The 1,025,204-nt window shown below is 44.4% G+C and overlaps 3 protein-coding genes and 1 long non-coding RNA gene across 4 annotated transcripts; 2 read left to right on the top strand and 2 right to left on the bottom strand.

The window, feature by feature from the left end:
- Positions 1-197,011: 197,011 nt before the first annotated feature.
- On the bottom strand, positions 197,012-242,238 carry GPD1L (glycerol-3-phosphate dehydrogenase 1 like). The gene is made up of 8 exons (XM_040433373.1): positions 242,095-242,238; positions 236,390-236,567; positions 223,849-223,989; positions 222,299-222,437; positions 216,519-216,631; positions 207,281-207,514; positions 203,173-203,279; positions 197,012-197,474 (listed from the first exon to the last, which is right to left on the bottom strand). The coding sequence occupies exons 1-8, from the start codon at positions 242,136-242,138 to the stop codon at positions 197,378-197,380; spliced, it is 1,053 nt and encodes a 350-aa protein (XP_040289307.1). The 5' UTR covers positions 242,139-242,238; the 3' UTR covers positions 197,012-197,377.
- A 151,872-nt stretch (positions 242,239-394,110) lies between these two features.
- Positions 394,111-863,834, top strand: OSBPL10 (oxysterol binding protein like 10). Its single transcript, XM_040433369.1, has 12 exons — positions 394,111-394,602; positions 523,735-523,910; positions 569,568-569,641; positions 632,769-632,960; positions 693,247-693,454; positions 712,717-712,871; positions 779,075-779,212; positions 805,343-805,823; positions 831,242-831,428; positions 836,132-836,314; positions 842,637-842,790; positions 863,209-863,834. The coding sequence occupies exons 1-12, from the start codon at positions 394,334-394,336 to the stop codon at positions 863,251-863,253; spliced, it is 2,262 nt and encodes a 753-aa protein (XP_040289303.1). The 5' UTR covers positions 394,111-394,333; the 3' UTR covers positions 863,254-863,834.
- LOC121002067 lies at positions 535,014-549,261 on the top strand. Its single transcript, XR_005779207.1, has 3 exons — positions 535,014-535,118; positions 540,634-540,639; positions 549,251-549,261. It is a non-coding gene; the product is annotated as an uncharacterized LOC121002067 (long non-coding RNA).
- A 35,136-nt stretch (positions 863,835-898,970) lies between the features above and the next one.
- STT3B (STT3 oligosaccharyltransferase complex catalytic subunit B) lies at positions 898,971-996,237 on the bottom strand. Its single transcript, XM_040433368.1, has 16 exons — positions 995,071-996,237; positions 957,382-957,490; positions 951,045-951,332; positions 938,481-938,546; positions 934,584-934,683; positions 924,784-924,882; positions 923,155-923,301; positions 922,135-922,183; positions 920,544-920,698; positions 919,341-919,552; positions 913,607-913,794; positions 912,857-913,028; positions 906,524-906,697; positions 906,084-906,197; positions 904,148-904,360; positions 898,971-900,512 (listed from the first exon to the last, which is right to left on the bottom strand). The coding sequence occupies exons 1-16, from the start codon at positions 995,334-995,336 to the stop codon at positions 900,432-900,434; spliced, it is 2,433 nt and encodes an 810-aa protein (XP_040289302.1). The 5' UTR covers positions 995,337-996,237; the 3' UTR covers positions 898,971-900,431.
- Positions 996,238-1,025,204: the final 28,967 nt, after the last annotated feature.

The following is a 1,025,204-nucleotide window of genomic DNA, read 5'->3' as shown; positions in this document are numbered from 1 at the left end:
GTGTCTGTATGTATATGTGTGTGTATGTATGTGTGTCTTTATGTATGTATATGTATGTATGTATGTAATGTGTGTGTATGTTCCGTAATCACTCAAAAACGCAACCATCGATTTCAACGAAACTTGGTATACACATCCCTTGCTACCTGGAAAGAAATCTTGTGGGGGTCACAGCTCTCTAGGACGTACCGTTCCTGAGATATTCCTAAAAAATTACCTGCATTAGCCAATACATCTTGGATGGATTTTTTGCAACTGTCGTGTCGCAGTCGCAGCATGTCACATGTCGCAGTGCGACACCATAGCCCAGTGATGGTGAACCTTTTACAGACCGAGTGCCCACACTGCAATCCAAAACCACCTTATTTATCGCAAAGTGCCAACATGGCAATTTAACCTGACTACTAATACAGTATATCTTCCAAGTACTTTTTCCTTTAGCTATAATAGCTTGCCTACATTCAATGCGCTGTTCATAGTGCGCCCTGTGCTGCTGAATGGCAGGAAAAGGCATATTGGTACACCATAGACTTTTTCCAGGGCGCGGGTGCCCACAGAAAGGGCTCTGAGTGCCGCCTCTGGCACCCGTGCCATAGGTTCGCCACCACTGCCATAGCCTATCATTGTAAAAATTGTTGAGACAAAATGTTGCGCGACACAAGTCGTCGTGTAGCCCTAGCATTAAAGGGGCAGGGTGCTGTGGAGGTCACTGTTAAAGGGGCGGGCACTATGGAGGTCACTGTTAAAGAGGTGGGCACTGTGGAGGTCACTGTTAAAAGGGCAGGGCGCTGTTTAGGTCAATGTTAAAGGGGTGGGCACTGCAGAGGTCACTTAAAGGGGCGCGCACTGTGGAGGTCACTGTTAAAGAGGCAGGGCGCTGTGGAGGTCACAGTTAACTCCTTAAGGAGTGGGCTCATTTTCACCTTAAGGACCAGGCCATTTTTTGCAAATCTGACCAGTGTCACTTTATGTGTGAATAACTTTAAAACGCTTTGACTTAGGCTACTTTCACACTGCCGTTTCTGGTTCCGCCTGTGAGATCCGTTTCAAGGCTCTCACAAGCGGCCCAAAACGGATCAGTTCAGCCCCAATGCATTTTGAATGGATAAGGATCCGTTCAGAATGCATCAGTTTGGCTCCATTCCGCTCTGGAGGCGGACGCGTTTTGGTGTCCGCCTGGCGATGCAGAGCCAAACGGATCTTTCCTGACTTACAATGTAAGTCAATGGGGACGGATCCGTTTACATTGACACAATATGGTGCAATTGTAAACGGATCCGTCCCCCATTGACTTTCAATGTAAGTCAGGACGGATCCGTTTGACTTACACTTAGGGCTCATGCACACGACAGTATTTTGCGTTCAGTATACTGGCCGTTTTTGTAGTTCAGTATGCAGTACATATACTGAACCATTCATTTCAATGGTTCAGCAAAAAATACTGAAGTGTCTCCGTGTGCATTCCGTTTCAGTATTTCCGTACCGTGAAAAGATAGAACATGTCCTATTCTTGTCCGCAAATCACGGTGCTTGGCTCCATTCAAGTCAATGGGTCCACAAAAAAAACGGAAAACATACGGAAATGCATCCGTATGTCTTCCGTTTCCGTTCCGTTTTTTGCTGAACCATCTATTGAAAATGTTATGCCCAGCCCAATTTCATCTATGTAATTACTGTATACTGTATATGCCATACGGAAAAACGGAACGGAAAAACGGAAACAAAAAACGGAACAACGGATCCGTGAAAAACGGACCGCAAAACACTGAAAAAGCCATACGGTCGTGTGCATGAGGCCTTAGGCTAAGTTCACACGAACGTGTGTGATCTGTGGCCGTATTGCGGCCCGCAAATCGCGGGCCGCAATACACGGCCACAGTTCCGTGTGAATTCCGCATCACGGATGCGGACCCATTCACTTCAATGGGTCCGCAAATCCGGAATCGCGGAACGGCCGCACGGGACGGGACCCCTTGGAAGCACTACGGAGTGCCTCCGTGGGGTTACGTCCCGTACTTCCGTTCCGCTAAAAGATAGAACAAGTCCTATCTTTTAGCGGAACGGCCGGATCGCAGACCCATTAAAGTGAATGGGTCCGCGATCCAATGCGGCTGACCTACGACCGGCGATTGTGCATTGCGGCCCGCTATTTGCGGGCCGCAGCACAGGCACGGGTCGCACACGTTCGTGTGAACTCGGCCTTAGACTGATTTTTATTTTACAGAGTAATGCAAACGGATCCGTTCTGAACAGATACCAGCGTTTGCATTATAGGTGCGGATCCGTCTGTGCAGATACCAGACGGATCCGCACCTAAACGCAGGTGTGAAAGTAGCCTTATCCAGGCCATTCTGAGATAGTTTTTTCGTCACATATTGTACTTCATGACACTGGTAAAATGAAGTAAAAAAAATTCATTTTTATTTATAAAAAAATACAAAATTTTACAAAATTTTTGAGAAAGTTGCAAATTTCCAAGTTTCAATTTCTCTACTTCTATAATACATAGTAATACCTACAAAAATTGTTATTACTTTACATTCCCCATATATCTACTTTATGTTTGGATCATTTTGGGAATGACATTTTAGTTTTCGGGGACATTACAAGGCTTAGAAGTTTAGAAGAAAATCTTGAAATGTTTCAGAAATTTTCAAAAACTCACTTTTTAAGGACCAGTTCAGGTCTGAAGTCACTTTGTGAGGCTTACATAATAGAAACCACCCAAAAATGACCCCATTCTAGAAACTACACCCCTCAAGGTATTCAAAACTGATTTCACAACCTTTCTTAACCCTTTAGGTGTTCCACAAAAATTAATGGAAAATAGAGATAAAATTTCACTTTTTTGGCAGATTTTCCATTTTAATAATTTTTTCCCAGTTACAAAGCAAGGGTTAACAGCCAAACAAAACTCAATATTTATGGCCCTGATTCTGTAATTTACAGAAACACCCCATATGTGGTCGTAAACTGCTGTACGGGCACACGGCAGGGCGCAGAAGGAAAGGAATGCCATACAGTTTTTGGAAGGCAGATTTTGCTGGACTGGTTTTTTGACACCATGTCCCATTTGAAGCCCCCCTGATGCACCCCTAGAGTAGAAACTTCAAAAAAGTGACCCCATTTTAGAAACTACGGGATAGGGTGGCAGTTTTGTTGGTACTATTTTAGGGTACATATGATTTTTAGTTGCTCTATATTACACTTTTTATGAGGCAAGGTAACAAGAAATAGCTGTTTTGGCACCGTTTTTATTTTTTGTTATTTACAACATTCATCTGACAGGTTAGATCATGTGGTATTTTTATAGAGCAGGTTGTTACGGACGCGACAATACCAAATATGAAAATTTTTTTGGGTTGTTTGTTTCCGTTTTACCTAACAAAGCATTTTTATTTTTTTTAAATGACTCTTTAGTGTCTCCACATTCTAAAAGCCATAGTTTTATTTATTTTTTGGGCGACTGTCTTGTGTAGGGGCTCATTCTTTTCGGGATGAGATAATGGTTTGATTGGCACTATTCTGGGGTGCGTATGACTTTTTGATCGCTTGCTATTACACTTTTTGTGATGTAAGGTGACAAAAAATGGCTTTTTTTTACACGTTTTTTATTTATATTTTTTTACAGTATTCACCTGAGGGGTTAGGTCATGTGATATTTTTATAGAGCAGGTTATTACGGACGCAGCAATATCTAATATGTATACATTTTTCTTATTTATGTAAGTTTTACACAATATTATAATTTTTGAAACAAATAAAAATCATGTTTTAGTGTCTCCATATTCTGAGAGCCATAGTTTTTTCAGTTTTTGGGCGATTATCTTAGGTAGGGTCTCATTTTTTGCGGGATCAGATGACGGTTTGATTGGCACTATTTTGGGGTGCATATGACTTTTTGATCGCTTGGCGTTACACTTTTTGTGATGTAAGGTGACAAAAAATAGCTTTTTTTACAGCGTTTTTTTATGGTGTTCATCTGAGGGGTTAGGTCATGTGATATTTTTATAGAGCAGGTTATTAAGGACGCGGCGATACCTAATATGTATACTTTTTTTTATTTATGTAAGTTTTACACAATAATATCATTTTTGAAACAACAAAAAAATCATGTTTTAGTGTCTCCATATTCTGAGCCATAAATTTTTCAGTTTTTGGGAGATTATCTTAGGTAGGGTCTCATTTTTTGCGGAATGAGATGACGGTTTGATTTGCACTATTTTGGGGTGCATATGAAATTTTGATCGCTTGCTGTTGTACTTTTTGTGATGTAAGGTGACAAAAAATAGGTTTATTTAGCACAGTTTTTATTTTTGATTTTTTACGGTGTTCATCTGAGGGGTTAGGTCATGTGATATGTTTATAGAGCCGGTTGATACGGACGTGGCGATACCTAATATGTCTATTTTTTACCTATTTTTTTTAAACTTTATTTGGGATAAATTACGTTTTTTTTTTTTTTTTTTTTTTACTTGAAACTTAATTTTTTGGGGGGAAAACTTTGGGACTTCAACTTTTGGGGGTCTGATCCCCTTTACAATGCATTCCAATACTTCTGTATTGGAATGCATTGGCTGTATGAGTAATACAGTGTGTATTACTCATACAGCTTCCTGCCTGTGAGATCCAGGGGGCTGGATCTCACAGGCTCTTCACCGGAAGGCAGCCCCGATGCCTAAGGAAGGCATCGCGCTGCCTTCCCTGCTATTGGGTTCCCGTCACAGCAACACGGGGACCCGATAGCTACTGCACTCGCCCCCCGAACCACCCGGAAACGTCGCAAACCGCAGGTCTGAATTGACCTGCGGTTTGCGGCGATCGCCGATACGGGGGGGTCACAGGACCCCCCTCGGCATTGTCCTCGGGTGCCTGCTGATTGATTTCAGCAGGCACCCAGTTCCGATCTCCGCCCGCCGCGCGGCAGTGATCGGAAATACACATGACGTACCGGTACGTCATGTGTCCTTAAGTGACAGGACATCATGACGTACCGGTACCTCATATGTCCCTAAGAGGTTAAAGAGGCGGGCACTGTGGAGGTCACTGTTAAAGAGGGGGGCACTATGGAGGTCACTGTTAAAGGGGCGGGCACTGGAGCTCACTGTTAAAGGGGCGTTCACTGTGGATGTTACTGTTAAGGGGGCAGGCCACTGTGGAGGTCACTGTCAAAGGGGCACTATTAAAGGGGCAACTGCTGTGGAGGTCACTGTTAAGGCAGCAGGGTACTGTGGAGGTCACTGAAAAGGGGGCGGGCCCCTGAGGAGGTCACTGTCAAGGGAGTGGGCTGCTGTGAAGGTCAAAGTAAAAGGGATGGGCTGCTGTGGAGGTCCCATTTTAAAGTGGCTGGGCACTGTGGGGGGGGGGCAGTGTTAAGGGGTGGGGGACTGTGGAGGTCACTGTTAAAGGGGCAGGGTGCTGTAGAGGTCACTGTTATGGGGGATACTGTTGATATCTTTTAACAACACACACAAACATTAAATGAAATATACCCTTGCAAAGCCGGGTCCTTCTGCTAGTTAAAAATAAAATGCTTATGTGCCCTGCATATGATATTTCCCATAGACCTACAGATAAATGCAAAAAAAGGTTCAAAAACGCCAACCTATGTGTGAAAGCTGTCCTAGGATTTAATTATACTTGCAGGGCTTGTGGCATTTTAGGCTAGGTCTACATGACGACATTTGTCGCGCGACAGATAGGGCACAACTACACTGCAACATTTGTCGTGCAACATTTTGTTGCACCAATGTCGCGCGACAATTTTTATAATGGCGGTCTATGGTGTCGCACTGCAATATGCGACATACTGCGATGGTCGCAGAAAAATCCATCTCGAATGGATTTTTGCGACTGTCGCATTAGCAGCATGTCGCATGTTGCAGTGCGACACCATAGACCGCCATTATAAAAATTGTCGCGCGACATTGGTGCAACAAAATGTTGCACGACAAATGTCGTCGTGTAGACCTAGCCTTATTTCTTGCTACAATTATCGAAGAATTGTGGCAAAAGAAGAACAGCTGTTCAAAATTGCAGCAGTTCAAAAAGAAATGCTACATTTTTGTCACAATTATTTATTTATTTTTGCAAAGAAAATTGCGCATTTAAATACACACTAAGGGCTCATGCACATAAACTTATTTTTTGTATGCATTTTTTGTGGGTCAGATGCAAAAAATATTACGGACAAGGATAAGACAGTTCTATAGAGGGCCAGATGTTCCATTCAGTACGGCCGGTATCTTTTGCGGATTCGCATCCTTTTGCACTTTCAGATAGGACACATGGTGTTTAGCCACACTGAATATTAAAAGGCTATTATTGATATGGCTAGTTAGATGATCTGAAAGGGGGTCTCTGGGAATGGAAAAATGTTAGCATAAATACCTAGATATCTTTAATTTGCGACAATTGCAGGCAGCAGGACCTGATGCTTTCAGCGCGATCATGTGAGATCACCACACTGGAAGCATCAGATCCTGCTGAATCCAGTGAGGAGTGAGTGTCCCCGCACATACAAGTGGATGAGGTGAGTATCATTTTTTGTATTTTAATCACTAAAAGGCCCTTTTTTACACTCTTGTCTAAACGGCTGTCAAAACTGGTCCCATTGATTTCAATGGGGTCTTAAGGCCATGAAAATGGGCAAAAATTGGACATATCCTATTTTTCGACGGCCGCTATTCACTGGCCTTAAAAAATGGCCATGCGAACAGATGTTTTTCATGTTTGTGCGAATGAGACCTTAGGTATTGATCACCCGGGTAAAATCTGCCATTGATTCAGCAGTGGGAAACCATCAACACACCTTGAGGGGTTTTTTCAGTAGCTGATTTGAAGAATTTTCGAGGAGTGGAATGTTACGTCTTAGGCCTCATGCACATGACCGTTGTTTTGGTCCGCATCCGAGCCGCAGTTTTTGCGGCTTGGATGCAGACCCATTCACTTCAATGAGGCCACAAAAGAAACGGACAGCACTCCGTGTGCTGTCAGCATCCATTGCTAAGTTCTGTGGTCTGCAAATAAAATATAACCTGTCCTATTCCTGTCCGTTTTGCGGACAAGAATAGGCAGTTATATCAATGGCTGTCCATTCCGTTCCGCAAATGGTGGAACACACACGGACACCATCCGTGTTTTGTGGATCCGCAATTTGCGGACCGCAAAAGGCACACCGGTCGTGTGCATGAGGCCTTAGTCTAGGTTCACATCTCTGGTAAATCCAGCAGTCTGTTCCGGCAGAGGAGCAGACTACCAGAGTTACTGTATCTGGCATAGTTTGATGGCACTGGGCACCACCGGATTCCCATTCACTATAGTGGGATCTGGCGTGTTTCCAGCATAAATAGGGTCTTTATGCTATTATAGTGAGTTGGCGGTGTCCCGCTATGCTGGATACAGTAACTCGGGCAGTCTGTTCCTCCTCAATCAAAAATTCTTCTAAAACACCTCTCTAAAAATGCCGCTAAATTACAAATCTGCTACTAAAAATGACCTGTTTTCAGCTACCGATCTGTTACTAATTTTTCTGCGTGGATTATAGCCATGTGAACACACCCTTAGGCCTCTTTCAGACGGGTGTTGCGGGAAAAGATGCGGGTGCGTTGCGGGAACATGCACGATTTTTCCGCGCGAGTGCAAAACATTGTAATGCGTTTTGCACGCGCGTGAGAAAAATCGTGCATGTTTGGTACCCAAACCCGAACTTCTTCACAGAAGTTCGGGCTTGGGATTGGTGTTCTGTAGATTGTATTATTTTCTCTTATAAGGCTGCTTTCACACTGGCGTTCAGAGCGGGTCCGTCTGGTGTCTGCACAGACGGATCTGCTCCTATAATGCAAACGATGGTATCCGTTCAGAACGGATCCGTCTGCATTATCTTTCAGAAAAAAATCGAAGTGTGAAAGTTAGTCAGACGGATCCGTCCAGACTTTGCATTGAAAGTCAACGGGGGACGGATCCGTTTGAAATTGCACCATATTGTGTCAACGTCAAACGGATCCGTCCCCATTGACTTACATTGTAAGTCTGGACGGATCCGTTTGGCTCCGCACGGCCAGGCGGACACCCGAACGCTGTAAGCTGCGTTCGGGTAGCTGCCTGCTGAGCGGAACGGAGGCCGAACGGAGCCAGACTGAGGCATTCTGAGCGGATCCGCGTCCACTCAGAATGCATTAGGGCTGGACGGTTGCGTTCGGGGCCGCTTGTGAGAGCCTTCAAACGGAGCTCACAAGCGGAACCCCGAACGCAAGTGTGAAAGTAGCCTAACATGGTTATAAGGGAAAATAATAGCATTCTGAATACAGAATGCATAGTAAAATAGCGCTGGAGGGGTTAAAAAAAAATATATATATAAATTTAACTCACCTTAATCCACTTGATCGCGCAGCCGGCATCTCTTCTGACTTCTTTCTTTGCTGTGTGCAGCTACAGGTCCTGTGGTGACGTCACTCCGGTCATCACATGGTCCATCACATGATCCATCACCATGGTAAAAGATCATGTGATGGATCATGTGATGACCGGAGTGACGTCACCACAGAGGTCCTGTTCCTGCACACAGCAAAGAAAGAAGACAGAAGAGAAGCCGGGCTGCGCGATCAAGTGGATTAAGGTGAGTTAAATTATTATTTTAAAAAATTAACCCCTCCAGCGCTGTTTTACTTAGCATTCTGTATTCAGAATGCTATTATTTTCCCTTATAACCATGTTATAAGGGAAAATAATAATGATCGGGTCTCCATCCCGATCGTCTCCTAGCAACCGTGCGTGAAAATCACACCGCATCCGCTTGCGGATGCTTGCGATTTTCACGCAACCCCATTCATTTCTATGGGGCTTGCGTTACGTGAAAAACGCACAAAATAGAGCATGCTGCGATTTTCACGCAACGCACAAGTGATGTGTGAAAATCACCGCTCGTGTGCACAGCCCCATAGAAATGAATGGGTCGGGATTCAGTGCAGGTGCAATGCGTTCAACTCACGCATCGCATCCGCACGGAATACTCGCCCGTGTGAAAGAGGCCTTAGGCTTCATGCACAAGAACGCGTGCCAGCCATGCCCATATTGTGGCCCGCATACAGTATACAGGCACCGGCTGTGTGCACACCGTATCCCTTGATTATGCTTATTCTGAGCCAAAACCAGGGGTGGGTCTAAACACAGAACAGGTGCAGATCTTTCTCTTATGGCCTCATGCACATGACCGTTGTGTGTTTTGCGGTCCGCAAATTGCGGATCTGCAAAACACGTATTTTTTTATATTTAATATAAGGCCTCATGCACACAACCGTTGTTTTGGTCCGCATCCGAGCCCCAGTATTTGCAGCTTGGATACGGACCCATTCACTTCAATGGGGCTGCAAAAGATGCGGACAGCACTATGTGTGCTGTCCGCATCCGTTGCTCCATTCCATGGTCCGCCAAAAAAATATAACCTGTCCTATTTTTGCGGTCTTTGTAAATGACCCCCAGAATGTTTGTGCACTAGTGTTTTCCTCGTGATATTTTTTACAATTCAGGAGATGCGTAAGGCTACTTTCACACTAGCGGCAGGACGGATCCAACAGGCTGTTCACCCAGTCGGATCCGTCCTGCCGCTATTTCGTCTGTCCTGCCGCTATGTCGCCGTGCCGCCGCTCCGTCCCCATTGACTATAATGGGGACGGGGCGGAGCTCCGGCGCAGCACGGCAGTGTACGGCGAAAGGCCGCCGGACTAAAAGTACTGCATGTGCAACTTTTTAGTCCGGCGGCCTCTCACCGCGAACTGTGCCGGAGCTCCGCCCCCATCCCCATTATATTCAATGGGTATGGAGCGGCGGCACGGCGAAATAGCGGCAAGACGGATCCGACAGGGTGAACAGCATGTCGGATCCATCCTGCCACTAGTGTGAAAGTAGCCTTAATGCTTAAAAAAATATGAGGCGCTGCAACACATTGCATGTTTCGAAATATGCCACCTACATAATTAACAAAAATACCAAGAGAACAAAAAAAACGCTTGTGAGTCCTGGGTGTCATATTTCCATCTGGATCTGGAGTTTTTACCGCAAAAAAGGCCCCAAAAGGCACGTGCAAACAATGCCACAGAACATGCAAAAGTGCAAAATAACTACTGCAAATCCCTACGTGTGAACCCAGCCTAGTGGAGTCCCTTGTCTCTGTCTTTCATAACAGTCTAATATTTGCACAACTACAACAGGTCTGTGGTACAGTATGCGCTTAGAGCTCCCTGTGCTACGGAAGAGACGTTTACCAGGTAAAGAATACACGGTACATATTACAATCCAGCAGGATATTACTGACTATAGCAAGTACTAAATGAATGCCTGTGCCAAAAGAAGTCGGTCTGTCTCGAGTCATGCTAGTATGTTTCCCAGGCTTGGCTGATTATAGTAAAATGGACAGACAGCTTCCTATTCGCAGGTTCCTATATGGTTTTCTTTTCTAGAAGATCCTTCACCTAATCAAGAAGCGCATTTTTAGGCCTCATGCACACGACCGTATGTATTTTGCGGTTCGCAAAAAAAAATGATCCGCAAAAAATACGGATGACATCTGTATGCATTCCGTATTTTGCGGAACGGAACAGCTGGCCCCTAATAGAACAGTCCTATCCTTGTCCGTAACGTGGACAATAATTGGACATGTTCTATTTTTTTTCGGAACGAAAATACGGAGATACAGAAACGGAATGCACACAAAGTAACTTCCGTTTTTTTTTTTTTGCGGACTCATTGAAATGAATGGTTCCGTATACGATACAGTCCTAAAAAAAAAACGGAACGGACACGGAAAGAATATTCGTTCGTGTGCATGAGGCCTTAATGAGTTACTGACGTCGAAACTGCAGTACCTCAGGACTCTCATCAGGGTAACAGACTCTATAAGGGTACTTTCACACTAGCGTTATTCTCTTCCGGTATTGAAATCCAGTAAAGGGGCTCAATACCGCGAAAAAAAGAGACAGTTTTGTCCTAATGCATTCTGAATGGAAAGCAATCCGTTCAGTATGCATCAGGATGTCTTCCGTTCCGTCCCTTGTACAGTATTTTTTCCGGCCAAAATCCCGGAACAATACCGCACTTGCAGGATCCGCCATTAATTTCCATAGAGATGTATTAATGCCGGATCCGGTACCAAGTGTTCTGGAAATTGCCGGATCCGGTTTTCCGGTCTGCACCTGCGTCGGGATACAGACAGGGCCGGTGCAAGGATTTTTGCCAACACAAGCGAAGCTACATTTCTCCCACCTCCATCCATGTTGTCACATTTCTCCCCCCTCCATCCATGTTGTCACATTTCTCCCACCTCCATCCACGTTGTCACATTTCTCCCCCCTCCATCCTTGTTGTCACATTTCTCCCCCCTCCATCCATGTTGTCACATTTCTCCCACCTCCATCCATGTTGTCACATTTCTCCCCCCTCCATCCATGTTGTCACATTTCTCCCCCCTCCATCCATGTTGTCACATTTCTCCCCCCTCCATCCATGTTGTCACATTTCTCCCCCCTCCATCCATGTTGTCACATTTCTCCCCCCTCCATCCATGTTGTCACATTTCTCCCACCTCCATCCACGTTGTCACATTTCTCCCCCCTCCATCCTTGTTGTCACATTTCTCCCCCCTCCATCCATGTTGTCACATTTCTCCCACCTCCATCCATGTTGTCACATTTCTCCCCCCTCCATCCATGTTGTCACATTTCTCCCCCCTCCATCCATGTTGTCACATTTCTCCCCCTCCATCCATGTTGTCACATTTCTCCCACCTCCATCCATGTTGTCACATTTCTCCCCCTCCATCCATGTTGTCACATTTCTCCCCCCTCCATCATGTCCATTTCACTCCCCCCCCCCATGCCACTTACATTTCTCCCTGCGGGCCGCACAGACAGACTACTCAGAGACATTTGTCCAAATGTCTTATTGTCCCCCCTCCATTCATGTCACATTGTAATGTCACCCGCCTCACCCTGACCCCACCCCCATTAATGTTCTTGTGTTTCTGCGCAGCCTGCGCTCAATGAGATCACCTTGACCTACCTACCTGTCTGTACCACCTACGGCAGTCTGGATGGTCTGGGCCTGGCTGTGTGAGTCACTGTCTGATGTCTCACAGACTCACACACAGTTACTCACCACCAACAGCTCTGCCTCCAGTCTCCAGACCTCCGCTCCCCAGTCTACACTAGTTGCTGCTGCCTGCCGCCCGCTGCCGCAGTGCCACTCGGCAGTCACACCCCCCTGACCCCGTGACTGTCTGTGTTGCTGATGCCATGCCTGCGTGCCGCTCTGTGAGGAGGTGAGGGCCAGGGCCGCACGGCACACCTGCAGGCTGGGGCGGGTGGCCGGGCCCGGCAGGGCAAGTCCGCAAGTTATGTATTTAAAAAAAAAAATAATAATTCTGCCCTGGCGCCGCCCCCCCTTCTCTGCACCCTAAAGCAGCCGCTTGGTCTGCCTTATTATAGAGACGGCCCTGGATATAGAAGGAGCTAGTTTCGATTTTGATCTTTTAAAAATATGTAATTACCGTTATTCCGTTTGACACCGGATGATAACGAATGAGACGGATCCGGTATATCACTGAATCCGTCTAACGGCAACGGTCTAAGGGCAATGGAACTGCCTGCTGGATTCTAACAACGCTAGTGTGAAAGTAGCCTAAGAATTAATTGCTTGTTTCACAATAGAGAAATTTGAGATCTTGGCCCAGGATCCTGCCAGTTAACAAACACACTTTTACAATTGTCATAAATCAGCGGTGCGTGAAGCTGGCATGTACCCAGTGATTAGTGTTCTAAACCATAAAGAACCTTTCCTCTAAAATAAAATTGGAACATATGAGATCAGTATCAGATCTTCATGCATGGGATGAATCTTTAGGAAAATCTGATTCAGGCTTCCTTCACACACACTTTTGCATGTCGTTTATTTATTTTTTTAATGGGTCCGCGATCCATCCGTTCTATCTTTTTGCGGTGCGGAGGCACGGAACGGAACCCCAGAAAGCACTCCGTAGTGCTTTCATAGTGTTCCGTTCCGTATCTCCGGATTTGCGGACCCATTGAAGTGAATTGCCCGTGTATTGCGGATTCGCAAATGTGGTCCGCAATACGGTAACGGGCCGCACATGTTCTTGTGAATGAGCCCTTAGGAACTGCATTAATTACAAGTGCCCAGCATAAGGCCTTGTTCACATTTCCGTGTCAGTGGCACATCGGTGAAAAAAAGCGTACGTGTTTTATCCATGAAGCTGTCCATGAAGGATCCGTGGTTGGTCCGTGTGTCCATTTTTACCCTCCGTGTGTCATCCGTAATTCACAGAAAATTCATTTCCAAAGAATCTCCTATTAGTCTTCAGTGAAAAACGGACGCAACACCGACACAATACGGATGTATGTCAGTTATTTTCACGGACCCATAGACTTCAATGGGCATGCTTGGTCCGCATCACAGATCAAAGTAGTGCATGTCCCCGTGATTTTTTTTTACTGACCCACACTCAGTAAAAAGATACTTAAATGTGAACAGATACATTTAAATCAATAGGTACGTGTGCTGTCCGTGGAAAATGCGGACTGCACATGTCAGTGTAAAGTGGAAATGTGAACGAGGCCTTAGACAGGAACACTAAAGGACACATAGGAGGCCCCAATTTATGAGGGGTCAAAAGCCATGAGTTTCAGCAGCACAGGAACCCTGTTGAGGTCGAACCCTGTGGATCAGTTACTGCTTGGGTCTGCTGCTATGGTGCGTTATGCTGAACCACGATGATATGTGAAGTGTGTAGCAGGGTTAACTATGTATATTCAGTTATCTTGTGTCACCAGTAAGTGTGTTCTCTGAATAATTTTCTGTAGGTTCCATGGTCCCCCCGTTTTTGTGAGTCTCTTTCTCTTAGAGGACTCTTATGTGGCAGTATATGTTCAATTCTTCTGCTATGCCACCACCCTTGATATTCAAGGCCGTCTGTGCAATGGGAGACTTGCTAAGTCATCCAAAGTAGTCGCTCTCTGTTCTGGCAAATAGATGAGGGTTTTGAAAAAACAAAAATAGGGGTGGGGAGGAGGTATAGGAAAGGCGCCAAACCGAGCAAAAATGCACTAAATTTTTTTTATCATGGTGCTAGAGTGCTAGCATAATATACATATAGGTCAAAAGCTTCTATATATAAAACCTTTCATATAGAAAACAACAAAATAGAAAAATAATAAAATAAAATAATAATAATAATTATTATTAATAATTAATTTAAAAAAATGAAAAATTATTATTGAAATAAAATAGTTAAAATAAATGCGGTCTCTGCTGTGGTGAACACAGAGGGTTAAAGGTTGAGGTTAAAAACCAAGGTTAAAAGAATGAATAAAATGGATGAATGAACATCCAGTGAGGCACTTACTTCACTGGGGGGTCGTCAGCAGGATAAGCATAAAACACCTGTGACGATTCCCCCCTGGCCAGGATCGTGTGTAGAGTCTTAGTGAATGATGGCAGCAAGGCAGTGTGCTTCTGATCAAATCACCTTTATTAGCAGATAAGTGGCTCAACGCGTTTCGGGGATCAATGTTTCCCCTTCATCAGGAGCAAGTGGCTATAGTCATACATGTAGCAGATTAGATCTATATATACACAGTTCAATTAGTGATTTAATTGGTAAAATGGCGCCAAAAATGCCGAAAACGGAAGTGGTATGATGTCACTTCCGGTCAGTGGAACGCAAATTGCGTTCCAAAGGGCGGAAGTGGCCGGTAGGAAGTGAAAGTAATAAAGAAATGAAGAAAAATATTGATCATCATAATAAACATTCAGGAAGACTAAGGGGAGGTGGTGCTAAAGCCTAATGTATTGTGTATTATGTATTAGGCGGCCGGGGGCTAGTAGGAGAGTGGAGCGTTATGAGGCGATCAGGACAAGCGTTCCCAGCGGTGGAACGCTTGGTGGAACGCATGGGTAAGGGGGCGGAGTGAATGAGGAGGGGGAGGAGTTGTAGGAACGTCACAGGGTGACGTATTAGCTCAGTGCAGGCGGCTACCAGTTACTACTGGCAAGGACGCATTGGCGTCATGTGGACCGCATGGTGGAGCGCACGTCCGGGGGACGGGTTTAACACTTGAATATCGCTATGTGCTAGGAGTAGCTGGATCGGCAGTGCAGAGGGGTGTTTTGTTTTTTGTTTTTTCAAAATCTACATTGAGTGCCCTGCTTGGACATTTTTTTGGCTGCCACCCTTGCGCTACTTAGACTTCAGTCACCACCACTGTCGGCGCCTACTGTCAGACACAAGGGGATTTTTCTCTCTAGATCCTTTAGTGTCTGAATAAACTTCCTCCTTTTTTCCTTCTTCTTTTCAAATAGATGAGGGAGTAGACTTTTCTGGTATTTCCCAGACAACCCGTGAAGTGGAGGACTGTCAATTCAAGGCTGGTGAGAGGCAACACAAACACATATAATAACATTGCATCCTGGAAGTGGCCATAATCTTGTGCCACAAATTCTGTTCTGTCTGATGTATGTTTGTGCCTGGGTATGTGTTCATGTGAAGTGGTACTAGGAGAGCACAAGGAATAAACATACGCACCTGCAGACAAGAGACACTGGGGAACATTTATCAAAACTGATGCTAGGGAAACTGGCTTAGTTGCCAATAACAACCAGTCCGATTGATCCTTTTATTTTCCAAAGGAAAAATTAAACATGGTGCTAGTTTTCCTTAGCACCAGTTATGATAAATGCCCTCTTTTATTTTTTTTTATTTATTTTTTTAATTCCCATTTTATTTTATTTTCATCATAATAGAAAACAACACTTGTAATAGAAAAAACAGCCAGTACAAGAAAGCCACTATACAAAAAGTCAGCTATCCTATTAACGAATAGCAGAATCCCACAGAGATTATAAATAAGGCTGTAAATTCATACTTACTACATATAATAAAACTATAAGCACCCATCCCTTTCCCCCCTATTGGCTGTCGTCACTTCAGCACCAGTAAAAACCGACTCAGTTTCACTAGTAGCTATGTCTAAACAGTCCTACGTGCCGCTCTCCGTTTCCTTTCCATATCCTCATAAACTTTGATTTGTTGAAGGTACAGAATCCATTAATTTAACGAGGGTGGAGAAACCGAACCTCAATGTCTGACTAAGATTACTTTTGCCACCATCAAACCCCTCATCCAGATCTGTCTAACCCGGACCGGGACTTCCATATCTAACGCATAATCTCCCAGCAGCACTGTTACCATCCCAGGACTATACCTCGAGGAGGACTCCTTTTGTAGGGCTTCAAAAACTTGTTCCCAATACCTTTTTATTTTACTACATTCCCAGAGTAAATGCCTGAAATCCACGTTCACATACCCACATTTCGGGCAGCAGCAGTCTCGGCCTTTATTTTGGGAAAATTTCGCTTGGGTTTTTGGCGTATAGTACAACCGGTGGAGGATCTTAAATTGGATTAATCTATGGGCATTAGAAAATGTAGCCTTTCTTACATTCCTGTAAATACTAGGCCATTGTAATGGTGAGCAATGCAACTCTTGCTCCCATTTACTTGAGCTTTTATATAAAGTTACAGTTGCTAGTGCTGTTCGGAATTTACCATATAGGCTAGCTATCTTAACCCTCTCATCTATCTGAGCATAACAATAATCAAAAAATACATTCTCCCATGGACAAATATAACCTTTGTTCCTAGAGGCCTCATATTCGTGTTTTAAACGTGAATACATAAACACATCTAATAATGTATTATCAGTAAAATTATATTCAGAGAAGGATTTAAAGTGTCCACATACGAAAAGATGACACACATTAACCAGCCCCCTGCGTGACCAGTAAGCAAAATCTGTGATTTTAAAGAATTCCGTCAAGTTCCTGTTCTCCCACACAGGGGTGAAAGCAAAAGAGTAGGAGACTTTGAAAATCCTCTTAGGTTCAAACGCGCTGTAAAACGCTCAACACATGAAAACCAATGCTTCCCTATGGCCCTGGTTCTCACTTGAGCGTTTTACAGCGCTGAAAAACGCGCTGTAAAACGCCCAACGCTCAAACAAGTACTTGAGCTTCTTTGGGGCGTTTTGACGCGCGTTTGTGGCCATAGGACATTGCAGTCAATCACACAAACGCGCGTCAAACGCGCGTTTACTATTGCAAAAAACGCGCGTCAAAAACGCGCGTTAAACGCGCATATCAAAGACGCTCAGGTCTGAACCCAGCCTTAAGCTTATTCCAAACCATTTGTAGGGACCAAGGGATCAATAGCGACTTCCTCACCCCCAAATAACCAGACTCCAAACATGTAAAAATATTCTCTATTGGTTTTCCCAGAACCTGCAACAGATATTGTGCTAATAAACTATCATTAAATCTACAGCACCGCTGAACCTGTGCACATAAAATACCCCTGAAAGAAAGGGAATGATAGCCCACCATCTAATTCCGACAACCATAGATATTTTTGTTTTATTCTCACCCTCTTTCTTCCCCATATTAGATCGTTAATAAGTCTCCAATCTATAAAAAAAGATATCATCGATCCAAACTGGGGAAGCACACATCGGGTACATCACAATAGGAAGGATAATCATCTTAACCAGCGCTAATCGATCTGTCTGTGCCAGAGTCAGTTTCTGCCAAGCGCATATTTTAGACTTTACTTTGTTCAAGACCGGAGCTAAATTAAGCTCATAAAACCTCTTTATAGGAAGACCAATCTTAATCCCCAAATAATCCAGGGTGTCATTCGGAACAAGGACCCTTACTCCACTCCTCTCATCTACGGCCTTGCGGTTAAGCGGGAGGAGTGATGACTTGGACCAATTAATCAAATAGCCCGAGAATCTACCAAAGTCCTCTATTACTGCCATCACGTAAGGGAGGATTTTCCATCCCCGGTCCAAAAACAGAATAACATCATCGGCATAGAGGCTTATTTTATCGCTCACTCCCGCCACCCCAAAGCTGTCTATAATATTATCTAAACGGATCTTACAAGCCAATGGTTCAATAAATAAGGCAAAAAGAATGGGAGAGAGAGGGCATCCCTGTCTCATCCCACGCCGCATCATAATGGGGGAGGAACAGATACCATTGATATTTAACCGGGCTAACGGCTGTCCATATAGCATTTGAGTCATCTCTATAAATACAGTCCCCAATCCAAAATGAGACATAGTAGACCACAGAAAAGACCACTCCATCCTGTCAAACGCCTTTGCGGCATCTAAAGACAGGATGGAGTGGTCTATACTACCCCCAACCGAGAGGTTCAGATACACCCTATAGAGACTCATCTGTATTTGTCGGCCCGGAATGAATCCCGTCTGATTAATATGTACCAGAGAGGCTATGACCCTTTTCAGGCGATTAGCCAATATTTTGCAAAGATCTTATAATCTGAATTTAAGAGCGATATGGGTCTATATGATCCCATATCGCATCTATCTTTATCCTTTTTCAGCACCAAGGTAATCACTGCCTCTCTAAATGATGGGGGCAAAGCGCCAGATACACAGGATTCATTCAGGACCCGCAAAAGAATTGGAAAGAACGATTTAGCATGGTACCTATAGAGTTCAAACGGCAAACCGTCAGGGCCAGGGGATGAATTATATTTCAGTAGTGGAAGAATCGATCGCAACTCCTCCAAGTCAATAGGGCGATCCAACATTTCCCTGTCCTGTAGTTCTAGCTGGGGAAGTCCTAATTGTTGTAGATATTGCTCCATATCATCCCGTCTAAGCGTAATATCAGACTGATAGAGCAAAGAGTAGTATTTCACAAATTCCTCCCTAATCAGCTCTGAGGATCTCACCCTATTACCTTTTGAATTCCTGATCTCACTTATACTAGTAGCCTCTCTCTGATTAGCAACCAACCATGCCAAGAACTTACCTGTTTTACCCGATTCGCAGAAGCGGTTTTGACCCTGGAAAAGAGGCTTATGTTGAGCTTTGCTATATAAAAGTATCTTGAACTGTGCATTGGCCTCTTTTAACTGGGTTAAATGTTTTGCTCATTATGGTGGGCAATCAATACACCCTGTAATCTCCTAATTGTCTCTGTCAACTGTTGTTCCCTTTAACGGAGTTCAGATATATACCGGTTAATTTTAGAAAAATATATGCCCCTTATATGGGCCTTTAATGCATCCCACACATAATGGATATATGTCGAGCCTGCATTAAAGCCCCAGAATTCCTGTATTTCATGGTCTATCTAACCCTGCTCTCCTATCACATGCAGCCAGTGCGAATTCAATTTAAAGGTTCTGCCTGAGGCTGGAGAATCCACCTCTCTGAGCAAAATCAGGACTGGAGAATGATCTGATATTCCATGAGGTTCGTACTTCGTTTTCACAATTTGGTGACACAAATCACGACTTGCAAAAGGCAGATCAATACGGGACATTGACCCATAGGACTGGCTAAAGCAAGAATAGATTATCTTATTGCCATAGAGGTGGCGCCAGATATCAACCAGCGCCAGCTCCTGGCAAACCGAGCTCAAAGTAGATCCAGTCCGACCTTGCCCAGAAGAGCTAGAAAAACGATCCAACCCAGGATCAAGTACAGAATTAAAATCTCCGGCTACTAGTAACGGACAGGGATTTTTTGTGGCCAGATATTTAGATAGTAGAGAGAAAACAGTTGATTTATATGGTGGAGGAATATAGATAAACACCATTATAATCTCCTGCCCTTTCCAATACCCATGCAAAAAGACAAATCTCCCTTCTTTATCAATCATGTTATCCACCGGTAGAAATTCCATACCACCGTGGATATAGACACTAACCCCTCTTGCATAAGAGGAGAAGTAAGCATGATATTCAAAAGAAGCCCATTTTCTTTTAAATGTATAGAGCCTGCCTACTGTTGCATGGGTCTCTAACAGTACCATAATAGCCGGCAGATGACGGGCCACCTGATCAAACACCACCGTCCTCTTCACCCTGTCTCCCAGCCCTCTCACATTCCAGAATAGAATATTACCTGACATAGAGAGTTAATAACTGATAATCCTGATCTCCCATCTAGGAGAGAGACACATAAGGTTATAAAGCGAGTGACGACAGCCAATCCCTCCCCTATGCCCACCCCCAAAATACCCCCTCCATGGTTGATAAGGAAAAACACATTACCCATCAACCTCTTCCAATCCACCAAACCTCCCCCCAAACCACTTTTCCGCCTAACCTCCCTCCTCCCCACAACCTTATTTTCTTTATAGCCCCGCCGTGACCAGCCATTGAACAGCCTCCGCCTGTGTGGAGAAGAAACGGACCAAATCATTATGTACCACCCTCAATTTGGCTGGGTACATCATTGAGTACTTAATATTAGCTGCAGCTAATCTTTTTTTAACCTCCAGAAAGGATCTTCTTTTAATTTGGGTCTCTCGTGAGAAGTCTGGATATATTGACATCAAATTGCCATCAAAGTATGTCTCTAATACTTCTCTTTTACGTCTAAGTACCCAATCCCGGTCTTTTGAGCAAACTAGTTTCGCCAGGATTGCCCTAGGGGGAGCCCCTGGAGGAGGCTTTTTGGAGGGGATTCTGTGGGCCCTTTCCACACAAAAAGTAGATGCATCATGATCTGGCCCTAGATTATCAACCAACCATTTTTGGATAAAATTTGCAGGGTTATCCTGTTCTGTCCCTTCTGGAAAACCTACTAATCGCAAGTTATATCTACGGGACCTATCCTCCAAATCTATCAGTTTCCCTCTAAGCCAGGATCGGTCTACATCTACCTCTTCCAGTCTCTTTTTTAATAGACTGGTCTCTGAAGTGGCAGAATCCACTGCAGATTCCAGTTCCTTCACCTTCACTCTTAGTTTAGCCATCTCATCTCTAATTATCGTGATATCACCTTGTACTGCTGAGAGGGACAAGGCCATCTCTGCGACAGAGGTATTAGTGACATTTACTACTCCCAAAATATCAGAAAGTCTTTTATTAATACTCTCAAAACCTTCGCTCTGGGACATGCTAACCTTTATAGTGTCTAGATCTGGTCGGTCCGCATTAACCACTCCCTGCTCAACCTGTAGAGCAGATCTTTGTGTACCTCCCCTAGTTTTAGGCGGAGGGGACTTCAAAAATTTGTCTAAGCGATCCTGGGGGCTTCCCCCCTGACCACCTTTCGGCGAGGCCATCCCTCCTGATTTACGGTACTTAGGCGGCATTTTAGAGGACCCCGTACGGACAATTCACACGGGGAGAGACCAATATTAGAGCCTGGAAATATGACACACAGAGGGATTTCCAATACCAGATCCACTAGTAGTCCGGATCGGGAAAGGGAGATACCCGTCATCAGCTATAAGATCCAGACAGCCTACTTCAAAGTCATAAAAACACGAATGACCCACACTTAGATTGAATACAGGTGAATATGACGCCTGGCTTCAAATAAAAGCTGAATACATATAGAAAGAAGGCATAGAGACAGGATGCATGTTGACTAGGACAAAGATATGCAGATATTCCGCAGTATACGAACACCCTCTCACCGCTATACCAACTTAGAGGCGCACTATACAGGCGAAGGGCTCCTTTAACTCTAGATGGCAATCTGATTCAAATAGCCCAGAAGGCAACAAACAAAAGTCACTGTAGGTCTGAAGATCTTACTGCGTAAGAGTCTTATAAGAGTGAAATAATTAACACATAGATCATCTGCAGTGGGTCAGGTAGATGCCTCCTCAGACCTCACGATCCTGCCTGCCAGCTGGAGCCCCCAGATAGGCCTGTTTCACCCAGCAGACAAACAGACAAAGTTGTCAAGTCACCCAGCCAGAATCCTTCCAGCGCCTGGTATTTATTCAGAGGGCAAATCCAACCAGGTATACACACAAATACACCTGAAGGTCACAGGTGGCACAGCAGGTCGCAGCAGGTCTTCACCCGTGGTCTCAACCCTTCGCAAGCACACCGCACAGCGTATCCAGGGGGACCCCGCCTCCACAGACCAACAGAATCCAGCCTCCACTCAAGGCTCCACCGACGTCCACGTCCAGGCACCACCGCTCACCAGCGTCCACCGCAGGGTCAAGAAGGAAAAAAGCGCAGCGGCGCCTGCACGCTGTTCACCAGCATCCACTGCAGGGCCAGGATAGAAAGAAGCGCAGCAGCGCCCACACGCCAGATCCACAGGGGCCCCACCAACTCCCGACACCCACCCAAGGTGAGCGACTGTACCTCAGCCGGTCCAAACCGCGGGATCTATCGCTTTGCAGCTGGATAGGGAGATATGGCCATGGTAGTTAGGAAAGTTAGGGCATCGTCTTCAGGGCCCACGCCGGCTCCAGCTTTGAGATCAGCGCTACCACGATCCACATAAAGCAGCTCCCGGCTTAACACAGGCGCACGCTCCCGGCAGGTCACAGGCTGGGCTCCGCATACCACATCAGAGCGGGGGGCAGGGAGAGGGGGGGAGGTGGCGAAGGGAGGAGCGCGGCACGCACCCCTACGTCATGCCGCCTCTACGCCTGTACGACTGAAAATGCCCTCTTTTATAGAACATTAGATGCCTATAGTCCATGCCTTGTCAAGGGCCTTACAACTCTGTACTCCCATGCCAGTCTGGAGCAGGTGAGGATGAGTTATTTAAAGGGGTTATCCAACAAAAAATCTTCAGCATTTTACACTCCAGCAGCTGGATCTGGATACTTTTGTATTTGCATTTAATGAAAAATTTTGTACAGCCACTGAATTATTCAATAAAATGTACAGTATCTGTATAGCACCACCTGCTGTTTGTTCTTTTCCTTATTTCTCTGTCCACCACAGTAACATCGCTGAGGTGAACATATAGGCTTAGTCCCATCCTTCAAATGGCATTAGCTATTTCTGTTAGAAGTTGTGACGGTTAGGCCCCTTTCACACGGGCGAGTTTTCCACCGGGTGCAATGCGTGAGGTGAACGCATTGCACCCGCACTGAATCCAGACCCATTCACTCCAATGGGGCAGTGCACATGAGGGGGGATTTTCACGCATCACTTGTGCTTTGCGTGAAAATCGCAGCATGTTCTATATTGTGCGTTATTCACGCAACGCAGGCCCCATAGAAGTGAATGGGGCTGCGTGAAAATCGCAAGCAATTGCGGTGCGATTTTCACGCATGGTTGCTAGGAGTCGATCGGGATGGGGACCCGATCATTATTATTTTCCCTTATAACATGGTTAGTAAATTAGGGATGAAGGGGTTAAAAAAAATAAAAATTTAATTAAACTCACCTCATCCACTTGTTCGCGCAGCCCGGCTCGTCTTCTTTCTTCTTCTTTGATGACCTGCTAGGAAAAGGACCTTTGGTGACGTCACTGTACTCATCACATGGTCCATCACCATGGTGTTGGACCATGTGATGGACCATGTGACGGACCATGTGATGAGCGCAGTGATGTCACCAAAGGTCCTTTTCCTGCCAGGTCATCAAAGAAGAAAAAAGAAGACGAGCCGGGCTGCGCGAACAAGTGGATGAGGTGAGTTTAATTAAATTTTTATTTTTTTAACCCCTCCATGTTATGCCTAGCCCAATTTTATCTATGTAATTACTGTATACTGTATATGCCATACGGAAAAACGGAACGGAAAAACGGAACAGAAACGGAAACACAACGGAAACAAAAAACGGAACAACGGATCCGTGAAAAACGGACCGCAAAACACTGAAAAAGCCATACGGTCGTGTGCAGGAGGCCTTAAGAATGCTATTATTTTCCCTTATAACCATGTTATAAGGGAAAATACTAAAATCTACACAACACCTAAACCCGAACTTCTGTGAAGAAGTCCGGGTTCGGGTCTGGGTACAAAACATGCCGATTTTTCTAACGTGCGTGCAAAACGTATTAAAACGCTTTGCACTCGCGGGGAAAAATCATGCATTTTCTCGCAACGCACCCGCATCTTTTCCTGCACGTCACCCGCAACGCCCGTGTGAAAGAGGCCTTTAAGGGTCATTCACTTAACTGGGGTCGCAAAAAATGCAGACAGCACTCCATGTACTGTCCGCATATGCACATTCGTTCTGTGCCATCCGCAAAATTATAAAACATGTCCTATTCTTGTCTGCATTATGGACAAGGATAGGACTGTTCTATGATGGACTGGACGTTCCGTACCGCAAGATGAGGGATGCAACAGCCAACAGTCGTGTGCATGAGCCCTTACTCGGAGAGAGCTGCAACAGAAGGGACATGTTCCTGAGAAACATAGAAACATAGAAACATAGAATGTGTCGGCAGATAAGAACCATTTGGCCCATCTAGTCTGCCCAATATACTGAATACTATGGATAGCCCCCGGCCCTATCTTATATGAAGGATGGCCTTATGCCTATCCCATGCATGCTTAAACCCCTTCACTGTATTTGCAGCTACCACTTCTGCAGGAAGGCTATTCCATGCATCCACTACTCTCTCAGTAAAGTAATACTTCCTTATATTACTTTTAAACCTTTGCCCCTCTAATTTAAAACTGTGTCCTCTTGTGGTAGTTTTTCTTCTTTTAACCACCTCAGCCCCCAGTGCTTAAACACCCTGAAAGACCAGGCCACTTTTTACACTTCTGACCTACACTACTTTCACCGTTTATTGCTCGGTCATGCAACTTACCACCCTAATGAATTTTACCTCCTTTTCTTCTCACTAATAGAGCTTTCATTTGGTGGTATTTCATTGCTGCTGACATTTTTACTTTTTTTGTTATTAATCGAAATTTAACGATTTTTTTGCAAAAAAATGACATTTTTCACTTTCAGTTGTAAAATTTTGCAAAAAAAACGACATCCATATAGAAATTTTGCTCTAAATTTATTGTTCTACATGTCTTTGATAAAAAAAAAATGTTTGGGTAAAAAAAAAATGGTTTGGGTAAAAGTTATAGCGTTTACAAACTATGGTACAAAAATGTGAATTTCCGCTTTTTGAAGCAGCTCTGACTTTCTGAGCACCTGTCATGTTTCCTGAGGTTCTACAATGGCCAGACAGTAGAAAAACCCCACAAATGACCCCATTTCGGAAAGTACACACCCTAAGGTATTCGCTGATGGGCATAGTGAGTTCATAAAACTTTTTATTTTTTGTCACAAGTTAGCGGAAAATGATGATTTTTTTTTTTTTTTTTTTTCTTCTTACAAAGTCTCATATTCCACTAACTTGTGACAAAAAATAAAAACTTCTATGAACTCACTATGCCCATCACGAAATACCTTGGGGTCTCTTCTTTCCAAAATGGGGTCACTTGTGGGGTAGTTATACTGCCCTGGCATTCTAGGGGCCCAAATGTGTGGTAAGGAGTTTGAAATCAAATTCTGTAAAAAATGACCTGTGAAATCCGAAAGGTGCTCTTTGGAATATGGGCCCCTTTGCCCACCTAGGCTGCAAAAAAGTGTCACACATCTGGTATCTCTGTATTCAGGAGAAGTTGAGGAATGTGTTTTGGGGTGTCTTTTTACATATACCCATGCTGGGTGAGATAAATATCTTGGTCAAATGCCAACTTTGTATAAAAAAATGGGAAAAGTTGTCTTTTGCCAAGATATTTCTCTCACCCAGCATGGGTATATGTAAAATGACACCCCAAAACACATTCCCCAACTTCTCCTGAGTACGGAGATACCAGATGTGTGACAATTTTTTGCAGCCTAGGTGGGCAAAGGGGCCCATATTCCAAAGAGCACCTTTCGGATTTCACAGGTCATTTTTTACAGAATTTGATTTCAAACTCCTTACCACACATTTGGGCCCCTAGAATGCCAGGGCAGTATAACTACCCCACAAGTGACCCCATTTTGGAAAGAAGACACCCCAAGGTATTCCGTGAGGGGCATGGCAAGTTCCTAGAATTTTTTATTTTTTGTCACAAGTTAGTGGAAAATGATGATTTTTTTTTTTTTTTTTTTTCATACAAAGTCTCATATTCCACTAACTTGTGACAAAAAATAAAAACTTCCATGAACTCACTATGCCCATCAGCGAATACCTTGGGGTCTCTTCTTTCCAAAATGGGGTCACTTGTGGGGTAGTTATACTGCGCTGGCATTCTAGGGGCCCAAATGTGTGGTAAGGAGTTTGAAATCAAATTCTGTAAAAAATGACCTGTGAAATCCGAAAGGTGCTCTTTGGAATATGGGCCCCTTTGCCCACCTAGGCTGCAAAAAAGTGTCACACATCTGGTATCTCTGTATTCAGGAGAAGTTGAGGAATGTGTTTTGGGGTGTCTTTTTACATATACCCATGCTGGGTGAGATAAATATCTTGGTCAAATGCCAACTTTGTATAAAAAAATGGGAAAAGTTGTCTTTTGCCAAGATATTTCTCTCACCCAGCATGGGTATATGTAAAATGACACCCCAAAACACATTCCCCAACTTCTCCTGAGTACGGAGATACCAGATGTGTGACAATTTTTTGCAGCCTAGGTGGGCAAAGGGGCCCATATTCCAAAGAGCACCTTTCGGATTTCACAGGTCATTTTTTACAGAATTTGATTTCAAACTCCTTACCACACATTTGGGCCCCTAGAATGCCAGGGCAGTATAACTACCCCACAAGTGACCCCATTTTGGAAAGAAGACACCCCAAGGTATTCCGTGAGGGGCATGGCAAGTTCCTATAATTTTTTATTTTTTGTCACAAGTTAGTGGAAAATGATGATTTTTTTTTTTTTTTTTTTCATACAAAGTCTCATATTCCACTAACTTGTGACAAAAAATAAAAACTTCCATGAACTCACTATGCCCATCAGCGAATACCTTGGGGTCTCTTCTTTCCAAAATGGGGTCACTTGTGGGGTAGTTATACTGCGCTGGCATTCTAGGGGCCCAAATGTGTGGTAAGGAGTTTGAAATCAAATTCTGTAAAAAATGACCTGTGAAATCCGAAAGGTGCTCTTTGGAATATGGGCCCCTTTGCCCACCTAGGCTGCAAAAAAGTGTCACACATCTGGTATCTCTGTATTCAGGAGAAGTTGAGGAATGTGTTTTGGGGTGTCTTTTTACATATACCCATGCTGGGTGAGATAAATATCTTGGTCAAATGCCAACTTTGTATAAAAAAATGGGAAAAGTTGTCTTTTGCCAAGATATTTCTCTCACCCAGCATGGGTATATGTAAAATGACACCCCAAAACACATTCCCCAACTTCTCCTGAGTACGGAGATACCAGATGTGTGACACTTTTTTGCAGCCTAGGTGGGCAAAGGGGCCCATATTCCAAAGAGCACCTTTCGGATTTCACAGGTCATTTTTTACAGAATTTGATTTCAAACTCCTTACCACACATTTGGGCCCCTAGAATGCCAGGGCAGTATAACTACCCCACAAGTGACCCCATTTTGGAAAGAAGAGACCCCAAGGTATTCGCTGATGGGCATAGTGAGTTCATGGAAGTTTTTATTTTTTGTCACAAGTTAGTGGAATATGAGACTTTGTATGAAAAAAAATAAAAATAATAATAAATCAGCATTTTCCACTAACTTGTGACAAAAAATAAAAAATTCTAGGAACTCGCCATGCCCCTCACGGAATACCTTGGGGTGTCTTCTTTCCAAAATGGGGTCACTTGTGGGGTAGTTATACTGCCCTGGCATTTTCCAGGGGCCCTAATGTGTGGTAAGTAGGTAAATGACCTGTGAAATCCTAAAGGTGCTCTTTGGAATATGGGCCCCTTTGCCCACCTAGGCTGCAAAAAAGTGTCACACATGTGGTATCGCCGTATTCAGGAGAAGTTGGGGAATGTGTTTTGGGGTGTCATTTTACATATACCCTTGCTGGGTGAGAGAAATATCTTGGCAAAAGACAACTTTTCCCATTTTTTTATACAAAGTTGGCATTTGACCAAGATATTTCTCTCACCCAGCATGGGTATATGTAAAATGACACCCCAAAACACATTCCCCAACTTCTCCTGAGTACGGCGATACCAGATGTGTGACACTTTTTTGCAGCCTAGATGCGCAAAGGTGCCCAAATTCCTTTTAGGAGGGCATTTTTAGACATTTGGATACCAGACTTCTTCTCACGCTTTGGGGCCCCTAGAATGCCAGGGCAGTATAAATACCCCACATGTGACCCCATTTTGGAAAGAAGACACCCCAAGGTATTCAATGAGGGGCATGGCGAGTTCATAGAATTTATTTTTTTTTGGCACAAGTTAGCGGAAATTGATATTTTTAATTTTTTTCTCACAAAGTCTCCCGTTCCGCTAACTTGGGACAAAAATTTCAATCTTTCATGGACTCAATATGCCCCTCACGGAATACCTGGGGGTGTCTTCTTTCCGAAATGGGGTCACATGTGGGGTATTTATACTGCCCTGGCATTCTAGGGGCCCTAAAGCGTGAGAAGAAGTCTGGAATATAAATGTCTAAAAAATTTTACGCATTTGGATTCCGTGAGGGGTATGGTGAGTTCATGTGAGATTTTATTTTTTGACACAAGTTAGTGGAATATGAGACTTTGTAAGAAAAAAAATATATAATTCCACTAACTTGGGCCAATAAAATGTCTGAATGGAGCCTTACAGGGGGGTGATCAATGACAGGGGGGTGATCAATGACAGGGGTGTGATCAATGACAGGGGGGTGATCAATGACAGGGGGGTGATCAATGACAGGGGGGTGATCACCACAGTCATTGATCACGCCCCTGTAAGGCTTCATTCAGACGTCCGGATGCGTTTTGCGGATCCGATCCATCTATCAGTGCATCCGTAAAAATCATGCGGACATCTGAATGGAGCTTTACAGGGGGTTGATCAATGACAGGGGTGTAATCAATGACAGGGGGGTGATCAGGGAGTCTATATGGGGTGATCACCACAGTCATTGATCACGCCCCTGTAAGGCTTCATTCAGACGTCCGGATGCGTTTTGCGGATCCGATCCATCTATCAGTGCATCCGTAAAAATCATGCGGACATCTGAATGGAGCTTTACAGGGGGGTGATCAGGGAGTCTATATGGGGTGATCACCACAGTCATTGATCATGCCCCTATAAGGCTTCATTCAGACGTCCGGATGCGTTTTGCGGATCCGATCCATCTATCAGTGCATCCGTAAAAATCATGCGGACATCTGAATGGAGCTTTACAGGGGGGTGATCAGGGAGTCTATATGGGGTGATCACCACAGTCATTGATCATGCCCCTGTAAGGCTTCATTCAGACGTCCGGATGCGTTTTGCGGATCCGATCCATCTATCAGTGGATCCGTAAAAATCATGCGGACGTCTGAATGGAGCTTTACAGGGGGGTAATCAATGACAGGGGGGTAATCAATGACAGGGGGGTGATCAGGGAGTCTATATGGGGTGATCACCACAGTCATTGATCACGCCCCTGTAAGGCTTCATTCAGACGTCCGGATGCGTTTTGCGGATCCGATCCATCTATCAGTGCATCCGTAAAAATCATGCGGACATCTGCATGGAGCTTTACAGGGAGTTGATCAATGACAGGGGTGTAATCAATGACAGGGGGGTGATCAGGGAGTCTATATGGGGTGATCACCACAGTCATTGATCATGCCCCTGTAAGGCTTCATTCAGACGTCCGGATGCGTTTTGCGGATCCGATCCATCTATCAGTGCATCCGTAAAAATCATGCGGACATCTGAATGGAGCTTTACAGGGGGGTGATCAGGGAGTCTATATGGGGTGATCACCACAGTCATTGATCATGCCCCTGTAAGGCTTCATTCAGACGTCCGGATGCGTTTTGCGGATCCGATCCATCTATCAGTGCATCCGTAAAAATCATGCGGACATCTGAATGGAGCTTTACAGGGGGGTGATCAGGGAGTCTATATGTGGTGATCACCACAGTCATTGATCATGCCCCTGTAAGGCTTCATTCAGACGTCCGGATGCGTTTTGCGGATCCGATCCATCTATCAGTGCATCCGTAAAAATCATGCGGACATCTGAATGGAGCTTTACAGGGGGGTGATCAGGGAGTCTATATGTGGTGATCACCACAGTCATTGATCATGCCCCTGTAAGGCTTCATTCAGACATCCGGATGCGTTTTGCGGATCCGATCCATCTATCAGTGCATCCGTAAAAATCATGCGGACATCTGAATGGAGCTTTACAGGGGGGTGATCAATGACAGGGGTGTGATCAATGACAGGGGGGTGATCAGGGAGTCTATATGGGGTGATCACCACAGTCATTGATCACCCCCCCCTGTAAGGCTTCATTCAGACGTCCGGATGCGTTTTGCGGATCCGATCCATCTATCAGTGGATCCGTAAAAATCATGCGGACGTCTGAATGGAGCTTTACAGGGGGTTGATCAATGACAGGGGGGTAATCAATGACAGGAGGGTGATCAGGGAGTCTATATGGGGTGATCAGGGGCTAATAAGGGGTTAATAAGTGACGGGGGGGGGGTGTAGTGTAGTGTAGTGGTGCTTGGTGCTACTTTACTGAGCTACCTGTGTCCTCTGGTGGTCGATCCAAACAAAGGGGACCACCAGAGGACCAGGTAGCAGGTATATTAGACGCTGTTATCAAAACAGCGTCTAATATACCTGTTAGGGGTTAAAAAAATCACATCTCCAGCCTGCCAGCGAACGATCGCCGCTGGCAGGCTGGAGATCAACTCTCTTACCTTCCGTTCCTGTGAGCGCGCGCGCCTGTGTGCGCGCGTTCACAGGAAATCTCGCGTCTCGCGAGATGACGCACGGATGCGTCCAGGAGGAATGAATCAACCACCTTCCGGACGCATCCGTGCGTTAGGCGGTCGGGAGGTGGTTAAATATGCTCTCTTCCTTTACCGAGTTGATTCCCTTTATGTATTTAAAAGTTTCTATCATATCCCCTCTAAGGGCCTCTAAGCACACCTTCTAAGGGCCTGTTCACACAGCAGAATTTTCCATCAATTAATGGGGGGGGGGTAAAGGGGTTCTCCGGATTCATTTGAGGCTCAGGGCTGGTTGTAACTTTGTTAGATAGAGATTGTCATGCACTGCATGATGTTTTCATTTTTTACTCAATCATGGAATAACCCCTTTAAACTGCAATTATAACAAGGCATCATTTGCGTCTTCAAATTGAAGAATGTTTCTAATTGCAGAATTTCTATGTAATCTTCATCAGAAGAACTGCTTCATATAATTAGTATTTACTTTTTACGTCATCTTTCAAAAATAAAAACTCCACTTCTATTCCTGATATATTTGATCTAATAATGAAGAGCAATTTGCTTACAGTAAAGAGTTTCCTATTTTAAACTTGAGATTCCATATGCAAATTCCCTATAGCTCTCTGATCTGAGTAAACTGTTAATCTTCATCAGATTTAATCTGCTTTCTGATTTTATCTGGTGTTTTTCTGCACTTTTGCGTTTTTAGCCACTTTTTTTGAACCTGTGTTTTTTTTTTTTTTTTGCAGCAAACAATGACAGGTCGAAATATAGAAGGTCTGAAGGTCTACAGAAAATATGAAAAGGTTCTGATGCGGACCCATTCATTTCTATGGAGCTGTTGAAAATGCGGATAGTCAGCCGTTTGTTTTCCGCGTCCGTGGTTCCAATCCGCAAAAACAGTAAAGCATGTCCTATTCTTGTCCGCAATAAACGGTCCGCAGCCCCATTCAAGTCAATGGGTCCGCCAAAAATGTGGATGCCAAACGGAAAGGCATCCGCATGACATCCGTCTGTCCGTTTTTTTTGCGGATCGGTTGCCAGGAAACCGTTTTCAAGGCCTGTGAACTTCTACAGGAAGTTGAAACTCAGTTTTTCCAGAGTTTGGACATTTAGAGGAGAGTGCTTGTGAGACCTGAGAAAAAAAATGCCCCGTTGGGATGTAGACAAGCTGATAACGCTTGTCCAGGAACGGCCATTGCTCTGGAACACCAGGACCAATGTTTACCATGAACGAATGGAAAAAAAGATGGGTCCTGGGAGGAGGCGGCTCGCCGTATGAAGCCTTCGGAATGGGCCAAAGCAGACAGCAGAGGTCGTGCTGATTTAGGTTAGTGCAAGCAATGTCGTTTTGTGTGCTGTCTCTTGTGTCGTGGCCCTGTGTTTGCCCTAATTATTTTGCAAGTAGTCCCATGAGGTCATATTTGTATTATATTTGTGGACAGGGTATAAATCTGGTCTGGCCTGCGCATGTTTCTCATTCATGTAGTCATTTAAAAATGTGTGAAGACCAACATGTTTAATGCATGTCCAGACCTTTGCACCAGCACACAGTAGTAATGTGTACACAGCGCGCGCACTTTACAGTTTTGGACACATGTGGCCCTGTTCTAATTGACATGGTGACATTTTTCCCCTTCCCATAAATATTATTGTTTAAAGGCCTAGGCCAAATATTCACCTCCTTCATCTAAATTCTCTCACATTAGTATCCAGTCCTTAACATGACAGGGGTATTGGTTATCTGCCGCTCGACCCCCCAACACTCCTTTTTTACTCCCAAAAATCCTGAAACTAACTCCACCCATCTCTCAACTCCACCTGACCCCAAAATGACACACAGACACCGATCTTGGAATAAATCGGCCACAGCAGCCGTCTTTTATTAACAAATAAACATAACCATTTATAAATAACAATTCCCCCCCCCGAGGGGAGGTCCTTGAAGCCCCCAAATAACTGCAAGAAAGCCCACTGAATGAGCCATCTTGCTTCCAGCCGTTGCCCTCCAGCTCAGAAGCACCACTGAATGGCCCCTTTAAAATCCGTCACCACTGGGAGTCCAGCCCTCACCATGGAGCCCTCCCAGCATCCTCCTCTGTGAATATGACCAACTTCAAGGACCTCCCCCCGCCACAGCCACCGTGACACTTACGCAACCCTGCCTGCCTTCAGTACACTAAGACTCCTACCCCTAAACCTACCACCAAATAAAAAAGGGGAGGGTGGGCGGGAGTTTTCTTGAGATCTCTCCACAAAATGGCCCCTGTCTTCCTTCCTGCTCCCCTATTTAACCCCTTGACCACACCCCTGCCCTGAGACCACCCAATCCCCCTTTACCCAGCTCCATCCACCCATCTCCACTAACCCCACCTATCCCACTACCAGGGGGTCTCCCTAAACCAAACCCCCTGTCATGATGCCCTCCCCTAAGGCTACGCCCTTCAGTCCGGCCATAACTTGACAGGGGTATTGGTTATCTGCCGCTCGACCCCCCAACACTCCTTTTTTACTCCCAAAAATCCTGAAACTAACTCCACCCATCTCTCAACTCCACCTGACCCCAAAATGACACACAGACACCGATCTTGGAATAAATCGGCCACAGCAGCCGTCTTTTATTAACAAATAAACATAACCATTTATAAATAACAATTCCCCCCCCCCGAGGGGAGGTCCTTGAAGCCCCCAAATAACTGCAAGAAACCCCACTGAATGAGCCATCTTGCTTCCAGCCGTTGCCCTCCAGCTCAGAAGCACCACTGAATGGCCCCTTTAAAATCCGTCACCACTGGGAGTCCAGCCCTCACCATGGAGCCCTCCCAGCATCCTCCTCTGTGAATATGACCAACTTCAAGGACCTCCCCCCGCCACTGACGCGAAGACTTGACCGCCTTAAGGCTGAGCGTCCCTCCACAAACGCAAGGCCACCTCAATGCCCTCCTGAATTGCCAAGCACCACATGTCTAAACCAACCGCATTTAAGTGCACTCCGTCAGCCCGCCAAAACCCCCCCACACCCTTCTCAAGCTCCATATGCCTCACTGCCACCGCCCCATTCCTGGCCATGAACCGACCCATCGCCCGGTTCACCTTAACACGTGCCCTGTTTATGCCCTCCACGGATCTTGCATCCCTCCACACCATCCTAGGCACTATATCGGACCATACCGTCACCATCCGCGGGAACAACGCCCATATCCTCAGCAAGTCAAACTTAATGCCCTGCAACAACTCCCTAAATGGCCGCGCTACCAGGTCGTTACCCCCCACATGCAAGACCAACACCTCGGGTGCCCTATCCTGCCTCACAAACCTGTGAATCTCCGGCAACACCCCGGCCCAAACCATACCTCTCCGCCCTAGCCATCTCACCACCGCCACGGACCTCGAGAACCCCAGCTGCTGACCATCCGGCCGAACCGCTGCCCGGACAGCCCCCCAGAAGACATAAGAATGTCCGAGGATCCACACTAGGGCCGGCACTGCATCTGTAATGAAAAACAAAACCAAGACCAACCAATAATAACATTGCATACAGAAAACCCGATCCCCTACCAGCCCCCCTGGCCGTTCCCTTACAAGCTATGCAAACGAATATATGATCTGAAACGAACCGATTCCCACCGCCCAATCCTTTTTATAATCTCATCCCCCAACCCCCACCTCGCTGCTTCCGTTGCCGCCCCGATTCTAAATGAATGACTCGAATACCCGTCAGGCCCCAAACCCAACCGAACTAGACACTTCGAAAAAACCGCCGCAAACTGAAAGCGCGACAGAAAGGAATCATCCCCATGCACTAACAACGGCAACGTATCACTCCTCCTACCTCCCCAATATTCACGCAAGCTCAATACCGGACACATAGCGCACTCCGGGACCCCAAACAACACCACCCTGCGCCCCCGTCCTTCCGCATCTGTCTTAGACCGGCGAATAACAAACTCTAGCCTGTCCTGAAATAATTCCACATCCGCCTTCTGCAACCCCCCTGCCTTACGCACCGTTGGACTAACCAATTCCCCCACCCGTAATGCCCCAAAAAACGCCAATGAAAAAGCTAAACGGAACAAACGAACCTCCGAAGCAGAAGTACATACCACCCCCAGTTGCTCGCCCAGTCTTAACAATAACCCGAAGGACACCGGTCTCCTGCCATCACACCCTGTACCCGTCCTGCGCCACCCCTTCAACGCCCGCGTCACCAAAAATGACTTAGTCGCATCCGGCAGCTGCCTACATTTAAAGCCGAACGCCAAACCGGCCATGCAACTATTCATTTTCGCTACAGACCAGCCTTCCTCCCTACAGTGCCCCACAAACAACAACATAGGAACCTCCAGGTCCCCCTCCCCAACCCCCAACTGACTGCACCAATCCTCCCAGTACTGCCACGATTTTAAATACAGCTCCCACGTCCTAGGCGCCAGCGATGCCTGAATGAGATTGGCTACCGTTCTTCCAGTACCTCCCATAGACAACTCGGGCATTCCCTCCCAAACTCTTCCGCGTCTGGAGCCAACTGCCAGAACCGGTCCCACTGTGAACGAGAAAGAGCGTCAGCTATGCCATTTTCTACACCCGCCACATGCACCGCCACCACCCACGCATTGATCAACAGGCACTCCAACACCAACTGTTGTAACAACCTCACCACCAACCCTGACGAGGCTGACAACCCATTTATCGCCTGTACCACTCCCAAATTATCACAGTGGAACCGAACTTTTTTGTCACGGAACACTTCCCCCCACAACACCACCGCCGCCACAATAGGAAAAAGTTCCAACAAAGCCACATTCTTTACCCAACCTCTTTCCACCCAACTGTCAGGCCACCGACCCGCACACCACTGCCCCCGGCAATAGACCCCAAAGCCCTCACTCCCTGCTGCATCCGAAAACAACTCAAAATCAAACGAATTCACCACATCACCCATAAACAGAGAGCGACCGTTATAACAATCCAAAAAGGAACCCCACACCTTCAAGTCCGCTCTCAACACCTTACCCAAACGAATATAATGATGTGGTGCGACCACCCCCGCCGTCGCCATAGACAACCTCCTACAAAACACCCTCCCCATAGGCATAATCCGGCACGCGAAATTAAGTTTTCCAAGCAGTGACTGAAGCTCCCTCAACTGCAGCTTTTTTAAACGACACGCCCTCGCTACCTCCCCTTTCAGATCCTCCAACTTATCTAAGGGCAACCTACACTCCATCCTAACCGTGTCAATCACAATACCTAAAAAACTCAACTCCGTGACTGGCCCAACCGTCTTCTTCGAGGCCAGTGGGACCCCAAAACTTCCAAACAACGACTCCAATGTATGCAACAACAATGCGCACACCCTGGACCCCGACGGACCAATACATAAGAAATCGTCTAGGTAATGAATAATTGACTCACAACCCGCCGAATCCGCCACCGCCCATTCCAAAAATGAGCTAAACGCCTCAAAGTACGCACAGGACAGGGAACAGCCCATAGGCAAACATCTATCCACAAAAAACTCCCCCCCCCAAAAACACCCCAACAAATGCAAACAATCCGGGTGAACCGGCAGCAAACGAAACGCAGCCTCGATGTCAGTCTTTGCTAATAGCGCCCCCCTTCCAAATTTCCTAACCCACTGCACTGCCGCATCAAACGAGGTATAAACCACCGAACACAAGGCGGGGTCTATACCGTCATTGACCGACGAGCCCTTCGGAAAAGACAGGTGGTGAATAAGCCTAAACTTATTCCTCTCCTTCTTTGGCACTACCCCTAAAGGCGACACTCGCAAATTCGGCAAAGGCGGGTCCACGAATGGGCCCGCCATCCTGCCTAGACTGACCTCCTTGCTAAGCTTTTCCGCTACCACCTCCGGATGTTCCAACGCCGACCTCAAATTTCTCCTAATTAACAACCCATCACCCTGAACAAACGGTATCCGAAAACCAACCGAAAAACCTTCCTGCAATAAAGCCGCCGCATCCCTATCCGGATATCTATCTAGAAACGGGCCCATCCTTCCCAGGCGTACTGGCGTCTCCCCCTTTGCTATTAAAATCCCCCCCCCTCTGTCTGTTACCCCTGAAACACCGCGCTGCCCCATGCGACCCCCCACACACTGAGCACTCGTGTTTAAATTTACACTTTGCTCCGAATTTACATGTCCCATCATTGAATCCGAAACAAAGCCCTTTCGCTGATGCTGACGCGACATTGGACTGCCCTCCGCCTCCAGCATCCCCCCGAAAGGACTGGCCCTGTCTCACCGGCGCCGTGACCTTTAACCACAGCGCGATGTCCTTATGGTCCCACTTTATTTCGGGCCGCACCGCCTTCCGCTGCCGGAACTGTTCGTCGTACCGCAGCCACGCCACCCCCCCATACACCCTGTACGCCTCCCCAACAGCATCTAAATAACAAAATAACGCCGAACAGCACTCCGGCGCTTTTTCCCCAATTACGCTTGCTAATATCGCGAACGCCTGCAGCCAGTTTGTAAACGTCCGCGGTATCAGCCGGTACCTCCGCTTCTCTTCCTCCTCCTTCTTACCCTCCTCCCGTCTCACCCTATCCAGGTTAAACTTGTCTAAGGGAAGCAGAGAAAAAATCTCCACATACTCCCCCTTCCAAATCTTTTCCCTGACCTCCTGTTTCAAATGCGCCCCCAATGGGCCCTCAAAGCAGACATACACCTCCCCTCTCGCCCTGTCATCCATCCGCACCGTCTCATCCTCCGCTGCACCCCCCGCCTGCGTTTGCACTGACGCTACCGCAGACCCTACTCCTGAACTGGCTCCCACACTCCCACTAGCGCCACCGGAAAACCCAGACACACCCCACGCTGGTAACGGAGACGCACCCCCCATCCCCCAGCCCGCAAGCAAACCTGCTAGCCCGCCTAATAATTGTCCCAAACCCCTGCTAACATCTACTGGGGCCCCCCCAACACCCCCAGCCCCCCCAACAATCTGCGCTAAAGTTCCCCAAGAGGCCTCACCTGGCTGCCTGGGTGCTGTGTCCCCACCAGCCGAAGATCCGGAATCCAGTAGATCACTCCTCCGCGATGCCGCCTCTTCATCCAATCTCCTAGCCAGCCCCAGGCTAGAGACGTCAGGACCGCCATCTTCAACGGCTGCACCAGAGTGGGCGGAGCTTCTTCTCCCCTGCATCCCGACCACCGAAGACAGGGGCCTGCCGCCGGACACCATGGCAACTGCGGCAGCCCCGCTCCCCACGCCGTCCTGTTCACGCCGAGAGGTCCCAGCCCCCGATCCTGGGCTGGAGACCCCCGCACCTGGTCCTTCTCCACCGACGACCACATCTGAAGGCCGAGGTGACCGGGCCCGGCCACCTCGCAGGCTCCGCCTCCCGATCGGATTCCTCCCACGCCGGGGAGTACTCGAGGAAGCGGTCCCCGCTGACCCCCGGCGTGGAGGGTCCCCAAGGGGGCTCCGTTTTCGGCGCTGAGCCTTGGTGGGGGGCTGAGACGTATTGGACGTCTCCGGGCTGTAGCGCGCCGGCGGCCTGGCCCGCCGCGGCCGGACTGATACTGGCTGAGGCCCAGCTGGAGCCTCTGCCGCCCCCTGGAGCATCTGCTGCACCTGCGCCTCCAACCATTCGGCGCCGCAGACCTCCGCCGCTGCCCGCAGTTTTGCGATCGTCTCCTCAAGCTGGTCCATGCTTCAGCGTACAGGTACCAGTTTTCTTGAGATCTCTCCACAAAATGGCCCCTGTCTTCCTTCCTGCTCCCCTTTTTAACCCCTTGACCACACCCCTGCCCTGAGACCACCCAATCCCCCTTTACCCAGCTCCATCCACCCATCTCCACTAACCCCACCTATCCCACTACCAGGGGGTCTCCCTAAACCAAACCCCCTGTCATGATGCCCTCCCCTAAGGCTACGCCCTTCAGTCCGGCCATAACTTCAGTTCCACAATGTACTGTCCAACATTGTCCTGGTGTGTATTTTCTGGAGCATTTGAAGCTCATGTACTTTTAGAAACGCTGCTGATAACCAGACGTGCCCCGCCATGTTGGACAGGACATTGTTTTGATGCTGTGGATTTCGGCCTGGTGATGTGACAATGTAAGCGGCGACCATAGTAATCCCTGCCACAAGATGTGGAAAAACATTAGCTGTGTATACAGAGCTAACTCAGACTGGGACATTATTCTGCCGTGTGGTTATTGTGGGCGGACCATGGATATCTGTGACTGGTATGTAGGCTGTGGGCTTGTATTTGCGTTGGGGTCATAATTAGGGTGGGTTCGCACTAGCGTTAGGGATTCCGTTATGGCTTTCCGTTATAACATGGTTATAACGGAAAATAACGGAATCCATAAGACGGAAGCACGGATCCGTTCTTCTGCCTATAGACTTGTATTATGACGGAATGCAAAACAGAAGCCTTTAAAAGGCATTCCGTTTGCTTTCCGTCCTAATAGAAGTCTATGGGAAACAAAACGGATCCGTCTGGGTCCTGTTATGCAAGACGGAAAACAAAGTCCTGTCGACAGGACTTTGTTTTCCATCTTGCATAACGGGACCCAGACGGATCCGTTATGCTTTCCCATAGGCTTCTATTTGGACGAAAAGCAAACGGAATGCCTGTTCAAGGCTTCCGTTTTGCATTCTGTCTGGGTATTCCATTATTTTCCGTTATAACCATGTTATAACGGAAAGCCATAACGGAATCCCTAACGCCAGTGTGAACCCACCCTTAGATGTTACTTGTAATGGTTTGATGTTGATTTCTATACATGTTATATAATTTTGTACAAAATGTTTGATGTTTCCACAGAAATAAAAAAACAAAACCCGCTGGAATAGTTTTCAGGATCAGTTCCGTCGGGAATTAAATGACATGGGGCGCAGTCGTGAAGGAGTAGCACGAAAAAGGACGTACCTGTGCACCCAGCAGTTACGGTTCCTTCGACCAGTGATGGATTTGAGGGCGTAAGTTTTTGTATCAAATAAAGAAAGTATTTAACTGTATGCCAGCGGCCACTAGGAGGATATTTGCAGACCTTTCTTCTGGGTTTTGTCGGCAATATCTGATGGCAGTGGCCTATCCATTAGATTCTCTAGTTTTTTTTAAAGAGGAATCACTTTTTTGCTCTGTGCTGACTTCTACTTGATGCTTGCTTGTTATTTCTTAACGGTTGGCTTCAAAGCCGCCTGTGTCAAAATTCCACAAATCGCAGTTTGAAAACTATGGCAAACAATGCCATTCTCCCTCCCCCTTTTACAGACTGACAGAATTTCAGCAGTTGGTTAGCTCCTGAATCTATCTACATTATACAACTGCTCAAAAAAATAAAGGGAACACAAAAATAACACATCCTAGATCTGAATTAATTAAATATTATTCTGAAATACTTTGTTCTTTACATAGTTGAATGTGTTGACAACAAAATCACACAAAAATTTAAAAATGGAAATCAAATTTTTCAACCCATGGAGGTCTGGATTTGGAGTCACACTCAAAATTAAAGTGGAAAAACACACTACAGGCTGATCCAACTTTGATGTAATGTCCTTAAAACAAGTCAAAATGAGGCTCAGTAGTGTGTGTGGCCTCCACGTGCCTGTATGACCTCCCTACAATGCCTGTGCATGCTCCTGATGAGGTGGCGGACGGTCTCCTTAGGGATCTCCTCCCAGACCTGGACTAAAGCATCTGCCAACTCCTGGACAGTCTGTGGTGCAACGTGACGTTGGTGGATAGAGCGAGACATGATGTCCCAGATGTGCTCAATTGGATTCAGGTCTGGGGAACGGGCGGGCCAGTCCATAGCATCAATGCCTTCGTCTTGCAGGAACTGCTGACACACTCCAGCCACATGAGGTATAGCATTGTCTTGCATTAGGAGGAACCCAGGGCCAACCGCACCAGCATATGGTCTCACAAGGGGTCTGAGGATCTCATCTCGGTACCTAATGGCAGTCAGGCTACCTCTGGCGAGCACATGGAGGGCTGTGCGGCCCTCCAAAGAAATGCCACCCCACACCATTACTGACCCAATGACAAACCGGTCATGCTGGAGGATGTTGCAGGCAGCTGAACATTCTCCACGGCGTTTTAAGACTGTGTCACGTCTGTCACATGTGCTCAGTGTGAACCTGCTTTCATCTGTGAAGAGCACAGGGCGCCAGTGGCGAATTTGCCAATCTTGGTGTTCTCTGGCAAATGCCAAACGTCCTGCACGGTGTTGGGCTGTAAGCACAACCCCCACCTGTGGACGTCGGGCCCTCATATCACCCTCATGGAGTCTGTTTCTGACCGTTTGAGCAAGCACATGCACATTTGTGGCCTGCTGGAGGTCATTTTGCAGGGCTCTGGCAGTGCTCCTCCTGTTCCTCCTTGCACAAAGGCGGAGGTAGCGGTCCTGCTGCTGGGTTGTTGCCCTCCTATGGCCTCCTCCACGTCTCCTGATGTACTGGCCTGTCTCCTGGTAGCGCCTCCATGCTCTGGACACTACGCTAACAGACACAGCAAACCTTCTTGCCACAGCTCGCATTGATGTGCCATCCTGGATAAGCTGCACTACCTGAGCCACTTGTGTGGGTTGTAGACTCCGTCTCATGCTACCACTAGAGTGAAAGCACCGCCAGCATTCAAAAGTGACCAAAACATCAGCCAGGAAGCATAGGAACTGAGAAGTGGTCTGTGGTCACCACCTGCAGAACCACTCCTTTATTGGGGGTGTCTTGCTAATTGCCTATAATTTCCACCTGTTGTCTATCCCATTTGCACAACAGCATGTGAAATTGATTGTCACTCAGTGTTGCTTCCTAAGTGGACAGTTTGATTTCACAGAAGTGTGATTGACTTGGAGTTACATTGTGTTGTTTAAGTGTTCCCTTTATTTTTTTGAGCAGTGTATAACATGTTTCCAGAGACGGACACCTCTAAACAACCAGCAACCCACAAAATCTTGTGTTTCTATGTGAACAATGTTCAAATCAACAGTCACGCTTTTCTTAGATTATATAATGTGGTAACAAAGGTTTAGGGCGAACATTTGTAAACCTTGTTTGATGTGTGCAGGCTCAACTTATATTGTGAACATGCACTACTATGTTTGCAATAATTGCATTGTAGTTAGAATGTCATTTTTGAATAATGTAGTATAAATTTATTTTATCTGATTTGCCTTACAGTATTGTGGACAGTCTGGATGATCCAGAGTCGGAGGAATCCCAGCTTTCTGATGTGGGAGGTGCTGAAACTCCAGCTGTTTTCTCCCCAGCGTCCACTCCCACACAGACCCCAGCTGAAGATCCCAAACCACAGCCAAGGGAAACTTCTAGACCACAGGAACCGAGCCCTGAGCCAGCACGCCGTCCACAGATACGGCGAAGGAGGGGTGACACTCTGCCTTCTTCTGGGCTAGAATTCATTGAGTACCTTGCCCGGAAGAGGGATGACGTGCAAGAGGAAATCATGTATGCTTCCCCGTACCAAGGGGGACATACAGTCTCTAATAGATACAGTCCAGGTGATATTGGGCCAAACTCCAATTCCCACCAGCTATCCACCTCGGCAGCCCCTAGTCCAAGGGCCATCTGTCTAGCCCCAATGGTTTCCCATGTGCCCAAACCCCCCCTTTGGTCATGAAAATTATCCGGCCTCTTATACATCAGGGGCCCCGGATCAGGGACCCTCTTATGGGCCAACCTCCTTTACAAGGGATCTGTTACATTTGTAATGATTGATGGTTTTTTAATTTATTTTATTCGCTTGGTTTGTGTTTTGTTTGTAACCAAACTGATGTCATCATTTCTACATCAAAGATAGACACACACACAATCATTCAAGTACTATTATTTTAATAATTGACATATTTAGAAAATTATTAATCTTTCAATGAAGTATTAGAAGGTTTTTTGGCCCAGAGTGCAAATATATTTAATGATGTATTCCAAAGTACACTTTGACCTGCATCTTTAGGATTTTTCTGCTGATTTTATTAATTGTTTTATTGCCAAAAAACCTCAGCCCACAAGCCCACGTCAAGGGTCCTCATTATCTTGCGAGTCCCTACTCTCAACTACAACATAAATTCAAGAAGCTATCTGTTAAAAAATAACAAAAACTACCAAGCCCAGAAGATATCAAACCCCGCCACGAATAGCGTCCAACTGCTATGGCACGGCCCCCTCTGGGCTGCTGAAGAAGTCTGCATAGAGTTCCCGAACTGCAATGCCTGCAGTACCAGGTCGTCTATGCAGGGTCAGATCCAAAAGCACACCAGATGATATTGGATATTGGTTCTGGTCAACAGAAGAGGAAGTATTGTGTATCGTGGTGAAGTTGTGTAGAACAACACAAGCTTGAATCACCAGGGTAGCATTCTCTGGATCTATCTGTATGGATGACATAAACACCCTCCACTTGCTACAGAGTATTCTGAAAGTGCACTCAACATACCGACAGGCACGAGTCAATCGGTAGTTGACTCGTGCCAGCTGCAGCAAATTCTTTCCGCACTACGGCACGCCTCTAACTCCGTCCAAAACATAACTAAATACCTAATTCCACCCAGTCCCCTAAATGCCCCCACAGAGTAATTATTCCCCCTTTATGCCCACATTGTGCCCCCCTTCGCAGATTATGCCCAGATATGTGCCTCCTTCACAGTAGTTATGACAGATATGTGCTGCCTCACAGTAGCAATGCCCAAATATTTGCCCCCTCACAGTAGTTATGGTCAGATATGTGCCCCTCTCACAGTAGTTATGCCCAGATATGTGCCCTTTTCACAGTATTATGCCCAGATATGTACCCCCTGACAGTAGTTATGCCCAGATATGTGCCCCCTTCACAGCAGTTATGTCCATATACCTGTATGTGCCCCTTTCACAGTAGTTATGCCCAGATATGTGCCCCCTCACAGTAGTTATGCCCAGATATGTGCCCCCTCACAGTAGTTATGCCCAGATATGTGCCCCCTCACAGTAGCCATGCACAGATGTGCTCCCTCACAGTAATATGCTCTGATATGTGCACCTAACAGTAATATGCCCAGTTATGTACCCTGATATATGCCCCTCACAGTAATATGCCCAGGATTGTGCCTCCTCACAATAATATGCCCAGGATTGTGCCCTTTAAGAAGGTACCTGGAATCATCGTGGATGGAAACTATGTGTCACTGAGGTTCCAGGCCTCGGTAAAGTAAGAGCCGGTATTTTATGTGTCAGCAGCAGCTATTGCTAATTGACACCTTGAGATTTAGCATGGCTGTCATAGCTTATCCGGAACGGCTCCTACTGGGAGTAGTCAAACTGCTGGGTGGGTGACTACTCCCCATGTTCCAGGCTGGATTTTGCCAAGCATAAAAACCAGCCAGCACTGCCAGGTGGGAGGATTTACCTCCCTCTGACAGTGGAACTCAGGGGTCTGTGTGCTGTGAACTGAGGGCTGTGCTGGGATTTGAGGTTTGAGCCTGGCTGGAGGACTCATACCCCTCTAAAGGCGAACAGGCCGCCTATGGACTTGATGAGGCTGAACTGCTAACAGGGTGTGAATTAACACACCAAGCCACCTGCGTTTTGTGATACACCTTATCTGCATTTTGTTATACACCAATGTGTGAATAAACACCGCTGTTTTGATTCAAGAACTGTGTACTTTGCCTCTATACTGCATCCGCTAGTCCTAACTGCCAGAGTGAATCCCCACAGCCCTTTTACAGTAATATGCCCAGGATTGTGCCCCCTCACAGTAATATGCCCAGGATTGTGCCCCCTCACAGTAATATGCCCAGGATTGTGCCCCCTCACAGTAATATGCCTAGTTATGTGACCTGATATATAGCCCTTCACAGTAATATGCCCAGTTGTGCCCCTTTACAGTAATATGCCCAGGATTGTGCCCCCCCCAGAGTAATATGCTCAGGATTATGCCCTTCACAGTAATATGCCCACGATTGTGTCCCCTCACAGTAATATGCCCAGGATTGTGCCCCCTCAGAGTAATATGCCCAGGATTGTGCCCGTTCACAGTAATATGCCCAGGATTGTGTCCCCTCGTAGTAATATGCCCAGGATTGTGCCCCCCCCCCCAGAGTAATATGCCCAGGATTGTGCCCCTTCACAGTAATATGCCCAGGATTGTGTCCCCTCGTAGTAATATGCCCAGGATTGTGCCCCCTCACAATAATATGCCCATGCCCAGGATTGTGCCCCCTCATGGTAATATGCCCAGGATTTTGCCCCTAACAGTAATATGCCCAGGATTGTGCCCCCTCAGAGTAACAAGTCACCCTGACATGATGACTGCATAGAGAAGTCATAATCTATTCTGTGTTGTGTGATGTCTATCACATTGCAGTTGTCCAGCATTATTATGCCTGCCTTAACCCTTGATTTGTTTACAGGATACTGTATCTTTATAATGACTGTTGTTATACCTGCAGCACTCTTTGAATTGATACATTGTATAGGATACTGAAATTTTAGACCAGGAGTACTCAACTGGTGGACTGCGGTCCAAATACCGCGGGCGCCAGCTGTCTGGACCCCTAACATGCCTTCCATAGGAAGCAGCACTTTAGGCTGCTTCCTAATCTGACAGTGCGTCGGGACTTGTTTCTCTCAGCGCTTTCATCTGGCGCCTGCACCAGTCCCTCCTCTCCTGCAGCAGCAGGTAAGGGAGCTTCAAGCTCCAAAGGACACTTACATGCTGCTGGAGAAGGGAGACGGACATCACCATTGCCACCACTGAATAGGGTGGCCACTCAGGCCAGCCTCGAAAGAGGAACTTTAAAACGCCGCCCCGGGTCCGCCAAGCCACGCCCTGATCGTAACTGAACAAAACAGAATGCTTCAAAATGCATTCCGTTCCGTTTGGTTGCGTTCCCTCACTGAAGAGAAAACCGCTGCATGCTGCGGTTTTCTTTTCATCATGGGATGCGGATGAAAATGGCATGACCCACAATGCAAGTCAATGGGGATGGATCCGTTTTCTCTGACACAATAGAAAACGGATCCGTCCCCCATTCATTTTCAATGGAGTTCAGTTCATGATGGATCCATCTTGGGTATGTTAAAGATAATACAACCGGATCCATTCATAACGGATGCAGATGGTTGTATTATCAGTAAATAAAGTGTTTTTTGCTGAACTCTGCCGGATCCAGCTAGTGTGAAAGTAGCCTAATGGTGAAATAAAGATAAGGCTCCATTCACACCATGGTATTTTTGTTCCACATCCAATCCCCATTATTGGCGGATTGGATGCGGACCCCTTCATTTCAATGGGACCACAAAAGATGCAGAGAGAACACTGTGTACTGTCTGCATCTTTTGTGGCCCCATTGAAATGAAGGGGTCCGCATCCAATCCACCAATAATGGGGATTTGATGTGGAACTAAAATACATACTGCATTTTTCGCCCTATAAGAGGCACCGTCCCATAAGACACACCTAGGTTTTTGAGGAGGAAAATAAGAAAAAAAATATTTTTAACCAAAAGGTGTGCTTTTGGTGGGTTTGAACTAATGGCGGTCTGTGCATGACACTATTATTGGGGATCTGTGGATGACGCACTGTTATGGAGGGGATCTGTGGATGGCACTGTTATGGGGGGATCTGTGGATGGCACTGTTATGGGGGGATCTGTGGATGGCACTGTTATGGGGGGATCTGTGGATGGCACTGTTATGGGGGGATCTGTGGATGGCACTGTTATGGGGGGATCTGTGGATGGCACTGTTATGGGGGGATCTGTGGATGGCACTGTTATGGGGGGATCTGTGGATGGCACTGTTATGGGGGATCTGTGGATGGCACTGTTATGGGGGGGGTGATCTGTGGATGGCACTGTTATGGAGGGGGATCTGTGGATAGCACTGCTATATATGTGTCACCCACAGATCCCCCACCCCATAACAGTGCCATCCACATATCCCCCACCCCATAATAGTGGCATCCACAGATGCCCTAATATACCATAGCTAAACCTGTCGGAGGGGGAGGGAGGAGGGGCCAGTGTCATGCAAATGCGGCGGGGGCCGGTGCGGTCACTGTACTCCGGCCCCGCCGCTCACTCATTGCTTTATTGCTTAAACCTTTTATAATAATAATTTTAATTGACGTTCCAATCCCCAGCCCCATCTGTACTACTTACTAAATGTCCTGTAGCAGGCAGAGCAGGGCGGGCGGACGGCCGTAACTTACTGACGTCATGTGCCTGCGGGGCCTACTTTATGAATAAAGTAGGCGGCGCAGGCACGTGACGTCAGTGAGTTACGGCCGGCCGCCCTGCTCTGCCTGAACAGGACATTTAGTAAGTAGTACAGATGGGGCTGGGGATCGGAACGTCAATTAAAGTTATTATTATAAAAGGTTTAAGCAATAAAGCAGTGAGTGAGCGGCGGGGCTGGAGTACAGTGACCGCACCGGCCCCGCCGCATTTGCATGACACCGGCTCCTCCCTCCCCCCTCCAGCTGATAGATCGCAGTCTGCGATGCTGCAGTATCGCAGACTGCGATGTAAAATGGCAGCATTCGCCCCATAAGACGCAGGGGCATTTCCCCCCCACTTTTGGGGGGGAATAAAGTGTGTCTTATGGGGCGAAAAATACGTTATGTCTGTTCTGCGGCTAGTGTTGCCACCCAGCCAGTAGCTCACTGGCAAGGCTGGTATTTTAGTGGCAGTGTCAGTGCTGAAAAAAAAATTCTACCGGCAATGTTAATTGCTGGTATTTTCCTGTACAGACTGTTACTAATGAGCGCTTCCAATGCAGAGCGCTCCGTAGTACAGCCTTCACCTTCACCTAGACTTGTGTCAATAAAAAATAAAAGCACTCGCCTCCTCCATTTGCTAGCTCTGTAGGAAACGTTCACTGCTGACTGGAGGACAGGACAGGACCTTTGAGACGTCATCACACTGGAGTGCAGGTCCTGTCCTGAGCTTCCAGTCAGCAGAGAATGTTCACTGTGGCGCGAGCAAGTGGAGGAGGTGAGTGCTTTTTGCAAAAGCAGAGATGGAGTTATTCTTACTGGGGGCACTAATGAGGGCATTATTCTTACTGGTGACACTAATTCATCTTTCCTGTTGGCATTCATTTCGGACCTTCACCTGACTGCAGACCCAGGTATGTGGACCTTTAACCACCTCCGGACCGCCTAACGCAGGATCGCGTTCCGGAGGTGGCAGCGCTGCGCACAGTCACGCATATACGCGTCATCTCGCGAGACGCGAGATTTCCTGTGAACGCGCGCACACAGGCGCGCGCGCTCACAGGAACGGAAGGTAAGAGAGTTGATCTCCAGCCTGCCAGCGGCGATCGTTCGCTGGCAGGCTGGAGATGTGTTTTTTTTAACCCCTAACAGGTATATTAGACGCTGTTTTGATAACAGCGTCTAATATACCTGCTACCTGGTCCTCTGGTGGTCCCATTTGTTTGGATCGACCACCAGAGGACACAGGTAGCTCAGTAAAGTAGCACCAAGCACCACTACACTACACTACACCCCCCCCCCATCACTTATTAACCCCTTATTAGCCCCTGATCACCCCTAATCACCCCTGATCACCCCATATAGACTCCCTGATCCCCCCCCTGTCATTGATTACCACCCTGTCATTGATCAACCCCCTGTAAAGCTCCATTCAGACGTCCGCATGATTTTTACGGATCCACTGATAGATGGATCGGATCCGCAAAACGCATCCGGACGTCTGAATGAAGCCTTACAGGGGCATGATCAATGACTGTGGTGATCACCCCATATAGACTCCCTGATCACCCCCCTGTCATTGATTACCCCCCTGTCATTGATTACCCCCCTGTAAAGCTCCATTCAGATGTCCGCATGATTTTTACGGATGCACTGATACATGGATCGGATCCGCAAAACGCATCCGGTCGTCTGAATGAAGCCTTACAGGGGCATGATCAATGACTGTGGTGATCACCCCCCTGTCATTGATCACCCCCCTGTAAAGCTCCATTCAGATGTCCGCATGATTTTTACGGATGCACTGATAGATGGATCGGATCCGCAAAACGCATCCGGACGTCTGAATGAAGCCTTACAGGGGCATGATCAATGACTGTGGTGATCACCCCATATAGACTCCCTGATCACCCCCCTGTCATTGATTACCCCCCTGTTATTGATTACCCCCCTGTAAAGCTCCATTCAGATGTCCGCATGATTTTTACGGATGCACTGATAGATGGATCGGATCCGCAAAACGCATCCGGACGTCTGAATGAAGCCTTACAGGGGCATGATCAATGACTGTGGTTATCACCCCATATAGACTCCCTGATCACCCCCCTGTAAAGCTCCATTCAGATGTCCGCATGATTTTTACGGATGCACTGATACATGGATCGGATCCGCAAAACGCATCCGGTCGTCTGAATGAAGCCTTACAGGGGCATGATCAATGACTGTGGTGATCACCCCCCTGTCATTGATTACCCCCCTGTAAAGCTCCATTCAGATGTCCGCATGATTTTTACGGATGCACTGATAGATGGATCCGATCCGCAAAACGCATCCGGACGTCTGAATGAAGCCTTACAGGGGCATGATCAATGACTGTGGTGATCACCCCATATAGACTCCCTGATCACCCCCCTGTCATTGATCACCCCCCTGTCATTGATTACCCCCCTGTAAAGCTCCATTCAGATGTCCGCATGATTTTTACGGATGCACTGATAGATGGATCGGATCCGCAAAACGCATCCGGACGTCTGAATGAAGCCTTACAGGGGCATGATCAATGACTGTGGTGATCACCCCATATAGACTCCCTGATCACCCCCCTGTCATTGATCACCCCCCTGTCATTGATTACCCCCCTGTAAAGCTCCATTCAGATGTCCGCATGATTTTTACGGATGCACTGATAGATGGATCGGATCCGCAAAACGCATCCGGACGTCTGAATGAAGCCTTACACGGGCGTGATCAATGACTGTGGTTATCACCCCATATAGACTCCCTGATCACCCCCCTGTCATTGATCACCCCCCTGTCATTGATCACCCCCCCTGTCATTGATCACCCCCCCTGTCATTGATCACCCCTCTGTAAGGCTCCATTCAGATATTTTTTTGGCCCAAGTTAGCAGAATTTTTTTTTTTTTTTTCTTACAAAGTCTCATATTCCACTAACTTGTGTCAAAAAATAAAATCTCACATGAACTCACCATACCCCTCACGGAATCCAAATGCGTAAAATTTTTTAGACATTTATATTCCAGACTTCTTCTCACGCTTTAGGGCCCCTAGAATGCCAGGGCAGTATAAATACCCCACATGTGACCCCATTTCGGAAAGAAGACACCCCCAGGTATTCCGTGAGGGGCATATTGAGTCCATGAAAGATTGAAATTTTTGTCCCAAGTTAGCGGAACGGGAGACTTTGTGAGAAAAAAATTAAAAATATCAATTTCCGCTAACTTGTGCCAAAAAAAAAAAATTTCTATGAACTCGCCATGCCCCTCATTGAATACCTTGGGGTGTCTTCTTTCCAAAATGGGGTCACATGTGGGGTATTTATACTGCCCTGGCATTCTAGGGGCCCCAAAGCGTGAGAAGAAGTCTGGTATCCAAATGTCTAAAAATGCCCTCCTAAAAGGAATTTGGGCACCTTTGCGCATCTAGGCTGCAAAAAAGTGTCACACATCTGGTATCGCCGTACTCAGGAGAAGTTGGGGAATGTGTTTTGGGGTGTCATTTTACATATACCCATGCTGGGTGAGAGAAATATCTTGGTCAAATGCCAACTTTGTATAAAAAAATGGGAAAAGTTGTCTTTTGCCAAGATATTTCTCTCACCCAGCATGGGTATATGTAAAATGACACCCCAAAACACATTCCCCAACTTCTCCTGAATACGGCGATACCACATGTGTGACACTTTTTTGCAGCCTAGGTGGGCAAAGGGGCCCATATTCCAAAGAGCACCTTTAGGATTTCACAGGTCATTTACCTACTTACCACACATTAGGGCCCCTGGAAAATGCCAGGGCAGTATAACTACCCCACAAGTGACCCCATTTTGGAAAGAAGACACCCCAAGGTATTCCGTGAGGGGCATGGCGAGTTCCTAGAATTTTTTATTTTTTGTCACAAGTTAGTGGAAAATGCTTATTTTTTTTTTTTTTTTTTTTTTCATACAAAGTCTCATATTCCACTAACTTGTGACAAAAAATAAAAACTTCCATGAACTCACTTTGCCCATCAGCGAATACCTTGGGGTCTCTTCTTTCCAAAATGGGGTCACTTGTGGGGTAGTTATACTGCCCTGGCATTCTAGGGGCCCAAATGTGTGGTAAGGAGTTTGAAATCAAATTCTGTAAAAAATGACCTGTGAAATCCGAAAGGTGCTCTTTTGAATATGGGCCCCTTTGCCCACCTCGGCTGCAAAAAAGTGTCACACATCTGGTATCTCCGTAATCGGGAGAAGTTGGGGAATGTGTTTTGGGGTGTCATTTTACATATACCCATGCTGGGTAAGAGAAATATCTTGGCAAAAGACAACTTTTCCCATTTTTTTATACAAAGTTGGCATTTGACCAAGATATTTATCTCACCCAGCATGGGTATATGTAAAAAGACACCCCAAAACACATTCCTCAACTTCTCCTGAATACAGAGATACCAGATGTGTGACACTTTTTTGCAGCCTAGGTGGGCAAAGGGGCCCACATTCCAAAGAGCACCTTTCGGATTTCACAGGTCATTTACCTACTTACCACACATTTGGGCCCCTAGAATGCCAGGGCAGTATAACTACCCCACAAGTGACCCCATTTTGGAAAGAAGAGACCCCAAGGTATTCGCTGATGGGCATAGTGAGTTCATGGAAGTTTTTATTTTTTGTCACAAGTTTGTGGAATATGAGACTTTGTATGAAAAAAAAAAAAAAAAAAAAAAATCATCATTTTCCACTAACTTGTGACAAAAAATAAAAAATTCTAGGAACTCGCCATGCCCCTCACGGAATACCTTGGGGTGTCTTCTTTCCAAAATGGGGTCACTTGTGGGGTAGTTATACTGCCCTGGTATTCTAGGGGCCCAAATGTGTGGTAAGGAGTTTGAAATCAAATTCAGGAAAAAATGAGGAGTGAAATCCGAAAGGTGCTCTTTGGAATATGGGCCCCTTTGCCCACCTAGGCTGCAAAAAAGTGTCACACATCTGGTATCCCCGTACTCAGGAGAAGTTGAGGAATGTGTTTTGGGGTGTCTTTTTACATATACCCATGCTGGGTGAGATAAATATCTTGGTCAAATGACAACTTTGTATAAAAAAATGGGAAAAGTTGTCTTTTGCCAAGATATTTCTCTCACCCAGCATGGGTATATATAAAATGACACCCCAAAACACATTCCCCACCTTCTCCTGAGTACGGAGATACCAGATGTGTGACACTTTTTTGCAGCCTAGGTGGGCAAAGGGGCCCATATTCCAAAGAGCACCTTTCGGATTTCACAGGTCATTTTTTACAGAATTTGATTTCAAACTCCTTACCACACATTTGGGCCCCTAGAATGCCAGGGCAGTAGAACTACCCCACAAGTGACCCCATTTTGGAAAGAAGAGACCCCAAGGTATTCGCTGATGGGCATAGTGAGTTCATAGAAGTTTTTATTTTTTGTCACAAGTTAGTGGAATATGAGACTTTGTAAGGAAAAAAAAAAAAAAAAAAAAAATCATCATTTTCCGCTAACTTGTGACAAAAAATAAAAAGTTCTATGAACTCACTATGCCCATCAGCGAATACCTTAGGGTGTGTACTTTCAGAAATGGGGTCATTTGTGGGGTGTTTGTACTGTCTGGGCATTGTAGAACCTCAGGAAACATGACAGGTGCTCAGAAAGTCAGAGCTGCTTCAAAAAGCGGAAATTCACATTTTTGTACCATAGTTTGTAAACGCTATAACTTTTACCCAAACCATTTTTTTTTTACCCAAACATTTTTTTTTTATCAAAGACATGTAGAACTATAAATTTAGAGCAAAATTTCTATATGGATGTCGTTTTTTTTGCAAAATTTTACAACTGAAAGTGAAAAATGTCATTTTTTTGCAAAAAAAACGTTAAATTTCGATTAATAACAAAAAAAGTAAAAATGTCAGCAGCAATGAAATACCACCAAATGAAAGCTCTATTAGTGAGAAGAAAAGGAGGTAAAATTCATTTGGGTGGTAAGTTGCATGACCGAGCAATAAACGGTGAAAGTAGTGTAGGTCAGAAGTGTAAAAAGTGGCCTGGTCTTTCAGGGTGTTTAAGCACTGGGGGCTGAGGTGGTTAATAAAACTAGTTGAGTACCTCTGTTTTAGATTATGGCCACTACATGTCTCTTTAGTGAAGTGATATAGGTAGTTGAAGGGAAGAAGTGGCGGCACTTACTGGTGTCAAGCCACATGCTGTGCCATGGGGTGCTGTGCGCAGCCATTGAGTTGTAGGCCTTGGAGAGCAGGCTCAAGCTTCAGAAGACAGGGACTGCAGAAAGTGCTGCCAGTTTTGACACTGTTGGGATTGTGACAAGTTGATCAACTATGAAGAGCTGGAATCCTGTTCACAGGAGTTGGATCAGAGATGGGTTGGAGTGCTGAGTAGGGCAAAGTTTGCTGCATTGCCATACACGGGGAGAACAACTAAACAGAGTAAGCTGGGCAGTCATCCAGCTGGCAGTTACAGAGAGGAGTGAGTACCACCACAGATGGGGAGGTTAGTTGCTCTGCTGTATATTGTGGTTACAGCCATAATTCCTTCGAGTTAGATGAACCATTCCCTGTGCCCCAAGCCAGAAACAGCTGTTACACTGTCCTGTGTGTGTATCTTGTAACTGTGAAATGTGTGTTCTTCTCAGGAATCTGTACTGTATATATTTAAGTTGCAACCACCAAGAACTGTGCCTTATTGTAAACCACGCAGTTGGGGGTGCTGCGTCTAAAGGCCCTCATGCCTGCCATGTTTCAGCAGCTATTGAATTGTGCCTCTGGCAGGATGTAAAAGACTGCCCGTCAGAATTACTAATTGCAAAATAACACATCAATTTGGCATCTCCGTAATCGCACTGACCCACAGAATACCGTAGTTACCATGTCACTTTTACCGTTGACAGTGAACACCATAAAATCGAAGCCCTAAAAACAATGGCTGAACTGCACAGTTTTTTTCACAGTGTTAGGGCACATGCACACAAACGTATTTTCTTTCCATGTCCACTGCGGGGTTTTTTGCGGACTGTATGCGGAACCATTCATTTCAATGGGTCCGCAAAAAAAACCAGAAGTTACTCTGTGTACATTCCGTATGTCCGTATTTCTGTTCTGCAAAAAAATAGAACATGTCGTATTATTGTCCCCATTACGGACAAGGATAGGACTGTTCTATTAGGGGCCAGCTGATCTGTTCACAAAATACAGAATGCACAGGGACGTCGTCCGTATTTTTTGCAGATCCGTTTTTTGCGGACCACAAAATACATACGGTCGTGTGCATGAGTCCTTATGCCAAATACATTTTTAAATGTTATACAATACAGTAAAGCTACCCCAAAAATGTGTCATTAAAAATTACAACTCGTCGCACAAAAAACTAAATCCCATTCTGCTATACCAACATAAAAATAAAAAGGGATGGCTTTTGAAATGCAGAGGTGAAGAAACAAAAAAATGCTTGACTTGGGTCTCTAAAAACTGTACTTACTGGTCATTCTTTATTATGTAAATGTGTCAATTCTGCTACTCACTTTATGTTAATACATACACACAGGGGTGGATTGGCCATAGACCCTACAGGGAAATTTCCCGGTGGGCCGATGCCTAGGAGGGCCACCCAATCCCTTCTCATGGCCGCAAGTTAGGTACATAATAATCTGATTCTCTCCTACTCACCTGTCAGTCCTCCCGAATTTAACTGTATTGACGTCCTCAGGACAGCTATACGGGTAAATACTGTGGCACAGGTGGCAGTATTTTGTGCTGCACTGTGGTATTTGGTCCAGCTGGGGAGGTATATTGCCCTGCCCTGTGGTATTGCTGGCCCTGTCTACTTCTGTTCACCCTGCCTAATTATGTTGCTTTCTTTCAATATGGACAAGTCTACAACATGAGGCCCCTTTAAGTTTTTTTTCGCAGGGCCACTTTTAATTCCCAGTCCGCCCCTGCATACACAATTATCATGCGTTATTAGTCAGTGTATGGTAACTCCCTACATATAATCACTTATCAAGCTTATGTAGGTGGAGACAGTTTAATTACATTTGTTGTTTTAAGGTGGGTTTACATATGCCGATGTTACAACCGATTGTTGGCTGCTCGTTAGGTGAAAGAGACCGCGCATTCACAGTATAAGGACGAACGATCTCTACTGCTAGCGTGATGTTGTGCTGAAGATCTGATTATTATTAGGAAACATTTTGTTATACCGTACTGTATGCAGGTTGTAACCTATGGTTGACGGCCCTGTTTTACATAATTAGTTTCCACTGTAAATTCCAGCTTTCTCGGTTCGGTTTATATTATGGTACATCAACAAATTAAAGTGCAACTGTCTTTTCGATTTAAAGAGTCTTCTTAGTAAGGTCGAATGCACACGGCCATGTTCCGCGGCCGAGAGCGGTCCGTGGTATGCCGGGCTGGATTCCTGTTCAGAGCAGGAGCGCACGGCGTCATTGGTTGCTATGACGCCGTGCGCTTCATGCCGCCGCTGCACTACAGTAATACACTTGTATAGTGTATTACTGTAGTGCAGCGGCGACATGAAGCGCACGGCGTCATAGCAACCAATGACGCCGTGCGCTCCTGCTCTGAACAGGAATCCAGCCCGGCATACCACGGACCGCTCTCGGCCGTGGAACATGGCCGTGTGCATTCAGCCTAAAGCTGTAACTTAGAACTGCTATGGAGAGTCTGTCTTTAGTCTTCAGTCCTGTTGAGCGCTGAAGACACCTGTGTGTAACACCTGTGTGGGCAGGGTACATAGTCAGGACTGGGGTGGTGACAAGAAGCGGGGTGAAAGCCTCTGTGTTACACACAGGTGTCTTCAGCGCTCAGGTAGCAAAACTAAGGCTACTTTCACACTAGCGTTTTTTGCGGATCTGTCATAGATCTGCAAAAACGCTTCCATTACCATAATACAACTGCATGCATCCGTCATGAACGGATCTGGTTGTATTTTGTCTTCTATAGCCATGACGGATCCGTCTTGAACATCATTCAAAGTCAATGGGGGACGGATCCGTTTTCTATTGTGTCAGATTGTGTCAGAAAAAACGGATCCATCCCCATTGACTTACATTGTGTGCCACGACGGATCCGTTTGGCTCCGCTTCGTCAGGCGGACAGCAAAACGCTGCAGGCAATGTTTTGCCGTCCGCCTCCAGAGCGGAATGGAGACTGAACGGAGGCAAACTGATCCATTCTGAGCGGATCCTTTTCTATTCAGAATGCATTAGGGCAAAACTGATCCGTTTTGGACGCTTGTGAGAGCCCTGAACGGATCTCACAAATGGAAAGCCAAAACGCCAGTGTGACAGTAGCCTAATCTATAACACAATATCTCATTGATACCCTATAAAGAAAACTCAATACAATGCATAATATAATAGATTGATTTTAAGTGACTCCCTTAAAGAAAGTTGCCAGCACGTCCTGCGTTTATGTAGACAACGCTGGTATTTTATACAGTCACAAGGACTTTTTCTATGCCAGGCCAGTTCTTCCGGCCACCATTCTGTTTGAAACCAAAACAGTATTCTATAAATGCAATTTTAGTGAGTCTTGATTTAGCTTGTTGTACTTTCAAACAGTTCCTGTTTGTTTAATGATAGTAGCTCCCATTGTGTAGTCATCATTCTCATGAGCCAGTAAAACCGGCTTTGTTTGACTTTCAGACGTCTTGGATGTGGTCCTATATGTAGATGACTTACAGAAAAGGCCAAAATCACTGGTCTTTGTGCCCAGTTATCTAAATTAGTATAGATGCAAGGCCGGATTTGCTTACAAAATTAAAACATTACGTTTGGTTAACTGATAGAGCAGTAATTCCCTCTGTTCCTATACACAACTAATTAGCAATCTTTGCATTGTGCATAGCTGTATGCAGAGACAATGGGAGAGATTTATCAAAACTGGTGCCAAGGGAAGCTGGCTTAGTTGCCCATAGCAACCAATCAGATTGATCCTTTTAGTCATCACAGGAGCTCTGAAAAATGAAAGGTGGAATCTCATTGGTTGCTATGGGCAACTAAGCCAGTTTTGCTTTACACTAGTTTTGATGAATCTCCCCCAATAACTGTGCATACAAACCTTGACCATACATGATTAGATCACCACCAGGCCAGTGTGGTGGTGGGACTGCTAATCTTGTCCAAACTAATATTTTTACTCTTTACCAACATGTAGGATCATATGATCTTTACTACTGTATATAATGTAGTAGAGGTGAGCAAATTAAATCTATTGTTTCGGAATTTGACCTGAATTTTTGGTGATTTGGATAAACACTACCCTCCCCCCAGATAGCAAGGCTCTGTAAAGGCCTTCACTAAAGCCTCATGCACACGTCCGTGGAACACGGACCGTGTGATACCGGCCTGGATTTCTTCTCAGTGCAGGAGCGCACGGCGTCATTGGTTGCTATGACGCTGTGCGCTTCCTGCTGCCGCCGCAGTACAGTAATGCACTGGTATGATCTATAGTCAGTGTCACAATGTTACTCACTCACACTGACCAAGTTAAGTCCCCCTGGCCTGAGGCTCAGCCTGAGCAACTGAGCTGAGCTAAGGCACAATATTAATAAACTAAACAGTGCCTGACCTGCTGCACCACACTACTCAGACCAGTTAGGGAGTGAGGGCAGCAGTAGTAGGTGACTGTATTTCTTCAGTTGCCCACAGGGGTCATTTTTGTGGGGATAATGTGTCTCAGGCTGAGCCTCAGGGCTCGTTCATACGACCGTGTGAAGCCCGTGCCCGTGCTGTGGACCGCAAATTGCGGTCCGCAATGCACGGGCACCAACCGTGGCCCAGCCACATGGGGATCGTGGGTCCATTCACTTGAATGGGTCAGCGATCCCTCCGTTCCACAAAAAGATAGAGCATGTTCTATCTTTTTGCGGTGTGGAGGCATGGAACGGAACCCCAGGAAACACTCCGTAGTTCTTCCGTAGTGTTCCGTTCCGTGCTTCCGTTCCGCGTTTTTTTTAACTTTTCTTTACAGCATTGACCTGAGGGGGCATATAATAAGATATTTTTATAGAGCAAGTTGTTACGGACGTGGCCATACCTAATATATCTATAATTTTTATTTTTGTTACGTTTTACACAGTGAAAGCCTTTTTGAACAGAATAAAATCTTGTTTCCTTGTCATCCTACAGCAGCAGCACCCACGCGGATTTCTAATCCTCCTGAAAGCATAGGACAGGAGATGTCAATTAATCAATTAAAATGCAGATCCTATAAGGGTCCATTCACACGTCCGTAGTGTATTGCGGATCTGCAATACACCCGGCCGGCACCCCCATAGAACTGCCTATTCTTGTCCGCAATTGCTGACAAGAATAGTACATGTTCTATTTTTTTTCCGGAGCCACAGACCAGAAGATTGGGGGTGCGCTCCGGAAATGCGGATGCGGACAGCACACTGTGTCCATTCCTGCCCCATAAAGAATGAATGGGTCCACACCCATTCCGCAATTTGCGGAACGGATGCTGACCCATTCTACAGACATGTGAATGGACCCTAAAACTGCTTAACTTAGACCCTTCTATTGTGTTTTTTTCTGTCCTTCCTGGGACAGGACTTCCTTCTGGTTAAGGTGGTGATGTTGGGAAGTATTCATTTATTATTTGTCTATTATATTGTTCCCTACGTTCGCACTGAGGCTGAGAGTTAGCAGCCTTAAGCATGCTTGTTATTATATTATTATATGGCGCTTGCTTCAGCAAGCCACAATAATATGCAGGATTAGCTCCAGTATCTTGACCCCTGTTTCTTTAAGAGACCAGGGGTTACCTCGGCTATGGAGACGCATCCCTCTGGAGGTTCCGCCTCTCCCCGGCCAGCTTTGCGTGTGTCTGTGCGTACGCCGCCTCGCTGGGGGGAGGGAGGGATAAAAACAGCCGGCGTCCATCATCCACGCTGCTCTGCCGGGATCCTGCAACGCTCCTAACAGGTAAAAGGGTTTTACCTTATAAACACTACAAAAAATTTAGTGCAAAAACACCTTGACGAATAAAAAAATATTTTATTAAATCCGATGTTAAAACATAATAATCATGACATAATATAATGGTAGGGAACAACAGCCGCACACCACCTCTATAACTCCCTCAAACTGTCAATGAAAAGAAAGAGAGAGATAGGCAGTTACAAATATTAATCATAACCCTGAGGAAGCGATTACCCCCGTCAAGGTGTTTTTTAGTAAGTTGAGGAGTGTACCGTTATACTTCTTATGGTGAAATGTCTTGGACCATTTAGAGATTAACAGGGTTTTAACTGCGACAGCTGAGATGAGGGGATCTCCCTCTTGTAGAGTTTTTTGCAAGTTGTGTCAGGCTTTCTTGTTGGAGCTTTGGTTCTGTGCAACCAATGATTTATGAGTCTATGACTAAGTTTCTTGTTCAGCATTCACAGAAGAACAGACGGAGCAGAGACATCCGATTTAAGAAGGGGTATCTCCAGAGGGTCTTCTACAGAGCGAGGCAGAGGCCATGGAAGAGGAGGGCCGCCCTCCAAATCCAAGCTGGAGTTTTGACACCAGAGGTATGCCTGTAGGGGGGAATGGGAGAAGGTGGTGAAAGATCTATGGGTCATAGATACCATAAAAAATCGTATCGAGTTGCAACCCAGACCCCCAGACAAGTATGTCAGAACACAAAAATTACAAGGTCAGAAACAAGGCCTAGTAGAGCAGGCTATAAAAGAGTTCATTCAGATGAATGTTCTAGAGCCTGTTCCGGAAAGAGAAGTCTTTCACTGAGTATATTCGAAGGTGTTTCTGGTCCCAAAACCCCAAAGGGGGTGGAGGACTATTGTAGATCTAAGATATCTGAACAAATTCATACGCAAGAAGAGTTTCCGTATGGAAACCGTATGGAGACCGTTCAAGTCTTCTAGAGCTAGGAGACTACCTTGCTACGATAGATCTAAAAGACGCGTATTTGCACATTCCTATTCACAGCGTTCACCGGAGATGCCTACGCATTGCAATTTCTTTACAGGGGGAACTAAATCACCTGCAGTTAACGGCACTCCCATTCAGAATTTCATCAGCCCCATTCACGTTTTACGAAAGTGATAGTGGCGGTAGTAGCCGGCCTCAGAGAACTGGGGATAACGATAATCACATATTTGGACGACTGGCTGGTGAAAGCGTAGAGCGTGGAGATTCTCAACTCACATCTCCGATTGATTTTCGACAGAATTGAGTCTTTAGGCTGGATGGTCAAAACAGAGAAATCCAGACAATGTTTGTCCATGAAGGTCTGTTTTCTATTAGCAATCACTTCAGCCTAGTGGGTGAGTGAGATCCAGGCCTTGGCATGTGCTGCACCCTACACAATTTTTCTTCGGGATAGAGTATTACTAAGGACTCTACCTTCTTTTCAACCGAAAGTTCCTTCTTTTACTAATCTAAATCAGCAGATTGAATTTCAGAGGAAGAGTGTAAGCTTCACTCGCTGGATGTAGGAAGAGCATTAAAAATATATGTCCAAAGGACAAAAGAGTTTAGGATGACAGACCACCTGTTTGTGTCCCATTCGGGGGAGAAAAGACAGGAAAAATTAACAAAAGATTCAATATACAGATGGATAAGAGTAGCTATCACTATCTGCTATGAGCAGAATGGCTTGGAAGTGCCTAAGCCCATTAGGGCTCATTCCACTCACGCTGTAGCCACCTCATAGAAGTTTCTTCTGTATAATACAAGAGAGACTTCTATGCTGTTTTTAACAGAAGAGAAACTTCTATGATGTTTTTCAGCACTGACATAGCATTGAGCACTATAGCCCAGTGGTTAAGGTTTTTGCCCTTAAAGGGAACCTGTCATCAACTTTGTGCTACCCATACTAACGGCAGAATAAAGTAGAGACAGGTGAGTTGATTTTAGCGGTCTGTCATTTAAAAGTTAAAAGTAAGTGATTGGGGGGGGCGTGGCCTGCAGCCGAATGGTGTAGACGTGATTCACCACAGCTACTGCGGAAGGGATCTAATCCTATCTCATCCACCGCATTAACACCGCCACAGTGCCCCAATTACTGCATTCTTGTGCTCCACTCATCACCCGACATCGTTTGAGCCAAGTGGGAAGCTTCTACGACCCGGGCGGCCTGAGATACATTTGCGGCCTAACTGAACAGACGGATCCCCGGCCTCGATTTTCAGCCACGGCGCAGCCCGAGTGCTGGCGCTCCATGCTAGAGGCCCTCTGATCCATCTTCGGACCCCAGCGGAGCTCGGAGGGGATTGAGCGGAGATCAAGCTCCATCAGGTCAGTGCTCTCCCCCTGCCTCCCCTCACTCACCGGCTTAGACGAGGAACATCGGCATAGCAGTGGCGCCATCTTGGAGGCGGCGTTCTCTTTCTCCAGCATTCTCCCACAGGGGAGCAGAGGTTCTCTGTGCCTGCCGTCTTCTGGACCCACAGGGGGTGAGTGATCCTTGGTGAGAGCCTCCAGCCAGCTAATAATTCACACGGATTCGGCCCTCAAAAGCTTCTGCCGATCACAGCAGACTTTGCAAAAACCAGCACAATAGCAGCACTGCTACATCTCCTTAAAGGCACAGCCTTCATATTTTATAGTGCCCTTTCCTGAGAAGGAGAGGGCCACACAGGATCACCGTATACCTGATAAAAGGCACAGCCTTGATGGGGAGCATGTCCGGTTGCCGACGGTGATAGCTGCTTGAAGGAGCTGCTCTCGCCTGCACCGCAACTTTCTGGCTAGCTACACATCCTTCTGCGATCTTATGGGGAAGAAAATGGCATCGAAAAAGACCCCTAACCCTCCCCGATCCCCCTCGCTTGCTAGGACCCTGGACCAGTGCTGGGATCGCACATCGAGTCCGGCGCTTCCACCTCGCAGCAACAAGGCACAGAGGGCCTCCCGCCATTCCTCCCTCCGCCCGTTGGATTCCCGCGCCTTGACCAGGGAAAGGGACTCCGCGCTACTCACCCCTGCTGGACCTCTTCCAGGAACCGGGCCGCTGTCCACAGTGTCTGCACGCGGATCCTCTGACCTGGGGCTCTCACCGGCCGCCCCGGACTTTCGGCCTGCCGCTGCTGGAAGGAGGGATTCCGCCATGATGGCTCCTGGATCCATCTCTCAGGGGATGACTGCAATTAAAGGTACTGTGACCACTAGGGGACGGGATATTATCCCAGAGGACCCTACATCCAGACTCCCTGGGACCCCCCCACATGAGCCCCGGCAAAACATGCAGTCTCCAGCCCCTCCATTGCCAAGGGGACAGCAGCTCACCTCTCCCTTCTGACATCTGGGCCAGATCCCCAAGCCCTCCATCACTTGTCATTGTGGACCCCCCGCCCCTGCCTGAACCTCCACAGCCCTGGGCAAGCTATTTTAGTCGCTTTCCTACAAAAGATGACTTTCGGGTTCTTATTTCTGAAGTTATGGAAGCCTGCAGAGCTGAAATTGCGTCAGTTCGCACCGATATTAAACAGGTGGTGGACCGGGTTGACTCCCTAGAAAATGCCCATGACGATACCAGGCAGTATATTTCCACGCTTTATGAATCCATTTCTGCCAAAACGGCTGTGCTCAGGGGTATGGGGTGGCATTTAGAGGACTTAGATAACAGAGGGCGCCGGAATAATATCCGAGTTCGGGGTCTTCCAGAGGCTACCGGCGACGAAGATCTCTTTGCTACACTGGTAGCCATCTTTAACATGATCCTGGGGCAACCATCTTCGCACAAGATCAAGCTGGACAGAGCTCATAGAGCACTCAAGCCTAAGGGATCTGCGGCGCGTCCTAGGGACGTAATTTGTTGTGTCCACGATTTTGCCCTCAAAGAATCAATCATGGCTAAGGCGAGAACTCTACGCAACTTTGACACCGCCCCAGTTCAATTGTTCCCGGACCTATCCTGGTTCACACTCCAGAAAAGGAGACATCTCCAGCCTCTCCTCATATTACTCCGGGACCGCCAGATCGCATATCGCTGGGGATTCCCTTTCGCTCTGACGGTCCGTCATCAAGGAAGAACAGAGACTCTCCGTTCCTTTTCGGATCTTCAACCTTTCTGCGAATCACTTGGAATCCCTATTCCTGACATTTCGGACTGGGAGTTTGTGTCTCCAGCGCTTCCACCGCCCCGCATTTGGTCTCCCGTAACCAGGAAAAGAAGACCTGGTCCAAGTGTGTCCTCTTCCCCGCGGTCTCCTCCATCATCAGGACATCGCCCATCTGCTTGATCACCAATGGCTCAGGATTGATGGTCCCGGAGGGGTCCCCATTTTGATCACTTATTCCCTCTGTTTAGCCAATCATTGTTTTCTTGTTGCTACATTACGGTGCGGGCTCTTTGAAGGCTCCACCTAGTTGTATCCTGTTTTCGTTTCTCTCAAATAACTTGTAGTTGGCATCCTGGTTAGCCTTAACCTGTTGGTCTCCGACACTTACACCCCCGAAAGGGCCTTTTTTATTGCCCTAGCAGGGATTACATCCCTGGGAAAAGCGGTTTATTGCTATCTGTTTGTCTGTCTTTGTGTTGTCCCGTCCTGTCTTTTCCCCCTCCCCCTTGTGTTCTCTCTCCTGCTGTAGGTACCTGAACTTCCTTGCCTGTGGAGATCGTGTACTTCAACTCTGCCTTTGACCCGTTGTCCGACTAGTGCAAACCTCCTGACATATACGGACCTCCTGGGTGAGCTGTACCCTACATACATTGTGTACCATTTCATTCCCACACGATGAGGTGCATAACCTTTAATGTCAAGGGGCTTAACTCCAACGCCAAGAGGAAACTCTTGCTTTTGGAATTGAAATCCCTTAAGGCGGACATTGTGTTCTTACAAGAAACACACTTTGATGGCAGCTCCTCCTTCCATTTTGCTTCTCACCTTTATCCTACCGTTTACTCGGCTACTCACAGCCGTCGGAGGGTAGGTGTTGCCATCTTGGTGTCTGCACAGTGTCCCCTCAGGATTGAATCTTCAATATTAGATCCACAGTGCCGTTACATTATACTCCGGGGCCGTTTGGCAGATAGACCTATTACCTTGTGTAACATTTATGCACCAAACACGTCCCAGATTCACTTTCTCGGCGGAATCTTCCGCAAGGTGTTTGGTGGAAGTGCGGACTCTTCGGAGCCCCTAGTCCTCCTAGGTGGAGATTTTAATGCAGTGTTCTCTGAATCGATGGATCATCTGGGTCTCCCAGGTAGACCAATACACTTGACACAGCAGCGCTTAGCCAGAGATTTTCGTAAACTGGTGTAGAAATTCTCTCTGTATGACCTCTGGCGCCTCACCTATCCCACTGATAGGTCCTTCTCCTTTTACTCGGCCCCACATGGTTCACACACCCGTATTGATTATCTCTTTGGGACCATTTCAACCCTCAGATTATTGGAAGGAGCGGACATGGGCCAAATCACCTGGTCAGACCATGCTCCTGTACTAGTTGACATTAGTAATGGGTCGGGCCATGTACGCCATTGCCACTGGAGACTTAATGACTCCCTCCTAAAACAACCTACCATTAGGGAGGAGCTACGTGAACATCTAAAGACGTATTTTGAACTCAACGAGGGATCGGTAGGGGATGTCCACCCTTTGTGGGAAGTGCATAAAGCGGTCATGAGGGGTCATTGTATCGCAATAAGCTCAAAATTAAAGAAGGACTTGACTGCCTTAGTCAAGACCCTTAAGTTCCGCCTTCAAACACTAGAAGGCAAGATGGCTGCTCACCCCTCACGCTGCACACTGAGACAAATTGTAGATACTAGGACCCAATTGAAGACCCTAGCCTTAGGTCGCGTCAGTAAGTTGTTACTTTACACACGACAGCGCTATTATGCCTGGGGAAACAAACCCCACACTTTGCTGGCCAGACAATTTAGGAACCACAGCTCCCAAACGGGGCCGAGTGTTATTAGGGGATCTGACGGAACAATCCACTATGATCCCAGGGTGATAGTGGAGCGGTTCTCAGCCTACTATTCCTCCCTGTATAACTTACCCTTTGACCTTCCCACGGATGAAGGACTGAGAGATAGTACACTCCGGTCTTATTTGGCATCCTGTCACCTTCCTACCCTATCGGCTTCCGACCTTGCCGCCCTTAATAGTCCGATCGTGTCGGAAGAGATCGAGGAGGTGGTCGAACATCTACCTGAGGGTAAATCCCCAGGGCCTGATGGCTTTTAATACAAATATTATAAGACCTTTAAGGCTGAACTAATCCCTCACTTAGTTACCCTATTTAATCATTTCCTAGGGGGCAATGCTGTGCCTGCCCCAATGTCTCACTCGTATCTCACAATGATTCCGAAGCCTGGGAAGGATCCGCACGAATGTCCTAACTATAGGCCCATTGCCCTACTTAACTCAGACCTTGAGATTTTCACCAAAACCCTAGCTACCCGACTAAACATCTTTCTCCCCTCCCTGATTCATAAAGATCAGGTGGGATTTGTCCCGGGCCGTCAGGGGGCCGACAACACACAAAGAAACATTGACCTGATAGATGTCATATCTCGCTCGGGGGAGGAGGCATTACTTCTTAGTTTGGATGCAGAAAAGGCATTCGACCGTTTAGGTTGGCCATTCCTCTTTGCTACCCTCCAGGCTTACGGCCTTCCTGGCCCATTTGTTAGAGCCATCCATAGTCTATACTCCTCCCCCACAGCGACGATCAGACTTCCTCATGCTCAATCTCGACCCATAAACATTGCTAATGGAACGAGGCAGGGTTGCCCCCTATCTCCCCTACTTTTTGCCATGTGTATCGAACCCCTGGCAGCCAATATCAGGGCTTGCCCGGATATTAGAGGTGTTATGGTCAAGGATAGGGAGTTTAAGCTATCGCTATATGCTGACGACATTCTCCTTACCCTTACCAAGCTTCACATTTCCTTACCAAATCTCCACTCCATCTTACAGGAGTTTGGTCGTCTCTCGGGGTATAAGGTCAAAACTGAGGCCCTCCCTCCTAATCTTTCTCAGGCCCTGAGCTCTCTCAAAGTGAACTTTCCTTTCCATTGGAAGACGGATTCACTGCGATATTTGGGGGTTGACCTCACTCCCGGATATGGCGGGCTTTACAAAGCTAATTTCCCACGCATATACACAGAGATCAGGGGTCTTCTAGATAGGTGGCACCCTCTCCCACTCTCTCTCATGGGGCGTATTGCTGCGACTAAAATGACGATCCTACCCAAGCTTTTTGAGACCTTACTGATTAAAGTCCCCCTTAAAGACCTGAGATCCACTCAATCCCACCTCCTCAGATTCATATGGGCAGGAGGGCGGCACAGAATCCCGAGGTCGGTTCTTCTATCTAGTAGGCATCAGGGCGGTCTGGGGGTTCCGGACCTAACTAAATATTACTGGGCGGCCCAGCTACGCTCTGTCACGGCCTGGGCTTCCTTGCACCCTTATTCTGTCTGGATGCAGGTAGAAAGACTCTGGCTAGCTCCTGTACACACTAACTCCATGCTATGGGCTGGGCCTGACAGGACTCAGCCAGCCAAGGATTTCCTAGGGCCCATGGTGTGTACCAGACGCATCTGGCAGCAGTGCAGTAATAAATTCCCTCTGGAGTCCACTCATTCCGCCATGACCTCCTTCCTATATCACCCCACGCTTCCTGCTAGTCTTATCACGTCTACAACGAGACCATGGTTTCAACGGGGGGTGTTTCGGTACGCTGATATTGTGGACCCCTTCATTAGGGTCCTCCTACCGTTTACTACCCTAATTTCTGAGATTTACTTCATATTGCTGACTCCATTCCCGGATCGGGCCCAAAGGCATTCCTACATGGTGCGGTGGGAGGAGTACCTGGGGAGGGCCTTACCGGACTCACTCTGGCACCTTATATGGAGGAGGGCAGCGAAATCATCTATGTCGGTACTTCACTAGGAGAACCAATATAAGATCTTAATGTACTGGTATCACACTCCTGACCTCCTCCTCAGAATGAATCCAGTAGTTCCGGGTGATTGTTGGAGATGTGGCTTACATAGGGGTACATTGCCTCACATTTTCTGGGATTGTCCCAAGATAGGCCCTTACTGGACTGAAGTAGGCGCCCTCCTGACCGATGTTTTTGGAATTGAAATCCGACCGGAACCTGTGTCCTTCCTGCTTAATGTGGTCCCCATACAAGTCAAAAAACATGCACTCAAGCTGCTGCTACTGATACTAACAGCAGCTTGTTGTCTAGTCTCCCGAGCCTGGAAAAGCCCCGATCCACCACGGGTCTCTGATTTGTATGCCAGGGTGATGGAGGTCCGAACAATGGAGTATTCCACTGCTATGTATCAGGACAAAATGGCACTCTTCAAAGCCATATGGGACATATGGGATACTTATTGGGTCACTAGGCAACCTTGAAGAACCCTGGTGAAAGGATTGTTCCCTTTGACCCCCCCCCCCCCCCCTCTGTCTTTGTCCATGTCATTTGTCATGTCTGTTGGCTATTTGTTGGGTTGGGTTGGGTATTACTGGTTGAGAATTTTTGGGCCTTAGGGTCCTTATGGCTATCTCGCTTCTACCTGATGTTTCCTTGTTTAACCGCCTCCGGACCGCCTAACGCAGGATCGCGTTCCGGAGGCGGCAGCCCTGCGCAGAGTCACGCATATATGCGTCATCTCGCGAGACACGAGATTTCCTGTGAACGCGCGCACACAGGCGCGCCCGTTCACAGGATCGGAAGGTAAGCGAGTGGATCTCCAGCCTGTCAGCGGCGATCGTTCGCTGGCACGCTGGAGATGTGATTTTTTTAACCCCTAACAGGTATATTAGACGCTGTTTTGATAACAGCGTCTAATATACCTGCTACCTGGTCCTCTGGTGGTCCCTTTTGCTTGGATCGACCACCAGAGGACACAGGTAGCTCAGTAATAAGTAGCACCAAGCACCACACTACACTACACCCCCCCCGTCACTTATTAACCCCTTATTCACCCCTGATCACCCCTGATCACCCAATATAGACTCCCTGATCACCCCCCTGTCATTGATCACCCCCCTGTAAGGCTCCATTCAGACGTCCGTATGATTTTTTTGGATCCACTGATACATGGATCGGATCCGCAAAACACATACGACGTCTGAATGGAGCCTTACAGGGGGGTGATCACCCCATATAGACTCCCTGATCACCCCACTGTCATTGATCACCCCCCCTGTCATTGATCACCCCCCTGTAAGGCTGCATTCAGATGTCCGTATGTTTTTTACGGATCCACGGATACATGGATCGGATCCGCAAAACACATACAGACGTCTGAATGGAGCCTTACAGGGGGGTGATCACCCCATATAGACTCCCTGATCACCCCCCTGTCATTGATCACCCCCTTTACGGATCCACGGATACATGGATCGGATCCGCAAAACACATACGGACATCTGAATGGAGCCTTATAGGGGGGTGATCAATGACAGGGGGGTGATCACGCCATATAGACTCCCTGATCACCCCCCTGTCATTGATCACCCCCCTGTCATTGATAACCCCCTTGTAAGGCTCCATTCAGACGTCCGTATGATTTTTACGGATCCACTGATACATGGATTGGATCCGCAAAACACATACGGACGTCTGAATGGAGCCTTACAGGGGGGTGATCAATGACAGGGGGTGATCACCCCATATAGACTCCCTGATCACCCCCTTGTCATTGATCACCCCCCTGTCATTGATCACCCCCCTGTAAGGCTGCATTCAGATGTCCGTATGTTTTTTACGGATCCACGGATACATGGATCGGATCCGCAAAACACATACGGACATCTGAATGGAGCCTGACAGGGGGGTGATCAATAACAGGGGGGTGATCACCCCATATAGACTCCCTGATCACCCCCCTGTCATTGATCACCCCCCTCTCATTGATCACCCCCCTGTCATTGATCACCCCCCTGTAAGGCTGCATTCAGATGTCCGTATGTTTTTTACGGATCCACGGATACATGGATCGGATCCGCAAAACACATACGGACATCTGAATGGAGCCTTATAGGGGGGTGATCAATGACAGGGGGGTGATCACCCCATATAGACTCCCTGATCACCCCCCTGTCATTGATCACCCCCCTGTAAGGCTCCATTCAGACATTTTTGGCCCAAGTTAGCGGAATTTTTTTATTTTTTCTTACAAAGTCTCATATTCCACTAACTTGTGTCAAAAAATAAAATCTCACATGAACTCACCATACCCCTCACGGAATCCAAATGCGTAAAAATTTTTAGACATTTGTGCTCGGATCGGCTCATGCTGAGAGGGTCCCCTACCTAAGCCTATACTCCCCCCTTCCCCCAACCTAGAAGCAGCAGAGTTATGCCGGAACTGCTTATCGAAGGGTAGCCTAAAGGGGGCTACCCCAATGATGAGACCTGAAAGAAGGGAGGGCTCCTGGGTGGGTTGAAATCGTTCGAACCGACAAGTGGGGGGAGGAGGGCCAGGTCTAAATAGTGAACGCCCCGCCTCCCCTCACACAAATGCGGCACTCTTAATTGCCTACCACTTGTGCTCGGATCGGCTCATGCTGAGAGGGTCCCCTACCTAAGCCTATACTCCCCCCTTCCCCCAACCTAGAAGCAGCAGAGTTATGCCGGAACTGCTTATCGAAGGGTAGCCTAAAGGGGCCAAAAGAACCATGCATAGGAGTTAGAAAACTTGATAACAGAAACTACAGACCAAAACTCGAAAGCCAATGACATTTCGTATAAGGATCCGGGATATTACGCATGGAACACGCGGAACTGCGACGACCCAACCGTTTGATGACATGTACTGGCACCTAATGCATGGACGCCGCCGATGCCGCGCCCATGCGGAAGGAATGTCCTGTGATCCAGCGAGGACCGACCCCTGAACCTGTCAACTCTGCGTGAGGGACTCTAATGGCGGAGTCATATGTGTAACCTAAAACGGAGAAGCCATGCGTGAGAGACTCTAATGGCGGAGTCATATGTGTAACCTAAAACGGAGAAGCCATGCATGAGAGACTCTAATGGCGGAGTCATTTGTGTAACCTAAAACGGGGAAGCCATGCGTGAGAGACTCTAATGGCGGAGTCATATGTGTAACCTAAAACGGGGAAGCCATGCGTGAGACTCAGATGGTGGAGTCATATGTGTAACCTAAAACGGGGAAGCCATGCGTGAGACTCTAATGGCGGAGTCATATGTGTAACCTAAAACGGAGAAGCCATGCGTGAGACTCTAATGGCGGAGTCATATGTGTAACCTAAAACGGGGAAGCCATGCGTGAGAGATTCTAATGACGGAGTCATATGTGCCAACCTAAAACGGGGAAGCCATGCGTGAGGGACTCTAATGGCGGAGTCATATGTGTAACCTAAAACGGAGAAGCCATGCGTGAGAGACTCTAATGGCGGAGTCATATGTGTAACCTAAAACGGAGAAGCCATGCATGAGAGACTCTAATGGCGGAGTCATTTGTGTAACCTAAAACGGGGAAGCCATGCGTGAGAGACTCTAATGGCGGAGTCATATGTGTAACCTAAAACGGAGAAGCCATGCGTGAGACTCAGATGGCGGAGTCATATGTGTAACCTAAAACGGGGAAGCCATGCGTGAGACTCTAATGGCGGAGACATATGTGTAAACCTAAAACGGAGCAGCCATGCGTGAGAGATTCTAATGGCGGAGTCATATGTGTAAACCTAAAACGGAGCAGCCATGCGTGAGAGATTCTAATGACGGAGTCACATGTGTAACCTAAAACGGAGAAGCCATGCGTGAGAGACTCTAATGGCAGATCCGTATGTGTAAAACTAACACGGAGAAGCCATGCGTGAGAGACTCAGATGGCGGAGTCATATGTGTAAACCTAAAACGGAGAAGCTCTGCGTGAGAGACTCAAAAATGTATTTTTTTTTTATTTTTTTTTTCACTATCAACCACTTAAGCAGCTCCCGTATGGGCACAGCTCTGAGTACGAGCATGAATAGTATGGTATAACGCAGATCACCTGCACGGACTAACTAACATCCTGTGCCTAAATAACCCCCTTGGAACCTAATGTACGGCCGGCAGCAGGAAGCCACCGCCTATGATCTGCTCCCTCTGACCGAGCCAAGTACTCCTTCCCCTGATCCCTGCCTACCTAACGGCACGGCGGCCCGTGCCAGACTTTATTGAAGATGAGGAGCCTTTACCCCCAGCCGCGTGGGGAGCTCACGCTGCTCTCTGGCAGAATGCACCAGTGCGGGGGAGCCCCCCTCCTCAGCTAGGGCCGACCCACCGCCGGCTGGACACTCGTACCGCGTGGGGAGCAGCGCCACTCCCTGGCAATGTGCACCGGATCAGAGGGAGCCCTTCCTTTACCGTGGGCCCCGGCCCCCGCTGGTTTGAACCGTGTGCCGCGTGAGGAGCCGCACAGCTCCCTGGCATTGTGCGCCGGTGCGGGAGTGCCCCCCCTCACCTAGGGGCTGGTTATTGTGACTGGAACCCACTGGGAGACTGAAGCCTAACTGGACCCACCTGTGACCGTGAAGGCTGACCTCCCAGGCCGTGGCTGACCCACGTGCGTAGTCGTGACGCAACTACCCGTAGATGCCCACCCAGTGCCTGTAGTTAACGGGAGTGCGACCGAGTCTGTGGATGTGACCGACTAGCCCCTGTAGTCGTGAGGGGACCCTACATCGAGAGTAGCGGTAACGGACCATCGCCTGTAGACGTGGTAGTATTACCTCATGAGTCTGTTGACATGAGACTAATGCCTGCAGTCGTGGCCGGTCTTAATAATGAGTCTGTAGTCGTAACGGATTTGTGCCTGCAGTCGTGGCAGGGCTTTAGAGCGGGTCTGTAGTCGTGACAGACTGATGCCTGCAGTCGTGGCAGGACTTTATAACGAGTCTGTAGTCGTGACAGACTGATGCCTGCAGTCGTGGCAGGGCTTTATAACGGGTCTGTAGTCGTGACAGACTGATGCCTGCAGTCGTGGCAGGACTTTATAACGAGTCTGTAGTCGTGACAGACTGATGCCTGCAGTCGTGGCAGGGCTTTATAACGGGTCTGTAGTCGTGACAGACTGTTGCCTGCAGTCGTGGCAGGGCTTTTGAGCGGGTCTGTAGTCATGACAGACTGATGCCTGCAGTCGTGGCAGGGCTTTATAAGGAGTCTGTAGTCGTGACAGACCTGGCAAAGCAACATTCCTATCTATACCATTATTATTATTATTATTATTTTTTCTTTTTTTTCTTTTCCCCCCCACCAAAGGCCACGACTGTAGGCGCCACCCTGTAAGAGATGCGCCAGAGGCCTGGACATAATAGTCCACCATCCCCCGTCCCCCAAGCCTATGCAGGAGAAAAGAGGGGGTTGGCCCCCGCATGCACCACCCCTGACTCACCTGGCGGCCATGACAGCCACGAACCCCACAGTATCGTAAGTTAGCCCACCACCTGTGGACCTGAACAACCAAGAACAGACGTGTGAGTGAGCGCACGCCAGCTGGGCGACACTTCACTCATGCCACCGCTCCCTAGCTAACCACCGGATTATTGTGACTGCGCCCGAACCAACCCCCTGACTGACCGTATGGGCTTACGGGCGGCCCGGCTGCGTGCGCAAAGTGACGTGGCCAGCCCCCCTCCTTATATTTGATCCTTGAACATATTCCAAATTTTATTTAAATATTTTTTTTTATTTTTTATACTCCTGCCTTAGTACCTAGCCACTGTGCCTGAGCAGAGGAGCCCTGCACCTGGACTGCAGTACCAGTATGGGCCTGTAGGTGTCGACCATCCCCCGCCCTCTCTCAAGCCAGGGCCTGCTGGAGCGCAGCAAGCCAGTGATTCCCTTCTAGGTTAGAATTAACCATTGAAATCCTAACTTGTTATACAGTGCACATGTCTGAGTATCTGCTTATCTTGTCTTGCCTGAGTTTGGCGCAGTAAAGAAGATGAGTTTATTCTGCAGCGGATTCCTAGACATGACTGAAAGTCACATAAGCATGTCCACCTTAACAGCCTCGCTAATTGTAATTACCAGGAGAACGTGCATCAGGATCGGCTGTGAGGGATTTGCGCTCCGCCATGTGGAACATTGCATCCCGTGCCCACCGCTATCGACTATTTGTACAGGGAAAGCCGCGGCGTATTAATCGCCTATAGGTTTCGGCTTCCGTCCCCTGATCCTGCAGCTGGACCTCCGCTTACTGATTGCAGCTAATGAATAGATCCCTGTGTGAGTGGACGGCGTTTTCCTCTACGGCGGAACGTTCTGATACGGGAGTGAGTGATATATAACGCTGCGTCGTGGAGCCGACGGCCGGCGTGACCGATGCTCAGGGTATGCGAGCGGACGTCGTGACCCGTCGCTGCTGAGCCACAGGTGAGGGGTGCCTGCCTGGGGGACGCTGCATGTGGGAGCGGGGGTGCTTAGCGCAGGGCCTGGAGCGGATCGGGGTGCCTGTCTCGGGGTGCCGGAAGCGATCGGGAGTGCGGGCAGTCTCCAGCGCAGCTGGGGACCGGCGGCACGCTCGGCAGCCCCACATGTTATACATAGCGAGACGGGTGTGCAAGCCACCCTGCCTACCTAATCACCGTAGCGACGAGCTCGACGCAGCCGATCCCCCGATCCTCCAGTGACGCATGCCCTTCTCTGGCACCAACCCACAAGCCGATTCGAAATCGTTCGAACCGACAAGTGGGGGGAGGAGGGCCAGGTCTAAATAGTGAACGCCCCGCCTCCCCTCACACAAATGCGGCACTCTTAATTGCCTACCACTTATATTCCAGAATTCTTCTCACGCTTTAGGGCCCCTAGAATGCCAGGGCAGTATAAATACCCCACATGTGACCCCATTTCGGAAAGAAGACACCCCAAGGTATTCGCTGAGGGGCATATTGAGTCCATGAAAGATTGAAATTTTTGTCCCAAGTTAGCGGAAAGGGAGACTTTGTGAGAAAAAAAAATAAAAATCAATTTCCGCTAACTTGTGCCAAAAAAAAAAAAAATTCGATGAACTCGCCATGCCCCTTATTGAATACCTTGGGGTGTCTTCTTTCCAAAATGGGGTCACATGTGGGGTATTTATACTGCCCTGGCATTTTAGGGGCCCTAAAGCGAAAGAAGAAGTCTGGGATCCAAATGTCTAAAAATGCCCTCATAAAAGGAATGTGGGCCCCTTTGCGCATCTAGGCTGCAAAAAAGTGTCCCACATCTGGTATCACCGTACTCAGGAGAAGTTGGGCAATGTGTTTTGGGGTGTCATTTTACATATACCCATGCTGGGTGAGATAAATATCTTGGTCAAATGCCAACTTTGTATAAAAAATGGGAAAAGTTGTCTTTTGCCGAGATATTTATCTCACCCAGCATGGGTATATGTAAAAAGACACCCCAAAACACATTGCCCAACTTCTCCTGAATACGGCGATACCACATGTGTGACACTTTTTTGCAGCCTAGGTGGGCAAAGGGGCCCACATTCCAAAGAGCACCTTTCGGATTTCACAGGTCATTTACCTACTTACCACACATTAGGGCCCTTAGAATGCCAGGGCAGTATAACTACCCCACAAGTGACCCCATTTTGGAAAGAAGACACCCCAAGGTATTCCGTGAGGGGCATGGCGAGTTCCTAGAATTTTTTATTTTTTGTCACAAGTTAGCGGAAAATGATGATTTTTTTTATTTTTTTCTTACAAAGTCTCATATTCCACTAACCTGTGACAAAAAATAAAAACTTCCATGAACTCACTATGCCCATCACGAAATACCTGGGGGTGTCTTCTTTCCAAAATGGGGTCACTTGTGGGGTAGTTATACTGCCCTGGCATTTTAGGGGCCGAATGCGTGAGAAGTGGTTTGAAATCAAAATCTGTAAAAAATGGCCGGTGAAATCTGAAAGGTGCTCTTTGGAATGTGGGCCCCTTTGCCCACCTAGGCTGCAAAAAAGTGTCACACATCTGGTATCCCCGTACTCAGAAGAAGTTGGGCAATGTGTTTTGGGGTGTCTTTTTACATATACCCATTCTGGGTGAGAGAAATATCTTGGCAAAAGACAACTTTTCCCATTTTTTTATACAAAGTTGGCATTTGACCAAGATATTTATCTCACCCAGCATGGGTATATGTAAAATGAAGTGGTTAAAGGGCTTCTTTCACTCCACTAAACTCATATATTTTTTTTTGTCTCCTTAAAATCCTTATGCTGCGATTTCTCAATATAAAGGGCTATTACTCAGTTTGGTTCAGTAGTTATATAAAAAAACTGACTTTTATAATATGCAAATTACCTCTCTAGCAGCAGGTAGGGCGGCTACCTGCTGCTAGCAGCCGCATCCTCCATTCATAATGACGCCCCCTCCTCATGTTGATTCACAGGGCCAGCGGACGCGCTCGTTCTCTGCTGGCCCTGTCTGCATTCAAAATCTGGCGCCGGTGCCGTACCTGTCTTGAGTTGGCGCAGGCGCACTGAGGGGAGGACGCTTGCTCGGCCGCTCCATCCTCAGTGCGCCTGCGCCGATGACGTCACATGTACACCCGTTGCAGGCGCACTGAGGATGCAGCGGCCGAGCGAGCGTCCTCCACTCAGTGCGCCTGCGCCAACTGAAGACCGGCGCGAGATTTAAAACGCAGACAGGGCCAGTCAGAGGACGAGCGCATTGGCTGGTCCTGTCAATCAACATGAGGAGGGGGCGTCATTATGAACGGAGGATGCGGCTGCTAGCAGCAAGTAGCCGCCCTACCTGCTGCTAGAGAGGTAATTTGCATATTATAAAAGTCAGTTTTTTTTATATAACTACTAAACCAAACTGAATAATAGCCCTATATATTGAGAAATCGCAGCATAAGGATTTTAAGGAGACAAAAAAAAAAATTAGTTTAGTGGAGTGACAGAAGCCCTTTAAGATATATTGCACAGCAGTTTTTTCATTTTTTTTTCTTCTTTTCAGGCTGGTTACAGATAGATGCAGTCTCAGTTAGTTCAATTCAATGCTTTATATTTGTTCGGTCTTCAATGCTTCATCACTGAATATTATCAAGTGTTACATATGCCCATACAATATGTATGTGATGTATTTTGTGTATTACCCTTTCCTTGAACTCCTGTGCACTATGCTATTGTAAAAGTGTATTCACGTTTCTGTTTTATACCATAATAAACATACAATTATAAAAAAAAAGTAAGTGGTTGCTGAGAACCAACATCACAATCATTGCAGACTGGGCCTGGAAAAGAGTCACGGACACCTGAGAAGAGTCATGGTTATTCATGAATTACTGCTCTCCCTGCCCACCTGCTGATGATTGACAGCCTTCTACCTAGTTTTCTCCCTAGTATAGAACTGCCAATCATCAGCAGATAGGTGAGAGTGCAGGAGATTATGAATAACCATGACTCTCCTCAAGTAGATTTTCTTTTCAAGGCCTGAGCTGCAATGATTATGATGCTGGTTCTCAGCAACCACTTACTTTTAGCTGATGTGTGACACACCGCTGAAATCAGCATTTCTGTCACTATTTCATGCTGCCTTCAGTGAGATTAGCATAAAGTTGATGACAGGTTCCCTTTAATGTAGAATATTGTGACTTCAAATCCCTACAGAAACTTTTTTTAAAATAGAGGCTAAATAAAACTTAAATACACAGTTCCTAACAGTGAAAATTTTTATTTTATTGAGAAAACAGTGGAGCAAAATGTAAAATATGATCAAATAACACCCGTATTAGCCTACACCAACCTTTTCAACTTGTGTAACCAGTATTTTTAAAATGTTTCTGTGGGGATTCAAACTCACAACCTTCTACATTACAGGTGAAAATCTTTACCACTGGGCTATAGAGTTCAATGCTTGGTTACTGCTGAAAAACGTCATAGAAGTTTCTCTTGTATAATATGAGAAACGTCTATGAGGTTTTTCAGCAAAATCATAGCATTGAGCTCTACAGCCCAGTAATTAAGGTTTTCACCCTTAATGTAGAATGTTGTGAGTTTGAATCTCCAGAGAAACATTTTAAAAATAGAGGCTAAATGAAACTTAAATACACAAGGTCACCCCAAAAGTGAAAAGCTTGATATTATTGAGGAAAAGAAATGGAGCAAAACATAAAATATGATCAAATAACACCCATATTAACCCACACCAAACTTTTTAACTTGTGTAACCAGTATATTTTGTTGGGAAAGGTGGCAACCCTAACAGCCCCCCCACTCAGGATCTCTATAGGCCCGCTTACTACAGCAAGCTAAGTCTCATCAGGACTGACTTTGCAAAAAATTATTTTTTTCTTTTCATCGCGATATTCTGACTGTCATAACTTTCTTATAGTTATGTCCACGGAGATGTGTGGGGGCTCATATCTTGCCGGACAATCTGTCGTTTTTGACAATACCATTTGGGTTGTGTATAACTTGATCACTTTTTATTAAATTTTCTTGCGAGATAAAGTGATGAAAAAAACTCGAAACAGCCTTATTTAAAAAAAAATCTGTTACGCCATTTACCATATGGGCTAACTTTTTAAAAAATATTTTAATAGTATGGGTGCTTTTGCATACGGCGATGCCCATAATTCTATTTTTTTCTTGTTTCCTTTTATTTTGGGGAGTGGGGTGATTTAAATTTTTATGTTTTTTTATATTTTCAAAACTTTTTTTTATATATTTTTTTCTTTTTGTTAAGTCCCCCAAGTGGACCACAACTTACAATCATCAGATGTAAATTGCTCCATGATTCTGTATAGAAATCACTTTATCACAGTTCAGTGCTGCCATCTAGTGGCCTGAACTGGGATATACTAACAATGAGCCTGGAAGCTTAGTACAGGCTGCAACTCATTTTTAGAACAGGGTGCTTTCCCTGATCTCCTCTGGGGGAAAGTGCGCCTGAAGAGGAATCCCGCGCTTCCGGTTTTTAACACTCTCAGATGCCGTGAGTAAGGGGAACTCATTTATGTGAGGGGAGGGGGCATGTGGCATATTCTGGGGCCATGAGGGTGAAGAACTGTGTGAGGAGCTTTATGGAGTCTAAATCTGTGAGGGAGCTCCGGAATCGACAGAATGTAACTGTGTTGTTAGTACATTACAAGATTTGGTGCCTCACTTTTGATTTTCCCCAGGGCCACATTTTGTCTAAAACCATCCCTGACTGTATGTTGATGGTGGCTGTAGGAGGGAGTGATGTTATTTACATGGGACTGTATTGATGGAGGCTGTGGGAGGTAGTGATGTTATTTACATGAGACTGTATGTTGGTGGTGGCTGTAGGAGGTAGTGATATGGGACTGTTATATGGGACTGTATGTTGAAGGCGGCTGTGGGAGGGAATTAGGTCATTTACTTGGGACTGAATGTTGGAGGCAGCTGTGGGAGGGAGTGATGTTATTTACATGGGACTGTATGTTGAAGGTGGCTGGTGGGGGGGGGATGATGTTACTTACATGGGACTGAATGTTGATGGGGTGATGTTTACATGGTATTGCATGTTGGAGGCGGCTGGTGAGGGGGTGATATTATTTACTTGGGACTGTATGTTGAAGGCAGCTGGGGAGGAGGTGATGTTATTTACATGGAACTGTATTTTGGAGGGGGCAGGAGAGATGGTGTAATGTTATTTACATGGGACTGTATGGTGGAGGGAGGAATATAACTACAACTGCAAATCCAGGGGAGATTAGGCGTTCCTATTACTACTGGGGGCTCTATAGGAGGGACTTATAGATCCGCCTTATTTCTATATTTCTACTAAGAGCACTATGGGGGGCCTTATTACTACTGAGGGGTATGTAGAGAGCTTTATTACCACTGGGGGAACAATAGGGGGCCTTATTTCTACTGGGGGCTCTGTGAGGGTATTATTAATACTGGAGGGCTCTTCTACTAATGGGGGCACCCTTGGGGAGCGTCATCACAGTTGGGGGCACTATAGGGGGCAGTATTACTATGGGGGCACAAATTTTTCTTCAGGATAGTATTTGGGGGTATTGGGGGGCACAGGGAGCAGCAGGATAACACTGTGGGGACCCCAGGTTGGGAGATGATTTTAGAAATGTGAGGAAACTAAGATGTCTGTGTGTCACACTCTGCAGAGACGAGGCGGCTGAAAGAAGTTGTCCAAACCGAATAGAGAAGATGATGACAGAGAAGATCTACATCAGACGTCACCTGGGAGGCCCTGGATGTGAGAGGTGTGTGCTGATGTATAGCAAGTACAGCAAAATGCGGTGTGTGGGGGGAGAGGGGGCGACTTAGAGAACTGGGCCATATTAATTGGGGCTTGGGCCCCGGATCTTTTGAGACCCTAGCAACGCCCCTGGTTAGAAGAATATGTCATACAGTACTTTGTGCTCTAATGATTTTAATTTAAAAAATTTATTGTATTTTTCGCCCTATAAGACGCACCTTTCCCCCCCCCCCCCCAAAAGGGGGGGGAAAATATATAGGGCGAATGCTGAAATTTACACTGATACACCGCCCTCGCGCTGCTGCACATTGCGGCTGGCGAGTGTATCAGCAGGGAGGAGGGGCTGGGGGCCGGCATCTTGTTTTGTAATGGCAGTGGAGCCCGGTGCAGTCACTGTATTCTATTACACCGGGCCCCGCTCACTGTAGTAATCATATAGGCAATGTTAAAGTGTAGAATTCCTCTCCAATCCAGCCTGTAGTACTTACTACAATCTTCCATAGCAGGCAGGAGGCCGGGCGGGCGGGCGGCGGCAGCGTAACTCACTATGTCACGTGTCTGCTCCTCACACTTTATGAATGAAGCAGGCGGCGCAGGCGTGTGACGTGAATTACGCTGCCGCCGCCCGGCCTCCTGCCTGCTATGGAAGTTAGTAGTAAGTACTACAGCCTGGATTGGAGAGGAATTCTACAGTTTAACATTGCCTATATGATTACTACAGTGAGCGGGGCCCAGTGTAATAGAATACAGTGACTGCACCGGGCCCCGCTGCCACTACAAAACAAGATGCCGACCCACACCCCCTGTATTGGGGGTCATTCACTACACAGGGACACTGTTATGGGGGGGATCTGTGGATGACACATAGCATAAGATGCTATGTGTCATCCACAGATCCCCCCATAGCAGTGTCATGCCATCCCCAGATGCCCCCGTAACAGTGCCATCCCCAGATGCCCCCATAACAGTGCCACCCCCAGATGCCCCTATAACAGTGCCATCCCCGGATGCCCCCATAACAGTGCCATTCACAGATGTCCCTATAACAGTGTCATCCACAGATTCCCATAATAGTGTCATCCACAGACCACCATTAGTTCAAAACCCACCAAAAGCCCACCTTTTGGTTCAAAATTTTTTTCTTCTTATTACCCTCTTTAAAAACCTAGGTGCGTATTATGGGCCGGTGCATCTTATAGGGCGAAAAATACGGTATACACCATAGTTATGTTGTTTTAGTGTTAGGCTAGTTTCACGTCTGCAGCATGTATTTCAGCAGGGTGTTCCGGCAGAGAATAGCCGGCTGTAATTCTCCGGATCCAGCACTGTCAAGTATAATGGGGTCTGGCCAGGGCCGGCGCAACCATATAGGCGAACTAGGCGTTCGCCTAGGGCGCCGGCCTGACTGGGGCTGCAGCCCTGGGCGACAGGGCGAGCGTCTCTTGAGCCGCCCCCAGCGCCGTTACAGGGGGGCCAGGAGGTGGAGGTCCTTCTTAAATATGGCAGAGCAGGCATCTGCTTACCCTGATGGCAGGTGCCTGCTCTGCCAGTAAATTACCGGAGGAGAGGAGGCGGGCGGCAAGGGAGGCTGTTCTAGCAGCTCCCCACTCCTCCCTCGTGCGCCCTCTGTGATGCCGGATTATGACGTCATTCCGGCCCCGGCATACTAAGCGGCGTGCTGGAGGACTGAGGAGCTACACTTAACTGGACCCCAGGGAGGTGAGTGTTTAAGTGTTTGACTGAGTGAGTGTCTGCCTGTGTATTTATGTCATTGAGTGAGTGAGTGAGTGTATGTATGTCTGTATTTCTGTCAGTAAATGTATGTGTGTCTATCATTGAGTGTCTGTGTGTGTATGTCAGTGAGTGAGTGTATGTATGTCTGTCTTTCTGTCAGTAAATGTATGTGTGTCTGTCATTGAGTGTCTGTGTGTGTATGTCAGTGAGTGAGTGTATGTCAGTGAGTGTGTATGTCTGTCGGTCAGTAAGTGTCTGTTTGTTTGTTAGTGAGTATCTGTGTGTGTTTGTCTGCCAGTGAGTGAATGTCAGTGAGTTTCCGTGTGTGTGTGTTTCAGTGGTTAGGTGTATGTCTGTCACTGAGTGTCTGTCAGTGAGTGAGTGAGTATCTGTCTGTCAGTGAGTGTATGTGTCTGTCAGTTAGTATGTCTGTCAGTGAGTTTCTGTGTACGTCATTCAGTGAGTGTCTGAGTGCGTGTCTGTCTGTCAGTGTGTGTGTGTGTCTGTCAGTGAGTGAGTGACATGAGGGGGCGGCAAAACGGATCTTTGCCTAGGGCGGCAAAAATCCTTGCACTGGCCCTGGGTCTGACCGAGATCCATCTGCATTCCAGCCAAAATGTGGAGAATCAGCCCAACACAAACTAGCCTTACCTATACCTGCACAAAAAACAGGCCAAAATGCTACAAAAAAATACCACAGGAAAAAAAAAAATTCCGTAAGGATAGAAATAAAGTAGTGGGCCTTATACATTTAATACAACATGCAAGCAACCAAAAGATAGTGCAGTCTGCCCCCTAGTGAGTTTAGAGTGGTCAGCACTGCCTGTTTATTTGCAGTGCTTCATTCTGTCTGTAGACCATACAATTGTCTACACAAGTCATCCATATTTTTAATGACTGTGGGTTAGGCCTCTTGCACACGACCGTATGTATTTTGAGGCCCGCAAAAAAACAGATCCGCAAAAAATACTGATGACGTTCGTGTGCGTTCCATATTTTGCGGGACGGAACAGTTGGCCCCTAATAGAACAGTACTATCCTTGTCTGTTATGCGGACAATAATAGGACAAGTTCTATCTTTTAGCGGAACGGATATACGGAAATACGGAAACGGAATGCACACGGAGTTCCTTCCTTTTTTTTGTAGACCCATTAAAATGAATGGTTCCGCATACAGTCCGCAAAAAAAATGGAACGGACACAGAAAGAAAATACGTTTGTGTGCATGAGGCCTTACACTGTGATTTTATATCAAGACACGGAGGCTCATATTTGCTTAACTCTTTCTTTACTGAGAATATAGCAGCAAAGACAACTGAAGAAAAAATCATCAGAGTAACCATGGTAACAACTCCACCCCCCATAGCCCCTATATAAGGCGCATCACTGGACGGACACTTCCTCTTTCTTTGCTGCTCAGCTCAGATAAGTACCTTGATTATTTCTCTATACTAAATATAGCGATATTATCTGTATTATTCTTATTCTTTTATTGCTGTGTGGAATTTTGTCCCCTTTTATGTTTTAGGGCTCTTGTATTCGCCCTATATTGTCTCCACAGCTCCCGACTGTGTTTTCCCCCCGGTTTTGGTTTTTTATATGGTCCGTTTACTTGCATTTTCCTGTAGTTCCTTTTCCCCTCTTATCGGCTTGCCGCTTATTGTTTTTTCTCATCCTGACTCTGCTCATTCCCTCCGTACTCTGGGAGGTCTTGCGGCCATTTTCTCCCCCCCCCTCCCCTTTCTCCTTACCTTCTTCTCCCTGGTCCCGGCCTTCGCGCGCTTTCTAATCTCGAGAGATTTCGGCCGCAGTCTTAGCTTGGTCTCTCCGGCGCCGAGATCTCGCGATTCCGGGCGAGATTTGCGGACGTCATCTTCCCTGACGCTTCGCTCATTGGCCATTACACTGGGGAGGTGTAGGCTTGTGTTAGCCACTCCCCCTCTAGTCCGTGGTTCCCTCAGTGCCTCCGGCGTTTCTCCTGTGCCACACTACTGTTTCTCTTGCTCTCTCTCACATCGGCGTTTACTGTTGGGGTGACTAACTCCCTCAGTATTACAGTTCATTATGTCTACTGTTCCTGCCTCCCCGGCTGTTTCTATTCAGGATAGACACTCAGTTCAGGTACCTCCTTCCACTCCTCTCAGAGTTAATGAGTCCTCTGCCCCTATGGTTCAGGCTTCTGGCCTGCAGCAATCCATATCTGATGCTATAGTCGCTGCAATGGTGACCATGTCAGCTTCCCTGACCCAATCAATTTCACAGGCCCTAATGTCCCACCCCGTTTCTGATATGCCCCCTCCTGCCTCCAGAACACTCATGAATGATGGCTCTGTTCCATCAATTGACTGCGCGAATAAGTCGCGTAAAAGAGCTAACCCGCGCCCGGCAGAAAGGGCACGATTATGGAAAACCGCCCGGGCTCTTCCGGAATCGGTTTCTGATTCAGACGCAGAGTCTGTTGAGGAGGCTTTTGAAAATTGGTCCAATCATTCAGGGGATGATTTAAATGATATTGCAGTTGACCCTGCATTTGAAGGCCCGTCTCAGGCAACGGGTGTTATAGCTGAACCTACGTTAGACGTCAAAGACGCAGTTATTGATCCTATGGGGGACCCCCTTTTTAACCCGGACCAGTTGCATCACCCACGGTCCTCCGAGTGGCTTCCCGCCACCCACGTGACCCAGTATTTAGAAGCTAGAATCCGCACGCCTCTATCCAAAGAGGCCCGCAGCAAGCTTCGGGCTGAATGCCCTCGTCCCCTTATCACTAACAGGATATGTGAAACGCCTAGCGTTGACCCGAAGGTGGTCCAATTCCTAGCCAAGTCTGGGTTTAACCCACGTAAGGGGCTTGACTCTGCCTTAAAGGCGTGTCAAGATAAACTTCTGGATGTCACTGGCCCTCTCGCCAAAATTCTTGATTTAGCCGAGTCTGCTAGAATGGCCGGCACGCAGGTAGATCCTGACGACCTTAGTGGCTGGGCACAGAGGGCCATATGTTTGATAGGCAACGTGAATACTTCCATTGCCATTGAGAGAAGGAAAGCTATTTTGATGAAAATTGAACCCAAGCTGGCCAATTTGTCTTTATCTGAATCGGGTAAAGAAGCTCAGGGTCTTCTTTTTGGGGATCCTTTCATTAAGGAGCTAGGCAAGTATGTAGGGGCCTTTACGGCTCTTGATAAAGCTCAGAGCTCAATGCGCCGTGTTTTCCAGCCTCGTTTTTCCTCCAGGGCCGGCAGTCTCAGGGGCCGACTGTCCGGCCGCTCCAATTTCCAGTCCAGAGGCAGAGGCTCCTTTAATTATCGTCAGTCCCTTCAGGACTCCAAATACCAGCCAACCTTCTTCCCATCACGAGGAGGTTTTTCCCGTTCCAGAGGTTTCCGAGGCGCTTCAGGATCCAGACGCCCGTATGGTAAGTCATCGCTATATGTCATATCCCATTTCTCATCAGGTTGGGGGAAGACTCCGTCTCTTTTCCCATGCGTGGTCAAGGATAACCTCAGATCAGTGGGTCCTCTCCACGGTTCAGGGGTTCATCATCGAGTTGGTGTCCACCCCAAGGAACCTCCCTCACATTCAGAATTTCCCTTGCTCAAACCTAACCCAGTCCCTCTTGGATGCGGAGCTTGCATCGCTTTTCCAGAAACAGGCAATAGAATTATCTCCCGATCCTCATTCAGGAATACTAAGCAATATCTTCCTGGTCCAGAAAAAGGGTGGCCAATTTCGTCCAGTCATAAACCTCAAGCACTTGAATGTCTTCGTTCGGTACAGACATTTCAAGATGGAGGGCATCCATCTGTTGAGGGATATGCTTCAACCAGGAGACTGGTTCGTAAAATTAGACCTGAAGGATGCATATCTCACAGTCCCGGTGGCCCCAGCATCCCGCTGCCTTCTTCAGTTTCTTTGGAAAGACCAGATCTGGCGCTTTACTTGCCTCCCGTTTGGCCTATCCTCCGCACCATGGTGCTTTACAAAGCTCATGAAACCAGTGGTGGCCTGGCTCAGAGGCAGGGGATTCGTCTGATCATTTATTTGGACGACATCCTGATTATGGCCCAGAGTCCACTCCTTCTGCTTGGTCACCTGAAGTTGACCAAGAACCTTCTTCAAGACTTAGGATTTATTCTCAATCTGGAGAAGTCTTGCCTCATTCCGGCCACGTCCATAGAGTTCCTAGGGTTTACCATAGATTCTGGGAGTCAAACGCTCAGCTTGCCTGCAGTCAAAGTCAAAGCGATCCGCAAAGAGATTCGTCATTCTCTCGCCCTCTCACAGGTCTCCCTTCGTCAGCTAGCTCGTCTGATAGGTCTTCTTTCTTCATCCATCCAGGCGATCTTCCCAGCTCCTCTCCACTATCGAGCTCTTCAGAGGCTCAAGATCACTCACCTCAGGGCGGGGGCCTCATACTCAGACACTCTGGTTTTAGATTCGGAAACCAGAGACGAATTAGTGTGGTGGATCCACAATTTGGCAGTGTGGAACGGCCGTGCTATTTTTGGCCCACGTCCAGACCTGGTCATCGAGTCAGACGCCAGTCTCTTGGGCTGGGGAGCCCATTGTCAGGGGATATCCACGGGAGGAGCATGGTCCCCGGACGAACTACATTTGCATATCAATGCTCTCGAGCTCCTAGCGGGATCCTTTGCGATCCGCAGCTTTGCTCAGGGCTCGGTTCGAGCGTGTATTCGTTTACGGATGGACAATATCTCAGCTGTCCGTTATGTGAACTGCCTGGGTGGGACACGTTCCAGAGTTCTGTGTTCTCTAGACAAAGACTTTTGGGAGTTTTGCCTTTCCAGGGGAATATCGGTTGTGGCCGAGTATCTTCCAGGACTCCACAACACTTTGGCCGACTGGAGTTCTCGCTGTCTTTCAGATTCCAGCGACTGGAAGTTGGATTCAACGGTTTTCCAAGATATTCTATATCTTTGGGGCCCGTTATCCATCGATTTATTCGCGTCCCGTTTGAACGCTCAACTCCCCAGATTCTTCAGTTGGCGTCCGGACCCGGAGGCAGAAGCGGTGGATGCCTTCCTCCAGCCCTGGGGGGACTCTCTTCTATACACCTTCCCTCCGTTCGCACTCATCCCACGGGTGCTTGCTCACGTTTGTCACCAACAGGCTCAGTTGGTCTTGATAGTCCCATATTGGAGGACCCAGTCTTGGTTTCCCCAGTTACTGAACCTTTTGTCAGAGGAGCCTCGGCTCTTACCGTCTTTTCCTCGACTTCTCCTCGACCCGTACGGTCGTCCTCACCCTCTACTTCTAGACGGATCGCTTCTTCTTCTCGCTTGTCGAATCTCAGGGGTTCCTGGGATTCCTCGAGTTTTTCGGCAGCGACTAGGCAGCTGTTGGAATCTGCATGGGCTCCGGGCACTAGACGAGCCTATCATGCCTCATGGCACGTCTGGTGTCGTTGGTGCGATCCACGGGACTTGGATCCCGTACAGGCTCCTGTAACGGAGATTCTTCAATTCCTCACTTCACTTTTTGAGGCGGGGAAGGCTTTCCGAACTCTCAACGTGTACCGTTCTGCCATCTCTTCCAGGCATGCCAGTTTTGACGGGTTTCCCGCCGGCCAACATCCCTTAGTATGCAGACTGTTACGCGGTTGCCGGTTAGCTCGGCCTCCAAGACCTCGTTTTACTTCCACCTGGGATGTTGCTACAGTTCTCAGATTTCTGGAGTCTTGGTGTCACAGCCAGACAGCTGAGAAGCGCTCACAGGAGCTTCTCAGATCCTCCTCCTTGAATTTCTTTGTTTTGGTTTAGTTTCTCATCTCGTTAGTCTATCTCAGCTGTCATGCAGTTGGACTGATCGCTACCCTTTAAGTTCCTCCCCATAATGCAGTAGTGTGCGGCTGATACAACTTCCTGGAGTGTGTGTGCATGCTGTTCCCAGTTCCCAGTCCTCAGTCGTCTGCAAGATAAGTGCTGTTTATGTATTTATGATTTTGTCTTTTCTGGATCCAGGTGACCCTGACTCCCTCCGTGTCAGTGTAGGGAGCCGGTGGTCGTGTCCCTTCACTATTGTAGGGTCTTCAGGTAATAGATAGCCGAGGAACGTGGATATGCGGCCATCCACCTTTGGGGTGTTCGCATAGGCTGAGCAGTGAGGGAGAGCGGCAGGTCTATTGCAGGGGTCTCCCTTTGTTCCTTAGTTGTGGATCCAGAGAGACATTGTTTATATGGTATTGTCTTGTTTCCTGTACACCATCCGTGACATTATCAGCCGCCAAAACCGTCTCAAGCATGGATCCGGTTTCACTTTTGGCTGAACGCCTCCAGGGTCTTTCATTGGAGGTAGCTGATCTCCGTAGGATTTTTTCTCAGTTTCAAGTGACCGGTTCAGCTTGCGTTCATGGAGTTTGTGCTGAGCCCAAGATCTCGCTCCCGGATACGTTCTCTGGGGGTAGTGAGAATTTTGTGCGTTTTAAAAAGGCTTGCAAACTCCATTTTCGCCTTCTTCCCCATTCTTCTGGTGATGAAGAACGGAGGGTGGGGATCATTGTATCGCTGCTCAGGGGTAACGCTCAGTCTTGGGCCTTTTTCGCTACCGGAGGGGGCACGGCCCCTCCGCTCAGTGGATGAATTCTTTTTAGCCCTGGGTCAGATATATGATGATCCGGATCGTATTGCTCTGGCTGAGTCTAGACTACGTCTGTTATGCCAGGGTAAACAATCCGCAGAGATATACTGCTCAGAATTTCGGAGATGGGCAGCTGATACTGGTTGGAATGATGCTGCACTCCGAAGTCAATTTTGCCATGGTCTTTCAGAGGGATTGAAAGATGCATTTTCCTTTCATGAGAGGCCTATCTCCTTGGACTCTGCTATGTCTCAGGCCGTTCGTATTGACAGGCATCTTAGAGAGAGACGAGAGATCTCTCCTTCCTGTCCTACTCAGTCTCGGAACAGTGCAGCGGTCTCATTCTGTGCGCAGGAGTCTCAGTCGCTGTCAGCCCCTTCTGAGCAGGAGCCCATGCAGCTGGGGTTGATTGCCTCTGACAATAGAAGATTCAGCCCGCATGGGAGGGTTTGTTTTTGTTGTGGAGGTATAAATCATTTGGCAAATGTTTGTCCCTCTAGGGGATTCAGGCAGTTTTCTGGGAGTAATAAAGAGACAAAAAGGAAAAAATCTTTTAAAAATGTTCCGTCTGTTACTATTGGCAGGGTTGAGGCGGAAATTGAAGGTTTTCCGTTTGCTTGTAGTTCCCGTTTTGTCCTGCCTGCTAGGGTGGCGCTAGAGAGCAAGAGCATTTTTTGTGAGATTTTTGTGGATAGTGGAGCAGCTGTCAACCTCATTGATAATCAATTTGCAATAACTCATGGTTTCCAGGTATGCACTTTGAGAAAGGATATTCCTGTTTTTGCTATTGATTCAGCTCCACTTTCTCAGAAATCATTAAAGGGCATAGTTCACAATATCCGTTTAATTGTGAGTGATGCTCATGTTGAGGATGTGTCATGTTTCGTCCTTAGCGGTTTGCCTACTCCTCTAGTGTTGGGGCTACCCTGGCTCACTAAACATAACCCCACCATTGATTGGCAAGCGAGGCAAATAAATGGTTGGAGTAACTTTTGCAGAAAGAATTGCCTCATAACATCTGTTTCTGAGGTTTCTACTAAGACTGTACCACCTTTCCTCTCTGAATTTTTGGATGTCTTCTCTGAGAGTGGAGTTCAGGGTTTACCTCCGCACAGGGAGTATGATTTCCCTATTAATCTCATCCCAGGCGCCAAGCTGCCTAAATCTCGTTTATACAATCTCTCCCAACCTGAGAGGGTCGCTATGCGGGCTTATATCTCTGAGAGTTTGAGAAAAGGACACATACGACCCTCAAAGTCACCTGTTGCCGCTGGTTTTTTCTTTGTTAAGAAAAAAAGATGGTTCTTTAAGACCTTGTCTGGATTTCAGGGAGCTGAACAGTATCACTATTCGTGATCCTTATCCGCTTCCTCTGATCCCGGACCTGTTTAACCAGGTTGTTGGGGCTAAAGTCTTTTCCAAATTAGACCTAAGAGGGGCATACAACCTGGTTAGGGTCAGAGAAGGAGACGAATGGAAGACGGCTTTCAATACCCCTGAGGGCCATTTTGAGAATTTGGTTATGCCTTTTGGTTTGATGAATGCCCCAGCCGTTTTTCAGCATTTCGTCAACAGCATTTTTTATCATTTAATGGGAAAATTTGTATTAGTGTATTTGGATGACATTTTGATTTTTTCTCCTGATTTCAAGACTCATAAGGAACACTTACGTCAGGTCTTGCTCATTCTGCGGGAGAATAAATTATATGCGAAACTGGAAAAATGTGTGTTTGCGGTTCCAGAAATCCAATTTCTGGGGTTTCTTGTCTCCGCTTCTGGTTTTCGTATGGACCCCGAGAAGGTCCGCGCTGTGCTTGAGTGGGAGCTTCCTGAGAACCAGAAGGCGCTGATGCGTTTTTTGGGCTTTGCCAATTATTACAGGAAATTTATTTTGAATTATTCCTCTGTTGTTAAACCACTCACTGATATGACCAGAAAGGGGGTAGATTTTTCTTCCTGGTCGGTAGAGGCGCGTAAGGCCTTTTCTAATATCAAGGAGAGTTTTGCTTCCGCTCCCATCCTAGTACAACCTGATATTTCGTTACCCTTCATAGTTGAGGTTGATGCTTCTGAGGTAGGGGTGGGTGCGGTCTTGTCTCAGGGTTCCTCTCCTGTCAAATGGCAACCGTGTGCCTTTTTCTCAAAGAAACTCTCCTCCGCAGAGAGAAATTATGATGTGGGAGATAGGGAATTGTTGGCCATCAAGTTGGCTTTTGAGGAATGGCGCCATTGGCTAGAGGGAGCCAGACACCCTATTACCGTGTTTACTGACCATAAAAATCTGGCCTATTTGGAGTCAGCCAAGCGTCTGAACCCGAGACAGGCCAGATGGTCTTTGTTCTTTTCAAGGTTTAATTTTGTTGTTACGTTCCGCCCTGGGATTAAGAATGTGAAGGCAGATGCCCTGTCACGTTGTTTTCCGGGAGGTGGGAATTTTGAAGACCCGGGTCCCATTTTGGCTGAAGGTGTGGTGGTCTCTGCTCTTTTTCCTGAATTGGAGGCAGAGGTGCAGGCAGCCCAGTCAGAAGCTCCTGATCTTTGTCCTCCTGGGAGGTTGTTTGTGCCTCTCGCTTTGAGACACAAGATTTTTAAAGAACACCACGACACGGTCCTTGCTGGGCACTCGGGGGCAAGAGCCACACTGGATCTAATCGCTCAGAGATTCTGGTGGCCTGCGCTTCGTAAGTCGGTTGAGGGTTTTGTGGCAGCTTGCGAGACTTGCGCTCGTGCCAAGGTCCCTCATTCACGGCCATCAGGTCCTCTCCTTCCTTTGCCCATTCCTTCCCGTCCTTGGACACATCTGTCCATGGACTTCATAACGGACTTGCCTCGTTCCTCGGGGAAGTCTGTGATTCTGGTGGTGGTGGACCGTTTTAGCAAAATGGTGCATTTTATCCCTTTCCCTGGTTTGCCCAATGCTAAGACGCTGGCGCAGGCATTTATTGACCACATTGTCAAATTGCATGGGATTCCTTCAGACATAGTCTCTGATAGGGGCACGCAGTTTGTTTCCAGATTCTGGAAGGCTTTCTGTTCTCGCTTGGGGGTTCGGTTGTCATTCTCTTCTGCTTTCCATCCGCAGTCGAATGGCCAGACAGAGCGCGTCAATCAGAATCTGGAGACATATCTGCGCTGTTTTGTGGCGGAGAATCAGGAGGATTGGTGTTCTTTTTTGTCCCTTGCGGAGTTTGCTTTAAATAACCGTCGTCAGGAGTCCTCTGATAAGTCACCATTTTTTGGTGCATATGGGTTCCATCGGCAGTTTGGGACTTTCTCGGGAGAGGGCTCTTCTGGTTTGCCTGATGAGGACAGATTCTCCTCGTCTTTGTCATCTATTTGGCAAAAGATTCAGGATAATCTAAAGAGCATGAGTGAGAGATATAAGCGTGTGGCAGATAAGAGACGTGTGCCTGGTCCGGACCTGAATGTTGGTGATCTGGTGTGGTTGTCTACCAAGAATATCAAATTGAAGGTTCCCTCCTGGAAGTTGGGTCCTAGGTTTATTGGGCCTTACAAGATCCTGTCTGTCATCAATCCTGTTGCCTACCGTCTTGATCTTCCTCAGACTTGGAAGATCCATAATGTTTTTCATAAGTCCTTATTGAAACCTTATGTTCAACCTATTGTACCCTCGCCTTTGCCTCCTCCTCCGATTATGGTTGATGGAAATCTTGAATTTCAGGTCTCTAGGATTGTGGATTCTCGTCTTGTCCGCGGTTCCCTCCAGTACCTCGTTCATTGGGAGGGTTATGGTCCTGAGGAGAGGATGTGGGTCCCAGTGACGGACATTAAGGCCTCTCGTCTCATCAGGGCTTTCCATAGGTCCCATCCTGAGAAGGTGGGCTCTGAGTGTCCGGAGTCCACTCCTAGAGGGAGGGGTACTGTCACAGCCAGACAGCTGAGAAGCGCTCACAGGAGCTTCTCAGATCCTCCTCCTTGAATTTCTTTGTTTTGGTTTAGTTTCTCATCTCGTTAGTCTATCTCAGCTGTCATGCAGTTGGACTGATCGCTACCCTTTAAGTTCCTCCCCATAATGCAGTAGTGTGCGGCTGATACAACTTCCTGGAGTGTGTGTGCATGCTGTTCCCAGTCCTCAGTCGTCAGTCGTCTGCAAGCTAAGTGCTGTTTATGTATTTATGATTTTGTCTTTTCTGGATCCAGGTGACCCTGACTCCCTCCGTGTCAGTGTAGGGAGCCGGTGGTCGTGTCCCTTCACTATTGTAGGGTCTTCAGGTAATAGATAGCCGAGGAACGTGGATATGCGGCCATCCACCTTTGGGGTGTTCGCATAGGCTGAGCAGTGAGGGAGAGCGGCAGGTCTATTGCAGGGGTCTCCCTTTGTTCCTTAGTTGTGGATCCAGAGAGACATTGTTTATATGGTATTGTCTTGTTTCCTGTACACCATCCGTGACATTTGGCCTTCCAACTCCTTGTTGTCTCTTCGTCAACTTTCGGCCAAATTAGTAACCCTTTTTTGCTTGATTTCGTGCAAACGGGTCTCGGACGTCCGAGCTCTAGATCTGGACGCACGCTATTTTACTCCGGACGGGGTTCTGTTCAATATTTCTAGACGTACTAAAACGGGTATTAAGTCCGTTTCTTATCCATCTTCTCCTTCATCTCTGCAGTTATGTCCGGTGGCTTGCTTGCGGGAGTATGAGGCTCGCACTCTGCCTTTCCGTGATGGGAATGCTCCTCAGCTGTTCATTTCCTTCCGTCGCCCTTTTTCTCCGGTTACCAGTGTCACTCTGTCCCGTTGGGTTAAATGGATCTTGTCCCTTTCGGGTATTGACACATCCATATTTACCGCGCATTCGGTGCGCGGGGCAGCGGCTACCTCTATGTCCATAGCTGGTGCTCGTTTGGAGGATGTTTTAAGGCTGGCGGATTGGTCCCGAGTCTCTACCTTTAGAGAGTTCTATTTTAGACCTGTTCCTCATGCTTTTTCTTCGGTGATTGCTCAGCTTTAAACTAGCAAATATGAGCCTCCGTGTCTTGATATAAAATTCAGGATTTTTCTAATTTATGACGTAAAGTCATGATTTTATGAAAGACACGGAGGCGAGTATTTCCCACCCGTTAATTCTTTTACCCATCGGATTTATGGTATTTTAACTATCGCTTGTTTTAACTTGACGTTATTTCTGTATTGTTCATTTATTTTTTCATTTATTTATTGATCCGTGTTTAAGTTCTCGGATCCGGATACTGATTACTATATTACCATGATTTCTCATTTTTTTCCTCCAGGTTGATTGCCTTCTGTCAGATCTCTCCAGGTTGTTCGCCTTTGACCAACGGTTCCAGGTGCTCACCTCCCTGCAGTTTGGTTTGGTTTCTTTCCTCAGTCAACGTTCCGGCTGTTGTTGATGGCTCCAGGTTCCAAGTTCTCGACAGTTGAAGTCCACAAAGAAAGAGGAAGTGTCCGTCCAGTGATGCGCCTTATATAGGGGCTATGGGGGGTGGAGTTGTTACCATGGTTACTCTGATGATTTTTTCTTCAGTTGTCTTTGCTGCTATATTCTCAGTAAAGAAAGAGTTAAGCAAATACTCGCCTCCGTGTCTTTCATAAAATCATGACTTTACGTCATAAATTAGGAAAATCCTGAATTTTATGTAGCGCTAATTACTGACTTTAACTGCAGTCCACAAGATTGTGTACCACTTAAGGTGCCCCCACAGGTTTTTTCATGCAATTTTAGAAGCCGAAATCAGGAGTAGATAATAAAAATAGCGTAAATATTAAGGATAGATGCCAGATCTGCTCTTTTTTCTGAATCCACTCCTGATTTTATCTTTAAAAACTGCATCGAAAAATCTAAGGCAGCACCTTAAGGCTACATTCATACGACATTCATCACAATGGGGCCGCAAAAGATGCGAACAGCACACCATGTGCTGTCCGCATCTCATAGTTCTGTTCCGTTGCCCCACAAAAAAGATAAAGCATATCCTATTCTTATCCGCGGACAAGAACAGGCATTTTCTATGATAGCGGCAGCCACTTGCGGTCTGTGGAATACACATGGGCCGGTATCCGTGTTTTGCAGATCCGCAAAACACTACGGTCGTGTGAATGTAGCCTAAAGGGAAGTTATCACCAAAAATTGTCTGAAAAATGCCTGATCAGTCAGAAATAATGACATGCGTTTGCATACAGTTTGCCTGATCAACGGAACTGCCTGCCGGAATCAGACAACGCAAGTGTGAAAGTACCCTTAGTTGCCAGTGCAAAAACTGCAGGATTTAATGTTTTTTGTTTAAACAGATATTGACATGGAAAATTATAAATAACATCATCAACATTTAAAAAAAAATATGTTAAACATAAAAAGATTATTTAAACAATAGGTCATTTTCAGATGACACATTTCCTTTAAGACACTCTGGGAGTCACTAAGTCTGGACAAAACAGCATGCAGTTTTTTTCACAGGCCCCGCTGGGTGGGGGTGGAAGAGGGAAATTTCTTAAAAAATATAGTGAAAAATAGCAAAAAAATAAAATTATCAGTGTAACCACATTTCCGAATGTTCAAACTATTATAAAATCTATTTACTTATCCCCATTGTAAACAAAAAGCAATTTACAATGACATAATTGCTGTTTTCTGGTCATCTCGCCTACCCTAAAAATGAACTACAAAGTATTCAAAAAGTTGTACCTACCCACATCTCTGTCAACGCAAAATTGAATAGAAAATTATGGGTCTCGAAATATGGCAACACAAATCAATTTTTTTTTTTTTAAGTTTGTTTTATTTTGTAAAAGTAATTAAACATAACAAAAACTTTAAAAATGTGGTATTACCATAATTATAACAACCTGTAGCATAAAGCTAACTTTACCACACAGTGAAGGCGGTAATAACAAAACACAAAAAACAATAGGTTAGTTGTTTTTTTTTTTATTTCCACTCACTCCACAAATATAGTTTTAAATCTCTCAAGGCATATGGAACATTAGATAGTGCTATTAAGCGTCTTTACTCACCCCTCTGCAGCTCTTTTCTGTTCGCTCTCTGTAGGTTAGCAGCAGCTCATCAAATGAGATAATTAATATCTGCATCTGCCCAGGAGTGTATTACACTTAGCTCCTCTCCAGTCTTCTTCCCCTGCCTGCAAAATAGCCCCTCACATACAGCCCCAGCCATTTCACTAATAGCACCATAGTATACCATGAACCCCCCACCACCACAAACACAATTTCGTTATCCACTGTCTAGAGAGATATATACAGTTGTGTTAAAAATTATTCAACCCCCAATGCTGTAAAGGGTTTTAGGGAATTTAGTGTACATTTGTAATTGTGTTCAGAATGAAATCTTACAAGGACTTTTTAAAGAACCAAATGCAACTAAAATGACATCAATTGTTTTTGTAATACAGTATTAAATGTTTTTTTTTGTGATTTCTTCATTGACACAATTATTCAACCCCTTAAAGACTACCACTCTTAAGAACAGAGGTTCATTCAAGTGTTTTCGATCAGGTATTGAAAACACCTGTGGATGTCAAGGAGCAGCAATCAAGCATAATAAGCACCAATTAGGCAGATGTAAACGGACTGTGATACTCAGCTCCTTCTAGACATTTACTGGTGTGTTTACAAATATGGTGAAGTCAAGAGAATGGTCCAGGAAGACAAGAGAAGAGGTGATTTCTCTTCACAGGAAGGGCAATGGCTATAAGAAGATTGCAAAGATGTTAAACATACCAAGAGACACCATAGGAAGCATCATTCGCAAATTCAAGGCAAAGGGCACTGTTGAAACGCTACCTGGTCGTGGCAGAAAGAAGATGCTGACTTCGACTGCTGTGCGCTACCTGAACCGCAAAGTGGAGAAAAGATTCAGCTCAGACAATAAGCCGCACACTGCGTAATGAAGGCCTCAATACCAGAACTCCCAGGCGCACCCCCTTGCTGTCTCCAAAGAATAAGAAGAGTCGACTGCAGTATGCCAAAAGTCATGTGGACAAACCACAAAAGTTTTGGGATAGTGTTCTGTGGACTGATGAAACAAAATTAGAACTGTTTGGGCCCATGGATCAACGCTATGTTTGGAGGAGGAAGAACAAGGCCTATGAAGAAAAGAACACCTTGCCTACTGTGAAGCATGGCGGGGGGGTCAATCATGCTTTGGGGCTGTTTTGCTTCTACAGGTACAGGGAAGCTTCAGCGTGTGCAAGGTACCATGAATTCTCTTCAATACCAGGAGATATTGGATGAAAATGTGATGCAGTCCGTCACAAACCTGAGGCTTGGGAGACGTTGGACCTTTCAACAGGACAATGATCCCAAGCATACCTCCAAGTCCACTAGAGCATGGTTGCAGATTAAAGGCTGGAACATTTTGAAGTGGCCATCGCAGTCACCAGACTTAAATCCGTTTGAGAACCCCTGGTGGGACTTAAAGAAAGCAGTTGCAGCGCGCAGGCCTAAGGCTACTTTCACACCTGCGTTAGGTGCGGATCCGTCTGGTATCTGCACAGACGGATCCGCACCTATAATGCAAACGCTTAGATCCGTTCAGAACGGATCCGTTTGCATTACCATGAACAAAAAAAACAAAAAAATTATTATTTTTTTTTTTTTGTTCATGATAATGCAAACGGATCCGTTTTGACTTTACATTGAAAGTCAATGGGGGACGGATCCGTTTGAAAATTGAGCCATATTGTGTCAACTTCAAACGGATCCGTCCCCATTGACTTACATTGTAAGTCTGGACGGATCCGTTTGCCTCCGCACGGCCAGGCGGACACCCGAACGCTGCAAGTTGCGTTCAGGTGTCCGCCTGCTGAGCGGAGCGGAGGACAAACGGTGCCAGACTGATGCATTCTGAGCGGATCCGCATCCACTCAGAATGCATTAGGGCTGGACGGATCCGTTCGGGGCCGCTTGTGAGAGCCTTCAAACGGAACTCACATGCGGAGCCCCGAACGCTAGTGTGAAAGTAGCCTAAGAATGTGACTGAACTGGAGGCTTTTGCCCATGAAGAATGGACGAAGATACCCGTAGATCGCTGCAAGACACTTGTGTCAAGCTATGCTTCACGTTTAAAAGCTGTTATAACTGGAAAAGGATGTTGGACTAAGTACTAAGATTGAATGTCACTTGGGGGTTGAATAAAACTGATAATGATGTGAGCACAGAAAAGACATTTGTGGTTATTTCATTATAAATGTTATGTTATATTTGTGGTCGTGGCAACCAAGTACGTACCTATCCTACCTGGGATACCCTATCCCTAAGCGGTCAGAGTTGTGCCGTAACCGCGTCGTGGAGGGACGCCTGAAAGAGGGCATCCCCTTTGAGAGTAACAGGAGAAAAGGGTGGGTGGGAGGGAGAACTCTGCACGTCGTACGCATGTGGGAGGGCGCCGGCCGTTGAAGTAGGTGGCCAAGCCCCTCCCACAAATACAGGCCAATGAATCGGCCTTTACACTTGTGGTCGTGGCAACCAAGTACGTACCTATCCTACCTGGGATACCCTATCCCTAAGCGGTCAGAGTTGTGCCGTAACCGCGTCGTGGAGGGACGCCTGAAAGAGGGCAAAAGACATACTGATAGGCAGAAGTAATTTATTACAAAGTCGTTACAAAGCTAAAGTTTGAAAGGCTTCTGACATTTCAGCTTCGGGGTGAGGTATGTAACGGTTGAAACACGACGAGTGCCAACGCCCCAGTTTCTGAATGACATGCGCAGGCACTCGATTTTTGGAGGCCGCGGATGCAGCACCTATGCGGAATGAATGTCCCGAAATTGTGGCAGGGTCACCGCCCGTGCTGGCCACTAGTGACCTTACATGGGATATGAACTGGTGGGTGGTGAGCGGAACCACCCCGAAGGGTAGCAATGGACTATTCGGTCCGGCCTCGGACAAGGCAGACCGTAGCTGACGAAGCACCGTGACGGGACACCATTGGTGTGTTGTGGGAAAGAAGGATACCGGGACAGGGGGGCCCATCTGGGAGGTCTTAGACGTCTTGAGCAGTAGTATGAACCCGTCGGAGTTCTGGACCAGCTGGCTGACCGTGAGGAACTTGCTACTGCCTGGCGAACAAGTGAACTCCCCAGGTCTCAGGAAGCCGTAAAAGGCTAGATAGATGGCGGATTTGAGTACCAAGCTGGGCAGAACCCCGAAAGGATTACCGTCCAAGGCGTCGGACAGTCTGCGAAAAAGAGGGCCGGTGACCGCTTGCCTGCGTACTTGGCTTTGAGGTCCGCACTTGCTCAAACCCTTGAGAGCGGCTTTGACAGCATGCATGGTGAACACTGACACTAGTTCGGGATGGCTAACAGAGAGGAAATGTTGCACTCCCGCCAGGTACGACCTCACTGTACCGTGGGAGAGCCTGCGCACTGAATGGCAGTAACCAATGAACGCCAGGATGTACTCTGGAAAACTGGAGTCCCCTTGAGGACATTCCCCTTGAAACCTGCAGAACGTCTTCCACCCGGTGTTGTATGCTCTGGTTGTGTTAGGCGAGAGGGAATTGCGTATCAGAGCGTGAGCCGTCTCAAGGTGGTTGGTTAAATTAGCATTAAGGACTCGTGAGGAGGGACGGTGGCGCCTGTCGCATCTGCCTCTGGCATGATCTGAAAGAAACGGGAGAAGTTAGCCCTGGACAAGGCGTCCGCAGCCCCGTTTTGCGCACCTGGCACATGCGCACTGAAAACATGGAAGTGGTGACGTAGTGAGAGCTGAACTAACCGTCTGAGGAAACACATGACTTGGCTAGACTTTGACAGCCCACTGTTAAGAATGTCTACCACGGCTGTGTTGTCAGTAACAAACAGGACAGACTGGTTCGTCCAAAGATTGCCCCATATGTGGGCGGCTACCACAATGGGGTACAGCTCGAACAGCGCCGAGGTTTGGAGGACCTCGGCAGGCCATTCGTCTGCAACCCAGTGGGTGCCGAAAATGGCGGCAAACCCTGAGCCCGCAGCTGCATCTGAAAAGACTGTAGGCGACTGACACGACAGCTCGGGTACGAATAAGGACACCCCGTTCCACTGGCTCAGAAAATGGTCCCACATGTGGAGATCCGCTAGGGCTTGACTGTCCAGGCACACTGGGCTGTCCTGTTCCGGGGCGGAACTTAAGAGCGTCAGTAGGCGGGATATGAACGCTCTGCCCTGCGGAATGATACGCATGGCGAAGTTTAACATGCCCAGTAGAGACTGAAGGTCAGCCCTAGTGACCACGGTTGTGACTGTAAACCTGTGGATGACTTCTCTAATCCTTGTTAACTTATCCGCGGGCAACCTAGCTAACATGTGCTGGGAGTCTAACTCGATGCCCAAAAAGGTGATGACTGTGGCCGGGCCTTCTACTTTCTTGGGGGAAACCGGGACACCTAACTGGGAAAAACACCTCAGCAACTTCCCCAGCCCTAGGGGGACTGCCCTTGGCCTCTCAATCAGCAGGAAGTCATCCAAGTAGTGGATGACAAACTCACAGAGGACCCTGTGTACCAAGACCCAGTGGAGGGCCTGAGCCAACTGATCGAAGAGCCAGGGGCTGCTCTTGGAACCGAAGGTGAGCTTGGTGGAGAAATAATACAAGCCTTTCCACTTGATGCCGTGCCACTGCCAGAGAGCTGGCATGATGGGAAGCAACTTGAAGGCATCCGATATGTCTTTTGGACAACATGGACCCTGGGCCCGTTTTCATGATGATGGCGATAGCCTGGTCGATTGAAGCATATCTCATGCCAACTTCCTCCGAAGGAATGAGGGAGTTAAGGCTGGGGACCTGGGAGCCGTGTGGGGCCGACAAGTCAATAATGAGTCTCTCCTTTTTGCTGAACTTGCCTGTGACTACCCCCACGGGACTGACTCTCCATCGTTGAAAAGGGGGCACACCAAAGGGACCGATTAAGAACCCTTTGTTTAACTCGGCCTCTATTAGTGCGTCTACCGAAGCGGGATTTCTTTCGGCTGACTGAAGGTTCCTGCACTCATGTGTGAACTCTGGAGTCGTGATCAACCCCGTATGGAAGCCCTCGTGAAATCCTGACACCAGGAACTGTACAAACCCTGGATTGTGGTGACCTTGCAAGTACTCTTGTAGACGGCTAATATTGACCACACTCATGTAATTTCTCACCGATTTTAATGAGCATGCTACTCGGGGGTGGGCCCTAAAACAGTTGGTACAGATATGTAACAGACGGCATTGCCCAAAATTACAAGACGCGTAATTAAAATTGTTACATATCTGTGCCCTCCCTAGCTGAACGATGGGTCGGCCCAGCTTGTCTACTGAGTTGGGGGGTCTGAAGACGTCGAGTGGACCAGCTGCAGAGCTGGAGGGGTAGGACGCCGTGCTGACGGCGGACTTATCACACCACTCGACAGAGTGGAAGATAGACTGACAGGCGGAACAGGAGGGAGCTTTCAGGCCTGCAAAGTGTCTGCAGAAAAGCTCAGTGTCCAGGTTGGACCAGTCAGTAATGTGTTGGAATTGGGAGAGAGCCGCTGCCGCCTTAGCTGAAAAAGAACAGTGGTAGTCATAGAATGCGTTCCCTCCATACCTATGACCCAACTCTGTGACCCTAAAGAGATACAGGTCTAGTTCCTCCCTCCTGTCCGGCCTGGCAGTGCAAATAACATCCCTAAAAAGGCTATGGTCGCGGCTCCTCAGTACCACTGACACTTCCCCGCAAGCTATGACCTTATTGTCAGATAGGTCCCTGGAGGCTATCAGTAGAGACGCAAGATTGACTGATAGGCAGAAGTAATTTATTACAAAGTCGTTACAAAGCTAAAGTTTGAAAGGCTTCTGACATTTCAGCTTCGGGGTGAGGTATGTAACGGTTGAAACACGACGAGTGCCAACGCCCCAGTTTCTGAATGACATGCGCAGGCACTCGATTTTTGGAGGCCGCGGATGCAGCACCTATGCGGAATGAATGTCCCGAAATTGTGGCAGGGTCACCGCCCGTGCTGGCCACTAGTGACCTTACATGGGATATGAACTGGTGGGTGGTGAGCGGAACCACCCCGAAGGGTAGCAATGGACTATTCGGTCCGGCCTCGGACAAGGCAGACCGTAGCTGACGAAGCACCGTGACGGGACACCATTGGTGTGTTGTGGGAAAGAAGGATACCGGGACAGGGGGGCCCATCTGGGAGGTCTTAGACGTCTTGAGCAGTAGTATGAACCCGTCGGAGTTCTGGACCAGCTGGCTGACCGTGAGGAACTTGCTACTGCCTGGCGAACAAGTGAACTCCCCAGGTCTCAGGAAGCCGTAAAAGGCTAGATAGATGGCGGATTTGAGTACCAAGCTGGGCAGAACCCCGAAAGGATTACCGTCCAAGGCGTCGGACAGTCTGCGAAAAAGAGGGCCGGTGACCGCTTGCCTGCGTACTTGGCTTTGAGGTCCGCACTTGCTCAAACCCTTGAGAGCGGCTTTGACAGCATGCATGGTGAACACTGACACTAGTTCGGGATGGCTAACAGAGAGGAAATGTTGCACTCCCGCCAGGTACGACCTCACTGTACCGTGGGAGAGCCTGCGCACTGAATGGCAGTAACCAATGAACGCCAGGATGTACTCTGGAAAACTGGAGTCCCCTTGAGGACATTCCCCTTGAAACCTGCAGAACGTCTTCCACCCGGTGTTGTATGCTCTGGTTGTGTTAGGCGAGAGGGAATTGCGTATCAGAGCGTGAGCCGTCTCAAGGTGGTTGGTTAAATTAGCATTAAGGACTCGTGAGGAGGGACGGTGGCGCCTGTCGCATCTGCCTCTGGCATGATCTGAAAGAAACGGGAGAAGTTAGCCCTGGACAAGGCGTCCGCAGCCCCGTTTTGCGCACCTGGCACATGCGCACTGAAAACATGGAAGTGGTGACGTAGTGAGAGCTGAACTAACCGTCTGAGGAAACACATGACTTGGCTAGACTTTGACAGCCCACTGTTAAGAATGTCTACCACGGCTGTGTTGTCAGTAACAAACAGGACAGACTGGTTCGTCCAAAGATTGCCCCATATGTGGGCGGCTACCACAATGGGGTACAGCTCGAACAGCGCCGAGGTTTGGAGGACCTCGGCAGGCCATTCGTCTGCAACCCAGTGGGTGCCGAAAATGGCGGCAAACCCTGAGCCCGCAGCTGCATCTGAAAAGACTGTAGGCGACTGACACGACAGCTCGGGTACGAATAAGGACACCCCGTTCCACTGGCTCAGAAAATGGTCCCACATGTGGAGATCCGCTAGGGCTTGACTGTCCAGGCACACTGGGCTGTCCTGTTCCGGGGCGGAACTTAAGAGCGTCAGTAGGCGGGATATGAACGCTCTGCCCTGCGGAATGATACGCATGGCGAAGTTTAACATGCCCAGTAGAGACTGAAGGTCAGCCCTAGTGACCACGGTTGTGACTGTAAACCTGTGGATGACTTCTCTAATCCTTGTTAACTTATCCGCGGGCAACCTAGCTAACATGTGCTGGGAGTCTAACTCGATGCCCAAAAAGGTGATGACTGTGGCCGGGCCTTCTACTTTCTTGGGGGAAACCGGGACACCTAACTGGGAAAAACACCTCAGCAACTTCCCCAGCCCTAGGGGGACTGCCCTTGGCCTCTCAATCAGCAGGAAGTCATCCAAGTAGTGGATGACAAACTCACAGAGGACCCTGTGTACCAAGACCCAGTGGAGGGCCTGAGCCAACTGATCGAAGAGCCAGGGGCTGCTCTTGGAACCGAAGGTGAGCTTGGTGGAGAAATAATACAAGCCTTTCCACTTGATGCCGTGCCACTGCCAGAGAGCTGGCATGATGGGAAGCAACTTGAAGGCATCCGATATGTCTTTTGGACAACATGGACCCTGGGCCCGTTTTCATGATGATGGCGATAGCCTGGTCGATTGAAGCATATCTCATGCCAACTTCCTCCGAAGGAATGAGGGAGTTAAGGCTGGGGACCTGGGAGCCGTGTGGGGCCGACAAGTCAATAATGAGTCTCTCCTTTTTGCTGAACTTGCCTGTGACTACCCCCACGGGACTGACTCTCCATCGTTGAAAAGGGGGCACACCAAAGGGACCGATTAAGAACCCTTTGTTTAACTCGGCCTCTATTAGTGCGTCTACCGAAGCGGGATTTCTTTCGGCTGACTGAAGGTTCCTGCACTCATGTGTGAACTCTGGAGTCGTGATCAACCCCGTATGGAAGCCCTCGTGAAATCCTGACACCAGGAACTGTACAAACCCTGGATTGTGGTGACCTTGCAAGTACTCTTGTAGACGGCTAATATTGACCACACTCATGTAATTTCTCACCGATTTTAATGAGCATGCTACTCGGGGGTGGGCCCTAAAACAGTTGGTACAGATATGTAACAGACGGCATTGCCCAAAATTACAAGACGCGTAATTAAAATTGTTACATATCTGTGCCCTCCCTAGCTGAACGATGGGTCGGCCCAGCTTGTCTACTGAGTTGGGGGGTCTGAAGACGTCGAGTGGACCAGCTGCAGAGCTGGAGGGGTAGGACGCCGTGCTGACGGCGGACTTATCACACCACTCGACAGAGTGGAAGATAGACTGACAGGCGGAACAGGAGGGAGCTTTCAGGCCTGCAAAGTGTCTGCAGAAAAGCTCAGTGTCCAGGTTGGACCAGTCAGTAATGTGTTGGAATTGGGAGAGAGCCGCTGCCGCCTTAGCTGAAAAAGAACAGTGGTAGTCATAGAATGCGTTCCTTCCATACCTATGACCCAACTCTGTGACCCTAAAGAGATACAGGTCTAGTTCCTCCCTCCTGTCCGGCCTGGCAGTGCAAATAACATCCCTAAAAAGGCTATGGTCGCGGCTCCTCAGTACCACTGACACTTCCCCGCAAGCTATGACCTTATTGTCAGATAGGTCCCTGGAGGCTATCAGTAGAGACGCAAGATTGACATCCCTACCCTCTAGGATGTCTTTCCTGATGTTGATCGGGACAAAGTGGGAGGGAGTCACGTTGGGGACGGACTGGACAGAACGAATGTCTGCTACGGCAGAGGTGGAGGCGACCGGAACCTCGGGGGAGGAAACCGGTAAGACTGCGCTGCGAGCCTCGATAGACTCCAATCTCGCCTGCATGGACGTGACGGCAGACGTCAGACTGTTTAGCATGACGTGTATCTGAGTCAGCGATGTATGCATCGTGGTCGCAGGGGGATCATTGGTACTGGGTACCAGGGAGTCTTTCCACAGCCGATATAGCTCCGCTTTTCTGGCCGATGCCGGGAAAGGGACGCCCCGCTTTGTCAGTTCCGCCATAAGCCTGGGGATGGTCCAAGCACGTAGGGACGGTACACTGCCCCCTTCGGATGTCCCTGCTACGATCTCGTCCACTGACGCTTCAACAATGTCTGATGCGCGTGACATCGCAGCTGTGAAAACAGTAACGTAATATGACCGACTAGCCTAGATGACCACCGGTATCCGTGCAGCTGTCTAAACCACGTAATGAAAGGGTGAACTACCCCCGTGAGGTATGCACACTAACACCAGAAGAGCCGTGAAGGAGTGGCCAGGAACCGCCACCCGGAAGACCATGCGAGAAGACCTGATGTACTTACCAACTGAGAAGCACTATACCCTGACTTCCACGGAAGTATTAATGAAAACAGAACAACCTTGGTTGACAAGGAAATCAATTGAGATCCAAACCAACTTCTCTCTGACTAACAACTGTTTTGAACCTGGAAAACAACAACAGAACAACACAAAGGAACCAGTCAATGCGTAAGGCTTAATTAACAGAACGTGAGTTGTGAGTAGAGGGTATGGTCGACTGATGAGGGTAGGTGTTTTGATTGACGTTGACCACTACCTGACGTTGGTGACGAACCCCCTACCTATCTAGGTGGCACGGCGGCCCGTGCCAGACTTTAATGTTGGCGAGGAGCTGGCCGTTGCGTGCCCCACCATGCTCCACGGTAACCACGTGGGGAGCGCGGAGTTCCCTGGCACCGTGAACCAAGTGGGGGTGGACCTTTGGGCAACGGCGGACGCCCCGCGCAACATGATTCGGGTGCCACGGGGAGAGCAAACGCGTGTCCCTGACAGGGTGCTCAGTGCGGGGGGCCCCCTCCGTCCCAGGGCAGCGCCGCCCGCCGGCTGAGCACTTCTGCCGCGTGGGGAGCAGCGCAGCCCTCTGGCATGAAGTCGACGCAGGGGGGCCCCCGGCGACGAGGGCCCTACCTTGCCGAAACTAGAAATGCCGCGTGGGGGGCCTCACCGGTCCCTGATGGAGTGCTCAGTGCGGGGGTGCCCCCCTTCCCTTGAGGGGCCGACCCACCGCCGGCTGGGCATCTCCACCACGTGGGGAAACGGCGCTGCCCCCTGGCATAGGGGGAGGCTTTATCAGACATAGCCTCCCCCCCTTCTTATGTGAGGACGTGCCACGTGGGGGGCCCACCGCTCCCTGATGGGGTGCCCAGTGCGGGGGTGCCCCCCTACTCCAAGAGGGGCCGACCCACCGCCGGCTGGGCCCCCCCACCACGTGGGGAAGACGGTGCTGCCCCCTGGCAAACCTAGGATAACGGGGGAGCCTGTGTGGCTTATCCCCAGCTCCACGGCGTGATGGGCGGAGCCACGTGGTGCCGCCCCGCTCCCCGGCAGGGCGCTCGTCACAGGGGTGCCTCCCCTAGCTAGGGGGCCGGCCCACAGCTGACTGCGCATGCCCACCACGTGAGGGAGCGGGGCAGCACTGGCTGTGTGTTTGGGTGAACAGGGGGGCGGAAGCGGGCGGGGAGGCGGGCGGGGGGAGGTCCTCTCGTGACCACAAGCCCCGCCCCCCGCCGGAGAGAGATGCCGGCTCGGACCTGGGCGGCGGAGGAGAGGAGTGCCGTCTCCGTGGGCTCCATCCCCCGCCGGCGACTAAAGAGGTACCGCCGTTCTGAACGGGCAGGAGGGTCCCCCGTACTGTAGAGGCCTCGCCCCCTGCTGTCTGCTGGCAACGCAGTGGCCCGGCGCATGGCGGCCCCTACTCACCAAAGGGCCGACCACCGCACGCACATCCACTCACCTTATCTGCCGACAATGGACTGCCAGGTACGAGCGCACACTTCCTGAGAACTCTGCACGTCGTACGCATGTGGGAGGGCGCCGGCCGTTGAAGTAGGTGGCCAAGCCCCTCCCACAAATACAGGCCAATGAATCGGTCTTTACACTTGTCTGACTTACAAGTGCCTCTTTGATTTAATTGTAAACAAGATGACTGAAATGATCAAAATCAATGTCAAACTGGCCAAAACACTCAATTTCAGTGGGGGTTGAATAATTTTGAACACAACTGTACCTGTATACGTCTATGGATTTAGAAGCAGTGATGTAAAAAGGAAGGAAGTTGCCTGATCCGCTTCACCTGCTTCTCCATGAGACACATGCCTAGAGAAGAAAGAGAACAGGGAAGCTACTGTACACTTCTTGTCTAGCAGTGAATGTAGGAAAAGGTGGACCAGAAATCCGGCCACAGGAGAAGCCGTAGGGGATTTTACTAGAGAAGAAAATGTAATGTCCATAAAAAGCCTAAGAATATTTATATTGCAGGTATAGACTGGTCCCTCAAGTGACAATATTAATTGGTTCTGGGATGACCATTGTATGTTGAAACCATAAAATTATGGAAAAACAATAATTGGTTCCAAAGCCTAAAATGCCTAGAATAAGAAAAATAAGAAGATACCAAGACATAAAGCAAAGTAAAACAGACAGGAATTGATGCTGGAAGTCATAAATACCTTTCTATGGTGAGAGCAGGAGTGTCTTCATGGTCTTGCATAGTAAATACATGTACCAAAAAAAATCAAATGGAGTCGCCGTTCAACTGGTGCCATTCACCTCTATGGGACAAGAACAGGACTCCCTCTAAAATTCACATAATGGCCACATGGATCCACAAAAAAATGCATAAGTGTGCATGGCTCCAAAGAGATGAAAGGATCAGTGAGCTATCTGTGAAAAAATGGATAACACACTAAAGGAAAATATGGTTGTGTGCATGAGCCCTTAAAAGGGTTGTCTTGGATTTCTTTTTTAAGAATTAATGGCCTATTCTAAGGATAGGTCATTAATATCTGATGGGTGGTGGCCCTACACCTGGCACCCCCGCCGAATAGCTGTTTGAAGAGACTGCAGGGCTCAAGTGAGAGCTGTGGCCTCCTTGCAGCTTATAAAGCACATAACTATACATTGTATAGCTGTTGTGCTTGGTATTACGGCTCAGGCCCATTCACTCGGCTATGTGAACGATGCACGGTGATGTCAATGGTCTAGGAAGAGGCTGTGATGCTCTGATTGCGCCATGATCTCTTCAGACAGAAGACCCTCACCGATTAGATATTGATGACCTATCCTGAGGACAGGCTATCAATTAAAAAAAAATTGGACAACCCCTTTAATTGGATCTTTTAAAGAGGTATTCAGGTTTTAATGGTTACATTTATTTGTTTAGAGAATAGGCAGTTATACAAATTTTTAATATACATTTATTTAAAATTTTGCTCACAATAACCTCTCTTTACAGGAAAAAATTATGTTTAGTGCTGTGAAATGCATCCACAGGAGAACTGAATAGGACTAAAGAAGGCATCAGTCATGTGACCTCTGGCATTCAGCTAACTGTCCAGAAATCAAACAGGTGAATAGTAGTTTATGGATATACAGCACATATGTGTTCAGTATATACAGTATTACTGACTGCAGTAGTACTCATCATGTCTGTCAGTGTCAGTGTAGAAGCACATCTAACATTCTCCTCTTTGTATACCCTGTATGTAATATATTTGAAATTTTTTTACAGTTCACTTTATTTAACAACATGACAAAATCACCTAGAGACAGGTGACAATTTTACAACATCATCTACAGACAGGCAGCCATATAAATCCATGCAGTAATGTAGTTACTGTAATAACCATAACAAAAATCATGATTCCAACATTAGTCCTATTTTCTTTTCACATGAATGTGTGCTATGACCTGACCCGGCACATGCATGTCATGAAACACTGCTGCTTACTGAATGTCAGGGATTTTATGATGTGAAGAATGTCACATTACTGATGCCATGTTTCACTTAGGCCATCAATACATTACATAGGACTAATACATGGGCTATACCATTCTACAGCATTTAAGGGTCAACCGCTTGATATAAGAAAGGTATTGTTATCGCAATTCATGCGATTCTCATCTTCTTTGTGTGGTGCCAAATCAATTAGAAGTATAAGTATGAGTGCTCCATACTGCTTTCATAATGAGACCAGACACACAAGTTGGTTTCATGAAAGCATCTTCTCATCCCCCTGAGCCAGAACAAGAAGCAACGTTTATTTAAGTTACATTCACTTAAATAGCAGACATGATATCACAAAAGGGGTGTTCCTTAACCTCTTCAGGACACATGACGTACCGGTACGTTATGATGTCCTGGTACTTAAGGACACATGACGTACCTGCACGTCATGTGTTGCTCCGATCACTGCCGCCCGGCCGGCTGTGATCGGAACAAGGTGCCTGCTCAAATCATTGAGCAGGCACCTCGGCTAAATGCGCGGGGGGATCCCGTGACCCCCATGTCGGCGATCGCAACAAACTGCAGGTCAATTCAGACCTGCGGTTTGCTGCGCTTTCAGCAGTTTCTGATCGCGGGACAGCGGGGATCAGAAACTTTATATGCCTAAAATATAGTTTTTTCAACCCCCCCCCTGCACCCCTGAATGATTTTATGGCGGCGGGAGGTGCAGGGGGGGGGTTGCGGAGGGCGGGCGGTGCGGCAGGCGGGATCGCGATCCCCCGCCCGCCTCCTCTTGAATAATCATTGGTGGCCAGTGGTTATACCAAAGTGTCAGCACATTGCTGACACTCTGGTATAAACGACTGACATATGCGATGTCAGTCGTTTAACCCTTTCCATACCGCGGTCCGTATGGGCCGAGGTATGGAATAGCAGAGGTTAACAGTCGGGAGCTCCCTCCCTCTCCCATCGGGGGGCTGCTGTGCCTTTGCAGCCCCCCGACAGGATGGGGTGACAGAGGGAGGGAGCCCCCCTCCTTACCCTTCCCCGTCTGCGCAGTTGTGGCCACAACTGAGCAGACGGGGAAGGTTCCCATGGCAACAGGACGCCTTCTCAGGCATCCTGCTGTCCATGGTGCTGAACAGATCTGTGCTAAAGGCATAGATCTGTTCAGACAAAGTGTAAGTAAAATACAGTACAGTACACTATATATTGTACTGTACTGTATTATACAGACATCAGACCCACTGGATCTTCAAGAACCAAGTGGGTCTGGGTAAAAAAAAAGTAAAAAAAAGTGAAAAAAATGTAAAGATCAAAAAACACATTTATCACTGATTAAAAATGAAGAAAATAAAATGCCCTACACATGTTTGATATCACCGCATCCGTAACGACCTGATCTATAAAACGGTGATGTTACTTTACCCGAACGGTGAACGCCATAAAAATAAAAAATAAAAAACTATGATGAAATTGAAATTTTGCCCACCTTACTTCCCAAAAAAGGTAATAAAAGTGATCAAAAAAGTCGCATGTACGCCAAAATAGTACTAATCAAACCGTCATCTCATCCCGCAAAAATCATACCCTACCCAAGATAATCGCCCATAAACTGAAAAAACTATGGCTCTTAGACTATGGAAACACTAAAACATGATTTTTTTTTGTTTCAAAAATGAAATCATTGTGTAAAACTTACATAAAAAAAAAAAAGTATACATATTAGGTATCGCCGCGTCCGTATCGACCGGCTCTATAAAAAATATCACATGACCTAACCCCTCAGGTGACCACCATAAAAAAATAAAAATAAAAACGGTGTAAAAAAAAGCAATTTTTTTGACATCTTACGTCACATAAAGTGTAATAGCAAGCGATCAAAATGTCATATGCACCCCAAAAATAGTACCAATCAAACCGTCATCTCATCCCACAAAAAAACGAGACCCTACTTAAGATAATCGCCCAAAAACTGAAAAAAATATGGCTCTTAGACTATGGAGACACTAAAACATTTTTTTTGTTTCAAAAATGAAATCATTGTGTAAAACTTACATAAATAAAAAAAATTGTATACATATTAGGTATCGCCGCGTCAGTGACAACCTGCTCTATAAAAATACCACATGATCTAACCTGTCAGATGAATGTTGTAAATAACAAAAAAAACGGTGCCAAAAAAGCGATTTCTCATTACCTTGCCGCACAAAAAGTGTAAGATAGAGCAACCAAAAATCATATGTACCCTAAACTAGTACCAACAAAACTGCCACCCTATCCCGTAGTTTCTAAAATGGGGTCACTTTTTTGGAGTTTCTACTCTAGGGGTGCATCAGGGGGGCTTCAAATGGGACAAGGTGTCAAAAAAACAGTCCAGCAAAATCTGCCTTCCAAAAACCGTATGGCATTCCTTTCCTTATGCGCCCTGCCGTGTGCTCGTACAGCAGTTTACGACCACATATGGGGTGTTTCTGTAAACTACAGAATCAGGGCCATAAATAATGAGTTTTGTTTGGCTGTTAACCCTTGCTTTGTAACTGGAAAAAAAATATTAAAATGGAAAATCTGCCCAAAAAGTGAAATTTTGAAATTGTATCTCTATTTTCCAATAAATCTTGTGCAACACCTAAAGGGTTAACAAAGTTTATAAAAACAGTTTTGAATACCTTGAGGGGGTGTAGTTTCTTAGATGGGGTCACTTTTATGGAGTTTCTACTCTAGGGGAGCATCAGGGGGGCTTCAAATGGGACATGGTGTCAAAAAACCAGTCCAGCAAAATCTGGCTTCCAAAAACCATACGGCGCACCTTTCACTCTACGCCCCGCTGTGTGGCCGTACAGTAGTTTATGGCCACATATGGGGTGTTTCTGCAAACTACAGAATCGGGGCAATAAATATAGCATTTTGTTTGGCTGTTAACCCTTGCTTTGTTACTGGAAAAAATGGATTAAAATGGAAAATTTGCCAAAAAATTAAAATTCTGAAATTTTATCACCATTTGCCATTAACTCTTGTGGAACACCTAAAGGGTTAACGACGTTTGAAAAATCAGCTTTGAATACCTTGAGGGGTGTAGTTTCTAGAATGGGTCATTTTTGGGTGGTTTCTATTATGTGAGCCTCACAAAGTGACTTCAGACCTGAACAGACCTTTTTGAAAATTTCTGAAAAATTTCAAGATTTGCTTCTATACTTCTAAGCCTTGTAACAGCCCCCAAAAATAAAATATCATTCCCAAATTGATCCAAATGTGAAGTAGACATATGGGGAATGTAAAGTAATAACTATTTTTGTAGGTATTACTATGTATTATAGAAGTAGAGAAATAGAAACTTGGAAATTTGCCATTTTTTAACAAATTTTTGGTAAATTTGGTATTTTTTTATAAATAAAAAAGATTTTTTTTACTTCATTTTACCAGTGTCATGAAGTACAATATCTGACGAAAAAACAATCTCAGAGCTTGCAGCACCATACCTTAACTACTTGCTAGTGAGCCACCACAACCTACCACTATTTTTTGTACAATCTCAGAATAGCCTGGATAAGTCAAAGTGTTTTAAAGTTATTACCACTTAAAGTGACACTGGTCAGATTAGCAAAAAATGGCCTGGTCCTTAAGGTGAAATAAGGCTGTGTCCCTAAGGGGTTAAGAAGAGACTATTGGCTCCTTAACTTGATAGGAATGGTTTCAGCAACTTCAAATCTGAGTTCATAGGTAGATTTGAAAACTGCAACTTAATTCCCCCTCCCCCAGTGTCCTTAATACAAAGAAATGCACACGAGGCTCACATTTGGTTTTGCGGCCATCTAGTGGACAAAAATGTATACTACAGTACATATATATATATATATATATATATATATATATATATATATATATATAGGAAAATCCCTCCTTTTGCGGGAAACAGACCAAAGGGGAACAGGCAAAGTGAGGTACTCTCCCAACGCCCTAAACAACGATGAGCTGGACTTTCCTTATTGCTTCATCAGGTCCCCTCAACTCTCTTTCAGGTTTGCCTTCACCTTGTCCTATTTACCCCGCAACCATCAACAAGGTTTTATTTACTTCAGGATGGAATAATCTTTGTCTTTGACAGGGGAAAACTATAAGGTGCAATGTCCACACCTGTGGCATCCCGTCACAGGTCTATCCAGCCACGTCCGTGGCTTCGCTGGAGGGGCAAAGTGACTGTGTACCAGCCTATCCCTTAAGTTATTACCTCTCCTGAAGGTGAGGGAAATGGAGGGATTCAGAACCTCAGCCAGGTCTGGGTTCATCAACAAAGTATCCCAGTGACGTGCCAGGATCCTCCTCACTTGAGAAGCAGCAGCATCGAATGTGCCTATTACCCAGACAGTACCTTGAGTTTCACATGCCCCGGAGCGTTCGTGTACGTACTTTAGTTTTCTCATAGGCCAGTCTGAGGGACCTGTCCGGATACCCCCTCTCCTGAAACCTAGACCTCAGGTCTCTCGCCTGGTGCTGAAAGTCACTTTGTTCTGAGCAGTTACGTTTCAATCTTAGGTACTGTCCGGTGGGAATCCCTCTCTTAAGAGGGACAGGATGGCAGCTGTCCCACCTAAGAAGGGAGTTGGTGGAAGTGGGTTTACGGTAAATAGACATGCTCAAACCGCCCTTATCATCCCTGAAGATAACCACATCCAGGAAAGGGAGGCGATCCTTAACAATTACAGAAGTAAACCTCAGGTTGAAGTTATTAACATTCAACTCAGAGATGAGTCTGTCAAAGTCGCTCTCTGGCCCTCTCCACAACAGGAAAATATTGTCGATGTAGCGTGACCAGAGAACGATGTGATCGACAAACCATGGTGATGGTTCCCCAAAAACCACAGACTCCTCCCACCAGCCCAGGAGCAAGTTGGCATAAGATGGCGCACAAGAACTGCCAATAGCAGTGCCCCTGAGCTGGTGGTATATGTGACCGTCAAATAAGAAGAAATTACTCGACAGTATGAAGTCCAGAAGCTCAAGGGTAAAAGCGTTAGAAAGAAAATTCTGCCCTCTGGTTTTCAGGAAGTGGCTGGTGGCCTCCAGCCCTCGTTCATGCGGGATAGAGGGATATAGGGCCTCCACATCAATGGAGGCCAGGAACCAATGTGGCTCGATACAGATATCCTCCAGCTTCCCCAGCAGGTCACCTGTATCCCTTACATAGGACGGCAAGGCCGCCACAAAGGGACGCAACACCTTATCCACATAGATCCCGCAGTTTTGTGACAGGCTCCCAACTCCCGAGACGATTGTTCGTCCTTTGGTTGGAGTGGTCCCTTTGTGGACTTTTGGCAGACAGTAAAAAGTGTCTGTTACCGGATGAAGTGGATAAAGGAAGTCATATTCCTCACTGCTAATCAGATGGGCATTTTTGGCCTTTTCTAGAATGTGTCTCAATGTCCCCTGCAGACCGCTGGTAGGGTTAGTGGGAAGTATCTCATAACCAGTACCATCTGCCAGGATAGAGAGACACATTCCTCTATACACAGACATATCCATTACGACAACATTGCCCCCCTTATCCGACGGTTTGATTATGATGTTTTTATCACTTTCAAGAGTCTTAATGGCCACCCTCTCCTCTTTACTACAGTTGAATCTAGGTGGGACTGAGTGTATGGCGGTCAGATCAGAGGTAGTGTGTTGTAGAAACACATCTACACAGGACACATGACCCATTGGGGGCATTCTGACACTTTTGTTCTTCAGGGACGTAAAGGCACCCACCCCTTCAGCGTTGGGTGGCGATTGATCAAGGTTAAAAAGTAAGTGGATGTCCTTCAAGATTTCGACAGGAACGCCCAGTTCGCGACTTTCCCTTTTGTCCCTGAGTTTGTGAAACTTGTGCCACTTAAGTCTTCGAGCAAAGAGATGAAGATCTCTTTGTCCACCGGAAGATGTCGAATTTGTTTGTTGGAACAAAGGAAAGTCCACGTCCCAACAGCCTAAGTTCAATTGGCGAAAGGACACGAGAGGATAGATTTATGACCCGTTTATCCGGGGAAGGGGGGCATATGGTGCCTATTGTTTGGTGTTCCGGCTCCTGAGGGGATAGTGTGTCCCTTGATCTAAAAAAGGAGAGCCCAGCGTAGATACAGGTAGGGTTTGAGGGGGATTTTGTGGATTCTGTCTGGGGCGATTACCACGTCCCCTGGGCCTGTATGATCCCCGTCCACGCCCCCTATTCTTGCGGTACCTCTCTTTCTCTACGTCGGAGGCTTCCGTATCCGTGGATGAGAGGTCGGTGTTCTGGGTAACGGGCGGATTTGTTAAAAATTGGTACACCTTATTATCACGAAAATCCTGAAAGTCTCTGTTAAATTGTTTGTGCTTACGGTCTTTCAGTTGATACTGATACCGCTCCACCGTGTTTTGTAGCTGCACCTCTTTAACAGAGAATTCAGGTTCTGACTGGAATTTCTTCGCAATTTCAATCTGTTCACTAAGACTGCACTCCGCCCGTTCCAGAATCACCTTCTCCTCATCCAGGAGTAGCTGCATTAATTTCAAGGAGCTAGAGGTTGCCTCCCTCTCCCATTTTTTTAGGAATTCCGGGTTCCTAATACGATGTGCAGGGGTCAAAGTGATCCGAAGACTTCTAGGCACAATCCCCTGTCTTATATAATGTTCCAGGCCCTGTACCTCCCACCAGGAACTGATATGCTCTTTGTAGAGTCTGGTGAGTTCTGAGAAGGCACCGTTCAGTGTAGGGGTGTATTTTTTCTGTACAAATAGTTGTTCAGAAAACACCAGACTAGCCTTGGATACCCATATGTTCCTATCCAGACCCGTGGTCAAAAACCCTGACATACCCCTAAATTTCGAAATCAAATAAAGATGGTCGGTCAGGAAAGGCAGTGAAACCCCCCTGAATACTGCTCAAAAATTGCAACAGGGAAAACTATAAGGGGGCAGTATACTCAATAAACCTTTACTTTTAATAATATATAGGAGATAAAAAGGCCCCTACAGACAGACAACAAGTAAGACGTGCGTACCCTCAGTGTGGTATAGCGAGAGAGCATTGACGGTTACAAAACAAACATAAATATTGATAGTGGGCTGGACAAATATAGACGTGGAAGGTCAGGCGAGAGGGTGTTGGTGTGTACTACCCACTGGCCCTAGTGCCTCCCTACTTGTCCTAGTCCACCCTAAAACGTGTGTCCAAGGGACGGGGTCCAAAAAGCCCTGCAAGGGGTGGCCCAGACTGGAACTCTGATCCTGTGTTGGAAGCCCTAATGAGGCCCTAACAAAAAAAGAATTCCATACATGCAGATGATAAGAGATTTTACCCCACCAAAAACCAAAAAAAGGGATTAGACAGGGGAATACTCAAGTGTCCCGACGCGTTTCTTCGATAGATGCCCCAGGATTCTTCAGGGGACACGGGGCATAAACGAGGGTTATCCCTGCCGGCTCGTGGCCCAATAGTTAGGGAATAACCTGTACACTCGCTGCAGTCAATATGTGGCTGAGCCTGAGGGTAACAGCAAAAAACAAACACAAAGCATGAATAAAGTAACCAAAAATGAATCACCATCAGTCATCCAGTATAGGACCATGGACCCAGGGTGGTGGTGTCTGCAGGGGTGGAGTAACTGGCAGCAAGGGGGGTGATCACCCCATATAGACACCCTGATCACCCCCCTGTCATTGATCACCCCCCTGTAAGGCTCCATTCAGACGTCCGTATGTTTTTTACAGATCTACGGATACATGGATCGGATCCGCAAAACACGTACGGACATCTGAATGGAGCCTTACAGGGGGGTGATCAATGACAGGGGGGTGATCACCCCATATAGACTCCCTGATCACCCCCCTGTCATTGATCACCCCCCTGTAAGGCTCCATTCAGACGTCCGTATGTTTTTTACGGATCCACGGATACATGGATCGGATCCGCAAAACACATACGGACGTCTGAATGGAGCCTTACAGGGGGGTGATCAATGACAGGGGGGTGATCACCCCATATAGACTCCCTGATCACCCCCCTGTCATTGATCCCCCCCCTGTAAGGCTCCATTCAGACGTCCGTATGTGTTTTACGGATCCACGGATGCATGGATCGGATCCGCAAAACACATACGGACGTCTGAATAGAGCCTTACAGGGGGGTGATCAATGACAGGGGGGTGATCAGGGATTCTATATGGGGTGATCACCCCCCTGTCATTGATCACCCCCCTGTAAGGCTCCATTCAGACGTCCGTATGTGTTTTGCGGATCCGATCCGTGGATCCGTAAAAAACATACGGACGTCTGAATGGAGCTTTACAGGGGGGTGATCAATGACAGGGGGGTGATCACCCCATATAGACTCCCTGATCACCCCCCTGTCATTGATCACCCCCCTGAAAGGCTCCATTCAGACATTTTTTTGGCCCAAGTTAGTGGAAATTTTTTTTTTTTCTTACAAAGTCTCATATTCCACTAACTCACATGAACTCACCATACCCCTCACGGAATCCAAATGCGTAAAAAAAAATTGACATTTATATTCCAGACTTCTTCTCACTCTTTAGGGCCCCTAAAATGCCAGGGCAGTATAAATACCCCACATGTGACCCCATTTCGGAAAGTAGACACCCCAAGGTATTCGCTGAGGGGCATATTGAGTCCATGAAAGATTGAAATTTTTGTCCCAAGTTAGCGGAAAGGGAGACTTTGTGAGAAAAAAAAAACTATTTCCGCTAACTTGTGGCAAAAAAAAAAAATTCTATGAACTCGCCATGCCCCTCATTGAATACCTTGGGGTGTCTTCTTTCCAAAATGGGGTCACTTGTGGGTTAGTTATACTGCCCTGGCATTCTAGGGGCCCTAATGTGTGGTAAGTAGTTTGTAATCAAAATCTGTAAAAAATGGCCGGTGAAATCCTAAAGGTGCTCTTTGGAATGTGGGCCCCTTTGCCCACCTAGGCTGCAAAAAAGTGTCACACATGTGGTATTGCCGTACTCAGGAGAAGTTGGGCAATGTGTTTTGGGGTGTCATTTTACATATACCCATGCTGGGTGCAGGGCCGGTACAAGGCAGGGGCCGAAGGAGCGGGTGCCCTGGGCGCTACCATTTGCGGACAGGAGGGGGGCGCAGCAGGGCCGGACTGGCCTGCCGGGATACCGGGAAATTTCCCGGTGGGCCGGCAAGCCTGAGTGCCGCAAGGCCGCGGCCCTGGTGACAAGTGGGGGCGGCCGCGGCCGGCGGCAGGGCAGAGCAGGAGATGAGCGCTTCCATTGCGGAAGCGCTCATCTCCATAGTCATCTGTATTGCCGTCCTCAGGACGGCAATACAGATGCCTGCGCTGCGGCAGAGGAGGGAGAGGTGTGTCCCCTCCTGTTCCAATGATAGGCTGCCGGCCTAGTGCTGGCAGCCTATCAGAGGCCGGTGCAGGCGGCGCGATGACGTCATCGCGTCGCCTGACTGCCGTATAGCGAGGGACACAGACGGAAGAGGCGGCCTGCATCGCATCACATTGCTGGAGGTAAGTATAAGTTTTTTTTATTATTTTTTTTATTTATATAGGTACAATACTGGGCTGGGCTGGCACATAAGGGGGGACTACTGGGCTGGCACATGATAAGGGGGGACTACTGGGCTGGGCTGGCACATGATAAGGGGGGCTACTGGGCTGGCACATGATAAGGGGGGACTACTGGGCTGGGCTGGCACATAAGGGGGGCTACTGGGCTGGCACATGATAAGGGGGGACTACTGGGCTGGCACATGATAAGGGGGGCTACTGGCACATGATAAGGGGGGCTACTGGCACATGATAAGGGGGGCTACTGGCACATGATATGGGGGGGGGCTCTGGCTACTGGCACATGATATGGGGGCATCTATGGGGGCACATCTTACTGCAGATTATTTAGGGGCATCTACTGAGGCTAAAAAGAAGATATTTTATATGGGGGGCTCTGTATAGGGGCATTTTATACTGGGACACATTATGGTGGGTACTATGGGGAAGGGGGGAGCACTATGGGGGTCATCTACGGGGGCACTGAGAAGGGGTATTTTATGTTGGCACATTATGGGAACATTAGCTCAACTGGGGGCATTACAAAGGGGTATGTTTTGCATATTATAAGGAGAATTATTACTACTGGGGGGGGGCATTATGGTGGGCTTTATTACTCCCCCATGGTATGACCCCCTAGTAGCAGCACCAGCCTCTCCCTGCTCTGCTATTCCTCTGCCCCTTCTCCAAATCCTTATTATGAAATCTTTCTCATTAGGATAAAGCACAACATCAGCTCCGCCGAGCCCCCGGCCAAGTGTTGAAGTGGCGTCCGAGATCCCCAAGGGCCAAGTCAAGTAACTGTAAGTTTTTATGGGGGTTCTACAAAAGAGCTATCGTGGGGCAAAGTTCATATTCGTGTTTACACACGTGTTTTAAAATGAATACTTTCAAAGTCCCACAGTCCTTTGTTCTATTGCTTTAAGTATATTCTTGTTTTGAAACAACATTGATTCTTTCTTAAAAACGGGGGGGGGGGGGGGGCGCAGTTTGCCATCTTCGCCCTGGGCACCAAATGGCCTTGTCCCAGCCCTGGCTGGGTGAGATAAATATCTTGGTCAAATGCCAACTTTGTATAAAAAAAAATGGGAAAAATTGTCTTTTGCCAAGATATTTCTCTCACCCAGCATGGGTATATGTAAAATGACACCCCAAAACACATTGCCCAACTTCTCCTGAGTACGGCAATACCACATGTGTGACACTTTTTTGCAGCCTAGGTGGGCAAAGGGGCCCACATTCCAAAGAGCACCTTTAGGATTTCACCGGCCATTTTTTACAGATTTTGATTTCAAACTACTTTGCACGCATTTGGGCCCCTAAAATGCCAGGGCAGTATAACTACCCCACAAGTGACCCCATTTTGGAAAGAAGACACCCCAAGGTATTTCGTGATGGGCATAGTGAGTTCATGGAAGTTTCTATTTTTTGTCACAAGTTAGTGGAATATGAGACTTTGTAAGAAAAAAAATCAAAAAAAAAAATCATCATTTTCCGCTAACTTGTGACAAAAAATAAAATGTTCTATGAACTCACTATGCCCATCAGAGAATACCTTAGGGTGTCTACTTTCCGAAATGGGGTCATTTGTGGGGTGTTTGTACTGTCTGGCCATTGTAGAACCTCAGGAAACATGACAGGTGCTCAGAAAGTCAGAGCTGCTTCAAAAAGCGGAAATTCACATTTTTGTACCATAGTTGGTAAACGCTATATTTTTTTTTTTATCAAAGACATGTAGAACAATAAATTTAGAGAAAAATGTATATATGGATGTCGTTTTTTTTTGCAAAATTTTACAACTGAAAGTGAAAATTTTCATTTTTTTGCAAAAAAAACGTTAAATTTCGATTAATAACAAAAAAAGTAAAAATGTCAGCAGCAATGAAATACCACCAAATGAAAGCTCTATTAGTGAGAAGAAAAGGAGGTAAAATTCATTTGGGTGGTAAGTTGCATGACCGAGCAATAAACGGTGAAAGTAGTGTAGTGCAGAAGTGTAAAAAGTGGTCTGGTCATTAAGGGTGTTTAAGCTAGGGGGGCTGAAGTGGTTAAATAGGCAGCTGGGCTCAGTAGAGATGTCTCTGTTTTCAGGATCTGAGGCTTTGTGCCGTGCTGGAGGGCTGAGAGTCGCACGCTGGGGAAACAGGCCCCCTAAATCCTGCTGTGGACTACTGGAGGCAGAACTGCCAGAAAGGTGACTTGTGTTATATGAACTTTCCATTGTGTGCAAATTAACACCAAGACTGTGAATAAACACTGACGTTTTGAGTTAAGAACTTGTATTTTGCCTCTGTACTGCGCCCGCTTACCCTATCTACCAGAGCGAAACCCCACAATTGGTGGAGGATGCGGGTAAAAGCAGTGAGGCTGGTGTGAACACCGATATTTTTGGTTTCTGCATTTTTCAGGCACTGTTGTATGTCATACATTAAACCAGCTGTATTACAACCAGTGCCCCACGACAAAATGGACGCAGTTATATATGAACCCGGATAGCAGAGATTTTACCTTCTATTCGTCACTGCATGAATCATGGTCCAGGATAGACTACCTTCTAGTGTCAGAGACTCTGAAGTCTAGGGTAGCGGAAACCAATCATCCATGACATGGTAATTTCGGATCACGCCCCGATATCTGTGACCCTCTTAGAATATCAACAGAAAGGCCAGGACATCATATGGAGATTCCCCTCCTACCTGTATAATGATGACAACTTCAGGGATATCCTCCGGGGCTGGTACCTGGAGTTCATGGGGGATAATATAACTAGTGTAAACAACCCTTCACTATTCTGGGACACTGCCAAAGCTGTGCTTAGAGGTAGGATTATAGCGTATGTGAGGGGACTTTAAAAAAAAGATAACACAACAGCTGCATGACCTCAGTCTTTCTCTACGCACCACCTATACCACTTATCAGACCTCTCCTACTGAACAAACTAAGAAGGTCTGGCAATTGGCTAAAAGGGACTACGATTTATGGTACGAGAGGAAGATGAGATGTGATATGTCTGGCTCAGAAAACAAGTTTTTTAGGGGCGGTAATAAGTCGGGTAAACTGCTAGCCAATCTTATTAAAAACTCGAGGTGTCAATCTCACATCCTAAAACTCACAGACACTAGAGGGGTAGTCCATGTTAAACCTGATAAAATAGTCTCTATTCTGGGGGATTATTATAGGGATCTATATAAGGATCCAGGGGCCAAAACTCCCCTATCGACCTTCCTATCCAAATGTGTGGCATTACCATCCCTCTCTGATAGCCAGTTGGAATCCTTAAACTCCCCAATATCAGAAACCAAGGTTCTTGCGGTCATTAAAGGCCTGCACTTGCACAAAGCCCCAGGCCCGGACGGCTACACAAGGGAATTTTTTAAGATGTTGGGAGATGACTTTAAAGGCCCGCTAGTGGGGGTGTTCAATGGGGTACTAGCGGGAGCTCCACTGTCAGCAACAGATAATCTAGCATATATTAAACTGATCCCAAAGCCAGGGAAAGATGTCTTACTCCCCGCCTCGTATCGCCCAATATCTTTGATCAACGTGGACCTCAAGATAGGGGAAAAGATTATAGCTGACAGACTCTCCCATCTTATGCCGACATTAATTTCACTTCCCCAATCAGGATTTATTAAAGGCAGGTCAGCAGTTTCTAACATTAGGAAGGTCCTGGCGGTGTTAGATGCTGTACAGGGTAACGTGTGCTCTTCTCCGTGTCCGTCCCTGATGGCAATTGACGCGGAGAAGGCGTTTGATAACGTCCGATGGGATTGGCTGGAGGAAGTTCTAAATAGGATGCGATTTAGTGGTCCAATCCGAACCTTTGTCTCAGCCTTATACACTGCGCCCAAAGCCCGAATAGCAATCCCGGGTTTCCTATCCTCTCCCTTTCCGTTATGCAGGGGTACACGTCAGGGATGCCCCCTTTCCCCGTTATTGTTCAATCTAGCACTAGAACCGTTGGCCCGCATGCTAGATGGAGGGGACATCTTTAGGGGAATAAGAGTGGGCCAGAAAGAAATATATACATCCCTCTTCGCAGATGATATATTATTATTCATGGCGGACCTGGTTGATGACCTAGAGAAGGTTTTGCAGCTCCTGGACTCCTTTGAATCAGTCTCGGGATTTAAGATAAACCTGGTGTAACGGTCGCGTACACACACAGGGGGGAGGGAAGTGACCACTGCGCTCCACCCTTACCCCTGGCCCTGCCTACTTGCCTCGCGAGTCCTAATGACAGGGGACAACTGGACGGCAATCCCTAACTTGGAGTAAGTGCAGGGATGACAGACAGACAAACAACAGGACGTGAACGGACCGAGTCAATACCAGGAAAGCTGCAAAGTACAAATGGAGCAAGCAGAGAATTGTCAGGAGAAGCCGGGGTCATAAATACCAGGAGAGCAGAGAAGTACAAGAGGAGTCCTAAGAGAGTAGTCAGGTGGGAGCCGAGGTCACAATACCAGGACGGATGCGCAGTACAGGAGGATCAGGCAAAAGGATGGTCAAGGAACAGGATCAGGTAAGTATTCAGCAGTCCAACAAATACCAGGAACCTAGAAATTAACAGGCAACCTGTAGCCAGCAGGCTGCCTGTATTTATAGTGGGGAGTGAGGGTCATGTGACGTGGCCAGCGTCACATGACCGACAGACCAACCAGTCGAGCACCGAGTGATCAGCTCGGCGCTCAAGGCAGACTTAGGAGCAAGGAGCCACCCAGCTAGTAAAGCCGCCCTGGGAATGAGGTCAAACACAGAACCTCATTCCAAAAGCTAAGCAACAGTTCTGCGGGCAATGGGGGACCGAGTGCACCTTCGGAACCCCGTGACACCTGGACAAATCTGTGATTTTACCATTAACATCTCTAAAATTGAAGGAAATGCTTCCGGAATCGTGTAGGAACATATCGGTGAGTAATTCCCACATCACTTACCTGGGCATCAAAATTGGGAGGTCCCCATCATCCCTCTATAATCGGAACTATCCACCCCTGTTTAAAACTATTGCTGACGACCTTACTAGATGGTAGGGTCTCCCACTGTCTTTAACAGGTAGAAGTCATGTACTGAAAATGATGTGCTTTCCTAAACTGCTGTATCCCCTACAGACGATCCCTGTACTTTTACGACACTCCGATGTCCAAGGTCTTCACTCAGTGTTCACCAGGTTTCTGTGGTCAGGGAAGAAACCACGTATTGCACTGACGAAGCTAATGCTACCAAGAGATAAAGGTGGTTTGAATGTGCCGAATATTAGAGTGTATAATCTGGCGTGTCTCTTTAGACATTGTCTGGACTGGATACATGGGACTAGTCACTTCTCCAATTTTGATTTGGAGACCCATTTGTCCAGTCCATGGCCGTTTGCCTGATAAGGAGCCTTAAACACTCCACTATCATCCGTGACACGATGGCAGTATGGAAGGAGGTGCGTAAACTAGCGAAAAAAACATTTCTAGCGTCCAAGGTCATGCATCTGTGGAGACACCCGGAATTCGCACAAGGGGACACAAACAAGATGTTCAGGGTGTGGAGAGGTATCAAGACCCTACTTGATCTTATTCACATCCCTGAGAAAAGATATCTTACTTTTACAGAATTATGTCAGAAATATGACCTGGAATGCTCTCACGCTCTCCCCTTCCAACAGGTTTACCTTTTTTGTAGAGACAGACTGAGAGATGTGTCAGGTGAATGTACAGGTAATTCTCTGGTTTTTACATTAGGGGGTGGAAATTCCAAACTTTCCATTTCTCGTATATACCAAGAGTTGCGAGAATCAAGTAACAAAGCGTCTGCGCAAGCTCTTTTAAAAAAAATGGGAAAAGAAACTCAATATTGCGGTAACTGCTGAACAAGTCTTACAGGGATGGGCCACAGTGTGCAAGGCGGTACCGTGCAAAGTATGGAGAGAAACGCATCTTAGATTGATGCACTCGGCCATATATGCCTTTACATTTCCCAGAAGGTCTGATAATACAGCTTTCCTTGTAGCTTGTCCGAAATGTGGGTTAGATAAAGCAGATCTGGTACATTGTGTTTGGCTGTGTCCACATGTACAACGATTTTGGGACCAGGTCAGGTGTTGGATTAGGGATAAGCTGGGTTGTACTTTGAGACTAGCCCCTGAGGTCCTTCTGTTTCATGACCACGGAGATGCAGGTGTAGTGTACGGTGGGAGCTGTAATGCCCGTCACTACAGAAGGGTCACTTGTGTGCTGTCGTTTCTCCTTATTTATGGGGAGGTTGGTATAAGTCATCTTCATAAAATATAATGTAATGTAATGCTATGTACTTCCCTGTTACTGTGAAATGTGCACGTGCAGGCCAGCTAGGGGTGTCATTCCAGCTCTGAGTCACTAGAGGGAGCTAGGGAGCCCTAGGTGATATAAGGCCCAGTCAGGGAGAGGAATAGGGAAATTTTAGACTGTGTAGGAGATCAGACCATGTCTGAGTTAAGTCCAGGCCATGAGCCTGTGAAAGCAGAGCAGGCCTGGAGCTTGCAGACTAGGAGAGGGTATTGCAGTCCCTGTAACCGGGTTCCAGATCCAAGGAGAAGGTTCCCCTCCTGAGTCCATATTTGCAGAAGCAGGAATACCACGGTTAACCAGCCTGAGGAAACTGAGAGAGGCAGAGGCAAGTCTGGGAAAGCAAGAGGTACTAAAGACAGCAGAGGAGGTACTTGATTATTACAGACCCAAGGATATACGCCAGAGCTAGGGCATTGGGCCTTGGGGAATAGTTTCCATGTTCCAGGATCAGTCAGGAATAGAGTGCAAGCCGCCTGTACTGCAAGTCCTGTGTTTAACCCTCTGAGATCACCTTGCTACATATTGCCTGCATTTTTGTACCGAAACCAACTGTCTTCAAAGGAACTGCGCTTCCATCTATGTCCATGTATGATGACTACTTAAGATCAAGTAAAATTCAAGTTCTGTTTTATCATCACGTGGTTCCTCAGTTATTCCTGCTATCAGCAAACGGTGTGCCACCGTTATTTGGCACTGGCGTCACGAACACTACCTTTCACTACGTGCCCTTGCAGAGAGTCAGCTGTCTCAGGTTAGTGGTCACAATTGCACTACAACACCCAGGAACACTATTAACTCTAACTTGAGTACGCTGCACAGGTTCTCCCCCTCATATAATAGTAGATGCAGCCTTGGTGGTGTCCCTGCTATGCCTATTGCAGGGGTGGCTGAAAACAGAGGTACCTCAATTGCAAGAGGTGAAGACGCAGATGACACATTTCATGTACCTAGATAAATCAGAAGCGGAACTAAACAAGGATAAAAAAACTAAATGTTTTTTTAAGAGGTGGAGGACCTTTATCACAAATAGCTTTACCCCAGAGGAGATAGGGAGGCTCATGCAAACATTCAAATACACAGAATGGTACAGCTTAGGCTACTTTCACACTGCCGTTCAGAGCGGGTCCGTCTGATGTCTGCTCAGACGGATCCGCTCCTATAATGCAGACGTTTGTATCCGTTCAGAACGGATCCGTCTGCATTATAACTTAGAAAAAATTCTAAGTGTGAAAGTAGCCTGAACGGATCCGTCCAGACTTTACATTGAAAGTCAATGGGGGACGGATCCGTTTGAAGATTGAGCCATATTGTGTCATCTTCAAACGGATCCGTCCCCATTGACTTACATTGTAAGTCTGGACGGATCCGCTTGCCTCCGCACGGCCAGGCGGACACCCGAACGCTGCAAGCAGCGTTCAGGGGTCCGCTTGCTGAGCGGAGCGGAGGCTGAACGCCGCCAGACTGATGCATTCTGAGCGGATCCGCGTCCACTCAGAATGCATTAGGGCTGGACGGATGCGTTCGGGGCCACTTGTGAGCCCCTTCAAACGGAGCTCACGAGCGGACACCCGAACGCAGGTGTGAAAGTAGCCTTAGAAGCACTTAAGGGGACGTTGGGGAGATTGTCTCTTGACAATTTAGATGGATAGGGTGATAGAGATATAACGCAAGTCATGCTGTCGCTTAATCTGACAATATGTTTATTTTATGTAATTAAAGCTATTGAATGAATGTCTGATACTGGTGACTATTGAAGTGGTGACTCAGTTGGGAGGGAGAGTGGGATGGGTCTTGGGGGGATGTTTTCACAGTTTATATGAAAAATGAAAATTGTAACACCTATTTACTGGACTAAAGCTTGTATTTCTCTTATTGGTGGAACTAATAAAATACATTTTCAACAAAATAATAAAAATGGACGCAGTTGTGAAGGCCCTCATGGAGGCTAATCTGCAGCAGCGAGAGACAAACCTGCAGCCACGGGAGGCTAATAAGCAGCAGCAGGAAACTAACCACTACTACAACACGTGATGTCTTTGCAGACAGCAGGAGCAACCTCGAGCGTCCACGAGGTGCGGAAAGCAGTCCATGCCGAGATTCCTAAGATTACCCACGCAGATGACATCGAAACCTACCTGGAGATGTATGAGAAAGTGGCCATCAGGGAAAAGCTACCCCAAGACCAGTGGGCTGAGGTAGTTGCTACATTCCTGGCATTCAATTCCCAGCGAGTGTATTTAGACTTGCCGGACGATCAAGCGGCCAACTACCAAAAAGTAAAGGGTGAGATTTTAGCAAGACTGGGGTGAATGTGTTGGTCCGGGCCCAGCGGGTACATCAGTGGGGGTTTAAGCCAGCTAAGCCTGCGAGGACCCAGTATTATGACTTACTCCAACTCTTGCAAAAGTGGCTACAAATACAATGTGGTGGCTCTCCCTTCTTTACAGAATTGGTGAAGGTGCTCTGTGTTGTGTGACTCACCTCGTCACAAAATATGTAAAAGATAAAGGCAAAAAGGCAATACAGGCACTCACCATCTGGGTCCAATGGTATAAAAGGTTGCTATTTTTAATAAATATCTAAAAACAAGGTATTGGAGATCAGTATTTCTACAGTATAGGTATGGATAGTACAAATAGACAAAATATATGTGTGTATAAAAGATGGATGAATAAATATGAAAAAGTAGTAACGTAAAAATGTAAAGATATCACTTGTGAAAATATATATATAATAAAAGTCTCTTATTTCATTGGTACAAAAATTAATTTCTCTTATTCCATTGATATTGTGCAAAAATGCAGATAAAGTGCGCCAAAAAATAGTGCAAAATTGAATATAATTCCAGTGCGAGTTGAGTGACTTCCTTAAAACACTGAAGTTTTGTGAGTAGGATACTTGAATAGTAAGTTAGAAGCACTTAAATATTAAGTTAGAAGTGTTTGGTAACAATATTTCCGATAGAAAAAATATCAAGTGTCTATATTTGTAGAAATTGCAATGTGACACTTGAAAGGTCAAATATTTGAGACCATCTGAGTTCCTGGTAAAGTGCTGTGAATATCACACAGAGTAAAATATTGTGCCAGCTACATTGAACGACATGCTTGGGGGGTGAGAAATAAGTATTGTCTCTACTCACAAGAGACTAGTTAGATAAGTGTGATGTTGTGATAGATCACTGTGACCTTTAGCCTCTTTCTCCTGATGCATGATGGGGGAGGAGGAGCTGTACCAGGAAGTCAGACGGTGTGTAGAGGGGAACTGGAAGCAGACACATGAGGCTGAGAAGGGATTACATCTGATAAGGACAGAAGCTGTTTGGAATAAGACTCCTCCATGTAAGAATGCCATAATGTTCTGAGTAATAAACCTTGCTCTGGTTAAGTAGTACATCGGCCTGTGTGTGTAACTTGCTGAGCAGATACTGGCAGCATTGCCAGCAGTACCTGAGAGACACAGAGTGTCCAGGGGACATAACAGTGGCGACGAGGATTGTGGATTTTAGCACACATGGCCTTCATAGGGTTTATTCAACCATTTGATCCTGCAGCTGAGTCATGGATCTCCTGGGTGGAGAGGCTGGAACAGTATATGGAAGCAAATAATGTGACTGTTGAAAAGAAAGTTGCAGTTTTTCTCACTGCATTGGGTCAAGCTGCATATGGAACCCTCAGAGACCTTGTTTCTCCAGACAAGCCAGCCTCTAAGTCCCTGCCTGAGTTAATTCAGACGCTACATACACACTACAACCCGAAGCCGTTAGAAATCGCAGAGCGGTTTAAATTCTACAGTAGAAGGCAGCAGGCCGGGGAGGATATAAAGACATATATCATTGCTTTACGTAAACTAGCTGCCACTTGTCAGTTTGGAGACTACCTACAGACGGCTCTCCGTGACATGTTCGTCATGGGACTCTGCGACCCAGCCATACAGAAACGTTTACTCACAGAACCCGACTTGACTCTGACGAAAGCCACTGACCTTGCTACGGTCATGGAGTTGGCAACACGGGACGCCACCCTACTGAAGGCACCACCAACAACTCCTGCAAGCCAGGGTGAGGAAATATTCCACACTGCTATCACTCAACGCTCGAGACGCCCGTCCCCTGCCACTCAGCTTAAACCTCGCCACCCTAATTCTTCTGTCTCTGGGACCCCGACTTGCTACCGTTGTGGTAACACTACTCACAGTGCGCCGGCTTGCAAGTTCAAGGATGTCGTTTGTTTTCGCTGTGGAAAGACTGGTCATATTGGGCGCGTTTGCCGCAGCTCTCGCTCCCCGAACGCTACCACAAAAGATAGACGTAAACAGACATTCCGTGTGGATATGGACAATAACGGTTTTAGCTCTGATGAGGAGACATGTGTCCAGCATGTTGGACTGTTTCGAGTAACTGGGAGTACTCCTGCGATTAAAGTGGATGTCACACTCAATGGCTGTCCTGTCTCCATGGATGTTGATACAGGGGCAGCTGTGTCTGTCATTTCATGGACTGATTTAAAGGCATCGGGTCTGTCCCTGCCGCTAAAACCTACAAAGCTCACACTACAAACCTACAGCAAGGAACTACTACAGCCCTTGGGTTATGTAAAACCCCTTGTTACATTAGGCAACCGCAGTCAAAGTCTACGCCTTTATGTTGTAAGGAATGGAGGTCCTCCGCTGTATGGAAGGGACTGGATCAAAGCCCTGGGCATGCCTCCTTTTACCATTGCCCAATGTACATTGCTTTCTAAAGTAGACCATTGGGTGGAATCCCTGAAGTCACGTTTTAAAGAGGTTTTTGAGGACTCTTTGGGCACCGTAAAAGGAAAGATGGCCCACCTCCTCTTGAAGCCTGGTGCTACACCTCGTTTTTGTAAGGCAAGATCAGTACCTTTTGCCTTGCGAAAAAAAGTGGAAGCAGAGCTGGACCACCTATTGGCTGAAAAGATCATAACGAAAGTGGATAGAAGTGAATGGGCATCACCAATTGTGCCTGTCAAGAAAAAGAATGGAGACATTAGGATTTGTGGTGATTTCAGGGTAGCTCTGAACAACCAACTTCTTGTGGATCAATACCCATTGCCTCGACTTGAAGATTTATTTGGCTCACTGGCTGGGGGGCAAAAGTTTACAAAAATAGACTTAAAGCAAGCTTACCTGCAACTGCAAGTACACCCAGATTCACGCCATCTGTTGACCATTAACACTCATAAAGGATTATTCCAGTATAACCGCATGGTTTTTGGCATAGCCCCAGCTCCAGCCATCTGGCAGCGGATCATGGATGAGGTACTGGCAGGAATACCTTTCACCCAATGTCTACTGGATGACATGCTCATCACTGGTCCCACTGATGAAGAACACAGAAAGAATGTTGAAGCTGTGCTAGAGAGACTCCAAAAGTATGGTTTACGTGTCAATCTTTCAAAATGCGAATTTCTCAAGTCTCAGCTGGAGTTTTGTGCCCACACGGTGGACCGACATGGGTTACACACTACTGAAGAAAAGGTTAAAGCCCTTACCCATGCCCCTACCCCCCGGAATGTCACCCAGCTCAGGTCTTACCTTGGCCTCCTAAATTACTACCACCGTTTCTTGCCGAACCTAGCACACCAGCTCTACCCATTACATCGCTTACTGGATGCAAGAGCTAAATGGATATGGACAGACAAATGTGAAGAAGCTTTTCGGCTTTCTAAAGAACTCATTCTGTCTTCTCGAGTTCTGGTCCACTATGATTTAAAGAAACCCGTCATCCTGGCTTGTGATGCCTCGCCTTATGGACTGGGTGCCGTGCTTTCCCATGTCATGCCGGATGGCACGGAGCGCCCCATTTCTTTTGCCTCCAGGTCTTTAACCTCAGCGGAACAAAACTACTCCCAGATTGACAAGGAAGCTTTGGCCATTGTATGGGCCACAAAAAAATTTCACGCGTACATCTATGGTCGGGAGTTCACACTTATCACTGACCACAAACCTCTGTTGTCAATACTGAACCCTCAGAAAGGAATTTCTACAACAACTGCATCTCGCTTACAAAGGTACGCTTTATTTTTAGGAGCTTATGCTTATTCTATCAGATACCGCTCCCATGATACCCATGGCAATGCAGATGCTTTTTCCAGATTGCCACTAAGAGATGACCACCCACTAAGAGAGGTACGTGTAGTGGAAGTACACAGGCCACAATCTTGCATGTCCACCTCCCTGATTGCCAGACATACAGCCACAGATCCTTTCCTGTCTCAGATATTCTCTTATGTTCAGACTGGATGGCCAGAGAGAGTTTCAGGTGAATTTCGTCCGTACTTTGCCAGAAAATGTGAGCTTGTGACTAATACTGGTTGCCTACAATGGGGCAATAGAGTGATTGTACCCCAGTACTTGCAATCAACCATGCTAACGATACTGCATGAAGGCCATCCTGGTGTGGTGCGCATGAAGCAGCGAGCCCGGAGCTATGTTTGGTGGCCACAAATGGATACAGCAATTGAAGATTATGTTGCTCAATGTCCTGGGTGCTGTCAAGCCCAGCGACCCCAAAAGAGAGGAACCCTGCAACCTTGGCCATGGCCAACAGAACCGTGGTCCAGACTCCATCTTGATTTTGCTGGCCCCATCCAGGGTAAAATGTATTTGATCGTGGTAGATGCGCATTCAAAATGGCCGGAGGTTTTTCTAATGCCTTCTATTACCTCAGCTGCTACCATTCTAGTCTTAAGGAAGCTCTTTGCTCAATATGGCTTGCCAACAGCCATAGTCTCCGACAATGGAACTCAATTTACATCGCATGAGTTTCAATCCTTCCTTAGTGGCTTGGGCGTCCAACACTACAAAACAGCTCCTTATCATCCAGCTTCAAATGGGCTGGCAGAACGATTTGTGCAGACATTTAAGAAGCACTTACTGTCCACTCTGGACCAGGTTGGACTGTCAGAAGAGAAGCTGCTGGAATTCTTGATCATGTACCGTAACACGAAACACGCTACTACTGGGCTGTCACCGGCTTTTCTTATGTTTGGCAGGCATCTCCGCACCAAACTTGATTTAGTTCGTCCGCAGGAACAGTCACCAACACCTCCTCCGCCGGGCCGTCTGGGATTCCGTGCCGGTGATCTTGTATGGTCTCAGAATTACAGAGCTTTGCCTCCTTGGCTTCCGGGCCTTATTGATGGAACTCTTGGCAGAAGAATGTACCTTGTCCGCCTGGAGGAAGGCATTTGTGTTCGGCGACACCTTTCACAATTGAGGAAACGCATTTGCCGGCCACTAGTGACAAAACCGACCCCTCTTTCTAACCACCCACCAGAGTCTACTCTGAACTCTGCTGGTGACATATGGATGGTGTCTGGCATGATCCCACAAGTTTACAACCAAACCCTGAACTGGTTGGTGACCATATTCCTGAGGAGCCCGGACATGTGCCTGGAGTTACAGAGCCTGATTTGTCTGTGGGACGCCCACTGACATCTCCAGAACCCTTGACTGACTCTATCCCTCCCGGTGCTGTGCCTCTGCGTAAGTCTACCCGTCAAAGACGTCAAACGCCTCGCTGGCAAAGTGCTGAAATCTTACGGGACACATTGGAGTTCAGGGAACAGAGACAAAGGGCTCATGAAGTGCTGCGGAAATCACAGAACTGAGTTGGAGATACTACTTGCTGAACTGATCTCGCTTGCCTTGTTATGTTATGTGTTCAACATTTTGTTCTCTTGTTATGTTTTTTTTTTTGTTTTGTTTTTTTGGGAAGGAAAGGAGGTGTGATGTTGTGATAGATCACTGTGACCTTTAGCCTCTTTCTCCTGATGCATGATGGGGGAGGAGGAGCTGTACCAGGAAGTCAGACGGTGTGTGAGGGGAACTGGAAGCAGACACATGAGGCTGAGAAGGGATTACATCTGATAAGGACAGAAGCTGTTTGGAATAAGACTCCTCCATGTAAGAATGCCATAATGTTCTGAGTAATAAACCTTGCTCTGGTTAAGTAGTACATCGGCCTGTGTGTGTAACTTGCTGAGCAGATACTGGCAGCATTGCCAGCAGTACCTGAGAGACACAGAGTGTCCAGGGGACATAACAGTGGCGACGAGGATTGTGGATTTTAGCACACATGGCCTTCATAGGGTTTATTCAACCATTTGATCCTGCAGCTGAGTCATGGATCTCCTGGGTGGAGAGGCTGGAACAGTATATGGAAGCAAATAATGTGACTGTTGAAAAGAAAGTTGCAGTTTTTCTCACTGCATTGGGTCAAGCTGCATATGGAACCCTCAGAGACCTTGTTTCTCCAGACAAGCCAGCCTCTAAGTCCCTGCCTGAGTTAATTCAGACGCTACATACACACTACAACCCGAAGCCGTTAGAAATCGCAGAGCGGTTTAAATTCTACAGTAGAAGGCAGCAGGCCGGGGAGGATATAAAGACATATATCATTGCTTTACGTAAACTAGCTGCCACTTGTCAGTTTGGAGACTACCTACAGACGGCTCTCCGTGACATGTTCGTCATGGGACTCTGCGACCCAGCCATACAGAAACGTTTACTCACAGAACCCGACTTGACTCTGACGAAAGCCACTGACCTTGCTACGGTCATGGAGTTGGCAACACGGGACGCCACCCTACTGAAGGCACCACCAACAACTCCTGCAAGCCAGGGTGAGGAAATATTCCACACTGCTATCACTCAACGCTCGAGACGCCCGTCCCCTGCCACTCAGCTTAAACCTCGCCACCCTAATTCTTCTGTCTCTGGGACCCTGACTTGCTACCGTTGTGGTAACACTACTCACAGTGCGCCGGCTTGCAAGTTCAAGGATGTCGTTTGTTTTCGCTGTGGAAAGACTGGTCATATTGGGCGCGTTTGCCGCAGCTCTCGCTCCCCGAACGCTACCACAAAAGATAGACGTAAACAGACATTCCGTGTGGATATGGACAATAACGGTTTTAGCTCTGATGAGGAGACATGTGTCCAGCATGTTGGACTGTTTCGAGTAACTGGGAGTACTCCTGCGATTAAAGTGGATGTCACACTCAATGGCTGTCCTGTCTCCATGGATGTTGATACAGGGGCAGCTGTGTCTGTCATTTCATGGACTGATTTAAAGGCATCGGGTCTGTCCCTGCCGCTAAAACCTACAAAGCTCACACTACAAACCTACAGCAAGGAACTACTACAGCCCTTGGGTTATGTAAAACCCCTTGTTACATTAGGCAACCGCAGTCAAAGTCTACGCCTTTATGTTGTAAGGAATGGAGGTCCTCCGCTGTATGGAAGGGACTGGATCAAAGCCCTGGGCATGCCTCCTTTTACCATTGCCCAATGTACATTGCTTTCTAAAGTAGACCATTGGGTGGAATCCCTGAAGTCACGTTTTAAAGAGGTTTTTGAGGACTCTTTGGGCACCGTAAAAGGAAAGATGGCCCACCTCCTCTTGAAGCCTGGTGCTACACCTCGTTTTTGTAAGGCAAGATCAGTACCTTTTGCCTTGCGAAAAAAAGTGGAAGCAGAGCTGGACCACCTATTGGCTGAAAAGATCATAACGAAAGTGGATAGAAGTGAATGGGCATCACCAATTGTGCCTGTCAAGAAAAAGAATGGAGACATTAGGATTTGTGGTGATTTCAGGGTAGCTCTGAACAACCAACTTCTTGTGGATCAATACCCATTGCCTCGACTTGAAGATTTATTTGGCTCACTGGCTGGGGGGCAAAAGTTTACAAAAATAGACTTAAAGCAAGCTTACCTGCAACTGCAAGTACACCCAGATTCACGCCATCTGTTGACCATTAACACTCATAAAGGATTATTCCAGTATAACCGCATGGTTTTTGGCATAGCCCCAGCTCCAGCCATCTGGCAGCGGATCATGGATGAGGTACTGGCAGGAATACCTTTCACCCAATGTCTACTGGATGACATGCTCATCACTGGTCCCACTGATGAAGAACACAGAAAGAATGTTGAAGCTGTGCTAGAGAGACTCCAAAAGTATGGTTTACGTGTCAATCTTTCAAAATGCGAATTTCTCAAGTCTCAGCTGGAGTTTTGTGCCCACACGGTGGACCGACATGGGTTACACACTACTGAAGAAAAGGTTAAAGCCCTTACCCATGCCCCTACCCCCCGGAATGTCACCCAGCTCAGGTCTTACCTTGGCCTCCTAAATTACTACCACCGTTTCTTGCCGAACCTAGCACACCAGCTCTACCCATTACATCGCTTACTGGATGCAAGAGCTAAATGGATATGGACAGACAAATGTGAAGAAGCTTTTCGGCTTTCTAAAGAACTCATTCTGTCTTCTCGAGTTCTGGTCCACTATGATTTAAAGAAACCCGTCATCCTGGCTTGTGATGCCTCGCCTTATGGACTGGGTGCCGTGCTTTCCCATGTCATGCCGGATGGCACGGAGCGCCCCATTTCTTTTGCCTCCAGGTCTTTAACCTCAGCGGAACAAAACTACTCCCAGATTGACAAGGAAGCTTTGGCCATTGTATGGGCCACAAAAAAATTTCACGCGTACATCTATGGTCGGGAGTTCACACTTATCACTGACCACAAACCTCTGTTGTCAATACTGAACCCTCAGAAAGGAATTTCTACAACAACTGCATCTCGCTTACAAAGGTACGCTTTATTTTTAGGAGCTTATGCTTATTCTATCAGATACCGCTCCCATGATACCCATGGCAATGCAGATGCTTTTTCCAGATTGCCACTAAGAGATGACCACCCACTAAGAGAGGTACGTGTAGTGGAAGTACACAGGCCACAATCTTGCATGTCCACCTCCCTGATTGCCAGACATACAGCCACAGATCCTTTCCTGTCTCAGATATTCTCTTATGTTCAGACTGGATGGCCAGAGAGAGTTTCAGGTGAATTTCGTCCGTACTTTGCCAGAAAATGTGAGCTTGTGACTAATACTGGTTGCCTACAATGGGGCAATAGAGTGATTGTACCCCAGTACTTGCAATCAACCATGCTAACGATACTGCATGAAGGCCATCCTGGTGTGGTGCGCATGAAGCAGCGAGCCCGGAGCTATGTTTGGTGGCCACAAATGGATACAGCAATTGAAGATTATGTTGCTCAATGTCCTGGGTGCTGTCAAGCCCAGCGACCCCAAAAGAGAGGAACCCTGCAACCTTGGCCATGGCCAACAGAACCGTGGTCCAGACTCCATCTTGATTTTGCTGGCCCCATCCAGGGTAAAATGTATTTGATCGTGGTAGATGCGCATTCAAAATGGCCGGAGGTTTTTCTAATGCCTTCTATTACCTCAGCTGCTACCATTCTAGTCTTAAGGAAGCTCTTTGCTCAATATGGCTTGCCAACAGCCATAGTCTCCGACAATGGAACTCAATTTACATCGCATGAGTTTCAATCCTTCCTTAGTGGCTTGGGCGTCCAACACTACAAAACAGCTCCTTATCATCCAGCTTCAAATGGGCTGGCAGAACGATTTGTGCAGACATTTAAGAAGCACTTACTGTCCACTCTGGACCAGGTTGGACTGTCAGAAGAGAAGCTGCTGGAATTCTTGATCATGTACCGTAACACGAAACACGCTACTACTGGGCTGTCACCGGCTTTTCTTATGTTTGGCAGGCATCTCCGCACCAAACTTGATTTAGTTCGTCCGCAGGAACAGTCACCAACACCTCCTCCGCCGGGCCGTCTGGGATTCCGTGCCGGTGATCTTGTATGGTCTCAGAATTACAGAGCTTTGCCTCCTTGGCTTCCGGGCCTTATTGATGGAACTCTTGGCAGAAGAATGTACCTTGTCCGCCTGGAGGAAGGCATTTGTGTTCGGCGACACCTTTCACAATTGAGGAAACGCATTTGCCGGCCACTAGTGACAAAACCGACCCCTCTTTCTAACCACCCACCAGAGTCTACTCTGAACTCTGCTGGTGACATATGGATGGTGTCTGGCATGATCCCACAAGTTTACAACCAAACCCTGAACTGGTTGGTGACCATATTCCTGAGGAGCCCGGACATGTGCCTGGAGTTACAGAGCCTGATTTGTCTGTGGGACGCCCACTGACATCTCCAGAACCCTTGACTGACTCTATCCCTCCCGGTGCTGTGCCTCTGCGTAAGTCTACCCGTCAAAGACGTCAAACGCCTCGCTGGCAAAGTGCTGAAATCTTACGGGACACATTGGAGTTCAGGGAACAGAGACAAAGGGCTCATGAAGTGCTGCGGAAATCACAGAACTGAGTTGGAGATACTACTTGCTGAACTGATCTCGCTTGCCTTGTTATGTTATGTGTTCAACATTTTGTTCTCTTGTTATGTTTTTTTTTTTTTTTTGTTTTTTTGGGAAGGAAAGGAGGTGTGATGTTGTGATAGATCACTGTGACCTTTAGCCTCTTTCTCCTGATGCATGATGGGGGAGGAGGAGCTGTACCAGGAAGTCAGACGGTGTGTGAGGGGAACTGGAAGCAGACACATGAGGCTGAGAAGGGATTACATCTGATAAGGACAGAAGCTGTTTGGAATAAGACTCCTCCATGTAAGAATGCCATAATGTTCTGAGTAATAAACCTTGCTCTGGTTAAGTAGTACATCGGCCTGTGTGTGTAACTTGCTGAGCAGATACTGGCAGCATTGCCAGCAGTACCTGAGAGACACAGAGTGTCCAGGGGACATAACAGTGGCGACGAGGATTGTGGATTTTAGCACACATGGCCTTCATAGGGTTTATTCAACCATTTGATCCTGCAGCTGAGTCATGGATCTCCTGGGTGGAGAGGCTGGAACAGTATATGGAAGCAAATAATGTGACTGTTGAAAAGAAAGTTGCAGTTTTTCTCACTGCATTGGGTCAAGCTGCATATGGAACCCTCAGAGACCTTGTTTCTCCAGACAAGCCAGCCTCTAAGTCCCTGCCTGAGTTAATTCAGACGCTACATACACACTACAACCCGAAGCCGTTAGAAATCGCAGAGCGGTTTAAATTCTACAGTAGAAGGCAGCAGGCCGGGGAGGATATAAAGACATATATCATTGCTTTACGTAAACTAGCTGCCACTTGTCAGTTTGGAGACTACCTACAGACGGCTCTCCGTGACATGTTCGTCATGGGACTCTGCGACCCAGCCATACAGAAACGTTTACTCACAGAACCCGACTTGACTCTGACGAAAGCCACTGACCTTGCTACGGTCATGGAGTTGGCAACACGGGACGCCACCCTACTGAAGGCACCACCAACAACTCCTGCAAGCCAGGGTGAGGAAATATTCCACACTGCTATCACTCAACGCTCGAGACGCCCGTCCCCTGCCACTCAGCTTAAACCTCGCCACCCTAATTCTTCTGTCTCTGGGACCCTGACTTGCTACCGTTGTGGTAACACTACTCACAGTGCGCCGGCTTGCAAGTTCAAGGATGTCGTTTGTTTTCGCTGTGGAAAGACTGGTCATATTGGGCGCGTTTGCCGCAGCTCTCGCTCCCCGAACGCTACCACAAAAGATAGACGTAAACAGACATTCCGTGTGGATATGGACAATAACGGTTTTAGCTCTGATGAGGAGACATGTGTCCAGCATGTTGGACTGTTTCGAGTAACTGGGAGTACTCCTGCGATTAAAGTGGATGTCACACTCAATGGCTGTCCTGTCTCCATGGATGTTGATACAGGGGCAGCTGTGTCTGTCATTTCATGGACTGATTTAAAGGCATCGGGTCTGTCCCTGCCGCTAAAACCTACAAAGCTCACACTACAAACCTACAGCAAGGAACTACTACAGCCCTTGGGTTATGTAAAACCCCTTGTTACATTAGGCAACCGCAGTCAAAGTCTACGCCTTTATGTTGTAAGGAATGGAGGTCCTCCGCTGTATGGAAGGGACTGGATCAAAGCCCTGGGCATGCCTCCTTTTACCATTGCCCAATGTACATTGCTTTCTAAAGTAGACCATTGGGTGGAATCCCTGAAGTCACGTTTTAAAGAGGTTTTTGAGGACTCTTTGGGCACCGTAAAAGGAAAGATGGCCCACCTCCTCTTGAAGCCTGGTGCTACACCTCGTTTTTGTAAGGCAAGATCAGTACCTTTTGCCTTGCGAAAAAAAGTGGAAGCAGAGCTGGACCACCTATTGGCTGAAAAGATCATAACGAAAGTGGATAGAAGTGAATGGGCATCACCAATTGTGCCTGTCAAGAAAAAGAATGGAGACATTAGGATTTGTGGTGATTTCAGGGTAGCTCTGAACAACCAACTTCTTGTGGATCAATACCCATTGCCTCGACTTGAAGATTTATTTGGCTCACTGGCTGGGGGGCAAAAGTTTACAAAAATAGACTTAAAGCAAGCTTACCTGCAACTGCAAGTACACCCAGATTCACGCCATCTGTTGACCATTAACACTCATAAAGGATTATTCCAGTATAACCGCATGGTTTTTGGCATAGCCCCAGCTCCAGCCATCTGGCAGCGGATCATGGATGAGGTACTGGCAGGAATACCTTTCACCCAATGTCTACTGGATGACATGCTCATCACTGGTCCCACTGATGAAGAACACAGAAAGAATGTTGAAGCTGTGCTAGAGAGACTCCAAAAGTATGGTTTACGTGTCAATCTTTCAAAATGCGAATTTCTCAAGTCTCAGCTGGAGTTTTGTGCCCACACGGTGGACCGACATGGGTTACACACTACTGAAGAAAAGGTTAAAGCCCTTACCCATGCCCCTACCCCCCGGAATGTCACCCAGCTCAGGTCTTACCTTGGCCTCCTAAATTACTACCACCGTTTCTTGCCGAACCTAGCACACCAGCTCTACCCATTACATCGCTTACTGGATGCAAGAGCTAAATGGATATGGACAGACAAATGTGAAGAAGCTTTTCGGCTTTCTAAAGAACTCATTCTGTCTTCTCGAGTTCTGGTCCACTATGATTTAAAGAAACCCGTCATCCTGGCTTGTGATGCCTCGCCTTATGGACTGGGTGCCGTGCTTTCCCATGTCATGCCGGATGGCACGGAGCGCCCCATTTCTTTTGCCTCCAGGTCTTTAACCTCAGCGGAACAAAACTACTCCCAGATTGACAAGGAAGCTTTGGCCATTGTATGGGCCACAAAAAAATTTCACGCGTACATCTATGGTCGGGAGTTCACACTTATCACTGACCACAAACCTCTGTTGTCAATACTGAACCCTCAGAAAGGAATTTCTACAACAACTGCATCTCGCTTACAAAGGTACGCTTTATTTTTAGGAGCTTATGCTTATTCTATCAGATACCGCTCCCATGATACCCATGGCAATGCAGATGCTTTTTCCAGATTGCCACTAAGAGATGACCACCCACTAAGAGAGGTACGTGTAGTGGAAGTACACAGGCCACAATCTTGCATGTCCACCTCCCTGATTGCCAGACATACAGCCACAGATCCTTTCCTGTCTCAGATATTCTCTTATGTTCAGACTGGATGGCCAGAGAGAGTTTCAGGTGAATTTCGTCCGTACTTTGCCAGAAAATGTGAGCTTGTGACTAATACTGGTTGCCTACAATGGGGCAATAGAGTGATTGTACCCCAGTACTTGCAATCAACCATGCTAACGATACTGCATGAAGGCCATCCTGGTGTGGTGCGCATGAAGCAGCGAGCCCGGAGCTATGTTTGGTGGCCACAAATGGATACAGCAATTGAAGATTATGTTGCTCAATGTCCTGGGTGCTGTCAAGCCCAGCGACCCCAAAAGAGAGGAACCCTGCAACCTTGGCCATGGCCAACAGAACCGTGGTCCAGACTCCATCTTGATTTTGCTGGCCCCATCCAGGGTAAAATGTATTTGATCGTGGTAGATGCGCATTCAAAATGGCCGGAGGTTTTTCTAATGCCTTCTATTACCTCAGCTGCTACCATTCTAGTCTTAAGGAAGCTCTTTGCTCAATATGGCTTGCCAACAGCCATAGTCTCCGACAATGGAACTCAATTTACATCGCATGAGTTTCAATCCTTCCTTAGTGGCTTGGGCGTCCAACACTACAAAACAGCTCCTTATCATCCAGCTTCAAATGGGCTGGCAGAACGATTTGTGCAGACATTTAAGAAGCACTTACTGTCCACTCTGGACCAGGTTGGACTGTCAGAAGAGAAGCTGCTGGAATTCTTGATCATGTACCGTAACACGAAACACGCTACTACTGGGCTGTCACCGGCTTTTCTTATGTTTGGCAGGCATCTCCGCACCAAACTTGATTTAGTTCGTCCGCAGGAACAGTCACCAACACCTCCTCCGCCGGGCCGTCTGGGATTCCGTGCCGGTGATCTTGTATGGTCTCAGAATTACAGAGCTTTGCCTCCTTGGCTTCCGGGCCTTATTGATGGAACTCTTGGCAGAAGAATGTACCTTGTCCGCCTGGAGGAAGGCATTTGTGTTCGGCGACACCTTTCACAATTGAGGAAACGCATTTGCCGGCCACTAGTGACAAAACCGACCCCTCTTTCTAACCACCCACCAGAGTCTACTCTGAACTCTGCTGGTGACATATGGATGGTGTCTGGCATGATCCCACAAGTTTACAACCAAACCCTGAACTGGTTGGTGACCATATTCCTGAGGAGCCCGGACATGTGCCTGGAGTTACAGAGCCTGATTTGTCTGTGGGACGCCCACTGACATCTCCAGAACCCTTGACTGACTCTATCCCTCCCGGTGCTGTGCCTCTGCGTAAGTCTACCCGTCAAAGACGTCAAACGCCTCGCTGGCAAAGTGCTGAAATCTTACGGGACACATTGGAGTTCAGGGAACAGAGACAAAGGGCTCATGAAGTGCTGCGGAAATCACAGAACTGAGTTGGAGATACTACTTGCTGAACTGATCTCGCTTGCCTTGTTATGTTATGTGTTCAACATTTTGTTCTCTTGTTATGTTTTTTTTTTTTTTTTGTTTTTTTTGGAAGGAAAGGAGGTGTGATGTTGTGATAGATCACTGTGACCTTTAGCCTCTTTCTCCTGATGCATGATGGGGGAGGAGGAGCTGTACCAGGAAGTCAGACGGTGTGTGAGGGGAACTGGAAGCAGACACATGAGGCTGAGAAGGGATTACATCTGATAAGGACAGAAGCTGTTTGGAATAAGACTCCTCCATGTAAGAATGCCATAATGTTCTGAGTAATAAACCTTGCTCTGGTTAAGTAGTACATCGGCCTGTGTGTGTAACTTGCTGAGCAGATACTGGCAGCATTGCCAGCAGTACCTGAGAGACACAGAGTGTCCAGGGGACATAACAATAAGGCTGTGATCGGGGGGCGTCCCACCCGTTCCTCAGCCACTCACCCATCCTGCTGTGTCTGCGTTGGTTCTGTGCTTGTGTAGATGGAAGCCCTAAAACTGGTGTTAAAATTGAGAGATTAGCCAACATGTCCAACATTAGCCAAGGTTTCTCAAGTAGCTCGGGACCTAATGCTAAACCTACGTTAAATCCCGAGCTACTTGAGAAACCTTGGTGCGGTGCTCGGGCTCAGACATGTCCTCACGTAGGACATGTTGGCTAATCTCTCAATTTTAAAACCAGTTTGAGGGCTTAGTAAGACCGCAGAGTGCACCTGTCTTTGTTTTTGTTATATTATATATACTGTTTATCACATCCACACATTTGCTATACTGTGTAGGATGTCCATTGTGGTACTTGTGGTCCGCTGCAGGCATCCTCCATTGTATGCATTTTTGCTGGGGATTGCCATTAGCAGCGGACCACAAGTGCAGGATCTGCCCCCCCTGGTATAAATGCGCCACTGCATATGGGGTTGAGCACTTCCTGCTTTTTAATACCACGCCAATTTGTAGTGAGATGAAGACTATGACATGGAATGTACAAAACAATTATCAGATAATACTACATACAAAAAACTAACAGAAAATCCAATTAAACAAAATAGTTTAGAACTTGAAAAATATGCTAGGGAAGGCCTCGATCTGAATGTCCTACAGGAACAAGAAAAAAATTTCATAACAGGCACCCAACAGCGGCTACAAGCATTTTACTGCATTCCGAAAGTACATAAGGACTCAAAAAAACAAAAACTGGCAGACCAATCATTTCAGGGATAGACTCCATCACGTCAAACCTCTCTCAATATATAGATAAACTATTGCAACCATCAGTAAAAGAAACATTTTCTTACATTAAAGACACAACTCAGATCATGAAAATAATAGAAAATCTCCAATATGAACCACACTGGATTTTAGGAACACTTGACGTCAATTCATTGTACACAGTAATCAATCATGAACAAGGCATTAATGCTCTAACTTCACAATTGAAAAAAAGGAGTGAACTTCAACAAGAACAGATAAATTTTATAAAAAAGGAGTACAATACATACTCACTCATAATTATTTTGTCTATGACCATACTTTTTATTTACACACAAGAGGAACTGCCATGGGTACCAGGCTCGCCCCCAGTTATGCCAATCTGTTTATGGCGGAATGAGAAGATCACTTTACCACATTTCTCTAAAGCTGGGGGAGGACCTGGTACTCTGGCATTGTTACATAGACAATATATTTTTTATTTGGAACAAAACAGAAGATGATCTCACTAAATTTCTCACACAGATTAATACTAACTCAATGAACCTACAATTCTCAACCAAATTTAGTAACACACAAGTCTAATTTTTGGATTTAACAATTAGAATAAAAACCAATCAAATAATTTGCAGTACTGTTATCAAAAGCCAATATCCAGAAACAGCCATATCCTCTTCTCAAGCTGTCACTTACCACAATGGCTTCTTAATGTACCAGCTGGACAGTTCAGACATCTGAAAAAGAATTGTACAGATGTAGATGATTTTGAAAAAGAAGCTTTAAGTATGAAAAATCAATTTCTTTGAACCAAAAGATACCAATCAAAATCAAACACAAGAAAAAGAAAAAATTAGAATCATATTACCATACAACACAGAACACAAAAAAATAGAGATTATCAAAACACACTGGCATCACATACTGCAGGACAAAGTAATTGGTCTAATACTAACAAAAGTTCCCTGTATAACATATACAATGCACCAAATTTATCCAACAAAATAGCACCTACAATAAAACCTATAAAAAAATTAAAAGACTCAATCTCACATGGATGGTTCAACCTAAAAGGATTCTACAGATGTGGCAGGTGCCACAACTGTAGAATCACAACTTTTCCTAGAAAGACTGTACAGGTATGTTCCACTAACACTTCCTATACGTGGGAGATAAGATAATTTTTATTCTGTAATTCAACGAATGTAATCTATATTATACAGATGAATTTATGATTTTGAAACCTTAATACCTGGAGGACTCAACTCAGATTTTGAGATCTTCGGTTTTCTATGACTACAGGCTGTGGGCCTTGCACTGATGGGACGTCGTGAGTCTGGCCGATTTCTCGGCACCACGACTTCCCCTCGGAGTAAGACCCACGGCCCTATACACTACATATGAATATTATACAAGAACAATTCAAATAATGCATATGAATTTTTATAACAGATAAAATCAGAAACGTTCATGAAAAACAACACAGAAAGTAAGAAATCGAGATTAAACAATGAAGGATTTGTACTATCAATTTTAACTCTATCCAGAACATTTATTATAATATAGAGCACACATTTGTGAAAAAAACGCATTACCCCAAAAAATCGCATCAAAAACGCTACAAAAACGCATGCGATATTTTAAAGAATTTACTATGGATTTTGATGATTTTTCTTTTATAATCCAGTTTTACATATTCTCCAATGTTTTTCTCTAAATATATATATATACAGTTTTTACAAATTCCTATTTTCACTATTCCATGCCATATTCCATTCCATAGCTTATAACAAACCCTTGTCATGGGTATATAAAAGCAGGATGGACTGCAGTCCCATTCATGGCCACTGAGGAAGAGGTAGTACACCTCGAAACGCGTCTGGCTTCATTGGATGGGACCCCCCTTTTTTTTGGATTACTACGAATTCATCACAGTATTTATCGACAACCAATAGAGAATTCGGGACTATCCACAAATTCGAATTTTTACCGCGGTACAACGAAAGTGGACACTCCAATGTTATAGGAGAACTCAGCTTTATTCATCCTCAAAGTTTGAAGACCTCAGTGAAGGATTACCGAAACTTGCAGTTTTAAACAATCGGAACCTTATGAACATTTTCAACATAATCGCAAGTACCTAAAACAACACGTGATAAGCTGGGCGATCACGTGAACGACCCACAGTCACGTGAGATGCCGACAGTGTAGAGAGATCAGCTACACGAAACTTCCATCTACACAAGCACAGGACCAACGCAGACACAGCAGGATGGGTGAGTGGCTAAGGAACGGATGGGACGCCCCCGATCACAACCTTATCTAACTAGTCTCTTGTGAGTAGAGACAATACTTATTTCTCACCCCCCAAGCGTGTTGTTCAATGTAGCTGGCACAATATTTTCCTCTAAGTGTGATATTCACAGCACTTTACCAGAAACTCAGATGGTCTCAAATATTTGACCTTTCAAGTGTCACATTGCGATTTCTACAAATATAGACACTTGATATTTTCTATCGGAAATATTGTTACCAAACACTTCTAACTTAATATTCAAGTGCTTCTAACTTACTATTCAAGTATCCTACTCACAAAACTTCAGTGTTTTAAGGAAGTCACTCAACTCGCACTGGATTTATATTAACTTTTGCACTATTTTTTGGCGCAAAAGTGGTTACAGCCTGATGTGCTGAGTCCCATGGTTATGCTGGATAGACTATTGGCTGATATGTTCTGGAGGGCTCTGCCACCCCCTCTCCAGAACTGGATGGGCCAGGTGTCTCCTGGCAACGCCCAAGAAATGGTGGACCTGGTGGAGCGCAATGAGGCTACTAAGACTGTTACAGGGGGTTCTTTTGGGAGGGGGGCAGTCAAACCCCGTAAATCTCCATCCCAGACCCGGCGACTTGTACCAACTAAACCCACCCGGGGTGTACCCTCTACGGACCTGGCTCCGATAGTCTGCTGGCGGTGTCAGGAGCCGGCCATGTATGAGCTGACTGTCCCCATCATGTGGAACCCATGGATACTAACTATGGCTACCGTCAGTCGCTATATTCCAGGAAGCTGTGTGCAGCAGGTACCCCAAAAACTCTAAACCACCTGTGCCAGGTGGAGGTAGGAGACACTACAGCGGAGGCTCTGCTGGACTCAGGGAGTCTGGTGTTCCTAGTAAGGGTTCCCCTGGTATGGTCCGCGGAGTATACTGGCCAGAAAGGCAGGGTCATGTACATCCATGGAGATTTAAAAGACTATCCCACCGCCCTGGTGTCTCTTACCACAGGGGCTGGCAGATGGACTCACAAAGTGGCAGTTGCCCCAAATTTACACTACGAACTTATAATAGGGAGAGACTTCCCGGCACTGTGGCCTGCTACGAGAGTGACTGATACCCATGAGACAGGGGTAACCCTAGCAGAGTGGCCCAGCCCAGGGGGGAGACCAGAACCCTGGGGACCTGAGACCGAAGGGCCAGTGGTAGGGGTGACCGCCATTTCAGTGGAAGAGGGGGAGACAACCCCGCTAAGTGTGATGGTGGGAGACGTGGAGGACTTGCCGCCGGGTCCTGACTTGGCAGACCTCAATATCTCCGGGAATAATTTTGGTACCGCCCAACGTCGGGACCCAACCCTATCCCGCGCCTGGGAAAATGTGTTAATAGTAGATGGTGAACCACAACAACCTGGGGCAGAGTCAGTGTTTCCCTGTTTTGTGGTTCATCAGGATATGTTGTATCGGGTAAACCAACTACGGGGAGAGCCTATTGAACAGTTGGTGGTCCTCAAGGCTTATCGCAAGCTTGGGTTAGATCTAGCCCACCAACACGTTATCGGGAGTCCCCGGGGGCTGCAGAAAACTCAGCATCATATTCTACAGCGGTTTTACTGGCCCAGCATATTCAAAGAAGTGGAAGAGTTTTGTAAGTCTTGCCCGACCTGCCAGATAACTAGCCCCAGCCACATTTCCGTAGTCCCCTAGTACCTCTCCCGACTATCGAAGTACCGTTTGACCGAATAGCTATGGACCTCATAGGCCCAGTAACGAAGTTCGCCAGAGGGCATCAACACATCTTAGTCATTCTAGACTACGCCACTTGGTACCCGGCCAAACTTATAGCTAAAGAGTTTTTTGTATTTCAATCTCTTTATTTTCATTTCATATAAAAAAGACATATTCATTCCAAACATAGCAAATCAGCAATCACGTACTTCAATATCCGCAGGAAATAGTTACATTTCCATTTGGTCAACAGTAACAAATTTTTCTATGCGTAAAAATAAATTATTTTTTCCTTTTTACCCTCCCACCACCCATCTGGGGGGGGGGGAGAGCGGGGCGTAAAAAAACCAAAAACTTTCCTTCGTCAATCTAGCCCTAAAGTAACCATTTTTTCCAAAGTTCATCAATATTTTTTGCTTTTTTACTATGGCCCTCCATCACCCGTTCTTCCTTGATCAGGTTGTCAACTGCTTTTCTCCACAGTCCCACTGTCGGAGGATCTACCCCTACCCATTTCTTAAGTATAAGAAGTCTAGCTTGAAATAACACTTTACACAGAACCTTTGCCAAGATTTTAACGTCCGTATTTAGAAGAGATATTGGCCTATATGATCCTGGGTCTAGTTGTTCTTTACCTTTTTTTGGGATTAGGGTAATAATTGCCTCTTTCATTGATTCTGGTAGAGCGCCGATTTTTTTTGCCTCATTCAATGTTATTTTTAGTTCTGGTATTAATACCTGGGAGAACGCTTTATATATTTCAAAAGGAAGCCCGTCGCATCCTGGTGCTTTATCAGATTTTACCTTGCTCAAAACTTCATTTATTTCCGCCGTCGATATTTATTTTTCTAAATATTTTTTTTGGGGCTGAGATAATTCTCTGAGAGATATCCTGTCTAGGTATAGGTCCAGATCTTGTTTTGAGTATTGTACCCTAGACTTATAAAGTTCCTGGAAATATTCCAGAAACACTTCTTTAATTCCTTCCGGTGTACTAATTATTTCACCCGTTTTATCTTTAATCGCCCCTATCTAAGATTTCCCTCTTTGATTTCTTACTATACTATACTTACTATACTTGCCAGAATATTGCCAACCTTTTCTCCCTCTGAGGCTAAACAGATCCCTTGAAAAAGTAATTCTTTCCTACTTCTGTCCATTTGATGTGCCTTTAACTTTTCATGTTTTCCTATTATAATCCGTAGGGTATGTTATACAAGTTATTCTTGCTTCTTCTACTTTTTTTTCCAGTGCGTTACCTATTTCTCTAGTGCTCTTTTTCCAATGATTCACCTTTTTGAAGAGCAATCCTCTCAGATATGCCTTGGCAGTATCCCAAACAATTAACCTGCTAGCAGTATCATTTTTAATTCTTCCATTATAGTCTCTTTGTCTGGGATCATCGTTAACCAGTGGGAGTTAACTTAAATGGTAGCAAAATATTTTTTTTTGTCAAATCTAATTCCATTACCACTGCACTGTGGTCTGATAAAGCCATTGGCAAATACTTTATCTTTATCCTATCTTGGGACATTAGATTTTTGTTTCCCAGGACCATATCTATCCTTGACCAGGTTTGATGTGTTTTAGAATAACAGGAATACATGGTTTCATCCGGGTTCAGAAGACGCCAGACGTCAACCCAATTAAATTCTTGGGCTAGTTTAAAAAAATCTACTTTTGATGCTCCTCCACCTCTGGCCGACGTTCTATCCCTGAGTGGATCCATCACCACATTGTAATCTCCTATCGCAATCATTTTAGAATCCTGTCTATTCAACATAAATCTATGCAATTGATATAAGACGTCTGGCTTATATGGTGGGGGAATATATATATTCGCAATAACTATTTTAACACCTTCTATATTACAATATAAAAAGAGGTATCTACCATAATCATCCGCCTCATATGCCAGACACTCAAATTTAATCTTGTTGTGTATCAAAATTGAGACCCCTCTAGAATAGGTAGTATATACTGAGTGGTACCCTTCCACTATCCATCTCTTCTCCAACCACCTTAAAGATTCCTTGTCCAAATGTGTCTCTTGGAGGCAGATGATGGCTGGCAAGAACCTCTTCATCCACTCAAGGATAGCATATCTCTTTACTCTCTCCCGTAAACCCCTCACATTCAACGAGAGAATCCTAACCATCTAGCAGAGGTGGAGGAGAAAATAATAATAAAAAATAAATAAATAAATAAATAAATAAAAAACACACGCCCCCCTCTCCCTCCTCCCATAGCTACCTCCCCACCCTAAATAGCCCCCCCTTCTGCTGGACAGCAGTCGGGGCGACTCCATATCTTAGCATAGTGACTCGTTTCCCCTCCGTCTCCCCCAACCTCAAAGGCCCTCCCCGTCCGCCCACTCGCTAGCCTCCTCCGAAGTCTGAAAAAAAACAGTCCTACCTTTATGGTCTACCCTTAATTTTGCCGGGAAAAGTAAGCTATACTTTAAGAACAAGTCCAAAAACCAAAAAGAGCAAAGAAATATAAGAGGAATCTTTAATTTGAGTAGTCACACTTTAACGGAAGGAGAGAAGAGTGTCCTTAGTAAGGGTTTAAAATATGCGCCTAGCCAGAAGATGAATAAATTTGAGACGTTCCTGGATATTCATAAATACATTCTGAAAATGAATATGGCAAAATACTGGATAAATAACCCGGCACCACAAAGCAAAATGGGAGATGAAGGGGAGGGCATTGTGCATACACATTTTAAGGAGAAATCAAAAATTTTTCCCAAAAATCGCAATAATGAGTGTGTGGAAGCATTTAAAATAGGCTTATTGAAAGAATTAGAAGAAATGGATACGAGTAAGGTGACACAAAATCTTAATTATAATGAAAGAAAGGCCCTAAAGGATCTGGAACAGAATCCAGATATAATAATTAAGCCCGCCGATAAAGGGGGAGGGGTGGTCGTGATGAGTAAGGAGAAATATGAATCAGAAATGGCGAGATTGGTATCTGATGAAGCAACCTATAGGAAGCTGAAAAGTAACCCTACCCTTGAATATAAAAAGATTCTTGATGGCATACTAGTAGAAGGCTTTAAAAAGGGGATATTAAACAAAAAAGAGTTTGAGTACCTGACCGTTCCATTTCCTATTGTGCCGGTGATATATCACCTGCCAAAGGTGCACAAAAGCCTGATTGACCCCCCGGGGAGGCCTATAATTTCGGATCTTAACTCCCTGACTTGTAAAATCACAGAATATATAGATTTTTACTTACAGGGATATGTGACGCAAAACCCCTCGCATTTGAAGGATACAGGGGCAGTGATACAACTTATTAAAGATCTGAGCCCGCCCACACTGAATACATGGATGGCCACAATTGATGTGGCATCCCTGTACACAGTAATCCCCAAAAAATTGGGCATAGAAGCGGTAGGGTGTAGGATTAAAAAGGACCCTAAAATAGGAGATCTGCAGGGGAATTTTACCTGGAATGTCTGAATTATTGTCTTGATTACAATTACTTCTGGTTTAGGGATTCCCACTATGTACAGTGCATTGGCACGGCGATGGGGGCGAAATTCGCCCCCAGTTTTGCCAACATCTTTATGGGGGCATGGGAGGAGAGTATCATCCTTCCCACACTAGGAGCGGACTCCCCAGGGGGTAGGTTGACCCTCTGGAGGAGATATATTGATGACTGTCTCCTAGTGTGGGAAGGAGAGAGAGAGGGACTTGAGACCTTCATCCACCAGCTGAATAATAATGAGTGGAACTTGCGGTTTGTGGGGGAGATCAGCAATGTTTTCATTAATTTTTGGGATTTATGCATACAGATAGAGGATGGTCGATTTAAAACCAGTTCTTATTTTAAAGAGACGGATGTTAATTCATATATCGACATGAAAAGTTGCCATTACGGGCCATGGCTCAAACATATACCGAAAGGGCAATTTAAAAGAATGGCCCGGAATTGCACAGTAGTGGAAGACTATAGGACACAATGTAAGGTGCTAAAAGATAGATTCCTTGAAAGGGGGTATGAAGAGAACAGCCTGGATGCGTGCATCCAGACTGTAGAAGAGGAAAAAAAGAAAGAAAAGGAATGTACAAAAGAAAAAGAGAAAAAGAATGAGAGGGACTATAGGTTCTCCTTTGTAACAAAATACTGCTCGATGTCGGACAATATTAAAAAAGTGGTGAAAAAGAATTGGGGTATTTTAAAGAATGACCCAATATTAGGAAAAGTCATACCCGATAATCCTTCCTTTATTTTTAGGAAGGCAACCAATATCAGAACAAAGCTTGTTCACAGCGCCATCCCCCCAGTGGGTGTAAAGCCGAGTAAGGAGGGAGGGAAATTCACATGGTGTGGGTTCTGCACTAGGTGCAAAAACCGTAATACAAAAGGAAGATTGAGAACTGTTAACTGTATGGTATCCAAAAAGAATGGATGAGAGTTCCATATAAAAGGAAACTGCTCTTGCGAGAATGAGGGTATTATATACGTGTTGGAGTGCCCTTGTGGACTCCAGTACGTTGGTAGGACGGTGAGGAAGCTGAAAATAGGGATCCAGGAACACATACGGAACATCAAGAAAGGCCTGATGAGCCATAGTGTATCAGCTCACTTCAAGCTCGTGCATGGTAAGAACCCGTGGGGCTTGAAGTTCGCTGGAGTAGAAGTGGTTAAACCACACTGGCGAGTAGGCGACTCGCTGGTACAAATCAACAGAAAAGAAGTACAGTGGATCTACCAGCTAGGGATCCTGCAGCCAGGTGGTTTGAACATAGAATTTGATCTAAAACCATGCTTAGTGTAGATATGGGATAAAAATTATTCCTGCGGGTGACGCTATTTGGTGAGCTCTTTACCATCTCTCTTGAGGACCTTCGGGCTACGTCATGGGGAGTGGCCGCTCATTGGGCGGTTGTATCATGTGATGTGGACGTCATGAGAAGGAGGGGAGGTTGAGAGCTCCTGAATGACGTGACCAAGAGTAGACGGTGACTAGGTGACTGCATTATGAACGGCATAGGTAAATGTGGAAAGTTTGAGGTATTTGGAATATAGGCTGTATGAATAGAAGGGGAAGTGATAATAATAGAAGATGTGTCACGAGATGGAAGTGTTTATTGGTATGGATAATGAAGTCTATTTGCGCCATAGAGCTGTGGTAACCCGAGAGGGGAAGTATGGGAAATAAGTGGTTTTGATTGGAAGAGATTTCCAAACATATGTGAAGATTATTGTTTGCATTTTATATGATTTGAAAACTATGTGAAAATGTTGTTTGTATAGTAAGATTTTAATATGATTTGAATGAACATCGGCCCCTGTAATTTGGGAAGCTGGGCTATTTAAAGGGCCCCACTGTGGACATGCGCAGTTGTCGCCCCTGAGGAAGCCAGAGAGCGAAACCCGGGTCGGGCAGGAACGTCACGGTTTTTACCTTTGTGATATGCCTTTTGTCTACTATCGCTTGTGAGTAGAATAAAACCTTTTAAACCAACTTTTAAGAGGGTGCTTCACTATTTGCCAATTATCTTAACCCTGCAGAGGAGGCGGTCTGGGGAGGATCGAATCCTCTGCGTGAGGAGGATAGAGGCTGGTGCCCTGTTTCATTCACCTGTGAACCGGATGACATAATCTCAAGCAGCGCAGTTTCAAAATTTCCAATACTTTAGACCTGCCACCCTCAATCTCTTTTTGACAGCAATATATTCTTTCCTCTGGGCATTAGTATAAGCAGAATAGTCTGGAAACAATCTTATCTTTTCACCCTCTATCTGATATTTTTTGGAGTTCCTGGCATCAGATAATATTGTATCACGGTCCTTAGCAAGTAGACATTTAACCAATATCTGTCTAGGATGTTCCCCAGGAACCCTCTTTTTTGTAGGGACCCTGTGTGCTCTTTCAACGACAAAAAAAGGGGAGAGGGTATCCATCTTACAGTCCTCCCTTATCCATCTCTCCATGTATTAAGTACAATTGTCTCCCTCTACCCGCTCTGGGATCCCTACACATCTTATGTTGGATCTTCTTGACTTATTAATTTTTGTTCCATCTTGGTATTCATTTCCTTTAGAAACAGTACCTTCTTCTCTAAGTTCTGTACCGAGTGTTCTAAGCCAGGGACCCTTTTCTCCATCTCATGTAAGCGTTGCCTAATTTTCTCCATCTCATCCCGTATTATACTGACATCCATCTGCACTGCCCCAATCTGGGTTGCTATGTTCCCCATTGCATTCTCCATCCTCGAGACAGTGCAGAGTATGTCCTTCATCATCCTTGCATCTACCTCTGTAAATATCCCTAAAACTCTATAGCTAAAGAGTTAATGGAGTTAATGGAGATGTTTTCTCGAGTAGGACTACCTAAAGAGGTTCTGACCGGCCAAGGGACGCCTTTTGTGTCCAAGGTGATGAGGGAACTGTCTAAGTTGCTGTACATAAAACAACTACGGACCTCCATTTACCATCCGCAAACGGACGGTCTGGAAGAACGGTTTAACCAAACATTAAAAAATATGTTGAAAAAGGTAGTGTCTAAAGATGGGAAAGACTGGGACCTCCTTCTGCCCTATCTCATTTTCTCAGTGCGAGAAGTATCCCAGGCCTCTACTGGATTCTCGCCCTTCGAACTGCTATATGGTAGACACCCTTGCGGTCTCTTGGATGTGGCCAAAGAGGCGTGGGAACAACAACCCACTCCACATAAAAGTGTCATTGAGTATGTTACCCAGATGCAAGATCGGATAGAGACAGTGTTGCCTCTTGTTAGGGAGCATATGGAGGGAGGTCAGCGAGCCCAGAGTCGGGTCTATAATCGGCAGGCTCGGGTCCGGATCTTTAACCCGGGTGATCGGGTTTTGGTTCTGGTGCCGACCATGGACAGTAAGTTCCTGGCTAGGAGTCAGGGCCCTACGAGGTACTCGAGAAAATTGGAGATGTAAACTACAAGGTACACCAGCCAAAGGGGGGCGTATGTGACACAGTGAGGGGTTGTGTCTGACAAGGCAGATATTTTCCTCCCAGCATGTGCGGCTGGGCTGGTTTCAGCCAGGTGAGGTCAAATACCAGACCGAAGTTTAAGTGTCGGTCCGGGTTTTGGCAGCACCTGGCTTTCCTTAAATAGGCAGCTGGGCTCAGCAGAGATGTCTCTGTTTTTGGGATCTGAGGCTTTGTGCCGTGCTGGAGGGCTGAGAGCCGCATGCTGGGGAAACAGGCCCCTAAAGCCTGCTGTGGACTACTGGAGGCACAACTGCCAGCAAGGTGACTTGTGTTATATGAAATTTCCATTGTGTGTGAATTAACACAAATACTGCAAAGTTACGTGCTGTTTTTGTGCAATTGCCTCAAGTGTGAATAAACACTAACGTTTTGAGTTAAGAACTTGTATTTTACCTCTGTATTGCGCCTGCTTACCCTATCTACCAGAGCGAAACCCCACAGGGGGTATTAATATTTATAAGAAATCATTTTCATTAAGAAACACTGGTGAAATTCAAGGCAGAACTCTTCACATAGTACAATGTATAATTATCATGATTGGTAGCAAATACATCCAAAAAGAGCATTTCTACATTTGTAGGTGCTATATCAATAACAGGAGAACACACCCCGCAGCAAGTACAGTGGTTCTGTCCAGTGAGCAATGACATCACAAACTGTCTCTATGATGTAACATTCCAAACGTTCTATCGCTAAGGGAACGGAACCTTCTGCCAGTAACCAGTGGACTTAGTGACAACCCACTACCACATTGCTTCATCTTCACACCACAGCAGGCGGTAAGTTAATTGCATGGGTACTAAAACAAGGGCTGTATTACATTTGTGACAATAGGACCTATTCTTGGTCACTTATGTGGGCATGGGGTGACTGTACCATATGAAGAGTTGTGCCAGCTGTCAGACAGCGCCTAAACATCTCAGGTGCTGATGTTTCTGAGAGGCACCCTGGGGAGACTAGATACAAAAAAGTTATTCCGAAAGACGGATAAAGCCTGAATGGGGTCCCTCTCCTGGACAGGTTGGGGGAACTGAATTAATAAATAGGTTTCACATGCCAGTCTTAGTAAAAAGCCCGCTGGTGAAAGAAGCAACCAATTTATTAGGAGGGGAAAGGTTTATAATAAATTTCTCACATCTGTGAGGCCTGTGCACCATAACCTGAAAAATTATCTACCTACTTGCTGGCGTAGGTTTCAGCTGTAATTTATGTCACTTTTCTGGCATCAATTGCATTAAATGTGCCAGTAGTTGTGGCCCCATCCCCTTTCTCTAAGTTTCGCCCACTTTTTTTCATTAGCAAGAGTGGCGTAAAACATTAAAAGTTGAAAAATACCACTTGCACAAATTTTGTGGCTTTTTACACCCAAAACCTTTGTAAAGCCTTTGTAACTGTTTTTTGGTTATTTGCTCGCCATAGACGGTGAAGTTTGTGCTGTTATTGATGAGGAATTTTTCACCAAGATTGAAGATTTTATTGAATCCCTTTTCCTGGATGGGGTCTATTGGTCTTTGGTTTAACAATATGTTTCCAGTTTCCTAAAACCTAGTGGTTGTGATAGGACTGATTTTACTGCTCTTATTACTTGTAAATTATTAACATGTTATGTGTCTCATTGCAGTAAAGCCGTGGATAGGAAGGATGACATCACAGCTACAGAGACCGACCGTCTGATAGCCCAGCTCGACTGCCCACCTCTCCTGAAGACCCCTCAGCTTTTTGAGAGTTGGGTGGAGGACATCGTCTCTGGAAAGAGGGTCCCATAGATGCACCCCAGCAGTTTGAGCGTCACTCCTATAACAACCATTGCTCATGGCGTGGTTTCAGTGGGGAGGTCCTTGTGTTGGGATGCACCTCTGGATGGCTGTCATCATCCTATTAGTTAGATAGTGTGTGTGTGTTTGTGTGTATGTGCTTGTGTGTTTGTGTGTGTGTTTGTGTGTGCGAGTGTACGTGTGTTTGTGTGTGTTTGCTTGTGCGTGCATGTGTGCGCACGTGTGTGTGCTTGTATGTGTGTGCATTTGTGTGTGCACGTGTTTGTGTATGTGTTTCTGCGTGTATATGTGTGTGTAGGCATACATGTGTGTATGTATTGGCAAATAAGCCAATAATAATGCGTGAATGATTAGATGAAATAGCTACTATGAGGCAGCCAGGAATGGATGTCTAACATCCCATGATCTCTGCAGCTTATCTGTAGACTTCATGAAGTAGGGGCTGTCTAAGTGGCCATTTCTGGGTAGGTAGGTCAGATAGTTACGGTAGTTAACAAAAACATGGGAAATACACAAATGTATGAAAATGAAATGAAAAATAAAATAAATCAATTAATTCCACCACTTTGCCTATCCTTAATATTCTTTTGATTCATTCTTAAACATATATTATAAAATAGATTGTACTGTACTTAAAGGAGTTGTGTCATCTTATACATTGGGGGCAAATCGTTAGCACTTGGCTATTTTCGTCAGTCCCATAGAAATGAATAGAGGGCAGCAGCGCATCCTTGGTGCGGCCTCCTTCACTTTGTGTGCTCAGTTCAAAAGATAGGTGCGGGTCCCACCTCTGAGATCCAGTCCAATCTGAAGAACAGGGCCCCAACATAAATGAAGAGCGTGCCATGCATGTGCATCGTCCTTTCTGTTCCCTGATATGGGGCTACTGAAAATAGCCGAGGGCACAGACCCAACCCTGTCAAGCGGCGATGGGAACCTCTTGAGCAGCGGGGACAGCCTCTGTTTCATCAACCAATCAATTTGCTCATCTCTAATTAGAACCTAATAATTAATACACACAACCATTTTCATGCAACTTTGCATCAAACAGTGGTTACATGAAAAATTCAAAATTCTAATTTGCTAATAAGATATACTCCGCAGAAAAATGTAAAATCTGAGTTCATTCATACATAACACACATGTCTAGACTGAAGATCTTGTATGGACAGGAGAGTAAAATGTTAACCTTATTCATGTTCATATGTTTTTAGTGTGTTTGGTGCGATATACAATGCACGCTTTCACTTTTTTCACATTTTGTTATGCTGCGGTCTTGTGTTAAAATAAGAATAAAAAAAAGTTTTCCCCCATTGTTCTACACTCAGTAGCTAATAATGTAATATTCCTGAAAAAAACGACCCATTTTTAAATGCTCATGTTTCAATAGCCATAGGCTATATTAATTCTGCTTATGGCCTATTGTCTCAAATTGAACCTTTATTTTTCACTTTAAAAATACTAATAAACAAAAATATTTGTGTTAATGTTTCAAAAACGCCTAAATGTGATATCAAAATATTCAAAGCTCATATGTGTTTTTGTTTTTATTTTTTCCTTTTTTTATATTTTGCGGAATGTTTGAGATAGTGGTATATATATTCTGATAATAGATAAACTATTGCAACCATCAGTAAAAGAAACATTTTCTTACATTAAAGACACAACTCAGATCATGAAAATAATAGAAAATCTCCAATATGAACCACACTGGATTTTAGGAACACTTGACGTCAATTCATTGTACACAGTAATCAATCATGAACAAGGCATTAATGCTCTAACTTCACAATTGAAAAAAAGGAGTGAACTTCAACAAGAACAGATACATTTTATAAAAAAAGGAGTACAATACATACTCACTCATAATTATTTTGTCTATGACCATACTTTTTATTTAAACACAAGAGGAACTGCCATGGGTACCAGGTTCGCCCCCAGTTATGCCAATCTGTTCATGGCGGAATGGGAAGATCACTTTACCACATTTCTCCCAAGCTGGGGGAGGACCTGGTACTCTGGCATCGTTACATAGACAATATATTTTTTATTTGGAACAAAACAGAAGATGATCTCACTAAATTTCTCACACAGATTAATACTAACTCAATGAACCTACAATTCTTAACCAAATTTAGTAACACACAAGTCTAATTTTGGGATTTAACAATTAGAATAGAAACCAATAAAATAATTTGCAGTACTGTTATCAAAAGCCAATATCCAGAAACAGCCATATCCTCTTCTCAAGCTGTCACTTACCACAATGGCTTCTTAATGTACCAGCTGGACAGTTCAGACATCTGAAAAAGAATTGTACAGATGTAGATGATTTTGAAAAAGAAGCTTTAAGAATGAAAAATCAATTTCTTTGAACCAAAAGATACCAATCAAAATCAAACACAAGAAAAAGAAAAAATTAGAATCATATTACCATACAACACAGAACACAAAAAAAATAGAGATTATCAAAACACACTGGCATCACATACTGCAGGACAAAGTAATTGGTCTAATACTAACAAAAGTTCCCTGTATAACATATACAATGCACCAAATTTATCCAACAAAATAGCACCTACAATAAAACCTATAAAAAAATTAAAAGACTCAATCTCACATGGATGGTTCAACCTAAAAGGATTCTACAGATGTGGCAGGTGCCAAAACTGTACAATCACAACTTTTCCTAGAAAGACTGTACAGGTATGTTCCACTAACAATTCCTATACGTGGGAGATAAGATAATTTTTATTCTGTAATTCAACGAATGTAATCTATATTATAGAGTGCCCATGCAAAAAACAATACGTGGGAAGAACAAAAAGAACTTTGAAAAAGAGAATATCAGAACATGTAGCCAACATCAGGAAAGGTTTTGAGAAACACGCACTATCCTTGCACTTTAAACAACACCACAATAAAGATCCAAGTGGAATTATCTATACAGACTTTGAAAAAGTTGAAGTACAGTGGGGGGGGGGGGGGTTTGAAATCATATTTCTGAAATGTCTAAACAAGAATCAAGACGAATTTATGATTTTGAAACCTTAATACCTGCAGGACTCAACTCAGATTTTGAGATCTTTGGTTTTCTATGCCTACGGGCTGTGGGCCTTGCACTGATGGGACGTCGTGAGTCTGGCCGATTTCTCGGCACCACGACTTCCCCTCGGAGTAAGACCCACGGCTCTATACACTACATATGAATATTATACAAGAACAATTCAAATAATGCATATGAATTTTTATAACAGATAAAATCAGAAACGTTCATGAAAAACAACACAGGTAGTAAGAAATCGAGATTAAACAATGAAGGATTTGTACTATCAATTTTTCCTCTATCCAGAACATTTATTATAATATAGAGCACACATTTGTGAAAAAAACTAAATATATATATACAGTTTTTACAAATTCCTATTTTCACTATTCCATGCCATATTCCATTCCATAGCTTATAATAAACCCTTGTCATGGGTATATAAAAGCAGGATGGACTGCAGTCCCAATCATGGCCACTGAGGAAGCGGTAGTACACCTCGAAACGCGTCTGGCTTCATTGGATGGGACCCCCCTTTTTTTTGGATTACTACGAATTCATCACAGTATTTATCGACAACCAATAGAGAATTCGGGACTATCCACAAATTCGAATTTTTACCGCGGTACAACGAAAGTGGACACTCCAATGTTATAGGAGAACTCAGCTTTATTCATCCTCAAAGTTTGAAGACCTCAGTGAAGGATTACCGAAACTTGCAGTTTTAAACAATCGGAACCTTATGAACATTTTCAACATAATCGCAAGTACCTAAAACAACACGTGATAAGCTGGGCGATCACGTGAACGATCCACAGTCACGTGAGACGGCGACAGTGTAGAGAGATCAGCTACACGAAACTTCCATCTACACAAGCACAGGACCAACGCAGACACAGCAGGATGGGTGAGTGGCTGAGGAACGGATGGGACGCCCCCGATCACAACCTTATCTAACTAGTCTCTTGCGAGACAATACTTATTTCTCACCCCCCAAGCGTGTTGTTCAATGTAGCTGGCACAATATTTTCCTCTAAGTGTGATATTCACAGCACTTTACCAGAAACTCAGAAGGTCTCAAATATTTGACCTTTCAAGTGTCACATTGCGATTTCTACAAATATAGACACTTGATATTTTCTATCGGAAATATTGTTACCAAACACTTCTAACTTAATATTCAAGTGCTTCTAACTTACTATTCAAGTATCCTACTCACAAAACTTCAGTGTTTTAAGGAAGTCACTCAACTCGCACTGGATTTATATTAACTTTTGCACTATTTTGTGGCGCAAAAGTGGCTACAGCCTGATGTGCTGAGTCTCATGGTTATGCTGGATAGACTATTGGCTGATATGTTCTGGAGGGCTCTGCCACCCCCTCTCCAGAACTGGATGGGCCAGGTGTCTCCTGGCAACGCCCAAAAATTGGTGGACCTGGTGGAGCGCAATGAGGCTACTAAGACTGTTACAGGGGGTTCTTTTGGGAGGGGGGCAGTCAAACCCTGTAAATCTCCATCCCAGACCCGGCGACTTGTACCAACTAAACCCACCCGGGGTGTACCCTCTATGGACCTGGCTCCTATAGTCTGCTGGCGGTGTCAGGAGCCGGCCATGTAAGAGCTGACTGTCCCCATCATGTAGAACCCATGGATACTAACTATGGCTACCGTCAGTCGCTATATGCCAGGAAGCTGTGTGCAACAGGTACCCCAAAAACTCTAAACCACCTGTGCCAGGTGGAGGTAGGAGACACTACAGCGGAGGCTCTGCTGGACTCAGGGAGTCTGGTGTTCCTAGTAAGGGTTCCCCTGGTATGGTCAGCGGAGTATACTGGCCAGAAAGGCAGGGTCATGTGCATCCATGGAGATTTAAAAGACTATCCCACCGCCCTGGTGTCTCTTACCACAGGGGCTGGCAGATGGACTCACGAAGTGGCAGTTGCCCCAAATTTACACTACGAACTTATAATAGGGAGAGACTTCCCGGCACTGTGGCCTGCTACGAGAGTGACTGATACCCATGAGACAGGGGTAACCCTAGCAGAGTGGCCCAGCTCAGGGGGGAGACCAGAACCCTGGGGACCTGAGACCGAAGGGCCAGTGGTAGGGGTGAACGCCATTTCAGTGGAAGAGGGGGAGACAACCCCGCTAAGTGTGATGGTGGGAGACGTGGAGGACTTGCCGCCGGGTCCTGACTTGGCAGACCTCAATATCTCCGGGAATAATTTTGGTAACGCCCAACGTCGGGACCCAACCCTATCCCGCGCCTGGGAAAATGTGTTAATAGTAGATGGTGAACCACAACAACCTGGGGCAGAGTCAGTGTTTCCCCGTTTTGTGGTTCATGAGGATATGTTGTATCGGGTAAACCAACTACGGGGAGAGCCTATTGAACAGTTGGTGGTCCTCAAGGCTTATCGCAAGCTTGGGTTAGATCTAGCCCACCAACACGTTATCGGGGGTCCCCTGGGGCTGCAGAAAACTCTATCATATTCTACAGCGGTTTTACTGGCCCAGCATATTCAAAGAAGTGGAAGAGTTTTGTAAGTCTTGCCCGACCTGCCAGATAAGTAACCCCAGCCACATTTCCGTAGTCCCCTAGTACCTCTCCCGACTATCGAAGTACCGTTTGACCGAATAGCTATGGACCTCATAGGCCCAGTAACAAAGTCCGCCAGAGGGCATCAACACATCTTAGTCATTCTAGACTACGCCACTCGGTACCCGGACAAACTTATAGCTAAAGAGTTAATGGAGTTAATGGAGATGTTTTCTCGAGTAGGACTACCTAAAGAGGTTCTGACCGGCCAACGGACGCCTTTTGTGTCCAAGATGATGAGGGAACTCTCTAAGTTGCTGTACATAAAACAACTACGGACCTCCATTTACCATCCGCAAACGGACGGTCTGGAAGAACGGTTTAACCAAACATTAAAAAATATGTTGAAAAAGGTAGTGTCTAAAGATGGGAAAGACTGGGACCGCCTTCTGCCCTATCTCATTTTCTCAGTGCGAGAAGTATCCCAGGCCTCTACTGGATTCTCGCCCTTCGAACTGCTATATGGCAGACACCCTTGCGGTCTCTTGGATGTGGCCAAAGAGGCGTGGGAACAACAACCCACTCCACATAAAAGTGTCATTGAGTATGTTACCCAGATGCAAGATCGGATAGAGACAGTGTTGCCTCTTGTTAGGGAGCATATGGAGGGAGCTCAGCGAGCCCAGAGTCGGGTCTATAATCGGCAGGCTCGGGTCTGGATCTTTAACCCGGGTGATCGGGTTTTGGTTCTGGTGCCGACCATGGACAGTAAGTTCCTGGCTAGGAGACAGGGGCCCTACGAGGTACTCGAGAAAATTGGAGATGTAAACTACAAGGTACACCAGCCAAAGGGGGGCGTATGTGACACAGTGAGGGGTTGTGTCTGACAAGGCAGATATTTTCCTCCCAGCATGTGCGGCTGGGCTGGTTTTCAGCCAGGTGAGGTCAAATACAGGACCGAAGTTTAAGTGCCGGTCCGGGTTTTGGCAGCACCTGGCTGTCCTTAAATAGGCAGCTGGGCTCAGCAGAGATGTATACAGAGAGGCTGAGCACTCTCCCAATGGACCACACAAAGACTATTCAAAAATTATTAGATTTATTACACCAATATATAGATCTAAAAACAAAATAACAATAGAACAAAATACACAATAAAAATACACATAAAAAAATATAATATTAAAAATGTTCAGATAATAAGCATAAATACTTAAATTGCGGTGGTGTACAAAAGAATAATATATGCAACTTGGATAAAAGGGATATGTCCTGATTGGAAGAAACAAAAGAATCGATATTGGATTATTCGACACTATGAAGATTAATTTTCGACTGTGTGAAAATAAATATTCGAATAAATATGAAAATAAATTTTCGACTGTGTGAAAATAAATATTCGAATAAATATGAAAATAAATTTTCGAATGAATGTCCAGACTGAAATCCGATGTAAGCTTGTAGTTATTCTATCGATTATATAATATTCAGTCGATATTCTCTGTTTGGCAAAACGAAATACACACTAACTCTTGCAAAATACCGTCTGACTATAGCGCACGGTGGCGTCCCACGTGGCTGATGGAGTCAGATTCGGCGGTACCTGTTTGTAGCAATTCAGCAGGAGCAGTGTGAGCGATGTAGCCCTCCGTGTAGAGATTCTTTGGTAAAGAAATTTTGATTACAGCTCTGTCACTTCAAGGGTTTAGATGGTTTAAATGTTCGCTATGTGCCATAAGAGTCCATCAGGGTGAAAAAGGGGTCGATTCAAATCGTTAGAATCAGGACGTCCATCAGCTGATGTGCGGGTCTTTTGAAACCAGACGCGCTTCGGGGTCTTTTCCTAGCCCCTTCCTCAGTGGAGGAAAAGACCCCGAAACGCGGAAGGGGCTACTGAGGAAGACCCCACTGAGGAAGGGGCTAGGAAAAGACCCCGAAACGCGTCTGGTTTCAAAAGACCCGCACATCAGCTGATGGACGTCCTGATTCTAACGATTTGAATCGACCCCTTTTTCACCCTGATGGACTCTTATGGCACATAGCGAACATTTAAACCATCTAAACCCTTGAAGTGACAGAGCTGTAATCAGCTGATGTGCGGGTCTTTTGAAACCAGACGCGCTTCGGGGTCTTTTCCTAGCCCCTTCCTCAGTGGAGGAAAAGACCCCGAAACGCGGAAGGGGCTACTGAGGAAGACCCCACTAAGGAAGGGGCTAGGAAAAGACCCCGAAACGCGTCTGGTTTCAAAAGACCCGCACATCAGCTGATGGACGTCCTGATTCTAACGATTTGAATCGACCCCTTTTTCACCCTGATGGACTCTTATGGCACATAGCGAACATTTAAACCATCTAAACCCTTGAAGTGACAGAGCTGTAATCAAAATTTCTTTACCAAAGAATCTCTACACGGAGGGCTACATCGCTCACACTGCTCCTGCTGAACTGCTACAAACAGGTACCGCCAAATCTGACTCCATCAGCCACGTGGGACGCCACCGTGCGCTATAGTCAGACGGTATTTTGCAAGAGTTAGTGTGTATTTCGTTTTGCCAAACAGAGAATATCGACTGAATATTATATAATCGATAGAATAACTACAAGCTTACATCGGATTTCAGTCTGGACATTCATTCGAAAATTTATTTTCATATTTATTTTCACACAGTCGAAAATTTATTTTCATATTTATTCGAATATTTATTTTCACACAGTCGAAAGTTTATCTTCATAGTGTCGAATAATCCAATATCGATTCTTTTGTTTCTTCCAATCAGGACATATCCCTTTTATCCAAGTTGCATATATTATTCTTTTGTACACCACCGCAATTTAAGTATTTATGCTTATTATCTGAACATTTTTAATATTATATTTTTTAATGTGTATTTTTATTGTGTATTTTGTTCTATTGTTATTCTGTTTTTAGATCTATATATTGGTGTAATAAATCTAATAATTTTTGAATAGTCTTTGTGTGGTCCATTGGGAGAGTGCTCAGCCTCTCTGTATACATTATCAATCTTTTTGACTGGGTGAGTCATTAGGCTTGGCAGCACCCACTCATAGTTATAGGCGATAGAGAGCCACCATACTCTTTATATGGGCTCAGCAGAGATGTCTCTGTTTTTGGGATCTGAGGCTTTGTGCCGTGCTGGGGGGCTGAGAGCCGCATGCTGGGGAAACAGGCCCCTAAAGCCTGCTGTGGACTACTGGAGGCACAACTGCCAGCTAGGTGACTTGTGTTATATGAAATTTCCATTGTGTGTGAATTAACACAAATACTGCAAAGTTACGTGCTGTTTTTGTGCAATTGCCTCAAGTGTGAATAAACACTAACGTTTTGAGTTAAGAACTTGTATTTTACCTCTGTATTGCGCCCGCTTACCCTATCTACCAGAGCGAAAACCCCACAGGGGGTATTAATATTTATAAGAAATCATTTTTATTAAGAAACACTGGTGAAATTCAAGGCAGAACTCTTCACATAGTACAATGTATAATTATCATGATTGGTAGCAAATACATCCAAAAAGAGCATTTCTACATTTGTAGGTGCTATATCAATAACAGGAAAACACACCCTGCAGCAAGTACAGTGGTTCTGTCCAGTGAGCAATGACATCACAAACTGTCTCTATGATGTAACATTCCAAACGTTCTATCGCTAAGGGAACGGAACCTTCTGCCAGTAACCAGAGGACTCAGTGACAACCCACTACCACATTGCTTCATCTTCACACCACAGCAGGCGGTAAGTTAATTGCTCGGGTACTAAAACAAGGGCTGTATTACATTTGTGACAATAGGACCTATTCCTGGTCACTTATGGGGACATGGGGTTAGTGTACCATAGGAAGAGTTGTGCCAGCTATCAGACAGGGCCTAAACATCTCAGGTGCTGATGTTTCTGAGAGGCACCCTGGGGAGACTAGATACAAAAAAGTTATTCCGAAAGACGGATAAAGCCTGTATGGGGTCCCTCTCCTGTACAGGTTGGGGGAACTGAATTAATAAATAGGTTTCACATGCCAGTCTTAGTAAAAAGCCCCCTGGTGAAAGAAGCAACCAATTTATTAGGAGGGGAAGGGTTTATAATAAATTTCTCACATCTGTGAGGCCTGTGCACCATAACCTGAAAAATTATCTACCTACTTGCTGGCGTAGGTTTCAGCTGTAATTTATGTCACTTTTCTGGCATCAATTGCATTAAATGTGCCAGTAGTTGTGGCCCCATCCCCTTTCTCTAAGTTTCGCCCACTTTTTTTCATTAGCAAGAGTGGCGTAAAACATTAAAAGTTGAAAAATACCACTTGCACAAATTTTGTGGCTTTTTACACCCAAAACCTTTGTAAAGCCTTTGTAACTGTTTTTTGGTTATTTGCTCGCCATAGACGGTGAAGTTTGTGCTGTTATTGATGAGGAATTTTTCACCAAGATTGAAGATTCTTATTGAATCCCTTTTCCTGGATGGGGTCTATTGGTCTTTGGTTTAACAATATGTTTCCAGTTTCCTAAAACCTAGTGGTTGTGATAGGACTGATTTTACTGCTCTTATTACTTGTAAATTATTAACATGTTATGTGTCTCATTGCAGTAAAGCCGTGGATAGGAAGGATGACATCACAGCTACAGAGACCGACCGTCTGATAGCCCAGCTCGACTGCCCACCTCTCCTGAAGACCCCTCAGCTTTTTGAGAGTTGGGTGGAGGACATCGTCTCTGGAAAGAGGGTCCCATAGATGCACCCCAGCAGTTTGAGCGTCACTCCTATAACAACCATTGCTCATGGCGTGGTTTCAGTGGGGAGGTCCTTGTGTTGGGATGCACCTCTGGACGGCTGTCATCATCCTATTAGTTAGATAGTGTGTGTGTGTTTCTGTGTATCTATGTGCTTGTGTGTTTGTGTGTGCGAGTGTACGTGTGTTTGTGTGTGTTTGCTTGTGCTTGCATGTGTGCGCACGTGTGTGCGCTTGTATGTGTGTGCATTTGTGTGTGCATGTGTGTGCACGTGTTTGTGTATGTGTTTCTGCGTGTATATGTGTGTGTAGGCATACATGTGTGTATGTATTGGCAAATAAGCCAATAATAATGCGTGAATGATTAGATGAAATGGCTACTATGAGGCAGCCAGGAATGGATGTCTAACATCCCATGATCTCTGCAGCTTATCTGTAGACTTCATGAAGTAGGGGCTGTCTAAGTGGCCATTTCTGGGTAGGTAGGTCAGATAGTTACGGTAGTTAACAAAAACATGGGAAATACACAAATGTATGAAAATGAAATGAAAAATAAAATAAATCAATTAATTCCACCACTTTGCCTATCCTTAATATTCTTTTGATTCATTCTTAAACATATATTATAAAATAGATTGTACTGTACTTAAAGGAGTTGTGTCATCTTATACATTGGGGGCAAATCGTTAGCACTTGGCTATTTTCGTCAGTCCCATAGAAATGAATAGAGGGCAGCAGCGCATCCTTGGTGCGGCCTCCTTCACTTTGTGTGCTCAGTTCAAAAGATAGGTGCGGGTCCCACCTCTGAGATCCAGTCCAATCTGAAGAACAGGGCCCCAACATAAATGAAGAGCGTGCCATGCATGTGCATCGTCCTTTCTGTTCCCGATATGGGGCTACTGAAAATAGCCGAGGGCACAGACCCAACCCTGTCAAGCGGCGATGGGAACCTCTTGAGCAGCGGGGACAGCCTCTGTTTCATCAACCAATCAATTTGCTCATCTCTAATTAGAACCTAATAATTAATACACACAACCACTTTCATGCAACTTTGCATCAAACAGTGGTTACATGAAAAATTTGATTAAAATTCAAATTTGCTAATAAGATATACTCCGCAGAAAAACGTAAAATCTGAGGAGTTCTTTCATACATAACACACATGTCTAGGCTGAAGATTTTGTATGGACAGGAGAGTAAAATGTAAACCTTATTCATGTTCATATGTTTTTAGTGTGTTTGGTGCGATATACAATGCACGCTTTCACTTTTTTCACATTTTGTTATGCTGCGTTCTTGTGTTAAAATAAGAATAAAAAAAAGTTTTCCCCCCATTGTTCTACACTCAGTAGCTAATAATGTAATATTCCTGAAAAAAAACGACCCATTTTTGGCCCTGAATATTTTAAATGCTCATGTTTCAATAGCCATAGGCTATATTAATTCTGCTTATGGCCTATTGTCTCAAATTGAACCTTTATTTTTCACTTTAAAAATACTAATAAACAAAAATATTTGTGTTAATGTTTCAAAAACGCCTAAATGTGATATCAAAATATTCAAAGCTCATATGTGTTTTTGTTTTAATTTTTTCCTTTTTTTATATTTTGCGGAATGTTTGAGATAGTGGTATATATATTCTGTGTATGTACACTGTAGGTATATCCTCTTTTCACATCACATCTATTATTTTTCTACAGATTTTTTTACAGGGATATCCTAATTTTACTATTAAATCTCCTGGAAGCTCTATTAACTTTGTTTCTTTTTCAGAACACTTTGTTTATCAATTAGTTGTTCTCCTTTTGCAACATTATTGTCTGTTATAAATAGGTCAATCGTCCCCTCTTAGGCTACTTTCACACTTGCGTTCGGGGTTCCGCTTGTGAGTTCCGTTTGAAGGCTTTCACAAGTGGCCCCGAACGGATCCGTACAGCCCCAATGCATTCTGAGTGGATGCGGATCCGCTCAGAATGCCTCAGTCTGGCACCGTTTGGCCTCCGTTCCGTTCAGCAGGCGGACACCTGAACGCAGCTTGCAGCGTTCGGGTGTCCGCCTGGCCGTGCGGAGCCAAACGGATCCGTCCAGACTTACAATGTAAGTCAATGGGGACGGATCCGTTTGAAGTTGACACAATATGGTGCAATTTCAAACGGATCCGTCCAGACTTTGCATTAAAAGTCAATGGGCGACGGATCCGTTTGAAATTGCACCATATTGTGTCAACTTCAAAGAGGATCCGTCCCCATTGACTAACTTTTACACTTAGAATTTTTTCTGAAATATAATGCAGACGGATCCGTTCTGAACGGATCCCATCGTTTGCATTATAGGAGCGGATCGGTCTGTGCAGACACCAGACGGATCCACTCCAAAAGCAAGTGTGAAAGTAGCCTTAGTAGTATTTATTTTGCTAGAGATATCAATTCACTGGAAATTTCTCTATATATCCGATCTCAAAACATCCACTATTCTACATTTAATCATCTACTCAAATTTCTCAAGGGAGTGCCTACAGAACGCTCTCTTTTATAATACATACGTTCTGTGTGATTTAAAAAAATCTAACTAGAGGCTCCCCCAATATGTTTCGCCACTTGTGTGGTGTCTTGAGGGGTTAGGAGCATCTAAGCCGATTAATATAGCCTATGGCTATTGAAACATAATAATGTAATGTTACAAATCTTCATTAGTTTATTGAAAAGGAAAAACTAAAATCTTGCATTGACATAATCATTTCAGACCCTTTACTCAGTACTTAGTTGAAGCGATTATATCCTCCAGTCTTCTTGGATTTGATGCCACAAGGTTTGCACACCTGGATTTGGAGATTTCCTGCCATTTTTCTCTGAAGAGCTTCTCAAGCTCTGTCAGGATGGATGGGGATTGTCAGTGGAAAGCCATTTTCAGTTCTCTCCAAAAATATTCAACTGGGTTCAAATTAGGGCTCGGGCTTGGCCACTCAAGGACATTCCCAGAGTTCTCCCTAAGCCACACCCGTGTTGTCTTGGCTGTGTGCCTACGGTAATTGTCTTCTTGGAAGGTGAACCTTCAGTCCAGACTGAGGTCCAGAGCACTCTGGTTCAGGTTTTCATTAGGAATAGCTCTGTAATTTACTCCATTCAGCTTTGCCTCATCCTTGACCAGTTTCCCTGTCCCAGCCGCTGAAAAACACACCCACAGCATTATGCTTCACTGTGGGGTGAAAATGAGTAGTGTCTGGTCTCCCCCAGACATCACGCCTAGAATTGAGGCCAAAAATCTCAATCTTGGTTTCATCGGACCAGAGAATTTTGTTTCTCACAGTCTGAGAGTCCTTTAGGTGCTTTCATATTCCTTTTATTCAGGCTTCCTTTTGACCACTCTGCCATAAAGCCTTGATTGCTGGAGTGCTGCAGTGATGGCTGACTCTCTGGAAGATCTTTGGAGCTCAGTTAGAGAGACCATTGGGTTCCTGGTCGCCTCTCTTACCAAGCCCTTCTCCCTTAATTACTTGTTTGGTGGGACAGCCAGCACTAGGAAAAGTCCTGGTTACTGGTTATATTTGCACACATTTCTAAAATTCTCAGTTTTCAGTTTTTTAAGGGATATTGATTAAGATTGATAAGGGAAAACTTGATTTATTTATTTTTAAGCACAAGGCCGCAACATAACAAAATGTGAAAAAGTGAAATGGTCTGAAGACTTTCCAAATGCACTGTATTTGAAACTGTGATATGCACGTTGGTAAACACCAGGGTCATGGCTTTAATAAAGGGCACAGAGGGGTGATAAGATGAGCATGCTCTCTGTCAGAAATCCCCAGCACAAGCCCACCCCTCTCCTCCTCCGGGCTGACTGAGATCACAGCCATCTGAAGGAGGGGAGGGCTGCTCTATCCGGGCATATCTCAGGCTCTGTAGCAGATTTGACAATCTAAGTTTTAAATCAAGACCAAGATCACAATACTTGCTACTCTGCATCAGAAGATACTATCTTTAGAAATCAGGTCAGGAGTCAGAGCTGCATGTATAAATGCAGCTCTCACTGGTCTTGTTTTAAAGCTTCTATTGTCTGCTTTACAAGGAGCCCTGGCTGATATCTCTATCCGCTACCCAGCCATGAGTAGCAAAAAGGTATAAGACATGGCCTCTGCTACTGAAATACCACCCTGCAAGGATATATGAGATACGGCCTTTGCATAGAAAGGGTTAATGCTCACTCACCAGCAATATTATAGCAGAGTCATTTCTTTCGTCCCCTCTGGGTTGCATCCATACATTTTGAGGTTTTTCATTATGGGCACCATGAGTGATATGATCCCCAGTCTGACCACCAGTGCGGAGCTCACACTCTTGTTTACACAGGATGTCAGGCTCTTCTTTGTAGCTAACTTTCTGTGAATTAGACGATTACACCAGCATCTATCCCTCCTGGCATCTCTCAGACCTATTTTTAAATTTTTTCAAGGGGTTTTCTGGGATTTTGTTTTTATTTCTCTCTACCCAGTGGACCCTGTGAAGAGAGCTATACTTACCTGATCCTCCACACTTTGTTCAGGCTCTATGGTTCCCAGGCTCTTTTCCCCAGACTTCTGGTCCCTGCCAATAATAGCCAATGACTGGCCTCAGCGGTGGCATCTCCCCACTCGTGCAATGCCGTAGCCGATAGCTAGATTTGGCAGTGACATGTTCCCAAGCGGCTCATGACAAAGCAATGATGTGCCGCTTGGGACAGGTTATCGCTGATGCCAATCATTGGCTGTGGCGGCACATGCTACTCCATCCCTTAAGACAGCTTGGGAGTCACTGAGCCTGAAAAAAGCAGCTCCGCTAAGTGGTGGTTGGGGGGTAGTATAAGTAAAAAAAATCTATATAATAATAATTTCAACAAAAAATTAACACTATTGGTGTAACCACATCTCTGAATGTTTAAGCTATAAGGCTACTTTCACACCTGCGTTCGGGTGTCTGCTCGTGAGCTCCGTTTGAAGGGGCTCACAAGCGGCCCCGAACGCAGCCGTCCGGCCCTAATGCATTCTCAGTGGACGCGGATCCGCTGAGAATGCATCAGTCTGCCAGCGTTCAGCCTCCGCTCCGCTCAGCGAGCGGACACCTGAACGCTGCTTGCAGCGTTCGGGTGTCCGCCTGGCTGTGCGGAGGCAAGCGGATCCGTCCAGACTTACAATGTAAGTCAATGGGGACGGATCCGCTTGAAGATGACACAATATGGCTCAATCTTCAAACGGATCCGTCCCCCATTGACTTTCAATGTAAAGTCTGGACGGATCCGCTCAGGCTACTTTCACACTTAGAAATTTTTCTAAGTTATAATGCAGACGGATCCGATCTGAACGGATACAAACGTCTGCATTATAGGAGCGGATCCGTCTGATGAAACATCAGACGGACCCGCTCCGAACGCTAGTGTGAAAGTAGCCTTAAAGTATCAGGTTACTTACCCCCTTTGCAAACAAAAAGCAATTCACAACATACTGTAAAGTGCTGTTTTCTGGTGATCTTGCCTAACCTAAAAATGTACTAAAAAGCAATCAAAAAGTTGTACCTACCCACAGCTCTGTCAATTAAAAATTAAATATGAAATTGTGGGTCTCTAAATATGGCAACACAAATCAATTCTTTTTTTAAGTTTGTTTTATTTTGAAAAAGTAGTTAAACATAACTAAAAATAAATAAATGGGGTATTACCATAATCATAACAACCTGCAGCATAAAGCTAACTTTACCACACAGTGAAGGTAGTAATAACAAAACACAAAAAACAATGGGTTAGTTGTCTTTTTTTCCAGTCACTCCACAAATAAAGTTTTCAAAGCCTCTCAAGGCGTAGCCATAGGGGAAGCGGCTGCTTTGGGGCCCTGACCCAGAAGGGGGCCCATCCAGGAGGAGGAGGACTAAAAGATTTTGTCGGGGCCCCCTAAACAGTATTACACAATGAAATTATATACAGTGACAGTATAAACAGTGTAGAAAACGGACGGAACAGCTGCCGGGCCTAGTCTGAGAGAGCGATCTTTTCTAGCCACAGGAATGGGGGCGGCATGAAAGGAAGGGGTTGCGAAAAAATTACTGGGGCAGAGGGGCCCCATTCAAAAATTTGCTGTTGAGCCCAGTCATTTCTAGCTACGCCACTGCTCAAGGCGTATGGAACATTAAATAGTGTTATTAAGCGTCTTTACTCAACCTTCTGCAGCTATTTTCTGTTCGCTCTCTGTAGGTGGGCGGCATCTCGTCAAATGAGATAATCAATATTTGCATCTGCCCAGGAATGCATTTCTCTCCAGTCTTCCTCCCCTACCTACAAAATAGCCCCTCACATACAGCCCCAGCCATTTCACTAATAGCACTATAGTGTACCATGAACCCCCACCACAAACACAATTTCGTTATCCACTGTCTAGAGAGATATATACGGTACCTATTTATGTCTATGGATTTAGAAGGTGTAATGGAAGAAGGAAGGAAGTTGCCTGGGCCGCTTCACCTGTTTCTCCATTAGACACATGCCTAGAGAAGAAAGAGAACAGGAAAGATACTGTACATTTCTGGTCTAGCAGTGAATGTAGCAAAAGGTGGACCAGAAATTTAAGAAGCAGTAGGGGATTTTACTAGAGAAGATAAGGTAATGTCCATAAAAATCCTAACAATATTTATATTGCAGGTATACAGTGGTCTCGCAAGTGACAATATAAATTTCTTCTGGGACAACCGTTGTACAGTTGCAAGAAAAAGTATGTGAACCCTTTGGAATGATATGTTTTTTTGCACAAATTGGTCATAAAATGTTATCTGATCTTCATCTAAGTCACAACAATAGACAATTACAGTCTGCTTAAACTAATAACACACAAAGAATTAAATGTTACCATGTTTTTATTGAACACACCATGTAAACATTCACAGTGCAGGTGGAAAAAGTATGTGAACCCTTGGATTTAATAACTGGTTGAACCTCCTTTGGCAGCAATAACTTAAACCAAACGTTACCTGTAGTTGCAGATCAGACGTGCACAAAAGGCCAGGAGTAATTCTTGACCATTCCTCTTTACAGAACTGTTTCAGTTCAGCAATATTCTTGGGATGTCTGGTGTGAATTGCTTTCTTGAGGTCACGCCACAACATCTCAATCGGGTTGAGGTCAGGACTCTGACTGGGCCACTCCAGAAGGCGTATTTTCTTCTGTTTAAGCTATTCTGTTGTTGATTTACTTCTATGCTTTGGGTCGTTGTCCTGTTGCAACACCCATCTTCTGTCGAGCTTCAGCTGGTGGACAGATGACCTTAAGTTCTCCTGTAAAATGTCTTGATAATCTTGGGAATTCATTTTTCCTTCGATGATAGCAATCCGTACAGGCTCTGACGCAGCAAAGCAGCCCCAAACCATGATGCCCCCACCACCATACTTCACAGTTGGGATGAGGTTTTGATGTTGGTGTGCTGTGCCTCTTTTTCTCCACACATAGTGTTGTGTTTTTCTTCTAAACAACTCAACTTTGGTTTCATCTGTCCACAGAATATTTTGCCAGTACTGCTGTGGAACATGGGGTGCTCTTGTGCAAACTGTAAACGTGCAGCAATGGTTGTTTTGGACAGCAGTGGCTTCCTCTGTGGTATCCTCCCATGAAATTCATTCTTGTTTGGTGTTTTATGTATTGTAGATTCGCTAACAGGGATGTCAACATATGCCAGAGACTTTTGTAAGTCTTTAGCTGACACTCTAGGATTCATCTTCACCTCATTGAGCAGTCTGCGCTGTGCTCTTGCAGTCATCTTTACAGGACGGCCACTCCTAGGGAGAGTAGCAGCAGTGCTGAACTATCTCCATTTATAGACAATTTGTCTTACCATGGACTAATGAACAGCAAGGCTTTTGGAGATACTTTTATAACCCTTTCCAGCTTTATGCAAGTCAACAATTCTTAATCGTAGGTCTTCTGAGAGCTCTTTTGTGTGAGGCCTCATTCATATCAGGCAATGCTTTTTGTGAAAAGCAAACCCAGAACTGGTGTGTGTTTTTATAGGCAGGTCAGCTGTAACCAACACCTCCAATCTCATCTCATTGATTGGACTCCAGTTGGCTGTCACCTCACTCCAATTAGCTCTTGGAGATGTCATTAGTCTAGGGGTTCAAATACTTTTTCCGCCTGCACTGTGAATGTTTACATGGTGTGTTCAATAAAAGCATGGTAACATTTAATTATTTATGTGTTATTAGTTTAAGCAGACTGTGATTGTCTATTGTTGTGACTTAGATGAAGATCAGATCACATTTTATGACCAATTTGGGCAGAAATCCATATAATTCCAAAGGGTTCACATACTTTTTCTTGCAACTGTATGTTGAAACCATTGTAACTTAAGTCCATAAATCTATGGAAAACCAGTAATTGGTTCCAAAGCCTAAAAATGCCATCCCAGAATAAGAAAAAGTAAGCCGATAACCAAGACATAAAGCAAGTCCTTAAAGGGGTTATCCGAGACTAAGAAATGTACCGCATATGCCCGGGCTCCTCACACTGAATATACAGTACTTACCTGGATCCCCGCACTGCTTCTGGCCCCAACACCACCGCTGCTGCTTCTCCCCGTGTGCGGATGAAAACTTCCGGTGTCAGGGGGGAAGAGGGGATGGCCAATGGCAGGCAGGGATGAGCATCCCTAGCATTGCGGGTGACGCTATGGAGGCTCGTTCCTGTCACCACGTGCCATTGGCTGCTTTCCCCCGACACCAGATGTTTTCATCCGTGCACGGGGAGAAGCCGCAGTGGCAGTGCAGGCACAAGGAGTGGCGCGGGGATCCAGGTAAGTATATTCAGTGTGAGGGGCTCGTGCATATGCAGTACATTTTTTAGTCTTGGATAACCCCTTTAAGTAAAACAGACAGGAATAGATACTGGAAGCCGTAAATAACTTTCATGGTCTTGCATAGTAAATACATGTACCAGAAAAATAAAATTGAGCCGCCGCTCAACTGGTGTCCAAAGGAGCAGCTTATCCTGGCACAGACAGGAGGCCGTACAGACCATTTAGTGCCACAGAGGAGCTACTAGGCAACAAATAAAGGTGTTTCACCAGTGCAATGGCCTTGTTGATTGGTTAGATCTGACTCTAAAACATTGTATGTTGAGTCTACTTTCAACTTATGATGGTCCAGAAAAGACCATTGTATGCTGAAAATATTTTATTCTGAGGCCATTGTATCTTGAGGAATCAATGCATTGCAATAACACGATATGTGAAATGCCCTATCCATTGCACAGCAATACTTTTTTTTGGAATAACCCTTTTAAAGGAGTTATTCCACAAAACTATTTATCACCAGCCCACAGGATAAGTGACACATGTTCGATTGCTAGGACCCCACTGATCCCGAGAATGAAGGGGGTCCCTCAGTTACCTCTCTGAATAAAGTGGTAGTATGCATGCCAGTCCACTGCTCCATTCACTTCTATAGGACCAAAAAACAGGACTTCCTCTAAAATTAGCATAACGGCCACATGGATCCACACAAAAAAAATAAATTGTGTGCATGGCCCCAAAGAGATTAAAGGATTAGTGAGCTGTCTGTGGAATAGATTATGAGTATATGTGATCTGCACTCCATTATTCTGGTCTGGGTGCTCGTGAGAGCAAATTGTCTGAAATAAGAGATATACACGGCACTCCAGTTCAGATTATGCAATTTATTTTTAATTGTCAAAAAAGTAATTCATTTTACATAGATTTCCATATAATGTTGTTACATCCAGAAATAGAAAAAATATAATAGCCACATTGTATTCCCCGGACGTTTCAGCCAGGGCCGGATTAAGAGCATCATGGGCCTGGTGCTGAGGATTTTGCTGGGCCTTTTTATGGAACTGCACTCAGTGTCTTAATTACATATATATTTTATCGATACCATTAAAGTATTTTGTTCCTGCAACTACCCCTTCATTTGGCGTCTATCTTGGCAACATGGAGGGGGACCACGGGAGGGGGAACCTGAGGGTGGGGGCACCCTCAGGGCACTATAGTGTCAGGAAAACCGCTTTGTTTTCCTGACACTATAGTGATCATTTAACATGACTATGAAGATTACTGTTTTCTAGCTGCTGTGGACTGTGGACAACAGCAGCTAGAAACAGTAATTTTCATAGAGCTGTGTTATGATTTATGGACACAGCACTCAGCATGCTTAGCCAGTCAGATAGAAGGCTGGCTAAGCATGCTGAGAGCTGTGTCTAAATAACATAACACATTAAAGGGATTCTGTCACCAGGTTTCACCCCTGTCAGCTAAAAATATGCTGATGTTCAGGGCGTCTTCACGATTCCTAATGTGGGCTTATAAATGTCATCTGTGGGCTTATTTAGCTAAAAAACTGCTTTTACTAACCTGTCAGTCAAACAAATAAGGTGCCCAAGGGGATGTTAATGAAAGCAAGGTGTCGGCCGCACCCGCCGCCGTTCGTGCCCAGCGCCGCCTTTCCGGACTTCTGCGCCGCCTCCTAATCCTCTGTGCCGCCTCTCGCTCTCCCTCCCTCCCCCCTCCTCCTGCTGTAAGATCTCGCGCATACAGGGGTTGAGCGAAGTGCCGGCGCATGCGCACTTCGCTGTAAGAAGCCAAATGGAGAAGTCTGCACGGGCGCATCAGGCAGAGCAGAAGGAGGGGGGAGGGAGGGAGAGCGAGAGGCGGCACAGAGGATTAGGAGGCGGTGCAGAAGTCCGGAAAGGCGGCGCTGGGCACGAACGGCGGTGGGTTCGGCGGGCATCTTGCACCCATTAACATCCCCTTGGGCACCTTATTTGTTTGACTGACAGGTTAGTAATAGCTGTTTTTTAGCTAAATAAGCCCACAGATGACATTTATAAGCCCACATTAGGAATCGTGAAGACGCCCTGAACATCAGCATATTTTTAGCTGACAGGGGTGAAACATGGTGACAGAATCCCTTTAAAGAAATTACTGTTTCTAGCTGCTGTGGACTAGCAGCTAGAAACAGTAATTTCTTTAATGTGTTATGTTATTTAGACTGAGCTCTCAGCATGCTTAGCCAGTCAGTAATTTTCATAGTGCTGTTATGATTTATAGACACAGCTCTCAGCATGCTTAGCCAGCCTTCTATCTGGCTGTGCTTCTTGAGAGTCACAGTCCACAGGCTCAGAAACAGCCTGTGGACTGTGACTCTCAAGATGCAAAGCCAGATAGAAGGCTGGCTAAGCATGCTGAGAGCTGTGTCCATAAATCATAACAGCACTATGATTGTCCTCCCTTCCAACTGGATGAGTTTATCTGATACCTGCCCTGCTCCAGAAGCTCCTGCTGTCTCACGGGCTGGTGTGGCTGAGCGCTGTGGGCCGTGTGCTGGTCGAAACTGCTGAGTAGGTTGTACACAGCGCAGCGTGCAGGAGGGATAACCGCGGGCGCACTGAGGTCATATCCGGCGGGCCGGCATTACAGGAACCACACCAGCTGCTCTGACGTCCTGCCGCCGGATATCCTGTGACGTATATCCGGCGGCAGGACGTCAGAGCAGCTGGTGCTGTTCCTGTAATGCTGCGGCCCGCCGGATATGACCTCAGTAGTGATAGGAAGTTCGGATCTTTCAGATGAATCGGTTCATTTGAATCAGCTCATTCAAATGAACCGATTCATGAATCGGATCTTCGGTTCACTTGCTGAGTCACTGACTGCTGAGCTGACTCGCAAGTGAACCGAAGACTCTAGGTGCCGGTGCGCATGCGCAGATGCTATCCATTCGATTCACTTGCTGCTGCTGACTCAGTCGGCTCTTCAGCTCTCTAATGAGCGAGTCAGGATCAGGAAGAGTGATTGATTATAGTGATAGTGAAGGGAAGCTGAGGCTGACGCCGGACAGGAGTCAGGAGCTGTCACTGTGGTGTGCATTGTTGTCTGTTGTGCATTGTTACCCACAGTGACAACAGTCTGACACTGACACTAGTACAACGAACCAAGTGAAGTGAAATGTGAATGCAGCAGGGAAAACTATGTGCTGAATTGATAACAGTATTACAGTAACACAGTCACTGGCTGATAATAAAATAGTCCCCACAGTCCCCACTTAACGGAATCCATAAAGGAGATGTGAACCCACCCTTAGTTATATAGCTACTGAACGAGATGCCTTTAACATATATATCTCCTGAGAAGCCAATTTGATCCTAAAGGGTTAATTCAACCTGTAATCTAAACTCTGTGTCATCTGTCACTTCTCTTATCTCTCTGCTCCTGTCAAAGGCGTACATAGAAAGCACTGGGCCCCATAGCAAGAATCTAAATTGGGCCCCCATTCCCCTTTTATAGCCCCTCCCACTACCCATTCCAGGCCTCTCTCTTTGTTCCATGAACTATGTTCGCTGCTGTTTTATAATTTATGCCATCAGGGCCGGATTGGGATTACAAAACAGGCCTGGCCCACAAAAGAGGCATAATAGATACAGTGTGTACAGATGTATAGTGTATACAGCAGTGTACTGATATATGAGGAATGTGGTATAATATATGCAGTGTGTACAGATGTATAGTGTATACAGCAGTGTACTGATATGTGAGGAACGTGGTATAATATATGCAGTGTGTTCAGGTATATAGTATATACAGCAGTGTACTGATATATGAGGTATAAATTACAGCTCGTACCTCACATATCAATCCAATACTGTATATACAATATACCTGTACACACCATCTATTATACCTCGTACCTAACATATCAGTACACTGCTGTATATACAATATATCTATACACTGCATATATTATACCTTGTACCTCACATATCAGTACACTGCAATATATATTATATATCTGTACATATTGCATCTATAATACTGTTTAATATATGCAGTGTGTGTGTGTGTGTGTGTTTATATATATATATATATATATATATATATATATAGATGTGATGCATACAAGGTATAATACTGTAGATGCAGTGTTTATAGAAATATGTGGTCAGTTATGCATTATAGTCACTGTGTGTGTGAAGTACATGAGGTTGTGGTCACTGTACCTGTCTGAAGTATTATACATGAGTGAGCAATGAGTAAAAACAGGGCATGGAGGGGGGGTAAATGATGAAAAGTGGAGGACCTCCTCTTACCTCTCCATTCCAGTCTGTATGGATCAATGCAGAGCTGATTGTGAACTTCTAATACTTGCTGTTAGGGGTTGAAGGACCTGTGATGATGTCATCACAGGTCCTGGCAGATATACCTTTGAAACCTAGGAACTACACCATTTTTGGTGCAGTTCCTTTGCTAGATTCTGCAGGACCTGTGATGCTGAAGATGATGTCATCACAGGTCCTGGCAGATGCACTGTTCTAACCTGGGAACTACACTTTACACTGTGCAGTTCCCTTACAGGAACTGTGAAGACTCCCTGTACTACTCAGACGACTCAGAGCTGCTAGTGCTTGCCTTGCCTCAGCTCTGATTGGTTGGTGGGCGGGGAGGGGAGGGGCTGGCAGAAGCAGCTTCCACTCTAGGATCATATTACGCTCCTCCCGAGTCCCTCCCTCAGGCTCCCTGCTGCCAGCGTAAGGTGAGCGTCTCTGCATTGTCTGTGCGCTATGTGACGCTGCGCTGTGTACCACAGAGGACTTTTAACCCTCCCGACGGCCTTTTGGCTGGCAGATGGGCCTATTTTATGGTAGGGGCCTGGAGCTGCAGCTCCATCAGCCCCTACGTTAATCCGGCCCTGGTTTCAGCCTGTTATTAAGACCTTTTGCAGCGGGATCTGTAATCAACACATTATATCTCCAGATTAATACTAGTGTACAACAAATGGATATCAAGGGGAAAGGAATAGGAAAGAAAAATAAGTAGGAGTCCAGAGATAAAGGGTTAAGTTCAGAGGATAAGACATTAGGAGGTATGTTGAATTAGGGGCATGAGATAAAGGTACATAATGTCTTTGCATTGTAATTAATACAGTATTAGCAATTGTCTAATAGGAGGGTGTAATGTATAAAAAAAATTATATATAGGTCACATCTGTACAGGAGTGGAACACATCGGTATGAATCAGGAGGAATAATAAATATCATTCTAATATTATTTATAGTATTTACCTCATTGGTGGGAGGAGGGTGAAGGCAATCCTGGATGTGATGCTCGTTGTTCTAAGGTGTTCTATTAATGGCCGATCGCATGTGGCGTCGGCGGGTGACGTCAGTGCTAGTGATGTCATTGCGCCGGAAAGAGCGTGTGCCCGCATGCGCAATGCATGAGGGACGACTAGTATGGTAGCGATGTTATAGGAAGGAGCGCGCATGACAAGTAGACAAAGTGTGTCTGGTAGGGATCTGGCAGTAGGGGCAAGTTATGTATGCGTAGAGGAGGAGCGATCAGAGTGAATGAGAGGGCAAAAAAAGGGGGGAGAGGGAAATTACAATTTAAAAGTGAGTCATATGGAGGAGAAAGGTATATTCTCCGTATAAAATAAGATAATTAGATAGTATGTGGAGTTGTATAAACTCCAATCTAAATGCGTCTTGATTACCATCCATAGGCAGCATTTAGGTGAACCTGTGAGGCCTGCAACATATCAGCCAGCCATGGGTGGGACTGTAAGCCTCCTCCGTCCTCCCATTGTATGTGTGGTTAGTCACACTGGAGGGAACTGGGAGGTGTTTGCTGTGAGTCGGATCTTATGATGCTGTAATTTGCCCACTAGCTCCTGGTACTACCCATACGGTATAGGTAGGTTTAGTGTTAGGTCCCGTCCCACTTGAGAAACCTTGGTGTGGTGCACGGGCTCAGGTATGTCCTTAATATAAGGATATACTGGCTAAAGTCTCATTTTTAACGTCAGTGTGAGGGTTTAGTCAGATGTTACTGTTTGCATTCACCACAGTAGTGCATCAATTCTTGTAATTATTTATTCTATATATCATTCCACATCCACACATTTTACCATCTGGTGTAGGATGTCTCTGTGGCACTTGTGGTCTGTTGCGGGCATCCTCCACTGTATGCATTTTTTGCTGGGGATCGCCCTTAGCAACAGACCACAAGCGCAGTATCTTCTCCCCTGAGTATAAATGCACAACTGCATTTGGGGTTGAGCATTTCCTGCCTTTTGAGACCACGTATTTTTGTCATTTAAATTGTATGAAGAAACATAACTTACACACCATATGACTAGATGATTAGGAAAAAATAAGTATAGAATATATGCAAGTATTGGTAAAATGCAAGAATATGTGTTAATGAATGAAGACCGATTATTTGTTAATAGAAAATTATTGATGAGAAGGATGAAAAAAGGGGAAAAATAAATAAAGAAAAATTGACATTCATGACAATTAGAAATCACATGAAAAAGATTTAAAAAAATTGAAAAATGAAAAAAATTTGAAAAAGAAAAAGGAAAAAAATGAAAAAAAAATAATAATGATAATAATGCAAGGTAGAGTAGAACATTAATGAGGAAAACTGCTGCAATCATGGAGGTGAGGGGAAGAGGGGGGTTTGTGGGGAGGGGTAGAGAAATTCTCACCCATGGTCGCCTATTCCCAATCAACGTGTCTGAAATAAAGATCGAGAAACATCATTATAAGACCGAATGCACACGGCCGTGAGCGGTCCTTGGTATCCCGGCCTGGCATCCTGCTGAGAGCAGGAGCGCACTGCGTCATAGCAACCAATGACGCCGTGCGCTCCTGCTCTCAGCAGGATGCCAGGCCGGGATACCACGGACCGCTCACGGCCGTGTTCATTCGGTCTAATCATGATAAAACGAGAAAGTCACACTCCCTGTTAAGTCCTTTAGGTGCTAGAGTGTCCAATTTAGGAATCCAATAGGATTCTCTCCGTTGTAGGATCCGGTTTCCTCCTCGCCTTGAGGGTAACACCTGTTCAATGACTTAAAATCGTAGCTGTGAAATCAGGTGTTTGTATTGCTGGAAATGTGCTGGGATTGGTAAAAGAAGTTGTTTCGTTCTGATCGTGGATTTGTGTTTACATATCCGGTCCCGGATGTGTTGAGTGGTCTCCCCTACATATGCTAGGCCACATGGGCATTTAATCAAGTATACGACATAGGAGTCGCAGGTGTGATAGTCATTTATGGAAAATTTTTGTTCTGTTTGGGGATGTGTAATGTAGTTGCCTCTAATGAATTTGGAGCACTGGGCACAATGTAAGCATGGAAAAGTTCCGTACATGAGGATATGCTTGTTGTAGGATTGACCAATTGTTGCGTATCATTTGATGAATTTTGGGCATAAGTGGGTGATAGGTAGTAATACAGGGGATCCGTGGAGTATCAGTTTTATTTATATTAGTAGAACGGGTCTCTGCAGTGTTATATTTAGTGAGTTGCGGTGGATATCCCCTTTGGATGAATTTCTCGCCCATTTCAGTCAATCTTGTTGTTAATGCAGTGGGGTCAGTAACAATGTGTTGGACTCTCATGAGTTGTGAGCGCGGAAGTGACCTCTTGGTAGCATTAGGATGGCAACTAGTTTAGTGTAATAAACTGTTTCTATCAGTAGATTTGTTATATAGATCAAATTTCAAATGACCAGCAGAATTCTTTTGTATCAACGTGTCGAGAAAACTAATTCCATTAGTGTCTACATGTATAGTGAACCCTAGTTCAGGGTATACATTATTCAGGTCTTTATAAAATGTGTTTAAACTAGATTCAGGGCCCTCCCATAGACAAAATATATCATCTATAAATCTCAGCCATATTTTGAGGTGATGATTGTACAATGGATAGGTTCTTTGAAATGAATCATAAGAATGAGCGTAAGGTGGCACCACATTAGCCCCCATCGCGGTCCCGCGATGGGGGCTAATAGTATTTGTCCCCAAATAAAAAGTAGTTCTCGTACAGGACGAGTGAAAGTAATCGTATGTAAAATTCCTGTTGTAGTGTGGATAAGGTGGATTGGGATGAAAGTAACATGGTAGCAGCCTCTAAGCCTTTGTTATGTGAAATAGAAGTATATAGACTGTTAACGTCCATTGTTACCAACAAGGTTTATGAATTGACAGGGATGTTTTGTAATTTTGATATGAAGTCATTGGTATCTTGAAGAAATGAGCGTGAGGTTTTAATCAAGGGTGTTAATACTCGGTCAAGAAATATGGAGAGTGGCGATAGTATAGAGTCCGTGGAGGCCACGATGGGGCGTTCTGGTGGATTCTGTAGATTCTTGTGAATTTTCGGAAGTATGTAAAATACGGGGATGATTGGATGTGGTTTTGTGAGGAATGTTTTTGTTTCATCATCAACCACGTTTAGTGATCTATAGTGTTCAAGTACTCAAAATTTTATTGGCAATTGTGGGTATAGGATCTGTTTGGAGTGGTTCATATGTGTGATGATTTGACAGTTGTGACATGACCTCATTCAGGTACATGGATGTGTCCATGACTACGATGGCTCCTTCCTTGTCAGCGGGTTTGTAAATATGATCTTTATGTGTCTGTAATGATTTAATGGCTGAAAATTCTTCTGGAGAGAGGTTGTTTGAATGTCGGAAATTGCCCTCTTTATGTTGCTCAAGAATATGTTGGATTGAGTTCCTAGTGAAGGAGATATAGGTCTCCACAGGATGATGTGTTTTAGGTGGCATATAAGTGCTTTTTGCCCTGAGTCCTAAAGACTGTAGTGTCAAGGGACCTGGGGTAATTTGGTTTATAACATTAGTATGTTCTGTGGAGGTGGCAAAATGTGCTTTCAATCTGATGGTTCGATAGAATCGTTGCATCTCTTGTTCTAGGAGAAATGTGTCTAGAGGACTAGAAGGGCAAAAGGAGAGTCATTTCTGAAGTACAAAAAGTTGGGCTGGGGACAGTGTAACATAAGAGATATTGATCACTAGGTTCTCAACTTTACCTGAGAACGAGTCTGTATACGTGTGTCTTCGTCTTTTCCCCTTGCCGCGATGTGTCTTCCTCTGTCATATCTGTGGCGGTTCCGTCCTCTGCCTAACAAATGGGGTGGTCGGAATGATCTCTTGCTTTCAGATCCAGAAGAACTAGGTCCCGTTGATTGATAGTAGTGCCGAGTGTCCCACAGAGGTGTCGAAATTGAGATCGCGCCACCTCTAGACGCGGTTTGTGAAAAAATGGATAACACACTAGAAAAATACAATTGCGTGCATGAGTCCTTAAAAGGGTTGCCCGAGATTTCTCTACTGATGTCCTATTCTCAGGATAGGTCATTAATATCTGATGGGTGGGGGCCCTACACCCAGCCGATCAGCTGTTTTTAGAGACTACAGGGCTCCAGTGAAAGCTTTGGCCTCCTCCCAGCTTACCAAGCACAGCACTGTACATTGTATAGCTACTGTGCTTGGTATTATGGCTCAGTTTTAATGACTGTTTGGGGGGTTAAAACAGGAGTGTTCATAAATGGCAGTAAACGCAGCGCATACAATTTATATAGCATGTGTTTTGCATTATCCCTATAAAATTAGAATTTTTTTTTTTTTTATACCTGTGCTGTGGATTGGATAAATTAGAGAGAAATTGGGATCATTTGGGATATTTTGCACATTCTGTAGTATGATTGTAAGTTAAAAAAAAAAAAAAAAAAAAAAAAGGAATGGCACATGGTATGATATGTTATAACATTAGGACTTGCTATCTCTGCAGATCAAAAGAACAAATACGCTGGGGCATCTTATTTCTTGCACAGTGGAGCTTCTGGCCCCTCACTGTGCAGGGAGCTCACTCAAGGGAATGGGGCCGTGTTGTAGTCTGCTACACAGCAGGTGGGAAGGAGAATCACTGTACAGAGAATAACTGACGGAGCAGCGCTGGTTGAGCCTGGAAAAAAATGACTACATATTAAAGTCCTTTATTTTATTTTTTTCTTGTCAAAAAAGGTATAACAGAAGTTGTTGAGGAGCACACAGTTGTTATTTATGAAGACCCTTATGAAGAAGTACCTTTGTAAATTATTTTACTTATCTTGCATGGACCCCACTGTGTGATTCAGGATACAACGATGCATCGGTCTACAAGACTGCCAACCAAAATTACCCATTCTTCTAGAGTTGATCCAAACTGCCAATTTCAACCAATGCAACCATTTGCTGGGTAAAATTTAAAGTCAACCTGTCACCATAAAAATGCAAATTAATCTACAGAGCAGGAGGAGCTGAGCAGAATGACATAATTTTGTGGGAAAAGATTCAGTAAAACTTGTATTTCATTAATTTAAATTCCCGCTCATTCTGGGCTTTGAAGTCCAGGAGGCGGTCCCATCAGTGATTGACAGCTATCTCTGTATACACAGTCATAGAGGGAAGGTTGTCAATCACTGATAGGACCACTTCCTGGACTTCAAATAAATATTGGCTAAAATGTGGTATGAAGTGAACCTTCAATAGATAATCAGTTGTTGAACCATAGACATTCTTATATCTAATGTGTATAACCACCTTTACAGCACGGCAAAGTTTTTAAAATGCAGTGGAACAATTTGTTTTTCCTACATCATGTTATTTTGCAAAGTCAGCAATGAATACTGTTCGATTTCAGCTCTAAAGACTGTAGAAATAAGAACGCTAAGAAAAATAAAGACTAATTCTGGATCAGGACAGAATGAGTAATGCAATGTATTTGCAAGTGTAATAAAGCTAATGAATAAAATAATCAGATTATAGTTTTCAAGAGGTGAAAATTAGCTTTAATCTCTTTAGGACCATACTTTTTTTTTATGATTTAGGCTGGGTCTACATAGTGATCTTGGACAGCTGTCAGTCGATTGAAGATTGCAGTAACTAAAGTAATGAATGGGTCACTGCGTGACTTGCAAGTTGCCATGACCCCAGAATCACAAAAAGATCCAGGAGGGATAGAGTTTTTGTGATTCAGGCATTGCCAGTCACGCTGCAACCTAATTTGTATAGCTGCACTGCTACACTGCGATCCTTGATCACCTAACACTTGTCACACCCTAAGCCGGAGCCTTAGCGGTTTAGCAACCCTAAGGCCTCTTTCACATGGGCGAATTTTCAGCTCGGGTGCAATGCGTGAAGTGAACGCATTGCACCCGCACTGAATCTGGACCCATTCATTTCTATGGGGCTGTGCAGATGAGCGGTGATTTTCACGCATCACTTGTGCATTGCGTGAAAATCACAGCATGCTCTATTTTGTGCGTTTTTCACGCAATGCAGGCCCCATGGAAGTGAATGGGGCTGCGTGAAAATCGCAAGCATCCGCAAGCAAGTGCGGATGCGGTGTGATTTTCATGCATGGTTGCTAGGAGATGATCGGGATGGGGACCCGATCATTATTATTATTTTCCCTTCCAACATGGTTATAAGGGAAAATAATAGCATTCTTAATACATAATGCTTAGTAAAATAGGCCTGAAGGGGTTAAAAAAAAAAAAAAATTTACTTACCTAAATCCACTTGTTCGCGCAGCCCAGCTTCTCTTCTTTCTTCAGGACCTGGGTAAAGGACCTTTGATGACATCACTGCACTCATCACATGGTCCGTCACATGATGCATCACCATGGCGATGGATCATGTGATGAGTGCAGTGATGTCAAAAGGTCCTTTACCCAGGTCCTGAAGAAAGAAGAGAAGCCGGTGTAACGTTACATTACCCTACTATTTTGTGAGATTTCCCTACCTCCTAACTTCCTGTCGCACCAGAAATGACGTGTGGAGGCGTTCCTTAGTTTTGACGATCTGCGCATGCGCAAAAGGACAGTTTAGGGGAAATCTCATTGCGGAGTTCAGCAGCTCACCGGGACACTGCACATGCGCCGGAGAGCCGAAGTAGGGAAATATTACGGCCCATTGGGCAAGCGCGGTTAACTCCTGAAAATCCATCCGATCGCCGCACCTGCGCAGTGTGGGGGTAGGGAAAAATTACGTCCCAGTGCGCAAGCGCCGAGGATAGTATAAATATCCATTTTCGCAAGCGCTGCTAACCCTTTGCTGGAGCTATATGAGAATAGCTCAAGCAAAGGTTTAGCAGCACTTGCAAAATGGATATTTATACTACCCTCGGCGCTTGCGCACTGGGGCGTAATTTTTCCCTACCCCCACACTGCGTAGGCGCGGAGATTGGATGGATTTTCAGGAGTTAACCGCTCTTGCGCAATGGGCCGTAATATTTCTCCACTTCGGCTCTCTGGCGCATGCGCAGTGTCCCGGTGTGCTGCTGAACTCCGCATTGAGATTTTCCCTAAACTGTCCTTTTGCGCATGCGCAGATCATCAAAACTAAGGAACACCTCCACACGTCATTTCTGGTGCGACAGGAAGTTAGGAGGTAGGGAAATCTCACGAAGTAGGGTAATGTAACATTACACCGGGCTGCGCGAATTAAGGTGAGTTAAATTATTATTTTTTTTTTTAACCCCTCCAGCCCTATTTTACTAAGCATTCTGTATTAAGAATGCTATTATTTTCCCTTATAACCATGTTATAAGGGAAAATAATTACATCTACACAACCTTGAACCCAAACCTGAACTTCAGTGAAGAAGTTTGGGTCTGGGTACCACATTCAGTTTTTTTATCACGCGCGTGCCAAACGCATTGCACTCGCGCGATAAAAACTGAACGGAACGCAATCGCAGTCAAAACCGACTGAAATTGCGTACCTACTCACGCGGGTTTGCCGCAATGCATCCGGGACGCATCCTGAGCCATAACGTGATGCACGTGTGAAAGAGGCCTAACATGTTTTTTGGGCTACCTAAATCATTTTTGTTGTGTTTATTTATTACACGTAGGGCTGTTTATTAAGAATTTTTTTTCTTTTTTAGCTTTCTTTCAGATAAAAAGTGCAAATCATAGTTAGTTATTCTTTAAGTTTGAAAAGTGACACCAAATAAATTAATAAAATGGATTCCCTTAAATCAGCCCTGTCAGTTTTGGTGGTCAAACCTATTATTGTGACACTATGCCAGATTTACTTCGGTGTCAAAAATTCCACGCTACTGTCACAGTCGTTACCTTTGACTGTGACCTTCCGTTCTTGCTCATTCGGCGCTCCTCGCTGAAGTTCTGTTCCTGTGTGTCATTTGTGGTTCTTTATGGGTTAACTCCCCTGTGTGCCTATTAGGAGTCAATCCTCTGTCTGCTCCATGGGTGTGGTCTCTCTGCTGCACCCATGGAACCTGTATATAAGGCTGAGGTTTCCTCAGTTCTGGGTCAGCTCTCCTGGTGTGTGTTGTCTTGTCCTGGTCCTGGTTTGTACTCTCTCCCATGCTGCTGACCCATGGGATCCGTGTCTGTCTGCCTGTGCTCTGTGGGTTTTCCTACTTGTTCATTCTGTCACGAGTTGGAGGTCCCAGGAGAGACCACCGCGTCGTCAAGCAATAAACGGAAATCAGGTACAGACACATAAGAGTTTATTGCACAAACAGAAACATGGAAAGCAGCACAGATAAAACATGAGCTCTATGTACCGTCAGCACAGTGGGAGAAAACCCCCACTGCGCCACTGTCTAGTAATACTCCAGAGGGGCGTAACTAAGCAACTCCTGGTTTTCACTAGAGCCCTAGATGGTAGGGTTAGACTTAGCCGCAGGAAGTTGCCAGGGTCCACTCTGGAGCGTGACCTAGACAGTGACAGCAGGAGCGAATGGACAACAGGTACCAGAAGGTACCGACGGCACATAGGCATACATAACATACAGGCAAATACAAAACAGAGCAACTAATGATACAAGCAGGAGTTCACGCAAGGGAGCAGGAGTGGCAATAAGCAGAGAAAGACTTGCTCCACCAGTAGTAAACTGCATGGCCTTGTCATGCCACTCTGCTGCAAAGGCTTGCTGAACACAGACATATGAATACAAAACAGGGCAACTAATAATACAAGCAGGAGTTCACGCAAGGGAGCAGGAGTGGCAATGAGCAGAGAAGGACTTGCTCCACCAGTAGTAAACTGCATGGCCTTGTCATGCCACTCTGCTGCAAAGGCTTGCTGAACACAGACATCAGAATAAACACAAAGTAACTAAAACATAACTGGCAGAACAGAAAGACAGGAAAGAGGACGCAAATGAACAAGTAGGAAAACCCACAGAGCACAGGCAGACAGACACGGATCCCATGGGTCAGCAGCATGGGAGAGAAAGTACAAACCAGGAGCAGGACAGGACAAGACAACACACACCAGGAGAGCTGACACAGAACTGAGGAAACCTCAGCCTTATATACAGGTTTCATGGGTGCAGCAGAGAGACCACACCCATGGAGCAGACAGAGGATTGACTCCTAATAGGCACACAGGAGAGTTAACCCATAAAGAACCACAAATGACACACAGGAACAGAACTTCAGCGAGGAGCGCCGAATGAGCAAGAACGGAAGGTCACAGTCAAAGGTAACGACTGTGACAGCTACCTTCATTACAATGTCTATCTGCTCCTCACTTTTTGACCACTATGGTAATTGTTAAGGTGGGAGACTTTTACTAGGATGGGAGCCTTCACCCAAGTCTTACATATTAAATTATACAGATTGTAAGTGATCGCTCTCTCTGCCTGGGGCGGCGATGACAGACTTCTCATCAAATAGGGGCTTTTCAAGCTCAAACAGTGCTATATTTGTCACATAGCACATCAAACTTCCTAGTTTGGCATCACTTGGCATGATGGAAGTTGCAGTTTCACATCACAACGCGTTACATCAACAGAAAACAATAAATCCTTGCCCGGCTAGGCGCTCACTATAGAGGTTTTCCCTAACTCACCTCTAGCTCAGTTTTCACACTGTGATATTCGGCTTCACTTAGCTATGCGGTCAGACAGCTTCCTAGCTGTGACCAATGCAACCCATTGGGGTCTAGGACCACCAGTCCTCCCGACTGTGACCACACAATATCTTCGGGGATATGGTCCAGCAGACCTCCCGACTCTGACCGTGCGACACCTCTTTTCCTCAGTTGCTGGGTCCCCCCCAAAACTCAGGCTTTACCCTCCTGGCTGTGACCAAGCAAAGCCTCTGCAGGCTTCCTTCACTGTTCCTCAATCACCCCCCCACTGAGGATTATTTTATCCCTCATCGATTATTCACAGCTGGCCTCACCTCAGGCCAGGTAAATACCTGTAGCGGACTAGGGTGTGGACTGAGAGACCCCCACTACCAACCTCCCAGTCCTAAGAAATCCAGCTCATATAACCTAAACAAACCATCTCCAGCAAGCTATGCCTTGCTGAAGCAAAACATCTTTGGATTTCGGTTACCTCACCCAACTAAACTGGAAACCTGGATGAGATATACACCCCCTCCACACCTCTACCATGCACTTCACCACAAGATATTTCCAGATGTGGCATGCCCTCAACACAAAATTTCTGCCTAATGAGACGGTAACAATTACATACACATTAATTGGCATTGTTAACTCACAGGATCCTGAAGGTTTAATACTCGCATCATACATAGTCAGCCAAGGTTAATTCTGCTCCTTTGGCTGTCATACTAAGTGGTTGTCCTGTATTCCACATTTAACACCAAAACAATGGCTTAGAATATCATTTGACATTCAGACCTGCCATTAGTAATAAATTAATACTGATGTAAATAATGCATCAAGCCTATTCAAATCAATACGCCTATACAAAATGGGATCTTACTAACGAGGGCACTCTGGGGGAGAATTATTATTATTGGTGGGACTTTTGAGAGCACTACTGCTATGGTGGGAGGACTATTCTGTATAGCACGATTTCTGCAGCATAGTATTTGGGGGCATGGGGGAGCGTGCAGAATATTGGGGTTTTGCAGCAGGATATGGGCACCAGGAGGGGGAGGATGATAGAAATGTAAAGAACATAAGATGTCTGTGTAGCAAACTCTGCAGAGAGAAGACATGGCTGAGAGAAATCATCATGGTGGTCTGGTCCAAACAGAGAAGATGAGGAAATAACATGTATAAACAGAAGAGAAATCACTGGGTGTGATAGGTATATGGTGTATTCTCATGTATGTTTGGCAACACTGAACATAATATCCATCTACACTTGCCTTTAGGGCTAGAGCTTGGGGGTGGGGTTGTTGGATCGAAAATTTGGCAACACTTCTACCTGTATAACGGAAACGGGACGGATCAGTTTTGCAGCCCATAGACTTCTATTATGACGGAATGAATAACAGAATGCCTCTAAAGGCATAACGTTATGCATTCCGTCATAGAATTGCGTTATGGTCCGTGGTAACAGAATCCATAATGCAATTCACCTTTTACCAGTAAACAAAGCGTGAATGAATTTCAAAATACGAAATTTGCTCATCCCTAGATATCAGCATTGAGCCAATCAACATCTGACCTCTAATGTGCCAGGCTCTCCTCTGCAGCTCCCTTTCCCTATGTTCACTGTCACCAACGTTCCTGTGGTGGTAAATATCCCACCAGCTACAAGGTACAGAATTCTTATACAGGGAGTGCAGAATTATTAGGCAAGTTGTATTTTTGAGGATTAATTTTACTATTGAACAACAACCATGTTCTCAATGAACCCAAAAAACTCATTAATATCAAAGCTGAATATTTTTGGAAGTAGTTTTTAGTTTTAGCTATTTTAGGGGGATATCTGTGTGTGCAGGTGACTATTACTGTGCATAATTATTAGGCAACTTAACAAAAAACTAATATATACCCATTTCAATTATTTATTTTTACCAGTGAAACCAATATAACATCTCAACATTCACAAATATACATTTCTGACATTCAAAAACAAAACAAAAACAAATCAGTGACCAATATAGCCACCTTTCTTTGCAAGGACACTCAAAAGCCTGCCATCCATGGATTCTGTCAGTGTTTTGATCTGTTCACCATCAACATTGCGTGCAGCAGCAACCACAGCCTCCCAGACACTGTTCAGAGAGGTGTACTGTTTTCCCTCCTTGTAAATCTCACATTTGATGATGGACCACAGGTTCTCAATGGGGTTCAGATCAGGTGAACAAGGAGGCCATGTCATTAGATTTTCTTCTTTTATACCCTTTCTTGCCAGCCACGCTGTGGAGTACTTGGACGCGTGTGATGGAGCATTGTCCTGCATGAAAATCATGTTTTTCTTGAAGGATGCAGACTTCTTCCTGTACCACTGCTTGAAGAAGGTGTCTTCCAGAAACTGGCAGTAGGACTGGGAGTTGAGCTTGACTTAATCCTCAACCCGAAAAGGCCCCACAAGCTCATCTTTGATGATACCAGCCCAAACCAGTACTCCACCTCCACCTTGCTGGCGTCTGAGTCGGACTGGAGCTATCTGCCCTTTACCAATCCAGCCACGGGCCCATCCATCTGGCCCATCAAGACTCACTCTCATTTCATCAGTCCATAAAACCTTAGAAAAATCAGTCTTGAGATATTTCTTGGCCCAGTCTTGACGTTTCAGCTTGTGTGTCTTGTTCAGTGGTGGTCGTCTTTCAGCCTTTCTTACCTTGGCCATGTCTCTGAGTATTGCACACCTTGTGCTTTTGGGCACTCCAGTGATGTTGCAGCTCTGAAATATGGCCAAACTGGTGGCAAGTGGCATCTTGGCAGCTGCACGCTTGACTTTTCTCAGTTCATGGGCAGTTATTTTGCACCTTGGTTTTTCCACACGCTTCTTGCGACCCTGTTGACTATTTTGAATGAAACGCTTGATTGTTCGATGATCACGCTTCAGAAGCTTTGCAATTTTAAGAGTGCTGCATCCCTCTGCAAGATATCTCACTATTTTTGACTTTTCTGAGCCTGTCAAGTCCTTCTTTTGACCCATTTTGCCAAAGGAAAGGAAGTTGCCTAATAATTATGCACACCTAATATAGGGTGTTGATGTCATTAGACCACACCCCTTCTCATTACAGAGATGTACATCACCTAATATGCTTAATTGGTAGTAGGCTTTCGAGCCTATACAGCTTGGAGTAAGACAACATGCATAAAGAGGATGATGTGGTCAAAATACTAATTTGCCTAATAATTCTGCACTCCCTGTATAATGTATATCGTGTTGGCATATCTACTGTGTGTAAAATATATATGGTTTGTAATTTATCTACTGTATTATGTATAGTACTTACAGTGGAGAATGTATTGCTTCGAAATGATGTATTTATGTATGTGTGTGCAGCATATATACGGTGTATTGTGTGTGGTGCATTTATTTTTTTATGTATAGAAGGAGTGCAAATGAGCTCTCAGCAAGTTTTGCCTCTGAAGCCACCAGATGTAAGGCTACTTTCACACTCGGGTTTTGGCTTTCCGTTTGCGAGATCCATTAAGGGCTCTCACAAGCGGTCCAAAACGGATCAGTTTGCATTCTAATGCATTCTGAATGGAAAAGGATCCGCTCACAATGCATCAGTTCAGTCTCCATTCCGCTTTAGAGACGGACACCAAAACGCTGCTCGCTTTTGGTGTCCCTCTGATGAAACTGAGCCAAACAGATCCGTCCTGGCACACAATGTAAGTCAATTGGGACGGATCAGTTTTCGACAGCACAATAGAAAACGGATCCGACCTCCGTTGACTTTCAATGGTGTTCAAGACGGATCAGTCTTGGCTATGTTAAAAATAATACAAAGAGATCCGTTCTGAACGGTTGCATGCGGTTGTATTATCTGAATGGATCCATCCATGACGGATCCACACAAAACGCAAGTGTTAAAGTAGCCTAAGTTAGATATCGTATTACCCAAATCCTGACCTAGGCCTCTCACCTAGTTAAGTCAGTACTTTCGGCTCTGCACTGATGAGGGGCAATCACCCCGAAACAGCCGTCTACAGATGAGATGCTGTCTTATTTATTATCCAAGTCGTGTCATGAGCTGTTTTAAAAGGTCGAACACTGACTTATAGGATAGCTACCTTACATCTGGTAGAATTAGAGGCAAAGCTTGTTAAGGGCCAGCATTCCAGGAGCATTGCCTGGCCTATAAGACTACTCAAGCAGGTGCTCTCCATAAGCAGATATTGTATTCCCCAAAAAATTTATGTATAGTATATGTGCATGTGTATTTTTGGGTGAGTTTCAAACAGAAACAGCAGCATTACAGAAGTGCCAGTAATGATGCAGAAATTCACACAGCCGGTAAATAATGGTGTTTCATGCCATCAGTGACAGCAATCATTCAATATAAAGGAAATCCACTTCACTCACCATTAAGAATAGCTGAAAAATTAATTTTAGTTTCATTGCAGGTAATACATGAGAAGCAGACACATGGAGATCAGCCAATAGCGGTTTTATGTCCTTTGACGCTGTCTGAAGGTCGATCCACATGTTTGTCTCCCTTGTATTACCTGCAATGAAGCGCTAAAAATGATTTATGTTACTGTTAATTATGAGTGCCATGGACTTCTCTACTTTTAATGGTTATTTGAGATATATATATATATATATAATATACACTACTCACAAAACATTAGGGATATTTGGCTTGTGGGTGAAATTTCAGGATGACACTAAAATGCACTCTAAGCTTTATAGGTGAACTTACTGTGACCTGTTCAATGTTTCAGTACTTTTTTCACAAGTTGCTGTTCTCTAACAAAGAGCTTAATGGCAAAATTCACAACAGGTGCTTGATCCATGAAATCGCCCAATATATTTCCTGGTTCAATGAGAATTGGTATTTAAACAGTCCTCCTCATCATGCTGTTCAAATTTTGATATCATGAGACCAAGACGACACCTAACAATTGATCAACAATACCTCACCATTGCGAGGCTTCAAGCAGGATGTTCTCAGACGGAAGTGGCCACTGAGCTTAGAGTGTCACCAGCAGGTTGCAACAGTGATACTGGAAGAGTCACAGAAAGGCATAGAAGTGGACATCCTTTGGCCACATCCCACACTGATGACCGCTTCATTGTGAACAATGCCCTGCGTAACCGGATGATGAATGCCACACAACTTAAGGCACATTTTAGGGATGTCAGAGGCACCCAAGCATCACACCAGACCATCCGTAACTATTTACATCAGCGTGGTCTGCATGCTTGACGAACTGCAAGGGTACCTGACTACAACACCAGGAACTGGCATCATCGTCTTGCATGGGCCCATGGAGCATCTACGCTGGATGAAGGACCGGTGGGCCTCAGTGCTGTTCACTAATGAAAGTCGATTAACGCTGAGCAGAAATGATGGCTGCCAACGATGTTGGAAACATCACAGAGAGCGCTATGCATCAGACACCATTGTCAACAGACGAGCCTTTGTTGGTGCTGTTAGTGTAGGCAGGAGTGTCTAATCAATACAGAACTGCCCTACACTTTGTGAATGGTCCAATGGCAAGCCCATACTACTTGAATAACCTCATTAATCCAGTCATTGTGCCTCTGCATGAAAAACACAGGCCTAATTTCGTCTTGATGGACAACAATGCGCCAGCTCATCAAGGTCGCATCATTAGGGAACGGCTGCTGGAGACTGGGGTACCTCAAATGGAGTGGCCTGCATCTTCTCCAGACGTGAATCCCATTGAAAACCTATAGGATCAAGTGAATCGCTATGTAGAGGCTCGTAACTCTGTACCCCAGAACCTTAATGACCTGAGGGCTGCCCTTCAAGCAGAGTGGGATGCCATGCCTCAGACAATAAGTTGACTTGTGAACAGCATAAGATGTCTTTCTCAAGCTGTAATTGATGCTCAAGGCCACATGATTGGGTTTTGTTTCAATAAATTGTTTGAGATTAGGAAATCACCATTGCATGCTTTTACTTAAATGCCCTACTTTCATGATATATCAGTGTAGCGTGAACCTTTTACATTTTCCATAAATTTCACCTGAAATCCCTAAGTTTTTGGGAGTAGTGAATAATAACGTGTGGTGTCTTTGTATATATCGCGACTAGGCTTTAGCGAATCGAGCTTTGGATCAGAGATCCGAAGTAGATTCGTTTTAAGCACTTCGATTTTAATGCTAACACCTGCCTCCGTACAGCATTAAAATGTATTGCCTCTGTGTATGCAAACTTCATTTCACCCAAAGTCATACGAGACTTCAGTGAATTAATTTGGGATTTATTTCTGCATCTTTAAAAACAATTACAATTAGGAATCTAAAGTTGGGTTTGGCACGAGGTACCAGCCAGTACCAGACCAGACTTTGGATTCCTAATTTTAGATGTTTTTAAAGATGCAGAAATGAATCCCAAATTAATTCACTGAAGTCTCGTGTGACTTTGGGTGAAATGACATTTTGCCTACATGGAGGCAATACATTTTAATGCTGTACAGAGCCAGCATTAAAACCGAAGTGCTTGACCGTATCGATGATCCGAAGCTCAATTCGCTCAACACTAGTTGTGACACTTCTGGTCTGCATTTTCTCATTTATTAAGGAACCTGTTAAAAATTTACAATCCCAACCCTGCATTGGAGCCTTAGTGAAAACCAATCCCTGTGGTGGTACTTTTCATTGCAGCAGAACTGCTATGCCCAAGGCATTGCCACTTCCTCTATTCATTACATATAGTGTTCATTGAGTGTTATATAGCCTGGAAAAGACATGATCTCATCCTGCTAGATGGAGGAACAGAAGTGTTACTACAGTAAAAGCAAAAGACATTGCTGCGCACTAGGGACACGCACCAACTGCAATCAAAAAATGGTGGGTGATCATTACAGAGCTAAAGCTTACATTTTTGCAGTTGGGAAATAATTTTAATCAATACTGTAAAAATGAAAGATTACATTAACTAAAGTACTTTTTTCCCAATAGATAATGAAAATGTAAGCATACTGCTAAATTAGTAACTGGCTTGAACAATAAAGTGACTAAATAATAAATTAGGTTTTACTAAAACACTTAAAATAACAGGATAATTAGGAATAAAAATGTAAGGAAAAAAAAAAAGGGAAGTAAACTACGGTAGTTAGAGCCACAGAACTAAGCAAGAAATGATGTAACATTAGTCAAGTTGGAAATCGGTTTCATACATCTGAAATAAATCACACAGAAAATACACACAATTGCTTTCATATGCTTTAATAGTAGTGCAATAGCATCACCATGGTGCACAGTATGTGTAAAGGAATGGCCCCAAAGTACAGGGTAGTCAATGTTGTAACACACTGAAAGCCCTTATATACAAATAAAATATGCATCAATACTAAACGTTTTAACATCCGGAATACAGTACATGTTAAAAAGATGCACAAACCTAAAATATGATCCCTTAAATAGTTCAGCAATAGGGGCAAACTATTTTCTATATGCAGCTATAGTACAATAAAATCTACCCTAAAATATTACAGTTGTGTTGCATAAGGCTACTTTCACACTAGCGTTTTTTTTGCGTATCCGCCATGGATCTGCAAAAACGCATTCGTTACAATAGTACAACCGCATGCATCCGTCATGAACGGATCCGGTTGTATTATGTCTTCTATAGCCATGACGGATCAGTCATGAACACCATTGAAAGTCAATGGGGGACGGATCCGTTTTCTGTTGTGTCAGAGAGAACTGATCCGTCCTGACCCACAATGTAAGTCAATGGGGACGGATCAGTTTTTTCTGACACAATAGAAAACGCTGCTTGCAGCGTTATTCTGTCCGCGACGGGAGGGCAACCAAACGGAACGGAATGCATTCTGGTGCATTCCGTTTCGTTCAGTTTTGTCCCCATTGACAATGAATGGGGACAAAATGGAAGCCTATTTATCCGCTATTGAGATCCTATGACGGATCTCTATAGCGGAATTGAAAACGCTAGCGTGAAAGTAGCCTTAAAGGAATTAACACAGTAGCACAATGTAACCACCATCATTGCAAGACAAGCAATAGCATTAGTTCTCTCAGGGGAGCAGGCATGTATGTATGTATGTATGTATGTATATATATATATATATATATATACACACACACACACACACACACACACACTCACTTTTTATAGAGACAACAAGCAGTTTCAGTAAGTGATATATATTTTTGGGTAAAAGAATGAATTTTCATCTACAACTATGACAAGGTCGTATATCGTACATGTGCTCCAAAATGATTAGCTTCCCTTTCATCTATTCCCATTCACCTAATAAATGATTTTGTTAAAAAGGTTGTCGAACTTTGGGGACTTTTTATTATTATTTTTTGTTCTGTTGAAATACTCACACTCTAAACACTCTGTTCTGATTGCCATCTGCGGTCGGCTGGTCATTGTCCAATGTGCGCTGCTGCAGCCAGTGACTGGTCTCAACAGTGCCACGTGCGGACACATTACTGCTAAGGCCAATCAATCGCTGCAGCAGCGCACGTCATCCCAACCGTCTGAAAGTTTACAGGATGGGGACCAGTAGACCACTGAAAGGAGTTGGAAATCGAGTGGCAGGGAGCAGGTATCAGTTTGTTTGAAAGGTACAACATGGTGCAGGAGCTGCACAATCCCTTCAAGGATATGTTTACATGTGGCAAACTCATTGTAGGAAGGCAGTAGAAAGCCTAAGGGTCCATTCACACGTCCGCAAAATGGGTCCGCATCCGTTCTGCACTTTTGCCGAACAGGTGCGGACCCATTCATTTTCAATGGGGCCGGAATGTGCTGTCCGCATCCGCATTTGCGGATCCGCAAAAAAATAGAACAGGTCCTATTGTTATCTGCAATTGCGGACAAGAAAAGGCATTTTCTATGAGAGTGCCGCCGATGTGCGGTCCGCAAAATGCGGAACGCACATTGCCGGTGTCCGTGTTTTGCGGCTCCGCAATACACATACGGAAGTGTGAATGGACCCTTAGAGTTAGGCCACACTTTGCAGTTTTGTTGCAGCAGAACTGCTAGGTGTATACTTACCTATACCGTGCATCTTGGTGCTGGGGCTGTTTCTACAGCACTGATGTGTAAGCTGAAATTCTCTACAATGGAAATTCACCACCTGTGAACATACCTTACGGACAATTCTTTTTCATGATCTGTGCAAACAGCAGCTCTTCGGTGCCAAGATGTCGCAGTGATTTTACAATTGATAGATTTTACATACTTTAACGTTTGTGCGTTAGTGGAGACTGGGCTCCAGAGTTTTGCAGCATAAAAAATATGTATTAGAAAGAAAAATACTACAAATGCTCAGGATGGATCTGCAGGCAGGAAATGACTTCTTCCACAGGTTTCCCATCATAGCAGATTTGGTACACAGTAGCAAAAAGTGGAAATCTGTAATGCAACAAAATAAAGTACGTTTACAATTCAAGCTATTAATTGACGATTGCACAGCAAAATATGGTCATGTGCTAGCCGCAGCAGTACTATGACGAGTGCAATATCTATACTCCCCTATTGGGGGGGAAAAAGTTGTCATGAACAAAACTTATCCGATTTCTTTTTCTGATGGTCACAAGGCTGCTTGTAGTTTTTTCGGGAAAACATTAAAGGGGTTGACTGCTTTTTTATATTGACCTATCAGATCAGCGGAGGGCCGAATGCCATCACGCCCACGATTAGCGGTTTGAAGAGAACGCAGTGCTCACATGAGTGCCGTCTTCTCGTCTCCGTTTACCTGTTCACCATCGACATTGCAGCAAGCAGCAGTGCAATTAAACTCCGCTGTCCTATTCACTTCAATGGGACAGCGCCTTCCTATTCAAGTGAATAGGATAGAGCCCTCCTGTTGAAGGGAATCGGGACTGCAGAGTTGCAATTACACCTGTCCGCCTCTGCAATGTCAATGCAGCGCTCGCGTGAGCTCGGTGGTCTCTTCAAACAGCTGATTGGTAGGTGTGATGGCAGTCGGGTCCCGATGATGTGATATTGAGGACCTATCCAGAAGATAGGTCATCAATATAACAAAAGCGGACAACCCCTTTAAAGGGACTGCATTAACAAAAGTACCAAATATATTTTCTAACGGTAAAATGTTCAATTTCATTTTCTGTGTGGGATTATGGGGGTGGTCATCTTGCATAAGATGTTATTAAAGGGGTTATCCCATGTGTAATATAAAAAATGAAAAACATATCATATAGTACAGTACATGAAAGTCTCTTTCTAATAAACCGGACCTGTATCTCACATGGATCCATAGAACCCCATTCATTACTGCAATCGCTCTGCTAGATTTATTTAAAGCTGGCTGCTCAGGGGGCTTGTGCTTTCTGATGCAGCTGGTGGCAGTTGAAGGATTGAACTGAGCATGTATGTCAACCTCAGGGAACTGGACAGAGAATTTTGAGGGGGCAAATAGCAGTTGGCGCTATACAGATAGATTTCAGTATATAAATCAGTGGCTATACAAAATTTTTAATTACATGCAATGACAAAAAGTATTCAGCTCCAGGTGCTGGTTTGAAAAAAAAGTAGATTATTTTTCATGGTCCAACCCCTTTAAACAGTATTCAAAGATATACTGTACTTTACAGCAGTCACACGGACTGTAGGAACCTGGCGAAGACACATTGACATGCTGTCTAACCTATAACACTTTGTGGTAATAATTTTGGAACATTTTTACTTATCCAAGCCATTCTGAGATTATTTTAGTTATTACTTTACATTTCCCAATACAGTGAGGAACAGAAGTATTTGAACACCCTGCGATTTTGCAAGTTCTCCCACAAATCATGGAGGGGTCTGAAATTCACATTGTAGGTGCATTCCCACTCTGAGAGACCGAATAAAAAATACAATTTCAAGAAATCACATTGTATGATTTTTAAAGAATGTATTTGTCTTGCACTGCTGAGCATAAGTATTTGAACAAGAAAATCAGTGGTAATATTTGGTACAGAAGCCTTTGTTTGCAATTAAAGAGGTCAAATGTTTCCTGTAGTTCTTGACCAGGTTTGCACACACTGCAACAGGGATTTTGGCCTACTCCCCCACATAGATCTCCTCTAGATCTGTCAGGTTTCGGGGCTGTCGCTGAGCAACACTCCAGAGATGTTCTATTAGATTTAGGTCTTGGAGACTGGCTAGGCCACTCCAGAACCTTGATATGCTTCTTACAGAGCCACTCCTTGGTTATCCTGGCTGTGTGCTTCGGGTCGTTGTCATGTTGGAAGACCCAGCCACGACCCATCTTCAATGCTCTGACTGAGGGAGGGAGGTTGTTGCTCAAAATCTCACAATAAATGGCCCCATTCATCCTCTCCTTAATACAGTGCAGTCGTCCTGTCCCCTTGGCAGAAAAGCACCCCCCAAAGCATGATGATACCACCCCCATGCTTCACAGTAGGGATGGTGTTCTTGGGATGCAACTCATCCTTCTTTTTCCTCCAAACACGATGAAGTTTAGACCAAAAAGTCTAGGGTCTCATCTGGCCCTATGACTTTCTCCCATGCTTCCTCTGGAGCATTCAGATGGTCATTGGCAAACTTCAGACAGGCCTGGACAGGTGAGGACTTGAGCAGGGGAACCTTCCGTGCAATGCATGACAAACCATGATGGCTTAGTGTTCTACCGACAGTGACCTTTGAAACTGTGGTCCCAGCTCTCTTCATGTCATTGACCAGCTCCTCCCTTGTAGTTCTGGGCTGATTCCTCACCTTTCTTATCATCAGTAATACCCCAACGAGGTAAGATCTTGCATGGAGCCCCAGTCCAAGGGAGACTGACAGTCGTCTTTAGCCGCTTCCATTTTCTAACAATTGCTCTAACAGTTGATCCATTTTCACTAACCTGCTTGACAATTGCCCCGTAGCCCTTTACAGCCTGTGGAGGTCCACAATTTTGTCTCTGGTGTCTTTTGACAGCTCTTTGGTCTTGCCTATGGTAGTAGTTGGTGTCTGACTGATTGTGGGGTGGACAGGTGTCTTTAAAGAGCTCAGACAGGTGCTACTAAATTAGATTAGTAAGTGGAGTAGAGGTGGACTTTTTAAAGGCACAGTAACAGGTCTTTGAGAGCCAGAATTCTTGCTGTTTCTCAGGTGTTCAAAGACTTATGTTCAGCAGTGCAAGACAAATAAATTCTTTAAAAAAATCATACAATGTGATTTCCTGAATTTTTTTTTTTATTCTGTCTCAGAGTGGGAATGCACCTACAATGTGAATTTCAGACCCCTCCATGATTTCTAAGTGGGAGAACTTGCAAAATTGCAGGGTGTTCAAATACTTCTGTTCCTCACTGTATGTCTACTTCATGTTGGCATCATTTTGTAAATGTCAATTTTATTTATTTTTTTGGACGTTAGAAGGCTTAGAATTTTAGAAGCAATTCTTAAAATTTTTATGAAAATTTCCAAAATTCAGATATGAAGTCACTTTGTGGGGCTTACATAATACAAACCACCTATAAATTACTCCATTTTAGAAACTACATTCCTCAAGTTATTCAAAACTCACTTTACAAACTTAGTTAACCCTTTAGGTGTTCCACAAGAATTAAAGAAAAATGGAGATAACATTTCAACATTTTACTTTTTTTGGCAGATTTTCCATTTTAATTCATTTTTTCCTGTAACACATCAGGAGTTAACAGCCAAACAAAACTCAGTATCTATTACCCCGTTTCTGTTCCACGCCACATGTGGTTGTAAACTGATGTAGGGGCACACGACACGGCTCAAAAAGAAAGCAGTACCATGTGGTTTTTGGAGGGCAGATTTTGCTGGACTGGTTTTTAGGCACCATGTCACATTTGGAGACCCCCTGATGCAGCCCTACAGTAGAAACTCTCAAAAAGTGACCCATTTTGAAAAAACTACGGGATAAGGTGACAGTTTTGGTGGTATTATTTTGGGATACATATGATATTTGACCGCTCTATATTACGCTTTTTGAGAGGCTAGGTAACCAAAAAATGGCTGTTTTGGCACAGTTTTTATTTTTTACGTTTACCCGACAGGTAAACGTAAGTAGTTGTATTAGAGCAAGTAGTTGTTGTTACGGACGTGACGATATCAAATATGACTACTTTTATTTTTTTTTGTTTCAGTTTTACATAATAAAACATTTTTTTAAATAAAAATGTTTTTCTGTCTCTATTTTCTGAAAGCCGTATTGTTTTTAAAATTTTTCTGCTGATCGTCTTATTTAAAAGGGGTTGTCCGGGTTCAGAGCTGAACACAGACATTCATCTATTTTCACCCCGGCAGCCCCCCTGACTTGAGCATCGGAGTAGTTCATGCTTCCATGCTCTCCTTTGCCCTGCGCTAAATCGCGCAGATCAAAGGCATTTTTTGGAGATCCGGTGACGTACCGGGCTCTCCATGGGGCTGCCAGGAAGCCCGGTGACATTACCAGCACTGATGCGTGTGCTTTAGCGCTGCCCTAGCCAGTAAAACGGCTAGGGCAGTGCTAAAGCCCACCCATCAGAGTCGGTGACGTCACCGAACACACTGCAGGTCTGCCTGGGTGAAAATAAGGGTATGTCTGGGTTCAGCTCTGAACCCGGACAACCCCTTTAAGGGCTCCTTTTTGCTGGAAGAGTTGACGTTTTTATTGGTACTATTTTTGGGTATATATGATTTTTTTGATCAATTACTGTTACACTTTATGTGGCAAGGTGACCAAAAATTGGTTGTTTTGGCACAATTATATTTATTTTATGGTGTTCACCTGAGGAAGAAGGTCATGTGACAATTTTTATATCGCAGGTCGTTATGGATGTGGTGATACCTAAAATGTTAATTTTTTTTTTATTTATTTCATTTTTACACAAAAGCATTTTGAAAGAAAAAAATAAATAGATCATGTTTTAGAGTCTCCATTTTCTGAAAGCCATATTTTTTTGTAATTTTCGGGTGATGGTCTCATATAGGTGCTCATTTTTTTGCGGAATGAGGTGACTGTTTGATTGGTACTATTTTGGGGTACATACGCCTTTTGATCTCTTGGTAATACCATTTTTTGTGATGTAAGGTGACAAATTATGGCTTTTTTTTATTTTATGAAAAACACTGTTTAACTTTTTATTTTTGTCCCACTGTGGGACTTCAACTTTTGGGAGTCTGATCCCCTCTGCAATGCATTACAATACATGTGTAATGTAATGCATTGCCTGTCAGTGTATAACTAGTGTAATACACTGACAGTTGCCTAGGAGACTCAGCCTAAGGGGCTGGATCCCCTAGGCTTCTGTAGAAGTCAAGCCCCGATGCTTGTGTAATGCATCGGGCTGCGGTCTCAGTCATCGAGCCCCGGTAACCACAGTGCAGGGACCCAATGGGCATGTCAATGGAACTGCTGACCCCCGCAAACGCCCTGTATGCCACGGTCAGCCTTGACCAGGGCATACAAGGGGTTAATCCACCGCCATCCCCGTTTACAGCCTGCCTGATCGGCATGACGTACTAGTAGATCAAAGGTCGCCAAGGCACTGGCGGCCATGATGTATTCGTACGTCATGGGTCTTCAAGGGTTTATATATGCATGGCCTTCCTTTTAGCCAACCAAACATTAGACATCAGTCAAAACAGAAGATTTCATCTGAATTGCAGGCTTATCTCATGAGTATTGGAACAGGTTGGCAGCCATCTAAAATGAGCATCCTAAAATAAAGTTATTTTATCACTGGAAATATTGCAGAATTTAAAACATAACTTTTACCATTAAAACCTTAATGAATGAATACTAAAAATGCAAACTCCAGTGCATCAAATATGTTGTCCATCCTAAGAAAGCACTCGTCTGCAGAAATCTTTACAGGTATGGTCGACTTTTACGTCTTTTAATGTTGGGTTATTCCAGCCTGGAAAGTACAGAAGAGCAGCAGGGAATTCAAATCCGGGCCTGTTCCTCGTCAGCCCTTCAGTAAGCAATTGTTTGGCTGGCTGTGAAGCAAAAATTCTAATTTCTCACATCCTTGTAAATGGGGCTATTCATACAATAGAAGTACACTGGGGAAATGCAATTTGTCTTTCCAAAGTATAGTATTGTAGGTTCACTAATTAGTGCTTAGCAAAGCTTGTCACTTACTTGTCTACCATGCCTTTCTGCTGCAGGATACGGTACACTTCTGCAGAGGTCTGAGGTCCTTGTAGCTTCTGTCCATTCAGCATCTCCTTTTCAAGTTCCTCTATACTCTACAGCACAAGAAAACAATTATAGTCAGTTCCGTAAAAATACTAAATTCTGGTTCATTAAATCCATACCTGTAATAAAAAAATTTTTAAAAGCTGCAGGTTAGGGAGGCAAAGACGGGCAAACTAACTGATCCTCACTTTGAAGAAGAAGGAATATTTGTTTTGTGATACACAAGGTGTGGTGCTACATCCTAGGGCTTTACCTTATTTTAACCAGTTTCACAGCTGGAAAGCTTTGATAAGACTCAACCTAACAGAAATGCATGATCACAGGAGAAAATTCAGCTTCAGCGCACACACAGAGATGAAATGAGTCTCTTCTGTACTTGAAAGTCTAGTAACACATGCAGAGATGCAAAGTGATTCCACAAGGTAAGCTGTGAATTTACCAACATGGAGCATAAGGTGGGCTACATTCACAAGTCTTTGCTAAAAAAAAAAAAAAATAATAATAATAATAATAATAATAATAATAATATGGTAAGAGTTAATATGGCTATCGTATATGAAGAAGCCCTTTGCGGTGAAATAGTGACATATTAACTGCACTAAACACGAGCCACCTGAACATATCAATCTGAGACCTTTCCGGCCACGTTCACATCACCATAAGAAGAACTGAAAAACTAAATAAATATGGATCCTTTATTTTGTGCATCCGTTTTGTCAAAGATCCGTTAATATAGATGGGAGAAAAAAATCCTGCATGGAGAACTTTTTCTCCTGTCTAAAATAACGGATCTCTGACGGAACTTACAAAAACTGATGCAAAATCAGCACAAATAAAATAACTGTTTTTATTTAATTTTTCAGTTCTGACGGATCAGAAGAAAGCAGGGTGGATAAAAATCAATGATTTTAAAAAAAAAAAATTGGATTTTTTTAATTTTTTTTTTTAAAAATTGGATTTTTTTATTTTAATTGGATTTTTTTTTATATAAAATGCTTTTTGGAGGAAAATATATTACCATCCAAAGGTTATTCCATCATAAAATAAAGATTTGTTTTTTAATTATGTAGAATAAGGCCTCATGCACACGACCGTAGTTTGGGTCCGCATCCGAGCCGCAGTTTTTGCGGCTCGGGTGCGGACCCATTCACTTCAATGGGGCCGCAAAAGATGCTCCGTTCCGTGGCCCCGCAAAAAATTAAATAAAATAGCATGTCCTATTCTTGTCCGTTTTGCAGACAAGAATAGGCATTTCTACAATGGACCGTCCGTTCCGTAAATTGCGGAAGGCACACGGGCGGTTTCCGTTTTTTGCGGATCTGCGGTTTGCGGACCACAAAAAACAGAACGGTCGTGTGCATGAGGCCTAAGGCTGTATATGTTTAATTTTTTGGGTAAATAAATTCCATTTATCCTTTCACAATGTCATGCTCTTCCAGAGGTTTTTGTAAGATTATTGGGCAGTTTCTCTGCCTACAAGATATTATCACAGATGCTTGGTTTACTTTTGCAGTTCTCAAAACTGAATTTGACTCAGCAGAGATCACATGCCTCTTCTTCACAGCAAAAATGTTATAACATAAACAGAGTTGAGAAAAAGACCTTAATCCTAACTTCTACAAACCTATGAATACAGAATCACCTAATCAAACTAATATGAAAAGTTGTTATTCTAAAAATCTTCATCTACTTGCATATTATAAGTTATACCAGCAAGAATTAGTCTTTATGTAGAAAACTAACATTTAAATCAAGCCATACGGACTAGTGATTTAAATTGTGATTTAAATCAAATCCACCCTGGAAGAAAGGAAAACTAAATGGTGATGTGAACGGGCCCTGGCATGTCGAATTCTTCTGCACCATGTATTAAATGGGTCAAAGTCAAACCTATGGCCTTGATCTGAATGAAGCCTTGGGACACAAAAGGAACAGCAGCTTCAAAGAAAGGAAACAAAGCAGAATTCGGTTTTGAAGAATTGCAACCAAACTAAAACGTCTTTGATTAGATAGGTGTGTGGGAGTGCAGTCTAGAGGTCTCGTGTGTGACTCGGTGGAACCTCAAAGGCTAAACATTGCTCCTCTTCTCAAGCATAAAAAGGATCTTTCTCGTGAAAACCCCAAGAGGACTCAATTAAACTACATCAAAATCCATACAGTCCACTTCAAAGGGAACACTACCGTAATTTATCTGTGAGCGGTTATTCTTTTACATCTATACAGTAATGTCATCCCACGGGATGGCATTACTGTATAGATATAAAAGAATATTCTTTCATAGATAAATTAGTGTTAAAAAAAAGAACTATATTATACTGCAAGTGAACAGTTGGTTCTTCAAACTGAAGCAGGAAAAACGGGCAAGCATCAGTGTGCCACTTTGGCTAGACTACTGGGTAAAGGCATCTCTAAAGCAGCAGGTCTTTTGGGTGTCCCTTTCTGCAATGGTTACCATCTAAGCAAAAGAGGTCCAAGGAGAAACAAGCCTGTGAGCCAGCAAAAGGGTGATCGGTACTGAAGGCTCGCTGATGCATGTGGGGATTGAACGCTACTGCAGCACAAATTTCTGAAAAAGTCAATGCTGGCTTTGAGAGAAAGGTGACAGAGTTCCCTTTCTCGCCCTTCTACTTCCCAAACTACTTACTATGTGCTTATTGAATCAGATCTAGACCATGAAACAATAGAAGGTGATGTAATAAATACTTTTATGGTATGTAGATGACTGGGTGCATCTGCATCACTTACCTGGGGAAGAGAGGACACCAGGATGCGCTAAAGAAGAGGGGAAGTATAATGTTCTGCTGGGAAATTTTGAGTCCCAGAATTCATGTGAATGTTACTTTGACATATACTATTTACTTAACCGTTTCGCTATCCGCACAGTATATGTACAGCGCTGAAGCGATGGGTAAACATGGCGCCAGCTCGCACGTGCAGCAGGCGCCATGGCCATCAGGTCTCCGCTGTTTCAGGCAGCAGAGATTATCTTTAACATAGCCAAAACGGACCAGTCTTGAACACCATTGAAAGTCAATGGAGGACGGATCCGTTTTCTATTGTGCCAGATTGTGTCCTAGAAAACGGATCCGTCCCCATTGACTTACATGGTGTATCAGAATGGATCCGTTTGGCTCAGTTTCGTCAGACGGACACCAAAACGCTGCAGGCAGCGTTTTGGTGTCCGCCTCCAAAGAGGAATGGAGACGGAACGGAAGCAAACTGATGCATTCTGAGTGGATCCTTTTCTATTCAGAATGCATTAGGGCAAAACTGATCCGCTTTGGAGCGCTTGTGAGAGCCCTGAACGGATCTCACAAACAGAAAGCCAAAACGCCAGCGTGAAAGTAGCCTTACACGACTAATGTTAAAAGGAACCTGTCACCTCCTAAATGCATGTAAACCTGCCAGCAGTACCTCAGGGTAGCCCGCAGTGTGATACTAATCATACTTTTCATCAAGTCAAGGTAACCACGCCCCTGACATGGGATCGCGCAGTAAAACAAAGGGGACCGCACATGCGTGAGACTTGGCAAAGCGAATCCGAATTGCGGGCTGTCACTCAAAGGCAAGAGGGGGCGTGGTTACCTTGACTTGAAGCAAGTAGGCCGCTGCCCCCTTGACTTCAAGCTGACATGCAAATTAGCGCGGACGGAGGATAAAAGATCGTTTTCTGACCTTATGCAGCATCGGACTGCAGGATGAAAAGTATGATTAGTATCACACTGCGGGCTACCCTGAGGTACTGCTGGCGGGTTTACATGCATTTAGGAGGTGACAGGTTCCCTTTAATGTCTTAGTGCTAGATAACACAGAACACCTTCAGAGATCTGATGGAGTCCACTGCGGCTTTGGTAGCACAAGGACCAATGCAATAATAGTCATAGAACACAAGTTCCTACAGATCACAGATCATTTACTTGTTCTGTTCAATCACTATATATTTTACTACATATTTGTTCTTGTGCCTTTTCAACTCTAACACTTTGCAGACCAGCATGAGTACAGAACGCTCAAGGCTACAAGACTTGTAGACACACAAATAATTCAATACCTTGCCAGTGTTAACAAATGCCTCGGCCACTTTTCTATTACGCCCTCCATAGCAAGTGGTAATGAGATCGGCAACTCCACAGCTCTCCAAAAATGTAGAGGTGGAAACTTGACCTTTACAGAAGATCTTTGCAAATGCAATCATTTCCATGAGGCCAAGACGGATAACGGCAGCTTTAGTGTTATCGCCACACTTGAGACCATCACAAAAGCCGGCGGCCACAGCCACAATGTTCTGCGTAAAAGAAGGAAATAAAGCAGATTTTTAGAGTCAATGAAAAAAAATATTTTTGTCAAAATCCCACTGCATAGAAATTGTAAATAAAAACACACAAACAATTCAGTAAAATTAACAAAACAATCCAAATCTTGTTACTCTGAGGATTTTTTTTTCCTATGCTGTGGTCAATCTGCAAGACATGTAGGCGATGATGTAAAAAAAAAAATAAAAAAAAATTCCATAATTCAAAACACAGAAAGGAATAGCACGTGGAAATAAGCACCTCCTGTAACTTTCTGCACAACACGGGGTAGGCCAGTGCCTGTATCTGGCTTTCATAGACTCATTATAAAATTACTGTAAAGAGAGCGAAGTTGAATATTGCATAGTCTATAAGACTCAATACGCCCACTAAGTGCTCTCAATAAGGTGAAATACCACCCCCCAGGTCCCCGACAAAGGCCTCTCACCCAGCCAAACCTGTACTCTGCTCTGCACTGATGAAGGGCACCAAACCTAAGGCCCCTTTCAGACGAATGGGTATCGCTCCGCGGATACGCAGCACCCGACCTGACCTTCCAGCACTGCCGGGGTCGCATAGCATTATATTTATTTATAATGCTATGTAACCCTTAGGTCTGGAATGTATTGGATACACTGACATAATGTTGGCAGTGTTATCCAATACCTTCCAGAACTGTAAGGGTTATATAGCATCATAAATCAATATAATGCTATGTGACCCTGGCAGTGCTGGAAGGTCAGGCCGGGTGCTGCGTTGCGCGTCCGCAGCGCCATACCCGCTCGTCTGAAAGAGGCCTAAGGTCTCGTCCACGTTTCCATTTTTCACCGACATGTGCTGTCCGCATTTTCCACAGACAGCACACATACCCATTGATTTAAATGTGACTGTTCACATTTCAGTATTCGTTTTACTGAACGTGGGTCAGTAAAAAAAAATAATAATAATGAATCACGGAGACATGCACTACTTTGATCCGTGATGTGGACCAAGCACGCCCATAGAAGTCTATGGGTCCGTAAAAATCACGGACACACCACGGATGGCATCCGTGCTTTATCCGTTTTGCATGCACGCTCACGTTATTCAGTGGAGGGGGTCCTATATTTTCCCACAAGCCATAATTAGAAGAAAAATGGTGAGTATAATAATGTACATCAGCAGATGCTAGTCTGCTTGTTAATCATTTCCAAGGAGTAAAAAGGGAAGCAAACAAAATAAGATCTATTCCAGCAGATGTGAAACCCAGCATGGCCCTGGCGAACGTTAGCCAAAGGGGAAGAATAGCTTTAATTAGAAAAAAATAAGCCTGGTACCATACCGCAGAAAGCAACACCTATTAAGCCATTACATGGAGAAATAATTTGGCTGTAGCACTGTAGACCTTTCTTATTCATCTCTAGTCCTCACGACCCTCCAGCAAGTCATGTTTTCAGGATTCGCTCAGTACTGAGTAGGTGATATAATTATTGGCAATGCATCGGGACTTAACACTGTGGAATATTCTCAAATTATGATCGGCAGGTGGGCCCCGAGGACTGGAGTTGAGAAACACTGCTGTAGACGATGCCCACATCTATTAAATTTTTATGGCGATGTGTATGCAATATGTGTATAAACAGCCACATTTAATGAGAGCATGCTGGGCGAAAAGCTGCTAAGCATATGCATAGACCCGCTGCAATACTTATTTAGCAGTGTTGGTCTTAGATATTTGCAGTTTTTACCCAATATAAACATTAAATAAAGTCTCTTTGACTTCCGTAAGTCATGCAATTACGTTAGGCTACTTTCACACTCGCGTTTGGTGCGGATCCGTCATGGATCTGCACAAACTTCAGATAATACAAGCGCATGCATCCGTTCAGAACAGATCCATTTGTATTATCTTTAACATAGCCGAAACGGATCCGTCTTGAACACCATTGAAAGTCAATGGGGGACGGATCCGTTTTCTATTGCGCCATATTGTGTCAGTGAAAACGGATCCGTCCCCATCGACTTCCGTCTCACAAGCGGAAACCAAAACGCCAGTGTGAAAGTAGCCTAAGTATGTCATAGCATTCACGCACCTACTGTACATGGACAGCAATCACAAGCAGCCTACATACACTGGATGGCGCAGGGATGTCATACCAGAAAGTGTTTGAAGAACATTTAAAGGGGTCTCCCACCAATTAGATACTGATAGCTGATCCTCAGGGGGTCTGGAACCGACTATGCCTGTTTGCACGTGCAGAAAAATTAAAAGGGTTGTGTAGTGCCAGGACACTGATGACCTATCCTCAGGATAGGTCATCAATAACAGATCATCAGTGGTCCAAAGCCCGGATCCCCTACCAATCGGCTGGTTGAAGAGGCTGCAGCGGTCATGCTGCATCCTCTTCAGTGTTTACCTGCATGCTTTATAGTTTGTAGCGGTGTTTGTTTCTAGACTCCAGGACAATACTCCAGAGATTCCCAATCCCAACAAGGACGTGTCACCGCCACAATCTTATAGAACCATATCCCTTTTGAATAGCGATTACAAATTCTTGGCGAAAAGTCTATCTAACAAAACATTCTCCCCAGAATTATACACCTCTCCCAGAGAGGATTCCTTAAATCTAGACAATCTGTCAAAAACCATCAGGGGAACCATAGCTGCCACCCTTGAGACACAAGAGAATTACGGCCCCCCCCCACCCTTACTACTAAGTCTAGATGCCGAAAAGGCGTTTGACAAAGTGTCATGGCCCTTTTTGAACGGCGCTTTATCTCAGACAGCTTTCGGGTTACACCCTTAACCTGGATAAATCCGAAGCTCTGCTCCTTAAAGGGCCCACAAGACTGGACTGCTCCTTTCCCCTTTCAATGGCGCTCTCACTCTATAATCATACCTGGGGGTACAGATCACCAAATCACCTGGTAAGCTATATAACGCAAATATTACACCCTTCGTGTGTACACTGGAGGACAAGCTAGCAGGCTGGCGACATCTTCCTTTGTCGTACATGGGGCGGGCATACCTTCTTAAGAAGGTGGAATTTCCCCGGCAACCAACTTTTTCCATGAAGGGTCACCCCCATAGGGATTTCTATGATTGGCAGAAGGGAGGACTAACTCTGATTAGTCACTTGGTGGACCACACCACACACAAGATTCTACCATTTGAAGATCTTAAATCTAAATACCCCAACATTCGTTTTAACTTCTTTCCCTATTTACAAGCCAACAGCTATCTCCAGAAATTACTGCCCAACTTAACCCCCCCCCCCCCCCCCCCCCCCAAGAATGGAGCCCAGCTATACAGGCCTCTGTCAAACATACCCCTACCCTAAGGGGACATACCACTAGCTACTATAAATTTCTACACACCCCTCTGGACTATGGTAAGGGTGAATGGGCAATAGCTAAATGACTCAAGGACATCCCGCAGTTAACAATGTCCACCCTATATCAGGCTCTGGAACGCAATCTTTGTTATTTGCAATCCAGCCGCTACAGGGAGATGACCCTACAGATTTATCACCGGGCTTATATCTATCCAGTTCGGGGCCACCGTATAGGAGTCTTTGAATCTGACAACTGCTTTCGGTGTAAAGAGACAGGAGCAGACATTTTCCATTGTTTGTGGCTGGGCCCGGTGATACAATCTTTCTGGCATAAAATCCACACGTTTACCACCACTCATTTGACATCAACAGCACCTCTGGACCCTATATGGGCCATCTTTGGGTACATTGACTCGACTAGTACACGGTGTACTCCTGGTAGTGGGAAATTGTTATGTCTGATAGCAGCAGCAGGAGGAATCAAGACTATGCTCCACATAGACTATGATCGACCCCACACTCCCACCGTTTAAGCTATTTCTTGAGAAAGTCTCCTTCTTAATGAAGATGGACTGGGTAGAGGAGTCTTCCAGGAAGGAGATCCATGTGAAGCAATTCTTTGCATGCTGTGAGAGCTTCATAGATATACTGCCCCTCCAGGTTAGAAGATGCATCCAGTAATGTTTTCAACTCACTTCCTGGTATCAGACGCGTGTCTTACTAAGCGATCCGCTTATCTCAGGGATATGATCCTACTTAAGGGCTCAGCGGGGGTCCCTGCGCGCCGCGTGCTTGCTTCGATTCTAACTCCACTAACTGTGGGGGAGAGGTGAACATGTTGGGCTACTGTTATGTTCTATTCACCTTGTGGTTTGCAAGGAGTCAAGTTATGGTTTCTGTACTACTAATCCCCATAACTCATCCTTCCCCCTTCCCCTCTCCTTTCCCCCTCACCCCCCTTCTAAAAACCGTCTGGTGTCGGAAGGTTGACGTAATAGCTCCTATGTACTACACTGATTGTCTATGTTGGGACTTTTACTAAAGACTTGCTGTAAATGATGCTGTAAAGTACTACTTATATCACACGGTATGTACTCCTTTATTATGTCAACCTGAAATAAAAACATTTGAAAATAGATTGTAGCGGTGTGCAGTGTAATTACACCGTCCTCTTCCATATTGTGAATGGGAGATGAAACTATAATTACACCACCGCTATAAGATGGACGACGTGCAGCAAAACACTGAAAAGGACGCATACAGACCCCCATCGATCTGACACTAATACCCTATCCTGTGGATAGGTCATCATTATCCTGACACAGCACAACCCCCTTTAACAGCGGACAGAGGAGGAAGACGTAGGCCCTGTCCCATTGTGTAGTGGCTATTTGGGAGCTGAACTACTCTATGGCGGCACAGCCACTACACAGTGGATGGAGCGTTCCGCTTCTGGCTCCAGCAGTATGCTGCAAACAGCTGATCAGTGGGGATGACTAGTGCTGGACCCCCACCGATCAGATATTTATGACCTACCCGGAAGAAAACCTCTAAGTGCAAAATGCAAATAAATATGTTTCAGGTAACTGATATTAGGCCTGTTATGATTAAAATCTAAATTGCGATTAATTCAACATTTTAACTTGATTACAATTAATGAACCATTATTTCATTTGGCCCCCCCATAGTTCACCGCCAACCGATGTAATGGCACATGAACGTATTTTTCTTCCGTTTCGTTCCATATTTTTACAGGTCCATATACAGAACCATTCATTTCAATGGGGCTTGAACAAAAAAAAAAAAAAAAAAAAGATGATTCCGTGTGCATTTCATGTCCATATCGCAAAAGAAAAAAATGCAAATAGAACATGTCCTATTCTTGTCAGTTTTGCGGACAAGGACAGGCACTGTTATAATGGATCAGCAAAAAAAAAAAAAAAACAGATGCAACACAGATGTCATCTGTTTTTTGCGGATCCGTGTTTTGCGGTCATGTTCATAAGCCCCAACGATGGAGGTGGCGGAGGGAGTTGGAGCAGTAGGAAAAGCCAGCCAGAGCTTAAGTGAGTGGAGGAGCCTGACACAAACACCTAGACTAGGTGGACAAGATTACGTTAATTATTCAGGCTGCATTTTGGTTCACCCCCCCCCCATGTATCACCCAGCCCTAACTCACAGTGTATTAAAAACGCTCTACAATAACAATAAAAACTGTTTAAAAAAAGGCAACCAAAAGCATGGATATCCTCTCTCCTACTTCCCATGTTCCTAGACACGTGCTGCATTTAAATGAGGGAAAAGCAATTCTGGTGTTCAGCATAAAGCTACAAGTCAGCGTATAAAGGCCCATAACGAGTGTCCGTAGCAAGGAGGGACACCGCAATGGCAAAACACACAGATAAACAGAACATCAGGGCACATTAGGGAATGGGCAATTTAATATTTTTATAGGTAATAAGAATGGTGGATGGGTAAGGATTTAAATGGAAATGCAAGGCTTAAAAATAACATATGTTTGTTATGTACTGTACATTAGAGGTCTGAAAAATGCGAGCTGAATACCTCAGGCGAGGGAATCGGTGGTTTAATAGAGCCCCATTATTGTGGAGGAGCGGAGTAAGGAATGTGCAACGCTAGCACCAGATAGCTGCAGCAGTGTAATAGGAACTAGAGGCCGGGTTATTACCGGCGTATTATTTTCTACGCTTTCTGCGGTTTGGTTAGGGCTTCATTTGTTCATAAATATTCTTTTGTTGTAAAGGAAAACACGGACGCCATTCGCGTTTCACGGATCATTAGGAAGAAATGCTTTGAAAATTATTTTTCAGCTGTGCAGCGTCAGCGAAACACGGATGACACACGGTCAGCAAAAAATGAACACACAGATCTTTCACAGTCAGCTTCACAGAGGCTTCGCTGACCACCTTTTCACGGATTTAGGCAAGGACGTGTGAACGAGGCTTTATTCTGTGCGCCAAAATGATTACAGCGATACCAAAGTGATATTTGTTTGTGTTGCTATATTCTGTAAGCCACAACCTTTTCAGTGGAAGTTGTAGTTTTTATTGTAAATACTACTTTTTTTTTTAATCACTTCTATTTCACTTTTTGGGTGGCAGCATGACAAAAGTGGCAGTTTTATATTTTTACATATCTGGACCGAGTGGACTCTGAACTAAAATACGCCAACCTTTCACTGCTAAAACCAGAATCTGTGGAGCCACTACTCGTGCAACTAGAATTACTGTTGCTGTCACTGAAAAACATTTTGTTATGGCCAGGAACAATTGCTGAGGAACACACAAGCCATCATCATCGCTAGATCAAAAAACTTTGAAGAGATTGGCCAAAGTGATTGATCAAGGGTTCCAAACACATATTAAATTTAATAACAAGGATCAGCCATTTGGACTCATGGCAATAACCAACTACATATGTATCAAGAGATCTATCCACCTAAAGCTGGGTCAAAAAATTAAAAAATCATGCAACATAAGTCCATAACACTCCTGGGAGGTGGGTAGGGGGCTCTTCAGTGCCAGACCACAGGGTTCTACAGCCAGGATTTTCCCACCATTCACCTTCCCCCTGTCCAACTAGTCAGAAGCCTCCTCATCTACAGGCCTCTCCACCTCCTCTGAGGCCAGCCTAACTTGAATCTTCTCCAGCTTCAGCATTTAGGAGGCCATAGTTCCTCCTCCACTGCTTGGCATGGCCATCCCAGCAAATTCTGAAAGCTTGTGTCAGCACATTAACAGCCAGCCTGGTTGCTTCCCAGATACCTTGGCCTAAAGGACCCTTTACACGGGGTCAAGAATTGAACAGATCATTACTAACGAGCGTTCATAGTAAGGCCCCCTGGAAACGAACGTGTGCACCCAGTGGTCGTGCTGTGGCCCGCAATGCAAAAAAACACAGTCCGTGCGGAAACCGCGGCGGATCGCGGACCCATTTACTTGAATGGGTCCGCAATCCGGCCATTCCGCAAAAAGATAGGACATGTTCTATCTTTTTGCGGAACGGAAGTACAGGGCTTCCGTAGTGCTTCCGTTCCTCACCATTCCGCATCTCCGGATTTGCAGACCCATTCAAGTGAATGGGTCCGCATCCATGATGCGGAATGCCCACGGAACGGCACCCGTGTATTGTGGATCCACAAATGCGGTCCGCAATACGGCAACGGGAAGCACATTAGCAATGATCTGGCAGTGTAAATGCACCGCTGATTACCTGATGAGCGAGCAAAACGCTTGTTCACCGGGTAATTGGATTGTTTGTGCAGTACACAAGTCTGTATGGGGAAGGGTGATGGCATTAGCAATCGCTTCTCCCCATACTCTGGCGGAGATCGGTACATGTAAATGCACCAGCCTCCTCCGCTAGCGATCCGCATATTGTCGGAAAGGAAAGCATGTGCACATTTGTTTTTGCAGGGTCCTCACAAGATACATTCGTGCCTGCGTGACACATTTTCATGTTAAGAAGTAGACAGACTTCACAAATGGTAGTCAGCAAAGAAAAAAATATAAAGCAAAACTGGTAAAACACTGAGGGCGTATGTGCATAATGAAGTGCGTGAGTCATGTCTGCCTGCAGAAACAGGAGTGGTGTCTGACTAAGGCTACTTTCACATCTGCGGCATGGAGATCTGACAAAAATGGCGAGATTCTCTGTCCGGACCCCGGTGGGTATTCTGTTTGCACCCGGCAGTGGCGATTTGGAGAACTCATGCACATGACCGTATTTTTGCTCCACATTCTTCTGCGCATCAGATGCGGCCACACAGGTGCTGTCCGTATCCGTGTATCTGTATGTCCATGCCTCCATCCCATTAGAAAAACGAAATAGGTCCCATACTAGTCCATTTTGCGGATAAGGATAGGACATTTCTATAGAAGGGGAAAAAGAAATAGGAGGCATGCACACACTTGTATCATGGTTTGCCGACAGCAAAACAAACCTGGTCGTGTGCATGAGGCCTTATCCAAACCATTCTGTTATCCTTGTATTTATCAGGAGTTGCATACTTGCCAGTGGACACAAATGCCCAGTCTCACCAACCAGATCCTTTTATACACCGGCAGTCAAGGGATTACAGCTGTTCTGCCAGCCAATCTGTTCAGTAGGAACATATCCAGTATATGCTAGCAATACATCATCACTATAGTTGGTAACCCTCTTTACAGGCGGCTTTCACATACAGTTTTTACTGGCATTTTTCCAGCACTTTTGCATTTTTGGTGGCATTTTTTGTAGTTGGCATCTTTTCGTCTTTCTGACTTCTTTTAAAAACACGCAGCATGCTGTAGCACTTCCAGGCATTTTCACATCATCTTCTCTATAGGGGGAAAACTCCATGAAGAAAATGCTACTGTTAAGATCAGGCATCCTCAAACTGCAGCCCTCCAGCTGTTGCAAAACTACAACTCCCAGCATGCCCGAACAGCCTACAGGTATCAGCCTACAGCAGGGCATTGTGGGAGTTGTAGTTATACAACAGCTGGAGGGCCGCAGGTTGAGGATGCCTGGTTAATATACATTTCTAAAAAACAAAAACAAAAAAGACCCCCACAAAAACACAGCAAAAGCCACAGGTGGCAAAAAAAGAAAGAGAAAAATAATGGCAGTTATTCTGGAGTTCCCCCCCCCCCCCACACACTTAGTTTCTAGTAGACATTACCTTTAAGGCACCACACAGTTCCACAGTATCAGCATCCTCCACTACATTAATACGGAAATTTGGGGTCTGTAAAAGTTCCTTGAACAGAAGCCCGTTTTCAATTACTTTACTTCCTGAACAAAGAAAAAGAAAACACCAATAAAACAGTTTTTAGCATCTCCTTTTCTATCGTGTTATACATTGCTGGAATAACATTTTATATTGCATGTTGGGATGCATATGTGTTCATGACGAGGCATTTTATAAAGTTTATCTGACTGGATACATCCCTAGCACTGTGCTAGCTGAGCTGCTCTTGCACCCAACATCGTTATTGGGGTGTACTTGTCATACATATATAGCAGATGTCAGGAAGGGGTTAATGGCACCATTTTAGTAGTTTAGACAATTTCGGAGGTGGTAATACCAATTATGTTTATTTTTTATTTTATGTTTTTAATATGATAAATTGGGAAAGGAAAGTTGTTTTTTATTTTTAGTATTTGGTTATATTTAAAGGTTATAGTAAGACAAAAATATAAACCCAGAGGAAGGGTGTATGTTAGGCTAGGTCTACACGACGACATTTGTGGTGCGACAATAAGTCGCGCGACAAATAGGGCGCAACATTTGTCGCGCAACATTTTGTTGCACCAATGTCGCGCGACAATTTTTATAATGGCAGTCTATGGTGTCGCACTGCAACATGCGACATGCTGCGACTGCGACGCAACAGTCGCAGAAAAATACATCTCGATGGATTTTCTGCGACTGTTGCGTCGCAGTCGCAGCATGTTGCATGTTGCAGTGCGACACCATAGACTGCCATTATAAAAATTGTCGCGCGACATTGGTGCAACAAAATGTCGCGCGACAAATGTCGTCGTGTAGACCTAGCCTAAGGCTACTTTCCGTCCTAGGGGCTCTATACCAGAAAATAACTGATCAGTTTTATCCCCATGCATTCTGAATGGAGAGCAATCCAGTTCAGTTCAGTCTTTTTGACTTTTTCAGGACGGAGATAATACCGCAGCATGCTGCGGTTTTATCTCCGACCAAAAAAACGGAACTTTTTCCATATAAATGTATTCGTGCTGGATCTGGCATTCAAATTGACGCATTGACGGATCGGTATTCTGGTCTGCACATGCGCAGACCTTTAAAAAATGTGAAAAAAATAAATACCGGATCCGTTTCGCCTGATGACAGCAAAAAAACGGATCCGGTATTGCAATGCATTTTTCTGACTGATCAGGCATTTTTCAGACTGATCAGGATCCTGATTGCATACAGTTTGCCTGATCAGGCAGGCAGTTCAGGCAACGGAACTTCCTGCCGGAATGAAACAACGCAAGTGTGAAAGTACACAACAGAGGTCTTCAAGAGCATCTGTCATCATGATACTGCATACTGCCTGGTAGGGTTGATCATGGTGAATTGAATCAACGAGTCTTGCGTTGCTGTAATCTGATGTTACAGTTGCAGCAAAATCTTTCCTTTCATTGGTATGCAAATGATATGCTCGGAGCACCTAGGGGCTAACTTAGCCCCTAGGAGCACTGCTTCACTTCCTCTCATGGCCTGATTGACCGGGCCAGGAATCCCACTGTGTGAATGCCTGGCCCTGAAACCCCTTCTTAGGAGGCTCCCCCGCTTAGGTTCTGGACTGTGCAAGCGCTAATAACGTCATTCTCCTCCCACAAGAAAAGACGGTCAACTTGACTGATTTAGAAGTGAAGCCGAAAGTCATCTCTTCTGGGAAAAGACTGCTGTCATTGATGCTTGCGCAGTGCAGATCTCAGAGGGCAGAGCCTCCTCTTGATTTCAGGAGGTGCTCCCTGCTCTGAGATCTGTACTGCGCAAATGCCAATGATGTCCTGAGACTGATATCATCACTGCTTGCATAGCACAGATCTCAGTGAGTTGAGCCTCCTAAGATCAAATATGCATAAGCTGATTAAATCGCACCAGTGCAAGTGTGAGGTTTCAGTCAATCAAGCTATTAGGTGAAGTGGTGCTCCGAGGAGCTAAGTCAGCCCCTCAGTGCTCCAAGCACCTCATTTGATTAAGAATACATGAAAACATTCGGATGCAGCCCTCCATCCGAATGTAGCAATAGAGGGCTCATTTAACTCACCAAGATCAACCCTACCAACAAGTATGCCTGGTTTAATAGGGTTGATCATGACGACAGATGCTCTTTAACATGGCATACTGCACACAGGTGATGTACAGTTACACTTTCACATAAAAGGTGTTAATATAGAAGAAAGAGGTCTACAACAGTAAACATAATATAATGTCCTTCTTAACTATACCCTTTGGCTAGAAGATTCACTGGTAATGTAGCCAAAGGATGCAAGCCTAATTAAAGGAGAAAAAAAAAAACTGAATTCTGAAGACCGGTAACATTAATAACTAAATCTCCTCTTCGATATATAGGCCAAAGATCGGACAAAAGAACATTTGTTACTAAGCATTGCCCTGTGTAAAGACTCCCTGCTATCAGCAGACAAACAAGCAAATGCTGGTATGTCATTGATCACATCTTTTAAGTGGGCATAAAAGTCATCTGTTGGCAGTACATCGCCCCATGAAACCTGGGATGTGCTGCTGGCAGTATGCAAACTGTATGTGCCTGAGGGACTGTTCGGTCACATACTGCACTGATGATTGGTATTCATTTAGCTCCAGTTATATAGCAATCAACCTCCTATAACAACGATCAACACTAGTTTAGCTCCATTTACATAAAGCAACCATCGGCCCTGTATGCAGCCAAATAATTCTTAGTATATTCTCTGAGGCACATACCGTTTCATTACCGTCTGCAGCACATCAATGATTTTTATGCTTGCGTAAATGAGGAGACCTGCTAACAAAAAAGCTGATCACTGAGCATGGTCAAACAGAGCAATGCCCAGTACTAGATATGAGAGCCAATCAACTTGGAATTCCCCCCCAATTTCTTTTCTAACAAACCCAAATTTCTTGTAGAGAGAGAGTGAAGCATAATAACCAACTGAAAATAAGACATGTAAGTCAGTTCTCTTTCCAAAGGTCAAGCGTACTAGATTTCCCAGTATTAATTCTTCTCAGAATAAAACATGCAAGCCAGTTCTCCTTCCAATAGGACAAGAGTACAGAGACAAAATTGCCTTGGTTAGCTGGGTGGCCTTGTGGTGCTCTCTCTCATTAGGGAGACCAACAAGTACACACTAGGAGTATTGTAGTCCAGCCACCGATGTTCTGCCTTTCTGGAAACTGTATATGCAAATTTAAGTATCTTACATCTGCTGGCATAGATACAACACCTATAAAAAATATTCACAAGGTATCTTAGTATAATAAAATATCAAACTTTATTTCATAATCTGCAAAACAATAGACAGGCTTAGTGTTCTTTTCATTTTGGAAGGAATGCTAATTTGCATACGTTTGGTTTTCTCTGAAAGATATTCAAATTAGCTTTCCTTCCAAAAAGAAAAGAACACTAAGCCAACAGATGTAAGATACCGTAATTAAAATTGCATATATTTCACGTTCACTCAAGTTAACTCCTCTGCACTACATTTATTCTCCCAATTAGCAGCCTGTGCAAAATGGCCTTTAATGGTAATAAAAAAATTAAAAAATTCTGACATGTTAAAAAGGTTTGATTGATGGCCTGTCTCATCTAACCAGGACAGTCAATCACAGCCAAAAGGAGTACAAGCACTTGGCTGAATGTTCCTGCATCTTAATTTCAGTGATCATGTGGAGGGGGGGGGTTGCGGGGAGTCATAGCACCCAGACCCAACCAACCCAAACTTCTGTCATGTATGATATGTCCAAACTTTTTTGAAATTGACAATTTTTGGCAAATCTTTATAGCAAATGTGTCAACAGCTGACTTTATATTTAATTCGCTTCCTACAAAATTACAAATTTGAAGGGTCTTCAGAAAAGATGCCCTGCTCTCACATGTGTACCAAAGCTGGATGGCCGCATCTCACGATTTTGTCTCTGTCTGTGCAAATACCATTCATGGATATTAATTAGCTTCTTACGGTTACTTTTCTCTGACCCATAAGCCATACTTATCTTACAATCCGCAGAACATTCACTTAACACATATCAGAGAGGAAGGGCACAATTATAATGCTCACTGAACATGCAGCAGAAAGAGATAAGAGCCCATGCTTTCAGATACATCAACTACCTAGAAAAGGTCTTAATGACCACCATAATATACATATTAATATACCCAAGTAGATTTTATGGGTGTCACATTATTACCTGATCTCCAAAGCATGAAATTGGATAGCTAGAACATTATGTCTCAGATTTGTCGCCTTTCGAGACATTAGGATGAGATATAATAAAATTATGCATGGCCAAACGAAGACCCTGTGTCTGATGGTGTAGAGTATAATCTCTTGATTAGATATAAATAGCTTCTTATTCTGTCTGCTGGGTGATATAGTTTAAGGTTTTACATAATTTGGAAATGTCTTTTTTATTAGCCGTTAAAAAAATACAGAAATTGTGCTTTATTCAGAGAAGTTCTGCGGTTACTGAGGAGACCTGGTTGAAGGAAAAATGGCAAGTATCATATCTATATGGTTGTGGGGCCATCGATAAGGTTAATAACCAGCACAAAGTATTCTGATGTAAAGCACCACATATAAAAAGAAAACCCTATTCTTCTTTCTAGATAAAACAGGTCTCTAAACAGTTTCTAATATCTAATTGTCCTTACAACATGGGTCGCTAATAGGCCGAGCAAGGATTCAGAACTCATGATCACTGCCCTCTATAAACATGGCAGCAATCTGCCAACAAACAAGGAAACTCATTTGTCGGGTGAACACTGCTTTTTTGCAGATCTAAAAAACATCATTGTCAGCAGCACATCACCTCTTGTGTTCACAGGATGTGCTGGAGACAATATGCAAAATGAATGTAAAGTTTCACCCTAGCGTTTACAGATCCCGACCGGAAAAGCCTGCCAGAATGCCGTCCGGCCCCATTAACTATAATGGGGTCCAACGGTGAAGCAGCCAAAACCCTGCGTGCAGCGGTTTGTGTCCGGCCAATTCCCGACATTCTATGCCGTAAGGCAGTGTGAATCCGGCTTAGTGTTTGTCCCCCATAGACATGCATCGGGCCATGTAAAAACAAAGTCCTTTACTGGTGCGCAGATCAACTTGTTAGATCGTCAATTAGCACTCAGTGTGACCAACCATTGTACCCCCTTTGTCAGGACATTTAGCATGACAAAGGGGGTATCATAACTATTATAGTGGGCAACAGGTTACGTTTCCCCAAATGACAGAATCAAATGATCCCGGCTAACCCCCTTGACTATAATGAGGTCCCCCTGGTTTCTGTCAGATAGCTTAACATTTTGAATGGAATCTACGAGAGCTGCAGCTTGTTCAAGCTACATCAAGCATACCGCCATATATTCCAAGGGGCTGTTCTTGGTACTCCAGCTCAATTCCGTTGACCAGAATGGGACAGAGCTGCTGACCAATGGAAGAGGCTGCAAAGATCACCTGAACATCACGGCCTCATCAAACAGCTGAACAGGTGAGGGTGCTGGGAGTCATATCCCCACTACCCTCAGGACAGGTCATCCATATTTCAGTTGTAGACAACCCCTTGAAATACTTATTAAATAAGTCATACAAGAAACCGTGTTCACAAATCTAATGCATCATCGACTGTATCACACAACCTGAGCTATTTTATCTTGCCTCATATATAGAAATATAACAGCGAGCTTTACATCATATAAGTTTCCATAGATACGTTACCTATGGTTGTCTCACAGAACTTTTCTGCTGCCACTTCATTTGCAATGTTGGCTCCCATCAGCACACTGATATCAATGCCCATTTTCTCCCGAATAATGTCAGAAATCAACTTCAGCCCCTCGGGCCCTTCATCTATGCCCTGAGGACAAGCAGAGCAAGTGTCAAATCATGTGGATCCACAACTACTGGCAGGTTCTGTATTTTAGCCTGTATTTTCTACTACAAGTAAAAAAAATTGGTATTGAGGATGGGATTTAAGAGGAAACACTATACATTGTCTTCTACATAATACTTCAAAACTGCTGAAAGGATTATGGTCCATAGCCCAAAGTCCCCCCCCCCCCCCCCAAATTTGACATGTATTTAACAGAGGATTAAAAGAATGGCTAATAATTGGAACTCTGCGGCTTTTTCAGAGGCATGGCCAAAAATCTGGGCAGTTTAGTCCAAAGCAAGTGAATGGGGTTGCAAATATCTCACTCATTTGAACTAGATGAGGAAGGTTAGCGGATATGGTTTCCTGAACTTGCCATTATAGGTCTGTCTGCAGTTTTGACCACGTTAATCTGTTAACAGCACTAGGTAGGAGCTGGGCAAACATTCCTTTTGTGGAATTTTTATCATCAGGAGTGGTGAGAATATGAAGTTTTATACTCCTATTGCAAGAGCTTCGTATGGGGCCTTACTGTGACAAGCTCTATGCACTGAATAGCAGCTGTAGGGGACTCCAGGTTGAATGCTACAGCTCTCACTTGGATTTGGGTAGGGGGTTGTAAAGCAGTTCAATGCAGAGAGCACTTCTCAGTGAAACTGTCTCCTGAGCATTTGAGGAGCAGAATAAAAGTTTATATTCTAACTGCTTACAATGAGAAAAGCTTCAGAAATCTGTGGATTTCCTGCTCTCACCAGCACCTACCTAGTGCGGTAAACAGTTTAGCATGATCAAAACTGCTGACAGACTCTAGCCTTCAAAAATAGTTAAAATAGCAATCTGTTGTCCAGTGCAACTTGAACATGGGAGCTAATCACTGGCAACTGTGTGACACTTTAATTGCTACTACCAGGATGAAACATAACATAGTGCCAGAAGAGATGCCATCCATCACTTTGCAATGTCAACTAAAGGTAATTTTTCACAACTTTGTTTTATTCATTAGAAGCCATTTTAACTTTATTTTTGGGAGTCAAAACCTGATAGATGATGCACATCACCTTTTTCATTAAAGGGTCACTGAGTGTTGATAAAACTTTTGATCTGTTATAGACACGTCAAAAGTTTTGACCGGTGAGGGGGGGGGGGGGGGGGGTCTTAGTGTTGAGACCCCCCTAGTCACCAAAACGAGGACAGAGAAGAGCGGATATGTTGAACGCTCTCTCCTCGATGCAGGGGATGGAATCTAGACAAACGGACCCATAGAGGTTTATTGAGTCAGTCTCGCTTCCTCTCCTCACTATAGCAATCGGTGTGGGTCTCGGCACTCAGATGACAACTGATCAATACAAAAAAATTAAGAAATTCTTTAACCTTAAATAATCTAATAAAGCGTCACCTTGATGAGTGTTATCCCAAGGGCCTTCGAGTGGACTTTCCCGGAGATTTCATGGCAGATTTTGTGTATGAACTGGTGAGGAATGACAAACACCAGGAGGTCTGCATCTTTCACTGCATCACTCAGGTTTGGAACAGCAACCTACACAACGTAAAATAATCATGCAACAGTTACACAAGGCTGGAAAACATCCCTCATTCTGCTACAAGCTAGATGGTCATACAGGACAATAAGAGCTCATTACGTTTTATTACCACAAGGATTCTCACCACTCAACTGGGATTTCAAGGGGTTTGTCCTACAATTTTCTTGATATATTGATTTTTGTCCCATCCCCCCACAAAAAAAAAAGATCTTTACTCTGATATCCACATCTGATATCCAAATTAGCTTAAAGAGGACCTTTCACCGATCATGACAATGTGAACTAAGTATACAGACATGGAGAGCGGCGCCCGGGGATCTCACTGCACTGCACTGCGCCGCTCCGTTCTCCCGCTATGTCCTGCGGTATCTTCGGTCACAAAGTTATGGTAGGCGGAGTCTGCCCTTGTTCTGCTGTAGCACTGGCCAATCGCATTGCAGAGCTCACAGCCTGGGAGAAAAGAACCTCCCAGGCTGTGAGCTCTGCGCTGTGATTGGCCAGCGCTACAGCAGAACAAGGGCTGACTCCGCCTACCATAACTTAGTGACTGAAATCTCCGCCTACTATAACTTACTGAGCGAAGATACCGGAGGGCATAGCGGGAGAACGGAGCCACGCCCAGGGATAATAGTAAGTGCAGTGAGATCCCCGGGCGCTGCTCTACATGTCTGTATAGTTAGTTCACATTGTCATAAATCGGTGAAAGGTCCTCTTTAAAGGGAACCTGTCACCGGGATTTTGTGTATAGAGCTGAGGACATGGGTTGCTAGATGGCCGCTAGCCCATCCGCAATACCCAGTCCCCATAGCTCTGTGTGCTTTTATTGTGTTAAAAAAACGCTTTGATCCATATGCAAATTAACCTGAGATGAGTCCTGTCCCTGAGAGGAGTCCAGCGTGAAGGAGCCCAGCACCACCCAGCATCCTCAGAATCTCCTCCTTGCTCCCCGACATCAAAGCTAGAGCGCCGTAATCTCGCGATGCGTGAGCTAGCGCATGCACAGTGTCGTCATAGTGTTCTTTCCCTGTGCGGGCATCAGCCTCAAAGAATGAACTGCGCATGCGCTAGCTCGCACATCATGAGATTACGGCACTCTAGCTTTCTGACGTCGGGGAGCAAGGAGGAGATTCTGAGGATGTGGGGCGGTGCTGGGCTCCTTCACGCTGCACTCATCTCAGGTTAATTTGCATATGTATCAAATCATTTTTTTTTACACAATAAAAGCACACAGAGCTATGGGGACTGGGTATTGCGGATGGGCTAGCGGCCATCTAGCAACCCATGTCCTCAGCTCTATACACAAAATCCCGCTGACAGGTTCCCTTTAAAAGAACCCAAGGGGCATCATAGCCCAGCTACTCCCATCAGGGGGCTGCTCCTCCCATCTTCAGTACACCTCCCTAGACTCAGTTTGTGTCTGCACCATTTGCTCCTTTCTGTGGGCATTGGTGTCATCAAATGGGGTGCATATGTGCTGGAAGGGATGATGTCGCCAATGCCCACAGAAGGAGCAGGCGCAAACAGATGGGCGATATGTGCCTGCGCAAGATTTCAAGCTCTGGGTTTCTCACGTCAGGAGCAGAGGGAGGTGGAGAGAAGATGAAGACTGGAGGAGCAGGCCTCGATCCTAATAGCAGTGGGACTGCCCCTTGGGCTCTCTTCAGTTGATTTGCTTATCAGACTAAAGCTCTTTTTCAGGGGTTAACAAAGATCGATATAACCAACAAAAAGGTATGTCTGTAATGCAATAAATATGATCTACAGGGCTCTGGGAGCGAGTTAAAACAGTGACAGATTCCCTTTCCCTTTAATGTTTTTTCAGCACTTGAGAAAATTGATGACCTAACCTTAAAGGGGTTATTCATTCCCCCCCCTCCCCCCCCAGGCCCATTGCACGGTCACCGCTGCATCTCCCTGTCGCTCGAATCTAAACATCCGGCGACGGGGAGCAGCCAATAGCAGGCCGCGACGGGGACGAGCCTACCTAGCGTCTCCCACGTGAACAGGTAAGTATAATCTATACGAGGGGGCCGGGCATCGGATAACCCATTTAAGGGGGTGTATAAAAAAAAATAAAAAAATAATAAAAATAAAACAAACACTCACCTTGTTGGATTGTTGGGTCATCCTAGTTCCTGTGGCGCAGGCGCCCCACTGTGCTGGAAGCGTGACTTGCTGTCTACATGAACATCACCGCTGTCATCTGTGGAAATGTGTGCATGGCCGCTGAGCCTGCACATGTCACTGAGGCCACGGATTAGGCTACTTTCACACTAGCGTTTTTGCAGCAAAAACGCTTCCGTTACTGAAAATACAACCATCTGCATCCGTTATGAACGGATCCGGTTGTATTATCTTTAAGATTGCCAATACAGATCCGTCATGAACTTCACTGAAAGTCAATGGAGGACAGATCCGGTTTCTATTGTGTCAGAGAAAACAGATCCGTCCCCATTGACTTGCATTGGGGGTCATGCCAGATCCGTCTTGCTCCGCATCCCAGGACAGAAAGCAAACTACAACATGTTGCGGTTTGCTCTCCGGTATTGGAACGCAACTAAACGGAACGGAATGCATTTTGGAGCATTCCATTCTGTTCAGTTTTGTCCCCATTGACAATAATTGGGGACAAAACTGAAACGTTTTTTTCCGGTAGAGACCCTATGATGGATCTCCATACCGGAAAATATTAACGCTAGTGTGAAAGTAGCCTTAGCCAGCAGTGTTGATCTGCATGTGGACAGATATAAACCACAGGAACCAGGACAACCCAACCAGTGTTTTTTTTTTTTTTTTTACCATAATATTTTTTTCTAGACAACGCCTTTACATTTTGGATATTTTAAAGTCAAAACAGCAAAAACTGTCACAAAATTAAAAAACAACTCGGATAACAAACTCATGCAAAAAAAATCAGGTAAAACAACTCAACTTTGTAAGACGCCGTGGTAGGCAGCAGGGGTGGATGAGGTATCCGGGCAGAGCATGTGCAGCTCCATACGCCGACTTCTGTCATGTAAAGGAGCCCTATTATACTTTAGGGTTTTTTTTTCTTTCTGATTTGGTTTACAAATATTGATGCAAAATATTGCGAGTGACCTTAGGCCTCCCCCACACTCACTTCTCTGAGCAGTTTTCTGGCATGTAAAAAACACACCATGAATTTCATGCATTTAAAAAAAAATCTAAAAACATTTAGACTTTTTATTCAGATATTTTAAATGCATTTTCTCATGCATTTCTTAATTTCTATAAAAAATTGCCTATGGAGCATACTGCGATTTGATTAACCAAAAAAATAAATGAATGGCGCTGACACAAATAATGCACCAAAAGTGTGTAAAAACTCCGCTAACACCATCCGGCCACAGCAATAATAATAAATAAATAAATAAAACTCCCAGGAAAAAAATACACAAAACACTATGGGGGGAGACTTATTAAGATTGGCGCTTTCTACGCTGGTCTTGATATCCCCTGAACAGCCGGAGGATGTGCCTAAGTTATGAAGAGTTGCACACCTCACTATAAATTAGGTGCATCCTCTGGCAGCCAGTGCACCTAAACAAAAATCTATGACAGCTGACGTAGATTTCTGGCTTCATTTGCACCAGAAAACGGGTGTAAGTGAAAACAAGTTTGTGTTGGTTGTTGGCCATGTCCCATTCCCGCCCTTGCCATGCCCCATTTTGGAAAAGTGGCGAGCGCAGCATAAAAAGAGAGTCGCAGTTAAAAAGTCGCAAACACAGGGGGAGATTTATCAAACTGGTTGTAAAGGAAAACTGGCTTAGTTGCCCATAGCAACCAAAAAGATTCCACCTTTCATTTTCCAAAGGAACTCCGCAAAATGAAAGGTGGAATCTGATTGGTTGCTATGGGCAACTAAGCCTTTTTCCTTTCCACCAGTTCTGATAAATCGACAGCATAGTTTGAGAATTTAGAACACCACTTTTCAGGCACAAGAGAGATCATATATCAGAGTGAATGACGGACGTTTATCAAGACTGGCGCATCCATATGCCAGTCCTTATCTCCCTGCACTGGTGTGAGATGCACCTAATCTATTAAAGAAGAACTCCTGCAAAAAAAAATATTCTCTGACCTACTAGAAAGACACATGTTGTAATCTGTAGTGAAGGTATTCTTCTTACCAGTGTCTGCATTTTTTAGTTATCCCCTCTATTCTGCTTCTCAGCTGTGTCATGTGACCAGCAATCAGACCTTCCAAATAACACAGCATCTTCTGTGTTGTGGACAGGAAGTCAGTTTCTCTATGTATTCCTATAGGAGCCTCACTCTCAGTCTCATAGGAATGAGAAGAGAAGTAACTGACTTCCTGTCCTGTGTCAGTTGGAGATCAGAGAGTTCGTCATATAACACAGCTGAGAGTCAGAAGGAAGGTTATAACTCACAAATACAGTCACTGATGAGAAGATTACATTGAAAACAGTTTACATCATGTACCTTTCTAACAGGTCAGAGAATAGATATTTTTGCGGGAGTTCTTCTTTAAGAGGCAAATGCCTCTTAACAGATCAGGTGCATCTCTACCCTGCCGTGCGCCAGAAACGGAAGTCTACATCAGCTACAGGCTGGGGGTAGATTTCAGTTATAACTTCTGCCACTTTCTGGTGAAAGTGGTGGGACCCTGGACATTAGGGAAGGATCCACATGGGATTAAGGTCATCCCTAGGTGGTTTATGCTATTAGTTTTGGTGGGAATTTTTCCCGCATTTTTTACTATTGCCGTGTCCGGGCAGATTGCCTGGGATGGCAACATGGTTTTCATTGGGTCGCCACCGTCTGGGTAATTCTGCCCTGCGGAGGCAACCCTTATTTTATTGGCTGATATTTTAAGCCAATGGATACCTTTGTTTGTGTTGTCAAGACTGATTGGCTGGTCGGGTTGAGCTGGTGCGGATAAATATGTGGGTGCAGGTGAAGCTGGGGTCCGTTCCCTGATCTGTGAAGGAAGAAGCATCACTGCTGAAGACCGCCCCCCTGTCTGATGGATGTGCTGATTGCTGAGATGAGGAGAAGAGCGGGCGTCTCGGAGGATGAATGGCTGGAGTCTTGCCTGAGGGAGCTGTCTGCGCCTGGCCCTGCACTTCCTGAAACAGACAATGTTGAAGTGAGGACTGTGGCATCTCCTTTAGGTGAGCGGTGCTCTGTGCGCCAGAAGAGACGTCGCCGAGTTTTTTCTCCCTCCCCTCCTAGGCGTCTGCAGTCACTGGAGCGGCGTGTGACACCTTCCTCCAGACGCAGGGATGTTAGAGATCGCCGGGATACAGCTGGCCCACAGCCAGTACGCAGGGAGGCAGAGCAGGCTGGCTTACCTGTGCGATGTCCCTCAGCTCCTGGAGTTGTCCCTCGGTCCTCTTCTGTTCTGTCTCATCTGCCTCCGGAACCGGAAGCTGTTTGTGTTCCTGTGTTTGCATCATCTTCGCAGGCTGTGTCCTCTGGTGGTCAAGGGGAGCAACTGCATCTAGAAGAAAAATTTTCTATTAATGAATCAGTGTCCAGCAGCAGGTTCTTCCTTTAAACCTTTAGCTTCCGGTGTTTTTTCACAAGTGGAGCCTCTGAATGCCGTACAATCGTCTGGTCCGGTGAGCAATCTACTGCGGGGGGCAATGTTGAATAATGATGCCATGCATGTTGTTCCTATGCCCCTAGCCCTCAACCAATGGGATCACCGGCTGGTTCGTCCTCGGTGGTGGCATCAAACTCGGCAGGAGGGACGGCGTCATTGCAACAGGGTGAGTTGCCAGCTGTTTCTTCGCTTGTACCTCTGTTATCGCAGGTTTTAAATGCCTTACAAGGTTTGCCTATGGCTCCTCAGTCGGTGTCTGCCCCCTTCCCTGTTACCGGTTCTGCTCTGTTTCCGCGGCCGATTGATGTACCTGCGGCATGGCGTCCAGCGGGTCCGGGTGGACAGGGATTGGATGTTGCAGGGACGGACGAGGCTATTCCTACGCCGCCTGTTAGGGCGAAGGGAGTCCCAGAGACGTGTTACAAGGAAGCGGTTGGGTTTCCATTTAGCTGCATCGGTTAAGGAGAAGATTTATAATAATGAATATGTCGATATCTTGTCCCTTTTGCCGGCTTCAAAGGATTTTGTTGTGAAGCCGGAGAAGGGAGAAGATAAGCTGGGTTTGGATGACCGCAAGCGGCCTGTGGTGCGGTCATTCAATAGCTGGCTGCAAGCATTTTGTATATTCGCTAGAGTTTTAGGTGAGCGTAGGCCCGAATTTTGTTCAGGGCTGTTTCAGCATCATAAAATTGTTTTGGAGGCATATAAAAAAAATTCCGGTTTAGGTTGGTATTTTTATGATGAGGGTTTCCGTCAGAAATTAGCTGTTTATCCGTCAGTGCGCTGGGGAGTTAAAGATGTGGGCCTTTGGCTGAATTGTTAATTAATGGTTTTCAGGATGGGTTTGTAATACCAGGTTTTTCAGGTTCAGGTTGTTCGGTGGTTAGAAAACTTTTGTCTGTTTGTCAGTTCCCTAATGTAGCTGTAGATAAAGTGGTTAATGAGTTGTCCTTAGGTAGAGCAGCTGGCCCTTTTGTTTACCCCCCTTTTGGAAATTTTCCTAAGAAGGAGCCTAACTCTTTTAGGCTCATTCACCATTTGTCGTTTCCGCTTGGTTCGTCTTTGAATGACGAGATTGATAAGAGTTTGGCATCAGTGTCCTATGCTTCTTTTGATTACGCCATTAGCTTGATTAAAGATTTTGGGTCTGGCTCTTTATTGGCTAAGGCGGACATAAAATCTGCTTTTCGTTTGTTGCCGGTTCATCCGGTCGGTTTTAATTCACTAGATTTTTGTCTTTTTGGTTTTTTCCCTTTTGACCGTTGTCTACCTATGGGCTGCTCGTTGTCTTGCTTTTATTTTGAAGCTTTTTCATGTTTTCTGGAATGGGTTGTGGCTGTTCGGATGCCTATGGGTTCATTGACGCACTATCTGGATGATTTTTTGTTTATTGGTCCTGGTTCCTCTCCAGCTTGTGCACGGCTCCTTGATTGTTTTATGAACGTTTGTGCTGAGTTTGGGATTCCTTTGGCTTTGGATAAAACAGTTTTTCCATGTACATGTTTAGAGTATTTAGGGATTGTAATTGACACAGTTGCTGGTGAATACCTTCTGAGAAAATAGCTAAAGCTATCTCTGCGTTCTCACTGTTATTTCGTAGGTCAAGGGCCACAGTAGGGAAATTCAATCTCTTTTGGGTTTATTTGGTATTTTTTTCCCCCAAGGTTATGCCATTAGCACGTATTTTCTCTCGTCGTTTATCTTTGCTTATTGCTGGGTTGAGGAATCCTGCCCTTCATGTCCAGATCTCTAGGGAGGTTCAGGATGATTTATTAGTCTGGTTGGGTTTTTTTCAGGGTTTTAATAGTCGTCTGATTTGGCAGTCTGATTTTATTTATGCTGCTGATCTACAGCTGTTTACAGATGCTTCTGTTTCAGTAGGTTTTGGTGCTTTTTTTCAGGGGAAATGGTGTGCTGAGCGTTGGCCCCAGTTGTGGTTTGATAAAGGACTAGTGAAGAATTTGGTATTGTTGGAATTATTCCCGGTTATTGTTGCTGTTACACTATGGGGTTCTCCGTTCAAGAATAGGAAGTTGATCCTAAACACAGATAATAAGGGTGTTGTCTTTGCCATAAATTGTTTATCATCCAAGTGTAGTATGGTGATTAATTTGTTAAGACATTTAGTTTTGCTATGCTTGAGTTGGAATATCTTACATAGGGCAGTGCATATTCCTGGTAGATCGAAGGAGGTTGCTGATGTGTTATCCCGTTTTCAGTTTTGCAGATTCTGTCAGTTGGTTCCTTATGCAGAGCGGGAGGGAGAACGGTGCCCGCTTCACCTGTGGACTGCGATATGGTCATGATTATGCGACTTTTGCGGCAATCGTTTGCCCCATCTACATGGTCAAGTTATGTAAGTGCTTGGTCCAAATGGTCTAGTTTTATGTCTGACTTATCATTGTCTCCCCTGATACTGTCGGAGCAGTCGGCTGTTGCCTTTTGCTTATCTTTGTTTCGTAAGCGTTTGGCCTATTCGACGGTATGTCGGATTCTTGCAGGGGTTTCATTTTTTTATGAGATTGTTAGGAAATAGGTCATTTTGTGAAATTTTAATTATTAAGCATTTGTTGAAGGGGTATAAGAAAGGTAATTGTGTTTTGGACGGGCGTTGTCCTATTACTCCTGATATACTGTTATCTTTGGTGTCAGTTAATAGTTCAGTTTGTTTTTCGGATTATGAAGCTTGTTTGTTTTCCACAGCCTATGTTCTGATGTTCTTCGGTGCATTGCGCATTAGTGAGCTCCTTCCAAAATCTAGGTTTTAGTTGACGGCTTTTGTGTTTTTCGGACTGTGTTAAGATATTCATTAGTCATTCCAAGACGGATCAAGGTGTTAGAGATTGTTGGATTCGTATTGGGGGCATCCCCATCAGTCCAGTATGTTCGCCTATGTTTAAAATATTTGTCTGTACGCCCCTATGGTTCGGTAAATTTTTTGGTTCATATGGATGGTTCCCCATTGACTCAGTTTCAGTTTCGTGCGGTGTTTTCACGTGGACTTTCAGTTTTGGGTTTGAGTGATCGTAATTTTTCTTCCCATTCCTTTCGTATCGGGGCTGCGACTGAGGCTTTTCGTCTTGGTCTTCATGAGTCCACAATTCAGGGGATTGGTCGTTGGTCATCCAGCTGTTATACTTCTTATGTCCGCCCGGATTTAATTGATTGATGTATCATTTATTTCAGGTAAGGTTGTATGGATCATTGGTCACTCCTTTATCCACTGGGCGAAGATGAGAGCCAGTGTACGACCTTATGGACTTAATTTATCTATGTCATCAGAAGCGGTACAGATTTATTGGAATGGTGTAAGAAATCTGAGATGGTCTGATTTATGGAATCAGATATTGATAATGGCTGCGGAGTATCCGGACCCAGATTTAATTGTTATACATCTTGGGGGTAATGATATTGGGAAGCTGGGTACTATGGATCTAGTTTTCCAGATAAAGAGTCTAGTTTAATGACAGTGCGTCGATGTTTTCCACATGCCAGAATTGTATTTTCTGAAATTGTTCTTCGTCTAATTTGGCTCCACTCGCCTGACATGAAGCACCTGCACAGAATCCGTCGCAGGATTAACAGATTAAAGGGTTTCTATCACTTCATATGACATAATTAGCTGGCAGACACTAGCGATCTGCTAGTGTCTGCTCTGGCCAACCATCCTACTATAATCACTTGTGGGGCAGCGGTTTTGCTAAAAAACTAACTTTTATAAATATGCTAATGAGCCTCTAGGTGCTATGTGGGCGTCATTAGCACCTAGAGGCTCCATCTACCTTCATACACAGCGGCCGCCCAGCACGTCCCTCCAGCCCGCCCATGTCCTCCTCCGTGTGACGCAGCGGCCGAATTCTCGCGCATGCGCCGTGCGCGGCTGTATTCGGCGCATTAGAGATGTCTGAGCTCGGAGCGGTCAGACATTCAATGCGCATGCGCCGAATACAGCCGCGCACGGCGCATGCGCGAGAATTCGGCCGCTGCGTCACACGGAGGAGGACATGGGCGGGCTGGAGGGACGTGCTGGGCGGCCGCTGTGTATGAAGGTAGACGGAGCCTCTAGGTGCTAATGACGCCCACATAGCACCTAGAGGCTCATTAGCATATTTATAAAAGTTAGTTTTTTAGCAAAACCGCTGCCCCACAAGTGATTATAGTAGGATGGTTGGCCAGAGCAGACACTAGCAGATCGCTAGTGTCTGCCAGCTAATTATGTCATATGAAGTGATAGAAACCCTTTAATGTCAAAATTCCTCCCTATGCTATGGGGTTTTATTTTTCGCCATATTGATTTAGAAGGTGGTGTGCCCGGCGTTTATTTTTCGGATGGGGTACATTTATCTGACATTGGCTTGGATATTTTTAATTTGGATTTACAAGCCATTGTTGAGCTTAGTTTTGGTGGGGTGGGGCCTGCTGCGCCTTTATAGGCTGCAGGCTGGTGGGGTACGAGTTGTTTGATAAGCTGCAATCTTTGAGCTTGAGCTTATGGCTGAGCTCGTGCTTTTTTGTATATGAGGTCAAATTAAAGGGATTCTGTCACCAGTTTCTTACCCCCCCATTTAAAAATATGGTTATGTTCATGGAGCTCTAGCGATTCCTAATGTGGTCTTATAACCGAAATCCGTAGGCTCATTTTGTCTAAAAAACGTTATAACTAACCTGTCATTCATCTCACAAATGTGCCCAAAGAAAGGGATGATCATGTCTTCCAGATGCCGCCCGTACCCGCCGCCGTTTGTGCCCAGCTCCTCCTTTGCTGTCATCAGCGCCGCCTCAGAATCCTTTGCTACGCCTCCGGTTCTCCCTCACTACCCCCTCCTTCTTCTCTAACATCCCGCGCGTGCGCACAGGCCTGTGCCTGATGCGCCCGTGCGGACTTCTCCGTTCGGCTTCATGGAGCGAAGTGCGCATGCGCCGTCACTTCGCTCAACCACTTGCCGGCGCATGCGCACTTCGCTCCATGAAGCTGAACGGAGAAGTCCGCACGGGCACATCAGGCACAGGCCTGTGCGCACGCGCGGGATGTTAGAGAAGAAGGAGGGGGGAGTGAGGGAGAGCCGGAGGCGTAGCAAAGGATTCTGAGGCGGCGCTGATGACAGCAAAGGAGGAGCTGGGCACAAACGGCGGCGGGTACGGGCGGCATCTGGAAGACATGATCATCCCCTTGGGCACATTTGAGAGATGAATGACAGGTTAGTTATAAAGTTTTTTAGACAAAATGAGCCTACGGATTTCGGTTATAAGACCACATTAGGAATCGCTAGAGCTCCATGAACATAACTATATTTTTAAATGGGGGGGTAAGAAACTGGTGACAGAATCCCTTTAATGTTTAAATTGAGTTGGTAATGTTAAATTATTAATTTATAATGAGCTTGAGCTTATGGCTGAGCTCGTGTTTTTGAGTTCAATGGAATTTTTAATTGAGTTGTTAATGTTAAATTATTAATTTAGTAAAAAATATTTTCCAATCAAATGGACTGGTTTCAGTGTTTTTATTGATATGATTAGGAATATGTTAAGTGGGGTATGACCTTTCATCCCATGATAGTAACAGTCGTGGGCTGCATAAAGCCCTGCCCCTTCCCCTCACCAATCAGATTCCACCTCTCATCTTCCAAAGGAGTGCTGAAAAATGAAAGGTGGACTCAGATTGGCTGCTAGGGGAATCAAGCCAGTTTTCCTTTACACCAGTTTTGATAAATCTCCCCCATTCTTTTTAGCGCATCCGAGTAACAAATGTGTAGAAAATGAGGTGTGCCAGAAGGTTGGTACAAACAATGCTAAGAAAACAGTACACTCATCATAGTAAATGTGGGCTAATGCGAGCACCTTTTTGGAAGAAATGGCGGGCACTCCCTTCAGCATTAAACAAGGGGGTGAGGTCGGTGTTCAACCTGAGTACAAGGCAAACATGCCAGTCAAGACCACACCTGCATAGTGCTATGTTCAGACAACTGCTTTTTTCTAAAATAAAAAGAACACAAATTGCAAGCATCTAGACGGACATCATACAGTCATTGACTTTTGCGACTGCAAGCTCCTTCCCCAAAAAGTAGATATTTCCAATAGCTAAAGCACTCGCTTAAAGGGGTTCTATACCTTTTTCTTACTAATAAACTATCCTTTGGATAGGTCATCAACATCTGATCAGTGGGGGTTTGACACCCAGGACCAACGCCAATGATTTGCTGACCACCTATCGAAAGGTTAGATTATCAGTAAGAAGTATCTTCAGGATTGTTTACCCACTGCATTCATACTACAGGTACTGCTACTAAACTTACATACCCTCTGGGCCGATGAAGAAGTTCAGATTTAAAGGGGTTGTCTCATCTCAGACAATGGGGGTATGTCACTAGGATATGCCCCCATTGTCTGATAGGTGCAGGTCCCAACGGAGAGAATGGAGCCCTGAAATTGTCGGAGGGCGCACTGTGCATGCGCCCTCCATTCGTTTCTATGGGGCCGCCGTAAATAGCCGAACGCTGGCTTGGCTATTTCCGTCGGGCCCATAGAAAGTGAATGGGAGCAGTGGCCGGTCATACACGGTTCGCTCCTATTAACTTCTATGGGGAGAGCGCTTGGTGGTGACTGGACAGGAGTCCTCCAGCCACCACCTTGCGGGGCTCCGTTTAGGAGATAGGTGCGGGTCCCAGCGGTGGGACCCGCACCTATAAGGCAATGGGGGCATATCCTAGCGATATGCGATTGTCCGAGATAGCACAACGCCTTTAAGAACTGTAATAAGCAAGCTGATATCACATGAAGCATGGAGAACGAATAAAATACATTCTCACCACGTTCTCTGGTAGTTTATGACCGGGGAGATATTTCACATTCTCATGATCAGTGTTGATGATGTCTGTGAGCTTCCTTCCATTAATAATCTCTTCAAACACCCACATGTTGACCGTGGGTGCAAATTTTTCCAGTTTTTCAACATTGCTTCCAATAATTTTTGCAACAGCAGAGCCCCTGAATAGGTGCAAGAAAGAAAAATGTTCACGTCAATGTAACAAAAACGTTGTAAACGTATAATAAGATCATATGGACCGTTTCGGCCCAGTTGTAGTAAATCTAAACTGAACAGACCGGAGCCGGTATGAAAATCATTGTAGGACACTGGATGCGGTTGTTTAGCTAACAAAAAAAAAAAAAAAAAAAACGGATCCGGCACCATGGACTTACATTGATTTCTGGTCTGTTCAGTTTAGCAGACCGGACACAAAAACACAGCTTGCAGCAGTTTTCTGTCCAGTCAAAAAAACACAACAAAATGGAACGGAATACATCCTGATCTGCAGGATTTCAAAACCGGAAAGTCACAACGCAAGCGTGACACAGGCCTAAGATAGATGTATCGCTATATGGACAATATGGATTGTTGTCAGTGTAACTATATTAAAAGATTTCTAGGCTGACCATTTCCACACAAGAAAAAATTCTAAACACCTGACACACAATAGGGAATGCATTTTAATCATTTATTTTGGTGTTAGTTTGTATATTTACAGAATAAAAAGTTATAGTTGAAAAAAATATTACTTTTTAAAAAAATTGTTTGCAGTTTTCCCCAAATTAAACCAAAAAAGTTAAAACTATTCTCTAAAAACATTAATATACGGTACATTAGGGGTCACATACAAAAACATAAAACAAAAGAGAGAAAAAAAAAAAACAGGGTTGTTAAACCACCATGTGTACTAAATCACTAAAAAAAGTATCTGTCTTTTCAGGCCTGGTCATAACCTGATCAACCCTAGTAAACCAGGCTTACAGTACTACCTGTCTCGTAGCAATCCGATCTGTCGCCCTAGATAAAATACTACTTTTATACGCTAACGAGGTGCTCTGAGCACCAGAGGTCAGGCCTAGCCCTTCACAGCACCATGCCAGAACCGCCTGAGGAGTTCACCGCATCCAGCCTAGCCAGATTCTACTATTCTCCGCTGGACCTCATTGACTATAATGGGATCTGTCTTCGGCCTTAGGCCTCATGCACACAACCGTATGTATTTTGCAGTCCGCAAAAAACGGATCTGCAAAAAATACAGATGACGTCCATGTGCATTCCGTATTTTGCGGAACAGAACAGCTGGCCCCTGATAGAACAGTCCTATCCTTGTACGTAATGAGGACAATAATAGGACATGTTCTATTTTTTGGCGGAACGGAAATACAGATACAGAAACAGAATGCACACTGAGTAACTTCCGTTTTTTTTTTGCGGACCGTATACGGAACCATTCATTTCCATGGGTGAGCAAAAAAAAAAAAAAAAAAAGGAATGGACACGGAAAGAAAATACGTTCGTGTGCATGAGGCACTCCCTCTTTCCCTCTGACTGACAGGGAAAGGCATCATCACTGTTCCGATGCCTGGTCGTGACATCTCGCACAAGCAATAGCGAGAGTTGAATAGACACATGAGCGGTGGATCTCATTCTGCTGTCCCCGCTCCTGAGATGTGAACTGAACCCTCATGGGCACATGTGCCAGATTTCAGGCCCTGTCAATCAGTGGGAAAGAGGGAGTGACTAAGGCCTCATGCACACGACCGTTGTTCTGGTCCGCATCCGAGTCGCAGTTTTTGCACCTTGGATACGGACCCATTCACGTCAATGGGGCCGCAAAAGATGCACACTGTGTGCTGCCCGCATCCGTTGCTCCGTTCCGTGGTCCCGCAAAAAAAAAATATAACATGTCCTATCCTTGTCCGTTTTGCGAACAAGAATAGGCATTTCTACAATGGGCTGCCTATTCCGTTCCACAAATTGCGGAAGGCACACAGGCGACTTCCGTGTTTTGCGGACCGCAAAAAATGGAACGGTCGTGTGCATGAGACCTAAGGTTGAAATACGGATGAGAAGCAGTGCTCTGCAAAGCTTGTCCTACCCCTTGGTGCTCCGAGCACCTAATTCGCATAAAAATAAAAGCCAAAGTGGCAGATCAGGTTGCTGCAAGACCGGGGTCGTTTCACTCAGCATAATCAACCCCACAGGGCAGGATGCCTGGTTTCCTAGGGCTGATCATGCTGACAGATGCAGCACTGAAGGACACCATGTCATTTCTAAGAAACCGTGTTCCACGCCAGCTCGTCCTCGACACAAGCCCTTCATCTCTGACATTCAATAACAGAGTCCTGGCAGTTTTAGGAACGAGGTGACGGTCGTGGGTGCTTAGTACTATCCACCATGTCTAAGGCTTGGTCTACACCATGACATTTGTCGCATGACATTTTGTGGCACCAATGTCACGCAACAATTTTAATAATGGCAGTCTATGGTGTCGCACTGCAACATGCAACATGCTGCGACTGCGACGCAACAGTCGCAGAAAATCCATTCGAGATGGATTTTTCTGCAACTGTCGCGTCGCAGTATGTCGCATGTTGCAGTGCGACACCATAGACTGCCATTTTAAAAATTGTCGCGCGACATTGGTGCAACAAAATGTTGCGCGACAAATGTTGCAGTGTAGTTGTGCCCTATCTGTCGCGCAACAAATGTCGTCGTGTAGACCTAGCCTAATACTTGACAGCCACAAGTAGCAATTACAAGCTACTGCCCTAATTACCTACAGACCGTAAGTGTGCTTATAACAATAGAAGAAAGTGTCGCCCAAAGGCAACGTCGCCATATGTTACTGAACACAACAGCCACATTTCTAATCGTGTCAGGGAAAACCGGGCACAAAGGCATTTCTCCTGCAGCTGCACGAAAAATGTGACATTATATGGCGGCAATGTAATATAGGGACAGCACAAAATTGCCAGAATGGGAGCGGCGCTCTGTTCTGGCTCATAAAGTGTTAACATTAGTAGGGACCTCCCCCCTCCTCTATGATGAAATGTTCTTGGAAGGTATGTGAACAGGGCGTGTCCTCAAGAGACACCCAGTTTTTTTGTATTTTCACGTGCAGAGGATAAACTGTGAATCTTCAGCAAAGAAGCAGCAGAGTAGATGGAACGTGGCCAAATCTCCTGCACAACGGATATTGACCCGCGGTTTGGATTTTAAATTCACAGAATCTGGGCCATGTTTCCCGGGCTGCACCCAACCGTAAGAATTTTTTCCATCCACAAAATAAGGAATGGGTCTGTATCCCGCCAGAATTTTTTGGAGGACGCATTGTCTTCAATGGGACAAGTATAGGACATGTTCTATCTTTTGGAGAACGGACATATGGATGGGGAGAGCACATGGAAGTCATACATGTGCTTTCTGCATCCGTATGTCCGTTACGCAAAAGCTAGAACATGTCCTATACTTCTCCGCAAAATGCAGACCCATCGAAAATGCCGAAGGCACACAGACCACTTCCGTATGTTTTGGGTCCGTGGTTTGCAGACTGTCCACAAGCCTTTATACTGTTCTCTTTAGGATCCAATCTAAAGACAGGCACACGCCTTCTATAGCGTGGAAGTCACAGACCACGGAAATACACTGAATTGCGTCTAGACAAGGAAGTCGTACACAAGTCGCAGGACCGCGACAGTCCTCACATACACAACATGAAAAGCAGAGGACCCAGAATTACCACCTAAGGCTACTTTTACACTAGCGTTTTTGCTGGATTCGTCATGGATCACCGAAAACGCTTTCGTCATGATAATACAACCGCCTGCATCAGTCATGGAACAGTTTGTATTATCTCTAACATAGCAAACGTCTCTAAAACCATTGTAAGTCAATGGGTGACGGATCCGTTTTTTTTTTATTGTGTCATAGAAAACGGATCTGTCACCATTGACTTACATTGTGAGTCATGACAGATCCGTCTTGCTCCGCATCACAGGACGCACTCAAAAACGCTGCTTGCTGCGCTTTTGTGTGCGTCATGGGAACACAATGAAACAGAACGGAATGTATTCCGTTCCCTCCGGTCTCAATAGCGGAAAGGGAAAACGCAGATGTGAAAGTAATGTGCATAGGGCTGACCAACACCAGATGTGGGGGTGAAGGACAAGGCATGGATTTCACTATCTGATCCTTTGATCCCATGGGAGATATGCTGCTCTCAGGTGTCTGGCCGCAGCTACTTTCACATCTGCGTTTTCCTTTCCGGAATTGAGATACGTCAGAGGATCCCAATATCGGAGGAAACCGCTTCCGTTTTATCACCATTCATTGTCAACGGGGACAATACTGAACACAACAGAACGGAGTGCACCAGAATGCCTTCCGTTCTGTTTGGTTGCGTTCCCATCGCGGACACAAAACCACTACAAGCAGCGTTTTTGTGTGCTTCATGGGATGTGGAACAAGATGGGTCCGCAAGTCTCATGAGAATAGCTACAAGTTATGCCCTAAAAGTTATTTTTTTTGTGCAGCCAAACACAGCCTAAGGGTACTTTCACACTAGCGTTATTCTTTTCCGGAATAGTGTTCCTTCCTAGGGGCTCTATACCGGAAAAGAACTAATCAGTTATATCCTAATGTATTCTGAATAGAGAGAAATCCGTTCAGGATGTCTTCAGTTTAGTCTTTTTGACTTTTCAGGACGGAGATAATACCGCAGCATGCTGCAGTTTTATCTCTGTCCAAAATTCCGGATCCGCCATTTTTTCCCATTGAAATGCATTCGCCAAGTGTTCCAGCAAAACGGATCCGGCATTGCGGTCTGCGCATGCTCAGACCGCAAAAAACGTGAAAAAAAATAAATGCCAGGTCCGTTTTTCCGGATGACACCGGAGACGGATCCGGCATTTCAATGCATTTGTCATGCGGATCCGGCATCTTGATCCGTCTGACAAATGCCATCCGTTTGCATACGTTTTGACGGATCCGGCAGGCGATTCCGGCGACGGAACTGCCTGCCGGAATCCTCTGCCGCAAGTGTGAAAGTAGCCTTACCCACATGTGAAATCCATGTGCTCCCCCAACCCTACAGGCAAAGGCTTGCCCATCCTAAGTGGAGGCTGCAGGGCGTCCTAGTCTGCGTGCACACAGGCTGGAAAAAAAATACGGATCTGGCACCACTAAGGGCTCATGCACACAAATGAATTTTCTTTCCGTGTCCGTTCCGTTTGTTTTGTGGACCGCAAAATCCCTATGGTCGTGTGCATGATCCCTAACATTGTGTTTCATGCCGGACCCGTTTTTCGACTACAACAGTTTTAGTGCTGGATCCGTCTTGTTCATTTTAGAGATAATACAACCGGATCTGTTCGGAACGGATGCAGGCGGTTGTATTATCAGTAACGGAAGCGTTTTTGTTGACTCCTGCCGTGTCCAGGGATGTGAAAGTAGCCTTATTCCATCTCCCCTCTGTACACACATGCACACTCGGCTGTGTATGACAAGTGCACCCAGCAGTCTCCACATAGAAGGGTTGGGGGAGGGGAAGCACATGCATGTCACATGTGGTAAGTGTTTGGCTGCACACAAGAACTTGTAGGTATTCTCATGTGCCTGGCGGCCACCAGACCGCAGCGTGTGCACAGGGCTCATGGCGCCAATGTGACGGGTAGCAGCTGCACATAACCCCGGAGGAGCACTCACCAGTTCCCGGAGCCCACGATGCACACTCTGAGGGGACCGGCCATGGCTTCTCCCGTGTTGTTATCTCCGTGTCCTGTTGCTGTTTTGCTGAGTAGCTGCAGGCCAGTCCTGTGTCACCGCTCCGCGACCGCAGCCGCCGCACAGCATTCTGGGGGTTGTAGTCTTAGCGCCTCCCCGTCCTCACCTGTGTATTACAGTGTGCAGTGCTGGGAATCACTACTCCTATCTGGTCCTATAGAGAGATTGATGATAGAAATATAGATAGATCATAGACAGATTGGTATTAGATAGAGAGATGGATCTTTCTATCTATCTGTTTATATATAACTATTAGGGCAGCCAACCCCCCAAAAAAATTCGGGACAACTTATCCCAAAATCACAGACAGCCAACATTTTTTACGGACATGTTGGAAAACTATAATGAATTATAAGTAATCCATGTCTATAACTCAATACACTCAGAAGAACTCAATAGCAGCATTTACCGTGAGCTGTGAAATGCTGATAATAACCTAGTCAAGGACCGCCAGCCTTACAAAATCTATCATCTAATATCTATCATATCTCATCTCATGTCTATTTATCTATCTATCATCTAATATCTATCTAATTATCTATCAATCTCATATCTATCTATCTCATGTCTATCATCTAATATCTATTTATCTAATTATCTATCAATCATCTAATATCTATCTCTCATATCTATCTATCTATCAATCATCTAATATCTATCTATCTATCTCTCATATCTATCTATCTATCAATCATCTAATATCTATCTATCTAATTATCTATCTCATATCTATCTATCATCTAATATCTATCTATTACAGGGGTGCACAATTTTTTTTGGTCTGAGGGCCGCATTGTCACATCGCTCTATTTCAAGGAGCCGCAAATAAGAGGACGGCGCTCCCTGGTTATTACCACCTCCTGCCAGTTACAGGCGCCATGCAATAACCAGTAAGCATTTTCCCTTAGTAGTGGGGAAAGCGCTTGTAACAGCAGCTGCTGTGCGCTGCTGTTCCCCTGCTTACCGCCGCGGTTCCAGGCGCCGCGTTCAGCGGTGATCTGCGGCCGATGCTTCCCATTTCACCGCTGCAGTCCTGGGTCCTGTCCGTGTGGGTGCTGTTGTTCTGGATCCGCTCCACAGTTTGCTCTCAGCCCTGGCCCTAGCATGCTTGCTGTTTTCTTCCTGCTGCACTTCCTTAAGGGCCGGCACGCGTCACTTCCTGGGCTTCGTGGCATAGGTCATGTGACCTCGCTGACCTATCCTAGCCCTCCTGTGCATATATAAGTGGCTCAGACCCCTTTCCAGATGCCTCAGTGTCAAGGTCCTTGTGTCCTGCTAACCACTTGTGTGCCTGGATTCTGCTAACTGTCTGATCCCTGCCTGTTTGCCTTGCCTCTTCTGTTGCCGACCCGGATTGCCTGACCTGTGCCGCCTGCCCTGACCTTTTGCCTGTCTGACTTCACTTCTGCCTCATCCTTTGGTCCTGCACTGTTTTTCCTGGTAATGACCCCGCCTGCTGACATCACCTGTACTTCTGGTACCTTTCTCCGATACCTCCTGATCTGCCTGGACCAGCTGCCTCGTGTGCCTATCCTCCTCAACAGGTAGTGACCTGGTGTTCCCCTCAGGAAAGTCTATCCCCACCATCAGGGGTACTGTGAAGAATTGAGGGGTTCACTTAGACAACACTCTTAGAGGAGGTGGGACTCGTGGCACAGTGGGTTCACACCTGCTGATTTGTGACAGTGCTTATTGGTTAACACTTTAACCACCTCAGCCCCCCTAGCTTAAACACCCTTAATGACCAGACCACTTTTTACACTTCTGCACTACACTACTTTCACCGTTTATTGCTCGGTCATGCAACTTACCACCCAAATTAATTTTACCTCCTTTTCTTCTCACTAATAGAGCTTTCATTTGGTGGTATTTCATTGCTGCTGACATTTTTACTTTTTTGTTATTAATCGAAATTTAACAATTTTTTTGCAAAAAAATGACATTTTTCACTTTTAGTTGTAAAATTTTGCAAAAAAAACGACATCCATATATAATTTTTTCTTTAAATTTATTGTTCTACATGCCTTTGATAAAAAAAAATGTTTGGGTAAAAAAAAATGGTTTGGGTAAAAGTTATAGCATTTACAAACTATGGTACAAAAATGTGAATTTCCGCTTTTTGAAGCAGCTCTGACTTTCTGAGCACCTGTCATGTTTCCTGAGGTTCTACAATGGCCAGACAGTACAAACACCCCACAAATGACCCCATTTCGGAAAGTAGACACCCTAAGGTATTCGCTGATGGGCATAGTGAGTTCATAGAAGTTTTTATTTTTTGTCACAAGTTAGCGGAAAATGATGCTTTTTATTTTTATTTTTATTTTTTTCTTACAAAGTCTCATATTCCACTAACTTGTGACAAAAAATAAAAACTTCCATGAACTCACTATGCCCATCACGAAATACCTGGGGGTGTCTTCTTTCCAAAATGGGGTCACTTGTGGGGTAGTTATACTGCCCTGGCATTTTAGGGGCCCGAATGCGTGAGAAGTAGTTTGAAATCAAAATCTGTAAAAAATGGCCGGTGAAATCCGAAAGGTGCTCTTCGGAATGTGGGCCCCTTTGCCCACCTAGGCTGCAAAAAAGTGTCACACATCTGGTATCGCCGTACTCAGGAGAAGTTGGGCAATGTGTTTTGGGCAGTCATTTTACATATACCCATGCTGGGTGAGATAAATATCTCGGTCAAATGCCAACTTTGTATAAAAAAATGGGAAAAGTTGTCTTTTGCCAAGATATTTCTCTCACCCAGCATGGGTATATGTAAAATGACACCCGAAAACACATTGCCCTGAGTACGGCGATACCAGATGTGTGACACTTTTTTGCAGCCTAGATGCGCAAAGGGGCCCACATTCCTTTTATGAGGGCATTTTTAGACATTTGGATCCCAGACTTCTTCTCACGCTTTAGGGCCCCTAAAATGCCAGGGCAGTATAAATACCCCACATGTGACCCCATTTTGGAAAGAAGACACCCCAAGGTATTCAATGAGGGGCATGGCGAGTTCATAGAAATTTTATTTTTTTGGCACAAGTTAGCGGAAATTGATTTTTTTTTTTTTGTTTGTTTTTTCTCACAAAGTCTCCCTTTCCGCTAACTTGGGACAAAAATTTCAATTTCAATTTCATGCCCCTCACGGAATACCTTGGGGTGTCTTCTTTCCGAAATGGGGTCACATGTGGGGTATTTATACTGCCCTGGCATTCTAGGGGCCCTAAAGCGTGAGAAGAAGTCTGGAATATAAATGTCTAAAAAAAATTTACGCATTTGGATTCCGTGAGGGGTTTGGTGAGTTCATGTGAGATTTTATTTTTTGACACAAGTTAGTGGAATATGAAACTTTGTAAGAAAAATAAATAAAATTTCCGCTAACTTGGGCCCAAAAAATGTCTGAATGGAGCCTTACAGGGGGGTGATCAATGACAGGGGGGTGATCAGGGAGTCTATATAGGGTGATCACCCCCCTGTAAGGCTCCATTCAGACGTCCGTATGTGTTTTGCGGATCCGATCCATGTATCAGTGGATCCGTAAAAATCATACGGACGTCTGAATGGAGCCTTACAGGGGGGTGATCAATGACAAGGGGGTGATCAATGACAGGGGGGTGATCACCCCCGTCATTGATCACCCCCCTGTGAGGCTCCATTCAGACGTCCGTATGTGTTTTGCGGATCCGATCCATGTATCCGTGGATCCGTAAAAATCATACGGACGTCTGAATGGAGCCTTACAAGGGGGTGATCAATGACAGGGGGGTGATCAGGGAGTCTATATGGGGTGAGCAGGGGTGAGCAGTGGTTAATAAGGGGTTAATAAGTGACAGGGGGGGGTGTAGTGTAGTGGTGTTTGGTGCTACTTATTACTGAGCTGCCTGTGTCCTCTGGTGGTCGATCCAAGCAAAAGGGACCACCAGATGACCAGGTAGTAGGTATATTAGACGCTGTTATCAAAACAGCGTCTAATATACCTGTTAGGGGTTAAAAAAAAATCGCATCTCCAGCCTGCCAGCGAACGATCGCCGCTGGCAGGCTGGAGATCCACTCGCTGACCTTCCGATCCTGTGAACGCGCGCGCCTGTGTGCGCGCGTTCACAGGAAATCTCGCGTCTCGCGAGATGACGCACGGATGCGTCCAGGAGGAATGAATCGACCGCCTCCAGGATGCATCCGTGCGTTAGGCGGTCAGGAGGTGGTTAATAACCAGGCCTGAACAGACACTTTTTTTTTTATTATTATTATTCAGCGCACGTGGTGGTTCGAACGGTTGTAACTTTTTTGTGTGTTGGGACTACCAAAATAATTTTTGCAACAATGTTTCACTTGACACATAGGGCCCTATAGTTTACTTTTTAGTTTTATTTGAAGGAAACTGTACAAAACTTTATTTTAAAAGTACTTTTTTTCAAACTATAGCTACTTATTCTTTAAATATGCAAACTGCCACCAAAATAAATTATAATTAGTTCCCTATTTTGGTATATAATACATATACTGTAGTTTCACGTGAATGGGGCGATAATGGTGGCGGTTTTGGTTGGTGTGGGTGTTTTTTCTTTTATTTATCTTTGTATTTATTTTTTTTACTTAATTTTTAATATATTTCTGCTACAAATATTATCCCCCAAGAGGTCATAAAAAGACCTTTGGGGGACACTGACACTTTTTGTTAATTTTTCACTTTTTCCTTATCTTTTACTTTTATTTTTACTTTTTTATAATTGGTTTATTACTTATTATTTAAATGTATTCTTGCCACATATGTCCCCCAAGAGGTCATAGACTGTTGGGAGACAATCTACACAATTTTGCACTTTTTCTTTTTTTCTTTTATTGGTATTTTGTTTTCTATTTTTTTTTTTTTTATATATATATATATATATATATATATATATATATATATATATTTTTGTCACATAATGTGTCCCCCAAGGGATCATAAAAAGACTGTTAGGGGACAGTGAACACTTTTATTTTTGCAATTTTTTCTTTTATTTTATTCTTGGTTTTTTTCTGTTTTTTTTATTTATAATTTTTGAACTTATTTTTAATGTTTTTTTCCACATAATTAGTCCCCAAGAGATCTTTGAAAGACCTTTGGGAACACAGACTCTTTTATATTTTTTTGCACTTTTTCCACTGTAACTGGGGCATCCAAAGGAGCCCCAGTTACAGGGGAAATCAGCCTGCTGTGAGGGCTGAGCAGGGTCCCCCGACCCTGCTCCTCTGCCCCCAAGCCGGGTCCACCCTGCACAGCGCGCCGCTCACCTATCTGAGGAGAAGGCAGAAGCGCTGATACACTGCTTCTGCCTTCTCCTTGGCTCCCCCGCTGTCACTTACAGCCGTGAACAGACCTGCTCCTGCTACAGTGCGGGAGCAGGAGCTGTAATGCTCCATCATGCGGCGCTGTGGGCAGAAACACAGCTGTTTGCACTATCAGCTGTGTTTCTGTCCAGGAGGACGGGGGCCGCAAGCCTTGGCTCTGGGGGCCGCCTGCGGGTTGTGCACCCCTGATCTATTTTCCAATATCTATTTATCTATCTATTTATGTCTATCTATTATCTGATCTATTCAGGGAGAGTCCAGAGTATTTTTTTTTACACATGCCACTTCCTTCCCATCATGTACACAATATACATATTTTCATACAGGGAATGTGTTCATAGGTCCCCACATTTAAAAAAAATCATAAAAATCACATGTGTTTATTTTTTTAAATAATGGGTTTCAATGAACAACATGTGACACTGTGCCGTACAGTGGCATCCGTCGGCGGTATTTATTGTGAAATACTCCTAATGTATACCTCCGGAGTTCTCTGCACATTGTGAATATAGCCTAAACCCCACTATTAAATACTAGCGATGCCCATCAATCACAGCCATAGAGTCAGTCAGGGAATGCCGCCCACCCCATAAACTTTTTCAAGCAAAAGTTCCCATTACATAGTGACAGCAAAAGAGGCCCCTATAGTTGTTTCCAGCTGGACAATTGCCGCCATACACATCTGTGTTAGGCTTCTTTCACACTGGCGTTAGTCCTGTCCGGCAGGCTGTACCAGCAGGGGAACAGCCTGCCAGATCCGTACTAACGCTTGCACACGTGTGCTGCCGGAAGTCCGGCCCCTTTCACTATAATGGGGACGGGCGGGAGATGCGTCCGCAGCACGGCAATCATTCCCAGAGGCAGCCGGACAAATACCGCAGCGTACGAGGAGAACTTACAAGGAGGATTCTGCTGATTACAAGCAAGTAAGGATTATTTAATATGCAATAAATACATATTTGGGGATTAAGAATGTAACATCTTGTTAGAAGATTAGCTTAATCCCCAAAACTATTGAAAATGCAATTTACCCATTAAAATGAAGTATTATGTACTTGAGAGATTACCTTTTTATATTTAGAGGTAATTTCCAGTAAAGCATGTCAGATTTTGGCAATATTAAGAAATACCTGAATTACAGGGACACTTCCATCAAAAAGGGGATTTTTTTTTAAACTCAATATTCATAGAAAATATATTGATATATGACCTGTTGTATGTGCACTTGGCATCTGTGTTGGTCCCATGTTCACCTGTAGTGATGAGCGGCAGGTGCCATATTCGATTTCGACAAAATTCATATTCGTCGAAATCGAATATTCGTCATTATTCTAGTTATCGCAATTAATATGCGATTTAAATAATCGCGTATTGCGATTTTAACTTAAGGCTACTTTCCTATTGGTTTGATATCTAGAATTAGCGAAGATGACCAATATGACAAATGTATTCGTCATATTCCTCAAAACGATTCTCCATCTTCGTTTTTAGCTACCTATTCGTCAGCTTCGCTAATTCTAGCAATCAAATAGGAAAGTTGACTATAGAGACAGCTAAGTTTAATTCACTATGCGATTATATTACTTTGCTTTTTTTAAAAAAAATTGAATAGTTAAATACTTGATTATTATAATGATTCTATTTATAAAAAAAAGAAAAGTAATATAATCGCATAGCGAATTAAACACAGCTGTCTCTATAGTCAACATTCCTATTTGATTGCTAGAATTAGCGAAGTTGACGAATATGGAGCTAAAACGAAGATGGAGAATACTTTGTCATACATTCGTCATATTCGCTAATTCTACCAAGCCAACCATAGTAAACCAGGTCCAAGTTGAAATAGCAATGCGATTAATTCAAGTTATAATAATCGAATTGCGATTTCAACTTAGCACTGCTATATTCCATATTCGTTAATTCTAGCCTAATATGGAATATAGCAGTGCTAAGTTGAAATCGCAATTCGATTATTATAACTTGACTTAATCAAATTACGATTTCAACGTAATTCTCAAATCCGACAGTACATTCTAGTATGGAGACGTTCCCATGGTGATGGGGATGCTCCATGAGCACGGAAGTCGTCAGAAGCGGCAACGGGCACAGCCAGTGTAATGACCGGCGTCACACAAAGGGAGGGAAATGGGAAGGCCCTGTCCAAGGGAGAGGGAAAGGTGGTGACCCCTGACTCACCTTGCGGCTGGCACCTGACTGCCCTGACGTCCCTAGACGGGTTCCTCACCCGTACGCCGATCACGTGCCTAAACCCTGGCTTTCCCTTAGATGAGCCCTGTGTAGTGAACGGGGCAGTGGGATCACTAGTCCGCACCACTGACACTAAAGGAAAACACCAAGGAGAGGACAGACAATACAGACAAACATATAATCCCAGGTGGGCGACAATAACAGACCACCAAGGTCCACATGGATCCGGAGGGTAACACTCTGGAACAACAACCAGGGAACACAGTTACACAGCTCCAGTGGGTCAGTATAGAAGTCCAGGCAGGAAGCTCTATATCTGGCAACCAGAGAAGTGTGAGAGGGGAATATAAGGAGGTTGGGAGTGCTGGACAAGAAACAGCTGAGGAGAAGGAGCTACGGATCCCTGAGTGAGCCAAAAAGGGTTGCAAGGCAAACCCTGAAAGCTACCATAAAGAAACAGCACTATGTTTCTACATAGAGCGCGCAGCCACCCGCTGCGACTTCCTGACCCCGGGTATAACGGAGTCAGGCGTGGCTCTTGACACCCTCGTGACAGTACCCCCCTCTCTACGAGGGGCCTCCGGACACTCAGGACTAGGTCTCTCAGGATGAGAGGCATGAAAAGCCCGAACTAACCTGTCAGCGTTTACCTCAGACGCTGGAACACACTTTCTTTCCTCGGGACCGTAACCCCTCCAATGCACCAGATATTGAAGAGAGCGGCGGACCCGACGAGAATCAACAATTTTGGATATTTGAAACTCTAGATTACCATCCACAACAACAGGAGGGGGTGGCAGCGGTGACGGTTCTAGAGGTGAAACATATTTCTTGAGTAATGACTTATGGAAGACGTTATGGATTTTAAAAGTCTGAAGTAGCTCCAGGCGAAAAGCCACGGGGTTAATGATGGCTACTATTTTGTAAGGGCCAATGAACCTAGGACCCAGTTTCCAAGAGGGAACCTTTAATTTAATATTCCTAGTAGACAACCACACATAGTCATTCACTCCTAGGTCCGGACCTGGCGACCGTTTCTTATCAGCCATGCATTTATATTTACCTCCCATATTTTTCAAGTTAGCTTGCACCTTCTGCCATACCGATGAAAGAGATGATGAAAACCGTTCCTCTTCGGGAACCCCAGAAGACCCCCCCTCTTTGAAAGTACAGAATTGGGGATGAAAACCATATGCACCAAGAAATGGTGACTTGCCAGTAGATTCCTGACGGCGATTATTTATGGCAAACTCGGCTAACGGTAAATATGATGACCACACCTCTTGGTTTTCAGACACAAAGCATCTTAGTAAGGTTAAAATGAATATGTGGAATACCAGCTCACTATGTCTGCGGTTTGGATGTATCCGCGTGCTCGGTGTCCTGGTTTTTCAACCTCCTTGTTCAGGTACAGAAAAAATGGGTAAATTCAGACTCCAGCACTCACTTTTTTTCGAAGTATCAAGTTCTCCATTTTTATTCAATAGTTGCATACAGACAATACAGGGCTCAGGATCTCTCTGGTACAGGCTGTTGACGCGTTTCGAAAAAGTCTTATTCGTAACAGTGGAGTGCATTTGGCGCTCTCAGGTTTAAATAAGAACTCAAGTGTGTTTGATTGGCGCTGTAGTTACTCCCACCTGTGACTGTGCACTGGGTGGAGAAAGGAAATAGCATGGGGCAGTCATAGTTACTCCCCTTTGCACAACACTTGTTTCAAATGGTTGTCACCTGGAGCGTCAAAATCATTCCGATCAAATGTCTGACATACAGAGAGTTACATAACATTTCATTAAAAACAGATTTGTTTCAGTATGTACAGATATCTCTTCCAGCATATTAAAATTGCATAGCATAGAAAAATAAAACAGGAAAAAGAGACAAGTATAGAAAGAAAAGAAAACTCTGCTAGAAAAATCACTGCATTAAGTAGGGATCCATTCACATTATATGTGCGTTATTTCTTAGTTTCTTTTTCAAGAATAATTATTGAGAAACTTTGTAGATAATACATGCTCATGGTTATATACATTGGTATAGTTCATGCACAGTATAAACGCAAACAGAAAAAAAAAAAAAAGAACAGAAGAAGGGCATAAATATATTGATCCATTTGTCACTGTAAGTAATTAATAAAAGTGCATGATCTCCCTTCTTAAGTTAAGGCCCTTTGGATATCTGGTCTCCAATTTAAATATCCAATAGGCCTCTCTCAGATTGACTTGATGTTTTATGTCTCCTCCTCTGGTGGATGTTTTTACTAGTTCTATAGCATATGTTTTAAAGTATTTGGGGCTACGGTTATGTCTATCAATGAAGTGTCTGGCTGCGTTTGATATGTTAGTATAGGAGGGATTATCTATGTAATTGAGGTGTTCTAGAATACGGTTTTTAAATTTCCTTATGGTGCACCCTATGTACATTTTGTTGCAGTGTTCGCAGAGGATCACATAAACTACTGCTTTTGTATTGCAATTAATGTAGGACTTTATATTATAGATCTGTGTCTGGTCTGCATTGCAAAATGTTTTTGTATTTTGTACATAGTTGCAAGTTCGGCAGCGCTGACTGCCGCAACGTGTAAAGCCCTTATATGTCAGCCATGTGTCTATTTGTGGACAAGATTCACGTATAAACATGGACGGGGACAAGGAGTTTCCTATTGTTTGTGGTCTTTTGGATACAATCCTGCAACCCTCTTTGAGTACCGTATTAAGTATGTTGTCCTCATGTAGAACTGGGAGATATTTTTTAACAATATTGCGGATTAAATTATATTGGCGACTATATGTCAGTACTAGAGTAGGCTGTATTTTTTTATTTTCATTTTTGTTATTTTCATTTAGCTCCTCTTTTGTACCTTTTAACTCCATAATATTGTTATTTTTTCTTGGAATATATTCTGCTTGTTTTTGTATCCTTTCATTTCTACATTTATTTTTACCAAACTTCCCTTTAGTTGTATTTTTATTTTTGTTATTATTTTCCTTATTTTTGTTTTTGAAAAGCAATGATTCCCTACAATTGTTTTTGGCTATTTGTAAGCCTCTTGAGATCATCCACTCGGGATATTTTCTTTCCAAGAGGCGCCTCCATATTATTTGGCATTCACGTTTGAAGGCCTCCAGTGTATTGCAATTTCTCCTGGCCCGTATAAATTCTCCCACTGGGATAGATTTAATAGTGTGGTGGCAGTGATGACTGTCCGCCCTTAGAATTGTATTCCCCGCAATTTCTTTGCGGTACGTTTCTGTCTGGATGACCTTATTGGGAATGCCCGTAAGTTTCAGATCCAAGAAGTTCATCATACTTGAATCCTCACTGTATGTGAATTTAAGGTTATAGTTGTTATTTTGTATATACAGTATGAACTTGTGTATGGCAGGTACATCGCCACTCCATATTATGAGCAGATCGTCGATGTACCTGCCATACCAGTTCAAACAGTGGGCAAAGGGATTATTGACATTATATATGTATTTTTGCTCCCAGTAAATCATGGTTAAATTAGCAAGGGCTGGAGAATATTTGGCCCCCATTGAAACACCTTTTGTTTGGAGGTAAAACACATTATCAAATAAAAAATAATTGTGGCACATGAGGAAACGGGTTACATCCAGGACATAATCTATAAATTCATTTCCATAACCACTGTACTTGTGGAGATGATACTCCAATGCTTCAAGTGCAATGGAATGTGGGATAGAGGGGTATAATGCAACCACATCTACCGTCAACCATTTGTATTCAGAATTCAATTTTTTGTTGTAGAATGATCGAAGGACTTCTGATGTGTCCTTGATGTAACCCGGTGTCCTCTTGACCATAGGTTGGATTATGCAATCCAACCAATTGCCTAATCTTTCAGTTAGAGACCCTATACCACTAACTATAGGGCGAAGCGGTGGTGGATTTAATTTTTTATGCATTTTAGGGACTGCATGCATGATTGGGGTAATGGGATAATTTACGTTCATATAATCATGCTGTTTTTGTGTGATAAATGCATGATTCAGACCTATTTTCAGGATATTTGTATATTCTATTTGGTATTTTGCAACGGGATTGGATAAGAGTTTAACATATGTATCATCCTCTCTCAGAATTTTTATCATTTGTTCATAATATACGTCCTTATCTAAGACGACAACGGATCCCCCTTTGTCTGCCATTTTTATAATTATTTTTCGGTTATCCGATAGCTCTTTGATTTTGACGCTCCAGGTGACAACCATTTGAAACAAGTGTTGTGCAAAGGGGAGTAACTATGACTGCCCCATGCTATTTCCTTTCTCCACCCAGTGCACAGTCACAGGTGGGAGTAACTACAGCGCCAATCAAACACACTTGAGTTCTTATTTAAACCTGAGAGAGCCAAATGCACTCCACTGTTACGAATAAGACTTTTTCGAAACGCGTCAACAGCCTGTACCAGAGAGATCCTGAGCCCTGTATTGTCTGTATGCAACTATTGAATAAAAATGGAGAACTTGATACTTCGAAAAAAAGTGAGTGCTGGAGTCTGAATTTACCCATTTTTTCTGTACCTGAACAAGGAGGTTGAAAAACCAGGACACCGAGCACGCGGATACATCCAAACCGCAGACATAGTGAGCTGGTATTCCACATATTCATTTTAACCTTACAAAGGACTTTTTCTTACCGTGACTCACCGATCCGCAAAGAAGTAAGCTGTCTCCAGATTAAAACAACACAAATTTAACGGACAAAGGGGTTCTTCTCTCCGCATATCACCTGGTAAGGCTGATCAGTGTGAACTCTGCTATGGCCTTTTGTGCATCACCGGAACGGAGATCCAAAGCAAACCAAGTTTTCTCAGATACTGATAAATATGTACCGCAGGATGTGTCCAATGCTACGGATATGAATCAACTTGAAAGAATTCTTAACCAGGAAACCAGGCTCTGGTGGGACCATACTACATTGGTCAAGTATTTGGAAAAAAAACATGATCCCGAGAGGATTACGCATAAAGAAAATCCCAACCACTGTCTTTTCACAACAATTTGTACTTGAATGGAATCAAATACTGACGGACTGCTCTACAAAACTCATGACACTCATTGTCAGGTATGAGGGGGGAAAAAATTGCAGGATTTACAAATGGATATAAATGCATTAAAATTGAAACTAAACAGACCAGAAAATGTAATGGAGTATGAAATGCTACAAAAAAATATAAGTGTTAATATAAAGAGACTTTAACACAAGAACAAATCAATGTACTAAGATTGGGTTTAAATTTTGTGCCTAGTGTAAATTTTGACCTATTCATGACACTGTTGGATATTAACAGATTTATTAGACAACTAACAGTAGCCAGACACTTTTTTGATGTTCCTCCCCCTGAATATCCTCTAGACATGTCGGATACTCCAACTATGTACAACCAATATGTTGGAATGGAATTCCAGGAGCAGTTAACTCTGACGTGCCTGGAGGATCTCCAGGGGGAACATGAACAGGGAACCAATCCTCTTAATATGTACAGCTTCAAAACTTCAAATCCTTCCTTCTATCCACTTACGTCTCGTACTCCTAATATGGATTTATTCCAGGAATTAGTTGAGAAGGATTTGAAACAGGTGCATGATACTCTCAAAGACGCCAACATATCCCACAATGTCTCCAAAGAACAGAAACAAGCTCTCGAAGAGCTATCGGATAACCGAAAAATAATTATAAAAATGGCAGACAAAGGGGGATCCGTTGTCGTCTTAGATAAGGACGTATATTATGAACAAATGATAAAAATTCTGAGAGAGGATGATACATATGTTAAACTCTTATCCAATCCCGTTGCAAAATACCAAATAGAATATACAAATATCCTGAAAATAGGTCTGAATCATGCATTTATCACACAAAAACAGCATGATTATATGAACGTAAATTATCCCATTACCCCAATCATGCATGCAGTCCCTAAAATGCATAAAAAATTAAATCCACCACCGCTTCGCCCAATAGTTAGTGCTATAGGGTCTCTAACTGAAAGATTAGGCAATTGGTTGGATTGCATAATCCAACCTATGGTCAAGAGGACACCGGGTTACATCAAGGACACATCAGAAGTCCTTCGATCATTCTACAACAAAAAATTGAATTCTGAATACAAATGGTTGACGGTAGATGTGGTTGCATTATACCCCTCTATCCCACATTCCATTGCACTTGAAGCATTGGAGTATCATCTCCACAAGTACAGTGGTTATGGAAATGAATTTATAGATTATGTCCTGGATGTAACCCGTTTCCTCATGTGCCACAATTATTTTTTATTTGATAATGTGTTTTACCTCCAAACAAAAGGTGTTTCAATGGGGGCCAAATATTCTCCAGCCCTTGCTAATTTAACCATGATTTACTGGGAGCAAAAATACATATATAATGTCAATAATCCCTTTGCCCACTGTTTGAACTGGTATGGCAGGTACATCGACGATCTGCTCATAATATGGAGTGGCGATGTACCTGCCATACACAAGTTCATACAGTATATACAAAATAACAACTATAACCTTAAATTCACATACAGTGAGGATTCAAGTATGATGAACTTCTTGGATCTGAAACTTACGGGCATTCCCAATAAGGTCATCCAGACAGAAACGTACCGCAAAGAAATTGCGGGGAATACAATTCTAAGGGCGGACAGTCATCACTGCCACCACACTATTAAATCTATCCCAGTGGGAGAATTTATACGGGCCAGGAGAAATTGCAATACACTGGAGGCCTTCAAACGTGAATGCCAAATAATATGGAGGCGCCTCTTGGAAAGAAAATATCCCGAGTGGATGATCTCAAGAGGCTTACAAATAGCCAAAAACAATTGTAGGGAATCATTGCTTTTCAAAAACAAAAATAAGGAAAATAATAACAAAAATAAAAATACAACTAAAGGGAAGTTTGGTAAAAATAAATGTAGAAATGAAAGGATACAAAAACAAGCAGAATATATTCCAAGAAAAAATAACAATATTATGGAGTTAAAAGGTACAAAAGAGGAGCTAAATGAAAATAACAAAAATGAAAATAAAAAAATACAGCCTACTCTAGTACTGACATATAGTCGCCAATATAATTTAATCCGCAATATTGTTAAAAAATATCTCCCAGTTCTACATGAGGACAACATACTTAATACGGTACTCAAAGAGGGTTGCAGGATTGTATCCAAAAGACCACAAACAATAGGAAACTCCTTGTCCCCGTCCATGTTTATACGTGAATCTTGTCCACAAATAGACACATGGCTGACATATAAGGGCTTTACACGTTGCGGCAGTCAGCGCTGCCGAACTTGCAACTATGTACAAAATACAAAAACATTTTGCAATGCAGACCAGACACAGATCTATAATATAAAGTCCTACATTAATTGCAATACAAAAGCAGTAGTTTATGTGATCCTCTGCGAACACTGCAACAAAATGTACATAGGGTGCACCATAAGGAAATTTAAAAACCGTATTCTAGAACACCTCAATTACATAGATAATCCCTCCTATACTAACATATCAAACGCAGCCAGACACTTCATTGATAGACATAACCGTAGCCCCAAATACTTTAAAACATATGCTATAGAACTAGTAAAAACATCCACCAGAGGAGGAGACATAAAACATCAAGTCAATCTGAGAGAGGCCTATTGGATATTTAAATTGGAGACCAGATATCCAAAGGGCCTTAACTTAAGAAGGGAGATCATGCACTTTTATTAATTACTTACAGTGACAAATGGATCAATATATTTATGCCCTTCTTCTGTTCTTTTTTTTTTTTTTCTGTTTGCGTTTATACTGTGCATGAACTATACCAATGTATATAACCATGAGCATGTATTATCTACAAAGTTTCTCAATAATTATTCTTGAAAAAGAAACTAAGAAATAACGCACATATAATGTGAATGGATCCCTACTTAATGCAGTGATTTTTCTAGCAGAGTTTTCTTTTCTTTCTATACTTGTCTCTTTTTCCTGTTTTATTTTTCTATGCTATGCAATTTTAATATGCTGGAAGAGATATCTGTACATACTGAAACAAATCTGTTTTTAATGAAATGTTATGTAACTCTCTGTATGTCAGACATTTGATCGGAATGATTTTGACGCTCCAGGTGACAACCATTTGAAACAAGTGTTGTGCAAAGGGGAGTAACTATGACTGCCCCATGCTATTTCCTTTCTCCACCCAGTGCACAGTCACAGGTGGGAGTAACTACAGCGCCAATCAAACACACTTGAGTTCTTATTTAAACCTGAGAGCGCCAAATGCACTCCACTGTTACGAATAAGACTTTTTCGAAACACGTCAACAGCCTGTACCAGAGAGATCCTGAGCCCTGTATTGTCTGTATGCAACTATTGAATAAAAATGGAGAACTTGATACTTCGAAAAAAAGTGAGTGCTGGAGTCTTAATTTACCCATTTTTTCTGTACCTGAACAAAGCATCTTAGATATGTCTCAAGGTTTTGGTTGGTACGCTCAGTCTGTCCATTCGACTGAGGATGGAAAGCTGAGGGAAAGTACTCCCAAACGGGAACAAAAAGCTTTCCAAAACTTAGAAATAAACTGGGTTCCCCGATCCGAAACAACATCGGAAGGGACCCCGTGAAGCTTCACGATTTCACTGATGAATACCTGAGCAAGAGTCTTAGCATTAGGTAGTGCGGGTAACGCAATGAAGTGTACCATTTTGCTAAACCTGTCCACTACTACCAAGATAACTGTTTTACCCGCAGACAAAGGTAAGTCAGTGATAAAATCCATTGACAGATGTGTCCATGGTCTATTGGGAATGACAAGTGGCAATAAAGACCCTGCAGGACGTGTATGAGAGACTTTCGCGCACGCACAAGTAGAACAGGAAGACACAAAATCCATTACATCCTGACGCAACCTTGGCCACCAAAAACGACGAGACAATAGCTCCAAGGTTGATTTACTACCCGGGTGCCCAGCAAGTGCCGAATTATGATGTTCCTTTAATAATTCGAGACGCAGGTTCAACGGTACAAACAATTTCTCTGAGGGGCAAGAGACCGGGGCGTCCCCCTGGGCCTCTAACACCTTCCCCTCCAGAACAGAGTGTACGGCAGAGACAACCACTCCTCTTTGTAGAATGGGTACCGGATCACTCACATTACCCCCTCCAGGCAAACAACGAGATAGTGCATCTGCCTTGGTATTTCTTGCCCCAGGACGATAGGTAATAACAAAGTTAAACCTGGTAAAAAATAGCGACCACCTAGCTTGTCTAGGGGTGAGACGCTTAGCTGATTCGAGGTACAGAAGGTTTTTGTGGTCCGTAATCACAGTGACGGGGTGGATTGCCCCCTCTAAAAAGTGACGCCATTCTTCAAACGCTAGTTTAATAGCTAATAGTTCCCTATTGCCAATATCATCGTTTTTTTCTGCTGCATAGTTTTTTAGAAAAGAAAGCACAAGGACGCCATTTGCCAGGAGACGGACCCTGAGACAGCACAGCCCCCACTCCCACCTCTGACGCATCGACTTCAACAATAAAAGGCTGGGAGACATCAGGTTGGATTAGTACAGGTGCCGAGGTAAACCTCTCTTTTAGAGAGGAAAAAGCTATTTTAGCAGCGTCAGACCATTTAGAAAAATCAGTCCCCTTCCTAGTCATGTCAGTAAGGGGTTTTAAGATCACCAAATAATTTTTAATGAATTTTCTATAGAAATTAGCGAAGCCCAAGAACCGTTGCAGTGTTTTGAGGTTCTCAGGAAGATCCCAATCTAAAATTGCCTGGACCTTCCTAGGATCCATACGGAAACCTGAAGCAGATAATAAATAACCTAGGAACTGTATTTCCTGAACGGCGAAGACACACTTTTCAATTTTAGCATATAATTTATTCGTCCGTAGGACCTGCAGTACCTCTCTGACATGCACCTCATGTGTTTTCAGATCAGACGAATAAATTAAAATATCATCTAGGTATATCACCACAAACCTGCCGATAAGATGACAAAAAATGTCATTAACGAAATGTTGGAAGACAGCAGGGGCATTGGTCAGACCGAAAGGCATGACTAGATTTTCATAATGCCCCTCAGGGGTGTTAAAAGCTGTCTTCCACTCATCCCCTTCCTTAATACGAATCAGATTGTATGCCCCCCTAAGATCAAGTTTGGAGAACCACCTAGCACCCGCAATCTGATTAAACAGGTCAGGAATGAGAGGAAGAGGGTATAGGTCTCGGGTGGTTGTCCGGTTTAGTTCGCGGAAATCTAGGCAAGGACGCAGGCCCCCATCTTTCTTTTTAACGAAGAAAAACCCTGCAGCCACGGGTGAAGAAGAGGGTCTGATGTGTCCCTTAGCCAAGCTCTCGGAGATATAATCTTTCATGGCTTGTCTCTCCGGACCCGAAAGATTATATAACCTGGTCTTGGGTAATTTTGCATCGGGAATTAGGTTAACCGGGCAATCATAAGGACGGTGAGGTGGTAACTTCTGACAACCCTTTTCAGAAAAAACGTCCTCAAAGTACGAAATAAATGTAGGTAGGGTAGCTATGGAGGCGACTAAGCAATTGCTATTTAAGCAATTTTCTCTGCAATGCTCACTCCACTCCAATATCTCCCTGGCCTGCCAATCCACCACTGGATTGTGCGCTACCAACCAGGGAAGACCCAACACCACCGGAGTGGGAAGCCCCTCCAGAACATAACATGAAAGCAACTCGTTATGGTGGTCCCCTACCCGAAGGTGTAAGTTATGGACAATGTGAGTGAGGTTTCTCTGAGACAGAGGAGCAGAATCAATAGCGAATATGGGAATAGGTCTCTGTAGCGTACAGAGAGACAAACCCATAGTGTGGGCAAAATGGGCATCTATCAAATTTACTCCTGCTCCACTGTCTAGAAAAAAAGAAACAGTCTCCATCTTAACGCCAAAAACAACAACCGCTGGCAACACAAATTGCGATGTTCGTATGGAGAAAACGTATACCCACCGGCTGACATCCTCCACACAGCCTGGGGTTAGTAGTTTTCCGACTTTTTTTTGTTTTTGAGGAAGGAAGGACAGACATTAATAAAATGACCCCTCTCCCCACAGAAAAACAAACCCCACGCCTACGGCGAGCCTCAGGAGGACGGACCTGACGAGTAGTTCCTCCTAGCTGCATAGGCTCGTCTAAGTCCTTACAGACTAACTGCTGCATGGGAGGGGTTACCAATTGCTCCGGTTTTTTCAATCTTTCCCTAAGACGTCTATCTATTCTGATAGCAAGGGACATAACCGCATCAAGGGAAAAGGGAGTCTCATAGAGCGCAAGCGCATCCTTAATCCTTTCGGATAACCCAGAGCAGAACTGACTCCTGAGAGCCGGGTCGTTCCACTGGGTATCCGTAGCCCACCTACGGAACTCTGAGCAATACTCCTCTACTGGCCGCTCTCCCTGTAGGAGTCTCCGTAATTTTGATTCAGCCAGTGCGACTCGGTCAGGGTCGTCATATATGAGACCCAAGGCCCCAAAAAATTCATCCACTGACCGGAGAGCCTGGGAATCAGCGGGTAAAGAGAACGCCCAGGATTGCGGGTCCCCCTGCAGCAGGGAAATAACAACCCCCACCCGCTGTTCTTCATTACCAGAGGAGTAAGGGCGCAGCTTAAAATATAATTTACAGGCCTCACGGAACGTCACAAATTTGTCCCTTCCCCCAAAAAATCTGTCAGGAAGAACAACCTTGGGTTCCGCAACAACCTGGTTACCTGTAGCAACCGCTGGGCTTGCGGTCTGTTGTAATTGCTGCTGTTGCTGGAGGACCGACGCCTTTAATCCTGCCACCTCCAAAGACAGGCCTTGAAGTTGCTCTGACAAAGCAGCAACTGGATCCATACTGGATTCTAAGTAGGTAGAAAGCAATTTTTTTTAATTTTTTTTTACCTACACAAAATAAGGGCCAGATATAATGTAATGACCGGCGTCACACAAAGGGAGGGAAATGGGAAGGCCCTGTCCAAGGGAGAGGGAAAGGTGGTGACCCCTGACTCACCTTGCGGCTGGCACCTGACTGCCCTGACGTCCCTAGACGGGTTCCTCACCCGTACGCCGATCACGTGCCTAAACCCTGGCTTTCCCTTAGATGAGCCCTGTGTAGGGGCGGTGGGATCACTAGTCCGCACCACTGACACTAAAGGAAAACACCAAGGAGAGGACAGACAATACAGACAAACATATAATCCCAGGTGGGCGACAACAGCAGACCACCAAGGTCCACATGGATCCGGAGGGTAACCCTCTGGAACAACAACCAGGGAACACAGTTACACAGCTCCAGTGGGTCAGTATAGAAGTCCAGACAGGAAGCTCTATATCTGGCAACCAGAGAAGTGTGAGAGGGGAATATAAGGAGGTTGGGAGTGCTGGACAAGAAACAGCTGAGGAGAAGGAGCTACGGATCCCTGAGTGAGCCAAAAAGGGTTGCAAGGCAAACCCAGAAACAGCACTATGTCACTATGTTTCTACATAGAGCGCGCAGCCACCCGCTGCGACTTCCTGACCCCGGGTATAACGGAGTCAGGCGTGGCTCTTGACACCCTCGTGACAGCCAGGAAGCCAGGAATCCTAAGGACAGGTAAGAACTACTTTTGGGAAGTGGGAAAGAAAAAAATATAACAATAAAAAAAAAAAAAAGACTATTTGAAATATCGAATTTATAGCACTATATTCGAAATATTCGTGAATTATCGAAGTGCCGATATTCGCGCTCAACACTATTCACCTGTGCCTGCATTGCTGAAAGCAATGATGATTTAATATATGCAAATGAGTCTTTAGGATCAATGGGGGCGTTGCCATTACACCTAGAGGCTCTGCTCTCTCTGCAACTGCTGCAGCCTCTGCACTTTGATTGGCAGGACCGGGCAGTGAAAACATCATCACACCTGGCCCTGTCAAAGTGGAAATGGTACAGCGGTTGCAGAGAGAGCAGAGCCTCTAGGTGTAAAGGCAATGTCCCCGTTGCTCCTAGACATACCGCCCAACCTTTTGGATGTTCAGAAAGGGACACTTACGGCTCATTATGTGAAATATTCAGTCACTGGCTGATACAGGTAATGGCTGAAACCAGTGATTTAGTGATCTTACTGAGTAGCATTCACAGCCATTGCCTGCCATGTTGGGACAGTAGCCGGTAGTGGGGTGCAGCAACCCAGCACCATCAGAACTGCAGCGGGTTTTTAGTGCATGTGCAGCAACTGGGACAGCTTTTTTTCTTGCCCTGGAATAGGTGTATCTTTAATCTTAGCACAAAACAAAATCATCAGATTTTAGACATTTTAGGTCAAGTCAAAATTGCACCAAATAATGAAAAAAATATATATTAGGTAGGTCTAATATACAGGTAGGAACCAGACAGTTTCTGGAGCAGTTTAAGTGAGCTTATTAATGCAACTTTATTTCCCAGGTCAAAAAGTGGGACATTTAAGGAGCATAGAGATACAGAGGGACTTGGGTCCAAATCAGGGACTGTCCCTCCAAAAGAATCAGAAGAGGTAAGTATAAAACATGGGAAACTCCGGATACTGAACTGGTGTCTTGTAAAATGGTATTGGTGAAAACCATTTTAAAAAAAAATCATGTTTTTTTACCAATAAATACCATTTTACAAGACACCAGTGCAGCGCCCAGAGTTTCCCATTTTTTATACTTGTGCTAAGCAGCTTCATGTACTGGGGACCGATAGTTTATTGTTAAAGGAGTTACACTAGAGGAGCGCCCCCAATTTTCATTTTCTTTACAGATATTTTGGTTTGTCCCTCCAAAAGAGAGACACTTGGCATGTATGCTCTCCGCATATATTAAAACGTAATTGTTCTCAGCAATGTGGGCACATATGAACATGGAACCAACACAGATGTCTTCATCTGCCAAGCGCACATGTAACAGGTCAGCCAGTGTCATGGGTACAAATCTGCTGACATTTAAAATTTCAAGATCAAAATTGAATTGTTCTTTCAATAATGAGGTTAGCGCCTGTACACACTTGCATGCATTGTACTGTAGAGGTTTTCCTTCTGCTTTGTCCTGTTCTCCATGCAGGAGCCCACAACAGTTGGAACATAAATGTCGTTATTGCGGAGGTTACTGATTTGTATAGCGAGCAGATGTCTGATGCACCACAAGCACATGGTTTTGGACAACTACAGAGGAACCCGATGTGCTGTTTCTCCACTATAAAACAATATGGTCTTCTCTATCCAACAGATTGTTAGTATTGTATCGTAGTCATACTTAAAGAAATCAGAAGGAGCTGCCAGCACCAGAGGGGAAGTTCATGTATCTTCCGTCACTGCTTATTAAAATATAGTGGATAATGCAGGAACATGAACCTCCTATTATTTACTCAGCTGCGTAGAATGTTAGCTCTGTATTAAAAAGAACCCGTCACCACTCTTATGGTGAAGCTTTATACAGCAAGAGGCTCCCTCATTTAAAAAAAAACTATGGGGAGAATTTTGGCAGCTTTTTAGCATCAAAAAGTCACAATATTTTGCATGTGCAAAAATGTAGCAACTTTTGGCGGACTTAGGCCACTCACACCACTTTTTAAAAAGTGTGCAATGCTTGGTGTGAGGGAATGTTGCCTATCCTACCCAACAGATTTAATATAATTTACCCAGTAACTGGTGTAAATTATAGCACAGATTTGCATTCTTGTGCATCTTTCTGGCAGAAGTTGTGCGCCTTCTAACAAATTTGGCACATCTTTCTCCTGTTATGCCAGTACCTGTGAAACCACTGTGTCAACCAACAGATATTCACTTTGGGCTACTTCTAAGGGGGTTATCCTAGGAGTCCCCTGGTTTTCACCATTTAACCCCTGTACAGGGATCTAGACTTCGCTGAAGTGGAACCACCAGGCCACTACCTCATGGAATAGTGTCTGTATAATTGACAGCTAACCCAGAGATACTGGTGCAAAGCACTGAGGCATCAGGCAACACCATAGTCAGGGACAGGCTTAGGTCTGGGCAGGCAGAATGCAAGCAATCTGATAATCAGTCCAGGGCTGGCAGAAAAGGGTTAATATGGGGGTTAGGTTTTTAGTTACAGAAGTTCTTATCATAGATAGCAGTGTGCTCTGTGGCACAACTGGTACGGCTTTGTTCTCTAAAGCAGGAGCCCCTCTGGTGACAGTTTAAAAGAAGAGACAGAAAACATCTAGAATATACAGGGGTATCCCCACACACTGTCAGAATGCTAACAGTGTTTGGGGATACCTCTGTCACGGATGTAGTAGGGGAGAACACCAAAAGACAAAAAGAAGGAAGGGAAAAGACACTAGGCCTCACCGCTAGGGAAGGAAAAGGGTCACCACCTTTAAAACCCTGCTCCTGGCCCTAACTCCTATCCGTATGGGCACCTCTCAATGGTAGAGATGCCCATACACAGGAACCTAGAAAACCCTGGTGGCCCTCGGATGCCCTAATGGTAATGACAGGGCAGAGACAACCCGCTCCTTCCCTGGTGAAGGAACCAGCGTCTTGCTGAGGCCTAGTAAACAACAAAGGTGGGGGGAATACAAAATACAACAAGCGGAACACTTAACTTCTGAGGCTGATGGATGATGGATGAACAGGATTTCCACTAGAACCACACTCCAGCTCTTCCAAAAACCAAATGAAGCTATCCAGAGCAAGCAGTGATGGGTAAAGTCAGACTAAACAGGGGGAGGTAAAGGTCACATGATCCACACCTGAACAGGAGGTGTGGACATACAAGCAACACACAGACAAAGTGAAACCAAAACCAAAAGAGGCTGTCAGATCACTAATGTGCAGATAATCTTTCAGACCTTCTAAAACCTGTCACCGGTGTGACAACCCCCAAGGATGACTCTATATATGGAAATAGCCATATATAGGGCCAAACAGGGGACTCCTAAGCAGAGTAAGAGGCCCACTGCAGCGGCCCACAGGGATTTCCTGGTAAGATACATGCCAATACGCCTCTGGATAAAGCCGCATTCACACGACGGATGCAAATTGCGGATCTACAAAACACGGATGATGCCTGTGTGCATTCCGCAATTTGCATAACGGAACGGGCGGCCCATTATAAAAATGCCTATTCTTGTCCACGGACAAGAATAGGACTTGTTCTATATTTTCTGTGGGGATGCGGAACGGAACTACAGATGTGTGCTGTTCACATCTTTTGCTGCCCTATTGAAATGAATGGGTCTGCACCCGTTCCGCAAAATTATGGAATGGATGTGGACTCATTCATACGATTGTGTGAATGAGCCCTAGGAGACTTGCAGGTCTCTGCAGCTCAGTTGAGCTGATGTGTCAGTTTCTGTGAACGGCCAACAGGGGAAATTTAGATTTCAGATTGTGAGCATAGAATGGAATTCTTCACAGTGGCATTTAGAGAAGGTCCAGTGTCAGACCACACACAGCATTGTTTGTATTCTTTCATTGTCGCAGCTTTATTCCATTGTATTAACTCTTCTCATTTTCAGAATGTGGTCCTGCTCTGCCATTTGGCAGACAGACACAGGCATATTTCACAACACATATCATACTTCTAAGCCAGTAATAAGCTGAGCCCACTGCCAAATTGTCATTCAGAGGCATACTTTTCCTTACGTCTTAGAGAACAGATGCTTTAGTGGTGTCGAGGACTGCACACAAATGTCAATTTTAGTTAAAAAAAATCCAAATGTCTACTATGGCAACGAAGTTAATTACTTAAAGTGGATTTAAATTTCTCTTTTTGGGTCCTAACATTCTCACTTTCTTCACTATCTTGCAGTCTATTTGCTTTTCTACATTTTGAAAAGATATTTAGCCTTAGCAGTAGCCCACATTTCTCTATTGAAGAGGTTGTTGGATGGATGACTTGAGTCCACCAGAAAAGAACCCACTTATAGAAAGTAGTTCTTCATTCTGGGTCACAGGGGGTGTTCAGAGTGGCCTGACTTCCACGTGAGCCAATTAGGGATATGGACAGGGGATGTCTTTATGAGATGATGTTTGAGCTTTCATTGAAAACAGAGAAATCTAATCATCCATGAGTATTCTGAGTGGTTGGGTATATACTTTGTGAAGAATAAGTGAAAATCTATACTTAATATTAATATTGTTTGGTTATATATTGAGGGATTTTGCATGAACGGTTGACTCTTGAATAAAGCCTGACTGCTTTGCAATCGGGAGTCCATTGAAAGTCTGCAAGTTGACATAAATGGCACCATGTCGGGTGGTGACAGGTTTGCAGGACACAGGCAAGAAATGTAAAAAAAAAAAAATCCCCGGGGAGGTTAGGGAGCATTGTCAGATTTGCAAGTGAAGTAATTTCCAATACAGGGGTCCCTCAAGATACAATGGCCTCAAGATACAATATTTTCAACATACCATTGTTTGTTCCCGGATGATCGGAAGTTGAAATCAGAACCAACATACGATGCATCAGACACCGCGCATCTGCACCGTGTATGGTTTAATGGAAGATCCAAACAGTCAGTAGGGGTACTTCACTGGTGAAACACCTATAGTTCTTTTCTGTAGTACTGCACGGTATTGAATATTCTGTACTGCCATCTATCTGCGCCAGGATGAGCTGTTCCTATGGGCACTATGTAAGGGTGGCTCTATTTTATTTTTCTGGTACCCTGTGTGCCATACAAGACCCTAAGGAAGCCCCTGCCCTTTTATATGTAAGGACTTGCTTTACCTGTGTTGGTTATCTACTATTTCCCTGTAATCTTCATTTTCTCTTATTTGAAATGTTGGAGTCGGATCCATTAAAAACGCTAGTGTGAAAGTAGCCTCAACCTTTATAATAGATTCTGAGCACCTTTCTTTTTCAAAAGAGGTTGTGAATTTTGTAATATTATTATGTTAAAATATACATTGTTATAGCTGTGTTAAATTAAAGGCTCTGAGATTTGCAAGCCTTTAGGTGTAGTTTATATAAAATATATGCTTGCAGCTTGCAAATTACCTGAAGAACAGGTATACAAATTCCTAGTGCCAAAGTCATTGACTCATTTCAAAGGAAAATAACAGGTACGATCATGTTTTCTCATTTTTCTCTGGTACGCAATGCTCCATATTCATGGGGCTTAGTCAGACAATGCATGCTATCAGTGTGTGCAATGGACTGCACATTGACAGCGTACAGTAAGTGGTTCTATTCACACCAGTGTTTTTTGGCACAGACTTAGGGTCCATGCAGAGAAACTCAGGGCATATAATATTGTGGTCCATGTCTCACAGAACAGGGACTGAGATACCATTGGAGACTATTGTCTCCGATGGTCACCAGGATGTGCCCTACACGGACAAAAATATAAAAAATCATCCACTAGTTGCAACTGCAATACTATGGATTTTGTTTTTGTAAATTCTTTATTTAGATTTTCAATAGTACGGTACTTTACAGAAGACCAAAATATCGCGAATGGGGCGCAGCCCAACGACAGTGTTAAGTATTTTGCATAGATGAACATCTAGACTCAATAGATGAACAAAAGGCACAGATAATCAGATAATGTCTAGTGTTCAAAATATAAAATAATGTTCTTAAACAAAAACCTGGACCGTAGGTGGGGAAATATGGAATCTGAGGAGAGAGGAGGGAAATGTGGAAGGGAAAGGAAGAGAAAGAAAAAAAAGGGGGGTGGGGGCGTTGTTCCTATATGCTGTCAACAACAGTTTATATTCCTGGGAGCTTTAAAACATGATCCAATATCGCAACGTTTTATCGAACTTGGTATATGTACCTCTCAAAGATGCTATCAAGTCCTCCATTCTCATGACCACCTGAATTTTGTGGGAGCAGATGTTTGTTTCCACATGCAAGGGATACATGCTCTTGCAGCGTTAACCATATGTCGCACCACCGACCTCCTGTATGTAGACAAGGGACTCTCGCTATCATGGAGCAGAAAGAATGCAGATATCTTAGGAAGAGCGTGAGAAGTAAATTTAAACGTGATGCGCCATAACTCATGCCAAAAACCGCCTAGCACGGGACACTCTCAAAAGACATCGATCCTCTAGTTCTCCCGCAATGCCAACAAAGCAGGGTGACTGTAGGGAAAAGAGAATGGACCTTGGACAATACCCTGTACCATCTGAAGAGGACCTTAAAACCGGTTTCCTGGATGTTTCTGCCAATGGAGGTCTCATGTGTTAATGTACAGTATATATGTGTTCTTTCTGTTCCAGTCCCTATCCCAATTGAGTACACAGGTAGGAGAAGGTTGGCTAGACGGAAATATGAGTAGGCCATAGAGGCAGGACAGAGCATGTCCGATTACCCCCCTCGTATCGCAGATTTGTTCGAAGTCGGTTCTACCTCTTGTGTATGTGGAGGCTGGACGTAGCAATGCGAGAAAATGTTATAGTTGGTGTTATATTGGTGTAATTGCCACCTCGACAGGCCCAGTGGGTCCGAGATGTCATTGAGTGATTGAGAGTGTATAATATTCTGGGGAGGATATTTATTTTGAAAATAGAGATCCGTCCGAACCAGGTGAAGATACCTTTGTTACAGCGATCTAAGTCAACTTTTATTGCCCGTTGTGGTGGTGGTGGTGGTGGTGGGGAGGGGGGGTAATTCAGTAATTTACTGAGTAGAGGTCTGATAGGTTTGGGGTTAATTGTATGCCTAAGTATTTTAGTAAGGACCTGGACTATTTAAATGGGAAGCTATCTGCCAACTCCGCAGCTAGGCTAGACGGGAGAGTGATGTTCATGGCTTCTGATTTTTGGAAGTTTATCTTAAAATTAGATAATAATGAGTATTTTTTTAGTTCTTTCAGAAAATTTGTTAGAGATATGCGGGGACATGTTAGAAAGAAAAGAAGGTCGTCCACATAGGCAGCTACCTTATGAGGGACGCCCTGGACCTGTATCCCAGTTATGTTGTGATTGGCTCTTATGTGACCTATTAGTGGTTCTAGACAAAGAATGAAAATCAAGGGGGCAACCCTGTCTCGTTCCGTTTTGTATCGAAAATGGCGCTGAAAATTGACCATTCACTTTGACTGATGCTGAAGGGTTCGAGTATAAGTTGTGAATATGGGCCATCATTGCCTCCCCCAGTCCCACACATGACCCAGTGTTTCAAACATGAAGGCCCAGTCAACTCTGTCAAATGCCTTATTGGCGTCGGTGGAGAAAAGGAACATGTGGAGTTTGTATATAATTACATGGTATACTGTATCATACTTATAGCCCTGGTGGTATTGTCCCATGCCTCCCTCAAGGGCATAAAGCCAGTCTGGTCTAGGTGAATTAGTTGTTGCATGTGTGGGATGAGGCGGATAGCTAGAATCTTGGAGAATAATTTTAAATGACATTTATAAAAGAAATGGGTCGGTAGCGGATCGAGGTGAAAGGAGTTGAAGGTGGACAAAAACTGCGTAATACGTTAAGGGCAGGCCATCCGGTCCAGGGGCTTTGCCCATCTGCGAGTCCTTGATGGCTAGGGCTAGTTCAGCAGGAGACAGGGGGGATTCTAGTGCGGCGATTGCCTCTGCCGACAGGTGGCCCAGGCCCGAGGATGACAGATATGAGCAAATAGATTGGAGATGAGCTCCTGAATTCTGAGTCAGGGAGGATTGTAAGTTATACAATGATTGATAATATGATCTAAAGGCTTCAGTTATCTTTTGGGGCAAGGTTACACAAAGGCCCGAACTGTCGGAAAGAAAGGGGACCTAGGAATGTACCCTGGTCTTACGCAGTGCCCTTGCTAGGGTCCTGCCAGGTTTATTCCCGTATTCCCGTATTCATAATAGTGTCTACAGCATTTAACTAAGGTCGCTTTCACTCTAGACATGCACAAGGAGTGGACCTGTTCTCTTAATTGTGTCAGTTCTGCTCCCAGGTGTCTGTCCAGGGTAGACTTGTGGAGTTGTTACAGGTTGTGTATTCTGGAGATGAGTCAAGTTAACACTGCCACTCGCTCTTTTTCAATTCGAGTTCCTAGCTTAATGAATGTGCCCCTAATATAGCCAGGGCCGGATTAACGTAGGGGCTGATGGAGCTGCAGCTCCAGGCCCCTACCATAAAATAGGCCCATCTGCCAGCCAAAAGGCCGTCGGGAGCGGCCCGCGCTAAAAGTCCTCTGTTGTCAGCTGTCACATAGCACAGACAATGCAGAGACGCTGACCTCACGCTGGCAGCAGGAGCCTGAGGGCGGGACTTGGGAGGAGCGTAATATGATCCTAGAGTGGAAGCTGCTTCTGCCAGCCCCTCCCCTCCCCGCCCACCAACCAATCAGAGCTGAGGCGAGGCAAGGCAAGCAGCTCTGAGCCGTCTGAGTAGTATAGGGAGTCTTCACAGGTCCTGTAAGGGAACTGCACAGTGTAAAGTGTAGTTCCCAGGTTAGAACAGTGCATCTGCCAGGACCTGTGATGACATCATCTTCAGCATCACAGGTCCTGCAGAATCTAGCAAAGGAACTACACCAAAAGGTATATCTGCCAGGACCTGTGATGACATCATCACAGGTCCTTCAACCCCTAACAGCAAGTATTAGAAGTTCACAAGCAGCTCTGCATTGATCCATACAGACTGGAATGGAGTGGTAAGAGGAGGTCCTCCACTTTTCATCATTTACCCCCCTCCATGCCCTGTTTTTACTCATTGCTCACTCATGTATAATACTTCAGACAGGTACAGTGACCACAACCTCATGTACTTCACACACACAGTGACCATAATGTATAACTGACCACATATTTCTGTAAACACTGCATCTACAGTATTATACCTTGTATGCCTCACATCTATATATATATATATATATATATATATACACACACACACTGCATATATTAAACAGTATTATAGATGCAATATGTACAGATATATAATATATATTGCAGTGTACTGATATGTGAGGTACGAGGTATAATAGATGGTGTGTACAGGTATATTGTATATACAGTATTGGATTGGTATGTGAGGTACGAGCTATAATTTATACCTCATATATCAGTACACTGCTGTATATACTATATACCTGAACACACTGCATATATTATACCACGTTTCTCACATATCAGTACACTGCTGTATATACTATATACCTGAACACACTGCATATATTATACCACGTTCCTCACATATCAGTACACCTCTGTATACACTATACATCTGTACACACTGTATCTATTATGCCTCTTTTGTGTGCCAGGCCTGTTTTGTAATCCCAATCCGGCCCTGATGGCATAAATTATAAAACAGCAGCGAACATAGTTCATGGAACAAAGAGAGAGGCCTGGAATGGGTAGTGGGAGGGGCTATAAAAGGGGAATGGGGGCCCAATTTAGATTCTTGCTATGGGGCCCAGTGATTTCTATGTACGCCTTTGACAGGAGCAGAGAGATAAGAGAAGTGACAGATGACACAGAGTTTAGATTACAGGTTGAATTAACCCTTTAGGATCAAATTGGCTTCTCAGGAGATATATATGTTAAAGGCATCTCATTCAGTAGCTATATAACTAAGGGTGGGTTCACATCTCCTTTATGGATTCCGTTAAGTGGGGACTGTGGGGACTGTTTTATTATCAGCCAGTGACTGTGTTACTGTAATACTGTTATCAATTCAGCACATAGTTTTCCCTGTGCGTGCATTCACATTTCACTTCACTTGGTTCGTTGTACTACTGTCAGTGTCAGACTGTTGTCACTGTGGGTAACAATGCACAACAGACAACAATGCACACCACAGTGACAGCTCCTGAGTCCTGTCCGGCGTCAGCCTCAGCTTCCCTTCACTATCACTATAATCAATCACTCTTCCTGATCCTGACTCACTCATTAGAGAGCTGAAGAGCCGACTGAGTCAGCAGCAGCAAGTGAATCGAATGGATAGCATCTGCGCATGCGCACTGGCACCTAGAGTCTTCGGTTCACTTGCGAGTCAGCTCAGCAGTCAGTGACTCAGCAAGTGAACCGAAGATCCGATTCATCTGAAAGATCCGAACTTCCCATCACTACTGAGGTCATATCCGGCGGGCCGCGGCATTACAGGAACCGCACCAGCTGCTCTGACGTCCTGCCGCCGGATATACGTCACAGGATATCCGGCGGCAGGACGTCAGAGCAGCTGGTGCGGTTCCTGTAATGCCGGCCCGCCGGATATGACCTCAGTGCGCCCGCGGTTATCCCTCCTGCACGCTGCGCTGTGTACAACCTACTCAGCAGTTTCGACCAGCACACGGCCCACAGCGCTCAGCCACACCAGCCCGTGAGACAGCAGGAGCTTCTGGAGCAGGGCAGGTATCAGATAAACTCATCCAGTTGGAAGGGAGGGCAATCATAGTGCTGTTATGATTTATGGACACAGCTCTCAGCATGCTTAGCCAGCCTTCTATCTGGCTTTGCATCTTGAGAGTCACAGTCCACAGGCTGTTTCTGAGCCTGTGGACTGTGACTCTCAAGAAGCACAGCCAGATAGAAGGCTGGCTAAGCATGCTGAGAGCTGTGTCCATAAATAATAACAGCACTATGAAAATTACTGACTGGCTAAGCATGCTGAGAGCTCAGTCTAAATAACATAACACATTAAAGAAATTACTGTTTCTAGCTGCTAGTCCACAGCAGCTAGAAACAGTAATTTCTTTAAAGGGATTCTCTCACCAAGTTTGAACCCTGTCAGCTAAAAATATGCTGATGTTCAGGGCGTCTTCACGATTCCTAATGTGGGCTTATAAATGTCATCTGTGGGCTTATTTAGCTAAAAAACAGCTATTACTAACCTGTCAGTCAAACAAATAAGGTGCCCAAGGGGATGTTAATGGATGCAAGGTGCCAGCCGCACCCACCGCCGTTCGTGCCCAGCGCCGCCTTTCCAGACTTCTGCACCGCCTCCTAATCCTCTGTGCCGCCTCTCGCTCTCCCTCCCTCCCCCCTCCTTCTGCTGTAAGATCTCGCGCTTGCGCACAGGGCTCTGACTGATGCGCCCGTGCAGACTTCTCCATTTGGCTTCTTCCAGCGAAGTGCGCATGTGCCGGCACTTCGCTCAACCCCTGTATGCGCGAGATCTTACAGCAGGAGGAGGGGGGAGGGAGGGAGAGCGAGAGGTGGCACAGAGGATTAGGAGGCGGCGCAGAAGTCCGGAAAGGCGGCGCTGGGCACGAACGGCGGCGGGTGCGGCCGACACCTTGCATCCATTAACATCCCCTTGGGCACCTTATTTGTTTGACTGACAGGTTAGTAAAAGCTGTTTTTTAGCTAAATAAGCCCACAGATGACATTTATAAGCCCACATTAGGAATCGTGAAGACGCCCTGAACATCAGCATATTTTTAGCTGACAGGGGTGAAACCTGGTGACAGAATCCCTTTAATGTGTTATGTTATTTAGACACAGCTCTCAGCATGCTTAGCCAGCCTTCTATCTGACTGGCTAAGCATGCTGAGTGCTGTGTCCATAAATCATAACACAGCTCTATGAAAATTACTGTTTCTGGCTGCTGTTGTCCACAGTCCACAGCAGCTAGAAAACAGTAATCTTCATAGTCATGTTAAATGATCACTATAGTGTCAGGAAAACAAAGCGGTTTTCCTGACACTATAGTGCCCTGAGGGTGCCCCCACCCTCAGGGTCCCCCTCCCGTGGTCCCCCTCCATGTTGCCAAGATAGACGCCAAATGAAAGGGTAGTTGCAGAAACAAAATACTTTAATGGTATCGATAAAATATATATGTAATTAAGACACTGAGTGCAGTTCCATAAAAAGGCCCAGCAAAATCCTCAGCACCAGGCCCATGATGCTCTTAATCCGGCCCTGAATATAGCACTTGTGTGCCCCCATACAGTAAAGGGATCACAGTATGGAGTGGTGTTGAATGAGAAGTAGTCAGTCTAGTCTTTCCGAATCTCCATTGTGAACTGCGAGTTTTGCAATAGGAAGTCATTCAAATGCTAGTGCCATGCTCTGGCGTGAAAGGTTGGTATTGTGAGTGTCACTGATATTAAGGCATGATCGGAAAAGGTAATGGGATCAATCTGTGCCCCAGTTAGCTGTTCCAACCTGGTGTGGTGTACGAGGAAGTAATCCAATCTGGAATATGAGTTGTGGGGATTGGAGTAAATGTGTAGTCTCGATTTGTTGGATCTAAAATACACCATTAATCCACTAGTTGGTGGGCATGAAGGAGTTCCCTTAGTCTGGCCTGTGTGGAATAAGGTAGGTTTGATTGACCTTTAGAGGAGTCAATAGTGGGATATAAAGTAAGGTTAAGGTCCCCTCCAAGTACCAGGACTCCGTCCGTGAATTCTTCCAGAGCCACCAGTGTTCTGTCTAGAAACCAGACCTGTCCTATGTTTGGAACATACATTGTTGCTAGAGTGTCACCGTGCCAGCCAGCTTATCTTTCACGAAGATAAATCTACCCACCCCATCAATGCGGGTGTCGATCGGTTCCCAAGAAACGAAGTTGGAAATGAGGATGGACACTCCCTTAGTCTTGGAGTCTGGGGAGGTGCAGTGGTATGCATGGGGAAACCAGGCGTTGGTGAGAGACTGGATTCCGTCCAAACGAAAATGCATCTCCTGTATAAATGTGATATGTGCTCTTTTCTTCCACAAAAGTCTGAGAAGAGAGGACCTTTCTGTTCAACCCTGGTCATTGAGATAAACTATTAGTATAATTGACATATTTTAGGAACAGAAAAAAAGGGGGGGGGTGGGAAGGAAGAGGAGAGAGGAAGGTAATGAGGGAGGGAAGAGACAGAAAAGGACGAAGGGGGAAGAAAGCTCAAATGAGACGAGGTGTCTGCAGTAAACCTAGAAGTGAGATGAAACTATTTAACTGTGTTTCGTCCAACCAGGCTGTAGAAACTGCCAGGGCAGCGAGAAACACAGTGCCCTAGTGGGGGAAAGTGGAACGGCTAGTCGATTAAAGAGGAGCATCAGAAGGACACCCTTGGTCCAACCTTAAACTAGAACAACTGGGGGAACCCTAGGCAGTTGGATAAATGTAGAGGGGGGGGGGCACAGCAAGATCAAGGGCGAGAGAGGTCTAGTTTCCCAGTTACTACTACAAGTAACCCTCCCCCTGCCCCAATAAAAGAGGGGATTAGAACTCAGGGAGAGTCCCTGGCTGGATAAAATGCACCGTATGGTCCTCTGGGGGGACCGTCCTTGTCTAAACAAAGTGTCCCCTTTTGTATATCACTTTGGCTCAGCTTTAGCGAGAGAAGACTTGTTGATGTGCCACAGACAAACGCTGCGGTTGGGTCAAGTTGGATCCATGGCGACCATTCGATGGGCGCTGGGGTATAGGTAGACGGCTTCTCCAGGTATGTTCAGGGCCTGATGTAGCGGCGGTAGAGTCCAGTCTGGAAGATCCTCCGGAGTGTGAATAGTCATGGAGAGTCCCACTTGTCTGAGTAGGATAATGTGGAAGAGGTGGCCCCAACGATATGAGGCCCCCGCTTCTTTTGTGGCCTCGAACAGCAGGCAGACTAGTCTGCGCATACAGAGTGTCAAGCGTGAAACATCCGGCAGTATGGTAATAAGCATGCCGTCATGGGAAATCTCTCTTTTATCCCAGGCCCCACAGAGGATGTCTTCTTTCACCTTGTAAAAGTGCACCCGACAGATTACATCACAAGGTTTATCTGGGTCACGGTTCCTCGGGCCCGCCACTCTGTGTACTCTGTACTCTGTCTAATTCGATCTCAGTTGCCAGAGGCCTGTCTAGTATTTTGTTAAAGATGGTTACCACGGTGTTGTACAGTAGGTCTTTGGAGACCGATTCTGAAATGTTTCGGATTTTAAGATTATTGTGGCGTCCTCTATTTCCACATCATCAAGAGGGAGAGAAAAGTCCTTCATTTGAGTAGTATGAGTGTATATGGTGGCATGAAGAGAGGACATTGTAGAAGCTGAGGTGGAGTATTGTTGTTCAAGTGTGGTAACTCTGTCATTCAGGGATTGTACAGTCTCATGTACTGCCTGCAGGGCCTGGGTCCGTTTTTGCCTCTATACGGGCCACTTGTGCTTCCAGGTCTGATCTGGTGGGCAAGGCCCTCACCATCTCCCAAAGTTATGCTACTGTGCGGTCCAGGGATGTTGGGAGCGGGGGATCCGCCATATATATTGTCGGGTGGTGGCAAAGATGGCTGGTGTGCCCTGGTACAGGGATGGTGTTTCAGCCACCGGCAGAAAGTAGGTAAGTACCTGTGGTGTGGTCTGATCTGCCGCCCTGGAGTCCATCTGCGGATCGCCATGTGGTTGAGGTGTCATGGAAGCTGGATCTAGCCTGCTGTCCCGACGCATCCCCGGGTGTTCTCCCACAGACAGGGAGGCAGGAGCCGATTGTGAGGAAGGGCAAGTCTCCACATTGTGCGTGGAAGCGCTGTGGCATGCGGGCATCGGTGTGAAGGGCACGGCCGAAGTGCGTAGTGGTGCTGCTGGGGCCGCCATTGCTGAGGCCTCTGGATGAGCTGGCTCTGGCGCTCCGGAGCGTAGATACCGGCCTATGGAGTGTTAGGTGGGGCCATCCATTGACTCCTGACCTTCTCCCCTTTGTCATGGCCCGTAGGGTAATGTGAGGCCAGGTTTTCCCACGTTTATCTGAAGGTGTACCCGGAGCCCTGTGTGCATGCGTCTTCACTCTGCCAGCCCGAAGCCATGCCCCCAATATACTATGGATTTTAAAGGGGTTGTCCCATGAAAAATTATGCAGTTAGGTCTGAATACTTTTGTAATTGGATGTAAGTAAACATTTAGTCTTTGATACAATGTTTCTGTATAGTGCCAGCTGCTGTTTATTCTTTTCCTTATTTCTCAGTCCACCTAAATGAGGTGGTCGCATATGCTCAGTTCCAACCTTCCACTGCCACCAGCCATATCTACTGTTAGAAGCTGTGACATTTACAGGGAGAAAGCTGCAGCAGAAAAGACACAACCCTGAAAAAAATCACACGCTCCCTCTGAATTGTGATAGGGAGAGAGCTGCAGCAGAAAGGACATGCCCCACAGAAAAGACACCCACCCCTGAGCTGCCAGCTTGAAATAAATCTAGCAGAGCAATTGGACTAATGAATGTGGAGATCTCTGGATTCATGTGAGGTACAGGGCTGGTTCTAGCAATGTTAGAAAGGGATTGTTATATATTATATGATATCAGCCAATAGTCTCATTATTTGTCAAAAATAGCAATCATATTTTGAAATTTTAAAATTGATTTCCATACAAATACCATTTTGAACAATAATCACAAGTATTATCAATTATGTTATTTTATTATATTATGAACCCCTTGGAATATAAAGATAAATAAGTATAACAGCATTTACCAGTTAGTGAGTATGGAAAAGTAAGGTAGTAATTAAAGTAGCAGTAGTAGTAGCACTGTGGTAAAATTAGTAATAATAATAACTATTATTCTTATTTTAGATTTACTTGATTTGCTGTCCATCTGTGGTCCATAGCGGTGGTCACACATGCCCACATGCTGTCCGCTCAGCCCTGCATTTGGTTATTGGGAGTATACACAGCTCAAGTAATTAAACTTTCTAACTATTCATCTCAATTCTCTTTCAGTTAAATAGTTAATACGGTTGGAAAAAGACATAAGTCCATCAAGTTCAACCAAGGGATAAGTGAGGACGCGAATCCCAGAAGGAAATGAATAGTATGGTTGTAGACATGCACAGTCGCTGCAGGTTTTCATATTTGTTTCTATTCAGCTTCGTTGTACTGATCTCCTATTTAATATGCCGGCAATGCTCTATAGAAGCCATCATTTCACAGAGACTGAAAGCCCTCCAACTGACTAGGAAAATTGAGTGAACACACAGACACAGAGTGGGAACCTGGGGTTTATGGAAATGTGTGGATTTTATATGGACATTTAGCACTGGCGTAACTGTAGGGGTCGCAACTGTAGGGGTCGCCCAGACGCTCCCCCTTGCCAGTGGTACTGTACTTTTCCCATTATAAGATGCAGTGCACTAGTCTGCAGAAGGAGGGGGAGAGAACAGCTGTGAGCGCTGTACAGTACTTACCCCTCCTCCTGCTCGCTCTTCTCAGGGCCAACGCTGCTGTGTCCTTGCTGCCTGCAGCGTCAGGACGTACAGAGCGCACTCTGACCTGATTCTGCAGGAGGTCAGGTGACTGCAGTGCAGCGCGGGACCTGAGAAGAGAAATGTAATGACCGGCGTCACACACAGGGAGGGAAAAGGGAAAGCCCTGCCCAAGGGAGAGGGTAAGGTGGTGACCCCTGACTCACCTTGCAGCTGGCACCTGACTGCCCTGACGTCCCTAGACAAAGCAAACCCAGAAAGCTACCATAAGGAAACAGCCCTATATTACATAGATCGTGCAGCCAACCGCTGCGACCTCCTGACCCCGGGTACAACGGAGTCAGGCGTGGCTCTTGACACCCTCGTGACAAGAAAACAGCCAGGACAGGGAGAGTGGCGGCAGTAGAGGTAAGTTACTTTATTATTTTACAGTCTGATCTGAGGTCTGATATGGAGAGGTCTCATTGGGGGTCTGGAGAGGTCTAATGGGGGTCTGGAGTGGTCTAAAGGGGGTCGGGAGGTCTGACTGGGGGTCTGGAGTGGTCTAATGGGAGGTATGGAGGTCTGACTGGGGGGTCTGTAGTGGTCTGACTGGGGGTCTGGAGGTCTAATGGGGTCTGATTGGGGGTCTAGAGGTCTAATGGGGGTCTGATTGGGGGTCTGGAGGTCTAATGGTGGTCTGGAGGTCTAATGGGGTCAGATATGGGGGTCTGGAGGTCTAGTGGGAGTCTGGAGGTCTAATGTGGGTCTAGAGGTCTGATATGGGGGTCTGGAGGTCTGATATGGGGGTCTGGAGGTCTGATATGGGGGTCTGGAGGTCTGATATGGGGGTCTGGAGGTCTGATATTGGGTCGGGGTCTTACATGGAGGTCTAATGGGGGTTTGGTCTGAGATGGGGGATCTCATTTAGGGTTTTTATATGGGGGTCTGATCTGAAAGGAAGGGGGGATTTTTTGTACTAGCGCACAATATAAAGGGGCGTTTTTGTACTGACGCACTATCTGTGTGGTACCAGTATTTTCAGGGGGACTGTTTCTGCAGGAAAGTTTTGGGGAGCACAGTGGGCACAGTATTGGGTATTGAGAAGGTGGGAGGACGATGGAAAAGTAGGAAAGTAAGGTGTCTGTTAAACTCTGCAGAGACGAGGCACGGCTGAAAGAAGTCACCATGGCGGTCTGGTCTGACAGGAGAAGAAGAAGAAAGAGAATCTCTACATCAGAGAAGAGAAGGCACTGGATGTAAGAGATACATATGTGGAGCTGTATTACCCTGTATGTTCTGTAGCGCTGTATGTAATGTTTTCCAAGTATGTCTTTAAAGGGGTTGTCCGCTTTTTTTTTTGCATGAGCGCTGCCTTCTCTGCTTTGTTTACCTGCTCATCACTGGCAAATGCTACGGCAAGCAGGTGATCAGAACAGAGAAAGCAGCTCTCATATGAGCGCTGCCCTCTCTTCAAACAGCTGATTGTCGGGGTGCTGATCTGATATTGATGACCTGATAGGTCATCAGTAGTAAAAAGAGGACAACCCCTTTAACAGTAGGACTGAAGGGAAGGGGTTAGGTTGAGAATTTGGCATGGGGGCCATTTCAATATTTGCCTTGGGCAACAGAAAAGCTAGGTGCACCAGCGCTAGGTGCACCAAGCTTAACTCTTGCACCAGGGCCCATGAGCCTTTAGCTATGCCCCTGACAGTTAGGTTTGTTGTTTTTTTTGTTTTTTTTAAACCAACATTACAGTAAGATAGGCACTTTTCATACAAGAATTAAAACTACATCACAAGAAACAGAACAGAAAACTAGTGCACCAGTAAACTACCACTAGATGGTTGCCTATTGTACCACCTGGGAGTAGATGCCACCAGGTAGGTCACTGACATTGTGCAAGTATACCAGGGAGTGGATGCTATCCTATTAAGTCAGTGGGCTCCATCCTACTAGTCACTGGACAATAGATGGTACCTGTCAAGATCAGCGTGGATTTTTTTCCCTTTCTATGATGTCATCAGGAAGTGGAAGCTTTTCTAGAAACAAATTAATGAAATTAGGAGCATCTGATAATTGTAATGCGAAATCAGGGCATTGTGGCACAGCACTACAGTATATATTAGATTGAGGGGGTAGGGTGGAAGGGTGTACATATTTTGATTTGCAAAATATTTGAGGGTATTAGCAAGCAATTTGAACCCATGGCAGATAATGATACCATTTGTAACCTCCATGTGCCTTTAAGCATTCAGAGTAGATGTCTATGTACACTACCAGTCTACACCTCATTGGGTTCAATAGATCCTGTGTGCAAATCCAGTTAAACGACATTCCTTTTTGTAGGCTAGAGATGCAAAATATAACCCTTTTGAAAATGCAGTCATGCATCGAGCTTCTGGTGTTTGCTTTCATCTCATGTTTCTTTGTCTACGCTACAGATAAAAGGGGAATATTTGATTGAAATGTATTATGAGGCATGTGGATGATTAAATATTATTTTCCATGTAAAGGTGAACACAGTTTCATTTTCCATGGTCTGAATTGTAATAACTACACAATTGTAAGTCCTTGATTGTCTGCCATTTCGTACTTGATTGCACTTCTTTTGTGAAATAGCAAGGTTAGCTGCCATTTTACAAAGACGAGAAATGCATAAAAGACAGTACTTAGTTTTTACTGTCACTATCCAGGGGCGTAGCTAGAAATGACTGGGCCCCATAGCAAAAAAAATATTTGGGCTCCCTTCCCCCGGATCTCCCACCCCCACATACCTCTCGGACCTCGCCAACGCATTTGTGCCAGTGTAGGAAATGTATGAATCTAAATGTCTGTGTGTTAAAGAAGATTGTTAAATTGTACAGGGGTCTGTAACACAAGAAGGTGAAAGAACATATTGTTGGGTGTGTATGTGTATTAGACAGAAGGTAGGGATATGTATCTTGTGTAGTTTGGGTATTAGGGAGAGTAAGGGGTATATATCTAGTGCTGATACATGTGTAGGTGAAGAGACGCTCTGACATAATTCGTCTCTTTCATATTATAAGCTCCCCTTATGTATAATTTACATACAGTTCTGAAGACTCAGGGGTGCTGGCAGGATTAGCCTCAGGGGTGCTGGCAGGCTTGGCCTCAGGGGTGCTGGCAGGCTTGGCCTCAGGGGTGCTGGCAGGCTTGGCCTCAGGGGTGCTGGCAGGCTTGGCCTCAGGGGTGCTGGCAGGCTTGGCCTCAGGGGTGCTGGCTCGCTTGGCCTCAGGGGTGCTGGCTCGCTTGGCCAGGCAGAAGGAGTTTGGGAGACTGTGAAGCCTTTTTTCTCCAAGCTGCTCCAGGCCCCCAGTGCCTCTTACTCTGCAGAATACTTACATGCGCTGTGGCCGCTGGGCGCTCCTTCTTCTTGTAACTCACAGGTCTGTGCGGCGCATTGCTTATGCTTATAGCAATGTGCCGCACAGACCTGTGACGAGTTACAAGAAGAAGGAGCGCCCGGCGGCCACAGCGCATGTAAGTATTCTGCAGATTAACTGGCCATGGCAGCCAGGACTTAAGTAGCGTCCTGGCTGCCATGGTAACCGATCGGAGCCCCAGCATTACACTGCTGGGACTCCGATCGGAACTGCCCTTGCTGCTGCCACCAGTGAAGGGGGGGCCCAAGGCCTGGGCCCCTATCGCACCGCCACTCAAATATATATAAATTTTTAATCCTCAGCTGGCAGCCCGGGCCCCCCAGTGGCGTAGGGCCCCATAGCCATTGCTATGGCTGCTATGGCAAACCCTACGCCACTGTCACTATCATACAAACTTTATTCATGTATCATGTCAAAAGTGACTAAGTTAACTCCTTAAGGACCGGGCTCATTTTCACCTTAACCCCTTAAGGACTCAGCCCTATTTCACCTTAAGGACTTGGCCATTTTTTGCAAATCTGACCAGTGTCACTTTAAGTGCTGATAACTTTAAAACGCTTTTACTTATCCAGGCCATTCTGAGATTGTTTTTTCATCACATATTGTACTTCATGACACTGGTAAAATGAAGTAAAAAAAAATAATTTTTATTTATAAAAAAAATACAAAATTTACCAAAAATTTGTAAAAAATTGCAAATTTCCAAGTTTCAATTTCTCTACTTCTAGAATACATAGTAATACCTCCAAAAATAGTTATTACTTTACATTCCCCATATGTCTACTTCATGTTGGGATCATTTTGGGAATGATATTTAATTTTTTGGGGATGTTACAAGGCTTAGAAGTTTAGAAGCAAATCTTGAAATTTTTCTGAAATTTTCAAAAACCCAATTTTTAGGGACCAGTTCAGGTCTGAAGTCACTTTGCGAGGCTTACATAATAGAAACCACCCAAATATGACCCCATTCTATAAACTACACCCCTCAAAGTATTCAAAACTGATTTTACAAACTTTGTTAACCCTTTAGGTGTTCCACAAGACTTAAGTGTGTATTACTGTATTACAGTGTGTATTACTCATACAGCTTCCGGCCTGTGAGATCCAGGGGCTGGATCTCACAGGCTCATCACAGGAAGGCAGCGCCGATGCCTTAGGAAGGCATCGTGCTGCCTTCCATGTCATCGGGTCCCCCCTAAAGCTCCATGGGGACCCTATGGCACCACCGCCGCCGCACCATGTAAAAGCCGCAAACCGCAGGTCTGAATTGACCTGCGGTTTGCGGCGATCGCCGACATGGGGGGGTCACTGGACTCTTCCCCCCCCCCCCGAGCATTGACCCAAGGTGCCTGCTCAATGATTTGAGCAGGCACCTTGTTCCTATCACGGTCCTTAAGTACCGGGACAACATGCCGTACCGGTACGTCATGTGTCCGCAAGAGGTTAAAGAGCACCTATCCTTATAATTGTTTTGCGTCAGACAACAAAGCATTTTTGTAGTGAAAGGGTTAACTTGCACTGTTTAATACCATGTAACTGCATTTGATATGTTGTGATATATATCCTGTTCATTTCCATTGCATTTGTGAAGCTCTATGGAAAGGGTTAATAATTACTGAGAGACTTTTGGGACTTTGAATAAGGAGCTGGTAACTTGCCACAGCTGCCATAGGGTTTAAAGAAGAGCATGTTTTGGAGGGAAAAAGCCAGACTTGTTTAACTCTGAAACCAGACAGACTGACCTGTTTAATGTCTGGTTTAGGGATGTGATGTCTGCAAACTTGTTTTTGTCTGGAAAAAACTGCTGTGTCATTGCCATTCAGCTCTAATGTAAGTCTATGACAGACGGGAGTGGTGACTTTGCAATTGTTTGTACTGAGTTTCTCCACTCCACCCCTCCCACTAGAAGGTTCCAGACTAGCTAGAAACAGTATATAAGTAGAGTAGTCTGAACCCCTTGTGTGCTGCAGTTAGGGACTAGTGCTTGGAGGGGGAGACTCATGCCAGTCTGCATGAGTGACCAGAAAAAGACGCTAGAAGGGGACGCAGAGCCACAGACCATGGATCACAGAGCCACAGACCATGGGTCACAAGCCCTGTGACCAAGGAACCACCCAGACTATTGAGCTACAGACCGTGGGCCTCCAGCCTTTGACCAGGGTACCAGCCTTCTGAGAATTAGAGGGACAGCTAGCTCAGGCCTTTCCTCAGCATCAAACCCTTCTTCTGCCATGGAGAAGACTAGAGATGCCAGCTCTATGCCTTGCCTGTATTGTTTTGCACCTGAATTCCTCCAGTAAAGAAGCACACTGGTTTATTGCAGACCCTGACTTATTTCCCATTGGGGTGCACCACGCCTTACCATCCCTTCGGATGGTAAGGCAACATGTGGTGACCCCTCGAAGGTGTCCGGGGGACCCAGCATAGCGTTGGGGCCACTCCAAACCCGGTCACTGCATTTTGATCCATGAAACTTTGAAATACACTGTAACATATTAAAGGGGTTTTCTAGGCAAAAAATATATGCAAAATTGTACAGAATGTTATTAGAAAATTAAAGGGGTTACCCATGAAAAGATATTTATGACTTATCCTCAGGATAGGTGATCAGTATCAGCTCTGCGAGGGTGCGACACCCGGTAGCCCTGACAATCAGTTGTTAGAAGAGGCCTAGAGCGCTGCAGCCTCTTCCTAGGCCAATGACATCATTGTACATTGGTCACATGGCCTAGTTGCTGCTCAGCCCCATTCAAGTCAATGGAGCTGATCTGCAATACCAAGCACTGCCACTATACGAAGTAAGGCGCTGTGCTTGAAAAGCTGCCAGAGCCTGCATGGCTCATCAGGGCTCCGGTGAGCGGAGTGGCTTCTTGAAACAGCTGATCAGTGGAGGTGCTGGGATTTGGATCCCCACTAATGTGATAATAATGACCTATCCTGAGAATAGGTAATCATTATCACTTCCTGGATAACCCCTTTAATAAGACCTAATGGATCCTTCACTGCTCCCATGGTGAAACTGGCCAATCCGTAGCCACTTACTTTCCAACCCTGCAATAATTGGCTGCAGAGGTCACATGCCAAAGCGATAATGCTGGACCAGGGAGTAGAGAGCAGCAGGGGACTGGTCCGTCTCGGTACTGGACTGGCCAGGGAACTGCGAGATGAATGTTTTTTGTAACATCATTCATAGCGGTTTTATATCTTTCTTACCTTCTAGCAGCGTGTAGTTCCCCTTTTCTTACCTACAGGATCTGTAAATATTCAGAATTGTATTTAGTCACCAAAATAACACTTGCCACTTTCCATAACCCCTTTACACAAGTCAACTATTGGAAACAACCATTTGTACAAATGCTCGGTCCCAATCATTGGCCCATATAAATGTGCCACCAATCCCTCAATGAATGAGCAAATGCGCGCTCATTGGGTGAAAGCATCGTTGATGCAGACACCAAGTCAATGAGTCGCTGTAGCGATCGCTTATCTACATATAGAGCAGATGTTTGCTGCACGTAAATGCAGCTTTCACCTCCTAACGAGAAGGCAATTATTAGGAACAAAGCATTAATTCATACTAGCTGCCTGCAGAATTAGCACATGCAAAACGCCCTTCAGATTGGCGCCTCTGGCAGCATTCAGCTGATCCCGTCAGCCCAGTAAACAGTTAATTTGGCAGACAGATGAATGGCTGTCCATGTAATGCATGGATGGCTTGAGTCTCCACGAGCAGGTGTCTCTCAGCTGTACCATATAAAAGGGGCTTCCTCAGCAGAGGATCCCCTTCTAAGGCTGGAGCTACGCCAGCAACTATGGCTGGGACACATATGACACAGTGTAGCGCTGCCTGCATCACAACTAATGAAAGTGAATGGGGTCACGTTGCAACCTGGAAGTCGCAGCGATGCCTTAGGCGCAAGAAATTCAATAGGTTTGAATTACTTGCAACTGACTTGTTGCAGGCATGGGAACTTGCGGTTCACAATATGACCCAGGCAATGCTACACTGTGACCTTTCCTCTTACGGCTTGGTCAACGTTGTCATGTAGCCCTAGCCTAAGGGGTTAAATGCCCTAACAGAGCATCGAGGACAGGTGTTATCTATATAGACAAACCCTTTAACTGCAGCTAAACCAGAATTTCCAGATCTTTAGTGGAGTTAGCCCTCAACGAATTCACATACTACTTGCTCTTGTCCTGCAGCAAAAACATATTTTGCAAAAGGACTCATCTTGGAATGAATAGACCCCGTATGACAACTTTTCAGTCAACCACACAATTCTAAGTGCCGTGAAAAAGAGTTGATGCTATCAATCCAAGCATCTGCCTGTTATGTGAAGTGCTGTACTGGCAGCCACATAATTATTACAATTTATGGGTGCATCAAGCTTAACACATCTAACCTATTTATCCACCACAGGCAGCATCCAAATCATAGCACAATTAATGCAAAGACAGATGGTCCGAAGACCAGGCAAACACTAACACTTCTATTTTTGGAGTCCATTCTGTTCTAACAGCAGCCACAAGCAAGACGGGCTCTAAATGTAAGTCAAATTTAGGGAAAAGCTGCTGCGCCTGAAGCTTCTTATCTATAAAGAAGGTTCATTTAAAGTGTGTCTATGTATGTTTACATATTATTTTCCATCTGTTTTTCAAATCAAATAGAGAAGACAAATGCACCAAGCGGAAGGTTGTTATTTGTTCATTAGTTCAGCCCAGAGGAGACAAATTCAGGCTGTAATCAAACTTATGTAGATAGAGTTTCCATAGCAGGCTGGTGGTTACAGTGCAAGCTCTACTAAAAAATATCCCCATCCAATTGTTCTTCAGTATAAATTAGAGGGAACCTTTGTGCTTTGTTTTCTCTGCCAGATTACTCATTTTAAAAAAAAATTGATTTCAGGTCCATAAAAAAAAACCTGACAAATAATTACTGGTTGATTGGTAGTATTCCTTGAACATAGCTTTATGCTGCCCATACTATCGGCATCATAAAGTAGAGACAGGTGAGTTGATTTCAGCGGTCTGTCATTTATAAGTTAAAAGTAATAAGTGGCCGAGAACCAACATCCCAATCATTGCAGACTGGGCCTGGAAAAGAGTCACGGCCACCTGAGAAGAGTCCTGGTTATTCATGAATTCCTGCCCACCTGCTGATGACTGACAGTCTTCTATCGAGTTTTCTCTCTTTCTGTCTAGGAGAGAACTGCCAATCATCAGAGAAGAGGAGATTATGAATAACCAAGACTCTTCTCAAGTAGATTTGACTCTTTTCAAGGCCTGGGCTGCAATGATTATGATGCTGGTTCTCGGCAACCACTTACTTTTAGCTGATGTGCGACACACCGCTGAAATCAGCATTTCTGTCACTATTTTATGCTGCCCTCAGTGAGGTTAGCATAAAGTTGATGACAGGTTCCCTTTAACTTCTACTGAATGCTGTGGTTGCTTAGATGTAAGAATTCAAAATTCTTGTGACTTCCATCCACAGAGATTTTGCAAGAGACTGTAGTTGGGGACCCAGTAGGTGACTCTCTGTTGGGGATATGCATCAATATAATTTACTCTAGAAACTGGTGTAAATTATAACTGAAATCACTTCCAGTCCATGGGCAACCAGAAGATGTTCACTTATAGAGGTTTCCTTAGATTTTTTTAACTGATGGATGACCTATCCTATGGATCGCTCATCAGTATCTGATCGGTGGGGGGTCCGTCATCTCGGACTCCCGCCAATCAACTGTTTGAGACGGCACCAGCACTCGCTGTAAAGCAGTGGCCTTCTGTCAGCTCACACAGAGGGCCGAGCGTCGGTGCCTTCTCAAACAGCTGAGGATAGGGCATCAGAAGTGTTGAGCGAACTTGCGATTTGCAAGTTCGGCGTTCAGGTTATCTAAGAATTCCGTAATGGATTCCGTTACCACAGACCATGCACTACGGAAGCCTATAAGAGGCATTCCGTATTGCATTTGTAGTGTCCCACTAGGTGAAGGTGGGCACTGCACAAAAGGGGTTAATGTGTTTTGATTGCATTTAATGTCATGTGTATGCATTTCCCTGTGTTATCTGGGTGTCAGGCCTGTCAGGGTGCAGTTTAGCCTCCCAGACGTTAGAGGGAGCCAGAGAGCCCTGGTTATATATAGGTAGGCCCAGACAGGGGAAGGTAGTTCATTCCAGGGGACTAGAGGAGTTACTTCGTCCACCTGAAGCTCCTGAGGCTAGGATTAGCTCAGTAGAGACACCCCAGTTGCAGGACAGAACCTCCTGGGAGAAACCCACAGTCCTTCCTCATCCAAGCAAAGATAAGTAACACTGATGGGCAGATGCTACAGGGAGTGCAGAATTATTAGGCAAGTTGTATTTTTGAGGATTAATTTTATTATTGAACAACAACCATGTTCTCAATGAACCCAAAAAACTCATTAATATCAAAGCTGAATATTTTGGAAGTAGTTTTTAGTTTGTTTTTAGTTTTAGCTATTTTAGGGGGATATCTGTGTGTGCAGATGACTATTACTGTGCATAATTATTAGGCAACTTAACAAAAAACAAATATATACCCATTTCAATTATTTATTTTTACCAGTGAAACCAATATAACATCTCAACATTCACAAATATACATTTCTGACATTCAAAAACAAAACAAAAACAAATCAGTGACCAATATAGCCACCTTTCTTTGCAAGGACACTCAAAAGCCTGCCATCCATGGATTCTGTCAGTGTTTTGATCTGTTCACCATCAACATTGCGTGCAGCAGCAACCACAGCCTCCCAGACACTGTTCAGAGAGGTGTACTGTTTTCCCTCCTTGTAAATCTCACATTTGATGATGGACCACAGGTTCTCAATGGGGTTCAGATCAGGTGAACAAGGAGGCCATGTCATTAGATTTTCTTCTTTTATACCCTTTCTTGCCAGCCACGCTGTGGATTACTTGGACGCGTGTGATGGAGCATTGTCCTGCATGAAAATCATGTTTTTCTTGAAGGATGCAGACTTCTTCCTGTACCATTGCTTGAATAAGGTGTCTTCCAGAAACTGGCAGTAGGACTGGGAGTTGAGCTTGACTCCATCCTCAACCCGAAAAGGCCCCACAAGCTCATCTTTGATGATACCAGCCCAAACCAGTACTCCACCTCCACCTTGCTGGCGTCTGAGTCGGACTGGAGCTCTCTGCCCTTTACCAATCCAGCCACGGGCCCATCCATCTGGCCCATCAAGACTCACTCTCATTTCATCAGTCCATAAAACCTTAGAAAAATCAGTCTTGAGATATTTCTTGGCCCAGTCTTGACGTTTCAGCTTGTGTGTCTTGTTCAGTGGTGGTCGTCTTTCAGCCTTTCTTACCTTGGCCATGTCTCTGAGTATTGCACACCTTGTGCTTTTGGGCACTCCAGTGATGTTGCAGCTCTGAAATATGGCCAAACTGGTGGCAAGTGGCATCTTGGCAGCTGCACGCTTGACTTTTCTCAGTTCATGGGCAGTTATTTTGCACCTTGGTTTTTCCACACGCTTCTTGCGACCCTGTTGACTATTTTGAATGAAACGCTTGATTGTTCGATGATCACGCTTCAGAAGCTTTGCAATTTTAAGAGTGCTGCATCCCTCTGCAAGATATCTCACTATTTTTGACTTTTCTGAGCCTGTCAAGTCCTTCTTTTGACCCATTTTGCCAAAGGAAAGGAAGTTGCCTAATAATTATGCACACCTGATATAGGGTGTTGATGTCATTAGACCACACCCCTTCTCATTACAGAGATGCACATCACCTAATATGCTTAATTGGTAGTAGGCTTTCGAGCCTATACAGCTTGGAGTAAGACAACATGCATAAAGAGGATGATGTGGTCAAAATACTCATTTGCCTAATAATTCTGTACAGGGTGTATATAGGAAGCAAAGCAAGGATTTAATACGAGAGGAAGATATAGATATATATATACCAAGGATTTAAGCCACCATTTAGGCATCCGGGCCTTGGGATTGGAACCAGACAGGAGTTCTAGAAAGGACAGTGTACACTATTTCTGAGGAAAGGTACAACCTGATTCTGAGTGTGTTGTGGATTTACCCTCTGAGTATCTTGCATAATCGATACCTGCCATCTTGTGGAATAAAGCCTGCTTGTGAAACACTGTGATCTAAAGGACTGTGTTACCATCTGCATGTACAAAGTTGGACTGTTAAGTAAAGCAACGTTTGGTTCACTATACCACCTGTGTACCTCACTTATTCGCACTATAAATCGGTGTGCCACCGTTACAGGCACTGGCGTCACGAATCCAAACGGGACCTTGCCCCAGGCACTCAAAATACCTGTAACATCCAGGGCACCTCATCCACCATCAGGCCTGGTCCCTACATACCGAGTGTGCCCCAGAGGAACTGTGTCTACCTCTCCTTCACTGCCGCATGCCTGCCCAGGGTTCTCCCATACAGTGAGCAACCCTCGATTGCCCACAACCGTGACCTCGCTTCGCTATACCCTGCAGGTCTGGCGTGCTGCACATTCCATCATAATAGAAGTCTATTCTGGCCAGACCCTTATTTCTGATATTTAAAGGGAACCTGTCACTTGGATTTTGGGTATAGAGCTGAGGACATGGATTGTTAGATGGCCGCTAGCACATCCTCAATACCCAGTCCCCATAGCTCTGTGTGCTTTTATTGTGTAAAAAAACTGATTTGATACATATGAAAATTAACATAAAAGAGTCATATCTTACTTGTGTGATCAGAGAAGAGTCATATTTTCAAGCTCTGACTCATCTCAGGTTAATTCGCATATGTATACAATCGTTTTTTTTACACAATAAAAGCACACAGAGCTATGGGGACTGGGTATTGCGGATGGGCTAGCGGCCATCTAGCAACCCATGTCTTCAGCTCTATACACACAATCTCTTTCTAATAAAGCTAGTACCGGCCCTGCACCTCACATGGATCCAGAGATCTCCACATTCATTGCTCTGCTACATTTATATTAAGCTGACAGCTCAGGGGGAGTGTCTTTTCTGCTGCAGCTCAAGGGGCGTGTCCATGCTCTCCCTATCACAGCTCAGGAGGAAGTTGAAGGATGAAACTGAGCATGTGCGGCCATCTCTGTAAACAGTTCAAAGAAATAAGAAAAAACAAACAGCAGGTGGCGCTATACAGATACAGTTTATTGAATATCTCAGTGACTATGCTAATTACAAAAGTATTCAGATCCAGGTGCAGGTTTGAAAACTCTAGAATCATTTTTGTGGGACAACCCCTTTAAGGACTCTATACTGACAGGGAGTGTTCCACAGGAATGGTGCATAGCAAATGTGGTGCCAATATTCAAAAAAGGTCCAAAAACAGAGCCCGGAAACTATAGGCCCGTAAGTTTAACATCTGTCGTAGGTAAACTGTTTGAAAGTTTTCTAAGAGATGCTATCTTGGAGTACTTCCATAAAAATAAGCAAATAACGCCATATCAGCATGGCTTCATGAGGGATCGGTCATGTCAAACTAATTTAAAGGGTTTCTATCACTTGGTATGACATATTTAGGTGTCAGACACTAGCGATCCGCTAGTGTCTGCTCTGCCCAACCATCCTAATATGATAGGTTTTGGGGCAGCCGTTTTGCTAAAATAACAACTTATATCTATATGCTAATGAGCCTCTAGGTGCTATGGGGGCGTCATTAGCACCTAGAGGCTCCGTCTACCTTCATAAACTGTCGCCCTCAGCCGCCAGCGCTCCACAGCAACACTATGTAGTGTCACGCATTGCTTTGCTGGTCTGTGTAGGAGGAGGAGCACAGCAGATTATCGGCCGCACCTCTCCTCCTCCTAGACAGACCAGCAGTGTGATGTGTGACACTATATCCTGCTGCTGTTGTGGAGCCAGGTCCATATTTAGATTTTATGCTGCCCTAGGCACTTTAGAAACATAGAAACATAGAATGTGTCGGCAGATAAGAACCATTTGGCCCATCTAGTCTGCCCAATAATAGTGCCAGCTCCCCCCCCCCCCCCCCCACTGAAGTACATATTTTTTAGATAGCTGACGGTAATATCCTCCCTAGGCCTTCAGCTATCCCTCAGAACTCACTCATACACTTGGACAATTAACCCCTTAAGGACTCTGCCCTATTTCACCTTAACCACCTCCGGACCGCTGTACGCACAGACGCGTCCTGTAGGTGGTTGATTTATTCCTCCTGGACGCGCCGGCGCGTCCTCTCGCGAGACGCGAGATTTCCTGTGAACGCGCGCACACAGGCGCGCGCGCTCACAGGAACGGAAGGTAAGAGAGTTGATCTCCAGCCTGCCAGCGGCGATCGTTCGCTGGCAGGCTGGAGATGTGTTTTTTTTAACCCCTAACAGGTATATTAGACGCTGTTTTGATAACAGCGTCTAATATACCTGCTACCTGGTCCTCTGGTGGTCCCCTTTGTTTGGATCGACCACCAGAGGACACAGGTAGCTCAGTAAAGTAGCACCAAGCACCACTACACTACACTACACCCCACCCCCGTCACTTATTAACCCCTTATTAGCCCCTGATCACCCCTGATCACCCCATATAGACTCCCTGATCACCCCCCTGTCATTGATTACCCCCCTGTCATTGATCAACCCCCTGTAAAGCTCCATTCAGACGTCCGCATGATTTTTACGGATCCACTGATAGATGGATCGGATCCGCAAAACGCATCCGGACGTCTGAATGAAGCCTTACAGGGGCGTGATCAATGACTGTGGTGATCACCCCATATAGACTCCCTGATCACCCCCCGTCATTGATTACCCCCCTGTAAAGCTCCATTCAGATGTCCGCATGATTTTTACGGATGCACTGATAGATGGATCGGATCCGCAAAACGCATCCGGACGTCTGAATGAAGCCTTACAGGGGCATGATCAATGACTGTGGTGATCACCCCATATAGACTCCCTGATCACCCCCCTGTAAAGCTCCATTCAGATGTCCGCATGATTTTTACGGATGCACTGATAGATGGATCCGATCCGCAAAACGCATCCGGACGTCTGAATGAAGCCTTACAGGGGCATGATCAATGACTGTGGTGATCACCCCATATAGACTCCCTGATCACCCCCCTGTCATTGATTACACCCCTGTCATTGATCACACCCCTGTAAAGCTCCATTCAGATGTCCGCATGATTTTTACGGATGCACTGATAGATGGATCGGATCCGCAAAACGCATACGGACGTCTGAATGAAGCCTTACAGGGGCGTGATCAATGACTGTGGTTATCACCCCATATAGACTCCCTGATCACCCCCCTGTCATTGATCACACCCCTGTAAAGCTCCATTCAGATGTCCGCATGATTTTTACGGATGCACTGATAGATGGATCGGATCCGCAAAACGCATCCGGACGTCTGAATGAAGCCTTACAGGGGCATGATCAATGACTGTGGTTATCACCCCATATAGACTCCCTGATTACCCCCCTGTCATTGATTACACCCCTGTCATTGATCACACCCCTGTAAAGCTCCATTCAGATGTCCGCATGATTTTTACGGATGCACTGATAGATGGATCGGATCCGCAAAACGCATCCGGACGTCTGAATGAAGCCTTACAGGGGCATGATCAATGACTGTGGTTATCACCCCATATAGACTCCCTGATCACCCCCCTGTCATTGATTACACCCCTGTCATTGATCACACCCCTGTAAAGCTCCATTCAGATGTCCGCATGATTTTTACGGATGCACTGATAGATGGATCGGATCCGCAAAACGCATACGGACGTCTGAATGAAGCCTTACAGGGGCGTGATCAATGACTGTGGTTATCACCCCATATAGACTCCCTGATCACCCCCCTGTCATTGATCACCCCCCTGTCATTGATCACCCCTCTGTAAGGCTCCATTCAGACATTTTTTTGGCCCAAGTTAGCGGAATTATTATTTTTTTTTCTTACAAAGTCTCATATTCCACTAACTTGTGTCAAAAAATTAAATCTCACATGAACTCCCCATACCCCTCACGGAATCCAAATGCGTAAATTTTTTTAGACATTTATATTCCAGACTTCTTCTCACGCTTTAGGGCCCCTAGAATGCCAGGGCAGTATAAATACCCCACATGTGACCCCATTTCGGAAAGAAGACACCCCCAGGTATTCCGTGAGGGGCATATTGAGTCCATGAAAGATTTAAATTTTTGTCCCAAGTTAGCGGAACGGGAGACTTTGTGAGAAAAAAATTAAAAATATAAATTTCCGCTAACTTGTGCCAAAAAAAAAAAATTTCTATGAACTCGCCATGCCCCTCATTGAATACCTTGGGGTGTCTTCTTTCCAAAATGGGGTCACATGTGGGGTATTTATACTGCCCTGGCATTCTAGGGGCCCCAAAGCGTAAGAAGAAGTCTGGTATCCAAATGTCTAAAAATGCCCTCCTAAATGGAATTTGGGCACCTTTGCGCATCTAGGCTGCAAAAAAGTGTCACACATCTGGTATCGCCGTACTCAGGAGAAGTTGGGGAATGTGTTTTGGGGTGTCATTTTACATATACCCATGCTGGGCGAGAGAAATATCTTGGTCAAATGCCAACTTTGTATAAAAAAATTGGAAAAGTTGTCTTTTGCCAAGATATTTCTCTCACCCAGCAAGGGTATATGTAAAATGACACCCCAAAACACATTCCCCAACTTCTCTTGAATACGGCGATACCACATGTGTGACACTTTTTTGCAGCCTAGGTGGGCAAAGGGGCCCATATTCCAAAGAGCACCTTTAGGATTTCACAGGTCATTTACCTACTTACCACACATTAGGGCCCCTGGAAAATGCCAGGGCAGTATAACTACCCCACAAGTGAGCCCATTTTGGAAAGAAGACACCCCAAGGTATTCCGTGAGGGGCATGGCGAGTTCCTAGAATTTTTTATTTTTTGTCACAAGTTAGTGGAAAATGATGATTTTTTTTTTTTTTTTTTCATACAAAGTCTCATATTCCACTAACTTGTGACAAAAAATAAAAACTTCCATGAACTCACTATGCCCATCAGCGAATACCTTGGGGTCTCTTCTTTCCAAAATGGGGTCACTTGTGGGGTAGTTATACTGCCCTGGCATTCTAGGGGCCCAAATGTGTGGTAAGGAGTTTGAAATCAAATTCTGTAAAATATGACCTGTGAAATCCGAAAGGTGCTCTTTGGAATATGGGCCCCTTTGCCCACCTAGGCTGCAAAAAAGTGTCACACATCTGGTATCTCCGTACTCAGGAGAAGTTGGGGAATGTGTTTTGGGGTGTCATTTTACATATACCCATGCTGGGTGAGAGAAATATCTTGGCAAAAGACAACTTTTCCCATTTTTTTATACAAAGTTGGCATTTGACCAAGATATTTATCTCACCCAGCATGGGTATATGTAAAAAGACACCCCAAAACACATTCCTCAACTTCTCCTGAATACAGAGATACCAGATGTGTGACACTTTTTTGCAGCCTAGGTGGGCAAAGGGGCCCATATTCCAAAGAGCACCTTTCGGATTTCACATGTCATTTTTTACAGAATTTGATTTCAAACTCCTTACCACACATTTGGGCCCCTAGAATGCCAGGGCAGTATAACTACCCCACAAGTGACCCCATTTTGGAAAGAAGAGACCCCAAGGTATTCGCTGATGGGCATAGTGAGTTCATGGAAGTTTTTATTTTTTGTCACAAGTTAGTGGAATATGAGACTTTGTATGAAAAAAAAAAATAAAAATCATCATTTTCCACTAATTTGTGACAAAAAATAAAAAATTCTAGGAACTTGCCATGCCCCTCACGGAATACCTTGGGGTGTCTTCTTTCCAAAATGGGGTCACTTGTGGGGTAGTTATACTGCCCTGGCATTCTAGGGGCCCAAATGTGTGGTAAGGAGTTTGAAATCAAATTCTGTAAAAAATGACCTGTGAAATCCGAAAGGTGCTCTTTGGAATATGGGCCCCTTTGCCCACCTAGGCTGCAAAAAAGTGTCACACATCTGGTATCTCCGTACTCAGGAGAAGTTGGGGAATGTGTTTTGGGGTGTCATTTTACATATACCCATGCTGGGTGAGAGAAATATCTTGGCAAAAGACAACTTTTCCCATTTTTTTATACAAAGTTGGCATTTGACCAAGATATTTATCTCACCCAGCATGGGTATATGTAAAAAGACACCCCAAAACACATTCCTCAACTTCTCCTGAGTACGGCGATACCAGATGTGTGACACTTTTTTGCAGCCTAGGTGGGCAAAGGGGCCCATATTCCAAAGAGCACCTTTCGGATTTCACATGTCATTTTTTACAGAATTTGATTTCAAACTCCTTACCACACATTTGGGCCCCTAGAATGCCAGGGCAGTATAACTACCCCACAAGTGACCCCATTTTGGAAAGAAGAGACCCCAAGGTATTCGCTGATGGGCATAGTGAGTTCATGGAAGTTTTTATTTTTTGTCACAAGTTAGTGGAATATGAGACTTTATAAAAAAAAAAAAAAAAAAAAAAATCATCATTTTCCGCTAACTTGTGACAAAAAATAAAAAGTTCTATGAACTCACTATGCCCATCAGCGAATACCTTAGGGTGTGTACTTTCCGAAATGGGGTCATTTGTGGGGTGTTTGTACTGTCTGGCCATTGTAGAACCTCAGGAAACATGACAGGTGCTCAGAAAGTCAGAGCTGCTTCAAAAAGCAGAAATTCACATTTTTGTACCATAGTTTGTAAACGCTATAACTTTTACCCAAACCATTTTTTTTTACCCAAACATTTTTTTTTTATCAAAGATATGTAGAACAATAAATTTAGAGCAAAATTTATATATGGATCTCGTTTTTTTTGCAAAATTTTACAACTGAAAGTGAAAAATGTCATTTTTTTGCAAAAAAATCGTTAAATTTCGATTAATAACAAAAAAAGTTAAAATGTCAGCAGCAATGAAATACCACCAAATGAAAGCTCTATTAGTGAGAAGAAAAGGAGGTAAAATTCATTTGGGTGGTAAGTTGCATGACCGAGCAATAAACGGTGAAAGTAGTGTAGGTCAGAAGTGTAAAAAGTGGCCTGGTCTTTCAGGGTGTTTAAGCACTGGGGGCTGAGGTGGTTAAGGACTTGGCCATTTTTTGCAAATCTGACCAGTGTCACTTTAAGTGCTGATAACTTTAAAACGCTTTGACTTATCCAGGCCATTCTGAGATTGTTTTTTCGGCACATATTGTACTTCATTACACTGGTAAAATGAAGTAACAAAAATTCATTTTTATTTATTAAAAAAAATACCAAATTTACCAAAAATTTGTAAAAAATTGCAAATTTCCAAGTTTCAATTTCTCTACTTCTATAATACATAGTAATACCTTCAAAAATAGTTATTACTTTACATTCTCCATATGTCTACTTCATGTTTGGATCATTTTGGGAATGATATTTAATTTTTTGGGGATGTTACAAGGCTTAGAAATTTAGAAGCAAATCTTGAGATTTTCAAAAACCCAATTTTTAGGGACCGGTTCAGGTCTGAAGTCACTTTGCGAGTCTTACATAATAGAAACCACCCAAAAATGACCCCATTCTATAAACTAAACCCCTTAAGGTATTCAAAACTGATTTTACAAACATCGTTAACCCTTTAGGTGTTCCACAAGAATTAATGGAAAATAGAGATAGAATTTCAAAATTTCACTTTTTTGGCAGATTTTACATTTTAATAATTTTTTTCCAGTTACAAAGCAAGGGTTAACAGCCAAACCAAACTCAATATTTATGGCCCTGATTCAGTAGTTTACAGAAACACCCCATATGTGGTCGTAAACCAATGTACGGGCACACGGCAGGGCGCAGAAGGAAAGGAATGCCAAACGGTTTTTGGAAGGCAGATTTTGCTGGACTGGTTTTTTTGACACCATGTCCCATTTGAAGCACCCCTGATGCACCCCTAGAGTAGAAACTCCATAAAAGTGACCCCATCTAAGAAACTACACCCCTCAAGGTATTCAAAACTGATTTTACAAACGTCGTTAACCCTTTAGGTGTTCCACAAGAATTAATGGAAAATAGAGATAGAATTTCAAAATTTCACTTTTTTGGCAGATTTTCCATTTTAATAATTTTTTTCCAGTTACAAAGCAAGGGTTAACAGACAAACAAAACTCAATATTTATGGCCCTGATTCAGTAGTTTACAGAAACACCCCATATGTGGTCGAAAACTACTGTACGGGCACACGGAAGGGCGCAGAAGGAAAGGAATGCCATACGGTTTTTGGAAGGCAGATTTTGCTGGACTGTTTTTTTTTTACACCATGTCCCATTTGAAGCCCCCCTGATGCACCCCTAGAGTAGAAACTCCAAAAAAGTGGCCCCATTTTAGAAACTACGGGATAGAATGGCAGTATTTTTGGTACTAGTTTAGGATACATATGATTTTTTGTTGCTCTATATTACACTTTTTGTGAGGCAAGATAACAAGAAATAGCTGTTTTGGCACAGTTTTTATTTTTTGTTATTTACAACATTCATCTGACAGGTTAGATCATGTGATATTTTTATAGACCAGGTTGTCACGGATGCGGCGATACCTAATATGTATACTTTTTTTTATTTATGTAAGTTTTACACAATGATTTCATTTTTGAAGCAAAAAAAAATCATGTTTTAGTGTCGTTATACTCTGAGAGCCATAGTTTTTTCAGTTTTTGGGCGATTATCTTAGTTAGGGTCTAATTTTTTGCGGGATGAGATGACGGTTTGATTGGCACTATTTTGGGGTGCATATGACTTTTTGATCGCTTGCTATTAAATTTTTTGTGATGTAAGGTGACAAAAAATAGTTTATTTAGCACAGTTTTTATTTTTTATTTTTTACGGTGTTCATCTGAGGGGTTAGGTCATGTGATATTTTTATAGAGCCGGTCTATACAAATGTGGCGATTCCAAATATGTATACTTTTTTTTATTTATGTAAGTTTTACACAATATCAGCTTTTTTAAAACAAAAAAAATGATGTTTTAGTGTCTCCATATTCTGAGCCATAGTTTTTTAATTTTTGGGGTGATTGTCTCAAGTAGGGGGCTCATTTTATGCGGGATGAGGTGACTGTTTGATTGGTACTATTTTGGTGGGCAAACGCCTTTTTGATCGCTTGCTGTTGTACTTTTTGTGATGTAAGGTGACAATTTTTTTTATTTAGCACAGTTTTTATTTTTTACATCTGAGGGGTTAGGTCATGTGATATGTTTATAGAGCCGGTCGATACGGACGCGGCGATACCTAATATGTATACTTTTTTTTCCCCCCTACTTTTTACCAATTTTTTTTTACTTTATTTGGGGAAAATGAAGTTTTTGTTAATTTTTACTTGCAACTTTTTGGGGGGGAAAACTTTATTTTTTCAACTTTTTTTTTTCACTTTATTTTTTGTCCCACTTTGGGACTTGAACTTTTGGGGGTCTAATCCATTACAATGCATTCTTATACTTCTGTATTGGAACGCATTGGCTGTATGAGTAATACTGTGTGTATTACTCATACAGCTTCCGGCCTGTGAGATCCAGGGGGCTGGATCTCACAGGCTCGTCACCGGAAGGCAGCGCTGATGCCTAAGGAAGGCATCGCACTGCCTTCCATGCCATCGGGTCCCCCCTACAGCCCCATGGGGACCCGTTGGCACCACCGCCGCCGCACCAGGTAAAAGCCGCAAACCGCAGGTCTGAATTGACCTGCGGTTTGCGGCGATCGCCGACACGGGGGGGTCCCGGGACCCCCCCCCCCCCCCCCGCGCGCATTTGCCAAGGTGCCTGCTCAATTATTTGAGCAGGCACCGGGTTCCGATCACCGCCCGCCGGAACTATACATGACGTACCGGTACATCATGGGTCCTTAAGGACTCGGGAACCATGCCGTAACGGTACGTCATAGGTCCCTAAGGGGTTAAAGGGCTGATCTGTTACATGTGCACTTGGCAGCTGAAGACATCTGTGTTCGCCCCAGGTTCATATGTGCCTGCATTGCTGAGAAATTATGTTTTATTATATATAAATGGGTGCGTTACCATTACACCTATAGGCTCCGCTCTCTCTGTAACTACCATGCCCTCTGCACTTTGACATGGCCAGTTGTGATTACATTTTTATTGCCAGGCCCTGTCAAAAGTAGACAGGGAGCGGCAGTTGCAGAGAAACCGGAGCCTCTAGGTGTAACGGCAACGCCCCCGTTGCTCCTAGAGTCTCATTTCCATATATTAAAATATTTTTCTCAGCAATGCGGGCACATATGAACATGGGACGAGCACAGATGCCTTCAGCTCTGCTAAGCGCACATGTAACAGGTCAGCCAGTGTCATAGGGACAAATCTGCTGACAGATGCCCTTTAAAGCGGTTGTCTGGGTTCAGAGCTGAACCTGGACATATCCCCTTCTCCCCCCACTCAGCCCCTCTGACATTTCATGCTCCGATGCAATTTTGTTTACATTTTCATAATGCTAGGCAGACACTTCCGCCTAGCAATATTCCCGGTGACGTCAAAGGCACTGATGGGCGGCTTTACATGCTAGGGCAGCACTAAAGCCTGTCTATTAGTGCCAGTGATGTCACCAGGCTCACTGCTAGGCGGAAGCCTCTCTCATACTACCCCCAGTGGTAATAAGGCTCCCTACAGTGTCCTCAGTACTGATAAGGCACCCCTAATAGGCCAATCTAAAAGGCACTCCTATGGAGACCTCAGTAGTAGTAATGCCCGCCACCACTGCCCATAGTATTTATAATGTTCCCTGCAGTGCCCCCTGTAATTATAATGGCCCCTGCTGTACCCCCTGGAGTCATAATCTTCTCTGTAGTTCCCCTATAAATTATAATGCCTGTCCTCTCCCTCCAGTCTTCTATACAATACAGTCCCATGTAAATAAGACCAGTCCTCTCCCACCAATCTTCTAAATGACACAGTCCCATGTAAATAACCTCTCTTCCTTACAGTCTTCTATAACATACAGTCCTATGTAAATAGCTTCACTCCTCTACCTCCAGTCTTTTTTATACCATGCAGTCCCATGTAAATAACCTCTCTTCCTTACAGTCTTCTATAACATACATGTCACGGAACCATGAACCAGACGTACAACCAGAGATAAGTGAAAATAAGAAGGCTTTATTGAAAATAAAGCTGTAAAGCAAAAGTCCAAACGGATGGAAAAACCGAAGCAGAGTCTTTGAGAGGCCAGAGGTCAGGAACCAGAAGGGTAGTCAGACGGAGCCAGGATCAGGAACCAGCAGGGTAGTCAGACGAGGCCAGGATCAGGAACCAGCAGGGTAGTCAGACGAAGCCAGGATCAGGAACCAGCAGGGTAGTCAGACGAAGCCAGGATCAGGAACCAGCAGGGTAGTCAGACGAAGCCAGGATCAGGAACCAGAAGCAGCAGCAGTCTTAGAAGCATGTGAACACAGGAGGACCAAGCAAGGAACTGAAGCCACAGACCTCCTATATATATATATGAGCTAGGCATCCAGCTCCTCCCAGTGGGAAGGAGGAGCCGCCGGGTGGAAGGCTACAATAAACCCAGAAACCAAGATGGCCGCCAGCACATGTCAAACGAAGAACAGCAAGAAGGTAAGACCATGACAGTACCTCCCCCTCAAGGGCCCCTCCTCCGCGGAGCAAAAAACGGTTTCTGAGGGAAGCGTGCGTGGAAGGCTCGGAGCAAGGCAGGAGCATGAACATCTGCGGAGGGAACCCAGGAACGCTCCTCTGGACCATAACCACGCCAATGGACCAAAAACTGCACCCGACCGCGGACCAGGCGTGAGTCCAGGATATTGCTCACCTCATACTCCTCACGATTGCCCACTCGGACCGGACGAGGCCGAGGAACCGAGGAAGTGAAACGATTACACACCAGTGGCTTCAACAGGGAGACATGAAACACGTTAGAGATCCGCATGCCAGGAGGAAGCGCAAGGGCATAGGCTACCGGGTTTACCCTGCGAAGCACTCGGAAAGGACCAACAAAGCGAGGCGCCAGCTTGGGAGTGGGCACTCGAAGGTTGAGGTTGCGGGTGGACAACCATACATGGTCTCCGACCTGGTAGGAAGGAGCAGGCGCTCGTCTGCGATCAGCCTGGAGTCTCTGGCGCTGCGCAGAGACCTCAAGGGACTTCTGGATCTGTACCCAAGAAGCACGTAGGACGGAAAGGTGATCCTCCACAGCCGGAATATCCTGGGGAGAGAATACCTCCGGTAACACGGCAGGTTGGAACCCATAATTGGCCATGAAGGGAGACGTCCCAGAGGAAGAGTTCACCGCCGTGTTCCTGGCAAACTCAGCCCAGGGCAGGAGGTCAACCCAATTGTCTTGGTGATCGGAGACATAGCAACGAAGGAATTGCTCCAAGGCCTGATTGGATCGTTCTGCGGCCCCATTGGACTGAGGGTGGTAGGCCGAGGAGAAGGAGAGATGAATCCCCAACTGGGAGCAAAAGGCGCGCCAGAACCTGGACACAAACTGACTCCCCCGATCCGACACAATCTCCTTGGGCAAACCGTGCAACCGGAAGACCTCCCTGGCAAAAATCGTGGCCAACTCTTGTGCAGAGGGTAACTTCTTGAGAGGAACACAGTGGCACATTTTGGAAAACCGATCCACAATCATGAGAATGACCGTATGGCCTCGGGATGCAGGAAGATCCACAATGAAATCCATCCCCAGGTGTGACCATGGGCGCTCCCCCGTGGCTATGGGTTGCAGAAGACCCAACGGAAGGTGCCGAGGGGACTTACTCTGGGCACAAACGGAGCATGCCGCTACATATGCGGCGATGTCGGAACGTAGGGAAGGCCACCTTAACAGACGTGAAACAGCCCAGGACAGCTGATTCTTTCCAGGATGCCCCGCGGTCTTGGAGTTATGGTAGGTTCGCAACAACCGAATGCGCAACTCCTCAGGCACAAAACATCTGCCGTTGGGTCTCCCAGAGGGAGCACCAGATTGAGCCGCCAAAATCTGCTCACCCAGGGGAGAGGTCAGGCTGGTGCGAATGGCGGCCAGGATCTGATTCGGAGGTATGACCGAAGTCGGAATCGACTCCTTCCTGGACAGCTCGGAGTACTGCCGTGATAAGGCATCCGCCCTGATGTTCTTGGAACCGGGTAGGTAGGAGACCACGTAATTAAAACGTGACAAGAACAGAGCCCATCTGGCCTGACGTGGTGTCAATCTCTTGGCCTCCGAAAGGTAGGTCAGATTCTTATGGTCCGTCAGGATGAGAACCGGAACCACCGAACCCTCGAGCAAGTGCCTCCATTCTTTAAGGGCCTGCACGATGGCCAATAACTCCCTGTCACCAATCTGATAGTTGCACTCCGCGGAAGACAGTTTCCGGGAGTAAAACCCACAAGGAAGCAGAGGACCCTCTGGTGTTCTACGCTGAGACAGAAGGGCGCCTACTCCCGTCTCAGACGCGTCCACCTCGAGGACAAAGGGCAACCCAGGGTTGGGATGCGACAGAATCGGAGCCGACACAAAAGCGGACTTTAGGGCCTCAAAAGCTCGGAAGGCCTCGAGCGGCCAGACCTGGGAATTACTGCCCTTCCTGGTCAGATCCGTGAGAGGCTTGGCCAGCCTGGAAAAGTCCCTGATGAACTTCCGATAATAATTGGCGAAGCCCAAAAAGCGCTGCAGGGAACGAAGACCACTGGGCTGGGGCCACTGTAAGACAGCCGAAACCTTCTCAGGATCCATGGAGAACCCCTCAGCGGAAATGATGTAACCTAAGAAGGTTACCTGGGATCGGTGAAATTCGCATTTCTCAAGCTTACCGAACAGCTTGTTCTCTCGTAACCGTTGCAACACTCGTCTGACATCCAGAATGTGGGCCTCCATGGATTCAGAATATACCAAGATGTCATCCAAATAGACCACCACACACTGCTGCAACAGGTCACGGAAAACATCGTTGATGAATTCCTGAAAGACTGCGGGCGCATTGCACAACCCAAAGGGCATAACCAAGGATTCATAATGACCGGTCCTGGTGTTAAACGCGGTCTTCCACTCATCGCCCGCCTTGATCCTTACCAGGTTATATGCCGCCCTCAGGTCGAGTTTGGTAAAGACCGTGGCCCCTTTAAGGCGATCGAACAGCTCGGAAAAACCGCAATTAGACTTACCGGTAATTCCGTTTCCTTGAATCCACCATGACGGCCCACCTTGAGATTGACCCTTGACCTCTGTAGGGGCAGGAACACATAGAGAGTTTAAGAACCCCCCACCCCTCCACCTCCTCAGTGCTTTACAATTACCCGAAAAGGTGGAACAAAAGTAAAAGGATATTAATCCATACCCTTAAACTCCTATCTATCCTAAAGTACGTAAGTATGAAAAGATATATTCGTAAGCATATATCTCCCCCTTTTTTTTTTTTTTTTTTTTGGGAAGGGGAATAGCATGGGCCGTCATGGTGGATTCAAGGAAACGGAATTACCGGTAAGTCTAATTGCGGTTTTTCCATTTCATCCACCATGACGGCCCACCTTGAGACATAACAGATAACTAAAAGGGTGGGGATAACGCCTGTAAAACCCTCCGGCCGAAAAGAGTTTCATTCGAATCCGGAAGATTAAGACGGTAATGTTTTACAAAGGTATTGGTGCTTGACCAGGTTGCAGCCTTGCAAATCTGGTCAAGCGAGACTCCTCCCTTCTCAGCCCAAGAGGAGGCAGTGGCCCTAGTAGAGTGGGCCTTAACATTATCAGGACTGGGCATATTCTGGAACCTGTAACAATATTCAATGGTGGATCTGATCCATCTGGCTACGGAAGACCTAGCTAGTTTCTTTCCCTTATTTTTCCCCGAAAACTGAATAAGGAGATTGCCATCAACCCTAAAATCCCTGGTATAATCCAGGTACTGGATCACTGTATCCCTGACATCTAAGAGATGTAAATTAACACTAGACCCTGAAGATTCAGATCTGGGGATGGAAGGTAGAAAGATCTCCTGTTCCCGATGGAAGGGAGAGACTACTTTTGGGAGAAAACCTGGATCGAGAGTTAAACGGATGTGATCTTGGGTGATCTGGAGGTAGGGTTCCCTACAAGAAAGGGCCTGGATCTCTCCAATACGTCTTGCTGAGGTGATAGCAATTAAAAAGGCAGTTTTTAGGGAAAGGTGTTTTAAAGAGATTTCTGATAACGGTACGAAGGGAGGTTTTGTTAGGCCTTCTAGGACTATGTTAAGGTCCCAAGTAGGAGCCCTTGATTTCAGAGAGGGTCTCAATCTTGAAACCGCTCTAAAGAACCTTCTGATCCATCTGTGGCTAGCTAGGCTGCAGTCATAAAAGGAGCTGAGAGCAGAGACCTGGACTTTCAGGGTACTAGGTCTTAGGCCCAATTCCAAGCCGCACTGTAGAAAATCCAAGATCCTATTGATGGGAGGGGAGGAGGTGTCTGGGCGCTCCACTCCTAACCAGGAACAGTATCTCTTCCAGATCTTTAGGTAGATGGCAGACGTCACATTTTTCCTACTGGCCCTTAGGGTAGATATCACTTTTTCTGAAAGACCCCTGTTTCTTAATGTCTCGCTCTCAGGATCCAGACTGACAGTTTGAATATCCCGGGGTCTGGATGAAGTAGAGGGCCCTGGACTAGAACATCTTTCTGGAAAGGGATTTCCCATGGATCCTCCAGCGATAGCTGTTTTAGAGTGGAGAACCAACTCCTCTTCGGCCACAAAGGGGCTATTAAGATCAGAGTAGTTGGTTCCCCTAGGAGTTTCTGGATGACCCTGGGAAGAAGAGGTATTGGGGGGAAGGCGTAGGCCAGGTTCCAATTCCAGCGTATCGATAGGGCATCGATTGCCCAGGGTCTGTCTTCCCGGTTTAGGGAGCAGAAGCATTCCACCTGCGCATTCTTTCTGGAGGCGAACAAGTCTACCTCCGGACGGCCCCATCTTTCCGAGATCTTCCGGAAGATGTCCCTGTTCAGAGACCATTCTCCTGGATCTATCGTCCTCCTGCTCAGGAAATCTGCTATCGTATTTTCGCAGCCCTTTAGGTGGATGGCGGAGAGAGATAAGACGTTCTCTTCTGCCCAGGAGAAGATTCTTCTTGCTAACGCACCCAAAGGCCGTGACCTTGTCCCTCCTTGATGTCGCAGATAGGCCACCGTTGTGGTGTTGTCGGACATTACTCTTAGGTGTTGCCCTTTTAAAAAACTCTCTCCCCTTACTAACGCCTCCAGGACTGCATACAGCTCTCTGTAGTTTGAGGATTTGACTCGTATCTCGGCTGGCCAGGAGCCCTGTAGAAGATGATCTCCAATCTTTGCACCCCAGCCTCCGAGGCTTGCGTCCGTGATAACCTGAACTGCCGGATGGTTCTGCCACTGTAGGCCTCCAAGCAGTCTTCCTCTTTCTTTCCACCAGTCTAGGTCTGTTTTTACGGCCTGCGGGATCCGGAAAGTCTTGTCCAGACTTACCTGCTTCCCGTCCCAGATGCCTAGGATCCAACTCTGGATCACCCTTGTGTGGCCTTGGCACCAGGCAACCGAAGGGATGCAGGCTGTTAGGCTTCCCAGGAGACTCATGGCCTTCCGGATGGAGCAACTGCGAGACCTCTGAAATGCTCGGATCTTTTCCACTAGAGTCGTGGCCTTGTCCTGAGGGAGGAAGGTTCTTAACAGGGATGAGTCCAGCTCCACACCCAGGAACCTTATTCTCCTGGATGGGATTAGGGTGGATTTCTTTAGATTTATGATCCAGCCGAGATTGTTTAGGAATTCCGAGAATCTTTGCGTAGCTCGGAGGTTCTCGGACTCTGTTTTGCCCAGAATCAGGAAGTCGTCGAGATATGGGATGATTGTAATTCCCTCTTGACGAAGATAGGCCACCATCTCTACTACTACTTTTGTGAAGACCCTGGGGGCCGAGGAGATACCGAAGGGAAGGGCCACATATTGAAAGTGATGGATTGATCCGTCTTGACCCTTTATAGCAAATCTTAGATACCTCTGAGAGAGATGATGAATGGGGACGTGGTAGTAGGCGTCCTTTAAATCGATCGATGTCATGAACGCCCCCTTCAGGATCAGGGGAATTATGGATGGGATTGTTTCCATCCTGAACCTCCTGTATAGAATGGACTTGTTTAGGGGTTTCAAGTTTATAATGGTGCGAAAGGATTGGTCTGGCTTTTTTATTAAAAAAAGGCTTGAATAAAACCCTCTCCTTTCCTCTGGGATAGGGACCCTTTGAATCACCCCTAGGTCCAAGAGGTCTTGGACGCCCTGCCAAATTTTTGGAAGTTCTGATCTGCGCTGGTGTGAGATGCAGAATCTTCCTGGGGGGACTGATGCGAATTCTATCTTGTAGCCCTGAGAGATTACATTTAGAACCCAGGGATTTGAAGTTACCTGTTTCCAGGAAGATAGAAAACCCATCAGTCGCCCCCCTACTCTGGCGTCACTGCTGTTTGTTTGGTCTATTTTGGGGGTTGAGTATGAAGCCTCTTCCTCTCCCTCCTTTGGGATAGCTCCATCGGCCAGTTTTCCCTTTCCCCCTGTAGGATCTCTGCTGAGGCTGGAATTGACGAAAGGGCTTCTTTCTAGAATCTTTCTCCTCTGGGAACCCCTTTTTCTTGTCTGCTGCCCCCTCTAGGATTTTATCCAAAGTGGGACCGAAGACAAATTCCCCTGAGAAGGGGATGGAGCAGAGTTTAGCCTTGGAAGCCTTGTCCCCGGACCAGGCCTTCATCCATAACGCCCGCCGGGCTGCATTAGAAAGAGCCGCATCTTTGGCTGAGAAGCGGATCGACTCTGCAGAAGCATCGGCCAGAAATGCAGTGGCGGAGCGTAGAAGAGGGAGCGAGTCTCTGATCTCTTCTCTTGGGGTTTTATTTTTCAGGTGTACGTCCAACTCCCCTAGCCATATATACATTGCTCTAGCAACAGAAGTAGCAGCGATATTAGTCTTGACCCCAAACATGGCTGATTCCCAGGATTTTTTTAGGAGCCCGTCCGCCTTTCTATCCATAGGATCGTTCAACTGTGAGGAGTCTTCAAAGGGTAGAGCGGTCTTCTTTACTACCTTAGCCACTTGTAGATCCACTTTAGGGGTCTGATTGTAAAGTTTGCATTCAGTCGGATCAAAGCAGAGCCTGTTTCTGAACTCCTTAGGAACGCCTAACCTCTTCTCCGGGTCTGACCATTCTTCCATTATCATCTCCTTTATATTTTCATTAATGGGAAAAACTATAGGGGATTTAGATCTAAGGCCCCCAAACATTTCGTCTTGTACCGTACGAGGTTTAGGGGTATCCTCGATACCCATTGTGGATCTAACTGCTCTCAGCAGCTCCTCCATTTCATCAGCGGAGAAGAAATATTTTTTATCCTCGTCCGGAATTTCCCCGTCAGACAAGGGTTCCTCATTAGGAAATTGTCTGGACGAGATGGAAGCCACTTCTACCTCCTCGCCCTCAGAGGAGGAGATAGCGGACAACTTGCGTTTCTTGGAGGGGATAGGAGTACTAGCGGGGGTTGTCAGGGTGGCTAAAGAGGACTTAATTTCGTCTGCAATAAAAGATTTCATTTCAGACAGAATATCTGGTTGTTCTTCTTTCCAAATTTCCGATGTGCAAGATTTGCACAACCTTTTTTTGTAGTTCTCAGGGAGACGCTTAGAACAAGCGCAGCATTTTAGGAGTTTGGACTTTGGCTTTGACTCCTTGCTGCCCTGGAGAGGAAACAACCAGATATGCCAATTAGAATTTCAATGTCAAAAGACTGAAATATATACCCCCCAGAAGGGGACTCACGGTACTGGCAGTAGTGGGATCAGGGCCTTCCTGGCGGGGAGCAGGTGTCTCAGACATCGCGGTGCTGCAGGCAAGAGCTGGAGGGAACCGCGGTCTACTTTCCTTTTCAAATTTTCCCGGCGTCTGACGTCATCAAGCTGCGCCTCTAGTGACGGCAAGAGCCGGTGCCACACGAGCCTATGAGAGGATGCGTGCGGCGTCCGGCCTGCCTCCTCGCCGTACCTGCTCCCCCAGCCGGTCACAAGCGCACAGCATGCAGAGGAAGAACGTCGCATACTGCACACCGCGCGCCCGCGAATCCGGCACCCCCGACTGCTTCCCTAAGGAGGGAAGGAAGTACGAGAGGTATGGGGGAGGACCACAGGCCTCAGCATAGGCCGAGACGAGGGTCCTCGATGTTCCAAGCTGGCCAGCCTTAGCCCATGCCGCGGGAGGCCAGCTGGAGAACCTGCAAAGTAAAAACTAACGATGTAATCCTCCCTGAGGAGGATCCTCTCCACGTGTTGGCCCCTGTAGGGGCAGGAAAGCACTGAGGAGGTGGAGGGGTGGGGGGTTCTTAAACTATCTATGTGTTCCTGCCCCTACAGAGGTCAAGGGTCAATCTCAAGGTGGGCCGTCATGGTGGATGAAATGGAAATCAAGGGTATCGGGTAAGCGTTCTTGATCGTGATGCGATTGAGACTCCTGTAATCGATGCAAGGCCTCAACTCACCGCCCTTCTTTTTCACAAAGAAAAATCCAGCCCCTGCCGGGGACGAGGATTTGCGAATGTGTCCGCGTGAAAGCGCCTCCCTCACGTACTCCTCCATGGCCTCATTCTCCGCTACCGACAGTGGATAGACTTTGCCACGAGGAGGAACGGCACCAGGTTGTAACTCTATGGCACAATCGTATGGGCGGTGCGGAGGTAGGGCAACCGCGCGCACCTTATCGAATACATCCCGGTACTCCTCGTATTCAGGAGGCAACAGAGAGTCCGAGGAAGTACACAGCAACTTGACAGACCCATGGATGCAACTAGCCCCACACTGCGGTGACCACGAGAGGATCTCGACCGATCTCCAATCGAAAGTCGGATTATGCTTCTGGAGCCAGGGGTACCCCAAGACCACGGAGTAGTGTGGAGACAAAATAACCTGGAAGCAGACCGACTCTCTGTGAACGGCACCAATGGCTATCCCCACTGGAAGGGTCTCATGAGTCACGTGTGGCGGCAGAAGGGGTCTGCCGTCTATCGCCTCAAGAGCCAGTGGGGAACCTCGAGCCTGCAGAGGAATGGAATTGGCGGCAGCGAACACACTATCAATGAACAAACCACCAGCACCAGAGTCCACCAACGCCTGGGTCGTCACCGAGCCCCCGACCCAGGAGAGGACAACAGTGATCAGTGGTTTGTCAACACGGGAAACCGGGGACGAGGAGACTCCACCCAAGATCTGCCCCCGACAGGATCTCAGGTGCGAGCGTTTCCCGGACGGTTCGGACATGCCAACCGAAAATGCCCACCGAGACCACAGTACATGCATCTGCCCTCGCGTCTCCGGAGTACCCTCTCCCCCTCGGACAGGCGAGCAAACCCCAGCTGCATGGGTTCACCCCCAGACAAGTCATCCCCAGGAGGCGTGGGAGGAGAGGGAGGCACGGGTGGGACAGAAAACGTAGACGCCAATCTGTTAGAAGACCTCCGCAGGCTCTCCTTAAAGGAAGGTCTCTCCATGAGTCTGGTGTCAATCAAAATCAGGAAAGAAATAAGAGACTCGAGCTCCACTGGTAGGTCCTTAGCTGCAACCTCATCCTTCAAGGCATCCGAGAGACCATGAGAGAAAGCAGCGACCAGAGCCTCATTATTCCAGCCCACCTCTGCTGCCAGGGTACGAAACTCAATGGCGTATTCAGCTACGGATCGTGAACCCTGTCTGATGGACATAAGGAGCTTCGCAGCAGAGGCAGCACGAGCCGGCACATCGAATACCTTCCGAAGAGAAGCAACAAAACCGGAAAACTCGGCAACCACCGGATTGTTGTTCTCCCATAAAGGGCTGGCCCAGGCCAAGGCCTTGTCCGAGAGCAGCGAGATCAAGAAGCCCACCTTTGATCTCTCAGTAGGAAAGGCATGTGGCAGCAACTCGAAATAAATGCCCACCTGGTTAAGGAAACCTCGGCACTGAGTTGGCTCTCCCCCAAAGCGCTGTGGAAGAGGGGCAGAACCGGTCATACCCCGAAACACCGCAGGCGCAACAACAGGTGTCGGGGTAGACTCTGGCGCAACAACCGGAGCGGCAGTAGGAGCGACAACCGATCCATCGGCAACGGGAGCGAAATGAGCCGTGCGTTCAAGCAGGGTTTGCAACGCCACAGCGAACCGACCCAACAGGTGATCCTGCTGATCAAGTCTGGCAACCAGCATGGGTAGCGAGGATGGCCCTGTACCGTCAGAATTCATGGCTTGGTCCTAATGTCACGGAACCATGAACCAGACGTACAACCAGAGATAAGTGAAAATAAGAAGGCTTTATTGAAAATAAAGCTGTAAAGCAAAAGTCCAAACGGATGGAAAAACCGAAGCAGAGTCTTTGAGAGGCCAGAGGTCAGGAACCAGAAGGGTAGTCAGACGGAGCCAGGATCAGGAACCAGCAGGGTAGTCAGACGAGGCCAGGATCAGGAACCAGCAGGGTAGTCAGACGAAGCCAGGATCAGGAACCAGCAGGGTAGTCAGACGAAGCCAGGATCAGGAACCAGAAGCAGCAGCAGTCTTAGAAGCATGTGAACACAGGAGGACCAAGCAAGGAACTGAAGCCACAGACCTCCTATATATATGAGCTAGGCATCCAGCTCCTCCCAGTGGAAAGGAGGAGCCGCCGGGTGGAAGGCTACAATAAACCCAGAAACCAAGATGGCCGCCAGCACATGTCAAACGAAGGAGAACAGCAAGAAGGTAAGACCATGACAATACAGTCCCATGTAAATAACTTAAATCCCATCCTTCAGCCCCTCCAACACATAGTCCCATGTAAATAACATCAATCCTTACCCTCCAATCTTCTATAATATCCAGTCCCATGTAAATAACACCAGTCATCTTCCCCCAATCTTCTATAACATACAGTCCCATATAAATAACACCTCTCCCCTCCCTTCAGCCCCTCTAACATACAGTCCCAGTTAAATAACATATTTTCCTCCCACTAAACAGGGAGGAGGTTTAATGGGGAGAACCATATCTCCCAGCATTTCTATGACACTCACATTTATTCCATAGCATCACAGGTCTTTTCCTACTTCTCTCCACTGCTGAGCCCTGCCTTTTTCTGTACTGATTACATCATGATGACTTCATCATAGGTCACTTCCTCTGTTGAAAAGATCACATGACTATGATGTCATCGCAGGTCCTTCAGCTATGGAGTTTAGGCACAATGGGCAGCAGGTTCACAGTAAGTCCTAATCAGGGCCTCCCCAAACCCCCCCCTCCCGGACCTGCACCCCAAGTTAGGGTACTTTCACACTTGCGTTGTTGGATTCCGGCAGGCAGCTCCATCGCTGGAACTGCCTGCCGATTCCGGAAATCCGTATGCAAATGGAAACATTTGTAGACGGATCCGGATCTGTCTCACAAATGCATTTCAATACCGGATCCGTCTCTCTGGTGTTTTTTCACATTTTTAAAGGTCTGCGCATGCGCAGACCGGAAAACCGAATCCATTTTTTCGGAACACTTGGCATTAATGCATTTCAATGGAAAATAATGCCAGATCCGGCATGTGTTCCGGAATTTTGCGGTGATGGATCATAAACGTAGTGACGTCATCAAAGGTCCTATTCCTCACAGAACAAGACAGAAGAGATGCCGGATGCGCGAACAAGTGGATTAAGGTGAGTTAAATTATTATTTATTTTTTATAACCCCTCAAGCCCTATTGTACTATGCATTCTGTATTCAGAATGCTATTATTTTCCCTTATAACCATGTCATAAGGGAAAATAATAAAGATCGGGTCCCAATCCTGATCGTCTCCTAGCAACGGTGCGTGAAAATCACACCGCATCCGCACTTGCTTGCGGATGCTTGCGATTTTCACGCAGCCCCATTCACTTCTATGGGGCCTGCATTGCGTGAACAACGCACAAAATAGAGCTTGCTGTGATTTTCACGCAATGCTCAAGTGATGCGTGAAAATCACCGCTCATGTGCACAGCCCCATAGAAATAAATGGGTCCGGATTCAGTGCGGGTGCAATGCGTTCAACTCACGCATTGCACCCGCGCGGAAAACTCGCCCTTGTGAAAGGGGCCTAAGAGTGACTGAACTGAAGACATCGTATAGGCGCAGCAGACGCCGCATTTGTGTGAGGGGAGGCGCCAGCACCACTACAAAAGGTGGGAGCAGCGAGCTCCCGGGTGACGCGGTCTTCAGCTTCAGCTCAGACGTCACTTCCGGGATTCTCCTGCCAGTGCTCACGCTCTTGCTCCGGCGTCGGCGTGGAACGCGATCCCCCTGATACTTCCTCCGGTGGGTAAGTATGAGGCGTGCAGCTGAAGCGAGGGGCCGTACATCGGTACACACGGAGGGTAAGTGGGGGGGGGGGGGGTGAGACGGCGCAGACACCAGCCAGACACGTTCATACTCACCAGCGGCAGCCGGATCACTGGCACGCACGCCCGGTCCTTGCGGCGCATCAACCCGCCTCCTCACATGTTTTCTTCCACAGGTTGTCGCTAGTGGCAGTTCGGTATCTCTTACTAAAGCAGCGCTTACTGTGGGTGTGTTGAAGCTATTGTCTGGGGATGATAGGGCCGTGGCACGGCAAATCTGGGATTCGATCATCAAGTACATTTTCCTTTACAGGGCGCCAGTCTCAGTGAATAATTGAAGGTAATGGGAGAAAGGAAAAAAAAAAAAGGGGAGTATCTGCCTGTGGGAGAGGGGGGGGGGGGGGGGAGAGGAAGAGGAAATGTTGGCGATGGTGACATTATCCTGCTGCATGATAGGTCGTGTAGGGGAAATTTTCATAAGGGGCAGTACGGCCCGGGTATTCGGCAACAATCAGCTGTGCCCCCTCATCGCTGGGGCGCTAGTCTCGCATCACCATGTATTGTCAGGCTCACGTGTCTGTCTGTCCTCTCTGAGTACCCAAATACACTTCGCGCACACGGGGCGCGTGGTTGCAGTTGGCTCAAGCTACGCGTGCTGGGTTTAAGTGATGGTAAATGTGGATCAATGGTCGATGATTTAAAAGCGGTCCGTGATGTGTAGCGCTCTGGGGCGAAGGGGGTTGGGCTCCAATGGTCAAATGATCGTGGTTAGGATTGTTACCTTCAAAGCTACATCCGTGTGTCTGCATTTACATTTTGTCCTATACGCCATTCACTACTAGAGCAGCGTTCGCTGTTGCATTACATTAATACTCTGCTCACTTTCAGATTGCATTCATACGGCTGCTTTATACCATGCTCCTCATACTCATACTCAGAGCTGTGCCCATACCATGTTTTTAGGCACCACTCACATCCAGAGCTGCATTCACCCACTTGTTCTTACATCATGTGTTATACTCTGCTTCCACTTAAAGCTGCATTTCTTTTCATTGCTACATAATGGTTACTCTGTATTCTTACTAGGGCTATCAGCACACCGCTCTGATACTGCTCTTCCGATAAACATAGCTGCTTTCTTTTCAGGCTTACGTTTCTTTCCTCGGTGGTTGTTACATTCCTTAGGCCTACCTTTTTCTGTTTACTTGGGGGGAAGAGAGAGGGGAAGGGAAAAAATAAATAAAAATGGGTGGTGTTCTTTAAATCCTGGTTTGCATTCACTCAGACTGGTCTCGTTTACTTCTGGTTCACATTCACTCAGATTGATCTCCCGCCCCAGTTAACCAAATAGCTCCCTAGTGGACAGTGGGCCAATAGGAGTAAGTTCCTACTATGTTTTCACAGTTGTTCATTTGTTTGTCACGACAAGGGTCTTTTCTTAGCGAAATGCAATGCCTCTGGCTCTTGTTTTTCTCCCATCTGTTTCAATTTCGCGGTTGGTTAATGTTTCGTTTATGCAAGTGGTTCGGATCACTAATGTCTATGCATTTTCCATTAGGTCTGGCTCACGTTTTAATTACTTATCGTCACTGTAAGGTCATCCAGGTCAGTCTCTTGGCTTCAGGGGGCCTCATGGCTTAGGGGGCCCGATGACCGTTCTTCATGTTGTTCGTTAGGGGTACAATATGGTGTAGGCTGGTTAGCGTCCTAGGTTGTCGGAGAGGGTCATGGTTATGCGAGTCCCCAAGTCATACTGGAGCTGCATAAGTGGTTTATAAAAAAAATAAAAATAATCCGCCATTAGAATCTCTCTCGCATGGCTCCGCCATTAGTCTCTCACGCATGACTTCTCCGTTTTAGTGTTCCACATATGGCTCCACCATTAGAGTCTCTCACGCATGGCTTTTCCGTTTTCAGGTTTACACATATGACTCCGCCATGAGTCTCTCACGCTTGGCTCCGCCATTAGAGTCTCTCACGCATGGCTCTCCGTTTAGTTTCACACACATGACTCCGCCATTAGAGCCTCCCACGCATGGCTTCGCCATTAGTCTCTCTCGCATGGCTTCTCCGTTTTAGGTTTACACATATGACTCCGGCATTAGTCTCTCACACATGGCTTAGCCATTAGTCTCTCACGTATGGCTTCTCCGTTTTAGTTTTACACACATGACTCCGCCATTAGAGCCTCTCACGCATGGCTTCTCCGTTTTTAGGTTTACACATATGACTCCGCCATTAGTCTCTCACGCATGGCTTCTCCGTTTTAGTGTTACACATATGACTCCGCCATTAGAGTCTCTCACGCATGGCTTCTCCCTTTTAGTGTCACATATGACTCCGCCATTAGAGTCTCTCACGCATGGCTTAGCCATTAGAGTCTCTCACGTATGGCTTCCCCCTTTTAGTGTTATATATGACTCCGCCATTAGAGTCTCTCACGCATGGCTTAGCCATTAGAGTCTCTCACGCATGGCTTCTCCCTTTTAGTGTTACATATGGCTTAGCCATTAGAGTCTCTCACGCATGGCTTAGCCATTAGAGTCTCTCACTGTAATGGCCGACGACACGCACAGGGAGGAAAACAGGGAAAGCCCTGCCCAAGGGAGAGGGAAAGGTGGTGACCCCTAACTCACCTTGCGGCTGGCACCTGACTGCCCTGACGTCCCTAGACGGGTTCCTCACCCGTGCGGCGATCGCGTGCCTAAACCCTGGCTTTCCCTAATATGAGCCCTAGATAGTGAACAGGCCGGTGGGATCGCTAGTCCGCACCACTATCACTAAGAGGGAAACACCAGGGAGAGGACAGACAAAACAGACAAACACATACACCCAGGTGGGTGACCACAATAGACCAAAAAGGTCCAACAGGGATCCGGAGGGTAGCGTTCTGGACCAACTACCAGCGAACGCAGCAACACAGCTCCAGAAGGTCAGAATAGATGTCCAGGCAGGAAGCTCTATCTCTGGCAACCAGAGAAGTGTGAGAGAGGAATATAAGGAGGTCTGGGTGTGCTGGACAAGGAACAGCTGAGGAGAAGGAGCTACGGATCCCTGAGTGAGCCAAAAGGGTTTGCAAAGCAAACCCAGAAAGCTACCATAAGGAAAACAGCCCTATCTTAAATAGAGCGTGCAGCCAACCGCTGCGACTTCCTGACCCCGGGTATAACGGAGTCAGGTGTGGTTCTCGATACCCTCGTGACAGTACCCCCCTCTCTACGAGGGGCCTCCGGACACTCAGGACCAGGTCTCTCAGGATGAGAGGCATGAAAAACCCGAACTAACCTGTCAGCGTTTACCTCAGACGCAGGAACCCACATTCTTTCCTCGGGACCGTAACCTCTCCAATGCACCAGATATTGAAGAGAGCTGCGGACCCGACGAGAATTAACAATTTTGGATATCTGAAATTCTAGATTACCATCCACGACAACAGGAGGGGGTGGCAGCGGTGATGGTTCTAGAGGTGGAACATATTTTTTGAGTAACGACTTATGAAAAACATTATGAATTTTAAAAGTCTGAGGTAACTCCAGGCGAAAAGCCACGGGGTTGATGATGGCTACAATTTTGTAAGGGCCAATAAACCTAGGACCCAGTTTCCAAGAGGGAACCTTCAATTTAATATTCCTAGTAGACAACCACACATAGTCATTCACTCCTAGGTCCGGACCTGGCGACCGTCTCTTATCAGCCATGCATTTGTATTTACCTCCCATATTTTTCAAGTTAGCTTGCACCTTCTGCCATACCGATGAAAGAGATAACGAAAACCGTTCCTCTTCGGGAACCCCAGAAGACCCACCCTCTTTGAAAGTACAGAACTGGGGATGAAAACCATATGCACCAAGAAATGGTGACTTGCCAGTGGATTCCTGACGACGATTATTTATGGCAAACTCAGCTAACGGTAAATATGATGACCACAACTCTTGGTTTTCAGACACAAAACATCTTAGATATGTCTCAAGGTTTTGGTTGGTACGCTCAGTCTGTCCATTCGACTGAGGATGGAAAGCTGAGGAAAAGGACAAGTGTACCCCCAAACGGGAACAAAAAGCTTTCCAAAATTTAGAAATAAACTGGGTACCCCGATCCGAAACAACATCGGAGGGGACCCCGTGAAGCTTCACGATTTCACTGACGAATACCTGAGCAAGAGTCTTAGCATTAGGTAGTGCGGGTAACGCAATGAAGTGTACCATTTTGCTAAACCTGTCCACTACTACCAAAATAACTGTTTTACCCGCAGACAAAGGTAAGTCAGTGATAAAATCCATTGACAGATGTGTCCACGGTCTATTGGGAATGACGAGTGGTAATAGAGACCCTGCAGGACGTGTATGAGAGACTTTCGCACGCGCACAGGTAGAACAAGAAGACACAAAATCCAATACATCCTGACGCAACCTTGGCCACCAAAAACGACGAGACAATAGCTCCAAGGTTGCTTTACTACCCGGGTGCCCAGCAAGTGCCGAATTATGATGTTCCTTTAATAATTCGAAACGTAAGTTCAACGGTACAAACAATTTCTCTGAGGGGCAAGAGACCGGGGCGTCCCCCTGGGCCTCTAACACCTTCCCCTCCAGAACAGAGTGTACCGCAGAAACAACCACTCCTCTTTGAAGAATGGGCACCGGATCACTCACATTACCCCCTCCAGGGAAACAACGAGATAGTGCATCTGCCTTGGTGTTCTTTGCCCCAGGACGATAGGTAATCACAAAGTTAAACCTGGTAAAAAATAGCGACCACCTAGCCTGTCTAGGGGTGAGACGCTGAGCTGATTCGAGATACAGAAGATTTTTGTGGTCCGTAATCACAGTGACGGGGTGGACTGCCCCCTCTAAAAAGTGACGCCACTCCTCAAACGCAAGTTTAATAGCTAATAATTCCCTATTGCCAATATCGTAGTTCTTTTCTGCTGCAGATAGTTTTTTAGAAAAGAAAGCACAAGGACGCCATTTGCCAGGAGACGGACCCTGAGACAGCACCGCCCCCACTCCCACCTCTGACGCATCGACTTCAACAATAAAAGCCTGAGAGACATCAGGTTGGACTAGTACAGGTGCTGAGGTAAAGCTCTCTTTTAGAGAGGAAAAAGCAACTTTAGCGGCGTCAGACCATTTCGAAAAATCAGTCCCCTTCCTAGTTATGTCAGTAAGCGGTTTTACAATAAGTGAATAATTTTTTATGAATTTCCTATAGAAATTCACGAAGCCCAAGAACCGTTGTAGTGCTTTGAGGTTCTCAGGAAGATCCCAATCTAAAATTGCCTGGACCTTCCTAGGATCCATACGGAAACCTGAAGCAGATAAAAAATAACCCAGGAATTGTATCTCCTGAACGGCAAAGACACATTTTTCAATTTTAGCATATAATTCATTCGTCCGTAGGACCTGCAGTACTTGTCTGACATGCACCTCATGTGTTTTCAGATCAGACGAATAAATTAAAATATCATCTAGGTATATTACCACAAACCTGCCGGTTAGATGACTAAAAATTTCATTAACGAAATGTTGAAAGACGGCAGGAGCATTGGTCAGACCGAAAGGCATAACTAGATTTTCATAATGCCCCTCAGGGGTGTTAAACGCTGACTTCCACTCATCCCCCTCCTTAATACGAATCAGATTGTAGGCCCCCCTAAGATCAAGTTTGGAGAACCACCTAGCACCCGCAATCTGATTAAACAGGTCAGGAATGAGAGGAAGAGGGTATGGGTCTCGGATGGTTATCTGATTTAATTCGCGAAAATCTAAGCAAGGACGCAGGCCCCCATCTTTCTTTTTAACGAAGAAAAACCCTGCAGCCACGGGTGAAGAAGAGGGTCTGATGTGTCCCTTAGCCAAGCTCTCGGAGATATAATCTTTCATGGCTTGTCTCTCTGGACCCGAAAGATTATATAACCTGGCCTTGGGTAATTTTGCGCCGGGAATAAGGTTAACCGGGCAATCATAAGGACGATGAGGTGGTAACTTCTGACAACCCTTTTCAGAAAAAACATCCTCAAAATCCGAAATAAATGTAGGTAGGGTAGTTATGGAGGCGACTAAGCAATTGCTATTTAAGCAATTTTCTCTGCACTGCTCACTCCACTCCAATATCTCCCTGGCCTGCCAATCCACCACTGGATTGTGCGCTACCAACCAGGGAAGACCCAGCACTACCGGAGTGGGAAGCCCCTCCAGAACATAACCTGAAAGCATCTCATTATGGTGGTCCCCTACCCGAAGGTGTAAATTATGAACAATGTGGGTGAGGTTTCTCTGAGACAGGGGAGCAGAATCAATAGCGAATATGGGAATGGGTCTCTGTAACGTACAGAGAGACAAACCCAAAGTGCGGGCAAAATGGGCATCTATCAAATTTACCCCTGCTCCACTGTCTAGAAAGAAAGAAATAGTCTCCGTCTTATCACCAAAAATAATAACCGCTGGCAACACAAATTGCGATGTACGTATGGAGGAAACGTATACCCCCCGGCTGACATCCTCCACACCGCCTGGGGTTAGTAGTTTTTCCGACGGTTTTTTGTTTCTGAGGAAAGAAGGACAGACATTAATGAAATGACCCCTCTCCCCACAAAAAAAACAAACCCCACGCCTACGGCGAGCCTCAGGAGGACGGACCTGACGAGTAGTTCCTCCTAGCTGCATAGGCTCATCTAAGTCCGTACAGACTAACTGCTGCTTGGGAGGGGTTACCAATTGCTCCGGTTTTTTCAACCTGTCCCTAAGGCGTCTATCTATTCGGATAGAAAGGGACATAACCGCATCAAGGGAAAAGGGGGTCTCATATAATGCAAGCGCATCCTTAACCCTTTCGGATAACCCAGAGCAGAACTGACTCCTGAGAGCCGGGTCGTTCCACTGGGTATCCGTAGCCCACCTACGGAATTCAGAGCAATACTCCTCTACCGGCCGCTCTCCTTGTAAGAGTCTCCGTAATCTTGATTCAGCCAGTGCGACTCGGTCAGGGTCATCATATATGAGACCCAAGGCCCCGAAAAACTCATCCACTGACCGAAGAGCCTGGGAATCAGTAGGTAAAGAGAACGCCCAGGACTGCGGATCCCCCTGCAGCAGGGAAATAACAACCCCCACCCGCTGATCTTCATTACCAGAGGAGTAAGGGCGCAGTTTAAAGTATAATTTACAGGCCTCACGGAATGTCAAAAACTTGTCCCTTCCCCCAGAAAATCTGTCAGGGAGAGGGACCTTGGGTTCCACAACAACCTGGTTACCAGTAGCAACTGCTGGGCTTGCAGTCAGTTGCAATTGCTGCTGTTGCTGGAGGACCGACGCCTTCAATCCTACCACCTCCAAAGACAGGCCATGAAATTGTTTGGACAGAGCAGCAATTTGATCCATACTGGATTCTAAGTAGGTAAAAAAAATTTTTTTTTTTTTTTTTTTTTTTTTTTTACCTACACAAAATAAGGGCCAGAGATAATGTAATGGCCGACGACACGCACAGGGAGGAAAACAGGGAAAGCCCTGCCCAAGGGAGAGGGAAAGGTGGTGACCCCTAACTCACCTTGCGGCTGGCACCTGACTGCCCTGACGTCCCTAGACGGGTTCCTCACCCGTGCGGCGATCGCGTGCCTAAACCCTGGCTTTCCCTAATATGAGCCCTAGATAGTGAACAGACCGGTGGGATCGCTAGTCCGCACCACTATCACTAAGAGGGAAACACCAGGGAGAGGACAGACAAAACAGACAAACACATACACCCAGGTGGGTGACCACAATAGACCAAAAAGGTCCAACAGGGATCCGGAGGGTAGCGTTCTGGACCAACTACCAGCGAACGCAGCAACACAGCTCCAGAAGGTCAGAATAGATGTCCAGGCAGGAAGCTCTATCTCTGGCAACCAGAGAAGTGTGAGAGAGGAATATAAGGAGGTCTGGGAGTGCTGGACAAGGAACAGCTGAGGAGAAGGAGCTACGGATCCCTGAGTGAGCCAAAAGGGTTTGCAAAGCAAACCCAGAAAGCTACCATAAGGAAAACAGCCCTATCTTAAATAGAGCGTGCAGCCAACCGCTGCGACTTCCTGACCCCGGGTATAACGGAGTCAGGTGTGGTTCTCGATACCCTCGTGACACTCACGCATGGCTTCTCCATTTTAGTGTTACACGTATGACTCCGCCATTAGTCTCTCACGCATGGCTTCTCCGTTTTAGTGTTACACATATGACTCCGCCATTAGTCTCTCACGAACGACTTCTCAGTTTTAGTGTTACACATATGACTCCGCCATTAGTCTCTCACGCATGGTTTCTCCCTTTCAGTGTTACACATGTCTCCGCCATTAGAGTCTCTCACGCATGGCTCCGCCATTAGAGTCTCTCACGTATGGCTTCTCCATTTAAATTTTACACACAACAACGCCATTCGAGGCCGGCTGCGTAGTCCCACAACAAGTAATTTCCGTGTCTTTTTCTGCCTTCAGACCCGCTCGCATGGCTCGGTTATCTGTGGCTCGCAATACAATTTTCTTGTGGTGGCTCGCACGTGTGACTTGTGCCATTAGAGTCTCACTCACGTTATTGTTTTCCCTGACTTTTATTTTCTAGGTTGGGTTTCATTGTTTTCTTTATAAGCAGTCATCCCAAGCCTGCCTTTGCGGACATCATCTTCTCCCAGGCATGCTTACTTCATCTACAAACTCGGGATAAGGGTGTTGGTGTCCGGCCTAAGTCCTGGGTATCGGTCCATCTTCCAGTAGGAGGTACAGTAATAAGGCGCAGCTTACGAAGTCTGTCATGTCTTCTGACACGACTAGTCCTATCACGACTACAGGCGCAGCATACACAGTTTATCACGACCTTAAGCATTTTCTGTCACAACTGCAGGTATTGTGTACGTTCTGTCCTCATTACAGGCAACATTAGCTCGTTAATCGAAATAGCTGTAATGGTCGCGTACACACACACACACAGGGGGAAGGGAAGTGACCACTGCGCTCCACCCTTACCCCTGGCCCTGCCTACTTGCCTCGCGAGTCCTAATGACAGGGGACAACTGGACGGCAATCCCTAATTTGGAGTAAGTGCAGGGATGACAGACAGACAAACAACAGGACGTGAACGGACCGAGTCAATACCAGGAAAGCTGCAAAGTACAAATGGAGCAAGCAGAGAATTGTCAGGAGAAGCCGGGGTCATAAATACCAGGAGAGCAGAGAAGTACAAGAGGAGTCCTAAGAGAGTAGTCAGGTGGGAGCCGAGGTCACAATACCAGGACGGATGCGCAGTACAGGAGGATCAGGCAAAAGGATGGTCAAGGAACAGGATCAGGTAAGTATTCAGCAGTCCAACAAATACCAGGAACCTAGAAATTAACAGGCAACCTGTAGCCAGCAGGCTGCCTGTATTTATAGTGGGGAGTGAGGGTCATGTGACGTGGCCAGCGTCACATGACCGACAGACCAACCAGTCGAGCACCGAGTGATCAGCTCGGCGCTCAAGGCAGACTTAGGAGTAAGGAGCCACCCAGCTAGTAAAGCCGCCCTGGGAATGAGGTCAAACACAGAACCTCATTCCAAAAGCTAAGCAACAGTTCTGCGGGCAATGGGGGACCGAGTGCACCTTCGGAACCCCGTGACAATAGCCATGTATTCCTGTGGATGGTTCCCCAGGCCCGGTGGGTTTACACATTTCACTTAATTTACTACTACAGTAAGATGGCAGACACCATGTTCTGACTTGTGGGCCCTTAATAGGAAGTGTGGCCTGGGGAATAAGTAGAGGTAAAGTATTTTGCCACCAGGAACAGTTGGTGCCCGATCAGGGCCCTGGGCGGATGGTTGGAATTCATCTAGGCCCTTCCAACAGATTCACCATTGTTTCAGTCTGCAGCTCTCAGGATTCAGACCTTCTTGTAATATGGTCATATGTTAGTCAACATAGGAGTAAATCGTTTCTGGTTACTGGCCACTCTTTCAATTGCATCAGCATTAACCATCGGTATGTATATATTTACTCTAAACAAGGTCTGCTCTTTTTGGCCCCTTTAGGCTGCCCTACCACGGCAGTCATGACATAATTCTACTGCTTGTTGTAGATAGGGGTAGATAGGTTAGGTTCACCTTTCTGATAGCCTATCCGACCACAGGTATTAAGCAAATATATTGCTGCATTTGTGGGAGGGGAGGCTGATTACAGGGCTAATTACACGCACCTGTGGGCCCAGGCTGGCTGATTGCTAGGCTGATTACACGCACCTGTGGGCCCAGGCTGGCTGATTACTAGGCTATTTATAGGTACCTGTGGGCCCAGGCTGACGATGATTCAGCTGATCTCCCCTACTAGCTCTAGGCTCCGTTCCCCTCACCATTCAAGTCTTCCTAAAGCACGTCCGGATCCTCCTCTCCAAGCTAAAGGTAAACCCGCGATCAATCACGGGGCATTCCTTTAGGATAGGCGCAGCTTCCGCAGCTTCAAAAAATAGCACCCCGGCGCACATTATAAAGAAACTAGGTCGGTGGCAGTCTTCATGCTATACCAGGTACATTCCCAATCCACGCTCCGAAATGTCTTGTGCTTTTCAGAAGGTATTACTCTAAGTCCGTAACATGAGTCCTTTGTACCATCCGTGTCTCACGCGTCATTTTTGGCCCCTTTAGGCTTTCCTTACACAAGCAGTTCCGCCACACCCCCACTGCTAAGGTTAGGGCTCATCATCTGCTAGCCGATCCGATCACAAGTATAGGCGCGGCAGACGCCGCATTTGTGTGAGGGGAGGCGCCAGCACCACTACAAAAGGTGGGAGCAGTGAGCTCCCGGGTGACGCGGTCTTCAGCTTCAGCTCACCCTCCCACCCACAGCCCTCAACTCACACATCCTCCTTCCAAGATGGCCCCCTTTAGGCTTTCCTTGCACAAGCAGTTCCGCCACACCCCCACTGCTAAGGTTAGGGCTCATCATCTGCTAGCCGATCCGATCACAACTAAAGCATAGTGAACATATTGCTCTCCATTCAGAATGCATTAGGATAAAACTGATCAGTTTTTTTTCCCGGTATTGAGCCCCTAGGATGGAACTCAATACTGGAAAACTTTAACGCTGTTGCCAGAGGAAGGGAGTGAAGAAAATAATAATAAAAAAAAAAAAACACACACACACCTCTACTGGCACTGGGAAGGACCCCCTCCCTTGCTGGTCCCGGTATGTGGTATGTCAGCCCCTGTCACCAGTACATACTAAATGGTAAAACACTGGGTAACACTGACATAGAAAAGGACTTAGGAATTTTAGTAGACAGCAAACTAAGGCTGAGTTCACATCAGCATTCAGCCTTTCCGTTTCCTACTCCGTTATAGGAGCAGGAAAACGGAAAGGACAGATTCGGCACATAACTGAGCCGAACGGAGCCCACGCGCCCCATAGACTGTAATGGGGTCTGTTAGGTTTCCGCCCAGAGGAAGATTTCTGAAGCAGAGATAAAAATCCTGCATAAATATTTTGGTCTCCGCTCCAAAATCATCTTCTGAGCGTAAACCTAACGGACCCCATTATAGTCTATGGGGTCCGTAGGCTCCGTTCGGCTCAGTTATGTGCCGAATCCGTCCTTTCCATTTTCCTGCTCCTATAACGGAGTAGGAGAACGGAAAGGCTGAATGCTGATGTGAACATAGCCTAAGGTGTAGAAACCAGTGTCAGGCAGCTGCTGCCAAGGCCAATAAGATAATGGGGGGCATCAAAAGTGGCATAGATGCCCGTGATGAGAACATAGTCCTGCTACTTTACAAATCACTAGTCAGACCACACATGGAGTACTGAGTACAGTTCTGGGATCCTGTGAACAAGGCAGACATAGCAGAGCTGGAGAGGGTACAGAGGAGGGCAACTAAAGTAAATGAAATGGGGGGACTACAGTAGCCTGAAAGATTATCAAAATTAGGGTTATTCACTGATGGGAGATCTAATAACTATGTATAAATATATCAGGGATCAGTACAGAGATCTCTCCCATAATCTATTTATCCCCAGGACTGTGAGGAAAGAAGGTTTGTGCACAAACATAGAAAAGGATTCTTTACGGTAAGAGCAGTGAGACTATGGAACTCTCTGCCTGAGGAGGTGGTGATGGTGAGTTCACTAAAATAGTTCAAGAGGAGCCTGGATGTATTTCTGTAGTGTAATAATATTACAGGTTATAGTTACTAGAGATGGGTCGTTGATTCAGGGAGTTACTCTGATCACCTGATTGGAGTTGGGAAGGAATTTTTTTCCCCTGAAGTGAGGAAAATTGGCTTCTACCTCACAGGGTTTTTTTGTTTTGTTTTTTGCCCTTTTGCCTTCCTCTGGATCAACTTGCAGGATAACAGGCTGAACTGGATTGACAGATGTCTTTTTTCAGCCTTATAAACTATGTTACTATGTATAATACATATCTACTGGAAAAAAAAAATCTCCCTCCATCAGTAGCCCCAGGCTATTCCAGGTGTCTTCAGATTCAAGCAACACCCCCTATATGGCTATGATAAAATTGCTAGTAAACCACTTTGCTGATATATGGTGGGAAATAATGCTCAAGTGTACCTACTCAAAGAAATTACACTAGAGAATTGTCACAAAACAACTTATAGTACCTTTTTATGAAACACCCATGCACTATACCATAAGTCTTACACCTGAAAAAACTGGTAGAAGAAACTGGAAAGATGGGCACCAAAAGTTCCAAAGATTTTATCAGCACATTGCCAATCAGTAAGAGCTAGATTCCTGTGCTACATGTTCTAAGAAGGGCTCATGCACACGACCGTATGCCCTCCGAGACATACGGTCCCTGAGCGGGCCATATGTCCCGGAGCAGCATACATCGTGCACACGGGGCCGCCCGCGGGACTATTGTCCTGCACTCATCATATGATCATGATAAACCATATTTTTCTCTTATTAAGACACACCTAGGTTTTAGAGGAGGAGCATAAGAAACATTTTTCATTAGACCTTAGATCACACCAGTGTTAATCAGATCTCAGCTCAGAACCCCAATCATACCCCCAATGTCAACAAGACCCTCAAATCAGAACTCAGCTCAGACTCCAATGTTAATGACCTCCAAACCTCAGATCAGACCCTCAATATGAATAAGACCTCCCTCATTCAAACCTCAGATCAGACTCCCAATTTGAATGATCCCCATACCTCAGCTCAGACCCCCAGTGTTAATCATACCTCACCACAGATCCCAATGTAAATGACCCCCAACAAGACCTCAGTTCAGACCCCCATTATGAATAATACCCCCTCATTCAAACCTCAGATCCGAATCCCAATTTGAATGACCCCCAGACCTCAGTTCAGACCCCCATTATGAATAAGACCCCTCCTCATTCAAACCTCAGATCAGATCCCCAATCTGAATGAGCCCCAGACCTCAGATCAGACCCACATGCTCAGAGCAAATAAAAAATAAATGAAAATCAACTTACCTCTCCTGCTCCGGACACTGGCGCTCCTAGCACTCAGCTCTCTTCTTCTTCTTCCTGTCGCACTCTGTGCTGTGACCCGTCGTGCACAGCGTGAGATCACAGAGCGCCAACGTCCTCCCACTGTGAGCAGTCACATCACAGCGAGGGGCTGAGTACCAGGAAGCGGTGAGTACAGAGCCCAGGGAGCACTGCATTCACCACTTCTGGTGTTCCTGTACTAATGAGCGCTTCCATAATGAAAGTGCTCGTTAGTATTCGCCCCATAAGACACACTGGCGTTTCCCTCCACTTTGGGGGGGGGGAATCGGTCTTATATGGTGAAAAATATGGTATTCTGTTTTACATGTTTTGGGAAGTTTTTCTGCTTCATGGCTTGCTCAATTTCATGATCTGTAACAATATTATATATTGTTTTATTTAGAACGATTACAGTTCTCAATAAAACATTTCTTTGCCTATTGCTGCTTTTATTTTTCCTTTCAGTATTTTTACCTCCTTTTTACCAATCGCTATAAATGTTCTTTATCACATAAATAAGCATTTGCTGCTTTTCATTTTCCAGTTTATTAACAAGAAGTGCTTGGGCTCCCAAGTGGAATCAACAATGAATTATGCAGCCTCTGCGCTATTGTTCTATATTAACTTTAGGAGAGTTTCATATTCTCAGAAGCGAGATGTATATAAAATTGTATACATGTGTGAACAACTACTTCATTAGCTATTCTTGTAGTAAAAGCATATATTTATCATGACGGTGTCCAATTATTATAGTCCAAACAAAGCCGTATTGAATTGTGCAGTTGAACTTTTGAGTATTTTTCTGCAGGTTTGTAGTGGTTGGATTTATTATTAATTCTATTCAGATAAATCCACGGCACAATAGCATATGAAAGTCTGTGCAGCTTACACTACAGCTCATTTAGATTTGCATTTCAAGTATTCTAGATAAAAATTAAGGGTGTTGCTATGGTCCCAAAAGATTCAGACCGAAGCCTCAAGGCATGTGTGCCAAAATCTGGATACAACCCCCACCCTAGAGCTCTATCACACATACAGGAGAATACTGCACTGCATACCTTTTACATCCAGGGACTTTTCCTCTGATTATACTTGTTCTCTTTCCTGATCTTCTCCATTTGTCCTATATAGCCATGACAAATTCTTTCACCAACATCTCGTCTCTCCAGAGCTTGCCACACAGACATCTGAGGGGCTTACTTTTCTATCATTCTCCTCTTGGTGCCCCAACGGTGTTATCCTGCTGCTACTCCCAATATTGTGCCCAGTATACTCCGCAAGTGCCCTCAATAGTGATTAAAGGATAACTGTTTTTTTTTTTGAGTATTGGATTGTGGTGATTAATATCACCTTGGTGGCCCTATTTTTGTTCCCTGTACTGCCTACTTTTACCTGGGACTGTAAGTAAATGATTAAAGCCAGGTCCTCCCCAGCAGCTGATAACAGTGCCTGGGCTGTGTGCACTTCTCCCTGTCCCTGCGCTTAGCAGACGCTCCCTCACTCAGCAGAGCTGGAGAATGCAGAGTTGGAGCAGCGCAGACCAGGGAAGGGAGATCTGCCATCTGCTCAGTGTATAAATGAAAGCAACATGTGGTAAGAGGACCCCTTTGTGCTGCAGGAGATTAACCCTTTAGGGGGGAGGGCTCTGGTTACTGACACTTTTGGGGGGCTATTGTTACTGGCTAGTGAGGGCAGGCTAAGACTGGTTGCTAAGGGCTGAATCTTATTAAATATTCTGGAATATCATGTTATTAGTAACTACATATATGAAAATTGAAATTAGGGTCTAAATGTGACAGTTATCCTTTAAACTCACCAAAGTGCCTCAGTAGTAATAAGGCCCCTCTATATGGCCTTCTGTAGTTATAATGCCTCCAATAGTGCCCCTAAAAGTTATAATGTCCCCAGTTATTATACTGTCCACCTGTCGTGCCTCCAGTAGTTATAGTGCCCCAGGTACGTATATTGCACTCCTAGTTATGATTCCACCCCCCCACCTAGTGCTTCAGGACTATCTAGCCCTAAAGTAACAAAGTTAAAAAAAAACAAAAATACCTCCCTCCCGCTCCACCACCTGAGTTGCCTGAGCCCCAGTTCATGCGGTTGTGATGAAGTCATCTCATTGTGACTCCCTGCACTTTTGATTCACCTCATAGGCTTCAGGTCTAGTAGTCTGAGGCCTAGGAGGGTGAACCACAAGACAGGGAGACAAGGGAACCTGTGTCCCACCGCGGTATTCAACTGTATTTCCATCCTGACTATGCAGAAAATCTCTAACATAGTCATGCTGTGGACTTTAAATAACTTCACCAAAAATATGCAGTAAACCCTGTAAGGGATTGCTCTCTCTCAGGCGGTCGCAATCACAGACTTCTCTGAGAACTGTGTTTCTAGTCCAAATGGTGCTTTATTTTGGCACTTCAGCACCCGTACAAACATAAACAAAGCCAAAATAAACACCTGCCCGTCTAGGCACTTCCTAATACATATACCGTCTCTACCTTACCTACAGAGCGCAGTTTACAAACAGAGTATCAGGTTCCGACACTCAGCCGGTTAGCTTACCAAACACAAGTCCGGGGGAGAGATCCGGCTTCACTAAGCCGCACGGTCTAGTAGCCCACCTGGCTGTGACCACACAAGCTTCTCTCTCTGTAGGGTCACTTCCTCTCCCATCAGACTCATGCACAGAGGGTTGATTTATCCCATCTTGATCAACCCAGCTGGGGCCAGGGAACCTGTAATGGACTAGGGGTGTGGACTGGAAGACTCCCACTACCAACCTGTCTCCCAGTCCAAAGAAATCCAGCCCATACAACTTTAAATAAAAACCAGCTCCAGCAACTGTGCCTTGCTGAAGCCATACCATTTCTGGATTTCAGGTCTCACCCAGCTAAACTGAAAAACCGGGTGATATACACACCCCAACCATACCACTACCGTGCACTGTACTCTACACATTACCACAACCCACATGCCTGATCCTTTTTTTAAATCTGGCAAATTACACATATACACATACATTTTAACATCTTTTCAAGATCTAAGTGGAAACATTTGCTATTTTTTATATATTTTTTTTTCTTCCAATCATGATATTTCACGGTAACCAGTCAGGTTGAACATGGTGATTGAGGTGCAGACATCATGTTATGGAGCAGGAAGAGCTGAGCAGATTTATATATAGCTTTGTGGGAAAAGATTCTGAGCAGGAATTTATATGAATTATAAACAGAATATACTGAATCTTTTCCCCCAAAACTATATACCGTATAAATCTGCTCAGTGTCTGATGCTCTATAACAGTGATGGCGAACCTTTTAGAGACCGAGTGCCCAAACCGCAACCCCAAAACCCCCTTATTTATAGCAAAGTGCCAACGCGGCAAGTTAACCAGAATCCTACAGTCCAATATAGTATATATTTCATGTACTTTATCATGTAGTAGCTATAATAGCCTGTCTACATTTAGTGCGCTGCCTGTGCTGTTCATGGTGCGTCCTGCGCTGATGAATGGCAGGAAAGGTCTAAGGCATATTGGTACACCATAGACTTTTTCCAGGGTGTGGGTGCCCACAGAGAGGGCTCCGAGTGCCGCCTCTGGCACCCGTGCCATAGGTTCACCACCACTGCTCTATAACATGCTGCTGGCAGGTTACACTGCATTTTCTTGGTGGCAGATTCCCTTTAAAGTGGTTCTCCTACCTGAACAACCTCTACTCCAGTGGTTGCAATAAAGCTTGTACTGACATCATAGTCACCTGTAGAAGTAATTTTATGCTTTTCAGCGAGTCTCATGCATGTTTCTGTGTATTTGTGGAATTAATCCTTGCGCAGGTGGCAGGGACTGAACAGACCGCACACAGACTGCACTGATACACCGCTCTGGATCACTAAGGCTGGTTTCACACGGGCGTTGCGGGAAAAGGTGCGGGTGCGTTGCGGGAACATGTGCAATTTTTCCGCGCGAGTGCAAAACATTGTAATGCGTTTTGCACGCGCATGAGAAAAATCGGCATGTTTGGTACCCAAACCCGAACTTCTTCACAGATGGTTATAAGTAGGGATGAGCGAACCCGAACTGTATAGTTCGGGTTCGTACCGAATTTTGGGGTGTCCGTGACACGGACCCGAACCCGAACATTTTCGTAAAAGTCCGGGTTCGGGTTCGGTGTTCGGCGCTTCCTTGGCGCTTTTTGAAAGGCTGCAAAGCAGCCAATCAACAAGCGTCATACTACTTGCCCCAAGAGGCCATCACAGCCTTGCCTACTATTGGCATGGCTGTGATTGGCCAGTGCAGCATGTGACCCAGCCTCTATATAAGCTTGGGTCACGTAGCGCTGCACGTCACTGTGCTGATTCAAGCATAGGGAGAGGTTGCTGCTGCGACGTTAGGGCGAGATTAGGCAGTGATTAACTCCTCCAAAAGACTTGATTCAGTGATCGATCTCCAGCTGTGGATCATTGAAGTGCTGATATTGACTTGCTCACTTTTTTTAGGCTGCCCAGAGCGTTTTTATATCACTTTTTTCTAGGGTGATCGGCGGCCATTTTGTGGCTTGTGGTGCGCCAGCACAAGCTACCACCAAGTGCATTTAACCATCAATAGTGTGGTTATTTTTTGCTATATCCTACATCAGGTGCAAGCTGAGCCTGTGTCACCCAAGTGCATTTAACCATCAATAGTGTGGGTATTTTTTGGCCATATACTACATCAGGGGCAAGTTGAGCCTGTCACCCAGCACCTAAAAAATAGCCCTGACATTTATATTCCTCCAAATCAGTACTGTTTTAGCTGGTCAAGTTATTTGTAGTGACCGTAAAAGCACAGTTTTTGTTCTGGGTTGAAAAAGTATTCCCAAATTTGCCATTCTCAAAATTAGTAGTTTCTGCTATATCAGGCCTACTTTAAATCTATCCCAAAAAGGGTATATTAGATTCAAGGTGCTGATAGTGTCATTCTGAAAAACTTAACACACACGCTACAGTGCAGCTACAAGTCTAATTCTGTGATTAAAGGTATACCTGTCACACAGCGCCTAAAAAATAGCCCTGACATTTATATTCCTCCAAATCAGTACTGTTTTAGCTGGTCAAATTATTTGTAGTGACCGTAAAAGCACAGTTTTTGTTCTGGGTTGAAAAAGTATTCCCAAATTTGCCATTTTCAAAATTAGTAGTTTCTGCTATATCAGGCCTACTTTAAATCTATCCCAAAAAGGGTATATCAGATTCAAGGTGCTGATAGTGTCATTCTGAAAAACGTAACACACACGCTACAGTGCAGATACAAGTCTAATTCTGTGATTAAAGGTAGACCTGTCACACAGCGCCTAAAAAATAGCCCTGACATTTATATTCCTCCAAATCAGTACTGTTTTAGCTTGTCAAATTATTTGTAGTGACCGTAAAAGCACAGTTTTTGTTCTGGGTTGAAAAACTATTCCCAAATTTGCCATTCTCAAAATTAGTAGTTTCTGCTATATCAGGCCTACTTTAAATCTATCCCAAAAAGGGTATATTAGATTCAAGGTGCTGATAGTGTCATTCTGAAAAACTTAACACACACGCTACAGTGCAGATACAAGTCTAATTCTGTGATTAAAGGTATACCTGTCACACAGCGCCTAAAAAATAGGCCTGACATTTATATTCCTCCAAATCAGTACTGTTTTAGCTGGTCAAATTATTTGTAGTGACCGTAAAAGCACAGTTTTTGTTCTGGGTTAAAAAAAACTATTCCCAAATTTGCCATTTTCAAAATTGTGGTGAACGGGAACAATGAGGAAAACATCTAGTAAGGGACGCGGACGTGGACATGGTCGTGGTGGTGTTAGTGGACCCTCTGGTGCTGGGAGAGGACGTGGCCGTTCTGCCACAGCCACACGTCCTAGTGTACCAACTACCTCAGGTCCCAGTAGCCGCCAGAATTTACAGCCATATTTGGTGGGGCCCAATGCCGTTCTAAGGATGGTAAGGCCTGAGCAGGTACAGGCATTAGTCAATTGGGTGGCCGACAGTGCATCCAGCACGTTCACATTATCTCCCACCCAGTCTTCTGCAGAAAGCGCACAGATGGCGCATGAAAACCAAGCCCATCAGTCTGTCACATCACCCCCATGCATATCAGGGAAACTGTCTGAGCCTCAAGTTATGCAGCAGTCTCTTATGCTGTTTGAAGACTCTGCTGCCAGGGTTTCCCAAGGGCATCCACCTAGCCCTTCCCCAGGGGTGGAAGAGATAGAATGCACTAACGCAAAACCACTTATGTTTCCTGATGATGAGGACATGGGAATACCACCTCAGCACATCTCTGATGATGACGAAACACAGGTGCCAACTGCTGCGTCTTTCTGCAGTGTGCAGACTGAACAGGAGGTCAGGGATCAAGACTGGGTGGAAGACGATGCAGGGGACGATGAGGTCCTAGACCCCACATGGAATGAAGGTCGTGCCACTGACTTTCACAGTTCGGAGGAAGAGGCAGTGGTGAGACCGAGCCAACAGCGTAGCAAAAGAGGGAGCAGTGGGCAAAATCAGAACACCCGCCGCCAAGAGACTCCGCCTGCTACTGACCGCCGCCATCTGGGACCGAGCACCCCAAAGGCAGCTTCAAGGAGTTCCCTGGCATGGCACTTCTTCAAACAATGTGCTGACGACAAGACCCGAGTGGTTTGCACGCTGTGCCATCAGAGCCTGAAGCAAGGCATTAACGTTCTGAACCTTAGCACAACCTGCATGACCAGGCACCTGCATGCAAAGCATGAACTGCAGTGGAGTAAACACCTTAAAAATAAGGAAGTCACTCAGGCTCCCCCTGCTACCTCTTCTGCTGCTGCCGCCTCGGCCTCTTCTGCTGCTGCAGCCTCGGCCTCTTCCTCCGCCTCTGGAGGAACGTTGGCACCTGCCGCCCAGCAAACATGGGATGTACCACCAACACCACCACCTGCGTCACCAAGCATCTCAACCATGTCACACGGCAGCGTTCAGCTCTCCATCTCACAAACATTTGAGAGAAAGCGTAAATTCCCACCTAGCCACCCTCGATCCCTGGCCCTGAATGCCAGCATTTCTAAACTACTGGCCTATGAAATGCTGTCATTTAGGCTGGTGGACACAGACAGCTTCAAACAGCTCATGTCGCTTGCTGTCCCACAGTATGTTGTTCCCAGCCGCCACTACTTCTCCAAGAGAGCCGTGCCTTCCCTGCACAACCAAGTGTCCGATAAAATCAAGTGTGCACTGCGCAACGCCATCTGTGGCAAGGTCCACCTAACCACAGATACGTGGACCAGTAAGCACGGCCAGGGACGCTATATCTCCCTAACTGCACACTGGGTAAATGTAGTGGCGGCTGGGCACCAGGCGGAGAGCTGTTTGGCGCACGTCCTTCCGCCGCCAAGGATCGCAGGGCAACATTCTTTGCCTCCTGTCTCCTCCTCCTCCTACTCAGCTTCCTCCTCCTCTTCTTCCACCTGCTCATCCAGTCAGCCACACACCTTCACCACCAACTTCAGCACAGCCCGGGGTAAACGTCAGCAGGCCGTTCTGAAACTCATATGTTTGGGGGACAGGCCCCACACCGCACAGGAGTTGTGGCGGGGTATAGAACAACAGACCGACGAGTGGTTGCTGCCGGTGAGCCTCAAGCCCGGCCTGGTGGTGTGCGATAATGGGCGAAATCTCGTTGCAGCTCTGGGACTAGCCAGTTTGACGCACATCCCTTGCCTGGCGCATGTGCTGAATTTGGTGGTGCAGAAGTTCATTCGCAACTACCCCGACATGTCAGAGCTGCTGCATAAAGTGCGGGCCGTCTGTTCGCGCTTCCGGCGTTCACACCCTGCCGCTGCTCGCCTGTCTGCGCTACAGCGTAACTTCGGCCTTCCCGGTCACCGCCTCATATGCGACGTGCCCACCAGGTGGAACTCCACCTTGCACATGCTGGACAGACTGTGCGAGCAGCAGCAGGCCATAGTGGAGTTTCCACTGCAGCACGCACGGGTCAGTCGCACTGCGGAACAGCACCACTTCACCACCAATGACTGGGCCTCCATGCGAGACCTGTGTGCCCTGTTGCGCTGTTTCGAGTACTCCACCAACATGGCCAGTGGCGATGACGCCGTTATCAGCGTTACAATACCACTTCTATGTCTCCTTGAGAAAACACTTAGGGCGATGATGGAAGAGGAGGTGGCCCAGGAAGAAGAGGAGGAAGAGGGGTCATTTTTAGCACTTTCAGGCCAGTCTCTTCGAAGTGACTCAGAGGGAGGTTTTTTGCAACAGCAGAGGCCAGGTACAAATGTGGCCAGACAGGGCCCACTACTGGAGGACGAGGAGGTGAGGATGAGGAGGAGGTGGAGGAGGATGAGGATGAAGCATGTTCACAGCGGGGTGGCACCCAAAGCAGCTCGGGCCCATCACTGGTGCGTGGCTGGGGGGAAACACAGGACGATGACGATACACCTCCCACAGAGGACAGCTTGTCCTTACCTCTGGGCAGCCTGGCACACATGAGCGACTACATGCTGCAGTGCCTGCGCAACGACAGCAGAGTTGCCCACATTTTAACGTGTGCGGACTACTGGGTTGCCACCCTGCTGGATCCCCGGTACAAAGACAATGTGCCCACCTTACTTCCTACACTGGAGCGTGATAGGAAGATGCGCGAGTACAAGCGCATGTTGGTAGACGCGCTACTGAGAGCATTCCCAAATGTCACAGGGGAACCAGTGGAAGCCCAAGGCGAAGGCAGAGGAGGAGCAAGAGGTCGCCAACGCAGCTGTGTCACGGCCAGCTCCTCTGAGGGCAGGGTTAGCATGGCAGAGATGTGGAAAAGTTTTGTCACCACGCCACAGCTAACTGCACCACCACCTGATACGGAACGTGTTAGCAGGAGGCAACATTTCACTAACATGGTGGAACAGTACCTGTGCACACCCCTCCACGTACTGACTGATGGTTCGGCCCCATTCAACTTCTGGGTCTTCAAATTGTCCACGTGGCCAGAGCTAGCCTTTTATGCCTTGGAGGTGCTGGCCTGCCCGGCGGCCAGCGTTTTGTCTGAACGTGTATTCAGCACGGCAGGGGGCGTCATTACAGACAAACGCAGCCGCCTGTCTACAGCCAATGTGGACAAGCTGACGTTCATAAAAATGAACCAGGCATGGATCCCACAGGACCTGTCCATCCCTTGTGCAGATTAGACATTAACTACCTCCCCTTAACAATATATTATTGTACTCCAGGGAACTTCCTCATTCAATCCTATTTTTGTTTTCATTTTACCATTATATTGCGGGGCAACCCAAAGTTGAATGAACCTCTCCTCTGTCTGGGTGCCGGGGCCTAAATATGTGACAGTGGCCTGTTCCAGTGGTGGGTGACATGAAGCCTGATTCTCTGCTATAACATGAAGACTGATTCTGTGCTGACATGAAGCCAGATTCTCTGTTACGGGACCTCTCTCCTCTGCCTGGGTGCCTGGGCCTAAATATGTGACAGTGGCCTGTTCCAGTGGTGGGTGACGTGAAGCCTGATTCTCTGCTATGACATGAAGACTGATTCTGTGCTGACATGAAGCCAGATTCTCTGTTACGGGACCTCTCTCCTCTGCCTGGGTGCCGGGGCCTAAATATGTGACAGTGGCCTGTTCCAGTGGTGGGTGACGTGAAGCCTGATTCTCTGCTATGACATGAAGACTGATTCTGTGCTGACATGAAGCCAGATTCTCTGTTACGGGACCTCTCTCCTCTGTCTGGGTGCCAGGGCCTAAATGTGTGACAGTGGCCTCTTCCAGTGGTGGGTGACGTGAAGCCTGATTCTCTGCTATGACATGAAGACTGATTCTGTGCTGACATGAAGCCAGATTCTCTGTTACGGGACCTCTCTCCTCTGTCTGGGTGCCGGGGCCTAAATATGTGACAGTGGCCTGTTCCAGTGGTGAGTGACTTGAAGCCTGATTCTCTGCTATGACATGAAGACTGATTCTCTGCTGACATGAAGCCAGATTCTCTGTTACGGGACCTCTCTCCTCTGTCTGGGTGCCTGGGCCTAAATGTGTGACAGTGGCCTCTTCCAGTGGTGGGTGACGTGAAGCCTGATTCTCTGCTATGACATGAAGACTGATTCTCTGCTGACATGAAGCCAGATTCTGTTACGGGACCTCTCTCCTCTGTCTGGGTGCCGGGGCCTAAATATGTGACAGTGGCCTGTTCCAGTGGTGGGTGACGTGAAGCCTGATTCTCTGCTATGACATGAAGACTGATTCTCTGCTGACATGAAGCCAGATTCTCTGCTATGGCATGAAGAGACTGATTCTCTGCTGACGTGAAGCCAGATTCTCTGCTATGGGACCTCTGTCCAATTGATATTGGTTAATTTTTTTATTTTTTTATTTTATTTTAATTCATTTCCCTATCCACATTTGTTTGCAGGGGATTTACCTACATGTTGCTGCCTTTTGCAGCCCTCTAGCTCTTTCCTGGGCTGTTTTACAGCCTTTTTAGTGCCGAAAAGTTCTGGTCCCCATTGACTTCAATGGGGTTCGGGTTCGGGACGAAGTTCGGGTCGGGTTCGGATCCCGAACCCGAACATTTCCGGGAAGTTCGGCCGAACATCTCGAACCCGAACATCCAGGTGTTCGCTCAACTCTAGTTATAAGGGAAAATAATAGCATTCTTTAATACAGAATGCTAAGTAAAATGTCCATTAAGGGTTAAAAAATAATAAAAAAATTACTCACCTCATCCACTTGATCGCCCAGCCATTATCATCTTCTTTCTTCTTCTTGCAGGACCTGCAAAAGGACCTGCGCTGACATCAGCGCAGGTCCTGATGAATGAAGATAGAAGGACCTTCTATCTTTATTCAGCAGGACATGCACTTACGTCACCATGCTCACCACGTGGTGAGCGCGATGATGTCAGTGCAGGTCCTGCAGGAAGAAGAAAGAAGACGATAATGGCTGGGCGATCAAGTGGATGAGGTAAGTAATTTTTTTATCTTTTTTTAACTCTTAATGGACATTTTACTTAGCATTCTGTATTAAAGAATACTATTATTTTCCCTTATAACCATGTTATAATGGAAAATAATAAAATCTACAGAACACCAAACCCAAACCCGAACTTCAGTCTGGGTTCGGGTATGAGTACCACATTCAGTTTTTTATCACGCGCGTGCAAAACGTATTAAAACGCTTTGCACTCGCGCAGAAAAAACTGAACAACGCAATCGCAGACAAAACGGACTGAAATTGTGTGCGCACTCGCACGGGTTTCCAGCAATGCATCCGGACAAAATCCGTGACGCCCATGTTAAAGGAGCCTTACTGCTTAACGAACTGGTACTAACCACAAAAATACTATAATGGAGACAGGAGCTGCATATCTTTCAGCTTCTATAAAGCTGCTGGCTTAATAATATACAGCATAATGTACACATAAATAAAGAGATAAAAGGGTAGCTTTAAAATAGTAACAACTGAAGTACAGTATTAGGCTACATGCACACAACCGTATGTGTTTTGCGGTTCGCAAAATAAAATGGATGTCGTACGTATGGCATCCATTTTTTTTGCGGATCCATTGTATATGCATATCTTTGTCCGCAAAACAGACAAGAATAGGACATGCTCTATTTTTTTGCAGAATGGAACCATGGACATTGGACGCGGAAAACAAACGGTTGACTATCCGCATTTTTTAACAGCTCCATAGAAATTAATGGGTCTGCATCCTATCCGCAAAAAAAAATGGTACGACGCAGAAACAAAATACGTTTGTGTGCATGTAGCCTTAAAAAGTAAAGAACGTTGACCTACATTATCTGAGGGCAGTATAACCTAGTGGCCTGGATTACAATGCAGGGTCATTTACTATTTTTGGGCCAGCCATTTGCGTAAAATCACTGGTGAGCAGTGATAGTAAGCCCTTACCTGTACCTGTGACGGGGGCCTTCATCAGTGCCTGCTCCCGGTGACTGCATTTGATTTCAGTAAGGGCTTACTTGTGCATCACCGGACAGGTGAGTCTACCTTACAAAAGATGGCAGCCCGCATGTGTTCGCTGGCGAACACTGCGAACTGACCATCACTGCTGGTCAGTGCCTCTAGCTGCTCCCCAGTGCTGAAGTTTGTTCCATGCACTGCACGTGCGCAGACATCCTCATATTCAGAAGCTCCCACCTGCCCTGCCTGCTGCTAATTATACACTGTGTATAGGAATAGAAAGATGTCAATTATCCACAGGAGGGTGGGGGGAGTTGGAGTACATGAATATCAGGACTCCGATTCTCGTGTTTTACTGCAACTACTCACCACTTATGTGAAGTGGATGCCATAGCCTCAAATGTGACCACAGCATCTGAGCACTGAGAACTCGGAAGTGCGTGCCTCCGGGCCTGGAATGGCTTCCCCAATCAGGGCATGCCATTTCTTCACTCTGATGTGCTGAGTCTCTGAAGAAACCCAGGGTATCAGAGCTGTAGTTCCTATGGAGGCCTTCAGGTGGCAGGGCTTCATACAATACCAGCAAATGGAGTTTACAATGCATTTCTAATGCACTGCGATGTAGGCCAAAAGCAGTCTGAAGATTGCATATTCTAGCCCCCCTAGGGAGCTAAAATAAAGTTTTAAAAAAATACATAAAAATTCGAATCACCCTCCTTTCCCCAGAATAAAAATAAAAATAAACAATTAAAAAATAATCATAGGTATTGCCGTATCCTGAAAACACCTGTACTATTAAATATAAAAATAATTATCCCATACAGTGACTGGCGTAGTGGAAAAAAAGAAAAATGGCCAATTAAAGGGGTTGGCCACTCTGTTAGCACTTATTAAAACTATAAAGAAAGTAGAGAGATATTACACTTAGGGTGCTTTCACACTAGCGTTTTTCTTTTCCGGTATTGAGTTCCGTCACAGGGGCTCATTACTAGGGATCGACCGATATTGATTTTTTAGAGCCGATACCGATATTCTGTGAACTTTCAGGCCGATAGCCGATAACAAATCTGCTGTTAAATGAACATGTTTATTGTTAACATTTAGCTTTTTTTGTAAATCTTTCTTTTTCATTGGTGATATGGGTCAAATACAACAAATTCATATATACAGTGTGTTAAACCTCATACTTCATCATACACTCCTTATACATACCTCATAATATTACACATATACAGTACAGTAAAACTCTTTGAATGAGAAGGTGTGTCCAAACTTTTAGTCTGTACTGTACAGTGTGTTATATATCATATACCTTGCTCATACTACATCATACACTCCTTATAGTCCTTATATACCTAATAATAGTATACATAACATATACTGTGTGTTATATATACAGTACAGACCAAAAGTTTGGACACACCTTCTCATTCAAAGAGTTTTCTTTATTTTCATGACTATGAAGGCATCAAAACTATGAATTAACACATGTGGAATTATATACATAACAAACAAGTGTGAAACAACTGAAAATATGTCATATTCTAGGTTCTTCAAAGTAGCCACCTTTTGCTTTGATTACTGCTTTGCACACTCTTGGCATTCTCTTGATGAGCTTCAAGAGGTAGTCCCCTGAAATGGTCTTCCAACAGTCTTGAAGGAGTTCCCAGAGATGCTTAGCACTTGTTGGCCCTTTTGCCTTCACTCTGCGGTCCAGCTCACCCCAAACCATCTCGATTGGGTTCAGGTCCGGTGACTGTGGAGGCCAGGTCATCTGGCGCAGCACCCCATCACTCTCCTTCATGGTCAAATAGCCCTTACTTTCAAAGTTTTCCCAAATTTCGGCTGACTGACTGACCTTCATTTCTTAAAGTAATGATGGCCACTCGTTTTTCTTTACTTAGCTGCTTTTTTCTTGCCATAATACAAATTCTAACAGTCTATTCAGTAGGACTATCAGCTGTGTATCCACCTGACTTCTCCTCAACGCAACTGATGGTCCCAACCCCATTTATAAGGCAAGAAATCACACTTATTAAACCTGACAGGGCACACCTGTGAAGTCAAAACCATTTCAGGGGACTACCTCTTGAAGCTCATCAAGAGAATGCCAAGAGTGTGCAAAGCAGTAATCAAAGCAAAAGGTGGCTACTTTGAAGAACCTAGAATATGACATATTTTCAGTTGTTTCACACTTGTTTGTTATGTATATAATTCCACATGTGTTAATTCATAGTTTTGATGCCTTCACTGTGAATCTACAATTTTCATAGTCATGAAAATAAAGAAAACTCTTTGAATGAGAAGGTGTGTCCAAACTTTTGGTCTGTACTGTACCTCATGATACATTACATTATATACCACATATACTATTATACATATACAGTGTGTCATATGTATTATATACCTCAGCTCATACTACATCATACACACATTACAATTACATACTATATAATGTGTGTATGATGTAGTACGAGGTATATATAATACATAACACACTGTATATGTAGAATAGTATATGAGGTATATAAGGTGTGTAATATGATGTTGTAGGTAACAAACTGTATATCTATTATGACGCACGTATTTATTATTACCATAGCACAAGTGTATAGTGACTGTAATCTCGGCAGGCACTCTATGTTTCCACACTCTGCCCTACACTGACCACTTTCCCGTCTCCAATGACGTCAGTCACATCGACTAACGTCGCCTACGGAGTCCCGTTCAAGGACGTTCCAGGCAGGCATGCCCACACGCGTAGTCTCTCCTGTACTCCCGCGATAGTTGGCACTGGCAGCTGAAAGACATGGCGGACTCAGAGACTTTGGACGGCGCGCGCGGTGTAAGCATTATCGGTGGTATCGGCAGTTTAGATGCCAATACCGATAACTTGCAAAAACAGGAATATCGTCCGATAATATCGGCCAAACCGATAATATCGGCCAAACCGATAATCGGTCGATCCCTACTCAATGCAAAAGAACAAAACACGTCCCACGGCGCAAATTACCGTCAGCCAGTCACCAGGATCAAGAAGGAATCTTTTATTGCAGCGATACAACGCGTTTCGGGGAATCACTCCCCTTCATCAGGTACAAAAAGCTGCACAAGAGTAACAGCACATAGCTACACATATTTATACTTACAAACATACCGCCTTAAAGGGGTCACAAGGTCAAAAGGGAGGAGTTTTGGGTGTTGCTTAAATGAACAATTGGCATATATAATGTGCACATCAGCAGGTTCTCATAATAGACCGCCGATGTGTACATTCTAAACATATTTATATTGTGCAGAATAGAAAAACATAATGACAACAGTCCGTTTTGTAATGAATCTCAAAACAATACGCCCATATGGGGGCCGACCCTATAAGGTGTGTAATTAGAAGCACATCACAAGATACATCGCAAAGGTTTCTGGGCACACAGGACTATGATATAGTCCTATTAGGGGTACAGGACCTGAATCACATGGGCGAATCCTGGTGAAGGGTGGAGATTCTGTGTCACGTGAGCGGACTATGATATAGTGCTGTTAGGAGTACAGGACCTGTATCACATGGGCGAATCCTGGTGAGGGGTGGAGCTTCTATATCACATGAGCGGATCATGTGAGAACTATTGCTAAGTTGCAACGATGTTTCTATGGTAAAAAGGCCGTCCTCTATGAGGAAACTGGCCCACATCATTCGGCCTGACGTCACGTGACCCGGATCACATGAGCAGATTCCGGTCACGTGAAGGCCGTTACCTAGCTACAAAGACGCTTCAATGGTGGGAGTGCCGTCTGGCCTATACTTATGCGATCTGACATCGCATGATACAGTGCAAACTTATGAGGGCCGCTTCTATATGACGGGGAACACTCTCACATGAAGACTACTATAATACAACAAAAACATTTGCAAAAATATTTACAAAATGTAAAGTGGTGTTCAAATGTATAATGAACACCACATCGGCGGTCTATTATGAGAACCTGCTGATGTGCACATTATATATGCCAATTGTTCATTTAAGCAACACCCAAAACTCCTCCCTTTTGACCTTGTGACCCCTTTAAGGCGGTATGTTTGTAAGTATAAATATGTGTAGCTATGTGCTGTTACTCTTGTGCAGCTTTTTGTACCTGATGAAGGGGAGTGATTCCCCGAAACGCGTTGTATCGCTGCAATAAAAGATTCCTTCTTGATCCTGGTGACTGGCTGACGGTAATTTGCGCCGTGGGACGTGTTTTGTTCTTTTGCATCATCATCTTCTTGTGGGTTCCAGGCTTCTCCTTTTGAAGATCCCTTGTGGTCCCGTGGCTGCAGACCGCCATATCCAGACGTCCAGGCTTGTTTGAAAATACCTACATTAGTGTTGTGCCTACATTTGCACAACCACATAAGGTGAGCCTTACCATCTTTCTCCGTATATTACTATACACTCACAGAATTACCCTATGGTGCGCCCATCTGTTTTGTTACAGTTTTAAAAAACCAGCCTGCTATATTAGATCCCTACTCAATAGCAGAAGAAAAATCATTAGTTTTATCCTAATGCATTCTGAATGGAGAGCATTCCGTCCAGGATGCATCAGTTCAGTCCCTCTTACGTTTTTTGGACGGAGAAAATACCGCAGCATGCTGCAGTTTTCTCTCCGGCCAAAAATCCTGAGCACTTGCTGGAATGCCATTGAAATGAATAATGCCGGATCCGGTACTAAGTGTTCCGGAAAACCGGTTCCGGTTTCCCGATCTGCGCATGTGCAGACCTTTAAAAAAGAGGGAAAAAAAATATACTGGATCTGTTTTTCTGGATGACAATCGGAAAGACGGATCCGGTATTGCAATGCATTTGTCAGACAGATCCGAATCCGTCTCACAAATGCATCCGTTTGCTTCTGGATTGCTGATTCCGGCAGGCAGTTCAGACGACGGAACTGCCTGCCAGAATCCTCTACCTCAAGTGTGAAAGTACCCTTACTAATACAGTTACAAGAAAAAGTATGTGAACCCTTTGGAATGATATGGATTTCTGCACAAATTGGTCATAAAATGTGATCTGATCTTCATCCAAAATTTTTTTTTAAAATTAAACCTGTATTAAGGCTGGTTACAGCCTGTATTTGTGGGCGGGGCTGCTGACTATAACTTCCCTCACGTCCTCACCCTGAGGACGGTCGCTGCATGCTTTTGCCTCCAGCCCGCTCCGTCACTTCCGGGGTTCCCAGCCTACGTCACTTCCGGTTAAGCTACGGCTCTCCAGCTTCATCGGCCGGGGCTGCGTCCGTCCGGCCTGCCCAGCTGGGCTCGGCCGGGGCTTCCTCTCTCCTTCAGCTCCTGGGAAGCCTCCTCGCAGCGTGCGATCTTTTTCCTGTTTAGGGCCTTTTCGGCAGGGCCGGCGTCCATGGCGCTCCAGGTAGGGCTGACCGCTCCCGCCGGGCTCGGAGAAAGCTTATTAGCTAAAACGTTCGTCGAGGTTGGAGGCACACTGGTCTGTATTTTACAATCTTTATGGACTATGCTCTGTCTTCTTAATATTTGATTCCATTCGTGTTTGCATGCACGGCTGCCTTTTATTTCCTTTTGTCCTGGGATATCTGTTACTTATATTAGCCTTCTGGTTGCACTATGCACTTTACTTGCTTCTATGTAACTCATGTGAATAGATGATAGGTTTAGGCGCTTTATCATGATGTTCTAAGCCCATGTGATATATGAAGCTACTTACTACATGACCAATGTAACTTCCTTTTTCTGTATATGTATGCTGCTGTTGTGATTGATTTTGGCATACTAACATTATTGATGTGTCCTGATTAAGATCTTTGTTATTGGTTAATTAGTGGGGTGGTTTTTGGCTCTATCGGTGTGTATATTTCATTTGAAGCCACACACGGCTAATAGCACTAGCCAGCTAGTGTGTTCTTGGGGGGCAAAAAACAAAACAAAACAAAAAACGCACTGCTCTGTGGCCTCTCGTTCCCTCTAATGAGGTTATCTACCAAACAGTTTCATAAATGAACATGGACAGTAGCCTAGAACGTTAAATTATTTTCAGGAGGGCTTTTTCAGGTTTTCATTGTTTGCATAGGTATTCACCCATAGAGCAGCATGCTCTACATATATTATTTGTTTTAAAGGGGCTTTTTAGAGTTTTTTTCATGGATTGGGTCCTCAGCATTGCTCCGGTGGGTCTCTCACCCATCCCATGCTCTGGGCCTGGGCATAAGGTGGAGGTGCTGCCGTGCACTTCAGGGAGTTCTCCGGTCGCCCATCTCCGCTTGGCTGACGCATATGCGGGGGGGTGGGATGTCCCTTAAACGGGTCCTTCTCTTTCCAGGTTGGGGGGAGATGCTGTTTTTTCGGTTGTCTAATGTACCATTTCGGGCTCAGGACTTAATTTATTAGCTTGTTGTCTTTACCTAGGTGCGGATACATTTTTTCCAATATGAACAGGGCTGCAGTGCCGTCTGATATCCAGTCTTCCCGTTCAGCCAAGTAGCTGCTCAGCTTCCTGATTTTCTTCAGGTATCACGCACACGTCATTTTGTCTGTTTTCCATGCTTCCCCCAGGTACACGCTGTCTCTGTCGTCCTGGATCACTCAGGCTCGTTCCGTCTCTGTCATCCCGGATCCCCCAGGTACATGCTGTCTCTGTCATCCTGGATCGCCCAGGCTTGTTCCGTCTCTGTCATCCTGGATCGCCCAGGCCCGTCCTGCCTCTGTCATTCCGGATCCCCCAGGTACATGCTGTCTCTGTCATCCTGGATCGCCCAGGCTCGTCCCGTCTCGGTCCTCCTGGATCGCCCAGGCCCGCGCTGCCTCTGTCGTCCTGGATCACCCAGGCCCGCGCTGCCTCTGTCATCCTGGATCGCCCAGGCCCGCGCTGCCTCTGTCATCCTGGATCGCCCAGGCCCGCGCTGCCTCTGTCATCCTGGATCACCCAGGCCCGCGCTGCCTCTGTCATCCTGGGTCGCCCAGGCCCGCGCTGCCTCTGTCATCCTGGATCGCCCAGGCCCGCGCTGCCTCTGTCATCCTGGATCGCCCAGGCCCGCGCTGCCTCTGTCATCCTGGATCGCCCAGGCCCGCGCTGCCTCTGTCATCCTGGATCGCCCAGGCCCGCGCTGCCTCTGTCATCCTGGATCGCCCAGGCCCGCGCTGCCTCTGTCATCCTGGATCGCCCAGGCCCGCGCTGCCTCTGTCATCCTGGATCGCCCAGGCCCGCGCTGCCTCTGTCATCCTGGATCGCCCAGGCCCGCGCTGCCTCTGTCATCCTGGATCGCCCAGGCCCGCGCTGCCTCTGTCATCCTGGATCGCCCAGGCCCGCGCTGCCTCTGTCATCCTTCCTTGCTCCCCGTCCACGGTCCTTCGTTCCCTCATCTTCCGTCTCTTCCCGGCTCTCCTAAAGCGGTGTTTAAAATAATAATATTAATGAAATCTAATTGGTACAAGTACTTCTTCAGTACACCGGACCTGGGGATAGCTACAACTGTAATTAGGTATAATTGCATGTGTTGTTTTCTATTTTATTTTTCAGTTCATTCCAGCCGAGAAGCCATGGTCGGCAGGCGCGAGGCTTGCCGGCCTGTTTCTCCATTCCGATGGAAAAAATAAAAATAAAATAGTGATGTGTATGTAGGTATGTATATGTATATGTGTATGTATATGTGTTTGTATATGATTACGCAGCGGAGAGACCAGACACCGGTGTGATCAGTAAGGTGCTGCCTCGCGGACACTGCTGCGGGGTCAGGGACTGCTGCTCTGATTCCCATCACCTATGCTACCACTAGCCCATGTTAAGTTTAAGTTGGTTCCTTCAGTGGACCCCTATACCCACAAGTGCCAATCAATTGCGGCACAATCGCTCTATGTCTCCTCGACCAGGGCTAGAAACTGCACCTTCCACTGCTGCTGGCAGACATAACACAAGTTATCCCCTCTAGTGTAGCCAACTCCATGAATGTTGTTTTAGTGGTGGGGTTTGTTGCTGTGCTATTTTCCGGTTTCCTAATGTACCTTTTTGGGCAATCTTTTCTTAAAGCAAACAGGGCTGCGGTACTCTCTGATATTCAGTCCTCCCGATCAGCCAAGTTGCTGCTCATCTGCTTCCCGAATTCTTCAGGTATCATGCATACGTCTTCTGTCTGTCTTCCCTGCTTCTGGACTCACTATCACGTCATCTGAGGTCTCTGTCATCCTGGATCGCCCAGGCTCGCTCTGCCGCTGCCATCCAGGATCATCCAGGATCATCCAGGTGCACACTGCCTCGGTCGTCCTGGGGCGCCCAGGCTCGCCCTGCCTCAGTCTTCCTGGATCGCCCAGGCTCTCTCTGATTCGGTTATCCTGGCTGGCCAAGGCTCGCTCTGTCTCTGTCATCCTGGTTCGCCCAGGCTCCCTCTACCCTATCATCCAGGATCGCCCTGGCTCGTCCTGTCGTCCTGGATCGCCCAGGCTCGCTCCGCGCCTGTCATCCTGGAACGCCCAGGCTCGCTCCGTCTCTGCCATCCTGGATCGCCCAGGCTCGCCCTGCTCCTGTCATCCTGGTCGCCCAGGCTCGCTCCGCTCCTGTCATCCTGGCTCGCCCAGGCTCGCTCCGCTCCTGTCATTCTGGATCGCCCAGGCTCGCTCCGCTCCTGTCATCCTGGATCGCCCAGGCTCGCTCTGCTCCTGTCATCCTGGATCGCCCAGGCTCGCTCTGCTCCTGTCATCCTGGATCGCCCAGGCTCGCGCTGCTCCTGTCATCCTGGATCGCCCAGGCTCGCGCTGCTCCTGTCATCCTGGATCGCCCAGGCTCGCGCTGCTCCTGTCATCCTGGATCGCCCAGGCTCGCGCTGCTCCTGTCATCCTGGATCGCCCAGGCTCGTGCTGCTCCTGTCATCCTGGATCGCCCAGGCTCGCGCTGCTCCTGTCATCCTGGATCGCCCAGGCTCGCGCTGCTCCTGTCATCCTGGATCGCCCAGGCTCGCGCTGCTCCTGTCATCCTGGATCGCCCAGGCTCGCTCCGTCTCTGCCATCCTGGATCGCCCAGGCTCGCCCTGCTCCTGTCATCCTGGTCGCCCAGGCTCGCTCCGCTCCTGTCATCCTGGCTCGCCCAGGCTCGCTCCGCTCCTGTCATCCTGGATCGCCCAGGCTCGCTCCGCTCCTGTCATCCTGGATCGCCCAGGCTCGCTCTGCTCCTGTCATCCTGGATCGCCCAGGCTCGCTCTGCTCCAGTCATCCTGGATCGCCCAGGCTCGCGCTGCTCCTGTCATCCTGGATCGCCCAGGCTCGCGCTGCTCCTGTCATCCTGGATCGCCCAGGCTCGCGCTGCTCCTGTCATCCTGGATCGCCCAGGCTCGCTCCGTCTCTGCCATCCTGGATCGCCCAGGCTCGCCCTGCTCCTGTCATCCTGGTCGCCCAGGCTCGCTCCGCTCCTGTCATCCTGGCTCGCCCAGGCTCGCTCCGCTCCTGTCATTCTGGATCGCCCAGGCTCGCTCCGCTCCTGTCATCCTGGATCGCCCAGGCTCGCTCTGCTCCTGTCATCCTGGATCGCCCAGGCTCGCTCTGCTCCAGTCATCCTGGATCGCCCAGGCTCGCGCTGCTCCTGTCATCCTGGATCGCCCAGGCTCGCGCTGCTCCTGTCATCCTGGATCGCCCAGGCTCGCGCTGCTCCTGTCATCCTGGATCGCCCAGGCTCGCGCTGCTCCTGTCATCCTGGATCGCCCAGGCTCGTGCTGCTCCTGTCATCCTGGATCGCCCAGGCTCGCGCTGCTCCTGTCATCCTGGATCGCCCAGGCTCGCGCTGCTCCTGTCATCCTGGATCGCCCAGGCTCGCGCTGCTCCGTCATCTTGGTTCGCCCAGGCCCACGTTGCCTCTCTCATCCTGGATCACCCAAGCTCGCTCTTCCGCTCTCATCCTGGACCGTCACGTTTCTAACTACCCAGTGCCTTCCCGATTCGCTCAGGTCTTTTAACAACCCAGCTCTGGCCTGTATCTCTCAGGCCCTTGTTATCTCCTGTGTCATTCGGTTCAATTAACTATTTCCCTCCTACAGCGTGGGTAGTCTTCTTGCCCACTTATTCAGGCCTACCCCGCACTGGCTCCAGGCACAGTTCAGCCGGATAGTTCATGGAGGGTGATAGGCATCCCTCCCGACTCCACGCCAATGTTCACCTCAGCCCCTGCCACAAGTATTAAGGCTGGTTACAGCCTGTATTTGTGGGCGGGGCTGCTGACTATAACTTCCCTCACGTCCTCACCCTGAGGACGGTCGCTGCATGCCCCACCCTCCCGACCCTTCTTTCTTTCATTCCTCTCTCTTGGGTGGCCCACTTATTCAGGCCTACCCCGCACTGGCTCCAGGCACAGTTCAGCCGGATAGTTCATGGAGGGTGATAGGCATCCCTCCCGACTCCACGCCAATGTTCACCTCAGCCCCTGCCACAAGTATAGTTTCCCCTGAAGACGCCGAGAGGCTCGGCGAAACATGTAGGGACACAGGACTTAGGTTTTAGACAGGAATTGAGGCAGGGTGGTCACTCCTGCCTGGCAGCACCTGATCTCTTACAGGGGGCTATGATACACACAATTAACCCCTCAGGTGCGGCACCTGAGGGGTTAATTGTGCGGATCACAGCCCCCTGTAAGAGATCGGGTGCTTCCAGGCAGCAGGAGGCAGTCATGTACACAGTTCTTAGTATATTCTAACTTGAAGCGTCCCCATCACGATGGGTGTAATGTAGCAGGCTGGTTTTAAATCTGTAAGGAAACAGATGGGCGTAGGGTAATTCTGTGGGTATATAATGGTGAACAAAAAGAATTGGCAAGGCTCACCTTGTGTGGTTGTGCGGATATAGGCACAACACTATTGTAGGTATTTTCAAACAAGCCTGGACGTCTGGATATGGCGGTCTGCAGCCTCGGGACCACGAGGGATCTTCGAAAGGAGAAGCCTGAGCCCCCACTATGGGAACGCCTCTGTGTTAGAATATACTGTCGGATCTGAGTTTTCACGAAGTGAAAACTCAGCTCTGAAAAAGCTTTTATGCAGACGGATCTGCGGATCCGGAAGAAAAGCAAACGAACCAGCACCTCCATAATAAGTAAATATGAGAACGCAGGTGCACGTTACCTTGGCTGAAACACAATTGGATTAGTAGAACTACAGGTAACAGCACTCTGCTAGTCAATTGCACAAAGATATAAGCAAACACTGAAAAAATAACTGCTTGGTGGCCATACTTACTGCAAATGCAGCCAGAAGCTCTTTGCGAATATAATTGATCAAAAATATTTCGGGCCCATCTACCAGACGACAAGGTGGCTTCTAATCAGATGGGTCCTACTCTAACATGCCTCTCCTGGGCTTACAGCCTACAATCTGGGCAAAGTAGTACCCAGCTGTATCCTACACATGCCTCTCCCAGGCTGTGAGCCTGCAGTATGGGCTAAGTAGAATACAGCTGTACAAGCTATCTAATTAAAAGCACATGGTAAATGGACTAGTGGTGCACGGTTCAAACTCACCACCAGGGGGCAAACCCCCCCCCCCCCCCCCCCCCGTGGCAGTGACAATAGGGAAGAAAAACAAACGAACCAGCACCTCCATAATAAGTAAATATGAGAACGCAGGTGCACGCTACCTTGGCTGAAACCCTGCAGTATGGGCTAAGTAGAATACAGCTGTACAAGCTATCTAATTAAAAGCACATGGTAAATGGGCTGGTGGTGCACGGTTCTGCGGATCCGTCTGTGTAAAAGTAGCCTACGGACACGGATCACGGACGCAGATGACAATCTTGTGAGCATCCGTGTTTTTTCACGGACCCATTGCCTTGAATGGGTCCGTGAACAGTTGTCCGTCCAAAAAATAGGACAGGTCATATTTTTTTAACGGACAGGAAACACGAAGCACGGACGCGGATGAACAATGGTGCATTTTCCGAGTTTTCATGCACACGACCGTTGTGTGCACCCGTGGCCGTTGTTCCGTTTTCCGTGATTTTCTGCAGAGCCATTGACTTTCAATGGGTCCATTGAAAACTCGGAAAATGCACCGTTTGTGAAAACTCAAATCCGACAGTATATTCTAACACAGAGGCGTTCCCATAGTGATGGGGACGCTTCTAGTTAGAATATACTACGAACTGTGTACATGACTGCCCCCTGCTGCCGGGCAGCACCCGATCTCTTACAGGGGGCTGTGATCCGCACAATTAACCCCTCAGGTGCCGCACCTGAAGTGGTTAATTGTGCGTATCATAGCCCCCTGTAAGAGATCAGGGGCTGCCAGGCAGGAGGGGGCAGACCCCCTCCCTCCCCAATATTATATTCATTGGTGGCCAGTGCGGCCCCCCCGGCCCCCCCCTCCCTCCCTTTATTGTATTATCATTGGTAGCCAGTGCGGCCCCCCCCGGCCCCCCTCCCTCCCTCTATTGTATTATCATTGGTGGCCAGTGTGCACCCCCCTCCCTCCCTCTATTGTATTATCATTGGTGGCCAGTGTGCGCCCCCCTCCCTTTATTGTATTATCATTGGTAGCCAGTGCGGCCCCCCCAGGCCCCCCTCCCCCCCTCTATTGTATTATCATTGGTGGCCAGTGTGCGGGCCCCCCCGGCCCCCCTCCCTCCCTTTATTGTATTATCATTGGTGGCCAGTGTGCGCCCCCCCAGCCCCCCCTCTATTGTATTAATATCATTGGTGGCCAGTGTTCGGCCTCCCCTCTCCCCCCCCGATCATTGGTGGCAGCGGAGAGTTCCGATCGGAGTCCCAGTTTAATCGCTGGGGCTCCGATCGGTAACCATGGCAACCAGGACACTACTGCAGTCCTGGTTGCCATGGTTACTTAGCAATATTAGAAGCATCATACTTACCTGCTGCGCTGTCTGTGACCGGCCGGGAGCTCCTCCTGCTGGTAAGTGACAGATCATTAAGCAATGCGCCACACAGACCGGTCACTTACCAGTAGGAGGAGCTCCCGGACGGTCAGAGACAGCGCAGCAGGTAAGTATGATGCTTCTAATATTGCTAAGTAACCATGGCAACCAGGACTGCAGTAGCGTCCTGGTTGCCATGGTTACCGATCGGAGCCCCAGCGATTAAACTGGGACTCCGATCGTAACTCTCCGCTGCCCCCAATGATGGGGGGGGAAAACGGAGAGGGGAGGCCGCACACTGGCCACCAATGATATTAATACAATAGAGGGGGGGCCGGGGGGGGGCGCACACTGTGCCACCAATGATAATACAATAGAGGGAGGGAGGGGGGGCCGGGGGGCCACATTGGCCACCAATGATAATACAATGCGGGGGGGGGGGCGCACACTGGCCACCAATTATATTCAAACTGGGGAGGGAGGGGGGTCTGCCCCCTGCTGCCTGGCAGCCCCTGATCTCTTACAGGGGGCTATGATACGCACAATTAACCACTTCAGGTGCGGCACCTGAGGGGTTAATTGTGCTGATCACAGCCCCCTGTAAGAGATCGGGTGCTGCCAAGCAACAGGGGGCAGTCATGTACACAGTTCGTAGTATATTCTAACTTGAAGCGTCCCCATCACCATGGGAACGCCTCTGTGTTAGAATATACTGTCGGATATGAGTTTTCACAATGTAACTCAACTCCGATGGTATATTCTAACATAGAGACGTTCCCATGGTGATCGGGACGCTTCAAGTTAAAATATACCATCGGATTGGAGAAAACTCTGATCCTATGGTATATTAACTCCTGACTTTACATTGAAAGTCAATGGAGGACGGATCCGTTTGCAATTGCACCATATTGTGTCAACTTAAATAACTTTAATACTTGGCACAACCTCTTTAACCACCTCCGGACCGCTGTACGCACAGACGCGTCCTGGAGGTGGTTGATTCATTCCGAGTGGACGCGCCGGCGCGTCCTCTCGCGATGGCCGAGATTTCCTGTGAACGCGCGCACACAGGCGCGCGCGCTCACAGGAACGGAAGGTAAGAAAGTGGATCTCCAGCCTGCCAGCAGCGATCGTTCGCTGGCAGGCTGGAGATGTGATTTTTTTAACCCCTAACAGGTATATTAGACGCTGTTATGATAACATCGTCTAATATACCTGCTACCTGGTCCTCTGGTGGTCCCCCTTGTTTGGATCGACCACCAGAGGACACAGGTAGCTCAGTAATATGTTGCACCAAGCACCACACTACACTAAACCCCCCCCCCCCGTCACTTATTAACCCCTTATTCACCCTTGATCACCCCTGATCACCCCATATAAACTCCCTGATCACCCCCCATTGATTACCCCCCTGTCATTGATCACCCCCCTGTAAAGCTCCATTCAGACGTCCGCATGATTTTTACGGATCCACTGATAGATGGATCGGATCCGCAAAACGCACACGGACGTCTGAATGGAGCCTTACAGGGGCATGATCAATGACTGTGGTGATCACCCCATATAGACTCCCTGATCACCCCCCTGTCATTGATTACACCCCTGTCATTGATCACCCCCCTGTAAAGCTCCATTCAGACGTCCGCATGATTTTTACGGATCCACTGATAGATGGATCGGATCCGCAAAACGCACACGGACCTCTGAATGGAGCCTTACAGGGGCATGATCAATGACTGTGGTGATCACCCCATATAGACTCCCTGATCACCCCCCTGTCATTGATTACCCCCCTGTCATTGATCACACCCCTGTAAAGCTCCATTCAGACGTCCGTTTTTTGTCACAAGTTAGTGGAAAATGATGATTTTTTATTTATTTATTTTTTTCTTACAAAGTCTCATATTCCACTAACTTGTGACAAAAAATAAAAACTTCCATGAACTCACTATGCCCATCAGCGAATACCTTGGGGTCTCTTCTTTCCAAAATGGGGTCACTTGTGGGGTAGTTATACTGCCCTGGCATTCTAGGGGCCCAAATGTGTGGTAAGGAGTTTGAAATCAAATTCTGTAAAAAATGACCAGTGAAATCTGAAAGGTGCTCTTTGGAATATGGGCCCCTTTGCCCACCTAGGCTGCAAAAATGTGTCACACATCTGGTATCTCTGTATTCAGGAGAAGTTGAGGAATGTGTTTTGGGGTGTCTTTTTACATATACCCATGCTGGGTGAGATAAATATCTTGGTCAAATGCCAACTTTGTATAAAAAAATGGGAAAAGTTGTCTTTTGCCAAGATATTTCTCTCACCCAGCATGGGTATATGTAAAATGACACCCCAAAACACATTCCCCAACTTCTCCCGAGTACGGAGATACCACATTTGTGGCACTTTTTTGCAGCCTAGGTGGGCAAAGGGGCCCACATTCCAAAGAGCACCTTTCGGATTTCACAGGTCATTTACCTACTTACCACACATTAGGGCCCCTGGAAAATGCCAGGGCAGTATAACTACCCCACAAGTGACCCCATTTTGGAAAGAAGACACCCCAAGGTATTCCGTGAGGGGCATGGCGAGTTCCTAGAATTTTTTATTTTTTGTCACAAGTTGGTGGAAAATGATGATTTTTTTTTTATTTTTTTTTTTCTTACAAAGTCTCATATTCCACTAACTTGTGACAAAAAATAAAAACTTCCATGAACTCACTATGCCCATCAGCGAATACCTTGGGGTGTCTTCTTTCCGAAATGGGGTCACTTGTGGGGTAGTTATACTGCCCTGGCATTCTAGGGGCCCAAATGTGTGGTAAGGAGCTTGAAATCAAATTCTGTAAAAAATGACCAGTGAAATCCGAAAGGTGCTCTTTGGAATATGGGCCCCTTTGCCCACCTAGGCTGCAAAAAAGTGTCACACATCTGGTATCTCCGTACTCAGGAGAAGTTGGGGAATGTGTTTTGGGGTGTCATTTTACATATACCCATGCTGGGTGAGAGAAATATCTTGGCAAAAGACAACTTTTCCCATTTTTTTATACAAAGTTGGCATTTGACCAAGATATTTATCTCACCCAGCATGGGTATATGTAAAATGACACCCCAAAACACATTCCCCAACTTCTCCCGAGTACGGAGATACCACATGTGTGACACTTTTTTGCAGCCTAGGTGGGCAAAGGGGCCCATATTCCAAAGAGCACCTTTCGGATTTCACTGGTCATTTTTTACAGAATTTGATTTCAAACTCCTTACCACACATTTGGGCCCCTAGAATGCCAGGGCAGTATAACTACCCCACAAGTGACCTCATTTTGGAAAGAAGAGACCCCAAGGTATTTCGTGATGGGCATAGTGAGTTCATAGAACTTTTTATTTTTTGTCACAAGTTAGTGGAATATGAGACTTTGTAAGAAAAAAAAATCAAAAAAAAAAATCATCATTTTCCGCTAACTTGTGACAAAAACTAAAAAGTTCTATGAACTCACTATGCCCATCAGCGAATACCTTAGGGTGTCTACTTTCCGAAATGGGGTCATTTGTGGGGTGTTTGTACTGTCTGGGCATTGTAGAACCTCAGGAAACATGACAGGTGCTCAGAAAGTCAGAGCTGCTTCAAAAAGCGGAAATTCACATTTTTGTACCATAGTTTGTAAACGCTATAACTTTTACCCAAACCATTTTTTTTTTACCCAAACATTTTTTTTTTATCAAAGACATGTAGAACAATAAATTTAGAGCAAAATTTATATATGGATCTCGTTTTTTTTGCAAAATTTTACAACTGAAAAAATGTCATTTTTTTGCAAAAAAATCGTTAAATTTCGATTAATAACAAAAAAAGTAAAAATGTCAGCAGCAATGAAATACCTCCAAATGAAAGCTCTATTAGTGAGAAGAAAAGGAGGTAAAATTCATTTGGGTGGTAAGTTGCATGACCGAGCAATAAACGGTGAAAGTAGTGTAGGTCAGAAGTGTAAAAAGTGTCCTGGTCTTTCAGGGTGTTTAAGCACTGGGGGCTGAGGTGGTTAAAGGGGTTCTCCGGAAATTAAGAAAATGAAAATACTTAAATATTACTTTGTTATAAATATATTCCCAAATACCTTTCATCAGTTATAAAGGCTTATTTTACCTAGGGAGCAATCATTAGGATAAATAAAATGGCCACCATCCTATTAGTGCACACAGAACCTGTCCTAATCACACAGAAAGGAAAGTTACTTCACAACACTGAGCCAAAGAGCTGCATCATCCTCCTCTTTGCTCTACTAGTCAGGGATTATGATCCTGAATAAAGCTTAATATGATCTTCAGCTGAATCTCTGTAGGAATGGAGTTCATGAGGAGACATGAAGTACAGAGAGGACAGACAGGACAGACTGTGGTAATGGAGACTGAATACATGTGCTGCTGCTTATTAGTCACATCCCCACCTCCTCTATGTACTTCATGTCTCCTGTACTAATTGTACTCAGGATCATAATACCTGACAAGTAGGAGAGGAGGCGGATGAGGCAGCTTTTTACCTCGGTGATCTGAAGTAACTTGTCCTCCTTTGTGATTAGGACAGGTTTTATGTGCACTAATAGGACGGCGACTATTTTATTTCTCCTAATGATTGCTTCAAAGACAAAATGAGACATTATAACTAATGAAGGGTATTTAGTAATGTATTTCTAATAAAATAATATTGAATATTTAAATTTTCTTAATTCCCAGAGAATCCCTTTAAGAAAACGACTGGCTTAAAAAAATGGAAATGACCAAGCGCTGTAATCATGGTCTCTGTCACTAGTTTATACTGCCATCATAAAACTGGTGACAAATTCCCCTAAAAATAATTTTGTTATCTTACTTCCATAAACTTTCATATACTTTCTTAGACCATCAGTGAAATGTCTCAGTAATATGAATTATCTGTTATCTAAACCTGGGTGCGTCCTATAATAAGGAGCATGTTATAGTTCACAAAATATGGTATATTTACTCCTGAACAAGTATGAACATTTTTATGGTCAGCAACAAAAAGGTTACAACTTCTTAATCTGTCTTTATTTCCATCTCCTGGCAGAGACACTGTGTAAATAAATGTAAGAGATATGCCAAAAGAACATGATAAGTGAGCCTCTGTCAGGCTGAAGATCATCTCTGTTGTCATAGTGCTGGCACAGCTTTTCATTTTCCAGCAGAAAGCTTAGGAATGACCTCTGTACTATTGTATAAATCTTCCACACTGAATAGAGACATTGGGGGTCATTTATTAAGACTTGCGTCTAAAACCCCTGCGCTGGCGGTGGATCCGCTGAAGTTATGTAGAGGCGCCCGTTCTCTGGGGTCAGTTCATCAGGGGACCACATATGCAGTGACCAGGATGCGGGTATACTGACTCTAAATTATGCAGTGAGTCAGGATAAAGGTATAATAGTCTATTGTTTGTTTGTGACGCCAATTGCAGTGTACTGTCACAGGGCCCTCCAAGGTGTTATAACTCACGCCCCAGGTTAGGAATGCCAGAGTGGTGTAATGTCTCTGTATGGTAGTAGTAATGGTGTCAACGGTTTCTCCTTCCTGGGTATGGCTGGACTCCTGGCTCACTTGCAATAAATTGAGGGTAGTGATAGTGGGAGTAATAGAGGAATTTGCAGCAAAAATTGAGGTCCAGACTTTTGGTGGAGTTCAAACTTGTCTTTACTGATTGTAACCTTCATCCAAGCAAGATACAGCTTTTGTCTTAGATCCCAGCAGGTATTGGCAATGGTTGGCAGGGATTTATCTTCTGCTCTATCAACCTGGAGCTTGCAGGAAAAGACGTCTGCTTGTTAGCTCTATACTGTGGCAGGAATTTGGCTTCTGCACTTTCTATCTTCTGCTGTCTGGGGACTGACTAGCTGAGGAGGAATGGCTTCTCCTGGGTCTCTTGATTTTACTCAGTTATCTTCTCAGTGTTGTAGAAATATAAATAGTTGTAATCAGCTTGCATCAAAGTTTGTGTAAGGAAAAAGGTAAATCCCTCTTCCCTTAGCCGCAGTCAGAGACAGACCCAGGTGCTACCATCTTGATTGAAATTCTGAGCAACTCCTCCCTGCTCAGCCTGTACCTTTTATTTACTCACAAAAGGTGTAAAAGGGGCTGGCCCAAGACAAGGATACAGGAAGTGATAACATACAGGAAGTGATGACATATCAAAGGACAGGGAGGGGCAATCAATGTGGCTGGACAGACAATGCACACACCCCATCCCTGTATAAGGAAGGATGAGTCATGTCCATTGTCTGACCAGCCAGGTGGCCGCCCACCCCCCATCACTGTCAGCATGGACCTCATTCAATACTGCTCAAAAGTGATCAGTATCTAATAAAGATCATTCTACTGGTTCTTATAGGTTTGAGATTATCTGCGAGACATTGCTACGGCTATTGTCAGTATACGGTACGAGTATACCGACAAGGCAGATATGCATGTCTTAAAAGCAGATATGTATCCAGAAAGGGATAGCGAAGCCGCAGCAGAGGTATAATATGTATCTCTCGTTATGCAGACTTCACTTCTCTAATGTGTATATAAATTTGAAGAGAAGAAACCCAGTGCTTGCACTTAGTGCTCACAAACCAGCAAACGCCCCCCTACACACTGAGAACACGTCTCCAAGCCCATGAGAAGGTTTTCATACTGACGGTTTTACCACTGGTCCCAATTCAGCCAAAGTACCCTCTGCTAGAGCGTTCTCTGGCTAAATCCGACACAGGGAGACAGATGACAATCTATAAAAACACACACACATCCTAAAGTAAAATGTCCGCATAATAAAATTTCCACAACATCAGGGTATGGTTTCTTCCTGGAACTGGAGTTGTCTATGACTTTCTGCTTTGTGTCATCCAGCTGAGCTGCAGAGGTCAGACTGGGAATTTGATCAAATCTCAGCACGAGAATTGATCCTTGCTGTCTTCCCTATGCAGGGAGGGCTAGAACTGGTTCTAACTGGTTTTTTCCTCCCTTGCTGCAGGATGTGGAAACCTCCACTTCCCTTAAGCAGGGGGGGCAGAACAGAATAGGATCGTTCCACTCTGAATGGCCATAACATTAAAACTATCCCTACCAATGATGCTGCCATCTGCTGGTCAACCTTGAACATTACAAGGAAAAAATTACATTTAACATGGTTTTATGCACATTTGTGAATGATATAAGCAAAATCATATGTGATGACAATGTAAAGGCTCTTAACAGATAGTAGCAGGGTAGAGGAGTGTAGTAACACAACTCTGGGGTGTTACACATATAACACAAAAAAAAACTCCACAAAGCAAACAATACAAAAATGGAGGCAATGATATATGTGCGAATCAGATTAAACTATTGTAATAAATCCCATATGATAATGGTAAATCTCATGGCCAAAAGGAATAACAATTCCCACAAATTTGGGACAAAGTCTGCATTCCTGGGACATACGGTATGTGCTCCTTTTTCCACTGGTGATCAAACTTAGACACCACTTGATTATATGGGAGCCTATATGTATTATGTGCGACTATTTATTTATGCTGTAACTTTATTATTTTCTGATACATGCATTGACCAATGATTTTACTGTTCGACTGTAGTCATACTAGGTCTCTTCTCGGTTGGTGGTATCTATCCCTTGTCAGGGGCATATAGGGCCTACTAGGAGGTTCCTAACACAGGATCACCCCTATCAGGGAGGCCATTCCGTTTTGCTAGGCAGGGCTTGTAGTTTGACAGGGCAAGTGTGAGGGCGAGATATTTTTCCTTTCCTTGTCCTGCCAAGCCTTATTATTAATTGCTTTTTATGGGCACAATCTGGGTGAGTTTTAATGATCATCAGTAAAGGTAAAGGTATTTGTTAACAAGTGGGAATCCATAGCCACAGAGAGTTCCATACAATTTATGAAATTATTGGTAGAAGAGGAACAACAAAAGATTCACCTCTGAGAAACGGATTGAGGAGTTAACACAAAGTGCTTTGACATTTAAGGATCATACGGAATTCAGTAAACGTGAGTCAGAACTAGAAACAAAAATTGCCCGGTATAAATCTATTCTGGTTGATCGTAAACATAGACAATTTGTCAGAGATCTCGTTGAATTTAGAGATAAGATAGCTTAAATTAATCCTCAGCAGACCAATATAGGGTCCAATATTGAAACCTCTATATCTGAAGCAGGCAGTTTAGACCGTGACACCCCTAAATGACAACACACAAGGGATAGAAGAGGCGGTTATAGAGGACGTGGTCATGTAAGAGGGGGTAGGAGATGCGAAAAGGGAGATAGCAAAAGGAATAATATCTTCCTTGCATCAAACTCTACCAACCAAGAGACATGGAGAGACACCAATACACCACAGACCACCCGACCATCTTCATTACCTCCTCTTCTTCTCACAATGCCTCAAATCTGTTGTCACCCTCTACTTTTTTAGGACAAAGTTTACAACCGAACTCATACAGCCTACGAGAATGGACACAAATCCAACGCAAATAGATAAAAATTTGGGTTATGACCCCTCATTGATTTTCAACCTGTCGGGAACTACATTAACAGACTATGAATTAAAAATCCTGGTATTTATATTGATAGAAGTTTACATCCCTTTGTTCTATCGCTCTCGATTGATGTTGAGGCCCTCTACACATCCATCCCAAGCATTTCCTTGATACCAAAAGCAATCATTACCAGGGCCATAACAGTTTTGTTCTTCGTTTGCTGGAATTCATCTTGACCCATAACTATTTTGTATTCGATTCTAAGTATTACCACCAGCTCAGGGGCATCGCTATGGGGAGTCCTTGTGCCCCAACTTATGCTAATTTGCTCCTAGGCTGGTGGGAGGATACAATAATTTTTTCTGACCAATATGCTAATTGGGTCTCACATATTTTACTGTGGGTAAGATAGATCGATGACATTCTGATATTGTGGGCAGGTGAGAAACAAGATTTTCAGTTATTTGTTGAGGCACTGAATCAGAACAATATTGGGTTATTTTTACCCATGAGATACAGAAAGATTCTATAGTTTTTTGGGATATTCGGCTATGGGAAAAAGATATGATCTTTACATCGCAAAGAGACCTCTACTAACAGTTTTTTGCAATGGGGGAGTCCCACCCCACTAAAGAAGGGAATCCCAAAGGGACAGTTCCTCCGAATACAGAGGAACTGTACGATGAGGATTTTGAGAAAGAGGGTACCATTGTATATCAGAGATTTCGAGAAAAAGGATACCCGAGAAAAGTATTAAATCAGGCATGGGAATTTGCACGGAAATGCAACAGAACAAAGCTATTAACCCCCAAATGCAGAAAACAAGATGACAAAACTATACGTATTATTGGAACTTTTGATTCCTTGGCACAGGAAGTGAGAAATATACTTGGTAAATATTGGTCACTTCTGAAAACTGATCCAGACATCTCAGGATTCATTTCAGATTTTCCAGAAATTACATACAGGGAGTGCAGAATTATTAGGCAAGTTGTATTTTTGAGGATTAATTTTATTATTGAACAACAACCATGTTCTCAATGAACCCAAAAAACTCATTAATATCAAAGCTGAATATTTTTGGAAGTAGTTTTTAGTTTATTTTTAGTTTTAGCTATTTTAGGGGGATATCTGTGTGTGCAGGTGACTATTACTGTGCATAATTATTAGGCAACTTAACAAAAAACAAATATAAACCCATTTCAATTATTTATTTTTACCAGTGAAACCAATATAACATTTCTGACATTCAAAAACAAAACAAAAACAAATCAGTGACCAATATAGCCACCTTTCTTTGCAAGGACACTCAAAAGCCTGCCATCCATGGATTCTGTCAGTGTTTTGATCTGTTCACCATCAACATTGCGTGCAGCAGCAACCACAGCCTCCCAGACACTGTTCAGAGAGGTGTACTGTTTTCCCTCCTTGTAAATCTCACATTTGATGATGGACCACAGGTTCTCAATGGGGTTCAGATCAGGTGAACAAGGAGGCCATGTCATTAGATTTTCTTCTTTTATACCCTTTCTTGCCAGCCACGCTGTGGAGTACTTGGACGCGTGTGATGGAGCATTGTCCTGCATGAAAATCATGTTTTTCTTGAAGGATGCAGACTTCTTCCTGTACCACTGCTTGAAGAAGGTGTCTTCCAGAAACTGGCAGTAGGACTGGGAGTTGAGCTTGACTCCATCCTCAACCCGAAAAGGCCCCACAAGTTCATCTTTGATGATACCAGCCCAAACCAGTACTCCACCTCCACCTTGCTGGCGTCTGAGTCGGACTGGAGCTCTCTGCCCTTTACCAATCCAGCCACGGGCCCATCCATCTGGCCCATCAAGACTCACTCTCATTTCATCAGTCCATAAAACCTTAGAAAAATCAGTCTTGAGATATTTCTTGGCCCAGTCTTGATGTTTCAGCTTGTGTGTCTTGTTTAGTGGTGGTCGTCTTTCAGCCTTTCTTACCTTGGCCATGTCTCTGAGTATTGCACACCTTGTGCTTTTGGGCACTCCAGTGATGTTGCAGCTCTGAAATATGGCCAAACTGGTGGCAAGTGGCATCTTGGCAGCTGCACGCTTGACTTTTCTCAGTTCATTGGCAGTTATTTTGCGCCTTGGTTTTTCCACACGCTTTTTGCGACCCTGTTGACTATTTTGAATGAAACGATTGATTGTTCGATGATCACGCTTCAGAAGCTTTGCAATTTTAAGAGTGCTGTATCCCTCTGCAAGATATCTCACTATTTTTGACTTTTCTGAGTCCATTTTGCCTAATAATTATGCACACCTAATATAGGGTGTTGATGTCATTAGACCACACCCCTTCTCATTACAGAGATGCACATCACCTAATATGCTTAATTGGTAGTAGGCTTTCGAGCCTATACAGCTTGGAGTAAGACAACATGCATAAAGAGGATGATGTGGTCAAAATACTCATTTGCCTAATAATTCTGCACTCCCTGTATAGACGTGGGCGCAACTTAAGAGATACCTTGGTTCATAGCCATTTTGAGACTCACAAAAAATAGACATGGTTGACCAATAGACAGACTGGTACCTTTCGCTGCGCCCATTGTAAAGCTTGTCAATTTATCGATAGAGGGTTTCCGTTTTCAGATTCTAGTGGACATAGGGTATACCATACCAGTGTCACAGCGGACGGGGAACTCAGACACACAGATAAACCAACAACCAGGCTCTAGGCGAGAAGCAGGGGAAGGGTCACCTCCTAGCTAAACCCTGACCTCTTTCCCTGCACTGCTCAGCCCACATTCAGACCTTGAAGGTAGGAATCATGTGTCCTCGTGCCTGGGCTAAAACACCCTAGATTCCCTGAGATGGTGAAAAGGGGAAAAGGAACAGCCTGCTCGCACAGAACCTGGATGGGAAAGATGACACAAACACAACCTAGACAGCAATCAACAAAAACTGAAACCACACTTATCTTTTCTGAGCTGGAACAGACAACCTTCCTTCCTTGCTTCCAAGGCCAGACTGATTTCTATAACCCGCTCAGAACACTGGACTAGAGTGATATTTAAACCAATAACCCCACCCAGTGCACCTGATGGGAGGCGGGTCCAGCACGACTCCAAAACAAAACTAAACACGTGCTGCTATTCTGGCCGACCTCCGCACATAGTCAGAGCAGGGCATGACAGTACCCCCCCTTCTACGGGTGACCTCCGGACACCCTGGACCAACCTTATCTGGATGGGATCTATGAAAAGCCCTTACCAATCGGCTGGCACTGACATCCAGCGCCGGAACCCACGTCCTCTCCTCAGGGCCGTATCCCCTCCAGTGTACCAGGTACTGAAGGGAACCCCGAAGAACTCTAGAGTCGAGAACCCTAGAGATCTCAAACTCCAAATTTCCATCGAGGAGGAGGAGGCAATGGCGATGGTTCCACCGGTTTCACGTATTTTTTTAGTAAAGACCTGTGGAACACATCATGGATCCTCCAAGTCTGCGGAAGATCCAGCCGAAACGCTACTGGATTGATCACCGCAGATATTTTGTACGGACCGATAAATCTTGGACCCAGTTTCCAAGATGGCACTCTCAATTTAATATTTTTAGTGGACAACCACACCAGATCACCCACACACAGGTCCGGACCAGTCACACGTCTCTTGTCAGCCATTCGCTTATACCTCTCACCCATCTTCTCCAAATTCCCTTGGATCTTCCGCCAGATAGAGGACAAGACAGAAGAAAATCTCTCCTCCTCTGGCATCCCAGAGGAACCAGTCCCAGAAAAGGTACCAAACTGAGGATGAAAACCGTAGGCACCAAAAAATGGCGACTTACCCGTGGACTCCTGCCTACGGTTATTCAAAGCAAATTCTGCTAGGGACAAGAATGAGGACCAGTCCTCCTGATTCTCAGCCACAAAGCACCTCAAGTAGGTCTCCAGGTTTTGATTAGTACGCTCTGTCTGTCCATTCGACTGCGGATGAAAAGCCGAAGAGAACGAAAGTTGAATGCCCAGCCGAGAACAGAACGCCCTCCAAAACCTGGAGACAAACTGCGTGCCCCTATCAGAGACCACATCCGAAGGAATACCATGCAATTTCACAATATTATCCACAAAAATCTGCGCAAGAGTCTTGGCGTTAAGCAGACTAGTTAAAAATATAAAGTGAGCCATTTTACTGAAACCGTCAACTACCACAAAAAATTACTGTTCTCCCGGAGGAACTCGGCAGATCCGTAATAAAGTCCATAGACAAATGCTTCCAAGGACGAGACGGAATTGACAATGGAAGAAGTGAACCAGCCGGTCGAGTATGAGCAACCTTTGACCGAGCACAGGTCTCACAAGCTGCCACGTAATCTTCAATGCTCTTACGTAACCCTGGCCACCAGAACCTCCGAGACACCAGATCACAGGTGGACTTACCACCAGGATGTCCAGCAAGGACAGTATTGTGATGTTCCTTGAATACCTTGTATCGCAGGCCTTCAGGAACAAACAACCTCCCTGGGGGACAAGAACCAGGAGCCCCCTCCTGAGCTCCCAACACCTCCATCTCCAATTCGGGGTACAGAGCGGAGACCACCACCCCATCAGCTAAAATCGGAGCAGGATCCTCTGAATCACCTCCCCCAGGAAAGCTTCGAGACAAGGCATCCGCCTTGACGTTCTTAACCCCTGGGCGAAAGGTAACCACAAAATTTAACCTGGTAAAAAACAGTGACCATCTGGCCTGTCTAGATTTCAGACGCTTGGCAGATTGCAAGTAAGACAAAATTCTTATGGTCTGTATATACCGTAACGGGGTGAGACACCCCCTCCAACCAGTGACGCCATTCCTCAAAGGCCAACTTGATAGCCAGCAACTCTCTATCTCCAACATCATAATTCCTCTCGGCAACCGAGAGCTTCTTGGAGAAAAAAGCACACGGGACCCATTTGCCAGGAGATGGACCCTGCGACAGCACCGCTCCAACCCCCACTTCAGATGCATCAACCTCCACTACGAATGGCTGAGACACATCGGGCTGCACCAGAATGGGAAGAGACGCAAAACGCTCCTTAATAGCCGAAAAGGCCTGCAATGCCTCATCCGACCAGACAGAGACGTCGGCGCCCTTCTTAGTCATATCAGTGAGAGGTCTTACAATGGTAGAATAGTTTGAAATAAATTTTCTATAATAATTAGTAAACCCCAGGAACCTCATCAAAGATTTCTGATTCTCTGGTCGGTCCCACTCCAGAACCGCCCGGACCTTTTCGGGGTCCATACGAAAAACAGAGTCAGAAAGCAGATATCCCAAGAACGGAAGCTCCTGCACCGAAAACAAACATTTCTCCAATTTAGCATATAATTTATTCTCCCGAAGGATCGTCAAGACCTGTCTCGCATGATCCTGATGGGTCTTCAGATCAGGAGAGTAAATTAAAATGTCATCCAAATAAACCACCACGAATCTCCCCGCCAAATGATGAAAAATGGCATTGACGAATTGCTGAAATACTGCTGGCGCGTTCGTCAACCCAAAAGGCATAACCAGATTCTCAAAATGACCCTCGTGCGTATTGAAGGCCGTTTTCCACTCATCCCCCTCCTTGATTCTGATCAGATTGTAGAGATCAAAGGCAGGGGATATGGATCCCGGACCGTAATACGGTTCAATTCCCGGAAATCCAAACACGATCTCAGCGATCCATCCTTTTTTTTAACAAAGAACAAGCCTACTGCCACCGGAGACTTAGATGGCCTAATATGACCTTTTGCCAAACTCTCGGCGATATACTTTCGCATGACCTCTCTTTCGGGTTGAGAAAGGTCGTAAAGCCGAGACTTTGGCAACTTAGCCCCTGGGATGAGATTAACTGGACAATCATAGTCACGATGAGGGGGCAATTCCTGAGCCCCACCCTCCGAAAAGACATCCGCAAAATCTGAGAGATACTGAGGTAAAGCCATAGTGGACACACCAGCGATAGATGTGCCAAGACAATTATCCGAACAAAACTCACTCCAACCAATGATTTGTCTCGCTTGCCAATTTATAATTGGGTTATGTTTAATCAACCATGGTAACCCCAAAACTATAGGAGCTGGCAAATCCTTCATGACAAAACAAGACATAATCTCCACATGTGAATCACCCAACCTTAAGTGAATACCATGAACAATGTGAGTAAGACTCCTTTGAGAAAGAGGGGAAGAATCAATTGCAAAAACCTGAATCTCTTTTTCTAAAGTGCAAGTACTTAGACCCAGATTTTGAAGAAAAAGAGAGTCAATTAGGTTTACCCCAGCACCACAGTCAAGTAAAACTTCAACAAAAATCTTTCTTGCCTCTAGCGCCACCACAGCTGGAAGGAGAAAACGGGAACTGCAGGGAGCTTGCATACCTGCCTGCTCCACCACACCATTCACGCCACCAAGAGTCAGGAACGTTTTTTTTTTCTTTTTCTCTTCCAACTGCGGTTTAACAAAAGGACAAGCAAAAATAAAATGACCACTTTTCCCACAGTAGTAACACAGTTTGTGCAATTTACTAAAGTCTCTACTATCAGAACGGCAAGAAACCTGACCCAGCTGCATGGGTTCCTCCGCTACCCCAGAGCTACCTGTAACATCACCCTGGGAAGCAGTAGAGACGAAACCACTCACAGAAGGGATCCCTAGCGCGGAGGGAGCCCTACACCTTTCTCTAATACGTCTATCTAACCGTGCTGCTAAAGACATTGCATTCTCCAAAGAATCTGGGTACTCATGAAAAGCAAGGGCATCTTTCAATCTCTCAGATAACCTCTGACAAAACTGACTACGTAACGCGGGATCATTCCACTCTGATTCGGTAGCCCATCTCCTAAACTCAACACAGTAAGCCTCTGCAGTATGTTCACCCTGAAATAAATTATATAATCTCGATTCCGCCATCGAGACCCGATCTGGGTCATCGTAGATTAATCCCAGGGCCTCAAAAAATTCCTCCACCGACCGGAGGTCCCGAGAACCAGGCGGCAGAGAAAAGGCCCAGGATTGCGCGTCCCCTTTAAGCAGAGAAATGATTATACCTATCCTCTGACTCTCATCACCTGACGACGATGGACGCAGCCGAAAATACAATTTGCAAGACTCTCTAAAACGGATAAAGTCATCCGTACCCCCTGCAAATCGATCAGGAAGAGCCACTTTTCGCTCCACACAAATTTGACCTGCAACTGATGCCAGAGCATTCTGACACCGTGTGACCGAACTACGCAGATCCGCAACCTCTATGGATAATCCCTGCATGCGGTCAACCAGTGCATCGCCATCACAAAACCGCAAAGTAATGGCAGTCACAGTATGGCGGGTTATAATGTCACGGCAGACGGGGAACTCAGACACACAGATAAACCAACAACCAGGCTCTAGGCGAGAAGCAGGGGAAGGGTCACCTCCTAGCTAAACCCTGACCTCTTTCCCTGCACTGCTCAGCCCACATTCAGACCTTGAAGGTAGGAATCATGTGTCCTCGTGCCTGGGCTAAAACACCCTAGATTCCCTGAGATTGTGAAAAGGGGAAAAAGAGCAGCCTGCTCGCACAGAACCTGGATGGGAAAGATGACACAAACACAACCTAGACAGCAATAAACAAAAACTGAAACCACACTTATCTTTTCTGAGCTGGAACAGACAACCTTCCTTCCTTGCTTCCAAGGCCAGACTGATTTCTATAACCCGCTCAAAACACTGGACTAGAGTGATATTTAAACCAATGACCCCACCCACTGCACCTGATGGGAGGCGGGTCCAGCAGGACTCCAAAACAAAACTAAACACGTGCTGCTATTCTGGCCTACCTCCGCACATAGTCAGAGCAGGGCATGACAACCAGCTCTTTGGCTAACTGCAACACCGAGGGTGTGATATACACTCACCTAAAGAATTATTAGGAACACCTGTTCTATTTCTCATTAATGCAATTATCTAGTCAACCAATCACATGGCAGTTGCTTCAATGCATTTAGGGGGGTGGTCCTGGTCAAGACAATCTCCTGAACTCCAAACTGAATGTCAGAATGGGAAAGAAAGGTGATTTAAGCAATTTTGAGCGTGGCATGGTTGTTGGTGCCAGACGGGCCGGTCTGAGTATTTCACAATCTGCTCAGTTACTGGGATTTTCACGCACAACCATTTCTAGGGTTTATAAAGAATGGTGTGAAAAGGGAAAAACATCCAGTATGCGGCAGTCCTGTGGGCAAAAATGCCTTGTGGATGCTAGAGGTCAGAGGAGAATGGGCCGACTGATTCAAGCTGATAGAAGAGCAACGTTGACTGAAATAACCACTTGTTACAACCGAGGTATGCAGCAAAGCATTTGTGAAGCCACAACACGCACAACCTTGAGGCGGATGGGCTACAACAGCAGAAGACCCCACCGGGTACCACTCATCTTCACTACAAATAGGAAAAAGAGGCTACAATTTGCACGAGCTCACCAAAATTGGACTGTTGAAGACTGGAAAAATGTTGCCTGGTCTGATGAGTCTCGATTTTTGTTGAGACATTCAAATGGTAGAGTCCGAATTTGGCGTAAAAAGAATGAGAACATGTATCCATCCTCTGATGGCTACTTCCAGCAGGATAATGCACCATGTCACAAAGATCGAATCATTTCAAATTGGTTTCTTGAACATGACAATGAGTTCACTGTACTAAAATGGCCCCCACAGTCACCAGATCTCAACCCAATAGAGCATCTTTGGGATGTGGTGGAACGGGAGCTTCGTGCCCTGGATGTGCATCCCTCAAATCTCCATCAACTGCAAGATGCTATCCTATCAATATGGGCCAACATTTCTAAAGAATGCTATCAGCACCTTGTTGAATCAATGCCACGTAGAATTAAGGCAGTTCTGAAGGCAAAAGGGGGTCCAACACCGTATTAGTATGGTGTTCCTAATAATTATTTAGGTGAGTGTATCTCTGTAAATGCACGTGCAATTTGATGTATGTAGGTAAAATGTGCCTTGCATTTAAGAGCCGGAATTTGGAACATGTGGGGGATGTGAGAAATAAACGTGATAAACCTATCTCCAGACGTGACTTTGAAACATAATGGTGATGTCAGAGTGCTGACATTTTGTGTGTTAGAGACAATTAGGACAGGTATTGACACCATTTTGAAACAAAAAGAAACCAGATGGACATATAGGTTGAATACTATCACCCCTTGTGGCCCTAATGAGTATATTGATTTTGCGTGTTTCATTTAAATAATGATTTTTTGGGGGACTAGTCTGTCTATTGTTATTTTTTATCTTTGGGTGAGGTAGGGTGCTACTTATAATCAAATGTTACACCCATTATATATACCTTATAAGATGTGGGATAGTAACCTTCCCCCTATTTTACCTCCCCATCCCCCATCCTATAAGCTGGTATGAAGTGACACTTGAAGTGACAATGGTGTCTATGTCCTTCCTCCTGTATTACCAGTAAATCTGCGATTCACTTCCTGTATTTGCTGTCCACCATGCGGTCCACCGTCGACTTCCGGTCACATGACTTCTGGTTTTCGGCACGCGGGTATTTAGAGCAATGCCGACTGCATGTAGGTATGGACAGAGACCGGACTCTCCATCTAGATGGCCACCACTGCACCACCAATGTTCCTGTGCTGACCCAGAATGACCCTCTCCAGGCTTGTCATTTCAATTGGGATTAAGGGACGTATGACCATATTCTTCCCCTTTCTGCTATATCGATTGATTACTTTAATTAGCCTTTCCTACAGTTTTTCTAATTTTATTTATAAAGCCATATTATTACTATCAGTATTTAACTGGTCTGCTGTATGTTTTTAAAAGGGGCTTATTAGCAGGGCCGGCTCCAGGTTCATGTGGGTCCTTGTGCAATAAATCTCAGTGGGCCCCCTTGTGGCATTTGTCAAATGTCACCACAGCATCTGAGAGTGCTAAAAAATGGAAGCTTCCTGCTCAGACGCGCCTTCCCCCAGCGGAGTTAGGGGAAATCACACTGTTCTAAAAATGAGCCGCCACCTGTACTAGGCTTCCAGGCTCATTATTAGTATATCCCAGTCTAGGCCACTAGGTGGCAGCACTAAACTGTGATTATAGTGATTTCTATACAGAATAATGGAGCAATTTCCATTCTGTATAAGTTGCAATCTGATGAAAAGTAATAAAAAAAAGTAAAATAAAGTTTTTAAAATATAAAAAAAACTTAAAAAGTGAAATCACCCCACTTTCAACAAAATAAAAATAAACAAAAAAAACAACATTATGAGCATCGTTGCATGCGAAAACACCCATACTATTAAAATATTTAAAAAAGTTAGCCCATATGGTGAAGGATGTAACATAAAAAAAAAAGACTGAATTGTCGTTTTTTCACAAATTTATCTCCCAAGAAAATTGAGTAACAAGTGATCAAGTCATACACACCCCAAAATGGTATTGTAAAAAAAAAACAGATTTCCCTCAAATGAGCCCCCACACATCTCCGTAGACATAACTATAAAAAAGTTATGGGGGTCACCGGGGAGCAGGGGTTCTGTTAGGGTTGCCACCTTTCCCAACAAAAAATAATAGTTACACAAATCAAAAAGGTTGATGTGTCTATTTAGCCTCATTTTCTTTAATGATTCTGCTGGGATTCAAACTCACAGCCATCTACATTAAAGTCAAGAACCTTAACCACTGAGCTATAGAGCTTCATGTTAACCTGCTGTGACTATATTATGGATAAAAACCTCTGTAGAAGTTTCTCACATATTATGCTTTCATATGTATCAGAGGTAAGATTTTATATATTTATTTTTGTAATTCAAAATTTATTTTGTGCTATACATTTTTTTACAATTACAAAAAAAAAAAAAAGATACTTCTGCTATATAGGAATACCTAATACATGAGAAACTACTGTGAGGTTTTACTATTATAGCTTAGCATTGAGCTCAATAGCTCATTGGTTAAAGTTCTTGCCTTTAATGTAGAAGGTTGTAAGTTCAAATCCCAGCAGGAGCTTTTTAGAAAGAGAGGGTAATTAGACTTAAATACACAGGGTGTCCCCAAGCATACTGACAATACTTGGGGATACCCCCTTCATGGTCATAGCCCTGATTCCATATATGGACATATCCATATATGGAATCAGAGCAGGGACTCCTAAGCCAGGAAGAGTCTGGACTCTGGGATTCCCCACTATTCAGCGATCTGCCACTAGACCTAAGTGGGCCCCTGCTTATTAGTACCAGCTTTGTGGACATTGGATGTGCGATGTAGATGCATTATATTTGGTGCCAAATTTGTGGGGATTGTTATTCTTTATGGCCATAAGATTTACCATTATCATATGGGCATTATTGCAATAGTTTAATCTGATTCGCACATATATCATTGCCTCCATTTTTGTATTGTTTGCTTTGTGGAGTTTTTTTGTGTTATATGTGGTCCGCTGATGAACTGACCCCAGAGAACGGTTCAGAGAAACACGTCGGGACAAAGTTTGCATTCCTGGGACATACGGTATGTGCTCCTTTTTCCACTGGTGATCAAACTTAGATGCCACTGGGTTATATGGGAGCCTATATGTATTATGTGTGACTATTTATTCATGTTGTAACTTTATTATCTTCTGATACATGCATTGACCAAAGACATTACTGTTCGACTGTAGTCATACTAGGTCTCTTCTTGGGTGGCGGTATCTATCCCTTATCAGGGACATATAGGGCCTACCAGGAGTTTCCTGACACGGGATCGCCCCTATCAGGACAGCTAGGCAGGGCTTGCAGTTTGATAGGGCAAGTGTGAGGGTGAGATATTTTTCCTTTCCTTGTCCCGCCCAGCCTTATTGTTAATTGCTTTTTATGGGCACAATCTGGGTGAGTTTTAATGATCATCAGTAAAGGTTACATTTTACACTGGTGAAGGTAATTAAATTACACTAGTGACTACCAGACATCTGATGTCTATATCTATCAGAACTGTGATAATCTCAAATCACAGGAGCCCACTCTGTGCCAACATGGAGTCAACAAGGAATGCTGGGAGATTTCTGCTCTGAATCCCAAAGAATTGTGGATGCAACTCTGGACAATGGTACATGCTATATATCATGATCAGTGCAAGGCAAGTAATACTTGTACTTGCACAGTTACCAAGCTGTTTATGTAGATTAACTAGATGGGTAAAACAGTGTTCAAAGGTGAACTGACTCATTCTGGTGGCAGAAGAACTGACTCATTCTGGTGGCAGAATAACCTTATCTATATTTATGATTGAGCCTACTCATGGTAACCAGATAATGTAACAGTCATATCATTCATGGTTATAACTCATTCTTTAACAAAAGTCTTGTTGTATATTTCTTAAAGGGATACTCCAGTGATCTTTTATTATCCAATACAAAGTAATATTAAAGGGGTATTCTGGTTATGTCAATTTATCCTCTATCCACAGGATAGGGGATAACTATTAAATCAGTAAGGATCCTACCGCTGGGACTCCCATCGATCAGGAGCCAGGGGGCCACATACCCCATGCAGCCCCCCCCCCCCCCCCCATAATGAATGGAACATAGCCAAGTTCTGGAGATAGCCAAGTACAGCTTTTCAGAACTCCTATAGAAATGAATGGAGCTGCTGTGGGCATGCCGAACCGGCCACTCGGCTCAATTCAGGGGGTTCCACGGGGGGCCCCTGTTCTCATGATCAGTAGGGTTCCAGTGGTAGGACCCCTCACCGATCTAATAGTTAGCCCTATTCTGTGGATAGGGGATAACTTTATATAACTGGAATACCCCTTTAACCGCAAACCAGCCATTAGTAAAACATTATTGCTCACAGCATACATTCTTCACCTCAGTTCATTCTTCCTCCCTGAATCACATGATTGCGGAGTGACTAACTCTCTGGTGCCTGTGTTCCTGTGCAGACCAAAGGTCAATCTCTGCTGCATGGATGTCATCGGAGTCTTCAAAACCCCTCCCTGCTTCACTTATACTCTGAGATGATCATCAATTGCCCCATATTAAAGCAAACATTCATTGCGGACACTAAATGGAGTACCCGTACATAACAAATACTTCTCACAGTGAAGGTGTAATTGCAGTATAGCCATCTGGACAGTCCTCTTAAGTCTACTTTCACACTCGCGTTTTGGCTTTCCGTTTGTGAGATCCGTTCAGGGCTCTCACAAGCGGTCCAAAACGGATCAGTTTGCATTCTAATGCATTCTGAATGGAAAAGGATCGGCTTAGAATGCATCAGTTCAGTCTCCATTCCGCTTTGGAGACGGACACCAAAACGCTGCTTGCATCGTTTTGGTGTCCACCTGATGAAACTGAGCCAAACGGATCCGTCCTGGCACACAATATAAGTCAATGGGGACGGATCCGTTTTCACTGACACAATCTGGCACAATAGAAAACGGATCCGTCGTCCATTGACTTTCAATGGTGTTCAAGACGGATCTGTCTTGGCTATGTTAAAGATAATACAAACGGATCCGTTCTGAACGGATGCAGACGGTTGTACTATCTGAACAGATCCGTCCATGATGGATCCGCACTTAAACAGAATACTTCACATCTCTCCCCTGTCCTGGGGGTACAATGTTCTGCGCTACAATGTTTCGATACAGTAAAAATGATCAATCAGCCTGGCGTCCATGAGAGAGAGATTGGTGCTGCAGCTGCTGCTGATAGCAAGAAAACTAATAGGAATGTGGCCAAGATATAGTTTTGGAGAAAGCTTGAAAGATTATGATGATTATAATATGGAAAATAATAAATGATTACAAATAGGGTTTAGAATATGTTGGAGACATGACAGCTATTCAGGGGCATGTAAAACACAGGACCTAGAACTGGCTTGAGAACAGAAAGAATAGATCAGTATATCATATCAAAAAACGGTCTACTGTGAGATATTTTGAGGTGCAGTCATATAGGGTTTTTGTGGGGGGCATATGTTATGAGTAGGGGTGCACCGAAATTTCGGCAGCCGAAAATATCGGCCGAAAATGCACCTAATCCACTTCGGCCGATATTGTTACATATCGGCCGAAAATATGGGGTGTGGGATTTGTCACCCACCATCTGCGGGCGGGCGCCGGGCGGGCGGTTTACTTTGTCACTGCATCTTAATTTTACCTTACAATCGTGAGGCTCCAGTAACTAACAACTCTGCAGGCAGAGCGGAGGGCGGCGTAACGTCACTTACTCACGTGACGCGCCTGCTCCGCCTCCTTCATTCATAAAGTGGGCGGAGCAGGTGCGTCACGTGAGTAAGTGACGTTACGCCGCCCTCCGCTCTGCCTGCAGAGTTGTTAGTTACTGGAGCCTCACGATTGTAAGGTAAAATTAAGATGTAGTGAGTGATTAGTCTGCTGTGAGCAGCAGGGCCGGGGCTGTTATGGGTAGGGGGATCGGTCTATGGCACTGCTATGGGGAGGGGGGATCTGTGCACTGCTATGGGGAGGGGGGATCTGTGCACTGTTATGGGGAAAGGGATCTGTGCACTGTTATGGGGAAAGGGATCTGTGCACTGTTATGGGGAAAGGGATCTGTGCACTGTTATGGGGAAAGGGATCTGTGCACTGTTATGGGGAAAGGGATCTGTGCACTGTTATGGGGAAAGGGATCTGTGCACTGTTATGCCCATAACAGTGCACATATCCCCCCCTCCATAACAGAGCCACCCACAGATCCCCCTCTCCATAACAGCGCCACCCACAGATCCCCCTCTCCATAACAGTGCCACCCACAGATCCCCCTCTCCATAACAGCGCCACCCACAGATCCCCCTCTCCATAACAGCGCCACCCACAGATCCCCCTCTCCATAACAGCGCCACCCACAGATCCCCCTCTCCATAGCGCCACCCACAGATCCCCCTTTCCATAGCGCCACCCACAGATCCCCCTTTCCATAACAGCGCCACCCACAGATCCCCCTCTCCATAACAGCGCCACCCACAGATCCCCCTCTCCATAACAGCGCCACCCACAGATCCCCCTCTCCATAGCGCCACCCACAGATCCCCCTCTCCATAACAGCGCCACCCACAGATCCCCCTCTCCATAACAGCGCCACCCACAGATCCCCCTCTCCATAACAGCGCCACCCACAGATCCCCCTCTCCATAACAGCGCCACCCACAGATGAATTTCATTCATGAAAAAGAATTATTAATAAAATCATTAAAAAAAAAGTATTTTAAAAGTATTTGGGCAAAAAGGCAGTTTCGGTTTCGGTTTTCGGTCAAGGGCATCCTGAATTTTCGGTTTCGGTTTCGGACCAGAATTTTCATTTCGGTGCACCCCTAGTTATGAGTTAACATCATTTGTAGATATTCCCAAACTATAAAAGGTTTCCCTATGGCCAGGGGCGTGCATGGCCCATAGCAAGAATCTAAATTGGGCCCCCATCACCCATTTATAGCCACTCCCACTATCCATTCCTTAGCCCTCCACTTGCTCCATGAACTGTGGGTGCTGCTGCATGTTATATTGTGTACCATCAGGGCCAGACTAGGATTACAAAACAGCCCTGGCCCACAAACCGTACCAGCCAAATAATGGTGTGCAATGCATACTGCAGAGGTGAACTTTGGTAAGTTTTGTTTTACTTAGTTATGCCCCTATATAAACCATTAATGCAAGAAAAAAATCAAAGTCAAACACAAAAATGCCTAATCACATGGTCAGGGACATGCTTTACCCTCCCCAACTGCAACACAGACCATGATAAAGCTCAAAATACCAATGAGCAGCATCTGATACCAGCGTGCATCCCAAAATACTTCCCTAACTTCACCATATAAGTACAACATTGTAGCACAAGATATCTCCCCAACGGCACCAAATAAATACCACCATGAAGTACAAAATACTGAGCATTATTGTCCTCTGACATCTCTTCCCCACTGGCAGCAGCATTGCCCCCATTTAAATATCTCACCTCTGTTTGGGACTTGCGGGACAGGAGCAGTGAGGCTGGAATTGGAGGGAGAGAGCCTTTGAGTAGAAGGTAGAATGGAGTGGGCAAAAGAAGTCTGACTACCCTGCTGGTTCCTGATCCTGGCTTCGTCTGACTACCCTTCTGGTTCCTGACCTCTGGCTTCGCAAAGACTCTGCTCGGTTTCACCATCCGTTTGGACTTTTGCTTTACAGCTTTATTTTCAATAAAGCCTTCTTATTTTCTCTTATCTCTTGTTGTACGTCTGGTTCATGGTTCCGTGACTTTAGGACCAAGCCATGAATTCTGACGGTACAGGGCCATCCTCGCTACCCACGCTGGTTGCCAGACTTGATCAGCAGGATCACCTGTTGGGTTGGTTCGCTGTGGCGTTGCAAACCCTGCTTGAACGCACGGCTCATTTCGCTCCCGTTGCCGATGGGTCGGTTGTCGCTCCTGGGCTCGCTCCTACTGCCGCTCCGGTTGTTGCGCCAGAGTCTACCCCGACACCTGTTGTTGCGCCTGCGGTGTTTCGGGGTATGACCGGTTCTGCCCCTCTTCCACAGCGCTTTGGGGGAGAGCCAACTCAGTGCCGAGGTTTCCTTAACCAGGTGGGCATTTATTTCGAGTTGCTGCCACATGCCTTTCCTACTGAGAGATCAAAGGTGGGCTTCTTGATCTCGCTGCTCTCGGACAAGGCCTTGGCCTGGGCCAGCCCTTTATGGGAGAACAACAATCCGGTGGTTGCCGAGTTTTCCGGTTTTGTTGCTTCTCTTCGGAAGGTATTTGATGTGCCGGCTCGTGCTGCCTCTGCTGCGAAGCTCCTTATGTCCATCAGACAGGGTTCACGATCCGTAGCTGAATACGCCATTGAGTTTCGTACCCTGGCAGCAGAGGTGGGCTGGAATAATGAGGCTCTGGTCGCTGCTTTCTCTCATGGTCTCTCGGATGCCTTGAAGGATGAGGTTGCAGCTAAGGACCTACCAGTTGAGCTCGAGTCTCTTATTTCATTCCTGATTTTGATTGACACCAGACTCAGGGAGAGACCTTCCTTTAAGGAGAACCTGCGGAGGTCTTCTAACAGATTGGTGCCTACGTTTACTGTCCCACCCGTGCCTCCCTCTCCTCCCACGCCTCCTGGGGATGACTTGTCTGGGGGTGAACCCATGCAGCTGGGGTTTGCTCGCCTGTCCGAGGGGGAGAGGGCACTCCGGAGACGCGAGGGCCGATGCATGTACTGTGGTCTCGGTGGGCATTTTCGGTTGGCATGTCCGAACCGTCCAGGAAAACGCTCGTACCTGAGATCCTGTCGGGGGCAGATCTTGGGTGGAGTCTCCTCGTCCCCGGTTTCCCGTGTTGACAAACCACTGATCACTGTTGTCCTCTCCTGGGTCGGGGGCTCGGTGACGACCCAGGCGTTGGTGGACTCTGGTGCTGGTGGTTTGTTCATTGATAGTGTGTTCGCTGCCGCCAATTCCATTCCTCGGCAGGCTCGAGGTTCCCCACTGGCTCTTGAGGCGATAGACGGCAGACCCCTTCTGCCGCCACACGTGACTCATGAGACCCTTCCAGTGGGGATAGCCATTGGTGCCGTTCACAGAGAGTCGGTCTGTCTCCAGGTTATTTCGTCTCCACACTACTCGGTGGTCTTGGGGTACCCCTGGCTCCAGAAGCATAATCCGACTTTCGATTGGAGATCGGTCGAGATCCTCTCGTGGTCACCGCAGTGTGGGGCTAGTTGCATCCATGGGCCTGTCAAGTTGCTGTGTACTTCCTCGGACTCTCTGTTGCCTCCTGAATACGAGGAGTACCGGGATGTATTCGATAAGGTGCGCGCGGTTGCCCTACCTCCGCACCGCCCATACGATTGTGCCATAGAGTTACAATCTGGTGCCGTTCCTCCTCGTGGCAAAGTCTATCCACTGTCGGTAGCGGAGAATGAGGCCATGGAGGAGTACGTGAGGGAGGCGCTTTCACGCGGACACATTCGCAAATCTTCGTCCCCGGCAGGGGCTGGATTTTTCTTTGTGAAAAAGAAGGGCGGTGAGTTGAGGCCTTGCATCGATTACAGGGGTCTCAATCGCATCACGATCAAGAACGCTTACCCGATACCCTTGATTTCCGAGCTGTTCGATCGCCTTAAAGGGGCCACGGTCTTTACCAAACTCGACCTGAGGGCGGCATATAACCTGGTAAGGATCAAGGCGGGCGATGAGTGGAAGACCGCGTTTAACACCAGGACCGGTCATTATGAATCCTTGGTTATGCCCTTTGGGTTGTGCAATGCGCCCGCAGTCTTTCAGGAATTCATCAACGATGTTTTCCGTGACCTGTTGCAGCAGTGTGTGGTGGTCTATTTGGATGACATCTTGGTATATTCTGAATCCATGGAGGTCCACATTCTGGATGTCAGACGAGTGTTGCAACGGTTACGAGAGAACAAGCTGTTCGGTAAGCTTGAGAAATGCGAATTTCACCGATCCCAGGTAACCTTCTTAGGTTACATCATTTCCGCTGAGGGGTTCTCCATGGATCCTGAGAAGGTTTCGGCTGTCTTACAGTGGCCCCAGCCCAGTGGCCTTCGTTCCCTGCAGCGCTTTTTGGGCTTCGCCAATTATTATCGGAAGTTCATCAGGGACTTTTCCATGCTGGCCAAGCCTCTCACGGATCTGACCAGGAAGGGCAGTAATTCCCAGGTCTGGCCGCTCGAGGCCATCCGAGCTTTTGAGGCCCTAAAGTCCGCCTTTGTGTCGGCTCCGATTCTGTCGCATCCCAACCCTGGGTTGCCCTTTGTCCTCGAGGTGGACGCGTCTGAGACGGGAGTAGGCGCCCTTCTGTCTCAGCGTAGAACACCAGAGGGTCCTCTGCTTCCTTGTGGGTTTTACTCCCGGAAACTGTCTTCCGCGGAGTGCAACTATCAGATTGGTGACAGGGAGTTATTGGCCATCGTGCAGGCCCTTAAAGAATGGAGGCACTTGCTCGAGGGTTCGGTGGTTCCGGTTCTCATCCTGACGGACCACAAGAATCTGACCTACCTTTCTGAGGCCAAGAGATTGACACCACGTCAGGCCAGATGGGCTCTGTTCTTGTCACGTTTTAATTACGTGGTCTCCTACCTACCCGGTTCCAAGAACATCAGGGCGGATGCCTTATCACGGCAGTACTCCGAGCTGTCCAGGGAGGAGTCGATTCCGACTTCGGTCATACCTCCGAATCAGATCCTGGCCGCCATTCGCACCAGCCTGACCTCTCCCCTGGGTGAGCAGATTTTGGCGGCTCAATCTGGTGCTCCCTCTGGGAGACCCAACGGCAGATGTTTTGTGCCTGAGGAGTTGCGCACTCGGTTGTTGCGTACCTACCATAACTCCAAGACCGCGGGGCATCCTGGAAAGAATCAGCTGTCCTGGGCTGTTTCACGTCTGTTCTGGTGGCCTTCCCTACGTTCCGACATCGCCGCATATGTAGCGGCATGCTCCGTTTGTGCCCAGAGTAAGTCCCCTCGGCACCTTCCGTTGGGCCTTCTGCAACCCATAGCCACCGGGGAGCGCCCATGGTCACACCTGGGGATGGATTTCATTGTGGACCTCCCTGCATCCCGAGGCCATACGGTCATTCTCATGATTGTGGATCGGTTTTCCAAAATGTGCCACTGTGTTCCTCTCAAGAAGTTACCCTCTGCACAAGAGTTGGCCACGATTTTTGCCAGGGAGGTCTTCCGGTTGCACGGTTTGCCCAAGGAGATTGTGTCGGATCGGGGGAGTCAGTTTGTGTCCAGGTTCTGGCGCGCCTTTTGCTCCCAGTTGGGGATTCATCTCTCCTTCTCCTCGGCCTACCACCCTCAGTCCAATGGGGCCGCAGAACGATCCAATCAGGCCTTGGAGCAATTCCTTCGTTGCTATGTCTCCGACCACCAAGACAATTGGGTTGACCTCCTGCCTTGGGCTGAGTTTGCCAGGAACACGGCGGTGAACTCTTCCTCTGGGACGTCTCCCTTCATGGCCAATTATGGGTTCCAACCTGCCGTGTTACCGGAGGTATTCTCTCCCCAGGATATTCCGGCTGTGGAGGATCACCTTTCCGTCCTACGTGCTTCTTGGTTACAGATCCAGAAGTCCCTTGAGGTCTCTGCGCAGCGCCAGAGACTCCAGGCTGATCGCAGACGAGCGCCTGCTCCTTCCTACCAGGTCGGAGACCGTGTATGGTTGTCCACCCGCAACCTCAACCTTCGAGTGCCCACTCCCAAGCTGGCGCCTCGCTTTGTTGGTCCCTTCCGAGTGCTTCGCAGGGTAAACCCGGTAGCCTATGCCCTTGCACTTCCTCCTGGCATGCGGATCTCCAACGTGTTTCATGTCTCCCTGTTGAAGCCACTGGTGTGTAATCGTTTCACTTCCTCGGTTCCTCGGCCTCGTCCGGTCCAAGTGGGCAATCGTGAGGAATATGAGGTGAGCAATATCCTGGACTCACGCCTGGTCCGCGGTCGGTTGCAGTTTTTGGTCCATTGGCGTGGTTATGGTCCAGAGGAGCGTTCCTGGGTTCCCTCCGCAGATGTCCATGCTCCTGCCTTGCTCCGAGCCTTCCACGCACGCTTCCCTCAGAAACCGTTTTGTGCTCCGCGGAGGAAGGGGCCCTTGAGGGGGAGGTACTGTCATGGTCTTACCTTCTTGCTGTTCTCCTTCGTTTGACATGTGCTGGCGGCCATCTTGGTTTCTGGGTTTCTTGTAGCCTTCCACCCTGCGGCTCCTCCTTCCCACTGGGAGGAGCTGGATGCCTAGCTCATATATATAGGAGGTCTGTGGCTTCAGTTCCTTGCTTGGTCCTCTTGTGTACACATGCTTCTAAGACTGCTGCTGCTTCTGGTTCCTGATCCTGGCTTCGTCTGACTACCCTGCTGGTTCCTAATCCTGGCTTCGTCTGACTACCCTGCTGGTTCCTGATCCTGGCTTCGTCTGACTACCCTGCTGGTTCCTGATCCTGGCTTCGTCTGACTACCCTTCTGGTTCCTGACCTCTGGCTTCGCAAAGACTCTGCTCGGTTTCACCATCCGTTTGGACTTTTGCTTTACAGCTTTATTTTCAATAAAGCCTTCTTATTTTCTCTTATCTCTTGTTGTACGTCTGGTTCATGGTTCCGTGACACTTACATCCAGTGATGTCACCTTTGTTGTAGACGTTCTCTTTCCTCATCTTCTCCATTCAGACCAGACAGCCATGATGATTTTTCAGCCTTCTCCTGTCTCTGCAGAGATTGACAAACAGACATTAGTTTCCCACATTTCCATCATCTTCACATCTTCTGAACACCCTTTCCTGCCACCCCCAATACTGTGCCCACTGTGCCCCCAATACTATACTGCAGAAACAGTCCCCCTGGAAATACTACTACCACACAGATAGTGCCCCCCTCAACAATTATTGGCACACAGTGCTCTAAAAAAATAACTGCGCCCAGACACTAATAGTATAAAGATAATGTCCCCCAAAAATGATTGTGCTAAGCTGATACTGTGGCAGGGTGCCCCCCAAAGTAACAGGGCTCTCCAAAATATAAAGAATTCTCTGCCAGAGCACACTTAGTAGTAATAATGCCCCTATAGTGCCAATACTAGTAATCATGTTCCTCATAGCCCCCCAGTATTAGCAAAGCTCCGCATAATACCTCCTAGTACTAATAATTCTCCCTACAATATGACAGTACATGAAATACCCCTGCTTAGTGCCCCGCTGTTGAGCTAATGTCCCCATAATGTATGCCAGTATAAAATACCCCTATATAGTGCCCCAGTAAATGCCCTCATAGTGCTCCTCTCTCCCTTCCCCATAGTGTCCCCCATAATATGCCAGTAAAAAATGCCCCTTCTAAGTGCCACCATATGCCCCAATAGTGCTCCACTCCCCCATAGTGCCGCTCTCCCCTATAGTGCCTACCATAATGTGCCAGTAAAAAAATGCCCCCTTAGTGACACCAGATGCCATAATGCCCCCATAATGTGCCAATAAGAATAAAGGCCCCTTTAGAGCCCCCACTTCCCCTTAGTGCCCCCAAATAATGCCCCTATAGTGCCACCAGATGCCCCATAGTGCCATTCTCCCCTATAGTGCCCCCATAATATGTCAATAAAAAAAAAGCCCCTTTAGACCCCCCAGATGCCCCCATAGTGCTCCTCTCCCCCATGGTGCCGCCCCATAAAGTTCCACCATATGCCCCAATAGTGCTCCACTCCTCCATAGTGCCGCCCTCCCCTATAGTGCCTCCCATAATGTGCCAGCAAAAAATGCCCCCTTAGTGCCACCAGATGCCATAATGCCCCCATGTGCCAATAAGAAAAAAAGGCCCCTTTAGTACCTCCACTTCCCCATAGTGCCCCCAAATAATGCCCCTATAGTGCCACCAGATGCCCCATAGTGCCGTTCTTCCCATAATGTGTAAAAAAAAAAAAGCCCCTTTAGAGCCCCCATAGTGCTCCTCTCCCCCATGGTGCCCCCCAAATAATGCCCCTATAGTGCCACCAGATGCCCCCTAGTGCCGTTCTCCCCGTATTGTGTAAAAAAAAAAAGCCCCTTTAGAGCCCCCATAGTGCTCCTCTCCCCCATGGTCCCCCCCCATAATGTGCCAGTAAGAAGTGCCACCTAAAAAAAAAAAGTACCACCAGATGCCCCATAGTGCCGTTCTCCCCTTTAGTCTCCCCTTTAGTGCCCCCATAGTGCCAGCTCCCCCCCTCCAAAAAAAACAAAACAACAAAAATAAAATAAAAAATACACTGATACTTACCTCCATCAGCAGCGATGCGATGCAGGCTCTTCCGGCCTGTATCCCTGCTGTGTGCTGCCCGGCTCAGGCATGATGATGACGTCATCTCGCCTGAGCCGGCCTCTGATAGGCTGCAGGCATTAGTGCCTGCGGCCTATCAGAAGAACAGGGGAGGGACACGCCTCTCCCTCCCCTGCCGCAGCACAGCACAGGCATCTGTATCGCTGTCCTAAGGACGGCGATACAGATGGATTAGATATGGAGATGAGCGCTTCCACAATGGAAGCACTCATCTCCTAGTACTCCCACGGCCCCCCCACCACCACCGCCGCCACCGCAATTACATCCAGGGCCGCGCCGCCTGCGGTGATTGGCGGTGCGGCCCTGATGGATTAAAAAAAATAAAAATTTCGGTTGGTTGTTCTAGGGTGGGTCCAGACCAGCTGGACCCCCCCTGTAGGTGCGCCACTGTGTGTACAGATATATAGAACATACAGCAGTGTACTGATATGTGAGGTACAAGGTATAAATTACAGCTCGTACCTCACATATTAGTAGATATATACTGCTGTATATACTATGTATCTTAACACACTCCATCTATTATAACCTGTACCTCACATATCAGTACACTGCTGTATATATTGCATATCTGTACCCACTGCATATATTATACATTGCACCCCATATATCAGTACACTGCTGTATATAGTATATATCTGTACACACTGCACCTATTGTACTGTAAAATATATGGAATGTGTGTGTATATACTATATACACTCACCTAAAGAATTATTAGGAACACCTGTTCTATTTCTCATTAATGCAATTATCTAGTCAACCAATCACATCGCAGTTGCTTCAATGCATTTAGGGGTGTGGTCCTGGTCAAGACAATCTCCTGAACTCCAAACTGAATGTCAGAATGGGAAAGAAAGGTGATTTAAGCAATTTTGAGCGTGGCATGGTTGTTGGTGCCAGATGGGCCGGTCTGAGTATTTCACAATCTGCTCAGTTACTGGGATTTTCATGCACAACCATTTCTAGAGTTTACAAAGAATGGTGTGAAAAGGGAAAAACATCCAGTATGCGGCAGTCCTGTGGGCAAAAATGCCTTGTGGATGCTAGAGGTCAGAGGAGAATAAGCCGACTGATTCAAGCTGATAGAAGAGCAACGTTGACTGAAATAACCACTCGTTACAATCGAGGTATGCAGCAAAGCATTTGTGAAGCCACAACACGCACAACCTTGAGGCAGATGGGCTACAACAGCAGAAGACCCCACCGGGTACCACTCATCTCCACTACAAATAGGAAAAAGAGGCTACAATTTGCACGAGCTCACCAAAATTGGACTGTTGAAGACTGGAAAAATGTTGCCTGGTCTGATGAGTCTCGATTTCTGTTGAGACATTCAAATGGTAGAGTCCGAATTTGGCGTAAACAGAATGAGAACATGTATCCATCCTCTGATGGCTACTTCCAACAGGATAATTGCACCATGTCACAAATCTCGAATCCTTTCAAATTGGTTTCTTGAACATGACAATGAGTTCACTGTACTAAAATGGCCCCCACAGTCACCAGATCTCAACCCAATAGAGCATCTTTGGGATGTGTTGGAACGGGAGCTTCGTGCCCTGGATGTGCATCCCTCAAATCTCCATCAACTGCAAGATGCTATCCTATCAATATGGGCCAACATTTCTAAAGAATGCTATCAGCACCTTGTTGAATCAATGCCACGTAGAATTAAGGCAGTTCTGAAGGCAAAAGGGGGTCCAACATCGTATTAGTATGGTGTTCCTAATAATTCTTTAGGTGAGTGTGTGTGTGTGTATATATATATATATATATATATATAGATATATATATACATACACTGCTCAAAAAAATAAAGGGAACACTTAAACAACACAATGTAACTCCAAGTCAATCACACTTCTGTGAAATCAAACTGTCCACTTAGGAAGCAACACTGAGTGACAATCAATTTCACATGCTGTTGTGCAAATGGGATAGACAACAGGTGGAAATTATAGGCAATTAGCAAGACACCCCCAATAAAGGAGTGGTTCTGCAGGTGGTAACCACAGACCCCTTCTCAGTTCCTATGCTTCTTGGCTGATGTTTTGGTTACTTTTGAATGCTGGCGGTGCTTTCACTCTAGTGGTAGCATGAGACGGAGTCTACAACCCACACAAGTGGCTCAGGTAGTGCAGCTTATCCAGGATGGCACATCAATGCGAGCTGTGACAAGAAGGTTTGCTGTGTCTGTCAGCGTAGTGTCCAGAGCATGGAGGCGCTACCAGGAGGAAGGCCAGTACATCAGGAGACGTGGAGGAGGCCGTAGGAGGGCAACAACCCAGCAGCAGGACCGCTACCTCCGCCTTTGTGCAAGGAGGAACAGGAGGAGCACTGCCAGAGCCCTGCAAAATGACCTCCAGCAGGCCACAAATGTGCATGTGTCTGCTCAAACGGTCAGAAACAGACTCCATGAGGGTGATATGAGGGCCCGACGTCCACAGGTGGGGGTTGTGCTTACAGCCCAACACCGTGCAGGACGTTTGGCATTTGCCAGAGAACACCAAGATTGGCAAATTCGCCACTGGCGCCCTGTGCTCTTCACAGATGAAAGCAGGTTCACACTGAGCACATGTGACAGACGTGACAGAGTCTGGAGACGCCGTGGAAAACGTTCTGCTGCCTGCAATATCCTCCAGCATGACCGGTTTGGCATTGGGTCAGTAATGGTGTGGGGTGGCATTTCTTTGGAGGGCTGCACAGCCCTCCATGTGCTCGCCAGAGGTAGCCTGACTGCCATTAGGTACCGAGATGAGATCCTCAGACCCCTTGTGAGACCATATGCTGGTGCGGTTGGCCCTGGGTTCCTCCTAATGCAAGACAATGCTAGACCTCATGTGGCTGGAGTGTGTCAGCAGTTCCTGCAAGACGAAGGCATTGATGCTATGGACTGGCCCGCCCGTTCCCCAGACCTGAATCCAATTGAGCACATCTGGGACATCATGTCTCGCTCTGTCCACCAACGTCACGTTGCACCACAGACTGTCCAGGAGTTGGCAGATGCTTTAGTCCAGGTCTGGGAGGAGATCCCTCAGGAGACCGTCCGCCACCTCATCAGGAGCATGCACAGGCGTTGTAGGGAGGTCATACAGGCACGTGGAGGCCACACACACTACTGAGCCTCATTTTGACTTGTTTTAAGGACATTACATCAAAGTTGGATCAGCCTGTAGTGTGTTTTTCCACTTTAATTTTGAGTGTGACTCCAAATCCAGACCTCCATGGGTTGAAAAATTTGATTTCCATTTTTTAATTTTTGTGTGATTTTGTTGTCAGCACATTCAACTATGTAAAGAACAAAGTATTTCAGAAGAATATTTAATTAACTCAGATCTAGGATGTTATTTTTGTGTTCCCTTTATTTTTTTGAGCAGTGTGCATATATATATATATATATATATATATATATATATATATATAGAGAGAGAGAGAGAGAGAGAGAAGAGAAGAAAAAGTCCAGTGGGAGCACCAGCCAGCATGTGGGTGCAAGGTCCAACGCAGGGTAACGGCAATCCCCAATGGTATAGAGAACAAAGAAGTAGGACTGCACTCCAAGATAGTGATAAAATCAGCAAGTGGTTTATTCACCCATAATATGGCAAGTCTTGCGACGTTTCGGCTCACAAGAGGAAGGCTCTTGTGAGCCGAAACGTAGCAAGACTTGCCATATTATGGGTGAATAAACCACTTGCTGATTTTATCACTATCTTGGAGTGCAGTGCTACTTTTTTGTTCTCTCTCTCTATATATATATATATATATATATATAGTCCAGAAAAATGAACGGCACTCCAATAGGTTATATGAAAATAACATTTCGGCTCAATGCTAGAGCCTTTTTCAAGCAAAGAACATATACATATGGTGGGTATACAGTCAGGTCCATAAATATTGGGACGTTGACACAATTCTAACATTTTTGGCTCCATACACCACCACAATGGATTTGAAATGAAATTAACAAGAGGTGCTTTAACTGCAGACTGTCAGCTTTAATTTGAGGGTATTTACATCCAAATCAGGTGAACGATGTAGGAATTACAACAGTTTGCATATGTGCCTCCCACTTGGTAAAGTCCCAAAAGTAATGGGACAATTGGCTTCTCAGCTGTTCCATGGCCAGGTGTGTGTTATTCCCTCATTATCCCAATTACAATGAGCAGATAACAGGTCCAGAGTTAATTTCAAGTGTGCTATTTGCATTTGGAATCTGTTGCTGCCAACTCTCAAGATGAGATCCAAAGAGCTGTCACTATCAGTAAAGCAAGCCATCATTAGGCTGAAAAAAAACAAAACAAACCCATCAGAGAGATAGCAAAAACATTAGGCGTGGCCAAAACAACTGTTTGGAACATTCTTAAAAAGAAGGAACACACCGGTGAGCTCAGCAACACCAAAAGACCCGGAAGAACACAGAAAACAACTGTGGTAGATGACCAAAGAATTCTTTCCCTGGTGAAGAAAACACCCTTCACAACAGTTGGCCAGATCAAGAACACTCTCCAGGAGGTAGGTGTATGTGTGTCGAAGTCAACAATCAAGAGAAGACTTCACCAGAGTAAATACAGAGGGTTCACCACAAGATGTAAACCATTGGTGAGCCTCAAAAACAAGAAGGCCAGATTAGAGTTTGCCAAACGACATCTAAAAAAGCCTTCACAGTTCTGGAATAACATCCTATGGACAGATGAGACCAAGATCAACTTGTACCAGAGTGATGGGAAGAGAAGAATATGGAGAAGCAAAGGAACTGCTCATGATCCTAAGCATACCACCTCATCAGTGAAGCATGGTGGTAGTAGTGTCATGGCGTGGGCATGTATGGCTGCCAATGGAACTGGTTCTCTTGTATTTATTGATTATGTGACTGCTGACAAAAGCAGCAGGATGAATTCTGAAGTGTTTCGGGCAATATTGTCTGCTCATATTCAGCCAAATGCTTCCGAACTCATTGGACGGCGCTTCACAGTGCAGATGGAAAATGACCCAAAGCATATTGCAAAAGCAACCAAAGAGTTTTTTATTGGAAAGAAGTGGAATGTTATGCAATGGCCAAGTCAATCACCTGACCTGAATCCGATTGAGCATGCATTTCACTTGCTGAAGACAAAACTGAAGGGAAAATGCCCCAAGAACAAGCAGGAACTGAAGACAGTTGCAGTAGAGGCCTGGCAGAGCATCACCAGGGATGAAACCCAGTGTCTGGTGATGTCTATGTGTTCCAGACTTCAGGCTGTATTTGACTGCAAAGGATTTGCAACCAAGTATTAAAAAGTGAAAGTTTGATTTATGATTTATTGTTCTGTCCCATTACTTTTGGTCCCTTAACAAGTGGGAGGCAGATATGCAAACTGTTGTAATTCCTACGCCGTTCGCCTGATTTGGATGTAAATACCCTCAATTTAAAGCTGACAGTCTGCAGTTAAAGCACATCTTGTTCGTTTCATTTCAAATCCATTGTGGTGGTGTATAGAGCCAAAAATATTAGAATTGTGTTGATGTCCCAATATTCATGGACCTGACTGTATATAGGTGAAACACCACACATCATCATGAAGGCTCTAGCATTGAGCCGAAACGTTGCACCGCACGGGTGATGAAAGGAGTTATTTTCATATAACCTATTGGAGTGCCGTTCATTTTTCTGGACTATAATTGTGGTAAGAAGCCTATTCCCTTAAGGACGTGCACCCAGACTTGCTTATTAGCCAAGGTCTGGTCTGGTCTGAATGCAGAAGATAAAGAAGGTGTCGCGGTGTGGGTGGTAAACTCCACACCAAACACAGGAGGGAAGAGAAGGGGTACTAGGCCAGGAAACTAGGGAAAGGGTCACCACTTAGAGAATCCCTAAACTGAGCCCTGACTACTATCAGTATGAACAGACCTCGAACCTACATACCAATCTGACCCTAAAGGACCCTGGAAATAGTGTCAGGACAAAAGACGACCCGTTCCTTCCCAGCTGAAGGAACAGGAGACTCCCTTAGGCCTAATACCAAAAGATAGGGGAATACAAAAAACTAGAAATAGGGAAAAGACACTTAACTCCGAAGTACGCAGACTAGCAGGAACTCAGAGGAGAACCAAACACCAGCACTTCCACAACCAGAAGGAGCTATGTAGTGTCCCACTACGTAAGGGTGGGCACTACTCAAGGGTCAATTGGGTCATGTTGTTCTCCACCTCCTGTGGAACATGGTTATGGTATTTTATATTGCATTGTAATGTATAATTTAATGTTATTTCCTGTGTACCAGGTGTGTTAGGGGTGTAGTTCCTCCTCCTAGGTAGTAGAGGGAGCTAGGGAACCCCCTAGTATATATAGTCAGGTCTAGACCAGAGAGAGGGTGTGTGGTCAGAAGCCAAGATTGACTCCAGCCAGGCAGGAGCTGAAGTGCAGCTTCTGACATGCAGCTAGATAGCCCAGGCTCCTAGCTTGCTTCCAGGAGAAGAGGTTCCCTCCTGAAGATAACTAGCACCTTATCAAGTACAGAGCAGAGCCACTTTTATCCAGCCAAATAGAAAGCTGAAGGGCAGAAGGATATTTAAAGCAAGAAGATATATACCAGAGGAAGTTTTCCCTACCCAATGATAAAGCCAGCTATAGGGCATACGGGCCTTGGTGAAAGCCAGACAGGACCTGAGGAAAGTACAGCCTGATCTGTAAGTGTTATTCCCTCTGAGTATCTTGCAAAGACAATTGTATGAAGCCTGCCTGTATTCAACATTATGCATATGGAACTAACTGAGGACTGTATATAGCTGAACTGTTCAGTAAAAAGAAGTTCTGGTTCACTGCAACTTTGTGTACCTCAATTATTCCTACAACAAATCGGTGTGCCACCGTTACCGGCACTGGCGTCACGAACTATAAGGGATCTTGCCACAGGCACACTAAACCTATAACACCCAGGGCACATCATCTACCACCTGGCCTGGTTCCTATACACAGAGAGTGCCCCAGAGGATCCATGTGCCAACCTCTCCATCACTGCTGTACGCCTGCCCAGCGTATATAAAAACTGTGAGTACCAAGAGCAACCCTCGTTCTGCCTATTAACCGTGACCTCACATTCGCTCACCCTGCAGGACTGGCGCACTGCAGCTATCAAGCATGATGGGTGAGACCAGACTAAATAGAGGAGTGGGAATGACCACAAACTACACCTGAGACAAGAGGTGTGGTCATAACCAGCAACAACACAGAAACAAGTGAAACAAAAGAGGCTGTGAGATCACGTGCAGCCAGTCTCTTAGATCTTCTGACCCCTGTCACGGGAGAGACTGTGACAGAAGGAGAACATATACATCAGAGGACACATCACTGGATGTAAGAGGTATGTGGCGCTGCATTACACTGTATGTTTTGTAGGTCTTTATGTAATGTTTTCTAAGTATGTCTTTAACAGTAGGGCTGGAGGGAAGGGGTTAAGTTAAGAAATTGGCATGGGGGGGGGGGGGGGGAGCCATTTCAGTTTTCGCCTCAGGCAGCAGAAAGGCTAGGCGCACCCCTGGGCCCAGCGCATGCATGTCTGCTGGCTTAGGGTATATAGGGCACCTTCCACAGTGGGAGGGGGCCTGAGCTTAGTAGCCTGCTTGTTTAACAGTGGAGGTGTGGTGTTCTGATTATCTGCCCATGTACTGTACATCTGCCTGTTACCTGACCTTAGCCTGTCTACCGTACTGACCCTTTGCTGCCTGGCTTGACCTCAGATTAGTAATCACGCTTGCGCAGATGGTAGCAAACTCAGTACCTGCACACTGAAAATATTTGCTGCTCAGCAATTAGCAGAAGACTGCCATCTGCACAGGAGCAAAAGCTAAGCGCTAGACGTGAAGTCTAGTGCTTTCAATCTAATGGGGGGGGGGGGGGGGTGTTAGTCAACATCAGGGGTGTCACTGGAGCGGTGCTCAAGCTGCAGAAGCCCGTCTCCTGGTGCTCCAATTCCTCATTTGCATAGGAATACATTTATGAATTTCTCCACAAAGACGGGTATCATTTTACACAGCATGGTCAACCCTACCAGGCTATATGCCTGGTGTAATAGAGTTGATCCTGGTGACAGAGCCTCTTTAGGGCCTCTGGTAAGAGAAGATGGATTTGAAACATATGTCTAAAAAGCAAGGATGAATGTGAGTCATCAAACCACAGAGCCTATGTTAAGGTGAAAGGTTTGACAGGAGCGAGGAGCACAGTAAGAAAAGGTTATGCCCACTGTGGATATGTTCAAGCTTCATAAATAAAAGTGAATGAAGAAAGCAGCAACTTATTAATTCTCTGCTGGGACGCGACACAAAACTTGCTGATTGTCAAATGGTGTCCTTGGCACCCATCCCATCCACGTCGATATCAGCTCTGTTAACCTTTATTAGAAGGTGTTTTGCTGTGTGGCAGAAAACTGGCGTGCCTGGAGGACAACATCCAAACCATGAGAAGATACAAACTTCATCTGGCTGTTGTCCTTGCCTGGATATGAACCCCAGATTCCTAGAAACATGGCGATACACCACTTGCTAACTAAAGTCAATTTGCCCTTCAGAAGCTGGGCTGATAACCCCATTCCTCCCAACCCATCGTAAATCGGTGCGCATCATGGCATTTTTTTTCCGTACTAGGCCGCTTCTATAATTATTGACTCAGTCACTACTGCAGCAGCTGGGCATTGGTTATTGTGGAGACCCTGAGACAATTTATTTTCTTGCGCTTCAATATCCGCTTAAATATTGGCACATACATTTTCAGATTATAGATATTTGAACCTCTTGCGCTAATAGACCGAAGCCTCAAGCAGGCTTTGGTGCCTATTTCAGGTATATACCAATACAGGCCATTATATATGGTATATACCAGGTATATAACAATACAGCATTGTATTGTTATATTGAAAATGATTGCCAGTTATTGTCACCCAAGGTGACTTGAAAAAAGTACAAAAAAAGTTTTTACAAATATATATATAAAAAAAAAAGTTCAAATCAGCCCCTTTCCTTAAAATAAAAATACTTAACCAATAATAAAAAAAAACATCATGGGCATCGCTGCGTGCAAAAATGCCCATACAATTAAAATATAACAATATTAATGGCAAATGGCATATCGGGAAAAAAATAAAAACAGCCAATTTGCCATATTTTGTGACTTCAACTACACAATAATTTTTTAAATAAAAAGTGATCAAAAAGTCACACACTTCAAATTGGTATCACTGAAAAGAACAGATCGTCCCGCAAAAAAATGAGCACTCACACAGTCCTGTATACATAATTACAAAAAAGTTATAGGGGTCAGAATATGGTTATAAAAAAATTATTTTTTCCCCTCAAAGGTTGATTTTTTTTTTTCAGTATTAAAACGCAAGAATAATTATACAAGTGTGGTATCGTTGTAACCGTACTGACCTGGAGAATGAAGATAACAGGTCAATTTTACCGCATAATGTACAGTGTAAAAAAATAAAATAAAAACCTTTTTCAGAATTGCGTTTTTCCTAATTCTACCCCATTTGGAATTTTTTTCCCGCTTCCTACTACATGGTATGCAATCGTAAACGGTGCCATTAGAAAGTACAACTTGTCCAGCCAAAAATAATCCCTCATAAGGCTATGTGAATGGAAAAATAAAAAAGTTTGGACTATCGGAAGGCGGGGAGTGAAAAACGAAAACTCAAAAAAGGAAAATCCCACGTCCTCAAGGGGTTAAGGTCCAAGTTGCACAAAATAATGAAGTTGTGGTCTAATGTACAGGTAGAAACCATACAGATAGTTTAATAAGGAGCAATTTAGTAACTTTATTAATGCCCATTTATGCATTAATTCCCCGGGGTCAAAAAGAGGGACACTTGGGAGGCATGTGATAGACGTGTCCACTTGGGAGACATGTGATAGACATGTCCACTTGGGAGGCATGTGATAGACATGTCCACTTGGGAGGCATGTGATAGACATGTCCACTTGGGAGGCATGTGATAGACATGTCCACTTGGGAGGCATGTGATAGACATGTCCACTTGGGAAGCATGTGATAGACATGTCCACTTGGGAGACGTGATAGACATGTCCACTTGGGAGGCATGTGATAGACGTGTCCACTTGGGAGACATGTGATAGACATGTCCACTTGGGAGGCATGTGATAGACATGTCCACTTGGGAGGCATGTGATAGACATGTCCACTTGGGAGGCATGTGATAGACATGTCCACTTGGGAGGCATGTGATAGACATGTCCACTTGGGAGGCATGTCATAGACATGTCCACTTGGGAAGCATGTGATAGACATGTCCACTTTGGAGATGTGATAGACATGTCCACTTGGGAGGCATGTGATAAACATGTCCACTTGGGAGGCATGTGATAGACATGTCCACTTGGGAGGCATGTGATAGACATGTCCACTTGGGAGACGTGATAGACATGTCCACTTTGGAGACGTGATAGACATGTCCACTTGGGAGGCATGTGATAGACATGTCCACTTGGGAGGCATGTGATAGACATGTCCACTTGGGAGGCATGTGATAGACATGTCCACTTGGGAGACGTGATAGACATGTCCACTTGGGAGACGTGATAGACATGTCCACTTGGGAGACATGTGATAGACATGTCCACTTGGGAGGCATGTGATAGACATGTCCACTTGGGAGGCATGTGATAGACAGATCCACTTGGGAGACGTGATAGACATGTCCACTTGGGAGGCATGTGATAGACAGGTCCACTTGGGAGGCATGTGATAGACGTCCACTTGGGAAGCATGTGATAGACATGTCCACTTGGGAGACGTGATAGACATGTCCACTTGGGAGGCATGTGATAGACAGGTCCACTTGGGAGGCATGTGATAGACATGTCCACTTGGGAGGCATGTGATAGACATGTTTGTAGTCACACAACTTTGAGAAGGTCACAACTGAATAGATATGTGTAACTGACAGAGAGTCAGGATTGTACTAGAGGGCCCCTCTGTCATGTATCTGAGATGGGGAAGCCACATACGGTAGGTCTGGAGGTGTGGCACTGGAGGTGGTGCTGGCAGTGGGTGGGAGAAGCTTCCCTCCATGTATACATTAGTAAAGTCAGCTGTGAGAAGTGGCTGGCGACCCTTCCATGCTGTGAGGCTCCTTCACGTCCAGGACAGACTCCCTCACACAGGCAGGCTTCTCCTATCATGGACGCAGCAGAGCTGGGAGCGAGAAGCGGCATGAAATAAGAGACTGCACAAAACTCTGAGGGAGGGAGGACACCTCACAGCGCCCGAGCACAGCACCCAGCAGCAGCGGCCATGGACAAGGCGGCTCAGCAGCAGCACAGCGGCGGGGGCAGCAGTAACAGCAGCAGCCGGAGCAGCAGCAGAGCCACCTCTGCAGGCTCCTCTCCCTCCTCCGGGGCCCGGGGACTGCTGGCAGGACCCGGCAGAGTCAACCAGCAGCAGGCGCTGGCAGCGGCCGGGAAACTGGATGGCGGAGCGGCGCAGACGAGCAGGGAACAGAGACAAGTGGCGGAAGGAATGCTGTGCAAGTACACCAACCTCCTGCAGGGCTGGCAGAACAGGTAACCCTGTGCCCGGGGCCGGTGCCTGTCCTTGGCCTCTGCGAAGGCCCTGAGGGTTGCATCAGTTATGGCTGCTTCTAGTGGGACCTTGGTGGGGACCGTCTAATGGGAATGGGGAATGAATTCCCTGTGTGACGGTCCATGCAGGAAAGTTTCTACAATGTTTAGGACATTAAGGTGGTCCTCTACCTTTATGGGCTCAGGTATGAATGAACTTTCCCCAGACCACAGCTTTTATATTGATAGGCCGGCAGAGATAGGTTTGTAGATATTGTCAAATATTGTCCTAGATGTCACTGATTTTAGTGGCAGCAAAATATGGGGCCTGGAGTATGTCACAGTTATGTACCGGAGATTATATCTATGAGATGGGGATGAAGGTAGCCAGCCGTGTGTATGGAGGTAGAGGCCCTGATTTCCTAAAGATGGCGTAAGCTGAGGCCGGCGGTCTAGACCTGCACCCGACTTACCACAGGGGCTCAGGCTGGAGGACACTTTTCTCTGACTTTATACCAGCTATTGGTTTTGCTTAGGGTCCATTCACACGACGGTAATTCTGACCTGGGTCCGCATCCGTTCCTCAATGTTGCAGAACGGGTGCGGACCCATTCATTTCAATGGGGCCACAAAAGATGCGGACGGCACACCGTTGTTCCGTTTGGCAGCCCCCCGCAAAAATCTAGAGCATGTCCTATTCTTGTCCAAAGACAGATTATTACGCCAGAATTGTGGCACAAGATGGCGTATCCTAGGCCCTCCCCTTTACCATAAAGCTCCACCCCTTTCCGGAAAGCTGCACCTGTCGGAAAATAGTGTTGAAAACCTAGATGCGCCAAATTGTATCAGTTTGCACCACTTTTTGGCACAGACACATTAGTGTATGCAGTGAGCAGTGTACGTATTGCGTCTGTATAAGCAGTTAGTGGATGTATTGGTGAAAAAATCCCCCCACAGTCACCCAAATTTCACACGCCCAGGACTTTGGATATGGATAATAATAACCCCTTCACTGGCAGGAAAGTTTTCAGTTTTGAAACATATGAAACCTTAGAGGGGATTGTCCATTTTTATCTGAATTGCCCCCCCCCCCCCCTGCTCCAGCAACAGGACCTGTGTGGAAATCCATACTTTTCTGTTCCCAGTTGCTCTGTGGGAACAGTGGGCTGGATTTATTGGACTTTCAGTCTGTCTTGTCAACTTCCACACAGATTGGGTCACGTGTGCAGCCGTATGTACCAACGGCCATAGCAGTGATGTGTCCCCCAAGTGGCATGTGATTCAGTAGTGACCTGCTGCTTGGGGACACGTCACCGCTGAGGCCAGTCATTGGCTGCAGTGGTGCACATGACCACCGTCCATGCGGAAGTTTACAGGGAGGCAGTGAAGAGAGCCCGGGAGCCACAGAACTGGACTAGAGCGTGGGGGAGCAGGTAAGTATGGATTTATCCATGGGCCCTGCTGGCAGGAGGGGAAATTGAGAAGTATCCTATAAGTGTAAAATAAAAAGAAACCATACAGCACCCATATATTTTCTGAAAGTAGATTCATGTGAAAAAAAAATCCAACAAAGAAGTTTTGCATTGAAAAGTGAAGTTTTATTAAAAAAAACACACCAAAGAAACAAAAAACATTCTTAAAGGCTATGTACGCCTTTTGGGGCAATTTCTTTTTATTATTGTATTGTTTTCATTTTGAGCTAAAAATATTTTTTTCAATTGATCTTTATTAAAAAATTTGAATCCCTGTCTGCGCAGCCTTGAGTTTATCTAGTAGCAGGATCTGAATTTTCACTGTGTTCCATCAAGCAGCTCACCCGATGGCTCCTTATCTCTGATATCTGATCTGAAAAACACTCATTATAGCTCAGTTCTCATCTTACTGATAAGAATGTGGCTTAAATAAGCGTTTATGACCTTTTAGTAATTTAGAGATAAGGGTTATCAGATATCCGACACAAAGTGAAAGTACAATTCACACAGCTAGAAAAATAGTTAACCTTTTGTGACTGAATGGCTTAATATTTTTAACAATGACCAATTGAAAAAAAAGATTTTTAGCCCTCAATGAGTAAAATGCAGTCATAAAATATTGCCCATGAAGGTGTACATAGCCTTTAAGAATTCCTGCTTGTGGCTAAGTCTGACCCAGTCTGAGATGCACAGCACCTTCTAAAACCAAGGGGGAGATTTATGAAAACTGGTCTAAAGGAAAACTGCCTTAGTTGCCCACAGTAACCAATCACATTCCACCTTTCACTTTCCAAAGGAGTGCTGAAAAATGTAAGGAGCAGTCTGATTGGTTGCTATGGGCAACTAAACCAGTTTCCCTTTCCATAAAGTGTTTTTATTTAGATGTAAAGCACCCAGGCAGACATATGATATCACATCGTGTTTGCCGCCACCTGTGTAATAAAGATAACGCTATTTAAACCGCCCTATAAGCATGGGCTTTATAGGAACTTGACTACGAGAAGCTTTGGGGCTTTCAGAGGGCCCAAATCTTCCTAAATCTCGGGTCCGCTCTTGGGGCTTCACCGCTCAGATGCTGTGGTAACAATTGACCACTACATCTGAGGGGTTAAAAGTCTGTGATCGGCTTTATCTCCAATCCCAGACAATGCCTCTGGGTGTCTGCTGTGTTAAACAGCAGGCACCTGTTAGCTGAGCGGGTGCCATCTTTTAACCCTGGACTTTCACCGTACATGTATGGCGCTCATCTTCTTTTATTTATTTATTTATTTATTTGCTTATTTATTGACAAAATGGAATACAAAATTATTTTCCATACAACTTAATCTTAAACATTATTAAGTTTCTCATTTTTACCACATTCACTCTACCCCAACTCAGGGATGACGGTGGGGTGAAAGTAGGAAGACTTAAGACTTCCCCCATACCTTATTCCATTTCTCATTATATAGGATTTTTTTTTATATCTCTTAATCTTATTGACCAGATTTAACCATATGTACACACTGGGAGAATTTCGTGAAAACCATCCTCGTGTAATTAAAAGTCTTGCCAAGAACAGTATTTTAATCAGGAGGACTTTTTTTTAAACTTGGCACAATTGACTTTGGAAAAATCACCCAGGATCCAACATTCTGCCGTATATGGAATCACTATTGTCAGTTTCTGGGGGATAAGTTTATCTATTGCCTCCCAATATTCTGTTAGGGTACTTTTCACACTTGCGTTGCTGGATTCCGGCAATCTGTATGCAAACGGAAACCGGATGTAGATCCGTCTCACAAATGCATTGCAATACCGGATACGTCTCTTTGGTGTCATCCAGAAAACTGATCTGTTATTTATTTTTATTTTTTTACATTTTTAAAAGTCTTCTGCGCATGTACAGACTGGAAGACTGGATCCGTCAGTACAGCAATTTTAATGCCAGATCTGGCACTAATACATTCCAATGGAAAAAAATGGCGAATCCGGCATTCTGGCAAGTGTTCAGGATTTTTGGCCGGAGAGAAAAATGCAGCATGCTGCGGTTTTTTTCTCCGTCCAAATACCGTAAAAGGAACTGAAGACGTCCTGATGCATCCTGGACGGATTGCTCTCCATTCATTTATTCATTCATTCATTCATTCATTAGGATAAAACTGAGCAGTTTATTTCCGGTATTGAGCCCCTAGGACAGAACTCTATCCCGGAAAACTTTGACGGAAGTGTGAAAGTAGCCTTAGTTGTGTACAGAACCAAAACATGTGTAAATAGTCAGCCCCATGTGAATCACACCGTGGACAGTTAGACGTACTTCTCAACCCACATTTATTTATCACTAGTGTGACATATACTGTATGTATGATATTAAATTGACCCAAAGCATGATTACAATTATGTGACACTAATCTTAAGTTAGTCATTATTTTCCCCCAATCATCTAGTTGGATCCTTAAAACAGATCCCCAAGCATTTTGTCCGGGGGAGCGTATACCATTAAATAGTGCTTCAAGAAACAATTTATAAAATTGAAAACTTCTGCCCCAATTTGCCCATGAAATCCTTCAGAGGTGTACAAGTATCTATCTCCTTTACGCTACAAAGTGCCGAACGTAACTGCAAATATCTAAACCAAGATAAATTAGTTATATGCTCTCTTTGTGTCAACTCCAAAAAAGGAAGTATACCTCCATTACTCATACAGAATATAGTTTTTTTTTTTTGCCAGTATTTATCTTCTCTTGCAGATAGTAATTATTGAAGAGATCCCCTTATTCCCAACCAACCTCTAATAGTGCTCCTCGTCTCCACTTCCTAGATTCCCTATAATCCTGGTGGCCTCTGGATAGTGACCCAGACTCTAATAATGTAAACATATTGTCATATGTAGATCTACTCGATAAAATCTTACATAATGGACTTTCCTCCCAGTGGTTATAAAGCCATACCTCATACCTTAAAATAGGGAAGTGTTCCATCGGCTTATAAAGGTATTCCAATTTAAGCCTCACCTGCTTTCTTCCCCACAGCAGATCATTAATAATTCAGCACGGCCACAGGGCGCACACGTTCGTGTGCAAGAAGCCTTAGGCTAGGTTCACACCTGAGCGTTTTACAGCGCGTTCCTACGCGCTGTAAAACGCTCACCAAGCAAAAACCAATGTTTCCCTATGGGCATGGTTCTCACCTGAGCGTTTTACAGCGGGTACGAACGCGCTGTAAAATGCCATACGCCCCAAGAAGTACAGGAGCTTCTTTGGGGCGTATTGTCGCGCGTTTCTGCCCATAGATTCATTGGATGCCTCTCTGTTCAATCACACAAACGCGCGTACTACGCGCGTTTCCAAAATACAAAAACGCCCGATAAAAACGCCTGTAAAAAGCGCTTATCTAATGCGCTCAGGTGTGAACCCAGCCTTAAGCAAACTCAAGGGGCCCTCAATAGAATATTCAGGTCTATCCACAGGCATAAGGGTTGTCTTTGACCAATTACGGTAATATCAAAGCCCGAGACTGCACCAAAGGTGTTAACTATTTGAATACGTTCGGGAAGTGAGATATTAGTATGATTTATAAAAAACATCATCCGCATATAAAGAAATGCGGTCCTCTGCTCCTAATATCCCAAACCCCTCAATCCCAGAGTCCTGCCTAACTCTGACAGTGAGGGGCTCAATATAAGTATCGAATAACAATGGGGAGAGTGGACACCCCTGACGGGTGCCTCTACTCAAAGAGAAGCTCTCCATCAGGGGACTTATACAAAAGCTTAATCAAATTTATAAATCTGGTACCAAATCCCATCCTTCCCAAAACCTTCCAAAGGAATCCCCACTCCACCCTGTCAAAGGCCTTAGAGGCGTCTAGAGACAGAATGGAGCGAGAGACTTCTCCCCCCGGAGGACTGTATATTAACGAACAACTGATGCAGATTATAATGGGTACCCTTATTAGGAATAAACCCATTTTTATCAGGGTGTATAATTGATGTAATAACCTTGTAGCCAGAATTCTTGAGAGAAGCTTCATATCTGTATTTAATAAAGAAATGGGCCTATATGACCCCATATCTAAGGGGTTCTTCCCTTTTTTTTTTATATTTATGTTATTACAGGCTCTGTCATTGATTCTAGAAGGGTACCCTCCTCAAATGATTCTATAAACGCCCTCAATGAACGAGGGAGGGTAATCTCCCCATATTTATGATAGAATTCATATGGGAGGTCATCTGACCCAGGGGAAGAATTTCTGGAACATGCCTTCAGTGCATCCTCTAGAGCAGTGTTTCCCAACCAGTGTGCCTCCAGCTGTTGCAAAACTACAACTCCCAGCATGCCCGGACAGCCTTTGGCTGTGCGGGCATGCTGGGAGTTGTAGTTTTGCAACAGCTGGAGGCACACTGGTTGGGAAACACTGCTCTAGAGAGAGATCCAAGTCAAGAAACTCCCTCTGACTATCAGCAAGAACTGGTAGAGAAATAGTCCAGTTCTGAATTAATCTCTTATCTGAATTGTATACTTCAGAAAAATGCTTCAAAAAGGTTCCCTTTATACGCTCTTGTTCTTCAATAATTATACCCTTAGATGACCGAATACTATCTCTTTTTTTGTTCTTGATTAGAGATCACCCTCGCTAAAAGTTTCCCTGGTCTACCTCTTCAGAAAAATATTTTTGTCCCTTTTAAAATAGTCTCTGCTGGGCTTTTTCCAAGAGAAAGTCAGCATACGCCTGGCTAGCATTCTGCTTAGTTTCCCTATTTCCTGATGTTTTATTCCTAGAGAACTCACTCTGCTTCTTTTAACTCCCCCTCCTTCTAACCGTATCCCTTTTTTAAATTTGAAATATTACTGACAAAAATTCCCCTCATAAAGGCCTTAAATGCGTCCCATACCTGTTGGACTCCAGCTGTGTTATCATTACTATCCCAAAAGTATCCCGTCTCCTGTTTCACCAATTCATGAATATCATTATCCATTATAGAGATCCAAAGGGGGTTCAATCTAAATAGAGGTCTTACTTTGCAATCATTACCCCCCATGGTTAATTCAAGAGATATGGGTACATGGTCAGATAACGACCTGGCCTCATATTTCATCGATTTAATAAGTCTGAGATGATTTTTATTAATCAAGGCCAGGTCTATCCTAGACATGGAATTTCCAGATTTACTTATACAGGAATAAGCTCTTTTCCCCTTTCCAACCCCTCCCCATACATCCACATAACCTGCTTCCCAAGGGGGGCCCTTGGGCTGAAGTATAAGTATCTCCCCCCCAAAGAGATCCTCTCTATTTCTGGATTCATAACACAGTTAAAGTCTCCAATAACTAGCGAGGGGCACTCAGGCCACTGATCCACAAAGGTTAATAAGCAATTAAGTACGTATGTGTTTTGTGGATCCGCGGATCCGCAAAACACGGACACCGGCAATGTGCGTTCCGCACTATAATAGAAAATGCCTTATCTCCTAAATGTTCTATTTTTTTTGGGAACGGAATTACGGACCCGGAAGTGCGGATCCGCATTTCCGGATCCGGACAGCACATAGTGTGGCCCTATAGAAATGAATGCGTCCGCAATTCTGTTCCGCAAAATGCTGAACAGAATTGCGGACGTGTGAATGGACTATAAAGAGAAGGGGGCAGAATATAGACAAAAGCCAAAATACACTATCTTCCAGAGAGTTTCCTATAGAGAAAAACAGACCTCCCCTGCTTATCGGTAGAGGATGCCTCGCAGACAAGATATACTCCCCTATGAATCAAAACTGTAACACCTCTGGGGTAACTGGTAAAGGCAGAATGATAAGTCTGCGCAGCCCATCCCCTACCGAGCCGCAAAGTAAGGTAGAGTGAGTCTCCACCAAGCAATCGATTGCAGGTAGATGTCTCTGGACCTGGTCAAAAACTGCCTGTCTTTTAATCTTATCCCCAAGACCTCGCACATTCCAGGTGAAAATTCTGACTGCCATCAAACCAGCCAGCCAATTCCCATAATATAGATATATTCCAAATCCCTGCCCCCAACCCCACCATCTTAGGAGACGCATCGCTACCCATCCCACAACCCTCCCCCCCACACTTCCTGATCTGCCACATCACTGCACAGATCTCTCACCTAAGACCACCCCTCCCCCTCTCCCATCACCATCTAAAGCAAAAGAAGGAAAAATTGATCATTGAAAAAACTGCTTAAATGTTATTCCGATCTAGCCAGTCTATAATAGAGTCCCAAGTATAAAAAAATGAGTTTCACCATTGAATATTATTCGCAGTTTAGCTGGATTGACAAATGAATATCTAATGTCCTTTTTCTGTAAACTCTTTTTAGCCGCCATAAAACTGCATCTCTTTTTCCTGGATCGCTTTAGAAAAGTCCGGAAAGAAAAGCAGTTTACTTCCATTATATACTATAGGAGGACACTCCCTTGCCCTTCTCAAAACCTTATCTCTATCCCGGGACGTCAGCATCTTCGCCAAGAATATCCGTGGCTGCCTCCCAGGGATAGGTTTACCCCCTGGAACCCAGTGTGCCCTTTCCACCAGAAACAGAGGAGAAAAATGTTCCTTCCCAAACTTCCAGCAGTGCGGCGGCCTTCTCACTGTTTACCGCCGGGCCACTGACGTCACGACTAGTATCAAATAGCGTGGCCGCGGCTAAGCTCCATTCAAGTGAACAGAGCTTAGCCGCGCCCACGCTAGTTGATACTAGTCCCCCGCCGATCAGAAGCTGATCTATCCAGAGGATAGATCATCAGTTAAATGAAAGTGCAGAACCCCTTTAAGGTCTGTATCATTTTGGCAAGATTTTTTTCTTCAGAGCCTTCAGGTAGACCCAAAATTCTCAAATTACATCTCCTGGACCTGTCCTCCAGATCTACCACCTTCTTTCTAAGAGTATTAACCTCCATTCTCAATGTGGAAATTTCAGATTTAGATACTTTAACTTCCTTCTCCAGAACCCCCATAGTTTTTTCTATAGTTGTAACTCTGTCCCGAATCTTTGTAACATCGTCCCTTATCAGGACCACATCTGTCTGAATTACCTTGAGCTGCGTTGAGATATTTTGTATTAAAGAGGACCTTTCACTACTCTACAAACTAAAAACGAACTATATCAGTGGGCAGAGCGGCGCCCAGGGGTCCCCCTGCACTTACTAGTATGCCTGGGCGCCGCTCCGTTCGCCCGGTAAAGGCTCCGGTGTCTGCGCTCCCTCTGTTGTACTGGAGTGATTTCTTGTATGAGGCGTGTCCCTTGCTGCAGCGCTGGCCAATCGCAGCGCACAGCTCATAGCCAGGCACAGTTTCAGGCATTGCAAATAAGGACCTGGGAGCAACATGAAGGGGCAGAGAGAACAAAGGAGAGGTGAGAACTGATTTTCTATCACCACTAGAACACCCTGCTTATCACTGATTATAGTATAAGGACATTAGAGAACACAGGAGAGGTGAGGACTGATTATCTATCACCACTAGAACACCCTGCTTATCACTGATTATAATATAAGGGACAGGAGAGAACACAGGAGAGGTGAGAACTGATTTTCTATCACCACTAGAACACCCTGTGTATCACTGTTTATAGTATAAGGACAGGAGAGGTGAGAACTGATTATTTTTTTTTACCACCACAAGAACACCCTGCTTATCACTGATTATAATATTAGGGTTAGGGGAGAATACAGGAGAGGTGAGAACTGATTATCACCACTAGAACACCCTGCTTATCACTGTTTTTGTTAAATATGGGGCCTTAGATTGATAGAACATACAATATATGTATTATTAACATTTGTAAACTATTCTATGAAAATTCATTACACTATATTAATGACTGATAATACTTTTTTAAGCTGGAGTCTGTATATTTCTACTGACTCTGACTTCACAGCCCTGTATGGTATAGGGTGCTAACATGTATTACCCCTCAGAGGTCCCTGGAGGCTGTCCGGGCGAATCACGGACCAAAGTGGTTCATGTGGGTACGAGTGCTGTCCATAGAGGACACAGACACCACACATCTGTCATTCACTGAAGCGTGAACGAGGCTTAAGCGATATCTAAGCACTAGTCCTTGTATTCAGGATATAGCAAGTGTTTACAGTCATGGCATATCACATATCTCGGCATGGAGAGGGTTAAAGTGTGCAGCATCTTCCAGGTTGACAGTGTGTTAGGAGAACTGCACAGCTTATGTAATAAATCCAGGCCGTCACTATTAATAATGGATGAAGGTATTAAAGTCAGGATTTTACCATTGCAGGAAAATTAGATAAAATATGTATTTGCTGGAAAGTGCCGGCGGATTTACAATTTACATTGAAGACTTGTAGTTTGTGCGAGACGTTAAAAGGTTAGAAATTCCATAAGCAGAGAATTTAGATAAACTTTCCACTGTGCTTCACCGACGATGCAATTCACCCAAGACCGAATCCCTATTACAAGGAGCATTTGTCGTTTCTGACCTTTGGAAGTCAATAAAAAAAAAATGCCAGGCTTGTTATGGGCAGAGCACCAGGCATATAACCCTGCGACATTTGGACTTGCAGAGTAGACATTTTGAATGGCTTTGGAGCAACTTCAGTTTGAACTTTTGTATCACGGATAAAACTTTTAGTCAATGTAGTCAGTGAAAACTGTAACGGAAAGTTGTTTTGCAACTTTCTGTTACGTCCTGTGGGGAGAAAACTGGAACTTAGAGGGTCGTTTATCAAACTGGTGTAAAGTAGAACTGGCTTAGTTGCCCGTAGCAACTGATCAGATTCCTCCTTTCATTTTGGACAACTCCTTTGGAAAATGAATTAAGGAATCTGATAGGTTGCTATCGGCAACTAAGCCAGTTCTACTTTATGACCCCCTAATGTTGCAAGGTTTATTGGAGCTAGGCCCGCTTCAGACCTCTGTATGGGTATATTCACATGTGTCAGATTGAAAGGCTGTTCTATATACCCGCATGAGGTTGTCTTGGCTGCACGTGGATTTTTGCTAGCCCCATTCCAATGAATCGGACTGTCAGAACAAATCTGCCACATGTGAATTTTTCCTACGGTCACTTTCACAAGTCAATATTTGGTCAGTACTTTTTATCATCCCCTAAGTGCTTGTTCACATGGCGGTTTAAAGGGATATGTTCCTTCTTCGTGTGGTTTCTGGACAGAGTCCCCTGGGTTTATATCGCAAGCGGGTCTGCCACATTCAAAGTGAAAAAATGCTGCAGAAACCACAGATTTTGCATAAACAAAATCCATTGGGCCCTAAGTCTTCTTCTATACACTCAGTATTTGGTCAGTATTTTGCATCAGTATTTGTAAGCCAAGACCAGAAGTGGAACCAACAGCTAAAAAGTATTAAATAGTATAATGGAAAGATTTACACCTTCTTCTGTGCTTTGAATCCATTCCTGGTTTTGGCTTACAAATACTGATTCAAAATACTCCTGTGGAAAAGTGACCCCATAAGGCCTCAAAAAAAAGGGGGTTAGTCAGCCCCTCCCAGTGCGCAGGTCCACGTCGCCATGGCAAAGACCTAGAGGAAAAAAAGAGGCCATGCAGCAGCACCCTGCAAATCAGATAAAGTACAATAATGCCAAAAATTATAGTGCTAATGCTACGCTTATTTATAAAGTGAGATGCTTGGCCAATGCATTTTGTACAAAACCATCTGAGCCCGTCTGCCGTATGTCAAGGCGATCTCTGTTAGACGGGTCCTAACACTAAATACTACCTGTTATGCGCCATAATGGCCGCCATAAAGTTCAGGGAGTGTTGGATCCACATGCATGCTGGATCCACTCTGCTTTTTACCATTTTTGGTGCCATAATGGCCTCCATTACAAGGGATGCAGGTACCAACATGCATGCCGAGCCCACTCTATACCTTTCCTTGTGCCAGACAGCATCCAATGAATGTAGTGAGAGCAGGCCACAGCTTTATACTGAAACTAATTAAAATCAACCTATGGGGCAGACAGGCTAATCAGGAGTGCACGACTCGCTGGAGTGCCACATCTCCAGCATGCACACGGCCGGGACGGATCTGGACCCATTCAACTTGAAAGGGTCCTTGATCCGTTCACACCGCAAAAAAATAGAACGTGCAGAGGCACGGACAGAAACACCACGGAAGCACTCCGGATTGCGGCCGTGTGCATGAGGCCTAAGGCGGCATCTTAGAGTACGGCCACACATGGCGGGGATCTGCCAGAATTCACAGCAGCAAAACCCACACCAAACGGTGGAGATTTTACTGCGGAAATGCTGCAGATTTTCCCCTTTGCATGTTAAAGAGGACCTTTCATGTTTTTTTTATTCTAGAATAATTCCTTTACTTGACGTTTTTTTTTTTTTATATCTATGCCCTGCTGTAGTTTTCCCACTCAGTATGTTAATACTGAGCATCGGTACAGGGAGAAGGAGACGACGCCAGGGTTTCTCAACGCAGGAGATTGTCAGCACTCAGACCCTATGCGCGCCGGCACGGGAAGGAAGTAGATCCACGATATATTGAGCAGATTCCCAGCGAGCGCTTGTAGTCTTCAACTCCATATATTCTTTATTTTATCAAAAAGGACAATACAATACAGGATGTGTTTCGGCCCGTCCAGTCTTCATCAGCTGATCATCGGCCGAGGATCATCGCTGGGAATCTGTTCAATATATCGTGGATCTACTTCCTTCCCGTGCCGGCGCGCATAGGGTCTGAGTGCTGACAATCTCCTGCGTTGAGAAACCCTGGCGTCGTCTCCTCCTGCCTGTACCGATGCTCAGTATTAACATACTGAGTTGGAAAACTATGCCACCGCAAAAAATGCCCAAAGCGGACTGTCCTTTTTGTGGGGGCATTGATGCCCGGCTCGCAGTGGATCGTTTGCATTGCAAAGGTTGAAAGTGAAGGTTAAAACACCCTTGTAGTCCGCTTCTTCTCACAATGGCTGGGGATGCCCGTTCTCCATCTACAGCATTGTCTGTGCGCCGTACAGATAATCCCTAAGACTTGGACAGGGCGCAGCTATTGTTATTGGTTCGCCATACATAATTGATGTCTGTTTTTTAATAAATGTATTAGTATTAGAAGGAGCTTGTTAAACATTTAACAGACATAATGGAACACTGAATATTTTATTTTAGATCCTGACACCCATGCTCAATAAGAAGGTGGGCCTCTTGTAGGTTCCTGTTATTTCTGATATGGGCATTTGTTTCACATTTATCACAGTTGAAGAGACTGTCATCTGGGTACCCTCCCCTCCCCCCACGCTATAGAAGTAATTGCCTAGCTAAAAAGGATGCTGATTTCCAGTCTGAAATATTCATCCTTGAAGTCACTGGCATTGCCGGGCTGTGCGGGTGCACGGTGAGGGATGTGTGCCGCAGTAACCACATGCAGGGCTGCACCATGGACGGGCGTCATGGCAATAATTACTGGAAACCAAGGATCTTTTCAACTATTCAATAAAAACTTGGTGGTGGGGGGGGGGGGGGGGGGGGGGTCGTTCTCTTTAATAATCATCTCCAAGTGACCTCACCTTGTTGGATGGCATATTTCACCTGGATCTACATCTGTCTTATTCACAGACAGATCACTTAGATGGCATTTGTTGGGATCCGAGAGACGAGAACCTAAATGACATATTAACAGCCTGTATGTGAATATTCTAGGTGATTTATTTTTTTCAAAAATGTAAAGTCGCTTCATGTATTCCACAGGTTGTATGCAGTGTTGCAGTCAAGCTGCAATACCAAACACAACCCATGGGGATAGGTGGTGCTGTTCTTAGAAGAAAGTATCCATGTTTTTATAATCCTGGACGACGCCATTGTTTGGACTTTTACCACGGCAAACTGTCTTGCTTGACTCTTGTACTCAGACCATTGACCGTGGTCAGAGAGCACCCAAGAAGTGACTTCATTAAAGCATCACACATCTCACTAATCAGTGCAATTCTCTTCTGTGGGCATATTAAGAGAACAGTAGACTTGTCATACCGATATACTAATCTACTCGCAGCAATGGAATTCCTATCTATATAGGAGTTTTAATTCTGTGCTGACTGCTACAGGAGGGCAATATTTTTTATTTCAAGGCCATCTGTCAGCAGATTTGTACCTATGAAAACTGTCTGACCTGTTCCATGTGCGCTTGGCAGCTGAAGGCATCTGTGTTGGTCCCATGTTCATATGTGTCGGCATTGCTGAGAAAAATAATGTTTTAATATATGCAAATGAGCTTCTAGGAGCAACGGGGGCGTTACCATTACACCTAGAGGCTCTGCTTTCTCTGCAACTGCTGCGCCCTCTGCACTTTGTTTGACAGGGCCGGACGAGATGACAATTATACAAGGGCAAAAGACGCGGGAGTTGCAGTGAAAGTGGAGCCTCTAGGAGTAACAGCAACGCCCCCGTTGCTCCTAAATGCTTATTTGCATATATTGAAACTTCATTTTTCTCAACAATGTGCGCACATATGAACATGGGACCAACACAGATGCCTTCAGCTCTGAAGCGCACATGTAACAGGTCAGCCAGTTTTATAGGTACAAATCTGCTGACAGAGGCCCTTTAAGTTCCACTATCATAGTACTGCCATATATCAATATTAGGGATGAGCGAAGTCAATTTGCATAAAACTTCGCAATAACTTCATAAATGAATTTGTACCGTAAAAAACTGTTTCCCGAACTCGGGTTCGGTTCTAAGTGGTACCGCTCCGTACAGTATTAGAACAAAGTTTTATGCGAATCGACTTCAGATGTTTCATCCGAAGTCTATTCGCTCATCCCTAATCAGTATATTTTCTCTGAATATTGAGTTTAAAGAAATGGCCCTTTTTGATGGAAGTGTCCCTGTAATTTCGGTTGTTGCCAAAATCTGACATGCTTTACTGGAAATTACCTCTCAATATAAAAAGGTAATCTCTCAAGTACATAATACTTCATTTTAATGGGTAAATTGCATTTTCAATACTTTTGGGGATTAAGCTAATCTTCTAACAAGATGTTACATTCTTAATCCCCAAATATGTATTTATTGCATATTAAATAATCCTTACTTCCTTGTAATCAGCAGAAGTTAGGAGTGGCCCTAGTGCACACACCACTTGTCTCCATGGTCCTGGCATGTTTATTACTCTTATTCTATAGTGGAAGGACTGTATATAGCAACTGACCACAAGGAAGCACAGACAGAATAGAAAGTGGAAGGTATCTAACTGGGAAAATAAAATGAGTCATTGAAACCATAATTGTCTAATTCAATGTTGTTCTGGTGTATTAGTGTTACTTATTTTGTAATTTTAGGTCATTATAACTTTATCTGATGAACTATAGTATTATTATTATTATTATTATTAATAATAATAATATTTATTAATAATAATATTTTTGTAATGTTCTGTAGTGTATCCAGAAATAGAAATGTAAACCATCAGCCGCCCCCCCAGACATGAGAATTTTTTTTTCCATTGAAATATGCTACTATTGTGCTAAAATAGTAAAAACCTAGAAAAATTGGAAATATTTGGTATTTGCTCCGGGTGCATTGCGGGAAACCCGTGCGAGTGCACACACAATTTCAGTCAGTTTTGTTGCGTTGTTTAGTTTTTATCACGCGGGTGCAATGCGTTTTGCACGTGTGATAAACTAAATGTGGTACCCACACTTAAATTTCTTCACTGAAGTTCGGGTTTGGCTTCGGTGTTGTGTAGATGTTATTATTTTGCCTTATAACATAGTTATAAGGGAAAATAATAGCATTCTTAAAACAGAATGCTTACTAAAATGTGGCTTGAGGGGTTAAAAAATAAAAATAAATAACTCTCCTCATCCACTTGATTGCACAGCTGGCATCGTCTTCTTTCTTCTTCTTTCAGGACCTGCAAAAGGACCCTTTGATGATGTAATCATCTGAATGAATATAGAAGATCCTTCTATCTTCATTCAGCAGGACCTGCGCTGACGTCACCGCGCTCACCACGTGGTCCTCTCTTGGCCTCTGACTGGCAAATGCAAGGACATGTTTAGCATGTGAACATAGCCTATGGTATGGCTCTCCTTATCGGAATCTTTTTCGTGCCCACGACCGTGGTACGTGCTATGTCTGTGCTGTAGAAGGAGATTCAGCATTAGTCAGCTGCTTTTAAGGGAGCATAAACATGTCACTGACACATACGTAGCAGAAGATGTTGGTGGGGGTCCCTTCCGAGTGACTCCAATTCCAAGTGCCTAACTGTTATGGTATAGAATAGGTGATAAATGTTCTGGGGCCCCATTTCTCCTCACTGTACCACAACAGTGGGAGGGATTTTGAATGGAGTGGTGGTCTTGCATGTGACATGCGGTTCAGTGTCCATGGGGCTGATGGAAACCATTATTAGCCGTATTAGTCTCCTTGCATCAGTCCTATAGGGATTGGTTGGAGGGGCAGGGTGCATGTGTGACAACCACTCCATTCATACTCCTCACTGTGGTTGGGAGCTCTGGACCATGTTCTGGTAAGTGGTGGTGGTCCCAGCAGAAGGCCCCCAGTGATCAGACTTTTATCTCGTATCCTGTGGGTCGGCACTACCGTGAGTGTCCTGAAGGCAGTCCCTCACTGTGAAGTGCTCCCTACTCTCTGCGTTGATCTTCACAGCCAGTCCCCTCTGCCCTCTGACAGCCGTAGTGGTCTCCTGGTTGGATGCCACAGCTGTCACTCAGCAGAGGGGAGGGGTTGTAAAGCTGCTATAAAGGTATCTTAACCCAGCTCACCACAGCCTAGTGCTATCGGTATTTTTGACCGCCTTTTAATTGTAAACATTCCCCTTTAAGCACATGTCCTTGGTACACCATAGTTAGGTTTGTTTAGCCCAGTATTTGTGTGGCAGTTATCTGTTCTTTGGTGGTTTACTCACTTCTATCCTTGCTGTTAAGTAAACCTTTACTGCCTATCCCATATGCATGTGTTAGGTTTGCACTTGCGGAAATGTAGACCTGCAGTGTAAAACATGGGGATGAGCAGAAACTGGAGCATGTCATGGGGAGGGGGGGGTGTCTTTCCGACTGTATCAGACCAGAATGTACAGTCATAGCTGTACCCTAACTGACCAGCACTAGCACAGTGCTAGTAAAGGGGGCTTGAGTAGGAGACCTCCCGTTATGGCCATGTGTATGTATCATGTTTTCTTCTTTCACCTTTAGGTCCATGATGTCGTGGCTTCTATTTAGCTGAAAACATCAACCAAATTTATTGAAAACGAGAAGTGTAGTAATATACAAAAGCAAACAAGCAGTTAATTTACAGAAGAAGCACTAAACGGTTGTTAATTGATTCTTTTGAGGAAGACTCTCTCAGTTTTTACTGAGAGTGCACTTGTGTGCCTGCCGCTGCTTTCTGGCGTACTTAAGTGTCCGTTGAGCGTTGCCTTTGGTGTTGTGCCACAAAGCTTCCTGTGAGGAATTATCTCTGCCGGTCACATTTCCTATTAGTGAGCTCTAGAGATGTGTGAGCTGTATCTCATGTACTTGTGCAATCCAAGTATGGACGGTTCTAATGTATCGTGTTTGTTTTATTATACTGGGATACTGTGGCCTTGTCTTACTTCACAAGTTGAAAGTATTATATATATATATATATATATATATATATATATATATATATATATATGGATATATGGATTACTGTACAGTATCCATAGGCTTTCGTGGGGCGGATGTATGTCCCAGGAGTACAGGAACCTGACAGAATCACAAAACATTATACTGGACATTTTTATGAACTGTCAACTGTATGACCAACTGTGGTGTGAAGTTCAGCTCTGTTATCTGTAATGTCGCTTTGGCATATACATGGCCACACTTGACAGCATGTATGCCAATATGCTCCTAGATTTTCAGTAGACATATGTATGCCAATAGTGTCCTATGCTGGTCAATAAGCCGGCTCAAGCCTCCTTGTGAAGATGTCGCATTCATCTGCACTGACTTGCTAACTTTCATTTAGGGCATCTCCCTAGTTAGGCCTAGTTTTGCCTGTCCACAGTACAGACACGTATTATTAGGATCCGCATTGCAGCTGCAACAAGGGTGGGTGTGTGTGTGTGTGTGTGGTTGTACCTGTAATACAGACTCTAATGTGCGTGTGTCTGAAATGGGCCTTAATCACTACTGCTCAATTTTTTTGGCCTAAAAAAGGCTGTAAACGTCTGGGAGTAGTGGGCGGATCCACGAGATAAGTATTGTTTTTTTTAAACAGCAGTCTTAGCAGTTTTGTGCAAATTTATTTTCAGCTAGAAAACCCCTTCAAATCTTAGTGATGAGGACGTATTCGGTTCCTAGTGGTACCTTGGAATCGAACCCGAGTTCGGTACCAAGTTTTTTTTACAGTAATAATTAATTCCCGAAGTTATTACACGACTTCGCAAAGTAATAACTTCGGCTCATCTGAGCCAATACATTATCTAATACTGTACGGAGCTCCCGTCACATCAAAGTTTTAGGCCTCATGCGCACGACCGTTGTTGTGTTCCGTTCCGCAAAATGGGGTTCCGTTGTTCCGTGATCCGTTTCCGTTTTTGTTTCCGTGTGTCTTCCTTTATTTTTGGATGATAACCAGACATGAAGGAAAGTAAAAAAAAGTCTAAGTCAAGTTTGCCATGCAAATGATAGGAAAAAAACGGACGCGGACGCGGATGACAATCTTGTGTGCCTCCACGTTTTTTCACAGTCCCATTGACTTGAATCACTTCATTGGGCTCAGCAGCTGCCGCGTCATAGGAGGGAGGGACTCCCTATTCCCTCCGTCCCTCCTTCCTTCTCCATTGTCTGGCCGGAGAGAACATAACACGCGCCGAGCGCCATGTTCTCTCATGAGAGGAGATACTAGACTGCGCAGTAGCGCAGCCTAGTATCTAAAAAATTAACATCCCGTTACTGAATCGATACTGGCATAAAAGTATCGAAATTTCGATACCCGAAACAAGCCTAGAGCCACCACACACAGACAGATCCTGGACATGGGCTTCAAATGTCGCATTCCTCTTGTCAAGCCTCTCCTAGACAACGTCAGAAGCATCTTACCTGGGCAAAAGAAAAAAATAACTTGTCTGTTGGTCATTGGTCTAAAGTCCTCTTTTCTGATGAGAGCAACTTTTGCATCTCATTTGGAAGCCAAGGACCCAGGGTCTGGAGGAAGAATGGAGAGGCACACAATACAAGATGCTTGAAGTCCAGTGTGAAGTTTCCACAGTCTGTGTTGATTTGAGGAGCCATGTCATCTGCTGGTGTTGGTCCACTGTGCTTCATTAAGTCCAGAGACAACGCAGCTGTCTACCAGGAGATTTTGGAGCACTTAATGCTTCCTTCCGCAGACAAGCTTTATTGAGATGGGGACTTCATTTTCCAGCAGGACTTGGCACCTGCCCACACTGCCAAAAGTACCAAAACCTGGTTCAATGACCATGGGATTACTGTGCTTTATTGGCCAGCAAACTCGCCTGACCTGAACACATAAATGAGGCATTGCCAAGAGAAAGATGAGAGACATGAGACCGAACAATGCAGAAGAGCTGAAGGCTGCTATTGAAGCATCCTGGTCTTCCAAAACACCTCAGCAGTGCCATAGGCTGATAGCATCCATGCCACGCCGCATTGAGGAGCCCAAACCAAGTACTGAGTACATATGCATGATTATACTTTTAAGAGGTCCTACATTTTTCTATTTAACATCCTTTTTTATTGATTTAATGTAATATTCTAATTTTCTGAGATTGTGACTTTGGGGTTTTCATAAGCTGTAAGCCATAATCATCCAAATTATAACAAATAAAGGCTTGAAATATCTCGCTTTTCATGTAATGAGTCTATCTCATATATTAGTTTCACCTTTTAAGTTGCATTACTGAAATAAATAAACTTTTCACAATATTCAAATTTTTCGAGTTTCACCTATATAATAAAGTAACCGTAATAATACTTGTAAATTTTATACACTGCTCAAAAAAATAAAGGGAACACAAAAATAACACATCCTAGATCTGAATTAATTAAATATTTTTCTGAAATACTTTGTTCTTTATATAGTTGAATGTGCTGACAACAAAATCACACAAAAATAAAAAAATGGAAATCAAGTTTTTTAACCCATGGAGGTCTGGATTTGGAGTCACACTCAAAATTAAAGTGGAAAAACACACTACAGGCTGATCCAACTTTGATGTAATGTCCTTAAAACAAGTCAAAATGAGGCTCAGTAGTGTGTGTGCCACACTCAGCCACATGAGGTCTAGCATTGTCTTGCATTAGGAGGAACCCATGGCCAACCGCACCAGCATATGGTCTCACAAGGGGTCTGAGGATCTCATCTCGGTACCTAATGGCAGTCAGGCTACCTCTGGCGAGCACATGGAGGGCTGTGCGGCCCTCCAAAGAAATGCCACCCCACACCATTACTGACCCAATGCCAAACCGGTCATGCTGGAGGATGTTGCAGGCAGCAGAACGTTCTCCACGGCGTCTCCAGACTCTGTCACGTCTGTCACATGTGCTCAGTGTGAACCTGCTTTCACGTAACGCAAGCCCCATAGAAATGAATGGGGTTGCGTGAAAATCGCAAGCATCCGCAAGCAAGTGATTTTCACGCATGGTTGCTAGGAGACGATCGGGATGGAGACCCGATCATTATTATTTTCCCTTATAACATGGTTATAAGGGAAAATAATAGCATTCTGAATACAGAATGCAAAGTAAAACGGCGCTGGAGGGGTTAAAAAAATCATTTAAAGGGCTTCTGTCACCCCACTAAAGTGATTTTTTTTTTTGGGGCTAGTTAAATTAGGAGGAGGGGGCGGATTTCTGCAGCAGCTACCAGCAAGTAGACGCCCTACTTGCTGGTAGAGACCGAATTTGCATATGATAAAACTTCGTTTTTTGAATAAACTGCTGGATCAAAGTAAGGAACACAATTATATTTTCATATATCGCTATATAACTAATTTAACTAGCCCCAAAAAAAAAAAATCACTTTAGTGGGGTGACAGAAGCCCTTTAACTCACCTTAGTCCACTTGATCGCGTAGACTGGCATCTCCTTCTGTCCCCTTTACTGAATAGGACCTGTGGTGAGCATTAATTATAGTTCAAGGACCTGTGATGATGTCACTCTGGTCATCACATGATACGTCACATGATCTTTTACCATGGTGAATCACCATGGTAAAAGATCATGTGATGACCGGAATGACGTCACCACAGGTCCTGTTGCTGCACAGAGATCAGATGAAGCCAGAAGGAGATGCCAGGCCGCGAACAAGTGGATTAAGGTGAGTTAAACATTATTATTATTTTTTTTAACCCCTCCAGCGATGTTTTACTATGCATTCTGTATTCAGAATGCTATTATTTTCCCTTTATAACCATGTTATAAGGGAAAATAATACTATTTACAGAACACCGATCCCAAGCCCGAACTTCTGTGAAGAAGTTCGGGTTTGGGTACCAAACACGCGCGATTTTTCTCACGCGAGTGCAAAACGCATTACAATGTTTTGCACTCGCGCGGAAAAATCGCGGGTGTTCCCGTAACGCACCCGCACATTTGCCCGCAACGCCCGTGTGAAAGAGGCCTAAGGCTACTTTCACACTTGCGGCAGTGTGATCCGGCGGGCAGTTCTGTCGTCGGAACTGCCTGCCGGATCCGCCGATCTGGATGTAACAAATGCATTGCAAGAACGAATCCATCTCTCCGCTTGTCATGCGGACAGACGGATCCGTCTTGTATCTTTTTACAGGACGGATCCGGCATTCTGGTATTTTGAATGCCGGATCTGGCACTAATACATTCCTATGGGGAAAAATGCCGGATCTGGCATTCAGGCAAGTCTTCAGTTTTTTTCGCCGGAGATAAACCGTAGCATGCTACGGTTTTCTCTTTTGCCTGATCAGTCAAAATGACTGAACTGAAGACATCCTGATTCATCCTGAACGGATTACTCTCCATTCAGAATGCATGGGATATGCCTAATCAGTTCTTTTCCGGTATAGAGCCCCTGTGACGGAACTCTATGCCGGAAAAGAAAAACGCTAGTGTGAAAGTACCCTAAAATATTAAGTTTAAATCCCCGCTTTCCCAATTTTACATATAAAATATATAAACAATAAATAAATAAACATATTACATAGCGCTGCGTCCGAAAAGTCCAAACTATTAAATTATTAAAAAATATCTCCTATGCGGTGAGCATTCGCCATTTTTTGTCACATTGTCACCCCAAAAAATAGGATAGGACTGTTCTATTATGGGCCGAACGTTTCATAAAATGCGAAATGCACGCAGCTTTTTTTGGTTTTTTTTTTTTGTTGTTTTTTTTGCGCAATACTTTTTTATGGTGATGAAAGCGAATAAAAAAATCTGGTATCGAAACAACCCTACGCCGATCTGATCGGCGTAGCGTTGTCACGATACCAAGATTTTGATTCGGTTTAGATTTGGCGACTAAAAATTTAATTTGGCTCCTAAATTTTTCAGTTCAGGAGCCAATGGCTACTAGGTATTTTTTTTTAGTCTGGAGCACTGAACTAGGATGTCGGGCCTGATATTGATGGCCTAGCCAGAAAGCTGTTCTGATGACATGGCCTTAGGCCCTTGTTTCTGAACTCCTGACGGCTCATAAACACCATTATAGCTACATTATTAGGTGCATTCACACAACTGTGGGCTGCCATGCCCATGTAGCGGACTGTAATCCGCAAGATGCAGTGAAAGTTAGGACATGTTCTGTCTTTTGCAGTGCGGAGCACGTACCTGGTAGCCCATGGAAACATCCAATCCAGGTCTGTGCTTCCCCCCTGCAAATGGGGTCCAGTGGCGGTCACTGTTATGAGGGTCTTCTTGATGCCAGTGTTATGGGGTCCAGTGGCGGTCACTGTTAAATGGGTCTTCTTGAATTCAGTGTTTTGGGGTCTAGTGGCAGTTACTATTATGAGGGTCTTCTTGATGTCAGTGTTATGGGGTCCAGTGGTGGTCACTGTTATGAGAGTCTTCTTGAAGTCAGTGTTTTGGGGTCCAGTGGCGGTTACTAGTATGAGGGTCTTCTTGATGTCCCTGTTATGGGGTCAACTGGCGGTCACTGTTATGAGGGTCTTCTTAACCACTTCAGCCCCCAGTGCTTAAACACCCTGAAAGACCAGGCCACTTTTTACACTTCTGATCTACACTACTTTCACCGTTTATTGCTCGGTCATGCAACTTACCACCCAAATGAATTTTACCTCCTTTTCTTCTCACTAATAGAGCTTTCATTTGGTGGTATTTCTTTGCTGCTGACATTTTTACTTTTTTTTGTTATTAATCGAAATTTAACGATTTTTTTGCAAAAAAATGAAATTTTTCACTTTCAGTTGTCAAATTTTGCAAAAAAAAACTACATCCATATATAAATTTTGCTCTAAATTTATTGTTCTACATGTCTTTGATAAAAAAAAAAATGTTTGGGTAAAAAAAAGATGGTTTGGGTAAAAGTTATAGCGTTTACAAACTATGGTACAAAAATGTGAATTTCCGCTTTTTGAAGCAGCTCTGACTTTCTGAGCACCTGTCATGTTTCCTGAGGTTCTACAATGCCCAGACAGTACAAACACCCCACAAATGACCCCATTTCGGAAAGTACACACCCTAAGGTATTCGCTGATGGGCATAGTGAGTTCATAGAACTTTTTATTTTTTGTCACAAGTTAGCGGAAAATGATGATTTTTTTTTTTTTTTCCTTACAAAGTCTCATATTCCACTAACTTGTGACAAAAAATAAAAAGTTCTATGAACTCACTATGCCCATCAGCGAATACCTTGGGGTCTCTTCTTTCCAAAATGGGATCACTTGTGGGGTAGTTATACTGCCCTGGCATTCTAGGGGCCCAAATGTGTGGTAAGGAGTTTGAAATCAAATTCAGTAAAAAATGACCTGTGAAATCCGAAAGGTGCTCTTTGGAATATGGGCCCCTTTGCCCACCTAGGCTGCAAAAAAGTGTCACACATCTGGTATCTCCGTACTCAGGAGAAGGTGGGGAATGTGTTTTGGGGTGTCATTTTACATATACCCATGCTGGGTGAGAGAAATATCTTGGCAAAAGACAACTTTTACCATTTTTTTTATACAAAGTTGGCATTTGACCAAGATATTTATCTCACCCAGCATGGGTATATGTAAAAAGACACCCCAAAACACATTCCCCAACTTCTCCTGAGTACGGAGATACCAGATGTGTGACACTTTTTTGCAGCCTAGGTGGGCAAAGGGGCCCATATTCCAAAGAGCACCTTTCGGATTACACAGGTCATTTTTTACAGAATTTGATTTCAAACTCCTTACCACACATTTGGGCCCCTAGAATGCCAGGGCAGTATAACTACCCCACAAGTGACCCCATTTTGGAAAGAAGACATCCCAAGGTATTCCGTGAGGGGCATGGCGAGTTCCTAGAATTTTTTATTTTTTGTCACAAGTTAGTGGAAAATGATGGGTTTTTTTTTTTTTTTCATACAAAGTCTCATATTCCACTAACTTGTGACAAAAAATAAAAACTTCCATGAACTCACTATGCCCATCAGCGAATACCTTGGGGTCTCTTCTTTCCAAAATGGGGTCACTTGTGGGGTAGTTATACTGCCCTGGCATTCTAGGGGCCCAAATGTGTTGTAAGGAGTTTGAAATCAAATTCAGTAAAAAATGACGAGTGAAATCCGAAAGGTGCTCTTTGGAATGTGGGCCCCTTTGCCCACCTAGGCTGCAAAAAAGTGTCACACATCTGGTATCTCCGTACTCAGGAGAAGTTGAGGAATGTGTTTTGGGGTGTCTTTTTACATATACCCATGCTGGGTGAGATAAATATCTTGGTCAAATGCCAACTTTGTATAAAAAAATGGGAAAAGTTGTCTTTTGCCAAGATATTTCTCTCACCCAGCATGGGTATATGTAAAATGACACCCCAAAACACATTCCCCACCTTCTCCTGAGTACGGAGATACCAGATGTGTGACACTTTTTTGCAGCCTAGGTGGGCAAAGGGGCCCATATTCCAAAGAGCACCTTTCGGATTTCACAGGTCATTTTTTATAGAATTTGATTTCAAACTCCTTACCACACATTTGGGCCCCTAGAATGCCAGGGCAGTATAACTACCCCACAAGTGACCCCATTTTGGAAAGAAGAGACCCCAAGGTATTCGCTGATGGGCATAGTGAGTTCATGGAAGTTTTTTATTTTTTTTCACAAGTTAGTGGAATATGAGACTTTGTATGAAAAAAAAAAAAAAAAAATCATCATTTTCCACTAACTTGTGACAAAAAATAAAAAATTCTAGGAACTTGCCATGCCCCTCACGGAATACATTGGGGTGTCTTCTTTCCAAAATGGGGTCACTTGTGGGGTAGTTATACTGCCCTGGCATTTTCCAGGGGCCCTAATGTGTGGTAAGTAGGTAAATGACCTGTGAAATCCTAAAGGTGCTCTTTGGAATGTGGGCCCCTTTGCCCACCTAGGCTGCAAAAAAGTGTCACACATCTGGTATCTCCGTACTCAGGAGAAGGTGGGGAATGTGTTTTGTGGTGTCATTTTACATATACCCATGCTGGGTGAGAGAAATATCTTGGCAAAAGACAACTTTTCCCATTTTTTTATACAAAGTTGGCATTTGACCAAGATATTTCTCTCACCCAGCATGGGTATATGTAAAAAGACACCCCAAAACACATTCCTAAACTTCTCCTGAGTACGGAGATACCAGATGTGTGACACTTTTTTGCAGCCTAGGTGGGCAAAGGGGCCCAAATTCCTTTTAGGAGAGCATTTTTAGACATTTGGATACCAGACTTCTTCTCACGCTTTGGGGCCCCTAAAATGCCAGGGCAGTATAAATACCCCACATGTGACCCCATTTTGGAAAGAAGACACCCCAAGGTATTCAATGAGGGGCAAAATTTTGGCACAAGTTAGCGGAAATTGATTTTTTTGATTTTGTTCTCACAAAGTCTCCCTTTCCGCTAACTTGGGACAAAAATTTCAATCTTTCATGGACTCAATATGCCCCTCAGCGAATACCTTGGGGTGTCTTCTTTACAAAATGGTGTTATTTGTGGGGTGTTTGTACTGCCCTGGCATTTGAGGGTCTCCGCAATCATTACATGTATGCCCAGCATTAGGAGTTTCTGCTATTCTCCTTATATTGAGCATACGGGTAATGAGATTTTTTTTTTCCGTTCAGCCTCTGGGCTGAAAGAAAAAAATGAACGGCACAGATTTCTTCATTCGCATCGATCAATGTGGATGAAAAAATCTCTGCCAAAAAAAGAAAAAGGAGGGGAAAGGCGTCTGCCAGGACATAGGAGCTCCGCCCAACATCCATACCCACTTCAGCTCGTATGCCCTGGCAAACCAGATTTCTCCATTCACATCAATCGATGTGGATGAATAAATCATTGCCGGGATTTTTTTTTTTATATATACAAAGTGTTTGCCAAAGTATATGAACACCGCCACCTCCTCAGCTCATATGCCTCGGCAAACGTATCTTTTACTGCAGAGGAGAAATCTCGTCTTGCAGCGCCGCATACACCGACTTGCGTGTAATCTGACAGCAGCGCAATGCTTCTGTCCGAATGCACATCAGTGCTGCAGCTAGTCGATCGGTTGGTCCACCTGAAAGGTAAAAAAACAAAACAAAAAAGAAAAAACCAGGCCGCAAAGCAATAACTTTATTAACTGTTGAACAGAACATAGAAACTTTTTTTAAACTTTTTTAACTGAACGTTTAACTTTTTTACTTACCGGTATTTTTTTTTTTTGTTTAGTTTTTTTTACCTTTTATAGAACAAACCTCTCCTTCCCCATGGGACAATGTGCAAAGCGCAAATCGCCCAAAGATGTGGCGAAGTACGTTATGCACTTTATCCCAGGTGAAAGTAGAGGTTTGCAGCAGCTGTGAGTGAATGGGCCCTAATAGCCCTGTGTGCCTGTCCTGGTGAGATGTGATCCCTATGCTAGGTGTACCTGTGTGTGGTACTTCCGGAAACACTCTCCATAGCATAGGGCAGGGTGGTCAGCACAGTCAGGACAGAAATAGCGGGTGTCACGCCTTATTCCACTCCTGCTACAGACACGACATCTTTTTCGGGGTGACGGTTGGGTTGAGGTACCAGGAACGACACTGGGGAAATGTCGCTCGTGTAGACGGCTAACTACACTGGTGGATGGGGCCACGGAACCTCCTGGGTAAAGGAGGTTCTCGATGATCTCTTCCTGGAATTTGAGGAAGGATCCTGTTCTCCCAGCCTTACTGTAGAGAACAAAACTATTGTACAGCGCCAATTGAATCAAATATACAGACACCTTCTTATACCAGCGTCTGGTTCTGCGGGAAACTAAATACGGAGACAACATCTGGTCATTGAAGTCCACCCCTCCCATGAGCGCATTATAGTCGTGGACACAGAGGGGCTTTTCAATGACACGGGTTGCTCGCTCAATTTGGATTGTCGTGTCTGCGTGAATGGAGGAGAGCATGTAAACGTCACGCTTGTCTCTCCATTTCACCGCGAGCAGTTCTTCATTACACAAGGCAGCCCTCTGCCCCCTTGCAAGACGGGTGGTTACAAGCCGTTGGGGGAAGCCCACGCGACTAGTTCGCGCGGTGCCACAGGCGCAAATCCGTTCTAGAAACAAATGCCTAAAGAGGGCCACACTTGTGTAGAAATTGTCCACATAAAGATGGTACCCCTTGCCGAATAAGGGTGACACCAAGTCCCAGACTGTCTTCCCACTGCTCCCCAGGTAGTCAGGGCAACCGACCGGCTCCAGGGTCTGATCTTTTCCCTCATAGATCCGAAATTTGTGGGTATAGCCTGTGGCCCTTTCACAGAGCTTATACAATTTGACCCCATACCGGGCACGCTTGCTTGGGATGTATTGTTTGAAGCCAAGGCGCCCGGTAAAATGTATTAGGGACTCGTCTACGCAGATGTTTTGCTCAGGGGTATACAAATCTGCAAATTTCAGGTTGAAATGGTCTATGAGGGGCCGAATTTTGTGGAGCCGGTCAAAAGCAGGGTGGCCTCTGGGACGGGAGGTGGTGTTGTCGCTAAAATGCAGAAAACGGAGGATGGTCTCAAATCGTGTCCTGGACATAGCAGCAGAGAACATGGGCATGTGATGAATTGGGTGCGTTGACCAATATGACCGCAATTCATGCTTTTTTGTCAGGCCCATGTTGAGGAGAAGGCCCAAAAAAATTTTAAGTTCGGAAACTTGGACTGGTTTCCACCGGAAAGGCTGGGCATAATAGCTTCCCGGGTTTGCGGTTATAAATTGTGTGGCATACTGGTTGGTCTCTGCCACGACCAAGTCCAAGAGCTCCGCAGTCAAGAACAGCTCAAAAAATCCCAGGGCCGAACCGATTTGAGCCGTCTCAACCCGAACTCCAGACTGGGCGGTGAAAGGGGGAACTACTGGTGCGGCTGAAGTTGGTGACTGCCAATCAGGATTTGCCAGCACCTCAGGGACTCTAGGGGCTCTACGGGCCTGTCTGTGCGGTGGCTGCGACGGGGTAACTAGTGCACGTGCCACCGTACCAGCTTCAACTGCCCTTCTGGTGCTCGCTACTTCACCAGGTTGTACGGCAGTGCTGGTACTAGGTCCAGGAAGGGCTGCGCTGCTGGTGTATGCCTCACCACGTGATCCGGCAGCGACAGCCCCACTCTGCTGCTCTTGAAGCGGATCCTGCGTAACCTGTGGTCTAGCGACATGGGGCCGGGTACGCCTGGTGCTGCCAGGGACCTCCACCTCCTCGTCCGAACTTTGGGTCAGAGAGCCACTGCTTTCCACAGGTTCATATTCTGACCCGCTAGATTCGTCAGATGAGGGTTCCCACTCCTCATCCGACTGGGTCAGAATCCTGTAGGCCTCTTCAGAAGAATACCCCCTGTTTGACATTTTGGACTACTAAATTTAGGGGTATTCCCTGAGACTACCCAAGAAAAAAAGCAAACCTGTCTTACAAAGGGGAGGCTAGCGAAGTACCGGAGGCTGCTGCGGTTGATAAAAAATATCAAAACTGATTTTTTTATCGCCGCAGTGCGTGTAAAATGAATGTGCAGTGATCAAAAAATATATTTTTTTTGTCACTGCGGTGGGGCGGGCGTGGGTGAACGCACGTGTGGGCGACCGATCAGGCCTGATCGGGCAAACACTGCGTTTTGGGTGGAGGGCAAACTAAAGTGACACTAATACTATTATAGATCTGACCGTGATCAGTTTTGATCACTTACAGATACTATAAAAGTACAAATGCTGATTAGCGATACGCTAAACAGCGAATAAAAGTGACTGCGGTGCGGTGGGGTGGGCGCTAACTGACGCTAACTACCTAACCAAGGGGCCTAAACTATCCCTAAAACCTAACAGCCAATACCAGTGAAAAAAAAAAAGTGACAGTTTACACTGATCACTTTTTTTCCTTTCACTAGTGATTGACAGGGGCGATCAAAGGGGTGATCAAAGGGTTAATTGGGGTGCAGGTGGGTGATCTGGGGCTAAGGTGTAGTGTTAGTGCTACTCACAGTTCAGTCTGCTCCTGTGCTGGATCCAACCGACGAAAAGGACCAGCACAGGAGCAGACAAGCCATATAACAGATCATATTTACTAATATGATCTGTTATATGACTTTGGATTGGATTTTTTGAAAATCGCCAGCCTGCCAGCCAATGAACGTTGCTGGCAGGCTGGTGACGAAATACTTCTTTTAATTTTGCCGGCCCGCGATGCGCATGCGCGGGCCGGCTTTGAGCGAAATCTCGCGTCTCGCGAGATGACGCGTATATGCGTGACTCTGCGCAGCGCTGCCACCTCCGGAACGCAATCCTGCGTTAGGCGGTCCGGAGGTGGTTAATATCATTGTTTTGGGTTCAGTGGCGGTCACTGTTACAAGGGTATTTTTGATGTCGGTGTGTGGGGTTCAGTGGCGGTCACTGTTATGAGGGTATCTTTGATATCATTGTTTTGGGTTCAGTGGCCGTCACTGTTACAAGGGTATTTTTGATGTCAGTGTGTGGGGTTCAGTGGTGGTCAGTGCTATGATGATCCTGTCTCTGATATTTTACATTATTTTATTCTGCTCATATTCATTAAGTATGCCCTGGCACATTTTCCAGAAAGATTTCCAAAAATGACAATCAGTCAAAAAGGTTTTCCACCTCTGCTCTACAAGCCATGAAGCTGTGGGACTCATTAATACTGTTGAGTTTAAGCTCTACTTCATGAGCTGGATCACATACATATCTTTTCATAGATTTCTTGCCTGTGTATGGGAGAATTGTTGTGTTTACTCTTGGCATTATACTATTGTTGTGAGATGCATTCGTGTTATCGCCTACATACTTCTATGTGCGGAGCAGGGTCAGCACGTTCTCCCACTCTGCTATTCTGTCACCACTATATTGTTTTTCATATTGATAATCTGTTCTGTCACCTGCAAGTTCCCAGAAAATATACAGGAAATATCAGCTGAGTAAACAAAAGGCTCACTAACCTTCTGCCTTAACGAGGATTGAAGAACGGACTATATATGACACAAGCCAACATTATTCATTGCATACTTCCAGTCAAAAGTGACTGTGCTCTTGAGACACATGCAATTTTTTTTAGGATTGCTTTTTTATGTTAGGGTATTTCCACACTCGCGTTAGCGTGTCCGGTAGGCTGCAGCCGGATCCGTACTAACAGTTGCACATGTGTGCTGCCGGAAGTCCGCCCCGGCCCCATTAACTATAATGGGGACCGGAACAGCCTGCCGGACAAGCTAACACGAGTGTGAAAGTAGCCTTACCTGGTTAGAGAGAAATCTCCCTCTCTCTTCCATGAAATAATTCACAATGAGGAGACCATTTCCTTCTTATCCCTCTCACTGGGCAGAAATATTTGGTGCCAGGTCATGGAGGAGGCTTTAAAAGCAAACCTACGCAAGGGTCCACAATGCAACTGCTCACATGCAAGCCTAGTCTTACATCTCAGTCAAAGAGGATGGCCAGTCTCGCACTTTGTTGGCATATCGATAGGGACCCATGCCTATCTCTAGAACGAGCCCCCAAAGGGAATGAGGGTGCACCACGCAAGTGCGGCTACCCTCCATTCACCTTTATAGGAGTGCTGAAAACAGCTGAGCACTGGCTTAGCTGTTTCCGAGGCTCCCAAGGATCAGACCTCTGATCAGACCCCCATATCAAACCTCAGATCAGACCCCCATAACACACCTCACATCAGACTCCCAATAGAAGACCTCAGATCAGACCCCCATATCAGAACTCCGATTAGGCCAAAAATAACAAGATGAACTTGCCTCCAAAGCTCCAGATGGCGCTACCACTCTGCACATCCAGTCCGCTCTTCCTGCACTCACTGCTCTCTGTTCTTCTCTGAGTGCTGTGCTACACTGTGACCTTACGTTGCACAGCATCAGGTCATAGTGCAGACACTACGTCCTGACACTGTATGCAGTCAGGACCCTGCAGCGCGGCTCCCGGAGAAGACCAGGCAACGGTGGCTACTGCCAGCTCTAGCAGCGCTTCACTTACCGCTCCTCCCGCATTGAGCTGGTGAGCGCTTCCATAATGAAAAATACAGTATATATTAATTTAGTTGGCCTGGAATAACCATTTCGTATTTAAAGATTGCCAAAATGCTGCCTTTTTAGGCTTGACAATTTTCTGTCCGTGTCCCCTATTATTTTGATGGATTTTTAGTTGGTTCTTTTTTGGTGACTGAAGCTTCTTACATCTTGGCCACTAATGAAAAGTGGAGGTGATGTAACAAACTTCTAAATTCCACTTAAAAAAAAAATCACTGTACACACTTTACTGTGCATTTAGGTTTTCTGTTTTGCTTCTGCAAGATTTCCTCTTCACTGAAACAGTAAGGAATTAATTAAATTTTTCAGCCGAATCCGGTAAAATGAAAGCTGCATGTCCTACGCAGCAGACTTCCAAAATGGTTCTGATTACAGCTGAGACTGGGAACACAGTAAAACATATATTGTTTTTGATGCTCTCTGAAATGTTATGCTCAATAGATAATGTTTTCTTCTCACAGTATGTTAGTAAGCATTATGAGTAGGCATTAGGACCATGAAACATATTATTTTTAACCCATTCTTGCTCTTTAAAAAAAAAACTTTTAAAGGGATTGTCTGATGACACAAAATTTTTGCAGTGGTTTTCCAGTGGAAATTAATGGGGATGACCTACGCCCTGGATAGGTCATCAGTATCTGATCGGTTGGGGTCTGACACTCAGGACCCCTGCTGATTAGCTGTTTGAGAAGACATTGGCGCTTCTGTGAGCACCACAACCTTTTCCGTGCTCAGCAAGGACAGTTTTGTACATAGTATAGCGGCTGTGCTTGGTATCGCGCTCTATTCAATTCTATGGGGCTGAGGCCGCCGAATAACGTGTCTTCACTGGCCTAGAAGAAGCTGTGAAAAGGCCGCGGTGCTCAAGGAGCGCTGGTGCCTTCTGAAACAGCTGATTGGCGGGGGTCCAGAGGTTAGGTCAGTTATAAAGTCTCGGAAGACCCCTTTAATATAATTTAATTATGGATGGCCCAATTTCAGTGTCCATCTGATGGTACAGGAAGCAGAGCTTCTTCCCCCTACCTGAGTGCTAGTTACATGATGGAGAGACCAAACTGCCTGAATGAGTTCTTTAGCTAAATCTGCCCCTTTTGCCATCATGGCTAATGCTGAGACAGATGGGGGCAATAACATCACCAGTTCAGGGAAAGACGCTCTCCGCAGTGTTGAAATGTCAGAACCTACAGAAAAATCTCCACTTCTGGAACCATGAAACTTGCACTGAAATCCGGCCATCCGTAAAGATTTTAGCATTAAATTATATTTGTAACTTTAATTAAAGACATATTTCAGGCAGGGTTCATGTAGCCTTTTATTTATAGGCAGCAAGTACTTGTGGGACTCTAAAATCCCGAGCATCTGTGACGTGTTATTGGATGGTGGACAAAAGAATACGGCATTACAGTATAAAGGAAGCTCAAGGGCATGGGAATCTTCTCCATACACTTTATATGGATTAAAACCTGATATATATTGGATCAGGGAAAATTGATTGGTATAGGGCTTTTTGATGGCGTTCTTTTAAACTTCAGTTGTATATTGTGTAGACAGTGCAAGCCTATTGATAGAACATAGTGAATCCTGATGTAAGTCACATAAACTGTATCAGCCCTGGAAGAATGCGCAAGAGCTGAGACATGTTTACTTGAAGTTAACCAAATACAGCTAACAGACGGCCTTGAAAACAACTACGTTTCCAGGATCTTCTCGAATGGAAAAGTTCTAAGTGGAAGTTTCTGTTGTGAAGATACCTGCAAGTGTCGGTTTTCATGTACAGGTAAAACTCGAAAAATTTGAATATTGTGCAAGGTTAATTTATTTCAGTAATGCAACTTAAAAGGTGAAACTAACATATGAGATAGATTCATTACATTCAAAGCGAGATATTTCAAGCCTTTATTTGGTATAATTTTGATGAGTATGGCTTACAGCTGTCACGCCTTGCCCTGTGAATGTGCGGAGGTCTGTCAGACTGGCTGCACATGTCTGACTTCTCTGTTTGTTTTGATTTGGGTTTGAGCTGGATCCACCTTCCCTCAGGTGTACTGGGTTTCATTGTTAGTGAGGCTATTTATCTCTCCTTCCCCCAGTGTCCTGTGCGGGTTATAGTTCTTTCCTGGGAGCTCTTGATCTGTGGTGGATCGTCTGATCCAGCTCTGCTCAAGATAAGTCCTCTCCTTTATTTCCCTTTGTGTGTTTTATCTAGGCCTCTAGGGAGATGCTTGCTTCCTCCTGGTTTGAAGAAGCAGGTTGCCTCTTCCCTTTTCCCTGCTGCTTAGGGTTTGCCCAGGGTGTTTAGGTTTAGGCACGTGGGCATGTGCATATCCACCCTAAGGGTATGCACATGAGCACAGCAATTTAGGGAAAGCTTTTAGGGATCGCTAGGAGGTGAACCTTTTCTCCCTAGCTTTTGGGCCTAGTTGTTTTGTTCTGTTTGTTTTCCCATGTTTGGTTATTTCCCCGCTTACTTACCTATCGTGACAACAGCTTATGAAACCCCAAAGTCTAAATTTTGAGGTACCCTTTGCTTAGGGGGTATGGATTAATTAGCTGACTAGCGTGTGACACTTTGAGTCTAGAATATTGAACCTTTTCACAAAATTCTAATTTTAAGCTGCATTAATGCAATTCCTTTTAATTTGCATTACTAAAATAAATGGACTTTTGCACGATATTCTAATTTTTCGAGTTTCACCTGTATTTCAGTTTCCAAAATGATAATCGTCCTAAAACAAGTTGCTGTTACATGGCTGACTGCTATCTCTTCCTACTTCTCCATACTTGGCCAAGTGTCTATGTGCTTTCAACGGGGAGAGAGAGAGAAGAGAAGGCCACTTTTGGACACCTCTGGTGGTGGCTTTTTTGTAAGGAGAACAAAAGAATTGGATGTCTTGTGTTAGGGGAGAGCTAGGAGCTAACCATAGACATTAGAATAAGGGTCCATTCAGACATAAAAAATCACTGAACTTGTAAATAATAATTGGGGTAGATATTGAATGTGTGTCACTGAAGCTAATGTACATAGCCTTAAAACGTCACTTTTAATAATTAATTTAAAACGTATACCCACAAACATACAAACAAATATTAATCAAAAAGATACAGGTAGGAGACGTAAAACCCAATAGGACTTAGGCACATAAGGGAAAGTTACCGCACCGGGATTACTCACGATACTGTAGGTAGGATACAGGTGGGGCTGACAAATAACCAATGAGGTCACTTCAGGTTCTCCAGGTAGATGGTATTACTCCGGATGAAGGCTGAGACTATCCAGGGTGGTAATCAATCGGTTATTCCCAGGATAACAGGTCTATGCTCTTCAGAAATGCTGGACAATATTGATGAAAGACATACATTTATAGGCAAATGGGAGGCTATCCCTATCAGTCTACACTCTCCCTGCCTACAAGCGGAGTAATCGCCCCGAAAGGGGCGGCCCCACTTCTCGGTGGCTGTACCCTATTAAGGAATCCCTACCTATAGATGATTTCTCAATGGTTGGATGGCCTATAATCAGGAATAGTCCTTATGGTGTCCCGTCTCCGACGCGTGGTGCAGCGGTTCATCAGGGGATGATATCAAAGACGCACATTGGCAGTGGCAAGATAATGGCCAATGTAATGTCCATTCAGACATCCACAAGTGTTTTGTGGTCTGCAAATTGCAGATTCACAAAACACGGATAACGGCAGTGCGCATTCCGCATTTTGCGGACCGCACATGGCCTGCCCTGTGATAGAAATGCCTATTCTTGTCCACGATCAGACTATGGACGTCTGAATGGATCCTAATGGTCAGCCTACCAAAAATACTCTAATCTGTATGGGGAGCCTCTAGAAAAACTGTACCTTTTTAAAACAGGATGCCTATAATGTTACCATTGTACACAAAAAACGGAATCCATATGTAGCCTGTACTTAGACAGGACATTAAAATGGAACCTGCAACATTTTCCAAGATTGAAGTGAATGGGGATGAGCGCGATACCAAGCACAACCGCTATACAATGTACAACACGGTGCTTAGTAGGCTGAGAGAAGGCTGTGGTGCTCACAGGAGTGCCTTCTCAAACAGGTGATCGCGGGGATCCTGGGTGTCGGACCCCCACAGATCAGATCCTGAGGATAGGTCATCAGTATCAAAGTCTCAGAAAACCCTTTTAATGGTAAATCTGTCCAGTAAAAAAGTACCTTTTAAGCCCCCATACACATGACTGTCATTTTGGTCCACATCTGACCCACCGTGTGCTGTGCTGTGAATCTGTATATCTGTTTTGCCGTCCCACAAAAAAGAGAAAACATGTCCATTTCTTGTCCATTTAGCAGACAAGAATAGGCATTTCTAACATAGGAAGTTTATTAATGAATCTGCAACTGGCTATCACTAGTTGGGGGGTGTCCCTGCACAGTATGATATTGGCAGCAGTGATTGGACAGTGGCAGACAATACAGGGACACACCACCAGCTGCCAACACCCAGTTGCAGATTCATTAATACATTTCTAGTAGCAATAACTGAGGAATGGAAGAACATTGAAACGTGCTCCAGATTTATTGCATGGAGAATAACATGTTAACATGTTCGCTTATTCCTCTCTTCTGATTGAAATACCCATTGTGTTTATTGGACATATCTGTGCCCACACATGCCATGACACCTTGAATTCAGGAAACGTGACCAGGATGGGACATGTCCAATAGCTCTTCTTGGGTTAAAGCAGGAGGCCTGTGAGTATTTTGCTTATTTGCTGGGATCTTCTGTCCTTTCTGTTTTAGCAGTGTATTGACTTCCCATCAGGAAACCTAGACTGTTCTGCTTACACAGTATATACTGTAATGCCATGATTGATCGGCAGCGAGGCAAGGTCAGCTTTCTCAGCGTGCTATGTGGCGCTTTGTTCCGACAGACATTTCCTACCATTAAGCATGCCTGTTTCAGACTTGCGCACAAACTAAAACTGCACGTTGCAGGAATGTGATTCCAGGGGTTCAACCTGTCGGAGACATACATAACAATTGCTAACAACTGCATGACGGCAATATGATACATCCATTAAAACTTTCTACTACTATGAGATACTTTAGTATTTTCCAATAGTGTTTTGTGGTGGACACAGCAGGCAGCTTCAGTAGATAATGTAAGTGGAATCTGCAGAAGTGAAGGTAAATTATAGGGTAATTTGTCGGTTTTACAGCGTATTAAGGACTTAGTTGTCAGATGTTAGAATAATTATATGGATATGGTTTTACATTAAAGGGAACCTGTCACTGGGTTGTCTCCTTACAAACAGTTCCCACCAAGCTGTATGACTTGAAAATTCCTTTCTGAAGTTATTCCCATTAGTCCCAAGAAGCCCTGCCTACCTTAGACTTCATGCACACAATCCGCAAAATATCAATACCATCCGTCTGCCATCTGCATTTTTTTGTGAACCCATTGACTTCGGTGGGTCTATGGACCAGAATAGGACATGTTCTATAATTTGTAGAACGGACATTCGGATGCAGACAGAACATGTCCTGTTGTGGTTTGCAAAATGTGGTTCATGGACCCATTAAAGTCAATGGGTCCACAAAACAATGCAGATGGCAGACGGATGGCATTGATATTTTGCAGGTCAACAGTTTGCGGACTGCAAAATACATAAAACGGTTGTGTGCATATATACTTAGGAAAAGAAGTTTGAGAAACCTCCTGTACCACAGGACCCTCAGTCTCATTCTTGTGCAATGAACCGTAGAAGTGGTTTATGCAGAGGAATCAATATTGTTCTGCACATGCACCTGTCCCAAATGTCATCAGTCATTTGTCGGCTGCATGCAGCGTTTTTTGTCCGCCAGAATTGTAGTAAATGGGATCCGGCAGGCGCTGGTGATGTCCAGTTATGCCAGATACAGCAATACTGGTGTTCTGTTCCTCTGCCGGAACAGAATACCATAATGTCTGCCCCAGATGTGGACTAACCCGTAAACGCCAGTGAGGAAATGAAGATTACAAGGTAATTGCTACACATATACTGAGGCAATTGAACATAGTTAGGCCTCTTGCACACGACCGTATGCCTTTTTATTAGTATTTTGCGGTCCACAAAAATGAGTCTGCAAAAAAATACGGATGATGTCCGTGTGCATTCCATTTTTTGCGGAACAGAACAGCTGGCCCCTGATAGAACAGTACTATTTTTGTCTGTTATGCGGACAATAATAGGACATGTTCTATCGTTAAACGGAAATGCAGAAATGAAAGGCATACGGAGTACCTTCCGTTTTTTTTTTTTTTTGCGGATCCATTGAAATGAATCGTTCTGTATACTGTCCGTATACGGAAACCAAAAAATTGAACGTAAACGAAAAAAAAAAAGTTTGTGTGCAAGAGGCCTAAATGAGAGCCCAAAGGGTCACTTTTAGCACAAAATGCCCCTGTGCCTTTGGACCTATAGGGCCTATGATTTAGTAGTGTTTTATCTCCATGTCTTTATGTAAAATACCGTCATTTTCTATACTTTACTAATTTAACACTGTTCGATGCCAAAAGGGTTTGTCCCAGGATGACATCCTCTCTCCATATGCCTTATTACAATATACTGCATAATAGTCATAGAGGATAAGCCTGGTCCATATACCCCGTTGCTCTCCTCTATCTGCCACAGTACTGTAATTACACAACCTGGAGATAACTACAATATACCAATCGATACATCTAATAGCACAAAATATCAGAAATTAAACACCATATTGTTATTCAAAGGTACAATTTTCTTGCAAGTGCTATGGTATAGTTACGCCCATGGTCATTCTACTTTCCTGGTAAGTCCTGTCCCCTTGTCAGGCTAGACACTGATAATTTACAGTATCTAACCCTAGATGCGGAATATTTGGTGCCAAAATCTAGGTGCACACATATTAGTAACTGTAGGCCAACGCCTCGGCACCTGCCTATGCACAGGAGGCAATTTATCAACCTTTACATTTTAATGTAAAATAACAATATATCCCCATAAGACGCAGTGGAAGAAGCTGGGGGTCAGTGTGCGCCTTCATTTACAGGAGAAATGTAAGAACTTCTTTGGGTAAATCTTAGGCGTTGCTCAGTAGTAAAGGATGTCCAGCTTAGGCCGTAGTTAGGACGTATTTATTGGCTTTCTAGCACAAGTTTGACCTAGCAGCACCATGAAGTGTCTTCTTGTACGGCTGCTGTTAATATATGTCGTCGTGTTGTTTACCCGCTATAATATTGCTATCTTTCCAATCATACCGGCAGTAAACGTCCTTCCCTGGAATTTGTCTTAGATAGGACGTTATTACAGCAAGCCCAAATAGGCGACTATAAATCTGCACATGTGTTTTTATGAGGAGGGAAACTATGCCGCTCGCCCAGAGCCAGAGACGTCTGGAGAATACATGGTCTGTGCTTCACTAGAAATATTGGGCAACATCTTCTGGGCTTAGGAGAAACCTGGTTTTAGATTTGATGAAGGGAATTTAAATGGAGGCGGTTTCTGTGGAATTATTTTAAGTATTCCTGAAACTAGGAATAAATGGGGAGGAAAAGGCATCCCAATAAATCTGGCTGCAATCTAGCAGAAGCAATAAACATTTAAAGGGAATCTGTCACCTGCTTTTAGCATTTAAAGCTTTCAACATCGCCATGTTCACTAAAGTACCTTATTTCCTGCAGCGGTCTTCTTACTTTATTTCGTTTTGTCATTTTGATTTAAAAAAAGCTCATTTTCAGATATGCTAATGAAGCTCCAAGGTGCCCAGAGGGGCGTTTTTTTCCCTCTCCGGTGCCCAGTGACGCCCCCCTGCAGTGCCCAGCCCGCCTTAATTTGAATCCCAAGAACGCCTCCTGAACCTGAAATAACCTCCCACAGCCCCGGCAAACAGTTCTGCCCCCTCGCCACGTCATCTTCTACCTTCAAGAAATGCCCCGTTTTTCTTCCTGTCGGCGGCCAGAAATCTCGTGCAGGCGCAGTACCACCTGCGGCCTGTGCGATCATCAAGCTCCTGAGGGCAACAGCCTCAAAAGTCTCACTGGGCATGCGCCGAGCCCAGTGACGTAATCTGAGCGCTGTTGCCTTCTTGTCGGCCGCCAGAAATCTTGCGCAGGCGCAGTGCGGCCTGCGCGATCATCAAGCTCCTGAGGCAACAGCGCACAGATTACGTCACTGGGCTCGGCGCATGCCCAGTGAGACTTTTGAGGCTGTTGCCCTCAGGAGCTTGATGATCGCACAGGCCGCAGGCGGTACTGCGCCTGCGCGAGATTTCTGGCGGCTGACAGGAAGAAGAACGGGGCATTTCTTGAAGGTAGAAGATGACATGGGGAGGGGGCAGAACCGTTTGCCGGGGGTGTGGGAGGTTATTTCAGGATCGGGAGGCGTTCGTGGGATTCAAATTAAGGAGGGCTGGACACTGCAGGGGGGCGTTACTGGGCTCCAGAGAGGAAAAAAAAACGCCCCTCTGGGCACCTTGGAGCTTCATTAGCATATCTGAAAATGAGCTTTTTTTTAATCAAAATGACAAAACGAAATAAAGTAAGAAGAAGACTGCAGGAAATAAGGTACTTGAACATGGCAATGTTGAAAGCTTTAAATGCTAAAAGCAGGTGACAGATTCCCTTTAAAAGGATGGTCCGAGATTTTTCTGCTGATGACCTATCCTCTGGATAGGTCATCAGTATCTGATCAGTGGGGGTCCGACACCGGGGACCCCTGCCAATCAGCTTCTTGAAGCTCACCAAGCACAGCGCCGTACATCGTATTGCGGCTGTGCTGAGTATCGCACTCAGCCCCATTCACTTCTATGGGGCTGAGCTGCTCCTAGGCCACGTGAGTGATGAACGTGTCATTACTGGCTTAGGAAAAGCTGTGAGAAGGCTGCTGCCCAAACAGCCTTCCCCTGAGGATAGGTCATCAGTATCGAAATCTCGTAAAACCCCTTTAATTATAATCTGCATAACCTTTTCAGCAACTTTCCAAGTACATTGCATTATACTGTACTGATTATGAGTTCCTACAGGATAATTTTTTCCGAACAGCAGATCGCTGTTTAGGGTCCATTTACACGTCCGTATGTGTTTTGCGGATCCGCAAAACACGGACACCCGAAATGTGTGTTCCACATTTTGCGGACCGCACATCGCCGGCACTCTCATAGAAAATGCCTTTTCTTGTCCGCAATTTTTTTGCGGATCCGGAAGTGTGGATCCACAAATGCAAGATGCGGACAGCAGATTCCGGCCCCATTGAAAATGAACGGATGCGGACCCATTTTGCGGATGTGTAAATGGACCCTTAGACAGCACAATCTGCTGCCCAGAAACGATGATTGTTGTGCCTGCGCGAACGACAGCATCACCCAATGAACGAGCGTTTTGCTGATTGTGCGCCGATTGGATTGTGTTTCTAGACCAGTATTGCACAGTTTCTGCTTTCTTTTCTTTTGCTATCAGCTCTGTAAAAAGGATTGTCCGAAAAATGTGCCGCGTAATAAAGTTCAGAGTACATAGCCGGTTGATGCCGCCCACTCCTGTGTTTTTTCCTGTTATCATTATCTATCATTGGGTTTTCCTGCTTTCTTTTCCAGTAATAACAGAATATTGTTGAGTCCACAATTTAGCCTTGGAGCAAAAAAGTCTAAATACATGTAACATGATATTCATACAGGTCAGGCACATTGAAGCAGATATGTGTTTTTACTGAAATTGCTTTTAAAGAGGACCTTTCACAGATTCTTACCCTATGAACTAACTATACAGACATGTGGAGCGGCACCCGGGGATCTCACTGCACTTACTATTATCCCTGGGCGCCGCTCCGTTCTCCCGTTATGCCCTCCGGTATCTCCGCTCACTAAGTTATAGTAGGCGGAGATTCCAGTCCCTAAGTTATGGTAGGCGGAGTCTGCTCTAGCGCTGGCCAATCGCAGCGCAGAGCTCACAGCCTGGGAGGTTATTTTCTCCCAAGCTGTGAGATCTGCAATGCGATTGGCCAGCGCTAGAGCAGACTCCGCCTACCATAACTTAGGGAACGGAGATAACGGAGCGGCGCCCGGGGATAATAGTAAGTACAGTGAGATCCCCGGGCGCCGCTCCACATGTCTGTATAGTTAGTTCATAGGGTAAGAATCGGTGAAAGGTCCTCTTTAAGGGCTCGTTCACACGACCGTGGTTTTGGTCCACATCCGAGCTGTATTTTTGGCGGCTCGTGTGCGGACCCATTCACTTCAACGGGGCCGCAAAAGATGCGGACAGCACTCCGCGTGCTGTCCGCATCCGTTGCTCCGTTCTGTGGCCCCGCAAAAATTATGAGGCATGTCCTATTCTTCTCCGTTTTGCGGACAAGAATAGGCATTTCTATAATGGGCCTGCGCAAAACCCTAAATGGAATAAATCTACTGAAATGTTTAGATGTGTTTGCTATAATGCAAACAGCTTATATATTTATCACCTATACACCGGATAAATGTGAAATATTTGATGACTGGGGTCCATTGTCTGTGACCCCCTGCTATTCACAAGAATGGGGGTCCTCAAGACACCAGGGTGAATGGAGTGGAGGCGCTCATGCTTTACCACCGCTCCATTCACTTCTGTAGGAGACGGAGAAAGCCCCACAGAAGAGAATGAAGTCCCATGTGCACCACCACTCCATCCACACCGGGTACTCAGGACCCCTGTTCTTGTGATTGGTGGGGGTCCCGGCGGTCAGACTCACAGGGATCTTACATTTCTTATTTATCCTGTGGGCAGGTTGATAATGAGAAAACTGCTTTAATGACTATGATTATTTAGCTATGTTTCTGATATGTGTGCATGGACAATGTAGCATATAGGAAAGGCTCAGTGCTTCAGTTTCGTATTTATTTCAGTTTCTATAATGCAGCGAAAGGAAACAGAAATAGGTTTTGTTTATGTGTTATTTATATACTGCTATCATATTCTGCAATGCCGAGCATAAAATGCATCCACTGTAACAGCGTAGGCTGTGCTCCAAAAATGTCATCCAAGCATCTCTAAATGTTACTTGGATCAATTAATAGCGATATATGATCCAGCAAATGAGAAATACATAATAAACTGGTATTTAGCTAAGTTTTTTTTTTTTTTACTTTTAGTGATTTGTTACAGCTGCAGTGCCCTGACCTCCTGGATTTGTACTTAACCAGACTCTGATCACTATTGGTTCTGTCCAGTGGCATACTTACAGTACCATGGAGGCAGGCCAAGTGGCTGGTATGGAGGGAGGGACCCCAGCATTGAATCCCGACATAAATCCACAGAATTTTTCTGTCACCACCACTAGGGGGAGTTCAGTGTATAGAGATTTTTACAGCTTCCATAGTCAATGGTGTCTATGTGAAATCCTATGCAGTTAGCTCTCCCTAGTGGTGGCTGCAGGCATCCAGTTTTATGTGAAGGGAACAACATACAAAAGATGTGGGCATTACTGAAATAATCATAGGGTGCTGCCCTGTGTAAAACTGTAGTATCCACACAAAAAGACAAAGTACACGGGTACTAAAAGCACACCAAAATTATATACAAGATCACAATAGTTTATTAAAAAGGAACTCCCCCCCCCCCCCCAAACTTTATTAAACCTCCAACAATAACAATTATATACATGCGTCTCCCTTCACCACCACTCCTCCGTCCCAAGACCGAGGGCTAGTGGTGGAGGGTGGAAGAGCGGAGGAAGCTCTATGAATTCCAGTCTCCCCAGATTCTAATCCATTTTTTCTCAGTATTTCTCTGCTTATACAAAATATATTCATATCTCTTAGTAATATTCACCAGATTTAACCATGTGTTCATAGTGGGACTGTTTCGCGAAAACCAAGAACGTGCTATCAAAAGTCTTGCCAAAAACATTATCTTAAATAAAATAAAAAATTATATTGCTGACAGCTCACCTTGGCAAGCTCACCCAATACCCAACATTCAGCGGAAAAAGGGATACGCACCTTCAATTTTCCCTCAATATATTTATGAATAGCCCCCCAGTATTGTTTCAACTCTGCACAGGACTAGAACATATGCAAATAATCCGCTTCAGGAACATCGCACCTAGGACAATTGGAATCATTCCTAATCCCACATCTATTAAGCCAAAGAGGTGTGACATAAAGTCTATGTAAAATGTTAAACTGTACCAAAACGTGATTAAAATTATGTGAGACCAATTTTAAATTCAAAGTTACGTTCTCCTGGTCATCCAGATGGATCATTGGACATTCATTTTGCCAAGTCCTCTGGCCAGAGGAAGAGACACCTCCAAATTGTGCTATAAGTAAATTTTTATAAAGTTGGAAAATCTTCATCTTCTGATCCAGGTTCCCTATCCACTCATTAAATTGTATTGAAGTGTGTATTTGAAGCCTAATTTTTTTTCTTTATACTCAAAAGTGCCGATCTTAGCTGTAAATACCGAAACCATAATAATTTCTGTGCATTTTCTCTATGTGATAATTCTGTAAATGAAATAATATCTCCATTACTTACTACCTGTGTGAAATATAAAATATAACTTTTTTGCCAATATTGATCCTTAGCTAATTCATCTAAAGTTTGTAAGTGCAGATTATACCACAAAGGAGTGCATCCCAGTGAACCTTTCACTCCACACCAAAGTCTAATAGAGTACCATGACTTTATAAAGAGATTCCTGGCAGATCTAAATTCCCTATCGGGGTTGATCAATTGATCAGACTCCAATAGAGTAAAAAAATTATCTATTCACTAAATCTATTCACTAAATCCCTACAAAGTGGGCTATCATTCCATTCACGGAGAAAACAAAACTGTGCAGCTAAGAAATAGCCCCTGAAACAGGGGAGATTAACTCCTCCCCTCTCCAAAGGCTTATACCAATGGTCTAACTTTCCTCCCCCCAAAACAAATCGTTAATAATCCTTTCGATTACTTTGAAGAACCTATCCGGAATCCAAACTGGAGAATTCCTAAAGAGATTAAGTAACTGAGGGAGAGTCACCATCTTAACTAGAGATATTCTATCAGCCTTTGATAAAGGTAGGCGATGCCACGTTGTTATTTTTGACCTTAACTTATTTATCAATGGAGTCAAGTTAAGCGGAATAAAATCTTCCACCCTAGGGGAGACTGTAATACCAAGATACTCAAAGGACTCAGCGATTTTCAGGGTGTTCAAAGGGCTCTCATTGGGGAATGTAAATTTATCTAAGGGCATAGTTGTAGTATCTAGTGGCATAAGCGTGGTTTTATCCCAATTTACATCCAGACCTGAGACTTCTCCAAAGGAGTTTATCGTTTGCATGATAGTTAACAAAGTAGATTTTGTCTGTTGGACATAAAATAAAATATCATCTGCATATAAGGAGATGCGATCTTCCGTTCCCAATACCCCAAACCCTAGAATCCTAGGATCTTGTCTGACCCTTGCAGCCAGGGGTTCAATATAGATATCAAATAGAAGAGGAGAGAGTAGACATCCCTCTAGTCATAGGGAAACTTCTTGTAAGATGACCATTTATATTGAGTCTTGCGGTGGGGGATCTATAAAGAAGTTTAACCATATTAATAAACCTAGGGCCAAAGCCCATCCTATGAAGCACTCTCCATAGAAATCCCCACTGAACGCTATCAAAAGCCTTAGACACATCTATAGACAAAATAGATTGTGAAGGCCCTCCAGACGTCTGTATATTAGAGAAAAGGCGATGTAGATTATAATGAGTCCCCTTATTAGGAATAAAGCCGTTTTGGTCTGGATGTATAATTGATGTCATAACACTAGATAACCTCATAGCTAAGATTTTAGAATAGAGTTTAACATCTGTATTAAGGAGAGAGATAGGTCTATAAGATCCCAATTCATTAGGGTCTTTACCCTTCTTTAATATTACTGTTATCACGGTCTCTGTCATTGTTTCTGGGCCTCCCCGTATTTACGATAAAACTCATACGGGAGTCCATCTAATCCGGGGGAAGAATTAACATGCCTTCATTGCATCTTCTATCTCTTGGGGACACAAGTCCATCTCCAAACATTCTTTTTGCCCATCTGTAAGATCCGGGAAGGGAGATGGAGTCCAAGTATAAGGTCAATCGCAGCCTCTGAGAGGACACTCTCTGATTCATATAGTTCACAGAAATACTTTAGAAATACTTCTATTATTCCCTCCTGATCTTCCACAATAGTACCATCAGGCATGCAGATACTACGGATCTCTTTCTTTGAATCCTGGCTTGCTATTACCCTAGCCAGCATCTTCCCAGGGCGACCTGCCTCTGAGAAATATTTTTGTCCTCTGAAGAACAGCCTCTGTTGGGCTTTATCCAGAAGAAAGTCAGAAAAAGCCTGGCTTGTCCTCTGCATAATCTCTCTACCTTCCTCTGTTTTTACCTTGGCATATCTAGCCATTCCTACAGCGGCTGCTTCCTCTAGTTCTTTCTCCTTCATAGCATAGCGTTTGCTCAAATTTGCAATTGTACTAATAAAGATCCCTCTCATAAATACTTTAAACACATCCCAGATATATTGAGATTTAGCTAAGGCATAATTCCTATCCCAAAAGGAAATAATCTCCTTTTCTATCTGATTTATGATTATCAATTATTAATAGCCAATGGGGATTCAATCTAAATGGGGGTTTCATTCTAGAATCATTCCCAACCATACATAGCTCTATTAAGAAGGGAACATGATCTGAAACGGATCTAGCCTCGTATTTCATCCGTTTAAGGACTCATAGACACGACCGCTGTTGTGTTCCGTGTCCGTTGTTCCGTTTTCCGTGATTTTCTGCGGACCCATTGACTTTCAATGGGTCTGTTGAAAACTAGGATAATGCACCATTTGTCATCCGCGTCCGTGATCCGTGTTTCCAGTCCGTCAAAAAAATATGACCTGTCCTATTTTTTTTCACGGACAACGGTTCGCGGACCCATTCAAGTCATTGGTAGCTTGAAAAAACACACTGAGGCACACAAGATTGTCGTCCGTGTCCGTTTTTTTCCTATCATTTGCAAGGCAAACTTGACTTAGATTTTTTTTTTCACTTTTCATGTCTGGTGATCCTCCAAAAATCAAGGAAGACACACGGAAACGGATCACGGAACAACATGACAGCTTTTTGCGGACCGCAAAAAAATACTGTCGTGTGCATGAGGCCTAACACAATTTAAATAATCTTTATTTATCAAGGTCAGATCAATTCTAGACATAGAGCTTCCAGATTTACTAACACAGGAGAAAGCTCTTTTTTTTCTTTAAATAGATATTCCCAAACATCCACGAGGCCCACCTCTTGGCAAAAACGAGCCAGGGGGGACCCCTGGGCTAGGGAGCACCTATTCCCTCCAGTAGAGATCCTATCTACCTCTGGATTCATCACACAATTGAAATCCCTATTGACTATCACCAAGCAATCAGGCCACTGATCCACAAAGGCCATCAGACGATTCAATACCTGTCTAAAAAACGGAGGGGGGAATATAAATAAAAGCCAAGATACATAACTTTCCATCAAGCCTACCATAAAGAAAAACATATCTCCCCTGTTTGTCCATAGAAGATGCCAAACATAGAAAATTTATCTGTTTGTGAATCAGTACTGTAACTCCTCGGGAATAGGTAGTATATGTGGAATTATAAACCTGTGTAGCCCACCTCCCCCCAAGTTGGGGGATCATCTCCTGTGAAAATCAGTTTCAACCAAACAAACAATAGCTGGCAGATGTCTCCTTATCAAATCTAATACCGCCTGTCTTTTTACCTTCTCCCCCAGACCCCGAACATTCCATGTAAGTATTCTTATTAGGGTTGTTGCGGGTATCGAAATTTCGATACCCAATCGATACTTTTGTCCCGGTATCGATAAGATACCGGGTTTTCAATTTTTTTCGATACTGGGCTGCGCTTCTGCGCAGTCTAGTATCTCTGAACATGAGCGCGCTGCTGTCGGCGGGCTCATGTTCTCTTAGCAGCAGAGGGAGAAGGAAGCTGTCCTCCCTCTCCCCTGTGTTGCTGCTGCCGCCACTGCAACCAATGAGAAGAGAGGGGCGGGCGCACTGCGCCACCAATGATACGACTTTTCCTACACAGAGCGGCGCCCAGCGATGTCCCAGCACTCACCATTAGTCCTGGCGCCGCTCTGTTCGCCCGCTGTGCCCCATTACTGTCTCCTCTCCTGCTCCACATGCTGATAACTATCGGAGCGATGGGGAGGAGACATCAGCTTCACTAGTGGTCGTTCCTTCTTCCTGCGCTGCGATTGGACAGCGCTACAGCCAGGGAGAAGGAACGCCCACTAGTGAAGCTGATGTCTTTTCCCCATTACTCCGATAGTAATTAGCATATGGAGCAGGAGAGGAGACAGTAATGGGGCACTGCGGGCGAACGGAGCTGCGCCCAGGAATAATGGTGAGTGCTGGGACATCGCTGGGCGCCACTCTGTGTAGCCTAATACTTAAAGTCTGGACCCAGGAAAACTTTAACACATAATACAAGAGGCGGGTGCCGGCAGCAGATTCGCATTGCTGGCACCCTGCCCCTGACAGGGAGCTGCGATCAGCGGCAGTTAACCCCTCAGGTGCGGCACCTGAGGGGTTAACTGCCGCTGATCTGCCAGTACCCGCCTCCTGTATTAAGGGATAATTATCATTGGTGGTGCAGTGTGCCCCCCCCTCAACCCCCCATCCCATTAAAATCATTGGTGGCACAGTGCGCCGGCCGCTCTCAACCCCCCAGTATTAAAATCATTGGTGGCAGTGGCCACAGGGTCCTCTCCCCTCCCCCTCATTGGTGGTGCAGTGGCAGCTTCTGATCGGAGCCCCAGCTGTGTAACCCTGGGGCTCCGATCGGTTACCATGGCAGCCAGGGCGCTACTGAAGCCCTGGCTGCCATGGTAACATCCCCGATGCTGTGTGCACAAGTGTGAGGTCTTATTCACCCTGATAGAGCTCTATCAGGGTGAATAGGACAAGGGATGAAAGATCCCAGGTTCTGGCCCCTAAGGGGGAAAATAGTTATTTAAATAAAAAGTGTAAAAAAAAAAAAGGAAAACCCCCCCCACCAAAATATTAAATATGAATCACCCCCTTTTCCCAATTTCACATATAAAATGTGTAAATAATAAACATATTACATATCGCCACGTCAAAAAAGTCCAAACTATTAAAATATTAAAAAAATCTATGCGGTGAACGCCGGAACAGAAAAAATAAATAAAAACTGCGCGATTCGCCATTTTTTAAAATGCGGAATGCACGTGGCTTTTTTGGTTTATTTTTTTTGCGTGGTATCGAGTATCGCAATACTTTTTCATGGTATCGGAACCGAAAAAAAAAATTGGTATCGCAACAACTCTAATTCTTATAATCCATTAATTAATCCTAAAGTGCCCAGGTACCACTCTCCTCAAGCCTCACTCCATTCCCCACCTCAACTTTAGACGCATCGCAGCCTACCCTCCCCTCTAATCCCCCCCACCCTCGCCCTCCCCCACCCAAACACTCCATATTCCCCTTGATCTGTAGATAAAAAAAAAAACTCTTAACTAGGACCATCCCTCCCACACTCCCCCAGCCGGACTTCCATCAACCATAAAAGACAAAAAAAAAAATCAGAACACGAAAGCAGAAAGTATCAAGGAAAAGAAAAAAAAAAAACTATTTTAAACTGTACTATTCTCAGCCTTTAACACTTTTACTTCTTGCTCCAGATTGTTCACTGTGTTTTCTAGTTTTTTAATTCTGCCGTAAATCTTTATCAGATCGCCCTTTTATGATGAGTACGTCTGACTGGACTGACCCCAATTGAACAGCAATATCTTGTATTGCTTTTCCATTATTTTTAACAATCGATAAAATCTCTTCTAGTGGAGAGGAATTTTCCCTTTGCATCTCCTCCTCTCCATTATGAGGATCTCCCTCAGATGGTTCTTCCGCTCTAGATTTAGAAGTGTTTTTTTCTTATATTAATATCCTGCCTCCCTTTTTGTCCAGACCTGGTACTTAAATTGGGTGATCTCAAAAATTGGTCAATTTTAGCAGACTCTATTGGTTTCTGTCCTGCTTTGAACAAAGTCAAATCCGCTGATCGTCTATTCTGTTTGGGGGCCATCTTATAGAGTCCTTTTTTTTTTTTTTCTCCTCTACTTCCTTCCTCCTCTTTTTCGATTAGATCATCCCCTTTCCTTTTTTTTTTTTTTTTCCCTTTTCTTTTCCTCTATTTCCCCTGTATTTTAGGATTAGCCTCTTTGATCTTTCTCCTCACCCTTTCTTCCTCTTTCCTCCCTCCTTTCTCTTCTTTTTCTTCTCTTTTCCCCTATGTATTTCTTTATTTCCTTGTCAGTATAGTTTTATTTTTACTGATCACGGTATACTTTTTATTATCCCCCTTTTTTTTTTTTTTCACTCCAATCAGAAACGGTAAGGGGTTAATGGTTAGTTAGCAGAGAATAGGGGATGAGGATTAATTCTGAGGTTAGGTGAGGGAACAAAAAAGGAAAGGAGCACTGACCACAAGGAGCAAAAAAAAAGGGAAAATAAAACTTCCAAACAGGGGGGGGAGGACAAAGATGGATCTCACCAGACCAGGATCTTCACGTTCTGGCTCCACAGCTTAAGTCCAAACCATCAATACAGGACAGCTATGGAAGTAGAGCATCGAGACCACAAGAAGGAACACCCAGGGAGACAGGAAACCAGGAATCCAAACAGGGTCCACACAACGGCAGGGAGACAGCTGGACAACACAGCGGCAGGGAGACAACCGGACGACAGACTGCCGGGGATCAAGCCAGCCCAGTCAGGCCGGACAACACGTAGCAGGAGACGCCACAGGAAACAAAACAAAATGGAGGAACAGCGCCCTGGACACCGCACGTTCAGTCCCCAAAACAGATATGGGAACCTCTATCCCCGATGTAGCTCAGCGTCTAGTAAAGTGGTCAGCGCTACTTCAAAACCGCGATCCAGTAGAGAATTCAGTGCGGTGCATGATTCCGAGATGCGCCGGCGTTGAGGGAGGAGGGAGAGCGCGACGTTACCACTCACGTCATCACGTCCTTATCCAACCAAGAAACTTTTCACCGCTCCTGACATGCCTGTTTTAATAGCTTCATGCATTCCCCATGTAATAACAATTCTGGAGCATCTATTCTTATGGCTCTATGTTGTACCATCCCTTTATTATTTCTACTAGAAGTTATGAATGAATTGCTAGCAGTCTGCAGTAAGGGTACAGAGGGGTAGTAACCAGTTGGGGGTGTGTCTCTGCACAGTCTGAAAATAGCAGCACTGATTGGATACAGTGAGTCTGAGCAGGTACACCCACAACTGGTTACCTCCCCTCTGTATCCTTACTGCAGACTGCTAGCAATTCATTCATAACTTCTAGTAGAAATAATAAAGGAATGGCACAACATAGTAATTGTTATTACATGGGGGAATGCATGAAGCTATTAAAACAGCCATGTCAGGAGTTGCGAAAGGTCCTCTTTAAGGGCGAAGAAAAAAAAACAAGCAGGCAAACATTAAAAAGAATTTAAAAAGCATCCACAACAGGATGTCTGCATGTTCAGCATTTCAGTGACTTTGGTGCATGGCTGAAAAAATCCAGGTTAACAGAAAGTTTAACTGAAATAAAGTGGCCTAAATGGGAGGAAATGCTCAAAACCCCCAAACATTGTGGCGTGTTTATAACCGGGGAGCAATTCCTATGCATGTGATCCGTTGCTAACGGCAATCCCCAGCAAAAATGCATACAATGGAGGATGTCGGCAGCGGACCACATTCACCACAATAGCATCCTACACAAGATGGGATAATGTGTGGATGCAAATGTAAGAATACATAAATCATTGTGAAAGGTGCACCACAATGATGTGCAACTGACAACATTGGCTAATCCCTCAAGCTGATGTTAAGAACTGAGACTTTAGCCAATGTATTCCTGTCAGGAACACATCGGAGCCCTTCTGCACCACCGTCAAGGTATCTCAGCGTGGCATGGGTTCCTACCACTAGACTCCCTATGGTGTGTGAACACGGTCTGAGAGGTGCTAAGATACAACTTACAGCCAAGCTCCCACATACCTCCATAGTGAAATCACTCGGGTATGTGGGAGCTTGGCTGTAGGTTGTATCTTAGCACCTCTCAGACCGTGTTCACACACCGTAGGGAGTCTAGTGGTAGGAACCCATGCCACGCTGAGATACCTTGACGGTGGTGCAGAAGGGCTCCGATGTGTTCCTGACAGGAATACATTGGCTAAAGTCTCAGTTCTTAACATCAGCTTGAGGGATTAGCCGGTGTTGTCACTTGCATATCAATGTGGTGCACCTTTCACAGTGATTTTTGACAGAAAGTTTAGCTTAAAAAGTTAGTAATGAGACAAAACTGGCAGACAGATGTATACATGGCCTTTCTGCCTGAATGTACATTCATTTGATTGTCATTTCCATGAGGTATGTTGTAAGGGTACAGAGAGGGGCGTACATAGAAATCACTGGGCCCCATAGCAAGAATCTGAATTGGGCCCCCACTGTTGTATATACTATATATCTGTACACACTGCATCTATTATACCTTGTACCTCACATATCAGTACACTGCTGTATATACTAGATATCTATACACACTGCATCTATTATACCTTGTACCTCACATATCAGTACACTGCTGTATATACTAGATATCTATACACACTGCATCTATTATACCTTGTACCTCACATATCAGTACACTGCTGTATATACTAGATATCTATACACACTGCATCTATTATACCTTGTACCTCACATATTAGTACACTGCTGTATATACTATATATCTGTACACACTGCATCTATTATACCTTGTACCTCACATATTAGTACACTGCTGTATATACTATATATCTGTACACACTGCATCTATTATACCTCGTACCTCACATATCAGTACACTGCTGTATATACTATATATCTATACACACTGCATCTATTATACCTTGTACCTCACATATCAGTACACTGCTGTATATACAATATACCTGTACACACTACATCTAGTATACCCTGTACCTCACATATCAGTACACTTCTGTATATACTATATATCTGTACACACTACATCTATTATACCTCGTACCTCATGTATCAGTACATTGCTCTATATCAGGCATGGCCAACCTGCGCCTCTCCAGCTGTTGTAAAACTACAACTCCCACCTTGCCCTGCTGTAGGCTGATAGCTGTAGGCAGTCTGGGAATGCTGGGAGTTGTAGTTTTGCAACAGCTGGAGAGCCTCAGGTTGGCCATCCCTGCTCTATATACTATATATCTATACACACTGCATCTATTATACCTCGTACCTCACATATCAGTACACTGCTGTATATACAATATACCTGTTCACACTGCATCTATTATACCTCGTACCTCACATATCAGTACACTGCTGTATATACTATATATCTATACACACTGCATCTATTATACCTCGTACCTCACATATCAGTACACTGCTGTATATACAATATACCTGTTCACACTGCATCTATTATACCTCGTACCTCACATATCAGTACACTGCTGTATATACTATATATCTATACACACTGCATCTATTATACCTCGTACCTCACATATCAGTGCACTGCTGTATATACTCTATATCTATACACACTGCATCTATTATACCTCGTACCTCACATATCAGTACACTGCTGTATATACAATATACCTGTTCACACTGCATCTATTATACCTCGTACCTCACATATCAGTACACTGCTGTATATACTATATATCTATACACACTGCATCTATTATACCTCGTACCTCACATATCAGTGCACTGCTGTATATACTCTATATCTATACACACTGCATCTATTATACCTCGTACCTCACATATCAGTACACTGTACATATTGCATCTGTAATACTGTGTAATATATGCAGTGTGTGTGTGTGTGTGTGTGTGTGTGTGTGTGTATATTGTGGGGATTCGTTCTGGTAGTTGGGATAATCAGGTGCAGTACAGAGGCAAAGTACAAGTTTGTAATTCAAGATTTGTTTTGGGACCTGTGAAGTTGTGCCGTGCTAAAGGGCTGAGAGCTGCATGCCGGGAAACAGGCCCCTAAAGCCGGCTGTGGACTGTGGGTGGAAAACTGCTAACCAGGTGAAGATTTTGTTCTATGGACATTGCATGGTGTGAACAAACACCAAGTCTGTGAACGGTCATTTTTGTTTTTCCTTATGTGTGAATAAACACCTAACTGTTTAGGTTAAATACATTATGATTGCCTCTATACTGCATCTGCTAGCCTGTCTACCAAAGCAAAACCCCACAATTGGTGTCGGATGAGGGCAAACGCAGTGAGGCAGGCCTGAAGGACGAAAAGTGTTTTGGTTTTTTTTCAGGCACAAGTGCATGTCCTATATTAAGCCGGCAAGGTTACGACCCGTGTCCCCGGATAAAATATAGGCGGTCGTGAAAGCCCTCGTGGAGGCTAACTTGCAGCAGCGGGAGGCTAACCAGCTGCTATTACAACATGTAATGGCGTTGCAAGCGGCCGGAGCGTCTCAGAATGTCCACTATGCCTGGAAAGCTGTCCGTGCTGCGATCCCTAAGATGTCCCCCTCGGATGACGTCGAGACCTATCCGGCGATGTTCAAAAAGGTGACCGTGAGGGAGAAATTATCCCCATTCCTGGCGTCTGGACCCCAGCAAGTGTTTTTTGATCTCCCCGATGATCAAGCAGCCGACTACCCGACCGTAAAAGGTGAGATCCTGGCGAAACTGGGGGTGAATGTATTGGTCCGGGTCTCAGCGGGTGCACCAGTGGGAATTTTAATCTGCTGAACCCGCCATACCACAATATTTTGACCTGCTACATCGGTTGCAGAAATGGCTGCAGCCTGACATATTGACTCCCACTGCTATGCTGAACCGCCTGTTCGCGGATTTGTTTTGGAGGGCTTTGCCGTACCCTCTCCAGCACTGTATTGGCTGCCAAACCCGCCCGGGACGTATCCCCTGCAGACCCAGCCCCGGTGGTTGTTGGCGGTGTCATGAGCCTGGACATATAAGGGCCGACTGTCCCCATCGTGGTGAACCCATGGATACCAACTATGGCTACCACCACTCATTGTATGCTAGGAAGCTGTGTGCCACAGGTACCTCCGAGACTGTAGATAATAGCCACCTATGCCAGGTGGAAGTGGGGGACACTCTGGCAGTGGCACTGCTGGATTCAGTGAGCCTGGTGTCCCTGGTAAGAGCTGCCCTAGTGTGGCCCGTCGAGTATACTGGCCGAAAGGTCGGCGTTGTGTGCATTCATGGGGACTTAAAGGACTATCCCACCGCCCTGGTCTCTATATCAACGGTGGCCGGCAGGTGGACTCATGAGGCTGCCGTCGCTACAAAATTACCTTATGAACTAATAATTGGGAGAGACTACCCCGGTTACCGATACCCGTGAGACAGATGTGACCCTAGCAGAGTGGCCCGGCTCAGGGTCGAGACCAGAACCCTGGGAACCTGAGTCCGAAGGGCTAGCGGTAGGGGTGACCGCCACTTCAGTGGAAGAAGCGGAGACAACCCCGCTAAATGTGATGGTGTGAGGCATGGAGAACTTGCCGCCAGGTCTGGAGCTAGCCGACCTCAATGTTGCGGGGATAATTTTGGTACTGCACAACATCGGGACCCAACCCTATCCTAAGCCTGGGAAAATCTATTTATAATAGATGGGGAACCACAACAACCGGGGTCAGAGTCAGTGTTTCCACGTTTTGTGGTTCGTCAAGAGATGTATCGAGCAAATCAGTTGCGAGGTGAATCCATTGAACAGTTGGTGGTGCCCCAGGCTTATCACAAACTCGTGTTAGAGTTAGCCCACCAGCATGTTCTCGGGGGTCATCTGGGAATGCAAAAAACGCAGGACTGGATTCTACAACGGTTTTACTGGCCCAGTGTGTTCAGAGAGGTAGAAGAATATTGTAAGTCTTGCCCAACCTGCCAGATAACGAGCCCCCAGCTGCATTTCCGTAGTCCCCAGTAACCCCTCCCGATTATTGAGGTCCCGTTCGAGCGAATCACTATGGATCTCATAGGCCCGGTACCGAAGTCTGCTAGAGGACACCAACACATCTTGGTTGTCTTCGACTATGCCACTCGGTACCCGGAGGCGGTGCCAATGCGGCATACATCAGCCAAACTCATAGCTAAGGATTTAATGGAGATGTTTTCTCGCATGGGTCTGCCTAAGGAGGTTCTGACTGACCAAGGGACCCCATTTATGTCCAAGGTCATGAGGGAACTCTGTAAGTTGCTCCACATAAAACAGCTACGGACGTCCGTGTATCATCCTCAAACGGATGGCCTGGTAGAGAGGTTTAATCAAACATTAAAAAATAGGTCTAAATAGCGGTCTTTATTGCAGCTTCGTTCTGGCCACCTTTCGTGTGGCAGACGGTACTCGAATAGGCTATTCGACAACACTTATGGCTCCATCACAATTATTCAGTGGTCATTTGGGGGATTCAACCAGACACGTTTCGGGGCAAAAATGGCCCCTTCCTCAGTGGTTATCGGACCCCCCAGAACACTCCTCCTATATAGGGGTTACGGTACCATACAAAATCTGGTCTGGATAGTTTTAGTGGGTACTAGGTGGTAGTACCAGTCACATATAGTCACTAGGTTAATATACCAAATTTCTAATCCATACATGATCCCAAGGTACTAGAAAATATACGTTCACAGTTTTGTAAAATGTTATAGAAAACAATAAAAGGTTAAAAACCGGGTTAAAGCAATGTTGCAGATGAAAAACACGACATACAGTCCCACACTCATAGATTGATTTCACTATTACTCCTTTAGAATATTACTCCTTTAGAATATTACTCCTTTAACCCCTTAAGGACCGGGCTCATTTTCACCTTCAGGACCAGGCCATTTTTTGCAAATCTGACCAGTGTCACTTTATGTGGTGATAACTTTAAAACGCTTTGACTTATCCAGGCCATTCTGAGATAGTTTTTTTCGTCACATATTGTACTTCATGACACTTGTAAAATGGAGTAAAAAAAATATCATTTTTATTTATAAAAAAATAACAAATTTGCCAAAATTTTTTAAAAATTAGCAAATTTCCAAGTTTCAATTTCTCTACTTCTATAATACATATTAATACCTACAAAAATAGTTATTTCTCTACCATATGTTAAGGCTTGGGAGAGGGAACTGGGGAAAAATTTCTCTGAGGAGCAATGGATAAAAGCATTCATCCTCTCACATAAGTCCGCTGTTAGTTGTGGTTTGCAAGAGAAAGATTTCAAGGTCTTATCCAGAAGGTACAGAACGCCAGCCGTCTTGCATTCCTTTTACCCTACCTGCTCGGACTTATGCTGGAGATGTGGATTGGAGAAAGGTACCATGTCCCACATTTGGTGGCACTGCCCTAAAGTATCCCCATTTTGGGAGGCTTTGAATGGTCTATATAACCAGGTCACAGGTACCTCAGCAAAGTGGTCCCTGGAGCGGAATTTGCTATCTATGCTCCCTGGTTCCATTCAAACTCTAAAGAAAGGCCTTCTGAGGTTTTTTGTGCAGGCCGCACGTTTGATTGTACCTAGACATTGGAAGTCTCAGGAAGCTCCAAGCATAAAAGAGTGGTTAGACACTTTTGAAAGCATACGTAGAATGGAGGAACTAATAGCTGAAGATGAAGGTTCCGATAGGAAGTATCTTAAGACTTGGACCCCCTGGCTCTTGTTCAGGGACACTCCAGCGTTCTTTAGTTGGCTAGATCAGGCAAACAGTAGCGGGTAAATTTGTCAGTTATCCACCTTAACATAGTGTTACCTCTCCTCTTGTGTCTCCCTTCCCTTGTCTTATTTTTGTCGCCGTCTTCAGTGTTATTGTTTTATGGGATAGTTATCTTTTCATTATCCACTTCATAAGAAGTTACTGCGGAGTCATGCTGTACAATTTCTATGTCATATACAGTAGCCTATAATGTATTCTGCTATCAATATGTCAGTAATATTGTATGTCAGATTTGATACTGCTTTATTTACGACTTCCGTAATAAAAATAATTGAACAACAAAAATAGTTATTTCTTTACATTTCCCATATGTCTACTTCATGTTAGGATCATTTTGGGAATGACATTTTATTTTTGGGGGACGTTACAAGGCTTAGACGTTTAGAAGTAAATCTTGAAATTCCTCAGAAATTTTCAAAAACCAACTTTTTAAGGACCAGTTCAGGTCTGAATTCACTTTGTGAAGCTTACATAATAGAAACCACCCAAAAATGACCCCATTCAAGAAACTACACCCCTCAAGGTATTCAAAGCTGATTTTACAAACGTCGTTAACCCTTTAGGTGTTCCACAAGAATTAATTCAAAATAGAGATACAATTTCAAAATTTCACTTTTTTGGCAGATTTTCCATTTTAATATTTTTTTTCCAGTTACAAAGAAAGGGTTAACAGCCAAACAAAACTCAATATTTATGTCCCCGATTCTGTAGTTTACAGAAACACCCCATATGTGGTGGTAAACTGCTGTACGGGCACACGGCAGGGCGCAGAAGGAAAGGAATGCCATACGGTTTTTGGAAAGCAGATTTTGCTGGCCTGGTTTTTTTGACACCATGTCCCATTTGAAGACCCCTGATGCACCCCTAGAGTAGAAACTCCAAAAAAGTGACCCCATTTTAGAAACTACAGGATAGGGTGGAAGTTTTGTTGGTACTAGTTTAGGGTACATATGATTTTTGGTTGCTCTATATTACACTTTGTGAGGCAAGGTAACAAGAAATAGCTGTTTTGGCACCGTTTTTTTTTATTTTTTATTTACAACATTCATCTGACCCGGTTAGATCATGTGGTATTTTTATAGAGCAGGTTGTCACGGACGCGGCGATACCTAATATGTATACTTTTTTTTTTATTTATGTAAGTTTTACACAATGATTTCATTTTTGAAACAAAAAAAATCATGTTTTAGTGTCTCCATAGTCTGAGAGACATATTTTTTTTCAGTTTTTGGGCGATTTATCTTAGGTAGGGTCTCATTTTTTGCGGGATGAGATGACTGGCACTATTTTGGGGTGCATATGACTTTTTGATTGCTTGCTATTACACTTTTTGTGATGTAAGGTGACAAAAAATGGTTTATTTAGCACAGTTTTTATTTTTTACGGTGTTCACCTAAGGGGTTAGGTCATGTGATATTTTTATAGAGCCGGTCGATACGGACATGGCGATACCTAATATGTATACTTTTTTTTATTTATGTAAGTTTTACACAATAACCTCCTTTTTTAAAACAAAAAAAATGATGTTTTAGTGTCTCCATATTCTAAGCCATAGTTTTTTTATTTTTTGGGCGATTGTCTCAGGTAGGGGCTTGCGGAATGAGGTGACCGTTAGATTGGTACTATTTTGGTGGGCGTACGCATTTTTGATCGCTTTTTGAGATGTAAAGTGACAAAGAAATTGTTTATTTAGCACAGTTTTTCTTTTTTCTTTTTTACGGTGTTCATCTGAGGGGTTAGGTCATGTGATATGTTTATAGAGTTGGTCGATACGGATGCGACGATACCTAATATGTCTGTCTTTTCCCTATTTTTTTTATTATTTTTTACTTTTATTTTTGGAAAATGCCGCTTTTTTTTTTTTTTTACTTGAAACTTTTAATTTTTTGGGTAACACTTAAATTTTATAAACTTCTTTTTTTTTTTTTTTACTTTATTATTTGTCCCCCTCTGGGACTTCAAGATTACCTACCTAAAGTACAGGCTGTAGTGGACTTCCTTAGGAAGGCTGGCTTAACCGCTAACCCAAAAAAGTGCGCGATAGTTTTAGAAGAGACCAAGTACCTAGGGTATGTAATTGGGCATGGAATTATCAAACCTCAGGTGAACAAAATTGAGGCATTAAGGAATAAGCCCCGACCTGTCACTACTCGACAAGTAAAGTCGTTCCTGGGTATAGTGGGGTACTATATGAGGTTTGTCCCCAATTTTGCTACAGTCGCCGCACCATTGACAGGCCTTTTGAAGGGACGCAAGTCGGTGACAGTTTAGTGGAATGAGCAGGCGGAAAAGGCTTTCTCCGCTTTGAAGTCTGCCCTATGTGGGTCCCCGGTGTTGGTGACGCCCGACTTCAAGAGGGAGTTTGTTGTACAGACCGATGCCTCTGAAGTAGGTCTCAGAGCTGTACTCTCTCAGGACATAAATAGGGAGGAACATCCTGTTGTTTTCCTGAGCCGGAAGCTTACCCCAGCCGAGACTAGGTACAGTATAGTGGAAAGAGAGTGCCTGGGTACTCTAGTTTCTCTGCTATTATCTGTTGTGGAGAAAGTTCCGTCTGGTGACCGACCACTCCCCTCTCGAGTGGATGAGCCAAGTCAAAGAGAGGAATGCTCGGGTCACCAGATGGTTCTTATCTTTACAAAACTTCAAGTTTTCCGTGGAACATAGGGCAGGCAGATTACAGGGAAACGCAGATGCCCTGTCCCGGGTACATTGTCTGGCGGGTGTTCACCTTCTCAGGGTTGAACAAAGGGGGGGGAAGGGGCCATCATTGATGGAAGATATGTGTCACCGAGATTCCTGGCCTCGGTGAGGTAAGAGCCGGTAGTTTTAAGTGTCAGCGGTAGTATGGCTGTAAAGCCGATCTGGGCCGCCTCTTACTGGGAGTAGCCAAAGTGCTGTGTGGGTGGCTGCTTCCCACGCTCCAGGCCGGGTCTTTTTGGCCTATATAAAACCCAATCAGCAATCTCAGCTGGGTGCCTTCTGGTGGAGAGCCTGTTAGATACAGCCCCCTGGATCTCACAGGCAGGAAGCTATATGAGTAATACACACTCTATTACTCATACAGCCAATGCATTCCAATACAGAAGTATTGGAATGCATTGTAAAGGGGATCAGACCCCCAAAAGTTGAAGTCCCAAAGTGGGACAAAAAATAAAGTGAAACAAAAAAGGTGAAAAGAAGATAAAGTTTTCCCCCCAAAAATAAAAAGTTTCAAGTAAAAAAATAAAAACGCTATTTTCTCCAAATAAAGTAAAAGTATTATTTTTTAAATAGGGAAAAAAAGAAAAGTAGATATATTGGATATCGCCACGTCCGTATCGACCGGCTCTATAAACATATCACATGACCTAACCCCTCAGATGAACACCGTAAAACAAAAACAAAAAAAACCTGTGCTACATAAACCAGTTTTGTCACCTGACATCACTAAAAGTACAACACCAGGTGATCAAAAAGGCGTGTGCCCGCCAAAATAGTACCAATCTAACCGTTACCTCATCCCGCAAAAATAAGCCCCCTACCTAAGACAATCGCCCCAAAAAAATTAACTATGGCTCAGTATATTGAGACACTAAAACATAGATTATTTTTTTTTTTAAATGCTGTTATTGTGTAAAACTTAAGTAAAAAAAAAAAAAAGTATACATATTAGGTATCGCCGCGTCCGTAAGAACCTGCTCTATAAAAATATAACATGACCTAACCCCTCAGGTGAACACCGTAATTTTATTTTTATAAAAATTATGTAAAAAAGCCATTTTTTGTCACCTTACATCACAAAAAGTGTAATAGCAAGCGATCAAAAAGTCCTATGCACCCCAAAATAGTGCCAATCAAACAGTCATCTCATCCCGCAAAAAGGGTACCCTACCTAAGATAATCGCCCAAAAACTGAAAAAACTATGGCTCTCAGAATATGGAGACAATAAAACATGATTTTTTTTTTCTTTTGTTTCAAAAATATTATGTAAAACTTAAATAAATAAAAAAAAGTAGACATATTAGGCATCACCGCATCCGTAATAACCTGCTCTATAAAAATATCACATGACCTAACCCCTCAGGTGAATACTGTAAAAAAATCTAAATAAAAACTGTGTAAAAAAAAAAAAAGAATTGTTTTTGTCACCTTACATCACAAAAAGCGTGATGGCAAGCGATCAAAAAGTCATATGCACCATATAATAGTACCAATTAAACAATCATCTCATCCCAAAAAAAATGAGCCCCTACACAAGACAGTCGCCTAAAAAATAAATAAAACTACGGCTTTCAGAATGTGGAGACACTAAAAAATGAAATTCATTTTTTCATATTTGGTATTGTCGCGTCTGTGACAACCTGCCCTATAAAAATACCACATGATGTACCGTATTTTTCGCCCTATAAGACGCACCGGCGGAGTAAAATAAGAAAAAAAATTTTTTTAACCAAAAGGTGTGCTTTTGGTGGGTTTGAACTAATGGCGGTCTGTGCATGACATTTTTATGGGGGATCTGTGGATGATGCACTGTTATGGGGTGGGGGATTTGTGGATGGCACTGTTATGGGGTGGAGCTGTGGATGGCATGATGGGGGGGTCTGTGGATGGCATTATGATGGTGGGGGGATCTGTAGATGGCATTATGATGGTGGGGGGATCTGTAGATGGCATTATGATGGTGGGGGGATCTGTAGATGGCATTATGATGGTGGGGGGGGATCTGTGGATGGCATTATGATGGTGGGGGTGATCTGTGGATGGCATTATGATGGTGGGGGTGATCTGTGGATGGCATTATGATGGTGGGGGTGATCTGTGGATGGCATGATGGTGGGGGGGATCTGTGGATGGCATTATGATGGTGGGGGGGATCTGTGGATGGCATTATGATGGTGGGGGGGATCTGTGGATGGCATTATGATGGTGGGGGGGATCTGTGGATGGCATTATGATGGTGGGGGGATCTGTGGATGACACTGCTATATGTGTCATCCACAGATCCCCCCCATAACAGTCCCATCCACAGATCCCCCCCATCATAATGCCATCCACAAACCCCCCCATCATAATGCCATCCACAGACCCCCCCCATCATAATGCCATCCACAGATCCCCCCACCGTCATAATGCCATCCACAGACCCCCCCCCATCATTATCCCATCCATAGATCCCTAAGGAGGGGCTGTAGTAGGCGGGGAGAGCGGCGGGGCAGTGCAGGCACTGTACTCTGGCCTCACCGCTCAGTATGTACTGTATTATACCTAGTGTTAATCATAATATCTAAACTGCGCTCCCCATCTGTACCGTACTTACCGGTACATGTTACACTCCGTCTCCTGTAATAAGCGCTAACGGGCAGTCCGGGCTGCAGGCGGCTGTAACTCACTGAGGTCACGTGCCTGCTCCACCTGCTTCATTCATAAAGTAGGCGGAGCAGGCACGTGACCTCAGTGAGTTACGGCCGCCTGCAGCCCGGCCTGCCTGCTAGCGCTTATTACAGGAGACGGAGTGTGACATGTACCGGTAAGTACGGTACAGATGGGGAGCAGGGGGAGCGCAGTTTAGATATTATGATTAACACTAGGTATAATACAGTACATACTGAGCTGAGAGCCTGCACTGCCCCGCCGCTCTCCCCGCCTACTACAGACTCTCCTCCCTTCTCACTAATACATCGCAGTCTGCGATGCTGCAGCATCGCAGACTGCGATGTAAATTGCCAGCATTTGCCCCATAAGACGCAGGGGCACTCTTCCCCCACTTTTGGGGGGAAAAAGTGCGTCTTATGGGGCGAAAAATACGCTAACCTGTCAGATGAATGTTGTAAATAACAAAAAATAAAAACAGTGCCAAAACAGCTATTTCTTGTTACCTTGCATCACAAAAAGTGTAATATAGAGCAACCAAAAATCATATGTACCCTAAAATAGTACCAACAAAACTGCCACCTTATCCCGTAGTTTCCAAAATGGGGTCACTTTTTCGGAGTTTCTACTCTAGGGGTGCATCAGGGGGGCTTCAAATGGTACATGGCAGCCTAAAATTATCCCAGTGAAATCTGCTTTCCAAAAAACCATATGGCATTCCTTTCCTTCTGCGCAATGCCGTGTGCCTGTACAGCAGTTTACGACCACATATGGGGTTTTTCTGTAAACTACAGAATCAGGGCCATAAATATTGAGTTTTGTTTGGCTGTAAACCCTTGCTTTGTAACTGGAAAAAATTGATTCAAATGGAAAATCTGCCAAAAAAGTAAAATTCTGAAATTTCATCTTTATTTTCCATTAATTCTTGTGAAACACCTAAAGGGTTAACAGAGTTTGTAAAATCAGTTTTGTATACCTTGAGGGGTGTAGTTTCTAAAATAGGGTCACTTTTTTGGACTTTCTACACTAAAGGTGCATAAGCAGGGCTCCAGATGGCGACCAAAATGGTCGCCAATGCGACTTAGAATTTACAAATGGTGACAAGACTTTTTAGTCTTGTCGCCATTTGCGACTAGACCCGCCGCCGCAGCTCTGCCGTTGAATAGAGCGGCGGGCACAGGAGATGATAGTTCTTTGCCCCGCCGCCGCCAATGTTCTTCTCAACAGCGCAGAGGAGAAGGAGTCTCTCCCTCCCCCCTGTGCTGCCGCCGCCAATAAGGAGAGAGACAGGAGGAGGAGGGGAGGGGCTGTGGCCACTGCGCCACCAATGAAGATAACTGACCCGTTAATACAAATACAGGAGTCGGGTGCCGGAATCAAATAGCCGGCACCCGACCTCTATGACAGGGAGCGGCACCTGAGGGGTTAACTGCAGCGGATCGCAGCTCCCTGTCATAGAGGTCGGGTGCCGGATATTTGATTCCGGCACCCGCCTCCTGCATTTGTATTAACAGGTCAGTTATCTTCCTTAGTGGCGCAGTGCGCCTCCCCCCAGTATAATAAGCATATAAACATTGGTGGTGCAGTGCGCCCCCCCCCTCCCCAGTATAATAAACATATAAACATTGGTGGCGCAGTGCGCCCCCCCTCCCAACACCCCAGTATAATAAACATTGGTGGCGCAGTGCGCCCCCCCTCCCAACACCCCAGTATAATAAACATTGGTGGTGCAGTGCCAATGAGGGTTAAAAAATAAATAAATAATTAACTCGCCTCCTCCAATTGATCGCGTAGCTGCCTGTCTCCTGTTCTTTCTTCAGGACCTGTCAAAGGACCTGTGGTGACGTTACTGAGCTCATCACATGGTCCATTACCATGGTGATGGATCATGTGATGTATCATGTGATGAGCACAGTGATGTCACCACAGGTCCTTTGACAGGTCCTGAAGAAAGAACAGGAGACAGGCAGCTACGCGATCAATTGGAGGAGGTGAGTTCATTATTTATTTATTTATTTTAACCCTCAATTGACCTTCTACTAAGCATTCTGTATTAAAGAATGCTATTATTTTCCCTTTATAACCATGTTATAAGGGAAAATAACACAGTGAATAGACTTTCATCCTAGCAACCATGCGTGAAAATCGCACTGCATCCGCACTTGCTTGCGGATGCTTGCGATTTTCATGCAGCCCCATTAACTTCTATGGGGCCTGCGTTGCGTGAAAAACGCACAACATAGAGCATGGTGCGATTTTCACGCAACGCACAAGTAATGCGTGAAAATCACCGCTCATGTGCACAGCCCCATAGAAGTGAATAGGTCTGGATTCAGTGCGGGTGCAATGCGTTCACCTCAAGCATTGCACCCGCGCAGAAATCTCGGCCGTGTGAAAGGGGCCTAAGGGTGAATAGGACAAGGGTTCCAGACCCTAAGGGGGCTAATAGTAAGTAAAAAACAAAACAAAAAAAACACAAACACTAAGGCTACTTTCACACTTGCGGCAGTGTGATCCGGCAAGCAGTTCTGTCGTCTGAACTGCCCGCCGGATCCGCCGATCTGGATGTGGCTGAAAGCATTTGTGAGAATGAATCCATCTCTCCGCTTGTCATGCGGACAGACTGATCCGTCTTGTATCTTTTTACACATTTTTATGGCATTCCTTTCCTTCTGTGCAATGCCGTGTGCCCGTACAGAAGTTTATGACCACATATGGGGTGTTTCTGTAAACTACAGAATCAGGGCCATAAATATTGAGTTATATGTAGGTACTGGCCGGGTGTATTGCGGATCTGCAATACACTACGGACGTGTGAATGGACCCTAAATGCCATTTGCTGAGGTGAGACAGCCCTTTAAGACCACCCCCGCTGAACTATCAGTGCCTGAGCGCCATGTACATATGGGCCTCATGCACTCGAATATATTGTCGGTTTGTATTTTTTTCGGATCAAATGCGGACCCATTCATTTCTACTGGTCCGGAAAAAAATTAGGACAGCACATGAATGTTATGTGTGCTGTCCGCATCCATTTATCATGTAAGCTGGTACTTTTTTCTATAGTGTACAAGCACTGCCATGCTGCTGTTATAACATCTGAGATAGCAGGTAACAGACGTCCGGCGCAGAGGGGAGGGAAGAGGAGTACCCATCCACTACGGAGAGGGAGGAGTGGTGACCCCTAGCTCGCCTTGCACTAGCAGGCTACCCTGATGTCCCTAGACGGGCTGCTAACCCGTACGCTGATCACGTTCCTCGTCCCTGGCTTACCCTGAAATAAGCCCTAGGTAGTGAGTAGGGCGGTGGGAGCACTAGTCCTCACCACTGATGCCTAGGGTAACAACAGGGAAAGGACAAACAACACAATCCCCCAAAGGGAGACAACAAAAACAGAAGTGAACCGGAGATCCAACAGCTCCAGTTCCAACGGCTCCACAGCAACAGTTGTCCACCTGAGGTCAGAATAGAAGATCTGGAAAGAAGGTCTATATCTGGCCACAAGGGAAGCAGAAAGGGAGAATATATAGTAGCTGGGAGTGGCTGATAGAGAACAGCTGAAAGTGGGACAAAAAGGATCGCAAACCTAAGCAGGAAAACCCGGACCGGAATCTGTTCTCACCATTAGGTCATGGAGCGATCCCTTGAGAAACCAAGCGCGTATCCACCCGCTGCGACCTTCTGACCCCAGGCACAACAGTGTCAACGATAGGTCGTGATAGCTGGACTGCAGGGTGGTCTTAACCATGGAAACTTTCTCTGCATAATAAATGCTATTTGCTGAAGTGGCAAAACCTCTTTAAGATATCTAACATTCAGGGTCATAGGTTGATTTTTACATGATGTAAGGAAATTCATATAAAGTTATATAAATCCTCTGTATTAGCTCCTAAGCATTGAGCTTTGTAATATTATAGTCATTGCACATCAATAACAATCTGATGTGAGTTCATTTCTGTATATGTTCTTTATAGTTTCAAGAGTTTACTTCTTGTACTTTTATAATAATGCCTGAATAACAAGTCAACAGCTGAAATCATTCACTTATTGGAAATCTGAGCGTTCAGCGTCCTTGAGGTAATACATGCCGCTCTCATGTTGCTTCCTGGAGAATGTCGGAGTTCAGACACAAAGATCTCCAGAAGCATTTAAGCGGGAGTTGAAGCACTAAGCTCCTTTACAGGTGTAAACTCTCTTCCCCAGCATTTGTAATACCAGATGCATTTCAACAGGGGTGGGCAAAGACAGCATAGGTTCCTTGTGCAAGAAAAGCTCATTTGTTTGACACAGATCATCTTTCTAGTGGGTTATTCCTCGGTGAGCCAAGTTCTCTGACAGATTATACACCGCCGGTAATTATAAGCCGTGGCCATCAGTAACAGTTACGTAACCAACTAGACAGTAAAAGAGTACTGCTACTAACTTCCGAAGATAAACGTGGGGCCTTTGCCTGTCAGGCCCTTTCAGGGATCCCTCTCATTTCATATAATTGTAGTCAAATTTACAAAATGATGCCTTTTAGTGGGAAATTGCAAACTGTATAAATGCAAGCTTTTAGAGCACTAAGCCCATTGATGCACGGTATATGAATACTCTGAGCAAGAATGCATTAGGCCTCATGCACGCGACCGTTGTTGTGTTCCGTTCCGCAAAATGTGGTTCCGTTGTTCCGTGATCCGTTTCCGTGTGTATTCCTTTATTTTTGGAGGACCACCAGACATAAAGGAATGTAAAAAAAAGTCTAAGACAGGTTTGCCATGCAAATGATAGGAATAAAACGGACGCCGACGTGGAGGACAATCTTGTGTGCCTCTGTTTTTTAGCGGTCCCATTGACTTGAATGGGTCCGCGAACCGTTTTCCGTGGAAATAATAGGACAGGTTATATTTTTTTGATGGACTGGAACCAAGGATCAGTGACGTGGATGGCAAACGGTGCACTATCCGCATTTTCAACGGCTCCATAGAAATGAATGGGTCCGCACCTGATATGCTAAAATCGGCGGAACTGACGCAGAAGCAAACAATGGTCGTGTGCCTGAGGCCTTATAGTAATAAAATTTTTATATAATAATTGCAAGATTCCACGCATGTCCGTCTAATTTACAGTATTTTTCAGACTATAAGACGCACCCCAGGTTCACACAACAGAAAATTGATGGTTTAATGAAGTGGAGAGGTGAAGGTCATTATCTTTGGGGTCTAGTGTAGAGGAGTTAATAGTTTTGGCCAGCTGGTATTAATCTTATTGTGTCATCCGTTGAACATTGTAAGGCCTCTTTCACACTTGCGTTGTCCGGATCCGTCGTGTACTCCATTTGCCGGAAGTGCCCGCCGGATCCGTAACACCGCAAGTGAACTGAAAGCATTTGAAGACTGATCCGTCTTCAAAATGCGTTCAGTGTTACTATGGCAGCCAGGACGCTATTAAAGTCCTGGTTGCCATAGTAGTAGTGGGGAGCAGTATACTTACCGTCCGTGCGGCTCCCGGGGCGCTCCAGAATGATGTCAGAGCGCCCCATGTGCATGGATGACGTGTCCATGCGATCGCATCATCCATGCGCGTGGGGCTCCCTGACGTCACTCTGAAGCGCCCCGGGAGCCCCACGGACGGTAAGTATACTGCTCCCCCGCTCCCCACTACACTTTACCATGGCAAACAGGACTTTAGCGTCCTGGCAGCCATGGTAACCATTCAGAAAAAGCTAAACGTCGGATCCGGTAATGCGCCGAAACGACGTTTAGCTTAAGGCCGGATCCGGATTAATGCCTTTCAATGGGCATTAATTCCGGATCCGGCCTTGCGGCAAGTGTTCAGGATTTTTGACCGGAGCAAAAAGCGCAGCATTCTGCGGTATTTTCTCCGGCCAAAAAACAATCCGGTCCAGAACTGAAGACATCCTGATGCTTCCTGAACAGATTTCTCTCCATTCAGAATGCATGGGGATAATCCTGATCAGGATTCTTCCGGCATAGAGCCCCGACGACGGAACTCTATGCCGGAACAGAACAACGCAAGTGTGAAAGAGCCCTAACAAACAGCAATGGTGCATGTGGTCACCTCATGAGATGTGTCCATGTAAGGTCTCATGTCACATGTCCTATACTTGTCTGTAGTGAGGACAAGAATAGTCATTTCTATGGATGGGAGTGAGAAAAATGCGAAATGCACATGCTTTTAGAACGAAAATCCAAAAGGTTTTGTTTATAAATGATTTTCGCTGATGGTCACCACCTCTAACGGGATGTGAAAACTTTTCAATAACCTTCACTCGCACATAAGAGAAATTCTTTTATGGACATGATAAAAATGAAAACAAACTGCAGAAATATTGTTGGAAATGCTAGAATCCTGCTTGGTGATTGCCGAAATGTGGCGTCTTATCCTGGTTTTTTAATGTACATGTAGTACAACCTACATACTGAGCCTTGCAGGCCATACATGTAACCACATAAACAACATCCTTACAGTTGGCAAATTTTCGCATGTCATTCTGCTGCGATATTACAAAAGGTAAAAACGGATGGAGACACCAGCTGTGTTTCTACTTGACGATAGAGCAGTTAGATCAGTTCTGTTCTTTTCTGACACCATAATCCTAGCACAACGTCACATCCAATTAGGATATTGTTATGTACATAACCCGCCACTTATGTCATCAGAGTGTTTCTGAAAAGCCGCAGAAGAGCAATTCCATTTGGCTCCAGTGAGCTCCTGATCATATGAAGTGGACGCCAGGATGTGGCTTGCAAGATAGTGTTGTCTTTAGTTTTTTTGCGATACATGTCAGTATGAATGAAACCTAAAGAAGCATCTCCAAACAATGATAAATCCAAGAATTGTATTTTGGAGGGATGAAAAAACAACAACATCTGATCGACAGGGGTCTTGGATGTCGGACCCCCACCGATCAGATACTGATGACCTATCCTGATTATAGGTCATCAGTATTAAAATCACTGAAATCCCTTTTAGGCCCCTTTCACACGGGCAAGATTTCCGCGCGGGTGCAATGCGTGACGTGAACGCATAGCACCCGCACTGAATCCTGACCTATTCATTTCAATGAGTCTGTGTACATGAGCGTTTTTTTTCACGCATCAGTTCTGCGTTGCGTGAAAAACGCAGCATGTTCTATATTCAGCGTTTTTCACGCAGCCCTGGTCCCATAGAAGTGAATGGGGCTTCAGTGAAAAATGCATTGCATCCGCAAGCAAGTGCGGGTGCGATGCGTTTTTCACTGATGGTTGCTAAGATATGTTGTTTGTAAACCTTCAGTTTTTTATCACGCGCGTGAAAAACGCATCAAAACGCATTGCACCCGCGCGGAAAAAACTGAACAACTGAATGTAATCGCAGACAAAACTGACTGAACTTACTTGCAAAGTAGTGCGAATTTCACTGAACGCATCCGGCCCCAATCCACAACGCCCGTGTGAAAGGGGTCTAAAGGAAGCAGTCAGGGAGTCTCGCACTGCTAGACCACTCTGACTGTGGACTATAAGTTGCAGACACTTTTTTAGCAAGAATTTTTCCCCTTGTACACAGCAATGTTTCTATTATGTTTCTGTTAAAGAACTGAAACTAAGCAAATTAATTTAACAAATTGTATTTATCTGGAGCCAACAACCCTGTACACACTAACAGATATTCAATTTTTTTGCGTGTTTTCCATCATGTTCACAAAGATCCTTGCTAATTATACTTGGTTCTACGTATGTGACCTTCTGATATAAAGGATTTGCCCATCTAGGGTCATGGTATTACGTATATACCATAGTCTCTAATAAAAAAAAAAAAATGGAAATACAGTAAACTAAAGCCTGAAAGTGACATTTACTATGAGTAAATAGTTAATAGCAAATTTTTCTACTTTGTGAAAATTCTGAAATACCTGACGTAAGATGGCTTTGGCGCAGGCGTGGGCAGCTTATCCTGGAAATACGTAAATCCCTGAGCCAAAGGAGCACAGGTCTTCGAGGAGTGCCTTGACCCCTTATTTCCAGCGGTAGGTGGGGGTAAGGGTGCTCTTTGACATGTTAGAAGATAAATCTTGTCACGGCTGTGTCATGGTCTGGTGTAGTGGACCATGACACTTTTGTCATGCATGCTTGTTGCCGGTGGTAACATGTTGTTTTAGCATGTTTTGACTCTTCCTCTTTAAGTTTGGTTCCCTTCCCATTTCTGGTGTGTATGGGGTTAAGGTGTGAGCTAGGTGTAACCTCATGGCTCTTATGATCTGAGCTGTGAGCCTGTGGTCAGTTTGTCTTCAGTGTCTTGAGAAGCTGGTGCTCCCTGAGGGCCACCTTATGGGACATTGATGTCTCCAGCAATGTCTTCCTTATGTCTCCTCCATTTTCCCTACCTTCAGGGGCGGACTGAGCGGTCGGGCACTTCGGACGTGGTCCGAGGGCCCGGCCGGGATGGGGGCCCGCCGCAGCAGTGCATGTCGTCACTGTGTTCCTTCTGCACCGCGCTGACGTGACGCCGCCGGCGCCCGCAGCGTGTGTGACAGTTTATTTTCAAGTTAGTTAAATATGATTGATTCTTGTCTTAGCGGACCAGGCCCCCTCGCTAATGTGATCTTAATCTTATTGTCTCCTTAAGTCTCCCGATGTGTCTGGGATTCGAACCCACAACCTTCATGTATCAGAGGCAAAGCATTTACCCACACAGCCATAAAGGCTGCCTTGCAAATGACTGAAAAAATATGAGACTTCTACTGTTGTAGCTGGCTAAGTGTACATCTATACACATGACAGCTGTCCCAGCACACTCAGCTCTGCTATATCTCTATATATGATAGCTTCCCCAGCACACCCAGCTCTGCTACATCTATACACATGACAGCTTCACCAGCACACTCAGCTCTACTATATCTCTATATATGACATCTGCCCCAGCAAACCTAGCTCTGCTACATCTATACACATGACAGCTGTCCAAACACACCCAGTTCTGCTACATCTATACACTTGACAGCTGCCCCAGCACACTCAGCTTTGCTATATCTCTATATATCTATCTACTGTATAGCAATACTTAGAGATATATAGATGTAGCAGAGCTGGGTGTGCTGGGGCAGCTGTCATATATAGAGCTATAGTAGAGCTGAGTGTGCTGGTGCAGCTGTCATGTGTATAGATGTAGCAGGGCTGAGTGTGCTGGGACAGCTGTCATATAGAGATATAGCAGTGCTGGGTGTGTTGGGGCAGCTGTCATGTGTATAGATGTAGCAGAGCTGGGTGTGCTGGGGCACCTATCATATATAGAGATATAGCAGAGCTGAGTGTGCTGGGACAGCTGTCATATAGAAATACAGCAGTGCTGGGTGTGTTTGGGCAGCTGTCATGTGTATAGATGTAGCAGAGCTGGGTTTGCTGGGGCAGCTGTCATATATAGAGATATAGTAGAGCTGAGTGTGCTGATGCAGCTGTCATGTGTATTAGATGTAGCAGAGCTGGGTGTGCTGGGGCAGCTATCATATAGAGATATAGCAGAGCTGAGTGTGCTGGGACAGCTGTCATATAGAGATATAGCAGTGCTGGGTGTGTTAGGGCAGCTGTCATGTGTATAGATGTACACTTAGCCATAACAGTAGAAGTCTCATATATTTTTTCAGTCATTTGCAAGGCTGCCCTTATGGCCGTGTGGTTAGGTGCTTTGCCTCTGATACAGAAAGTCGTGGGTTCGAATCCCAGCAGAAACTTTTCTGAAATACAAGCACTGACTCCATATATGGACATACAGGGCGGGACACAGGAAGAGGCTGCATCGCATCGCTGACATGGAGGTAAGTAGAAGCGTTTATTATTATTTTTTTAATACCCGACTGTTACTGCCATGGGGGGAGCGGGAGGCACTTGATATTGGCACATGGGGGGAGGGGGGTTGGCACCTGATACTGGCACATGGGGGGGAGGGGGGTTGGCACCTGATACTGGCACATGGGGGGGGGAGAGGGGTTGGCACCTGATACTGGCACATGGTGGAGGGGGGGGAGAGAGGCACTATGATACTGGCACATGGGGGGTGGGAAGTAGAGAGGCACTTGATACTGGCACATTGGGGGGGGGGGAGATGGCACTATGATACTGGGACATGTGGGGGGGAGGAGAGAGGCACTTGATACTGGCACATTATTGGGGGGCATTATGGGGGGCACTAGGCCGGCAGCAGAGGCCGGACACTGAGGGGCATCTACTGGGGCACTATATATGGGGCATTTTATACTGGTACATTATGGGGGGCACTAGCAGGAAGGGGGGAGATGAGCACTATGGGGGAATTTACTGGGGGCACTATATAGGGGTATTTGATACTGGGACATTATGGGGGCACTATGGAGACATTAGCTCAACTGGGGGCATTACAAGGGGGTATTTTTGCACTGTCACATTATAAGGAGAATTATTTCTACTGGGGGCATTATGGTGGGCTTTATTACTCTCCCATGGTATGACCCCCTAGTAGCAGCACCAGCCTCTCCCTACTCTGCGACCCCACTGCCCCTTCTCCAAATCCTTATTATAAAATCTTTCTCATTAGGATAAAACACAACATCAGCTCCGCCAAGCCCCCCGGCCAAAGTGTTGAAGTGGCGTCCGAGATCCCCAAGTGCCAAGCCAAGTAACTGTAAGTTTTCATATGAAATATGTTTGTTATACACATATAGCATACACTGTGCCACACAATATACAGTATGCCGCTACACTGTGCCAAAGGAGTGGGGTTTACACAGGAGGAGGGAGGTGCGAAGTGCGCTGGGGGGGCCCTTAAAAATATTTGCTGTGGGGCCCAGTCACTTGTAGTTACGCCCCTGCACACCGCAGTGCTGTTCGCGCACTCATTGGCGCTGTGGGATTCACGGGAGAAGAAAGGGAACTCTGAGGAGCGTGGGCACAGAGTTCGCTGAGGTAGTGGTTTTTGGTTAAGTGGTAGCCTAGGCAGCTTTACGTCTCAGCTATGTCTGGTCTGAAAGAAATTGAAAGACTGTGCTGGGCTGGCGGCGCTGCTGTTCCCGTGGGCTGTGGCAGGGCCGGGGTGGAAAGGGGAGAAAAATAAGTTCTAAAAAAGTCTGATAAATACCAGTGTGAATGAAGGACTGTTAAAAGGGGTTAATAACTACTGAAGGCCCTTCACAGTAGTTATTAACCCGTTTCAGCAGTCCCCCATTCACAGTATTTATTAACCCCTTTCACTAGTTCCCCTCTTCAGTGAAGGGGGGACTGCTGAAGGGGTTAATAAATACTGTGAATGGGGGACTGCTGAAGTGGTTAATAAATACTGTGAATGGGGGACTGCTGAAAGGGGTTAATAAATACTGTGAATGGGGGACTGCTGAAAGGGGTAAATAACTATTGAAGGCCCTTCACAGTAATTATTAACCCCTTTCAAATGTCCCCTGTTCACAGTATTTATTAACCCCTTCAGCAGTCCCCTTTTCACTGAAGAGGGGACTAGTGAAAGGAGTTAATAACTACTGTGAATGGGGGACTCAGGACTGCTGAACTAGGTTAATAATACAGAGCTTTTCCATCCCGCAGAGTACAGTAAAGCAAAAGCGCTATAGTGACGTATTTTTTTTCTTTTGCCGGGCACTTACTGGGAGAGGGGCGTCGTTTATCAGGTTGAGGATGTGGCCTAGAATGTCCTCCTTTTTGGGGTGAAGCAAGTGGCCACCCTAGTCGCGAATCGTAATACTTACCTGTATGGGATAGGACTCAGGAGGGGCCTGGTCCTGTACACATGGGTGGGGCTTGCGGCAGAACATGGGTGGAGCCTGTAAGGGGGCCCTTGATTTATTTTGCCCGGGGGCCCTGAGGCTTCTCAGTCCACCCCTGCCTACCTTACCTGTTGTTATGTTTGGTGTGGGTATATGTTCTGGGGTTTTTGTACGTCTAGTTGTTGTTCAGTGTTTGGTGTATTCTGTCCGGCATGGATGCTAGATGTTCCCCTGTTTGTCTGTACCTCTGGAAGGGGGTCCCTGTGGTTCTCCGGAGGGAGAACCAAATGTCAGTGCGCAGCTCTGCCGGGGGCCACCATGCATCCTGTCTGCATGGGGGTCCAGGCAGTTATTGGTGTGCTGGATTCCTGTATGAGTTGTTTGTGCTGTGTCCTGTTAGGTGTTAGGGTTCCAGTACTGTTTCATGGGGTCCAGTCGTCGTTGTTGCTGCGGCAGGTAAGTGCTTTTTGTTCTTGGCTCTTACCTGCCGATCCAGTAGTTGTGCACTGTCTGCCATTCCCAGTTGCTAGGCCTGTGTGAGACTCCGGTTCATCAGTGTCGTGGATTAACCGGTCGTCTGCTTGCCCAGACCTTACTACCAGGGATGATCAGGGCTAGTAAGGGCCCAGGTTCCGGTGCATGAGCCCTCCTACCACCTGGGTTCGCTCATGCGGTTAGGAGGTCAGGGATAGGATGTGGGTGGCGATAGGAGGTGACCTGCTCCCTTTTCCTGGTTTCCAGGCCTAGTGGCTTTCGTTAATTTCAGTCATTGTACGGTGGGGGGGTTTCCCCCACTCCCCACCGTGACAAATCTGCACAAAAGTGCTTGTGTCAGGTCATTGAGCTTCCTATCTGTCTTCAGGCTATACGTGTTGGAATAATCTCTACGGTGCTCAGTTGTATTCCTAGAAATAGAAAGAGTGACTCATATAGTAGAGCATACAGTAGGTTTTCTGAATATACCATAGTAAAAGCTGCCATGCTTAAATGAACAATTGTGTACATTCAGAATAAATGAAAATGGAATCCCCCAGGCACTGGCGGTAAAACGCTGAGATATGCAGAGGCTGCCGTCTCTTTACTCAGTGGAGTGATGTACAGCTGGGACAGGATGAAGTGACTGAAATGAAATGCATTTGAAGGAAATTCAGCTGAAAGGGGTTGACCGAGTTCAATAAAAACTCAGGCAGTCTCTGTAAATATGCAAAAATAACAAAAAAAAGTAAAACCAGATACCTTTTTTGCTTCTAGTGACGAGCTTAGGTCCTCCTCGCTGCTGTTTTTTTCCATGCCTGCATTGGTGACGCTCCATGCACACAGGTTACCACTGCAGCCAGGAAGATGGCAAACCTTTCTGCCATCTAGGGAACCCCCGGAGAATCTTTTTTTCAGTCCTCTAAAACTCCTGCTAACATGGATCAGTCACACTAGAAACTCGTACACAGAACCCTGTTATATGGACAAAACCCCCACTTCTCATAGTTCCTGCTATTACATAGGGACAAGTTTACATTGTTCTCACCACAATCAGAGATTATGGGGATATTACTTTCGCCCTATAAGACGCACCGGCCCATAAGACGCACTTAGGTTTTTGAGGAGGAAAATAAGAAAAAATATATTTTAACCAAAAGGTGTGCTTTTGGTGGGTTTTGAACTAATGGTGGTCTGTGCATGACACTACTATGGGGGATCTGTGGATGGCACTGTTATGGGGGGGATCTGAGGGGGGCACTGTTATGGGGGGGATCTGTGGATGGCACTGTTATGGGGGGGATCTGTGGATGGCACTGTTATGGGGGGGATCTGTGGATGGCACTGTTATGGGGGGGATCTGTGGATGGCACTGTTATGGGGGGGATCTGTGGATGGCACTGTTATGGGGGGGATCTGTGGATGGCACTGTTATGGGGGGGATCTGTGGATGGCACTGTTATGGGGGGGATCTGTGGATGGCACAGTTATGGGGGGGGGGATCTGTGGATGGCACCGTTATGGGGGGGGGGGATCTGTGGATGGCACCGTTATGGGGGGGGGATCTGTGGATGGCACCGTTATGGGGGGGGGGATCTGTGGATGGCACTGTTATGGGGGGGATCTGTGGATGGCACTGTTATGGGGGGTGGATCTGTGGATGGCAATGCTATATATGTCTCACCCACAGATCCCCCACCCCATAACAGTGCCATCCACAGATCACCCCCCCATAACAGTGCCATCCACAGATCCCCCCCCCATAACAGTGCCATCCACATATCCCCCACCCCATAATAGTGGCATCCACAGATGCCCTAATAACCTGTGGGAGGGGCCAGTGTCGTGCAAATGCGGCAGGGCCGGTGCAGTCACTGTACTCCGGCCCCACCGCTCACTCACTGCTTTATTGCCTAAACATTTTGTATTAATAGCTTTCATTGAAGTTCCGATCCCCAGCCCCATCAGTACTACTTACAAAATTTCCTGTAGCAGGCAGAGCAGGGTGAGCAGCTGGCCAGAAGTCACTGACATCACGTGCCTTCGCCGCCTACTTTATGAATGAAGTAGGCGGCGCAGGCACGTGACGTCAGTGAGTTCCGGCCGACCGGCCGCCCTGCTCTGCCTGCTACAGGACATTTAGTAAGTAGTACAGATGGAGCTGGGGATCGGAACTTCAATGAAAGCTATTATTATAAAATGTTTAGGCAATAAAGCAGTGAGTGAGCGGTGGGGCCGGAGTACAGTGACCGCACCGGCCCCTCCTCCCTCCCCGTCCAGCTGATACATCGCAGCATTCGCCCCATAGGACGCAGGGGCATTTTCCCCCCACTTTTGGGAGGGGAAAAGTGCGTCTCATGGGGCGAAAAATACGTTAATTAAAGGTTTTACGCCACTATTGTGGAGTAAAAAAGTCACAAAAGTAGCATGCCATATTTACGCGATAATTTGTGACTTTTTTTTTAAGCTTCTCTGCACTTTTCTGAAAAGCAGAGAAAAGTGGGCTGGGCTTAGTGAGAGGGGGTGGGGCTTTGTGCCACCTGACAGATTTACTATAACTGATGCCATAAACTGACGGAAGTTATAGCTGAATTCTGCGCTAAGCAAGGCGGCGATGCGCCTAATTTATTGAGAGGCAACTGCCTCTTAAAAAAATGAAGGGCATCTCACGCCATCACAGGGAGATCAAGACTGGTGTATGGGTATGCCAGTTTTGAATGTCCCTCAATGAGTGTGAGGGCAAAGAAGATATTAAATAGCTCACACTTGTTTCTTGTCACCATGAAAATGCTCTCCAGTCTACCAACATGTTATAGAGCAGAAGGAGCTGAGCAGATGTATTGATTCAGTGTGCTTGATTGAAATCCCCTTATTATGTGTAAGGTCCAGTGGTCAGAGTGACTCAATGATGGGCAGCATTCCCTTAAATGTGGAGCTTGCGGTTTATGACAACCTGAGTGGATTAGAAAAAGACGTCAGCCGTTAGATTGTTAGAGAAGTTTCCAACTTCTAAAGGAACACTAAACCTGGAAATGAATGATAACAGTAAGTTGCTCGTACTGTTTGTCAGATTGCAGCTGTTTCTTCATTTCCTGACACTAACAGTCGTGTAAAAATGCTACAGGAGAGCCAGGGGTTAATCTCCGGTTGATCCGTTCCCTTTTCATCTGGAGACCGGATGAGAGGAAGGAGTTTAGTAAAGAGGGCAGAGCTTAAGAATTTATCTGTCCTACCGCAGACAAGGTGCAACAAGGAGGCTTCTTCTCTAGCCAGCTGGGAGGAGAGAGGCCCATAGCTGTTTCTGCATTTATGTAACATATAGGTAATATTCTAGTTATGATAAAATTCACCTTCTTCATTCTCCAAATCTTATCTAGCTTTATGTTGAAATAAATTATTAGAAAAAGAATGATGAAGTATATAAAATTGGCAAAATACAATGTACTATTAGTATAATCAGCCACAAGGGGGAGTTGAGCTACAGGAACTTTAACACTTTGAAAGTTTTAAATTTTAAAAGCATAAATGACTCTAAGGACTCACTCAGACGGCTGTGTGTTGCTTTCTGCATCTGATCCGCAATTTTGCGGATTAGCTGCGGACCCATTCACTTCTATGGGGCTCTTTCCTTCCGTTCCACGGCTCTGCAAAACAAATAAAACATGTCCTATACTTGTCAGTGAAAATTAGGACATGGCCCCATTGAAGTCTACGCGTTCTCAAAAATACAGAATGCAATCCGTGAGGTCACACTTACTTGGTCAGTTATTTCCGTCAGTGATTGTGAGCCAAAACTAGTAGTGAAGCCTCCTCAGAGATCAGCTGTAATGTAAGGATTTCCTCCTGTTCTGAGTGTCACGGATGTAGTAGGGGAGAACACCAAAAGACAATCAAGAAGGAAGGGGAAAGACACTAGCCCTCACCGCTAGGGAAGGAAAAGGGTCACCACCTATAAAACACTGCTCCTGGCCCTAACTCATATCCGTATGGGCACCTCTCGATGGTAGAGATACCCATAAACGGGAACCTAGAAAACCCTGGTGACCCTCAGATGCCCTAAAGATAATGACAGGGCAGAGACCACCCATTCCTTCCCTGGTGAAGGAACTAGCGTCTCACTGAGGCCTAGTAAACAACCAGGGGGGGGGGGGGATACAAAACACGACAAGCGGAACACTTAACTTCAGAGGATGAAGGATAAACAGGACTTCAACACGAACCACACTCCAGCTCTTCCAAGACCAAATGAAGCTATCCCAAGCAAGGAGTGATGGGAACAGTCAGACTAAATAGGGCGAGATAAAGGTCACATGATCCACACCTGAACAGGAGGTGTGGACATACCAGCAACACACAGACAAAGTGAAACCAAAAGAGGCTGTCAGATCACTAATGCATAGATAATCTTTCAGACCTTCTGAGAACTGTCACAGATGTGACAGTACCCCCCCTCCTCTCCTCTCCTCTGGTCCATACCCTCTCCAATGAACGAGATACTGGAGGGATCTCCGGAGAACTCGGGAGTCCACAATCCTGCTGATCTGAAATTCTAAATTGCCGTCCACCATGACCGGAGCGGGAGGCAAGGAGGACGGCTCAACAGGTTCGACACATTTATTTAGCAACGATTTATGAAATACGTTATGGATTTTCAATGCCTGAGGAAGTTCAAGACTGAAGGCTACAGGGTTAACAATGGCAGTGATCTTATATGGACCAATAAATCTTGGGCCCAACTTCCAAGAAGGTACCTTAAGTTTAATGTTTCTTGTAGACAACCACACAGAATCACCCACTCTCAGGTCCGGACCACTCAGCCACACGCTTATACCTGTTGCCCATCTTTTTCAGGTTATTTTGGATTTTCCGCCAAATAGAAGACAAAGAAGAGGAAAATCGTTCCTCCTCAGGAATGCCGGAATTTTGAGCACCAGAAAATGTACCAAACTGTGGATGGAACCCATATGCCCCAAAAAACGACTTATCAGTGGATTGCGGTCTACGGTTATTTATAGCAAACTCAGCTAACGACAAAAATGAAGACCACTCTTCCTGATTCTCCTAAACAAAACATCTCAAGTAAGTTTCCAGATTCTGATTAGTGCGCTCCGTCTGTCCGTTCGACGGAGGATTAAAAGCCGAAGAGAAGGACAATTGTACACCCAGACGAGTACAGAACGCTTTCCAGAATCTGGAAACAAACTGAGTCCCTCTATCGGACACCACATCAGAGGGAATGCCATGTAGTTTCACGATGTTGTCGACAAACACCTGTGCAAGAGTTTCAGCACCAAAATCTGCGAGAGATGAGATCGACAGTCGATCTGCTCTCAGGGTGTCCAGCGAGCACCGTACAGTGATGTTCCTCAAACACCTTGTGACGTAATTCGGAGGGAACAAACAACTTCCCCGGAGGACAAGAATCCGGAGCATCCTCCTGTGCCTCCAACACCCTGGCCTCAAGATCAGGATAAAGAGCGGATATGACTACCCCTTCAGATAAAATGGGACTAGGGTCATTAGACTGTCAAACCCCCACCCCCCCAGGAAAGCTACGCGACAAAGCATCCGCCTTGACGTTCTTAACCCCAGGGCAGTAAGTGACGATGAAGTTAAATCTGGTGAAAAACAATGACCATCTGGCCTGCCTGGGGTTTAGTCGCTTAGCCGACTCCAGGTAGGCCAGATTCTTGTGATCCGTAATTTCCGTAATAGGGTTAATTGCTCCTTCCAACCAATGCCGCCATTCCGCGAACGCAACTTAATGGCCAGCAATTCCCTATTCCACACATCATAATTCCTTTCAGCAGTAGAGAGTTTTTTAGAGAAAAATGCACATGGGCGCCATTTACTAGGTGAAGGACCTTGCAACAAGATTGCTCCTACCGCTACCTCGGACGCGTCAACCTCAACAATAAATGGCTGAGTCACGTCCGGTTGCATCAGAATAGGGGCCAAAGCAAAACATTATTTCACAGCAGAAAAGGCCTGTAATGCCGCATCAGACCAGACAGAAATATCCGCACCCTTCCTAGTCATGTTTGTTAATGTTTAACCACCGATGAATAGTTCAAGATAAATTTACGGTAGTAGTTGGTAAACCCCAAAAACAACATAAGCGCTTTCAGATTTTCAGGTCGATCCCAGTCCAACACGGCACGGACCTTCTCGGGATCCATACGAAAACCTATGGATGAGAGCAGGTAACCCAGAAATTGCACTTCCTGTACAGCAAATACACTTTTTCCATCTTGGCATAAAACTTATTCTCTCTTAGGATCTGTAACACCTGTCTCACATGATCCTGATGAGTATCCATATTAGGCGAATAAATTAGTATGTCATCAAGGTATACAACGACAAACCTCCCCACCAGATGATGAAAGATGTAATTGACAAAGTGTTGAAAAACCGCAGGAGCATTGGTTAACCAAAGGGCATGACCAGGTTTTCAAAATGACCCTCAGGGGTATTAAATGCGGTATTCCACTCATCCCCCTCCTTAATCCTTACCAGATTATATCCCCCCCTCAGATCCAACTTGGAGAACACCTTGGCACCGACAATCTGACTAAACAAATCCGGAATCAAAGGAAGGGGTTAAGGATCACAGACGGTGATACAATTGAGCTCACGGAAGTCCAGGCATGGTCTCAGGGTACCATCTTTTTTCTTTACAAAGAAAAACCCAGCAGCCACTGGGGACTTGGTTGATCTAATATTTCACTTTGCCAAACTCTTGGTAATATACTCTCGCATGGCCTTTCTTTCGGGTTCCGAAAGATTATACAACCGAGATTTGGGCAATTTAGCTCCGGGAATAAGATTGACGGGACAGTCATACTCCCGGTGAGGAGGCAACTCCTGATTACCACTCTCAGAGAAAACATCAGAAAATTCTGAAATGAACGAGGGTACAGTTTTAGTGGTCACCATAGAGAATGATGCATTAAGACAGTTGTCCATGCAAAAATAACTCCAATCGAGAATCTGTCTCGCTTGCCAGTCGATGTTAGGGTTATGTTTGCTTAACCATGGTAAGCCCAACACCAACGGAGCAGGCAGACCCTCCAATACATAACAGGAGATAGATTCCTGATGCAAATCACCCACTCTTAATTGAATGTCATTCACTACCTGCGACAGGCATTTTTGGGTGAGAGGTGCTGAGTCAATTGCAAAGACAGAAATACTTTTCTCTAATGCATTAGTAGTCAAGCCATGAATGCGTACAAACTCTCCATCAATCAAGTTAACTTCTGCCCCACTGACGATAAATGCTTTGATTTTCACAATTTTGGACTCTAGCGCCACCTCGGCAGACAGGAGAAAACGGGTACTACTAGTAAAAGATAAAAGTAGGTTTTCTTGCTCCCCATCCACACCACCAATAGTAATTTGAGGATTAAAAGGTTTTTTCTTTTTGTTTACACCTTGATGCTGCAAGTACGGACAAATATTCACAAAATGTCCCTTCTTGCCACAATAAAAGCAGACTCCTTTCACATGACCCAAGCTTTTGCCAGGAGTAGCTCCTCCTAACTGCATAGGCTCATCACAAGGCGCAACTGCCAGTGTCTCTCCACCATAAGTGTCAAAGGAAGCAGTACCCTTATTGGACAGTATGTCCTGAAGGTGAGGACCCCTAGATCTCTCTCTCAGGCGTCTATCTAGATGTACAGCAAGGGACATAGCTGCCTCCAATGACACAGGATATTCATGAAAGGCCAACGCGTCCTGCAGTCTCTCAGAGAGACCCTGACAGAATTGGCTACGGAGAGCAGGATCGTTCTACTCAGTATCGGTAGCCCATCTCCTAAATTCGGAGCAATAGGTCTCCGCGGAACGTTCTCCCTGCCGCAAACTCCGTAACTTGGTCTCGGCCTGAGAGATCCGATCCGGGTCATCGTAGATGAGACCCAAGGCTCTTAAGAATTCATCTACCGACCGGAGGGACGTTGATCCGGTCGGCAGAGAAAAAGCCCAAGATTGGGCATCCTCTTTAAGCAATGAAATAATCATACCCACACGTTGACACTCAACCCCAGAAGAGTATGGACGTAGCTTAAAGTATTATTTACATGCCTCCCTGAACCGGATGAAATTGTCACTACCCCCGGAAAACCTGTCCGGGAGAGCCACCTTCGGTTCAGGACAGGCCTGGGACCCACCTGGAACCAGCAGTCTGTGGACTCTGAATCTGCAAGACAGTTGCGTGGAGGTCTGCTACCTCCAAAGTCAGATTCTGCAGCTGTTCGACCAGTGCAGACATAGTATCCATAGCTGCACAGATCAGAACAAAAATGGCGGTATCGGCTTGGGATAATGTCACAGATGTAGTAGGGGAGAACACCAAAAGACAATCAAGAAGGAAGGGGAAAGACACTAGGCCTCACCGCTAGGGAAGGAAAAGGGTCACCACCTATAAAACCCTGCTCCTGACAGGGCAGAGACCACTTGTTCCTTCCCTGGTGAAGGAACTAGCGTCTCACTGAGGCCTAGTAAACATCCAGGCGGGGGGAGATGCAAAACACGACAAGCGAGGTAAAGGTCACATGATCCACACCTGAACAGGAGGTGTGGACATACCAGCAACACACAGACAAAGTGAAACCACAAGAGGCTGTCAGATCACTAATGCGTAAATAATCTTTTAGACCTTCTGAGACCTGTCACAGATGTGACACTGTGTCTTTGATCCACACCTGGTTTTGTTCACTGATGGAAATAACTGACCAAATAACTAAAGTGTGACCTTATTTGTACAATAGTAATGCATTCGACTAAGGCTACATTCACACGTCCGTATTTTTCTACATCCCGATTTTCGGTCCGTTTTTTGCGGATCCGTTGTTCCTGAAAATGTTTCCGTATGTCATCCGTTTTTTGCGGATCCGCAAAAAACGGAAACATGTGAAAACTCAAATCCGACAGTATATTCTAACACAGAGGCGTTCCCATGGTCATGGGGACGCTTCTAGTTAGAATATACTGAGAACGGTGTACATGACTGCCCCCTGCTGCCTGGCAGCACCCGATCTCTTACAGGGGGCTGTGATCTGCACAATTATTGTGCGAATCATAGCCCCCTGTGAGAGATCAGGTGCTGCCAGGCAGGAGGGGGCAGACCCCCTCCCTCCCCTGTATTAAATGTGACTAGTGCGGCCCCCCCCCCTCTATATTCATTGGTGGCCAGTGCGGATGTGACCAGTGCGGCCTCACCTCTTCCCCCCCCCCCCCATCATTGGTGGCAGTGCGGATTCCCAGTATTAATAAATGTGCCCAGTGCGGTCTCACCTCTCCCCCCCCCCCCCCCCCCATCATTGGTGGCCAGTGCGGATTCCCAGTATTAATAAATGTGCCCAGTGCGGTCTCACCTCTCCCCCCCCCCCCCCCATCATTGGTGGCCAGCGCGGATTCCCAGTATTAATAAATGTGCCCAGTGCGGTCTCACCTCTCCCCCCCCCCCATCATTGGTGGCAGCGGAGAGTTCCAATCGGAGTCCCAGTTTAAATCGCTGGGGCTCCGATCGGTTACCATGGCAGCCAAGACGCTATTGCAGTCTTGGCTACCATGGTTACTTAGCAATAAATACAAGCATTATACTTACCTGCGACTGCGAGCTGCGATGTCTGACCGGCCGGGAGCTCCTCCTACTTGTAAGTGAAAGGTCTGTGCGGCGCATTGCTTTTAGCACAGACCTGTCACTTACCAGTAGGAGGAGCTCCCGGCCGGTCAGACTATTGCAGTCTTGGCTGCCATGGTAACCGATCGGAGCCCCAGCGATTTAAACTGGGACTCCGATCGGTACTCTCCGCTGCCACCAATGATGGGGGGGGGGGGGGGGGAGAGGTGAGACCGCACTGGGCACATTTATTAATACTGGGAATCCGCACTGGCCACCAATGATGGGGGGGGGGGGGGGTAGAGAGGTGAGACCGCACTGGGCACATTTATTAATACTGGGAATCCGCACTGGCCACCAATGATGGGGGGGGGGGGGGGGGGGAGAGGTGAGACCGCACTGGGCACATTTATTAATACTGGGAATCCGCAGTGGCCACCAATGATGGGGGGGGGGGGGGGGTGAGGCCGCACTGGTCACATTTAATACTGGGGAGGGAGGGGGGTCTGCCCCCTGCTGCCTGGCAGCCCCTGATCTCTTATAGGGGGCTATGATATGCACAATTAACCCCTCAGGCGCAGCACCTGAGGGGTTAATTGTGCAGATCACAGCCCCCTGTAAGAGATCGGGTGCTGCCAGGCAGCAGGGGGCAGTCATTTACACCGTTCTCAGTATATTCTAACTAGAAGCGTCCCCATCACCATGGGAACGCCTCTGTGTTAGAATATACTGTCGGATCTGAGTTTTTCACGAAGTGAAAAATCTGATCTGTAGAAAACTTACTGGGAATCCGCACTGGCCACCAATGAATATAGAGGGAGGGGGGCCGCACTGGTCACATTTAATACTGGGGAGGAAGCCTAATTTCCAGGAACGGAATCCGCATAAAACGGATGACATACGTAATGACATACGAATGTCTTCCGTTTTTTGCGGATCCATTGACTTTGTATTGGTCCAGGATCCGATTTTTGCGGAAAAGAATAGGACATGTTTTATATTTTTTCGGACATGCGGAACGGAACAACGGAAACAGACAGCACACATTGTGCTGTCCGATTTTTTTTCCAGGACCCATTGAAAATGAATGGGTCCAGATCTGGTCCAGATCTGTTCCTGAAAAAACAGAACAGATCAGGAAAGAAAAAACGGACGTGTGAATGGACCCTAAGGCTACTTTCACATCATCGTTTTTGCTGAATCCGTCATGGATCAGCAAAAACGCTTCTTTTACTGTTAATACAACCGTCTGCATTCGTTATGAACGGATCCGGTTGTATTAACCTTAACATAGCCAAGACGGATACGTCATGAACTCCATTGTGTCAGAGAAAACAGATCCGTCCCCATTGACTTACATTGTGTGTCAGCACATTGCTGCTGCTTGCAGCGTTATTCTGTCCGTGATGGGGATGCAAACAAATGGAACAGAAAGCATTCTGGTGCATTCCGTTTAGTTTAGTTCAGTTCAGTTCAGTTTTGTCCCCAATGGCAATGAATGGGGACAAAACGGAAGTGTTCTTTTTTTATTTTTTATTCTTTATTTATACATTTCAAGAATATGACGAAAGTTGTAATATGTTGATTCACATATAACAGAATGATAAAGTCGGAACCAGTCCGACAAACAGACATGGGTAACATGCTAACATCCAGACAGTAGGGTCTAAGCATATGTATTACATGAAATCCATAATAATGAATGAGTATCACGATATATGTAGTATATAAAAAACAAGAAAACATAGCACAATGCAGCCTCATCATAAAAATAGACTAAAGACATAAAAAAAAAAAAACAGAAGTGTTTTCTTCCACTATTGAGATAGGGAAAGCACAAGTGTTAAAGTAGCCTAAGCTAAAAATGAAATGAAATGAAGCTAATTTTTATAGAACATTGAAATGGCATTAATGGGTACAGATGTCACTAGCAAATATAGTTAAAATTACAATGCATGCCCTTCACGTTAAAAAAGGTTATGGAAAAATTATTTTTACATATGTTAGTGGTTACCATGAGTTAAAAATTGCACTAGTTTCAGGCTACAATTTCATTTTCTCAATAGTATAAATATGAACACCTGTTATAGTATGCAGTATCAAGTAATTTATCTATAAGGGCTCTTTCACACTTGCGTTGTGTTCCGGCATAGAGTTCCGTCGTCGGGGCTCTATGCCGGAAGAATCCTGATCAGGATTATCCCCATGCATTCTGAATGGAGAGAAATCCGTTCAGGATGCATCAGGATGCCTTCAGTCCCGGAACGGAACGTTTTTTGGCCGGAGAAAATACCGCAGAATGCTGCGCTATTTGCTCCGGCCAAAAATCCTGAACACTTGCCGCAAGGCCGGATCCGGAATTCGGATCCGTTTAGCTTTTTCTGAATGGTTACCATGGCTTCCAGGACGCTAAAGTCCTGGTTGCCATGGTAAAGTGTAGTGGAGAGCGGGGGAGCAATATACTTACCATTCGTGCGGCTCCCCGGGCGCTTCAGGGTGACGTCAGGGCGCCCCACGCGCATGGATGACGTGATCCATGCGATGGGGCGCTCTGACGTCATTCTGGAGCGGCACGGACTGTAAGTATACTGCTCCCCCGCTCCCTACTACTACTATGGCAGCCAGGACTTTAATAGCGTCCTGGGTGCCATAGTAACACTGAACGCATTTTGAAGACGGATCCGTCTTCAAATGCTTTCAGTTCACTTGCGTTGTTACGGATCCGGCGGGCACCGCCGGCAAATGGAGTGCACGACGGATCCGGACAATGCAAGTGTGAAAGAGGCCTAAGACAGATACCTAATATCTAAAACATGTTTGCCATGATAATACATGCAAAATAAAATACAAAGTACAAGTATATTTGGGCACGGACAGTGACCCTAAATGGCATTACAGATAAGGATTATTAGTATTCCAGTTGTCCACTTGTGAAGTTATAGGGATTTTAGCAGCAGTAGTGACACCTACTGTACATGGCCTAAAGTACTAGCCATTGAAATCCAACTAGTCCCAAACAGTGAGGTATCAATTGCCCTAAAATGTAAAATGCATAGGAGATTGAGCATTAGTATTAATTTGTATAACCGGTACTTTAGGGCCATGTAGGATCTGCACACTTTCTTGTGTGTGTTTAAGATCCCCTTCCTGATAATGTGGTTGCTTTCACCCTCTCCACACTCTGATTTGGGGTGTACTGCACCCCCCTCCCTGCTCCTATTTCTAACACTGATAGATGGAAGAGGGAGACTAGATAACCAACAAAGCTATGAGCAGTGTGCTGTCATCAGAAGCAATAAGACAACCAGGTAGGTGAAAGAGTTCATAGCAGCAAGGACTGCTGTGGACAGTGATTGCTGTATACCTGCATATCACCTCTGCAGTCTGTAAACAAGAAGTGGCAGGGGAACCAGCCCAGCGGAGATGAAGAAAAAGGTAAGTATATAAATTTTTTATTTTACACCATTTGGGGGCGTGTCTGAGATTTTTAATTTTATTGTACTACCGCTTTAACATTTCTATGAACCAGTTTGCTTTAAAAGAAAGCAAAGCCTTAAAGGCTACTTAAAGGGGTTCTGCAGTTTGTTTAAACTGATGATCTATCCATTGGATAGATCATCAGCATCTGATCGGTGGGGATCCGGGATCAGCTGTTTGAGATGGCAGCGGCACTCCAGGAGCGCCGTGACCTTCTCACTGTTCACATGAGGCCCAGTGATGTCACAACTGGTATCAATGGCCTGGGCGGGGCTAAGCTCTGTTCACTTGAATGGAGCTTAGCCCCGCCCAGGCCAGTGATACTAGTCGTGACGTCACTGGGCCTGCGGTAAACAGTGAAAAGGCCGCGACGCTACTGCCAGCGCCGCTGCCTTCTAAAAACAGCTGATCGGCGGGGGTCCTGGGTGTGGGACCCCCGCCGATCGATGCTGATGATCTATCCAGAGGATAGATCATCATTTTAAACAAACTGCAGAACCCCTTTAAGCTATATATGCTTCATGGAAAAATATTCTTTCTAACCCCACAAATGCAGTTGAATGATATACCTGGATGAAAGTAACTCAATACCTCTCTCTTTAATTATAACTTTTCATATTATTAATCATGATATTAGTGTCTAAGGCCTCTTTCACACGACCGTTTTTTTTTTCCTGTTTTGCGGACCGTTTTTTGCGTTCCGTATACGGTCCGTATACGGAACCATTCATTTCAATGGTTCCGCAAAAAAAACGGAATGTACTCCGTATGCATTCCGTTTCCGTATTTCCGTTTTTCCGTTCCGTTGAAAGATAGAACATGTCCTATATTTGGCCGAAAATCACGTTCCGTGGCTCCATTAAAGTCTATGGGTCCGCAAAAAACCGAATGCATACGGAAATGCATCCGTATGTCTTCCGTATCCGTTCCGTTTTTTGCGGTACCATCTATTGAAAATGTTATGCCCAGCCCAATTTTTTCTATGAAATTACTGTATACTGTATTTGCCATACGGAAAAACGGAACAGAAAAACGGAAAGGAAACGGAAACACAACGGAAACAAAAAACGGAACAACGGATCCGTTTAAAACGGACCACAAAACACTGAAAAAGCCATACTGTCGTGTGAAAAGAGGCCTAAGGCTTTTTTAATCCCTTCGCACACTGTGCTGCTTTCTGAGCACGTCTGTGCATTTCCAGCTCTGGGATGGCGGATACTGAGTTGCTGAGTCCGCGGCATCAGCTGTATATTATAGTTTACGCTCTGCTGCAATGGCTGGGATCGAAGATAACAAAATTCCCAAATAACATGCAATACATGAATGTATTTATTTTTTGGAAGAGACTATTAAAAATGTTTTATTTAAAAAAAAACTGTTACCAGGCCACTTAACCTCTTAGGGGCAAAACAGGGAACGGACTCCCTCTTTGACCCAATCTAACGATGCCTGGACTTCACCTACAGCAGTCGCCTTTCCGGGTAGTGTTGATGTCTCTCATACTCGGATAACTTCAGAACTTACAGTAGAGCCAAATTGTATAGTGATTGGATGGTCGTAAGAATAATGTTATCAAGACTGGCAGCCAGGAAATATACCATAGCTCACTGATAGATGACAGGAGCCAAATAATGATGGTAAATGGATGATTGCACAAACGGGGGGGGGGGGGGGGGGGAGATGTAAGTCAGGTAATGATCAGATGCAAGTAACCAGCTATACTGACAAGTCACCAGTCTAGGCTGGATTCTGGATAGAAATGCACAGAGCTCACACTACTGTGTACACCACCACACCTTCACTGCGGAAAGCTGAAATATTTAAAGAAAGGCCAACCAATCAGGAGCGCCTCCCCTAAACTAACCAAACTACTACCGTAGTAGGCGGAAGAAGACAGGACTGCAGGAGATTCCCTTCTGCTCCTAACACCCCATCAGGTGCCCTACAGTGATTGCAGGGTGCTGATGGGCCATGCCAGAGGCACAGACAAAAAGGTTTTGTTTTCCTCAATGAAAAATGCTTTATTGTGTAAAAAGAAAGCGTATACACCGTTAGTATCTCTGTGTCCGTAACGGCATCTTCTTGTAGTAGGACATTCCAAAGTTTGGCTACTCCAATTGTAAAGTCCCCTGGTGGAACTGCCTTTCTTCCGCATGTAAATTCTGTCCTCTCTTTCACTGCATAGTTCTTGAAATAATCAGCTCTTGTACAATTTTTATGGCATATTTATTGAATAGTCTCATAATTATATTTCATTTTAAAAATATTTAAATTGCGGGCTGGGAAAATTATTTCCACAACGCAATATGTTTAGCCTGAATTTGAAGAAAAGTCGCATATCACTGAAATCTATCACATAAACTGACTTTAATTTAGATCTCCCATCTGTGAATTTTTCAAGCATCAATTAATGGAGACATTTTGAGTATGTAGAGTTACTGTCTCTATTTCTTCACTCAGGTGAAATTTTAATCTCAACGACCATTAAACATATAGTTAGATAATCATGTCTAAAGGTATCTGTATGAGTACCTGTATAAAAAAATATACACTGCTCAAAAAAATAAAGGGAACACAAAAATAACACATCCTAGATCTGAATTAGTTAAATATTCTTCTGAAATACTTTGTTCTTTACATAGTTGAATGTGCTGACAACAAAATCACACAAAAATAAAAAAATGGAAATCCAATTTTTCAACCCATGGAGGTCTGGATTTGGAGTCACACTCAAAATTAAAGTGGAAAAACACACTACAGGCTGATCCAACTTTGATGTAATGTCCTTAAAACAAGTCAAAATGAGGCTCAGTAGTGTGTGTGGCCTCCACGTGCCTGTATGACCTCCCTACAACGCCTGTGCATGCTCCTGATGAGGTGGCGGACAGTCTCCTGAGGGATCTCCTCCCAGACCTGGACTAAAGCATCTGCCAACTCCTGGACAGTCTGTGGTACAACGTGACGTTGGTAGATAGAGCGAGACATGATGTCCCAGATGTGCTCAATTGGATTCAGGTCTGGGGAACGGGGTGGCCAGTCCATAGCATCAATGCCTTCGTCTTGCAGGAACTGCTGACACACTCCAGCCACATGAGGTCTAGCATTGTCTTGCATTAGGAGGAACCCAGGGCCAACCGCACCAGCATATGGTCTCACAAGGGGTCTGAGGATCTCATCTCGGTACCTAATGGCAGTCAGGCTACCTCTGGCGAGCACATGGAGGGCTGTGCGGCCCTCCAAAGAAATGCCACCCCACACCATTACTGACCCAATGCCAAACCGGTCATGCTAGAGGATGTTGCAGGCAGCAGAACGTTCTCCACGGCGTCTCCAGACTCTGTCGCGTCTGTCACATGTGCTCAGTGTGAACCTGCTTTCATCTGTGAATAGCACAGGGCACCAGTGGCGAATTTGCCAATCTTGGTGTTTTCTGGCAAATGGAAAACGTCCTGCACGGTGTTGGGCTGTAAGCACAACCCCCACCTGTGGACGTCGGGCCCTCATATCACCCTCATGGAGTCTGTTTCTGACCGTTTGAGCAGACACATGCACATTTGTGGCCTGCTGGAGGTCATTTTGCAGGGCTCTGGCAGTGCTCCTCCTGTTCCTCCTTGCACAAAGGCGGAGGTAGCAGTCCTGCTGCTGGGTTGTTGCCCTCCTACGGCCTCCTCCACGTCTCCTGATGTACTGGCCTGTCTCCTGGTAGCGCCTCCATGCTCTGGACACTACGCTGACAGACACAGCAAACCTTCTTGCCACAGCTCGCATTGATGTGCCATCCTGGATAAGCTGCACTACCTGAGCCACTTGTGTGGGTTGTAGACTCCGTCTCATGCTACCACTAGAGTGAAAGCACCGCCAGCATTCAAAAGTGACCAAAACATCAGCCAGGAAGCATAGGAACTGAGAAGAGGTCTGTGGTCACCACCTGCAGAACCACTCCTTTATTGGGGGTGTCTTGCTAATTGCCTATAATTTCCACCTGTTGTCTATTCCATTTGCACAACAGCATGTGAAATTGATTGTCACTCAGTGTTGCTTCCTAAGTTGACAGTTTGATTTCACAGAAGTGTGATTGACTTGGAGTTACATTGTGTTGTTTAAGTGTTCCCTTTATTTTTTTGAGCAGTGTATATACCAAAAACCCTAAGTACCCCCCTAAAGGGCTTCTCTCACTTCCGCAAATTGCATTTATTATGTAGATAAAGTTAATACAAGCCACTTACTAATGTATTGTGATTGTCCATGTTGTCTCCTTTGCTGGCTTTATTCATTTTTCGAACGCATTATACATTGCTTGTTTCCAGGGGTTACGGCCTCTGCTGTAGCGTAGTTACGAAGTGGCCGGGACAAGAGCTGCTGTCATTCTCCCGGTATTTAACCACCTCAGCCCCCAGTGCTTAAACACCCTGAAAGACCAGGCCACTTTTTACACTTCTGACCTACACTACTTTCACCGTTTATTGCTCGGTCATGCAACTTACCACCCAAATGAATTTTACCTCCTTTTCTTCTCACTAATAGAGCTTTCATTTGGTGGTATTTCATTGCTGCTGACATTTTTACTTTTTTTGTTATTAATCTAAATTTAACGATTTTTTTGCAAAAAAATGACATTTTTCACTTTCAGTTGTAAAATTTTGCAAAAAAAACGAGATCCATATAGAAATTTTGCTCTAAATTTATAGTTCTACACGTCTTTGATAAAAAAAAAATGTTTGGGTAAAAAAAAAATGGTTTGGGTAAAAGTTATAGCGTTTACAAACTATGGTACAAAAATGTGAATTTCCGCTTTTTGAAGCAGCTCTGACTTTCTGAGCACCTGTCATGTTTCCTGAGGTTCTACAATGGCCAGACAGTACAAACACCCCACAAATGACCCCATTTCGGAAAGTACACACCCTAAGGTATTCGCTAATGGGCATAGTGAGTTCATAGAACTTTTTATTTTTTGTCACAAGTTAGCGGAAAATGATGATTTTTTTTTTGATTTTTTTTTTTCTTACAAAGTCTCATATTCCACTAACTTGTGACAAAAAATAAAAACTTCTATGAACTCACTATGCCCATCACGAAATACCTTGGGGTCTCTTCTTTCCAAAATGGGGTCACTTGTGGGGTAGTTATACTGCCCTGGCATTCTAGGGGCCCAAATGTGTGGTAAGGAGTTTGAAATCAAATTCTGTAAAAAATGACGAGTGAAATCCGAAAGGTGCTCTTTGGAATATGGGCCCCTTTGCCCACCTAGGCTGCAAAAAAGTGTCACACATCTGGTATCTCTGTATTCAGGAGAAGTTGAGGAATGTGTTTTGGGGTGTCTTTTTACATATACCCATGCTGGGTGAGATAAATATCTTGGTCAAATGCCAACTTTGTATAAAAAAATGGGAAAAGTTGTCTTTTGCCAAGATATTTCTCTCACCCAGCATGGGTATATGTAAAAAGACACCCCAAAACACATTCCCCACCTTCTCCTGAGTACGGCAATACCAGATGTGTGACACTTTTTTGCAGCCTAGGTGGGCAAAGGGGCCCATATTCCAAAGAGTACCTTTCGGATTTCACAGGTCATTTTTTTACAGAATTTGATTTCAAACTCCTTACCACACATTTGGGCCCCTAGAATGCCAGGGCAGTATAACTACCCCACAAGTGACCCCATTTTGGAAAGAAGACACCCCAAGGTATTCGCTGATGGGCATAGTGAGTTCATGGAAGTTTTTATTTTTTGTCACAAGTTAGTGGAATATGAGACTTTGTATGAAAAAAAAAAAAAAAAAAAAAAAATCTGCATTTTCCACTAACTTGTGACAAAAAATAAAAAATTCTAGGAACTCGCCATGCCCCTCACGGAATACCTTGGGGTGTCTTCTTTCCAAAATGGGGTCACTTGTGGGGTAGTTATACTGCCCTGGCATTTTCCAGGGGCCCTAATGTGTGGTAAGTAGGTAAATGACCTGTGAAATCCTAAAGGTGCTCTTTGGAATATGGGCCCCTTTGCCCACCTAGGCTGCAAAAAAGTGTCACACATGTGGTATCGCCGTATTCAGGAGAAGTTGGGGAATGTGTTTTGGGGTGTCATTTTACATATACCCTTGCTGGGTGAGAGAAATATCTTGGCAAAAGACAACTTTTCCCATTTTTTTATACAAAGTTGGCATTTGACCAAGATATTTCTCTCACCCAGCATGGGTATATGTAAAATGACACCCCAAAACACATTCCCCAACTTCTCCTGAGTACGGCGATACCAGATGTGTGACACTTTTTTGCAGCCTAGATGCGCAAAGGTGCCCAAATTCCTTTTAGGAGGGCATTTTTAGACATTTGGATACCAGACTTCTTCTCACGCTTTGGGGCCCCTAGAATGCCAGGGCAGTATAAATACCCCACATGTGACCCCATTTTGGAAAGAAGACACCCCAAGGTATTCAATGAGGGGCATGGCGAGTTCATAGAAAAAAAAATTTTTTGGCACAAGTTAGCGGAAATTGATATTTTTAATTTTTTTCTCACAAAGTCTCCCGTTCCGCTAACTTGGGACAAAAATTTCAATCTTTCATGGACTCAATATGCCCCTCACGGAATACCTGGGGGTGTCTTCTTTCCGAAATGGGGTCACATGTGGGGTATTTATACTGCCCTGGCATTCTAGGGGCCCTAAAGCGTGAGAAGAAGTCTGGAATATAAATGTCTAAAAAATTTTACGCATTTGGATTCCGTGAGGGGTATGGTGAGTTCATGTGCGATTTTATTTTTTGACACAAGTTAGTGGAATATGAGACTTTGTAAGAAAAAAAAAAAATAATTCCGCTAACTTGGGCCAAAAAAATGTCTGAATGGAGCCTTACAGGGGGGTGATCAATGACAGGGGGGGTGATCAATGACAGGGGGGGTGATCAATGACAGGGGGGGTGATCAATGACAGGGGGGTGATCAGAGAGTCTATATGGGGTGATAACCACAGTCATTGATCATGCCCCTGTAAGGCTTCATTCAGACGTCCGGATGCGTTTTGCGGATCGGATCCATCTATCAGTGCATCCGTAAAAATCATGCGGACATCTGAATGGAGCTTTACAGGGGGGTGATCAGGGAGTCTATATGGGGTGATCACCACAGTCATTGATCACGCCCCTGTAAGGCTTCATTCAGACGTCCGGATGCGTTTTGCGGATCGGATCCATCTATCAGTGCATCCGTAAAAATCATGCGGACATCTGAATGGAGCTTTACAGGGGGGTGATCAGGGAGTCTATATGGGGTGATCACCACAGTCATTGATCATGCCCCTGTAAGGCTTCATTCAGACGTCCGGATGCGTTTTGCGGATCCGATCCATCTATCAGTGCATCCGTAAAAATCATGCGGACGTCTGAATGGAGCTTTACAGGGGGGTAATCAATGACAGGGGTGTAATCAATGACGGGGGTGATCAGGGAGTCTATATGGGGTGATAACCACAGTCATTGATCACGCCCCTGTAAGGCTTTATTCAGACGTCCGGATGCGTTTTGCGGATCCGATCCATCTATCAGTGGATCCGTAAAAATCATGCGGACATCTGAATGGAGCTTTACAGGGGGTTGATCAATGACAGGGGGGTAATCAATGACAGGGGGGTGATCAGGGAGTCTATATGGGGTGATCAGGGGTGATCAGGGGCTAATAAGGGGTTAATAAGTGACGGGGGGGGGGGGGGTGTAGTGTAGTGTAGTGGTGCTTGGTGGGACTTTACTGAGCTACCTGTGTCCTCTGGTGGTCGATCCAAACAAAGGGGACCACCAGAGGACCAGGTAGCAGGTATATTAGACGCTGTTATCAAAACAGCGTCTAATATACCTGTTAGGGGTTAAAAAAAACACATCTCCAGCCTGCCAGCGAACGATCGCCGCTGGCAGGCTGGAGATCAACTCTCTTACCTTCCGTTCCTGTGAGCGCGCGCGCCTGTGTGCGCGCGTTCACAGGAAGTCTCGGCTCGCGCGAGATGACGCATATATGCGTGACTCTGCGCAGGGCTGCCACCTCCGGAACGCGAATCTGCGTTAGGCGGTCCGGAGGTGGTTAAGCCAGACTTGGCACCATGGGTCATTGGATGACTGGGGTTAAAATTTATAAAAAGTGGGCGGAGTCTACAACAGCCAATCAAATTTCAGCCATTTGTTTAAATGGGAAAATTAAAAACTGCCGCTGCTCTTAGACTGTTAATGGCAGGGTCCTCAAACTTGGCGAAGTTGGTCACTGGAGGACTGGGATTAAAATACAGAAAAGTGGGAGGGACCAAAAACAACCAATTAGATTTCTTTGATTTAAATGGAAAAACTAAAAATGCTGCCATTCTCACACTATTGGTGTCATGGACCTCAAATATCACAAATGTGGTCATTGGGTGTTTCCACTTCAAGGTTGAAAAAAGTGGGCGGAGCCACCAACAACCAATCAAATTTCACTCATTGATTTTCAATAGAAAACAATAAAACTGCTGCCATTTTTACACGTTAAATGCCATAATTCCCAAACCTTAAAGTGTTAGTCACTGGGTGACTGTGGTTCACAATTAGGAAAAAAGTGGCGGGGCAACAGCACCCAATCATATTTCAGCCATTGACCTTAATGAAAAAAAGATAAACTGCTGCTATTATCACAGTTTAAATGCCAAGTGTCCCAAACTTAGCACAAATACTCACTGGGTGACTGCGGTCAAAATTTTGGAAAAGTGGGTGGAGCCTAAAACAGCCAATCAGATTTCACTTAAAGCCATTCTCACAGTTTTAAAGCCAGAGGCCCCAAACTTGGCACACACCATGACTGGGTGACTGAGGTTAAAATTCGGAAAACTGGGCGTTTTCTGAAAATGTTGATTTTGGTAACACAGCAGCCATTTGCTGTGTGTAGTATTCATTTTTAGAGCATTTGTGGATGACTTTCAAATATTGCATGGCCTCAGTTTCAGTGTTTTTAAGAGCGCACACTCATGTTGCTGTATACTCACTTGTGGTATACATGAGATTAGCACACCTAAATATATTATTTTTACAGTTTTGAAAATGACCTTTGAATAATTCAATTCCCTGTAAACATTAACACCTGGTGATATGTGTCCTTCCCCTGATTTAAATGGAAGACGGTGGGAATAATGTACCTGAAAGGGCTGGTGTGATAGTTCAAGAAAGTACTTATATATTTAGGAAACTTGTAATATGCATAATTATGCACTGTATAATTTGTAGATCAGAATGTTATGCTGTGCCAGCATATAACTGCTGCAGCCAATCCCTGGTCTCAGCAGTGATGCTGGCTTGTTTGGCATGTGACCACTGAGCGTCATTGCTCCAGGCAAATAAATAAATACCATTAGGGACCACCAAAGCATCGACACTGGAGTGGTTGGGGACTTATAGGGCACCTAAACCTTTACTCAAAGCACAGAAGATGCATTGGTGCTTCTCAGAATGCTAAGCACCTTCGGTTTGCATCAGCTCTGCTCTGCTTTTGCAGCATGCGGAGTACAGATTCTGTATACTATCTGTGGATTTATACTCCGCGCGCTGCGAAAGCAGAGCAGAGCTGATGCAAGCCAAAGCATCTTCCATGCTTTGAGTAAAGGTTTAGGTGCCCCTTAAAGTCCCTCACCACTCTAGGTACCCTTTAGCAGGTAAGTATTTTATAAAAATTTTCTTTTTTTACTTTTTCACATATCCTGGTGCTACTTTAATTTAATCATCTCTCAGACAACCCCTTATGCATTTTCTGTTCCTTCATTTATATGTTCACCGTGCCAGCATGTGTAAATCCAGCAAATTATAGGATTGTTCATCAACTTTGTCTCCATAAAAATGTCCTCTTGTGTATTTTCACTCATTACCTTGGCACCATGCCAGTACCAGGACATGTGTATTTGTGTTTTCTCCCTTGGACACCAAGGCCGTCCAGCTAGCTGGGTATAAATGGCAGCTAACAGTTTATATAATGTGACATGGTACATTAGTTTAAAAGCTTTGCTAACAACAAAAACTAGGATTAGTTCTGCATCGATCACCATGTTGTTCAGGATGGAGCTGAGATAACATATGTTTCGGCTTCCCATGACGTTTATTAAGTTAATGCCCTTAAGCAAAGGAGCTTCTCTATACTTTGTTTCACATTAGTTTGTCCTTCTGCTAAATCTGACCAAGGTCCTATTTTTATACCATATGTTGTTGAGTGTACAAATAGTCCCTAATGGAGCTTGGACAAGATCGGGTAGGAAACGAGAAGTGGATGCCGAATATACATGGGTCTAGTACGTCAGCATTAATGTCTATATATAATTCAGTATAGCTCCTAATTCACCATTTCCCTCTGTTACTTTATTATTTTAACCCTGTCTAGTTGATTCTACAGGGTGGGCCATTTATATGGATACACCTTAATAAAATGGGAATGGTTGGTGATATTAACTTCCTGTTTGTGGCACATTAGTATATGTGAGGGGGGAAGCTTTTCAAGATGGGTGGTGACCATGGCGGACATTTTGAAGTCGGACATTTTGAGCTTTAGTTTTTTCAATAGGAAGAGGGTCATGTGACACATTAAACTTATTGGGAATTTCACAAAGTAACTTTATTCTTTCATGAGTTATTTACAAGTTTCTGACCACTTATAAAATGTGTTCAATGTGCTGCCCATTGTGTTGGATTGTCAATGCAACCCTCTTCTCCCACTCTTCACACACTGATAGCAACACCGCAGGAGAAATGCTAGCACAGGTTTCCAGTATCCGTAGTTTCAGGTGCTGCACATCTCGTAACTTCACAGCATAGACAATTGCCTTCAGATGACCCCAAAGATAAAAGTCTAAGGGGGTCAGATCGGGAGACCTTGGGGGCCATTCAACTGGCCCACGACGACCAATCCACTTTCCAGGAAACTGTTCATCTAGGAATGCTCGGACCTGACACCCATAATGTGGTGGTGCACCATCTTGCTGGAAAAACTCAAGGAACGTGCCAGCTTCAGTGCATAAAGAGGGAAACACATCATCATGTAGCAATTTCGCATATCCAGTGGCCTTGAGGTTTCCATTGATAAAGAATGGCCCCCTATCTTTGTACCCCATATACCACACCATACCATCAATTTTTTTGTTCCAACAGTCTTGGAGGGATCTATCCAATGTGGGTTAGTGTCAGACCAATAGCGGTGGTTTTGTTTGTTAACTTCACCATTCACATAAAAGTTTGCCTCATCACTGAACAAAATCTTCTGCGTAAACTGAGGGTCCTGTTCCAATTTTTGTTTTGTCCATTCTGCAAATTCAGTGCGCCGATCTGGGTCATCCTCGTTGAGATGCTGCAGTAGCTGGAGTTTGTAAGGGTGCCATTTGTGAGTAGCTAATATCCGCCGAAGGGATGTTCGACTAATGCCACTCTCCAGTGACATGCGGCGAGTGCTACGCTGTGGGCTCTTGCTGAATAAAGCTAGGACAGCGACTAATGTTTCTTGATTAGAGACAGATTTCATGCGTCCACATTTTGGCAAATCCAACACTGAACCAGTTTCACGAAACTTAGCAGTTTGCTAACTGTAGCATCGGAGATGGGTGGTCTCGTAGGATGTCTTGCATTGAAATCTGCTGCAATGACCCGGTTACTGCGTTCACCAGACATCAACACAATTTCTATCCGCTCCTCATGTGTTAACCTCGGCGACATGTCAATGGCTGTAAACAAAGAGAAACTTGTAAATAACTCATGAAAGAATAAAGTTACGTTAAAACCAAGCACACCATTGTTTTTCGTGTGAAATTTCCAATAAGTTTGATGTGTCACATGACCCTCTTCCTATTGAAAAAACAAAAGTTGGATTCAAAATGGCCGCCATGGTCACCACCCATCTTGAAAAGTTTCCCCCCTCACATATACTAATGTGCCACAAACAGGAAGTTAATATCACCAACCATTCTCATTTTATTAAGGTGTATCCATATAAATGGCCCACCCTGTAGATGACTAGCAGGTAAACACTCAAGAGGACCTATCAAACAACTGATCGACAGAGGTTCTGGAGCCAGACCTCCACCAACCTGATATTGTTGAACTGTCCTGAGGATCTACAGTTAAACAAGCGTGACCAACTGTATATGGTAGTATGAGTATACAGCTGTATATGTATATCTAAACTGGACCATACACATTAGATTAATGTTAGCCAAACCTGCCACGACCAGCCACCCATCAAATGTTTATGGGTGCCAACTCTCCTCTGAGGGTAAATGGTAGGGGAGAGAAGGATCTGGTATTTGGATTTCAACATGCAGATCTTTTCTTCTCGGGGAGTAAACCACTGGCAGAGCCGTCTGGCTGCTTACTCTCCTCTCCCCATTCAGAACACGTACACATTTGGCCAAGTTAGGAAAGAAATCTGTCAGCCGAATCAGCTCTTGGCTGAAAGCCATCTGAAGTGTATGACCATCTTAAGGCATAACTCATTGTCCACATACACTGTATGTAATTTGGCCAACCCTTTAGCAAAGAAATGTGATAAATCAGGGGATTTAAAGGGATTTTACACTTACATATTCTGCGGTGCTGTACAAAGATTGACATATCTGTCTGTATCCCCATTGGGAATCCCAGTCAAAATTCCAAATTAACTTTTTTTGGAGTGTGAAAATCAGAATAGTCACTAGGGAAGCCACACAAACAGTCGGAGAACCATACAAACGTGTCTTTGGTTGTATTTAAATCCAGGATCCTAGTGCTGCAAGATGACAATGCTAACAACCACTGAGCACCATGCTATAAAAATGATTTATCAAGTTTGTGATCTCCAGTGGATCAGGTTGATTTATATTTTGATAAAAATATTTTTGAAAGCGTTTGCTATTCTCTATCTACACGTGATAAGTTACTATGCGGTATACATCCATAGTAAGTTCTTCATTTATCGTGAGCCATTTATTTCACACCATTCCATACCATTGCATTTCTTTATCTGCGTGACTTCTCGAATATGTATTAATTTAGGCTTACCCACAGCATGGGATGTTAACAAGTGTTTGTGCACTTTATGGCACAGAATAAGAGAACTGATAACAGTATGCTGTTTCTAATATATTCAAGTTTATTTTTATTCAGCTAAGCAGAGAAGGCGTAGCGTGGGCAGAATGGATATGTTGCTTGCAGATCCTTAATTTTGCTGACGCATGGTTGACAGTATTTGTACATGAAAATGTTCATTTCTATCAGGTACATGACTGCTGTGTTTATCAGAATGAGAGGTTATGTGTCAGACTCCCCGACTGACACAAACACTTGACACTACTGCCTTAGATTAATAGTTTTTCACGCTATTTGGCGATATTTTCATAAAATGTCTCAGCTGTTTAGGATATTTTTTTTTTTTACAAGTCTCCTGCTATTTTTTGGTCTGTTTAGCAACACCGAACTCTTCACCATCACCTCCCCACAGATCCCACACACGAAATCACACAGTTTTTGCTGGAATCAATCAGTTTTGTAGAAATGAATCAATTACAAGTGCAACTTTGCTTGAATTTTTTAGTTGGTGTACATTCCAAATTAGAGACAGAGCCAGTGGAGAGAAAAATACAGAATAAGGGTCAGTAAAGCATTTGCCATTCTCATCTGTTTTATAGAATTATCTTCCGAGAGATTTGAGATGGGTCTACCCACCCATAAGTACAGGCCATTACTCATAATGAAAGTTAAATTACCTCTGGAAAGTAGGACAGCACACAAGTTGGTCCTCATGCTACGATCCCTCTTCATCATTCAACCACAGCTTGACAAAGGACCCTTGAGGTGGAAACTGTTGCTTTTTTTCTTTTTGTGACTGGAATTACAGCCTGCACCTGGGATCAGCAAGCTTCCAACTATGATGAAGCTACAATTCCCACCATGCACACATGCTTGCCTGTTGTTGAAACTTCAGAGGTGAATGGAACATGCTAGGAGTTGTAGTTTTATCACAGCTGGAGTGCTGGAGCTATGTGCAAATTATTATTATTTTTTTTGTTTTCAACAATTTTTATTGTTCTACATTTTGACGCAAGTAAAAGGCTTACATCAGCAATAGAGGAGTACAATCATATAGAGTACATAAATAAAGACAGATGGTATTGAATGTGCAAATTTCACAAAATGTATTTTAAGTCTGATTCAAATGAAGTGGTCGTGAGATTTGATTTGAGTCCAAATAAATTCAGCCCAAATCGGAAAGTGCCTCAATTGCCCTAAAAGTTGTGTATGACACTCTGGGGTCTCCAACCCCTTTCAGGCTCTTCAATTCCAAGACTGCATTAGTAATGTCAAAGTGACATATATGGCTATGGGTAAATGGATGGTAGCTGGTGGTAGCAAGCAGGCTGCTTAAAAACGCATTACATGGACTAGTTTTTTTTAATGCTTTTTAAAATAAAAAAAAACAGTCCAAAAATGATGACATTTTGGGGGCAGGTGTTTGCCGGTGTTTATACACATGCTGTGGTATTGGAAGAAGCAATGACTTGTTTCAAACTTTAAATTAGTTTTAAAACCTCATAGCCCCCTTGGTAATAGTGATCACAAGGCAGTGCAGGAATGTAAGAGTGTTTGTCGACTCTGTATATCTGCATGCCGAGTAGCGCATGGAAATCATAGGTCTCCGCAGGTGGCATATCTGTAGGAGTAACTATAAAAGTAATCATAAACCGGTTTGATGTGTGAGATAAAATTCCACGTTCATGTTGTTTGATGAATGCCTTGAAATTGATATGGAGCCCACCGGACTTGAGTTTAATGAGAAGAGAGCAGGTTTGGGATGCTCCTGCTGTACTCTTAAAAGTAAATTACAATGCTTAAAAATGCAGCCGAAATGAATGTGATTTTTCAAGTGAATGCAGTGGGTATTGTGATTTTACATGGCTGATTAGTTTTATACGACCATCTGCTATCCCCAGGTGTTTATTGTAATGATTTGGAGCATTTCAACTTAATTTAAATATTAAAAATGACGGGGTTATTATAATCATCTTTTCTTTTTATGGAAGGAGCAGATTTAAGGCAATCGCTTAACCAGTCAACAACCTCAAATAAGAGAATGAAATTGCACATGATTGCATCCACCTGTGCGACGCCGAAGTATATTTTTATTCAATTTACATGTTCTGGATGCACGTTCCAGGCAGTTCTCCATCCATTTCAGGACACAGTAGTTTTCAGGTCCTGTCTCTTCTGAACACCGCTATTATTTCATATCATTGGCTAAAGCAATTGCTCAGACTGTGCCCATATTTAATGGACTGTATAATGGACTGAAATACACTTTCCTGTTGAGAGAAATGTGTGATTTAAAACATTTTCATCCTAGGTGTTGTTCAGAGTTTTGATCTGGGTTGATGGTTTTATGTGGATTTTTGTAAATGTTTGGATCGGCAGCACTTTATGGAATCATTGACTGCTGAAACCGTTGGCAAATTGGCAGTTATGTGTTAAAGGGTGATGATGGGTAATGTAAGTCCCTTCAACACATTTTCACATAGTTCACATTCATTATACGTTGCACATTATACCATGCACTTTACAGGCGACACACAGAATACTAGTGGCTCTGTACTACAAAGCCATAGGATTACCATCATACGGAGGCATTATCCTTCCATTTAAGCACTGCAGTGTTAATGACCCCTAAGTATTATAGATAAATTTACAGAAATTATGTTGGTTTTTTTTGCAGGTGCACATTTAAAACGGTTTGACATGTCAATATTGCAGACAAAATGGATACATAAACACCAAATTTAGGGCTCAGTGTCTAAAATTGCAGAAGGGCTTGTGCCTAAATTATTTATACATCTTTAATAAGTGTCTTGGTTTCCTTGAATATTTGTTTTTTTTAATAGTGTTTATTTATCTCTTTTGCAAAGATATAAAATACAACAGTCCCCAAGGGGAAACAATTACATGGACGGCACACACGCCGATCTCCTAGAAGTCAAGCAGATACAAACTTCGTATAAATAGTATGACTATGGGCAAGACCCATTAATACAGTCGTATACATATATAATTCAATGTGCAATCTCCCCTGGTCATATAATTGGTATTGGAATCTAGGTACGACACCCACTCACTCATTCATACTTCTGAGCAATCCGTTGTTCCACACGGATTTGTCCTCAAGCCGTACCCTGGGCTTGCACCCACACTCCCCAAATCTTATCGAAACGATCGGGCACACCTCTGGCTGCATACGTCAGTTTATACATCTGAAGATCCTTATTTATACACTCACCTAAAGAATTATTAGGAACACCATACTAATATGGTGTTGGACCCCCTTTTGCCTTCAGAACTGCCTTAATTCTACGTGGCATTTATTCAACAAGGTGCTGATAGCATTCTTTAGAAATGTTGGCCCATATTGATAGGATAGCATCTTGCAGTTGATGGAGATTTGAGGGAAGCACATCCAGGGCACGAAGCTCCCGTTCCACCACATCCCAAAGATGCTCTATTGGGTTGAGATCTGGTGACTGTGGGGGCCATTTTAGTACAGTGAACTCATTGTCATGTTCAAGAAACCAATTTGAAATGATTCGAGCTTTGTGACATGGTGCATTATCCTGCTGGAAGTAGCCATCAGAGGATGGATACATGTTCTCATTCTGTTTACGCCAAATTCGGACTCTACCATTTGAATGTCTCAACAGAAATCGAGACTCATCAGACCAGGCAACATTTTTCCAGTCTTCAACAGTCCAATTTTGGTGAGCTTGTGCAAATTGTAGCCTCTTTTTCCTATTTGTAGTGGAGATGAGTGGTACCCGGTGGGGTCTTCTGCTGTTGTAGCCCATCCGCCTCAAGGTTGTGCACGTTTTGGCTTCACAAATGCTTTGCTGCATACCTCGGTTGTAACGAGTGGTTATTTCAGTCAACGTTGCTCTTCTATCGGCTTGAATCAGTCGGCCCATTCTCCTCTGACCTCTAGCATCCACAAGGCATTTTTGCCCACAGGACTGCCGCATACTGGATATTTTTCCCTTTTCACACCATTCTTTATAAACCCTAGAAATGGTTGTGCGTGAAAATCCCAGTAACTGAGCAGATTGTGAAATACTCAGACCGGCCCGTCTGGCAACAACAACCATGCCACGCTCAAAATTGCTTAAATCACCTTTCTTTCCCATTCTGACATTCAGTGTGGAGTTCAGGAGATTGTCTTGACCAGGAGCACACCCCTAAATGCATTGAAGCAACTGCCATGTGATTGGTTGAATAGATAATTGCATTAATGAGAAATAGAACAGGTGTTCCTAATAATTCTTTAGGTGAGTGTAAGTAGTGACCACTTTTCAATTGTTGGGCATTTAGAAGGTTTCCAATTCAACAGAATTGTTTTCCTACCGTAAAACAACAGCCGGAGCAATTTCCTGCCGTATTAGGTGGGTATCACCTCTGATACCAGGCCCAACAAGCAAATCATAGGTGCACATATCCCCGGGAGACCCAATTTAGTGTTAATGAAATGACATATTCCACCCCAGTACGACTGCACAACAGGGCACAGCCATATCATATGGTATAGGGACCCTCTTAGTTCCCCGCAGCGCGAGCATGAAGGATCCGGTATTTGACGCATGTGGTACAGGCGCACTGGGGTCAGGTACACTCTGTGTATCCACTTGATTTGGATAAGTTGGTCACGGGCGCTTTTAACCGATGACCGCCATACAGATCGCAACTCCTCCAGATGAGAGGCCTCCAAATCAGGGATATCATCCGTCCAGCGCTAAAATGATTGCTGGAGCGGAGAGTCCTGCATCTTCATAATCTCATAAAAGGAAGCAATTGGTTTATGCGGATGCACCCACCTGGCATTAGACTCCAGGGGGCCACATTAAAGTTTTATAGATAATGATTTTAACTGGGTCTCACAGACATGTCTCAGCTGGAGGTAACGATAAAAACCTGTTTGAGGTAGTTTGAACTCACTCTGGAGACTTTCAAAAGAGCGGAATACCCCCCCATGGAAGAGTTGCGTCAGATATTTAACCCCTTTTTGTGGCCAAAATTCAAACCCTGACAGCAGAAGGAGCTCTCGAAGGTGCTTATTGTGCCACAGGGGCATATATGGAGACAAGTCTCCCCAGTAGGATCCTCAATATGTGTCTCCATGAACCGTGTTCATGTCGCAATCACATTAGTCATGTTTCTGTACAGTACATTAACCTGGGGCCTCCTTCTCCTCTATAAACCACATTCGCCAGTGCCTCATATGACCCCACTAGCGCTGCTTCAAGTACTACCGCTGGGTTGTTTGCATCCGCTCTGATCCACCAAGACGCATATATCAGCTGAGTTGCGATATAATAAACATACATGTCTGGCATTCGCAATCCCCCTGTGTATACAGAGCCTTTAGGGTTTTCCTCACCAATCCAGGGGACTGGTGCCTCCACAGGAAGGGCGCCAGTAGTCTATCTAGGGATTCAAAGTGTGACTTAGGAATTTTAACTGGAGCTGCCCTGTAAATATAAAGACGCTTCGGCAACAGTACCATTTTGACAATGTTTATTCTACCCACCAAAGTCAATGGTAGGTTCTCCCACGCTTCTATTTTATGCGCGATATACTCCATTGTAGGTACCATGTTCAGTTGATAGAATTGCCTCGGATCCCTATGAATTTGAATTCCCAAATAAGGAAAACTTTCCACCACTTTCAAGGGCGACAGCGGGGATGTTTCTGAACTATCATCTACATCCACTAAGCACAAACTAGATTTAGCCCAGTTCACCCGGAGGCCCGAATATCTCCCATGCCCATCTATTATGTCCAGAAGTGCCTCCAGAGAAGGTCCAGCTTCTGCCAAGTACACTAACATATCATCTGCATACAGCAATATTTTTTCCTGTATTCCTGCTATCGACCATCCCTCTATCAGTAAACTATTATTAATCAGTTGGGTAAGAGGTTCCATAATGAGGACAAACAGCAGCGGCGACAAGGGGCAGCCCTGCATGGTGCCTCTATGTAGACTAAAAGGTCGGGACAGACCACTATTTACCCTTACTCGGGCTTTGGGGGCTTGATACAGCAACTGGACCCATCTGATAAAAGACCGGGGGAAACGCAGGCATTTTAGTGTCTCCCAAACCCAAATGCCACTGCACAGAATCAAAGGCTTTCTCATTATCAAGAGAAGCCAATGCACGCGACCCTGCATTATCGTGTCTGACCTGTAAATTAGTAAACAACCTCCTAAGGTTGATATCCGTAGTCTTACCCTGCATGAAGCCAGATTGGTCTGGGTCTATAATCGATAAGATGACTTCCCCGAGGCGTCTGGCCACTATTTTTGCTAAAATTTTGGTATCCGTATTTTAAAGGGAAATCTGTCTTTAGGAGCTGCACTGGTCCGGGGGCTTCCCCGGTTTGTGGATTACCACGATAGGCAGTCCCTATCTTTTATGGAGGCGACTATCTGCCTCAAAAGCATATTCAAAGAGCTTGATTAGTCGTGCACAGTGCAGATCAAGTCGGGTACCTCAATGTAGGCGCAGTCCGTCCCGTCTCACCAGCTGCAGTCAGCTTCCACAGCTAGCGACCTCAGGGGCTATCCAGGCAGCGCTCAGGTTCAGCGATCCAGCTCTGCTTCCTTGAAGTGCGTTTTTACTGCTGAGTCTCTGGATCGGGTGCCTCCGAAGAGCTGGGTTTCCCCTCAGCAATGGTGCGCACAGGAGACCATGTGGGGACCCGTGAAGACAGTCTGTCCAGGTAATGGGGCAATGTTCGAGCGTGCGCTCTGGGTAGTACCCGCCGGTCCCGGACAGTAGATCGGGTTGTTTGCCTCGGTCACTTATACTCCGTCAGGGCACAAGAAGGGCCGGCATCAGCTGGCCCTGTCACCAAGATGGCGTCTCCGGTCGGCTGGGCTCAGGATGCCGCACACGAGCGGCAGCTCACAAGCGGGGCAAGAGAGACCCCAAACACCTTCACCGCTGTCTCCCAGTTCCTCCTGAGACGATCGGTGGGGTAACAGGAGCACAGGGATCACTGATGGCCAGCAGGATTCTGGAGGAGCTGAAGCGACGTGCGTCCTTACTCCATGACAGTCGGGCCACACCCCCTTCCTTGAATATTTGTAGATGTGTTTTAATATACACTGATGAGCAAAAGGGTAACAATGTTTTGAACTTTTGCTGTTCAGGCTCCATATCTCACGATCCTTTACAGCTACGAGCGTAAGACTACCATCACTTTATAGAGAATCATATTGGCTATCTCATACATAAATTGGACTATTTGAACTATTTAGCATATGATTAGTTATGCAGATTCTTGTCACATAACTGCATTGTTACTGTTTTGCTCCTGGTGCTGCAACATCTTTTTCTTCTTGTATACTACAAATTACAGCCTGTTCTCACATTCACTAATAGCTTAGCGCGTTATTAGGTTGATTCCCAAGTGAATGGTCACTGGTCCGAATTCAGAAGCAACAGTGAAGATTTCCCAAGAAAGGAAAAACATCGTCATCCAGCTCATTGATAGCGGTGTCTCGGCCTAGAAAATTGCCAAACTGCATCATGTGAGTGCCATGACAGTTGGAAGAATACAAAATAAAGTCCGTCTATCCATTCCAAAGCCAAGTGGTGGACCTCCAGGCAAAATATTGCAGTCAACAAGTTGGCTCATCACAAGGTATATCAGTTCTGGCACGACAAACATAGCAGTGGAAGTGGTTCGTATGCTTCATAATAGTGAGATCACAGATGTCCATGCAAGCACCGTGCAACGCGCATTACACAAGTCTGGAATGGTGGCCCAAAAAAGGTGAAGAAGCCTCAACGTCAATATCGTCATAAGAGGCGTCAGCTCGAGTTTGCAAAAAAGTAGGAACAGTGGACAGTATAAGATTGGAAACGTGTGATTTGGAGTGATGAGGCAAAAGTCAATAGACTGGGCTCTGATGGGTGCAAATGGTTCTAGGGGAAACAAGGGAAAATGGGGCTAACGGATTGAGAAATTGAAGGAACTGTCAAGTTCGGTGAAGGAAGCCTGATGATATGGGGTTGTTTCACATCCAAAAGCGTTGGATACTTGACCAGGATTGATAGTGGTCTGAATGCTGAGCTATATGTGAGTACCCTACAAGATGAGTTACTTTGTACACTAGAGTACTATGGGTATTAAAAGGACGACATAGTGTTCCATCAGGACAAAGACCCGAAGCATACGTCGAGATTGGCAAATAAATAGTTTAATGACAATGAAGTAAAGGTGCTGGATTGGCCCCCACAGTTCTCAGACATTAACCCAATCTAACACTTGTGGATAGAGTTGGAGAAAAAGCTGTAATCATACCCAAGTGAGTCGACCAGTATACATCAATATTGGGAACATGTAGAAGAGACCTGGGAAAAGATATCAGTCAAGACATGCTTGAATCTGATCGAGAGCATGCCTAGAAGGATTCAGACAGTATTGAAAGCCAAAGGTGGATTTACAAAATACTGATAAAATAATAAAAATGAAAATTTTGAATTTTAGGAGCAAAACAGTAACAATGCAGTTACATGACAAGAATCTGCAAAACTAATAATATGCTAAGTCCAATTTATGTATGAGATAGCCAAGATGATTGTCTATAAGATGATGGTAGTCTCACGTTCGAAACTGTAGTGGATGGTGAGATATGGAGCCTGAAAGTCAAAAGTTCAAAACATTGTTACCCTTTTGCTCGTCAGTATATTTGAGTGGAATATAGTGTAGGGAAGTATAGAAGATTAGTAGAGATGAGCGAATCGAATCAGACGAAGTGGAATTCGATTTGAATTTCAGAAAAAATACGATTTGCAACAAATGTCAATTTCCTCGCGCCTCGTGGTAACAAATCGCAATTTTTCCTAAAATGGCGGCTACATTAGCGGCTACACGTGTGAGGACATAAGAAAAGGAACTCTGGGAAGGCGGGCTGACCTATAATGCCATGCATGCAGCCTATCAGCAGCCAGCCCTGTGATATCACAGCCCTATATATATGGCGGCCATCTCAGAGTCAGACATTTTCAAGCGTTCTGAGTTAAGGGAAAGACGTGAGAAGGCACTAGGGACAGCAATTGGAAAAACCTCATTGTAAAAAAAAAACTGAAAAAAACGATTTATAAGTGCAGGGAAAGGATAGGGAGGAATCATTTCACAGCATCTTAGTGCAGGGAGAGACGTCAGAAGGCGCTAGGGACAGTGCTAGAAAAGCGATTTACAAGTGCAGGGAAAGATTATTTGGGAATCGAAATAGCAATTATACAGCTTTGTCATTCCAGCAATTTGTTTTTGGGGTGCAAGTGCTACGTTATAAAGGCTTTAGTGGCTTATATCTTTTCAAACAAGAAAAATATATACGCAGTTCACTTCTGCAGTTATATGTGTTGAAAGCATACAGAAAGAAAAAAATATACGCACTTCACTGGTGCACTTATTTGTGGCAAAAGCGTTTAGTGGCCTATTTCAGTACAGAAAGAAAAAATATACGCACTTCACTGGTGCACTTATTTGTGGCAAAGGCATTTAGTGGCCTATTTCATTATAGAAAGAAAAAATATACGCACTTCACTGGTGCATTCATTTCTGCTAAAAGCGTTTACTGGCTTATTTCAGTACAAAAAGAAAAATATATTCTCAGTTCACTTCTGCAGTTATATGTCTTGAAATCGTACAGAAAGAAAAAAATATATGTACTTTACTGATGTACTTATTTGTGGCAAAAGCGTTTAGTGTCCTATTTCATTATAGAAATAAAAAAATATACGCACTTCACTGGTGCGCTTATTTGTGGCAAAAGCTTTTAGTGGCCTATTTCAATACAGAAAGAAAAAAATATACTCACTTCACTGGTGCACTTATTTGTGGCAAAAGCATTTAGTGGCCTCTTCCGTACAGAAAGACAAAAATATATGCACTTCACTGGTGCACTTATTTGTGGCAAAAGTGTTAAGTAGCCTATTTCATTATAGAAAGAAAAAAATATACGCACTTAACTGGTGCAGTTATTTGTGGCAAAAGTGTTTACTGGCCTATTTCAGTACAAAAAGAAAAATATATTCTCAGTTCACGTCGGCTGTTATATGTGTTGAAAGCATGGCTGGAAGTCAGCAGGGTGGCAGCAGTGAGGGGTTGGGTGCCAAACGTGCCCGAGGTAGACCACCTGCTTCGAAGCAGCCTACCTACCCGGGAAGTAGTGGTGCAGGGGTTCACGGAAGTAGCGGCGGTAGCACTCAGTCAGTGCAGCGGTTATGTGTTATTTTGTGTTTCAGTACCAAATGGCGGTTACTTGCGTTAAAAGCGTTTAGTGGCCTATTTCAGTACAAAATGAAAAATATATTCTCAGTTCACGTCGGCAGCGGTTATATGTCTTGAAAGCATGGCTGGGAGTCAGCAGGGGGGCAGCAGTGGGAGGTCGGGAGCCAAACGGGCCTGGGGTAGACCACCTGCTTTGCAGCAGCCTACCTGCCTGGGAAGTAGTGGTGCAGGGGTTCACGGAAGCACCGGCAGTAGCAGTCAGTCAGTGCGGACTGTTGGGGGGAAAATCACCTACTCGGCGGTGTGGCAGTTTTTTGTTAAACCACCATTCACGTGATCCACTCCTGGCGCAGTGCCGGCGATTGCCTGCGCTATGATGAGATGAGTGACGGCACTGCGCCTGCGCGGGATTTGGGATGCCGGCGAGAGGAGGATCGGGGTGTTTGCCGCAGAGCGCGGCGCTGAGGAGGGGGTGGTGTTGAGCACTTAGCCGCGCCTCTGGGAGGGGATTTAGATGAACTTGGAGGCGTTATTAGATTTGAAATTTCGGCAGGCACGGCACTTCAGAGGGGCGTTCCTGGGCACCGTGGAGAAAGATGAACGCCCCTCTGGGCTCCTTACAGCGTCATTTACATATCACACAATCAAAAGAATCAGACAGATGGAAAAAAGGTACTCTGTTAAACATGTATTCATGAAAAAAAAATTTGGGTAAATTGCTAGTGACAGATTCCCTTTAAGGACCAGGCCATTTTTTGCAAATCTGACATGTTATTTCTTTCCTTTTCCCGTATGTCTACTTCATGTTTGGATCATTTTGCAAATCACATTTTCTTTTTCTGGGACGTTAGAAAATATAGATGAAATTTCAGAATTTCACTTTTTTGCCAGATTTTCCGTTTTTTAATCCATTTTTTTCTGCTAACAAAGCAAGGGTCAACAGCCAAACAAAAATCTATATTAATTTAGAAACACCCCATATGTGGTTGTAAACTGCTGTACGGACACACGGCAGAGCGCGAGGGAAAGGAACGCCATATGTTTTTTGGAGGGCAGATTTCACTGGGATAATATTAAGTTGCCATGTCACATTTGAAGACCCCCTGGTGCACCCCTAGAGAAGAAAGAAACTCCAAAAAAGTGACCCTATTTTGGAAACTACGGGATAAGGTGTCAGTTTTGTTGGCACACTATTTTAGGGTACATATAATTTTTGGTTGCTCGATATTACACTTTTTGTGAGGCAAAGTAACAAAAAATAGCTGTTTTGGCATTGTTTTTATTTTTTGTTTTTTTTACAGTATTTTTTACAGTGTTCATCTGACAGGTTAGATCATGTGCTATTTTTATAGAACAGGTTGTTACAGACGGGACAATACCAAATATTTTTTGGTTGTTTCTGGTTGTTTGTTTCAGTTTTACATAATAAAGCATTTTTTTTTTAATGATTTTTTTAGTGTCACCATAGTTTTTTGTGCGACTGTAGGGGCTCATTTTTTTCTGTATGAGATGACTGTTTGATTGGTACTATTTTAGAGTGCATATGACTTTTTGATCGCTTGGTATTACACTTTTTGTGATTTAAGGTGACAAAATGTTTTTTTGGACAGTTTTAATTTTTTATTTTTTTACGGTGTTTACCTGAGTTGTTAGGTCATGTGATATTTTTATATAGCAGGATCTTACTGTGACGGCGATACCTACTATGTGTATACTTTTTTTTATTTATTTAAGCTTTACAAAATAACTGCATTTTTGAATAAAAAAAAAAATCATGTTTTAGTGTCTCCATCTTCTGAGAGCCATAGTTTTTGGGCGATTGTCTTAGGTAGGGTATCATTTTTTGCGGGATGAGATGACTGTTTGATTGGTATAATTTTGGTATGACTTTATATCGCTTGGTGTTGCACTTTTTGTGATGTAAGGTGACAAAAAAAATATTATTTTCTACGGCGTTCAGGTGAGGGGATGGATCATGTGATATTTTTGTAGAGGCGGTCATTACGGATGCGGCAATACCCAATATGTCTGGTTTTCTTTTTTTAACAGTTTTATGTGTTTTTATTTTGGGGATTTTTTTCTTTTTTTTTTAATTGAAACTTAATTTTTCTATTATGAAAAACACTTCTTTTTTTTTTTTTATTACTTTTTTCAACTTTCTTTTTTGTCCCACTCTGGGACTTCAACTTCTGGGGTCTGATCCCCTCTGCAATGCAGTACAATACAACCTGTATTGTAATGCATTGGCTGTCAGCATTTATGCTGACAGCCTGCCTTTGAGACCCAGCCTAAGAGCTTTATCTCACATGCTTCCGTAGAAGGCAAGCTCCGATGCCTATGGAAGGCATCGGGCTTGCCTTCTCTGCCATCGGGTCCCCGCCACTGCAGTGCGGGGACCCGATGGGGAAGTAGAGTGCACCTGTACCCTTCGCATACAAGGGGTTATCACGTCGGTGTTTTCACTGATGCCGGTGTATGCGGCAGGGGCCCGGCTGTCAGTGACTGCCGGGTCCGTGCCGCTGTTCGGGCTTGCGCAGCTCCTGCACCTGCCTGATCAGCCCGCCGTACATATACGGCGCTGGTTCTTAAGTCACGTCCACCAGCTCCATACATGTATGGCGAGGGTCCTTAAGGGGTTAATAGAAAATAGGACGCTACACAATGGTAGACATGGCACTGTGCCAACTGTTTTTTAGATGTATTACCGCTATCAAGTTTCTAAATGAATACATTTTTGTTCATGAAATGGTAAAATGTCTCGCTTTCAACATCTGATATGTGCTCTATGATCGATTGGGAATAAAATATGGGTCTATGAGATTTACAAATCATTGCATTCTGATTTTACATTTATTTATATTTTACACAGCGTCACAACTTGTTTGGGATTGGGGTTGTATGTCAAAAATGAAATGCGCCACATTACACCAAAAATAGACCAAATCTTTGCACAAATTACACCAGAATTCAGGTGCAGCCACAGTGGTAATTGTGGGCCATTGAACTTGATGCGTCCCACAACAAATCCTACCTACGTTGTGCATCCGTTCTGTGCATTAGGGATTGCAATTTGCCGTCCCGAATGCTTGGGCGACATCCATGCGGCGGCCGGAACGGATCGAGACTCATTCAACTTGAATGGGTCTGTGAAACGTCAGCACCGCAAAAAAATAGAACAAGTTCTTTTTTTGTTTGCGTTGTGGAGGCACTGACAGAAACACCATGGAAGCAAGTTTTATCTTTTTGCGGTGCGGAAGCACGGAACGGAACCCCAGAAAGCACTCCGTAGTGTTCCGTTCCGCATCTCCGGATTTGCGGACCCATTGAAATCAATGGGTCTGCATCCGTGATGCGGAATGGCCACGGAACGGTGCACGTGTATTGCAGATCTGCAAATGCAGTCCGCAATACGGTAACGTATGAACGAGCCCGAAATCGTACTGAAAATGCTGAAGAAAGGTGTAAAGACAGCCTTGTTCTGCATCATGTTTTATACTGGATTAATGCAGTTATGGTACTTTTCTGCATCCTGCATGAATACCTATATACTGTAACATGTTCCCCTACCTCTATATACATGTACTTTATGGTGTGTCATCGGTTAGCGAATCCTTTGTTAGATTTCCGGTGAATATAATTTTTCTTCCACTTTAATCCAAAGTGTGTGGGCGCCATGGAACATCAGTATAACCATTAGAGTACCTCATTCATACAAGGTCTTACAAGAGACATCACCTCCTTAGTATATTTGGTCATTTGCATAAAAATAAACCCCTTTTTCATTCTCTGTACCTTCCTTATACAATTGTCATATTGTATAGCTTCTCATATGAATGTCTGTTGCCGGAATATATTCCATTGCTTCGAGCAGAAGGAAATAAGCTCCCATAATAAGCAGCCACATACTGTATGTATTTACTGTTCAGTATCGAAGCAATGTATTCACATCTCATCGTCAGCACAATGATTGACAAAGACATATCCTGCCATTCCCTGTCTGAATTTGCAACAGCTATTTGATTTCATCTGTATGAATTGTCTTAAATATGCAGAAAACTCTGGTGCAGGCACTTGAGCATTTCAATGAGAATGAAGACATCCTGCAGCAGTTTGAATAACATTATAAAAGAGCATATCATTTCTGCATCCAGCCTGAACGTCTGGGGACTGTGCTGCAGTTAATATTACTATTCTGGGTATATCATTAGAATCTTTAGAGGGCCAGCAAGTGATGTAAGAAGATGGTCTAAAGTCCTGGTTTTAATTTAGCCTTGGCGAAGGCTTTAATCTTGTGACCGGCTTCCAACATGGCACTCACCTGATGTCTAATGTGTTTCCTGGTTCAGGCTTTATCATCCGGTCTCAACCTCCTTCTTTTATTCAGTGACTTCATATGTCATTGAAGCTAAAGTTACATGACGGATAATCTCCTGACGTAAACAACGTACCCATATCCATTAATGCCAAAAAGGTGCCCATTATATACATGCCGACCACAGGATAACTTAAACACGGTCATTTACTAATCTGAAATACGCCTAAAATTAAGTGTATTTCAGGCGCAGATGGCGACTTTTCCTCTCTCATGCCAGGTCTGAAATTGTGGGCAGGGAAGGGGACCCGTCTTATTCATCATTTTCTATGCCTGGTTTAGGCGTAGAAAATGGTCTAAATATAAGACCGTTCTGAAGTTGTCTTACATTTTAGAACTGGCGCCTCTTTGTGTAAGAGGCCGGCGCCTCTTTACAACTCTGGCGGATCCTCCGCCAGCTTAGGGCTTTATAAAGACCGGCGTCTAAAACACCGATCTTAATAAATGTACCCCAAAATGTCTGGCGGCTCTGCAAGGAAATTGTAGACGTTCTTGCCAGGTCTGCAGGTTAATTGCCGTTCCTGCCTTCCTGAGTAAGCATTGTGTATACAGATCACAGTAGAGCAGTGGTCAACCCCTTTAAGGTTTGACAGCATGCAGCAGGGAAAGCAGAAGGATCAGCGATGTCTAAACAGTATTTATTTGTAGCTGTATTGCTCTGCTTTGTAAATTGTATTGGAAATGGGGCATGCACTTTAATTCCCCCACCCCCTCCCATTACTGAAGCCTGAAAGCATTGATTTTACTTATGGGAGCCTGGGCGATAGCTGATCTATGCTGATATTTCAAGCCTAATCTCTACCAGTACACAGATGCACTGGAATGTAACAATATGAAGTGATCCCATTGATTCTTTGAGAAGCTTTCATCCCTCCATTTTTGTTTTTGTTCTTCTTGAATACGTGGTTGATTACCTTCATAGACACAGAATTATCATTACAACAGGCTCTCCTTTGTGATTTTCCCCTGCTAGTACAATCGATGCTGTGAAGGCACATTTGCTTGAATTGTTCAGCTAACCATGACAAGGTAATGCACATGATAGGCTTTTATTCAACAATTGTGCCAGAGTGAGAAGGCAAGAGCCTTGTCGAGACCGTTTTTACAACTGTTCCATATCAAGAGTTACACATATATATTAATGCCAAGAATGGCCTAGACCTATCTTGACCCAGGTATAAAGTGTGTATGAAAACTTCACTTTTAATTCGACATAATGATAAAATGCAAATATTTAGAGAAGGCTCACCTAATGCTCAAGAATGGAAATGGGTGCACCTACCAAGAGGATTCACCCAATCCTCAAAAACAGTAATAAAATTAGAGCAAAGGATGGTAGGGCACACCAATATTCGGTACCACACGGATGGTTATTATAACAATATTTTATTTATTAGTGATATAACTGTTGAATAAACATACATAAAATGTAACACTCTTAAAAGTAATAAAATACTAAAAATAGAACAACTATTGAATACAATAAAACCCAGTATAATAATAATATATAAATTAGCAATATTGCGTTTTGATATCTGTGTAATTTCAATAGTTCGACTGTATATGCACCAGGACTCGTTGGATGGTAAATAATATCCTTCCAGATGGGTTCTTTCACCCAATCGATGCCCCAAGAAATGGGGATTAATCTGATTATTTGAATAAAGTCTTTTTGAATAAAGGCTTTTTAAATAGTCACTGCCGCTGTATATTAAATCAGTGCACTATTGCTGCTTTTTAGTACAGGAGAGCCGAGGCAATTATACTCACAGTTTGTAGTGCAGTATTGTCGGCTTTGGTAAATCACAGGTGGCGTCCCACGTGTGGTGAACAATAGTTGCTCCAGTTGCAGCAAATCAAAGTGATGCGGCTTTGGGATCCTCGCTGTTTTTCATATAGCCGTGCTGTATTTGGGGGTCAGTCGGTGATGCGTTCCTTCTGTATTTGAATAAATACTTAACAGGAGTGGACTCTGCCACACAGCCGACTCTCCAAACAGACAGATAACCGGCTTATCTTGGATTTTTCAAGCTGGAAAATCAGCGATCCCTTGTTTCTTTATTTCCTTTTTCTTTTCCTTTTCTTTTAACGCTTTTAGTCCTCCGGAGTGATGCTTTATTCCATGGGGTAATTATCAAACATGTTTCGGAGTTAACTACGACTCCTTCATCAGTGGCTGAACTACCCATGGAAATAACTGACTTTTATATACCTAAATCAGGTGTGGATTAAATTAATTAACTTTGAGTCGGAAGTGACGTACATTTTTTTCTCTTCAGAAAGGTGCAAGTAGGTCACTTACATATTCAATATAAAACCATAAAAATAGATTAAATATATAACTAAGTATATCACATTCAAACTACAAGTTGCGGTAATACATGCTTAAACAATTCACATGTATATATATACACGCGCATGCATATGTCACCGCAACACCATCATAAAATCTATTTTAATAATTCATTTTGTACTATTCGTTCCTACTAATAAAATAGGATAGTAGGTAAATAAGAAGGAAACAATAGATAATATCAAAATCCGCACAGTATTTGTGCAATTAAATGGAACAATTTTATATATGTTGCGGTTTCATTGCGTTTTTATTTTATTTCCTTTCTATTTTAATTCAACATTCTTCCTACATCGATCCCATATCGAAAGTTCCATTTAGTACTCAAATATGGAGTAGATGTATAGGACAAATATGTTTAAAAATATATACAAATATATAAAAATATAAAAATATATAAATATATAAAAAAAAAAAAAAAAATCCATAAAATACATAAATTACATATATATAATTATCAATACAATACATCACTAAAATTAGATGGGACAGATAGATATTTCATATTAATTTATTCATTCTTAATTTATTTAATAACTTATTTGCACACGGGAGAGCTTCATATGTTTGTAATGATAAAATGGCAGTGAGCCATAACAAACAATAAAACACTTTGTTTCCACCCCAAAGAGTTGACGACTTAGTTGCTGCCAGGGTGAGGGAGATGTGCACTATCTCCTATTCACCACAACTATATCTGCAGAGCTTGAACATAGGGGGACAATGTGTGGTAAGCAAACTACCTGTAGTTGCCTGCAAAAACTGATTAAATGGAATAGGTAACTGTGCTCCTACACACAAACGTGCACAGCACAGCACACTTGTCTGACACTACGTCAGTAGCTGTCAAGACGCATTCACACACTGAACATACGCTGCTAAGTGCTCCACCTAGCTCAAAAAACCTTGCTATATTGAATGAAATGTCCTACACAAGGACTTCTAAGCTAATAAGCAACATTGGAGTGGACAATTGTTTAAAACAATCAACTGCCCCCCAACATGTTTCACCAGATCACTGGCTTCTTTAGGGGTTTGAGCAGAAATTCTTGCAGATGCTACGGTGAGCAGGTAAACAATGAAGAGGAGGCAGCGCTGGCACGGCGCGCGCCTTCTCTTCAAACAGCTGATTGGAGTGGGTGCCGGGTGTCGGAGACCAGCAGATCTGATATTGATGACCTATCCTGAGGATCGGTCATCAATAAATATAACTTGGACAACCCCTCTAAAGGAATATGTAGATGAAGTTTCAGAATTTCACATTTTTGGCAAATTTTTATTTTAATCCAATTTTTGCTGCTAACGAAGCAAGGGTTAACAGCCAAACAAAACTCAATATTTATTACCCTGATTCTGTAGTTTACAGAAACACCCGATATGTCGTCATAAACTGCTGTACAGGCACACGCAGGGCGCAGAAGGAAAGGAACGCCATATGGTTTTTGGAAGGCAGATTTCACTGGGATAATTTTAAATTGCCATGTCACATTTAAAGACCCCCTGATGCACCCCTAGAGTAGAAACTCCAAGAAAGTGACCCCATTTTGGAAACTACGGGATAAGGTGACAGTTTTGTTGGCACACTATTTTAGGGTACATATGATTTTTGGTTGCTCGATATTACACTTTTTGTGAGGTAAAGTAACAAAAAATAGCTGTTTTGGCATTGTTTTTATTTTTTGTTTTTTTACAATGTTCATCTGACAGGTTAGATCAGTGCTATTTTTATAGAACAGGTTGTTACAGACGCGACAATACCAAATATGTCTACTTGATATGATGGTTTTATTGGTACTATTTTAGAGTGCATATAAAATGGCTGCTTTGACAAATTTTTATTTTATTTGTTTTAAATGGTGTTCACCTGAGGGTTTAGGTCATGTGATATTTTTATACAGCAGGTTCTTACGGACGTGGCAATACCTAATATGTATACTTTTTTTTATTTAAGTTTTACACAATAATAGCATTTTTTAAACAAAAAAATTATGTTTTAGTGTCTCCATATTCTGAGAGCCATAGTTTTTTCATTTTTTGGGTGATTTTCTTAGGTAGGGTCTTATTTTTTTGTGGGATGAGATGACGGTTTGACTGGTACAATTTTGGGGTGCGTATGACTTTTTGATCGCTTGGCAATACACTTTTTGTGATGTAAGTTGACAAAGCATAACTTTTTTTACACCGTTTTTATTATATTTTTTTACAGTGGTCACCTGAGGGGTTAGTTCATGTGATATTTTTATAGAGCAGGTTCTTACGGACGCGGCGATACCTAATATGTATACTTTTTAAAATTTATTTAAGTTTTACACAATAACAGCATTGTTTCACCGATGCCGGCGCATATAGCAGGGGTCCGGCAATATGAGTGACTGCCGGACTCCTGCCGCTGATCGGGCAGGCGCTGCTCCTGCACCTGCCCGATCAGCCCAGCGTACATGTACGGCGCAGGTTCTTAAGGGGTTAAAGGGGCTGTCTTAGTTCAGCAAATAGCATTCATCATGTAGACAAAGTTAAAGGGGTTGTCTCACCTCAGACATTGGGCACATATCGCCTCACCTCTGGGACCCATACCTGTATTTAGAACAGAGCCTGCAAAATGGAGGGTGCACTGCTCATGCGTTTCTGCCCTTTATTCATTCCTGTTGCAGCACTGAAAATATGCGAGTGGGGTTCTCGGCTATTTTCGGCAGTCCCATTGAAATTAATGGGAAGCGCACTGCACAAGCGCGGCCACCACTCCATTAACTTCTATGGGGCTGACTAAAATAGCTGAGCCAGCGCTTGGCTATTTTCAATGCTCCCATAGGAATAAATGGAAGGTGATCCCTCATGCGTGGTGCCTAATCCTTCACTTTGCAGGCTTTGTTCTAAAGATAGGTGCGGATCCCAGGGGTGGGACCCACACCTATCAGACATTGGGAGCATATCCTAGCAGGGTGAGACAACTCCTTTAATACAAGGCACTTACTAATATATTGTGATTGTCAATATTGCCTCCTTTGCTGGATTGATTAATTTTTCCATCACAGTATACGCCTCACATATCCAGGGGTTATGACCACCCTGCAGTCCAGCAGTGGCGGCCATGCTTGCACACTATCGGAAAAAGCGCCTGCCTATACTCCTGCAGTCCCTGCCACCAAAGAGGCTTCACAGATTGTGGAAAAATTGCATTTTTTGACATATTTGATTGTGGCCTGTGATTTCACCCTAAATATGACCTGGCAATGTCAATACGGACTGGAGAGTGTGCAGTGGCTGGGATTGGGGAGACCCCAACGCTACTCTGAGTCCACCAGACACTATCGAGGTGTCAACACGTGTTGCTGCTTTCTGGAAAGGTGTGGTGCACCCCAATGGGAAATAAATCCAGAATGTCAGGGTCTGCAGTAAACCAGTGTGCTTCTTTACTAGAGGAATTCCGGTGCAAAACAATACAGGCGAGGCTGGCTCCCCCCCCCCCCCCCTTCCCCTGCAGAAGAAGGGTTTGATGCTGAGGAAAGGCCTAGAGCTAGATATACCTCTCTCTCTTTCTTCAGAAGGTTGGTACCCTGGTCAAAGGCTGGTTATCCAGGGTCTGTGGCAGCGTATACCTGTCTCAGCGTCTTCTTCTGGTCAGTCCCTAGTCTGGCAGAGTCTCCTCTTCCAAGCGCTGTTTCCTAACTGCAGAACACTAGGGGCTCTGACTGCTCTCCTTATATACAGTTTCTAGCTGAACTAGAACCTTCTATTGGGAGGGGTGAAGTGGAGAAACTGAGCACAAACAATTACAAAGTTACCACTCCCGACTGGCATAGACTTACATTACAGCTTCAATGATACTCAATGGCAATGACAAAGCAGTTTTTCCAGACTAAAACAAGTTTCCAGACATAACAACATAGCTAAAACCAGACATTCAGAAGGTCAGTCTGTCTGGTTTTGAAGGTAAACAAGTCTGGCTTTTTCCCTCCAAAACCTGCTTTTCTTTAAACCCTGTGGCAGCTGTGGAAAATTACCAGCTTCTTATTCTAAGTCCTAAAAGTCTCTCAGTATTCATTAACCCTTTCCACAGAGCCTCACAAATACAGTTCATATAAACAAGATATATATCACAACATACATATAAAATGCAGTTAAACAGTATGAAACAGTGCAAGTTAACCCGTTCAAGTGAAATAAAGTAAGACGTTTATAACTGTGGGAAACAGGGGCAGATGTCCTCAAATGTCCAGACTTCACAGTACCCTCCAGGGCACTACAAGTGTCAGAGCAGGGGCGTAACTAGAACTGACTGGGCCCCACAGCAAATTTTTTACAGGGCCCCCCTCCCTTAGGGTCCATTCAGATGTCCGCAAGTGTTTTGCGGTCCACAAAATGTCCGCAAAACATGGATACCAGCTGCGTGCGTTTCGCATTTTGATAGTTCCCTATGATAGAAATGCCTATTCTTGTCCACAATTGCAGACAAGAATAGGCCATGTTCCATCTTATTTTGCGGGGGCCGCGGAATGGAACTACGGATGCTGACAGCACACGGTGTGCTGTCCGTATCTTTTGCGGCCCTATTGAAATGAATGGGTTGGCACCTGTTCCGCAAAATTGTGGGACGGATGCGGACCCAGAACAATGGACGTGTGAATGGACCCTTACTTAAAATAAAACCTTTCAAAAAACCTCTCTTTCTCTTTGTATCACTTTTTTGACAGCTAAAACTTTTTTTTAGATTTCTGCCTAAAGAGCTGAAGCTTTTCTTCAGGTGGATGAATTGTAGTTTTTATTGGTACCCTTTTTGAATTAAAATTATTTATATTTTTTAATAGTGAAGGCATTTTTGGACATGGCAATGTTTTTTTTTTATGTTTATTTACCTATATTTAAAACACTGTGAAAGGGGGTGATTGGAACTTTTATCCCAACCTCTGCCCACTCCTTCCTCTGCCAGCCTCCTGTACTATAGCATGCGGTACGTGGCAGCCTCCCCTCTCTGCCATGTACTAGTGCTTATTATGGCACACATATGCATGCACCCGATGCCAGCCCAGAACCATCCTGGCATCACATTTGTGTATATGTAACTTAAGAGAGTGCCATAATAAGCACTAGTACATGGCAGAGCAGTGGAGGCAGAGAGGGGAGGCTGCCATGTCCCGCATGCTATAGTACAGGAGGCTGGCAGAGGAAGCGTGGGCAGAGGTTGTGATCTGGCTACCTGGCAGCTACATGCTGAAGGCTTCAGCATGCAGCTGCCAGGGGGCGATCCCAGCATCTGCCAGCCTCCTGTACTATAACAGAAGCAGATGAATGCATTTTATTATATAGGAGGCTGGTGGGACTGGGATGGCAGCTACATGCTGCAGCCTGCCATGGCTGCACACTCAGAACTTTGCCTGCTGCTGTACCTGGTCTTACCTCCCCTCCTCTCCCAGTCTGTGAACTTGACAGACTGGGAGAGGAGGAAAGGGTTAACTACTTTGACTCTGCCCTGCCCTCCTCTTTCCTCATGCCCAGAGAGGCCCCAGAACCACTGTGCACTAGTGCAGGTGCAGCTGCAGCAGGCAAGGGGGGGAGGGGGGAACATGGGGGCCCAGGCACATACCTGAAAAAACGAGTGCTGTGCATGCCTGCTGTGCCTCCCTCCGCCCTCTGCTGTGCTTCTTCTCCCAGCCTCCCCGCCCCTTGAGGAGGACTTCATTTGGGGGCGGGCTGCCACTGTGCTGCCTGAAGAGATTCATTTGCATAGTGTGCTGCCGACTTGTTCTCTGGCAAGTGTCACACTATGCAGGCAGAAGAGGCAGCGAGTCAGCAGATAATCATGGACGGAGTCGCCCGCCGAAGCAGGCCCTGTGTTAATGAATGGGGAAGTAGGATGGATGGGAGGGGGGCGGCCCCTATGTGACCGCACCAAATGTAAAGGGGAGGGGATTTGGAGGTGTTGTTTTCGGGGGTGGGGCCGGCCTGAAAACGTAAAATGATGTACACACAGTAAGTGTGTGTGTGTGAGACACTGCTCCCGGGCCCCTTGTCAGCCCGGGCCCCGAAGCAGCCGCTTCCCCTGCTTCCCTGGTAGTTACGCCACTGTGTCAGAGTGTTTAATGGTCACCTGTCACCTCCCCTGATATGTCTGTTTTAGTAACTACTTGCATTCCCCATATAATGACAATACTGGAGCATCTATTCTTATGACTCTATGATGTGCCATTCCTTTATTATTCCTGCTAAAAGTTTGCAATGAAGGTCCAGATGGATGTTAGCAGTTGGCGGTCTATTCCTGCACAGTCTGACACTGGCAGCACTGATTGGATAGTATCGAACTGGGCACGGACAAACCCGAAACTGGTAACCCTCATCTTGACCTTCATTGCAAACTGCTAGTAATTCATTCATAACTTGTAGTAGATATAATAAAGGAATTGCACACCATACAGGTGAAACTCGAAAAATATTAATATTGTGCAAAGTTCATTTATTTCAGTAACTTAAAAGGTGAAACTAACATATGAGATAGACTCATTACATGCAAAGCGAGATATTTCAAGCCTTTATTTGATTTAATTTGGATGATTATGGCTTACAGCTTATGAAACCCCAAAGTCACAATTTTGAGGTACCCTTTCCTCAGGGGTTATGGATTAATTAGCTTACTAGAGTGTGACACTTTGAGCCTAGAATATTGAACCTTTTCACAAAATTCTAATTTTAAGCTGCATTAATGCAATTCCTTTTAATTTGTATTACTGAAATAAATTGACTTTTGCACGATAGAAACATAGAAACATAGAATGTGTCGGCAGATAAGAACCATTTGGCCCATCTAGTCGGCCCAATATACTGAGGACTATGAATAGCCCCTGGCCCTATCTTATATGAAGGATGGCCTTATGCCTATCCCATGCATGCTTAAACTCCTTCACTGTATTTGCAGCTACCACTTCTGCAGGAAGGCTATTCCATGCATCCACTACTCTCTCAGTAAAGTAATACTTCCTAATATTACTTTTAAACCTTTGCCCCTCTAATTTAAAACTATGTCCTCTTGTAGCAGTTTTTCTTCTTTTAAATATTCTCTCCTCTTTTACCTTGTTGATTCCCTTTATGTATTTAAAAGTTTCTATCATATCCCCTCTGTCTCGTCTTTCTTCCAAGCTATACATGTTAAGGTCCTTTAATCTTTCCTAGTAAGTTTTATCCTGCAATCCATGTACCAGTTTAGTAGCTCTTCTCTGAACTCTCTCCAAAGTATCAATATCCTTCTGGAGATATGGTCTCCAGTACTGAGCACAATACTCCAAATGAGGTCTCATTCGTGCTCTGTAGAGCGGCATGAGCACCTCCCTCTTTCTACTTGTAATTCCTCTCCCTATACACCCAAGCATTCTGCTAGCATTTCCTGCTGCTCTATGACATTGTCTGCCTACCTTTAAGTCTTCTGAAATAATGACCCCTAAATCCCTTTCCTCAGATACTGAGGTTAGGACTGTATCACTGATTTTATATTCTGCTCTAGGGTTTTTACGCCCCAGGTGCATTATTTTGGACTTATCCACATTAAATTTTAGTTGCCAGATTTTTGACCATTCCTCTAGTTTTCCTAAATCCTTTTCCATTTGGTGTATCCCTCCAGGAACATCAACCCTGTTACAAATCTTTGTGTCATCAGCAAAAAGACACACCTTACCATCGAGGCCTTCTGCAATTTCGCTGATGAAGATATTAAACAATATGGGTCCCAGAACAGATCCCTGAGGTACCCCACTGGTAACAAGACCTTGATCTGAATATACTCCATTGACTACAACCCTCTGTTGCCTGTCCCTCAGCCACTGCCTAATCCATTCAACAATATGGGAGTCCAAGCCCAAAGACTGCAATTTATTGATGAGCCTTCTGTGTGGGACAGTATCGAAAGCCTTACTGAAGTCTAGATAATCGATGTTTACTGCACCTCCGCCATCTATTGTTTTAGTCACCCAATCAAAAAAATCAATAAGATTAGTTTGACATGATCTCCCTAAAGTAAACCCATGCTGTTTTTCATCTTTCAATCCATGGGATTTTAGATGTTCCACAATCCTCTCCTTAAGATATTCTAATTTTTCGAGTTTCACCTGTGCAGTCATAAGAATAGATGCTCCAGAACTGTTATTTGGAAAATCAGGTAGTTACTAAAACAGACAAGTCTCTTTCTCCCAGGCTGGAGTGCTGGCCAATCGCAGCGCTCAGCTCATAGCCTGAGAGAAAAAAAAAACTCTCAGGCTATGAGCTGAGCGCTGCGATTGGCCAGCGCTACAGCTTGGGAGAAGGAGACGCCGGCAGGCTCCTCCCAGTTGAGCCGAAAATCTGAAGATACCGGAGCCTATACCGGGAGAACGGAGCAGCGCCCAGGGATAATAGTGAGTGCAGGGAGATCCCTGGGCGCCGCTCTCCATGTCTGTATGCTTAGTTTAAATTTTTTATTGTAGTGAAAGGCCCTCTTTAACCTCTTCAGGACACAGGGCGTACAGGTACGCCCCTATGTCCTGGTACTTAAGGACACAGGGTGTACCTGTACGCCCTGTGTATTTCTGATAACCGCCGCGCAGCGGGCGGTGATCGGAAGCCGGTGCCTGCTCAAATCATTGAGCAGGCACTTTGGCTAAATGCCTGGGGGGGTCCCGTGACCCCCCCATGTCGGCGATCGCCGCAAACCGCAGGTCAATTCAGACCTACGGTTTGCGACTTTTCTAAGTTGCGGCGGCGGGCGGTGCCATCGGGTCCCCATGCGGCTGTAGGGGGGACCCGATGTCTAAGGAAGGCATCGTGCTGCCTTCCTGTGACGTGCCTGTGAGATCCAGCCCCCTGGATCTCACAGGCCCCGGAAGCTGTATGAGAAATACACACAGTATTACTCATACAGCCAATGCATTCCAATACAGAAGTATTGGAATGCATTGTAAAGGATTAGACCCCCAAAAGTTCAAGTCCCAAAGTGGGGAAAAAAATTAAGTGAAAAAAAAAGTTTAAAAAATAAAGTTTTCCCCCCAAAAAATTCAGTTTCAAGTAAAATAAACAAAAACATCATTTTCCCCAAATAAAGTAAAAAAAAATGGGTAAAAAATAGGGGAAAATTAAAGTATACATATTCTGTATCGCCGCGTCCGTATCGACCGGCTCTATAAACATATCACATGACCTAACCCCTCAGATGAACACCGTAAAAAATAAACAATTTTTTTGTCACCTTACATCACAAAAAGTACAACAGCAAGCGATCAAAAAGGCGTTTGCCCACCAAAATAGTACCAATCTAACCGTACCCTCATCCGGCAAAAAATGAGCCCCTACCTGAGACTATCGCCCTAAAAATAAAAAAACTATGGCTCAGAATATGGAGACACTAAAACATAATTTTTTTTGTTTAAAAAAAACTGTTATTGTGTAAAACTTACATAAATAAAAAAAAGTATACATATTAGGTATCACCGCGTCCGTATCGACGGGCTCTATAAAAATATCACATGACCTAACCCCTCAGATGAACACCGTAAAAAATAAAAACTGCTAAATAAACCATTTTTTGTCACCTTACATCACAAAAAGTGTAATAGCAAGCAAAATGTCACACGCACCCCAAAATAGTGCCAATAAAACAGTCATCTCATCCCGCAAAAATCATACCCTAACCAAGGTAATCGCCCCAAAAACTGAAAAAATTATGGCTCTCAGATTATGGAAACACTAAAACATGATTTTTTTTGCTTCAAAAATTAAATCATTGTGTAAAACTTATATAAATAAAAAAAGTATACATATTAGGTATCGCCGCGTCCGTGACAACCTGGTCTATAAAAATACCACATGATCTAACCTGTCAGATGAATGTTGTAAATAACAAAAAAGAAAAACGGTGCCAAAACAGCTATTTCTTGTTATCTTGCCTCACAAAAAGTGTAATATAGAGCAACCAAAAATCATATGTACCCTAAACTAGTACCAACAAAACTTCCACCCTATCCCGTAGTTTCTAAAATGGGGTCACTTTTTTGGAGTTTCTTCTCTAGGGGTGCATCAGGGGGGCTTCAAATGGGACATGGTGTAAGAAAAAAAACTGTCCAGCAAAATCTGCCTTCCAAAAACCGTATGGCATTCCTTTCCTTCTGCGCCCTGCCGTGTGCCTGTACAGCAGTTTACAACCACATACGGGGTGTTTCTGTAAACTACAGAATCAGGGCCATAAATATTGAGTTTTGTTTGGCTGTTAATCCTTGCTTTGTTACTGTAAAAAATGGATTAAAATGGAAAATTTGCCAAAAAATTGAAATTCCGAAATTCCATCTCCATTTGCCAATAACTCTTGTGGAACACCTAAAGAGTTAACGACGTTTGTAAAATCAGTTTTGAATACCTTGAGGGGTGTAGTTTCTTAGATGGAGTCACTTTTATGGAGTTTCTACTCTAGGGTTGCATCAGGGGGGCTTCAAATGGGACATGGTGTAAAAAAAAAAAAACAATCCAGCAAAATCTGCCTTCCAAAAACCATATGCTATTCGTTTCCTTCTGCGCCCTGCCGTGTGCCCGTACAGTAGTTTACGACCACATATGGGGTGTTTCTGTAAACTACAGAATCAGGGCCATAAATATTGTTTTGTTTGGTTGTTAACCCTTGCCTTGTAAAAGTAAAAAAAATATTAAAATTGAAAATCTGCCAAAAAAGTGAAATTTTGAAATTGTATCTCTATTTTCCATTAATTCTTGTGGAACACCTAAAGGGTTAACAACGTTTGTAAAATCAGTTTTGAATACCTTGAGGGGTGTAGTTTCTAGAATGGGGTCATTTCTGGGTGGTTTCTATTATGTAAGTCTTGCAAAGTGACTTCAGACCTGAACTGGTCCCTAAAAGTTGGGTTTTTGAAAATTTCAGAAAAATTTCAAGATTTGCTTCTAAACTTCTAAGCCTTGTAACATCCCCAAAAAATAAAATATCATTCCCAAAATGATCCAAACATGAAGTAGACATATGGGGAATGTAAAGTAATAACTATTTTTGTAGGTATTACTATGTATTATAGAAGTAATTTTTGCTAAATTTGGTATTTTTTTTATAAATAAAAATGAAATTTTTTTACTTCATTTTACCAGTGTCATGAAGTACAATATGTGACGAAAAAACAATCTCAGAATGGCCTGGATAAGTCAAAGCGTTTTAAAGTTATCACCACTTAAAGTGACACTGGTCAGATTTTAAAAAAATGGCCTGGTCCTTAAGGTGAAATAAGGCTGTGTCCATAAGGAGTTAAACACTTTAAGGTGGAACATGGCCATGTTCACACATTCCGGTTTCTGTCAGGATGCAGACAAGGATTTCACACTAAAATCCTGACACAATCTGAATTGCATATGTGTACAGCTCACATAAGTTGACCTACCAATTCATAGGTGGTTGGTAAGGGGATTCACAGCGCTTAGACCCTAACTCATCATAGATTTGATGTCATATGCTAGCAATATATGGTGAAGAATTTCTGTATATCTGTTTTTCATTACAAATTCAAATGTATTCTTCATTTATTAATTTCTACAATAATGATTATTATCTTGTTCTGGTTTTACAGATACTTTATATTGGACTTCGACTCTGGTATTCTGCAATATTTCATCACTGAGGCTAGCAAAACCCAGAAGCCTCGAGGATTTTTGTCTCTTTCTGGGTCTGTGATTTCACTCAGCGATGAGGCCCCCTATATGATAGTAGTGTATTCTACCAGTGGGGAAGTATATAAACTCAGAGGTAAGATATTGAAATACGACATGCTGTAACATTTTGGAATAGTTCAATGCCTTTAGGAGCCATGCAGTTGTATAAATGAATAAATAAGGCTAGATCATGAGACTTTGAGATGATGAGTAATATATTTTCATGTTATACAGTTCTTTTGATATTGCTTTGCTGTTTCTCATACAATCTGTCAATTTTTTGCATGATGCATTTTATATCAGTAGTGTCCACATATGTTCTGTTGTATCGTACAAGAATAACATTATTAGGGCTCATTCACATGAGCGATACCCGTGTCTGTGTCCCATTCGAGTGTAGCACACAGACCAAACACTGACACATTATAGTCACTTGCCCAATTTACATGTCGAATTGTCAGTATGGACCATTGTGGTAGCCTTGCCCATTCAAGTCATTCAGTCCACACAAAAATTGGATAGCACACGTATATGTTATGGCAGAGAACGATAGAGAGGAGAAGGCGCTCATAGGGTAAGTATGTACAGATACATGAACCTTGGTAGGGTTCTGGGCACAACTCCAGTGAAGGCTTTATAGCGGTGGAGGGTCGGTGCAGCCAGTGCTATCTAGAACTTTAGTGGTGGTTAAGGCCTCATGCACACGACCGTATTTTTTCACGGTCCGCCAAACGGGGTTCCGTTGGTTCGTGATCCGTGACCGTTTTTTCGTCCATGGGTCTTCCTTGATTTTTGGAGGATCCACGGACATGAAAAATGAAAAAAAAATCTAAGTCAAGTTTGCCATTGAAATGATAGGAAAAAACGGACACGGATCACGGACACGGATCACGGACGCGGATGACAATCTTGTGTGCATCCGTGATTTTCACGGACCCATTGACTTGAATGGGTCCGCGAACCGTTGACCGTGAAAAAAATAGGACAGGTCATATTTTTTTCACGGCCAGGAAACACGGCTCACGGATGCGGCTGCCAAACGGTGCATTTTCCGATTTTTCCACGGACCCATTGAAAGTCAATGGGTCCGCGAAAAAAAAACGGAAAACGGCACAACGGCCACGGATGCACACAACGGTCGTGTGCATGAGGCCTAAGTGGGGAGAAGAATTGCACAGGAATGAGCAGCAGTATGGTATCTGCCATGGATCTGGATGGGTAGTCAGTAGGTGCGAGACACAGCATGAGGCACAGATAAAGTATTGATCTTTTATTGACTAATTGAGTCAAAAAAGAACAATACTTCATCTGTGCCTCAGGCCGTGTCTCGCTCCTACTGACTATCCATCCAGAGACGTGGCAGATACCATACTGCTCATTCCTGTGCAAAACGTATATGTTATGGGCAGAGGGTGTCAACCCATTGTGCTAACTAACCAGTTTAGCTTTGTGCTAATCCTAAGGGTGTTGTCCTGGTGGCCCCCTGGTATTCACCGTTTGAACCCTATACAGGGATCAGGATTTGACTGCAGGGAACCAACAAGGCTGCTACTTCTTGGAGTAGTCCTGGTGTAATTGACAGCTGACCCATGGGGGTCAGAGAAACTGAGAGGGTCAGGCTATATTCATAGTCATGAGACAGGCCGAGTTCAGAGCTGGCTGCATACATACGTATCTGAGAGTCAAGTCCAAGGTCGGGGCTGGCAGCTACGAGTCAGAGTTGGTTGTCATGCAGAAAAAACCTAGACTAGGTAACCCTACCACTGGGAAAGGTGCCTTAAGTACCCAGGGTCTGCCAGCCATTGGCTGGGGTAGAATTTGGATTCCTTGTGGTGGCTCTTTAGGAGGATGGCCCTAAGGAACATGCCTGGAGACCTCAGTAACCGGGTGCAGGCTGAATAAGTAGCGCTGTGCCTGTGCCCGCCGGGACTGAGGTAGCGTTGTGCATAGAAGGCCAGCGCAACAGTATGCAGTCCATGTGTTCATGGAATGTTGTTAGGAAACGCTGAAAAGTACTGAGAAGAAACATGGAACAGCTTTACAACGCTCATCTGAACAAGGGCTTCTTTGTATGTAAGTTTTGAGTTGGGCAGGGAAGGTATATGGAGTTGAGAGACTGCCACGTACACCACAAATATTCATTTATCCAGGTGTGCTCACATGAACGCCCTTGGCCAGTCGCTGTGAATAACTCTACTTTGGAACAAAAGCTGTGTTTTTATTTTTATTTTATTGTTTTGCTGCACTCATTTCTTTGCATCAGCCAAGATCAGTGAAATAAGCTCGATGGGTTATTTTAATTGGAAATGTAGCACAGATCATCAGAGTCAACTGGATCCTGGCATAGCTCTTACATAGGTATTAGAGGCTGGAATAATCTTTTCCTTACCCGTAGCTTAGAATAACCTGCGCTCTTAACTTAGGAATTCCAGCGAACCCTGGTTGACAAAGCCAGTCTTAGAACTTGGGTAGGCATCCCCAGAAGATGCAAAGAAAACCTGTCACTTTTACAGTCATCATGGACTAATTTCATTGGATGCATAAAGATGTTTGGCAATCAACAAATCTGGTGCAAATTATAGGACTAGGCATGAATTCTAGAATGCTTTACTTCCTTCTTCACCGGAGGTCTCCAACCTTGTGTAGGCTGTGAACTATGACAAGTTGGATAGAGCCACACTCAGTATTAAATATGTAAACATCTATTAAAGTTATGATATGGTTCTTAGGCCTGATTCAGACGCTCATATTCTTCCTCCATGTGTTATCCATGGAGGAAGGTTGGAAATCACTGCACAAAGGACTGAACACTTTGCAGAACTCTGTGAACTGAAGACAGTATTTCCACCACTACTGGCCACTTGGTCAGCTGAGAAGAGTAGTGATATTTTAGAACATACCGCTTTCAGTTCATTGTAATGTTTTACACTTCTTTATCTGGAAAGGTTTATTTTTACTGTCTTAACCTTTTTATACCTTTGCTTGGTCACTATTGATTTTTGTGTATTTGTCCCCACTTACTGGATGCTAGCACATTTAGGTATAAATATGCAGCCTAGTGTATCTGGCTCCCTAGAGAGATGTAATTTTGCCTGGCATAGTCCAGGCTGTCATATGTTCATGGTAGAAAGAGCTCTATTCCTTCTTTTGCATCTCCATTAACTTCTGGAAGGGATCCCACTGTCACAATGACTGATATGAAGTTATTAAGAAGCCCAAGTGAAGCTTCTTCTGTGCTTTACAAGGAAATTTTGCTGCTTTGTGCCTACAGCTTAAACTTTGTAGAATAAAAGTAAAACCAGATATAGTCTAGGTATTTGATTGCATTATATGTAACTATTGCTGTTTGTTTTATGATTTTTTTATTTTATTTTTATATTCCCATTATGATAAAAAAAAAATGCTGAAAAACATTTGTATAAAACATTGGACTAGTTTTTGAAAAGTCAGCTACTATAGATCAACTACCTTATCCCTTCTTTTTAAGATGTTTTAGGCTACTTTCACACTTGCGTTTTGGCTTTCCGTTTGTTAGATCCGTCATGGGCTCTCACAAGCGGTCCAAAACAGATCCGTTTTGCCCTAATGCATTCTGAATAGAAAAGGATCCGCACAGAATGCATCAGTTTGCATCAGTCTTCATTCCGCTCTGGAGGTGGACACCAAAATGCTGCCTGCAGCGTTTTGCTGTCTGCTTGACGAAACTGAGCCAAACAGATACGTCCTGGCACACAATGTAAGTAAATGGGGACGGATCCGTTTTCTCTGGCACAATAGAAAACGGATCAGTCTCCCATTGACTTTCAATGGAGTTCATGACTGATCCGTCTTGGCTATGTTACAGATGATACACACGGATCCGTTCATGACGGTTGGATTATTGTAACGGATCAGTTTTTGCAGATCCATGACGGATCTGCCCAAAACGCTAGTGTGAAAGTAGCCTTAGTAGCATCTTAGGTGTTGTCTATTTTTATGATAATTTTTGTAACTTTTTTACATCATTTAATGAATGTACTATCTTATTTTTTGTGTCTCTCATCTCTTAGGCTGAGTTCACATGGGCGAGATTTCTGCACTGGTGCAATGCGGGAGGTGAACGCATTGCACCCGCACTGAATCTGGACCCATTCATTTCTATGGGGCTGTGCACATGAGCTGTGATTTTCACGCATCACTTATGCGTTGCGTGAAAATCGCAGCATGCTCTATACCAGAGGTGCACAACCTGCGGCCCGGGGGCCACATGCGGCCCTCGATATCATTGTGTGCGGCCCTCAACCATCTGGTGACAGACATGTATGTCTATGTCTTGTGGCTACTCACATGCATTTTTCATGTATTCTCCCATTAGATGGGAGTCCTGGAGGTGTAAGCAGACATTTATGGTGTATACTGTATGTACAATATGCAATAAATACAGTATATCAGCTGGTAATACCCCTTTAACTTTTATTTTCGGCCCATGGGATTCCTTCAGTCTGACAATGTGGCCCCCAACCGGAAAAGGTTGTGCACCCCTGCTCTATACATTGTGCGTTTATCACGCAACTCAGGCCCCATAGAAGTGAGTGGGGCTGAGTGAAAATCGCAAGCATCCGCAATCAAGTGCGGATGCGGTGCGATTTTCACGCATGGTTGCTAAGATGACTGTATTATTTTCCCTTATAACATGGTTATAAGGGAAAATAATAGAATTCTTTAATACAGAATGCTTAGTAGGTGGTCAATTGAGGGTTAAAAAATAATTAACTCACCTTCTCCTCTTGATCGCATAGCTGCCGGTCTCTGTGAAGAAGTTCGGGTCTGGGTACCACAGTCAGTTTTTTATCACGCGCGTGCAAAACGCATTGCACCCGCGCGATAAAAACTGAACAACGGAACGCAATCGGGGTCAAAACTGACTGCAATTGGGTACCTACTCGCGTGGGTTTGCCGCAACGCATCCGGACCTTATCCAGACACGCTCGTGTGAACTCAGCCTTAGATTAATCCTACAATTCTTAAGTGTCAGGCATGGAAATATGGTTTATTATTATTAGATGGGTCTACATTTGGGATGCATGCTGAGGACAAAATGGCTAATACCCAAAAGATAAAAATATTAAAGGGGTTTTCTGACTTTGTTACTGATCATCTATCCCCAACATAGGTCATTAGTATATAATTGGTGGGGGACCTCCGCCGATCAGCTGTATGATGAGGTGGACCACTGCAGCCTTTCTGCAGCTTACCCTAGGCCAGTCAAGTTCATTAGTCACGTAGGCAAGGCACAGCTCAGTCCCATTTACATGAATAGGACTGAGTTGCGATACCAGGCTTAGCTGCTATACAATGTATGGCATAGCGCTTGGTAAGCTGTGAGGAGGCAGCAGGGCTCACTGGAGTGCCTCATCCTCCTCAAACAACTGATCTGCAGGGGTCCTGGGTGTTGAACCGATCAGTTACTGATGTCCTATTCTTTATAAAACAGCCGGAAAAATGAGAGGTGAAAATGAAAATCACCCATTTTGTTCCCAGCATACATCCCAAATGTAGACTGCTCTAACAATTATTAACCAAATTTCCAGGTCTGACAATCAGGAATTGCAGGATTACTCTAAGAGATATGAGCAATGTAAAAAAATAAAACCCTGACTATCAGATAGTGGTAACTTAGGGCTCATGCACACGATCGTATGTATTTTGCGGTCCGCAAAAAATACAGATGACGTCCGTGTGCATTCTGTATTTTGCGGAACGGAACAGCTGGACCCTAATAGAACAGTGCTATCCTTGTCCGTAATGCGGACAATAATAGGACATGTTCTATTTTTTTACGGAACAGAAATACGGACAAACGGAATGCACATGGAGCAACTTCCGTGTTTTTTGCGGACCCATTGAAATGAATGGTTCCGCATACGGTCCGCAAAAAAAACGGAATGGACACAGAAAGGAAATATGTTTGTGTGCATGAGGCCTAATCCTGAGGATAATAAAATGATAGTAAGGTAATCATCAACTCTGCAATAAGTTTGACACATAGGTCTCTCTGTAATGTTTTTTTTATTACCTTTAAACTGTCTCTTTTTCACATTCTGTTGCAGTACAAAGTAATGAAGCCCTTACAGGCACAGCCATTTTTTACCTTCCTGACCAAGCCTAATTTTGAAAATCTGATTAGTTACTTTATGTGGTAATAACTTTGGAATGCTTTTACTTCTCAAAGTATTACCTTTGTTTATTAAAAAAGTCCAAAAGTTACAGAAAATTTACCAAGGGATGTAGTGAGCATTTTGACAGATGTTAGATGGTGTCTGGCGCTGCGTTGTGCACTTGTTATCTGGCACAGGCGCAGTACAGGAGAGAGGCTCGCCTGCAGTTCTCTACTGTACACCGAGCCTATTTCCTGTTCTGCGCCTATGCCGGATACTAAAGTACAGCACGAGTCAGGCCCAGGTGTGATAATGTTTACACTGTCTGGCCATGTCAATTAAACTGGAGATTTCAGTTGCAGAGAAAGCAGGGTCTCCAAGAGTAGCCCCCGTTGCTCCTAGAGGCTCATTATATATCATATATTAAAACTTAATTTTTCTCAGTTATGCGGGCATATATGTTAGAGCCTACAGTAACCCAAAAACCGAACCTCACTCCCCAACTTACTGCAACTTGTACAAAAAAAGAGCAAGGATTTAACAAGGTAAAAAAATCTCATTTTATTAATTATAAATCACATGAACATTACAGGTGAGACTCAAAAGGGACAGAACATGGAGACTGGGCCACAAAAGAGCTCTGCAATGTGGAGAATCACAATGGGGGATAATGTGACCATATACAGCAGGTAACAGACAATTAACAGAAGCTGTGAATATTGGAGTAGTTGCGGGTGCACTTGCTGTCCCCTAGTGTTGAACAACTACCTAGCTCTTATTCACAGCGTCCAAGCAATAGATGCTGTAGGGTATAATTGGACAGTGCAATACTACTCATAAAGATGGCATATAACAATAACTGTAAGCCACTTGTCCCACCCTAATCCAGATACCATGTTACCTACCCATGTTGCTGCTGAAAAATGGTGACACGGTTCCCCCACTGCTTCGACCTCAACACGTGTTTCGCCACATAGGCTTCGTCAGGAGGTACAAACACACTAAGACAAATTTGGGCATATAAAGGCTAAAAAGGAGGGATTAATTATCACTAACCATGATCATCTGTACCAAAGGTGTTCATGTTGTGAGACAGCCTCCTTCAGTGCTTCCTGGTCATTAAAATGCGACCTGATTCCAGCACTTCCGGGTGGCAATCACACAGCACATATGTCAGCCAATCACATAATCGCTACCTGGTCACATGGTCCTGATGTCATGGACATGTGACCATCTCCCAGGTCCTTCAACCATAGTTAAAATACTCCCAGGTCCTGTATACAGCTAAAGCTAATTATCTACACCTCTCAATTATCTTCATATCAGTTCATAGATCAATTTATAAAATACAAATATAATCACAGAATCATCTCATAGAAGAATACAGTCATGTGAAAAAATTAGGACACCCTTTGAAAGCATGTGGTTTTTTGTAACATTTTTAATAAATGGTTATTTCATCTCCGTTTCAACAATACAGAGAGATTAAAGTAATCCAACTAAACAAAGAAAACTGAAGAAAAGTCTTTTCAAGATCTTCTGTAAATGTCATTCTACAAAAATGCCTATTCTAACTGAGGAAAAAGATAGGACACCCTTGCCCCTAATAGCGAGTGTTACCTCCTTTGGCTGAAATAACTGCAGTGAGACGGTTCTTGTAGCCATCTACCAGTCTTCGACATCGGTCTGAGGAAATTTTACCCCACTCCTCAATGCAGAACTTTTTCAGCTGTGAGATGTTTGAGGGGTTTCTTGCACGTACAGCCCTTTTCAAGTCACCCCACAGCATCTCAATGGGATTCAAATCTGGACTTTGACTTGGCCATTCCAGGACTCTCCATTTCTTCTTTTTCAGCCAATCTTTGGTTGATTTACTAGTATGTTTTGGGTCATTGTCATGTTGCATGGTCCAGTTCCGCTTCAGCTTTAATTTTCTAACTGATGGTCTCACATGTTCTTCAAGCACCTTCTGATACACAGTAGAATTCATCGTGGATTCTATGATGGTGAGCTGACCAGGTCCTGCTGCAGCAAAGCAGCCCCAAACCATGACACTTCCACCTCCATGCTTCACAGTTGGTATGAGGTTCTTTTCTTGGAATGCTGTGTTTGGTTTACGCCAAACATGTCCTCTGCTGTTGTGTCCAAATAATTCAATTTTGGACTCATCTGTCCAAAGAACATTATTCCAGAAGTCCTGGTCTTTGTCAACTTTATCTCTGGCAAATGTCAGTCTGGCCTCGATGTTTCTCTTGGAAAGCAAAGGTTTCCTCCTTGCACACCTCCCATGCAAGTTAAACTTGTACAGTCTCTTTCTGATTGTTGAGGCATGTACTTCTACATCAACAGTAGCCAGAGCCTGCTGTAGTTCTCGAGATGACACTTTAGGGTTTTTGGAGACCTCTTTTAGCATCTTGCGGTCTGCTCTTGGGGTGAACTTGCTGGGGCGACCAGTCCTGGGCATGTTGGCAGTTGTTTTGAAAGCCCTCCACTTGTAGACTATCTTCCGGACAGTGGAATGGCTGATTTCAAAATCTTTTGAGATCTTTTTAAATCCCTTCCCAGACTCATAGGCTGCTACAATCTTTTTTCTGAAGTCCTCTGACAGCTCTTTTGCTCTCACCATGGTGCTCACTCTCACTTCAACAGTCAGGAGCACACCAAACTAAATGTCTGAGGTTTAAATAGGGCAAGCCTCATTCAACATGCAGAGTAACGATCTACTAATTATGTGCACCTGGTGTGAGATCTGAGCCAATTTAAGAGGGAATACATGTGAGGGTGTCCTATCTTTTTCCTCAGTTAGAATAGGCATTTTTGTAGAATGACATTTACAGAAGATCTTGAAAAGACTTTTCTTCAGTTTTCTTTGTTTAGTTGGATTACTTTAATCTCTCTGTATTGTTGAAACGGAGATGAAATAACCATTTATTAAAAATGTTACAAAAAACCACATGCTTTCAAAGGGTGTCCTAATTTTTTCACATGACTGTATATATTTTTGCATTACCATGACTAAGTTATAGGGAGAAGGAATCATATGATTGCTATCTGGTCATATGGTCCTGATGTCATGGACATGTGACCATCTCCCAGGTCCTTCAGCCATAGCTGATATGCTCCCAGGTCCTGAATACAACTACTATAAGCAACCACCAATCGGACTATAGCTAATTATCTATAACTCAACACACCTCTCAATTATCTTCATATCAGCTCATAGATCAATTTATAAAATACAGAATACAAATATAATCTCAAGATCTCATGGAAAAATATATATTTACATTACCATAATTAAGTTATGGGGAGAGGGAAGGGGGAGGGGGGGAGGGCATCCTCTCATCCATTCATACAGGGAAGGCACAAATCCAAATCACAGAATAAATGCATAATCTTTACATTTCAGCAAAACCTCCGTGCAGAGGAATAAAGTGCGTGTGTGCTAAGATACCTTTTATAATCACAGTGATGTTTCATGTCTATAATAATTGTCAAATATATAAAGAGTGTATTACGTGGTGAGCGAGTCCAACCCCCAATAGCTGGCTGCAGGGCGACTGATCCCAGGTTAAACCTAGGAATCAGCCGCGCCGCAACCGCCAGTGGTGGGTCAGATACGCCCCCACTATAAATAAGTGAGGCATATGTCCAAAAGAGGATGGGACAAGCCCACCCGTTGGGTGGCCCAGTCCCCTATCAGATGGACAATATGCCTGGTGATGCCCCAACCTGGTGCTGAATATAATGCTGCTGGTGCACCCACCCCCCAGTCGGCTACAGCAGAGAAGCCAATCCACCTGGCGGACTTGACCTGTCCGCCGTGCGCAGTGGGGGGTGGGCTCCACCACAGCCGCATAAAAATAACAAATATATGGGTAAACTGTCCACCTAAGGGCGGACTAGACCACCCATGATGGAACATCCATCCTATAAAAATAAAACCCAAAGTGTATAAAATACATAATCTATATTCATCATCGATTTTGACGTGACAAAAAATATATAATCATAATAGTGCCAAAAAATGTACAGGTTGCTTCCTCTGATGATGAATGACAGTCCCATGAAGAGTGTTCAATCGGGGTCCATTGTGGGAATGCTCAATAGGGGTCCATTATGGGAATGCCCCATATCTCCCTCTCAAATCACGTCATGCAATTGACAGACTTTCTTATGGTTCGTGGTTGTCTACCATCCAATCTTACTCCATCTTAAATCTAAACAAAAATTTAAAATTAGACACATACATATAAAAGAAAACACTTATATGCCCATAATAAAATTCACGTCTTACAAAAAGGACTTGAAGCTATTATACTCATGCACTCTTTATATATTTGACAATTATTATAGACATGAAACATCACTGTGATTATAAAAGGTATCACACACGCACTTTATTCCTCTGCACGGAGGTTTTGCTGAAATGTAAAGATTATGCATTTATTCTGTGATTTGGATTTGTGCCTTCCCTGTATGAATGGATGAGAGGATGCCCTCCCTCCCTCCCCCTTCCCTCTCCCCATAACTTAATTATGGTAATGTAAATATATATTTTTACATGAGATCTTGAGATTATATTTGTATTCTGTATTTTATAAATTGATCTATGAGCTGATATGAAGATAATTGAGAGGTGTGTTGAGTTATAGATAATTAGCTATAGTCCGATTGGTGGTTGCTTATAGTAGTTGTATTCAGGACCTGGGAGCATATCAGCTATGGCTGAAGGACCTGGGAGATGGTCACATGTCCATGACATCAGAACCATATGACCAGATAGCAATCATATGATTCCTTCTCCCTATAACTTAGTCATGGTAATGCAAAAATATATATTCTTCTATGAGATGATTCTGTGATTATATTTGTATTTTATAAATTGATCTATGAGCTGATATGAAGATAATTGAGAGGTGTAGATAATTAGCTTTAGCTGTATACAGGACCTGGGAGTATTTTAACTATGGTTGAAGGACCTGGGAGATGGTCACATGTCCATGACATCAGGACCATGTGACCAGGTAGCGATTATGTGATTGGCTGACATGTGCTGTGTGATTGCCACTCGGAAGTGCTGGAATCAGGTCGCATTTTAATGACCAGGAAGCACTGAAGGAGGCTGTCTCACAACATGAACACCTTTGGTACAGATGATCATGGTTAGTGATAATTAATCCCTCCTCTTTAGCCTTTATATGCCCAAATTTGTCTTAGTGTGTTTGTACCTCCTGACGAAGCCTACGTGGCGAAACACATGTTGAGGTCGAAGCAGTGGGGGAACCGTGTCACCATTTTTCAGCAGCAACATGGGTAGGTAACATGGTATCTGGATTAGGGTGGGACAAGTGGCTTACAGTTATTGTTATATGCCATCTTTATGAGTAGTATTGCACTGTCCAATTACACCCTACAGCATCCATTGCTTGGACGCTGTGAATAAGAGCTAGGGCTGCACGATATGGGAATTTTGTGCGATTGCGATTAGGGCCCTAAAAATTGCGATAACGATGTGCGATGCGATATTTTAAGTGAATTGTGCTAGAGGTCTATTTGCTTGGATTTTCCCATATGAGCCGCTGACGCGGCTGGGTATGACATAGTTATGGGGGATCTGTGGATGGCGCTGTTATGTGGGGGATCTGTGGATGGCGCTGTTATGTGGGGGATCTGTGAATGCGCTGTTATGTGGGGGATCTGTGGATGGCGCTGTTATGTGGGGGATCTGTGGATGCGCTGTTATGTGGGGGATCTGTGGATGGCGCTGTTATGTGGGGGATCTGTGGATGGCGCTGTTATGTGGGGGATCTGTGGATGGCGCTGTTATGTGGGGGATCTGTGGATGGCGCTGTTATGTGGGGGATCTGTGGATGGCGCTGTTATGTGGGGGATCTGTGGATGACGCTGTTATGTGGGGGATCTGTGGATGACGCTGTTATGTGGGGGATCTGTGGATGACGCTGTTATGTGGGGGATCTGTGGAGGACGCTGTTATGTGGGGGATCTGTGGAGGACGCTGTTATGTGGGGGATCTGTGGAGGACGCTGTTATGTGGGGGATCTGTGGAGGACGCTGTTATGTGGGGGATCTGTGGATGACGCTGTTATGTGGGGGATCTGTGGATGACGCTGTTATGTGGGGGATCTGTGGATGACGCTGTTATGTGGGGGATCTGTGGATGACGCTGTTATGTGGGGGACCTGCGGAGGGCCCTGTTATGGGGGACCTGTGGAGGACGCTGTTATAGGGGATGTGTGCTATAACACATGGGGCCACGATGGGGGCCAGCATAAGACACACATATAGCATCTTATGCTTGTCCCCCTCATGGCCCTATGTGTCCCTTCATGTGTCCTAAACTGCGCACACTGCGCCACCAATGAATGTAATTAAAGAGGACCTTTCATAGGTCCAAAGAATATGAACTTATCAGCAGGCTGCATAGAGCGGCGCCCAGGGATCTAAGTGCACTTACTATTATTCCTGGGCGCCGCTCCGTTCGTCCGCTGTGGCCCCCGGTATTTTCAACATTCAAAGCAAGGAGGAGGAGACGCCAGTGAGTCTCCGTCTCCATGACAGCAGCGCTGTCCAATCACAGCTCACAGCTCAGAGCCAGGGAGTTTTTTTTCTCCCTGGCTCTGAGCTCTGCGCTCTGATTGGACAGCGTTGCTGTCAGGGAGAAGGAGAGACACTGGCGTCTCCTCCTCCTTGCTCTGAATGTTGAAAATACCGGGGGCCACAGCGGACGAACGGAGTGGCGCCCAGGAATAATAGTAAGTGCACTTAGATCCCTGGGCGCCGCTCTATCATAAAATGGCCAGCCTCTGTACTTTCACTATGAATGCACTGCAGTGCAGAGAGCGGCAGAGAGCAAGCCGGCCGGCGCGTGACTGACGTCACTGTCACGCTCCTCCCACTTAATTCAGGAAGCAGGAGCGTGACTAAGTGACGTCAGTCATGCGCCGGCCGGCTGCCTCGCTCGCTCCCGCTCGTCGCTGCAGTGCATTCATTGTGAAAGTAAGTACAGAGGCTGGACCTGTTATCAATAGGACAGAGGACTTTTTTTTATCAATAGGGGCCCCTTCATATATAATAATCGCGGCATTTTCGGCTCGGCCGAATCGCCAAACCGCATTTTCCGTTTATCGCGATTCGATTACTTTCGCGATATATCGTGCAGCCCTAATAAGAGCTAGGTAGTTGTTCAACACTAGGGGACAGCAATTGCACCCGCAACTACTCCAATATTCACAGCTTCTGTTAATTGTCTGTTACCTGCTGTATATGGTCACATTATCCCCCATTGTGATTCTCCACATTGCAGAGCCCTTTTGTGGCCCAGTCTCCATGTTCTGTCCCTTTTGAGTCTCACCTGTAATGTTTATGTGATTTTATAATTAATAAAATGAGATTTTTTTACCTTGTTAAATCCTTGCTCTTTTTTTGTACAAGATACGGGCATATATGAACATGGGACCAACACAGATGCCTTCAGCTGCCAACGCGCACATGCAACAGGTCAGCCATAGGTACAACACTGCTGACAGATGTCTTTTAAAGCGGTTTTTGGAGAATGTTTTATAATGGCTGCCAGCAACCTGTCCTACAATGTGAGCAGGAGCGGTTGCCTCCACTTGCAGAGCTGCCTGGAGGAGGTGGGGTCTTACTATATATACTATTAGGATCCTGCCTACTGTGCAATCCTGGCCACAATATGCCATCATGGCTGAGCAGCCTGACAGGAAGGCTCACTAATATTTTGTATTATTCAAGTACCAGAGCATAGTACATAGTGAGACCCCCACCCCCTCCCTCCTAAGGTAGCTCTGCAAGTGGAGGAAAACTGTTCTACTCACCTTCTAAGACACGTTGCTGGTGGCCATTTTAAATCATTCCCATACAGACATCTATCCTCATTAAGCAGTTTCCTTCCAAACAATTATGCAGTTTATTTGGCATGTCTGCATTTTTTACTTTTTATTTTGCTGATCTCATGTGTCTTCAGGTTGAGAATAGATGAAAACCTTGAATAGAAATGTATTCAACGAACACTGCACATTCACAGCAATCAGAGGTGTACCTTGAAGCTCCTTGACCCCAACTGAGCCTCCCATCTGTCATATATCCTTTATTATACTGGTTCCTTCTTATGTGGCAGTGGGACCTCCTCAGATAACAATGCCAGGATACCCCTATGGCTATGCCCTTCATGTGAATGAATCAATAAGTAGTCAGAGAAATGCTGTTGAGCTCCCACACCATTTTGGAAACCAGTTATTTGACTCTGGAATTCCAAATGAACTACATAATATATGATTAAATACTATCTGATCCCCTTCTTCTGATCCCCTGTTTCTGATCCTCGCATGGCTGCCGCTGCATCTCCCTGTCGCGCCGATCAAAACATCTGGTGACGTGGGGCTGGTATAGGGCAGCCAATAGCAGGCCGCGACAGGGACGAGCCTCCCTAGCGTCACCCAAGATGGGGATATGCAGCAGCGGCCGTGCGGGGATCAAAAGCGCCGCGGGTGCCGGGGAGCGGGGTAAGTATAATCTATATGAGGAGCCTGGGCATTAGGGGCATCATTATAGGGGTTGGATAACCCCTTTAATTACCAGTGATTGTTTTATTATTAAGGGCAGAGTATAGAGCTGAATATAGTGGTAATTGCATTTGTAGACTATATATGACAAATTGATGAAGCATTTGATTTGTTTCTTTGAGCCATACTCCTGCATTTTCAAGGCAAAACACCTTGCTTCAGGATTATGAAAGTTGATCAAGTATAAAACTGAGAAAAGCAAACAAAAATGGTTTAATTTATCACGTCTCCTCTAAATTTCCCAGATCACCTCCACACAGCTCTCTAACATCCAGATTAAAGTATTCTAAATGGAAGCAGGAAATTATAATTAGAGCAGTCTACATTTTGGACTCGTTTGCTTAGTATAACTTTCCACCAAAGCTCTCAAAAGGAATAATGTTCTGGTTGTCTAAAACTTCCTGCATATTGTGACAGTAAAGCCATTTGTGAAATCACAAATATGGGACTTTGCAGGGCAAGTGACATTTGGAAAAATTGGAAGTTTTTTTTAAGCAGAACACAAACCTCAACAAGAAATGAGGAGTTCTTGTGATCTGCAGAGTTACAAATTATATTTTATAGAAGATGTCACATTTGTTTTTTTTTATCCATCAATGTTTAATTATAAAGAACTCTAATTTATTTTGCATTTGTATGATATCATAAGAGAGTGCTATCATTTATCAAACATTTATGTAGAGGGACAGAAGGCATTTTAACGAAATGCCTTCAATCACTCTACATAAATGTTTGGCAAGTTCTTTTTATTTGGTTCTGAGATCATAATGGTGTCTGGATGATCTGCATTCTCTTCCTTTTGAAAAGAAGCACACATTTTTCATTTTGACATTGAGGGATAAGCTGGCCAAATGAATTTAAGATTGTGCATGATATTTCAATAAGGAGAAGGAAATGAGCGACTGCCAAATATCTCGATTTCAAATCTAACATGTCCAGTGGCCATTGTTATAAAGAAATCATTAAAAGATTTTAAAAGACGAATATGCGAATATCTTGAAAGAAAAAAAGGTTTCTTGAAATGGGTCCCTCATTTGAGGATGTACTGGCTTTTTTATTTCTTTAATGCATCTGAAATAAAATAAAAATCTACGTTGCAGAGTCTTGCATACAATCGCTTACCATTTTGTGTCTGCAGCTTTTATACAAAACTGTGGATCTCTATGGTTACAGACTACAAATTACGTGCAGTCTGACCATGCTGTCACACTCACTTCCATCTGTCTCCTACTTCTTGCTAACCTACTGAACTTGAGTTAACAAGAACCTGGGGACAGTTGGAAGGAAGTATGACTGACTGTAGGATCATTTGGAGATTTATAGGGGTTTGCCACTTTCTGGCTATAGTTCTTTATTTTTTTTTGTATGTTGATGTTGATAAATGCAAGAGAATGCACCTGGGGCGTAAAAACCCAAGAGCAGAATATAAAATCTGTGATACAGTCCTAACCTCAGTATCTGAGGAAAGGGATTTAGGGGTCATTATTTCAGAAGACTTAAAGGCAGGCAGACAATGTCATAGAGCAGCAGGAAATGCTAGCAGAATGCTTGGGTGTATAGGGAGAGGAATTACCAGTAGAAAGAGGTAGGTGCTCATGCCGCTGTACAGAGCACTAGTGAGACCTCATTTGGAGTATTGTGCTCAGTACTGGAGACCATATCTCCAGAAGGATATTGATACTTTGGAGAGAGTTCAGAGAAGAGCTACTAAACTAGTACATGGATTGCAGGATAAAACTTACTAGGAAAGATTAAAGGACCTTAACATGTATAGCTTGGAAGAAAGACGAGACGTAGGGGATATGATTTAAATGCATAAAGGGAATCAACAAGGTAAAAGAGGAGAGAATATTTAAAAGAAGAAAAACTGCTACAAGAGGACATCGTTTTAAATTAGAGGGGCAAAGGTTTAAAAGTAATATCAGGAAGTATTACTTTACTGAGAGAGTAGTGGATGCATGGAATAGCCTTCCTGCAGAAGTGGTAGCTGCAAATACAGTGAAGGAGTATAAGCATGCATGGGATAGGCATAAGGCCATCCTTCATATAAGATAGGGCCAAGGGCTATTCATAGTATTCAGTATATTGGGCAGACTAGATGGGCCAAATGGTTCTTATCTGCCGACACATTCTATGTTTCTTTGTTTAATATGTAAAAGTTTTTGTTTTTCACTTTTACCATACTTTTGCACATGTGATCTTCTGAATGGTTCAATGACCATAATCAGCATTTTCTCCAGGTCATTGCAGCTTGTTGTGTGCTGTATTATACAGCACGCTCCTGCTGCATATGGAAACCAGTTTGTGAGCCCTCTCCATACATACCCTTAATTCAACTGAGTATACGACCGTTCTGTTTTTTGCGGCCCGCAAATTGCGGATCCGCAAAACATGGAAGCGGCCCATGTGCCTTCTGCAATTTGCGTAATGGAACAGGCAGCCCATTGTAAAAATGCATATTCTTGTCCGCAAAACGGACAAGAATAGGACATGTTATATTTTTTTTGCGGGGCCACGGAACGGAGCAACGGATGCGGACAGCACACAGGGTTCTGATCTTTTGCGGCCCCATAGAAGTGAATGGGTCCGCACCGGAGTCGCAAAAACTGCGGCTCGGATGCGTACCAGAACTACGGTCGTGTGCATGAGGCCATACTTGTACATCATTTTGCATTAACGAGTTAAGCAACCAGTTATGTGCGAGTCCCATGTATGGCAGGATTCAATATGAGATCAGGCCACTTTGAAAAAGATACACCCCCAACCAGAATTCTAAGTAAGTGCCATATAGTCATCTTTCAATTCTCAGAATAAAATACCTTTCAGAGAGTCAACATTTCGCCACTTTTTGGCCTTGGAAATGCAAAAGTCTGATCTATCCAAGAGATAAAAGGGTTGCTCATCCGATAAAACAAAAGTTTTACTGGACAGGCACTGATACCCTGCCACTCCCGTTCAAGAATTTCTCTGGTCCCTGCTGGTCTCTACTTTATGGTTCTTCTCCATATTTTGGAAATGACTGCTCAGCTAATTGATGGTCACAGCACTGACCTGCCTGAGCAGTCATTTCTTGTGTGTCAAGAGGAACAAGGAAATAGAGACCAGCAGAAATCCAGGAAGTCTTGGGACGGGACCAGCTTGGAATTGATGAGGTATCACTTTTTTTTTACACCATTCTAACTTCCACCTATCAATTTATTATGATAAGTTGTGGGTGGGTAAATGTCTTGACTCCCTTCCATCACTGCTTGCTGATGGGAGTCTGTCAAGTAGTTTTCACTAATCTAACTATAAGCAATGGCCATCAGAACTTTGTACAAGCAGGCAAAACATACAGTTGGAAGAAAAAGTATGTGAACCCTTTGGAATGATATGGATTTCTGCACAAATTGGTCATAAAATGTGATCTGATCTTCATCTAAGTCACAACAATAGACAATCACAGTCTGCTTAAACTAATAACACACAAAGAATTAAATGTTACCATGTTTTTATTGAACACACCATGTAAACATTGACAGTGCAGGTGGAAAAAGTATGTGAACCCTTGGATTTAATAACTGGTTGAATCTCCTTTGGCAGCAATAACTTCAACCAAACGTTTCCTGTAGTTGCAGATCAGACGTGCACGACAGTCAGGAGTAATTCTTGACCATTCTTTTTTACAGAACTGTTTCAGTTCAGCAATATTCTTGGGATGTCTGGTGTAAATCACTTTCTTGAGGTCATGCCACAGCATCTCAATCGGGTTGAGGTCAGGACTCTGACTGGGCCACTCCAGAAGGCGTATTTTCTTCTGTTTAAGCCATTCTGTTGTTGATTTACTTCTAGACTTTGGGTTGTTGTCCTGTTGCAACACCCATCTTCTGTTGAGCTTCAGCTGGTGGACAGATGGCCTTAAGTTCTCCTGCAAAATGTCTTGATAAACTTGGGAATTCATTTTTCCTTCGATGATAGCAATCCGTCCAGGTCCCGACGCAGCAAAGCAGCCCCAAACCATGATGCCCCCACCACCATACTTCACAGTTGGGATGAGGTTTTGATGTTGGTGTGCTGTGCTTTTTTTTCTCCACACATAGTGTTGTGTGTTTCTTCCAAACAACTCAACTTTGGTTTCATCTGTCCACAGAATATTTTGCCAGTACTGCTGTGGAACATCCAAGTGCTCTTGTGCAAACTGTAAACGTGCAGCAATGGTTTTTTTGGACAGCAGTGGCTTCCTCTGTGGTATCCTCCCATGAAATCTATTCTTGTTTAGTGTTTTACGTATCGTAAATTTGCTAACAGGGATGTGCTGTGCTCTTGCAGTCATCTTTACAGGATGGCCACTCCTAGGGAGATTAGCAGCAGTGCTGAACTTTCTCCATTTATTGACCATTTGTCTTACCGTGGACTGATGAACAGCAAGGCTTTTGGAGATACTTTTATAACCCTTTCCAGCTTTATGCAAGTCAACAATTTTTAATCGTAGGTCTTCTGAGAGCTCTTTTGTGCGAGGCATCATTTACATCAGGCAATGCTTGTGAAAAGCAAACCCAAGAACTGGTGTGTGTTTTTTATAGGGCAGGGCAGCTGTAACCAACACCTCCAATCTCATCTCATTGATTGGACTCCAGTTGGCTGACATCTCACTCCAATTAGCTCTTGGAGAGGTCATTAGTCTAGGGGTTCACATACTTTTTCCACCTGCACTGTCAATGTTTACATGGTGTGTTCAATAAAAACATGGTAACATTTAACCACTTAAGGACCACAGGTTTATACCCCCCTAAAGACCAGGCCCTTTTTTACAAATCGGCACTACACTACTTTCACCGTTTATTGCTCGGTCATGCAACTTACCACCCAAATGAATTTTACCTCCTTTTCTTCTCACTAATAGAGCTTTCATTTGGTGGTATTTCATTGCTGCTGACATTTTTACTTTTTTTGTTATTAATCGAAATTTAACGATTTTTTTTGCAAAAAAATGACATTTTTCAATTTCAGTTGTAAAATTTTGCAAAAAAAACGAGATCCATATAGAAATTTTGCTCTAAATTTATAGTTCTACATGTCTTTGATAAAAAAAAATGTTTGGGTAAAAAAAAAATGGTTTGGGTAAAAGTTATAGCGTTTACAAACTATGGTACAAAAATGTGAATTTCCGCTTTTTGAAGCAGCTCTGACTTTCTGAGCACCTGTCATGTTTCCTGAGGTTCTACAATGGCCAGACAGTACAAACACCCCACAAATGACCCCATTTCGGAAAGTACACACCCTAAGGTATTCGCTGATGGGCATAGTGAGTTCATAGAACTTTTTATTTTTTGTCACAAGTTAGCGGAAAATAATGTTTTTTTTTTTTTTTTTCTTACAAAGTCTCATATTCCACTAACTTGTGACAAAAAATAAAAACTTCTATGAACTCACTATGCCCATCACGAAATACCTTGGGGTCTCTTCTTTCCAAAATGGGGTCACTTGTGGGGTAGTTATACTGCCCTGGCATTCTAGGGGCCCAAATGTGTGGTAAGGAGTTTGAAATCAAATTCTGTAAAAAATGACCTGTGAAATCCGAAAGGTGCTCTTTGGAATATGGGCCCCTTTGCCCACCTAGGCTGCAAAAAAGTGTCACACATCTGGTATCTCTGTATTCAGGAGAAGTTGAGGAATGTGTTTTGGGGTGTCTTTTCACATATACCCATGCTGGGTGAGATAAATATCTTGGTCAAATGCCAACTTTGTATAAAAAAATGGGAAAAGTTGTCTTTTGCCAAGATATTTCTCTCACCCAGCAGGGGTATATGTAAAATGACACCCCAAAACACATTCCCCACCTTCTCCTGAGTACGGAGATACCAGATGTGTGACACTTTTTTGCAGCCTAGGTGGGCAAAGGGGCCCATATTCCAAAGAGCACCTTTCGGATTTCACAGGTCATTTTTTACAGAATTTGATTTCAAACTCCTTACCACACATTCGGGCCCCTAGAATGCCAGGGCAGTATAACTACCCCACAAGTGACCCCATTTTGGAAAGAAGAGACCCCAAGGTATTCGCTGATGGGCATAGTGAGTTCATGGAAGTTTTTATTTTTTGTCACAAGTTAGTGGAATATGAGACTTTGTATGAAAAAAAAAAAAAAATAATAAATCATCATTTTCCACTAACTTGTGACAAAAAATAAAAAATTCTAGGAACTCGCCATGCCCCTCACGGAATACCTTGGGGAGTCTTCTTTCCAAAATGGGGTCACTTGTGGGGTAGTTATACTGCCCTGGCATTTTCCAGGGGCCCAAATGTGTGGTAAGTAGGTATATGACCTGTGAAATCCTAAAGGTGCTCTTTGGAATATGGGCCCCTTTGCCCACCTAGGCTGCAAAAAAGTGTCACACATGTGGTATCGCCGTATTCAGGAGAAGTTGGGGAATGTGTTTTGGGGTGTCATTTTACATATACCCTTGCTGGGTGAGAGAAATATCTTGGCAAAAGACAACTTTTCCCATTTTTTTATACAAAGTTGGCATTTGACCAAGATATTTCTCTCACCCAGCATGGGTATATGTAAAATGACACCCCAAAACACATTCCCCAACTTCTCCTGAGTACGGCGATACCAGATGTGTGACACTTTTTTGCAGCCTAGATGCGCAAAGGTGCCCAAATTCCTTTTAGGAGGGCATTTTTAGACATTTGGATACCAGACTTCTTCTCACGCTTTAGGGCCCCTAGAATGCCAGGGCAGTATAAATACCCCACATGTGACCCCATTTTGGAAAGAAGACACCCCAAGGTATTCAATGAGGGGCATGGCGAGTTCATAGAAATTTTTTTTTTTTGGCACAAGTTAGCGGAAATTGATATTTTTAATTTTTTTCTCACAAAGTCTCCCGTTCCGCTAACTTGGGACAAAAATTTCAATCTTTCATGGACTCAATATGCCCCTCACGGAATACCTGGGGGTGTCTTCTTTCCGAAATGGGGTCACATGTGGGGTATTTATACTGCCCTGGCATTCTAGGGGCCCTAAAGCGTGAGAAGAAGTCTGGAATATAAATGTCTAAAAAATTTTACGCATTTGGTTTCCGTGAGGGGTATGGTGAGTTCATGTGAGATTTTATTTTTTGACACAAGTTAGTGGAATATGAGACTTTGTAAGAAAAAAAATAAATAATAATTCCGCTAACTTGGGCCAAAAAAATGTCTGAATGGAGCCTTACAGGGGGGTGATCAATGACAGGGGGGTGATCAATGACAGGGGGGGTGATCAATGACAGGGGGGGTGATCAATGACAGGGGGTTGATCAATGACAGGGGGGTGATCAGGGAGTCCATATGGGGTGATCACCACAGTCATTGATCACGCCCGTGTAAGGCTTCATTCAGACGTCCGTATGCGTTTTGCGGATCCGATCCATCTATCAGTGCATCCGTAAAAATCATGCGGACATCTGAATGGAGCTTTACAGGGGGGTAATCAATGACAGGGGGGTGATCAGGGAGTCTATATGGGGTGATCACCACAGTCATTGATCATGCCCCTGTAAGGCTTCATTCAGACGTCCGGATGCGTTTTGCGGATCCGATCCATCTATCAGTGGATCCGTAAAAATCATGCGGACGTCTGAATGGAGCTTTACAGGGGGGTAATCAATGACAGGGGGGTGATCAGGGAGTCTATATGGGGTGATCACCACAGTCATTGATCACGCCCCTGTAAGGCTTCATTCAGACGTCCGGATGCGTTTTGCGGATCCGATCCATCTATCAGTGCATCCGTAAAAATCATGCGGACATCTGAATGGAGCTTTACAGGGGGGTAATCAATGACAGGGGGGTGATTACCACAGTCATTGATCATGCCCCTGTAAGGCTTCATTCAGACGTCCGGATGCGTTTTGCGGATCCGATCCATCTATCAGTGCATCCGTAAAAATCATGCGGACATCTGAATGGAGCTTTACAGGGGGGTGATCAGGGAGTCTATATGGGGTGATCACCACAGTCATTGATCATGCCCCTGTAAGGCTCCATTCAGACGTCCGGATGCGTTTTGCGGATCCGATCCATCTATCAGTGGATCCGTAAAAATCATGCGGACGTCTGAATGGAGCTTTACAGGGGGGTAATCAATGACAGGGGGGTAATCAATGACAGGGGGGTGATCAGGGAGTCTATATGGGGTGATCACCACAGTCATTGATCACGCCCCTGTAAGGCTTCATTCAGACGTCCGGATGCGTTTTGCGGATCCGATCCATCTATCAGTGGATCCATAAAAATCATGCGGACGTCTGAATGGAGCTTTACAGGGGGGTGATCAATGACAGGGGGGTAATCAATGACAGGGGGGTGATCAGGGAGTCTATATGGGGTGATCAGGGGCTAATAAGGGGTTAATAAGTGACCGGGGGGGGGTGTAGTGTAGTGTAGTGGTGCTTGGTGCTACTTTACTGAGCTACCTGTGTCCTCTGGTGGTCGATCCAAACAAAGGGGACCACCAAAGGACCAGGTAGCAGGTATATTAGACGCTGTTATCAAAACAGCGTCTAATATACCTGTTAGGGGTTAAAAAAAACACATCTCCAGCCTGCCAGCGAACGATCGCTGCTGGCAGGCTGGAGATCAACTCTCTTACCTTCCGTTCCTGTGAGCGCGCGCGCCTGTGTGCGCGCGTTCACAGGAAATCTCGGCTCACGCGAGATGACGCCTATTGGCGTTAGCGTAGCCTGGGGGAGCCGCCGCAATGACGCCTTTCGGCGTTAGCGTGGCGGCAAGCGGTTAATTCTTTGTGTGTTTATTAGTTTAAGCAGACTGTGATTGTCTATTGTTGTGACTTAGATGAAGATCAGATCACATTTTATGACCAATTTGTGCAGAAATCCATATCATTCCAAAGGGTTCACATACTTTTTCTTGCATCTGTACCTTTTATGTCATATGGCTCTTTATTGAATGATCAGGAAAAGCGCTTTTAATCCTATGAAAAACAGATCCCAAATGTCCAGTGGGGTGGGCTTTGCTTTTAAAAGTGCCCAGGCCCAATGCCCATCCATTAAGATCCTCCCCTAAGCTTCCAAGGTTTCCTCCCCTCTCCTCTGATGTCACAACAATGCAGCGCTTCCCCGCTGTGTGCTGTTTGCTTGCTTGTACAACATTCTGATGGCCATTGCTGGTAGTTAGACTAGTGAAAGCTGCGTGACAGGCTCCCTTTAAAACTGATCATTTTCCTCAATGTATCTACTTTACTATCTCTACTTTCTACTCTCCTTCTTTCATGAATGTCTTGTTATTGCCAAAAAAATTTAAAATCAATAAATAATCTCTACTAAAAAGTCTCATATTTTCAGTTGGATGTGGAAAAAAGTTAGCTTTTCAAATAAGATTTCAATTCCAGCTTCTAAATTCCCATTTCATAAAAAAGGCATGTATAACAAAAAGAGCAGCGCTATCTACCAAAATATGAAGTGTCCTCTTTGTGCTGTCTTTCAAACAGGCTGCTATTATTTAAAAAGTTGGATGCTCTATAAGCATTATGGTCCTATAGGAAAAACAGTGTGCAAGAAATAAACTATTTGAAGGGATTCTCTGGGAATTAAGAAATTGAAAATACGTAAATATTACTTTATTATACCGTAAATATATTCCCAAATAACTTTCATTGGTATAATGTCTCGTTTTGTCTCGGAAGCAATTATTACCAGAAACAAAATGGCCGCTGTCCTTTTAGTGCACTCTAAACCTGTCCTAATCACACAGCTGTTACTTCACAACACTGAGGTAAAGAGCTGCCTCATCCTCCTCTCTTACTTGTCAGGGATTATGAGCCTGAATACAGATGAGAAGATCTTCAACTGAATCTCTGTAGGAATCGAGTTCATGAGAAGACATGAAGTACAGAGAGGACCGGACGGACAGACTGTGGTAATGTGGGGCAGTGGTAATGGATACTGCATACAACTGCTGCTGCTCATTAGCCACATCTGCTCATGAACTGCATTCCTACAGAGATTCAGCTGATGCCCATATTAAACTGTATTCAGGATCATAATCCCTGACAAGCAGAGCAGACAGGAGGATGAGGCAGCTCTTTAGCTCAACGTTGTGAAGTAACACAGGTTTTGTGTTTACTTATAGGACAGCGGCCATTTGATTGATAAAACAAAGTGTTCTCCATCTGCCACGCTCATATTAAACAATAGCATACAAATAACCAATATATAAATTGTTTTCTCACACAATGTGATCATCATATGTTTCTGATACAAAAATAAAGTAGAGTAAAAGAAAGTCAGTTTAGTTTAAGATCCCACTTCTGACCAGAGATGGTAATGTGGTATATGAAACAGTTAACCTCTTACATGTATGGCGGATATCGGATCTTTAAAGATGGCGCCCACTCCAGAGCACAGCGAGCGCCATAGCTAGCGGGTGCCGGCTGTTTCACACAGTGCACAGTGCCGATCGCAGACATTTAACTCCTTCGATGCCATGGTCAAATGTGACCACGGCATCTGAGAGGCCAGAAACCTGGAAGCACATGCTTCACAGGCAGGAATGCCTTCCCTCAGTGGAGATCGGGGAAGGCGTTCCATGTCAGTAATGAGCCTGTACTAGCCTTCCAGGCTCATTACTTGTATATTACAATTCAGGCCAGCAGGTGGCAGCACTGAATATTGTACTATAGCAATTTCTGTATAGGATAACAGAGAAAATTACATTGCCCTATACAAATTGCAGACTGATTAACTATAGTATGATAGTAGATGGACGTACTAAGTGAATACTGTTTACTGCCTAACTAAAGTACGTTAAAAACACTTTATTTAATTTTATTAAAAAGTTATCTCCACAATTATAGGCTGATAGGGTGAACTGGAACTAATACAGACCAATAATATGCTGGTTCCTAAGTAGACCCTACCACAAGAACTCCTTGAGTGTGAAAAGCAAAGGAAAACTCCTATTGCAGTCCTAGAAGTGTATCTGCACTAGTCCCTCAGGGCTGCAGACCCTATAGACAGTGCGTACCCTATTGTTGTATAAGACCAAGATATAGAAGGAGTATTCCCTATTGGGGCTCAGTAAGGGGAAGAGAGTCAGCCTGCATGTACCAAATCTATACTGCAGTCTAATACTCGACGCGTTACCCTTCCGACTACTGTCGGTAATTCATCAGGAGCATTGATCTAAGTGTATGGCCAACACTATGCACTGCGACCCTGATAGTGGGTGCGCAGTAATCACGCCAGCACACTTGATCTAATTACTGACTATAACGCTGCACGCCTCTGATGGCGTGCGTGCAGCAAAAAACAAGCCTCCCAGTCACTGTAGTGGCCGTAGCGTGCGCGAGGTATGCGCTGATTAAATGGAGATGTCTCCTCCCCTCACTGCCAGGCCTCTGACAGGCATCCAATAGGCGTCCGACCGCTCCCACCAGCCACGCCTCCTACTGCCGTCATCACTAACTTCTGACAGGCAGCCAATCCATGCATGACCGCTCTCGTCGGCCACACCTCCTCCTGTCGTCATCCTTCACTATGGCAGTGGGGAGTAAGTATATTTGTGACGAATGCTAGGGTTACAATCTAAACGGGGACATGAGGCCCATAAGATATCTCCAAATTCGGATAAATCTTATGTCTATGAATCGGAACAGGTGAAACACTACCTGCCATAGATAGTGACCAGTATTAACAGAAATGTCAGTCACTGCCACTCCTGCTAGAAACATAATGGATCCGATTGGATCCTGTCTCGTGGGAGGTCTCTGTCTGGCAGTAATTAGATCAGTAATTAGATCAAGTGTACTGGCGTGATTACTGCGCACCCACTATCAGGGTCGCAGTGCAGAGTGTTGGCCATACACTTAGATCAATGCTCCTGATGAATTACCGACAGTAGTCGGAAGGGAAACGCGTCGAGCATTAGACTGCAGTATAGATTTGGTACATGCAGGCTGACTCTCTTCCCCTTACTGAGCCCCAATAGGGAATACTCCTTCTATATCTTGGTCTTATACAACAATAGGGTACGCACTGTCTATAGGGTCTGCAGCCCTGAGGGACTAGTGCAGATACACTTCTAGGACTGCAATAGGAGTTTTCCTTTGCTTTTCACACTCCTACACACATAAGGAGTTCTTGTGGTAGGGTCTACTTAGGAACCAGCATATTATTGGTCTGTATTAGTTCCAGTTCACCCTATCGGGCTATAATTGTGGAGATAACTTTTAAATAAAATTAAAGTGTTTTTAAAGTACTTTAGTTAGGCAGTAAACACTATACAAATTGCAGTCTAATTGCCTTTTGTGGTCCATTTAACCACCTCAGCTCCCCTAGCTTAAACACCCTTAATGACCAGACCACTTTTTACAAACACTTTTTACATTCTGCACTACATTACTTTCACGGTTTATTGCTCGGTCATGCAACTTACCACCCAAATTAATTTTACCTCCTTTTCTTCTCACTAATAGAGCTTTCATTTGGTGGTATTTCATTGCTGCTGACATTTTTACTTTTTTTTGTTATTAATCAAAATTTACCGAAATTTTTGCAGTTGTAAATTTTTTTTTTTAAAAACCTACATTTCTATATAATTTTTTTTCTAAATTTATTGTTCTACATGTCAATGATAAAAAAAAAAATGTTTGGGTAAAAGTTATAGCGTTTACAAACTATGGTACAAAAATGTGAATTTCCGCTTTTTGAAGCAGCTCTGACTTTCTGAGCACCTGTCATGTTTCCTGAGGTTCTACAATGCCCAGACAGTAGAAAAACCCCACAAATGACCCCATTTTGGAAAGTAGACACCCTAAGGTATTCGCTGATGGGCATAGTGAGTTCATAGAACTTTTTATTTTTTGTCACAAGTTAGCGGAAAATTATGATTTTTTTTTTTTTTTCCTTACAAAGTCTCATATTCCACTAACTTGTGACAAAAAATAAAAACTTCCATGAACTCACTATGCCCATCACGGAATACCTTGGGGTGTCTTCTTTCCAAAATGGGGTCACTTGTGGGGTAGTTATACTGCCCTGGCATTTTAGGGGCCCTAATGCGTGAGAAGTAGTTTGAAATCAAAATGTGTAAAAAATGCCCTGTGAAATCCTAAAGGTGCTCTTTTGAATGTGGGCCCCTTTGCCCACCTAGGCTGCAAAAAAGTGTCACACATGTGGTATCGCCGTACTCAGGAGAAGTTGGGCAATGTGTTTTGGGGTGTCTTTCTACATATACCCATGCTGGGTGAGAGAAATATCTCTCTAAAAGACAACTTTTCCCATTTTTTTATACAAAGTTGGCATTTGACCGAGATATTTATCTCACCCAGCATGGGTATATGTAAAATGACACCCCAAAACACATTGCCCAACTTCTCCTGAGTACGGCGATACCACATGTGTGACACTTTTTTGCAGTCTAGGTGCGCAAAGGGGCCCAAATTCCTTTTAGGAGGGCATTTTTAGACATTTGGATTCCAGACTTCTTCTCACGCTATAGGGCCCCTTAAATGCCAGGGCAGTATAAATACCCCACATGTGACCCCATTTTGGAAAGAAGACACCCCAAGGTATTCCGTGAGGGGCATGGCGAGTTCATAGAAGTTTTTTTTTTTTGCACAAGTTAGCGGAAATAGATTTTTTTTTTTGTTTCTTCTCACAAGGTCTCTGTTTCCGCTAACTTGTGACAAAAAGTTCAATCTTTCATGGACTCAATATGCCCCTCAGCGAATACCTTGGGGTGTCTTCTTTCCGAAATGTGGTCACTTGTGGGGTATTTATACTGCACTGGCATTTTAGGTGCCCTAAAGCGTGAGAAGAAGTCTGGAATATAAATGTCTAAAAAATTTTACGCATTTGGATTCCGTGAGGGGTATGGTGAGTTCATGTGAGATTGTATTTTTTTGTCACAAGTTAGTGGAATATGAGACTTTGTAAGAAAAAACAAAAACAAAAAAAATCTAATTTCCGCTAACTTGTGACAAAAAAAAAAGATCTTCTATGAACTCGCCATGCCCCTCAAAAGTGATTTTTTTATAGCGCCGCAGCGATTTTACGGTGTTTTTGCAGTGATTAGAAAAAAAAAATTCTGTCACTGCGATGGGGCGGACTGAACGCAAGTGTGCACACAAGATCAGGCCTGATCGGGCGAACACTGCGTTTTTTGTAGAGCCTATAGAACATGTCCTATTCTTGTCCGCAATTGCGGACAAGAAAAGGCATTTTCTATATAGTTCTGGCAATGTGTGAATCCGCAAAATGCGGAAAGCACATTGCCGTCACTGCGATGGGGCGGACTGAACGCAAGTGTGCACACAAGATCAGGCCTAATCGGGCGAACACTGCGTTTTTTGTAGAGCCTATAGAACATGTCCTATTCTTGTCCGCAATTGCGGACAAGAAAAGGCATTTTCTATATAGTTCTGGCAATGTGTGAATCCGCAAAATGCGGAAAGCACATTGCCGGTGTCCGTGTTTTGCGGATCCGTGGTGTCCGTGTTTTGTGGATCCGCAAAACACATACGGACGTCTGAATGGTGCCTTACAGGGGGGTGATCAATGACAGGGGGGTGATCAGGGAGTCTATATGGGGTGATCACCCCCCTATAAGGCTCCATTCAGACGTCTGTATGTGTTTTGCGGATCCGTGGGTCCGCAGATCCGCAAAACACATACGGACGTCTGAATGTAGCCTTACAGGGGGGTGATCAGGGAGTCTATATGGGGTGATCACCCCCCTGTAAGGCTCCATTCAGACGTCCGTATGTGTTTTGCGGATCCGTGGATCCGCAAAACGCATACAGACGTCTGAATGGAGCATTACAGGAGGGTGATCAATGACAGGGGGGTGATCAGGGAGTCTAATATGGGGTGATCACCCCCCTGTCATTGATCATCCCCCTATCAGGCTCCATTCAGACGTCCGTATGTGTTTTGTGGATCCGCGGATCCGCAAAACACATACGGACGTCTGAATGGAGCCTTACAGGGGGGTGATCAATGACAGGGGGGTGATCAGGGAGTCTATATGGGGTGATCAGGGGTTAATAAGGGGTTAATAAGTGACGGGGGGGTGTAGTGTAGTGGTGTTTGCTGCTACTTTACAGAGCTGCCTGTGTCCTCTGGTGGTCGATCCAAGCAAAAGGTACCACCAGAGGACCAGGTAGCCGGTATATTAGACGCTGTTATCAAAACAGCGTCTAATATACCTTTTAAGGGGTTAAAAAAATCGGATCTACAGCCTGCCAGCGAATGATCGCCGCTGGCAGGCTGCAGGTCCACTCGATTACCTGCAGTTCCTGTGAACGCGCGCGCCTGTGTGCGTGCGTTCACAGGAAATCTCGCGTCTCGCGAGATGACGCGCCGGCGCGTCCACTCGGAATAACAGGGCCGCCACAAAGACGCAATCCTGCGTACGGCGGTCCTGTAGTGGTTAAGGACCTGAAAAAAAATTAATAATTTCGAATCACCCTCTTTCCCTAAAATCTAAATAAATATACAGTGGTCCCTCAAGATACAATATTAATCGGTTCCAGAAGGACCATTGAATGTTGAAACCATCGTAAGTTGAGTAATCGGTTCTAAAGCCCCAAAATGTTATCCAAGATAAGAGAAAATGAAGATTTAAGAAAAATAAGCAGATAACTAAGACAGATAAAACAAATTCTTACTTATACCAGTCAGGAATAGGTGCTAAGTAGCAACTAATTAGCTATTTTACCAGAGAAGTGGCCTTGATTGGTTGGCTGAGACATTGTATGTTGAGTCTGGTTTCAACTTACGATGGGTCAGAAAAGACCATTGTATGTTAAAAATATTGTATCTTGAGGCCATTGTATCTTGAGGGTTCACTGTACTAAAATTAACATCATGGGCATCACCACATGCGAAAACGCCTGTACTATTAAAATATTTTAAAAATTCCATGCTGTGAATGGCTTAAAAACATAGTAACGTAGTATATAAGGCCGAAAAAAGACATTTGTCTATCCAATTCGGCCTGTTATCCTGCAAGTTGATCCAGAGGAAGGCAAAAAAAAAAAACTGTGAGGTAGAAGCCAATTTTCTCCACTTAAGGGGAAAAAAATTCCTTCCTGACTCCAATCAGGCAATCAGAATAACTCCCTGGATCAACGACCCATCTCTAGTAGCTATAGCCTGTAATATTATTACACTCCAGAAATACATCCAGGCCCCTCATAAACTCTTTTATTGTACTCCCCATCACCACCTCCTCAGGCAGAGAGTTCCATAGTCTCACTGTTCTTACCGTAAAGAATCCTCTTCTATGTTTGTGCACAAACCTTCTTTCCTCCAGACACAGATGTCCCCTTGTCACAGTCACTGTCCTGGGGATAAATAGATGATGGGAGAGATCTTTGTACTGACCCCTGATATATTTATACATAGTAATTAGATCTCCCCTCAGTCGTCTTTTTTCTAAACTAAATAACCCTAATTTTGATAATCCTTCAGGGTACTGTAGTCCCCCATTCCAGTTATTACTTTAGTTGCCCTCCTCTGTACCCTCTCCAGCTCTGCTATATCTGCCTTGTTCACGGGAGCCCAGAACTGTACAGAGTACTCCATGTGTGGTCTGACTAGTAATTTGTAAAGTGGTAGGACTATGTTCTCATCACGGGCATCTATGCCCTTTTTGATGCAACCCATTATCTTATTGGCCTTGGCAGCAGCTGCCTGACACTGGTTTTTACAGCTTAGTTTGCTGTTCACTAAAATTCCTAGGTCCTTTTCCATGTCAGTGTTACCCAGTGTTTTACCATTTAGTATGTACGGGTGAATTGCATTATTCCTTCCCATGTGCTTAACCTTACATTTGTCAGTGTTAAACCTCATCTGCCACTTATCTGGCCAAGCCTCTAATCTATCCAGATCCATCTGTAGCAGTATACGGTCCTCTTCCATGTCAATTACTTAACACAGTTTAGTGTCATCTGCAAAAATTGATATTGTACTGTGCAAGCCTTCTATAAGATCATTAATAAATATATTGAAGAGAATAGGGCCCAATACTGACCCCTGAGGTACTCCACTAGTGACAGTGACCCAATCTGAGTGTGTACCGTTAATAACCACCCTTTGTTTTCTATCACTGAGTCAGTTACTAACGCACATACAGACATTATCTCCCAGCCCAAGCATTCTTATTTTATATACTAACTTTTTAATGCGGTAGAGTGTCAATGTTTTGGAGAAGTGCAGATATACGACATCCATTGATTTACTGCTGTCAAGTCTAGAACTTACCTCCTCATAGAAACTGAATAAATTAGTTTGACATGACCGATCCCTCATAAAGCCATGCTGATATGGCATTATTTGCTTATTTTCCTTGAGGTACTCCAAGATAGCATTTCTTAGAAAACCTTCAAACAGCTTACTCACGACAGATGTTAAACTTACCGGCCTATAGTTTCCAGGCTCTGTTTTTGGACCCTTTTTAATATTGGCACTACATTTGCTATGCGCCAATCCTGTGGAACACTCCCTGTCAGTATAGAGTCCTTAAATATCAGAAATAAGAGTCTGACTATGACATTACGGGGGTGATACGGGGGTGTATGCCATCTGGTCCTGGCGATTTGTCTATTTTGATCTTTTTAAGATGCCTTTGTACTTCTTCCTTGGTCAGACAGGACACTTTTGTTGGGGAATTAACTTTTACATTCTGCATTTCATCTGACAGTTTATTTTCTTAAGTGAATACAGTGGAGAAAAAAATATTTAATAGCTTTGCTTTCTCCTCATCGCTCTCTGCAACTCCCCCCTCATTACTTTGTAGAGGGCCGACACCTTCAGATTTATACTTTTTACCATGTATACAATTGAAAAACATTTTAGGGTTAGCTTTGCTCTCTTTGGCAATTAATCTCTCGGTCTCTAGTTTGGCTGCTTTTATTAGTTTTTTACATATTCAATTTTTTTTCCTTATAGTTTTTCAGTGCTTCCTCGCTACCTTCCTGTTTTAGTGATTTAAATGCTTTTTTTTTTGTCATGTATTGCTTTCTTTATAGTTCTATTTATCCACATTGTTTTTTTCTTGTTCTTTAACCTTTTATTCCCATATTGTATGTGCCTCTCACAATTAGATTTTAGGATGCTTTAAAAAATATCCCATTTTGTGGCTGTATTTTTATGTTTGAGGACTTTGTCCCAGTTAGTTAGGCCTATGGCCTCTCTTAGTTGGCTAAATGTAGCTTTTTTGAAGTTTGGTATTTTTGTTCCTCCCTGAAGAAAAACTCTTTTGAATGATAATTGGAAGGTTATTACTTTATGGTCACTATTTCCCAGGTGTCCCCCGACCTGCACATCTGTTGTTCTGTAAGGTCTATTGGTTAATATTAAGTCCAATATGACCGTCCCTCTAGTTGGGTCCTGAACCAGTTGGGAAAGGTAATTGTCTTTGGTTATTGTCAAGAACCTGTTTCCTTTATGAGATATACAAGTTTCAGTTTCCCAGTCTATATCTGGGTAGTTGAAGTCCCCCATAATAACCACCTTATTATGATCTCGTTTAGTAGCAGATTTTTTGTGGACTCTGGTATATTAGGTGGTTTATAATAAACTCCTATTAGTAATTTATGATTGTTTTTGTCTCCATGTATTTCTACCCACAGTGACTCCACATGTTCATGTCCCTCACTTATATCTTCCCGGAGTGTGGGCTTTAGACAGGACTTTTGGCGATCCTTTCTAAACAGACTGTAACTCTGTACATTAACTGCCCAATCATAGCTATCATCCAGCCATGTCTCAGTTATTCCCACTATGTCTTAGTCCTCCTTACACATCACTAATTCCAGTTCCCCAGTTTTATTAGTCTACATACATTTAAGAGGTTTATATATATTTTGTACCCTACACTTTAACTTCTGAGCTGTCCCTCCTTCTATTTCTCCCCCAGTAACATTACCTTGCCCCCGGTCTCTATCTGCACTATCTTCCCATCCTATAACGTAATTTCCCTCCCCCCCCCAGTCCCTAGTTTAAACACTCCTCCAACCTTCTAGCCATCTTCTCCCCCAACACAGCTGCTCCTTCCCCATTGAGGTGCAGCCCATCCCTACGAGAGAGCCTGTAACCAACAGAGAAGTCGGCCCATTTTTCCAGGAACCCAAACCCCTCCTTCCTACACCTGTTCTTGAGCCACTTGTTAACCTCCCTAAACTCCCGCTGCCTTTCTTGTGCGGCTCATGGTACGGTAGTATTTTGGAAAATACTACCTTTTGAGGTCCTTGCCCTAAACTTTTGAACTAAATCCTTAAAATCTTTTTTAAGGATGCTCCACCTACCTCTAACTTTGTGATTGGTTCCGATATGGACCATGACCGCTGGATCTTCTTCAGCCCCTCCCAGTAATCTGTCCACCCGATCCACGATGTGTCGAACTCGAGCACCAGGAAGACAACACACCGTTCGACGGTCCCGGTCTTTGGGACAGATTGCCTTATCTGTACCCCTAATAATTGAGTGTCCCACTACTAGCACCTGTCTGGCCTGCCCTGCTCTCCTGGTCCCCTGCTTACTGGAGCCGACATTCCCCTGACTGGCAGAGGAAGTGTCTGGCTGCAGCAGTGCTCTCCCTGGACTGACATCCCCCTCATCTGCCAACCGTGCAAACTTGTTGGGGTGTGTCAGATCAGGGCTAGCTTCCCTGGCACTCTTCCTTCTACCCCGCTGTTACCCAGCTAGCTACCTCATGTTCCTGAGCCTCCTCGCTACCACCCTCCCCCACATCTGCCCCATAGAGTGCTTGATCAGTGAGCAGCAAACTCTTTTCCAAATTGTCAACGCTTCTCCCAAAATTTTTTTAATAAAAAGTGATCTAAAAATCATACACACCCCAAAATGATATTAACAAAAACTACAGATCGTCCCTCCAAAAATTTGCTCTCATACATCACCGTAGACAGAACTACTGTGTAAAAAAGTTATGGGGTCAGAATATGGCATTAAGTCCCCTCTATGCCCTTACTGAAGACTGCTAGCCATTCATTCTTAACTTCTAGTAGAAATATAAAGAAATGACACAACATAGAGGCATGAGAATATATGCTCCTAAATTGTAGTTACATGGGGAATGCATGTACAGTAGCTATTAAAACAGGCATGTCAGGAGCGGTGACAGGTCCTCTTTAAAGTCAAAACTTTAATCACACCAAAACCTTAATTTTGTTTCTTTTGAGGCATTCAAAGGTGGATTTGCTTGTGTACTCCAGATCAGGGATGCTCAACCTGCGGCCCTCCAGCTGTTGTAAAACTACAACTCCCACCATGCCCTTCTGTAGGCTGATAGCTGTAGGCTGTCCGGGAATGATGGGAGTTGTAGTTCTAAAAATCAAACCACGGTCACCTGACCAAAAGCTCCTTTTAGGGTTCCTATCTATGTGTTAAAACTTTAACCTTTATTATTTACTTTTAAAACAAAAATACTCAGAAATACTTAAAAATATCAGGTTGCAGTTTCTGGCTGTCAGTTAATTTATGTATTTTTTGGGGCGCTGTCACTCGCTCTACATTCTATTTAAGAGGTGGTTAACCTCATGGATACTCTGTGGCCATGTATCACCGCAGGTTAGCAGGTGTGTTTTCAATGGTGAATTATGTGGTGTCCCTATAGGTCCTAAGTATAGGAGTTTCTATTGTAAATAATTTAGATGTATTCCTATATCCCTATGCGACAGACATCCATCATTTATTCACACATCTCACACGCTGGGAGATCAGGCAGTTTGCCTCTGAACATTTGCACAATATGTATTGAGCTGGACAATAATTGCGACCCTACTGGTTGTGGATCTTGCCCTATACTGCAACCTGTCTAAAAATAGTATATGGTCACTACCCCACCCGACATGTTTCGCCGCGATGCGGCACTCAATTTGGCAAATAAACAATCAGGGATATACAGATGAGGCCAAAGTGCTTTGAGATGGACTTTGCCTGTTCTACTTACAGTTCAGTTGAGTGGAATCATACAGTTCATAATTTTCTGGAGACTGGGACCAGATATCCTTTTCCTGAAATGTCCTTACTCCTGGCTACATGCCCCATTAGGGACGACCCCACGTTTCGATGGCTAAGCCCTGATTAAACAGTAGTCTATCCATAATTCTATCGATAAATCTGACACCTAGTTGTAAGGCGCCTTACATTTCGGTGTCAAATTCATCGATTAGACTTATCTTGCCTACTTCCTGAAGAACCAAATGTGTCGGGACAGTTTTATACGGAACTTCTTTTCCGAGTCACCTAGTCAGGGTTTCATCAATAAGTGGGGTCACTCCTGTTGTGGGTGGGACCAAAGTTTCCCTCTGGTGTGGTGCAGAAGCACTAGAGAGAAACAGAAGCTAGAACTGATCCCATAGTTTTATGTGGGATTGTTCATATTCATCTGGCACATCAGTTGTGAAAACCATAAGTCTATGGATGCCAGAAATGTACGGCACACATACAAATATATCTGTTGTGTCTAGATATAGCTTGACACAAATGATATATGTGCATCCGGCCTAAATACTGACAGGTGAACACTGAGAATGGTGAGCTAACACACCCACCTATTACCAGAACAGTGTGGCTAATGGTGTTCAAGAGATTTTGATACCTTGATCTCTATAGCTTTGAAAATCCATTGATAGAAGATTTATTGGATCCGAGAGGATTGCATGCTGCGTAAAGTAAATTAAACGTTGAAACAAGATAGGAAAGCACATGATGATATAGAGCTTCTCTCAATATACATTGGTAAAATGTGCATTTACCTGGAGCTAGTAACACAAATACTGTATATTGATGTAGAATTGGGAAGGAATCGGCAAGAGTAATAGGAGCAGAGCATTGTGACTTTATCTAGGTTGTCATACAAGAGAACATAAGAGCTTAGTGAAGGCACTTTGTTGAAGAACTCAAATATCAATAGTGAGAAGATAACATGGCTTAGTGATAAGCTCTGCGAGCGGATAGAAACAATACAGTAGCGCCAAGTAGAGTACCCTATTGGAATGTACTTTAAATCTTACCAGTAACAGCAGTATCAAATGATTACAAGTGCTTGCTAGCAAATTATTCTCCAAGCCGACATATCCTATAAAACCTCTAGTTAACACTAAGCATGTTAAGCAGAGGACTTCTGGAGAGCTGGCTTCTCTTGGGAGCTGAGACTGGCTTTTTATCAACTGTAAGCTAAGCAGCCGTAAGAGGCTGATAATTGACATCATAATTGTATTGTAGTAACACAACATGAAGGGGGAAAACTTTACAGCAAGACGGAGAGCTTTTGTGGTCAGGGTCAATGTTGTTCTCTTGCAGACAGACATTTTTTGACTTGCAATTTAAGGAAACCCGTCATGTTAGTTTTCAAACTTAATTTGCAAAGTAAAAGTAGCAGCACACTGCGTTATGCACAAAGACACATGCAAACACTGCTTTTCTTACTATATATGAAAATAAGAAGCTCTTTACGCATATTTTTATATCATGAATAGGTCGGGTCCATCTACCAGTGATAATGCTGTTTACGTTTATTCACGTTTTGAATGTTTGCATGTGTCTTGGTGTATAAAGCAATGTGCTGCTACTTGTAGTCCTTGTTTGCTTTTGTATAGCAGCCATGGTAGCGTGCACCTGAACTCCCTTCATACGTAGTTTGCAGGTGCTGGTCTAACTTTTTTGGAATTGTCTGCACTGTGCCATGTAAAATGGATGAAAGCGAGCTGTTTGAAATTAATTATTTTTAAAGAAATGCTCAATGCCGTATATTCTTGATCAGAAACTGTTCTTGCGCTGTATGTCAATGAAGTCTAAGGAGTCTTCTGGGTAGTCTTTCTTGGAGGAGTCCATCATATTCATGAACTCTTGTTCCCACCCTGCTCCCCTTAATTTGATTGACACCACCACCTCTGAAATGCGCTCATTGAAATCCCGTGCATTTGCAGTAGTTTGGTGAAGCCAAGCTAACGCCTGCTGCATAATACATGGCTGTGCAGGCACGAGATTTGAAGAACTCAGAGGTACACAGCATGTTAATCAAGCGGAAGAGAGGCGGGGTGGCCAAGACAAGGTGGCCGCAGACAAGCTGATATTATAAGATAAGAATTATTCAGGGATGAAGCAGCTTTTAAAAAAAATTTAAATAAATACGGTAATGGACTATGCATAGTTTGGGTAGCATGGTAGGTACTGTGGGTTGGCAGGAAATGCTGATGTGGCAGGTTCCCTTTAATCGCTGTACACTTTTTGATTATTATTATTATTATGCCATTACCCACTACATACAATGTAAAGGTCTACATTTGTCACAGCCAGAGTAAATGTTACTGATTTGTAATGTTTCCTTATTGGAATAATAAGGGGTTATACCAAGATTAATGTAAAACATGAACATCAGACATCATATAGTACATGACAGTCTCTTTCTAACAAAGCTAGAACTAGCGCTGTACCTCACATGGATCCAGAGATCTCCACATTCACTGCTCCGATTGCTCTGCTAGATCTGTTGTAGGTTGGCAGCTTGGGGGCATGTCTTTTCTGCTGCACATCTATCTCGGTAGCTGTCCCAGCTTTTAACAGTGGCAATTAAAGATTTAAACTGAGCATGGGCATCCACTTTAGTGAAATGGACAGAGAAATAAAGAAAAGAGCAAACAGCAGGTGGCGCCATACTTTTTTTAAAATTAATGACTGGCTAGTGGCTATACAATTTTTTTTTAAATTACATACAATTACAGAAGTATTTAGATTTAGGTACTAGTTTGAAAACTGTAGAATATTTTTCATTTAGCAAACCCTTTAAGGGGTTGTCCTATCCACATACCCCTGTGAGGGCATATGGACTTGAATGGGAGCTGAGCTGCATATAGGACGGTCACTACCGTGAACAGAGCCTCCTTCTTCTGGCGCTATCTATCCACTGTTTTGTTTTCCGGCATCAAACGTTTAGGGTTTTGGCAAGTTTTCTTTTAATGGCTAATAAAATAAAAAAAGAAATCCAAAACTACAAAAGGTTTCCACTAAAAGGCATTGGCTTGCCTACGGACATACTGCTTTGAAATGTGAAACATGACTAGGGGACTCCCTTGTATGCTGCATGCACACGACTGTATGTATGTATTTTGCAATACGGAAATTGCAGATCCTGAAAATACACCCCTCTGCACTTACGTCACAATACTGCTGCACTAACCTACTGTGTGCCATTTTACAGAAGATTAAAAGTGCTTTTTTCTGGAAATTTCTTAGAGACAAATGACATAAAGGTATGTCTAGCATGCTTGTGCAGCGTTTTGAAGGCCGTTAGTGGTAGTTATATGAGTGAAGACTAAGTGACTGACCCCCTTTAAGTTGACAAATAATTGTTGAAATGGACCTTCTCACATTATTAATAATCTTAGTGATTTTGATAACTTCAGCTGTAACAGAATGTGTTGTCAATATTCAGTGTTTTAGATCTCCATTAATATCTGTCAGGGGTATATACACAGTGGGGGTCATTTATCAAACTGGTTTAAAGTAGCAACCAATCAGATTCCTCCTTTCATTTTCCAAAGGAGCTGTGAAAAATGAAAGGTGGAATCTGATTGGTTGCTACGGGCCTCTAAGCCAGTTCTACTTTACACCAGTTTGATAAATGACCCCCAGTATGTGTATTATCCTGTATCTTACCAGTCTAAACCCCATACACAACTCTTCCTCAGGTCATTGACACCTTGCATCTGTAAACTTTATCATGAAGGTAATAGTTGAAGTAATTTTTCTTGAGTTTGTGTTGTCGTAGTTTGTGCCAAATTTATCAAACAGCAAATGTTTGCGAAATTTGGCTCATTTTTAAACCCAACACTTTTATCTAGAAATGCTACTTCAAAACTTACATGACTGCGTAAGGAACACTGTGGGGAAGATTTCTCAAATCTGGCTTAGTTGCCCATAGCAAGTAATCAGATTCCACCTTTCATTTGGAAGCGCTCCTTTGCAAAATGAAAGGTGGAATATGATTGGTTGCTATCAGGGTCGGATTAAGTGCATGATGGGCCCGGGGCTGTCTGCCGAACTCGGGCCCCTCCCTCCATTTTAGTTTAATTTTTTTTCTGCATGAAGAGGCTGAGGTGCTTTGTGAGCGCCACAGTCTGTTCCTAGGCCATATGACATCACATTCATCGTTCACATGGCCTCGGAGTGATTGGTCTGAGCTGCAATACCAAGCACAGTGTTATCAAATGGACAGCACTGTGCTTGGTAAGGAGCAAAGAGGCTGCAGCGCTCACTGCGGCCTCCCCAAACAGCTGATTGGTGGGGGTGGCAGGAGTCGGACCCCCACCATCTCATAACTCTGAGTACAGATGACATAGATGCTACCTGCAGTCCTATGTAACACCCCACATAACAGTAGTGTATACATCAGTTTCCCAGGAATGATGATTGAGCTTTTGCTTGGCGTTTTCCTTGTTCATTGACCCTGTCCTTAAGTGGTTAATGGATGGCCATTATCAATGTTCTTAATAAGCTCACAAGATTTATAAAATTAAACTTCTGCAAAATCCCAGTGGATAGATTTCTGTCTCCTGATATGGTTTCGGAGCTACCTTAGTACCTTCTTCAGTCGCCAAAATAAAATGTGATATCCCCTATAATCCCAACTTTATCAAAGGAAAACCTGAACTGCATCATCATTTCTAAGATTGAGAGACAAGCTTATTTTCCTGGTTGAAATTCCTTGGCAACTATAAATCATGGACTGGATTTTGCCTTTATTTATCTCCGTCTACAGTCTACATTCACTGGTGTTTACTACTGAATATGGTTATGGATGTGGAAGCAAATGAATGTGACCATAATAATTCCTCATGTACGTGCCAAACCTGCTTCTTCTGCTAATTAATTCCTTTTGTTCAATTTTATCCTCAGTTGGTAAAACATTTTGCTTGTAGTACCTGATGGCTATGATGCGATGAGATCAGTCACAGGGCAGACTACTGATGTGCCGTGGAAAGAATCCAACCATATCTCTAACAATTTACCTCCTAATCGCCATACATCATTCAGTCATTCTTTATGAAGTCAAATTTCTCAAGTTCTGGATCAATTCCCTTTGATAGCAAAAATTAAAGCTCATAGATCATTCTAAGAGTTTTTAGATTTTTTTTTGGCGGATACTATACCAGCGCACTTGCCTTCTTATCCAGGTTATTAGTATATTGGTGAGCAGCACTCATTCTTTATTATGTTTGTCTTCTTCGGTGGTCTCCCTCTAGTCACTCCACCACTGCTTGGACTGTGTGCATGTTATTATTGCTGGATTATGGTTGCAATATTGTCCCCACCCAACCTTTTTTTTTTTTAGTATATTTATTATGGAGATCACGCAATATGTTAGAATTAAAGAAATCTGTCAGCATAAACGTGGCAGAAACCCTGATTCCATCAATATATACAGTATTCTAGTGGACGGCTTGAAGTCACTTTTATATCATTGAGTGTGCCTTGTTGTATTTATATTAAGATTAAACTTTTATTTTTATCATTTAAAATAATGATGAGACGGCTGAGTTCAATGAAACTACTGCGCTATTTATATTAGAGAGAGGGAGAGGAGGGACCAGTTACATAGTAGTGGTTTAAGCTTATCTGTCTAGAAGGCTTATTGTATATAGGGGGAGAACCTAGTTTGTTTCACTAGAAGTCCCTATGCCCTTACCCTACTTGACCTAGTCTAGTCAGGGTGATAGCCTTAGTGGCTGTAGTCGGAGCACTCGTCTTGAGAAAGACGACCCCCAGCCTCAGGAACCTCGGGCCTGTACTAAGAGTCCCTATGCTCTTACCTCTCTATTGTTTGTTGTCCTTTTTCATCCGACGCGTTTCGCCAGGTATGGCTCTTCATGGAATGACGAGGATGTTCAGGTGATGAAGGCAGTACCTCTCACCTGTATCGATCATGCGGCAGTGGCGGCGTTGTGGAGCTGTGCGTCTCTTTTTGTGCGTCTCGCTCCTCCCCTGCATGGAATTTAACCAGTAAGCTGGTGAGGGCCAGGCGCATTCTTGACACTCCCCCCTTGTATGTCACCTGTCTGCTTCTCAGCGGAGACATGCGCAGACAAGTCCCGCTTATTCCGTCGGACGGTCTGGCTATGCTCTGCTCTAGTGCGGAAGTGACGTAGTGTTTGGGAGTGGTTAGTTGTCATGGGGATCTCATACCGCGTCCCCGGCCGGCTTTTTGTTTAGCAAGGTTACTTTTGCCTGAAAGGTATTGATAGTTAGGTTAAATTTGTTCAAAATTGGCAAAATACACTCTAACTGGGCATCGATTATAGAGTACTATCATTTCTTTAAACTTATATTATATTTTGTGAATTGTTTGCTGTCATATTGATATTTTTATCGCAATCATATTTACATTTTTGGTTATAGTTTGGTGCATAGCTGCATGGACACATTGTTGCTTGTCATTTTAATACCTATATATACCATAGAGGGCCATTTAGGATTATCCTCCATACGTATATTGTATATTTATAGGAAGGGTTTGTAGGAGAGATATTCATTGAGGCCATTAGGTGTAACTGACTTCAATCTATAAATCCATCTGGCTTCTGCCTTCAGGATTAGTTTGTCCCAGTCCCCCCCCCCCCTCCTGGGTTTAGGGACATGTTGGATACCTATAAACTGAAGGCATGCCGTATTACCACCATGGCATTGGTTGATGTGCCGTGCCACTGATGTATCTTTTTTGTTTTGAACATCATTATAGTGATCTCTGATGCGTCTCCTAAATTCTCTCTTTGTCTTCCCTACATAGTCTAGGGGACAGGAGCACTGTGCCAGATATACCACCCCCATGGTTAAACAATTCACGTAGTCACGGATGGTGTATTCTCTCTCCGTGTGTGAGCACGTGAATGTTTTGGTTTTCTTTATCTGGCTACAGGCCAGACACCTACCACATTTAAAGGTGCCTGTAGGTTTCCTGGATAGCCAGTTCTCAGGGTTAGTAGGGGGTAGGTAATGGCTGTTAACCAATCTGTCTTTCAGGCTTCTCCCCTTCCTATAAGTTATTTGTGGGTATGGTCCTACTATATCCTCCAAATCAGGATCAGTTTTTAGTATGTCCCAGTGTTTAATTAATATCTGCCTAACTTGTTGGTGGGCATTATCAAAGGTCCCTATAATGCGGGTACTCCTAGCGGGGGCAGTGTAGTCTGTCCTTTTATTCTTTGGAATGAGCAGCCCATCCCTATTCTCTGAGGCAGCTGCCTCATAGGCCACTCAGAGTATACCATCCGGGTATCCTCTGTCTCTGAATCTGTACCTTAGCTCCTTTGCCTCACTCTTGAATTTTTTAAAAGTGGAGCAGTTGCGCCGGAGTCTAAGGTACTGACCCTTTGGTATGCCTTTCCGTAGAGCATAGGGATGGGCACTTTCCCAACGGAGTAGACTGTTTGTTGCTGTCTTTTTACGGTATACCGAAGTGATAATGTTGTTGTTAGGGCCTCTTTCAATGAGCACATCCAGAAAAGCTAGAGTGTCACGGCTATATTCAGATGTGAATCTAAGGCCCATAGTATTATCATTGATTATCTCCATGAATTCCCCAAAGTCCTCTGCCGTTCCTCGCCACATTATAAAGTGGCCTATGAGGCAGCTGCCTCAGAGAATAGGGATGGGCTGCTCATTCCAAAGAATAAAAGGACAGACTACACTGCCCCCGCTAGGAGTACACGCATTATAGGGACCTTTGATATTGCCCACCAACAAGTTAGGCAGATATTAATTAAACACTGGGACATACTAAAAACTGATCCTGATTTGGAGGATATAGTAGGACCATACCCACAAATAACTTATAGGAAGGGGAGAAGCCTGAAAGACAGATTGGTTAACAGCCATTACCTACCCCCTACTAACCCTGAGAACTGGCTATCCAGGAAACCTACAGGCACCTTTAAATGTGGTAGGTGTCTGGCCTGTAGCCAGATAAAGAAAACCAAAACATTCACGTGCTCACACACGGAGAGAGAATACACCATCCGTGACTACGTGAATTGTTTAACCATGGGGGTGGTATATCTGGCACAGTGCTCCTGTCTCCTAGACTATGTAGGGAAGACAAAGAGAGAATTTAGGAGACGCATCAGAGATCACTATAATGATGTTCAAAACAAAAAAGATACATCAGTGGCACGGCACATCAACCAATGCCATGGTGGTAATACGGCATGCCTTCAGTTTATAGGTATCCAACATGTCCCTAAACCCAGGAGGGGGGGGGACTGGGACAAACTAATCCTGAAGGCAGAAGCCAGATGGATTTATAGATTGAAGTCAGTTACACCTAATGGCCTCAATGAATATCTCTCCTACAAACCCTTCCTATAAATATACAATATACGTATGGAGGATAATCCTAAATGGCCCTCTATGGTATATATAGGTATTAAAATGACAAGCAACAATGTGTCCATGCAGCTATGCACCAAACTATAACCAAAAATGTAAATATGATTGCGATAAAAATATCAATATGACAGCAATCAAACAATTCACAAAATATAATATAAGTTTAAAGAAATGATAGTACTCTATAATCGATGCCCAGTTAGAGTGTATTTTGCCAATTTTGAACAAATTTAACCTAACTATCAATACCTTTCAGGCAAAAGTAACCTTGCTAAACAAAAAGCCGGCCGGGGACGCGGTATGAGATCCCCATGACAACTAACCACTCCCAAACACTACGTCACTTCCGCACTAGAGCAGAGCATAGCCAGACCGTCCGACGGAATAAGCGGGACTTGTCTGCGCATGTCTCCGCTGAGAAGCAGACAGGTGACATACAAGGGGGGAGTGTCAAGAATGCGCCTGGCCCTCACCAGCTTACTGGTTAATTCCATGCAGGGGAGGAGCGAGACGCACAAAAAGAGACGCACAGCTCCACAACGCCGCCACTGCCGCATGATCGATACAGGTGAGAGCTACTGCCTTCATCACCTGAACATCCTCGTCATTCCCTGAAGAGCCATACCTGGCGAAACGCGTCGGATGAAAAAGGACAACAAACAATAGAGAGGTAAGAGCATAGGGACTCTTAGTACAGGCCCGAGGTTCCTGAGGCTGGGGGTCGTCTTTCTCAAGACGAGTGCTCCGACTACAGCCACTAAGGCTATCACCCTGACTAGACTAGGTCAAGTAGGGTAAGGGCATAGGGACTTCTAGTGAAACAAACTAGGTTCTCCCCCTATATACAATAAGCCTTCTAGACAGATAAGCTTAAACCACTACTATGTAACTGGTCCCTCCTCTCCCTCTCTCTAATATAAATAGCGCAGTAGTTTCATTGAACTCAGCCGTCTCATCATTATTTTAAATGATAAAAATAAAAGTTTAATCTTAATATAAATACAACAAGGCACACTCAGTTAATTAACAACATTTATTTGAGACCACTGAGAATACTTTATAGTGGGTCTATTCCATAGACACTTACTATAAACATATGACACACTTTTATATCATCCTTTATCAGCCGCAGGGGAAGTCAAGTATGTAGTCCGCGTTATGCTGGGTAGTCCTCAGTATTCATGATCTGCAGCTATTCTCCCCACCAGCCCCCAATTGACAGCTTTCTCCCTATGCACACTATAGACAGAAAGTTGTCAATTAACGATGATGGGTGGGCAGGAAGAGCCGCAGCTCATCAATATAGAGGACTACATCTGCGGCAGATAAAGGACAACTTTATGAAAAGCCCTCCAGTAAGTTTTGCATTGACGGAATCAGAGTCACAGTCAATAGTTTATGCTGCCCACAGACCGGGTAGCATAAACCTGGTGACAGGCGACCTATTAGTGGTGGTTTATACACCTAAATGTTTTCAATACTAATTGAATGTTCTAAACAGCTGAAAAGAAAATAGTTAGTTGTATTTGTTGGCATCTTAGAAGAAAGTTTCCGCATCTGATTCTAACGTACAGTAATTGTGGTGTATTTTTTTACATTCATATTGTAGCCGCTGATTCCAAGGAGCGACAGTTTTGGTTGACTCAGCTTCAAGCATGTGCCAAGCACCATACAGAGTCCAAGGTAAATGGCCACTATTAAGTAATCATAATACAGCTATTTATGCCATAATAGGGCAATTTTTTTTTTTTTTGCGGGGCCACGGTACGGAGCAACAAATGCGGACAGCACACAGAGTGCTGTCTGCATCTTTTTCGGCCCCATTGAAGTTAATGGGTCTGCATCTGAGCCCTAATGTATATGTGTTTTGTATACAATGGGATGTGAACCCAGCCTGCTTGTATAGAAACTATAGTTGTCTGGTGTCTAGAGATTAATACAATTCACAAGCATTTGCAAAAGCTGTAGAAGCTGTATGGGAACTGACACTAACCACTAGGCTATACTTTGTTATATGTTTTCTGATTTTCCGGTACAGGGTTGCACTGGGTATCAAAATCTCGATACTTTTTTGATACTTTTGATACCCGGTTTGATACGATAGTATCAGTCACTATCAGATAACATGGCACGTGCAAAGTGCAGCGCGCGCCCTGTTCTCATAAGCGGCCGCACAGTGGAGAAGGAGGGAGAGTGTCCTTCCCTCTTCACTGCGACGCCGCTGGCCAATGCCACCAATGAAAACGCTGAAGGGCCCGATTTGGGTGTCAGGGAGAGAAGGAGAGGGGAGAAGAAGAGGGCAGGAGAGACAGAAACTCAACGCATCCTCGTGGTGATGGATGCTGATAAGAAAAAATACTTTTGATGATGTCATCACCATGTGACCAATAACAAGTGGATGCACACTTGCACACATCCACTTGTTATTGGTCACATGGTGATGACATCATCAAAGGTCTTTTTACTTATCAGTATCCATCACCGTTAGGATGCGTTGAGTTTCTGTCTCTCCTCCCCTCCTCTTCTCCCCTCTCCTTCTCTCTCTGACACCCAAATCGGGCCCTTTGCAATCTCGAACCAACGCCTCTTATGACGATATTGAAGAGGAGGCTTCTTCACCTTTTTCGGGCCACCATTCCAGACTTGTGTGATGTGCATTGCACAGTACTTGCATGGACGTTTGTGATCTCACTATTATAAAGCATGCGAGCCACTTCCACTGCTAGACCTTGTGATTCGCTGACTTGTTGACTCCGATATTTTGCCTGGACAGCCACCTCTTGGCTTTGGAATGGATAGACGGACTTTATTTCTTATTCTTCCAACTGTCATGGCACTCACATGATGCACTTTTAAAATTTTCTTGGCCAAGAAGCCGCTATCAAGTAGCTGGATGATGCGGTTTCTCCTTTATTGGGAAATCTTCTTCATGGCTGCTCCTGGATTCAAACCATTGACCATTTTGCTTGGAAATCAACCTAATAACACACTGAACTATTAGGGAATGTGAGAACAGGTTAAACTTTTAGTATACAAGAAGAAAAAGGTTGTTCCACCACCAGGAGCAAAACAGTTAGGCTACTTTCACACTAGCGTCGGGGCTCCGCTTGTGAGCTCCGTTTGAAGGGGCTCACAAGCGGCCCTGAACGCATCCGTCCAGCTACCAATGCATTCTGAGTGGATGCGGATCCGCTCAGAATGCATCAGTCTGGCAGCGTTCAGCCTCCGCTCTGCTCAGCAGGCGGACATCCGAACGCTGCTTGCAGCGTTCGGGTGTCCGCCTGGCCGTGCGGAGGCAAACGGATCCGTCCAGGCTTACAATGTAAGTCAATGGGGACGGATCCGTTTGAAGTTGACACAATATGGCTCAATTTTCAAACGGATCCGTCCCCCATTGACTTTCAATGTAATGTCTGGACGGATCCGTCTGAACAACTTTCAGACTTAGAATTTTTTCTAAACTATAATGCAGACGGATCCGTTCTGAACGGATCCAAACGTCTGCATTATAGGAGCGGATCCGTCTGTGCAGACACCAGACGGATCCTCTCTGAACGCCAGTATGAAAGTAGCCTTACAATGCAGTTACATAATAAGAATCTGCAAAACTAATCATATGCTAATAGTAGCTAAGATGATTGTCTATAAAATGATGGTAGTCTAATATTCTAACCTGTAGTAGATGGTAAGATATGGAGCCTGAAAGTCAAAAGTTCAAAACATTGTTACCCTTTTGCTCATCAGTGTATCTGCTTTTTTGTTCATATGCAAATACATATTACTGCTTTATTCACAAGCACAAAGAAATCAGTAATATGTAATAGCTTTCTAACTGTTTTCTATGTGGTGGTGGTAAGTGGTCAGCCTTGCATGTAGAGATCCGAAGTTCAAGTTCCAGGAGAGACTTCTATATATTTTTTCCTGTTATCTCTCTCTCTCTCTCTGTCTCATTTAACCCATAATAAAAAGGTTACAACATTACTATGTTAAGAATAGTGTTTTTTAATGTTTAGGAACCGAATACATATTACTACTTTATTTACAGGCACAATATATGATTATAAAGAAACCTGCATTATTTATTTGCTTTCAAAGTATAAAAAAACTATTCTGTGTATAATAAGGCTATAACTTTTACTATGGGTTAAATGAGGGAGAAAAAAAAAATCTGAAGAAATAATCTGGAAGTCTCTCCAAGGATTCAAACTTGAGAGGTCTACATGCGAGGCTGACCACTTACCTCCAGGAAAAGCTAACACATATTACTGGTTTCATTATAATCAAATATTGTGCTTGTGAATGAAGAAGAATTATGTATATTAGCTTTCTAAACTTAGAAATCCACTCTTCTTATTATGGCAAGACTATAGTACATATCATATACACCAGGACACAGCTCCACACTCAGCATGCTGATGTTTTGCCCTTTAAATCAAGAGGAAGGGGGGGGGGGGGGGGTATGCAGAACACAGGAGGTGCTACAAAAGTAGTGCGCCAAGGATTCAGCCCTGCCCCAGGTGCTCCAACTTGCTAATTTGCATATGAGTAAAAAAGCAGACATCTCTGCATCTGTTTAGCATACAGACAGAAGAAAGGTATCGTTTTAATCAGCATGATGAGCCCAATCAGGCAGGAAGCATGGTTTATCAGTTGACAGAGCCTTTTTGACAACCTTATACATTTCTAACGATTATTATCTTCCAATGCCATTCATCATTGCTCACAATTACGATTCCCTTAAATATTAGCAGATTTTAATTAATCAAGCAAGTTAGGAGCTCTGTTTTTCTTATATAACATTTCAAACCTCTACTTCTCTTATCACAGCCAAATAGTTAAAAGGATTGTTCCACAAAAAAATTAAAATTTTTCAAACAAGAAGCTGAATACTTTTGTAATTGCATGTAATTAAAAATGTAGTATAACCACTGAGCTATTCACTGAGATAAATCTGTATAGTGCCACCTGCTGTTTGCCCTTTTTCCAAATTCTCTGTCCAGCTCACTGAGGTTAACATACATGCTCAGTTCCTTCCATCCTTCATTTGGCATCAGCTACAGCAGAAAGGACACACCTCTTGAGAATGTGCATGCCCCCTGAGCTGTCAGCCTGAAATAAATCTAGCAGAGCAATTGCAGCAATGAATGGGCAGATCTCTGGATCCATGTGAGGTACAGGGATTATTATACGTTTGTTAGAAAGAGGTTGTCAAATATGATATCTGAATTTTATTTTTTTACGTTAATCATTGAATAACCCTTTTAAATGGGTTTTCAGGACTTTTATACTGATGGCCAATCCTTAGCATAGGCGGTTAATATCAGACTGGTGGGGGTCCAACTCCAGTCCTCCCATGATCAACTAAATGAAGGGGCTGCTGCTCTGCAGCAAATGCCACATCTTTTTAAATGAAACCTGCCACCATGAACATGCAGTGCAAGGTGCAAGCAGCATGTTATAGAGCATGAGGAGCTGAAAAGATTGATACATAGATTTGTGGGAAGCTATTCAGTAGCCCTACTCTTTCTATGCTTAGGAGTCCAGTGGGGATATATATTTTATGTTGGAACAGGTGGGGCTGGAAGCTGCAGTGTTGGCTAGTTCCAGCATTCTTTTTTATTATAATATTTTTATTTTATTTAAAATAAAAATTTTATTAGGTCATACAAAACCTTTGGGGGGCATTTCAACATTGCATTTTTCTTTTTTTTCTGATTTCTCCTGTAACTGAGGCTGACATATTAGCACAGTCACAGAGGAATACAGCCTCCTGACATGCACCGTAGAGCTGATCTGGGCATGCTAAGACCCAGCAACTTGTGCAGTTACCCCATCCCCATCGATCTCATGGTCCCAGGAACTGCAGCAGGAAGCAACATTGCTGCTGCCTGATCTGTATAGACATAAATTATTCCTTGAAAACATCCTTAGACCTTGAACAATTGAACAGGACTGTGGAGTAAGGCTACTTTCACACTAGCATTTTGGCTTTCCGTTTCTGAGATCCGTCATTACAGATACATGCGGTTGTATTATGGTAACGGAAGTGTTTTTGCAGATCCATGACTGATCCGCAAAAAACGCTAATGTGAAAGTAGCCTAAGCCAAACTCCTGATTCCGAGTCTTATTTTTCAACAGCCTAATTCCAGCTCCAACTCTGACTCCAGTTTTGACTACTAGTAATCAGTTTTTTTCAGAAATAGGGTCTTTAGTGTGATAGCACATCGTATATACACTCACCTAAAGAATTATTAGGAACACCTGTTCTATTTCTCATTAATGCAATTATCTAGTCAACCAATCACATGGCAGTTGCTTCAATGCATTTAGGGGTGTGCTCCTGGTCAAGACAATCTCCTGAACTCCAAACTGAATGTCAGAATGGGAAAGAAAGGTGATTTAAGCAATTTTGAGCGTGGCATGGTTGTTGGTGCCAGACGGGCCGGTCTGAGTATTTCACAATCTGCTCAGTTACTGGGATTTTCACGCACAACCATTTCTAGGGTTTACAAAGAATGGTGTGAAAAGGGAAAAACATCCAGTATGCGGCAGTCCTGTGGGCAAAAATGCCTTGTGGATGCTAGAGGTCAGAGGAGCATGGGCCGACTGATTCAAGCTGATAGAAGAGCAACGTTGACTGAAATAACCACTCGTTACAACCGAGGTATGCAGCAAAGCATTTGTGAAGCCACAACACGCACAACCTTGAGGCGGATGGGCTACAACAGCAGAAGACCCCACCGGGTACCACTCATCTCCACTACAAATAGGAAAAAGAGGCTACAATTTGCACGAGCTCACCAAAATTGGACTGTTGAAGACTGGAAAAATGTTGCCTGGTCTGATGAGTCTCGATTTCTGTTAAGACATTCAAATGGTAGAGTCCGAATTTGGCGTAAACAGAATGAGCACATGTGTCCATCCTCTGATGGCTACTTCCAGCAGGATAATGCACCATGTCACAAAGCTCGAATCATTTCAAATTGGTTTCTTGAACATGACAATGAGTTCACTGTACTAAAATGGCCCCCACAGTCACCAGATCTCAACCCAATAGAGCATCTTTGGGATGTGGTGGAACGGGAGCTTCGTGCCCTGGATGTGCATCCCTCAAATCTCCATCAACTGCAAGATGCTATCCTATCAATATGGGCCAACATTTCTAAAGAATGCTATCAGCACCTTGTTGAATCAATGCCACGTAGAATTAAGGCAGTTCTGAAGGCAAAAGGGGGTCCAACACCGTATTAGTATGGTGTTCCTAATAATTCTTTAGGTGAGTGTATTTATATGGGACAAACCATGCATTTAATACATTCATTTAATAATGTTAATATATTTAATTTTTTTTAATCTTTTATTCAGAGTTGGAGTTGGTACATTTTTAACAACTCAGACTCCCCCCAAGACTGACTCCATCTCCACGGGTCAGCTCTGCAATTGAACACCTTTTTGTATTTTTTAGGACTGGGACATGTCATGTTTAGAACCTAAAAATTATCTTTTAATTTAGATGGAAGAGGTGGATCAAATTTTTTCATGTTTATTTCACTTATTATGTTTATTCCAACATATTTGGAAGTCTGTTTGTACTATGTTTTTCTGATCATCAACATCGTGGATGGTTGTGTAGGGACACTAGACCATGTATTGCCACCTCTAGACGATGATGAAAGACACATTTTTTACCTAAATGGTCAAATTTGGTAGGTTATTCTAAAGAATAATAATAATTTGACCATACATGTGAACTGGACTGAAAATGATAAGGTCGCCTGTTTAAAATGTTGCGGTACTGATTTGACATTAGTTGCAATAGGCCTTGGATTTGACCTTTTCAAAATGATTAACACATTAATTAAAGGGGTTATCCCATGATTAATGTAAAAAAAATGTTAATCAGACATCATGACCATCTCTTTCTAACGAAGCTAGAACCAGCCATGTACAGTACTTTATGTGGATCCAGAGATCCAATTGCTCAGGGGGCGTGTATTTCTTCTGTAGTTCTCTCCGTATCACAGCTCAGGAGGCACATGAAGGATGAAACTGAGCATGTGCGGCCATCTCAGTGAGCAGGACAAAGAAATAAGGAAAAAAACAAACAGCAGGTGGCTCTATACAGATACATTTTATTGCATAACTCAGTAGATATACTAAATGTTTAACTACATGTAATTAAACAATTATGCAGAGTCAGATGCTGGTTTGAAAACTGTACAATATTTTTTGTGGAATAACACCTTTAACTTGGACGGGCTTCTTTTAGGCTGGTGGAGCACAATATAGACCCAGTGGCTATAAGGGCTGTCATTCAAATTCCCAGCCCTGTGGGCTCCATGTGGAGTAATGGAAGAGGGTATAATATCACCTATATGCACCAGTTAGGGCCATTTCATGTGCTGTTCTTGAATAATTAAGGATCCCCTAACGTATGTTAGTATCTACAATTGTCTAAATGGGGCATGTGAAGGTTTAGTCAGAGGCATAGCTATAGGGAATGCAGGGGCAGCAGCTGCTTTGAGGCCTGAACTCAGAAGGGGCACACCAAGGAGGAGGACTAAAAGATTTTGTCAGGGCCCCCTAAACAGTATTATACATTGACATTATATACAGTGACACTGTAGGAAACAGATCGATAGGCTGCTGGGCCTTGTCTGACTAGCCACAGGAGTGAGGGTTGTGAAAAAGTTGCTGGGGGGGGGGGGGGTATTCAGAAATTTGCTGTGGGGCCCAGTAATTCATAGTTACACCACTGGGTTCAGTGTAGTGTATTGTGAGATGAGTGAAAGTCATTCCTTTTTGGACTCACTAGCCTTGACACTTCCACCTGCATTGCATTATTGGGGGGGCAGTGGTGGCTTTAATGTCCTCCTCATATTCTCATCTCCTTTTTTGCAATTTTGTTTGCTTTAGCAGATCTTCTAGACATTGAGAAAAGTACAGGTGAAACTCAAAAAATTAGAATATCGTGCAAAGTTCATTTATTTCAGTAATGCAACTTAAAAGGTGAAACTAACATATGAGAGACTCATTACATGCAAAGCGAGATATTTCAAGCCTTTATTTGTTATAATTTGGATGATTATGGCTTACAGCTTATAAAACCCCAAAGTCACAATCTCAGGTACCCTTTGGTCAGGGGGTATGGATTAATTACCTGACTAGAGTGGGACCCTTTGAGCCTAGAATATTGAACCTTTTCACAATATTCGAATTTTAAGTTGCATTACTGAAATAAATGAACTTTTGCCCGATATTCAAATTTTTCAAGTTTCACCTGTATTTGCTACTTTTAAAAGTTGCAGTTTGATTGGATTGTCTAGATATTTTTCTAGGTTGTACACACAGTGTAGCTGACACTGGGAGGTTACTAGACAAGAACTCCCTGTAAATGAATGTCCAGCCAACAAGTGATTGATTAAATACCGACTTCAGCCTTCTTGCAGTGCACAGGAGGTGACAGAGATTAATGTGTCACTGGATGAAATGTTTTCATCCATTTTCCAATTAAATGTTGATGCATTTGTGTTAATTTTATACAGTACATAGACATACTGTACACTTCCTCAGCCATTTTATAGCAAACTGAATTTTTCCACAACAAAGCATTTTAATGGTTATTTAAGAGGAAGTGAACATACAGGAGCCCAGAAGTAATGTGTAAAGGAATGTCCTATATATTACATTTTATTTTCATGGAAAGTTTGCTTTTTTAAAATATTTCAAAAACTTTCTTGGTGGCTGCCATATTGGACATACTCATTTTCCTTCAGCAGGATATGTGTGGTTTATGGCAGCTGAAATGAGTAGGACTTGGTTGTCAAAGAAATGTAGATGATTATTACAGTTTCCATGAAGATGGAGTGCAGAGGGCTAGGAGTGACATGGGAGATGCATGCAGAGCTCATGCCCACGACCTTATGTCAATCATTCTTTTTCTCCCTTTTGTAGAAATGTTCAATCCAAGTCTAGGACATGTTCTTATTTTTTTTTAAATGAACAGGTCCGCATCCGATCCTCAAAAAATGCAGATTTTATGCGGAACAAAAACAGTTGTGTGTGTGGGGCCTTAGTCTACTGTATATTTATGAGCACTTTTTACATGGCCGTAATGTAACAACTCTGAACCGTTTCCATGCAAACAGTTTGGGGGATTGTTAATACAATAGAGTTCTACTGAAATCCAGAGAAACCGAAAACAAACGGTGCAAACACTTCACAAACTAGAGCATGCTGTGGTTTAAAAGGGGACATGCTGAGACTACATGATTGTATATTGTATAGTGGGCTCACATTGGACATTAACATTGAAAACAAGCAAACTAGTGTAAATTCTGCATAGTTTCTAGAATGGATGGAAAGATATTAATCCTGTGAAGTGCAGTTTATCTGGATTCCTGGTGCTGAAATCCTACTGGTTCTGTGTCCACAAAAAGTAGCCAAAAGTCTCATTTTAGCTGTAAGCCATCTATGTTCAAGATTAAAGGGTTTCTACCACTTCGTTTTCACATAATTAGCTTTCAGACACTAGCGATCCACTAGTGTCTGCTCTACCGAACAATCCTAATATAGTAGCTTTTGGGGCAGCCGTTTTTGCTAAAAAAGAACTTATATTGATATGCTAATGAGCCTCTAGGTGCTATGGGGGCGTCATTAGCACCTAGAGGCTCGGTCTACCTTCACAAACTGCCGCCGCCCAGCGCGTCCCTCCAGCCCGCCCATCTCCTCCGGAATGCCATCCTCCCTGTGAGCGTATGTATTCAGCGCATGCGCAGTGAATGTCTGACCGCTTCCCTGCTCAGACATCTCCACTGCGCCTGCGCCGATGACGTCAGAGTGCTCCGAGGAACAGGCGCAGTGGAGATGTCTGTGCAGAAAGCGGTCAGACATTCACTGCGCATGCGCCGAATACATACGCTCACAGGGAGGATCGCATTCTGGAGGAGATGGGCGGGCTGGAGGGATGCGCTAGGCGGCGGCATTTTGTGAAGGTAGACCGAGCCTCTAGGTGCTAATGACGCCCCCATAGCACCTAGAAGCTCATTAGCATATCAATATAAGTTTTTTTTTTTTAGCGAAACGGCTGCCCCAAAAGCTATTATATTAGGATTGTTTGGTAGAGCAGACACTAGCGGATCGCTAGTGTCTGAAAGCTAATTATGTGAAAACGAAGTGGTAGAAAGCCTTTAAAGCTCTCATGAGCATTAGGAAGCTGGGAGGATGTATCAGGCAGGGGTGGATCTGCAAATCTGAAGGCAGAGTTATAATTGTATAGGCATAAAGGCTTGTCCCATATGTACATGATAGGGGATACGTTTCAGTGGGGAACTGTCTGCTGGTACCACCAACAATCAGAATAAGGTGCAAGAGTTCTCAAAGTGAATGGAGCATTGGTCACGCATGCTCTCTGCCACACCATTCGATTCCATTAACCTGCTGGAGAAAGCCGAGCACCTCAGCAGTACCATACAGTTGAATCGAAGCGCGCATGAGCGACAGATGCAGTGCTTCTTTTTTTAATTTTTTTTTATGAATAATCTTTATTTGTTAAATTCTTGTTTTTTTACACGTTCGTACAAGTTATTGTTTACATTTTTCCCTTTTTATAAACAGAAATATTTTTTTTTCTTTTACACAATATACATTTAAAACAGTATATATTACCATCCCAATCCTACCTGTTGCCAGGGCCGTCTTTACCGCAGGGCAAAAGGGGCAGCTGCCCCGGGCCCAGTTGCTCCTGGGGGGCCCAAGCAGCATTTTACTTGGATTTTACTTGGGCCCCCTATATTTTGTTGCCGCCGCCGCCCGCCGGCCCTGTAACATAACAAAGTCATGGTCCGGACTATAGAAAGAGAGAGTGAGGAGGGGGCGGGGCCCGGGGCCGCTCTGCACTCCGCTCTGCTGCCTGGCCTGCCTGTCTCTTTAACAGAGCAGACCAGTGGCTGCTGGAGCATGACGCAGCTGCCGCACAGGCTGAGAGAAGAAGGAGGCGGAGCCCCAGCCGGCAGCCACAACAGACACAGCCTGAGCCAGCCAAGCAACTAACAGAACTTACAGGTATGTGGTAGCCATGGGGGGGGGGGGGGGCTCATATAGGACAGGGGGGGCTCATATAGGACAGGGGGGGGCTCATATAGGAGACAGGGGGGGCTCATATAGGACAGGGGGGGGCTCATATAGGACAGGGGGGGCTCATATAGGACAGGGGGGGCTCATATAGGACAGGGGGGGGCTCATATAGGACAGGGGGGGGCTCATATAGGACGGGGGGGGCTCATATAGGACGGGGGGGGCTCATATAGGACGGGGGGCTCATATAGGACAGGGGGGGCTCATATAGGACAGGGGGGGCTCATATAGGACAGGGGGGGGCTCATATAGGACAGGGGGGGCTCATATAGGACAGGGGGGGCTCATATAGGACAGGGGGGGGGGCTCATATAGGACAGGGGGACAGTGTGTGCTTTCCTGCTACTACATCAACCCCCCCCCCCCAGGGATCTTGGGGGCATTAAGGGTTGGACTTTAAAGGGCTTCTGTCACCCCATTAAACCGTTTTTTTTGTTTTTCTTTACTAATAATCCCTACACTGCGATCTCATCATACATAAGCTAATTAATGATTTTCGTTCAGTAGAATTTGTTAAAAATCGATTTTTATAATATGTAAATTACCTTGCTACCAGCAAGTAGGGCGGCTACTTGCTGGTAGCAGCCGCATCCTCCGATGGTAATGACGCCCCCTCTGCTTGTTGATTGACAGGGCCAGGGAACTGAATCCTTCTCTGCTGGCCCTGCCTGTTTTGATTCAATATCTGGCGCCTGCGCCGCGGCCGTACCTCTCTTCAATCTGCGCAGGCGCACTGAGAGGCGGCCACTCACTCAGCCGCTCACTCCTCAATGCGCCTGCGCCGGGTGTAGATGTGACGTCATCGGCGCAGGCGCATTGAGGATGGAGCGGCCGAGTGAGTGGCCGCCTCTCAGTGCGCCTGCGCAGATTGAAGAGAGGTACGGCCGCGGCGCAGGCGCCAGATATTGAATCAAAACAGGCAGGGCCAGCAGAGAAGGATTCGGTTCCCTGGCCCTGTCAATCAACAAGCAGAGGGGGCGTCATTACCATCGGAGGATGCGGCTGCTACCAGCAAGTAGCCGCCCTACTTGCTGGTAGCAAGGTAATTTACATATTATAAAAATCGATTTTTAACAAATTCTACTGAACGAAAATCATTAATTAGCTTATGTATGATGAGATCGCAGTGTAGGGATTATTAGTAAACAAAAACAAAAGAAACGGTTTAATGGGGTGACAGAAGCCCTTTAACTCCTTGCTGCTGATGTTGAGTGTGCCAGTGTGTGTGTCCGTCCCTGTGTGTGTGTGTCCGTCCCTGTGTGTGTGTGTCCGTTCCTGTGTGTGTGTGTGTGTCCGTCCCTGTGTGTGTGTGTGTGTGTCCGTCCCTGTGTGTGTGTGTGTGTCTGTCCCTGTGTGTGTGTGTGTCTTTCCCTGTGTGTATCACCCTGCCCACAGTGTTCCTATGTCTTGACGCAGCTGCTTCAGGACGTTCTGTGCGGGACAAGAGGAAGAAGATGGAAGAGGAGGCAGCGCCAGCATGGAGTCTGTGCGATAGACACAGGGAGGCACACTAAGGACGAAGGTAACACTTCCACATGATCTACACTAGTGTTATCTGTGCTTTTACATAGGACTGCAGGTAACACTACTACATTATTTAGCACTAGTGTTATCTGTGGTTTTACATAGGACTGCAGGTAACACTACCACAAGGTTAGCTCACACAGGGCGCCTGAACACCTTATATGTGGAGAGCGGTGATGTCACAGATGTAATATATCACCTATATATGGACAGCGGTGATGTCACTGATGTAATATATTACTTATAAGTAATATATTACATCAGTGACATCACTGCTGTCCACATATACCGGTAAGTAATATATTACATCAGTGACATCACCGCTCATCACATATATGTGGAGAGCGGTGATGTCACTGATGTAATATATCGCCTATATGTGGACAGCGGTAATGTCACTGATGTAATATATTGCCTATATGTGGACAGCGGTAATGTCACTGATGTAATATATCGCCTATATGTGGACAGCGGTAATGTCACTGATGTACTATATCACTTATATGTGGATAGCGGTGATGTCACTGATGTAAAATATCACTTATATGTGGAGAGCGGTGATGTCACTGATGTAATATATCATTATATGTGGAGAGTGTTCATGTCACTGATGCAATACAGCGCTCCAGATGGCGAGCAAAATGGTCGCCAATGTGCCTTAAAATTTGCAGATGGCGACAAGACTTGTCATAGACTACAGGCCTGAGGTCTATTTGGTAGTGAAATCCCAGTGCAGGCAGGCGTGATGATGTCATCACGCCCGCCTGTGCCAGGACGCGGTGAGGTGTGCGCGTCTGCGTTGCACCATCCCTCGCCGTACCAGCAGCTAGTGAGCGCCAGTGAAAGGAAACAGGTGAGTATAAGATTTTCGCTTTTTTTTAAGTTGTGGGAAGGCGGGATCCAGGGGGCCCAAGTAAATTCTTGCCCAGGGTCCAATCAATATTAAAGACGGCCCTGCCTGTTGCTTAGTCCACTCCTGAGAGGGGACAGTGGGAGGCATGGGGAAGAGAAAAAAAAAAGAAAGTGCCTCGCGGCTCTCCCACTCCTCTCCCCACCCCCAAACCCCCACCCCACCGGGTCCTTCCCCCGCTGCTGTCCGCTAGTTCAACCGTCTCTGCCACCTTTTAGCAAACGTGGGTTTTTTTAGATGATACTAGATGAAATTCCTCTCTGACGAGTGAGGATCTAGTCAGGTTCTCTCATTCTTTAACTGTGGGTAAAACATTATCTCCCTAATGTGCTATAATACATTTCCTCGCATAGAATAACAATTTGGAAACCACTTCTCAATCTTTAATATTATCTATTTTATCAATTATGCCCAAGATACAAATCTCTAAGGAAAGGATAACTTTAACCTGATGATATTCCTCTATTTTTTCACTCACTATCTCCCAGAATTTCTGGGTCTTTTTACAAATCCAAAGAATATGAATGTCATCTACCCCTACTTCCCCACATTTTTTACAACTAAATTGTTTAGTTTTAGAACATTTCATTAGAATCTTAGGGGAGTAATACAGGCAATATAATATGTTAAACTGAGTGATTCTATGGGAGAAGCTATTGGACACCCTATTTTTAGACTGTATAGCCTTTTTTTCCAAAATTCTTCCCGTTGCGTATTTAAAACATCTTGCCATTTATGGTTTAGAGTAATTATGGCTTTATTTTTTGTCTTCTGATGTATCAGGCATCCATATATTTTGGAAATCAGTTTCCTCCCTGCTGTTAAATTCGCAATATTAACTAGAGTTAATGGAAGAGGGGCAATTTGCGTTCCTTTCCCTATCTCCGCCTGCAGGGCTTGTTTCATTTGTAAATAAAAGAAACTCAGATCTTTATTGTCTTTTACGTACTCCTTTTTTAGTTCTTGATAAGTAATTATATCTCCCTCTCTCCATATCTGGCCCAGTTTTTTGAATTCCATATTTCCACCAGACATTTTGCTCAATTGATTTTAGTTCCATTAGATGGGTATTATCCCATAACAGGGTGTCTGAGTGTAATCCCTTGTGTCCAAAGTTCCTTTACCCTATTCCAGGATTTAGTCCACATGTCCAATAAGGGTATTTTATTAACTTGTTTTTGTAACAAAATGTCTGCTTCTATTAATTGGAAGATATTACAGTTTTCCAGACTTTTCTTGAGCCTGGCTACAAAACTCTTATATCTCTTTGAATAGCTCCAAGTTATCATATTTCTAATCTGTCCGGAAATAAAGTACAACTCCAAATCCGGGAACTGATAGGCTGCCCTCTTTCTCCTGAATGTGCAGTATCTGTACTCTTATTCTCGGTTTTTTGCCTCGCCATACCAGATCTGTTATTAGAGTGGCTATTATCTTGAAAATTCTTTTAGGAATTATTATTGCCACATTCCATAACATATAATTTAAAGAGGACCTTTCACTAGTTTAAAAACTAAAAACGAACTATATCAGTGGGCAGAGCGGCGCCCAGGGGTCCCCCTGCACTTACTAGTATGTCTGGGCGCTGCTCCGTTCGCCCGGTATAGGCTCCGGTGTCTGCAGCTCCCTCTGTTGTACTGGGCGGAGTTTTTGTATTAGGGTTGTCCCTTGCTGCAGTGCTGGCCAATCGTAGCGCACAGCTCATAGCCTGGGAGTCCCCTGTGCTGAAGATATTGCCATTCAATTTTAACCTTGCGGAAACTTCAGTATACAATAGCTTAACCCAAGATACAAATTAATCTCCAAATCCCATTCTCTTCAATATAGCGAATAAAAAGGTCCATTCTATCGTGTCAAAAGCTTTTGACGCATCTATGGTTACAATCATACGCTCTCCACAGTTTATAGGTTCTAACTGGGTACCCATAAAGTATCTAATTATGTTGTCACTTGTAGTTCTGCCTGGCATAAACCCCATGAATGATCCCCGGCGCCACTCTCCCAAGTCTATTTGCCAGGATCCGTGCTAATATTTTATTATCAGTGTTAATCAATGAGATAGGGCGATATGAGTCCAGAATCTCCGGGTCTTTCCCTGGTTTTACTATTAAAGTTATTAAAGCTTCTCTAACAGAATCTGGGAGTTTTCCCAGTCCTCTTGAGACAGTCCACATTGTGAGCAGTTTCGCAATGAATACTTCTTTATATTGAGCGTAAATTTCAAATGGGATACCGTCTGTACCTGGGGTCTTATACTTAGTTATCTTGGACAATATTGTCTCTACTTCAGCCGAGTCTAAGGGAGCTTCTAGGGATTCTCTCTGATCAGTAGTTAATTTAATAATACAAATTTTCCCTAGGAACTGTTGTAGTTCCACTGCACTCTTATTTACTTTACTACTGTATATATCTTCAAAGTATTCCCTAACGAGCTCCAGCTTCGCTATTTGTTCATAGGTTTTATGGCCAAATTTATCTATCAGGCAGTGGATATATTTATTATTTTTAGTCTGAGTTGCCACCAGGGCAGCCAGTTTTTTGCCAGGTATATGTGCAAAGATATAATTATCCCTTACATTGTTCTCTTTTTGTTCAGCTAACAGAAGCAGATCATTTTCCAATTTGGCCGCTTTATCTGTCCATTCCTTATAGTTTTGTGCTATAGGGTTATCAATATATTTATTTTCAGATCTTTCCACCCTTAGTTTCTAAATCAGTAATTCTTTTTCCTAATTTCCTTCCTAAATGTTACAGTGTGTTTAGTAATAATCCCTCTTATAAAGGCCTTTGCAGCTTCCCATACCATATTATTCCCCGCTGATCCCTCGTTTATCTCAAGAAATTCCCCAATCTTTTTCAATATCTTATCGTGAAAGCCCATTATGTTGATCCATCCTATAGTTATGCTCATCCCTCTATTTATTTTTTCTTTGTTTTTATATTTATAATAATTGAATTGTGATCTGAAATCCCCTGTCGTCCATACTTCACCTGTTCAATATCTTGTGCCCCTTTATTATCCATGAAAACTAAATCAATCCGTGACAAACACCTATGAGTTTTAGAAAATCTTGAGTATCTTTTTAACTTTGGGTGCATTACCCTCCAAATATCGATCCAACCCAGTTCTCTTATAGTATCTTTTAATTTAGACCCTAACTTGTTTAATTGGGGGCTATTTAATCTACATCTGTCTATTTGGCCATCCATTACGTTATTAAAATCTCCCATTACTAAGAGTGGTTTGTCACCTGCCTTAAAGGGAACCTGTCACCAGTTTTATGGTGTCCTAACTAAGGGCAACATAAAGAAGTGACTGATTATCTTAGCAAAATGCTGGGTCACTTTCTTTAATTGACCCAGTCAATCTGCCAACATCATGTATTGAAAAGCTCCAGCTGATAATGATGAGTCCTGAATATTCATGAGCTCCTGACTCTCCCCGCCTACCTGCTGCTGAGTGACAGTTTTTTTCCATATGAATCAGCAGCAGGTGGGCAGGGGAGTGGCTATAGCTCTGAATTAAATATACGCTGGACTCACTGACATCATGCTGGACTCAAATCAGCTCATTAGCATGCGGCATCTTTGGGTGTATATTATGAGGTAACCATCTGTCACACCAGTAACTTAATACATCTAAGGCACTTTTTAGTAGTTAATGATTGTATATAATTAGTTAGATTATAATCAAATATCCACATGACAGGTTCCCTTTAAGTACAAATTCATTTATTTTTAGTAACACATCTAATCTGAAGGGGGGAGGTATATATAAATTTGCTATAATCCATGCTCTGCCTTCCAATATACAGTCCATAAGGACATATTGGCCTTCCTCATCTATTAGTGTTTTTATTATTTTAATATCTATGTTTCTATGGATTAATATACTCACCCCTCTTGCATATGACGAAAAAACTGAATGAAAGGCTCACTGCATCCAAGGTCTAGTAACCCCTATTATCGTCTCAATTGTCAGGTGCGTTTCTTGTAGGCATACTATTGCAGGGAGAAACCTATGTATTGCATCAAAAACTGCCACTCTCTTTATTCCTTTACTCAACCTTCTAATGTTCCAAGAAACTACTCTCATAGAATCTAGTTTAAGTGGTTACTGCCGTTTCCTATTACGTAAAGTGAGCCCGGGGAGAAGGGAGGGGGGCAGCGAAGGGGCGGCGGAGCAGGAGGGGAGAGAGCAGCACGCACAAAAAAAATAAAAAAGAAAAGATTGGTAAAAGATTGCTTCTTTAAGTATGTGACATCCCAACTTATCCCATTCTGTGAGTGATAGTAGTATGTAAATTGGTGCATATTCTTATACTTTTCATAACTCAGTTCTTCAGGAAGGCCGATACGGAGTAACCAATGAAAAATGTATAGTGTTATCGGCTTGTTTCAATTATGGCTTTCTCCAGAGCTGATCACTTTTACAATTAGGCATTATGAAAAAAAATTATGCTTTTTGATTAATTTATAATCTCAGACCAACATGGATTCTCAACAGACAGACATTAGTGAGACTGATTGGGCTACAGTAAATCGTTCTATATAAATTAGAGGAACAATAGTTTTATTAATCCGCAAGGCGCAGTTATTGCCGTACTAAAGATTAATTATTGCTTTACTTCGGTGCTGTGTAAATATTTCCATCTGGAATGAAACTTTGTTCAGATATATGGAAAAATAAAGCAATAAAAATCTAAATTATACACTTTTAAACTGAGTAAAAATATGAATGTTATATTTCATAATGGAATGTAGTTGGAACATTTACAGGGGATTTCTTACCAGAATTGTACAGCACCTGAAGATTAGTGAATGCCACTAAAACTGTTGAAAAGCAGGTCACATTACTTAGGACAGTGGTGATGCTCAGGATCATTGTGGTGGAACTGGTGTGAGATAAGGTGTATACAATAGAATATTGTGGGTTTTCGCTCTGGTAGATAGGGTAAGCGGGCGCAGTACAGAGGCAAAAGACAAGTTCTTAACGCAAAACTTCAGTGTTTATTCACACTTGAGGCAAATGCACAAACCAATGCGTTACTTTGCAGTCTTGGTGTTTACTTCACACATAATGGAAAGTACATATAAGGCTACTTTCACACTTGCGTTAGGAGCGGATCCGTCTGGTGTCTGCACAGACGGATCCGCTCCTATAATGCAAACGCTTGCATCCGTTCAGAACGGATCCGTTTGCATAACTGTTTATTTCAGATCTGATTTTTCACTTCGGAAAACTCAGATCCGACAGTATATTCTAAACACAGAAGCGTTCCCATGGTGATGGGGACGCTTCAAGTTAGAATATACTGAGAACTGTGTACATGACTGCCCCCTGCTGCGTGGCAGATGCTGCCATGCAGCAGGGGGCAGACCCCCCCCCTCCTGTATTTAACTTATTGGTGGCGAGTGCGGGCCCCCCCTCCCTCCCCAGTATTAATTGTAACCAGTGCGGCCTCCCTCCCTCCCTCTATATTCATCGGTGGCCAGTGCGGATTCCGAGTATTAAATATGACCAGTGCGGCCTCCCCCCCCCCCCCCCCCCCCTATTAAATATGACCAGTGCGGCCTCCCCCTCCCTCTATATTCATTGGTGGCCCGGCCAGTGCGGATTCCAAGTATTGTGACCAGTGCGGCCTCCCCTCTCCCCCCCCCTAATTAAAATCACCCCCTTCCCCCATCATTGGTGGCAGCGGAGAGTACCGATCGGAGTCCCAGTTTAAATCGCTGGGGCTCCGGTCGGTTACCATGGCAGCCAAGACGCTATTGCAGTCTTGGCTGCCATGGTTACTTAGCAACAAATAGCAGCATTATACTTACCTGAAGAGCTGCGATGTCTGTGTCCGGCCGGGAGCTCCTCCTACTGGTAAGTGAAAGGTCGCAATGCGCCGCACAGACCGATCGGAGCCCCAGCGATTTAAACTGGGATTCCGATCGGTACTCTCCGCTGCCACCAATGATGGGGGGGGGTGATTTTAATTGGGGGGGGGAAGAGGGGAGGCCGCACTGGTCACAATACTTGGAATCCGCACTGGCCGGGCCACCAATGAATATAGAGGGAGGGGGAGGCCACACCTGTCATATTTAATACTGGGGAGGGAGGGGGAGGCCGCACTGGTCATATTTAATACTGGGGAGGGAGGGAGGGGGAGGCCGCACTGGTCATATTTAATACTGGGAATCCGCACTGGCCACCGATGAATATAGAGGGAGGGGGGCCGCACTGGTTACAATTAATACTGGGGAGGGAGGGGGGGCCCGCACTGGCCACCAATAAGTTAAATACAGGAGGGGGGGGTCTGCCCCCTGCTGCCTGGCAGCATCTGCCACGCAGCAGGGGGCAGTCATGTACACAGTTCTCAGTATATTCTAACTTGAAGCGTCCCCATCACCATGGGAACGCTTCTGTGTTTAGAATATACTGTCGGATCTGAGTTTCACGATGTAACTCAAATCCGATGGTATATTCTAACATAGAGGCGTTCCCATGGTGATGGGGACGCTTCAAGTTAAAATATACCATCAGGTTGGAGAAAACTCCGATCTGATGGTATATTAATAGGGACTCCTGACTTTACATTGAAAGTCAATGGGGGACGGATCCGTTTGAAATTGCACCATATTGTGTCAACGTCAAACGGATCCGTCCCCATTGACTTGCATTGTAAGTCTGGACGGATCCGTTTGGCTCCGCACGGCCAGGCGGATAGCTCTACTTGGAATAGAAAGGAACTGTACAAAAAAGATGGTTTGCATCTTTCTCTCAAAGGAACAAATGTACTCAGTGAACAACTCCAAGAATTTGCGAAAGAGTATTTAAACTAGGAAGGGGGGGGCAAAAGAGTGAAAATAAAAGAGTCCAATTGCCCCCCGAAACAATGCCAGAACAGGTCAGAAGCACAGAGGTTAAGAAATGATAAGCTCAGAGTCCTGTCTACAAATGCTTGCAGTTTAGGTAAAAAAAATCAATGAACTTGGGTCAATAATGGCATCTGAGAATGTAGATTTAGTGGCTGTTACGGAGACATGGTTTAATGAAAGAAATGACTGGGACATAACCATACCAGGGTACTCTTTATACAGAAGAGACAGAGAAGGCAAGAAAGGAGGAGGAGTGGCCCTGTATGTGAAAGATAGCATTAAATCTAACCTAATACAAGTTGGTGAGGCCAACATAGAGTCAGTTTGGGTTACGTTGCAGTTTGCTAACCATGCAGTAACTCGTGTAGGTGTGATATATAGACCACCTGGTCAAGTTAAAGAACTAGATGATCTACTAGTTGAAGAAATAGCTAAAATGACAATGAAAGGAGAAGTTATCATTATGGGAGATTTCAATCTTCCAGATATAAACTGGAAAACCAAAATAGCAAGTTCTACCAGGAGTACAGATATTCTAAATTCCCTACTGGGGTTATCTCTACAACAAGTGGTTGAGGAGCCAACCCGGAGGGAGGCCATTTTGGATTTGGTATTCACAAATGGGGATTCGGTATATGATGTCATTGTAGGCGAAACCTTGGGATCTAGTGATCACCAGTCAGTGTGGTTTAATATAAGAACTGTGAAAGAGTCCCACCACACAAAAACAAAAGTTTTAGATTTTAGAAAAACAGACTTTTCAAAAATGAAATTAGTCATAAATGAGTCCTTATCAGACTGGAACGGATTACATGGAGTCCAGGAGAAATGGGACTACTTAAAAGGTGCATTATTGAAGGCAACAGAAAATTGCATTAGACTTGTCAGTAAAAGCAAAAAAGGAAGAGACCACTGTGGTACTCAGCAGAAGTGGCCCAAATCATTAAAAATAAAAAGCTAGCATTTTGTAATTATAAAAAAAACCCAGAGCAATGAAGATAAGGAAATCTACAAGATTATGCAGAGAGAGGCCAAGCAAATTATAAGAACTTCTAAAGCGCAGGCAGAAGAAAAACTAGCTCAGTCTATGAAAAAAGGGGATAAGACATTCTTCAGATATATAAATGAAAAAAGGAAATTAAAAACAGGGAATAACTAAATTAAAAACAAAGGACGGAAGGTATGTAGAAGAGAATAAAGGGCTAGCCGACTGCCTTAATGAATACTTCTGTTCAGTTTTTACAAAAGAAAAAGAAGGACCTCCACTAGAAAGGATGACTAATAAATCATTTGATGCATGTATCTTTACAGAGGAAGATGTTCTAAGTTTGCTGTCTAAGGTGAAGACAAATAAGTCACAGGGGCCTGATGAGATACACCCAAAATTATTAAAAGAGCTTAGTGGTGAGCTGGCAAAACCGCTAACAGATTTATTTAACCAATCATTAGTAACAGGAGTCGTCCCGGAAGATTGGAAATTGGCAAATGTCGTGCCCATTCACAAGAAAGGTAGTAGGGAGGAATCGAGCAACTATAGACCAGTGAGTCTGACATCAATAGTAGGCAAATTAATGGAAACCCTATTAAAGGATAGGATTGTGGAACATCTAAAATCCCATGGATTGCAAGATGAAAAACAACATGGGTTTACTTCAGGGAGATCATGTCAAACAAATCTTAAAGATTTTTTTGACTGGGTGACTAAAATAATAGACGGTGGAGGTGCAGTAGACATCGCATATCTAGATTTTAGTAAGGCTTTTGACACTGTCCCACATAGAAGACCTATCAATAAACTGCAGTCATTGAGCATGGACTCCCATATTGTTGAGTGGATTAGGCAGTGGCTGAGTGACAGACAGCAGAGGGTTGTAGTCAATGGAGAACATTCAAAACAAGGTCATGTTACCAGTGGGGTTCCACAGGGATCTGTACTGGGACCAATTTTGTTTAATATCTTCATAAGTGATATTGCAAAAGGCCTCGATGGTAAGGTTTGTCTTTTTGCTGATGACACAAAGATATGTAACAGGGTTGATGTTCCTGGAGGGAAACGCCAAATGGAAAAGGATTTAGGAAAACTAGAAGAATGGTCAGAACTCTGGCAACTGAAATTTTATGTGGATAAGTGCAAGATAATGCACCTGGGGCGTAAAAACCCAAGGGCAGAATATAGAATATTTGACACAGTCCTGACCTCAGTATCTGAGGAAAGGGATTTAGGAGTAATTATTTCAGAAGACTTAAAGGTGGGAAGACAATGTAATAGAGCAGCACGAAATGCCAGCAGAATGCTTGGATGTATAGGGAGAGGTATAAGCAGTAGAAAGAGTGAAGTGCTTATGCCGCTGTACAGAACACTGGTGAGACCTCACTTGGAGTATTGTGCACAGTACTGGAGGCCATATCTCCAGAAGGATATAGATACTCTAGAGAGAGTTCAGAGAAGAGCTACTAAACTAGTACATGGATTGCAGGATAAAACTTACCAGGAAAGGTTAAAGGACCTTAACATGTATAGCTTGGAAGAAAGAAGAGACAGAGGGGATATGATAGAAACTTTTAAATACATAAAGGGAATCAACTCGGTATAGGAGGAGAGCATATTTAAAAGAAGAAAAACTACCACAAGAGGACACAGTTTTAAATTAGAGGGGCAAAGGTTTAAAAGTAATATAAGGAAGTATTACTTTACTGAGAGAGTAGTGGATGCATGGAATAGCCTTCCTGCAGAAGTGGTAGCTGCAAATACAGTGAAGGGGTTTAAGCATGCATGGGATAGGCATAAGGCTATCCTTCATATAAGATAGGGCCAGGGACTATTAATAGGATTCAGATATATTGGGCAGACTAGATGGGCCAAATGGTTCTTATCTGCCGACACATTCTATGTTTCTATGAAAGTAGCCTAAGGCTACTTTCACACCGGCGTTTCGGTGTCCGCCTGTGAGATCCGTTTCAAGGCTCTCACAAGCGGCCCCAAACGGATCAGTTTAGCCCCAATGCATTCTGAATGGATGCGGATCCGTTCAGAATGCATCAGTTTGACTCCGTTCCGCCTCCATTCCGCTCTGGAGGCGGACACCAAAACGCTGCTTGCAGCGTTTTGGTGTCCGCCTGGCCGTGCGGAGCCAAACGGATCCGTCCTGACTTACAATGTAAGTCAATGAGGACGGATCCGTTTGACGTTGACACAATATGGTGCAATTGCAAACGGATCCGTCCCCCATTGACTTTCAATGTAAAGTCAGGACGGATCCGTCTGACTAACAATTAGACTTAGACTTTTTTTTACTTAGAATGCAGACGGATCCGTTCTGAACGGATACCATTGTTTGCATTTATAGGTGCAGATCCGTCTGTGCAGATACCAGACGGATCCGCACCTAACGTAGGTGTGAAAGTAGCCTAAGACAAGTCACCTTGATGTCAGTTCTGCCTCCAGCAGTCCACGGCAGGCTTTAGGGGGCCTGTTTCCTTGGCCCATGGGTCTCAGCCCTCCAACCTGGCACCAAGCCTCAGATCCCAACACAGAGATCCTGCTGCTATGAGCCCAGCTGCCTATTTAAGGACAGCCAGGTGCTGCCTAAAACCTGGACTGGCAATTAAAATCCAGTCTGGTATTTGACCCCATCTGGCTGCAAATCAGCCCAGCAGCACACGCTGGGAAGAAAATACCTGTTTTCCCAGACCATTCCCCTCACTGTGTCACAATATATATATTTATGTGTGTGTAAATGGTAATAAAACATTTCATAATCATTCAGTTTTTCTTTGTTGTCTTACCTGATTCTGTGCATGTACTTTCATACAGCCTCTGTAATGCTGAGATGATGAGTTACCTATGGTCACAAATAAGAGGTTTTTTTTACCATTTTGTTTCCTAATTTTCTATATTAACAAAATTCTGAAATCTTGTAATTTTCACACTGACTACTGAGCCGACAATTCCTGTTCTGTTGAGATCATGTCTCTGTAGTCATCTCATTATCATTACATATAGGATTACAATCCTCTGGATAGATCATCAGCATCTGATCGGTGGGGGTCCGACACCCGGGACCCCCACCGATCAGCTGTTTGAGAAGGCAGCGGCGCTCCAGTAGCGCCGCGGCCTTTTCACTGTTTACCGCTGGCCCAGTGATGTCATGACTAGTATCAACTAGTTTGTCAGTAGATCTGAAGAGTTCTATATGGATGTCCCTCCTCACACAGGAGTGAAATGTTGTTATAATTATTACCTACTTAAGGGCCTGCGCCATATATGTACGGCGCTGGTGGACGCGACTTAAAGGGCTTCTGTCAGCCCACTAAACCGTTTTTTTTTTTTTTTGCTTAATAATAACCCCTACCCTGCGATTTATCCATACATAAGTAAAATAATAATTTTGGTTCAGTAGAATTTGCTAAAACCCTATTTTTATAATATGTAAATTACCTTGCTACCAGCAAGTAGGGCGGCTACTTGCTGGTAGCAGCCGCATCCTCCGATGGTAATGACGCCCCCTCTGCTTGTTGATTGACAGGGCCAGGGAACGGAATAGTTCTCTGCTGGCCCTGCCTGTTTTCATTCAATATCTGGCGCCTGCGCCGCGGCCGTACCTATCTTCAATCGGCGCAGGCGCACTGAGAGGCGGCCCCTCACTCGGCTGCTTCACCCTCAATGCGCCTGCGCCGATGACGTCACATCTACACCCGGCGCAGGCGCATTGAGGATGAAGCGGCCGAGTGAGTGGCCGCCTCTCAGTGCGCCTGCGCCGATTGAAGATAGGTACGGCTGCGGCGCAGGCACCAGATATTGAATGAAAACAGGCAGGGCCAGCAGAGAACTATTCCGTTCCCTGGCCCTGTCAATCAACAAGCAGAGGGGGCGTCATTACCATCGGAGGATGCGGCTGCTATCAGCAAGTAGCCGCCCTACTTGCTGGTAGCAAGGTACTTTACATATTATAAAAATAGGGTTTTAGCAAATTCTACTGAACCAAAATTATTATTTTACTTATGTATGGATAAATCGCAGTGTAGGGGTTATTATTAAGCAAAAAAAAAAAACAGTTTAGTGGGCTGACAGAAGCCCTTTAAGGACCACCGCCGTACATGTAGCTGCCCCCGCCCGATCAGTGGCACGGACCCAGCAGTCACTGACAGCTGGGCCCCTGCTGCATACGCCGGCATCGGTGAAGATACCAATGCCGGCGTATTAACCTCTTTCATGCCACGGTCAAAGCTGACCACAGCATGCAGAGGATATGCGTAGGGTACGCGTGCCCTCCGCATCTCCATGGCAGAGAAGGCAAGCCCCATGCCTTCCATAGGCAACGGAGCTTGCCTTCTACTGAAGCCTGTGAGATCCAGCGCTTAGGCTGGGTCTCACAGGCAGGCTGTCAACATAAAAGCTGACAGCCAATGCATTACAATACAGTTTGTATTGTAATGCATTGCAAAGGGGATCAGACCCCAGAAGTTGAAGTCCCAAAAATTAAGTTTCAAGTAAAAAAAAAAAGCTGTGGGGGATTCAGTCAGCACAACCCTGTATGCAGGTGCACATCGCTATGGCGAAATACACATACAAACGCAAAAACACAAATGCAATCGCACTGTGCAACCAGCACTCTGCCCTGCCTCCATGCTGGATGTCAAATGAGGCATTGGTGTACATTTTGGCCAAAGCGTAATAAGCCACTCACCACGTCAAGGTCACCTCTGAGTGGTCCCTAACACTAGTTCCTACCTGTTTATGGGCCATGATAACCACACAAAGTCCAGGGAGCGCAGGTACAGCATGCACGCCAGGCACACTCTGCTTTTAACCCCGTCCGGTGCCGTGACAGCTTTCATCGGATCCAGGGATGCAAGTACCAACATGCATGCTGAGCCCACTATATACTTCTCCTGGAGCCAAATGGCTACTGGTAGGCGCTGTAAAAATAGACCTGCGTTGCGTGAAAAATAGACCTGCGTTGCGTGAAAAACGCAGAATATAGAGCATGCTGCGATTTTCACGCAACGCACAAGTGATGCGTGAAAATCACCGCTCATGTGAACAGTCCCATAGAAATGAATGGGTCGGTATTCAGTGCGGGTGCAATGCGTTCAACTCACGCATCGCATTCGCGCGGAATACTTGCCCGTGTGAAAGGGGCCTAAGAGCTCTTTCACACGATCGGATGCCGTGCGGGTAATCTGCTGCGTGAAAGAGAGCCAAGCCCCTTTCCGGACAGCAGATACATGGACCATTAACATGATTAATAATGCTACTCTCTTTGATCTTTTTACTACAAAATCACAGTGAGATAAAGTTGTCACTGTGATTTTGTAGCAAAAAGGTCACAAAGAGGCAAAGAGCATTATCAATCATGTTAATGCTCCGTGTTTCTGCTGTCCGGAACGGGGCTTGGCTCTCTTTCACGCAGCGGATTACCTGCACGGGATCCGCTCGTGTGAAAGAGCCCTAAAACATGTTTTTTGCTTTTTTTAAATGCTGTTATTGTGTAAAACTTTAATAAATAAAAAGTATACCTGCTATATAAAACCTACTGTATAGAAATATCACATGACCTAACCCCTCAGGTGAACACCATAAAAAAAATATATATATATCACAAGCAGTGTAATACCAAGCGATCAAAAAGTCATATGCACCCTAAAATAATACCAATTAAACAGTCCTCTCATACCGAAAACATTGAGCCCCTACATAAGACAGTCGCCCAAAAAATAAATAAAAATTTGGCTTTCAGAATATGGAGACACTTTTAATAATTTAGAAAAAAAATGCTTTATTATGTAAAACTGAAACAAACAACCAAAAAAGTTGTCAAATTTGGTATTGTCGTATCCGTAACAACCTGCTCTATAAAAATTGTACATGATTTAACCTGTCAGATAAACATTGCAAAAAAAAAAGGGCCAAAACAGCAATTTTTTGTTACCTTACCTCACAAAAAGTTTAATATAGAGCAACCAAAAATCATATGTACCCTAAATTAGTACCAACAAAACTGCCACCTTATCCCGTAGTTTCCAAAATCGGTTCACTTTTTTGGAGTTTCTACTCTAGGGGTGCATCAGGGGGTCTTCAAATGTGACATATCAACTTAAAATTATCCCAGTGAAATCTGCCCTACAAAAACCATATAGTGCTCCTTTTTTTCTGTGCCCTGCTGTGTGCCCGTACAGTAGTTTACGACCTGATATGGGGTGTTTCTGTAAACTACAGAATCAGGGTAATAAATATTGAGTTTTGTTTGACTGTTAACCCTTGCTTTGTTAGCAGAAAAAATGGCTTAAAATGGAAAATCTACCAAAAAAGGGAAATTCTGAAATTTCGTCTACATTTTCCTTTAATTCTTGTGGAACACCTAAAGGGTTAACAAAGTTTGTAAAATCAGTTTTGAATACCTTGAGGGGTGTGGTTTCTAAAATGGGGCAATTTATGGATGGCTTCTATTATCTAAGCACCACAAAGTGACTTCAGACCAAAACAGGTCCTTAAAATTTGGGTTTTGGAAATTTTCTTAAAAATTCTAAGATTTGCTTCTAAACTTCTAAGCCTTCTATCATCCCAAAAAAAGAAAATGTCATTTACAAAATGATCCAAACATGAAGTAGACATATGGGAAATGTAAAGTAATAACTATTTTAGGAGCTATCACTATCTATTTTAAAAGCAGAGAAATTGAAATTTTGAAAATTACAAATTTTTCTAAATTTTTAGTAAATATGCTATTTATTTATAAATAAAAATTAAATATTTTGACTCATATTTACCACTGTCATGAAGTACAATATGTGACGAGAAAACATTCTCAGAATGGCTTGGATAAGTAAAAGCGTTTTAAAATTATCGCCACATAAATTGATGCATGTCAGATTTGCAAAAAATGGCCTGGTCCTTAAAGGGGTTGTCTGAGTTATTTTTTTGTTCTTTGTATGTTTCTAACTAGGCAAATGAAAGGACTTTACAATTCACTTACTTTATCTCCAGTTGCTGGTTTCTCAGATTTCACTAAGGGTCACATGACCTATGATGTCAGCTTCTTTTACTGCTTTGATGATGATTCCTGCATAAGCCTGAAAGAGCAGATGTGTTTCTGTATAGGGGAAGTCACTGTGCTGGCCACGCCCCCCTTCACTGCCTCTGCTCCTGTCTGCTCTCTCCCTAGATTCTTAACCCCTTCAGCTGCACAGACTCAGGGCTGAAGGCTTTACTGAGTAGCTGCAGGCAGTGAGGAGACAAATGCTGGGCACAGGAGCTCACAGACTAGACAAATTCTGCACAAGAACAGGTATGGGGAAGATCCTGTGTGTATTAGCAGTGTCATTGTACAGCTGGGACTTGTAGTCCTACACATACAACATGCTGCTGAGTCTCCCAGCAGGCAGACATGTCATTCAGGGCAGCACTTGTATTCACTCCCTTTGCAGAGCCTGGGGAGGGGCAAAGACTGTTATTGCAGATAAACAAAGGGCCAGAAGAGAACAAGGGAAATGAGGAAATATTATTGTTTTTAACCTAAAACTTGATTAGCTCAGTTATATATTGCTGCCCATCAGATTTACAGTGCTATATATATTTTTTATTATTTTATAACTCGGACAACCCCTTTAAAGAGGACCTTTCACCACTCCTGACATGACATAGTTTCACGCATTCCCCAACATAGTTTCACGCATTCCCCATGTAATAACGATTCTGGAGCATCTATCCTTATGTCTCTATGTTGTGCCATTCCTTTTTTTTTTCTAATAGAAGTTATTAATGGAATGCTATTAGCCTTCAGTAAGGGTACAGAGGGGTGGTAACAAGTTGGGTGTTTGTCCCTGCACAGTCTGAAAATGGTAGCACTGATTGGATACAGTGAGTCTGAGCAGGAACACACCTCAACTTGTTACCTCTCCTCTGTACCCTTACTGCAGACTGCTAGCAATTCATTCATAACTTATAGTAGAAATAATAAAGGAATGGTATAACATAGAGCCATATGGATAGTTGCTCCAGAATTGTTATTACATGGGGAATACATGAAGCTATTAAAACAGACTTGTCAGGAGCAGTGACAGGTCTTCTTTAAGGTAAAATATGGCAGAGTCCTAAAGGTTTTAAAATCCTCCTGGGTGAGTACAAATGTATTATAATCCAGCACAGAATGCTATGATAGAACGGTCATTGTCAAGTTTATCCTGCAGCAGTACAATGACCTCAAAGACCAATGTCTTAAAGAGTGTATCTTGAAGAACATGTTCTTCAAGAGACAGTAGGACCTTTTTAAATGTCATCTGACAGCAGATTTGTACCTATGACACTGGCTGACCTGTTACATGTGCGCTTGGCAGCTGAAGACATCTGTCTTGGTCCCATGTTCATATGTGTCCGCATTGCTGATAAATAAGAATTTTTTAAATATATGCAAATGAGCCTCTAGGAGCAATAGGGTCTTTGCTGTTACACCTAGAGGCTCCACTTTTTCTGCCATTGCCGCACCCTCTCCACTTTGATTGACAGGTCTAGGCACTAAAAACATCATCACCCCTGGTCCTGTCAATCAAAGTGGAGAGGTCATGGCAGTTGCAGAAAAATTGGAGCCTCTAGGTGTAACAGCAACACGCTCATTGCTCCTGGAGGCTCGTTTGCATATATTAAAACATCATTTTTCTCAGCAATGCGGGTGCACATATGAACATGGGACCAACACAGATGTCTTCAGCTGCCAAGCGCACATGTAACAGGTCAGCCAGTGTCATAGGTACAAATCTGCTGACAGAATATTCTTCAAACACTATTTTTTCAGCTTTTTTAAATGCTTGTAAGAAAAGACAACATGAGTTTTGAACATTTTATAGTGTTTTTACATGCAGTTTTTGCTACAATTTATCATTTGGAATATTAAAGCATGCATATTTCTGCTGTTTTCAAGTCCTATAAAGTTTATGGGAATTATGTAGCAGGTCATACCCAGAGCTTGTCGCATTTTGAAACAAACATTGTATATGTAGACTTTTCAACAATATGCTATAATAGACTTTAAAGGACCTGTCCCCTCCAAAAACCGTCCCAAGCCGCCAGCAGTACCTGACAGTAGCCAGCAGCATGTTTCCGACGATAATTTTCTTCCCTCAAGGCTGATGCGGCTAAAGCTCAGAAAACTTTCTTTTATCCCCTGCCGGCGCGCTTCTCTAGTCGTGATTTAAGTAAAGGAGGCAGCGGCCTCCTTGCTTCAAGTCGAGATAACCACGCCCCCTTCACAGTGACTGACAGCGCTTATGCAGAGAGTTCGGCAAAGCCAGCCAAACTGACGGCTGTCAGTCACAGCGAAGGGGCAGGGAAGGGGGCGTGGTTATCTTGACTTGAAGCAAGGAAGCCGCTGCCCCCTTTACTTAAATCATGACTAGAGAAGTGTGCCGGCAGGGGATAAAAGATGTTTTCTGAGCTTTAGCCGCATCGGCCTTCAGGAAGAAAATTATCATCGGAAACACGCTGCTGGCTACTGTCAGGTACTGCTGGCAGCTTCAGATGGTTTTTGGAGGTGACAGGTTCCCTTTAAAGAAACATCTGGTCACAGTGTTTCTATCCAAAAAATTAAGGTAAACGCTGTGAAAAAATGCTGCAAAACGCTGTGTATAAATCCAACCCAAGGCTGTCTGAGAGTAACTTCAAAAGTAAGTAAGATAGCCAAACTCTGAAGAACATTGGTAAGGTCTCTAAAGTGTTTGGAACAACCTACCAGCCAATTTAAATGGGGTTTCTGATACTTAGATCCTGGAAATAGGTCTTCAGTATCACATCAATATGGGATCAGTAGGCATCTGACACCCATTACCCCCACAGTTAGCTCTGGAAACTATAGAATGGATAGGCCAGCAATATCTAAGTGCGTGAAAACCCCTAGTTGTAAAGCAGCACAGTAGGAGGATCTGTCACCATCACCACCTTTATGCTGCACATAAAGATAGTGACAGGTGTTCGGATTCCAAAATTATATTTGTGTGTATAATGTTTCTGAGAATTTACCGTTTATTAGCTAGGAGTTCTTGTCCATCCCAGTTTATAGCCATCTCCCTATTACTGTGCGTAAGGAGAAAGCTACTGGGCCAGGTCTCCATTTTGTTTAAACATATCTTGCGTTTCTTTAGATCTTTTGGTAAATAAACTTTTTTGTGAATAATTAAAAGTGTGAGGGTCTTCTGTGATAACAGTTAGGGCACTGACACCAATGTTGTTTTCATCTGCTGCCAGGTTTCAGCTTTTACCTAAAATTTCTGACTTGTGAAACTTGCTTTTGTCACATTCACAGTAACTTTACTGGAGAAGAGAAATGAAACACTAAAATTAGTAAGCACCTCTCCTTGACAGTTTTAAGCGTAGTGTTTAGCTTGTCACGCGCTGTTACAATCACCTTTAAATGCTGCTACAAGAAACACTTTAAAGTAGCAACCTGTCATTGCAATCATGGTTGCCGGCCTTGTTTTTTTCTAGCCAACTTATCAAAATACCTTTTTTTTCTCAGACAAAATCTAAAACCATAAAACATAAGAAAGATTGTACATACTATACATATATAGCCCCAAAAAAACGATATGAACACATTAACTCTCCTTGTGATCCTTGTAGTACTACCCAGAAATCTTCTTAAAGGGGTTTTCTGGGATTTTAACATTGGTGGCCTATCCATAGGATAAGCCATTAGTATCTAATAAGTGGGGGTCCAACATCCTGCAACCCCACCAATCAGCTGTTTCAGAGTAGCTCCCATGCCAGAACTACACAGCTCTCGCCATTGTGTTGAATAGAGCTGGTTATTGCACTGCTGCTCCCATTCACTTCAATCTGTTTGGCTGATATGTTTAAAAAAAAAAAAAAAAAACTTTGCTGGAAGTGTGAATAGAGCCTTAACTTTCCAGGTGTTTCCCCCTAGTTCCAATGACTCACTTTCATCTGGGCCTCCGCTAAAGTGATCTAACGCTGGTTTCATTTTGCAGGGCCCCTTAGATATAGCTGGGGTAACGAGCGCTGTGTGTACAGATGAGGAAGCGCTATGCGACCGCCGGGGCCGGGAGAGTGCAGGAGCTGTCGGACCTCGATCAGCCCTGCACTGAGGCTGTACAGCGTTGTATAGTGCTGTACAGCCTCTCTGGGGGGTGTATTTCCACTGTAACTGGGGCTACTATGTCAGCCCCAGTTACAGGAGAAATCAATAGTGGGGAAAAAAAAAAAAGTTAAGTTAAATGTCCCCTAGAGGTCTTGTATGACCTTATGGGGGACGCAAAGTGTAAAATAAAAAAATAAAGTGTTAAAATAAAAAATATAAAAAGTTTTCACATGTAAAAAATAAATAAATTCCCCAAGTATGGAATTAAAATAAAATGTTAAAGATAGAAAAAAATAAAATAAAATAGACATATTTGGTATTGCCGTGTTCGTGACGGTCGGCTCTATAAATATATCACATGATCCACCCAGTCCGATAAACACCATAAAAAATTAAAACTATTTAAAAAAAGCCATTTTTTTCACCTTACATCACAAAAAGTGCAACACCAAGTGATCAAAAAGGCGTATATAGCTCTCACAACATGTGACACCTTAAAACATACATTTTTTGTTTCAAAAATGCTATTATTGTGTTAAAGTGAAATAAATAAGTATACATATTAGGTATTGCCGCGTCCGTAACAACCAGCTCTATAAAAATATCACATCACCTAACCCCTCGGGTGAACACCGTAAAAAAATAAAAATAAAAACTGTGCCAAAAAAGCACAAATTTTTTGTCACCTAACATCACAAAAAGTGCAACACCAAGCGATCAAAAAGGCCTATGCCCCCCAAAATAGTACCAATCAAACTGGCACCTCATCCAGCACAAAATGAGACCCCAACTAAGACAATCGGTCAAAAAATAAAAAAGCTATGGCTCTCAGACCATGGAGACACTAAAACATCATTTTTTTGTTTCAAAAATGCTATTACTGTGTAAAAAATAAATAAGAAAAAGTATACATATTAGTTATTGCCACGTCCGTATAGATCTGCACTAGAAAAATGTCACATGACCTAACCCCTCAGGTGAACGCTGTAAAAATAAATAAAAACTGTGCTAAAATAACCAATTTTTTGGTCACCTTGCCCCATAAAGTATTTTAATGAATGATCAAAAAATCATATGTACCCAAAAATGGTACCAATAAAAACATCAACTCTTCCTGTAAAAAACGAGCCCCTGCACAAGACGATCACCAGAAAAATAAAAAAATATGGCATTCAGAAAATGGAGACACAAAAACATAATTTTTTTTCAAAAATGCTTTATTATGTGAAACTGAAACAAACAAAGAAAGTAGACATATTTGATATCATTTCGTCCGTAACAACCTGCTCTATAAAAATAGCTCATGATCTACCCTGTCAGATGAATGTTGTAAAAAATAGAAACAGTGCCAAAACAGCCATTTTTTGGTTACCTTGCCTCACAAAAAACATAATATAGAGCAATTAAAAATCATATGTACCCCAAAATAGTACCAATAAAACTGGCACCTTACCCGCCTTCTAACGTCCTAAAAAAATAAAATAACATTTACAAAATGATGCCAACATAAAGTAGACATATGGGGAGTGTTAAGTAGTAAATATTTTGAGGTATCACTTTCTGTTTTAAAAGCAGAGAAATAGAAATTTTGAAAATTGCACATTTTTCCAAATTTTTTGTAAATTTGGGATTTTTTCATAAAAAAAGGTGAAATATATTGACTCAAATTTATGACTATCATGAAGTACAATGTGTCACGAGAAAATGATTTCTGAATGACTTGGATAAGTAAAAGCGCTCCAAAGCTATCACCACATAAAGTGAGATATGTCAGATTTGCTAAATTAGGCCTGGTCAGGAAGGGGGCAAATGGCCCAGATGTGAAGTAGTTAGGATAACAGTATATAATGGAAGAAGCTGAACAGACTGATATATAAGTTTGAGATACAGTATAAGGCCTTTTTCACACAACCGTATGGCTTTTTCAGTGTTTTGCGGTCCGTTTTTCACGGATCCGTTCCGTTTTTTGTTTTCGTTGTGTTTCCGTTTCTGTTCCGTTTTTTCTGTTCCGTTTTTCCGTATGCCATATACAGTATACAGTAATTACATAGAAGAAATTGGGCTGGGAATTTTTTTTTCAATAGATGGTTCCGCAAACACGGAACGATACGGAAGACATAAGGATGCATTTCCATATGTGTTCTGTTTTTTTTGCTGGCCAATTGACTTGAATGGAGCCACGGAACGTGATTTGCAGGCATTAATAGGACATGTTCTATCTTTCAACGGAACGGAAAAACGGAAATACGGAAACTGAATGCATACGGAGTACTTTTTTTTGCGGAACCTTTGAAATGAATGGTTCCGTATACGGACCGCAAAAAATGGCCCGTAAACAGGGGGAAAAAAACGGTTGTGTAAAAGAGGCCTAACTTGAGTAGTAAATAGTGAAAATGCTGAATAAGGTATAGTGACTCTTTTCCCACATCACTCTATATCCTTCTGCGCGCTCTTTCTGCCTGAAGACTGGACTGCATTGTACAAAATGACAGGTTCCCTTTCATTGAAGTCAGTAAATATCCTGAAAGGCTATTTGACTTTTTTCATATGACATTTCACTTTTGGCCTGCACATTTGAAGTATGCTGCAAAGAATATGCCCCAGACTGTGTGAATGATGGGGTTCCTTTGTATTGAAAAGCCTAGTCAAGTATGCTTTTGAGCAAAGCTTTAAAAAGGTATACCGTCATTTACTAGCCAAAGGTCACTCTTTAGTCTATGAGATGGATGCAGAGTCCAGTTGTATAAAGGCAGTAATATAATGGATTGAAAACAGAGCATGGAAATTAAATAAAAGAAATATCATGTTTAAATAAAGTTCTGTAGTACGGAAAAATAATATTTATTCCCCTTGCTTGGTGTGAAGCCCAGTGTAAGGTGTGTATAACCCTAGGACAAACACCCAAGGCCTGCATAGTGAAAGCAGCAGAAGTCTAATTGTGTAGATATTGTGATCTGGAAACATATCCAGCAAATAAACACATTGCAATAGCATGGAAGGTATAATCTTCTTAAAGGGGTTGTGCAGGCAGTTTATATTGACGATAGGTCTTCAATATCTGATCGTTGGGGTCTGACACCCGGCACCCAGGAGGTGGAGGAGGCGGTCCTCTATGGAAGGTCTACTTCCTCTTCATTATACTGCCTGTCGTCTCCCTTCAAACAGCTGATCGGCGGGGGTGCCGGATGTCAGACCCCCGCTGATCAGATATTGATGACTTATCCTGAGGAAAGGTCATCTATATATATACAGCCTGCACACACTATTTTAAAAGACATTTTAAAATCAGGGTCTCTATCCTTCTTCAATTGATAATCAAATCATTAGTGCCACCAAAATACGCAGAAGTCAACTTTTCCAATATAGCAAAAAAAGAAGTACAATCGTGTACCTCTGTTAGTGAACGTAGCCTAAGATTCCCGAAACACTCAACATTTTGTACGTCCAGTGTTGGGTACCTGATTCTGTGCACTAAGACCCTGAATTACTACATCAGTCTTAATAATCATGTTCCCCTGTTTGAGATGTGCCATATTTATTAAAAAGCGCACGCCACCCCTGCAACATCTATTTTTAAATGAAAAATACTGTGAGTGGCATAAAAAGGGGAGAGGTTTAAATTTTTGGGGACTTTTGTCTTCCAAAAGTAATAAATAGTGACTTGGGCACTTTTTGGGCAAAAATAGGTGAGCAGCTCGTCATACATCAAGGTGTTCACTCCAGCCTCTCGAGCAGGGCCGTGGACCGGACTTACGGATGTGGACAGTACACAGGTATGCTGTCCACATCTTTTGCGGCTTATTCAGATGAATGGGTCCACATCTGATAAAAAAAAAATGCATCCCAAAGCTACAGCTGTGTGCATGAGCTCTTTGACACACTAAAGCAGGGCATACATGTGAGATAACTGCTTCTGATTTCCCCATACACATGCATGCTTGGCTAGGAGTGGGAGAAAGCTGCTGCCAGACATCTGGTCGTGGCATATCTCACTAAGAGCAAAAGGATTGGGTATAGGGAAATATAACACATCAGACCATTCTTTCCCCCGACATCTGACATCAATGGAAAGTGTGGAAGCTCTCCTAAACATTAGATGGCCGGCCCAACTTACCATGCATCTGATGTGTATAGCCAACTTTAACAAAAGACTGAATTTGTCATAAGGATTTATGGTATGGAGTGTTACAAGATCTCGATGATCTACTCTAAATATGGCGGGGGGGGGGCAGATCTCTTAACTAACATCGATTTAGTCTACATTCACATGACCGTATGTGTTTTGCAGTCTGTAAAACACTGATCCGCAAAAAATACAGGTGACGTCCTTTTGGCATCCATATTGTATCAGTTTTTTTTTGAGGATCTGTTGTAACAATGCCTATCCTTGTCCGTGCTCTATGTTGTTTGCGGGGCTATAGAACGGACATACGGATACTGACAGCACATGGTGTGCTGTCCGCATTTTTTGCAGACCCATTGAAATGAATGGGTCCTTATCCAATCTGCATGTAGCCTTGAGACCTCAAACTGTTCACACAGCTTGTGTGTGAATTCGGGGCCAATGCACAGTACAAAGAACGAGAAGAAACCCTGTATGTGGATAGCACATCCCTGTTTACATAGGGAGAGGTCCACAATTTTTTTTTAGGTGACACGTAAAATATGCAAATGTTCAGTGATTAGGGTCACCTTTACAGAGGACAGTTATACGGAACAAGTGGAAGTTCGTCTCTGGTAATTGTCCTGATCTTGTGTAAAAGCCCTTGTTATACCTTGCCCGATGAAAAGACTTAGGCCTTTCACACGGGCGTTGCGGAAAAATGTGCGGGTGCGTTGCGGGAACATGCGCGATTTTTCCGCGCGAGTGCAAAACATTGTAATGCGTTTTGCACTCGCGTGAGAAAAATCGCGCGTGTTTGGTACCCAAACCCGAACTTCTTCACAGAAGTTCGGGCTTGGGATCGGTGTTCTGTAAATAGTATTATTTTCCCTTATAACATGGTTATAAGGGAAAATAATAGCATTCTGAATACAGAATGCTAAGTAAAACAGGGCTGGAGGGGGTTAAAAAAAATAAAAAATCATTTAACTCACCTTAATCCACTTGCTCGCGATGCCGGGCATCTCCGTCTGACTCTTTTACTGTATAGGACCTGTGGAGAGCGTTAACTATAGTTTAAGGACCTGGGATGACGTCACTATGGTCATCACATGGTACGTCACATGATCTTTTACCATGGTGAATCACCATGGTAAAAGATCATGTGACGTACCATGTGATGACCAGAGTGACGTCATCCCAGGTCCTTAAACTATAGTTAACGCTCTCCACAGGTCCTATACAGTAAAAGAGTCAGACGGAGATGCCGGCTACGCGAGCAAGTGGATAAAGGTGAGTTAAATGACTTTTTATTTTTTTTTAACCCCTCCAGCCCTGTTTTACTAAGCATTCTGTATTCAGAATGCTATTATTTTCCCTTATAACCATGTTATAAGGGAAAATAATAAGGTTCGGGTCTCCATCCCGATCGTCTCCTAGCAACCGTGCGTGAAAATCGAACCGCATCCGCACTTGCTTGCGGATGCTTGCGATTTTCACGCAACCCCATTCATTTCTATGGGGCCTGCGTTACGTGAAAAACGCACAAAGAGGAGCATGCTGCGATTTTCACGCAACGCAAAAGTGATGCGTGAAAATCACCGCTCGTGTGCACAGCCCCATAGAAATGAATGGGTCAGTATTCAGTGCGGGTGCAATGCGTTCACCTCCCGCATCGCATCCGCGCGGAATACTCGCTCGTGTGAAAGGGGCCTTACAATTGTGACAGATTGCTGTTTACCATCATTTCTCTTTATGTGTGTTAGCCATTTAAAGGTATAACTGCAAGACCTTTGTTTCTCTTATGGAGTACAATACAACCTTCTTCTAACTGGCTAACATGGTACTAATTCTTTTTCTTTCGACTATTTTACTTGTGAACTTTTTTGCTGTTGAAATGTTTGTACTCTAAAGCAGCATCTCCTTCATTATGATCAGCGATCTCTTTGACCTTCTGCCTCCTCCTTGTCCTGCTGTGAAAGTTGGAATGAGAGCTCTAAGTAACAGTAGTGTGATATAGCCTGCGGACTGTATGTGGACTAGATACATTTTATAAATGGAAATGATTGTGACATATTTAAATGGCCTTCTTCTGTTCTGTACTGGTAGACAGCTTGTTGAGCTTTCTGTAGAAATAAACAATGTGCGATTATAAACTAATTGAAAAACTATTCAAAACCTTGCCATCTGTTTTTTAGTCCCTCAACCATTGGCCTTAATAAAAAGAATTTAAAAAATAGCTAGAAATGATCAATCATGATGATATTTTACAGTTTCCCCCCCCCCCCTAAACTTCATGTAAAGGCTTAGGGTTTGTGCACGTGTGTCAGTTTTATTGCAAAGATATCTGCAAATGAAAAATTAATTTCGTACAACTAAATAAACTAAATAAGATTGTTTCTGCAGCATGTACAGATGTAGCAGGGGTAACACACACTCTCAACTCAAATTTCTTAACTCATCGCGTTATCTTGAAATAAAAGCCATTGAAAAGCAATTGCTTAACGCATTTAGTTGCATTTAGTTTAGATAACATGTCTCATAAAGCATGTGTGTTAACCCTGCTACATCCGTACATGGATTTCTGTAAGCTCATTCAGATGGATGACGTCAAAGTAAGTTCTGCAACGAATATGTCAGGTGAAGTCTTTTTCCTGGCAGCCTTTTTACAGATTTCTGTGACTAAAGGCTTTCTAAAGGGGTTGTCTCATGAATTAGGACATTTGAACATCATATGAGCCAGAACAAAGAGTTGTATGAAAGTGGCACTTGTTTTTGCGGACTCAAGCTGTCCTTGTATTACATGGATGACCATTTATTTCTATGGTTGCCATGTAGTACTACAATTCCCCTGCATAAGAAAGTCCAGGGCAGAAGTGGCCTTCCCCTCGCAAAATCAGCTGTTTGAGGTGTCTGTTGGGAGCGAGACTCACCGTGATTGTACTCACCATGTTGTAGACTGAGCCAAACTGTCTGAAGATGTGGCCAGCCAAGTAGGCGGGTTTTTTGCGGGGCACTTTTGAATTTTTTTTTATACTATTTAGGAATATACCTTTTCGATCATTTTTTATTCCGTTTTTTTTTGGAGATGAAGCAACAAAAAAAAACTGCGAATCTGCAGTTTAGATTTTTTTCCCCCCATAATGGATTTTACCATACGGAATAAATACGTTTATATTTTAATAGTAAGGGCATTTTTATATATATATATATATATATATATATATATATATATATATATATATATTAGTTTCCAAAGATGAGGCAGCACTCCAATAGAAATAAAATGGATTCTTTATTCCCCTCTGTGCAACGTTTCAACCGTCTCAATGCGGTCTTTCTCAAGCATGTCAAATAGTGTCATACAAGGGTATATATACCCACAATACATTGCAAACAATAAAAGTGACAATTATTCAATGTTAGAAAAAATAGCACAAATAGTACATTATATAGTGCATAATGACTCCCATATTTCGTATAGCCAGGTGATCTACATAGCATAGTATTCATCATAATTCAATATAGTGTACAGACACAATGATCATTGTGATAAAATAAGAATAAGTTAATTGACCAATATCCAATTCATCAATATAGTGTTATATCACCTGTGTACATAAAGAAAGTTCATTAAACTTAAAAACAAACTCACACCGGGGTGTATGGATCAGAGCGCCAAAATTCCGCGTTCTCACCGCCAGACTGCGCATGCCCAGAGAACCCGCTACGTCACCGGAGAGACGCCCCCAGCCAAGGAGCCAAGCGTCATCATCATGGAGATGTGTAAACACATGACCAGAGCGATGAACCCGTGACTCATCAGGAGGACGCGCCGGTTAGGCACCACGCCCACAAAGCCGGACATGAGTCGCCAGGCAACAATGAAACACTGCTGACACGGCAACAACAGTCCCGCAATGTGCGCCGAGGTCCGCCCCAAGTCACATGACGAGTGTGGGCACCGGGGCACAGAAATCGGCAGGAGAAAGAGGGAGAATAACAGACGAGGGGAGAGAAACCTAAATGGCATCGCAACATGGAAATATGTAATTATGTGGGTAAAGGGACCAATAGAAGGTCACCATCAGATCACTATATAGATAAATGAATATAACAGAAAACGGAGTGAACGTGGCTTAAATAGAGTATATCGGCACTGGAAAGGATAACCTGTGCCATACTTATATATTAGGACAACAGGACGGGGGCCAAAGGTACCCGCCGTTCCCACGGCAGGGACCCCGGTCCATTGAGGGCAAGGGATCAGAGACACGTCCATGCCACAAGTCCCAAACCCAACCACCGACCCTTCAGTCCATGAATAAATAAAAGAAAGAGAAAAAAAACACCACTCCAGATAAACCATATGGTTATAATAAACCCACACATTGCATAGCATAACCAATATAGATGCGTCCAATGATCTCTCCCATCACCATAATCCCAACATAAGGATGCAGAAGAAGGCGCATACCGTCCACAAAAACCACCAGAAAGAAAAAGAAATAGTATATAAGCAATAAGACAGAGAACTATACATCTGTATGTAACAAATTGGTTATATAGTAAATGACACCAATATAGAATTCACATACACCAGGGCATAACATTTAGAGGGACAAGAGGGAATAGCAAACCAACCCCATCCTATACTACACTCCACTTGAAATCAACATTGAGACCATGGGGTCTCAGTGTGTTGAGACGATGGATCTATCTCAGCTCACGTTGTTTGAGAGCCAATGTCCTGTCTCCTCCCCTTCTAGACAGAGTAATATGGTCCACCAACATGAATTTTAAATCCTTCTCTTCATGATTGGCCTCAACAAAATGTTAAGGCACGGGCAGATCTTTTCTTTTTTGTCTGATGGAGAACCGGTGGTTGTTCAGACGTGCCTTCATGTCACAAGTGGTCTCCCCAACATAGAGGAGACCACAAGGACAGGAGAGCACGTAGATCACATAAGAACTATTACAAGTCAAGAAATGACCAATCCCATATTGGATCCCCGTAATAGGATGGGTAAACCTCTCCCCCTTGGTCATATAAGCGCAATTAACGCAACCAAGGCATGGATAGGAGCCCACCCTACGAGAGCCAATATGAGACTGTACGAAAGTCTTGACAGGAATGTCCGCTCGGACCAACTTATCCCGAAAATTGGCAGAACGCCTATAGTAAAGCAAAGGTGGCACTGTCAAAGCCCTGACATTGGAAAAATTGCTCTTAAGTATTGCCCAGTGTTTACGGACAATCTGAGCAATCTGGACACTTTGTTCCGAATACGTTGATATGAAAGGTATCCTTTCGACTTTGTTATGTGTAACATCTAGGGATATCTGTTGTGGATCTTTCACTTTATTAAGATGTTTAGTGATCACCCGAGTAGGGTAACCACGTTCCCTAAATTTGTGCATCATCTGAGTGAAACGTGTCGGGAGTAGATCTGGATCCTGCACCACCCTCTTGACCCTGAGTAATTGACCGTAGGGTACAGAATTGATGATAGACCTTGGGTGACAGCTGCCATAGTGCAGCAATGTGTTACAATCAGTGGGCTTCGTGAAGATGTCAGTGGATAGATGGTCGCCCACTATAGTAACCGTCATATCGAGAAATTGGACATGTGAACTCGAGTGTACAAGGGTAAAACTGATATCCGTGTCCATATGGTCCAAAAAATCATGAAAGCTCTCAAGAGAAAGAGAGTCACTCAGATGATGCACAAATTTAGGGAACGTGGTTACCCTACTCGGGTGATCACTAAACATCTTAATAAAGTGAAAGATCCACAACAGATATCCCTAGATGTTACACATAACAAAGTCGAAAGGATACCTTTCATATCAACGTATTCAGAACAAAGTGTCCAGATTGCTCAGATTGTCCGTAAACACTTTGCAATACTTAAGAGCAATTTTTCCAATGTCAGGGCTTTGACAGTGCCACCTTTGCTTTCCTATAGGCGTTCTCCCAATTTTCGGGATAAGGACTTTGGTAGAGTCTCATATTGGCTCTCGTAGGGTGGGCTCCTATCCATGCCTTGGTTGCATTAATTGCGCTTATATGACCAAGGGGGAGAGGTTTACCCATCCTATTACGGGGATCCAATATGGGATTGGTCATTTCTTGACTTGTAATAGTTCTTATGTGATCTACGTGCTCTCCTGTCCTTGTGGTCTCCTCTATGTTGGGGAGACCACTTGTGACATGAAGGCACGTCTGAACAACCACCGGTTCTCCATCAGACAAAAAAGAAAAGATCTGCCCGTGCCTAAACATTTTGTTGAGGCCAATCATAAAGAGAAGGATTTAAAATTCATGTTGGTGGACCATATTACTCTGTCTAGAAGGGGAGGAGACAGGACATTGGCTCTCAAACAACGTGAGCTGAGATGGATCCATCGTCTCAACACACTGAGACCCCATGGTCTCCATGTTGATTTCAAGTGGAGTGTAGTATAGGATGGGGTTGGTTTGCTATTCCCTCTTGTCCCTCTAAATGTTATGCCCTGGTGTATGTGAATTCTATATTGGTGTCATTTACTATATAACCAATTTGTTACATACAGATGTATAGTTCTCTGTCTTATTGCTTATATACTATTTCTTTTTCTTTCTCTAGATTATTGGTGCTCCGCTGGTGGTTTTTGTGGACGGTATGCGCCTTCTTCTGCATCCTTATGTTGGGATTATGGTGATGGGAGAGATAATTGGACGCATCTATATTGGTTATGCTATGCAATGTGTGGGTTTATTATAACCATATTGTTTATCTGGAGTGGTGGTTTTTTTCTCTTTCTTTTATTTATTCATGGACTGAAGGGTCGGTGGTTGGGTTTGGGACTTGTGGCATGGACGTGTCTCTGATCCCTTGCCCTCAATGGACCGGGGTCCCTGCCGTGGGAACGGCGGGTACCTTTGGCCCCCGTCCTGTTGTCCTAATATATAAGTATGGCACAGGTTATCCTTTCCAGTGCCGATATACTCTATTTAAGCCACGTTCACTCCGTTTTCTGTTATATTCATTTATCTATATAGTGATCTGATGGTGACCTTCTATTGATCCCTTTACCCACATAATTACATATTTCCATGTTGCGATGCCATTTAGGTTTCTCTCCCCTCGTCTGTTATTCTCCCTCTTTCTCCTGCCGATTTCTGTGCCCCGGTGCCCACACTCGTCATGTGACTTGGGGCGGACCTCGGCGCACATTGCGGGACTGTTGTTGCCGTGTCAGCAGTGTTTCATTGTTGCCTGGCGACTCATGTCCAGCTTTGTGGGCGTGGTGCCTACCCGGCGCGTCCTCCTGATGAGTCACGGGTTCGTCGCTCTGGTCATGTGTTTACACATCTCCATGGTGATGACGCTTGGCTCCTTGGCTGGGGGCGTCACCTGTTCTATTTCTCATTAATGAAATTATCTAGTCAACCAATCACATGGCAGTTGCTTCAATGCATTTAGGGGTGTGGTCCTGGTCAAGACAATCTCCTGAACTCCAAACTGAATGTCAGAATGGGAAAGAAAGGTGATTTAAGCAATTTTTAGCGTGGCATGGTTGTTGGTGCCAGACGGGCCGGTCTGAGTATTTCACAATCTGCTCAGTTACTGGGATTTTCACGCACAACCATTTCTAGGGTTTACAAAGAATGGTGTGAAAAGGGAAAAACATCCAGTATGCGGCAGTCCTGTGGGCAAAAATGCCTTGTGGATGCTAGAGGTCAGAGGAGAATGGGCCGACTGATTCAAGCTGATAGAAGAGCAACGTTGACTGAAATAACCACTCGTTACAACCGAGGTATGCAGCAAAGCATTTGTGAAGCCACAACACGCACAACCTTGAGGCGGATGGGCTACAACAGCAGAAGACCCCACCGGGTACCACTCATCTCCACTACAAATAGGAAAAAGAGGCTACAATTTGCACGAGCTAAGACTGGAAAAATGTTGCCTGGACTGATGAGTCTCGATTTCTGTTGAGACATTCAAATGGTAGAGTCCGAATTTGGCGTATACAGAATGAGAACATGTATCCATCATGCCTTGTTACCACTGTGCAGATTGGTGGTGGTGGTGTAATGGTGTGGGGGATGTTTTCTGGGCACACTTTAGGCCCCTTAGTGCCAATTGGGCATCGTTTAAATGCCACGGGCTACCTGAGCATTGTTTCTGACCATGTCCATCCTTTCATGACCACCATGTACCCATCCTATGATAGCTACTTCCAGCAGGATAATGCACCATGTCACAAAGCTTGAATCATTTCAAATTGGTTTCTTGAACATGACAATGAGTTCACTGTACTAAAATGGCCCCCACAGTCACCAGATCTCAACCCAATAGAGCATCTTTGGGATGTGGTGGAACGGGAGCTTCGTGCCCTGGATGTGCATCCCTCAAATCTCCATCAACTGCAAGATGCTATCCTATCAATATGGGCCAACATTTCTAAAGAATGCTATCAGCACCTTGTTGAATCAATGCCACGTAGAATTAAGGCAGTTCTGAAGGCAAAAGGGGGTCCAACACCATATTAGTATGGTGTTCCTGATAATTCTTTAGGTGAGAGTGTGTGTATATATATATATATATATATATATATATATACAGGGTGGGCCATTTATATGGATACACCTTAATAAAATGGGAATGGTTGGTGATATTAACTTCCTGTTTGTGGCACATTAGTATATGTGAGGGGGGAAACTTTTCAAGATGGGTGGTGACCATGGCGGCCATTTTGAAGTCGGCCATTCTGAATCCAACTTTTGTTTTTTCAATAGGAAAAGGGTCATGTGACACATCAAACTTATTGGGAATTTCACAAGAAAAACAATGGTGTGCTTGGTTTTAACGCAACTTTATTCTTTCATGAGTTATTTACAAGTTTCTGACCACTTATAAAATGTGTTCAATGTGCTGCCCATTGTGTTGGATTGTCAATGCAACCCTCTTCTCCCACTCTTCACACACTGATAGCAACACCGCAGGAGAAATGCTAGTATAGGCTTCCAGTATCCGTAGTTTCAGGTGCTGCACATCTCGTATCTTCACAGCATAGACAATTGCCTTCAGATTACCCCAAAGATAAAAGTCTAAGGGGGTCAGATCGGGAGACCTTGGGGGCCATTCAACTGGCCCACGACGACCAATCCACTTTCCAGGAAACTGTTGATCTAGGAATGCTCGGACCTGACACCCATAATGTGGTGGTGCACCATCTTGCTGGAAAAACTCAGGGAACGTGCCAGCTTCAGTGCGTAAAGAGGGAAACACATCATCATGTAGCAATTTCGCATATCCAGTGGCCTTGAGGTTTCCATTGATGACGAATGGCCCCACTATCTTTGTACCCCATATACCACACCACACCATAAATTTTTTTGTTCCAACAGTCTTGGAGGGATCTATCCAATGTGGGTTAGTGTCAGACCAATAGCGGTGGTTTTGTTTGTTAACTTCACCATTCACATAAAAGTTTGCCTCATCACTGAACAAAATCTTCTGCGTAAACTGAGGGTCCTGTTCCAATTTTTGTTTTTCCCATTCTGCAAATTCAGTGCGCCGATCTGGGTCATCCTCGTTGAGATGCTGCAGTAGCTGGAGTTTGTAAGGGTGCCATTTGTGAGTAGCTAATATCCACCGAAGGGATGTTCGACTAATGCCACTCTCCAGTGACATGTGGCGAGTGCTACGCTGTGGGCTCTTGCTGAATGAAGCTAGGACAGCCACTGATGTTTCTTGATTAGAGACAGATTTCATGCGTCCACATTTTGGCAAATCCAACACTGAACCAGTTTCATGAAACTTAGCAAACAGTTTGCTAACTGTAGCATGGGAGATGGGTGGTCTCGTAGGGTGTCTTGCATTGAAATCTGCTGCAATGACCCGGTTACTGCGTTCACCAGACATCAACACAATTTCTATCCGCTCCTCACGTGTTAACCTCGGCGACATGTCAATGGCTGTAAACAAAGAGAAACTTGTAAATAACTAATGAAAGAATAAAGTTATGTTAAAACCAAGCACACCATTGTTTTTCTTGTGAAATTCCCAATAAGTTTGATGTCACATGACCCTCTTCCTATTGAAAAAACAAAAGTTGGATTCAAAATGGCCAACTTCAAAATGGCCACCATGGTCACCAACCATCTTGAAAAGTTTCCCCCCTCACATATACTAATGTGCCACAAACAGGAAGTTAATATCACCAACCATTCCCATTTTATTAAGGTGTATCCATATAAATGGCCCACCCTGTGCTTGGTTTTAACGTAACTTTATTCTTTCATGAGTTATTTACAAGTTTCTCTTTGTTTACAGCCATTGACATGTCGCCGAGGTTAACACGCGAGAAGTGGATAGAAATTGTGTTGATGTCTGGTGAACGCAGTAACCGGGTCATTGCAGCAGATTTCAATGCAAGACACCCTACGAGACCACCCATCTCCCATGCTACAGTTAGCAAACTGCTTGCTAAGTTTCGTGAAACTGGTTCAGTGTTGGATTTGCCAAAATGTGGACGCATGAAATCTGTCTCTAATCAAGAAACATCAGTGGCTGTCCTAGCTTCATTCAGCAAGAGCCCACAGCGTAGCACTCGCCGCATGTCACTGGAGAGTGGCATTAGTTAAACATCCCTTTGGCAGGTATATTAGCTACTCACAAATGGCACCCTTACAAACTCCAGCTACTGCAGCATCTCAACGAGGATGACCCAGATCGGCGCACTGAATTTGCAGAATGGGCAAAACAAAAATTGGAACAGGACCCTCAGTTTACGCAGAAGATTTTGTTCAGTGATGAGGCAAACTTTTATGTGAATGGTGAAGTTAACAAACAAAACCACCGCTATTGGTCTGACACTAACCCACATTGGATAGATCCCTCCAAGACTGTTGGAACAAAAAAATTGATGGTATGGTGTGGTATATGGGGTACAAAGATAGTGGGGCCATTCTTCATCAATGGAAACCTCAAGGCCACTGGATATGCGAAATTGCTACATGATGATGTGTTTCCCTCTTTATGCACTGAAGCTGGCACGTTCCCTGAGTTTTTCCAGCAAGATGGTGCACCATCACATTATGGGTGTCAGGTCCGAGCATTCCTAGATGAACAGTTTCCTGGAAAGTGGATTGGTCGTCGTGGGCCAGTTGAATGGCCCCCAAGGTCTCCCGATCTGACCCCCTTAGACTTTTATCTTTGGGGTCATCTGAAGGCAATTGTCTATGCTGTGAAGATACGAGATGTGCAGCACCTGAAACTACGGATATTGGAAGCCTGTGCTAGCATTTCTCCTGCGGTGTTGCTATCAGTGTGTGAAGAGTGGGAGAAGAGGGTTGCATTGACAATCCAACACAATGGGCAGCACATTGAACACATTTTATAAGTGGTCAGAAACTTGTAAATAACTCATGAAAGAATAAAGTTGCGTTAAAACCAAGCACACCATTGTTTTTCTTGTGAAATTCCCAATAAGTTTGATGTGTCACATGACCCTCTTCCTATTCAAAAAACTAAAGTTGGATTCAAAATGGCCGACTTCAAAATGGCCGCCATGGTCACCACCCATCTTGAAAAGTTTCCCCCCTCACATATACTAATGTGCCACAAACAGGAAGTTAATATCACCAACCATTCCCATTTTATTAAGGTGTATCCATATAAATGGCCCACCCTGTATTTCAAGCTTTTATTTTTTTTTATGTTGATAACTATGGCTTACAACTAATAAAACCCCAAAAGTTAGTACCATAAAATTAGAATATTATACAAGACCAATTAAAAAAAATGATCTTAATATAGAAATGTTGGCCTGCTGTAATGTATATAAAGTATGTGCACTCAGTACTTGGTTGGGGCTTCTTTTGCATGAATTATTACATCCATGCTGTGTGGCATGGAGGCAATCAGCCTGGGGCACTGCTGAGGTGTTATGGAAGCCCAGGTTGCTTTGATAGTGGTCTTCATCTTGTCTGCATTGTTGGGTCTGGTGTCGCTCATCTTCCTCTTGACAATACTCTATAGATTCTTTATGGGGTTTAGGTCAAGTGAGTTTGCTGGTCAATTAATTATAGTGATTCTGTAGTTATTAAACCAGTTATTGGTACTTTTGGCAGTTTGGGCAGGTGCAAAGTCCTGCTTGAAAATTAAATCTGCATCTCCATAAAGCTTTAAGCAGAGGGAAACAATAAGTACTGGACCAACATCAGCAGATGACGTGGCTCCCCAAACCATCACTGACTGTGGAAACTTCACACTGGACCTTAAGCAACTTGGATTGTGTGCTTCTCCACTCTTCCTCCAGACTCTGGGACCTTGATTTCCTAATGAAATGCAAAATTTACTTTTATATGAAAACAAGACTTTGGACCAGTGAGCAGGAATCCAGTCCTTTGTCACTTTAGCCCAGGAAAGACACTTCTGATGTTGTCTCTGTAGCCCATGTCTGTGTGTGGTGGCTCTTGAAGCACTGACTCCAGCTGCAGTCCACTCCTTGTGAATCACCCTCAAATTCTTAAATGGCCTTTTCATGACAATGGTTTTATTGCTGTGAATATACCTGATCCTAGCCACTTCACAACCGCGACATCCCTGCCAAACCCCAACTGCCGTCCGTTTTCCCGAACATCCGCCCTCTGCGCCCGCTCCAGAAAACGAACGAATGTCCAATGATCCAAACCAGCGCCGGACTGGAGCCTGCAATAAAACGCAAACAAAAGAAAACACATTACTATTCAAGTCACCACTACTCCCTTTACAAACTACCCAAACGCACATATGACCTGAACCTAATGGATTCCCAACGCCCTATCCTTTTAATAACCTCGTCCCTTAACCCCAACCTAGCTGCTTCAGTTGCTGCCCCAATCCTGAAGGAGTGACTCGTGAAATCTGCTGGGTCCACCCCCGCCCCTACCAGACACTTTTTAAACACCGCCACAAATTGAAACCTGGAAAAAAACGACCCATCACTATGCCTCAGCAACGGTCCACCCTCAAAACACACCCCTTCCCTATACACTCGCAAACATCTCACTGGACACAACAAGCACTCTGGTACTGAAAAAAGGGTAACATACCTCCCCCTACCCTCCATATCAGTTTTGGACGACCGCAACCGAACAACCACCCTGTCCTGCAGCAGATCCACATCATCCCCATACAGACCCCCCGCAACTCTGACACTTCTAGACACCAATTCCCCTAAACGGAAAGCCCCAAAAAAGGCTAAAGAAAAAGCCAACTGAAACAAGCTAACCTCCCCAACGGAACTACCAATCAACTCAACCTGTCTACCAATCTTCAACAGCAAGGAGAACGACACTGGCCTCCTACGATCCTTCGTCCACTGACCCCTCCTCCAACCCCTCAATACCTGCCGCACCAAAAAAGCCTTTGTCACGTCCACCATGCCCCGTAGCTTGAAACCAAATGCCAGGCCTGCCACACACTTGTTCAACTGCGCCACCGACCAACCTTGCTCTTTTCCGTGCCCCAGGAACAACAATAAAGGTATCTCCCCCTCATCTACCCTCATCCCCAAAACAGCACACCATTGCTTCCATTCTCTCCAAGCCTTCCCGTACGCAGCCCAGGAACCCGCGCTCAAAGACGCTCGCAACAACCCCGCTACAGTACCTCCAATAGCCCCCACAGCGACCCCGGGCACTCCAGGCCTTCCGCTTCCGCCTCCGGAGCCAACTGCCGAAATCGTTCCCACTGCAAACGAGAAAGAGCATCCGCAATGTTGTTAGAAACCCCGGGCATATGAACCGCAACCACCCATGTATTGAATGACAAACAAAGCAACACAAGATGCTGCAACAGGCGAACCACGGGTGGAGACGAAGCCGTCAAACCATTGATCGCCTGTACCACACCCATGTTATCGCTGTGAAACCGCACGTTCTTGTTCCTAAATCTATCCCCCCACAACACCATTGCCAGTACTATGGGAAACAGCTCGAGGAGACACAAATTCCTGACCCACCCCTGCTCAACCCAAGACTCCGGCCAACGAGCCGCACACCACTGACCGTGACAATAAGCCCCAAACAGCACCCCCCCCCCAGCCGCATCTGTAAACAATTCAAAATCAAAATTATCCACCACCTCGCCCATCATTAACGTCCTACCATTAAAATCCCGTCAAAAAACAGACCAAACCTCCAAATCCCGTTTTAACTCCCGCCCCAACCTAATGAAATGATGTGGTGCAACCACCCCCGCCGTAGCTGCCGCTAACCGACGACAAAACACTCGGCCCATAGGCATGATTCTACATGCGAAGTTCAATTTCCCTAACAGCGACTGCAGATCTCGCAACCGAACCTTCGCAGACTGCCTCGCCCGCTCGACTCCTGCCCGCAAATCAACCCCCTTCTCCTCTGGAAGCCGACATTCCATCCTTTCCGTATCAATTACAATGCCCAAAAAACTTAATTCTGTCACCGGGCCAACCGTCTTATCCACCGCTAACTGCACCCCAAAATCCGCAAAAACTGACTGCAACGTCGCCAACAAAAGAGAACAAACACGCGAGCCCGCCGGTCCCAAACACAGAAAATCATCCAAGTAATGGATAATGGATGAACACCCGGCAACATCCACCACCACCCATTCCAAGAATGAACTAAACGCCTCAAAGTACGCGCATGACACGGAACAGCCCATAGGCAAACATCTATCCACAAAATACCCCCCGTCCCAAAAACAACCCAACAGATGTAAACTATCCGGGTGAACCGGGAGTAACCGAAAAGCCGCCTCGATATCAGCCTTAGCCAACAATGTCCCAGGACCCAGCTTCTTAACCCATGCCACAGCCGCATCAAATGACATATAGACCACCGAACAAATGTCAGGATCGATACCATCATTGACCGACGCCCCCTTAGGAAAAGACAAGTGATGTATAAGCCTAAACTTGTTAGGCTCTTTTTTAGGCACCAGTCCCAGCAGCGACACCCTCAAGCCAGCTAACGGCACTCCCTCAAATGGGCCATCCATCCTGCCCAAGGCAACCTCCTTTGCCAACTTTTCAGAGACTACCTCAATAAACTCCAAAGCCGACCGCAAATTTCTTTGCGGTACCACCACCGGCAATGGGTTCGACGGAATACGAAACCCCTCCAAAAAAACGCGTTTTAACAATTCCGCCGCCTCCCGCCTAGGATACCTATTTAAATACCACTCCATCCTCCCCACCCGAACTGGTGTCTGACCCTTTTGCAGCCGAGTCTGACCCTCTGTGTTTCCCGCCTCTGAAGCACCGGTTTGACCCGTGGTTACCCCCGCAAGTTGTGCACTCATGCTTGAACTTGCATTTTGCGCCAAACCTGCAGTTACCGTCATTAAAGAGGAAACACAATCCCCTGGCAGACGCTGCTGACACCATAGACTGTCCCAATGACCTTGCCGCCCCGGTGCGGTCACCCGCAACCATAAACTTATATCTTTATGGTCCCACCGAATATTCGGCCTAACCGCCTTCCTCTGTCTGAATTGCTCATCGTACCTAAGCCACCCAGCCCCGCCATATACCCGGTACGCCTCCCCAATCGCATCCAAATGGCAAAACAATGCTGAGCAACTCTCAGGCGTCTTTTCCCCAATGACACTCGCCAAGATCGCAAACGCCTGCAACCAATTGGCAAACGTACGCGGTATGAGCCTATGCCAACGCTTATCATCATCCTCCTTTTTTCCCTCACCCACTCGTTCCCTATCCAGGTTAAATCGCTCCAGGGGAAAAAGCAAAAAAAGTCAACATACTCCCCCCGCCATATCCGCTCACGAACCTCCTGCTTCAAGTGCGCCCCCAACGGCCCCTCAAAACAGACGTACACCTCACCCTTCGCCGCGTCGCCAACCTTAGGCCTCTCCTCCTCACCCCCCACCTGCGTCTGAACAGACACCGATCCTCCGCCCTGAGACTGCGCGTCCCCAGCCGCCCCCCCCCCAAACTACCACCGACCCCCCATGCCGGCAACGGAGACGCACCTACCACCCCCAAACCTGACACCCATCCCGCCAAACTAGTCAAAAACTGCCCCAAACCCACCCCTATATCCTCGTGACCTCCCCCAGACCCCACACCCCCCGGGCTACTAATCAATGACTGCAAAGCTCCCCACATGTTCTCACCTGGCTGCCTGGGCGCTGTGAACCCATCAGCCGCTGATCCTGACTCCGGACGAACGATCCTCACTGACGACTCCGCGGATGTTCCGGCTGTGCTGGACCCACACGACGTCTGCACCCCAGCGACGTCCGTGCTGGGTGCGCTCTCGAACTCTTCAGCCCTCACCGATTCTTCAAGCAGCCCCAGGCCAGGAGACACCTGCCCGTGATCCCTAGGAGCCCTGCGCCCTCTAGTGGCCACTACTGGCACAGGCTCCGTTCTCCTGCTCCTCACTCTCCCACGCCGAGCGGACGTTCCTGCCACTAGGGGGAGCAAGGAACCCGCCGACCCAGCTCCGGATCCCACACTGACTGCAGGTGAAGGCAGGGCAGAGACGTCCCTGCCTCCTTCAGGGCTCCGCTGCGCACCTGGATTCCTCACACTTCTGGAGGACAGGGCCGAGATGCGCCCATTATCCCCCGCCTGTGGAGGGTCCCTAGAGGGGCTCCTGCGCCGAGCCCGGGGGTCTCACTGGGGCTAAGGCGCGCCGGCGGCCGGACCCGCCGCGGCCGTTGTGCACTTGGCGACGGGCCAGCTATGCCCGCCGCCTCCCCCTGAAGCAAGCCAGTCAGCTGCTCCTGTAACCATTCCGGTCCACGGGCCTCCCCTGCCGCCCGCAACCGCTCCCACAGCTCCTCCACTGCCTGCATCGTAAGACTGCTTCTACGCTTATTTCACTAATTCTAAAATGGCCCCCGATCTAAACCCCCCTTAAATAAAGTCCCCCCCTGACTCCACCTTTTCTATCCCGCCCCTCCGCTTCCCGCCTTACAATTAACCCTACACTTACCAGGCCCCTGGCACCAAAATCCTTCATGCAGGCCTATTCTTAGGGTAAACCGCTAGTCCGGCCTTACTTGATAGGGCCTACACTGCCAGAGGAGGCATGTATGTTATGATGGGGCACCTCCTCCAGCTTTCTGTGCACCGGAATGAAATCTAAGGCAGATTGAAGCTGCTGTAGATTTCAGTCACTATTTACGCCAGTTTCTGGTATAAATTGTGATGAATTAGCTGGTGCTGATGGTATCTTCCTTGCAATGCCCATATTCTTCCTTTGCCATGCCCGTGGGTGGCATAAAATGCAGATTGCAAGTAGAAAAGTCGCAAATACATTGAAGAGTCGCAAATCCGAAAAGAGGCGTAAGGGGAATTATAAATTTCCCTCTAAGTTCTTGTCTTATGTTTAAATCAAATGACCGCTTTTTTCTTATACTAAGTACAACACAGTAACCACCGAAAAATAAATGCCCCAATAAACTGCTCATAGTGACTATAAAACAACCTGCGCAGTGCTATTTTAAAAATCACTATGTTTAGGCCTGGACCATTAGAGGATCTATTAAATATAGTCACAGTAAGTAACTGTGTGGATCTCATATTAGTTCCATATAGATTAAAAAAATTATGTGGTTAATCTCTATCTGGTAGTTTGGGATTTTTTTTTTCCCATCACAATTTTGCTATTTCGCTTTTAGTTTAGCCCACCTACACCTACCACTCCTTCTCCCATTCCTTGATTTACTGCTTTTGCCGAGGGATTTATTTGTATTTCGGATGATTTTTCTTTGGCGATATCAAGCTGGCCCACGGAATGTATAGAAATGTTGAAAGATGTGTTGTGCTGGTCTGAATTACATGGCACTCTGTGATGGGCTCTTGCCATCGTTCTGAGGCATGTTTTTTTTATTTGATATTCACTTCATTGGCGCCAATTATAGCATTTTACAAAATCAGATTTATGAGTGAATGTGATTCTGATTGTGTTATGGGGAGCTGAAAATTTGCATACATATTAAGCAGAAATGTCAGTGCTGGTAAAAGAAGATTGCTTTCTGTGCTGTAGAGTAAATACTATATGGTGTTAAATCATAGTCGATGTGATTTTGACTGAGAAGTGAGAATATATTTTCTCAGAGGCACCAACTGTGATGTAATACAGTATCTGAATGGTAAATGGAGCTTTGTACTGAGATTTGGCCAGGATTCAGGTTCAGCAGATGCATTTGCATCTTTCAATGTTTTATTGATTTGCAGGTCCATAGAATAGAAAAGTCGGTTTGCCTGTGTTTCTTCTAAATATGCCAAATTTGAAACACAAACAAGTGATTCACCAATGCATCATTTACCAATGGGCAGCAGCAAAATTTAAATTGAGCAAAAAATTCCCCCTCCTCTATTCATGAACCTTTACTTTATATAAAATATTATTTTATCAGCCATGAAATAAGATTTTCCTGTGTATTGTGCTTCCCAGCTAGAGGAGGTTAGAGGTCCGAAATTTTGATCAGTTGTGGTCCGAATGCTAGAACCCCCACCGATCGCTAAAACCAGAGGGCAGAAGCACTCCGATGAGCATTGTGCCCTTTGTTTCTGGCTGAGCAAATGGTCTACAGATTGAGAGAAAGCCCATTACCTTTCTATGAATCCATTCGCCCCTTTATCCGCTCACTGTGGGGAGCTGACCAGAAATATAAGGTTCAGCTGAGTGCTCATGCCTCCTGTTTAAGCAGAAGCAGTCTCCACACCCAGACCCTCTCCTGTCAAAACGTCTGACATGTAACATAGTTAAAATATTGTCAAATGTATTTATTTTTGTGGTTTTATCACTACTATCTAGTGGTTTGACCTAATTCTACTTTGCCTCTTAATTTTCAGAAAACTTTTAATATTTTATAGAGACATTTCAAAGGTTTTGATCAGTGCGAGTCTGTGTGCTGAGACCCCCACAATCCCTAGAATGAGGAGAGAAAAGTGCTCACATAGCACCCTCTCTCTCCTTAGTGCAGGAAATCATGGAATCGAGACGGGTCCATAGACTTTCTATTGAGTTTGTCTCCTGCAGCAAGAAGAGAGAGTGTGATAAACTGATAAGAGGTATGGAGGGTCTTAGTTATGAGAAAAGATTAAAAGAATTACATTTATTTAGTCTTCAGAAAAGGCATCTAGGGGGGTAGATGATTAAGGCTACTTTCACATCAGCGTTTTCCTTCTGACAATGTTTCATTGTCAATGGGAACAAAACTGAACTGAATGGAACGGAGTGCACCAGAATGCAATTCCGTTCCATTTGGTTGCTTCCCCATCACGGGCAGAAATACTCTGCAAGCAGCATTTTGCTGTCCAGCATGGGATGTGGAGCAAGACGGATCCGGCATGAAACACAATGTAACAGAATGGGTGCCGGATCCGTTTTCATGGCTATTTTTGAGATCCATTCATAACGGATGCAGACTGTTTTATTATCAAGACGGAAACGTTTTTGCTGATCCATGACGGATCCAGTAAAAACGCTGGTGTGAAAGTAGCCTTACCTATACAAATACTGTATATAAATGCTAAAAAGCTGTTCCATGTAAAATCTCCTCGAAAGACCATGGGCACTACCTCCATCTGGAGAAGAAAAAGTTCATTCTCCAGAAGCATCAAGGATTGTTTATTGTAAGAACTTTAAATCTGTGGAATAGTCTACTTCAGGAATTCTCAAGAATTCTTAGAACTAATTAACTTTAATGCTTATAAAAATGTGTAGCTGTCTAGTTCTTATGCCCCTTTCCAAAAATTCACATCCCCACCCACCCCTTGGCTGAACTTGATGAACTTATGTCTTTTTTCAACCATGTATATTATAAAAATCATTGTCTGTTTGTATGTCTGTCAGTCTGCCCTCTATAGGCATCCAAACGCTCAAACCATTGGACACCAAATTTGGCACATAGGTACATTGCGTGTCTGGGAATGTATTTATAAAGGTTTCAGCTCTCTAGGATGTACCATTCTTGAGTTATTCACTAAAAATGCAAACATGACCCATATTAGCCAATAAAAGCTCACAGGTCCTTCACATATCCTAACTGACATACTGTACACACGGTCACATAATCTTTATTAGCCATAGAAGCTGGCAGGTCGCCTCAATGACCTACACACAGTGTAACTTCAGGTTTCCAGAACAACTCAGCCATTTTTCTTCACAGTTATAGGTCACTGTTAAGGAAGGGGGGGGGGGGGGGGGTGCTGTGGAGGTCACTGTTAAGGGTGCTTGATGCTGTGGAGGTCACAGTTAAGGAGGAAGAGCACTGTGGAGGTCACTGTTATGAGGGACAGTAAAAATAAAATAAACGGTGTAACTGCCGGAGTATATAGGGCTGCTAGCGAGTTCCCGTAAAAAAATTAATTTATAGGTCTTGGATCATGGATTGGCCTCCTGGGCCCCTTGGAACATATCCAATAAATACACAAACAGACCAACACTTCATACTCGGGCAGCGCTGGGTACTTACCTCTTTGAAGCAACCACATAAAATTACATTAAAAAAGTGGTCTTCTAGGGGGATGGCCAGTATGTATATGTAGGTGGAACTGAGGAAATCGGGTTTGGGTGAAAAGGTGGTCTTAACAAAGAGCTAGTACTGCTTTGTGCATATCATACATCCTAAACAGTTACAATGAAATAGCTTTTTTCTATTTTGTAGCTTTTTACCGTGATCCTTTTTCTATTGAAATAAATAGGTTTGCTAGAGGCTCTCACACAGAGCAGACCATAATGGGAAAACTACCAGCAGCAAGTTGATATATCTAATCCACAACTCTGACAAAAATCTGCTTCACTGAAATGTATTATCTAGTCTTTCTCTTGTAGTCACACAACAGGCTTGATTCTGTACAGAACGCTTCCCACCAGTGCTATAACTCCTTGTGAGACTGATTTGAGTTAACAATATTTTTCCCATTCTTATATGTAAAAAATGTAAAAAAAATTTTGTAAAGGAATCTCTAAGGCCCCATTTAAACGACTGTATTTTTGGTCCGTGTTCATTTCAATGGGGCTGCAAACATTGTATCTGTATGTCCGTTCCGCAGTCCCACAACAAAGATAGTACATGCCCTATTCTTGTCTATTTTGTGGACAAGAATAGGCTTTGTTACAATGGGCCCGCACAAAAACGCAAACGGACGTCACACGGACATGGACCACAAAATACAGATGGTTGTGTAAATGCACCCTAATGCGCACTTCTTTGCAGGTTTTGCAGGAGATTTATCAAGACCATAGCTTTCGGCTCTAGTCTTGATATCCCGAAGACGCACCTAATTTATGATGAGGTGCAGGCCTCATCATAAATTAGGAGCATCTTCCAGCAGTCCGTGCGCCTGAACAGAAGTCTATGACTGCTCAGAGCTGCTGTAGATTTCTGGCTTTATTTGTGCCAGAAAACTAGTGTAAATGAATATAAATTTGTTGCGGCTGCTGGCCACACCCCCCTTCCCACCCTCCTGAAAAGTGGTGATGGCGGCGAAAAAAGTGGGAGATGTGACCATTTTTTTAAAAGTCGCAAACACAAAGGGGGTCATTTATTAAGACTGGCGTCTAAGCTTAATAAACCCCTACACTGGCGGTGGGTTCACGGAGTTATGAAGAGGCGTCGGCCTCTTCATAACCGGCAGATCCTCCGCCACTTCTAAATGTAAGACAGCTTCCGAGCTGTCTTACATTTAGACCTTTTTCTACACCTGAAAGACTGTCCCGTCCCCTTCCTCGTCCACACCACACCCAACTTTTTAGACCTGGCGTGAGTGGGGAAGAAGTCGCAGATTGCGGTGCAACTAACCGTTGCGCTGCAATCTGTGCCTGAATTATGACTATTATAGGCGTATTTCAGCTTGATATATGACCCCCATAGTTTTCGACTTATTAACCCTACTTTTCAGGCACAAGGGAGATGATAAATCTCCCCCTTTGTGTCTAATTGAGTTCCAAAGTATTCCACAATTTTGATGATCCTGGAACCATTACTTTTAGAGATGAGCGAACTTCTGTTTTAAGTTCGGCGTCTAAAGTTCGGCTTCCGGTTAGCGGAGGATCCCGATATGGATTCCGAATTCCGTTGTGGTCCGTGGTAGCGGAATCAATAATGGTCATTATTGATTCCGCTACCACGGACCACAACGGAATTCGGAATCCATATCGGGATCCTCCGCTAACCGGAAGCCGAACTTTAGACGCCGAACTTAAAACAGAAGTTCGCTCATCTCTAATTACTTTCCCTTAGCTAGACTTCAACTCCCTGACCTAGAGTGGCTTTTTGGAGATAGAACCTCACCCCCGTACCCAGTGTGCATGTTCTGTTCCCCTCTCCTGACTTAATTCACTTGGCTACGTGCTCGCGGTCATCGCCCTGTTGGAAGGTGACGTTATCTCCATTGTTCTTTTCTGTTATACTGTACGTTGTATATTTAATCGAGTGAAATCGTTCCTTTTTCTAATGCCTTTTGTAATTACAAGAATAATTTCTAATAAAGCTGTGTCAGGATTTTCCTGTGTTAGTGAAATCAGCAATAACCTCAGCTGACTTATCTGTTAATTGACATCTATTAAACGCCATAATGAAAATTATTTTGTCCTCGTACTGGTAGCGTCAGATAATTCTACACAGTCTTACATATCATTGCAGATTACTAGGTAATTAAATGAATTGCAGTCTCAAAAGGTTAGATTGTGTTCACGTTGCATTTAGACTTTATATTTGGTGCATTCACCGAGGAAATCTTGTGAGGCAGGGGCTGAATGTACAGCTGTGTCAGATGCCGTTATATACAGTACCATATGGGGGCATACACTGTTCATAAGATCCCATGTAAAAGAAATGTATACGTTTCTTTGCTTTTTATGCCTTTGTACTGTGACTATGATTTTCAGAACAATTTAAAAAGGTTGCCGGTACTTATCCCCCCAAACTCGTAAATTGGTCCCTATGAGTGTGCTTCATGCAGAAACATAATATAAACTTCCGATATGCATTCCCCATGTTGTAACAATTCTGGAGCATCTAGTCTTATCACTCTTGTGTCATTCCTTTACTATTCTGTGCAGAGTTTCATCGATGAATTGTCAGCAGTCTGCAATAAAGGTCCAGCCGGGTGTGACCAATTGAGGGTGTGTCCATGCACAGTTTGCCACTGTCTAGTCAGGGCTGCCAGTATCCCAACTGGTAACACACAGTCGGATCTTAATTGCAGACTGCTGATGATTCATTCGTAAAATTCTAGTAGGAATAATAGAAGAACAGATGTTCTACAGTTATTACATGGGAAATACAAGTAGATGCTAAAACAGACATGTCAAGAGAGGTGACATGCAGTGATGGCCAGTTTGCAGTGTTCGCCGATGAACAAATGCGATCTGCCATCTTTATTCGCAAGTCCGGCGATGAAGGCTGTTCTCGGAATTGCCTGCTCCCAGTGACCGCATGTGTTTCAGAGTGGCTTCCGGCGCAGGCACAGGTAAGGACTTACCTCTGCATCGCCGGATTTGGGAATAAGGATGGCAGATCGCATGTGTTCGTCGGCGAACACTGCGAACTGGCCATCACTGGTGACATGTCCTTCTTTAAGGTTCCGTGCTTTAGACTGCTCCACAATGATTATTTTTGTATTTGATATTTTTGGTTAGTGTTCCTTTAAGAAAAGGTCGTGTAACATTCTCTAAAAAAAAAGATTCAATAGCTGCCTTTTCCTTCTTATGGACTATGTTTGCTTATGAATCTTAAACTGTGAGACCTTGTATTAATATTGAACATCTGTACCCCAGGCTATGCTGCACTAGTTTACATTCTTATTTTAAATGTCTTGTATCACATTCTCTTTTGTTGTAGTTTTAATTTCTAAGTTCAGTCGTTCAATCAAAAGTGTAGGATAAGAACAAGTTTATTGTGTGAAATTGCATAATACCATTCTACTAAATAGGGGAGTGGTGAGTGCCCTGCGAGGGCGGGACCATCAGCCTCGCCTAGTTCATCATTATTTACTCCAGAACTGACGTAAATGATGACTGAGCTGCCAACGATTTCATTACGCTGCATGGAAAGACCAGAAGAGGCAACACCCTCACTCCACCATCACCGTACCCCCTTTTTGTAGACTTGGCGAGGGCTGTGTAAAATGTAGATTGTGACTAGAAAAGTGGCAAATGCATTGAAAAGTCTCAAATCCAGTTTTCTATACCACAAAGAAGCATAAAAGGAATGATAAATTCCTCTTCTGTTATATGAGCTGAAGTGATGAAGATTCAGTTTTCTTTCCCTTCAGTTGCCGTCATCATCCTCTTGCTGTCAATCTTCCTTCCTCTTACAATTATTCCGTTATTGTATTCAAGAGAATCCTTCATGATTGATCAGTCATGTGGAACCATATTTATTAGATTCCATGCCCTTCTTCACCTCCATATGTATGCTCATGCTCATTACTTCTTGTTTTATTATTAAAAAAAAATTCTACCCTCAATAAAAAATATGTAAGATCTAGTCTTATTAAGATATGCCCTTAAGCTGTGTTTTTTTTTATATGCATTTGTATGTTTTCGATTTTTGGTCTTAAAAAGGGCTTGCATGGGGCCCATTTCTCATTTTTAAGGAAATAATTCATATGGTAGCAAATAATTGTCAGTTTATTTGTTCAGGTTTCTAGGAGAACTAATTGAGGAACTGCACACTGCAGACTTTTAAAAAAAACTCTCCCCAGAATTGAGAAAAAATGCTCAAGAATTGTTATTTAATGGGGAAAAATTAATATTTACTTAAAAGGAACCTGTCAGGTTCAACATGGGGTTTGAGCTGCAGGCAGGAGGAGCTGAGCAGATTGATATGTAGTTTTGTGTGAAAGGATTCAGTAAAATTTGTATTTTATTAATTTATATTCCTGCTCAGTCTTGGCTTTGAAGTTAAGGAGACGGTCCTATCTGTCATTGACAGTCATAGAGGGAAGACTGTCAATTACTGATAGGACCACCTCCTGGACTTCACAGACCAGAATGAGCAGGAATCTAAATAATTAAATGGCAAGTTTTACTGAATCTTTTCCTATAAAACCATATATCAGTCTGCTCAGCTCCTCCTGCTCTATAACATGCTGCCTGCAGCTTACACTGCATGGTGTCAGGTTCTCTTTAAGCACATATGGCAGGAGAGCTGATAGGTCTTCTGGGGTTTAAGAGTTTGTTCACAGCTGCGTTGGGGGCTCTTTTAGGAGATCTGATCAAAAATGGGGGACAGCATGATGAAAACCCAATAGACCCCATTATTAATCATTTGGGTCCGTTGCATGCTTATGGTGACCATCATGTCAGGGATCTGGTGCTTCCATTATTCTTTTTGTTCTGCTCCTGTGATGTTGCAGAGCAATGAAAATAAAAATACAGGTGTGAACAAAGTCTAAAATTTAGACCAAAATGGATGAGTTTGCAGTCTCCATCAGTCAGTGTCCATCAGTTCTATCACAGTCATTTTAGTTTTCAATCATTTTTTTTTTCTTTTGTGTTGTCTAAGACCCTTTCACAAGTCCTTACCAGTGATGATGTCCATCACAGGACTGTCAGTGTTTCATCCTTGAAGATCTGTGAAGGTGCGGTTTTTGGTACATGTGTCTGTTTTTTGCCCTCCTTGGGTTTTCCGTATTTCACAAGCGCTTTCAGGCGAAAAAGGGATTTCCAGAGCATCTCATACCAATGGTCAGTGAAAAACCACTGGCAGAACACAGATTCCATCCATGTTCTGTCAGTGGTTTTCACGGACCTATAGACTTCAATGAGCATGTTTGGTTCACATCACAGACCAAGGTGATGCATGTCTCCTCTGGTTTTCCACTGACCATATTCAGTGGAAAAGCAAGGAAGTGTGAGTAAACAAATGAATAATCAATGGATACATGAGCTGGAGTCCATGTTGTCCATAAGTGATTCACTGACATGTGAAAGAGATCAAAACCAAAAAAGTGTGAATCCAGCAGTATATCGTTTTGTTTCCTTTCACCTTATTGTTGTGATATTTATCATCGTAACTTCTCGTGGTTTTATAGCTTAAAATAGGTTATTGTTATCATGATTTTTGTATGAGGCAGATGCTTTATGTGCACTTACTGTTGGTGAAAAGTGTGCAGTCCTGATGTCAATCACCATACTGACCGCCGAAATGTTTTATTTCACTCCTTTTACCTAAGATATTAATGTAAAAGCCTAAAAATCTAAAATTATTAGTTGTCCTCCAGTTTGGTAATAAATGTCAAGTTTGGTACATTTTGCTGATGATAAAAGGGGAAGAACACTGCCTAATATGAAGGGAAAACATTTGCACCCCCCAATGCAGGATTGATACTGGATTGCCTGTTATTTATTGAAAGATATTCAGTGAGTTTTATTTTACTTTGCCCTCACAAGTGATAGCTTTATTTGACTAATGAGAAATACTTTAATTCTATTTTTTCTATATTTTTATTTTGATCTACTATTTTGTTAAATAAAGGTATTCACTAATGAGTCCTCAGTTTTGAACCCTAACTCACTAGGGCTCAACTCTGAGGCCTCATTCAGTCGCCTGTAACGCAGCTGCAGTTTTATTATCTGTATTATGGGCCCGAACCCCAGTGACTCAAGTGAACCAAATTACTGTATGATTGCCCTAAGTTCGGTTCACGTGAAACTCAGAGGGGTCTGTGTCTTGTAGCTGCAATATGAACACTGAAATGCAGCTGCATTATGGCCATCTGAATAAGGCCTCAGAGAAATAAATGGCAGACGAGCACTATCCAATGGGCATGTAAAAACTCAGCTGTACTTTTTTTTGTGGGACACGTTCTCAGTATTTGCATTTCTGAGCTAAAACCTATCCCCCTCCTTGTCTAATAAAAACCTTTAAAATTTGACCACTATTAAACTGAATCATTGACGTTATGGGCTAACTTTCATGCTTATTGTGTCTTTCCTTCTTGAAGGATTAATACGCATGCAGGTGCTGAGAAAATGTGTGCTCCCCATTGTCACATCATTTTACCTGTCTTCTCTAAAACATTCTACAATTACTTGAGAAAACGGAGTAAGAATCAATATACAGTGTCAATCCTGATGTATCATGGAGCTCAGAAAACATCAAGCCATTGATCTCAGCTCTCAAGTTTATTCTTCATAATAATGTGTCATTGCTCTATTTTTCTTGTAGAGCTCTTTGTCTCAGAGAGCCAGAAGCGTTTCATTGCTTCCCCATGGAACTGCCAATTCCTCATCACCTGGGAGCCAAAGGCACTTGACACACAGCGGCCCAAGTGTTGTCACCATCACACATCACAAGTCCCCAGCAGCTGCCCGAAGATCGAAGAGCCAGAATCCTGCCCATCTCCATGAAGTCAAAGAGGTCAGAAAATACTGTTTTTAAAGATCTAAGTCTTCAGGGTCAGTGTAATTTCTCGCTGTCGATAGCTATCTGTTACAGGTGATATCATATAGTTATCATATAGTTCAAGTAAAAAATTTACATTAACTAGGGAACAAACCGAATACTTACAAGGTGACCTCCTTTTCAGCCGAAGAGCTGCCTATTCCTGGGCTCCTCTTCTGTTATCCAAAATAGGCGTACCACTTCTCTTATCTGATACACACTGTGCATCGGTAACACTTCCTGCTTGTGCGACTCTACTCTTTGATTGGCCAGAACAGCTCACATCACCTGTTCTGGCCAATCTGAGGGCAGCAGGAACTGTGATGGACTACCAAATGGACAGTATGCATCAGACAATCTGAGAAGTGATAGGGCTATCTCGCATGAGAAAAGAGGAGCCCAGGAATCAGCAGATCTACAGCTGAGAAGATGAAAAGGAAATCTCCAAGTAAGTGTTCTGTTTGTTCCTCAGTAAATATAATTTTTTTTTCTTGAACTTTTTGGAATCCAAGGGTGGCTTTAATTCAGTAATGCCATTAGTCATTTAATGTATCCAGGTTTTTCTAAACATGCGAATATATAGAAGACCTAATAATACAGGAATTAAGCAAAGAATCATTCTCAAGATCAAGCCATGTATGGTGCTTTTTACAACCATTCTAGTCTCTAGCATATTCTCAATAGTTGCCTTTATGTAGATTTGTCAGTCAGGTCTGCACCCCATAGTCATCTTTGAGATATCACTGGTGTTTGCTATATTACTAGTGCCTTGGCAAACCTGGATGTAAATCAGAGGTGGGATGTAGGTTCTGTGTATATTTTAATCCTACTGATTATACAGACTGCCATACTTCTACTCTAAGGAGTTGGATCTGAGAGTCTATAATCCCAGCAGTTTAGTACTTTAACAAAAGGACTCCCTCTGCGCATTTACTGTGAACCCAGATGGTATGGTTGCTGGGGTTCACCATATTATACAGTCATTCTCTGCCCTAAGTATGGCCATTTAGGTATGCCCTATCAGATGGCTTTGTGTATTTTATAATGTCTGTATTTTCTCCATAGTAAAAAAATTATATAAATTAAAGGAATCATCACTAGCTGGTCGGCAGGGGTCCAACTCTCCGCACCCCTTCTGATTAGTTGTTCTACAAAACCTCGGGCACATGAAGCAGAAAGCGCTGGTTTGGGCATTTTTTCTGGCTTTTTTTCCCCTGTAGGCTTCTGCACAGAGTTAGGCCTCTTTGTCACAACCGTTTTTGTTTTTTTTCCAGTTTACGGGCCGTTTTTTGTGTTCCGTATACGGAAATATTCATTTCAATGGTTCCGCAAAAAAAAACGGAATGTACTCCGTATGCATTCCGTTTCCGTATTTCCATTTTTACATTCCGTTGAAAGATAGAACATGTCCTATTATTGCCCGCAAATCACGTTCCGTGGCTCCATTCAAGTCAATGGGTCTGCAAAAAAAATGGAACACATACGGAAATGCATCCTTATGTCTTCTGTATCCGTTCCGTTATTGCGGAACCATCTATTGAAAATTTTATGCCCAGCCCAATTTTTTCTATGTAATTACTGTATACTGTATATGCCATATGGAAAAACAAAACGGAACGGAAAAACAGAACGGAAAAACGGAACAGAGACACAACGGAAACGGAACAACGGATCAGGGAAAAACAGACCGCAGAACACTGAAAAAGCCATACGGACGTGTGAAAGAGGCCTTAGAGTGAGTTGAAAAACTCCAGAAAAAGTGTAGGTTTAAATGTTACAAAATCAAAAACATTAGAAAAAGTGCTTGAAATTGTTTTTTTTTTTTTTTGCACGTTTAAGAAAGGCAGTCCACATTTATCTCTGCAGGGACATTCTTGAAAATCCTTGCAGAGATGGCAGTTGTACAGTAGTCATACAGCTGTGAGGTGGGAATCCTGTTGCCTGTGACAGACGGTCTCCCCAATGAGGAGGAGTCAGTATTTTTTTTTTATAAAAGCTCTGTACATAAAGGCAATGTCGTTTCCTGCTCCAGTCCCACTGATAATGGGGGCTGGGTAACTGCAGGATCTGCTGGGTCTCAGCCGACCCTGATCAGTTCTGCAATGAGGCTCTGGAGGCTGCATTCCACTTGTGACTAGGGCTAATATTTCAGCCCCAGTTATAGGAGAAATCAGCGATAAAAATTGTACTTTTAAAGGTCCCCCTTGTATGATCTTATGGGAGCAGAACAAAAAAAAAAAACAAATTAAAAAATTTTTATAAAAAATTTCACCACTTGTCCACAACACAGCTTCTAGCCCTGCCTGCCCCCATTGTCTGGAAAATGTATTGTATTTTTCACACCATAAGATGCATCGGACCATAAGATACAAGACACACCGAGGATTCTGAGAGTTGTAGTTTCTGAACAGCTGGGTTTCCAGAGGTTGCTGATCCCTGCTGTACGCAGTCAGGACAGTGCAGCACGGCACCCGGAAAAGACCAGGGAGTGGCGAGTACAGCCAGTAACAGGAGCTTTGTATTCACCTCTCCTAGTGCTACTATGTACCAGTGAGGGCTTCTGGTGGAAGTGCTCACTAGTACTCACTCCATGAGATGCACTACCATTCCCCCCCTCTTATGGAGTGAAAAACACAGTATATACAGATATCTCCAATATCGAGTTGACCGTAGTGGAAAGTGGAGACAATTTAAAAAGGCACTTTAGTTGCACTTTGTAAAATATTTTTCCCCTTTTTTTTTTTATTTTTTTTTTTACATTTTCCTGGGTATAAATTATAAAAACAATTCATACTAAAATAAAAACAGCATAAGAATAAAGCCCCATGTATCACAGAAAAAAATGATGCAAAAATTATTTAAATAATGAAGCAATAAAAATGTGGTTTTTGAAACATGCATGTACAAAAAAAACTGAAAATGTATCTGATCGAGAAGAGGGTAAATGATCCAGCCTTGAAGTGGTTAAAATAAGAATTAGGAGTTGCAGGAAACAATACTTTTCTGATGCCTTTACTATTGCTGATTGTTCTGGCTTCTCGTAACCCTTTAATGACTGGGAAATTTTCCTCTTTTTTTTCATTTTTGTTTTTTACTTCCACCCTTTCCAAAGCCACTTTTTTATTTTTCCATTCACATAGCTGTATGAGGAAAAGAGGGGCGAAAATAATAACTCTATTAATACACAATTTTTTTTTTAAAAGGGGTAAGCAAATTACCCTCATTGAGTGTCTACATATATCAGATGGTGAGGTCAGCTATAACTAGCAGCATATAGGTCACATGTGTTCAATGGCCGTGATGTCCACGGTAATTTAGTGAAGGTCCATTCGGGATTTATCACTAGCTTGACCCCCTTATCCAACAATAAAGGAAAGAAAGAAAACTGTCACCAAGCATATATTCTGCTAGACACATCCAACAACTTGTGTATATAGTGAATGGCACCTGTTGGATATGGCTATGCTATCTGTGACCAGACAGAAGTGCCAGGGGTACTGGAGGATAATTATTATCTACTCTGAGCTGTTCAATATTTTGAACAAAAAGTACACTGGGCACTCTCAGATATCGCGACCAATATTGAATTTATTATATATAATAATGAAAATAGGTGCTACCCTATGAATGAAGGGTACTGGGCACAGTTAAAAATCACAAGAAAAGTCGAGGACATAAACAATCATCACAATAACAATAAAATTGATTTTATTGTTATTGTGATGATTGTTTATGTCCTCGACTTTTCTTGTGATTTTTAACTGTGCCCAGTACCCTTCATCATAGGGTAGCACCTATTTTCATTATTATATATAATAAATTCAATATTGGTCGCGATATCTGAGAGTGCCCAGTGTACTTTTTGTTCACATTGTCACTTTATTGAATAGATTGGGTGAATCTACTCTGAGAGCACCTCTTTTGATCTCAGGCGCATCCTGTGCGTCACATTACTTTATATTGTCTATTGTACTGTTCAATATTTTGTTGCCGCTCTACCTAAAAAGTAGCCTCCATAATCAACACATGCTGAGGTAAACGGGGGCCTTGGTTGCGGCACCCATTGCCCTAGTTTTTGTTGTAGGGCCCCTGTATTACCTCCTAATTGAAGAATTAATACCCTCAGCTAGCTATAAAACCCCTTATCAGCATCCGGCTCGCTGAGGGTATTACTTCTTCAATTAGGAGGCAATACAGGGGCCCTACAACAAAAACTAGGGCACTGGGTGCCGCAATTGTCAACAATAAAGTCCTCAAGCACTTCACCAAGGTTTTCTTTAAATGTTCCTATAACATATTTTTTAGCACTGTAATTGATTTATCAGTGCAGGGTATTAGTAATACCATTAAAGAAAGCATTGTTATGAATAGATTTTTTTTACCGATTTATTTCTTTAACTGCTTAAATTGTGGGTCTTTTGTCTACTTTAAGTAAGTGTACCCGCTTGTCCGGACATTGATCAATGATGCCTTACAGAATAAGACAAACCGCTTTCCAGTCCTTAGTATTTTCTCTTCCAAATATTGATTTTGGACATTTTCTTAATGTCTGAAGAAGACTGTTATAAAAGAATATATTCAAGTCCTAAATGGGTTTAAATAAAAAGACAAAGGCAGTAATTTGTCTTTCTACATAATTCCCTGTGTGCCGCACGAGTAAAAATCTGACAGTTCAGAATTTATGTGCCGTTCAATGCCCTTAAAATTGTCTTGAGTTGTTTATGTGATCGCTTTTGTACAATTTTAGACCGATCTTTTTAGAGCATAAACTAGCCTTCATATAAATCAGTGCCATAAGTCTTAGAAATGCAATGATGACAGAAGAAATGTATTATCTTCCAAGAGAGAAGGTCACGGTTCAGCAGTTTGATATTTATAAGTCAGAATATTTCAAAGGAACTATTCATATGCACCAGAAGGGTATTTAAATCAAATTATAAATTGTCAAAGATAATGGGATGATACATGACGTTCCCTATAAGTGTCGGCACTGAACAGGTTACCTCAGAGGTTGCCCAGCTTTAGCAAAGATTTGTTTGTACCAGGCTCTTGTGATCAATACCTTCTCTAAGATAAGTACCAGGAAAAGAATGAGTTTAATTAGTCTTCCTTTTCATGGAAGATCAGTGTTGTACTGTTAAAGTTCAGCTTCTGTATTATATTGATATAAATAGTACATTCAGTTCAGCAAAGCTGATTGAACTCAGTAGAAGTTCTGCACCTTTAAACTTGCTCTATACCTAATGGTTTATTTAAGGACATTTTGAAATACATTAGTGCCACAGACCCCAGGGTTCAGGTCAATTCAGGAAACCATTCTCTGCACCAGAAAAAGAAAGCCTGTCCCTCTGCTTTGATGCTGTGCAGATCACAAAACCAGGGATTGCCTCAGATCCCAAACACCTTCACTAGATGTGAGTAGATAAGATGAGCGTATTGTGCTTACTCAATTTCAGGGGTGGAATATTATTTTTACAGGTCAAGCTAAGGAACAGTAAGGGCTGGGACTAAGTATTTTGGTGCCCAAGGAAGAGGAGGCAAATTGTGCGCCCTCTGTAGAATTAAGTATATAAAAGCTACAGGACCCTAATTGCTAATAAAAGATGTTTTAACACATTTTAAAAGATGCGGACACGGGATACATGACTATTTAATAAAGTCACACATAATTGATGTTTCTCTGACTGGAGTCATTCACTTTCCTTTTCTTCTTCATTCGCCCCAGACTGCCATGACATATTCTCCCAAAGACTCCAGAGTTTGATGCACAGACGTATTTGTCCACCATAGCTATGGGGAGTTAAGAGACAGCAGTCACACCTGGTTGTGGCACCTTAGGTGTCCCAAAGAACCCTCAGCCGCATAAGAAAACACTGGTATTATAACTGGCACGTGATAGCAGGGAAGCCTGTTACAGATTTTGCATTACGGCAAAATCAGCTGCTGCAGAACCTCAGAATACACACCTGATCTGTTGTTGAAACATATAATGCACACCTCCTCTACAGTACAACCTCATAATACACATCTCAGCCCCTACTGAATCTCATAATACACACCTAAGCTGCAGCTGCTGCAAAGCATTGTAATACATACCTCAGCAGCTGCAACCTCATAATACACATCTCTGCTGGTACAGAACATCATATTACACAACTCAGCTGCTCTCTGTTGCAGAACATAATACACACGTCTCCTGCTACAGAACATCATAATACACACCTCTACTACTGCAGAACCTCCTAATATTCAACTCAGCTGCTGCAGAACATCATAATACACATCTCAGCTGCAGAAGATCCTCATAATATCAGGGCTGTGAAGTTGGTAAAACAATCTTCCAACTCCAGTTCTATTTTTCCTCACTCCAACTCATTGATAAACGACTCTTGCATGATAATTACCAATTACTGTACTTAAAGAGGACCTTTCACCGAGTCATACCCTATGAACTAACTATACAGACATGTGGAGCGGCACCCGGGGATCTCCCTGCACCTACTATTATCCCCGGGCGCCGCTCCGTTCTCCTGCTATGCCCTCCGGTATCTCCGTTCCCTAAGTTATGGTAGGCGGAGTCTGCCCTTGTTCTTCTGTAGCGCTGGCCAATCGCATTGCAGAGCTCACAGCTTGGGAGAAAATAACCTCCCAGGCTGTGAGCTCTGCGCTGCGATTGGCCAGCGCTAGAGCAGACTCCGCCTACCATAACTTAGGGACTGGAATCTCTGCCTACTATAACTTAGTGAGCGGAGATACCGGAGGGCATAACGGGAGAACGGAGCGGCGCCCAGGGATAATAGTAAGTGCAGTGAGATTCCCGGGTGCCGCTCCACATGTCTGTATAGTTAGTTCATAGGGTAAGAATCAGTGAAAGGTCCTCTTTAAGTGTTATATATATATATATAAAATGGTAATGTGTACAGGGCTGGAAGGTGTGGATATCCCACCCAGATACCTCAGCTGGGTGAGATAAATAAAATCCAGAAAGCTGCAGGGGTTTCAGCAAAGCGTAGTCAGTTTTGTCTACATTTTGTTCTGGGCTGGATCTTATTTGGACTGGTTGATAGGCTTGGTAGTGGGATCTGCCAGTCCACACCCTTCCAGTACGCGTATTGTCTTTTACCTGAGGTCATCGCAGGTGAGGCCTGCTGTAATCAAGGAGGAATAAAACCAACCCTCTGTATGTCAGTCTGGGGAGAGAGGACTTGGAAAGAGAGGCCTAGTGAGGCTCTGGGTGGTCTCAGCCAGGAGGGCTGAGGGACCACGAGGCTGTTTGTAGCTGGATCTCTTCCCTGTCTGGACTTGTGTTCGGTGAGCAGATCTGCTAAGAGTTGGAGCCTGAGACCCTATCTATAAGCCGTGCTTAGAGGTGAGTCAGGGAAAAGTCCTTTGTATTAGGAAGTGCCTAGATGGGCAGGTGTTTACTTTGATGTTTATGTTTGTGTGGGTGCTGAAGTGCCAAAATAAAGCACCAGTTTGGACATTAAATCCTGTTGTCTGCGAAGAAGTCTGTGATTGCAACCCCCTGAGAGCGAGCGATAACTTTCAATTGGTGGAGGATAGGGCGCAACAGCAAGTTGCGAAGGACAACCACCAAGTGTCCATTCTAAAAGGGCCAGAAGCCCAAGTGAAAGAGACTGACGTGTGGAGAATTCTTTTTCTGAGGTTACTATGAATTCCTATCTGAAAGTTGCTGCGGCTTGGTGGAGCCTATTAGGTGCAACAAAGTATTGCTGGGAGTGTTGCCAGTGGGAGGACTGTGAAATGGAGGATCGTTTGATCAAGAGACGTGACAGAACATGTGAGAGGTCCTGCGAGTTGGTGATTGGGGGAATCCTGCTGGGGGTCACTCTAAATTCCCGCCAACAAGTGTCTCGGGTCATGCCCGAAGTTCTGGACTTTCTGAAGAGGGGCCCAGAGAAAGATACCACTGTGTCTCTGACCTTTGTGACGTAATATGGCTCTATACAGTGGGAGCTCTTGAAATGTGAGACCCTGGAGATGGAGTTCATACATCAGTCTGCAGCATTTTCTGAACACAGTCTTGTAGAAACTTTACAGTGCTTCTGCAGACTGGGCGAAGCGAGGAGGGTCCAGCCAGTTGTCTTACAGCCAGACATAGGACTGCAAGGAGAAGAAGGAGAGACATGGTTGAGTTCCTGGAAGAAGGAGAAAAGTCGACATGGTCTCACTTCAATTCCTTCTACGCTTTGGCACCTGTTTTGATTTGAGGTTACGGTGCTCAGTGTTCCTGTCAGGCTGCTCATTTTTGCAGAATACTGCAGACAGAATCTTATGATTACTATGTATTGTAGAGCGTGAATTCTACATTAGATAGCTCTTCACCAGTGCTTTTGCCTACTGAAATAGACATTGATAACTCTGCAGCATGCGCAGAACTGAGATGGACCACTGAAATGATGCATTAAAACTTGAAATAATGCATATTAACCACGTAGAGGACACTGAAGACTGATTTATATCAACATAAATATTGGGCCTTCCCAGAAAATGCGGGCTGTTAGTAGTTTAGGTCTGTATTGGTCATCAGCCTCTGAACGTTTACATTTGATAACCACACTTGGATATCTTAAAAAGCGGAATTGAAACATGGAGTAGATTAGTAATGTTGCATGATGTTTTTTCTATTATACAACAATTAGCTTGGTTTCTTTTATACCATGATATTTTCCTGGAAATCTAGAACAGTTGGCAAAAACTCCTTAAACGAAACAGCGTTATTCAATAGGATTTATGGCTTTACAATAGTCTCTGGGCTCATTTTGTTTGTCAGAATTTCATGCATTTTAATCGTTCTGTTTATGTAATCTTGGCTATACCTTTGAAGGACGGAAGAAGCGAGTGATGAGGAACGGCGTCTTAATCTCCATTTTTTGGGTAACCTTGAGCTGTTCTAAAATAATTGAAACTACGCTTGCATTGTACTATACCTTCCAGCTTCAGTATGGGTTTTACAATGGCGCTGGTGGTTTCAGCAGCAGCAGCAGTCTGATGAAAAGAACACATAGAAGAACATCCCAAAAGACCACAGTTATTTGGCATAATGTATAGCCGACGCCATTAGCTTCTTAATCTGGTGTTAATGGACTAATTTGCATTGATTTATTTAATGCCATGCCGGCGAAGAATTTGTCGAATTTTTCATGCAGTGATATGAATGTGAGCACACTATGCCTGGCAGCCAAGAAACCGCTGTGTCAGAAGTATGCCGCTATACAAATCCCTTTTAAAAATCACTCCGGCTAATCTTGTTACAAATGCTGCTGCTCTCCAGTAAGGACTACAGAAATATACCATTATACACAATCGTGGCAGTATTGTCCTTCTGTTGATTTTGTTCTGGTTGGTATTTAATTATTAAGACATTTGTGATACTCAAAGAACAAATATATTTAGTGCATATATATTTAGATATTTATGCTAGGTGTATGCCAGGATCTCGTTTCTGTAAAGTGTATTCCTATGTATTTGTTTCCTGTAATTTCCGAGTGTGTGGGCTGTCACGTGGGTGCTACTGTGGCAGAGGTGAATGTGTTCCTTTGGATCACTCACTGTAATACCACACTGTGTTAACTGTGTTTTTGCATATGACTATAGAAAATCCTACTGCAATGTCCTGATTGCACCTTTGTTCATATGTCCTATTAAAGCATATAGACATCATGCAGGGGCCCCTCACACAGGAGCTCCTATTCTTAGGGCAGACAGCAGCCGTGTGGGTCACACTCCGAAAGCCTAAGGCCTCGTTCGCATTTTCGTTTTTCACTGACGTGTCCCGTCTGCTTTTTCTGCGGACAGCACATGTACCCATTGATTTTAATGTGTCTGTTCACACATCAGTATTTTTTTTACTGACCGTGGGTCAACACGAAGACCAAACAGGCCCCATTTAGTCTATGGGTTTATTAAAATACCTAGACACAACACGGATGGCTTCCATGGCCCGTTTTTCACTGACCACTCATGGGAGATACTTTGGAAATTAATTTCCAGCTGAGCGTAGAATACGGATGACAGATGGAGGGTAACAAATGTACACATGGACCAAACACGGATTCTTCACAGACATCTTCACGGATGAAACACTGACTGATTTTTTCACGGACGTCAAGCGGAAACAGAAATGTGAACAAGGCCTAAGTATTCTTGTTTATTTCAATGGGAGCGGTGTGATACTGCAGAGGAAATACGTTGGCTCCAGTGGCTTCCCTTTACAATTGGCTAATTTTATACGAGCGCATTCACTCTGTGTGACAGCAGTATTTCCCGGGCTGAACACTGCTCCAGTGACACAAACTCACAGCATTATAATGATTTATAGTGCTGTGTGTTCCAGCCTGACCTCGGCTGTACTGAATTGTGTACAGTACAGCCTTGCTCGGGCCAGAAAACAGCATTATAAATAATTGTCATGCCATGAGTTTGTGTCACAGGAGCAATGTTCCACCCGGGAAATATTGCAGTCACACAGAGCATATTTCATATACTGATATGCTCGTGCCAAATTGACCTATCACTGAGAGTTCCAGTAATTGGACCCGGACTGTAATAAAGGGACTTTGATGTGACACCCATTTAACTAAGACAATAGTTTAACTAGTTATATAGTTTATATAGCTATATCGTTTGACCAATCTGTGCAATATAAGGTTAGAAATATAGCAAATATGCTTTACTTTCCTCCACCAATCCAATGTTGCTCTGGCCCCTGCTGCTTTCCACTTGACATGCTAGGAAAGGCGCACTCAGCGTATCACTCTGCTAAGTAAGGCTACTTTCACACTAGCGTTCGGGGTTCCGCTTGTGAGCTCCGTTTGAAGGCTCTCACAAGCGACCCCGAACGGATCCGTACTGCCCTAATGCATTCTGAGTGGACGCGGATCCGCTCAGAATGCCTCAGTCTGGCTCCTCTTGGCCTCTGTTCCGCTCAGCAGGCGGACATCCGAACGCAGCTTGCAGCGTTCGGGTGTCCGCCTGGCCGTGCGGAGCCAAACGGATCTGTCCAGACGTACAATGTAAGTCAATGGGGACGGATCCGTTTGAAGTTGACACAATATGGTGCAATTTCAAACGGATCCGTCCCCCATTGACTTTCAATGTAAAGTCTGGACAGATCCGTTCAGGCTACTTTCACACTTAGAATTTTTTCTGAACTATAATGCAGACGGATCCGTTCTGAACGGATCCCAACGTTTGCATTATAGGAGCAGATCCGTCTGTGCAGACACCAGACGGATCCTCTCTGAACACAAGTGTGAAAGTAGCCTAAGCTGTTGAGCCCGGCCTGGAAGTGAAGAGCACTGGGAAATAGGGGGCATTGGAACGGCAGGGGATTGGTGGAGGTAAGTAAATCATCTTTGTTATTTTTAACTTTTAATAAACTGTTAAATTATCTTGGTAAACAATATGATCTGCCCTAATCACCTCTTTAACACTCATTCCTTAAACATTTTACTTATGGACAGTAGATCACTGTAAAAAAAATGGGATTACAGACATTATTTTCTCTTTTTTGAATGTAATTAAAATCGTAAGATTAGTCTGAAATGCAATAAAGACTGAAAGTGTTAAAAGGATTGTGCCACGTTTTTTAAGTTATTCCCTATGCTCAGGAAAGGAGATAACTAGCTGATTTCTGACGGTCTGACCACTATCTCCGGTGCTCCCAGCCATCAGCCACCCGCCATCCTGTGGATAGGGTATAATTTAAAAACTTGGCACAACCCCTTTAAAGTTATGTTCACACTGTGGTCATTAGGTCTGAATGTCAGCATGCCCAGAAGAGATGACATATTTTTTCGGTCAACATTGTGGAAACCATGACAGCACCTTGCAGAATCTATTGTAAGCCAAACAGATCAGTTTAGTACTGGTGATTGCTACTGTGCAAAGGATCTGGTGTAGTTTCCGCAATGCAAGTGTAAGGCTGGGTTCACACGAGCGGATGCCGTGCGTGGCATCCGCTCCGTGAAAGAGTGCCAAGACCCGATGCAGACTGCAGAGGCACGGAGCATTAACATGACTGATAATGCTCTGTGCCTCTCTGTGATCTCTTTACTACGAAATCACAGTGACAACTGTGATTTCGTAGTAAAGAGGTCACAGAGAGGCACGGAGCATTATCAGTCATGTTAATGCTCCGTGCCTCTGCAGTCTGCATCGGGTCTTGGCACTCTTTCACGGAGCGGAAGCCACGCACGGCATCTGCTCGTGTGAACCCAGCCTATGGGGCCTGCGTTGCGTGAAAAACGCGGAATATAGAGCATGCTGCGATTTTCACGCAACGCATAAGTGATGCGTGAAAATCACTGCTCATCTGAACAGCCCCATAGAAATGAATGGGTCGGTATTCAGTGCGGGTGCAATGCATTCAACTCACGCATCGCATCCGCGCGGAATACTCGCCCGTGTGAAAGGGGTCTAAGGCTTCTTTCACAGCCGTGGCCAGGTGTTCTGGCTGGAAGGTCCAGCAGACAATACCAGGGATTGGCCGGACAAAATCCGCTGCAGCAGTATTTGTCTGGCTGAATCCCGGCATATTTGCAGGGTAGCGACGGATCTCAATCAGACTAATGTATAGTCAATGGCCCAGGGGACATTCCTGTACCGGATCTAGAAAGCTCCGGCAGCCTATTCTCTGCCGCAACAGCCTGCCAGAACTCCTGCCAGTAATGTTAAAGTAGCCTAACCAGTGTGTAAGTGGCAATGTGATCTCAGTTTAGATATGCACATGTCTGTTAAGTGTTCCTATAAGAATAGAGAATTTAAAGGCAAATCTGGAGTATCCTTGGCTAATTTAGGCTACTTTCACACTAGCGTTTTAGTTTTCCAGTATTGAGATCCGTCATAGGGTCTCAATACCGGAAAAAAATGCTTCCGTTTCGTCCCCATTCATTGTCAATGGGGACAAAACTGAACAGAACGGAATGCTCCAAAATGCATTCCGTTCCGTTTAGTTGCGTTCTCATACCAGAGAGCAAACCGCAACATGTAGTTTTCTTTCCGTCCTGGGATGCGGAGCAAGACGGATCCGGCATGACTCCCAATGCAAGTCAATGGGGACAGATCTGTTTTCTCTGCCACAATCTGCCACAATAGAAAACAGATCCGTCCCCCATTGACTTTAAATGGAGTTCATGATGGATCTGTCTTGGCAATGTTAAAGATAATACAACCGGATCTGTTCATAACGGATGCAGATGGTTGTATTATCAGTAACAGAAGGGTTTTTGCTGAACCCTGCCAGATCCAGCAAAAACGCTAGTGTGAAAGTAGCCTATGGAGGTTCCATACAGTACTTAAATAAGCAGAATGAAAAAAGGTTCACATAATTGATTGTATCCTTTGAACCAATTTGTGCTTTCCTAGGCAGCTGTCTACTCCAATATGGATCTATTGATCAAGGACCCATGTGGTGTTAAATAAAAATACGAAAGCACCTAAGCTTCCTGATATGGATTTTATATTTAATATTATATTTTGAGTGTCACAAGTGAAGAGGAGATGACGTGCGGGGCTTACTTTCTTTTCTTACAATGGAAAATGTCATAAAATGTCATCAACTGAGGAATTGTAAGATTAATTTTGCAGTGGATTAATCTTTTTTCGAGATTTCTAAACTATATACGTTTATACATATAGAAAATAACTTAAAGGGAATGTGTCCTCAACATGTGTCCTATTATTTAAGTCACATTTTACTCTAGACATGTTTGTTAAGAATTTCTATCTCATGGTCTATATGAAAAAAAATCTTAAAATCCTGCCGTTTCTGCACTGGCCACTAGCCTAATAATGTGTTGAGGTTTTCTGTTTTATAGAGATCCTTTTTCAGCAGTCATCTCATTATCATCACAGGCAGGATTTCACTGAAAAACCTCTGTATATAACACATAATCCACCATTTACAATGGTTGATTGTCGTACTCCCTTCCCTGCACAGGGACCTCTGCACAGGTCACAAAGCATGTCTAGAAAACTATCCCATATAAGTTAATGTACATCTCTTGTTCATTGTGCCTATAATCAATGTAACTACTGTGAAGTAATATTCTTATCATTCAAAATTTTTGAGGATTGGCCTCTCAGGAACCCGGTCACATGACTCAACTCATGCTTCTGCCAATGTTACATCTTTTACTAGGTTTCTGGCCTGGGCAGCGGACAGGACATCACTTCCATCATGGATGGGTCCAGAACTATTCCTGAATCCATCTCGCTTGCACCTGTGCCAGGGGAGGAATAGTTCTGGCCCTATCCATGGTCAAGTGACATTCCATCCATAGACCAGACTGGAAACCTGATAAAGGATGTGACATTTTTGGAAGTAGGACATTCAGAAAAAGAGCGTGCTGTGTATCTGGGTTCCCCATGGCCGATCTACACAGCTTTGGAATGGTAAGTATATTACAAGCTTTCTCCTATGGGCGTGTTACATGTAATTACAGTTGCTTTACAGGATCTACTGGGTCATGCACACGACTGTAGTTTTGGTCCACATCCAATCTGCATATTTTGCGGATCAGATGCGTACCCGTTCATTTCAATGGGACCGAAAACGATGTGGACAGCACTCCATATTTCCGCTGCCCCGCAAAAAAAAAAAAAACATTCTTGTCCATGTTATGGGAAGAAAGGCATTTCTTTCAGAGGGTGGGACGTACTGATCCTCAAAATGCAGTCATGTGATGTAAATTTTTATAACATATGAGAGCCTTGTATCCATAGTTTGGAGGCCAGGACTGGCATCCACATTATCAGGCAGATTGATGAAATTGCGGTCATAAATCACTGGTGTTCAGAACGGTACATTTTAGATTTAGGGCCCATTCAGACGGCCGTAGTGCTTTGCGGATCCGCAGAACACGGATACCAGCCATGTGCTTTCCGCAATTTGTGGACCGCACATGACCGCAACCATAATAGAAAATGCCTATTCTTGTCCGCGATTGCAGACAAGAATAGGACATGTTCTATCTTTTCTGCTGAGCCGCAGTAGGGAATAACGGATGCGGACAGCACATAGAAATGAATGGATCCGCACACCTTCCACAAAATTGCGGAACGGGTGCGGATCCGTTTATACGGCTGTGTAAATGAGCCCTTAAAAGGTGGGCAGAGATCATATTTTGACCTCTCTTCCCGTGAATGGTCTGCCTGAGGCGTTATAGGTGTCATTTTCTGTTGATGAGCTGGTAAAGCATCACAATTGTTAGCTTGATATCTATGATAATAATTTAGAAGCTAACATTACAGAGATCAAATATAGGAGTTTTTAAATCAGACTCCAGGCTTCTTGCATTATTAATCCTTTCGGGTTAAAGCAAGATACCGTAAGTGCAGTGGTTCCATAAAAAGAGGGTCCTTTTTGGACAGCACTGGGTGCTACCTTCAGAAGGATGAATCATTCTGCAGAGAATTGATCCATAAATTGCAATCTCTGTTCTGCTCAACTTGCAAAGGCAAGTTGGTAGCCGCTAAGAAGAATGGGTTCCACGCCACCGGAGGTTCTTCCTACATCTGCCGTGGCACTCCTGAATTACAACAAATCTATGTTCTTAGGCAAACAGTCATGAATCATGAATACATACAACTACAGAAATATATTTTTGATGCATTACTTAATAACTTGTGTGCTTGGTAATATGGTGTTATGCTTATGTTAGTCGTCCACTGGGACAACATATTACCATTATCGGACCTAATACTGGATACTGGTTTTATGTGCTTACAAAAACATTTCAGTGGTGACTGATTATATTTCACTGGTCATTTAGGAATTCTAGTAACTTTATGATCATTCTGTCATGTTGGTGACTGAAATAGACATATTGGAGTTATCTATCACTAGCTAAAAACTAAAGGCTATGTATGTACTGTATGTAAGGGGACATTCACACAACATTATGGGGGTCATTTGCTAATCTGAAATACGCCTAAATTAGGCTACTTTAACACCTGCGCTTTCCCTTTCCGCTATTTAAGTCAATGTAAGTCAATGGTGGCGGATCCGTTTTCTCAGACACAAAAGAAAACGGAAAACAAAAGGGAAACAAGCAGACAGACAGACCCAGGCATGATCCAGCATCTAATACTGTTATATCTCACCCCAAGTGCTTTCTTCATACTATAGTGCTCTGTACTTCCCACCATTCATCTCTATGGGAGTACCCAAGATAGCCGATTGCTGTACTTGACCCATGTTCTCGATATGAGGGAGGTCCTAGCATTTAGACCCCCACCTAGTTGGGGTAGTACATGAATATGCTTTCTCATTTCTTTTTAATCTGATACATTTCAGGTTCAGTTGTCCTCAAAATGGTTGATAATTCTAAAGTCTAAAGTTGTCATTATACTGTATTTTACCCATACATATGCAAACGAATAAAAGTGGAAGAAATATAATTACTTTCATGTGTGCGCTCTCTTCCCAGCATGCTTTTCTCTTAATTACAATCAATGTAATAATGTTTGATCTTGGTTTGTGCTTTTCTTTGATCAGTTTTCTCTCCACAGGGAGGCAGAGTCCCATTGATTTGCTCCCCTGAAGCTACAATTGAATTAAACTGCTTTCTTTCCTAGTCTACCATTGATTTCTGTATTTGTATGAGGACATTGCTATTTTTTCTTGTGATTTACCTTGTTCGTAGATTACTATCTCCTTTAAATGCCACTGTATGCAAAATTCCCTGAGAACAAGTGGATAGGTTCTTTACTGGGCATGCACAGTGTATATTTTTTTTTCTCTGTTAATTATTTTTAGTATATCTGGTAGGGAGGTGAGACTATGATGTGAGTGTATGTGTGTTTATAAATATATATATATATATATATATATATATATATATATATGGTACTGATTGTTTCTGTCCCCTTTAATTCTGTCCCATATTACTTTTAATATTCTGTACAATAAATTTTTCCTTGTAATGTAGTGGGTTAGATATGGTACCCATCACCCATTGTGCATATAAGACTACATTCCTGAGTGATCTTAGAGACATATGTGCTGCACACTGGAATTGAGGCCGGGAATAACTCTGGTTTGCACTCATACATTCAGCGAACTCCAGCTAGAACTTCATCCTAGGTAGGATGTGTACAGTATTTCAAAATGAGTACACCCCTAACATTTGGTCATTTTCATTAATGGGTGTACTCCCTTTTGTTGCCAGCAGTTTAGACATTTATGGCTGTGTGTTGAGTTATTTACATGCTGTACACTGACTACTTTACATTGTATTAAAGTGCTCATGAAAATATACATTAATCACAGCTAAGACGATATCCTGTCAGAGGGAGTGATATCCACAGGTGATGTATAAGTATAATTATTCTAATCACAGGGTACAACCTGTTGTAAAACGTAGCTTTTAATCTAATTTACACATAAAATAACAAACTCCCACAGACACACATAGAAAAAGAACAAAAAAAAGTTATAACCTTGATGACATAAGATGATGCTGTAATGTCCAATGGCATGGGTCAGTGATGGATGGAGTGGACAGTCATGGATTCTGATCTGTCCCTATACCTAGCCCTAGGCTCGGCACCCCTGCCTAGGAACGGAATGGCCGCCCTGATAAGGACGATCCCGTGTTCTGGAACCTCCTGGTGGGTCCTGAATAAACCCTATGATGCAGGTGAGTCCCTATTTGGGGGCCTACTCTAGGTACACAGAACAAAACTGTGTAACTGTCTCCCGAAGATCCACAAGGGCACAGTCCCCCTCAAGGGCCGTCCAATTGTGTCTGGGATAGGGGGCCTTACAGAACACGTGGGCACCTATATAGACAAGATTTTGCGTCCATTTGTCATATCTCTATCCTCATATCTCCGTGACACCAATGATCTGTTGAAGCATATAGATGGTATCTCATTGGACCCGGGTGTTTGGCTAGCCTCCATTGATGTGGAAGCTCTTTATACCTCAATTCCACACAATAAGGGCCTGGCAGCGATCAAGTATTTTTTAGATACCAGATCAATTGACCTCAAGGATCACAATCACTTTGTGATCAGACTCCTGGATTTTGCCTTAAATCATAATTACTTTGTGTTCAATGGTCGCTTCTACCACCAGCTCAGGGGCACGGCGATGGGAAGACCCTGTGCGCCAACTTACGCCAACTTGCTCCTGGGCTGGTGGGAGGACACCATTGTTTTCACTGAAGGGATGCAAAGATGGACCCGCCATATAATATCTTGGTCAAGGTTCATCGATGACATCTTGTTATTCTGGTCAGGTACCCCGGAAGAATTTGATGGGTTCATGAAAGACCTGAATATTAATCATATAGGTCTGTTTTTTACCTATGAATTACAATCTAGATCAATCAACTTTCTCGACCTACAGATCAGTAAGGACAGGAGTAACACTTTAACAACCACTTTGTTCCGTAAATCCACCTCAACTAACAGTTTACTGAGGTGGGAGAGCTTCCACCCCAAGCCGCTTAAAAAGGGTATCCCGAAAGGACAGTTTCTGCGGATACGCAGAAACTGCTGCGACTCAACTGAGTTTGACAAACAAGCTAACATTTTGTTCCATCGGTTCAAACAGAGGGGGTACTCGGAGGATTGTCTCTATGAGGCCTGGATAGATCAACTCTAGTCCACTCTGCAGAAAAGGGGAAAGCGTCAGATGATGTTATTAGAATCATAGGCACATACGACACTGAATCTAATCAGGTCCGTCAGATAATTGGACGCTACTGGTCTTTGCTTAAATCTGACTCTGACTTGACAGGCCTCCTTCCGGAGCATCCCTCAATTACCTTTAGACGGGGTCGCAGCATAGGGGAACAGCTGGTACATAGCCACTTTGAACCAACCCCCCCTCCATGTTCCTGGTTAACAGATAGGAGAAATGGGACCCACAGGTGTGGTAAATGTAAGGCCTTTTCCTTCATAGCTGTTGGCCAGTCCTTCACGAATACCGAACAAAACCATACATACATGACCCGCGGCTTCACCAATTGTAACACAACTGGCGTGGTCTATATGGCCCAGTGTAGATGTGGCCTCAGGTATATTGGTAAAACCTGTAGAGCATTTAAAAAGAGGATTCTGGAACACATCGGCGATATTCGCCACAAGCGGGATAAGCCTCTGTCTAGGCATGTGGTTCTTAAACATGGAGGAGACCCGAAAGCAATTAGCTTCTCTATGATAGAAACAATAAAACATTCCATTAGGGGAGGAGACATTGACACCATCCTGAGACAGAAAGAGTCAAAATGGATACATATGTTAAACACCATGTCACCTGCAGGATTGAACGAAAATATCGATTATTCCTGCTTCCTCTAAGCCAGCCAGATACCATCCGACATGGGGTTGATATACATATCTAAGCACAGTGTTAATCTGTAAAGGGGGGGATTAGTGGCCATCCCTATAACACTGTTTTGCGCTTTTATTTACCCCGTGCATGGATCAATTTATATATATATGGACTATTAACTTTATTCACTATGACATGACAAAGAATTCATTAATAGCGTTATTACGCCTGTAGGATACCTATCCCATGAATATGATCCCTCCCAGTACCGATCCCATGAATATGATCCCTCCCAATATTGTGTATCTGATGTGTATTTGTCCCATTCGTTGCCTCCACCTTACTCATTCACATAAAATTGGTTTTTGTTCAGTGCACTTATTTTGTGCAAACTGTCTGTTACCTATAAATCATGGTCTGTGCACCTCTGCTGCATAAGTGGGATGCAATACGGTTCCTTTCATATTTATTATGAGAAGTTTTGTTTATCTCACTGGGCCGGATCGATATCATGATAGAATAAGAGCGCCGCAAGCACCTAACTGTATTTCACTATATTTGCCTAGCCACGTGATCGGAGGTGACCGGCAACGTCATTAGGCTGGGCCCTGACACTGAGCTGATGACGCTCCGCCGGCCAGGCCATGTGATCGGGTGTTATGGGTGACGTCATCATTGATCGCCCTCATGCCGTCTGGTGGCTGCGACATTACCAGGATTAATCTCACCCATATAAATGGGGCGCACTCTGTGTGGGCGACACACGGCGCAATATAACATAAAACTTATTAAATATGGGAGTTGTCAGTCATCGAGGGAGACGCACACACCCACTATGGGCGTTTACTGGGCACCTTACATCACAGGTCCACGCCCAATTGAGGCCTGGACAGGGATAGGCTGGATATCTCCGGCCCCTCCCACCATTAACTGTGTGTGGTTGATTTAAACAGGATAGGTTTTCCTACATGGCGACCTCACACACAGGACCAGTGAGGCACCATTATCCGTGAGTTTTTTCCGAGAATTGGGGGCTCTTTTCACCTGTTACAGGTTGGTGTCTATGGCCTTAATTGGCTTAGAATGCTGATTATCATTATTTTTTCTGCCCCCAACAGTGTGCACACGGGCTATGGCTGGAGTGATACCGCTAACCCCATGAACAGTCTTGGGCCTCCTAGGCTGTATCCGGACACGCAAGTAGTATCTGGTTACTTGTTTGTTATCTCAGTGTTTACCACACATGTTATCGCACAGACGAGATTGTTTTAGAAGGTTGTCACTCCAATTATCTTTCTGGGAACCACTTATGCTTGCATGAGTCTGTATACCCTTGTTGGAGTCTGTACCTCATGCTCTGTATTTACTATGGCAAGTGATTTACTCACCTTGTGCTTCTCATAGGTCCTCTAATATGGTCGTTATATCTGACCCTTTCAAGCTATTTTATGAGTGAACTGAATCGAATAATAAATAATCTGGTCAAATTATGTCATCATAATTGAGGGGCCTGCTGACTGCTTCGCTACCTCTTACCGATGCCAAATAACAGCATTGTACTATAATATGTCCCCTGAGGAACCCGGCAATCAATTAGGGGGAAACGCGTTGGGACGTTGGCACCTGACTGTATGCCACCAATCTAGGAGGCAGTGCTCCTGGTGCCTAGCGTGTGTATATATCTTACTTATACACTAGCATGTACAAATGTGTACGGCTATTCTGAGTGTAATAATATCACACATTTATTCTGGTGTGTGAAGGTTACACATTGATATCGTTCATCTGATGATATATATACTCACAGATAATCACACATGTGGTTGTCTGTAAACCTTGTATGACGTTATTCTTGCTAGCAATAGTTCACGCACGAGACGCAGCATCTACGGATGTGGGGGGTCTATTGCTCATTATACTGTATTTTTCTTCTTTTTTTTTTTGTTCTGTGTACCTAGAGTAGGCCCCGAAATAGGGACTCACCTGCATCATAGGGTTTATTCAGGATCCACCAGGAGGTTCCAGAACACGGGATCGTCCTTATCAGGGCGGCCATTCCGTTCCTAGGCAGGGGTGCCGAGCCTAGGGCTAGGTATAGGGACAGATCAGAATCCATGACTGTCCACTCCGTCCATCACTGACCCATGCCATTGGACATTACAGCATCATCTTATGTCATCAAGGTTATAACTTTTTTTTTTTTTTTGTTCTTTTTCTATGTGTGTCTGTGGGAGTTTGTTATTTTATTTGTAAATTAGATTAAAAGCTACGTTTTACAACAGGTTGTACCCTGTGATTACATGAAAATATACAATAAAATATTTGCAAAAATGTGAGGGGTGTACTCAGTTTTGTGAGATACTGTACATCCTACTTAGGATGAAGTCCTAGGTCGAGTTCGCCGAATGTATGTGTGCAAACCAGAGTTATTCCCATCAGTCCCTCCTCCAGTGTGCATCATGCATGTCTCACGCATGATTTTCCCTATCTCTTGTACACCCTGGAGTGTCAGCCATGTGTTATAATGTGGTAGACAGCCATGTGTTATAGCATGACTGTCACGGGGTTCCGAAGGTGCACTCGGTCCCCCATCGCCCGCAGACTTGTTGCTTAGCTTTGGGAATGAGGATCTGTGTTTGACCTCATTCCCAGGGCGGCTTTACTAGCTGGGTGGCTCCCTGCTCCTAAGTCTGCCTTGAGCGCAGAGCTGATCACTCGGTGCTCGACTGGTTGGTCTGTCGGTCATGTGACGCTGGCCACGTCACATGACCCTCACTCCCCACTATAAATACAGGCAGCCTGCTGGCTACAGGTTGCCTGTTAATTTCTATGTTCCTGGCTATCTGTTGGACTGCTGAATACTTACCTGATCCTGTTCCTTGACCATCCTTTTGCCTGATCCTCCTGTACTGCGCATCCGTCCTGGTATTGTGACCTCGGCTCCCACCTGACCACTCTCTTAGGACTCCTCTTGTACTTCTCTGCTCTCCTGGTATTTATGACCCCGGCTTCTCCTGACAATTCTCTGCTTGCTCCATTTGTACTTTGCAGCTTTCCTGGTATTGACTCGGTCCGTTCACATCCTGTTGTTTGTCTGTCTGTCATCCCTGCACTTACTCCAAGTTAGGGATTGCCGTCCAGTTGTCCCCTGTCATTAGGACTCGCGAGGCAAGTAGGCAGGGCCAGGGGTAAGGGTGGAGCGCAGTGGTCACTTCCCTCCCCCTGTGTGTGTGTGTACGCGACCGTTACAATGACCGATAGTCTCACCCCATATTGCATGTTGAATATTAAGGCTAGTTATGTATTTACTTTTTATTATTCTGTGTGTGATTTGTCTGTGTTATCTTATATTTAATCACACTTTGTAAATATATTTATTCACTTCACCTGCGTAAGCGTATTCATTCTCAAATCTTTTGAATTCACGTTTCAAAATAATATAAATATATATATACACTGCTCAAAAAAATAAGGGAACACAAAAATAACACATCCTAGATCTGAATTAATTAAATATTCTTCTAAAATACTTTGTTCTTTACATAGTTGAATGTGCTGACAACAAAATCACACAAAAATAAAAAAATGGAAATCAAATTTTTTAACCCATGGAGGTCTGGATTTGGAGTCACACTCAAAATTAAAGTGGAAAAACACACTACAGGCTGATCCAACTTTGATGTAATGTCCTTAAAACAAGTCAAAATGAGGCTCAGTAGTGTGTGTGGCCTCCACGTGCCTGTATGACCTCCCTACAACGCCTGTGCATGCTCCTGATGAGGTGGCGGACGGTCTCCTGAGGGATCTCCTCCCAGACCTGGACTAAAGCATCTGCCAACTCCTGGACAGTCTGTGGTGCAACGTCACGTTTGTGGATAGAGCGAGACATGATGTCCCAGATGTGCTCAATTGGATTCAGGTCTGGGGAACGGGCGGGCCAGTCCATAGCATCAATGCCTTCGTCTTGCAGGAACTGCTGACACACTCCAGCCACATGAGGTCTAGCATTGTCTTGCATTAGGAGGAACCCAGGGCCAACCGCACCAGCATATGGTCTCACAAGGGGTCTGAGGATCTCATCTCGGTACCTAATGGCAGTCAGGCTACCTCTGGCGAGCACATGGAGGGCTGTGCGGCTCTCCAAAGAAATGCCACCCCACACCATTACTGACCCAATGCCAAACCGGTCATGCTGGAGGATGTTGCAGGCAGAAGAACGTTCTCCATGGCGTCTCCAGACTCTGTCACGTCTGTCACATGTGCTCAGTGTGAACCTGCTTTCATCTGTGAAGAGCACAGGGCGCCAGTGGCGAATTTGCCAATCTTGGTGTTCTCTGACAAATGCCAAACGTCCTGCACGGTGTTGGGCTGTAAGCACAACCCCCACCTGTGGACGTCGGGCCCTCATATCACCCTCATGGAGTTTGTTTCTTACCGTTTGAGCAGACACATGCACATTTGTGGCCTGCTGGAGGTCATTTTGCAGGGCTCTGGCAGTGCTCCTCCTGTTCCTCCTTGCACAAAGGCGGAGGTAGCGGTCCTGCTGCTGGGTTGTTGCCCTCCTACGGCCTCTTCCACGTCTCCTGATGTACTGGCCTGTCTCCTGGTAGCGCCTCCATGCTCTGGACACTACGCTGACAGACACAGCAAACCTTTTTGCCACAGCTCGCATTGATGTGCCATCCTGGATAAGCTGCACTACCTGAGCCACTTGTGTGGGTTGTAGACTCCGTCTCATGAGTCAAAGCACCGCCAGCATTCAAAAGTGACCAAAACATCAGCCAGGAAGCATAGGAACTAAGAAGTGGTCTGTAGTTGCCACCTGCGGAACCACTCCTTTATTGGGGGTGTCTTGCTAATTGCCTATAATTTCCACCTGTTGTCTATCCCATTTGGACAACAGCATGTGAAATTGATTGTCACTCAGTGTTGCTTCCTAAGTGGACAGTTTGATTTCACAGAAGTGTGATTGACTTGTTGTTATATTGTGTTGTTAAGTGTTCCCTTTATTTTTTTGAGCAGTGTATATATATGTTTTTTTTTTCTAAAACTGGATAAGGTCCCTTTAGAGGGGAGTGAAATACAATATTATTAATTTCATATCATATATTGTAAGTGGTAGAACCAAGATGCTTAGCAACGTATATACCAATTAAGGTAATTTCTGGTGCCTCTAATAATCAGGACTTGAATATCCCACTAATTTCAGGCTGCATAAGTACTTGCCATTGTTTCAAGTTGCAGGTACAGGTATAGCATGGTAAACTATCTTCAGTGTGGCTTGGCTTCAAATGTGTAATAGTACCCTTAATGTTTGACCATCATGCTTCGGTGCTCTCCTTTGCCCTGGGCAGAATCGTGCAGGGTAAAGGCATTTTCAGGAGTTCCGGTGACTAACTCCCCCTCTCCTTAGGGCTGGCAGGCGGAGGCTTCCGCCCAGCAGTGAGCCCGGTGACGTCCTGTAAAATGGCTAGGGCAGCACTAAAGCCAGCCCATCAGAGCCGGTGACGTCACCGAATACACTGAATGTATTATTGTAAATAAGAGTCCTTGCCCTGCGCGATCCAGTGCAGGGCAAGGGAGCGCATCGAATCATGACATGCTCTGACGCTAACATTAGAGGGGCTGCCTGGGTGAAAATATGGGTATGTCCAGGTTCAGATCTGAACCCGGACAACCCCTTTAAACTAATGGAAACTGTGGCCTGTACAATTGCAGTGGTACTGGACCCCACAGCCTGGCTACGTCGCAACTGCAACACAACCACAACATGACTATGCCGTTTGATTGTACCCTAAGGGTGCTTTCACTGTGTGCATTTTACTGTGAATGTTTGCGGTTTTGTGATATGTTTTTGGCCGAACGGCTTCTAAAGGTGACCTGTATTATATAAGCTGTGCTAGCAAAAAAAACACATCACAAAACCTCAGCAATTTTACCATGCAGTCTAACTTCTACAGGTGAAACAAGTGTAGAAATGTACAGGCAAAAACCACATTGCAATTTAGCAGTGATTCATGGTAAAACAGATTGCCACTGTTTAGCTGTGTGCCACAAACTTGGGGCGGCAGCCTTATTCACGTTGCATATTGTGAGTAGCATATCCCTGACTATTTTTGGTGCCGCATAATAGATGAGATGATTGCAACATCTTTACAATGGCTAATTGTAATTGGCTGATCCTCTGCCCATGTAAGAGTGCCCTCATATACAATTGGCCTCAACTGTGCCAGACAGTTTTTTTTTTGTCCTTTGGCTATTTCACTGTTAAGGGCAATGCTGGGTATCTGATGAATTATTAGTCATCTATCCCGACATGTCTGTTTTAGTAAAAGCTTGCATTCCTCATAAAATAACACTTGCATTTCACTGTACCTCCATTATTGCTCCAGTTAATGTACAGTATGAATAAACTGACAAATAGGTGTTACCATTTTCTGTGACAGCGGAGATACAGTCTAGCATTATCCAATCAGTCTTGAATTTGCTAGACTATGACAATTGAGTAGGAAAATGCTCCCATCTATTTACTCACACAAGTGGAATAACCACACAATGCAAGTGTAAGAAAAGATGCTCCAAAATAGTTATTTCATGGGGATTACATTTACTCTAGTAAAACAGACATATCGGGAATGCTGTCAGGTCCTCTTTTAAAGGGGAAAAATTAAACAGTGACAGCAACAAAAAATAAACTACTCACCTGTTGACAGTCTCTGCCGCTCCAGAATTGTGCTTCCTGTTTGAGCCGTTTCACATCCTGGCTGGACAGGAAGTGATGGGGTTCTGTGACGAGACCACTGAGTCAAGTGATTGGTAACAGCGATCTCGGAAACTCATCACGTCTGGTCTGCTGGGGACACTTTTGGGCCTCTGTTTAATTTTTCTGTTATGCAGGACAACTCCTTTAAGTGCAGGGGCTGGTTATATATGTACATGTACAAATAGCAGTACATTGAATAAACTGCTAGACCCTGTTTCTTCGAATACTTTGGAACTTCATTCTACATTTTCGAAAAATGTCTTCCAGATGCTGAAGATGGGGAGGGATTTATGTTTAACCCCCAATCCTAATTTACCATAAATGTAATGCCTGTTGACATGATAATTTCAATGTGACTATCAGAAATTATAAGCCTACATAAACCCTTAGTAAAGGCACCAGCATAGTAATTAGCCTATACAACTAATTATTTTTATGCTGTTTTTGGCATGTGAAATGTTGTGAAAGTGATTTAGGCAGTAGCCCAGGAACCTTCTTTATGCTACAGTAAAATTCTAAGTATTTTATTGAAAAGACGGACAATGTTGTTCCTGTTTAATTAATATTTTCCTATTAAATGGAAAATAATTCATTTAGCAAATATGCAATTAAATGCTCTCCATGTTCCAGGAAATTAGCAGGTACTGATCTTCTGTGGGCTGCAAAGGACTTGTTAATCATACATAAAGGAGCTTTCATATGTATTTGAAATAATGAGGAGGTGGAATCACTCAACCAAAGCTGTCTCTTCTCACCAGCTGAAGACACAGTAGAAGGTCTGCTAGCAAGGAGAGAGTCAGGGAGATGGGAGTCTCAGCACTCAGAGAACCTCTGATCAAAACTTTTGACATGTCACTATGTGAAAAGTTCCCTATTTGAATGGAGGAATGGTCAAGCATGTGCACCACTGCTCGATTCATCTTATGCTTAGCTGATCATCGATGTCAAATCATATACCGTATGTAGTGATGATCCTTGAGTACTGCTGCTTGGCTCCCATTCACGTAAATAGGAGGGAGTATCAGCTGCAGTACCCGAGAACAGTCTCTGCACGGTATCGGTGGCGGTGCTAGGTGTCGGACTCCCATCGATTTGATACTGATTTAGATTTTTTTTTTTGCATTTGCAGTGGGCGACGCAGAGAGCTCTGTCCCTCTGTCTAGCCGGCTAGATGCTGTGGTTTCTGTTGACTGTGGCATCTAGTGGGTTAAATGGTCAGGATCACAGTTATCTCCCCTCCTGTCTGTTACAGCTGGAGCCTAGTTGTCAATCAACACAAGACACAGATTCTTTGCCTGCACAATCTCCATGGTTATGGAAGCAATATGTAGGAAAATCCATGATGTACAATGACACTTATTTAAGAAGTTGTGTTAAAGAAGATGTCTGGAGGATTTCTTTTCTTTTAACCCCTTAGTGACCAGCCTGTTTTGGGCCTTACTGAACAAGCGTTTTTCTTCCTTTTTTCATCGTTTGCGTTCCAAAAGCTATAACTTTTTAATTGTTCGTCTATATATCGCTGTATGAGGGCTTGTTTTTTGCGGGAAAAGTTGTAGTTTTTAATGGCACCATTTTGGGGTACGCATTACTTTCTGATTAACTTTTATTAACTCTTTCTGGGAGGGAGAAGGGAAAAACAGAAATTCTGCCACTGCGTATTTACGATATAAATTTTACGGCGTTAATTTTTTTGGTATAAATAACATAATATCTTTATTCTCTGTGTCAGTACGATTACATATATATCAAATACATACAGTTTTTTTTATGTATGTAACTTTTATTAACTATTTCTGGGAGGGAGATGGGAAAAACAGAAATTCTGCCACTCCGTATTTACGCTATAAATTTTACAGCGTTAATTTTTCTGTATAAATAACATAATATCTTTATTCTCTGTGTCAGTACGATTACATATATATCAAATACATAGTTTTTTTTATGTTGTACTACTTTTTTTGCAATAAAACCCCTTTTTTTAATGATTTTAATGATTTTTGCGGGATTACTTGTATTTTTCATTGGTATCATTTTGGAGTAAATGACGCTTTTTGATAACTAAGAATAAATTAGCAATTCTGTCATTCATTTTTATTTTTTTATGGCGCTCACCTTAGGGTATAATGTACATGATATTTATGTAGTCCGGGTCGTTACGGACGCGGCAATACCAAACATGGGGGAGATTTTAATTTTTTTTGCAATTGTAGTTTCAATGAAAAAAAACACGTTTTTTTTAATGGAATTTATTTCATTTAATAAATGTGTTTTAGTCTTCTTTTTTTTTTTTTACCACGTAATAGTCCCACAAGGGGACTATAACAGACAATATTTAGATTGCTTTTAAAATGCAATGCACTATCCCTATAGTGCATTGCATTTTAATGGCAATGTTATTCTGACATTGAACAGCAGGCTGCGCCTCTCTGGAAATTATACAAGACTGGTCTGGGTCTGGGGCCCACACGAGACCCCAGCCAGCCTTCACTCACATCGGCACCCCGCGATCGGATTTGCGAGACCGAGGGAGTCCGCTCCCTCTGTCATCGCTTTACATGCGGTGGGCGCCATTGTCCGCGGCATGTAAAGTGTTAAACAGCCCGTATCGGCACTCCCGTAAAAAGGTGTATGGGTGGTCACTAAGGGGCATAGGCGTGCGCAGCCTATTGCATTAGGGTGTGCACCCTAAAGCACACACACAGACGCAGTGAGGGCACGTGTGTATGTATGTGTGTGTGTGTGTGTGTATATATATATATATATATATATATATATATATATATATATATATATACACACAAATACACTCTGTATACAGACCTGCACTATCAATATAATGAAGTGAGAAGAAATCATTTTTAAACTTACCGTATTTTTGCCCTATAAGACGCTCTGGCCCATAAGACGCACCTAGGTTTTAGAGAGGGACAATAAGAATTTTTTTTTTTATTACACCTCAGGTCAGACCACCAATCAGATCCCCAATGTCAATAAGACTCCAATAAGACCTCAGATCAGACCCCAATGTGATCAGACCCCAATGTGAATGACCCCCAATGACGCCCAATCAGACCTCAGATAAGAGCCCCAGTGCCTCATATTAGCCCCCAGTGCCTCATATCAACCCCCCGTGCCCCCATATAAAATAAAAAAAACACTTACCTTTCCTGCTCCGGACGCTGCCACTCCTCAACGCCCACGCTCGGTAATCCTCTTGTACAGTCTGTGTGTGGGCACGCACAGTGTGAGGTCACAGCGCGGCCTCACACTGTGCGCAGCCTTCACAGTGGAGCGCTTGAGGACCAGGAAGAGGTGAGTATAGCACTTTCAGCGCTTCCTGGCCCTCTGGAACTAATCAGCGCTTCCATAATGGAAGCATTTGATTAGTATTCGCCCCATAAGACGCAGAGGCAGTGTTCCCTCTAAGCCTTGGCAGCTGCTGAGCGGGATCGGCTCAGAACTGGGCACAGCGCCATCAAAGGTGGGGGATAGGAAAACCTAAGATAATTGTCACATCAAAGAGCATACAAACCACTGCGCCATCCCATACAATACAGTATAACCCCTGCACCATCCCGTACAATATACAGTATAATCCTCTCTGTTATCACTGGACATTGCTCTCCATATATAAACCATATGGGGAAAAAATCTCATTGATCCAGAGAACTTACATAGAAAAACTAATAACCAAGAGGCTAAACAAAACCCTGTTTCTGACCCTTATGTTAAAACATAACTTTCATTTGATTGCTCTAATACCTAAACCTAAAGGAAAAATGTTTTTTTTTAAAAAGCTGCTGTTTCTCTAGATGACCTTATGTTGATAGTAGTGGTAATAGAGTCTCAAGGGTCTATAAAAGCAGCTACACTATTTTTACAAACCTTTGAGACTCTATTAACACTACTATCAACATAAGGTCATCTAGAGAAACAGTAGTTTTAAAAAAAATGTTTTCCTTTAGGTGTTAAAACATAGCTTTCATTAAATTGCTCTAACACCTAAACACCTAAAGGAAAAAAAAGAATTTTAAAAACCTGCTTTTTCTCTTGATGACCTTATGTTAATAGTAGTGTTAATAGAGTCTCAAAGGTCTGTAAAAATAGTGTAGCTGCTTTTATAGACCCTTGAGACTCTATTACCACTACTATAAGGTCATCTAGAGAAACAGCAGGTTTTTTAAATTATTTTTTTCCTTTTGATGTTAAAGCAATCAAATAAAAGTTATGTTTTAACATAAGGGTCAGAAGCAGGTTTTTTTTAGCCTCTGTCTTGGCTATTACTTTTTCCATTCAAAAAGCTCCACATGGAGCTCCCACCCAGCAGTAGATAGAAGCCTGCAGGACACTTCACCTTGTCACATCACCTGGGCACATGGTGATGGCTCCATTCCTATGCTGTCCCTGGCACTTCATCAGCAGCAGGGGTGGCGCGCTTCCTGTTTTCATAATAACTCATAAGGAAGCTACAGCTGCTGCTGTGTTCAGCTCCCAAGCGAAGGGGGTGTGAGAGGATCAGCCAATGGCAGGGCAGCCAGCTGATACTGGCCAATCAGCAGCCTCCTCCCTAATAACAAAGCTCTGTAATGTACAGGGCTCTGTTATTGGAGATTTCAGGCATCAGCTGTGTTGCTCTGCTGCCTGCAGTGCCGTTCACAGCGCTCAGTGCGCTAATGGACAGTGAAATCGGCGGCTGAGCGCATATTGTAAACCTCAAGTCGGCTTGATTAGGGTGTGCCCAGGCACACCCGGCACACCCCATGCGCACGCCTATGCTAAGGGGTTAAAGGCTCAGAACATTATCGATCACGTGCTGCTCCTGTTTCAACACTTGGTCTTCTGCTGGTCTCTCCTTCTACGTCCCTCTCGGCACACAGGAAATGACTGCTCAACCTGTCACTGGCTGAGGTGGCTCACCATTGTAGCCAATGATTGACTGAGCATTTGCTTCTTGTGTGTTGAGCATGACCTGGGAACAGAGCCCAGTGGGGAGCGGGAAGTGTTGGAACTGGAGCAGCAGGGGATCGGTAAGGTGACTATTTTATTAGTTTACACCATTCTGAGCCTTGTTAAGAGAAGGTTAATTGGTCAGACAACCCCTTTAAAGCAGCCCTGTAATGCAGTTTTAGAAATAAAATTACTTCAGACTGTTATTGAAGTAAACCTCAAGTGTGCCAGATGCAGAGCTGCAACCGCACTTTAATAAAAGAGAGAGAATATTATAATGAAAATTAATTTCCTAAGTGGTGGATCAAATCCATAACTGTAGAAAATAATTCAGCATCTACTCAGGAAATGCTGCCGTATTTCTTTATCTTCTTACTGCAAAACCAGTCAGTGAAGGCCACAAGTATGCACCCTCAGTTCTTAACCCCTTAGGGACCCATGACGTATCGGTACGGCATGGTTCCCAAATCCTTAAGGACCCATGATGTACCAGTACGCCATGTGTTGTTCCGATCACCGCCGCCCAGCGGGCGGTGATCGGAACAAGGTGCCTGCTCAAATCATTGAGCAGGCACCTCTGCTAAATGCGCGGGGGGTGTCCCGTGATTCCCCTGTGTCGGCGATCGTCGCAAACCGCAGGTCAATTCAGACCTGCGGTTTGCGGCTTTTCTAAGTTGCGGCGGCGGTGGTGCCATCGGGTCCCCATGGGGCTGTGGGGGGGACCCGATGGCATGGAAGGTAGCGCGATGTCTAAGGAAGGCATCTCGCTGCCTTCCGGTGAAGAGCCTGTGAGATCCAGCCCCCTGGATCTCACAGGCCGGAAGCTGTATGAGTAATACACACAGTATTACTCATACAGCCAATGCATTCCAATACAGAAGTATTGGAATGCATTGTAAAGGATCAGACCTCCAAAAGTTCAAGTCCCAAAGTGGGACAAAAAATAAAGTGAAAAAAAAAGTTGAAAAAAAAAAGTTCCCCCCCCAAAAATTAAAAGTTTCAAGTAAAAATAAACAAAAACGTCATTTTCCCCAAATAAAGTAAGAAAAAATAGGGAAAAAAAAAGTATACATATTGGGTATCGCCGCGTCCATATCGACTGCCTCTATAAACATATTACATGACCTAACCCCTCAGATGAACACCGTAAAAAACTAAAACTGTGCTAAATAAACCATTTTTTTGTCACCTTACATCACAAAAAGTACAACAGCAAGCGATCAAAAAGGCGTTTGCCCACCAAAATAGTACCAATCTAACCGTCACCTCATCCCCCAAAAAATGAGCCCCTACCTAAGACAATCGCCCAAAAAAAAAAAAAACTATGGCTCAGAATATGGAGACACTAAAACATCATTTTTTTTGTTTTAAAAAAGCTGTTATTGTGTAAAACTTACATAAATAAATAAAAAGTATACATATTTGGTATCGCCGCATTCGTATCGACCGGCTCTATAAAAATATCACATGCCCTAACCCCTCAGATGAACACCATAAAAAATAAAAACTGCTAAATAAACCATTTTTTGTCACCGTACATCACAAAAAGTGTAATAGCAAGCGATCAAAAAGTCACACGCACCCCAAAATAGTGCCAATAAAACCGTCATCTCATCCCGCAAAAATAATACCCTACCCAAGGTAATCGCCCAAAAACTGAAAAAATTATGGCTCTCAGACTAAGGAGACACTAAGACATGATTTTTTTTGCTTCAAAAAAGAAATCATTATGTAAAACTTACATAAATAAAAATAAAGTATACATATTAGGTATCGCCGCATCCGTGACAACCTCGTCTATAAAAATATCACATGATCTAACCTGTCAGATGAATGTTGTAAATAACAAAAAATAAAAACGGTGCCAAAACAGCTATTTCTTGTTACCTTGCCTCACAAAAAGTGTAATATAAAGCAACCAAAAATCATATGTACCCTAAACTAGTACCAACAAAACTTCCACCCTATCCCGTAGTTTCTAAAATGGGGTCACTTTTTTGGACTTTCTACTCTAGGGGTGCATCAGGGGGGCTTCAAATGGGACATGGTGTCAAAAAAAACAGTCCAGCAAAAAAAGCCTTCCAAAAACCGTATGGCATTCCTTTCCTTCTGTGCCCTGCCGTGTGCCCGTACAGCGGTTTACGACCACATATGGGGTGTTTCTGTAAACTACAGAATCAGGGCCATAAATATTGAGTTTTGTTTGGCTGTTAACCCTTGCTTTGTTACTGGGAAAAATGGATTAAAATGGAAAATTTTTGCCAAAAAATTGAAATTCTGAAATTTCATCTCCATTTGCCAATAACTCTTGTGGAACACCTAAAGGGTTAACGACGTTTGTAAAATCTGTTTTGAATACCTTGAGGGGTGTAGTTTCTTAGATGGGGTCACTTTTATGGAGTTTCTACTCTAGGGGTGCATCAGGGGGGCTTCAAATGTGACATGGTGTCAAAAAAACCAGTCCAGCAAAATCTGCCTTCCAAAAACCGTATGGCATTCCTTTCCTTCTGCGCCCTGCCGTGTGCCCGTACAGCGGTTTACGACCACATATGGGGTGTTTCTGTAAACTACAGAATCAGGGCCATAAATATTGAGTTTGGTTTGGCTGTTAACCCTTGCTTTGTAACTGGAAAAAAATTATTAAAATGGAAAATCTGCCAAAAAAGTGAAATTTTGAAATTGTATCTCTATTTTCCATTAATTCTTGTGGAACACCTAAAGGGTTAACAAAGTTTGTAAAATCAGTTTTGAATACCTTGAGGGGTGTAGTTTATAGAATGTGGTCATTTTTGGGTGGTTTCTATTATGTAAGCCTCACAAAGTGACTTCAGACCTGAACTGGTCCCTAAAAATTGGGTTTTTGAAAATTTCGGAAAAATTTCAAGATTTGCTTCTAAACTTCTAAGCCTTGTAACAGCCCCAAAAAATGAAATATCATTCCCAAAATGATCCAAACATGAAGTAGACATATGGGGAATGTAAAGTAATAACTATTTTTGTAGGTATTACTATGTATTATAGAAGTAGAGAAATTGAAACTTGGAAATTTGCAATTTTTTACAGATTTTTGGTATTATCATGAAGTACAATATGTGACGAAAAAACTATCTCAGAATGGCCTGGATAAGTCAAAGCGTTTTAAAGTTATCAGCACTTAAAGTGACACTGGTCAGATTTGCAAAAAATGGCCAAGTCCTTAAAGGGATTCTGTGACCAAGATTTGTGCTATAGAGCTGCGGACATGCACGGCTAGATCGCCGCTAGCATGTCCACAATATACCTGTCCCATAAAGCTGTGTGCTTTTATTGTGCTTAAAAAATGATTTTATATATATGTAATTGAGTCTTGTATGTGTCCAAGGGGCTGTACTAACCTTCCTGGAGCCCAGCCACACCCGCCTGTGAAGGAGCCCAGCACCGCCTGCGTCCTCCGAATCTCCTCCTTTCATCGATAGATTGCCGTAATCTTGCGATGCGCGAGCTCGCCCATGCGCAGTTCTTTCCCCGAGGCTGATGCCAGCACAGGGAAGAAACACTATACCGGCGCTAGTACAGCCCCTTGGACACATACAAGACTAATTTACATATATATATCTAAAATCATTTTTTAAGCACAATAAAAGCACACAGCTTTATGGGGCAGGTATATTGCGGACATGCTAGCGGCGATCTAGCCGTGCATGTCCGCAGCTCTATAGCACAAATCTTGTTGACAGAATCCCTTTAAGGTGAAATAGGGCTGAGTCCTTAAGGGGTTAAAGGGGTTATTCAAGACTAAACTTTTTTTTAACAAACCTCTATTGAGCAGAGTAGAACTTGCTGTTGGTTTCATACTTACCTGGTCCCTGCCGCTGGATTCCTGCTGCAACCCCTGCTGCTTGTGAGTAAATGCTAAAAAAATATATATCTTCCCATTTTTAAATCACATTATTTAAGATTTTTTACATCCTGATATAGCAATCTAATGGTGCACTAAGGACAGGTGTCAGCAACATCGATTTTTTTCTCAAACTTCTTTGCCTCGGTGGCCTGTATTAGTGAAGTCGGACACAGTCATTTAATTCACTTGCTCTACAACATTGCCTTCTTCATATATGGCTGTGCTGTTCCTTCTCTCTGCCCTCCTGTGAGAGGTGGCCGTTTTCCCTCTTCCGTATTGAAGTCAGCAGTAAGAACAGCTTGAGGTCTTCTGATAGATCGTAATCAACTGAGGCTCCCAGGTATGTGATATTAGATACTTCACCTATTGTCCTCCCAAACCTGACGCTACACTGATGAAAATATTGATGTCAACTGGTTCCCTTACAATTCCAGATTTAAAGGGGTAATATGACTTAGCATCTGAACGGTGGGAGTCTGACACCAAGGACTCCCACCAATCGGCTGTTTGAGAAGGCATTGGTCCTCCTGTGAGCACCACAGCCTTCTCACAGCTTACCCTAGGCCAGTGACGTCACAATCAATGGTTACGTTGCCTAGGTGCAGCTCAGCCCCATTTAAGTGGGGTCTGACATTTATTCCACATAACAGAGGACATTAGTTGAAGTATCTTATATCACATACATGGGAACCACAGTTTATCACAATCTACCAGAAGACCTCAAGCCCTTGTAAAGGGTTTCATGTCAAACAGGGTACATGAGACCCCCATTGTCATTCAGTTGCTGGGACAATATAGCAGATATCCCTTATTCAGAGTTACGAATAACCACTTTAATCTGAGTAGCATAATGTGATTTTAGTCTTCTGGTACAGCCACACATAGGAATTGCATGAGGAATGTCGGCAGCATTCTGAAGCAGTAAATTGGATGACTGAATCGGAATCTGTACATAACTTGACATGCGGTGCAGATTTTAATTCCACAGCATGTCAATTTATGTTTCAGATATACAGGGAGTGCAGAATTATTAGGCAAATGAGTATTTTGACCACATCATCCTCTTTATGCATGTTGTCTTACTCCAAGCTGTATAGGCTCGAAAGCCTACTACCAATTAAGCATATTAGGTGATGTGCATCTCTGTAATGAGAAGGGGTGTGGTCTAAGGACATCAACACCCTATATTAGGTGTGCATAATTATTAGGCAACTTCCTTTCCTTTGGCAAAATGGGTCAAAAGAAGGACTTGACAGGCTCAGAAAAGTCAAAAATAGTGAGATATCTTGCAGAGGGATGCAGCACTCTTAAAATTGCAAAGCTTCTGAAGCGTGATCAACGAACAATCAAGCGTTTCATTCAAAATAGTCAACAGGGTCGCAAGAAGCGTGTGGAAAAACCAAGGCGCAAAATAACTGCCCATGAACTGAGAAAAGTCAAGCGTGCAGCTGCCAAGATGCCACTTGCCACCAGTTTGGCCATATTTCAGAGCTGCTACATCACTGGAGTGCCCAAAAGCACAAGGTGTGCAATACTCAGAGACATGGCCAAGGTAAGAAAGGCTGAAAGACGACCACCACTGAACAAGACACACAAGCTGGAACGTCAAGACTGGGCCAAGAAATATCTCAAGACTGATTTTTCTAAGGTTTTATGGACTGATGAAATGAGAGTGAGTCTTGATGGGCCAGATGGATGGGCCCGTGGCTGGATTGGTAAAGGGCAGAGAGCTCCAGTCCGACTCAGACGCCAGCAAGGTGGAGGTGGAGTACTGGTTTGGGCTGGTATCATCAAAGATGAGCTTGTGGGGCCTTTTCGGGTTGAGGATGGAGTCAAGCTCAACTCCCAGTCCTACTGCCAGTTTCTGGAAGACACCTTCTTCAAGCAGTGGTACAGGAAGAAGTCTGCATCCTTCAAGAAAAACATGATTTTCATGCAGGACAATGCTCCATCACACGCGTCCAAGTACTCCACAGCGTGGCTGGCAAGAAAGGGTAAAAATAAGAAAATCTAATGACATGGCCTCCTTGTTCACCTGATCTGAACCCCATTGAGAACCTGTGGTCAATCATCAAATGTGAGATTTACAAGGAGGGAAAACAGTACACCTCTCTGAACAGTGTCTGGGAGGCTGTGGTTGCTGCTGCATGCAATGTTGATGATGAACAGATCAAAACACTGACAGAATCCATGGATGGCAGGCTTTTGAGTGTCCTTGCAAAGAAAGGTGGCTATATTGGTCACTGATTTGTTTTTGTTTTGTTTTTGAATGTCAGAAATGTATATTTGTGAATGTTGAGATGTTATATTGGTTTCACGGGTAAAAATAAATAATTGAAATGGGTATATATTTGTTTTTTGTTAAGCTGCCTAATAATTATGCACAGTAATAGTCACCTGCACACACAGATATCCCCCTAAAATAGCTAAAACTAAAAACAAACTAAAAACTACTTCCAAAAATATTCAGCTTTGATATTAATGAGTTTTTTGGGTTCATTGAGAACATGGTTGTTGTTCAATAATAAAATTAATCCTCAAAAATACAACTTGCCTAATAATTCTGCACTCCCTGTATGCCATGGAGTTCACCGTTTGCAATGCAGAGGATGAAATATGAGTCTGCATCAAAATCTATGCTAAAACCTGCTCAATTTGTTGCAGATTTTGCCACTGGATTTCAGCCAGATACCCTGCGAACTTTCCGCTGCAGAAAATGGGCAGCAGAATCGCCACATGTGGATGTACCCATAAAGCGGTACCTCTGGATAGGTCACCAGTATTTAATTGTTGGAGGTCCAACACCTGCGACCCAGTCGATCAGCTGTTTGAGAAGGCATCAGCGCTTGCAGTAGTGCCACGGCCTTCTCTCAGAAGTCCAAGTGCAGCTCCGTACTCTGCAGAGTAGCTGTGATTGGTATCATAGCTCAGCCCCATTCATTTCAATGTCGCTGAGCTGCACCTAGACCATGTGACGGATATACGGGACGTCACATTACTTAGGCTAAGCTGCGAGAAGGCAGCGGCACTACTCTGAGCGCCGGTGCCTTTTCAAACAGCTGATGGGCAGGTGTCAGGGGCGGATTGGCCCTAGACCCTACTGGGAAATTTCCTAGAGGGCCGATGCTCATGGGGGCTGCCTGTGCCCTTCTCATGGCTGCCGCCTAGCTACATAATGATCTGATGTTCTCATCATTAGTGAGTGCTAGGAGCATCAAGTACTTATGCACCTGGCCAGCAGCAGTGGCCCTCCTCAGGATAGTGACACAGTTAAACACTGCAGCGAGGGTGGCAGTATTTTGTGCTGTACCGTGGCATTTGGTTCTGTTGTGGCAGTATTTTCTTGTAAAAATCTTTTTATTGATTTTTTCAATTATAATTGCTTTGACATATAAAATTTTAAACAATAAGTGTGCAATGTACAAAAAGATAGTATTCATACAATTTCAACATTATTGATGAAGGTTGTATATATAACATGGGTTCTTGTTAGTAATGTAAGTTTTATTAACACTGTGTAATAATAATAACAACGCTGTATGTAGCAACATCATTGTTTAGGTATATGGTATCAGTTGTCATAACATGGGCACTGGAAATCTAGAGATACTCCCCACATACAAGAAGTCTGGCGAACTGTCAACAACACCTGTTCATTCGAAAAAGTAATTGCCCGAGTTCAGAATAAGAACTCTAACTTTCACTACAGATGGAATAGATGGATGGGGCAGTATTTTCTGTTGCACTGTAATACTTGATTTTGCTACTCTGTGGTGTTTGATTCTGCTCAGGGAGTATTTTGTGCTGCACTATGGTATTTGTTCTGCTGGGGCGGTATTTTGAGGTGCACTAAGGTATTGCTGGCTCTGCCTACTTCTGTTGCTCCACCTTCAGTCAATTTGAACATGCCTACAACATGGGGCCACTTTTAGTTTTTTTTTTTTTCAAGGTCCTCTTTAAGTTCCGTCTGCTGTTGGCTGGGTGTCAGACCCCCACCGATCAGATCTTGATGACCTATCCAGATTATAAAAGTCTCAGCGTACCCCTTTAAAGTGTTGTACCCATGGGACTGAGCCTGTCACAGCGGTGTTGCTCCCGTGGGAGGCCCAGTCCATTACAAATTAGGTGGAGCTATCTGCTTCCAGCAGCAGAGCTATCAGCTAGTGAGGGTGTATTCTACAGAATAAAAGGTGGACAACCCCTTTAAACCATTTCTTTGCTATATTGTGGCAAACAAAAGATGGGTGACACATCATGAGGGAGTGGTAATTATGGTCACACTGGGTGGGATAAGCTTTCCAAGAAACGGCTATAACAAGAAATCGCTGAAAAGCGTTTTAATTACCTGAGAGAAGAATGCTACTAGTTGTTGGTTGGGAATGTTGTGTTAGAATGGACCACATTCACTCGTAGCATTTACTGCAGTATGACTGATTTCTGCATAAATACACCTTAATTGCAGGAACATACACTGCTCAAAAAAATAAAGGGAACACAAAAATAACACATCCTAGATCTGAGTTAATTAAATATTCTTCTGAAATACTTTGTTCTTTACATAGTTGAATGTGCTGACAACAAAATCACACAAAAATAAAAAAAATGGAAATCAAATTTTTTAACCCATGGAGGTCTGGATTTGGAGTCACACTCAAAATTAAAGTGGAAAAACACACTACAGGCTGATCCAACTTTGATGTAATGTCCTTAAAACAAGTCAAAATGAGGCTCAGTAGTGTGTGTGGCCTCCACGTGCCTGTATGACCTCCCTACAACGCCTGTGCATGCTCCTGATGAGGTGGCGGACGGTCTCCTGAGGGATCTCCTCCCAGACCTGGACTAAAGCATCTGCCAACTCCTGGACAGTCTGTGGTGCAACGTCACATTTGTGGATAGAGCGAGACATGATGTCCCAGATGTGCTCAATTGGATTCAGGTCTGGGGAACGGGCGGGCCAGTCCATAGCATCAATGCCTTCGTCTTGCAGGAACTGCTGACACACTGCAGCCACATGAGGTCTAGCATTGTCTTGCATTAGGAGGAACCCAGGGCCAACCGCACCAGCATATGGTCTCACAAGGGGTCTGAGGATCTCATCTCGGTACCTAATGGCAGTCCGGCTACCTCTGGCGAGCACATGGAGGGCTGTGCGGCCCTCCAAAGAAATGCCAGCCCACACCATTACTGACCCAATGCCAAACCGGTCATGCTGGAGGATGTTGCAGGCAGCAGAACGTTCTCCATGGCGTCTCCAGACTCTGTCACGTCTGCCACATGTGCTCAGTGTGAACCTGCTTTCATCTGTGAAGAGCACAGGGCGCCAGTGGCGAATTTGCCAATCTTGGTGTTCTCTGGCAAATGCCAAACGTCCTGCACGGTGTTGGGCTGTAAGCACAACCCCCACCTGTGGACGTCGGGCCCTCATATCACCCTCATGGAGTCTGTTTCTGACCGTTTGAGCAGACACATGCACATTTGTGGCCTGCTGGAGGTCATTTTGCAGGGCTCTGGCAGTGCTCCTTCTGTTCCTCCTTGCACAAAGGCGGAGGTAGCGGTCCTGCTGCTGGGTTGTTGGCCTCCTCCACGTCTCCTGATGTACTGGCCTGTCTCCTGGTAGCGCCTCCATGCTCTGGACACTACGCTGACAGACACAGCAAACCTTCTTGCCACAGCTCGCATTGATGTGCCATCCTGGATAAGCTGCACTACCTGAGCCACTTGTGTGGGTTGTAGACTCCGTCTCATGCTACCACTAGAGTGATAGCACTGCCAGCATTCAAAAGTGACCAAAACATCAGCCAGGAAGCATAGGAACTGAGAAGTGGTCTGTGGTTACCACCTGCAGAACCACTCCTTTATTGGGGGTGTCTTGCTAATTGCCTATAATTTCCACCTGTTGTCTATCCCATTTGGACAACAGCATGTGAAATTGATTGTCACTCAGTGTTGCTTCCTAAGTGGACAGTTTGATTTCACAGAAGTGTGATTGACTTGGAGTTACATTGTGTTGTTTAAGTGTTCCCTTTATATTTTTGAGCAGTGTATATTGAAAACGGCTTTGTTGCTGGACAGAAGGGGACTGGATTGCATTGCCACCTTTGGTCAAATGTTATTGACCATTTTTAACTGCTATCGACCTTCCTTGATCTTTATTGTTTTATATTTAGGAGCTTTTTAGTAACCTCCATATCGACCTGAATGAAATGTTGTAATGTGCAGCAGTTTGTAAGTTAGTATTTTTGATCATTTAGCCTTGCATGATTCACATGTATTGGCAAGACTATCCTTCGTCTAGATTAGTCCTCTGTATTTAACTAGTGATACAAGGGATATGTTAGTAGCATGCAGTGCTATAGCTGCCATGCTCAGCATATAATTGCTAACCTGAGAATTATAAACTACAGAGCATTGTTTCACAATCCTTTAAATGAGATATTGTTCTGTCAAATTAAAGTGCAAAGTCGCAGGAAGTGTTCATTAGCTGGACAGACCTGATGTCCACAGTGAGTGGAGCCTTGCCCAGGAAAACACTGCCTCCTCATTATTAAGTTCCACTCTACAGGAGCTCCTAGCAAAAGCTGCTTCCTTAATGTGCTCTTGTAATAATGAGGTCGGAGATCGCAACTGTCCTTTCATCATAGTCATTTCCAGCTCTTGCTTCTGCCATACTCCCGCTGCACACATCACATTGCCTGCCTGGGCATAAGATCAAAGTGGATGGGTGCCAGACAAGAAAGATTGTAAGCTCCGATTCACTAATGGGTGCTTTCATCTTGAGGCGTATCACTGCCACCACCAAAGCTCACTAGGAATTCAGCGTTACTGGAGCCCCGTCGTGTATGACAGTACTTCTGTCCTATTGTTACCAGGCGCTCAACTCATATGTTCATGATCCCATGAAGCATTTTTTATTTTGTTATATTTGCATGTTGCAAAATTGATTAGCTCATGGCCTACCATGGGTGAAATTAAATTGTCAATGTGTCCTAACACTAGAAATATAACTAACCTCATTTTTAACCCTTTCAGGACCAAGCCATTTTTCACCTTAAAGGGGTTATCCCATCTTAGACAATGGGGGCATATCGCTAGGATATGCCCCCATTGTCTGATAGGTGCGGGTCCCACCGCTGGGACCCGCACCTACAAGGAGAGCGGAGAAAGTGGAGGAGGGCGCATGCATGCGCAGCCGCCCTCCATTCATTTCTATGGAGCCGCCGAAAATAGCTGAGCGCTGGCTCGGCTATTTCCGTCGACCCCATAGAAATTAATGGGAGCGAGGCTGCTCATGCGCGGTGCGCTCCCATTCACTTCAATGGGAGAGACGGGGAGCTGCGCTGGTGGTGGACGGATCCTGGGAAACCCGGGGTCCTCCAGCCACAACTCTCCCCGGCTCCGTTCTCGTTGTAGGTGCGGGTCCCAGAGGTGGGACCCGCACCTATCAGACAATGGGGGCATATCCTAGCGATATTCCCCCATTGTCTAAGATGGGATAACCCCTTTAAGGACCAGGCTATTTTTTGCAAATCTGACCAGTGTCAGTTTATGTGTGAATAACTTTAAAACGCTTTTACTTATCCAGGCCGTTCTGAGATTGTTTTTTCGTCACATATTGTACTTCATGACACTGGTAAAATGGAGTCAAAAAAATTCATTTTTATTTATAAGTTTCAATTTCTCTACTTCTATAATACATAGTAATACCTCCAAAAATAGTTATTACTTTACATTCCCCATATGTCTACTTCATGTTTGGATCATTTTGGGAATGACATTTTTTTTTTTTGGGGACGTTACAAGGCTTAGAAGTTTAGAAGCATTTTTCAGAAAATTTCCAAAACCCATTTTTTAAGGACCAGTTCAGGTCTGAAGTCACTTTGTGAGGCTTACATAATTGAAACCACCCAAAAATGACCCCATTTTGGAAACTACACCCCTCAAGGTATTCAAAACAGATTTTACAAACTTTGTTAACCATTTAGGTGTTCCACAAGAGTTATTTGCAAATGGAGATGAAATTTCCGAATTTCAATTTTTTTGCAAATTTACAATTTTAATTCATTTTTTCCAGTAACAAAGCAAGGGTTAAAAGCCAAACAAAACTCATTATTTATGGCCCTGATTCTGTAGTTTACAGAAACACCCCATATGTGGTCGTAAACTGCTGTACGGGCACACGGCAGGGCGCAGAAGGAAAGGAATGCCATACGGTTTTTGGAAGGCAGATTTTGCAGGACTGTTTTTTTTGACACCATGTCCCATTTGAAGCCCCCCTGATGCACCTCTAGAGTAGAAACTCCATAAAAGTGACCCCATCTAAGAAACTACACCCCTCAAGGTATTCAAAACTGATTTTACAAACGTTGTTAACCCTTTAGGTGTTCCACAAGAATTAATGGAAAATAGAGATACAATTTCAAAATTTCACTTTTTCGGCAGATTTTCCATTTTAATATTTTTTTTCCAGTTACAAAGCAAGGGTTAACAGCCAAACAAAACTCATTATTTATGACCCTGATTCTGTGGTTTACAGAAATACCCATATGTGGTCGCAAACTGCTGTACGGCACACGGCAGGGCACAGAAGGAAAGGTGCGCCATATGGTTTCTGGAAGGCAGATTTTGCTGGATTGTTTTTAGACACCATGTCCCATTTAAAGCCCCCTGATGCACCTTTAGGTTAGAAACTCCAAAAAAGTGGCCCTATTTTGGAAACTACGGGATAAGGTGGCAGTTTTGTTGGTACTATTTTAGGGTACATCTGATTTTTGGTTGCTCTATATTACACTTTTTGTGAGGCAAAGTAACAAAAAATAGAAATTCTGAAATGTAATCTCCATTTGCCATTAACTCTTGTGGAACACTTAAAGGGTTAACAAAGTTTGTAAAATCAGTTTTGAATACCTTGAGGGGTGTAGTTTCCAAAATGGGGTCATTTTCTGGAGTTTATACTCTAGGGGTGCATCGGGGAGGGCTTCAAATGGGACATGGTGTCAAAAAACCAGTCCAGCAAAAACTGCCTTCCAAAAACCATATGGCGCTCCTTTCCTTCTGCGCCCTGCCGTGTGGCCATACAGCAGTTTACGACCACATATGGGGCATTTCTATAAACTACAGATTTTCTCCATGACGTGTATACTCGTCATAGGTCGGGAAGTGGTTTTAATGTACGGCAGATTTTCACACTCTCTCCTTCTCTGATCGCTTCCCTGACAGGAATTGGGACGATCAGAGAAGGAGAAGCACATAGTCCCTCCCTAACCCCCCCTTACCTGCCCCGATGCACTGCGATTGGTCCCTCTGCAGTATTGGACCAATCACAGCGATCGCTGGCGGGTCAGAGCTCCGATGCAGTTCCTGCCGGCTTCTCTGGTTGCCTAGCAACCCCAGCACGCCGGCTTCACTGAACCTACAGCGCTTCGCTCCCTGCGCTGACAGAGAAAGCCGATCACGTACATGCACGTGGGGATGCGGTGAGGCACCACATTCCCCCACGTACATGTACGTGATGTTGCGTGAAGAGGTTAAGGTACAATATGTTTTGGTCAGTGCTGTTTTGCAAGACAGAGGAGCTTTCTCAGACTGTGGCTTTGATACATACCTTAGAGCAGGGATGCCCAACCTGCGGCCCTCCAGCTGTTGTAAAACTACAACTCCCACCATGCCCTGCTGTAGGCTGATAGCTGTAGACTGTCTGGGCATGTTGGGAGTTGTAGTTTTGCAACAGCTGTAGGGCCGCAGGGTGGGCATCCCTGCCTTAGAGCCTATGCAGTTCAAATATTAAAAATACATTAATCCTGAAGTTTGTATTATAAAGAATATTTTAAGTGTATTGAATTATTAAACGTTTGCAGTTAGATGACCTATATGGATCATATTATTCATACTATGTTGCCAAGTAAAAATTAGCAGAGTAAGAGAATTAAAAAAAAAAATTTTTTTTGCAGCTTGCTATTTACACTGGACTATAGACACCCCTTATAACTAAGAATACTTTGAGGTCCTCCTACCAAAGTATTGATTTCCTGTATTCATCCGTTGATCATTGCTGTAGGGATACTCCATCTCTTAGCTCTCATATATGATTGCTCAGAAGAACTATGTGGGTTGAGAATTGGCCAAGACCTATTGGCAGACTATTTGGTCTAGAGCTCACAGATTCTCAGTTTGCTCATAATACACAAATCAGCTGAAAATATTGATAGTGTGGTACTGTACTTTAGTTTTGCTTCAAAAATTCTTCCCACACATATCTGAAAGATGATAGAGATGTTATCATCTCCATAAACCATTTCTCAGTCTCCTTCCACCTCTTTATACTGCTTTGAACCAACTGTGCACCAAACCCAGGGTATATACAGTACAGACCAAAAGTTTGGACACACCTTCTCATTCAAAGAGTTTTCTTTATTTTCATGACTATGAAGGCATCAAAACTATGAATTAACACATGTGGAATTATAAACATAACAAACAAGTGTGAAACAACTGAAAATATGTCATATTCTAGGTTCTTCAAAGTAGCCACCTTTTGCTTTGATTACTGCTATGCTTACTCTTGGCATTCTCTTGATGAGTTTCAAGAGGTAGTCCCCTGAAATGGTCTTCCTACAGTCTTGAAGGAGTTCCCAGAGATGCTTAGCACTTGTTGGCCCTTTTGCCTTCACTCTGCGGTCCAGCTCACCCCAAACCATCTCGATTGGGTTCAGGTCCGGTGACTGTGGAGGCCAGGTGTCACGACTGTGACTGATCCAGACAGGTCTGGGAGGAGAAGGTCGCAGCGACTTGCTACTCGTGATAGCTTGTGAGTTTGCTCCGTGGTTCAGGGTATGTCATCTGGGTTTTGCCTTGTGAACCTTTTTGTCCTGACTGGGAGTTTGTAGGCATCCTTCTCAGGTGAGTCCTGTCTGCCACTCCCAGCTACTTTATTAGTTTCAGTTTCACTTGCAGTCATTGCCAGATATAGTCCTTACTTCCAGTGCTACTCTGACCTTGGAAGGAGATCGATTGATGGTGTTGCTGTGGAGCTCTTGTCCGGCGTGGACTGTCGTGTTTGGGATCGCCTTCTCAGCTCGTGACTGGATAAGTCTATCTGCTGTTGATTGTTTGTTGTTGTCTTCCCCTGTTGTTCTCCTAGACGTGAGTGATGGTGACTAGCGCTCCCATCGGCCTTTCCCCAGTCCAGTGTTAGGGCGACTGAGGGTTTAGGCATCCAGCTCGCCGCACGGGTTCACACCCCGTCTAGGGTATCAGGGCAGACAGGTGCCAGCTTAGGGTGACTCAGGGGTGACCATTCTATTTCCCATCCGTAGATAAGGGTCCCCCTTCCCCTCCGTCTGGTGCGACACGACTGCTGCTGGGATAGCGGTCGTGACAGTATATCTGGCCTTTTAAAAAAAAAAAAAAAAAAAAGTGACATTTCATTTTTTTTTCTTTTTTGCTTGCTGTTTTGCTTTGTATTTTGTCTGTTCCACTATGGATCCGGTTTCGGTTTTGGCGAAACAATTACAGGGGTTATCCCTTGAAGTGGCAGGATTAAAAGCAACAGTGCTGCAGCAGCAATCCTTGGGTTCCACCGTTGCTACGGGAAACCAAGGTACTCCTGAGCCAAAAGTGGCTTTACCTGATAGGTTCTCAGGAGGGAGAGACCAATTTGTAACCTTCAGAGAAGCTTGCAAGTTGTTCTTCAGGTTACGCCCTAGATCCTCCGGCGGTGAGGTGCAGCGTACTCAAGTTGTGCGTAATAGGTGTTTCTGGGTGTAGTAGTGCAATATACACTAACCTGGTACGGCTGACTCTCTGCATAGGCAGGTAAGGGTAGAAATTGTTCGTGACGCCAGTGCCAAGTAAACGGTGGCACGCCGTTTGCGGAAAGCAGGAATAAATTGAGGAGACGTGGTATTAAAGCAGAACTCCAACTTTAGTAAGTTTCAGACAGAGACAATATTGGAATCGCAGTTCCTCAGCATGCAGTCGATTATGTAATACGGTTGATGCAGGCAATTACAGCTTTAGCAAGGTTATTACAGAGTGTTAAACACAGGACTTGCAGTACAGGAGCTTGCACTCTATTTCTGTCTGATCCTGGAATATAGCAAATCTTCACCAAGGCCCATTAACCTAGTTCTGGCTTTATATCCTTGGCTGTAGCTTTATAAAGTACCTCCTCTGTTATTCTGAGTACCTCTTGCTTCTCTGCTCTTGGCCTCTGTCTCTCTCTCGGCTTCCTTAGACTCTTTCCTTTTAAATATTCCTGTTTCTGCATAAGGGAATTCAGGAGGGAATCTTCTCCTGGACAGCAGGCTTCAGGCCTGGACTGGTTTCTGACATTGTCTAATCTCCAACTGCAGATCACAGACACTAGACTCCGTCTGACTTCTACTTCCCTGACTGGGCCTTATATAAACTAGGGCTCCCTAGCTCCCTCTAAGGACTAGAAGCTGGAATAACACCCCTAGCAGGCCTGCACATGCAAGTTTCATAGTAACAGGGAAATACATAGCATTACATTACATGACATTTTATAAAACTGACATATAACAACTTCCCCATAATTAAGGAGGGACGACAGCACACCAAGTGACCTTTGGTAGTGACGGGTATTACAGTCCCCGTACACTACAGAGGAACAACGGGTGGGCATTGTAATTTCTCTCCTGCAAGGAGATCCGCAGGCTTGGGCTTTCTCCCTACCATCAGACTCTCCGGCCTTACGATCAGTGGAGGAGTTTTTTGAAGCCCTGGGTCTCGTATATGATGACCCGGACAGGGTCTCACTGGCTGAGTCTAAGCTGCGTAGACTTCGGCAAGAGAACCGGTCTGCTGAACTATATTGTTCCGAATTCCGTAGGTGGGCTACTGATACTTTATGGAACGACTCGGCCCTTAGGAGTCAGTTCTGCCAGGGGTTGTCTGAAAAATTAAAAGATGCGCTGGCGATATACGAGGTCCCTGGGTCTCTTGAGGCTGCTATGTCTCTGTCCATAAGAATCGACAGACGACTCAGGGAGAGACTATTAAATTTTACGGAGGCCTCTATAGGGCAGGGATCGGTCTGTTATGGTCCAGTCGAACCAATGCAAATAGGGGGCGCCACTAGACGGGTGAATCCTCCTAAATTCCGCCGTAGGTCAGAGGTTTGTTTTCGTTGTGGGGGGAGGGGTCATTTTGTAAAGGTTTGTCCCTCAGAACCCAAGAGACCACAAACAAAGGAGCCGCCGGAAAACTAGAGTCCCCAGACTGTGCGGAGGAGAACAGTCTGGGCGTATTCGTTTCCTCCATACGCATGTCTCAGTTTTTGTTGTCCGCTACCGTTGAGGCGGGCAATAAAACTGAGATCTGTTCCGTCTTTTTGGACAGTGGGGCGGGGGTGAACTTGGTGGATTCACGGTTTGCTCAGGCTCTGGGTTTTACTCCGGAACCGGTATGCAGAACTATTCCTGTTTTTGCCATCGACTCCTCCCCTCTTACTCAGAGAGAGTTAACTCAGATCATCCATAATATCCATCTGCAGGTAGGGGACCTCCATAAAGAGCATATCTCTTGTTATGTCCTGGACGGTCTTCCGGCTCCTATAGTATTGGGGCTTCCCTGGCTGGTGACTCACAATCCAGTGGTGGATTGGCAGGCCGGGGAGATTGTGGAGTGGAGTGAACGTTGTAAGGACAACTGCTTGAGTAGTAGGTGCTCTACACTCTCTGTAACATCTTTACCTGCCTTTCTGTCAGATTTTATGGATGTGTTCTCTGAGAAGGGTTGTCAGGGGTTACCACCTCATCGTCCATATGATTGCCCGATTAATCTATTACCTGGGGCAAAACTACCTAAAACCCGGTTATACAATCTTTCCGGCCCGTAGAGGAAGGCTATGAAAGATTATATTTCGGAGAGTTTGGCTAAGGGACACATCAGACCCTCTTCTTCACCTGTGGCTGCAGGGTTCTTTTTCGTTAAAAAGAAAGATGGGGGCCTACGTCTTTGCCTGGATTTCAGGGAATTAAACCGGATAACTATCCGAGATCCCTATCCTCTTCCTCTCATTCCCGACCTCTTTAATCAGGTTGCTGGTGCTAAATGGTTCTCCAAAATGGATCTCAGAGGAGCCTATAACCTGGTTCGCATCAAAGAGGGGGATGAGTGGAAGACGGCTTTTAATACTCCGGAAGGTCATTATGAAAATCTGGTCATGCCATTTGGTCTTACTAATGCGCCTGCGGTATTCCAACATTTTGTCAACGATATTTTTAGTCACCTTATCGGGAGATTTGTTGTGATATATCTTGATGACATCCTGGTCTATTCCCCAGATCTGGATACACATAAGATCCATGTGAGACAAGTGCTGCAGATTTTAAGGGCCAACAAATTGTTTGCTAAGTTAGAAAAATGTGTGTTCGCCGTAAAAGAACTGCCATTTCTGGGGTATGTGTTGTCAGATTCAGGTTTCCGCATGGATCCAGAGAAAGTCCGGGCGATTATAGACTGGGATCTGCCTGAGAACCTGAAGGCATTGCAACGCTTCCTGGGGTTTGCCAATTTTTATAGAAAGTTTATAAAGAACTATTCCTTGGTGGTCAAACCACTGACGGACATGACCCGAAAGGGATCCGATTTTTCCAAATGGTCACATGCAGCCAAAACTGCCTTTGCGTCTCTGAAGGAGAGGTTCACCTCGGCCCCTATTCTCGTACAGCCAGATGTCTCGCTTCCTTTTATTGTAGAGGTTGACGCATCAGAGGTGGGGGTGGGAGCGGTACTATCTCAGGGCCCGTCCCCTGGTGAATGGCGTCCGTGTGCTTTCTTTTCGAAGAAATTGTCTACTGCTGAAAGGAACTATGATATTGGCAACAGGGAACTTTTGGCTATTAAGTTGGCCTTTGAGGAGTGGCGTCATTTTTTGGAGGGGGCGGTTCATCCCGTCACGGTGATTACTGATCACAAAAACGTATTATATCTGGAGTCTGCTAAACGTCTTACCCCTAGACAGGCTCGGTGGTCGTTATTTTTTACTAGGTTTAATTTTGTAATAACCTATCGCCCGGGGGCAAAAAATACTAAGGCGGATGCATTGTCTCGTAGTTTTCCTGGAGGGGGTGATGTTGAGGTACCAGAGCCCATTTTGCAAAAGGGGGTGGTGGTCTCTGCATTACACTCAGGTTTGGAGGGGAGGGTGTTGGAAGCCCAGGGGGACGCCCCGGCCTCCTGCCCCTCGGGTAAACTGTTTGTGCCAGAAAATTTACGACTGGAGATACTAAAAGAACACCATAACTCCACACTGGCAGGACACCCAGGTAGTAGGGCAACCTCTGAGTTAGTGTCTCGTCGGTTCTGGTGGCCTAAATGGCGCCAGGAGGTGTTGAATTTTGTGTCTGCATGTGCTACCTGTGCTCGTTCTAAGGTAGATCATACTCGTCCGGCAGGGCGTCTTTTACCTCTGGCCATCCCCAACAGGCCTTGGACGCACCTGTCAATGGATTTCATTACGGATCTACCAGTATCAGCGGGGAAGACTGTTATTCTGGTAGTTGTTGACAGATTCAGTAAAATGGTGCACTTTATTGCTCTTGCCGCATTGCCTAATGCTAACACACTGGCTCAGGTTTTTATTGACCACATCGTGAAGCTTCACGGGGTCCCTTCCGATATTGTTTCGGATCGTGGTACCCAATTAGTTTCTAAATTTTGGAAAGCTTTTTGTTCTCGTTTAGGGGTTCATCTGTCGTTTTCTTCATCTTTCCATCCACAGTCCAACGGTCAGACTGAACGTACCAATCAAAACCTAGAGACATATTTGAGATGCTTTGTTTCCGAAAATCAGGAGGAATGGTCATCTTATTTACCGTTAGCTGAGTTCGCCATTAATAATCGTCGTCAAGAATCCACTGATAAGTCACCATTTTTTGGTGCGTATGGTTTCCATCCTCAGTTTTGTACGTTTAGTGAGGGGGGGCCGTCTGGGATTCCCGAGGAGGAACGATTTGCGTCTTCACTTTCTTCAGTGTGGCAGAGTGTGCAAGAAAGTTTGAAGAGAATTGGTGGTAGATACAAACGTGCGGCTGATAGGAAGCGCTCTGAAGGTCCGGACCTTGGGGTGAATGACTTGGTGTGGTTGTCTACCAGAAATATCAAGTTGAAGGTTCCCTCGTGGAAATTGGGTCCGAGATTTATTGGTCCTTATAGGGTAATTAAGATCATTAACCCGGTGGCTTTTCGTCTGGAGCTACCTCAGACTCTAAGGATCCATAATGTCTTCCACAGATCTCTGCTTAAGAGATATGTAGAACCTCCTGAACCATTGCCACTACCGCCTCCACCGGTGGTTGTTGATGGCAGTCTTGAGTTTCAGGTAGAAAAGATTGTTGATTCACGATATGTTCGCCGCTCTCTTCAGTACCTGGTGCACTGGAAAGGTTATGGTTCCGAAGAGAGAATGTGGGTTCCAGCATCAGAGATAAAAGCGGACAGACTCATTCGGGCTTTTCATAGCTCCCATCCGGAGAGGCCTGGTCTTGAGGGTCCAGGGGCCCCTCGTAGAAAGGGGGGTACTGTCACGACTGTGACTGATCCAGACAGGTCTGGGAGGAGAAGGTCGCAGCGACTTGCTACTCGCGATAGCTTGTGAGTTTGCTCCGTGGTTCAGGGTATGTCATCTGGGTTTTGCCTTGTGAACCTTTTTGTCCTGACTGGGAGTTTGTAGGCATCCTTCTCAGGTGAGTCCTGTCTGCCACTCCCAGCTACTATATTAGTTTCAGTTTCACTTGCAGTCATTGCCAGATATAGTCCTTACTTCCAGTGCTACTCTGACCTTGGAAGGAGATCGATTGATGGTGTTGCTGTGGAGCTCTTGTCCGGCGTGGACTGTCGTGTTTGGGATCGCCTTCTCAGCTCGTGACTGGATAAGTCTATCTGCTGTTGATTGTTTGTTGTTGTCTTCCCCTGTTGTTCTCCTAGACGTGAGTGATGGTGACTAGCGCTCCCATCGGCCTTTCCCCAGTCCAGTGTTAGGGCGACTGAGGGTTTAGGCATCCAGCTCGCCGCACGGGTTCACACCCCGTCTAGGGTATCAGGGCAGACAGGTGCCAGCTTAGGGTGACTCAGGGGTGACCATTCTATTTCCCATCCGTAGATAAGGGTCCCCCTTCCCCTCCGTCTGGTGCGACACGACTGCTGCTGGGATAGCGGTCGTGACACCAGGTCATCTGGCGCAGCACCCCATCACTCTCCTTCATGGTCAAATAGCCCTTACTTTTAAAGTTTTCCCAATTTTTCGGCTGACTAACTGACCTTCATTTCTTAATGATGGCCACTCGTTTTTCTTTACTTAGCTGCTTTTTTTCTTGCCATAATACAAATTCTAACAGTCTATTCAGTAGGACTATCAGCTGTGTATCCACCTGACTTCTCCTCAACGCAACTGATGGTCCCAACCCCATTTATAAGGCAAGAAATCCCACTTATTAAACCTGACAGGGCACACCTGTGAAGTGAAAACTATTTCAGGGGACTACCTCTTGAAGCTCATCAAGAGAATGCCAAGAGTGTGCAAAGCAGTAATCAAAGCAAAAGGTGGCTACTTTGAAGAACCTAGAATATGACATATTTTCAGTTGTTTCACACTTGTTTGTTATGTATATAATTCCACATGTGTTAATTCATAGTTTTGATGCCTTCAGTGTGAATCTACAATTTTCATAGTCATGAAAATAAAGAAAACTCTTTGAATGAGAAGGTTTGTCCAAACTTTTGGTCTGTACTGTATCTCTACACTGTCCCTCAATTTTTTTTAAATTATTTTCTCACAACCACTAAATAGTTTCCCAAAGCTGAGAGAATAGTGCTCCTCCGTCTAGATGTGATCTCTATAACAGAATAAAAGATTTCAAGATTATGGAACATCTCACTGGGGTTATATACAGGATGGAGCTGGGTCCCCTACTTGGCCGGACCTGTAAAGGGAAGATTACTTACCTGTTTCCTAGCACTGCCTCGCCAATCCTTGTCCTCTGGGCCTGTGATGCCCTGCTGGGGTCCCTCGCTGTAAGCATCCAGTTTGACATTGCCGCAGCCAATCACTGGTCATGGCGGAGACTGGAAAAAAAGCATTCTGGTCTGCGTGGGATGTAGTTTATGGCCTTAGGCTAAATTCATACCACATTAGGGTCAGTCAGGCTATGTGAAATGTTCCTGCAGAAAATGTTCTGACATCTGCAACTGTATGTCTAGACAGTTGTGTTGAAGTGCACCGCTAACCCTTTTCCTCTGTTGCCCACCTATTTTTTGTCTACAGTTTCTCAAGAGTTTTGAACAGATTCTATAGAAGAATAGAAAAAAGGGGTTGTTCGGTTTCCCATATTATTGCCCTATCCTCAGGATAAGTCATCAATATCAGATTGGCGGTGGCCTGACTCCTAGCATCCCCACCGATCAAGTGTTTGAAAATATCTCAGTGCTCCTACGAGCGGTCTTCGAAATAGAATATGTGGTTAAGGCTACATTCATGTATGCGGTAGAGCCTTCCGGCAGGCTGTTCGGGCATTGAATACCGGGAATTGGACGGACAAAAACCGCTCCATGCATTCTGTCACGTCCCGATCTAGAGCACTCTGGCATGCTGTTCTTTGTTGGAACAGCCTGCTGGATCTCTTACTGCATGTGTGAAACTAGCCTAATACAGATAAATGTAAGGTTATGTGACTGGAACAGAAAAAAAGGTCACCATTCTTTTCTTTTGTGTCATAGAAAACGGATCCGTCACCATTCACTTACATTGTGTTGGATCTGTCTTGCTCCGCATCCCAGGACGGATCTCAGTAGCAGAAAGGGAAAGCGCAAGTGTGAAAGTATCCTAAGGCTACTTTCACACTAGCGTTTCTATTTTCCGGTATTGAGATCCGTCATAGGGACTCAATACCGGAAAAAAACGCTTCCGTTTTGTCCCCATTTATTGTCATTGGGGACAAAACGTAACTGAACAGAACGGAATGCTCCAAAATGCATTCCATTCCGCTCTCCTACTGGAGAGCCAACTGCTGCATGCTGCGGTTTTCTTTCCGTCCTGGGATGCGGAGCATGACCCACAATGCAAGTCAATGGGGACGGATCCATTTTCTCTGCCACAATCTGCCACAATAGAAAACTGATCCATCCCCCATTGACTTTCAGTGGAGTTCGTGACGAATCCGTCTTGGTTATGTTACAGATAATACAACCGGATCCGTTCATAATGGATGCAGACGGTTGTATTATCAGTAACGGAAGCGTTTTTGCTCAACCCTGCCAGATCCAGCAAAAACGCTAGTGTGCAAGTAGCCTAAGGCCTCGTTCACATCACCGTTTCTCCTTTCCGTTCTCCGGCTCCGTTGAGAAGCAGGAGAACGGAAAGGACGGATTCTGCAGATAACTGAGACCTAACTGAGCGTAACGGAGCCTAAAGACCCCATAGACTATAATGGGGTCCGTTCGGTGTCTGCTCAGAACATGATTTCGAAAGTTAGTGGACAACAAACTAAAGTGTAGCAATCAGTGCCAGGCAGCTGCTGAGAAGGAAAATATGGTATAAAATAAGGTAATAAAATGTATCAGTTGCACATGTTGAAAGCCGTTGATGAGAAAGTTTTTCTCTATACAAATGACTCGTTAGATCGCATATGGAAAATGTTGTACTGTTGTGGTCACCCTTGTACAAGAAAGATGAAACCGCTAGAGCAGGTTAAGAAACAGGCCACCAAAGTAATGAATGGAATATTTCCTGCATTTAGAGGAAACAGGGTTTCTACATCATTATACAGATAGTTTCTTGACTAGATGAGCAGTGAGCCTGTGAAGATCTGTGAACAGAATGTTCTAATGTATTTTATTCAGAGATGTTAAGGACAGTGTCAGACAGCTGTGTGTGGTCTGTGAAGCTCAGTTTGTGCGATGCTGCATTTTCCAGATTGACCATGTCTAGTCCGACCCAAACTCACTCTCATACATTAGTCTATGATGCTGTGAGCTCCCGCCTGCCACCAGAATACTGTCCCAGGCTCAAATGATTAGTCAGACACAGTCATTGGCTTTGATGCAGAGAGTTCGGGGTCAGATGAGCTTTAGTCTGCTGTCGCACGGACCACACACAGCTTTATGAGTTTCTAAAGAGGTTGGCCGGTTTCATATATTGATGACCTATCCTCTTGATATGCTTGAAGAGAATCCAGCGCTCATACGCGTGTACATATGACCTATCCTGAGCATAGGTCATCAATATAGAAAATTGGGCAATATTACCTTTTATATGCGCTAGTGGAGTCATTTATCAAACTGGTGTAAAGTAGAGCTGGCTTAGTTTCCCATATGAACCAATCAGATTCCACCTTTCATTTTTGACATCTCCTTTGGAAAATGAAAGGTGGAATCTTATTGGTTGCTTTGGGCAGCTAAGGGCTCTTTCACACTTGCGTTGTCCGGATCCGGCGTGTACTCCACTTGCCGGAATTACACTCCGGATCCGGAAAAACGCAAGTGTACTGAAAGCATTTGAAGATGGAACCGTCTTCAAAATGCTTTCAGTGTTACTATGGCACCCAGGATGCTATTAAAGTCCTGGTTGCTATAGTAGGAGCGGGGGAGCAGTATACTTACAGTCCGTGCGGCTCCCGGGGCGCTCCAGAATGACGTCAGGGCGCCCCATGCGCATGGATGACGTGTCCAATGCGATCACGTGATCCATGCGCTTGGGGCGCACTGACGTCACTCTGGAGCGCCCCGGGAGCCGCACGGACGGTAAGTATGCTGCTCCCCCGCTCCCCGCTACACTTTACCATGGCTGCCAGGACTTTAGCGTCTTGGCAGCCATGGTAACCATTCAGAAAAAGCTAAATGTCGGATCCGGTAATGCGCCGAAACGACGTTTAGCTTAAGGCCGGATCCGGATCAATTCCTTTCAATGGGCATTAATTCCGGATCCGGCATTGCGGCAAGTGTTCCGGATTTTTGGCCGGAGCAAAAAGCGCAGCATGCTGCGGTATTTTCTCCGGCCAAAAAACGTTCCGTTCCGGAACTGAAGACATCCTGATGCATCCTGAACGGATTTCTCTCCATTCAGAATGCATTAGGATAAAACTGATCAGGATTCTTCCGGCATAGAGCCCCGACGACGGAACTCTATGCCGGAAGAAAAGAACGCAGGTGTGAAAGAGCCCTAAGGCTACTTTCACACTTGCGTTTTTCCTTTCCGGCACAGAGTTCCGTCACAGGGGCTCTATACCGGAAAAGAACTGATCAGTTTTATCCCCATGCATTCTGAATGGAGAGCATTCCGTTCAGTTTGCATCAGGATGTCCTCAGTTCAGTCGTTTTGACTGATCAGGCAAAAGAAAAAACCGCAGCATGCTACGGTTTTCTCTCCGGCGAAAAAAACTGAAGACTTGCCTGAACGCCGGATCCGGCATTTTTTCCCATAGGAATGAATTAGCGCCGGATCCGGCATTCAGAATACCGGAATGCCGGATCCGTCGCTCCGGCATGCGCATGCGCAGATCGGTAAAAATGTGAAAAAATGTACAAGACGGATCCGTCGGTCTGCATGACAAGCGGAGAGACTGATCCGTCCTTGCAATGCATTTGTGAGACGGATCCACACCCGGATCCGTCTCACAAATGCTTTCAGTCAGCGGCAGATCGGCGGATCCGGCGGGCAGTTCCGACGACGGAACTGCCCGCCGGATCACACTGCCACAAGTGTGAAAGTAGACTTAGCCAGTTCTACTTTACACCAGTTTGATAAGTGAACACATAGGTTTCTAGAGTTTTGTCATATTTGTAGCCTTAAAGAGGTTGTCTTGGCTACAGACATTAATGACCTATCCTCAGGATAAGTCATCAATATCAGATCAGTGGGAGGTTTGTCTTACACCCAGCACACCCACAGATCAGTTCTTTGGGTACCTCCGGCCCCGGAAACTATACAAAGTACGGAGCAGAAGATGAAAGCTCCTTACACTGTGTCATTTCTGGTGCTGGAGTACGTCAGAGATGCTCCCATTCAGTTGACCCTGGCACGGCCACTACACCAGGTGTTGAGCTGTGCTCCGTGTACACTATAGTTTCTGGTGCTGTCGCTGTAGGAATTAGATGATCGCTAGGGTGCCAGGTGTCAGACACCCACCGATCTGATATTGATGACCTACTGTATTCTGAGTAGGGATCGACCGATTATCGGTTTGGCCGATATTATCGGCCGATATTGAGGATTTTGAACGTTATCGGTATCGGCATCTATTTTGCCGATATACCGATAACGTATGGGGAACACAGAACGCGCTGCTCTCAGCACTCTCTGTGTTCCCTCCGCAGCACAGGGGAGAAGGAAGCCGTGTCTCCCTCCCCCTGTGCTGCTGCTGCCGCTGCCGCCAATGAGAGGAGAGAACATAAGAGGAGGGGCGGGGCTGTGGCCACTGCGCCACCAATGAAGATAAGTCTCTCAATCATTCATATACAGGAGGCAGGAGCTGGCTGCAGAATCACATAGCCGGCTCCCGACCTCTATGAGCGATAGCTGCGATCCGCGGTAGTTAACTCCTCAGGTGCCGCGGATCGCAGCTACCGCTCATAGAGGTCGGGAGCCGGCTATGTGATTCTGCAGCCAGCTCCCTCCTCCTGTATATGAATGATTGAGAGACTTATCTTCATTGGTGGCGCAGTGCGCCCCCCCCCAAGCCCCCCAGTATTAATCATTGGTGGCGCAGTGCGCCCCCCACCCCCATCCCAGCCAATAGTAAAAACATTGGTGGCGCAGTGCGCCCCCCCCCCCCAGTATTACTCATTGGTGGCAGTGGCCACAGGATCTCCTCTCCCCTGCTCCTCCGATCGGAGCCCCAGCTGTGTAAGCCTGGGGCTCCGATCGGTTACCATGGCAGCCAGGACGCTATTGAAGCCCTGGCTGCCATGGTAAGCTCCATGCTGCTGTGTGCACTATGCACAGAGCAGCAGGGACAGTGTGAGCTCCTATTCACCCTGATAGAGATCTATCAGGGGGAATAGGACAAGGGTTCTAGTCCCTAAGGGGGCTAAAAGTTAGTAAAAAAAAAACACAAAAATATTAAGTATAAATGAAGAAGATTTATAAAAAAAAATACACATTAACAATAAACAAAAAAAATACACATTAACAATAAACATATTAATTTTCAGCAGATTTGTGTAGGAATTTTTTTTTTCTCAAAAATGAAAATTCCCAGAATATCGGTATAAATTATCGGCTATCGGCCTGAAAGTTCACAAATTATCGGTATCGGTATCGGCCCTAAAAAATCAATATCGGTCTATCCCTAATTCTGAGGAAGGTAATATTAGACTGAGGAAGTTAAATATTTTCAACAGAAACTAATATGTATGGAGTGACTTAAATATGATTTCCAGAAAAACATCTACCAATTTTTTTAATTTAAATAAAAATGCCAAAGAGTAATTGATGGAAGTGTCCGTTTAAGGTGATGAAAGTTGGCATTTGTCTCATGATGGGTTTTTCCCTTGCTCTGGATCAACATTGCAGAATAATAAGTTGAACCAAAACAGTTTATAAAGGACAAGTGCGATTACCAATATCACTTACCACATTACAGAGGTCCAAACTGCAACTAGAAGCCAATTCAGAACAAGTCATTTGTCCCAAGCTTCATGGATTGGGTTTCCACAGCTGAGCAGCCATATCCAGATCTGGATCCACCTTGCTCAGATATTATTTTCAGCTGGAGCAGTGTACAACACACTGAAGTGGGTTATCTGGAGCGATTATTCTGACAGATCTGTTTGGGTTGGGTGCATGTAAAAAAAAAAACATAGAGGGACATTTATCAACCTATTTATGTCACATTTGTGGAGTAAATGAGTTGAAAATTCTGGCGTGTACCGTATGTGAAATCATTTGTGACTTTAAGCTTCTTTCCACTTTTTTGAAGTGGTGAGTAAAGCGGTGGGGCTTAGCAGGAAAGCGGAGCTTCGCTCTGGCTTCCAGATTCACTATAGCTTACGCCAGAAACTGATGTAAGTTATAGCTAAAGATGACCCCAGTTTCTGGTGCACAGGTTGCCACAGATAAACCTAATTTATTGAGAGGCATCTGCCTCTTAATAAATTAGGTGCATCTCACTCCGCATGGAGGGATCAAGACTGGCCTATGGGAACACCAGTCTTGATAAATGTCCCTTAGTCCAGTGGTCCTCAACTCCAGTCCTCAGGGCCCACCTGCCGGTCATGTTTTCAGGATTTCCTTAGTATTGGGCAGCTGATATAATTAGTGTCCATCCATCAGGATTTACCACAGGTATTCATTCTGTGGGATACTCCTAAATCCTGACCGGCAAGTGGGCCCTGAGGACTGGAGTTGGGGAACCCTGCCTTAGGGCTGTTTCACACGAGCGGATGCCGTGCGTGACATCCGCTCCGTGAATGACAGCCAAGACCCGATGCAGACTGCAGAAGCACGGAGCATTAACATGATTGATAATGCTCCGTGCCTCTCTGTGATCTCTTTACTCCGAAATCACAGTGACAACTTTATCTCACTGTGATTTCGTAGTAAAGAGATCAGAGAGAGGCACGGAGCATTATCTATCATGTTACTGCTCCGTGCTTCTGCAGTCTGCATCGGGTCTTGGCTGTCATTCATGGAGCGGATGTCACGCACGGCATCCGCTCGTGTGAAACAGCCCTTAGTCTTTTCCATAGTATATTACCAACTATGAAGTCTGGTGGAGAAGGAATAATAGTCTATGGCTGTTTTAATGGTTTAGGCTCAGACTTTTAAGTTCAAGTGAAAGCAATTCTTAAAGGCATTGTCCAGACCCTTACATTATTTTTTTTTTTTACTTGCCTAGAACGCTAGGAAATCATAAAAGAAGTCCTACTCGACCTTACTGATCTCTTTGCTGCTTCCATTCAGAGGCTGTCGCTGGAGTCTTTGTGGCTGCCAAAACATTTGATTCTGCAGCACACAGGGAATCCTTTTGCATTTACTGAAGCATTGATGCGAATTCCTGAAACTATGATCCAGAATTTAGAGGGATTTCTGTTATAACAACAGAGGAGGGGTGCAAGACTAATGGAGAATCCCATATGAATGGCCTGAGATATACAGCTAGCACGTATGATTGTGATATTTTAATATGTATATACATGTACTTTTAATGGTAATGAAATCTAATGGAGCTGAGTTATGGAGAATTTCTAAGACATGTAAAGGTAGCGTTGTGGCACTGATTCATACCTCTACTTTATGAATTAAATTCCTTGGATCTGCCTTTATGGGAACTGCATATGTTTTTGGGATTTTACATTTATACCTTTTGATATTATTAGAACATATTTATTTTCTTTATTCCTATAGGTGATGGCTGAGGTGGAGGGGCAGCAGAAGAATCTGGTACATGCAATTGAATCCCTTTCAGGCTCGGGCCCTCTCTCTGCCTTGGACCAGGATTTACTCCTACTGAAAGCTACCTCAGCCGCCACCCTCAGCTGCCTTGGAGAATGCCTCCACATACTACAGCAGAGTGTTTATCAAGCTGGACAGAACAACAAGCCTGTCATGTCAGGTGAGTAGAGCAGTTTTAGATTAAAAAAAATAATAATACAGAAGGGTCCTTCCTTCCATTTTCTCTTGGCCCAACATATCTTGACATGTCCAAAAAAACTTGATTTTGTGATATTCTGTCTCATAAATAACCATGTCACGTGTTGTTAACTGCAGCCTTTTGTTTACTAGCATGTCACATATTGTATTGAACTGGTTTCATGAGAAACTGGAGTCCTTCACCAAATTTGAGCAAAGGTAAGGGTGGGCACATCTGTATAAATGGCTTTGCTTCATAAACCACATCTAAAAAACCATGAAGGTGACCTCTATTGAATACATTGATTTCTCTAAGGGATCATGCACACGGCCCGTAAGTGTTCTGCAGTCTGCAAATCTCGGATCTACAAATCACAGACATCGGCCTGCTTTAAAAATGTCCTATCCTTGTCCACAAAATGGACAAGAATAGGGCATGTTCTATTTTTTTGCGGGGCCGCGGAATGGACTGACGGATGCAGACAGGACACAGATATGCTGTCAGCATCTTTACCGGCCCCAATGAGATGAATGGGCAAAAGCACGAATCGGATACAGACCAAAACTACAGCCGGGTGCATGGGCCCTAACTTGCAGAAAAGAGCTGGTAACCCTAGGGGAAGCCTCCTTTAGCTAGACATCTGTCCAGTGATGGATGTGTACCATTACATAGTGATTGTCCTGGCTCATAGGCTAGGCTCTGATCAGAGAACCACCAATAACATCCATGTAAAAGGAGTGTATGAGCATTGATTGTCTTTATAAAGTGTACCTTGAGTTTTTGAATCTCCTTATATGTAATTTATTAGCTGGGATTTCCACTATGATATTTAATGGTTCCCATAGACTTAAAGGGAATCTATCTATCGATTCTTAACCCGTTTCTAACTGTTTTTACGGCACTATAGCACTGTTCTAGCCGTTTTTAAATATGCCCTTCTATACAGAATAATAATCATTATCCCCCCCAAAATATGCAAATGAGGGTGAAAAGAGCCCAAATGGCGGTATTTATTTATTGTGGGACCTAGCCGCGTCAATCAGTGCGCTCCACTCCTCCCCACTCTTCTTTCCTCCTCCTAGCAGCAATGATGTCATCTTGCTGCCGCCTCAAAACTAGCACAGTCGCATGTTCACCTTACTGTGTGGGTTTGCGCTGTCGGAAATCTGTTGTTCGTGGCTTCAATAACTGAACAATAACTGACTCATGATGTCATCTCTGCCAGGAAGAGGAACGAAGAGTGGGGAGGAGCGGGGCTCGATGATGATGGGCCCAGCTGGGCTCCACATCGGATAAGTACAGCCCCTTGGGTTCTTTTCAATCTCATTTGCATATTTATAAAAAACATTTTTTGGAGGGATAGTGATTATCATTCTGGATATAAGGGCATATTTAAAATGGGCTAGGGCAGCGCTATACGGGCAGCATAGTGGCTCAGTGGTTAGCACTGGCGCCTTGCCAGCGCTGGGGTCCTGGGTTCGAATCTGACCAAGGGCAACATCTGCATGGAGCTTGTATGTTCTCCCCGTGTTTGTGTGGGTTTCCTCCAGGTACTCCTGTTTCCTCCCACACTCCAAAGACATACTGATAGGGAACTTAGATTGTGAGCCCCACTGGGGACAGTGTGATACTAATGTCTGTAAAGCGCTGCGGAACATAACAACGCTATAGTGCATTAAATAAATTTTAAAAATATATAGTGCCGTACTAACAGAAACAGATTTAGGATTGTGACGCTTTAATGGGGCTGTTTTGTTAATGGCGGCTCTTTTGACAATAATGAGCACTCAATGTTACACCGGAAATTTTCCATTTGTAATGTGATATAAATTTGTATGTTAGGTAGTTAAGCGCAGAGAAGCTGTAAGTGTATATGAAAGAAAACGCACCATAGGGTAGTATGGCCTAGATAATGTAACTGGTTAGCAGAATACAAAATTTGAGGCTCACCTTGAGCGGTTGTGCTAGGTATAGGCAAAATTCTATAGTAGGCTTTTTGTGAGTAGTTGTCCAACCGCCGGGTATGCTGCCATAGCGTCCACAATTTCAGAAGGAAGGGACCAAATTCCTCAGAGCCAATAACGTTTTAGATAGCTAGGACTCCAGTTGAGGCGCAGAAACACTGGGCAGGACAGATGTAGTTATGAAGAAAGGTTCTTCTTTATTAGATATTGCTCATCAGGTGAAGCAGGTAAAAACTGCTTCACCTGATTTTTTCATATACACTTACAGCTTCTCCACTCTAAACTGCCTAACTTCTGACCATCTGGAACATCCATATATATATATAAGAGCAGCACATAGGGGAGATCTAACGCCTGGATAATAAATATGGATTACATCCCAAATCGGTTGGAACAACGGGAACGTCTGATAAACCAGTGCACCCGGATTCCACCCATGTGCAATCCTGAATCTGACTCCAATGAAACAGCAAGTATAGATGAAAAAACTTTATTGTGTCTATTTAACAAACTAGAGAGACTGATGTTGGATGAAATCCAGCATCACCTAGATGCGATTTTTCTAGATATCTATGTACGAAAAAAAATCGGCCCACATGGCCTCAGGCTACGTTTCGAGAACTCATTTAAGAGGACCCCGTCTTTTGCGAGGACTGGGACTTATATCTTTTGGAATGTGCCAAAAGGCTTATGACAAGGTTAATAGATAAAAGGAGAGCGCTTTATCTAGACCTGAACAATAAAATACATGAATCCTATCTCAAACTTTCTAGATATAGATCATGTGCGGCCGTCACAAAGTTCGACCGCATGATAACTGCCAGAATACTAGCATATGAAAAAGAAATTCTTTAAAAAAAAAAAGGGTACTGAATTAGCAAGGGACAGATCAGATTTTGCTACCAACAACAATAAATTTTAGTTAAAAAATGAACAAGCAAATTACGCTAACACAAACAATCCGCATAAAGATTCAGAATCCTCCACCAACAGGATAAGTAGATCACTACACCACACACCACAGACAAATCCTGAACCAAAGAACAAAATCCCAAATGCATCACATAAATACAGAAAGACAGGTCATACATACAGTATATCAACAGTAACAGATCCAAGAAACTCCAAGAACCACCTATAAACAAAAAACAACAATATAGAAAATACAAACAAAGTCTCTCTCAATTTATTTGCACTCAAGATCAGTCTATAGAACATCGACAGAGAGACACTTCATTACAAAGCTCAGGGCATTTTGCCAATATCCATCTAAATATACCCAATCCTTCCACTTCCAAGGTGAATAGAGACGATGTATCCAATCTGGAGTTTAATACCCTATTATTCTCATCTGAGAATATTACGTCTAGGTGTGGCAAAGCATAACAGACCCCTTACACTAAGATTTCTCCTACCGGTTTCAGTGCAGACATCCTGGCAGAATGTGCCCCACTCAACTTACCACCTACTCAGTTCACTACATATTCAAACTCTCCAGTCGAATCTCTACCATCAGATCTAGAGGCGGATTCACTCATAACCATCTATAACCATACCCCCCCTGCAGACTCTCATCCATTGAGTCAACCAAAATGCATACCTCAAGTTCCCTCCGCGGAACTCTTTAGTAACACCTTACAAACAAAATCTACAAATCCAGAAGATACCAACATAGACATTAACACTTCAGAACTTCATCCTCTAGTGGGAACATCAACTTCTTAGTTTTTTTTAGCCCTACCTCCACTTATCACCCCCACTGCAATATACCCGATTATGAAAAGTCCCAACAGCACAACCATCACCAATTACTTCCAACCCCTGGGACGGAAATCTGCAAAAATAAAAAATTCAGAAGGGGATGCAGAGGTGGTAAAAGCAAAAAGAAAACAATAAAAAAGACGAACATAACAAACCCCCCAACACCACAAACTACAGGTATTTTCAACTTATCCTCATACAGACTAACAAAGGATGAAAACTCCCTACTAGCAAAAGGTTTATCCTTCTGCCCAACATCAAAAATCAATGAGTTTGATTTATTTCTTGATCTAAATAAATTTATTAAAAAACTCCCCATGAAGAGACATTTTTAAATTATGGAGCAGTCAAAAATACCACAATCCAAAATGAAAAGCGACATAGACCAACACCTTTCTTTGGGCGTGCCATCGGGCCTTAAGCCACCTTCTAGTTTCTACCCTCTGCACCACAAAGGTAATTTTATCGATACCTTTTATTCCATTGTAGCTGAAGAACTCCCTCAGATAAATTCAATCACCGTTCCGAAATATAACCTGAAACCTCACGAAAAACTAGCCATGAAAAAACTCTAATCTAATTTAGATATAATCATCCAAAATGCGGATAAAGGGGGGGGGGCATACTCATTCAAAATAGAGACGATTACATTAATGAAGCACTCGGGATTTTTTCTGATACCGACTATTACAAACCCCTTAAAGAAGACCCCTCCCCACTGGACAAATAAGAGTTTCAGTCATTAAGTCAGCAGATGAGATCCTAGACAAAAAGGAAATAGAATTTATAATAGTCACAGACTCGACATCTTCCTAAAATTCACAAGAACCTTCAAAACCCACCAGGAAGGCCCATTATTTCTGAAGTACTCTCACTCACAAGAAACCTGTCACAATACATTGATATCTTTTTACAGAAACACGTAGTATGTCTGAAGTCATATATTAAAGATTCATCATAATGGAACTAAAAAATATTAAATGGAAGGAAGACTTCCATTGGCTTACTCTAGATGTGTCAGCCCTTTACTCTAATATTCCCCATGGATTAGGGATAAAATGTACAGCAGACTTTCTAGCAAAAGATAAATCAATGCCAACACAACAAAAGGAGTTTATTACTAAAAGTATCGAATTTATATTGACAAATAACACATTTAATTTTCAAGACCAAATCTACAGACAGGTACGGGGTACCGCTATGAGCACGAGATTTTCTCCCAATTTTGCAAATTTATTTATGGGCTAATTTAAGGAAACTTATAACTACCAAATGAAATATTGGACCAACAATATTATCTTTTTTAAAAGGTACATCGATGACCTAATTATCGTCTGGAAGGGAGACAGCAAAACTAATAAAGAATTCATGAAAAATCTAAATGACAATCAGTGGGGAATCTCATTCACGGGATCTCATCACAATAACAAAACAGAGTTTTTAAACTTGGAAATTTTTATACAAGGGGGCGAGATTTTAACCAGGACTTTTTTTTAAAAAGGTGGACAGTAACAGCTACCTCCATTTTAAAAGCACACATTACAAAAAATGGAAACAAAACATTCCATTTAGCCAGTTCAAGAGAAATAGACGAAACTGTACTTTGGAAAAGGACTTCGAACAACAAAGCGAGGTCTTACATCGAGATTCAGAGAAAAGGGGTACCCTGAACAGATAATTATTGCAGCAAAAAAACAAGCTTCCGAGCTCACCCAATTGGAGTGTCTGTTGCCGAAACCTAAAACAAGAACAAAAGAGAGTAACCAATCATTGAATTTTATCACCACCTTCAACCAAAACCACAACCTGGTAAAATCTATTTAAAAAAAAAAACACTGGCACATTCTAAAAAAAGATCCCATTTTAAGTTAAATTATCCCAAAAGTACCCATTCTCACCTATAGAAGAGCGTGCACCCTATAAAACATTTTAGCACCAAGCAGAATAAGAGACACAGAGAAAACAGATGAACACTTAGATGTTCCACAAAAACAAGGTAGTAAAAGATGTGGACAGCCTAGATGTCTATGTTGCGAGACCATCTGCCAAGCCACTTGTTTTGAAAACAAAATTGATGGAGCAACCTTCCCAATACTAGGGGCACTGGATTGTAACTCCACACACGTGGTTTATGTTTTGGAATGCCCCTGTGGCATACAATATGTTGGGCGCACATTGCACACACTACGCAATAGACTAAATAAACATAGGTCGAATGTTAACCCCTTAACGCCTAGCGCCTTACATGTACGGCGCAACCAGACATGTACGGCGCGCTGATCGGGCCAGTGCAGGAGGTGCGCCTGCCCGATCAGCGGCAGGAGTCCGGCAGTCACTGATAGCCGGACCCCTGCTGTATGTGTCGGCATCGGTGAAATCACTGATGCCGGAGCATTAACCTCTGCACGGTCAGTGCTGACCGCGGCACGTGCGGACTTCAGATGTGTGCAGGGTGCCCATCGCGTCCCCGCGCTGCTGTGACGGGGACCCAATGGCAGGGAAGGCAGCCCCCTGGATCTCACAGGCAGGAAGTTGTAAGTGTATTACACTCAGTAATACACTTACAGCCAATGCATTACAATACAGAAGTATTGTAATGCATTGTAAAGGGAATCAGCCCCCCAAAAGTTGAAATCCCAGAGTGGGGCATAAGATAAAGTGAAAAAAATATGGAATTTATTTATTTTTAAATAGGGAGAAAAAGAAAAGTAGACATATTAGGTATCGCCGTGTCTATATCGACCGGCTCTATAAAAATTTCACATGACCTAACCCCTCAGGTGAACACCATAAAAAAATAAAATAAAAACTGTGCTAAAAAAATTATTTTTTGTCACCTTACATCACTAAAAGTGCAACACCAAGCGATCAAAAAGGCTTATGCCCCCATAATAGTACCAAACTAACCGTCACCTCATCCCGCAAAAAATTAGAGGCTCTCAGAATATGGAAACAATGAAACATGATTATTTTAAATATAAATATGCTGTTATTGTGTAAAACATAAATAAAATAAAAAAGTATACATATCAGGTATCACCGCATCCGTAAGAGCCTGCTGTATAGAAATATCACATGAACTAACCCCTCAGGTGAACACCGTAAAAAATAAAAATAAAAACAGTGTCAAAAAAGCAATTTTTTGTCACCTTACATCACATAAAGTGTAATAGCAAGCGATCAAAAAGTCATGCAAACCCTAAAATAGTGCCAATCAAACCGTCATCTCATACCGAAAAAGACAGTCACCCAAAAAAATAAAAATAAATATGGCTTTCAGAATATGGAGACACAAAAATATATATTTTTTTAAAATGCTTTATTATATAAAACTGAAACAAACATTGTCGCGTCCATAACAACCTTCTCTATAAAAATACCACATGATCTAACCTGTCAGATGGACATTGTAAATAACAAAAAAAAATTCAGACCTGCGGTTTGCGGCTTTTACCTGGTGCGGCAGTGCCATCGGGTCCCCATGCAGCTGTAGGGGGGACCCGATGGCATGGAATGCAGTGTGATGTCTTCCGGTGACGAGCCTGTGAGATTACTCATACAGCCAATGCATTCCAATACAGAAGTATTGGAATGCATTGTAAAGGGGAATAGACCCCCAAAAGTTCAAGTCCCAAAGTGGGACAAGAAATAAAGTGAAAAAAAGTTGAAAAAAATAGTTTTCCCCCAAAAAAATTACGTTTCAAGTAAAAATAAACAAAAACATAATTTCCCCCAAATAAAGTTAAAAGAAATTGGTAAAAAATTTTGGGGAAAAAAAAAGTATACATATTAGGTATCGCTGGGTCCGTATCGACCGGCTCTATAAACATATCACATGACCTAACCCCTGAGATGAACACTGTAAGAAAGAAAAAAGAAAAACTCTGCTAAATAAACCATTTTTTGTCATAAAAAGTGTAATAGCAAGCGATCAAAAAGTCATATGCACCCCAAAATAGTGCCAATCAAACCGTCCTCTCATCCTGCAAAAAATGAGACCCTCCCTAAGATGATCGCCCACAAACTGAAAAAACTATGGCCTTCAGAATATGGAGACACTAAAACATGTTTTTTTTTTTTTTCAAAAATATTATTGTGTAAAACTTACATAAATAAAAAAAAAGTATACATATTAGGTATCGCCATGTCCGTATCGACCGGCTGAACACCGTAAAAAATAAAAAAATAAAAACTGTGCTAAAGAAACAATTTTTTGTCATCTTATATCACAAAAAGTGTAATAGCAAGTGATCAAATAGTCATATGCACCCCAAAATAGTGCCAATCAAACAGTCATCTCATCCCGCAAAAAATGAGACCCTACCTAAGATAATCGCCCAAAAACTGAAAAAATTATGGCTCTCAGATTATGGAAACACTAAAACATGATTTTTTTTTGGCTTCAAAAATGAAATCATTGTGTAAAACTTACATAAATAAAAAGAAAGTATACATATTAGGTATCGCAGCGTCCGTAATAACTTGCTCTATAAAAATATCACATGACCTAACCCCTCAGGTGAATACCATAAAAAAATTAAGATAAAAACGGTGTAAAAAAGCCATTTTTTGTCACCGTACATCACAAAAAGTGTAATAGCAAGCGATCAAAAAGTCATATGCACCCCAAAATAGTGCCAATCAAACCGTCATTTCATCCCGCAAAAAATGAGACCCTACCTAAGACCATCCCAAAACTGAAAAAAATATGGCTTTCAGAATATGGAGACCCTAAAACATGTTTTTTTTTTTGTTTCAAAAATGATGATATTGTGTAAAACTTACATAAATAAAAAAAAGTATACATATTGGGTATCGCCGCGTCCGTATCGACCGGCTCTATAAAAATATCACATGACCTAACCCTTGAGATGAACACCGTAAAAAATAAAAAATTAAAATTGTGCTAAATAAACCATTTTTTGTCACCTTACATCACAAAAAGTGTAATAGCAAGCGATCAAAAAGTCACACGCACCCCAAAATATGAACCAAAAGGTGTGCTTTTGATGGGTTTTGAACTAATGGTGGTCTGTGGATGGCACTGTTATGGGGGCATCTGTGGATGGCACTGTTATGGGGGCATCTGTGGATGGCACTGTTATGGGGGCATCTGTGGATGGCACTGTTATGGGGGCATCTGTGGATGGCATATATACAGCATCTTATCTTATGTGTCATCCACAGATTTCCCCCATAACAGTGTCCCTGTGTAGTGAATAGGGGCCGGCATCTGTTTCTGTAATGGCAGCGGGGCCCGGTGCCTGCTTCATTCATAAAGTGGGCGGAGCAGGCGCGTGACGTAGTGAGCTACGCTACGAGCGCCCACCAGGCCTCCTGACTGCCAAGAAGTTAGTAGTAAGTAATACAGCGCTAGATTTAAGATGATTGGAATACTTTAACAATACCCACAAGTTAGATATGATTACCGTATACTACAGTGAGCGGGGCCTGGTGTAGTAGAATACAGTGACTGCACCGGGCCCCACTGCCATTACAGAAACAGATGCCGGCCCCCAGCCCCTCCTCCCTCTCAGCCTATTCACCGGACGGTTGTAGCATTCGCTCCATAAGACGCACTGCTATTTTTCCCCCACTTTTGCGAAAAGTACGGTACTTTTCTACTGTAAGAATAAAGGCCAATGCATGCAGTGCATCACGTTACTGCAAAACGAACACGTTAAGTGACCATGAGGAAGAATGCTTTTCATATGCTTCACTATATGGCACGCAACGCAAAGTTAAGGAGCGGCAATACTTATACTTTCCATTGTGTTGTGTTCCGCTGTTACAGGGAACACAACGCCCATGGTTAACCTAGCCTCTCACTGATAACTGATTAAGTAAATATGTTTTTTGCAGAACTAGACACTTGTATAAGTGAAGGGAATGGATAGTCAATAGTTCAAGACTGAAGCTGTAAACCATTTGAAAAACTGCTGTCATTCAGCTAAGGGCTCTTTCACACTTGCGTTGTCCGGATCCGGCATGTACTCCACTTGCCGGAATTACACTCCAGATCCGGAAAAACGCAAGTGTACTGAAAGCATTTGAAGACGGAACCGTCTTCAAAATGCTTTCAGTGTTACTATGGCACCCAGGACGCTATTAAAGTCCTGGTTGCCATAGTAGGAGCGGGAGCGGGGGAGCGGTATACTTACAGTCCGTGCGGCTCCCGGGGCGCTCCAGAATGACGTCAGAGCGGCCCATGCGCATGGATGACGTGTCCAATGCGATCAAATGATCCATGCGCTTGGGGCGCCCTGACGTCACTCTGGAGCGCCCCGGGAGCCGCACGGATGGTAAGTATACTGCTCCCCCGCTTCCCGCTACACTTTACCATGGCTGCCAGGACTTTAGCGTCCCGGCAGCCATGGTAACCATTCAGAAAAAGCTAAATGTCGGCTCCGGCAATGCGCCGAAACGACGTTTAGCTTAAGGCCGGATCCGGATCAATGCCTTTCAATGGGCATTAATTCCGGATCCGGCATTGCGGCAAGTGTTCCGGATTTTTGGCCGGAGCAAAAAGCGCAGCATGCTGCGGTATTTTCTCCGGCCAAAAAACGTTCCGTTCCGGAACTGAAGACATCCTGATGCATCCTGAACGGATTTCACTCCATTCAGAATGCATGGGGATAATCCTGATCAGGATTCTTCCGGCATAGAGCCCCGACGACGGAACTCTATGCCGGAAGAAAAGAACGCAGGTGTGAAAGAGCCCTTAGGCTATAAAAACTTGTAAACTCAGATTGTTAGCTTAAACTTTAAACATGACTATGGGATTCTACTAGGGAAATCATGTTTTAAAATAAATGCCCCTTCCCCTGTCCCTTCCTGGATCCTCCCACTGCCCTATCTTCAGCAGAAGATCAGCACACAAAGGAGAAGACTGCCCTATCTTCAGCAGAAGATCAGCACACAAAGGAGAAGACAGCAGTTTCCTAGCCAGTAGTTCTATGGTAATGACATGTATGTTGCCTTTCTTTCCTTCAAGGAATGTATAAAATACATTTGCATATTAAATACAGAGGAGTCGGAGTCGGGGAGTCTGAGTCGGAAGTACCAAAAACTGAGGAGTCGGAGCATTTATCTACAGACTCCACAGCCCTGGATCTAACCTGTCAGACAAATGTTGTAAATAACAAAAAATAAAAACGGTTCCAAAACAGCTATTTCTTGTTACCTTGCCTCACAAAAAGTGTATTATAGAGCAACCAAAAATCATATGTACCCTAAACTAGTACCAACAATACTGCCACCCTATCCTGTAGTTTCTAAAATGGGGTCACTTTTTTGGAGTTTCTACTCTAGGGGTGCATCAGGAGGGCTTCAAATGGGACATGGTGTCAGAAAAACCAGTCCAGCAAAACCTGCCTTCCAAAAACCGTATGACATTCCTTTCCTTCTGCGCCCTGCGTGTGCCCGTACAGCGGTTTACGACCACATATGGGGTGTTTCTGTAAACTACAGAATCAGGGCCATAAATATTGAGTTTGGTTTGGCTGTTAACCCTTGCTTTGTACCTGGAAAAAAATTATTAAAATAGAAAATCTGCCAAAAATGTGAAATTTTGAAATTGTATCTCTATTTTCCATTAATTCTTGTGGAAAACCTAAAGGGTTAACGACATTTGTAAAATCATTTTTGAATACCTTGAGGGGTCTAGTTTCTTAGATGGGGTCACTTTTATGGAGTTTCTACTCTAGGGGTGCATCAGGGGGGCTTCAAATGGGACATGGTGTCAAAAAAACCAGTCCAGCAAAATCTGCCTTTCAAAAACCGTATGGCATTCCTTTCCTTCTGCGCCCTGCTTTGTAACTGGAAAAAAATTATTAAAATGGAAAATCTGCCAAAAATGAGAAATTTTGAAATTGTATCTCTATTTTCCATTAATCCTTGTGGAACACCTAAAGGGTTAACAAAGTTTGTAAAATCAGTTTTGAATACCGTGAGGGGTGTAGTTTATAGAATGGGGTGGTTTCTATTATGTAAGCCTCGCAAAGTGACCAGACCTGAACTGGTCCGTAAAAATTTTAAGATTTGCTTCTAAACTTCTAAGCCTTTTAACATCCCCAAAAAATAAAATATCCTTCCCAAAATGATCCAAACATGAAGTAGACATATGGGGAATGTAAAGTAATAACTATTTTTGGAGGTATTACTATGTATTATAGAAGTAGAGAAATGTAAACTTTGAAATTTGCAATTTTTTTACAAATCTTTGGTAAATTTGGTATTTTTTTTATAAATAAAAATGAATTTTTTTTACTCAATTTTACCGCTGTCATGAAGTACGATATGTCACAAGAAAACATTCTCAGAATGGCCTGGATAAGTAAAAGCATTTTAAAGTTATTACCACATAAAGTGACACATATCAAATTTGCTAAAAATGGCCTGGGCAGAAAGGTGAAAAATGGCTTGTTCCTGAAAGGGTTAAAAATACATGTAAAAAACACAGCCTTTCGAGACATGCTGCAAATTACAATGAGGGTAGCTTCTTGGGATTCAAAATCACACCTATAGAGCAAATACCAGTACATTAACGTAAGAATCTACAATGTATTAGACGTCGAGAGATGTACTGGTCGGGATTTATAAACTGAATAGCCTCAACCCATATGGATTAAATGAGGACTTTGAGATCAACTTTTAAACCTATTTTAGTACCAAACGGATCATTTTGAGATAGCTTTTATGCACCCTCCCCCCTTTTTTTTCAAATTCAATATTCTATTGTATTATGATTTTAACTTATACTAAGGATCACCTATTGCTGTTTTTTCAGTAATTATTACCCGTAATCCCCTCTAACCACAACCATGTCACACACCATTCCATGAACTGAATGTATATATTTATATGTATGTTTATATAGATGTATGTATTTTTTATGAATATTTTTATACATCATTTTTTACTAGTTTGTTTGCATATTTATATTCACATTTTTTTTTTTACATTTTATTACTTTCACAATATTTTTTATACATATATTTATATATATATTTATATCTACCTCATATCATTTTATGATTTCCCATAATTATGCTCACGCTATATACTGCTCCATTACCCCTATTTATTTATTCCTATATTTATATACCCACTCCATCTATTAATTATCTTAATTCACTATTCATACATTTATATTATCCATCCATGAATTTATTTATTTATCGATATGTCCCAATTGTAGGCTATATAATTTTGTATAAGTGGCCCAGGCATGGTTCAGTTAATCAAACTTAACCCCATGTGACACTGACACCCTTCTCTTTAATAATTTGCCATTGCGCCTTGCAGGCTATGTGATCGCGATAGAAGCGGTCACAACATCCAGCCCGGCACTTTGTTTGGTCATCACCATGACAACTAGTCAGGTGACTATCCCTTCTGGTCACATGATCGCGAAGCCAGCGATCACGTAATCAAGCCCGTACTGAGCGCGTCCGGGTCTGGGAGCTAGAGCATCCACTACCCCGGCAATAATGAATAAGTAATGAGGCCATGTGACCGCCGGCCCTGCGACAACATGATCTACATTACAGATTGATTTGCTCCGTCTATTTTAATAAAAATATGGCGATTTTAAAAATATGGCGATTTTAACAAATTCAATTGTGTTAACATATGATCTTAATGTTCCCCCATGAATTCATGTATTATAAGTTTGTCATAATGTATGCAAATGAGAGCACACCTGGAGGGCGTCTCACCCCACCAGGAGCCGCCTCCAGGTGAGTTTTTCTGGGGGTTATTTATTATATAAATATGTGCATTATACACTATGTATGTATGAAGCTTTTAACCTGATGAAGGGGACCTAAGTTTCCCCGAAACGCGTAGTTTTTACCTGTTCACCTGATGAGCAATATCTAATAAAGAAGAACCTTTCTTCATAACTACATCTGTCCTGCCCAGTGTTTCTGCGCGTTCAATTGCGGTCCTATCTATCTAAACAAAATTCACAGAATTGGTTAGATTAGGAATGTTGTAGGAATATATATATTGTTTCACTGAATTATTATCCTACTAAAACTTAGCTTTTATAATATTTAATTTAAAATAAGTCCCACATATACAATATTAATAGACTGCGTATGATGCATCAGGCTGTAATAAATTGTATATACAGATACATATACGAGGTACTAAATGCTGGATGAGGATGCAGTTGAGTTGCGTCTGTATTTGTAACTCACGATTTGTTGCATAGGAGATAGACGGTCCCTCTTTCCGAATATCCAGGCGTGTAGATGGCTCTATGCAATCCCCAGAGGTAGCTTGGTGTGCTGGAAGGTAACGTCAACGATTGTTAGATACCACGCACTCTGGGTCCTGGGACATTGGAACAGGAGGAGTATCCCTACACAGCTAGTGTGGCCCTGTCTGAAAGCGGAGAGGTCTCCCGCCTAATTGCGGGAGAATCACCCCAGAAGGAGCGACCCCACTTATCGGTGGCTATCCCTATTATTCTCACCCTGAAGGAGAGTCCTCCAAAAACCAACAGCCAGATGTCGTTTTTTCTTTTAGATCCCGACGCGTTTCCTTTGACAGTAGATACTGTCAGATTCATCAGGGGGTATATACTGATAAAGTAACGGCTAGGTAACCGTCAAGCACAATCACTTTCTTTTCTTTTTGATAAGCCCACTGGATAGATGCAGTCCAGAACGAATGTCTAGGACTGTCCCCTTAAATACCTTTTACATTAGTCTTAATTAGATAGCGGTGAGTCGCTTACCGCATGTTGTGGCGTGCGTTCCAGCTGGTGTATCCGGAAGCGGAACTGCCTTGAACGCGCATGCGCAGAAACCAGCGAGGTCCGATGTGGAACGCACGAAGTGAAGTCGTGCGCTCCACCCGGCGCATTCTCAGTTGCGCGTCCGGAGATGGATGTATTTTGTTCGCACATGCGCATAAGCCAGGGGGAGGGATCCACTGTGAACCGCATGAGATGAAGTCCTGCGTTTCAACCGGCGCATGACCGGAAGTGTCATGTTAGTGCCCGATGTAATAAGAGGCTTCAACCCGGTATTCAAAGCAACTTAATAAAGGAATGCGCAAAGTATAGAATACTTCAAAGGCAATCGATCCCCCAGGCTTGAAAATTTGCTGTGTATAGTTTATTAGGAATTACCAATGGATTTTCTGCAGTATATACTTAATTCATTGCAGAATACATCCCTTGAATTACTGTTTTTTCCTATTTTTAAGGTACTATCTCTGATAGATAGATGACTAGTACCAATATAAGGCAGGTAAGGGTACATTATATTTGGGGTGCAGTGGTTTATATAGGCAGGACATAGTGAGTAGGGTTGTCCCGATACCACTTTTTTAGGACCGAGTACAAGTACCGATACTTTTTTTCAAGTAGTCACCGATACCGAATACCGATACTTTTTTTAAATGTCATGTGACCGTTTTGGGGGATCTGTGGATGACGCACTGTCATGTGGGGGATCTGTGGATGGCACTGTTATGGGGGACCTGTGGATGGCACTGTTATGGGGGACCTGTGGATGGCACTGTTATGGGGGACCTGTGGATGGCACTGTTATGGGGGATCTGTGGATGGCACTGTTATGGGGGATCTGTGGATGGCACTGTTATGGGGGATCTGTGGATGGCACTGTTATGGGGATCTGTGGATGGCACTGTTATGGGGATCTGTGGATGGCACTGTTATGGGGATCTGTGGATGGCACTGTTATGGGGGATCTGTGGATGGCACTGTTATGGGGGATCTGTGGATGGCACTGTTATGGGGGATCTGTGGATGGCACTGTTATGGGGGATCTGTGGATGGCGCTGTTATGGGGATCTGTGGATGGTGCTGTTATGGGGGATCTGTGGATGGCACTGTTATGGGGATCTGTGGATGGCACTGTTATGGGGATCTGTGGATGGCACTGTTATGGGGGATCTGTGGATGGCACTGTTATGGGGATCTGTGGATGGTACTGCTATGGGGTGGGATATCTGTGGATGGCATTGTTATGGGGTGGGGGGATCTGAGGATGGCATTGTTATTTGGTGGGGGATCTGTGGATGGTGCTGTTATAGGGGATCTGTGGATGGAACTGTTATGGGGAGGATCTGTGGATGACACTGCTATATGTCATCCACAGATCCCCCTCATAACAGTGTCCCCCAATACACCGGGCCCCGCCGCTCACCAAAGTATTTATAAACGTGAATCCTTATCCTGTTTACTAACGCTGCCCTCTCCCATGTTCCCATGTCCCCCCTGTATCCCCACAGCACTTACTTAAGCTTCCATAGCAGGCAGAGCGGACGGCACCAGTAACGTCACTCACTGACGTCGCGCGTCTGCTCCGCCTGCTTCACTCATAAAGTGGGCGGAGCAGGCGCTCTACGTCAGTGAGTGACGTTACTGCTGCCGTCTGCTCTGCCTGCTATGGAAGCTTAAGTAAGTGCTGTGGGGATACAGGGGGGACATGGGAACATGGGAGAGGGCAGCGTTAGTAAACAGGATAAGGATTCACGTTTATAAATACTTTGGTGAGCGGCGGGGCCCGGTGTAAGAGTACAGTGACTGCACCGGGCCCCGCCCATAGTTACGCCCATAGTATTCTATTTATGTATCGGGGCGGGGTATCGGCGGCTGAGTACCGCCGAGAAAACTCGGAATCGGTCCCGATACCGATACTAGTATCGGTATCGGGACAACCCTAATAGTGAGCATACATTAAATAGAGTAATTACAGAGGTATCCGGATAAACCCTATTGAGATATTGCTGTTCACACATAGATATCAGAGAATATGACCTATCACGGTCAATGTATTATGTTCCTGCTTGGTCCATTTTACACATATATGTATTGGTCAGTGGTTAATGAGTATTTTCAGACACAACCAAAATTAAATGAAGCATGCAAATGACAACATTTCATTGAGGCCCAGTGGACTCACAGTTTTTAACCTGTGAGTCCACTCCGCCTCCTTTTGTAGGATTTTTTTATTGAGGTCCCCACCTCTAACGGATGGGCGGATCACCTCAATTACACAAAATCTCAGTGACATGCTATTCCCATCATGGAAATTCTGTATATGTCTTGCTATAGGGGTGTCACGTCTATGTCGCACGTCACCGAGATGATCCCCAATCCTCCTTCTAAGTTCTCTCTTGGTCTTACCCACGTATTGTAGGTTACATGAGCAAGTACACAAATACACAACCCCTGTGGTTTTGCAGTTTGCAAAATCCCTAATGGTGTATATTTTCTTGGTAGTATTGCTTGTAAATGTTTTTGTTTGGACAATATGTGGGCAGGCAATACATGAACCGCATCTAAAGGTACCAAGAGGCCTTCTGTCCAGCCACGTACCAGTTTTTTTGACAGGGGTATAGTGACTGTGAACAAACCTGTCACCCAATGACCGTCCCCTACGATATGTTATAGCCGGATATGTGGGGAGGATATCTTTCACGTCAATATCCGTCAAAAGCATGTCCCAGTATTTTTTAAATATCTCCCTCACTTCTCTGCTCTGATTATCATAGGTTCCTATAATACGAAAGATGGGGTCTGTTTCTAATCTTGTCCTTTGTTTTGAGGACAGGAGTTCCCTTCTTTCAGTATTTAGGGCCGATTTAAAGGCTTTCTCTAGTGGACGGTCAGGGTATCCTCTTTCATTAAATTTGTTCTTTAGGTCTCTGGCCTGTTTATAGAAATCTGAGTTACTGGTACAGTTTCTGCGGATCCTAAGATATTGTCCTTTTGGGATTCCACACTTAAGGTTCACTGGGTGGTGACTCTCCCATCTAAGTAGATTGTTTGCAGCTGTTGGTTTCCTGTACGTTTTTGTAGTTAATACACCGTTATTCAAAGAAATATGTAAGTCTAGGAAAGCCAGGCTACACTCATCAATCTCCGAGGTAAAATGCATACCAATCTCGTTATTGTTGAGATATGCAACAAAATCCGAGAATTGTCTTCTGGAGCCGCTCCAGAATATTAAAATCATCGATATAGCGGCCCCAGAAGACAATTCGCGATGTCCAGGCATTCTCCTCCGTGAAGACCAGTGTATCCTCCCACCAGCCCAGGAACAGGTTAGCATAGGTGGGGGCACAAGGGCTCCCCATTGCCGTGCCCCTGAGCTGGTGGAAGTACTTGGAGTCAAAAAGAAAATAGTTATGCCTCAGGACAAACTCGGTTAACTTGAGAATGAACACATTATGGGCTGTGAATTGAATACCCCTCGTTTTTAAGAAGTGCTCAATTGCATGTAGTCCCAGATTATGTGGTATGTTGCTATATAGAGCCTCCACATCTATGGAGGCCAGCAATATGCCATCCTCAAGTTGCAGACCGTCAATTTTGGTAAGTAGGTCCGATGTGTCTCTAATGAATGAGGGTAATGCCGAGACATAAGTTCTCAATATCTTGTCGATGTATATGCCTATGTTTTGGGTTAAGGAGTTGATCCCCGAGACTATGGGGCGTCCTTTAAGGGGTGCGAGTCCTTTATGGACTTTGGGGATGGTGTAGAACGTAGCAGTTTGAGGATAAGGGGTAAGCATGAATTTGATTTCATCACCTGATATCAGTCTATTTTCAAAGGCCTCTATAAGTAGGGCCTCTAGATCCTTATTGAATTCAGGCGTGGGGTCCCTTCCAAGTATCTGATAGCAATTTTTGTCATTCAGGATAGATAGACACATATGTTTATAGGTGTTATAGTCCATGACCACTAGATTCCCTCCTTTATCTGAAGGCTTTAGTATTATATTATGGTCTTCCTGAATTTTAATCATGGCCTCTATTTCCTCTTTTTTAAGATTTGTTTTTTCTTTAGCTGCTTTTAGTTCAAGTCTCTCAAGTTCCATGCTGACCATATTAAGAAAGAGATCTATGGTGTTGGTTTCCATTGGGGGAGGTGATTTTATACTCTTAGGTTTTAAATTGGTGAACGGGCCTTCCCCCATGTTTCTTTCTCTTTCCTGACGAAGTTCAGCCAAAATTCTGACAAGTGGGAGTTCATTTAGGGGGATACCCAATTTAAGACTCTCCTCAAGATCATTATGCCTGAAAAATTTATGCCATTTTAACTTACGGCAGAAAAGGTTAAGATCTTTAATCCATAGAAAAGAGTTGAATCGAGTGGTGGGTACAAAAGTAATGCCCCTAGTGAGGACTGATATTTCTGTTTCAGAGAATGTTTTATTAGTCAGGTTAATTATCCGTCCTTTCTGATCGTGGTCTATTTTTCTTGTTGTCTGGGGCGGTCCCTGAGATGGTATGGGATCCCCCCTGATTCTAAAAAATTGGGCGGTAAGGCAGATGGTCCAGAGGAGGAAGGGCCATCTGGATATGTAGCTCTTTGATTGCCCCGGGTATGGTTTCCCCATTTTTGATTTCTAGACCTAGATGCTCCTTGTCCCTTATTGCCTCTATATCTCGGCTTCCCTTGGGAGATATTTTCTATTGATCTTTCTGTATCTGATGATTGTATGTGTCATTTATGAATTTTTAATTTTCAGAAAGCATCCTTGGATGGCATGGACCGAAGTCGCATTCTACGGAAAACCTCAGAAATGGAAGTTATAGCTCTCTGACAACTACTACAGCCAACCTCACATGGCCGATACTGCCAAGCATGCCTAAAGACTATCAAATACTAGATCAAGATACTGAGGTAAGCGTCTATGCATCGTGAAAGCATAAAAAATGTGTGTAAAAATTGCAATATCATTACTTCCCTTCAGTGGCAACACAGAGGATAGGAAGGTGAAATAATAATGAATTCCAGAGCTCCTCGGTGAATCCGTCACACAGTTATGGAAAAATATGCATGTTTGAGTTGGTTGATTATCATTGTACTTTAAAATGGGAACAAGGGAACCAAATACTGACCTCGGGTAATTCACCTGCTAGAGCCAGTGTCATGCTTTCTGAATTCTGAATAGCTGATTACAGAGGGGAATAGATTATGTTGTGAAATGTTTGGCTGATAGCAGTATCATCCTTTCCATTTTAAATAGCACAAATCCCTGAAATAACAGAATGCAGTGAAAACGAGCACTTTTAACAGTTTTACTTTTGCTGACGTGTTCTGTACATAAAATGTCTATCTGTTATAGGTTTGACACCCTCCATGTATATCTTATAATCAAAAGTCTAATATTTATATTCAATAATAAGATGAGGAGCGGCACTCAGAATCCACCGCAAGCCACGGCACATGGGAATCGATCACCGTTCAGTCTCTTACAAACACCGTCAGCGGTGCTTTAGAGCAGTGAGTTAGAGGGTTATCGACGATAGGCGATAGAGCTGAAACAACGAGGGTATCCAGAAAGAGAGGTTAGCAAGGACATGGAGAGGGTTGAGAGGACTTTCTCTCAGAGAGATTTGTTACAAAAGAGCAATAAAACAAGGAGAAAATTTACGAAAGCATCTGGGACGGACCAAGATGGGTCAAATGTGGGCAGATTTGCCTTCTCCTTTAAGTTCAGCCCAATGGCGGATCAGATTCGTTCCGCCATTTTTAGGAATTGGGATTTACTAAAAAGGGACAGTACCCTGAATAAAATAACTGAACAAAAACCTCTAGTTTTCTTCAGGAGAAGCCACACGCTAAGGGATAAGCTTGTTAGGAGTAGATTAGCTCCATTGCGTTCTAGTCAATGGCTAACAATTAACAGACCGGATGGTCATTTTAGATGCGGGAATTGCTCCCAATGTAAGTACAATGCGTGTAAAAAATTCATTGATGTTGCAGGGGTGCACCACAGGGTACGGCGTTTCATTAATTGCAGAAGCATGTTTGTGGTGTATCTCTTAAGTTGTAAATGTGGCCGATTTTATATCGGCAAAACAATTAGATGTTTAAATGAGCGTGTAAGAGAACACCTAAACTCCATAACTACTGGTAAAGGGTGCCCCAGAGTGGTAGAACACTTTAGAAAGGTGCATGGAGGTGACACTAGTTACCTGTCTTTTTCAGGGCTAGAGGTGGTACAGGCCCCGCCGCATGGGGGCGATAGACACCGGCTCCTGTTACAACGGGAGGCCAGGTGGATTCTCCGCACCCAGGCGGCAGAAGAATTGGGCCTTCACGATAGAATCGACCTCAGCATGTTTTTGTAAGCACCTCCGTAACCTACCTGGTTATTACGTATTAATGTTCTGTATATTTATTTTCCTTTTCTGTATGTACTATTTTGAAAAGCATCAGGGCAGCGTCATTGGTCACCCAGGTGATGCATCGGCTCTGAGCTTAAAGGTGGAGCGCATTTGCGCCCTGACGTAACAGCCTGACGAATCGCGTTCAGCGCTAAACGGCCGTCGCTTGTTCACCTGTGTGAAGCTCTTGGCGTCCTGCCCGATGCCGTCCTCCGCGATTGTGGAATAAAGGCATTATTGAAGTACGCTGGTGAGTGCCGCCCGATTTCATTTCTTCATATGGTCTGAATTCTAATATGTCTATGTCCTGCTTCAAGGGAATGTTAACTCAAATGCTGTTGTTTTAAAAAATATATATATAAATAGATCTAAAAGTCTGTGCTGATTATTCTTATAATATATCTTTATAGAGTTTTGAACTTAGGGGCACATTTATTTAATCTTAATAAAGGCCTAAGCTGGAGGTGGATCCGCCGAAGTTATTCTGTGGGTCAGTACAATTACAGCGATCCAAAATACATTTATTTTTACAGCTTTTGCAACGTAAAACCCCTTTTTTTTTAAATGAAAAAAATAAAATATTTTTGCATCCCAAGACCCATAACTTTTTTATTTTTCATTCTACAGAGTGGTGTGAGGGCTTCATTTTTTCGGAACCACTTGTTGTTTTTATTGGTATCATATTAGAGTACATTCATCTTTTTGATCGCTTTTAATTCCATTTCTTTAGTGGCAAATGAGCAAAAAATAGCAGTTCTGCCTTTTTTAAAAAAATCACGTTCACTGTACGGGATGAATTACATGATGATTGTGTATTACAAGTTGTTATGGATACAACGATACTAAATGTGTGGAGGGTATATTGTTTTTTCATTTTTTTCATGGAAAACTATATATTTTTCTACTCTAATTTTTTATTTATTTAATACAACTTTAACAGGCAATCTTTTGATCACTTCTCTTATACCCATTACTGCTTATGCAGTACAGTGTATTATACTGTCAGTGCTGCTACAGATAAGTGCAGCCTGACAGGGATATGTTGCAGACAGGCCTTGGGCCTTCATTTGGTCCCAGGCTGCCATGCCAACACATCAGCACCCCACAATCTCATTTGCTGGGTGCCTATGGGAGACACAGGGAGCTCCCTCCCTCTAAACCACGTAGATGCCACGGCTGCTATTCAGCCCCCATTCATTACTCCAATTGCCCTTCTAGATTTATTTCAAGCTGGCGTGTCCTTTTTGCTGCAACTCTCTCCCTATCACAACTCAGGGGGCGTGTTTTCTGCTGCAGCTCTCTGCCAGGGTTGTGTCCTTTCTCCTGCAGCTTTGGGAGTCTTCCTTTTCTGCTGAAGATCTATTCCTATCACAGCTCAGGAGTGTGTCCTTTATGTTGCAGCTCTCTCCCTCTAGCTCAGCTCAGGGGACAAATCCTTTATGTTGCAGCTCTCTCCCTCTAGCTGTCACAGCTTCTAACAGTAGACACGGCAGGTGGAAGTTCAAGAATGGACCTGAGCATGTGCTACTGAGGTAGACAGAGAAATAGGAAAAATAACAAACAGCAGGTAGTGCTATACAGATACATTTTATTAAATTATTCAGATCCAGGTGCAAGTGTGAAAAGTGCAGACTTTTTTTTTGTGGGACAACCCCTTTTAAGGTTTCATTGTTAAACAAGTTGATGTCCCTTCCCCTAAGAAGGATAACTGGTCTTCATTATGGGGAATGCTTTCCCTTTTCTAGACTTACTGATAACACATGGCTTAGGCCTCGTGCACATGACAGTTTTTTTTGCGGTCCGCAAAAACAGGTTCCGTAGTTTTGTGACCCGTGTCCGTTTTTTCTTCCGTGGGTTTCCTTGATTTTTGGAGGCTCCAGGGACATGAAGGAAAGTAAAAAAAAATGTCGTTTTGGTGTCCGCAATATGGTGCAATTGCAAACGGATCCGTCCCCCATTGACTTTCTGGTAAGTGAAAGGTCTGTGCTATAAGCAATGCGGACGCGGATGACAATCTTGTGTGCCTCCGTGTTTTTTCACGGACCCATTGACTTGAATGGGTCCGCGAACCGTTGCCCGTCAAAAAAATAGGACAGGTCCTATTTTTTGACGGACAGCAAACACAGATCATGGACGCGGATGATAAACAGTGCATTTTCCGAGTTTTCAACTGACCCATTGAAAGTCAATGGGTCCGCAGAAAATCACGGAAAACGTAACAACGGACACGGATGCACACAACGGTCGTGTGCATGAGGCCTTAGGGTGCGTTTCCAACTGATTGTAGCATCAATTCATAACAGAAGCCATAAGGATGTGCTCGATCCATCATGTGACAGATTTTCATGGTGCTTGACTGAACTTATAATGGAGTCCTTTGGGGTTCCCTTATGGTCTGATTTGATTTATAGCACTATTCTTGATATCAGATCTGAAAGAACTGCTGACATAGACTCTGAAAGAAGCCTCCAATAGCAGTGTGAATGGAGCATGTCAAATAAGTCAAAATACCAAAATGCAGTTGGAGAGAATCCAGGATCCAATTGTCAGTTTCTTCTACACCAGGAAAAAAGTGTTTTTAAAATTTTTTCAAATTCTTTTAATAACACAAAGTGTAGCTAAAATACTACGGTAATTTAAATTGTATTCCCTTTCTGTTATGGGCATTTTTATGTAGGGGATATTTACAGTAGTTTACGGTCACCAGGGAAGCTTCAGCGTGGGCTAGTACAAGACTTTTGGGTATCTTATTCACATTACATTAAAGAGGACCTTTCACCTGTCTAAACTATGTTAACTGAGTATGCTGCCATATAGAGCGGCGCCCGGGGATCTCACTGCACTTACTATTATCCCCGAGCGCCGCTCCGTTCTCCCGTTATGCTCTCCGGTACCTTTGCTTCTTAAGTTATAGTAGGCGGGTCTTCTCTTGTCCTGTGGGCGTCTCCTTCTCCTAGGCTGCAGCGCTGGCCAATCGCAGCGCACAGCTCACAGCCTGGGAGGTTTTTTTCTCCCAGGCTGTGAGCTGTGCGCTGCGATTGGCCAGCGCTGCAGCCTAGGAGAAGGAGACGCCCACAGGACAAGAGAAGACCCGCCTACTATAACTTAAGAAGCAAAGGTACCGGAGAGCATAACGGGAGAACGGAGCGGCGCTCGAGGATAATAGTAAGTGCAGTGAGATCCCCGGGCGCCGCTCTATATGGCAGCATACTCAGTTAACATAGTTTATACAGGTGAAAGGTCCTCTTTAAGTAAGACTTCAGGCCCGTAAAAGTGAATGAAATGGTGGAATGACATGTGCACTATAGGTACATTCAGAGAAAGAACTTGGGGGCACCTTGTCCTCAGGAACGCTGGGATACCAGTAGTTGGACCTCCTGCGATCCAGTATTTAGCACTTATCCTGCAGATAAGTTCCTCATGGGTAAGTGGTGTAAGAAATGTCGAGCAACCAATATAAAATCTTTACCACTAAGGAAAAAGGAGTTCCGCTCCTATGCTTTGCTGTAAAGAGTTGACCTGGTGGAGTCCCCTTGGCATTTGCTATTTTGGCACTTTTTATAATCTTGCCCAGCGTAACATGGTCAAAAAGTGATTGGCATTGCTTTTTGTAGCTATAGGTGAACTATTGCACAGGTTTTACTACCACAGTACCCTTGTATACTATTAAAAGGAAACAAGGCACAGGAATATAACTATGGGAGTATCATACAAAATAAAAATATAAAGAGAGAGGGGTAGGGGGTACAGGAGAATAGGGAACAGTTTGTGCATTATTATATACAAACCGGATTCCAAAAAAGTTGGGTCACTAAACAAATTGTGAATAAAAACTGAATGCAAAGATGTGGAGATGGCAAATGTCAATATTTTATTTGTAATAGAACGTAGGTGACAGATCAAACGTTTAATCCGAGTAAATGTATCATTTTAAAGGAAAAATACGTTAATTCCAATTTTCACGGTGTCAACAAATCCCCAAAAAGTTGGGACAAGTCGCGATAAGAGGCTGGAAAAAGTCAATTTGGACTTCCGGTTCCGGCGCGGGCATGTAAAGATGCTGGTAACTTGTGCTCCGCTTCACCGCCGAAAATATCAGCCAGACCTGCTTCTCGGAGTACTACCGGAGCGCCATCGCTGATACAGTGAGGCTTTAATGTATGCATGGAGCGATACTTACTGAGAAGTGGGCAAAAATCTTCGACCCGGGCGATAACTAACACAGCAAGTGTGGACGAGACAGGTCCTAAGATGGCGTCATCTCCTCCCTCCTCGCCAAGGCATGCGTCAGCTGAGGAGCAGGACGCCCCAGCTATTAATACACAGTTGGATCTGTTTGAAGCGTCGGGCAAAGTGGTGGATGTCAAGGTGCTAGCCATTGAAGTGGCGAAACAGTTGGCACCCGATATCATTGCATCATTATCTACTACCCTGCAAGCGGCACTTAACAAATTGCAAGAGGAGCTGGAATTGCAAGATCACAGGGTATCTGAGGTGGAGCAGCGGGTAGCTTGTGTGGAGGAGGACGCTGCTGATACTGCGCAGAAGATGCGGGATTTGTCCCTACTGGCTGAGAAGCTAAACGACCGTGTTGAGGACCTTGAAAATAGGTCTAGACGCAGCAATTTACGTTTGGTTGGAATACCGGAGTCGGTGCCAATAGCGGAACTGCGCCATGTATTTGAAGTTACTCTACCACAGGCACTGGGTCTCCAGGGAGGAAGAAGAAAGGTGGAGAGGGCTCATAGAGTGGGGCCCTGGAGGGATCAAAAGTCATCTGCTAATGGGAGAGCTGATCATAGGCCAAGACAGGCAATCTGTAAGTACTTGGACTACTCCGATAAGGAGGACATTTTGCGGGCTTATCGTGCAAGGAGGGAGCCATTGATTCTTAACGGCATTAAGGTTTTGTTATTTGCCGACTATTCAGCGGAAGTGGCGCGAAAACGGAGGGCCTTTGGGGCGATTTGCACAAACCTCTATAGGGCCGGGAACAGATTTCAACTAGCGTACCCTGCTATATTGAGGTTACAGTTACCTGACGGAAGCTCTAAGCATTTTACAGATCCCAAGGAGGCGGAGGAGTTTATAAGAGTCCAAGCAGAGAGAAGACAAGGGCATGCAGAGGCGGAGGAAAATCGTCGGGAGGTCAGTGTACGAGACGGAGGCAATGGATGGCATCGGGTGTCTCAGATCTCTTCATCTCTTCCACAGAGGGTGTCTAAGTTTCAGAAATCTTCGGGAACAAAATTCATGAGGCAGACGGGAGGACTGTGAATTCATCGTCAGGTTTAGTCACGGTCAAACGGACTCGTTTTGCTAACCATGTGTGTTCAATTTTTTCCCCCCTCTCTAATGTTCCAGGAATGTGTGCAGGGACATTTTATAATTTCTGGGGACTTTTTGTTGTAACAGCTAGTTGGCGGTGATGTGGCGCGTCTAATGCCTGAAAAAAGGAAGTTCTTAAGATATTTGTGCTGTTTAATAACTGTTTTTCTACTTTTCACAGAGTTGTTTTCTTTTCTCAATCGTGATCATAATGTGGCTGGGGTTTTTCTTTTTTTTCCCTTTTTTCTTCTTTTTTTGTTCAGGGGCACTGTATAAGCAATTAATGTGTAATGATACATGGAGTGCTGTCGGGCTGGGAGGCAGTGCTTTTGATAGATACTGATCAATCTTTGGCGGAAAGGAGGGGAGGGGTTTTCTGTCGACAGGTGGGTCTTATGTTAGCGACAAATTCTTGAGAATAATCTCATGGAATGTTAAAGGTCTAAAGTCTCCTAACAAGCGCATGCAGGTTCTGAGACAATTACGTAGGATGAAGGCAGATATTGCCTTGCTGCAGGAGACCCACCTGTCGACGGCGGACTTCCATAGGATGAAGAAGTTATGGGTGGGAGAGGTATATGGTTCTTCGGCTGTGGATAGAAAAGCAGGAGTTTTGATTTTAATAGGTCGTCATTTGTCTCATATAGTTCATTCTGAAGAAACAGATGATGAGGGGAGGATATTACATCTCAATATCTCAGGGCCTTTTGGTGACTTTAGTTTATATAATATCTATGCTCCAAATCAGGGCCAAAAAGCCTTCTTTGATGCTCTGGGTACTAAAATCTTACAAGACACGCATAGTGCAAAAATAGTGGGAGGGGACTTCAATGCGGTAATGAACCAGAATGAGGATAGGAGGTCAGCTGGTGGTCATAGTCATCAATATTCTCTGGGGGACTTTGCCGAGTCGTTGTCTCTCAGAGATGTTTGGAGGTACTCCAATCCTCAAGGGAGGGAATTCACCCACATTTCGCATGCGCATAAGAGCTGGTCCAGAATCGATTATTTGTTTCTGTCCGCAATGATTTTGCACAGAGTGGCGGATATTGCCATAGGTGATATGGTAATTTCAGATCATTCTCCTCTTCTTTTAGATATTAGAGAAATGTATACTGGGGGCAGAGATTTCATTTGGAGGTTCCCAAATTATTTGGTAAAGGATGATGAATTTGTGAAACTAATGAAAGGATGGTGGATTGAATTTGTGGATGACAATAGGGAGCATGTGAACGATACGGTATTGTTTTGGGAAACAGCTAAAGCTGTTTTGAGAGGTAGGTTGTTGGCTTATGTTTCCTCTATTAAGAAGGTTGCTAGGACGCAATATGAAAAAGCAAGCACATGTTTAAGAGAAGCTTACAGCAACTTTCTCTTGGCCCAGACCCAGACCGCCAAAGAACGCTGGGTTTCGGCTAAGAGAGACTTTGAAGCGCGAGCAGAGAAACTGGAAATTTCCAAAAAATCTCAGTTAGATGCTAGTTTACATAGATTTGGCAACAAATCTGGAAAGTTGTTGGCCTCTTTGGCCAAGGGTAGGCGTCCAATGAATCATATTCAGGTAGTAAGGAAAAGTGATGGGACCAGGGAGCACAGACCGCAACAAATCAATAAATTGTTTGGACAATATATGGAGGCATTTTATCAGAATGCCGGGGATAGGGTGGAAGAGGGGAAGGCTTTCTTAGAGCGAATTTCCTTGCCAACTTTGACAGTAGAGCAGCTGGACACTCTAAATGCCCCATTGACGGCAGTGGAGGTGCAGGCAACTATTAAATCCTTTCCTTCTGGAAAAGCCCCGGGCCCAGATGGGTATACGTCTGACTTGTACAAGGTGATGGATACTCAGGTGGTTCCATATTTGATGTCGCTCTATTCCTCTTGGGTTGAGGGGGGTGCTGCCTGAACGAATGAATACGGCTCACTAACATTAATTCATAAGGCAGGAAAAGATCCGGAAAATCTAGAGTCTTACAGGCCAATATCCCTAATAAACCATGATCTTAAAATCTTATCGAAGTTGCTTGCTAATAGGTTGGCAGATGTTCTCCCCACTTTAATTTCTCCTGCGCAGGTTGGTTTCATGAAGGGTAGGGCGGCTGTCACCAATCTAAGGAAGGTTCTGCTTGCTCTTTCAGTGGCAGGGAAGGCGGAATATCGGGGGCAAGATCCGGCCATTCTCACTTTGGATGCAGAAAAAGCTTTTGACAGTATCAACTGGAAATGGCTGGGTCTTGCCTTAGATTCGGTAGGTATTAATGGGTTGTTTCGCACGCTATTAGATGTTCTGTATATAGGCCCGAGGGCGAGGGTGTGCTCCGGGGGTTGTTTGTCTGATTCTTTCTTACTACAGAGAGGAACCAGACAAGGCTGCCCGTTATCTCCTCTTTTGTTTGACCTGGCGATAGAGCCATTGTCAAGATGGCTGAACTCAGAGGATTTGTTTGAGGGTCTGAGAATAGGTAGGAAGCAGATGCGTTCGGCTTTATTTGCTGATGACATTTTGCTTTTTATGTTGAACCCGGTTAGGGATATTGGGAGGATTACTGAAGCTTTGGAAGAATTTGGTTCCCTGTCTGGTTTAAAAATCAATAGATCTAAGAGTGAGTTCCTATTCTTGAAGGGGGGGGGGGGACAACGGATAAGGGTGAGTGATTTGAGGGGTATACCAGTTGCACGTTCTCATATAACTTACTTGGGTATTATGGTGGGGACTACTCCTGAGTCCATATATAGACTTAATTATGACCCATTGATAGATAAAATAGTTAAGGAACTGCGTAGATGGCATGATCTTCCGTTGTCGTTGCTGGGACGTAATCATCTAATTAAGATGATGTCAGTCTCTAAATTGCTATATCCCATGCAGACTATCCCCATCCTGTTAAAACATAAGGACGTTTCTAAAATTGTAAAAGCATTCAAGCACTTTTTGTGGCATGGTAAGAGGCCTAGGATACAAATGCGCTCTTTAATAAAAGGGAGGGATCGCTTTTCCTGATATCAGAAGCTATAATTTGGCTTGCATGGCAAGACATGTTTGTGACTGGATAAATGGATCTGATTTCTACTCAGCTTTGTCGCTAGAAAGGGAATTCTGTGCTCCTTGGTCTCCAGTGGCGTTGCTTCATTCTAGGTTGCAGGTGATTCCGGTGTGGTTCAAGCAATCTTTGTTGTTTAAAGATACAATAGCTGCGTGGAGGATTCTTCGGAAAAAATACTGGTTGTCTTATAGGATCTCTAAGCATCTTCCTTTATGGGATAATCCAGAATTTATACAGGGTAGTGTAAACAAATTGTTTGAAGAATGGAGGCGGAAGGGGATTTTATATGTGAAACATTTACTACATGACACTGAACCGAGGTGGTTAACGAGTGAGGAATTGATTGCTAAGTTCTCTCTGTCATCCTTTCAAATTATTCAATGGTCCCAGGTAAGGGAGGCTGTGATAAATCATCTGGGGTTGGTGCAGAAAGAGATTCGTAGGAATGTTCTGGATAGGATTTTAGATTTAGGAGGTGGGAAGGTCTCAATTTCTACAATTTACACCGATATGAGAAAGGAAGATGGGACTGGGGATAGGAGTATTCGATTTGGAAAATGGGCCGAACAGTTGAATGATGGGGATATTGAACAAAAAATGGTGAAAGGTTGGGAAGTGGTTAGGAGGCATGTTATTATTGAGTCGTGGAGGGATACGCAGTTTCGACTTATGTATCGTGCTATCTATGGCTTCAATATCCCCCCTCATCCAGCGAAACCAGATAGGATAACTAGTTGCCCGAAGTGTGGAGTGGGTTTCACTGATTTATTTCATGGGATCTGGTTGTGCCCACAAAGTAAGAGGTTGTGGGAGGAGGTGGGGAATTTAGTTAAGAGAATCTGGGGGAGAGAGCTTCCATTGTCCCCTCAACTATATTTATTTCATTATGAGGAAGGAGAGGTAGGTCGAGAGGGGTTACCTCGTTTGTTTCATACGATATGTATGGTAGTCAAGCGTAGTATCTTACAAAAATGGCTGCAGGCTGATGCTCCAGGATTACAATTTATTATAGAACAACTGAAGAATGTATTTTATTTGGAGAGATTAAATTCTCTCGCGGCTAAAGAAAGTCAAGCTAAGGGGTTGTTTCAGAAATGGAAACCGTTTATTGTTCATTGTATGTCTGATGAGGAGATACAGTTAATTGTGAGACCGTTCACACTGACGGAATGGTACCTAGTGAGTCAATTGAAGGGGACCTTGGGTCGTCTGTTGCTCCGATCAGCTAATCTGTCTTAGTTCTATGGGAGAATGTCTTAATAATGTCATTGTATTTTAATAATGTCATTGTATTTTGATTGCTTGTACTGAATATATTGTACTCTTGACTATATAATGCCCTTATTTATGTATGTTACTGAAGTGTTCACTGCACTTTTAGTGCGGTTTTGTGTTCAGAGATGTACACTCTGGATATTTTGTTTGTCATGTTGATAAAATAATAAAGAATTGATTTTAAAAAAAAAAAGTAAATTTGAGCATAACGAAGAGCTGGAAGACCAATTAACACTAATTAGGTCAATTGGCAACATGATTGGGTATAAAAAGAGCTTCTCAGAGTGGCAGTGTCTCTCAGAAGCCAAGATGGGTAGAGGATCACCAATTCCCACAATGTTGCGCAGAAAGATAGTGGAGCAATATCAGAAAGGTGTTACCCAGCGAAAAATTGCAAAGACTTTGCATCTATCATCATCAACTGTGCATAACATCATCCGAAGATTCAGAGAATCTGGAACAATCTCTGTGCGTAAGGGTCAAGGCCGTAAAACCATACTGGATGCCCGAGATCTCCGGGCCCTTAAACGACACTGCACCACAAACAGGAATGCTACTGTAAAGGAAATCACAGAATGGGCTCAGGAATACTTCCAGAAACCATTGTCAGTGAACACAATCCACCGTGCCATCCGCCATTGCCAGCTAAAACTCTACAGTGCAAAGAAGAAGCCATTTCTAAGCAAGATCCACAAGCTCAGGCGTTTTCACTGGGCCAGGGATCATTCAAAATGGAGTGTGGCAAAATGGAAGACTGTTCTGTGGTCAGACGAGTCACGATTCAAAGTTCTTTTTGGAAATCTGGGACGCCATGTCATCCGGACCAAAGAGGACAAGGACAACCCAAGTTGTTATCAACGCTCAGTTCAGAAGCCTGCATCTCTGATGGTATGGGGTTGCATGAGTGCGTGTGGCATAGGCAGCTTGCATGTCTGGAAAGGCACCATCAATGCAGAAAAATATATTCAGGTTCTAGAACAACATATGCTGCCATCCAGACGTCATCTCTTTCAGGGAAGACCCTGCATTTTTCAACAAGATAATGCCAGACCACATTCTGCATCAATCACAACATCATGGCTGCGTAGGAGAAGGATCTGGGTACTGAAATGGCCAGTCTGCAGTCCAGATCTTTCACCTATAGAGAACATTTGGCGCATCATAAAGAGGAAGGTGCAACAAAGAAGGCCCAAGACGATTGAACAGTTAGAGGCCTGTATTAGACAAGAATGGGAGAGCATTCCTATTTCTAAACTTGAGAAACTGGTCTCCTCGGTCCCCAGACGTCTGTTGAGTGTTGTAAGAAGAAGGGGAGATGCCACACAGTGGTGAAAATGGCCTTGTCCCAACTTTTTGGGGATTTGTTGACACCATGAAATTCTGATTCAACATATTTTTCCCTTAAAATGGTACATTTTCTCAGTTTAAACTTTTGCTCCGTGATTTATATTAGAAGTTGGCACCTCCACATCATTGCATTCAGTTTTTATTCACGATTTGTATAGTGTCCCAACTTTTTTGGAATCCGGTTTGTACACTTTGGGTAACTAGGTGACCAAAATCTGTCCTTCATAGCTTCCTAGGATGTGGACCATCAATGCAACTTTAAGACCACAGCAGCTCTGGAGCACAAAGTGCTAATCTAACAAGTAAGACACATAGATCTTTATACTTTACAGTAAACCTATTTTTATTTACATATTTTATCCAATAAATAACCCAAAGTATTTAAGCATTTGCATAATGATGCAGTATAATTATCTTTATATAATCAGAACTCATAATTGTATTAACACTGCTCTTTAAAACCTAGTTTCACACTTGAGGCAAAGCTGAAATCTCTAAACAAGCTTTGTATTGTTAATTAAAAGGCAGAAAAAAATGTCTCTATATTTAATTTAGCAAAGTGTTGCTTTGTTTTATTATCCATTTCACAGCTAAGACAGGATTATTTTTCTTATGTATGGAGAACTTTAAACGTATTGGGGACCGACAGACGCAATGTTGTGTTTTTTCTTCAATAGAATTAAATAGAATTTTAAAGGAAATGTCCGCTCAACCAACTGTTGTAATATTACACCATTATATGGCTTTGTACACATGGCAAAGCTGGAGCATTAAGATGGAACATGGAGTTCCTGTAGAAGTAGAAACATGATGAGGAGGAACTCGACTGGTCTGTCCTGTCCCTCTGTATCCGTAGCCGAACCGCATTTTTTGCGGAATGGACGCAGACTCATTTATTTTAATAGGTCCGCAAAAAATGCGGACGGCACATTGTGTGCTTTCCACATCCGTATGTCCGTTCCGCATCTCCGCAAAAAAGATAGAACATGTCCTATTCCTGTCCGTCTAGAGGCAGTGATGATTGCTCTAATGGTTGCCGCAGGCATTATACATCACTAGAAATAGTCCTTTGGTGATTCCTGATATCTTTCGGACAGTGGATAGGCTAATGGCCACTTCACACTGCCTGAGCATCGGGCAGATCATCCTTAACAAGCGTTCATAGGAATGGTCGTTAGCGATGATCTGCTGGTGTAAAGGTGTCGCCGATTACCCGATGAATGAGCAAAATGCTTATTCCTTGGGTAATAAGAATGTTTGTTTGTTTGGGCACCTAAATCATCATTGTACCGTCTAAACAGGACTCTACTGCGGTGACTTTAGTGACCACTCCTCCCCATATTGTGGACGGGATCGCTGCATGAAAATTGGGAGTTTGGCCATACGCACTTTGACCCTGTCCAGTCATTGCTGAGATTTCCACATTGTTTGGACACACCCCATTTGACAAGGGTAATGGCAAAAACTGGTTAATTGTTTCATACATTTCCAGGAAGAATAATAGATGGACAGCACAATTTACCTGTATAGTATTAAGAAAAGATGCTCTAGAGTTTTTATTTCACGGGGAATACAGGAATCTGCGGAAACAGACAGGATAGCTGACAGGTCCTCTTTAAAGAAATATTTTCAAGAGACATTGCTTCTAGAAAAGCTAGCCGATACATGGCCATCCATGTAATACATGGAATGATTGGCTTTCCACTCTGGCTCATAGACTCTGTCCTGAGTAAACTCCCTCTAGCTGTGATCACCTAAATCTTGAGTCAGAGGGCAGCATGGGATAAAAATAAAGGAAAGTTGATACTTTTTGTAAAAAAAAAATATTGTGAGCCTTAGCTTTGCTAGATTAAAGAGGATTTTTCAATCTTTAAAGATTTATGTTCTATGGTTTATACAGACACTTATTGCAGAGTCTGTAGCTGAAATGCCTTATGTTGCAAATAATGAAGAGTCAGTGAGCAAAAGAATAGCAACCATAGCGTAAATGTAGTACTACCTTAAAAAATGTAATAGAGAGGTATATAATCAGCTGTAATTAGAGGCCATGCCTGAAAGGACCGAAAGAAACCATGGAAGCTGTAATCCTTCACATTGGTACAAAGCCTTAGAGGCAAACAAAGGTGCATTACACAGCTTTGTAAGATAATCAGAATGAAAAAGAATTCTGGCGAACATTCCCCATCCCTTGATTTCCACCTTTTAGGCTGAATAAGACATAAAAGCAGCACTACATTTTTCAAAAGGTTGCAGATCACTGTATTTGCAATCTCATGCCATAAAAAACCAAGTGGACTCCAGCACTTTGTATCAGTGCTCCTCCCAATCCAGCTTCTTTTGATGTAGATATGTGATGATGCAAGCCCTCATACACACCATATTCATGGGTAACACTCTTATATAAGAAAATCAAAGATACATAGCGCAGACCATCTTTCCATGGATAAAGCAGTTTTATCATACTCACATATGATTCAAAAACCAGCGCTTTACACAAGGATTGAAATCATAGCACACTACCCCAGAAGAATCTGTGATTGGCGAAACCATGGTCGGGCACAGTAGTGTGCCATGTTTTAAATATTTGTGTAAAGCTCTTGTTTTTACCTCTGGTTTAAGTATAAAAAAACGTGTCTTTATTCATACTTAGAAAGGCACTCTGCACTATGTATCTTTGATTTTTAGATTATTGCCATTCTGTAGTACAGTGTCACCGTTTAATACACTGTGTAGGGGATCTGCATAAATGAATATGTACATCAAATGCAGGTGAATTGGGAGGCAAAATGATACACCGAGGTGTTGAAGTCTGCTTATATGGAGAGCTAAGTGCTATATCTTGCCATTACTCCAATTTTCCTGTTCATTCTGAGGATTCTTGGGCTCCTTAATTAGGGTTATGAGCTCAAGCACATGATTGCTGGTGCTTATTGATAGTGTACGGCCACGTGATGTGCTTGTGATGCGGTCATGATGCATTTAGGAACCGCAGCATCTAATTTTCCAATAGAATCAATAGGAAAATAGGTTTCTGAGATGGACCTGGCGCTTTCAAAATTGACCTGACTCCTGACCGCACATAAAACATGTCTTGCGGCTGCTGACTGAATGAGATATACAGTTGAGATAGCCGCTTGCGGAATTTGTTTTACCACAGGCGTCCCTATTTGAAGTTAATCAGAATGCTAAAGAACCAAGAAAATTCACAGTTCAAGCAACAGCGGTAGACACAAACACACACTAAACGCCTGATTATGCATGCGGTAACCGCATGTGTTTCCTAACCGCATCATGACCGCATCACAACCGCACCGTCATGGTCGTGCCCTTATAGGGATATCCAGACTTCCCCAATTTTGTCCTGAGGAGCTCCCTGCCATTGAAGTTTAAGTGTGACTACTCTACATTTTTAGTTCATTTAGTTTAGTTTTATTAAGGCCTCATGCAAATAAGCTGATCCGCAAAACACTTAAACCAGCCGTGTGCATCCTGTATCATGGTGTGGACCCATAGACTTCAATGATTCTGTGGTCGGCATGTTGCAGGGAAGCATAGGACGTGTCCTGTCGTTTGTGGCCTTGTAATCAAAAAGTCTACTCCAGTTTTTGCTCTACTACATTTTGTAGACAAAATAAACTGACACCACTATTTGTTAAACCCCAAGTAGACTTGTATCAGAACTCAGTTGTGAAATGCAAATAAATTCTGTATGCCTTCTGTGAGAACAATTACGGATCAGCATGAAATATAATCATGTACAGAATTGTTGGGTCTAAGTAAAGTATTATATGGCAATAGCCGTCTAGAGTCACATAAGTAATGTAAATATGCATTTGTCTCTGATGTAGAAAGACTAGAGGAATTGCGAGCCGTAATGCATATTGTCGGTGGGTAATAATTCAATTAAGAATTATTAATTATGGTCATAAAAATAATTAACCATAAAAAAAATTTTTTTAATTAAATTTGTCATAAATTCTTAAAATCATGACCTGGTGAATTGTAGACAACCTAATTGATACAATTCACATCTGAGTCCGACTATTTCCTCAGATAAATAGGTTCTTTTTGACGTGAGATGACGTTAATGATAAAATGTGGTTCTGCATTATACAATAATACACAGGTATTATAAAAATATGCAGATTTATTGGTTACAAGGTTATAAACATATTAGTCTTAATAAAATGAAATATCATTTCCTGTGTCTCTTACCAAGTCCTAGTAGGAATCTCACTTCTGCTCCTAGGAAAGCTGGGTGGTCCATCATAGCGCATCTCACCATGGCTTCCATCTTGATAGACTTCAACTTCTCCTCTCCTTCCTTTTTTTCTCTCCTTCCCTCTCTCTCTATGGCTTATGATCCCAAACTTATCAGTTAGACACACCTTCCTAGTTTGGAAGTTTCCAATCATTGTCGGATGGGCGTGACCATTGATAAAAATATGACATCATAACCTTACCCAGAATGCACTTTTGCTACTGTTGTAATGTCACCTACTGATACCTAGGTGGCACTGCTGTATAAGCTATTTGCATCATAGTATAAAGGGTTAACTTATGTAAGTCTGAATATACGTCTTGACCTTAGAAGCTTTAATTCAAAGCCATAGGGATTAATTCTGACACTTGTAGCAATTAGAGACAGACCTCTAGGCGTCTCTTTTGAATGTCTCTCACACTTAATTTATGGATCGTAAATGGCTTGTTTTCTCACAGAGATATCAGTACCTCCTCTGTCATACCAAAGATGTGATTAATTGTTACAAAACACACATCTTCACAGACACTCTTCTTGAGACAGATATTCCCCTAATGAGAAATATATACAATATACTGGATACATGTTGTCTTTGTAACATATAACAATATAATATAAACAAATATATATATATATATATATATATATATATGTCCTACTGATTGTTCTATGCAAAGGACTAACTAAGGATCATTAAATGAATACATGCATATTATATACTTTGCTTCATTTATAAATGCCTAATTGTATAGGTAATTATCACCAGCTGCAAAGAGCTTATCTTTTCCTACCGTCGTAAATTTAAAAGTAAACAAGGAGAGGCCTCTTCTCAGACTGGTACATTCATGAGAAAAATAACACTAAAACTTTGTGTGACCTTAATTTGGCCTACTCAAGACATACAAAATTGTAACTATAGTCGAGCATGGCTCTTAAAGGCAATGAACATTCATCTTGACAATAATGAATTGGATATCAATGCATTTACCTATGAAAAGGCACAACAATATAAAACTGCCGGATGTCTGTTGTATATTATGGGAAAAGACAGTGCAGACTTCCTCATGGTTTGTTAACACCCTATTTCAAACTGGTGTCCTAGAATATCCAAAGATATTTTATTAGTTCCATTTAAAGACTTGGGACACCAGAAATTAAATAGTCTGCCACCTCTGTCTGGTAGGTAGACACTCAGAAACTTTACCCCATTTTAAATCTTTTTCTTGGAAGCATTTATTTGTAGTTTTGTTATGTCTATGCGTGTAAAGATAAGTTGGGAAATAGTGTAATTTTCACAAGTGCTGACATCTAGTGGCAAAGAGGCTGAGAGTAGATGATGGAATATACTGCCTCAGATAACACATGAACAGAAGAGTGCTAGCGTGAGAGCGGAGAGAGCAGGCAAGGTTCTCTTTGGAAGAATAGTGTTGATACTCCCCATCTCAAGTTTGCTGTAGAGATGGTCATAGCCATGAGATTTAAACTGGCCGTCATATGTAGAAATGATTTGTACAATTGGCCAAGTTGCAACCATACACAGTCACATATTGTCAGATGCAGAAGAAAGAGAATGCTCCTAAATGTTATGTTAATCCTCTAATCTGCCAATAATTCCATAAAATTGTCTGGTTTCATAAGAAAATATATATATATATATATATAGTGACACAGTGAGGGGTTGTGTCTGGCCAGGTTTTGGCAGCACCTGGCTATCCTTAAATAGGCAGCTGGGCTCAGCAGAGAGGTGTCTGTTTTGGGAACTGAGGCTTGGTGCCGTGCTGGAGGGCTGAGAGCTGCATGCTCGGGTAACAGGCTCCTAAAGCCTGCTGTGGACTACTGGAGGCAGAACTGCCAGCATGGTGACTTGTGTTATATGAACTTTCTATTGTATGTGAATTAACACAAAGACTGCAAAGTTACGTGCTGTTTTGTGCAATTGCCTCAAGTGTGAATAAACACTGACGTTTTGAGTTAAGAACTTGTATTTTGCATCTGTACTGCGCCCGCTTACCCGATCTACCAAAGCGAAACCCCACAATTGATGGAGGATGCGGGCAAGAGCAGTAAGGCTGTCATGAACGCCAATTTTTTGGGTTTCTGCATTTTTCAAGCACGGTTGTATGTCGTACATTAAACCAGCTGTATTACAACCAGTGCCCAACGACAAAATGGAGGCTGTTGTGAAGGCCCTCATGGAGACTAATCTGCAGTAGCGAGAAACAAACCTTCAGCAATGCGAGGCTAATGAGCAGCAGCAGGAGACTAACCAGTTGCTTCTACAACACGTGATGGCTTTGCAGACAGCAGGAGCAACCCCGAGCGTCCACAATGCCCGGAAAGCAGTCCGTGCCGCGATTCCGAAGATGACCCCCGTAGACTACATCGAAACCTACCTGGCGATGTACGAGAAAGTGGTCATCAGGGAAAAGCAACCCCATGACCAGTGGGCTGAGGTCGTCGCTCCATTCCTGGCATCCGATTCCCAGCTGGTGTATTTTGACCTGACGGACGATCAAGCGGCCGAATACCAAAATGTAAAGGGTGAAATTTTGGCAAGACTGGGGGTGAGTGTGTTGGTCCGGGCCCAGCGGGTACATCAGTGGGGGTTTAAGCCGGCTAAGCCTGCGACGACCCAGTATTATGACTTACTCCACCTCTTGCACAAATGGCTACAGCCTGATGTGCTGAGTCCCATGGCTATGCTGGAAAGACTATTGGCTGATATGTTCTGGAGGGCTCTGCCACCCCCTCTCCAGTACTAGATCGGCCAGGTGTCTCCTGGCAACGCCCTAAAAATGGTGTACCTGGTGGAGCGCTATGAGGCTACTAAGACTGTTACAGGGGGTTCTTTTGGGAGGGGGGCACTCAACCCCCGTAAATCTCCATCCCAGACCCGGCGACTTGTACCAACCAAACCCACCTGGAGTATACCCTCTATGGACCTGGCTCCAATAGTCTGCTGGCGGTGTCAGGAGCTGGGCCATGTAAGAGCTGACTGTCCCCATCAGGTGGAACCCATGGATACTAACTATGGCTACCGGCATTCGCTATATGCCAGGAACCTGTGTGCAGCACAAAAACTCTAAACCACCTGTGCCAGGTGGAGGTAGGAAATACTCCAGCGGAGGGTCTGCTGGACTCAGGTAGTCTGGTGTCCCTAGTATGGGCTCCCCTGGTACGGTCAGCGGAGTATACTGGCCAGAAAGATGGGGTCATGTGCATCCATGGAGACTCAAAAGACTATCCCACCGCCCTGGTGTCTCTAACCACAGGGGCTGGCAGATGGACTCACGAAGTGGCAGTTGCCCCAAATTTACAGTACGAACTTATAATAGGGAGAGACTTCCCGGGCTTTCTGGCACTGTGGCCTGCTATGAGAGTGACTGATACCCATGAGACAGGGGTAACCCTAGGGTCCTGAATTGGCAGACCTCAATGTCTCCAGGGATAATTTTGGTACCGCCCAACGTTGGGACCCAACCCTATACTGCGCCTGGGAAAATGTGTTAATAGTAGATGGTGAACTACAACAACCTGGGGAATCAGGATATGTTGTATCGGATAAACAAACTACAGGGTGAGACCTATTGAACAGTTGGTGGTCCAAGGCTTCTCGCAAGCTTGTGTTAGATGTAGCCCACCAACACGTTCTCAGGGGTCCCCTGGGGCTGCAGAAGACTCAGGATCCTATTCTACAGTGTTTTTCTGGCCCAGCATATTCAAAGAAGTGGAAGAGTTTTGTAAGTCTTGCCCGACCTGCCAGATAACTAGCCCCCAGCCACATTTCCATAGTCCCCTAGTACCTCTCCTGATTATCGAAGTACCGTTTGGCCGAATAGCTATGGACCTCATAGGCCCAGTACTGAACTCCGCCAGAGGGCATCAACACATCTTAGTCATTCTAGACTATGCCACTCGGTACCTGAAGGCAGAGCCACTGCGACATACCTCAGCCAAACTCATAGCTAAGGAGTTAATGGAGATGTTTTCCCGAGTAGGACTACCTAAAGAGGTTCTGACTGACCAAGGGACCCCTTTTATGTCCAAGGTGATGAGGGGAACTCTGTAAGTTGCTGTACAGAAAACTACTACGGACGTCCGTTTACCATCCGCAAACGGATGGTCTGGTAGAACGGTTTAACCGAACATTAAAAAATATATTGAAAAAGATAGTGTCTAAAGATGGGAAGGACTGGGAACTCTTTCTGCCCTATCTCATGTTCGCAGTGCGAAAGGTACCCCAGGCCTCTACTGGGTTCTTGCACTTCGAACTGCTATATGGCAGACACCCTCGCGGTCTCTTGGACGTGGCCAAAGAGGCGTGGGAACAACAACCCTCGCCACAAAAAAGTGTCATTGAGTACGTTACCCAGATGCAAGATCGGATAGAGACAGTGTTGCTTCTGGTTAGGGAGCATATGGAGGCAGCTCAGCGAGCCCAGAGTCGGGTCTATAATTGGCAGGCTCGGGTCCGGATCTTTAACCCAGGTGATCGGGTTTTGGTTCTGGTGCCGACCGTGGACAGTAAGTTCCTGGCTAGTGGCAGGGGCCCTACGAGGTACTCGAGAAAATTGGAAATGTAAACTACAAGGTACACCAGCCAGGGCGACGAAAGCCGTCGCAGGTTTACCATGTGAATTTACTCAAACCGTGGTAAGATAGGAAAACCTGTACAGAAGACAGCCCGTGGCCGGGTTTTCTAGGAGAAGAGGTACCGGCCCCTCTGTCTGATGCAAGAGAGATGGCTGCCACAGTAAAAATTGCTGACAGCCTCTCCTCTAAACAGACTCAGGAGGCCAGGGAGTTCGTTAGTCGGAACACGGATGTGTTCTCGGACCTCCCTGGATGCACTTCCATAATCCAGCATGACATTGTCACTGAGCCTCAGCAAAAGTACGATTAAAACTATACCGGGTACCCGAGTCTCGGCGACAAGCCATATTAGAGGTGCAGCTAATGTTGCAGCTAGACATCATTGAGGAGTCAAAAAGTGAGTGGGCCAGTCCTATAGTATTGATACCCAAGCCGGACGGGACGTTGCGGTTTTGTAACAACTTTCGAAAACTTAACGAGGTTTCCAAATTCGCTGCGTATCTCATTCCCCGGGTGGATGAGCTCATCGAGAGGTTAGGACAAGCCCAGTATTTTTCTGTTTTGGACCTCACGAAAGGGTACTGGCAGGTGCCCTTTACAGAGGCTGCCAAAGAGAAAACTGCCTTCATCACGCCTGAGGGGCCGTATCAATATAAGGTCTTACCCTTTGGTCTGCATTTGGCCCCCGCCACTTTTCAGCGACTAATGGACATTGTGCTTCATCCACATCGTCGGTACGCTTCGGCTTACCTGGACGATAGTGTCGTCCACAGTACCGACTGGGAAAATCATCTACCCAAAGTGCAGGCTGTAGTGGACTCCCTTCGCAAAGCTGGCCTAACCGCTAACCCAAAAAAATGTGCAATAGGGTTAGAAGAGACTAAGTACCTGGGGTATGTCATTGGGCGCAGAGTCGTCAAACTCCAAGTCAACAAAATAGAGGCGATACGGAATTGGCCCCGACCTGTCACCACTAGGCAAATAAAGTCATTCCTGGGAATGGTGGGCTATTACATGAGGTTTGTTCCCCTCTAGCCGCGCCCTTGACAGGGCTCTTGAAGGGACGAAAACCAGTGATGGTTCGCTAGGATGATCGTGTGGAAGAGGCTTTTGCCGGTTTTGGTGACGCCCGACTTCAAGAGGGAGTTCGTGGTACAAACGGATGCCTCCGAAGTAAGCCTCGGTGCTGTATTGTCTCAGGAAGTCAACGGGGAGGAGCATCCCGTTGTCTTCCTAACCCGCAAGCTCACCCCAGTCGAAACCAGTTACAGTATAGTGGAGGGAGAGTGCCTGGCTATCAAGTGCGCACTCGAGTCTCTCCGCTACTATTTGTTGGGGAGAAAGTTCTGCCTGGTGACCAACCACTCCCCTCTCAAGTGGATGAGTCAGGGCAAAAACAGGAATGCCCGGGTCATCAGATGTTTTTTGTCTATGCAGAAGTTTAAGTTCTCGGTAGAACACAGAGCAGGCCAGTTGCAGGGAAATGCGGATGCCCTGTCCCGGGTGCATTGTCTGGCATGTGTCCACCCCCTCAGGGTTGAAAAAAAAGAGGGGGGGGGGGGTATTTGACACAGTGAGGGGTTGTGTCTGGCAAGGCAGGTATTTTCCTTCCAGCATGTCGGCTGGGCTGGTTTGCAGCCAGGTGAGGTCAAATCCCGGATCAGACTTTAAGTGCCGGTCCGGGTTTTGGCAGCATCTGGCTGTCCTTAAATAGGCAGCTGGGCTCAGCAGAGAGCTCTCTGTTTTGGGATCTGAGGCTTGGTGCCGTGCTGGAGGACTGAGAGACGCATGCTGGGGAAACAGGCCCCCTAAAGCTCACTGTGGACTACTGGAGGCAGAATTGCCAGCAAGGTGACTTGTGTTATATGAACTTTCCATTGTGTGTGAATTAACACCAAGACTGCAAAGTTACGTGCTGTTTTGTGCAATTGCCTCAAGTGTGAATAAACACTTCTGATGTTCTGAGTTAAGAACTTATATTTTGCCTCTGTACTGCGCCCCCGCTTACACTATCTACCAGAGCGAAAGCCCACAGTATATATATATATATATATATATATATATATATATATATATATATATTTTAGTATGTTCTTGAAGTTGTGTCATTGACTTAGCTTACTTTTGAGATGACCAGGAAAGCAAGCCTCTATTAATTATAGAGAATCATGTATCAAAAGCGTACACGTTAAAATTTGCTTAAAATGTGAAATATATGATGGCATAAATGTCTTTGGGGCTGTAAATGTGTGTAATGACTGCAGTAAAGAGTTTAGAATAAACATTTTGGCTACATTTCCTATCACATCATTTAGATGTAAATAGTGTTGCAGAGCCTTTACAAATGCTCTGATTTAAAGATGTTTTGCAGCTTGCTGTGCTACAACGATTGACAACTTCATGAGGATTTTTATTCCATGCACTGCAGTCACTATCTGCTATGTTTTGGTAATTTTTAACCTTTTCTCAGTCATAACTAAAAAACATATGCTTGTATTAGTAGAAAAAATAAAAAAAAGACTATAACAGGGCATTACTAACAGGAACAGAACTTGTTAAAAGTCAATGAAAAGCATAAGAAATTCTTTTTATGCTTGTTATACTTTCTATTGACTTTTATTGATTTATTTTCTTGTGAGTAGCGCCCTGTTATCCCCTTTTTATTTTTCCACTTGGAATCTATTCGGATTCACCAGGAGGGAACTGGCTTGGTGAAGTACCTTCCTAGTGATGCTTTCTGTCATGTGTGGAGCTAGTGAGCCTTATTCACTGGAGCTAGGGGTATTGTCACTTACTGGTTTCACATATTGTTGTGCCCTGTGCAATTTTTTTTCTTCTTCCTGTATTGGAAAATGTGATATGGACTCACACATGGTATCAAGGATTATGCTACATAAGGGAACGTTCTAAGTCTTCTGTCTTTCTCCATTCCGCTTTGGAGACTGACACCAAAACTTTGGTGTCCGTCTGATGAAAATGAGCCAAACGGATCTGTCCTGGCACACAATGTAAGTCAATGGGGACGGATCCGTTTTCACTGACACAATCTGGCACAATCGAAAACTGATCCGTTGTCTATTGACTTTTAATGGTGTTCAAGACTGATCCATTTTGGCTATGTTAAAGTTATTACAAACGGATCCGTACTGACGGATCCGCACAAAACGAGAGTGTGAATGTGGCATAACAGCACTTGCGTCCTCACTCTGGCAAACTAATGTACACTGTCATACTTGACAATGAAGCTCCATATGCAATACCAAAAGAAAGCAGTAAAAGACAATATAGCTTTTCACCCCCTTAGGGTATGGCCACATAGTTAGGTTCTGCATTCAGTTTTGGAAGCCAAAACCAAGAGTGAACTAAAAGAGAAGTGGTATCTGTCCTCTATACTTTCTCTCCTTTTATGATCCATTCCTGATATTGGTTTCCAAAACTGCTTGCAGAAACCTGATCATGTGCTAGGACACAGACGGACTGTCTATGTCCCAGTGTCTGGGGGCTTGACTGAACAGCATCATGGGATGGATGCATTTCCCAGGCTGCAGTAGATTAAATTAGATTGTAAGCACATATTTGGTGCAGGAACAGATGTGAATGGATGGAGTATATTTCTGTACAGTACTGAATACTATTATCACTGAAGAAAAAAAAAAGTAGAAGTGTTTTGCCTTCCACTAGGCTAGCCAGGACTCCTCATGGGCAGCTGCATCTATGAGTTGCAATAACACTGCTGAATTATAGCAGCGTGTTCTCACTTACAATGTATCTGGATAGGGAAAGAGTTACAAAGTGAAGAATGAAAGTATATCGACTATACTGCATTTCTAGCACAATCCACATGTGGAGCCCTAACCTAACAGGTATTGGTAATTAATAATACTATATGTAAAACATAAGTGATTGGATACTACTTTTAAAGGGTTATCCCACAAATTAAAAACATTTCTGGAGTAAAGCACATCAGTATTTTAACTATAGCAACTCCTCCTCCTCCTCCTTGTTACCTCCTTCCTCCCTTGCATAGAAAACTACTACACACAGCCCTAGTGGCCCTACTAATAAATATTCATTTGGTATGTAATGCCCCCCCAATGTCTAAAGAGAGACATAGTTATATATTTCTGGGAATTTAGAAAGATCACCCCAGCACCAATGTGAGCAGACCTAAGCTACTGAGCATGTTACTCCACCTCTGAATGCCAGAACTGGTGGCCTCGTACTTCTACCTCAGGAAAAAGAGCAGGGAAACAGTTCCAGAGCAGAAAATGTCATGTTACAGCATACAGCGCCAGGATGTAGTGCGAAACAGGCAGTATGACCTGACCCTGGGCAATGTCAGGTCACAGTGCAGCGCATGGAAGAGCATGCTGGATCTCCCAAGTGGCAGCACCTTCTGGAGCAAGAGAGGTTTTATTTATTTTTTGTTTCATATGAGGTCTGATGAAGATTGGTGATCTGATGAAGATTGGGGGTCTGATCTGAGGTCCTATGAAGATTGGTGGTCTGATGAAAATTGGGGATCTGATGAAAATTGGGGGTATAATCTGACATCTGATGAAGATTGGGAGTCTGTGGAAGATTGGGGGTCTGATTTGGGAATCTGATGAAAATTGGCGTCTAATCTGAGGTTGTATGAAGATTGGGAGTCTGATGAAGATTCGGGGTCTAAAGAAGATTGGGGAACTGATCTGAGGTCTGATGAATGTTGGTGGTCTAATGAAAATTGAGGGTCTGATTTTGGAATCTGCTGAAGATTGTGGTCTGATCTGAGGTTGATTGGGGGTCTGATGAAAATTGAGGGTCTGATTTGGTGGTCTGATGAAAGTTGTGGGTCTAATCTGAGGTCTGATGAAGATTGTGGGTCTGATGAAGATTGTGGGTCTGATTTGGGAATCCGATGAGGATTGGGGTCTGATCTGAGGTTGTATGAAGATTGGGAGTCTGATGAAGTTTGGGGGTCTGATGAAGATTGAGGGTCTGATTTGGGGATCTGATGAAGATTGAGGATCTGATCTGAGGTCTGATGAAGGTTGAGGGTCTGATTTGGGGTCTGTGGAAGATTGGTGGTCTGACCTAATGGCTGATGAAAAATATTTATTTATTATTTTCCACCTCTAAAACCTAGGTGCATCTTATGGTCAGATGCGTCTTAGAGAGCGAAAAAAAATAGCATATTCCACGGTGCTGTATAGAGATTGTCATTATGCACATCTGTATAGGATATGTGAAGGAGGAGGCCTCTATATTGTAAATGAGATGCTTTACAGGAATAAAATACATGAAACACATCTGAAGTCGTTGTATAAAAGTTATAGAATTAAGAGTTTTGTAACAAGGGAAATAATATCAACCATTCTCTCTTAGGTACTCGATGAAGAACAATCTCTCAATTTAACATCTATTCACTTCAATCTATAATGAAGATTAGACTCATCATATGTACACAATCATTGTTCTATGTGGGAAATTACATTTCTGTACACTGCAGCTAGATTAATGTGTGCTGTATTCAACCAATCTCAATGCCTTTGGAGAGAACAGAAAAAAAATCATTACTGAACAACAAAATGGTTTAATCTTCTTTTCAAGCCTCCCAACTGTAAAAGAGCTGACAGCATTGTTCACATTAATGCTGGAAAAATGTCAGAAATCTGACTGAGGATTTTAGGTCAATGTAAAAGTGACCCATATAAATGTCTGATAAGTTAAATTAGGTCAAAGGAAAAAGAAATGTTTGTCATATTGAAAACCATGTTAATATTAAAAACCTTGTTAAACAGAATTTAATGTGAGGGTGTGTAGAGAGGAAATTAATGTTTACGCTTGTTTGCAGCTAGACAAACCATAGCCCTTTGCACTGTCAAGAATTTGAAGAATTCTTAAAATGTTAAGTGCAGTATTTGGTGCTTGTGTTATATATGTGGAGCTTAAACGGCAAACATAGATATTCACAAACCAGTGGTATCAAACTAGTGTGCAAAAAAAAACCCACCAAAACATGAAAATCAGTACTCAAAATTATAATTACATATGGCAAATGCATACAACACCTCACTGATTTACTGTCACAGACCTCAAAATTAATAAATTCAGCTGTTTTAGTATAAGTTTAATTGTTTTTGTTCCATATATACAACTTGAGCATCGTATATTAACCATTTTAACCCGAGAACATGCACCCACCTTATACCTTATGCCAAAACATTGTCCAATGTCAACAGACATTTTTTTCCCACTGTATAGGAACGTATAGTTTTATACTTTTTTTCTGTGCAGAGAAACACAGTTAAAATGCTGACTACCCAGTTTATTTTACACCATACACACCATACTTTTGCCATAGTATCCTACTGCTAGAACAGGATGCAACTGGATCCTCATAAAATTGGATCCTGTTGCTATTGAAAGTTTATCGACCCCATAAGTGGCTGCCAGACACTTATGGAGGTGGCTTATCTCCCTTATGAACAAAAGGATTGGGCGTTGAAGTTCAGCGTGCCCAATCCTTCTTTGCCATGGCATTATCTATCTGTTATGTGTGTCGAGGACATAACACTTGTCAAGGTGATATTTGTTCATCCGAAGGCGACCTAAACCCTATCTCCTGTTCTCCACCTGTATAATCATTAGGACTGTGCTCGTCATTACCTTGCCAATAAATTGCTCACAAAAGCAGTAGATTTATTTACCAAGTTCTACATTTGATATTATTTGTTTCAAGCAGGTATTAAAGGAGTTGTCTGAGAGTGGAAAATAATTTCCGTGGGGCTAGGCACAGGTTTATTTTTAATATGATATAGTGACAGGGATGTTAAAACATTTTTGTAATATATTTTATTAGGTAAAGATGTTTCTTTGTTCTAGAAAACAGGGTGTAAAGAGTCTTCTTAGCAAAGCTCTGAGTGTTGCTAAAGAGAGTTTGTCTTCAGTCTTCAGCGTTTTACTAAACGCTTAAGATGCCTGTGTATAAAATAAAGAGGTTTCCAGGTTGCCTCTTGTCACTACCCCAGTCTCTGACAGACTACATGTGCCCTATCACTGCCCATCACTCTGCCTACCTGATTTGTTAAATTGAAGACAGACGCTCCTTACCACTCAGTTAGAGCTCTGCTCTAAGACTCTAACAGTTACATTTTAAAGAAAAAAAACCTGTTCAGAGTATTCAGGTCCAGAGCCGAGCTCCTGCCTCTGCAGCTTCGGGTCTCTACCGGCATCCTGCCAATCCCGTCAGTGGCCTCAGAGGTGTCCCAAGCAGGACATGGAAACTTGTATCACTGCTGAGGCCATTGGTTGGGTCACAGCAGTGACGTGTGTGTTGATGGGACATGGAAACTTGGCACTGGATCTGGAACACTCTGAACAGGTGACTTTGGTGTTTTTTTTTTTTTTTTATATTACACTGTGCCCAGCCACCTGAAAATTACTTTTCACTCTTGGCAGACCCATTTAACTTAGTGCAATGCTAATTCAAATTGAGGTGTGAGTTACAGACAGGCTACAGAGTCACACTTGTCTGATCACTAACAGTTTGAGTTTGCAAACTCCTTGAGTAAGAAGCATTATACAGTGCAACATAGCTGGGTATGTAATTGTAGGAGAATAATTGCTCTGTTTTATCAAGCTGTTAGGCATAAGATTCTTTCCCTCAATGCCTTTAAATGTACAATAAGAAAATGCAATTATTCCTCTGTAATTATACATCTTGAAATTGTCTAGCAGCACGTGAAACCGTAAAGGCTCTGAATGCAAATAAAAGAAAGGAAAAACTGCTGTCTGAGATTTTTGGAGAATGCTGTAGGATTACCGCTAACTTGTTATGTTGAGAACAGCCTCAATGGAGCCCTAAAGTAGTGTTCAAGATCATCTCTTTGCTTGTGCAATGAAAAAGTTTTCAGTGCTTTTCCAGTCTCATTGATGGTATAATATCTTCCAGAGAGACATACGGTGAGCATATGGCTTTGTTGGATAGAAAAACACTGAAGGTCATTTATTTAAAACTGCTAATACTCCTTTAGGAATCTTCTTAGTATTATTCGCAGGGTTCATTTTAGACAAAATATGGCCCTGTTAAAAATTAGGCTGCATTCACACGACGTGAAAAAAATTTTTTACTATGAAAAAGGGACTTTTCGAATCCATTTTCTGGCCACCCGGCCTTGTTTAAAATGGATGATTTTCATTGGCTTTTAAAAAATAAAATAACAACCCCCAATCTTCCCCATAGCATAGTGGTCCTCAGCTGTAATAATATATATGTTTTATTTTTTTAGCCAAATTTTTTTTTTAATTACTCACCTAATCCATTTGCACACACTGAGGCAGTCACTCCTCTCTTGATGTTGAAGGAGCCGCACTCAAGCGTGATGTCGTCACCATGCGATCTCAGCATGATTGCTGGGAGCACATGGTGAGGTCATTCATTGCACTTGTGTGCAGGTCCTTCAACATCAAGAGAGGAGCCATTGCCTCTGCGCGTTCAAGTGGAAGAGGTGAGTCATTTTTTTAACCCCTAAAAGGCCATTTTGAACTAGTGTACCCATTTTTAACAGCTGTTAGATGAGTGCACTCCTGTCTAACTGCCATTAAAAAAGGTCCCATTGATTTCATTGGGCCATGAAAATGGCAAAAAGTAGAATATGTAATATTTTTTGATGGACGCTATTTACTGGCCTTTAAAAAAAAACACCATGTGAATAGCCTCATTGATTTCAATTTGTTCTAAAAACAGCTGTATGAAAATTGTGTGTGAATGTAGCCTAAATGGGGCCCCAAATGCTGAAATATCTTGCCAACAGCCACACATACTATACAGTATATCATAGACAGACTCATTATATAAAGATCAATATTATAAATAATTCCACTATCTAAGGCCCAAATAATGCTGCTACACCATGACTAAGGTTATCACTAGATAGTCACTGAATAATGCTATTGAAAATACGTATACAAAAGACCAATATTACCACCGTACAGTAATCATAAAAGGGTGCAAACTAGTTCTATACACGTGTTCTGCCAATGAAATGGGTGAATACAGTACAATTACATCCCGTGATTCAGAGGTGATATAAGCAGCAATAGTGGCCCATTCAGTAATAATGCACATGTTTGCAAGTTAGACAATATAGTGCATCTTTGACAGTAATAAAGCCACATTTATACCCCAATACAGTAATAATCACCACTTTTGTGCCCAAGCTACATAAAAAATGTTATGCCACCAATGTATGAGATTGTGATGCCACTGCATAGAGTGCTAGTGAGACCACATCTGGAATATTGTGTCCAGTTCTGGAGATCCCACCTACAAAAAGACATAGATGAAATGGAATGTGTGCAAAAGTGGGCTACAAAAAAGGTGGAAGGTCTTTAATCTCCACCTAAATTATTTAAGTCTATCCTGGTATGTTTTATGTTGATCAAACTGGTGTAAAGTAGAACTGGCTTAGTTGCCCATAGCAACCAATCAGATTCCATCTTTCATTGTACAAAGGAGCTGTCAAAAATGAAAGGTGGAATCTGATTGGTTGCTATGGGCAACCACCAGTTTGATAAATCTCCCCCTTAATCGCTCTAGCCTTGAGGAAAGAAAGTAAGGGGGGGGGGGTACATGATCAAAACCTTTCAACATGTTAAAGGTTTAACTAAGGTCCAGGAGGGAAGTGTTCTCAATAAAAAGCTAAACACAAGAACCCTTTGAACTTTTCCAATTTTATTTTTTTTACGTTACACCCACAAACTTAAATGTATTTGATTGGGATTTTATATGATAGACCAACATAAAGCAGCAAGTACTGTATGTCTGAAGTGAAAAGAAAATGATACATGGTTTTCAAAATTTTTAATAATTAAAAGTCTGTAAAGTGCGGCGTGCATTTATATTCAGTTAATACCTTGTTGGACCATCTTTTGCTGCAATTTCAGCTGCAAGTCATTTGGGGGTATTTCTCTACCAGCTTTGCACATCTAGAGGCTGAAATTTTTGTCCATTCTTCTTTGCAAAATAGCTCAAGCTCAGTCAGATTAGATGGAGAGCGTCTGTGAACAGCAATTTTCAAGTCTTGCAACAGATTCTCTACAGGATTTAGGTCTGGACTTTGACTGGGACATTCTAACACATGAATATGCTTTGATCTAAACCATTCCATTGTAGCTCTGGCTGTACGTTTAGGCCTCTTTCAGACGGGCGTTGCGGGAAAATGTGCGGGTGCGTTACGGGAACACCTGCGATTTTTCCGCGCAAGTTGAAAACATTGGAATGCGTTTTGCACTCGCGTTAGAAAAATCATGCATGTTTGGTACCCAAACCTGAACTTCACAGAAGTTCGGGCTTGGGATCGGTGTTCTGTAGATTGTATTATTTTCCCTTATAACATGGTTATAAGGGAAAATAATAGCATTCTGAATACAGAATGCATAGTAAAATAGGGCTGGAGGGGTTAAAAAAATAATAATAATCATTTAACTCACCTTAATCCACTTGCTCGCGCAGCCCGGCATCTCCTTCTGTCTCCTTTGCTGAACAGGACCTGTGGTGACATCACTCCTGTCATCACATGATCCATCACCATGGTAAAAGATCATGTGATGGATCATGTGATGACCGGAATGACGTCACCACAGGTCCTGTTGCTCCACACAGCTAAGATGAAGACAGAAGAGAAGCCGGGCTCCGCGAACAAGTGGATTAAGGTGAGTTAATTTTTTTATTTTATTTTTTAACCCCTCCAGCACTATTGTACTATGCATTCTGTATTCAGAATGCTATTATTTTCCCTTATAACCATGTTATAAGGGAAAATAATAATGATCGGGTCTCCATCCCGATCGTCTCCTAGCAACCGTGCGTGAAAATCGCACCGCATCCGCACTTGCTTGCGTACCCCATTCACTTCTATGGGGCCTGCGTTGCATGAAAATTGCAGAATATAGAGCATGCTGCGATTTTCACGCAACGCACAAGTGATGCGTGAAAATCACCGCTCATGTGAACAGCCCCATAGAAATGAATGGGTCGGTATTCAGTGCAGGTGCAATGCGTTCAACTCACGCATCGCATCCGCACGGAATACTCGCCTGTGTGAAAGGGGCCTTAGGGTCCTGGTCCTTGTCACATACGGGAACCTCCCGGTCAAGTGACCTTGGTGCAAATGCTAAGGGTCGATCTATTTCACGCACTCAATCTCTCACGTCCCTAAACACAGGCCTCAGATTGAACACCGATCACACCCGACAAAGCCTTTCATGCACCCCAACACGCTGCCACATCTATGACCTTTAAATTAATACACCAATTAATTAGGGACTCATAGAAAACCCCACCATGCCCCACTCGCAAGCAGGCTCACAGTAGCACAGACCACACTTGTAGCTAATACACTGTAACGCAAACCGCACTCATACACTTAAAAATAGAGGTTACTGGGCTTATTCAGGGCACAAGGCAAAACCATTAAAGATGTGCTTTAATGTACTAAAAAGGTACAGTACTCAGTTATAAAAACCCAAAAAGAAATAAAAGAGACATACATAAACGTGCACAAAACTGTTATAAAAATAAAAGGATAAAATCAGAAAGGGTCTTACTATTCAATTAATTGTGTGATCAGAGTCCGTTCTGGTTCCAGGACAGGAGGACATGGAACACTACCCCGTGTTTATCGGATCCCCAAATTGTGTCAATGAAAAATTCTCAATCGTTCATTTTTATCCCCATTTGGCAGAGGGTGGAGCTGAGAGGGTTCTCCCTCCCATTCTCATCCCAGCCTTATGGGAAGCCCCTCATTACCTGTGCAGGCTCCACCTCTCTTAATCAGCTGACAAACATGAAATATTAATAAAATATGGCTTCCCATCCACACTAAGGGATACTGAGGCCCCAACATGTTTAAATAATGCATATTTCATCAGGCCGATTGTTCTGATACCAAATATGACCGGTGTAGGGGTCCCAAAAGGTGAGATACTCGTTATGTGGGAATGCTGGATTTCATGGTTGGGATGTTTGGAGTCCCTGAGCGATGCCCACCTTATACAGAATACAATGATTCCAATAATTAATATGTGAGTTGTACCAGAGATGAGTTATTGCTTATGAAATATTTTCTTCATCTTCTAGTACTCTAGTTGAAAAGCTTCTGGATGTCTGCTGTGCATTGGTGCCATTATGTCTGACATGTCAGGCATTACCATGAGGCTCTAGTGTCCCATCCAGGAAACCTCGTTACCATTACTTTTGCTAGCAGAAGGATGCTAATTTGAATTATATCAAAGGTGAATATGTATTAGCTCCTACCGATCCAGTTGGAACGGCATCATACAGAATGGCATGAAAACATATAGTCACACGACAGATATAAAAACATCAACAGATAATAAAAGTTATGAGAAAGGTTGTCAATGTCTCACAGTCCTGCTGGAAGGTGAACAGTCTCAAGTCTTTAGCAGCCTCTACCAGGTTTTCCTCCAGGATTACCCTGTATTTAGCTCCATTTATCTACCTATCAACTCTGACCAGTTCCCTGTCCCAGTTAAGGAAAAGCAACTCCACAGCATGATGCTACCACCACCATGTTTCACGTTGGGAATGGTATGTTCAGGGGGATGTGCAGTGTTAGTTTTTTGCCACACATAACGTTTTGCATTTAGGCCAAAAAGTCCACCTTTGGTCTCATCTGACCAGAGCAACTTCTTCCACAAATTTGCTGTGTCACCTACATGGCTCGTGGCAAACTGCAGACTGGATTCATATGGCTTGCTTTCAAAAATTGCATTCTTGACACTCTTTTATAAAGGCCAGATTAATGGAGAACATGACTAATAGTTGTCCTGTGGACAGATTCTCCCACCTGAGCTGTGGATCTCTGCAGAGTGGTTTGCAGTTGTGCCATACTCCTTCCATTTTTGGATAATGGATTGAACACTGCTTCGTGAGATGTTCAGAGCTTGGGATATTTTTTTGTTTTTATAACCTAACCCTGCTTTACACTTCCCCACAACTTTATTCCTGACCTCTCTGGTGTGTTCTTTGGTTTTCATAATGCTGTTTAGTAACATAGTTTATAAGGCTGAAAAAAGACATCTGTCTATCCAGTTCAGCCTGTTAAACCACAAGTTGATCCAGAGGACGGCAAAAACAAAAAACATGATGTGGAAGCCAGTTTTCCTCATTTTAGGGGGAAAAAATTCCTCCCCGACTCCAATCAGGCAATCAGAATAAATCCCTGGATCAATGACCCTTTTTACAGAATTCTAGTAACCATAATCTGTAATACAGTATTTTTATACTCAAGAAATACATTCAGGCTCCTCTTGAATTCTTTTAGCGAGTCCACCATCACCACCTCCTCAGAGAGCTCCATAGTCTCAATGCTCTTACCGTAAAGAATCCTCTTCTGTGTTTGTGTAGAAACCTTCTTTCTGCTAGACATAGCGGATGTCCCCTCTTCACAGTCACAGTCCTGGGTGTAAATAGATGATAGGAGAGATCTCTGTACTGACCCCTGATATATTTATACATAGTTATTAGATCTCCCCTCAGTCGTTTTTTTCTAAATTGAATAACCCTAATTCTGAAAATCTTTCTGGGTACTGTAGTCCACCCATTCCAGTTATTACTTTAGTTGCCCTCCTCTAAACCGTCTCTTTGATCACTAATGTTCACTAACAACCCTCTGAAGCCTTCACAGAACAGCTGTAGTTATAACTGAGAATACATTACACCCAGGTGGTCTTTATTATCAGTTAGGCGACTTCTGAGGCAATTGGTCACACCAGATTTTTTTGTTAGGGGTATCAGAGTGCAGGGGGCTGAATACAGATGCACGCCACACATTTCAGATTTTTATTTATAAAAAAATTTAAAAACCATGTATCATTTTTTTACTTCACATATATTTGCTGCTTTATGTTGGTCTATCACATAAAATCTGAATAAAATAACGTTAAGTTTGTGGGTGTAACATGAAAAAAATTTGGAAAAGTTCAAGGGGTATGAATATTTTTCTAGGCACTGTATATGGCACGGTGTATCAAACTGACTATAAAAAGGTATTAAACGTTAAGACTGTAGTCATTTTTCCAAGACACAAATGAAGAACAAGTCACAGTAACCCAAACTAATGTGTGTATGCTGCACCATTTAAAGGGGTTCGCAGCAACCTATGTGCTGTGTCCTCGAATTTACTGAAACTGCAGATACTGTATGATGATGGTGAATAGAAATACAGTGCTCTTGATAGAAGATTTATGCCCCGATTAGACATCTCTGAAAAAAAAAAATTTGGTGTAAAGTATGACAGATTACTTATGTCTCATGCAGCTTGGGCTTTGTTTCAAGTACTACCTTAGAGTACTTATTTATGTACTGTACAAAGGAACATGTAATTGTGATCGTTTTGGTATTATTTGCTAGAGAGAGACCAGTCCAGAAAAGTACTGTCATTTATAGCACATGCTGTCCTGTGTTCTTTATGATGTATGTGTGCCCATAAGGCTACATTAACACTCAAAATACGTATACTGACCGTGTGTGTCCTTCACTTTTCACGGACCCCATTGTCAAAATGCCTATACTTATCCACAAAACAGATAAGAATAGGACATGTTCTGTAATTTGCAGCACAGCCGCATAGATGCGGACAGCACACAGATGACTTCCATGTGTTGTCCACTTTTTTTCGCGGCTTTATGGAAATGAATAAGGCCTAAAAGGAAGCTGTATGTAGGTGAAAGAACGATGACTGAATAGGTGGATGTCACCGCCACTTCTGTGAGAAGGTCTGGCAGACGTTCTTCTCTACCTCTTGTATGATGTTCTTTGTTTTGGTTTCACTTTCTCATCTCCTTTCCTTCTGCCAGGTGTCACTTATAAACCGCCATAACCGTCTTAAGCATGGATCCGGTTTCAGCCTTGATTGACAGCATGCAGGGTCTTTCACTGGAGGTAGCAGATCTCCGTAAAACTGTGTCTCAGTTTCAGGTGACCGGTTCTGCTGGCGTTCATGGAGTTTGTTCCGAGCCTAAGATCTCGCTTCCGGATACGTTCTCTGGGGGTAGTGAGAATTTTGTTCGCTTTAGAGAGGCTTGCAAACTCCATTTTCGCCTACTTCCCCATTCTTCTGGTGATGAGGAGCAGAGGGTGGGGGTCATCATCTCGCTGCTCAGGGATAATGCTCAGTCTTGGGCCTTTTCGCTGCCGGTGGGGGCACGGCCCCTCCGATCGGTGGATGAATTTTTTGTAGCCCTAGGGCAGATATATGATAACCCGGATCGTATTGCTCTGGCTGAATCTAAACTGCGTTTTTTATGCCAGGGTAAACAGTCCGCAGAGATATATTGTTCTGAATTTCGGAGATGGGCAGCTGATACTGGTTGGAATGATGCTGCACTCCGAAGTCAATTTTGCCATGGTCTTTTGGAAAGATTGAAAGATGCATTTGCTTTTCATGAGAGACCAGTGTCCTTAGAGTCAGCCATGTCTCTAGCTGTTCATATTGACAGGCGTCTTAGAGAGAGAGAGGAGAGTACTCTTTCCTGTCATATTCAGCCCAAGGACAGTGGGGCTGTCTCATTCAGTGCGCAGGGGTGTCAGTCTGTCTCAATCCCCTCTGAGGAGGAGGCCATGCAGCTGGGTTTGCTTGCCTCTGATAGTAGAGGATTCAGCTCTCAGAGGAGGGTTTGTTTCTGCTATGGGGGTATAAATCATTTAGCTAATGTTTGCCCCTCTAGGAGATTCATGAAGTTTTCTGAGGGTAATAAAAACAAAACAAAAAAAAACCCTCTAAAAACTTTCCATTTGCTACTATTGGCAAGGTTGATGCGGAAATTGAAGGTTTGCCGTTTGCTTGTAGTTCCCGTTTTCTCCTTCCTGCCAGGGTGGCGCTAGACAGCAAGAACATTGGAACATTGTTTGTGAGATTTTTGTAGATAGTGGAGCAGCTGTCAATCTCATTGATAATCAATTTGCAACAACGCATGGTTTCCAGGTATGCACTTTGGAAAAGGATATACCTGTTTTTGCTATCGATTCCACTCCACTTTCCCAAAGATCGTTAAAGGGCATAGTTCACAATATCCGTTTGGCTGTGGGTGACGCTCATGTTGAGGCTATGTCATGTTTCGTCTTAAACGGATTACCTACTCCTCTAGTGTTGGGGCTACCCTGGCTCACTAAACATAATGCCACCATTGATTTGCAAGCAAGGCAAATAAATGGTTGGAGTGAGTTTTGCAGAGAGAATTGCCTCACAACATCTCTTTCAGAGGTTTCTACCAAGACTGTGCCATCTTTTCTCTCTGAATTTTCGGATGTGTTTTCCGAGAGTGGCGTCCAGGAGTTGCCCCCTCACTGGGAGTACGACTGACCTATTAATCTCATCCCAGGCGCCAAGCTGCCAAAATCACGTCTATACAATCTCTCCCAACCTGAAAGGGTCGCTATGCGTACTTATATCTCTGAGAGCCTGAGAAAGGACACATCCGACCCTCGAAGTCACCTGTTGCCGCTGTTTTTTTTTTGTTAAGAAAAAAGATGCTTCTTTAAGACCTTCTCTGGATTTCAGGGAGCTGAACCGTATCCCGATTCGTGACCCATATCCGCTTCCTCTGATCCCGGACCTGTTTAACCAGATTGTTGGGGCTAAAGTTTTTTCTAAGTTGGATTTAAGAGGGGCATACAACCTAGTCAGGGTCAGGCAAGGGGACGAATGGAAGACGGCCTTCAATACCCCTGAGGGTCATTTCAAAAATTTGGTTATACCCTTTGGTTTGATGAATGCTCTGGCCGTCTTCCAACATTTTGTGAACAGCATTTTTTATCATTTAATGGGGAAATTTCTACTAGTGTATCTAGATGACATTTTTATTTTTTATTTTGATTTCAAGACTCATCGTGACCACCTATGTCAGGTCTTGCTGATTCTGCGGGAGAATAAATTGTACGCTAAACTGGAAAAATGTGTGTTTGCATTTCCGGAGATTCAATTTCTTGGTTTTCTTCTCTCCGCTTCTGGTTTTCGGATGGACCCTGAGAAGGTCCGCGCTGTGCTTGATTGAGAGCTTCCTGAGAATCAGAATACGCTGATGCGGTTTTTGGGTTTTGCCAATTATTACAGAAAGTTCATTTTGAATTATTCCTCTGTTGTTAAGCCACTCACTGATATGACTAAAAAGGGGGTGGATTTTTCCTCGTGGTCGGTAGATGCGCTTAAAGTCTTTCTACTATTAAAGAGAGTTTTGCTTCCGCTCCCATTTTGGTACAACCTGATGTCTCTCTACCTTTTATTGTTGAGGTGGATGCTTCTGAGGTGGGTGTGGGTGCGGTCTTGTCTCAGGGTCCCTCTCCTGCCAAATGGCGACCGTGTGATTTTTTTTTTCTCAAGGAAACTATCGTCTGCAGAGAGAAATTACGATGTGGGAGATAGGGAGTTGTTGGCCATCAAATTAGCTTTTGAGGAATGGCGCCATTGGTTAGAGGGAGCCAGACACCCTATTACCGTGTTTACCGACCATAAGAATCTGTCCTACTTGGAATCGGCCAAGCGTCTGAACCTGAGACAGGCCAGATGGTCTTTGTTCTTTTCTAGGTTTAATTTTGTGGTTACATTCCGCCCTGGGGTTAAAAATGTGAAGGCGGATGCCCTGTCACGTTGTTTTCCGGGAGGGTGGAACTTTGAAGACCCGGGTCCCATTTTGGCTGAAGGGGTGGTCGTCTCTGCTCTTTATCCTGATTTGGAGGCAGAGGTTTAGGCAGCCCAGGCAGAGGCTTCTGATCTTTGTCCTCCTGGGAGGTTGTTTGTGCCTCTCGCTTTACGACACAAGGTTTTTAAGGAGCACCACGATACTGTCCTTGCTGGGCACCCGGGGAGTAGAGCCACAGTGGATCTCATTGCTCGGAGATTCTGGTGGCCGGCTCTTCGTAAGATGGGTGTGGGTTTTGTGGCAGCCTGCGAGACCTGCGCTCGTGCCAAGGTCCCTTATTCACGGCCATCGGGTTCTCTCCTCCCGTTACCCATTCCTTCCCGTCCTTGGACGCATCTGTCCATGGACTTCATTACGGACCTGCCTCGTTCCTCGGGGAAGACTGATTCTGGTAGTAGTGGACCGTTTTAGCAAAATGGTGCATTTCATTCCCTTTCCTGGGTTACCCAATGCTAAGACGCTGGCGCAAGCGTTTGTTGATCATATTGTTAAATTGCATGGCATTCCTTCAGACATCGTTTCTGATAGGGGGACGCAATTTGTTTCCAGATTCTGGAAGGCCTTCTGTTCTCACTTGGGGGTTCGGTTGTCGTTCTCTTCTGCTTTTCACCCGCAGTCGAATGGTAAAAACGAACGTGTCAATCAGAATCTGGAGACATATCTGCGCTGTTTTGTGGCGGAGAATCAGGAGGATTGGTATTCTTTTTTGTCCCTTGCTGAGTTTGCTTTAAATAACCGTTGCCAGGAGTCCTCTGATAAGTCACCATTTTTTGGTGCATATGGGTTTCATCCGCAGTTTGGGACATTCTCTGGAGAGGGGTCTTCTGGTTTACCTGATGAGGAGAGATTTTCCTCGTCTTTGTCATTTATTTGGCAAAAGATTCAGGGTAATCTGAAGAGGATGAGTGAGAGATATAAGCGTGTGGCGGATAAGAGACGTGTGCCTGGTTCGGACCTGAATGTGGGTGATCTGGTGTGGTTGTCCACAAAGCATATCAAACTGAAGGTTCGCTCCTGGAAGTTGGGTCCTAAGTTTATTAGGCCTTACAAGATCTTGTCCGTCATCAATCCCGTTGCCTTCCGTCTTGATCTTCCTCAGACTTGGAAGATCCCTAATGTTTTTCACAAGTCCCTATTAAAACCTTATGTCCAACCCACTGTACCCTCCTCTTTGCCTCCTCCTCCGATTATTGTTGATGGTAATCTTGAATTTCAGGTCTCTAGGATTTTGGATTCTCGCATTATCCGCGGTTCTCTCCAGTACCTCGTTCATTGGGAGGGTTATGGTCCTGAGGAGAGGATGTGGGTCCCAGAGGCTTTCCATAGGTCTCATCCTGAGAAGGTGGGCTCTGAGTGTCCGGATTCCACCCGTAGAGGGAGGGGTACTGTCACCGCCACTTGTTAGAAGGTCTGGCAGATGTTCTTCTCTACCTCTTGTATGATGTTCTTTGTTTTGGTTTCACTTTCTCATCTCCTTTCCTTCTGCCAGGTGTCACTTATTTAGACATAATCGTCTTCCTTTATATTCCCTCCCATACTGCCTCACTTTGCGGTTTATACTACTTCCTGGATGAAGTGTTCACTGCTGGAGGCTGCGTCTGCTGTTTGCTCAGATAAGTCCTTTACTTTATTGTGTTTGCTTGCTGGCTTGAATCTAGGTGACCCTGACTCCCTCCGTATTAAGTGCAGGGAGCCGGTGGTCATGTCCCCTCACTATTATAGGGTTTTCAGGTGTCACACAGGCTTAGGTACGTGGGCATGCAATAGTCTACCATCGAGACCCTTGTATGTGCATAACAGTCAGGGAGAGCTCTTAGGGTTTTATAGGGCTCACCTAATAGCTCCTTAGTTTGGGATCAAGCCAGTTCCAGCTATCTGCAAATCTTATCCATGACAGTGGAATTCAGGAGAATTTGTTGTTCTCGGCAGATGGTTAAAAGACATCAGTCATACATTTGCAGTTTTTGTTATGCATCTATAACTAAGAGTCAAATACATCAATATAAGTATCATTTTATTAGTATTTTTGGAAAAACAAATCCGGCATTTATTTTTTTCACATTTATTGCAGTATGAGCATGCGCAGACTGCAATGCCGGATCCGTTTTGCCGGAACAATGCATGTCAATGGGAAAAAATGCCGGCATTCTGGCAAGTGTTCCGGAATTTTGGACGGATATAAAACTGCAGCATGCTGCGGTATTATCTCCGTCTTAAAGTCAAAAAGACTGAACTAAAGATATCCTGATGCATCCTGAACGGATTACTCTACATTTAGAATGCATTAGGATAACTGATCAGTTCTTTTCCGGTATTGAGCCCCTAGGACGGAACTCAATGCCGGAAAAGAATAACGCTAATGTGAAAGTACCTTAAGTGAGAAAAAAAATTGTGTGTTTTTTGATGCGCCTCTGTGCACCAAACATTTTGGCAAAAAGTAAGCCAATAGGTGTTGTAAAGTTAGACAAAAGTGTCTAAAGATGCACTAAATGTATTTTTCAGTTGTCATTTATTTTTTATTCAGCTTAAAAAAACTGCCACAAAATCTGCATGTGAGATTCTAGTCTGAGGAGCCTTTAATTTCCTACAGGCCTAGCATACTAAGGGCTCATGCACACGGCTGTTATCCCCACCATGGCCGTATTGTGGCCTGTATACAGCGGGTCTGCAATACATGGGGCACTGGCCGTGTGCATTCCGCATCTTTTTTGTGGTGCGGATCATCGGATGCGGATCGCGGACCCCATTCAAGTGAACGGGTCCGCGATCCGCATCCGGCTGCCCCACGGTCGGTGCCCGTGCATTGTGGACCGGTGTGCATGAGCCCTTACACATGCTCTGTGCTTCCCTGGTTATGTCTGAATACATTTCCTTCATTTCATAGTGTCTTAAAAGCCTCCAGGTTTCTGTAATGTCTACAACTGCATTGATCTAAATGGCTAAAACACGCTGCTTAAAAATGTACTTTACTCGATTCCGAATACAAAATAAACCATATGCCAATGCTCCGGTAGGAACTATCTCTGTGTTTAAAATAACTAACAGATTGTGGTGTAGGGGAGGGGGTGGGGTGGAATTGGGAAGCTATAAATGATAATATGTATTCATACTCGGGGGCAAATTGGCCATAGACCTTACAGGGAAATTCCCCGGTGGGCCGATGCCCAGGGGGCCCCTGAGCCCTCCTCACAGCCGGCTAGTGGAAGTTTTTGGAAATGTATTTTGTGCTGCTGGCAGTATTTTTTGATGGACTGTGGCATTTGGCTCTGTTGGGGTGGCATAATGTGCCGAAATATGGTATTGCTTGCCCTGCCTTCCAACAATTTGAATCTGACTACAAAACGGGGCAACTTTTAGTATTTTTTACAGGGCTACTTTAAGTTCCCAGTCTGCCCCTGTTCATACTGGATTGTATACATATGTTTTGAAAATATAAGAAATATATAAAAATGATTAACAAGGTCTAGTAACAGTGTACTTTTATCAGTTCAATGCAAGTGGTCACCATCAATGTTGTCACATCTGTCTGTGTCCCAACTCAGGTGGCCATGACAACATTATTGTGCCACCTGCACCAGGACACAGGCAACACATTCAGATGGCGATATGGGATGGGAGTGAGGTAAGTACTCCCCCCCCCTCCTCCCCCATGCACTAGTCGCAGTACAGAGGGGGAGGGCATAAAGAGGGCACTGCTGCATTATAAAAATACAGGGACACTACTGGGGGGGGGCATTATTAAAAAAACAGGATCACTACTATGAGTCATTATACTATAGATTACTCAGATAGAAAGATTAGATAGACAGACTGTTTGATTGGTATTAGTTCTCATTTAACTGCTAGTGCCTGAATTGATTAGTAACAAGAATTCCTGTATCAGGCTGGAAGCCAGATTCACACAGAACCGTTTTTTCTAACACCAGACAAGCAGAAGATCCACAAAAAAGTTATTATAAGTTTTTCTTTTATACTATAAGGAATGACTTATAGCACTCCCTTAATGAAACTGGTCTCTGTACCTTTTCTCTGGTAACAACCCGCTCAGAATTCCCAGCAAATCATGCAGTCTGCAGAAGGGAGGACATGTCATAACTAAAATTGATTTCATCTGCCTCTCAAGACACTTGAGATAAAAAGATAAAATTACACTTTCTTCTTTAAATTTCCTCTTGTCTGCGCAAACTCCAAAACTGAGACAACCTTGGTTTTAGGTAAGATATGTGCACATTTATCCGTTGCATTTTATCCCAATGGAGGACAATGGGGAACCACTGCATAAAATGACTAGCTGTCCTGTTGCTTATGAACTGGATTGCAAAATACTGTTTTAATATATACAGGACAAAATTGGGTTTATGCAACGGCAGTCAGTATGGAAGACACAGACAGTGAGCCCTCACAGCTACCACGCCCACTTTCCCTGCCTACTTGCAGTGCAAGCCTTAGGCGGCAAGTCCGCAACTGGTCGACGGTCCCTACCCTACTAAGGTGCAAGACAGATGACACACAGAGACAAAAGCAACACAATTGCACAGTTGGGCAGAAATGGGTCTGAACCATGCAGGCAATACAGTTCCAAAATGAGAGATGGAGGCTAGTCAAATAGCCAAGCCGAGATCAGAACCAGGCGGGAAACACAGTACCAAATCACAGGGCGTGGAGAGTGGACAAAAGCATGCCGAGGTTAAATATACAGATATTCCAAAAGCACAGAACAGGAACTGGGACCACAGCTAGGGAGTCAAAAACTATCACTGGCAAAGGTGAATTGTCAGGAGGGGATTTAAATAGAGGACCGAGTTCCTGGATCAGAACCTGATAGGTCCATGGACTCAGCGCTTCATTGGACTGTTTACAATCCACAGGTTAACTGGGCAGCTGGGCTGTCACTCAACCCAGCACCAATCTCCCCCAGCGTATGCACGCGGCAGTGTGAAACAGAGCATTGTGCTCTGTTGCTACTGGAGGCGCGGCCTGGCAGCGCTGGAGCCCGGACAGGTGAGTTAGCTACTAGTTTGAAAGTCTAAGAAAGACTTGTCAATGTGGTGAGCCCATGGTGTGGGCGGGGGCTTACTTTACAGATGAACTAGCTGTAATATTAACTAGATTTCTATGAGAATAACATTTAGGTAGAGATCCTGGCTATGAGCTGAGCGCTGCGATTGGCCAGCGCTACAGCATAGGAGAAGAATACCGTGGCAGGATCAAGTGGGTGGAGCCTAACTACAAACATACCGGAGGCTATAACCGGAGAACGGAGCGGCGCCCGGGGATAACAGTAAGTGCAGCGGGATCCCTGGGCGCCGCTCTACACTTCTGTATAGTCAGTTTAGAGGCTTTCTTCTGGTGAAAGGTCCTCTTTAAAGGGTTTCTACCACCACATTTTCACCTATTTAGCTGTCAGACACTAGCGATCTGCTAGTGTCTGCTCTACCTAACCATGCTATTGTAATCCCTTTCTGTGCAGCGGTTACCCTAAAAAACTTAGTTTTATTGGTATGCAAATGAGCCTCTAGGTGCTATGGGGGCGTCTTTTCAGCACCTAGAGGCTCCGTCCACTCACCATTTCTGTCGCCCAGCGCGCTCCAGCCCGCCCCGCCCCTCTCCTCTAGATTGACAGACTACTTCTCTGCATCTCAGCCGAATTCTCGCGAGTGGGCTGTCCATCGAGGAGAGGGGCGGGCTGGAGCGCGCTGGGCGGCAGAAATGGTGAGTGGACGGAGCCTCTAGGTGCTGAAAAGACGCCCCCATAGCACCAAGAGGCTCATTAGCACAGAAAGGGATTACAATAGCATGGTTAGGTAGAGCAGACACTAGCAGATCGCTAGTGTCTGACAGCTAAATAGGTGAAAATGTGGTGGTAGAAACCCTTTAAGGACCAGGCCATTTTTAGCAAATCTGACATAGTAACATAGTACATAAGGCCGAAAAAAGACCTTTGTCCATCCAGTTCGGCCTGTCATCCTGCAAGTTGATCCAGAGGAAGGCAAAAAACAAACAAACTGTGAGGTAGAAGCCAATTTTCCCCACTTTAGGGGAATAAAAAATTCCTTCCCGACCCCAATCAGGCAATCAGAATAACTCCCTGGATCAACGACCCCTCTCTAGTAGCTATAGTGTCACTTTATGTGGTAATAACTTTAAAATGCTTTTACTTATCCAGGCCATTCTGAGATTGTTTTCTCGTCACATATTGTACTTCATGACAGTGGTAAAATGTAGTAAAAAAATTTCATTTTTATTTATAAAAAAAATACCAAATTTACCAAACATTTAGAAAAATTTGCATTTCCAAATTTCTCTACTTTTACAATATATAGTAATACCTCCAAAAATACTTATTACCTTACATTCCCCATATGTCTACTTCATGTTTGAATCATTTAGAAAATTACATTTTCTTTTTTTGGGACGTTAGAAGGCTTAGAAGTTTAGAAGCAAATCTTCACATTTTTAAGCACATTTCCAAACCCCAATTTTTTAAGGACCAGTTCAGTTATGAAGTCACTTTCTGGGCCTTACATATTAGAAACCACCCATAAATCACCCCATTTTAGAAACTACACCCCTCAAGCTATTCAAAACTGATTTTACAAACTTTGTTAACCCGTTAGGTGCCCCACAAGAATTAAATAAAAATGGGAATGAAATTTCTAAATTTCATATTTTTTTTAGCAGATTTTAAATTTTAATCTATTTTTTCTTCAACACATCAAGGGTTAACAGCCACACAAAACTCAAAATCTATTACTCTGATTCTGGAATTTACAGAAACACCCCATATGTGCTCAAAAAATAATGTATGGGCGCACAGCAGGCTTCAGAGTAGAAGGAGCACCATATGGCTTTTCTAGAGCGGATTTAGCTGGAATGGTAATTGGGAGCTGTGTCGCATATGAAGACACCCTAAGGTGGCCCTACAGTGGAAATCCCAAAAAGTAACCCCATTCCGGAAACTACACCCCTCAAGGAATATTTCAAGGTGTGTAGTGAGCACTTTGACCCATCAGGCGTTTCCCAGACTTAGGAAACGCTTGGCTGTGAAAATGAAAAATAATATTTTTTCCAGAAAAAGTAACTTTACACCCACATTTTTCACTTTCACAAGGGGTAACAGGACAAAATGCACCTCGCATTTAGTTCCCCATTTCCCCCTTAATACGCCAACACCCCATATGTGCTCAAAAAATTATGTATGGGTGCATGGCAGGGTTCAAAAGAGAAGTAGCGCCATAGGGCTTTTGGAGGACAGATTTTGCAGGATTGGCTTTTGGGAGCTATGTCGCATATGAAGACACCCTGAGGTACCCCTACAGTGGAAACCCCCAAAAAGTGACCCCATTCTGGAAACTACACCCCTCAAGGAATATCTCAAGATGTGTAGTGAGAACTTTGACCTCAAAGGTGATTCATGGAATTGGCTGTGAAAATGAAAAATTTCTAATTTTTCCAGAAAAAGTCGCTTTACACCCACATTTTTCACTTTCACAAGGGGTAACAGGTAAAATGCACCCCACATTTTGTTTCCCGTTTCCCCCCGAATACGCCAACACCCCATACGTGCTCAAAATATAATGTATGGGCGCATGGCAGGGCTCTAGAGTCAAACAACTAAATATGTTTTTTGCAGGCCTGAATAAACAGACATGGATTTTAGCTGTCATGTTGCATTAAATAAATTCCTGAGGTTCCCAGAAATTAAAAACCTGAACAAGTGACCCCATTTTGGAAACAGTACGAACATTTTAAGTGGTAGAAAGAGTACTTTTCAGCAAACACTTGTGAAAGGATTTCAAAGCACACATTTGTGGAAAAAAAAAAATTACTAGCAGACCCCAATTTTTTTCACAAGGCGTTAAAGGAGAAAATGTACCCCAGGATGTGTTACCCATTTTCTCCCCATTCAGGAAACACCCCATCTGTGCTTGTAGCTTGCTGTATGGGAGCACAGCAAGCACACTGCAAAATATGAATTTTGCTGACAGGCCTGAATTGGCGGACATGGATTTTAGCTGCCATGTTGCATTAAATAAATTCCTGAGGTCCCCAGAAATGAAAAACCTGAACAAGTGACCCCATTTCGGAAATAGTATGAACATTTTAAGTGGTAGAAAGGGTACTTTTCAGCAAACACTTGTGAAAGGATTTCAAAGCACACATTTGTGAAAAAAAAAAATTACTAGCAGACCCCAATTTTTTTTCACAAGGCGTTAAAGGCAGGGCTCGAGTCCTGCAGGAACGCGTGGGAACGGCGTTCCTGCACTTTTTTCTTAGCAGGAACGCCGTTCCCTTTCAGCAGGGCAGCGCATTGTGCCCCTCAACACTGTCGGCGCCCCGCTCTGGCGCAGCATGAAGAGAGGGAGGGAAGCGCCTCAAGTGTAGCGTGGCCGAGCTCTGTCCGATCCGCGGTACAGGAGCTTTTGTTTCCTGTACCCGGCCGGACTGACAGGAAGTGCTCACTTAGTGTGCACTTCCTTTCAGTCCGGCCGGGTACAGAAAACAAATGCTCCTGTACCACGGATCGGACAGAGCTCGGCCACGCTACACCCGAGGTGGGTGGGGAGAAAGAGAGAGTGACGAGGGAGGGAGGGGGGAGAAAGAGAGAGTGACAAGGGAGGGAGGGAGGGGGGAGAAAGAGAGAGTGATGAGGGAGGGGGGAGAAAGAGAGAGTGACAAGGGAGGGAGGGGGGAGAAAGAGAGAGTGACGAGGGGGGAGAAAGAGAGAGTGACGAGGGGGGAGAAAGAGAGAGTGACGAGGGGGGAGAAAGAGAGAGTGACGAGGGGGGAGAAAGAGAGAGTGACGAGGGGGGAGAAAGAGAGAGTGACAAGGGAGGGAGGGGGGAGAAAGAGAGAGTGACAAGGGAGGGAGGGGGGAGAAAGAGAGAGTGACAAGGGAGGGAGGGGGGAGAAAGAGAGAGTGACAAGGGAGGGAGGGGGGAGAAAGAGAGAGTGACAAGGGAGGGGGGAGAAAGAGAGAGTGACGAGGGGGGAGAAAGAGAGAGTGACAAGGGAGGGAGGGGGGAGAAAGAGAGAGTGACAAGGGAGGGAGGGGGGAGAAAGAGAGAGTGACAAGGGAGGGGGGGGGGAGAAAGAGAGTGACAAGGGAGGGGGGGGGAGAAAGAGAGAGTGACAAGGGAGGGAGGGGGGAGAAAGAGAGAGTGACAAGGGAGGGAGGGGAGAAAGAGAGAGTGACAAGGGAGGGAGGGGAGAAAGAGAGAGTGACAAGTGAGGGAGGGGGGAGAAAGAGAGAGTGACAAGGGAGGCAGGGGGAGAAAGAGAGAGTGACAAGGGAGGGAGGGGGGGAGAAAGAGAGAGTGACAAGGGAGGGAGGGGGGGGAAGAGAGAGTGACAAGGGAGGGAGGGGGGGAGAAAGAGAGTGACAAGGGAGGGAGGGGGGAGAAAGAGAGAGTGACAAGGGAGGGAGGGGGGAGAAAGAGAGAGTGACAAGGGAGGGAGGGGGGGAGAAAGAGAGAGTGACAAGGGAGGGAGGGGGGGGAGAAAGAGAGAGTGACAAGGGAGGGAGGGGGGGGAGAAAGAGAGAGTGACAAGGGAGGGAGGGGGGGGGGAGAAAGAGAGAGTGACAAGGGGGGGGGAGAAAGAGAGTGACAAGGGGGGGGAGAAAGAGAGAGTGACAAGGGAGGGAGGGGGGGGAGAAAGAGAGTGACAAGGGAGGGAGGGGGGGAGAAAGAGAGAGTGACAAGGGAGGGGGGGAGAAAGAGAGAGTGACAAGGGAGGGAGGGGGGGGGAGAAAGAGAGAGTGACAAGGGAGGGAGGGGGGGAGAAAGAGAGAGTGACAAGGGGGGGGGAGAAAGAGAGAGTGACAAGGGAGGGAGGGGGGGAGAAAGAGAGAGTGACAAGGGAGGGAGGGGGGGGAGAAAGAGAGAGTGACAAGGGAGGGAGGGGGGGGAGAAAGAGAGAGTGACAAGGGAGGGAGGGGGGGGAGAAAGAGAGAGTGACAAGGGGGGGGGAGAAAGAGAGAGTGACAAGGGGGGGGGGAGAAAGAGAGAGTGACAAGGGAGGGAGGGGGGGGAGAAAGAGAGAGTGACAAGGGAGGGAGGGGGGGAGAAAGAGAGAGTGACAAGGGAGGGAGGGGGGAGAAAGAGAGAGTGACAAGGGAGGGAGGGGGGAGAAAGAGAGTGACAAGGGAGGGAGGGGGGAGAAAGAGAGAGTGACAAGGGAGGGAGGGGGGAGAAAGAGAGAGTGACGAGGGAGGGAGGGGGGAGAAAGAGAGAGTGACGAGGGAGGGAGGGGGGAGAAAGAGAGAGTGACGAGGGAGGGAGGGGGGAGAAAGAGAGAGTGACAAGGGAGAAAGAGAGTGACAAGGGGGTGAGGGGGGAGAAAGAGAGTGACAAGGGAGGGCTGATGGAGAGGCACTGGGGCTGCTATGAGGCTACTGGGGGCTGATGGAAAGGCACTGGGGGCTGGTGGAGAGGCACTGGGGGCTGATGGAGAGGCACTGGGGGCTGCTATGAGGCTACTGAGGGCTGCTATGAGGCTACTGGCTGGGGGCTGATGCACTAGGGGCTGCTGGAGAGGCACTGGGAGCGGCTATGAGGCTACTGGGGGCTGGTGGAGAGGCACTGGGGGCTGGTGGAGAGGCATTGGGGGCTGGTGGAGAGGCACTGGGGGCTGCTATGAGGCTGCTGGAGAGGCGCTGGGGGCTGCTGGAGAGGCGCTGGGGGCTGCTGGAGAGGCGCTGGGGGCTGCTATAAGGCATGGGGCTCTTATCTGAGGTCTGATTGGGGGTCATTCATATTGGGGTCTGAGCTGAGGTCTGATCTGAGGTCGTATTGGGTTCTTATTAACATTGGGGATCTTATTGGGGCTGTTAGATGAGGTCTGATTAACATTGGGAGTCTGATTGGTGGTCTGACCTGAGGTGTAATGAAAAATATGTTTTTCTTATTGTCCTCCTCTAAAACCTAGGTGCATCTTATAGGGCGAAAAATAAGGCACTTGCTTGCTCCTCCTCCCGACCTTCCCTTTGCGTACGCCGCCTGCCGTGACTTCACGCGGAGGCACTGGATCTTGGGTGAGTTCCCACACTTTTTTTCCCAGGACTTGACCCCTGGTTAAAGGAGAAAATGCACCCCAGGATGTGTTACCCATTTTCTCCCCATTCAGGAAACACCCCATCTGTGCTTGTAGCTTGCTGTATGGGAGCACAGCAGGCACACTGCAAAATATGAATTTTGCTGACAGGCCTGAATTGGCGGACATGGATTTTAGCTGCCATGTCGCATTAAATACATTCCTGAGGTCCCTAGAAATTAAAAACCCCAAGAAGTGACCGCATTTCAAAAAGAGCAACCCCGTACAAACATTTTAAGTGGTGGAAATGGTACTTTTCAGCAAACAGGTGTCTCACAGAAGACAAACACTTGAAAAAAGATTTCAAAGCACACATTTGTGAAAAAAAAATTACTAGCAGACCCCAAATATTTTTTTTCACAAGGGATTAAAGAAGAAAATGCACCCCAGTATATGTTCCCCATTTTCTCCCCTTTTCTCAAACACCCCATATGTGCTTGTAGCCTGCTGTATTGGCGCACAGCAGGTCTCTAGATGCAAAGTGCAAAAACTGTTTTTTGCAAGGCCTGAATAAACAGACATGGATTTTAGGTGCCATGTCGTATTAAATTAATTCCTGAGGTCCCCAGAAATGAAAAACCCCAACAAATAACCCCATTTCGGAAACAGCACCCCCGTACGAACATTTTAAGTGGTGGAAAGGGTACTTTTCAGCAAACAGGTGTCTTACAGAAGGCAGAAATACTAGAGAAAGGATTTCAAAGCACACATTTGTAAAAATGGAAAATTACTGGATGGACATTCACTGCGCATGCGCCAAATACAGATGCGCACGGCGCATGCGTGAGAATTCGTCCGCTGGCTCACAGGGAGGATCGCATTCCGGAGGAGATGGGCGGGCTGGAGGGACGCGCTGGGCGACTGCATTTTGTGAAGGTAGACCGAGCCTCTAGGTGCTAATGACGCCCCCATAGCACCTAGAGGCTCATTAGCATATCAATATAAGTTTGTTTTTTAGCGAAACGGCTGCACAATAAGCTATTATATTAGGATTGTTTGGTAGAGCAGACACTAGCGGATCGCTAGTGTCTGAAAGCTAATTATGTGAAAACTAAGTGGTAGAAACCCTTTAAAGATCAACCCCTCCCATGTGCTTATTGTAGTCCAGGATACAAACTGGTTTGGGGACAGTGGTAGTGGTACCTCGCACATGAGCAGGGGAGCTGGTATTTGTGTGAACGGTGGTCAGTAAAAGGACATCCCTCTTGTCCTTGTACTTAACCGCCAGCATGTTCTTATGGAGGAGAGCCCTGATTTCACCCATTCTCAGTGGTTGCCCTACCAGGGATCTAGGGAGGCCTCTCTGATTTTTGTGCACTGTGCCGCAAGCCACAGTACTTCTGGGAGTTAGGTTAGGGAGATGAATAGGGGTATGCTGGTATAATAGTTATCCACATAGAGGTGGTAACTCTTATCCAGCAGTGGGTGCAGCAAGTCCCACACAATCTTTCCACTAAGGCCTCCTGCACACGACAGTATTTTTTCACGGTCCGCAAAATGGGGTTCCGTTGGTCCGTGATCCGTGACCGTTTTTTCGTCCGTGGGTCTTCCTTGATTTTTGGAGGATCCACAGACATGAAAAATGAAAAAAAAATCTAAGTCAAGTTTGCCATTGAAATGATAGGAAAAAACGGACACGGATCACGGACACGGATCACGGACACGGATGACAATCTTGTGTGCATCCGTGATTTTTCACAGACCCATTGACTTGAATGGGTCCGTGAACCGTTGGCCGTGAAAAAAATAGGACAGGTCATATTTTTTTCACGGCCAGGAAACACGGATCACGGATGCGGCTGCAAAACGGTGCATTTTCCGATTTTTCCACGGACCTATTGAAAGTCAATGGGTCCGCGAAAAAAAACGGAAAACGGCACAACGGCCACGGGTGCACACAACGGTCGTGTGCAGGAGGCCTAACTCCTAGGTTGGGGGGGGGCATTCTGGGGGTTCTATGCAGGAATCTTTCCTTTCATAAATGCGGAACTTGTGGGTGTACCTGGAGCTACTCGCACAAAGTTTGTAAATTTTTATGCTATACCTTGTCCATTTGCTAGGCAGGTACTGGCGGAATCTAACCCTCCCTTTGAAAAGTAACAGGGACTCATCTACACATGCATTTTTATCAGAGGTGTACACCTCAGCAAACTTGGTGTTAAAGTGGTTAGGACGGGCCTAACCTTGAACAGACGGTCAAATGTCAGATCATTTTGGGGGGGCACTGTGTATTGTCGTTGTAGTGTAAGAATTTCCGAATTGACTCAAAACACTTCCGGGTCATGGTGTTACTGTAAATTGGAGTCTGGTAGAAAAAGTTCGAAACTCAATATTGTCTGACGTTTGGCTTCTTGCATATGCAGCACGAATCCCCAAAATGTCATCATCTCTGCTGCACTTAAGATCCAAGGGTCTAGCATATGGCGAGGTAGGGTTCTGAGCTATAAATTGTTGGGCGTACAAATTGGTTTGGGCCACTATTAAATTTACAAAGTCTTCAGAGAAGAAAATTTTGAACAAAATCTTGTTCTGTGAAGCCCGCACTGTCTATCTGTATTCCGGAGTTGCCCACAAAATCCAGAATTTGGGGCTGATAATCGTCAGGTGGTGGGGTCCTTATGGGGTCACTCTGGGGGGCTGCCTCCACTGCTACTCTGGGGCTCCTTCTAGAGGGTCCCTCATCAGCGGATGATGATGATGAGGGGGTAGAGGAAAGTGGCATCCTCTTCTCTCTCACTGGCCGACTCAGTATCATAGGCAAGATACACGTATGCCTCTTCAGCTGAGTAAACTCGTTGGGACGGACGGTCCATTTTTATTTTATTGTGGTGTTTTATGTGAAATGTGTAAAACTTTATTTAGTCTGGAGTGTGTATGTAGTGTTTTCACACGTGAAGGGGCTTGTTATAAATTTGAAATATAGAGAAAAGAGTATAAAAAAAAAATTATTGCTGGATGCACGCACGCACAAACCTACACTAACACTATCTAACTAAAATTGATTTCTATATACACTCACCTAAAGAATTATTAGGAACACCTGTTCTATTTCTCATTAATGCAATTATCTAGTCAACCAATCACATGGCAGTTGCTTCAATGCATTTAGGGGGGTGGTCCTGGTCAAGACAATCTCCTGAACTCCAAACTGAATGTCAGAATGGGAAAGAAAGGTGATTTAAGCAATTTTGAGCGTGGCATGGTTGTTGGTGCCAGACGGGCCGGTCTGAGTTTTTCACAATCTGCTCAGTTACTGGGATTTTCACGCACAACCATTTCTAGGGTTTACAAAGAATGGTGTGAAAAGGGAAAAACATCCAGTATGCGGCAGTCCTGTGGGCAAAAATGCCTTGTGGATGCTAGAGGTCAGAGGAGAATGGGCCGACTGATTCAAGCTGATAGAAGAGCAACGTTGACTGAAATAACCATTAGTTACAACCGAGGTATGCAGCAAAGCATTTGTGAAGCCACAACACGCACAACCTTGAGGCGGATGGGCTACAACAGTAGAAGACCCCACCGGGTACCACTCATCTCCACTACAAATAGGAAAAAGAGGCTACAATTTGCACGAGCTCACCAAAATTGGACTGTTGAAGACTGGAAAAATGTTGCCTGGTCTGATGAGTCTCGATTTCTGTTGAGACATTCAAATGGTAGAGTCCGAATTTGGCGTAAACAGAATGAGAACATGTATCCATCCTCTGATGGCTACTTCCAGCAGGATAATGCACCATGTCACAAAGATCGAATCATTTCAAATTGGTTTCTTGAACATGACAATGAGTTCACTGTACTAAAATGGCCCCCACAGTCACCAGATCTCAACCCAATAGAGCATCTTTGGGATGTGGTGGAACGGGAGCTTCGTGCCCTGGATGTGCATCCCTCAAATCTCCATCAACTGCAAGATGCTATCCTATCAATATGGGCCAACATTTCTAAAGAATGCTATCAGCACCTTGTTGAATCAATGCCACGTAGAATTAAGGCAGTTCTGAAGGCAAAAGGGGGTCCAACACCGTATTAGTATGGTGTTCCTAATAATACTTTAGGTGAGTGTATATGTATATGGAGATTTTTTTATATATATATATATATATATATATATATATATATATATATATATATATATATATATATTGTGGGGATTTGCTCTGGTAAACAGGCTAGCAGACGCAGTACAGAGGCAACCACAAAGTCTTTAACTTAAACAGTTCAGGAAAAACAAAAAGTAACGGTTTGCAGTCTTGGTGTTTCTTCACACCCTAAAAAGTCCACAGAACAAAAGCCTTCACCTGGTTAGCAGTTTTTCCACCTGCAGTCCACAGCAGGCTTTAGGGCCTGTTTCCCAGCAGGCGTCTCTCAGCCCTTTAGCACGGCACAAGTTCTCAAACACACCCGGCCTGGAACATGGGGAGTAGCCACCCACCCAGCACTTTGGCTTCTCCCAGTAAGAGCTGGCCCGGATCGGCTTTACAGCCATACTAACAGCAAACAGTGTCAATCAGCACTAGCTGCCGCTGACCCTTGAAATTACCGGCTCTTACCTCACCGAGGCCAGGAACCTCGGTGACACACACCTTCCGTCAATGACGGCCCCTTGCGCCTTCCTACAATATATATATATATAGATAAAACTAACTACACGGGGGGAAACAAAAGTGCACAGTAAACTGAGCAGACCTGTCAGAAAAATTTATGTTTCTGATCAGCGCTTAGCAGGTGCAGAATGCACGCACACACACAGATATTATGTGCGTGCAAAAATCTAACACTACCTAACTAAAATTGATTTCTATATATATGTATATGGAGATTAAACTAACTACACGAAAAAAATTAAATGTGCACAGTAAACTGAGCAGACCGGTCAGAAAAATGTATGTTTCTGATCAGCGCTCAGCAGGTGCAGGTGCAAAAATCTACACTAACACTAACTAACTAAAATTGATTTCTATCTAACACTAAAAGTACTTTTTACAACAAAAAAAAAAGCTGAGCACAAAAGCGAGCAGGAAAAAAAAAATTTACTTATTGGTGCTCAGGGCTGCAGAACGCACGCAAGCGGATGTTTGGTGCGTTCGTGCAGACACTGCAGTATAAAAATTTACTGCAGATACAAAAAAAGAACACTAGCTAAAAATTAACTTATACATACATATGATTCTAACTTACTTCTTTTTAAAAAAAGATAAAAAAGGGACAGGGATAAAAAAATATATATATCTGCGCCAAAAAAAAAGAGCCCAGGAGCTGAGCAGTGAAGTACGGACTGATCAGTACTTGGCTTTCACAGCCCGCACACAGAAATAGTGGTGCAGAGCAGGAGAAAAAAAATTGTAAAAGTGACAAAAAAAAGTCAAAATGTCTTCGCCGCAGGCAAAATCGGACAGGGAGGCGGGGCTGGAGGGTGAGCGGGCATAGGGACAGATATTAGGGTTTGGTAAGGGGGTTGGATTAGGGATCTGGAACTTATGCTGCAGAAAAAAAAAAAATACATCACTGCAGCAGATGTTCCAGATGTTCTTCTTCTATACAGGAGCAGTGAAAGCTGTGGTAAAACCACAAATCCCAGCAGATCGAGCACAGAGAAACACAGAACCTCTCAGCATGAAGTCACCAGCTAGAATGGCTGCCTGCAGGGAGGTTCTGCCTTTTCCTGTGCAGCTTGTATAGTGCTGCCATTGGCTGGAGCATTGTTCCAGGCAATGGCAGCGCTGGCAGGAGGCTCCAAACACTGGTGTCCCCTTCCTAACCTCAGATGGGACAGGTGTTAACTTGTTCAGCACCGGTCATCTCCCCCTGACCCACCCTGCCCTGCCCCGCAGCTTACATGTGCTTCCGGCGCTGCAATGTGCCGGTCTTCACTGATCGGCCAATCTCAGCGCACGGAGCTGCAGGGGGCCGAAATACCCGATGCTGCCCTTACCTGGCATGCTTCTGTGCCGGTACATTTGCGGTCCGCGTGAGGCCTTACATAGATCCAAAAAACTGTTTTTATAAATGTCAAGTTGCAGTAAGCGGTTCACTTCTTGACAGATTGTATTATGCTAGATCAGGTAATTCTTAGTTTGTAGGTCTACATTATATCGGAAAAAAAATCAGCAGCTTTATTCAGACAGCTGTCCACCCACGAATCACTCCGTGAATATGAAGTAGAAATGCTGCACCTGACTTGAAAATCCTTTATGAGAAAGGTTGCAGTCCTGTCACTGGAACAGAACAGATCTCCATATCAATTTCATCTCTACTGTAAGCAGTGGTGACTCTAGGAACAATATATAGGAGGGGGCACAAAGATACCACCGTCAAAAATGGGGGGGCAAAAACAAAATAAATATATATAAATAAGATTACAAAATACAAGAGAATTGCGGTATGCAGGGATACATTTATAATCAAACAATTTACAAAAAAAGCTATTCGGTCGTCTGCTGTGCCGTCCTCTGCTTGCTTCCGCGGATTCTTTCCCCTTTTTTCTGTCTCTCGTCAGTGCGCAGGCATACTGTTATGGTGGATCTTTGGAAGACACACTGTTATGGGGGCATCTGTGGATGACACTTATTATGCCTCGCATTAGCCCTCATTATGCCTCTCATCACTCCCATATCAGCCCCCATGCCTCTCATTAGCCCCCATATCAGCCCTTATGCCTCATTAGCCCCCATTATAAGCCATTATGCCTCTTATTAGCCCCCATATGCCTAATTAGCTCCCATATGCCTAATTAGCCCCCATTATGTCTCTAATTAGCCCCCATTATGTCTCTAATTAGCCCCATTATGCCTCTTATTAGCGCCCATATGCCTCATTAGCCCCCCATATGCCTCATTAGCCCCCATATGCCTCTAATAGTCTAATTAGCTCCCATTGTGTCTCTAATTAGCCCCCATGATGCCTCTCATTAGCCCCCATTATGCCTCATTAGCACCATTATGCCTCATTAGCCCCTTTATGCCTCTAATTAGCCCCCATATGCCTCTAATTAGCCCCCATATGCCTCTAATTAGCCCCCATATGTCTCCAATTAGCCCCCATTATGCCTCTCAGGATTAGCCCCTATTATGCCCCCAGCAGCCACATTTTTTATAAAATAAAAAACCACTTAGCTCTCCTGCTCCTGGACGCCGCCTGCAATCTTCTCTCTCCTCAGTCGACTGTGCTCTGAACTGGCACGCACAGCGTGAGGTCACAGAGCGCCCTCACGCTGTGCGCAGCCCTGCACAGCCGACAGCCGAGGACCAGGAAGTGGTAAGTACAGAGCGTTTACCGCTTCTTGGTCCTTCGGTACTAATGAGCGCTTCCATAATGGAAGCGCTCATTAGTATTCACCGGCCTGCTTTGGGGGGAATCAGCGGGGGGGCACCTAGGGGGGCAAATAATAACATAGGGGGGGCAATTGCCCCCCCCCCTCGCCCTCCTGTAGCGACGCCACTAACTTTTAGTGAGAGAAACCCGCAATAGCCAAGGAGACAGGAGGGTGATCTACACTTACTAACAGTGCTTTGTACTGGGCAAGTAGCAATATTAGATCAGGGTGGATGATGGTAGAGTTTAGTCTAGTTGTTGGTGGATGTAGATTTTGTCTTCATCTTTCAAGTGAAATTGATTGTATACAGTGAACTGGGTCTTCAAGGTTTTTTTGTGATTTTATGCAAGAAACACATATAATTTCATAGTAATAGAAACCAAGAAATTAAATATCCGCCTTATTGGAAAATAATGTGTGTAAAAACATACAGTAAAATGCTAAATTGTGATGTCATTGTACTAAAGATTAGTATTAGACAAATTAAAAGTTTTATGGCAACTACTTTAATAAATATCACGTTCCACTATCCAGGACAGTGGACTGCTCTCATCTCCTGCTGCTCTGCTCAACGTCCCTTCTCCAGTACCCGGTGTCCCCACTGTGGTGCCATCATTGTGGGATCTTGAAGAAAATATCCATGCACCCTGTTTTCTCAAGGAATTTTATTTACACTTGCTCAGAAATTTTAATGGGTTGTACAAGAATGAAGGGGGGGGGGGGGGCAAACCTCCATTCACTCCTGCAAAGGTAATTTTACTTACCTGCTTCCAAGTGCCGGCTCCCCGCTCCTTCTCCTGCGGGCCTGTGATGTTCAGCTGGGCTCCATTGATCTCTACATCCAGTTTGACATTGCCACAGCCAATCACTGTCTGCGGCGGTGTCCAGTTCCCCTTACGCCATGACAAATGATAATGTTTATCCCAGTCGTAGCCATTTAACTCCTCAGATGTGACCATGCCATCTGAAAGGTGAAAATTCTGCAGCTTCAAACTCTTGTGCTGGTAACAGCTTTCCCTCGATGAGATCGGGGAAGCTGTTAACTTACAATTATAGACAGGAGCCTGATATACAGGGAGTGCAGAATTATTAGGCAAGTTGTATTTTTGAGGATTAATTTTATTATTGAACAACAACCATGTTCTCAATGAACCCAAAAAACTCATTAATATCAAAGCTGAATATTTTTGGAAGTAGTTTTTAGTTTATTTTTAGTTTTAGCTATTTTAGGGGGATATCTGTGTGTGCAGGTGACTATTACTGTGCATAATTATTAGGCAACTTAACAAAAAACAAATATATACCCATTTCAATTATTTATTTTTACCAGTGAAACCAATATAACATCTCAACATTCACAAATATACATTTCTGACATTCAAAAACAAAACAAGAACAAATCAGTGACCAATATAGCCACCTTTCTTTGCAAGGACACTCAAAAGCCTGCCATCCATGGATTCTGTCAGTGTTTTGATCTGTTCACCATCAACATTACGTGCAGCAGCAACCACAGCCTCCCAGACACTGTTCAGAGAGGTGTACTGTTTTCCCTCCTTGTAAATCTTACATTTGATGATGGACCACAGGTTCTCAATGGGGTTCAGATCAGGTGAACAAGGAGGCCATGTCATTAGATTTTCTTCTTTTATACCCTTTCTTGCCAGCCACGCTGTGGAGTACTTGGACGCGTGTGATGGAGCATTGTCCTGCATGAAAATCATGTTTTTCTTGAAGGATGCAAACTTCTTCCTGTACCACTGCTTAAAGAAGGTGTCTTCCAGAAACTGGCAGTAGGACTGGGAGTTGAGCTTGACTCCATCCTCAACCCGAAAAGGCCCCACAAGCTCATCTTTGATGATACCAGCCCAAACCAGTACTCCACCTCCACCTTGCTGGCGTCTGAGTCGGACTGGAGCTCTCTGCCCTTTACCAATCCAGCCACGGGCCCATCCATCTGGCCCATCAAGACTCACTCTCATTTCATCAGTCCATAAAACCTTAGAAAAATCAGTCTTGAGATATTTCTTGGCCCAGTCTTGACGTTTCAGCTTGTGTGTCTTGTTCAGTGGTGGTCGTCTTTCAGCCTTTCTTACCTTGGCCATGTCTCTGAGTATTGCACACCTTGTGCTTTTGGGCACTCCAGTGATGTTGCAGCTCTGAAATATGGCCAAACTGGTGGCAAGTGGCATCTTGGCAGCTGCACGCTTGACTTTTCTCAGTTCATGGGCAGTTATTTTGCGCCTTGGTTTTTCCACACGCTTCTTGCGACCCTGTTGACTATTTTGAATGAAACGCTTGATTGTTCGATGATCACGCTTCAGAAGCTTTGCAATTTTAAGAGTGCTGCATCCCTCTGCAAGATATCTCACTATTTTTGACTTTTCTGAGCCTGTCAAGTCCTTCTTTTGACCCATTTTGCCAAAGGAAAGGAAGTTGCCTAATAATTATGCACACCTAATATAGGGTGTTGATGTCATTAGACCACACCCCTTCTCATTACAGAGATGCACATCACCTAATATGCTTAATTGGTAGTAGGCTTTCGAGCCTATACAGCTTGGAGTAAGACAACATGCATAAAGAGGATGATGTGGTCAAAATACTCATTTGCCTAATAATTCTGCAAGCAGTGTATACCAATGTACGCCTACAGGTGGCAGAGCTAATTTGGAATATACTACTTTTCTTATTTGGCAATGGTTTAAATCCCTTTGCTAAATAGAAATCTAATGATTGTTATAGTCACCTATGGCGACTTAAAAAAGGTTAAAAAAAAATTGTAAAAAGATTTAAAAAAGTAAAAATATAAAAGTTTAAATCATTCTGAAAAATGGAATCAAAATGTTATACACAGCCCAAAATAGTATAAATGAAAAGCACAAATCGCTCAGCAAAAATGAGCCCTCAGAAATATAAAAAAGTTGGGGTTCACAATATGGTAATGAAGAGAAGAAAATAATTTTTTCCAAAGTTTAAAAAATTTTAATGCGAAAAACTATACAACTCAGTTTTAACAAAACCCATAAAACGGTGGCAGATTTAGTGCCATTAGAAAGCACTACTTGTCCCACAAAAAAAAAGTCCTCATGCGAGTATGTGAATGGAGAAATAAAAAAGTTATGGCGAGAAAGCTGGGAGCGAAAAGTAAAAACGCAAACGTGGAAAGTTGCTGTGTCATGTAGAGGTTATGAACAGTCACATTACAGTTCAACGAAGCACTATTACCATCACAACAGGGTCAAGCGGTAACTCATAACCACAATTACTGTGAAAGGCTGACTTCCAACCCTCGTTTGTAGGAACGCTCGTTAGTGATGATCTACCTGTGTAATAGTGCCGACGTTCGTTCATCAGGTAATCACGATTTTTAAGCAGGTAAAAAAATCATTGTTTGCCAGTGGCAGATCGTGCCATCTAATCACGATCTACTGCCGGCAAAAAATGATTCAGCAATGGCATTAGCAATTGCGCCTCCCCATACTGTGGAGGAGATTGCTGTGTGTAATAGCAGCGGTCTCCTTCACTGACGGGCAGGCATTTGTTGGGAAAGAACTCTTCCTTCGTGACAGTCGTCAGCCTCATCTGCTGGTGTAAAACCAGCCTAACACACATATGCCATAGAAGGGGCACGCACCATTAACTCCCTTGTTCTGCCAGTGCCCGCCCTGTCCAGATCTTAAGCGATTCCATTCCCCTTCAGGAATTGGCACATGGATTCATGTAATAACCAATTTATTCATTGTAATACCTGGGGTGACAACTGAACATGGATTTCTACACAACTGGCAACACAGCAGTAAATCACACAATTAACTAGCACATCTAGGCCATCGTGTATACAATACACCTCTAAGGGCTCATGAACACAGCCATTGCCCGGCCGTGGCCATTTTGCGGCCCGCATTCAGCAATACACGGGCACTGGCCATGTGCACCCCGCATTACGGATGTGGACCCATTCACTTAAACGGGTCCGCGATCTAGGAGATGTGGTGTAGTGCGGAACTGAGGCACAGATTGGAAGCCCACTGAAGCACTAAGGAGTGCTCCCGTGGGTTTTCTGTCCGCACCACAAAAAAGTAGTGCATGCACTACTTCTTTGCGATGTGGACCGTCAGATACAGGTCGCGGTCCACATTCAAGTGAATGGGTCCACGATCAGCATGCGGCAAGCCCCGCGTTCGGTGCCCGCGCGTTGCGGACCGCAATTTTTCACAGGAATTTGGTATTTTCGTTCTATTGCTAGAATCTTCTTTATTGACTCTGAAGTATGCAGAACATTAAGGACCATGCTTATTATATATTATATTAAATTGTTTCTCGAAATGCTCACAGTAGAATACAATCTTCCAAGCAGTTATAGTTGCAGCAAATATGTCTTGAGTCGGGCACAAGACCAGGAAATCACAGAGTGTTCTGGAATGATGTAGCACACACAATGTATAAGCAAAAACAATGTCTTAAGATTTGACATTTATATACTTCATTTGGGCAGTTGAGAAAATTCCAAGCTACTAGGCTGTAATTGTTCAACCAGCTGAAATGGCTAGACTTTGATTAGCGGTGAGGAACAGAAATTGGCACAGTACATGATATTTTACGGTCCTGCATCTTCACCAATTCTAAAGCTTAGCCATTGTTAAACCCTTATTGTTTTTTAGATAGATTGTCATGTAAAAAAAAGGCTCTGTTCACATTTGTCATGGTTCATGAAGTAGTGGTGGTCCGATTCATTGTGTGGCGGAGAAGGGTGGAATCTGATGAACTCCACTGACTTATAATAGGGTCTGGTAGGGAAGTGTCCGTCGTGTTCAATGTCATCTCCCACACAGATGTGAGGGTAGCCTGATTTTCAATAGATTCACCCCTAGGCATGACCAAAATACGCATCATAAATCAGTTGCTGTATAAAAAGTTGTGTGAATGGGTAAATTCTTAAAATGAAAAAAACAAAACAAAAAAAAACACTGATTTTAAAAGAAATTGTAAGTTTCAAGAGTTGACTTTGGAGTTTATACATTATCTGCATTTTTCTTGGTACACAGTAGGGCTTTTATGTTCACATCTGTATTATTAAAGATGAATGTTTATTATAGTAACATACATTACCATAGGTGCAGTTTGAGACTTTAGCTTAAGATTCTGATTGAGCTACAAGGAAATAGAAGATCTTCACATTATCAGCAAACCTTCTGGTTTATAACAAATGTATCAAACATCTACAGTTCACAACTTGGATACTTCACAAATTCCTTAGTCTCCATTGCCAAACGACTTTTGAAACAAAGAATAATGGGCACACCAGCATCCAGTATTGAAGTACTGTAACACCTGCTTCTTAAAGAGCACCTGTCAACAATAGCATATTGCCTGGTTGGGTTAATCCTGCTGATTAAAATGATCCCTGTCTTGTGAAAATCGGTTGTGTTCCTGAGGAAAAAAGTAACATCATTTGTAAGCCTGAACTCACTCGAGGATAGTTTCACGGTGGGGAGTGGGGGAAAACTCAACACCGAGGGTAAACGGGAACAGAAACTAGTCCTGAACACTGGGGAAAGTGGGCTGGTCACCTCCTAGAAACCCTAATGCTAGTCCTGACTAACTAAAGTATGAACAGCCCTCGATGGTAATGGAAGTTCATACACCGGAACCTAGGGCCCTAACACCCTGTATAACCCTAGTTATAGTGTCAGCACTAGAGATGGCCGGCTCCTCCACCAGAAGGATGAACCAGAATCTCCCTCAGGCCTAGAAACATAGAAACATGACAGTGAGCAGCAAGCTGGAATCCATGAATATCTACTGGAACCCGAACACCATATAGGACACAGTACAAACAAACACAGAACCCAGCACACAAGTAACTGCCTGGGCCCCCATGTGGACAGGATGCATGGCGGCCTCAGGCAGAGCTGCACACTGACTTGTTGTTCCCCCTCCGGGGAACCCAGGAGCCCTCTCACCGAAGGCACAGACAGGGGACATGTCTAGCATCCATGCAGGACTATACACACCATAGACAGACCAGACATGGAACAACAACTAGACATACAACACTAACCCATACAAACCACACCACAAATAGAATAGGGAAAGGAAGGGAAGGTGACATTGAGATGACATCGATGTCTCACTAGGTGGCCCTCAATAACTGGGCAGATGGAATACCCAGGACAGGAGCATAGCTCTAGCACCAACAGAGGCTGGAGGACAACTAACTCCAGGCTACCAGCCACAGGCAATATAAGCACCTAGTGACCACACCCAGCCAGATAATTAACCCCAAAAGCACTAGGCAGGGAAGGAAAACAAACCTTAAAGGAGAAGTGTACACACATGCTGCACAAATCACACGTTGCCCCAGGCAACCTGCATGCACGGCAAATGTGTCATTGCAAACAACACAGAGACCAAGACACAGCCGTGACACATAGGCTCTTCTTAGAAACCCTTCAGTTTACCAACAATAGAAGTTAGACCTCATGTACACGACCGTTGCAGGCCATGATCCCTATTGCGGCCCGCAAACAGCAGGTCCGCAATATGCAGGCACCAGCCGTCTGCTCCCCGCATCATGAATGCGGACCCATTTACTTGAACTTGTTCTATTGTTTTATGGTGCGGACAGATCACGGACCCATTCAAGTTTAATAGGTCTGGATCCGTCATGGCTGCCGCACGGATGGGGGCAAATTTCGGTCCCCAATGCATGGAACAGCCACACAACGGCCGTGTGCAAGAGGCCTTAAACTTATAGAACTATAGTTTCCGGGCTCACTTTTTGACCCCTTTGGAATATTGGCACTGAACTTGCTATGCGCCAGTCCTGTGGAACAAACCCTGACAATATAGAGTCCTTAAAGGGGTTGTCTCACTTCAGTAAATTAAATTTATCATGTAGATGAAGTTAATACAAGCCACTTACTAATGTATTGTTATTATCCATATTACTTCTGCTGGCTTGATCCATTTTTCCATCACGTAGCTCATTTCCATGGTTACAACCACCCTGTAATCCAGTAGCGGTGGCCATGTGTACATACTACAGGAAAAAGCATGTGCCTCTCTGGTGGCCGGGATCATAGGAGCGCACATAGGACAGCGCTTTTTCCTATAGTGTGCAAGCACGGCCACCAATGCTGATTACAGGGTGGTCGTAACCACAGAAACGAGAAGTGTATAATGTGATGGACAAATGAGTCTAGCCAGCAAAGGAGGCAATATGGACAATCACAATACATTAGTAAGTGCCTTTGTATTAACTTTCGTTACACGATAAAGACCATTGGCTGAAGTGAGACAACCCCTTTAAATATAAGAAATAAGAGTCTGTCTATTACATTACTTAAAGCGATTGTCCTGCCATTAATATTGATGACCTATCGTCAGCATAGGTCATCAATATCAGATCGGTGGGGGTTTGACACCCGGCACACCTGCCGATCTACCGTTTGAAGAGGAGTCAACTCTCTGCTTCCTGGTCTTTACACTTTGCCTTGTCTCCTGTGGAGCAACGGCGTAGTACAAGTGCTCGCTCCATTCTCTTGAATGAAGTGGGTAGTTGTATTACACTGCACTTCTGAGACGCAGTGTAATGAAGAGGAGGTGGCTCTCACATGCAGCGCCACCTCTTCTTCAAACAGCTGATCTGCTGGGAGTCTGACCCCTGCCGGTCAGATATTGATGACCTATCCTGACAATAGGTCATCAATATTAACCACTGGACAACCCCTTTAATTGTCTTAGGATACGCGGGTGTATGCCATCTGGACTGGTTATTTGTCTATTTTAATCTTTTTAAGGCGCCGCTGCACGTCTTACTGGGTCATACAGGCCACATTTAATGGGGTGGTTACTTTGTCACTGTGCATTTCATTTGACATTTCCGTTTCTTCCATGAATACAGTGGAGTAAAAAATATGAATTACATTTGCTTTCTCCTCCTCACCCTCCACAAATTCTATCTCATCACTTTTATAGGGACAACAATTTTAATTTTTTTTACAATTTTTATAATGGAAGACCATTTGAGGGTTAGCTTTGCACTCATTGGCAATGAGCCTCTCTGTCTCCAGCTTTATTGCTTTTATCTGTTTTTTTTTACATACTCTATTTTATTTTTAATGGGAATGAGGGCTTCATTGCAATATTCCCAAATTTATAGGTTTGTAGCTGCTGACAGGTGCCCTTTAAAGGGGTTTTCTGGTTTCTAGATATTGATGACCCCTGTTCAGTATAAAGGTCATCAATACCAGATTGGTAGGGGTCTGAAACATTGTTCTGTGTATATCTTTTAACATATTTTTATGTATTGGCTTTTTTTTTTTTATATGACTGTGTTCCCTCCATGTGTATTTTGAGAAAAATGAGAGCAGATTTTGGAGGATTTGTTTGTAGAGATTTATTTTCTACTACAGAAGACAACTAAATATATAGGAAATGCTGGCCACATGAAGAATAAGGCCATATGTGTATCTATTCCTTCAACCGGCCTGGCTGGATGTTGTGTACAACCCTTTGGAGTAAAGGGCTGCTTCTGAGGTCTCCATAATGAGCACCCGTACCCATATGTATGTATCTGTTTTTATATGTACATTTAATGGTTTCATTTTGTCATTCGAGTGTTGTTTTCTCCTTCCTGGAATTGTTAGATGGGAACTATGACTTGCCTTACAAAAGCACTAGTATAAAAAAAAGCTTTGCTGAAGAGATAATGGAGTAATTGTGCTGTTTCTTTCTCATTTTTGTAGGCTGGTCCTCCTGAGGCAGAGGATGAGCTGACAGACACCGAAGATAATGAGGAAAAAGATTTAGGCGTCATGGATGATCAGCGCAGTGTAATCCTCCACCTTATCTCGCAGCTCAAGCTTGGAATGGATCTTACCAAGGTACGCAAAGAGAATTCGGCATTATTGCTTTCCTTCAGCGGTTAGACTTCCCTCTTCAACTGAAACAGACTAATTAGATATTACTCCCCTAGTAACAGGATTAAAAAGTTCATACATAACAATCTGGTCAATCATGATGACTGAGAAATGGAAATAGATTTAATTACCCAGATTTGGTTTTGGCTATTCTGGACAACGATAACTGATAACCCATCTCTCTATAGTTCAGGAAGTGCTACTTCACGTATCGATCATTGGAATACATTAAAATAAGGGAACTTGTAATTATAATAATAATAATCTTTATTTATATAGCACCAACATATTCTGCAGCACTTTACAATTCAGGGGCTCATGTACAAACAGTCATAAATAACATAGCAACAGACATGTCAATAATTACAACAAGAGGAACGAGGACCCTGCTCGCAAGAGCTCACAATCTATGAGGAGATAGGAGTGACACAAAAGGTAAAAAGTGCTTGTTTTGTACAATGGTCCAGCCATGTTGGGAGAATAGGGGAGCAGATATAAAGCTGCATGAGCCAGTCACCAGCTGATATATGAAGTGCTTCTGGAGGCATGGGTGCGGTGGAGAGATTGGTGGAGGATCAGGTTCAGGCAATGATTGATGGTCTATATATGGAGAGGAGTTAGATCAGGGGATGTGATAGGCCACTCTAAAAAGATGTGTTTTGAGGGAGCGCCTAAAACTGTGTATATTGTGGTTTAACCTAATTTCCTGGGGTAGGGCATTCCAGAGAACTGGTGCAGCTCGGGAGAAGTCTTGTTGCTGGGAGTGAGAGGTTTGGATTATGGTGGAAGCAAGTCGTAAGTCATTGGCTAAACAGAGAACTTGGGTAGGGTAGTAGACCGAGATGAGGGAAGAGATGTAGAGCGGTGCAGCACTGTGGAGAGCTGTGTGGGTGAGGACAAGCAGTTTAAATTGGATTCTATACTGTATGGGCATTCACTGGCACAGAGTGGAGGCATTGGAGTAGAGGTTAGACAGATAGGTGACTCTGCTTTCTTTCTATCCATAGAAATATCAAAACTATAGCTCAGAGGTTATCATTATACACCCTCAAAAAAATCATTGTTATATTAAGCCATTCTTTTGGTTTGAGGACTGTAGAAATGCAGCGAGCCCCCGTGGGGGCTGTTGTAGAGGATGGGAGTGGTAGTGGCTCTGATGTAGTGTTGTACCTGTGTCACGATGTCCTACATCAAGCCGTTACTCCCTGGGCTTTGATGCAGTAAAAGAGCTGAAGATGAATGAGGCCAGACTTGAAATGTAAAAAGTCCTTTTACTAAGTGCAATTCACTTTTTTTTTTTTTTTTTACGTCGTTCACTGTGTGGTAAAACTGACTTGTGATCTTCATTCTCCAGGTCAGTATGAATCCGGTGAACCATATATATATATATATATATATATAGTTTTTTCTTGCGTTTTGAGAAATGTAGTCTATGAGAAATGTAGTAGTTTCCTATGAAGCCCTGATACAGACATAGGAAACACTATGCAGCAGCCTCTTGTCATTCTCTATGACAGGCTACCGCGTACAAGCTTAAGGTCCTCTGAGCGCCACATGGGGGAGCCAAAACATTACCGGAAGCATACTCTTTCGGTTATACAGGCTGTCACCGACCGTGGCCATGTTTTACATTACCGACATTACCGACGGTTGCGGGTGTCTGCTGTATGAAACAACAGGCACCAGGTTGCTATGGCACCCGCTCTATGTATTTGGCCAGTAAAGCTGGCCATATACATGAGATAACCATCACCCAAACACTCATTCAGCCCAAACACTGTCTCTCCTGATCCTCTCATACTTATGGATGCTCAACTTGGCCGAACATGCGTGTGTAGTGAATTTGGTGTTATCTCCCTAAGAACAAAAGGATTGGGCAGTTGAAATCCAACATGTCTGATCCATAGATGTTGGGGGAGAGTCAGAAAGACCCTACACACATTAGACGGTTGGCTGAACCTGTTAAAATCATCAGGTTTGACTGACATAGATCTAATGTGTATGGCCACCTTAACCGGGCCGACTGGCAGAGGTCCAACACCCTGCAACCCCACCATTCAACTGTTACAGTATATCTTCGGCTCCAGAACTATAAGCCTCCATCTATTGTGTAATGGATGGAGCTGGTAACTGCAGTGCTGCTCCCTTTTATTTGATTGGGAGCAGTTCTGTAGTTACCAGCTCAGTCCAATACACAGTGGACGGAGCTGTCTAGTTCTGGCACCAGAGTTAAATAGTAACAGCTGATTGACAAGGTTGCATGGTGTTGAACTCCCACCAAACTGATATTGATAGCCTATCCTGAGGATAGTCCATCATTATCAAAATCCTGGACATCCCCTTTAAGGACAGGACGTAGTAGCTGCCAGATACTTTCGAGGCTGCTTCTCTTGGTGGAATCCAGTAGAATTGGATTGAAACTTTTACCCTAATTCAGGGTCTGACAACCCACATAAACACAATTGTCAGAAGATTTCCAGTCTTTCTGCAAGAGACCCTGAAATATAATTCAAATGAAAGTATTACACCTGTATTGTAGGCCCAGTCTTCTTCTAATTTACCGCTAGACACACTCTCCAGATTGATGGCTAAATGGGAAACATTCAGCTGTGGTTGTCCAAAATAATTCTTCAACACTGCATTTAAAGTGGATTTGCCATCAGACTAATATGCCCTATGTAAACATAGCATGGTATGGGGACAGGTCCATGGTCTCATAGGGAATCTGCATCACCTGCCTTATAGATTCCCAGGTTGACATGCATATAACTGCCTTTAAAGAAGTACTCCCATAAAAATCTTTATTCTATGGCTCATTAGAAATGTACATGATGTAAATTGTAGTCATGGTAGTCTTCTTACCATTGACTGTATTTGTGAGTTATAACCTCCCTTCTGATTCTTAGCTGTGTCATGTGACCAGCACTCTGATCTCCAACTGACACAGGACAGGAAGTCAGTTACTTCTCTATTCATTCCTATGAGACTGAGAGTGAGGCTCCCATAGGAATACATAGAGAAACTGGCTTCCTGGCCACACATAAGATGCCGTGTCATTTGGAGACTGAGAGGGTTGGTCACATGACACAGCTGAGGATCAGATAGGAGGTTATAACTGTAGCTTCACTACGGTTTCAGAGAAACTGAAACTGTCAGGTCAGAGAATAACATTTTTTGTGAGAGTGCTTCTTTAAAGAAACTTTTTTCTGCTCTAATCATTCCTCTTCCATGTATTGATGCATTTGCTGTGTATGTTTTGTACTGCGGTACTGAAGCTTGCACATGGTGGTTTGTTCAGTTGTTCTCATCCAGCAGCTATGCAGGTAGGTGGTTTCCATGGCAACTGTTGTTCTGGCACCAGACAAAGTTTAATTGCTCCGCCGGAAACTTACAAATGGATACATATTGCAGTGTAACCCAACAGGGAAAAGTAATGATTGCACTTTTAATACAACAAAATACCGTCAGCAGATATTGAGAAAATATTGTGATAATTAAATATATTGTTTTGGTTGCTCACCACATAATAAGCTGATTAGCAGCCCATTTTAGCTTATTCCAATATGTGCAACATTTTCTTTTTCATTTTTTAAAGCCCTTTTTATTCTTTTGTATTTCCTTGTGAATTGAAAATATAATAGTCATTGTTCTATCCTGCTGCTTATATATACGGTACATCTGCACAGTTCCTACATAGGATGGTGCTCTTAATATGCACCATCCTATGGTGCTCTTCTGTGCCGAGAACATGTCATTTCACATTGTCTTTTGATGCATTTGATCTTTCATTTTAATTTCCACACAAACATAGAAAGTCAATTAATCTTCCAGAATTTCCTTGGCAGTGAACGAAAATCAGCTTCCAAGGAGCTCACCAAAAGAATGGCATTCTATACAAACACTGTTCCTTTATTTGTTCCTCCATGATTAAACTAGAAAAGGCAAAAAAATTGGTATAATGCATAGAGATGACTTGCATTGCCAGTGACAGCTCGCATTTTGTAATGGCAGTATAGTATGTCTCCTCTGTCCTAGAAGTTTTAGGTGAGCAGGCTTGGTGGGGAAGAATGAGCAACCTCACTAGTAAATATTATATTTATTGTGTAGATCAAGAAACATTAAAGGGGTTGTCTGACTTCAGTAAGTGGCATTTATCATGTAGAGAAAGTTAATACAAGCCACTTACTAATGTATTGTGATTGTCCATATTGCTTCCTTTGCTGGCTGGATTCATTTTTCCATCACATTATACACTGCCCGTTTCCATGGTTACAACCACCCTGCAGTCCAACAGTGGTGGTCGTGCATGTACATAGTAACTTACTGGGATTGTATTGAAAGTTTCCACAGGGGGAAGGAGACTGACTGGGAACCTACTAATGACTATATTTACAGCTGCCAGTCGAAGAAGGGAACTCACTGGGCACTTACTGGTGTCTGTCTTTAAAGTGGTTATCCAAGATCTATAATGCTCCCTCCCCCCATATGCCCGGGCCCCTGACAGAGGTTGTACTTACCTCGGTCCCTGGCACCCACAACTTATACTGGCACGGCCGCTGCTGCATCTCCCCGTTGCGAGGATGAAAACATCTGGCATCAGGGGAGGGGCAGCCAATAGCGGGCTGCAACGGGAACGAGCCTCCCTATCATCACCCGCCTCTGTGAGGGGCCTAGGCATATGGGGGGCATTATAGATCTTGGATTTCCCCTTTAAAGCTGCCAGATGGGGAAGCTAACTGCCAGTGTAAGCTATTTTAACACGGCCGTTAATAACCTATGCACTGTGTAATAGATGCAATCTATGCTGAACTCAGTCATGTTGTACTCTCCCACCAAGAGGGGTCACAGTACAGTACATCTTGGTCAACCCAGTTACAGTAGACACCCATATCAGATACTACTTTTTCATACCCCCCATTTTGTCTGTTTATGATACTTGTTAATTAGGAAAACATATCCGCATTGTTGTGACCCTTAGGCCTCCTGCACACGAACGTATTTTTTTGCGGTCCGCAAAAACGGGTCCCGTTTTTCCGTGTCCGTTTTTTCGTCCGTGGGTCTTCCTTGATTTTTGGAGGATCCACGGACATGAAAAAAAAGTCGTTTTGGTGTCCGCCTGGCCGTGCGGAGCCAAACGGATCCGTCCTGAATTACAATGCAAGTCAATGGGGACGGATCCGTTTGACGTTGACACAATATGGTGCAATTTCAAACGGATCCGTCCCCCATTGACTTTCAATGTAAAGTCAGGAGTTAATATACCATCGGATCGGAGTTTTCTCCAATCTGATGGTATATTTTAACTTGAAGCGTCCCCATCACCATGGGAACGCCTCTATGTTAGAATATACTGTCGGATTTGAGTTACATCGTGAAACTCAAATCCGACAGTATATTCTAACACATAGGCGTTCCCATGGTGATGGGGACGCTTCAGGTTAGAATATACTAAAAGAACTGTGTACATGACTGCCCCCTGCTGCCTGGCAGGTGCTGCCAGGCAGCAGGGGGCAGCCCCCCCCCCTGTAGTTAACACATTGGTGGCCAGTGCGGCCGCCCCCCCCCTCCCCTGTAGTTAACTCATTGGTGGCCAGTGCGACCGGCCCCCCCCTCCCCTGTAGTTAACTCATTGGTGGCCAGTGGGCCCCCCCTCCCCTGTAGTTAACTCATTGGTGGCCAGTGTGGCCTACCCCCGCCCTCCCCTGTAGTTAACTCGTTGGTGGCCAGTGGGCCCCCCCTCCCTCCCCCTCCTAATTAAAATCTCCCCCCTATCATTGGTGGCAGCGGAGTGTACCGATCGGAGTCCCAGTTTAATCGCTGGGGCTCCGATCGGTAACCATGGCAACCAGGACGCTACTGCAGTCCCGGTTGCCATGGTTACTTAGCAATTTGTAGAACCATTATACTTACCTGCGAGCCTCGATGGTCTGCGTCCGGTCGGGAGCTCCTCCTACTGGTAAGTGACATGACCTGTCACATACCAGTAGGAGGAGCTCCCGACCGGACGCAGACCATCGCAGCTCGCAGGTAAGAATAATGGTTCTACAAATTGCTAAGTAACCATGGCAACCGGGACTGCAGTAGCGTCCTGGTTGCCATGGTTACCGATCGGAGCCCCAGCGATTAAACTGGGACTCCGATCGGAACTCTCCACTGCCACCAATGATGGGGGAACGTGATTTTATCTAGGGGGGGGGGAGATGTGAGGCCGCACTGGCCACCAATGATGGGGGATTCGGAACGTGATTTTAACTAGGGGGGGGGAGAGGTGAGGCCGCACTGGCCACCAATGATGGGGGATTCGGAACGTGATTTTAACTAGGGGGGGGGGGGAGAGGTGAGGCCGCACTGGCCACCAATGATGGGGGATTTGGAACGTGATTTTAACTAGGGGGGGGGGGAGGTGAGGCCGCACTGGCCACCAATGATGAGGGATTCGGAACGTGATTTTAACTGGGGGGGGGGGAGGTGAGGCCGCACTGGCCACCAATGATGGGGGATTCGTAACGTGATTTTAACTAGGGGGGGGGAGAGGTGAGGCCGCACTGGCCACCAATGATGGGGGATTCGGAACGTGATTTTAATTAGGGGGGGGAGAGGGGAGGCCGCACTGGCCACCAATGAATGTAATACAGGGACGGGAGGGGGGGTCTGCCCCCTCCTGCCTGGCAGCACCTGATCTCTTACAGGGGGCTATGATACGCACAATTAACCCCTCAGGTGCGGCACCTGAGGGGTTAATTGTGCGGATCACAGCCCCCTGTAAGAGATCGGGTGCTGCCAGGCAGCAGGGGGCAGTCATGTACAGTACAGACCAAAAGTTTGGACACATCTCCTCATTCAAAGAGTTTTCTTTATTTTCATGACTATGAAGGCATCAAAACTATGAATTAACACATGTGGAATTATATACATAACAAAAAAGTGTGAAACAACTGAAAATATGTCATATTCTATGTTCTTCAAAGTAGCCACCTTTTGCTTTGATTACTGCTTTGCACACTCTTGGCATTCTTTTAATGAGCTTCAAGAGAGAGTCACCTGAAATGGTCTTCCAACAGTCTTGAAGGAGTTCCCAGAGATGCTTAGCACTTGTTGGCCCTTTTGCCTTCACTCTGCGGTCCAGCTCACCCCAAACCATCTTGATTGGGTTCAGGTCCGGTGACTGTGGAGGCCAGGTCATCTGGCGCAGCACCCCATCACTCTCCTTCATGGTCAAATAGCCCTTACTTTCAAAGTTTTCCCAATTTTTCGGCTGACTGACTGACCTTAATTTCTTAAAGTAATGATGGCCACTCGTTTTTCTTTACTTAGCTGCTTTTTTCTTGCCATAATACAAATTCTAACAGTCTATTCAGTAGGACTATCAGCTGTGTATCCACCTGACTTCTCCTCAACGCAACTGATGGTCCCAACCCCATTTATAAGGCAAGAAATCCCACTTATTAAACCTGACAGGGCACACCTGTGAAGTGAAAACCATTTCAGGTGACTACCTCTTGAAACTCATCAAGAGAATGCCAAGAGTGTGCAAAGCATTAATCAAAGCAAAAGGTGGCTACTTTGAAGAACCTAGAATATGACATATTTTCAGTTGTTTCACACTTTTTTGTTATGTATATAATTCCACATGTGTTAATTCATAGTTTTGATGCCTTCAGTGTGAATCTACAATTTTCATAGTCATGAAAATAAAGAAAACTCTTTGAATGAGAAGATGTGTCCAAACTTTTGGTCTGTACTGTACACAGTTCGTAGCATATTCTAACTTGAAGCGTCCCCATCACTATGGGAATGCCTCTGTGTTAGAATATACTGTCGGATCTGAGTTTCACGATCTAACTCAAATCCGATGGTATATTCTAACATAGAGGCGTTCACATGGTGATGGGGACGCTTCAAGTTAAAATATACCATCGGATTGGAGAAAACTCCGATCCTATGGTATATTAACTTCTGACTTTACATTGAAAGTCAATGGGGGACAGATCCGTTTGAAATTGCACCATATTGTGTCAACGTCAAACAGATCCGTCCCCATTGACTTGCATTGTAAGTCAGGATGGATCCGTTTGGCTCCGCACGGCCAGGCGGACACCAAAACGACTTTTTTTCATGTCCGTGGATCCTCCAAAAATCAAGGAAGACCCACGGACGAAAAAACGGTCACAGATCACAGACCAACGGAACCCCGTTTTGCGGACCGTGAAAAAATACTGTCGTGTGCATGAGGCCTTAGGCCATAGCAGTGAGTAGATGCAAAGGGCCAGATTGATCATTAGCTCAAGTCAGAATAAGGCCTCAGGCACACGACAGTATTTTTTCACGGTCCGCAAAACGGGGCTCCGTTGTTCCTTTGATCCGTTTCCGTTTTTGTTTCCAGACATGAAGGAAAAAGTAATTTTGGTGTCCGCCTGGACGTGCGGAGGCAAACTGTCACGAGGGTATCGAGAACCACACCTGACTCCGTTATACCCGGGGTCAGGAAGTCGCAGCGGTTGGCTGCACGCTCTATTTAAGATAGGGCTGTTTTCTTTATGGTAGCTTTCTGGGTTTGCTTTGCAAACCCTTTTGGCTCACTCAGGGATCCGTAGCTCCTTCTCCTCAGCTGTTCCTTGTCCAGCACTCCCAGACCTCCTTATATTCCTCTCTCACACTTCTCTGGTTGCCAGAGATAGAGCTTCCTGCCTGGACATCTATTCTGACCTTCTGGAGCTGTGTTGCTGCGTTCGCTGGTAGTTGGTCCAGAACGCTACCCTCCGGATCCCTGTTGGACCTTTTTGGTCTATTGTGGTCACCCACCTGGGTGTATGTGTTTGTCTGTTTTGTCTGTCCTCTCCCTGGTGTTTCCCTCTTAGTGATAGTGGTGCGGACTAGCGATCCCACCGGCCTGTTCACTATCTAGGGCTCATATTAGGGAAAGCCAGGGTTTAGGCACGCGATCGCCGCACGGGTGAGGAACCCGTCTAGGGACGTCAGGGCAGTCAGGTGCCAGCCGCAAGGTGAGTTAGGGGTCACCACCTTTCCCTCTCCCTTGGGCAGGGCTTTCCCTGTTTTCCTCCCTGTGCGTGTCGTCGGTCATTACATTATCTCTGGCCCTTATTTTGTGTAGGTAAAAAAAAAAAAAATTTTTTTTTTACCTACTTAGAATCCAGTATGGATCAAATTGCTGCTCTGTCCAAACAATTTCATGGCCTGTCTTTGGAGGTGGTAGGATTGAAGGCGTCGGTCCTCCAGCAACAGCAGCAATTGCAACTGACTGCAAGCCCAGTGGTTGCTACTGGTAACCAGGTTGTTGCGGAACCCAAGGTCCCTCTCCCTGACAGATTTTCTGGGGGAAGGGACAAGTTTTTGACATTCCGTGAGGCCTGTAAATTATACTTTAAACTGCGCCCTTACTCCTCTGGTAATGAAGATCAGCGGGTGGGGGTTGTTATTTCCCTGCTGCAGGGGGATCCGCAGTCCTGGGCGTTCTCTTTACCTACTGATTCCCAGGCTCTTCGGTCAGTGGATGAGTTTTTCGGGGCCTTGGGTCTCATATATGATGACCCTGACCGAGTCGCACTGGCTGAATCAAGATTACGGAGACTTCTACAAGGAGAGCGGCCGGTAGAGGAGTATTGCTCTGAATTCCGTAGGTGGGCTACGGATACCCAGTGGAACGACCCGGCTCTCAGGAGTCAGTTCTGCTCTGGGTTATCCGAAAGGGTTAAGGATGCGCTTGCATTATATGAGACCCCCTTTTCCCTTGATGCGGTTATGTCCCTTTCTATCCGAATAGATAGACGCCTTAGGGACAGGTTGAAAAAACCGGAGCAATTGGTAACCCCTCCCAAGCAGCAGTTAGTCTGTACGGACTTAGACGAGCCTATGCAGCTAGGAGGAACTACTCGTCAGCTCTGTCCTCCTGAGGCTCGCCGTAGGCGTGGGGTTTGTTTTTTTTGTGGGGAGAGGGGTCATTTCATTAATGTCTGTCCTTCTTTCCTCAGAAACAAAAGACCGTCGGAAAAACTACTAACCCCAGGCGGTGTGGAGGATGTCAGCCGGGGGGTATACGTTTCCTCCATACGAACATCGCAATTTGTGTTGCCAGCGGTTATTATTTTTGGTGATAAGACGGAGACTATTTCTTTCTTTCTAGACAGTGGAGCAGGGGTAAATTTGATAGATGCCCATTTTGCCCGCACTTTGGGTTTGTCTCTCTGTACGTTACAGAGACCCATTCCCATATTCGCTATTGATTCTGCTCCCCTGTCTCAGAGAAACCTCACCCACATTGTTCATAATTTACACCACCATAACGAGATGCTTTCAGGTTATGTTCTGGAGGGGCTTCCCACTCCGGTAGTGCTGGGTCTTCCCTGGTTGGTGGCGCACAATCCAGTGGTGGATTGGCAGGCCAGGGAGATATTGGAGTGGAGTGAGCAGTGCAGAGAAAATTGCTTAAATAGCAATTGCTTAGTCGCCTCCATAACTACCCTACATACATTTATTTCGGATTTTGAGGATGTTTTTTCTGAAAAGGGTTGTCAGAAGTTACCACCTCATCGTCCTTATGATTGCCCGGTTAACCTTATTCCCGGCGCAAAATTACCCAAGGCCAGGTTATATAATCTTTCGGGTCCAGAGAGACAAGCCATGAAAGATTATATCTCCGAGAGCTTGGCTAAGGGACACATCAGACCCTCTTCTTCACCCGTGGCTGCAGGGTTTTTCTTCGTTAAAAAGAAAGATGGGGGCCTGCGTCCTTGCTTAGATTTTCGCGAATTAAATCAGATAACCATCCGAGACCCATACCCTCTTCCTCTCATTCCTGACCTGTTTAATCAGATTGCGGGTGCTAGGTGGTTCTCCAAACTTGATCTTAGGGGGGCCTACAATCTGATTCGTATTAAGGAGGGGGATGAGTGGAAGACAGCGTTTAACACCCCTGAGGGGCATTATGAAAATCTAGTTATGCCTTTCGGTCTGACCAATGCTCCTGCCGTCTTTCAACATTTCGTTAATGAAATTTTTAGTCATCTAACCGGCAGGTTTGTGGTAATATACCTAGATGATATTTTAATTTATTCGTCTGATCTGAAAACACATGAGGTGCATGTCAGACAAGTACTGCAGGTCCTACGGACTAATGAATTATATGCTAAAATTGAAAAATGTGTCTTTGCCGTTCAGGAGATACAATTCCTGGGTTATTTTTTATCTGCTTCAGGTTTCCGTATGGATCCTAGGAAGGTCCAGGCAATTTTAGATTGGGATCTTCCTGAGAACCTCAAAGCACTACAACGGTTCTTGGGCTTCGCGAATTTCTATAGGAAATTCATTAAAAATTATTCACTTATTGTAAAACCGCTTACTGACATGACTAGGAAGGGGACTGATTTTTCTAAATGGTCTGACGCCGCTAAAGTTGCCTTTTCCTCTCTAAAAGAGAGGTTTACCTCAGCACCTGTACTAGTCCAACCTGATGTCTCTCAGCCTTTTATTGTTGAAGTCGATGCGTCAGAGGTGGGAGTGGGGGCGGTGCTGTCTCAGGGTCCGTCTCCTGGCAAATGGCGTCCTTGTGCTTTCTTTTCTAAAAAACTATCTGCAGCAGAAAAGAACTACGATATTGGCAATAGGGAACTATTAGCTATTAAACTTGCGTTTGAGGAGTGGCGTCACTTTTTAGAGGGGGCAGTCCACCCCGTCACTGTGATTACGGACCACAAAAATCTTCTGTATCTCGAATCAGCTAAGCGTCTCACCCCTAGACAGGCTAGGTGGTCGCTATTTTTTACCAGGTTTAACTTTGTGATTACCTATCGTCCTGGGGCAAAGAACACCAAGGCAGATGCACTATCTCGTTGTTTCCCTGGAGGGGGTAATGTGAGTGATCCGGTGCCCATTCTTCAAAGAGGAGTGGTTGTTTCTGCGGTACACTCTGTTCTGGAGGGGAAGGTATTAGAGGCCCAGGGGGACGCCCCGGTCTCTTGCCCCTCAGAGAAATTGTTTGTACCGTTGAACTTACGTTTCGAATTATTAAAGGAACATCATAATTCGGCACTTGCTGGGCACCCGGGTAGTAAAGCAACCTTGGAGCTATTGTCTCGTCGTTTTTGGTGGCCAAGGTTGCGTCAGGATGTATTGGATTTTGTGTCTTCTTGTTCTACCTGTGCGCGCACGAAAGTCTCTCATACACGTCCTGCAGGGTCTCTATTACCACTCGTCATTCCCAATAGACCGTGGACACATCTGTCAATGGATTTTATCACTGACTTACCTTTGTCTGCGGGTAAAACAGTTATTTTGGTAGTAGTGGACAGGTTTAGCAAAATGTTACACTTCATTGCGTTACCCGCACTACCTAATGCTAAGACTCTTGCTCAGGTATTCGTCAGTGAAATCGTGAAGCTTCACGGGGTCCCCTCCGATGTTGTTTCGGATCGGGGTACCCAGTTTATTTCTAAATTTTGGAAAGCTTTTTGTTCCCGTTTGGGGGTACACTTGTCCTTTTCCTCAGCTTTCCATCCTCAGTCGAATGGACAGACTGAGCGTACCAACCAAAACCTTGAGACATATCTAAGATGTTTTGTGTCTGAAAACCAAGAGTTGTGGTCATCATATTTACCGTTAGCTGAGTTTGCCATAAATAATCGTCGTCAGGAATCCACTGGCAAGTCACCATTTCTTGGTGCATATGATTTTCATCCCCAGTTCTGTACTTTCAAAGAGGGTGGGTCTTCTGGGGTTCCCGAAGAGGAACGGTTTTCGTCATCTCTTTCATCGGTATGGCAGAAGGTGCAAGCTAACTTGAAAAATATGGGAGGTAAATACAAATGCATGGCTGATAAGAGACGGTCGCCAGGTCCGGACCTAGGAGTGAATGACTATGTGTGGTTGTCTACTAGGAATATTAAATTGAAGGTTCCCTCTTGGAAACTGGGTCCTAGGTTTATTGGCCCTTACAAAATTGTAGCCATCATCAACCCCGTGGCTTTTCGCCTGGAGTTACCTCAGACTTTGAAAATTCATAATGTTTTTCATAAGTCGTTACTCAAAAAATATGTTCCACCTCTAGAACCATCACCGCTGCCACCCCCTCCTGTTGTCGTGGATGGTAATCTAGAATTTCAGATATCCAAAATTGTTAATTCTCGTCGGGTCCGCAGCTCTCTTTAATATCTGGTGCATTGGAGAGGTTACGGTCCCGAGGAAAGAATGTGGGTTCCTGCATCTGAGGTAAACGCTGACAGGTTAGTTCGGGTTTTTCATGCCTCTCATCCTGAGAGACCTGGTCCTGAGTGTCCGGAGGCCCCTCGTAGAGAGGGGGGTACTGTCACGAGTGTATCGAGAACCACACCTGACTCCGTTATACCTGGGGTCAGGAAGTCGCAGCGGTTGGCTGCACGCTCTATTTAAGATAGGGCTGTTTTCCTTATGGTAGCTTTCTGGGTTTGCTTTGCAAACCCTTTTGGCTCACTCAGGGATCCGTAGCTCCTTCTCCTCAGCTGTTCCTTGTCCAGCACTCCCAGACCTCCTTATATTCCTCTCTCACACTTCTCTGGTTGCCAGAGATAGAGCTTCCTGCCTGGACATCTATTCTGACCTTCTGGAGCTGTGTTGCTGCGTTCGCTGGTAGTTGGTCCAGAACGCTACCCTCCGGATCCCTGTTGGACCTTTTTGGTCTATTGTGGTCACCCACCTGGGTGTATGTGTTTGTCTGTTTTGTCTGTCCTCTCCCTGGTGTTTCCCTCTTAGTGATAGTGGTGCGGACTAGCGATCCCACCGGCCTGTTCACTATCTAGGGCTCATATTAGGGAAAGCCAGGGTTTAGGCACGCGATCGCCGCACGGGTGAGGAACCCGTCTAGGGACGTCAGGGCAGTCAGGTGCCAGCCGCAAGGTGAGTTAGGGGTCACCACCTTTCCCTCTCCCTTGGGCAGGGCTTTCCCTGTTTTCCTCCCTGTGCGTGTCGTCGGTCATTACACAAACGGATCCGTCCTGACTTACAATGCATGTCAATGGGGACGGATCCGTTTGACGTTGACACAATATGGTGCAATTGCAAACGGATCCGTCCCCCATTGACTTTCAATGTAAAGTCAGGAGTCCCTATTAATATTAATATAATATACCATCGGATCAGAGTTTTCTCCAATCCGATGGTATATTTTAACTTGAAGCGTCCCCATCACCATGGGAACGCCTCTATGTTAGAATATACCATCGGATTTGAGTTAGATCGTCAAAACTCAGATCCGACAGTATATTCTAACACAGAGGCGTTCCCATAGTGATGGGGACGCTTCAAGTTAGAATATACTAAGAACTGTGTACATGACTGCCCCCTGCGGTAGCGTCCTGGTTGCCATGGTAACCGATCGGAGCCCCAGCGATTAAACTGGGACTCCGATCGGAACTCTCCGCTGCCACCAATGATGGGGGGGGATTTTAATTAGGGGGGGGGAGGCCGCACTGGCCACCAATGAATTAAATACAGGGGAGGGAGGGAGGGGGGGCCGCACTGGCCACCAATGAATTAAATACAAGGGAGGGAGGGGGGCCGCACTTGCCACCAATGAATTTAATATAGGGGAGGGAGGGCGGTCTGCCCCCTGCTGCCTGGCAGCACCTGATCTCTTACAGGGGGCTATGATACGCACAATTAACCCCTCAGGTGCTGCACCTGAGGAGTTAATTGTGCCGATCACAGACCCCTGTAAGAGATCGGGTGCTGCCAGGCAGCAGGGGGCAGTTATGTACACAGTTCTTAGTATATTCTAACTTGAAGCGTCCCCATCACCATGGGAACGCCTCTGGGTTAGAATATACTGTCAGATCTGAGTTTTCACGATGTGTGGATCTGCGGATCCGTCTGTGCGAAAGTAGCTACGGACATGGATCACGGACACGGATGACAATCTTGTGTGCATCCGTGTTTTTCACGGACCCATTGACTTGAATGGGTCCGCAAACCGTTGTCCGTCCAAAAAATAGGATAGGTCATATTTTTTTGACGGACAGGAAACACGGATCACGGACGCAGATGATCAACGGTGCATTTTCCGAGTTTTCAACGGACCCATTGAAAGTCAATGGGTCCGCAGAAAATTACGGAAAACGGAACAACGGACACGGATGCACACAACGGTCGTGTGCATGAGGCCTAATGGAGTGAAAAAGTTGCATTTTTCTACGCAATCATTTAAACTGCGCAAAAATTTGCGCCTTTTATTGGCTCTGCACTATGCTCGGCAGTTTTCTGAAAGTGGGCGTGTTTTCTTATGTAAATTAATCTCTAGACAGATTTACTATTGCGACAATTTAAAAAGTCGCAAAAAAATGCGCAAAATCACTCCAGTGTGGACCATGCTTATCTTATGCGACTTTTTAAAAGAACATGGGACTTTTTTGTAAAGACGTGCAACTTTTTTAAAGCCGCTTGCTTACTGACGGATAAACTGCTATCGTCCAACCACATTTATCACATTCTTAAAGGGCCGATCATAAATCTGACTTGGCTAAAACGGACTTTAGCCATATGTGAAAGTGGAGTGAGCTGTCAGAGTAATGATAAATCTGGCCCAAAGAGTTTCTTCCACCTTAGGGCTGTGATGGCTAACCTCTGGCACTCCAGCTGTGGTAAAACTACGACTCCCAAGATCTCCTCTTGCTTGTCTGTTCTCAGAACTCCATAGAAACCAATGGAGCATGCTGGGAGTCGTAGTTTCACAACAGCTGGAGTGCCGGAGGTTCCTCATCACTGCTAGGGGAACCAGCTTGTCAATGATCATGATGAGCCATGTGTTCATAATGAGAGCAGTGAAAGGATGCTATTACATGGACTTATTGCAAGTTAATCAGTGCTTGTTTAATGCCTTCCTGTCATGGTGATTTTCCACCAGATGTGGTGGAAATGGAAAACAAAAGCAATTCTGACACAGTTTTTTGGGTTTTGTTTTTACAGTGTTAACTATGCAGTAAAACTGACCTGTTCACTTTATTCTCTGGGTCAGTCCAATTATGGTAATGCCACATTTGTATAGTTTTTCTTGTGTTTTAACACTGAAAACAACATAAAATTTTTGGAAAAATTAAATTTTTTATTTGCCCCCCAATTTTGGGGTGTGTATGACTTTTTTAAACCTTTTTTTCCAATTTCTTTGGGGAGGTGAAGCGATAAAAAACAGCAAATTGGCCATATTGTTTTTTTTTTTCCTATTACACGATTCACCGTATGGGATCATTTAAAAAATGTTTTTAATAGTACGGGTGTTTTTGTTTTCGGATGCCTATGATGTTTTTTTATTGTATATTTTTATTTTGAGGAAATGTTGACTTTTTATATTTTTTATCATTTTAAAAACTTTTTTTTACCTTTTTTTGTAATCATTAGATTGCTATTTCTATTCTCTCATGGATTTTAAACTATTACTCAATAGATAATTCAGTATATTCCAATGCAGTGCTGCTACCAGCAGGCTTGAATTGGAATATATCAATAATAAGCCTAGAAGCCTAGTACAGGCTGTCTCTTATTACTTTAATGGTACCCCTTACCTGATCTCAGTCAGAGGTCAGCGTGAGTGAGGGCTCATGCACATGGCCATAGTTTTGCACACGAACATATTTTGTTTCCGTTTTGTTTTTGCGGTCCGTATGAGGAACCATTAATTTCAATGGTTCCGCAAAAAAAATGAAATGTACTCTGTGCATTCCGTTTCCGTATATCCATTCCTCTAAGGCCTCTTCCACACGTCCGTATGGCTTTTTCAGTATTTTGCTGTCCGTTTTTAACGGTTCTGTTTTTCCGTTTTTCTGTTTGGTTTCCGTTTGTGATCCGTTTTTTGCAGATCGTTAACAGAAGCATACAATTATGTTTAAACAGTAAGTACATAAAAAAATTGGGCTTGGCATAAAATTTTCAATAGATGGTTCCGCAAAAACGGAACGGATACGGAAAACATACGGATGCGTTCCGTTTTATTTTGCAGACCCATTGACTTGAATGGAGCCACGGAACGTGATTTGCGGACAATAATAGGACATGTTCTATCTTTGAACGGAACAGAAATACGGAAACGGAATGCATACGGAGTACCTTCCGTTGTTTTTGTGGATCCATTAACCCCTTAAGGACCGGGCTCATTTTCACCTTAAGGACCAGGCCATTTTTTGCAAATCTGACCAGTGTCACTTTAAGTGCTCATAACTTTAAAACGCTTTGACTTACCCAGGCCGTTCTGAGATTGTTTTTTCGTCACATATTGTACTTCATGTCACTGCTAAAATTGGGTCAAAAAAGAAAATTTTTTTGCATAAAAAAAAATAAATTTTACCAAAAATTTTGAAAAATTAGCAAATTTCAAAGTTTCAGTTTCTCTACTTCTGTAATACATAGTAATACCCCCAAAAATTGTGATGACTTTACATTCCCCATATGTCTACTTCATGTTTGTAGCATTTTGGGAATGATATTTTATTTTTTGGGGATGTTACAAGGCTTAGAAGTTTAGAAGCAAATTTTGAAATTTTCAGAAATCTTCAAAATCCCACTTTTTATGGACCAGTTCAGGTTTGAAGTCATATTGTGAGGCTTAGATAATAGAAACCTCCCAAAAATGACCCCATTCTAGAAACTACACCCCTCAAGGTATTCAAAACTGTTTTTTCAAACTTTATTAACCCTTTAGATCTTCCACAAGAGTTAATGGCAGATGGAGAAACAATTTTGAAATTTCTATTTTTTGGAAAATTTTCCAATATAATCAATTTTTTCCAGGAGTAAAACAAGGGTTAACTGCCAAACAACACTCAAAATGGGTTGCCCTGATTCTATAGTTTGCAAAAACACCCCATATGTGGTCGTAAACTACTGTTTGGCCGAACGGTAGCACATAGAAGGAGGGGAACACCATATGGGTTTTGGAAGGCAGATTTGGCAGGACTGGTTTTGTTTATACCATGTCCTATTTGAAGCCCCCTGTTGCACCCCTAGAATAGAAATTTCAAAAAAGTGACTCCATCTAAGAAAGTACACCCCTCAAGGTATTCAAAACTGGGTTTACAAACTTTGTTAACCCTTTAGGTGTTCCACAAGAGTTAATGGCAGATGGAGAAACAATTTAGAAATTTCTATTTTTTGGAAAATTTTCCAATATAATCAATTTTTTCCAGGAGTAAAACAAGGGTTAACTGCCAAACAACACTCAAAATGGGTTGCCCTGATTCTTTAGTTTGCAAAAACACCCCATATGTGGTCGTAAACTACTGTTTGGCCGAACGGTAGCACATAGAAGGAGGGGAACACCATATGGGTTTTGGAAGGCAGATTTGGCAGGACTGGTTTTGTTTATACCATGTCCCATTTGAAGCCCCCTGTTGCACCCCCAGAATAGAAATTTCAAAAAAGTGACTCCATCTAAGAAAGTACACCCCTCAAGGTATTCAAAACTGGGTTTACAAACTTTGTTAACCCTTTAGGTGTTCCACAAGAGTTAATGGCAGATGGAGAAACAATTTAGAAATTTCTATTTCTTGGAAAATTTTCCAATATAATCAATTTTTTCCAGGAGTAAAACAAGGGTTAACTGCCAAACAACACTCAAAATGGGTTGCCCTGATTCTGGAGTTTGCAAAAACGCCCCATATGTGGTCGTAAACTACTGTTTGGCCGAACGGTAGCACATAGAAGGAGGGGAACACCATATGGGTTTTGGAAGGCAGATTTTGCTGGACTGGTTTATTTACACCATGTACCCTTTCAAGCCCCCTGATGCACCCCTAGAGTAGAAACTCCATAAAAGTGACCCCATCTAGGAAACTACGGGATAAGGTGGTTGTTGTTTTGGGACTATTTTTGGGGTAAATTTGATTTTTGGTTGCTCTATTTTACTCTTTTTTGAGGCAATGTAACAAAAAAATTAAATTCTAAAATTGTTTCTACATTCGCGATTTAGTTTTGTGGAACACCTAAAGGGTTAACATAGTTTGTAAAGTAACTTTTGAATACCTTGAGGGGTGTAGTTTCTTAGATGGGGTCACTTTTTTGGAGTTTCTAGTCTAGGCTACATCAGGGGGGGCTTCTAATGGGACATGGTGTAAAAAAAAAAACTGTCCATCAAAATCTGCCTTCCAGAAACCGTATGGAGTTCCCTTCGTTCTATGCCCTGCCGTGCGGCTATATAGCCATTTACGACCACATATGGGGTGTTTCTGCAAACTACAGAATCGGGGCAATAAATATTTAGTTTTGTTTGGCTGTTAACCCTTGCTTTATTACCGGCAAAATGGATTCAAATTGAAATTTTGCCCAAAAATGGGTGTTTTGGCACAGTTTTTATTTAATATTTTTAACACCGTTCATCCGAGGCGTTTGGTCAAAAGTTATTTTTATAGCGACGACTTTTACGCACGCGACGATGCCCAATATGTATGGCTCTCAGACTTTGGAAACACTAAGCAGGCATCCTAAAACTGCGGCCCTCCAGATGTTGTAAAACTACAATTCCCACCATGCCCTGCTGATGGCTGTAGGTTGTCTGGGCATGCTGGGAGTTATAGTTTTACAACATCTGGAGGGCCGCAGTTTGAGGATGCCTGCACTAAAACTAATATTTTTTGGGGAAAGAAAAATTGTTTCCGTGTCTCCAAAGTCTGAGAGCCATAGTGTTTTATGTTCTCTAGTGGACTGTTGGGGATTATAAAAATTTAGTACTCCATGGAAGTGTGATACTCCCTGAAGCAATTGATAATGCAGAGGCCCGGATGATCGGGGCACGTGTCACATTGAGTAGTGGTGTCCTTCCGTATCCCCCTCTTGTGACACACTCTGCACTTTTTTTGGGTTCGTCCCTTCTTTCCAGTATGGGGGACCACACCTGGAAAGTGTTGGCCAGGGACGATCCGGGCGCCTCCAGTTCCCGAGGTACTCCGGCCTTCTCTTTCCCGGTCCGAAAAGATCAGGGCCTTGAGGACTGCCTCATAGAACTGGAGGAATGTCCCTGTGCTGCCAGCGCTTCGGGATAGTACAAAAGAGTTGTACATGGCAACCTGTACCAAGTAGACCGTAACTTTTTTGTACCATGCCCGGGTTTTGCGCATGGCGTTATATGGCGTGAGGACTTGATCAGAGAGATCAACTCCTCCCATATACCGATTGTAGTCGACGATACAATCGGGCTTGAGGACCGTTGCCGCGGTACCTCGCACAGGGACAGGGGTGGTGCCGTTACCGTGGATTGTGGACAGCATAAGGACATCCCTCTTGTCCTTATACCTGACCAGCAACAGGTTTCCACTGGTAAGGGCACGGGTCTCACCCCTGGGGATAGGTACCTGGAGGGGGTAGGCAGGGAGGCCGCTTTGATTTTTCCGCACGGTCCCACAAGCGAACGTGGATCTGGCGGCAAGGGACCTGAACAAGGGAATGCTGGTATAAAAGTTATCCACGTACAAGTGGTAACCATTATCCAGCAGTGGGTACATAAGGTCCCACACGAGTTTCCCGCTAACACCCAGAGTGGGGGGACATTCTGGGGGTTGAATATGGGAATCTCGCCCCTCGTACACACGAAATTTGTAAGTGTACCCTGAGGTACTCTCACAAATTTTGTATAGCTTCACGCCATACCTCGCCCGCTTTGTGGGAATGTATTGGCGGAAACTGAGTCTCCCCTTGAACGCAACGAGAGACTCATAAACCGCGACCTCCCTTCCAGGTACGTAGGCCTCCATGAATTTGGCCCCAAAGTGATCGATGACCGGCCGTAACTTATACAGCCGGTCATAGGCAGGATCACCTCGGGGTGGACATGCTGCATTATCGGAATAATGCAGACATTTCCGGATGGCCTCAAACCAACTGTACAGTGGGGTCTGGTATAGGACGTCCCCACTCCAGTATTGCCTGACACTGGGTTTTTGGACTAGACCCATATGCAGCACGAGGTCCCAAAATGTCCTCATTTCGGCTGCACTGACCGGCGTCCAGCCACCGGGTCTAGCCAAAACTGAGCCTGGGTTTTGAGCGACGAACTGTTGGGCGTACAGATTCGTCTGCTCCACCATCAAATTCACCAGTGGGTTACTGAAAAAAAAACTAAAATAGTCTATTTCAGTAAACCCCACTGTGGGAATCTGGATTCCAGGATTGCCAGCAAAATCCGGAATCTCAGGCTCAAAGTCCACTGGGGGACACCAACTAAGTTCATCGGCAGGGGGCTCCGGTGGACTTATTTGGTGGGCCGGGAAACCAGTACGAACCCCAGGGCGGCTCGTACTAGGGTGGGCCACAGGATCCCTAGCATGTGGGGCCCCTGGCTCCGCCTGGCCGCGTCTCCGCCGCCTTGGTGGCTCATCGTCATCCGATGATGATGAGGAGGATGCGGATGATAAAAGGAATGTGGGGTCATCCTCATCCTCACTGGGGCTCTCAGAGTCGGAGGCAATCTGAGCGTATGCCTCCTCGGCCGAGAACATCCGGCGGGCCATGGGTGTGTGTGCGTGTGTGTAAACCTTTATTATATATGTGTGTGTGTGTGGGGGCAACGGGTGTTCGCGTACTAAAAAAGGCAAAAAAAAGGGCAAGTGTTAGGAAAAAAAAAAGTTTAAATTTGCTGATCAGCGGTACAACGCTGATCAGCGGTCGGTGGGGCGGTGGGGTGGTGGGGCGGGCGATGCGCTAACAGTGGACGGACGCTAAAAAGTGCCGGCCAGTCAGCGCACGCAGAAAAAAAAAAAGTGGTGGTGGGGGGGTGGGGGGGGGTCCGGGTTAGGGTTAGATGGAAGTTTGGAATAAAAGTACTTTTTCTTTTTTTTTTTCTAACTTACTTTTCCCCTCTTTCCCTGCCTAACGGTGCCTCTCCCTCACTGACCCTAACCTACCTGGGTGGCGATGGGTGCAGGAGGGTGATGTATGCCGATTAGGGGGACGCAGGAGCTGGTGCTGGACGATGCTGCACGGTCAGGGTGCTGGACAGGAAGAGGAGGGGAGAGAGGAGCGCAGGAAGTTTGAATCTCGCGCCTCTCTCCCCTGCACCAATCAGCACCCTGGACAGCGGCGTTCAGCACCAGGGCCAGCACCGCCTCTCCAAATCCTCGGACTGCGATAGGTGGTGTATAATTACTCCACCCATCGCAGTCTTTTTCCGGTTCATCGGGTCACAGGACAACCGAATGGACCGGAAACGCAGAAAACCGCAGGTCTGAATTGACCTGCGGTTTTCTGCGATCGCCGATACGGGGGGGTCAAATGACCCCCCCCTGCGTTGTTACGGGATGCCGGCTGAATGATTTCAGCCAGCGTCCCGTTCCGATTAACCCCCGCGGCGCCGGAATTCCGATTTTAAGTCAGGACGTACCGGTACGTCCTTGGTCCTTAAGGACTCGGGAAATAGGGCGTATCGGTACGTCCTATGTCCTTAAGGGGTTAAAATGAATGGTTCCGCATACGGACCGCAAACGGAATCTGCAAAAACGGAACAGAAACGTTAAAAAACTTTTGTGTGCAAGAGGCCTAAAAGATAGAACTTGTCCTATTATTGTCCGCATAACAGACAAGGATAGTACTGTTCTATTAGGGGCCAGCTGTTCTGTTCCTTAAAATAAATGCACACGGACATCATCCGTATTTTTTGTGGATCTGTTTTTGCGGACCGCAAAATACATAAGGTCGTGTGCAAGAGGCCTTATAGTGTGGAGAAACAGTAGTGGTAACAGGTCATGGAGATTTTGGATGGTTGCTTTCTGAATGAATTGTCCTCTGTGGTTAGACTGTAGAGGTTGTCGTTGGCCAATAACACAATGGGGCAGAGTCACACTCCTCTTGCTCACTGCTCAATTAAACACTTAAAAATTAAAAATAATGAATATCTTTATTTAAAATATGTATTAAACTGAGGAGAAGACTCTAAACTCTTCTTGCACTACTAGGCAGAGATAAAGTGAAGAGAGTGACAAACATAAATACCCTAAGATGCCCCCGAGGAGATAATAACCATATAATGTTCACCTGGGAGAATCCCAACTAGGGTATTGTAAAAATGAGACACTACTCAATTTTCAACGCTGAACATAAATAATCTCGCTGTGTCTGCGTTGGTGCTCAAGTGGGGTAGGTAGATACTGTATGGGGTAGGTAGGTATGTGCATCTCGAGCATTTGGCCGTATAACGCAAATGCACAGTGGTACACTTTGGGGTGCGGTGAACAGTATCATTATGGGGAAGTTTGAGGGGGGATCTATAAGTGAGCCATATAATCAGATATATTATTCAGAGCACCGTAATGGAGAGATCAAGATGCCAACCACTGATATTGTAGAGTTGCTGCCGCCTGTCTATATATAGTATATATTGAGGGGCTGTCCTAACCCTCCTGTGGAGCCGAGCCCATGCCCCAGCAAATCAGGAAGTTTTTTAAAAATAAAAAAATGTTGGGGCTGTAAAACAAAACATAAAACTATTTGCGTTTTTTTCCCCAATTCCAGTCTATTTGAATTTTCTTTTCAGCTTCCCAGTACATCATATGCAGTGTAAAATGGTGCAAAAAAAACAAGCCTTCACACGGATTAAAGGTATTTCTCTGCTAGCAGCGGAAATGAAGCAAAGTAGAATGGGACAGTCAGGAGCATATCACATTTCCTTGTAGTATGTAGTATAGTATTTACACAGTACAGGCTGACATTTGCAGTCATCTGTAGTCTGTGGCTGCCATACAACCGCCTGTCAGACTAGATGGAAGTCCCACTCTATTTTCGGATTCTGCTGCTCCCATTGAAAATATTTTATTAGATAATGACTTGCTCTTCGTACAGTTCTTTACTATAATAAGGAAACAGTTAAAACCAGAAACTGGGCAAATCCCCGCCAGATCCCATTATAGTCAATGAACTCTGGCGGTGCACGGCCTTATCCGGCTATGCTGGATACGATGAACTACGGTAGGCTATTCCTCTCCTGAAACAGCCTGCCGGACACCTTTACCGGTGCGGAAGAAGCCAAAAAATATAACAATAAATAATATAATAATCTCTGGTATATTTGGATGCCTTCGGCTAAAGCAGCCCTAGAAAGTGTACTACAAGTAGAATTTCAGAATAATGTTCTTTCATGTAACAGAACAAGATTATTTCATATATTTCAGTGTACTACAGCGTTGTTGGTCTTTGTAGTTTATTGACTGAGGCTCTTTTCCCCAGGAGTATTACTTGTATTATGGATGGCACAGTCTTTGAACCATGCACTTGTGTAGCATTTATTACAAATTGCTTCTTCAATTGTTTCTACAAGATTATATATAAATCCCATACATAGCAATTTTGGCAGTGAAATTCTAATGACACCATCATAAAATTGCTCTGTAAGTAGGAGGACTACATGGGGTTTAAATATTGCCTGGACTTGGAGTCCATAATATTACTTTAGTATAGTGAACCTTGCCATGAAATCTAACTAGCCAGGTTCCATCTTTGACCTATAAAATGGATATCTCAATTAGATATATGATATCTTTTTTTTATAAATAAATGTCAAGATTTAATTGGAGAAATAAAATGTGTAAAGAGATTGTGCGCAATTTTTTAATCAAAATGTGACTGAAATTCTACAGAGGTACATGATAATATTCTGGCTACCTGCAGTCTCCGGCAGGGGGTGTAGGCTGCCCTTCTAGTAACTGTATAAACAGTATGCAGTAAGCTGTTATGCTCCTTCTAGTGGTAGAACTGAGACATTTACGTCTATTGGGCTTTAAATCATAAAAATGGAGCGATAACAGTAAATATTAAATGAATCCATACAGAATGTCGAACCTAAAAAACGACAGCGCTAAAAGAGGGACATTCATTTTAAAGCAACTTCTGGTGCTCTCTAGGCCACTGTAGGTAAAGGTAAATTGGATTATACAGATTATACAGCAAAACAATGAACCAGAATGCAAAAGTTAATATAAATCTTCATAGATTAGGAAAAATTAAAAACTTTTAGACCATTATTTAGGGTGGTTCTAAAGTCTCCAAGAATGAGGCATGAATACATGAATCTTACTCTACGAGAAATGGCGCTGTCACGTCTGTTTTGTGTGCATTTTCATATCCATTTCTTTAGGTGATTCAAGTTTCCAATCTTTTCCTGGTAAGCCTTTCAGCACTCCATAAGTAAAAATTAAGTGAGCTGAGACCCATTATTTCGTATGTGTGGATACTCGTGAATAACCTTGCTGTGGCAACAATTATAAAAACCCACCCAAGATAATGTTGATATGTAATTAGATATGATATGAAATTAGAGTGATCTATCAACATCTGACCTTCACAACACGTCTTAGTGGATGTGTATCATGGCACAAACAAAAGAGATTTCTGAGGACCTCAGAAGAAGAATTGGTGAAGCTCATCAGGCTTAAAAAGGTTACACAAACATCTCTAAAGAGTTTTGACTCCACCAATCCACAGTCAGTCAGATTGTGCACAAATAGAGAAAATATTAGACCATTAACCTCCCCAGGAGTGGCCGATTAACAAAGGGGGAGGATGTTGTACATAGCAGATGTGTGTGAGGAGGGGATAGGTACAAGGGGGGCAACTCACTCGTAAGTAGGGAGGAACTCACACACAAGGCAGTCTGCAAAAGGGAAAATAGCAGCACCCTGGACACACAGGATAACCATGCCTATATAAGAAATTTCTTAAAATTAATGAAGGACTGAAGATTGTAGACTAAAACATAGTTTCTGCTAACATATATTAAAATCATGTTTTCCATGCAAAAGGATTCCATAGCCTTTAATATTATCTTGACAGTGTCTATATCAGGGGTGGGCAACCTGTGGTACTCCAGCTGTTGTGAAACTACAATTTCCAGCATGCTCTATTTCTGTGAGAGTTCCGAGAAGAGCAGAGCAAGTATGGATGTTGGGAGTTTTAGTTTCACAACAGCTGGAGTGCTGCAGGTTGCCCACCCCTGGTCTATATCTTACACAAAGCTCCTGATGTTTTAGAAATCATGTCATTTCCACAAGTTTGAGATGCAATTTTTTACTCGTATAATAATAGTAGTAGCATTACTGTATATGTTTGTGCTAAAGCTACTTATTTCCTCTGCTTACATAACAGGTAGTACTACCAACCTTTATTTTGGAGAAAAGATCCCTACTGGAAATGTATGCAAACTTCATGGCACATCCAGATCTCTTCTTGTCCATTGCAGCTGGGACAACCCCTGAGGAAAGAATGATCAGTTTTGTGGAATATTACTTGACAGCCTTCCATGAAGGTCGTAAAGGAGCAGTTGCCAAGAAACCCTATAACCCAATTATAGGTGAAACATTTCACTGCAGTTGGAATGTTTCCAAGAACAAAGTGAAACCTTGTAGAACTCACTGTGCCTCTGTTCAAGCCAAAGAAATGAACATAGCCCAGGGATCTGAAAGTGAAGCCTACAAAGTGCGTTTTGTGGCCGAGCAAGTATCTCATCACCCGCCGGTATCTTGTTTTTACTGCGAATGCAAAGAGAAGATGATGTGCGTAAATACCCATGTTTGGACCAAAAGCAAATTTCTTGGAATGTCTGTTGGTGTTTCAATGGTCGGAGAAGGTATGTAGCATTATAATGTAAAGTAACTGCCAATGGCACAACACGTTAAGTGACTGGCCATTCAGGAGCTCAAAAGTTTTATGTACACATACTTAGGCCTCATGCACACGACCGTTTTTTTTTGCGGTCCGCAAAACGGATTTCCGCTGTTCCGTGATCTGTGACCGTTTTTTCTTCCGTGGGTCTTCCTTGGTTTTTGTAGGATCCACGGACATGAAAAGTGAAAAAAAAACTAAGTCAAGTTTGCATTGAAAATGATAGGAAAAACGGACACGGATCACGGACGCGGATGACTATCTTGTGTGCATCCGTGATTTTTCACGGACCCATTGACTTGAATGGGTCCGTGAACCGTTGTCCGTGAAAAAAATAGGACAGGTCATATTTTTTTCACGGACTGGAAAAACGGATCACAGACGCGGAAGCCAAACGGTGCATTTTCCGATTTTTCCACGGACCCATTGAAAGTCAATGGGTCCGCGAAAAAAAACGGAAAACGGAACAACGGCCGCGGATGCACACAACGGTCGTGTGCATGAGGCCTTAAGTACATACAGGGGAGGATTACCTGCTATTTATTTTCCTCAGGTCGTACGCCTTGGCTGTTTTTTAGCTCATCTCCATAAGGGCAAAGCTGTCCTCTGTGACTACAACTTAAAGGGAACCTGTCATGTGGATATTCGATTATAATCTAACTAGGGGTGCACCGAAATGAAAATTCTGGTCCGAAACCGAAAATTCAGGATGCCCTTGAACGAAAACCGAATCCGAAACCGAAACTGCCTTTTTGTCCAAATACTTTTAAAATACTTTTTTTTTAATGATTTTATTAATAATTCTTTTTCATGAATGAAATTCATCTGTGGGTGGCGCTGTTATGGAGAGGGGGATCTGTGGGTGGTGCTGTTATGGAGAGGGGGATCTGTGGGTGGCGCTGTTATGGAGAGGGGGATCTGTGGGTGGCGCTATGGAGAGGGGGATCTGTGGGTGGCGCTGTTATGGAGAGGGGGATCTGTGGGTGGCGCTGTTATGGAGAGGGGGATCTGTGGGTGGCGCTGTTATGGAGAGGGGGATCTGTGGGTGGCGCTGTTATGGAGAGGGGGATCTGTGGGTGGCGCTGTTATGGAGAGGGGGATCTGTGGGTGGCGCTGTTATGGAGAGGGGGATCTGTGCACTGTTATGGAGAGGGGGATCTGTGCACTGTTATGGAGAGGGGGATCTGTGCACTGTTATGGAGAGGGGGATCTGTGCACTGTTATGGAAAGGGGATATGTGCACTGTTATGGGCATAACAGTGCACAGATCCCTTTCCCCATAACAGTGCACAGATCCCTTTCCCCATAACAGTGCACAGATCCCTTTCCCCATAACAGTGCACAGATCCCTTTCCCCATAACAGTGCACAGATCCCCCCTCCCCATAGCAGTGCCATAGACCGATCCCCCTACCCATAACAGCCCCGGCCCTGCTGCTCACAGCAGACTACTCACTGCATCTTTATTTTACCTTACAATCGTGACGCTCCAGTAACAACTCTGCAGGCAGAGCGGAGGGCGGCGTAACGTCACTTACTCACGCGACGCACCTGCTCCGCCCACTTTATGAATGAAGGAGGCGGAGCAGGCGCGTCACGTGAGTAAGTGACGTTACGCCGGCCTCCGCTCTGCCTGCAGAGTTGTTAGTTACTGGAGCGTCACGATTGTAAGGTAAAATAAAGATGCAGTGACAAAGTAAACCGCCCGCCCAGCGCCCGCCCGCAGATGGTGGGTGACAAATCCCACACCCCATATTTTCGGCCGATATGTAACAATATCGGCCGAAGTGGATTAGGTGCATTTTCGGCCGATATTTTCGGCTGCCGATATTTCGGTGCACCCCTAAATCTAACTAATTATATACAATAATTAACTACTAAAAAGTGCCTTAGATGTATTCACTTACTGGTGTGACAGATGGTTACCTCATAATATACACACAAAGATGCCACATGCTGCATGCTAATGAGCTGATTTGAGTCCAGCGTGATGTCATTGAGTCCAGCGTTTATTTAATTCAGAGCTATAGCCACTCCCCTACCCACCTGCTGCTGATTCATATGGAAAATAACTGTCAATCAGCAGCAGGTAGGCGGGAAGAGTCAGGAGCTCATGAATATTCAGGACTCATCATTATCAGCTGGAGCTTTTCGATACAAGATGTTGGCAGATTGACTGGGTCAATTAATGAAAGTGACCCAGCATTTTGCTAAGAGAATCAGTCACTTATTTATGTTGCCCTTAGTTAGGACACCATAAAACTGGTGACAGGTTCCCTTTAACTACCGTGCTTCAAGGAGTCTGAGGTAGTCTAAGACACATCCTCAGTCTCATCATTGGTGTCTTCTAGTATGTAGGACCCAGAGGTTCCAGAGGAAGCACACTGAAAAAAAGTAAACATAATAATGTATTTCTAGTTGTTTGATTATAGATCTCACTAGCTCCTCCCTCTACTTAAAGGGAATTTGTCATTAGTGTCCTCCATATCCATCTGTTCTCATAGACACATAGCTGATTGAAACAATGTTTTTCTTTTGTCGATACGAGGCTCTGTCCCCTAGTTATGATAATTTTTGTTAATAGGCAAATTAGGCCATTGGTGCAATGAGGGTGTCACCATTGCTCTTTTTGCCTCCAAGCTCCACTCATTTCTGTGGCCAGCCCCTCCCTGGCTTCTTGAATTGACAGGGCCAGGCAATGGCAAAGCAGTGAAGGAGGTGTGGGCCACAGAAAGGAGTGGAGCTTTTGTGGGTGCAGCAAGAGCAATAGTGACACCCTCACTACACCAAGGCCTAATTTTCATATTAAGAAAAAGTATCACAACTCGGAAATGGAGTTTTGGATCCGCAAAAGAAAATCAGCGTTTTAATCAGGTGACCACAGCTATTTGTCTATGCAACTAGTTGGATAGGGAGGTCGCTGGTGACAGATTTCCTGTAAATACTAATTTCAATATCCAATGCTCATGTGAATCATAATGTGAAGTATTCTCTTCTCATATATTTGGTATAATTACATTCCTTATTCCAGCATAAGAGAAAAATTGCATGACTAGTTTTATTTTATGAATAAACCATATACAGGTTATATTTATAACAATATTTGTATCCCATATTTAGACACATTTTTTCTCCCTATCTCCTAATTCTACCAAAGAGTCTGAAAGTGGCAGCTCTGCCGTGCGTTCTTCTGCAGAGCCTTATGTCTAAGGACTTGCAGTGTGCATCCTTCATTTTCTTCTATGACAGTGTGGGCAAGCACAGTGACAAGAAGAGGAGATATGAAAAGAGAATTATGTTACTTTTTTAGGCCTGCTGTGATATGTGCAGAAGATAGAAGGGATAAGGTATTGTGAATGGTGGATCTTGTGTTATTGTTACAATGGCGGTTCACTTGTTGCCATTGCTCTGTGTGCACAGGCGCCAGCTTATTGTGTGTTTAAATTTGGGCCATTGTGTCACAATGGCGGTTTATGGCTGCAGAATCCCATTATAGTCAATAGGGATCCGGCAATGATCTGTAGGATCCGGCAATGCCAGATTACTGAAACAGCCTGCTGCAAACATTCACCAGAGATGTGAACGTGTAAAAATAATATAACAAAAACAAAAACAGGTGCACTCTGCGGTCTTACTAACCCTCGTACTGGTGTAAAATTGAGAATTAGCCAACATATCCTGCTTGGAGGACATGTCTGAGCCCGAGCACCGCGCCAAGGTTTCTCAAGTAGCTCGGGAGCTAACGCTAAACCTACCTGGGCCGTATGGGCAATACCAGGAGCCAGTGGGCGAATTACAGGAGCGCAAGGTCCGACTCAAAGCAATCTCCCAGTAACCTCCAGCATGTGACTATGCATACAATTGGAGGAGGCAGAGAGCTCTGAGCCCCACCCAAGACTGGCTGATATAGCCCGGGCCTCACATGTGCACCAGAATGCTGCCTGTGGATGGAAATAAAGGCACATTCAGACTAGGAGTTTCTACACCTCCAGAAAATTCAAAATACAAACTACAAATTGGCGTGGTATTAAAAAGCAGGAAGTGCTCAACCCCATATGCAGTGGTGCATCTATACCAGGGGCGCAGATCCTGCACTTGTGGTCCGGTGCAAATGGCAATCCCCAGCAAAAAGGCATACAATGGAGGATGCCTGCAGCGGACCACAAGTGCCACAATGGACATCCTACACAGAATAGCAAATGTGTGGATGTGATAAACAGTATATATAATATAACAAAAACAAAGACAGGTGCACTGTGCGGTCTTACTAAGCCTCACACTGGTGTAAAATTGAGAATCAGCCAACATGTCCTGCTTGGAGGACATGTCTGAGCCCATGCACCGCGCCAAGGTTTCTCAAGTAGCTCGGGATGTGAACGTGGCCTAAGTTGTCACAGTGGTTCCACAACCATTGTCTGTTACAGTTATCTATACCATGGTGATACCGTATGTGTCATTGTAATTATGCCTGTGATAATAACGTGATGGCTACTGAAAAGTTACCTGTAGAGAACAGGAAGTCTCACCATAATATAAGGCCTAATGACCAGTGCGAAAGCTGCACAAAAATCTCCAATTTTTTTTAAAAAAAAGTTCCATATAAAAACATGATTTACACAATAAGTTATTTTCTGATGACACATTCCCTTTAATCAGGGCCGTGGAATCAGAGTTGTGGTGTTTGAGTCGGTACATTTCTCCAGCTTCAAATTAAAAATATTATATGATAGTGGTGAACACATTGAAAAGCCAGATATTACCATGATTTAACTACAGTACATTTTTTCTTATTATTATTATACATTTATAAAGGAGCCATTAAGTCATAATCCAACTCCTTCATAAATGTATAATAAATAATAAACTAATTTATGATTTTTTTTACTCTTATATATGAATACAGTAACATACATTAAAGGAATGAGTATACAAACATGTGCCTAATGCCACCCTCAGTGCTTCTTGCTGAGGCTATAATGCACAGTCCCTGCAAATCCAGAAACAGAGTTTAGCATCGGCTCTTAGCCAGTACATGAATCTCAGAGGATTGCAAGGGAATGAGTGAGATCACTACAAGAAGAAGGCAGAAGTTGGGATGCGAGCACAGTATTTTCAGTCATGATATTTAATTCCTTGTATCTGTAAACAGGTTTTTTGTTTTATGTCTTGAATGTCTAAAAATGGATGCCAAGAGCACAATGGTTTATAACTAGTAACAGAACAAATTTTAGGCTAATTAACTTTTACAGTTTTCACTGATTAAAGTCACTGTACTTTCACACAGTTTCATTTAATAGAGAATGGTGTAACTAGCAAATATCTAAATCATTTCATTAAAAAATATGCCTAAATCCACCTGAAAAAAAGCTGTAAAGTCATGGCCACTAGGGGTCTCTCTTCCACCTAAGTTGCAGTCCACTGCCTTTTGTCAGGCAAGATCTGTCCCTGGTAACAGAGACTCAGAAGAAGGCTGAGAGGACGTGGAGCTAGCTGTGATTGTGAGCCTGATAAAACAGCTGCTTCTACACAGCTTCTGAAGAGCCCATGAGCCTCCTGCCGCTCTGTAAGAGTGATCTCCCCCTCCTGTTCTGTGAGCTCCAAAGCTGAAATAAACATAGTGGGAAGTAGGAGAAAGGATGCCACAGCAGTACAGTGCTGGTACTTGCATCGAAGAGATACAGCCCCTGCTTTTGAGTGAAATGCATCTACCTGTGCAACTGGAACAGGGAATAATATGGCTCAAAAAGACATTAGGGAAGCCCAAACAGAACTGTTCTTTCACTGGTATGATTTTTCAAAGACGTACAGCCATTATGCAAAACTCAGGTGCACTTTTAGGCTACATCCATATCTTCATTTTAGTATTCCTGTACCCTGTGGCGGTAGAGGAGTACTGAAATTGCTGTATCTTGCATAGCCATCGGATCCCTGTTCACTTTAACGCCATCTGTCAGATGCCTAGCAAGAATGCAGTTTTCTGCTAGAAAAAAAAAAAAGCTGAATGCAGCTGTTTTCTTCTGGCAGAAAGCTGGCATGCTAAAGTGCAGATGTGGACATGGCTTAAGCCATTCTCCTTTAAACAAAGCACAGCCATTTTTATTTTAGTAGTCCCACTGTGTTTTTGCTATAATCTTCTTTGAAACAATTCATTCTCTCACATTAATATTACTTGAGGCTTTCATGGCTCTTTTATAATCTGGATGTCATTAAATTTTATTTCTCCATGTTGAGTAATTTCTCCATGTTTATTGGAGTCTTACTGTGCAACTCTAAATCAGTGAAAGATATTTCACAAGAAAAGATATACATATTCAGAATGTAAAACATGTAGCCTGGGGGCAATAACTGTCAAGTCCCTTGTATTTTAAGTCATTTTGGACACCCTCTCTACACCTGTGGGACTAAATTAAAAAACGTATAAAAAGTACCTCCCTAGCCTTCATTTCCTCCTGGTTCCCCCATTAGTCAACTGCATCAGAATGGAGTACCCATCATTTCCATACACTTAGGCCCTGATTTATCATACCCCCATCAAAAAGTTGCAAAAATAGGGCTTTTGCGGCTTTTTGCACTCTCTTGTGCAAAATTTGAGTTTGCACATAATTTTGCCACTTTTTTGCACTTACTTGCGGAAAATATTTGCCACTTTTTGCATTTTTATACCACTCACTCCAGTGTTGTAATGTCGGTGGAAAAGTGGGTGTGGTTAGCTATGTTAAGGCATTTCACTCCAGATTTAGCATTGAGACTTTTTTTTTTTTTTTAAGTTCCAAAAATTTGCAGTCTTACTCCAGGAGGAGGGTGGAGTGGGAAAACTGGATTAGCTTCTCTAGACAAAAGTGTTAGGTCTAAGGATAAGACAAATTTATCAAGTAACATGAGGCATTTGATAAATGTGGCACAAAGTGCAATAATGCAGGCTCAAGCCTCATGATAAATTCCCCCCCTTATACTCTGATGGCATTATTACATTCTTGGACTACCTAATAACTTCACAGAAGGTACTGGCTGTCCTTAAGAAGACCAGCTGTGTATGATATGGAGACTTAGTGGCAGTGCTCCATGGGAAAATAATGCAAAATTCTATCTCCCAGAGAATAAGACAAATTTATCAATTGTTCTTCAATTATATGAATGGTAAAAAGTATCAATCTGAAGGTGTTGGCCCTTTACAGAGTGATGAGGGCGTACAAGAATAGGCATTATCTATATGCAAAATGCAGAACGCACACGGTCGGCATCTGTGTTTTGTGGATGCACAATTTGCTGACCGCAAAACACAGTCGTGTGAATCTAGCCTAAGGCCTCATGCACACGGCCGTTGCCCGACCATGCCCAGATTGCGGCCCGCAAACAGTGGGTCCGCAATATACGGACACCAGCCACGCGCACACCGTATTGTGGATAAGGGCCCTTTCATTTGATCGAGTCCGGAATCCAGAAGGAGTGGAGGCCCGATGCCTCTGTAGAAGGCAATACAGAAGGCATGGAGGCCCGGTGTCTCTGCACTCTAAAAATATATATATATACAGTACAGACCAAAAGTTTGGACACACCTTCTCATTCAAAGAGTTTTCTTTATTTTCATGACTATGAAGGCATCAAAACTATGAATTAACACATGTGGAATTATATACATAACAAACAAGTGTGAAACAACTGAAAATACTGTATGTCATATTCTAGGTTCTTCAAAGTAGCCACCTTTTGCTTTGATTACTGCTTTGCACACTCTTGGCATTCTCTTGATGAGCTTCAAGAGGTAGTCCCCTCTATATTTTCAGTTGTTTCACACTTGTTTGTTATGTATATAATTCCACATGTGTTAATTCATAGTTTTGATGCCTTCAGTGTGAATCTACAATTTTCATAGTCATGAAAATAAAGAAAACTCTTTGAATGAGAAGGTGTCCAAACTTTTGGTCTGTACTGTATGTTCTATTTTTTTACGGTGCCGACAGATCACGGACCCATTCAAGTTGAATGGGTCTGCATCCATCTATGGCAAATTGAGTAACGGCCGTCACACATTTGTGTGCATGAGGCTTTAGGCAGAGTTCACACTTCAGTTATTTGATCAGTTATTTCAATCAGTTATTGTGAGCCAAAACCTGGTGCGGGTCAAAAACACAGAACAAGTGAATATCTTTCCATTATACCTCATCTCCGTGTAGCCCACCTAGTAAGGCAACAGTTTTTTACACAAAACTCATGAGTTCAAGTACTGAGGTAGGAGCAAAATAAATGATATATATTTTATTTTTATTTAGTAATAATAAAAATTTAATGGAGCAAAATAATTAACCTCTCATGGATTCAGAGATCTCCCCATTCATTGCTCTGCTAGATTTATATCAAGCTGACAGCTCAAGGGGAGTGTCTTTTCCGCAGCAGCTAAGGGGGCGTGTCCATGCTGTCCAGGCAGATGAAGGATGAAACTGAGCATGTGCGGTCATCTCAGTTAGGCCTCATGCACACGACAGTTTTTTTTTGCGGTCCGCAAAACGGATTTCCGTTGTTCCGTGATCTGTGACCGTTTTTTCTTCCGTTGGTCTTCCTTGATTTTTGGAGGATCCACGGACATGAAAAGTGAAAAAAAAAACTAAGTCAAGTTTGCATTGAAAATGATAGGAAAAACGGACACGGATCACGGACGCGGATGACTATCTTGTGTGCATCCGTGATTTTTCACGGACCCATTGACTTGAATGGGTCCGTGAACCGTTGTCCGTGAAAAAAATAGGACAGGTCATATTTTTTTCACGGACTGGAAAAACGGATCACGGATGCGGAAGCCAAACGGTGCATTTTCCGATTTTTCCACGGACCCATTGAAAGTCAATGGGTCCGTGAAAAAAAACGGAAAACGGAACAACGGCCGCGGGTGCACACAACGGTCGTGTGCATGAGGCCTTAGCCGGACAAAGAAATAAGAAAGAAAAAACAGCAGGTGGCGCTAGGCAGATACATTTTATTGAATAACTCCGTGGCTATGCAAAAAATTTTATTACATACAATTGCAAAAGAATTCAGGTCCAGGTGCTGGTTTGAAAACTGTAGAATATTTTTGTGGGAAAACCCTTTAATTATTTAGCTCCATTACATTTTTGTGATTTCTAAACAAATTAGACTTTTGCTGTTATCCCAGTGTCCTGGTATGCAGACATGTATCTGTAGATGCCAGTGCATTGTGCAGGCATACTAGTAAAGGTTTTTAGTTAGAGAAATTTCATCTCATATCTGTCAAGCCTGTGGCTCAGCTAGTAAGGCTGTTGCCTCTGTTACAGAAGGTCCCTGGTTTGAGACCCACCAGTGACAATTTGAATAAAAGGGGAATACAAGTTTTTTTTATCTACACAGGGGTGTTCTCAACCAACATTACAATGCTCAAGGCCCTGGATATATGGGGGAATGATTTATTTTAACCCCTTCCCGACCTCCGCTATACATATACAGTGTATGGGAGCAGAGATCAAATGATCGCATGTTAAAGTCCGTAAGAGTGACTTAAAATAAGTCAAAATAAATGTAAAAAAAAAAGAAAAATTTATAAAAATGCAAATCAGCCCCTTTGCCCATATTAATAATAAAAATAAACAATGATAATAAAGATCATTGTCTTTGTTGCACACAAAAATTGCTGTACTATTAAAATATAAACCTATTTATTCGGTATGGTGAACGCCATAATGGAAAAAATTAAAACTGCAGATTTGCATTTTTTTTATTTGTTGTTTCATCTCATAAAAAAAAAGGAATAAACAAATGATCAAAATGACAGTCCAAAATGGTATCAATAAAAACTACAGATTTGCCTGCAAAAAACTCCGCCTACTTAGCTTAGTCACACCTTTTGTCAGTTTGGCTCCATCTACAACATGGGGTCACTTTTAAAAAAAAATTTCCAGGGCAAATTTGAGTTCCCATGCCGCCCCTGCCTTTAAAGGGAGTCTGTCACCACATTTGAGCATATTAGACTGATCAAATAGCGTTATATGTGCCACCCAGAACTTAAAAACGGTACCTTTGTTGTATCTAATGGAGTTTTCTTTCAGCCAAAAATGAACTTTTAAGATTCTGTAAATGCGCCCTCTCAAGTGCCCAGGGCGGCGTCTCAATCGTCCGAGCCCCAGGCAGCACCTCCTCAACGGCTCATAACCCCGCCCTCCGTGTGCCTCTGCCCGCCCGTTTACTCTCCTCCTCTCTCCTTTTCCACTGCGGCTGCGCGGTCAAATTCGTAGCGCAGTGGAAAAGGAGAGAGGAGGAGAGTAAACGGGCGGGCAGAGGCACACGGAGGGCGGGGTTATGAGCCGTTGAGGAGGTGCTGCCTGGGGCTCGAACGAGTGAGACGCCGCCCTGGGCACTTGAGAGGGCGCATTTACAGAATCTTAAAAGTTCATTTTTGGCTGAAAGAAAACTCCATTAGATACAACAAAGGTACCGTTTTTAAGTTCTGGATGGCACATATAACGCTATTTGATCAGTCTAATATGCTCAAATGTGGTGACAGACTCCCTTTAAGCCTTCTTGATGTACATCATGGCTAGATTTTTGATTAAGCCGTAGTCGGGCACAAGAGCTATGACCGAGCGATCCTTGCAGGACTAACAGTCTCCTGCTGTAACTTGTCCCTGGGGTTTATCACCTAGATGTTGGGGTCCATAGTGACAATAATGACTAAATAGTCAGTCGGACAGAGGAAGCGGGCGTCCTCTGTCCGATTTATTTCCATGGAGAAGTGACTGCATAAGGAGGGCCACCTCACCATGAGTGGAGGTCCCAGCTGGCAGGCACTGCATGTAAATTCAACCAATGCAGGATCATGATGGCTTTTATATTCTTTTGCTTCGTTTTCTGCAATGTTGCCATAAAAGCCCTATTTTATGGTTCTGTGTTTTCTGCAAAGTTAAACTGTTGTAGAAGTTCCAGTAGCAAAAATGTAATTGTTTTGGAAGATTAGCCATTACTTACAGCTACTATATGTCTCTCCTGAAACATTGTGGTCCATTTTGTTATTATGTTTGAAAAGCCCAATGCCATTTTTACCCCAAAAGTGCTTGTTGTTGCTGTCTTCATTAATATTCTGCCTACAAGAGCATCCCATCTACAGAGATATATCAGGCGCAGCTGTCTATAAACCTCCTTCTGTGCTTTTACTCAGATTAAACTCGGTGCTTAGAGCAGCAATCCACAACACACCAGGCACCGATAAACTGCTGCTCCTGCCAGAATAAGCAAATGCGGCTAATTCTGCATTGCACGGAGGTGCCTTAATGCTACATCTGTTAAAGGCCCACATACAGAGATGGGGGTGGTCTATAACAGCCTTTCACAGCCACAGGTACCCCTCATCTGGATACACATTCTTTTATGGGGCATCATAGTAAAATCCCCCTGTGTACATTTAGACAGAAAACTGTTGTGATCTGTTCCTTAAGTCCATCTGCTTGCATCTCCAGCATCAGCGCCGTCTCCTGAAGTTTGTTTGCATTTCTGCTTTTCAAGGACGCACATGTCACATTGGCGCTGGGACAGGAGCCATAGTACTAATCAGATTAATAATTGATTGTAATCCCTGCACCTGAATGCATATGTTTTCTGCAATGGCTGGCATCTAGGCATCCTAGGCCCAGTCTGAAGAGTCCCCCACCTATGTTGTTTGCTAAATAATTTATACAGAACATAATCTTTAAACAGCTGCTGTGAAACTAGACACGGGAGTGTAGGAAAGCAGCCCCGCTTAAATGAGGAAATGAGTTTGTTTTATGATCACTTTGCCTCTCTCTGTGACTCCCCATCTCTCTACTCTTTACGTTGCTTGCCATGCTGCGGCTGCTGAGCTTCTTGCCTGTAGGCTTCTTGAAGTACTTACAGTGCTGTCATCCTGCTGCCCAATGCGTGTTGATGGGTTTTTCTTAACTCCAAGAATACGACGTCTCCCATTGTGCATGCTGGAGAACAAGGTTTTATTCTTCTCCCTTATAAAAAACACTGTTGTCAGTCCCCATAATGATAAATTGGATGTGCCTTCTGAACAAACACTATGGATTTTCCGCTTTGTTCATTGCTGTTGTGCATGTCTGTACTGAAGCAGTCAGAAATGTGCATGGGTCCAATCGATTTAAGATGTTCCGATGAAAGAAAATGCAGAAACTGTAGGTTAGATACAATAGTTCTTGCCGAACCATATAAGCTGTGTCTTCTATGTGCGTCTTTGTAAAACCTTTTGCTTTACTTGTGAAAAATAAGACTGCCATCTAAGTCACAGTTTCAGATATTGCCAGACATGGTCTTTCTGGCCAAACCGAGCAGCTCGGACCGCCCCTCCAAGACAAATCTTATTAAACACCTGCTGGCAGCAGCAAAAGCGTTGGTGCCTTTCCATTGGTTATAATCACTACCTCCATTTTTAGAAGAGTAGTACAATAAGGTTGACCAGATATGCAACTTTGAGGAACTTACCAACTGGACATGATAACTTCCTGAAGATCTGGAGAGCCTTCAGGATGCAGTCATAACTGGAGCCCTGGCACTCTCGATACTCTGTTCTGCTGATACCCTGAGATTATGGGGTATTATTCAAACCTCCCTTACCCATAAGGGTAAAATCACACACAACAATCAGCTGTTCAGGAGTAGCTCCAGTGCTAGAACTACACAGCTCCTTCCATTGAGTAGTGCTTACATGTATTTCTGGTGCCAGACCTACCCCTGCCAATCTGATATTGAAGACCTATCGTAGGAATAGTAATAGGAACAGAATTACAGAGTTATAAAAGTTCTTACCACTCCTTTGATATGTGTGTGGATGTGTAGCAGTTTGGATGTCAAATAGCTTCTTCAGTCTGTTCAGTATCGTAGGTAGTATACATTCCTAGTGCTTTGTACAGGTGGCCATCCTTCTCTATCCCTCCATTGGAACACAATGGGAATTGCTTGCAATCTCCAGCAGCACTACACCACTTCTTCCTCCTCTGCTCTTCCAAACTCCCCGGGTTCAACTAGTCTCAGGTCTTTTGTTCCCCATGAATCTGCAGTTAGGAACCATGGAAATAGAAACCTTGCGCAGCAACTTTTGAAAAAGTCAACAAATTTTAATGGTCCTATTTGTTTTATTATATGCCCACAACTTATATTGGGCTAAATCACCATAAAAGCCAATAAAATATTAAAATGGACTTCTCGACCATTTTCACCATTTCAGTTTCAGAGTAGGAAGAAGAGAGAGGAGAGGAGGAAGACCTGGTGTTGTGGTGCTAGAGTTCAGCAAACAATTACTGTTGTGTTCCAATGGAGGGATAGCCAAGAAGCATGACCACCTGCACAAAGAACTAGAAATATATTAGGACTTTACTACTTGAGATACTGAATAGACTGAAGTGACTATTTGAAACTACTCCACTTCCACGCACATACCAATGGAGTAGTAAGAGCTTTTATAACCCTGTAATTCTGTTAGACACTGATTTTATTTCTCCCTGGACTACAGGGGCTGGGTCTCCCACGGTATCTTATAGTAGATTCTGCCTATTTACCTAAATTGTAAGATATTCTAGGGATAAGTCGTTAATTGTTAAATCCTGGAGAACCCCTTTAGACCAGGGGTCTCAAACACGCAGCCCACATCCGGCCCCTAAGCCATTTTTCTGTGGCCTGCAATACCTCAAGGCAGGGGGCAAACTATTAACTAATGAGTGCTTCCATCGTGGGAAGTTTACAGAACAGGGAACGGTGATTATGGCATCACTAGTTCTGCACTGGCATTACTTACCACTCCCTGGTCCTCTTCAGCTCTGCCCTGAAAGCGTACAGCTTCAGGACATAGTGTGCATAGCCGCACACTATGAGCGAACACTATGTGACGTCAGAATGCAGTGCAGCGCTTGCGCCAGGCCACAGTGTTGTGGTGCCCGGAGGAGGAGAGGAGACGTGATTTTTTTTTGGTCTACTCTGAGGTCTGCTATTAGGGAACTGAGGGATTGGGTGGGGATTATAAGGGCATCAGCAGTCTGATTTGGGGTCTGTATAATTTCTGGGTCTGATCTGGGGGTCTCTATGGATTTGGAGCTGATTTGGGGTGTAATCTTGGGTCTGATCTGGGATCTGTATACATTTGGGGTCTGATCCGGGGTCTATGAATTTAGGGACTGATCTGGAGTGTAATCTGGGGTCTGTATAAATTTGTGGGCTGATTTGATGTTTAATCTGGGGTCTGTATAAATTTGGGGGCTGCTCTGGGGTCGGTATAAATTTGGGGGGCGGATCTGGGATGTGTATGAATTTGGGGGTTGATTTGGTGTAATCTGGGGTCTGTGTAAACTTGGTTTCTGATCTGGGGTCTGTATGAATTTAGGGGCTGATTTGGGATTTAATATGAGGTTTGTATGAATTTGGGGGCAGACCTGGGGTCTGTATAAATGTGGGGTCTGATCTGGAGTTTGTATGAATTCAGGGACGGAGTTTGGGTGTAATCTGAGGTCTGTATGAATTTGAGGTCTGATCTGGGGTTTGTATAAATTTGTGGGCTGATCTGGGGGTCTGTGTGAACATGGGGGCTGATTTGGGAGAGTAGTAATAAAAGTGATCAATGTGTGCAACCCCTAAATATTATCCAATCTTCTTGAAATTTGGCATACAGTATATACAGTACAGACCAAAAGTTTGGACACACCTTCTCATTCAAAGAGTTTTCTTTATTTTCAGGACTATGAAGGCATCAAAACTATGAATTAACACATGTGGAATTATATACATAACAAACAAGTGTGAAACAACTGAAAATATGTCATATTCTAGGTTCTTCAAACTAGGCACCTTTTGCTTTGATTACTGCTTTGCACACTCTTGGCATTCTCTTGATGAGCTTCAAGAGGTAGTCCCCTGAAATGGTCTTCCAACAGTCTTGAAGGAGTTCCCAGAGATGCTTAGCACTTTTTGGCCCTTTTGCCTTCACTCTGCGGTCCAGCTCACCCCAAACCATCTCGATTGGGTTCAGGTCCGGTGACTGTGGAGGCCATAACTCTCCTTCATGGTCAAATAGCTCTTACTTTCAAAGTTTTCCCAATTTTTCGGCTGACTGACTGACCTTCATTTCTTAAAGTAATGATGGCCACTCGTTTTTCTTTACTTAGCTGCTTTTTTCTTGCCATAATACAAATTCTAACAGTCTATTCAGTAGGACTATCAGCTGTGTATCCACCTGACTTCTCCTCAACGCAACTGATGGTCCCAACCCCATTTATAAGGCAAGAAATCCCACTTATTAAACCTGACAGGGCACACCTGTGAAGTGAAAACCATTTCAGGGGACTACCTCTTGAAGCTCATCAAGAGAATGCCAAGAGTGTGCAAAGCAGTAATCAAAGCAAAAGGTGGCTACTTTGAAGAACCTAGAATATGACATATTTTCTGTTGTTTCACACTTGTTTGTTATGTATATAATTCCACATGTGTTAATTCATAGTTTTGATGCCTTCAGTGTGAATCTACAATTTTCATAGTCATGAAAATAAAGAAAACTCTTTGAATGAGAAGGTGTGTCCAAACTTTTGGTCTGTACTGTATATCTTTTACATCACTGAGACTCGGGCGTACGCGAAGTCATATGAAAATCACATCTTTGGAAAAATGAAACACCCTACATATAACATACGGTAGTTATCGGCAATGTAACACATAGTCACAATATATCATGTGACATGGGCACCCCTCTGCAGTAAATGCCTGCTGGGGAGGGAACAGTATCACCTACAGAGTTGCAATTTCTCAGGAAAACAGAGCTCTGTATGGCTTTGTGTTTGCTTCTAATATAGTAAAGCACTAAAAAGAGCACAAATACATTATAATCATTATGATAGTATCAGAGTCCTTCAGGCCAAAATTCCATTTCTGCAGAATAGTGGCGCTGGGTCCAGTTCTTAGAATAATGTTTATTTTGTGCTTGGAATGAAATTGACTGTGCAATAAAGCTAAGTACCTGCATCACAATTTGTGTAACAAGCTTACATTCCCCGTCTAAATCGAAATATTTAGTAGTCTTATAAGTGGACTTTTCCTGGGTATTTATTTAATTTCATGAGTATGCGCACAAGAAGGCACTTAGGTAAGTCATATTTTTCTAGTCCTGACCAATCAAGGTCACTTCATCTATGTCATGAAGTGTTAAAACACTAAGTGAAACTAGAGAAGAAAAATGTACAGCGTCTAAGAAAAATGAAAAAAAAAGGAAAAAGTCTGGTACCGTGTTATTCAGTAGAAAACTAGTTTAGCGCTCTCATTACGAAAAACAAAATAAGAGCATTGCAAACTTGATACTTTTTAATGACTAACAAAAATAGAAGCAATGATGTTACATAGCGAGCTTTCAAGACATCACCAGACCCTTCATCAGGCCTACTACAAGAATGTATAAAGAAACAACAATATATATACAATAAGAAAAGAGACGTGGTGTATTGAATGGACATTTGAAAAACAACAGAATATAAAAAATCTTGAAAATGAGTCCTCATTATCTTTTACTGTGTGAAAGTTTTACGGTCTCTAAAACTGTAATTAGACTTACCGGTAATTTTGTTTCCTTGAATCCACCATGACGGCTACCATGGAGAGATGACCCTTGACCTCTATAGGGGCAGGAACACAGAGAGTTTAAAAGGCCACCACCCACTCTCACCCTCAGTGTTTACAGATTACCAAAGTGGGTGCAGCCTAATGAATATTATAATAGCATATTCAACCAATAGTATATATATAAAGAATTTTTATTTTTTTTATTTTCTTAAGAGTATTACTTTATACTCTCTGACAAAGTTTACCCAGGGTGGGAATATCTGAGCCGTCATGGTGGATTCAAGGAAACAAAATTACCGGTAAGTCTAATTACGGTTTTCCTTATCAGCCACCATGACAGCTACCATGGAGAACTACCAGATTACTAGGTAGAGGGGGGGATCGCTGCTTGCAGAATTTTACAACCGAAGGTCAGGTCTGCATTGGCTGAAACATCCAGACGATAGTGTTTTATGAAAGTATTTATACTAGACCAAGTGGCCGCTTTGCATATAGTATCCAGTGAAACACCGGCCTTCTCTGCCCAGGAAGGCCATAGCCCTAGTGGAATGGGCCCTAATGTTGGTTGGGCTATTCAGGCCCTCCATGGAGTAGCAGCATGAGATGGTAGATTTAATCCATCTACTGATGGAGGCCTTTGACACTTTTTTTCCTTTGCTCTGACCGGCAAACTGGACTAGGAGGTTATTGTTTTTCCTAAATTCTTTAGTAGCGGCCAAGTATAACACGATGGTGTCTCGTACATCAAGGAGATGGAATTGAGATTCTTCCGGCTGAAGGACATCTGGGGGAAAAGATGGTAAAATAATTTCCTGATCCCTGTGGAAGTTTGATACGACCTTGGGGAGAAACCCGGGATCTAATATTAGAAACTATCCTATTTGGAAAAACTGAGAGGTAAGGTTCTTTACATGAGAGGGCCTGGATTTCCCCTAGGCTTCTGGCTGATGTAATGGCGATCAGAAAGGCCGCTTTGAATGATAGATGTTTTAATGAGATGTCTGACAAAGGAGTGAACGGGGGTTTTGTCAGTCCTCTTAATACCAGATTTAAGTCCCATTGTGGTACATTATTCGTAAGGGATGGTCTTATTCTGGAAGCCGCTCTCATGAATCGTTTAATCCACCTGTGGTTTGATAGGTCAGAATGATAGAATGCTGCTAGGGCCGATATTTGCACCTTTAATGTGTTAGGTTTAAACCCCATGTCTAGGCCCTTTTGGAGAAAATCTAGAATTTTCTGGATGCAGGGTGGTGATTTGTTAGGGCAGGTATCCCCTAGCCAGGAACAGTATTTTTTCCATATTTTTATATATATGGCCGTGGTTACTTTTTTACGGCTCAATTTTAGGGTATTGATGACTTTCCCTGAGAGACCTTTACTTTTCAGCATTTCGCCCTCAGGATCCAGGCTGAAAGACTGAACAGGCTGGGGTTCTGATGACTGATTGGCCCCTGTGACAGCAGGTTCGGCCTCGTATGGGATTTCCCATGGTTCCTCTAAGACTAGGTCTTTCAGGATGGAGAACCAGCTTCTTTTCGGCCAGAATGGGACCACCAGTATTACTGTTGTTGGATCCCTCTCGATTTTTTGAAGTACCCTGGGGATTATGAACCAGGGAGGAATTGCTTATGCCAGGTTCCATGTCCACCTGGTTGAGAACGCATCGATTGCCCACGGTCGGTCTCTGGGATTCAGGGAGCAGAAGCGTTTGACTTTTGCGTTTTCTTTTGACGCGAACAAATCTATTTGAGGAGTTCCCCACTTTTCGCAAATTTTTAGGAAAGCATCCTGGCACAGGGACCACTCTCCCTGATCTAAAGTTTTCCTGCTCAGGTAGTCTGCTTGTAGGTTTTCTGAACCCTTTAAGTGGACCGCGTTATTGATAGGACATGTTCTTCTGCCCACTGGAAAATTAGTTCTGCCAGTCGGATTAAACCTTGGGATTTTGTGCCGCCCTGGTGTTTTAAGTAGGCTACTGTTGTCGTATTGTCCGAAAATACTTTTAGGTGTTTCTTTAGAAGTTGGCTTTGGGCTACTTTTAAGGTTTCCCACACTGCACGCAGTTCTTTGTAATTTGAAGATTTCGTACTTACTGCGTCTGACCATTTGCCGAGCACTTTTCCTGAGTCTGAAATTTTTGTACTCTCTCCCTGAAAGTCACCAGCTTTTCTATGGGAAGGGATGATGACTGGGTCACCGAGTCCAAAAGTACTCCCAGAAATTTTATTTGGAGTTAAACATGATTTTTTTATGTTTATTATCCAGCCCAGTTTTGACATTTCTTGTAAGACGTAGTCGGTTATATTGTGTGTCTCTGTTGATGAGTCTCCTACGATAAGAAAGTCGTCTAGGTAGGCAAAATTGTTTACTTTCTTTAGTCTGTGAAAAGCGGTCATTTCCACCACAATTTTCGTAAAATACCCTGGGGGCGGAAGAGATGCCGAAGGGTAAAGCTCTAAACTGAAAGTGGTTTATTACGCCTTTTTCGTCTTGCAGAGCGAACCTTAAGTAGGCCTGAGACTGTTGATGTATGGGGACGTGATAATACGCGTCTTTTAGGTCTATGGACGTCATGTATGAACCTTTTTTGATTAGTGGAATAATGGAGGAAATGGACTCCATTTTGAATTTCCGGTATAATATGTGTTGATTTAACCCTTTTAAATTTATTATAGTACGGGAGGATCCGTCTGGTTTCTGGACCAGAAATAATCTTGAGTAAAAACCCCTCCCTCTTTCTGGGGTGGGGACCTCCGTTATCACGCCTGCTGATATTAAATCTAGGACTCCCTGCCAGATTTTTTGCAATATTTTGGGGTTGTGAGAAGTTAACTGAAACCTTCTTGGGGGGATTGAGGAAAGCTCTATACGATATCCATTCTGGATTAAGCTTATGACCCAAGGATTCTGGGTCACTACCTGCCAAGGTAACAGAAATTTCCTCAATCTGCCCCCTACTTTGGCGTCATTGTTTGTCGGTTTGTTTATTCTGTGGGTTGAGGAGGAACCCTCTGCCTTTGCCCCCTTTTGGATAACTCCACCGACCCGTTTTACCTCCACCAACGAAAGGGTTTTTTCTTCTTCTCTTCAGGAAAAACCTTTTTTGTGTCTGCTGCCTTTTCCAGTATTGTGTCCAACACAGGACCAAACACATATTCGCCGGAGAAGGCAATAGAGCAGAGTTTTGCTTTAGATGTTCAGTCTCCTCCCCAGGATTTAACCCAGAAGGCGCGACGTGCGGCGTTAGATAGAGCTGCATCCTTGGCAGCAAAACAGATGGATTCTGCGGAGGCGTCCGCTAAAAAGCTAGTAGCAGACCTCAGTAAAGGAATTGAACCTAAAATTTCCTCCCTAGGGGTTTTATTTTTTATGTGGTTTTCAAGCTCATTTAGCCAGATATACATAGTTCTGGCGACAGATGTGGCGGCAATGTTGGTCTTGATACTATACATAGAAGCCTCCCAACATTTGCGTAGCAGGGCATCAACTTTCCTTTCCATAGGATCGGACAATTGAGAGGAGTCCTCGAATGGTAAGGAAGTCTTTTTTACCACTTTGGCGACTTGTACGTAGATTTTTGGTGTCTCATTAAATATTTTTGTTTCTGTTGGGTCAAACAGTAACCTTTGTTTAAATTCCCTGGAGACTCCTAGTCTTTTTTCAGGATCACTCCATTCGTCTAAGATCATATCTCTAATGTTCTCGTTCACAGGGAAAACTTTAGATCTTTTGTTCTGAGCCCCCCGAACATTTCGTCCTGAACCGATTTAGGTTTCTGGACGTCCTCTATGCTCATAGTAGACCGTACAGCTGCCAAAAGGTCGTCAATTTCCGCGGATGAGAAGAAAAATTTTCTATCATCCTCAACAATTTCACCTTCCGACAGACTGTCATCACCATCAATTGGTCTAGGTTCGGAAGGGCCCAAGTCCATGTCCTCGGCATCAGAGGAGGATGGAATTGAATTTTTTTTTTTTGACGGAGGTACGGAAACAGATTTAAGAGAGGCTAGCGAGGATTTGATTTCACTTTGTATCATCGATTTAACCTCCATTAGGATGGACGGCTGTTCCTCTTTCACTAGGGCATTAATACATGGCTGGCAGAGTTTTTTAGTATAACCTTCCTGCAGCCTTTTAGCACAAGTAGCACATCCTGTGTTTCTGGCTTTGATCTTTGCCTTTGCTCCCTATAAAAGAGGAGCAGCTATACATTAGCCCAGTATTTGCATATAAAAGATAGGATACATTTGTTTCATGTCCCCCACAGGGTAACTCACAGTTGGAGTGGCCAAGGGGGGTTCCGCCTGAACCATGGTGCTTGCTGGGTTGTCCGGAGTAGACATGTTCTCCAACAGGGAGGACTCACAGTGGAGGCCGCATAATTTGAAAGTGACGCTTTTTATCAGGCCGAGCGGCGTCTGACGTCATCACCGCGTGCCCGGCATGCACGCGCTCCACTGTCATCTAGCTCCGCCCCCACCCGGAAGTGTCCAAGTGCGCGGCCAGCGGCAATATTGAAGCCGGCGTGCAGCGCTGGATTTGCGGTCAGCTTCCTCATATGGAAGGGAAGGAAGACCCCAGGTTCTCTGTGGAGGGAAAGCAGGCCCCCAAGCTGAGGACGAGTTCCCTCCCATTGCTCCACCATTCCAGCATTGGAATGAACCGCAGGAGGGCAGAGGGAGTTCAGGATGATTTCTTCAGGTGTATACAGGTACCCATAACCATCTTAACGATACCTCCTGGCGGAGGTGCTCTGTGTAGGTGCTCCATAGGGACAGGAAAAACACTGAGGGTGAGAGTGGGTGGTGGCCTTTTAAACTCTGTGTTCCTGCCCCTATAGAGGTCAAGGATCATCTCTCCATGGTAGCCGTCATGGTGGATGATAAGGAAATTAATGTTATTTCGGAGACCTGGTGCCTCCACTATGTCTTTAGAAGTCTCTTTAGATCCTGTAGTGTTATACCTTGACACATTGAATACGGGACTTAATTAGTCCCTGGGATTTATGGCACACAACAAGATCTAGAGAGTCTTCTATAGACATAGTGGGGGAACAGGTCTCAGAGATAATAGCAATTTAGAGACAATAAAACTTTCAGACAACATATTTGTAAGATAACTAAGGGCTCTTTCACACTTGCGTTGTCCGGATCCGGCGTGTACTCCATTTGCCGGAATTACACGCCGGATCCGGAAAAACGCAAGTGAACTGAAAGCATTTGAGGACGGATCCGTCTTCAAAATGCGTTCAGTGTTACTATGGCAGCCAGCACGCTATTAAAGTCCTGGCTGCCGTAGTAGTAGTGGGGAGCGGGGGAGCAGTATACTTACAGTCCGTGCGTATCCCGGGGCGCTCCAGAATGACATCAGAGCGCCCCATGCGCATGGATGACGTGATCCATGCGACACGTCATCCATGAGCGTGGGGCGCCCTGACGTCACTCTGGAGCGCTCCGGGAGCCGCACGGACGGTAAGTATACTGCTCCCCCGCTCCCCACTACACTTTACCATGGCAAACAGGACTTTAGCGTCTTGGCAGCCATGGTAACCATTCGGAAAAAGCTAAACGTCGGATCCGGCAATGCGCCGAAACAACGTTTAGCTTAAGGCCGTATCCGTATTAATGCCTTTCAATGGGCATTAATTCCGGATCCGGCCTTGCGGCAAGTGTTCAGGATTTTTGGCCGGAGCAAAAAGCGCAGCATGCTGCGGTATTTTCTCCGGCCAAAAAACGTTCCGGTCCGGAACTGAAGACATCCTGATGCATCCTGAACGGATTTCTCTCCATTCAGAATGCATTAGGATAAAACTGATCAGGATTCTTCCGGCATAGAGCCCCGATGACGGAACTCTATGCCGGAAGAAAAGAACGCAAGTGTGAAAGAGCCCTAAGGACTCGTTCTCAAGATTTTTTATATTTTGTTGTTTTTCAAATGTCCATTCATTACGCCATGTCTCTACACCATATATTGTTGTTTCTTCATACATTCTTGTAGTAGGCCTGATGAAGGGACTGGTGATGTCATGAAAGCTCGCTACGTAACATCATTGTGTCTATTTTTGTCAGCCATTAAAAGGTATCAGACCTGCAAAACTCTTATTCTGTTTCTCTTAATGAGAGCGCTAAACTAAGCAAAATGAGGAATGTTGTAAGACACCCAAATGGTGTAATGTCACATCTCAAGTTCTCCTATTCTATTTTTTCTTACTGCAATGCCTCCTCTTCCTAACCTCTGATGAGAACTTTTTGGGCAGAAAATAATTAAACCCTTGAGTACCGGAGGATTTTTCAGTTTTGCGTTTACATTTTTCACTCGCTTTCTGGAGCCATAACTTCCATTTTTCCATTCCCTCTTGGCGTGGTCTCTGCTTTTAGATGCCGGGTTGTGAACTTCAAAGCAGCCTCTGGATATCTCTGGATCCATGTGAGCAAAAGTAACAATTACACCATTTACCGTTTATCCATGAATTAATAAACAAGATCCACAAGCAAGTCCGAGGTTGTCTCTGCTCCATACTCAGTGCCGAAGAATGTTTCTTTTTCAATCCTACTGCGTTACAGGTAGCTGGACTATAGAAGGGTTCTCTACACTTTATACAATTTTAGATCTTAGTCTAGTTCTATCCATGTATAATGCTGTCTCTCACTGGCATCATGGCTTCGTTTATAGTGGAGCCATGACTGCTGTGACGAATCTGTTTTCACATACACCCCAGCAAGCCTGACATGTCCCATTGACTTATTATGGGATCCATCAGATATGCAGTACTTTAAGAAAAATGCTGCAGACTATGCTGTTCTTTCTGTCAAAATTCTGTAACCGTTGACTGAAGGCAAATAATGCTAATGCGAAGAGAGCCTTGGAGCGTGCATGTCAAATGCCTATGAATTAAAGCATTACCCTGCCCTCCACAACCTTGGAAGAAGGCATGGACTCTTTTTTGCCTTTGGACTTTCTATTACCAACTTGATTTACTGGGGTGAAAACTTGTTTGCTTTCTAATATATTAAAACATTGAACCGTAGATGGGGAAACCTTTTTCTTTAATGTCAAGTTTATTTAAAGAACAAAGTATCAAATGTATTTTCTCCCTTGGGATTTAACTATTATGCATGTCCTGTCAGAAAAATAATGCATTTACTGTCACAGCCGAGAACCTTGTTCAGTGTGCTGTGAAAACTTTGCAGAGATGAGATGAACTCCATTAGTCTAATCGCTGCTGATCACCTTCCAAACACTGTAAAAATGACTTTACAGCATAAGGAAATCTGCAGCCAACATGTTTTAATGTTACATTTCCAAGAACCTTCACTTTGCGGAGATTATTTTACGCTACATACTCGCAGCATCAGATCTCTTTGAATGGCATTTGTCTTTAAAGGGGTATTCCAGGATTTTACCTTTTGATAGCCTATTCTCAGAATAAGCCATCGGGATGTCCTTGGTGGAGGTCTGACACCTCGCCCCCTCATCGATCAGAATATTTTGCCTCCAGCATTTTTTATTTCGTGCCATGTAAATGAAAGGTAACAGGTGTTTGTTATTAAATGCGGCGAAGATTGTGAAAGTAGGCAATTATTTAGGGAATTTGAGACACACTGGGGTCGTTTATCAAACTGGTGTAACGTAGAACTGGCTTAGGCTACTTTCACACTAGCGTTCGGGGCTCCGCTTGTGAGCTCCGTTTGAAGGGGCTCACAAGCGGCCCCGAACGCATCCGTACTGCCCCAATGCATTCTGAGTGGACGCGGATCCACTCAGAATGCATCAGTCTGGCAGCATTCAGCCTCCGCTCCGCTCAGCAAGCGGACACCCGAACACAGCTTGCAGCGTTCGGGTGTCCGCCTGGCCGTGCGGAGGCAAACGGATCCGTCCAGACTTACAATGTAAGTCAATGGGGACGGATCCGTTTGAATTTGACACTATATGGCTCAATTTTCAAACGGATCCGTCCCCCATTGACTTTCAATGTAAAGTCTGGACGGATCCGTCTGAAGCTACTTTCACACTTAGAATTTTTTTTTCAATATAATGCAGACGGATCCATTCTGAACGGTAGTGTGAAAGTAGCCTTAATGCTCATAGCAACCAATCAGATCCCACCTTTCATTTTCCAAAGGACCTGTGAAAAAAGAAAGGTGGAATCTGATTGGTTGCTATGGGCAACTAAGCCAGTTCTACTTTACACCAGTTTGATAAATCTCCCCCACTGTGCCACTGGTTCCCTACTTGTGACACTGTGCAACAGGGTTATCTACTAACAGATCTTTATGCCACTTTTTAGACCATTTTGGAGCTGGTATAGGTTTTAACTCAAGTCTTAAACTAGGACAAAAGAAGGCGCAAAGTAGGTCAAGACAAAAAAAAAAAAAATTATGAAAAATGACTTTATGAATGTCGTGTCTAGCATCTCACAAACGAATACACATGTCCGATTTTAGGCACAGCTACAACGATATAGGTGCTAATATGTCCAGATATTAAAGTGGTCATCTAAACATAACCAGCAATGTGGCATAACCGTAAGGTGGTACTGTCATGTAGTTTGCACTGAAATGTCCTACTCTATACTCTTTTCACATGATTAGGGAAAAAATCAGGTATAATTTATAGTAATCGGACAATATTGCCAGTGGCACGTCCTTTGAGAAAAGAGCACAACGCTTGTACTATAAAAATGCTATTTAACACAGTACTATACAGAGTAACTGATTTATTTTATTCAATTATAGCAGCAATGCATTTTTCTAAGTGTATTGTACATTTAACACCATGTTCCTTTGTGTGCTTTTTTAATCACTCAGGGGTGCTCAAGCTGATGGAGTATGGAGAGGAATATGTATTTACTCTTCCCAGTGCCTATGCTCGTTCAATACTCACTGTTCCCTGGGTGGAATTGGGAGGTAAAGTCAATATTACCTGTGCCAAGACAGGATATACCGCCACAGTTACATTCCACACCAAGCCTTTCTATGGAGGAAAGGTGCACAGGTAAGAGAGAAAAATTCACATTGGAAGTTATTATAGAAAATTGTGGTTTTGAAGGAAAACTTTACATAAGATTTAGGGACAGGCAGTTTGTAGTCATTTGACAGAATTTTAACGAGGTTGTCCTGGATTAAAATAATATTGCAGCTCAACCCCATACACTTCAATCGAGCTGAGCTGCAATACCATATAACAACCCATGGACGAGGGTGGTGCTGTTTCTGAAAGAAAATATCAATGGCAGGACGTATTTATTGTCCATCGGTGCTCGTTCTCCTCGAACATTGAGCAGTTTAATAGGGTCCTGACGTTGTATGAAATCTTTACAAAACAATTCACCTTTCTCCTGATAAGACAGAGTTGGTCATAGAACAAATGTCTCATTGGGAGTTTAATAATTTGAATGGCATCATGTCATTAGAGATATGACATAGGAATATGCCAGAAGCCTGGAAAAAAATGATGCTCTAAGTTTTGGAACATGATTGTGGGTAATCCCAATTACCGGTCTTAATAAGCCCCTGCGCTGGTGGTGGATCGTCGGAAGTTACATAAAGGCGCAGGCCTCTACATAACTTCAGTGGATGTGATAAAGGGAGAAAAGACCAGAAATGAATCCCACATCCACTGCTATGCTTTGATCTCATCCCTGCTACTATTGCAGAAGACAGCGCTAAATAGCGCATGTGTACCACCTCCTATGCTACATGCTGAATGAGGCATTAGTGTACATTTTGATCAAAAGGCATAAGCCCACTCACCACGCCAAGGTTGCCTCTATGAGTGGGTCCTAACCTGGATCAGCACTCCTTCCACACGCCAGGTGATTTTAATTAGCCTAGTATTCTGCAGTAGAGGTTAAATTAGCCTATCATGCTCTCAGTTGGAGTTCCTGTGAGCTTCAGATGAAGTGAGCTTTGACAACTGTTCACATGGTGCGGTGCTGCACGGGGGCCACTGTGCTGTTTTTCTGGCTGGTTGGTGGGGCCCAGTGCTAGGTTTGGCATGGTCAGGCAGCAGGGATGCTGTTTGGCTGCTGGGTCCCACCGCCGGCCGTGATGGCACCGCAGTGTCGGTGGTCGCCGTGCCAATTTTAGGTTAGGACCCACTCATAGAGGCAACCTTGGCGTGGTGAGTGGGCTTATGCCTTTTGATCAAAATGTACACTAATGCCTCATTCAGCATGTAGCATAGGAGGTGGTACACATGCGCTATTTAGCGCTGTCTTCTGCAATAGTAGCAGGGATGAGATCAAAGCATAGCAGTGGATGTGCGATTCATTTCTGGTCTTTTCTCCCTTTATCACATAACTTCAGTGGATCCTCCACAGAGTCTAAATGTAAGCCATCTTCCTTGCTGTCTTACATTTAGACAATTTTCTATGCCTAAACCAGACGCAAAAAATGATGAATGAGATTGGCCTGCCGGACCATCCCCTTCCCTGCCTCCTTTTTTTTTTTTAGACCTGGCGTGAGTGGAGAATAAGTTGCAGGTTCTGCCACAACATAGCGTGCAACAGAATCTGTGCCAGATATACGCCACAAAAGTGGCGTATATCTGTTTAAAAATGACCCCTACAGTTTTGATGGAAAAGCAACATCAAATCTGAGACAAAATCTACTCAATTTGCATAAAATGACATGCTGTGGACTTAAAATCTGCACCACAGGGGAATTACGCTGTACCTTTTTTTTTTTTTTGCATGTGGATCAGATTTTTAAAAATTTCATCCATATTGCTGGTGTCATAAGCCTGCAGCATTTCAGCCCTGTCTGGACTTTTCCTTAAAGTGTTTCCATACTCCCATAGCATATAATGGATAGTGTCCAAGATTGCAATGCTATAAATGGATTAGTGGAGGGAAAACCCTCAAAGATCAAGCAGTTATTCATATACATTTCTTGAAACATTTGAAAACGTTCCCTTGTTATTAATCTGCATCCTCTACCAAACTTTACTGTTAGTAGTGTACATTCTGACAGGTTGTATTTTCCTGGCATCTTGTCACGCCCATATCAGACCACTACAAGCCTATGTATGCCTTCAGGCATGACTACCATAGTGGTAGACCATGCAACTGCTATGGGGCCCAGGGCAAGAGGGGGCCCAATTAGGATCATCCCCTCTTCTACTGGGGGTGAAAACCTGGTCAGGACTCTACCCTCTAAAGGAACAACTTTTAGCAAATGAGGCAGTGGAAAAAATGGCCCAAGGGTCATTGAAAGGGGTTTAGGTGGAAACCCTTCTGTCCTGTGTGGGGGGCCTGGTTTGATCCTTGCTATGGGGCCCTTACTTCTCTATGTACGCCACTGCCTTCAGGAGCATTTTTTTTATATGATTACATTTTACTCATCTTGGGCTTAAAATCATTTTTTAAATTGGTCAAAAATATTCAGCAGCTTTGTCATAAAGGGTTAAATTCAGCCTAAGGCTACATGCACACAAACATTGTTTGTTTCCGTGTCCAATGCGTTTTTTTTGCGGTTAGGATGCAGACCCATTCATTTCAATGGGTCTGCAAAAAATGAGGACAGCACGCCGTGTGCTGTCCGCATCAGTATGTCCGTTCCATAGCCCCGCAAAAAAAATAGAACATGTCCTATTCTTGTCCGTTTTAGGCATTGTTACAATGGATCTGCAAAAAATACAGATAGCATCCATTTTTTTTGCGAATCCGCAAATTGCGGACCACAAAACACATATGGTCGTGTGCATGTAGCATAACTGTGAGAATCTCACTTGCAGTTATCTAATGACCCTTTATCTCTAGATTACTAATAGCTCAAAAACACTTAGTTTAGACACATTCTTATCAGTAAGATTAAGCTAAACGAGGTCAGAGATAAGGAGCCATCAGCTGAGCTGCCTGACATAACGCAGTAAAAACACAGAGCATGCTACTAAAGAACCTTAAGGCCTCATGCACACGACCGTATTTTTTCACGGTCCGCAAAACGGGGTTCCGTTGGTCCGTGATCCGTGACCGTTTTTTCGTCCGTGGGTCTTCCTTGATTTTTGGAGGATCCACGGACATGAAAAAAAAGTAGTTTTGGTGTCCGCCTGGCCGTGCGGAGCCAAACGGATCCGTCCTGAATTACAATGCAAGTCAATGGGGACAGATCCGTTTGACGTTGACACAATATGGAGCAATTTCAAACGGATCCGTCCCCCATTGACTTTCAATGTAAAGTCAGGAGTTAATATACCATAGGATCGGAGTTTTCTCCAATCCGATGGTATATTTTAACTTGAAGCGTCCCCATCACCATGGGAACGCCTCTATGTTAGAATATACCATCGGATTTGAGTTACATCGTGAAACTCAGATCCGACAGTATATTCTAACACAGAGGCGTTCCCAACGTGATGGGGACGCTTCTAGTTAGAATATACTATGAACTGTGTACATGACTGCCCCCTGCTGCCTGGCAGCACCCGATCTTTTACAGGGGGCTGTGATCAGCACAATTAACCCTTCAGGTGCCGCACCTGAAGGGGTTAATTGTGCGTATCATAGCCCCCTGTAAGAGATCAGGGGCTGCCAGGCAGTAGGGGGCAGACCCCCCTCTCTCCCCAGTTTGAATATCATTGGTGGCCAGTGTGCGCCCCCCCCCCCCCGGCTCCCCCTTTATTGTAATATCATTGGTGGCCAGTGTGCGGCCTCCGTCGCCCCCCCCCCCCCTCCCTCTATTGTAATTTCATTGGTGGCCAGTGCGGCCCCCCCCGGCCCCCCCTCCCTCTATTGTAATATCATTGGTGGCCAGTGTGCGCCCCCCCCCCCCCGGTCCCCCCTCTATTGTATTAATATCATTGGTGGCCAGTGTGCGGCCTCCCCTCTCCCCCCCCCCGATCATTGGTGGCAGCGGAGATTCCCATACCTTCTTTACACCTCCTGTTGGGTAGTATACTTTAGGCAAGTACTTTGCATTAAAATTTTGGGATTTCCAGTAATAAATCTGGTAGATTTGATACCACTCCCCCTTTTTAGTACAAAACATTAGTAATAAATTTGACTAAATTGATTTGCATCAAACTTTTGGGCCAACTAACACAGGAATTCAGGGATAACATCAATAGTAGATTCGCCCCGCTGTCTTCTTCCTCATATGGCTTAGATGTACACTGCAGAATGTCAGGTTGAAATAGATGGACTTAGGCCTCATGCACACGACCGTTTTTTTTTGCGGTCCGCAAAACGGATTTCCGTTGATCCGTGACCGTTTTTTCTTCCGTGGGTCTTCCTTGATTTTTGGAGGATCCACGGACATGAAAAGTGAAAAAAAAAACTAAGTCAAGTTTGCATTGAAAATGATAGGAAAAACGGACACGGATCACGGACACGGATCACGGACACGGATGACTATCTTGTGTGCATCCGTGATTTTTCACGGACCCATTGACTTGAATGGGTCCGTGAACCGTTGTCCGTGAAAAAAATAGGACAGGTCATATTTTTTTCACGGACTGGAAAAACGGATCACGGACGCGGAAGCCAAACGGTGCATTTTCCGATTTTTCCACGGACCCATTGAAAGTCAATGGGTCCGCAAAAAAAAACGGAAAACGGAACAACGGCCGCGGATGCACACAACGGTCGTGTGCATGAGGCCTTAACGTCATTTTAGTCTTCTTTTTCAACCTTATTACTATGATTTGCTAGACAAACTATTATTTAATTTTTGTATATGCTACTTCTCTATATCTAGAGTCACCGCAGAGGTTAAACATAATCCCACCAACATAATAGTTTGTAAGGCCCAAGGGGAATGGAATGGAACTCTAGAATTCACATACAACAGTGGAGAGACTAAAGTCATAGATACTTCTAAGCTGTCAGTTATCAGGAAAAAGATTCGACCAGTGGAGAAACAGGGACCTACTGAATCAAGGTTGGTACATTTACCATATCACCTGTGATATATAATGTCAGTCTTATAACAATAATTATGTGTTTTTTCTGCAGAATTTAAATATTTAGTAAAATAACCACTGTAATCTTTTATTACTCTCAGTGATTTGAAAACAGTGAAACATAGTTAAAAAAAAGTACTGACTTTTTAATGTATATGATGAGTTTTAGCTATTAGATTGGCAGAAGATCCCTGTGGCTACTTTTAAATATTTTCATGCTTTTTACAGCAGACATTCTGTGCTGATTAATATTGTAATATGTCTTGATAGAGGTCAGAATTCACCTTTTCATGATTAATATTGTAATATCTCTTTATGGAGGTCAGAATTCATTTTTTCAGATACAGAGATCAGAATCCTCTGCATAGCCATAGAGTTAAAAGAAAAAATTCTGTCTGTCTGCTGCCACCACTAGAGGGAGCTTAGCACCCTCAGCAGTCAGACATTTATAGTATCACCTATAAATTAATTTGGATATCTCTATCACAAAAACAGAGGGTAAAAATGAAGATGTACTGTAATAAAAATCATTCACAGTAAATATTCTTTCTTTATAAAATTCTGCCTGCCACCATACACATAAGATAAGTGTCCACAGCTATCTCTTTCTTTTTACTATGTAAAGAATATGTGTGCACATCAAAGCTTTCATGTTATATAGAAAAATACAAATGTAATATTAAAGCAAACTCCCATCAAGGTTTTCTGTAAGGAGTGTTCACCATTCATACATAAAACGGGCAGGCCAAAAGGAGCATTTGTTTAGCATTTTTTGCAAAGCATTATAGAATGAAATTTGCCTCCAGCAATAGAGCAGTCTCCGTAGGAAGCAAGCGGCAGCCATATTACTGTAGTGAGATGTAAATGAAATGGACGCTTATAGTGTAAATAAGGGGGAACATCAAAGTTACACGTCTTAATCTTCCCTTCTTGGAGCGGTGGCGAAGGAGCAGTGAAGAATTTGTAAAACAATGAATGCTTCAAAGTTTTTGAATGGTAAACATTGTAAAAACTAGCATGTATTACCAGTGACCCTTGGCTCAGTCTAATATGTGAATCTCCACTGCTAAATAAAAACACATCACACGTCCACCATACTTGTTCCCTGTTACGAGATACCTATATACAGATGTGTCTTTGTGTCTTAGCTGTAATTGGTTATGGTCAGGACTTCAATTTCTCATGAAACTAATTCAATACAATATCACAACATATTAGCAAAACCCTCGACAGGCCGCAACCCACCACACAACCACTAGGTGGCCTCATATAGACAAACTCACACCTCTGTAAAATCATGTCATTTTGAAAAACTGGTTACCTTGTACTGGGATGTGTTCAGCCATGAGGAAAGGTAGGGAAGGACATATCTGTATCAGTAGCAAGCAGATTAACTGACTTTTTCAGTAATAAAATTACCTTCCCAACAAAATTAGACAAGAGATGAGCGAATCAATTCTAAATGAATCGGATTCTTTAAGAATTTGACAAAAAATCTGCCAAAGAAATCCAAAATGTTTGCAATATGCGTCACACGAATTGCTCAAAAAAGACTGCGGGCCATTTTTCTGTGAATATTGCTGGGGAAAATGACAGGAAGGTAGAAGATGGAGGATCGCTGTACTCTGGGACAGGGAGGGGGGGGGGTACAGCTTTCCCTGATTTGCTTAAAGACTGACAGACAGCCTGATCAGCCAATCGGGCAGTATTCGGCCAAGTCCTTCTGCTCAGAAGGAAGAAACACCATTATGTGCATACCTAGGGATGTGATGTGGTGTATTGTGGCTGACAAAAACACAATTGCAAAGACACAAGCCTTTAACCTGATAACGACCAAGTGCCGTACATGTACGGCACTTGGTGCCAGGCTTTAATCTGGATTCTTGACTGTCCCTGACCACGAGGAGGACACAGAAGTGGTTTATTACCACTTCTGCCTTCTCCTCTCTTCCTTACATAGCACTCAGTAAGTGCTATACAGTGAATAGAGGAAGCAGTTATATCATGTGATCGCTGAGTGTTTTATTTATAGCAGAGTTGCAGGGTCTTAGAAGACCCTGTTTAGCTCTGCCTGTGTGCAGTATCCCTAAAGGAGACTTTTTCCCCTGTAACTGGGACTTCTCTGAGACCTCCCTCAGAGGTATTTTATTGACGTCTTTGGCGTCATGTTAGGTGCCAAAAAATTATTTAAAATATTGTAAAATACAAATAAAAGAAAAACAAACACAGAAATGCCCACGCCAAACTAAACTATTGCCATCGTAGCCACTGTTCACACAAAACTATACATATTATATATCAAAACAACCAACACCAAATAGGGAATCCATGTTAATAATTTTTTTGGTGTCAGTTTGTATGTTTAAAATTGAGCTATAGGTGTCCTGTAAAAAGACATTGCAAAAATGATTTTGGTAGTCCACCAAATAGAAAAAATAGGATTGTTAAACCACCACGTGTGCTAAATCACAAAACAGTGTCTGGTCCTTAAGACATTTTTAGGCCTAGTCAGTAAAGGGTTAATGTAGCTACTAGGGATGCTATAGAGAGAGTATAAGGAGAGAATAGGGAGATATACAGTCAGGTCCATAAATATTGGGACATTAACACAATTCTAAAATTTTGGGCTCTATACACCACCACAATGGATTTGAAATGAAACAAACAAGATGTGCTTTAATTGTAGACTGTCAGCTTTATTTTGAGGGTATTTTCATCCAAATCAGATGAACGGTGTATGTAAACTTGATGGTTAACGCGTTAAGTAAAAAATGGCACAAAAAGGTTAACTAACTGTCAATGTATTTCAATCGGTTTTGTCACAAGAATGGCAGGAGATAGCACTTTAATCAATTTCATGTTAGTGAATGCGTTTTACTGCAAAAACTGCATTTACTATACCTGTTTTAGTGAACATGTTGTATTAATTCAAGAGACAGTATACACAGAAAACAAATTTTATGACAAAAACTGCATGATTACCATTGTAAATTGTCAATAACAGTGTGTAGTGTGTTTGTAGTCTTTAAATTACAGAAAAAGCGCTTGCAATTTTGCTACCATTTAATAATCTGTGTACCAAACCTGTTATTTTACATTTATATAGGCCTCATAATAAAATTTCTGGTAAACAGAAGAGTACAAAATGAAAAACCCATACCTCATCATCCAGTCAGAATGTGGGTAGTAGTGCAAATAGTAGTAGCAGCACTAGCCTTCTGATCAATAGTAGCAGTAGGCCACAATTCTCCCTGGCTTCTGATTGGTGCTACACTATTATTGAGGACAAAAAGGATCAGATTATAGAATGGATAGATTACTATTCCTTTGTCACAGCAGGATAATGTCGAGATCACCTCTGAGTCTAACACTGTGCCTTGGAGCGAGGGGTCGCAGCATTCATCATGCGCCTCCTCCTTGCGGTCCCAGGAAAAGCCTTTCAGTTGCATCATCTGTCTTCACTGCCCCTCCTAATGAAGCGCCTTCAGCGTTTGGACTGCTATCAGGAGATGGGTCAGGACCCCATCCATAGCTGTGGTAGCAGTGGCACTTTTAGAGGTGGAGGCATAGGAGCAGTGGTAGCAGCAGTGGCACTTGGGGCAAAAACAGAACAGGGAATCGGGAGGGGGGGGCAGGGAGCCCATGATGACATATCACAGTCTGAAAAAGTGGCTAGGAGGTTGAGGACTCTGACCGTGGTTGTGTGTTGGACAGAACCGGACCGAGGGGAGCCGGATCGAGGTGAGGGGTGACATCAGAGGAGGAAAGCGGTGGCCGTGTCAGTGGCCATAATGAAAAACAGCCAGGGCCAGATCTGTTCTGGCATTTCAGCTATTCTTATGTGGCAAGGAACTCCCTCCTGGACTTACAGCAACAGAATGGTCTGCCATTGCTCCACAATATGTGACGTTCCAACTCTCTGTAATTCCATCTTGCATATGCTAGAGCTCCTGTATGTGCAGCGTAAAGCAGTGAATGATTTGGTCATGCACCAGACCACCTCAGCAGGGAGCATGTGATATTTTGAGGGTAGACAGTGGCAGCTCATCAGAGACGTGTGTCTTATGCTCAGGCCCTTCGAAGAGGCAACCAGATTTGTCAGTATGGACAACTGTGGCATCAATGATGTCATCCCCCAAATTTATTTCAGAGCGGACTCTCAAACTGATGCAACAAGAGGCGGTGGAAAAACAACCTTATGCATTTTGCTGGCCGCCCTGTAGCTGTGGCGGATCCACAGGAAGAAATATTCATGGAGGAGGAAGTGGAGGATAAGGAGTTACCACTGGTGGAGGAGGAGGAGGAGCAGAAGGAAGAAGGGTTGCTTGAACAGGAAGATGAGGCTGACGACGACAATGACACTGGCCATGATGACCAATCATCTCAAAGGGGAATGGAGCCAGAAAGAACTGGTTCCTCAGGCATGTTGGTGAGCATGGCAATCTGTTTGCTTGCTTGTGTACTGACAGGCGTATTGTTACCATCAAGCAATCTCATGATTACTGCATAGCCATGCTTTTAGGCCCTCACTACAAAAGCAAAATGGAGGAATGTTTTCCAGTTGCTGAAAGGGAAGCCAAGTTGCTATATTACCAGGATACACTGTGTACACAGCCTGCCGCAGCTTTTGGCGAGCAGATGCCTGCCACCTGTGTGTCTGACCAGGAGGCTCCTTTCCGTCACCCACTTCCTACTGTCTCCGCTACCACAAGCAGCAGTAGCCAGTTCAGTCTCATAAACAAGATGGAGAAATTTTTTCCTTGCCTGCGCCAGGCTGACGTAAATCAGCAAATGGAGACCTCCTGAACAACCAGGTACAGTCCTATCTGGACTATGGCCTTTCTTCCGCACATGTTCTCTGACCCCGTTGGACCTCTTGGGAGGCAGATTGAACAGTGGCCGGAACTGGCCCAGTTTGTCTCTGTACCATCTTGTCCATCCTCTAGTGTCATCTCTGAGAGAGTTTTAAGCTTGGCAGATGGCATCATTACACCCAAACGGCCAGTGTACAGAACATCACTTTTGTCCAAATGAACGAGGCATGCATCCATTAGATCCATGGATTTTCAGACACCTCCGATGAATAAAGCTACCATTGCTGATGGTAGCTGTTTATTGCCAGCCCTATCACACCACTGCCCCCGTCTGCCTGACTACCATCGTGTTCCCTACCATATGGCTGCTGCTGCCACAGATGCAGCGTCTACTCTCCACTGCTAATCTCTCTATTGCCACTTTCATTACCCCTACTACTACTATTATTCCTACTTAGCTGCCACTACTACTGTTACCTCAACACAACCCCACACATCTACTTCCTTCTCTGTTCCAGGCTGTGCTGCTACTGCTGGTCCTACTGTCACTGGCAGTTATTACCCCTACACAACTTACCATTTCCACATCCACACTGTACTGCAGCTGCTCCCAAATAAAAATAAAAGGAAGGAAGACTTTTTCTAAGCTTGTTCAACTTCAGAACAAGCCACTATTTCCACTATTTCTTCTGAGAGTTCTGAACACTGCGTGTGTGTATAAATATAGACAGACATTCTGCCCCCCCCCCCCCCCATTAACGCTGAATTTTTGGATGCTTGTGCAGGACAGGCCACTGTTTCTCATGACATTAACATGTGTCTGTATAAACAGGGGCAGGTACCTGCTCCCATTAAGTCATAATTTTTGGACTCAACAAGCCACTGTTTTTCTGTTAACACCGTATGTGTTTAAACACCAAAGTGTCACTTTGAAATTATTTGCTATTGCTTTCATTGTGTTAATGAGCTTAAAAGTAGTTGGGGCCAGGGAGAGAGAGCAAAAATTGGTAAAACAAAAATTAAAGAAGAAGTTATAAAAAATCTGAGACCTAGGAGATCTCAGGCCAGTTAGAGCACATTTGATTCTGGTAGAAAAATTTAACGAATCCGACATGAAACAAATTTCAAGAAGTTCGCTCATCTCTAAATTAGACATCATGCATATGACAGTCACGTCCATGTAGCCTGTACAGTTTCACAGAGTCCCTGCTATTGCATATTGAAATCTGAGTCTTACTTTCTTCTGGGATTCGGGTCCCCACATATCCCTTGGTTGAACTTGATGGACTTACGTCTTTTTGCAACCGTATTAACTATGTAACTATGCATAGTACAGTGCTATATACCTTCCCTGTGCCACTGTATGGGGCCTCTGTACAGTGCCTTATTTTACCCAAGAGGCAACACTGCATATGGTTCAGTATAAAACCTTTATACTCCCTGCACTCTTTGCACGTAAATTTATCTCATTTATTTTTTTTCTCAGGCGTATATGGGAAAATGTCACCAATGCCCTAAAAGCAGATAATATTGAAACAGCATCTGAGCACAAACACCAACTGGAGGAAAGACAGAGGGCAGAAGCAAGGCAGAGGGCATCTACTAACACTCCATGGAACCCAAAGTATTTCATCAAAGAGGCAAGTTTATATGGACCCGACCTATGCAATTTATGACTCGTGAAGTTATTTCCTTTTAACCTTGATGAACTAAAGCTGATGGCAAACTCATTTTACAGGATAAAATGTACTGTTACACTTGATACACTAATGCATTCAAGCTTATGTCCTTTTTAATTAGTTGAAATGTAGTGTACCAACCAAGTAATAATGCTTTACAGCATAGGGATGTTATTGAGAGAATAATGAGGCAGGTGATGGAGGGCATCCTCTGTTATTATTTCTTATATGGGGCTGTGGTGCTCAAGCATAAAAGCACTGCTGAGTGAAGCATCATGAAACATTATATCCCTGCTTTACTTGTATAAAACTAGTTTCACACTAGCTCCGGCCCCATTCACTACAACATGTCATACGTCATAGTTTTATTCCGGCCGCCTCTCGGCATGTTTGCCGTGCCGTGCTGTGGCCGGACCTCCGGCTCGCCCCCATTATAGAGAATGGGGCCGGAGCGGACTTCCGGCGGCACGGTGCACTAGTGGTAACAGGGATCCGGCAGGCTGTTCCGGCGGTGGAAGGCTGCCGCTAGTGTGAAAGTAGCCTCAGCAAGAAGCTACTGCATAGTTTACTGCATAGATAATAGACTGCTGTTGAATTGTAAGATAATGCAGTGGATCACAGCCACATGCCTCCAACCCCTAAAAGCATCCAGATTATGCGGTCACTCATTCAACCATTTGTGGTTATAAAGGGAACCGAAATTAAGTTTCAAAGGCAATTTTATTGAAGCCAGATGCAACGGTCTCTTGAAACATTTCTCGATTTAATTTCTGTTCAACGCGATCACCCAAAACGGTAGTGAAAAATGATCTTATAGAGGGGTGGTATTTTCAAGCAGGTCAATAGGGTCAATACATATAACTGAAAACCAAACACAAAGGTCTAGATACAGTATTATATATAAACTAGATGTGCATGTCATGAAGGAAATACATAGTGCTTGAAAAGAGCTGAAAGCTTCTGTGTGTGTATAAGAGACAGTTTAACATGTAATGGCACAGTTCAAAGTATATAGTAATCTCTGCATAATATTCTGGTTGTGTGTTATTTTGAATATAATGAATAAAATGCTAGAGGCGCAGTCTATACTGACACCAAGTGTATCCAAGGCCTCATGCACACGACCGTATTTTGTTTCCGTGTCCGATCGGGTTTTTTTCCGGATAGGATGCGGACCCATTCATTTCAATGGGTCCGCAAAAAACGCGGACAGCACACCGTGTGCTGTCCGCATCAGTATGTCCGTTCCGTTGCTCCGCCAAAAAAATAGTGCATGTCCTATTTTTTTCTAGTTTGCGGACAAGGATAGGCATTATTACAATGGATCCGCAAAAAAAACGGATCCGCAAAAAAAAACGGATGCCATACGGAACGTCATCCGTTTTTTTTGCGGATCCGCAATTTGCGGACCGCAAAACACATACGGTTGTGTGCATGTAGCCTAAATCATAGTATATGAAATATAGAATTGTAGTGAATACTGGTCAAAGTATATGGTAATTATTGCACAAAAAAATATATCAATGTGTATTATTTTAAATGTCATGCAAAAAATTTGGTATATACTGACAACAAATGTAACATAGAAACATACATAGTAATATAGTCTGTAAGGCTGAAAAAAGACATCTGTCTATCCAGTTCAGCCTTTAATCCTGCAAGTTGATCTAGAGGAAGGCAAAAAAAATAATCATGCGGTAGAAGCCAATTTTCCTCATTTTAGGGGAAAACAGTCAGAACTCTACTTGTATCAACGACCTTTTTCTAGAAATCTAATAACTATAACCTGTAATATTATTACTAGGGATGAGCGAATCGACTTCGGTTGAAACATCCAAAGTCGATTTGAATAAAACTTTCTTCTAATACTGTAGGGAGCAGGAGCTCCGTACAGTATTAGAATGTATTGACTCCGATGAGCTGAAGTTATTGCTTCGTGAAGTCTCGCAAGACTTTGCGCAATAACTCAAAAAAATTCATTTGTACTGTAAAAAAACATTTCCCGAACTTGGGTTCGGTTCCAAGTGGTACAGTACAAATTAATATTTGAAGTTAATACCCGAAGTCTCGCGAGACTTCACGAAGCAATAACTTCGGCTCATCGGAGCCAATACATTCTAATACTGAACGGAGCTCCTGCTCCCTACAGTATTAGAAGAAAGTTTTATGCAAATCAACTTCGGATGTTTCATCCGAAGTTGATTCGCTCATCCCTAATTATTACACTCCAGAAATGCATCCAGGCCCCTCTTGAACTTTTTTGGTGAATTCACCATCACCACCTCCTCAGGCAGATAGTTCCATAGTCTTACTACTCTTATGGTAAAGAATCCTCTTCTATGTTTGTGTACAAACCTTCTTTCCTCCAGACACAGAGGATGTCCCCTCGTCACAGTCCTGGGGATAAATAGATGATGGGATAGATCTCTGTACTGACCCCTGATATATTTATACATAGTTATTAGATCTCCCCTCAGTCGTCTTTTTTGTAAACTGAATAATCCTAATTTTGATAATCTTTCTGGGTACTGTAGATCCCTCATTCCAGTTATTACTTGCCCTCCTCTGGACCCTCTCCAGCTCTGCTATGTCTGCCTTGTTCACAGGAGCCCAGAACTGTACACAGTACTCCATGTGTGGTCTGACTAGTGATTTGTAAAGTGGCAGGACTATGTTGTCATCACAGCATCTATGCCCCTTTTGATGCAACCCATTAACTTATTGGCCTTGGCAGCAGCTGCCTGACACTGGTTTCTACAGTTAAGTTTGCTGTTCACTAAAACCCTTTTAATGTCCATTTCCATGTCAGTGTTACCCAGTGCTTTACCATTTAGTATGTACGGGTGACTTGCATCATTCATTCCCATGTGTGTAACCTTACATTTGTCAGTGTTAAACCACATCTGCCACTTTTCTGCCCAAGCCTCCAATCTATCCAGATCCATCTGTAGTAGTATACTGTCCTCTTCTGTGTTAATTACTTTACACAGTTTAGTTTTGTCTGCAAAAAGTGATATTTTACTGTGCAAGCCTTCTACAAGATCATTTATAAATATATTGAAGATAAAAGGGGCCCAATACTGACCCCTGTGGTACCCCACTAGTGACAGTGACCCAATCTGAGTGTGTACTGTTAATAACCACCCTATGTTTTGTACTACTGAGCCAGTTACTTACCCACATACAGACATTTTCTCCCAATCCAAACATTCTCATTTTATATACTAACTTTTATGTGGTAAAGTATAAAATGCTTTGGAGAAGTCCAGATATATGACATCCATTGATTTGTCACTGTCAAGTCTAGAGCTTTCCTCCTCATAGAAACTGATTAAATTTGTTTGACATGACCGTTCCCTCATGAAGCCATGCTGCTATGGTGTTATAAGCTTATTTTCATTGAGGTACTCCAAGATAGCATCCCTTAGAAAACCTTCAAACAGTTTATCCATGACAGATGTTAAACTTATAGGCTTATAGTTTCCGGGCTCTGTTTTTGACCCTTTTGAGTATTGGCACCACATTTGCTAAGCGCCAATCCTATGGAACACTCCCTGTCAATATACAGTCCTTAAATATCAGAAATAAGGGTCTGACTATGACATTACTTAATTCTCTTAGGATACGGGGGTGTATGCCATCTGGTTCCGGTGATTTGTCTATAGTTATCTTTTTAAGACGCTGCTGCACTTCTTCCTGAGTCAGACAGGCTTTTAATAGGGAATTTACTTACACTCTGCATTTCATCTGACAGTTTATTTTCCTCAATGAATACAGTGGAGAAAAAAATATTTAATTGCTTTGCTTTCTCCTCATCACTTTCTGCAACTCCCCCTCATCACTCTGTAAAGGGCCAACACATTCAGGTTTGCACTTTTTACCATTTATATATTTGAAGAACATTTTAGGATTAGTTTTTCTCTTTGTCAATGAATCTCTCTGTCTCTAGTTTGGCTGCTTGTATTTATCTTTTACATATTCTATTTTTTTCCTTATAGTTTTTCAATGCTTCCTTGTTGCCCTCCTGTTATAGTGATTTAAATGCTTTCTTTTAGTCATTTATTGTATCCTTTACATTTCTATTTATCCACATTGTTTTTTTCTTGTTCCTTACCCTTTTATTCCCACAAGGTATGTACCTCTCACAATTTAGGATGTTTTTAAAAATATACCATTTTGTCGCTGCATTAGTATTTTTGAGGACTTTGTCCCAGTTAGTGAGGCCAATTGCCTCTCTTAGCTTTTTTGAAGTATTGGTATTTTTGTGCCTCCCTGAAGAGACATTCTTTTGAATGACAATTGGAAGGTTACCGTATTTTATGGTCACTATTTCCCAATCTGCACATATATTGTTCTGTCATGTCTGTTAGTTAGTACTAAGTTCATTATGGCCGTCCCTCTAGTCGGATCCTGAACCAGACGAGAAAGGTAATTGTTTTTGTTTATTGCCAAGAACCTGTTTCCTTTATGAGATCTACAAGGTTTAGTTTCCCAGTCTATATCTCGGTAGTTGAATTCCTCCATAGTAACAACCTCATTATGATTTGACCCCTCATTTATCTTCTTTAGTAATAGATTTTCTGTGGACTCTGGTATATTAGGTAGCTTATAACAAACTCCTATCAGTATTCTATTATTGTTTTTGCCCCCATGTATTTCGACCCACAGTGACTCCACATGTTCATTTCCCTCACTTATATCTTCCCAGAGCAAGGGCTTTAGACTGGACTTTATATATAGGCAAACCCCTCCCCCTCTCCAGTTTTGACGATCCTTAATCAACAGACTGTACTCCTGTACGTTAACCGCCCAGGTATAGCTATCATCCAGCCATGTCTCAGTTATTCCGACTGTGTCATAATCCTCCTCAAACATTACTACCTCCAGTTCACCAATTTTATTAGGCTTCTGGGATTAGTATACATAGAATTAGGAGGTTTTAGTATATTTTTTACCCTACACCTTACTTTATGAACAGTTCTAGTCTCTCCTTCCATTCCTCCCCCAGTTCAATTACCTTGCACTAGGTCACTCTTTGCACTATCTTCCCCTCCTATAATGTAATTTCCCTCCCCCCCAGGCCCTAGTTTAAACACTCTTCCAATCTTTTAGCCATCTTCTCCCCAAAACAGTTGCACCTTCCTCATTAATGTGCAGCCAGTCCCTATGTAGAGCTTGTAGTAGACAGAGTAGTCATCTCAGTTTTCCAGAAACCCAAACCACTCCTTCCTACACCAGTTCTTGAGCCACTTGTTAAACTCCCTAATCTCCCACTGCCTTTCTGGTGTGCCTCGTGGTACAGGTAATATTTTGGAAAATACTACCTTTGAGGTCCTTGCCGTGAGCTGGGACCTAAATCCCTAAAATAACTTTTATGGACGCTCCACCTACCTAACTTAGTCATTAGTTACAGTAATCTATCAAACCAATCCACGATATGTAGAACTCGAGCGCCAGGGAGACAACACACGGTCCGACGAGCCAGATTTTTGTGACAGATTGCCCTATCTGTACTCCTAATAATCGAGTCTCCCACTATCAGCACCTGTCTGGCCTGCCCTGCCCTGCTCTCCTGGTTCCCTACTTACTGGAGCTGACATTCTCCAGGCTGGCAGGGGAAGTGTCTTGTTGCAGCAGTGCCATCCCTGAACCAACATTCCCCTCATCTGCCAGCCTTGCAAATTTGTTGTGGTGTGCCAGATCAGGGCCAGCCTTCCTTGCACTCTTCCCTCTACTCCAACTACAACTGTTAAGCTACTTTCACACTAGCGTTTTTGCTGGATCCGGCAGGGTTTAGCAAAAACCCTTCTGTTACTCATAATACAACCATCTGCATCCATTATGAATGGATCCGGTTGTATTATCTTTAACATAGCCAAGACGGATCCGTCATGAACTCCATTGAAAGTCAATGGGGGACGGATCTGTTTTCTATTGTGGCAGAGAAAATGGATCCATCCCCATTCACTTGCATTGTGGGTCATGACGCATCCTAGGACGGAAAGCAAACCACAGGATGCTGCGGTTTGCTCTTCGGCAAGAGAACAGAACGGAATGCATTTTGGAGCATTCCGTTCTGTTCAGTTACGTTTTGTCCCCATTGACAATGAATGTGGCAAAACGTAAGCGTTTTTTTTCCTGGTATTGAGACTCTATGACGGATCTCAATACCGGAAAATATTAACGCTAGTGTGAAAGTAGCCTTACCCAGCTAGCTACCTCACTTTCCAGATCCTCCATGTTACCATCCTCCCCTGTATCTACCCCATAAAGTGCCTGCTCAGTTAACAGCAAACTGTTTTCCAAATTGTCAATGCATCTCAGTGTCGAAATTCTCTCATTTAGATACACGGTGTGTGATTCCAATTGTGCAAATTGCTCACATTTTGAACAAAGATACCGTATGCACCCTCAAACAGCTGTTCCAGGACTGCATACATTTGGGCTGTATTAACTGCAGAAAACTGGAGAAGAATAAATAATAAATATATAAGAATATGTGGAATAATAGTATAATGCTTTTTAAGAACTATAATAAGAAATTACTAGGATAACTAGGATATTCCATCACTTACTGATTGGTGGGGCCTTACTGCCTGCATCCCATCTATCCTTATAATGAAAAAGCGCGCATTCCTTTATTGATTTCTCATGTACATTGATGCCCAGGCTACCCCATATGCAGATTACTACAACAAAGCCCCATCCATTTAAATGGAGCTAAGCAGTTGTTGGGATTGCAGGAGATGCCAAAGCGTTCCCTTGTCTCTCCATTCTCTAGATATGAGGATGACCCAGAGGTTGGAACCTCACTGATCAGAATGTTATGGTGTATCCTAGTAGTGTCAGAACATTCAGTGATAAAAAAAAAGTCCTTAATTACACATGTTCAATCTCCTAATGCTTTGGGGTATTAGAATTTCTATTTGTTAAATGTTTAGACACATAATAGATTATTGTGCCAGTCTGTCATGGTTATATTTGTATGCTCTTTCATGTTTACATACACATGTGTACATAACACTTGTCCATCGCTTTTATTTTACTGGTGTCCCTGACAAGGGTCTCATTTTGTTGGATTTCTAATCAAATATCACTATCTAAAGTATTTTCTACTGTACAGTCGTGGTCAAAAGTTTTGAGAATGACACAAATAATAGTTTTCACAAAGTATGCAGCTAAACTGCTTTTAGATCTTTGTTTCAGTTGTTTTTGTGATGTAGTGAAATATAATTACACGCACTTCATACGTTTCAAAGGCTTTTATCGACAATTACATGACATTTATGCAAAGAGTCCGTATTTGCAGTGTTGGCCCTTCTTTTTCAGGACCTCTGCAATTTGACTGGGCATGCTCTCAATCAACTTCTGGGCCAATTCCTGACTTATAGCAACCCATTCTTTCATAATCACTTCTTGGAGTTTGTCAGAATTAGTGGGTTTTTGTTTGTCCACCCGCCTCTTGAGGATTGACCCCAAGTTCTCAATGGGATTAAGATCTGGGGAGTTTCCAGGCCATGGACCCAAAATGTCAACGTTTTGGTCCCCGAGCTACTTCGTTATCAGTTTTGCCTTATGGCACGGTGCTCCATCGTGCTGGAAAATGCATTGTTCTTCACCAAACTGTTGTTGGATTGTTGGAAGAAGTTGCTGTTGGAGGGTTTTTTGGTACCATTCTTTATTCATGGCTGTGTTTTTGGGCAAAATTGTGAGTGAGCCCACTCCCTTGGATGAGAAGCAACCCCAAACATGAATGGTCTCAGGATGCTTTACTGTTGGCATGACACAGGACTGATGGTAGCGCTCACCTTTTCTTCTCCGGACAAGCCTTTTTCCAGATGCCCCAAACAATTGGAAAGAGGCTTCATCGGAGAATATGACTTTGCCCCAGTCCTCAGAAGTCCATTCACCATACTTTCTGCAGAAGATCAATCAGTCCCTGATGTTTTTTTTTGGAGAGAAGTGGCTTCTTTGCTGCCCTTCTTGACACCAGGCCATCTTCCAAAAGTCTTCGCCTCACTGTGCGTGCAGATGCGCTCACACCTGCCTGCTGCCATTCCTGAGCAAGCTCTGCATTGGTGGCACTCCGATCCCGCAGCTGAATCCTCTTTAGGAGACGATCCTGGCGCTTGCTGGACTTTCTTGGACGCCCTGAAGCCTTCTTAACAAGAATTGAACCTCTTTCCTTGAAGTTCTTGATGATCCTATAAATTGTTGATTGAGGTGCAATCTTAGTAGCCACAATATCCTTGCCTGTGAAGCCATTTTTATGCAACGCAATGATGGTTGCACGCGTTTCTTTGCAGGTCACCATGGTTAACAATGGAAGAACAATGATTTCAAGCATCACCCTCCTTTTAACATGTCAAGTCTGCCATTTTAACCCAATCAGCCTGACATAATGATCTCCAGCCTTGTGCTCGTCAACATTCTCACCTGAGTTAACAAGACGATTACTGAAATGATCTCAGCAGGTCCTTTAAAGGGTTTCTACCAATTTGTTTTCACATAATTAGCTTTTAGACACTAGCGATCCGCTAGTGTCTGCTCTACCAAACAATCCTAATATATAATAGCTTTTGGGGCAGCCGTTTCGCTAAAAAAAAGAACTTATATTGATATGCTAATGAGCCTCTAGGTGCTATGGGGGCATCATTAGCACCTAGAGGCTCGGTCTACCTTCACAAACTGCCACCGCCCAGCGCGTCCCTCCAGCCCGCCCATCTCCTCCGGAATGCGATCCTCCCTGTGAGCCAGCGGACGAATTCTCGCTTTCTGCACAGACATCTCCACTGCGCCTGTTCCTCGGAGCACTATGACGTCATCGGCGCAGGCGCAGTGGAGATGTCTGAGCAGGGAAGCGGTCAGACATTCACTGCGCATGCGCCGAATACAGACGCGCACGGGGAGGATCGCATTCCGGAGGAGATGGGCGGGCTGGAGGGACGCGCTGGGCGGTGGCAGTTTGTGAAGGTAGACCGAGCCTCTAGGTGCTAATGACGCCCCCATAGCACCTAGAGGCTCATTAGCATATCAATATAAGTTCTTTTTTTAGCGAAACGGCTGCCCCAAAAGCTATTATATTAGGATTGTTTGGCAGAGCAGACACTAGCGGATCACTAGTGTCTGAAAGCTAATTATGTGAAAACGAAGTGGTAGAAACCCTTTAATGACAGCAATGAAATGCAGTGGAAAGGTTTTTTTGGGATTAAGTTAATTTTCATGGCAAAGAAGGACTATGCAATTCATCTGATCACTCTTCATAACATTCTGGAGTATATGCAAATTGCTATTATAAAAATTTAAGCAGCAACTTTTCCAATTTACAATATTTATGTAATTCTCAAAACTTTTGGCCACGACTGTACATTAGAATCCTATTGTGAGTGAAGTTTGGTTCAGTAGAATTGCGGCACAGGCGATTCGGGTTCACAATATGCATCACTAAAATGCTGGTCAACAAATATCACTGGCTTTTGATCATTTCAAATTATTAATTACTGTAATATGAAATGTTTATACTTTAAATTTTTTTGATATACTAGTTGATGTTTTTTTACTTGTTATATTTATACAGTAAAATTATGATTTTTTTTTAAATCTGTGTTTGGCTTAATCAAAGATAGTAATTCATTCTTGTCCTTCTGACCTCATTATTACTTTTATGATTGCTCTTGGAAAAGAGAAAAACACTGCTGATTTTTTTTTTTCTCGTTTTCATCTACCACATTAGAAGACTATTCGAGAATATTTTAATTTGGGTTTTAGATACTGTTCTTTTTATAGCCTTATTTAAAGATTGGTCATAGCGGCTTGTCAGTGGGCATTTAAGTCTGGGGTTATGTGTCTAAGTTTGAGTCCTAGCTGGCTCGCCAACTGTAAAATAATGATTATCCTCTCTAAATGTCTTCATGAATGTTGAAGGAATTACAGGAAAAATCCAGAATAAATTCAATCGGTGTCAGCTTTCACATGTGTCTTGAAGATGTCACGTTGAACGTCTGAGATCCCTCCCCAGCCCATCTGCCTTCTTTGTCTCTCCCAACAAAACAAAAAAATATATATAATGTAACGAGAGAGAGAGAAAGGGGGCGGCACCAATGCTCCGGCTGGATACACGAGGAGAGGGACGCTGTATATGGCTGAGGAGGACCCACACGATCGGTGATGCTCAGCTGGGAGGCGAGATGCAGGGAGCACGGTAATGTAGAAAAAATGAAATAGCGGCACTCACCCGTGTGGAGTAAAACCAGCGACTTTATTATTCAAAAGCTATTCAAAAGCAAAAAAATATATATATACAGTTGCAAGAAAAAGTATGTGAACCCATTGGAATGATGGATTTCTGCACAAATTGGTCATAAAATGTGATCTTGTCTTCATCTAAGTCACAATAGCCAATCACAGTCTGCTTAAACTAATAACACAAATAATTAAATGTTACCATGTTTTTATTGAACACACCGTGTAAACATTCACAGTGCAGGTGGAAAATGTATGTGAACCCCTAGACTAATGACATCTCCAATAGCTAATTGGAGTGAGGTGTCAGCCAACTGGAGTCCAATCAATGAGAAAAGATTGGACGTGTTGGTTACAGCTGCCCTGCCCTACAAAAGGAGATTTTTTGTGAAACTCACCTGTAAAATCTTTTTCTCGTCTTTTCCATTGGGGGACACAGACCATGGGTATAGCCTAGGTCATTACTAGGAGGAGACACTATGCAAATAAAAAAAAGAAAGCTCCTCCTCCCTCGGCTATACCCCCATGTTCCACCGGGAGGACCCCAGTGCGTGCAAAAGCAGTAGGAGAAGGAGACCAAAGCCATAGAGACCAGAACAACGGAATACCGCCACTGGTGAAGTGCGCGGTAACCCCAGCTGGGGGAACCCTGCCACGGGCACGATAAGCCGTGGCAATAGCCGACCGAATCCGTCGGGCTACCGAGACCTTGGAAGCCGCCAGACCTTTACGAGTCCCTTCCGGAATCACAAAAAGGTAATCCGTACGGCGGAAAGAGGCAGTAACCAACAGGTACACACGCAGGGCCCGGACAACGTCCAGGGAATGGAGAGCGTGCTCCTTGCGGTTCGCCGGAGATGGACAAAAAGAGTGCAGGACTATATCTTCATTAAGGTGGAAGGCGGAGACCACCTTGGGCAAAAATGAAGGGACCGGACGCAGCACCGCCTTATCCTGATGGAAGACCAAAAAGGGCTCCCTACAGGAAAGCGCGGCCAGCTCCGATACCCTCCTGATCGAGGTGATCGCCACCAAAAAGACCACCTTCCAGGTGAGAAAATTCAAAGAAACCTCCCTCAAAGGTTCAAAGGGAGCCGCCTGGAGGGAAGACAGAACCAAGTTCAAGTCCCAGGGGGGCAGGGGAGCAACATACGGAGGGACCGAATGCGCCACCCCTTGTAGGAAGGTCCTCACTGGACCGAGCAGAGCCAGGGATCGCTGAAAGAAAATGGCCAGAGCAGAGACCTGACCCTTCAGAGAGCTCAACGACATCCCCATCTCCAGACCCGACTGGAGAAAGGAGAGGACCACCGGAACCGAGAAACGAAGGGGAAAAACGCCCAATTTCTCACAAAAGACAAGAAAGGCCTTCCAGGTACGATAGAAACTGGGATGAAACTGGTTTTCTGGCCTTGATCATGGTCTTCACCACAAAGTCCGAGAAGCCCCTCTTCTTCAGGAGGACGGTCTCAACAGCCATGCCGTCAAACGCAGCTACCGTAAATTCTGGTGGAAGAGCGGTCCTTGAGACAGTAGATCCTCCATGAGAGGAAGAGGCCACGGCACATCTGCCAGCATCCGAGTGACGTCCGAGAACCAGGCGCGGCCAATAGGGGGCGATGAGAATGGTCGGAATCCCTTCCAACGTGATCTCGCGAAGGACCTTCGGTAGCAGAGGTGGAAAGACATAAAGGAGAGGGAAGCCTTTCCACGGAGACACCAGCGCGTCCACTCCGTACGCCTCCGGGTCGCGAGCACGGGCCAGAAACGTTGTTGTTGAGCCTGGACGCCATCAGGTCGACACCCGGGCGCCCCCACCGGCGACAGATGTCCTCGAAAACTTCCGGATTTAAGGACCACTCTCCTGGATCCACCGTGTTGCGGCTGAGAAAGTCCGCCTTCCAATTGTCGATCCCCAGGATGTACACTGCCGACAGTACTGGAACATGGGTCTCCGCCCACTGGAGGATCCTCTCCGCCTCCTGCATCACCGTCCGGCTGCGGGTCCCGCCCTGGTGGTTGGCGTAAGCCATGGCGGTGGCATTGTCCGACTGGACCCTTACCGGGAGACCTGCTAGGAGATGAGTTCAGTGAGAAAGGGAGAGGAAAATTGCTCTGAGCTCCAGCACGTTGATCGGAAGGCGGGCCTCCTCCGCCGACCAAAGCCCCTGTGCCGTCCGGGTCTGTAGAACACCACCCCAACCTAGGAGACTGGCGTCGGTGGTGACGACTGTCCAGGAGATCGGAAGAAAGGACCTCCCTGAGATCAAGTTTTGGGGGGGGGGACAGCCACCACAAGAGGTCCGCCCGAACCCAAGTAGGCAGACGGACTCGAGATGTCAGACCACGCGACGTCCTGTCCCAAAAGGACAGAATCGCCCGCTGTAGAGGCCAAGTGTGAAACTGTGCAAAGGGGACGGCCTCGAAGGAGGCCACCATCAGCCCCAGAACCCTCATGCATCCCCGGATGGAGAGTCGTCGGGAGCGCAGTAGGATAGATACCGATTCCTGAATTCGAGAGGACTTGGAACTCGGAAGGAATATCCGAGCTGCCGTGGTGTCCGGAACCATCCCTAGGAAGGTCAACCTCTGTGAGGGGAGAAGAGATGACTTCTGGGCATTGATCAGCCAGCCGAACTGCTCCAGAGTCTGAACCGTGATCCGGACGCTGTCCCTGGCCTGGGGAAGGGAGGAAGCCTTTATCAGCATGTCGTCCAGATAGGGCAACAGAGATATACACTGGTACGGAGAAGCGCCAAGAGCGGCGCCAAGATCTTCGTAAATACCCGAGGGGCCGTAGCCAGTCCAAAGGGCAGGGCGACAAACTGGTAATGTTTTTTTTGTGATTTCTTCATTGACACAATTATTCAACCCCTTAAAGACTACCACTCTTAAGAACAAAGGTTCATTCAAGTGTTTTCGATCAGGTATTGAAAACACCTGTGGATGTCAAGGAGCAGCAATCAAGCATATTAAGCACCAATTAGGCAGATTTAAAAGGACTGTGATACTCAGCTCCTTCTAGACATTTACTGGTGTGTTTACAAACATGGTGAAGTCAAGAGAATGGTCCAGGAAGACAAGAGAAGAGGTGATTTCTCTTCACAGGAAGGGCAATGGCTATAAGAAGATTGCAAAGATGTTAAACATACCAAGAGACACCATAGGAAGCATCATTCGCAAATTCAAGGCAAAGGGCACTGCTGAAACGCTACCTGGTCGTGGCAGAAAGAAGATGCTGACTTCAACTGCTGTGCGCTACCTGAAGCGCAAAGTGGAGAAAAGTCCCCGTGTGACTGCTGAGGAACTGAAAAAAGATTTGTCAGATGTGGGTACTGAAGTTTCAGCTCAGACAATAAGGCGCACACTGCGTAATGAAGGCCTCCATGCCAGAACTCCCAGGCGCACCCCCTTGCTGTCTCCAAAGTATAAGAAGAGTCGACTGCAGTATGCCAAAAGTCATGTGGACAAACCACAAAAGTTTTGGGATAGTGTTCTGTGGACTGATGAAACAAAATTAGAACTGTTTGGGCCCATGGATCAACGCTATGTTTGGAGGAGGAAGAACAAGGCCTATGAAGAAAAGAACACCTTGCCTACTGTGAAGCATGGTGGGGGGTCAATCATGCTTTGGGGCTGTTTTGCTTCTACAGGTACAGGGAAGCTTCAGCGTGTGCAAGGTACCATGGATTCTCTTCAGTACCAGGAGATATTGGATGAAAATGTGATGCAGTCCGTCACAAACCTGAGGCTTGGGAGACGTTGGACCTTTCAACAGGACAATGATCCCAAGCATACCTCCAAGTCCACTAGAGCATGGTTGCAGATTAAAGGCGGGAACATTTTGAAGTGGCCATCGCAGTCACCAGACTTAAATCCGATTGAGAACCTCTGGTGGGACTTAAAGAAAGCAGTTGCAGCGCGCAAGCCTAAGAATGTGACTGAACTGGAGGCTTTTGCCCATGAAGAATGGGCGAAGATACCCGTAGATCGCTGCAAGACACTTGTGTCAAGCTATGCTTCACGTTTAAAAGCTGGTATAACTGGAAAAGGATGTTGTACTAAGTACTAAGATTGAATGTCACTTGGGGGTTGAATGAAACTGATAATGATGTTAGCACAGAAAAGACATTTGTGGTTATTTCATTATAAATGTTATGTTATATTTGTCTGACTTACAAGTGCCTCTTTGATTTAATTGTAAACAAGATGACTGAAATGATCAAAATCAATGTCAAACTGGCCAAAACACTCAATTTTAGTGGGGGTTGAATAATTTTGAACACAACTGTAGATGGTATATACATTAGTAAACTGTGGTTAACCTTTTACATTGAATACCATTTCGAAGTTTGCAATCACTAAACATATCTACAAGATTTTTTTAGTTGTCAAGACTGTAAAAGGATGGGGGCTATCTCCGCCTCCCCATTAATGTTTTGTTTCCTCTAGGCCAGTCGTACGCACTGTGACTTAATACGTTGTTTAATAATAAAATATTTATTGTGCACTACTTTGTCTTTCACAGATACAGTCAATATATTACACACACACACATATACACTCACCTAAAGAATTATTAGGAACACCATACTAATACGGTGTTGGACCCCCTTTTGCCTTCAGAACTGCCTTAATTCTACGTGGCATTGATTCAACAAGGTGCTGATAGCATTCTTTAGAAATGTTGGCCCATATTGATAGGATAGCATCTTGCAGTTGATGGAGATTTGAGGGATGCACATCCAGGGCACGAAGCTCCCGTTCCACCACATCCCAAAGATGCTCTATTGGGTTGAGATCTGGTGACTGTGGGGGCCATTTTAGTACAGTGAACTCATTGTCATGTTCAAGAAACCAATTTGAAATGATTCGAGCTTTGTGACATGGTGCATTATCCTGCTGGAAGTAGCCATCAGAGGATGGATACATGTTCTCATTCTGTTTACGCCAAATTCGGACTCTACCATTTGAATGTCTCAACAGAAATCGAGACTCATCAGACCAGGCAACATTTTTCCAGTCTTCAACAGTCCAATTTTGGTGAGCTCGTGCAAATTGTAGCCTCTTTTTCCTATTTGTAGTGGAGATGAGTGGTACCCAGTGGGGTCTTCTGCTGTTGTAGCCCATCCGCCTCAAGGTTGTGCGTGTTGTGGCTTCACAAATGCTTTGCTGCATACCTCGGTTGTAACGAGTGGTTATTTCAGTCAACGTTGCTCTTCTATCAGCTTGAATCAGTCGGCCCATTCTCCTCTGACCTCTAGCATCCACAAGGCATTTTTGCCCACAGGACTGCCGCATACTGGATGTTTTTCCCTTTTCACACCATTGTTTGTAAACCCTAGAAATGGTTGTGCGTGAAAATCCCAGTAACTGAGCAGATTGTGAAATACTCAGACCGGCCCGTCTGGCACCAACAACCATGCCACGCTCAAAATTGCTTAAATCACCTTTCTTTCCCATTCTGACATTCAGTTTGGAGTTCAGGAGATTGTCTTGACCAGGACCACCCCCCTAAATGCATTGAAGCAACTGCCATGTGATTGGTTGACTAGATAATTGCATTAATGAGAAATAGAACAGGTGTTCCTAATAATTCTTTAGGTGAGTGTATAGATAGATAGATCTACCTACCCAATAAACAAATCCCCCCCCACATCATTGGCCCCTCCCCCACCCAATAATAACTGACCCTAAAAGGGTAAATAGAGAGTAATGTAGAGGCAATGTAGGGGTTAATGCTCCTGGTATAGAGTTTAGGAAAAGGTTTACCAGCTAGCTCGTTGTATTGGAGAAGTAGGCAAGCAAAGGGTTAACCAGCTAGCTTGTTGTATAGAAGAGGTAGGCAAGTAAAGGGTTAATGCTTAATTAATGATGGGGCAATGAAAGGGTTACTGCATTGTGGCAAGGAAAGGGTTAATGAATGGAAAAGATTAGGCACTTCTCTCTACAAAGACCTTTAAATTTGTACCAGCCCAGTAAAATTACTGGTTTTAGAGTTGCAGCGCAGGGCCCAGTACACAGGGTTACAATTGGGAACAAACCATCCATTCCCGGTCATTGTATGCTAGTTTACCTGCATTTCTGTAAAATTGTATATTTGTATGCAGCAGTCGCTTGTTTGTCAGGTGATCAGCAGCACATTTACACAGGCAAATTATTGGGAAACATAATGACTTGTTATTTATGTCTTCATCTGCCCTTGTAAATAATAACATTATGCATATTCCCCGCTGTAAATAATGGTTTGAATCAGAGGCAACTTTCCCATAAGCTAGGGTAAGGGGGTTAGGGCAGTTTTTGTTTCATAGTCTGGCTAGCAGATTAAAATAATTCATGCTTATGAGTGCTGGTTTTGTAGAAGATCTATGGCTGACCATGAAATTAATGGTGTAATAGAAACCATCAAGTAATTAGTGTCAGATTGTATTGTTGGTTTACCTCTTTAAATTTAGACTCTGCTAAGGCTATACTTTATGTGATATATAGTAGACCTCTGTCATTTTTCTCTGCAGCTGAAAATGAAAAGCCTCTATACCAATACACATTGGTATTCACTTATTTTTGGAAGAAGTCGGTAGCATTGTAATACATCACAGCTTTGATATTTAAATGTATTTTCCACCTAAAGTCACAGACTTGGTGCACAGGCATAGTTATTAGCACTAATTATTATTTATAATGGAGTGTGACCAGGTTTTATGTGCAGGTTATGTATGTATGTGTTTATGCTATTCTTATATGTGTTCATTTGCTGTGTTCCTATAGGCAGAATTTGCAAAAAGAAAATCAATGAGTGCTCTAGGTAAACTGTAAATAGTAATATCCTTTCACTCTCGAGTCATTGCAGCAAGATTCCTTTCACTTGGGGTGTATGGCGAGAGAGAAATAAATTAAATATTATTCAGAATACCAATTCATGACTTATTCATGAATTCAGCATGGACAGTCTTTCATTCTCTCACCGGTATTGATTGAATACCTGAAGAAAAAAGTTTCTTAAGGTAAAGTGCAGAGTCAAAGAAAACATCACTCTGAGCTTTATGATATTCCGTTATAGAACTTCGCCATTGTGTGTAAGGCAATGAAGGGTTTTACTGGACTAATAAATGAACAATCTCCAGACCTTTTCTCTTATGGGATCTGATGATTTTTTTCTGATAGCCTTAACGAATGTCTCATGTATTTAAGTTTACTTTTCTTTAGCTAAATAATCTGTAGAAGAGTAATCATGTTTGTATTCATTTTATTAAAGAGGACCTGTAACCACACACATACACAAGATGAGCATATTGATATATAACATATTTTTCGGCCTATAAGACGCACAAGACTATAAGACGCAGCGCGGATTTAGAGGATGAACATAAGAAAATAAATATTTTTCATCACACTTCAGATCAGACCCCCAATCCTTATCAGACCCCATTCTTCATGAGACTTCAGATCACACCCCAAAAATCAGACCCCCGAGCTCCATCAGACCTCAGATCAGACTCCCGTAGCCTCCATCAGCCTCAGATCAGACCCCCAGCCTTCATCAGCCTCAGATCAGACCTCCTCCGCCTCAGATCAGACCCCCATCACACATTAGATCAGACAACAGACTCACCGCTCCCTGCTTTTCTTCTGACCTGCGCTGCACTGTGACATAATGACGTACATCATCAGGTCATAGTGCGTGCCTACGTGCATTACTTCTTGATGCTGTAAGCAGTCTGGACACAGTGCTGAGCAGGGCCAGGAAGAAGACCAGGGAGGGTGAGTAGAGCCAGTGCAGGGCTTCCCTCATTGCTCCCTGCGCCTCCTGCATGCTGATGACTGCTTGCATAATGGAAGGCATCATTGGCACTCGGGTTATAAGATCCACTGCCATTTTTCCCTTACTTTTGGGATAAAAAAGTGTGTTTTATAGCCTTAAAAATACACTAGTTTTATGGGAAAAGATTCAGCAAAAATTACATTCTCTGCGTAAGTGTGTATACATTGATAGCTATCAGTCACTGAAACGGTGGCCCCAGTGTATAACTGGAATCTTTGTCACTGTATATCACTCTGCTCAGCTCTTCCTGCTCTATAATATGCTGCGTAAATTTACGTTGGCGGCCCGGCATTTAAAGAGGCACTGTCACCAGGATTAACCCTATTAAACCAGACATATTGGCTAGTAGGGCTCATCATGCTGATTAAATTGATACCTTTGTTTTGTCTGTATGCAAGTCAGCTCTGGTAACAGAGCCTCTTTAACCCTTTCAAGACCACGCCATTTTTCACCTTCGTGACCAGGGCTAATTTAGCAAATTTTCGAAATTCGAATTTCTACGCCTAGTGATACCTCATTAGATTTTTATAGGTTTACTGACCACTGACCACTTTGACGTCACATGCATTTCATAATATTTTAGAAACACTTTAACAAGCGATAACAGGAGCAAATGCACCCCATAATTTGTTACTCATTTTCTCCTGAATACGGCAACACCCTATGTGTGGTAGTAAACTGCTGTATGGGCAGACCGCAGAATTCAAAAGGAAAGGAGTGGCATCTGCATTTTCTAACATGGAATTTTTTTTAATAGATTTTAAGGGCCATTATTTTTTTGTTGGCTGAGCTGTGTGGGGGTCATTTTTTGCAGGATGGGCTATAGTTTCTAATAGTACCATTTTGGGGTACATAAGACTTTTTGATCGCTTTTTATTAAATTTTTTATGAGGTGAAGTGGGCTAATATTGCAATTCTGCCAGTGTTTTTTATTTTAAATTTTTATGGGGTTTTGTATTTTTTGAATACATTTGTATTTATTTTTACTTCAATAAAAATTATCTGATTTTAAAAAAAATTGTTTTTATGGGGTTCTCCATGTTGTATATTCGATAAGATACTTTTATTCTGTTGGTTGATACGGTTATGGTGATACCAAATTTATATTGTTTTATTCATGGTATACCACTTTTATATCATAAAATCACTTTTTATAAAAAAAAATTTTTGCATCACCAAAATCTAAGACCCATAACTTATTTATTTTTCCGTCAACATAGTTGTATGAGGACTTATAGTTTTTATTTGTATCGTTTTTGGGATGGATATGACTCTTTGATCACTTTTTATTCAATTGTTTTGGGATCCACTGGGGCTGATGGCTGTACTATACTTTGCAATGCTCTTGCATTGCCAAGTACTATATACTATCAGTACACTGATAGATGGCAACACTGGATGCCTTTGCAAGGAGCCCCCTGCCTCTGTTAACCCCTTGGATGCCACTGACAGCGGCATCTAAAGGGTTGCAACAGAGTGTCAGCATACAGCTGACACTCGCTGCTGATGGCGGCGGCTCAGGAATGGAGCCGCCGCCATCACATACAGCAGGGGCACCGCTTCAGGGGCAGAGGGCACAAATGGGGGCAGGTCCGGAACGAAAGGGTGAGCCCAGCACGGATGGGGCACAGCTGGAACAGAAGGGGCACGGCCGGCACAGATGGTGGGCACAGATTGGAAGCATGGAGCAGATAGTGCCTGCATTTTTACACTGCCGCGATCCGATTGGTTAGTCTGCACAGACTAACCAATCGAATCGATCACCGGCAAGGGACAACTCTAATTGGTCGCTTGCCGGCATTACTGGACTCTACACTGTCCATGACAGCAGCAGTACAGGGGCAGAAGCTTTAATCCAAGTGCTTTGCAGCGCTTGGATTAAAGAGCTGCCATAACGTTTATATATGTGCTATCTGCACGGGGTATGTGCAGATAGGACATATATGGCATTCGGGAAGGGGTTAATAATGGCACCCGCTTTTTAAACAGCAGGCATCTAGGTCTAATGTATGCGACTGACGATAATGTCGCTCACAAACCGTTATCCCCTTAGTTACTGTGGTCAAATGTGACCACGGCATCTGGGAATTTAACGATTGGAAGTGCACGCTCCCTGCCCTCAAGAGTGGTATAGGGCTGCTGCACATTATTTCCTATGGAGCCCCTGCCCCTGACTGTGTAGTTCAAGTTTTCACCACCTATTTGTTGGCTTAGTTTTGCGCACAATTTAATAAATGTGGTTTAAAGCATGTATATCCCCTCTTTACCACTGAAAAGCTAATTACTAATAGAGAATGTGTTTGATTCTTTTCTAGGGTGACGGCTGGGTATATGTGAACCCTCTCTGGAAAACTCACTAGCGGCGGGATTTCAAGCCTCCCAAGAGCTCTCTAGTGCTTCATATGGAAAGCTCCCACTATGAACATACACTTGGATGAAAAAACCCAGATAACATATCTCTGCAGCTGCTAGCTTATCTGTGTATTCAAAAGCCATTCAACTTCACTAAGTGTGTACATATATAAATATATATATCAATGTTCACATATAAATAAGTGTATATACTCTGAGTATTCAGGTTTTATAAGCCCTTTTGATGTTTTATTTGCCAAATGATTTTGCACTCTTCAGGTAAAAAGACAACTTCTACCTGCATTTAAATATTACACATTCTATCAGATTTTATTATAATTGTAAAAAGAAAAGCGGACAGATTTTACTTACTCAGAACATCTCCCCTTAAAGAAGACCTGTCACTGCTCCTGACATGCCTGGTTTAATAGTTTCACGCATTCCCCATGTAGTAACAATTCTGGAGCATCTATCCTTATGGCTCTATGTTGTACCATCCCTTTATTATTTCTACTAGAAGTTATGAATGAATTGCTAGCAGTCTGCAGTAAGGGTACAGAGGAGAGGTAACCAGATGGAGGTGTGTTCCTGCACAGACTAACTATCCAATCAGTGCTGCCCTTTCAGACTGTGCAGGGACAAACACCCAACTGGTTACCACTCCTCTGTACCCTTACTGCAGACTGCTAGCAATTCATTCATAAACTTCTAGTAGAAATAATAAAGGAATGGCACAACATAGACTCCAAAAATTGTTATTACATGGGGAATGCATGTACGTATTAAAATAGGCACGTCAGGAGCGGTGACAGGTCCTCTTTAAAATCAGGTATTGCCCATAACTCTGAACCTTTCAGATATGCTCTTAAAGGGAGTTTCTGGAATTTCAATATTGAAAGTCTATCCTTGGGATAGTTCATCAATATTGTATGAATGGGAGTCCAACTCTCAGCACCCCTGCCCGTCCTCTGTTTGAAAGGGTCATGACATTTGGTAAGAGCCGCTGCTTACTCGTTGCGCTTTTCACCTGTACATAGTACATTCAGTAATGGATGTGCGGGGTACTACAGCTTGGTCACATTAAAATGAATTTGAAACTGCACCGTGTGGCATGCGGGTGTATGGACCACTGTAAACAATGAAGAAACCACAGGGCTCATTGGAGTGCTGCGACCCCTTCCAAAAACTGATCAGCAGGGGTCCTGAGGGTTGGACCTCCACCTATCTGATACTGATGACCTAGGGATAGGCTTTCAGTATTGTAATCCCGGAAAATCCCTTTACATATTCTATGAGTTAGGGTCCATTCACACATCCGCAAATGGGTCCGCATCCATTCTGCAATATCAGGAACGGGTGCGGACCCATTCATTCTCAATGGGGCAGGAAGGGATGCGGAGAGCACACTATGTGCTCTCCGCATCCGCATTTCTAGAGCGTGGCCCCGAAGTTCGGGGCCGCGGCAATTGCGGACAAGAATAGGCAGTTCTATGGTGGGTGCCGGCCGGGTGTATTGCGGATCCGCAATACACTACAGACGTGTAAATGGACCCTTATCTTGATTTCTTTCACAGGATGTTGGATAACAGCCATTACCAATACTCAGCTTTCTAAAATCACATAATGGGATATAAGTCTGTACTTCCATACTTCCTGCTTTTTTACCCATGTGTCAGTCCTTACTGTCATTTTGCCATTCTGATTATTAAACTAGAAAAATAGGTTAAATAGCACTATATGTTAGGCACAGATGCATGGACATGTGGTAGGATAGATATTTTTTTAAACTGAATGCAATGGCTGCAATCAGTGGTGGTGGGTTCTAATTGAATAGATATTTAAATGTATAATGAATATAATATGCCTTGATTTTGTAGTGTCATTGATTTAGAAAAGGAATATCTATCCATTCCAAGAAGATTCAGTGAATGCTTCAAAATGTTGTATCAAAATGTTAGATATGTTCCTTGTCAGGCAGAAGCACTGACATTTTTGTCTGTATGAGTACCTTATTGTAGCTCTGTACAAGTCAGGGCCATAATACGACCATGGGCATGAAGTTGGTTTCAGATGACCACATTTTAGCTTTCATATTACCACCGAAGTATAGGGATTTTTTAGAGTTCTACTGAACTGAACTTACCGTGTTTTTCACCCTGTAAGACTCACTGAGGTTCTAGAGGAGGAAAATAAGAAAAATATATTTTTCATTAGACCTCAGATCAGATCCCCAATGTTAATCAGACAAAAAAATAAATAAAAATCAACTCGCCTCTCTTGCTCTGGACGCTGCTGCCGCCACTTGGGAGATCCATCGCTCTTCATGCCACGCTGTGCTGTGAACTGACGTCACACAGTGTGATGTTACAGATTGTGCATATGTCCTCAAGCTGTGCACAGGTCACAGCACAGCTTGCCGGCAGAAGACCAGGGCGGCGGTGAGTACAGAGACAGCACAGAGAGTGCTGCATTCACCGCTTCCTGGTCCTACTGTACTAAAAATTGTAGTGCTCATTAGTATTCACCCTATAAGATGCACGTCCACCCCCTACTTTTTTTTGGGGAGGGGGGGGAGTGCGTCTTATACAGCGAAAAATACAGTATACATTCATAGAACTGCATGGTGATATAAGTTTGGGCCAGTAAAACCACGGAACGTCCGGGCAGTGAAGTTGTAATAGAGATGCTAAAATGTGGCCGCTTTACAGCCGTCTTAATCAAGGTTGAAAGCTAATGCACATAATAATATTACATCTCGTCAGACTTACCATAGGCCCAAATAGATACCGGATTCCAAAAAAGTTGGGACACTAAACAAATTGTGAATAAAAACTGAATGCAATGATGTGGAGATGGCAAATGTCAATATTTTATTTGTAATAGAACGTAGATGACAGGTCAAACGTTTAATCCGAGTAAATGTATAATTTTAAAGGAAAAATACGTTGATTCCAACAAATCCCCAAAAAGTTGGGACAAGTAGTAATAAGAGGCTGGAAAAAGTAAATTTGAGCATAACGAAGAGCTGGAAGACCAATTAACACTAATTAGGTCAATTGGCAACATGATTGGGTATAAAAAGAGCTTCTCAGAGTGGCAGTGTCTCTCAGAAGCCAAGATGGGTAGTGGATCACCAATTCCCACGATGTTGCACAGAAAGATAGTGGAGCAATATCAGAAAGGTGTTACCCAGCGAAAAATTGCAAAGACTTTGCATCTATCATCATCAACTGTGCATAACATCATCCGAAGATTCTGAGAATCTGGAACAATCTCTGTGCGTAAGGGTCAAGGTCTTAAAACCATACTGGATGCCCGTGATCTCCGGGCCCTTAAACGACACTGCACCACAAACAGGAATGCTACTGTAAAGGAAATCACAGAATGGGCTCAGGAATACTTCCAGAAACCATTGTCAGTGAACACAATCCACCGTGCCATCCGCCGTTGCCAGCTGAAACTCTACAGTACAAAGAAGAAGCCATTTCTAAGCAAGATCCACAAGCTCAGGCGTTTTCAGTGGGCCAGGGATCATTTAAAATGGAGTGTGGCAAAATGGAAGACTGTTCTGTGGTCAGACGAGTCACGATTCGAAGTTCTTTTTGGAAATCTGGGACGCCATGTCATCCAGACCAAAGAGGACAAGGACAACCCAAGTTGTTATCAACGCTCAGTTCAGAAGCCTGCATCTCTGATGGTATGGGGTTGCATGAGTGCGTGTGGCATGGGCAGCTTGCATGTCTGGAAAGGCACCATCAATGCAGAAAAATATATTCAGGTTCTAGAACAACATATGCTCCCATCCAGACGTCATCTCTTTCAGGGAAGACCCTGCATTTTTCAACAAGATAATGCCAGACCACATTCTGCATCAATCACAACATCATGGCTGCGTAGGAGAAGGATCCGGGTACTGAAATGGCCAGTCTGCAGTCCAGATCTTTCACCTATAGAGAACATTTGGCGCATCATAAAGAGGAAGGTGCAACAAAGAAGGCCCAAGACGATTGAACAGTTAGAGGCCTGTATTAGACAAGAATGGGAGAGCATTCCTATTTCTAAACTTGAGAAATTGGTCTCCTCGGTCCCCAGACGTCTGTTGAGTGTTGTAAGAAGAAGGGGAGATGCCACACAGTGGTGAAAATGGCCTTGTCCCAACTTTTTGGGGATTTGTTGACACCATGAAATTCTGATTCAACATATTTTCCCCTTAAAATGGTACATTTTCTCAGTTTAAACTTTTTGTTCCGTGATTTATGTTCTATTCTGAATAAAATATTAGAAGTTGGCACCTCCACATCATTGCATTCAGTTTTTATTCACGATTTGTATAGTGTCCCAACTTTTTTGGAATCCGGTTTGTACAAAAGGCAATGAAGTTTGACATTCTCCTGGCTACCATTTGCACATCGCTCCTGCAACTAATAGTGCCAAAGTAATAAATAAGAAATATTTGGGAATTAATCTTCATGCAGATGCAAATGATATATTACATTGACTGCAGGCATGTGTCCTAGTGCTATAAGGCGGGACACTTATGATTCCTACTGCCTGGAGGGATGGAAGGTATTGTAGCTGTTAATGCATGGGAGTATGGTATAGGAGTCATTTTGACTGGAACTGTTTGGAGTTATGGTACTTGTTGTGGCAACATTGTTTTTGAGTAATACAGGTGAAACTTGAAAAATTTGAATATCGTGCAAAGTTAATTTATTTCAGTAATCCAACTTAAAAGGTGAAACTAACATATAAGATAACCTCATTACATGCAAAGCGAGATATTTCAAGCCTTTATTTGTTATATTTTGAATAATTATGGCTTACAGCTTATGAAACCCCAAAGTCACAATCTCAGGGACCCTTTGCTCAGGGTGTATGGACTAATTCGCTGACTACAGTGTGACACTTTGAGCCTAGAATATTAAACCTTTTCACAAAATTCTAATTTTAAGCTGCATTAATGCAATTCCTTTTAATTTGCATTACTGAAATAAATGGACTTTTGCCCGATATTCTAATTTTTCGAGTTTCACCTGTAGTGGTTATTGTGGCTGGCACTGTTAGGCCTCTTTCACACGGGCGAGTTTTCCGCGCGGATGCGATGCGTGAGTTGAATGCATTGCACCCGCACTGAATCCGGACCCATTCATTTCTATCGGACTGTGCACATGAGCGGTGATTTTCACGCATCACTTGTGCGTTGCGTGAAAATCGCAGCATGCTCCTCTTTGTGCGTTTTTCACGCAACGCAGGCCCCATAGAAGTGAATGGGGCTGCTTGAAAATCGCAAGCAAGTGCGGATGCGGTGCGATTTTCACGCACGGTTGCTAGGAGACGATCAGGACCCGATCTTTATTATTTTCCCTTATAACATGGTTATAAGGGAAAATAATAGCATTCTGAATACAGAATGCATAGTACAATAGGGCTTGAGGGGTTAAAAAAAAAAAGAAAAAATTTTTTTACTCACCTTAATCCACTTGTTTGCGCAGCCGGCATCTCTTCTGTCTTGTTCTGTGAGGAATAGGACCGTTGATGACGTCACTACGTTCGTCACATGATCCATCACCATGGTAAAAGATCATGTGACGGACCATGTGATGAGCGTAGTGACGTCATCAAAGGTCCTATTCCTCACAGAACAAGACAGAAGAGATGCCGGCTGCCCGAACAAGAGGATTAAGGTGAGTAAAATTATTATTATTTTTTTTTTAACCCCTCAAGCTCTATTGTACTATGCATTCTGTATTCAGAATGCTATTATTTTCCCTTATAACCATGTTATAAGGGAAAATAATACAATCTACACAACCTTGAACCCAAACCTGAACTTCTGTGAAGAAGTTCGGGTCTGGGTACCACATTCAGTTTTTTTTTTACGCGCGTGCAAAACGCATTGCACCCGCGCGATAAAAACTGAACAACGGAACGCAATCGCAGTCAAAACTGACTGCAATTGCGTACCTACTCGCACGGGTTTGCCACAATGCATCCGGACCTTATCCGGACACGCTCGTGTGAAAGAGGCCTTAGTAGGGGTATTGCGCAGTAATGTAGCACAGTATTACACACCTGCAGGACATCTTTGTTTTGAAAAGAGGGGTCCACGTGTAGTATAATGACATATAATAGCAGAAATATATTTAGTAGTAAAGTATAAACACTCCAAACTATAAAATGATCAATATTAAGTAAATGAGAATCTCACTATAGTGATGCTAGGAAATTGGTGAGGATTTTAACTGGGATTTTAAATTGTTGCAAATATTCTGGCACAGAAGCCCCATTAGAGACACTACAACAGATTGTCCCCGTGTCAGTTACCTTCCTTTACTATTATTACAGTTGGCGGAGCAGTGCTTTGTTTGCTGCAATATTTTGACTATAGAACTTGCCAAAATGATTCTCTAAAGTGGATCTGTTACCATATTACGCTAACCTGTTCAGGGGAAGCATATTATAGAGACAGGTTGTCTGTACTATGAGGACACCGCAATTTGAAATTTCTTCTTCTTCCCTCACCAGTGGCTAATGACAGTGGTATAGCTGCATGTTCACCTAGCCGTGGTCACCTTATGAATGCAGTGGACCCATAGAATTATGAGTCTGTTGTAGTTTTTGACAGTGATGTCAGTATGAGCTAAATGGCACAATATTTTTGTGCTATTTGGACTAAGGGAGGGCAAACACTTTCCACAGCTGTCAACTGTCTTTTGGCCGACACTGCTCTTCCGACTCCCTCTAGGCTTCCCTATACACATACACGTTTGGCACAGCCGAATATGTTAGTGTATTCCATTGTGAGAGGGGAAAAACCCACTGCCAGACACTCCTGGCTGCTGCTCATCTCCCAGAAAAACTAAAGAATCGGACCAAAATATTCACTTTGCCTGATCCTTCTCTCTGGAGGTCCCTATACACATTAGACTGTCGGCAAAACCATCCGACAAGACACTAATGTGTAAGGAGACCTTAATAGTACAACAGGTCTAATATGTTGCCCTATTTAAATGATGGCAATAGTCACTTTAAGGTCTTGTTCACACATCTGCATCTCTATCACCACAAAAGTCATGGAAAAAAACAGCACATCGTTGAAGAGTCTTCGTAAACTCAGTGTATCTACAAAATAAAAATTAAGCCCCTACTGTTTAGTTCACGACTCAGACTTTGTGACCCAAACCTTTGGTTGTTTGTCCTTCATGATTTTGCTAATGCTGTTGTCACTATGGAGAAGGTAGGATGAGGCAGGTCTGACTGGGACGTCCACTCTACTTTCTGCATGAGCTCCATGGGTTTTATTGGCAGGTAAAGCTTAGTGTAGTTGCTTTCAGCTGCAGAAAGAGAATTTAGGGGCAGCCCCCACAGTGCTATTAGGAAAATGGTGACAACTGTGCAATTTCCTGGTATAATTTCCAAAGAAGGCATGTCGCGGTAAAACTACTGGTATACCTCTACAAGACTGTCATTGTTCCCTTGTTAACATCACACTGCATGGCCTTGGCATGCATTTTAAGGTGCACGCCTAGATTCTTGAAACAGGAGAGCCTATCCTTTTTGATACCGTGAAGAGGTGGACTGATGATATGGGGAAAGGCAGTTAAGAATAAACCCATCTGGTGACAGGTTAAAACAGAGTCCCGCAGGCAATATGTTAGCAAGTGACATCTGCTGAACTTGCTTTCTACAGTACTGAAGAATGGATAGAATAGCAAAATAGCCTGAGCTTTAGATCCGATCAAAGCCTCAGTAGATATTTCAGAGATGCAGCCTTATATCTAAAGAGAAGCTACTTACAGTGCCTTGTCCACATTGTCCTATGGGAGAGATCCCTGTCTTTCAATTTGTCAAGCTGATAATTGTATTCCACTTTATGACTACTGATCAAAACTTTTAATATTTTAATATTATCAAAAGGTTTTGTTTTTTTAAGTAACAGGTATGCGTTAAATTTTCTAAAAACGTAAAAAGTGTTTGGTTCTGTATTGCACAACCCATGATATAGAGGTAATGCATTTGAAAGGGGTCATGAATACATTAATGTATGGAGAAGGTATTATTGGTCAAAATGCACACCGCACATCCACACAAGAGGCCTAAGTCTACTTGCTGCTGAGTCACAGAAGGTTCCTTTAAATAAAGTTTATGTTGAGAGATCAGAAAATGTAGACTTATATTAAAAGGGGTTTCTCTGTGACCAGTAAGCCCTTTTCAGATGGCTAGGCAGGGTACAAGGATTAAAAAAAAGCCTGGCAATATGGTTCCAGCGCCAAGCTTTCTTCCAGTCCAGCGGGAACCAGAAGTGGAGGAGATGTGTGATATACCAACTACACACGTCACTGCTGCCAGCCAATCAGTGGCCTCAACGGTGACATGTGCAGGCATGGCACATGACTGCTGCCACCACTGATGCCATTGTTTGGCTGGCACCAGTTATGTTTGTATGTAGACGGCACATCACACTTCCTGTCTAGTGGGGACCAGAAGTGAAAGAGAAGGAAGCTCAGTGCTGGAACCAGAGTTAGGATGACAGGTGATTTTTTTTTTATCCCTGCTTGGTCATCTGAAATGGGGTTCTTGGTCTCTGAGAACCCCTTTAATATATGCATTAGAGAGACTTAAATAAAATAAACTGTAGTTGCTAGTATCTGCTCTTCACCCTCAGCACAGCTCATATCAGGAAGGGTTCTTACAAGACTTCCTAAAGAGTATTAGGAACAAGTTTCCTGATAATGATGTTTTACCTTATTGTGGACCAAGAGTAACTTTCATACAAATGTCTGGCTCACATTCACAGAGGATGAGTATCATTCACGCTTCATAAAATGATTTCACTTATCAAATGAAAGGAAAGATGAGAAATGACAAGTTCAAATTTATAGCTGTATTTCCACTGTTTTGAAAAAGTGTTCGGGAGATGGAATTTGACATTTGTACTTGGCCTTTATTAAGATATATATATAAAGCTATATTATAAAAATACAGTATGCTCCAAACAGTGTGGACTGAGGCCCACATTTACTGATGTGCAGGCGCCTAGACCTTCTTGTATAGTGCTCCAAAATTTGGTTCAATTTGGCATGTGAAATTTGTGAAGCAAATGCACCAAAATAAATGATCTACTGCGTCTGCCTGTGACGACAGGGTGTTGCTTATTGGGAAAGGGTGTGAATTTGCAGATCTACTGTCATGGATTAAGATGCAACAGTTTGCTCCACATTTTTAGTACAAAATTCTGTCACAAAATAAGGCCTCATGCACACGGCCGTTGTTTCGGTCCGCATCCGAGCCGCCAAAACGGCGGCTCGGATGCGGACCCATTCACTTCAATGGGGCCGCAAAAGATGCTGACAGCACTCCGTGTGCTGTCGGCATCCGTTGCTCCTTTCCATGGCCCCGCTAAAAAAATATAACATGTCCTGTTTTTGTCCGCGCTTTGCGGACAAGAATAGACGTTTATATTAAAAGCTGTCTGTGCCGTTCCGCAAATTGCGGAACGTGTACGGACGCCATCCGTGTTTTGCGGATCGCAAAACACACCACAGTCTGGGCATGAGGCCTAAGCCAAGCAATAGACGATACAGAATTGGACAGAAGCTTTCTAGCAATGTGCCAAATTTATCATCCTGCATGAGGCACTCTGATGAACATGGTGCCTCTGTAGGCTGCCTGTCTAACGTTATGCTGTCCACATTTCAGACAGAATTAGTCAGTCTGTCCCAGTGTATCTTATTCCTCAACAATACAGCTACGCGAATTGTCTTTTTTGGATACAATTTATGATTTTTATACTATCTCAGAAAAAACAAGAACTGAGATGTTCCCATTCGACAGTCTCTAACATTTAGGCCTCAAGCGCATGACCGTGCTAGTATTGCGGTCCGTGTGCTGTCTGCATTTTTTTGTGGACCCTTTGACTTCAATAGGTCAGTGGTCCACATTTTGCAGGCATATTCTATCTTTTTGCAGAACGAACATATGGATGCGAAAAGCACACGGATGATCTGTGTACTTAAAGGGATTCTGTCACCAGGTTTCACCCCTGTCCGCTAAACATATGCTGATGTTCAGGGCCTCATCAGGATTCCTAATGTGGGCTTCTAAATGTGATCCGTAGCCTTACAGTAGGTTTTACTAACCTGTCACTCAAAGAAATAAGGTGCCCAAGGGGATGTCAAGGGATGCAAGGTGCCGGCCGCACCCACCGCCGTTCGTGCCCAGCGCCACCTTTCCAGACTTCTGCACCGCCTCCTAATCCTCTGTGCCGCCTCTCGCTCTCCCTCCTCCTGCTGTAAGATCTCGCGCGTGCACACAGGGCTCTGCCTGATGCGCCCGTGCGGACTTCTCGATTTGGCTTCTTAAAGCGAAGTGCGCATGCGCCGGCACTTCGCTCAACCCAGGTATGACCTGCACTCTGGCGCCAGCCTCTCAGAGCCCTGTGCGCACGCGCGATATCTTACAGCAGGAGGAGGGGGTAGGGAGGGAGAGCGAGAAGCGGCACAGAGGATTAGGAGGCGGTGCAGAAGTCTGGAAAGGCGGTGCTGGGCACGAACGGCGGTGGGTGCGGCCGGCACCTTGCATCCCTTGACATCCCCTTGGGCACCTTATTTCTTTGAGTGACAGGTTAGTAAAACCTGTTTTTTAGCAAAATAAGGCTACGGATCACATTTAGAAGCCCACATTAGGAATCCTGATGAGGCCCTGAACATCAGCATATGTTTAGCTGACAGGGGTGAAACCTGGTAACAGAATCCCTTTAACACATCCGTATGTCTGTTCCACAAAAATATAGAACATGTCCTATACTTGGCCCACCAAATGCAGACCACAGAGCCATTTAAGTCAATGGGTCTGCAAAAAAAATAGACAATATCTGTATTTTACAGACCTTAAAGAGAATGGGGCCAGTATGGACTTTTGATTTAATTTTAGGCAGAAATATAATTGTAAAATGCAAGTGCTTGCCCTAAAACAACACCAAGGGGGAATTAATCATGAGGTGAAAATTTAAAGTCAGTTTTGCTTGAGCCTGCATTATTGTACTTTTTGCCACAATTATCAAATGTCTCATATTACTTGATAGCTTTGTCTTTTCCTTAGACCTGACACTTATGTCTAGAGAAGCTACTCCAACTCCTCCTGAAGTGAGATTGCCTTTTTTGTGATTTTTTTTTTTTTTTAAGTCTCAGTGATAAATCTGGAGTGAAGCTCATTAATATAGCTAACCACTCTTTTCCACCCACATTACAAAATTGGAGTGAGTGGTGTAAAAAAAGAAAAAAGTTACAAAAAAAAATTGCGCGAGTGCGCAATTTTGGGCAAGTGAGTGCAAAAAGTCGCCAAAGCCCTTGCGACTTTTTAATGGAGTTGAAGGTATGATAAATCAGGGCCAAAGTGATTTTCAGCGCCAAAATCTGCCATGTGTACATCCACCTTGTCATCATTCTTCTTAGGCTTAAAGTGTAACTGCCATTCTATTTTTATTTATGTAATGTGTAGGGGCAGTGACACTGACCATTTTTGTAATATATACTTTAATTACTGAAACCATACATTTCTTTTAGAAAAATAGCTATAAGGTGGCCCATTTTGAGCCTTAGCAACGCTCCTCTGTCTTCTGTTTACATAACAGTGGAGACTTTCCAACACTGACTGTTATGTAAACAGAAGACTAAAACTGAGACTGCTAAGGCTCAAAATGGGCCACCTTATAGCTATTTTTCTAATAGAAATGTATGATTTCAGTAATTAAAGTATATTACAAAAATGGTCAGTGTCACTGCCACTACACATTACACGAATTAAAAATAGAATGGCAGTTACACTTTATGAGTTGTGCCAGTTTACTAATGTAGTGGACATCAGGTACTCAGGAATATACTCTAGAACAGGGATCAGCAACCTTCGGCACTCCAGCTGCTGTGAAACTACAACTCCCAGCATGCACACTTACTCGGCTCTTCTTGCAACTCCCATAGAAGTGAAATGAGGATTCTGGGAGTTGTAGTTCCAGAACAGCTGGCGTGCCGGAGATTGCTGATCACTGGTCTAGAAGCTACCTGCTGTGCAGTACGTCACTCTCTGAACATTTCTGTGCTGGAGTGTTGAACTTGTGATGATCACTGTACCTGTTCCGCTGACTCTAGGTTAGAAACCTGAGGAGAAAGCATGCACACATTTTCCCAGAATGGTCTGTTCCTCACTCAGCCAGATGTTTCTATTGGTTTGCTTCCAGTAGTAGCATATGGAGAAGTAATGGGCAACATACAAGTGTAAGCTGTTCTGGCATTAAGTATCTACATTATTTATCTACCTCAGGTTTACATAACACAATGTGCATCTACCATCGAGTGAACTAGTTCTCACTCAACATGAATAATGGAGCCTTCATCTGCTCCAGCACACATTTCAAGAGTCAGGTTCTCATTACTTTCTAAATCTGTCTTATTGGCAGAAAACAGGATTCGCTATGCTCTGCTTAATTAGTAGATTTTCCAGATGATTAGATATTACAATGCCTATAAAATGTACCCCTCCCCGTTGTTAATAATGACATTCATTAATAGAAAGACTGTATATTCACATTTTTTGCAGAAGTTTAACTGTTTTATATATCTGAGTGGAGCTTTTAAAATGTATTGCCTGCAGAAACCACCCCATTCTGATGTAAAAGATGGTTTATCAGTCACAGAAATTTCTATAACTAGTCTGCGATGTGTGAATATTCCCAGGTGTCCAAGTGAAAAGGTATAGTCCGCGATCCGTCCGTTCCGCAAAAAGATAGAGCATGTTCTATCTTTTTGCGGTGCAGAGGCACGGAACGGAACCCCAGGAAGCACTCCGTAGTGCTTCCGAAGTGTTCTGTGCTTCCATTCCACATCTTCGGATTTGCGGACCCATTGAAGTGAATGGGTCCGCATCCGTGAAGCAGAATGCACACGGAACGGTGCCCGTGTATTGCGGATCCGCAAATGCGGGCCGCAATACGGCAACGGGCAGCACACGTTCGTGTGAATGAGCCCTAACTCTGTATAGTGCAATTCCTCTGTTATTCCTACTAGAAATGTATGACTAAATTGACAGCTGGGTGTAACAGTTTCCTTTGTCAGTGGGACACTTTTCTTAACTATAGGGGCCCATGCACACGGCCGTTGCCGTATTGAGGTCCGCATACAGTGGGCCCGCAATACACTGGCATCGGTCGTGTGCACCCCGCATCACTGTTAGGCATATTCTATTAGTGCCGGCAATGTGCGGTCCGCAAAATACGGAAAGCACATTGCCGGACCTCTGAATGGAGCCTTAGTCTGTGCTAGTTCATATGAATCATATTCAAAGCTGTGTTACATAACTATCATGCAAAGAGGTATCTTCCAGGTAAAGAGAACCATCTCGCTACCACCACCTTGTGGAAGTGGTTCCCTGCGAGTCAAAACCCTACTATTTAACAAGCCTTGGAACATGACAAGGGAAAATTCCAAGCCAAATATCCATCCTTAGGCCTCATGCACAAGACCGTTGTGTGTTTTGCGGTCCGCAAATTGCGGATCTGCAAAAAACACGGTGGCGTCCGTGTGCATTCTGCAATATAACTGCCTATTCTTGTCCGCAAAACGGAGCAACGGATGCGGACAGCACAGGGAGTGCTGTCCGCATCTTTTGCGGCCCCATTCAAGTGAATGGGTCTGCATCCAAGCTGCAAAAACTGCAGCTTGGATGCGGACCAAAACAACGGTTGTATGCATGAGGCCTTAGACAGCTGTTTCGTGGTGCTCGCCCCTATCACTACGGAGTAGGATCCATAGCTTACATAGATATACATGACACAGCTATCATTACTGTTAAACTCTGGTAGCATCAACCTTACATCCATTTATCTCTGGAGTCGTAGATTCTCCATCCTTATATGTAATTTGTATAAACCATAATTGCATTGCACCCAGGCTTCCATTCTTTACAATTTACATATTTTTCTAATTAATCTTTTTTTTAAACTTCTCATAGTAAATCATCAATATATTTATGGTAACTGTAGTAGTTGTACAGAAGGTATAAATGTACAATATCTTCTACTTTTATCAATAAACATTTAATATCACATCTGTTTTATACATGAAGGATATAAAAGACATAATGAAGTGTTCATTTGTGAACTATATGATATAAAAATGTTATTAACTAATAATTGGTAAATCAAACTGATGAAGCTCCACATTTAATTAAAGAGCAAGAATTTTTGTTATTGTCTGTCCTTAATTTTAGTCTATTTTACTATATGCAATGCATATTACTATCTATTACTACCTGGAAGCCGTCACTAAGCTGGCTATTTGCTGCTGACTGACCTTGTTATAGCTTGTGAGAATACCTGAGACTGCTGTTTGCTGTTTGGGTACCAGATTTGCATTGAGTATTTACAGGTTAAGGAAAAAGGTGGCTGTATTTTAATAGAAGCTGGCACAGATTAGGCAGGGTTCACATCAAATTGTCGGACTCTGCTTAGCATATACACTGGGAAAAGCTCCTGTACACCGAGCATGCCCATGGGATTCCATTAACCCAATAGAGGCCAAAAAGGTGTCCTTCTGTTGTCTGTCAGTCCAGTGTGCCACAGGAAGAATGGAATGGAATAGCGTAGTACAGAATGCTAATCCATATAACAGTATCCAGTAAAAAAAATTAAAGCCACACTTTTTTATAACATAAGAGCCTATGGGGGAAAGATACCACTGTAGGACATGCGTCAGAGGTATACAGCAGTAACTTTTTGTCACAGCGAAGTGTGGTAAATACACTCCACACTGAACATAGAAGGGAAGGGAAAAAGGTATTAGGCTTGGAACCTAGGGAAAGGGAAATGGTCACACCTAGTGAGTCCCTACGATGAGCCCTGACTGCCATCAGTATGAACAAACCTAGATGGTAGGAATGTTCATACGCAGGAACCTAAGTCCTATCTAACCCTAAGGCTACTTTCACACTAGCGGCACAGACCTCCAGCAGGCTGTTCCGTCGGGTGAACAGCCTGCCGGATCCGTCCTGCCGCTAGTGACCGTGTGCCCCTGGACTGTCGCTCCGTCCCCATTGACTCTGCAGAGTTCCGGCGGAGGCACGGCAAGAGGCTGCCGGAATAAAACTACGACATGTCCGACACTTATTCCGGCAGCCTCTAGCTGGAACGCCGCACTGCCACCATTATAGTCAATGGGGACAGAGCGGCAGTCCGGAGGCACACGGTCACTAGCGGCAGGACGGATCCAACAGGCTGTTCACCAGACGGAACAGCCTGGCGGAGGTCTGTGCCGCTAGTGTGAAAGTAGCCTAACAGGGCCCTGCAGATAGTGTTAGGACACAGCCTATTCCTTCCCAGATGAAGGAATAGGAGACCCCCTCAGGCCTAATATCAGCAGGTAGGGGAAAACAACAAAAAAGATAGACTTAACTTCCAGAAGTATGCTGACCAGCAGGAATTGAGAAAACCAACACCAGGACTTACACAAACAAGGAGCTATCAACCACATAGCATGATGGGTGAGGCTGGACTAAATAGAGGAAAAGGAATGACTACTTAAGCTACACCTGAGACAAGAGGTGTGGTTATCCCCAGCAACAACACAAAGGTGAAACCAAAGAGGCTGTCAATCACGTGCAGCCAGTCTCCTCGATCTTCTAGTCCCTGACACTTTTGCTGGCATTTATGTCACATGGATGTCATTAATGTGATTTGAATACAGCCTCAGGGTAATACAACTCTTGAAAGGGTAACAAAATAGTCTCATGAGGTCTCCACAGGCCATGTGGTCCTTAATTAATACACAATCTAGCAAACATATTCAAAGCCAGTATCTTTCTCTTTTACAAAAAAAAACACAGTCTACATTTCAGTTGTTTCAAATCAATTGTGTGAAGAGGCTACATTTTTAAAATTGTGTCACTGTCCAAATACTTCTCAACCCATCACTGTTATACGTAATGAAGGGGCTATGGCTGAGTTAAAGTCTATGGCACTGATGTCATAACTCTATGCTAATCTGTTTTCTTTAGCTCCATTGACTCCAAATGGTGTATGGGCCGCTTCACCTGTATCACTATTGGTACCTCGGCACTGAAGCAGAGTTCGGTTCCAAGTTTTAAAGTGGTTTTCCACTTAAAAAAATCAACTACCGAGGGGGCGTGGCCAGCCATGACCGAGTGAGGACGCGCTCTCTGTGAGCTCCTCTGCATCCCTGGCAGAATCCGCCACAATCAAGCCTTCCAAGATGGGGAAAATGCTCAAGAAGGGTAGAGCCCGTCCATCGGCTCCCCTTGCTGCCTCTCAAGGAGATCTGCCCCAGCTCTTCGCCCGGCACGTCTCTCCTCCGGGCTCCGGCCTACCCGGCCCACATGCCGGATCGCAACATGGCGCCGGCGCTCAGGCCCCGCGCTCACCCACTCACCGCCCGGCCTCCCAGGCCGCACAGCTCTTTCGGCACAGCTCCTCCTCGGTGCCCCCACAGCTCTCCTCCTCACCTGATGGGGCCGACCAGCATACTCGGGATCGGGCCGCCGCACTTCCCGCCGCCATCGGGCCCTCTGGAGTGCACCTCTGTGCAGCACACACCAACTCCTACCGTGGACGCAGCACCGATGTCATCAGTCCAACAGGTCAGTCACAGGGGCCCCCCACAGGACTTCCACAACGGGGGGTTTGATACTAGGGACTCACCCACCCGGCAGACATGTCCACTGAGACCCCTTGCCTCCCCCTTCTGGCCATCTAAGCAGCCATCCAGCGGTGAGGTTGTCCCTATTCCCTTAAGGGACCCCTTGACCACTTCGGTGGGTACGCAGCCCACTCCTGCGGAGCTCCACCTCATTGAGGACCCTCATGCTGCTCAGGACCCCTTCCGGCCTCCATCACGCTCCCCGGGGCCCTCCCTGGCTGCCTCCCCGCACTGGTCCACTGGATCTTCCTGGGATGGACACCATCAGCACTCGTCAGGGATTTCTCACAAAATGGGGTAGAGAGAAAGTAAAAGGCCCCCCCTGCGCTCCTTTTGTTCTGATGTGTAGATCTATCCTATTAGGAAGATCCCGCTGCTTGCTGTCTGGTAAGGAGCTATTGTTCTCCTTAGATAGGTATTGAAAATGTGGTATATCACCCGAGGGCGATGTGAGACAGAAAGCGCTGGAATACACAATCAAAGCAACTAATCCTTAAATGTGGTAATATCAGTCAGTGCCAGCCTAAGTAACTTGGCGGCTGGCTCCGAAAGTCAGTGTTTGTTTATATAATTATTGATATCTAGGCATATGAGAAACAAGACTGGTGTTAGTAGTAATGTTATTGTAACTACCTTGTTGTTCATCCAGAATGGACCTTTGATTGATGGTCTGATGCCACATTCACGGTGGGTTGGTTGCCTTAGTGTTCTTCTGATGATACTGTTCCTTTAAATCGCGGCGTCCTCCTCGCTCACCTACCAGCAGCAGCGCGGCCCCGGCCGGAAGCACGCGCAGCGCGAGGGAACTTGTTGGTGTGTTGCCTGGGAAACCGCTTGTGGTGACGTCACCGTTCAGAGTATAGGGGCCTCCGTAGGACAAAAAGCTACCTACGCGTTTCGGAGCCTATCGGGCTCCTTCGTCAGGGTTAGTCTTATTGATTGTACCTAGGAGGTTTAAATAGCTCCTCCGGTTCCCATGGCAACAAGCAAACATCGATGTTACTGAAAAATGGGGATGTCAGTATGTTTAAATATGATAAACATTTTCGGTGCGATTTGTTTCAGCTGGTCTATTTGTTTAGCTGTTCGGTTGTTTGTTTAGGTGTTTGTAAGTAAGATAGGGTTATAGTGGGTGAGTTAGGATGAGAAGGAGGGGGTGGGGCTATGGTATCCTGGATTTTCTGAATGTCCATTAGGCATAATGGATATATTCTTGAATTGCTGTTTGTTATTTAGTATTGAAATGCAAATAGTTCTATTTCTTGGTTTAGTCCTATTGGAGCCAGACTATTGTATCTGAATATCCATTTAATTTCTGTTCTTGACCTGGCTTTGATGTAGTCACCTCCCCTCTTATCCTCCTCAACTCTTTCTATGCCCCCAAAAATGGATCCCGAAAATTTTCCATGGTGGAATTCTGTATAATGGCGTGACAGTGGATGATTCTCAGATTTTTTCTTTATGTTGCTGATGTGTTCCCTTATTCTCACCCTAAGTTCTCTTTTAGTTCGTCCCACATAAATTTTGTCGCACGGGCACTTGATATAGTAAATGATTCCTTTGGTGTGGCAGGTAATGTAATCCTTTATTATATATTTGCCTAGTTTAGTTTTTATTTCGAGTGTGGGTTTGACATGGTACCTCAGGGTTTTGCAATTACTGCATAATCTACAAGGGTAAAAACCCTTTTTAGTACATATTTTAGAGTCCGCTTTATCTTTTTTGATGGAGGGGGCCACCAAATTAGCCAAGTTTGGGGCCTTTTTAAAAATGAATGTAGGGTTATTGGGGATTTTGTTACCAATGATCTTGTCATATTTTAAAATGTCCCAATGTTTATATATAATTCTTTTGAAGTTGTTCACCCCTGCGCTATAGGTGGTGATGATAGGCACTTTGATGACATTTTGGTCTTCAGGGTCATTTATGTTTGGTATTTTATCCTTTAGTAGGGTGTTCTGATCCAAGTCTTTTACTGATCCGGTGATTGGAATGAGTGTTTCTGATTTGTAACCTTTTTCTATGAATTTTGCATTTAATATTTCGGCCTCCTCTTGATAGTGGGTATTGGTGGTACAGTTTCTCCGTGCGCGTATGTATTGACCGTAGGGAATGTTATTTAGCCAAATGGGTAAGTGGCAACTGTCCAGGGGAATGAATCCATTGGTATCTGTGGGTTTGTGGTATGTTTTGGTGTATAGTTTTCCATTCTCAATGAATATATTTAGGTCAAGGAAAGTGATGTGTTCTTTGTCATAAAATGGCGTAAATTGCAGATAAAATTCATTTTTATTTAAGTCGGTTAAAAAGCTGTCAAGGGATATAGTGTCCCCTTGCCAAATAAAAACAATATTGTCAATGAACCGCTTCCAGAGGACCAGACCCGCACCGAGCTCCCCATGGAGGAAGATGGTGAGCTCCTCCCATCTGCCCATGTACAAATTAGCGAAACTCGGTGCGAATCTGGTCCCCATCGTGGTCCCCCACGTCTGGAGGTAAAAGTCAGGTCCGTATTTAAAATTATTGTGATCTAAAATGAATGTGATACATTCACCTATAAAATCTATTTGATCACCTGACATGGTGCTATATATATTTTTTTAAATGTTCTACGGCTTCACGTCCCTTATTTTTTTCAATCACTGTGTATAAGGCAGTGACATCTAGGGTGCCCAAGATAAAATCTGCCTGCCACTCAATCCCTTCTAATATTTGTAGGATATGTTTAGTATCCCTTAGGTAAGCAGGTAGTTTTACTACTTTGTCTTGTAAGAGGATGTCGACATATTTGGATAGGTTAGAAGTGAGACCCTCTATCCCAGAAATTATGGGTCTGTCGGGCGGATTAGTTTTGTTCTTGTGAATTTTTGGTAAGTAGTAGAATATTGGTATTCTGGGAGTCTGGTTATTAATGAATAGTGTTTCTTCCTTGGAAAGTGCACCCATATTTTAGCCTTTTTGAATGAGTTGGTTCAGTTTGCCCGTATATTGCGCGGTCGGATTAAATAACAGTTTTTTATATGTTTTAGTATCTGAAAGTAGTCCTAAGGACTCTTTGTGATAGTCCTCTAAGTTCAATATAACTAATCCTCCTCCTTTATCGGCAGGTCTGATGATAATCTGGTTGTTAGTTTGTAAAGATCTGATAGCTCTTATCTCGCCCCTGGTTAGATTTTGGGGTCCTTTCTTTTTCTTTTTTGGATTTATACAGAGGAGGTCTCTAATAACCAGTGATTGGATGATCAATGGGTCTGAGTATTCTGTGATGGGATTAAATTTTGATATAGGTTTGAGGTCAGTGTGAATAAATTGGTCCTTTGGAGCCAAAGTGTTATCTGTGTCAATCTTTACTGTTCTGGTGTTCTCTTCAGCTAATTGTGTTATTTCCTTTGGGTAGATTTTTACATTTCTAGTGATTGTTCCCTTCTTTCTTTTTATTACTTGGGTATTGTTTTGGGGATTAGTTACTGTTTTATTCATGCTGCCCTGTTTTTCTTTCTTAATAAAGAATTTTTTTAGGGCTATGTTATGCAGGAATTTCTTTACCCCAATGAAGGCGTCAAAGGTGTTAAACTTCGAGGTCGGCGCAAATTTGAGGCCTTTGTGAAGGAGGGAAAGTTCTTCTTTGCTGAGGGTATGGCTGCTTAGGTTAAATATGCCCTCTCCTATGGTCTTTTGCTTCTCCTTGAGCCTGGTTAGTCCTCGGCCTCTTCTTCCCCTTTTGTTTTTTTTCTTTTTGTTGAGCTTCTTGCATGAAAAAAATCCTTTTTGATGGTTTTCTTTATTGTTTTTTTATTGGTGTTGTTATGACTTCTAGTAATACTATGTGGTCTAGGTTGTTTAGGGCTGTCTCCCTGTGTCCCTAGTTGATTTTGTCCTTGTACAGCTGTGGCGTAGCTGACTTTTTGGTTTGGTTTGTCTGTGTGGTTGATTTGACTCATGGTCTCTGATGGTAAAGGATCTGCTTCAGTGATTGTATCCTCCTCTATCATTTCTAAGAGAGCGTACCTATTTGGAGATATTATGGAACCATTTTCTTGTTCTTTGTTCTTTCCATTGTTGATCCTATTTTCTTGTATTAGTGGTGACAGTGTTGTGGGTGTGTCATTATCTATATTACTGGTATTGGGCTCTTTTGTTGGGCTTTCTTCATGTACTGTTTAGTTGGTCATGTTGCAATCGCACCAAGTATTATCAATGGTGTTAAATTCTTCCTCTGACATTGGGCTATTTTCCTGTTGGATATTAGCTATAGTTGGTCTACTCTCTATTCCCAATTCATCTCTTTTAAATTTCCATTTTTTTTTAAATTTATTATTAGGTCTTCTTTGTTTTTAATTCTATTTTTTATTGATCTAGATATTTTAATCAGGTCCTCTTCTTCCTTATAGGGTCTAATTTTATCAAACAGTTCCAATATTTCCTTATTGTTCCTATTTAAACTGACTTTTCTTTTCTCTATTATAAAAATTACTGCCCTTTTTGAGAAGTCATGGAATAAATTTTCCCATTCTTTTAGGGTTGTTGTATCGCCCAAATCACCATTGAGTGACTTGGATATTTGCAATCCCTTAGGTACGGTGTCATTCTCCAAATATTGCTCTAGGGAGGAAACCTCCCATAGATCCCGCATTTCTGTGATCAGTAATTGTTCTAATTTCTTTATATTATTGATAACATCATTTTTATTATCGTTCCAATTATAATTTGGTTTACTGGGTTTTTCTTTTTTGTTGTTAAAGAATGATTGGACGAAAATCATTCTTTCTCTTCTGTCGTTCCATAATTCGCTCATGTTTGGGGATTAGAGGTATGCTGCAGGGAGATAGCAACAATAGTAATAATGGGGTAGAGAGAAAGTAAAAGGCCCCCCCTGCGCTCCTTTTGTTCTGATGTGTAGATCTATCCTATTAGGAAGATCCCGCTGCTTGCTGTCTGGTAAGGAGCTATTGTTCTCCTTAGCTAGGCCGATATATTAAATGCAAAATTCATAGAAAAAGGTTACAAATCAGAAACACTCATTCCAATCACTAGATCAGTAAAAGACTTGGATCGGAACACCCTACTAAAGGATAAAATACCAAACATAAATGACCCTGAAGACCAAAATGTCATCAAAGTGCCTATCATCACCACCTATAGCGCAGGGGTGAACAACTTCAAAATAATTATATATAAACATTGGGACATTTTAAAATATGACAAGATCATTGGTAACAAAATCCCCAATAACCCCACATTCATTTTTAAAAAGGCCCCAAAACTTGGCTAATTTGGTGGCCCCCTCCATCAAAAAAGATAAAGCGGACTCTAAAATATGTACTAAAAAGGGTTTTTACCCTTGTAGATTATGCAGTAATTGCAAAACCCTGAGGTACCATGTCAAACCCACACTCGAAATAAAAACTAAACTAGGCAAATATATAATAAAGGATTACATTACCTGCCACACCAAAGGAGTCATTTACTATATCAAGTGCCCGTGCGACAAAATTTATGTGGGACGAACTAAAAGAGAACTTAGGCCTCATGCACACGACCGTTGTGTGCATCCGCGGCCGTTGTTCCGTTTCCCGTTTATTTTCGCGGACCCATTGACTTTCAATGGGTCCGTGGAAAAATCGGAAAATGCACTGTTTGGCTTCCGCATTCGTGATCCGTTTTTCCAGTCCGTGAAAAAAATATGACCTGTCCTATTTTTTTCACGGACAACGGTTCACGGACCCATTCAAGTCAATGGGTCCGTGAAAAATCAAGGATGCACACAAGATAGTCATCCGCGTCCGTGATCCGTGTCCGTGATCCGTGTCCGTTTTTCCTATCATTTTCAATGGAAACTTGACTTATTTTTTTTTTTTCACTTTATATGTCCGTGGATCCTCCAAAAATCAAGGAAGACCCACGGAAGAAAAAACGGTCATGGATCACGGAACAACGGAAATCCGCAAAACGGATTTTCGTTGTTCCGTGATCTGTGACCGTTTTTTCTTCCGTGGGTCTTCCTTTATTTTTGGAGGATCCACGGACATGAAAAGTGAAAAAAAAAACTAAGTCAAGTTTGCATTGAAAATGATAGGAAAAACGGACACGGATCACGGACGCGGATGACTATCTTGTGTGCATCCGTGATTTTTCACGGACCCATTGACTTGAATGGGTCCGTGAACCGTTGTCCGTGAAAAAAATAGGACAGGTCATATTTTTTTCACGGACTGGAAAAACGGATCACGGACGCGGAAGCCAAACGGTGCATTTTCCGATTTTTCCACGGACCCATTGAAAGTCAATGGGTCCGCAAAAAAAAAACGGAAAACGGAACAACGGTCGCGGATGCACACAACGGTCGTGTGCATGAGGCCTTAGGGTGAGAATAAGGGAACACATCAACAACATAAAGAAAAAATCTGAGAATCATCCACTGTCACGCCATTATACAGAATTCCACCATGGAAAATTTTCGGGATCCATTTTTGGGGGCATAGAAAGAGTTAAGGAGGATAAGAGGGGAGGTGACTACATCAAAGCCATGTCAAGAACAGAAAGTAAATGGATATTCAGATACAATAGTCTGGCTCCAATAGGACTAAACCAAGAAATAGAACTATTTGCATTTCAATACTAAATAACAAACAGCAATTCAAGAATATATCCATTATGCCTAATGGACATTCAGAAAATCCAGGATACCATAGCCCCACCCCCTCCTTCTCATCCTAACTCACCCACTATAACCCTATCTTACTTACAAACAGCTAAACAAACAACCGAACAGCTAAACAAATAGACCAGCTGAAACAAATCGCACCGAAAATGTTTATCATATTTAAACATACTGACATCCCCATTTTTCAGTAACATCGATGTTTGCTTGTTGCCATGGGAACCGGAGGAGCTATTTAAACCTCCTAGGTACAATCAATAAGACTAACCCTGACGAAGGAGCCCGATAGGCTCCGAAACACATAGGTAGCTTTTTGTCAAACTGAGGCCCCTATACTCTGAACGGTGACGTCACCACAAACGGTTTCCCGGGCAACACACCAACAAGCTCCCTCGCACTGCGCGTGCTTCCGGCCGGGGCCGCGCTGCTGCTGGTAGGTGAGCGAGGAGGACGCCGCGATTTAAAGGAACAGTATCATCAGAAGAACACTAAGGCAACCAACCCACCTTGAATGTGGCATCAGACCATCAATCAAAGGTCCATTCTGGATGAACAACAAGGTAGTTACAATAACATTACTACTAATACCAGTCTTGTTTCTCATATGCCTAGATATCAATAACCATATAAACCAATCCTCCAAACACTGACTTTCGGAGCCAGCCGCCAAGTTACTTAGGCTGGCACTGACTGATATTACCACATTTAAGGATTAGTTGCTTTGATTGTGTATTCCAGCGCTTTCTGTCTCACATCACCCTCGGGTGATATACCACATTTCTCACAAAATGTCGGGCCTTACACATCCTTCGCCCCATCTGCCTCAGCCGACATGTTTAACGACGGCACCAGGCCACCAACGATGGCCAATTTGCGCACTCTCATCTGCTCCCTTCCTACCAAAGCAGACTTGTCCAGTTTTGCCACTAACATATTGCAGGAATGCAAGCGCGAATTCTCACAAGTCTGCTCTGAAATGGCCGTCCTGGACTCCAGAATTGACTCTGTCGCCCAAGACCACACTTCTCTGGTGACTACGGTCTCAGCCCTTCGGGACACGATCCAGTCCCATGAGACCCAGCTATATACTCTACATCAGCACTTGGACGACATTTAAAACCGTAACCGCCGTAACAACATTCGAATACGCGGCCTGTTGGAATCTGTAAAGGCGCCTGACCTTTTAAGTACCATCACTGGACTGTTTAATAGACTCCTTGGTCGACCACCAGGCTCCCACGTTGAGATCGATCGGGCACATAGGGCCCTTAGACCCCCTGGCCTGGCTGGGTCCAATCCGAGGGATGTCATTTGCAGAATCCACTTTTATGTGGTCAAGGAACAGATTCTGAACAGAGCCAGGCAGTCCTCACCTTTATTATTTGATGGTGCTCCCCTCCAACTCCTTCAAGATCTCTCCCACCACACCCTGGCCCAAAGAGCTGCCCTGCGACCCCTCCTGGATCTTCTCAGGGAACGAGGCATCCCCTACCGGTGGGGCCATCCCTTCGCTCTTTATGCGGGTCTCAAAAACCAAACCGCGACGCTCCGCAAACCTTCCTGAGTTCCTCCGCCTCCTGGATCTCCCAATGGTCGAGCTGGGCCCCTGGCCTTCTGTGCTACAACCGACACCGACCCGGCAAGGTCCGACTCGCCCGTTCCTGTCAGCTTCTGCCAGATCACCGATGACAGCTTTACCGACCCCCCCCCCGGACGGAGAAGACGTCGCTCTTCAACTCGTGCTGGCAGATCCCAAATCGCTACGGACTTTGGTTCCTGAGACCAGACCTGTGGTATTGCTTGAGATCCATGCTCCATCACTACTGAGATGCCTTGTTACTGTTTTTTTTGTTTAACGCCCCCTTGGCAGTAGGCATCACTATTATCACCTCTGTGTTCTGCTGTCTGCCAGGGCCTGCAGTAGGCCCGCTCTTTCCTGGTTGTCACTTTCCCCAAGTAGTTTGAGACACCCTCTGGGGACTGATTATTCCCCAGCGATTGTCTCTTTGGATCTGTTTGATCCGGGTAGTTATTTACTTGTCCTTCTTATTTTTATTCTCGTTTTTCTCTCTCTCCCCTTCCCGTGTTCGTCCACCCGCCCCTTTGTCCCTTGTGTCTTCTCCCTTTGTTTTAGACATGACGTCGCTCAAGATCGCGTCACTCAACGCCAAGGGCCTCAACATGCCCGAGAAGAGATCCCAAATCGTTTATCACTTCCACCGTCAAAGGGCGCAGATTGTGTGCATCCAGGAAACTCACTTTAAGGAAGGTAAGGCCCCTGCTATCCGCCACAGACACTACACGTCCTGGCACCTTGCGAACAACTCTGAGAGTAAATCCAAAGGGGTTGCCATAGCGATCCACAAATCTTTGGCTCACCAGGTGCTGGGATGCGTAGCCAACCCTGAGGCGCGATATCTGATCCTCACACTCCTCATTGGTGGTCAGGAATTTACAATCCTCAATGTCTATGCTCCTAATAGCCACCAGATCCCCTTTATCGTAGATTTAATTGATAAAGTCACGCCTCTGATCCGTGGTATCCTAGTACTCTGCGGTGATCTCAATCTTACCCTTGACCCCGCACTCGACGACAACTCCTCAGGTAAAGCCTCCCTCTCCTACGCTGCCATTAAACGGGTTAAAAGAGCATTGTTCCAATTACAAATGTGCGACCCGTGGCGTATTCATCATCCGGCAGATAGAGACTATACCTTTTTTTCAGCCCCCCACTCCTCATATAGCAGGATAGATTACGTCCTAGTCCAGCAACCCGCCCTTTCCTGGCTGGTCTCCACATCTATTGGCAATATCCTATGGTCCGATAACGCCCCGGTTTTTTGCTCTCTAATGCTTCCCTCCTTGGCTAGGACCGAATGGACCTGGCGTTTAAATGAGTCCCTTCTGCTGGACACAGCATGTGCCGCTGACCTCCACACCACTGTGTCCAACTCCTTTCCGATCACTCCTCAGACCAAACCCCTCTTCCTATGCAATGGGAAGCCTTAAAATGTGTCCTCTGTGGGACTCTCATTATGCATGGCTCCCGCCTTAAAAAAGAAAAGGCCATCTCCCTGAAAAATGCTCTGCAGAAGGTTGCAGCCTTAGAGCTCCTTCACAAGCGAGCCCTTTCTCAATCTGTCCTTGGTGACCTACAGAACGCACGCACGGATGCGCGTCGCCTTCTGGAAGCGTCTTACAAACGGATGGTCCAGACCTGCCGTAGCAAATTCTATGAATACGGTAATAAATACGGACGCCTGCTTGCGAGAGCCCTCAGGGGTCATATTGCTGCCTCCCATGTTTCGGCCGTGAAAGACTCCACGGGCTGTATGGTGCACACTAATGGGGAAATTGCCTCCTCCTTTCAATCGTTCTATTCCCAGCTATACAACCTCCCTGACCCTCACGATGTGGCGAACGACCCCTATTCCATCTCCTCTTCTCGTGGCCCCAAATTGTCAGCTGAACAAAGTGCCAGCTTGGAGACCCCTTTCACAGAGATGGAGCTGCAGGAGGCTATTAAGTCCATGCCGAGTGGCAAGAGCCCAGGTCCCAATGGATTCACGGCTAGTTTTTACAAATCTCTTTCGGCCTCTCTCACTCCTTTTCTGTCAAAGGTTTTCAATACTGTATCCTCTGGGTGCCCCTTCCCGGCGCAAACGACCATGGCCCATATCACGGTTATTCCCAAGCCTGACAAAGATCCGCACCTCTGCCCCAGCTATCGGCCCATTTCCTTGCTGAACGTGGACCGTAAGTTGTTCGCCAAGCTTCTCGCTAACCGACTGAATGCGTTTCTACCTCACTTAATACATCCCGACCAGGTGGGTTTCATCCCTGGGAGGGAAGCCCGCGACAATACCCTCAGGACTCTAGATATAATTCACCATGCAAAAATGGCCGATACCCCCCTCATGATCTTATCCCTCGACGCGGAAAAAAGCTTTTTTTTTTTTTAGCAGGCGATTCGATCTACCCTCTTGGGACTGGGGATTGGCCCGGATTTTCTGGGGAAAATTTTTAGTCTATAACAGCATCCATCCGCCCGCGTTAAAATAAACGGCACGCTTTCCCACCCTTTCCTCATCCGCAATGGCACGCGTCAAGGCTGCCCGCTGTCCCCTCTCCTATATGTGATAGTGATGGAACACCTTCTCGCTGCTATCCGTGGCAATCTGGATATCTCCGGAGTCAAAATAGGTAAGACGGAGCACAAGTGCGCCGCCTTTGCGGATGATCTTTTATTATACATAACTAACCCGCATATTGCACTCCCGTCCCTACTCCGCGAACTCGCTCATTTCGGCAGCTGGATGAATTTCTAAATAAACATGTCAAAATCAGAAGCCCTAAACGTCTCTTTGCCCCGAGAGCAACTCCCCTCCCTCCATACCTCGTTCCCATTCGCCTGGCCGCCTTCAGGCATAAAATATCTAGGCATTAAAGTTTCAGCGGATCTCTCTCAACTTTTCCAGCTGAATTTCTCCCTGCTTCTCCGGCGGTTCCAGATGGATCTTGAGTCCTGGCATCGCTGCGACTTCTTCTGGTTTGGCAGGGTCAGTATCCTTAAGATGAACCTGTTGCTGAAATTGCTCTACCTCCTGCAGACCGTCCCTATCCGACTGCCAGCGTCCTATTGGTTGCAACTGAAGCGCTCCTTCACGCGATTTGTATGGGCTCCGGGCAGACCGCGGATAAGGTATGAACTATTGACCAGATCTAAGGAGATGGGAGGGTCTGCCGGACTGTAAATTGTATTTCTTCTCCGTGGCGTATGCCAGGCTACTGGACTCCGCCAAAGCGTGGGTTCATATGGCTAGGGACTCCTCACCCACCTCACTCTCGATGCTCCCTTGGTTGATAGGATCATCTAGCGTCCCTGACCCAACCCCCTCTTTTACGGTTAATCATACCCTTGCAATTCTCGGCTCCACACGTAATCACCATTCACTCATCGATACTAAAGGTCCCCTGACCCCAATCACGGACCATCCTGACTTCCCACCGGGGCGCTCCTCTCGCACCTTCTTGTCAGGTACTAGTATGCGCCCTCTCCGATTTTATCATGTCTTACGCGGGTCCTCTCTGAAACCTCTCAATCAGATGCTAGAACCCTCCGCCATCTGCCCCAGGCATACTTTTGAACACCTCCAACTTCAACATTTTTATTCGGCCTTGTGTAAAACCCATGACCTATCCAGAGCCCTCACTAAGTTTGAGCAAATGTGCCTTGCTCCATCAGCAGTATTTAGGGACATCTCCACTATATACAATTTGCTCATTCAGCAACACTCCTCCTGTCCTCCTCCCTTTTGCTCGGCGTGGGAACGTGATTTAGGTGTCCAACTCAGCCCTTCCCAATGGCAGAGAGCCTTCCTTTTGACTCACAAGGCGCTGATCTCCACGAAGGCGCAGGAAACGAATTTCAAGGTCCTCTCCAGGTGGTACAGAGTGTCCTCTCTTCTCCACAAGTGGTTTCAGTCTGTGCCGGACAGATGCTGGAGATGTTTGTCGGAGGAGGACACCATGATACATATATGGTGGCAATGCTCTGCCCTGCGCCCTTTCTGGGACTCGGTGCATTCCATTGTGCGTAAAGTGACAGGGATTCCTATACCCAACACCCCCGAATCCCTCTTGCTTTTCGCCTTCGACCTCACCATCCCAGCCTATAAGGTCACCCTCTTGAAATATATGCTCCAAGCCGCCAAAACGGTCATTCCCCGCCACTGGAAGTCACCTTCCTTCCCCCCCCCCCAAATGATGGAGTGGTTTGAGGAAATTGCTCTCCACCAAAGGATGGAGGACCTCATCTGCATTTCCCCATTGGCCGTCGCTCGTTTTGTGAAGACGTGGAGCCCATGGGAGACGTTTCGCACCTCCAGTGAGTTCCAGGCTGCACACCTGTAACCAGCGCTCGTGTCTGTTCCCCCCCCTGCTGTCTTTATTGTATGCTCCTTTTCCCAGTGCCTTTTCTTTACTGAATATGTTCTTGGTACAGGGGTAGACCCCCTGTGGTTCTATGTTTTTGAATCTGATATTTACTGTTCTCGACTTATTGCCTCATGCTTTTTGAATGAGAAAAAAAAATAAAAAAATCAACTACCGAAGTTATTCCATGAAGTCCTGTGCAACTTTGTGAATAACTGACTTCGGCTCATCGGAGCCCATTCATTTTAATACTGTACAGAGACGGATCTCCGTACAGTATTAATCCGAAGTTTTGAACAAAGTGACTTCAAATGTAGCATCTGAAGCTCGCTGCACTTATCACTACTTCTCACCTCTTTTCTAAAGTAGAGAAAATGGGTGGGACTTAGCGGAGGGGGCAGAACATATTGCGGCCTGCTGGATTTACTATAACCTACGGGAGAAACTGTGCAACCCCTGGTATAGATTTAAATTTCTAGCGTACGGAGTGCCAGAGATGCGACTAATTTATTAAGAGGCATCTGCCTCTTAATAAATTAGGCACATCGTACTCCAACACAGGAGGAATCAAGACTGACGTATGGGAACGCCAGTCGTGATAAATTCCCCCCTATGTTTGGAGGGAAAAAAACATTGCATCCCAACGGCTAAAGGAGCATTATAGTTTTGGCCTTTATTGCTGCCCCAGGGTCTGTACGGTTATTGCATGAGGTAATAAATGTATGAAATATTTTACATCAGAATGTAAGTTCATGACCTCAAGACAATGGCCAAAAGCACACAAGTAAATAAGCTAAAGCATAGAGCCCTGACCTTAAATATTAACAGTGTCTCCCCGCACAGCCGCCACTGCATTTCCTTTATCGCTGGTGACGCTAGGGAGGCTGGTCCCCGACACGGCCTGTTATTGGCTGCACCCCCTTCCCCCTGTACGTTTTGATCCGCGCAACAGGGAGATGCAGTGGCAGCCGTGCAGTGAGCAGGAACGACGCAGGTGCCGGAGTAAGTATAATGTGCCCAGGCACTGGGGGGGGGGGGGTCATTATAGGGGTTGGATAAACCCTTTAATTAGGCATACCGTCAGAAGTCCGTGCACCTTGCCGATAAACTATTCCAGCCCCTGCCAGGCATAAATGTCTGTAAATTTGTCAGGAGTGCTTGGGGCAGGGACACTGGCCCTAAGTGTCGAATGTGATTCAAAAACACACATTTGTTAAAAAGTCACAAAGAGGGGTAAGGCAACCTCCGGCACTCCAGCTGTTGTGAAACTACAACTCCCAGCATGCATACTTCCGGTGCTCTTCTCAGAACTCGGACAGAAATTAATGGACCATGCTGGGAATTAGTTTCACAACAGCTGGAGTGCCAAAGGTTGCCTACCTCTGTACTATAGCTTCACCAAATTGAGATCGGCTCTGGGAAGAAAAAAAAACAACATATTTCTGTTTTATTCACAAGCACAATATATGATTTTAAAGACACCAGTAATATGTTTTACATTATAAGCATAGAAAAAAACCATGCAAAGCATCTTGAAAAGGTCTGGGCAGATAGAGGGGGTGTAATAAAGGCGCCGTCTGTGCCTGGATGATGGACAACTAAACTGTGGGAGCTGCTCGTACTGGTTAGCATATCAAATGATCCACTTTGCTGGAGGTCTGTCTGGGTCGTGCAAAGTATGTGGTACACTGCCCAAAAGCAACCTGTCTTTTTACAGTTGCTATAAGTACATAGATATATGATATCTACATGCTAGGACAGCTCTGTCCTCAGCACGTCTAGCCCTGTCAATTATCGGAGGGGGCAGAGTGCAGAAAATAGGGCGTGTTACAAAACCGTGCTCAAATGATTCAGGCCAACCTCCTGGTGCTCCAATTGCTCATTTGCATATGAATAAAAATGCAGCGCTCTCTTTAGCGGTCTAGCATATATACAAAAGAAAGGTATAGTTTTAATTGGCATGATTAGCCTTACCAGGCAGTATGTCTGGTTTAATAGGGCTGATCCTGGTGACATTGCCGCTTTAAAGAGGACCTTTCACCTATTATTACACTATGAACTAACTATACAGACATGTGGAGCGGCACCCGGGGATCTCACTGCACTTACTATTATCCCCGGGCGCCGCTCCGTTCTCCCGTTATGCCCTCCGGTATCTCCGCTCACTAAGTTATAGTAGGCGGAGATTCCAGTCACTAAGTTATGGTAGGCGGAGTCTGCCCTTGTTCTGCTCTAGCGCTGGCCAATCGCAGCGCAGAGCTCACAGCCTGGGAGGTTATTTTCTCCCAGGCTGTGAGCTCTGCAATGCGATTGGCCAGCGCTACAGCAGCACAAGGGCAGACTCCGCCTACCATAACTTTGTGACCGGAGATACCGGAGGGCATAGCAGGAGAACGGAGCGGCGGCCAGGGATAATAGTAAGTACAGTGAGATCCCCGGGTGCCGCTCTCCATGGCTGTATAGTTAGTTCATAGTGTCATAATAGGTGAAAGGTCCTCTTTAAGTTCTCACAAATAGTATATTACCTATCCACAAAGCAACTCTGAAAGATTTGGGCAGGTGCCAGAGATTTAACCCCTTTCATCAGCACCCCAGGTTAAATTCTATTAGAATATTTCAAATCTTTGACAGGTGCTTCCTATTGGTTGCAGTTCAGGGTCACTGTAATATAGGCGATTTACTGTATTTTTCACCCCATAAGACGCATTTTTTTCCCCCCACAAAAGGAAAAAGGTCATCGTGTCTTATGGGGTGAATACTAATGAGCGTTTCCATTATGGAAGCACTTATTAGTACCAGAGGACCAGGAAGCAGTGAAGGCTCTGTAGTCACCACTTCCTGGTCCTCGGCTATCAGCTGTGCTGTGGCTGCACACAGCGTGAGGGAACTCTGTGCGCATCGGTTTACAGCACAGCCGGTGGCATTAAGAGTATTGGAGGTGAGGAGTGGCAGTGTCCGGAGCAGGAGAGGTGTGTTTTTTTTTTTACGTGCTCTGTGACATGGGGGCTGCATACATGAGGCTGGGGGCTGATATGAGGCATGGGGCTACTATCTGAGGTCTGATTGGGTGTCAATAACATTGGGGTCTGAGCGAAGGTCTTATTAACCACCTGCCATCTGGGCCATTTGCCCCCTTCCTGACCAGGCCAAATTTTGCAAAACTGACATATCTCACTTTATGTGGTAATAACTTTGGAACGCCTTTATTTATCCAAGTCATTCAGAGACTGTTTTCTCGTGACACATTGTACTTCATGAGTGTCATAAATTTGAGTCAAAATATTTCACCTTTATTTATGAAAAATCCCAAATTTACCCAAAAATGTGAAAAATTCGCAATTTTCTAAATTTCAATTTCTCTGCTTTTAAAACAGAAAGTGATACCTCATAAAATATTATTTAACATTCCCCATATGTCTACTTTATGTTGGCATCATTTTGGAAATGTAATTTAATTTTTTTAAGGCGTTAGAAGGCTTAGAAGTTTAGAAGCAATTCTTCAAATTTTTAAGAAAATTGCCAAAACCCACTTTTTAAGGACCAGTTCAGGTCTGAAGTCACTTTGTGGGGCCTACATAGTGGATACCCCCATAAATGACCCCACTGTAGAAACTACACCCCTCAAGGTATTCAAAACCGATTTTACAAACTTTGTTAACCCTTTAGGCGTTCCACAAGAATTAAAGGAAAATGGAGATCAAATTTTTAAATTTCACTTTTTTGGCAGATTTTCAATTTTAATCAATTTTTTTCTTTAACACATCGATGGTTAACAGCCAAACAAAACTCAATATTTATTACCCAGATTCTGCGGTTTACAGAAACACCCCACATGTGGTCATAAACTGCTGTATGGGCACACGGCAGGGCGCAGAAGAAAAGGAACTCCACGTGGTTTTTAGATACCATGTCCCATTTGAAGCCCCCTGATGCACCCTTACAGTAGAAACTCCCAAGAAGTGACCCCATTTTGGAAACTAGGGGATAAGGTGCCAGTTTTATTAGTACTATTTTTGGGTACATATGATTTTTTGATCATTCATTATAACACTTTTGCCGGGCCGCAACCTATAAGCGCATAGCGCTTCCTTCTCTGCATACACAGCGCTCCGGAAGGCAGGGACACCTGGACACTGTCCCTGCCTTGTCTTAGGGTTGCCCTGCTGTCACTGACAGCGGGCAACCCGATCAGCAGCTGCACGATTAGCGTGCAGCTGCCATTTCTGAAAAGACGTTTTAAAATGTGCTTTCAGAAATAGACGTCCACCCATAGGACGTTTATATCCTATGGGCGGACGTAAAGCGGTTAACATTGGTGGTCTGACCTGAGGTCTAATGAAATTTTTTTTCTCATTGTCCTCCTCTAAAACCTAGGTGCGTCTTATGGGCCGGTGCATCTTATAGGGCGAAAAACACAGTATATGTTAAAGGATTTGTCCCATCTCAAACATTGCATATCGCTAGGATATGTCACAAATATCAGACAGGTTGGACCCACATCTATCTTCAGAACACATCCCCTGAAGTGAAGGAGAGTACTCTGCACACGCACAGCATCCTCACTTATATGGGGCTTCCAAAAACCTTGAAGGAATGGGTGGCCCATTGTAGACATGCCCATTCTTGCCTGCAAAACAGACAATAGGACATGCTATATTTTTTGAGGGGCCTCGGAACAGAGCAACGGATGCGGACAGCATTGAAGTGAATGGGTCTGCACCCGAACTGCAAAAACTGCGGCTCGGATGCGGACCCGAAAAACGAGGCCTTATCCTTATCCACCAAGGCCCAGGTGGTCTAATCTCAATGATAAATTCTCATCTGATCTTATCCGCTAAAGCTCCCACTACCATTACCTGTGGTGGAGAAGAGGAAAATATTCATCACCGATGACACTTGTGCATGTTTGATGGGATCACAACATTTGTTTCTCCAGCAATCAACAAGCTTATACAACTGTACTTTATCAATCATTGTTATGGGACTTCACTATGCCCATTACAGAATAGGCAGATTTCCAAACCCCCATTGCCCCAAGTGTTCAGAAGCACCTGCTGAATTCTGGCTATATCCTTATTTTACCATTCTCAATTTCCAGGAAGAATTGGAGTGCATACCGTCTACCATACTTGGCTCTCCTCATTTGTGATCCAGAGATTTTTCAAATAAAAATTCTTAAAGGGAACCTGTCACCTCCCAAAACCATCCCAAGCCGCCAGCAGTGTGTTTCAGATGATTCCTTTCTTCCTGAAGGCAAATGCAGCAAAAGTACTGAAAACATCGTTTTATCCCCTGCCCGACACGCTTCTCCACACATTTGAAGTCAAGGCGGCAGCGGCCTCTCTGCTTCAAGTCACGGTAACCACGCCCCCTTCCAATTGATAATCAGTTGCATTCATTTGAATGTGGCAGCAAGCACATGGATTTCTGCAAGCCTCATTAAAGGTGAATGAAACCGATTGCCAGTTGAGGAATTTTCTGCCACAAAATCTGCTGTGTGTGAAGGCACCTTTCACACTTGCGGCAGGACGGATCCGACATGCTGTTCACCATGTCGGATCCGTCCTGCGGCTATTTCGCCGCCAGACTAAAAAGCCTGACATGCAGTAATTTTAGTTCGGCAGCCTTTCGCCGTGCACCGCCGTAGCTCCGTACCCGTCCCCATTATAGTCAACGGGGACGGAGTGGCGGTCCGGCGGCACGGCGAAATAGCCGCAGGACGGATCCGACATTGTGAACAGCATGTCGGATCTGTCCTGCCGCAAGTGTGAAAGTAAGACTTATCAATGCTATTTCATAAGAATGGATTATCCTTATCTACAGTAAATGTCCAAATTATGGAGAATTCGCTGAACTATCTACCAAGAAACAGAACAGAGAACCATCTCATCAGCGCCACCTATTAGAAGTGGCTCTCTAAAAAGCCTTGGGATTAGGTGGTGCTAGCAAAATAGTTATTTTTCTTGGGAGATATCCTTTTGCATATTATGTTTCTATAATTGCTTTATTTGGATTTTCAAATGTCAATAAATAACAAAAGAAAAAAAAAAAACACCAGAATTCTTTTTTTTCCTTTTTATTTCAAATTAAACTTTTTTTTTACTGCATTTCTGTTCAAACATCAATTCTTTAATAAACATTTTTAAAATAAGTTCTTTTTAAGCTATACCAAAAATCTATTCCAAAAGAGCTATTTAGTCTAACCTTCCCCAATGCTGGCTGCCAGGAATGTGACAGCATACATTTTTAGAAACTGGCCATTTGAATTTTTTATTTTGCAACAAAAACAGGACACTTTACATAAAACCTTAATTAAATCTTTATTTTTTTTCTATTGTCAATTTCCAAAGTTTTAAATCCAATATACAGATTGCCAGCATTTTCTAGCAGCCGCATTCAGATGCTTAACAGCGATGCAGCTTCATGGTATGTAAAAATATCACAAGCTTGAAAAACAAACTGAAAAATTTGATATTCTTTTTCTGAGATACCACCAGTTCTGACCTCAATTTTATTATAAAAAAAAAAAAAAAGATACATCCTAAACACAGGGTAATCCAACAACCATTGTGGCAAAGTCAAGTTTAAACAACAAAAAAAATAAAAAATGTTGACATCTGTCAAACTAAGAAAAGTTCAAGTCCGCATAATGTCAAAAGCAAAAAAAAACAAAAAAAAACACCCAAATGTTCAACCCCAATATACATTTTAGTGCATGACTGACAGTGCCAAAAAAACCACAAAAAAAACCAAAAAAACCCTAGTTATCATTAAAGAAGTCGTTAAGTATACTGCACTTATTTTACGGAGGGGGAAAAAAAATCATTTTGAAATTCTGGTCTAGCTCAGATTCCCTCAGATTTCACATTTATTTATTTTACTCATTTATATAGCGCTGACATATTCCGCAGCGCTTTACAGACATCATCATCAATGGCTGTCCCCAATTTAGCTCACATGGTAACATGTCTGTATACTTGTCAACTTTTTAGATGGTTTTAAACATGTAAACATTTAAACTTATTTGGCCGTTTGCATTTTATATGATTGTGCAAAAGAAAAAACATTCAACATCGGGGTTTACGTCTTTTAAAATTTGGTTGATCTATTTAGTCCATGTTAAAGTCTTGCCGTTCAGGCTTTATGGCATTAAAGGGGCAAGTAATCATCACAAATAAGATTCTCCATTGACTAAGGCAATATTTTTAAAATTGATTGACTGTCCAAAAATGGCTAACTTGCATTATTTGCAGGTGATAGCTGAGGCAGACTTAGCTGACCACATTGTGTTGGATACATTTACGATTGTTTGAAATATTCTTAGTTGTTTCTAAAAAATGACAGCAAAGACACCCACACCGAGGACAGTACAAGGGAGAAAAAAAAAAGAAAAAAGGGAACAGCAGACGTCTGCCACTAGATCTGTGCCTACATGTGAATGGGCATTGCAGGATAAGAAATCACAGCTCAAGGGTTTAGCATTTTATCTTTATTGTGATAAAAAAAAAAATTGACAAGTATAGCAACCAAAATAGAGGGCTCTTTGGTGCAAACAGTCCAAATTGTCTACAATTCCCAAAAAAATTTCAATAAAGAAAAAATAAAAATCCCACCGTCCGAAAAAAATAAAATAAAAGAAACAAAAAGAAAAATCTGCTGTTGGTAGAGGACAGCAGCTCTGTCTGGCTTCACGTTACAAATCTAAAACAGCTGTTCTTAATAAGCCAATAAATATATCATTTGTAATCAGACATTGCCTGAAAATTGTGTACAATATTCTGGACCAGAGATGGTTCTGTACTCTCATGCCACTGAAGAACATGAGCTCATCTAAAGGCAAAGACTGGTTATCTCCCAAGGACAACTCCTTCCTGTGAGATCAGATGGTTTAAATGGTCTTCTTGCTAGGTTTCTTGCCTTTCTTCAGGGCCAGCTTGTTTTTTATATAGCCACGCTTCCTTTTTGATGTCTGAAAACAAGAGGGGGGGTGGGGGGGGAATAAAAATAAATAATTTTTTTTTATTTTTTTTTAACAGCAAAAGAGGACATGTAATAAGCACTATATTCTAGCTATCTAAGTTACCTTCTGGGAGATACATGGGCACTGGGCATATTAGACATTCCATGTCCAACAAATAAAAGACAAATTCAGGCGTCACATAAATGTAACACATTACTTATTATTCAAAACCAGCATGTATTAGCATATTAAAGGGCTTCTGTCACCCCACTAAACATTTTTTTTTTTTGTGTACTTCTAATCCCTAATACTGCGATTTATCCATACATAATGTGATTAATCATTTTGGTTCAGTAGATTCTGCTAAAAACTTACTTTTATAATATGTAAATTACCTGTCTACCAGCAAGTAGGGCGGCTACTTGCTGGTAGCAGCCGCATTCTCCTATCATAATGATGCCCCCTCCTCATGTTGATTGACAGGGCCAGCGGACGGGATCTCTCTCTGCTGGCCCAGTCTGCATTCAAAATCTGGCGCCTGCGCCGTACCCGTCTTCAGTCGGCACAGGCGCACTGAGAGGAGGACACTTGCTCAGCCGCTCCTTCCTCAATGCGCCTGCGCCGGGTGTAGATGTGACATCATAGGCGCAGGCGCCAGACTGAAGACAGGTACTGCGCAGGTGCCAGATTTTGAATGCAAACAGGGCCAGCAGAGAAAGATCCCGTCCGCTGGCCCTGTCAATCAACATGCGGAGGGGGCGTCATTATGATAGGAGAATGCGGCTGCTACCAGCAAGTAGCCGCCCTACTTGCTGGTAGACAGGTAATTTACATATTATAAAAGTACGTTTTTAGCAGAATCTACTGAACCAAAATGATTAATCACATTATGTATGGATAAATCGCAGTATAGGGATTATAAGTACCCAAAAAAAAAACACCTGTTTAGTGGGTTGACAGAAGCCCTTTAAAGGGACTCTGAGAAGTTTTGACCATGCCAAACACAAGAAGTTGTATGAATATGAACTTTTATTTGGCCACATTCTGCTCCAGCAACTGACCAGGAGGTGGAGCTTCACAGACTCTTCAGTCTGCCCTACTAGGGCGTCATCCAACCAGGAGACTACGACAGCCGTCACTCCGAGCAGAGGGGGAAGAGCTGTGAAGTAGCATTCACAGTGAAGCTCCGACTCCAGTGCACTTAAAGGGGTTATCCGACAAAAAGTATTACTATGCCATGAAGAGAGCATTTTAAATTAAGTATTGTTGTATTTCATGCTATAAAAATATTGTAATTTTTTATGTACATTACAGTTTTTTCTCTGGAATTAGAAAGTGCCACTTGTCCTGCAAAAAATAAGCCCTCATACGGCTATGTGAATGAAGGGGGGAGTTATGGCCCCAGAAAGGCAGGGAGTGAAAAACGAAAATGCAAAAATGAAAAACCATTCAGGGCTGAAAGTGTTAAAGGGCATAATCTGGTAGAATAAAAGTTCATATTCACACCACTCTTGTTAGAAAAGCTATACAAAAAGGTATGTTTGTACTGCTCACGAGCCCCAACCTAGGGATGTTAGCAGTTTAGCATGGTCAAAACTTCTGACAAGTTCCCTTCAATTATCGTCAATAACTAAACTTTCCCTTTAAGTACAAGGATAAGGTGTATTGTGCAACAATTTATTACTTTTAATGCCTGTTAGGGCTAGATTACACCTATTGATCCTGTACCTACCAATAGCTAAAACATAGCTTTTAATTGATACTGCTGCTAATACTTGAATAAGTGACTAACTAAACTAAATGGTTAAAACTTCCAGCGCCCGCTGGCCTTTCAATATCAGTTTTAAGTGCACTGTCAGGATGTCACCTGACCAGGGTTGTATGCTACTGTGTGATTCCACACTAGTGTCTAACTGGCTGCGCGCTGCCAGTGTAACTTGTGGACACTGTGTGACTACTAAACACAGTAGTAATAGGCTTCAGCGGTATGCTGAGTTAAGATTAGAGGCTCACACTGCCCCCCGACATGTTTCGCCGTGTACCGGCGTCTTCAGGGGTAAGGGCAGAGTGAACACTGCCGCCGATTACCCGTTCATCCGGCAATTGAAATTTTTCAACAGGTTTAAAAATCATTGTTTGCAAATGATGATCAGTATTGGGACAAGTGACAGCATTAGCAATCCCTCCTCCCTATACTGTGGAGGAGATTGCTGCAGGACAATCGTCTGCTAATCTGCAGGTCTAATACAGCAATTAGAGCCCTTTTACTTATACAGATGATCTGGCAGATTATCGGGAACAGTGGAGAGGGGGAAGCATGTATATGCAGCAATCACCTCCGCTGTATGGGGAGAAGTAATCGATAGTGATCTCGTCCCCATAGAAAACATTGTCACAGCACAGCAGATCACAGTTCATACTCTGCAATCGTCTGCACAGGAACAGTGCTTTTCTGAGCTCGTAGATCAGGTGGTTGACGGCACCTTTTACACTGGCAGATTATTGGGAATGAGCGTTTATGCAAAAGCTCATCCCCGATAAATTTGACTAAACATCAATCCATGTAAAAGGACACTTAAAGAGGAGAGCCAGCTAACAATGACCACTAATGTCACATAGGTGTGTCAGAGTTCAGAACAACACTGTGGACCAGTAAGCACGGCCAGGGACGCTATATCTCCCTAACTGCACACTGGGTAAATGTAGAAGCGGCTGGGCCCCAGGCGGAGAGCTCTTTGGCGCACGTCCTTCCGCCACCAAGGATCGCTGGGCAACATTCTTTGCCTCCTGTAGCCTCCTCCTCCTACTCGACTGCAGAAACAGCTGCAACTCAGGAATGCCACCAGAATGGCGGAGCCATCAACTATTGCAGGACTTAAGCCTCTTTCACACTTGCGTTGTCCGGATACGGCGTGTACTCCACTTGCCGGAATTACACGCCGGATCCGGAAAAACGCAAGTGTACTGAAAGCATTTGAAGACGGAGCAGTCTTCAAATTGCGTTCAGTGTTACTATGGCAGCCAGGACGCTATTAAAGTCCTGGTTGCCATAGTAGGAGCGGGGGAGCGGTATACTTACAGTCCGTGCGGCTCCCGGGGCGCTCCAGAATGACATCAGAGCGCCCCATGTGCATGGATGACGTGATCCATGCGCTTGGGGCGCACTGACGTCACTCTGGAGCGCCCCGGGAGCCGCACGGACGGTAAGTATACTGCTCCCCCGCTCCCCGCTACACTTTACCATGGCTGCCAGGACTTTAGCGTCCCGGCAGCCATGGTAACCATTCAGAAAAAGCTAAATGTCGGGTCCGGCAATGCGCCGAAGCGACATTTAGCTTAAGGCCGGATCCGGATCAATGCCTTTCAATGGGCATTAATTCCGGATCCGGCCTTGCGGCAAGTCTTCAGGATTTTTGGCCGGAGCAAAAAGCGCAGCATGCTGCAGTATTTTCTCCGGCCAAAAAACGTTCCGTTCCGGAACTGAAGACATCCTGATGCATCCTGAACGGATTTCTCTCCATTCAGAATGCATTAGGATAAAACTGATCAGGATTCTTCAGGCATAGAGCCCCAACGACGGAACTCTATGCCGGAAGAAAAGAACGCAAGTGGGAAAGAGCCCTTAGAGACACACAAGAACTTACCTTCTTAGATAAATACTTCTGTTTAGGGACAATGTTGGTAATCCTCGGTTTATGGTCAAGGGCTTCTCTGTTTTCTAGCTGTTTGACTTTGTATATTCTGACGAGCCAGTGCTCTGAAGTGAAAGCCTCTTCCAAATGTTTGAACTTTATATCTTTATTCCCAATTTCTGCATTACGGGTACGATCAAAGCCTGGAGGAGTTCGAAAGTCTAACTGCAGGCCAATGAGGAAAAGAAATGTACATCAGCGGAATAGAGGAAGAAATCAAAGTCAAAAGGTTTATACTGATGACTACAGTCCATTGCACCTCAAATGCATTTATTTATTTCTTGGAGAGCAGGATTGCAGTGTAGCACCGCGGTCCTGTATAGTTTTTACGATAGAAAAACTTAACCAAATATAAGTTTTAAAGGAGTTTTGCAATATTCACATTTTGATGACCTATCAAACATCTGATCAGTAGGAATCTGAATTCCCTGCACCCCCACCAATCAGGTGTTTAAAGAGGCAGTAGTGCTCTGGCATCACCCTAGGCCAGTGAGGTCACGGTCATATGGCCTAGTTGCAGCTCATTCCCATTAAAGTGAATGGGCCTGAGCTGCAATACCAAGCACAGCCGCTATACAATGTACAGCACTGTGCTTAAAGGCTAGGAACACCTTTGGGGGCAATTTATTCTTATTATTGCATTGTACTCCTTTTGCGCTAATAATTTTTTAAGTTGGCCTTTATTAAAAATATGGCACCCTTTTTTCTGTACAGAGCTGACATGCTCTAGTACCAGCCTGTGGATTTTCTGTCTTTTCCTTCAGACCAGCAGACGGACTCCCAATCTCTGCTCTCTCACCTAATAAACACTCATTATAGCTCGCTTCTCATCTTACCTTTATCACCTCTCAGTAGTTTAGAGAAGGTTTATTGGATGACCAGCACAAAGTGAAGGTACCAGTCACACAGCTAGAAAAACAGCTCAATATTTTTAATAAAGGCCAATTGAAAGAAATGACTAAAACTACTTTCACACTGCTGTTTCTGGGTCCGCTTGTGAGATCCGTTTCAAGGCTCTCACAAGGGGCCCCAAACGGATCCGTTCAGAATGCATCAGTTTGGCTCCATTCCGCTCTGGAGGCAGACACCAAAAAGCTGCTTGCAGCGTTTTGGTGTCCACCTGGCGATGCGGAGCCAAACGGATCCGTCCTGACTTACACTTTAGACTGAGACTTTTTTTTGACCGAGTTATGCAGACGGATCCGTACTGAACAGATACCAGCGTTTGCATTTATAGGTGCGGATCCGTCTGTGCAGATACCAGACCGATTCGCACCTAACGCAGGTGTGAAAGTAGGCTTAGCCAAAAATGGGTAACATGCCATCATAAAATAAAATTGCCTCCAAAAAGGTGTACACAACCTTTATTAGCTGCGAGGAGGTCACAGAGCATCGCAGCCTCTTCAAACAGCTGATCGGTGGGGGTGCCAGGAGTCAGATCCCCACCGATCAGATATTGATGGTTTATCCTGAAGATAGGTCATCAGTATAGGAGTCCTAGAAAACCCCCTTTAATTATCATTACTTAATACAGCTAGAATTGTAGAGTTCATCAGCCACAATGATCCTGTAACTAATGGATGAAATAAAAATTCTGACAAACGATTTTTCATGTTTGTAAATGCTCGCCCATAGTCTGCTTTTTAGACCTGGTGTGGTGGTTCTCCAAATCATAGAATATTTTTGCAAGTAGTATTTATTCGGCTATATTCACTGAGCCCCATTTACTAATCCATATCTAACCAGTTAAGAGACCAAATGATATACACTACACAGGAAAATAATATTCCCTCTCTGCATAGAATTCTGCCAACTCTGCTTTAAGTCTTCTACTTCAAAGAGTGGAACCTTAGACTGTAGTGAACGGGTCTCTACATACGGCATTTACCTGCATTTCACCAAACCGATAGTATGACATTTTATACATGAGGCAGTTGAGCAATGTTGGAGAGCCGGCCTTGTCAACTCGGAATTCACCTTGGGGTGTAAAATAATCACTTTCCTATTTGAAATTTAAAATGGATAAAAAAAAAAGAAAAATTAAATTTATCTTTATATTACATCTTCTACAGTGAAGCAAACAAAAGTGGATGATGAAAAGAAAATACTTGAGAGAAAAAGCATAAAGCAGCTTGCTGAATCCCAACCTTTTACAGAAGAGACAACTCTACAACGTACAAGAGAGCTACTAATAGTCTGACATTTTCACGTGAAATTGCTGCTTGCAGGGAGTAAAACCTTTGCATTCACTGGCACAGAAAACCGCGGACTGTGGGTATAACGTCCCTTTAATAGCCAAAGGCTTATTAGGTCTGCATATATTCTTACCCTGATATCCTTGGGATGCTCTCCTTCCGCTATTCTAACCATCCAGAGAAACTTATTGATGTCATCTCCAGAGTAGCCGATCACCCCTCCAAAGATGATCAGCACATAATCTACATCCAGGCTGCGCATGATTTCATAAGCGGCTGACTCGTTTGAAGACATGGCTTTCCCGACCTGGAATAAAATTGAGATTAAGAAGTGTAAATTTCTAAGAGCAGGCACAGAAGAGAGACAGTGCTATCCATTTATGCCTACTGATCATGACTCATCTCCACAGGCAGGAAAGTCTTCGTTTTACACCTTCCCACTTATGTTTCCATCGCTCAGAGAGAATTACATAATAAAGAACGTTAGAAGATATTTTTTTTTTGTGCGCACGCCTTTGAGGTCTACAGGGAAACTGTAATATCACTAATAGTGAATCAAGCAATTAAAGGGGGTGCCCAAGATAAATAAAAGCCGAGGCAGCATTAACCCCTTTAAGGCCAAGCCAATTTTCACCATAAAGGACAGCCACATTTTGCAAATCTGTCATGTTTCACTTTATGTGGTAATAACTCAAAAGCTTTTACTTATATGAGCGATTCTGAGGCTGTTTTCTCATGACATTGTACGTCCTGTTAGTGGCAAATTTGAGTCAATATGTTTCACCTTTATTTCTAAAAAAAATAAAAAAAAAATCCCAAATTCAGACAATTTGGAAAAATTCTAAATTTTTGAAATTTGAATGTCTGCTTTTAAAGCAGATTGTGATACTAGTAGTTGTTACTGTACATTTCACAGATTTCTACTTCATGTTAGCATCATTTTGTAAAATAATTTTTTATTTTTTTTTAGGACGTTAGAAGGATTAGAATTTTAGAAGCAATCCTTAAAATTTAAGAAAATTTCCAAAACCCACTTTTTAAAAAGGGAGCCTTTCACCTATACTGACCGTTATAGAACACTAACACCATTATCAGCATTATAGTCCCCATATGTGAATGCTACTTACTGTTTAGCTGGCCGTCGCTTATTTTCTTTAAAAAAAAAACACTTTTATTCAATATGCAATTAGGTCTGAAGGTGCCCAGGGGCGGCGTTCAAGCCGGCCGGCTAGATCAGGATGTTGGGGCCGGCACATGCGCAATAAACGCTCGGATGCTGATGCCAATAATGAGTAATGCTGTGCGCAGGCACGGCGATTCGGATGCACGGCGCAGGTGTGGTATTTCACACTGAAGGGAGGAGGTAATCAGAAGAACCTAGGGCGGGCCAGAGTGGTGAAAGGGGAGGGGTTTCAGATGAATAGCGAGGAGGGGCCTGGGCATCTTCAGACCTAATTTGCATATTGAATAAAAGTGTTTTTTGAAGAAAATAAGTGACGGCCAGCTAAACAGTAAGTAGCATTCACATATGGGGACTATAATGCTGATAATGGTGTTCGTGGTCTATAACGGTTAGTATAGGTGAAAGACTCCCTTTAAGGACCAGTTCAGTTATGAAGTCACTTTGTGGAGCTTAGGGTACTTTCACACTTGCGGCAGGACGGATCAGACATGCTGTTCACCATGTCGGATCCGTCCTGCGGCTATTTCGCCGTGCCCCCGGGCCGCCGGACTAAAATTACTGCATGTCAGAAATAGCCGCAGGACGGATCCGACATGGTGAACAGCATGTCGGATCCGTCCTGCCGCAAGTGTGAAACTAGCCTTAGATAGTAGAAACCACCCATAAAGGACCACATTTTAGAAACTACACTCTTTACGTTATTCAAAACTGATTTTTTCAAACTTTGTTAACCCTTTAGGAAAAATTGAGGTGAAATGTCAAAATTTCACTTTTTTTGCAGATTTTTCATTTTAATCTATTTTCCCTGTAACACAGCAACTCAATATTTATTACCCCGATTCTGCAGTTTACAGAAACACCCATGTGGTGGTAAACTGCTGTATGGGCACACGGCAGGGTGCAGAGGGAAAGGAGCGCCATATGGATTTTGGAGGGCAGATGTCGCTGGGATAATTTTAAGTTGCCATGTCACATTTGAAGTCCCCCTGGATGCAACCCCAGAGTAGAAACTCCCAAAAAGTGACCCCATTTTGTAAACTACAGGATGAGGTGACAGTTTTATTGGTACACTATTTTGGGGTACATATGATTTTTGATTGCTCAATATTACACTTTTTGTAAGGCAAGGTAACCAAAAAATGGCTGTTGTGGCAGTTTTTATTTTTCTTTTTTTACGGAACTCTGACAGATCATGTGTTGCTTTTATAAAGCAGGTTGATACGGATCAAATGTGTATTTTTTGTTGTTTCAGTTTTACAAAAATATTTGTGTCTTTATTTTCTAAAAGCTACATTTCTTTTATTTTTCTGCTGATAGTCTTGTGCAGGGGCATCTTTTTTTGTAGGAAGAGCTGACATTTTTATTGGTACCATTTATGGAAACATGATTTTTTGATCATTTAATGACACTTTTTGGGGCAAGGTGACCCCAAAAAATGGCTTTTTTTTAATTAATTTTTTAACAGCGTTCAACTGAAGGGGTAGATCATGTGATATTTATACAGCAGGTCATTACAGACGTAGCAATACCTAATATGTCTATTTTTAATTTATAGTTTAGTTTTATGCAATAAAAGCATTTGTGAAAAAAAGAAATCATGTTTTTGTGTCACCATTTCCTGAAAGCTATATTTTTTTATTTTTCTGCCGATCGGCTCAGTTTTTACAGACGCAGCAATACCCAATAGGCCTACTTTTTATTTATTTCAGTTTTACGCAATAAAATAAATTTTAAAAAATTAAAACTTTTTTTAGCATCTCCATTTTCTGAAAGCCATATTTTTTTCTTTTTTTGTGCGACGTAGCGGCTCATTTTTTGCAGGAGGAGATGGCGGCTTGATTGGTACTATTTTGAGTTGCATATACCTTTTTGATCACTTGGTATTACATTTTTTGTGATGAAAGGTGACAAAAAAAAAATGGCATTTTTTGCATAGTTTTTATTTTTTTATGGTGTTCACATTAGGGGGTGTGTCAATATTTTTAAAAAGCAATTCATTACAGATGTGGAGATACCCAATATGTCTAATTTATTTCAGCTTTACACTATAAAAGCATTTTTGATAAATAAATCATGTTTTAGTGTCTCCATTTTCTGAAAGCCATATTTTTATCGTTTGTGCGATTGTCCTATGTAGGGGCTCATTTTTTGCGGGAAGAGACGACTGATTGGTACTATATTGGGGTACATATGTCTTTTTGATCGCTTGGAATTCAATTTTTTGTGATGTATGGTGACAAAAAAAAGTGTCTTTTGGTACAGTTTTTATTTTTTTTACGGTGTTCAACTGAGGGGATAGATCATGTGATATTTTTATAGAGCAGATTATTACGGCCGCGGTGATACCCAATATGTCTACCCAAATTTTTTACATTTATTTCAGTTTTACACAATAAAAGCATTTTTGAAGAAGGAAATCATGTTTTACTGTGTCCATTTTCTAAGAGCCATATTTTATTTATCGTTTGGGCAATTGTCCTATGTAGGTGCTCATTTTTTTGCGGGAAGAGACGACTGATACTATATTAGGGGACACGTCTTTTTTATCGTTTGGAATTACACATTTTGTGATGCAAGGTGACAAAAAATAAAAATAGCATTTTTTGCTCAGTTTTTTTTTTTTTTACGGTGTTCATCTGAGGTGGTAGATTATGTGACATTCTGTATTGTACTGAATTGAACTGTCAGCGTCTTACACAGCAAGACGCTGACAGTTGCCTAGGAGACCCAGCCTGCCGACTGGATCTCCTGGGCTTCCATAGCCGGCGGGCTCCATCGGCTCCCTTTTACCACAGCGCGGGGGACCGATGGAGTCAGAGAGAGCACTCTCCCTTTGCAAACCCTGCATGTGTCGTGGCCAGCGCTGACTGCGGCATGTGAACGGGTTAATCTGTCGGCATCACTGCATACAGCAATGCCGGCGGATGCAGCAGGGGCCCGGCTATCAGTAACAGCCAGGCCCGTGCTGCTGATTGGGCGGGTGCAGCTCCTAGTTGCAGCTCAGCTCCATTCAAGTCAATGGGGCTGAGCTGCAATAGCAAGCACTGCCACTATATGATGTATGGCGCTGTCCTTAGAAATCCACCAGGAGCCTGCTTCGCTCACCAGAGCTTTGATGAGCACAGCGGCTCCCTGAAACGGCTGATCAGCAGGGATGCTGGGACTTGGACTCCGCCAGTGTGATGACCTATCCTGAATATAAGTCATCATTATCTTTTCCAGGATAGCTCCTTTAACAGTTCAGCCCGAGCTAGGCGCAGGCAGCAGACTGAAGGGTGGAAGTGCTGCTTTAAATCCTCATATCTCAGGTTGGGTTGAAGCTAGAGATATGGGTCTCACTGTTAGAACTGGATCAAGAGTCATAGATGGAAGTCAAAGCAAGTTTCAGCTGCTTTCGCTCCTAACCAGATTTCTAACAGATATATCCCCTGAGATATCAGGAATTAAAGCAGGCTCCCATTCAATTGACTGATCTTTAGCAGCCGTGTGGGGAGGGGGGTAGTGGGGGAGCTGACAGCCTGCAGTATAGAAGTGAAAAAAATTTTTTGTTTTAAATAAAAGGGTACATTTTCCAGTGACTATCCCAGGTGATAGGAAGGAGCTCACCCAGCAGTAGGGCCAACCTTCAAATGGCTTACCATTAGGGACACCTTCTGGCAAAAGTTTGTCTGAATTACAAACACACAGTTGTTCTAGCATTACAGTAATCAGCCATTAAGAAGCGCATAAGACATAACCAACATCATGTATTATACTTTACACAGTTAATATATTTGGGTTGGCTGTGTGCACAAATCTCAACAGTAATGAAAACAGTGTGGACACGCTGCCGGGTATAAGATACAATGGTCCCTCAAGATACAATGGCCTCAGGATACAACATATTCAGCATAACAATGGTCTTTTCTGACCCACCGTAAGTTGAACGTAAACTCAACATACAATGTTTCTCAGGTCCAACCAACAGGGCCATTTCACTGGTTTTGGTTGTCTAGTAGCACCTCTGCATGTTCTGTACTGCCCCTTGTCCGAGCCAGGATGAGCTGCAGCTCCATTTTATTTTTCTGGTATATGAATTTACTATGCAAGACTCCGAAGCGCTTCCCCTCACCATAGAAAGTTATTTACAGCTTTCAGCATCTATTCCTGTTTTAAGTAAGGACTAGCTTTATACGTCTTTGTTGTCTGCTTATTTTTCTTAAAACTTCACATTCTCTTATCGTGGGATGACATTTGGGTCTTTGGAACCAAATACTGGTTTTCAATAGAGTAATGGACTCAAGTTACAATGGTTTCAAGTTACAATGGAACCAATTAACATTCTAACTTGGGAACCAGTGTACTATCCACCACACTCTCTATAGCCAATAACAGAAAGACTGATGTGTCAGATCATTATATCGGTAAGCTCTTAAAACATTCAGTCTTCTTGGGTTATAACCACCTCTCAACTTCTTTTCCCATACTGCAATATATCGAACAACCTTTAAACATAAGCAATGGAGAACAGTCTTTCATATCCAGGGTTCCTCACCCTCCTGATCATTTGAGGAGTCTCCACCCTGCATGAGTAAGGGGGCAGAGACATTTTCCTTATATAAACTAAGGAGTAAAGATATATTGGTAATTATTAAACACTTCAAAATCTTAAAAGGGTATTCTGATGCAATCATTTTAAATAAAAATGGGCTCGGAGGGAGCAAAAATAAAACTGAATACTTACTGTACCCAAGTAATCCCCGCCCCTCTCCAATTCCACTTCCTTGGTTTGACATACTGCAAATGACTTGGCCTGCCCACTCTCGGACAATTACTGGCAGTGGTAGGTCATTGGAGTGTGCAGGTCAAGTAGTTTCTGGAGAGGAAGTAGAGATGAGCAGGGAACGCAACAGCGACCAGACACCAGCAGCACTGGAGGATCATTAAAGGGAGTACTCAGTTATTTTTGCCCTCTCCAACAGCATTTTTATTTAAAAACTTGGTACCAGAATACCCCTGTAAGGAGAGGTAGATCTAAAACATGCTGAAAAGCTGACAGAGCTGCAACCTGGCCAGTCCTGGCCTAACCCATGAACCAGATATACAGTTTCTATACACATATTACATAACCCCACTTGACTGATATGGTTGGGTTCCTTCAACTCCTACACAGACAACCCATGTTAGCAAATGTTTGTATGTCTTGGTGCATAATGCAGTGTTTGGTGAGATGTCAAAATCTATAGTTTTTTTGTTTTAATGTTTGTGTTCTTTCCAAGCCAAGAGACCTTTTTGTACGCTTACCAATGCTATATGACTATTATTCCACGTGTTATTGTCTACCAGCGTTGTCCGATTAGCCATTCCTGCTATCTGGTAGCCATAATCCCACCAAGACATCACACGAGCATGTTCATCAGTATTTTGCCTAAGCCAGTAGTATGCTTCTCTGAAGTCATCCAAGATGTTTCTTGTTCTGAAACGAGACTGATGGTGTCAAACAAAGTATTGGCGGCAATTTAAAATTAGGCTTCTACCCATTTAAAAAAACAAAACAAAAAAAACACATTGAAATAAAAGAAACCCTTTACTCCTTTTGGCTGAATTTTCAAGGTATACCATAGTCTTTCAACTGGTAGAAGGCACAACGTCCACAAGCTCCCAATAGTGATCACTCCTAGCTACAACATACGGTTACAGTGGAAGATTAAAATGCAACAAAGCCTGTTTACTCTAGCAATTTCAGACAAAGCAAAACTGCACATTCACACGAACAGGGATTTAAATCCTTATTCTGGAGAGGAGAGAGATTCATCCAAACCAATCCCTAATGGTCAACTATGCATCCAGAACGGCTGGAGTAAAGCACGGATGCAGCCTAGTTTAACTTTCATACAGTTGTTCCTGGCTTATTAGTCTTCATCAATGCAAGATATCGAAACCATGGCGGTAGGGTTTAGCAAGTCCCACTGAAGTATACAACATTAGAATTAAAATGTTAAAAAGACCCATAAAGAACCCTTTCTTCACAAACATCAGGCTTCTGGTTCTTACCCATCATGATTATAAGAAGCCAGCACAACGCTGGGACTTGAGTAGGCATTGCTAGTCACCCATGTGCAATGTACAGCAAACATCATCAGCAACATAAGCATCAACATGGTGACCACGCTCTTGATGTTGGGTCCCAGGCCTTCTTCAGTCTTCTCCTGCTCAGAAACATGTTTTCTCACTTTTCCAGCCTGAATGGACACAAAGACAGAATTTGATGCAGAGGTCCTCATATCATCTATGCCTTAACAGAAGTGGGTTCTGAACGGCTAGTAATTACTAGTAAAACAAGTCATGGTCTTCGCAGGTCAAAGCTCTTTACATCTGACTGACTAGGAAAATGCTCAGCTCTAATTTACTCTGAAGGTCCTGATAAATTGCATAAATTACAGTTTACACAACATCTAAAGTCCTATTGCTTCCAATAATGTAGTTACCGGTAAAAAAAAAAAAAACGCGCAATTTAAATACTTTACAAATGTATTCTTCAACATGAGGTCACCTTAGACAGCAGTTAGGAAGAGAGAAGTAACATACATTAGGATCTGGGATGGCCAGGTACTGATTCACCTAACCCCTTAATGACTGCTGTGCTTTTATGGCAGCTGTTCAATGAACTTCTGAATAAGATTCCAGCACTTTCTGCTGAATACTACACGTGCCCAGGCTGATTGGTAACTCCTCCCGCTACAAATTTTTTATTATTTTTTTTAAATCGTTCACTGTTACAATCTTAAAGACCCGTATAAAACTTGATTTTCTTTTTTTTATTGCACGATTGCCAAAAAAAAAAAAAAAGCCTTCTTATGGCTGGATTTTCTAGGGGGAAAAGGTTCATGGGAAAATTGCGGTTTCCATGGAGACTGCAAAACTAACAAGCATCACAAAAGAAGAAGTCCTCACTGATAAATGCATATTTGTAAGTTGCACGTAATGTGCCAGGCATGAACGGTAAACTAAACAAACGGTCCAAACTCATTAAGAGGCTAAATACAATACGAGAGAAAAGCACAAAAAGTTATGTGCCAGATGACTCCTGTGATGACTTTTTTGGTCAAATCTAAGGACTTGCTGTCTCCTTCACAGGAATCAACCAGAAAGCAAAACAACTTTGAGCAATAGGCTCCCCACCAAAAAAGAAAACTTTACTTGGCAGTTTCCCTTTAGGGCATTACTTGAAGTCTCTCTACCGTCTTACTGATTTCCCTTAGAAGGGTTAGGGCTCCAGTAAGGCTGTGCTCCCGACACCTCAAGTAACTGAACAGATCACCTCTGCTGCTTGTAGAACGTGGCAGGAGCACTGGACCAGCACAGCAGAGAAATGGGGAGTATAATCAGGTTTTGTTTCCATTATAAGACGTTGGAAGGGTTGTCAGATGTTTTTAATTATCTCTAACAACCAGAGTGCGCCAGACAGGCAAAAGACCGAAATCTAGGTCATGTTTCTGACTCATTCTATGAAACCTATGTATAAAGACAAGACACTAAACAATAATCTAATATTTCACGGTCACATGCCAGAAAATTACACTGGTGGACTCCGTGAGCTTGATTCCCAGGTAATCCCTGACACAGCACTCTAATGCAATACGCCATGGGTTTTTTAAATGGCCACCATTTAGAAGGTTGTGCAAGTCTCTAAGACATTTACAGTCAACATTCTCCAGTGGTTTGATCACATGTAAAATGATTACTTTTGGGTGGAGTTCCTCTTTAAGCTGGTTGTTATGGCAGCAACCCCTGATGCTGCTGCCCCATTCCTCATATGTGCCCACCGATATGCAGTGCCACAGGTGTCTGGCATCTGCATATCTTCTTCCCTCTACGGAAACATGCTAATTTGGCCAAATGGAGAAGCGAGTGGTTTGACGGCTGACGTCTTTGGTCATGTAAAGAGAACAAAATTCATCTTCTGCTCAAGCTCTCTCACTAGAACAGCGTATTACTCTGCCGTGTGTCAATATACCCATAAGGTCCCTTTACATTGGGCCCACTCCGCAATCAAGAATGGACTGTTCGTTCCCTATAACTGCCTCCTCATCAGAAGAGGCGAGAGCTGCTTTTACATGCACCAATGATCTCTCCTGAATGGGGACAGACAAGCGATTGCTCAAATTATTGTTTCTGGGCTGCAGGTCCCGTTTACACAGCACGATAACAGGGGCAGTATTTGGGAATTAGTATGCCTAGGAACATTGGACCGTGTCTTGACATGAATCCGGTCAGGTCAGCTGAAAAGGATAGGTCGTGTGTTGAATGGGTTGTCACAAGATGTACTTGACCATCTCTAACAGTCCCCAAAAGAATGCTCCAAAATATCTTCCATGTTTTTTTTTACTTCTGACTTTGGCTTAAAAAAAATAAATTGGAAAAATACTGATCAAAATCAGCATTGTGTGTGCGAGACCTAAGAGGAGGACATTATGCATACAGTGTCTGCTATAAAAGCAGTAACAGGCCATCGGCACCATCCTACCGTGTTTTTCTTTTTTTAAACGCATTGTTTATTACATGGTTCCCAGAACATGTATGAGCAGTAAGGACCAACCCGGAAGACGGGTCAACTAGCTCTGTTGTTACCTTGGCAGCACACAGGATAAGCTGAACTCATCAGATGCGGTATTGCTTTTCCCAAACAACGCCGGTTATTCCCTGGTGCCCTCTTGGCAGACGAGTGTTCATAATGTAATACTTACACAGCAGCAGGTAATCTAGCATTCACCCCGCTGAGTGGCAACCAGCATGGAAAATAATCTGACATTCAGAACGATAATTGTATAATCAACCTGTTATCCCCCGCATCCTCTGCCTAGCCAAGTTCTTTCATTTTGTTGAGTAATTAAAAGTAGAGAAAAAAAAATAAAAAAAGTGAATTGCCATTGTCTGCACTTCATTACCTAACTTCTTGGAGAGGTGGTTGCACAATGCGGAGATTAAACACCGCTTCCAACGTCACATCAATTACAGCGAGCTATGCTTATAGGGGAAAGACCGGGAATCAATGGAAAAGACGTCTGGAGCAAAACAACATCCTTTAAATATTCCACTGCGAGTAGGTTAAAGCGGCTCGTGTTCTTAATGACTGGCTTTCCGATCACTGGTACTCAGATAAGGTATCTTTTAATTGCTCTGGGACGTATGTATTCATTCCGTAAAATCCTCAGCAAGGTATTTAGTCTGGATCATAAAGCTGCAAGAGGTTGAAAACCAAGGCTGCTCTACATATATTTAGGCTACTTTCACACTTGCGTTGTGAATTCTGGTATTGAGATCCGGCAGGGGATCTCAATACCGGAATTAAACGGATCTGTTTTGATTTTGCACATCAGGACGCATCAGTTACGGAGAAAAAAAAACTGGTCACTAAATACATTGAAATTCAATGGGCAACGGATCCGTTTTTTTTAGGCTCCCAAAAAAATAAAACAAATCAGTCACCAACTTGCAGCGGATTTGTGTCTGACCACAAAACGGAATGCTAACGGAATGGATCTTTTTCCATTCAGAATGCATGAGGACTAAAAACGGAAACGTTCTTTTCCGGTATTTAGATGCTGTGCTGGATCTCAATACCGGAAAACAACGCAACGTATAAAAGTAGCCTTATTCTGAGGTCTGTATTACCTCACAACTTCTAAGGGTCTTGTTCAGGGGGATTAGATTATTTTCAAAAAGGCAGAACAGTGTGAAATAAGTCCTACGTTACCGATTCTGATGCTTTCCAGTCCTTGATGGCCTCGGCTTCCTGGTCCCTCTTGACATTAGCCAATAACTACACAGCAGTGACCTACCTCAGCCAGTGATTGGCTGTGTCGAAAGGGACCCAGAAGCAGAGATCAGTGGGGAATCGGGAAGCATCTGGACATGGGCAGTTTTTTTATTTTTATTTTTTTAGCCTATTGCTAAAAATATGCAATCTCCTGGACACCACGTTTATTATACAGGGGTACGCTACCCTAAAAAAGGTAAATGTAAACTCCATCCATTGCCAATAGGTCTGAAGGTTAATATCAGTTTTGGCTCTTCTACCAGGCAATCATAAGGGAAGCCAAGGCTCTTTGCCAGGTCCGTCCTACAACGGATGGTCTGTTGGTGGGTTCTGTCGCCGACAGGATGAATAGCGATGCATACAGCACCATTCCATCCATCACATCTGGTAGAATTTGCAACAGAACTCTGAAGGCGACCCTCTAATGCAGGGATTGCCAACCTGAGGCTCTCCAGATGTTGCAAAACTACAACTCCCAGCATGCCCACACTGCCAACAGCTATCAGCCTACAGCAGGGCATGGTGGGAATTGTAGTTTTGCAACATCTGGAGAGCCTCAGGTTGGCCATGCCTGCTCTAATGCAACTAAGGCTACTTTCACACTAGCGTTTTTTGTGGATCCGTCATGGATCTGCAAAAACGCTTCCCTTACAATAATACAACTGAATGCATCCGTCATGAACGGATCCGGTTGTATTATGTCTTCTATAGCCATGACGGATCAGTCTTGAACACCATTGAAAGTCAATGGGGGACGGATCCGTTTTCTATTGTGTCAGAGAAAAAGGATCCTTCCCCATTGACTTACATTGTGTGCCAGGACCCATTTGGCTCCGCTTCGTCAGGCGGACAAAAAACGCTGCAGGCAGCGTTTTGGTGTCAGCCTCCGGAGCGGAATAGAGACTGAACAGAGGCAAACTGATGCATTCTGAGCGGGTCCTTTACCATTCAGAATGCATTAGGGCAAAACTGATCAGATCTCACAAACGTAAAGCCAAAATGCTAGTGTGAAAGTAGCCTAACGGTACATTCACGTGGAAGATCTCCGCTGAATATTGCTGCATATTTCACCGTTCGGTGTCAAGGTTATGGTCAGCACAGCAGCTATTAAGAGACTGCAACGACAGAGGAAAGCACTTGAATGAGAAATGTACAACACTAATCCAAAAGGAAAATTCAGCTTTTCGGTGGGGTCTTTTTTTTTCCTCTAATCTCTTTATTTAGCGTTTTTTGTTGTTGTTTTCTGTACATGATTATGGGGCAGCCATCTTGTCTGAGGCTGCTATTAACAGCAGTTCAGAGATACTTTCCTATGTCCTTGCGGCTGCGGAAAAAAACGTATAGAATGGAAATGATGCACTGACGTCTATGGGAGAGTCTTCTGGGCATACTCTAACCTGTGCAGAGGGCACTGCAGGGAGGGAGAGCCAATGATTTAAACAATAGTTCATTTTCTGATGACACTTTGTGCTATGAACAGCTAAAGATTCATATATTCGCTAAAGCAGTAACTGTCCTTTAAGTCATGGTACAGCCTACAAGTTGGGCGTTTCTCAAATTGTAAATGTACCACTTGTCCATACAAGATGAAACAAGCTGTGCTGGAGCAGAACTCTAAGGAGCACTCATCACCTTGTAAGTGCAGGCTTCATGGATGTATGTGGAAAGGTTTTCCATAAGCAGGGGGGAATAAATGAATATGATTTGTGAAAATAATGGCCACCAAAAGGTAAATTTCTCTAAAGATAAATGAGCAAAAATGCGAAAAACTATAGTTTCTCCTCCAACTGTGCACATTTTAGCTCTAACAAAAAACCACACAATGCAATAATAAAAAGGGAAAAAATATATAAAAAAATATAAAACAAACCGGGTCAAGGAAGGACCAAAACAGGAGATAAATTCAACTTCTGACGGAGGAGGACATTTCTTGCAAGTATAAAAGGCAAGGCAAAGCATCGCAATTACCTTATCATAAAGGTTTCCTGAATTCCTTTTATCATCCTCATCACTACTGTCTTCTATTGGTGGGTTTTCTCTTTTCATGTCATCACCCAAATAATGTTCAAAGACATTTGAGAAAGCAATGGCAGAAAGCATGCAGACCACAGGCGTCAAGGTTAACATCAAACGGACCATCACGCCGGCAAAATATACCGCACTGATCGCATATAGAGCAACTGTGGAGGAAAGGGAAAAAAGGTATATCAAACTGCTCCACTGCTAACATGATAATTACCCCTAATACTGCGCGCTGCTTAGAGGCGACTGTCCTGCAGTCCTGAAACGATCACATTAACAGTGTCATGTTGGTAAAAGAACAGTAGAAATAACAGTAGAGGAGTAGTGCACATAACTTGTTCTGGCAGAAGAGATGACACAAGGTAAAACAAGCAAGTTATTAAAATAAATCGAAGAGCTGGAAAACCACAACGACTGGTAGAGCATATAATTGAATTGCACAAGCAAGTGCTGAAACAATGCATTACAGGTGAAAAAGCTTGAAAAGGATTGAAGCATAGGATATCTTTCTGTAGTAGAATATAGTTTTGTAAGGTATGGGTATGGGCAACCCGTCACAATGTGCCTCGGTGCCTGCAACCCCACCGATCACTAGAATGGGGCTCTTCATGAGTGAAACTGACAGGGCATCGTAGCCTCAATGATTTCAATGGGGTTGCCGTCTGTGTCACTTCGAGATAAAGTACTCTCCAAGCCAAGAGGAAAAAGGCTGAAGTGGCAAGAGTGATTGCCAGAGTGCAAGAGTCTCTTCAGTGTAGACTGAGGATCTTGACATGGCGATAACCTCATGTCTCAATGATGTGACAGAAGGCGGATTAAGGCGGACCGACATAACCTATAATTGCCATCAATGGATTTTAAAGATGACCTAGCGTCACTCTCTGATAGGGTTCATATACACGATTTCATATAGATGCATAATAAGCTTTTGCTGTAGGAGGATAATATTTTGTCAGTCTCCGTACGTATGGAAGGTATTGCTTCTAGGGGAAGAACATGTCCGTACAGTGCAAATTCTGATAAAGACTGTATGGCAGTGCTGTACTAAGGAGGTCTACAAGGCTGCACGCTCTGGGCTGGGCTGTATCCTCAAGTCCGTTTCTTGTCAGTAAAAATCTGAAAAACCAAAAAGTTCTGGACAGTACTTACCAAAAACTCTCTCATCATTGATATTCTTTATGCAGAACCAAAGTCCTGCAGGAAAGGTACAGACTAATATATGAAGGTCAAAGAAGAAAGAAACCCAAGTTGTTGGCTGATGTTCTGATACCGAAGCAATAATGGGGATGTGAATTTTTGCGTACCTATAAAAAGGGACAGACGAAAAGAGACAAAAAAAAAAAATCACAAAAACAGCTAATGGTTCCTCTACAGGCTTCTAAGGATTAAAGTATACCACAGATGACAGCAGTGTACAACGTTCTGCAAATTGTATGGTCTACAATACCCAAAAATATCACCACTCTCCCATTAAAACAAGGCAATGAAGAGACAAGAGGCGCAGGTAGATTATCACCACATGAGGGAATCCAGCATTTTAACTGTCAATTTGCTTTTCAGATTTCTCCGTGTGAAAATCGTTGGCAAGAACCAAACGCTGAAGTCACTGAACCTGATGTTAATAATGACCTCCTAAATACAGACTAAACTGTTTGGCCACTCTTAAACCGCTAAGCTGTCGGTAATTTTCCAGAGATCTGAGGTATAAAGACAGCGATGATTACAGTTTCAGTCCAGAACATTTTAGGTAACACCTGCCAAATGCTTGGATACCGGCTGCATCCAACAAGGGATGAGCCTCACAATTTTACAGGTCAGTTTGTTGTACAGATGTCTGATCCTCCCCGGCTGTTGAGCTGGCCGGGCTTTTCCATCTGGAGAATGTAATGAATCCAGCCAGCTACCGGGAATGTAAAATATCCCAGGCCAGCAGGAGCAGCCTGAAACCATCCAGTTTACTGGTATTCGGTTTTACCCTCTGACCACTACAGTGTACAGTGGTAGAAGGCTTAGTTCTACGTGTTGTGGTTTCTGGCCTCAAATCGTTCTTCTGCCAGCCAGTCTTAACAGAAGTCACCGTGCTCTGGCAGATCTATAGCAAGATGAATACGACAGATGGCCAAATCTAAAAGAATCGAAAGTAATCTGTACGATTTATCAGGAAGTCTAAGATTAAAGAGGTTGTCTCATCTCAGACAATGGGGGCATATAGCTAGGCTATGCCCCCATTGTCTTATGATATATCGGGAACGAAGCACTGCAAAGTGGTGGCTGGAGGACTCTAACCTCCAGCCACCACCAAGCGCTCTCCCCATAGAAGTGAATGGGAGCACATTGCAAATGACCACCCACCGCTCCCATTCACTTCGATGGGCCCGACGGAAATAGCCAAGCCAGCGCTCGGCTATTTTCGTCAGTCCCATAGAAAATAAAGAGGGGGGCGCTGTGCATGCGCAGTGCACCCTCCACCACTTTGCGGGCTCTGTTCTCAATATATCCTAGTGATATGCCCCCATTGTCAGACAAGACAACTCCTTTAACATGTTAAAATGTCTAAACCATTTGTTGGTGGTTCTGACGGAGAATGGGTGAGCGTTCATGACCTGTTCTCCTCCTGTTCATCTCTGAGAACACAGGTTGTCTAACCTCTGATTAGTATATGGCATTTTTGTATTGAAATCCAGTAGAGGCAAACTAAATAATAGAAAAAGCAGCCATCGGATGCAGCCGCTAACCTTACCCTGTATCCCAAAGGGAATAAAACCGGCCACTCCAAGGAGCGATGTACCCTGTAAAACAAAGATCACGCATATTAAACAAATGTATACAATTTAGAATTTAATTGTCATTTCATAAAACCTTTTGACACATAGTGACATTAAGAAATTTTGATCGATGAGGTCCAGGTGATGAGACCCCCATTGCTTTCTGAAATGAAGGAGCAGAAGTGCTCAGGTGAGCCTCTTAGGCTATGATCAACTTTCCTAGGCTCTTCTTGGACTCCCAAGCGTCTCGTATACGTATGTACAGAAAGTATAGGGGTCCACACAGAGAAGAGCCAAACAGAGACAGAGACAATCACAGGCGAAAGAGCACCAACCTCAGCAGAGTGCTTCTGCCCCTTCGCTTCAGCACAGAGACCTCACTGATCAAAACTTGACATGCCAAAAGGTATCGTTAAAGAGAATGTGTAATCAGAAAATCAAATTTTTAAAGATTTTTTATTTTCCATGTCACCATAGTAGTTAAATCTAAAATCCTGCAATTTTAGTTCTGGTCATTAAGCCGAAGCATAATAGGCACCACTTCAGTATAGATAACCTTTCAGCAATCATCTTATTATCATCACAGGCAGGATTACAATGACAGGTAACACCAATACAGAGATAAACACAGGATCCTTTATTCACAATAGCTGATGGTCACAGCTTATCTACTCGCCGTCCCTGCACAAGGACCTCTACACAGGTCACAGAGCATCCCTAGAAAACTCTCCTTTAGAAGTCAGGGTTTTTGCTCCAGACAAGTTTGCCAAGTCCTGAAAAAAAATTCATATAATATACTTATTTTGGAATTACGTCTAGATCAAACTATCTTCCAAATTACATTCTCAGAATCCTACTGAACCCAACTACCAATATTTCACCTGTATACTACAGCGAGTCTACCGACAGTATACAGGAGCTGATGGAAGACTGTGTGGCACATAACGGTGCGGTGCTATGTACATGGCTTTTATGCGACATGCAGGGCACGTTACCTGTGTATGTTAAGTAGATAACGGTCAGGAACACAATCCCAGCAGCGAGAGACACTCCCAGAAAGAAGAGAGTCTGGAACTCCTGCTTGGTCAGCTTGTCTCTCAGGTACTGTAGGAAAGCATATGCCTGCAGCAGCGCAAAAACTCCTGAAACAGACAAAGACAAGTCACCTCCAACAACAGAACGCTAAACACAAAGCGTCAACGGTCCCCAATATCGGGCAGTGTCACAGGAAAACCAGAACCGTTTTGTCATTTTATCAAGTGGGATTTCCTGGAGCAATCCTATACAGCTGCCCAGTGAGATACTGACAAAGGCCAATCTCTTCTGCAATAATATATATATATATTAAAGTGGTTTTCCAGGACTTAAAGGGGTTGACTCCAGCCGGGACCAAGTGCCTTCATGATTTACACAGGCACAAATTGGTACATAGCAGTGTGATGGGGTCTCCATTCCATTTGCTTGGCACCCATTTCAAATTATCATATTTTCTGCTCAATAACAGGCACCCCCCCACACACACACTTTTTGGGGGGAATGAAGATTAATATACGTAAACATACTTAGCTGAAGCATGGTGACTTGGATTCACCCTTAAAGGGGTACTCCCACAAAAATATATTGATGTGCGATGAAAAAGGAATTTTAAATAAAGTATTACTACAATACACAGATTGCTAATTTTTTTTTACTGTACATTATATTTCCCTCTGACAGCGCCCCCTGCTGTTTATCCTTCTGGAGGACTAACATGCTCAGTAGCTGCCCTGTCAGTCAGTGCTGTGGTGGCGATCGCAGACCACCTTCGCTCACTCATCCCAAAGCGCTCTCTTTAAGCAGCGGAGAAGGAAACTGCTATTACTGGACTCTCATGTGCAATTTTCTATGTAGGGGCCACAGGGGTTAACAAGAGCTGGCTGCAATGCATCCTGGGAGATGTACGTGCTCGATTGTCTCATGTGGCCATCCATAGAAAAGGAATGGCAGAAGTCCTCCAGATGTGAGTGAAGAGAGAAAAGGTTAACGTGACACTGGAGAGTAGCTTTTTTTTGCGTTTAAATAGTTAAATATTACGCCAGATTCTTTTATTTCAGTCATGGGATAACCCCTTTAGGGCTTCGTCCACATGTGGTGGAAAGGCTGGATATTTTCCATCTGGATCTACGGGTGGAACATACATGGTGCATTACGGTAGCAGCAAAGGGGCTGAGGTTTTAACATCTGTGTGTGAACGGACACTAAATCCTCAGCAGGTCAGATTCTCTCTGCCCTGTGTGGACGGATTACGTGCGGGAAACCCACTCCGTTTGACTCCAGCACTGCTGTGTTCTGGCCTCTGCTGTAATGAATCGTACTGACGGCATTAGAGCAGAGGTCCGACCAGAACACACAGCATTGGAAATCATTAGAACGCTGCGAGTTTGTCACAGGAGCAGCGCTCAGTCTGCGCCAACCATAAAGCAGCCCCTGGAGCACATATAGACGCTACTAACAAATATTAGGTACCGTAAGTACCGTAGATGCAATAGTAGAAAGCACAAAAAGGAGAGAGAAATGGAATTAGGCCCAAGCGTTACCGCGGTTTACAGCCGCTCTGCGGGCTTGTTCACAGCTTCTGATCTTACCTGCAGCTGCCATGTGCTCACTTGTACGGATGGGCTGGAAGCCAACAAAGGGAATTTGCATGGATAATATTAACCCCACGATGTAGAAAGTGCTGTATGCTGCAGAGGAGAGACGGAAGAAGAAAACCTAAGTGAGTCTCCGATAAAGATTCTGATCTGAACACATTCTTAAAAATTTGATGACAGCAAACAGTTAATCGCGTTAACAACCTAAACATGCAGTGGGGGAGCGTTGCACCGGGCGCCAAAGAGCAGAGTAGATTCCTGTAATGGAAGCAGTTTACTGCGGGGGACAGCAGCCTATAGTCCTGTCCTCGCAGTTCAGACTCAGACCTCCGGCAACTAGGCCTGAAACCTATGAGGCAATACAACGGAGCAGGAGACCTCACGTGCACCCCCGCGTTGGGTCTTACGTGATGGCACGGCGCAGGAGGGTACGGTGTGACTGTCTGCTCCAGCAGGCCAGAACTCAGGCCATAGGCAGAGACCGAGAGAAAAATCACAGGTGAGTATTTGTTTTAACGTATGTATATGCTAATGCAGGCAGTACTGGGGGCACAATGGGGGTGGGGAAGAGCATTTCAAATTATTTTATGCACTTAGTTAGCACTGACTTATACCGCAGCGCTTTACAGACATTAGCATCACACTGTCCCCAATGGGGCTCCCAGTCTAAGTCCCTATCAGTATGTCTTTGGAGTGTGGGAGGAAACCGGGGGGCATAATATACTAATACAGAGGGGGCCATTTTATGTATACACTAATACAGAGGGGGCCATTTTATGTATACACTACACTAATACAGAGGGGGCCATTTTATGTATACACTAATACAGAGGGGGCCATTTTATGTATACACTAATACAGAGGGGGCCATTTTATGTATACACTAATACAGAGGGGGCCATTTTATGTATACACTAATACAGAGGGGGCCATTTTATGTATACACTAATACAGAGGGGGCCATTTTATGTATACACTAATACAGAGGGGGCCATTTTATGTATACACTAATACAGAGGGGGCCATTTTATGTATACACTAATACAGAGGGGGCCATTTTATGTATACACTAATACAGAGGGGGCCATTTTATGTATACACTACACTAATACAGAGGGGGCCATTTTATGTATACACTACACTAATACAGAGGGGGCCATTTTATGTATACACTAATACAGAGGGGGCCATTTTATGTATACACTAATACAGAGGGGGCCATGCAGACAATTGTCACTGTGGGCCCGCCCCCGGGCAGCCCCAGAACTCAGATCAGCCATGGAGGTTTTGTGCAGGCTCTTCCTCCTTCAGGTGACATCTGCTTCATTATCTGTACCCATTATCACTGTGTTATCTGTGGTGTTACATAGACTTGCACCTGCAAGGTAAAAAGGGGCGTCCACGGGTTAGAGTGGGAAGGGAGGGGGTGCGCAATATATAGCTCGCCCCGGGTGCCGTCAACCCATGCTATGCAACTGTATACCAAATAGGTTATGTAAAAAGAAAAAAAGAAACTGGTGGATGGTTTTCTGGCTATAATTTAAGTCACTCCATGTATTCTACTCCCTGTCCTGGCTCTTTAATTTCCTCCTTCGTTTGGACCTTTAGCGCAGCAAACAGTCTCGCCTTAACTTTCTCAGTTCCATCACTGGGGCTGAAGAAAGCCAATGCAATGCAAGCCTATTAAGAGAAGAATATAGCGTCATGCTGTTATCCAAATTCTTTTTTACTAACAGATCGCATTATCCCTCACAGCGGCAGTAACACAACAATTGGATCCCTATCTATAGGAGTTTTCTCTGTGCTCATTGCTACAGAAGGACCATTTGTATTTCATTTTCAATGATGTAGTACTGCTGAAATAAACTGCTAAAAATAAATTCAAAAAAATAATAATGTCTTCTATGAATAGTAAATAAAATACCCTTTAAAGTTAGTCAGATGCGTCTTAGCCACAGACAGTTCTGTCTTGAGAACAGAATTGGACATGGCACGGGATATAATGGGGAGTGAAGCAAAGCAGAAAAAAGTGCCCCATATAATACAACTGTGAAATCAGGCCACAGACAAAAGGACAGAAAAATAAAAAGCAGCGGTTGAGGAGCACGTCCGACATTGTGAAACCAGGACACCTGATGACCGGCAGCTCATGAAACACTGTCCTATATAGGTCAAGGCAGAACAGCTCTGTCTTATGGGAGCTGTAGTGCTGCCCAGGGAGTAAATGAACCCAAATCATCATTCCTGGCTGACTAGCAGATTATTATTGATCCCTGCTGGATTTCTTCATTGTGAAAACTCATGCGTTAGGATACAGTTCCTCCAGCAAAAGGCATGTACACGGCAGAGCTCTGCTGGTCCACAGGACAATCATGTCCAGTAATATACACGGTGCTGACATATTACATGGCCGTGTGCAGGGACAGGTTATAATCTGCCCATCATGAGGCAGGGAACTTAAATGATCCCCATTCTGTGACCAGCAGCCTCTCCAGAAACAACTGTTCAATTGCTTGCGCATTACTGTACATGTAATGCCCTAGTACACTAGCATGGCAGCTTTAAAGAGTTTGCTCCATGATAAGAAAATAATTTCCTCAATTAGAATTTTGATGGCACGGTCCGGTGTTCTGTCGATTACCTCTCGTAACATCCACCAATGTGTTCAGAGCACCGAATCTTATGGGTTGGTCTGCACAATAGCAGGAATCGCTCGCTACTAACGGACAAGAGGATCTGGGAGAGGAACCAAGCTACTGAGCATGTGTGACCACCACTAGTGGACAGACTTCCATATATTGATCAGCTGATCAGTGGGGGTCCAACTCCCAGCACCTCTGTCAATCAACTGATGGGAGGTACAGCACTGTGGCATCTTTGGGCCTCGGACATCTCGTCTGTCGGGTCACATGGTCTTTCTGCAGCTCCGTTCCACTCCGTTGAATAAGACTGAGCTGCACATACAATACACATGTATGGCACCATGCCCGGTATACAATGAGCAGGCTGCAGTGCTTTCCTGTGCACCGCTGCCCCTTCAAGAAGCCGATCTAAAATGGTTGGTTGACCTATCCTAATGATAGGTCATGGATATTTAGAGCCCGGAAAACAGCCTATGAGTGGATGTAATAAAAAAGGAATCAAAAGAACACAAGGGGGCGCCATAATTATGTAAAACACAGGAGAATATATATATATTTGTTTTTATGATCCCAGTTTGGGGGGGGGGGGGGGGGGGGGGAGTCACGTTTTGTGCGATCTAACAGAGTAAGGGTCCATTCACATGTCCGTAGTGTATTGCAGATCCGGCCAGCACCCCCATAGAAATGCAATTGCGGACAAGAATATAACATGTTCTATTTTTTTCCGGAGCGGCAGACCGGACGGTGCGCTCCGGAAATGCGGAGAGCACATAGTGTGCTCTCTGCATCCATTCCGTCCCCATAGAGAATGAACGGGTCCGCACCAGTTCCCCAATTTGTGGAACGGATGCGGACCCACTATTACGGACGTGTGAATGGAGCCTAAAAAGAATATTTGTGGGACAACGCCAGCAGGGCTCCACCATGGTAAAGACCAGAGAAAATGCTTTGGTTAAATAAGCCAGACCACGGATTAAGCGTTGAAAGGAAGGAAACCCTAGGCAGCCTGGATCCTGATATAAGCCCGACTAACCACGCGGTAAAGCACAGCATTATTGTATTCCATGTCTCTGGTAGAAATGCTTTAGTAGAATGTCACTGAGAAGAATATCATTTCTGAAGCGTTGGAATAAATCCTTTTCTAACGTAATTCATGGCACAGAACAAAGTCAAGGCATGCCACAGACACCAAACGAGGAAGACGGCGTCTTAAATCGTGTCGCATAATTTCCCCTAAAGCCGTTATATATAATAATTGTTACAGTGCCATCCTGTGGAAAGAGCCGCACTATACAATGTCTGGCACCACGATGTGATGAATCACTGTGCTGTGCGCGAACTCCTCTCCGAGCATCAGAAGCTTTCACACTAGACGCTCAGCTGCGGCGAGGTCAGCGATTGCACGTACCAAGCTCCCGAAAAGGTTACGCAACCGTTTTTTTTTTTACATTAGTACAAAGGATACAGAACGCAGCGAGTTAAATATATAATGTGATCTGTTCTAAATGACTAATATTGGGTGGAGGAGGGTGGCTGACTCGCACTGCAACCACCGAACTAAAAGGCCCACATGATACAGATACACTAGTACCTGTCAGAGTAACAAAGTGTAAAACTCCTGCTGCCGACTCCAGATCAGCTTTTTGTAAGGTAATACTCAACCCACGATGCACCCATAAACCAGCCATGAACTACCGTATATTGAGAGGACTTCTGGAGTCCTCTCCATTATGTGCACATGCAGTCAGCAGCGCTGGATGAACTAGAGCTGGGACGGCCAACCTGCGGCTCTCCAGCTGTCGGGAAACTACAATTCCCACCATGCCCTGCTGAATACTTGCCGTTTTTCTAAATGTATTGAACCCCCACATGATGAATGGTTGGCAAGAGGTTTAGCGCTTGTGCTAGCACTTTAGACTATTTTGTAGGGGCCAGCATTACAAGCACAAAGGGGAATGCGCAAAGCAGAGATTTTGGATAAGCTGCATAATGTAGCAAGTGGGCAAAAACATCCATAAGGGGTTAATGCTAATCAGAAAAATGCAACTTCTGCACACGTTTAATAGGAGCCTTAGAACTTTTTTCTCTGCAGTAGCACCTCGGCCACAAAATAAAAAGGGATTACATTAACCTTATTTGCTTAAAGTAATTAAAATTAAAAGATAAAAAATAAAAAAAAAGGCATTTTTGTTTTCTAAAATGTAACAGGGTTTGAATGATTACATCTCACTGAACGGAAATGCTCCACAACCCCGGCTCTTAATTACAAAAAGTAATTGGTTACACTCATTTTGCCTTCTTTGTAGTTTATAAAGGCCTTATCAAAGGCTAGCACTTGGAAATAATAGTTTCTGCTCAGCAAGGAAATTGCAACGAGATGAGGTCAATGCAGAAAATGCTTTATCGAGAATGGCTCTTATTATGCTGTGATTAGTAGCACTTTTACATATCGCAGATATGACCGCGGATCGCAGCGCTATATGGCATAGCTGGAGGCTGACGATAGCATACCGGCGCATTAATACTAGGAAATGGAGTTTGTGTTGGCAAAGAAAGTTTCCTTAGTACGGCAGATGCCAAGAAGCAGGACGATCTTCCAAGGAGCGGTGCTGGATAAAGCATTCCGCTTGGAACCGAACCCGGTTTTTTATACAGTACAAATTTATGAATTTATTACCCGAAGTCTCGCCAATCTTCGCGAGGCAATAACCTCGGCTCATCTGAGTCAATACATTCTAATACTGTACGGTGCTCCTGCTCCGTACAGTACTGGAATGAAGTTTTATGCGAATCGACTTTGGATGTTTCCTCCGAAGTCGATTCGCTCGTCCCTAGTTATAATAAATCTATCATAAAATGCAAAAAAACAAACACAATTTCCCTCCTTAGAGGCTGTACACAAGATCTGAGCCAGGGCGTTTAGCTCTTCCCTTAGCTGGGTTTTCCAAAAACTATGCACATTTGACTATTCAAAAAAAAAAAAAAAAAAAACCTGTTTGACCTGCTCGCTGTTCATGTCGCTGGAGAGAATAACGTAGCAGATTACGCTATTCTGTCTAGGAAAAAATACAGAAGAGGGTCAGAGAGCAACGATTTAAAATGAATGTACCTGTTGTAGTCGATGACTTTGCAAAAATCAATAGTACAAAACGAAGATAAGAAATTGTCAAATATCTTATTACTGCTTCCAGTAAGAGTTGTACTGTCTCACTCCAGGGGTGGATTCACAGCTAGACTATTCCTTATAACTGTATAATGTCCTCCATTTTGCTGCAGCTTCTGTGGGTGTACTATAGAGCGACAGGGACTAAGATCTCCTTCTGTGTATATGCGAAGGTCTCCCATACATAGTACACAGTCTCCACTCCCCCTGGAGCAGAGCGGAGGGAAAACATTTGGGGTACGGCCACGTGTAGTGCAAATGCTGCGCATTCTTAAATAGTCTCAGCCACACGATGCAAAAAGTGCCTGCACCAGAATCTGCACATAACCCGACGAGTACATTTTAAGATGGCAGCAGCAATTTATATTTCCTTTCTTTTTAAGGCCTCATGCGCACAGTTTGCTGTCCGCATCCTTTGCTCCGTTCCGTGGCCCCGCAAAAAAACAAAACAAAAAAAAAAAACCATTTCCTATTCTTGTCCGTTTTGCGGCCAATAGGCATTTATACAATGCGGACTGCAAAAAACAGAACGGTTGTGTGCATGAGGCCTAATGCAGAGGAAGAAATCTGCAGTGGCTCTGCACCGAAATCTGCAGCAAACGATGCGCGATTTGAGATATTGCCACAGATACGCCGCAGACTCACTATGTGCGGCCGTACCCTGAATGGTTCTGCATCCTATCTGCAAAAAAAAAAAAACACACACGGAACGGACAAACAAAATATGTTCGTGTGCATGAGGCCTAAAAAACCCACAACATCGTTTTAAGCAACATCTGAACCTCATATTATTAGTATAAACATTTTTTTGGCACACTTAAAAAGGAGTTGCCCAACAAAACCCATATTCTACATTTTTTCATACCAGCACTTGGAACAGAATACTTTGGTAATTGCATATAATTACAAATTTTGTAGTATACAGTATAGCCAGAGTTATCCAATAAAGTGCATCGTATAGTGCCACCTGCTATTAGCTCTTCTCCTTACTCCTCTGTCCACCTTGTTGAGGTGGTCACACATGCCCAGTTCCATCCTTCAGCTGCCACATCTACTGTTAGAAGCTGTCCCTGAGCCGCCAGTTTGAAATAAAACTAGCAAAGCAATGAATGGGTGGAGAGATCTCTGGATCCATGTGAGGTACAGGGTTGGTTCTAGCTTTTTTTTTAGAATTACATTGTCATGCACTATATACGGTAATGCCCGATTTTCATTTTTTACTTTAGTCATGGGATAACCCCTTTAAAAGGGAACCTGTCAGCAGATTTGTACCTATAAGGCTACATGCACACGACCGTTCAGTTTTTTGCGGTCCGCAAAACACGGATGGTGTCTGTGTGCGTTCCACAATTTGCGGAACGGCACGGACAGCCTTTAACATAACTGCCTATTCTTGTCCGCAAAGGCCCTCTTGAAGTGAATGGGTCCGCATCAGAGTCGCCAAAACTGCGGCTCGGATGCGGACCAAAACAACGGCCGTGTCCATGAGGCCTAAATCTGGCTGACCTGTTGCAGGTGCGCTTGGCAGCCGGTCCCATGTCCATATGTGCCTGTGTGGCAGTTGCAGAGAGCAGTGCCTCTAGGTGTAACAGAAACGCCCCTGTTGCTCCTAGAGGCTCATTTGCATAAATTAAAACATCATTTACTACCAGATATACAGCAGTTTTCTGGAGTATATCTGTCGCAGATTTCGGCCCAAAAGGTTATTTGTGTCACCATCTGCGACTTTTCCCCGCTCATGCCAGGTCTAAAAAGGGGTGCGGGCCGGCACGCCTGTTTTCGGCATTGAAAATGGTCTAAATCTACGCCAGCAATATGGTAAGTGCGTCTAGTCGGGGAGACCGGATTCTACCAGACGTTTCTCTAGCCTTATAAGTGAGACGTGTAGACTTCTCTATGAGAGTCTGAATGCAGAATATCTGACACCCGATACTTCTCAAATCCAAAAGGATGCTTAATTAAAGAAATGTTATTCATTTGGCTGAAAATCAAATCTGCGCGTGACAATTCTACCGGAGACTGCAGCTACACATCTAAGATCATCCGATTTTTCTCGGGCTTATGATGACTGTACTGAAGATGGCGGAAAACACTACCTTTAGCAGTTTCCATCTGAATAAACGTCCACAGCGAACAATACTGCAACATACAATGTGCTGCCTCACATCTTATAAAGATTCAGCATTCTGGGATATTAAATCTATTGTAAAGTCAGCAAAGCTGAAACCCCTAATGGTACTGCACTGCTAAATGGTGCCTGCAGAATACAGCCCCACTGTACGAAAGCACAGAGCCGTGATGGCCGCCTACCACTAACGCCTGACACTGCTACATCAGAAAATATGTGACGACTTCTCCAATTAACAATTCTGGAGCACCGCTTCTTATAGCTTTGTTGAAGCATTCCTCTATTCTTCCTAATAGACGTTTAACCAATTGAAAACTGGGGGTTAACTTTCCCTTTGCTAGAAGGATGTGTCCCAACAGAATCTGGCACTCACAGCAGTGACTGGACAATGTCACAGCGCCTAGGGACACGGCCCTAACCAACCCCCCAACACCCAGCTGTGGGTTTATTCATACATTTAGGAGGAATAATAGAGGAACAACACAAGGTAGAGTTCTAAGAGCTTCCACAATGGGTAATTCATTAAGAATCCAATCATTTACTAAACTGGACAGGTCAGGAGAGGGGACAGGTCATATTTAAATCTCCTCAGGTAGGTCAGCTTGACAACAAAGTTTGGCATGTTCCTTTTAGTTGCCATTATGGTCGCCTGCATTTCGAGCCATCCGCTGTTTTCAACGTGTTCTATCTGTGCACAGGTCCACGCTGCTAACTCGTCTACTTTAGAAGATGATACATTCCTGTTCAGCCGTCCTCTTTATGAACAAATCAACTTCTGTTAAATGTCCTCACTCAATGTTTCTTACACCGGTGAAGGAGGAAAGCGACTGGAAATAAACCCGATAAACTGATGACTAATAATTGGATAGTGCTCGGAAACGGCATTCAGAATACTAGCCAAGTATGAACACGCTAAACAGGTCAAGGGGTTTTCTGGTAATCGCACTCCTTTCACTTAGGCCCCGTAGCCTGCATCACCTATTGATAAGATACTAAGTGTATGTTCACCGTTCTGGCAGAGAACATCCTGCCGGCATTCACTGGATCCGGATTCAACAGATCATCGCCGGATTCCTACTGACTATACTGGGATCCGGACGCTTTTCGTCAGCGGTTCTTGTCCAGCCGACATTTACGCCAGATCAGGCTGCTGGCTCATCTCTAAAGTGAGATGTGAAAGAAGCCTCACCTGCCCCGGTCCTGTGAATCGCCTCCCGCTTGTCCATAAATCCAGTTCCCGGCTAGTTTTCTTCTGGGTGGGTACGAACAGGTTCACTGCACCACAGCCTATAGCTGGCTTCAGCAATGAAATGCTGCTTGGTGACATGTAACAGCTGAAGCCAGCGATTGGGTGCAGCAGAGCATGTGAACCGGTCCATACCAGACCTGAAGAAGACAAGCGGAGACTGGAAAATGAAAGAGCGGGAGCCAGTACACAGGACTGGAACTGATCAATATGAATCTTTCAATAGCGGATGCAGGCTACGGGGCCCGAGTAAATAGAGTATACTGTAATCGCCCTTTAAGGCGACCCAATTCTAAGAGCGGGTCTGCAATTACGGTACTTGCCACATTCACGGAAAACAAAATACATAAATGATATATTTTAGTAAACTTCCTGTTAGACTGATCTCATTAGCATTACACTACGGGCCCATACACCTAGCTCTGCATTACAGACCCTATGGCCTCTGTGCTTCCTCCTGTAATACAGTATGCTGTGAAACGTGCCAGGCTTTTCTTTACCTTACAGATTCCTATGTTAACCTCTGCCTGCTTCCCACAGTATGGGCCCAATGGACATGCATTACCATACCACTAGGCCAATGGCATGTTTCCGCCTTTTCGCGTAGTTGCTCACCTATGTAGACTCTCTTGCTGTAACGCTGCATCAACAGCAACACAAACACATGAAGAGGAATAAGATTGATGATAAACACGTAGCCACCCCAAGCAGAAACCTAAAAGAGAAGAGCACATGATATTATAGGAGCAAACATAACGCCTTTGTGACTAAAGCCTCCATCCTATGCCGCCACTGTATAGGGTAATGTATTGTCCCCTTCCAGACAACCATTTGCCCCCTAATTTAGCAAATCTGACATATGTCACTTTATGCTGTAATAACTGAAGCATTTTCACTTATACAAGCGATTCCGAGAGTTTTCTTATGACGCATCATACTTCATGTTAATGGTAGATTTGAGTCAATAGGTTTTACATTTAAAAAAAATCAAATTTACAGATAATTTGTCAACAGTTTACCATTTTCTAAATTTGAATCTCTGCTTTTAAAGGGAACCTGTCACCTGGATTTTGTGTATAGAGCTGAGGACATGGGTTGCTAGATGGCTGCTAGCACATCCGCAATACCCAGTCCCCATAGCTCCGTGTGCTTTTATTGTGTAAAAAAAACAATTTAATACATATGCAAATTAACCTGAGAGGAGTCCTGTCCCTGACTTATCTCACATACAGGACTCATCTCAGGTTAATTTGCATATGTATCAAAATCGTTTTTTTTACACAATAAAAGCACACAGAGCTATGGGGACTGGATATTGCGGATGTGCTAGCGGCCATCTAGCAACCCATGTCCTCAGCTCTATACCCAAAATCCCAGTGACAGGTTCCCTTTAAGAAAGTGATTTCTTATAAAAAATAGTTAACATTCACCACATGTCTACTTTAGGTTAGCGTCATTTGGTAAATCTCATTTTTTAGGACATTAGTAGAAGGCTTAGAATTTTAGAAGCAATTTTATAAAATTTCAGGAAAATTCCCAAGACTGACTTTAAGAACCAATTCAGTTTTAAGCTCACTTTGAAGGGCTTACATGATCGAACCACCCATAAATGACCCATTTTAGGAACTACACCATTCAAATCTGATTTTAGAAACTGTTAACCCTTTACGTTTTCCAATTAAAGCAAAATGGATGTGAAAAATTGTTTGGTGCAGATGTCAAATTTCGTATATTTTTTTTTAACATAGCAAGGGTTAACAGCAAAATAAACCTCAATGTTTATTACACTAATTCTGCAGTATACAGAAACGCCCCATCTGTGATTGTAAACTGTTGTGTGGGAACACCACAGGGCTCAGAGGGGAAGAAGCACCATATGGCTTCAGGAGGGCAGATTTTGCTGGAATGGTTTTTGGGCTCCATGTCACATAATAAACACACCCAAAAAACCCATTTTGGAAACTACATCCCCCAAGGATGAAGTGAACACTTTGGCCCAACAGGCTTTTCCCAGAATTTAGAAACACTTGGCTGTAAAAAATTAAAAATGACATTCTTTCCAATAAAATATTGCTTTAGCCCCACATTTTTCATTTTTGCAAGGGGTAAAAAAAAAAAAAAAAAAAAAAAAAAAAAAAAAAAAAAAGCACCCTACAATTAGTTTCATACTAACAGTTGCCTTTGAGATGTAGCCTGGGGGCTGGGCCTCAAAGGATTCCATACATGGCAGGCCAGGAGGCCTTTGTAAGCTTCAGGGTGCCACGGCAACCAACTGTCACATTGCAGGGAGCCATAGAGTCATAAGAACAGATGCTTATTACAAGGGGATATAGTAGTTACCAAAACATACAGGTCAGGAGAGGCGATAGGTCCTCTTTAAGAAGTGCTACTGGCCAGAAATTTGGAAGATTGGCTGATTATTAAGAAAGATAGGCATTTAATATCCTAGCTTCGGAAGCTGATCTGTGTGTAGATCACTGGCTTACATTAAAATGCAGAAAATACTAAACATATACGTAAAATATACAAATTCTACACAAGACGGGTAACAATAGAATATATAGAGGTTACTGTAAGCGCTGTAAACTCCTGCTGAAATGCCCAGGTCCCTCATACAGAACATACTTATCTGGTCCCTGACGCCTGCGTCCCTCCGGATCCCTGCATGTCTGCTGCATCTCCCAGTCGTGCAGATCACAACATCCGTTCATGGGGGGGGCTGGGGGAGGGTTTCAGGCAATACCAGACTGCAACAGTGACTTGCTACCCTGGTGGCATGGGTGACGACACATGTGATGCAAGGGGCAAATCAATATCGTGGCCTGCTACTGGCTGCTGTGGCACAGTGCTGAATTGAGTGCAGAAATGAATGCAAGTGTAATAAGTTCCCGTGGCCCAGTAGTTGTTTGTGTGTGCGCTGCTATGTGCGGAGGAAGGAAGGGCTGACGACCTTACTGCTTAATGGTGGGCACAGGTGACAGTGGTCTGTGTGTGAGCAGTGTGGTTTCAGGAGGGCTTCCCCCTGTGAGTGTGGCTGGTACCTTAGTGAGGAGAGTTGGTATATATCCTGAAGGGCCAGTGGTGTCCATGTGGCAGGGGGTCCAGCAGTATATGCCTTTGAGGGGTAAGAAGGGAACCCCTCCTTGTTGTTTGGGAAGGCCAGGACATGAGTGGTGTTCATTGGTCTTGGTTGGAATTGTGACACTGGTAGCGGTGGTCTGCACTGTGGCTGGCAGTAGAGAGGTGCCCCCTTCACAGTTGTAATGCTCACATAAGCCCCCTTCACAGTCGTAATGCACACATAAGCCCCCTTCACACAGTCGTAATGCACACATAAGCCCCCTTCACACAGTCGTAATGCACACATAAGCCCCCTTCACACAGTCGTAATGCTCACATAAGCCCCCTTCACACAGTCGTAATGCTCACATAAGCCCCCTTCACACAGTCGTAATGCTCACATAAGCCCTTTTCATGGTAAAAATGCCCAGATGCCCCCGCTTTACAGTAAAAATGCCCAGATTTTTGCCACTTCACAGTAGTAATGCTCACACATGCCCTTTCAGTGTTTGCATTTCTTTCTGGCAAAGCTACCCGGTTCTGGCCTGCGAAATTTATACCATGTCTAGTGCGGCCCTCAGACGAAAAATGGTTGGGCACCACTGGCCTACAGCCATCAGTCTACTGCAGGGCATTGTGGGAGTTGTAGTTTTACAACAGATGGAGAGCCGCAGGTTGGCCATCCCTGGTCTAAAGTTTCCGAACTGTCTAGTATTGTAGGGATATGGGAGTAGGGGAAATCCCAATAGATAATCAGGAATATTTGTAAAATAATCCAGAACGGTGGGCGACCACCTCTAATTTCAGTAGGAGTAGAAATAGCAGCCATATTGGTCACCACCCCGCAACAGGACAACCCTGGGTGCCCAATGTCACTTTGAGAGTATTGTCACTGATGGAGCTGGCATACGGGAGAAAGACAAAATCCAAGGACAGTAGTAATAGCGTTATACAGATTTGCACATTATCTCTGTACAAGAACATATGGCAGTGTCTGCAGTGGAGGACACATTTTCCAGTGTCATCGCTACTACCAGAATACATGGATTTAAACTTCCATCTGCTGAAAATTCATGCAAAGATGAGCTGCTTTACTTGGACAGAGAATTAAAGGGGTTGTCCAAGAATTAAAGTGGTTGGCAGTAGACAGCAAAGGACAGTTACTGGCTGCTGCAGTCACTTGCTGTATCCCAGCACGCCACTTCCGCTGTCTGTGTACAGCTACAGGAGGACCGGATCAGTGCGGCAGAAAACGGCGCCGGAGAAAGGGGCGAGTACAACAGGTTCATTTAGTCATTTTAGAGATGTTTAATTTTAGAGATGTTACAGCTGTTTAATTATCTCAGACATCAATGTTATGTTCAGAACTTGCCAAAAAGGCAAACAAATAAAAATTTAAAAATTAAATAAAAACTCAAGCTGCCCATCAACGCTCCTCAGTGCAGTACTCACCATGTAAAAGTAAGACAAACAGCAGCATATTGTCCAAAACACGGAGCCCGTTTTTACAGATTTCACCTGAAACAACAACATATGTAAAATGAGAACAGCAAATGCATACAGAGAATAAAGATTTCATTATACCTTTTACAAAAAAAAAATCCCCATAGAGGTAGGTATCCACTGGATAGGAAGTATTCCTGGAATAAATCCAGGCACCCCGACCTACCAATGAACAGTCGCCCTGACCCTGTGCCTCTTAGGCCACCTGCACATGTTGCTGAATAGAAGCAGTTTTTCTATGCGGATCCCCGAAGCTAAGGGCACGGCCACAGAGGTTTTGAAGCCGATCTGCCTCCAGGATTTTTTTTCAAAAAGTAAAAAGGCGAATTCGAAAGGAATCGGAAATATAAAGGAAGCATTTATACTTCTTTCCTGCGGGATCCAATTCGGGCTTTAGCTAAAAATCTTGCAGCAGACCTACCTCAAAACCAGTACCCCAATGGTCCTTTCACACTGGTAATTATCGGGAACTAACAATCTGTGCCAGATCGCTGAGGGGAGAGCTGCATTTACATGGAGGATAAATCCCTACTGTGATCGCTCATCCCCATACAGAGTTAGGCCCTCATGCACACGGCCATATGTATAACGGATCCGCAAATAATACAGATGACGTCCGTGTGCATTCTGTATTTTGCGGAACAGAACAGCTGGCCCCTGATAGAACAGTAGTATCCTTGTCTATAATGCGAACAATAATAGGACATGTTCTATTTTTTTGCTGAACGGAAATACGGCCATATGGAAACAGAATGCACACGGAGTAACTTCCGTTTTTTGCGGACCCATTGAAATGAATGGTTCTGTATACGGTCCGCAAAAAAACTGAACGTAAATATACATTCGTGTGCATGAGCCCTTACACAGGACAACGTACTCTCCGGAAAAGATACAATCGCCCAATGAACAAGCATTTTGCATGTTAGTCGGGTGATTGGAAGCACATATACAGGACGATTGGGACCCTAGCATTTCTACAAAGACTTGTCCCAATGATCGTCCCATGTAAAAGTACCTTTAGTTTCATGGCCATTAATGGGGCAAATTTACAGAGCACTTGTAGTGATCACATAGAAATATAACTGAAACCCTTCACATATAGACCTGGTTGTAAGATGTAAAACTCAAGATTGACTTATTACAGCAATGACAATTTAGGAAAAACTGCACACAGGCACAAGCTGCTACCTGCTTATTTTACATGGAAAGCAGGGTGCGCGCAGCCTGTACAGTGGCACACGGGGTCCATAGGGTCCAGAACATTTTGGATTGCTATCTATTGGTGTATTATGTTTGTAACACTATTCGCCAACTCTAAGGGCCTGTTCACCAAGTTTCTGGTGCGTTTTCAGAATCGGCACCAAAAAGGAGCCTCCCATTCATTGTGAAGCAGCACCTACGTGATTCACACTTAAGAAGCAGAATCTGTGCTCAGTAGAAATGAATGGGAAGCGACAAAAAAAATGCAATTATTTTTTTGTGTGGATCTGTACCACAAACCGCAAGCAGAACATGCAGTCTTGCATCATTAAACCTCCCACTGCACGAAAAAAAACCCCATCAAAAACATGCTTAAAAACACACACACAGATTTTTAGTTGTGAGAATGTACCCCAAATGTATGTTACACATTTTCTGTGCTGAAGAAAACCTGAAACAGAAACTAGGCCTTTTGGATAAGTTAACATGGTTTTTGAAGAGGATTCTGTGTGGATTTTTATTCCTGTCCATTTTTAAATGGACAGGAGACTTACCCACTGTGCGGTTTTTAAAACCACAAAAAAAGAAAACAAACACACTGTGGTCAAACATGCGGATTCCCCATTGAAATCCATGTCAACAATCCTCCCTGTGACCTGAGGCTGCCTGCATACACTGCAAATTGCTGGTGGATTTTTGTGCAGAAGAACCACAGCATAAGGCCTCCTGCACACGAACGTATTTTTTTGCGGTCCGCAAAAACGGGTTCCGTTTTCCCGTGATCCGTGACCGTTTTTTTGTCCGTGGGTCTTCCTTGATTTTTGGAGGATCCACGGACATGAAAAAAAAGTCGTTTTGGTGTCCGCCTGGCCGTGCGGAGCCAAACGGATCCGTCCTGAATTACAATGCAAGTCAATGGGGACGGATCCGTTTGACGTTGACACAATATGGTGCAATTTCAAACGGATCCGTCCCCATTGACTTTCAATGTAAAGTCTGGAGTCCCTTTTATACCATCGGATCGGAGTTTTCTCCAATCCGATGGTATATTTTAACTTGAAGCGTCCCCATCACCATGGGAACGCCTCTATGTTAGAATATACTGTCGGATATGAGTTAGATCGTGAAACCTCATTTCCGACAGTATATTCTAACACAGAGGCGTTCCCATGGTGATGGGGACGCTTCTAGTTAGAATATACTACAAACTGTGTACATGACTGCCCCCTGCTGCCTAGCAGCATCCGATCTCTTACATGGGGCCGTGATCAGCACAATTAACCCCTTAGGTGCCGCACCTGAAGGGGTTAATTGTACTATCATATCCCCCTGTAAGAGATCAGGGCTGCCAGGCAGCAGACCCCCCCCCCCCCCCAGTTTGAATATCATTGGTGGCCAGTGCGGCCCCCCCCCTCCCCTTCCTCCCTCTATTGTAATAATTTGTTGGTGGCACAGTGTGCGCCCCCCCCCCTTCCTCCCTCTATTGTAATAAATCGTTGGTGGCACAGTGTGCGCCCCCCATTGGCCCCCCTCCTTCTATAGCATTAACAACATTGGTGGCCAGTGTGCAGCCTCCCATCTCCCCCCCCCCCCCCCGATCATTGGTGGCAGCGGGTACTAGCAATAGTACAATAGTAAAAGATTCATACTTACCTGGGAGCTGCAATGTTCGTGTCCGGCCGGGAGCTCCTTCTACTGGTAAGTGACGGTTCATTTAGCAATGCGCCGCACAGACCTGTCACTTACAGTAGGTGGAGCTCCCGGCCGGACACGAACATCGCAGCAGCAGGTAAGTATGAATCTTCTACTATTGTACTATTGCTAAGTAACCATGGCAACCAGGACTGTAGTAGCGTCCTGGTTGCCATGGTTACCGATCGGAGCCCCAGCGATTAAACTGGGACTCCGATCGGAACTCCGCTGCCACCAATGATGGGGGGGGAGATGGGAGGCCGCACACTGGCCACCAATGTTGTTAATGCTATAGAGGGAGGGGGGCCAATGGGGGGCGCACACTGTGCCACCAACGAATTATTACAATAGAGGGAGGGAGGGGGGGGGCCGCACACTGTGCCACCAACGAATTATTACAATAGAGGGAGGGAGGGGGGGGGCCGCACTGGCCACCAACGAATTATTACAATAGAGGGGGGGGCGCACTGGCCACCAATGATATTCAAACTGGGGAGGGGGGGAGGGTCTGCCCCCTGCTGCCTGGCAGCCCTGATCTCTTACAGGGGGCAGTGATCAGCACAATTAACCCCTTCAGGTGCCGCACCTGAAGGGGTTAATTGTGCTGATCACGGCCCCCTGTAAGAGATCGGGTGCTGCCAGGCAGCAGGGGGCAGTCTTGTACACAGTTTGTAGTGTATTCTAACTAGAAGCGTCCCCATCACCATGGGAACGCTTCTGTGTTAGAATATACTGTCGGTTCTGAGTTTTCACGAAGTGAAAACTCAGCTTTGAAAAAGCTTTTATGCAGACGGATCTTCGGATCCGTCTGTATAAAAACTAACCTACGGCCACGGATGCCAATCTTGTGTGCATCCGTGTTCTTTCACGGACCCATTGACTTGAATGGGTCCGTGAACCGTTGGCCGTGAAAAAAATAGGACAGGTCATTTTTTTCACGGCCAGGAAACACGGATCACGGATGCGGCTGCAAAACGGTGCATTTTCCGATTTTTCCACGGACCCATTGAAAGTCAATGGGTCCGCGAAAAAAAACGGAAAACGGCACAACGGCCACACACAACGGTCGTGTGCAGGAGGCCTAATGCAGTACCAGCAAAAGGAATGAGATTTGACAAGTCTCATGCACACTCTGCATATTTTTTCAGGTAGATTTTGATACATACATACAAATATTAAGCCTGCACTATACATCGCCAAAGCAATCGCAATAAATCGCCATATCACAATCGCCAATTGGCCGACCCAAAAATGCTGCAATTGTATTACCATATTTTTCGCTTTATAAGACAAACTTTTTTCCCCCCCAAAAGTGGGGGGGGGAAATGGCAGTGCGTCTTATAAAGCGATGGTTGACACGGATGTATCGCCGGCTGCTATGTTGCACAGTGCGGCCGGCGATACATCCGTTACAGTGCGGGGAGGGAGGAGGGGCTGGAGGCAAGTCGGTATTTTAATGAACAAATGTTCTTCTATTTATTCTGTTTATCTGTTCTGTGCAGTGCTATTAAGAAAATGGCAAGTTTTGTATTTTGTACTTTTGCAGTAATGCAAATATGTTATTTAATTTAGTAAAAGGGGTTTTCTTTTGAAAAACACTGTGCATTTCAGTTCTTGAGTTAAGCATAACTACATTTCAGCATTATCAGTAATTTGTGTGCTTTTGCCTTTAAAACCCAAGCAAATAGACCTCTAGCACAATTCCCTTAAAATATTGCATCGCATATCGTTATCGCAATTTTTAGGGCCCCAATCGCACAAAATTCCCATATCGTGCAGTATGTATATGTGTGTATATATATATATATATATATATATATATATATATATATATATATATACACACATACATACACATATACACACATATACATACACACACACACACATACAGTGCTGCCCATAATTATTCATTCCCCTGGCAAATTTTGACTTAGTTATTTATTCAACCAGCAAGTAATTTTTTGACAGGAAATGACATAGGTGTCTCCCAAAAGATAATAAGACAATGTACAAGAGACATTATTGTGGAAAAAAAAACATTTCTCAGCTTTTATTTACATTTGAGCAAAAAATACAAGACGTTCCGCACTGTGGAAAATCTCAGAGGATGTGGTCGGAAGCCAAAAGTGACACCTGTGCTGGCCAGGAGGATGGTTAGAGAGGTGAAAAGAATCCAAGGATCACCACCAAGGCCATCCTGGTGAATCTGGGCTCTGCTGGTGGCAATGTCTCAAGGCAGACAATCCAACGGACACTGCACAATGCTGGGTTCCACTTCTCCAGATGAGGCACACAAAAGCTCGCTGGGCCTTTGCAAAAGCTCATCTGGAAAAAGACGACGACTTCTGGTCAGATGAAAAAAATTGAATTGTCTGGTACAATGAGGTTTCCTTCATTTGGCGTAAAAAAGGAGAAGCCTTTAACCCAAAGAACACCATCACCACTGTCAAACATGGTGGTGGGAACGTAATGCTTTTGGGGTGTTTTTCGGCCAATGGACCAGGGAACCTAATCACAGTAAACAGCACCATGAAAAAAGAGCAATACATGAGGATTCTCAACGACAACATCAGGCAGTCTGCAGAGAAACTTGGCCTTGGGCACCAGTGGACATTTCAGCATGACAATGACCCAAAATACACAGCAAACGTGGTGAAGAAATGGTTAGCAGACAACATTAACATTTTGGAGTGGCCCGGCCAGAGTCGAGACTTGAATCCAATTGAGAATCTGTGGAGGGAGCTAAAGATCAGGGTGATGGCAAGAAGACCCTCCAACCTGAAAGATTTGGAGCTCATTGCTAGAGACATGCAAAAAGCTGGTCTGCAATTCTAGGAAGCGTTTGATTGCTGTAATAGCCAATAAAGGCTTTTCTATTGATTATTGAGAAGGGTATGAATAATTCTGGACTGGACACTTTTTGCTCAAACATATAATAAAAGCTGATAAAATGTTTTTTTCCACAGTAATGCCTCTTGTACATGGTCCTATTATCTTTTGGGAGACACCTATGTCATTTCCCGTCAAAAAATTACTTGCTGGTTGAATAAAAGTAACTTTAAGTCAAAACTTGCCAGGGGAATGAATAATTATGGGCAGCACTGTATATAGTGGTTTTCCACATAGACTTCAATAGAGAAAATCTGCAACAAAAAACATACGAAAAACGATCCAAAACCGCGATAGTGCGCATATATGTGCTGTTTTGGTGCAGATTTTCTGCAAACAAATAAGCAGCCTGTGCAGGAAGCCTCATCATGGAACAGTCAGCCAGACACCAGATGACACTGTCCGACAGAGGTCCATGACCAGCTTTAGGGTCCCCGCAGGCACGTACCCGCTGTAACGTGTGATGCACGTACTCTGTTCATTGCTGTAATATGTAACATGCCGCTTTTACTCCATCACAAATTCATACTTAAGCCTCTATATGAAAGCACAAATACATCAATGGACAGGATGGTCCCTCAGCAAAGAGCGTGATAATATTTCACTATGGAAGAGCTAGAGATATAAACTGCTTAAAAGGGAGAGCCCTGTCCGTATGCCCACCCGTTGTCCGCTGCTTGTGCCAACATGGAGAGCTGCTTTATAAGTAAATCCAGGCATTAAATATTCAGACTGTAAGCCTGGATGTGGATTTCTGGTCACCAAGGGTTAGATAAGGCACATATCTGATCAGCTTAAAAATGGGGTTGACTTTATGAGATCACTTCTTTAAATGGGTTTTCAGGAATTTTTTGTGGAAAATCCCTTTAAAAAGGAGTTATCTATTTAACATTGTACAATACACATCTATAGAGCTACGCGAGCACTATATGCGATTTTTATATTTTGCGATCTACTGCTTATTGTGTTTCCCTAGATATACTATTCAGGGGACAGCTTGGTGTCTTACATGAAATTCTTGGAAGATTGTAGTACCTCTAAAAACCAAAATATAACCGCACAAAGATAACATGCAGACTATTCTAAAAAGACACCACTATGGGAAAAAATCCCTATACAAAACAATTCAGCAGTTCTACAGGTAGTAGTATCTATAGTGTCCTACTAAATAGGGGCTTTCTACTACGCTTCTAATAAGGACATCTAGGGCCTTCAAAGCAGGGTTGGGTTGAGGACGGGGCAGCCCTTGTCAGGGTGATGACTCCGTATTAGGGGTCATATAAAAAGGTGGAATAGTCCTGACAGGGATTTCTAGGGCAAGTACCACATGCCCAGGCCCCATCTCAAGTCCGCAAACTTCAAGCATCCCACATTGTGAGAACTTCACTATATATCTCCAGACTGGTAAGACTGTTCCATTTTAACTGGATACTTATGTGGATAAAGTGGCTGTGGGGTGATAAACACCCTATTTTAGGGCTGCAGCTATCGATTACAAAAATAAATCAAGTACTCTACCAAGTAATCCAACAATTAATCAAGTACTCAAAAAAACTCAGACCCCCCCCATGCCATCAGACTCCCTCAATGCCACCAGTCCTCAGCGCCATCAGGCTCCCCCAATGCCACCAGTCCTCAGCGCCATCAGGCTCCCCCAATGCCACCAGTCCTCAGCACCATCAGGCTCCCTCAATGCCACCAGTCCTCAGCGCCATCAGGCTCCCCCAATGCCACCAGTCCTCAGCGCCATCAGGCTCCCCCAATGCCACCAGTCCTCAGCACCATCAGGCTCCCCCAATGCCACCAGTCCTTAGCACCATCAGGTGTTCAGGATTTCAGTGCAGATTCTACATCAAAATCCACATCAAATCAGACAACAATCTGCAGCCCAAGTATGTGAATGGAGTTTCTGCAAAGCGGTTCACATGGCATGCACATTTTCTGGGTGGGTCTTTAGCATCACTGTGCGTGTGGGGGGGAAAAAGGGGGGAGATCCTCCACCAATACCATACTATGGGTGGAAATGGCAAGGAGAAGTCCGCTGAATAACAAGGCAAATCCTTGGGCCCACCTGCTGTAAACCCCAAGAAGAAATCCAAAAAGTTAAGCTTTTGATTCCAGCTGGGAATCTTGTAAGAACTATACATACTGTGTGTGAACATAGCCTAATGGCATGCAGTAATCCAATGTGTTCAATAGTCCTGAAAAAAACCTTTAAGGCCTATTTTTTCCCTCAGTTTACGTTCTGTTTTTTGCTTTCTGTATACGGAACCATTCATTTCAATGGATCCTCCAAAAAAATTAAAAAAATGAAGGTACTCCGTATGCCTTCAGTTTCCATTCAAAGATAGAACATGTCCTATTATGGTTCGCATTACGGACAAGGATAGTACTGTTCCATCAGGGGCCAGCTGTTCCGTTCCGCACAAAACGGAATGCACATGGACGTCATCTGTATTTTTTGCGGACCGCAGAATACTGAAAGCGCCATACGGTCGTGTGCAAAAGGCCTAAAAAAGATGCAAATCTCACTTGTGTATCAGAGGGATGTGATTCACAATACTAATATATAAACTTTCATTGAACCTTTTATATTTTTATCAATTTTTCACAAAGTTAACGGATTAGAAATAAATGCTGGAAATCCTGATTTCCAGCCTATCCGCTCCTACAGCCAGTAGGTACGTTTTCTATAATGAAACAGCAGCATGAAACCGCAGCTTGACAATGGAGGCATGAAAACATAATTTCTACAATCTGCCTCGAGCGTTCTCATTATCCGAACCTCACTTTCATGTTTTTCACTATGACTGGCAACCAGGTAGGTAAACCATCGATGCATTATTCATCTTCGCAACATAACAAGCCCCTCATGATCATCATCATCAAGTTTAAACGGAAGCCCTCGTTCATTCTGATTCTGTTAGGCTACGTTCACATCTCCCATAAACATACCGGAAGAGAACATCCTGCCCGAGTACATCGGATCCGGGACTGCCAGATACTGCTGTTCACCGCCGGACCCCATGGACTAAAATGGGATTCGGCTGCTTTCTGCAGGAGTGCTGGGTTTCGTCCACAAAAAAAAAAAAAAAAAAAAATCCTGTTTTTATCTGGATATGTTTAACGGAAAGCAAAAAAAGGAGGTGACACAAAGGCCGGAAGAAAGAAGAAAAAAGAAGAAGGAAAAAAAAAAAAAAAAAAAAGAAAAGAGACTGACCATTTAAAGGATGACAAACCACATCAGGAACTTCCTGGAAGGACTGAACTGACCCCCACAACCAGCACACTTTCCATAAAGCGCGCCTATAGAGTGGTTTATTTTTCCCCTTACAATCCCATACCGAATATCTAATGCTTTTAATGCACCAAATCTGCAATTTCAGCTTACTTGTTAATGTGTCATTTTACCCTACCACACTTAACGTTTTTTGAGACTATTTAGATCTTTCGAGTAAGATCCGACCTACCGAGGACATCTGGTTCATGGACAAAAAAAGATTAAAGCCTGCCAGTAATAATACTGTCATGACTGACAGCGCCTGTGGATCTTTTACTGCGTTTCTACTGGGCCTTTACATTCTCCCCACCAAAGGTATAACCTGGTAATTTCACAAGACAACCTGCTTTTAAGTGTATTGACTCCAGGCAGCGGCGCGCAGGTAGCAATCAAAACAGCAAGTGAAACCCCAAGGCTTGCGAGAACAGAAATGCAGTAACCTGGGGAAAAAGTGTACGAGTTTGGATACTGTCTTTGGAAAGAGCTCTATTAAATAATCCAATAAAACAAATCACTGACTAATAAATACACTGTCAGCACCGAAACGCTCGTCAGGGCGAGTGCTCCGACTATGCCGGAGTCCAGCTAATTTTTAAAAGCACTCTGCCAGCTGATTCGGCAATAGAGGTTGGCACTGAACAAGTTAATCACCAAATCCTAAAACGGGTTAATATGTGACCTGCGCATGAGGCATGTATAAAATGCACCACATGCAAAAGGTATCTGCTATATGTTTGTAGGGTCTTCATTGCAAACATGTTAACCTTTTAATAGTGAAGTTTTAAGTTATTCCTCCATCTTGGGTGATCAGCTTTCGAATAGGAGGCAGCAGACCAGTGCACCTAAAACATTAAGGTCACAGAGAGGGTAGTCGCCATGGTGGGGCCCTCAGTATTCTTGCATTTTATGGATAGGTGATAAATGCTATTTGCAGAGGGGAAACCAAAAAAACCTTTAAAAAAAACCAATAAAGCACCTTACACCTGACCGGGGAACACGGTGACCCTTCCGGTACTATATGGTTTCCTTATGCACATTTGGCTGTATTGTCATTTTGTTCATTTCACTGTAATAGTCACTTTGGTGTGTGGCATAGCTAAATTATTTTCTGCATATTTTGGACACAAGCCTTTACAACATTTGCTGCTGTTTCTATTACAAACTTGGCAATTTTTTGGTATTTTTTGGCTGTGTTTTTTTATCGGTCCCCAGATGAACCCTAAACAGGAGAAACTGGTTGTTTTACCCTAAGTTCACACTTGCGCGTTTTACAGTGCGTTCGAACGCGCTGTAAAACGCATAACCGATGCAAACCAATGCTTCCCTATGGGACTGGTTCACATTTTTGCGTTTTACAGTGCGTTCGAACGCGCTGAAAAACGCCCGACGCGTAAACAAGTTCTTGAGCTTCTTTGGGGCGTTTTGTCGCGCGTTTGCGGCCATAGGACACTGCTGTCAATCACACAAACGCGCATATCAAATACGCTCAGGTCTGAACCCAGCATCGGGGTGTGACTGCTGTAAGAGGTCGGAGAAGGTAGCGGTAACGAGCCCTACTATGACCCCAACTACCCCTTTCTCCACCTTATGTTGAAATTCTAAGTCGAAGCTCTGGGTACCGTTGTTCTGTACTTGCTGTGTGTTTTTGGCCCAATATTTTGTTACTTCTGAATTGTAGCTTTTCTTATCCTTTAGTGATTAGAAGTTTTATATTCCAGTCTCTCTGCGATATGAGCAATTCTTCAGAATAGTATCTCTTCATCAGTGTAACATTTTCACCTCCGTGATCGCCTACAAGAATCAATAGAAAACCCGCCAAAGGTTTTCTGGGAAGACCGGCTCATGCGTCTGCTAAGCTTCTCCCTCACTGTGAATGCTTAGAAACTGGTGTCAAATTTTATACGTGATCATAGCAGCCTTTTAATTGGGCCTCAAAATATTTCAGAGTAAAGCCTCGTTCACACGACTACGTTTTGTGGTTCACAGATCCTGGCTGCGAGCATACCGCTTCTAACCCTCCCCCAAAATCTACCCCCCCTCTCCCTTCTAGAGAAAAGTCCTATTCTTGTCCAGAAAACAAATCGGACATGTTCAATTTTTTGGGCGGGGCTGCGTAACATACTTATAGTATAAGACAGCACGCGGTGTAATGTCCGCATCTTTTGCAGCCCCACTGAGATGAATGGGTCCGCAAAAAGCGCGTATCGGAGTCTAAAATACAGATTTGCTTCACTAAATTAAGCTTGTTCTCATAGCATCGGGTTCTTGATAGATCAGAGATGATGATGTCATACTATGCGTTATGTTCATATGCTTGTAGGGCGTGCACTAGTGTATGCAGCCTTACCAGAAACCACCATGGATAACCCTTTAGGCCCCATTCACACATCTGCAATTCTTTTCCGCATTTTGCGGAACGGAATTGCGGACCCATTCATTTCTATGGGGACAGACTTTGTCCCGTTCGGATCCGGAATTGCGGATCTGCACTTCCGGGTCCGCAAAAATATAGAACATGTCCTATTCTTGTCCACAATTGCGGACAAGAAAAGGCATTTTTTATATAGTTCTGGCAATGTGCGGATCCGCAAAATGCGGAAAGCACATTGCTGGTGTCCGTGTTTTGCGGATCCGCAAAACACATACGGATGTCTGAATCGAGCATCAGAACTCTACACCGCTCATTGGCCACCATCACAATATGCCTCCAACACAAGCAATAAGTGACCCCATACTACAGGACCCCAGGGTAACAAAATATAAATCAATTGGGTGCATTTTAACCCCTAAATCTATAAAAAAGGAAAGTCAGGAGCCAATACCTTTTAACCATAAGGTGATCTGCTATACTACTGCATTACAAAATGGAGAACCACTAGAACTGACATTACTTCCCCAATAATCTGCGCTTCACATGCAAGCATCTAATAGTCCTAATAAAAATATTAAAACCGTGCTTCGGCGTCTCAATAAACATTTACACGAGATCAGTAGTTACAACCCACAATAAATGGCCGGCACCTTCATTAATGATCCAGCACGTGTCACCCGGAGCCTACTAAACGGTGATGTCTGGGTCATAAATGAAATGCTGCTTGAATAATCTGCATTCTGGAAGGTGCGCTCAGACGGCCGTCTAGGAAGCCGTGACCAGCACCGAGGAGGGTAAATACCCATTAACCCCGGACAGACCAGGCAGAGAACGGCAGGTCGATTCCACCTGCTGGCGATGGATTGGAAACAGGGCAGGCACAGATCTTCATTAGGGAACCAGCAGAATTTCCATTCATTGCTTAAAACGGTGACGGGGATGTGGAAAAGCCAGTGGTGTGTGAGTAAAATGCAGATGAACGCTCAGACAATTTATGCAGTTCATAAAAGGTAGTTCTTGTTTCTCTGCCAGAGCGTGGAGAAAAGGCTACGGGGAAGAGGAAAATCCAATTACTTACCCACAAATAATATGTAAACTGCAGTGCAAAAATAGCAATGCCTTCATTGTCAAAGGATCCAGCTACTGATCGGGATATGTAGCCGGGCACTATAGCAATGAAGCAGGCGGCGAGAAGTCCTGCGCCCTGGTTCCACAGTTCTCGCGTCAGCAAAAAGGTGGAGATGGATGTAAGGCCGCTGAAGACGGGAGCTAGGAACACACACACATCTCTTATATGTACGGTGATGTTCAGCATGTTTAGGATCCAATGTATAAGGCCGGCTGTCACCATCAGCCCTGGGTACACCTGCAACAGCAAAAAAAGAAAAACACTGTCAAAAAAACAATAAAACTAAACCACTAAATACGGATCACACAAGTTCTGGTTAGCGTGTTCTTCCTCTATAAGCCAGAGCTCATTGGCTTGCTCTACCTTCAAAGCTTTAGTGATCCAGTTCAACAGGAGCCAAATCTAGCAGCTGGGGGACCAGTGGCAGAATTACCTAAAAGAGGTTGGCCAGCTAGAATCCACCAGTACTACACTAACTAAAGTATAATACAATCACCTGCTTCTGCCGCTCCCTTCCAGTCACAGACCTGTAAACTCCCAGATGGGGTCATGTATGCTGCTGTGACCATTCACTGGCCTCAGATCACTGCTGGGTCATGTGCCACTTTAGGACACATCATTGCTGATGCCAGTAATTGGCTGCAGCAGTGCACGTGACCCTGTCTGGAAGCTTATAGGCTGGGGACCAGAAGGTGTTCCGTCAGGCCCTTTGCCCTGAGAAGGAGCAGCAGTGACTGCCCATAACCCCAGGCAAGATGCACGTGTAAAGCTGTGGTCATGGATAATGCCCCCTGACGAATTTTAGAACCTTGGAGACCTGTCATTGTAATCTAAAGTGCAGAGGGAGATGATCTATGCTCTCGGCTAGTGTTGAGCAAACTTGTGTTTTAATTTCTGCGTCCAAAGTTTGGGTTATCGAAGAATTCCGTTATGGATTCCAAATTCCGTTATGGTTTGTGGTAGCGGAATCCATAACGCGATTCTTTGATAACTAACTTTGGACGCAGAACTTAAAAACACAAGTTGGCTCAACACTACTCTCAGCTTATTAGGTGAACAAGCACATTGTTATACACTTTTAACAGGTGGCGCCACATTTTGTAAGTAAAGATAACTTCAAAAGGATTTTTTCTTCTTCAAAAGGCTATGGACACCTTTGTGCACTAAAAATCAATAACCCCATATCTTACCGTAATGCGGCACATAATAAAATTGCACTTGTTTGTTTACTGCTATCAGCTTTGCTTCACAAGCTCTGATATGAGTTTTGCTCAGTGTTCTCCTGTGAGGCTCTGGGCGTTCCTGTTGATTTCACATGCACCAGCACAGCTCTGCTGCCCCGCCCCCACATCCTGTTTCGCAAAACAGCTAGCAGTCATTTACATACAGGCTGCTGGAACTTGCAAGTAACTTGGTAGTAAGATTTCATTCCAATCCACAACATGGCGAGCCTTACAGTATGCTACAGCCTGTAATCAGCAGATCTATTTCTCACTTTCCATTCTGTAGAAAGTTCATTTGTAGACACAATAGATATTTCTGCTGATAACGTTAGTGCAGTGATCTAAAAGGCGTTAAAGGGCTTCTGTCACCCCACTAAACTGATTTTTTTTTTTTTGTGTACTTATAATCTTTATCATGCGATATTGCTATACCTTATGTTATTAATAATTTTCGTTCAGTAGATTTTGCAAAAAACTTTATAATATGCTAATTACCTTTCTACCAGCAAGTAGGGCGTCTACTTGCTGGTAGCAGCCGCAGAAAACCGCCCCCTCCTCTTGTTGATTGACAGGGCCAGCCGCGATCTCCTCCTTCGGCCAGCCCTGTCAGCATTTCAAAAATCGTGCACCTGTGTTGATTCAGCGCAGGCGCTCTGAGATAAGGAGGCTCGCCTCCTCAGCACTCCCTCAGTGCGCCTGCGCTGATGACGTCTTCTCTTTCGGTGACGTCATCGGCGCAGGCGCACTGAGGGAGTGCTGAGGAGGCGAGCCTCCTTATCTCAAAGCGCCTGCGCCGAATCAACACAGGCGCGCAATTTTTGAAATGCTGACAGGGCTGGCCGAAGGAGGAGATCGCGGCTGGCCCTGTCAATCAACACGACGAGGGGGCGGTTTTCTGCGGCTGCTACCAGCAAGTAGACGCCCTACTTGCTGGTAGAAAGGTAATTAGCATATTATAAAAAGTACGTTTTTTGCAAAATCTATTGAACGAAAATTATTAACAACATAAGGTATAGCAATATCGCATGATAGGGATTATAAGTACACAAAAAAAAAAAAATATCAGTTTAGTGGGGTGACAGAAGCCCTTTAAAGCAGGATATAGATTTCATTACTGACAGCTCTCACTACCTGCACTCTCTTCTGAACACTGTAGTGTGCAGTCCGCACAGTGAGCGGTCACTTGTCCCACACAGATTAGTATAGTGAGATGACACAATGCAAAACTGGTGTGAAGTAGAACTGGTTTAGTTGCCCATTGCAACCAATCAGATTCAACCTTTCATTTTTCCAATGAAGCTGTGACAAAATGAAAGGTGGAATCTGATTGGCTGCTAAGCCAGACAGAATATAAAGATTTTATAATATATATATATATATATATATATATATATATCTCTCTATCTATCTATACACACACTCTTTATTCATCCCTGTGGTCGCAATGTTTTCAGCTCATTCACAGAGTCTTTTTTCAACCTATGAACTAAAACGTTGCGACTAGTGTTGAGCAGACTTGTGTTTCCATTTCGGCATACAATGTTCGAGTTACCTAAGAATTCTGTTATGGATTCCACTACCAGGTACCATAAGGGTCCATTCACACGTCCGCAACAGTTTTGCGGTCCGCAAATAGCGTATCTGCAAAACACAGACACCGGCCATGTGCGTTCTGCATTTTGCGGAAATGCCTATTCTAGCGTTATTCTTTTCCGGCATAGAGTTCCGTCAAAAGGGCTCAATAACGGAAAAGAACTGATCAGGCATATCCCAATGCATTCTGAATGGATGGAAATCCATTCAGTTTGCATCATTATGCCTTCCGTTCAGTCACTGTCAGGCGTTTTGGCCGGACATAATACCGCAGCATGTTTTATGATTAATGGATATTTAATGGAGGCACAACCCGTTTAACATGTGATGGGCACCTTCATTATGGTGATTCTCTGAACACAACATCATGTAAGAATCAAGGGGAACAAAGGGTTATCTACAAAAAGATAAGGACAAAATATGCAAACGAGAAGAGGAAACCTAACTACAGCAAGGCCAATTAATACAACCGTAGAGATATAAACTTGCATCACATTTATAATTTACACCGCATATGACATTTTACTAATCACACAATGTTCTCATTTTAATTTTTGCAAACCGCCCAGGTTAAAGAAAAGTGAACTATTCTCCTTCCAACCGGTGTTTGTTATAAGCCCCAATTATATGAAAACGCTGCACGACTTAGGAATTAGGACAGAATATAATAATTTCTATTTTTTTTATTAATCAATTTGTCAAAAAGAAATTAAGGTGAAAAACGGCAAGCTAATTCTGCATTAAATGTGATTATCTTGTAACTTCAGTTACTTTTATTGAGGAATTAAATCACTAACATGGCAGCTGCTCAGGACCCATGGTGGGACAAGACTTGCTTTAATGGACACAAAGGCATTTAGATAACATTATTAAAATATATACAGGACTGATCTAAAAGTGTATATATATATATATATATATTTTTTTTTCAAGGGGTTAGACATAATGCTACAATTCTCAGCTGTGGTTGTCAGGAGGTATCTACTGTATGCATAGGTATATCATTACTGTAATCACCCTGAGGACATCCATGTGTAAATTCATTTTACATATGTTAGTTTTTGGACAATTAGGCCTCATGCACACGACCGTTTTTATTTTTAGGTCCGCAAAAACTGGTTCCGTAATCCATGTCAGTTTTTTCTTCCTTGTGTCTTCCTTGATTTTTGGAGGATCCACAGACAAGTAAAAAAAAAAAAAAAAAAAAAAGTCGTTTTGGTGTCCGCCTGGCCGTGCGGAGCCAAACGGATCCGTCCTGACTTACAATGCAAGTCAATGGGGACGGAGCCGTTTGACGTTGACACAATATGGTGCAATTGCAAACGGATCCGTCACCCATTGACTTTCAATGTAAAGTCAGGAGTCCCTATTAATATACCATCGGATCGGAGTTTTCTCCAATCCGATGGTATATTTGAACTTGAAGCGTCCCCATCACCATGGGAACGCCTCTATGTTAGAATATATGATCGGATTTGAGTTAGATCGTGAATCTCAGATCCGACAGTATATTCTAACACAGACGCGTTCCCATAGTGATGGGGACGCTTCAAGTTAGAATATTCTAAGAACTGTGGACATAACTGCCCCCTGCTGCCTGGCAGCACCCGATCTCTTACAGGGGGCTGTGATCCGCACAATTAACCCCTCAGGTGCCGCACCTAAGGGGTTAATTGTGCGTATCATAGCCCCCTGTAAGAGATCATGTGCTGCCAGGCAGCAGGGGCCAGACCCCCCCTCCCCAGTTTTAAATTCATTGGTGGCCAGTGCGGCCCCCCTCCCTCCCCAGTATTGTATTCATTGGTGGCCAGTGCGGCCTCCCCTCTCCCCCCTTCCCCCTCATTGGTGGCAGTGGAGAGTTCCGATCGGAGTCCCAGTTTAATCGTTGGGGCTCTGATCGGTTACCATGGCAGCCAAGACGCTACTGCAGTCCTGGCTGCCATGGTTACTTAGACAGCGCAGGTAAGTATAATGCTTCTGAAATTGCTGTGTCCGGCCGGGCGCTCCTCCTACTGGTAAGTGACAGGTCTGTGCGGCGCATTGCTTATAGCACAGACCTGTCACTTACCAGTAGGAGGAGCGCCTGGCCGGACACAGACATCGCAGGTAAGTATAATGCTTCTAAAATTGGTAAGTAACCATGGCAGCCAGGACTGCAGTAGCGTCTTGGCTGCCATGGTAACCGATCGGAGCTCCAGCGATTAAACTGGGACTCCGATCGGAACTCTCCGCTGCCACCAATGATTGGGGGGGACCTGAGGGGTTAATTGTGCGAATCACAGCCTCCTGTAAGAGATCGGGTGCTGCCAGGCAGCAGGGGGCAGTTATGTCCACAGTTCTTAGTATATTCTGACTTGAAGCGTCCCCATCACTATGGGAATGCCTCTGTGCTAGAATATACTGTCGGATCTGAGTTTTCACGATGTGAAATCTCAGATCTGAAAAAGCTTTTATGCAGACCGATCTGCGAAAGTAGCCTACGGACACGGATGACAATCTTGTGCCTCCGTGCTTTTTCACGGACCCATTGACTTGAATGGGTCCGCGAACCGTTGTCCGTCAAAAAAATAGGACAGGTCATATTTTTTTGACGGACAGCAAACACGGATCACAGACGCGGATGATAAACGGAGCATTTTCCGAGTTTAACGGACCCATTGAAAGTCAATGGGTACGCAGAAAATCACGCAAAACGGAACGGACGCACACAAAGGTCGTGTGCATGAGGCCTAAGACGCACTTTTTTGTAGAAAGAAAATTGTTAAAAAGTGCATGAGCCTTATATATGGTGGTCCATCAGTGCCAGAAATAATTGTGATAATTTGCATTGCTACGTCCCAAAACACCTGTACTATTTTGACGAATGCTGGAAAAGAAAAATCAAAATGGCATTTTCCTCGCTTCACCTCTTGGTAAAAAAAAATAAAAAAATAAAAGTCACTCCAAAAAAAGAAAGATTATGGAGGGGGGCGTCAGAATACGGCGATGCAAATTTTTTTTCCCCCCCAACTGTTTAATATTTTTGTGCATTAAAACAAGAAAAACTATATAAAATGTGGTACCGTGTAATCTTACCGACGCAAAAACTGTCAGAATATCGTCCCTCATTCGGGCTCATTTGGAATTTTTTCCAGTTTCCCACTACATTGTATGCAATAGTCAAGGGTGCCATTAAAAAGTACAACTTGTCCCGCCGAAAAAAAAACAAAAAAAAAAAAACAAGCCCTTATAAAGGCTATGTAAATGGAATAAAAAATATATAATAAGTTGTGGCTCAGGGAAGGCAGAGTGAAAGATGAAAACGTAAAAACAGAAAATGACCCGGGCTGAAAGGGTTAAGAGAACCTACCTATATGTTTCCCACTATGTAAAAGGTGGCAGCAGGATGCTACATAAAATTACACAAAAATCAATCAATGCATCTAATAAAGCATTTGCTCAAAAAGAACTAATGTAGTTCAGACACTTACCGTCCCACCTACTATTCTTCCCAGTGGATACCATGCTCGTTCATCAAACCAATTTAAAAATTCATAAAACCCCTGGGATGCGAGATGATGTGTTGATCTGTAGTTGAACCTGTAAAAAGCACAGACGAGTTAAAAGTGTAAAAAGAGCCTCTTTCTGAAGTAACGACATGCTTCACATTTGCTTCAAGATGACAAAAATCAATGTCATCGTATGCAGTGACTTACTCAGCATGAGGCCAACACGTGGTCCTCAGCAACCAGAGCCACAATCAGACTAACCGCTACGGATGTGTCATATCGTAATACTCTTCTACATCTCATATCGCCCCAGAGTAATGTGCGAATTGGAAAATACCCATTAAGGTCTGTTATTACGAATATTTCACAACTGCTTTTCCTTATACTCTCATACGCTGCTCCCCCCCCCCCCAATCACTTTTTTCTCCTTATAGAAAATACAGAAAACATCAGATACTTATGACATTTTCCACAGAAGTGCTCCTTCTACAGGAAATCACCACCATGGTCAGCCATTTTGAAGATACCAAGTCACAGCCTTTGGTCTCCATGTCAAATACAAGTATAGATGCCTGCTTTCTGATGAAGACCTCATGGAGGTTGAAACACTGCACATGTCTTGAAGTATTAAAGGGGTTCTCTGGGCTTTTAATACTGACGACCTCTCCTCAGGAGAGGTCATCAATATCAGATTGGAAAACGTATCTCAGCTTGTCACGATAGAGTGATCCAGCTAATAGACGATCGTAAGGCGCATTACCACAACCCGATGCAGGATACAAAGTTTATTATGAGAACGCGTTTCGGGGTCTCGACGACCCCTTTATCAAGTCTACAAGGAGCATAAATGGTAAAAATATAGTAGAAAATAGTAAAAATAAATAAATGTATATGTATGTATAAAAGTCGTATATAGAATTTGATATATACACTTGTACATCAATGAGTATAAGATAGAGAGAATATATATATATATATATATAGATCTGTAGGTATATGCTTATGTACATAAATAGATCGATGAATATGTAAAAGTTTAAATACTTCATGCTCCGATGCTCTCCTTTGCCCTCTTTTATTTAAAATAACACTGCTGGGCAGAGGCTTCTGCCCAGCAGTGTTGCTAGTGACGTCACCGGATCTGATGGGCAGGCTTTAGCGCTGCCCTAGCCATTTTACAGGCTAGGGCAGCGCTAAAGTCCGCCCATCAGTGCTGTTGACATCACTGGGCTCACTGCTGGGTGGAAGCCTCCGCCTGGCAGCCCCATAGAGAGCCCGGTTTGTCAGCGGAACCCCAGAAAATGCCTTTGCCCTGCGTGATTCAGCGCAGGGCAAAGGAGAGCATCAGAGCATGAACTGCTCAAGTCAGGGGGGCTGCCTGGGTGAAAATGGGCATATGTCCGGGTTCAGCTCTGAACCCGGACAACCCCTTAAAAGGGACTGTCATCTTCAACAAATTTAGGCTTGAGGCACACGACCGCTGTGGACCTACTGACTTCAATAGGTCTGTGGGCCACATTCAGACATTTTGGTGAATGGCCGTTGGCTGTGGAAAGCACACGGATCGTTCTCGTGATCAGGGCATAATACACAGTCTGGGTGTCTTATCTCAGCCAACCGGGTCTACAAAAATTAGGTTGTGAATTAAAGTGAACTTGGAGTGAAGCTGTTACTCACAGCAATGAGGGGAAAAAAAACAAAAAAACACCACTATCAAAAATCATCAACTGTAAAAGCCTGCATCCAGATGAGGCGCGTATTATAAACCCCTTTTAATATAGGGAATAGGAATGTTTTACTATGTACGAAAGTTAATGGGTGGCTGTATATAGAGCAGCAGGAAATGCTAGCAGAATGCTTGGGTGTATAGGGAGAGGCATTACCAGTAGAAAGAGGGAGGCGCTCATGCCGCTCTACAGAGCACTAGTGAGACCTCATTTGGAGTATTGTGCGCAGTACTGGAGACCATATCTCCAGAAGGATATTGATACTTTGGAGAGAGTTCAGAGAAGAGCTACTAAACTAGTACATGGATTACAGGATAAAACTTACCAGGAAAGATTAAAGGACCTTAACATGTATAGCTTGGAAGAAAGACGAGACAGAGGGGATATGATAGAAACTTTTAAATACATAAAGGGAATCAACAAGTTAAAGAGGAGAGAAGATTTAAACAGACAAAAAACTGCTACAAGAGGACATAGTTTTAAATTAGAGGGGCAAAGGTTTAAAAGTAAAAGTATTACTTTACTGAGAGAGTAGTGGATGCATGGAATAGCCTTCCTGCAGAAGTGGTAGCTGCAAATACAGTGAAGGAGTTAAGCATGCATGGGATAGGCATAAGGCCATCCTTCATATAAGATAGGGCCAAGGGCTATTCATAGTATTCAGTATATTGGGCAGACTAGATGGGCCAAATGGTTCTTATCTGCCGACACATTCTATGTATATGGGCAGACATCTCACTGAGCTGGATAAGGTTTCAATTAAAGGGGAACTCTACTATCCCAGTCAGTCTCAAAGACAAAGTCAAGTGCTCAGCTATTTCTGGCAGTCCCACAAACTTTGAATGGAGCTGTGGGGCACATGCCTAACCATCACTCCATTCAAATGGGGGAGGGGGCACATAGTGGGCAGGGGTCCACACAGTCAGACCCCACCAACCTAAGACTTATTCCCTATAAACTACATAAAGGGATAACAATGTAACCGGGTCAGAATGCCCCTTTAATCAGCTTCCTATGAAACTGACCCTACTGCGTACATATGCGATAGGGAAATTAGAAAGTGAGCCTCATTGTGACAGTCTGATGCGATTGTGTACCGAGTAACATCAGCAATGGAAAATAAGAAATGATGTCAATGGACATTGAAGGGGTTTTCTCACTTCAGCAAATGGCAATTATGTAGAGAAAGTTAATACAAGGCACTTACTAATGTATTGTTATTATCCATATTGCTTCCTTTGCTGGCTGGATTCATTTTACCATCACATTATACATTGCTCATTTCCTTGGTTATGACCACCCTGTAATCCAGCAGCAGTGGTCGTGCCTGCACACTAAGAAAAGGCCCTGGCCTCTCTGGTGGTGGGACCGCGGAAGTGTTCATAGGCAGGTGCTTTTTCCTGTAGTGTACAAGCACGACCACTGCTGCTGGATTACAGGGTGGTCATAATCATGGAAATGAGCGGTGTATAATGTGAAGGAAAAATTAATCCAGCCAGCAAAGGAAGCCATTATGGACAATCACAATACATTAAGTGTCTTGTATTAACTTTCTCTACATGATAAATGCCATTTGCTGAAGTGAGAGGAGCCCTTTAAGGCTACTTTCACACTTGCGTTTTTCTTTTCCGGCATAGAGTTCCGTCACAGGGGCTCTATACCGGAAAAGAACTGATCAGGTATGTCCCCATGCATTCTGAATGGAGAGTAATCCGTTCAGTTTGCATCAGGATGTCTTCAGTTCAGTCGTTTTGACTGATCAGGCAAAAGAGAAAACCGTAGCATGCTACGGTTTTATCTCCGGCTAAAAAAACTGAAGACTTGCCTGAATGCCGGATCCGGCATTTTTTCCCATAGGAATGTATTAGTGCCGGATCCGGCATTCAGAATACCGGAATGCCGGATCCGTCCTTCCGGTATGCGCATGCGCAGACTGAAAAAAAAGGTGAAAAAATAAATGCCGGATCCGTTTTTGCCGGATGACACCGGAAAGACGGATCCGGCATTTCAATGCATTTTTTCGACTGATCAGGCATTTTTAAGACTGATCAGGATCCTGATCAGTCTTACTAATGCCATCAGTTAGCATACATTTTGCCTGATCCGGCAGGCAGTTCCGGCGACGGAACTGCTTGCCGGATCTCTCTGCCGCAAGTGTGAAAGTAGCCTAACCCGGGATCCAAGAATTTGTCTAAATATTTAATAATACAAGGAAATTTTTACTATATTAAGCGGTGGCGATGTTTCAGCCTTAGAGAAGAAACCCTTATGGCTGGCATCGCTGCGTCTCATGGCAACAAACAGGCAGACTGCGCAAAAATGAAAAAAAAAACAAAAAAAAAAAAACACTATGCTCACAATTATATAAAAATGTGAGCATTTAAATAGTTTTTTCTTGTTTGTGCTACTTAATACAAATATGTGAGCGTTTTTAATTTAACGATGGGGAACATGAAGAAGACGGCAGGGAAAGGCGCTGTACCTAGTAATGTTTTACGCAGAACCGTTTTGTTGTGGGTGGACCAATAAGTATTCCTGCCGAGTACAGGAGAATGCAATTTCTACTTAGAATGGGACCAAAATGAATACCAATATTTGGCCTGCATGGTAAATGCGCCATTTATACAGCAGAATGGAGGGTCATCAGAGCTTGACAAATACTGTAATTTCCTAAAACCGTCGCTTGCTGCGGCTGACCTGTCAGGGCATAGCCGCTGTATTTTATGTTTCTTCCATACCAAGTACCTAGTCTGAGCCCATACATCTGTGAAACAAGCACAAATGTTAAGGAATACATTACATGGCGGAAGCCTTTTCATTTGGTTTTAACATAACTCCACACCGTTAAATAAAAAGAGCCTTACAGAACTAAGAGCGTCGAGTTCTAGACCACCCCAAAATACCACATCAGGGTTACGTGTGTGAAAGCAGAGATCTCTCTATATATTAATATATATACACATACACACATCTTCCCCATATACTGTGACTCCGTGATCACTGAAGTTGCTGTGTGAAGCAGATTCTCCCCCCCCAGAGATGGGGCACAGGAAATACGGTGGAGAACTTTAAAGGGAACCTGTCACCAGTTTTATGGTGTCCTAACTAAGGGCAACATAAATAAGTGACTGATTCTCTTAGCAAAATGCTGGGTCACTTTCTTTAATTGACCCAGTCAATCTCCAGCTGATAATGATGAGTCCTGAATATTCATGAGCTCCTGACTCTCCCCGCCCACGTGCTGCTGAATGACAGTTTGTTTCCATATGAATCAGCAGCAGGTGGGCAGGGGAGTGGCTATAGCTGTGAATTAAATATACGCTGGACTCAATGACATCACGCCGGACTCCAATCCGCTCATTAGCATGTGGCATCTTTGTGTGTATATTATGAGGTAACCATCTGTCACACCAGTAAGTGAATACATCTAAGGTACTTTTTAGTAGTTAATGATTGTATATAATTAGTTAGAATATAATCAAATATCCACATGACAGGTTCCCTTTAAGCTTAATTTTCTGTGTTGAAGAAAGGAGCATGCACTTGGTTAGCTGCCGCTACCATAAATGCTTGGTCTAAAAACACCACCATTACTCTATAGTATGTGTAAGAACAGTAAACCTAAAAACTATACCATAAAAAAAGAAAAAACACACAACTTGCCTACATTGTTGCATTAGAGCCTGTTCACTTTGGAGGTGTACAATGGGTGTATCCCCCCAACATATGCAATTATATAAGCATGCAGTGACATGCATCCACTATGGTCTCGAATTTTTAAAGGAAATGTGTCATCAGAAAACATTGTTTAAATCATGTTTTTATGTAAAAAAAAATAAAAAAAAAATGTTTTGAGGTTTAATTTTTTATGTCAATACCTACAGTATTCACACAGGCCAATAAGCCTAATAGGAGCCCCTTCTTGGTCTGTACAGATCACTTTACTGCAGTTACCTTCTTAGGCTCCATTCAGACATGCGCACTTTGGGTCCGGATCCGTTCCGCAATTATGCGGAACGGGTGTGGACCCATTCGTTTTCAAAGGGGACAGAAAAGATGTTGACAGCACACAAAAAAAATAGAACATGTCCTATACTTGTCCGCAGCTGCGGGCAAGAATAGTCATTTCTAGTGGAGTGCCAGCCTGGTGTTTTGTGGATCCGCAAAACACTGCGGACATGTGAATGGACCCTTATCCATCATTCGACTTCTGCCTGTAATTAAAAATCACCACAATAGGGGACTGTAAGCTCATCTACTCCTTCCTGACCTCTGCACAGGTAACACAGCATGCCTAGAAAACTGTCCCATAGAAGTCAAGGAGGTCCTCTCCTGACCATTGTGTCTATGGACCATGGGGAGGCTGTAAAGCAACTTTCTTAATTAAATGCTGTTAGAAACAGCTCCGGCAAGGTGGCAGCCCCCATAATCATGTTCAGGAAATAGAATAAAAAAAAATAAAAATCTGTAATCTGAAAAATAAAAAATAAAACTGTAGAAAAAAAAAAAAAAGGTCTACATTACAATCTGGTTTTCACTGGCAGATAACATTTTTTTTGGTGCCAAATTCACTTTAAAGAGGACCTTCCACCAGAATAAAACATCTAAAACTAACTATACAGACATGTAGAGCGGCGCCCAGGGATCTCCCTGCACTTACTGTTATACCGGTTGCCGCTCCGTTCGCCCAGTATAGCCTCCGTTATCTTCATAGTTAGGCTCCACCCAGGGGAACCTGCTGGGGTCTCCTTCTCCTATGCTGTAGCGCTGGCCAAATCGCAGTGCTCAGCTCATAGCCTGAGAGAGAAAAAAACCTCTCAGGCTATGAGCTGAGCGCTGCGATTGGCCAGCACTACAGCATAGGAGAAGGAGACGCCGTCAGGTTCCCCTGGGTGGAGTCTAACTATGAAGATAACGGAGGCTATACTGGGCGAACGGAGCGGCGCCCAGGGATAATCGTAAGTGCAGGGGGATCCCTGGGCGCCGCTCTACATGTCTGTATAGTTAGTTTAGATGTTTTATTCTGGAGAAAGGTCCTCTTTAAACACAACAACCCACTTTCCTACAGTAGGGAAAATACTCCTTGACACCCTTCTGACATAAGCTGGGTGCATGACCTTGCAACAGGTCATTTCATCCCGATTTCCACCTATTTTTTTTTTTTACACAGACTAGGCCTGGGCCCTTTTAGCTCTAGGCACTGCGATCTCACTGCCATGCTGTTTCATCACTTCATTTAGAAAGAAGAATGTAGGTGAGCAGTGGCAACCGAGAACTTAGCAGTTCATAAACTACCCCATTTATTCTATGGGCGCATAAGTACCTGAGATGTGTAGGCTGTGCACGAGTGCACTGTACGATGCTCTGGGATGGGCACTCATGGTTCAGGGCCTACCGGAAGAGTCAACAGCCTCCTGCTAGTTCAGCCCAAGCCCACAGACTGACAGCGACAAGTCATCTTTCCACATTTCATAAAATGGAGCTGTCCAACTAAATGACTACCAATAATCTTGGGTCCAGGATGACAACCCATAGTACAGAGTCCAAAGAGTCCTCCCAAATGCAATTATTTCCACTGTAGGCTCCACATAGGTTAATGGAATATAGCTTCTCTTTGCTCTATCTGCTCAGGTTAATTATGAACTTCCTGTAAGAACAAGTATTTGCTAGAGCGGAGAACGTGACCTTCAGCATCTGCTTTCTTCACGCTTTAGTAAAGAACTCAGATTTTTTATTTTTTTTCCCATTAAGATCCGACAATGGTGTTGTTGTCAGGGTTTTAAGTACAAGTGATGGATTCTTTACAGGGAACCCATTAATGTAGGATTCAAAGCAAATTAAAAAGATTTCATCAGTCAAAGCCTCCATCAAACCTAGCAGCAGCCCAGGAGGACCAGTGCATGGATCACCAGCATCTCAATAGCTTCTCGCACCAAGAGCAGTTGGCATGAATGAAAAACAAGAAAGACAGAAAGAACAGTCCATATTGACATACTGTGATAACCAATCAGTGCAAACCTTACCAGGATGAATCTACTGCCAGTTTTATTTATCGATGAAATAATTAGCTTGGCTGAAGTTCAATTTTAAAAGGCTTCACTCCATCAACTGAGGGTGGGAGTCATCGCAAAAAATATATAAAAAATCCCTGATGAAACATGTCACAGGCAGGTACAGGGTCAGGTAATACTGCACTCTACAGACACGTACTAGAGAGGGTTATAGAGGTCAGGACACCCGTTGTCCCATTACCAACTTTTTTTGTAGGCCATTTTTAGAAGTAACCTATGAAGAGGCCATCATTTCCCTGAGAGACCAAAATGGCATACTTACTCAGGGCCTATGGACATGTTACAGATCTGAAACAGCTATATACTGCTATGGGCTCATACTGGCACACCGCAACATCTCAAGAAAACCCAAATCTTAAGTCAAGCACAAATTGAATGCGCAAACAACTTATCCCGGAGTAAACTAAAAGCCTTTTGGGAGTTTATGGTATTCATTGAATGTCTTCTGGAGATAAGACCGCTCATCAGTCCTTCCAGTCACAGGTAATTAATTTTTTCTGCTCTATTTGTGAGGCAATGATGTTGCAATCGCTAGTCAGGCAGATAAGCTCAAACACCGTGATCTGCTGGAAAACTGCAAACCACAAGTTTTGCTGGTTCCTACTGAAAGCCCAGGAGACCTCTGCTCTGGACCAGTCTGATGTTTGTAGATAAATATCTTTACTGAAGAATGGATGGCTGCACTGGTTAAAGGAGTGTTGAGAGGGAAAAAAAAACTAAGAAAAAAAACACCATCTTCTATCCACTGGATAGGGGATAATTGTTAGAGCGGTGGGGGTCTGACTGATTAATCAAGAGAATAGGGGCTGTATCAAGTCTTGGAGGAGATGGCTAAATAAAAGCAAGCTATAACTTGTGAAAGAACTAAGCTCTTAAAATGTTCATTCAAAAAGATAGATAAGTCTGTCAAGGGAGCAAATGCAGATGAGAGGGGATTGCTGGCGCGCTCCCATTGCCTGGTGAGGTTTCAGCCAATTTCTGAAGATCAGTCCTGACTCTTCATTTCGGTGAGTGCAGGGCTCGGCAGGAATGGGCACAGGCAGACAGACAGACGTGCCAGAATCAAATATCCTAACGCATTAGAGACTGCTGCCAGGAGGAGTTTTCAGTGTTAATGCCCACGGCTAGATCCCCTGGCACATCACATGGAAGAACGCGTAAACTACAACGGCAGTAAGTGTGGGATAGTGTCCTATTTCTCAACTGCGGAAATCAGAAATATCAGTTATTACATAGGACCCACTGATGCAAGGGAACGCTACTTTTATGTAGATTGTAAGCCCTCACTCCTTCTGTACCAGTCTAACTAGTCTTGTTCATGTCTGTATTATGCAAGTATACCCCTTGCATGTACAGCGCCAGGGAATGACTAGCGCTTTAATAATAAATAAACATATCACAATCAGAATAAATGGCCTTCCACTGTCACAGTACAACACAAAAAGGAAATGCATACATCATAATACAATAAGGGGAAAAAGAACATGTAAATGAGAGATACCTATAACAGCACAGGAGCCTGAAGAACTATTCCTGTATTCAGAGTCTTTTACTTACAGGGTATATTCCCCAAAGGGATTAGATCTATAAAAATATTTCAGAACGAGACTACGCAACAGGCTATGGTTGAGGGTCTATAAGGCTTCAGTAGTGCTGCCCTGCCCAAGTTATTCATACCACTAGCAATAGACATACTGTCCATCATACCATCCAAGATATATCAGAAGCACATGAAACTGTAGGGAAGAACATTCAATGAATGAACAAAATGATTTTATGGAGCTTCACAATGTTACACATGGATGAAGAACAAAATCCGGCTGTCAGTACAATGTCCTCATTGGCTCACTGGAGGAATGGGGCTGGTCAGGACAGCTAGGCGAATGACAAGTAAATATATTTAGCATAGTTGTCATACAGAGTAGGTTCCCCGTTACCAGCCATCTCAGGTGATCATTAAAACCCTGCAATTACTACTAGATCTCACCTAGCATTTAGTCCTCGAACCTCCAGAATACAGAGATCTCTAAGCAGAAGCACCATACTTTATGAGGCTCCGTCCATGCAGGAAGTCTACATCTTGGGACTGAAAGCCCAGTGAAGACCACCTCAGCCAAGTGCCCTGGAGTAGGCTCGTTCTCTTCACAGGTTTCTCTGACGAAAGAATATATATCTCTATATATCTATATGTACATACAAGCCCTTTATGGCAAGAGTTAAAAGGGTTTTCTCTGACTTTACTACTGATAGGTCATCAGTATCTGATGGGTGGTATCTGACCCCCGCTGATCAGCTGCTAGCACTCTGCTAACAAGGACCAGTGCGTCTATTGGATATCGGTTGTGCCTCTCATTTCAAACTGAAAAAAAAAAAAAGATAGCTTTCAAAGTCACATGTACTTAAAAAGCAAAAATAATAATAATTAGGAAGCGGTTAAAAACACTCCTTTTCATCTTATTAGTGCCTTAGGAACCGCTGCAGTATTTCCAGTCCGTGAGCGGGCTTACAGCCGACGCCCATGTTACCCTGCATCTCTGCTCCTCTACTGCGCATGTCCAGGTCCGAATACAGGTCCTCTACACAGGAGGCAATTTGGCCAGGGCATCTACCCGTTGAGCATCCTTGCAGCGCTACACGGATACAGCACAAGCAGAGCCGATGCCAGGTCCAGTAGCCAAGTAATTCCAGCCAGGTAATCTTGGTCATGACACTAGCCACCCTTTTAATCTGGAAGGCTAGTAATGATCTTGGCTGGGGTATTACAATCATCATAACCACGGTTGGATGTTAATGAAAGCAAATTAGTTTCTCTTCTTAAAAAGATCTCAATCCTCATTTGTGCAAATAAAACATTTTCACAGCTTTTGGTGTCCCAAGTGTGAACGCAAACACTCCCCTCCATGCAAGACCATGTTAAATTGGCTTCCAGCTGCTCCTGCCGCCGTCTCCTATGCGGTACTGTTCTTGGTAGGCTCTTTGTAGGATGTCAATGTTGCTGGGATATTTCCTGCTGCGCGCTACTGCTTTATCCAAACACGCCGTCACTGGGGAGACTGTCAAAATGTTTACCATGGTATTACACATCCCGTGTGATACCTTAACTGTGTGATACCAAATGAACAGCTTATATCGTTCCCATTATTTCTTCGCTCCTGCAAAAAGTGAAGGCAATGTGCTCCAGGGATTCACATTTGATTGCTCTCGAAGATCTCACGATACCAGTAGCAGTGCTGCACCGAGGTCAGCTGAAGCTATAACCGCCGTAGGGAGACCCGTCCGTATTTCAGTGGGTGGAACTGCCTGCATTTCAGATAATTAAATCCATTTTACAACATACGGTACTTAGTTTTCTTTAAAAGAAGAACAAGATGAGATATGATGCAGATCATAAAAAAAATAAAAAAATCCCTGCCATTTGTTCTGCCATAATAGCTTTATCGAGCCTGTTCTGCTCGTATTGTTCAAACTGACCTTTACTGGAAAAAAAAGTACAAATTGTTTTCTGCATGCAATAAACACATCACTTGCTCGCCATGTCCTGCTACGATGTAGCGTATGCCAAGTTAAGTGTAACAATATTTCCACCACAACATGCAAATTCCTCTTTTCGGTATTGTCTGAAACTCAATTTCGAGAGACTAGACGATGGATTCTCCTTCTACAAGAAATGGATAGAGCTCATCGTTAAATCTTCAAGTTCTCTCGACTTTTTCTAGCCCGATAACCCATTTCTGGCATTCCAGGAAACCATCAAGATCTACAGATGGTTTTAAAGGGCTGATTTCCATGCTCGCTCAATGCCATCCCAAAATGTGACCAACTATATATAATGTAGATAGATTATAAGCAGGAAGCACTGTCGCAGAAACACAACATATGTAAAGAACACAACTGGTATGTGTTTAAGGGGTCATCCGACATTTTGATATTGATGGCCTGTCCTTAGCATAGGTCATCAATATCTGATTGGTGAGGGGTCCGACATTGGGCACCCTCACTGATCAGCTTTAAGAGGCCGCTGCACTCCAGCCTCCATGCAGCTTACCAAGCACAGCGCCATACAACGTATACTGGCTGTGCATTGTACTGCAGACCAACGAACATGACCTCACTGGCCTATAGAGGTCCCAGTGTGCCAACCCCCACCGTTCAGATATTGATGACCTGTCCTGGGGGCCATCAATATCAAAATATCAGACAACACATTTAATAAAAAGAAAACAAAAAGGAAAAAGGGGGGGGGGGGAAGCAGAAAGAAGCCCAATTTGCTCTCTGCCTGCATTACGTAGTCTGTAGCAAGCTTGAAGCAGGTGCCAACTACTGTGTCTCAAAGTGCCAACCACAGGTGAAAATCAATTATCCATGCAGTAGATTCCACACACCATTTGTGAATGTGATCTGCAGTGGAAAGTATGTCAAACACTGAAAAAAGTTTTTATGCATCGTCTGGTGAATAAAGTTCTGAAAGATAGGGAGGAATTTATTAAGACTGGTATTACATACAATGTCTGCTGGAGTAAAATGCACCAGATTTATTAAGAAGTGCCAGTTATGAATTGGCTTAGATATGCCATCTTTGTTGGTGGTCCCGCCCTCCCTACTACCCATTTTTTTTGTGGCTAGCACACTGATCCATTCATTTCTATGGGGCCCATGCAGACATCCGTGTATTTGAGGATCTGTGTGCCATTCTGCAAATTACAGAGCAGGTCCTATTTTGAAGATGAGAATAGTCCAGAAAAATACAGAATGCAGATTTCAGGAACATACAGAAAGGTTAATTGGCTTTCTAGGAAATTGGCCCTTGTGCATGTCTGAGATTATGCTAAAAATTGACTGACACCACTGGGGACAAGGCTGATGTGAGCGATGACAATCTGTAAAGTGCTGCAGAAAACGTTACTTAACAGGACCATATGTAATTCATGCTCATGTACATTATACTGCAACTACAGGCACTATTATAAATAGAGTGGAAACTAAAAGGTCTTTAAAGGGTACGCAATGCTCACTGTTGCGAAAAGCAGCGCATTTGCAGTCCATTCATCAATGCCGCTGCCCACAGTGGGAATTGAACAGCGCATGTCTGTGCCCAGTGGTGATGTGATACTGGGTTGGCTAACTAACAGCTAAGCAGGGAGAGGAGCCATCGACCAGTAATGCCAGCTTTATTCAATTTTCCATATTTCCTAGTATGGCCCTATTATAGGAATTAATCGGGTGCTGTCTTAGGCTCCATTCACACGTCCGCAAAATGGGTCTGCATCCGTTCCGCAATTTTGCGGAATGGGTGCGGACCCATTCATTCTCTATGGGGATGGAATGGATGCGTACAGCACACAGTGTGCTGTCCGCATCCGCATTTGCAGTGCGCGGCCCTGATCTTTGGGTCCGCAGCTCCGCAAAAAGATAGGCATTTCTATGGGGGTGCCGGGCTGGTGTGTTGCGGACCCGCAACACACCACCGACGTGTGAATGCAGCCTAAGGCTCTACTCAAAGTATGTGGAGAGCTCCAGGTAGCCTCCTTACAAATCTGCTCTATACGAGCTGAAGTTCTTTCTGCCCATGAAGTGGAGACTGATCTCAGAGTGAGCCCCAAAACCGGAGGGCAGAACAACTCCCTTAGGCCTCATGCACACGACCATGTACTCCGTATGCATTCCGTTTCCATATTTCCGTTCCGTTGAAAGATAGAACATGTCCTATTGCCCGCAAATCACGTTCCGTGGCTCCATTCAAGTTAATGGGTCCGCAAAAAAAAAAATGGAACACATATGGAAATGCATCCGTATGTCTTCCGTATCAGTTTCGTTTTTGCGGAACCATCTATTGAAAATTTTATGCCCAGTCCAATTTTTTTCTATGTAATTACTGTATACTGTTTATGCCATTCGGAAAAACAGAACAGAAATGGAAACACAACGGAAACAAAAAAAAAAAAAAAAACACAAAAAACAGAACGGATCTGTGAAAAACAGACCGCAAAACACTGAAAGCCATTCGGTCGTGTGCAATAAGCCTTAGAAGAATAAGCTAAAGGAAATGGCTTGTCTAATCCACCTAGCAATAGTCTGAGAAGAAGCCCTCTTAACTCAATGAAATAAAAGCAGCAGACGTGAGGAGGACCTCCAAGGCTGAGTGGCCTGTAGATATTGCAAAATACACCTAACATCTAAACAATGGAATTCTGATTCCTTCTTATTTTTAGGGGAAGCACAGAAGGAATGTAACACTATCTCCTGAGAATGGTGAAAAAGTGAAGAGACTTTTGGTAAAAAATAATAATAAATGGAGAAATGACCACCCAATCTTCCAAGATTACCTAGTAAAGAGGGTCAACCGAGAGAGCCAGCATCTTTGGGGAGATCTTATCACAAGGCTCGAAGGGGTCTGAAGTGAGAGTAGAGAGGACCAAATTTAAATCCCAGAGAGGAACTATTTTTACAGACCGGAGATAACTTGGACACTGCTGTCACAAACCTCTTAACCCAAGGTTGTTCCGATAACTTAAACTCAAACAAAGCGCTTAAAGCTGAAATTTGGATCTTCAAAGCGCTAGGCCTAAGTTTTTTTCTTCCACCCCTCTTGTAAGAAATCTAAAATGAGCGGAATGTCAGGAACTTCTAGCACATCCACAGGTTTTTTGGCAGAAAGCCCTCTAAACTCTCAGATAGATACCGTAAGTGACCTTCTTCGGACTGGCCAGAGTCTCAACCACATCCCCAGAGAGACTCCTTTTCTTTAAAATCTCCCTCTCAACAACCAGTCGGGTGCAGATTTTTCACCTCTGGGTGAAAGAGTGGACCCGAGACAGAAGCTCCCATGGGGTCGATATTGACACCTTGCGGAGCCAGGAAAACCACACCCGTCTCGGCCAAAAAGGAGCTATAACTATCACCATGGCTCCCTCCTCTCTGATTTTCCTGAGGACCCTTGGAAACAACTTTAGGGGGTTGGGGAGGGGGGGGGGGGGAAGCAGCATAAAGGCCCTGCTGCCATGATTGGGCCAATGCGTCCACTGCTCTCAGATGCTCCCCGGAGATAGGGAAAAGACCTGTACCTTTCTGTTTGACCTGGTGGCAAAGAGATCTCTCTCTGGAATTCCCCACAACGCTGCAACCTGATTGAATACCCCCCTGATCTAGGGACCACTCGCCCTGGTATAGATGACGACTGAGGAAGTCCGCTTTCACATGGTCTGAACCCCTTAGATGTACTGCAGAAAGAGATAATAGAGAAGCTTCCGCTAGACTGAAAATCTGATGAGTGAGAGACATGAGGCCCTGAGAGCTTGTACCTCCTTGCCGATTGATATAGGCCACTGCTGTCGTGTTGTGAGTAGACTCACGTTTCTGCCCCTGATAGCCAGGAGACTCTTGACTGCATTCAATTACTTGAAATTGTGAAACTGGGATAGAGAATTGCTGTCCCAGTTGCCCTGCAACAGCAGGGACCCCAAATGGGCTCCCCAACCAGATGGGCTTGCATGCATGGTCAAATGGTCAAGAGGAGAACCGCCTCCGTGATCTAAGGAACCACTTTTTAAAAAAAATTTGCAGATCCATCCACCACCCCAAGGAACTTCCGAGTCTGGGGTGATAGAGAGATCTCTGCGTCCAGAGAGACTAGACATCTGTCCCAATCCTGCAGAATCTGAAGAAACCTTGAATGATACCGGTCCCATTCTACTCCCGGAATAGAGTGTCATGAGACATGGCCTCTCTTAGGGTGACTGACGGACGTGAGTGTAGTAGCTGAACCCTTGATCTGATAAGTAAAGCTTTTTGAAGGGGTAACAGGCACCTCTGGGAACTGGAGTCCAAAATCATTCCTAGGAAGCTGCATCTCTGGCTTGGGCATAAATAGGATTTTTCTAGGCTTATCTCCTATCCCAGATTCTCTAGAACCTCCCTCAACCAGGCAATATGTCCCTAAAGAATCTGACTTGACCGGGCCACTAGAAGAAAATCGTCCAGGTAGGGTATAATGACTATCTCCTTTTCCCTAAAAGGGGCCATCATCTCTGAAACAATCTTCGTGAAGACACTCGGAGCCTGTGAGCCCAAAGGGTAAGGCCTGGAACTGAAGATGCAGAACATCTTTCTCTAACTGGACTGCTACCCTCAGAAACATCTGGCGGCTGGGATGGATAGGGCCATGATCGTACACATCACTCAGGTCTACTGTGGCCATAAAGCAGTCTGGGAAAAGACTGTTCACAGCTGACCTGATTGACTCCATACGAAATCTCTGGTACAGCAGACAAGAAAAAGAATTAAATAAAACCCCTTACCAACACCTCTGAGATAATGGCCGACTGCTTTGTGGGATCTGAACGGTAATCTGTAATTACAAGTCTTCCTTCTGAAACGCTCTGAAATCTAAGCTTTAGGCCCCCCCCCCCCCCCCAATCACAGAATTTATCCACGGGCTGTTGATCTTCTGTCATTGGAGGAAAAAAAAACGAGAAAAAAAAAAAAAAAAAAAAAAAAACAGACGACGTCCAACAGAGGCCCTGGCGTCTTTGGGACTGCTTTTTTGAGGCATCAGACCCTGAAAAAAAAAAAAAAAGAAATCCTTGATTTTTCCTACCAGCACCTGTGAACTGCTTTGCCCTTTCCTTCCCCTTAAAGTTCTCTTTATTAAATCTGGGACGGAAAGACCTCCTGGGGGCAGACTAACAGAGGGAAAGCCTTTTTTCTTGTCCGAGGCCCAAACAAAAACTCACCCTGACAAGGAATAGCACAAAGTTTAGCCTTGGAACTAGCATCCCCATTCCAGCCTTTTAACCAAATTGCCATACGGGCAGAGTTAGATAAGGCGGCAGCCCTAGCGGAAAATCTTAAGGAGTCCGCAGAAGCGTCGGCATTATTTATAGTACTGAAGGAAGAAAGTAACTGTTCCCTAGGGGTTACCCCCTAAATGTGAGCCTCTAACTCCCCCATCCACACTTTTAGGGACCTAGCAACAGACGTAGCTGCAATAGCAGGTTTAAAAGCCGCCGCAGAGGCTTCCCAGTTCTTTTTTAAATAAACCTCTGCTCTCTTGTCCATCGGGTCCTTAAGTAAACCCATATCTTCAAAGGGGAGTGTGGCTTTTCTGGATATTTTTGCCACCGGAGCATCAAGCTTTGGGGCCCCATCCCAAGGAGCGGAGATCTTTTCAAACGGATACTTCTGCTTCACAGAAGACAGAACAAAAAACTTCCTATCTGGTTTTCTCCACTCTGGGAATCACCGCTTGAATATTTTTATGAACGTCAAACACCTTTCTTTTCTTGGGACCTAAACCTTCAAACAGAGTCCTGGACTGATTGCTGTGGCTTCTGATCATCCAACCCCATGGTAGCTCTAACCACCTTGACTAGGGAGTTAGTGTTCTCAACATGAAACAGTGGTTCCCCTGCGGCCTCGTCCTCAGAAGACTCATCTGATGACACCCATTCTCATTCTTTCAAACCAGAAAGTATCACTGTCACTGGAGGGGGAATCCTTTTAATCAAACCGCTAACAGACTCTGACCTCTTCACGGATCATCTGCTTAATGCTGCCCATTATAGACGGACATTCCTCCTCCATTAACTTGCTGATACACACTTCACATGGGGGTTTTGCCCAGGCAGAAGGTAGCTTCTTTTTACCCACAGCACATCCCCTTTCTTTTGCTCTGGAGGTCTTCCTGGAAGACTCCTTACACACCTAAGCACAAAACATGACCCCATGAGCACTTTTATAAAAAATAAAAATAAAATCCATGCTGGGGTATAACCCCTCTTACCCCACCCTGGTACTGATGTATCATTGGTGGTTTCAGCGCGCTGAGCCTGCTCCATATTTCTCCACTACTCCACTTGGCATGGCAGCGAGCTGGTTGGGCTTTTCTCCTCAGCGCGTGCAAGCCAGCTCCCTCTCCTTCCAGTCCACAGCTTCAGCTTCCTCCCAGCACCGCAACCTGGAAGTAAGGAGATCCAGCACACTGGCCAGCGGCCAAACATGCAAACACGGCCACAGAGGTTCGCAGGAGCCCAGAAATGCCAAAACCTCCCGAGGACCCAGGAAAGAGAACAAAAGGGGTAGGGAGAGAGAAGGGAGCCCAGACTTCTGCAGAGGCTCCTAAAGGAGTCTTATGCCGCACAGAGTAACCCTCCTCACACTGTGACAATAGACTGAGTCCCCGCAGCTCCATCTTAGTCTTATCCCAGCTGATCCGATTCGCTCCTGCTCCATCTTAGTCTTATTCCAGCTGATCGCGATATATTATATTCTTCTGTATGTATACATCAGACATGACCCCCAGAGCCAGTGCCATCAGCCCCATGGCATTTGCCATCTGCTATCAGACATGTCCTTGTCCCCCAGAGCCATCAGCCCCAAACCCTATGGCCATCCTTTGCAAATAGATTTCCCCCCGCCCCCCCCCGAATAATTGCTATACTTACCTTTCCTGCAGGGTGCTCGGCAGTTCGCAGGTGTCGTGTCTTCTTCCCAGCATGTGTTGGGCGGGACTTGACGTCACATGCCACTCCAGTACAGCGTGGTGCGGACTGCGGAGTCGGGAGCTGGAGCCACGGAGCAGTGAGAAGCTTCTTAAATTCACTACTGCTCCGTGGTCATATCACAGTCCGGCGATATGGACAAAATCTGTATCGTTGCACAGATTCATATCGGCCATATCGCCCACCCCTATTGGGAACATTTTTAAGCAGGAGTAAACTAAAAGGTAAATCTACAAAATGCAGATACCCAATGTTTAGCTGCGTCTGCAAAACACAGTCCAGATAGTGGAGAACACTGGTGAAGACTGATGGCAGGAAAGAGACTGCAGTGTCATTACAGACATTACTATACTGGGAGGCTACAAAGAACAGCAAACACTCTCCTGACGATGCGCACAGAAGACATCTAAGGGTTGATGCTCTGTTTTCCCAGGGCACAAAATTGCCAGCCCTCTTAACTGCCATTGACAGAATGGAATATGAATCCCTTTCAACTCTGCTTTCAGTTACAATAAGCATTGTCGAGCAGAAGCTACCACACTGAAAAAGCACCCTCTCCGACACTGAATCAGCCATCGTACACTCGACAGTGAACGTCGTAGAGCACTTCGCAGGACGGAGATACATACAATGGCTTCACAAATGCAAACAGAGCAAAGTGGAGAACAAATGCATAAAACCATTTCATTATCAGAAAATTACATTTCCGCAGCCATTTTTGGGTTTCAGTTTTACTGCTTACATTCTTCTATTCTCCTTCAGATTATGCACTGCAGTTCTCACACTGGCCACTAGAGCACACCTCGTTTCACATAGCTCACTTTTCGGCAGTGCTGTTCAGACTGAAGGTCATTAGGGTCCATCTGACTAATATTCACAGGAGAGGTTTTAAAAGGAGTTTTCGGAGAAACCGTTATTGAAGACCTATCCTCAGGAAAGGTCATGAATATCAGATTGGCGGGAATCTGACAGCCGGGACTCTGGTGAGCGACACTGCCTCTTCCTCGGCCAGCGACATCATGTTCATCGGTCACGTGGCCTAGGCGCCAGCTGAGGTGCAATACAGGCACAGCCGCTATCCAATGAATGGCACTGTGCTTGGCGAGCAGCAAAAAGGCTACAGCGCTCATGGGCGCACCATGGCCTCCTCAAACAGGAGTTGGACCCCTGCCAATCTGATATTGATGACCTATCCTGAGGACAGGTCATCAATATCTGAATTTTAGAAAATCTTTTTAAGGATTAATGGTCAAAAGCAAATAGGAGAATGTCCACCCCACAGTCTTCTTTCCATCATGCTGCTGCACAGGAAGACTACTCGCTCATCATCAGACAGCGCTTCGCTATGGAGGACTGCGTGGACAGTCCACCGATTTCAATAGGCAATGCTTCATTTCCCCTGTGCTGGGGCTGCAAAGGAATTTAACACTTGCAACCAAGTTCCCACAGAGGTTACACCTGATCATTTGGGCGGGAGGAGGATCACAAACGGATCATTGGAAATAAAAGGCGTTATGCAGAAAACGCCTTTAAGTGACATAAAACGTACGGTATAGCGCCCTAAACTCTGAATATACTTTGTGGCAGACCAACATCCTCGAGTCCCGATCCTAGGAAGAGGTCTTTGCTGTTACAATAGGGGAAAGGGCAGCCTTAAATTTTAGAAAGGGCCCATATAAAATGAAATGCAGAATCTGATCGGCTGCTACAGACGACGTGCACCAGTCTTGATAAAACTACCCCAGACTTTAATAGGAATGTCTAGTATTATGTGCGCTTTGTGACTTAAGAAACAATACAGCGTAGAAGCGTAGACAACTGGAGAAGCAGATCTACGAAATCTCTTTTAGACAGCGGGAATCTGTTACTATGACAACACAGCTGCTTTATATGCTTGTACTAGGCATTAAATTAGGTCTAAATCGGCGCCATTTATAAAAACTGCAAAAAAATAAAATAAAAAAATTACAGAACACACATAAAACATAGAAATAAAAAGGATAACGCTAAAAACAGGATAAACTTGTCCGCACAGCCCGTCATCAGCATCTGATCAGAAGGGGTCCAACAGCAGCGAAGTGAATGGGGCTGAGCTGTGCCCAGGCCACGTGACAGTCACGCTACTAGTACGAGCACCACTGCCTTCTCACACAGCCGGTCAGATGCGGTGACCTATCCATAGGGCGAAAACTCCTTTTACATTCGTTGTATCATACTGCAGACTGGACAGAGGGGGTGGGAAGTTGTATGAGGATATGTTCACACAACAAAATATTCACCACATAAAAAGAGGATCAGTCAGGTGATCTGCCTCCGGGAGGCGCAATCTCGTGCTGTTTTACCAATTTTCACCCTTCCCCACCGACTTCAATGGAGAAGGCGGCAAAAATCCACTTCAAAGTAGTAATATGCCACTTCTGAAGCAGACTGTAAGGGTCCATTCACACGTCCGTTGTTTCTTTCCTGATCTGTTCCGTTTTTTGCGGAACAGATCTGGACCAGTTCTGTACCCAATTATTTTCAATGGGTCCAGAAAAAAAAAAAAAAAAAAAAAAAAAAGCTGAATGTCTTTTTTTTTTTTTTTCAGGACCCATTGAAAATGAATGGGTCCAGATCTGTTCCACAAAAAACGGAACAGATCAGGAAAGAAACAACGGACGTGTGAATGGACCCTAAAATCAGCAGTGGGACAAAAAAAACGACACTATGCACCAAGCACATTACGCTATACAATGTACAGCTGATCATCGCGAGTGCCAGATGTTGGACCCCCACCGATCAATATAAAATCTACCAGGAAAACCCCTTTAATATTTCCCACAGACTTTCAGCTAACACCTGAAACCACTCCAAAATCTGCAGTTCAGTTGCAAAAAAATAAAAATTATTTTAATGACTTATCCTAGGTCATCAATATCAGATTGGAGGAGTAGAGTTGTTGCGATACCAAATTTCTGATTCGGTTTAGATACCATGAAAAAGTATTGCGATACTCGATACCACGCGAAAAAAATAAACCAAAAAAGCAACGTGCATACCGCATTTTAAAAAAATGCCAAATCGGGCAGTTTTTATTTATTTTTTCTGTTCCGGCGTTCACTGCATAGTTTTTAAATATTTTAATAGTTTGGACTTTTCTGACGTGGCGATATGTAATATGTTTATTATTTATACATTTTATATGTGAAATTGGGAAAAGGGGGTGATTCTTACTTAATATTTTGGTGGGGGTTTTTTAACTTTTTTTTTTACACTTTTTATTTAATAACCATTTCCCCCCTTAGGGGCTAGAACCTGGGATTTTTTTCATCCCTTGTCCTATTCACCCTAATAGAGCTCTATCAGGGTGAATGGGACTTCACACTGTCCCGGCTGCTCTGTGCACACAGCATCATGGATGTTACCATGACAGCCAGGGATTCAGTAGCATCCTTGCTGCCATGATAACCGATGGAGCCCCAGGATTACACTGCTGGGGCTCCGATCAGAAGCTGCCACTGCACCACCAATGAGGGAGAGGGGACCCTGTGGCCACTGCCACCAATGATTTTAATGGGGTGGGGCACACTGCGCCACCAATGATAATTACCCCTTATCATAGGATGCGGGTACTGGCAGATCAGCGGCAGTTAACCCCTCAGGTTCCGCTACCAGCATCCGCCTCCTGTATTATGTGTTAAAGGGTTTTCTATCACTTTGTTTCACATATTTAGCTGTCAGACACTAGTGATCCGCTAGTGTCTGCTCTGCCCAACCATCCTAATATAATTGCTTTTGGGGCAGCCGTTTTGCTAAAAAAAAAAGAACTTTTATTAATATGCTAATGAGCCTCTAGGTGCTATGGGGGCGTCATTAGCACCTAGAGGCTCAGGCTACCTTCACAAACTGCCGCCCAGCGCGTCCCTCCAGCCCGCCCATCTCCTCCTGAATGCGATCCTCCCTGTGAGGGTATGTATTCGGCGCATGCGCAGTGAATGTCTGACCGCTTCCCTGCTCAGACATCTCCACTGCGCCTGCGCGACGACATAGTGCTCCGAGGAACAGGCGCAGTGGAGATGTCTGAGCAGGGAAGCGGTCAGACATTCACTGCGCATGCGCCGAATACAGACGCGCACGGGGAGGATCGCATTCAGGAGGAGATGGGCGGGCTGGAGGGACGCGCTGGGAGGCGGCAGTTTGTGAAGGTAGAGACCGAGCCTCTAGGTGCTAATAATGCCCCCATAGCACCTAGAGGCTCATTAGCATATTAATAAAAGTTCTTTTTTTTTAGCAAAACGGCTGCACCAAAAGCAATTATATTAGGATGGTTTGGCAGAGCAGACACTAGCGGATCGCTAGTGTCTGAAAGCTAATTATGTGAAAAGAAGTGGTAGAAACCCTTTAAAGTCTACTTTTCCTGGGTCCAGACTAAGTATTAGGCTACACAGAGCGGCGCCCAGCGATGTCCCAGCACTTACTATTAGTCCTGGGCACCGCTCCGTTAGCCCGCTGTGCCCCATTACTGTCTCCTCTCTATATGCTAATTACTATCGGAGCAATGGGGAGGAGACATCAGCTTCTCTAGTGGGCGTTCCTTCTCCCTGGCTGTAGCACTGTCCAATCACAGCGCAGGGAGAAGGAACGCCCACTAGTGAAGCTGATGTCTCCTCCCCATCGCTCTGATAGCAATTAGCATGTGGAGCAGGAGAGGAGACAGTAATGGTGGACAGCGGGCGAACGGAGCGGCGCCCAGGACTAATGGTGAGAGTGCTGGGACATCGCTGGGCACCGCTCTGTGTAAAGTTGTATCATTGGTGGCGTAGTGCGCCCGCCCCTCTCTTCTCATTGGTGGCGGCGGCACAGGGGGAGGGAGAGACTGCTTCCTTTGCCCCTGTGCTGCTGAGAGAACATGAGCGCGCCGACAGCAGCGCGCTCATGTTCAGAGATACTAGACTGCGCCGAAGCGCAGCCCAGTATCGAAAAAATGAAAATCCCGGTATCGAAAAGTATCGATTGGGTATCGAAATTTCGATACCCGCAACAACCCTATGGAGGAGGTCAGACAACCAGCACCCCCGCATGCCTTCTCCCTTCCCGCTCACTGCTATGTCTATGGCAAGCAGGAAGACTGCACGGGCACACTGCACACGCCTTCCCTTCATACAGCCGATTGGTGAGGGTCTGGCACTCAGCACCCCCAGCAATCTGCCATTGAGGATAGGTCATCAATATTAAAAGCATGGAGAACCCTTTAATGTGATAATTTATACAATGTAGGGTTGTCACAATACCCAAATTTAGATATTTATTTATTTTTTATTTATGGTATCAAAATCAAAAGTATTGCGATACTCGATACCACACAAAAAAGTAAACCAAAAAAGCAGTGTGCATTCCATATTTTATGGAACATCTGGCCCATAGAACAGTCCTATCTTATTTTTTGGGGAAACAAGGTGACTTAAAATGGCAAATCGCGCAGTGATTTTTCTTATGTTATAGCGTTCACCGCATAGGAAATATTTTAAAAATATTTTTTTAGAGCTCTATTAGGGTGAAAAGGACTTCACACTCTCCCTGCTGTCCTGTGCATAGTGCACACAGCAGCAGGGAGGTTACCATGGCAGCCAGGGCTTCAGTATCTGCCATGGTAACTGATCGGAGTCCCGCGATTACACTGCTGGGGCTCCGATCGGAACTGCCAATGAAGAGGAGGAGAGGAGACCCTGTGGCTACTGCCACCAATGATTATAACAATGTGGGGAAGGGGGTGCGCTTGTAGCCACTAAGCCACCAATGGTCAGAATTTATAATACTGGGGGGGGGGCACACTGCCACCAATGAATGTGATTAACACATAAATTTAAGTATAGGAGGCAGCAGGTGCAAGGCAGCAAGGGGTTAAAGGGTTTCTACCACTTCGTTTTCACATAATTAGCTTTCAGACACTAGCGATCCGCTAGTGTCTGCTCTACCAAACCATCCTAATATAATTGCTTTTGGGGCAGCCGTTTCGCTAAAAAAAAGAACTTATATCGATATGCTAATGAGCCTCTAGGTGCTATGGGGGCGTCATTAGCACCTAGAGGCTCCGTCTACCTTCACAAACTGCCGCCGCCCAGCGCGTCCCTCCAGCCCGCCCATCTCCTCCGGAATGCGATCCTCCCTGTGAACGTATGTATTCGGCGCATGCGCAGTGAATGTCTGACCGCTTCCCTGCTCAGACATCTCCACTGCGCCTGTTCCTCGGAGCACTATGACGTCATCGGCGCAGGCGCAGTGGAGATGTCTGAGCAGGGAAGCGGTCAGACATTCACTGCGCATGCGCCGAATACATACACGCACGGGGAGGATTGCATTCCGGAGGAGATGGGCGGGCTGGAGGGACGTGCTGGGCGGCGGCAGTTTGTGAAGGTAGACCGAGCCTCTAGGTGCTAATGACGCCCCCATAGCACCTAGAGGCTCATTAGCATATCGATATAAGTTCTTTTTTTTAGCAAAACGGCTGCCCCAAAAGCAATTATATTAGGATGGTTTAGTAGAGCAGACACTAGCGGATCGCTAGTGTCTGACAGCTAATTATGTGAAACGAAGTGATAGAAACCCTTTAATTGCTGCGGTTCGGTGGATTGCATGCTCTGTTATTGAGGCAGGGTATGCGATACTGGCGCTTGCACCCGCTGCCTATACTTGAATTAATGTGTTTTACATTCATTGGTGGCGCAGTGGCCACAGTCACTCCCCTATCCTACCATTTGGTGGCAGCGGCTTCACAGTGGGGAGGGACTCCCTCCTTCTCCACTGTGCTAGTTGAAGAGAACATGGCGCGCGCTGAGAGGCGCATACCATGTTCTCTAACCGATAGTAGGCTGCGCAGTCTAGTATCAGTAAATATTAAGACCCAGTATCGTATCGATCCGGGTCTAAAAGTATCGATTGGGTATAGATACCCGGTGCAACCCTAATACAACGTATACTATACAACCAATGGCACTGTGCCTGGCACGCTGTCCGGAGGCTGCAGCACTTACCGGAGAAGCGGTCTCTTAAAACACCTAATCGGTGCGGAGGGGAGGGGGGGTGTAAGGGGGCTGAGAATCAGATATTTATGACCTATCCTGAGGACAGACCATTCATACTGTATCCCTGGAATATCCCTTTAATTGTACCAAGACAGTGATCTTATGAAGGACTAGATATGTGCACACTTGGGCCATGTTCACATCTCCGTTGTGTTATCTGCTCTTCTGATGGTCAAATATATATTTTGTTTCTTAAAAGGAATCCTTTATTTTGAGCATCCATTTTTTGTCAGTCCTATCAGAGATCTGTTATTTTAGACGGGACAAAAATTCTTGACTTTCTCCCATCTAAAATAACAGATCTCTGACAGAACTGACAAAAAACGGGTGCTCATAATAAAGAATCCTTTTTTCCCCCTCAGATTAGAAGAAAAACAAAATGGTGATGTGAACCCGGCCTCGCCTACTTCCAAATGAATCAGGATGTCACGGGGCATGCGCACTTCAGTAGCCTACTTTAAGGACACACGAGATGATCTAAAAATTAATAACGGTTTAACCCTAATAACTATCGTGTAAAGCCGCAGCAGATATAAAGCCCCATCCGACACGCGGAAAGACATTACAGAGAGGTCCCCGACAGCCTGAGGAACAAGAAACTTCGGGATTTCTTGCCATAGCTTACTTTGATTCGCATATGTCACCCAGGGTGTAATGAAATTAAACAGATTGTAGTAAATGTCTCTCTGAATAGTCAAATGAGACTACGAGTGAGAAACAATAATCCAGGGCTACGGGGCCAGTATAGGAAGAACGTCCGGGGTGCCACCATGTGCACCTCCTATAGTCATTAGAGTTCATATGAAAGTACAAATCAAACAGAGCAAGTGAAGTGGAGTCTGGTTTCATAGATTTCACCTTCCCACAATCCACATGGGGATAACTAACCATATGTGTACAGATGTGCGTCTGTGTACATGGCCTACAGGCAATATAACCATGTATGAGGCCAGGACAATACCAGTGCTTAAAGGGATTCGGTCACCTGGATTTTAGTGACAGAGCTTTTAACATGACCACATCCGTCTGCTCGTTTTGTATTAAAATATACTAGTATTACTACCCCAAGTGTTGTCCTTTGTCTAGAAAATCGCTTTTATTAATATGTAATTACCTGAGTAAGGTGCCCAAGGGGATGTCCCTCCGGCCGTTGGTGCCCAGCCGCGCCCCTTCTCCTGGAGCCCAGCACCACCCCACTGCTAATTTATTCACTCATTGCCGGCTGGCGCATGTGCAGTGCGTCCTGTGAGGCCGATTCCAGGCGCTGACATGTGTATCCACGGGGCATCTCACTTTATTTCCTCACAAGGAGAGTCAACCTGTCACAACAGGTCCCCAGTGGAGAACACCCTGACCAGTTGCATTACGGTCTGGTATGGCAGAATTACTGCCGTTGCACATAAGGCCCTGCAGAGGGTGGTGAAAACTGCCCAGCGTATCATCGCAGCTGCCCCACCACCTATATTGGACGTCTACAATAATTTTTCAGGAAACCCTGCAACATTTATTCTGACCATACACAACCTAGCCACTTTTTCGTTTCAGCCTCTGCATTCGGAACAACTACATTTAAAAAATAAATAAAAAGTTATTTTTATTTCCCACAAGCTGTCAAACTGGTCACACCAGTAACAAACTAGAAACATGGGACTGGCACTGATCTAACCATGCTCCTTACAGCTCACCAGTTTATGGGACTGGACACACTGCACTTAATAGAAACTCTGGATTTCTGTACATTTAGCTGCTCACTTCCGTACTTGAATTTTTATGCTGTAAGTTTGTACTTGAACTGAACCCGTTACTGAACCGGAGAAGTAGCCCAATAATGGTTCATTATACAATACAATTCTGTATTTGAATTGAATTGGCCTACAACTTATGCTCGTGATTTTCACCCTTTGCAATGCAAAGTGAAATGTGCCACAAATACACGGCAAAAGCACAAAACTCTGCATGCAACATGGATTTTGCTGCTATCTGACATGGAATGGCAGCAACGAACTACAAGATCCCAGCACAGCAATGCTACGCTCGAACAGTGAAAAGATAGTGTTACATTTATGACCCTCCAGTAAACACAACTGGGACACACAAGTCACCAGAAACCCAAACCTGATGGATTTCTGGTGTAGCCCTAGCCTTACAGTACACAGAAGGACACAGGCCGGGCCCCATTTATCAGAATGGTCCAGCAATAAATCTGGCCTCGTGTCCCATAGCAACATGAGCTCAGCTTGCATTTCTTAAAAGGCTCCTATTGGTTTCTGTGGGCAAAAAGGTCAATCTTACGGTTAGACAGTTTAGATAAATGAGTCCAAGTCTTGCAGAGAACACAGTGTTAATGTCTCCCTGATGCCTTTCCCTGTGTGAAGAAAAGCACGAATATCTGCAGATTTTCTCCATTATAAATTTATGCTTAAAACATACAACTCTGCCCTCATTTTGCCAACCAGACCCATTTCACCTCCATCATCTTTGAAATAACCCAAAACAATTCTGATACTTTTCTCGCCCTCCTCAACCCTAAGCATGTCCATCACTGATCTCTGTGCTGAAGAGCCGGCCACGTCAACAATAAGAGCAACAACATCTGGTCAGAAAATCTCCCAGTCACCCACTAGCTGTGGTCCTCCTCCCTCCAACACCCTCTTGTTCTCTCTCCTCATCTGACCATATAACAGTAGTAAAGATCAGCATCCTCTCCTCCTGTCGCCTGACTACCTGCAGTGGTGATCCTATTCCCTCCCACCTCCTCCAGTCCAACATTAGTCACCTGACTACAATATTTAACCTCTCTTCCCCTGCTGGAATCTTTCCATCTTCTTTTAAACATTGTTATAATCCTAGTACTAAAAACAAAGTCCAGTAATGTCTGGTCTACTCTTCCCTAATGTTACCTTTCTGCAAACGCTCTTCTTGACCACTTACAATATGGATTGCGTCCTCTCCAGAAACTGCTCCTATCCTGACAGCGAAAAGGAATGGCAACTACTTACTAGCGATTCTTCTGGATCTCTCTGCAGCGTCACAAATCCCCTCCCTCCTGACCATGCTCCTTTAAGGACACTGCTCTCCGTTTTCTCTCTGGCTGCTCCTTCAATTGTATCATTCGTCAGCTCTACTACTCCTCCTGATCCTCTTGATGTTCGGGTTTCTCAGGGTTCAGTTCTAGTTCCTCTTTTCTCTACATACCCCTATCAGACCATCAGCAGATTTGGTTTTCAGTACCATCTCTATACTGATGATACTGAACCATATACCTCTTCCCGTAATATCACTTCAGCAGTGATTGTCTGTCTGCTGTCTCTAACATCTGGTCCTCTATCTGAAACTGAATCTCAAAAACTGCACATCGTCTTTCCCTCCATCTACTAATCCACCTAAACCTGATCGTACCACAGACTGAAATGGAAATATCACAACTCCTGGGCAGCATGCCTTGGGGGTATGTTTGACTCATACCTTTCCTTTGCTTCCCATATTAATTTACTTGCACGCTCGTCTCCACCTCAAGAGCATCTCCAGAATCCACCCTTTTCTCACGGTGGAAGCAGCCAAAACTAGATTCATTCTAGTCTTAACTACTTTAACTCGTTACCAATCAGTCTTCCCCCAACTAAACTCTCCCCCTTCAGGCTGACTTAAATGCAGCAGCCAGGCTCGTTTGTCCAACTACTACACCGATGTCACTTCACTGGTGGTCCATCCACCACAGAATACAGTTCAAACGTCTCACCCACAAAGCTCTCCACAGTGATGCACCTCCATACATACCATCCCCTATTTCTACCTCTCTCTACCACCCTATTTGTGCTCTCCATTCTCTTAATGATCTAAGATTAACATCATCTTTAATACGAACCTCTTACTCACATCTTCAAGACTTCTCCCGATATGCACTGCCCTATACAATCAGATTAATTCCCAACTTCCTTAGCTTTAAAAGTGTGCCTTAAAAAGACATCTGTTTAGGTAGGCTTATCACGTTCCCTAAACTGACCCCCCCTCCATTCTGCAGAACCAAACAGTAACCCCTACACTCAATGCACTTGCTAATGCTGCTGTCTGCATTGCACTTCTGCTCTGATTTTACCTTTTGTGTCACCGCTAATTCCTGATTGTAAGCTCTTGAGAGCACGGCCCTCACACCTGCGGAATACAGTGGTGCTATATAAATAAATATTATATTTTCTATTAGGCAGAGTACTGAAAAGGATGGGGGTTCTGGGTTGTTGGTGGCTGCTATATGTACATTTTGCAGAAACTCTGTGCTTGATTAATGATGGGGTATATTTTCATAGGATGTTGCACCATATTGGAGTGTATATATACATTTTGAGAAAGACCCCCCCACATGGCTCGAAACACTGGATATTTTTATTATACCGGATTAATAAAGATCATTGGAAAGTTGAAAATGCGGATAAACGCAGTCACATGCTACAATTTGTCATCAGCTACTGCGGACAGCAGTGGGGGGGCTTCTGCTGCAGCCAGTTGCCATACAGGTCTGTGATATAAGGAGGGGGGGGTTGCTAATCTCCCAGTGCAGTATTAATATTGCCATAAAGTGAGTCAATTATAGAGATGGAAAAACTGATCAAAATGGCACAAGCGGAATTCTAAATCTGTCACATTTCTCTTAGCAAAGCCCCTTTTTCGAAAAACAAAAAAGCTTCTGGACGTACAAATTTTGAAGCATGCCATGTATGCCGCTATCCCATTACTTTCCTTCAGAATTTTGATGCTTTAGCAAATACTAATATTAGAGTAACTGCAACGTGAATAGAAAAGGAGGTAAAAAGCAGGAGCAAGATCAAGATCTGAGGAATCTAATAGCAGAAGAGCATCACTTAAAAGGGACGGGCTCACAGACTGAGGGCATGACTGGCTTCACCTCACCCCCCCTCCTTGCACTCCTGTGAAGGAACCATGACCTAGGAGTTTACATGAAGGCCACAATCAATGTCAGAGGTCAGTAATTCAGTCTTAAAGGGAACCTGTCACCGGGATTTTGGGTATAGAGCTGAGGACATGGGTTGCTAGATCGCCACTAGCACATCCGCAATACCCAGTCCCCATAGCTCTGTGTGCTTTTATTGTGTAAGAAAACAGATTTGATACATATGCGAATTAACCTGAGATGAGTCCTGTCCCTGACTCATCTCGCGTACAGGACTCATCTCAGGTTAATTTGCATATGTATCAAATCGGTTTTCTTACACAATAAAAGCACACAGAGCTATGGGGACTGGGTATTGCAGATGTGCTAGTGGCCATCTAGCAACCCATGTCCTCAGCTCTATACATCAAATCCCGGTGACAGGTTCCCTTTAAAGAGGACCTTTCATGGGTCCAGACATTATAAACTAAGTATCAGGATACGTAGGGCATAGCTCCCTGCACTTACTATTTTTTTTTCTGGGCGCCGCTGCGTTCGCCCGCTGTGGACCCGGTGGTATTCTCCCGCCTGGTATGCTAATTTTAGCATCGGAACAAGGAGGAGGAGTCTGAGCCTTCCTCTGTGGGTGTCTCCTTCTCCCTGGTTGTAGAGCTGTCCAATCACAGCGGAGAGCGTCACAGCAGGGAGAAAAATTTAAAATAAAAATCACCTACTCTCTGCTGTGACGTTCTCTGCTGTGATTGGACAGCGCTACAACCAGGGAGAAGGAGACGCCCACAGAGAAAGGCTCAGACTCCTCTTCATTGTTCCGATGCTAAAATTAGCATACCAGGTGGGAGAATACAATGGGGGCCACAGCAGGCGAACGGAGTAACCCCCAGAAAAAATAAAATAAAATCACCTCATCCACTCGCACGTGCAGAGGCAGTCACTCCTCTTGATTTAAAAGGAACTGCGCTCAGCGTGATGACATCACCATGCACTCATGCTGGGAGCACGTGGTGATGACATCAAGCTGACCGCAGGTCCTTTTCAAGGAAGAGAGGAGTGACTGCCGTTTGCTAACTCGAAACATAATAGATGGGGGATATTATGTGTACTGAGCACTGCAGGGGTTGGGATCTTTATAGAACAAAAAAAAAAAAAAAGCCAATGAAATTCATCCGTTTAAAAATAGGCATTAAAAATGGATGCAAAACTTTTGTGCATGGCCAGAAAATGGATGAAAAGCTGACAGTGTGCCCGTTTTTAACAGGCTCTCTTTTTCACTGTTGTGTGCAGGTAGCCATCCTCTGTTAACCCTACTAGAAATTTCACCGTTTGGCAACGTCACCATCGCCAGCCCGAGCCGTGTTCTCACCGCACACGTCTGGAGCGGAGGTAGTCACGTACGCAGACCATGTACTCTGCCGTGGCTCTGTCCTGCAGGGTCTTCACAAAGGAAATCTTCAGCTGGAGACGCTTACACTTTAATATCTCTTCACCAATGTAATTGCTTCACGTAAATCAAGGCCCTTTTTGTAACCGATTCTGACTAATACATTGTATAGTGGCTGTGCTTGATATTGGTCCAGGGTCATTCCCGTGAATTGGACTGAACTTCAATGAACTTGATGTTATCGACCCAAGAGGTCACAGCCTCTTCATGCAGCTGAACAGTTTGGGTTCTTGCTCTTGGCACCGATCTCATATTGATGACCTATCCTGAGAATGGGTCATTAATAAGGCTAGTTGCTGTTCCGGCGGGTGAAGAGCCTGTCCTGCCGCTAGTTCACGTGTGCCCCCAGACTGCCGCTCCGTCCCCATTAACTATAATGGGGGCGGGGACAAAGTTCCGATGGCAGCGCACGACGAGAGGCAGTCGGACTAAAATTACTGCGAACTAACGGCAGGACGTATCCGACAGGCTGTTCACCCGCCGATACAGCCTGCCGGAATCCCCTGCTGCTAGTGTGAAAGGACCCTTAAAGAGCAACCCACCAAGGCCCCCCATACTAAGGCCTCATGCCCACGACTATCCGTTTTTTGCGGTCTACAAACTGAAGATCTGTAAAACATGGGTAATGGCTGTGAGCATCCCACATTTTCCCCTTCTGCAAGCCCCACAATATATTACAAATGCCTATTCTTGTCCAGCAATGCGGAACAGACTAATAGATTTACCAAATGCAAATGTGGACGTGGCCCGACTAGGTTCCTGGACCCACAAAATATGAATACTGGCCGCGTGCATCCGGCACTGCCTTCATCCTTATTATAGAAAGGCCTATTCTTGTCTTCAAAACAAGACCATAGGACACGTTGTGCAATTTGTGGGCCGCACACGTATGACATCCCCGTGCCGTCAGAAATGACTGGTTGTGCGCATGAAGCCTTGCATCGAGATCATGAGCATGTGCAGAAAAAGTGAAAAGGTCTCCCCCACTGCCGTCAGTGAGCCACAATCGGTCCAGTGCACTTGTTCAAAATAACCCTTTATTAGCTGCCTACTTGTCCGATAAAGCACAAAGCCCAAGGCTTTAATAAAAGCCTTTCTAAACGACACGACTCTGGGATTTCAATGCTCCTTCGCCTCTATAAAAGATGGCCATTTTGGCTGCATTCACTTCCTGAAATCCAAAGCATGTGTCAAGGCCATGCATTCTGCGAATCAATGAGAAGCAGACAAACACCGGCTCCAATAATTACTCCGAGCATTTGGCTCAGTCTTTAACAAAGTTCTGGGGACACACAGTAGAATCAGAGGGGGGAGGGGGGGGGAATAAAAACTGAAAAAAAAAAAAAACACAGCACAAAAGTCAAATTCCATGCAAGACTTGAAACTGTAGGATTGGTTTAAGAGATAAATCATTTTCATTTTAAAAGTCATGAAATAATAGAAGTTTAAAGTAATTTACAGAGCAGCTGTTCTGAAACTACAACTCTCAGAATCCTCCTTCCTCTTCTATGGGTGTTACATGAACCACCAAGTAAGTCTGCATGCTGGGAGTTGTAGTTTCCGAACAGCTAGAGTGCCGAAAGTTGCAGATCCCTGTTCTTACCTATAAATGACCCTCTTATCATTCACGCTTCCATGAGTACCCCCTGGCTGCTGTTGGTAATCTGTGCTGCAGAGGAAGGGCCCGAAAGGGGAGAAAACTCTGGTCAGAATCAATCTCCCTCCCCCCCTGGCAGCTATCAATATGGTCTGTTCATCCCCTGCAGAAAGACATCTTCTCAGCTATACTGCTCTTCTAGTGTGGATGCTCTTTCAGGGCCGAAAGCCATTTCTAGCAGAGAATCATTATGCAGAGACCCGGCAGCCGGGAGGGCTCACTGGATGGACGTGCACATTGCTATATACTTTGAACACCAGGTGGTGCCATTCCAAGTAAGTAGATGTCACAACTGTTCACTGGATCAATGTTTGTGAAGGGAAAAAGCTGCCCATTTTTATTTTTAAGTTCCATAAAATGAATGGGGTATTTAAAGGGATTCTGTCACCAGATTTAACCCTATTAAGCTAGCTGTCATTAGCGATGTGCTAATGTCAGCTAAACCTAACTAGCCTATTCCTACTTTTATCTATGCCCCGTTATGCCAGAAATTAGCCACTAGGAGCGGGGGGGGGGGGGGGGGGCGTTGTTCCTGCTCCTAGAGGCTCCGTTCTCCCACATTTGTCGCCTCCCTCAAAGTCCTGATTGACAGGGCCAGGCAGCGCTTGCCTCTGTCTGACAGCCCTGCGCTCTGGTGAAATCTTGCAGCGTTCAGCATTCGGCGCAGGTGCGGTGAGGGAAAGATGCTCGCAGGCTGCCAGCTTCCTCACTGCGCCTGCGCTGAATGGTGCGAGATTTCACCAGAGCGCAGGGCTGGCAGACAGATGCGAGCGCTCCCTGGCCCTGTCAATCAGGACTTGGAGGGAGGCAACAAAGGTGGGAGAACGGAGCCTCTAGGAGCAGGAACAACGCCCCCCCCCCCCCCCCCGCTCCCGCTCCTAGAGGCTAATTAGCATATTATAAAAGTTAGATTTCTGGCATAACGGGGGTATAGATAAAAGTAGGAATAGGCTAGTTAGGTTTAGCTGACATTAGCACATCGCTTAAAAAAAAAAATCCTTAAAAAGGACACTTCCAAAAAATGTTTATTTCATCACATTACAAATATCCTATGTGTTTTTAATAAAAAAAAAAAAAAAAATGGGGTTATCCAGTATCTACAACAGCCCCCCACTTCTGTGGGAATACACGCTTCTCCCGGTCCCCGCAGCGCCACTGCTGCTTCTCCCGGTCCCCGCAGCGCCACTGCTGCTTCTCCCGGTCCCCGCAGCGCCACTGCTGCTTCTCCCGGTACACGTATGAAAACATTCGGTGTCGGGGGCAGGAAGAGCAGCCAATAGCAGGCGGGGACGGGCCTCCCTAGCACTGCGGTTGTCTGATGCCAAGGAGGCTCGTATTCCCCTACCCCCTGGATGTTTTCATCCATGTACAGGGAGAAGCAGCAGCGGCGGTGCAGGGACCAGGAGAAGCAGCAGCGGCGGTGCAGGGACCAGGCGTGGAGTGGGGTAAGTATATTCCATCTGGAGGTGCCTGGCATATGGGGGGCTGTTGTAGATACTGGATAACCCCTTTAACTTTCTCTCTGTCTCGACTTTTAACCTGTCCCACTTAACACTATCAGACCAGGGAGGGGGGTGACTATTACAGCCCCGCACCTTCCCCATGTCACACTAGTACTGCGGCTGGTCAGAGCTTCTCACATTATACTAGTCAATATACTGCTCCTCTGTTCATCTAGGCCTAGGAGGAAAAGAACAGAGCTGTCAGTGGTTCCAGTCCTCCACCTACTATGATAATGAGGATTACCCTGAAAATAAATACTTCCCTGTGCAGCAAACCGTTTACTTTACTCTCCCATGGAGAGCTTTTTTCTCTCAGAGAATGCTGCATTTCATATTTAAATGGCATGGCACCCAAGAAAATGAATATGAAAACGGAGTATAAAGAAAATAACCCTTCCTGCAGGAGGTGTCCCTTTCCCGCCAAGCCCCTTTATTAGACCTGGCGTGAGCGGGGAAAAGACGCAAACCTTTGCCCCAATTCACCTAATATAGGCATATTTCTTTTTAATAAATGGCCCGCTTAGATTTCAACATGCCCAATCCTTTCGTACTCAGAAGTAATAAGCCACAGCTAGGGGTGTCTGGTAGCGGTTTAACCCCTCTTGCCATCACCATGCGAACATGTGGGGGGGGGGGGGGGGGTCAACAGCCATCTTATGTGCATGGCCCGTCACGGGTTTAGCTTCCTGATATCTGAAGGGCAGTTCTAAAAACATAGACTGCATACATTTCTTAGGCGTCAGATTACCAGCTTATCCGGATTACTGTACAGTCATAAAAGTATAATAAACTGCCATGTAAGGCTAGAGAGCCTCCAAAAAGAAGGCCCAACTAGTGTCAGCCTAAAATAATACCTTGTTTAAGGTGTAACTCATATATAAAACTTCTGCCATGGCATAGTGACACGTCCAGAGTTTAGATCTGTGGGGGTCCGGGTGCCGATACCCCCACTTATTAGCAAAATGAGGACATAGAAACGATAAGCCAAGCACAGGCTCAAGGACTTCCCAATTGTGTCCTTCAGGAGAGAGCGCTTGGCTGAGAACTTCTGCCCCTTTATTTCAGAGGACGGCGGGGGTCTCAGCAACTGGACCCCCACACCTCACAGGTTTTCTGAATGTGAGACATTTCCTCTGCTCAGACTTCTGCTTCTGGTCTTGCGAAAATCCACGTTATCCCAGATCATGAGGTTTTCGGTCACAAAAACAATTCTTCTAACCTGGCATTGACAGTCCGTCACAGAACTGATGATCTGGTAGGACAGAAGCAGAAGGCTGAGCAAAGACGACCACCCCCTGCACCTCCTCAGGTGATGGGAGTATGAGCATGTTATTGAGGGCTGACCTAAGGGAGTACTCTACCCCCACACATCTGTCCAAACCCACCCGCTCCTGATTACAGGAATTACACCATATGCCTTCTGAGTCTGCAGACCCAAAGAAATGAAAACCAGAGTAATCGCCATGGGCAGTAACCCAAGGGACCGCAGCGTCAATCACTACAGTGTGAACAGGCGCCCAACGAAGGAGGAAGTCACAGTGCCGCACTCACTGCTGCCAGACAGAAGGGCATATGGCAGGGTGGCAAGTCAGGCTCATCTCCCCCCTCGTCTCCTGCAGACAAGGAATGTGCCGCACACAGCAGTAAAACGTAGGAGTGGCGAGCGTGGAATCTGGAGGAGAGAAGGCAGGAAGCAGAAGAAGCACATCACAAAGAGCTGGAGGGCAAAGATCCGCCACCTCGGCCGTGCCACCTAACACTAAGATCAGGTCGTCCCCTCCTCACCAGACATCCTCCTAAGACACTACCATACTGAAGACATGACACTGCCTTGCCAAGACAGAGGTGGATCATGCCAGTCCCTGTTAACCAGTATATGCCAGTCTACCGGGACATTAGAGAAGCCGTGTATGACAGTAATGAGTCACCCAGTATATGCCAGAGCCGAGTGACAAGTCCACTTGGAAAGACGTATATGCCAGCTTGTCGCCCACTATGCATCTACACAGAATCAGTACGTGCCAGTATATGAAAGAGCCTGGTGACCAGTATATACCAGCACCTAGTGCCAAGTATAAGGGGGGGGGGGAGGCACATGCCAGTGTAAGAAAGAGCCTGGTGACCAGGAGATGCCAGCGCTGGGTCCACCAGTATGTGAAGCAGTACATGCCAGCACAGTCACCCAAGAACAGTATATAGCAGCGCCTAATAAACTAGTGTATGCCAACTGCTAGCCAGCCAATGCATGCCAGCGCCCAGTCACCCGCTATACATCTATATAGAGCCAATGCATGCCAGCGCCCGGTCACCCGCTATACATCTATATAGAGCCAATGCATGCCAGCGCCCGGTCACCCGCTATACATCTATATAGAGCCAATGCATGCCAGCGCCCAGTCACCCGCTATACATCTATATAGAGCCAATGCATGCCAGCGCCCGGTCACCCGCTATACATCTATATAGAGCCAATGCATGCCAGCGCCCAGTCACCCGCTATATGCCAAGGCACAGTGACCCAGGCACTTGACAAGCAGGTAATGCTAGTACATAGTTGCCCAATATATGCCAGCTCTTAACAGGCCGCCGCCACAACAGGTGCAACAGAAAAATGACAAGTTCTAGACTGAGATTCCTTGCTGGCCACATGAAGTTTCACTGCCAGGAGACTCTCAGACATGGCACTGTGCCAGACATCACATAATACCTGGGCACAGCAGCAATACAAGTGGCAGTTACAGGTCAGTAATGACTGGCACAGGCGCCTGTGGGACTTTGCCCGGTGCCGCCGGGGGGCGCTCTCTCTCACTCACCAGGGGTCGAACTCGTGGATGATGCTCTCAAAGCGGATAACTGCAAAGAGCCTGGAGCTGAAGCCGGCCAGCCAGGCCAGGAAGAGGATGGTGAAGGAGAGCAGAGACTGCCAGCCCGCGGGCTGCGACAAGCCCCCCGACAGGCCTCCCCCGGGCGGGTGCGCGGCCGACGGTCCCGAGCGCCCGGGGCTCAGGGCGGGGGAGGAGGCCCCGGAGTTGACGGTTGCCGCTTTGTGCTTAGTATCCAGGGCTGCGTGCTCCGCCATGTTGGATTCCCCCCCGCTGGCCGCTCCTCCTCCTCCCGGGGTGGGGGTGTGAGTTGGGGGGCGGGAGGCGGCTGCGGACGGTCGGTGCCTGTTCGGGAGTGAGCTTTAAACTGCGCGGGCACGGGGCTCGTCCGTTCGCCGACACCCGTCTCCGTGCTCTCCTCCTCCGCTGCTCCGCGCCACTGCGATTCGTGATTCCGTCAGAACGGCCGTCCACATCACACTCCCGGGACTAGTCCAGTCGAGGGGCCGGCGGGACTGGAGGCGATCAGCGCTCCTCGGCTCCGAGCTCGAATGACATTTCCTAGTCAGCGCTGAGAGAAAGGAGGGGCGTTGTGACTGGTCACGCCCACTCTTATAGAAGCCTAAACTCCCCTCCAATAAACTAGCGACAGGTACGTGAGAGGCGGAGCTACGTCAATGCCAGAACCAGTGGCGAACAATAAACTCCGAGCGCACGCCTATTTCGCTGGCAATGACGCCACTTGGAGGCGGGGCCTCCTCAACACTTCCCTGTGGGCCTAAGGCACGTGCTGTCAGATGGACTGGAAAAAGGAAAGCGTTAGGTGATTGACTGGCCGGCTCCGCCAATAGCTTTCCAGAGCGAAGGGGAAGGGCGGGGACTCGACGGGGACTGCGGAAAATGAGCGCTGCTGTGGGCGTGGCTTATGTGGCTTCGTCATCCAATTATCTTTTCCCGCTGTCAGTCTACTCATTCATTGCCGGAAGCGTAAAGAGCGCGGTGACCGCGGCTGGCGGGACCTGTGCGGTCCTGTATGGCACCGCGTCTATCCTGCTTGTACCGGCAGTGACTGCGGTGCTGATCAGCCATGACAGCCGGGATCTGTGCGGCACCGGAGTGCAGGGGGCAGTGTGTGTCTGTTCATGGCCAAGAGAAAGTCTCACATTTCCAGTGTTGTTCACACAGAGCGATCGCCACTGGTCACCTGATTACTGATGTCCTAGTTATAGATAACGTTAATCATCATCGTGAGCAAATCTAAGAAAAGAGAAGTCACATTTGTCCTCTACTTTAATTTTAGGATCAACTTCGGACTGGGAACTGGAAGTAGTCCTAGAAAAAAACTAAAAGTGGCCCGTTTTGTAGTTGGGTACAAATTAATGGAGGTCAGGGCCAGCAATACCATATTGTGGCACATTATACCACCCCAACAGAGCCCAATACCACAGTCCATCCCAAAACACTGCCCCCATGAGCACAAAATACGTCCCCAAAAACTTTCACTGGCCGGCCGTGAGGAGGCGGCCCACCGGGAAATTTCCCTGTTAGGTCTATGGCCAATCCGCCCCTGGCTTAAAGCGAACCTGTCACCATGATTTTGCACACAGAGCTGGGGACATGGGCTGCTAGATGGCCACTAGCTCATCTGCAGTACCCAGGTCCCACCGCTCTCTGCGCTTTTATTGTGTTAAAAAAAAGTTTTGAGTGATATGCAAATTAGCTGATATGAGTCCTGTAGCCGGAGATGAGTCAAGCGTCAAGGAGCCCAGCACCGCCCCGCGTCCTCCGAATCTCCTCCTTGCCGGCTGACGTCACAGAGCTGGAGCGTCGAAATCTCGCGATGCGCGAGCTAGCGCATGCGTAGTTCGTTCCCTGTGCTGATGCCAGCACAGGGAATGAACATGATGCCGACACTGCGCATGCGCTAGCTCGCGCATCGCGAGATTTCGGCGCTCCAGCTCTGTGACGTCAGGAGGAGATTCGGAGGACGCGGGGCGGTGCTGGGCTCCTTTCCGCTTGACTCCTCTCCGGATACAGGACTCATATCAGGTCATTTGCATATCACTCAAAACGTTTTTTTAACACAATAAAAGCGCAGAGAGCTGTGGGACCTGGGTATTGCAGATGTGCTAGTGGCCATCTAGCAGCCCATGTCCCCAGCTCTGTGCGCAAAATCATGGTGACAGGTTCGCTTTAAAGGGATTTCCCAGTAAAAATGAATTTTTAACAAGTTCTTGCAGCACGGCCCCTGAACCCGAAGAGTTATACTTACCTGCTCCCAACGCTGATTACACCTGTCAGTGCATGGCCATGGTCACATGCACCTCTCCAGCCAATCACTGGCTTCAGCGGTGATGTGGCCACGAGCAGCGTGTCACTGCTGAAGTCAGTCATTGACTGGAGAGGTGCATGTGACCATGGCCGTGCACTGACAGGTGTAAAAGTGCAGGAACCGGAAGATGGAGGCAGAGGGGGCCAGGGCGGCATGAAGCAGGTAAGGGCTCTTTCACACCTGCTTTATTGTCTTCCGGCATAGAGTTCCGTCGTCGGGGCTCTATGCCGGAAGAATCCTGATCAGGATTATCCTAATGCATTCTGAATGGAGAGAAATCCGTTCAGGATGAATCAGGATGTCTTCAGTTCCGGAACGGAACGTTTTTTGGCCGGAGAAAATACCGCAGCATGCTGCGCTTTTTGCTCCGGCCAAAAATCCGGAACACTTGCCGCAAGGCCGGATCCGGAATTAATGCCCATTGGAAGGCATTGATCCGGATCCGGCCTTAAGCTAAACGTCGTTTCGGCGCATTGCCGGAGCCGACATTTAGCTTTTTCTGAATGGTTACCATGGCTGCCGGGACGCTAAAGTCCTGGCAGCCATGGTAAAGTGCAGTGGGGAGCGGGGGAGCAGTATACTTACCGTCCGTGCGGCTCCCCGGGCGCTCCAGAGTGACGTCAGGGCGCCCCAAGCGCATGGATCACGTGTCGCATGGATCACGTCATCCATGCGCATGGGGCGCTCTGACGTCATTCTGGAGCGCCCCGGGAGCCGCACGGACTGTAAGTATACCGCTCCCCGCTCCTACTATAGCAGCCAGGACTTTAATAGCGTCCTGGGTGCCATAGTAACACTGAAAGCATTTGGAAGACGGTTCCGTCTTCAAATGCTTTCAGTACACTTGCGTTTTTCCGGATCCGGCGGGCACCTCCGGCAACGGAAGTGCATGCCGGATCCCAACAACGCAAGTGTGAAAGAGGCCTAAGTATGCATCTTCTGTTTCAGGGGCCACGCTGCAGGAACTTGTACATAAATCAGTGATTTCCTTCACTGCAGAGGACGGCGCTCCCTGGTTATTACCACCTCCTGCCCCCCAGTTTAGACGCCATGCAATAACCAGTAAGCATTTTCCCTTACTAGTGGGGAAAGTGCTTATTGGTTAACAATTTAATAACAAAGCCTGAAAAGATTTTTTTTTTGTGATTTAGCGCACGTGGTGGTTCGAACGGTTGTAATTTTTTTATGTGTTGTGTAAGAAGGGACCTGGAATCGTCGTGGATGGAAGGTATGTGTCAACGAGGTTCCAGGCCTCTGTGAAGTAAGAGCCGGTATTTTAATGTGTCAGCAGCAGCTATTGCTAATTGACACCTTGAGATTTAGCATGGCTGTAATAGCTGATCCGGGACGGCTCTTACTGGGAGTAGTCAAAGTGCTGGGTGGGTGACTACTCCCCATGTTCCAGGTTGGGTTTTGCCAGGCATAAAAACCAGCCAGCACTGCCAGGTGTGGATTTACCTCCCTCTGACAGTGGAGCTCAGGGGTCTGTGTGCTGTGAACTGAGGGCTGTGCTGGGATTTGAGGTTTGAGCCTGGCTGGAGGACTCAGGCCCCTCTAAAGGCGAACAGGCTGCCTATGGACTTGATGAGGCTGAACTGCTAACAGGGTGTGAATTAACACCCAGGAAAAAAGGTGACTTTTATTGTTTATGGACTTTCCTTGTGTGTGAACAAACACCAAGCCACCTGCGTTTTTTGATACACCTTATCTGCATTTTGTTATACACCAATGTGTGAATAAACACCGCTGTTTGATTTAAGAACTGTGTACTTTGCCTCTATACTACATCCGTTAGTCCTAACTACCAGAGTGAGTCCCCACAATTGGTGGAGGATGCGGGCAAGTGCAGTGAGGCTGGCGTGAATGCTGAAATATTTTTAGGTTTGTATTTTTGGGCACAGTTGTATATCGTACATCAAACCAGCTGTATTTCAACCCGTGCCCCACGACATAATGGAGGCTGTTGTGAAGGCCCTCATGGAGGCTAATTTACAGCAGCAAGAGATCAACCTGCACCAATAGGAGGCTAATTAGCAGCAGCAAGAGACTGCCACAACACGTGATGGCTTTGCAGACAGCAGGAGCAACCCCAAGTGTCCACGATGCCCGGAAAGCAGTCCGTGCAGCGATCCCTAAGATGACACCCGCAGACGACATTGAAACCTACCCGGCAATGTACGAGAAGGTGGCTATCAGGGAGAAGCTACCCTGAGGTCGTCACTCCATTTCTGCCATCCGATTCCCAGCGGGTGTATTTCGACTTGCCAGACAATCAAGCGGCTGACTACCAAAAAGTAAAGGGTGAGATTTTCGCAAGACTGGGGGTGAATGTCTTGGTCCGGGCCCAGCGGGTATATCAGTGGGGATTTAAGCCGGCTGAGCCCGCGAGACCCCAGTATTATGACACTCCACCTTTTGCAAAAGTGGCTACAGCCTGATGTGTTGAGTCCCACGGATAGACTATTGGCTGACATATTCTGGAGGGCGCTGACACCCCCTGTCCAGCACTGGATCGGCCAGGTATCTCCTGGCAATAGTGGACCTGGTAGAACGCTATGAGGCCACCAAGAATCTCAAGGGGGGTTCTTTTGGGAGGAGGGCAGGCGAACTCCAGAACTCCCCACCCCAGGCCCACCGGTATGAGCCAATGAAACCCCCCCCCCCCCCCCGGAGGTTCCCCCTATGGGCCGGACCCAGTTAATCTGCTGGTGGTGTAAGGAACCTGGCCACACCAGGGCTGAGTGTCCTCATTGGGTTGAGCCCATGGACACTGTTTACAGACAATCGCTATATGCTAAAAAACTGTGTGCCACAGATACCCCGGAGGCTTTAGATCACTTGTGCCAGGTGGAAGTGGGAGACACTCAAGCGGAGGCGCTTCTGGGCTCAGGGAACTTGGTGACCCTGGTAAGGGCTACCCTGGTGCGGTCCACTGAGTATACTGGCCGTAAAGTTGGGGTGATGTGCTTTCATGGAGCCTTGAAAGACTACCCCACTGCGCTGGTGTCTCTAACCTGGCCGGCAGTTGGACCCACGAAGTGGCAGTCGCCACAAAACTCCACTATGAACTCATAATGGGTAGAGACTTTCCAGGTTTCCCTGCCCTATGGCCGGTTGTGAGAGTTAAGGTTACCCCTGAGACAGAAATAAGCCCAGGAGATTGGCCTTGTTCAGGGGGATGGCCAGAACCCTGGGAACCTGAGGCCGAAGGGCCAGCAGTAAGGGTGACCGCCACTTTGGTGGAAGAGGGGGAGACAACCCCGCTTAGGGTAATGGTGGGAGACGTGGATTACTTGCCACCGGTTCCTGGGTTGGCAGACCTCAACGTCTCCGGGGAGAATTTAGGTACAGCCCAACGTCGAGACCCGACCCTATCCCGGGCCTGGGAGAATGTGGTAATACTTGATGGTGTACCCCAACAACCTGGGGCCGAGTCGATGTTTCCCCTTTTTGTGGTCCACCAGAATATGCTAGATCAGGTAAACCAGCTGCGAGGTGAACCTGTTGAACAATTGGTGGTGCCCGGGGCCTATCGAAAACTCATATTAGAGTTAGTCCACCAACATGTTCTCGGGGGTCATCTGGGACTGCAAAAGACACAGGACCAGATACTACAATGGTTTTACTGGCCCAGTGTCTTTAGAGAGGTGGATGACTTTTGTAAGTCTTGCCTGATCTGCCAAACTAGCCCCCAGAACCTGTTCCGCAGCCCCTTAGTGCCCCTCCCGATTATCGAGGTACCATTTGAGATAATCGCTATGGATCTTGTAGGCCCAGTACCGAAGTCCGCTAGGGGGCACCAACACATCTTAGTCGTCCTGGACTAAGCGGTGCCACTGCGACATACATCGGCCAAACTCATAGCAAAAAAGTTAATGGAGATGTTTTCCCGAGCGGGGATACCCAAAGAGGTTCTGACTGACCAGGGGACTGCTTTTATGTTAAAATTGAGAGATTAGTCAACATGTCCTACAGTGTAGGACATGTCTGAGCCCGAGCACCGCGCCAAGGTTTCTCAAGTAGCTCGGGAACCTAACACTCACCTACCTGTGCCGTATGGGCAATACCAGAGCCAGTGGGCAAATTACATGAGCATGAGGCCGACTTACAGACAACTCACCAGTTACCTCCAGTATGTGACCATGCTAGCAATGGGAGGAGGGAGGAGTCTGCGAGTCCCACTCAAGACTGGCTGATATGGCCCAGGCCTCACAGGTGTACCTAAATGTAGCCTGTAGATGGAAAACAGGCACATTTAAATTGGAGTTTATACACCTCCAGGCATCTCTATAAATACAAACTGAAAAGAATGGCGTGGTATTAAACAAGCAGGAAGTGCTCAAACCCATATGCAGTTGTGCATATATATACAGGGGAGCAATTCCTGCACTTGTGGCCCGTTGCTAATGACGATCCCCAGCAAAAATGCATACAGTGGAGGATGCCCGCAGCGAACCACAAGTACCACAATAGACATCCTACACCAGCCATATCAGCCAGTCTTGAGTGGGACTCGCAGACTCCTCCCTCTGCAAGCATGGTCACATGCTGGAGGTAACTGGTGAGTTGTCTGTAAGTCGGCCTCATGCTCCTGTAATTTGCCCACTGGCTCCTGGTAATGCCCATACGGCACAGGTAGGTGAGTGTTAGGTTCCCGAGCTACTTGAGAAACCTTGGCGTGGTGCTCGAGCTCAGACATGTCCTACACCGTAGGATATGTTGGCTAATCTCCCAATTTTAAAATCTGTTTGAGGGTTTAGTAAGACCGCAGAGTGCACCTGTCTTTGCTATTATTTTGTTATATTGCTATATTGATTATCACATCCACATAATTGCTATCGTGTGTAGGATGTCTATTGTGGTACTTGTGGTTCGCTGCGGGCATCCTCCACTGTATGCATTTTTGCTGGGGATCGTCATTAGCAACGGGCCACAAGTGCAGGATTTGCTCCCCTGTATATATATGCACAACTGCATGTGGGTTTGAGCACCTCCTGTCTGTTTAATACCACGCCATTCTTTTCAGACTCTTTTTATGTCCAAGGTCATGCAGGAGCTCTGTAAGTTGCTGAATATCAAACAGATACGGACATCCGTCTATCACCCGCAAACTGACGGCCTAGTAAAAAGGTTTAACCGAATATGACCATTACAGACCACTCAGATCAGGTTCTCCATTACTTTCCCCAGATTATTATGGTACCTTTCATATTGGAGTCCATCGCCGATTTGCTCCAAAAAACACTTTTATACCATATGGTAATTAGGTTCTAAAGGTGCCCAGGGGCGGCGTTCATGCGGCTGGTGCCCAGGCCCCTCGGCGCTTTGCTTACCAAACCCCTCCTCTTTCACCCCTCTGGCCCGCCCTTGTTTAATCTGATTACCTCCTCCTCTCTGTCTGAAATCCAGCGTCCTCGCCGCTCTACACATTCCTGGCGCGTGCGCACTGCATTGCCCATTATGGGCAGAGGAACAGGGACTTTGAATGCGCATGCGCCAGCCTGTGCAACCCGATTCAGCAGGCGGAGGCACGGGATTTCAGACAGAGAGGAGGAGGTAATCAGATTAAACAAGGGCGGGCCAGAGGGGTGAAAGAGGAGGGGTTTGGTTAGCAAATCGCCGAGGGGCCTGGGCACCGGCCGCATAAACGCCGCCCCTGGGCACCTTCAGAACCTAATTACCATATGGTATAAAAGTGTTTTTTCGAGAATGTAGAAAATCCAGCTCAAGAAATGGTGGAAAATTCTTAAAGGGAACCTGTCACCGGGATTTTGTGTATAGAGCTGTGGACATGGGTTGCTAGATGGCCGCTAGTACATCTGCAATACCCAGTCCCCATAGCTCTGTGTGCTTTTATTGTGTAAAAAAAAACGTTTTGATACATATGCAAATTAACCTGAGATGAGTCCTGTCCCTGACTCATCTCAAGTACAGGACTCATCTCAGGTTAATTTGCATATGTATCAAATCAGTTTTTTTACACAATAAAAGCACACAGAGCTATGGGGACTGGGTATTGCGGATGTGCTAGCGGCCATCTAGCAACCCATGTCCTCAGCTCTATACACAAAATCCCGGTGACAGGTTCTCTTTAACTTTATTGCAGCATAAAATCTTCGACAGAAACAGGAATGTTCGGTTACGCGTTTCAGACCACTAGCAAATATCGGTCCTTCCTCATGACTTATCGAACTGGTAATGGGATCCCACCATATGAGCAGCTCACACAGCTGGCCATGCAATCAATCGAGACGATCACATGATCATGAAGAGCTGCACACATGGTGCAATCACATATGTCCAATCACTTTAAACATACATAGAGAAAATTTAAATCACATGTGCTGATCAAAAAATCTACAAAATACGTAGTTGGTGCATATATAAAAGACAATGGCAAAGCAAAGAAATATATAATGAAAATGAGACATCTAAACACAAAGGGGAGAAAAGAAAAAATTCCCCCTAGTAGTGTAGAATTAAATCATGTCTTTTATTAAGACCTTGAGGCTGTCTTGAACCCAGTTGGAAAATCCAATATGCCTCTCGATTTAAAAGTTTCCTCCTATGATCGCCCCCTCTGGTGGGAAGGAAAACTCTCTCGATTCCCTGAACCACCAGATTGGAAGTGTCACCTGCATGCAAAATCGCAAAGTGTGTGCTGACAGCAGACACATTGCGGTTTTGATAATGCGGGATGTCTGAAATATGTTTTTGCACACAAGTTTTTATTTCATTTGTGGTACATCCACGGCATCTGAGAGTGTTAAAAATCGGAAGCATGGGATTGCTCTTCAGGCGTGCTTTCCCCAAGGGCCCTACTATGTCACATCCCAGGTTTGGTAGTAAATGCCGAGTGGTATGTTGCGGCCTAAAATGTCTCTTGATGTGTGTCACGGTGCTCCTACATGGATACCGCTGGACCCCAGGCTTTGGCTCCGAAGCAATAAATAGCGGGAATAATTGAGGGATTTTAAGAAATAACTTGAGTCCAAACCTTGAGATGAAGTTCAACAGCAGCTTTACTTGCATAAATGTTTCTTCCAACAGTTTACAGGCTTTGTTTTGGTTCCAGCAAGCTTTAGCATTAAACTGGCAGGCAAACTCAACTACTAGTACATGGATTGCAAGATAAAACTTACCAGGAAAGATTAAAGGACCTTAACATGTATAGCTTGGAAGAAAGACGAGACAGAGGAGATATGATAGAACCTTTTAAATACATAAAGGGAATCAACAAGGTAAAAGAGGAGAGAATATTTAAAAGAAGAAAAACTTCTACAAGAGGACATAGTTTTAAATTAGAGGGGCAAAGGTTTAAAAGTAATATCAGGAAGTATTACTTTACTGAGAGAGTAGTGGATGCATGGAATAGCCTTCCTGCAGAAGTGGTAGCTGCAAATACAGTGAAGGAGTTAAGCATGCATGGGATAGGCATAAGGCCATCCTTCATATAAGATAGGGCCGGGGGCTATCCATAGTACTCAGTATATTGGGCAGACTAGATGGGCCAAATGGTTCTTATCTGCCGACACATTCTATGTTTCCATGTTTAACTCTGCTATGTCTCTGTTTCTCTCTGACTCTGCTGTACTGACAGGCTGGCTGTATAACTCAGCTTCTTCTGTATGCTGCACTTCTTCTCCATGGCCAGCAGAGCATAAGTTGCTCTGGCTGGTGTGGGCACGTCCAGAGAGACGTGCCCTTGCACACCCATCCCCTGTCTAGGGAAGACTAGACTAACTTCTAACTGGTCCCCACCCTTCCTGCAGGAAGTAGGACTAGCCCACTTCTCTCCAGAGGGGGGTTTAGAATGGAATGGAAAGTTCCATGGAAAGTGGCCTTAGGTCAGTTTACACAAGTGTAAGGCCACTTTCACACGGTCAGTATTTGGTCAGAATTTGTAAGACAAAACCAGGAGCATCCATTATATTCTTTCTGTGTAGGCTCCACTCCTTGTTTTGGCTTACAAATGCTGATGCAAAATACTGACTGTGTGAAAGCAGCCACGGACTACTCACACATCCATTGACTTTAATCCCCTCCTGACCGCCGTATATGTATGGCGGAAGTCGGGTCTTCAGAGATGGAGCCAGATGTGGTGCTCCATAGTGGAGTGGGCGCCATAGCCACCAGGTTTCTGCTGTTTCACACAGGCTGATGTCTTTTAATCCCTCAGATGCGGTGGTCAACTGTGAACATAGCATCTGTGGCATATTTCCCCAGGAGTGCTGGGCTCCTGGAGCCCGAATGGCTCCCCCTGTTTGTTCCTTGTGGTAGCCCCTGTCCCTCCAAAGGATCTGAGGCTACCACAGCAGTAGTTTCTATGGAGGCCTGCACGTTGCTGGGCTCCATAGAAACATAGTGCAACTCTAAGAGGCTGCAATGGTAATTCATTGCAGACTATGGGACTAGACTTAAAAATGTGTAAAAAAAAAAAGTTTACATTTTTTTTAAATATAAAAACTCACATTCTCCTTTTCTCCATAATACAAATATATAAACAAGAAAAATATAAAGATCATTTGCCCACACTATTAAATTTATAAAACCATTTAAACCGTTGAACACCGTAATGAAAAAAAAAAGTGGCCTATTTGTGTAATTTTTCTGATGCTTTAACTCCCTCAAAAATTTCATAAAAATGATTAAGACCATACACACGCCAAAATGGTATCACTGAAACGTACAGATCGTCCCGCAAAAAATGAGCCACCCACACAGCACCATAGATGTAAATATCCAAAAGTTATAGGGTTCAGAATGAAGCCATGAAAAGAAAAATAATCTTGTAAAAATGTAATCTTCCTGACCCAGAGAATAAAGGGAATAGGTCAGGTTTCAGTTAGCGAACAGTATAAAAACGAAATCCATAAAACTATAGTGGAATTGTGTTGTTTTTCCAATTTCACCACTTTTGGAATTTTTTTTCCCCTACATTGTTTGCCATGTTAAATGTTACCTTTAGAAAGTACAACTTGTCCTTCAAAAAACAAGCTCTCACACGGCTATGTGAACGGAAAAATAAAAAGTTATGGCTCCAGGAAGGCAGGGAGTGAAAAATGAAAACAGAAATGAAAAATCCCAGGGTCTTGAAAGAGTTACTGTATGTATTCACACATCTGAATGTGGGTCGGTGGTGACACCATGGAAGCAAGGCCTATTTTTACTGTGGTTATGGATTACTAACACACATTATAGTCTAGTACAGGGATGCCCAACCTGCAGCCCTCCAACTGTTGCAAAACTACTATTCCCAGATAGCTGAAGGCTGTCCAGGCATGATGGAAGTTGTAGTTTTACAACAGCTGAAGGGCCACAGGTTAGGCATCCCTGGTTAAGGGCTCTTTCACACTTGCGTTCTTTTCTTCCGGCATAGAGTTCCGTCGTCGGGGCTCTATGCCGGAAGAATCCTGATCAGTTTTATCCTAATGCATTCTGAATGGAGAGAAATCCGTTCAGGATGCATCAGGATGTCTTCAGTTCCGGAACGGAACGTTTTTTGGCCGGAGAAAATACAGCAGCATGCTGCGCTTTTTGCTCCGGCCAAAAATCCTGAACACTTGCCGCAAGGCCAGATCCGGAATTAATGCCCATTGAAAGGCATTGATCCGGATCCGGCCTTAAGCTAAACGTCGTTTCAGCGCATTGCCGGATCCGACGTTTAGCTTTTTCTGAATGGTTACCATGGCTGCCAAGACGCTAAAGTCCTGGCAGCCATGGTAAAGTGTAGTGGGGAGCGAGGGAGCAGTATACTTACCGTCCGTGCGGCTCCCCGGGCGCTCCAGAATGACGTCAGGGCGCCCCACGCTCATGGATGACGTGTCGCATGGATCACGTCATCCATGCGCATGGGGCGCTCTGACGTCATTCTGGAGCGCCCCGGGAGCCGCACGGACTTTACAGTGCTCCCCCGCTCCCCACTACTACTATGGCAACCAGGACTTTAATAGCGTCCTGGGTGCCATAGTAACACTGAACGCATTTTGAAGACGGATCCGTCTTCAAATGCTTTCAGTTCACTTGCGTTTTTCCGGATCCGGCGGGCACCTCCGGCAAATGGAGTGCACGCCGGATCCGGACAACGCAAGTGTGAAAGAGCCCTTAGTATACACTCACCTAAAGAATTATTAGGAACACCTGTTCTATTTCTCATTAATGCAATTATCTAGTCAACCAATCACATGGCAGTTGCTTCAATGCATTTAGGGGTGTGGTCCTGGTCAAGACAATCTCCTGAACTCCAAACTGAATGTCAGAATGGGAAAGAAAGGTGATTTAAGCAAATTTGAGCGTGGCATGGTTGTTGGTGCCAGACGGGCCGGTCTGAGTATTTCACAATCTGCTCAGTTACTGGGATTTTCACGCACAACCATTTCTAGGGTTTACAAAGAATGGTGTGAAAAGGGAAAAACATCCAGTATGCAGCAGTCCTGTGGGCAAAAATGCCTTGTGGATGCTAGAGGTCAGAGGAGAATGGGCTGACTGATTCAAGCTGATAGAAGAGCAACGTTGACTGAAATAACCACTCGTTACAACCGAGGTATGCAGCAAAGCATTTGTGAAGCCACAACACGCACAACCTTGAGGCGGATGGGCTACAACAGCAGAAGACCCCACCGGGTACCACTCATCTCCACTACAAATAGGAAAAAGAGGCTACAATTTGCAGAAGCTCACCAAAATTGGACTGTTGAAGACTGGAAAAATGTTGCCTGGTCTGATGAGTCTCGATTTCTGTTGAGACATTCAAATGGTAGAGTCCGAATTTGGCGTAAACAGAATGAGAACATGTATCCATCCTCTGATGGCTACTTCCAGCAGGATAATGCACCATGTCACAAAGCTCGAATCATTTCAAATTGGTTTCTTGAACATGACAATGAGTTCACTGTACTAAAATGGCCCCCACAGTCACCAGATCTCAACCCAATAGAGCATCTTTGGGATGTGGTGGAACGGGAGCTTCGTGCCCTGGATGTGCATCCCTCAAATCTCCATCAACTGCAAGATGCTATCCTATCAATATGGGCCAACATTTCTAAAGAATGCTATCAGCACCTTGTTGAATCAATGCCACGTAGAATTAAGGCAGTTCTGAAGGCAAAAGGGGGTCCAACACCGTATTAGTATGGTGTTCCTAATAAATCTTTAGGTGAGTGTATAGTCTATGGGTTTTTGTGTTTGGTCCATGGTTTTCATGGACGATTGGCAGGAGAGGCTCTGGATTTTCAGCCTAGCAGTGACCATGGAATACAGAAGACACAAGGAAGGCAAAAAACAGACAGACCAAACACAGATCCTTCATGGACATCTTCACGGTTGAAGTGCTGACCAGCTTGTCATGGATGTCATCACGGACGTGTGAAAGAAGCCTGAGGCTAGGGCTCCACAATCACATGTCACGGCACATCAACCCCTCTAGGTTCTAAAAAGGCGATGTGCAGTACATATTGTGTACTTTTTTTTTACACTGTTACATCATAAGGGTGAATCCGGGTGAAACATATGCAGTCATTTTTTCCTAAGGGTTTACGCAGACCGCAGTGTAGTTTATGCGGATTTTCCACCAGGAGTTTCATGGATTTTTCTCTTTGCTACTTGCAGATTTTGATGCAGATTTACCTCAGATCTTGCAGATTTTGATGCGGATTTACCTCAGATCTTGCAAAGGGAGAAATCTGTGCTGAAAATCCTCACAAACAATTGACATGCTGAAGATTTTAAAATCTGTATCACAGGTCAATTTCCACGCAGAAATTTAAAAAAAAATGAAAATCTCATGTACTTAGCTGGTACTGTATGAAAATCTGCTCAGGAAATCTGTGTGGTAATACGCACGGTGTCCATATGCCCTAAAGCCATTCATTTTGGGATCTGAGATCCAGTGATTATTGTTCATGGCGTGTAATATCTATGGCTTCCTAGGGATGAATCTCACCATTCCCAGTCTCACAGCTTGTTTTTCTCTTCCCGTATATTCTGCAATGACTTCATTTTATCTGAAACGTCACAGCCCGATATCGCAGCTTAAATGCAGCTCATGTCAAAAGAATCCACCTTTGTGTGGAAACGTGACACATTCAGACCGATGGGTACAATTACTTGTAATGGAGAGGCTGGAACCGATGGCTCCACATCACATGAAGCAGGCGGTGACTGGCAGCTCGAAAGGTGCACGTGCTATAGTCTCAAAAGGCAGCTAATAATAGTAAAGCTCATCATATAGCGGACCTGCACACGGGGGAGGCTTACAAACAATATCCCCACAGATTTCTGTGCATTTCCAAACCAAATCCACACTAACAACCGCATATGTTACAGCCGTGCTTTGGTGCAGATTTTAGGAGGATTTTCCACAGATCTCAACTAGGGCCCATGCACACAACCGCAGATTGCAGATCCACAAAACACAGATTCCGGCCGTGTGCATTCCACATTTTGTGGAATGGAAGGACTATCCCCTAACAGAGCAGTCCTGTCCGTAATGCAGGCAATAATATGACAAATAAAAAGTTATGGCTCCAGGGATTGAAAAATGAAAACAGAAAATCCCAGGGTCTTGAAAGAGTAAGGCCTCATGCACACGACCGTTTTTTTTTTTAAGGTCCGCAAAAACGGGGTCCGTGATCCGTGACCGTTTTTTCGTCCGTGGGTCTTACTTGATTTTTGGAGGATCCACGGACATGAAAAATGAAAAAAAAATCGAAGTCAAGTTTGCCATTGAAATGATAGGAAAAAACGGACACGGATCACGGACGCGGATGACAATCTTGTGTGCATCCGTGATTTTTCACGGACCCATTGACTTGAATGGGTCCGCGAACCGTTGACCGTGAAAAAAAAGGACAGGTCATATTTTTTTTCACGGCCAGGAAACACGGATGCGGCTGCCAAACGGTGCATTTTCAGATTTTTCCACGGACCCATTGAAAGTCAATGGAGCTGCGAAAAAAAACGGAACCACGGACGCGGATGCACACAACGGTCGTGTGCATGAGGCCTTACTGTATTTTTTTGTGGAACGGCCATATGGAATGTACACAAAATCATTTCCATTTTTTTCCAAGACCCATTCAAGTGAATGGTTCCGCATACGGCTGCAAAAAACCTGAAACGGACACAGAAAAAAAATATACGTTTCTGTACATGAGCTGTTACATTCCAAAGGGTGAAATCTTCACACACACAAAATAAAATAAATCGCACAAACAGTTGACATGCTGTGGATTTCAAAATCTGAGAGGTCAATTTCCACACAGAACGAAAAAGCAAAGTGTACGTGAGATTTCTCGAATCTCACTCGCTTTGCTGGTATGGTATTACGCAGCATTTTTTCTGTGCGGATTTGTGTATGTGGAGAATATGCAGTGTAAGGCTACATGCACACGACCGTGCCGTTTTTTTGCGGTCCGCAAAACGGAAGCTGCCCGTGTGCCTTCCGCAATTTGCGTAATGGAACGGGCGGCCCATTGTAGACATGCCTATTCTTGTCCGCAAAACGGACAAGAATAGGACATGCTATATATTTTTTGCAACGGAGTGCTGTCCGCATCTTTTGCGGCCCCTTTGAAGTGAATGGGTCCGCAGCCGAGCCGCAAAAACTGCGGCTCGGATGCGGACCCGAAAAACGGTCGTGTGCATGAGGTCTAATACAGAACCAGCAAAGTGTATGAGAAGACACAAATTTCGTGTACACTTCGCTTTTTCATTCCATGTGAAAATTGACCTGCTGTGCAGATTCTGAAATCAATTGTGCGGATTTCACCCTTTTCAGTGCAAGGTGGGGGGAGGGGGGATCTGCTGCAAAACTGCATCAAATTCACATCAAACCTGCATTTCAGGGGGAGTTCATTCACTGTTATTTTTCCATTCTTCTGGTTCGTCAAAAGAACAGAAAAATAAAGAAAAAAAAAAACGGATCCTGTAGAGAAAAAAAACAGATTCTGAGCAGCATATTTCGCATCCATTTCCGAAAGAGATTAGTTATTTCAGATGGATAAAAAAATCCTGCATGCAAAAACAATAGGGCTCATGCACGCGACCGTATGTATTTTGCAATCCGCAAATTTTTTTTATGATATCCGCGTGATGTCCGCGTTACATCAGGGTTTTTATGCGGATCCATTGTAACAAAACCTGTCCTTGTCCACAAAACTGACATGTTATATTTTTTTGCGGAACGGACTTTCGGACATGCAGAAATGAAATGCACACGGAGTCATTTACGTTTTTTTGCGCCCCATTGAAATGAATGATTCCGCATACAAGCCGAAAACAAACAAACGGAATGGACACGGACAAAAAATACATTCGTGTGCATGAGCCCTTAGGCTGAGTTCACATCACCATTTAGCTTTCCGTTCTTCTGATCTGTCAGAAAAACATAAAAATAAAGAAAAAAACTGATCCGTTATTTTGAGCATCAGTTATGATCAGTTTGTGTCGCTTCCGTCAGAGATCAGTTATATTTGACGGGAGAAAAAGTCTTGTGTGCAAGTGGCGCATCTTTTGTGGCCCCATTGAAGCGCTGCTATTGGCTGGATACGTATGGTATGGCTCTCCCATGAAAGGGCAAGAATACCTTTAATTGTTAATACCAGGACGGCATCGCTGGATCACAAATGCAGCATTAAGGAAATATCTGCAGTAAAGATACCGGGAGTTATCACAAGCCGCTGAATACAGAACCTGCCCGGGCGAAAGACGGCATCGGTTACAGAGTGAACCGGCACCGGAATACAGGCAAAGGTCAGCGTACGGTGCAAGCCGTAAGTGTTAATAGTTACACTGAGGATGCAGTGTCTTATACAAGACGACGTATATGCATTAAACCCCGATAAACTTACCTTATGCTGTACAGTTCGCAATTTACACTTGTGAGACCAGCAATAGAGCTCTGCAAAGTGAAACTCTGTGAAGCGGGACGGCGCTTGTATAGCTAGTGTAGCGGGACGCCAACCACATGCTACGGAACGTTATCTTATCTTACCACAATCATTTTTTCAAGTGACTGTATGGGATCCCTGGAGTGGGTCTGGCATGAGTTATTCTTTTGTCTACGGCCGCATATAAAGTGAGAGACTGTGCGCTATTTATTATTGGAAGATTGCATATACCATAGGATCGCTATATTTGCTTGTCCACCTCTCGCATTATAATTTATTCAGCTTATTGTATAGCCTGCATTGTCATCCATTTATTTATTTATATATTTATTTACTAATTTAGATAAAATTGCTTTTATTATTGGCCCAACTATCAGTGAGTGCCCAGTTGTTAGATTATATATATATATATATATATACAGTACAGACCAAAAGTTTGGACACACCTTCTCATTCAAAGAGTTTTCTTTATTTTCATGACTATGAAAATTGTAGATTCACACTGAAGGCATCAAAACTATGAATTAACACATGTGGAATTATATACATAACAAACAAGTGTGAAACAACTGAAAATATGTCATATTCTAGGTTCTTCAAAGTAGCCACCTTTTGCTTTGATTACTGCTTTGCACACTCTTGGCATTCTCTTGATGAGCTTCAAGAGGTAGTCCCCTGAAATGGTTTTCACTTCACAGGTGTGCCCTGTCAGGTTTAATAAGTGGGATTTCTTGCCTTATAAATGGGGTTGGGACCATCAGTGGCGTTGAGGAGAAGTCATGTGGATACACAGCTGATAGTCCTACTGAATAGACTAGAATTTGTGTTATGGCAAGAAAAAAGCAGCTAAGTAAAGAAAAACGAGTGGCCATCATTACTTTAAGAAATGAAGGTCAGTCAGTCAGCCGAAAAATTGGGAAAACTTTGAAAGTAAGGGCTATTTGACCATGAAGGAGAGTGATGGGGTGCTGCGCCAGATGACCTGGCCTCCACAGTCACCGGACCTGAACCCAATCGAGATGGTTTGGGGTGAGCTGGACCGCAGAGTGAAGGCAAAAGGGCCAACAAGTGCTAAGCATCTCTGGGAACTCCTTCAAGACTGTTGGAAGACCATTTCAGGGGACTACCTCTTGAAGCTCATCAAGAGAATGCCAAGAGTGTGCAAAGCAGTAATCAAAGCAAAAGGTGGCTACTTTGAAGAACCTAGAATATGACATATTTTCTGTTGTTTCACACTTGTTTGTTATGTATATAATTCCACATGTGTTAATTCATAGTTTTGATGCCTTCATAGTCATGAAAATAAAGAAAACTCTTTGAAGGAGAAGGTGTGTCCAAACTTTTGTTCTGTACTGTATATATATATATATATATATATATATATATACACTGCTCAAAAAAATAAAGGGAACACAAAAATAACACATCCTAGAACTGAATAAATAAAATATTCTTCTGAAATACTTTGTTCTTTACATAGTTGAATGTGCTGACAACAAAATCACACAAAAATAAAAAAAATGGAAATCAAATTTTTTAACCCATGGAGGTCTGGATTTGGAGTCACACTCAAAATTAAAGTGGAAAAACACACTACAGGCTGATCCAACTTTGATGTAATGTCCTTAAAACAAGTCAAAATGAGGCTCAGTAGTGTGTGTGGCCTCCACGTGCCTGTATGACCTCCCTACAACACCTGTGCATGCTCCTGATGAGGTGGCGGACGGTCTCCTGAGGGATCTCCTCCCAGACCTGGACTAAAGCATCTGCCAACTCCTGGACAGTCTGTGGTGCAACGTGACGTTGGTGGATAGAGCGAGACATGATGTCCCAGATGTGCTCAATTGGATTCAGGTCTGGGGAACGGGCGGGCCAGTCCATAGCATCAATGCCTTCGTCTTGCAGGAACTGCTGACACACTCCAGCCACATGAGGTCTAGCATTGTCTTGCATTAGGAGGAACCCTGGGCCAACCGCACCAGCATATGGTCTCACAAGGGGTCTGAGGATCTCATCTCGGTACCTAATGGCAGTCAGGCTACCTCTGGCGAGCACATGGAGGGCTGTGCGGCCTTCCAAAGAAATGCCACCCCACACCATTACTGATCCAATGCCAAACCGGTCATGCTGGAGGATGTTGCAGGCAGCAGAACGTTCTCCACGGCGTCTCCAGACTCTGTCACATCTGTCACGTGCTCAGTGTGAACCTGCTTTCATCTGTGAAGAGCACAGGGCGCCAGTGGCGAATTTGCCGATCTTGGTGTTCTCTGGCAAATGCCAAACGTCCTGCACGGTGTTGGGCTGTAAGCACAACCCCCACCTGTGGACATCGGGCCCTCATATCACCCTCATGGAGTCTGTTTCTGACCGTTTGAGCAGACATATGCACATTTGTGGCCTGCTGGAGGTCATTTTGCAGGGCTCTGGCAGTGCTCCTCCTGTTCCTCCTTGCACAAAGGCGGAGGTAGCGGTCCTGCTGCTGGGTTGTTGCCCTCCTACGGCCTCCTCCATGTCTCCTGATGTACTGGCCTGTCTCCTGGTAGCGCCTCCATGATCTGGACACTACGCTGACAGACACAGCAAACCTTCTTGCCACAGCTCGCATTGATGTGCCATCCTGGATAAGCTGCACTACCTGAGCCACTTGTGTGGGTTGTAGACTTCGTCTCATGCTACCACTAGAGTGAAAGCACCGCCAGCATTCAAAAGTGACCAAAACATCAGCCAGGAAGCATAGGAACTGAGAAGTGGTCTGTGGTTACCACCTGCAGAACCACTCCTCTATTGGGGGTGTCTTGCTAATTGCCTATAATTTCCACCTGTTGTCTATTCCATTTGCACAACAGCATGTGAAACTGATTGTCACTCAGTGTTGCTTCCTAAGTGGACAGTTTGATTTCACAGAAGTGTGATTGACTTGGAGTTACATTGTGTTGTTTAAGTGTTCCCTTTATTTTTTTGAGCAGTGTATATATATATATATATATACACACACTCACCTAAAGAATTATTAGGAACACCTGTTCTATTTCTCATTAATGCAATTATCTAGTCAACCAATCACATGGCAGTTGCTTCAATGCATTTAGGGGGGTGCTCCTGGTCAAGACAATCTCCTGAACTCCAAACTGAATGTCAGAATGGGAAAGAAAGGTGATTTAAGCAATTTTGAGCGTGGCATGGTTGTTGGTGCCAGACGGGCCGGTCTGAGTATTTCACAATCTGCTCAGTTACTGGGATTTTCACGCACAACCATTTCTAGGGTTTACAAAGAATGGTGTGAAAAGGGAAAAACATCCAGTATGCGGCAGTCCTGTGGGCAAAAATGCCTTGTGGATGCTAGAGGTCAGAGGAGAATGGGCCGACTGATTCAAGCTGATAGAAGAGCAACGTTGACTGAAATAACCACTCGTTACCACCGAGGTATGCGGCAAAGCATTTGTGAAGCCACAACACGCACAACCTTGAGGCGGATGGGCTACAACAGCAGAAGACCCCACCGGGTACCACTCATCTCCACTACAAATAGGAAAAAGAGGCTACAATTTGCACGAGCTCACCAAAATTGGACTGTTGAAGACTGGAAAAATGTTGCCTGGTCTGATGAGTCTCGATTTCTGTTGAGACATTCAAATGGTAGAGTCCGAATTTTCCGTAAACAGAATGAGAACATGTATCCATCCTCTGATGGCTACTTCCAGCAGGATAATGCACCATGCCACAAAGCTCGAATCATTTTAAATTGGTTTCTTGAACATGACAATGAGTTCACTGTACTAAAATGGCCCCCGCCGCCTTAACAGTGACCTCCACAGTCCCCCACCCCTTAACACTGACCACCCCCCCACAGTGCCCCGTCTCCTTAAAATGGGACCTCCACAGCAGCCCACCCCCTTAACTTTGACCTTTAAAGCAGCCTGCCCCTTTAACAGTGAGTTCCACAGCACCCCACCCCCTTGACAGTGACCTCCACAGGGGTCCACCCCCTTAACAGTGACCTCTACAGCACCCACCCCTTAACACTGACCATAGGTTACAGTCCCCTTAACTGACCTTCACCATTCCACGCTCCCTTAACAGAGACCTCCACAGTGACTGCCCTTTTTAACAGTGACTGCCACAGTACCCCGCTCCCTTAACAGTGACCTCACAGTACCCCGCTGCCCCTTTAATAGTGTCCTCTACAGTCCCTTCCTCCCTTAACAGTGACCTCCAAAGCGGCCTGCCCCCTTAACAGTAACATACACAGTGCCCTCCCCTTTTACAGTGACCTCCACAGCGACCGTCCCTTTATTAGTGACCTTCACAGAGCTCCGTTCCCTTAAAATGTGACTACCACAACACCCCACCCCCTTAACAGTGACCTCTACAGCACCCCGCCACTTAACACTGACCTCCATAGCGGACTGTCCCCTAACTGTGACCTCCACCGTTCCCTGCCCCCTTAACAGAGACCTCCACAGTGCCCGCCCCTTTAACAGTGACCTCCACAGCATCCCGCTCCCTGAAAAAGTCCGCTCCTTTATTAGTGACCTCCACAGTACCCCATCTCCTTAACAGTGATTTCCACAACACCCCGCCCCCTTAACTGTGGCCTCTACAGCAATCTGCCCCTTAACACTGACCTCCATGGCGGACCATCCCCTTAACTGTGACCTCCACAGCAGCCTGCCCCTAGGGTGGCCAGAGGTCTGGTTTTAGGCCGGACAGTCCAGCTTTCAGACTCCCTGTCCTCTGTCCGGTGCAGGGATGTCCTTTTGAACAGCTCACTCTCAGACAGCAGCACTGTGCTGTCTGATCGTGAGCTGCAGGGAGAAAGTCACCGTCCTTCTCTCACCCCTGCAGCTGACAGAAGTTGATTTTTACCTTCATTTTTTCAATACCCATCAGCTGTGGAGTGGGAGGGGGCATGGCCTAACTGAGTTGGGCTTGGCTTAACAGGGCCTGGGGGTGGGGTTTTTAAGTCCGTCTTTTGAGGGTGGACTGAATGGCCACCCTACCTGTCCCCTGAACTGTGACCTCCACAGCACCGCTCCCTTAACAGTGTCAAACACAGTGCCCTGCCCCTTTAAAGCTGAAGAAAAATGGCTGGATTGTTATGGAAACCTGGTGTAAGGCTCCATTCACACGTCCGCAAAATGGGTCCGCATCCGTTCCGCAATTTTGCGGAACGGGTGCGGACCCATTCATTCTCTATGGGGACAGAATGGATGCGGACAGCACACAGTGTGCTGTCCGCATCCGCATTTGCAGTGCGCGGCCCCGATCTTTGGGTCCGCAGCTCCGCAGCTCCGCAAAAAGATAGAGCATGTCCTATTCTTGTCCGCAGCTTGCGGCCAAGAAGAGGCATTTCTATGGGGGTGCCGGGCTGGTGTGTTGCGGACCCGCAATTTGCGGGTCCGCAACACACCACGGACGTGTGAATGCAGCCTAAAACTGTGTTTATGTGAAGCCTAAGGACCTGCCAGCTTCTATTGGCTGATATGGGACATGTGACCATGTGTATGGCAGTTGAGATATGAAGAGAAAGACCTGCAGGCTTCTATTGGCTAATGTAGGTCATGTGATGTGCCTCCCCGGACACCTGATCTACCTGTGTGCCAAATTTCGTGATTGCAAATGTGATGTTGCGGACTCCTTTACTGGACATACACACATACAAACATACACTCAGCTTTATATTTTTATAAATTAATACATTTGGTATTGCTGTAATCATACTGACCCACAGAATAAGGCCTCATGCACACGACCGTGCCGTTTTTTGTGGTCCGCAAACCGTGGATCCGCAAAAAACAGATGCCGCCCGTGTGCCTTCCGCAAATTGCGGAACAGAACGGGCGGCCCATTGTAGAAATGCCTATTCTTGTCCGCAAAACAGACAAAAATAGCACATGCTATATTTTTTTTGCGGGGACACGGAATGGAGCAACGGATGCGGACAGCACACGGAGTGCTGTCCGCATCTTTTGCGGCCCCATTGAAGTGAAGGGGTCCGCACCCGAGCTGCAAAAACTGCGGCTCGGATGCGGACCCGAACAATGGTCGTGTGCATGAGGCCTAAGATCGCCCTTTTGTAGTACACAATGAATGCCATAAACACAAAACTCTAAAAACCATGGCAGAAGTTTGTTTTTCAAGTCCATCCCACAAAGGATCTCCCCCCCCCCCCATTTTTAAATACAAGATATGGTAAATGAAATGATGCCATTAAAAATACAACTTGTCACACAAAAAATAAGCCCTCATACGGATAACAGAAGAGGGCTGTTAGTAAATGAAAAGGAAAAAACAAAACCGCAAAAATTGAACTGAAAATTGACCCAGTTTTTAAGGTGTCAAAGGCAAGACCTAGCTTTTATGAAGGAAAGTATGTAACCCCCTGTACCTTTTGTACCTACAGTATGAAACTGGCTGACCTGTTACATGTGCGCTTGGCAGCTAAAGGCATCTGTGCTGATCCCATGTTCATATGTGCGCACATTGCGGAAAAAAATGAAGTTTCAGTATATGTAAATGGACCCCTAGAAGCAACGGGGGCATTGCCGTTACACCTGGAGGCTCAGCTCTCTCTCCTAACGCTGTACCCTCTGCACATTGATTGATTTTATGAGAAGTCAAGATACAAGTTACAGCCAGTTACATAGGTAAAAATCTGCTCACAGATGCCCTTTAAGATGAATAAATCAAAGTAGCACATTAGTATTCAGAAGTTTTAAGTTAAATAGTTACATAGTTAATACGGTTGAAAAAGACATAAGTCCATCAAGTTCAACCAAGGGATAGGTGAGGATGTGAATCCCAGAAGTAAGTGAGACTCAGATTTCTACACATTTTCATAAGCATTAATGTTGTTTACGTTTAAGATTTTATCGAAACCCTTTTTAAAACTGTCCACTGTTCCTGCTGTGACCACGTCCTGAGGAAGTCTATTCGGCCAGATGCACCAAAATCTTGAAAAACGAACTTTAACCCCTTAAGGACTTATGACGTACCGGTACGGCATGTTTCCCGAGTCCTGAAGGACCCATGACGTACCGGCGGGCGGTGATCGGAATCATTGAGCAGGCACCTTGGCTAAATGCGCGGGGGGGGTCCCGTGACCCCCCCGTGTCGGCGATCGCCGCAAACCGCAGGTCAATTCAGACCTGCGGTTTGCGGCGGCGTGTGGCAGTGCCATCGGGTCCCCATGCGGCTGTAGGGGGGACCCGATGGCATGGAAGGCAGCGCGATTCCTAAGGAAGGCACCGTGCTGCCTTCCGTTGACGAGCCTGTGAGATCCAGCCCCCTGGATCTCACAGGCCGAAAGCTGTATGAGTAATACTCACTGTACAGTCGTGGCCAAAAGTTTTGAGAATTACATAAATATTGGAAATTGGAAAAGTTGCTTAAGTTTTTATAATAGTAAATTGCATATACTCCAGAATGTTATGAAGAGTGATCAGATGAATTCCATAGTCCTTCTTTGCCATGAAAATTAACTTAATCCCAAAAAAACCTTTCCACTGCATTTCATTGCTGTCATTAAAGGACCTGCTGAGATCATTTCAGTAATCGTCTTGTTAACTCAGGTGAGAATGTTGACGAGCACAAGGCTGGAGATCATTATGTCAGGCTGATTGGGTTAAAATGGCAGACTTGACATGTTAAAAGGAGGGTGATGCTTGAAATCATTGTTCTTTCATTGTTAACCATGGTGACCTGCAAAGAAACGCATGCAGCCATCATTGCGTTGCATTAAAATGGCTTCACAGGCAAGGATATTGTGGCTACTAAGATTGCACCTCAATCAACAATTTATAGGATCATCAAGAACTTCAAGGAAAGAGGTTCAATTCTTGTTAAGAAGGCTTCAGGGGGTCCAAGAAAGTCCAGCAAGCGCCAGGATCGGAGTGCCACCAGTGCAGAGCTTGCTCAGGAATGGCCTGGTGTCAAGAAGGCCAGCAAAGAAGCCACTTCTCTCCAAAAAAACCATCAGGGACAGATTGATCTTCTGCAGAAAGTATGGTGAATGGACTGCTGAGGACTGGGGCAAAGTCATATTCTCCGATGAAGCCTCTTTCCGATTGTTTGGGGCACCTGGAAAAAGGCTTGTCCGGAGAAGAAAAGGTGAGCGCTACCATCAGTCCTGTGTCATGCCAACAGTAAAGCATCCTGAGACCATTCATGTGTGGGGTTGCTTTTCATCCAAGGGAGTGGGCTCACTCACAATTTTGCCCAAAAACACAGCCATGAATAAAGAATGGTACCAAAACACCCTCCAACAGCAACTTCTTCCAACAATCCAACAACAGTTTGGTGAAGAACAATGCATTTTCCAGCACAATGGAGCACCGTGCCATAAGGCAAAAGTGATAACTAAGTGGCTCGGGGACCAAAACGTTGACATTTTGGGTCCATGGCCTGGAAACTCCCCAGATCTTAACCCCATTGAGAACTTGTGGTCAATCCTCAAGAGGCGGGTGGACAAACAAAAACCCACTAATTCTGACAAACTCCAAGAAGTGATTATGAAAGAATGGGTTGCTATCAGTCAGGAATTGGCCCAGAAGTTGATTGAGAGCATGTCCAGTCGAATTGCAGAGGTCCTGAAAAAGAAGGGCCAACACTGCAAATACTGACTCTGCATAAATGTCATGTAATTGTCGATAAAAGCCTTTGAAACATATGAAGTGCGTGTAATTATATTTCACTACATCACAGAAACAACTGAAACAAAGATCTAAAAGCAGTTTAGCAGAAAACTTTGTGAAAACTAATATTTGTGTCATTCTCAAAACTTTTGGCCACGAGTGTATTACTCATACAGCCAATGCATTCCAATACAGAAGTATTGGAATGCATTGCAAAGGATTAGACCACCAAAAGTTCAAGTCCCAAAGTGGGACAAAAAATAAAGTGAAAAAAAAAGTTGAAAAAATAAAGTTTTCCCCTCAAAAAATTTTAAGTTTCAAGTAAAAATAAACAAAAACGTCATTTTCCCCAAATAAAGTTGAAAAAATTTGGTTAAAAATAGGGGGGGGGGGAAATATACATATTAGGTATCGCCGCGTCCGTATTGACCGGCTCTATAAACATATCACATGACCTAACCCCTCAGATGAACACCATAAAAAATAAAAACTGTCCGAAATAAACAATTTTTTTGTTACCTTACATCACAAAAAGTACAACAGCAAACGATCAAAAAGGCGTTTGCGCACCAAAAATAAAGTATACATATTAGGTATCGCTGCGTCCGTATCGACCGGCTCTATAAAAATATCACATGACCTAACCCCTCAGATGAATACCGTAAAAAATTTTGAATAAAAACTGTGCTAAATAAACAATTTTTTGTCACCTTACATCACAAAAAGTGTAATAGCAAGCGATCAAAAAGTCACACGCACCCCAAAATAGTGCCAATAAAACCGTCATCTCATCCCGCAAAAATCATACCCTACCCAAAAACTGAAAAAATTATGGCTCTCAGATTATGGAAACACTAAAACATGATTTTTTTGCTTCAAAAAAGAAATCATTGTGTAAAACTTACATAAATAAATAAAAAGTATACATATTAGGTATCGCCGCATCCGTGACAACCTGGTCTATAAAAATATCACATGATCTAACCTGGCAGATGAATGTTGTAAATAACAAAAAATAAAAACGGTGCCAAAACAGCTATTTCTTGTTATTTTGCCTCACAAAAAGTGCAATATAGAGCAACCAAAAATCATATGTACCCTAAACTAGTACCAACAATACTGCCACCCTATCCCGTAGTTTCTAAAATGGGGCCACTTTTTTGGAGTTTCTACTCTAGGAGTGCATCAGGGGGGTTTCAAATGGGACATGGTGTCAAAAAAACCAGTCCAGCAAAATCTGCTATTTTTGGAGGTATTACTATGTATTATAGAAGTAGAGAAATTGAAACTTGGAAATTTGCAATTTTTAAAAAATTTTTGGTAAATTTTGTATTTTTTTATAAATAAAAATTATTATTTTTTACTTCATTTTACCAGTGTCATGAAGTACAATATGTGACGAAAAAATAATCTCAGAATGGCCTGGATAAGTCAAAGCGTTTTAAAGTTATCACCACTTAAAGTGGTCAGATTTTCAAAAAATGGCCGGGTCTTTAAGGTGAAATAGGACTGAGTCCTTAAGGGGTTAAACCCCTGCACGCGCTATGTAACAGCAGAGTTTGAAGTCAAGGAGGCAGCGGCCTCCTCGCTTCAAGTCAGGATAACCACGCCCCCTTTCCCTGTACCTTCACCTCTGATTGACAGCGGCGCACGTGAATGTCTGACGCGCACTCACTCTTGGCCGGCTTTGCTGAACAGCTGAAAGCTATGGGCTGTCAATCAAAAGCAAAGGATCATTGAAAGGGGTGTGGTTATCTTGACTTGAAGCGAGGAGACCGCTGCCCCCTTGACTTCAAACTCTGCTGTTACATAGCGCGTGCAGGGGATTAAAGTTTGTTTTTCAAGATTTTGGGGCATATGTCCGGAGGAAGAAAAGGATCTTTAGGAACCACTGCCTCCTCTTCCCCAGTGTTATGTGCTGGCCAATCCCCTGTCCAAGACACAGGCCCGGGTGCCTCCCGCCATGCACCTGGACCTTCGCAAGCACCATCAGCTAGCACATCCACTTCTGTGTCCCAGCACAGCCTACAGATGTCTATACTCCATGCTTTTGAACGAAAGCACAAATACCAAGCCACCCACCCACAGACCATAGCACTAAATGCGCTTCTTTCCAAATTGCTGGCCCTGGAAAGGTTGCCATTTAGGCTTGTGAAAACTGAGGCTTTGCACAGCCTGATGGCGGCGGCTGTCCCGCTGTACTCTGTCCCCAGCCGCCAATATTTTTCACGGTGTGCAGTCCCAGCCTTACACCAGCATTTGTCCCGTAACATCACCCTTGCCCTGACCAATGCAGTTATTGGGAAGGTCCACTTAACGACTGACACATGAACAAGTGCTTTTGGCCAGGGATGCTACATTTCCCTGACGGCACACTGGGTGAACGTTGTGGAGGTTGGGAGCGAGTAGTAACCTGGGAAGGCACAGGTGCTACTGACGCCAAGGATTGCGTGCCCTACTTCCATCAGGGTTTCCGCAGCCACCTACGTTAGTGGCTGCAACCCCCCTTCTCCTCCTCCGACTCCTCCTCCACTTCCACCTCTGAATTATCATCTTGCAGCACCACTCAGCCATCAGTCAGTAGCTGGAAGCAGTGTAGTACTGCAGTGGGGAAGCGCAACAGGCCGTGCTTAAAGGGAACATGTTACTGGGATTTTGTGTATAGAGCTGAGGTCATGGGTTGCTAGATGGCTGCTAGCACATCTGCAATACCCAGTCCCCATAGCTCTGTTTGCTTTTATTGTGTAAAAAAAACGATTGCGGATGTGCTAGCGGAGATCTAGCAACCCATGTCCTCAGCTCTATACACAAAATCCTGGTGACAGGTTCCCTTTAAACTAAATCTGCTTAGGTGACAAATATCACACCACCGCAGAGCTGTGGCAGGGGATAAGGGACCAGACTGAGCTGTGGCTCTCTCCACTCAACCTACAACTAGGCATGGTTGTGTCTGATAATGGCCGTAACTTGGTGGCGGCTTTGGAGCTCGGCAAGCTCACACACATACCATGCCTAGCCCACGTGTTCAACCTAGTGGTTCAGCGGTTTCTCAAAACCTACCCCAATTTGCCTAAGCTACTTGGCCCATTTCCGCAAGTCATCGACAACTTCCGCCGGTCTGGCAACGCTGCAGCAGCACTTAAAATTGCCAGCTCACCAACTGTTGTGCGACGTGAGCATGCGCTGGAACTTGACATTCCACATGTTGACCAGGCTTTGTGAGCAGCAGAGGGCAGTAGTGGAATACCAGCTCCAACATGTTTGTCGCCTTTCCAGTCAGCTTCCGCTCATCAAAAGCGACGAGTGGGCATTGATGTCTGACCTCTGTGAGGTTTTACGCAACTTTGAGGAATTAACACAGATGGTGAGCGGCGATAACGCTATTATCAGGGGTAACCATCCCACTTCTGTTTCTACTCAAACGCTCGCTGCTCACAATGAAGGCGGACGCTTTGCATGTGGAAGAGGTGGAAATGGGGGTAGAAAGTACACAGGGTGATAGCCAGACCACCCTCAGTTCGTCTTCTCAGCGCGAATTAGATGATGATGAGGAGGAGGAGCAGGAGACGGTTGCCTCCGCTACAGAGGGTAGTACCCATGGAAGTTTAATTCCATCTGTTCAGCGTGGATGGGTAGAAGAGGAGGAAGAGGATGAGGATATTGAGAGTCATCCTCCTGATGAGGACAGCGAAGTTTTGTCTGTTGGGACTCTGGCACACATGGCTGACTTTATGTTAGACTAGGATAAAAGAGAAAAACGATCCAGCACTCCTATAATTTTTGAGCCGTCGGTTCTTTTATTGCGGTGATAAAAATTCGTACAGTGGTACAACCTCCATAAGTGTCATTCGCAGTCTGCGCGTTTCGAACTAAGCAGTTCTTATTCATGACTCCATGTGGAACTGTAATCCATATAAAGTATATATAGACTCCTGAGGGAAAAGGGTTCCTCCTCTATAAGGGAGGAGGCCACTCAGGTGTTTTAATTATCTAGTTGGATCCAAAGTCCACATGGTGGCTGAAAACCTTTTCACATGTGATTAATTAAAACTGTGATTCCCAACAGTGAAAATACAAAACACAGTTAACACAGAATAAAGTGAAAGAAATTACATATATATATATATATATATATATATATATATATATATATATATATTCACAAATAAAATAATATAATCGAAAAACTGGATCTAAACCTTGTGCTTGTCCAGCTATTTTATCTGTAGATTTTTTGCTTTTTTTTTTCAAACAATAAATCCTTGCGATCCT

Source organism: Bufo bufo, chromosome 5 (assembly GCF_905171765.1).
Source record: "Bufo bufo chromosome 5, aBufBuf1.1, whole genome shotgun sequence".
Lineage (NCBI taxonomy): Eukaryota > Metazoa > Chordata > Amphibia > Anura > Bufonidae > Bufo > Bufo bufo.
Note: the sequence above shows the minus strand (reverse complement) of the source record. Positions and strands in the feature narration are given on the sequence as shown.

What these genes read in the sequence shown, in the direction of transcription:
- GPD1L (XM_040433373.1), bottom strand. Translation starts at nt 242,138, where the DNA reads ATGGCCGGTCCCCTCAGAGTGTGCATCGTGGGCTCCGGGAACTG. An exon ending in ATCGTGGGCTCCGGGAACTG is followed by an intron (nt 236,568 to 242,094) that starts GTGAGTGCTCCT and finishes GCACCTATTCAG; the next exon opens with GGGCTCTGCTGTTGCAAAAA. An exon ending in CAGAAAGGCATGGTAGACAA is followed by an intron (nt 197,475 to 203,172) that starts GTAAGTGACAAG and finishes GTTGCATTACAG; the next exon opens with ATTTCCACTTTTTGCTACTG.
- STT3B (XM_040433368.1), bottom strand. Translation starts at nt 995,336, where the DNA reads ATGGCGGAGCACGCAGCCCTGGATACTAAGCACAAAGCGGCAACCGTC. An exon ending in GAAGAATAGTAGGTGGGACG is followed by an intron (nt 951,333 to 957,381) that starts GTAAGTGTCTGA and finishes TTGCTGTTGCAG; the next exon opens with GTGTACCCAGGGCTGATGGT. An exon ending in GCTTCTTATAATCATGATGG is followed by an intron (nt 913,029 to 913,606) that starts GTAAGAACCAGA and finishes GTCTCGTTTCAG; the next exon opens with AACAAGAAACATCTTGGATG.
- OSBPL10 (XM_040433369.1), top strand. Translation starts at nt 394,334, where the DNA reads ATGGACAAGGCGGCTCAGCAGCAGCACAGCGGCGGGGGCAGCAGTAAC. An exon ending in CTGCAGGGCTGGCAGAACAG is followed by an intron (nt 394,603 to 523,734) that starts GTAACCCTGTGC and finishes CTGGTTTTACAG; the next exon opens with ATACTTTATATTGGACTTCG. An exon ending in CAAAGTATTTCATCAAAGAG is followed by an intron (nt 842,791 to 863,208) that starts GCAAGTTTATAT and finishes ATTCTTTTCTAG; the next exon opens with GGTGACGGCTGGGTATATGT.